This window comes from Pleurodeles waltl, chromosome 2_1 (genome assembly GCF_031143425.1).
Source record: "Pleurodeles waltl isolate 20211129_DDA chromosome 2_1, aPleWal1.hap1.20221129, whole genome shotgun sequence".
Classification (NCBI taxonomy): Eukaryota; Metazoa; Chordata; class Amphibia; order Caudata; family Salamandridae; genus Pleurodeles; species Pleurodeles waltl.
The window spans coordinates 298,096,700-299,250,132 of record NC_090438.1 but is presented as its reverse complement, the minus strand read 5'-3'; the positions used below and the strand labels follow the sequence as shown (position 1 = coordinate 299,250,132).

General features: G+C 43.3%; 1 protein-coding gene across 1 annotated transcript; it reads right to left on the bottom strand.

The window, feature by feature from the left end:
• Positions 1 to 186,705: 186,705 nt before the first annotated feature.
• On the bottom strand, positions 186,706 to 1,094,507 carry HS6ST2 (heparan sulfate 6-O-sulfotransferase 2). The gene is made up of 2 exons (XM_069212520.1): positions 1,093,745 to 1,094,507; positions 186,706 to 188,658 (listed from the first exon to the last, which is right to left on the bottom strand). The coding sequence occupies exons 1-2, from the start codon at positions 1,094,263 to 1,094,265 to the stop codon at positions 187,962 to 187,964; spliced, it is 1,218 nt and encodes a 405-aa protein (XP_069068621.1). The 5' UTR covers positions 1,094,266 to 1,094,507; the 3' UTR covers positions 186,706 to 187,961.
• Positions 1,094,508 to 1,153,433: the final 58,926 nt, after the last annotated feature.

Here is a 1,153,433-nt window from a genome sequence, read left to right as displayed (position 1 = left end):
CTTAGAAAACATATTTGTTCATGTTCCAGATTGATCTGTCCCTTGCACACATTTCACTCTGTGCCCTGCTCAAGGCTGCTATATTTACACACAATACTTTACCAGGAATTGGCAGTCCAAGAGTTACTGAGCGAACCTTCTAATCATAGACATGTTATCACGTCAGGTCTGTTCTCAGAACACAACACATTTTGTTATATAAAGAGAACACAGGCTGAGAAGACTAGAGAGACATTCCAGCCAGCCATCTTAAGCTGTGTGCAACTTCATCAACAGTTTTGCTGATCTTGGCCTTGTCTTTCCAGCCAACTAGGAGGACTGCCAGATGAATAACAGGCAGACTCCTATCTTCATTTCAAGAATCCCAGGTCCATAAGACCAGGTTGTGCAGGAGGGCTAACACTGCTAGGCTCTCGTGTAAGATGCTAGAGTGTAGGTGGGAATTCTTAGAGTCATGATTATGTCAGGATGTTAGGGCTGTTTATGTGTTTCACTCTAATGGTCACAATCATCACTGTTTTATGTTTCAACCTCCTAATAATCGCAGGTCATGCTTTTTATCATAGAATGTAGTTTCTTCAATAAATGTATTGAAACTTATCCTGCATTTCTTTGTATGCCTTTTCATATATGAGACTTTGTGTAACTGAGAGAAAGGGGCATGATCTGTTCAAGCACAACTTCCCTGAGGAGTCTGAGTGTCAGGTCTCTAGGCTACCACAATCACATTTATTTTCTAGGTTTGGATGAGGTGCTGCTAGCTAGCCAATGAGGTTAGGCCAACAGCTTTCAGTCGGTGTGGGACTGACTCAGTCACCAACACACGGTGGTGCTGCCGCCCTAATCTCAAAAGTCTTACCCCCATGGTAAGAGCCCTATGACATGGCACCACCAACGTTGGTCAGGCACTAACTTAACAGATCTCCCGAGTATCTCTATCTCTCACATGCTAAAGACACCCTAATTACCTTATACAGAGACGGTATTAGGGGAATATCCTCCTCAGCTACATAGGTAGTACCTATTTTAGACTGTAGGTTGCTCAAGCCTGAAACTTAAATGGATTCCCCAAATTGGTGTTTCTATATCTGAACTTACCATTCTAAAACATAGCAAACCCTTAACGGGTAGCAATTCCAGTAGATAGGGGACAACCCCTCACACAATATTTATTAAATCATGGACTAACTGATGAAGATGGGTATGCTATGTACGTGGTGGAGGCACACAATGCGTACAGAACAGAAATGACCTATTCCTAGGTCACCTGATGGAAACACACACTTTTTCCACAATTACACAATAGCTAATGCACCTGCACAATACAGATCTAATGCATATTTGGAAATACAACTATCTTATCAAGAACATCAAAATTTGTCTGAAGGTAGACACCCACCAAATGTGAAGAAATTCCGTTTTGGTTAGCTCAAAAAATAAATGCACTGGAAGAAGTGTTTCCCCATATGGACAACAGACAAACATAAGATTCTCACAATGTGCTTGCCCTTTGAAATAGTTCCCTCAGTGGATAATTGTCACTTGGGGTGCAGTTTGCTGCAATTTACACTACTGCACACAGTACACCAACACTTGTGAATCTTCCAAAACTGTTAAAACAATTTCAAGACAAATACAGGGCAGCCCCTGCCTTGGATTTGGGGATGAAATTAAATGGGTAATTTCACACCAGTATCCTTAACTTTTGTTAAGTAATATTAAAGGGGAAGCAGTAGCACTTGCAGGACACCAGCAGCTCCAGAACGTTCCTCAACATGAACAGGAATGCAAGCTGCCTAAGGTTGTCACTGTGACTTATAATGTTAATATTAAATCAACCTATAGAATGCAACATGTACCTGAAGGCGTCTTTGCGCTAGCTAGAAGCATCATGGTAAAAGATTCAGTTATCAGATATAAGGGGCCTACAGGCTCGATTTGTGTTAAACAACCATGTTTTTATGGCACAGAGCTGAGACATTCTCTAAAATTTGAAAATTCATAACTTAAAAAGTACTCACCCGATTTTAATGATCTTGGTCTGAAAACTTTTTAAAAATCTAAAGTATTTTTGTAAATTGGTCTTGAGTTTTGAGTGTGTGTCCTCATTTATTGATACTGTGAGTACAACAAATGCTTTGCACTTCTCCAAAATTAGCTACCAAAAAAATTAGAACATTCAGTGGTCTAGTTTTTACCTCTATAAACCAATGTGAGATTGCCCAGGCCCTATGCACAGTGTAGAACGTTTTGCACACTACACAGACGGCCACCCTCTTATAAAAATAGTGCACGAAAAATGCAAAATAACCTTGTATATTTCCAATGGTTTTTTTCTACCAAAATCTAGCACCTGACAGCAGGGACTTAAGTGTCTTCTTGGCTCTCAAAGAAGATTTTGTAGGCTACTTCAAGGGTATAAGAACAGTCCTGGATTTTTTTCGGCCTTTCTGACATCAATATTACATGCTATTCATCCTGATCACTGTCTTATTTCGATACATCTATCTGACAGACAACGATCTCAACACACATTTAGCCAGGGTGGATCACATCGTTCTGGGATTCACCGAACAAGGCTATAAATTCAGTTTCACAAAAACACAAGTTGCTTTTCTGAGTGTCCTATTGTTAGGTTACAAACTATCAAATGAGGGAAAGAGCCTGGCACCACAAATTCTAGCAAAATGTGGACAATTACAACCACCAAACACCATTAAGAAACTACAGTCATTGCTGGGTTTCTTCAATTTTGGCAGAGCTTACATCCCAAAATATGCACAATTCATAAAACCAATTTCTAATTTCATCTGTCCAGCTTTCTGAAGCATACAATGGACACCAGAACACACATGAATTCTCAGAGCATTATAGATAACCATGCTTGAGGCAAAGCATTTGCACACAAATGACAATAAAACAAATGTAGTAATCCGGGTAATTCCTGGTGCCATCTGGTTGACCTATGTCACATTCAATGAAGGGAACACTGTACCTATAGCACATAAATCACACTTGTACTCCAATGCTGAACAGCATTTGCACCAACAGAAAAAATACTGAATGCTGTCCAACTGATTGTCATAAAGGAGAGGCCACTGGCCCAAGGGAAATGCATTATTGTTGTTACCCTAATACCTGCCCTTGAGGCTGTCACCAAAGCAAGCTACCCTGACTACAAAAGCATTACATCCACATTGAATACAATAGGCTACCTTCCTGATGCCCACTGATGCTGATTACGTTTTTGATCCAAAGTTCCAGACCCAAGAATTCCTTCAGTACAAATTTGAATACTCCATGTCCACCAACTTTTTGCCTCTTGAACAATATCAAATCATCATTTACACTGATTTTTCAGCTCAGCAGCTGTAGGTACCAAACATCAATACTCAGCACCCTGTGTAGTTGTTTGCGGAGTAATGAGGGATGGTCAATTCTAGCCTCAACAGACCTTCACAGGGATCCTAGGGGACTGCACATCACAACTTGCAGAGCGTGAGGCTCTAATCTTGGCACTGGAACACATGGATAATGAACTTTCTACTTTTATTGTGTGTGATTGGTACTACTGTGTCCAATCTTTTGATGATTACTTACACTACTGGTGCCTAAATGAGTTCAGAGTCTCCAAAGGAAACACCATAACACACAACTTCTTAGCAGCAGATCTCAGAGAAAAACTGCCATGGGCTCATGCACTACATACTTTGGGTCACCAAACAATATTAAACAAATGAGTTCCTCTGCACTTAGTCACACCACAGAGGCTCAGAAACGTTAATTCAATATCAAACTCTGTCTAGGGAGATGGGCATGGTTCTCAGGATGATGTCATACGGACTCCGCCTCTCGTTCTCCACTTCTCCCTGCTCCTCTGGTTTATATTCACTGTCTGCACACTGTCACTGACGAACTTCCCAGCCTGACATCCGCTACTGGCACAGACGACTGTCTGGGGCGGGGGAGCGGCTCCTTGGCTCCACAGCATGCTTATAGGAGAAGGTGGATCTGCCTGTTCGAAAGTGAACAAACTTGTCCATGCAGGGCGTGGCTTTCTGTACATGAATCTTCCCAGTCTAATAGCAGACATTGCAGACAAAAAATAAACTAATGTACCCCTTCCAGGCCCGGGCCATGCACCTTCTGCATAAATTAAACGGCCAATGCACAGGTAATCCTCCCATTTGTCTTAAACTACAACATTAAAGCAATCGCTGATGAATATGGACTTATAAATATTTTAATGACACAACTGCTAATGGTTGACCATAAAAGCCTTCTGAGAAAGCTACAGCTGTCTCTTACAACGTCTAAAAAGGTGTCAGCACTGATCAGTCACAGGATCACTTTAGGCAGACACATCGTAAACAGTTCACTACCTGTATTGCGTGCTGAGAATAAAACAGTAGGTTAGATTACACCTATTTGCAGTAAGGACCAAAGTGTGTAGCATTTTACTAAGAAGCACCAATATTTTAGTGTCAGCAACTTCCTAGAAGTTGCCTTGTTGCGTAACTCAGACTGTGGCCCTCATTCCGACCCTGGCGGTTTCAAACCGCCAAGGGCAGAGGAAGCACCGCCAACAGGCTGGCGGTGCTTCCCGGGCCATTCTGACTGCGGCGGTAAAGCCGCGGTCAGAAAAGGGGAACCGGCGTTTTCCCGCCGGTTTTCCCCTGGCCCAGGGAATCCACCATGGGGATTCCGACCCCCTTCCCGCCAGCCTGTTCCTGGCGGTTTACACCGCCAGGAAGAGGCTGGCGGGAACGGGTGTCGTGGGGCCCCTGGGGGCCCCTGCACTGCCCATGCCACTGGCATGGGCAGTGCAGGGGCCCCCTAACAGGGCCCCACAAAGATTTTCAGTGTCTGCTTTGCAGACACTGAAAATCGCGACGGGTGCCACTGCACCCATCGCACCCCTGCAAATCCGCCGGCTCCAATCGGAGCCGGCTTCTTCTTTGCAGGGGCTTTCCCACTGGGCCGACGGGCGATCTTTAGGAGATCGTCCGCCGGTCCAGCGGGAAAGTTGTAATGACCCCCGCGGTCATTTGACCGCGGTGCGGTCTTTTGTAGGTTTCCGCCCGGCGGGCGGCGCCCAGCTCCCACCGGGGTCGGAATGACCCCCTGTGTCTGTTTGGAATTAGTAACAATGAATAATTAAAAACACGTTTTTCAAAGTTAAGTTCATAAACAAGGTGACACTTCAGCATGAAGATATCTGTATACTGTGATTTCTTTGATTTTGGCCGTAAAACAAGTTCTATGAATCTGCCAGTGTTGAAAATACCTAGGGGCATATTTATACTCCATCTGCGCCGATTGTGCGTCAAAAATCTTGACGCACAATCAGCGCAAACGTTGCCCCGTATTTAAACTTTGACGCCCGAGCCCGCGGACGACAAAATTCTGCCGTGTGCGTCATTTTTTGGATGCGGCAACCCGCCTTGCATTAATTATATGCAAGGTAGGCGTTCCCGTCCAAAAAATGGCTTAAACAGCTGTGCGTCGTATTTATGCTTTCGGGCAAAAATGACGCACGGCCGGGAGGCGGAGCCAGAAAATGACGCACAGCCCGATTTGCGTAAAAAATTAACGCCTGGGTCAGGGCAGGCGTTAAAATGGGGCAAACACACCTGTGTTCAATCAGAACACACAGAACAAACAGCATAGCAGCAGAGCAGCAACAGGGAGCCATGGAGGTGATTCTAATCCAGCGTGCACGCAGACGCAGAGCCCAGCAGCAACAACAGCAGCTACAACAACACCAGCAGGGACCCCAAAGGCAGCACAGAAGGCAGGAGAGGATATTCCGCCCAAGAACAACCATTCAGGGCCTCAGGGAACACGACATCATACAGAGGTACCGGTTGAACTGGCAGGCCATTCAGCAGCTGCTGCGCAACATTGAACAGCAGTTAGCCCCCACTTTGGTGACACCCGCACCATCCCAACAGAAACAAAGCTGCTTGCCGTACTTCATATGCTGGCAAGTGGCTCTTTCCAAACAACTGGTGCCCTGGTTGGCGGAAAATCACAACCATCATTCTCCGCCTTTTTTGCCCAAAGTACTGGATGCCATCATTCGACTGACACCCGGCCACATCTGCTTCCCTAACACACTGCAGAAGCAGCAGGAAACAAAACAGGGGTTCTACGCAACCAGTGGCTTCCCACACGTCCTTGGTGCAATCGACTGCACACATGTACGCCTTGTGCCACCTGCTGCAACTGAACACCTCTACCGCAACAGGAAGCACACATATTCAATCAAGGTGCAGGCCATAGTCGATCACCAGGGATTGATCACCAACATCGTGGCTAAATATCCTGGGAGTGCACATGACTCATACATCTTCCGTCAATGCACCATCAATGAACACTTCCAGGATGGACGGTATGGCAATGGACTACTTGTTGGTGAGCACAAAAACCTACTTATATACACACTGCACAGCAACCCTCTAGGACACACAACACATACACCACAACAGCAACATGTTAACAGGAACACACTGAGGTCGTGACATCGCTAACCATGTTTCTTAAGTCCCCATTGAACCTGTCACACATCGGAAATTACTGTACAGCCTAATGTGAAGACGTCAATGAGTGTGGTTGCCTAAATGTCACCTTGCAAATTGTAAGTGTCCCAATGACCTTTACATTAATACATTGCAAAAGTTTCAAGGTATGGAATGTCCAGGGTACTTTGATATGAACGTGTTAACAACACTTTCAATTTTAACTGTGCATGGAACTATCATCTCACCCCCAGTGAAGACACACGGACACCTGTATCACAAGTCACAATGCTAGGGAGGGCACACTGTACTGCAAATAACAAAACATACTGCTGACAAACGGTTAGCAGACAAACACTCGTTCAGCCAAGGAAATAACACAATGCAGATGGTACAGCCTAGAAGCATAGGATGTCACATTAGTACACAAAAGAGTCACAGACAACACAAGACAACTACTGCCATTAAAGGTCTTTTCAATAGTGCTGGCTACATCAACATGATCCCATTCATTTTCTCTTGCAGCTGATCAGGGGTATGGCATCCAGCCATGGATTATGATACCATTTGGCAACCCAAGTACAGCTGCAGAGCGTGCATACAACGAGGCCCATAGGAGGACACGCAGCATTGTCGAGCGGACCTTCAGCATCCTCAAGTCAAGGTTCCGCTGCCTCGACATCACTGGTGGTAGCCTCCTATATTCCCCCAAGATGGTCTGTAGGATCATCCTCACATGTGTAATATTGCACAACATTTTCATCAAAAGAAACATTCCCCTCCTGGAACCAGAGCCACACATGCCTAAAGAGGAGGAAGAGGAGGATACTGGCCTGCAACAGGAGGGGGAACTACAGAACACAGCTGCTGGTACACGCAGGCGGCAACAGATTGTAAATAATTTCTTCTGAATATGATCACCTTCACCACTTTAGTTAACTAATTTAAATAAGCATCTATTCTAATCATCATATCATGGTCTGGCTATTCCTTTTTGCACACCTTCATCTCTACTTATCAGAATAAGAGTGTAGCCTCATGGAGCATTGCTGAGATACTGAGTAGGACACGGAACATCCCAGAGCTAATGTGATGCCTAACATACGATGGTCACATACACACACACTCTTAATGACATATATCATGTACATATCTCCTTTGAAGGCCAATAGCAGAGGACCACAACTATTTCACACATACATGTTGAAAGCAAGGTCCAACGCAGCATATGGCACACAACTATGACACCATCACTCAATAAGGGGAAAACAAGCCTCATACATGAGGCAGCCAATGTGCTTTGGCATCACTAACAGGAATGTCTGACAAGACCCTTGACAGCAGTTAGTCCAACTGCATCCAATATTTGCAAGGAATATCTGTGACTAGAGTTCCATAGAAGCAGAACATAGACAGCACAAGTGCCACACATTTGACATGCATTGCGCACATGACATTCCATGCAGATGTCAGCCCATTTCCTAACTCCTGACACACCCATGCACCTGGTCACAACCCACCTGTCGGAAGAGGTCCCTGGAATACTAAGATGTGTACCCTGATAATACCTCCTCTACACATGCAGACCAACATTAGCAAACCAGTGTGCTACACCCTTTCCTAAGGTATGCCATTGTCATATAACATCTGACTGCATGGACGTCAGGTCAATTTATACACTGTCTTCTAGTTTCAAAGCCCTGTTAGCACATGTAGATTGCTTCCCCTTGTGAAAATGTCTGTTGGCTCTTAGAATGCAAGTCTCACCTACAGGACTGGTGAGAAACAGATGCAGCCCACACCTGTGATCACCTCCATGCACACCACCCATTTCAAAAAGCACTGCCCCTGATGATACCTGGAATAGCATAGGAGTTGCCATTATGTCAAATACACCATCAACCATTGATACTAATTAAGCCGTGTAACACAGCCCTTGGGTTCATTTGTCACCTTCAAAAACACAGGACGTACACAGTTTGACATGTCAACTGTCTAGTTTCTCCTCCAAACAGTCTCAGTCAGACCACTGATTATGTAACTTGTCCAGTAGCTGGCTCCTGAATCACCTTGCATTCTGTCAGCCTGACTGGCAACTGTCTGTACGTCACACTAAAGTATCCCTGTGTCTACATATGTACCACACATGCGTAAGAAAACCTCCCATTCATCAGGGGGCATTGGGCATGGGCTTCCTACATGCATACCCAAATACATTGTATAGCATCATCTGCCTTTTAACTGTACCATTTGAGTTACAGCCTCTTGGAAATGCAAAATTCATGGCCCATCCCTTGTCTGGGTTGCATATATGCATGAATGACAAAGTGTGACAGTGTCCCAGGGTCATAGGCAGGGATTGGGTACGGGGCTTTCAGCACAACCAGCAACTTCTGATAATGTACATGAATAATACACAAATGTCAGAAACATGACAGTTCACACACAGCATCACAGTGCGCACAACATAGTGATGGGCCGTGTGTGGTGAATAGCTGCGAGAATAAACAGCACAGAGGCTATGATGTTCCCAGATGCAGTGGGAAGTGCAGAGGCCAACCTGTGTACAAATGTTGTAATGACACCTGCCGGAACATGACAATTGAGACATTATCTCACTCAGCACACCAAGGTTGCCCTGCTGACTGTCTCATTACACGTCTTTAGTGACAGGGTGGTACCATCCACATGTTGGTTCACATGTTCACATCTACTTTACTCACATTGATCAACAAAGGATACTCAGTAGTTACAGGAATAGCTGCCACTGACTCATGATGAGTCCTGGTCCGAACTGTGACAAATTACACCCCAAAGAATCTACAGGATCATCATTGGACCACACACATGAACAAAACACCTATGTGCAATTGATCACTGGAAATATGTGGACACGTGCTGTCTTGTATGCTGGTCCACCACAGTCACTTGATAGTTGGGGCTTACTTTTATGGCCTTAACTGTGGTGTCATCATACATATGAGATTGACCCTTGTCTGTCTGTGCAAACAACATGGTACCCACTTCCTCAATGCATGTGTATGACTCACTGTGGGATTCATCAACTAGTGCCTAGGAAGCTCTTACCAATACTCTAGGACATAGGATGTAGAAAATGTGGACCATTGACATGAACATGCGCCTGCCATCCATCTGGTGCATGCTATGTCACATGTGGTGTCTACGTGACCCTAAAACTTGGAAGTATACTTTACGGGTGTTGTTACATGTATGACTAACACATGCCCTTGCTCATTCCAAATTTGACTTGCATCTTAGGATTGGACACATGGACGTCACATTCATACAACCATATGTACAATAATGCTTCATGTGATATACAAACAAACTTGGTCAACCAACACATTAGTTGTCAAAGCACACACTTTGAGCCAAAGGCATTTAGGTATTGTACATATGTGTGTCACATTTTTATCCTCTCCTTATGACAAACATGCACAATTTGTGCCACACATATATGTAGGCCACACTTATGACCATCTATGACGTCAGCCAGCTGTACACATACTGTGAAGGGTGTAGTGGATGATGTTGCGCTGCAGTATGATGTCACACATGTGAACATACACCATCAACACCATACTGTCTTCAATTAGCCAATCTCTGATGTGTTCCAAATGTAAAATAACCAAAAAAACAAGTAAAAATGCCCCAAACCAGTTAATGCACTGTAATTTTGACGTCCCTAGCGGTGTGCGTCATTTTTTGTTTACCAAAACTGTATTTGCGTCATTTTTTTTGACGCACAGGAGTGAAATTTAGCCCGCATCCAGATATTTGTACAGTCCATGTATCATTATGTGGATGCGGGTTAATATTCACGTCTGTGCATAAAAAAAAAAAAATGACGCAAATACAGTTTTGTGCAACAAAATATGACGCATAACGCAAAAAAGGCGGGACTTTTCATACAGGAAGTGATGTAATAGGATATCCTGTTTACAGATCATATACAGTGGGTGTACTTTCACTTTCACTTTGCAGTCTATGATCCTTCTAGACTGTGTGGCTGTGTAGAGAGTGTTGTCCAGAGATTTTGTGCTGTATTTGTCCTGTGTGCTATCTGTAAAGTCCTTTTGAGAAATAAATATTGTTTGTGTATACTGTAGTACTGTGTTTTGTCTACATTTGTCCATTTATCTTGTGTATTTCTTGTTTGTGGGAGTCTGTTGTGGGTAGTGTTAGTTTGGGGATAGTTGGGCTCTTTTAGTGTTTAGGTTTACTTTTTTTCTGTCTTTTTACCCCTACTTTCACCCATTTCCCCTTTCTATTTCTTTTACCCCTATTCCTTATCTTCAACTATAAGTATGTCTGGTAGGCCACGTCTTGGCAGGATGGGGGAAGAGGAGTTGGGGGGCTTCATCTGGCTGGTGACACATTTCTTGCCGCTCATGATCCAGGCAGGGGGCAGGGTCATACAGGGGTACCCGACAGAGGCGTGCAGAATCCGGTGGGGAAAGGTGCTGCATCACCTGCAGCGTGTTTATGCCAGCCAGAGGAGTGACCACCAGCTGAAGCACTGGTGGGCTGACCTCATCACCAGGGAGCAGGATCTCTTGGACCACCTGGGAATCATGATTGGTGGCACTGTTGGTGAGTACGACAATTGTTAATGTGCATGATTAAATACTCTGTAGTGACATCAGGGGATTAGTACAATGTCTGCCAGCTAACTTGTTGACTTTGTGTAATGCTGGGGAAATATAAGGGGATCATTGATGCACTATGGCAAGGATCACAATTGTTACCTGTCAGGTAGCACGTGCTCAGCAAACTTACAGGTAACTTTACCATGAAGGAAATTGGTGCGGCCTTTTTGTCAGCACAGCTAACAAAATAGGAGCCAATCATATCTATAAAGGGTATTTATTGACAGAGAATTACAGATGTACCAACATTTAGGCCAACTATGTTGACGCAATTGCTAGACTGACTTTAGAATCACTACATGATGCTGAAAATGAGTGCTGCCTTCACGTCAATTGATAATAGCAAAGTGGCTCAAACATTGGTCTCATGTTAATCTGGTGAGTGTGGAAGGAAAGCGTTCACAGAAGTACTATGAATGTGCGGGATTATTTGGTTTATTGATCTTTTTGGATACATGTCAGTTCATGATTTGAAAACATTGTGAAAAGGTGTAAGGTGCCCTCAGCTAACATCTTAAGATGTTTGTTGGAATTAGTTGAGCCACAATCCAAATATGGATGGCAGTCCAAGTGTATGCACATGGCTTAACATCTCCATGGTTGGTGCAAATCACCCTAGCTGGGCCACATCAATTGATTATACTGTAACAACAGGATGGCTTACATGAGTCCCTGCCCCTCCCTCTGTACATTGGGCCTATGTGCAATAAATGTGTCATGGCCACAAGGCATGTTTGACTGGTAATGCAGTCCTCAAGTAACCAGGCATTGGATGTTTCTCTTGGATGCACGTGATGAGACGATTACACTCCATATTTTTTAGTGCTCACCAATTATGGGGCAAGTTTGCAACCACATGATAGTTAGGGCCAATGTATGTGTGAAGATATGTGTGTAACTGTCACAGGAAACCCATGCTATGTACAAGTTGGCTGTGAAATATCAGATGCAGTACCATCATGTCTGAATGGCTGCCATGTCCTTATTCAGCCTACACATTGTAAATGATTATGAAATTGTTGCACTGTGCACAGATTATGACCACATTTCTTCCTTCCATACCTTACAGGTGGACCGGCACCCTACACTGTGGGAGAGGTGGCGACATTTGAGGACCCCGACCACTCCAGTAAGTGTTGATATGTCTGTTATGTGTTGTGTTTGCTGGTTATGGACTCGTGTGAGTTGGACAGATAGCAAGGTGTGATGCAATGGGCAAGTTTTTCACTTGTTCCATGAGTGGGAATGCAGTTCTCACATGTTTTGGGTTTGCCAATGCGTATCCAATGGTATCATGTAGGGATTGTAGGACATCCCTGTAGGCCCCACTGTGAGTACAGGGGATAGTCATGTGTCTGACACTTGTATCACCAAGAGTCGCAATGGAAGTCAGCACCTATTTAGTCAGCCTGTCAGACCCACATTCTCTAAGATTGGTGGAGCTAATAGCTTCCCAATAGCCATCTACTTCACTATTTACCTACGTAAGTTTGAAACAGTAGGTAGAACCTCCTAGCAGCATGTTCTTTCACATGTAGTGCATCAAATCTGTGGAACCTGAGTGTAATGGCCTAGGTGTGCATGCAATTCATGATCATGGGAAGTATATGTTGTGTACTAAGTTCTGCATTTCCTGACATGTCTGACCCTATGAGTGCTCTAGGGTTTGCTGACTCCTAATTGTAGATAGACCTTACCTGTGGTGTGTCTGTAGAGACAAACATGTGTGGAGTTGCCTATACACTCCTCGGTGTACATGTTGTTGGCAAATTATAGTTGTGTATCCACCGCCCCCCCTCAAACACGGCCATGGGTTTGTGAATGGGGTACCTAGTATTGATGCTACCAGAATGTTACACATACCTGTGAATAAGTGACGGTTTGGTTGCATACTGGTATACACACTCAGGTTTGGCACTTGGTACCATACTGGAAAGTCCAGTTACAACTTGCAGACCATGTGGCTTTAGTTTTGCTTTCCGTACACTGACATTTGTAGCCCAGCTCTCGGTGGAGGATATGCAGCATGATTCTTAGATGTTAACTGTCAGAACTCAGATTGCAAGTCAAAGCCAGTTGTTACCCATCTTTGTGGGTTATGGATGTGCTTTGTGTGATGTCACCTTTGTTGTCTGGCCTGCCATATACTTCCTCAAGGACATTCAATGCTCTGTATCGTGATATGAGCTGTTACAAGTACAATAGATGTAATGTCTGATTAACTTGCTGTGCCGTTTCACACAATGCAGTTACTAATGTAGCATATCTGCATTTGTCTTCACAGTAGCTAACGTGACTCCAGACCAGGTCCGTGAATTTCAGCGTCGGGCCATGCGATACCAGCACATCCTGCTGGTGGAGTCGGGGTTCCGGAGGATGGCCCAGCGATATCGCCATGAACGTGCCTCTGGGGCATGGCGAGCCTTCCCACAGGGTGGGCCTACTTTGCCCACCACAGCCACCACAGACACAACCACCAATCAGAGCCAGGTGGCCCCACCCACAGCTGCCTCTGTTGATCCAACATCTGCTGGACTTCCTGGCCCCAGCATTGCCACCGGTGCAGGACAGCCCACACAGACCTCCTCCACCGGTACCCAGACTGCCACTGCTCCAGCAGTTGACCCTGCAGCCTTCAATAGACTTGAACATAAGATGGACAAAGTGCTGTGCAAAGTGAGCCACCTGAGCCGGGACGTGCGGCACATTAAACGGCGGGTCAAAGATATAAAGAGGACCCTCCGGAGGGCCAACCTCTAGACAGTTGAATTGATGGACTTGATACCCTCCCCTCCCTCCCCTTTCCTTGTTCTTATAGTTAGTAGGCTTAGGGGGCTTAGTGTTAGGTTAGTATAGGCTGTTAGTTTAGTTAGTGTTAGTGGGTGGGGGGTAGGGGGTCCTGCTTGTTTCTTTTTTGACTTATTACATGTGTTGTCTATGTTGGGGTTCTTGTGTATAAAAAAAATACCAAAAAAAGAAAAAAAATATTAAAACAAAAAATACCAAAAAAATATAGATTTGTTTAGGATAGTATAGTATGTGTTTAGGTTAGTATGTGTTGTCCTCAATGTGTCCCGTCTCATAAGGGGGGTGGGGGGTAGATGTTTAGAACATTTTGTTACATGTGATTAGTAAGTGTAGCTTAGGTTAGTTAGGGACAGTTGTGGGTAATGAGTAGTCAGGGTAGATTAGGGTTGGTAAGAATTTTCCTTCAGTTTCCTCATCTATGGTTAGCTTTTAATAAATATTTGGTTACCCCTTAATAGTATGTGTCGAATGGTACTTGATCGTGGGTTTGGATTCAGTGTACATCAATTTTGTACTATAACATCTGTGTCCTATGCTACAAACAAATCCCAACTGAGCTGTACGATTGGCAGCTAGCCCAGAGCTACCTTGCAAAGTGTCTACCCTTTGTTGCAACCACCAATCACAGTTAATATGGTTCCCAATGTGTTTCTGTTGATAAGTGTGTTTTCAAAGTCACTAACAGTGCTTCCAGACTTGATATTGGGGAAACTGTTTTAGGTCTGACTGCAGTGTGATGATCATGCACACCCTTATAAGATGAGTTCTCACTGGCAATCTTGTATTCTTGTCTTCATGACCCTCATACATCATTTGTGACACAGTTCGGCATGATTTCCTATTTGTACGTTAACTCAGACACCTTCATTTGTGCAGTTTTTTTTTGTATTTACTTAGATTAGTGTGGCATGTTTATTGTGTTATTTTTGCATGTTGACAACATTTAGCGGGCATTATTTGATGACTTAGTTATCCCCTGAGGAAGCATTCTTCTGTCCTACACAGCATGGTGGTGTATGGTTTCTCACTTCATCAGATTATTCCCTCAGGATGGGCAGAGTATGATGCAATCATGGTCACTGTGCAGATTTCTCTAACTACATAATATCTGGACAGTTGTATTGACAAGCTACGTAATTTGACAGTAGGCACATTTCAGTTATCTACTGCACAGTTGATATGTCACATTACCCAGAGACAGATTTGTTGTGAAAGTGCTATTTATTGAAAAGTGCTGTAGTGCTATATGTACATTGTCCATGATTGTGAGTCCATTATAGTGATATCTTCCATTGTGATCCAACACAAGGGTTTACCAAAATGTTTTTGTCATGCTGGGGTTGCTGTTTCAGACAGTGCAGAGGGACAGACTTAGCCAATGAGTAGGAGAGAGACAATCACTGGGCTGGGTGACAAGATATACAGTGGTTAGCAGAACAGTGCTTGAGTACAGTCGTTGTAAGACTGTCATGTTTCAAAACGCAGGACTTTGGTAATAGTTGGCCATGTGGCAGGGACTAGTGCTTCCGGGTACTTTTTCTTGTGAATGTGATCTGTTCCATGTCTTCTTCTTCTGATGTGTGTGTTGCCTGCTTTGTCCTTGTTGTTGTTGGTTGTGAAGGGGCAACACACACCTCAGTGTTAGAAGACGTGGAGTCAGACATCCCAGTCACTGCTCCCTGTGAAGGTCTTAAGGGCAGTACTGCTGCAAGGAGGACTGCTGGTTCTTGAGAATAGCAGCCACATCACGATGGTAGGCAGCCAGGTCGGCCCTGAGGGGTTCAATGTTGCCTTCGTGCACGCATTGACAGGATTGTTGTTGTAGGTGTTGGGTCAACTGTATTACAGCTGTGCTGATTTCCTTCTGGGTTTTCTGCAGTTCCTGCAAGATAGATGTTAGGGCTTGCATAGTTGCTGCCTGATCTGCAAATTACATCATGCACGAACGCACCCCCTCAAGGCTGGCTGCCATATTTTGCATCCCCACCCACACCTCCTTGGCCAGCTCCCGCTTTACTCCAACTACAGTTCTCTCAAAGCTGGTGCCAGTGTCGTCTGAGTCCTCAGCTGTATTGGAGCTGGCAGGTCTTACAACTGGGGTGGTTCCTCTGCGATGGCTGCTTGTTCTGTGCTCCTCCTTGTGACAGAAGGTGGGGTCTGGAGGGTTTCAACGACCTTTTGGATAGTCTCCTGGGGAATGTTTATTGGCTCGTCATCCATGTCATCAGGGAAATCTGGGACAGGCATATCGGCAGGAGATCCATCTTCCTCTGCAATGAAACAGGGTACAATTAGTGTGTCTGTGTTGTGGCAATTTTGATGTGACGTGCCTGCCTTTTGATGAATTAACTTTGTGATCTTGTTTTGTGTTAATATCTGCGGTCCTTCAGATGGGCATTGTTTCAGGCCTATGGCCCACCTGTGTGTCACATGTATGTTATTGAGTTATTAGACTTGGCAGCCTCATCGCCTCTAGGTGTTGCTTTTAGCCAAATAGAGAATTGCCACCTTCTTTTCCTACTCAGCCTTCCGTGTACATCCATTCTCATGGTGAGACCTTTCACTGGATGTGGGTGTTCTGATGGCCCTGCCAGCACACTTAACAATCTGGACCTGCCCCAATCCCTGATCATTCACATCGACTTAAATGTAATTGACATGTGGCATATCCTATGCATGCCAATGTTATGATCCGATATGGATGTTGACATTGTTAATGGGTCCTGCTGATGTTGGGTAATGTGTGTTACATTGGATTGCCCTGATAGTCGTATCAGTGTCCTATTTCCTCCTCTGACTGTGCAGGTGTATTTCAGTGACCAGTTACATGTGTTCCCTCCTCTATGCTGTTGTCTGAGCAGTATGACATTTCGAATGTTGCCTTGTTACCCAGGCACAGGATGGACACAGACATATGCAGCATGGGTGTGTCCTTAGTGCTGTGTTGCTCCTATTGTTGTTTACTTTGGTTGAGATTTGTGACAACTATGGGCATTGACATTTGAGTGTACTGGGGCCTTTGTCTTGTTTCAGGGGATTGTTGCAGATGTCATCCTCACCCCCTAATTTAGGTGTGTATGATCCATGGGGAGGTTACTGCCATTGGGTACTTGAGCTGCACACAGATCAGAGGTGGTAGTGGCAACTGTTGTCGCAGTTACATTGCAGTTGTCGGTTTGGCTAGAGGATTGCTAATAGGGCCCTAGTTAATGTAGGAGGTATGTTGGCTGATGAGTGCCAGGATGTAAGTTTGACGTTGTGGCCTTCCCTCCTGTTGTGGCTTTCCCTTTGCTCCATCGTTGGCATGACAGCATGCCCCCCTGGGACTGTTGTTAGTGTAGTGTAATGGTGTGCCCCAGCTTCTGTCTGTGCAGGCCATGCCCAAATGCTATGCCACTTTACCCATGCCACTCCATGTATGTGTTGACTTCCATGCATTTTGTGGTCAGTATCCCCCCCCACTTGCAGTTAACATTTGTGCATTTTAATTCCCCATGCAACTTACCCTGCATGTGCATTGTGTCCTGGTAGTCTGCGCTGTCCTGTCCTTGAATCCCTGTGACGATCTCCTCAGGGATGACGGCTGCGACCATCTCCTCCATGTGGTCCAGGGCCTCCTGGTGTGCTGGACTCCCCCCTCCAGTCTGCAGTGCTGCCTTCCTGTTCCTTGCCATCTTTTCCTTGGTCCTGCGTTTGCAGTCATGCCAGCGTTTCTTGCACTCAATGACTGTTCTGCGTACTTCAGCCACACTGTTAATCTTGTCGACAATTTGTTGCCATATAGCCTCTCTCCTACTGATTGGCAACTTTGATGTGACAAACAATTGGTGCGGGTGTTCCGTCACCTCTTTAACCAGAATTTCCTGCTCCTCTGCACTAAAGCGACACTTTCTTTTCTTCTTAAAAGTGTCCTGGTTCTTGTGTGGGTCCTCCTGGCTGGTTCCTGGTCTGCTGTCATCTTCCTGGGGTCTGTAGTGGCGTCTGGGATCCATTTTGGCTCTCCTCTGGTGAAATGGCTGTGTTTGCTATGTTTTTTTAAGCTATTGCGTAAAAAAAAACAGCGCATATCCAGTTTGCGGTGTCGTAAATCGACTCACAGTCATTTCCGCCGCGTTAACGTTGTTTTCCTTTACGACTTGACGGCGCGGTGTGCGTCAAAAATAATGACTCCCACCTGTTGTTTGCGCCGCCGTGCGTCAAAGTATAAATATGACGCCCGCACGGCGCACCAAAATGGCGTTAGCCAGCGGTAATATTTTTGACGCAAAACTGCGCCGCCGCAGTTTTGCGTCAAAAAGTATAAATATGGGCCCTAGTGCGTCTAAAGTTTGGCACATTTTTAGCACCACATATAGGGCGTCATTCTGATCCTGGCGGACGGCGGAGGCCGTCCGCCAGGGTACCGCCGCTGAATGACCGCACCGCGGTCAAAAGACCGCGGCGGCCATTCAGACATTTCCTCTGGGCCGGCGGGCGCTCTCCAAAAGAGCGCCCGCCAGCCCAGAGGAAATGCCCCTGCAACGAGAACGCCGGCTCAGAATTGAGCCGGCGTAGTTGCAGGGGTGCGACGGGTGCAGTTGCACCCGTCGCGTATTTCAGTGTCTGCTTAGCAGACACTGAAATACTTTTCGGGGCCCTCTTACGGGGGCCCCTGCCGTGCCCATGCCATTGGCATGGGCACGGCAGGGGCCCCCAGGGGCCCCGCGGCACCCCCTACCGCCATCCTGTTCCTGGCGGGCGAACCGCCAGGAACAGGATGGCGGTAGGGGGTGTCAGAATCCCCCATGGCGGCGCAGCAAGCTGCGCCGCCATGGGGGATTCTAAGGGCAGCGGTAAACCGGCGGGAGACCGCCGGTTTGCCTCTTCTGACCGCGGCCGAACCGCCGCGGTCAGAATGCCCTGCGGGGCGCTCCCGCCGACCCTGGCCCCGGCGGTCTTAGACCGCCGGGGTCAGAATGACCCCCATAATGTGGTTCTGTGATTACAGAAATGTTGACATCCTCTACACAGAGCTCTATTTCTTTGTCATGCTTATTTATTTTTTCATTAAGATGTTTTGTAAAGCTCTTCACGTCCACCTGGTTACTTCAGAGTGCTTGATATGGGGTCAAATGATAGGGAGGTTGAAGTCTAGATAGATAGGCGAATAGCCATGCCCAAAATTATTTGACTGTGACCTGTGTTGAGTTAAATTAAAAGCAACTTTGAATAGTTCAGTTTTCATAAGTCATTCAGAATAAGTAGGAACATGCTCTGCACGAGATAAGCAAAGCGCTTAAAAATGTTGTGCACATGGCGAGTGAGGCTGATAATGATTAAAAATAAGCCAATAGTGCAACTTTGCCTAATAAGTTAAAGTGAGCGTGCCAACAAGAAAGCTCTAATGCAATAAGATATTTTTAAAAATAAGCTTTTGAAATCAAAAGATTAGGGTCCATATGTACTAACATTTGCCTCTGGCTTGCACTTTTATGATACGGCCCAAATGCAAAATCCATTTTGGCATTTCCTAAGCCACACCTGGGCCCATATTTATACTTTTTAGCACCGCATTTGCGGCGCTTTTTGACGCAAAAACGGCGGAAACTCAAAAAATGACGCAAATGTGGCGCTAAAGAAGTATAAATATGGGCTAGACTTTTTGAGCAGTTTTGCTTGGTTTAGCAAAGAGAAAGTAGTGTTACTTTGCATCGGGTAGGTGTTAAATGGCTAGAGCATTGGCATTCCTGCGGATCTTCCAATGTATTTTAATGTAAACAAAGATATATGGTTCAAATATTTTTATTGTCAATATTATCATTGCATGACAGTGGAAGCAAACCAACCAAGGAGGCGGCACGGCATCCCGAGGATTACTTCACTTGTGTAACGAAGCAATAACCTTCTACTCCTCCCCTCCCCCCGTGTCCTCACAACAAAAGTTCTATAGGATAAGGCACTAAGGCCCATATTTATACTTTTTTTGCGCCACAGGAAAGCGGCGCAAACTTACAAAATATAATTGTACTTTGTAATTTTGCGACGCTTTTGGTCAAAAAGTGACGCAAATGTGGCGCAAAAAAAGTATAAATATGGGCCTAAGTGACAGACCTCCTAGTTATCTCTTGTGGACAGCAGAAGTCATCTATATCTGCCAGCCGCAGGAGTCTCAAGTATTTGGGGCAGGTTACCTCGTGGTACTCCTTAGAGGGGAGAGCTAGGTGTGGGCACCAAAGCTCCCTAAAGGAATCCCCCTAAGCAGGGCTAAGGTGAGCTTATCCATACCCAGCACATGCCAGAACCGGTAAAGCCACCCAAGATGAGTTGTTAGTGCATCAGTGCCCCAATGAATGAGGATGTTCTAGAGGGCCACACCTAATGCCAAGTCGATCTGTTGCCCCCTATATGATTTGAGTGGAAAGGTAAGGACATTAGGAAGTCCCAGGATGATATATGCAGGAAATTGAGGTTGGTGGGTGTCAGTATCATTCAGGATTCCCTCTCAGTATTGTGTGAGTTTAGAGCATTCCTAAAGCAAATGTACCAGTGTCCAGGGGAAACTACAGTGCCTCCAACAATTTACGCTATGAGTGGGGTTACACCTGTGCAAGTGCACTGCTGTATGGTGCCAGTATGTGGTGATTTTTGTAGCTGTCTCAATACTAGCTGTGTTACGTGCCATATGGCCGCCCTGTAATACACCTCTTTCTTCTCCTTACCTGTCAGCATCCACCCCAAGTCCAAGTCCCAGCGTTTCTGTCTCGGTGTCTTAGGCCCTGAGGGTGTGTGTTGCAAAATGCTGTGTAGGTCGGTGATGAGGCGTTTGTCATTACTTTATATGAGGAGCCATTTTCCAAAAGCCTTGATGGGCCGTTGTGCTCCTGTGCACACCACTGGATGCATCACCCATCTGCAAATATCACATCCGGCCCCCAGGAGTGCATAATCATTACGTAATCACTCAAAAGAGAGGGGGCCCTCTTCATCAAAGAAGTGTCTGACAAAGCGACAGCCGACACTCAGCCAGTGGCAAAAATTGCAATTTGATCTAGGCTCGAATATTGGGGGCATTGGGGAGGTCAATGTGGAAAGACCCTTGTGTAGTGAAACACGATCCCACGCTTCCAAGACTGCTTTTGTGCCCAGTGGGGATTAAAGGCCCTGCGGCCTTGCAAACCCAGATTTAGAAAAATGTGTAAACCAAGGTTTGCGCCAAGATGGTGCTCCTACCTGATTGAGACATAATTAGGAGAAATATCTTCTTTTCTCCTCGTTCCTTCTTCTTTCCATGTTTGATATATTCTGCAGAAAAAGACTGTGACTCTACAAATTGGTTATGTGTAAGAATGTATACATTTCTGCACACAAAGAATCCAAAGAATCCTTCATATAAGGCAGGCACCCTTACACTATGACGCATGAGTGCCTGCGTTAGCGCTAAGCATCTACACGTCTACCAGCGTCTAGAAGGAGCTGCCTGTATATGCTGTTTGTTCACGAGTTCATACAATGTGCTGTACTGTGCAGCATTAGGTGAGCTATTAGCAAATATTCCCCAAAATGTATAAAATGGTCAGAAGAGAGCTCAGAATAAAGTACCCCATCATAAAGAGCTTCGAAAGGAAAAGAGAGAGTGAGAGTGTCCAAGAGTGTGCACAAGTGTGCAAGTCTGTCAGAGTCTGCAGGAGTCTACAAGAGATGCTGCACCTGACAATACCTCAAGCCACTTTACACAGTTTTTAACACAACATGTTATACAGAACTAAGTGTGACATTTTAAATGCATAATGTTTTATCATCACGAATTATGGAAAATACATCTTACAAAAAAATAAAAAACATTTCTTTTGCTTTCCAACCGTACATTAGTATTGTTTAAATACAAATACTATAATATTCTACAAGCATTCATGATTCATGTAATCTTTACACCAGACGTAAAACAACAGTTTTAAAATACATAGCATAAATTCATGTTTTTGCTCTTTATTCCTCTGGCATGTATGATACTGAGGGACGCTTGACATAACAGACAATAAAAACATTTACTTCTGCCTACGGGTTACAGACTTTCCCCTTGAAAAGTTACATCTTATTACCAAAAGAAAAAGATTGGCAATGACCAGCAGGGATATAAACTTGTCCACATTTGTTTTTCATGCATGTTTTAAAGGCCTACAGTTAGCAAACCATTACTGGAATCCGGGGACCCCCATTGAGCCATTATTGGAATCGGGTGACGGCCTAAACATTTTTGATGCTTTGAACCACAAAATAATACACAAAAATACAAGCACTATTCAAAAAAGTACGCAAACAACAGAATATTGTATTTAACTCATAAATAAATGTTTCAAAAAACTAAATTTTATGTTTAATGAGATGGTTGGAGCTTTTCTAAATGTGAGGCCCCATCCTACTTAGCATGTTCTGGTTGATTCACTTGCAATGCTCCCACAAATCAATCTGAGGATACTAACTTAATTTCTTGCTTCAAATTTCAAATTTCTTGTCGTTTGCAGAATGTTAAAAAAATTTAAATTTTACATTTTGCGCCTCTTTACTTTAGCAATCTAATCTCTTAATATCACTTCACAGGATCAGAACCTCTTGCCTAAACACTAGAACTTCCTCTACTTAAATTCAAACCCATTTTTTCACACACTTTGTCACTCCAGAGGCCTGCTGTATGCAAACAAGTACTGACCCTGTTCTGAATATAGCATAGATTCTGTGGTATTGAAAGCAAAGGGGCCACATCTGGGCATACCTTAGCCAGTTAAAGTGTTACATCAAACACCCAAAAGGTGATGGGAGGAATGTTTCCAAATAGTCTACGCCACTACTAATCGGTCTGAATAACATTCCAACCCATCATTTTTCACCCACTGTTCCACTCTAGGCAGAAGTCAGCCTTATGCAGATCAGTGCTGACCTTGCTGCTCATGGGGATAGTGTTTTCGAAACTGCCAGGTGAGTTCCCCTTCAGAAGGGAGGACAAATGACCCTTGACCAGTTTCAGCCTTGTTATCAGTGTCATCAGTGAGGTATGGCTGGGACCCATGTCTGGACATACCTTTATCCACTTAGAGCATTACATTAAACACACAAAGGGTGACAGGAGGAATGCTTGAATTTACACTGGTGATCACTCTGGTTGGAATTCAAACCAGTGCTTAATTTGTGCTTGTTGTTTCCGGTGCTAAGCATCAGCGCTTATTTTTAATGGCCGGGGCTTATTCTTCTGCCTCAAGCATTTGCTGCAAGCAAAAGACACATATGGGAAAGATGGAGAAAGGGAAAAACGAAAAAGCGTCAAAAAGAGAGAAGGCAGAAAGCTGCAAGAGTGAGCTGAGGGGACAGAGAGTGGCTTTAAATGGATTGAAGAGGCCCGAGATGGCTTCAGGATTACGCCGCCTCAGTACTCTGTGTTCCCACATATAAATACAGCAGCCCCGTGTTTAAGAGGAGGGCTTTGGGCACCGGCACGTTTTTATTTACAAATTAAGCACTGATTCAAACCCATCGTTTTTTGCCCTGTGCCACTGCAGACATAGGCTCTCCATACACATATAAGTGCTGACCCTGATCCTCATGGGAATAGTCCACCCTGAACTGTCACATGAGATGCCTCCCAGAAGGAATAAAACACACAATGCCAGACCAGATTCACCAGCTGGCTATCTGTTCTTGTCTTATCCTTACAACTTACCTTACAACAATGTTGGTGAGTTAAGTAAGTAACAGAAGACAAGATCACAGAAAAGAAGTAGAAGAGCTATGAACTATAGCTGCAGTGACGAGCAGCATAATGGACTTTACATGCCAGATGTTTATTCCTTCACCTTCACATCCAGGTTTTTTTTTGTGATCGCAAGAATGCTTTTGTGGAAATTGTTTCATAGGGCCCGTCTCACTAAGGTTTCTTATCACAAGGTCCTATGTGAGGAGCAAAATCAGAAGAAGCGAAGTGTGCTGCATGCATCCAACACTATTTGCAAAATTAGGGCAGATTTCAATTTCTATTTCATGAAATAGTTGGTACTGTGTGGTTAAACATTTCTTCTTTGTTTTGTAAATTATGATATTTTGTGACCAGTTGTTACTTGCCCACTGAATATTAGTTGTACCCATTTTGTTTTATGGTAAAGTTTTCAAGTTTCAATTGTCAGCACGAGGATCTCACGGCTTTTGCCTATCTGTGTCATCCGGTACTGGTGTAGTGCGAGACTCTGGTGTTCTGTGGGAAGAACAAGGGCTCATCATAAAAGTGGATGACTCTTTTGCCCTCTGGCAGCAGAGGTTGGTGCTGTGTACAAGCTAATGACTCATCATGAAAGTAGGTTAACCCTTGTGTCATTCGGCAGAGGCGAGTGAGGCTGGTGCTACATACAAGTGTGCTGGTTCATCAGGATGTTGGTTTGTAATCTCTGGCATTCATCTAGTATATTAGCTCATAATTGGAGGGTGTGACAGCACCACAGTCATATTGTTAGCATTGTAAAGGCATTATCCTAAATGTTCAAGTGGTTGCTGGACTTTATAGGTCACTTTGATGCATTTCTATAATTGGTTAGTGCTGCAACAAGAAGCAAATGAAAAGTATTTGTGAAGCTTGTTTAGCACTATACTTTGGAGACAATGTAAAGTAGAAAAGAGTATTAACTCTTGTTAGACTTTTCATCCGTGGTGTGGTCTCCCTTTACTTTTTGTCTCTGTTCCCCAGGTTGTTGATGTGTGCTGGACTCTTATTTTGCTGTTTTTGTAACTCTGGGCACTTTACCACTGCTAACCAGTGCTAAAGTGCAAGTGCTCCTTTACAAAATGTGTATGTGACTGGCTTATCCATGATTGGCATATTTGATTTCTTAGTACGTCCCTAGTACAGTGCACTAGAAGTGCCCAGAACCTGTAAATCAAATGCTACTAGTGGGCCTGCAGCACTGGTTGTGCCCCCCCACATAAGTAGCTCTGTAATCATGTCTCAGACCTGCCACTGCAGTGTCTGTGTGTGCAGTTTTAATTGTAAATTCGACTTGGCAAGTGTACCCACTTGCCAGGCATAAACCCTCCCTTTTCTTACATATCAGACACCCCTAAGGTAGGCCCTAGGTAGCCCCAAGGGCAGGGTGCAGTGTATGGTTAAGGTAGGACATGTAGTAATGTGTTTTATATGTCCTGATAGTGAAATATTGCTAAATTCGTTTTTCACCGTTGCAAGGCCTGTCCCTCTCATAGGTTAACATGGGGGCTCCCTTAAATCTGATTAAAGTGTAGATTCCCGTTTGGGAGCGGATGGACATGTGGAGTTTGGGGTCTCTAAGCTCACAATTTAAAAATACATCTTTTTATAAAAGTTGATTTTAAGAATGTGTGTTTGAAAATGCCACTTTTAGAAAGAGAGCATTTTCTTGCTTATACCATTTCTGTGACTTTGCCTGTTTGTGGATTCCCTGTCTGGGTCAGTTTGGTAGTTGGGCTGGTTGCACCTCACACTAGACAGTGACACAAAGGGAGCTGGGGTGTAGCCTGCATGTCCTGATGAGCTATCTGTGCTAGGAGGGAGGGGATGAGTGGTCACTTCCACCTGAAAGGGCTGTGCCTGCCCTCACACAATACAGTCTCCACTCCCTGGTGGGTGTTGGGGGCCTGGCCTGAGCAAGGCAGGATTTCACATTCAAGAGAGACTTTGCTTTGAAGTAGGCCTACTTCTAAGGAGAAATTGGGTATAAGAAGGGCACCCAAAACCACAGACTTTCGAACATTTCTGGAAACCAAGAGAAACCTCTGCCTGGAGAAGAGCTGAGGAAGAAGAGCTGCCCTGCCTGTGACTGTGCTTCGTGGAGCTATCCTGCAGTTGCTGCTTCTGAGAGAGTAAGAGGACAAAGACTGGACTTTGTTTGCCTTCCATATTGTGAAGATCTCCAAGGGCTTGATTTAGAGCTTGCCTCCTATTGTTGAAGTCTCAGGGACAGCAAAAACTTCTCTGTGCCAGCACCTGGAGTCTCTGGAGAGACTCCTACTCTGCCAAGTGGTGCCCATCCAGTTCCTGGGACCCTGAAAGGAGAAGCTGGCAGCCTAAGAGGAAGAAATCAATGTACAGAACGCTGTGTGGGGAAATGATCAACGCGACTCTGATCTGCAGCTGAAAATCGATGCTCTCCCGCAACTTAACTGAGGAATCGACGCACGGAGCTGGAGAAACGACATGCAGCATCACTGACGGAGGCTGGGAGATCGCAACCCACGCCACGTGGTTTTTGGATCATCGTGCGGCTAATTTTCCGATGCAGACACTGCTGGGTGTGTAAAAACAGCTTAAGCCTGCCCGGACCCGAGAGTGCTGACCGGATCGATGCATCACAACCCGATGAAAGGAGAAACAACGCAAGGTCTCTCTCATGAGTGAAATCAACGCGTCGCAAGCCCTTTTTGATGCACACTCGCCTGTGCAGGGTTATTTTTGACGCACCCAAGGTACATTTTCACGCTAACAGTGTTAGTGTGTGTTTAAAACTAGATGAAGACTGCTTTTTAATTGATAACTTGACTTGTGTGTTGTGGTTTTTGTCATTTTGGTCTTGTTTTGTTTAGATAAATATTTCCTATTTTCCTAAATCTGTGTTGTGTCATTTTGTAGTGTTTTCATTAAGTTACTGTGTGTGTTGGTACAAATACTTTACACCTATCACTCTGAAGTACCGAGACTGCGCTCCTCGCCGCCACAGATGACATCAGACAGCAAATGGACAACGGCGAAACTTCAGCCCTCATCCTCCTGGACCTTTCCGCTGCCTTCGACACGGTCTGCCACCGCACCCTACTAACACGCCTCCACGAAGCCGGAATACAAGACAAAGCCCTCAACTGGATCTCCTCATTCCTCTCCGGCAGAACCCAGAGAGTCCGACTCTCACCCTTCCGCTCCGAAGCCACTAACCTCATCTGCGGCGTCCCCCAAGGCTCCTCGCTAAGCCCGACGCTGTTCAACGTCTACATGGCACCCCTCGCACAACTGGCCCGTCAGCACAATCTCAGCATTCTCTCCTATGCCGATGACACCCAGCTCATCCTCTCCCTCACTAAAGATCCACACACCGCCAAAGCCAACCTCCATGAGGGATTGAAATCCATCGCCGAGTGGATGAGAAACAGCCGCCTGAAATTGAACTCCGACAAGACGGAGGTCCTCATCCTCGGACGCACCCCCTCGGCCTGGGACGACTCCTGGTGGCCCACCGCGCTGGGACCCCCCCCAACACCGGCCAACCACGCACGCAACCTCGGCTTCATCCTCGACTCCGCCCTCACCATGTCCAAACAGGTCAACGCAGTTTCATCCTCCTGCTACAACACCCTCCGCATGCTCCGTAGAATCTACAAATGGATCCCGACAGAAACCAGAAAAACGGTAACCCAGGCCCTCGTCAGTAGCAGACTTGACTACGGCAACGCACTCTACACAGGAATCCTAGCAAAAGACATCCAACGACTCCAACGCATCCAGAACGCCTCCGCCCGCTTGGGCCTCAACGTACCCCGCCGATGCCACATCTCCCACCACCTGAAGGACCTCCACTGGCTCCCCGTGGACAAGAGGATCACCTTTAAGCTCCTCACCCACGCGCACAAGGCAATCCACAACGCCGGACCCGCCTACCTGAACAACAGACTCAACTTCTACGTCCCCTCCCGCCAACTCCGCTCTGCCAACCTCTCCCTCGCCATGGTTCCCCGCGTCCAACGCAAGACTTCTGGCGACAGATCCTTCTCCTACCTCGCCGCCAAAACCTGGAACTCCATCCCGACCCCCCTGCACCAGACCCAGGACCTTCTCACCTTCAGGAGACTCCTCAAGACATGGCTCTTCGACCAATAGCAGCCCCCCCCCTCCCCTCAGCACCTTGAAACCCTAACGGGTACGTAGCGCGCTTTATAAGTATTGTGATTGATTGATTGATTGAAGTTAAGCCTACTGCTCGTGCCAAGCTACCAAGGGGTAAGCAGGGGTTAGCTGAGGGTGATTCTCTTTTACCCTGACTAGAGTGAGGGTCTTTGCTTGGACAGGGGGTAACCTGACTGCCAACCAAAGACCCCATTTCTAACAACTCTAAAATATATTTATACTGATCAGGAGGCTTGATGTTAGTGGTCATTGGATACTCCAGTTGGTATTGGAGAAGCTCTTGAGTTTTCAGTTTTGGGTCAAACACATAGTCTACATCAGTGGCAGTCAAGGAAGTGGCCTATTGTATCCATCTAGGATGTAAGGCTTTTGCGTTTAGAACAATAGCTTTTGTGACAGCCTCGAAGGCTGGTACTGGGGTTATAACAATTATATGCTTTCCCTGAGACAGTAGTCTCTCCTTAATGACAGCCGAGATATCAATCTTTTCAGTGGATGCAAAATGCGTTTCAGCATTGTAACATAAATACAATTTATAAGCAACCAGCACTGTATCACCTTCATTGAGTGTGACATAAGTAAAGCTATGGCACTACGAGTTATCAGGATGACCAAGTTTGTTTTGTTTTCACATATGTGTTTTGCTTCAAGCATGTCAGTCTGTAATGATCTTAGTATTTGTGTGTGTTCTTATGTCCAATGTTTACTGGAAAAATCTGTACAAATTAAACATTAAGGTGGTTTCATGCAGTGTGCATAACCTGGTATGTATGTTCTGCAAAAACTGAATAAATTGAAAAATCCTAGCAAGGATTGTAGTTTTGTGATGGTACTTGGTGGTTGCAATTGTGAAGTGTGATGCCAGACTCTTCCCCTCATTTGAAAGCTTGTACCCCAATAACAGGACACTTAAAATTGAATTTGCAGCCATGTTCAGCAAATCACTAAACAATGAGATCTACCCCGGCTTAAGTCATCATCCATCAGATGTATATCATCTGCATAAGACAATGTTTCTGGAATAATTCCATGCAATACTGATGTCACACAGGCAGAGAACAGCCCTGGACTACTTTTATACCCCTGGGATAGTAAAAAAAATTCACAGCGGACAGCCAAGCGTGGAAAAAGCTGTTTGATCCCTGCTTTCAGGTGCTATATTTTAGCAGAAAAAAACCATTGGAGATATCCAAGTTGTTTTGTATTTTTGTGGACAACTTTGTTAATTAATGCTGTACATAGTGAGTTTTGTATTGCAAAGATGCAGGTGTGACCATTTAAATGTCTGTAACCTAAGACTTTCTATAGGAATGACCCGGTTTAGATACAGAAAGCAAAGAGTTGTTCATTGGAGATACATAGGAGTCAATCACTCTCTGGTACTCAAGCTGTGAGAGAATCTCCCTCATAGATGCTTTTGTTTCATGTTTTATGGGGTATTGTGGTTCCACTTGAGGGCTAGATCTTATGGATATTACATAAAAGGGAGATTCTGTGTCCCAGCCAACATGGTTGTGTTATAATGCTGAGGATTGTGCAAGAGACCAGTCTGAAGCACACGCTTGCTTTACTTGCCATGGACGAAGGACTGAGAAAGACAATAAAATCACATCTTTCCCTTGTGGGAGGATTCTAAAAAACTCTAGTGGGCATTCTTTTTCTGCCAATAGAATGTCAGAGTGTAGTATTAATCTTTTCCAGATAATTACTTTAATTATCCCTCAATTTGAATGTTCAATTTGCAGACTCAGTGAATTTTTGAATTGGGGTTTTTGTTGAGGAGGTTTCTTGTCCTTCTTTGTGATGATGTCAGATGACTGTTCTGAGTCCTTTTTTTGGATTCACGTACTCCTCTCGTTCGCACGCTGACCACTCCAATCTCTCGGACCGTTTGTCTGATGCGTCCTGAAAAGAACGAGATAGGAGTGTATTAGCATACTGATATCTGTCAGGCTGTTTCTATTTATCATGATTATGCATGCTGCAAGGTTTTTCAGAGCTCTCCAGTTGCTGTGATTCTCCTGTGATTTTGTTTTAACTTTAGTACATTTTTGTTAGTCCCAGCAATTGTTAGAAGACTTATGTGCTTGTTTGGTATTACCCTTTTCAGAATTATGTTTAAGCTTTGGCTTGTTTGGTCTGGCTTCCAAGTTATCCCGACCTATACATGTATAGGTCTCTGTATTTATTTTTTGGTAGCCATCGTTCCTGATCTATTAAAGGAACTTGTGAGAAACATTGGGATACCACCAATGCTGCTGCTTTCCATTTGATATTTCCTAACGTTATTGTGGGTACTGTGGTAAAATTGCCAATTAATTTAAACCCCAATTCCAAGGCAGGGGCAGCCTGGTATACATTTTGAATTTGTTTTAACACCTGAGTAAAACCATAAAAGAGGGTGTAACGAGTGTTATGGTATATATTGCAGCAGAAACTATGCCCCAAGTAGCACAATCATCTATTGAGTGTACCAACCTAAGTGGCAAGCACAATGTGAGAATTCCATGTTTATCTTGGGGCCCTGTATGGGGAAACACTGCTTCCAACTAATTTGTTTTTTGAGCAATCCAAAATGGAATTTCCTCCCATTTGGTAATAGCCACTGGGATAATCACCAGTGTAGCCAGCTGTTGTTTGGGCAGCTAGAGCAGCCCTTGCTGGGGTAGCATTCAAAGTTCTCATTAAAAATTGTGTTAAGCGTTGATATAGTCTTACTAAATTATTAAATAATGGGGGCAGATCTGTGTATATCTAGACGTGGAGTTTAGGTAGTTAGAACTGGCCATGTGACCCTATTATTACTGAGGGAACCTAATCTAATGTGTGTAACAACGTGTGGTAGCGTGCCTCGGGACCAATTCTGATACTCCTCCTGATATGTTAGAGATATTTCTAAATAGTTATGTGCTCTATATTATGCTGATGGGATAGCCACGGTGCATGTGTCAAATGCATTTGAGTTGGAATCGACTGAAGGAAAATTGACCCACAAATTGGATGTTTCAGTTTTATAAACGTTGTGTGCTTCAACCACGAATGCAACATCTCCACCCCCATCACGTAACCCATTCAAAAGTAAATGTTGCGTGACAGCATGTCTACCATTTACTGCAATATCTACTGCATTCACCATCTTGAAAAACAGAATTCAGAGTTTGAAACACCAAGTGGGTATCATTTTAAATGTTCAAGCTTGAACAAATGTATGGAAAAATATACAACAGAGGAGGATGTTTTCCTAACACCATCGATGTCTCTGTATAAAAGGTGATTCGGGTACCTTAGTCATACAAGAGAAAACTACTCAGGAGACCTGTTAAATAACTACCTGACCTTGATACTTTGGTGGCACCATGTTATACGGTTCCTACTTTGGTAATAGGACTGCATGTTTAGGACAGCAGAAATGCAAAGTGTGGGAGAGTGAGTCTATCAGTCGGTTAGTAACATCAGGCTAGCTCACAGTGCCTCACCCAAACCTCCAAATGGTGATTATGGCAACCTGAACATGACAGTCTGATTCCCTAGGGAAGCCATGGAAACAGGTCATACCCTCTTCATACAGTTACTCATGCATGCCAAGGTGAGACAAAAGACGAAAAACAAGTTTTCAATGCATTTATAAAAACAATCACAGTCTGGCATATAAAGAGTGAGCTGCGATGATTAGGCAGATGAGACAAAGCAAAGTGATGAGCATTATGAGCATGGTAAAGTATATGAACAATACAACCATGATGAACGTGGTTCTAGACATGCTAGAGGTTCCTACCTAACCCTATGTCTAAGGTGAGAGGATGGTGGCTATAACTATCTGCCTGGCCCAATCTATTAGATTAGCCCCAGCCCCATACCTGGAAATAGTGTCAGGAATCAGCATCTGGTGTAGATGGAATACATCTTGAGAAGCTGGCAGATCAACACCAGTCAAGCTGCATGTCATACAGCCTGCGTCCCAGAATAGTCATGGCTGGAATGCCCTCTATCCTCCCTGTGACAGTGCACATTTTATATAATAAACCATACCACATTAAAAGTAGAGTTCTGATGCAATGCTGTATCTAGGTGATAGAAGCTGTCGCCTGAATGGGCAATACAGACTAGCATATTATGTACTGCATTCCTTAGCCTTGGACAGAAAGTACTGATCATATGTCATGCAGAGGCTAACTAAACTAGCAGACTGATCTTCACTTTTCCTAGAACAAAGGCAAGCTCATAATAATATGTAAAACTCAGCACTAAAAAGCAGCCTCACTAAAATGAGTGAAATATGAATAAAAAATGAACTGTAAAACTAAGCTAAAATAGGGGTAACCAACTCAGGGCCTAAAGATCCTCACAAAACCTCTAATGTAGGCCTCCTGAGCCCAGGAGGCAGGGTGCATTATATTACAAGTGTGGACATATAAGTGCAAGCTTATATGGCCCTATAGCAGACTTTTCCATTAAAGGATACTATAAGTGGTCAGCAGGCCATAGACTAACATGGGCTGGCACCTGGGCATCCTGAGGTCACCTACTCCATTATGGCCCTGCTGAAGTATGTCATTTTTGGTATCAAACAACTTTGCTCATTAAACATGACTCAAATTTGAAGTCAGTTTTAATGTAACATGCACCCAGGTGGGTGACCTTAGAAGTTGCCCCAGCATTTTCTGTGCCTCAGCTAACAGCCTGCAGCTGCTGCCACCAAGGCAGGATTCTGACCCTCTGCAAGGAAGTGTGAACACTCCCAGGAGTCAGAAACAAAGGCCTGCCTGGACAGGAGGTATCACCTTCCCTCTGGCAGGATGGCTAGTGAAGTGGCACATCAAGGTGGTGAGCTTCAAAGGGCGCACAGCCCCTGATGTGCAAGTAGGCTGTCTCCCAGAGGAGGACAAAGCTGTCCCTCTGTACCAGGCACATTTGCACCTGGGCAGGCAGGAATATTAGGCAGTCAGAAGGTGTACACCCCCAGTAGGCTAGCCATACCTCTAGCGTGGGCTACTTGGTCTGTACAGCCAAGGATGGGTTCTGCCATTTTGAGAAGTGGCACAATAGAGGGTTCTGGGTAAAAAAAGTGACACACACCCCTGGATGTGGTCACCTCAGGGGTAGATTAGCCCCTGTGGCAAGTATCCCATTGGCCATTTGTCCCCACACTCAAAATGCCCCTGAACTAGGATTTAAGGGGCACCGCTGACACCAGAACCTCATATCTGATTCAACTTGAACCCAAGGACAAAGAGGAGAACTAAGGGGGTCATTATGAACCCTGGCGGTTCAGACCGCCATGCCGGCGGCGGCGGCAAAGACCGCCACCGGCACGGCAGTCTAAACCACCATATAATGTTCCAGCCCTCCTCCACCGCCAGGCTGCCATCGACAGGTAGCCTGACGGTTGAGGAAATCATTATCTGACAGGATAATGATCCCTTTTCCTCCAGCCTTTCCCTGGGGGGGTTCCCCGCCAGGGAAAGTCTGGCGGAAGGGGTGCTCCGGGGCCCCCCGGACACCCCTGCACTGCCCATGAACTGCCCATGCACTGCCCATGCTGCTGCACCCGCTGCACACCAACATTGGCGGGGGCTCCATTTGGAGCCACTGTCAAAGTTACGGCCCTTTTCTCTGCTGGGCGGGTGGGCGGAGGCCCAGTAGGGAAAACATTATACGTCCGGCAGGGGGGTCGTTGCGCTGGCGGTCTTCTGTTGACCACCAGCGCTGATCTCAGCTTTTTTTACCGCCAAGATCATAATGAGGGCCTAAGTCTGCGAATTCAGGACCTGCACAAAGAAAAGGCATGAAACTCCAACTGTGGCAACCACCCTGCAACTGCAGTAGTGCAATTCACCCTGGACCAGAGACTGCTTACAATGTGAAGAGACCTTCTCTAAGCACCAAAAGGCAACTCCAGAATTCCCTAGTAATAGAGGTACTAGTCCCCTCCAGGCTACCGGAACCGGCATGCTCCCAGAATTAAAGATTTTCTGGCCAACATGCCTGCTGAGGGATTGTCCCAGTGGTTTCCCCTGGATTCAGTCTACACGTTTCCGGTTGTCACTCCCTGCTTTCTGCATCGACCGCAATGTTATAGTTTGACAGTAGTCAATTGCTTTGATTTATTTTTATTTATTTAATTCATTTTACTCTAAAATCTATAACTTTCATTATAATATTGTATTCATTTTGGGGTCTAAATGTATATAAAAATCTTCTATTTTTAGAAATTGGTGTTTGATTTCTTCCAAGTCGTGTCAATTATGTATTGTCCATGTGGGTACTCTGAAATGCTTAACACATGTTCCTGTTCCTCCAGTGAAGCCTGACTGCTCTATGCCACACCACCAGAACTGAGTTAGGGATTTATTATTGCGAATCCAAAGTACCCAGTTTGGGGCATTGTGAGAGTATTGCATAGTGTGATCTATCCAGCCTCACTACATAGTACCCACTTTCCTACAGGACTGTGCTACTTAGAGTACTTTTCAAATTTATCAAACATTGTGCCAAGCTTATGACCCGAGTGTAGGAAAGTGCCCCTTTTTACATAGCCTCCCCGACTTTTTGCCTGTATCCGATGTAATTTGACTGAAAGCGCACTGGGTTCCTGCTAACCAGGTCCCCAGTGCCAGATCTCTGTCCCTAAAACTGTTTATTTGTTACCAATTGGCAATTCCTTTGGCACCCATGTAAGTCCCTAGTAAATGGTACCCCTTGATACCCAGGGCATGGGTACCAAAGAGGTTCCTCAAGAGATGCAGCAACTTCAGGGACCCCTTACCTATCACATGCATACTGCCTTTGCAGGCTGTGTGTCTGGGTGCAGCTAAAAGTGAAAACATGACATGGCTTACAGGCTGTGTGCCATGTCCCCTAACACTGCATGCAATATATGTCAGTCACTACTACAGCAGGCCTTACAGCCCTAATGCAGGGTGCATTATATTATATGTGAGGGCATATCTGCACACGCAGATATGCCCCTGCTATGTGTTTGTTTATTCTCAGACATAGTGAGTGAACAGGGAAGCCATTTTAAGTACCTGTGCTGGACACTGGTCAATACGAGTTCCCCAGCTACATGATGGCTTCACTGAAAATAGGGATGTTTGGTATCAAACAACTCGTATAAATAAACCCTCACTGATGCCAGTGATGGATTTATTAATACATGCACCCAGAAGGCACCTTAAAGCTGTTCCCTGAAAACCCTATCATTTACCCATGTGCTGGCTTACTGGTTCTAACTAGCCTCCCATCATCAAACACATTTATGACCCTCAAGCATGACAGCCTGGCAGGGGTGTAAGCACACCCCTCCCAAGAGGATGGTCTGTAAATCTGCATTACAAGGCAGCAGCTTTAAAGAAGCCCACTGCTCTTGATATTTAGTTCTCGCTACCCTCAACGGAGAGGATGCTGACCCACCTGCCCAAGGGCCCATTTGGCACCCGGACAGGTGAGAAAATTTGTAGTCAGAGAGGCATTCCCAACTTTCAGGTCAGACCTACCCCTAAGGTGAGCTGCCTGATGCAGATACAATTTTTAAAAGTCTGCTGTCATGGTGATGGCAGAACTAGAACTGCTGGGATAGGGTTCTGCCCACTTCCCACAGGAAGTGGTCATACATAGTGCGCAGTGTCCCCAGGGGTAAGTAGCCTATTGGTTACACTCTCCTAATGCCCCTAAATTCAGTATTTAGGGGAGCCCCTGGCATCAGGAAATCAGATTCCTGTTGAATTACGAAGAAGAAGGACATAAAGAGGCCCAAAAGCAAAGACTGAGGAAGAAGCACCTGACTTGCCCCAGCCCTGCTGGCATGTCTGCTGTTCTCGCTGATTTGCGTAGGCCATTCCTGCCAATTTGCACCAAAGTCAACTTGTCCTGCAAGCTGCTATGCCTCCAAAAGCCCGAAGGACTGCCTGGCTTCAACAAAGACCCAGAAACTCCTGTGGAGCAGTGAAACTGCTTCCCTGCATCCTGCAGGCAACCCAAGAGACCTGAGAGGACTCCCGAACACACATCTGACACCTGAAAGCACCACTGCATCCGTGCCACCTACCCAAGCTGAAGTGGGCCAATGATGCCAATGTGGTCCCCTGGCCCTCCAGAGACAGAGCCCACCTTGGACTTACCCACTGTGGACTCAGTTCACAGGCCCCCTCAACCACAAGTGCTCCCAGTGTAGAAAACTGAATGCTTCAAGACACATCTGCACCAGCAGTCCCCCCGGTCCATGGAGAACAGAAGACGACTTAAGGTGTCCCCACATCCCTGAGCACCTCAAAACGTAAACCCACTTGTTGGTTCTCCTCGACTGGACTCCCAGTCTAAACCTGCAGCCTCTTTTCAACTGGACTGATCCCCATTCACTAATATTGGGCACCCAACACTGTACTGCACCTTTGCATTCAGCCGGCCGATGTGACCTGTTGGTGGGACCTTGGCCCTTGCTCCACACTCACCCTAAGTCCAGGAGATTGGTCCTGTATACCTGAATGCAATACTTGTTTTTCCTCCATAGGATAACATTGCCATTCTGCAAAATGCATGCACTGTCAACTTTTGATCAGGTAAGTATTTTTCTTGCAAAACATACTTACCTGATCCTATTGATTCTAGTGCCTCAGCATATATGAATATACTTGGGGCAGATTTAAGAAAAGTGGCGCTGCACTTAATGCAGTGCCACTTTCCTTGTGCCCCTTAGTGCCCCCTTATCGCCACCATATTTGCGCTGTATTTAAAATATGACGCACCATGGTGCCAGGTAGGGGGCAATAATGTTATTTTGTTTACATGCTATTGCTGGACTGTAGAGGAGTAGTGCCAACATTTTGGGGCTACTCCTGCAGAGTACATAGGGGCTATTATAAATAATGGAAGCCCCCTTTTAATGCCAGCTCTGAGCAGGCGTTAAAAGTCCTAAAACAAATGACACAAAGAAAACTCTCTAATTTCCTTGCGCCATTTTTTCAGCCCCCTTGGCATACATTTTGCCTGGCTCAGGCATAATGAGGGCACAAGGGGTTACAAAGTGGTGCAATGCATGCATTGCGCCACTTTGTAAATATGACGCGGGGAAAATGACACTTCAGTACTGCCTTGGTGTAAAATAAATGACACTTTGATGCCGCTAAGGTGGCGCAAGGGGGTCTTAAATCTGCCCTTTGTTATTGTTTGTAAATTGGTGTGGATTTCCTTATTGAGGTGTGTGTCTCATTTATTGACTGTGTGTGAATTTGAAGATGCCTAACACTCCCCTCTAATAAGCCTAAGGCTGCTCAACCACACTATCCCCTAAAAGGCCACCTTTGGATTGTTAAGGAAGCACCTGGCCACTGCTAAGGGAACCCTTGGACTTTTGCACGGTATTCCTCATTTTAGTATCCCATATAAAGACCCATATTCCTAAACTGAGGAGTTGAAAACTATGGCCCATATTTATGGCCCTTGTGCTGCCATTGAGTACCTTCTTGTGATGCAATGGTAGCCTAAACCACCAAATCATATTTATGAGGCCAAGAAAAGCCATTTTGCATGGATATAAATGGCCTCATAAATATGGGGCAACAGTGCTGAAATCACTGCATTGCCTTACTCTGCATTAGGGAGGCGTTTCATTGGCATTGTGGGGGGTGTTTCCATGCAAAACCCATGGATTTTGACACATCCCCAGATTTACAAGGCCTTGTAAATGTGGGGATGCACAAAAACCTTATACCCCCCTAAAGGGAGACACAACGAGGGGAAATCTCACTATTTGCAGCACACATAGCAAGAGAAAAAAGGCTCCCAGGATTGTTTTTGTGCAGGAAAGTGTCACTTCCTGCACGAAAACAATCATAAGGCACCGAAGGCAGCCTTGCACCTTGGTGCAAGGGTGCCTGAATTGGCGTAAACTGCGCCAGCCCAGGGAGAAAGGACAGGAATGTGCTGCATGCCATAGATAAGGATAATTACTGCCCTTTGCCTTTCATGCAGGACAGCACAGCAGGTACCCCATGCCAAAATCTCATGAATGAAGGCCTATATGTGCAGGGGTTAAGTGTCATGTAATTGTGGTGCAGTGGTAAGTTGCTATGGGTCAAAATGTGGACTTTGAAAAGTTGAAGAGTAAAGGAACTGGCACTGAGATTTCACCATAAAGCAAGTTTTCTAATTTTTGGAAATGGCCAATGTAAAAAAGGAATCTTTCTAACAGTTAGAAAAAAGTGTTAGCTCATACCATAGCTCCATCACAAGCACAAAAATCATACGTCAACACCTCTAACTTTGACTGACACAGAGTGGCGGACACCTCACCTTTAAACTGCTAGGTGAGTCTAGGTGACGTTGCGGTAGTGAGTAGTGTCATCAGCATAAAACCTCACCTAAAGGGTCACGATGCATAACCTTACACATAAGCCATTTTGAAGCAGGCCAACACAATCAACTCATTACTGGAAAGCCTATAGTGTGTTCGACAGTTAGTTGATCAGGAACTTAATCTGAATCTGTCTTGGGTGATCTCACAATGGTGTTATCAAGTTGGGTTTCAATTTTAATGGGCATTAAAACACAGTTTGAACTTTGGTAGTATCGACCAACCGTAGTCTCCATTGCTTGTACAAGGTTATTAGTATATTTTACCAGTTTGAACAGAAATTTGATTTTTCCTTGGGATTATTTAAGTTTCTGGACTATTAGGCATGGTTTTGTTTTCCTACTGTTATAGAGGGGCAGTGAAGAGGAATGAATTCGGACTGTCCAGATTACTGGTGAAAACACGACATTGGACAAATCCATTGTTGTTTGTATAAGGATCAGGGGTGGCTCCTCTGTTAGCTCAGAGGTGCATCGCTCTACCAACTAAAATGCCCCCAAAAGCCCCAGAGGTGAAAAATAAAATGGTCATAAAGTTAATTTATTACCATTTTATCTATCATCAACCTGTCCCAAACCAAGTGTCGGGACAGGGTGGGGCCTGCTAGTGGCTAAGCAGGGAGGAGGATGGGTTGCCTGTGCACTTCAGTTTAAAATGTGCATGTTCTTTGGCCATCTCTCTTGCGACAGACAGCCAGACATGCACACTTTAAACCTCTCTAACCCAGCTGTCTTGAGACAGCTGGGTTGAGAGCAAGCACAGGCCTCCAGTGCCTTCGGGAGCACCGAGAGAAGTGACTCCCTCCCAACCTGGTGCTTCTCTCATGCTAGTTTAAAACCTGAGAGAAGCACCAGGAATGGTTAAGGGAATTGGCTGCGGTCCACACTGAATACCAGACTGCTGATAGGAGGAGGTGTTGTCCATGCAGCATGTAAGTTAAATGGAGTTTTATTTTATTGGTGGCATGTGGTGCATTAGTGCATGCAACCACACATTTGCTCACCCCACCACAAGTGTTTTGGTCGTGCTGAAGCAGATATGCTAATTAGAAAATTATTAATGATGTTTATATTTTGAATAATGAAAAAGTTCATAGAGAAATTAATTGTAGACAAAATAATGTGCACGTTTGAAAATGTGCCCTCAGGGCATGTCAGCCATTTATACAATATTGTACTAAAATAACTGAAACTGTGTGAAATAATGAAAATGTATAAGAATAATGTAGTAATATGTCATAATGAGATGTATAACCTATGTTTTGCATTAACTTATAGTGCTAACTTAGCTGAAATAAAGGACTAGTCTTCCTAGTCTTCGCACACGAGGAGCTGATATATTAACTGCATTGCAAGAAGCTGGATGTATGACCCCTCCTTGATCCACCCGATGTTAATGTTGCTTAGCTAGAATTTTCTGCAAATTTACCGGCGCACAGGAGATGATGAAGACAATTTGATACAATTATGTGCAGAGTAGGCTAAATGTACTTTCCCAGGACCTGAACAATGGAGGCACTGACTGAAGAAGAACATGCAACTATTTCGATACCTGAAGAGCCGGATGATGAGGACATCGTACAATGGACCAATCTGTGACTTGTGAAAGGACTAATATTAAAATTTGTAGATTTGGTAAACAAATATTATATGTTAAAGTCATATCTGCTGACTGACTGACCAATTGGGAATACGGGGGATGGGCTAGGAAACCCTAATAAAAAGTCATGGCAAGGGGCTAAGATTTCAGATGCGAGGGGAGAATTTATGACGTCAGGAGATGCTGTTCGAGATTCTGTCACTGGGCTCATACTCTTGAGACCCTGATGTGTAGCTGATCAAATTTGATGACCTGAAGATGAAGACTGACTTTGTTACTGATCCATTCTGTGGATAGGTAACTATAAAAATGTGACTGACTAACTTGTGCCTTTCCTTCTAGGTACCATCTGCGCTGTTTTATTGATTTTCACTTAGAAAGATGTTTTCCAAATTCATGTTTTCTCAAATTGTTTTTCATGAAGCCCCACATGCCAATGCTAATCTTGGTTAGGTAGGCTTCTTAGGGGTTACGTTGACAGTGACAAATGACTGACGAGCTATCTGCTGAACTCTGCTATTGATGCTGGAAATCTTTATTGGCTTATGTAGGAGCATTCAAGCACATGCTTTTTTTTCATGTTCTGATTTGATTATGTCATTAACGTTTCATTAATGAACTAACAATTGAGCCGATTGAATAAAGCTTGATCTAACAGATGATTTAGTATTGTAATCAATAGCGAAATAAAATTGTTTAACTCTTCATTGAGTTGTGGTTATTCATGAATAGATGGTTTTTAGTGGTTTGAAAAAACAAATGTTCTTAATTGGTGATGTTGATTACTGATCCTGATCACTACATCACTAGGATAGTCCATGTGATCCAAAAGGTTAATCGACCTATACTCGTCCCCTTGTAAGTTTATTTACTAAGGACCAGGCGCGCTAACAGTTTTTGGTAGCATCTTGATGGTTTGTTTCCTTGGAAAACTAGTTATGTACTGATTACTGGTTATGGTGGTAGTTTGAGTTAGGGTTAGTTGTTTGTATTTTTATGAGGTTTGAGTTTTGTTTTTCTGAAATGGCAATTGTAGCAAAGATGATGTCCCTTTAAGCCCAGAAATGACTTTCCCAGATCCTGGATCCTGCTAGTAAAGATGGGTATGTTCTCGGCGTATTTTGTATTTTGTGTTGATATGAAAGTTGCAGGCTGCGCTTGCAGAGGCTTAAGCAAATCGCAGGTGAATTGTAAAGTAGGGAGTCTGCGTACTCCAGTTGAGGTTAGTAGGAGTGTGCGTACCCTTCAGTATGAGAGTAGGGAAGTCGTCGAACTTCATATGTGTGTGGCACTTTGTGCTCAAAACAATTGTCCACGTGGTTGTTGGTGATGTACGGACCCTGCGTGGTCTAAGGCTCCGGAGTATATTGACAAGTGTAGGAGACCCTTGGTTATATGTTGTAATCTGTCAGGTTTAGTAGGTTGATCAGGCGTGGTCAAGAAGTCGGCATGTGAGTTAAATGAGTAATAGAAAATTTTTGACTGAGATTTGGCGAGTCCTGTGTGCACCAGGACAGGTCAGTTGAGAGTGAAATTTGCGGGTCGAATTTTGCTTGCGAATGTGGGAGGCTGAGAAAGAGGAATAGCTATATGAGTGAAAAATCTGTATGGTCTCTAAAGCGATTGTGTACCTTCCTGTAGTAAACCAGCAGGTTTGTTTTAGTTATTGTTTTTTGGTTAAGTGCTTGCAATATCTTGCATTAGTTTTGTGTGAGTTGAAGTCTAGGAAGACAAGCTCCAAGACTTTGACAGCCGCAGTGTGTGAGTGAGACGTCAGAGAGTGCCGCGCTGGGATAGGTTGGTTAGTATGAAGAGTCGCAAGTGGATTGGCAGCAGTCCGTAAGAGGCAATTGGTCGAGTAAGCGGGTGAAAAGAATCTTGGGAGTAAAAGTCATTTCATTATTGAATCAAAGTAAATACCATTGACAAAATTAAGTTTTTCGAAGAGTTTAGAAGTGCTATGAAGGGTGATTCTTACATTAAGGCATCAGTGGGGGAGCCAACCCCACTGGAAAATTCTCCTGCATATATTGTGATGGAGGAGCGAGGTGTCGCACCATGTCTTTGGTTGAAGCAGTGGTGTAAGATGACAAAGAAGTTAGGGGCTTTAGCGTTTCCAGAGCATGGAACGTTTAACTTGATAATTTTGGATGAATTGCAAATTACATTATATGAGACAAAGCCATTACCAAGACCAGCACGGTTTGAGGCTTAAGCAGTTTGGGAGCTAGTAGCCAGACAGCAACAAGAGATGAAATTCAAGGGGAGAATAAAAAAGGTGGCAAAGTCCTCTAATTCTGTTGCCCCTGACCTCTGCATCCATTTCTTCACAAGGGGTGATTCTCCGTGTTTGCGGCTGCCATAGCGCTGATTGCAGCGCGCTTATGGAGCCTTGGGAACTCGTAGGCTCCTTGCTGCATTGTGCCCCTTTAAATAAGATCACTGCAGCGGCCCGGGAAGCTGGAAGAACACTTGCGCACTGTATCGGGAGCAGGCGAGTGTCTGCTCGGGCCCCAGGAGGGGTCTGATCTTCTTGTGGCTTCACAGCAGGACCAGGGGAAGGCGCGGGGAGTGCCTCCTTCCCCCTGGCCTCTGCGTTAGGAGCAGGATGCTCCTTTTCTGCTGTTAGGTAAAACGGGCATTATTGTGGCCCCCCCTTGGCGGAAGGGCCAGTGGAGGCCCGAGAGGGCCCCCAGAGATCGCGGGTCCCGGGAGGGGCCTGTCACTAATCCGGAGGGGGTGCGTGGTGCCCCCCTCCTGCCCTAAGTTGTTTTTTGCTGGCTTTGGCCCCCCTCGTAAGGGCCGGTTGAGGCCCTGGGGGTGCCCCAGTAATCACAGTCCCCGGAGGGGCCTGTCTATAAAATAGAGGAGGTGCATGTCGCCCTCCTCTGACCCCAGAGTATAAGGAAGGCCCCGTTTTGCGCATAGGAGCGCCGGGGGCCCCATTGTTCGCCTTCTAGTCACTGGAGGTGCCTTCATCCAACCAGGTACTGTTTAAAGGACCAATATAGTTGCAATCCAAATTTCCTTCTACAGACTTTTGTTTGATTCATATATTACCTACCTGCGTTTGATGTTTTTACATATGTGTATGCAAATGTTCCTTTTATGGACATGCTTGCTAATATGTTCTTCTAACTTGCCATATGTTTTCTAATGTTCCTACTATGGGCGTTTTATGATATTCTTATGACAAGTGTTCTAATGTGATAACGTGTTTCCTGGCTACTGCTTATGTTGCAGAATACTGAGTAACCTGTGTGTTATGTGTGACTACTGCTAGGTTGCAGAGTAACTAATGTGTAATGTTCTGACAACTGCTAAGTTAGCAGGATAGTACTGATATGTGATGTTTGGTCTGATAATTGCCTTGTGTACAATACAGTATATTTTCATATAATCTGGTGTTGTGTTTCCTTTGTGGTGGGGATATTGCGTCACATGTGTTGTGTGTGTTGTGCAAACGCTTTACACATTGCCTCTGGGTTAAGCCTGACTGCTTGTGCCAAGCTACCAAGGGGGTGAGCAGGGGTTATCTTGGACGTGTAGCTCCCTTGCCCTGACTAGAGTGGGTAAGTTCTGCCTGGCTGAGGTGCATACCCTAGCCAGCCAGAAACCCCATTTCTAACATTGGTTGTCAGCGGTGAGGATAGGACTTGCACTTGCACAATACCATTGTGACTCATTATTTCACTACAAGGATTGCGTTTAGACCATCACATGTTTGGCTTCTCTTAACTTTCTCACTTTGGTCATTTATCCTGTTTTCAGTTCTCACGCTTGGGTATTGTGGTTGTCACATTTGAGTTATTTGTACCTTTTCAAGATGGGGCTTACCTTTGATTTGGAGGACCTGCCGTTTTACACGCAGGAGGAATTAGAGGGGTTCTGTAAAGAGAGAGGGCTGCCTGTAGAAGGGGACCTCAGGAGATCTCTGAATTTCTTTGAAAGGTTTGTGACATATACCCAGGGAGGGAGTGTGCTTAGGTGGTACCCAGAGGATCCTGAGTGTAGAGAGGGGTCCCAATGGGAGGGCTCCCAGACCTCATCCCTAGAGAGTGGTAGAGAGACTGATCAGGAGGGTGAGAATGACCGGTTGGGGACGCCAGTTGACAGGGAAGGCCCCAGTGATAGGGAGTCCCTTGCTGGGTCCAGTGTAAGAAGCAGGGCTACCTCTCATTCCTTGACGCCTTGTGAGCTAAGAGATAGGCGGGAAGAGAGGGACCTGAAGTTGCAGTTAGCCCGCCTAGCTGTTGAGGAGAGAAGGGCTGAGGTAGAGAAGGCCTTAGTACAGGAGAGAATGGCAGAGGCAGAGAGGACCTTTGCCAGGGAAAGACTCGCTCTAGAGCGAAGTCTGAAGGTTCTGGACTCACCAGCGCTGCAGGTGGAGTCCAGTGGTGGAAGCAATGTACAGTGCTGTAGCAAAGATGTTCCTCACATACCCATAGATCTGGTACCTAGGTTCCTAGAGGGGGTGACATACGTCAGTGGTTAAAGGTATATGAGAGGGCTCTGGTAGAGCGCAGGATCCCTGAGAAGGATTGGGGAACTGGCCTAGGGAGCTTTATTCCTGAGGAGGGGAGGGATGCCCTACTGACTCTAGAAGAGAGTGACAGGGAGGGGTACTCCACTGTAAAGAATGCACTGATTGAGAAGTATGGGTTTTCCCCTGAGGAATACAGAAAGAGGTTTAGGGGCGGTAAGAAACTGTCCCACCAGTCTTGGGAGGAGTCTGTGGAGGATTGCTGCATTGCACTAGATGGATGGGTGAAGGGTAGCACAGTAAACAATTTTGAAGGGCTGTTTAATCTGATTGTCAGAGAGCACCTGCTTCGTTGTTGTTTTTCAGAGCTACGCCAACACTTGTCAGTGTGTGAGCTCTCTGACCCAAGGGAGCTTGCAAAGGAGGCAGACTTCTGGTTGCGTACTAGGGGGTCTGGTGTGGCATTAGGGGGTGTTCCTAATGAGAGTGGTCTAGGTGTTTCCCAACCAGGTGTGGTGGGAAAGGCTTGTGTCCCAAGTAGGTCCCAGTGTATTGGGGCGGGTAAGGCACCCCATGTCCAGTCTCAGAGGAGAGGGAATGGGGTTGGGCTGAGGCCCAGGGTACCCGAGCTCCAGTCCCAGGTCCTGGAGGGTTCCATGAGTGAACGCCAGGAGGTGAGCCTGGCCTGTGCCGTAGGGCCAGCTATTCAGAAGGATCCCATTTTGTCATTAAGACTTGGGCGGGTGGCTGGTGATAGCGTTCCGCCAGTCCTGGTGTCTGGTAGTCTCGCTCTACAGCGGAGGAGGCGGAAATCCAGGCACAGGGTTGAGAAGGGGCTGCGGGCCCCAGTGGAGAACCTGGAGGGTCAGGGGTCAGCTCTGAGAGCAGAGCCCCCTAGGAATGACCTTGGTGAGACCATTTCTGGGCTGGGGGGGATCCAGACTCTGTCAGATGGGCAGAGGTCAGTAGACCTGAGCCAGCCAGACTCTTGTGTGGCCCTTGGGGAAGGTGTTTCCCTGGTGGGGGGTAGGTGTGCCCCCCAGGAAGTCCTGGTGCGCCAGGCAATGATTCAATCACAGGTTGGTGACTCTGGGTTGGATGATCAGGTTCAGGGGGTAAACTCTGACCTGATGGGGAGTAGGTGTGCTCCCAAGGAAGTCCTGGTGCGCCAGGCAGTGGTTCAACCGCAGGGTAGTGACTCTGGGTTGGATTGCCAGATTCAGGGGGTAAGCTCTGATCTGGTAGGGGGTAGGTGTGCTCCCAAGGAAGTCCTGGTTCGCTAGGCAATGGTCCAGTCTAAGGGTGTCATCCCTGGACTAGACAGACAGGTTCAGGGGGTAAACTCTGACCTGGTTGGGGGGGCGGTTAGTGTGCTCACCTCCCCGTGTGAAACTTCTGGTGGCTTCTCCCGAGGTGGGGAGACGCAGGACTCTGGAAGTGGGGTTCAGGGAGGGGGAAGCCCGCCCCGGACCCCGGTGCAACCCAAGGGTGTCGTCCCTAGGTTGGGTGGTCAGTCGCCAGGTAGTGATCCTGGGCTGGCGAGAGAGTTGTGCAGGGCTGCTGTACCCAGCACCCTGGCAAGTGTGGATTCTGGTGATACCCCTCCTAGGAGAGGAGGGCAGGATCCTAGACGGAGGGGTAGAGGGAGGAGAGCCTCGCCTCTAGCCCCTGTGGAACCTATGGGTGCGAACCCTAGGTTGGTGGATCAGTGGCAGGGTAGAGCCCCTGAACCTATTGGAAGTGGAGTGGAGACAGGTTGCTTTGCACCTGGGGCTACCGCCCCCCACTCGTTATGGTTTCAGAGACCAGAGGCTCCTAGATGGCCTGGCGCCTGGTTCTGTCCATTGGCAGCTAGAGAATCCCCGTGGGTTGGTCTAGGCTGCCTGGGAAGCATTGACAGAGAGATCCAAGTGGAGTCAGGAAGGTGTAGAACTGGAACATGCCCCTGCTGTTGTGGGCCTGGGTCCTTGTTCTATCGCCCCAATCAGGGAAGTACATCAAGGTATTGATTGTTCTCCCCTGGCTTTTGGCTGGTAGGGGGTTGTGTTGGACTTTTTGCCTTACGCAGGGTCATCCCCAGTCTTTTTGCCTCCTTCCTCCTGGTTTTTCTGACCTCTCGCTGTTGGCTCTAGGACTCTGAGCACTTTATCACTGCTGACCAGTGCTAAAGTGCAGATGCTCTCCCATCTAAAGTTGGTATGATTGGCTTATACCTAATCGGCATATTTAATTTACCTATAAGTCCCTTGTACAGTGGTATCTCTATACCCAGGGCCAGTAAATTAAATACTACTAGTGAGCCTGCAGCGCTGCTTGCGCCACCCACTGAAGTAGACTTTCAAACCTGTCTCAGGCCTGCTAGCGCAGGGCCTGTGTGCTTAGTTTTCTGCCACAGGGACCTGGCATCTAAACTTACTTGCCAGGCCCAGAACTCCCCTTTTATGACATGTAAGCCACCCCTAAGGTACGCCCTAGCTAGCCCTATGGGCAGGGTGCCATGTATGTAGAAAGGCAGGACATGTGCCCTATTGCATGGCCTGTCCTGGTAGTGACAAACAGCCTAACTTGGTGTCTCAATGCTGTGAGTGCTGCCTTCTCATAGGATTACATTAGAAATGCCCTGCCTTATGTGTAAGGGGTATTGTTTGATTTATGAGGGGTAGCGTAGGCATGTTTGGTATGGCTGTGATGGTGATAATAAATGCTGCTTACTGGTGTGGGTGTATTTTTTATTACTATCACAGAAATGCAACTTCTAGAAAGTGCACATTTATCTGTGCTTATGACTCTGGTGTTTTGCAGCTTGACTTCACTCCACGTCTGGGCAGAGTGACAGTTGGGGCTTTGTGCATACTTTTCAGACAGCCTGTACACAGGGAGGGTGGAGGTGTCACAGAGGTGCATCTGCATACTGAATTGTCTTCCTGGGCTGAGAGAAGGGAGAGGCGGGGCACACCTACATTTGTAAAGGCTGTGCCCTGGCCTCACACAATAGGGTCGTTAACCCCCCACTGATTTTTGGAGCCTGTGCTGAAAGGAGAGAGGGGGCACTCCCAGAACCAGTTGTAACTGGCTGGAACCTCCTCTCCCTACCATTGTAAAACACTGTAAGAACTGACTATAAGTACAGGGGAATTTTCCCCACAATTTGGAGACTCTTGGAATCATCTTGGAACTGGACACCAAAGGCTGAAAGGACTCACCAGGAACCGCCATGGACTGCTGCTGCTGTGCTGACCTGTGACCTGCCTGGTCACTGTGAAGGACTTGCCACTTGCTGCCTTTCCCTTGTGCTGGCCTGTAGCTGGGCCCTCCACCTGAGGACCTAGTCTTAAGATTCTGCTCTCCAGGGGCAGGGTGCTGTGGCCCCTGACCCCTGCATCCATTTCTTCACGAGGGGTGCTTCTCCGTGGTTGCGGCTGCCATAGCGCTGATTGCAGCGCGCTTATCGAGCCTTGGGAACTCGTAGGCTCCTTGCTGCACTGTGCCCCTTTAAATAAGATCACTGCAGCGGCCCGGGAAGCTGGAAGAACACTCGCGCACCGCATCGGATGCCGGCGAGTGTCTGCTCGGGCCCCAGGAGGGGTCTGATCTTCTTGTGGCTTCACGGCAGGACCAGGGGAAGGTGCGGGGAGTGCCCCCTTCCCCCTGGCCTCTGCGTTAGGATCAGGACGCTCCTTTTCTGCTGTTAGGTAAAACGGGCATTATTGTGGCCCCCCCCTTGGTGGAAGGGCCAGTGGAGGCCCGGGGGGGCCCCCAGAGATCGCGGGTCCCAGGAGGGGCCTGTCATTAAACCGGAGGGGGTGCATGGTGCCCTCCCTCCTGCCCTAAGTTGTTTTTGCTGGCTTTGGCCCCCCTCGTGAGGGCCGGTTGAGGCCCTGGGGGACCTCCAGTAATCACGGTCCCCGGAGGGGCCTGTCTATAAAAGAGAGGAGGTGCATGTCGCCCTCCTCTGACCCCAGAGTATAAGGGAGGCCCCCGTTTTGCGCATAGGAGTGCCGGGGGCCCCATTGTTCGCCTTCTAGGCACTGGAGGTGCCTTCATCCAACCAGGTACTGTTTAAAGGACCAATATAGTTGCAATCCAAAGTTCTCTCTACAGACTTTTGTTTGATTCATATATTACCTACCTGCGTTTGATGTTTTTACATATGTGTATGCAAATGTTCCTTTTATGGACATGCTTGCTAATATGTTTTTCTAACTTGCCATATGTTTTCTAATGTTCCTACTATGGGCGTTTTATGATATTCTTATGACAAGTGTTATAATGTGATAACGTGTTTCCTGACTACTGCTTATGTTGCAGAATACTGAGTAACCTGTGTGTTATGTGTGACTACTGCTAGGTTGCAGAGTAACTAATGTGTAACGTTCTGACAACTGCTAAGTTAGGAGGATAGTACTGATATGTGATGTTTGGTCTGATAATTGCCTTGTGTACAATACAGTATATTTTCATATAATCTGGTGTTGTGTTTCCTTTGTGGTGGGGATATTGCATCACATGTGTTGTGTGTGTTCTGCAAACACTTTACACATTGCCTCTGGGTTAAGCCTGACTGCTCGTGCCAAGCTACCAAGGGGGTGAGCAGGAGTTATCTTGGACGTGTAACTCCCTTGCCCTGACTAGAGTGGGTAAGGTCTGCCTGGCTGAGGTGCTTACCCTAGCCAACCAGAAACCCCATTTCTAACAATGAGATTGAAATTGAAGCAGAAAAAGTTGAAGGAAAAAGCAATGGTGATGCAAATAAAGGCAGCTCAGACAGGAGTGCAAGGAGCTTTAGTGCAACAGATGCCGCAGCAGCAAAGAACTATTATGTTCCAGCCTCAGATGAGAGTTAGAGGTCGTGGAATTGACATGACACGTGGTCCGGATTTGAGTACTGTAGTAGTCAATAATGACATGCAAGGAATGAAAACGATGTTACTGTGTCATTTGTACGGAAACGTGGGACACTGGAAGCGAGAGTGTCCGTTGATGGCGCAGGATTGTGTTGTTCAGCAAGGTGGTGATGTCAGTATATTTCAAACTGTGAAAGTCCCAAAAATGAGAGGATTTATTGCAAACGTTCAGAACCGAGTGCAGAGTTTTCAACCCCATGCAGCAGATGCAGGTGCAGCGTGCACAAATAACACAATTGCAACCAATACAGCAGCAGGTTCCTATGGTACCCAGACAGCAAATGCAGAAACCTCAAGCCCCAATCAACAGCAACAGATGATGCTTACTCAGCAGGTCACAGGTCAGAGACAAGACAGAAGTAATGACACAGTACACCAATTCCCATTTCATAGTGAGGATGAAATAAACAAAGAATGGATGAGTGACAGTTCGGATGAAGGGCCTTGTACGCTTGCAGCGTCCCTAGAAGTAGATCAGAGAGGACCTTTTGTGAAAGGAAAGGTGATGGGTTACAAGGTCTCATTTTTAGTGGACACAGGAGCTACACGCTCTACAGTAAGAAGTGTAGAAGTTCCACATTTACCTCTTTCAGGTAGAACAGTTCAAGTTGTGGGAGTGGAAAACAGCCAGTTGACCAATCCAATCACAGATCCAGTGCAAGTTGAGATTGGTAACTATCAGGGACTGCATGGGTTTGTAGTCTATGACTCAAGTCCAGTATCCCTACTGGGAAGGGACTTACTGTGCAAGACAAAATGCTCCATTAGTTGTTCGAATACTGGGATAGAAGTACAAACTAATAGTGATGATGAAGAAGAACAGGTCTCTGAGACGATGGTCAGCAATGCAAATGAAGAATACCCATTGATTGAGTTTTTCCCAATGTTTACTGTGAAAGAATTACATGTGGATTTACAGGGAACGGTACAAGAAAATGTCTGGGACCTGACAGGTAAAGAAGTAGGTTTGATTAAGGGAGTGGAACCGATTAAAATCACTTTGAAGCCGCACTTAGTATTTCCGCAACTTCCACATTAAATCATGGCACAGGATGTCCTAATGAAAGTGACGCAAATAATTAGAGATTTTCTGAAACAAGGGGTTTTGAAAGAAGTGTTGAGCAGGCAATGTAATTCACCAATAATGGGCATTGTGCAGGACTTGCGAAAAGTGAACAACTTGGTGGTCAAGTGTTGTCCAGTGGTGCCAAATCCAACAGTGATACTGTTTCAGATTCCTTGCGATGCAAAGTGGTTCACAGTGGTTGACTTGTCACAAGCTTTCTTTTCTGTGCCGCTTCATGAGGATAGTCAGTTTCTTTTTAGTTTCAAATTCCTAAACAGAGTCTAAAGCTGGTGCAGGCTTCCACAAGGGTACAGGGATGCACCATCCCTTTTTAATCAGATCCTGAAAAAGAATCTGGAGTCATTGGAATTACCGTACCAATCAACTCTAGTGCAATACATTGATTATTTGCTGATCGCATCAAGGACAAAGGACAAGTGTAAGTATTACTCGATTGCCCTGTTAAATCATTTGGGAAAATTCAGACATAAGGTGTCACCTATAAAACCGCAGTATTGTCAGATTGAGAAAGGGTCAAGGATAATCTCCAGGGAGAGAATTACCATGATTTTGCAGAGAAGTCCCCAGACTTCACAAAGAGATGTCAGAATGTTTCTGGGAATGGTAGGGTATTGTCAACAGTGGATTCCCAACTTTGCTGAGATTGCAAAACCATTGCAGCAGCTGACACACAGACCCCATTACACTAGTTGAGGATCAGATGAAAGCGTTCACTGAACTGAGAGAGAGTTTGTGCAGAGCTCCAGTGTTGGGAATGCCTGATTACACGATACCATTCATATTGTTTTGCCATGAACGTGATGCTTGTTCTTTGTCTGTTTTGACACAGGCCCATGGAGGTGCTTATCGCCCAGTAGCTATTTTTCAGCTACCTTGGACCCAGTCATAGCAGCTTTACCAGGTTGTCTGCGTGCAGTAGCTGCAGTTGGTCAAAGTCTTTCTAAACTTGAGGGGGTAGTCATGGGATACCCTTTGACGGTAATGGTACCACACTCAAATCTTACTGGCAAGGAAGAAACCGCAGTATTTGACTGGTGCAAGACTGACAAGGTATGAGACGAGTGTATTGGGTGCTCCAAATATAACATTAAAAAGATGTACAGTGTTGAATCCAGCGACATTGCTTCCAAGTGATACTGTTGAAATTGAAAAGGAGGAAGACATCGAGCATGATTGTCACGAGGTAACTGAACTGTGTACAAAACCAAGGCCTGATATTAGAGACACACGATTGGAGGAAAATGACCAAATTGTGTTTGTCGATGGTTTATGTCTCAGAGATGGGACAGGGACATTGAGAGCGGGATATGCAGTATGTACAATCACAGGTACATTAGAAGCTTCCTGGCTTTGAGGTGTGTATTCTGCATGAGTGGTGGAATTGGTAGCTCTTACTAGAGCATGCCATGTTTCTGCAAGACTGAGGGTCACAATATATACAGACAGTCAATATGGATCTGGAATTATTTATGATTTTGATCAGTTGTGGTCGCAAAGAGGTTTCCTGACCTCTACTGGAACACCAGTGAGAAATGGCGACAAGATAAAAGAGTTGTTGTACACAATACAGTTACCTGAAGAGATTGCAGTGGTAAACTGCAGTGCCCATCAAAAGACACAGGATTACATCTCATTGGGAAATGGCTATGCAGATCAAGTCGCAAGGTTTCGCGCATTGAACTGTATATCGTTTAAAGACAAGTGGGACTTGATGCCTGAGGAAGAAAGTACTTCCACAAGTTTTGCATAAAAGTGATTGATACTCTGGAAGAATTAAAAACATTGCAGGACAATGTAGACAAAGAAAAAAAACGACTTTGGGTGAAATTAAAATGTGTCTAAAGACCTAATGAAATTTGGGTTTCTGAAGAGGGTCAGATGGTCTTGCCTAATAGTTTATTGTCTCAGATGGCCCGTTACTACCATTGGCAGGCAAATATTTGAAGGGATGCCATGGTTAGATTGTTCAAGATTGATTGGTTCAATCCTAAATTCAGGCAAGCAGCAGAGGCAATATGTCATCAATGCATAGTTTGCCGACAGCTGAATGTGGGAAAAGGGAAAGTGGTGAATTTGAGACACATTGGAAGAGCAGTAGGTCCATTCAGCAGAATGCAATTGGATTTCATTGAGATGCCTGCGTGTGGAGGTTTGAAGTATGTGTTGGTGATTGTGTGTGTCTTTAGTCATTGGATTGAAGCATCCCCCACAAGGAGAAATGACATTCTTACAGTAGCAAAGCTGTTGCTTAGAGAGTTAATACCACATTTTGGATTTCCAATCTCGTTAGAATCAGATAGGGGAACTCACTTCAATAACGAGGTGATTAAACTCTTATGTGCAGCACTAAACATTGAGCAAAAGTTGCATTGTAGCTATCGCCCTGAAGCATCAGGACTAGTGGAACAAATGAATGGTACTTTGAAATTAAGAATTGCCAAGATGTGTGCCGCTACCAATCTGAATGGCCAGAAGCATTACCTTTGGTGTTGAAGTCAATGAGAAACATACCTGACAGGAAGACAGGGATGTCACCCCATGAAATCCTCATGGGCTGAGCAATGAGATTGCCAGCAGTTCCAGCAAATGCACTTGTCAATATTACAGATGATATGGTGTTGGACGACTGCAAGGGTCTGGCTGATGTTGTTCGCTCTTTCTCTCAGCAGGTGCAGGCCTTCACCCTTCCACCCATTCATGATCCAGGTCACAATATGAGAGCCGGAGACTAGGTCGTCATCAAAAAGCATGTTCGCAAGACCTGTTTGGAACCGCGTTGGAAGGGGCCCTACCAGGTGGTGCTAACGACTACGAGAGCTGTAAAGTGTGCAGGACTTCCGAACTGGATACACGCAAGTCATACAAATAGAGTGGTGTGTCCACAAGAGCATGAAGAGGTGTTGTTGAGAGCACCAACAACAGCGAAATGGGTAACTACACTTGAACCAGAACAAGAGCCAACGGAACCTGAAGTTGAACCTGAGCTTATGGAAGATGGGTCTATCACCCCTGTAAGAGACAAGAGTGAAAAATTACAGGAGGGTGTGCAAGAGCCTATCTCAACGGGTACAGCAGGAGATAATAGCTCAGCGGAGGTTCTCCCAGAAGCAGCCAACGCCGAGCTACAGACAGAGCAAGTGCCAGATCAAGCGGGTGAAAGAGTTGAGTTGGATCAAAGTCAAAGATATTTGACTCCTCCTGAGCCCGTTGCAAGTCCATCAAGAGAAAACACCATAGAGAAGGAAAAGGAAAATAGTCCATTCTTGAGAAGAGTACTGACAGAAGGAATGAGAAAAGGAGATAACTCACCTGAATCCCAGATTGGAAAGAAGAAGGAATTGGTCATAAATGAAACAATAGAAGAAGAAGTGGATACTCCGAGAAAAGAAGAACTGAGTGAAGGAGATTAGGTGGTGAACGAAGGTTGAAAAGAAAGAGAGTGGCAAGTCGAAGATACCCAGGTCCTGAGTGGTCATATGCAGCTACCAATGAATGGCAACACAAGTTTATGTCCTTTTGTTTTGATAGAGAAGTTCTGAGTCAGTACTTTGATGTAACCTGAAGGTGATCGAATGGCTGAATTGTTGAGCTGATCTAAGAAATCTAAGAAAAAGACTGTTGAAATAAAACCGGAAAAGACATTGATAACCTGATATGACAATTGAAAAACTGGATGTTACAAGCCGCTGATCAATTTTTGACAAAGGAGAAGGGTTTCTGGATGTGAAACTGAACTGTGAGAAATAATTTTTTCCTTCATTTCTGATTTTGTGCTGTTATTATCCAAGAGTTACTTCTGCTTTCTGATTCTTTACAGATCATGGCTGAGCTAAATAACCAAGTTAGAAATGTTAGGTATTGTAGATATTTCAGTGTTGGAGTGGCAGTTATGTGTGGAATATAGTTTCTAATAATGATTGTGGGAATGTCTATTCATGATATGAAAAAGGCTACTATTGCTTCAGTTCCTGAAACTACTACATTGACAGCTTTAGAAAGGTTTAAGTTAGATGAGAAATACTTGCATGATTATACTAATGCTCAGGGAGAGCTTTCTTCTATGTTTTCTATTGTTTGGTGAGTGAGTATGTTGAGACGATGGATGTGAGGAATTGTCTTGTGTGTACGCAAATTCCTTCCTCAGTAGAAGAAGGAGTTACCTCCCATATTTTGCCTTTAACATATGGCATAAGCTGTAGTTTGCTACTAACAAGATTCTATAACCAAGAGTATATACAATACTTTTACTCTAATTACAATGTAGTGTTTTCATTTGTTCCTATTATTAGATATCTGAGTAAAGTAGCTAGGGAGCATGATATAGTATTAGTTAGAGGCTTCTTTGAACTGACATTAACGTTTGGAATCGCATACATGCACAAAAATAACCTAACATGTTTGCTTACACGTATAGAAAACAGCTTTATAGGGCATACTGATGACAGGAGAAAGGCATTGAAGGAAAAGTTAGAGCAGGGATTCAAGAAAAGAGCTTATAAGAATGATTATGCTTACACTGCTATTAAAACTCAAGGGAAGTTAGCTTTAGATGCATTACATGTAGGAAAGTTTGAATATATAGGCCAAAATCACGCACTGACACTTTATTTGTGGGAACGGGTGAATGTAGGCATGTGTTCTTGTTTCAGAGTAAATCGACTTTTATGCTGAATGGCCAGGACCCTGCGATTCCTGGGATCTATTATATTTGTGGACTTAATGCTTATTACCGTCTTCCTAGAAGATGGTATGGGACATGTTATTTGGGGATAGTTTTCCCTAAAATGTATCAGATAGATGATCTAAAGACGTTTCTGAAAGTGACTGAATTACATTATAAGCGACAGAGGAGGGAAACCTCTTCTGCAATTGTGGGAGATATTTTTTGTGCAGTAATTCCTTGTGTAGGAGTTATTATGAATGCAATCAAGATACGAAAGTTGACTACTATTGTGGATAACATGCTGACAGATTTTACAGGGGCAATACTCCTGGTAGATACTGAATTAGCTGCAGATAGAGCTATGACGCTTCAAAATAGGTTTACTTTAGACATACTTTTAGCAAAAGACGTCAGAGTCTGTACGATGATTAATGCTAGGCATTGTTGTTACTTTATACCTAACAATAATAAAGAGATAAGGGGCTTACTAACTTAACTAATTCAAGTGAGGATTTGAAGACATTGAAGAAACCAGGGGTTTGGGAGAAGAGTGGAAAAGGATTTGCCGCAGTGGGCAATTGGTGTAGTCAAATTTGGAATGGGGTATTATTGAAAATTGTACAGGGAATATTAATTGTGATTGCTTGTATATTAGGATTATGGGGCACATGCAAATTATGGCAAAAGATAAAATTAAGGAGATCTAAAAATAATCAGAGGAGGGAAGAACCACCCAGGGGAAGAATCTACAGGGCACATTTGAGAAGAAGGCAAAATACAGCTGAGACAGAACTGTAAAATGATGGTAAAGAAAGGTGTGATGAAATATTTAGTCATCATATGCTAATTAGAAAATTATTTATGATGTTTATGTTTTGAATAATGAAAAAGTTCATAGAGAAATTAATTGTAGAGAAAAGAATGTGCCCGTTTAAAATAATGTGCCATCGGGGCATGTCAGCCATTTATTAGATATTGTACTAAAAAACCTGAAACTGGCTGAAATAATGAAAATGTATAAGAATAATGTAGTAATATGTCATAATGAGATGTGTAACCTATGTTTTGCATTAACTTATAGTGCTAACTTACCTGAAATAAAGGACTAGTCTTCCTAGGCCTCGCACACAAAGAGAAGAAATATTAACCGCGTTGCAAGAAGCTGGATGTATGACCCGTCGTTGATCCTCCCAATGTTACAGTTGCTTAGCTAGAATGTTCTGCAAACGTACCGGAGGACAGGAGATGATGAAGGCAGTTTGATACAATTATGTGTAGAGTAGGCTAAATGTACTTTCCCATGACTTGAACAATGGGGGCACTGACTGAAGAGGAACATGCAACTATTTCAATACCTGAAGAGCCGGATGATGAGGACATCGTACAGTGGACCAATCCGCGAATTGTGAAAGGACTAATATTAAAATTTGTAGATTTGGTAAACAAATATTATAGGTTAAAGTCATATCTGCTGACTGACTGACCAATTGGGAAGTAGGGGGATGGACTGGGAGACCCTAATAAAAAGTTGTGACAAGGGGCTAAGATTACAGATGCAAGGGGAAAATTAATGACGTTAGGAGACGCTGTTCGAGATTTTGTCATTGGGCTCATACTCTTGAGACCCTGATGCGTAGCTGATCAAATTTGATGACCTGAAGATGAAGATTGACTTTGTTGCTGATCCATTCTGTGGGTAGGTAGCTATGAAAATGTAACTGACTAACTTGTGCGTTTCCTTCTAGGTACCAACTGCGCTGTTTTATAGATTTTCACTTAGAAAGATGTTTTCCAAATTCATGTTTTCTCTAAATTGTTTTGCATGAAGCCCCACATGCTACTGCTAATCTTGGTTAGGTAGGCTTCTTAGGGGTGACGTTGGCAGTGACAAATGACTGACGAGCTATCTGCTGAACTCTCCCATTGATGCTAGAAATCTTTATTGGCTTATGTAGGAGCATTCAAGCATATGTTTTTTTTTTTTCAAGTTCTGATTTGATTATGTCATTAACGTTTCATTAATGAACTAATATTTGAGCCGATTGAATAAAGCTTGATCTAACAGATGATTTAGTATTGTAATCAATAGGGAAATAACATTGTTAAACTTCATTGAGTTGTGGTTATTCATGAATAGATGGTTTTTAGTAGTTTAGAGAATGTTTTTTATTAATTGGTGATGTTGATTACTGATCACTACATGACTAGGATATTCCATGCGATACAAAAGGTTCAACAACCTATACGCGTCCCCTTTTAAGTTTATTTACTAAGGACCAGGCGCGCTAACAGTCGTCTGAGGCAGAAACTTCCTTGCAGATGGAAAAATGGAAAGAGTACTTTATTAACTACTTGGCCGCTGTGGACGAGTAGGGTACTTATGTGATTTCTGAACAGAAGAATCCTGTTGCATTCTCTGGAGACTACAGTAATACAAGTATACAATCAAATGTCTAAACTGCAGGTCATGAGGGATACAAATGTTGAGGAAAAAAAGTTATAAAGAGCAACTGTACTATTGCTAGGCTTTTAAACATGTGTAAATGTACACCATGTGCCTTTGCATATGAGTAAAGTTACAAGCATATATGTATGAGTTTTTGAAGAATTGAACGTTATATTTCTGTTAGAATGTTTCATGCTACGTTAATGACAAATTTTGTTGCCTAAACAAAATGAAAGAGAAACTTTACATCTTTCATAACATTACTACCTTTTGGAAGCTCACAATAATTCCACAGCTGTGCATAGAAATATAAAACAGTCCTGTTTTTTTGCGTAAACCTAATTTCAAACTAGCAGGTTTTGCAGTGACAGAAAATGCACCATATATTTTTTCACGCACTTTTCCGACACCACAATCAAAGATGGGATGATTGGGTGTTTTTCACATCTATAAGAAATACTTAAGTTATTTTGTGGCTTTAGGAATATATGTACAACGTGCGTTACATTGTAGTGCTTTTCACCCTAGTTCAACCTATGGGCCCAAAAAGTGTAATGAAAGAAATATTTAATGGTTATCCTAAAAGATATCATAGTTAATATTTAACGTCTGGGCTGAACGTATGTAAGTCAGCCTTTCTACAACCATTTCCAGTTGCAAAAACAAAATGATGATTCTGAATTTTAGAATAAACGACTATTATTATGCTATAGTAAGAAATTAATCTAGGCTTTGAAAGATTGCAGAAATGAAATCTAAGTTTATGGGCAAAGATTAATTTGCTAAAGCTGAATGTATAATGCAGATTATTATACATCTTTCAAAATATATTTGCAGATGGCAATAATGCTTTATACATTAAACTAGAAGTCATGATGAGATGTTTCTCCAGGACCCCCAGATTGATAATTTCATGCAAGAAGGGAGGTTTGAGACACAATTTAAAGAGTATCTCTTGTCAAACTCAGCATTGGGTTCGCTCTTATGGAGCTAACAATGTGGTTAGATACCTAGAGCCATATTTATGGTCAAGTCCTGGGCTGAGCTGCATCACAGTGAAAGGGCAGGAATGTGCTGTATTTAAAAGAATACAGTGTATTCCTACCTTTGTCCATGCACTGGTACGGTTTTGGCAGCCTAGCAATGCACGGTGCAAGGGTGCTTGCTTTGTAAGGATGGATTCTTTTAGCACCTTTCTGCACAAAAACAATCCACTTTCACCTCCATATTCCTCTTTCAATGTGCACTGCAGAATGCAGTATCCATAGAAATAGGAAGTTAAAAGGAGAAATAAAGACAACTTTCCTCGTTACACCTCACCTGGGAAGGCGTAGCATTTTGGCTCATTTCTAGGTCTAGCACGTCTGATAAATCTTCCAGGCCTACGACTTCTGGTAAATCTGGAAATGCATACAAATCCATGGAAATACCCACGCAACACCCAAGAAACGTCTCCCTGGTGCAGAGTAATGCAACACAGTGATTTGCATTGCGCTGTTTTATTCCATATTTATGAAGCCACTCAGGGCCACACATTGTGGCCGTGCTTGGCTTCATAAATTTCATTTTTGAGTTATGTTGCGCATGTTGCGTGGTGCAAGTGTGATGCAATTGGACTCATAAATATGGCCCTAAAATCTGAAAATAAAATATTTTTCCAGTGTGTATTCTCTGTTAAATGAAGAATGTAGCTGGACATTATGGGCTTTGCTAGAAAATCTTTCAGGCATCTATTGGGGAAGAATAATTACGTGGTTTGAAGTCCTGTCACACCCAACATTATATCATCATTGACTGCATTAGGGTGTAATCCCAAACCTTTCCTCTCCCATAGAGTAAGCACCTACGTATATTGCACATTCAGTGAAAAGAGACATGTGATAATGATATATGGAGTGCAATTAAAAATGTAGTGACTTTATATTGTAAAATAGTATGCTCCAGATACAAAATAACTTTTCAAATTAACTTATGACAATGGGAAAAAAGTACATACATTTCACAGGTAGTACTGATCACTGTAGGACCTCCAGCTAGCACTAGGGATCTTCCTTTTGTCCTGTAGGGCATTTGTAAAAACAGACAAATGCCACAAGTACGTAGAGTTTACTGGACGGCCTGTATACATGGTTAAAAACGTGTTTATTTGTACTATGAGTATATGAATAGTGAGGAGTGTATTAATCTGTATGTCCCTGCTACTTTGACCACCTGACTTCTGCCTACACCACATCATTATGAAAATGAGCCTAATTAGAGCTTTGTCTTCCTATTTATGTTTCTGTCTTACTTGAAGTTCTGACTAATAACATGTGGGGGCCAGATGAACCATTGCTAAACTTGAAGTTCTGACTAATAACATGTGGGGGCCAGGTGAACCATTGCTAATGTCTACCCATAGCAGCCTGCTTAGTGCACTCACTGCACTAATTCCAATTCCTTTCATTGTGTGATAGTATACTGGGGTATGTCCAAGGATGTGTTGCAACTATCTCTTAACAGTGGGAGCATACATACACTTGAAAACTGGGGTAAACATGCTGGGAAACACTCTCTTTAGTTCCCTAAAGAGCACTTCCTGGAAAACTAAGGACCTTAGGGATTGACGGACACAGAACTCAGTCAAAACATGGTGAATGTCCTGTTCACTGTTTTGTGCAGTGCATTGACTTGTAATATAATAGACAGAACAGTTTCAAGATTTGACAGAGATTGATAGTGGTAAGCAGGTCACAATTATGACCAATGTGTATCTTTTTACAGGAGTCAGGAACAGCTGAAAACGGTGACCATATGAAGCCTTCAAATGGCCCCTGGTTTGGGCTATTAGGTGATGTACTCAGCCGCACAAGGTACTGTTTTGTTTTTTTGGAAGACATGTGGAAAGGCTGAGTGGAAAGAGTTTTCTAGATTTTCATAGATTCTGATATGTTCCCTTACAAAATGTGTAAAAAAATTCATGATTTAGCCAAAACGTGAGTTTTGCAGGGCATTCTGGGTACAAACACAAACTGGGGTATGACCATGTCATAGCACCCTGCACTCCCCTGGATGTCTACTTTTAAGAAATGTCTATGTTTAGAAGATTTGCTTGGGGGTGTAACTAAGTCTGAGTCCAATACTGCAGCTACCACATTGACAAAATGGGTAAATGTATCAATTTTCAAGGCGTAAACTTGATGTTGACACATTGGGGCATATTTATACTCCGTTTGCGCTGAATTTGCGTCATTTTTTTCGACGCAAATTCGACGCAAAACTAACTCCATATTTATACTTTGGCGTTAGACGCGTCTAGCGCCAAAGTTCATGGAGTTAGCGTCATTTTTTTGCGTGAACACCTTCCTTGCGTTAATGATATGCAAGGTAGGCGTTCCCGTCTTAAAAAATGACTGCGATGCATATGCGTCGTATTTATACTCCCGGGCAAAAATGACGCCCGGGAATGGGCGGGACTAAAAAACCCGCATTTGCGCCGGATTTTAGCGCCTGGGTCAGGGCAGGCGTTAAGGGACCTGTGGGCTCAGAATGAGCCCAGAGGTGCCCTCCCAAGCCCCCAGGGACACCCCCTGCCACCCTTGCCCACCCCAGGAGGACACCCAAGGATGAAGGGACCCATCCCAGGGAAGAAAAGGTAAGTTGTGGTAAGTATTTTTTTTAATTTTTTTTTGTGGCATAGGGGGGCCTGATTTGTGCCCCCCTACATGCCACTATGCCCAATGGCCATGCCCAGGGGACAGAAGTCCCCTGGGCATGGCCATTGGGCAAGGGGGCATGACTCCTGTCTTTGCTAAGACAGGAGTCATGTTAATGGCGTCTGGGCGCCCAAAAAAAATGGCGCAAATCGGGTTAAGACGATTTTTTTGCCTCAGCCTGACTTGCCCCATTTTTGGACGCCCAAACGCCATTTTTCCCTACGCCGGCGCTGCCTGGTGTACGTGGGTTTTTTTCACGCACACCAGGCAGCGCCGGTCGGCTAACACCGGCTAACGCCATTCAATAAATACGGCGCCCGCATGGCGCTTCAGAATGGCGTTAGCCGGCGCTAATTTTTTGGGCGCAAAACTGTGTTAGCGCAGTTTTGCGTCAAAAAGTATAAATATGGGCCACTGTGTTTTTGGGCCTACTTCATTGCCGCCACTAGACCCAAACACACAAGTGGGGTACCACTTTTATCAGAAGTGTGGGAATGCTGGGGGATAGGAATTTTGTTGTTCACCATTTTGTAACTTTCTCTCATAGAAAATGAGTGATTTGAACTATAATTTGAGGTTTGCAATGAAATCAGTGTAAGAAATCATGGTAGGATACAAACATGTCACAATATCCTGAACTTCCCTGGGAGTATAGCTTTCATAAAAGTCTAGATTAATAGATCTTCCTGTGTATCACCCACGCATAGTTCGAGATACCACAGATAACTACATTTCAAAAATAGGTCATGTAATGTCTCCATGTTGCGCTGTAGGGCCGTTCCTGTTATGGGCGCTAGGCTCCAGCACACAAGTGAGATAGCATTTTTATCAGTAGAAAGGTAGGAATCCTGGGTGGTGGCTCAAATACTTCAACAATCTACATCTCTGAAATGGACCAATTTTCAGGACAAAAAAATTCTTGTCTCCACGCTGGGTTCCATGGCCTTTACTATTGTGCCTGAAGGGTATACTCACACAAAAGGGGCACCATTTTTATCGGGAGGAGTGTGGGAAGGCAAAATAGTAGCACATTTGGTATCAATTGAATTGCTGTCCATTTCTGGCATTGAAACTTAATCCAGTGTGCTAAAATGAACCCATTTTGCAAATGCTTTCTGCATCACATGCAGAGTGGATAACCACAAATTCAGAGTAATAAAACCAAATACTATTTCTAAACTCAGCATCTATGTAACATTTAAAAATGCTTGTTTCCTTCTTTCTATGTTTCATTCATTACCTGTTATCTTCTGACAATGAAATACCAGAAGGTTTGGATGGACATAAAGGTATATTACTTTTGTAACTCACCCACTGGGGAAAAACAGTTGAATACATAGTCACCTACTGTTTATTTTCTTACTTATTTTTATTATTTTTCAATTTCATTGATAAGATTCTTAGGGAAATTACTCCTAGCTAAAATCAGAACGTTGTCTACTTTTAGGAAATGTATAGCTTTCTGGGTTCACCAGTGGGTTTCAAACCTATTTCCACAAGAAATTGCAAGTAGGCTGAAACCACATAAAATAGAAAAAATAGACTACCACTTGGAAAAATGCACATACTGTGGCAAATATGTTTTGCACAACTCTGCTTGTTTCTGTAAGCAGGGAAGATGTTCATTTGAGCACAACTAGACACCATTCGTTGAAGCAATGTTTAGAAAAAAATACGCTTCTTGCACAGAAATGTTGCTATATTTTGACTATTTTCTCGGATTCTTCCAGGTGAGTCCACAAAACCCTGGGCATTTTTGGAATCCCCAACATGTCACAACAAATGAAGGCAAAGTTGGCCTGGATGTCTTTTCTTCAAAAAATGTTATGACAGCCCAGCTGCGAAGTGCTCCAAACATCAAAAAAGGCTCAACACCGTATTGGGGAGGAATGGCTCAGCAGATATGCGTTTAAGCAGTACTTCAGAATGATAGTTAGCCTGAACATATTAATAAAACAAAAAGCATATTTCACGATATGATGGACTTGGCTTAGCAAACCACCCAAAGGAGTCTGAAACAGGAAAGGCAGTCACAACTGAAAGCTCCTTCCCCCTTCACACTTTGATTCATTTAAAAGCTTAGCATTGTCTTGCGGAATCAAATCAAGCTGTTTGTATTGCCCACATTTCAGCAACTGAAAACATTTATACCGGATACAAAAATTAATATATTAGTGAGGAATCAGAATGCTGAGGAAGAACTTGACCCTCTCTTCCCATTTCCGTAATTACTGAGAGCTCCGAAAGTAGCACGTGACAATGGAGGTATCATTTAATTAAAACTGCAGTTGAACAGTGAATCTACACTTTTGATAAAGGCTGCATCAGCTATTCATGCAGAATGGAATTCTAAAATAGAAGACAAATGAAATCAGAAATATTACTTTCGTTTCCAGCAGATGGTAGCAGAGGATTACAAAAGAAAATAAATAGCCTCTTTATAGAATACATTCTCATAGTTGATTGAAAAATGAAGATATGGCATACACATAGATACTAAGGCCCAGATTTATACTTTTTGCTGCAAATCTGCGCAAATGCAGTTTTGTGGCAAACATTATAGTGCCAGCTTGCACCATTCCACAGCACCAGCTGGGGGCCCATATCAAAGGAATGGCACAAGCCGGCGCTAAACTTGGGCTAGTGTCTTTAAAAAAGACGATAGCCGGGGTGTTGGGTGGAAGTAGGGAAGGAGGGGGTTGTGCATCAGAAAATGACGCTAGCCTGGTTAGAGGCCGAACAAATGTCTCTAACCAGCCTAGCGCCATTTCCTGGCGCACAACCACCAAAAACATGAGTCCTGTCTTAAGAAAGACAGGAGTCATGCCCACCCCCCAATGGCCAGCAAAGGGGACATGTGTACCCTGGGCATGGTCATTGCACCCTGTGCCATGCTGGGGGCCCAAATTTAGGGTCCCCAAAGACACTTTAAAAAAAATTAAAAAATACTTTCCATTACTTACCCTACTTACCTGGGATGGGGTCCCCATCCTATGGTGTCCCTCTGGTGTGGGTATGGGTGTTCCTGGGGCTTGGGGAGGGCACCTGTGGACCCAATCCATGGTGTTTAACCATGGAAATGGGTCCACAGGACCCCTAACGCCTGGTTAGACCCAGGTGTTAAATATGGTGCAAAACAAGCTTTGCACCATTATTTAGCCCCACCCGTGCATCATTATAGCACAGGGGATAAATATGGGGCTATCGGGATAGCACCATTTTTTAAATGGGAATTCCTACTTTGCATCTCATTGACACAAGGTAGTGCACACATCAAAAAAATGGTGCAAACTCCTAGATTTTGACGTTAGACTTGTCAAACGTCAAAATATAAATATGGAGTTAGGTTTGCACTGAATTTGCATTAAAAAAATGACACAAATTCGGTCAAACTAAGTATAAATATGCCCCTAAGTTTTACACAAACAATGCCAACATTAATGTAGTAACTCGCCTGTAATAATTATTTGCCAAAAACAATGCAAACTATATATTAGCTCCACTGGTTTATTTTAATAAATAGTGTCTCCAAACAAACAAAAAACATAATAATTAATACATTTACTATTGATGGCATTGTACAGATGGGATCCCTATTACATTGCTAAAGTACAAGCTCAAGACTATTCTGAGGGGAGATAGAGCAGCAGACGCTCTACAAGATCACTCCTAAATGTCTGAGCTCAGACTTTGTTAATATTTTCATGGTACTGTGTATCAAGTCAGCAGTAAGGCTTCAATGAATAAATTGCACAAGCAGCCATCCTAAAGGAATTTATTTGTTGCTTCTCACAAACATTTGTTCTCAACATCCATCTCAAAAGAAAGCCATCACAAGATTTCTCAGGATTTAAGTCTGTAGGAGAGGACATCACTGCTTTTTCCACCTTCCATTTCACTGTATTTCCAAGCATCCGCCTCCACAGTAAGTAAACTCACTAGTTTATGATTGCAACCATCTTTGCATAAGATGCCAGGCAAGCTGATAACATTTACTAGTATCCATCTGAACAGGAAGGTAGATCCAGATTTCCCAGAATTCATCTTTGTAGAAAGTGATGACTATATTTCTCAGCATCCATCTCTACAGGAAGTCACATCACTGGATCCACTATTCATTTCCTGCCTCCTTCCCTACTTTGGTCAAGTATTCAAGGTGTCCCATCACCTGGGTGTCTGTCCCTATTTAAAATGGACACAAGCGAGGGTATCACCTGTTTGGACCTGGATTAACCGAGGGCCAAAATCCATGCTTTTTTTAAACTAGCTTCATCATATGTCTTACAACCATGACATTTCACACCATTCCCACACACACATACATCCAACCTATGCAAGCAGATTTCCATTTGCACATACAGACGCTTTACCCTTATCCACCTACCACTCAGTATAACTCACCCCCCCACAACAACATACACTTAAATGATGCACACCAGTTGATATCCTGATGTCACAGCCACTCCACACAGTGCTGACATCATCCTATAGCTCCTCTTAGCATCCTCAACTGTCCACCTGACTGATGCAGCTGCAGTCAGGGAAGGCTTCTCGGGGGAGGACTGGATCTTCTCATCATTGGTCTTCTGGCTGCTTGTTGCACCTTAACAGAGGCTGTTCGGGTCTGGATCGGTATGGATACACACATTGGGGCTTGAGCAAATGGTGAAGTCTTGCACAGGTTTCACTTGTTGGCTGGTGGCCCATGACTTCAGGCATGCTGAAGTCTTAAGTGGCACAGCAGCTCTGACTCTTGCTGCAACTGGATGCAGGTGCAGTGGCTTCAGGCCAAGTCACGGTTCACAAATTTGTGTGCAGCAATTCAAATAATCTCACAACTTCACAAACACAGATCAGTCTGAGATGCTCAGTCACGCTGCAACTTTGCAGGTCTGACTCAGCAGCTCAGGACACACCACAACTTCAAAATTCCTATCAAGAATTTCACTGGAGTGTCTTGGACCCACCTCTTCTGCAAATCCACTGCACCACCTTGGTCATCCTGATTAGTAATTACTCCTGCAAGGTTGGCAGGCTCCATTTCTCTCTGAGCAGGCAGGCTACAATCCAGGTGCTTCAGGACAGGTAATCAGCACTTGCAGCAAGGTGGGCACATCACTTGACTCCACCCTCACCTCCGGGAAGCTGTGAGGCAGAGTATGGCTCTGGTTCAACAAAAGTACTCTGTGAAGCACTCCCTTTCTTGGTTTGGTCATAGATAATTGGAACACTATGTGGGTTGTTCTGTCCCACTTTTATACAGTCAGAGCACTTAGGAGATGTGTATCCACTGTCTGCACTTTGAGAACCCTTTAGAACAGTTTCAAGTGTCCTCTCCTGGCTGTTCATCAGACACAGCCTTTGTGTAGAGTGATGCTTCTGACAGCTGGGTTGTCTCCAGAAGTGTGATCAAGGAAAAGACACAAAGATGGCCTCACTTAAAGAGTCCCTTACACTGTGAAAAAGAGACTGGAATCCCACCATTCCCCCCATCTACCATGCAGCATTTCTTCACCAGTTTCTGGGTCTCTCCCTCAGACTTCAGGAATTCCAGCATTACACTTCCACCATCTGATAAAAATAGCCTCACCTCAGCCTTGTGCACTAGCATTCATGGTGTGCTCATACACATCATGGATTTCCCATGCTAGACACAAACATAAACATGCACAACATGCACTTAAAATGTTACTTTAGCACAAAGAAGCTGACTTTACATGAGTGGGCCAGTAGACCTTGTTTCCAGTGAAACAGAGAAATATATATGGTCACAAGTATGGTTTCACCAGGCACGGTCCTCTGCCACCCTTGTTGTATATATTAAACCCATGACAGGTATAGTAGTCCACTTTCTCTACAATGAGAGAAAATTTGGTTTGCCCCTCTAAGTCATTGAAAAGGTCCAAGACTCATGTCAAGGGGCAGGCCTAAAGCCTCCGCACAGAAACTAGATTAGAATGAGGTTAAGGCCAAAAATCAAAATCTAGGATACCTGCTACATGCAGTCTGACACTCAGGGCAGGGGAACAAAACTGTACATCATGCAGGAGTAATTTCTGTCCCAACACTGACCCACCAAGTCAAAGCTCTCAGCACCCCAGTACACTCAAGAGCTTAATAAAAAATAAATATACCATAAGCAAACAGGAGGAAATGGAGAAAATCAAAACTTCCAGATGGCCTTAGCCTACTTAATACACTCCACTCTAATCACTGTTTCTTCATCACAGCTAAGGACTCTTACTGCAAGAAAACCATCAGTGTGACAACCAAGATAAGCAAAGGCCACTTCAAAGCTGTCAAATACTTCACCAAGTCTCTCCCGGATCCCAAAGGCCCTGCTTCAGTTGACAAATGCAACACAACCAATCTCTACTTTACTGTGAGGATTAACTAAATAAGATCCAACATGATTACCACTCATCCCCTAGTGCCTCACCACTAAATGTACCTTCTTCAATCTAGTCTCATGCATGGATCTCTCCAATATCCTGAAGTTTCTCAAGGTAACCTTCTTTGAAGATGACAACCCTCATTCTTCAATCATCAGATCTCTCCAAGCAGAGACTTCCAATCTTCTTGTGCACATTGTCAACATCCCCCTTACAAGGACAAGTCCCAGACTCCCTTAGGACATGTAAGATCCTCACTCTGCTAAAGAAACCATCCCTTGACCCAAATGAACTCGCCAACTTCCATCCTTTTACCCACATTGCATTCATAAGGAAAGTCTCTACTGCCCAGCTACAGAAGAACATCAGAAACAATAATTTTCTACGGGCCAACCAATCAGGCTTCATATCTTACTGCAGCATTAAGACAACCACGCTTCAAGTAGTTGACAACACCCTCCACCTACTACAAGATAAGAAGGACCCTTGCCTTCTGGTCCTGTTTGATTTCTCTGTGTGGTTCAAAACAGTCAACCGTCCAGCTCTGATCAGCACCCTGAAAACATACATGGTATGTATATGCACTATCTTGAAATGGATCACATCTACCTCACCAATTGCTACCAACTAGTGCAAATACTCTCCACAAGATCACAGACACTCACTCACTCCTGTGGAGTATGCCTGGCCTATATCCTTTCCATCAATTCACACATGATACCCAAATCTACCCAGAAATATCCTCATTCAACAGCATACAGAGCTTGAAATCTTTGCTCAAACTCATACAATTTTAGGTGCAAACTAATTTCCTGAATCCAAACTCCACAAAAATGGAATTCCTCCTGTTTGCCAAAAGTACAAACACATCCCATTCTGAAGCTTGGCTCTCTGAATTACCACACTTAAACCCTCACCTCCCACCCAATTGACATACCATGAAATATCTGTATGATTCAGCGTCAACACAGACCTCTCATTCAAGCAAGACAGCTTAGTTCTAACTCTCCCTTTTAAAGACAATAAAGCTATGTCTCCTGGAAGATTAATTTAAAACAAGTGTAGAAGCCTTAGTCCTCGCCCTTCTGGAAAAAGGCAAAACCCCACTCAGTGACCTCCCTGATTCCATTATACCACTTCAAAAGATATCCCATATGCAGTGATGTGGCTCATCAATGGCTCCATGAAATTTGATCACATCACCTTACATTATGAAACCTACACTGGCTTCTCTTTACATTCCCAATCATCTAAGAAAAGCTGCATCACTAATAAGGCCCTTAATAACAAACTAACCAGGTCTGGGGAGCAATGCCAGACTGGTATCCTGCATTTTACTAAACATGGCAATATGCAATGTTTTCTGTAATGAGGGTCAGGTGTGCTAAAAAGATTTTAAAATAGCAAACCCTGTGGTTTACAAATTCACCAGGATTGGAACTGCAAAATGTCTTTTTGCAATGTACAAACCCCAATTTCTGAGTCAAAAAACATTGGAATCGTAAAATAGGTTTTGCAACACATATCGAATTGAAATTGAAAGGGTTGTAAAAGGGGTGCACCTCTTAAAACATGGTTCAGTGTGCAATGTATCAATGGTTTGCAACCACGATTCCAGTCTCAGACCATTTTACAGGTACTGAGAGCTCAAAAGAGGTGGTAAACTATTTACAATGTGAAGCAGTGGGAGATTTTGAGACAGTCTCCGGGGGAGTTGCAAGTGGTCCATCACACCACTGCTTCTCCCCCATAGTTTTTCCAAATGATAAACAGTTTTTTTGAAGCAACATTGGATCCTTTAAGGAACATTAGCTGCTTGAAAATAATTGTTTTCCATTTGGAGGTGCAAACACAGGGATGATTATCTGCTGTTCCTTGCAGGCCAACATTTGTATGCTTGTAGCCAATCACACAGGTCACAAATTTCAAACTTCCTAATTCATATTTATTATGCAGTTTGTTGGAAATTACATTACTGGTTGAGGGGGGTGAAACCCTACTCAATCAGCAACCACAATCTCTGTCAGGGTGAAATACAAGCAAACCACTAATTCACCTGTGCCTAACCCTGTGGTAGCTTGGCACAAAAGCAGTCAGGCTTAACTTAGAGGTAAGCTGTAAAGGACGTATAGAGTACTTCAGTCACTAATAAAGTGAAAACACAACACAAGAAAAATCCCACACCAATCTAGAAAAGTTCAGTAAAATTTAGTAAATTATTTAACACCAAAACAACAAAAAATGTATCTGTAGAATTAGAGATATGCAGATCTAAGGATTTCAGGAAAGTAAAGTTCCTAAAAGCACAACATGCCTCTCCCATGTTTCTGGTGGTGCAAGCCAGGTCAAAGTCACAAATTCAGGCTGATCACAATGGAGTGTGGATTGGTTACAGGACCACATTAGTCCTGCTGAAAGGTTATCTTCAAAAGGCCAGCATAAAGAGTTCAGTTTGTGGTGAAGGGGACCACAAAGAGCAGGGAGTCCTTTGTGGATGGTCATTGATGTAGAGCAAAGAATAGACAGTTTTTGCTGTTCTGCAAAGATCCTGCCTGGCATCACAGATGGTCATTACTTGAACTTCGCATTGGTGGTTGTCGCAGTGATCGAATACGGCAGGGCACTAGGACCCCACACAGACTGGCCACTGTACTGGACACCAGACGCTGCTTCCTGTCAGCAGGGGTGGAGCAGGGTGTACAGCGGACACTCACTAGGTCACAAACTTAGACACACCTATGGGGACAAGAGGAGAAGATGGGGCCTCCAGCATTCATGTACAGATCCCAACCAACTCAGGAATAAAGAATCTTCCTTACCAACCTGTCTGTCTATGAGTACTTCTTCCTAGACAAGGGCCATGACATCTGGTGACGAAGGTGGCAAGTACCATAATTCCCAATAAAGTGAAGCACCATCACAGCTACAGAAAATAGGACTAAGGTCTGAATATGTGGCTGCAGATTTATTCAAATAAAGCCTCAGAAGCACCCCACAAGCCATGGCACAGTGGGTGCTTGCACGACTGCTGACTGCTTCAACCCAAGGCTCAAAAGCCCTCCAGAAGTCATAGAGTGAGCCCGAATACTAATCTATTCAAACAAAAGCTCAGGAGCATCCCAGAAACCACTGCAGCTGTCCCAGATGACTGGGTAAAATCACAAGATCTCGTGAGATCTCATGGCCCTCTTGAAGTCAGGCAAGGCCCTATAATGGGAGCAGCCATCTTGAACTCAGGCCATTCAGAGACTACATAGGGAAAAACAAGGGTAGCCATTCTGGGAGTCAGGCGGGTACACATTCCCAATAGAAGACAATGGGAATCGCCATTTCAAGGTCAGATGACCCATACTAACAAAGGCATTGAACAGAAAAGAATGAATGAAAGCACATAAGAGCACAATAAAAGTGGACATAAGCAAGCAACTGAGCTAGGACCACTACCATGTCATATCTGAAGAAAGCATCCCTAGCTACATATTTTGATGCCCTCTGCCACTTGACCTCTCTGATTCTCAAACGAAAGGTGCTAGGTGGGAAAAATTGATAAAGCACTTCAAGCATTATCTGTGAGCTACGTGCAAAAACTACTCGGTTGAAAAAGCCAGAGACATGTTCATCAATCTCAAAGGTGATGACATAGAAGACTTGCTTGTAACTTTCCCACCTAAATCAATAACCACTCACAAGGGTCTGATCAAATCCTTTACAGGCAGTTTTGATCCACAGTGGAACATTGACTAAGAGCGGCACACGTTCAACGCAGCATGCCAAAAAGTGGGTGAATTCCTTGATGACCTTGCATTTCAACTGCAAAAACTGATAAAATATTGTGAGTTTGACAAATTCAATAATAAGGATGCAATTAGATTACGTATTATTGAAGGGTGTTACTCAGCTGGGTTTTGAACAAAATTCTTAAAAGAAACATACACACTAGATAAAATACTGGCAATGGCAAGAACAGAATCCAGAGCCACATCACACACCATCAATATGGGAAGTAGACAACGGACACTGGAGCAAGTCCACCGTATGGCGGGAGGCAGCCACAAACATGACAAACAGGCCCCCTACACCAGCCAAGAATGAGAGAGTGTGCTATCGCTGCAGACTGGTACACCCACGTGCAGCAGAGACAATCATTTTGGGAGTGTTTGTAGGGTTGGGATCATACAGCCAGAAAGAGGTTGGTCCTGCAGGTTGAGGACCAACTCGAGTCATCACGCAAGACACAAGGAGACAGTCCCTCCACAGACTCCGATGCCACCTCTGTATAAGCAACTAATAAACATCTGTTCATCATGGTTGAAAGAGCAGCACTGGAAAGACAAGCAGAGCACAAGCAGCTAGTAGACAAAAAACAGATCAAGAAAAGAGCCACAGTGGACCTCAGGGTAGGGAGTCATGTAGCGCAGTTTGTGCTTAACAGCGGAGCCACTTGCAACATCATGTGTGTGTCGGAGTACGACAAATAAAACCCAAATCACAACTATCTCCCTCCAATGTTGATGTCTTCACATGGGGTGCAAAATGCCCGGTGATGAACCTAGGCAAATTTGTGGAGATGCTCACATACAATGAAATGTCAGTGCAGAAAGAGCTACATGACCTATGAGGAGACATCTAAGCACCATGCTTGCTCAGCTATGTCACAGCACAACTCATGGACCATCTGGCCATGACATATCATGTGTCAGAGCATCACAGCATCTTAGGACTACCTAGCACTCTTCAAGGGGCTGGGAAAGCTGAAAGACATGCAGGTCCCCCTTAATGTCAATGAAGTAATTAAACCCATAGCTCAGAATAATTGCAGAGTTCCAGTGCATCTTCCACTGCAGGTAGAGAAAGAACTTAAAGCCTACTAGAACAAGATATCACTAAACCAGCTGAAGTTCCTACTCCGTCGGTGTCTCCCATCCTTGCTGTGCCAAAGAAGAATACAAACAAAATATGCATCTGTGTAGACGTGTGCCTACCGAACACTGCCATAAAAAGGGAACAACACCCAGGTCCCCACATGAATGATATGATCATCTGTTTAAATGGAGCCTGCATGTTCTCCAGACTACACCTCTGCAAAGGCTACCACCAGTTGGAACTTGACCCTCAGTCACACTACATCCCCATATTCTCAACCTATCTGGGGTTGTTTCCCATAAACACCTAAGCATTGGTGTGTCATCAGCAGCTGATATTTTTCAGGAAATGGTGTGGAGGGTAATAAGGTCCATAAAAACTGTCTGAACTACAGCTACATTTTGGTATTCAGCCACACAAAAGAAGAGCACGACAAAGCATTAAGGGAAGTATGCAGTCAGTTGGAAAAATCTGGACTGACACTTAATGAGGACAAATGTGAGCTGGAGAAGTAGGAACCCATCTTTTTGAGTAAATTTTTTCCTGGAAGGGAATACAGCTGGATCAGAAAAAAGTTGAAACACTGAACAAAGCACGGGCCCCAGCAGACATTGTGTAAGTGAGGAAATTTGTAGGGTTAGCATCCACTCCAGAGCCCCTACCGACCCCTGCCCACACCACATCTTCAACAAGGCCAGTGCCTGATCGAACCCGAGCTCAGCACGACCATTAACTGTTCCCTAGAGTCACAAACTTTCCCTGAAGACTGGAAGCACGTTGAGATCCACCCACTGTTGAGGAAACCCACAGACAACCCAACGGATCTCTAGAACTACTGCCTCATCTTGCTGCTGCCCTTCCCAGCCAAGGTCGCCGAGAATGCAATCAACATTCAGCTCCACAAACACATTGAGGACAACAACACCCTTGCCACCCCCAAATCAGTATACAGAATGAACCACAGCACCAAGACTGTCATGCTCGCTGCCACAGATGACATCCGCACCCTTCTCGACTGCAGCCAAACAGCAGCCCTCATCCCACTAGATCTTTCAGTCGCCTTCGATACAGTGTGTCCCCGCACCCAATGCACCAGACTGCACACATCAGGCATATGCGGCAACACCCTTTGATAGATGCACTCCTTCCTGACAGGCAGAACACAGAAAGTCAGGTTCCTGCCACACCTGTCAGAACCTACAGAAATCAGCTGTGGAGTACCCCAATGATCCTTGTTGAGCCCCATGCTGTTCAACATCTACATGACCCCACTCACCCCAATCATCAGGAACTATGGTGTGAACATTGTCTCCTACGCTGACGACACCCAGCTGATCATCTCCCTGAACGAAAACCCCTCAACAGATAAGAATAATTTCAAAGACGGTATGGAAGCAGTCACAACATGGATAAAGGAGAGCTGCCTCAAGCTGAACTCTGACAAGACAGTAATCCTCATCCAGGGACCCTCCTCCTCAGCCTGAGATGACTCCTGGTGGCCCTCAACACTGGGCAGCCCACCCACCCCCACAGACCATGCACAAAACCTCCGTTTCATCCTCGACTTAGTGCTCACCATGACCAGACAGGTCAACTCTGTTGCATCCACCTACATCCACACCCTCCGACTCCTACTGAAAATCTTCAGATGGATACAAACCGACTGCCAAAAGACTGTGACACACGTCCTGATCACGAGCAGACTTGAATATGGTACACCCTCTATGCCGGAACCTCGAAGAAGAACCTGAGCAAGCTGCAACAAATCCAGAACACCGCCGCCAGACTTGTCCTGAATATCCCCTGCCAAGAACACATCACAAGACACCGTAGAGACCTCCGCTGGCTCACCGTCAAGAAGAGGCTCAACTTCAAACTCCTTGTACACACCTGCAGAGCCCTCCATAACTTAGGACCCGAATACCTCAACCACCGCCTCACCTGGTACTCCCCTTCCAGACCTCTCCGTTCCTCCCAGCAGTCACTCGTCTACGTACCCAGCATAAAGAAGTTCTAGGCTGGAGAAAGATCTCTTACCTACTTGGCAGCTAAAGGTTGGAACACCTTACCTCTCCACCTCACACAGTCGCCATCGGTACCTCAATTCAGGAAGGACCTCAATACCTGGCTCTTCGACTAAGCCTTGAGGACATACCCCACAGCGCCTTGAGACCCTATGGGTGAGGAGCACGCTCTAGAAATTATTAATTGATTAATTGACTGAGCAAGATACTGCACTCAGTCCATCTAAGACTTTGTCACAGTGAACACCAAACTTCAAGAACTCACCAATCAAGGGCAATCATTCATGTGGACCCCAGAGTATGTAAAGGCATTTGTGGGCAAATGGTCTGCTGTCACAGCCGTGAATCATCTCACTTACTTCAATGCTTCCCTGTGCACTAACTTCAAAGTGGATGCTAGTCTGATGGTGTTAAGGGCCATCCTAGTCCAGCACAAGCCTGGTCGTGACTCCCTGAGGTGCATTGTTGCATATGCAAGCCAAAGCCTAACAGAAGTGTAAAGGGTGCACTCACAACCAGAGAAAGAGAGCCTAGCAATTGTGTGGGTATGTGAGCATTATCACATGTTCATATATGGGAACCATTCTCAATTGGGACAGACCAACAAGTACTGATTACACTATACAGCAAACTGAACGCAAATATTCTGCCATGCATTGAGTGGTGGGGGATGTGTCTGATGGACAATGAATTCATAATTGTTTACAAACCAGGGAAGCAACAGAACCATGCTGATTATATGTCGAGACACCCTTTGCCGAGTGTAACACAGACACCTTCCAAGGCTGAAGTATACACCAATTTTGTGCTTTGGCAAAATACTCCAACCTAGATTACAGTAGAGGAACTGGTCAAAGAAACAATGAATGATGTCATGTAGGACTCGTGAAAAGCATTATGAAGCAACAGAGGTGGAGGCACATAAACAATAACAGCCAGGTCAGCGGAGGGTTCAATAAAGAGGAGATCCTTGCATTCAAACACATGCAGGAAGAACTGTCTGAAACAGAGTGAGGGATACTTCTTCGAAGCACTAGAATAGTCATACCGCAGTCTCTCCGCAGACAGTCAGCCTCGCACATGAAAGCCACAGGGAAGTGGTGGTAACAAAAAAAATGCTGAGAGAAAAGGTATGGTTCCTGGCTTTTGACCGCAAGGTGGAGAAAATTATCCTGACCTGTCATCTCTGTCGGACTATAGGGAGGCCATCCAAGTTGGAGCAACTACACGTCTCCCCAATGCACTTTGGTTGACACTGGCTGCAGACTTCTATGAGCCATTGGACACTAGTGGACACCTACTGGTCATCATCGATGAGTACTCTTACTTCCCACTAGTACACCAAGTGTCATCTACCTCAGCAGCAACCACAATACCCATCCTGGATGAGATATTTGCAGCCTGGAGTGCTCCCCTGATGCTCAAATGCTAAAACCGACAATGGACCCTCCCTTCTCAGGAGAAAAAATTCACAGGTTCATGGCCTACTTAGGAATACATCATCGGAAGACACAACCGGATGGCATGGCAGAGCATTTCAAGGACAACATAAAGAAAGCAGTCTAAAGAGCCATGCTGATGCAAATTTCAGTTGGCCAAGCCCTATGCCAAGTACTTCAGGAATATTTCAATACCCCACACAGCTCAACAGGGTGATGCCTGTTGGAACTGGTATTCAGAAGGAAAAGCAGAACACGTCTGCCTCAGCTGGAAGACAAGGCACCGTCAGAACATAGCACCATAGTAGTGCATGACCAGAAGGTCCAGGTAAAGATGAAAAGGTAGCAGATAGGCATGACATCATGGACCACCTCATGGCTCAGACCCTTGGACCTAGTGCTCGTGTTACAACGTCAAACATGGAAGTCGGATAGTCCTTTCTTAAGCCAGCCACTAACTATAATATACATCAAAGCGACAATACTCAGAGCAGTGGCAGGGCCCTAGTCCACCACCAGGAACAGCTCTCAATTCAAGGAGTTCCTGGGGTCGAAAGATGATGGAGAGGGGAGCAAGGACACCCAAATGCCGATTCGGAGCAGGCCACCCAAGGAGCAGAGGTCTCGGCTTCTCCCAAGGTGATGGACCGTTTCGTGATGAGGAAACAAACCCTGAGCCAGGTAGCCAGCGTCAACCGACTCGAGAGAGCTCACACCCATTGCAAGTGATTAGGAAGCACAAATGACTGATTGAAGAAATATGATGTGTGGTTATAGGACATAGCCATCTTTGTGGTTGTTTTTTTCTCTCTCTCTCTCTCTCTCTCTTTCTTTTTCACAAAGGGAGGAGATGTTTCAGTGACGGAATGTGGTAGGGCACTAGGACCCTGTACACACTGGTCATAGCACTGGACATTGGACGTTGCTTCTGGTCAGCAGGGGTGGGGCAGGATTTAGAAGTGGCAGTCTTTAGGGCACACAGACTTACATGCTGCCACAGGGACATGAGGAGAGGCTTGGGACTCCAACATCCATGTACAGATCCCAACCTATTCAGGAATAAAGAATTGCTTTGCCAACCACCCTGTCTCAGAATACTTCTTCCTGGGCAAGTGAAATGACAGTGGTAACACAAGCTGCCAATGCTGAAGTGCGAAGTGCTGATCTCGTGTGGCCAGGATTCACTGGCGGTCACTTTGGCTCATAGAGTCAGGTTTACAGAAGCTTTGTATTGGCGAGTGGCATGTGCAGCAAGATCTTGGCGTGAACAAGCACGTTCACAAAGAGCCCAAAGCATCAGGAATTCTCTTTTTCTTGAGGCTAGAGCTCAACTGATGACACACCAAGGGTCCAAGACCTGAGTGGCACTTCTTGGGTGCCAGACGTCACTCCAGCAGAGACCAGCAGGCCTCTGGTAGGTCTAGTTGCAGGCCCAGTATATTGTAAGCCAATGTTTCACTGTTTAAAGGAGAATGCAAAAGCACATTATAACTGGTTTGCAGTAGTAAAGTGCACAGAGTCCTAAGGCCAACAAAAATGAAGTCAGAAAAAACAGGAAGGTGGGAGCCCAAAAGTTGGAGGAAAACCACACCACATTTGTCAGGTCCAACACAGATCATTTGCAACCATCAGTGAATGGTGGGTTTGCTACCTGATCAAATAGTACACAGCTTGGTTCACAAAATCAGAAACTAGTTGCAAAAAGCTGGTGCACAATTTTCAACCACCTTTTCCAACCAGTACATTTAATACATGCTGCACTTAGTTGCTTCACTCTAGTGCATCACATTACTGAGGATGGCTTCTTTTAATGTTTTGCACTGCATAAGAAATATGTGCCCGACTTGCATAACAATAAATAATTCACTTTGGAACATGGGATTCAATCAATCAATCAATCAGGAATCTGTAAAGCGCACTACTTACCCGTGAGGGTCTCAAGGCGCTGAAGTGGGGAGGGTAAGGGGGTAGAAGGTGCTGCTACTGCTCGAACAGCCAGGTCTTGAGAAGTTTCCAGAAGGAAAGGAGGTGCTAGCGCGCCTGGTCCTTAGTAAGTAAACTTACAAGGTGACGCGTATAGGTCCATGAACCTTTTGGAGTATTCTAGTTACGCAGTAACTACTGGACCAATAATCAAGGTAACATCTTATAGAATACCACCTTAAAACCATCTACTCATGAATAACCACAACTCGGAAAGGAGTTAACAATTTTAATTTCCCCTATTGATTACAACTCTAAATCATCTGTTAGATCAATCTTAATTCAATCAACTTAATTTATTAATTGAAAACATCATCTCTTGGAGAAAACATATGCAACAATGCAATTTCCTTAAGCTAAGAATACCAGCATTAATAGTGAAGTTCAGCAATTAAGTTCGTCAGTCATTGTCACTGTCAACGTCACCCTTAACAGCCTACCTAACAAAGATTAGCATCAGCATATGGGTCCTCATGCAAAAAACAATTTGGAGAAAACATCAATTTGGAAAAAATCTACCTAAGTGATCATTTCTATGATCAGCGCAGTTGGTACCTAGAAGAAAAGGCATAAATTTGTCAGTCACATTTTCATAGCTACCTGTCCAGGATGGACCAGCAACAGGTCAGTCTTCATCTTCAGGTCATCAAATAGTCAGCTACGGATCAGGCTCACAGATTATGAGCCCAACATTAGCACCTCGGACAGCATCTCCTGACGTCATCAATTTCCCCTCCAGAGTCTGAATTTTTAGCCCCTTATCATGACTTTTTATTACGGTACCCCAGTCCATCCCCCTAATTGCTAATTGGACAGTCAGTCAGCAGATATGACTTTAACCTTTAGTATTTGTTTACCGAATCTACTAATTTTCATATAAGTCTGTTCACAAGATGTGGATTGGGTCTTCATGCGATGTTCTCATCATCTGGCTCATCAGGTATCAAAATTGTTGCATATTCCGCTTCAGTCAGTGCCTCTATTGTTCAAGTCCTGGGAAAGTACATTTAGCCTGCTCTACACATAATTGTATCATATTGTCTTCATCATCTCCTGTCCTCTGGTACATTGCAGAAAATTCTAGCTAAGTAACTTGAACATCGAGTGGGTCAGGGTCATTGCGGGCTTCCAGTCCTTTGCAAAGCTTTTAGTATTTCAGTTTTTCGAGTGTGTGAGGCACAGGGAAACTAGGCCTTTAGTCCAGCTAACTTAGCACTACAAATCAATGTAAAACATAGGTTATACATCTCATTATGACATATTATTACATTTTTCTCATATATTATCATTATTTCATACAGTTGTAGTCATTTTAGTACACATGGTGATCACACCCCGAGGGCACATTTTCAAATGTGCACATTATTTTCTTTATGATTAATTCCTCTATGCATTTTCTCATTAGTAATTACATATATAACATTAAGAATTTCCTTAATTAGCATATCTGCTTCAACAGAGGTCTTTGGTCTGACGCAGGTGGGAGGGAAGAGTGTTCCACGTCTTGGCGGCAAGGTGCGAGAATGATCTGCTACTGGTTGTAGTTCTGCAGAGGCGTGGGACGGTTGAGAGGGCGAGGTCGGCAGAGCGGAGATGCCGGCTCGGGTGTAGAAGGAGAGCCATCTGTTGAGGTATTCTGGTCCAATGTTGTGCAGTGCTTTGTGAGCATGGTTGAGGAGTTTGAAGGTGATTCTCTGGTTGACTGGAAGCCAGTGCAGGTCTCTCAGATGGCCTGTGATGTGGCAGTGGCAGGGGATATCCAGGATGAGGCGTGCGGAGGCGTTCTAGATGCGGTGCAGCCTCTTCTGGAGTTTGGCCGTGGTTCCTGCGTAAGGGCATTGCCGTAGTCCAGTTTGCTGCTTACATGGGCTTGGCTGACTGTTCTTCTGGTTTTGGTGGGGTTCCATTTGTAGATCTTTCAGAGCATGCGGAGGGTGTTGAAGCAGGAGGAGGAGATTGCGTGGGTAATGGATAATGAGGAATCCACGATGAATCCTAGGTTGCATGCGTGGTTGGTGGGAGGCCACCAGGAGTCATCCCATGCTGAGGGGGTGGAGCTGAAGATGAGGACTTCCATCTTGTTGGAACTGAGTTTGAGGCAGCTGTTTTTCATCCATTCGGCAATGGCCTTCATTCCTTCATGGAGGTTGGTCTTGGCGGAGTCCTTGGTGAGGGAGAGGATCAGCTGGGTGTTGTCGGCGTATGAGATGATGTTGAGGTTGTGGGATTGGGCGGTGTTAGATAGTGGGACCGTGTAGATGTTGAAGAGGATCGGACTGAGAGACGAACCCTGGGGTACACCGCAGATAATTTTGGTGGCATCCGAGCAGAATGGGGGGAGGCGGACTCTCTGGGTTCTGCCGGTGAGAAAGGAGGTGACCCAGTCCAGGGCTCTGTCGCAGATTCCTGCATTGCTGAGGCGTGAGCATGGGGTGTGGTGGCAGACGGTGTTGAACACGGCTGAAAGGTCCAGGAGAATGAGGGCCGCGGTTTTGCCGTTGTCCAGTATGGTTCTGATGTTGTCGGTGGTGGCGATGAGGGCAGTTTCAGTACTGTGGTTGCTGCGGAATCTGGATTGGAAAGGTTCCAGAGTGCATTCTCCTTGAGGAAGCAGGTTAGTTGTCTGTTGACAGCCTTTTCAATGACTTTTGCCAGGATGGGGAGCAGGGAGATAGGCTAGAAGTTCTTGAGGTCCTTTGGGTCCGCCTTTGAAAATTTGAAGATTTGAAAATACAGTCAAAAACAAAAACATTTCACACCACCACCCCTGGGCAAGACAATTGGCAAAAATCTGGAAGAACGTGCATTTTTGGTTTTATCTTGATGCAATTTTCTGCAGTATGCTGGCACGTAGAGGTCGGTGTTCTTCATGCTGATGTTTTAAGCGCACATGTTAACTTGAAAAATCTCCTAGTTAATGCATGTTCTTATGACATCAGAGCTAGAAAACACAACAGAGTGGGTGCTCCTTAATTTTGCAAGCTGTGCTGTCAGAAAAAACACTTGCATTAACCAGAAGATTTTGAAGTCAATGTATGTGATGGAAACACCAAAAAAGAAGCACGCAACCCCCTTCTGCTCTGCTGCAGAAGGATTCCATAAGGTAAAATGCTCTGTCAGCCTGATTTGTAATCAGGGCCTACAACACAGAAAAAAGAATGTAAAACAGGTGAGGGGAAATCATGCCCAAAAAGATGAACAGCCCTCCGCATCTGAAAGTATTAGCTAATTCCACAGGTGCACAATTTTGCATCAGGCACATGTCTTCCACAATGCACAACTTAACAGAAAGTAACTGATATTTACAACAGTAACACAGGCAGATTTTCATACCTAGGGGAGACCGAAGTCAGAGCAGACAACCTGGAGAATGAATACCATGAATGAGCACCAGCAAAAGCAATCACTCTCTGTGACCTTCGAGATTGTAGCACCCCTGCATTCCAGTTAGAACAAGCATTTGCAATGCCTCTCGCATTTGCTTGAGCTAGAGCTATTCACGTTGTGAATTGGAAAACAGTTTCACGTAAGCGAGCCTGTTCACAGTGCCACAACCCCGTGAGCATCAGCGTGAAGAGACAAACAAAAGGAAAAATAAGTTAGCTCGCAGTCAAACATATCAGCAAAAGTGCAATTAGCCATGTAACAGGGGCATTGGCCAAACCGGTAACAAAACCTCCCCAAGGAGGGACAAAGATAAATCATTCACCAATGTCATCAAAGGATTTTTGAAGGACAAACCCATTAACACCCGCACTTGTCCCACTCCAGCAATTTGTATTAGCAATCAATATTGACCTGTGGTATAATGCCACCAAATAAAGCAACATGCAACGTTTTAACAGTGGATATGATTTGGCCGCTTTTATTGATGTGGACAAATGTGTAATTGCCTGTGAGGTATCACATTTCTTTGATTCGGCGAGCATTGAATTCACTGCTATTGAAAATCACACTTCTGTCAATACAATCATCACGCTTAGTCATATATCAAGATCAATACATTAACAATGACTTCAATAATCAGAACTGTAAGACTAGCAGTGACTGGTCGACCTTAGAGTCCTGGCCTCTGTTTGTCATGTCTCTTTTCCCCCAAAGGTTTGGTAGGCAATTCCACATTTTGTTTTTGGAGGGGGCTCAATCCATAGTGTTCGTTTTTACCACGTTTATCGAAGGGGGGTAGCCTCAAGTTCTTTGGATTAGGCCCAACTCGCTACCTTGCGTGTGCCCTGCCATCCTACCTGGCGGGTCTGGGCTGCAAGTGCCGTGATCCGCCTACTCCCCTTAGTTAGCCTCCTTTCACCTTGCCGTAAGGCATCCCCAGGTGTGTGGCCTTCATTTGCACACCGCCTTACTCGGTGTACTTACGGTCCATATTGGTAAAAAAACTCCTTTTTTTTTTTTTTGCAGCATGGTTATGCCATTCCTGCTGCCAGGTTGGACCAGAAAATGCCCACCCCTTCAGCTGATAGGTGCACGCCATCTGGTGTGTATAATTCTGGTCGTCTAGGGGTGGATTAGGCCGTGGTGTATACACAACAGCCCATTCGCTTTGCAGTACTTGGCGACCGCGATGTTCAGCTTTCTTCTGGAGTTCTCTACTGCCTTGCTTGATACCGCTCCTCGCCAAATGATTCTGGGGATTATTTCTGACCAGATGACGAATTAGTTTCCACAAAGTCTTGTAATTGTCACTAAGCTCTGTCTGATCTCATTCAGGAGGACTTTTCTCCCCATCGTAGTCAGATCATTACCCCCCAGGTGTATAATTATCACATCCGGATACCTCTGTGCTGTCTCTAGTAGGCTTTGCAGTGTCTGCGAGAGATGTGTCCACTTCATGCCCGGGAAACCCCACCAACTGATTACCTTTGTTGATCGTTCTCTCCTTCCAAGATTGATGTTCAGCTTCCACCAGGCTTGTGGTCTGGAAATGAAAGAGTGCCCAACCACCCAAATAGACTTGGGGGATGCACCTGTCAATGCAATCAGAAACAATTCCATGTATATCAAATGTGGCCGTATGTAACTCTTATAAGCTTTGGAATGCCATCTGCCAACCGCTTTGATGGCCTTTTCATCTAAGCCTAACTTTGCTGACGTCGTAGCTGCCCCTATGTGGAAAGAGTGGGATCCGAAAACTGTTGGGGCCAGGCCTCCTTTCTTTAATGCTTTGCGCATGACTGCCACAAACTGGAATCTGCTCAGCCAGTCCCCGTTGTTGTGCTTGAACAGTGGGCCAGGCGACCCAGGCCGCATAATTAGGTAGTCTTTTAAACTGCAGACTGGGCAATATCTTGTTTGACTCATGCAAAAAGCTCAATCCAGGCCCCCTTGCCCTGTTGGTCTGTTTTTGACCTTCTCAGTAAAAGGCGTACCCTGTCTGTCTCCAGACTGCAATCCTCCAATTGGAGGCAAATGTTGCCTCGTGCTTTTTGTGCTGAGGCCACCAATACGCCTATTCAAAAGGCCCCAAAGAAAGCTAAGGAAAAGGCTGCTCTGAATAATACTAGCTCATAAGGGTTGTCTGCTACTGCTTCTAGTGCATTTATTATTTGGGTCAGTTTGTTGAAATCTATCTGTTGTCCTCCTTGGATCCCTCGAGCCATTTCCAACCCTTCAGTGTGATTCTAATGTAATGTGAGGCTGTGGGGTCTATGCCTGTCTGTAATTTTGAGAAGTGGGCCACCGCTGCTAAATGGGCTTGGGCCCAGGACTTTGTTTTCCCCTGTTGTAGGCCCATTTGATGAAAATCTCTACTGCTGGTCTGGTTGCCACTGGATCTCTAAGCGACTCAAGGCCTCCTACTTCCATGAATGACCTGACGTATCTGGCATATCTTTTATGTGTCTCTGGTTTGAGCGCGTTGTGCACTAATATTGACAAGTCTGCTCCACCAGCTCCCACAGACCTTCTGGAAAAGGTGTAATCTCTTGACTCGCCTCCGGAGCTAGTTTCCTGAATCTGACCATCTAGGAACGAGAGAGAGCGTCTGCCCGTTGAGTTCTTTATTCCCTGGACGTGTCTTGGACTGATGTCCAGGTTACCTTTGAGTTGAATGCTCACCAAACGCCTTAATAGTCTTAAAGTGTTGGGGCAGGATGCGGACCCCTTGTTTATTGCTAGTACCACACCTATGTTGTCTGACCACATTATTATCTTCATGTGCTGCAACTGATCCTTCCAAACTGTCATGGCTACCACTATGGGGAAAAGTTATAGAAATGTAGGGTCATATTTATACTTTTTGACACGAAACTGCGCTAACGCCATGCGGGTGCCGTATTTAATCAATGACGTTAGCCGGCGTTAGCCGCCGGCGCTGCCTGGTGTGCGTGGAAAAAAACGACGTACACCAGGCAGCGCCGGCGTAGGGGGATATGGAGCTTGGGCGCCAAAAAATGATGCAAGTCAGGCTGAGGCAAATGTTTCGCCACAACCCGATTTGCGCCATTTTTTACGACTCCCAAACCCCATAGAAATGACTCCTGTCTTAGCAAAGACAGGAGTCATGCCCCCTTGCCCAATGGCCATGCCCAGGGGACTTCTGTCACCTGGGCATGGTCATTGGGCATAGTGGCATGTAGGGGGGCACAAATCAGGCCCCCCTATGCCACCAAAAAAAAAAAAATACCTACCTGAACTTACCTTAATGTCCCTGGGATGGGTCCCTCCAGCCTTGGGTGTCCTCCTGGGGTGGGCAAGGGTGACAGGGGGTGTCCCTGGGGCCATGGGAGGGCACCTCTGGGCTCCTTCAGAGCCCACAGGTCCCTTAACGCCTGCCTTTTCCAGGCGCTAAAAAACGGCGCAAAAGCGGCCGTAAGTCATTTTTTTTGACCCGCCCACTCCCGGGCGTGAATTTTGCCCGGGAGTGTAAATACGGCGCACATGCCTCGGAGTCACTTTTTTGAGACGGGAACGCCTACCTTGCATATCATTAACGCAAAGTAGGTGTCCACGCTAAAAAATGACGCAAACTCCATGGACTTTGGCGCTAGACGCATCTAACGCCAAAGTATAAATATGGAGTTAGTTTTGCGTCGAAATTGTGTCAAAAAAAACGACGCAATTCCGGCGCAAACAGAGTATAAATATGCCCCGTAATGTTCTTGATGATTCCCAGATCGTGCCACCTGTCTGGCCATTTGCCAGTGCACCACTCCCTGACTAGTATGGCTGCAAAGATCTCTTTAGCTGATATCCAGCCTTCTCTCCAGATGAGCCAACCCTTAAAATGCTCTAAAAAGGCATCTCACATGGCAAGGTCGCTCTTTACGCCTGCTCCCAGCCTAACATGCTGGTGTCTCTCACGTAGATTTAATGTCAGGTTGCTTAATCGCCTCACAAAAACTCGCCCTGCTGGGATAACCCTGATCGCGAAATTAAGTTTGCCGACCATTCTTTGCAGTTCCCCGAGAGTTGCCTTCTGTTTATCCTGCAGGGACTTGATCTCCTCCCTTAGCTCTGCAACCTTATCTTGGGGTATCCTAGAAGTTCCTGCAGTTGAGTCTAACTCAATGCCCAAGAAAACTAGTGACATTGTTGGGCCTACCGTCTTATCTGCCGTCAGGGGAACGCCCATGCCTTTTGCCAGATTTTGAAAATCCCTCATTAGACTGGCGCATTCTCCCATGCCGGCTTTACCCACAAATAAGAAATCGTCCAGGTAGTGCATTTTCCCTCCCGCTGGATGTTGTTTATGTAATGCCCATTCCAGGAATGTGTTAAACTGTTCGAAATAGGCGCATGCGAGGGAGACACTCATTGGCATGGCTTTGTCAACATACACTTCTCCGTTGTGTTGGAAACCTAATAGGTGAAAACTGTCTGGATGTACTGGTGGTAATCTGAAAGCTGACTCAATGTCCGCTTTTGCCAATAATGCCCCTCTGCCTGCTGCCTTGATCATGTCTATGGCGTCATCTACAGTGGCATAGCCTACTGAACAAGATTCTTCTGGGATGTTATTGTTTACTGATGTTCCTTCCAGGAACGACAAATAGTGTATGACCCTATATTGTCCTGCCTCCTTTTTGGGCACCACGCCCAATGGTGAAATAATAAAATCTTTGGGGGGTGGGGAAGGCAGAGGACCTTCAATGCGCCCTAGTCGTAACTATTTTTCAATTTTTTGTTGAACTACTTGTGGGTGTTCTGAGGCTGATTTCAAGTTCCTGCCATTGCCCCCCACTATTAGGCCTTTCACTGGGATTTTGAAACCTTCCTCAAAACCTTTCACTAATGTTTCAGCACCTTTTTTATTGTAATATTCGTTGGCTAACTTTCCCAAGAAAATGGTGTTGATGGGGAATTAGCTAGCTTCCACTTCCTTGAGTTAGCCACTTGAACAGCTGGCAGCTTGGTTCTAATGTTTCTTTTTCTTCTCTTTTTTGTCTGATCTGTGCCTGCTTTTCTTGCATGCTGACGCTGGGTGTTCTCCCCCACAGGATGAGCAGCTGTGTCTGAACTTACAGTTGTGGCCCCAGGAGCAATCATTTGTTTCAAATTTCCAGCAGATTGCCTGTGTACCCTTGTCGCCTTGACTCTTACCGCTGTGCCAGGGTTTGTATCTGTGGAATGATTTGTATTTCTTGTCTTTCCCTTTGGAATGCGTGTTCCGAAAGGGCTAGTCCCCCCTCCCAGCCCAGGAGCTAACCTCTTTGGCAACCATCATCTTATGTGTGTAGCTCGATACGTCTTCCTCGTTCCACTCCATTTCTGGGTGGGCCTGCATTTTCAGCCTGAAACTCTTGTCATATTCTAACAAAGCATCACCCGGGAATTGGCGGTGCGCTTCATGTATTTTTGATTCATATAACCGAAGGTCCGCTGCACAGCGTGGAAACTTCTCTACTATTACGCAAGCCATTATTCTGAAAGCGTCCAACCAATTCTCAAAACTCCTTTCCTTCCTGGCTCTCTTTCTTTCCCTTCTGTCTTTGTCCTTCTTATCGCATATAGTGAGATCCAGCCCTTCCAGCTGGATTTCCAGAAGGGAGACAATATCTATGAATCCTTTTCTCCATATTCTCTCCTTCACTGTTAAAGGGATGGCGTTTGCCAGGCCTGCAGCTCTTGTTGTCATGTCTGGGGGACCTAGGGATGTTCTGGCATATGTTTACGGGGGTGCCCCACTGACTTGAGGGGATCTAGTACCTTCCCTGCTATACTCCAAGCTGGCATGGGGTCACCCGGGGTTGCTTGCTCGTTCCTAACTGTTTGTGCCCCTGACCCCTCACCTTTACTAGGGATCCCTTGGCTCTCCCCTTCCTTGTGCCTTCTATGCTTAACCCTGCGCTGCTTCCTTTTAGTAACAATGGTGCAAAAGACTTCAAACATTCTTTGATTACCATTGGCCCACCACGTTCCTCCATTTGCGCCTTCTCCCCCAACTCGAGCTTCCAGTGGGGGAACGGGGTGCCGCAGTTCAAGTTGCGCACGCCCTTTCCCAAAACCGGTTTAACCGGTCCCTTCCGGGTCCAAGGCAGCCATTACAGCACCAGGCCATTATGTCCCCTTTGGGGGCGGCCTTTACTCGAACGAGTGGTAGTGATGGGAGTGAGGTGGTTAAAAGCCCAGATACATACCAACACGTCGGACTATGCTGAACCTGAAGAGCTTTCAGCACCTAACTGTGAGTGGTTGAATAATTCGCTGGGCATCTTCCTCACACCATCAGTGGGTGAATATTTGCTTTACAAACAGATGACCAGAAGTATGCCTGGGCGAGAATGAAATCCACGGGAACAGGCAGACTGAAACATCAAAAGGCATTCTCTACTGTCGCCGCAATTGTAGAGCCTCAGCCACAGGCAGGTTAAAACAGCAGGGACGTTCAGAGTGGCTTGATGGGGGTAGACTCCCCAGGCATATAGATCCTCAGAAGTTCATTATCAATTTAAACTTTTTGAAAATGTTCCTAAAAACTAGTTTTCGCTGCTGTGACATCACAATTTCAGTGAAAAAACTGTAAGCAGAGCCTGCTTTATGAAAGTTGAGGAGATCGCGCGCTCCCAAAATAAAACAAAAATATTTTGTTATTTTCCACCAGAGACCTAAAAGAATGTCAATTTCAAAGAAACGACAGAAAAATTATTTCAATAACGGCCAACCGAAAACTCGGATCTATAAACCACTGAAGGGCTGCTATTCACAGCAATGACAATAAATATCTTGCTTCATTTACAAACCTGGTATTAGGCTTTGCTTTATATTTAACAGAGTAAACAAGCATTTACAATGCAACGGGTCTCGCGTTTGCTCATGTTAGAGCTGATCGCGTTGTAAACTCCTAACCCGACTTTTCACCTATCAGGCAAAAGTGTATTTATGTACATAACCCGAAAAAGTGAAATTAACTATGTAAAGCGCTCGACTTCTGCCAAGCGAGATCACGCTCGTAAATTAGAGAAAAAGAAGTTCACGAGCCTGATGGAAAACAGCGAGCCTCGCATGTTTTCTGTACGTGGTCGCTGACCTCGAGGAGGGCTAGCTACCGGAAAAGGCATGACGTATGCGTGCCTTCGACTAATGAAAGCAAGCAGGTTTTATTAGGCAAGCCCATGAACCAATAAAAAACACTGACGTGAAGTTGACAGGGCTCCGGGCCCTTTTCTAAATATTAAAGCGTCTCGCTGCCAAACGCATGCGCGAGCGCATGCAACGCAGACTCGACCCTAAAAAGGAAACTGGGTTCTTAGTAATCGCCCACACAAAACATGCAATTGTCATTGGGTAGCTGTCAATGAAGAGGTGTTTTCTCTTTGGGATCGCAGTGGCATCGTCCAGAATGTGAGCTTCGCTTCCATTGTGTGTGATGTTCTTCGAAACCCATGGGTGAAAACATCCATGTTTTTGTTGTCAGCCATCGATCTAAGATTCTGTACCATAAGAAAGAAGAATTGACTGGTCGGCATCTCACATAATGGCACCTCTGTTCTTTAAAATTAGAGGAGGAAAGCTAAACTAGTTAAAACAGCGTATCCCACCTTTCCGAATGCTAACATGTCGTTTGCGTGAACTAAATTCAATATTTTTTTGTTAATAGACATAAAACATAGAAGCCTACAGGATATGACAATTGTGCCTTATTTGCCTATTTCCCATTGTCAAATCAGTTTCTATTACAGAGCCTTTACTTAGACTTCTCATCCTTTAAAATCGATTTTCATTACTTTGTTATGTTACGTGTATTTGTAAAGTGCGGTATCCCCCAGGAGGATATCCTGGTGCTGAGCAGGAGTGTGTGTCTAGCCCTGCCTATGGTAGGTTGGTTAATTGAAATGAAAATCCAAATCTTCAGCTTCTTGTGGAATTCAAGATGGGAGGAAGAGGGTCTGATGTGGAGTAGGTGGTCATTCGACCCATAGGAGTGATGATTGAATTGAATTTATAAAGCGCACTACGTACCCGTGAGGGTTTCAAGGCGCTGTAGGGGGGGGGAGAGCTGGTGTTACTGGTCGAAGAGCCAGGTCTTGAGGAGTCTTCTGAAGGTGAGTAGGTCTTGATTCTGTCGCAGGTTGGTGGGGAAGGTGTTCCAGGTTTTGACGGCGAGGTATGAGAAGGAACTGCCGCCGGAGGTCTTTCTTCGGATGCGGGGGACAACGGCGAGGGCTAGGTTGTGGAGCAGAGCTGACTGGTGGGGGTGTAGAAGCTGAGTCTGTTGTTTAGGTAGGCTGGTCCGGTGTCGTGGTGCGCTTTGTGAGCGTGGGTAAGAAGCTTGAAAGTGATCCTTTTGTCCACGGGGAGCCAGTGAAGGTTTCTCAGGTGGTGGGAGATGTAGCTGTGGCGGGGTACGTTGAGGATCAGCTGGGCGGAGGCATTTTGGATACGTTGGAGGCGTAGTAGGTCTTTTGCTGGGATGCCTGTGTAGAGTGCCTTGCCGTAGTCCAGCCTACTGCTGACGAGGGCCTGTGTCACTGTCTTGTTTCTGTTGGGATCCACTTGTAGATTCTGCGGAGCGTGTTGTAGCAGGAGGAGGAAACTGCGTTGACCTGTTTAGACAAGGTGAGGGAGGAGTCGAGGATGAAGCCCAGGTTGCGAGCATGGTCGGACGGTGTCGGCGGGGTTCCTAGTGCGGTGGGCCACCAGGAGACGTCTCAGGCGGAGGGGGTGGGTCCGAGGATGAGGACCTCCGTCTTGTCCGAATTCAGTTTCAGACGGCTGTTTCTCATCTATTCGGCGATGGATTTCATTCCCTCGTGGTGGTTGGTTTTGGCGGTGTGGGGGTCTTTGGTGAGTGAGAGGATAAGCTGGGTGTCGTCGGCGTAGGTGAGAATGTTGAGGTTGTGTTGTCGGGCAACTTGAGCGAGGGGGGGCCCTGTAGATGTTGAACAGCGTCGGGCTGAGGGATGAGCCTTGGGGCACACCGCAGATGATGTTTGTGGCTTCGGAGCGGAAGGCGGGGGAAGCGGACTCTCTGGGTTCTGCCGGGGAGGAATGAGACGATACAGTCAAGGTCTTTTCCTTGAATTCCAGTTTCGTGGAGGCGTGATTTCAGGGTGCGGTGGCAGACTGTGTCGAAGGCGGCAGAAAGGTCCAGGAGAATGAGGTCTGATGTTTCGCCATTGTCCATTTGGCGTCTGATGTCCTCTGTGGCGGCGAGAAGGGCGGTTTCGGTGCTGTGGTTTCGGCTGAAGCTGGACTGGGAGGGGTCTAGGATGCCGTTGTCTTCGAGGTGGCTGGTTAGTTGTGTGTTGACGATTTTTTCAGTCACATTTGCTGGGAAAGGGAGATGGGTCGGAAGTTCTTGAGGTCGTTGGGGTCTGCTTTGGGCTTCTTGAGGAGGGCGCGGATTTCCATGTGTTTCCATTTTTCAGGGAATGTCGCTGTTTCGAAGGAGATGTTGATGACCTTCCGTAGTTGGGGGGCTATGGTGGAGTCGGCTTTGTTGTATACGTGGTGGGAGCAGGGGTCTGACGGAGATCCTGAGTGGATGGAGTTCATGATCTTGCGTGTCTCTGTGTCTTTCACGTTGGTCCAGGAGGTCAGGTGGTTTGCACAGGTGGAGTGTTCGGGGGTGGGGTCTGGCGTGGGAGTGGCGTCAAAGCTGTCGTGGATGTCGGTGATCTTCCGGTGGAAGAAGGTGGACAGTGCGTTGCAGACTTCTTGGAATGGGGGGATGTCGTTGATGTTGGCGCTGGGGTTGGAGAGTTCTTTCACGATGCTGAAGAGCTCTTTCCTGTTGTGTGCATTGTTGTCCAGGCGGTCTTTGAAGTGGGATCGTTTGGCTTGTCTGATGAGTTGGTGGTGCTTGCGGGTGGCGTCCTTGTGTGCTGCGAGGCTGTCAGGTGTGTGTTTGAGGAGCCTTTCGTTTTTTAGCTTCCGACAGTCGTGTTTGGATTTTAGGAGCTCGTCGGTGAACCAGGCGGCTTTTCTTCTGGCTTGGTTGTTGGTGGGTTTTTTTGAGAGGCGCAAGGGTGTTGGCGCAGTCATTGATCCATAGGGTGAGGTTGTTGGCGGCGGTGTCTGGGTCGGTGGAGTGGGGGGGTGGGTTCTGGGCGAGGGCATTGGTAAGCTGGTCTTCCGTAACTTTGCTCCAGCATCAGCGGGGTGGTTGTTGGGTGCGATGGTGCTCAGTATGTTTCTTGTAGGTGAAGTGGATGCAGTGGTGGTCAGTCCAGTGGTATGGCTGAAGGTGACGTGGGCGCTTGAGGAGAAGATGGGATCAAGCGTATGGCCGGCGAGGTGGGTTGGTGTGTTGACGAGTTGTCTGAGGCCGTGGTTGGTGAGGTTGTCGATCAGGGTAGTGGAGTTGGTGTCATTGTTGTTCTCCAGGTGGAAATTTAGGCCCCTGAGGAGGATGTAATCCATTGAGGTGAGTGCGTGGGTGCTGGTGAGGTCGGCGAGAGATTCGCTGAATGGTGCTCGTGGTCCGGGGGGTCTGTAGATGAGCGTTCCTCTGAGAGTGGTGTTGGGGTCGGTGTGGATGCGGAAGTGTAGGTGTTCGGCGGTCTTGAGGGAGTCGTCAGTGTGGGTGTCGACCTTGAGGGAGGATTTGTGGGTGATGGCTATGCCTCCTCCGATTCCGTTGTTGCGGTCCCTACGGATGATCTTGTAGCCATCCGGGATGGCTATTGCAATGTCGGACGCAGAGGAGTCATTCCACCAGGTTTCGGTCAGGAAGGCTACATCTGGGGCGGTGGAGTCGAGCAGGTCCCAGAGCACGATGGCGTGCTTGCGTGCGGAGCGGGTGTTGAGGAGTATGCAGTGGAGGTGGTTAGTTTCGGTCTTTTTTAGTTTCGTTGTTCTGGTGCAGGTGAATCTGCAGGTGCGGCATGCCAAGGGTCCGTGGGTGTTTCTTGGTGAGGGCTGGGAGCATGCTTTGATGCGGCCGGGGTTGAGGGCGTTGAGTTGGTCGGCCATGTAGCGGCATCTGGAGGTGCAGGGGTCTCGCGGACCAGGGGGGGTGGTGCTGGGCGCGGTCCAAGGGAAGGCGCCAGCGGCTCGGCCGCGCCGTGGCTGCCATAAGAGGAGGGGAGGGTGGGAGTGGCAGCTGGGAGACGGGAGGGCCTGCCCAATGAGAGGGCTGGGGGGCGTGGACGCAGGGGACGCAGCGGCGGGAAACTGGCTGGTGGAGCGGTGAGAAGGAGGGGGGAGGGACCGCAGGGGACACAGCGGCGGGAAACTGGCTGATGGAGCAGTGAGAAGGAGGGGGGAGGGGCCGCAGGGGACACAGCGGCGGGAAACTGGCTGATGGAGCGGTGAGAAGGAGGGGGAGGGGCCGCAGGGGACGCAGCGGCGGGAAACTGGCTGATGGAGTGGTGAGAAGGAGGGGGGAGGTGGGAGGGGGTGCAGGGGCCGCAGCGACGAGGAAAAAGACAGAAGAAATCGGGCAAGGAGGTGGCGCGGAGTGTGGAGCGACCTGTAAGAGAAACCCTGTCCTGATCGGGTTGTGTGTATGCGTGGGATATGTGCCAGCAGAAGTCCTTATGAGCACAGGTATCTGATTTGTTGGTGACTTTCAAATACATATCCTGGCCTCTAGTTTCTCCCTATTATTAACAACACTAACATGCTGGCCAACACCTGGGAGAGTTTTATTTTCCTCTTGGGAGACAAGGAAGTACATCCGCGTCTCCCGCCTCCCCTCCCGAATCCCCCTCCACCCATCTGTGATGTCAGCATGCTGTGAGGCGCACTGAAGTCACAGTTTCCCCACCACAGCAGCGGAGCAGAAGTGGTGAGTATCCTCTCCCTTCTCCGGTGGGGAAAAAGGACAAAACGGCCTCCCAAGATGCCAGGGAGGCATCAATGCCTCCTTTGCATCGTTTTCTGGCCATGGATCACAGCCTGACCATGACTCTTGGCCAGGAAAGGACCCTAGGCACCAGGGATCTTGTTTTGGGGAGGTCGGTCCCATATAAGTGTCTGCGTGTGCAGTTTTGACTGTAAATTCGACTTGGCAAGTGTACCCACTTGCCAGGCCTAAACCTTCCCTTTTCTTACATGTAAGGCACCCCTAAGGTAGGCCCTAGGTAGCCCCAAGGACAGGGTGCAGTGTATGGTTAAGGTAGGACATATAGTAATGTGTTTTATATGTCCTGATAGTGAAATAGTGCTAAATTTGTTTTTCACTGTTGCAAGGCCTGTCCCTCTCATAGATTAACATGGGGGCTACCTTTAAATCTGATTAAAATGTAGATTCCTTTTGGGAGAGGATGGAAATGTAGAGTTTGGGGTCTCTGAGCTCACAATTTAAAAATACATCTTTTAGTAAAGTTGATTTTAAGATTGTGGGGGTGATTCTAACCCTGGCGGTCGGTGTTAAAGCGGCGGCCAACCCGCCAACAGGCTGGCGGTCCAAAAAATGGAATTCTGACCCTGGCGGGAACCGCCAACACAGCCCGCCAACTTAACACTCCGACCGCCGCAGCGGTACAGACAAACAGCGCGGCGGTCACCGCCAACAGGCAGGCGGCAGACAATGTACCGCCCACACTATCATAACTCACCAATCCGCCACCTTTTCCGGGGCGGGAGCACCGGCGATAAAAACACGGCGGAAACAGACTACGAACGGGAAAACGCTCACCAAAACACACTCCACGAGTACGGAGGACAGCATGGAACCCGAATTAAACATCCTACCTGCTCTCGTCTACCTTCTCATCTACCACGAGTACGAAGTCCGGCGCAGACGACAACGGTGAGTACTGCACCTACGACACACGGGAGGGGGAGGACGAAAGGTTACGGGCACACACATATGCGACCCCCCCCCCCCAACTATGTACTCACCAATGCAGAGCACCAAGTCACAGTGACACCACCCAAACACCCCTGAAAAATGCTAGGACATAATCATATTTGGAATAAATATTTATGTACCAAAAAGCTCCAGAAAATTAGCGTACAACCATGAAAGATATCCACAACAAAACAAATGACATACACATCAGTGTATAACTGAAGTACCAAGTCCTGCACATCCTACGAATTCAGCATGTCCGTGGGCCAAAGTCTTGAGAAACAAGGGCAAAGCCCACACAGGAGACCTGAGTCCTTTGGAGAGAACACTGCAGGGGCATCAGATGTAAAAACTACAGGCACCTCAGGGGGAAGGGAAGGGGGGGGCACCACAGCCACATGAGTCCACGACACCAGATCCACGAGGAGCCACCATGCCCACTGGACCATCCTGGGGAGTGCAAAGCCACAGTCTCTCAATGTCTCTACAGTGGGTGGGCTGCCCACTGGACCATCCTGGGGAGTGCAAAGCCACAGTCTCTCAATGTCTCTACAGTGGGTGGGCTGCCCACTGGACCATCCTGGGGAGTGCAAAGCCACAGTCCATCAGGTGGATGACAGTCTCCACTGGTCAAGGAGGAGGCATGGTGGGCACAGTGAACCATCAACGGTGCTTGAGACGGCGGTGCCCTGTTCAGCGGTGCTTGAGACGGCGGGGCCCAGCGGAGCGGTGCTTGAGAGGAAGGGCCCAGCGGAGCGGTGCTTGAGAAGAAGGGCCCAGCGGAGCGATGCTTGACAGGAAGGGCCCAGCGGAGCGGTGCTTGAGAAGAAGGGCCCAGCGGAGCGGTGCTTGAGAAGAAGGGCCCAGCGGAGCGGTGCTTGAGAAGAAGGGCCCAGCGGAGCGGTGCTTAAAGAGGAAGGGCCCAGCGGAGCGGTGCTTGAGACGGCGGTGCCCAGCGGAGCGGTGCTTGAGAGGAAGGGCCCAGCGGAGCGGTGCTTGAAAGGAAGAGCCCAGCGGAGCGGTGCTTGAGACGGCGGGGCCCAGCGGAGCGGTGCTTGACAGGAAGGGCCCAGCGGAGCGGTGCTTGACAGGAAGGGCCCAGCGGAGCGGTGCTTGAGACGGCGGGGCCCAGCGGAGCGGTGCTTGACAGGAAGGGCCCAGCGGAGCGGTGCTTGACAGGAAGGGCCCAGCGGAGCGGTGCTTGAGAAGAAGGGCCCAGCGGAGCGGTGCTTGAGAGGAAGGGCCCAGCAGAGCGGTGCTTGAGACGGCGGTGCCCAGCGGAGCGGTGCTTGAGAGGAAGGGCCCAGCGGAGCGGTGCTTGACAGGAAGGGCCCAGCGGAGCGGTGCTTGAGACGGCGGGGCCCAGCGGAGCGGTGCTTGACAGGAAGGGCCCAGCGGAGCGGTGCTTGACAGGAAGGGCCCAGCGGAGCGGTGCTTGAGACGGCGGGGCCCAGCGGAGCGGTGCTTGACAGGAAGGGCCCAGCGGAGCGGTGCTTGACAGGAAGGGCCCAGCGGAGCGGTGCTTGAGAAGAAGGGCCCAGCGGAGCGGTGCTTGAGAGGAAGGGCCCAGCGGAGCGGTGCTTGAGAGGAAGGGCCCAGCGGAGCGGTGCTTGACAGGAAGGGCCCAGCGGAGCGGTGCTTGAGACGGCGGGGCCCTGTTCAGCGGTGCCTATCTCCACGGCGGGGCCCTGTTCAGCGGTGCTCTTCTGCACCGCGGGCCCTGTTCAGCGGTGCCTATCTCCACGGCGGAGCCCTGTTCAGCGGTGCTCTTCTGCACGGCGGGCCCTGTTCAGCGGTGCCTATCTCCACGACGGGGCCCTGTTCAGCGGTGCTCTTCTCCACGGCGGGCCCTGTTCAGCGGTGCCTATCTCCACGGCGGGGCCCTGTTCAGCGGTGCCTATCTCCACGGCGGGGCCCTGTTCAGCGGTGCTCTTCTGCACCGCGGGCCCTGTTCAGCGGTGCCTATCTCCACGGCGGGGCCCTGTTCAGCGGTGCTCTTCTGCACCGCGGGCCCTGTTCAGCGGTGCCTATCTCCACGGCGGGGCCCTGTTCAGCGGTGCTCTTCTCCACGGCGGGCCCTGTTCAGCGGTGCCTATCTCCACGGCGGGGCCCTGTTCAGCGGTACTCTTCTGCACCGCGGGCCCTGTTCAGCGGTGCCTATCTCCACGGCGGGGCCCTGTTCAGCGGTACCCTTCTGCACCGCGGGCCCTGTTCAGCGGTGCCTATCTCCACGGCGGGGCCCTGTTCAGCGGTGCTCTTCTGCACCGCGGGCCCTGTTCAGCGGTGCCTATCTCCACGGCGGGGCCCTGTTCAGCGGTACTCTTCTGCACCGCGGGCCCTGTTCAGCGGTGCCTATCTCCACGGCGGGGCCCTGTTCAGCGGTACTCTTCTGCACCGCGGGCCCTGTTCAGCAGTGCTCATCCAGCAGGTCAAGGGAGCCAGACCTGGCCTGGACTCCCTGTTCAGTCGCCCTGGGACCGTGACGTTTCTGGACCCTTCGGGGACGGACTCCTGGCCTCCTTAGTGTCCTCCTTCCCAGCTGGGATGTGGCATGTGGGGTCCACCTTCTCCGCGCTCCTGCTGCCCTTCCGCTCCTTTGATGGGGCTCTCGGGCCCTTGCCTCCCCTAGATGGTGTGGGTGGTGAAGTGGCCGCACATTGCTCCTTGGGGGCAGCCCTGTCGGTCCTCGCACGGCGGTCCTTGTTTTGGCGGGTCCTCTTGCCGGGGGGGCTGGACGTGTCCTTGCTGCTGATCGATGTGTCACTGCTGGCAAAGGGTGGGCTCCAGAACCCAGGCACAACAGTGACACCCGAAGCTGGGCTGGTGGTGGCTGCGGTGCTCTTGGGACTCTTTGAAGATGGATGGGGGAGGTCATCGGGGGGAAAGAGGTTAAGGTTAGCCAGGAAAAGTTTTTTAGGGCCAAGGTAAAGGGTAGGAGAAGTGGAGATGGAAGTGGAGGTAGAGGAGGTGGTTGTAGGAGAGTCAGGTGTGCTGTCATTGGGTGAAGGTGCTGATGCTGTAGGCTGTCGTGAGGTGGATGGCTGTTGGGTGGGTGGCTGCCTGCGTTTATGTGTCTTGGAAGAGGGGGTGACAGACACAGTGGGAGAGGACACAGGGGATGTGTACATGGCAGTGGGGGTGGTGACTGCACGAGTGTGGACTGTACTGGAGGGTGAGGTGGTGATGGAAGCACTGGCTGATGTTGGGGTGCATGCAGGTGTGAGTGTAGACGTCACAGGGAGGGAGGAGGGAGACGAGGAGGAGGGGGACACAGGGGTGGCAGTGGCTGTTGGCATGTCTGCATCTGGGTGTTGCTCGGGTGAGTGTTTGCGGGATCTGTGGTGCTTGTGTTTGGATGAGCTGCTCTTGGGTGTTGAGGTGTGTGCAGGCTGGTCTGATGGTGTGGATGGGATAGGCTGAGGGACAGGAGACAGAGAAAGGCTGGAGGCAGTAAGAAGAGGGAGGCTGGAAACAGGGACAATGGCTGCCGTCAGTGCTGAGGCCAGAGCAGTGAACGCTCGTTGATGGGTAGCCTGACCCGAATGAATGCCCTCCAGGTACGCATTGCTCTGTTGCACCTCCCTTTGCACACCCTGGATGGCATTCAAAAGGGTCGTCTGCCCAACAATGAGCGTCCTTACCAGGTCAATGAGCTCCGCACTGAGGGCAGCAGGGGCAACAGGGGCAGGGGCTGAGGTGCCTGGGGCGAAGGAGACGCGTGCCTTCCTGGGCGAACCGGCACGGAGCGAAGACTGAGGGGCTGCTGGGAGGGCGGGGCTGGTGCGCTGGGTGGCGGCTGTACCTGTAGAGGCGGGGGGCACGGATGTTGCCGCCACCCCTAGGGAGCTCCCATCCGAGGACGTGTCGCTTTCGCTGCTCTCACCAGCGGTCCCCGTCGTGGTGCTCCCCTCGCCCTCCGGATCACTGGTGCCCTCGGTGTCTGTTCCTGGGCCCACCGGGGCCTTGTGTCCTGCAGCTCCCTCGTGCTCCGATGCCAAATCTCCTCCGCCTGATGATGCTAATGCACACATGCACAAGAAGATGGAGAGAAAGGGTGGGGGGAGAAAAAAGAAGACCAGGTTGAGTGCATGCAATGTCAACACCGTTGGCGGAGAGGACAGACACAGGTGCCTAATGCACTAAGCCGCGCGTTCGGGGTACACTACTCAGTACTACTGACTAAGACAACAGGCCAAGAGACGTCAAACGCGCACATGGGAGATGCTGGACCTTCAATGGCTGTACTTGTCACCCTACAGAGGTGGGGGCCGGGGGCACAGGGCCATGACAAAGGGAGAGGACTACACTACAGAAAGCGCCCTGGCCTAATGTCACCCACAGCCCTCCTCCCCCACCCAGACGCCTCCACTGCGCAGAAAGATAGGAGAATGTGCTGATACTCACCCCCTTGTGTCTGCTGTGATGTCTTAAAGCGCCCATCCAATTCAGGGTAGGCCACCGCCAGGATCCGGGACATCAGGGGGGTCATGGTGCGACTGGCACCCCTCCTAGGTTGGGAGGCCATCCCCAGCAGTGTTTCTGCGGTCTTCCTTGTTCCGCGGCGGATGTCCTCCCACCTCTTGCGGCAGTGGGTGCCCCGTCTGTTGTGGACCCCCAAGGTCCGGACTTCCTTGGCGATGGCACGCCAAATCTCGATCTTCTGATGGGCGCTGACCTATTAGACATGTACAGGGTGGAAAGGAGGAAATCATCAATGGCCTGCATGTTAGATGTAATTGGCCCCCCCCCACCCACTTTGCCATATGGCACATGCTCTCATCTGTCGGGCGTTGCACTCCTCATTCGCCCCCCACCCCACCAACTTACATCCACCCCAATCCACACAGGCATAGCCCATTCCATTAGCACCTGGTGTACTCACTTGTTGGTCTGGAGGACCGTAGAGTAGCGCATACTGGGGGAGGACCCCATCCACGAGCTTGTCCAATTCTTCAGACGTGAAGGCAGGGGCCCTTTCCCCAGTCGCAGCAGCCATTGTATCTTCCAGACCGAGGTCACAGCAGCACTTGCAGTATAGGTCCTCTCCTGTGGATGATCAGGTCTCGAGTGATTAAGCAGATAGAAAATGGCGGTCACGTCCGCGGCGGTGCGTACCGCGGCGGTGCGTACCGCGACCGCCGGCGCACTTCGTTATTGGCTCCTGAAACCCATAGGCTTCAATGTTAACCAATGCGGCTTTGCGCCGCGGTCTTCGACCGCCTACCGCCACGGTGTGCCCCGCCAGCGCAGTGACCTCACATCCCATTGTCCCACTTCACAGGTCAGGCAGCCGCCATTTCAAGGGCCCACATGGCTTAATTTTGACTGCGACACACAGGCCTAGGCCTTGCATTGCCACAGATACACGCCTTTCAACCCATTGCCATTCTTTAACTGTGCAAGCTGTCTGTACGTACCTGTGGTTTGGCTGACTCTGTGCTCCATGTTGTCCTTCCTAGGCACCGTCCGCTGGGACTTGGGATGAGAAGGAGGAATCCTCGCGTGTACCGACCGCTGGTGGACCTGTCGACAATGGAAGAACGCCATATAATACTTCGATACCGACTTGACCGTGCCACTATCCATGAACTGTGTGCCCAGCTGGAGCCAGCCCTGATGTCCCCCATCCGCCAACCCACAGGGATTCCCCCTCTGGTGCAGGTTTTGTCAGTCCTCCATTTTTTGGCCAGTGGGTCATTCCAGACCACAGTGGCCATGTCATCTGGAATGTCTCAGCCTATGTTTTCTAAGATTTTGAGCAGAGTGTTGTCTGCCCTGATGAAACTCATGCGGAGCTACATCATTTTCCCCGAGGAGGGTGACTTGCCCACAGTGAAGGGTGATTTCTATGCCCTTGGACATATCCCCAACATCATTGGTGCCATTGATGGGACCCATGTGGCTTTGGTACCCCCAAAAGACGATGAGCAGGTGTACCGAAACAGAAAAAATTATCATTCGATGAATGTCCAGGTGGTCTGTTTGGCTGACCAGTACATCTCCCATGTAAATGCCAAGTTCCCAGGGTCAGTGCATGACGCGTATGTGATGCGAAATAGCAGCATCCCCTATGTGATGGAGCAGCTACAGAGACAACGTGTGTGGCTAATAGGTGACTCTGGTTACCCCAACCTGCCGTGGCTACTGACCCCAGTAAGGAATCCCCGGACAAGGGCAGAGGAACGCTACAATGAGGCCCATGGGCGTACAAGGAGGGTGATTGAGCGAACCTTTGGCCTCCTGAAGGCCAGGTTTAGGTGCCTGCATATGACTGGTGGATCCCTAATGTACTCACCAAAGAAGGTGTGCCATATCATCGTGGCGTGCTGTATGCTTCACAACCTGGCTTTGCGACGCCAGGTGCCTTTCCTGCAGGAGGATGGTCCAGATGGTGGTGTTGTAGAAGCCGTGGAGCCTGTGGAGAGTGAAGAGGAGGAAGACTCTGAGGACGACACAGACAATAGGGACAGAGTGATACATCAGTATTTCCAGTAACACCCAGGTAAGAATCACCCACGCTATTTCACAATTGCTTCTAGCCTCCTGCATCTGTACTTTCTGTAGTTCCCCACAGATGTATTTTATTAATTTATGCCTTTCCCTTCCCTTCTCAGTGCTGTCTGACTCAGTACCTGACTTCTGCTTGGTTCGCCCATGAAATACAGCGTATTGACATTGGTATGTTGTCATGACTAATTGACAGAACAGAAATTGAACAGTAATATGTTATCCATTTGTTAATAATACAGCATGACTCAAAACAGGTTTGTGTGCAAAATGTGATTTATTTACAGTGCTAGATATCGGTACATGTGATTCTAAGGGTGATGGGTGGGGGTGGAGGAATATCCATGGCAGAGTCCAGTTCTCAGTCTCACAGGTGCATTGTTCTTTTGCCTGTGGAAGGATGGAGCATAGGCAGTTCATGGTTGGACAGGGTGGCAATGTGGGACAGTGGGAAGACTTGAGGGGGTATGTCCTGCTGGCGGGGGTCTTGACATCCTACTCTGTCTTTTTCTTTGGTCTCAGGCTCCTCTTACGGGGTGGTTGTTCTTCAGCAGGAGGTGGGGTTCTGGGGGGCTGTCGAGGTGTTGGGACCTCCTGTCCACTAGCGCCGGCGGAGGTGGTAGGCTGTTCCTGGTCCGGCCTAGTGACAGGGGCCCTGTGTGGTGCACCATGGTCCCGCAACGCGTCCTCTATCCTGTGGAGGGCCAGGACGATGGTCCCCATTGCGGTCCCGATGATTCTCAGCTCCTCCCTGAACCCCATGTAGCGTTCTTCCTGCTGTGCCTGGATCTCAGTGAACCTGGCCAGTACCGTCGCCATCGTTTCTTGGGAGTGGTGGTATGCCCCCATGATGGTGGTGAGGGCCTCTTGGAGAGTGGGTTCCCTGGGCCTCTCCTCCCCCCCCCTGTCGCACAGCAGCCCTCCGAGCTGCCCGGTTTCCCCCGGCCTCTGTCCCCTGGCCGGTGTGCCCGCTCCCACTGCCCCCAGGTCCCTGTTGTTGTTGGGGTGTCGGGTTAGCCTGGGTGCCCTGTAGTGGCAGACACACCGCTGATTGAGCTGTCCTAGAGACAGAGGCATGGGCCCGCTGGGTGGGAGCTGTGCTGGTGTCGGCAGAGGGGGTCGGGTCTGGTGTGGCCTGTGTCTGGGTGAGGGGAACCGACTGCCCAGAGGTCCCCGATGGTCCGGGCTGGTCATCAGGTTCACTGTCGACAGAGCTGCTATCCTCAGTGTGGGCCTGTTCCGGTGGTGGATGGACACTTCTGGACCCTCCTGGCTGGTGTGTTGTCGTTCGGGTCCTGCATGGGGTAAGAGAGTTTGGTTATTGTTTCTGTGTGTGCAATAGCATGCGTGTTGTGGGTGCCCTTGTCCCCCAGTGCAGGCATTCCCTGGAGGGAGGTGTTGTGAGGGTATTTAGTGGGGGGGAGGGGTTAGTGCAGTGGTCATGCTTAGGTGATGGGTGCCCATGGTTTGTGTTGGCATGCAGGAGTTGGTGTTGGGATGGGTGGGTTGTGCTGGTGAGACATTGTCAGGAAGGATGTGTGCTGGGGGGTTGGGGGTGAGGGTGGGGGTGTGGGTTGGCATGCTGGTGGGGTGGGGGGGATATAGTAGTTGAGATGGGACTTACCAGAGTCCATTCCTCCGGCTACTCCTGCGAGGCCCTGAGGATGCAGGATGGTCAAGACCTCTTGCTCCCACGATGTAAATTCGGGAGGGGTGGGTGGGGGTCCTCCGCCAGTCTTCTGGACCGCGATGTTGTGCCTGGAGACCATCGATCGGACCTTCCCCCGTAGGTCGTTCCATCTTTTGCGGATGTCCTCCCTATTCCTGGGATGCTGTCCCACCGCGTTGACCCTGTCCACGATCCGCTGCCATAGCTCCGCCTTCCTGGCTATACTGGTGTGCTGCACCTGCGAGCCGAAGAGCTGGGGTTCCACTCTTAGGATTTCCTCCACCATGAACCGGAGTTCTTGGTCCGAAAATCGTGGATGCCTTTGGGGTGCCATGGGGTGGTGTGGGTGAGGTGTGGGGTGGTGTATGTGATGAGGAGTGTGTTGGTGAGTGGTGCTTTGTGCTACTATGTGGTGTGTGTGATGGTGTAGTGTGCCTCAGTGTGTCTTGCTTTGGATTGTCTGCTGTGTCTCTCTCTCCTTCTCTCAGTAATTGGGGTCGCAGGGGTTTGTGGGTGATGTGGGTGTGTGTTTTATAGTTGGTTGATTGTGTGGGAGTGGTGTGTGTATGTGTATCAGGTGTGTGTTTTTCAAATTGTCCAATGTGGCTGTGTTTTGGTGATGTGTGTGTATTCTGACCGCGGCGGTGTGTAGCGCCAATGGAATACCGCATTTGAATGACCGCCGTGTGGATTCGTGGGTCTTAATGGCATGGGCGTATTTCTGTTGGCGTGACGGTGGAGGTTTGGTCATCTCCAGTTTATCGCTGCCCGCCGATGTGGCGGGCTGCAGTGGAGGACGGATTTTTGGAGGTTTGGCCGTTGTGGGTCAGAATGACCGTGGCGGTTGACCGCGGCCGCGGCGGTGTTATGGCGGTCTTCTGACCGGCGGTAAGGGCATTTTACCGCCGAGGTCAGAATCACCCCCTGTGTGTTTGAAAATACCATTTTTAGAAAGTGAACATTTTCTTGCTTCTACTATTTCTGTGACTCAGCCTGGTTGTGGATTCCCTGTCTGGGTCAGTTTGACAGTTGGGCTGGTTGCACCTCACACTAGACAGTGACACAAAGGGAGCTGGGGTGTAGTCTGCATTTCCTGATGAGCCATCTGTGCTAGGAGGGTGGGGAGGAGTGGTCACTTACACCTGAAAGGGCTGTGTCTGTCCTCACACAATGCATTCTCCGACCCCCTGGTGAGTGTCTGGGGCCTGGCCTGGTAAGGCAGGATTTCACATTCAAAAGAGACTTTACTTTGAAGTAGGCCTACTTCAAAGGAGAAATTGGGTATAAGAAGGGTACCCAAAACCACAGACCTTGGAACACTTCTGGAAACAAAAGGAACCTCTGTCTGTAGAAGAGCTGAGGAGAAGTGCTGCCCTGACTGTGACTGTGCTTTGTGGAGCTATCCTGTAGTTGTTGCTTCTGCCAGAGTAAGAGGACAAGACTGGACTTTGTGTGCCTTCCATCTTGTGAAGAAACCTCCAAGGGCTTGATTTAGAGCTTGCCTCCTGTTGTTTGAAGTCTCAGGGACAGCAAAGACTTCTCTCTGCCAGCACCTAGAGTCTCTGGAGAAACTCCTGCTCTGACAAGTGGTGCCCTATCCAGTCCCTGGGCCCTGGAAAGGAAAGCTGGTGGAAATCCAAGGAAATCAACTTCGGACGACTTCGGACCGACGCCGCTGCTGAATCCGGTGACGCCGCCTGCACCCGACTCCGTGATATTTGCTGGAACGCGACGACCTTCACAGGCCCGATGCCGCTGCAGCCCCGCTGAAGTCCGCGACTCCGTGGAAGTCGCCTCACCATGTCGTTACCGACGCCAGTCGAAGTGCGTGGATTCAACGTTTCGCACAAACCCCGCAATCCCTGGCTTCGCGCATCGGCTAGTTTTCACTCTTCACCAATGGTACTTTACTTGGGGGTCTACGCGACTCCATGTCCAGCGCCGCTGGTGTCGGCTTGGTGGGAACGACTCCGTCACGATGCCGTGTTAACACCTCATCGAAGCATTTTTGTGTTTCTAAGCGCTATTTTTGAGTTTAATCTTTAAAAATTCATAACTTGACTTGTGTATGTCGGATATTTGTTGTTTTGGTCTTGTTTTGTTTAGATAAATATTTCTTATTTTTCTAAACTGGTGTTGTGTCATTTTGTAGTGTTTCCATTAAGTTACTGTGTGTGTTGGTACAAATACTTTAAACCTAGCACTCTGAAGTTAAGCCTACTGCTCTGCCAAGCTACCAAGGGGGTAAGCAGGGGTTAGTTGAGGGTGATTCTCTTTTACCCTGACTTGAGTGAGGGTCCTTGCTTGAATAGGGGGTAACCTGACTGTCAACCAAAGACCCCATTTCTAACATATATGTATATATATAAACAGAGAAATCTCTCTCTATATAGATATATATATCTAACTTTTTTACATGTGTTGTTTTCCGGGAGCCACGATCAGCCCCCAGGGAAGCCACACATATATATAAGTGAAATATATATATAGATTCTCTCTATATAGAAAGAGATCTGTCTTTTGTTTAGTGGCAGTTTTGACGCTATAAAGTGGAGCAGATGGGTTATATGTCTGCTGCAAAGGATAGATATGTATTTAGCTGAGTGGATTAGTAAAGCCAGATTTTACTAGTGCTTTAAAACAAATTAAATGTATGTGCGAGGGCGGCTATGGAGATATGAGGGGCACTTTTGCTGGGTGGCAGTGAGGGAATTTGAGGAGGAAGTCATGGGAAGGGGAGCACCAAAAATGATTGTTGCGCTGAGTGCCACCAGCATTAAAGGCTGTGATGATGGGTATGTGGTACGGTGAAGTTATAGTGTGTCTTTTTTGTTTTTGTTCAGTGTCTTCAGAGAATCTGTGCCTAGTGCCTGTGCCAGGAATGGATCACTCCAGGGTCAACAGTAGCCCTCATGCAAGAACTACCATTGACCCTTGTGTGATCCATTCCTGTCAAGAGCACTAGGCCCAGGCACATCAGTGGGGTAGCGTTTTTATCAGGAGAAGGTGGGGAAGGCTAGGTGGTAAGATGTTTGTGGATTCATGCATATTCCTGTAGTTTACTTCACATAAATACAAGATAAAATACTGTTTTTATTCAACATTTCACGTTTGCTGGGTATTCTGTGTAAAGAAACTTTGGAGCATTCACACAAGCCAAACCTCAATGGATTCCCTTCGGTGTCTAATTTTTAGAAATGTCTGCATTTGGTAGGTTTCCCTAAATGGTTTCAGATCCCAGGAATAATTAGTACACTCACCTCAGTTATCATTATCGCCACAGTATGTTTTGCGCATTTCCTGTCACAGGCACTAGGCCGACCCACACAAGTGAGATACCATTTTTATTGAGAGATTTGGTGGAAGGAAGTTTGTGGCTCCCCTCAGATCCCAGACCTTTGCAGCACTGAAATGTGAGGGAAAAGTGTTATTTTAGTCGCATTTTCAGGTTTGAAAAGAATTCTGGGAGACAGAACCCAGTGAAAGCCGCACAAGTCCCCCCATCCTGTACTCCCCTTGATGTCTAATTTTGAAAAGTGTACAGGCTTGGTAAGTTTCCCTAACTACCGGCTGAGCTATAGGCCAAATCTACAGCTAGGCACTTTGCAAAAAACCATCCTTCTTTATTGAAAAAATGTGATGTGTCCACAATGTGTTTTGGGGCATTTCTTGTTGCGGGCACAGCCTACCTACACAAGTGGGGTAGAATTTTTATCAGGAGACTTGGGGGAATGCTGGGTCAAAGGAAGTTTGTGGCTCCCCTCAGATCCCAGAACTTTGCAGCACCGAAATGTGAGAAGAAAGTATATTGTTTAGCCAACGTTTCACGTTTGCAAAGGATTCTGGGAGACAGACCCAGTGAGAGTCCCATAAGTCACCCCATCCCGGATTCCCCTAGATGTCTAACTAAAAAAATGTACAGGCCTGGTAGTTTTTCTTGGGTGCCGGCTAAAATAGAGGCCAATATCCACAGCTAGGCACTTTGCAAAAACACATCCATTTTCATTGGAAAAATGTGATCTGTCCATGTTGGGTTTTGGCCCGTTTCCTGTTGCGGACACTAGGCCTATCCAGACAAGTGAGGCACCATTTATATTGGGAGACTTTGGGAAACACAGAATAGAAGAACAAGTGTTATTGCCAATGTCTTTCTCTACATTTTTGCCTTCCGAATGCAAGACAGTTTTTAAGAAAGAAGTCATTTTGAAAAATGCCCTGTTATTCACATGCTAGTATGGGGACCCCCAGATTCAGAGATGTGCAAATAACTGCTGCTTTTAAACTTCTTATCTTGTGCCCAATTCAAAAATACATAGGTTTCCTTGATACCTATTTTTCACGCTTCATATTGGACCAAATGAATTGCTGTATACACGGTGTACAATGAAAACCCACTCCAAGGTGCAGTTCAATTATTGGCCCTGCGTTCTTGATGAACCTACAAAACCTATATATCTCCACAACCTGAAGGGTCCAGCTGATGTAACAGTATATTGTTTTTAAAAATCTACCATAGCTGGAAAAAGTATAGAAGAAATCATAGACAGAAATGTCTTTTTTGTAATCTCAATTTCAATATTTCTTAATTTCAACCTTTACTTTCTGTAGGAAAATTGTGAAAGATCTACACAAATGATCCCTTGCTGAATTTATAATTTTGTCTACTTTTCAGAAATGTTTAGCTGTCTGGGATCCACCATTGGATTCACACCCATTTCTGTCAGTAACAGGAAAAAATAGTAAAAATGTGGTATGTCTGAGTAAAATGCCAAAACAATGTTGAAAAATGTGGTTTTCTGATTCAAGTCTGCCTGTTCCTGATAGCTGGGTTGATGGTGATTTTAGCTCCACAAACCCTTTGATGATGCCATTTTGCAGGGAAAAAAACAAATGCTTTCTTCTGCAGCACTTTTCTCCACTCCCCCCAAAAAACACATTTTAGCTGTATTTTGGCTAATTTTTTGGTCTCCTCAAGGGAAGCCCACAAACCATGGGTACCTTTACAATCTCCAGAATGTTGGAAAAAGGACACAAATTTGGTGTCGATAGCTTATGTGGATAAAAAGTTATGGGGACTAAGCGCAAACTACCCCAAATAACCAAAAAAGGCTTAGCACTGGTGGGGGGAATGTTTTGCTAAGGCGTTAAATAATTATGTTTACCCGCAATCGTTATTGACTTATTTACATCTTTTCTAAAATTAACATTAGAAAATCAACAGGTGCTTGGTTGTGCCACCTGCTGATCTGAGATATTCAGCCTTTATGATTTATTAATTTGAATACCTTTAAACAGGATGAAAGTAGCATCTGTTATTGCTCCTCAAAGTAGGAAAACTGTCGTAGAAAGTGTTGCTGTTGTTGTTATTATTATTATTATTATTATTATTATGTTTCTCATTGTGCTTCTCACCTTTGTAGGGTTGAAGTTTGTCGATGATGATTTTTTTGTTCATTAATCTATCAGGAAATGTCAGTCTGTGCTTTTGAGATTCTTTTATAAATATACTACAGTCTCACTGTTATTTATTCTTATTCGTTTTGCTCAGTTTTCAACATACTCTTCAATATGACAGACACGCCAATGTTTTGTGCTACTCATATTAAAAGAAGTGTGAAGATGACAACTGCTGCCTTTGTTTTGCTTTTCCTATTATGTGGAATCCAGTTTATATTCAGCACATTCTCCTTCATGAACTTCTTAGCACTTCCTATGAAACGCATGTGCTGATGCACTCACCAAGAAAATCATCTCACATCCAAAATAATGCGAGGGCATCCCAAGATAATGCTCATTGGCACTGTGCATAGTTCTACCCTATGTGTAATCTACTCATCAAAATTCCAAATCCTGACAGGGAGGACTCATTTTTTGTGACATCAACAAAGGCACAAGTATTCATTTGAGTGAAAAAGGCACCTATTGTGTAAGAGCCAAGAGTACCAGAGAGGTTTTAGCCATGGATATATTACAAATAAAACTAGTTGAGTGTGCAAATGACTAAGAGGTACGTTATTCCGGTTCTGGGGAAGTGATTTGCTACTTGGCTGTATCAGACAAGTACTCCCTGTGCACTCTCAACTTCCCACTGGTATTCTGGGCATGCAGTTATGGCTTGGTCCAAGAACTGGTATTACTGTTGATGACATTAAATACACAGAATAAAATGCCAATTCTGTGGTATTTCTTATAAAATGAATGTGCCTCTCCTATAAAGTGGAAAGGTGCCCCCAATTCCTACTTGTTGCTACATACGTCTCCTTTGCACAAATCCACATTCATAACTCACTCGCAGAATCCATACAAGACAACTTCCATCACAACAGGCACAAGGAGGCACATGTTAATGTACAATGGGACTCTTTCAAAATGGTGGTGCGGGGCTTTTGAATTGGACCATCAGTGGGGGTCCAAAAGATACTAGGGGCAGACCTAACTAACTCAGAGTGTGAATTCAGGTGCTTCGAAAGGGCACTAGTGTCCGACCAGACCCTTCGCCTGAGTCTCCTTGTTAGAAATTGGGTTTCGGGTTGGCAGAGGTATGCACCCTGTCCAAGCAGGGATCACAATCCTAGTCAGGGTAAGTCCAATACTCACCCTAAATTAATTTGTGCTCACCGCCTGGAAGCGTTGCACAGAGCAGTCAGGATTACCTTAACAGGCAATGTGTAAAGTATCTTTGCAACACTTCAAATAGTAAAACAGTGAAAATACCACACAAAAAGATACCACACCTGGTTAGAAGAATAGATCTTAATTTATTGAGCAAAACAAGACCACAAATACCAAAAATCCAATAAGTAGAAGTCGAGATATGAATTTTTAAATAGTAAACCTAGTTGTAGTGCTTAAAAGCATAAAGCTCCAACAGTCTTTTCGAGTGGATCTTCTTCTCCAAGGAACCATTCAAGTTGTTTTAGTGCCAGAAGCCCTTTTATCAAACTTTTTTCTAACAGAAAGGAAGTGCTCTATAGAATCAAACTTCCTGCTCCTGTCCAGCATGCTAGCATGTTCCTCAAAGTCTTTTGTCCACCTCCTGGTCACCTTGGGGTGAAAAGATCAGTCTCTTTGTCTGCTAGATATATACCTTTGGACTAAGGACTTTGTTTTTGTGATATCACACAAGTACGTTCAAAAACAATTGTATGAGGGTGTAGTTCATTTGATAGGGCACGCACAAGTATTTATCTGCACTTCTAGTTGATTTTTACATTTCGTTGTGGTGGGTGGCCTGAAGTTTAAGTAGGGGCCTAGTTTTTTTTGCATTTCATTTTCACCTTTTGCAAGGGAAAAAATGTTGCACAGTTCAGTACCTTTCCTTCATGTTTGTTACATTTGCAATATTCAGTTATTTTACTATGTGGCCTAGTCTTCCAATGGGCCAGCCAGCCAGTAAGCCCAGTACTGTTCCTCACTGCAAGGAAGAAATGTTTCTGTGGTATATGTTAATTATTTAGGGCAGGGATGGCATTAGATTCATTTACAAATGTTGGCTATTGTTTGTATTTCATTTTGTTTCTGCAAAAAGTGTATTTGTGGCATAATATTTGATGCAATTGGAGGATGTGTGTTGTAAAATTTTTACAACTCAGTTAATTTTCATGTTTTGCATTGTTGAATTAATGGTAGTGTTTTCTTCAGTGTTACCATGCCTTCTTTTTCTGGTCAGTGTGTGTGAGTGTTTTTGTCATCGACCACCATTTGTCTTTGTTCTCCATGCCACGTGACCAGAGCCCATTTTGTGTAGTCTGTGTCCATAGGCCTGAATGTGTTCTTTGTTCTCCATGCCTCCTTGCTCGTGGTTGTTGCTTGATCATGTGGCTAGTGAGCATTTTGTGCAGCCAGTCAATGTGCTCCTTGCCATATGTTTGCATGTGTTCTTTGTTCTCCATGCCTCCCTGCTCATTTGATCATGTGGCTGGCAGCCATTTTGTGCAGCAAGCCAGTGTGCCTTTGGCATTGGCTTGCATGTGTTCTTTGTTCCCCATGCCTCCTTGCTCGCTGTTGTTGTTCGACCATGTGGCTGGTGGGCATTTTGGGCAGCCAGCCAGTGTGCATTTGGCATTGGCTTGCATGTGTTCTTTGTTCCCCATGCCTCCTTGCTCGCTGTTGGTGTTTGACCATGTGGCTGCAGCCATTTTGTGCAGCCAGCCAGTGTGGTTTTGCCATAGACATGCATGTGTTCTTTGTTCCCCATGCCTCCTTGCTCACTGTTGGTGTTTGACCATGTGGTTGGTGGCCATTTTGTGCAGCCAGTGTGCTTTTGCCTTAGGCTTGTATGCGTTCTTTGTTCCCCATGCTGCCTTACTCACTGTTGTTGTTTGACCAAGTGGCTGGCATCCATTTTGTGCATCCAACTAAGGTGCTTTTGCCATGGTCTTTCATGTATTCTTTGTTCTCCATGCTTCCTTGCTCTCTGTTGTTGTTTGTGGGACCATGTGGCCAGCAGCCATTTTGAGTATCCAGCCAGTGTGCCTTTGCCATATGCTTGCATGTGATCTTTGTTCCCTATGTCTCCTTGCTCATGTCAGTGTTTGACCAGGTGACCGGCGGCCATTTTGTGCAGCCAGCCAGTGTGCTTCTGCCATACGCTTGCATGGATGTGATATCAGTTTAATAATATGCTTGAGGTTCATTGTAGTTTATGTATATTATGAATATGATTGTGATGAACAGTGCCTTATAATTACATGCATTTTTTTGCATTTCTCATTTGCATCTTCTTGCCTCAAAATAATTTTCTCATACTCTGCAATGATTTATTATTTTATATGTTTTTCTTAAATTTTTTTATTTCATTTTTAGGGTCGAGCCTGCGTTGCATGCGCTCACGCATGCGTATCGCAGCGAGACACTTTAGTTATTAGAAAAGGGCTCAGAGCCCTGTCAACGCCACGTCAGTGTGTTTGATTGGTTCGTGGGCTTGCCTAGCAAAATCTTCTTGCTTTCATTAGTGTCAGGCATGCACACGTCATGCCTTTTCCGGTGGTTAGCCCTCCTCGAGTGCAGCGACCAAGTACAGAAAACATGCGAGGCTCGCTGTTTTCTGTCAGATCGTGGAGTACTTTTTCTCTATTTTCTTAGCGCGATTTCGCTTGGCAGAAGTCGAGCGCTTTACACAGTTAATTTCACTTTTTCAGGTTACGTACATAAAAGCACTTTTGCCGATAGATGAAAAGTCGGGTTAGGAGTTTACAACGCGATCAGCTCTAACATGAACAAACGCGAGATCCGTTGCATTGCAAATGCTTGTTTTATTTACTTTATTTTAATTGGAGGATAAATTGTTATTAATGACATAATTAGCAGACCACACTAAATTATATTGCCTTGGTCTATAATAATTTAAACTGCAACAATGCCACATTTCACTATTGCTTGTTTGCTTTTAGGTGCACAAGAGAAGAAGAGACATCACCCACAGTACTGCCAAAAAGAAGGCCTGTACAAAGAACATGTGTTGTCATTCCTTTAAACTCGTCCACTTGTTCAGCTTACTGGCACTACTAACTGAGAGCTTTAAGATGGCCCCAAAGAAAAGTGCTGCCAGGAAAGTGGCCAGTGAGAAAACACAGCTTTCTTTCACTGGAGTGTCGACCACAGCCTTTTTAAGGAGATGTGTGTCTATTGCACCAGCCTCCAGGAAGGAACCTGGAAGCAGCACTCCCACATCAACTCTAACCACCCTCCTAACCTAATCCTATGTTTATAAGTTACGCAGCCACTTCAATCATGGAGATGCAAACAAACAGTGATTTTGAATTGGATTTGTCCCTTTCGCAAAGTAGTACTTATTTGTTTCAGGAAGCAGAGCAAAGTGGACAGTAGCTGCAGCCAGCAATAGTAGATCTGAAGTTGGAGCAGAATAGGAGGTTGAGCTTCCTGCCAAGCAAGAACCTCTTCTTTTAGAATCATTGTCTCCCAGATCTCCAGCAAGAAAAAGGAAGGGTACTCCACCATCTTCTTCAAGCAACACTTCTGAAGATGATGATGTGGACGTGGAGTGGACCCTGGCAGAGTACCAGAGATGCCAGGAGAGGAAAGGGAAAATAAAAGTTCCTGAGGGTCTTAGAATTATGGAAGTGGATGATGAGGAGGATGATGACAACAAGCCAGTCATTGTGGAAGCTGGCACAAAGGAAGTAATGGACACATTACTCTTTCTATTCAACCTGCTGCAAGGGATGTGGAATAGGTAACACCACCAGCTCCCATAGTTGTGAAGCCCCAGCTGAGACCTGCACCAACCCCTACGTCCTTGGAAGTATGCACTGCAGAGAGGAAATCAATGATACACCCACCTACCTCGAGTTCTTCTTCCGGCATTGGAACTAGCCTAATAAGAAAATGGTCCTCCCCAGTTTGGGACTTGTTTATGCTCAGCAAGCAGGAGGAGAACATTGCAATATGTCCCATTTGTCATGTGAGTGCTAGTCTAGGTAAGCCTAGTTCACATTACAGTACTGGCGGCTAAACAACCAATATGAAAAGACATCACGCAATCCGGTGGAAGGAGCACCTTAAAAAAATTCCTGAACGTGGTTGTGGTGAAGCTGAGGAGAGCCGGAAACATAAACTACAAGTCAAAGCAAGGAAAAACAAGTCAAATCACATTGATTCTATCACCACCTACTTCTTGAAATTCACTTGTGTCAGTGGCTCCAGAAAAGAAGGAAATCCAGGCTACAATGATGGGCATATTTAATCAGGAGGGCCCTATGACCCCAACCACCCAACAGCACGCTTGTACAATGTGAAACTGGCAAAAATGTTAGCGCTGGACCTCCTCCATTTTTTTTCATGATAGGAGTGGGATTTTTAGAATTTGTGGCAGCCATCTGCCAGAAATGGAGGTTCCAATTTGGACCTATTTTGCCAGATTTGCTGTTCCAGTGTTTCATCATGATGTGCTGCAATTGGTTGGACAAGCTTTGCAGCAGAGTGCTATTCACACTATCCACTTGAGGACAGATATGTGGACTAGTAGTCAGGAAACTGATTATATGTGCATCACTGCATACTGGATCTATTTTTCAGGGCTAAGGCAACGGCTATCTACATCGCCTAGACCTGACGAATGTTTTAAGAGTCTTTGGTGGCACGCAACAGTAGCCATGTTAAGAATGGAAAAATCAAATACAGCTGCAAACATCATGGACAAATTTAACATAAAGGTGTCTGAATGGCTGCGACCCATAGGTCTCCAAATTTGTTTTGTTGCCAAGGACAATGACATTAATATAGTCAAGGCCATTGCAGGCAATGGCTATTTCAGGGCCCTGTGCGCTGTGCATTGCATACATCCGGATGATCAAGAGTTTCTCTGAAAAGAACATAATGACCACCTGAAGATTAATCAGCATTCATTTCAGCCATTCTCTTAAATCGCTGAAGCAGTTGCAGATTATTCAGTATGCTAAAAGAGTACCAGTTAAAGCCTTAATACAGGAGGTGCCAACATGTTTGAATTTGACCTATTACATGTTGCAATGTCTGTTTGAGCAGTACAGACAGATCAATGACTATGGGCCTGATTTAGAGTTTGGTGGGTGGGTTACTCCATCACAAATGTGAAGGATATCCCGTCCACTGTATTACAATCTCAATAGGCTATAATGGGATAGAAATACGCAGGCGGGATATCTTGTCATGTTTGTGACAGAGAAACCCAGTCAGCCAAACTCTAAATCAAGTTCTATGTCATTCAAAAAGAGGAGGGGATACAATTGGGAAAGTTATGACCATGGATGCAGACAAACAGGGCCTAGTCAAATGGCTGACAAAGATGCTACTCTCTTTTGAAGTTTTCATACTGGAAGTTAGCAAGGTGGACAGTTTGATGGGCCAAGCTATCCCATTTTTGCATTTGCCATATGAGTAGCTAAAGAGGAAGGTGTCTGAATGGTTTGCCATTGCAGGTGTGAACTAAAACCCCGGAGTGCATTCCTTGGTTGAGAGCTTAATCCTTTGCTTTGCTTTGCTTGTAATGCAAGGCTACAATATGACATCATGTTGTCTAAAGAGGACATCTGTGCCACACTATGTGATCCACACTACAAAACAATTCTGGCCACTTTCATTCCTTTTACTGAAGGGGATTTTTTTCAAAATACAAGAGGTGGATTGTTGAGCAAGCTGGAGACCTGAAAGAAGAATGGCTGGAAATTAGAAACCCACCCTGTAGTTCTGGGGTGCTGTCTTCAATTTCCAGAGGGGGCAGTCTTGTCTCACAGCAACCAACACCAACAACAAGAAGACCTGCAACAACAGCAACATAAGAATTGGACCTAACCTCTGCATTGGTTTGATTTCAAGTGGCAGGTTTTAAGTCTAGTGCAGAGGTGAAGGCAAAAGAGGTTGAGCAAGTTACAGCACCAATGACCATTCAGAGGATGTTCTAGGAGTATCTGGATGACCCAAAAGAGGTCTATGTGGTTTAAAACCCATTGTTGTATTGATAAGGGAAGACTCACCATTGGCCACAGCTCAGCAGGCTGGCAATAAAGTATCTGGCTTGTACTGTAGCCAGTGTGTCTGCTGAGCATGTGTTCAGTGCAGGCTGGTGCAGTTGTCACAGTGAGAAGGACCTGTCTCTTGCCTCTACACTTACGGCGCCTCTCCCACGCTCTGCCACAGTGCTGGGTGTAAATAAAAATCAAAGATAGGAAAGTGAAGGACTAGAGAGGAAGCATTTAAGAAGTTAGGGAAAAAACAAAAATGGGACAAAGCATTAAAACAAATTAAAAAAGAGGCGGCAAAAATGTAAAATACACAAACACACACACTAATTAAATAAATGTAAAACAGGGGTGGGTAAGTAGAATAAAGTAAGGATTGCAAAAATAGAGAGTAGATTAAAAAGTAGTTCCAGAACAATGCAGAGAATAGGAAAAACAAGATGGCCGTGTGCACATGGTACTGCATGTTTCTGTTCTCAGTTGCTTCTCAATGTGGACTGCACTGTTCGCACCACTCAGTGCGAGCGGTTGGCTGAGCACAACTCCATCCTTGCGGAGTTAGGCCGAATTCACAGAGTTTTTTGGTCACTTCGTGGAATTCTTCATAGCAGATCTCCGCGAGCTTTGCCCACCTCTACTTTATACCCTCTTCCAATGGCTGGATTGGCACCACTTTGCAGGGTAAGACTTGCAGCAAGCAAAGTCCAGGATGAAGAGAAGTCTTTGATGTCCCTGAAACTTCAGAAGTACAGGAGGAAAGCCAGCAAGCCTTTGGAGTCAGTTTTGTTCTGGGTTGGAGAGATTCAGGTCCAGCCCTTCTCACTACCAGGTAAATAGGGCAGCAGGCAGCAGGTCAGCACAGCACAGCAGGAGTTCATCTGAGTCCAACAGAGTGACAGTCCTTTCAGCAGCACAGCAGTCCTTCTTCCTGGCAGAGTATCCACAGATCCAGAAGTGTACCGAAATGGTGGTGTCAGAGGTCCAGTAGTTATACCCAGTTGTGGCTTTGAAGTAGAAGAGACTTCAAATAGAGGCCTTTGAAGTACCCAGAGTCCCTGTCCTTCCTTTCCTAGCTCCAGATTCACTACAGGGGGTATGCAGCCATTTCTGTGGGGACAGAACACTGCCTATTGAGATGTAAATGTCAGCCCCTCCCTCCCATTATGCCCGGGATGGCCCATCAGGCTGTTGATGGCCCACCACTCGCACCTAAGCTGCCTTAGTGTTTGTCTGTCTAGAAGGAATGCATGAGCTCAGCTGCCACCCCACACCAGATGTGTATTAGAGACAGGCAGAAGGCACCAAGGCCCGTATTTATACTTTTTTAGTGCCACATTTCACTGCTTTTTGTTGTAAAAGCGGAGCAAACTTACAAAATACAATTGTATTTTGTAAATTTGCGCCGCTTTTTCATCAAAAAGTGGCGCAAATGCGGTACTAAAAAAGTATAAATACGGGCCCAAATGACTAAACTAAGAAAATGCCAACTTTCTAGAAGAGCCATTTTCAGAATTACAATTTAAAATCCAACTTCACCATAAGTTGTGATTCTAAAGTATGATTCCAAAGACACCAAACTTGGAGGCCCCATCTCTTCCCAATTGGAAAATAGACTCATAAAATGTAATAAGGCAATCCCAAAGTTATCGTATGGGAGAGATAGGCCTTGTAGTAGTGAAAAACATATTTAAGAGTTTTTCACTACTAATACATTTAAAACCTAAAAGGACATACCACTTTTTAAATGCACCACACCATGCCCTTCAGCTGTCTAGGGCCTACCTTGGGGTGAGTTATATGTATTAAAAAGGAAAGTTTGGGACTGGAAAGAGGGTTGACTTGCCAGGTCGACATGGCATTTTAAAACTGCATGCACAAGCTCTTCAGTTGAAGGCCTGAGGCATGTTGGCTACTTATATGGGTGGTATAATCAGTCCTGCAGGCCCCTAGCAGCATTTAATGTACAGGCCCTAGGAACAGGTAGTGCACTTTACTAGGGACTTGTAAGTAAGTTAAATATGCCAATTGTGGATACGCTAATCTTACCATGTTTTAAGCAGAGAGCACATGCATTTTATCACTGGTTAGCACCGGTAAAGTGCTCAGAGTCCTAAAGCCAACTAAAACATGGTCAGAAAAAGAGGAAGAAAGCAAAACGTTTGTGGTGACTCTGCAGAAAGGGCCAGGTCCAACACCCCTCAAAGTAAAGGAGACTCACATGACCATTGTGGACAGAATTTGAGTTCTCGATAGGCAGATTATCTGACCACTGCCTATGTGGAAGGGAAAGAGCATTCAGACTGTTTTCCTGGCTGACCCAACCCTCTGAGCAGGGCAGCCCCATAACTTGAATAATAGGGCTGACAGATGTGCCTATCTATACTGAGCGAGACCCCCAAGATGACGGCTAGCGGTTGGCGTTCTCTCCTTGGCTGGCCTGGCAGATAGATAGTGCAGGCTCATCAGCCAGGTGTTCCCCACGTTATGCTAACACAAATGTGGTATTGACAGGCGCAGAGGAGTTACTGCACACCCTGGATATGGTGAACTGCCCAGACAGTTGACTGATTGATAGTATGCAGGTGTATGGCAAATGAAGCTGTGAGTACCAACTTGTAGAGTTTCACAGCACTGGGGTTCCTTTTAGAGACCTTTGGTGCTTAAGGTTGTTTTTTTATGCCTGCAGTGATGGTTCTTACGTTAAGGAAGGCATTTAGGCCCACAGTGATTGTTCTCAAGTAAAGGAAGGCATTTGGATACATTTACTCCAAGTGTGTTATTAAAGATGTGTAAGTGACATAGATATATTTTTATACACCCGGTGGGGCTTATCAGTTTTCTCCCCACTATGGTCACATTTTGATGCAGATTTTTTAATGCTATATTATAGGAATCAGTTGGAGTTGATCTTCTGGAAGGCAGAGTTGAGTGCTATGCAGCACACACTGTGAAAAAAAAGCATATTAGGAGGTATTTGAGAATGCATGTGATGTAGAGCATGCTCACTGGAGTGTGGGGACACTGTGGATGAGGTCACACAACTAGTTGTTGGTGGTTTCAAACTTCATAGGGATGTTAATGGCACGATGGATTCTGGGATTTATTGTATGAAACGGCTCCCTCTATGGCCTGTGGAATATATCTAGGCTAGTATTGATTTCGTCTCAGTTAAGGCTGGGTTTCAATTTGCCATATTTCATTTTCTAAGGTGTGGTTGGTTGACGACGGCACCCTGAGGAGAGCTTGCAAATTGTATGAGGTAGAAACATTGGTCTATCTTCCTATATGGTTTCGATTTTGAACTCCAGTAAAGGATTAAGCTTGAAATAATTGGCTACCCCTTATAGTGATTCCTCCAAAAAACCTAGTGGGAAATGTACAGTGTATTATAGGAACTTTTTTCCATGTATGTATATTTGTTCTCTTTATTTTGTAACCAAAGCATTGCTTGCACTGTTTATTCACTTTATCACACTTGGATATTGTATATATTATACATTATATGGCAATATATTCGCAGAACTGATGAAATCAGCTTCTCTAAGTTTTGAAATTCTTTAACGTATTTGAACATCTACTGTGAGTTTACATTTTCTTGACATTTCTTAAAAGTTTTATTTGGTTTAGAAATAGCTATTGAGTGCTAGGACCTTTAGGCCCTTCCTTCCTATTTTAATGAGTCCCATGTGACAACTGTACATATTGTGTTGATAATTACCCCGTCCTGTGAGTGTCATGGGTTGTCCTTGTGAGAGATCGAACGGCATCATAGGCACTGTCTTAGCTATACCGACTAATGCCTGTATGACTGCTGTACATACAACATGCTGTTCAAATGCATATAGAGCATATCTGTTTGCACCAGTTTCGGTTTAACAAAATGATCAATAAAAACATAAATTAAAAAAATACTTTTGCTACTGGGTTCACTAGAAAATGTGCACAACTCTCCCTAAACATGGATTTGCAAATCTCCACAACACCGGTAGAGTTTCCATATTGTCAAAAGCCATTTGCCAGTGTAAGTGTTCACCAGTTAATTTTACTTTACCCTTACAAAGGTATTTAGTTCATATACACAGAACTTAGCCAGGCAAACGCTCTTCAGAATCTGATCTACTAGGATATATTTATACCTGCATGGTAATAAAAACATTCTAATGCAATGAGTGCTAAATTCTAAAAAAAACTAAAGCATCTTTACAGCACAATTCCCTAAACTGTACTTTTCTCATTGAAGAGAATATTCTGTCATTTGATTCTGATGCTGAATTAACACTTTATTCAGATTCAGATGTAGTCATTTCTACACTACATCTGAATCTGTAGTGTATAAATGACTACAACTACTACATTAGCAAACCAAACACATAAGCAAACCAAACACATATCAGCAAAAAGCCCAGGACAAAATGGAGCATCTAGAAATATAAAACAATTACATTTTTTGTAGTAAGTACGACTTGCTCTTGTAGTACACAGGGCTTACATACATATCTACACCAGAGCTGCTCCTGGCTTACTCCTGGTGTACTCCTGGAACATAGAAATACTACAGGAGTAAGTGACAACAAAATTGTTGTGAATCATAATCTCTGGGCTTAAGTTCTTTAAGGAAATATCCAACAGATGGTGCTATTGTTTCTTAATCCCTACAGTGCGGGCGTCGGCCAGTGGCTGACGCCCACACTACCTCCCTGGTGCGGGTCACGACCAGTGGCCAACACCAGGGAGAGGGTTACAAAATCCTCAGGTGCATCGCATCAGATGATTTTGCTTTTTAAAAACATACCCCAGGAGATACAGAAGATCTTCCGTGTCTCCCCCTCCTCCCACCCACCCCTTTGTGACATCAGCGCACCGCAAGGCGTGCTGTCGTCACTGTTTTGTTTTCCCCATCGGAGCAGGAAGCGACCATTATGGCCCCAAAGGAAACCATACAACTACTAAAAAAAAATATAGATCTATATATATATAGAGCTAAATATTTATAGATATAGCTATCTATGTAGATAGATATATCCATCTTCGTAGATAGATATATCTATATGGCCCAGTCGAAGGCTTTTGACGAAACGCCTAGGCCAGGTCTCTTTATGTGACACCTCGCACTTTGCACTTTATAATTAAGGAATAAAGAAAACCCTTTTAATAGCAAGTTTGTGTACTGGATTGTGCCATTTTTCTGGATTTGCCCGGAGGTGAAGGTTTTGTACTGGGGCAGGAGTCCTTGGAGATTCATATATATGTATATACATATATAGATCACTTTTGTCAATGCATGTGAGTCAAGTAAGTCTTGTGATTATGTTTTTGCTACAAAAGGATCAAACTTTTGTCTAGTGGCAGTTTTGATGCCATACAGTAGCACAGAAGGTTTATATCCCTACTGCAAAGGGTAAATCTGTATTTTATGTAAATAGCTGAGTACATTAGTAAAGTCAGCCATTACCTGCGCTATAATACAAATGAAATGTATGTGCGGGGCGGCTATGGAGAGATGAAGGGCACTTTTGCTGGGTGGTAGTGAAGGAATCTGATGAGGAGGACATGGGACTGGTAGGACCAATAATGATTGTTGGACTGGGTGCTAGAGGTGATAAAGACTGTGACAATTGGTATGTGACAAGGTGTTTTTTGTGTGTCTTGAAAGAACGTGCTGATTGAGGGAAAAAGCGAAGGTAAGGTGACCTCTTCTGATGCACGTATCACACACACACACACACACACACACACACACCAGCAATTTTGTGACTGTCTACGTAGGCTAGTGCTTTAGAGCAACAGTTTAGCCAGTAGCAGAGATGGCATCTCGTTGGATGACTGCTGCTCAAGCCCTCACTTGGGTTATAGAGGACAGCTCTGACATAAGATTAGAGACTGAGAATCAGATACTGACACAGCATCTGAGGGATAGGACAATGGCGCAGACTTTGGGAGTGAATTTTCAGTTGGAGGAGTCCCATTCCATAACTCCTCTTCCAGTAATTATGAGGGAGGTGATGATGACAGTCCTGCTGTCCCTTCGCAAGCACAGTCTGTGCAATGGGACAATAGCGGGTTAGCCCAACCCAGAGAGCAGGTGCATGCGGTGGCAAGCACAGAGAGAGAGTGTTGTCTTGGGAGCTCCCCAATTTAGTTCAGCCCCAAATTCCACTACCCAAATCATATTGTTGAGACATCAAAATTACGTATCACATATTTTTGGTCCTGGGCTCGGCGGCCATATAGGTAAACATACTAAACCCAGACATTCGGAGGAGTCCACAGAGGTGTGACTTGTGTGGGTTCCCCAAAGTTCTCTTACCAGAATACCCTGCAAAGCTGAAATGTTGAATAAAAACTCAATTTTTTCTTGCATTTCTGTCACACAAACTTTAGGAATATGCTGGGATCCTCAAAATCCCTACCACCCAGTGTTTCCCCACCTGTCCTGATAAAAACACTACCCCACTTGAGTGCCTGTACCTAGTACCTGCGTCAGGACTGGAACACCCCAGGGTCAACAGTTTCCCTCACGTAAGGACCAACATTGCCCGTTGTGTGATCTATTCCTGTCGCGGGCACTAGGCCTACCCACACAAGTGAGGTACCATTTCTATCGGGAGACTTGAGGAAATGCTGGGTGGAAGGAAATTTGTGGCTCCTCTCAGATTCCAGAACTTTCTATCACCGAAATGTGAGGCAACTTGTTTTTTTTGCCAAATATTGAGGTTTGCAAAGGAGTCTGGGTAACGGAACCTGGTGAGAGCCCCACAAGTCACCCCGTCTTGAATTCTCCTAGGTGTCTAGTTTTAAAAAATGCACAGGTTTGGTAGGTTTTCCTAGGTACTGGCTGAACTAAAGACCAAACTCCACACCTAGGCACTGTGCAAAAAACAGCTCTTTTTTCTTTGGGAAAATGTGATGCATCCACATTGTGTTTTGGGGCATTTCCTGTTGCGGGCACTAGGCCTACCCACACAAGAGAGGTACAATGTTTATCAGGAGACTTGGAGGAATGCTGGGAAAGAGTAAATTTGTGGCTCCTCTCAGATTCCAGAACTTTCAGTCACCGAAATGTGAGAAAAAGTGTTTCTTTGGCCAAATTTTGAGGTTTGCAAGGATGCTGGGTAACGGAACCTGGTGAGAGCCCCACAGGTCACCCTATCTTGGATTCCCCCAGGTGTCTAGTTTTAGAAAATGCACAGGTTTGGTTCCCTAGGTGCCAGCTGAGCTAGAGGCCAAATTCCACAGCTAGGCACTTTGCAAAAAAAGCTCTGTTTTCTTTGGGAAAATGTAATGTGTCCACGTTGTGTTTTGGGGCATTTCCTGTTACGGGAACTAGGCCTACCCACATAAGTGAGGTACCATTTTTATCGGGAGGCTTGGGGGAAAGCTTTCTGTCACCCAAATGTGAGGGAAAAAATGTTTTTGTCATAATTTTGAGGTTTGCAAAGGATTTTGGGTAACAGAACCTGGTGAGAGCCCCACAAGCCACCCTATCTTGGATTCCCCTAGGTATCAGGAGACTTGGGGAAATGCTTGGTAGGGGGAAATTTGTGACTCCTCTCAGATTCCAGAAATTTCTGTCACCGAAATGTGAAGAAAAAGTAGGTTTTTTTGCCAACTTTTAAGGTTTGCAAGGATTCTAGGTAAGAGAACCTCGTGAGAGCCCTAAAAGTCACCCCATTCTGAATTCCCTTAGGTGTCTAGTTTTAAAAAATGCACAGGTTTGGTAGGTTTCCCTAGGTGCCGGCTGAGCTAGAGGCCAAAATCCACATCAAGGCACTTTCCAAAAAACACATCAGATTTCAATGTAAAAATGTGATGTGTCTATGTTGCGTTCCCTGGCGCAGGGGTTAGGCCTACCCACGCAAGTGAGGTACCATTGTTATCGGGAGATTTGGTGGAACACAGAATAGAAGAACAAGTGTTATTACCCCTTGTCTTTCTCTACATTTTTTCCTCCTAAATGTAAGAAAGTGTGGGAAAAAGATGTCTATTTGAAACATTCCCTGCAATTCACATGCTTGTGTGGGGACCCTGGAATTCAGAGATGTGCAAATAACCACTGCTTCTCAACAACTTATCTTGTGGTGCCCATTTTGGAATACAGAGGTTTCCTTGACACCTAGTTTGCACTGTTTATATTTCACCAAATAAATTACTGTTGACCCGGAATAGAATGAAAACCCATTGCAAGGTGCAGCCCATTTATTGGCTCTTGGTACCTAGCGATCTTGATTAAACTACAAGCTCTATATATCCCTGCAACGAGAAGAGTCCAGCAGACATAACGGTATGTTGCTTTTGAAAATCTGACAAGGCAGAAAAAAGTTGCAGAGTAAAATGTGGAGAGAAACGGCTGGTTTCTTTACCTCAATTTCAATTTGTTTTATTTTAACTGTTATTTTCTGTAAAAAAAACCTTGTAGGATCTACACAAGTGACCCCTTGTAAGTTCAGATTTTTGTCTACTTTTCAGAAATGTTTAGCTTCCCGGGATCCAGCATTGGTTTCATACCCATTTCTGTCACTAACTGGAAGGAGGCTAAAAGCACAAAAAATAGTAAAAATGGAGTATGTCCCAGAAATATGGCAAAATTGTGTTGAAAAATGTGGTTTTTCTGATTCAAGTCTGCCTGTTCCTGAAATCTGGGAAGATGGTGATTTTAGCACTGCAAACCCTTTGTTGATGCCACTTTCAGGGGAAAAAACACAAGCCTTCTTCTGCAGCCCTTTTTCCACAATTTGTTTTACAAAAACAAAGTTTTTGCTGTATTTTGGCTAGTTCCTTGTTCTCCTCCAGGGGAACCCACAAACTCTGGGTACTTCCAGAATCCTCCCTAGGATGTTGGAAAAAAAGGATGCAAATTTGGCATGGGTAGCTTATGTGGACAAAACATTATGAGTGCCTAAGAGCGAACAACATCCCTCCATCCCAGAAACTCTGCGACGATCTCTCCACCTTCTTCTACCAGAAAATCGCAGCCATCCACGACAGCTTCAACACCTCACCTCCGCCAGACCCCACCCCCAACAACTCCTCCCACGCCGACCACATCACCACCTGGACCCAAGTAGACGACGCCGAAACCTTAAAAACCATGAATTCCATCCACTCAGGATCTCCCTCTGACCCCTGCCCACATCACGTTTTCAACAAAGCTGACGTCGCCATCGCCCCCATACTCCGCAAGATCATCAACCTTTCCTTCAACACCGCTACCTTCCCAGACAGCTGGAAGCACGCAGAAATCCAACCTCTCCTCAAGAAACCTAAGGCTGACCTCAACGATCTCAAAAACTTCCGACCAATCTCCCTCCTCCCTTTTCCAGCGAAAGTCATCGAGAAGATCGTCAACACGCAGCTCGCCCACTACCTAGAAGACAACTCCATCCTAGACCCCTCCCAATCCGGGTTCAGATGAAACCACAGCACAGAGACTGCACTCCTCGCCGCCACAGATGACATCAGACTACAAATGGACAACGGCGAAACCTCAGCCCTGATCCTCTTAGACCTATCAGCCGCCTTCGATACAGTCTGCCACCGCACCCTACTAACCCGTCTACATGAAGCCAGCATCCAAGACAAAGCCCTCAACTGGATCTCCTCCTTTCTCTCCGGCAGAACCCAGAGGGTCCAACTCTCACCTTTCCACTCCAAAGCCACCAACCTCATCTGCGGTGTCCCCCAAGGCTCCTCACTAAGCCCAACGCTATTCAACGTCTACATGGCCCCCCTCGCACAACTGGCCCACCAGCACAACCTCAGCATCATCTCCTACACCGACGACACCCAGCTCGTCCTCTCCCTGACCAAAGATCCTCTCACCGCCAAAGCCAACCTTCACGAGGGACTGAAATCCATCGCCGAATGGATGAGCAACAGCCGCCTAAAACTTAACTCCGACAAGACGGAAGTCCTCATCCTCGGGCGCACCCCATCGGCCTGGAACGACTCGTGGTGGCCCACCGCCCTAGGCCCTCCACCCACCCCAGCCAACCACGCACAAAATCTCGGCTTCATCCTCGACTCCGCCCTCACCATGTCCAAACAGGTCAACACAGTCTCATCCTCCTGTTTTAACACCCTCCGTATGCTCCGCAGGATCTTCAAGTGGATTCCAACAGGAACCAGAAAGACGGTAACCCAAGCCCTCGTCAGTAGCAGACTCGACTACGGCAACGCACTCTACACAGGCATCCCAACAAAAGACATCAAACGAATCCAACGCATCCAGAACGCTTCCGCCCGCCTGATCCTCGACATACCCCGCCGATGTCACATCTCCCCTCACCTGAGGGACCTCCACTGGCTCCCCGTGGACAAGAGGATCACCTTTAAACTCCTCACCCACGCACACAAGGCTCTAAACGACACCGGACCCACCTACCTGAACACCAGACTCAACTTCTATGTTCCCTCACGTCAACTACGCTCTGCCAACCTTGCCCTCGCCATCGTCCCCCGAATCCAGCGCAAGACCTCTGGCGGCAGATCCTTCTCCTACCTCACCGCCAAGACCTGGAACGCACTCCCGACCTCACTATGCCAGACCCAGGACCTCCTCACCTTCAGGAGACTCCTCAAGACATGGCTCTTCGAACGATAGCAGCACCGCCCCTCCTCACCCCCCCAGCGCCTCGAAACCCTAATGGGTACATAGCGCGCTTTATAAATTATTGATTGATTGATTGATTGATTGAACTGCCCCAAATAGCCAAAAAAAGGCCTGGCACCTGAGGGGGAAAAGGCCAGGCAGCAAAGGGGTTAAATCATCATCAAATTGCATTTTGGGACTTGTTGTCCTGTTAGACCTGGCATCCTTGGCGTGGTCTCCCCTGTCTTTTTTGTCTCTGCTTCCCATGTTTTGACTGTGTGCTGGACTCTGTTTTTTCTGTTTTTGGTACTCTGGGCAGTTTACCACTGCTGACCAGTGCTAAAGGGCAAGTGCTCCCGTATAAATTATATGTGTAATTGGCTTTTCCATGATTGGCATATTTGATTTACTAGTAAGTCTCTAGTAAAGTGCACTAGAGGTGCCCAGGGCCTGTAAATCAAATGCTACTTGTGCGCCTGCAGCCCTGATTGTGCCACCCACATTAGAAGCCCTGTAAACATGGCTCAGGCCTGCCACTGCAGTGTCTGTGTGTGGAATTTTAAACTGCCAATTCGACTTGGCAAGTGTATCCACTTGCCAGACCTAAACCTTCCCTTTTTATACATGTAAGGCACCCCTAAGGTAGGCACTAGGTAGCCCCAGGGGCAGGGAGCAGTGTATGTTAAAGGTGGGACACGTACCGATGTGTTTTACATGTCCTAACAGTGAAATACTGCCAAATCCGTTTTTCACTGTTGCAAGACCTATCTCTCTCATAAGTAAACCTAAGTGCTGCCTTTAATTAGTCTCTGGACTCACAATTTAAGAATACATCTTTTAGTGAAGTTGGTTTTTAGATTGTTAGTTTGAAAATGCCACTTTTAGAAAGTAGGTATTTTCTTGCTTAAACTATTCCGTGACTCTGCCTGTTTGTGGTTTCCCTGTCTGGGTCAGACTGACAGTTGGGTTGTTTACACCTCTCCTCTAGACAGGGAGCTGGGGTGTAGCCTGCATATCCTGATGGCCATCTCTGCTGAGAGTGAGGGGAGGGGTTGTCACTCACACCTGAAAGGGCTGTGCCTGCCCTCACATAATGCAGTCTCCAACACCCTGGTGTGTGTCTTGGGCTTCACCTGGACAAGGAAGGATCTTGCAAACACGTGAGACTTTGCCCGGAAGTTTGCCAACTTCAAAGGCAGAAAGGAGTATAAGTAGTAGACCCAAAAACCCAGACTTTTAGAATCTTTCTGGAATCAAGATGAACCTCTGCCAAGGAGAAGAGCTGAAGAGCTGGAGGAGGAGTACTGTCCCTTTGCTGTGCTGCTTTGCTGGATTGGCCTGCAGTTGCTGCTTCTGCCTTAAAAGGGAGCAAAGGGTGGACGTTGCTTTGTATCCTGCTATAGAAATTTCTCCAAGGGCTTGGAGTAGAGCTTGCCTCCTGTTGGAAGTCTCAGGAACACCAAAGACTTCAGTTTCCTTGACAGCCAGAACTGGGAACTGTGTGTTTTGTGCTGTTCAAGAGGAGGAACCACTGCGATGCCGCCAATGATGCCGCTGGACTGCACTGTGAACTACCGCCGCCGCATGGAGCTGCACGGAGCCGCTTAGCACCGCAAGCCTGGTCTCACTGATGTTGTCATCGGATGACTTCACCGAGCCACTGCTCGCACCGCGACCAGTGGGCCCCGCACACCGGCATCGCCTTGCTCACACTGCAGCTTGGGTATCTCCGACGCCGCTGCTCCTGCTGACACCGGCACCACTGCCTGCACCGTGGCCTGTGGAAAACACTTGTGAGGAGCACAAAGCACTGTTCCGTCCCGCACTGCAGTCTCGGCCCGCCGACGCCAGCACCATCGACTCCAGTGTCATCACTAGGCATCCTGGCCTGCACCGTGGCCTGTGGACACCGCTCCTGAGGGTCACAAAGCACCGCCCTGTCCCACACTGCTGGCTTGGGGCTACCAACAACAGTGCTTCAGCAACGATGCCGCCGCTGCCTGCACCGTGACCTGGTGACACCGCACGTCGCACCGCCCAGCTTCACACCTCAGCCCTGGTCTCAACCACTGGACGCCATCACCGAGCTGCTGCCTGCACCGTGACCTGTGGGCACTGCATGTTGCATTGTCCCACTTCACCCTGCAGCCCCAAAGCCATCCATGCCAGCGCTCCTGACTTCATCAGATCGGAGTTCCATTCGCAACGCATTTGACTTCAAGGGCCCGACGACACCCACACCGACTCTGGAACCGACACCGCAATGCCAGCGATGCCGCTCTCCACAGCTTACCACAAGGATGACGATGGCCGGCAATTCCAAAGGTACTGTTTGCGGGTCTTCCCAACACCATAGCTGGCCCGCGATGCTGTGGCCGACCTGAACTGTTGGTTTTGTTGATCACGATGCCATGATAGCCCCAGGTGGATTTATCGACTTCAAGGAACTGTATTTGTGAGTAAATCTTGCAGAATTCATATACTTATTTCTGTATGGTGGATTTTTATTGTATTTGGTCTTGTTTTATATAGATAAATATTGACTATTTTTCAAAAACTGATGTAGTGTCCTTTTGTAGTGTTTTCACTGTGTTACTGTGTGTTATGTGCAAATGCTTTACACTTTGCTTTTGAGATAAGCCTGACTGCTTGTGCCAAGCTACCATGGAGGCGAGCAGGTATCCTGACTAGAGTGAGGGGTCCCTACTTGGACAGGGTGCAAACCGACTGCCAACTAGAGACCCCATTTCTAACAGTGTCCATTTGTCTTTCTTGCAGGTTTACATGTTTTTACATGCTCTTCTCTTCTAGAAACCCAACTGTTATTTTTACTAGCGCCATAGATAGATGTTTTCCAGATTCGTTTTTGTCTTCTTTTTCTTTTTGCATGAAGTCTAACATGCTTAATTTAATTAGGGTAACAGTTAGAATACCACATTCTGAATTTGACTGCACAAAATAACTGATTGTGAATAATACATCTGTGTTAACTCAATGTATTCAATCTCAGCTGTACTTCTGATATTGCTGTTATTCTGTATGGTGATTCTTGAGTGTTTAATAATTTATATTCTGTCAAAGCTGAGATTGTTTAGAAAGTTTGGCCTACCTGTGTTTTTCATGTATCTCTATGATTTAGTTTTGCGTTTGGTTTCCGTGATCTTAGCATTGTTAATCTAAAGGGCAATAAATGTTTGAACTTTACTAAACTGATGTGGTGATTTATGGCCAAATAGGTCATGGTACATATAAATTACTGACTCTGATGTTGATTAATGATGGTATTGTTTGGTTTTGCTTATCGTTGTCTTTGTTTTGTTCAGAGCGAAACACTCACACCTATCTGAGTCCAAAGGTTCATTTGACCTCATGAGGGTAGATGTTTGGTTACCCTTATGTGTACCCTTATAAAATAAATTATCAAAACAAATATAAGATAGGACGAGCCCACATAGGCAACAGCGTCATCACCAAAGCAGTCCCTTGTAAACAACGATTTCGACTTCTACTCCTGGTGAGTTGTCATGTTTGGCTTTTTCCTCTTATTTGTTTTACTTCTAACCTTAGTTGCACTTTTATTTTATGTATGCATGCATGTTATATTTATTTCTAATACCCCTTTCACTTTTGTATTCACTTAAGTAGAAGATGACCATGTCCCATGTTTCTTCAATCTTTGTTCCTTCCACAGAAACTGTACAGTCCTTTCACCACTGCGGTTGTGCCTCTTCACTCACATAGTCCCTTGCTACTCATCTGTTGCTTTTTGCCCTTTTCAAGCCCTATTTTAGTTTTGTTTTCGATCTCATGTCAGTCCTATTAGTATGTCTAATGGGTGCTCCATCTTCCCAGTTCATGTTCAAGTCCATGCGCAATGCTTATTTTCCTTCACACCATCTCTCACTCACCAGCTTCTGTACTTGCTAACTTCAAGTGTCACCCTGCTTCAAAGTGTGATTGGTTTTCCACTACATTAACAGTGCATGACTGGTCAGGCACCCATTTTCTCCAACTATGATGTCTGGCATGTCATTTGATGTAACACAGTAAAAACAAAAGAATTAATGAAGAAAATAATAAACATGCTGCACCTTTGCCTGGTTGATACTTTTTTTTTCATCATGGCAGGTTTTGGACATTTTGACAGAAAAACCCTATCTCCTCTGCACTCTTCTGGACAGTCTATAGGTCAATCCCACAGGGACCCTTGAAGCTGCTTTAGAACAGACCCTGGCACAATTCTCCTAATTTCTGCAATCCTCCTTTAAGGATGCCACCAGACAACCTGTTGCTGTTCTATTTACCCCATGTCCTTCCAGACCACAGACACCATTTACTTGGTATTATCTCCTTGACCACTTTCACATTTTTGCTCTTAAAGGGTCTGTGTAGTGAATTGGGAGTGAATGAACTAGGGAGGATGGTGGTTATTGCTCCGGCCAGGACCTTTTTTTTGCCTAGGGTTTTCTTTGTCATTTCTTGCTCTGCAATAAAGTGAGCCCAGCGATAACCCTCATATCCCCAAATATGTTTTGTCCAATATGACATTTCAAATGGATGGCATCTACCCCCTTCGTGACACGCTGCTATCACTTGGAGATGAAGGATGATTTCTATTCCCTCACCATTCACTCCCCGTACTACAATTCCCTATGTTCCTTCTAAATGGCCGAATTAGCAGTTCTCTTGCCTCTTCTTGGGCTTCTCTTTAGCCCCTTGATTTTTCGTCAAGCCTCTTCAAATTGTAGTGACCTTTTTAAGGACTCAGCCTGTACATTTGGGCATTTAACTGGACAATATTCTATTGATGATCTACTGCCAAAAGACTTTTCACATCTGTATTGTTCTCACTGTCAACCTTTCTGGGGTTCAGTGTCAACTATGAGAAGTTTGGGGGGGCGGACCTTGCCCGGTCGCAAGATGGCCACATTGTAGGGGAGCTCCGCCGGCCACCTAATAATCCATACATAATCCTTTGCTGACGAGCGTTTCTCCGAGCTCGGTAAATGCTGCTACTGCTAGTGGTAACACCCCGCTGCTGACGGATTGACTCCGGCTGACTTTGCAGCCGTGGAGCCGTGCGGGAGCGCTGCAACCGCTGGCTCACAAAGAGGAGGAAACTGGGGGTGGAGCCTAGCGGCGCGGCCTGGCTGCTGTGCGCCTCGGGGACTATGTCGGGCCCGGCGGTGGAGAGGCTCTGTCACTGTGGGGCCTGGGTGCTGGAGGGGCCCAGAGTGGCACGGTTTGTGAGGAGAACGCGCTGGGACCGAACGCGGCTGCACAGCGGGAGACCGCGCGGCAGCCCTCTGACTCCTGAGTGGCGGGCGGCGGGTGGATATCCAGGAGGCGCCCAGAGATTGACTGGCCTGTGAAGGGGACGGCGGCGTGGGACGAGGTTTAGAGTGGCATTACCGCTGGAGTGTGCCCCAACGGGCCCATTACAGCTGTCTTGCTGGCGAAGTTTGTGACCAGGACTACGAGACTGAGATGTAATTTGCCCCATTTGCACTGAGCAGGAGGCTCTGGAGTACGCGCGACTGGGATGTGACCGGTGGACTCTGTGATTGACCTATCTGCTGGTGGAAGCGGTCCTTCCTTATGCACTGGCGACTTGTGGTGCACCGACCAGGGTCTGGGCGGTGTTTATACCCTGAGACTGGTGGCGTGTGCCCCACTGCACCCCTCAAGGATTGGGACCCTATTGTTTATCCGACTGGAGGCCTGGTACACGTTGGTTGGGGCTGCCTGACTGACCAGACATGGGGCGTCTGAAAGTGGAGGAGTGCTTGTTCATCGAGAGGTGACATTGTTCAGGGCCAGAGATCAGTATAGTGGTGGTGCTGGGGGGAGTGTCTTGCGTTCCAACATCTCTGGATTGATGTGAATGACACATGTCCACCAAAGTGGATAAGACAGACAAGAACCAGGCTAAGTTACAGTTAGACCACCGCAAGTCGTACAGCTCCGCGGGTTACGAGATGGAACCTGGGTGGGAGAAGGGACTTGATATGCCCGCTGCGGAGGAGCAAGATCTGCGTCAAATTTTGGTGGCAAAGCAGCATAGGCTTACCCAGATTGATGGCAAAATAGACTCCCTCTCATATCGCATGGATAGAATGACTGAGTGTTTAGATAAACATGCGGAGCGACTTGACCAATCGGAGAGACGAGTGTCGGAAGTGGAGGATGGAACGACGCAGCTCGCTGCCAGCCATGTCAAGTTAAACATGGAGGTGCATACTCTACACCTGAAGGTGGAAGATTTGGAAGCCAGGTCCCAGAGGAACAACCTACGTATAGTGTGAGTCGCAGAGACCACCACGATTGACAATATAGAAGGCTTCATTGAACGCCTACTGGTGCAGCTGCTAGGGCGCACTACCTTCTCTGATCTTTTTGTAAGATTTTGGAAAGAGCCCATCGATCCTTGGTAACCTGCCCGCCTCCAGGTGCTCCTCCTCACCCTATTAAAGCAAGACTGTTGAACTATAGGGATCCCGACAAAGCCTTGAGCCGCTCCAGAGAACTAAAAACTTTGCAGTACTAAGGTATGGCAGTCTCGCTGTACCCGGATTTCACGCTGCAGGTGCAAGACAGTTTATAGCTGGGAAGAAACATTTGAGAGATCTGCACTTGGAAAATAGAATGCTATACCCTGCCAAATTGAGAGTTGAAGTGGACAGGAGCTCGCTTTTTTTTACAGATCATAAGAAACTAGAACAATTTGTAAAAATGCAGTGTGGCAAGTAAAAGAGGTGGAGATGAGGATGATACAGTCCCCTAGTCAGTTGGGGAGTTGACTCTATGTGTAGACTCTACTGGGGTCCGTCTGGTGTGCGGGCCCCTGTACTGCTGCCAGATCTCAAATTACAAGCGCTATGGATGGAAGCCGAAGCCGTAGACTATTCAATGTTATAAGACAGCTCAGAAGGAAGCAGTAGGTGACCTGTGTGGTCTTATTGACCGTATTTGCTATGCAGTGATCAGAATAGTTTGTTAGCAGTAATGTATAGGTGGCCAGCACACAAGTGGAACACAAAGTGACTGGGCAACATCCACCTCTGTGTGTGTACCACTCCTATTTGTTCTAAGAGGTCGATTAAGTTGGGAGGGGGTGGGAGGATGTTTTGAGAAGTAGACAGGCGTGTTGGGGTATTGTCTACTGTGGGTGGGGGATGGGATCGGGGGTTGTTGTGGGTTTACTATTTGTTTTGTGTTTTATGCTTGATGCAGTGCGATTGCAGATTCATGACTGAAGTGCAGCGAGCGCGATCTGAGGGCCCTACTATGTTGATAGGCACATAACCACTCATGCACGGTGGGGCTTGGAGGGTCTAGTGAGATACGACTGGTCACATGGAATGTGCGGGGTCTAAACAATGCATGAAAGGTATGCAAGATAGTGGCATACCTGCACAGACACAAAGTAGATATTGCCATATTACAGGAGACACACTTGGCACCGAGCAGCCCTGTGCTCACCCCTAGGCGGTTGCAGGGGCAGTTCCTGGCAGCAGGTTTCACTTCACACGCCCGGGGAGTACTGAGTTGGGTCTCAAAGAGTTCTGGCATCAGCCTTAAGAGGGTAGCAGCTGACGTAGGAGGGAGATATTTTGTAGCACAATGTGGAGGGAGTATTGAGACCTTCTTATTAGTGGGCATATATCCAGAATTATGACTAATCCCCAATTCTATTGCAACCTGGCTGGTATGGTGAGCTTCTGGGGAGGTCTTCCGCAACTCTGGTGTGGGGACTTTAACTGCACATTGAACCCTGCGCTAGACAGGTCAGGAGGTGAGAACCGCAGACCAGCAGCCGCTGCTAGAGCGGAGATGGAATTGGCTTCTGAGCTGGGGTTGGTGGACATTTGGCGAACTAGGCACCCAGAGGGAGGTGGTTACCCTCATTATTCAGCTGCACACAACTTGTACACGTGCATAGATCTGTGGCTGGTTGCTATAAACCTACTGGACAGCTTGCACCGTAGACCCCCTGGCCGAGGACCTATTCTGAACATTCCCCGGGCCCCTTGACAATGAACTTGGATGCAGCACCTATTCCGCCATTCTCGTGGAGGTCCCCCCCATACGTTCTGTTAGACTCTGTCTTCCGAGATGAATTGGCCACAGAGATTAAAGACTTTTTCCAGATCAATAAGGGGTCGGTGGCAAGTGTAAGCGTGGTGTGGGAGACATTTGAGGTTTATATCAGGGGGATTATGATAGCTAAACATGCAGGAGTTCTGAACTCAATTTGGGCCGCTTGCAGCTACTAGAGCGAGACCTGGCACAACTAGAGCAGGACCACCGGGACAAGCTAAGCTGCATGAATTTCAGGATACGGCCCTCGCGGAAGTTCAGCATTTGGGGAAATATGCTACTGCCAATGTGTATGGGGAAAGACCCAGCTGGGTACTGGCAAATCTGATACGCCCTGGGAGAGAGCAAAATGTGATCATGGCTGTGCAGGCAGCGGATGGCAGTGAGACTAGAGGCCCGGAACATATATTGGCTAGATTCCGTGAATACTATTAATCTCTATATACCTCCAGGGTTACTCTAGATCGGGAGGCGCTGTTGGACTATCTCATGCATATTGACATGCCGCAATTGACAGATGAGGATAGGGCTGTCCTTATGGCCCCTTTGTCGCTGGTGGAAATGGATGGAGCTCTGAGGGGAATGGCGGAGGGTAAGGCCCTGGGCCCTGATGGGCTAACTGTGCATTTTTACAATGCTTATAAAAACCTGTTGCTGCCGCAGTTAAAAGATGTTTATGAGGAAATGGTGGAAATGGTGGAAGGGGGACTAATTCACCCATCGATGCGGGAAGCACTGTTAATTACGTTGCTTAAGCTGGGGAAGCCACCGGAACAATGCTCATCCTACCACCAGCTATCACTACTTAATGTAGATGTTAAGATCTATGCTAAGATTTTGGCGGATCACCTGGCCGTGGTGCTACCGTGGATGATCAGGCCAGAGCAGGCGGGTTTCGTTCCGGGCTGCAGCCTGACTATGAATCTCCATACATTGTTTGGCACAATGCAGATATGAATCCACAGTTGCAGGCGGATGCGATTTTTTAGATGCTGAGGAGGCATTTGATTCTGAGGAGTGGCATTTCATGAGGGCTGTCTTGCGGGAGTTTGGTGGGGAAGATGTCTTTCTGTGCCTGGTGTCCACATAATATGGGGAGCCTTCAGCTAGGCTCTGCATCAATGGAATGGTAACAGAGGCTTTCCAAATCACCAGAGGCACTAGACAGGGGTGCCCGCTTTCCCCTCTGCTGTATGCACTGGTATGCGGATGACACACTTTTATATGTTAAAGATCCGCAGCACAATGTGGCCCCCATTCTCCGAGAGATTACCAGATACGGCGCGCTCTCTGGCCTTCAGATAAACTGGAGCAAATCTGTTATGTTTCCCCTTACAGCAGTGACGACAGGGGTAGATATGGGATTTTCCTTTAAGTGTGAAGTAGAGTCAGTAAGATATTTGGGCATTAAAATCCACACAGATCCGAAGAGAGTAGTGGTTGATAATTTTTATGCCGCATTACAAAAGTTGGCAGGGGATGTGGAGAGATGGATCAGGCTTCCATTGTTCTTGGTGGGTCGTATTGCGCTAATGAAAATGGTGGTACTTCCTCGGTTTCTAGTCCTTTTCCAAAACATCCCGATGTGGTTACCGAAAACCTATTTTAAAGCACTAAGGGTGTTGCTTACTAGATTGGCCTGGGCAGGAAAGCAGGCCCGAGTGAGCTGGCATACTCTGACGCTCCCATACGAACTGGGGGCCCTGGGGGCCACGGACCTGGAGACTTATGGGGTTGTTGCGCATGCCGCCGCGGCCCATGCCTGATACAGGCCATGAACGCCTTGGGTGTTGGTACTGTGGGTGTATTGTTTGCAGAGGGTATCATGCAAAAATGGGACTCAATAGAAAATCGAACTACCAGGCCTACGGCACTGCTTCGCTATCAGTACCACAGGGTGAGGCATGCTATGGCTGCAATGTTAGGAGATGATATGCACGAACCCTCGGACATACAGGCTCTCTTGGTAGTGGTATTGAACGACCAGCCTCGGCGATTGGTCTCCTGCTTGTATATGCAAATACAGAAGGCGCATGTTCATGAGCTGGCAGTGGCGCGACTGAGTGCCAAACAGAGCTGGAGGTACAGATAACAGACGTTCAATTGTGCTACTGCTGCTCCGTAACACGCACGATCTCTCTGAATGGCAGACATCGTCTCATTCATTTTAAATTCTTAAATAGAGTATACTACACCCCCCTTAGACTCCATAGATATGTATTGCAAGTGGATGCGTGCTCTCCTAGGTGCGGTAAAGAACAGGCTGGCGGCTTGCATATGTCCTCGACCTGTGAAGGGGTGCAGAGCTTCTGGAGATCAGTGTTTTGTGAGCTGGGAACGATAGTCGGAGAGCAACTGAACCCCGAGCCAATGATAGCCCTTCTGGGATGGGATAGACAGTTACGAAAGACAGTTAGGAAGCTGTTGGCAATCGGGTTGCTGCTGGCCAAAAGACGCATCGCTATGCAATGGGACCGCGGTCCGGTACCAACTACCACAGACTGGCATAGAGATATGGTTAACTGTAATACACAAACAGATCATTATAGTGAACTGCTCCCCCCAACAAATAGGCCTGCAAAACATTGGGACATCTATAAACAGCATTTAATTGGCAAAGAAATGAGTGAACTGGAGGCGAGTGACCCTGTCTGATAGGAAAATTAAGGGCTTGGAGCTGTGTGTGTGTGACTGGATTCCCTGGGGTTGAGGGTGGGTGGAGCTCTGGGATGGGTCATGATGACTAGTAGCCGAGTTCTAATTTGGAATTGTCTGTTATTATATACTGTACATGATTGCAATTGCATATCTGTATGTGGAATCACTCAAAGCATAAATAAAAGTTACAAAAAAGAAACTATGAGAAGTCTGCTTGCATGCTCTCTCTCTCAGATGATGATATACTATGGCTCTCATAAGGATACCCATTCTTGTCTTTTAAAGACTTAGGGCTGTATGTATGGAATTTAGGGATTGCAATTTGTTTGTTGTGATTCTTTGTGTGAATCACAATTAGGAAATCACAATACCTAATGTACAAAAACGTGCAGCTTGTAAATAGTGATTCCTAGTGGGCTCTCAATAGGCCTACCTCATTAATATTATTGAGGTAGGTCACAATTTGCGACCCATTAGGAACTGCAGCCATCACAGGGATGGTGGCCTGTTGGGGTTAGCAGTCCACCATGTCTGTGATTGCTTTTTAATAAAGTAAACTTTCTTTTTCAATGCAGTCTGTTTTCCTTATGGGAAAACAGGACGCTTTTAAAAAAATAAAATGAAACATTTAAGTTTAATTTTTTTAAGCGTAGGCTTGCTCTAAAAAAATATTTTTTTCCCCCATGGGGCCCCTTTCCAATTGTGAATGGTTACTACCACCCTTGAACTATTGGTAAACAAATAAATGTTTTGTGGCCATAATGCATTACAAAACAGTCATTAGTATCACTGCAATTCAGTGTTTGGATGGGATGCCCTAACCATGCCCCTTCCAAATACTGAATCACTAAACACAAACTGCGATTCCGTAATATGTTACTGAATTGCAATGCGTGCTCTGTACATATAGAGAAGCATTTTTGCAGTCAGTAACAGTCCAATTCTTTGAATCTGACTGCTTCTGACTACAAACAGGCTTTTCTACATATGCCATAAGCTCCTTCACATAAAGAGGCAACTCCAAATGAGCCTTTCCTGCCCCTCCCTTCCCCCAGAAAAGTAGCCAATCTTGGATATATAGTGCCCTCTTATACTCTTCTATTCAGGCAGTATCCCAAAGCCCCTTGCACTGTAGGGCACCACCATGTTCAAACCCTTCATCTTCAGACAGGCCTCTCTGATTCAGCCAATATTATTTAGAACAAGGAATGTATGGTGGCATTATACCGGTGACTACCTAACTTGGAGGTATGGAATGGGCGGGATATTTTTAGCTCTGTAGCAGTCGTGATCATTAAATTGTGTGTGAGTAAAATGGGCTTGGGAACCATTTTTCAGGATCAGTCGACTGGGGGTCCTTGTCCCAGAGAGTACTTTCTTCACATCAACAGCAGGGACATTTTCACTCAAACCTCCACAATGAAGATTTCCCTTTAACACAAGTCAAATTACTGCATCTAGTTGAAGGAACGGCATCCCTGCAGATTGCTACAAGACAGAGTGGGGAGTGAGGGGGTCAGGTCCATGCACATGGTGGTTCTATCTTTAGACATGTGTAGTTAAAGTATCTAACAAAAGGCAGAAGTTAAGGTGCAGTATCTTCCTAGCAATTCCAACTCAGCAGTGGATTGATTTTCTCATCAAATTTGAGATTCCAGGGATGGGATTTTGGAACATGGGACTTGGGGTTTTCTGTAAATTCAGTCTCTATACAGTCCAGTAGAAGTGGATTGATTTGCACCATGCATCAACAAGTAGCTAAAAAAACGTGCATCAAGATCAGGAAACATGGGACCTGCTGCCTTTTTCCACTGCAAGGCTCAGGTTCTCAGCTATGTGGTTCCCTCAGCTCTCTGGTTCGTCAAGTTCTGCTCCATCATAGAAGTTATTGTTCTTGTCTCAAATTAGTAGCCACCATTTTGTTTTCCATAGCTTGGCTCCTCTTCTGGATGTGCAGTGACTCCAGCTATCCTTAAATTTAAAATGCAGCAATTTTTATAGCATAGTAGTGGAAAGTCATCTATCCTTACACACATCGCTTGTTCAGGAAATAGTTGCCAAAAACGTGTCCTTTTGCACAAAGTTTCCTGTCTCATGGAGGACTCATGGGTATCAGGAGTCAAAAGATTCTATAATTCGAATCGGATGGCTCAGATGTGCGGGCCAAGGAAAGGAACCTGAATTCTCATGGTGCCATTACCTCTATCTTAGCTAATTATTTTGCAAAAATGTTCAAGAGAGGTCTCGTAAATTAGCCATCTAACACAGATATGTGCATTAAATATCTTCCAGGTTAGGTCACTAGGCTCCTTTGCTTGTTTTCAATTAAAGGAGTTTCTGATGTCAGGGCTCTCGTAGGTGTCATGAAATCCTTTGCTACTAAAAGGCTTGTTTTTTTTCATTCCAAGTAGAACAAAGACTGGTTGCTCCTCGATTGTATACCCTTGTACACCCATACTACCAAGATCAAAAGGGTCTCTGTGTTGCAGTCTCAAAAGTATTAGAGAGGACAAATTTAACCGAGGCACATCTCTGTCTGCCAGCTTACAATTTTCTTTAGGAAGCCATACCATGTAGTGAGTGCAACGCCTTACCCAGTATGTTAGCTGACTGGTGGAGAAGCACATAGGAATCTACAGATTTGGCTCCAACTCTGATTATGGAGATATGACTTTGAATTACTCTTTTGCAGGATGTAGTATGGATGATGCCTTCAGTGTCGTTGATTTGTTTAAGACCTCACACTTTAGGACTTTTTACTTTAGGACAATTGAGCATGCAGGGAAACTGATGCTCACCAGGCTATGAACATGCCATAAAACAACACTTCTTTCTCTTGCTATAAAATTAGGAAAATACTAGCTTGCATTGAGAAAATCTACATGTTAATAAATATAAGGAGTTTGACATAATGTCCCTTCCTTTCTTCTTCTTGTGAAAAAACAACTTTTACCTGCTTAAAGATAGTATGTTGTTTTCATTTAATTTACTTCTTGTTTAGTTAGGATTATGTGAGTAATGGCCATAGAACTCAGTATGCAGGCAAGCCATTTTCTATATATATCATTCTTACATTAAGCAGGAATATTCTGGTAACAGTGGTATATAAACTCTGCACTTCCTCCTCCGAAGGGTTCATCAACGGTTTCTAGCAATGTGACAAGTGCTCATCAAATAAGGAACACTATGCTACTAGTATAGCGTTAATGCATATGGGAGAGACTTCCTCACACAGCAAAACTTTCCTAAATCAAACCCATAGGACAAAAACAATCTAAATCAATCAGTTCACCAAACTTGTACCTTTTCGAAGAATATGAAGCCCTTGAAGTCCAACATGAAGTATAATTCTCAAAGAGATGGCAGCCAACATGTTTCGTCATATAAACAACCTTTTTCAAGGCTGCAAAAATTCAACAATTGATGTATTAATCATCTCATAAACATACACATATAAAAGATATACATTAGTCTGCACTCTTGTGTGCATAGATTGACCAAAGAACCAATCAAAATGAGGTGAGTAATGGCTTCAAGTAATGGAGTCATGCAAAGATTATGAAAATAACTCACAGTAACACTCTTGTCACTGTACAGATTCATCGAAAGATTGTAGATTAAAGAAAAGTATTCATGTGATTTCCCCAATGGGATATAGGGTTATCGTCAAGTAACAAGAAGACCTAAAAGTAAAAGAATACAATCACAACCAGAATAGTGAGGAAAAAGTAACTGTGCAACAGAACCCTGCACTAGACCAAGGAAAAATATGTATAAGCAGTGCTTAATTTGTAAATAAAAACATGCCGGTTCCCAAGCCCTCCTCTACAAACACACAGCTGCTGCAATTCAATGTGCGAACACGGAATACTGAGGCAGCGTAACCCTGAAGCCATCTTGGGCCTCTTCAATCTATTTAAAGCCACTCCCTGCCCCTTCAGCTCACTGTTGCGGCTTTCTGCTTTCTCCCATTGTGACGCTTTTTCGTTTTTCTCTTCCTCCGTCTTTCCCATAAGTGTCCTTTGCTTGCAGTAAATGCTTGCGGCAGAAAAATAATTGCTGGCCCTCAAAAATAAGTGCTGGTGCTGGTGCTCCGCACCTGAAACGACAAGCACAAATTAAGCACAGTGTATGAAGATAGTATACCTAAAATATATATTCTGAAGGAAAATTCCAGTAAACTCAAGGATTGTGGGCCTAACCCCCAGAAAGTAATTGTAAAGCTGGGTCTGCCACAATTGTGTCCAGGAATGACCTTCATTTCTCAAACGAACTTGCCTACTATGAAGTGTTGTATATGGTAGGGTGCCATCAAGCCATTTTTGGTGATATTGAAATTATACAGGTATTTCTATGTTTGTGTATGCTCTGTATTGTGCAAGTGCATTAGTATGTGCATAGTAATGAAATGTATTAGTGTTTCCATCAACTGCTAGAAAATTGACTCAGGAGTAAAATATTTCTGTTCTATAGGCTGGGTGTGCAACAACTACAAATGTAACAGCACCCCCTGGGCTGTAAGGCCATTATTTAATTAATGATTAGTGACGGGGGGCCTCATGTTTACTACAATTATCACTAATTGTAGATTCGCCATGTTGAACGGACTTGCTCAGAGGTAAGGACCCCAAAATTGGGATTAATCCTTTTAAGAATCAAGCTTGAACAAGGTGCTCCCTATCAAGCTGAGGAGGAGATCCTCAATACCATAGACGTCTCTGTATATAGTTTTGGGGTGTCTTTAGCACACAGTGAGATAGAGATATTCAGGAAGATCTGTAATTCAGTGCCTGGCCAAAATTTGGTGGCGAAATGTCTTGTTGGTGCTCATTATAACAATGAGACTTCTAGATTCGGGCGGCAGCACCATCGGGTTGGGGGGAACGGAGTCCAATCCCACACTGTGTGACAACTGTCAGCCTACCCTTACGGCCAGCTAACAGTACCTCAGCAGTACCCAAGGGTAGAGGTGATTTGTGGCAGCTGTGGGCATGACATTCTGATTTCTCAAGGAAATCATGGTGAAACAGATCTTATCCTTTTCTCTCAGTTACATTTGCTCACACATGCATAGGGCAACAGAAGCAAGACGTGGTTCAATGTATTTTATAGAATCAGCTGCATCCTAGATAAAAAGGCATGTACTGCAATGGTTAGGATAATGAAACATGATAATAGCAGAGCGGTGATGAAAAAAGTGAAACATGAGAAAGGTCCCACTATAGTGTTACAATGCTAAATACAGGAATTCCTACATAAGCCTCTAAAGTTCTATATTAGAGACAGCAATGTTAGCCCTAATCTGCCCCTTGGGACCCCTGAGAAGACACCATCTCCCATACCTGAATGTGGTTGTAGCAAAGAGGGCTGTTGGTCTACCTAGAGTCCCCTCCCATGTAGCCAGAAAAGCCCTTAAGTCTCAGCAGACAGCTGCAACAAAGCAACAGCATACTGTGGCAGCTTCTGACTCGAACTTCCCTCTAACATATAGGGGGCAGAGAGATGTTTTATAATAAAACAGCTGGTGTTTAAAGAAAACTGCCCTGACGTAAGAACATGTATGTTTCCATGAAGTGGCAGAGAATGTAATGTTCTACTGTTACCAACAACAAAACCATGTACAGCACAGAGTGAAGATGATGTGCTAAGAAATGAAAATAATTCCTAAGCAGAGCAAGCAACAGACAAAGAAACAAAACACATCACTCCAAAATGAGGCTTCTGGTAAAATAATAAAATGAATTAAGATGAATTACTAATAGGCTAAAGGGCACAAGCTGCAGGCCTATGGCAAAAATAGTGTGCCCATAAAATGATGCTAAAATAACCTCACGACAGGTTGATAGTCTCTGCCTAAAATTGGCACAAAAAAAAAGAATAAATATAAGTACTGTAACGTCTTACGTGTACATATGCATTAGGCTTAGTTATGGGAGAGAGAGAAAGTGTGGGGAGAAAAAATTAATAAGTAACCTGCTGGGTCATACTTACGTAGTATGTTGTGTGCGTATTTTGCTTCACAATCATAAACAAATTGTAAATCTGGGCCGTAGTTATAGACGGTCGTCTGTTTCAGTACAATGTGCAAAATATGACTTTCACGGTATTCAGATCTGATACAGAGGGGGTCTCCGGTCATGATGTGCTATTATGTTTTTCATTGCTTAAGCCAGCATGGACAGCAGTTTTAATTATATATTCCTCTCCACACCTTTTGCAGTGTAACTTTGAGGGTTATAAGGACCTTGCTGTACTTCACACTTGCTCAACATATTGTACGGAAACAGACGATTTCATTATTAACGGCCCATACTTATACATTTTTGTTTGGATTTCGAAGCGAAATATGCACTCAACATACCAATAGGTATGGCCTGGTCGGTTGCTCATTAATTTTTTCTCCCCACAATTTTTCTCACCCTCCCCCCCATAGCTAAGGCTAATGTATATGTACACATAACAAATGACAGTACTCATTTATAGTCTGTTTTCTTTTTAACCAACTTCAGGCAGAGATTATCACCCTTTGTGGCAGACCCAGCTTTTCACTTACTTCCTGGGGTTAGGCCCACAATCTCCTGCCCTCAATTTCCTGGAATTTATCCATTGGGATATATATTTTAAGTATACTATCTTGTACAAACCTTTTCTTTGGTTTGGTGCAGGGCTCTGTTGCACAGTTACTTTTTTCTTCACTATTCTGGTTGTTAATTTGCTCCTTTAGGTTTTCTTGATACTTGACCATAACCCTACATCCCACTGGTGAACTCACATAAATATTTTTCTGTAATCTACAATCTTTGGGTAAATCTGTACAGTGACAAGAGTGTCCCTGTGAGTCATTTTCATACTCTTTGCATGGACCCTTTACCTGAGGGCATTACTCACCTCATTTTCATTGGTTCTTTGGTCAATATGTGCACACAAGGGTGCAGGTCAGTGTATATCTTTTATATGTGCACGTTTATGAGATTATGCATGCATCAATAGTTGAATTTCTTCAGCGTTGAAAAAGTCATTTATACCACAATACATGTGTTGGCTGCCATCTATTTATGAATTATATTTCATGTTGGACTTCAAGGGCTTCAGAATCTTCAATAAAGGCACACGTTTGGTGAACTGATTAATTAAGACTGTTTTTGTGCTCCAGGTTTGATTTAGATAAATCTTATTCTTACATCTTTAAAATAATTCACTGTTAGGTTTCCACCTCATCTAATCTTCTAAAGATTCTGAGTACAGGTGGGTCATCTGTTGTTCATCTCTTCCTTATATTTACTGTTAGGTTTCTATCCCATCTAATATACATTTCTATGTAGAGGTAAGTCATCTGCTGTGTATCTCACCCTTAGAAATTTAAATAATTTAATGTTAGGTTCTCATCTTATGTAATCTATGTTTCTATGTACGTACAGCCTGTTAATACTAGTGTTATCCTACAAATGACAATCTTTTAATTGGCTCACAAGTTTGGTAGTAAGGGAATTCATTTAATGCTTGGAATCATCTCAATTGTTCCTGTTTGCAACCTCCATTGCAATTAATATGTGAAATGTCTAGAATATTTTGAAGGTAGATAGGTTTGATACATTCAAGTATGTCTGTTAAAAAATCATTTCATATTATCTAGACATGTATTTGTGAACAACAGCTCCTTGATGGATATGGTATGTAAAACGACTGTAACCAAGAGGTAAGTGATTAGTTAATTCTTCTGAAATAATAGCATCCATTTATTAAATAATGGTTTTGATCCTTCAGACAGTCTTAGAAATGCGGCATGCGTTGAATTAATAGAAATCAGCCAAGCAGGTAATTTGTTCAGAGCTGGCATGCCAATGCAGGAACAGCACAGATTTATTCTGTGGGAAATAATGAATTACTAAGTATTACCTAGCCAGCCTGTCTCTAAAATGTTATGTAAGAAAAGACCTATATTAACAATTCCCATCAAAATATTATGCCCCAATGCGCACATATTCTTTTATGTAGCAAAAAAATGTGCTTACTGATTTTTAGCTGCAAGCCCCTAACACTTACAGAACAAAAACGTGAATTTTACAAGACAGATCTCACTGAGGACAGCAGTAAGTATGAATGATTTTATATTGAAAGTGAGTAGATTATTGGTCATCATGCCACACATGGCAGGGCTAGAATTGTTCATGTGATAGGCTGGTTATGCATTAAAATGGCAGTAGGTGACTGCTATCAATTCACTAAAATAACAGAGGTAGCAAAAGTGCCACAATGCACCCTTTGACAACTGGTGACATCACAAGCCTGACCCACTGCACAGACCTTAGGGCCATATGTACGAACACATTTTCCCATAGGCATAGAATGGGTAAAACCCTTTGGTACATCTGGCCCTTAGTTCTTTCACAGCATCCTATTTCCTGTAGCGAAATTTGGTAAAGGGCATGAAGAAGAAACTACAGAAAGTAAAAACTGTATTGTTCACCTTTCCTTCCTCGCACTACCTTCATGACGGTGGACACAAGGGCTAGCAAGGGCGGTACCAGGGTTATCAAAGGACAGCACTTCTAATCTGAGTCAATGCTGATGGACCCAAATTTATGACATGACAGATTATTGCATTTCACCAGCAGGTGAGAATCTTCTGCTCCACAATAGAAGGATGTTACAATGGGGATATACCTCCAAAGTGAAATTGACATTGCTGGCTGAAGTAAGTAGCCACACTGGAATGCTTTGTTGAATGCCATTTAATAAGCTGAGACACGTCTTAACAGGGTGAGCACGGAGCAGCAACTGCCAATTCACCTCAGCCCCAGAATTCTACTCCTCAACCTTCTACATTCTCTCTAGACATTCTTAGTTCTACCCTAGTCTTTATACAACACTGGCCTAATCCATAAAGCTATATGTGTGTTTAAAGCGAACTCACAGATGGAAGAAAGTAATGAAATTAAAATATAATAAATATAATAAAAATAATGATTAATAAACACATAAAACATTTTTGTGATGCATTCAGAGATTCCTTCTATGTGTGCTCCTTCTACACAATGTATATCTTTAACAGTCGTAAGTACTTCAAGGATGAGTAGCTAGTAGATATATCAACAGTATATGTCACAATATCTAGATCATTAATATCGACTTGCAACAATATTCTCTATAGATTATATGCTACCACTACATCATCCCTGTAAATAAAAGTGTAGTTTTAATATACTTAACTCCATACTAACTTACCTTAATGGTATCCTTAACTCCATATCGACTTAGTTCAACTATATTTTAGTGATTAGCATATTTAGGAATCATGAATCTTCACTCACTTATATTCATGTACCTTGCCAATATAGATGTAGTCAATATGCTGTAGTCAATATAATTACAAATCAATATAAAAAAACTCATTATTGTGGTAAAACATCACAAGAACATTTCCATGGGTATACCAGATAAAATGAAAACAAGATGAGCGTCCTGTTAGATCTGGCATCCTTAGGGTGGTCTTACCCCAGACCTTTTGCCTTTTTACCTCCTGCTTTTGCTGTATCTTTTGTTGGCCTTAGGACTCTGAGCACTTTACCACTGCTGACCAGTGCTAATGTGCACGTGCTTCTGCCCTAAACATGGTAACATTGGTGTATACACAATTGGCATATTTAATTTACTTGAACGTCTCCTGTATAGTGGTATACCATATACCCATGGCCTGTAAATTAAATACTACTAATGGGCCCGCAGCACTGATCGTGCCATCCACTTCAGTAGCCCTTTAACATGTGTCAGGCTTGCCATTGCAGAGCCAGTGTGTGCAGTATCACTGCCACTTTGACTTGGCATTTAAAACCTCTTGTCAGGCCTTAAACTCCTCTTTTATAACATATACCTCACCCATAAGGTATGCCCTAGGTAGCCCATAGGGCAAGGTGCTATGTAAGTAAAAGGAAGGACATGTACTTTTAAGCTTTACATGTCCTGATAGTGAAAAATTCCCAAAGTTGTTTTTCACTACTGTGAGATCTACTCCTCTCAAAGGCCAGCATTGGCAATCCCTTAATATAATCTTAAAATATAATTCCTGATCAGAAAGTAGTAGGTACACCATGTTTCATATCATTGAAATGGTAATGATAAATCCTGTTTACTGGTAAATTCAGATTTACCATTACTATTTTAGAAATGTCACTTTTAGAAAGTGGTAATTTCTCTGCTCTTACTGCTCTGTATGCCTGACAGCCTGCCTCCAATGCACGTCTGGGCTGGGGTGGATGACAGCTACATTTGTGCATTCCCTCCAGACAGACACAACACAGGACACTCAACTTCATCTGCATTCATCCTCATACTTATGGGTCTTCCTGGGTGGGAAGGATGGGAGGGGCTCACACTTACACTTCAAAGGGTAGTGGCCTGACCCCACACAAAGGACTGATTACCCCTATAGATAGCCTGGCAGACAGGACTGGGTTGAAAGGGGATCCTTGTGCACTTCAAAGAGTTCCTCTGAAGTTACCCCCTACACCAAAGGCACTTTGAGTATAAGTACTGTGTCTCTAACTCCGTAAAATCAGATCACTACTGGGAATAACTCTGCTGGAATAAAGACTTCTGTACTGTAAGGATTGCCACTCTGCCTGGATTGATTGTCCCAAGGAACTGCTTCTCTGTTGTGCTGAACTGCCCTGCTGCATGCTGATCTCTGCCCTGCTGAGGACAAGGACTGGACCCATCTCATCTGAACCCAGAATGACTCAAAGGGCTTGCTGGCTTGCCCCTTCTTCTTCTTCAGTCTCAGGGACATCAAGGACTGCCTGCAACACTCCTGGTGTTGCTGGACTCTGCAATCTGTGAGTCCTATCCATGCCCGAGGTGCCTCTTCCAGAAAAGGACCTCAGAAGTGGGTTCTGCAGCTGCTTTCTGCAAACTGTCTAAGCAATACTTTGAGCTTAATCTTTAAAAGTGAATTTCCCGACTTCTACTTATTGGATTTTTGTCTTTTTCATCTTGTTCTATTCAGATAAATATTCTCTATTTTTCTAAACCTGTATGGAGTCTTTTTGTGTTGTTTTCATTATGTTATGGTATGTCTTTCTGTGTGTGTGTGTGTGTGTGTATCTGTTGAACAAGTACTATATATATTGCCTCTTAAGTTAAGTCTGTCTGCTCTGTGCCAAGCTACCAGAGGGTGTGCAGAGGTTAATTTAATGTATCTGACTAATCCTGACTAGAGTAGTGGTTCCTGCTTGTACAGGGTGCATACTCTGACAACCAGAAACCCCATTTCTAACACGTCCACATAGTCATAATTTTGTGAGCTTTAGGAAAAAAATAATTTATGCTAAATATGAGGGAGGATCATATTTCTGGATGTTCATTTATATTATAAAACTTACCCTACCCAGATGAGTCCATGCGAAAAGACATTCCATTTCACACTTTCCATGTAACAAATATGTTACACAAATATCAAAAAATATTTCAACACTAACAGTCACACTTTGGCCTACCTTTTTAAAAAAATTAAAATAAAGTTACCCACTTTTCCTTTCCAGTGTGACATAGTAAAAAGATTACAATACATGCAAATTCCAAATTTTAGCCAGTTTGTTGACAAAAGCGGGGTACTGTTGTTCCATCAATTATTTCATATTCATAGATTCATCACCTTCACTCATTTGCAAGTTATTTTCACTATCACAAATACATATTTTCACAATAAATTATGCTTTTACAGCTATTTTAACTTATAGGAGGGAGCAATTGCTAACACACCCCTACATTCAGAAACTTTCAGAACTATGTCATCATTTTCAATGTTTCCATTTTTTAATAAGTTTTGAAAACAATAACCATGACAGAGCAATGCTAGAAACTTAACTGTTAAGAGACCAGGGCATAAAGGTCATTTCATCTATTTATTTATTTAATAATATATGGTTAAAAACATAAAACATCAGGGGCACATTACTATAGAGTGAAAAGTATATCTGAGGATTAATGTTGGTCTTGCAAAGCAGTAAATTGTGATTTAATGCACCTGCTCTTTATTTGTATCTCCATTTTTAGGTTTTGGGTGAAGGCACGGAATTGGAATAATTTCAGATTTAATCCTAAAGTTTCCTTTTTGCCTTGAAACAGGTTTCTTGTTAGCCTTTCACATAACTGGGACTGAGTGTAAGTGAATTACTTATTATCTTATTTATTATTTGCTACTGTTTTTCAGCAGATTAGTACCAATTGGGAAATACACAGATATTGCAAATAAAGTGTGGTGGAATGGAGTGTGTCCTTATCAGAAGTTTGATAGTGTGCGCAATGCTGGTATTATAATAGTTACTAAAAGAGACTTAGGCCATCATTATGACCTCGGCGGTCTTCACTGGTCGGAGAGCCGCCAGCAGCCATACTGGCCGTCGGCGGTGCAGTGGATGTTGCTCCTCCGTCACCACCACGTCATCATATCACCGCCCACCAAATTATGCTTCAGTATTTGGCGTGGCAGTGTTCTGGTGAGGGGGTGCTGGCGGCGCAGCAGCCCCTACGGAACCCGTTCCCTCCAGGACGACCACTGAGGCAGGTAAGGTGATCATCCAACAGGGGCGGGGGTGAGGGGGTGTTGTGTGGTGTGTGCGTGAATGGGGGTGTGTTGGTGCGTGTATGTTTGCAGGGGGTGTGATGAGCCCAGTGGAAAACTCCTAATGGGGCCAGTGGGGAGCCTGCTAGCATAGTGGCTGTCTCTTCATCGGTTGTTTGGTGGACAAGTTTTTCCGACTGCCAAACTCGTAATCAGCCCATACTCTCACAGTATTTTCTATACAGTCCATGGATGATTTCTATGACCAAAGGACAGGTGTCCTAAACTTGAATTTTGCTTGTAGCTGTTTTTCAAAATTCTAAAATGTGCTACGCCCAGTTTATGGCCTTCTTCCACCCTGCAGCCATAGGTAAAACGTGGATGATTTATACCCCCATGCTTAGGAGAACCTGAGGAACAAAAGCATGTCATCCCCCTGACAGGGATATGTTCCTGCAAGAGGGATACTGGATAGAATAACTACGTTTTTGAAAAAATACAAAAAATATTACTAAGGTCATGATCAGTACAATCTCCCAGCCAGTTAATCAATGTGAGCAAAGTTAGACATCCAGCATTAGGAACCTTAGGGTTTGTAAATGTTATAAATCCGTGGTTGAGGTATGTTTCTGTATTTTCTAAGCATGATACCTGCAACTAACAAACAGTATCCAGATTTCCAAATTACACTGCACCAAAAATATACCTATGTGCATCCTGAATCCACAGAAAACCCACCCATGTCTCAGGAAACCTAGTGGATCAAATCTGGGAGACTAATGTTGCGAGGGAAATGTTCCTGCATGAGGGAGACTGCAGGGAATTACTATGTGGTAGAAGAAATTCTAACAATCTAACATGCATCATGTTTATCCAGATCTCCCTACCAACTAACCAAGGTGAATGAGATATGGCACCCACTGATTTTATGATTTGTAGAGGTTAACAATATATGGTCATTGTAGGTTTACATTCAACTTAGGGGGGTCACACTAGTGACTAAAAGGGACAGTCTAAAGTGGCATACAGTTTGTTGTTTCTTTAGAAATGTCCAAAATGCACTGCACCTGAATTATTGTTGTGGGCACCTTCAACACATAGAATATTTATAAATATTTGGTACCTCAATGCTCAGGAGACCAAAAGGAAAAACAATTATGGGTCAAGGCGTGGCAGGGATATGTTCCTGTGTGAGGTAGAATGGAGGTAATTACCATGATTTGAAGAAAAAAAAGTTAAAACTTTTCAAACATCATGTTCAGAGTCTTCCACTGGACAACCAGTCATGGTATTAGTAATCTGGACTACACCAGTAAATTCCATGGGTCATTCAGAATTTGAGAATATATATGTTTATACTTTTCGTATAATCCAGAGTTTGGTATGTGCCATCAAATGAACAATGTACAATAAACAGTGAATTCAATAACACATTTTTGATCTGAGCTACTGTTGTTTATGCAAATTGTATTCCCCTGGACCCTCCCATATTTAATATTGGCCAACTTTAGAAATTTAGGGGAACATTCTCTTCATTAACCTTCCAGAATTTACATTTATCCATTTGAGAAATGCAACAGAATATGAGACTTTCTCAACATTTTGTGTTCATTGTTCATCATCGTTCAGGCTGCAGTGAGCTATTAATGCAGGGTTTGCACCAATATATGGTCATGAATATGTCAAAAAAGAATGTATAGTTTGTATGGGTGTGCAAAGAGATCAAAGAGGTACATGTGCTTGAACACTCTTATAGAATTTGTTTATGAAAACCGCTCTGCCACAGAGGTGTGTAAATACCCCAGCTGTGAAAGAGTAAATAGAAGCCAGTCATGCAAATCTCATTTCCAGCATCCGTCCTCACAGGGGAGATACTACATCAGTACACTGAATCCATCTCTACAAGAAGCAACATAATTTCTTGAGTCAGGGTGCCCTAATACAAAGCACAGAGGCAACACAGACAAAGGTATTACCTGTTTCACCTTGTTGGGAAAAAGAACAGGGTCAAAGGTCAGTTATTCTGCTCCATTGTAACCAAAGTGAACACCTACAAAATATGAATTCATCGAATGTGTCTCCCACTCCCTATGCCCACAATCACCCTGATCTAGAAAGCACAATCACATTGCATCCTGACAACATATACTCCGAACCTCACACAGATATCACTAACCCACACACACCATCAAACTACTAAACACACAATACATCTGATAGGCATCATTGCACTAGCTTCAGTTCTCTAGTCTCCTGACGTTTGACCTTCTGGCGTATCACAAGGCATGTACCATACTGAAAAGCAACAGAAAATACTATCGGAAGGCTATCCCTTTTAAAGCCATGTTTCCATATATTTTGTAGGAACTAGTTTTATTGTCATAATTTTTCATTTCATCTACAGCAAAGCGTCCTCTTGTTGCTTCAGTTGTGTTTTTGTATCAAATAATGACTTATAGGGCAAGTTGATGTTCAAGGGAAACTACTTTCATGATTATTCTTCTAAATGTTTCATATTTTAAGATATTTTATTATGTGCAATGTTCACTGGAAACTGCCTTTTAGGTTCTGACGGAAGTATCCATCCAATCCTGAATCCCACCTTTACTGGCCCAGAAACAACAGCAATTTGGGGCTCAGCCTGAAGGATGAATAGTCGTTTTGTGACTTTAATATCAGTGGAATCATTTGTAGTAGAAATTCACTGTCATTAAAAAAGATTACCCCTCTTCGGTACATGTGTGCCATCATGACCACAAACTGCAGTCGCTGAGGGACATCTCTATTTTAGCCAAATCTTTCGTTAAAAAAAATGCTACTTCCTAACTCTCGACCGAGAGTTTTAAATCAGTTCAAATACATCATATTATTCAAAGTTTTTTTAGCACATGCTTTAATGCAGCTGTTGTCCTTTATCAGTTGGTGCTAATGCCTCCAGTGTATATTTCTGGAAGGGAGCAGTGCTTCCTTTTAAAAGAAAATAATACAAAAAAATCTTTGCTTCAATTTAGAAACATACACATAACTTTTTTTTCTTTTTTTGGGGTCCAGCTGCTCCCCCAAATACTGCCTCTTACAGTGCACCAAATCCTGCTACCGTCCTCAAATCCTTTTTTCTGAATATTTATTGTTATTTATAATTCTAAGATGGTTGACGTATATCTTTGAACAGATCAGCCATATTGAAATACTAAGGAATGAGAAAAAGATGACTGTTTTCCCAATTGTCAATCAATCAATCATGTGATCAGTATTTGTATAACGCATCTCTGTCACCCATGGGGGTATCCATGTGCTGAGGTTAAGAAGGTTTCAGTTGAACAGCCAGGATATGAGTTTCCTTCTGAAGTCCGCCAGGGAGAATGCTGTTTGTAGGGGGAGGGGCAGGTCACTCCAGGACTTGGCGATGACGTAGGAGAAGGAATGATCACCGAGGTGACTGCAGTGAATGCAAGGGGTGAGTGCGAGGGCCTGGGAGTTGGAACACAGGTCGCTGCTGGGTTGATGGAAGTCTTTATGGTGGTTGATGTATCCCGTTGTCAGGACCCAACAACTCTGCCTAATTTGTCAACATCCTCAGAGGCATTGTTTTAATCATGTGCGTGTAGCACCACTGGTTTGTTTGTAACATCATTGTATTTGAGGATAGATAGTGCCAATGTTTGATATGTACTTGATTTTACCAATGCTTATTGCACTATATAGTTGTTTTCACCAATGCGTGTTGAACATGTGTAACTGTGTCAAGTCCTCCTGCTTCTAAATGTGTCAGGTTCACTTGTTTAGTGGTTGACAGGCAACCACCACTCCCCCGAGGTCTCCAGCGAACAGCTGCCTTCTGTTTTCAAAAGCTTGAGACATGCTGGCTATAAATACTCTTGCTGTGCACATGACTCTGCTTGGCTTTCTTCCTGCCTGGTGAGGAAAGCCCTCTGCACTCTGGAATTCCTTCCAGGCCCACCCACTGCCCTCTTGGCTCAGCTGACAGCAAAGAGCTTTAGCAAAGATCTTCTGGTAAGAACACACTTCTGTCAGCTAAGTGGAGCATGCAGTCTGAAATCTGTTTGTGTAGAATTTTATTATGGTTGCTTTGTTTTTTGGTGAAAGCTGAAAACTGAGACTGATTGCACTCTAGTCTTCTTGAGACTTTGAAAGGCCTCTTTTAAGGACACAGAAATGATTTATGAGTGGGGGCCTTGATGAGGGTTGAATAACCGATTTAGCGCGGGGGACTTGACAACTTTCGTTTTGTAACTGAGAATTGTGACAGAACTTCACTATCCTCCACTTGTTTATTGTTTGTACTAATACCTATTATGCAGTTCAGTGCTAGGATTACTTTATGTGTGAGTTTACTTGCTTTTAGTATTGTAAATCATTTTATGTTAATAGTGATTATGCAATTCAGTGTTAGGAATACTTTATATGTCTGTTTTCTTGCTTTTGGTATTGCAACTCGTTTTATGTTTTAGTCTTACCATAGAAAAGCAATTGTGAAAGTGCAGATCCATGAAAGAGCCTTGCAGAACTTCCTAATTTGTTTAGAGACATTCAGATTTTGTCACCTTTTGTATATATATTAATCTGTGAGAAGAGAGAGAGGGCCAAGCTGCTGCTGATGTTACCAGGTGAATGTGCTGTGATAACCAAATTAGATGAAATTAATGAGATCAGTGCATGCCTTTTTGAATGCCCTTTAATGAGACCAGTGCATGCTTTATTGAATGTTGTAAAATATTCTCAATAGCACAAAGCTTCACCAATACCGTAATTCATCACAGAACGGCAACTTCCAGGGGCTCCACTGACAGTCCTCCATAACCCAAAGATCCACATCCGGCTGGACCTGGTGAAAAGGAGTGCACTGTTTCCTTTTCACTTTTTCCAAATCCCCTTCCCTTTTGGGTCACCTGCCGGGGCTCCTGGTGCAATCAGCAACACCGAGAGGTACCTCAGGAGGGCGGGAAAACAGTCATCTCCCCTGCAGACTGCCTGGTTTTCAGGTGAGTGGCCGCACCACAACAACGGTCTCTGGTCGTGTAAGGCTTTGTATGTGTGTGTGAGAATCTTGAGTTAGAATTTCTTTTAGATAGGGAGCCAGTGGAGGTTCCGGATGTGAGGGTGATGTGGGTTTGTTTGGGAAGGTCGAGGATGAGTCTGGCAGGTGCGTTCTGTATAATCTGAAGTCTCTTGAGGAGTTGAGTGGAAATGCTGGTATAGAGTGAATTACTCTAATCTAGCTGGCTGGTGACAAGTGCCTGGGTGACGGTTTGTCTGGTGTTGACGGGGATCCATTTGAAGATTCTACAGAGCATGCAAAAGGTGTTAAAGCAGAAGGAAGCAACTGCATTGATTTGACGATTCATGGTCAGTTTGCTGTCAAGAATGATGCCAAGATTGTGGGCGTGGTCTGTTAGTGTGGATGTGGGTCCGAGCTTGGAGGGCCACCAGCTGTTGTCCCACAAAGAGGTGTTTTTTCCAAAGATCACACTTCGTCTTGTTTGAGTTGAGCTTAAGGCAGTTAGTTCTTATCTAGTCGGTGACAATGGTCATGATGTTGCAGAAGTTAGTTCTGGTGGTAGAGGGGTCCTAGGTGAGTAAGAGGGTGTGTTGTGTGTCTTCTGCACAGGATACGATGTTGAGTCCATTGGATCTGACTATGTCGGCGAGGTGGGTCATGTATGTGCTGAACAGTGTGAGGCTCAGGGACCAACCTTGGGGTACACTGCAGATGATGCTCTGTGGTTTGGAGGTGAAGGGTGGCAAGTGGATTCTCTGCATTTGTCCTCTGAGGAAGGAGGCAATCCACTTGAGGCATTCCCCTGGATGCCTATGCTGTTGAATCTGCTGATGAGGGGGTGTTGGGATATGGTGTTGAATGCCACTGATAGGTCAAGGAGGATCAGGGCTGCACTCTCCCTGTGGTCAAGGAGGGATGTGATGTCACCAGTGGCCATGATCAAGGAAGTTTTCATGCTGTGGTTGGCATGGAAGCCGCATTGTGAGACATCGAGAAAGTAGGTGTTTGGTAAGCTGGTGGTTGATGGCCTTTTCAAGAACTTTGGTGGAGTACAGGAGCACAGAGATGGGACATTAATTTTTTAGTTCACTGGGGTCAGCAGAGTTTCTTCAGGATGGGTCTGACCTCCACTTGTTTCCATCTATCAGGGAAGGTCACTGAGGTGATGGAGGTGTTGAGGATGTTGGTAAGTTCTGTGCAGATTTCCTTGGTTAAGAGGTTGAGAAAATGGTGGGGACCGGGTCAATGGGAGCTCTGGAATGGATGGAAGACATGATGCTGTAGTGGTCTGTGTGGTGAGCTGAGTACATGAAGTGATTGCTTGGTTGGTGTGCTTGGGTGTGCCAAGGTTTTTGGAGTTGAAAGCGGTGGTTAGGGGTCGAAGTTGTTGTAGATGGTGGCTATATCTTGCAGTGGAAATAGTCCAAGAGGATGTCACAGAGCTCTTGGGAAGAGTGAATTGTGTTCTTTGTAGCTGACGGGCAGGAGAACTCCTTAATTATGTTGAAGAGTTCCTTTGTGTGACTGTCGCATGTTTTGATGTGGTCCATGAGGGCTACTCTTTTGGTTTCCTTTATGCGCTGGTGGTACTTGTTGAGGGTTGATTTGTAGGTGGTTCAGTCAGAGGGGTTTTTTGTGGTGCCCCATTGTTTCTCCAGTAACCTGCAGTTGTGCTTGATGGTTCTGACTTCTGGAGTATACCAGCTGGTTTAGGCTAGCTACACAGGGATGAATGTCGGCATATTTAGTGATCCAGGTGGAGAAGTTCTGGACAGCTTGCTCTAGGTCTGATGTGGCCCTGCATCCACTGGGTCTCAGTCACTTTGTTCCAATTGCAGTGAAAGGAACGGGGGTTGAGGTTGGTGCCCTGGGTGCCTGTGATGGTGAAGTGGATGACGGCGTTGTCAGTTCAGGTGAGTTCTCTGATGTGGCTATTCTTGACTTTGTCACTGGATGTGAATATGAGGTCAAGTGTGTGTCCTGTTCTGTATGTGGGGTCGATGACAAGTTGGGTGAGGCCAATGTTGCTCATGCTCTCCAGGAGAGTGGTGAAGTTGACATTGTTGTGGTCATCAAGATGAAAGTTGAGGTTGCTGAATAGGATGTAATGCTTGGAGTCGTAGCTAGTGGGGTGATGAAGTTGGAGATGGCATCACAGAAAGCAGGTCGAGGACAAAGGGGTCTGTAGGCAAGGGTGCCTCTGATGGTGGACTTGGCATCAGTCAGAAGTTGAGGTGTTGCATGATTGGTGTGGTGTTGTCTTCTGTGGTGATGCATCGGGTAGTTTCTTTGTTGATACCTCCCCTGTGTCTGTTTGTGAGGTCTTGGTGTGTCATTTTGTAGCCATCTGGCATTGCAGTGGCTTATATGGGAGATTAAGGAGGGGCAGAGCCAGGTCTCGGTGATGAAACTTATGTTGGGGGAGAGGGTGTTGATTTCCATGGTGTGTTTGCAGAGGGATCGTGTGTTGCGCAGAATGGACTTGATGCAGTTTTGATGCATTTGTGGTCTTCAGGGTGGGTGTGACGGGGGTTTCCGTCTCGGCAGGCAGCTGTGTGTTGCAGGAGGAGTGGGAACATCAGCTGATGGAAAGGTAGGAAGGAGGGAGGGCTGCCAAACTGGTCTTCAAAGGGAGGGAAGGACATTTGGAGCAACCCAGCACCTACCTCACATCCTGCAAACCCAGACATTTAGGTGCCCCCCTTATTAGATTAGGAGAGCCCTGCTGGACCCCTAACCTGCACCTGGTCACTGCACTCTGAAGGTCTGCATCAGCTGCACACTTGGGCTTCACCACTAAAAGGACTTTGCCTGTCTTCTACTGCTTCAAGAAGGGACTCCCTGTTTGCTACAGGTACAAAGGAGTGGTCCAGAGTCCCCTGCATCAAGTCCTTCAAGCAGAGCCCAGCTGACCAGCGTCCAGTGGCCATTTGAGGATTCTGACCAGGTGCATTCTGCAAATTGTAGTCCCAACTCCCAAGGAGCAACTCAAAGCTTCTGGAACTTTGTATCACGTTTTGGACACTCCAAGGGCGCAAAAAGGACCTCTGGAACAAACCCCAGAAGTCTGGAGATGTTTGGAGCAACTCCATTAGTTGAAGAGGTGCACTGTGGGGGTTGTAGTGCCAGATCCCAAGAGGAAAACCAGAGCCTCTGAACCCTTGGTTGGTGCTGTGGACCACTTTCCTGAATCAAGAAACACTTCTGAAAGCAAGTGTGACAGTGTTAGCTCATGGGTGGCCTGAACCCTGGACTTTGTTCCTTTCCAGTGTGACCTTTTTTAACCCTTTGAGCTCTAGTCACCTCTATGTGCTAGAAAACATTATTTGTTTTTAAATTCTTATCTCCGGTCCCCCTTGTCCACTTTTAATCATTTTGGTGTAATTTTAAAGATAAATTATCTATTGCTATAAATTGGTGTTGGATGTTTATTGTGTTTTACTTATTTACTGTTTTGTGATTTTTAATGCTTTACACATAGGTCTCCTAAGTTAAGCTTTGTCACTCGTTGCCAAGCTACCAAGGGTTGAGCTGGGTTTAACTTATTGAGACCTAACTGGACCTAAGTGGAGGTTAGGGGCCTATTGCTAAGTGTAGGTACTTACCTGCCCTTACCAATAACCGATTTTCCAACATTTCTGGTGTGCAGTGGTGGGATCCCGGACTTGTGTTTAATATCACATTACAGTTTTAAGTGAAATAAGTTAAAAATCCTCTAAATTGACCTAGAGCAAAAGTATTTTTGATTTTTCAAATTTGCACTAATGTTTTAATTACTTTATTTTTGATTTTTAAAAATTGTTCTGATCAATTGGTCCCAAAGGTTTTTTTTTAAGTGACACAAAACTTAAGGGAGACTATGGAGCATGATCTGGCTAGCCTACCCACACCTAATGCAGCTGAGCTTAGGGAGTTGTGTAGAAAGAGGGGAAAAAGACAGAGGAAGCTTCAGAGGTAGGAAGGGAGAGGGAAGATGTCCTCTCCAACCTCCAGGAGGAAGAGGATGATTGTCTTACTGTGATCTCAGCAGCTACGGCCTCATCCAGAACTAGTGGGAGGGGAGGGTCTGTGGTATCAGACCAAGAGGAAGCAGAACTGGGCCTCAGGGAAAGGGAACTTGAGGCCCAGGTAGTCCTTATGGCTATTGAAGCAGAGAAGTTGGCCCTTGAGAAGGAGAAGTGGGCAAAAACTGAACAGGGAGATGGTGGCACCTACAGAGAAGTTGAGGTGTCCATGGGTTGGGGTTTTTATCCCAGACTACCCAAGGGTGTGGTTCCTGCTTATGTAGAGGGAGGTGGCATAGACAAATAGCTGGGGGGTTTTGAGAGGGCCCTCCAGATGAGAAGGGTTAAGCCTCAATACTGGGGTTCACTTCAATGGGAGTTGGTCCCCAACTCTGTAAGGGATAGGCTTCTAACCTTAAGTGGGGAGGAGGCAGATTTGTACCCTAGTATTAAGAGATGCTTAACCAAGAAGTTTGGTCTAACCCCAGAGCAGTACAAGATGAAGTTCAGGGACACCCAAAAGGTCACTACCCTGTCTTGGGTTGATTTTGTAGACACCTCACTTAAGGCACTAGAGGGCTGGATTCATGGTAAAAAGTAAATACTTATGAGGAGTTATACAATCTGGTCATGAGAGAGCACATCTTGACCAATGGTATGCAAGAAAGGTTACACCAGCATCTAGTGGACTCTAAGCTTACCAATCCCAGAGAGCTGGGGGAAGCAGCTGATGAGTGGTTGAGAACCAGTGTGGTTGTTAAGTCCTAAGGGGGAGATTCCAAGAAGGGGAGGTCAGGTCCCCAAAAGCCTAGAGAGGGAGGTGGTGAGCCCACCAAAGAGACTCCCTCTGTACCCCAGAACCATAGGAAGGAGGGGAGTAAATCCCACTCCCACTCTGACAAGCAGAGGCAGGGAGACCCAGGGTTGAAAGAGCTCTTGGACGGTAAGGCTTGCTTTGACTGTCAGTAGACAGGTCACTTCAGGGGAGAAGCAGACTGTCCAAGGAAAGTGGTTAGCACTGGGCTGTCCAGTGTAGCCATGGAGGAGGACTCCTCAGGTGATGAGGCCCTCATAGCATTGGGTCGGGAGACAGGACCAGATGGTAAGTGGGTGATCCATGAGGGTGGGAGTAGGCACTTTCACCCCATTCAGGTGAATGAGATCCCTACCACTGGCCTGAGAGACACCTGTGTCAGTCGCACTATAGTGAGTGACCGGTTGGTGACCCCAGACATGTATGTCCCAGGAGAGACCAGGAAAGTCAGGATAGCCATAGGGGAGGTCACCCTCAAACCTGTAGCCATAATGCCCCTAGAGATAGAGGGTATCCTTGACTGGTTTATGGTGGTGGTCAGTGCTGACCCCCACCTAGATTGTATCCTGGGCAATGAACTCCCAGAGGTGAGTCTGGACACAGATGGAGCAGTCTCAGGGCGCACCTCCAACCCAAAGTCCTGGGGAGCTAGTCCCTACAGTTAAGAGACAGGAGTTCCCAAGAAAAGGAAAAAAAGGAAGGGTAGGCCACTCTTAAAGATAGTTCCAGGGAGCCAAAGGCCTTCTCCCCCGGGGGTGGTGGGGAGCACAGAGTTGGCACTGGTGAGGCCTCACCTGACCCGAAGGAAGTCCTGAGTAGTCAGGCAGCTGTCCGGCTGCAGGGTGTTGCCCCTACACTGACAGAAGGGAGGGTGGAAGGAGGGTGTCTGCCACAGGATGTGGTAGCCCCGCACTCAAAACAGCAAGAGGGGTGCCAGGACCCCACAGCTGCCTCTAAAGCAGCTCAGCCACCTGTTGGTGGAGAGCTTAGGATGTGGTTCTGGGTGCTGACAGCAGTCAGTAGCCTCTGCTGGGTGCTGGCCTTCATAGCAGCACTGCACTTGGCCTGGGAGGCAGACCCCAGTGCCACAAGCAAAGTAGGCCCCCTGACTCTGTTGGTCTTGGTGGGGTTGCTCAAGTGTTGGGTAACCTCTTTGGGTAAGCTAGGTGTTCCCCTAGCAATGTTAGGGATAGGGGAGATGGGCACCTCACTACCCAAGTTGGCAGAGAGAGAGAGAGGAGGAAGACACCCTTAGAGGGAAGTTTCAGTTTAAGATGGGTCCTTTCGCTGTTGTGATGGGTTCATTACCCAGAGGGAGTGACCATGACAGGAGGATGTAAGGCAGAGTAGGCCCTGCAAAGGGACAGCCATTTTTCTTCACTGTCTTCCTCACCTAATAAGCCAAGAAGACTCTCCCAGGGTTGGGCTGAGTCTCCTGGGCGTATGGGCTGTGGGGAGCTTGCGTGAGAAAACAGTGCTTATTGCAGAGGCCCCCTAACTTATTGTCCCCATTTTTCACTTTTTGCTGATGTCTTCCTGACTGCTAACCAGTCCCAGGGCCTGTGCTCTGAAGATAAAATGAGTATGCAAATTAGGCTAATTATAATTGGCTAAGTCAACCTACCTATAAGTCTCTAGTATATGTAGGGCATGAAGGTTTAGGGACCCCAGCACAGGTGCTGCCCCCATAAGTACACTGCTGAGGTACCCAGTGTCATTTTAAAGGCCGGTCTGCCTTGCTGGCTGCTTTTAAATTAAAGTTCCATGCAAATTCAACTTTGGAATTAAAAGTAGTTCCAAAATCTTAAACTACCTTATTTTTTCAAATAAGTCACACATAAGGTGTGCCCCATGTGCCCATAGGGCAGGGTGCCATGTAATTATAAGCAGGGACCTTATAGAAATAGTTTTGTAAGCCCTGGTGAGGTAAAACAGCCAAATTTGTTGTTCCCTCATTGTAGTGAATTGCCTCCATAGGCTAGAATGGGGAGACTTTATTTTAATTTATAAAGTCCCCTTAAGTGACAGATACATCAAGCCTGGTATCAAATTACTTGTTATAATACAGCCCACAACTTACACTTGTTGGATTTAATATAACTTGTTCAGGTAAAGAGTTTTAAACTTTACCTGAAAAGTTGCCAACTTGAGCCATGCAGTGTTTGGCTGCTTTGCTCTGACTGGCCAGCCTTTGGCAGTCTGGTCAGGTTGCCTTGCTGAGGTGTGAAGTAGCCTGGGCTAAACACAAAGAGATGTGCCTGGGGGAGGAGATCTTCCCTCAGCATATGGAAGACAGGAAAGGGGAGGGCTGCCAAACTGGTCTTTAAAGGCAGGGAAGGACATTTGGAGCAACCCAGCACCACCCTCACATCCTGCAAACCCAGACAATTAGGTGCCCCCCTGAATAGATTAGGAGAGGGCATGAGAAGGGTGTGTTTAAGATTGTTAGCCACACCAGTGGGTGGGCTCAGCCAGATGTAACCTCCAAAAATCACTTTCAGCCATGATGGATTTTTGAGGAATGTTGCTCGCTGGGATTCATTTTTGCCGCACTTCCTAGGAAGTGGTCATCACAGGGGGAAGGACCCTGCACCTGATTGGAGATCAAGGACCCCCTCTGTTTTTCACCCAGGAGGATAAAACAGTCAGACCTACACCCGCACCCCAGTTCCCTACCAAGTCCCAACAAGGAAGAACATCAGAAGAAGAAGGACTGCCCTGCTGGACCCCTGACCTGCACCTGGACACTGCACTCTGAAGGACTGCACCAGCTTCACACTTGGGCTTCACCACTAAAAGGACTTTTCCCGTCTTCTCTGGCTTCAAGAAGGGACTTCCTGTTTGCTACAGGTACAAAGGAGCTTTCCTGAGTGCCCTGCATCAAGTCCTGCAAGCAGAGCCCAGCTGATCAGCGTCCAGTGGCCATTTGAGGATTCTGACCAGGTGCATTCTGGGAATTGTAGTCCTAAATCCCAAGGAGAAACTCAGAGCTTTTGGAACCTTGGATCAAGTTGTGGACACTTCACGGACCCAAAAATTACTTCTGGAAGAATATCCAGTAGTCTGGAGACGTTTGGAGCAACTCCATAAGTTGAATAGGTGCATTGTGGGAGTTATAGTCCTAGACCCCCAGAGGCAAACCAGAGCCTCTGAACCCTTGGCTGGGGCTGTGGTCCACTTTCCTGAAATAAGAAACACTTCTGAAAGTAAATGTGACAGTGTTACCTCATGGGTGGCCTGAACTCTTGACTTTGTTCCTTTCCAGTGTGAGCATTTTTTTTTTTAACCCTTTGAGGTCTAGTCGCTTCTATGCGCTAGAAAACATTAATTCTTTAAAAATTAATATCTCCAGTTTCCCTTATTTGCTTTTAATAATTTTGGTATCATTTTAAAGATAAGAATATAATCTATTTTTATAAATTGGTGTCGAATTTTTATTGTGTTTTACTTATATAATGTTTTGTGATTTTTAAATGCTTTACACATAGGTCTCCTAAGTTAAGCCTTGTCGCTCATTGCCAAGCTACCAAGGGTTGAGCTGGGTTTAATTTATTGAGACCTAACTGGACCTACGTGGATGTTAGTTGCCTATTGCTAAGTGTAGGTACTTACCTGCCCTTACCAATAACCCATTTTCCAACAACTGTGACTTGTTGGGCCACCTGAAGAGAAGCTGCCCAGATTGGACAGCATCACAGAATAACACAGGCAGGTTCCCCCTGGAAGAGTAGTCTGTGGAGCCTTGTAGATGGTTCTGACTGTTTAGAGGTAAGGTTAAGAGCTGGCTCAAATGCTCAATAGAACAGAAAACTCCGCTCACAACAGGTTTAGGTAGATTCTACTCCAAGTGGAGGTACCTGAGATTACAAGAACTGAAAATCACCCTCTAGCTTTGGCAGACTTGTTGACAGCAATATAACTGAGGTGCTGATAGGAGTGATAGATAATATTGTTGAGATGATTGTCTTGTGCTTAAAATGTCCACAGCATGGCAAAGAGATACCCATGTTGAACTGAGTGCCTGACTGCAAGTGAAACTGGTATCCTGACTTTTATTTTGGATATGGCATTATGCTAATACATGTGCAAATGCCTAGACCTGCCCCTGGTAATGCAATACCAAAAATCAGTTCTGAGACCTGGAGGACTCATACAAAGTGTGCCCTCACAGAGATCACTGGACAACTGTCCTTGCTCTGGGTGCATGAGAGCTCACCAGATAGGTTACGTATAAGAGACAGCATAAGAGACCACAACGGCAGTGTATATGGAGAAGAAGGATAGTGGGACATTGCAGAATACATATTACACCACCAAAACATCTCCTATGGTCAGTCATGTAGCCCCAGCTACAGTGGGGGCGTTCTAAACAGGAACACTTCCTAGCTGTTAGTCTGAGAAGAAAATCTATGACCACAATTGTGCAAGGACAAGCTGTCTTGCAAAATCAGTTGAGAGTCTCTTGATACTCGCTATAGTATTCTCCCCATTTTTTTCTCCATCTTCGGTTCCCTCCCCTTTTGTTTCCTGATTTAAAGTTTACCTGTTTTTCACTATTATGTGTCAGCTGTCTTCCCCGCTTCTTTCTGGTGAGGCAGTGGCCCTCCATCTATGGTCGATTCCTGAGCAGAACACATGGTACGCCTGGCGATTAGTCATAAACCATCTACTGCCTACACTGTTACATCCATAGGCATACCACTGTTATAGTAACAGTGTACAGTTAGTTTTTTCTCTGATACCTTTATAAAACTCTCTAAATAAATGAATAAATATGTTATCTTTTCCTTTCTGGCTTGGGCCTTTCACTGATTTGTCTCCTTTCGCTATAGGTGGAAACTTGGACTGCTCTTGATTTTTATCAGAATCCCCATGCTTTGTATAATCCTGTCTGGATTTCATGACGATCTCCTGGCAGGACATTGCTCTCCTTCTCTCTCCTAATCCCTTTGTACGCTAAGGGCCTCTTTACTGCCTCTAATGTATTACCAGAGGGGTAGCTGGACTCATGAGGAGGTGGGATCGGCTTCAATCGCTACACTTCAGTTCACCAAGGTTCTGACAGTGCATCACATAAAGAATGGGTGCCAGAGTACAGTGCTTTGTGAATCAGTAGTGTGACCAGACCTCTTCTCTGTGTTAAGGAGGTGCAAACGTAGTGACTCTTCTTTTGAAAAGTTTTACTTCTATGTGAAAGCCAGAAATGTGCGGTAGCATCCAGTGTCCATGTGAGTACGTTTGTGCTGTGAGTGTTGGATGTATGTATGGTAGTAGGACTCTGAACTGGGGCCAGTGGGATATATTTTGGATACTCCTGGTTTTAGCATGACACAAGGTGGCAGTAGAGGACTGTTTTCCCCCGACAGTGGCAGTATATTGCCAGCATTCCTGGAGAATGGAAAGCCAAGCACTTAACTGAGGAGAGTGGAGACAGAGCTAGCTTAAGAAATGCAATGAAATCGTGTTAGCAAAGGGCTGATGATTACTTCTTCCTGAGGACTGCCATTTGTAGGGGTGAGTTTCTGTTGTTCGAGGTGGGGAAGTATCTAGGCAGGTCTTAACTTTTTCTCTGTCTGTGATTACTGCTTCAGGAAGGCTGATGATAGCCAGATGCAGAGATCTCGTAATTCACTCTGCCACTGTTTAATATACTCTTGCATGTAGACAGCCATTGCTATCTGCCATGGAAGCCATCACTTTGCATAAAAGTTGTGTTTTAAGAGCAGCCTGAAAGTGACATTTGACAGAGAACCAACCCAAAGTGATTCGGAAACCTTAGACAGTGGATCCAATCCACTCTCTGGAAAATGTATATAAATGTGGGATTCAAACCAATTCACTTTTCTCCCATCCCAAGTTCTTCTTTACGAAAGGAAGGAGTGCTCTGCAGAGTACTCAAAGAGATGCTGTTTAATCAGGGCTTGTAACTTCCTTGCAGCCAGTCTCTTAGTCGCTCAGAGATAAGGGGAAATTACTTGAAGTCTTCACTTTCTGCCTGAGGAGCTGAGGGGCTATTTGAAATGCCTAGAAGTCTGTCTCTGCTTCCTGAGAGAGGCAAGGCACGTGTCTGGCTCTACAAAAGAAGGCAAGCTTGTTCGAAGTTTGTGGAGCACCCTGAGAAACCTAACATGTCCAGAGAGCAAAGCTAGGAGTGACCTGTGTAGTGGAGGGCACCCCTGGTTGCTATGCAGTTTCCATATGAGCTACATTAGACTAAACCAGAACAAATATCCTGAGTTGCCTGGAACTTTGCCTGGGCTTAAGTGACAAGTTCTACCACTCCAGATACTAAAAATGAAAGCTTGTCAAAGCAGGAAGCCCTGATTGGCCCAGAGGCTGCAACAGCCAGACAAAACACCACTGTGAGGATTTGGCCTGAAGGCTGCAGCTGCTGCACCAGAACACCTATCTACAGCCAGTCTGAAAAGCCACCACCGAAGAAAAATGCTGCAGCACAGATCTGCCTCACCAATCGCCCCCACAATCTTTATCCTGAGTGAGGCTGTCTGCATGACCCCTGCAGGAGTGGAGCTGCTACTGTAAGAGCAGGAGCTCAGACTACACAGTCCAAACTGCTACCGTAACAAGCAAGTAAATGACTGGGCATGCTCAGACTTTTTGCTAAAAGGATAAATAGGCACTAAATTGAGTTGCACATTTGACCTCTGAGAGTATGTGAGCCATCTGAACCTGGGTCTAGTTATACCTAAACCTGTAGTGTGTTGGGGATTGTATATACAGTACAGGATCTCTAGCATAACGGAAGTTAAAGGGAGACTGGGAGGGAGTCTAGCATGTCATTGTTTAACACAACTTAGTTTGTAACCCTATGTGTTGTTTCCATTGAATTGTGTAGTAGGTAGTTCTGCTGTTCGATAAAAGTACTTTCTTTTCACAAAACAGTTAAGCACTGGGTTGGGTATTACATTGTGGTGTCTGTTGGTTGACTGTTGCGTTCTGAGCACTTGCCCACCATACTATCATCCTGAGAAGACCATGACGAATGGCCCTTGGTATTTTGAGAGTTAAATAAGGAAAGAAGCATTCTGAGTCCAGTTTGCATAGACTTAATAGGATGGACCGCAGGACACCAGTTGCAAATCTACCAAATCTCTACTAGAGAAAATCTTCCAGGGAAGGGGAAACCTGACAGGGAAAGGCTTAGTCAGAAGTCTACGGCAGACTCCAAAGCCATACAGTTTAAGGGAATAATGGATCATGTTCCAGACAAAGAAGCACCAGGTTATTCTGAGACTAACCAAATACTGAAGTCTGGGTCACTGCCAGAATATCAAAGATTGCTAGTTGTTTAATGACCTACCCAAGAAGTATTCCTCCAGTCACTGCAAGCATGTTCCCAAGGAAAATGTTCACTGGGGCCCAAGAAAACTGTTTCAGGATTGGCAGCTGGTTGACAACAGGTACAAAGTGGACCTGTCCATGAGCAGTCTACCAGCACTACAGTGTTACCTTCATAGTCAAGGATGAACCTGGGTTGGGGTAGAACACTTGTTGCCTACACTAAGGGGCTAGCCAGTAATACCAGTAAGATTTGTATGGGGGCTGAGAGGAGAGAGAGCCCTGCACATCTTGGTTGGATGAGAACCAGAGAAACAGTTGGTTGGGACTGGTCATGCCATCCACACCTCTTGTTCCAGGAGGGAGAGAATGACTAGCATTCAAAAACTGGACCGGGTGTTAGAGTGTGGATCACTGCCAGAGGAGCAAAGGTTGCTGGCAACTGAATTAAGCTCCATTGTTGAAATGGTAAAGCAACACCTGGTGGAAAGAGTTGGAATCTTGATTGCAACAATCTTGGAAAGCTTTGACTTGATGCTTTGCAGGATTCTTTTTACTGTACAGCGCAAGCAGTACTGAAAAGGATAAGTGGTTTTGCACAGGAATTTCCCTGTGTTTGGATTAGAGAAATTCAACATACATCAGTGAGTTAACACTCTTAGAATCTGCTTCTGCCATCTAGAAACCATAATGATACTGGAACTAAAAACAAAGATGATACTGTCTGGAAGATTTTGTGACTGCCTGGGAGGTACTGTTGAAGGTTTGATTCTGACTAGCCTGTAAATCTCTTTTTGAAAGCTATTTTCATAGCCAGAAAACTTAGGGAGTTAGTTAGCATTTGGTGGGCAGGATAATTGTCAACATCAGGGCAGTGCGCGCTATATGGGCAACTGGAATGCAAAAACCCAACACTTATGAGATAACGTAATGCATGCATTGTGTTGATATGCTGTTGTTTAACCTTTTGCATTGCAGAGTTTAATCCTGAAGACTTATATTCAAGGTGCTTGTAAATACTGTTCATTTCCAATGTATTGCTGCAGGCTTTCAGAGTGTGTCAGGGTGTGGTCCCTTTCCAGGGCCTTCTAGAAACTTTCTCTGCAGAATGACTGGGTGTGGTCTGTGGGCTGGGCCAGACTCTATATAAGGGAGCCAGCCCAGCTTCACGTGCTCACTATTCAGAGGTCCCGGTGCAGAGCAGCAACAATTTCCTGAGCTCCTGTTCCGGAGGCCTACCTTGATCTTCCAGGCCTTGCCCCTCAATGTATTGGTGATCCATGATCAGGGCGGTAAGGCGGAGGTCGGGCTGGGCCCCCGATCCCGATTTCGAAGGCATTCGAGTTCTTGGGCCTAGTTTTCATATTGGAAGATTTTTCCTTGTGCGTGTGAATGTGCTCTTGGTTTCTGGCATTTACATGTTGATATTTGAATCGGCAAGATGCGCAATTCATTCTTGGCATTTGACTTTTGAGATTCGGGTCGGCAACAGTGTGCGTGACCATTTCTAGGCATTTGCATTTTGGCATACGAATCGGCAAGTTGCACGATTCATTCCTTGTGTTTAACTCTCGATACTCATTGTGCGTTACCATTGCTTGGCATTTACATGGTGGCATTCGAATCGGCAAGATGCTCGATTCATTCCTTGTGTTTAACTCTCGATACTCATTGTGTGCTACCATTTCTTGGCATTTACATGGTGGCATTCGAATCGGCAAGACGCGCGATTCATTCCTTACATTTAACTCTTGATAATTATTGTGCGCAACCATTTCTTGGCATTTACATGGTGGCATTCGAATCGGCAAGACGTGCGATTCATTCCTTACATTTAACTCTTGATAATTATTGTGCGCAACCATTTCTTGGCATTTACATGGTGGCATTCAAATCGGCAAGACGCGCGATTCATTCCTGGCAATTAAAACTTTGATAATCATTGTGCGCTACCATTTCTTGGCATTTACATGGTGGCATTCGAATCGGCAAGACGCGCGATTCATTCCCGTATTTGAAACTTGATGTTTCAGATCGCTTGCAGAGTGCACGATCATTTCATGGCATTTGCATATTCTTGTTGAAATCAGCAGTGGGCGCGATTCATTTTTCTGCATTTAAAACTAGGTGTTAAAATTCTAGATGTACATTATATGTGCATAATAAGTCCTTAATACAATTCCTATTGTGTTCCAGGAAACGTTCAGATTATTTTTTGTCCTCATGCAAAAGACCATGTTTGATTTTTAAAACATAATTCTAGAAGGTTCTTATATTCCTAGTCAATGTGTAACATTTCATGAAAAGTTTCATTGAGAAGTTGTATTAATCATTCTTGATTCTTTCCCAGGTAACCAGAAGTCTTGAGGCCTAGTCATTAGTCCTTTCATAAGCTATCCATTGGTTACAGTATGACAATGCTTAGAATCATAGTCTAGTAAATGTCAATGTGATATAATCTTTATATTGTGTGTTTTAACCTTTTGTTTCCTAACGGTCTCCTTCTCAGCTGTTCCCATCCTAATCCCCTTTTCCCAAGCTTGGACTCTCTCAGTCTCTGTGATTTATCTATCAGAGTCTTGGAGCTGTATAGTGGTGGACATGTTGGGAACGTGTGCAGACCCCGAGGATCTGGTCTCCCTGACAGTAATCCACCACAAACATGGGGGATGACACTGTCTGCCAAACTGACCGACTATACTTTGGACAAACAAGCATATCTCTTACCGCAGAGACCTGGCTGGCTATGCCCATGGATGTCTTATATCTATAGCACCACCGACATCGGGCCATCAGTCTAATTACCTCATACTGTCCACCCTAAATTGGGAGCACGTTCTCACATACTTTTTTCCTGTTCTGAACTAGTATGAAAAGCCTGGTGGTCCTGAACAGACAAAAATGAGAAAACTCCCATAGTGACCGTAACATTCATGCTTTGTTTTTCAAAACCAAGCTCCTGGTTTAGGAGATTGATTTTGAAAAACAAAAAACTTTGATGAGTGGCTGCAAGAAACATAGAGGGGCACTCAGCACACTATCAGTGTTTTCAAGGAGACAACATGACAGGTGTTCCTCTGAAAGCACAGATCTCCCCCAGGCAGGTGGAGATCTCCAAATATGGTGGATGGTCATTTGCCACAGCAGTGGAGGTTCTGACCTTTGCTACCGTACTGGGACAGCGGCCACACCCAATACCCTAAATAACTCCTCTGGTTCCATGCTAAGTTAAAGACGAAAAGGGGTTCTGGACTTTTCCAGTAGTCCCTACTGTTATGGGTCAAGTTTTATCACTGACGGACTAGTACATTCATTTAGGATTGGACGTTTGGCTGTGGTATTGAAAAAAAGGTTTTGCCCACTGACACCCATGGCCGCTTCCCAAGGATTAGTCCTTGAAAGAATGAAAACAATTATAGTAACCAGAAAGAATGTACTCAATTGCAGCTAAATGTTTTGACATTTTGTTTTACTTCTGAAGGATTGGGACAAGTTACCATCCATGCCTGAGAAAGAAGTGACCAAGGGGACTTCAAATTTCAAGTTTGTCCCACCTGGAGCTTTTGAGCATGAAGTTTATGGCTACTGCGGGACCGCAAATAGAAAGGATATGACATTGTACAGCCTGTATGACAGTAAAACCAGGGGCGGCTCAGGCAGAGGAACTTCAACCCGCTGGATTCACTAAAAAGGAAATAATAAAATGATAAAAATTATCATTTCATTTGTCCTTGTAGTGTGGGCAGGATTGGGCTGGAGGGAGGGGGCCAGAAGACGGCTATGTGCACACAAAGAGCACATGTCTGTTTGGCCTGCCATGTTGGGCTGGCCAAAAAGACATGCACACTTTGCATGTTCTCTACCCGGCTGTACAGCACAGCTGTGTAGAGAACATGCCCAGGATTGCATTTCAATCTGAGCGGTAAAGCAGGCCGCTCAGACCAATCACAATGCTGCTTTGAGCAGTATTGTGATTGGCTGGGAACCTGTGCAGCCGGGAAGAGGGAGAGGAGACAAACGTGTCTCCCCTCAAAGGTACATTTTTTGTTTTTTTTTATGTATTTCTTTTTTTTTTAAATGCCCCCCACCGTCCCTTTGAGCCCTGTGCCACCTTGCAACCCCTGTTTAGTGGCAGCCGTCATTGGGTAAAACTGTTGATCAAAAGAAACATTTCTATTTAACTGTTCCTTCGTTTATACTGATTTGATAAGAAGGGTGCCTTAGTGCCATTTCACCATAAAAATGTATCAGGGTGCAACAGCGGCCTTAATCCAAAACTTCTGGTCAGCTGTGGATTGGGCTCAGCGAGCTGTGAAATTGTGTAGTGTTTTCAGTTCATTTTTGCAGCATTTCATGAAAATTCCTGTGTTTTTCTGGTATTTTACATAACTTTTTCACACAGGGGCAGACTGCAGGTAAAAAAAGTAATTCAAGATACTAACAGCAGACAGTCTGAGCAGAAAATGTGCATGTGTAAAACATCTGCAAAGAGGTTTTCTTGTGTGGGTAAAAATGACATAAAATAGCGTAATTTCTCAGTCTTGCTGTAAATTGGAGAAATCCCACATAGTTAAACAACTTAGGGCCTGTTTTATATCTTGGCGGACAAGTTACTCTGTCACAACGGTGACAGATGTCCCGTCTGCCGAAATAAAAATCCCATAGGATATAATGGGATTTATATTTTGGCGGATGGGACATCTGTCACCTTTGTGACAGAGTAACAAATCCTCCAAGATCTAAACCAGGCCCATAGTGCCTAAAGATAAAAGCATATTACTGTAAGGAATACCGGCGCTTACCCTTAATGTCACAAGACATACAGTCTAGTAATTCTTTCGAGTGTTGGTTTAATAAACCTCAAGTGGGCAGGTCATACATCTCTGAAGCAGATAACAGACTTTTGTACAGTCACAGTCTTTGTTGGGAACTGTCAGCCACTGGTTGACAAACAAACATTGGCAATGCCAGTAGGTGTGGTGTTGACTGCCAGCCTTCTGGCAAATTTTCTTGTCATGGATTTTGCAAACATTTGTCTAGAAAAAAAATTAAAGAAAAAGAGAAAAATTAAAAAGAGGGAAAAATGAAATAGAAAGAGAATAAATAGAAGAAAATGAAAAAGAAAAAATGAGTAAGAAAGAAAAAAGGAAAGGGTGAAAGAGGAAAGAGAAATATAAAGATGGGAAAAAGAAAAAGGAAAGAACAAAGGAAACGAAAGGAAGAGAATGAACAAACTTAAAAGAAGTCTACGTAATACAAACAGTTTCAAATGGACACAATTTGGTATGCTGCGAAACAGCAGCAGTCAGAAAAGTTAAACACTCGAAAAAGGAATTTACAACAGCATTGGCAGGAGATGGGATCCAATAAAAATGGAATGTGTGACGGAAACGCCATGATAGCACATCAGTCTCTAAACACAAAGGCCACACCAAAGTAATTATAAAGAAAACACAAAACACTTGCACTGACGGGAACTAGCTTGTGTGCTGATCTGTTCCTTGTGAGAGAGCAAAATACAGTCACTCAAAGTGAAGTTAACCAGTGACTTAAGAAGGCTGCCCATTGCCCCATGCAGTATGTTGTAGTGGGCAAAGCAAAATGTGAATGACACAATGACAATCAATGGATAAAGGGGGGGGGTCTGAAAGCCTCTCAATGTAAGTATATTACAAATCTTCTTTTGATTAGTCATGGTTTTTGCAAAGGTTTATTGTCTAGAAAAAAATTAATGAAAGAGAAAAATGAAAGAGATAGAAATATGAAAGAGAAGAAATAGAAGAAAGGGTAAGAAAGAAGGAAAGAGAAAAAGAAAAAGGAAAGAATGAAAGGGGAAAAAGAAGGAGAAAAAGAAACAAAGGAAAGGAAAAACACAAAGGAATGCTACTTAATACAAACAGTTTCAAATTGACACAATTTGGTATGTTGTCAAACAGCAACAGTCAGAAAAGCAAAAAAATCCAAAAAGGACATTACAACAGCATTGGCAGGAGATGGGATATGATAAAGATGGATTGTGTGTCAGAAACGTCCTGATATCACATCAGACTCTAGACACAAAGGCCACACTAAAGTCATTATAAAGTAAACACAAAACACTTGCACTCAATGGAACTAGCTTGTGTGCTGATGTGTTCCTTGCGAGAAAGGAAAATGCAGTCACTCAAAGTGAAGTTAACCAGTGGCTTAAATAGGCTGTCCGTTGTCCCATGCAGTATGTTGTAGTGGGCAAAGCAAAATGTGAATGACACAATGACAATCAGTGGATGAAGAGAGGTGTCTGAAAGCCTCTATATGTAAGTATTATACATATTTTTGTAAAAATCAAAAGGTCTTGGCTAATGTCAAACCTGGAAAGGATGCAGAATATCTTACATATGCCACAATAACTTTGTGTTTCATTAATCCCCCTCTTATCCATCATCTTTCTTTAGTGTATGCATTTGGGAGCTAGGTGAGTTTTGTATGCTGACTGGTACTTGGAGAGACTGGTTTAGATATCTCATATGTGGGAGCTTGATGTCCAGGCAGCTGATGCAATGAGAGGGACTTGTTTTATTCTCTTACCTACAAGACTGACTGCAGTGCATAAAATGTTAATTTCTTTGAGTCTTCAGCCCCAGTGATGTGACACTACAGTAGTATATTTTTAGGCACGCCACCAGAATGACATAGCCTGAGGTAGCAAAGCGAGTGTCTTTAGATGATCTGGGCCTTGTACATGGAAATATGAAATGGGCAGTTCTTTTCCTGGATAAGTGAGACTGGATGAAGGCATCCCATCTTTAGGGTCTGTGGTCACTTGATTTGGCAAGACCTTCTCTTTGGTGGCAATGCCACTATTGAATGTTACAGGAAGGTAACTTGTGAGTTGAAGTCGACAGCTTATGCCTGGTCAGAAGAGCTGTACTCCTGTGTGCAAGGGGAGCTACCCAAGTGCGTGCAATGTGCACAAATGTAAATCTTTCTGGACTTGCCTAAATAAATATGGTAGATGGATATTCCACACTAACGGCTGGGAGAGGACCTGATAGGTAATTAGTAACAGAGTACCCTTCGAGGTGTGCAATTCTTTACACGAACTAATTTTCTAAGACTATCCTGCTTGAAAAAAGTTTCAAATGAGGCTTGGTCATGGTTGTGCGGCGTGGGCGGGAGCAGCATTTAAGTGCCACCATTTTGGTTTTAAAACATTGTTGTGATTTATGGTAAATGAAGAGTGATAACTTTCCAATGGTTTTCCCAGTTGTGAGCTGGGGGTGTTCGGCTCTCTTCTCTGGGTATTTTCCTGTACTCGGACGGTGACACTCACGGTTCACAGATTCGAGGGCGGGCAGTTGTGCAGGACCGCCAACCATACGGGTGACTCAGGGATCACTACACACTTGAACGCATCTGTGTTTTTTTTTTTTTGCAATGTTTTAGACTATGTGTCAGTGTGTACCACGAACGTTTTCATCAATTTCTAAGTATTTCATTTGGGACTTCGATAATCTATATGATTATGTGGAGTTGGTCTGCATTTTGACCAGACACATATTAGCAGCAACCTAATATCACAATGGATTTTTTCTCTATAAAATATTAGGATTAACTTTACTCAGCGGCATCTGTAGTAATCTAAATTCAATGAACTAGTAGAAACACACAGAAAGTTAATTATAGAGTTAAAATCGAAATTTAATTGTATTAACTGGGTCCATTTTCAACTTACAGTCAGTGAAAAGTGTTCTTTTTGTAAATCTACATAATAACAGAGCTACAGAGGAAATCAGTAGTATGGTTATGACAAATGTAATCATTAACTCATCATTGTCTCATATATACATTATGCGGAATACATAAAATGCAGCACGAGGACAAAATGTATTTCTGCAAAGGACTGATGAATGTCCGCACTTGAATGCTTCGTGTTCCTCCATGCGAATGGACATCCACCATGTTGGAATAAATACATTGGCCCTGACGAAGTGCTATTTCGACAAAATAATGCACTGAACCTCGCCTTTTCAGTACATTTGTAACGACATGACATAAATGATATGTGCACCAGTGGCCGGCGCAACCAGACGTACTTTTACAGATAGGAAAATCGAAGTGTCCAGTGATGTAGTCTCAAAAGTCACTTCCCTCCCTCAGAGAAAGAGAATGAACAGGTCATCACCAAAGATGTGTGCAAATGTGTATATCTCATATCTGTATACACGTGCACAATCCAATACAAGAATTATTGATAAGGTTTCCTTTGTAGGCCTTTGCACCTCCATACAACAACGGACAAACATTTATTCAGGTTTTATCAACAGTGTTTTATACATGAGGAGGCTTCGTTGTCTTTATGTGTATGACTGCTTTTCCAGTTTTGCAAAAACCCAGAATTACAACATGTACACCAATTAAATATATTTATAGAATACACTGTGACCTCCATCGAGGTGTCATGGTATAGCTGAAATATTGCACATCTTTTTGCTGTTTGTTTTTTACCGTAGGTGCAAGACTTTAGTATTCATAAGTCCCTATGTTATGAATTACCCACTTGTGCGGAACGTATTTAAATAGTGCAATCCGTCATAATGATGACTTAATCCATGTAGCGCCTAATTCACAAACCATTTTTCACTTTTAGGTTCATTTGCACATGTAAACTCCCAATCCTGATTCACAGAATCCCAACTGTTTGAATTTTACGTGCGCAAAGTGCATCTAAGAATGCCTACATCCCACTAGCAGTGCATATTCATAGTCAGAGGCAATTTGTGGGAGTTATGCTTGGGCGTACCTACATAAATTGCTGAACACCCATAAAAATGTCATCGTGTGAAACCACAAATACTCACCCATTTACAGTGTAGGACTAGCTACCTTCGCAGAGTGCGAATGGAATCAATAGATTTTCTTCCTAGGATTCTCTGTGAATCCCATGAAAAGTAGAAATTCACTCGAAAGGAAGGATCTCTGAAGAGGTTGGGCTCCTACGAATTGCTTGCTAATGCAGATGTCCATCTACATTGAAAGGCTTACTTGGAGTGCAAGAGTTTTCAAATTGGAGCTCGAAAACAGAAATCTTGCCTAGTTTCAATGACTGATAACTGACAGAGTTAGGTCTAAAACACTGAATATCATGTATACAAACATCATTATTTTAATGTTTGCATAGAGATGCATAGAGTTAAAACAAAATACAGGTTTTTCGTTCTGATTCCCTTTTTAACCCCTTCTTTTCAACAATGTCCATTTCACTGAAGAACATTACTGCCTGTTATAAATCCTTGCAAAGCCATGTCATTACACTCCCATTGGTGGCAATGAAAGTTCAGTTACCGCTTGTTTCTTGCACAGAAATCATTGCTGCCGTTCTGTGACAAGCAGGCTATCTGTGAGGTACACCCATTACCTGGACAATACCTTCCAGCTACTGAATGGACACTGAAATACTGCATACAAACCCCAAGGGCAGTTCACCATTCAAGGCATTTGGAGTAAGTAAAGTAGTACTCCTGTAGTGCTCATTTAAGTACTCTTACATGCCTTTGTAAATTGGCCTAAACCATTTAAAATGGCAACAAATGCGAATACTCAGGAAATGTTCATATACATTGAAAGGTTTGTGACCTCTTGTAATTTAAGGCTACAGCTGGGCCTTTGGGGCTGATTCACCAAGGCAGGTAATAGTACGTAAAAGAGTAATCCTGTAGTACTATTTCACATACTGGTAAATGTTGCTGCGAACTGGCTCATAAATGCCTAAATTGCTATATTAAGGATGGTCATCACTCACGTGCTTTCACACGTAATCGCTGATAGTTCATATTGTTAGGCCTGCTGTTTACAATTCATTTTAAAGGTAGCAGTACACGCTGTAATGTTCTTGAGGCTCATTCTAGTCTTGATCCTAAAGTGTGTGATGTAAATTAAATATTTCTAATCTAGCAAACGAGTGATCCTGTTAATCTTTAAAATTGATAAATGTCATTGTATTAGCTAGGGCTTGATGAATTTTCTTATTGGTGGTAATCCTTCACAAACACTGGCAAAAGCTTGTAAAATTAACCAGTACCATGCTATGGGGTTTACTTTTGCCCAACTGGGATTTGTGAATCATGGATACAGTTACTGTGTTTATTAAGGGTTTGTTTTTTAAACTTTACTTTGTTTCCTAGGATGAATCGCCTCCTACTGCCAGTAATATATATTTCCCAATATTTCATGGTGAAAATAAACTGCATATACGGTGGTGATTCCCACACTGGGGTACTGCAAAACATCAATAATTCTTCTAGTAGTTTTAAACAAATACATTTCCTTTAACTTTAAGTGGACTTTATAAAAGACCTTTAACTTCAGAGCTCTATTCGTGAATACAATGCAGGATTTAAAAATTATTTTAATGGTTGTCAGCTTACATAGAACAATGTATTTTACCTGGGATCCATAAAGCTAATTACATTAAAGCAAATAATAAGTAATTCTGATTTAAGACAACTGGTCTCCTGGATGTACTGATCCATGCAAAAGGAGGTAGTACGAAGCAGTCTAGCTGTTAGACTAAGTGGGGTATGTTCACACACACAGAAGAGGACTTTATGATCCACTTTTTTGGACAGCTATGCCACTAGGAAATGCAAGACCCTCACCCACATAAAGGTGGCATGATTCATCATCGGGCATTCCCACACTTAAATTAATAAGTTTGAGTTGGCTCGATATCGCTATTTAGTGGCAGCGAGTTTTTTTAATTTTTTTATATATATTTGGGAAAGAAAATGTCCTGGTGTTTGAGAGAATAATGTGAAATTAAAAAGGTTTTCAGTAATAAAACTCACTAATGTATTACTGGTTACCTTGACGGGATTAAAAACAGAAAATTACAACTAAGGTTTTTATCAACGATGGACTGGGGCTATTAGTACCCTTCCATCTAGAAAGGTCTACACGTTTCAGCCTTCAATGAAAAGCCCACTGCCTTTCTTCAGGACCTAAATATGAGAAATCCATGGGTAAAGCCTATTTGGTTACAAGATGCATTAATGATATCACAAAAGTCTGGATAACATTTACCGAGGTGTATGGAATTATTCAATTGGCCACTACCCCTAAATTAGGACATGTGCTCTTAATCCGGGGGAGAGAAGGCGGTGTCAACCCTATACTCACACACTCGTCAAAGGCCACTGCAGTGCTTTGCTGCCTTCTACATCCCACTGCAGTGACACCCCCGTCAGTTAATGCTGAAAACACAGGTGACATTGCACATAATATAATATTGATCGAATGCAAAAAACAAATAATGCCCTCTGGACTGCCCCTGTTTGACTTCTGCCTCCCTCCCCAAGTAAAGGCGACTGTAAACTAGACTCTTTCAAACTAGGGAAGCAGTCTTGCATTCACCCTGTCATCAGGAGAGCATTGCTCATAAGCGATCCATTCCCTAATATATTGTGATCTTGAATCCTCTTATCATGACAATAGCTTTTCACCCTGCAAATTTGCATCCCAGCTGATATGCCCTTAACGGAAAGATTTCCATTGTCTCTGAGGCAAAGTATGGGCTATAAAAATACTCTGAATATAATAACAAATACAGATAACAATACATATGTGTGAAGGGGCAAGGGATATGAGTGGATCTTGGCTGGTAGGCTGCTTGGAAGTAGCTGCCACGTCCTATGCCTTGTCCGTCAAATTGAGCCGATGCAGCTGGCAGAACTTTAAACAGTCCACCACTAAATCTGTGAGGTTAGGAAGCTGGCAGGTCAAGCCCATGCAGTCATACAGCCCACCTTTCTATGAAAAAGTGTCAAGGTTAAGCGTCTTTCTTCATAGTTACTGGCACTAATGTGAAGTGTTTATAGTTTTGTTGGCAAGTTGGTTCTGCACCTACCCTCTGTGCCATAGGCTGAGTTGCTTTCTGTCTCTCATTCTAGGTCTCCTCTCATTTCCTCCTGACCTTCTCTCCTTTTTAGGTCGAGCATACAGTAGGAGCGCGCATGCACTGCTTTTCCGATGTGTTGTCTGGGCTTTTAACAACGCCCACCTCACACCCGTCACTACCACTCGTTCATGGGCTTGCCCTTCAAAAGGGAGGTTTTGTTACTACCTTGGCTATCGCCCCGTTACATGGCTAATTGTACTTTTGCTGATAAGTTTGACTGCGAGCGAACTTCTTTTTCCTTTTGTGTCTTTCCTTATCGCTGTTGCTCATGGCAGCCGTAGCACTGTGAATGGACCTGCTTATGTGAAACTGTTTTACTTTTGATTTTCAAGCTGAGTGGCAAGAAAAGTCCAGTTTGGAGTTTACAACGCTAATAGCTCTAACTCAAGCAATTGCGAGACCCACTGCATTGCAAATGCTTCTTCTTGTTTATGTCGACTTTTCAGTTTTCCTTCAATCTTTCTCGATTTTTCATTTCCTTCACTTTTTCATGTCCTCCTTTCTTCCTGTCTTTGGTTCCTTTTTCTGTTTTTCTTTTTCTTCTTTTTGCCGTTTGTTCTTTTTCTCCTTTCCTGCTCGTATTCTCTACTATATTATTTCCAGTTCTCTTTTTCTAATTTCTTTTACTCCTCCTGTGCTCCTTTCTTCTCTCCTCTTGCCTCCTCTCATTCTCTTCTTCTTCTTTCTATCCAGTTTTCATTCTTCCATTTTTCTCCTGTCGTTCTTTTTATACTTTGTCTTCTTTCCTTCTTTTTGATCTTCCCTGACTCCCTCTTTCTTTCTCAATTTTTGTTTTATGATTGCCTGACATTTATACCCTACCCAAGAGCATGGGAGTGGCTGCAAAACCTAAGTAGCCTTCATGTACCTTTCAAAACACAACATTGTTTCTCATACCCTCTATTTGACGGTGCAATACATAGGTTCAAAAAACCTTGTTTGCTGACATCAAGCAATGGACTTTGGGCCACTTAACCAGATAATGGAAGTTTTTCTGCCCCTGCTCTCACAGAGAGAGAGTGGTATAATCCCATGTCTTGGATGACAGAGACCACCAGCCTCAGTAAGATTCTTGCCTCTGAGCGAAGAGTCATAAACAAGAACAAAGGGACAACACTGATTTTGGAGGATGGGGAAGAGGTAAACCTTTCACTTAGAAGCTCTGGTGCCAATACTTCTGTATGTGTAAGACAGCAGATCTGGGGTTCTCAAATACCAGAGTTTAATTTGCTTGACCCTTATGTACACTTATTTAGTTGATTGGCATAACCAGCAGTAGCTCAGGACAGATGTATTGATAAGAAGTAGATCTCACTATTGAAAAGGTTGGAGACCACTATTCTAACAGAAAATTCATAATTTACTTTATGTCTCTTTTTTAAAGTTTCACTTATAAAGGATTTAACATTGCAGCTGCTTGCAATTTGAGTTGTTGATTGGATGATTTTTTTTGTAGTTGCCTTCACAAAAAATTAACATTTAAATGCATGGCATTCTGGTAAGAGGGCCACGGAGCAGGCAGGAGCTATTGGGCCCAACCTCCTGAATTGATGCATTTTACTTTTGATATCCCGGGACCAGACTTACAATGGATTCTGAGCAACTGGGCCAAGTACCCCTTCAGCACCTGACTCTCAGTGGTCAAACATTTCAAGGCTTCTCTGATGGGGGTAGACAAAGTGAGGTGAACACAGGCTCACAACTCATAATGCATATATATTCAGTAGCAACAATAAATGAGTGCCCAGTCAAATACTTGTTTTTATGAAAAAAGAGTATTTATGTACCAACACAAAATTAAAAATATAGCATTCGTAAATAATACACATAGTCCCCTAAGGTCAGCGCTCTAGTTCTTAACCAGACGGGTTCCTAAGTCTCACTCCCTTCTCACTAGCAGTAGTGGTTATTCCCCATTCACTATAGGTTGCATTCAGGTTAAGCCCCACTAGAAGTCTCTTAAAGTCAAATGTTTTCCAGTGCTGACGTGCTATATATCAGACACGTTTCCCTGGGGCAGTCTGGCCCATAAATCAGTCCTCTTTTCTATGACAGTTCGACTAGATCACTCTTCCTTCCTTTTCCCAGTGACCCTACCTTACATATAGCGACACTGTCCTCACTCTGCACACAGCCTACAGCCCGGTCCGCACAGCGGCACTTTTTATGGCAGCACCACCTGGCATACAGGTTCCCCAACTTAGCTCTGCACACAGACCAGACCTGACTGGCACAGCAGTAATCTTTATGGCCATCCCACCAAGCATGTGGGGTAGCTCACTTAAACCTGCACATTGGCAATGACTCGACCAGTGCAGCAAAGTTCACGGCTCACTTCACAGTGGCTCTCCACCTGCATACAGGGGTCGCCAATTTCACCCTGCACATAGGCAATGACCCAATCGGTGGAGCATCTGTTTCCTCGCACCTTGCTACAGGAATCCTATTGCTGGGATTACAACCCCAACCACACTGGATCTCACTCACTCCAACACTCTCCTCTTCCTCATAGGTGACACTGGTCTTGGCGAGCAAGCAGGCACTGATGCTCCAGGGCAGGTGATCTTGGATTCCCTTGGTGATGTCCCCTTACTCAGCTGGGGGACTTGTAGGCCTGGTCACAGGCAGAAGTCTTGCAGGGCTTCTCCTCTTCACCAAGCTCAACTGGCTGCTTGACAGTTGAACATTTTGGGGCCCTCAAGCTCCCCTTCTTATATAGTCAATTTCTTAACACCAAATAATTTTATGTTGGAGGTCTTCTTGCTTTTTACTTGCCATCTCCTCTGCCCTGCTCTTCCTCTAGAACAGTGGTTCCCAACCTTTTGACTTCTGTGAACCACCACTTTATCATTACTGGAGCCCGGGGACCTCCACTGAATCATTATAGGAATCTGACCTCCCCCCCCAACCAATGAATTATTAATGAAAGCTGGGGACCTAATCTGTTAATATTATTTAATTTTCTGAGCAATCGTGGACCCCCAGAGGAGGCTTTTTGGACCCCCAGACCACAAGTTGGGAACCACTGCTCTAGAAAGCAGGAGATACTCTACATCTGATAGCACCACAACACTGGCCATGGGAATAACAAGAAGTTCAAACCTGGATGTCAGGCACAGTTGTATGTGTAGCAAAAGGTTACCCCAGAGCCTCATCCCTACTCTTTGCGATTCTCTCACCAACTTAATCCTCTTCCTCAGATGTACCCAGGCCCCTTCCCAGTGACCTCACTCTGAATCAAAGAGCACCTTATGAAGTAGAGCCTCCCTTCCTACAGTGTGTCCCATCCAGCTCACAGGAATGTAGCAACACACAAATTTGTCTGGGGGATTCCGCTGCCTCCTCCTCCTCCAGTTAGCCCCGGGTCTCCCCAGAATCTTCCATGTATCATAACATTCACAGGCCAACATACATCCACAGCAGATGCATATGGCATCCACACACAGCACTACATCTTCCATATATTGTACCATTCACAGGCACACCTACACCCAACACATGTATATACCACATAGGCACTATGCAGTACTTATATCCTACCTGTATTGTACCACTTACAGACACATATACACCCAACACATGTACATAACGCACATGCACTGCACAGCGCTACACACCAGTTCAATGTAGACCAAGATTGAATTAGGTGCACAACAGGAGGACTTTAATTGAGTGAGGCTGCAGGCCTCACTCCAGTGACACAGGTAAAAAGGCCTGTTCACTCCCATGGTCACTACACAGTATGCTGCCCTCACCAGGTTCATCATGCTTAACTCCTGGCAAATGCAAGAGCCTTGAAGCTCTATGAGGGTAGCACTTTTGGGTGACCCCCCTGGTCTAAAAAGAATGCAATCCATGAGAGGGGCCTATGTCTCTGTGCACATGCATGATCAGCAGCAGATATCCAGACATCATTACAATTGGGGCACTCAGCGCAGGGGTACACACCCATCACAATAAAAAATAAATTTCTGTCTCAACAGCTTGTTTTTTTTTCTTCCAACCATCAATTTTAAACCATCCACACAAATAAAGGTTTTTTTTTTTAATTAAATGTGTTATTGCAAGACTATGGTGGCCACACTTAGGTGGTGGCATGTTTATTTTTTTCTTTTTTTTTGTATGGCATATGCTTGCAATAAAAGTGTCAAAAATACGCACTGTACTAACATGTTAAGCCCAGGCTCATCAACTTTCCCAATGCATTTTTCATACCCTTGTTTAACCAAGAACAACCACAAAGCTGTCCTATTCCATATTTTGACCTCGCAGAAATTCCACCATGTGGGCAGAATTTTGTTGTTCCCTGTGCAAATAACAAGAAGCCCTCTTATATAAGTGTTGTCCCATTCCGGCTTTAGAGGCCTGAAGTACCACAATATTTTTAACGCCCTCCTCAATTTCCACCTTTTCCACAGAGTCCCCTGTCACCACCTTCCAACAGTGCCACTCATCTCTCCGCAACCCCTCTCTCACATCATTTATTTTGTTTTATAGCACTATTCATACCAGCCCTAGAGTGTCAAAGAAGTTTACGTCACACAATCGTTATAAAGAAGGAATGCGTCTTGCTTGTGTAAATCAGTCTACAGTAAATGTTGGGGGTGAGCACGCCGAGGGTAGGTTTCCCGAATTGAGGACGCCTATTTCCAAAAGCAATAGGCTGGATCATGCTACTCCCCAAGGGGCCCCCCATACGAAGAGGGCGGGGCGACCTTTTTTTGTTTGAGACTCTTGACGGGACAGTTTACTCAAAATGTAAGTGACTGGTACCTATTGTTTTTCACACACATAATTGTTTAGTGATATCTTTTATAGATAGCCAGGAGAAGTCTAGTTTGATATAGGTCCTGATGAAGCGTTAGAGGATCTTTCACGACCACATTTACGCGAAACATGTTGACCAGACCCTAGGGGTCAGGTGACAATTTCCCAGTACTCCAGGCTTTTCAAAGTGGTTGAGCATTATTCTCATTGTCCACTTAATTATGTTGTTTAATCTTGATCGTGACCCCCTTTGATTGCTAGTAAACAGATTAGTTTAGGGGTCTCTAATCAATCTTAATATATTTTTTCCACTCTCCTGCCATATTAAGTGCCTGACCTTTTTGATTCTACGGCAGTCACCATATATAAAAAGATCTCCGGCAAAGAGCCCCCGAAAGGGGAGCCCGTCAGACATTGCACCAGCCGGTCTGACGAGGAGCTTCCCGATGATGAAGCATGACACCCTTTGGGTGTGAGGGCTCTAGCTCGTAAACTTTAATTGTTCACCCTAGAGTTAGGAACAGTGTACTTTTTGCATTTGATCAGTCATATTGGGAGTACGTACACTGGACCTTCAATCCTCCCGATCCCTCTTGTTTTCGATACAGTAAATGTTGCACAAAACAATGAGGATCACTATTCTTTGATCTGCCTGGTGCACCTTATTTGCCGCAGGGATATTAACCCTCTGCTCTACTTTATAATGAGTCCGAACTGCCACTAAACAAAACTTCGGTCTCTCAGCGGAAACCTTATTCACCTGAATTGGCAATGTTATTGTTGCCTGAAAACTGCTGGACTCAAAGAAACAGCATGTTTTTAAAAACAAAAGTTTTTTTTCTGAACACAGGGCCTCTCCCGAGGTCAGCAGCAGGTGCCTGTGCAGCCGCACCAGTCACATCGCCCTAAAGCCAGCCCTGGGAGCGGGGTTAAGGGTTTAAGATGCGTGCTACTCAAAGAGGCGTGACTTTCACAACAGTGCTAATAGGTTCTATAGATACTTTAGGCTACGGCACAACATCCCGCATAAAAAGCAAACCACGAGTGTTCCATCATACAGACTTACTGAAACAATTCATTTACGTGGGAGCCCGTGTGCGCGCACACTGACTGGGGTGTAGATGGGGCTGCACGTTTGACAGGGCGCGGCTTGTTCCGCAAGCAGTGCAAGGATGCGAATACAGCGTGCAGAAGACCTCTGTGGAGCCTGCATAGTGCCTGATGACAGGATGGCCACTCGTCAAGGCAGGTGTGGCACAATGCAGCCTATGCTGACACTTATGAGGGGGTGGCATGGTTCAGGGAACGACATACATAAACACAGGGCTGTCATGGGGTTATGGGGGCATGGGGGCGGTGGGGATGGTTTGGAGAGGGAATTATTCCCCAGGCCATGCGCTTTCTAGGGTCTCGCTTTACCTCAGCAACACTTCATAGCTCTTAATTGCAAATAAATGCGCTGTCTTGATAGGTAGGCGAGATACACTGGGAAGATATGTGAAGCAATCAGGTCCTCTGAAAAGCGCTGAGGGAAGTACATTGTCACTTAGTGCCCCCTTCCTTTAACCCTTTCAAAGGCTATGCAACTCATTCAGCCCTTTAAGGGCTATGAAATAGGTGCAAGACCGGACTGGCCGTAGTGAGCATCAGCCATTTCTCAGGGAGGCTGGGGGGGTGCTTTTGTCACAAGGGCCGGGAGTGTAACTTCCTAGGTAGTCACATATGGTATGCAAATTAGAGGGGGACTCACATGTTTCCTTTCTGCCGGGGCCCCACAAATCCTAGAACCGGCCCTGGTTTTGTACTAACTTCTGATAAGCCTTCACATATAGCAAACGACTGATGGTGAAAGAAAGCACCAATGATGAGAGAGGATTCGATGCTTCGGATGTGCAATAGTGGCTGCCAATCTCAAAAGGAGGGGCAGGAAGAGGGACAGGGGGTGGGGACGGGGGATAAATTGCTCCTCTGGTCTTCTTGTGGTTTCCCAGCATTTGCAAGGACACCAGCACGAGCACCCCAGTAATCCGGGCACTGCTTACGTGCTAAACACAGCATGTAAGCACCATCAGGACTGGTCTGAGTGGCTCGGAGTGCCACTCAGAGACAAGTCTAGGGTCTGTGCTGTTTCTCCAGCCCGGCTGTGCACACAGCCAGGCTGGAGAAACCTAAGTGCGCATGTGTGTTTGGCTGGTCTGCGACGACCAGCCAATCAAACATGCGCACCTAGTGCGCTCTTCCCTCCTCCCCTTTCCCACCACCTAGCCCTGCCCCCAAAAAAATATTGTTTTGTCTTTCGTCTCCTGGCTTAGCCAGGAGTGGCAGGCTCCCTTGCCATTGCGAAGGAGCAGCCCCTGGGTTGGTCCTGATTTCTGCTTCAGCATTTAGTATTTAAGCTGCGGTATCCCCCAAGTCCACGCTTTAACCTTTCCATAGTGGATTATGGTAATGGCTCTAAGCTGGTTTTTAGAATAACTCAATACTATAAACCTCAGTCCTGGTAAAAATGGAAGACTGTTAATTCCGAGAAGGGTGTAGCTGACCATCTGTCAGGGGCACATGCCCAGCTCCACCAAAGAGGAGTGCAAAGTAGGTTTGCAAATCATCTGCAACTTATCTTTGGCAACACCAGTGGTCAAGGAATCTAGCTGTTGACTTTTTGACCTGGAAGTGCTCAGAGAAATTTTACATTTCAGAGCCTCAACTTCATTTTACTGTGGTCGATTTCCTCAGCTGTTTGCATTTGACTGCAGAAACGGCATCTACTTGGAGAACTGGAGAAGCTGTCAAACCACCTGCAACTAGTTGAAAATGCAGTGTCCCATCTGAATGCTGGGCTTTTCAGAAAGCGCCTCACGATTGCTATATTCACTATCTGTTCAGAAAGGTATGATCTTCAAAACCTTGGCCCACACTCAGAAGAAGGTCATATTTCATCAGTGATTGCCAGGCCTCTGCGTTCAGCTCGTGTTCACCTCTTTGGTATCTGAGATCTGCCAGTTTAGCTCTGTTGGCAATTTTCACAACTCAATACCTATAATACGGTGGCAACTTTTGTTTTCTGCAATAGAGCAGAAGATCTGAAATTCTCTTCAGAAAGTCTCTGAAGATCTGGTGGTTTACACCCAATAGTCCTGGTTCTGGCAGCAGTTACATTAAACTGATCATGTTCTACAACACCAAGACGATCAAGCAATACATTATTCAATAATAGGGTAAGAGAAAATCAGGATGTGAACTGTTTTGCAGCTGCCAGTAACACTTGTTTTTTAATTAGATCTCTTTTATAGCTGCTCTCCAACACATATGACATAAGCAGCGAACCCACTGGAGAGAATGAAACTACACAATTAATGATGGGATATTTCTAACAAACCAAACCACCAACACCTCAAGCATTATAAACCATCCAAAGAGGCACAAAGAGTGGTTAAAACCAATCAAAGGTCCTTGGTGTGACGTAATCAAGAACAATTTGTGAGATAATCAGAATCCAATTCAAGAAAGGAGGATAGAATGTCTTGCAATATTTTATAGTCCTCTTTTTTATTGAGACCCTTCACTAAGGCTGTTAGGGTACACTGTTCCAATATCTAGCTTCCTGTGCCCCTCTTAGTTATCGGATATGATGGCTTAAAAACAGGTTGTTTTGTGGCAAGGGGTTTGTTAAACAATCTATTTCAGGCTGAGGGCTAGCCGGTCAGCTTGCCTGATGTCTGTGAGGGTGAAGCAGCTGTGGACTGGGGCTGACTGAATAAGACCCTCCTTCAAATGTTAAGAAATGTGTCCAGGGAAATATTGGAAGGAGCATGAACCCGAGTAGGAAGCAGTAGCGGTAGCCCGGTCTCTAAGAGCTGAGGCTCTGATGAGAGTCCTGGCCGTGGGAAAGACAAGTTGGGCTTATGTGTTGCTTATATTGGGAAGGTGGTGGTGGTGCAGCTGTGGCAGTGATGAAAGATGTCAGAAACAGACCATTACCAAAAATAGGATGGGGTGAGGTGGGGGGCCAAAGGAGAAGATTCAAAGTCAGAGGATGTATCAGTAGAGGCTGGTAGATTATTACCCTTGGTTTCGAACAACTGCGTGTGTAATATGGCGAAAATATTAGCCGTGGACTTAGTTATAATGGTGTACAGACTTGCAGAGATTCCAGGAATGGTAAACTTGAGATTGTGATAAATTTATATTTGAGTAATTTCTGTGTGCGGCTGAGATTCCAGAATGCTGAGTGATTTAGGGAATTCAAATTTTAGGTCTATCATCATTGGCATTTAAAAATGTAACCGATATTGCATTACAAATGCGAACAGTGGCACATGCTCTCATCTAAATGGTATCCATTTATTGATTTAATGCCTCACAAATATATGTTGTTTACTGTCTGGCTTCACAAATGACTGATCATAAATTCATTTCTGTTGGCCTCAAGTGTGGCGTTGTCGGTGGTTACTGTTTTCTTCTGTTTTTTTTTATATTTATATCCTACTACATTCATAAGACAAACGTTATGTAACAAGATCTTCTGTCGGTGCAATGTTGTTCTACCTTTCAAATACTAATAAAGAGGTTTCCGGAATCCATTACGTTGGCCTTAAATGTTAATAAAGTAAGCTAGGTTCCAAACCTCTATTAACATGATTTCTACAAAGTTTACAGGTGAATATCACCTGTATTTTGACATTTTAATTCAAAGGATATTTAGTAAATACTGCCCAACTGGGTTTTTCTAGACCAAGGGTGTCTAACATAGATCAAAAAAAGCCTGATCCATTCCACATATTCTGGGGATCGGCATAATATGATTTTACAAAGAAATAATCTAAATAGAGCTTACTGATATTATTGGTGATGTTGCTTTAAATTTGTCCTTGATCCAACACTCCTCAAGTATGCAGAACACCACTAGTCTAGACGCCATCTTTTCTCTTTTTAGTTCAAATAATATGTACATAATAACAAGATTATTTAATCATCTCACAAAAAGATTCAAAAGGAAAAGCTTCTTTTTACATCCTTGTGAAAATTGTAAACTAAAGCATTTTGCAAAATAATCAACTTGTTGTTGATTAAGTGGGGCATCACACATAAAGGTAACATTCTTCGAGGTATCGTTATCACTTCTCTTGATCCAAGCCATCTTCCTAAACGTAGGCCTCCAATATATGAGTCGCCTGTAAGTGCAACATAAAAGTCCATCATCACTGAATGTGTCTCAGAAGAATTCGAAAGTTACATAGTTTTTCACCTGGAGAAGGAAACATTAACTGATAGAGTTAAAACGTAAAATTATTTTGAGAAATAAGGTACAATTTCTTGTGAGCATCACAACAGCTTCTCTGCAATAATTTTTGATGCGCAGGCAAAGAAACCAAAATAAGGACAATCGAGACATGTTAAAATGGGGTACCCCTAATACGCAGTATAGATCATCCAACGAGAAGGCAATTTCAAAGGCAACTTTGTTAAACCTTGTTTTGTTCAAACAAATTCTAATCAAACTTAGCTTCCACTATTACTTTTGCCTACTTATAGGTGTTGTAATTTGTTTATGATAGTCAATAAAAATGATCGAGTCCTTCTACCGCCATTTCTCTACGTTTCCTAAGTAATCATCAGTAGAATTGTCAGTTTGCTCCTTGAAATGAGCATGTTTTGCTCTTAGGATTTTGCGCTGCTCTTGGCGCTTCAGTCGGGCTTCATGGTGCTCCTTTTGTCTCATAAATTGGTACCGCTGCAAGAAAAGGTCCTTTGCATAGTCATACAGTTCCATGTCTAGAAAGTTTAAGACCCTGATGCGTTCTTGAGTCTCCTCATCTATTTCCACACTGGAGGCCCTTGTGCTATTGAACTGTGTAAATGGTGAGATGAAGTTTAGGTTAAAAGTTTTTTCAAACAGGTACTGTGTTTTCCGTTGAAACTCTGTCAGTCCAAAGAAGGCCATGCGTTTTAGGTTCTCCTTTGCGCTGTCCAAGAGGACGTTGTTCCTCTCTTCCTCTTGCATTACAGACAAATTGTAACATCCGACGAGACTCAGGTCCGACAGCATGCGGACCTGGCGGTTGTTGGCAAGGTTGTAAGGGCAGTCCATGAACTCCTTCAGTGAGCAACCAGACCAGTCGTCCCCAGTATAACAACTGGGTAGCTCATCGGACGTAGGTGATCTTCCGTCACACACATGCAATGAAGCCTTCCATGTCGCCCCTCTCTGAACATGCCTCCATTCGCTCAAATATCGAGACACGGGGTCACGCAGAATCGTGATGTAGTAAAAGTTCCTAAACAAAAGAGACAATTGGAAAGGTAAGAAAATTATGCATATTTTGCATCCAAATATACTTATTTAACGTTTCGAATGATTTACATATTAAACCAGAGAAACTATTTTAAGGTCGAATCCCAAAAGTTCCATGATGAATTAGAGATATCATCTTACAATAATAGAATCACAGTTGTATAATACAAACGAAACACATACTTATAGGGCGATATATCGACAATACTGTGCAATCATAGAAGCTTCATGAGCGAATTCATCACAATAAACAACGTTTACATTTTAGGCTGCAAATATGTTCTGCAAAAGGATACTTCGAGACCATCGGCATATTTTTACTGGAGGTTTGAAAAATCAGTAACTTTATTTGTACATTTGAAATATTACATCTCCAAGTCCCCTGTATGAGGGTTCTAAGGCTGTGTGTAGTTAATTTGCAGTTTATGCCGATATTAGCTTTCCTTTCCCCCGGAAGTCACTGGTGGGAGACTGAAGAGGGCGTTCTAGGTGCAGAACATGAAAGAAAGGGACAACAGACTTGCTCTCCTGCACGTGGTTAATAAGCATAAGCTTGTGACCCCAATCCATCAATGTCCATGGAGATTATTTAGCCAGTGAAGTTCCCTCTCTTCTTTTTCACACCTATTAGTGTGCAGCAAAAAGATGATCTTTGGAAAACGAACAGATTATTTTCAATTACAGATACTAGCAGATAAAAAATAATCAAGATGAAAAATAAAGCCTCTCTACAAATAAGAGCCCCACATTTTCATCACGTTTTCAAAGTCTAAGAATTAGAAAACGAGCATACCAGAGTGGTAAGTATACCTGTTTGTAAATACGTATTACTCTGATGTTTGCTGGGTTCTATCCTTAGAAAATATATAGTGCTTTGAAATCAAATGAGAAAAGATGCAGGCTCTCTAGAGTAGGTGCAAGCAGATTATTACTCTATGGTGTCGATACAGAAAATGTGTGTATTCCTTTTAGGGAGCAATGGTTGCGGAATCATGAAGGGAAGGCATTGGACGTCATCAGTGATAGTTTTATACTCCCTTCGAGTTCTTCTTCATAAACATTGCCACAGAGATATGTGGTACAACATGTCCATAATTAGGCAAGTGCTTAAGAGGAAGGCAGAAGTAAGAACAACACTAGATGGGCGCAAAAGAGAGGTCCTATGACCCCACTAAACTTAGCAGCAGATAGAAATACGATGTTTCCCTTTCACTAATCTGCTCATGAGTAGGGACACCCAGCTCCAGGCGCTGCTCCCCTGCTAGAGTGGAGGAGCGTGCTGCCCCGCCAGCAGCAGCTTCAAACCTTTTACTGAAAAACAATAATAAACTAATAACTAAACTTGTTTTTTAGTAAAAGGGGTGGGCCACGGGCTGTGTTGACGGCTGGAGAGAGCAGGCACAGGCTCCCAGTCTGCCTTGGAGCGCCCTGGATGGGCACGCCCAGCCAATCCGAACGCTGCTCTCAGCAGCGTCAGGATTGGGCGCAGGGCAGGCTGGGATCCTCTGCCTGCAGCAGAGGAGCGGTACGGTGGTGACAGCCACAGCAGCGGCAACGATACAGGTATGTTTTTTTAATGTTTTTTTTATTAATCCCCCCCACACACACAAGCAATGCCCCACCCGTGTTAAACACCGCGAGCCGCTCCTGCCTAGCTCTGAGGTTTAACTACACACACTGAAACCATACTTAGGTACCGCAGTCAATCACACTGGCAGCATTTCTCCTTTCCAGGCTGCTTGAAAGTGTCCATGCCTGTTCCACATCTTGCAGAGCGGGAGCGAAATTCATAACTTGTGGTGCAGCATATTCCATGAAAGGTTGGGGAAAGCAGCATGTCCAGGAAAATTGTGAACCATCGAAACATCGTTCCAGAAAGACAAGGGCGTGTTCCAAATGAAAACTATCAAACATGTTGTTAAAACATGTCATAATTCCTGTGTGCGCACCCAGTGAGAGCTTAACCTTTTTAGGTCGAGCGCACAAGCACCTTGACCTGTTGTAAGTGTTGTGGGCTTTTATCCACGCCCAGCACTTTCACTCGTTCATGGGCTTGGCTCGCAAAAATGCTTCATCATAATTGGTAAATGCTTTAAGTTTGTCCCTCCATGGGGTGGTTTTGTTACCGCCTTGTAAACTGCCCCTCCGGTGGTGATTATGATGCTCATGCAATGAAAAGACTGCACTGATCTTCCATGATCTTTGGACACTCAAGAGGATTATTAGGGGGAAACTCTTCGTGACTGGATTATGTACATGAATACACAGGCCTGAGGTCAGCCCATTCTCCACACCAGCTCTCACACCTGCACTTTGTACTATTACATGCAGCCAGAGCGGCCAAACACCAGCCATTGCTTTCTCCACTCCAGGCAACCTTTTGACATTGATGGCTCTCCAAGTCTTTTCTGCCATACATCAGCATCCATTCTGAGGGCTCTCCACAGCTGACCCCCTTTTTCTGCTGGATGCCCAACTGGTATATTCTCTTGATTACCATCTGTGACTACTCCCATTTGAATCTGTAATCACAAGATGCTCGGTGCCTACCACAAGGTGCTACACAGCACTTTAAAAACCCCAATATAAAATAAAAGTGTATGTATCTGTATTTTGCAAAGTTGGTAAAAGTGACTTTAAAGTTATGATTGTGTTGCATTTTCACAGAAGAAGCAATTACTTTGAAGGAACAGAAAATGTTACTGTAGGACCAAAAGCGTAGAGGTGAGAGTGTACAGAAATCAGCCAACAGGAAAAGTAGCAATTCAGAGTCAGTCTTTTTTTATTTCCTTCCAATTGTAAACTTCCTATATCCTATGTTATCATTATAGAGTTATACATACTACAATCTTAATGAAATGGCATGCTAAAATAAGCTCTGCCCAGCTGTCTTGAAATTTCGCGTTTTGTACTTTTGAAAATTGTTATACTGGTCCACAATGGCCATTATGTTACATGAATGACACAATGTGGGCAGCCATCTTAGAATGCCAAAACTATGATAAAAAGAACAAAAAAAAGTCCAAGATGACCATCAAATTGTGCAAATAGATGCAGCAAGGGTGAAGATTCTATTTTTACTTGGTTATAATAAAATTCAAAGATGACTACATCTTTGCACCATTTTATATGCTCAGCATGTCAATGGAACTTGAAATCCATGCAGAAAATGTGAAATATGTAAAATCTGCCATGGAGTGCGTGCCTTCTGTGTAACCTAAAGCCTGCTCAAAAAGACTACTGCACTTTGACATCTAGTCAGCACCACACCAAGCCGGACACCCAAAAGAGCCCTGAATCCTCAGACAGCGACACCCCACATGTTGCGTCTCATAGAACACTGAGGCCCATAAAGAAAGGGCTAGATGAATGCATCACATGCGACCTGGTACAATGCTTTGACAACAATTCCTGCATGCCACTGGAATACAAACACCTGTTAAGGAATATCTCAATTTATAAAACAAAGACATTTAAGCTCTGGACCCTCCTGTAAAACGTGGCTGGGTAATCCAGACAAGGGAGTAACAATTAACTTTTTTCCTCCCAAATTACTACCTTTACTTAGAAATTAACATTGAAACAGTGGAAAATCATGCATCTTTGCCAGCCCTCATTTGCAGGGGGGGTTTGTCATCTCACGGATTGAGTATGTATCTAGAGATTTACAAAACAAAATCCTGTGCAGATTGCAGGTCACAACATTCGGGAATAAGGCTGCCTATGAATCTAAAACAGAAAGTGTGTGTTTTAGGGGCCGTACTAATCTTTACTAAGTGCTTAATCTGAGCTGGTGGTTTCCTGTACTCAGTACTGACAATTGTCAACACTGGCACTTATAACATTCCTCAACACAGTGGCGTTGTTTGTCTAATTTAGTGTTGAGCACAAGAACTGTTTATTAATTCAATCTACATTGAAAATACAAATACCTGCTGCCCAGGCCATTTTCATAGCTTTGGGGCCAGGAATAGTCTTAATTGCATGGTTGAAGTTTTCTTTAAAGAGGTGAGTCTTCAACTCTTTCCTAAATTGGAGCAGCATCGAAGTGGGTCTGATGGCAACAATACAGGGATGTTGTTCCAGATCCTAGGTGCACAAATGGAAAGGTCCTGGTGTATGTTTTTTTCATTTTTAACACTTCTTAGTCTGCAGTCTGATGGTGTCCTAGCAGCGGGTGTGCCGAGAACCACTAGAGATGGTGAGTACATAATTTCAGGATAAAATGTTAGAGCACTGAGCCAGGGTGTAAATCCCAATAGTTTGGGCAGGATTAGAAAGCTGCAAAATAATGGAAACTGATCTTAGCAAGGACACTGATACTAAGGGCCTGATTTAGAGTTTGGAGTTTGTCAGAAACATGACAGTTGTCTCCTTTGCTGTACTGCAAGTTCTATAGAATATAATAGAATTGCCATACAGCCGATGGGATACCTAAAGCGTTTGTGATGGAGTAACCCATCCAGGAAACTCGGAATCAATTTGAAATACGGTACAGGATTAAGTCCCAGCTGGCTGGGGACAGCTGTGGAGGAATAAACCCTAACATGCTTCGGCCAGGTCAGTAAGTGACTGACATGCTTCCGGGATATCATTCTACTTAACAAGAACCATTCTCAGGAAATAAATCTAGAGGAAAGAAAGAGTAAAATAGTGAAAAGGCATCTTGGTCTCCGGCTGTGGGTCTCAGTTTTACACATGTAATGTACATTTCTGAAGAGCAACAGTAGTTTGCAGTGCCCAGCTTCTGTGATGTCCCCGAAATAGATAATTTTAGTTTCACATATCTGGTAACTCAGTAGTTCAGTCGATGGCCGATGGTAAATTTTGGTGCTAATTTAAACGAGCTAATGCGTTACCCTGTTCTCTCGATATATAACCACCCTCGTGAAGTAAGGAGCATGACGAGGAAGAGAGGTGTGTTTACAACTCTGTGCTACCTGCTCAACTGCACGTGAGTTAAACCTATCTTCACTTTACAAGATATATAAAATTGGAAACTCCCTTGTGTGCAAGATATGTACAAATGTTCACGAACTTCTACAAACATATTTCATTGTTTTGTTATGGAAGCTGCTGCTTTGTGAGATAGTGCATGCGAGGACCGTTTAGTTTTCTCCCGTTTCTGAACATGCCGCTAGATGTCAGTGTTTCCCACTGAAGAGATTACTATTTATAAAATGCTATGCCACTACAAGTAAACCATTGTGTAGATAGGAGGGTGCATTGATTGCATTGTATTGTCATTGGCTTTATAAAGCGCCCTGATTACCCCGAGAAAGCATTGAAACACTTCATGCCCTGTGTGGGAAATGATGCTTTCAGCCTGGCTTTTTAAAAAGATCAAAATAGTGCCACAAGGCATGCAGAAGCAAATCATATTTCAGTACACAGATCGAGAGAGATCTGTGGGGCGGATATAAAAATTGCTGTATCAAACGTAAAAGCTGTTTCATTGTTGCCAATTACACGCGTGAGAATAAAATGTTCTTTATAATCTTCTGCATAATTCAAATTGTGAACTTGAAATGGCCCCTATCAGCTCTGGATCAAAGAAAATGCAAACCGTTCTCTGTGTGTGTTTGCTCTGCTAGACATGTGCGTGCTTCAGACTGTTAATTTTGCATTACTAATACCTTTTTAAACTTACATTTACCGGAGCTTAGTTATTTACCACAGTGTGATGTAGCATAATAATGTGGGCCTGTAGCTCTGAAGTTTAGGAATAACAATAATCTTCATTGCACAATTGTTTAAAATCATTGCAGTAAAAGAATATGGCTGGGGATGTTTACAAAGGTCTGTGCCCAGGACAAGGAACCTGTGACGCGCACAGGACACGAGTGCTGTCAATTAGGGGCTGCGGAGGCTCAACTACCCCGAGGCTCCATTGTCCAATCATCAAATCCCAAACTGTTTCTCAACACAAGCATTTGTGTTGTCTTTTGGGATACGTGTATAAATCTGTGCTTCAAACGCGTCTTTTTCAGGTGTTGAGAGAACTGAAAGTGTTGTGAAACAAAACTTAGGGGCCTATTTATAGGCCACTAGCGCCACCTTGCGCCACATAAACGTAATTTATTTTGACGTTAATGTGGCCCAACGAGGCCAGAATCGCCTCGCAGTATTTACAGAGTGGCGCAATGCATGCATTGCGCCACTCTGTAACCCTTTGGCTGCATTATGCCTGCGCCAGCCATAATGTATGCAAAGGGGGCGTTCCGCCGTTAGGGGAGCTGGAAAAATGGTGCAAGGAAATCTATGAGATTTCTTGTGCTATTTTTTACAGCACTATTAATGCCTGCTCAAGAGTAGGCGTTAGAAGGGGGCTTCCATTCTTTAGAACGGGGCCCTATGCACTCTGCAGGAGTAGCACCAATATTTTGGCGCTGCTCCTGCAGAGTACATCAATAGTGTCATGAAAAATGACGCTATTGCCCCCTACCCTGTGCCATGGTGTGCCGTATTTTAAATACGGCGCACTCATGGTGGCGGTAGGGGGGTGCTACAGGGCGCAGGGAAAGTGGCGCTGCACTATGTGCAGCGCCACTTTCCACAAATCTGCCCTTTGGTGAATGAATCACAATGGCATAACCCTGGCATAGGCAGGGAGATAGGCCTGAATACTATTATTAACTTCTTTTTATATAGCATTTCTACCATGTCTGAGCGCTGTCAGTAAATATGTTACTATTACACGAGTTAATGGTACTCAGTTTAACAATCTTTGTAGAATGGTAGGAAGGCGGTTTGTCTGGATTCTGAAGTTTTTGCTTGACGCAGATGTCAGCGGCAAGCGTTAATTGTTGAGCTATCCTGCTCCGTGGCCTAGCTTCCAATGGTGCAACCGGTGCAGTGGCACCAGCATCCAGAAGTCGCAGGGGTCAACTGCCCCCTAGCTATTGCTGCATTTTACTACCAAACCTACTGCAAGGGTGCCAGTGTTTCACTGTGGCCTTTTGCACCCTAGCTACACCACTCATTCTGCCACCATAACTTAGCAGTGTTGGGTCAAGACAAAACCTTTCAAAAAGATGGTTGTTTTTCAATCTGGCATTAGCGAAGGCCTTTTGATTTTCCTAAATTGTATATATAACAAACAAACTTAAGGAGACTTCCAGGCATCCATCCGTCTTACTACGCTGATCTGTTATATCATTCACATTTTTGTTCCACCACTACAGCATCCAGCATTCAACCCACTTTAGTCACTGGCTATTTTTAGTGTGAGGGGACAGCATACTGCTCTTTCATGGCAAGCACATCTGTGCACAATGTGTAGTAGTGCCAGAGACCTATACACCAAAAGGGAGGGAGAAGCACCTTCCTTAGTCTGCCCTCAACTTCTCCAGAACTAATCCACACACAAAAAGAGAGTGCTACTACCTTCTCTTTCCCCTAATGGGTGGAAATTGGAAAACCCTAGAAATCTTGTTGATTACTTTATAGGATCCTCACTCACAAGTCCCATCTGTGGCATGCTTCACCATTGGATGCTCACCCACTACACCAAAAGAGAGTGGGCAGGCTCACGTGGTTTATTAAAGGAGCACTCAAGTTCTAATGGATTCTATGTGAAATGATTCAAATTGCCTACCGGTTTCTCAACACTATTTTTAATTCTGAGTGCCTTTGGCAAGATTAAAAGCAAAAAGAATGGTGGCTTCCTAAGGGTATATTATGTCCCCCAAGCCAGTGGCAGCAAGTTTCAGCCCTACTTTCTGCCCCTGTGGGTCAATGGGCTCTTTTTAGGACTTTTCCTATCTCAATCCCTTTAGACAAATGGTACATTTTACAGTCTATTAGCAATTTTAGTGTGGACAAATAACATTCATACAAGCATGCATCTGCGGACCATACTAGGGTAATTCCTCTCCTAGCACTGGGAGAGAAGCGAAACAGAACAAAATGTGAAAATGTACATATATGACATGCACAAGCACCTTGTGTCAGGTAGTTACTGTCAACCGACTAGAAGACTCCTTTGTATTCTATCCCTCTAGGCCGCTAACACACTCCTGTGAAACAAACACAACACGCTGTGCTAGAACACATCATCCCCATGTCATATGAGGTGCAATCTAATTTACATCCAGATTAAATAAGTATCTAGACCAACATTGTCCAATTAGTGTATAAGGCTCCATAGGGTCAAATGAGGAGGGCGGGGTCAGTAGTCATACTGGAAAAGTAATAGTAATAATCAATTTATGTGTGTTTCCTGTGTACATTGAGAGCTACTCAAAGAAGGTTCTGCCACCCCAAGACTTCTTGAAGAGTCAACGGCCTGCTCTGCAACTAGTTCCTGTCCTCCAGGACCTGCATATTATCGGCATCAGGAGGAATCCTTGTTTATAAGCCCCTCTGGGCACATATTTTGTGGGACGCTGGTGCCGTATTTCCTCCCCCTCCATAGGATACCTATAGCCCTTAAGAGTGACAATATGCAGTCGCCCTTTGTAGTATAAATGTCTGGTAGAAGCTGGGTGATGTCCACTCCTTTGATCTGTAGGTCGTTGTAAGGTAGACTTGGTGCAAAAAAATCGTTGTTTTGGGGCCATAAACAAGTGGCCCACAGTATTGTTTGTGGAGCACTGAACGGATAAACATACCATGGTGCTTTCAAGATCTAATATGATTAGAGGCATTGCTGATTACTCAACGAGCTGGAGCCCACATTTCCCAGATTTTCCTATGCAATGAGCATGGCACGATGCCGGCCACTGGAAATGATGGGGATGATAACCGTGGCTGATAGAATTACCTTGCACCGAGATGACATTCCATGGTTCTCCCCTACCCCCCACTGAGAGGACAGAATAACCGCACTGAATAGAGATAACCAACACTGAGGCATAGTGATCCCAGCAGATGGTGTAGTGATACCGCAGGGTTCACACTACATTTTCCATCTACCAGAGGGTTGAAAGCACATGACCTAGCACACAATCCTAGGTAGGGGTGGGGCATACGGCACTCACATCCCATAGTATCTCCATCAAGAGAGGCTTATATACAAGGATTCCCCCTAATGCCGATAGTATGCAGGGTACGGGGGACAGGAACTAGATGCAGAACAAGGTGTGGACTCTTGAAGTAAGTCTTGGGGGCAGATTCTTCATTGAGTAGCTCTCAATGTACACATGAAACCAATGTAAATTGATTATTACTATGATTCTTTCAATGTGTGACCACAGAGCCCAGCCTTCTCCTATGACCCTATGGAGCCTTATACTCTAATTGGGCAGTGTAGGTCTAGATACTTATGTAACTTGCATGTAAACCTGATCACACCTCACATGAAACATGAGTGATGTATTCTAGCCCAGTGTGTTCTATTGTGTTCACAGAAGTGTGTTTGCCTCTTAGAGGGATTGAATACAAAGGAGTCATAAGTGTGCATGACTCTGCACGGCCAGACAGGTACAGTCTGACACAATGTGACTGTGCACATTATATATGTAAATATTCATAGTTCATTCTGTTTGCTTATTGCCCACTGCAGACAGAGGAAATACTTTGCGATGGTTCGTAGACGCATGCTTGTATGAGTGTGACTAGTCCACACTACCATGCTAATGGACAGTAAAATTTACCCTTTGTCTAAAGGGTTGAGATAGGAGAGGTCCTGAAGGAAGCCCATTGACCCAGAGGGCAGAAAGTAGGGCTGAAACATGCTGATCAATGGCTTGGAGGGCATAATATACCCTTAGGAAGCCACCATTGTTCTTTGCTTTTAATCTTGCAGAAGGTGCTCAGAATTAAAAATAGCGTAGAGGAACCAGCAGGCAATTTTAATTATTTCACATAGAATCCCTTAGAACATAAGTGCTCCGCTAACTACCCACGTGAGCTCGTCCACTCACACTATGTGCAGTGGGTGAGGATCCAATGATAAAGCATGCCGTGGGTGGTACCTGTGGGCGAGGATCCTATAAAATGATCAGCGAGATTTCTAGGGTATTCCATTTTCTATCCATTAGGGGATAGAGAAGGTAGTAGTGCTAGGGACTACTATGGCAATGTCTACTTCTTGAGAAAGTTAAATACTATTGCTTAAAGCAAATGTTTCTTTTTTGCATACTGACAAGAGCATAGCAGCTCCCAAATAATAAAATCCTACAAAAAAACATGACAAAGCAAGCACTGAAAGTCAAAACGATTGCTGCCAAAACTGAACCTATAGGCTTTACCAGTGCTTGTTGCTGAATTAAACTCTATTATGCTAAAAAATAATTCTTTGATAACCAAGTGCTTGGCTCTCAGAATTGTAAATATGTCCTACACTACGTGTATACAGAATATCCACAAGACGTGCACATCTTACTGAGGACTAGCGGCAGTAGACATGGGATCATGTCTGGCTCACAAATTCCATTTTGAATATATTACAACTATATGCCTCTCCGATATCTTTTAGATACTTATGCTTAACAAAGCTCTTAAAACAGTTACCTAGAATATTTACATATTTTACATGAACAATTCACCAATATTCCAGCACAATATGTTACACATAATAAGGAAACATTGGAACTATCTATTTTTCATATCTCAAATTATTTTTGATAGAAGTTTCTAAAGCCATTATATTTTCAAAGTTAAGAATATCTACTTTATGTTTCATTATAAGTCATTTTATTTTTTCATGAAATCCTTTTATATGAATAAATGCAAAACAGAGTCCCCTAACACCTCTCCTCTCAGATGCATACCACACTCATACCATACAGATCAGCCAATCAACTAATTTCTATTCCTGACCACATCCAAATAATCAAAATGTAATTATCCTGTATTAGGTGGTGTAAACAAGGAGAATTAAGTGAAAACTCACAGTTGTTTGAAGTGTGGCTGAACATGTATCCCCACAAGTGACACAAAATGAGTGGTTTTGATGGCAGCAAAGCTTTTTCTCACATTATAGCGAAGGCTACATATAATTTCCAAGTTAAATGCTCCTGTCTCAGAAAACAGACGTATCTCACAGGTTACTCATACCTAACAGTCCGAGGCCTTAGACAGCAGGGCTATCCATCAAGTTATGCTGTTCTTACAGAGTGACTAATTAAGCATAGAATCTATTGACCAAGGGAGTGTATCTCAATCACAAAGAGAAACAGTGTGTTGAGCATTGGACCTCATTTGCCTGTATGCTCTCCACCCCACTTGCTGTGTTCTTTGATGAATGCTGCGGTAGTAACTTTAATTTTCATGAGCTCTCTTAAAAAGTGGTGGATGTGAGTCCACCAAAAGGAGAAGGGTCACAACTCGTCTGGGCAAAACACAGTTTCTCTAGTATAAGCCTGGACTCGATCCTGGGGTGGTTATGGCAGAGAGCATTTATTAATGAAAATGTTTAATGTATTTAGCAGTAACAGCAGTTAAAAAGTTAAAGCACAACACAATAATAATCCAGCAACCAATTTCAAAATCTTACAAAATGTGACCAACACAACAAAAAATCAATGAGGGGAAGAAGAAATACATATTTTTAAAGAATTAGGGCACAAGGTGCCAAGAAAAATGTAAAGCATCAATCAGAAATTACCACAATGGAACGCTGGTCTGATTCACCGAGCAGACCATCCAGCTATCTGAGCCATTGCGGGATTGGTTGGCCTCCTTACCTCTGGTTTGTGATATCTTTTTAAATTACAGTATTAATAAATTTCACCAACTCTGAGTAGGTTCCCAGTAATCACTCCTCATTTTCATTGTCAGTAGTAAGTAACTTTGTCTACCATTCAAGACAATAGCGCTATCAAGGACTTTGGGGGTACAAGATTAAGTCATACCAGGATTCCCAGAACGTAACAGTATAGCATGCTTAGTGGCTTAGCAGACATGCAAGTAGTTAACAGGCTCCTTCCCCTCACAGAGTAACATCAGGGTTCTGGAGAATACAGTTGCAGAGCAATAGTGATTCCTTTAGAGCAGAGAGCTGTCAATCTGGCACATTACTCCTCGGAAGCCCATAAACTCCTCTGTGTAGTGCCTCAAGACTCATCTCTCAGCCCCACCCTCTTCAATGCATACAAGGTTCCTTATGGCCAACGCCCTCCATGCAGATGACCTCAACATCCTCTCCTACGCAGATGAAACCCAGCACATACTATCCCTCTGGGACAAGACCCCAAGGGCAAAAAACTATTTAACCACCTGCAGGACGAAAGTTGCTAAGTTGATGAATGCCAACTGTCTCAAGCTCAGCATCGACAAGACAGAAATAGTGATCTTCGGCAGGAACACCTCACCAAGGGACTCTAACTGTTGGCCGGCCTCACTCAAACTGACAGCCGAAACCCATGCCAGGGACATCGGCTTAATCATTGATAACAAACTGGACATCACTTTACAAGTCAATAGTGTTCTACCATCCTGCTTTCCCACTTTGAATATACTGAGGATGAGATCTTGGCTCCCAAGCAACACTAGAAAAAATGTCACTCATGTACTAGTCACCAGCAGCTTGGACTATGGGAATACCATCTACACCAGGATCACCAAGCTACTCACTAGAAGACTACAAACCATCCAGAACTCGGCAGTCAGACTCATCCTCGACCTTCAACAGAGAACCCAAGTCACACCGCACCTCAGTTAACTACATTAGTTACCAATACACAATCCCATTCAATTCAAACCTGTAACAAACACATTCAAGGCACTTCACAACTCAGGCTTCTACCAACCACCCAGACACCTCTGCTAAGGACTCATACTCATGCACATGCCACACATATGTAGAACCAGATCAGGGTGGCAGGCTTTCTCTTACAATGCTCCTAAAGTGGGGAACACCCCACACTCTGCATCAGAGCATCTTCCTCTCTTCTTGAATTCCACAAGAAGCTGAAGATCTGGCTTTTTATTTAATTAACTGAACATAGGAAGGGCTGGGCATACACACCTGCTCAGTGCTAAGGTACACTTGCAAGTGATAGTGTTCTCTAAAAATATACATAAAGTACAATGTGAATTGACAGACCCTCCAGCATCTCCCAATATCACTATGTCACATGGCCACTGGAGGCTTCAAAGATGCATAGTATCACAGAGACAAATATATTCTTTAATGCAGAAAAACAGAGATTTCTAGTTGTTAAAATACTTCAAAGTGCTTCAACTGTGCTTCCAATGTACTTCAGGAGGCCTAGCAGTAGAAAATAAAGCACAGATTGTTCAACTCTGAGAGGTCCTCAATGACCCACATCTTTGCCGTTGATCTCAAAACATCACCAAGCCAGGAGGTGGCTCCCAACACTTAAGATATTTCACTCTTTGTGCGTTAGTTGGTTTGTAGGCATTGGTATCCTTGGTAATTACTTTAGCAGGCATTGATGGTAAAATTCTTTGGAGTCTACTTGGACTGTAGGGTTTGCAATGTATGATCTGCAATGGAAACACCCCCTATGACACCTCAACAGCTCGAGCAACGCCCACAGCCTCCCTGTCTTACTCTCTTCAGACCCACCAGAGCTACAGTGTTTGGTGTATAAAGCAAGCTCTACTGCATGCCACCTATTACCCCTTTACAAGGTCCTATGGAGCACCCACTCTGCTGTTCCACGACATTATGCCCCTCTCTCCTAGGTATTAAGCAGGTGTGTTTCTGCTTCTATACTCATGGTAGTTGCATTTAGCAGGGAGCGTGCTACTGTTGCTCTCCTTATTGTTTGCATGCTGGTAATGTTTATGTAAAAAACAATCGGAAAATGAATGGTGTCAGAATGTGTCCTCTTGGTGGTGAAAGCAAGCACTCTAGGTGGTGATTCAAGTTTCCAGAATGTGATAGAGACCATTAAGTATTTTACTACAGTTGAGTTCATAGCTCTGAAGTGGCACCATCTCATGAGGTTCACAATAATACAGTCCGGGCTTTTAAATCAATACCACTCTGAGATCTAAGGTGTATAGTTTGAAATTTTCATTACATATGAGCCTCTAAGGTCCAATACTATATGCATTAACATATATTATCAGGGGTGTGAAATTTAATAAAATATCTACGTGTCCAAGGGACAGGTTGCTTCTTAAATCTACTTGTCCTGGAAATAAATCTACTTGTTCCTTTCGTGCCATGGAGTGCGGCAACAAATGATGGCACCGATCTCATTATAAGAGCTCTGATAATAGCCTCTCTGATTATGCCACAGCTACTACTACCGTAGGGATGGAATACTTGCAATTTCAAACCCTAACGTAGCAATTTCCTTATTTTGCAACCTTTCCTCAGATCTACATACTGCGGCTGGAGGAAGCAGTAAGCAATAGTTCCAGGGTTGGAATGCCTTTGACTCTGCAAACCTATTCACTTGCATGTTTTAAGGATTTTCACCAGCTCTTCTCTAATCTGTTCCTACAATGAGAAAGGTTGGAAATTTACTCTTGACAATGGCAGAAGTAGATGTTCTTCCAAGGTTGGGAAAAAAGTGGGTGGAAGGAAAGTGAACTTGTAAGCGTTCAATAGATTTTCACATGAGCAAAGCTAGACATTCATATTTACTTGTGCTAAAATACAATTCACAAATATTTTCTAGGTGTACGATTTCCTGTCTACTTCTGAAAATCTTGTGAATTCATAAAAGCCACTAATTCAAAGACATATACCATGGGTGCACTTTGGTTACTTTCTTTAAGAATGGGGTCCCTAATTAGATATGGCTTCAACAAAGACATTTTGTTTATATTAAACTTCTCTTTCTTTCTCTGTCTATCAGCTGGCTTTACTGTGGGTGATTGCATTCTGCTCTTCCACAAGGAGCATATTGGCACACAAAGTGGCTATGTTCAGTGCCAGGAACTATTGTGGCAATCAGTGGCGTAACAAAACTCGAGGGGGAACCCCCTGCCAAGAACATGGAGGGCCACCCCCCCTCAGACTCACTTGGGGCAGGTGCTGTGGTGGGGGAGCCCATCCCTGGAGGAGGGCTGTGGGGCCTTTGTTGCGCCACTGGTGCAATGTGTGCTTTTTGAGGCCTAAAATTTTTCTTTCTTTTTGCCATTTTTTGTTACAATGGTGAGGGCCTGGCAGCTCCCACAACAATAAAGTGTTATAAAAGCCATGTCAAAACAAGACACGCATTGACAAAACCAAAAGACTCATAAAAGATGTTGGATTGGTTGGCTTTACCAGTGCTTGCTTATTTTCATGCTTTCCATAATCTTGTTGAAAACTGTTACACTGATTTTTCATTAGGAATATTTTTGGGAAATATTAGCATGCATCAACACATTTTACTAAATGACGCTTCAAAGAAATAGCACCTAAAATGTCATAGTAGCGAAACACTTTTTTCCTACTGGCATTTTTTTCTGAACATATTACTTTGAAAGCAAAGAATCGCCACTATTGCTTACAAGCTTCTGCAATCATTTGCATCTAATCAGAGAGCATTCTGGGAGCATTATACTTAGCCTCATATTGTTAAACTTTTTCCTGGAACCACTGCCAGTAGTGCGATGTGATCTCAAAACCTACTAATAAAGACTTTTCAGTAATGAACCATAAATACAAGTTTGAACAGCATTAGCATATGAACACACATATTACCTCAACTGCAGACAGTTCTCTTCTCTGTAAACTGGCAGCCAAAGGGTTTGTGCTGTAGGGGGTTGGGCTACTTGTCCCACAAACAAAATAAACATTAAAACTTGTTGCCCTTGACCCCAAACAGTATATCCCGGGTGTCGGGCAATAGGAAGTTCACATCCCTGATTGTAATACTAATTATGTATAATTTGCCTTGTAAATGCAAAATTTTGAAATTGGGACCCCCACCAACCGATTCACTTCAAATAAACAGACATTTTGAAGCAATTATCTTTCTGTTAATAAATGTATGCCTAGTTCTCTAAAGTAGACCCAATTTTTGCTTTTCACAAAAACACCTCTGATGTCAATCCTTATAAACATTTGGCTTGAGAAAAGACTGGGATGGGTGCAGGGAATATGAACCACATTGCTCTCATCTGTGTTATTTTATGGTGACCTCGGTCCATTTCAAATTATCATTTTGCTATTTTACAATAACTGAGGATCAGCCACCCAGGCCTCTATTCAGCAACTTACATCCACCTCCTTGCTGAAGTCTGAACTATTTTTGCCATCAATCTCCTCAACCAGCTTCTTATGTCATTGGTTGCCTGACTGATGATTTATACAGCACATTACACACCAAAACAGCTTCTTGGCATCAGCTAAAAGCAAGGCTGAGAGAATTTCTGGAGAGTCTGCCTTTGGGTAGCTCGCAACCATGCTGCTTATTTAAGAAGGAGTTGATGGCTCTCATGAAAGTTAGGTGTTGGGAATTTGTCAGGGAGCACTCATTCCACAACCTGAGATTTGGATACCAAAATAAGTGACCTTCACTTTGTGCTTTAATTTGGGTATATGTGGTAGTGAGTGGCTCGCTGACTGGAATGCCTTAAATGGAGAGCAGTATTTCAGGAGACTAACACTGTCTGATATAAGTCTACATCCAACCCTGAACAGAAATTCTGGCTACTCAATATACTGAGGGCCTGATTACAAATAAAGGTGCTATTGATCTCACGGGTACGTAACAATACTCTGGGGTTCATTATTTATCGGGTGCAATAAATATCACCTATGAGAAGTTACTGGGGAATAACATGCAGATGTTGGTGTTAAACACACCAAAATTCCCATGGTACGGCACATACCATACACATTTCCCCTGCTTGAGGTACATTAATGCATCCAACAGCTATCGGATGCGTTAAATACCTTTTAACTCGTAATTCTGATCCATGAGTAAAAAGGGGTTTATGCACAGGTCAGAATATAAACAGCAACTCATTACTAGGCCCGGAGAGTGTTCCAGGCATGGTGCAGTCAAACAATATTTTGTGTCCACCAAATAAAATCTGTGGAAACAGACGTGCTTTGCCTTTAAATAGCCTCTACTTTGTAACACAAAGGTTCACGCAGTAACATCTGACGGTTTAGCATTACAACCGGGGTCACCCCGCATGGTGAAAACTGTGTACAGCATAACAAATGCGAACATAGTAGCAATTTGTACGTTAGTATCGGCATAGTACCAGGATGCACGTGTGTGCAGTAACATTACCGTGTCTATGGTCACAGAAAAGGCAACTTCAACGAAGCCAATATGATGGGTCAGTGAGCTAACACTGGTCACTGACATCTGCAGTGACCTGAAGGTCACAATTCCAATCCTAACAAGACAGACACAGACTTAAATATATGCAAGAGCATAATACGGAGTACCAATAATTTGGGTAATAGTAACATCTGCTAAGTACAACACATGTACACGCTATAAAGCGCAGCTATTGTTCTTATTACTCTGTGCGCGTGATCAATCAATATGCAAGGGTAGCAGCGTGATGCAAGACGCTGCGTCAAAAAAAAGCAACGAGCGCATTCCTGATTCACTAGAACAGCCAGGGCAGTAACTCAACCCTAAGGCCATATGTGGCAAAGATGAGGTTTAGTATAAAACGACTGTTCGGAAAACATCTGGCCTGATTCCCCAAGTGCAAACCAACCATCATTTACAAAAGCAAAATCTGATACAAGCCTCCTTGACAGAAAATACAAGCAATACGGCATCCAAAGACAGAATCTAAGCACATTTTCGAGTCCCACATGGTTAGAAAAAAGGGAAATATTTCCAAACATGATTTGTTTAAAGTATTACAGAGTCCCTTTACAACAGAGATAGCTGAATGCTGCACATCTTGACAAACAGATTTGATTCTTTGACTAAGGAATTGATAAGCACTGCAGAGAGTTTTTGGCAGAGAGACAAACTGAGGATGCTCTCTAATCAAAGCTACCCGAGAAATAAATCATAGGAGGAGTTTGGGTGTCCTGGCAGGTGCCTGAAGTTGCATACTAAGTAGTGACTTGAAAATCAAGCGAAGAAAGTACGATCTCTGCGCGAAGGACTTCTCTAAAATAAAATAAGCGAGGAAATATTATTCACTTCGAGAACTTCGATATCCTGAGTTTGCATCAACATAAACACCAATAGAAAGGGCACAGTCAATGTCAGAAATGTGAGGTGTTGCCTGATTTTTTTTTTTTTACTGCATAAGTCTCCTTGATTTTATTCATCAAATGTGGTATCCTGCTTGTGCTGAGAGGGGCAATCCAGCAGCACAAATAAAAGTCTCGGTCACGTGCCCTCACCTATCCTACAGCATATTTAAATAACATCTATACCTACACATTTCTTCTATACGTAGAATCGTATTCAAAATTCAACTGTACTTTTGTATCTAACCATTTTAATGAAGCTGTAAAATGAAAGTTTCATTTAAATCCAATTACTTAAGTAGCAATTATTAGGTACGTGCAGATAGTACATATACATAAGATATATCACAAAGAAAGTGTAAAGAACTGTACATATACTTCAATTATATTGATGACAAAACTTCATCAATTCATATTCATGTTAGAACTTCAACAACAACAAGGTGATGGATGGAATGGCTGAATTAATTTCAGTCCCTGGCAATCGCTCCGGGTCGCATCCCACCCCATCTTTTTTTCACCCACCATGTGACTTCAGTTCGGGTAAAGCCACATGCAAATCAGTCTTGACCCAGCTCCAATGAGAACAGTCCAATCTCAAATGCGAGGCCACGCCCTCCCTAACGTGGCCTGCATGACGTAAAAAATGTAGCACCTGTTCAATTTGTTACAAAAGTCCCATGCCGTACTTTGCAGCAATTGTACAGTTCATGCACGATAATTTCTTTAACCTATTGCCAATAATGGAGTCGACACCAACATCTTAAAAAAGAAAAAAAGGTTCCTAGTATGATTTGAATAGAAAACTGTACAATTTGTAGCGTTCCTTTAGTTCTTCTGCTTCCCTACTCTTAGTCCTGATGAGAATCTAGAGGAACAAGTGTGGCATAAACGCGCAATACCCTATATATATTTTTTTTATAGAAAATCTTAGCTAAGAATATCATTTGGTGTTTCTCTACAATAAATGTTCACACCTACTCTAGCTGATCTTAGCTCTAAAAGGACTGCACACATTTGGCATGAAAACCATGGGGTTTGGGAATATCTGCAATGGTATGCATTTGTGGGAGATCACCACTTTGCTAATGGCCATACACTTGTCCCTCCCTTGTGAACACGTGGTCAGGGCAGCTTCTCCACTATGGCGGAGGAGCGGCGCCTTCCCACCCCCCCACCAGCTGCAGCAGCTGCAAACCTTTTACTATAAAACAATAATAAACAACATTTATTCTCGTTTTATAGTTAAAGGGGCGGAGCCATAGGGCTGTGACGGGGACAATGGGGAGTGCGCATCACTGCCCCTCAGTGTGCATGTATGTTTGACCGGCAGTCTCGGGCCAGCCAAACACACATGGGCACTTGACTCTCTCCAACCCAGCAATACAGGCACTGCGCTGCTGGGTTGGAGACAGCAGGCAGAGATTTCCACTCTGTCATGGAGCACCCCGACTGGGCGCTCCATCCAATCCAAACACTGCTTTCATGGTGCCAGCAGCACGGAAGCAGTGTTCGGACTGGATGCTGGGAGCCTCTGCCTGCAGTCCAGTCTAGGAGCAGATGGGAGCGGTGAGGCACAGAGCAAAAAGGTACGTTTTTTTTTTTTTTTTTTTTTTTTTTTCCCACTGCATGTGTTCCCACGTTTTTCATAATCTTATCACTATAGAAAATATGCAACACTGACAACATTTACACTGAAGAAAGTGTGGTTTAAAGTGGCCATAATCTTCGGATCCTGGCCCTGTGACCTTACATCTAGGTAACTGCAATCTGAGCATTAATATGTTCTGAAAGGGACTCGATGCAAAAACAACATGTATTACCAACCACCTCAATCTGAGGCATGTTAAACCTATATGGATGAAATGCTGAATTTATCTCGTTGAATTCAGAATACAGACTTGCAGGTTCACCTTATTACCCCGATGAGGGCCAAGTGGTTAATCTTACTGATTTATTCTTTCTGTTATGACTTTACTTACTTCCAAAAATAAGGAGCCGAGAAAGGGAAAACAGTGGGAGACCTTCCTCCCAATCCATAACTACAACAATCAAGCCTCACTGCTCCATACATAAATATATACCCAAGGGTGTGACTGGCCCTAGGCAGCTGATCTTCCTTCGGGTCAACCATGTTAAACTAGCATTTACTTCTTCAATGGATGAGTGTATGGTAACATCTGGGCTGTTGTGTTGGGTTACTCGGTGCTATGCAATGGCTCTTAAAAATTGAGAAGCAATACTGCATAGGAGCTCTAAGCTCATGTGAGCAGTGGGTATTCCCTTGCTTGCTATAGAGTGTCCCCGAGTTTCTCACTCGACATGCTCCCTGCAACGAAACATAGGCGGGGAAATATGGAAACAGGGCAATTCACATATCTGGTGATTCCCTATCATCATCGATACAGAGGTGACTCTCTGTGATGGATAGTTCTTAAAGTAGCCCTTAATACCCAAATCAATTGACCATTGTCCCGCTCATGGGGGCACCTAGTTCACAGTATGTCCTGGAAATAGTTTGAAGTGCTAACCAGTCATCAGGGTGTTACAAAGGGTCAGAGGGGATATATCTTTCGGTTTGGTTGATGGCTACCTGGCATACAATAATAATGAGACCTCTAATAATGAAGGTTAACATGGTTCAATGCCAATAGATTAAGGATAGATTTTTCAGGTCCAGGGGATAATATAAAATAGTGGAGTCTCACAGTTCTTTATCTTCAATCCTGCACGCACTCCAATAAGCCACAGAGCAGCGACGGTAGGCTTCCGCTAAGGTTGCATCAATTCCCATGCATGTATACCTTTGCAGCAGAGATGACAGGTTCTTGAGTGTTTGCCCGGTTCTCGCTATGAGGGAGTCACTCTGCTTCCGCAAGGAGTGTACATTCTCGGAACCGGTAACTCTGGGCTGAAGAAATATTGCTGGTCCATATTGCGCAGCCTATATCTGCGCAGGTCAATATTAAAAAACAAATATGTTTGTACTAGAATTAATTGTTGTCAGGCTGCACCATACTCAGTGTTGTGGATGGCATTTTGAAAAAGAATAAAACAAACATAAGGGGGGCAATTCAGATATGTAAAAAAGATTCCAATCTATGTGTTTGAAGCGTGTGCATAATGCAGGCAATCTACGATAGGTTATGCACACGTACACAAACACGTGTCAACTATGTCTTTGAAAGTGGACATGCCGTTGGTAAATTCACAGAAGTGTTAAAAGACTTGTAATACAAATTTGGTTAACTCCCACACAATGATATATTTTTGGAGCTTCACTAAAGACTAATAACACACTTGTTACATGTACATTGGTCCACTGGACCAAGCGTAAGTGGTGTGGAGGACAGGACGAACGGGTAAAAGGTACAAACTGTTGCAACTGCAAAAATATGTCAGTAGAAAGCTGTGTCATACATTAAACATAGGAAAGTGCCATTTTTTAAGTGAGCACCCTAAAAAAAAATCTGGATTGATGATGCTGGCTTTTTTCAACTCCATTTGGACACTGCTAAACAGGACCCAGTGAATGTGCTCCGTTACCAAAGTTTGACAAAAATGTCTAAATCCTAATTTGCCATCTTACTTTTTCTAAAGGCTATAGTACAAGTTGTGGATTAGATCCACAGCATGAAAATGTAAATGTCACCTGTGGACTGCAGCACTCACTGTGCCATCCCCTAGTGTGACAAAGGAAAAGATGGCTTCAATTCTCCCATTGTAGCCTGATTGTAGCAATGTAAAATCTTCATTTCAACCTATCAAAACAAACCCTTTGGACAGGTCAAAACCTTCCTATTAAATATTAATGTCACTCTTATGTAGTCCTTGTATACTCACAAGGCAGGCTGTATGGTATTTGAACGTAGGGCGTGTACACATTTTATGTTAACATGGTCTTCAGTACCAATCATCTATAAGCTATTTTCACTGTGGCCAGCTCAACTATCTCCTATGTAGAAAACAAGGGTACAGATGAAAATACTAATACTGCTACCTCGAGAGAGGGACCAACTAGAAAAATAATGAAACTGTTATTTTTAATAGTTGTTAAAAATCCAATTCAATGGTGTAGTCACATGTTTAATAAATATTAAGAAGTGACTTTTAGAAAGTTACACTTTACCCTTGTAAGGTAGCATTTGCCTCTGCCAACTCCTAGCCTGTCCTCAGCCTTGAATGAGGTGCGAAATGTCCCCAAGGAGCTATGAACAGGCTGACCCGAATGGGCAGGCATGACTGCCTTGTGCTCTGCAAGGTGGAGGCTGTGGGCATACTATTAACAGCCCAGTGTCAGATCCTATCCGACATGTCTATTTCAGCCACATGTCCGTTTGAGGACATTTGGTCAGAAAGTTCTTCTTGAAGATGGTCTTGCTCATTCTTAAGAATCGTAGTCAAGTTCTGGAACTTGGCTTTTATAGATCCCAAAGGAGACAATATACTTTTGAAGTCCCTCAGGGATCTTTTCGGGTTCAAATCATTTTTAATATCTTCACTTGTCTGCTGATACACCTGATGTGGTCCTTTGGATTAGAGCGTTTCTGTTACGCTGGTGATGCCCAGTTCCTGTTACGTTTTGACAAACCACTGAACAAAGTACAGAATACAACTAAACCCTGCCTACTAGCTGCCCGATTATGGATGCATGGAAAAAAAATAAAACTCAATATAGGGAAGATGAAGATCTTGATATGCGACCTACTTTTACAGTGGACCTTGGATATAACCACATCACCAAGGCCAGGCGCAAGTTGCATTGCCTCCCTGTTACAATTCATATTCAGCTCAAGGCACAGTGTCTAGTTCACACGGCACTTCTTGGATCGGGGCTTCAGCCACTGGAGCTCGCATCGCATCACATGAACCCTCATGATCCCTGCGAGCTGCTTCCCAAAATGTTGCAGCAATCCTGCACCTGAGGGATATCCTTCCCTGTGTTAGCAGCTAATGCGTGGAATCAGCTCCCTGTTCACCTTCTATGGAAGGCCACAATATCTTTCGAGTAGTCTGGCGTGAATTCTTATTCTCGCGGCCTGTGTAACTTGGTTTGCTATCTCTATTTTTCTCGCTTGTCCCTTTTCCTACCGCAGTCTGGCCCCAGTAACCTTGTTGGCAAAATATGCGTTTTATAAATATTTATATTCATTCATTCAAGCCAGTGCTTTAAATGGGCCGGCACTGTCCGGTACGGAGTACCAGCACTTTTTTTTATTTTGAGAGGGAGAGTACCTGCACTTCTCAAGATAAAGGTAATACTTTTAATTGGAGAGTACTGGCACTTCTCAGAAACAAGCAGAGTACCTGCACTTCTATGTTTCCATTTCAAGCACTGATTCAAGGCAAAGGGCGGCTGCCTGCATGCTGGCAATCTAGTGTGAGGAATTGTGCAGCACACACAGGGAGTGCACATGAAATTCCAGTGCGTGACTCATTTTACATGATACACCCCAGGACTTGTTATTTAATCTAACAAGATACATGACATTTGTACATGTTCGGCAGGAACATATTGTACAGGGCCATACTGCGACAAAGACCACGGGCATCTGAACTTCACATTTCCAAGCTTTTAATGAAATAAATTGCATCTAAAGGCCAAGGATGAACAGCCGTGACCCGGCACTAAACCTGAATGAAAAGGGCAGTATGCCATGGCAGCAGAGCTGTCACCTCAAAAGTCTTTTTTCGTGAAATAATTGGAGGCGTGCGCTCCTCACGCTCCATTTAAACAGCTGCAATTTACATAAAATTAGCAGGCTGTGAAGGGAACGCTTACAATATTTACATACAACAAAAAATATTCTTATCGTTATTATGTTTATATTGTGTCTTACACCCACAGTCAAATAGCATCAGCGAATGTAAAGGCTCAGCATTAACTTGTGCACTGGGGGTGGGTAGAAATGCCAGAGCAAACCGCAGCTGCTTCCTGCCAGCCTGCCAGGTCTTCATGTAATCAATTATCCTTACACGTCAGTGAACTATCAAACGTAATTACAGAACGCACACCACCCGCAGTGCTTTTTGCTGCGCCCACAATGCTCGGAAATCGAGGTTAATTCGCAAAGACAATGGACGCCAGAGAAGGTGTCGTGGATGCGCTCCCTGGAAATGTACATGATGTTTTAATGACTATGTGAAGGCGCTACATTGCGAGATTAGGTCGCACGGCGCTGGATTCCAACAATAATGTTCACCAGACGCTCTTGTAGTTTATTCAGCACCAAATGACTAGACACCCGATCTTCCTACTTGGAATACATCATGTACATGTGCAAGCAATGGGAATTGTAAAATATCTGGTATTCAGTAGAAGCACAAGTAATAGCACTGGAGGAACAATTGCCATTTTTAAATATGGCTTGCAATATGATTTAACAAAAAATTGCAATATGGTTTTACAAAAAATGTGTCATAGAAAAGTGTGGCACTTAAAAAATGATGGTCTAATATGAAGCGCATCATGACTAGGTGACAATAGGCCAGTGTGCGAGACCGAAAGTACCACAGTCTTTTTTCAGTGCTTGTCTTGCCAGAGATAGAAAATGCAGGAGTGTGCCCTCTCGAAGTCCTTCAGTGTCTACTTCATCTCATCCAAGACACTGATGAAAGGTAAAGTTGTGGTAAAATCTTTCCTGTGTTTCCAGCATCTCCAAGGCAAGGCACAAGAAAAAAGACTATGAAATCAAACAAACTCAGTACAGACTCTAATGCATGGGTACTCACAAACATTTTACCGGGGGCCAACATTTTTGGTCTATGATGTGACGAGGGCCGCCTTGATGCCAGCCATGTGGCACTCAGATGGAGAAAGTTCCAGGGAGTGGTGCCAGTAAAGTCGGTGCACTGGAAGCGAAACACATAACAGCTTCAACCTAGAATTACTCCGAGCTTCCCCACTTTATCAAATTGTGTGATCCTAGACAATTGTTTTGTTCCACTTTCCCTTTTTTTCTTCAATATCACATACAAAGGCATATCGAAATACATGACTTCAAGATGTGGAATGTGCAAAACCTTCCCCTGTGTTCATTTAGTAAACTATAATGTTGTTTGTTATAACAAGAACCCAACCCACAGGGTGCACTCAACAGCTGACATGCATCTTAGCTCACTATTGACACTGTTGTCAGGGTGGCAGAAAAACTAATGCAAATTCATGTTTAAAAATTATTGCTTTAAAAAAAAAAAACTAGTTCTCAATGCACTGATAAAATGTGATGTACGAAGGTGGAACGGTTTTATATGTTAGTGAAACACGCTTTCTGAATTTTGAGAGGATTTAATCATATTTTTACAATATTGCTTTGAAAATAAAGGTGTTTCTAAAAAAAAAAACAGCGCAGGATAACCTAGTTACTTCCTTTCTTTAATTTCAGTTAACCTTTACATAAATGCTTGCTTGTTTATCTAATTTCTTGCTCAATGTTAGTGCTGATTCAGCCCACTGCTACTTTTGACCGCATGTAAAGGTCAGGGGGGCTGCATGCGGCCCGGGCCGTACTTTGAGTATCAATGCTCAAATGCATTCAGCTGTAAACACTATAAAAATACTACAACTGCGGGTAGAAAGAAGGGCTACCAAACATCGATAGAGAAACACTGCAGTTTAAAGAAAAGTTAGGAATTATGCTAGATAGGGGAGAGAATCACCACCAGGTGAGGTGTTCTTGGCAAGAGTATCAACCACATCAATGACCATTTCAAATAAAGGAAGAGAAAAAAACTAAAGAAAAAAAAAAATGAGTAATTTTGTTGAATTAAAATTAACGACAGACCAATGCATACATAAAAAATAGTTGGACAAAATATGAAACAAAAATAATAACACCAAAATAAATAAAAAGTCATTAATACATGCTAGGGACAAGACAATGTCAAATTTAGCATATTATCAGAGTATTAGTTCTAATGCCATGAAAAGGTCTCCCCAGGGCTGAGAAAAGTTTCACTACTGTCCATTCATACCTCATGGCAGCAAACACCCCTCTGCCCTTGACTGGGGCGGGTAGATGGCTCTGATACATTCTTGCTATGCTGCCATGATTAGAGAAACATGGGTGTGCTGTCAATCTCTGACATGAATGCCAAAAGAGCTGGTAAGTAGGAAACTCATAAATGTAGATGGGTGAAGCCTAGTCTAGGCGATGGAAATGGTCAGACTAAGCAATGGATACCAAATGTATGCTTGGGAATTATAGGTGTCGAAGGTGGATATTTTCACAGATAACCTACTGTGCACAGAGATGAACTACATGTACAAAATAAGACCAAATTAATTTTACCTAGTGACAATAGAAACTTAATTTCATACTTGAAAAATGATTTGAATATAATGCATGTTCGTTTATATAATGCATGTTCGTTTTCTGTATTGATGAGGGTGATTCAGATAATGTCAGATTTCAACTGATTCTTAGATAATCCCAACTAGAATTACATTTCACACTGTCGACTTTTTGAGTTTAGGGCAGGGGCCTGTGGGGGTGTGATGGCAACACTTACTGCGACGTTTACCAAACCCACCAAAGCAATACCTTACAACACTGTACGTGTCTTACAATCAAGCTCTTTGTGGATAACTGGCACATTTCTGAAGTCACACCTCCTTCCGGCCCTGCATCAATCTGGATTTTTACTGATATATGATTGGAGTGATTCCCGGTTAGATCACAACCATTGCACTAACCTCTACCTCAGAATACACACTAACTCCATTTACTCTGTATACCCAAATCGTCAGTAGCAATTGAGGATTTCTATCCAATGGATTTTTGCATCATGGGGACAAGGGCTTCAGGGTATAACTTCAGTAGCAGTGTCTGTTGCTCTGCCTTCAGTGGTTGCCCTTGCCTCGGGCTGCCTAGAGCCTAAATACGCTCTAAAGCCAACCACATGCCGCGCTTTCAAGAACCATCTAAGTCATTGCTGCAGAAAAGCTGCTTTCAGGGGTGAACCACAAAGCATTGCTGGTGATTGATGGAGTATGTTTAGCGAATAAGCAAATTGTAGTCAAATGTAAACAACAAATAGATACCACACATGTGACAAACTATTAGGAATCCCTAAAGGAACTTACATTGCAAAAGATCAGCTCCATTTGTAGCCACAGCCGATCGGCATTTTGATCAACCACGCAAAGGAGAGGAATCTTCTCAATATAGATCAGTTTTATTGTGTATGTTTACATTTCTAACCTTTAGCAGATCGCCTTGTAGTCATTGAAGAGTTCCATAGAGCAAATAAAGCTTAATAAGGATATTAATAATGACCTCACCAAATGGTCGAATCCATCCTAAAAATAACACATGATCATGTGTGGTTAAATTTTTCAAATGGACCTTCATTTTTCGTCTTAATATATGTGTAATTGAAGAACAGGATATAGAAAAAGTAGAGCCGGACAGTTTCCAGGATGGCTGCTGCACATAATTAATATGCTGCTGTATAATAACGCAATGTGTTACAATACCCAGAGGGAATTCTCAGTGTCAGACTAATCTTGCTCACATTTGCTGCTATTTGCAAGGTTAAGTGGCTGCATTCTAGGGCAACCGAAGGAAGACATATTAGTGAAATCCATGTTGCTTTGACTGCCCAGCAGGAGGTTCTGCATTTTAGATAAAGTACATTTAAATTGCTCTGATCATACAGCCAATGCAGAAATGTAATATGTCCTCTAAAGTAAATATTAGGCCCTACATACATAATAACAATTTGCATATTTTAAGTAAATATATTGAAAAGATAAGAATGATGATCGGTGATAATGGCTGGAGGTGAAATATAGTGTCGCATGTTATGGGAAGCTGGAAAAATGTAGGGCCTACATTTTAAATGAAATCATTGGGGCTAATGTCCTTAGGTTAAACTCTATGAGAGGAGAGATAGCAGTGCTGACTTGATTTCGAAATTTTGGTATTCACATACTTTTTTTATAATCCAATTTGACACCGGATGCAGTTTTTCAGGACATCCCCTGGAAAGCCCAATTTTATCAGGTGGATTTTGTACCATGTAAATTCTGCCTGTGGAGGGTAAGCATACAGTGTGATTTGCACTAAATATTGGCCAGTTCGCATAGATATTTGTGTGAGTAGGTGCAAATTAAGCATCATATCTCTCTGAATTCCCCAGAGTACGTCACACCCACTCAGGGAAAAATCTTTGTCAACCAACATAGCTGTGATTTACTCTATGCTTAGGTGTGACTTATGTGAACGTTTCCTGGCGTAAGATATGCTCTTCTGAGGGAAAATGTGAGTGTGATTACCTAAATATATTTTATTATTCTTGTAAATTCATGAGTATGTCATGCTTAAGCCTGGAGTAAAATTAAAGTGCTCACAGGAAATTCTTTGTGAATCAGGTCTGTATATCCTGACACAGTTTCCATCGAAGACAGAATTAAGACACAAATTGTAGTCAAATATTTTTGTTAAACTGCAGATACAAATTGACATATAGCTCAATATTGAGAGCATGTGATGGTGTTCTTTGATGCATTTGTTTTGCTGCAGGGTGCATTTTTAATTGTTGGGTAATGGGCCATTCCATTTAGGAAAAGAAAGGTGTTTGGGTGCTGTAGCCTGCCATAAACCCCAGCCTTATTCACTAATTCCCATTGTACATTAATGTGTTTTACTTCGCTAGCATGACAACATATTGTTGAGCCAAACTGTAAAGACGTAGGCTCACTCAGACTTTCTTAAAGATGCAAAGTAACCCGGACTTTTGTACATATTCCACTGCTATTGCCACGTTGCTGTCTGTCATATACAATCCTTTAGAATCTGCATAAATTGCTGCCCCGGCAGAAGTGTGTTGCATTTAAAACTGTATACACCTGCTATTGTTTCCTTAAGCACGTGCTGAAGGGAAGTGCTCATTAATGATGTCCTACACTGATCTTTGTCATATTGTATAACACTAATTTTTCAGATGTTTCTTAAAGTTATAAAGTTTTGCATATCAATTTATGTATACAATCTCTGCAGGATGCACAATAAAAAAACGAATAATAAATTTGTGTACAACTCTATATATAGTGTGTTAGCAATCACTAAAATAAGCTAAATTACTAGTCAAACATATTAACTTTATTTATTTTGATCATTCAGTTTCTTTGTGCCACATTAGGTGCAACATTTCTGTCTGAGCCACTACAGTTACTGCCTACAAAAACAGTATATTTATTTATTGACATGTGATTTATGGTATCATTTAAGACATTTTATGTAACCGTTCACAATTCTCTTTTAATAAAATGGTTTGTGATAAACTCTTAAACACATACTAGCATTTTAGTCTTACTAAAGTTACTTTCACCCTTTCCATATAGAGGAACACGAGAAATGAGTTTTACATCTCCCTAACATTTATTTTGCCTACTGCATTTGATTATTACAATGCTCTTCACACTTGCCACCTGTAACCAGTAATGCACCTAACAGATTTGACTCTGCAGTCTACTGTTTCTATTGAATTGCAATTGAACCTTTGTTTACAGTGCAATTTGCAAATCACACCGCTTGTTGACAGACGCAAAAGCCATATCATGTGATATGGCTCTTGCTCAAATCTATCAATTGTATTACAATGCAATAAAGGCAATAGCCTCCCCTGAGTTTCATGATCCCACTTAACAAGGATCTGGTTGTTCAAAATGCTGTGAGGGGTGTCCATATCCTAGACAGTTGAATTAATGCTTGTTTGATCCAGAAGGTCGAGAGTTAGAGGAACATAACAATAAGGCTTCTGGAGGTTCGCCCTCATTTTAAAACTATGTGCTAACCAGTGCAAGTGATTCTTTACAAAATGTGTATATAATTGGCTTATCCATGATTGGCATATTTGATTTACTAGTAAGTCCCTAGTAAAGTGCACTAGAGGTGTCCAGGGCCTGTAAATCAAATGCTACTAGTGGGCCTGCAGCACTGGTTGTGCCACCCACATAAGTAGCTCTGTAGTCATGTCTCAGACCTGCCATTTCAGTGTCTGTGTGTGCAGTTTTAACTGTAAATTCGACTTGGCAAGTGTACCCACTTGCCAGGCCTAAACCCTCCCTTTTCTTACATGTCAGACACCCCTAAGGTAGGCCCTAGGTAGCCCCAAGGGCAGGGTGCAGTGTATGGTTAAGTTAGGACATATAGTAATGTGTTTTATATGTCCTGACAGTAAAATATTGCTAAATTCGTTTATCACTGTTGCAAGGCCTGTCCCTCTCATAGGTTAACATGGGGGCTACCTTTAAATCTGATTAAAGTGTAGATTTCCTTTGGGAGCAGATGGACATGTGGAGTTTAGGGTCTCTGAGCTCACAATTTAAAAATACATCTTTTTAGTAAAGTTGATTTTAAGATAGTGTGTTTGAAAATGCCACTTTTAGAAAGTGAGCATTTTCTTGCTTATACCATTACTGTGACTCTACCTGTTTGTGGATTCCCTGTCTGGGTCAGTTTGACAGTTGGGCTGGTTGCACCTCACACTAGACAGTGACACAAAGGGAGCTAAGGTGTAGTCTGCATTTCCTGATGAGCCATCTGTGCTAGGAGGGGGCGACGAGTGGTCACTCACACCTGACAGGGCTGTGCCTGCCCTCACACTTGCAGTCTCCAACCCCCTGGTGAGTGTCTGGGGCCTGGCCTGGGCAAGGCAGGATTTCACATTCAAAAGAGACTTTACTTTGAAGTAGGCCTACTTCAAATGAGAAATTGGCTATAAGAAGGGTACCTAAAACCACAGACTTTTAGAACACTTCTGGAAACAAGCGGAACCTCTGCCTGGAGAAGAGCTGAAGAGCTGAGGAAGGAGAGCTGCCCTTCCTGCGACTGTGCTTTGTGGAGCTATCCTGCAGTTGCTGCTTCTGCCAGAGTAAGAGGGCAAAACTGGACTTTGTGTGCCTTCCATCTTGAGAAGAAATCTCCAAGGGCTTGATTTAGAGCTTGCCTCCTGTTGTTTGAAGTCTCAGGGACAGCAAAGACATCTCTCTGCCAGCACCTTTAGTCTCTGGAGAGACTCCTACTCTGCCCTGTGGTGCCCCTCCAGTTCCTGGGGCCCTGAAAGGAGAAGCTGGCAGCCTAAGAGGAGGAAATACATGCACAGAACGCCGTGCGGGGAAAAGATCGATGCAACTCTGATCTGTGGCTGAAGAAACGACGTGCCGCCGGCTCCGCGGCTGAAAATCGCTGCTCGCCAAAAACGCAACCGAAGAATCGATGCACGGAGCAGGAGAAACGACGTGCAGCATCGCTTTCAGAGGCTGGGAGATTGCAACCCGCGCAGCGTAGTTTTTGGATTATAGTGCGGCTGGATTTCTGACGCAAACACCGCTGGGCGTGAAAAAACAACGCAAGGCCTGCCTGGACCCGAGAGTGCTGACCGTATCGACGCATCACTCTTCTGCGGAGAGAAGGAACAATGTGCCCCGACCCGACAAAAGGAGAAACGACGCAAGGTCCCGCTCGTGAATGGAACCGATGCATTGCAAGCCTTTTTTGACGCACACTCGCCCATGCAGGGTTATTTTTGACACACCCAAGGTACATTTTCACACTAACAGTGATAGTGCGTGTTTTAAACTACATAAAGACTCTTTTTGCTTTTTAATTGATAACTTGACTTGTGCATTGTGGATTTTTGTCATTTTGGTCTTGTTTTGTTTAGATATATATTTTCTATTTTCCTAAACGTGTGTTGTGTCATTTTTCATTACGTTACTGTGGTGTTGGCACAAATACTTTACACCTAGCACTCTGAAGTTAAGCCTACTGCTCTGCCAAGCTACCAATGGGGTAAGAAGGGGTTAGCTGAGGGTGATTCTCTTTTACCCTGACTAGAGTGAGGGTCCTTGCTTGAACAGGGGGTAACCTGAATGTCAACCAAAGACCCCATTTCTAACACCATCCCTCTAAATCCATGATATGCATATGTCTATGTCTGTCATCACGACAACTACTTTTAAGTTCCATGAACTGTATGTGTTTTCTTGCTCTCTCTTCTATGTATGCAGCTTCGACCTTCACATACCTGATGCTTACTCTTTCTGTACTGTGGACCCGGTTCCTCTATTGCTTCCCCCACCGTTCTCCATCCCGCCCAGACTTTTTTCTTTTTGCCAGCTCCTCCTCAATTCCTCTGTTGCTACCCACCAGTCCTGGTTCCTGTACTTCCCACCCCTCAGCTGCTTTAAAATACTCGTCCCCACTCCTCCACGGTTCCTCTGCCATGCACTACCCCATTTTTGCTTTTTATATTTTCAGAGGCCTAGGTGTTCCGATTGGTTGCTGGGCCACTCCTTTTGCAAATGTGCTTTCACACACTTTTTATATCTTTACCACTTCAGAAGGGGAATTCACCACCTTAGAACAGTGAATTAAAAGAAAACAAATCTTTCCCATATTCCCCACAGTGTCACAATGCATGGAGGCACATGCATGATGACCCAAGTATACATACACATCATCAGGCTGTTTTTTTTTATTTCAGTCAATGATGTTCGGCATCAGCCACAAACATATTTTGCTAGCTGATTTACCACCGAACTTCAAGAATCAAAATATACCCACAGACATTTAGAGTAAAAATGGAGGAACAGCCAATCCAGCAAAGGCCTTGCCTCATTCACAGCCGCAACCGCCGCCCACAGACAAAAAAATCAAGAACGCAAGGAAGGACGCATTCCGGGAGCGCATCAACTCCCCCGCACAAAACTCAAAGGAACACTGCAGCAAACAGCTGGAACAACCTCCCCCTGCACCTCAGATAAAGCTCGTCACTCACCATCTTCAAGAAGAACCTCAAGACTTGGCTCTTCAGGTGAGGCCCCTCTCCTCCCCCCCAGCACCTTGAGACCTTCACGGGTGAGTAGCCGTGCTTTACAAATACTGATTGATTGAACAGGTGGCTAATGCCTTGAAAGGCAGTTCATTGGCTGTGCCATTGCTTGTTTTTTGACGATTTTTCATAGTTTCAGTACCTCTACTATCACAGCTGTTTTTCCCACAAAATTCTCTCACGATTGATAATTACTGCACAGATTTTTTAGGTGTCACTAAATCTGACTACCATTTCAAATGGGAATTAAACGAATTCTAGGACTGGTTTTAAATGACTGTATAACATGTAGTAAACATTGTAGAGAATTATAGGAAGACACTTCTCAGACTAGTCTCTAACTATTACTGTTTGTGGCATGGTTTTTTTTTTTTTTACTTACAGTCATGCTTAAATCCAGTCTTCATAGACCATACTTCTCTCTGCAGTAAATAAACCATTAGTATTAAACTCATGAGCCTTTTATCTGTCTCACATTCATTCTAACATTGCTTATCCCTTGGCTGAGTACAACTTATTCTACTAGCTTCTAAGCTACATGGTTCAGCTTTACTAGCATTTCAGCCTAATGTTGTTTGTAATCGCACATTGCTCATCTACTATCTAGGCAGAAAAAGATTTCCCACCACTGTCACCATAAACTAGTACTTCAAACTGATATGTACATGGTACATCAAAATATACTTCTGCAGTTGGGATCATCCCATCATTTTTGGATTACGCATCACTATTTTTTTCTGCATGATCTTGTAGCGATGTGTACATCACTTACTTCCAAATTCTTCTATTTCTCTCACTCCTATTTATGATCCTAAGCTCCCGTTTTCCTCTCCACACTAAGATGAAAGAAATATTTGCTATGACTTTAAAATATATTTCTTAAATTATGATGACAGTTCTTTTATGTGAGCCATCAAATTAAATTTTGCAATTTGCTAAGATGCATCACTGAAGATAACTAGCGTCAATGCTAAAAATAAAGACAAGCTTTTGATTTCTTGCACAGCACTCACAATGGAGTAGAAATACATTACTATTCAAAGAAGCAATCCACTGAATCTATTATTAGTCGGACAGAAGAGGACCAATTTTTCACATTTCCTGTCCTCATCTGTAAGTTTAAACATGTTGTGGTAACATTAATGAAAGTTTGACATGTTACAATTTTTGTTTTGGGGAAATTACTCAAGGCTAGGACAGAATGTTAATATCCGTAAGCTTCAGTGCAATATAGGTTTAATTATCCTGCACTCCTTTACAGCAATTAAGCTGCAGCTGGAAAACTTGTATGCCAGCTTCTATTTATAATTATAGTTTATTCACAGTGTTTTAAAACACGTACAAACGTACAGGGTCACATTCAGAAAAAGTTTAAGGATCTGTCATGCTGCGAGGAAAGACACAAAACCTTAGTTCTTGATGCAACTGATTCTGGGCCTGAGCTTACCAAGGAGCAAGAACTTGTAGGTTCTGCACAAGTGAAGTCAGAACTCTAACATATGTGCCGTGCAGTTGCACCAGGTTGCTGCATACACAAACTATTTTTATACTTAATTATTCCTTCACAGTATGGACGTCATAGATATCATACGTAGACGGTGTTTATGAGCAAATCCAATGACATGTAACTTGATAATTGTTTGTGTACATGCAGCAGCATTCGCTCCTGGTCCACTGTTTAACACCACAGTTTTACAAGGTTCTTCTTTGAGTAACTGTATCTTGCTACTTCCTCAAGTATAAATTACTCCTGAGTTTTCAGGACTAACCCCCAATATTTTTCTATGAATACTTGTGTCCTACTTATGAATTACCAAGAGTAAGGGAGTCTTAGTCATGGAGTCAATTGCCATGTGTGAAGATGACACACGTGTTTGGGCTCTTCAAACATGAGGGCAAATATTAGTCCATCTAAGGTAGTACTTGCAGATAGGAAAATCCAGCAATGCCCAAAGGGCTGGTCTGATAAGTCAATGTTTGGGTCATTTTTTTTTGGCTATTTATGTGCCTATTTTATGGTCTGGTGGCCCGGTTTTTGGTGTTGCTTTCCCTGATGTTACAACAAACATTGCCTACAGCAAGCTAAAATCCATGCTGTCTTCCATACCTTAAAAAAAACATTTGTACAGAAAGTCTTAGCATGTTCAAAATTGTCCCAATTTGCAAACATGGGCATTTTTTTTTAGCTATCTGGTTCGTTAATTGTGTTACTTATTTTGATGGACGGGCTTGTTTCTGTCCCAGTCTCAACTTGGACCACAATACTAGGTTCAAGTATATATTTGGATCACGTTTGACTCAAAACCCTATCCTTTCTTTGTTCGACTTACTGATTCCACGGACTTTAAGTCCATAGTAAGGCCCTCCACTAAGACACGGTCTGTGGAAATCTAACTTTCATTGATATTAGGTTCAGCCAGAGGCGTAGCGTGGGTTGTCAGCACCCGGGGCAAGGCAAGTAATTTGCGCCCCCTAACCCGGGGCAAGGCAAGTAATTTGCGCCCCCTAACCTGTGGATTTAGTCTCTTCCAAGATGTTGCGCCCGGTGCGGCCGGCCCCCCCTGCCCCCCCCACGCTACGCCACTGGGTTCAGCTCTTGCATGCAGCAGTGCCTTGTTCAGAAGCAGCTGTCAGACCATACTGCTGTTTTCAGAACCATGCATGTTGGTATGTTTGGAATCGTGGGATGAGCCCACCTACTACACCTTTTGTGATCTGTTAGTTATTCGCGAGTAGACAGCGTTGATTCTTTATTAACAAATAGACAAAATCATCACTTTAAAGAGGACCAATTATAATACAAACAGGCCGGTGCTCGGACATGGTGTGCATGCATGTAAATTCATACTGCCAAGCCTGCCAATGGAGATTGAAGCAAAGTTTTGTCTGTTTACAATTATATTTTCATTTACCAAGAGCAGAAAAATGCTTCAAATGTTCTCAGAGTTAAATATCATCACAAATTGTGGACATTTGGGAACATTTTTCTTGAAATAAAGAGGCCAGCACCAGACTCGAATTCCGTATTTTTCATACATATTCTAATTGTTTTCAGAAGTGGGAAAATAATAGAAACACAACAGTACACATCACACCACAACAGCCTAAAACTATAATAAAAAAGTATATGAAAAACAATCATAAATTGAAACCATTCAGATCAAATTAAAAGACAATGAATAACTACAAAAAACGAACACATTTTCATTGCTTGTGCGGTTCTGACCTTTTAAATGTTCTCAGTAGATTTTCAGAAGACAAATTATTCATGCCCCACTAGCCACCAACTAACAAACTCCTGACCCTCAGAGGAAATGGGACTCAACCATGACCTACTGACCAAATTTGCCTGCAGCACCCAACTAAGGAGAAACAACCACAGTACTCACCAAGTAAGAAAATGCTACGCTTCATCTAGGACTGATTCTCCATCAAAAAACTGCTAATAAGATTTAAGGTTGAATTAAAAAAAAAAAAAGCAGCCTTGCACTCGTGAACCTCATCCACTGTGCACCTCAACAGCGCTACATATTTCTTTGCTTGTGCCTGGAAACATGGAGGGACAACAATAGGAACTTAATGGTGAGAATCCTAGCTGTACCATCCCTAATTAACTCTCTATTGAGGTGTCTTGTCAGTTGCCCTGGGCTGTGTCCCATAGATCCTTAGCTGAGAAGTTTATGGTGACCCTGGGGCTTTGCCTCTTACCTACAGGATGGATCCCACAGAAGCACTACAGTAGAACATCTAGTATTCCTTGGAACCCCACAACATGAATAGACTCCACACACCCCTGCTGACCACCTGATTTGGTCACATGTTTTTGAATACTGTGGTTATTAGATCTCCTGTTATCTTCTTCCACTACCAACCTTTCAAAGTCACTAGTCATACCTTCATATTAGGTTCTCAATCTCTGAAGAAGGGAAATTAGTTAAAGTAACTGTGACAAATATATGCAATATTGCCTATATGACTCTCACTTATACTCATTACCAACCAAGCTTAAGCTAAAGGTTTGCTACAGCATGACTGAAGCACAATCTCCTACCCTGATGCACAGCACCAACATTTCTCACATGTACACCAGAAAAACACCCACCATCCAGGAGCACCAAAGAGAACAGACATTTCTTCGACCACTTGAAAGCACTTTGGGCTGAGAACTGGTAAGGAAGCACTATATAAATATCAAGACAGTGCAATAAGGGGCCAGGTCTTACTTTTCAGAAACACTTTAAATACTTGATGATTTTTTTGGTTTGTCTATATAGATTTTTTACACTTCCTACTTTGTCACGCTTTATTAGTGCTGTTTTTTGTATTAGGTATTTCTGAATGCTTCGTAATATTTTGGGGTGAGTTCTTTCATAATGTAGGCAACCCGTTCAGAATGTGCTTTTGGTTGCAACAAAAAAAAAAAAAAAATCCAAGAAGACATAATATAAACATCTAAAATCATGGATGTCCATTAAAGAACCGACCTTAACGATGCAAAGGTTCTCCATTAGCCTTGAGCAGGTCAGATTTCATTGTGCTTCTTTAGGAATCAAGATGGTGCAAACTATCTGGATTTCTGTAGCATGTTGTTTCAAATTGCCATCCACACTAGGAGGACCACCTTAAGACAGCTGCATTGGATTGAAACCATTTTAGCTGCTTTCATGTGGCTGCTCACCTCTGAAATAATGAATTGGGAGTCAAATGTTGCAAGTAGCCCTGCTCCTTGCGATGGATCGCAGAATATACCACCCAAGGAAGAAGCAGTACTTAAACTGAGACAAAAAAGAATGTACATCAGTATAGTGTGCTGTAAGGGATCCACCTTTTTGGTGTTGCCACCCCCGATTCTTTTGCCTTTTTCTGCACCCTATTTTTGCTGGACTTGGAACTCTGTCACTGTTACCCCTGTTAAAGAGAAGTAAAGTGGCTGTGCTCCACTCTTTAAACATGGTTAAAATGTCTTATCCCTAATTGACTCATTAGACATGGACTGTAATGCCCTAGTATGTGGTACAGGAAATGTACCCAGCGCCTGGAAATTTAAATCCTATATGTGATTGCAGCACCAATTGTGCTAACCACTACAGTGCAAAGAAAACATGCATTCAGGCCTCCCCTTTGTAGTCTTATGGCAGCAAAGTGAAAACTGCTGCACAGACCTGGCAAAATCATACTTTTAGTAGGTAGGAGAACCTGATCTGAAATAATAAATCATGCACCCCCAAGAACATCTTGCTGGATACAAGGTAGGGTGTATAATATTTTAGAGTGGCACATGCGCAACATTAAAAATGACATGTTCCCACAGTAACTACACCCAAAACAACATTGACGCTAATAAGGCTGTAACTGGCACATAGAAAAAGTCAAAGTATAGATTATACACTTTAATATATAACTTTTTACCTTTACCAGTTACAGACTCAATTCAAAGACATATTTTAAAATCTAATGGTAAAGTTATATTTTGGGGTTTAGAAGGCTTATTATCATTAGTTGTGCCCACCCTCAGATTGTATCTGACCTAAATACAGTGTGAATGAGGCATGGAATTCCTCCCAGAAGCTACACAATAGTTCAGCTTGACTGACAGGTTGACTTTAATGGGCAAGGATGACTCCTCTAAGATCAGCAGACGATTCAGGGAGGGGGCTATAGTAATCCTGTTGTCACAACAGGGTAAAATCGTGCCTGACAAGGCTGTCTGAAGCACGTGTAAAACTTTGGTGCACTTGAAACAGAGTAAGCAAGATGCCAGGACACTTCTTGTGTATCCCATGTCTGGGTTCTGGTGGAAACTGCTTTTGTCATACTAGACTTCAGTCTCCTAGTTTATTGTCTGTACAGAGCCTGCTTCAAACTTGATTGTAGGGCTAGATGTGGGAGGACACTGGTGATTACCATAGTGGGCTCTTATACACAGCCACAATCCTCAGAGCCTAGGATTAACATGTCTGAAGACCTTCGCCATCTTGAAAATACATGGCACTTGGGATTTTGGGCATTTTGCAGAAAAGGAAATAGGAACTACTGAAAAATTGTGTGGGGTTGCCCCCAGGAACATTTACCCTTTTGATTATGGATGTGTCACAATAAACTGCCATCCCCAGAACACTTTCTGGACCCACAGAAGAACAGAAGAGGATTCAACCTGCTGTCGGTGACCTGAAAAGAGCCCTGGAGGACTGGACCTTGTTCCAGGGCAAGTAAGTGGACTTCAATGGTCAGCAAGATGACCTCCTGTGTGCTACAGGGACATAAGAAATGTCAAGAGGCCTTTTTCCTGAAGTGACCAGTTCACCACTAACAACTGGACCGGGTCCGGACCGTGCCAGTGGCCTGTCCTGAAGTGAGTCCTGGCCCCTAAGAGATGTCCCTGAGGCCTTGGGAACTTAGAAGTGAACCAGAGGAGCTGCCCCAGAAACCGTTAAAAGTTGGCACCTGGAAAACGTTGTGACTTTCAAGACCTCCCGAGCTGGAGGGTGACTTCGGGGCAAGGGTGTTAAATTCCAATGCAGTCTTTTCCTGCTAGAATATTTGAGCTCCATAAAAAAGACCGGGACAAACCCACTTGGAGTATGTGACTGATGCTTCATTGTGGTTGATCTGAAATTGCACCTAGGTCCTGCTCTACCACCTTGCCCCTTTGCCTTTTATTTCTACCTATGTAGTGTGGTTAGTTTTACGTATTCATTGCGCTTTAGCTTCAGGCTTTAGGCCTTTGTGCACTTTGCCCTGAATATATTTTATTCATTTTTCTGACAGCTTAGAGCCTCTGTGCACTTTGCTCTACATGCTTTTTATTAGGCTTCGTACTGTTATTTTTCAAATAGCCAGTTCTACGGTGTTGTTTTTTATTCATATCACACTGTTTTGCCTACTTCAGCACTGGAGTTCTCCATAACATATTTACTCTGTACTTCAGTCAAGGATACAGTCTGGTACATTGCCGATAGACGTGGTAGGAGTTTAGACTTGGCATTCCTGCGTAGGGACATTTTGTGATCACGATGACATGTTAGTTATAAAATCACTTCCTTGTCCCAATACACGCAAGAGGGAGATTCCGACCAGGGAACCACAACTAGGCGCTGACTGCCTCGTTGCAGATGCTGAACCAAGATCACAGGTCTTTGCTCAGGTATGAGGGCTGATGTCTCCACAGTGATTCTAATAGGCAAGCTAGAAGCTTAACATGCTGTGCTCTAAATAGAACAAGCAGAGGGAGAGTAGAAACTGTTAGACAATATGATAGCTTTGTTCTTATATTTTACTCTCCTGGTGACTATTTCAATCCTACTGTGTTGTATCGTTCTGGTTATTGCGGCTCACGCCTTAATATCTAAAATACAGTCGTTTTATTAAAACATTATATAAAACTTATACTGTCTTTGTCATTTGTATATGAGATCATATTGGAAATAAGAGTTGGTTTGGATCTGAGTAACCACGACTTCCCTGAGAAGTTCCAAAGATGTCATGCGCTCGGCTGCCGAATCATTCCTTCCACATGGGAGAAATGAGGCACTGCTAGTTAGCCGGAGCAAAAAACGGATTTAGGGTGACAGAGTTCTTTACACGTGGGTCAGACTCAGTCCTCCACTCCATTATCGATCCTGCTGCCTAGAAATCCAGTAGTCTCATTTAGAATAATGAGAGCCCACGCGACATGGCGCCGCCAACGTTTGGTCTGGCTCTAATGATTAGGTCCGACTGACTCTCTTGGTCTCATATATATTTTGACTCCACGGTTCCGTATACGGAGACGTCCGTGGGGCTGAGGGTTTCCGCCGCCATGGCATAGGTGCTTCCTATTGCTTAGTGGTTGGTTGTTCAAGCTTGAACTTTGAAAGGAAAACCCCGATATTGGTGTGCCTTCTCTGACCTGAAGCTATTTTTTATAAATGGCGAATCCCAATGTAGTGAATATAGCAATCAATATGCGACACCCGCTCACAGGACATCTGTTGGCACATGGGCTGACGGTCCAGGGGGGTCCAGTCACTTTTGCGGTGGACGCCTATGCAGCCTATAGAACTGAACTTTTTTATTCTTGGGTCGGATTTCCAGCAGTAGATGGGGAGACAAATACTTTTCACGAATACACTGTTGCGAATGTCCCTGGACAATACAGGGCTTGCGCTTACTTAGAGATACCTCTATCTTATCAAGAACACCATAATTGGCTTGATGGCGCCCTCCCACACACAGTAGCACAAGTTAGGTTAGGTCCGCTGAGTAATGATGGTCCTACCTGGCCTTTATTGGCTACATACACACCACATCCTGCGGTTGCTCAATTGGCAGTGGTTGAAGTTCGTCGTTTGTATACAGAATTAACGGCTACATATAGACGATTAGTTCAGTTTGTCATGCAGACACTAAATACGAATGCAGCGCGTGCTGCTCCAGCGCACCCACAGGCAGTGGTTCCGGGTATTAATCCGGCCACTGTTCATTCAGTTATGGGTAAAGTACTGGCTAAACGAGAGGAGACTCCATTTTGGCTGGCGCAGAATATTAACACGCTGGAAGCAGTATTTCCCCATACGGGACCTCAGGATAAACATAGAATTTTGACGATGTGTTTGCCGTATGGGATGGTTCCTCCGGTGGACCTTTGTAATACCTGGGGCATGGTGTTTGCCGCGCTCTACACAACGGCACACGGTACACCGACATTAGCTAATTTGCCGGACGTGCTTAAACAAATTCAAGATGAATATGGGGCTGCCCCTGCCTTAGATTTGGGCATGCAGCTGCTGGGGAATTTTGCCACAGTTTCTTCTATTATTTTGAGTAATCTCAAAGGAGAGGCAGTAGCACTAGCGGTGCGAATGCGTCTTTGGGATGTTCAGCTGCTTAATCAGGAGCGGGAGCTTCCGAGAATAATAGCGGAAACATATTCTAGTATTGGTCATGATAGCCTAGGGGCTAGACCACAAAAACCCCAGTTACAGGGTAAAAATAATAAAGATAATACTAAACAGCAACAACCTGAGGGTTCGAAAAAGCGCTGGGAAAAGAAACAGCAAACACCTAAGAAGGATGGTGGGCAGTCTCCGCAACCAGAGACCCCACAGAATAAGTATAATCTCAGGAATAGGGATACTTTGAAGACGCCTGATAGATATCAATATACTGATACACGCCAATCTCGTTCCTTTCAGGACTCCTCGGAAAAGAGAAGTGAGAGAGGTGGGCGGTCAGAGCGGAGGACGGAGTACGTGAAACCGAGACAGGATTCACAACGCTCAGCGGAGGTTTCTATTAAACAAGAAGAGAAACCGCTGCAACAAAAACAGCAATTTAAAAAGAAGAAAGTGGCAGCAGTCTCAGTTAGACATGCCGCTCAAGAGGAGAGTTCTCTTGACGACCAAGACATGGGCGTTAGCGCTGTTAGCGCGGCAGAGGTCACAATAGTTTGCCGGAGTCTTCTAGAGCATCTGGAGGTGAAAGCAACTGATGACTTCATACAAGTCGAGACGGCGGATATGCGAGTCTCTGATCCTGATAGAGTATATCAAGTGACTCTGCGATTGGGCGGGGACATTGACCGTATTGTAAATGCCATTTTTTGGGACCATGTGGTAAAATCATATGATGTTCTGCTGGCCGAACAGGATTGGCCACCTGACTTTGTTCGCGACTGTCCGGTTGGGGAGGAGGTTATTACACCTTCCTTCTCACCACTTGTTCTGAGAGAACTAGCGGAGTCCTATAGTAAATCATGGGCTCTAGCACAGGCTCCCGCCCTGTATAGAAATAACGTGGAGTGGGATAGACAATCACCTTATCATGTAATTCCGATAAAGGGCGAACCTCAGCCACAACCGCAGTATCCTATCAAATTTGAAGCAAGGGCATCGGTTAGGAAAATTCTAACACAATTGGAGTACCAGGGTATAATTGAGCCCTGTGTCTCGCCGATGAATAATCCCTTATTTCCGGTTGCTAAACCGGACCATTCATAAAGGATAGTGGTGGATTACCGACATTTGAATAGTCATACACGCACATATGCAATACAGAATTCACATAGCGCAGCGCTTATGAATAATATCGTACGTAAGAAGTGCAAGACAACATTAGATATCTCGAATGGATTTTTCTGCCAGAATATAGCGCCCGAGAGTCAGGACTATACCTGTTTCAGTGCGTTTGGCTCTCAGAAAAAATGTTGTTGTTTGCCTCAGGGGTATAAGAATAGCCCAGGACTGTTTTCGGCTCGTGTAACTGAATTGCTGCATGAGTTCGACCCTGAAGCGTTATCATATGTTGATGACATATATCTGACAGATGATGAGATTCTGCAACATCTAAGGCGTGTATCGCGCATTGTTGTGGGGTTTGCTGATATTGGCTATAAGTTTAATTTTAAGAAATCAAAGATTGCCTTCCTCAGCGTCATTTTCCTGGGATATGAGTTGTCGAGTGAGGGCAAGAGCCTTGCGCCACATTTTTGGGAGAAATGTGCTTTATTGCAGCCTCCTAATACTGTTCGGAAGCTCCAGTCATTGTTGGGGTTTCTGAATTTTGGCAGAACTTACATTCCTGATTATGCGACGCGTATAAAACCCTTATACGAGTTGATTCGCCCGAATTTTTCGAGTAGATTTTGGACGATTGATCATACACACATACTACAAGAGTTACAGAGTGATCTCTTAGCAGTTAAACACTTACACACACGGGACAATAAGACACATTTAGTCATCAGGGTGATACCTGGGGCTGCTGGGTTTACTTATGTCACCTTTAATGAGGGGGAGACAGTCCCGATTGCATACAAATCTCACTTGTATTCTGCTGCAGAACAACGATTTGCACAGACTGAGAAAATTCTCACTGCAGTACAGATGGCTGTTATTAAAGAAAGACCGCTAGCCCAGGGCCAACGCATTATTGTCGTTTCCCCAATTCCGGCCTTAGAGGCAGTTACAAAAGCGAGTGTTCCAAATTCGAAAGCTTTGCACCCGCAATGGATACAATGGGCTATGTCTTTGACAGCCACTGATGTAGATTATGTATTTGACCCTAAACTGCAGACTCAAGAATTTCTTCAATATGAAATGGAATACCCTGTTCCTGCTGGTACGTTGCCTATTGACCAATATCAAGTGGTCAAGTATACCGATGGCTCAGCGCAACCAGCGGTTGGGACTAAACAACAGTATTCTGCTGCATGTGCGGTGGTGAGCGGCACTATGGAGGGGGTAGTGTTCTGCCCCCGACATCCTTATACTAAAACCTTGGGAGATTGCACGGCACAGCTGGCTGAGCTCAAAGCTCTATTGTTAGCATTGGAGCACGCGGATCCGGCGACTTTTACCTTGCTGGTCTGTCAATCCTACTACTGTGTTCAGTCTTTCAATGAATATCTACACTATTGGAAGATGAATGGGTTCAGAGATTCTAAAGGCAACACCATTAAACATAAAATGTTGTGGGGTAAGGTTGCAGATCTGAAGGAAACGCTTCCTAACGTCCATGTTGTGCATACACTTGGACACCAGCGCGTTGGAATACACGTTGCTGGGAATACTTTGGCTGATGAAGCAGTGAAAGCGGCAGTGGCTGTCGCCACTGTGGCCACAGTGACTCGTTCGAGTTCCAAACTAGACTTTAAAAATCATATCTCCGGTTCCCCTTGTTGAATTTTTGTTCTTTTAGTGTAATTTTGTTTGATTACATTTTACTCTATTTTTGTAATTCACGTTAATAATTGTATTGCCTAGTGTTTATATTTTATTACTGTTTTGGCACTGCATGAATACTTTATACATTGCCTTAAGGTAAGCGTGCCTGCTGTGTGCTAAGCAGAGGGTTGAGCTCAGTTAATTGAGTGACTTTGAGGGTTGAACCCAACATGAGTTGTTAATGTTAATATTCCTTGAGGTGGGCAGTGACCCACCTCTGCTAATAATCCAATTTTCTACATGTATAATATTGCTCTTGGGTAAAAAAATGAGGATTTTGCAACCTTTGTGTATTGTGTCTACATTACAACAGAACATCACCTTGCACACCTACAAAATTATTTGTGAGATTTGGAGATTAGGCAGCCTGCACTCTTCACACTTACATTGGTGACCTTAATGATTTGGTTTATTGGAAGGTTGAGCACCACTTGTTTCAGCACATGACCATACGCAGTTAATTAGCTTTTTGCTATTTACCTTGATGAACTTCACTGTGTATCAGCTGATCCTTTTCTCCAGATTTCCAGACTGGCCATGGGGTGAAAGGAACACTCCTCAACAAGATTCGTCGAACATTATGTGGCTTCCAATTTTTTAGCTAGATGATTTTGTAGGTGGCTCACTGAGCGATCATCACATTAGTTACTTAAGCCATAGAACAGGAAAAAGGTTGAATTACAGCCATGTTAAGAAAGTTTTCAGGCATATTTCTAATAACTCTCATACTTGATATGAATGTTCCAGATGTTCTGGGTTCTTGTGAGTGGCGACGGCTCACATATCGTGCTAGCATTTTCACTAGGAGATCCAGGGCATGTTAGCTGGTATTCCCTTTAGGGAGGGGAGTTCTAGCTAAACCCTGATGCAAACTTGTTTTAGTAAATATGATGCAGATCTGTGAGAATACCAAATAGGATAAATTTGTCCATACAATATGAACGGTGGCACTATCAAATCACTGAGGAACTCTATTTCATAAAAATGTATTCTGCTGCTATTCGTTTGTCTCCTCTGGCTTAGAAACTGCAGACACATGCACAACTACAGAAAAGTATATTTTTCAGGCATAAATTATCAATCTGTCACTTTTCCATTCAGGGACGATTTAAACAAAAAAACAAAACAAATATAGGATGGGTCACTTTTCACAACCACAAACACAAAAGATAAGAACCCTTGCAGAATAAGTAGTATTCGCTCCATCCTTTGAATATCATGTTTAAATATGTGCTGTTATGCTTCTCTTAGTTCAAGATCGCCCAAAATGAGACGCTGAAAGCATAATATTTATTTATAACCAAAATTATTTTACTTGCCCTTCTTCAAGTTCCATTGAGCAGTTCTAGATGGCTTCGATATGACCACGGTTTGCCCAATAACTCTCTCAGCCAGTTTTTATTAATTCAGAGTATGAATGGATGGTATGCCTGGTATGGATAGTTATATCTGTTTTCATTAAGTTTGTGTAGCTTTGTACTAGATATGTCATTCTATATACTTTTGATGCAAACAATTCATTGAGCATTAATGTAATACTTTGTCATGATGAAATATTTTGATTACTGTTGAATAAATAAATAATAATTGGCCAAAGATTTGAAATAACATTTACTGTTCCTTTTGCTATGTATATATATCTCTTGGTTTAGTTGCATTGATTTTACTAGAAGGGTTTCACTATGTGGATGAAATTCTGCAATACTTTATTGGAAATGGCACTTGTTAGAATTGTGCTTTCTGGTTGGCTAAGGTACGCATCTAAGCCAGGCAGAACACACCCACTCTAGTCAGGGTGAGGGAGTTACACACCCAAGATAGCCCCTTGCTCACCCCCTTGGAAGCTTGGCATGAGCAGTCAGGCCTATCTCAGAGGCAATGTGTAAAGCGATTGAACAACACATGTGACGACCTATCCCCATCACAAAGGCAACACACCACCAAGTTATGTAAAAATAAACTGTATTGTGCACAACATCATTAGACCAAACACAACATGTCAATAATACCCTTCTACCCAAGCAGTTGTCAGAACATTGCACAGTACTATTACTCTGCAAAAGTCAGCAGTAGTTGCATAAAACATATAGGTTACTGGTTAATCTGCAAAATGAGTAGTAGTCAGGAGAACATTATTATCACCAAAGATGCAAATGTCATAATGAATAAGTTACCAAGAATGCACATGTCCTAGTAAGCATATCTTACCCCAAAATGCCAGAACATTGTCATAAATGCACGATCATGATTGCACATATCATAGAAGAAACACCTGCCAAAAGTAAAACATTCCCTGAATGCAAAGTCCTCGTTATGACCCACCTAAATGCACATATCAGGGAAGCACACGATCAGAGATGCCAACACCATCACAAATGTACATGTGAGGAAACCTTCCTGTCAGACGAAGGTCAAATTCTCTGTGTCACATATAGGAGCTCCCGTGCTCCTTCTATGCTGAAGACAGACCAAAACTGGCTCTGTGGGGACGGGACATCCTTCCCGCAAGCTGTACTGTGAATGCAGGCGCACGACATGCACTTTACGAATCAGTCGACCCGCCTGAGTCACAGCAGTGAGTCCTCTCAGCGGCAATAACAAAGCGCTCTTCAGGCACTGCAGAAAATAAAACAAGGCGCTCTCAAGGCGTTGTAGCAAATAAAGTAAAGTGCTTAAATCCAACACAGGGGGCTTCCAACACAGCTCCCTTGCACGAGGACAGCGCTAAGGGTTGCAAGAGGGCAGGGGCCACAGCAGACAGCCTCTGGGGACACAAGGGGGCACAGAGTGGCAGGCGCCTGCACAGGCCAGCACAAGGGGGATGCAGTCAGTGGCAGTTCCTCGTAGTGACCCACAGATCAGCACAGCAGCAGCAGGCCAAAGTGGTTCCTGGTAAGTCCCTCCAGCAGCATTCTGTGTCCAGTTCCAAGTAGGTTTCTTGTGCCCCTTACATGAGGAAAATCCCCTATACTTATACTCAGTTTTGCAAAGCATTTCCAAAGAGGGCGGGAAGAGGTATTAACCAGTTACAACTGGTTCCAGGAGTGTCCCCTCTGTCTTCCAGCATAGGCTCCAGACATCAGTTGGGGGTAAACGAGCCCTTTGTGTACACACAGCCTTTACAAATGCAGGTGTGCCCCTCTTCCCCTTCTCTCAGCACAGGAAGACCATTCAATATGCAGATGCACCTCTGTGACACCTCCATCCTCCCTGTGTACAGTCTGTCTGAAAAGTATGCACAAAGCCCAGCTGGCACTCTGCCCTAGACGTGGATTGGAGTCAAGCTGCAAAATACCAGAGTCCTAAGCACAGAGAAATGCTCACTTTCTAGAAGTGGCATTTCTATAATGGTAATAAAAAATACCATACCAAACATGCCTACGCTACCCCTCATAAATCAGTCAATACACCCTAGACATAAGGCAGGGCATTTCCAATGCAATCCTATAAATAAGGCAGCACTCACAGCAGTGAGAAACCAAATAGGCTGTTTGTCACTACCAGGACAAGCCACACAACCAGGCACATCTCCTGCCTTCTACATACATAGCACCCTGACGATAGGGCTAGCTAGGGCCTACCTTAGGGGTGACTTACATGTAGTAAAGGGGAGTTCTGGGCCTGGCAAGTAAATTTAGATGCCAGGTCCTTGTGGCAGTAAAACTGAGAGGTTTGAAAGGCTACTTCTGTGGGTGGTGCAAGCAGCGCTGTAGGACCACTAGTAGTATTTAATTTACAGGCCCTGGGTATAGGGATACCACTGTACATGGGACATACCGGTAAATTAAATTTGCCAATTAGGTGTAAGCCAATCATACCAACTTTAGAAGGGGGAGCATCTGCACTTTAGCACTGATCAGCAGTGATAAGGTGCTAAGAGTCCTAAAGCCAACAACAAGAGGTCAGACAAAATAGGAGGAAGGAAGCAAAAAGTTTGGGGATGACCCTGCAAAAAGGGTTGTAGCATTTTTCCTCTGACCTCTTGTTTTTGACTTTGTGCTGCATTTAGTTTTTGCTGGCTTTAGGACTCTGGGTACTTTACCACTGCTGACCAGAGCTAAGATGTAAGTGCTCCCTGTCTAAATTGTATTAGTGATTGGTTTATCCATGATTGGCATTTCTGATTTATTAGTAAGTCCCTAATAAAGTGCACTATGTGTGCAGAGGGCCTGTAAATCAAATGCTACTAGCAAGCTTGCAGCACTGATTGTGCCACCCTCATGAGTAGCCTTGAAACATGGCTCAGACCCGCTACTACAGTGTCAGGGTGTGCAGTTTTAAACTGCCATTTCAACCTGGCAAGTGCACCTACTTGTCAGGCACACACCTTCCCTTTTACTACATGTAAGTCAACCCTAAAGGCATCCCCATGGGCAGGATGCAATGTATTTAAAAGGCAGGACATATACTGGTGTGCTTTACATGTCCTCATAGTGAAATACTGCTAAACTCAGTTTTCACTATTGCGAGGCCTATCTCTCCCATAGGATAACATTAGGGTTGCCTTGAAATATCCTTTAAGTGTAATTTCCCATTGGGAGCAGATAGAGATATGAGGTTTGGGGATCTCTGAACTACAATTTAAAAATACATCTTTTGGAGAAGTTGGTTTTTGAATTGTAAGTAACCATTCTGTGCCTCTGCCTGTCTGCTGAATACACATCTGGGTCAGGGTGACAGCTGGGCTGTTTGTGCATTCACTCAAGACATAGACAGTCACACAAGGGAAGCTGAGGTGTGCTATGCATATCCTGATGGCCCATCACCAGGCTGATGAGTCTTCCTGAGCTAGAGTGGTTGGAGAAGCTGACACTTGCGCCTGAATAGGGCTGTGCCTGTCCTCACACAAAGCAGTCACTTATCCCTTGGAGTGTGTCTGGGGCAAGGGCAGGGAAAGGCAGAGCCTTCTGCACCGCAAATACTTCTCTTTGAAGTTTGCATATTTCAAAAACAGAAATGGGTATAAGTACTGGACCACTGACACCACATAATTAGAATCTTTCAGGAGTGAGGAAATTCTGCCAGGAAGAAGAGATGGATGCTGTAGGAAGGACTGCCACTCTGCCTGTTGCTTTGTTGTGCTGGCTGCTGCTTCAGTCCTGGGAGAGAAAGAGCTGGGCTTGGCTTTCTACATCCTGCTTCCAAAGGTTCTCCAAGGGTGTGAACTGAGCTTGCCTTCTGTTAAGAAGTCTCAGGTACATCAAAGACTTCACCTGCCAACACCTGTGCTCTCTTGCTGAGAGTCCAGACTTGCAAAGTGGTGCCAAATCCAGTTCCTGGGGCCTTGGGAGGGATTTCTGGTACAACAAGGAAGAAACTATTGCATCGACTTTTAGAATGACTTCGGAACCGGTGACACTCTTCGCTCCCTGCACGGGAGCCATGGTCCCAGCTGAGAGCAACAACTGTGCCCTACAATGTAGGCCACCGACAATAGCACCTCCAAAGTCCCGCCACAGCGTGAGCCTAGAGTGCTGTGTTACTGACGTCCATGGCACCCGAATCTGGCTCTGCCGCAGCACCTGTGGCATCAAAGCGATACTGCGAAGTGGACGCTTCACAGTTGACGTGCTGCATTCATTGACCCTGCCTTTTCGTAAGGAAACGATGAGTCGTTGCGTATGCCACATAACCTCCTCTGCAACCATAAGGAAGGGATGCCTCACCTCACTTGCCTAACAGTAAGGAACCACTGCCTGACCTCTTGGGTGGCAGTAAGGAACCAGCGCCACATTAGCTCCAGTAATGCCTCACCTCTCAGACTCAGAGCAATGTCTTTGTTTTCCAAGGTACTGTAACTGGTGTCTATACGACTCTGTGGCCGACTGTGGTCCGCACCAGACTGCTGGAAGTGACTCCGCTAAGCCATTGGGATAGCCCCAGTTGGGGCTGCTGTGTTTCTAAGCGCTATACTACTTTTAATTTTTTTATTTGTTATCTTTACTTGTGAAGGTTGGATTTTTGTCGTTTTGGTCTTGTTTTACCAATAATGTAGATACGTTTTGGCTATTTTTCTTAACTGATGTGGAGTACTTTTGTGGTGTTTCCACTGTGTTACTACTGTGTGTGGGTACAAATACACATTGCCTCTGAGATAAGCTTAACTGCTTGAGCCAAGCTATCAAAAGGGTGAGCAGGGGGTATCTTAGCTGTGTGACTCTCTTACCCTGACTAGAGTGATGGTCCCTGCTTGGACAGGGTGCAAGCCACTGTTAACTGGAGACCCAATTCCTAACACCTGCCATGTTCTGCACAGTCACATAAAAAAAAGGAGACAGCAGAAATAGTTTTGGGACTCAATGGCACAGTAATGTTGTTGACTGTGATTAGTTACATCAAATTAGTTGTTACTTAACAATATTTCTTATATTGTCTTACCTAGTGCACTAATCCATTTATTGGCCTTTGAAATTAAGGCCTGGATAACAGCAATATGAAATGCAAAGGTTTTAAATTTAGAATATCATGCAATGGCCATGCACTATAACTAAAACATTATCTGCTAGGCATAATCAGCAAATCATTTTGAAATTTGGCATATCAATGTTGAATTCCAAATATATCAATATGTCTACACTGGCTAAATTCTAAAATAAGTACAGCAAAATGTTGTTTACAGGCCTAATAAAGTTTGATGAACATTATCAAAAGTAATCCGAAGTTCAGCCTCAAATACTTCAGTCGGATTACAGTCTATAACAGAGAAAAATCATCTCAATGAACGGCTGACAGAAACAGTTTCAGAATACATAAAATGTGCCATTAGAATGAGGGACCACATGGAAAAATAATGCATTCGGCAAAAGTGGCTGCATTCTGAGCACTGACTTACCAAATGTATTTGTATTTTGGAAACAGATTTATGTAACAAGCAAGTTCACAAAATACTAAATCATAATGGGTCACAATTTCCCCTACTGCATAAATATTAAGGAGGTAAGTCACAAATTGTGACCTACTATGATTCTCTGCCATCAAAGGGATGATGGCCTGCTGGGATCAACAGACCACCTTGTCTATGATTGTTTTTAAATGAAAAAACACTTTTTATTAATGCAACTAGTTTTCCTAAAGGACACAGGATTTTTTTAAAAAAATTAAAAGATTCACACACTTTTTTTTAGGCATAAGCAGTAGTCTGAGGAACCAATGCCTATTCCCAAAAATGTTTTTTCCAACATTCACCAAGGGGAAGGGGTCCATTGGGAACCACTTCATGTTTGCGACTGGGTTACCATTGCCTTTGTGCAGTCAGTCAAATAAGCTTTATTCGACAGATGTTTGCCATAAAAGCATACATACAGAAAACAAAATCAATACATTAACCACAAACCAAACATATAAGTAAAGCATTAAGACTTAGGTAGAGTGGATGTTGTTGAGACAAAATAAAACTGTAACCGAAGGAAAATAAAATGTATATGTACATATATATACATTAACTGTTCAGAATAATATCATAAAAAAGAAAGGAATAAAACAGTAAAATTGATTAAGACCATCCAGCAGGTTGCATATGGCAATAGTTATAGAATTTACTTCTCAGTCGCTAGCAAATTGTATTATTTTTCTGTGTCTGAGGATAGCCCAAAGGAATTTAGACATGATGTTACAGATGTATATGGTTGGTAAAGACTGTAGGAACACATAAGCTGGTCCACATTGTCTCAAGTTCATGGATCGCAGTAATAGCAGCAATACTATCTTTCTTGGTGAGTTATACAATGAACAGAATAGAATAGTATGGAAAGACCTTTGCTCAGTGGCCGCGTCACGTGGGCATTTGGCCATAGGCCTCGACCAGTTGTTTAAGGTTGGAAAACTCACCAAGTGATGGAAAAGATCTAGCCTAAACCTGGTCAAAACAAATCTGTGCTGTTCATTGCTCACCTCCTTTAGACATAATTGCATCCCAGGTGAGGTTAAGATCAGCAGGTTTTTAAGAACACTTGGCTTAAGCAGTTCAGTGGTTAGAGTTAGTTCCTCTAAATTTGACAAGCAGTCTTTCTTTAGGTTTTTCCTTGTAACAGCGTGTGGTATTTCTGTTTACATGGCCCAACCATTTTACTTTTCCAACATTTGAGGACCTAAGGCAATCCCGCATAATCTCTTGGTTCAGTTTTGTATACTAAGGAGTCCATATCTTGTGCCATGGCAGGATCGGTTGGGTTTTAACTAGGCTTAAAATAGCGGGACCCCTCTTTCAGAGTGGCACCCGTGTGATGGACTACTCTGTGGGAGAGAAAGAAGATACTTCAGGAAGGCATTCTCTATCAACTGTAGGGAGAAATTTTTTACATGCCCCCAAAGGCCTGCCCTGTACATGGCTGTTGACATACATTTGGCCTTATACACTTTTAGTATCTCCAAAGGGGGTTTCTTACCAAACTTGCAAACAAAATTGCGTAAGGCTGCAATAGTTTTCTGGAACTGTAACCCTCTGGTTCGAATTGCCATTTGCCATGTCCCTTTTGCGTCAAACATGATGACCAAGTAGGAAAAGGGCATAACGTAATCTTTTCTGGTGTCTTTTATCATGAAATTGGGAGTATTAGTAACACTTTCCCGCACCTGATCGCAAATGTCCTGCTTTTGTTAACTAATAGCCCCGGTTCCTCCATATAGGACACAAAACATGTTAGTAATTGTTGCAGTGCAGTACAAGGGGGGCTCGGGCCATTAGGACTGCATCATCAGCATATAAAAGGGCGGGGACAGGCTGGGAGCTTATTTGGGGCAGGTTGTCACAATTGGCAGATAGTATGTTACCCAGACTATTAATGTATAGGAAGAAGAGAAAGGGTACCAGAACACAACCCTGCCTTACACCCCTCACTATTCCAAATGGCTCGGTGCATTTGCCCTTGAGTCCGTATCGCACAGATGGCGCTGCATCCATGATATGTTTCCCTAAGAAATTGTATGATCGGTGGTTCCACACCCATGCTCCCCATAATGGCCCACAATTTGCTATGAATTACGCAGTCTAAGGCAGCAGTTAATTCAACAAAAACTAGGTACAATCTCCCTTGTTTGATAGTGATGTATTTTGCAATCAGCATGCTTAGGTTTAGACACTGTTCCACAGTGCCTACTCCCTCCCAAAACCCGTACTGTAGGTCTGATAAAACATTCTTGTCCTGGACCCATTCCTATATTGTCTGTTCAAGATAACACGGCCTGACACTTTTAGCATCAAATCTAGGAGAGCGATAGGACGGTAGCAAGTTGGACTATGTCTACCTCCCTGTTGGACCTGGCCCTTGTAGCAGGTTCACTCCCAGACTTTTTGCCTAATTCCTCCTATTTTTTCTGACCTCTCGCTGTTGGCTCAAGGACTCTAAGCAATTTATCACTGCTGATCAGTGCTAAAGTGCAGGTGCTCTCCCATCTAAAGTTAGTATGATTGGCTTATACCTAATTGGCATATTTAATTTACCTGTAAGTCCCTTGTACAGTGGTATCTCTATACCCAGGGCCTGTAAATTAAATGCTACTAGTGAGCCTGCAGTGTTGCCTGCGCCACCCACTGAAGTACCATTTCAAACCTGTCTCAGGCCTGCTAGCGTAGGACCTATGTGCGCAGTTTTCTGCCACAGGGACCTGGCATCTAAATTTACTTGTCAGGCCCAGAATTCCCCTTTTACAACATGTAAGTCACCCCTAAGGTAGGCCCTAGCTAGCCCTATGGGCAGGGTGCCATGTATGTAGAAGGCAGGACATGTGCCAGGTTGCGTGGCCTGTCCTGGTAGTGACGAACAGCCTAACTTGGTGTCTCACTGCTGTGGGTGTTGCCTTCTCATAGGATTGCATTAGAAATGCCCTACCTTATGTGCAAGGGGCACCGCTGAGCCTCTTGTTGGTGCTCGGTGCACCTTGTGGGGCACCTCCCGTGTGGAAGGGCCAGTGGAGGCCTGTGAGGGGGCCCCTAGCAATCACAGGCCTCAGGAGGGGCCCATTACAAATCAGAGGGGGTATGTGGCGCTCCCCACCCTGCTCTTGTTGCATTTCTTGGCTTTGCACCCCCCCTCGTTAGGGTCAGTGGAGGCCCGGGGCGCCCCCAGAGATTGCGGGCCCCAGGAGGGGACCCATTATTACAGCAGAGGGGGGGTGTGGTGTCCCCCTCCCCCACAAATCCTTTTTGCTGACTTTGGCCCCCCTCGTGAGGGCCAGTTGAGGCCCAGTGGGGCCCCCAGCGATTGCAGGCCCCAGTAGGGGCCCGTCATTAATACAGAGGGGGTGCATGCAGCCCCCATCAACCTCATAACTCCTGAGAGGCCCCCGTTTGGCGCAGAGGAGTGCTGGAGGCCCCATTTTCGTTCCACTGGCACTGGAGGTGCCTTCATATTAAGCAGGTACTACTCAGAGACAATATGTACAACACAGGTTCTTTTTAGAGACTTGTATTGATTTATATGTTGCCTACCTGTTTGATGATGTTTTCATAGGTGTATGCAAATGTTCCTTTTATGGGCATAACATGCTAATATGTTTTTCTGACTTGCCACACGTTTTATAATGTTCCTAATATGGGCGTTTATGATATTCTTATGACAAGTGCTTTAGTGTAATAACGTGTTTCCTGACTACTTATGTTGCAGAATACTGAGTAACCTGTGTGTTATATATGACTACTGCTAGTTTGCAGAGTAACTAATGTGTAACATTCTGACAACTGCTAAGGTAGGAGGATACTACTGATATGTGATGTTTGGTCTAATAATTGCGTTGTGTACAATAAAGTATATTTTCATATAACTTGGTGTTGTGTTTCATTTGTGGTGGGGATAGTGCGTCACATGTGTTGCGCAAACGCTTTACACATTGCCTCCGGGTTAGGCCTGACTGCTTGTGCCAAGCTACCAAAAGGGTGAGCAGGGGTTATCTTGGACGTGTTACTCCCTTGCCCTGACTAGAGTGGGTGGGTTCCGCCTGGCTTAGGTGCATACCCTAGCTAGCCAGAAACCCCATTTCTAACACTCCCTTTTTGAAGATTGGGACTATATTGATTCCCTCCAGGATTTCAATAAACCAACTTGACAACACGCATTCAGGTCGTGAGTAAGCAGTGGCCCCAAGAGGGCCATGTTAGCTTTAAGCAGATCTACAGGGATGAAGTCCAGGCCCGGGGGCTTGCCGGCTTTACTAGCATTCAAGGCAGCCATGATCTCCTGCAAGGTGAATGCCAGCTTGATTGGGAAGGTAACGGGGGGAGGAGATCACTAGTGGCACAACGTCTACTGTCAGCCTTGACCTGTTAGTAGGATTGGAATAAATATTAGAAAAGTGACTAATCCAGCCTCCCTCACTAATGGCTATTTCAAGGTGTGGACCGGAGGTAGGATGAATTAATTGCCCGCCAAAAAGCTGCAGGGTCTTTACTCGTGCTTGCTTCATGCAGTTTCTCCCATAGATAATCTTTTAAAGCTGTTTTCCTCTGTGTTAAAACACACTTGTAGTGTTTCGTAGCCGCCCTGACTTAGTTTGCACAGTGTGGTCATTTTTGTAGTGATAGTTTCAGCGTTCTAGGGATCTTGGTACAGTGTTCATCAAACCACCTTCTTGTCCTGTTGTTACTGCTGTCCCTACCTGTAATTACTAGTCCCTCCTTAACATACCCAGCAATCTTTTGGAAACTCTCAATGATATCTTCAGGGTCAGATCCCAGGTCTAGACAGCTTTCAAAAGCCTGCATACAACCACCGATCAACTTTTTTAGAAACTCTTGGGGATCAATCTTTGACCAGCGCAAAGTATACCTGTTGAGCCTGTTAATGTCCATAACTCCCACCGTACAATAGTTAGGAAGTGGCGCTTTGGATATAAAAATCTCTTAATGCCATATCCAGGTCTATAAATGGTCACTGCATGCAGTTGTGTGGGTAATGACATTTCCAACCCTTGCGGCGTGTCTGTTTGTGACCAATATTTAATCTATCACTGAATTTTTCCCATGCCCATTCAACGTAGGTGTGAATGGGATTGGTAGGCAGAAAATCTCGTTACAGAATGCAAGGTCAATATTGAATATAAGATCATTCAGTTGTTCTAAACACACTGCTTCCATAAACCAATTTGGCATGGTTTCCTAAACCAATTTAACTTTTCCAAATCATTAAATAGGCTCAGTACCTTTTTTTTGTTTCACAATTCTTAATTCAGATTTTACAGAGAGGTAAACAACAACTGAATAAGTAGTGCATTGCTTCGACCACCCTTAGGCACCATAGTGTACAAGGGTGCATGAGATACATAAACAGTACATCAATTGAGTTCAGGCCCGGCACAGCCAATGATAGCGGGTGGACAGAAGGCAGGGGGGAAAATAGGAGAGGGGGACAGCAAGACAGGAGAGGTACGGGGGTGTCAACCTTACCGCACTGCATCAAAGGGATTGATGGTGCCCTGGGTGCATACCTGATGGAGGGTAAGGATCCCCACCACTTACCATACCCCCCAGTCAAATACCACACCACTGATGCTGAGGCCAGTGTTACCTCATAAGGGCTTTTGTTTGAAAAAGGCAGGTATCCTCTGAGAGCAGGTGGTAGGCATGGGACCAGGATTTGACCATGGATTTGAGCATGGCCTGAAACATCAGGTTCCCAGCGTCTGGGTAGAGATGTCATAGCGGTAAATGTGATGCAGCCCTCAAGGACAATCCAGTAGGGTACAGTCAATTGAGGCCTATAATGGAGGATTCAGCACCTGTGGGAGCAGCATATAGGTCAGCAGCATAAGTGAAGGGCCAGGTCATAATGCTCAACCAAGGGTAGACCTAAGACACTGCATGAATGGTGGGCTAGGAGCCAGCTACTGGCCAACCTGGGCCAGGACCATCCCTAGGCAAAGGACCTGATGCCCCTATTCACTAAGCGCAGGAGCGAGAGATGCACGAGCAGGGGAATCATGGCCAAGATAGAGGTGAAATACAGAAGGGTCACCATCTTAACCCACAATGACAGAACCGAGATGGGACCATCTTTCATAGTTCATGCATGTGTGTTCCAGCAGTGGGTCAAGATTATCTGCCACCATGCGGTCCCGGTCCTGATTGATGTAAATCTCCAGGTATTTGAGGGGTGAGGGCTTCCCTAGAAAGGAGCACAGCACAGGTAGCCACCAGCAAAATCAGAAGGACCTTGCTCTTGTCCCAATTAATTCTGTAACCTGAGTGCTGTGAAGTCGGAGATGGTGGCCATAGGTGCAGGGAGCAATCGGGGAGGTTCGAGAGTGTGAGTAGGATGTCATCCGTGGAGAGGTAGAGGGTCTAGTGGGAATGCCCGCCAACAATGGGACTGGTGAAGGGCTGACACTAGGGGTTCTATGTCCAGGAGAAAGAGAAGAAGTGACAATAGGCAGCCTTGTCATGTCCCCAGACAGACTGGGAAGGGGTCTGAAATAAACCCCATGCAGTTGACCTGGGCAGAGGGGGGTTCGTAGAGCCGCCAACATTACCTATGAATTCCTCACCGAGGGTGAACCGCTGAAGAGTTATGAAGAGGAAATCCCACTGAATCTTATCGAACACCTTCTTAGAATCCAGGGAGAGGACGAGGGCCACTTCAGGGAGGTCCCGAGAGGTGCCCAGGGCCAGTGTGAAGAGATGAGCACCAGGGAACAAACCCTACTTGAGAGTGGTAAATAAGAGTCAAGATCACTATCCAAAGATGAGCCACCAGTACACCCACCAAGATCTTGATGTCACCAATGAGCAGAGAATGGGTCAGTAGCTGCCACAGAAAATGAGGCCTTTACCCCGTTTGATGAGGGCCTTTTTCGAGATGATACTAAGGGATCCCGTTTGTTCACCACTTCCTCCATTTATAAAACTCCACCAGGAAGCCATCATCCCCAGGGGCTTTGTGATACAGAAGGTTAGAAATGGCCTGTTGTTAGAAATGGGGTCTTTGGTTGACAGTCAGGTTACCCCCCTGTTCAAGCAAGGACCCTCACTCTAGTCAGGGTAAAAGAGAATCACCCTCAGCTAACCCCTGACTACTCCCTTGGTAGCTTGACAGAGCAGTAGGCTTAACTTCAGAGTACTAGGTGTAAAGTATTTGTACCAACACACACAGTAACTTAATGAAAACACTACAAAATGACACCACCAGTTTAGAAAAATAGGAAATATTTATCTAAACAAAACAAGACCAAAACAACAAAAATCCGAAATACACAAGTCAAGTTATGAATTTTTAAAGATTAAACTCAAAAATAGCGTTTAGAAACAAAAAATGCTTCGATGAGGTGTTAACACAGCGTCGTAACAGAGTCGTTCCCAATAATCCGACACCAGCGGCGCCGGACAAGGAGTCGCGTAGACCCCCAGGTACAGTACCTTGGCGAAGAAATTAAAACGAGCCGATGCGTCAAGTCAGGAATCGCGGCATCTGTGCGAAACATCGAATCCGTGCACTTCGAGCGGCGCCAGTCACGACGTGGTCCGGCGACTTCTACGGAGTCGCGGACTTCAGCGGGGCTGCAGCGGTATCGGGCCTGCAAAGGTCGTCGCGTTCCAGCGAAGATCACAGAGTCGGTTGCAGGCGGCGTCACCGGATTCAGCAGCTGTGTCGGTCTGGAGTCGTCCGAAGTCGATTTCCTTGAATTTTCACCAGCTTTCCTTTCAAGGGCCCAGGGACTGGATAGGGCACCACTTATCAGAGCAGGAGTCTCTACAGAGCAAGAGCTAGCAGAGGAGCCACATAGTCTATTGGGGGAGCACTCAGGGGTTGCAGGGTGTATGGGGGGCAAGGTTGGGCTGTTTGTGATCCAACGAGGGCACAAAGCAGATGGGCTTGGGGCTAGGCAACCTAGCCCCTGCAGTGTGAACCAGCGGTTTGTAGCGGGCACCCCGGGGGCTCACGTCTGTCAGTCAGGGTGTGACGATTGGGTAGTGTCCAACCTGATCGGGCATCCGGCAAGGGGAGTAAGGAGAAGAAGAGGGATAATGAGTGGGGTGGGTTTTCTCACCACCGGGAGAGGGAGCAGCAGGTGGGGAGAAGATATGGTGGAAGATATTAGGGAGCTACGGACAATGGGCTACTGACAATGGGCCACTAACCGGAACCCCCAGGCAGTAGGGAAAATGGGAAATAGCAAAGATAACATCAATAGCAAAAATACCAGAGGGGGAGGAGGAAGAGAGGCTCCTGAGGTAGGGAGATAGTATGGAAGGCACCAGGGCACAAAGGCCAGGCAGGGCAGATAACAAGCTATGCCCCATGCCGCTATCAGAGGAAATACAGGTAGGGAAATAGCATGAGAGACAAGGGGGGGCATCAGCAGCCGCAAACAACTCAACCATTATTTAACAGTGCAAGGATACAGAAATACATGTGGCATGCACCAAGGTAATATTCATCAGTCACTTTGAAGGGCTCTGACGGTTCAGGCAGGGAGCGGGAGGCAGAAAGAGGGGACCCCTCTGACCTCAGGCATTCCAGGATTCAGCAGAGAGTGAGACTTGGGTAGCCTCTGCCACTGCCTGGATCACCTTATCTTTCTTTGCTGCTCTAGGTCATGCTGTCTGTCTGCTGGACGGCTCCCCGGGGTCCCTGGTGCTCAGGCACCAAGGGGCGGGAGTCCATTGGGATAGCTGCTGCCACTAGTTCTGCAGGGGTTATATTCATCCCTGGGTCCTGAAGGCTTTCCAGGAAGGAGCGCAGTACCCCTGGGTCAAAGAAGTCCTTAGATCTGCCATCTCTTGTGATCCACATTTATGTAGGATCAAAGGAGACAAATTTTATGTCCAGTTTATGCAGCAGTGTCTGGAGGGCAAGGAAGGCCTTTCTCTTGTCATTGGTCTCCTGAGAGAAATCAGCTGTGATGCGCAGGGGTTGCAGCCAGGAGTTGCCGTACCTGCACATGACGGAGGAAGCAGGCTATTAGAGGTCATGCCCTTCTCAACACAACTGCTTACAGTGGACCAAGGTGGTGCCTGCAGAATTTCCAGAGGAGGGGAAAACGTCAGCCCGTAAGGGTGGAGAGGAGGTTTCTGGTGTCTGAGGAAAGTGTGGGTGTCCATTTCCTCAGTACATTCTGCAAAGCCGAAGAAGTGTAAGTTATCTAGCCCTCCAGTTTCTCCTCCACTGTCGACAGGGGGGGCTCCACCCCTTCCGCCCTGTCATTGAAGCCCGGTATGTCAGCCTGGACAGACCTTGATTCTACTGTGTGGATGCACATTGTGGCATCCATGCCCTTCAGGTGATGACCCACTAGCGTGATTTCCTGTAGGTTCTGCTCCATCATGGGATCCAGAGGTAGAGGGGTCATGGAAGCCAAGGACGCGAGGGCAGATGTGGGGCAGGGCTGAGTGAGAACCTCCGTGAAGAGCAGCAGATGAGTCGATTTATCAGAGAGCACTGCTGAAAGTCGAGGTGTCAGAGGGGCAAGCACCCCCTCTGTGGATCTGGGGAGGATTTGAACAATTGGTCGGAGTGGCCAATGTGGGGGCAGAAGACGCGGGCTGGCACCGATGGGTTTAGTTTAAGGCCCAGGGCTGGTGTACACTGAGGACCGCTCCAGTGCTGGCCCCCAAGTGCAGCACCTTACGAGTTCAGCAAGTGCTCCTGGGCTATCCGGGTCCGCAGCCTGCAGAAGGTGGGCTAAATGGGGGCGTCCAGAGAGTTCAAGGGGGTTTGGTTCCCCCCTACTCCTTGAGACAGACCCAAGGGCCATGCCCACTGGCAGACAAGCTCAGCCCTGCCCAGGGCTCCACTGTCCTGTTGAAGATGAAAGCTGTGCAGCACCCATGGGCCCACATGGAAGGTTGCTGGGGTCCAGTGATCAGGGGCAAGGAGGAGGTGTTATCAAATCCCTTCATGGGGAGGGGGAGAAAGGGCCCTCCTTGGTTGCCCTGGAAGTCATGTGTGCCCCCTGATAACCAACGCACTCTCCTCACAGTCTTGGGTGGTCAAGGACTCCTCACCACTGTGGGTCAGGGAAGGCTGCACCAATCTCTGCGTGGGTCAGGTGGATCTGTGCTGTTCTGTGTCGAAGTTGCAAGGGCCCTAACCAGGCCACTTAGCACTCCACTAGCAGTAGTTATGAATGGGAAGCGGGTGCCCCCCTACAGATAAGATGAAATGGCAGGAGGGTCTAGGAAGAGCGGGCAGGTCAGCAATGAACCAATGGGCCAAGTCCAAAAGACAAGGAGGGGGGGAGTGAATTCCTAACAGGGAGGTCTAGCAAGCAGGTAGGGTGGGCAAGGATGAGGAGGGCAGGCCATCACCCCTGCCCTCCAGTGTCCAATGACCCATAGTCCTGATAAAGTTGGGTGGTCAACTTTGTGGAGGCCAGGACACAGCTCCTGCACTCTAGAGCCTGGTAGTGGGCTAAAGAGCCCAATCCCTGTCCCTGGAAGGTAGAGATACAGAGGTGGGGGAGGGCAGGCCATCGCACTCAAGCTTCTCAACCACAGTTGATTCCACGTGTAAGAGCATGGTCCTACGACCTCTTCAGCACTGTAGGCCAGGCCACCGAGAACCAGCATCCACTCCCCTCTTTGTAGGTGGCAGGGCAGTGTGAGCTGGGGTGGTTGGGGGCAAGGGCAGAGGCCAGTCTCCCCTGGGAAGGTAGAGATGGGGAGGGTAGGCCATCAACCCCAAGGCTTCCAACCAGCATTGGTCCCACACGTCAGAGCATGGTCCCACGACCTCTTCAGCACTGTGGACCAGGCCAACGAGAAGCAGCATCTACTCCCATCATGGTGGCGACAGGGCAGTATGAGCTGGGGTGGTTGGGCCCAAGGGCAGAGGTCAGTCTTGCTGCCCAGCCCCATCTCCTGTCTAGGTGGGCAGCACAAGGGTGGGGGAAGGCATGCAGTCACTCCCGCTCCCTGGTGCTTAACAAATGGGCCAGCAGGCCAAGGCTCTGCACAGCAGCCTATTGTTGGGGTGGCCGTGCCATTGGAGAGTAAGGCCAGACCCACAGAGAGCCGGCATCACCTCCATGTGCTGTGGTCTACAGCTGCTGCAGACGGCGAATTGGTGAAGCAGATGGGGCCTGAAGGTGTCTATGGCAGGAGACTGGCCCCTCCCCCCTGTAACAGGAGCTGCCGGCATTGCTGGGTCCCGTGGGGCCTCCCAAAGCCAGTGGCGGCTGGCAGCTTTAGGAGGGAGGGGGGCGGGCGGGATACATACACACACACACCCACACTCATTCTTTCACACACAGACACGCACGCACATCCATTAACAACATTCATACCATTCAAACATGCACACACGCACCAAACATTCATTTTAAAAGATCACACACACTCATTCTTTCACACACACAAGCATGCACACACGCACATCCATTAACAACACTCATAACACTCAAACATGCAGGTGCACACCAAACATTCAATTTAAAACATCACACACATACACACACACACACACTTACCTTCAGCATCCAGGTCCCAGGAGGGTTGGGACTGCTGCCTTCCCTCATTGGCTGATCTTAGGTCAGCCAATGAGGGAAGGCAGCAGTCCAAGCCTCATCACAGTGTGGGATGGGGTCAGTGAGACTACGGACCCCACCCCACTCTGTGACGAAGTGTCACTGTTGGACTTTTTTGCTTATGCAGGGTCATCCCCAGTCTTTTTGCCTCCTGCCTCCTATTTTTTCTGACCTGTTGCCGTTGGCTTTTGAACTCTGAGCACTTTACCACTGCTAACCAGTGCTAAAGTGCATATGCTCTCTGTGTAAAATTGTATGTGATTGGTTTATCCATGATTGCCATATTTGATTTACTAGTAAGTCCCTAGTAAGGTGCACTAGAGGTGCCAGGGCCTGTAAATCAAATGCTACTAGTGGGCCTGCAGCACTGGTTGTGCCACCCACATAAGTAGCTCTGTAATCATGTCCCAGACTTGCCACTGCAGTGTCTGTGTGTGTATTTTTACACTGTAAATTCGACTTGGCAAGTGTACCCACTTGCCAGGCCTAAACCTTCCCTTTTCTTACATGTAAGGCACCCCTAAGGTAGGCCCTAGGTAGCCCCAAGGGCAGGGTGCAGTGTATGGATAAGGTAGGACATATAGTAATGTGGTTTATATGTCCTGACAGTGAAATACTGCCAAGTTCATTTTTCACTGTTGCAAGACCTGTTTCTCTCATAGGATAATATGGGGGCTACCTTTAAATATGATTAAAGTGTAGATTCCCCTAGAGAGTAGATGGACATGTGGAGTTTGGGGTCCCTGAACTCACAATTTAAAAATACATCTTTTAGTAAAGTTGATTTTAAGATTGTGCGTTTGAAAATGCCACTTTTAGAAAGTGAGCATTTTCTTGCTTAAACCATTCTGTGACTCTGCCTTGTTTGTGGATTCCCTGTCTGGGTCAGTTTGACAGTTGGGTTGTTTTTCACCTCACACTATACAGTGACACAAAGGGAGCTGGGGTGTAACCTGCATTTCCTGATTAGCCATCTCTACTAGGAGGGAGGGGTGGAGTGGTCACTCTCATCTGAAAGGACTGTGCCTGCCTCCGACAATGCAGACTCCAACCCCTGGTGTGTGTGTCTGAGGCCTTGCCTGGGCAAGGCAGGATTTCACAAGTAGGTGTGAGCCCTTTGAAGAAAGGTGACTTCGAAGACTAAAATGGGTATAAGAAGGGCACCCAAATCTACAGACTTGAGAAACACTTCTGGAACCAAGAGGAACCTCTGCCTGGAGAAGAGCTGATAGCTGAGGAAGAAGTGCTGCCCTGCCTGTGACTGTGCTTTGTGGAGCTTTCCTGCAGTGCTGCTTCCGCCAGAGTAAGAGGGCAAAGACTGGACTTTGTGTGCCTTCCATCTTGTGAAGAAATCTCCAAGGGCTTGATTTAGAGCTTGCCTCTTGTTGTTTGAAGTCTCAGGGACAGCAAAGACTTCTTTCTGCCAGCACCTGGAGTCTCTGGAGAGACTCCTGCTCTGACAAGTGGTGCCCTATCCAGTCCCTGGGCCCTTGAAAGGAAAGCTGGTGGAAATCCAAGGAAATCGACTTCGGACGACTCCGGACCGACGCCGCTGCTGAATCCGGTGCCGCCGCCTGCACCCGACACCGTAACCTTCGCTGGAACGCGACGCTCTTCGCAGGCCCGACGCCGCCGCAGCCCCGCTGAAGTCTGCGACTCCGTGGAAGTCGCCCCACCACGTCGTGACCGACGCCGCTCGAAGTGCGTGGACTCAACGTTTCGCACAGACGCCGCGATCCCCGACTTCGCGCATCGGCTTGTTTTCACTCTTCACCAAAGGTACTGTACTTGGGGGTCTACACGACTCCATGACAATGTAAATTGGTTTACTTAAAAGGGGTGGACTGGTGAATATATTTTCAGACAGAAAACAAACTATTAGCATGTCATATTGGGAACCTTTGATATGTTGAAAGTAACAAACGTGAAACTGTTTACTGTTGCCTTTAAATAAAGTTGGTGAGTCAGAAACGCAAACATTAAAAAACACAGACTTGCAATTGGAATTCGTAAAGAGGGCAGGGATGGTGTTGACAGTTATCTGTACTGTCTGGGTTATATTTGCTATCGTTTCATTTTTTATATTCTTGCGAGTACAGTGGTACCTCTTAATTTATTACGCGCTCTGCTGTTGGGAAGTGTAAGTAGACCACATAGAAGAAATTGAGATGTGGCATCACATGAAGGAAGAAAGAAAAGCGTTTAAATTATCTTATGGCACCGTATGCGTTGCTGCAAAAGTTGACTCTTTGTACTATGATGAAGCAAGATGAAAAAATAGAAAATACATTTAAAAAGAGGAGGTTTGGATTTTTGTACCATGCTTGTATTAAAAACATGTAGGCCTGTCATGACGAAACTCGAGAGACATTGGCACATGTGGGCTGCTATCTTGTGCCCTGAAGGCTTACAACCTCCTATGAACTATTTATGATTTATAATACAGAAGAGCTGTAGCAACATTTGTATCCTATTTTATATGTGCTCAGCACTGCCGAGCATAATCCGAAGTGCACTGATGCTGCCAAAAGGCATCAGATGGCACAATGCAAGCATAAAGAAAATAAAATCAATTTCAATTATGGAATATCACACACATTATTGCAAGACAGATGTGGTCACGGGCTCTGAAAATGACAATGTCTTAAAAGAGTCTGTGTCTAAGTTACCAACTGATTTCAGGAATGTTAGTGCCAGATGCCTTACTAAAATAGTAGTATCTGTATTACATTTGACCATGACAGATTTCATCTGCAGGGATCAAGGTGAAACTCACCATCAACATTGCTGGGATAACCTGTGCAACATATGAGCTTTTTGATAGTGGAGCACACAAGACAGACAAGATTTGTTTTGTGTCGTGTGTGAACATATTGAAAATACTTTTTACATAATTTCGTGGACTTTCTTTTAACAAACTTTATGAGGCAGTAATTGGCAGAAGCACCATTTCACACCCATTCAAGAACAATCAAAATCCTCACCCAGTCACTTTTATGCGTCAGATGCTTCAACAGCTCAATACACTATTTTGCTCAGTGTTTCACCGATGAAGAAAGAGTGCTGGCCACTTTGCAATAATCATGTCTAACCCAGGGTAATGCAGCTTGTAACATCTGTGATGATCTTCGGGAATCTTACCCTGGCACTAGAGTGAGAGATTGCTCAGTTCTAAGTTTTAATGTCACCCATAAATATTGTTCTGTTCTAAAAGCCTCTATGTTTTGTAACAGATATTTTGAGACATTTGACATATTCCCACTTTAGATTTTAAAATGAAAGCGTGCTCGAAATGGAAAAATACCTGCCTAACTTTGAAAAGATAAATGGTCATGTGGCTATTTACCAGCGAGATCCGTTTATTACTATCAACCACGTCAATGATATACAAACCTGAAAGAGGACTTCTTGGCAGGAAACTTAAACAGAAAATATCAAATCTCATGTGGTATTTTCTCACCTCATCTTTCATGAATTTACGGAGTGGTTTATAAAAAGTGGTCCATGTTAAGTAACTCCGGGCGTTTTTGACATTTTATGGTAAGAAGGCAGGCGACTTTGGAAGCAAGTATTACAAAAATGAAGTGAAAAGAAACGTTGTGCAAATTATTACTCGGGGCCCACAGAGAATCCCGAACTACAACTGCACATCTTGTTCAGGCTGACCTTGTCTCAGGTAACACCAGAATGCTGTGTACATGGACGGACTCAAAAACAAACATCACATAACCAAGAGCAACTGAAATGAGAGGAGCTGCATCTTAGCTACCATAATGTTAAGTGGTAAATATTATCAGAAAGCAAAAGCGCTATTGTGAAACAGTAGATGGGAGTTTTCAGCCGTGGAATATGGGAAGGCGCAAACGTCAAGTGATGAAGGACTCCTTGAGCGAAGATCAGATCACTGCATCGAGAGTCCCATCCTGCAAACAGTCTGTTTCAGCTCCAACTTTCTCCTCACACCTTAAATTCAAATTATGTTTCAGGAAGGGTAACCAGCTGTTCTGCCATGACCTTTATACAGGTGTGTTCACTCTTCACTATCCTTACAAATATTTTTTAATTTTCATTTAATTTTCAGACTCTACTTGCAGTATTGAACCTAAATCATAGAATTAGAGTTGTTTATGTTGAACGCTGCTAACATAATGTGCTACATATATATAGTCTACTATTGTGTAAATGGGATAGGCAAAGTGGGCAAAGAAAACATTTTGTTTTTTTGCATATCACATTACATATGAATTTAATTAAGAGAGACAAATGGAGATTCCAAGGTGACTACCGTGTCACCCTAATTCTACTGCTGCAGAGTTTTCACAGGCCCCAATTTCACAGTTTTAAGGTACTTGCACATTCTAATGTGTTCCCTATTTTTGTTTCTACATGGGAAATAGTTTCATGTGGAAATATCCATTTCTGCTATACCAACGTCCCACAATTTTGTTAACTCAATTGTGCAACTATAACAATAACATCTACTGGGAATGTTTGTGAATATTAACAGGTACAGCTTTATGGGTGTTCCCAACATTCCCAGGGGCCAGTACTCGGTCTCTCCTTCCAGAATTTACATTTTTCACAACTTGTTGATAAACTGAACTACAGACTGCAGAAAATCATGCTACATGGCAGATTTCCTGCAGCTGCTTGTGAAATCGCTACCTGCAAATCTCCTTTAGTTCTAAATCTGTAACTCAGAATTTGTAAATTACAGGGCCGCGCTTTGCACACAAGTCTTATTAAGATGATCAAAACAGTGTATAAGTTGAACACTTGTCACCATACCACATCTCCAAAATGGAACTGTGATTTATTTGAATAATCTTCTTTGGTAGCTAGGAAAATCTACAGGATAGCCAACATGGTAATGTAGGTGGTTATATATGTCAAGTGGCATTTCAAAGCATCTTCAACATCTGAACTCGTTAGCTTAAAGTTGCTGTAGAGTGCAGTGCAAATGGGCTGCTATGAAAGAGGCTGCAAACATCGGGTTCTGTAAATAACACATGATTGATGGCAATATTTACCCAATCTAAATGCAGTTACAGAAATTGGTCTCAATGTGCAACTGATATCTCTCTGGCATACAAGATGTGAGCTTCTAAAAGCCTGCACTCCACAAGCATGGGTTTACAGAGACAGAATACTGGCAGTTTTTCATTCCCGCATCCACTCACCCCATACCAAGAATAGTAATGCCTCATTGATTCATAATACAGTACATAAAGATTTCATTTTTCTTTGCACAGTGATATATTACGGAGGCAATCTATTTGCCACTGAAAAGTTTGCTTAGCAAAACACTTCTCAGTTTTGACATTCAGGAAATTACAGCCATCTGTAAAACAAGGCTCATATGCCAGGACCAGGGCTTTCGGTGCACTTGTAGAGTTCGAGTGTCTGAGGGGTTGCCTGACACAGACTCAAAGTGCTTCTCTATTATAGGTAGCGAAATATTGAATAATGTTTTACATCCAAGCGAGTTATATGAATGAGAAGTGGACATCTATTAAGAGAATGTATAATATGCTGAATATTTTAGTACAATCAAAGAAAGAAAAAAGGCAAATGTACGAGTTTCTAATCTTTGCAATTTGTGTCATAGTATTTTAACACAAACCTCAGTCAAGACCAATATTTTTGTGCAATGGCAATCTACTTCAACGTCATTCAACTGTACAGTGCCACATCTAGAAAGTTCCCCTAACCATGGCAAAGTTTTAATACGTGTTTGGAATCTCAGCAGGTCATGGGCCGCCCGTTATCCTAAGAGCACAGTGAGCCTCACAGCCTTTTTATTTCAATTTAGTTTTGATACTCTAAAAACTCAGAAAATTACCCCTGATTTCTTTAGTTTTCATTTGTGTATTTTTTTTTTTTGCTTTGCTAGCATCGGGCCTCTGCTCGAATCTAGAGTACCACAATTACAATGAGAGCTCAGAAACTATAGGACTGGCACATATTTTTCCTAATTAAATATTTATCCAGAACAAGGGCGAGAAAAACACAAAAAAAGGATAAGAGAAAAAAGGAACATCAGAGACAAATAGAGAAAGGAGGGAAGAAATAGAATCTGTCAAAACTGAAATACATGGGCGAGGAGAGTATGGCAGTGGATTGAAGAGGCATGAGATGGAATCAAGACTTGCATTTGGCACCCCTGGCATTGGGCAAACCTGGCATTCAGCAGTGCTGTCCACAGACTTCTGAGACATCTTTAGGCACCAGTACTTACTATTTTATAAATCAAGCCCTCACAACATCGCAGGAACGTTTTCCAACTTTTTCATCGGGAGTCACTACTTCTTAAAGGGCGTTACATCACAGGTAAGCATAGGCAAGGTTTAACACTTCACAAATGTTATGTTCTAGACTTCAACAATGATAAGTGTAAAATATACATGCAAAATTGTATACAAATAAATATACTATATACATACAAAAATATATATGTATTCACTGCAAAAGCAAAGGCCAAAGTTACGTTACAGTTAGGTGAAAATGTCAGTTTACACGTAATGTGAAACACTGGAAGTCAACATAGTTATTTCAATTAATGCTTTGCATAATGTTATCAGTGATGTCAGTTCAGCTGTCATCAGTAATCAATGATGTCACAGAACATGTAATGAGTGTTGTAATATGTGAGGTAATAAGCAGTCCATGGCAAAGGCACAAGTTAGATAGTTACTAGAAATAGCTCTAAATATTGAATTTCAGTGTCTTTTTTATTTTACGCCTTAGTGTTTGTTACATTTAAACTGACATTCACCTAACATCACTTTAACTTTTGTTTTTTCCCCGTGAATTTTTTAGATTCTTTTAATGCAAAGTAAGATATTCTTACTGTATTATTACCATTAGCATACTTAACTAGAATGTAAGATACTCGGGCACCTTCCTTTTTAATTTCTCCACTCCAGCAGGTCTCTTATGGGAGCCATTGTGGTCCCCAGGGCTCCCACTGGACTCCCGCACGAACCAGCACAGCCCCCTGGACTGCTGCAGGAGTCCCATGGGATCACAGAAACCCCAATTTTTTTTAAATAGAAATATGCCCCGTGGGGGTTTCTCTGAGAACCCTCCACAACGTCGAGGTCCAACATTTCGGTCTTGCAGTGTTCTGTTTGGTTGGTGTGCATGCTTCTGCTGTTGACCTTGCTTGTATTCAAGGAAAAACGTTGTTTTTTTCTGTGAGGCCTGCATAGTAGTAGTCCGTGTCCCAACTTCAATTTCAGCCAGTCCCTCCCCTCCCACTTTTATTTTTTAAATACTTTAATACAAAGTTCCCACAGCCCTTGTTCACATCCTCTTTAAATCGTGATGCTACCTCCTGTTAATTTCGTTTTTGTAAATATTTTAAGAGGGCCCAGCAGCAGCAAAGCACTGCTGGGCTACTCGCAATCATTTCCAAGCTTTATGCTCTGTCATTTTAAATGTGTTAATTTACTTATTTTGCATGTGTGTCAACCATGCTAACTAGTACATTAAAAATAGGTGCCGGTGTCACGATGCATGTATCTCGACCCGTGCAAAAGCACTGTGATGCTGGTGGCCATATTGGAATGGATATACTTTAGAAAACCAATCCAACAATTGGCAAAAGCTCAGCATTTTAGATTCAATAACTATTGGCTTTGATATTGCTTACTTATACTTTGCTCTTGAAATACGTACCTGAATGTACCTAATGCATGAAAGGCATTTAAGTGTGCAGGTGCTACCAATACGTTTGCAAGGTTTTAGGAAGTCCTGGTTGGTCAAGGGCCTTTCCCCTGACCCTGAAGCGGAGCTGTAGGAACAACTACTTTTCTTAAAATTTCAAATCGGCCATTATTTAAAGCAATGAACTGTCGTCTTTTACAGTTCAATAAGCTTTTGTTGATATTTATGTACTATCTTCTTTAAGGAGGCCCTTAGCTGACCACTAAAAGAAAGTCAAGATACCTGGAAAGCAAAACCTACCACATCGTATCCTAAGAGCAGGTGGGAGAATGATGGAAGGCACTCAAACTACAATGAAGGTATTTAAAGGTTCTTCAATAGAGTTTGGACAGTAAGAATGAAGGAGGTATCCCAAATCATTATACTATACAGATCCTATCCCCAAATCCATTCAAAATGATTTCCTTTATCCCTTGTATTATTTCATTTAGGAGTTGCAGATAGCAATAGTTGTGTTATACGTACAAAACCTGCCCATGAAGCGAATCAATTGTGTCATAAATGACAGTACCAAAGAAATCCTGCAATCTGGCTTGACCGCCGAGCCAGAGGATATCAGACCCACTGGTTGGATGATCACAATCTAGAATCAATAGCTGCTATTTTTCAGCTAACTCACTGTATTATTCGATGGCTAAAAACTCTTGAGGAAGAAATTCAAATATTTTTGCCTTTTCTCAGGCTCACTCTCCAGTTGCAGAGTGCCACTTTGGGCATGTCAATCAGAGGGCTACGGTGAATAGAGAACACAAGCTACACATATAGAACTTTGGAAGGAGGGGCATTTGTTGTGTGCTCCTCGGTGCTTAATTTGAGCTGGTGGTTGCCAGTGGGGGGCATCAGCATTTATTTTTGGTGGCAGCACCTACTGATCTGCATCAGGCATTTACTGCGAGCAAAAGACACATATGAGAAAGATGGTGAAAGTGAAAGAGAAAGACGGAAAATCGTCACAAGGGGAGAAAGCAGAAAGCTGCCAGAGTGATCTGAAGGGGCAGGGAGTGACTGTAAATGTATTAAACAGGCCCGAGATGGTTTAGAATTACTCTGCCTCAGTATTCTATGCTCGCACAACTAATTGCAGCAGCCACTTGTTTCAGAGGAGAGCTTTGGGCACCAGTACGTTTTTATTTACAAAGTAAGCACTGGTGCTCCTATTCATGTTGTGCTTGCAGATATAACATGCAGGAACTTTGTACAAAGAGAAGTGTTAGCTTACAGCAACAATGAAATGAAGGCATTATTGTGTGGACTTGAACACTGGGTGACTAATAGACTCTGGTTAAGTTAGCATGAACAATACTTATGGCTGACGTCAAAGTCCAAAGGGCAGAAGCATTCCAGGATTGTCTGGTTCAACAGACTCGTGTAGTAACCCTCTCCCATAAGAGGGAACAAGTGATACCTTTGGGGCTGCTGAATGTAGAAGTCCAGAATGATAGCCTCTTGCATGTCTTAATATTTGACTTGGTCAGGAAGATCAATGTTTGCAGTATTGGATTGTAAATTAATATAGTGAACACCCCATTGATAAATGAAAAGAAATACACTTTCAAACACTTTGTAAGTCGCACATAGTTAAGAGCATGAGGAGACTGACCTGTTTACCATAGGAACGCATGTGTGTTGTCCTATTAGCATTGTTAGATTAATTCAAAAAAATTGTCTCGAACAGGAAGCCTGCTGTGCTGAAAACATCAAGTAATTATCTTGCAAATGGAATTAGTTGACAATTGGATATTTTATGTGAATATGAAAATGTTGCAAGTTGGTAATTGCAGTAGCTAATGAAACATGTATTGTACTTAATGTAATAACTCCTCAATTCTCTTTAACGATTGCACGCATGGGTAAACAAACATGTAAAGCAATACTACGAGGAATGAAGTTGTAATTGAACGGTTAAGTCAAAATACGAGCTTTGAGCCAGTAAGCAGAACTGCAAAGGTAGGGGTCCTGTCCATGAGCCGGCACACACAGAACGAGAGTGCACAGCCTCAGCTAGCGCTGGGATAGTAAACTATATCTATTTTCGTATTTTAGGCTTTTCCCAAGAAAAGAACCCACACACTATTTTACACTCAATAACTCCGGGCTCTTATACTTTTTTTATAGGATTGCCCAAAATTGCCACATTATGGGGGTTATTACAACTTTGGAGGAGGTGTTAATCTGTCCCAAAAGTGACGGTAAAGTGCTGGATATACCACCAGCCGTATTACGAGTCCATTATATCCTATGGAACTCGTAATACGGCTGGTGGTATATCCGTCACATTTGGGACGGATTAACACCTCCTCCAAAGTTGTAATAACCCCCTATATTCTATAGTGTGTAAGCTTTTGAGTCTCACAGAATTGTCAAGTGCCTACTTAATTCGACAGTAATCAGACAAAATGCACATGAAATTACAAAGGAATGCTAACGTATGAGAATGTAAAGGCTAGGGACTTAATGGAAGACATGGGGACTCCTGTATATTCTCCTCAGAAGCCTAGAGTAAAGCCCCCGATGGAGTGGGATTACACTGGTTTGTAGGCTCAAGCACGCAGCTGCTAGGTGCCACACTGATAGAATATGAGCGTGGCATCATCTGGAGAAGACCTTACACATTTGTGGCGAATGAATAAAATGGAGGGAGGAGAGTACTACTGGTTCATGTCAGTATGAACAGCAGCGCACCTAGAGACAAACTGGTAAGTACAAATGCTACAAAAGGCCTGGTGTATACAAATGTCATCTGGGGAATACATTTATATCCAGGTGGTGGCAGATGTTATGTGTATGATCACTTCCTGGCCATCAGTTTGAAGCAATACTCATGCCAAATCAGGATTGTTTTCAGATGGAAGAGTCATCAAGTCATGGCTTTACACACTGGTGGACAACAGTTTCACAATCACTTGCTGGCGTGTACAATCATGTATGCAAGTGCAATAGAGATGTTGATTCACACCAAAGTAACAAAACTTGAGGGGGCCCCCCTGCTAAGCACATAGAGGGGGGCCGCACCTCAGGACTTACTCAGGGGCTCTCAGGCCAGGGTACTGTGCTGAGGAGGCCACCTGGAACACACGCCCCCCCCGCACTGCTCCATACTTTTCTCAGCCCCCCGAACTTAAGATTTCAGATCAACTGCTCTTCCAAAGCATCCCCACCAGCAACATGCACTTTTGGACAGAATTCAAAATCTCCTGCTCAGAACATCGTTTGGGCCAGGTCTTTCATAGGAGCAGGATCTGGGATATTATTCAACTCTTTTTCCAGTACAAAGAGTCTCAGGCGATTTTCGACCAGTACTGGATCTCAAAGGTATTTTTTGGTATTACTTGATGCATCAAACTTTGAAAATGATGATTCTTCAAATCGTTTTCCACTATTGAAGCAAGGGGACTATCTTGTATCTTTAGATATGCAAGATGTGTATCTTCATGTTCTGATTCTCCCAGCACATCAACAATTCCTGAGATGCTCAGTGGGAAATGAGCACTTCCAATTCTAAGTCCTCTCTTTCAGTTTGATTTTTGCTCCATGAATTTTTATAAAGCTCTTGGCTCCACTGATGGATATTTTCGCTATAATCGAGGTATTGGTTTGCTCATTTTTCTTGATGATTGGTTCATCGCCTCTTCATCTATTCTTAAGGCAGAAGGAGATGTCAAAGACGAATGTGGTCTCCATCAGAAGTTTGGACTGCTCATAAATTTGCAGAAGTCAAACCAGCATCCGGCCCGGATACTGCAGTTCATCTGAGCACTTTTTTTCATGGACGTATAGGAAATAATACTTTCTCAGGAAAAGTAGGACAGATTGAGGCTTCACTTGTCACAACTATTGCAGAGACCTAAATCATCAGCAAATGTATTATGGTTGTAGAGTAAGGGGGAGATGGCTTCTGCCTTTGCTGTGGTTGCTTGGAACAGACCCCATCAATTTCCTTTGGCAAATCATTTTCTAGCTCACCGGAACACTTTAACTAAGGATTACGAGGCTCAAGTTCCAGTGACCAACAGATACTGACAGATCTTCAGTGGTTTCTCTCTCTGCCACTCTGGAGTGAAGTTACCAGCTAAATCAACCCCAACCTCCCCAAATGAAAAGAATTGGCAGCAGCAGGGAAAGCTCTGAAAGTCATTCTTCCCATTCTCAGTATTCACGCAGTGTGCGTCCATACCGACATCCAGGATTTGAGATTATACTTGAATCAGCAGGGAGGAATGTGTCATTCGCTCTCTCCTTTTCCGGGAGGTTTGTGCTTGGTGAACATCACCTTCAGTCTCTGAGGGCGGCGTATCTTCCAAGGAGGGAGAATGGGCTTGCCGACTAACTTAGTAGAAGGTTTACCTCCTTCATTCTCCTTTGTTTAGTTCTTTGTGTGTTTCAGGGGACATGCAGGGGTTCTACTGGTGGTTCCCGGGTGACCTCAAAGAACAAGGTTCCCTCTCCTTCAACATTTGGCAGTGTCCCATCCCTGGTTTTCCCTATCCATCTCTCTCTTATGAGTCAGCCAGTTCTCTGTCAGGAATCTCTCAGCTGGCTGAATCTGGGGGTCTGGATGTTGAAAAGGTGATTCTCTGGAAAAAGCATGTTTGGGGAAAGTGGTAGATTCTAATCAACTCTTGAAAAACCCAATTACTAGAAAAGTTTAAGAAAAGTTTATTCTCACCATTGGCGAACCTTTGAGTATTGATGTGTTTCTAAAAATGTACCGCCGCCGGTTTCTGAACCAGTAACAATTCTTGATTTCTTATGCAATGGCTGTGTTCTGGGTTTGGCTGTATCTACCATCAAGGCTAAGTTGACTGCTATTCAGCCAGGTCAAGGGTTTGCTATGATTGCTTATTTAGCATCTCTCCTGTAGCGTGATTTCATTCTGTGGCATCCTGCTATCCGCTCACCTACTCCAGCATGGTACTTACTGTTGGTATTTGAAGCTTTGTGAGACTCTTCAGTCAGCGGTTGTCATATTTCTCACTGAAAAAGTAGTTTTCCTAGTGGCTGTCTGTTTAGGAGGAAGGATCAATGAGATTAGAGCTCTTCTCTCAGTTTCACTTTTTCACCCGTTTCTTCCCTGATAAGGTGGTCCTTCATCCAAACATTGCATTTTTGCCCAAAGTTCCATATTCCTTTTATTGTACATAGGATGCGTTCTATCTACCTTTCTTCCTGCTCCCACCTTGGCTGCCTGCTTTGGATTTGCACAGTGCACTACCCGTTCACTTAAGAAGTATTTCTCCTTTTAAAAGGGTAGATTCCTTTTTTGTCACCCTTGGAGTGCCCAATAAGGGCTCTCGTCCAGCTATGTCTACTATCTTCAGATTGCTTAAATTAACCATATTTACATATCATGGGTTATCTCACGAGTCTGTTCCTCTGCAGGTACAGGGTAGATCGACTAGAGGCATTTCAGCTTCATGAACTGATTTTATGTCATTATGTGAGTTCCCTTATGACATTTACTGTGTTTAATTTTGGAAGCTTTTTCCCATTAAACCTTGTTTGCATTCATTCTACAGCGGGTTTTGCTGTGTTTCTTGTTGAATATAATCAATCTCTACCATATGAGGACTGGATTAGGGAAGACGGACGAGGAGGTAGTGCGCTGGTTTCTTACCTGTAATCTTTATTACACCAAGTTCAGGTCTACCCTGATGCACTCTGATGTCACACCCTCACCCTCCCCCGAGTTGGGATTGCTTATATTCTGTTTCTCGGGTTTGTTGTCTTTTTTTTCTTAGATATTTAAAAGGATATCATGTGACACGGTGACACCAGACAAAGAGCAGCCTCCCTTAATCCTCTCTTGCTTTGTCTGGTGGGAAAGAGGGTGTCTGAAACGGATTCGGAAAGTGCAGACTATACAAGACTCAACCATTATGAATTCCCTACCAATTCCTCTGCTTCCCATGGTAGATTTCAGAAAGTACTGAAATGCCAGGAATTCCACCTCATCCCCATAATATCCAGACTAAACTGTGTGTGGTCCCTTCCTGACTCACCTTCGATGCTTTTTCAGATCTGTAGTCCTCTAAACCCCATATATTTCTTGGCTCACTCAGCCCTTTGTGATCGAGTACCCCTTGGGATGGGCAGAGAGACCAGTTCAATACTTTGGAGTCTGGCTCAGCCGTGACTTAGATAAACTGGGGTGTGCAAATTATGGGAGAGTCATGATGTGGCTGGAGTATCGAGTACCTTCATGGACAAGTCTACCATTGTCTCTCAGGGGAAGAATAGCTGTGGACAAAACTGTAATTCTCCCCAAAATTCCTGTATCTATTCACCAACCTTCTGCTCTCTCTTATTGCCCACTTCAACAGCCATTTCAGGTCTCAACTCCTCACATTGACACGGGCAGGCAAGTAGACCCGGGTGTCTTGGGAAGTCTTGACTCTCCTCCTATGTATTCTGGACATGGATCTCCACTATTACTGTCCACAAGCACAATTTGCCCACTATTGGTTACCTTCCACATGGTTTCAGCCCCAAACAGCTCTCAAAAATGATCAAATAGCTCCCTGCTCCTGAGGGTATCTTTGTATCTCCCTCTTAGACAACCTCAGATGAAGATCATTACTGTGGCTTGCATGATTTGGGCGTGGGATAAGTAGTGACAGCAAGTAGGCCACCCCTTGATAACCATCACTGCGGACATCAGCACCCTGTGGATGCCTTCCGTAGGCTACAACCCTTGGGGATGTGTACCCGGAGGCACTCTTCCTCTCTCCACAGAGTATACTTGATGACCCTACCTCCCCTGGATGTCCTCATTTATTATTATCAACTATGAGCAGCCATGCAAGTTACATATCCTGCGGCTCTTCTGACATTCCTCATGTTACAAATTATGCCCACTAACCCATCTCCGCGCAAACTAGTCACCTGACTCTATGCTACGATGCATTAGAGCGCCCGATTCGCATGCCCTGTGCACGTCTGACTTGTTTGACAGACCTGATCACCCCTATTAGTGAGGAGCAGTGGCGTTACTATTGCACTCAATCTAGGACCCTCTCCCCAAATTGTAGGCTTTGCATGACTCAATTTAAGTATTTGCATTGAGACTACCATACACCCATGCAATTGCATGAGATGGGGGTGGTTGATGTCACGCGCAGTCTGTGATGCGCTGCACTTATTACTCATTCTCGGCAATTGGCTGGGAAATGCTCCACAGTTGTACACTTTTGGTCCAAGGTATTTGATGACATTGTGCTGGTCACAAATAATGAACCCCAGCATGCCCTGTTGTTAGCCCTGCTTGGATATGTGAAGGGCATTCCCTCAGACACGAAAACTCAGTGCTATTTTGCTCTTGCTGGCCAAGCGAAGAGTAGCTATGCACTGAGGCAGGCACCCTGCACCTCGACTGGCACGCTGGCTGCGCAATGCTGCCTACTGCCAAGAACAACTGGACACCTACTGGGAAATGATGCCTGAGGGCTCTAGACTGAAACACATTTGGTCTCCAGTGGTTGCCTATCTGCTTGCGCAACTGGATACAACACTGAAAAAGGGAGATGCTGACCTAAGATGATGAATCCTGGTCCCTTCTGTTTCTGTACGTTAGGAGCTATACCCATGATTTTCACGGAAGTCCTTGGCTCTAGTAGCAACGCATTTCTGTCCTTTTGAGACTAAAACTGCTTCCTTTTGAGACTTGCCAAATTCTTACCGGGCCGCATGCCGCGTGGACAGGTACTCTGACATTTGATTGTATTGATTTGCTTCCTCTTGACAACCGTATCTGTACCCTTCCCTGTTGTATTACATTTTGTGTCATGTTTCTTGTCTGAACACTAAACGATTTTTTAAAATACATTTTATGAATTAAATCTCTTGGTTGCAGTACAAAATGTGAAATAGAGTATACGTGTTGTATGAAAACAAGAAACAAAATATACTACATTAACGTTAAGACCAAATGCATCTTACATCCAAGCAAAATGTTGCATAGGTAAACATCATTCTTTAAAGTAGATAATAGAAGCCCCGGTGCAGCACTTATAGTTTTAGTGATGAAGATTGAGGTGCGTCCAGTATAATGATTTATAAGGCCACTTGCTTTCAGAGCTCGGTTAAGTCAATTGCTTTGAATAATATATGAAACACAAGTGTTGGTTAACTTCTAAAGCATTACGCAAATAAATACTGCATTTCTCAACAAACAGTCTCAACAGACCACTTACAAAACCCGAATTGCTTCCTAGTGGCTCAGGGATTATGCCGACATTTCCTTGTGCTAGAGGGGTGGATTTAAAAGTATTAAAATAATTGATTTGTCTGTGCTTGTTTCACTGGGCTGTGAATCAACGCAAACAAGATCACCTGCCTCAAAAAGAAGGGGTTGGAAAACACTATATATCTGGACACTGAAGAAAGCACAAGTCAGCCATTTTGTATTTTTATAAATTCCTCTGCAGGGTAGCTTACTAAAACAGTTTTTTCAACTATATTGGAAACTTTTACATACAGATAATATGTTCAGTTATTTGCTCCCTAGCAGGGAAACTACAGTGATGTCCAATTACTTTCATTAATGTCCTAATTAATCATTTTGGACTTCTGCTTACTATTCGGAGACCATGTTCATTGGGAGAGTCGCCATCACCCATACATTTGTTCAAGCAATCAATGCCTCCAAGTGTCTGCCTTCTCCTGGCCTGCAGGTGAGAACAGCCTGAAATAGAGAAACACATCCGCGCCAGCCAGCTCCCTTTTCATTTTAGCTCCCATTGATTTTATTTAATGCAGTGAGATCGTATAATGAAGAAGTCATTCTCAATTGAAAATAGCAGTGTAGTCCTTGCCCACTAGGGCACTCTCTTCATATCTAAGTAATGAACAGGGATTCTCATTTAATTTAATTGAAAATGCAACACATATTAGCTAAAGAAACTTAATCAGTGCAATAAAATTAAAATGAGGCACTCAGACAAACCATACTGATTAAGGCACTTGCAAACATTCCATAATCATCAGAGAGACCCGAGGCTTTAATGATTTAAACGGCCTGCGTTCTCGAGGGAGCCTGCTCCATCATAGATAGCACATCTAGAAATTGTAAAGCTTTAAGTCTAGTATCACCCACAAAAATAACACACATCAAGAGAAACATGTCTGGGCCCGACATTTGGTTTACTTAAGTGTTGTCTCTTTTGTCTGTATTCGTTTTTATGAATATCGATTTTTCATTGTTCTTCCACTGGAGATATTTTGTACAAATTAAAAATACATAGCAGGACTTTTAAATAAAATTAGCACTATATAGACAGGATGAAATAATTAGTTAACAATAAAAAAATACCTTAATAACAATATTGGCAGCTACACATCACACAAAGCAAATTCTCGGAAGTCCATGACCTTCAAAAATATGGGAAAGGAATTACTACCCAACAGACTTAAAACATATTATCTGTATTAAAATATCTGTCAACACATATAGAACCTGATTTACAATGGGAGTCATTTGTAAGCTACGTCTGTAGTGTACTCCTAATTCACCATAATAAGTAAATATAACCAAAGTGCAACACCAATTTGGATGCGTAGGCACAGTGTGACGCACATACTACGTGTGGGTGGAAGTTTTACTTGTTTTCACAAATCACAAAGGATTGTAACTGAAACAGGTGTATTCCCTACTTCCTTTCGTCCCCTTTGCCAGGCACTCACCTTCTCATCTGGGGCAGAGAAGACGTAACACCATTGGTGTGATTTGTATTAGCGATATGAGTCCCAGAGGGCCCTCTCACCCATACCTTAACTTACATACTCTTAGGACCGTAGAAGGTTCTCTGGGTCCAGGAACCCAACACTCCATTAAGAGACAGACTCAAAAACAATTGGATGGCTCCGTATTCAGGTGTTCAAAGTAAATGAATCTCACAGACCAAGGACTTCAGCCTCACTACAGGGAGAAAATCAATAAGCATATACAACGGGGTGAATTAAGGCCCTCCTGGTTAGAAGGGGAGCAACTAAATATACTATTCACATAAAAGGTTATACATCCCTCATAGCATTCACCGAAGGCCTTAGTGGCCAATGTTCTCTCCCACCATTGCTAGATAAGAGTTTCTTAACATGGTCTCCACTGTATAGAGATTTGGCTAAACATGAATTGTCCCAAGCTCGATCAGGGGTTCTCTTACCAACCTCATTGGGCGTAGGACATTCTGTCACTTACCATAGAGTTTCTGACAATAAGATGCTGAGGAATGGTCAGTGAGAGTCAATGTGAGGAAATGACCATTCAGTTTCATTTGCAGATCCACTGCAAGAATAAGGCAGATCTCGGATCAGCAACTAGAGCACAACACATGGCCATGTGAAAGGCCCATGATACATCAGTTTATGAACTCCAGCAGTTCCGCATCCCTTGGACTGCTTTCCATATTTTTGAAAAATTGGAAAGTTAGTTCACATGGTTCAGGAGTCACAAATAGAGGTGAGTGGCTAATTGTTTGCCAATTTATGTTCAATTTTTGTAATAATGTGATTAATATTGTGAACCAAGAAATCAGATTATCACTGCAACACATTTCTGTTTTATTCTTGGTCACATAAGCAAATAATAACGTTATAGTGCAATTGCAATTTGGAGTTCAGTGAACATAAATATTAATCAATCAAGTATTTGTAGAGTGTGGCTTTTCACCGTGAGGGTTTAAGGTGCTTGAAGCAGGTCTCAATCCAAGAGACAAGTCTTGAGCACTTCCTGAATTCGATCAGCATGGGGCAGGTACAGAGGTGGATTGTGCTCCAGGCTTTGGCGGTGAGATGGGAGAAGGAGTGACCTCCGACATGGCAGAGACGTGTGTGAGGGATCTGTGCGAGGGCCAGTTGTGTGGAGCTGAGGTTCCTGCAGGGGTGGTGGAAGTGCACATGTTGGTTCAGGTAGACAAGCCCTTGGTCATGGAGGGCTTTGTAAGTGTGGGTAAGGAGCTTAAAGTGGCATCTCTTCTGGACCGTGAGCCAGTGGAGGTCTTTCAGGTGCTGGGACATGTGGGCTATCTTGGGAGGGTTGAGAATCAGCCTGGTGGCTGTGTTCTGTACTGATTGGAGCCTTTGCATCAGTTTGGTGGTGGTGCCTGCATAGGGTGCATTGCTGTAGTCAAGACAGCTGGTAATGAGGGCATGAGTGTCGTTCTTATGTTGATGGGGAGCCACTTGAAAACTTTGCAGAGCATGCGAAGCATGTGGAAGCAGGCTGACGCAATGGAGTTGACCTGATGTGTCATTAAGAATTCGCTGTCTAGGATGGTGCAGAGGTTGTGGGTGTAGTGTTTCGGCATGGGGGTGGGGCCGAGCGCCAATGGCCACCAGGAATCGTTCCAGAGGGCAGTGTTTTTGCCAAAGATGAAAACTTCTATATTGTCTGTGATCAGCTTTAAGCAGTTGTCCTTCATCCATGCTGAGACGTTTTTCATGCAGTTATGGAAATTTGTCTAGGTAGCGGTAGGGTCGGCAGAGAGTGATAGGAAAAGCTGAGTATTGTCGCCGTAGGAGATGATGTTGATGTTGTGTGATCTGATGATGTCCACGAGGGAAGTCATGTAGATGTTGAAGAGTGTGGGGCTAAGGGACGATCCCTGGGGAACGCTGGAGATGTTATGCTTGTCTTTCATTGTGAAGGGGGAGGTAGACTTTCTGCGTACGTCCTATAAGAAAAGATGCCATCCATCTGAGCCGCACCATCTGTTATTCCCGTCTGGAGCAGGGGGTGGATGAGTGTATGCAGGAAACCATGTAGAGGGCAGGATAGGTCGTTTAGGATGAAAGCGGCAGATTCCCCTTTGTTGAGTATGTTGTGGATGTTGTCTGAGGCAGTGATCAGAGCTGTCTTGGTGCTGTGGTTGGTTATGAAACCTGATGGGATGAGTCTAATAGGTTGTTTCTCTCCAGGTGTTCGGTGAGTTGGAAGTTGACGCACTTCTCCAGGACTTTGGTGGGGAAAGGTAGCAACAAGGTGGGTCGGTAGTTTTATTGTTTGTTGCAGTCTGCCGAGGGTTTCTTGAGGAGCGTCTTACCTCTGTGTGCTTCCAGGTGTCAGGAATATATCATGCAGAAATATTTCTGAATGGCCACAGTTAGGCTATAAGTTGTTCCAACCCCTATCAACAAGTAATCGTGGCTCCATAATGCGGGGGGGCTGCAGGCCTTGGGGTTAAAAACACCTGGTCAGGTCTCTGGGACATCCACCAGTTACCCCATGGTACACCGCCCTGAATCAAATAAGAAATTGTTCATCTGATTGTGGGCAGTTTTCTGCCTCCCTCCACTAGCTTTGATTATTGCTGAAGTATACCCTATTCTGTTATTTAATACAGGCCCACAACTTCCTTCATATTGAAATAACACATTGGATATCGCTTCTCAAAAGAAGAGATGGGCAGGGAAGCTAAAACCGGTTATCTGTGGTCTAAAGCACTGACTCCAAGAATCTGGTTTAAAACCATGGACAGCAGGTTTAAATCCACTCAGTCGTTCATCCTTGCCAGGTTGATAAATAATGAGTATCATCCAGTTGGGTGACAAACTGCTGTTATTCCGCAGCAAGATGCCCAGCAGAATATCTAAGCACTTTAAATACATATGTTGTCTTATTATTTATAACATTCATTAGCTCTGGCTTGAGGGAGCAGATGTCAGCCTGATGTATTGTCACTAATTCTGTAACAAATGCAGAGTGGTCTTTGGCTACACCCAGAGGAATATTCACTTTACTTCATGCTACTGGCTATTTGGGGTATCATTCCACCTTCCTGGAATTCCTTCCATTGGAATGCACAAGGAATTATTTTTCGTCTGCAAAGTAAACTTAATCAATGCAGTGTTTGTCACATTCAATTTCTCAGTTATATCCATTCTGCACAGAAAGCAGTCCTTTGTTGCTGCAGGGATGAACATTTTAAATTATTTATTTGTTAATCAATAATGTACTGATCATTGATGAACTAACATGTGGAAAATAGGTGACTTTTGTAAATGGTCACCATGATTCATTTTGTTCTCTGTTTAAGCAAAACTTCAGCTAAAATCGCAGTTATTTTCCATTGCTCAATGCTTACCTAAAAGAGGGTGATTAATAGCTTATAAATGTGTAAACAGCTACCCCCACTGGGTTGCTGCGTTAGGTTTTACAAGGTCAGATTTATTAGGTCATTACACGCGTTTGTCTGTTCTATTGTTTAAAATTGTCACTAACGTATGGTTTCTTTCTCGAGGATGGAAGTAGATGATACTAAGTAAGACGTTTCTTCCTGAGAAGAGAAGTTTTGATGAGATGGAACAATGGAGCCACAGATGAGACAGAAGAGGACATGAAACTGTTATAATTGTGTTTAGCTAATAATGTCGTCAGCAAACTTTGTTATCTAATAGTAGTTTTATTGGCTGAATTGTATAACACCCCATGTACTGAATAATCTTGAGCTTTTTACAAAATATTATAATGAACTGACACCTATTCTTGGGGGTTGTTGTTCGCGATCTTCCCATTTTCTTATTCTGAGTACTTTTGTTGGAGTTTTCGGATTAGTGGAGGTTCGAGTCATATTAGCGATGTGAGGCTAGCTGTCGATGTAGACCTGACCCTATGAAAACCTACCTGATGGTGTCCCCTTGCTGAAGTAGACTGCATGTTGTTGTTATATGGGTAATGTGTGAAATTGTATTGTTATATGTGCATTTTGCTTTACAGGTACCAGCTGCAACCTATAGATTAATTGCTGCATAATAATAATTTTTTTATTGTAACCCAAGTTAGTATGGTTTTCTAAATTTGTGTTTCTAAATTCTTTTTATATGAAGCCTAACATGTTAATGCTAATTAGTGGTTAGTGAGGAGATTTATCTTTACATGCACATGATTTATATGACATTGTTTGATCTTTTGCCCTAATGTATAATATATCGCTGTTGCAAATATTGGTGTTGTTTATCAGTGTTATGATACTTGAGATAATTTGCTTGCTTGCTTTGATTAAACTTAGATATGTAAGACGTTCTAATCAGCCATTATTGATTCTATATGCTTATCATTTATGTTTGAGTTATTTTTGTGACATTAGCATTGTTAATATAGGGAAATTAATTAATAATCCTTCTTAATAAACTGGTGTGGTTATTGTGTAGTGATTAGATAATTGAATATCTTGATTATTGTTGATTACTATGACATTCATCATTGACATCCCCTCAAACCCATGTCACGTCGATCCATTAGCCTAAGGCACAAAATCCACTATTTAGTGTGAAGTAATAGCTAGGATTTCTTGGCGCTGCAGCATTGCTACATTTTCCGCAGCTCTGGGGAAGCCAACTGGGCATGCGTTAATGTGAAACACTGACGCTGAACTCCAAAACGCTTGGCACATAGGATCAAAACAACAAGTACAACACTTTGGAAACCACCCACTCCCTTCCCCATCCCAGAATAGCTTCGGTGTATCATAATGGGGGCTAAAGTGCTATATAAACGCTGCAATGCAATAGAGTAAACAGCATTCGTGCTTGGCACACGTGTAAACAGCATTTGTGAATGTTTATGTGTTTGGCACAATAAAGCAAGAACTACTGACTTTGCCAAAGCTTCTTTTTAAGGAATTCACAGAGCCATACGGGAACTGGTCACCAAATAAATGGACAAATAAATGAGAGGAAGGCAAATATCTTATTAAAGTTCGTTACACGTCATAAAAAAACAGAGCAACACGATCCAGAGCTTTTCACACTGAAGGTTTTAAAGATGATTTAAACAATAGGAAATGTGAACGTTCTGAAATAAAACCTTTTTATTTTATGTAAAGCACACTACAGATATTCACATTCTACATTACAGACCCATTACCTTTTTATCTGCTGGCAGTAGGCTCAATGGGGACGGTATAATTCTTTTCCAATAACTCTCAGTGAGCTTTGGAAAAATCACTGTTGGGAGCACAGTATTTTAGAAAACTATTCCACCTAAGATGCTGCTGTACAAATGGTTCCAGGAGAGCTGCTTGTAGGCCCTATTATCGGATAATAAAGACAGATAGGACCCACTTTTGCTCTGAGATTTAGTGTTTTTCCCTTGGAGTTGTATGAAAGTTTGAAATGGTTGGCAGTGGTCTGTGGCAGTGACATTTGTTTTTACGTACCCTGTATTTCAGCGTTACACATTTACTATCTATAGGGGTTACTTGATTTAAAATAAATATACTGATATTGCAATGTTTCTGTTAGCAGCAAGACTTTGGTTTTGCTCATTGCTGTTTTAGGCAGTGCTTAGTAGTGCATTTAAGGGGTTAACAGCCAGGGTCGGCCCCGAAATAAGCCTGTGCACTAAATTAAAAGTGGCCCGTTTGGTAAATCAGACAACTATAACAGTGGCCCACATTTGCAAATCAATGTTGTTTTATAAGTGTAAAGACAAGCTATATAGCTGTTTTTGCCAGGTATGGGAGACATCATGAATTTCTGCTTGCTGCAGGCAATATTTGTGGTAATATTAGAGAAATCAACATCAAAACCCGGCCCATTAGACCATAAACAGACTACAAACGCCAACAAAAGCATTCCATAGACTGGTCCGCCGGACTAGCCCTTCAGGGACTGTCGGATTGCCTTGTAGGCCAGTCCAATACTGTTAACAGCTGGCTGTTGTCAACGCAGGCTACAACTTCGCCTAACTAGTCCTGTGCGCGGCACTTAGATCAGTGCATGTGCACGAAGAGATGACTTGGCTGTGAGTTTCACCAACTAAGTCTCACGGACTTTTAACTCTGTGGAAATGAACTGAGAGCACTAACCGCCAGGGTCCGCCTTTTGAGCTAATGCCACTGCTGCGCAGCTGGGTAAGTGGCTGTAGGCTAGTTACACATGAACAAGTGAACACGTGTGTGCAGGCTGAGCATATTACACTAGCATCTAGTTCAGCCGATATCTGCGCATAGGTTACCTATCACAGACAGGGCCATTCAGGGATTGGTGCTGACCTTGGTATTCCAAATAATGTAAGTGGCCAATCTTAGTGTTTTTTTTTTTAGAGTGCTTACGTAAAGTCTCAGTTACATAAATGAATTATACATTATAGACGAAATCTGCACCTAAGTACGGATTTGGCCCACTTAGGTCTACAGGGTCCTATGAAGTATCAATCTTAGTGCAAACATGTATCCTGAGTGTAGATATACATACTCTTATGTCATACTTACACTACTTATGGTACTTTGACAATTATCTTATTTCCCTGGCTCAGCTATAATCAGATTCCAAGCCTTTGTTCCTCCTCCTGGGCAAAATTATTTACTGTACTGGCCATAAGGAGGATCAAAGACTTTCCCATACTACGGAGCCATTAACAGTGTTTGAGCCAGTTCCTGAGAAAGGAAGGGGTGGGAAGGAAATCGTTATCTGCTCATTAACAGTTTCACACAGAACCTGGACTGGCCAAGCCCAAGCCATTGGGAACAAAGGGAAAAGGCCAGACCTCTGCAATCAGACACAGGAAGGGCTCCAGTTTGAGGTTTTGGTGGAATTGAATCAGGCAGTGGAGTCACCAGGGGGTGTAGCTAAGGCTCCATGGCAGGTATTTTACATTGATCACGAGACGTCCCAACCTTAAAATGTCCCTGAATGTTGTGCAGGAGGGTTGGGGCAAGGGGTGGAGTGATGTGTCACCCAAGGATTGGCCAAGGGTGCCTGGGTTCTAGATCCTTGTCCCCCATTTAAAACAAACCCCTCCACAAATTGAGAAGACACAAGGTCTGGGATATGTGACAAGAAATAATGCCCAGGTAGAATGAGACTGCAAGGACGGACTGAAGGACTTCCCTTCGCTGCAATTTCTAAAATGAACATTGGGGTGGGTCAAGGTCTAGGGGTCAGTGCAACCTTTAATTTTTGATTTTTACTGGGGCACAGGAATACGCGGGCCCCCTTTCCAGAAGACACCTTACCGCAAGAACCACATCCTTGCCAGACAATGCACAGGTTCTGTCCCAGGGGATCCTATCCTCCCATGACTGTCATCCTCAACCATTAGTGCCACTATTTTATGACTTATGGGCCCGCATCTGGGGAGGCCAGAATCCCAGAACTGATGCGTTGTGCCTCCTTCACTACTCATGCGTGAGTCTGAGGAGGCTGGGAACTAAATCACTGATAGCTCCCTGCCCTCACAGAAGGAGGTAGGAATATGAAGTTGCCAACTCCTGCACAAGCAGCAAACCCTGTAGGCCAAGCAGGGAGTTGGGTGTGGGGGGTACAGGGCAGTGGGGAGCCAACCTCCACATTCTGCAAACGTGGGGTGCCACAACAGAGAAGAATTCATACCTGGCATAAACAAAAGAAAATTAAATACTTTTCATGCAAAGATGCAATTGTGAAAATAACAAACCTGGGTCCAGCTGCAAATCCCATGATAAATGTTCATCAGAGGGGCAGAAGAGCACCCATAAGCTCCCAGGAGTGATTTAGACTTGCATGTCGTATGAGGTGTCCCAGGTGTGGGCAGGTGCACCATCAACATTTCTGAAAGCATGTTTGAGGGGTTGCAGGAAGTGCAGCAGCCCCTGCACAAGAAGCCTTCAAATGTTGCCCTAGTGATCCCCTAGGTGTTGCATTTATGTATCCCAGAAAGGTTTCCAATAATTTGAAAGCACTATTGGAGTCTGTACTTTTGTACATGGGCTCTAACATGCAAAACCCCTGTTTGATCCTAAGCTGCAGTAGCAGCAGAGTCAAGGTAGAAATAAGACTCTGGTACATGTTACTGAACACAATATTTTATTGACAAAGCAAGGCTTTACATTAAAATGAAAAGTGCTGACCATTGGTACTATTCGCATTGATTTCAGTAGTGCAGCAAAGGTGGTTTAATAATGTGGTGACACCCTTTCATAGCCAGTAGGCCTCTGATAATGACACTCCTGTATATTGTGATATGGTGTGTAGAAGTACTCATAGCGCTCTCTATGTATATTTCATGCATTGGAAACAATAATTCTGGCTAACAAATAACTATGTCTATTTGAAGCTAAGCAATAAGGAGTAAGGATAATAATCTGCTTGGAGTAAATAATGGAATACTCTAAGACATTGGTTATTGGTTGAGCAGGATGGAACCCCAACTCGAGCAACAACCACAGTCCTTGTCAGGGTAAACCAAAAAAAGTCACGTGGAACACCCTTTTGATTAATAAAGGCGGCTAGTTCTTTATGGCATCCTTTGGTCGAAGACTCTACTCTGGGAGCCAAGTGGTGTTCTGTAGGGCCACAGTAGCTCCACCCACACTTAAGTTGTTGCGCCCGCTTATTTGAATCATGTGCTCGGAGCTCTCTGCTCGGTCATTTACTGGTACTTTATTTAATGTAGATGTGGGTACCCTTTATGAGTTAACCTTCTGATGATTCCTTGGGCACTCTGGAAATACTTACATATGTACTCCCCTTCTCATGGCCACAGATATCTCAAATAGAGGTCTCTGCATATATAAGCCCACTCTTGTTTTGTGAAGCATGGAATGATTTATCCATCATCTCCACAGCCTTTACTAATTTTTGTATGATCACGAAAATCGTCCCTGCAAGGTAATGGTGGGTGTGTCCACAGATATTATTTGTGTTCACTCTCATTACCATTAGGGCTTATTATTTGTTTATTTTATTTTGGTTTCAATTTTATCCCTAGGAATTCTCTTGTGTATCTTGCCAGGCTACGATACATTAACCACAGTTATCGGTTTAACATTGATTAGGTCCGAAATAACGAGCATCCTTGTACCAGTAGTAGGTGTATGCACTGGTACTGGCTACAAGCAAAATGAAAGGTAAAGGGATGCAGAGGTAGGCATGGATTGCATGTAAAAAGAAGCAATTAGTTTTAATACTGTTTCACTGTGTTGTTGTTTTTTATTGTTCATGCGTATTGTGGGTAATGATGGAGTGGGTTCTATAAGCAAGCGGTGTCTACATAGGCAGGTAGGGGCCATTTGTTTACATTTCTGATCTTTCTATTCTTAAAATTCACTGGGCTACCACCACCATATTTTTAATGTACAAGTCTGTGCCCTGAAGATGTCGGTTGATCACCTTTCACCGAAACGCGGGTCAGCACCTGCGCATCAGTCATACTGGCACAAGACAGTGTATGTTTTGAAATTAATTAAATGTACTTTTCTTTCATCCCATTACAGAGTCAAATTCCATAACTAAGTTGTATATATAAAAGTCATTGCCCTGGTTATATTGTAAATCTGGCATTATTTGATTGAATATCTGGACGATCCTGTGATTATCGTAAGAAACATTGTACATATTCAGATAACCCAGGTAAGTCACTCGTATGAATTTCTATGTTGTCTAAAATGCTTTTTTAAAGTTTGTATGAAAGATATGAACGGTATGTATGTAGTTTGATAATGTGAATTTTTTTTTTGTTTGTTAATGTAAGAGGTATTGCAGCTATTACTACAATATGTAAAAATGTATATGTCTTTAAATATTGCAAACAACATGTATATATCTACATAAAGAAGCAATATATTTGTGATAGTAAAAGGCAGTATTTCGTTTCAGTTATAGGACTCTTTATTGAGCTTTTTTTTGGATTTCGGTTGTTTCTTTTTCCCCCTTTTATATTGGTTGTATAGGCCTAGAACAAAGTCAGAAGTTAAGGCCAACTGCTATGGAGCGTGGCTTGGATACAGTTACCAGGTTCATCCTGGTCAAGAGTTACCTTCTGGCTTAGAAGAAATTCTGAAGATTTCCTGGGGAAGGCAGAGTCCTCAGCGAGGCCAAGCAGCAGCCTGTAGCCGGGAGGACGTTGTCAATGCTGGTGAGCTGCTGGATGAAGCCTTGGTGAAGCTGTCAACGATGGCAGGGAAATCTCCAAGCTGGAAAAGCTGGATTTTCAGGCGAAGGAGGTTGTCATCATTGATGGGGTGCTGGATGCTGTCAAGCCTGGTAAAGATTTCGACCTTTGAACTTAGAAGTGTTTCTGGAGTTCTAAAGATTCCAACCGGACAAGTCTGCAGGCTGTAGCTGAAGAGGGCTCCATGAGGTTGGATACCATTGCTGAGAAGTCCAGCTGAAAGGGATTTGCTGCTGTGTAGAAAAACAAAGTGAGAGCTGCGACTATGTCAATCCACAAATTGTCTTGCAGGTCAGTTCCAGTTCTCAGAAAAGTGTCTGCTGCATAATTTTCCAAATCCCAGGTTTTGGTAAAAGGAGGCCACATTAGCACCACACCAAGAGTCGAGAATCTGGGAGGGCACAACTTGGGAGCTAGAACTCACCCAAGCAGGGATCTGCAGCAGCAAGCAGGCACTGTATGCATGTAGCTCTTCACCCTGGACCCTACTGATGCAGCAACTGCATCTCTCTTTTCCCACCCATTTCATGCCCTCACAAATTATCCCATATAATATGCATTACCCTGAAGAAAACCTTGAGGTGATCCCATCCCACGCAGCCTGTCTGGAATTGTAGAGTAGATCAAATAGAGAAGTAAGGACTGAAAGTAATAACTGATGATAACAAGCATTTGCAATGCAATGGGTATCACGTTTGCTCATGTTAGAGCTGATCGCGTTGTAAACTCCTAACCCGACTTTTCATCTATCGGCAAAAGTGCTTTTATGTACGTAACACGAAAAAGTGAAATTGACTGTGTAAAGCGCTCGACTTCTGCCAAGCGAAATCACGCTAGGAAAATAGAGAAAAAGTAGTCCACGATCCGACAGAAAACAGCGAGCCTCGCATGTTTTCTGTACTTGGTCGCTGCGCTTGAGGAGGGCTAGCCACCAGAAAAGGCATGACGTGTGCATGCCTTCCACTAAAGAAAGCAAGCAGATTTTACTAGGTAAGCCCACGAACCAATCAAACACACTGACGTGACGTCAACAGGGCTCCGAGCCCTTTTCTAATAACTAAAGCGTTTCGCTGCGATACGCATGCGCCTGCGCATGCAACGCAGGCTCGACCCTATAAAAGGGGATAACATGAGGTTCAAAAGGACAGAGCACACTGGAGAGTGAATATGAGTGGGCACAGGTTTTTGTAGCTATTTTCAGGTTTTCCAATTTATTTAATTTCAGTGATGGATGGATAGGTGGTTGTAATACAAAGAAATGCATGTTAGCTGGATTTTACTTTGCATATTTAAAGGAAGTAAATATATGTATTGCACCTAGTTTTGTTGTGCAAATAAATATTCACAACATTGTGTCAATGTGTCCTATAATTTGTTATCACCATATCACTCAGCAGAAGTACAATGGTCACCGGTCTTCCTTTTCCGCTGTCTGCGCTTTGCAGGAATCCTCTCTAGGAACCTTTCCAATAGTCTTGCCACATTTTCTTCTGCTACACACAACCTTCCATCGTGCATGTCTCTGCCCCTACATTGCTTGTACTCCTTTTCTTTTATCTGACCATCTCATTCTCTTTTGTCCATGTCTTAGTGATTTACCCACATCATCCTGTGTAAAAGTCCCACCATCTAATTTCTCATTCCTTTCTTGCTCTAGTTTTACTATTTCTCTATCATTTGCTAACTCCAGTTCTTGACAGTGTAATGTTGCTGCTCTCTCCACAGCCTTACACACTCTCTCCCCTCTCAGGCAACCGTTTGATTGACAGAGCTCTCAGCATTTTATTTTCTCTTTTCCTATGGCAGTCTGCTGGCCTGGCCCAGACCCCAGCCCAAGAAAGGGGATGCATTCTATCATTCAGTGAGAGACAGATCAGAGGTTGTTGGAGAGACAGTCTTGCAACAAGAGAATCCCCACATAAGGAAGGCTATCCATACTGTAGAGGAAGAATGTAAAACTCTCTGGAAGTGGACTTTGTCTACCTGCCCTTTCTCCCAATGAGCACAATGTGAAGCGAAAGCAGGAGCTTATTTAAGACAGACAGTTTCACTGTTGCTGCCCAACATAGGCAATAGGGTACTGGAGTGTTGGGTGGCAGTAGCCTGAGAAAGATGTCCTCAGCCCCTAACTGAGGTTCTATTTTGAAGCTGTAGTATGCAGAGTGGTATAGAAAGAAAGAGCTATTTGTCATAGACAGGCATTTGCCACAGACTTCGGTTTACCCATAAATACACCTTGACTGGGTGAGCCAGACACTCTTAATGGCTGTGGGGTCGATGCAGACTGATAGGCTGGTCTTGTCTATTCCAATATCAACAACAAAGCTGCCTGGCAACAACAGACACCACTCTTAGGCTTAGGGATAACACTTGAATGTGGCTCTCTACAAGGCTACATTGTTATTTCCATTTCTAGTTTGGCTCTCTTTGATATAACATCTTACCAAGCAAAAAACTATCAATTCACTCAAGGAGTAGATCATTGTTCCTATTATGTGGAACACACGTTTCAGAAACTACATGTGTAGTAACAAATGGTATTGTTTGTTTACTCTCACATTCAATGTATTTGCAGCAATACATCGTTATACCTGGTTGTAGGAAACTGGGCTTCCTTGCAGATTCCCCCTACAGTATTTGAACTGCTGGATGCTGATTTTTGACTCAGACAATGCACTGAGGACTGCTAATCAGACCTCAGTGCCAGTGCTCTATCACTAAAACAAAGTATGTCTGATTGTTTCACAATTGGCAGAGGACTTCAGCACCTGTGTAAGTCCCTAGTAAATGGTACCCCTCGTACCTAAGGTATGGGTACTAAAAAGGGTCCCTAAGGGCTGCAGCATAACTCATGCCACCGTAAGTGACAGGCACACAAAATGCACACAGCCTGACATCCCAGACTGAGTGTCAGGGTGCAAGCCCTGAGTGAAAGCAAAACATGCACACACAGTGTGTGCCAGGCCAAGGTCACTGCATGCATTATATGTAAATCACTCTGACAGCAGGCCTTAAGAGCCCCAAGGCAGGGTGCATTATTATAATTGTTAGGACATATCTGCATGAACAGATATGCTCCTGTGATGTCTGGTTCTATTCTTAGACATTGCAAGTGGCAGGGCAGCTATGTTAAAGCATGCACTGGACACTGGTCAGCACGAGTGAACCAGCTACAAAATGGCTGCACAGAAAATAGTGGTGTTAGGTATCAAACACCTCATCTTAATAAATCCATACTAATGCCAGTATTGGATTTATTATTACATGCACCCAAAGGGCACCTTAGAGATGCCCCCTGAAACCTACTGGTCCTCTGTTGTGCTGGCTGACTGTTATCCACCAGCCTCCATCACAGACGAGTTTCTGACCCCCTGGAGGTGAAAGTCTCTGCTCTCCTTGGTCAAAAACAATGACTGCTCTGGCAGGAGGTGTTATCACCTTTACCAAAGCCAGTAAATATGCATACCAAGGCCAAGGACTTCAAAGTCCCTGCCACCTTTGGTATGCGACCCCCAGCTTCCCCTAGACCTGTATGGCCAATATGGCCCTGTGACAGGCAGGAAAATTAGCTATGCAGGAGGTGTGTTGCACTACCAGGCTGGATACACCTCCAAGGTGACCAGCCTGGTAGTGAACACGAAGTTGTGAATTCCATCATCTTGTGTGTGATGGAATTAGGAATTCTGGGACTGGGTAATGCCCATTCCCTAAAGGAAGTGATCATCTAGGGAGTGTAGTGACCCCAGGGGTAAGCAGCCCATTGGTTATTACCCATCACCCCCCTTAACAGCCCTGAAATGAGTATTTAGGGGACCCCCCAGGACTTCAGATTCATTGGACGAAAGAAGAAGAAGGACCTGAGAGCCATGAAAAGCAATAACTGAGTGGCAGTAACTGACTTGGCCCCAACCCTGCTGGCCTGCCTGCTGTCATTGACAATAGCACCAAAGGAGACTCGGCCTACAGCTATTCTACCTCTAAAAGCCTGGGAGGACTGCCAGCGCTTCAAGAAGTAACCAGGATCTCTCGTGGAGTAGCGGAGTTGCTTCCCTGCAGGCACCAAAGTTTCCTCACGAGGACTCCAGACTGCCAAAACCTGACACCAGACAGCAACACTGCATCTGTACCCCCTAGACTGAGCTGAAGTGGGCCAACAGTGCCAGCATAGTCCCAAAGCCCTCCAGAGCCAAAGATCACCTTGGGTTTGCCAACTGTGGACTTCCTGACACCACCTGTAGCCTATTTGTGCAGGCCTTCTCGACTGCAAGTGCTCTTGGTGACAAAAACCTGATGCTTCAGGACACCTCTGCACCTGGCTGCCCTGGGGAGAAGAGGACCAAAGGTACCCCTCTGTCCCACAGCATCATGAGACCTGAGCCCCCTTGTTGGTTCAGCTGGACTGGCCCCTAGTCCTTGCTTGTAGCCTCTTTCTAACCGGACTGATATTCATTGAGGTGAACAGGACACCCGAAGTCATAACACACCTCTGCACCTGGATGCCCCAGACTCCCCCAAGGTGACCTGCTGATGTGGCCCAGGACCTTGCCCCATACTCACCTCCAGTTCAGAACCGCTCTGCAAGATAACAATATGGCAACCGATACTGAAAAGCACCTCTTCACTCAGAAGCCTCAGTGCCTCCCGAAGTGACCTGTTGGTGCTGCTTTGGACCTTGTCCCACATGCCGTTGTTAAGCGCCTGTCTGCTGTATATGTCTTTTCCCCATAGGATAGCATTACCAGTCCAGAAACCTTTAAAACATATAAAAAATGTTATCTCGAAAAGTAATTACCGGATTCTGATGAACTTGGTATCTAAATAAATATAAATGCGATTTTTATAAATTGGTGTCTGAATTCGTATGTGAGTGTGTGTCTTGCTTACTGGCTCTGAGTGTACCATAAATGCTTAACCCTGTCCTCTAACAAGTCTAACTGCTCACGCACACTACCAAAAAGACAGCTTTTAGGGTTATTTTAACCCCTGTCAGCCAATGAGGGCCACCCTGGATTGTCTGCATAATGTCCCTTACATTGCTACACTACAATAGATAGCCAGCTTTCTGCACTGGTAACTTCGGTGTGTGTTTGAAATAGTAGTGTAATATAGTCTTTGTTCAACCAATTATATTTCAGTCTTGGTCCGCTATTGCCTTGTCTACCCCGTGCAAAACTGCCTGGATTCACAGCTACAGGCCAATCATTATCAGATAATATTGTCTATTGCATTTCTGCTGCCACAATTTTAAACTTCTACCTCAACCTTTCTTCCTCTAGACGTCATAGACTAATGTTGTGTGTTCAGCAGCTGCACATGCAAAATAGAGTTTGAGCTACTGTTGTTCATCATGCCGATGGTACTCTCATGATACCCACATAACTCCTACAGATCACCCAATGAAGTGAATAGAGACACTTGTTAATGAAACAATGAGGACACGGTCACTTTATGAGCAGCAAGGGGTTGTCGTGTGACTATAATATATATTGTGCATTGGGTGCAACATAAAGCACCACAATCTTAATGTGAGTCACAACCGCATAGTTTTTTAAATGAAAAGACATGCTTTCCGTAAGTAATTATGTTTATGTTTCTTTCGGGTGTTTGCTTAGCTAAGCCATTTTATTTATTTGCTCTGCACTACCTGTAAATTTTGATATGTATATGTCACAAAACTGTTGTTCATTTTTTAAAGCACCTTTATGCTTAAAAGTGTGATCTTTCATAGCCTTCCTTGAATTGGTAAAAGACGAACGTGGGCAGAAGATAGCATTAAGTCACAGAGGTAACAACAAATACCAAACACAAATAGCAACACATGCTCAAAGCATACTGTCAATTGGAAATATAGGTGTGATCTACGTCTGCAACCTGTGACTTGCATTAAAAAATGCAAGAAGTATAATTCATCAACAATTATTTAAATGGCTGGTTCTTCCACACTCATTAAATCATAATTATTCCTGAGAAAATGTAAAAAAGGCAGAAAATAAAGCATCATAACTGTCCCACCATAAAAGATAAGATCCCAATAAATATTGGAACTCTTACTTATAAGAACATCATTGGACAGGAAGACAAACCCTTTCTCAACATTGGCACCATCTCCTGCCCAGATTTTGTAAACTGCCATTCATTTTATCACTACTCCACCATTGTGTGGGAACACACATGCATTGGCACTGAACATATGCAAAACATGTCTGAGTCTAATATTGGTGGGAATAAATAGTAAACATGGAGTCTAAAAACATTTAAATATTTTCTCATCTTTGATTATTTTCACATGATTTAAAGAATGGAACTACATGCAGTCCTCGGTTTCATCTCTAATGCGCCTGCTGAAAAACTGGAACTCCAAAATTTGAATTAAGACTGGTTGAATTGCTTTATATCTGTGCAAAAAGTAAAATGCTACAAACAGTTTCTGTAAGAAAAACTGAACACAGGTGACTGTGTTCCTTAGATGGTGAGATAGTACACTCCACAATCTGCAAAGAAAGAACAACAAATGTGCTGGAAACAAAGGTAAAATACATCTCACTGAGCAAATGTTAGAATGGTAGTTGTTAGTAATTGGGTCTCAAATTGGCAGAGGAGTGCACCCTTGTCAAGTAGGGACCACAATCCTAATCAGGGTAAGTCAGGTACACACCCTATTATTCTGTGCTAACCCTCTGTTAGTTTGGCACAGAGCAGTCTCGCTTAATTTAAGAGGCAATGTATAAAGTATTTAGGGCAAAGCTCAATTATAGTAACACAGTGGACAACACCACAAAAAGACTCCACATCAGTTAAGAAAAACAGAATATTTATCTGAGTAAAACATGACCAAAATGAAAAAAATCCAATAAGTAGAAGTTGAGATATGAATTTTTAAAGATTAAATATGAAAACAGTGCTTAGAAGTCATTAGCGGTCAAAAGGTTACTTGAGGTTGTAAGGGACCAAAGCAAACCCAAAGTTCAGGTTGACCACAATTGAGGATAGGTCAGCTACAGAAATCACGCACGGTCTGCTGAAACAGTCCCTTCGATAGAGCAAAGTGTCGATGTTGAGGGCACGATGCATTGTTTTTTGCAGAAATCAGCAGCAGAACCTACTTCTGAGGCCCAGGACCAGACAGCATCTCAGACAAAGGTAGGACTCATAGATGGCAGAGTACAGCAGCACCAGGAGAGTTGCAGGCAGTTTTTGATGCCCCTGAGACTGCAGAGAACAGGGGGCAAGCCAACAAGCCCTTTGAGAATCTTGGTTCCAGGGTATAGAGAATAGGTTTAGCCCTTCTCACTCCAGGCACAGAGCAGCAGGCATCAGGCCAACATGGCAAAGCAAGTAGCAAAGTGGATAGTCCCTCCTACAGCACAGCAGACAGCAGGTAGTAGGCTAACACAGAAATGCAGTTGAACAGCAGCCTTTCTTCCTGGCACTGTGTCCTTGGTTCCAGTACAGTTCTGATTTGGTGGGGTTTGGGATATGGTACTTATACCCAAATGTGCCACTGAAGTCGGAGAGCCTTCAAAGAGGCCTTTGAAGAACACAATGTCCCTGCCCTTCCTTCTCTGGCTCCAGACACTCTGCAGGGGGTTAACAGTCCTCTGTATAGGGAGAAACACAACCCTATTTAGGTATAAGTGAGGCAGTGCTAAGCTCCAGCCCCCATCAATCCAGTTAATGGCCCATTAAGACCCATTAAGTCTCACCTAGGCTGCCATTGTGTGCGACTGTCTAGAGGGAATGCACAAAGCTCAGCTGTCACCAACCCCAGATGTGCATTCAGAGACAGGCAGAGGCACAGAATGGTAAAGTAAGAAAATGGCAACTTTCTAAAAGTGGCATTTTCAGACTTACAACTTAAAACCTGACTTCAGCATCAGTTGTGATTTTGAATCGAGTCCAGAGACGACACCAAACTCTATATTTCTGTCTTTTCCCAAGTGGGAAATACACTTAAATAATGTTTTAAGGCAATCCCAATGTTATCCTATGGGAGAGATGGACCTTATAGTAGTGAAAAAGGAATTAATTTGATCTTTTAACACTACCAGAACAAGTTAAACTTAAAAGTACACGCCCAACCTTTTAAATACACTGCACCCTGCCTTTGGGACTAACCAGGGCCTACTTTTGGGGTGACATATATAATAAAAAGGAAGGTTTAACATGGCAAACGGGTGCACTTGCCAGGTAGAAATTGCATTTTAAGACTACAAACACAGGCTCTGCAGTGCCAGGCCTGAGGCATGTTTGAAGGGCTACTGTAGTGGGTCGGACAATCAGTGCTACAGGCCCACTAGTAGCATTTAATTTACAGACCCTGGACACATATAGTGCACTTTACTAGGGACTTAAAAGTAAACTACATATGCCAATTGTGGATAAACCAATGTTGTTTTAGAGTACAGAGCACCTGCACTTTAGCTCTAGTAAGCAGTGGTAAAGTGCACAGAATCCTAAAGGCAACAAAAATGAGTAAGGAAAACAGGAGGTCTGAGAGCAAACAGTTAGGGGAAACCACGCCAAGGATGCCAGGTCCAACAGGCGTCCCACCCCAGCTCAAAGGGGGGAGAACTACCCAAACCCTCTGGAGTTCTCTTCACTAAGATGGAAGAACCATCAGCACTGACGAGGTCCGCATTGGCGTAGTCTGTTCCAGGGCAATGTTCCACCACAAAATCCATTCCCTGTAGGAAGATGGACCACCTCAACAGTTTGGAATTCTCACGCCTCATCTGCATTAAACATCTGAGGTACCTATGGTCTGTCTGAACCCGGAAGTGAATGCCGAACAGGTATAGAACTAGCTTCTTCAGGACCCAGATTACAACAAATGCCTCCCTTCCCATCGCGCTCCACCTCTGTTCCTGGGAAGTATTCTCCTTCTGATGGAGCTACAGGTTGATCCAGGACCTCTTCATTTACATTGCTCCTATGGCATGCTTTAAGATGTCTGTCTGCACAAGAAACTCCCGGCAGAAATCTGGGGCCTTGAGCACGGGTGCCATTCAAATGTTTTTTTTCAGGGCATCAAAAGATTTCTGGCACACCTCTTTCCAGATCATCTGATGTGGCTGCTTCTTGGATTTCAGCTCTGTAAAGGGGGCAAATATGGTGCCATATACCTTGATGAATCTCCTGTAATATCCAGTAAGGCCTAAAAGGGCTCTCACCTCTATCTGGGTCCTGGTTGGCTCCCAAGCCAGAATGGTTTCAATTGTGGCCTGGAAGAGCTGCACCTTGTCACCGCTCACTTTGCATCCCAAGTAGACCGCAGAGCTCAATGTAATCTGCAAGTACCCAGCAGATGTTAGGTCAAAAGTGCTGAGGAACCTAGCAGCTCCAAGATGATCTATGAGCTCATCAGCACTGGGGACGGAGTGTGTCAGTCCTGGTGACTGCACTGAGCCCACGATAGTCCACAGAAAACCGGAGTTGAGGTGTGACACCTGGCAGGGCAGCTTCCGAGACCAGCAACACAGGGCTGGACCAAGGGATGTTGGAGAGATCAATAACTCTAAGTTCCAAAATTTTGGCAACCTCTTCCTTAATGCTGGCCGTCAATTTGTCAGATAACCTGTAAATTTTATTCTTCACACGTAGACTCTCCCCAGTGTCAATATCATGGGTGCACCATCTAGTGAGCCCTGAGGTTAGCGAGAATAGACAGGCAAACTGTCCCAACAACTGGCCACAGTCTCTTTGTTGTCCTTTTAAAAAAAAAAAATTATAAATCTGTTTATTAGCATTTTATCACATTTTAACACCAAATAGGAACCACTGACACGCTGATAATTATCATTGTGGAGTTACAATGTACCTGGATACCCATACAAAATAAAAAGAAGAGGAGAAAAGTCAGGTGGCATAACAAGTTGTAGCCAGGCATCTAATCCTTCCATGAAGCCATGTCAAGTCCGAGTTCCCACAGCATATTGCTGACAAATATACAACACAAGTGCAAGATGTGCTTACGCTAGGGACTCAAAGCATGAGCGTCTATGGAGAAATGATGAACAAATGCATTATTTTACGAATCTGTCCACAGTGTCATTCCACCCTCACCCATAGTTGAACATGAGTATGTCTAGCTGGCAGGCAAATACTGTAAACAGGTTATAAACAAATAATACAAACAATAACAACTGCTGGTTACTAGTCATACAGGCAGCAAATTACCATTCAAACATGTCCTGACCAGCTTGAGAACTAATCCACATCCACCCAGCATACCGGCGGAGGGGCAGAGCCCAATCGCGGAACTCAGCCAACAACAACCTTCAACACACTAGCACTGCATCAAAGCGCACCAATGGGCACATACCACCCAGCGGACGCCCATCCACACTAGATCGACTCCTCCACAGCAGCGACCCCGTTCATACTCCGCATCTCTTTGTTGACCTATGGTCAGTGTAGTGGAGAAGCTGACACCCTCCTCTGACCCATCCCACTCCTTGGAAGATAGGAGGTCGGGGAGAGGTCCATTCTCCTCTTCCACACCATCATCAGTTACCAAGAGCATGGTAATCTCGGACTTCTCAAAGTGGGGCTTGAGGCGGTTCACATGCAGAGCCTTCAATGGGCTCTTAGGATTTTTTAGATCCACCAGGTAGGTGACATTGCTCTTACGCTCCTTGACCTCATAGGACCCACACCAGCGGTTTTGTAGATCTCGGAGCCCTTGACCAACACTTTTGGCCAGGCTGAAACTACACCAAAGTACCATTCTGTCGTACCAGCATTTCATGTCCTCCTGGCTGGCTTCTTGGCTCTCTTGGGCAAGCTTCCTGAAGCACACCAGAATGTGGAGGGCCAGCATGTATCTGACTACTTCCTGGTGGGCTCTCCCAGGAGTTTGCTCCCAGCCTTCCTTCACCAGGGTGAGAGGCCCTCTCAAAGGGCGCCAATGCAGAATTCCAAAGGGGCTGTAGCCAACCCCCTTCTGTGGTACATCCGTGTAGGTGAACAGGCATGGCAGGAGGATGCCCCACTTACATTGCATGGGTTCAGGTAGACCCAGGATGATGCCTTTGAGGGTTCTCTCAACCAACCTGTTGATTTGGGCGTAGTAAGGAGTGGAGAACTTGGATGTTACTCCACACGCCTTCCACGTGGCCTTCACGTAGTTGGACATGAAGTTGGTACCTATGTCAGATACCACCTCCTTGGGTAAATCCACGTGGGTAAAGATCCCCATCAGTGCCCTTGCCACAGTGGTTGAAGTCTATGTCCTGAGAGGGATAGCCTCAGGGCACTGGGTGATATGATCCACCAAAGACCAGAATAAATCTGTTGCCTATGGCTGTCTTGGGATCCAGAGGCCCACAATGTTGGTGCTAACCCACTCAAAAGGTAAAGGTTGTAGGTGGGCCTTGCACTCCCCCGACTTGACACTCACCTAGCAGGGAGGACAGGACCTACAGTATGCAGCTGGGGCCTGCCTGGATAACAAGTCTGTCAAAGGTTTTGTCCTGCCCTAAATGACTTGCCAATGGCACATCATAAGCAAGACCCAGTGGGAAGGACCTGTAGTACTGGTGAAACACCAACACATGTGTTAACCCAGGCTCAAGATCCTGTGGTAGGAGATAATTATCCCAGTAAATAAGGTGCTTGCCAGATGCGTCACCAGCTACTTTGGCCTAGGCCTATTGCTAAAGACCCACAAGAGTAGGGCACTCTCTCTGCGCCTTTGCAGAACTGCTCCCTGGTGGGGCCCCCTTCCTGCTGCCAGTTGGACAGCTCAGGCAGGTTCCCCAGTTTGGCTATAGCTTCCCCTGCAGGTACCGGGTTGTCCCCATCAGGGTTAGCCTTCTACCGGACAGTGGGAATCTCAGGAGAGGGTTTCCCATACACCTTGCTCTTTCTCTTCTTGGCTGAACCCCAGGCCTTTGTTCCAGGCTCCAGGTCCTCTAGAGCTACCATGGACAGCGTGGTCAGGTACACCCACTCAGGTAACTCCATTATCTCCAAGTGTGATCTAAGTGCCACCTCTTTCCAGATGGTGTGTTCCAGGTTGCTGCCCAGCAGACAATTCTGAACAGGCTCAGAGCTACCTTCAACAGACTTGAGACCCCCTTCTCTCCCTGAAAGGAAACCAGAGCCACAGGGTAGTGGCTCTCACAGTTGTCCGTAGCAACAACTTGGTGGAACATGTTAGGGACTACCTGATCTGAAGACACCAGGTGGCACCAGACGGTAGTCATGCTGGCATCTATGTCTCTCAGAGCCTCCACCCTTTGATGGACACCCACTGACTTTTTTCTATTGTCAGGCATGTGGGTTCTCTGTCCCATCTCTCCGTCACTCAGGGACACCAGGGTCAATTCAACACTCCCTCCAATTCGATCTGTGGTAATCTCCCCAAGTGCTACATTAGCCAGTCCCAGTGACTGTACCAAAGTAGGGGGTTGTGCTCGCTTGGGACACTTATCTCCTTTGTAGTGCTTTTACTGCCGATACTCATAGCACTTCACGGAAGCCTTCCCCACAGGCTTGTTCTCAGGGAACCATTTCTTCTTTTTCTCAGAGATAGGAAGGGAACCCTGTCCCACAGAACTTGCTTGGGGCCCTTAAGATACCTTTTTACTCTTTTTGTTCCCCCCTTCCTCTTTCTGGTTAGGACCCTGCCCACCCTTGGCATGACCCCCCCCCCAGAGCACCTTCTTAGGGACCCCGGTGCTAACGGTGCACCTCTTTAGCAAGTTCTCTGGGGGCCAGTGAGCATCTGTCAGCAAGGTGTTGGCGCAGAGCTGGAAAACACTGACTTAACAGGTGCTCTGTTGCAAACAAATTGTACAACCCCTGGTAATATTCTACCTCACTACCCTTCATTGAACGATCCAGTGCCTTACAAAAATAATCCCCAAAATCCACCCAGCTCTGTTTGAAAATCTTCTGACTATCCCTGAATTTCGGTCTATATTTCTCTGGGATCAAACCAAACTTTCTGATTAGGGCCTTCTTCATTTGGGATACCTCATCGCGTCACTCCTTTCTGGGGCCAGTAGAGTGTCCCTCACCTCATTAGAGATATGTCTCCACACACTAGCTACCCAACCGGTTTCAGGGACCTTGTGCATTTGCAGAGCAATTTTGAAGGTATCAAACCATCTGTCTATGTCATCTCTCACCACAATATCAGACACCAGACCCTTGTGTATGCGTACCCTACTGTCAGAGGGCACAGAAGAATTGCTGGCACCATCACTGCGGGACTCCACCTGTCCGGCCTTGAAGTCCAGCTCTCTCAAGTTCAGCTCCTGAGCCAAAATCATCTTTTTATCTTCTGCGACCAAGTTTTTCTTCTCCAAGGCCTGTCTCCTCTCCTCCAAGGCCTCCAATTTGAGCATAGCCAGTTCCAATTTTAATTTCCTTTCCTCCCTCCTGTCCCCTTCTCCTCTGGGGACAGGTCTTTGGACTACACACTGCTCCCTGCCCTGTTAGGGGCCCTTATTCTTGGAGGTTAGTTGCTCTCCTACCCCACATATATCAGTCAAAGGCCTCCACATAGACCCTGGTCCAAATCATCCTCTACACCCAGCTCTTCCTCGGTCTCATTCTCTTCTGATGTCACATTTCATGCAGCATGGGCATCTAAATAGGTCCTCAGATCCTTTTGCAGCTCCACCTTCTTGGTGCTGCTCTTTGCACCAAGCCCAAAATCCTTGCAGAAATCTTTGAGCTGGGCCATAACTGTAACCCTCAAGTATTCCCAGCTCAAACCCCATTCCTGCAGGTGCAGAACCTCCAACCAGAGACATGATTTAGAGTGAAAAGTAAAAATGCCTATCAGAGAGAAGTAAAAAGAATCAAAAATGCCAATTTAAGAGAGTAGGAAAAGAATGCCAAGGGACAATTGAATGGAATTGGTTTAGATCTGAGTAGTAGTGTACACCAAATTACTGTAAGGCATTGCACAAATAGAAGTCCTATCCTCACAGTTGATCACCGGTGTTAGACACTTGGTCTCTACTTGGACAGGGTGCATATCTCTGCCAACAAGAGACCCAATTTCTAGCAAAATGCAAGGGTGTTAATTATGGAACTTTTTTTGTAGTTGCCAGAAGCCATTCTGGGATGGCCACCTATGGATGCCCACAGGTGGCTATATTGCTTTTGCCATATTTACTTGTTTTTTACAAATCCAACATGGCCAACATATCACTTCTAAACATCTCATACATTTTAGAACACAACTGTAAAATATGCCAAAGCAAACCAGCATTATCAAAGTTTCTAACACTGCAGTTGGATATTAACGGCCAGACCTATTAGGGTTGTCAATAGCTGCAGCCACCATTCACAAGATGGAAACTGTCCCCAGAAGGACAGCTTCTTTTTTGCAAATGCCTTAGTGTCCCTGTTTTCAGAGACAGTAGCCCATCAGTGGTTTGTGGGCACAATTGTATAGAAACACCAAAAGGTGAGGAAGACCTTATTACATGCCCTTTTTTCTCTGCCCTTCGTTATGCGTCACAAAGAACATTTTATGCATTGGGAAAAAAAATCCAAATTGCAGTGTACCTCTTGTACACTGTGACATGCATTTTTGTAGTCGCACAGTGGGTGAGACCACAACAATGCTTTGTACATTGCGAGCCATGTGATTTGAATTCACTTCTATATCTCATCAAGTATGTCTCTGTAATGTAGGATTGGATCAAGACTCTGCATTTTAATATGAATGTTGACTGGCCAGTTGTACTAGAACAATTTTCAGAGGGGGATTGCTTGCATCATGTTACATCAGTGAACTAAAAGGGATAGTAAAAAAATAATCCAAACATCACACAAAGAATCAGTGTAGCAATTGATCCATGCCCATTCAGCAGGAAGTACTAAGGGTGTAGCATATCACTGATACATATTGAAGCACAATGTTGTCAACACATTACTAACGTATGCTCTATTATCACATTGTTATTTACAGACAGTACATTCCCCTTTAAAGAAGCCACTAAATTAGCTAAGACAGACATTTTTATTAAATGAAATTATAAAAGGCACAAACAATAATATGTGGACATTGGGATTCAGAAAATATTTGCAAGTTGTACACCAAGTCTCTTGATTTGATCCTATTAAAATATTTGTTTCCATAACACTTCAGAATTACAAAAAAACATTTGTGCTTTCCTAACTGCTGATATAGTTTGAAATATAGTTGAGTTCCGCTCTAGGTATCTTAATTTTGTAGTGAGTTAAATAAAATGAAATCTGGTACCCATTCCTTTCACACTGGTAAGATTGCCACATCCTTCATTTTACAAAATCCTCTCATGTTGCAGAAAAGGAAAAGTAAACCCTAGTTTCCAAGCTAAAAGAATGATCAACAGTTTGTCAGTTGACATAGCCTGACATTTACCTTCTACTTTTGAACAGCATGTGTGAGAAGATAAAAACAAAATTGAAAGGCATCTTTAGTTCTCATTCACCTTCGGAAGTCCACTATGGCTACTCTGGGGGTGCTTCAGCTCCCCCACACACCTACATCTATTATCTGTGAGACTGGCAGTGAGTTTCCAAGACCAGAAGTTTTAACTTAGTGCTGAAGCATTTTCCTTCCCAGGATTATAATTTACAAGGAGGTCAATAAATATTTTCACCCATCATAAAGATGTGGGGACATATGGCATTAAAACTTCACATAACAAACCAATTTAGAATGACATTATGGTCCATGTGGCCACACAAGGAAAACACCAGCCTGAAATAAAGTTAAAGGGGTTTTGTTACAAGCTCAGAATCAAAGTCATGTAGACAATTCTCACAACAAAGTTATACAGAATCACCAAGAGTTGACCAAGGCGAAGGAAAAGATTTAAATTAACATCAAAAGAACAGAAAGTTTTACAAAAGCAATACAAAACATTAGGAGAATAACCTGATGTACAGAAAGCAATCACTGTTCAATTCTTTTAAGTATTAACACAATTCAAAAGTCTTCTAAGCGTTGTTAGCTAGGGCAAGGGATATCCCTACAGATTAAAAATTTAAGAGTTAAAAAGGTGCTGGGCTGAACACATGTGGGCAAAAAGTTAAAAAGAAAAAGGGACAAGAAGAATCTGGAAAATTGACACCTGGGGCAAAAGATGACTAACCAAAGTAGGAAAAGAGGGAAAGCATCAGCATGTCAGAAGTTCAGTGAACAGTCTTCTTTTGGGGGATAGGGAAAAATGCTAAGTCGCAACAAAGCATTGTGAAGAAGGACAAGGGTAGAGAGTACACTATATCTCAGAGGGCTCCAGCCTGTAGGGTGAAAAGGAGAAGACTCACCAAATAATGCTGCTGATCCCTCTGGGAAATGGTATACTAAAGTTCATAGTGCAAGATTATTTGTCTATCCACCACTCGATATGACACAGAAAGTATAATTGTCCAATGAATATCAGTCATGCAACATGGACTGCAACATCAGTGAAGATTTCAATTACCAACATGTGAAAGGAATCCATCTTAGCTCATCCTTGTGGGTTGAAACAAATGTATACATAGTCCATCCCTCAGTTCCTGAATGTACTGGGCTCAAGGTTAGTTTCCCAGGCTCACTAAGTGTAGAACAATATAGCCTTAGAACCCGCCGTAGCGGGCTCTACCGGCTATTAAAGGCCTGCTTCGGCGAGGGCATTTAACAAGGGAAAGGGCCTTTAATAGCCGGTAGAGCCCGCTACGGCGGGTTCTAAGGCTATTAGAACATTCTGCCACTCAGGGCAGAATGTTCTATTGAAAAAAACAAATTGCTCACGGAGCCCGAGGGGATTAAAATCCCCTCGGGCTCCGTGAGGCTTTGTTCACAGCTGTTGCTGTGAACAAAGCGAACATTGGAATGTTGCTGCGGGCTTTTACCAGCCAGTAAAAGCCCGCAGCACTCCATTGTTTTCAATGGAGCTACCAACATTCCAATGTTCTAATAGAACATCTATTACCAAGCTTACAATTCATGGGAACGAAGTCTGAAAGGAAAGTTCACTGTAGCAACAATGGCTAAACATTTTTTGCGCAGTCGGGAGTAGGGCCTTGCAGGCCTCCCATAGGCTAAGCAAAGTGCATTAAATGGCACATTCAATTATACAAAATAATGCACATATAGCATTCAGAATGATGAGTTCAACATGAATAAGGTTTGTCAGTGTTCATGTTACAGCAGACTTAAAACAGAATAACTCTGCTAATACATTAAGTATGGCTCAGAACTACAAACCTTTGCATGTCATATTTTAAACATTATTCTCCTGAAAATCATTATCTTTTTAGTGAACATTATTAACATAGTCAAGAATTTCATAAAATTAACTGATTGATTAAACATGAAGTTTAAAGGCTCTACCACAACAGTTTAGTCTAGTAACCTACAATGATTGCACATTAATAAGGCTTTCAGTGACCACTTTACAACAAATCTATTATTAGTACTTTAATTAACAGAATGCATAGATTGTCACATGTGGATGATTACTGTGACATCAGGGGTAGCAATAACATTTCTGCTACATTAGTGAGACACATATACTGAAAATCTGGAGTCACATAGGTGAGTGAGGGGAGAAGCAAGCAGGAGATACAGGAATAAGAAAATAAATATAGAAATGTGAGTTTGTCCAGGCCAGTTTTAGATTGCATTTCCTTGCCTAGAAGAATCACTTATAAACAGCGTTACCTATTTCAATGTTCGCTTGGCGTTAGCTTTTTAAATGCTAAAATCATCTACAAAAATGAATGCCACAGCATGTTTACATGCACTTAATCTGGTGAGAAGAAATGTGACATTTTAATTACCCAATATATATCCTACTGCAAGCAGACCAAGAAACAGATGGTGTCCTGAATTTTACAGCACAGTTAGCATTTTACCAACAACATTTACTGTTTACTCATCAATGCCCTTTAATGTCTGTCAACATAGTGTTATTTTGCTTGAAATACAGCAAACAAAGCTACAGAAAACCAGCTTTCATCAAGATATTAAATTCTACTAGCCTAACAAATGCAAATTATATTGCCACGGACAACTTGAAACAAAGATTTGGGTAACAAATAACATTGTGTTCTGACATTGATGTCCAACCGTATGTAATAGCTTTACACAGTTTTGATGATTACACAGGGGTTGATTATATGAAGGCGCCTTTTATACTGATTGGTATTATTGTATTGATTATATTTCACACTAAAGAAAAGATGTTCTTGCAAGCCTTACAAATAGAATAACGCTATATTTTCACTGCCTGCAAACAGTCCAATGGTTTGTAGGTTCAATAAGATCACTGATGTAGTCTATGGTGATGTGATATAAACGTCACTTACGTATAATTTCTAGGCGCGTTGGTGATCTGCTGCAACTACTTCATTTAACAATACACTATAAACTTAGACAGTAATTGTAGGTGGACAGTAGTTGTAGACCAATAGATGCAGTAAAGAGAAATCATTTATGGTATCAGTGATGTATGTGGTGATGTGATATGGAAAGCCATCTGTGACGTGGGAGCTGCAGTGCAGTGCAGGACAATAGGGAAGAAAGTATTATGCGGCTTAGCAAAACAAGTGAATTTCAGTGGTTTTTAGGTATGGCATTGCAACTGCAGGACCGTACTGCTGAAATTAGTAAGAGGAATGCATATGCTTTATATAACACATTTCGGGCCAGATGTAGCAACTTCTGCATTTGCGATTCAGAAATTGCGAGTCTGTGTCAATTTCCGAATCGCAAATGCAGATGCAGAACGGTGTCTCAGACACCGTCTGCGACTCGCTATGGGGTCGCAAAGATCCACCTCATAAATATCAATGAGGTGGGTCGCATTTTGCGACCCCATAGCGAGTCCCTGCACTCACAGGGATGGTGGCCTCCTGAAGTCAGCAGACCTCCATGTCTGTGACTGCTTTTTAAATAAAGCAGTTTTATTTTTTATTTTGCAGCCCATTTTCTTTAAAGGAAAACGAGTTGCAAAATTAAAAAAAATAACGAAAACATTTGGTTTCGTTTTTTCAGAGTAGGCAGTGGTCCACTGGACCACTGCCTGCTCTGAAAAAACCTTGTGGGCAACATTCACAAAGGGGAAAGGGTCCCATGGGGACCCCTTCCCTTTTGCGAATGAGTTACCACCAGTGTGACACTGGTGGTAACTTGAATTGTTTTGCGACCGCATTCGCGGTCACAAAGCAATTCTGCATTGCGATGCGAGTCGCAAATAAGAAGGGAACACCCCTTCCTATTTGCGAGTCGCATTCACAATTTGCGAGTCGGTACCGACTTGCAAATTGTGAATGTGCATTTCAGAAGGCTTTTTGCATGGCGCAAACTGCGATTTTCGCAGTTTGCACCATGCAAACAGCTTACAACATCTGGCCCTTTATGATTTGAGTAAACAATACCGTCTCCTTAAGTATGATTTTCGAGCATCTCCAGATTTGTTTGGTCCCTGTTAAAATATTCCTCTTGACAGAGCCTCGTGCATCCTTTCCATGAAACTCAAAAGCCTTCATTGCACAGATCTGAAGCCCAGGTGGCTCTGAGTGAAGTTGCCTTGCATTGTTCCCAGTCCTGCCGTCCTCCAAGTCTGCTGTGTAAAGAATTTAGTTTTGCCCATCTTGGCTTAGTCCATGCCAGGTATTGATTCCCTACAGCACCAGAGCACCTCCTATCCCTCTTCCCCTTAACACTACCCTCTCAATAGCCTTTAAGTAAGCCAGCATGGAATCAAGTTGGTATTTACAATGTCATGAAACAAATGTGGAAAAGAGCAATTGTCACCAGCGATGTCACTGTTAACATGCCTGATGTTATTTTATTTTCATTTATATTATGTAATTTCTGGCGTCATCTCTGTAAACAGATAAAGCCTCATAGTTATTCTATGGAAAAGGAAACAAAACATCAGGAGACGTGATCTGGACAAATACTATCACCTCAAAAAAGGACTGATGAAAATCCTTTAAGCATAATTCGAAATCAAAACACATGTGGATCTAGTATTTGTAAAGATGGGAAAGCATATGACAGACCTGGTCTGGAATAGTTTGCAAGTGCAAGACTAAAGGTCAAGATAATGGTTTGATAGGATACATTTTTAGAAATACAGCACAAGTACGAACAATTGGAGAATCACTTCTTTAAAATTATCATTTAATCTCTCCAATTTAAAAAAAAATACTTATTATGCTGCATTGAAAACAACCAGGTTAGTTCAAACTGTTAAGTGATAAATTATAGTTTGCCAATACACAAGAACATCCAATTTATGATGTAACACTAGCAGGACTAGGGAACCTACAAATGTGTGTTTTAGGTTCTAGGGCCATTTTTATTATATATTTGGAGCGCAGTACTTTTACGTGGGAACATTCGTTACCCCCATGGCACCATTTTGGTAGTTTCAGGGCAGTGATAGACAATTTAGCTAGTTCTGTCAGCTCCCTATGCAACTAGCCATTGCCAGCTCGCCACTAATAAAGGGGGGTGCTTTTACATGTGGAATTTATGCATGCGACCCCTTCCTCCAGTGAAGCTGTGACACATGTTTATATTATAGTGTTGGCATATTCCAACAGTTCACTGCTGCAACGGAAAAATGTTTTGGTCCCTCTGGTGGGAAAGATATGAATTAACGTCCACAACAGTGGTTGTACCATTAAGAACTTTCTGTACCAATGAAGTTTGTGAGTAATATATCACATTTATTAGAAACTTAAATTCAACAATTTAAAGTAAAGTAATCAAGGTGCTCCTGTATAACGAAGCAGTGTGAGTGAATTATGTGTTAGTATAAGTTGCAGTGCTATTTACATGAAAACTGAAACCAAACTGTGGTTAAAAGCATGGAGTCTCAAATAAGCACCTATAACCATAGGTATTGTGAGCCTGCTGATTTTTTTCAAAAGTCAATGCAAAATTTCTAAAACAATGTGGACATTTTGATCCCAATCAAAGAAATTAATTCAGGCAGGTCATCATCAGTACAGAATATTGAAATAGGAAGCACATAGAATATAAACAGAAAGCATGTATCAGTACTTTGCTCTCCATCTGGTCACATCTATTAATTCAACAGTACAACATATTGTATGGTTATATTATCAAATCAATATTTAACACTTACCCAGGTCCAAGGGCACGGGGTTGCCCCATGCTTTCAAAATATGTTCACTGCTGTAGGCAGAGGCTGACATTTATTGCTGGGGTTATAAGCACGATTTTGTTGGGTCCTATTATGGGCAATATACACAGGGTGCACCAGCAGGTCTTCTTGAGACCAATCTCGGCAAAGGTGTGTGAAGAGAAAATCCCAACTACCAAAGAGGAAGACCTTGTAAGCCCCTCCCTGGCGAGTTCACACAGAGCACCCCTATGCCCTTGGGAATAGATTTCTAATCACAGGTGGACCGAAAACTAGTGCAGGTTGTCTGCTTTGCCACAAATCTATGCAAATCTGATTTTTGCTTAGTCATTGCCTGCAAGCTGTAAAGCGCAGGTGGAAGGCTGTACAGGCCACTTGCAAAGCTAGAAAGTCTTTTTTTCTTTTCAAAGTTTCCATCAGTGTTTAGCTGGATGTTAGTTGCCACAAAGAACTACAACTGGACTGACCAGTAGCATAACCCGTTCCAAAATTGGATTTTCCTACATCTGGTCCTAAGTCCTTTAGTCCAATTCATCATCATGCGCATACCACAATTTAGCAGCTGGTGTACCTCCGAACATGATGTTTCTGGGATCCTTATGACTTTCGTCTTCAGCATTTTTGGTTCAGCTTTTTGGGATATAATCTCAAGTTTAAAGTTTTAACAAGAAGTCTTCTCCTTGGAGCTTTCTATTCACTTTTATCACTTCTTCAACCAGCCTCGTAGCATCTTAAAAGGGACCAGCTTGATATTGACACCTTAAGTAAAAGAGATTCCCTAACTGATAGTTGTAAGAGTACCACTCACGTAATTGGTTGATAATTTATGCTTTTTGAAAATTGTACCTAATAATGTGGAGGCCCACGGATGTTTCCATATGAAATCTATGGTTTTACAAAGTTTGTTATGAACACATCCATTTGTTGTTCTGCAAAAATTCTACCTCTAACAATCATAATTACCTCTAGGGATTTCACCTCATACGCCCATCATTTTAACCATAGTTATTTTATTGTCATGCAGTATTTCTTCATTGGAGACAGTCAGAAAAATACACGAGTTCCACTGTTTCCTTTTAAACAACACGAGGAACCAGCCTCAGAAGTCAGGTACATTGCAGGGATTCTTGAGCTTGTTGTGTCATTGTAACTCACACAAGAAGCCAGCAGGCTAGCCCTAAGGAGGCACTCTGGTGGTCATGGGTTCAACGAGCAGTCCAAATCTTCTTTGCTCCCACTGCCGGACAGTCCTTCTAGCAGCAAAGCAGTAGGGCACAGGGATGTCCTTCCAACAGCAGGTTAGTCCATATTCTAAGTCTTTCAGAGGACCAGAAGTGATCTGAGAGTGATTGTGGAGGTCAAATATTTATGCCAGGTTATTCACAGACCCAAAACACACTTCCACTCACAATCACATACATACCCATTCACACACTCACAGACCCGCAAAATCACTACTACACCCACTCACAGACCCACAAACCCACTCATTCAAACACACTCTCACATACCCACAAAACCGCTATCTCACCCAATCGCAAACCCTCACAGCCACTCACATACCCATTCACACTCACAGACCCGAAAACCACTACCTAGAGACCCACACACCCACCCAGAGACCCACAAAACCACTATCTCACCCCCTTGCAGACCCTCACAGCCACTCGCACACCCATTCAGACACTCACAGACCAACAAAATGACTTCCACACCCACTCAGAAACTTACTCAGCCACTCACACACTCATTCAGAAACTTATATCCCCATTCACTCACACCCACACACATCCACTCATAGACCCACAAAACCATACCACACCCTCGCGGAGACCCACACAGACACTTGCACACCCATGCACACACCCATACAGCAAAATTGTATCTGCAGATCCGTCACGGCAGACCCGTGGATCCGAGTGAGAAATTTAAAAAACAATCTGAAAACAAAAAGAACCACTGTTTGGGAAAAGGTTTGCCTTTGAAAAGAGCCTTTCTGTTCATGTAATTATATATATGATGAATACACATAGAACAGGATGCATTATTTTAAGTTTTGAGGAACACCCTGTTGCCTCCGTCTGTGAAATGGACTGTCTTTTCGATATATTCCGTTCATACCGAAGTGTACATTTTTGCATATAGAGTCCATTTCATTTTGTGATCTCAGAGAAATGCAGAAACAGTTTTATTGACATGTTTCCTGTAATTCTGTGGACAAAATTTGGTTGGTCAGTGCAAATTCTGTCTTTGGAAAATGTTGAAGAACACCAAGGCAGTAAGTGGGAAAGGTGATGTTAATTTACTAATGGTATCCTTCTTTAGGATTTCCAGTTGTTAGACCTGACAGCCTTACGGCGGTCATCCCCCAACTTTTTGCCTGCCTCCCTCTACTTTTCTGACACTGTTTTTGCTGGTTTTAGGACTCTGCACACTTTACCACTGCTAACCAGTGCTAAAGTGCATATGCTTGCTCCCTGGTAACAGTGGTTCATCCCCAATTGGCATATTTGATTTACTTGTAAGCAACCTAGTAAAGTACACTACATGTGCCCAGGGCCTGTAAATTAAATGCTACTGGTGTGCCTGCAGCATTGGTTGTGTCACCCACATAACTAGCCCCTTAAGTTTCACTACCACTGCGACTTGGAATGTAAAACTACTTGCCAATCCTTAAACTCCCCTTTACCTACATATAAGTCACCCCTAAAATAGGCCCTAGGTAACCCATAGGGCCGGGTGCTATGTAGGTAAAAGGCAGGACATGTACATGTGTGTTTTATATGTCCTGGTAGTGGAAAACTCCTACATTTGTTTTCCACTACTGTGAGGCCTGCTCCTTTCATAGGATAGCATTAAGGCTACCCTCATATACTGTTTGAGTGGTAGATTCTGATCAGAAATGGGTAACCAGGTCATATTTAGTATGACCAGAATGGTAATAGAAAATCCTGCTTATTGGTGAGGTTGGATTTTATATTACTATTTTAGAAATGCCACTTTTAGAATGTGAGCATTTCTCTGCACTTAAAATCCATCTGTGCCTTACAGCATGTCTCTAATCAACATCTGGGCTGGACTGGTTGACAGCTTCCTTCTGCATTTCAGCCAGACAACCACAAACAAAGAATACTCTGAGAGCCTGACTCTTACATTTCAAAGGCTAGTGGCTTTCCCTCCCACAATGGACTGCCAAACCCCCTACTGGGACCCTGGCAGACAGACCTGTACAGAAAAGGGGACTTGTGCACTCTTTGAAGTCTCCCCACTTCAAAGGCATTTTTGGGTATATAAACTTGCTCCCTAACCCCACCAAACCAGACACTTCTGGACCTAAACCTGCAACGGGTCAAGAGGAACTGTCTGGCTGCCCAAAGCACTCTTCTGGACTGCTTTGCAGAGAAGGACTGCTGCCCTGCTGTTGCCCTGCTGCCATTTGACTTTGCTGAGAAAGTGCTCTCCAAGGGCTTGGATTGAGCTTGCCTCCTGTTTTCTGAAGTCTCAGGGCCAAAAAGACTTAATCTCCTCAGGAAACTCCTTGTGTGCTGAAAATCAACGCACAGCCTGCCGGAAATGACACACTGCTGTTTTGCGACTGAGAATTTGTTGCACAGCCGAGCCAGTACGAGACAGCCCAACTTCCTGAGTGAAGAATTGATGCAGCGCATGCCCTGTGCCAGAGAATTTGATGCACAGCCTACCGGATCAACGCACAACCGAACTGGAACAACGCAGCCCGATTTCCCGAGTGAAGAATTGAGGCAGTGTCTGCCGTGCGACAGAAAATTTGATGCATCACCTACCGGATCAACGCAACGCCTATAACTTCTTCTCGCACACCCAGGATTTCCCCGCATCATCCCTGAGCATCAAAAAGATCCCTGCATCGCAATGTGGAACTAAGACTGCGTGTCGGAAATTGACGCAAAGCCCCTTGCAACGTGGAAAGAAACAACGCATCTTCTGTGCCGCACTGGAAAATCCAACGCACATCCTATCTTTCCACGCATCTCCTCCTCTGCGGTCTCCGTGCGTGTTATTTTTTACTCAAACCAGGCACTTTGTGCAAACAAGTGACAACTGTTGATTTCTAAGATTTAAGACTTTTTAATCTTGCAAAAGTGATATCTCAACTTGTGCTTATTGAATCTTTATCGTTTTGACCTTAACTTAATCAGATAAGTATCTTGTATTTTTCTAAACCTGTGTGGTGTATTTTTGCGGTGTTTTCACTGTGTTACTGTATAATTCATTGCAGAAATACTGTGCAAATTGCCTTGTAAATTAAGCCTGACTGCTCAATGCTGGGCACAGGATAATTTGGATTGTGTGGGACTTACCCTGACTAAGATCGTGGTCCCTATTTGGACATGGGTGAATAACTCTGCAAACTAGAGACCCCATTTCTAACACCAGTCCTACTCCAGTAATTGAGCTTAGGTCATTGCCAGAACAGTGCACAATCATGAGGTCTGGATGTTGGCAATCGCCAATGCTTTCAAACGAAGGTAGCAATTGGTTCCACTTTAACCCTCACTTGCGAACCCAAGTAATGCCTACATTAGGTAATCCTAGGTCCCCGTCAATGACATTCTTTTTAGCACTCCCTCTGGCCTAAAACACAAAACTATTGCCCACAATATAGGTTCTCACCATTTTGCAGACAAGCAGGGGTAGCACACAGGAAAAGGCTACAACAAAATGAGGTAGTTTTGAATATGAAAGGCAGTTAAAATGGAAGATAGCAAGTAAAATCCAAAAGAATATTTCATTTGATAGGGGAGATGTGCAGGGAACTAAAATGAGATAGTGACTTTAAGAAAAAAAGTATCTAACTCTGTGATTTGTGTTGTAATTCCCTCACCTTTATCTGCTTCTTATATTGTGTGTAGTAAACTACCATCAGGTTGTTGGCTTAATCATGTTCAGTTGGGATAGTTATTTTAAGGTGTAATGTTTACAGTTATTTGGCTAAAGCTTGTTGCTTTTGTAGATTGAAAAGTATGTACACCATGTTTTACTAAGGCTTGTTGACCCAGTGTTGCCTGATTCTATCCAGGCTTGTTTACTCAACCTCCACAAGGTTATTTGGAGCACAAACAAGGTTAATTAGAAACGCCTGACCTCTGCACCTTGCTGGACAGCTGCCCTCTCTGAATGTTAGGCAGCACTTGTGTTTTCAAGAACCAGGTCCTAATCATGACTCATTCCTCCACAAACTATAAAAAGCCTCACAGGGATTAGTCAGCGCTTGCGGTTCTCCTTGAAGCCGACATTGAGAGCCTGCTCCTGGGAATTCCCTGTAAAACTTCTATATCATTGCTGGGCAACAAGATAGGAAACAAATTCCTCAGCCTCTACCTGACAGCAGCTGTTTACATAAGCTAAGTGGAGGAAGCACGCTCTGTTGAGCGAATGCTTTGTCTTTTGATTAAGAACTTCTGTGTGTAACTAAATGACTATTTTCAAGAATGAACAACGTTTTGAGGTTGATTAAGAGAGCGTACGAAACGCTTAAAGTTTTGACATTTATTGTGCATCTGTATCCTGCCTTGTGGATTCATTCTAAAATCGCAAAGGACATCAGCACGCAAAGAGAGTGTTGTGAGATGAACAACCTTCATATGTGTGTGTGACTTTGATAATTAATTGAGAGTCGCTTGATATAACAACAATCCTTATTTTACAGGAACTCTTTTAGTATTGTCTAGAAGTGATATCAGTGATTCCTCAAAAACAAAAAAAGCAGGCTTTTACATGACTGTATAAATCAGTGTACGTTTATTACATTTTTTGGAAAGAGTTTCTGTTGTGTGTTTGTGTGCCATAAGTTTACAGTGTGAACAACTACACCAAGAGTGATTACTCTAAGCAGTGTGAGACAGAAAATCCAGACAATGATGTGGAGAGGAAGTGCGAGGAATGTGTTGAGAGACAGGTGATTAGCTGAGATAATATACTGTGTGAATAAATACTGTACAAGAGTGCCCTCAACACATTACTTATCCCTGACCTTTCCCTTATAGCTCTGGACACTCAACAACTAACGCTGCTGCACCCTGAAGCATCGGGAGCCCGGCTGGACAAGGCAGCAGAGAATCATCTTTCTTCTCTCTCTCTCTCCCTTTCAATCCCCCTACCCTTTTGGGGGCACTTGCTAGGACTCCTTTATTTCATCGGCAGTCCTGAGAGGTGTTCTGGAAGGACAGGGGAACAGTCATCACCCCTGCAGACAACCTGCCTTTCAGGTGAGTGATCAAGCTCTCACAATTGGCTTTGGAAAAATAAAAATAAAGTTATGTTGTTTGGGACATGCTTGGAATTGAAAACAGCCAACCACACCTGCTACAGTTAATGTGGAGCTAGTATGCTGTTGAGAGAAGTTCTTGTGAACATTTGATCTACTGGTAGACAGACACAATTGGAAATATGGTTACTATGGAAACAGAGCTAAAAGAGTGCGGGGGAAGGAACAAAAGAGACTGCACTATCAAACTGAAAAGCAGACTGATGTACAAAAATTGCTCAGTAGGGAGTGTATGTCTTGTAATTTGCATTTATTTAGGAAATAACATATAAATGAAAAGCATTGACAGCAGATTGTTGAATGCTTTTAAAGGCTTCCGTGTAGATACACGGATCCACTGCGGACCATACAGGGACCCACGGCGAGCCCTGCGGTGGATCAGTGAATCCACAAAAAAACTACCAAATTGGGCTTCTTTACAGAAAACGAGTACTTGGTTAAAAAATAGTGACCATTTAGAAATGCTATAACAAAAAAAAAAAAGATTAAAGGAGGTCTGTGATTTGCTAAGTACAGCTATATAAGTGAGTGCACAGTGGAAAGGGTAGCCATTACTGATACTTTTCTACTGAGAGTGGAGGGTGATTGCCATATTTCTGACTTGCGATTTGTAGTGGATAACAGATGTTAATAGAGAAAAAAATACAATTTGTACAAAAGCAAAGTGATTTTATAGGTATTTGAATAAGTTTGTACTGTAAAAAAGGATATTTAAAAAAAATCTCTGAGTGTTAATAAGCAAAAGAAAATGTGTAGCTTCTAGACATCACAGTAAAAGGTAAAATAGAAGGGAGGTAAGATGGCACTTACCATCCTTTTTTTTTAATAATAAAAAGAAGGAGTCAAGGTGCTCTATGTATATTGTGTATACATTTTGCAATGTTATATATGTTATAGTAGGGTGGTCTTGTTGTGTATTTATATTGTCATTTCCCATGACAGGGTTGTTCTACATGCTTTTCAGAGACCCTTTTTTTTTCACTTTCATATATTCCCACTAGTTATAAAGACAGGTAGTCACTGACACACTGTCACACACCCATAAAACCATTCACACACCGATTTACTCATTTATACATCCACTTACACAGTCATTCACACACCCAAGCAGTAACTGTCACACCCACTCGCACATCTGTATAGCCATTAATGCACCCACCATTTGGACAGTCAGCTATACATGCCTTTACACACCAGACACCCAGTTACCCACCCATACAGGCACTCACATACCTATTCACAAAATCATACAGCCACCCACACACCCAGTCATACAGCGACAGAGGCACTTGCACAACCACTCACATAGCATTTATATATTTACCCCTAACAGAGCCACTTGCACAAACAGTTACACACTCAAACACCCACTAACACAGCCAGTTACCAATCCATACAGCCACTTACATACCCATTTAGACACCCATACATTCACTTACACACCTAGTCACAAACCCAGACAGCTACTTACACATCCAGTGGCACATACATAGACACTGATACTCACTAACATATGCACTCAACCACTGACACACTCACCTTCCCACACAGCCACTCATATACCCATTTATACGCCCCCATACTCAGATACTTACACAGCTTGTTACACACGGCCACTTATGTAGCTACTCATTTGCTTAAAATATGTAATGTAATGGTATGTAATGTAAAGTTAAATGTATTCTATACCTGCTTTTCAGATATCAACTTGTGTTTAAAGGGGAATAAAAGACGGAACAGTGAGTTGAAAAAAAATAAGAATTATGCTTGTTGACAGCATACATAAACCTGGCAACAGATAACATTTTTGGAACAGGCATATGGCATTTGCTGCAATGAGTGACCATATCTTCCATTTTGGTGAAACAGTGGAGACAGTAACCATCTGGTCAAGAGGTAAGTGTCTCACAGATGGTCCAGCTACTGATGATGATGCACCACCTTCCCTCTCTCTTATGTTGTGATATGTCCTTCCATGTATGGTGTTTAGGCATTGCCAAATAGAGGATGGGCCACATGAATACTTTTTCACTATACCTCTCGATAGTTATTGGGTGTTCCTCTCTCGTCTGTACTCAGAAGAAGCCATTTTAACCTTGAAACTATCTTCTTTTCAAGAAGAAAAGACAGAAAAATGATGGAGCTGTGGTTTTGAGTGTGTCTTTTAAGAGACGTGAATCCCAAATAACCTATTTAGGGTATGGTTTGCAACATGGATGTGTGGAGACTTAGCATATCCAATGAGAAGTTCATGTTTGGGTGTGGAACTGCAGCAGATTTGTGATGACATAGCAGCCAATTCGTGGATCCATAAAATGAATACGAAAAACAAAAAGATTCGCTGGATTGTATTTATATAAAGTTCACCTGACTTTTTTTATTATTTGTTAATTTTAAAATGTATAATAAGAATAAATATGCTAATAAAATGTATTTATGATCTTGTGAAAATGTATATTGCTAAACTGAACGTATGGGTGAAATTGTAGTTCAATTTCTATTTTGAAAAACCTTAGAAATTCACTGAAAAAAAGGGTACAGGGACGTTATAGTTAGGAAACAGAATTAAAAAAACCTTAGACGTTCAATGAAAAAAACAAAGGTCACAGGAACGCAATAGTTAGGCTCTGATTTCATACACACAAAACCATTAAAGTTCAGCAGTTATAGTTATCTGAACTAACTATAACTTACGCCTCCGCAATGCACTACTTATGATCTCACATGCACACCCCTACAATCACTAACATACCCAGTCACACACCCATAAAGCTACTAAAACATCCATTGACACATTCATAGAGGCACTGATAAACTCATATATGCACTGAACCACTGACACACCCACTCACCCATTCGTACAGCAACTCATATGTATATATATATATATATATGTGTACTATATATATATATATATATATATATATATATATATATATATATATATATATATATATATATAAAAAATACACACAAATTCCCAGTGTCACATTCAAAATAGTGTGCTCTTTTCACCAGGCATGGAGTAGCTTATGTTCAATGAAAAAGAAAACTTAAGGAAACTAAACATGCAAACTGCTGAAAAATGAACTATATAATAATTAAATTGAGATTACATCATATTTTAAATGTCAACTGAAATAAAGTGTGCAATACATTTCAGCCTTCAAATCATTAATGATAGAATTATTTCCTAAAGATTTCATTTCATGTAAGTGCTCACAAAGGACATTCCGCAATGCAGTAATAAAGTAGTTATGAAATGGCGCTAATAAAACTGGAATAGAGCTTTAATGGAAAAGGCCCTAAAAGTCATGTATTGCAGGTATACATCATTTGCAGTAGAATTCAGTTTTAAAAAAAGTGCCACTATAACATTAGGCAAAAATACATTTCGAAATAAAATACTTTCACACAATCAAAAGATCCGTCCAGGAAGTAAATATAATTATCTCTAACATTACTTTTCATAATACTTCTTTATCTACTCTTGGACTGGTTCAAGGCTCATTCATAAGATGGCCTGGAAAGCATCACACATCTCAAATATGTTTATTGTGCCTCTGGTATAAATATGACAATCACTAAACAGTTTAATCCCACAGCAGGTTTTTGCATTAATAATATAAATGAAAGTGATGCATAGTCTCCCCTCAGCAGCTGTGGAAGGTGTCTCGGACACTGGGTTGATGCTAGAAGGCTACAAAGGAGAAGCAATGTAGGTCAGGCACCACTGTTAAATGGTTGGGTATAAAAAAACAAAAGAAGGACTTTAAATCAGAGGTCATTATCAACATAAGAACAGGTACAGAGAATATGTAGTTAGAGGCAAAAGCTAAAACTGATGTCTGTTTAGAATCCTCTAAGAAACATAGGGGGTCACTCAGAAAGATATTTATGAGTATGAGTAGCAATACTTCTGTACTACTACTCCAGGAACTGAGAAATACAATACACGTCATACAGGCATAGATCTATGTTGATGCTTGTTTTATTTCTTGTTGGACTTTTTTGCTTACGCAGGGTCATCCCCAATCTTTTTGCCTCTTGCCTCCTATTTTTCCGACCTGTTGCTGTTGGTTTTTGAATTCTGAGCACTTTACCACTGCTAACCAGTGCTAAAGGTCATATGCTCTCTATGTAAATTGTATGGTTGATTGGTTTACCCATGATTTGCGTATTTGATTTACTAATACAGTCCCTAGTAAAGTGCACTAGAGGTGCCCAGGGCCTGTAAATCAAATGCTACTAGTGGGCCTGCAGCACTGGTTGTGCCACCCACATTAGTAGCCCTGTAATCATGTCTCAGACCTCCCACTGCAGTGTCTGTGTGTGCAGTTTTAACTGTAAATTCAACTAGGCAAGTGTACCCACTTGCCAGGCCGAAACCTTCCCTTTTCTTACATGTAAGACACCCCTAAGGTAGGCCCTAGGTAGCCCCAAGGACAGGGTGCAGTGTATAGTTAAGGTAGGACATAGAGTAATGTGTTTTATATGTCCTGACAGTGAAATATTACTAAATTCGGTTTTCACTGTTGCAAGGCCTCTACCTCTCATAGGTTAACATGGGGGCTACCTTTAAATCTGATTAAAGTGAAGATTCCCTTTGGGAGCGGATAGGCATGTGGAGTTTGGGGTATCTGAGCTCACAATATAAAAATACATCTTTTAGTTAAGTTGATTTTAAGACTGTGTGTTTGAAAATGCCACTTTTAGAAAGTGAGCATTTTCTTGCTTAAACCATTTCTGTGACTCTGCCTGTTTGTGGATTCCCTGTCTGGGTCAGTTTGACAGTTGGGCTGGTTGCACCTCTCACTAGACAGTGACACAAAGTGAGCTGGTGTGTAGTCTGCATTTCCTGTTAAGCCATCTGTGCTAGGAGGGAGGAGAGGAGTGGTCACTCACACCTGAAAGGGCTGTGCCTGCCCTCACACAATGCAGTCTCCATCCCCCTGGTGTGTGCCTGGGGCCTGGCCTGGGCAAGGCAGGATTTCTCAATCAAGAGAGACTTTCCTTTGAAGTAAGCCTACTTCAACCACTTCTGGAAACCAAGAGGAACTTCTGACTGGAGAAGAGCTGAGGAAGAAGAGCTGCCTGCCTGTGACTGTGCTTTGTGGAGTTATCCTACAGTTGCTGCTTCTGCCTGTGCTAGAGAACAAAGACTGGACTTTGTGTTGCCTTCCTTCTTGTGAAGATCTCCAAGGGCTTGATTTAGAGCTTGCCTCCTGTTATTTGAAGTCTCAGAGACAGAAAAGACTTCTCTCCGCCAACACCTGGAGTCTCTGGAGAGACTTTTACTCTGCCAAGTGGAGCCCATCCAGTTCCTGGGACCCTGAAAGGAGAAGCTGGTGTCCCAAAAGTAAGAAATCCACGCACAGAACACCATGCGGGGAAAAGATCGACGCAACTCCGATCTGCCGCTGAAAAATCAACACGCCGCCAGCTTCGCTGGCGAATATCAATGCTTGTCTGCAACGCAACCCGAAGATCGACGCCCGGGGCTGGAGAAACGATGCACAGCATCGCTGATAAAGGCTGGTGAGATCGCAACCTGCGCTGCAAGGTTTTCGGATCATCGTGAGGCTGGATTTCTAACGTAAACACAGCTGGGCGTGTAAAAACATCGCAAGGCCTGCCCGGACCGGAGAGTGCTGACCGGATAGACGCATTGCTCTCCTATGGAGAGAAGAAACGACGCACGCCAACCCGACTAAAGGAGGAACGACACAAGGTCTCGTGAGTGAGTGAAATCGATGCATCACAAGCCCTTATTAAAGCACACTCGCCCGTGCTGGGTTATTTTTGACGCACCCAAGTTACATTTTCATGCTAACAGCATTAGCGTGTGTTTAAAATTACATGAAGACTCTTTTTTCATTTTTAGTGATAACTTGACTTGTGTATTGTGTATTTTTGTTGTTTTGGTCTTGTTTTGTTTAGATAAATATTTTCTATTTTTCTAAACTTGTGTCGTGTCATTTTGTAGTGTTTTCATTAAGTTACTGTGTGTGTTGGTACAAATACTTTACACCTAGCACTCTGAAGTTAAACCTACTGCTCGTGCCAAGCTACCAAGGGGGTAAACCGGGGTTAGCTGATGGTGATTCTCTTTTACCCTGACTAGAGTGAGGGTCCTTGCTTGGACAGGGGGTAACCTGACTTCCAACCAAAGACCCCATTTCTAACATCTCTCAAGTGCATGAGTTCTCTACCGACAGTGCATAGAACTCCACACATGTAATTCTACGTTTTAGGTGTAAATGTTAGAGCAGCATGGTGGAGTTGATGAAAAATGTTGAGTTTCTACTATAAAATGGTCAGACAAAAGAGGAAACAAGGAGGGGTAAAGGGAGGAATATGCATGCAGAAAAACACACCTACAGAAGGGTACGTGGGATGCAATTCATAAAAGTAACTATTGATCCAGCAGTTGCACTGCAGATTAAGTTTACTCTAGTTTAGCCTTGGAGTATGTCACACACCATACATGGTCACTCAGAGGCACAAGAAAATTCCATAGAATTCAGTGATGCATGGAATAATGTTGCCAGAAAAGGCCAAACACCTTTAAAAATGACTTTTTATGAACACTTTGTTGTATTCTATGGAGGAACCATCTATGCATAAATGTTTATATAAGAAAGATTTTCAATACTAATTTGTATGTTTTACATTTAGTCTGCATTTCTTTTTGTGATGTGTTTTGGTGTTTACTCCTCCTGTCTGAGAAATTAGAGTTATATATCTCTTGTTGTAATTGTATTGTGTTAGGATTCATAAAATATTATCTCTATCTGAAATATTTTAAAAAATTGCTAGAGCTGAAAATATAGGAGTGGGTATGCGTCTGCTAGGACGATGTGCCCAATATGTAAAATAACATGTGTTTAGCAAATTAGCTGGGTGTTGGGTCTGGCCCTTTATACAGGGTTATCCTCAAACTTTTTCCATTTCCTCCTATTTTAGAATGACCTGTTTTTGTTGGCTTTAGGACTATGGGCTCTTTACCACTACTAACCACTGCTAAAGTGCATACGCTCTCTATCTAAACTGTATTGATGATTGGTCTATCCGTGATTAGCATATTTGATTTACTAGTAAGTCCCTAGCATAGTGCATCATGGGTGCCCAGGCCCTGTAAATCAAATGTTCCTAGTGGGCCTGCAGCAATGATTGTGCCACCCACATGATTAGCCCTGCAAACATCTCTCAGGCCTGCCATTGCAGTGTCAGTGTGGGCAAGGGCACCAACTTGCCAGGTCCAAACCTTTCCTTTTACTACATGTACATCACCCCTAAAGTATGCCCTAGGCAGCCCCATGAGCAGGGGGCAGTGTATTTAAAAGATAGGGCAGGTACTGGTGTGATTTACATGTCCTGATAGTGAAATGCTGCTGAGTTTGGTTTTCACTATTGCAAGGCCTATCTATTCCTCAAGGTAACATGGGAATTGCTTTGAAATATATTTTAATTGTAATTTCCAATCGGGAGCAGATAGAGATTTGATGTTTGGGGTTTCTGAATTTAAAAACATATCTTTTGGTGAAGATGGTTTCTGAACTGCAAGTTTGAAAATGCCACTTTTATAAAGTGGGCATTTTCTTACTTAACCATTCTGTATTTCTGCATGTCTGCTGAATACACGTCTGGGCCAGGATGACAGTTGGCTGTTAGTGGATTCACTCTAGACAGTCACACAAAGGGAGCTGAGCTGTACCCTGTACATCCTGATGGCCCATCACCAGGCTGATGGGTCTTCCTGAGTTAGAGTAGTGGGAGGAGCTGGCTGACAACTACATCTGAATAGGGCTGTGCCTGTCTTCACAAAAAGCAGTCTCCAACCCCCTGCAGTGTGTCTGGGGCAGGGAAAGTCAGGATCGTGCACACTACAAAGACTTCTCTTTGAGGTTTGCTTACTTCAAACCCAGAAATGGGCTTAAGTATTGGATCCCACACAGTTAGAATCCTTCTGGACTGAGGACATTCTGCCAGGAAGAAGAGCTGGATGTTGTAGAAGAGACTGCTACTCTGCCTCTCTACCTGATGCTTTGCTGTGCTATCCTACTACTTGCTGCTTCCGTCCTGGGAATGAAAGGGCTGGACTTTGCTTTCTACATCCTGCGTCCAAAGGTTCTCCAAGTGCTTGGACTGAGTTTGCCTCCTGTTAAGAAGTCTCAGGGTCATCAAAGAGTTCACCTACCAGCACCTGGACTCTCTTGCTGAGAGGCACGACTTGCCAAGTGGTGCCAAATCCAGTACCTGGGCCCTTGTGAGCGAGTTCTGGTGTACAAAGGAAGAAATAAGGGCTTTGACCTATGGAACGACTTTGGAGCTGGTGTCGCTCTCTTACCCCATGCCGCTGCCTGCACCAGAGCTGTGGTCCCTGCTGAGTGCAACAACAGCAACTGATGCTGCAGGCCCCAAGCCACTGCAGTTCCTCCAATGTCCTGCAACAGCACGAGTCCAGAGTACTGTGTCACTGATGTCTGTGACACCAGACTCTCACTCCGCTGCAGCACCTGTGGCCCTGTGGTGTGAACACGACACCACGAAGTTGACACCTTGCATCTTGACCTGCCCAGATTCATCGACCCCGCCTTGTTGTGAGGAACCAACGCCTCACAACTGACGCTGCATCACCTGCCCTGCAACCGAAAGGAACCAACGCCTCACCTTCCATGCCTAGCAGTAAGGAACCAACGCCTCACCTCCCCAGTAGCAGTAAGGAACCAAATCTGCACCAGCTCCAGCGACGCCCCACCACCTGACTCTGTGCATCTTTGTTTCCCCATCGCTTCCCAAGGTACTGTAATTGCGGTCCGTGCGACTCCATGACCTTCCTGCAATCCTTTGTGAGTGGCGTTGGACTGTTGGGAATGTATCCATCAAGATGCCATAATTACCCCAGTTGGAGCTATTGTGTTCCTAAGTGCTTTACTAAGATTTAATCTTTGAAAATGTGTATCTTTACTTGCGTAAACTCTTCTGAGTTGCCCTGGGGGACTCAAACTACGACCCGCACTGTGGGCCCTATCACACTCCCTTACCCTGACTAGAGTGAGGGTCCCTATTTGGACAGGGTGCAAACCACTGCCAACTGGAGACCCCATTTCTAACACTGGGCAACGTTCTAGTTTAGTGTGTTTTCCTCATTGTTTTACTACAGACAGGGATCAACCATAAGCAAATCAACATTGGTTTTGCTCCGGCAGGATCAGTGCTCTTCTATCCAATTACATACCATCCCCTATGAAAAGCAACAGAAGCAACCCAATGCTGCTTTTAGCCTTATTGGACCTTATAAGTGAGGGACAACTTGGGTCCTTTATCACAATGAGCCTGGGGCACCCACATGACTGGGTATATCATTCGACTTAGAGCATCTCAATGAGAAAGATAAAAAATATGGGAGGAATACATGAATAAAAATACAGTGCTTAATTTGACCTGGTGGTTTCCAGTGCTCGGCACCTGCCCTTAATAGTCAACACTGGAACTTATGACAGTCTGCCAAATGGTGGCGCTGTTTGCCTGAATTAGAGATGAACACAACAACATTTGTTTAGTAATTCAATATACATTAAAATGACTAATACATGCTGCCCAAGCCATGGTTAGGGATTTGGGAGCCTGAAATAGTCTTAATAGTCACACTGTGTGGGTTCTGTCATTGGCGGCGCTGTCAGGGGCAATTGGTGGTGCAAGCTACCATGGCCTCCTGAGACATTTTTTTTTTTACAAATTGAGCACTGCATTAGCACAAACTACAACGAACAGAGACAACGTTTTACAGAATATCACAATGCTGAAATAGCCTCAGAATAAACGCACACACTTATACACTAGTAACTTTCATAAACTTGCACTCATCTGTAAAAAAAAAAAAAAGTTTCCGATAATACTCATGAGTAATAATTATCTGTGAACTAAGTGGACCATGTAAACAATCCATAGATACACAGTGCAAATATGTTGATTTTAAGTTCCACCTTATCCGAAGTGTTTTGCCATGGAGCCTCACGATTCTTTTGAAACAGAAACATCTCGTAAATGCTTTATGGCTCGAAAGCACCAGTAAACAGTGCGATGAATTACAGGCCTAGTAACTTGCCCATGATGCTGAACTTCCACAGCTCGTGTCAAGATCCTCCAAAGGCTTTCTCACGTTTGCCATACATCATCTTTCCCAAAACAAAAGCGAACGCAGCAATGCGACCCCACCGTATCTTTTCATCAATTTTTGAGCCAGTAATACCAGTCTCAGTCGTGCTCGTAATTAGGTGTGCCTTCAGGAAACAAAAACCCAGTAACTTTATTTTAAACAGGAGCAACAGTGTTGCTCTGCTGCGTGGAAGCGGGCATGAATCCCTACAATGATGGTTAATAGAGGCTGCATGTTCTAGAAAAAGATCACACTTCTATTTCACAAAACTACGTCTGCTTGAACTGCCTAAAGAAAATGTTATAAAGACACTGAGGGCACCACCCAGTCATGGATTCTTCAGTGTAATTATTGCCATGCTATGAAGCAGCCATTTCTCTGCACATCTTAAAATCACATTGTTTAAACCGGTGCTCAGAGATACACCAAGTTACAAACATATATATCAACAAAAAATATAAAGTTAGAAAAACCGTTAAAAATGTCACCAACAAAAAGAATGGTTTATTGAAAGTATAATACGTTGAAGTCGCCAAAGTTCGAATACAAAGAACATACACTTGCTCACTGTGCCATGGCAGAGATCTCCTCGTGCAGAGATATATCTTACTGCCAGATTAGGTCCCTCGGCAGCGTGAACCCATTTTTCATCTTCTCCTTTCAGAAATACATGGCTCTAAGAAACAGGTCGCGCTCCCTATCAGCGTTCTGCTTACCACACAGTACCACCTCTACCCGTCTCATTATAGCAATGGCGGCAGAAGCGGGGGGCGCGTGCAACGCTGCAGGCACTCCTAATGGGATCAGATAATGGGAGGGATGTCATCTACAGCTGGACAGATTAGGTTCATTTCCCATGTTCTAGCACATTAAAATTAAAAGAATATGCGGCACTGCTCTCCGCGGACAGAGCCGAGAATCACTATCCGTAGAGCCCGTAGATCGGCAAGAACATGTCTAGCATTCCATAATATCAATTTACAACATTCCTGTATTTGCTAAGAAATTACTACACAGACAAGACATTTATCCTGAGGATATGTCGATTCTTCTACTAGTGAAAGATCCCAGTGAGATTTCAATTCAAAAGAAACAAGCAGCACTTATTGCCCGATATGTCTCAGGAGAGGGACATACATGGAATGCCACCCTTGGCGTCATCAATTTGATATTTGGAGGAAGATCTATAGGGGCATTAACGGTGAGAGAACAGAAAATATCCATTTGACACAATAGATTACTTCCTTTCTCACTGTAAAGGTGTGTGTGTGTGGGGGGGGGGGGGGGGGACGGGGGCTAGAATGCATATGCTAATTTCCGGAACGCTGTTTTGGAAAAGGGCAGATCCATAAAGGACGAGTTGATTCCACCAATGATAACCACTTGTTTCGGGATTAGGAGTTTAACTGTAGCAAAAACCAGAATCAAAAGACAAAAGAAGGTAGCTTTTGGTCAACTATAATTAAAAAGTATAATACAATAACGATGGTAGAGTAAGTTGCAACGCACATATTGAAGAACGTTGCGAGTCAAGATGATAAAACAAGGTACACCGTTTTTCCACTGGGGCACAACAGTTGGCAAGCATCAGTTACTGCTCAATATACTGTCAGGAGCTCCGGCCGCCTTGGTATAATGCCGGAGGTTTTATGGGGACAGTTTAGAGGTCTTCTTTAGTGTATGCATTATTAATATCTGCGCACTACGGTGTTTACAGGAAATTCAAAAATCTAACTTTACTTACATATTTAGTTTTTGTTGAATAGCTTCTTCTTTACAGGTCTGATTCATAAAATCTTTATGGTCTCTCTGAAATATTTTCTAAATATGCCAGAACAGAAAACAGAGGGAGTTAAGTCAGTAGTGGCGTTCCTACTATTTCCCTTCGGACAATATGTGCTTCAGGCCATCTGTTATTTCCCAGGAATACTTTTGAGGATAGCAGTGTTGTCCCAGCTTTAACCATTATAAGCACTAACATGTAACCGTTATGAATTGTGAGACCTGCTGCAGTGGAGCAAGTGAAACTGGGTGGGATCCTCACAAACTTGGAATGAGAATCATCGGCCTCTATTACGGGTCCACTTTGAAAATAAGAGGGGCTACCTACTGTCACCCATAATTGTATTTATTTCAGAATTATAACAAAGGTACTTTATGCAATTATGTTATGGGTATTAGAATAATGGGGTCCCCAGCCGACCCTTGTTCTAATGTTCGCAGGCACTGTAGTGCACTTAATTAGAACAAAGACTGAAATGAAAGTCCTGCTTGCAACACTTAATGGATATTTAAAGAGTAAAGCGTAGACATTGAGATAAGCAAAGCCAATATAGTGATACAGGGCAACACAAATTGTTTGTGGATGAGCTCACAATGCAGTTAACAATCCACAGAATGTGTATTTTCTTTGTTATTATCTGGGATGTAGAATCATAACGAGACCACCTTGGGTCCCACAGATGCAACAATAGCAGAGACAAGCTCCTTCACTTTACCTACGATGCGCTGTGCTTTATTGGGGCATTTGATGGATCCACAGTGGGACACGTGTGTGAAATATTTAGGGGCAGTGCCATAACCTCAGGTGTCTATGCCACAGTGATGTGGGGGTATGTAAATTGTAACTCCATGTTCGCCCCATATTCTAATTTTGTTAAAACACTACTAAATAAACCCAACTGTACATCATCAACTTTTGTGCAACTAGGCAGTCAGTGAATAAGTGAACAAATTGCTGTAAATTTATATTTCAAGCTTCCAAAATATTTCTTAAACCGTACAATGTTAATAAATCCCATGGTTCCTATATGTGATGCAAACACTTCATGACGTTGCTTTGTATATCAGTAAATGTGACACAAACAGCATATTAGAATATGGCTGACAGAAATAACTGCTTCTGCTGCTTTTAGCTGTCTGGTGATCACTTAACACGGCTACAATCTTCTTAGAGTGTCATTTTACCTGTAACTCAGCTACAGATGAGGAATCTTAAAGGTTGTCTAGGGTACTGACAGTTGAAACAAAAATGTCAATGATTTCAGAAATTATACTTTTATATTCTATGGATACATTTGATTTGTAAATCAATTGGGTTTTTTTATGCATAGCTATAGAATTCTTAGAAATAGAAGACCTGAAGATCAGAGACATCTACACAGCCTTAAGTGCACACATAACAACGTAGCTATATATCATTTGTTAGAAAGTATGGACCATGAAACGAGGAGCATGCTGATATGAGGGTTGAATTGGGCATGCACTTATTAGGTATTCTTCATATTAATTTGTCATATTTCAGCCGTCTATTTGTATGATGGACAAGTTCGTTTTTATCTATTTATCTTTTTATGTAATCGTCTTCATTACTATTTACTGGTGTGTTTAATCTTTTAACATTATTATGCATTAATTGTGCATGTGTATTGTTATTGTCGATTTATGGATCAAGCCACAGAAAAACCCTTTATTTTGATTAAAAAAAAAAAAATACTGATGGTATTCACTTGCAGGTGAGATGATGATTCTTTACAGCAGTATAGCAGAATAGGTAAGGAAGTAGCTAGACTCAATATTGACCCAATGCACGTAATTATAGAGTATGGACATTATAAGTTTGAATTAGGTTTCAAAATGCCCTTTTATTATCCAAGCATATGTTGGCAATGGTTTGGCAAATGAACAATACAATTACACACATACAGGGCCCTCACTCATAGTTAATAGCTACTCGCACACATTGGCATGCAGGCTGGATCAAAACACCTCCAAAGAGTGGGTGGCAAGGCACAAATGTACATCTGACTCTTGAATGACCTGGGTGAAAGGTAGAAGTCGCCTGATACCTGGACCATCTTCATCACTGGATGAAAACATTCCCACTGCCCTAAAAGATGCAAATCTGAAATTTAGCAATGAGGAAGTCCTCTTTGACATAGCTCATTCATTCATACCTCTAGTCAAAGAAGTAGTCTTGGGCATCATCATGCCTCAGACAGTCTCTTTTTTGATTCAAACATGTATCGTACAGAGTAGGCCGGACACCTAGTAACATCAAGTCTAAAATATTATAAAGTCATTTTTACATCACTTTCAAATATGCTCCTAGAAAGCCTTCAGAACCTCCACCATCAAGCTGACAGGTTATGTCATAACTTAGTGCCTTGAGAGCTATTAATTGCTCTTAATTGGTACTCTGTGGTGAGAAAGTTAACTTTTTATCATATATATATATACAGTTCTAAAGGCGTTCTGGAAGAAAGATTGTGGGTACATACAGATGCACATACAAATTCCACACAGTACATCAGCCAGGAAGCATTGTTCGACCACTGCTCAACCAATCCAAAGAGGATCCATCAAATGACTGAAACACAACAGTTGATCACTGAATCAATTACTTGGCCAAGAATTGAAACAGTGTGGCAGTTGCCTTCATGACTCTTGAACCTAAAAATAGCAAAAGCAGCACCAGGGATATCAAACGGCTAGCCGATGACAGCATCTGATACCACTCGCCACACAACGATCTTCGAAACCCGACTGAAACACCTACAGCTGGATAAGACCTCAATCCTGAACAATTAATCCAAAGACAAAACATATGCAGGTCTCTGACCAAATCATGAATTTCAATAAATTTCTTCCAAAACCCAAGGTTCTTTTGCTGGAAGGGTGGGTGAAGCATACAATCTCCTGAGCCTAAGGCAAGGGGGTGAAGCATAGGAACTATCAGTCCCTTCTCAAGATTTAACTTCCAACCCTCGGAGGGTCAGCTCTACTGCTAAAGGACTGCATTCGAAGTTAGTTCTCCTGTCCAAGACGTGTTGTGTACCCTCAGATCTCACCCTGAATGTCCTGGTGTGTCTGTCTCCCAAATAGTTCCTGGGTCTGCCGACCCTAGGCCGAGAGCGCGCAGAGTTCGAAGAATGCACTGTGATGGCACGTAGAGTAGAGGGATGCTTGTGCAGCTGTCTTCAGTAGACTCGGCTTACACGCTCACTGACCCTATGGACTGAACCACAATGGTATTGGTATTTTCAAGGCAGCAGCAGGGTGAAAAATCTCCATTGTACAGACGTAAAAACATATTTAAGTCACGAGCACGATGTTAGCGAACAGGTGACAAAAAGAACAAGGTGTCAATTGCAAACTCTCTTAATGATGTACACAATTAAAGTATATAACAGGAAAGACGGCTGCACATGTAGGTTGATTAATGCCGAACCAATTTCTTTTAAACCACGCAGACGGAATCCAAAGATAAATGAGTTACAGCTTCCTCCCACTGCCTATGGCATTTGAAGTGAATTGTCCTGCATCTATTTGCACTTCACTGTTTTAAAGACTGCTGACTTTTGCTGAATTGAGAGAATACCAATTGACCTTTAAAAGCCTTTGGGAGATATTATCAGGTGAATTAATATTTTCAGTGAATATTATTAACACAGGATGGCTACACATCTCTTATGAAAGAGGCATTGGGTCCACAAGTAATTGAATTTAAATCTCCTTTTTAATAACTCTGCAAAATATGCCAGACCTCTGAAGATATTGCTAACTAAATCACAATGAGGATATGATGAATCTCTAAAACTTGATAATGTTATTACAGAATAATTAAATTAACATATAAACGGAGAGTGCTTTTAAATAATGCTGTTTATTAGATACAAATGTTAAGCATGTTTTTTGTATGACAATAGTTTATTTTCTTTTAGTAAGGATTAATTATTTTAGATTGAGTATTACGTCTTTCTCTCCTACTGCTTAGAGCGGTGATATTATAGTTGAGGACCATTCCAAAATATGAGAATTGTCTTGAATGACATGGCTTTGATCTACCAATCAGTATGTGTTTACTGTAGCTAAAGTCTCTCATTGCCAATCAGAATGAGTTGTACACAATATCAAATACTTGGCAATTTGCAAACACCCTAGCACGTCATGCATGATGCTCTACCCATAGTATATGAATATTAATGAGCTATCCGACAACAATTAAACTGTCATTTATTTGATAAACACCTCCACCAAAGCCCATTGAGCTCCACATATAGGTATATATACAAATGCAATCCACTCTGATTAATTTTGCACCAGAAATACATGGAATGCAAACTAAATCTCTCCAGTGACTCTCCCTTAAATTGACTTCAACTTGATAACTAAGAATAGCACACGTCAATAAGCAAGCAGGGATGCACGGTTCAACAAGGATATGCCAAAGTTTGATCCTAAAAGCGCAATCAAAAGTACATATCAAGTCTACAAATCATGTATATCATTTTATACTTGATATGTGCCTTTGATAGCGTCCTAGAAGTAAACTTTGGCTTATCTTTGAATGGCTGCGAACACATACATAAAGTTGAGGTAAAGGATGTGGCCATGGTACACAGTGAAAATATTCAGAATGCTCTGGATTAGCTACAGACGTAGTCTGTGGGGACATATGATCTTAATATCCCATTTTGCAATGAGCCAAAGATGTAAGCAATGCGCATTTATTTCTGCAGGATATTGTAATCTCAGGAAAAATACCTCTCCTTTAGTGGTTGCAGTCTAAGACGCTTGCTGGGGTGTGTGTAAATAATAAAACCTACCACGTTTACTAGCCAAACTTAGTGGGATCATGAATATGTTGTGTACAAAAGCTCAGTTTAACCTGTCTTGACAATTTCCCAGGTATCTAAAATTAGACTGCTATTGAGCAGACACTTGTGTTGACAGACAGTGGTGTGGAAATTTGTGTACCGAAGGTTACAGTGTAAATGGCAAGAGGGGTCAGAATTTCAGTAGTATGTAACAAATCTAAAAATGCTTCAACCTCGTGCAATAGTTAATACTTTTTTCTAGTTACATAGATGATATTGGATAGATAGGTGATGCTGGTTTTAAGCTCATGATGTCCCACACTGTGCAACCCTATGCTCTCCTATTATTGTTATTGTTAATTTGCAATTGTACAGACCACAAAAGTCACTATGTTTACAATGAATATCTATTGGACAATGTGCAAATGGATGAGTGTCCTTAAAAACACTCATTCATGCCTTAAAAATGGCTGTAATACAGGATAAAACATTACTTCAAGCCATTGAAATCTTGATCTAGCAGCCACGTTAGCACTATCAAATATAAGAAAGAGAGAATGACATAAGCAGATGATTAATATGTAAAATCAAGGCTGATCAAAAGTACCTTCATTCTTTTTCTTCTGGGGGTGAAAGGAACACAGCACAGCCATCTTCTCAAGCTTTGACGGGTGCCAACAGGCTTCCCCTTCGCCCAGGTTAGATCTGTGGCACTGTATGTGGCCTGACTTGGAGTTTTAAGATCGTTCCCTGCCGTAGCAGAATTCACAGGTAGAAGGTAACAGCCAGCATGCAGTATGGTGTTTTGGGACAGGGAGTCCATGGCGCTGTTTAACAGAAGACCCTGTTGATGCTAAGCACCCTATTCTCTCAATCGGGTGGTAGTGCTTTCATGGAATGAGGGGCAGGAGGGAAAATACATTAGCTTCGTCCAAGGTAGATGGTAGAGAGATCAGATGGCACACACTATGCACAGTCTAACCAGCCTTTCAAGTTCAAGCTCCACTCCTTACAGGAATCAGGGACTGGAGCACCTAGCCAGTTCAATGCAAGTTTGCTTGGAATTGGGTGCTAAAAAACAGAAGTCCATGTCGCTGCCTTGAGCAATCCCAAAACCTCATTGATTTAAACTGGTGCCTCAAAACAATGTTAAGGTTTGGCAGAGACATTTCCCCAGTTAGACATAGGCTGCCACAAAAACTTCACAATTTTAATGACTTTCTATGACATCATGAATTGTTAGCTTGTAACTGGAAGCCCCACTAAAAAGACGCCTCTACATGCTTGCTGGACTTGGCCCTTTCTGCAGGGTTTCCCCCAAACATTTTGTCTTCACACCTCTCATTTTCAGAACCCGTTTTACTTTTTAGCTTTTAGGTCTTTGTGCACTTTACATTGCTAACCATTGCTAAAGTGCTTGTGCTCTCTCCTTTAAACATGGTAGAATTATCTTATGACCAATCGCCACATTCCTAGTAAAGTGGAACTACATATACCCAAAGGCCTGTAAATTTGATGCTACCAGCGGGCCTGCGGCATTCATTGTGCCACCCGCTGACGTAGCATTTCTAAACATGTTTCAGGCCTACCATTGCAACCTGCATGCAGTTTTAAGCTGTCAATTTGACTTGGCAAAACACACCTTTGTCCAGGCTTAAACCTTCCTTTTTAATACATACAAGTCACCTCTGTGGTAGACCCTAAACAGTCCATATGGAAGGGTGAACACCATTCAAAAAGTTGGACATACATTTTTGAAGTTTCACATGTCCTGGTAGTGAAAAACTCTTACATTAGTTTTTTGCTACTACAAGGTCAACTACTCCCATAGGATAACACTGGGTCACCTTAACACATTTGAAAAGTGATTATCTTTGCTTGGGAACAAGTAGGGATCTAATGTTTGGATTCTCGAGAATTGTAATTATACTTATCCTCTAAGTTATGCCTTGCTGCATTGATGGCAAGCTATCAGAGGATTAAGCACAGATTAATTTAGTGAATTTTGTGGTTCATCCAGACAGGGGTTGTTGTTGTTGCTGCTTGAAGAGGGTCTTCACCCCCTCAATCAAAAACACAGTTTCTCACAATGCTCCATTATCCCTTTTTGGGTGGGCTCAAAAAGAAAAAGGAGGCTGAAGGAACCAATGTTCAATGTCACCCTCCTTAATAAACTACTGACCACAGAAGAACGAGGACCTGTAACAAGGTACACCAATGGATACTACTACAGTAGTTTCCATGGATGACTACTACTTTCAGATTTTACAAATACAACTGTGTACCTTTCATGCATGTGTGCATGCATGAATGCATACCTTCTGGATGCATACCAGATTCATGAACAGAATCCAATGTGTACTTTCAACCTCAGTGTATCCTCTATGTGTTCTGCTGTGTGAGTGGAACAGCAGCAATGGTAGATAACCTTATCGTTGGCACATCAACTCTTTCTTTAATGTTATGTTAGTATGCTGGTATGTCACTTCATACTAGTACAGTTGACTTCATCTGTGTCCTCATCACTGGGAGAGGCTACAATCCATCATAAGACAGTAAGAGTGAAAACATGTTACATTCAGTAAAATAATAGAAAATTGTGTCAAACAGGGTTACATTTGATTTATCACATTCCCTTTAACGGCCCAGAGCAAAAATTAATGACTATTAGGTCTCCCTGAGTGACTAATTTTTTATATCTGTGCAGCTAAAGAATATGGAATAAATAGCTCTAAATTAATGTTATTTAGACCCACTTAATTTCCTTTCCATGTAGGTAGCTACGAAGTACAATTACACCACCAGTCTTAACCCCCCCCCCATTGTTTCCATTGTTAAGTGGTTCATTACTAAGTGTCACTTGCCAGGTGATTTATTCTGTCATGCTTTGCTAGGTGAATGTACTGGTGACTGTTGAGATACAAAACCATTAGTAGATTATTTTAAATATCTAAAGCCAGCATGTTGGTTGCAAATGATAGCACTTGTGGGTAGTATGTGAGATTGTAGTTAGCACTGAGACGACAGGATGTGTTATACTACAGCTATTTTCCAACTTATGGTGGAGTATCAACAGGAAACATACCAAGAAAGTGTATCACTGACCAACCACCCATGGCTGAGGGGCTTAAAGCTGCTTAAAAGGGAAATAGTTCCAATGTAGTGGCCTGTGGTGTTTGCTGGCTCATATAAGAGCAGGTACAAAGAAAAGGACAGTGGTCTCAAAGACATGTCCAAAGGAATTTGTGGAGGTGGCTATCAGATTAGGTGGAGGCAGCTACATTCCCTACCAGGTTATGTTTTCTTTCATTATTTGTAGAGTACAAATGGTGGTTCTTGGTTTTCGTTATGAGTAAGTTGGAGATCACTGGACTAGAGAATACTATAAAGCCACATTTGTTTCTTTTGCCAGTGGGATATCGAAACCCGAGGTAGAATGTGGGGTAGATGTGCTAGAATATGGTGCTTGTAAAGATATCTAGGAGACTGTGTGGGGATTTAATTTTTCAACCTTGCCCTTAAGACACCATGGAAAGTACCATAAAACAGTTTGAGGGTATTCCCTCAGACCCTCAAATACATTTTGCATCTCACTGTTAGCCAATAGTATTCAGCTAGGATGGGTGAAATGTAATCTCTCGATCCAATCTGAAAATAAATCAGACATTGGCATTTCTTTTAATTATTTTACGTTTATACATAAAATACTGTGGCAATACCAAATTACAGTCAGTTGCTACAATTAAGGAAGAAGTTTTTAAAAGTGTTACCAGAAGAGATCTAGCAAACACCAGTCCAGAAGTAAAGAATCTTTTTCAGCCATCCTAACCCCAGTTTTTAGATGGCTAACACTGCAGTAGGGCTGAATCCGCCATAAATATGATTTCTATAGATTATTATTTCTCTCAACAACCAAAGCTTCTGATGTGTCTGATGACCTTCAGAAAATGAAAGCAGAGTCAGTCACCGCTACTTGTTCTGCAGTCATATGTAGGTGGTTTACCCTATGTGCCTGGTCAACTGCAGGTGAAAATGAGCGTCTTTGGCATATACTTAAAGTTGAAAATAAGACCTAATAAATTAATCAAAAGAACACATTACAAGCTGCCGCAAAGTTCCCCATGGTCCTCAATCGACAGAGAAATTGCTCCCATTCACAGGATATGTGGTTTAACAGCCTGGGCTCTGCTGTTCCTACTGAATCATGACTAAGTTGTAATTACCTTTGGTTGGTTCCTTCCTGTAGTGGTACTGAGACAAAAAAGAAGGACTTCCCAGAGCAATTGCATTTGGCTGAGATTAATTCAAGCATTCCACCAATCAATTATATTTTTTGTGATCATGCCGTACATAGCCAAGATGTCATTAAGAATGTCTGCAGGAACATGAATCTAGGGATGCCACATTGTTTCCAACAGAATTTACAACCCCAGTGGGAGACAAGGATAAGCACCAGTATAATATTTTGCCTACAATGCCAAAAATCCTCTCATTGGTCATGCCTCAGACTGTGCGCGAGCTTGGGGAGCAGAGGTAAACTGTTAGACCTCACAATGCATGCTAGCCTAGCCTCACGGGGCCAGGTGTACTAATATTCCAGTTTGCAATTTCCTAATTGCGAACCTTTGCGATTCACAATTAGGAAATCACAAACTGTGATGTACAAAAGTATCTCAGACGCTGTTTGTGATTCCAAATGGGTCGTGAGGGACCTGCTTCATCAATATTCATGAAGCAGGTCACAATTTGCAAACCATTGGGAATGGCCACAATCACAGGAATGGTGGCCTGCTGGGGGTCAGCAGACCACCATGTCTGTGATTGCTTTTCAAAGATTTTTTTTTTTTTTGATGTACCCTGTTTTCCTCAATGAAAAACGGGTTGAATTGCAAAAACAAAAATTAAAAGTGGGACCACTGCCTGCTCTTATAAAATGTTGGCACCCACAAAAACAAAGGATAAGGGATAAGGGACCCCTTCCTGTTTGCAAATGAGTTAGCACCTACTCTACAAAGTCGGTAAAATATGAATGGTTTGTGACAGCATTCCGGTCGCAAAAAATTCATACATGCCAGTGCTATTCGGTATTAGGAAGGGATGCCCTTAACACGCCATGTCCTAATACTGAAAATAACAGTAAACCCCGGGTTTTGCTTTGTTCCGGGGTGTGTGGCCCTACGTAGCACTCACCTTCAGAATCTCACTTTTATGTTCTGTTTCAGCAACTGCAATGTTAACTGAATGTATGTTTATAGCATGCACAAACTATGCATACATATGTGTAGCCTCTGAACAAACGAGAAAGCCTTCAGGTGGTGCTTCTAACGCTCAGTGTGATGTGGACGTAGAAAAGGTTATAAGGGGTACCCAAGCTATTCACAAAACTGACTGAGGAACCTGCTGCTTGCATGACTCACGTGCACGTGTGGGAGTCCTTTGTTTCTTCCCTCACCCGTCTCTACTGAAGGTCAGTGTACTTCACACGCTGTGTTTTGGGAACAGCTCGCAAAACTCTGACAAATGAAGTCCATGTAAAAAGCAGATTAAGTACCTAACTTCTCATGTCTCTCCCTGGAATACCTCATGACAGTGCCTAGGATATTGGAATTTATCCTCATGCCAAAGGGCTCATTATTCACAGAAGGTATTGCTACGAGTGGGCGCTGAGGCAGCCCCTAGTGGCAATAGGCAAACTCTGGATCCGCCGCAGTGTCATAAGATATTCTATCCACTTATCCTGACTAACAGATGAAAAATGCCAGCAGCCGGCCGCCGCACCTGCAGGAAATCTCATCAGAGGCTGTGTGCCAGCCAGAGGAGCCGAGAAACACTTTACAATTAATATACTGCGGCCTATCTTACACGCCTAGTGTTGTCCGCACATTTGAACACATAGCAGCGAAATGAAGTTATCACTTGCCTTTTTCTCCTTCATGTAATGTTTGACAAACAGAGAAGCAATGCAGGATGTAGCGAATACACTGCAAACACTATAAAGATTGGTTGGGTGCCAGGGGCTCATACGTCTCACAAGAATTAGCAAGCCTTTTACCCTTGGAGCAGAGAAATGTAGAGGACAATCTTTTACAAACCTCCATGTGATGACCTCCCAGCAGCAGATTTCAATGACACCATAGTATCTCAGGTGTAAACAGCTGTACGAAGGACAACACATACCCTATTTGTGGACCCCTTCATCTCCCTAGAGCATCGCTTTTGTTTCTTGTCATCAGAGAGATCCCTGGAATATTCGTTTTTTCTCAATTTTGATCAGTGTGACGTAAGTACACTTGTATTTCCCGTACATATGCAACCACCGTAAACACTGCAATATGCACATGACCATATGTCTTTTAATGGGTAAGATCTAAGTAATGTTCTCTTGCCATCAGTGCTTGACAATTACCTGGAGAAAATGATCAGTTGAGTTATCAGTGCATCACTGTTGCTTGTCACATTCTTCCTCATCTGCAAAGCACTGATTATCATTACACTCTTCTTTCGCATCCGTGAAGCATTGCTGATCATCACTGTTGGAAATTGGGTTACTGGTTTAGGGCGGTGAAACTTTACTCGAGCAGAAACCATAATCTCTGTCAGGGTGAAACACAAGCAAACCCCAAATTAACCTGTGCATAACCCTCTAGTAGCTTGGCACAAAAGTAGTCAAGCTTAACTTTGAGGCAGTGTATAAACTATTTATGTAACACTTCAAACAGTATTAAAGTGAAAACACAAGACAAGAAAAATCCCACACCAATTTAGAAAAATAGAGTAAAATTGAAAAAAATATTTGCCACTGAAACAAAAAAAAATCCAATCAGTAGAACCAGATATCTAATTTTAAAGATTTCAGGTAAGTAAAGCACTTAAAAGCACAAAGCACCACTTGCGGTTGTCTGGTTGTGAGAGAACAGATGAAAGTCACAGGTTCAGGCCGACCGCGATAGAGGACAGGCTGTACACAGGGACCAGGTTAGTCTAGCTGAAAGAGTTACCTTCAAAGTCCACCACAAAAAGTTCCGTTTGTGATGGAAGGGGCCTGGAGGAGCAGGGAGAGCATCACCAATGGTCACTGGTATAGAGCAAAGGGCAGGTTGGACATTGCAGATGGTTGTCGCTGTAGCGTGAAGATCCTGTCACATGTCGCTGATAGTAGTTGCTGAAGCTTCGCATCAGCAGTCATTGCGAGCTGTCGCGTGGAGTGCAGATCTGCTGGGCATCATTGGTGGTTCCTGTGGCACAAACAGTCAGGTTTGCCCAAACTCATGCTGGTAGGTGGCGCGGGCAGTAAGATCTACGCGCAAACAGGCCTATTCATGATTTTGAAGAGTCCAAAACTTCAGGATTTCTTCTTTTCTTTGGAGAGGAGCTCAACTGATGCCACATCAAGGGTTCAGGAACTCACAACAGCAAAGGCCAGCAGGACTAAGGCAGGCCAAGTTGCAGGTCCAGACTGCAGGTCAACTGGGGAGCTTTTAATGTTCATGTACCACAAAACAGGTCAATCAGCTGATCCCTGGAGTCACTTCAGCTCTGGATGAAGGGTGCAGGTCCAGTCTTCCTTCTCAATAAGCAAGGCAGCAGGGTAGCAGAATAGAATGGAAATCTTTCTGGCTGCCATGCAGCACGTCAGTCCGTCTTCTGTATTATCCACAGGTCCAGGAATGTACTGAAAAATTAAGTTTGAGAGTCCAATAATTTATACTGGGTGCCCACTTTGAAGCAGGAGAAAGTTCTGGAGGTTTCCCTTTGAAGTCCTTGAAGTTTTCTGCCTTCCCTGTCCTGGCTCCAGACATGCTGCATGAACAATGCAGTGGTGACAAATCCATGTCATCTCAGGGCAGAGCCTATTCAGTTGCAAGTGGGGTTGGGCCCAGCTCTGCCGCCAATCCTACCAGTTGATGTCCCATCCAGGCATACATGACCCCTCTTTTGTGTTACTGTCTGGGAAGAATAAAAAAAGTCCACCGCCAACCACACTCAGTCATCTGACCCAGGATCATGCTGCAAGCAACAAATAGTTAGGTCAGGAAAATGCCACCCTTCTAAAAGTGGCATTTTCAAAATTGTATCTTAAAACCTGACTTTATCATTAAAGAGTATGTGTAATTGCAATTTCTCAGACATCACACAAGACATTCCTGTCTGCTCCCAATTGAAAGCTATCACTTACTACATGTAATAAGTTGACCAAATGTTATCTAATGGGAGAGGTAGGCTTCAGAGTAGTGAAAGACAAATTGAAGAGATTTGCACTTCCAGGACAGATAAAGCTTAAGAGTACATCTCAAACTTTTTTAATACACTGAAACCTGCCCTCTGGGCTGTGTAGGACCTACGCTAGGGGTGACATATGTGTGTTAAAAAAAGAGGATTTGGCAAGAGGTTTATCGTTCCAGGTAGAAATGGCATTTTAAAACTGCACACCCAGGCTGCAGTGGCAGGCCTGGGACATGTTTTAAGGGCTACTTAAGTGGGTGGCAAAATGAGTGCTGCAGGCTCACTAACAGCATTTAATTTACAGGCCCTGGGTACATGTAAAGAACATCTTTCTACTTTACTCTGGGCTTACCAGTAGTTTAAATATGCCAGTTGGATGAACATCAATGTTAAATGTTTTAAAGGAAAGAGCACAAGAACTTAGCACTAAATAGCAGTAGTACAGTTCACAGAGTTCTAAAGTGAGCAAAAATTAAATCAGCAACAACAGGAGTCTCGAAGGCAAGATGGTGGGGGAAAATCACTCCAAGGATGTCAGGTCCAAAAGTCACACTCTACTTCAGCATCAGTGAAGCATTGCTGATCATCACACTCTTCTTCCACATTTGCAAAGCATTGCTGATGGTCACATTCTTATTTTGTGTTAGGAAACAGCATCACTGTTCTTTCGTGGCCTCTTTGAAGGATGTCCTAGATGCCCAGGTGATGTCTTCCTGGGTTGTTTAGTCAATGCTAGAGACATCACGTCCTCTCCCAGGAACACCCAGACCTCAGTGAAGATGTTAGAAGAAGATCGAGGAGAGCATAAGGCAACTATATTCATTTAATTGTATTTATTTAGTGCAGCATCAGAAGCATTTTGACAAGAAATGCTTTACACAAACAATCAGGCTGTAGGCAAATGTTTGTCAATCAATCAATTAATCAATCAAGATTTATAAAGCACGGCTCATCACCTGATAGGGTATCCAGGAGCTTGCAGGTCCTGGAGGTTTATTTGAACAGCGGGGTCTTGAGGGCCATTAGGAATTCGGGAAGTGAGGTGATGCTCCGAAGGTGCTTGGGGAGGCTCTTCCAGGTTTTTTTGCTGTGATGTGCGAGAAGGAGCATCCTCAACTTCTGCTTCGGTAGATGCAGGGAGTATGGACAAGGGAAAGGGAGGCAGAGCGCAGACTTCTCAATGGTTGGTGGAAGTTTAGGCGGAGGTTAATGTACGCAGGTCCTTGGTTGTGTAGAGCCTTGTGTGAATGGGTCAGCAGCTTCAATTGGCATCTCTTCTGTATGGGGAGCCAGTGGAGTTGCCGGGTAACCGCTACACTTTGTGCGTTCTCCCAGACAGTAACAAACACAGGAAGGGTGGGTGTGACAAAGGACTCATCTGCATTCTGATGGGCCTTCCTGAGCAGGCAGGGTGGAGGGGAGCTCACACTTACACTTCAATAGGAAAGTGCCTGCCCCCACACAAAGAGCTGATTACCCCTAATGATAGTCTGGAGCCAGGGTTGGAATGAAAGGGGGACCTGTGCACTTCAAGGAGCTGTTCTGAGGTCACCCCCACTTCAAAGGTGTTTTTTTTATATAAGTACTGGGACTCTGACGCTAGCAAATCAGATCACTACTGGACCTGGGAAGAACTCTGCTGGAGTAAAGCCTGCTGTGCTGTAAGGATTGCCACTTTGCCTGGACTGACTGTTCCAAGAAACTGCTTCGCTGCTTTGGTGAGCTGCCCTGCTGCCTGCTGATCTCTGCCCTGCCGAGGTCTACACTGGACACATCCTGCTGAACCAGAGGGACTCCAAGGGCTTGTAGGCTTGATCTTGTTCTTCTGATGTCTCATGGACATCAAAAACTGCCTGCAACTCCCTTGGTGCTACTGGACTCTGCCATCTGTGAGTCCTGCCTTTGCCTGAGGTGCCCCCTCCAGTCCTGAACCTCAGAGGTGGGTTCTGCAGCTGATTTCTGCAAAAACGGAGGCATCATCTCAAGTGCGTGAGAAATTCTGCCACATTGCTCCTTCAACACCGATGGAGACACTGTTTGACGACTGCATGGCTTGATGACCACACTCAGCAAGAGACCCCAGTGCGAGGACCGGAACCGATGCATCATGCCCTCAATGTTTTGTTCCATCAAATGTACTGGTTCAGCGGACCCTGCATGGGTTCTGTAGCCAGCCTACCCTCCATCTCAGTCAGCTTGAATTTTGGATTTGTGCTAGTCCCTTGCGACCTCAAGAAACCTTTTGACTTCTAGGCACTACTTTTTATTTAATCTGTAAACATTCTTATCTCGACTTCTACCAATTGGACTTTTGTTGTTTCATCTTGTTTTATTCAGATAAATATTCTCTTTTTTCTAAACCTGTGTGGAGTCTCTTTGTGGCCTTTTCAGTGAGTTATTGTATTGTAAGTTTGTTGCACAAATACTTTGCACATTTCCCCTTAAGTTAAGCATGACTGCTCTGTGCCACACTACCAGACAGTGAGCACAGGTTTATTTAGGGTGTCATCTGACTTACCCTGACTGAGATTGTGGTCCCTACTTGGAGAGGATGCATACCTCTGCCAAATAGAGACCCATTTTGTAACAACAGCGAACAATGAGAGACATTTTCTCTCCTAGATACTGCTGCAATTTACCTACTTCCCCCATTGCTAAGACACCCTTATGGGGAACTGGGCCCCTTAAGAATTTTCTAAATAAATAAATAAGTCAACTAGAAGACTTTTGCAAGAGTCAAGTTTGCTGATGATCAGTGTCACAGCAGTTTAGAAGGCAACAAATGGATGGATTTTCAGAATGTTCAGTAGGTTGGAATCTAACTTCATAATTGCTGAGTTAATTATGAATGTGTCCCTATTCACTGAACTGTTGCAGTTTACACCGAGGACTCTAGTGGAAGGTGTAGGAGGTAAGATATCCACCTTGAAGGTTGACTTTGCGCCCCACACTTGTTAAACAGCTGAAATAAGGTCCATGGAACTTGAGAAAGAATGTGGTGAAGTGTTTCTGTGAAGCACCCCCTGAAATAGAGATACTTGTCTGACCAGTTATTTTCTTCTTGTGAATAAGTGCCCCCGAGGGTCTTGGCAAAGAATGTTTAATGACAACCTTAAGCATGGCTTTACAACCAATCACCAATGCCAAGATACTGTCCGCACACATGCAAGCATTACATTCCCGTGCATCACTCTGCTTTTTCCTTGCACTACTATTTAAATCAGGAGTTATTTTAAATGGCCTCAGACAGTGCCAGATTTGTCATGAAACACAATAATAAATAAGACATCTCTAAACCAAAGCGCACTTTGATGGCAATTGCGCAGTTGCAGTCCTTGATATAAAAGGTTAACCACTCCCTGCGCATGACCTCAGGTCACCGTTGCACCCATCCTCGGCCTTTTTGTTTATGTTCCAGATTATGTAATTACTCGTTTGCTTAGAACATGTCCTCCCTATGTCTGTATTACTTCCAACTACTTTATCTATTTTTAAATCTTCTCTCAAGCTTCATTTACTTTCAGTTCCTTCCCCTGCTCTTCCCTTGTCTGCTTAAATCCAGTTATCACATCATACGCAGTTCCTGATTCATTTTGAAGATTTTTGTACCGTGTTCTCTAATCACTGCTGCAGGCCTGTGGATAAAAGGAAATATATAATTTAAAATCATAAAAGTTCAGCTTAGTGCCTACTACTTCTGTCACTACGAAATGTAACCATGTTCAGGGTGATGACCGAGCTCATACACTGGATGCAACACATATCACTGTGAGAGACCGCGATCTCTACTAAAGATGTGTATGATAAACACTATTTGTTCAGCATTTCTACTGAAAGGCCTTGCAGGTTTCAACAGCGGAGTGCTCTCTCCGTGCCTCGCCTTTCTGCCCTCTTCTGGGTCGCCCTTTGCCACAACAATGCATCCGAGCTTTCCACTGAATGACAAATGACCCCTACTCAGTCATAAGTGCTATAAAGTACCAGGATAACCAGCTTCTCACCCTTTCCCAGAAGCACAAGTGATGCATATGCCAATCACAAACAGGCCCTGATGCCAAAAACAAATGCCCAAAACAAAGAAAAAACAAAACACTCATTGTTGATGGGCTACTTCCACAGATGCCATTTTTGACTGACAATAAGCACTGGCAATAGCAATAGGTCTGGTTTATGAATGAAAGGACCTTTTGTGTCATTGATAGGTTTATGGATACAGAAAGGTATTATATGTGCACTTTGTGATTCATCTTTGAAGTTGGCAACCATTCATTCGTCCACTTATGCATTCTTATATTGACCCTCTGACTCAGCCACAACAGTGCATACACAAATAACAACATTGCAAGATAAATAAATAAAAATACAAGTAGAAAAAAGAAAACATGCTGCCATCTAAACCCATAAGGCATACGCTTGCAATAACAAAAATAAACATAGCAGCGTGTGTCCCTCTTGTAACGCTGTTGTACACAGTTTATCATTGTGTTAAACTTCCAGCCTGACCAAACATTTGGAACCAAGGAGTTGGCCATCTTAGAATGGTAACACAATGACACACTATGGACAGCTGCATTCATGGTCTCTCAGCTTAGAGGAAGTGATCGGGAAGGATGTGGCACACTGCAGATGAAATGAGTGGCTAGCGGCCCCTTAGAACTGCTCGGATAGCTGTAGAACCCCCATAAGGAAAAAAAAAAAGAAAAAAAGAGGTGAATCAAAGGAATGAAAGGGGAACAATTAAAGGCGAGAACTGAAAACTAAAGAAAAGCTTGCCACCCAGCCCTGAAACTGAAGCACACTAATTTTCAGGTGGATGTGCATATGTGATAGGAAAAAGCTGAGACTGTGACTTGTGTGGATGGAACTATTAAAACATGCAGTAAGCGGTCATGGATGGAAAGAGAGTGCCTATGCCACTCAGACAGACCAATGGCAGAAGGGGTCTGATCCAAAGGCCCACTATGTATCTATAAGGATTTACATTTAGGTATAATGATGTATGTATTATTTATTGGTATTTGTGTTGACAAGATTCTGGCAGATAGCTAAGTTTGGTTGGCCTTCTAAAGACATTTGAACAAATCGTCTACCCATAGAGATTCTTCCTTTGTTGTACCTTTCCTTAATAAACAAACACATCAGACTTATTGCATGTGAAATATATTTTCAGAAGCCTTTTATAACCAATGTGCTGGTCATATTGACATTTTAAAACAATGATACACTATAGATAACAGCATTCCTTAATGGTCTAGTTTAGAGAACGTGGTCACGAAGGGTGCAGCACACTGCAGATGAGATGAGCGGCATCTGAAATATCTTTTCTAGTGAACCAATCATCCCTATAACTGTTATCATAGCCATGTCACCATAATTATGCATTTTTACATTTGAGTTTTATTTCTAGCTTACTATGTTTGTGCATGTCCTTGTCAGTTTTTGTTGAATCCCTGGTCCTTTTGGTGTTTTGACAATATCTATAGGATGCATCTATGATTTAGCAGCATCAGAGATATTATATTTTGTGAATATTCTTTTAGATGATCTTTCTTCCATTGTCCTAAAGAGGCCTGATGGGCCAAAATGCATTGACTTTCTATTCGGAGGAGTCTCTAGAAATGTTGAAGTTATTCCTAAAAGTTTGTAGTGCACAGACCAAGGAATAGAAGACAAAGGAGTCTTCAGTTTGTGTACATTGTGTTGGACTACCCCCAACTGTGGACGTGATGTTCATATTTTGCCAAAAGCCACAGATAAACATGATAACTGGAAGAGTGGAGGAAACCTTTAAAGCTGTCATCCTTTTTGTGCTGTTTTAATGTAGTTATTTTGTAATGAAGTGATGTGTAGCCTCTTATTTTTCAGTTGTTGTTAGTAATATGGTGTTATGTGCATATATATATATATATATATATATATTCCTATGGCAATTTGTGAGATTGCATGTAACAAAATACCTATCTACAACCTGTAACAGTGTGATACCAATCCATATTGGCTGTAATAAATGCTTTTAATAAATAATAAGTCATGGCAATTGCCTTTGTTATAATGTTTCATAATAAACAGGCCAGACCTATAACATCTAGCATAAATGTTCCCTTTCCACCAAACAAGCCTGTAGTTGTCATTGTTAGCTTGTCACCATAACCAACCCAGACATATTGAACTTAGTGTAAGCTTTCACAAGGGAACCATTGGTTATAAAGTAATAAAATTACAAACATATGCAAAATAATGCTTGGCAAAGAGAAATACTATATCCCCTATGAGGGCCCAACAAGGAGTCTAAGTGCACATTTTGTACACTCACACAATTATATACTATAGTAATCTGTGAGATTCCATGTAATAAAATACCAATCTGTAAACTATAATACAGAGCAATGACATTCCACCCTTAAATGTTTATTGGCTAAACATCGATTTTCTCAACAGATATGTCAGACCTACTGTCTTTTTTTTCTTTTATTTGAAAGATGACACAGTAAGAAAATAAAAAAAGAGAGATAGCTTCAGAGTCTATACCACACCTCCTCACCATCCTCATTTCCCCTTCAGATCATGTAAGATGCCAACTCTGCAAGGACACAGCCTCCAGTGCATTTGTCAAACCATAGTACTCCCATCATTTGTCACACATTTATTAAGCTTTTGTGGACAGCCCTCAGGCCTACTGTCTTTATTATAACTTTTCATAATATGCAATTAAACCTAAAACCTTTATCATTGATTTGTCACCAAAACCAAGTAAGACCTACTGTGCAGGACATATGCTTTCCCACAAAGCAGCCATCAGTATATCGTACAAAATTGGTAATATACACAATTACTATTGTCTACACAATATAAAAGCCCTGCAAAACGTCTCAATAAGGATTCTCGTAGTGCACTTCTTCTATACCCATGGTGTATTTGGGTAGGTCACTAACACCAAAAAACCCTTGCCAACTACTGTAATCTGTAAGTTTCCAGGTAACAAAATAACTACCTACGAACTTTAGCACAGAGTGATAATCCATCCCTAAAAGCTCATTGCATTTTTCATACTTTTTACACCAAGGAAATCAGGGCTTGGTCATACCGTTTCACAATAGCTTTTCCCTATGAATCAGTTAGGCCTATAGCATGTACTGTTTGTTCTGCATTTCAATACTCATAAACTGGCAACAAACAGGAATACAGGTATAAAGTTGCTAATATGTAGAGAAGTAGTTTGCAAAATAACTCACAACCCCTCTCAATCGATCCTAACATGAAGGAGCATAGTGAAAATACTTACAGGTTTGTCAGAGTGGGTGATCAACACCAAAACCTTGCGTACTATAGTAATCTGTGAGATTACATGCAGCAAAGTACTTGTCTATAGCCTGCAACAAAATATGATAACAACTCACTGTTAAATGACTACTGGCTTTAACAAATGCTTTTCACAATCAATAACATTGGCCTTTCACCTGTATCATATCTTTTCATACTAATCAGACGTATGACCTGGGAAATAGCTTTTCCACTGCACCAATCAGGCTTTAGCTTGTCATCATAACTAAGTCATGCATACAGTTTTGAGTGCAAACTTTCCCACAAGGTATATGGTCATAAAATTACAATGATATACAAATTGCAGTTGCTAAGGAAATTGCTATCTCTCCTAAGAGGACCTAACAATGATTCTGACAGAGCAAATCTTCTAGATCCACAGTTTGTCAGAAGGGCTAACCAACACAAAAGACGTTGACTACAATGGTTGTCTGTGAGATTCCATGGAACAAAATACTGTAGGCTTTAATACAGAGTAATAACACTCCACCCTTAAATGCCTATTGACATTAGTATGCTTTTCACAATAAATATGCCAGGCCTACTGTCTTCATGTTAGTATTTCATAATAAACAGATCAGGTCATTGGTTTGCCACCATAAACAACCCAACCCTGCTGTATAGAGCATAAGCTTTGCCACAAGCCAAAAGTGCAGCACAAGCACTCTTTTCAGTTGAAGCATACAACGTCGGCCCAATCAAATGCTGTACTTACAGGAATCAACATGGGGTGGAGTCTAAACCCTCTTTCATTCCTACTCGGAAAGTACTTTTTTTTCAATTCATTACATATGGAAATGTATCAGCAGTGCTCTCAGGCCAGACCTAAAATAGACAAGTTGTAAGATGGAAAAACCCTATAGTTGTATTGCTGTAAAATATAACTGCACATGTAAGAGTTCTCCTATGGGGCCTCAGTCAACAGAACACAAGAACCATCATGATTAAAAGACTCAGTTGGCATGTCTCAGCTTTTCAATGCAGCACCACAAAATATTTCCAAAATGTTTATACGCAAAAAGTAGAACGTTCTTTTAGCCTAGCAAGTAACGCATTGTGGAAATATGAGAAAAAATGAACATTATATCCAAACAGTAGCTGACATTGTAAAGGAGCCCCCACCATTGCTGTTAACTCTGCTTCTTGATTCAAGAGCACGGCTAATGATATTTGTTGATGAAGTGGACAGAAATTTATGAATTGAAGTAAATGGTTATGTCCCTCAGCAGGCCATTAGAGGAAACACTGTTACAGTTTGCTGAATATTTAAAACCAACCAGCTGATCAACCGGAAATGTGCCTAAAAGATTCCAAGAAAATATTTTTTTCCCCCAGATCTGCCAGTGAATATTCATGCTACCCAAAGGATTAACAATAGAACAAGCTTCGAACCTGACTGCCCTGTCATCATGCCTGAGCCTGGAGAGAATCACTAAACTGGGACACTGCAGTCTCTAAGAGACTTACTGTAGGCAAAAAGGAAGGCAAATTGCACCTGTATAGTATTTGGGGAATTTCCTTAAGGAATGTGCGTAATACAAACTTCCTGCGTTGCGTTTCCATAATATGGTTGGTACCAAAGCAGAATATTGACTCAACCTCTAACATATTATTAAACCTTTAAGTTAACCGTTTCTGTGCCTTGGACGAGGTGACCTCGTCCAAGGCTACATTTCCCGTGTGCCTTGGACGAGGTCACCTCGTCCAAAGCACGGGAACTTGGGGGAGCACTAGCACGCCCACCCTGTGCACCCCCCTCCCCCCCCAAGGCGGGGACGGAAGGGGAAGACCTTCGCCTTCCACCCCCGACCCCCCTACCCCCCCTGTCTGGGGGGGGTGGGGGTTCAAATTTATTTTAGGGAATTTCTGCCCCCCCCCTGGGGCCGGCTGAGCTAGAGGCCAAAATCCACAGGTAGGCACTTTGCAAAAAACACCTCTGTTTTCTTTAAAAAAATGGGATGTGTCCACGTTGCGTTTTGGGGCATTTCCTGTCACGGGCGCTAGGCCTACCCACACAAGTGAGGTATCATTTTTATCGGGAGACTTGGGGGAACGCTGGGTGGAAGGAAATTTATGCCTCCTCTCAGATTCCAGAACTTTCTGCCACAGAAATGTGAGGAACATGTGTTTTTTTAGCCAAATTTTGAGGTTTGCAATGATTCTGGGTAACAGAACCTGATCAGAGCCCCACAAGTCACCCCAACTTGGATTCCCCTAGGTCTCTAGTTTTCAGAAATGCACAGGTTTGGTAGGTTTCCCTAGGTGCCAGTTGAGCTAGAGGCCAAAATCTACATGTAGGCACTTTACAAAAAACAGCTCTGTTTTCTGTCAAAAAATGGGATGTGTCCACGTTGTGCTTTGGGGCACTTCCTGTCGCGGGCGCTAGGCCTACCCACACAAGTGAGGTATCATTTTTATCGGGAGACTTGGGGGAACGCTGGGTGGAAGGAAATTTGTGGCTCCTCTCAGATTCCAGTACTTTCTGTCAACGAAATGAGAGGAAAAAGTGTATTTATGGCCAAATTTTGATGTTTGCAAAGGATTCTGGGTAACAGAACCTGATCAGAGCCCCACAAGTCACCCCAACTTGGATTCCCCTAGGTCTCTAGTTTTCAGAAATGCACAGGTTTGGTAGGTTTCCCTAGGTGCCAGTTGAGCTAGAGGCCAAAATCTACATGTAGGCACTTTACAAAAAACAGCTCTGTTTTCTGTCAAAAAATGGGATGTGTCCACGTTGTGCTTTGGGGCACTTCCTGTCGCGGGCGCTAGGCCTACCCACACAAGTGAGGTATCATTTTTATCGGGAGACTTGGGGGAACGCTGGGTGGAAGGAAATTTGTGGCTCCTCTCAGATTCCAGTACTTTCTGTCAACGAAATGAGAGGAAAAAGTGTATTTATGGCCAAATTTTGATGTTTGCAAAGGATTCTGGGTAACATAACCTGGTCAGAGCCCCGCAAGTCACCCCATCTTGGATTCCCCTGGGTTTCTAGTTTTCAGAAATGTACAGGTTTGGTAGGTTTCCCTAGGTGCCAGCTGAGCTAGAGGCCAAAATCTACATGAAGGCATTTTGCAAAAAACACCTCTGTTTTCTTTAAAAAAATGGGATGTGTCCACGTTGCGTTTTGGGGCATTTCCTGTCACGGGCGCTAGGCCTACCCACACAAGTGAGGTATCATTTTTATCGGGAGACTTGGGGGAACGCTGGGTGGAAGGAAATTTATGCCTCCTCTCAGATTCCAGAACTTTCTGCCACAGAAATGTGAGGAACATGTGTTTTTTTAGCCAAATTTTGAGGTTTGCAAAGGATTCTGGGTAACAGAACCTGGTCAGAACCCCACAACTCACCCCATCCTGGATTCCCCTAGGTCTCTAGTTTTCACAAATGCACAGGTTTGGTAGGTTTCCCTAGGTGCCGGCTGAGCTAGAGGCCAAAATCTACAGGTAGGCACTTTGCAAAAAACACCTCTGTTTTCTTTAAAAAATTGGGATATGTCCACGTTGCGTTTTGGGGCATGTCCTGTCGCGGGCGCTAGGCCTACCCACACAAGTGAGGTATCATTTTTATCGGGAGACTTGGGGGAACATAGATTAGCAACACAAGTGTTATTGCCCCTTGTCTTTCTCTACATTTTGCCCAGTAATTCACATGCTAGTATGGTCACGCCGGAATTCAGAGATGTGCAAATAACCACTGCTCTTCAACACCTTATCTTGTGCCCTTTTTGGAAATACAAAGGTTTTCTTGATAGCTATTTTTTAATCTTTATATTTCAGCAAATGAATTGCTGTATACCCAGTATAGAATGAAAACGCACTGCAGGGTGCAGCTCATTTATTGGCTCTGGGTACCTAGGGTTCTTGATGAACCTACAAGCCCTATATATCCCCGCAACCAGAGGAGTCCAGCAGATGTAACAGTATATTGCTTTCAATAACCTGACATTGCAGGAAAAAGTTACAGAGTAAAACGTATAGAAAAATTGATGTTTTTTTCACCTCAATTTCAATATCTTTCTTTTTCAGTTGTTATTTTCTGTAGGAAACCCTTGTAGGATCTACACAAATGACCCCTTGCTGAATTCAGAATTTTGTCTACTTTTCAGAAATGTTTAGGTTTCTGGGATCTAGCATTGGTTTCATGCCAATTTCTGTCACTGACTGGAAGGAGGCTGAAAGCACAAAAAATTGTAAAAATGGGGTATGTCCAAGTAAAATGCCAAATTTGTGTTGAAAAATTGGGTTTTCTGATTCAAGTCTACCTGTTCCTGAAAGCTGGGAAGCTGGGAAGCTGGTGAGTTTAGCACCGCAAACCCTTTGTTGATGCCATTTTCAGCGGAAAAACCACAAGCCTTCTTCTGCAGCCACTTTTTCCCATTTTTAAAAAAAAAACGAAATTTTCACTGTATTTTGGCTAATTTCTTGGCCTCCTTCAGGGGAACCCACAAAGTCTGGGTACCTCTAGAATCCCTAGGATGTTGGAAAAAAAGGACGCAAATTTGGCTTGCTTAGCTTATGTGGACAAAAAGTTATGAGGGCCTAAGCGCGAACTGGCCCAAATAGGCAAAAAAAGGCCTGGCACAGGAGGTGGAAAAGGCCTGGCAGCGAAGGGGTTAAAGTGATCTGCTACAGTACATTTGAGCGAAATTATTAATAATTGTTGATTTGTTCACCCGCCTCATATGTATAATGTCACTGCACACCTTGTTAAATTACTTTTTGTAATGAGGTGGAGCCACGGAGGGTTGGGGGAGGGGGATCCTTCCCTGTCGCTATGGAGTGATTCGACTACAGTGGTATCCCATAGGTCTCTGCATCGTATCTTTAAAGTCTGTGTGATCTTTTCAGCTGTGGCACCTAATATACAATCATCCTTACTTCACACATCGGTGACCATGTGCATATAATTTTTAAGCGTAAATGGCAGTCAAGCAGTGAAGAAAACCACTAAGACCAACTGAAGAAAAAGCAGCGTGAACGGCTGATTATTACAGCTGCTATTGTTTAAAGCCTTGTTTAAAGTGACTGATTCAGGATATGTACTGCAGAAGTAGTACAGAATATACCCCTGAGAGAATACGCATGCTTTGTAGGCACTGTTAAAAATATGTAAGGGCATAAAAATGTACGGATTAATTCAGTAATTTTCCTAAAATATATTACAAGATAAAATCATTCTAAACGTCGTCATCCCTGCCGAGGCACTGGTTGAGTTCACATATTCATCTATGCTTAGGAGGCTGTTTACTTGTAATACCCATTCACAATAGGGACTGTTAAAGTGATTAGTTCATAGGATAATGTATTTTAGATTGTTTATTCGCTGGACCCCATTTGATAAATGTAAACAAAATACTCCAGAAGAAGGATGCAATTAATGACCTTTGAACTTAGAATACTGTATTAAAAAAAAGACAAAAGAGCCTCTTAAGGTCTTATAAATTGTACTTCCGATTCAATACCCAAAGAGAACTTTGAGAATGAGAACTCCAACTCCCTAGACAGGTTGGCTCCAATCTTGAACTGGAAGTTCAGGGTTCAGTTGCGAATGTCAATTCAGGTATATGCTGAGGTGCCCCAACCAGTGTGCAAATGTCAGGAGAAGCAGGATGACAATCGTGTCTGTTGCCATGTGTTGCAGTAGGGCATGCAAAGTGGATGATTTCAGTTTCGGCAGAATCTCATAAGATGCAGAATAAGGGCAACAAGTGCTGACAAATGCAGGACTTTCTCGAGGACTCTTAGTGAGCTGATTGCTAGCTTGAGTCACTAATGTGACCTTATGTGAACCCCCGCATCCTTAGCTCTTCCCCTCATTGGCTAACCCTCCAAACAGTCAGCCAATGAAAATAGGAGATAAGACCAAGAAGGGGCACAGACAGCCATTGCTGCATGTGCCCGTCGTCATGCATTGCTGCCTCTCCTGCTGCCCCGGCATGCAGCTCCGTCATCACTGCCTGTGAACCACATCTCTCGCCTCCAGGCACTTATGCTTGAAGAACCCTTCTCCCACACCCCAGAAAGTGCAGCCACCATGAAGGTGACGGAGCTAACCGAAGAGAATGGGCACAGTGCTCAAGGGATCACTGCAATCTTGGTTAGAAAGGAGTGAGAAGAGGAGCAAGGGCAGTGATAGTGAATGTCTCTGTGCGCATATATTTTATGAGTGTGACTAAGTACTGTTGTCTGTGTCAACTGTAGGCAATAAGCCAATGCCAGTGTTGCTCTATGCGGACAATGCTGTGTTATTGGCTAGGACGCCAATAGCCTAAAAATGCTAATTATGACTTTTGTTAGCTTTATGGGAGAGCTGGCCCTGCAGACCAATTTGTCGAAAACAAATATTATGATATGTGGACCCAAATGCACTAAAACACACCCTACTAGTATTATTGGCCAATGCATCACTAGGATGTCACATCATCCATACCTGGGGGTTATGTTTGACGATACCTGTTCCTGGTCCCAGTGCCTAACAAACAGGATCAAACAGTTTGCCTGTGCAGTAGGATAACATTTCTCCTTAGGCACCACCCTCGGAGGAAGGCCTATTAAGCCAATTTTAGAAATCTATAGGAGGAAGCACCTTCACTCCTTAATATATGGTGCTGGGGTATGGGGCTATAGAGATATTGCAATGCTGTAAGTGGAGGAAAATAGGGTCTTTTGGCAGCTGTTGGGCATTCCTTCTTCTACTTCCTATTATATAGTCCATCAGGAACTTGGGTTGGTTTATGTGGAGGACCTAATTAGTCTTGCACCGCTTATGTTATGGTGTTCTGTTTGGCTCAACAAAGAGGTGATTGTTAACTGAGATATTATTATGGATTGCATCGCATGTCAATATGGATCTAAACTTCTGTGGATTATATTCGCATGACTACCCATGCCCTAGGATGTTCTTTTTTTGTGATAATCCTAGCAGTATTTCCAAGAGAGACAAGGGATGGTAGAAGGACAGGGTTTTGGCATCCAGGAGGAAGCAATAGGAGAGGGAGGAACTTATGAAACCATCCATCAGGGACTTTTGTCTTGTCCAAACAGTGGGAGCTGTTGTCCCATATTTGATGCTTGTTCAGAATTCCTGGAAGCGGGCACTGCTTACGCAGTTTCGAATGGGTTTGATCAGGTGGCAGCTTTGCTTTATCCTGGAGCAATTCGCTCTGCCAATAATTTGTGCCCCTGTGATGAGAACTCCCCTCAGTCCCTACTTCACTTTGTTTTCTTTTGCAAATGTTATGTCCCCCTTACCAAGCAGTACTGAATCCCTCTATTACGAATGCAAGACATTAGGAGATGTAAAGATGCATTGATTTAACTACAACATCTTGTGAGGCCCTTGATATGTAGCTTGGTTGGAGCCTTTTTTTAAACTGCAGTACATATGTGTAAATCATTGCTGTTTTAATCATCATTTTTGTCGTTATTATTTGGAGTGTTTGTACTTATGACGTGGGGGATTTACTGTATCTGGTCATTGAGGCTATTTCATGCTAAATTTGTATTTGTTTTTACTATATCTGTGTTTTTAGGATGTGTCTTTTATGATCCATATTTATGTGATTGAATAAAGTAATCAATCAATCAATCTGTGTCAGCCTGCTACATACATGCTTACATTGAGAACTTTTTTTATCACACCACTTATTTTTGAACCGCCAAAGTCAAGGTCAGTGCAATTCACAATATTATTTTTGGTTTGGTTAACATATATTGAGCTGTTTTCACGAAATATACAAAAAGAAAGCATATATGTTGTTGTGATGTAGTCTGTTGGATCTTCTAGCATGTTTGCAGTACTCAAATTGGAATCTAACATGGCCAACTGATCGGCTGATAGAAACAGAATACTTTTAACTCTGCAACCCATCTGCAGGTACACAAGCAGCAAGATCTTTCTGTTGTTCTTGTCATAGGAAATGACTGTTGTGTAGCCAAGAGACTGTGACCCAGCAGGAAGATTCAGACATAGCCCAGCTGAATAGAAAATACCATCAGACTGTGAAACAAGCTTGGGTTGTAGTTCATGACGCAAAGAAAACATATCTTAATTACTGGCCACCCTCTAAATGTAAAAATGCCAAAACAATTGCACAGTCGAATTTCTCCTAAACCTTTGTACATGCTGAAGACAAAATTGCATTCACTAGGTTGCATACATTTTCTCTAGGAACTGTAGGGATATGTACTGCACACAGGGTATACCCAAAGTATAACCATTATTGAGAGAATCTGAGGGTGTTGCAGCTGCTGTGGGCACTGGGGGGAGAGAACCCACATTCAGGGAATGTCATGAGTACAGCACATGTACAGGGGGCAAAGGTTTAAGTGCATAATTACAAAACTCATGAAATTCTCTGATAAACATTTAGAACCCGCAGCATCAACTAGGAGGCTAGTGAATGACTAAAGGTGAGACTGTTATGTTGGCTCTCATTATTCTAATGAGACTACTGGATTTGAGGGCAGATTGAGTCTTGAACCACTACAGGTGACACCTGTCGCCCCAATCTGAGTTTTGCTTTAGCTAACTAGCAGTGCCTCATCTCTACCCACGAGCAGAGTTGATTGGGCTGCAGGACACATGACACAATTGATTCCTCAGGGAAATCGTGGTCTCTCAGTTCTCATCCGTTTCTCTCAATAATATAGGTCTCACATATACAATGACAAGAAGAAACAGTATATGTTTCAATAAGGTTTTATTGAAGCAACTGCATCTTAGACAATAAAGCATGTACTGCAATAACCAGGATGATAAAGCATGAAAGGATTAAAATGGTGACAAGGAGAGTGAAGCATAGAAATAACGCTACCATATTGTCACTAGAGTCAGTAGACAAATTCCTAACTATGCTACATTAGAGCACAGCATGTTAAGCTCTAGTTCTGCCCTTCAGGTTCCCCTGGGAAGACATCATTCCCCATACCTGAGCAAAGGGCTGAAGTCTGCATAAGCAGCTGTAGCAAAGCATTCAGCAATCAGCATGCAGTCGTAGTTCTCTGGCTGGAATCTCCCTCTAACGTGTATGGAACAAGGAAGTGTTTTTATAATAAAACAGCTGATGTTCTGAGAAAATGTCCCTACGTAAGGATGTGTGTTTTTCTATGAATACCAGAGACAAAACTTTTACCACATTCACCGGCAATCTATCTCACTGCAGCCTTGAAAGAAGCACAGAGTGAACAAGAATGTCTTGTTTGAGAACGTAGTGCTGGCCTAAGCAAGAACAGCTAGATAGAGAGAAATAAAACAAGTCCTCAAAAGTGGCTATTGTTAAAATAATAAACAAAGCTAAATAAAATATATCTAGGTTAAAGTGCACAGCGGCAGGCCTAGTGTGCTAAAATAACGTGCATGGAGCTATAACTAAAATGACTACACAACACCCTCCCCTTGCTTGCTGAAGGTGGTTCAAAGTCTAATTATGTATAAAGCTACTAAAACTCAACCTAAGATATATTTATTAAAATGTCAATAATGGCAAGTGAAAAAGACACTTGAGCATATATAAAACGACAATTTAAAAATGACTTGTGGCGTAAAAAGGCCACATTTCAAGAGTCAGAGTCATTTTGGAAGTTTCCAATAGAATCCAGAACAAGTGAAGACAGAAAATCTTCCACTTTGGAAGGTGTTGAAGTTGGAAATGCCTCTCCAAGAAGGACCAAGGAGCATTAGTGTTCCATAGCCTGAGCTTCAGCCAAGGCAGCAGCATTCCGTGGAGTGCCCAATAATGAGTTCAGAGCTGCATCTTCCAGGAAGGGCAACTCATAAGCAGCTCCCCGTAGCAAATGCACCCTTCACGCACATGTCTGGTAATAAACCCTCAGCGAGAACATCAACAGATCAGAGTCCAATGAAAGCAAGTGCTGCGTAGAAAGACAAACTTTCAGTACATGTTCAAAGGAGCACCAGAGGCACCAAAACACAGGCTGCAAACAGTGCAAAACCGGTCTGAATGGCAGAGACCAGTCACACTCCTATTGCTCCAGGAGTGTTGCTCCAAAGTACTGCATCATGCGTTCATGACACAGCTGCGCTGGTGAGAGTGCTTTAATTCTTTCTTGTTGCGGCAGGACAGCCATTGCACAGAAAGAGTAGCAATAGCAAAATGCCACCTATTATAGCCAAAGTAATCGGAAATCCCTCAAAAATACTGGAGAATATTGGGTGGATGTCTGATGGTATTAAACAGAATATGGAGGAGAAGGTGTGAAGGAAACCAGAACCAACAGCCTTAAAGAAATTTGTAATTTCCAGTAGTACTGCGTGCATTAAATATTCGTCCCACGAGCTCACCAAAGTGTCTCGGAAAGTTGGTACTTAAAAGGGACTGTATCTCTGATGATGACCTTGCCACCTGAAGTGCGTAGGTCTCGCGTGCAGATGTGAGCGCCACATGTTTTTGGAACAATAAAGCCTTGAGTCTGCTCAACTTGTCAAAATTCACATTTGAAGCAGCAATATGGGGCCAAATGTCAGCTACCTCTTTTTGTCTAGTGGGAGGAAAAAGTACATTCCTGCAGCATGTAACAATTTGAGAGACGGAAACGACAAACTATTCTGGTTCGCATCCCACAACAGTCTTCACTATTGAGGAGAACATAGCTGCCATTTAAAAGCACCTGGAACGTAGGTCTAATCAAGGGGACAGGAACTCCCTTCACATAAGCCAAGTTTGCTGCCGAAGCGTTACACGCCCTGTGCAAGGACAGCTGTTTACAAACCACCGAATGGCTAACAGAAGTCTTGCATTCACTACCGCTAAGAAAGACCTCTTTCATGCCACTGAGGCATTTGTATGAGAAGTGCAGCTACAACACCTCATGGATGTAACAATCTCCCAGCCTTTTATATCTGCATACTGGAATTTGTTTTAAACAGTACGTGAATTGAAGTGTTGAAATAGGCAGATTAATAACCCCGTGTATTAACCACCCAGCAAATGGTATTTCAGCCACAGTAAAAGGCAACTTTTCTAACATTTCGATGTTTAACATAACATAGGTCGCTTCTTTCTTAGCCATCAGTTGTTGTCGTGTTAAGTTAAATGTAGAAAATATGTCCCTTGCACTAACGTGTTGCCAGGGAGCGCGACCTGCTTTCAAAGTTTGAAGTGTCCAATCCAACTTCATAATGGACCTTAGCTGACTCTGTCCATGGTGTAAAAAAGACACATCACTTTGTATTATGTCTATTGCAGAGGAGACAATGTTATTTAAGGTGTGTATCCGGTCGGACAGGGTATTAATCCCATTATCTACAACAGCTCATACCTTCTGTAAGTTTTCCTGGTCCATTTGCCTCAACCGGGAAGCAGTTTCTTGTTGGGAAAGCTTCTAAATTTCATTATATACTTAATTCAAGAAGCACTTTCTGTGTTGTTTTCTGGGGCCTAACAGGAAGTCCTGTAAATCAGTGTTATTAGACATGAAAAAGAGGTGCTCTCTAATAGCATCTTGTTAAGGAATTCTTCAACCATTTACTGGCATATTTTCCCTATACTGTATGTTGTTACTATACCCGCATGCTCGGATGATATATAGCAAGGGTCCAGCCTGCTACTTCTAAAATCCCCAGTGGAGTTTATAAAACGTTTCGGACACCTATTGGTATCTATTGGCCACAATAACTACTTGCCAGGATGTGACAGTGGAGCATTAAACGTGCCATTCTGGACCCATTCTTCGAGCTGATCTTCAGTTGCATTTATATATTTTTGCTATTTGTGAAATTTTGCAGGGGCAGGAATACTGGGCACATTCAATTCCTCAATCTTTGCTAAGCCTAAACAACTTGTTTGTTGTAAAGTCTCATTTAAAAGTATCATTTGAAAGTATCATTTGAACAGGTATCAGGCATGCTCTGAATAAAGCTTCCTTACCCCTTAATTGCCAATATATCGTTCCCACACTCTTTTTAAGAAAATTGACTTCAGCCAATATTCATAGCCTTTGATAGCCAACCGGGAAACAAAGGAATCCGAATAAATACATTTTGTATCTGTCAATAATATGTGTACATTTTCCATTGATGGCAATTTAAAATAATATGATTCAGCATTTTTAACATTATGCCCAGAAAAATATGCAAACTTTTCAGAATAAGTTTTAGAACTCCCCTGTGGTGGAGTCGGACAATGTTCCCATTGTGTATAGTTAAAATAGTTTTACGGGTACTTGCTCTATGAATGGAATGGTGCCCATAATAATTACAGCAAAACATATCACCATAATTCTCTTTAGATTGCTAAACATCTTCATTTTCAAACACAGTATAATACTGCAATTCAGTCATCATGCAATCAACTGTTTTCACATCCCAATCGTCAGAAACAACTTGGATATTATCATATTGTTCATTGAAAGTTTAAACACATATGGTATTTGATTGATCTCTGTCGGGCCATATATATAAAATTTTACTTTATCCCAAACAATCCCATCAGGAATTGGTATAGCGGAAATGTTCATAAAAGACAAGTCTCTGCGGACCTTGTGAGAAGAAAAATGTGGTTTTAGGACCTCATCCACCAGTTCAACTGTTGATCTTTCAGGAAGAAAATAACCATGTTTTAATTAAAAGAATGTTATGACAAACCCAATCTACAGTAGGAAAGGCAGTATAGTCAAGGAAAGCCACAGATAGCTCCATGGAAGAATAAAGTAAGTTGCTTTAAGCCAGTTTATCAGCTTATGTGTTTTTAACAGTTCAGATGCAGAAGAGGCAAATGAGTCCGAAAATGTCTCGTTGGTGTCAGCAAGGTATCCAGAAACAATTTGTGCAAAAGCTGGAGCCATCTTTTTAGGTGGAGAATCGGTGGGTGTTTCCCATGGTGGTTCAGAATAAATGACGCTATCCGTCTGTGTCAAATCGATCGATTATTTCTGTATAGTTTGTTGAAACAGATGTTAGTGAAACTAATGCAACATCATTTTCCATCCTCCCCAAGCTCAGGGAGGTGTCAGGGTTGCTGCTTACAACTTGTAGATGAATGTCTTGACCAGTAGTGAGAGGGATTCTGGAACTACTGGCTGTTCCTCTTGGTCTGCTGTGCAGGATCAGTCACATGGTGTAATTTTACATTATCGATAGATACAAAACTGGTTTATTTAGCACCAGCCAACGGTGGTAGAATGACAGTTCTGGTACCGTGTACTCCCAGAACTGGGACCGGTGCATGATAAGAAGGACCAAACTCCTTTTTCACAGCAACCTTTTCATGTACTAGATCCCCAACTTTAGAAATCTAGCCGGTAGGCACTACTGGTGCATCCTTAATTCCTGTGGAGGTAGCACTGGCAGAAGCGTTGTCATCACAGAACTGTTGTAATTCCTGTAAGACAGTGACACATTCATTTATGTCAAAGGGTGTTTCTGCCACCTCCCCGCCAGGACCATCAAGATCTGGAACATACATTTGAGTTCCGAACAGGCACTCATATGGAGTACGACCCCCCAGAGACCTATGAAGCAGATTGTTAAGTGCTCTCTGGACTCCATACAGGTGGTTAAGCCAACTACGACCCGTACCTAAGACTTTGGCTGTTAATGACTGCTTTAATTCATGGTTTAGTCACTCCATGACACTAGTTCCCTCGGGATGAAATGGAGACAAGTAATGGAGTTGGACCCCCAACAAAGCCATGGTGTCCCTCAATGCCCTTGAAGCGAAAGCAGGGCCCTGGTCCGAGTTGAAAGCTGTAACTTGATATGTAGCGATAAAGACTTGCAAATCTTTTATAACAGTCTGAGCGTCAGCCGAGCTTTGTGGCAACATCTATAGAAACCTGGAGCAGGAGTCAACAGCGAATAAAATGTATTTGTATGCACTGTCCGGTGTTAGTGGACCACAATGGTCCAAGTACACATATTGTAATGGTTTGTTGGAAATTAGGAGGGGTGTCTGCGGTGGGCATTTAGCAGTGGAAACCTTAATTTGTTGGCAGATGTCACAGCAAAGGACATACTGCTTGGCCTGTTTATATAGACCTGGCCACCAATAACGTACTTGCAACAATGATATTGTAGTCGCCACACCAGCATGGGCGGATGCAGCCTCCTCAGGCGCTGCTTTAATCAACTCTGATCTTATATCTTTGTTGGGAATTGATAGAAACACTATGCCTGGTATTTTTACCTCAGCGTTTAGGGAGCCTCCCATTCGGTAGGAATATTTTTTTTAATTGAATTTGCAGCCAAACTCGGAAAATCCTACAACAATGCTGGCTACCTGTCTTCGATGTTGCAGCAATTCATCATCCGTGAGATAGATATCTACATAGGACAATGCTTTGGGGTCAATGTCATGCAATACTGAAGTCAGATGAGCCGTGAACAATCCCAGACTGTTCTTGTACCCCTGAGGTAAACAAAATAATTTTTTCGGGGATCCTAGTGCACTGAAACTTGTTAAGTCTCTACTTTCAGGCACTATATTTTGGCAGAAGAAACCATTTGAAATGTTCAGTGTTGTTTTGTATTTTTTGCGCACTATGTTATTCACAAGTGCTGTGCTATGTGAGTTTTGTATAGCATATGTGAGTGTATAACTGTTTAAATGTCTGTAGCATAAGACTATTCTGTATCAATGGTCCGGTTTAGCTTCTGGAAATAAGGGATTATTCATAGGTGAGACACAGGGTTCAATTATACCCTGGTACTCCAATTGTGTGAGGATTTTCCTCACGGGTGCTTTAGCATCATGTTTGATTGGATATTGTGGTTGATTTTTAATTGGAATTACATCATAAGGGGAATCTTTATCCCACCCTACGTGATTGCGATATAACATGGGTGCCTGCGCCGATGCCCAATCAATGGTGCAGGATTCTACGAGCTCCTTGGGAACAAGGGGTGAGAAAGAAGGTTTAAAAAAATCTTCCCCATATGGGCATAGACAGACAAATGTAGGTGGCCAGTCCTGTTCAGCCAGCAAAATATCATATATGTTGAAGACGGGGTCCCAAAAGATTGCGTCTATTGTGCATTCAATGTCTCCTAACTGTCATGTTACTTTGTACACCCTGTCAGGCGTGGAGACACGCATGTACGCAGTTTCTACTTGTAGGAAGTCATCAGTTGCTTTCACCTCCAGATGCTCCAGAAGATTCCGGCAAACTATTGTGACCTCTGCTGCGCTCTCTAATAGCACTAGTGCCCACTTCTTGTTCTTCAAGAGAGCCCTCTTCTTGAGTGGCATGTCGAAGTGCTCGGAGTTTTTGCTGGGGAAGTTTCTCTTCTTTTTTAGCAGAAACTCCGGTTGAGCGTTACAATTCCTGTCTCGGTTTCACGTACTCAGTTCTCCTCTCTGACCACCCACCTCTTTCACTGCGTTTTTCTGATGATTCCTGAAAGGAACGAGATTGGTGTGTATCAGTATCTTTATATCTGTCAGGCTTTTTTATATTATCTCTATTTCTGAGATTGTATCTATTCTGTCGGGTCTCCATATGCGGGGATTCTCCCCTTTCTTTTTTAGGTGTTTGTTGTTTTTTATCCCAGCGTTTCTTATTACTCTCAGGAACTTGCTTGGTAGAATCTTTGTTAGATTTACCTTGAAACTGTTGTTTTGTTGGTCTAGCCCCTAGACTATCTTGATCAATACTAGAGTAGGTCTCCGCGATAATCTTCGGCAGCTCGCATTCCTGATCTTGTGAAGGAACGTCCCAGAGCCGCATGCGTACCGCTAATGGGACTGCTTCCCCTTTAAGGTTACTTAATGTAACTGAGGACACCATGGCAAAGTTTCCCATTAATTGCATCCCCAAGTCCAGGGCCGGGGCAGCCCTGTATTCATCTTTAATTTGTTTCAACACTTCTGGTAAATTGCCAAGTGTCGGTGTACCGTGTTCTGTAGTATAGAGCATGGCAAATGCCGTGCCCCATGTATTACAGTTATTTAAAGTGGGAGCCATCGCAAATGGCAGGCATATAGTTAGTATTCTGTGTTTATCCTGATGTCCCGTATATGGAAATACTGCTTTGAGCGCATTTATTTTCTGAGCTAACCAAAATGGAATTTCTTCTCGTTTGGTGGGTACTTTACCCACGATCGAATGTACAGTTGCAGGGTTAATGCCTGGCGTTACTGCATGTGGTTGCACCGGAGCAGCACGAGCTGGGTTTGTGATTAATGTTTGCATTACAAACTGTACTAATCATCTGTATATTGCCGTCAGCTCAGCATATAAGCGACGGACTTCAGCTGCTGTTCAGTTCGCTGCAGCAGGGTGAGGTGTATATGTGGCCTACAAAGGCAGGGAGGACTACAATTACTTAGAGGACCTGACCTAACATGTAAAATTGTGTGGGGTGGGGCGCCATCAAGGCAATTATTATGCTCTTGATAAGATAGAGGTATTTCTAAATATGCATGTGCTCTGTATTGTGCATGTACATTTGCAGGTGTAGAGTGGTGAAATGTATTTGAGTTCCCATCAACTGCTGGAATTGTGACCCAAGAACAAACAAATGTGACTGGATCCCCCTGGGCCGTTAGGCCATGTGCCAGTAGATGGGCAGTAAGTGGCGGTCTCATATTGACTGCAATTGCTACCTGTTGTGTATTTGCCATACTGAATGGTAAGTTTTTTCAGAGATAAGCACACCAAATGGGGATTATCCTTTTAGAGTTTGAACAACCTACAGCTTTTAATTAGGTGTGTCCTACTTAGCTGAGGAGGAAATCCTTAATACCACGGACATCTCTGTATATAATACTGAGGTGTCTTTGTATATACTGAGGCAGAGATACTCAGGAGGACCCGAAAATTAGAGCCTGACCAAACGTTGGCAGTGCCATGTCCTATAGGCTCTCATTATACTAATGATTACTGGATTTGAGTGGCAGAATTGCCTGCAATGTGGGAGACTGAGTCTTAACCCACTACAGGTGACACCTGTCGCCCCAATCCGGGTTTTGCTCTAGCTAACTAGCAGTTCCTCATCTCTACCTACGAGTAGGGATGATTGGGCAGCAGAGCGCATGACACAATTGATTCCTCAGGGAAATCGTGGTCACTCAGATCTCATCTGTTTCTCTCAATTATATAGGTCTCACATACTGTATACAATGACAAGCAGAGGCAGTATAAGTTTCAATAAAGTTTTACTGAAGCAACTGCATCTTAGACAATAAAGCATGTACTGCAATAACCAGGACAATAAAGCATGACAGGATTAAAATGGTAACAAGGAGAGTGAAGCATAGAAATAACGCTACCATATTGTCACTTGAGTCAGTAGACTAATTCCTACCTAGGCTATATTAGAGCACAGCATGTTAAGCTCTAGTTCTGCCCTTCAGGTTCCCCTGGGAAGAAGACATCCCCCATACCTGAGCAAAGGCCTGAAGTCTGTATAAGCACCTATAGCAAAGTGTTCGGCAATCAGCATACAGTTGTGGTTCTCTGGCTGGAATCTCCCTCTAACGTGTATGGGCCAAGGAAGTGTTTTTATAATAAAACAGCTGATGTTCTGAGAAAATGTCCCTACATAAGGATGTGTGTTTTTCTATGAATACCAGAGACAAAACTTTTACCACATTCACCGGCAATCTATCTCACTGCATCCTTGAAAGAAGCACAGAGTGAACAAGAATGTTTTGTTTGAGAACGTAGTGCTGGCCTAAGCAAGAACAGCTATACAGAGAGAAATAAAACAAGACCGCAAAAGTGGCTGTTGTTAAAATAATAAATGAAGCTGAAAAAAAAATATATAGGTTAAAGTGCACAGCGGCAGGCCTAGTGTGCTAAAATACATGCATCGTGCTAAAATACATGAAATGGCTACACAACAAGACAAAGGGTAAATCCTATGTGTGTGTCAATATTTCTTCTGCACTTCACAGACACATCTCACTTTTCTATTGTGGCCTACACAACATGAATAAAAAAGTTATGTTCTATCTCAGGATCTACCATAATTTGTAATCCTTCAAAAATGTAACTTCCAAATGGGATCTGTCCACCTTCCTCATTGTGGCACGTCCTGCCAGCAATGCCAAATCGTGAATCAATTGTCTCTTTCCGGATGTTAAATATTGCTTCATTTAGATGTATCCTTTGCATGACAGAATCAAAGACATTTACAGTAACAGCACACCTACCTGAATAATTGATATGGTCGAAATTGTTGTAGCAGATTAACAAAGTAATTTGCAACAGTGATTTGCATCTACAAGAGTCTAGGCTTATGACTGGAACGAAAGCACAGAATTACATCTTCCAGTCAGAAACGTGTACTCGTGCGTAATGTGACCACACACCGGTAAATATTACATAGTAGTATATGTTACATATGGGGCACATGAGTAGATGTTTTACTGTATAGTTTTCCTTCAATGTTTGCAAATGTCCATAAAAATGTGAGTTTTGGGGTGTTCACAAAATTCTCTATGACTCCTTATGCTGAAACAGGTCAGAGATTTACTCCTAGCGAGGGAAGGAGTAACTACGTTTTTAAGGGCCATATGTTCAAACACATTTTCCCATGGACACAGAATGGGTAAAACCCTTTGGTACATCTGGCCCTAAGTGTGGTAAAAAGAATGGAACACCCCTAGACTTCATGGAAGTATACGGAAGCAGGTTATTACATAGATTCTTTCTCCACGGAAAAAAACACAATAAACTGCTCTCACGTCATCAGGAATGTTAGGAACATTGTACATCTGTGATGGCAGAAATGCTAATAAACTGGTGCAGCAAGAAATTCAACAACCCTTTCCTTTCCCCACCGAAAGCTGAGACTGGTGCAGATTTCAAGGCATGGCCTGGAAAAACTTTGTGAAATGTGCCCGATGCCTGAATTGTAGAGCTGTGGATGCAATTTGACAACCTACATTAATACGTCGCTTCATGAAAATATCCTGTCTTTGCACAAGGGATATTCGTTTCTTAGTAGTGTATCAAACAAACGTCAAGATACTATTGGGAAGATCATAGAATAACACACAATATTTTACTTTCCCATCTCTTCTCATACAGTTTCTTAATGTAACTTGCACGGGCGATCTTATGATACAATATCATTCATTCCATATCTAAACAATAATTACAATATATTTTTATAATCCATTTGGTTTGAAGTTTGATTTACAAGTGCTTGCAACTCATACTGATTTAATGTCGAAGAGCTTCCATTTCTTTCCTTCTAGGATAAACCTTGACTATTTTATTGGACTTTAATTATTAATGTCTATTTAACATAATTGACTAACGGCACTGTTCGGCGAACTATGCTATAAACGTGAAATCATTTGTGGGAATTCAGCACTCGTTCTTAACTTTTCCTGACATATATCCATTTCTAATTTCTCCTGGGCACAATACTAATCAAAAACTGACATTCCAATCTTAAATCTGTTTCACCTCATATCTTAATTCTCAAAATGGGCAACTATTTTCAGAACTTCACAAAACGCACTATTTCAGAATGTGACTGCAAAGGGTGATTAGCCCAAGACAAGTACAGAGTATCAACTAATTTTGCCAAATTTCGAATTCCTTTCCAAAAGCCCTTGATTTGAGATAATATGAAGTAGGTGATGTCTAAATTCCAAGATGCTCTTTACCAGGGTATAATTTAACCCTGCTAGGAATTAAGTGGGAAATCTGACAGTACACTACATTTGTGATTGAAGGATTGGTGCACAGATTAACGCAGTTCTCACATCCTGTTTTTCCCACTGAAGATGCAGTAGTTGCATGGTAGTATGCTTATGTGGCAGAAGTGACATCACATGTTCATCGTTCTGTCATCAAAAGGTTCAACACTTAATCCACCCACAGCCGCTCACTGACTTGAGTGGAAACGATAAACAGGGTTCCCAGAGCCTGGTGAACTCTCAGTTGCTACCACCGCCTTCAGGTCCTTTGAGGCTCTCAAGAGCTGCGCTAGGGACAGGAAAGTGCCAATGAGGGGTGGCAGCTGCTACCCCTGGTGACCCCTAATGCTCATCCATGAGCGTTTGGCGAGTCATGCCCTGTTTGACTCTTGAATGTAGAAAGACCACAACAACAGCCATCATTTGACTGATACTTGTTTATGTAAAGAACTTTACCTGAGCCTCCCTCAATTCTTACATATGGCTAGAGCTTGCAAATGATGCCGTACAACTGATTCCTTGTGTTCCAGTTTAGTGCTTCACTTACCTCTGTTTCTTCAACCATCAGCTGTCAGTATACCATCCATGCATTACTTCCATCTGAAAAAGGTGGGCGGTGGGTCCTATTCGGTGCCTACTTTCCATAAGAACTTCCTTCTCTCCACGTGATCTGAGCCCAATGTATTAGATTTCAAGCACAGCTACAGATGCGACTGGTTCCATACTCTTGTAGAAATCTTCTCCTTGTTCCGCACTCATAGTTTCCCAATCCTGCAATGCCCATGCCAGGGATCCCTTCAGCACAGCGCTGCTTTACAAGCCCATACATAGCATAACGCAGCATAGCATAACATAATACAGCATAGCATAAATTAAGAATCAAAATATATCAAGCGTTAGTAAGGGAAAATAAAAGTTATCAATTAAACTAGTCCAAGATATGCTCTTTGGTCTCACAACAGTAAAATGTGCATTTTTGTAAAGTGCAATTTTCAACTATACTGCCAGATTTTCAGGACCCTTAAGATCAGTTCCAACAACACACTTACTTCCCTCGCGGAAAGTACTTTTTCTCAAGTCTACAGTCTAGTGGACACTGCTGTACACCAACAGTCCATCAGGATGCCAAAAAATTAGAACCAGTCTAGCTTTTATGGACAGCATAGGTCGTACTGGCACCACTGTATTTTACAATGACATTTCCACCCACATTGACTGAACATCGGGTGCAAAGTGATATTTTGTGCTTTTAATCAGGAACTGCAATTGTAGTGTAATATTGCACCAGTAGAATCTATGCGCCTGGGGCCCTAACGTTTAAAGCATTACTGCCAATTCTCCTCTTATTGAGTACAGTCGCTAACATTTTATTTAAAGCATAAACGCTCTCCCCTGGATTCTAATTCCAAAGGTTAGGTACACCTCTTGCCCTGCCACAGTCAGAGAGAGCATGGAAACCGCCCCAGACATCCATCCTTTCAAGGGATCAGCTTCCAGTGGATTTGGCAATTAGCGACGACAGCACAGGATGGACCGCGGTAGCAGGTGAGTGAAAAATTAGATCTGACAGGACTAATTGACTCTAAAGTCCCATTTACTGAAAACGATCCGGCCTGATTAAAAATTCACAACCGGAGACTTGTTGTAGCGAACACTCTACATCGAACGCTGCTTGAAATACTCCACAAAAGATACTCTGAACTCCAGGCCTGTAGGCAAAACACTTAGTTCTAGGATAACAGAAGGAATTCATCTGGGCTACAAAGGCACTTGCAACTTCTTTCAATAATGAATTCTTGTACTTTCTAAAAGTATCTCGATGCGTGTGACCCCTGCAGCTGAAAAAAAAAAACATCTGATTCATATCTTGCAGGGAGCACAAATGCCCGCCAACAACAGCCATGAATATGTTATATGTTTTGTTCTTTAACAATATAAACCTATGTGGTTAAAGGCTCAGTAGAGTGAAAAGGGAAGTGTGCCTACAACAGAATTTTAAGAAAATATATTAAAAGAAACCAAAGGCAAACCTTTGGGGGATAATTATGTAGTCACAGCTGCAGCAGGCGAAGGAGGTTGATAGCAGGTTCACGTGCCAATCCCAATAGCCAAAGGTTTTATCTGATTGCCATTTGGAGAGAAAATTAATTGTGACGAATTACGGCTGAAGAACAAATTAGGGCTCTGTTAGACTTTTCATCCTTGGCTTGGTCTCTGTCAACTTTTTGCCTTCATTTCCCAGGTTGTTGATGTGTGCTGGACTCTGATTTTGGTGTTTTTGTTATTTGGGCACCAGTGCTAAAGTGCAAGTGCTCCTTTACAAGATGTGTATGTAATTGGCTTACCCATGATTGGCATATTTGATTTATTAGTACGTCATTAGTACAGTGCACTAGAGGTGCCCAGGGCCTGTAAATCAAATGCTACTAGTGGGCCTGCAGCACTGCTTGTGTCACCCACATAAATAGCTCTGTAATCATGTTCAGAATTGCCATTGCAGTGTCTGTGTGTGCAGTTTTAACTGTAAATTCGACTTGGCAAGTGTACCCACTTGCCAGGCCTAAACCTTCCATTTTCTTACTTGTCAGACACCCCTAAGGTAGGCCCTAGGTAGCCACAAGGGCATGGTGCAGTGTATAGTTAAGGTAGGACAAATAGTAATGTGTTTTAAATGTCCTGACAGTGAAATATTGCTAAATTCGTTTTTCACTGTTGCAAGGTCTGTCCCTCTCATAGGTTAAAATGGGGGCTACCTTTAAATCTGATTAAAGTGTAGATTCCCTTTGGGAGAAGATGGACATGTGGAGTTTGGGGTCTCTGAGCTTACAATTTAAAAATACATCTTTTGTAGAGTTGATTTTAAGACTGTGTGTTTGAAAATGCCACTTTTAGAAAGTGAGCATTTTCTTGCTTAAACCATTTCTGTGACTCTGCCTGTTTGTGGATTCCCTGTCTGGGTCAGTTTGACAGTTGGGCTGGTTGCACCTCCCCCTAAACAGTGACACTAAGGGAGCTGGGGTGTAGTCTACATTTCCTGGTGAGCCATCTGTGCTAGGAGGGAGAGGAGGAGGGGTCACTCACACCGAAAGGGCTGTGTCTGCCCTCACACAATGCAATCTCCAACCCCCTGGTGAGCGTCTGGGGCCTGGCCTGGGAAAGGCAGGATTTCACAATCAAGAGAGACTTTACTTTGAAGTACGTCTACTTCAAAGGAGAAATTGGGTATAGAAGGGCACCCAAAAACCACAGAATTTAGAACACTTCTGGAAACCAAGAGGGACCTCTGCCTGGAGAAGAGCTGAGGAAGAAGAGCTGCCCTGCCTGTGACTGTGCTTTGTGGAGCTATCCTGCAGTTGCTGCTTCTAACAGAGTAAGAGGGCAAAGATGACTTTGTGTGCCTTCCATCTTGTGAAGATCTTCAAGGGCTTGATTTGGAGCTTACCTCCTGTTTGAAGTCTCAGGGACAGCAACGACTTCTCTCTGCCAGCACCTGGAGTCTCTGGAGCAACTCCTACTATGCCAAGTGGTGCCCATCCAGTTCCTGGGACCCTGAAAGGAGAAGCTGACAACCTAAGAAGAAGAAATTCACGCACAGAATGCCGTGTGGGAAAAGATCGACGCAAATCCAATCTGCGGCTGAAATATTGACACGCCACCGGCTTTGCAGCTGAAAATCGACGCTCGCCTGCAACGCGACCGAAGAATCACTGCATGGAGCTGGAGAAATGACGCGCAGCATCGGTGATGGAGACTGGTGAGATTGCAAGCCGCGCTGTGTGGTTTTTGAATCATCGTGCAGCTAGATTTCCAACGCAAGTACCGCTGGGCGTGTAACAACAACACAAGGCCTGCCCGGACCCGAGAGTGCTGACCAGATCGACGCATCGCTCTCCCGCAGAGAGAAGGAACAATGACCCCCGATCCAACGAAAGGAGAAACAACGCAAGTTCTCACTCGTGAGTGAAATCGACGCATCGCAAGCCCTTTTTGATGCACAATCACCCGTGCGGGGTTACTTTTGACACACCCAAGGTACATTTTAATGCTAACAGTGTTAGTCTGTGTTTAAAACTACATAAAAACTCTTTTTGCTTTTTAATTGATGACTTGACTTGTGTATTGTGGATTTTTGTCGTTTTGGTCTTGTTTTGTTTAGATAAATATTCTCTATTTTTGTAAACCTGTGTTGTGTCATTTGTAGTATTTTCATTAAGTTACTGTGTGTGCTGGTACAAGTAGGTTACAGCTAGCACTCTGAAGTTAAGCCTACTGCTTGTGCTAGAGTGAGGGTCCTTGCTTGGACAGGGGGTAACCTGACTGCCAACCAAAGACCCCATTTCTAACAGGCTCCAACTACAATGATTTTTCCCAAGCACAAGGTGTACAAAGCCACAAGAACACATGCAGAGTATACACAATTATATGACCAGGTATTGCCCCGGTAATGATGAGCAATACCATGGCAAAGGAGCCATTGATTTTAATTCTCTGTTATAACGAGCTACCCCAAAGTGCCATCCATTGAACAATGTAACACCTATGGTGCAGATATGTTTTTTAAATAAGGCTACTATAGCATATTTTGCCCTGCAAATTATCTGCTCTCAGAAGCAGCAAATTTGTGCAATTTTATAACTGGTAGAAAAAAATCCTTCCTCTGCGCCCCAGTTAAATATGAGGGTGTTCCCTTCCTTTTTTGACTCTAGAAACAGAGTTACTCAAAACGTTTGATTGAATTTGTGTATATTTGAAGGATTTCAAAGTCAGCACCCCAGGCTGTAGGCCACATCTCCTGCATATACAGCCAGGAACCAGGATTTTGAAAATTAAGATGTTGGTATTTACAATTACAGATGTTTTTCCTGCACCCAAGTTAAACTTTATAGTGTAAGTCATTTGAAATTTGTCCCAGGGATATTTATAGAAAATTCAAGTGTTAGTTGCAGCATGATTGTAAGCTTTGTTAAGTTAACTGATCATTTCTAAATTCTTCAGTCATGCTTCTCAAAATCCACTTTAATGCTCAACGCTAAACATATACAGCATTCTTCCTCCTGACCTGAGCTTCTAAAAGACTTCAATAATATCATTGCCTTGGTTTCAGAAGTATTATACAAGAGTAGAAAAAAATCATAGGCACTAAGTACACCTCGCAAATGCCATCTTCTAAAAATGTAAGTCTTTCAAATGTGCAAATACATGTGATGGAACAGATGTAAGGTAGGGCCATGTCACCCTTCACCTTTGTGTGATTTAAAGGTGTTAAACTGAAGCTACAGACACAGTAAACTAGACCGCCTTTCCTTAGCCGTGTCCCTATCCAAGAACAATGTTATTCTGGAGTACCTTGCTGGCATATATTAAGCAGAAGAGTAACTGCTGAAGGAGGTCCAACCTCAAGGTGACCATATAAAGAAGGAGGATCTGAATGAGACAATTTTGCCAGCACTCCTGATCTTTCAGGGAAGGGGCCACACAATAGTGAAGTGAAATGTTTACCAAATAAACAAAGAGCAATCCTGAACTCCCTAACTAATTAGGATATAGGAGCCAGAGCTCGCATAGCATTAGTAACTGATTATATTCAGCAAAGAACGGGAGTGTCCACCCATTAAAGATTCTTACCACACAGCACATAAGCCCGATTGACACTGGACATTTATATAAAAGATATAGGGTGATGAAAGACTGCCTCTACATTCCACAAGAGGGCTTTTTTATATTGTTCATTGCAGAAGAAGCTCACTAGCACCTGACTACTCATAATCTGCGATGAAATTACAGAAGAATCAAGACAAAACCAACGAATTTGAAGAAAGTGGATAGCTCACGACACAGAGATAGTAAAGTTGGATTTGAAACATCTCTTTAAATCTAAGTATTTCTAAAGATGGAGAATTCTTGTACACATTATGTATAACCCTCCTAGTCTCTCCAGTGAATTAGAAGGTGAAGTCCCTTCTCATCTTTAACCTTTTCAAAAACTGGTAAAAATAAAAACATGTTACATTCAAGCAACCATTTGCTCTTTGTCAGTTCCACTTAATTTTAGTGGCCAGTTACTAAAAGTATTATTCATGTTGTAATGGCAGATTTTCAAAATCTCCTTTAACAATGACTCACTTTGATTGTATAAATGCATATTAAATTGTCTTTTAGTAATTATTTTACCATCAAGAAACAGCAGCATCCATTTTGTAAATTATTTTCTGTTATCAAATTTTCATACTGCCTGTTCAAGAACATTGTTTTAAGTCAATCTAGATTCAAATAGGGCTTTTGTATTTTTTCTGTTTTTGCATAGTCTGAGACACATTCACAGTGTAGAGCTCCCGAGAAAGACAATAAAAAAATCCAAAAACTGAAAATGGAGAATCTTTTATTAAACAGACGGCCTGTTTCATTCCCTTCAAATTTATGATCCATGCCCAAACGAGTGACAGCCCATCCATCAGTCCTGTTCAACCCTCACGCCCTGAAGCAGTCAGCGTGAAGCATGTACACACATATCCTGGAGAACGACAAGAATGTTAACAATACCCAATTTAAGACGTTGATGAGGCGTCTAGAAGATCCCAGATCCTTAGCACCATTTATGGGATTCTCCAGTGTAAAACAATAACATATATTGCTCTGGTCCATCTATCGGAATGTGAACACAAAGATTCAAGTACAAACAACTTACAAGTATCATGGTGTAAAAATAATGGTGTGTGGAATATTTGTCTTTCACCCGAAAAAATTGCCTTTTGGGAAGCCCATGGCCTGGCATCTAGTACGAATTTGTATCTAGTTTTCTAAAGCATATACTATTCCTCTAGGGTTTATGAGCGTTCCACAACATGAAAGCAACAGTATACCTACAACATAATTACAACAGTTAAAGGAAAGTCATGGAAGTTGATGACAATGTTGCAAACCAGGACAATGGGCTAAGCATACATACAAATGTATAAGCTATATGAAGGGTTTTGCTCTGGGCTATGGTTGGATGCCCTAGGGAATACAATCTTGGTAGTCTACTGGTAGACGTGTTGGAGACAGTAGGTCTCTGGTCAGAGGTATATTTGTTAATTATTAGTGAGCGGTAGGTTATCGCATTGGCTATAAACCAGTGTAGTGCCGGGCCTGATCATTCGTAGTGCATACATGTGATTCATCTGATTGCCTTGAAAGGGTTGATCTGATTTCTATTTATCACAATTGAGGTATTTTATCCCTGTACCTTCACACACATACATTCTTCGGCAGTGCTGCAAGTAAATACTGTTTGACCACTGTTTATTTTTCATCAAAATGAGCACCTTGAAAGCCAGGTGTTGAACAGAATTTGACATCTCCACACACTTGAGCAGTAAGCAGAGGCAGTCCCAAACTCAGGTGCTTTGCTTCAGCACAAAACACTCTGGGCTGAACTATATGCATAACTCAATCGGAAACATCACTTTGAACACAGTGAGGACGCCTGCCTGGTGCCATTTGATGTAGTAGCAATGTGTGGTATGTAGTGCAGACTCATACAGCTGTAAATGACATCTCCTGAAGTACCGACATATATTATAAGGGCATTTTCCTTGCTGAATTTGCAAGTCAGTCCGTGTTGCCTTCATGCTGTATCTCTGCTGGCGAGCAATATTTTATTGGGCTGTAGTTCCAGAAGGCTGCACATTTGTAGTATACATATTTTATCCCCTGAAACGTGGTTCAAATGCTTTGCAAGAGCGATAATTCGTAGTTGCTGCACCATGTTGTTTCATTCTGGTGCCGTAAATTCAAAGCAGCCTCGCATTATCAGCCTGTAAATGGGCTGCTGCCCTGAAGAAGACGCTCTTTTGTTTTATTTCAGGTGTGACTATAAAAACAATGCACATTCTCTCGCGGACAAGTTTCATAAATGAAACATCTCTTCCGGAAAATACCTCGTGGGTGAGCTTGGGATGAGTTCGGCGGTGAGATGTTTGCCCTTTTGTGAACGGGAGGCAAGCTTTGCTTCAGTGACTGAAATATTTACAAATATGTCAGAGCTCTGATAAAGTGCCGGGCGTTCGGAGATTGACGTGAACGCTCAGTCTGGCTGCCGAGCAAGTGTCGGGTGCAAAATGTATTTTCCCACGGGAGCATGAAATTCCTAATATATTTATGGCTGCATCTTAAGATATGAAGTAGCACATGGCTGCACTCTCCAAATGGCATGTTTTATGTATTTAAGCAACCTGAATGCTACATGTGCAGTCAGCTCCGAGCTTTGGAGGTTTCAGAATATTTTCTGTCATATTTCTGTTGTATTATATAAACAATATTTAAACGAAAAATATTGTTTCAAACCTTCGTGTCGGATGGCGTACATTGTCTTTGAATTCTGATGGTTTTAAATGAGATATTAATTCCTCTTTATTAATATTTTCCGTCTTCTTTTTATATTGTTTACTACATAGAAGTGGCCAATTAATGAGTCCATCCAAAAGATTTGCATTACTTTTCATTCGGTTGCTAATCCTTCTATGGTCCGATCAAGTATAGGAGTACTAACAAATGTTTCTAACACACTTTTATGGGTAAACATAATGTTTGAAGATTTTTCAGAATATTTCCTGGCTATTATGATCAACTTTAAGTATTCCGATGATGCAGCACTGATCTTGTCTAGGTCGGATGACGATATCCTCTTGGTAGCCATTCCAATTGCTAAGTATTGAGCGAATTGTTTTTCTTTAAAAAAAAACCTTGAAATAATTGGCACCCACTTAGCGTATGAAGCAAAGGTCCGGAATACATTTTTTCATGCAGTCCTCTGCATGGCCAAATAAGTTAAACGTGGGGTGTAAAAAATGAGTTTTCCAAAAGGAAATTTTGCTCACCACAACAGCGAAAACTACTGTATTGTGTGAGGTGTAAACCCGTTCAATAGTTCGTAATATATCATCATTTGAACATTTGAAAAAAGGTATTGGGCGGGCTAAAAGGGTTAACAATACTTTTGTTGGAAAGGCTTTTTTCGATTTCCTCTTAACTTCACCAGTTTTTGCGATTATGCATACAATTTGAGAAAGGTTTATTTTTGAATTTTTGAAATACATGCAGATCCAGCAGGAGGATAGTTAAAAAGGGGGAGATAAAAAGTATTAATTTGCTAATAACTGATATTGTGAAGGTATCTGTGCAAAGGTTTGTAGAACTTTTGAAGAATTGTCAAGTTGAGTTTTGTGCCAATACATCAGTGGGTATCTAAAGTAAGGTGGGGGGCAATACAATTTAACTTGCTTCTAACTTTGTCTCTCTTTGATAAATCTGTGTTAAATTTGGCAGACATTTAGCAGGTTTACCTTTCTGTTGGACTGTGGAACTTTTAACAGTTCTGTCAAGAGTGGCAAATGTGAATTGTGGAGGCGGGGCAGTAAACGTTTAAGTCACTAATAACTTTGGCATTGTCTTCATGAATCACTAACAACTTTGGCACTGTTTGATGAATCTTCATAACATTTGGCAAACTGCAAATTAAGCTCAATGCAGATAGGGGGAGTGTGAAGAGGAGTGAAGTGCTAAAGAGGATAAATTAAAAAAGGTCAGAGACTGGTCAATCAGCACTGCACACAGGCAAAGGCCTTGTGTAGCTTTGATTATCTATTATCTACAGGTGTACATGACAAGTGCCGGAAGTACATCATTAAAGAAAAAGAAACCTTAAATTTACAGACAGACGCAGTTAAATGTTAGGTATGGTTCAGAGAATGCAGAATGAATAAGGTCCAAAGATCCTCAACTACAGGATGCAATGCACTATTCACACCACTACTGCATGCTCCCTCACCCCCTGTTATGCTCAGTACTCCACTTTGGCATATGATAGATAAAAAAGCCCAACAAACAAAACAACATTTGTGGTAGATTATCATCTAGCAGCTCCTAACTACAAAAATATAAGGGAAACAATATTTGACTTATTGTCCATGTAACAATTTTGTCTTTCCTGTATATTCACTGCATCTTTTTTGCATTTGTCTGAACCCTAGTTTGCTGGCTTTAGAACTCTTTGCACATTACCACTGCTAAGAAGCAGTAAAGTTGCCTGTGCATCCACTCTAAAATATGTGCTATACATTGAAACTCCCTATGGCCTATTTAAGTTCACTATAGGTTCATTGTAAATTGTGCCTAATGTCCTGTTAGAAATGGAGTCTTTGGTTGGCAGTCAGGTTACCCCCTGTCCAAGCAAGGACCCTCAATATAGTCAGGGTGAAGGAGAATCACCCTTAGTTAACTCCCGCTCACCCCCTTGATAGCTTGGCACAAGCAGGCAGGCTTAACTTCAGAGTCTAGGTGTAAAGTATTTGTTCCAACACACACAGTAACTGAGTAAAAACACTACAAAATGACACAACACAGGTTTAGAAAAATAGAAAATATTTATCTAAACAAAACAAGACCAAAACAACAAAAATCCAACATAAACAAGTCAAGTTATAAATTTTAAAAGCAAAAAAATAAAAGAGTCATAAACCTTGAGAAAACAGTAATAACACTGTTAGCATTGAAAAGTACCTGGGTAGCATCAAAATAACATGCATGGGCGAGTGTGCATCGGCAAAGGCTAGCGATGCGTCGATTTTTCACCCGCAAGCGAGTCCGTGTGTCGTTCTCCTCCGGTTGGGCCGGCATTTGTTGTTTTTCCTCTCCGCAGGAGACAATGCATTGATCCGGGCAACCACTCGGGTCAGGGCAGGCTTTGTGTCGTATTTCCGCACCCAGCAAGGAAAATCCTGACTCATGGTAGCAGCAAAACTGCGCTATATGGGTTACGACGTTACCAGCCTCCGTCAGCGGGTGTTGTGTGTCATTTCTCCAGCTGTGTGTGTCGATCTTCCAGCCACGAGGCCTGTGGAACGTCGATTTCTGCCGTGTCTCAGAGGGTGCATCAATATTTTTCCCCCATGGCGGTCTGTGCAGGGATTTTCAGTCTTAGTCTGCCAGCTTCACCTTCAAAGGCCCCAGGAATTCAGGAGTCTCAGCAGAGAGTCCAGGTGCTGGCAGGGGAAGCCTTTGATGGCCCTGAGACTTCAACAACAGGAGGCAAGCTCAGGACAAGCCCTTGGAGATTTCTTCACAAGCAGGAATGCACAACAAAGTCCAGTCTTTGTCCCCTTGCGCAGGCAGAAGCAGCAACTGCAGGATAGCTCCACAAACACAGTCACAGGCAGCACTTCTCCTCAGCTCATCAGCTCTTCTCCAGGTAGAGGTTCCTCTTGATGTACAGAAGTGATCTAAAGTCTGTGGTTTTGGGTGCCCTTCTTACACCCATTTTGGCCTTTGAAGTAGGCTTACTTCAAAGGAAAGTCTCTCTTGTTTGTGAAATCCTGCCTTGCCCAGGCCAGGCCCCAGACACACACCAGAGGGTTGGGACTGCATTGTGTGAGGGCAGACACAGCCTTTTCAGGTGTAAGTGACCACTTCTCCCCTCCCTCCTAGCACAGATGGGTCATCAGGATATGCAGGCTACACCCCAGCTCCCTTTGTGTCACTGTCTAGAGAGAGGTGCAAACAGCCCAACTGTCAAACTGACCCAGACAGGGAATCCACAAACAGGCAGTGTCACAGAATGGTTTAAGCAAGAAAATGCTCACTTTCTAAAAGTGGCATTTTCAAAGACACAATCTCAAAACCAACTTTACTAAAAGATGTATTTTTAAATTGTGATATCAGAGACTCCAAACTCCGTATGTCTATCTGCTCCCAAATGGAATCTACAATTTAATCATTTTTAAAGGCAGCCCCCATGGTAACCTATGAGAGAGATAGGCCTTGCAACAGTGAAAACTGAATTTGACAGTATTTCACTGTCAGGACATATGAAAAACATTACTATATGTCCTACCTTATACATACACTGCACCCTGCCCATGGGGCTACCTAGGGCCTACCTTAGGGGTGTCTTGCATGTAAGAAAAGGGAAGGTTTAGGCCTGGCAAGTGGGTACCCTTGCCAAGTCGAATTGGCAGTTTAAAACTGCACACACAGACACTGCAGTGGCAGATCTGAGACATGATTACAAGGCTACTAATGTGGGTGGCACAACCAGTGCTGCAGGCCCACTAGTAGGATTTGATTAACAGGCCCTGGGTACCTCTAGTGCACTGTACTAGGACTTACCAGTGACTCAAATATGCCAATCATGAAAAGCCAATTACATACACATTCTATATAGGAGCACTTGCACGTTAGCACTGGATAGCAGTGCCCAGAGTAACAAAAACAGAGTCCAGCACACATCAACAACCTAGGAAACAGAGGCAAAAAGTTAAGTGAGACCACACCAAGGATGCCAAGTCTCATAAGTGCACATATACATGGAAAAAGAAATGTCATATGTGCGCTGCAGTGTGTATCTATAGCATATGTTTTTCAGCAGCAACACTGTGATCTGGCAGGGCTACAATTTATATGCACTGCAGTGACATGACCAGTAAAAATGATTTTCCCATTAGAAAAACCTGTGCCCTCACAGTGAAACAAAAGCCCACAGCAACCCTTCCTGGACTTTTCCATTCTAGTAAACTTAGATGGGACTGAAATCTTAATTCCCTATCTTCGCTTAGAAAAGGGCTACAAACATGCTTCAAAAATTTTACAATCGGATTTGTCATAAGATATTGGGAGAAATTGGAACGCTGGTTCACTGCAGTGTAACACCTGGTCACAGCAACCACAATCCTTGTCAGTATGAGTCACAACCCAACCCTAAATGAACCTGTGCCCAACCCCATGGTAGCTTAGCACAGAGCAGTCAGTCTTAACGTAGAGGCAATGTGTAAAGTAATTGTGCAACACTTTCATAAGTAATTAGGTGAGGACACCACATAAAAATAATCCCATAGCAGATCAGAAAAATAAGAGCAATTTTTAATAAATAAAACAAAACCAAAACGACTAAAATCTACTCGGTAGTACTAAAGATATGCAATGCAAAAAAATTGTAGCAAAAATAGCACAAATCGCCAACTGTGGATATCTGGTCACATTGGACCAGGCGAAAGCCACAAGTTCAGGCCAACCATGATGGAGCAGAGGGCTGGCTACATGGACCTTGTTAGGCCTGATGAACAAAGTACTTAGGTCTTGGATTGCAGAGCGTTGCAAAGATCTGTGTCGAAAATTTATTGCACAGCCATAGCGATACACTGGTTCTGTGATGTGGAGATGTTGTGCTGCAAGGGCCAGTATCATCATTGAGGATCCCACTGACAAGGGATTACAATGCAAAGTCCAGTATTGAGGATTCATTATGCAGTAGCGGTGGAGAGCCAGTGGGCTGCAATGGAGATTTTTGTGACTGGTAAGAACCACACAGTGATGACAATGTGATGGTTCCACTCAGGGTTGCGCCATGCAGCAGAGATGATGCATCGGTCTTGCTTGATCCATAGAGGCTGGTAAGACATCTTAGGCCCACTTCCAAAAGTCCAGGACTGGGGTGGCACTACACGGCAGGGTAGACTCACAGATGGCTGAGTCCAGGTGCTGAATGCAAGGTGTTTGGAGCCTTCTGTCCCTGAGGCTCGAGTCAGGAGGCCATCCAAGTAACCCTTGAAGTCACTCGGTAAGGGTCTGTGTCAAAAATGCATCACACAGCCGAAGCAATGCATCAGTTCCGAGATGTGGCGAAGTTGTGATGCGAGGGCCTGTATCGTTTTTGAGCATGCAGTCAGCTAGTCACACAAGAGAAATGCAGAATGATCCACAAAGCGGGCCACGCGGGGTCCTGCAACTGGTGAATCGGCTCACCACCAACAGGCCGCTTATGCGTCCCAAGGCCCCACAATGCAGGGCAACACTCCTGGAATATGGCAGTTTCATTAGGGCTCCGCACCAGACAATCTGATTTTCAGGCACAATACTTGGTTCCACGCTCACACCGCCCCTGCCAAGTGGGATCCAGCAGGCAATGTGGGCACTTAAGACGGCACCGGTCTCCAGGTGTCACAGGTAGAAAGTGTAGGTCCTTTGCGGGAGGTTTTTGAGAACAAGGGGCAAGCCAACAAGCCCTTGGTGAGCACAGTTTGGGGTGTCACACAGCAGCACGAAGTCAGCCCGGGCCAGCCACTATTCAAAAAGGGTGCACAGTCCCTTTCAAGGGCAGTAATTGTGCACGATGGAGTCCAGCAACTCTGGTCCTGCATCCCCACAAGCAAATCTCTACTTCCCTGCCATATGGCACCAGTAGTTACACTGTAAAGTGCCTTTGAAGTTGGGGAAGGTTCATTAAATTTCAGTCCTGTCTGCCATTGGGCCATGGAATGCAGATCTTAATCTTTAGTGGGGCTATGATCTAGCACAGAGAGGCCAAGTGTCAAGACCTCTCCCTCCAATCTATCCAGTAATTCTTTCAGCGAGATATGTTTTCTCATCAATAATTTTACTGCAAATTTTGCAGTGATATTATCAATGTTGTACTAGAAGATGTTATGAGTGATGCAATATATGGGGTAATTAGCAGTGCATGGCGAGGGCGTGCATTATAGTTACCTTAGGGCACGAGTTATAGTTACTTGAGATGACTCTATAACTGCTGAATTTCTATGGTTTTGTGCAAGTAAACTCTGAATCTAACTATAACGTCCCTGTAAACTTTGTTTTCTTAAGCTAATTTCTATGTTGTTTTTAACGTTAAATAATTTTAATTACTTTACATCAATCCAAACACCAGAGCACACAGCCTTTGGCTGCTGGCGACAGGGTCTGGCGAGGCCTACCCCCTATAAGCACCTAAGCATGCACAACCATTGGCCATGCGCAGGCAACCAGCTATAAGCACCCAACCCCGTGCCACAAACGGCCTTTGGCCATGCACAGTGGGGGCCTGCATGGGTTAGTGCTGTGGCCTACTCCCTATAAGCACCCTGCACCATGCCACAGACTTTGGCCGGGGGCAGCAGGGGTTGGCCGCACGGCCTGGCCAGGCCTACCTCCTTTAAGCACCAAACCCCGCACCACGCAGACCCTCGGCCTTGAAGTGGCCAACCCACTATAAGCACCCAACCCTGTGTCACAAACAGCCTTTGGCTGTGTGTGGCGGTGTTGGCTTCATGGCCTGGTCCTGCGGCCTACTCCCTATATGTACCCTACACCATGCCACAGCCTTTGGCCGGAGGCAGAGAGGGTTGGCCACACCATGTATGGCCTTTGGAAAGAAAAGAAAAAGGGTTAGGGTAGGAATACCTTGACCCCCTTGCCCAGGTGCTGTAGTTCCCAAGGCAGCCACCAGGTCAAAAAAGCATAATTTCTTTTACATTTTCTATAAAAATCGTAGGGGATTCACACAGGATACCCACTGTGCAATTATGGGGACCGCGGGGCGACCCTGAAGGCTCCTGCAGTCCCAGCCAGCTCTCTTCCTGCTGCGGGAGCCAGCATTGCTCCTGCATGTAGGGAGCTGCAAGAAATGGAGTTCCCTGCATCTGGGAGCAGTCTTCCATCTGTTTCTCTGCTAGCATGGCAGCGGGCAGGGAAACAGATAAAAACTCTGCTCCCAGCAAGAGAGAGCAGTTTTACAGCTCCCACTTGCTGGTAGCGGAGCTAATGTTTGCTCTTGTTTGCCGGGAGCTGTCAAAGCACCCACCAGGCAAAAGAAAACAGCTATCTCCTGAACATGGGCACCTTGGGAGATAGCAGGAGCCACCACTATGGGATGTTAGTCCCCAGGGCCATTAATGGGTCCAGGAGGGGGGGTCGTATGCCCCCCTCCTTTATTTGGCCTGGGCTTGCCCTGGGGAGGTGGTGGTCCCAGAGCCATACACATGGCCCTAGGGGCTGCCGGGCAAATGGTCCCCTTCCAATTTTAATTATGGATTTTGCCCTGGGAAAGTGGTGATCCCCAGATCCCAGGTGGTCCGCATGGCCCTCCTGCTTATTTGCTGATTTTGCCCCAGGGAGGTGGTGGTGGTCCCCAGGGCATATTAAAGCTCCAGGAGGAGGGTCTGTGCAGCCCCCATTCTTTTTGCAAATAAAGCCCCTGGGTAGTGGTTGCCTTTGGACTCAAAGAGCCCAATGGAGGGGGGGCTGCGCCCATGTAATATTTTAATAAAGCCCCAGGGAGGTGATTGTCCCCGGAACTCAAAAGAGATCTATGAGGGGGGCACGTGGGCCTTCCTCCTTATTTTATTAAATGCCCTTATGCCCCCAGGACCTGGCCCACTTGAGGGCTAAATTGAAAGCAATTGCAGGAGACCGTACTTTAAAAAAAAAAAAAGTAAAACTTTTACTGTAGATTCGTGAATTTGCTGCAATTTTGTGGTAAAAGTTTTTTTTAAATGTTTTTTTTTGCCCTGGCAGGGTCCTAGGAGACACCACCATCAGGGCTGGGGTCAGGGTATTCCTAACCTGCCTCCTTGTTTATATTTTTTATCTTTTTGTTTGGGACTTGTCTAGATATAGAATTAGTTTTTTGTTTATCTCAAAAACTACTGAACGAATTTACACCAAATTCCAAATAGGGAGCTTTCTGGACCAAGAACTACCTTCCTAGTGACACCTGGTAAATGTAGAGGTAAGGCTGTCAACTGTCATAGACTTCATAGTTGTGTTGAAACTCAGGCCTGATGGGGTCAGTCCTATTTTGTGTATCCACGGAGTGCCTTAGTTAAAACTTGAGCATAGATTATGAGTATCTGGTTAATGCCGTTCTACAGGTAATATGACAAAAATTATTTTGGTTTTAGTGAATACTTTGCAGTGATGGCAATCCATTACCCAGGTGAAATCGTAGTACATAATGCTGTGCTTTATTTGACAGGGCTGTGCTGCACTGAATTATCTTTTTATTTCATTTTTTAAAAATCTTTGATGGTGTACTTTTTTTACTGCAGTAACCAGTTGTTTGCATGGTTTAGGTAAAGTTTTTTTTATTGCGTTACATAGTATTAAATATATGGAAAAGGATTCAATCTGAGACAATTGCTTCATTAGCAGAAACGTGTCCTGTGGAAGTGGCAAATAAGTTGAGTGGATACCTTTTATCTGCAAAAAAGATCTTGTGAGAGTGAATGTAATAATAAGATTACTTTTTATTCGTATTTTTGTACATAATTATTTTTTACAAACTATTTAGACCAAACAAAGTTATATATTTATATAAGAATAGGCTGCAAAGAATCACAAGGTGCGGACTTCCCAGTCTTTGCGAGGTCTGGTGCTTTACTAGTAACTGCTTTGCATTTTAATGCAAAAGCAGCCTTAATAGGCACTTCTGAAAACTCAAATTACATCTTTGAATTGTGGCCTCTGTTGTTTCCTGTGGTTGACATTTGTCCATGGCACTCACCACAAACAATAGTAATAATTGCATATTGTACTCTATATATAGTTATATGAAGTCTGGATGTACTATCTATTAAAAACAATTTATTTTGCTTTATATACACACATGCAGACACCCACAAACACACACACACACACACACACACACACACACACGGAAAGACAAGTACTAGATACATTCTGCTTTTCATTTGGAGCTCAACTTAAAAAGATTATATGCATATTCTGCCTTGGTTAGGGCTTTAATGTTATCCAGCATTACCTGAATCTACATCATGTAACGTGATGTCAGTTGTTCCTTTGTGATTTAACCACTTGAACAGATGCTTCACAGCTTCCTCTAGTCCCCCCGACTGGGCTTTCTCAGGAATAGCAAAATGCAAAAAAACAAATTGTTTGTGGAACAGATGGAGAAAAATGGCCACTTCGCTTCATGCTAGTACTGTTCTCTCAAAGCTATTCCAAATTAATTATTTTTTATATCACCTCTCGAAATATTATCACGATCCTGATCCTTGTAAATAGTGTTCTTTGCATTCTCTTATTGCTCTGTTTACTCTACCCTCTATCCCACAGTCAGAGAAGCTCTCACACAGATCCTCATCATGTCTTGTGATCTATTTTGCAATACAACTTTTCTATAGTTTTCAAAAACCCCACAGGAGCTATTTCCTTTTAGTTGCTTCCACCCACTGATGTACACTGGAGCGAGAAGGGTGACCACCTCCTTTTAGGTCCTTCCTGGCACTGTGTCCAGCCCGGCATTTTTGTATTGTATTGTAGTCTAATGTATCCTTAGACCTGTATTCTTAATTTGCTTGCATTAAAATTATTAGACTAACACATTTAGGTAGTTTTTAGGTGAGAGGTTCAGAACTGGAAACAGTGTCAATGACCCAAAATGAGATAACCACCCTGAATTCATTCACCATTAGACTGTATATGCAGCCATGTGAGTGGTGATTACAAAATTAACAGTTTTACCTTTAATTCGCATCACTACCTATCACAAGTTAAAGGCCACTGAATGTCATTTTATGTAAATATTAATACTCGACCAGCTACTCCATGCTTGCTGCAACTGACGTACATCTACACTGTTCACACCTCTACCAAGTTGATTTCACCTGGATCCCCCAACCCTTGTCCAGCTGACGCATGATGCTACAAGAGATTCTGCCTGAGGCAGCCACCAGCATCAGCTGAGGAATGTGACAGAAGGTGAACCCCAGTTTTCATTGTAATAATTCGTACTTCTGTTTTTTGTGTGTTTTATCAGTTTAACATCCCGGAGCCATCTCTACTACATTTGTATTACTCGCAATAAGTAACCTTCTCCATCAAGACAAAAAACTGAATCAAAATATATCCCCAACTGAAGCCACGGACAATTTAAACCCGAACGGAAAGTGTTCTGGAGAGAATGATAAAACAAAGCTACTTCAGCACAAAAGGCGTGCACTCTGGTACATGACTGGGTGGGTTTATGAACATATGACCAGATGCTACCAGAGTTGATGGACTTGTGGATACTGGAATTAATGATCTTATGTATCTGCTTCCATAGTGCCAACATTCTGCCTACAGTTTCCAGGCGATGAAGAGAGACATCAGAGACCTTGGTTTCATCTCGCTTTACATAAGATGTTAGTGAGGCACCTTCACAGTCCTCACATCAAGAAAGCTAAAGAACAGTTTAAATATGTTGTTAACACTCTCCTGCAGACATCTGTGAGCTGCTCTTCTCAAGACTCGTGATCATTGATACTCATTGAAGGATGCTCTTGGCAGCTTTCTGCTATATATCCTTACATTTGAGGATCTAGAGAGAAGGGGTTTCAAGTGTGTTCATCATTGTGTTAATGCAGCCACAGTGTAACAATATTCAAGGGTCAGCCTTAAAACCAAAATCTTGTTGGGAAAAAACGATTAAACCAGTCGGCTGCAACTAGAATAGGACCATGTGGCCATGGTTGGGTCATGGCAACCCATCCTGCTCTGAAAAGATCCACTAGCCTGCAGGCCACTTGGAATATTTCAATGTGGCAGAACAGTCACCTCAATTCTGCAGACATTCTCAGCAAAACAGCTGCATTTGGAGCTGCCAAAATGTAAAACAGCACCATTTTCTGTCCTCAGCTAATGGCATTGTAATGTGGCTGACTTACATTGTCTAATGATTACAGCAGTCAAGTATGTGAGTTACATAGTGTGAATGAGCTCAAAAGCTACACAAAATCATTTTACACAAGGTAGTGAAGGAGGAAGACAGCAAGCATTACTTACTGTCACTCGTATGGCACAAATAACCCTTAGGAAACCAAATGCGTTCTCAAGGGAACCGTTGACAATTGAATGGAGTTATAGCAAACATGACTTTGTGTCATATCAAAGGGAATAAGCTGATTGTCTAATACCATTAACGTGAATCGTTTTGTACAGATGTGATCCTACCCTTACTCTGAGCATTGTTGGTACTAGCCACCTTTATTTGTTACTCAACCTCAGAGTTCGCTGGCTTCACACAGTTGCAGTTTTTCCTACAAACAGCCACGGGCAAGGACAGCAATCAAAGGGTGGTCTAAGGTCAAAGATTTATATGTAACCCTCACAATGATAGGCGTCATCCTCTGAATGGGGTACTAATGGTAACTCTTTCCTTCAGAGTTCAGGGATAATTTAAGCTTACTGACATTCCTCTTTGAAGTTTAAAATAATAGTAATAGCAAACTGTACTCCTGCTTAGCCCTATAACTCTCTTTCATCAATGAGAATGCTCTCCGCTATAATTTTAACTGGCGATAAACTGAAAGAAACACAGGATTAACCAGACCATCCATGGTCATTTTGCAGTCAACTACGGCATGTTTCCACATTGGAGAGGGTAAACATGTTATGGTAAGACTAAAAGGCAAGTGCATTAGATAAGTAGAACCTCTGTGTAGACCTCTAGCAGAACATTGCATTTGGTGGATAGTGTAGCTGGCAATCTATCTCTAGCAATACTAATAATAAATAGTAGTACATTTATAGCACAGATATTAATACACATTACAATTTAAAACCAGAGACGGTCAAACACTACAAGTACAAAAACACACCCAATTCATGACACATACAGAGATTGAGAACCCTGTATTACCAATAAAACACAATACTAATACCAAATAATGTGATCACAATAAAACACTAAATTGCATTAAATACATATACTAAAAACAACAGAGAATTTGTCAGCTAAGTAAAAAAACATTTGCATCAAAAGGGTACATTTCAATAATAGCAAAAGGTCCAAACTACAATTCTCAGAGATAAAAAGACCAATTGAACTTATTAGTTACAAAACAACTGCATTAGTCCCAGTGCTTCCATGCCTGTCATATACCCTCCCAACTAATACTAAGAAACTTGGTTTTAGAGTGTGTTGCATACCAATTTTTTTTTCTAGGTACTTGCTAGACCTTTCATCCTTGGTGTGGTCTCCCTTAACATTTTGCCTCTGTTCCCCAGATTGTTGATGTGTGCTGGACTCTGATTTTACTGCTTTTGGCACTCTGGGCACTTTAGCACTGTTGACAAGTGCTAAAGTGCAAGTGCTCCTTTAAAAAATGTGTATGCAATTGGCTTATCCATGATTGGCATATTTGATTTGCTAGTAAGTACCCTAGTAAAGTGCACTGGAGGTGCCAGGGCCTGTAAATCAAATGCTACTAGTGGGCCTGCAGCACTGGTTGTGCCACCAGCATAAGTAACTCTGTAATCATGTCTCAGACCTGCCACTGCAGTGTCTGTGTGTGCAGTTTTAACTGTAAATTTGACTTGGCAAGTGTACCCACTTGCCTGGCCTAAACCTTCCCTTTTCTTACATGTTAGACATCCCTAAGGTAGGCCCTAGGTAGCCCCAAGGACAGGGTGCAGTGTATGGTTAAGGTAGGACATACAGTAATGTGTTTTATATGTCCTGACAGTGAAATAGTGAAACATTCGTTTTTCACTGTTGCAAGGCCTGTCCCTCTCATAGGTTAACATGGGGGCTACCTTTAAATCTGATTAAAGTGTATATTCCCTTTGGGAGCGGATGGACATGTGGAATATTGGGTCTCTGAGCTCACAATTTAAAAATACATCTTTTAGTAAAGTTGATTTTAAGATTGTGTGTTTGAAAATGCCTCTTTTAGAAAGTGAGTATTTTCTTGCTTATTTTCTTGCTTATACCATTTCTGTGACTCTGCCTGTTTGTGGATTCCCCGTCTGGGTCAGTTTGAAAGTTGGGCTGGTTGCACCTCATACTAGACAGTGACACAAAGGGAGCTGGGGTGTAGCCTGCATATCCTAATGAGCCATCTGTACTAGGAAGGAGGGGAGGAGTGGTCACTTACACCTGAAAGGGCTGTGCCTGCCCTCACACAATGCAGTCTCCAACCCCCTGGTGAGTGTCTGTGGCCTGGCCTGGGCAGGGCAGGATTTCACATTCAAAAGAGACTTTACTTTGAAGTGGGTATAAGAAGGGCACCCAAAACCACAGACTTTAGAACACTTCTGGAAACAAGAGGAACCTCTGCCTGGAGAAGAGCTGAAGAGCTGAGGAAGAAGAGCTGCCCTGCCTGAGACTGTGCTTTGTGGAGCTATCCTGCAGTTGCTGCTTCTTCCAGAGTAAGAGGGCAGAGACTGGACTTTGTGTGCCTTCCATCTTGTGAAGAAATCTCCAAGGGCTTGATTTAGAGCTTGACTCCTGTTGTTTGAAGTCTCAGGGACAGCAAAGACTTCTCTCTGCCAGCACCTGGAGTCTCTGGAGAGACTCCTGCTCTGACAAGTGCTGCCCTATCCAGTCCCTGGGCCCTTGAAAGGAAAGCTGGTGAAAATTCAAGGAAATCGACTTTGGACGACTCTGGACCGACGCTGCTGCTGAATCCGGTGACGCCGCCTGCACCCGATGCCGTGATCTTCGCTGGAACACGCCGACTTTCGCAGGCCCGACATTGCTGCAGCCCTGCCGAAGTCCGCAACTGCGTTGATGTCGCCGCACCACGTTTTGACCGACGCCGCTCGAAGTGCGTGGATTCAACATTTCGCACAGACACCGCGATCCCCGACTTCACGCATCGGCTTGTTTTCACTCTTCATCAAAGGTACTTTACCTAGGGATCTACATGACTCCGTGTCCAGCGCTGCTGGTGTCGGATTGTTGGGAACAACTCTGTTACGATGCTGTGTTAACACCTCATCGAAGCATTTTGTGTTTCTAAGCACTATTTTTGAGTTGAATATTTAAAAATTCATAACTTGACTTGTGTATGGTGGATTTTTGTCGTTTCGGTCTTGTTTTGTTTAGATACGTATTTCCTATTGTTCTAAACCTGTGTTGTGTTATTTTGTAGTGTTTTAATTAAGTTACTGTTTGTGTGTTGGTACAAATACTTTACACCTAGCACTCTGAAGTTAAGCCTACTGCTCTGCCAAGATACCAAGGGGGTAAGCAGGGGTTAGCTGAGGGTGATTCTCTTTTACCCTGACTAGAGTGAGGGTCCTTGCTTGACCAGGGGGTAACCTGACTGTCAACCAAAGACCCCATTGCTAACCATACTGTAAATAAAAAATTAAAAAATAGGTTCCCACACTAAATACATCGATATTCAAAATATATATTACTGAATCAACACTGCCAAGAGTTTAACTCATGGCCAGGATATAATTGTATGTTTCGGGTGTGAGATTTCAACTCACTAAAAGTGCAACAACAACAAACTTCAGACATCAACAGGTTTCCCTAGAACCAGAAAACAATGGGTTAAACCTCAGTGCTAATTTAAGGCATGTTTTCTGCCACAATTGTGGGCCAAATGGTTTGCAAACAGATACGAGAAGGAGCAGTTTCAAGATGTCACCCTCAACAGATGCAAACACACACTTAAGCAACAAAATTAACCAACACAATACACCATGAAAGCACACCTTTACAACATCCAAACAGTGTGGCAAAAGACGACCCAATGCAACAAAACAAAATAAAATCACAATCCAACAATGCACAAAAATACCAGACCCCAAATCACAACTCAACCTAAAACAGCACAAATGCAAATTTTTGATGTGTTGGTGGAAGAATATTGCTGTGTTGTGCTGAATTGGATTGATGTGGTGCTGGTATGCTGTGTGTCTTGTGGAGTTTTTGTTTGTGTGCTATTATGTAATCACTGTGTTTTGTTGAATGTTGTTGACATGTTTTAGAGGGTTGTTGTTTGTGTATGTATTGCCATGCTATTGTTACATTGCTGTGGTATGTTGTGTTGTTTGGTTACGTTGCACTGCATTTTTGTGGTGTATTATAATACTTGTCATGTTGTTGTCGCCAACTTTATTCTATTTGGTTACATGTCAGAGGTGGTCTTGGCACACCTTACGACAGTCAAGAAATCTGTTTTCAAAATATGGTGGTGAACGAGTGTTGGCAATTTACTGCCTACTAGGGATATGTACAGTATTTAATTTGAGCTGGTGGTTGCCGGTGGGGTCAACATACACGCTGTTTTTTGAATACCTGCACTTATTTTTCTTTATCAGATGTTTCCAGAGAGCAAGAGGGGAAAACGCACAAAGGGAAGATAGAGACAGAAAAACCTTCACAAATAGAGAAGTCGGGAATCTGCAAGAATGATATACAAAAGCAGGCAGTGTGTGGTAATCAATTGAAGAGGCACAAGGTGGGTTCCAGAGTACACTCCTTTGGTATCTGCCACGCCTGTGCCAGCATCCAACTTCTGAAGAGACCTTCGGGCACCGACTTATACGCATACAAATTAAACAGTGGGTAAGGAATAGGGCCAGCCAAAAACATTTGTGATCTAAGATTGACTTTAAAAGCCTTTTTGTTCATACAAGGGTATAAGAATGCAGCTCAGAATTTCCTGGTTTTAATTCTTTGTTTACTTATTTTAGTAGAATGTTTTAAGGGCGAATTCAACTCTGCAAATTCTCATTTTTAAGAGTAGGTCTTTCTCTTCAAACGTGCTTCAACTCGCTAGTCTGTGCTTCAAGAATTGCTAGAGGGGAAACAGCAGTGAGTCTATCATGCTTGGCTTAGTTCTGGCCCTTACAATTTCATCTCCAGACTCCTACTGCAGCCAGCGAATTTAAAGGGTGTTTTGCGTGGAGCGCAAATGGTCTCTGAGTTAATCCAATAAATGATACCAAGGACTCTTGTATCTGGACCTCGGGTTTGATGGTATTTATTGCCTTAAGAGGAATGCGTTAATTCGTTTTTAACGGTAATATGTGACATTTTTATAAATCAAATCCAGTTTCTATACTAATTTATTTAAATGTTATTTTCCATCCGCATGCTTCTTTAGGTCTGGCCTAGGAACAGGTTTAGCAGTTTACCAGCATCATGGAAATACAACAAAAACAATAAGTGCTGGTATTGAGGAGCTTTTGGCAGCTCTCCTATTCGTTTGGTGTGTTGATATAATTCATGTTTCGCTTCAGCCCTCTGCAGCATAAATGGGGCAACAGGTTAGTCTAACTGAGTCACTGGGCCGGTTGACCTGTGAGTGACTCTCTTTCCTAAACACGTGTGCATCCTCCTAAAAAGAAGGACACTTCAGTTCCAGATCTGGTAGGCTATTACCTTACTTTGCCAGTGTTTTGTTTATTTACATTTGAATATTTCTAGTCATCCTAGTGTGTTTAAACTATGTTTCAGATTACGGTGGTTCAAAACCCGAAGGGCCTTCTTTGTGCAGCAATACAATTTCGTTTCTTGTTATGTGCCTTAAAAATGTAACTTGTTTCTGTTCCTGATCTAAGTGCACCTGCCTGCTACGAAGCACCCACACTGTTCTCATAAACTGATATTACATGGTTCTTTTTCGAGTTCATATTTTTTCTGCACACTTTTAGCTGCCAAATAAAGGTGGCGCTGTGTTTCATTGTTTTTTTGTTCTTTTTAATTGTTGTGGCAAATGCTTGCAATAAACAAAAATGATAGCAAGATGGAACACAGTACCCAACAAGACTTTAATGCAGGTTGTGTTTTAATTTCTCTGCACTTCCATATTAATAGTCAATCAGGAATTTGTAAAGTGCACTACTCACCCGTGAGGGTCTCAAGGCACTGAGGAGGGGACAGGAGAAGGGGGAGGAGGTGCTGCTACTGCTCGAACTGCCAGGTCTTGAGACGTTTCCTGAAGGTAAGGAGGTCTTTGGTCTGGCACAGGTGGGTGAGAAGGTTGTTCCACGTTTTGGCGGCGAGGTGCAAGAATGATCTACTGCTGGTTGTAAATCTGCAGACACGTGGGACGGTTGCAAGGGTGAGGTCGACGGAACGGAGATGCCGGGTCGGGGTGGGGAAGGAGAGTCGTCTATTGTGGTATTCTGGTCCGGTGTTGTGCAGTGCTTTGTGAGCATGGGTGAGGAGTTTGAAGGTTATTCTATTGTTGACTGGGAACCAGTGCAGGTTTCTCAGGTGGTCTGTGATGTGGTAGTGGCGGGGATGTCCAGTATGAGATAGTAACCTATCTACGTGTATCAAAGTGATCACATAAATGTTATTGGAAATCCTGTACCAATGCAATTAAATTTGCTTCTTATATTTTTTTAAGGACTATTGAAACAGAATATATAAATGAATCTCTGCAACTCAATAAAATACATTGCGATTTCTTCTTGTATCAGCCTCGCTGTACTTCCTGGCAAGTTGCAACATTGACAATGTTCGTGCCTTGAAGAATAAATCAGGTACTCTAGATATTCAATAATCCAGGCCCCTGAGTCTTCTATCTCAACCGAGCTCAGAAAAAAATGCATAGGGCATGGATTGAGAGGGGGGCTAAACTCACACAGATAAACACTTCGCTGGCCATGAATATAGGAAACGACTTCCATCAGTGTTACAGCTGTTAAGTAAACTTATGAAAAAATACCAGCCAACAACATTGTAGTAAGAATAATTATTACCCTGAATTTAACAAGCTGATTATTCCTGCAGATGAAACATCTAAGAAAAATCAAAGTGGAGTCAAGATGGGGTGAGAGAACTATGCACTTGAAGCAATCCCTGCATCCATTAAAAACTCTTCACTATCTAATTATCCCTCATATAGTCAAGATGTTTAATATATTAATTAATCCACAGTACAAGTGATTGCCAATATTAGCATCCTGTATCATATTAGGACTACTGAATCTAAGTGATCTGGGTTTCTCTTAGGGTGGCAAATGATTTGTATCCTAATGCTCTGTGTTATCAATTTTGTGGTGTGTCTTTCATGAACCAGAACAACTAAAAGTCCAGTGAGCACTGAGTATACTCAACAGAAGTGTCCCTACATTTATACATGACTACAATTGGCTGATTACCTGATGAAGTTACCAAGCACTTCTGGAACCCGCTTCCTTCATATTGCAGATAAAAACAAGTAGTTTAGTCATTTAAATGTTGATATTGTTGAATGATAAGGTGATAGTAATGCATCCCGCATTACTATCTTTTGATTTACCTGCTTAAGCATTTCTGCACAGTAGTACTTTATTGACTCACATTAGATATGAATCAAGGGACCTAGGGTATGTGGTGATCACATGACTGCATGTTAGCAGTATCAGTAATGGCATATTTTAAAACATGAGCATTTTAAAAATAAAAATACATATCGTGGAAGTCTCCTGTACAGTAAATGTGAGTTGTTCTGAGGTAAAGCCGGTTCTTGCAACTTTAATTGTTGTTCATTTTTTACTCTAGAATATGAATCAAAATGTAATCAATCACGTAGGGACTAACTAATATCATCAAACAGCAGCTATTTGCTACAAAACTTTACAAAATACTTACATCTTGAAAATACTCTTGGCATCAGATCATTTAAGAGGATCGTCATTGGTTATATATCATCTTAGCCTATAAAAGGCCCAGTTTGGCATACCATGGGAAACATGCCTGTTTCCACTTCTTAGTAGATGCATAAAATTTTTCCACAATTTACTCTTTTCTCAAAATAAAAAAAATCACAACTATGGGCTGTTTAATCTGTCCAGAGGGAGGTTGGCTCCCAACAATAGATACCAAAGTAGCTGTTTAGTCTATTCAGAAATTGATGTACTCTATTTTGGAAGTCTTAACAAGGAAAATATCTGAGTTCATAGGGATCAAATCATATGCCAGGAAGAACATTTAAACTATTTATATGTATGCTTCTTCTCAAGACAACTTATATCTTTAAGGGTAATCAGCTAGCTACTACCTTCAATTGTTCAGATGCTGTAAACCATTCCTTTAGGAGAAGTGATAGAAATATTATGGGCAGAACAATGTCAAGTCTAAAATAGATTACATCAAGGGTCTCCATGTAGGCAAATCGCAAACCAGTAATAATTCTGGTCTTCCACCATATTGCTGTCGTGGCAAAGAAATACATTTCATTGTGACATCCTATTACTCCTGCCAAGAGGGATCTACATTGGCTCCCAGTAGTCAAGATAATTCACTTTGAATCACTTAAACTGGCACAAACCAATCTATGGATTTGTGCTAGACTATCTAAAATAGGTTTCAGATCTAGCAACCAGAAAGAGAATATCTGTTCAAAGATAAAATGCTCCAGACTTAACACCAGACTAATAGGCCAAAGCGAGAATACAAAGTACCCCCCAGACTGCCAAACCTATGGAATAATCTTCCTGGTGATCTCTGAGTCTGCAACATATTGCTTCCTATTACATAACTATTAGAAACATGCACCTTTTAAACTACATGGCTAATTATCTAGAATGTACTTAGAGGCCTTATTCAGGTGTCTCCAACGAGTAGCTTGTGAGCTACTATTAGCTCTTGAGATACCCATACCTTGCCCCCCTGTGTGCAGCCCAGCCACAAAAACTGAAAAGTGTATATTTAAAACACACATGTAAACTTGTCTGATGTGGTCAGTATTGGAATTCTAGTAATATTCGTAGCTCTGGATGATTTTCATTGAGTATAACTCGCTTTCACTACTAAAAAGGTTTGATATAAACATGACGATCACGATGAAAATTAGTTCCATAATACATGTACATATTTGAATTGGTGAAGTACCCTTCTGTTAAGTCAATCAAGCTAGGACAAATAACAAATTATTATCCTCGATACACTACAATTTTGAATTTGGTTTTATTTAGTTTGTGTTGCAATCTTAAGTCTCCATTATCCCTCGCAGTATTTCGGATGTTTTAAACACTTTATTATATAGTCATGGCAACCCCCTCGCGCTTAAAGCTAAGTGGCAGTTACTGCTAGCTGCTCGACCGGAATACCACAACGCAAGGAGTTGGGAGTGAAATAAACCATTTTACAACTTTGCGGTCTGGAAAACACCTTCATTACAACATTAATTTGGCGATGAGCAACAGCTACGCGGGTGGAGGAACTCTTCGAGCGTGAACAAGGACCTACCCGTAACCAAGATTAGATGAGTGTAACAACGCTTTAGCTCATAAATCATCATGTTATCTTGAAGGCTTTAATGTGTAATTCACCATAAAACACCTGGTGAAGTCAACAACACACATTTCCACTGGAGTGATCGAAGGAAAGCACACTCCAATCTCTTAAAGGGGAAGTGTTTGACAAAGGTCATCCAATCTCTTAAAGGGGAAGCGTTTTACAAAGACATATAAACGCCTCATTTAAAGGGGAGGCTATCCAGTTCTTAAAGGGGAAGTCTTCCACCAAGAAAACACCAGGCATTTAATGAAGTTCATCTAGCAAAGCCATTTCTTCAGTTTTTAACCTTTTAATTGCTGGTTTCAAGCAAATAACAGTTAATAGCCATTACAAACCAATAATTTTGAACACTATATGTACATTTTATGCACAAACGATTTCTGGAATAATAATACAAAACTGAAGAAGGGAACATTTACTATTCTAATTAATTGGGATACAGTATTAGTAACGTTTTAACGTGGATATCATCACAATTTCACCACCTCCCCGTTTCCTTTCACAACCTGGAGTTCCACCTATTGAATGGGACGAAGGGGTGGAAATGTTTTAGACCGAGTAGGAAACAAGCTATTCTTTTGAGTACCCTAGGCAAAGAGGGTCAACACATATTTAATTATCTTACTGTGGCTCTAGATAACAAAGGTCAACCAATGGAGAATGTGTTTTTGGAAGCACACAAGAGAATAGAAATGAGGTTTGCTAGGTAGACAAATGTGGTGATGAGAAGGTACAAATTCTACACTCAACACCAGAGAGTAGGTGAATCCATAGATGACTTTGTAACAAGACTTCTCGAAATATCACTTAAATGCAGATTTGAAGGAATGACAGACGTGATGATAAGAGATCAAACTTTTTGTTCAGTGAATAAGTAGAAAAACACAAGAACGTTTGCATGCTGCAAAAAATCCTTCTCTCAAGGATGCCATCGAGATTGCGAAAATAGTCGAAGAATCTGAATATTGAATGAAGGAAATGGAACGTATAGATGATAAGGGACACATTGAGGCGATTGATGGAAAGTCAACAGTAGACAAAGCTGATGAAGACGTAGCTATTACAAAGAAAATGAATTTCAGAGGAAGATCTAGAAACTATAGCAATAAAATCAGCAGTAGATTGTGTGGACAGTGTGGCAGTACATACCACACTTCAGACTCAAAGTAATGCTATGCTATAGAAAAGGAATGTATACATTGTGGCTGTAAAGTTCATTTCGCCAAGATGTGTAGACAAATGGGGAAAAGCAAAGTTGCAGCTGTTTCAGGAGAAATATTTTGCGAAAGTGAAAGAGTTGATAGAGTTTTGTGTGTCAATGAGTATAACAATGAACAGTTTCATGGAGTAAAATGTAGTGACAGCGAAAGTAGGAGGAGAATTAGACCCAGAGCTAGTTTTACCATTAAGGGTAGGAATAGAGAGTTAATGGTGGCTTAAGGGTCATTGTACACCAATATCCCAAAAAATGTGTTTAAGAAAGAGTGGCCTAATGTAAGATTGTTACCCAGAGATATTAGCCCAGGAGGTTATCAAGGAGAACAGATAAATATTTTGGGGTCTATGGATACAGTCATTCAATTGTAAAAGGCAAAGGTTATGTACAGAGTCAAGGCCACCAATACTGGGGTGGGTTCACCAGTACAATCTGCAAATAAAGATTGATCCACAAACTGTGGAGCAAGTTATGGTAGTGGAGGAGCTATCAATAGATTACATTCTGAAAGGGGCTCATCAAGTGTTTAAAGATGATCTTGGACAACTGAAGGGGTATGTGCACAAAATAACGTTAAAGCAGGGTGCAGTACCTGTCCAGCACAAAGTTAGAAGAGTTCCCGTTAAGATAAGGGGTGAAGTAAAACAAATGTTGAGATGCTGTCCAATGGAATGTGTAGATTTAAGGAGTCTAGATCAGAATATAATTGCAGACACATTCCCATTACCATATATTCATTAATTAATCCTGTTGTTGAAAGGGGGAAAATATTTTTCAAAATTAGACTTGTGACATGCTTATCACCAAATTAGGCTTGATGATTCATCTAAACAATTAACAGCATTCATTACCATAGAGGGCACTTTCCACTTCACAAGAATGCCATTTGGGTTGTCGTCAGCAGCCAGTGTTTTCCAAAGAATGGTGAATGACATATTCAAGGGTGCAGAGAATGTTATATTTTTCCAAGATTATATTTTGTTTTTTGGAGACAGTGTGGGTAGTCATGACAGGGCTTTAAAGGAGGCATTGAGCAGATTAGCCAAGTTTGGGTTGACATTACGCAAATAAAAGTATTCATTCCTGGTAACTGAAGTGGAATATTTAGGACACACCCTATCGTCTGATGGGGTAAGACCAAAAAGGGATTTGCTTAAAGCACTAAAATCAGCACCAACACCTCAAAATAAGGATCAATTAAGATCTTTCTTGGGCTTAATTGAATACTATTCAAAGTTTGTAGAAACTTTTGCAAGTAAAACCAAAAACCTCAAAGTACTTATGAGGAAGGGTATGGTGTATGTGTGGGGTGAGGATCAATAACAGTGTTTTTATTAACATTAAGAAAGAAATATGTGATGCAGGCATATTGTCACCTTTTGATGTCAATAAAAAAATAATTGTTACAGTGGATGCCAGTAATTTTGGCATTGGGACTGTGTTATCTCAGAAGTTTGGCTCCTGCGAAAAAACTGATGCATTTGCTTTATGTTCCTGAACTGTCGTGGAACGTCACTACTCTGTAATTGGGAAAGAAACCCTAGCAGCAGTTTGGGGTGCAGAGTACTACAGAACGTATGTGTGGGGCCAAAACATTACCGTTCGCACAGATCCTAAACCTTTGTTAAAAATGTTGTCTCCTGGGGGTGCAGGGAAAGGTTCAGCAAGGCTTATGAGACTAGCATCAAAATTGCAAGAGTACAATTTTATAATGGAGTACATTCCAGGGTGGATTGCTTGTCATGTCTGCCTTTGGATTGGAAGAATGTAGATGAGAAAGGTGTAAACAAGGGGGAAAGAGAAGGAGTGGTGGCCAGTGTTCAGGATGTGATTTTTTTTTGGAGTCAAGGAGCTAGCAATAATTCAGAATGGTCCCGTGCAATGGATGAGGATGATGTTTTAAAGGAAGCACAAGTAATGATAGAAAAGGGGCCAATGAGAGAGAGTACTTTGTCAGCTTCTCTCAGGTCTTTCAACAAAGTGTTAGACGAAATGTCCATAGTAGTTGGGCAGATTATAATGCGGGTGAGAAGATTTTTCCACCCTTTGCTCTACGAAAGAGATTATTTGATATTGCTCAGAAGGGAAACCTTGGTCAGAAACTAACTAAGAAAAGGCTGAGGATGGAGTTTTGGTGGCCAGGAATGGATGAAGGAGTGGCAATTTGGATTGAACGGTGTGTTGAATACAAAGAGTGTGAAAAGAGATTGAGAGTGGGACCGCAGAATGTTGCAAGCAGTATTTGTGATCCTGGTCAGGCACAGCATACTGTTTGCCTTGATTTCATTGGTCCTATGGCAGGGGTCAAGCATGCCAAAAGGTTTGGTTTGGTACTAGTTGATGTTCATTCTAGGTGGTTGACTGTGAAATTAATTCCAGAAATTACTACAAACATTACCATATGGGTCTTACGTAATGTTTTTAGTGAAGAAGGTTATCCTGCTGTACTTGTAACTGACAATGGAAATCAATTAACTTCTCAGAAGTTGAGAAACACTTTAAATAAAGGTGGCATTCAACATTCTTGTACAGCACTTTACAATCCACACGCCAATGGCATTGTAGAGAGGGCTAATCGTATAGTAAATGGGGCTTTACAATTGACCTTGGCCAACAATATGGATGTTGAAGATGCAATTGCTGATTTGGTGTCGGCCTATCACATCACAGAAAATACTACCACAAAGAAAGTGCCATTTTATGTTATGAGATGAAGGAAATCTATTTCCAAGTTGACAATGACTTGGGTAAAAATCATATTGAGTGTAGAGGCCATGATATTGAATTTTCTAAAACAAATAAGAAAGAAGGGAAAATCAATCCTGGGGATTGGGTCAAAATAAAGTCAGGGTGCTTTAAAAGTGGTTTGAGCAAATTTAGAGGACTTTTTAAAGTGAAAGGAATTCATAAATGGCATGTAGTCTTAAACAATGGTCAATGGTGGAATTTGCACACAGTGGCAAAATTTTGTTCAGTCAACACTGAACAAGGGAGGAGAGATCGTAGAGATGCTTATAAAGATACATGTAGTGGTTATATGTTAATTTATGACCAAGAATTGTTGGACAGATCTGTTGTGGGTAATGAATGGAGAAGCAATGGGTTGGGGAAGACAGTATGAGAGGTGATATTACAAGAGATGACATACAATCCTATGAGGGGCAAAGACCTTTGAGGGAGAGGAAATTGCAGAGTTACTTAAATGACTATGCCATGAATATGTGAAGATGAATATACAGGTATTACTGTGGAAGACCCATAGCTTTGAATAATGATTGTGCACTTTTTTTTTTTTTTTCATCTTTGTTTCCATGTTGCCTTTGAAACACATACCCCTAGTATTTTAATGTTTAGTACGTTTTTGGTTTTCAATATGAACGAAGGGGGATATGTTGTAATCTTAAATCTCCATTATCCCTCGCAGTATTTCAAATGTTTTAAACAGTTTAATATGTAGTCATGGCAATCCCCTTTTGCTTCAAGCTAAGTGGCAATAACCGCTAGCTTCTCAACGAGGATACCACGACATGAGGAGTTGGGAATTAAATAAACCATTTTATAGACCTTGTGGTCTGGAAAACACCTTCATTACAACAGTTTGCAAACAAGTATTTACCACTAGTCATTTAAATATGGCCTACTAATCCAGCTCTGAATATGTATACTCTGCGACTGGAACTTCAAATCTGAGTTTCAACAATTTATTTGGCATTGAGGTAAAATAAAATTAAATCATCACTAGGTCGCATGGTGAGGTCCTGTAGCTTGCATGCCGCCATTCTTCCCTCTTATTTCAGTGAATATCATGAGCCAAACAAGCACATTCCTCTTTTAGGTAATTATCCCTGGCACCATAAAACATGCTATACCACATCAAATCAACATCAAATTCACATGACTTGACTAACCACTTACAATTTGTAATGAATTCTTAATAGGCTCTATGATAACAAAATCAATCAATCAGCGAGGTTCCACAATGGAAATTCTATGTGGAGCTAAATCACATGCTTCATAACTTATGGTCAAATTTAGTTTTAGGTCTATAAAGCTGAACAGAGACTGTGCTTGAATTCATTAGAAAAGACCTCTTCATCATCTCAGATGATGGCATGCAAGCCTTACCCTACTGGACAATCTCTCAGATCTGAATTCTAGAATATTGTGGAACTCCATAATATTGTGCTATGGGGCTCACAATGATGGCTAAAGTAACTCTGATAAAATCAATCTTTGTGTACTTGTAAAGAAAAAATACATTGTTATCACCACAATTATCGGGGACATATTCATGTTGCTACAACAATTTAACTCTTGCAACTGCAGGGTGTGTAAAAAATGAAGCAGCCTATATAATAAAAGTAGGTATCTGTGTATATGGCATTCATGTTAACATTTTACATTTTATTGCCTTTTTTTTATGTTTCTATAGCTAACAATTTGTTTCCATACATCTGGATGCTGCCATATCCTCAACAGCATGAGTTGAATCTGTTCTAATATTTTCCCATGCATGCCTCGTCTGAGTAGGGACAATGGGTGGTTTGTGCTTCTGAGGAGCCCAGTAACAGACTAGCATCATTCACCCGAGTTACCAAACCACATATGGGTGTTGATCTGCTACAGAATGCAGTTGCCAAGAAACCCCTTATTTTAATGACAGAGGTATGAAAAATACAAAAAAACGTTGTCACCTTCATATTTTTGAGTGAGATGGAGAGGGATGGACTTCCAGCATGTCAAATTGCGAGCACCGAATCACTGGATTTCATCCAGATTTTAAATTTCCAAAGCGTCTCAAAACACATTAAAGCTGTTTTTATTCTATAAGTGTTCTTGATTGGGAGTAAACGAATTTGACTTTGAAAGATATACTCAACCACAGGCCTTTAAAAATAGTTATATTATCAGGGCACGTACTTCTCTTTATCTCATTGCCCGACTGTAGAACGCCACAATCTATGTATCTGTTATAGACATGTTTGATAGTGTTGACAGATCATTTTTTTCCATTGTTGATTCATACTTGTTGAAATAAGTCTACATCTTTAAAGATAATAAGACAATTAATGTAATCTTTCCTCCCATTTTACCTAGAGGTGATTAACAAACCTATTTGAAACAAACATAAAAAAATAAATTTAAAGTTTTAGTAATTAATTGTTTAACCACATCTGTCACAATGAAAAGACACAATTCATCTGTCTTTGAACAAGGAGCCAACAGAGAGATGAAGTCCATGCTTAGTTTGTAAAAGAATGAGTGCTGCTGCCCGAAGCTCCACTTGAAAAGCCACAGACAGCAGCTATGTAGTCTGTAATCCACCTCATGCCTCTTTGGTTGACTACCAAACACCCCTTACCTCTTTATCGCACTGCTGCAGGTTCTTTCCTACTCCATTAGTAACGGTTTTCTGTCTTTCTCTTTCCCTTTTGTTTTTGGTTTTTCCTCTCTTGCTCTTGGGAAATGCCTGATGAGGAAAATGTAAGACACGGTGGGCCCCACCAGCAACCACTGGCTAAGATTATTCACTAGATATAGTTCAAGAATGTTTGTCTGAAAACATTAACAACCATTTCTTTGCCATTTTGAGGAGTTTGGGGATGTGTCCCCTAGTTTTCAATACCCTTTTCGCAATCAACACCGCCACTGCTGTGGGGGATTAAATGAATAAATGTAAATGTCTCCAAATAATATATTTTTTCCTGGATTAACAAGTGTTTAGACACGTTTCTGTAGCTTTGATTGAAAAACAAAGCTGATTCAGACCAACACACTAACAGTCATTTTTTCAATTAAATAGGAGATTTTGATGCCCCATATACTTGATCCTGAGGGTTGCGGGCGCTGCAGCAATACGCAGAGCAGGCAATCATCAGGAGTAAATTTTGCAGGTGTAGCCTAATTTGTTTTACACTTTTCCACACTACAAAGGTAGTGTTTAATATTTTTCCCAATCAATCTTCCCACCTCGCCTGCAATTTCATAAATACATTCAGTTTCTGAAATCAAAGCCATTTTTGCATGGAAATGTAAAAGACTACTTTAAAAAAGCACATTTCTGGGGTTTAACTCATTTACACATGCTAAAAATGTTCCCAGCTCACAGTTTGGTCAAGTGGGGAATCATCATTCAGATCCCCCTCTCATCACCTTTTTTCTTCTCTGCCTTCTCTAAATGTTATGTTATATATTGTGTGTTATGTTGAGGGTTGTGTTGTTTATTATGTTGTGTGCTGTTATATCTTGTGATATTGATTTTTGTTTGTGAGCTGTGATATGTCATGTTATATGTCACGCTATATTTCATGTTATGTTATGTTATGTTATGTTATCAGGGCTTATAAAGTACAACTTATCATCTGAGAGGTATCCAAGCGCTGGAGCAGGTGTGAAGGGTGTTTGCTGGGTGTTAGTTGAAGAGCCAGATCTTCCTAGCTTTAGGAATTTCGCAAGAAGCTGAAGAGGCCCTTATGGGTAGAGGGAGGTCATTTCGCATTTTGGGTGTGAGACAGGAGAAGGCTAGGTATCCTTTTCTGCTTTTACAGATGGGGTACGTGTGTGTGGTAGAGAGAGTGAGGCAGAGTGTAGGTGTCTGGTGAAAATGGAGGCGGCAGTTGAGGTAGGCTGGTCTAGTGTTGTGTAGTGCTTTGTACGCATGTGTGAGGAGTCTGAATTGGCAGCATTTGTGTATTGGCAGCCACTGGAGATCTCTGAGATGGGGATTTATGTGGGGGTGTTGTGGGAGAACCAGGACAAGTCCAGCAGTGCCATTCCGGATGGCCTGGATATGGTGGATAAGGTGGTTGGCAATTCCGGCATGGAGTGTGTTACTGTAGCCAAGTCTGTGCATGACTAGGCCATGAGTGATGGTACGTCTGGTGCACTTGGGAATACATCTTAAGATTTTTTTGAGAATGTGTATTATGTGGAAGCAGGAGGAGCTAACTGCGTTCACCTCTGCGGCCATGCTGAATGTGTCATCTAATATGATACCCAGGTTACATGCGTGAGGTGATGGTGTTGGACTGCCATTTCGGTATGCCTTGTTAAATGTCTGCTCACTCCCAAAACATAAATTGGAAATCTGTGAAATGATTGATACCTGGCATATCGATTGTTTGTTTCTAACTGAAACCTGGGGCAAAACAGAATCAGATCCTCATTTTGTTGCAGCATCTCCCCCAGGGTATACTTACTACAGATTAGATAGGCCCCACAATAGGGGTTGGGGCCTGGCTATTATCTGCAGGGCGACTCTAGTGTGTGTTTGGTCTGGCCCCTCTGCTGAAACATGCGAGACAATGGCTTTTAAAATCTCTCAGAACAGTGGAGTACTGTTGGAGGGCCTACTGATTTATCGACCGCCGGGCCCTCCTACAAATTTTGTCCAATCTTGGGTTAAGTTGATAGAACCTTTGGTTTTGTCCCCAAAAGCAATAATACTTGGCGATTTTAATATTCATTTTGATGAGGTCTGCACTCCTTTGGTTAGGGAGTTCTTAGATCTTAGGAAGGCCTTGGATTGGACCCTCAGAGTCTCAGCAGCTACCCATAGGGCAGGACACATATTAGATGGGGTCTTTGTTTGTACTTCTCTACAGATGGTGATAACTAATATCCAGTTAAGTTGGACGGATCATCATCTGCTAAACTTTAAAATTGACATCACGCCTTCTCCTGCTCTGTGCAAGGTGAAGTCCAAAGCAATCAGGCTGTGGAAGCAGATTAAAGTGGAAGAGTTAGTTCCAGCCTTAGAAGAGGGCTGGGACAGGGCCAAGAAGCTAGCTCGGCCCCTGCTCGACAGTTTTCAGCATGGGGTTGAAACGGCCATGGCTCAACTGGCTCCCCCAAAGCTTCGGAGGCCTTGTAGTTGGAAGAAGCTTGATCAACTTTTTTGGTTTACCAGAGAACTTAAATCTCTCCAGAGAAAGTACCGACAACAGGAGCGCCGGTGGAAATTAAATTCAGTCCCAGCAGAAAGGGCGGTACTAAAGTCCACCCTTAAGGTTTACAAAGTGGCGCGGTTTAAGGCCAAATCTAACTTCTATAATGCCAAAGTGAAGGAGGCATTAAATGCCCCTAGAGAACTATTTAAGGTGATAAAGGGGTTATCCAACCCCTTGAGGCCATATGATCTGGAAAATTCTTAGGAGTTCTGTGATAAGGTTGCTAGACATTTTGAGAACAAAATTCTCCAGATACACGGTAACTTTGCCCATCATGAGATCTCTAGGGAACTCACCTCTTGGGTATCTACCGATGTTAAAGCTAGCTATAAAGCTTTATCTGATTTTCATTTCCCAACTCATGATGTTAGCAGAAAGAAGTTCTTAGAAAGTAAGTCAGGTTCCCCTATGGATCCATGCCCCACTTCTATTTTTCAATTAGCTCCCGACCTGATGGCACAGGCGTTAGCTCCTATTTTTCAGGAGGTTTTGAGATCTGGGATGTATCCCCCCTAATGGAAAGAAACTATAGTGGTTCCCCTTAAGAAGAAGCCAGATGGCGACAGCCAGGATCTTAACAATTTACGGCCAATTGCACTTCTTCCCTATTTGGCTAAGATTTTAGAGAAAATTCTGAATCTCGAACTAGCTGAATTATTAGTGGCAGTGGGACCCCTTGACACCTCTCAACATGGTTTCAGAAAGGCGCATAGTACGGAGACAGCCTTGATTTCATCCTCCGATGCTATTCGGAAATTGTTGGATGATGGTCAAGGGGTCATCCTAGTACTATTAGACTTATTGGCGGCGTTTGACACCATCTCCCCTCACCTTTTGATGTCCCGCCTTGGCCAAGTAGGGGTAAGAGAGAGAACCCTTAAGCTTTTGGAGTCTTTTCTTACTAACAGATGGACCACTGTAAGTTGTGGTGATTTCAGATCCACACCTTATTTATTACCATGCGGGATTCCACAGGTATCTTCTCTGAGTCCTACTCTGTTTAATGTGTATGTAGCCCCGCTGGGCAGTCTGATCTGCTCCTGTGGCTTCATCCCGTCTTCTTATGCAGATGATACTCAGCTTATCATCCCAATTAAAAAACCTTGGGGGAGTTTGTGGACCGGTTCAATAACTGCATGCAAGCGGTTAGCAATTGGATGAAGACCAACTGGCTGAAAATGAATGCCACCAAAACCGAAATTCTCTGTTTCGGATCAGGAAAAGAGTTATGGACTTCACGTTGGTGGCCTTCAGAATGTGGTACGCTTCCTGTCCCTCCAACTGTCAGTAGGAATTTGGCCATTCTATTTGATGATTGCCTATCTTTTAAAAACCAGGTAAATCATACCCTAAAGACATGCCTTTGGTTTATTAAAATGCTTAGGAACATTTTTCTATATCTCCAGCATGAATGGAGAGTCTCTGCCATTTTAGCGTTGGTGATGTCGGAGGTAGATTATTGCAATGCCTTATTCCTGGATTTGGATAAGGCCTTGATCAATAAATTGCAATTGGTCCAGAATGCAGCCGCTAGAGCGGTTCTTAACCTCTCACGGTGGGTATCTGTCAGAGAGAGTCTTAAACAATTACACTGGCTTCCGGTGGCTCAGCGTATTATTTTTAAATCACTCTGAATGATGTATAAGGCTACTCATGGGATTGGTCCTTGCTACCTTACCACCAAGCTCTGCTGGCATGTTCCCAAGAGAAACCTGAGGTCCTCTAATGCCTATCGAATTCAGGTCCCCCGCACTCAAAGTCAAATGGGGGGGAAAAAGCTTTCACCGTGGCTGCTGCCAAAAGTTGGAACTTGCTCCCCTTGAATATCCATCAAGAACCTTGTTACCTGAGGTTCAGGAAACTGGTTAAAACATGGCTCTTCCCTCAATAGTATTCACTTAGTACCCCGGTTTGTATCTTCAAGTAATTTCCCTTTTATTCTTTTTTTCATTATTTGTTCTTTGGGATGGGTTCTCTGGATTTTTGCCACTTTCCTCTGCTCCTCTCCTCCTACATTAGCGCTTCGATGCTCTTCATGAGTCGGAATGTGCTTTACAAATACAACATACATACATGGATGTGGCCATGGATATAGTTTGGCTATTGTCTGGAGAACAGGGATCTCCATATATCTTAGTATTAGTGGATGTCTTCTCAAGATGGCCAGAAAATAAAATCGTTTCAGACATCCATTCCAACACAGTGATCAAATTTCTGGTGGAAGTTTTAATGCGTGAAGGTGTTACCAAGATCATGACAATGGGACACAATTTTGCTCAAGAGAAACAAATGAGTTTCCAGAAAGCAATGGAATAAAACACAAACATTTTGCTCTGTATCATCCTGAAACAAACGGAGTAGTAGAGAGGTTTAACAAACCATTGAAAGAAAGCATCCAACTGGCTAAAGCAAATGGACTGAGTTGGAAGGAGGAGGCAGTATGTGATTGGAACCTTATTGTCTCACTTCACATCAGACCCTTGACATGACACCCTTTGAATTATTAAAGGGTAGGAGACCTTACTCCAGATTAGTGCCTGGGGGGATGAAGTGGTATAAAGGTTGGGTAAAGATAGACACAAACCAAGCATGGAGGAGAAAACAGCTTGAGCCACAATATACACGAAAGAAACATTATGACAAGACACATTGGACCAAGGTAATTGATTTCAGGTTAGGTGAATGGGTTAAAGTGGTATCTCCTACTCGTCAGAAAGAGGGATTTAAACTCATAGAACCAAATGAAGATAATTAAATTGTTTCACAATGCAGTAAAAACTGAGGGTGGAAGAATATGGAACTTGGGTAGAGTGGTCAAAAGTGTGGGGCCAGATTGGTATGATAGATTGAAATCTCAGAACGGAGGAAGATAGAAATAGAAATCAGAGATGAACATCAGTTAGGGAATACCTCAATGAGGGAGAATTTGGTCAAGTCAAACAGCAACAAATCTAAAGTTTATACCAGGAAGCTCCCAACATTTTTCAAAGATTATAAGTTCAACTGAGTTTCACGCACTTCTTGAAAGTTTTGTTCATGGGGCTAAAACACTTTTAAACCTCATTTAATTCCATGTAAATGTTGTATTCACTAACAATATTCCAATGTTATCACATACGTCTTTGAGAATTGTTCATTGTGCAAAAGCTTTTATTCTTTAGTTAATTCCATGCAAGTGTTGTAGACATAACAATGTTCCAATGCATTTATTTTCTTATTTCTGGTTCTTATGTTATTTTTACAATAAGCTTTAGGCCTCAAATTATTCATTAGCGTATCTATATATATCTTGGTTAATGTATAAAGAGGGAGAAGTGTGACATCCTGCTCCACGGCCTCTGTGGATTGGCCTGTATCTATGGAATTCTGGAAACTCCAGAGTCCAATGCAGCCTCTCCAAGGGATTCTAGAAGGTAAGGACAGTTGAGACCCTGGCAGAAGCTGAGGTGTAAGCAATAAACTTAAGTATAAGCTTCTGAAGTTTGGTGCTTCATTATTGAAAATAGATCTACATTTTACAGACTGCTTAATTAAAAACGCGAAGGCACATCTGCAATAGAACAGTGAACTACCTTGAGCCTAGCAAGAGCTTGCCTGATGCTAGCATAGGGCACTTTTTTTTGTAGTTAACTATTAGTCTCAGCATGATAGGCACAATTTTCCCAACAAAATGCTCCGTAAGCTGTGGAGGAAATTTAGGGCCAGATGTATGAAGGTTCCATTTTACCTTTTCTAACTATCAAATCTTAAGAAATCTCTACTTAGGGAACGAAAAATGATATGCAAGAAAACAGTGGTTTCCTAACAGTGATTCCTACAGAGTTGCAATCGCTATTAGGAAAGAGCCATTCAGGAAATGCTACACAATTTGTTCCTATGGGCCTCAAGGCCCATAGGTACAAATGGTTTTGCATTTCCTAATTTGCAATTTCCTAATAATAAACCATAACTTAGGAAAGTGCAAAACCAAGGGTGCTAGGGGTCTACGCCCCCGCCCTTGATGCACCCCCAAAAAAGTTGTACACATACAAAGTGCACAAATACTCCAAGGGCAAGTGTGCACTACATGGCAATTTAAATGCATTTCTGGTGCATTTTTTTTAAATTGCACATGGTTACCATTGACTTGGATTAAATGAAAATATCATTTCCTAAAAGCCCGCTTCGCATTTAGGAAATGCTTGGTATATGTGCTTAGGGAATCACAAATAGAAAATCCCTATTTGCGATTTCCTATTTAGGTAATCGCAAATTGTGATTTTCTATTTGGAATTGCAATTTTAGGAAATCGCAAAAAATGTGATTCCCTAAAAGTGGACCACCAATGCCTTTCATACATAAGGAAAGCCTATTTTGAATTCGCAAACAGTCAAATTTACCTTTACGCACTGTTTTCAAATTCAAAATGGGTTGATACCTCTAGCCTATAGTTCAATCGTTAAATTACTTACTTTGGAAATCGGGATCTTGGTTTAAATCCTGGCATTCTCAATGAAAGACACTGTGTGATCTTAGGAAAATGATTGCACTCAATTGTGTCTCAGTTATTATGTGCCAGAAACTTTTTAGAGCTTAGAAAAAAAGCTAAATGCGAGCATGAAGCACCTCATAAATAACACGACATTCACATTCGCCAATAAATAAAGGGAAACCATCAAAACATAAGGCTTCACATAAAAACAGCAAGTGAAATCAGGGCTGAGGATCATAAACGAGGGCACAGATGCACTCACAACTATTGGTAAGTGGCATTCTAAGGACCTAAAAGGCCAGCACGAGAGCTGCACTCTGTTCTAATGAATCAAAGTTATGATCACAGATTGAAGAAAATGATAGCACAGGTGACACCTACCTGTTGCTCAGCTTACGCTTCCTGAGAAAACACCCTCCTCATGTCATGCATCAAAGACTGTTTGGCAATCTACTTGTGAGCGGCAAACTGCAATTCCAATTTAAAGTACAAGCCCGGAAGGCCTGGTGCGAAACCTGAACTTGCCAACATAGCAATTAACACCTATGAAGCCTGGTGGATTCCCAGATGGTGCATGACGTGGAACACCTGTTACACTTCTGTGAAATTAAACAGTGTAATTTTTTTAATGAGATATATTTTAGAGGCTTCACATTTGAGCTACTGGAGCAAACACTGGAATGGAAAACCTATGCTCCGAAGCGACATACTGTAAGCCTTATTTCAACATTAAGGGGTGCAGAACTCACCCCCCCCCCCCCCACATATGATTTGATTCCAGTGCTGCTGGTGGTTATATGGGCAAAGATGTGCACATTATACATATGGGCAAGGGGACTGATCAGGACTGGTAGCTGAGTAATCTCCAGGAGATATAGGGTGACTATGTGTGTCACAAAGGGGAGAAGGCAGTGTATGTTCAGACATCTATTCCAAAACCTTTGCACAGACACTGCAGAAGGAATGGAAAAGAAGGCTTTTTTGCAGGTGGCACCAAGGCATCTATTTCGACATCTTGGTGAGAACAATATTCCTTCCAGATTTATTTCCTGCCATCAGGCCAAAAAAAACGGAAGAGGCACATTGGGCCATCAAGGGGTCCTGATTAGAGGGAGATTGTCTGCCAGGCAGGCTTGTCTGCACTGCCAAGGGGACTTATTTGCTGGCCTGGAGGTGTAAGTACTTTACTTCCCATCTTGCTAGTTCTGGGACGCAAAGATTCCTCCATGCCCACAGAAATAAGTGGATAATATTTGGAAGGGACTTTCGGGGATTTTCTAGCTCTAGGGTGATGTGTACATACAGTTCTAACACGGCAGGCGAAATGATGCCGAGTCTTGTCCATCCGAGGCACCACTTCTCCGAGTCACGTACACCGAGTAAATGGATGTTTTAGTTAGTTGTGATGCAGTACTTTAGGGGAAGGTACCTTCTATAGAACTGCTGTACATTTGCAATCAGGATAAATGATTAGAGCCTAAACAATCTAATTTGTATCCCAACAAGTGTCTTTTCAGATAAGTGTGAAGCAGGGAATCTTGGCCCTGCCTGGATATTGCAGGTCTCTCATGAATAATTGAAAAGACATCTATTGATCTGCAGACTGCTGCACCGCTACGATAAATTTGCCTGTGTCAAAAGTGATTTGTTTCCTGCTGGATAACCCTTTTTCTTTTCCCAGACACTGGGCCAGCAAATAAAGAATCCAGAGTTTCTCAGAAGTAGCAGGAGGTCTGAGTCCGGTTTGAATCTGTACCTGGTCAGACAGGGAGGGGAAATGATGTACGCCTTGCAGGCATGCTTCGTCCATTATCACTGGTGTGCATGAGCTCTCATTAAGAGAGGAACCTCAAAGGAAAACAACATAGAGAAGATGAAAAAAACAACGATTCACACATATGCACTGAGATGCAAACTGAAAACAGAAAGACTAAGGTTATAAAACAAGTAGAAACTGCCATCTCGGGAAAATACTCCTCAGTCATAGGTTGTGATTTCTAAATTGGAGTATGACATTTTTAACTATTTCACGAGTTTACTTGGTATCCCTTGTCTGACTGTCATGCCAAGAAAGAAACACCAAGCGTATATATTACAGCTACAAATTGATCGACAGTTTACTAAGTTCTCCGTTTTTTTTTGGTTTGGTTTTCTAAAAGGTGCCAGAATGGCTAAAAGATGGTCAGATGAGCAGTAAGACTTTGTTTAATTGTGCCAGCGTTTCCATGTTTTATGCAGTGATAATGAAATTCTTATGAAGTTACCCCTTGCCACAGTTCAGCACTTTACAATCAATAAATAGGTCATTGTAAACCATAAAAACGTCATTGCTCAACAGCCCAACTTACAAGAAACTCAGCTTCAGATCTTAAAAAATGTGCCGTGGTTCATGCAGTCTGCGCTAAACTCCAGTACCTTTTAGTTAATGAGGACGCCAAATCAGGCCCCAGGCGTTCATTGCATACTACACATGACATTTCTGCGTGCCCTTAACAATGATTAGGAGGCCATGCTTCCATCATTTGATCATGTAAACTAGCAGGCACTTTGCAGCGCTATGTAGTCCAACGTTTTTTTCGGAAACTTTATGTTTCTTAGTCATTCAAAATGAAACTGAGCCAAATTTCGATAAAGTAGGCTGTAGGTGAGTGAGTGTGCCCATGGTCTCAATGCCCACAGTAACTGGAGCTTGGTTGTACGCCAATCAAGGTACATCCGACAGCAGATCAAATCTGAATACAGTCTGAATAGACAATGCAACATGACCCACCAGTTTCTGCTTTTCAGGAGAGGAGTTAAGCTGTGCGCATCTATCCAGGGGCAGATTTACTAACTTTTCATGCAGCCCAACGAGGCAACCTAAGTTGCTGCCTTAAGTGAAAGGGAGAGAGCAGAACAGCGCCATAGCTATAAAGATTTGCCACTGCTTTCCTCTCTTCCTGCACTGGTGCACAATATGTGCGGTCTCTCATGCACAGGTTTTGTCCTGGAAGGGGAGCTTGCCATTAGAAAACTATGCTTTAATACGTTTCCCACTTTGTATGCGTGATGTACAGTGCAGCACAAATGCAAACTTAGAAAAATGTATAGAGTTTTAAAATTTCCTTCACAGTTATGCCTGCCTCGAAGAGTTGTATGTTTTTGCATAAATCCCTGGCTACCAATGTTAGTAGATAGGGATTTGCATAAAACCTAATGGATGGTTACATGAGAACAGCCATGTCCCACTCACGGGGCTCCCTGTACGTGCAAAGTAGCACATAGCCAACTTTTGACCAATTTTCCAACATATATCCTGATTTATGCTGGAACGTAAATACCATCACAATGCTTTCCACCAGGTTTGCCTTCCGAACACAATGCAAACCTGGCACAAAATGTTAGTATTACTTGGCCCCAAAGTGTCTGGCAAGAAGGGATGGACTGGTGTGTTGATGAACTCCATGCTCTCAACACATCATAGCAGCACCAGCAGGCCAACCCAAGCTCAGGTTAGTAAGCAACTTCTTGTGACTGCCTCAGATTAGAAATGATGCAAATGCAGACAGATTCATGTTCATCACATCTGAGAGCATCAATACTCAAGCAAGCAATCTTTTATGAGTAATCAGAGATACTGGTAGGTGCCTGGTTATAAGCCTAGCATTAGAAAGAAAATTATCTGGTAAAAGATAATCATTCTGTATATTTGGGATCCCTATATTATAGAAAAAGAGTATCCAATATAGATCTACTAGGGACAAATAGCCACATACTTTTTTTTTTTTTTACATAGAATGAATCTAAATAAAATTCACTTGCACCTTCAAGGGTTATTCTCAATATATGACATCAATCGAGCTATATGTCACCAACACTTGTTTACTGGAGAAGGTAAATCATTGACAAGTCCTTCAGCTGCATAATTCACTCTCTTACCTGATTGAGGAATGGAAAAAATAAATTCAAAATTCATTTACTTGAGGAGGTCCCTTCATTAATGGCAGAGATTGGGCAGGAAGTAGTGAAAATGTGGAAAATGGAAAATTTGATCATATGGAAATTTAAGCATAACCCGAACCAGGTCCTTTCAAAAAGCATCACCTTGAGAGTTGCTGAAAATGGCCATCATTCGCGTGACATTACCCCAGGCTTTTGTCTTTTTTGCTGAACCCATTTTTGCTGGCCACAGGGTTCTGCAAACTTTACTCTTGCTAACCAGTGGTAAAGTGCTTGTTCTCCCCTCTCTACATGTTAGAATTGGCGTATCCCTAAATGGCACATTTAATTTACTTGTAAGTCCATAGTATATGGTTCCACTTGTACCCTGGGCCTTTAAATTATATGGTGATGGAAGGCAGCAGCACTCATTGTGCCAACCACTAAAGTAGCATTGTAAAGCTTATCCTCAGACCTCCCACTGCTGTTTGGGTGTGCAGTTTTAAACTACTGCTATGACCTGGCAAAATAAACCCTTTGCCATGCATAAACCTTCCTTTTCAATACTCCCAAATCATTTCTAAGTTTGGCCCTGAATGCCCATAGGGAAGGGTACATGGCATTTACAAAGTAGGATATGTATATTTCATGTTTTACATGTCCCATCACTGAAAAATCTCCAAAGATGTGTTTTTATTGTAGCAAGACTGGCTCTCCCATATGCCAAGACTGGTTTAGACTATTATCTTTAATAAGTGCTCAATCCAGTTTGGGAATAGGTAGAGCAATGTTTCAAGGACTCATTTGAATAGTAATTTTAAATCCACCTTAAATTCAATTCTGATTTTATGTTACTATTTTGAAAATTGCTCTTACTTTTAGAAAGTGGTAATTTTTCTGTCTAACACCAAAAGGCTTTTCTGCCAGTGTCCAGCTGTAACCCAACCCTTGGTGGCTCCCAGGTGGTGAAATGTGTATTGCTCCCAGTCAGTGGACAAAGGGCTCTGGGTGTGGGAGGGGAACTCATGACTTGACAGGACAGCCTGTGGGCTATGGTCAGCCCCTTCCAAAGCTCCAAAGGATACCTACATTGTCACTGGCAGATGAAGCTCATAATCCATCCTGTCTCCCCCTTTGTCTCGCTGGTCAGGCTGGCACAAACCCAGTGGAACTGGATGAACTGACTAGAAATTGTTTAGGGGTGGACGAAGGCTTGCCTCCCCACCCACAGGTGGTTAATGAGCATAAAGGTGTACCCATTGACCCCTCCTTAGAACATTCCTGGACCTGTGAGGATAAAGAAGAACCACTGCCCTCCTATTGGAAGAACCCAATAGAAGACTGAACCTGATTGCCTTGAAGTCAGGGCCCCAGAAGGGACCCCAATGGTAAGTTGGCTGACCTGATGTTTGAGCAACAGTGACACAGCCAACTTCCAGAGCCCTCTCTCCCTACAGCTGCTCAGCTTACAAGACAGTTGGCACTTTGTGGTGCTGTTTTTAAGTTCAACTTTAAACATTCATAACACTGATTTTACATATTAGATTTTTGTTGTTTTCCATTCATTTTATTTTTTGAAATATTCTCTATTTTTCTAAATTGGTTTGGGACTTTTCTTTTGCTGTGGCTACACACTATTACTGCTTGAATACTGCATAAGTACTTTGGACATTGCCTCTTAGTTAAGACTGACTGCTCTGAACCAAGCTACCAAAGTTAGGCATAGGTTTATTTAGTAACTTTAGAAGGTCACCATGACAAGGTTTGTAATTTTTATGTGAAATGGGTTCTCAAACCCCTTCAACTAATACTCCATTTCCTTTCAAGCGTGCACTTTACTAAGCTCAGCTGCCTGCTTAGTTCACATCCATTCTGACACTGCACAAAGAATGTGATAATCCAGTATTACACTTGCTTTCCAGTACTTCTTTCTTAATTTCTTTGCCTGTAAATCTTTTCCATTTTTGCTTGAACCACCTCTCTTCCGTTTTAATGATATGTATGCCTTAGGTCACATCTGTACGCTACTTCTTGCAGTCTGATAGCAGATTTCCTAATTCTATAATTGCTCCTACCCTGAAATATTACGGTTGCAGTGTTTGATAACCTTGAAATGTCACCACTCTAGCTATGCACTGCAGGCAATCACTATTTAGGTGTACACATCACACTTCAAATAGCACCTGGTTTACATCATCCAAGATCATGGCAGATGTTAAAAATGTAATCTCTGATCGGTGTTTGCAACGCCCGAAATGCCAGCAGAGCTTTCATTACAGGCGTATACTTCATTCTGCTATATATTCCTCACACCTGGCTCCTCAACACCATTCTCACTTCCTTCTCCAATGATAACACTCCTTATTGACCTCTATGTTGTTGAATTTAAACTCTCACCCACTAATTCTTAATACTTTTTGCATTTCAAAGGCATATCTATACCTTTGTAAGTGACTTCAGGAGTTCATAGCTGTGACCTCACAGATTACTCATCCAGCTTTCTGAAGTTTTACTTGCATTTTTTACTTTTTCCAGATAGAACAACTCTATAAAATGTCTTTGGTTTTGAGTCAAAAAGATTTTTCTGTGAGTAGTTGTGACCTGCTCTTATAGTACCTCTGGCTTACTCTCAGTTGTAGGAATTAGGCAGTCACAGAGCATGGATTCAATGGGCCCTAATTTACATGAGTAAAATGGACACCACATCCCCGTTTTTCCTATAGTAAAACCAACCAAAATAAGGGTGCCATGGGCCCTTTGACAGCTTGCTCACGTGTCACTGCATCCACTTCACCATTGATAGCTATGTCCCTGTCAAAAAGAAACACTTCTATACAAACCCATTCATCAGTCTGTGACTATGTGGTATCCAAATAAGCATCCACGTCTAAGCGCAAACAGCATTCCTCGGCTGCTAGTGCTGCTTGTCAGCTGGCCAGTTCATACTCGATTTGGAACCTCTTTTACTACATACCTAGAATGTTTAGCTAAGTTAAACGAGTTCCACATGTAAAGGGACTACATTTCAGGGTGAAAATTAAGCAGCTCATTCATGAGCTCAGTTAAAGTCTGGTTCAAATTAATTTCCAGGAGATACTAGACAAATCAATTTGATCATGTACTTGTCAGTGAGTTCTCTTAAGAGTGAGCTCTCAAACTTGACTCCATACTGCACCATGCGCAGTGATGTAATTCAATCAGATGATGAAGTCATGGGCAATTCACATAGAATATTTCATGCTTCCTCACAATGTTTCTGTGCCGCAACCAGGGCAGGGTGAGTTTTGGTCCGAGGTCTTTCACACAGTGGAGCTATTGAAGGAGACCTTTAATGTTTTATTATCTGTTTAAGCTATTCAATACTTGTTGGACCGGGCCCTCTCTGCAAGGTGATCCCCACACTTTTTGCCTTCAATCCTCCTGTTTTCTGAACCCTTTCTTGTTTGCCTTTAGGACTCTGTACACTTTACCACTGCTAACCAGCGCTAAAGTATGTGTGCTCTTTTCTTTAAACATGTTACAACTGGCTTACACCTAGGTGGCACATTTAATTTACTTTTAAGCACCTAGAGCAGTGGTACTGCATGTACTGAGGGCCAGTGAAATTCTACTAGTGGGTTTGCAGCACTTATTGTGTCACCCACTTAAGTAGCCCTTACAAACATGTGTCAGGCCTGGCATTGTAGCCTGTGTGTGCAGTTTTATACTGTCAATTTGACCTGGCAAAATAAACCGGACAGTCATGTAACTAGTCTTACCCACTCCAGCACTGAGCAGCTTTCAATGTCGCAGTGAGAACCCCAACTGCAGGCACTCACACATCATGGAGAGACCACTGTAAGCAGTTCTCCACTGAGCATATGCAGATGCTCTGGTGATTCTCTTACACAGTAAGTCTTGTACACCCCACACAGGGAGGGGAATTAGATTCCTGTGCTCTAGTCTGGGGTCCCAGTGATGCAGCAATGTACACATGGTCTCTTCCCCAGTTTCACGGGGCAGTTCCGGCTCAATCCTCCTTGCTTTGTGGTGACCTACGAGTCACAGCTCATATTTCTCGAGTGTTGGGCCAATCATTGCAACCATGAAAGTAGTAGCAGTACTTCCTTACATATCGGGTTGCTGTAATTCCACCAGACAAGATGCCAGACCTCACGACATGGTAGTCCATACCATGGTACCCTAGCATATGATTTTGCTGCAAGACTCTGCATTGACTTCGACCCTTCCAATCTGGCAATAAGTTTTATGGCAGACCATCCTGGCATACAGAGTCACCATCACAAGTGCCACTCTGCTTCACCGGTCCCGCATGGGACTCAAACCCCGGCAGCTCCCTTCTAGCATACTGGGGTTGCCAACTGGAACCTGCACATTGGCAATTACTCAATTGGTGCAGCATCCCTCTCCTCACACCTGGCAGTGGAAGTACATGTGGCTGGGCTCCCCACTAGACCTCCTCCTTCCAAATCTCTCCTCTTCCTCACAGGGCACACTGGTCTTGGCAAGCAGGCAGGCACTTGTGCTCCAACATTCAGAGCATGTGGTCTTGGTTTTCCTGTTGATGTCCTCTCGCCAAGAAGGGAGACTAGCAGTCATTGGCCCCCCACTCCTGGTCACAGGGAGAAGTCTTTTCAGAGCATCCCCTCCTCACACAACTCATCTAGCTGCTGACAAAGTTCAGGGTCTCTACCTCCACTTCTTATATTACTTCTTCAGACACCAAATGTGATTTTTAGGTCTCAGTCTTTGCATTTTATGTTGGATTTCTGCTTCTTTCGAAGTGTACACTTTTCTCTCTCTTTTTACTCTTGAAAGGCTGTCATAGCAGGAGAGACTCCAAGGCTGATAGCCCCCCAACACAGGTCATGGGAATGACTAGAGTTCACACCTGAATGTAAGCCACAATGATATGTGTTTCAAAAGGTTTATCCTGGACTCCCACACCTGCTTTTTCAATAATAACGATTTAGCCCCATCTCCTTCTTGAGATGTGTCTAGGCCCTTTCCTTGTGATCTATGACAGAATCGAACAGCACCTTTTTGAAGGATACAGGGGGAATCTATCTCTCAGTTCCTGCAGTGTGCCCCACCCAGCTCACAGGAATGTAACAATACACAAATCTGCCTGGGAGAATTCCTCTACTCCTCATGTCTTCACAAGGCAGGACTGCGCTTCCCAATTTGGATCCCAGGGTCCTCTGCATTATGTCCATTGAGGGCACACTTGCACTCAGTGTACGTATGCAGAACACATACTCTCCAGTACTGTCACCTCCATGTGTTGTGTCACTATAGGCGCATGTACATTCAGCACACACAATCACTTTGTGTGCACTGCTCAGTACTATGTCCTTTCTGTATTATGCCATGGTGCGCTATTTGCAATCACAAACACTGTCAGGACACACTCAACATGCACGCATTGCACAACACTTCCCACTTCATGTAATGTGCATTGCGCCAGCACACATATATCCAGCACATGATTTCAATACACACACACTTTACAGCACTACAGCTCTCATGTAATGTATTCCTCTCTAGTAAACATACTCCAAGTACACACACTCATCATGTATACACTGCACAACACTGCTCTATCCCTGTACTGTACTCTTCCCAGGTACGCATACATCCAGCACAGTCATCGCTCCTGAGCTGAACAGCACTTTACATCTAACAGATGTAGGCCAAGTGAGAGTTAAGCACACAGCAGTGGAACTTTAAAAAGATGAGCGAGCCTTTAGACCTCACTCCAGTGACACAGATTAAGCAGGACCTATTCACTCCTACTGATCATTACATGGTATGCTGCCACCACCACACTCGTGATGCTTAACTCTTGGTGAAGGAAGACTTCTCCCACCACGAAGAGTAGCGCTTTGAGCACCCCTCCGAGTCCAACAAGATCACAATCTGTGAGGCAGGTCAATGTCATGGCACACATGTATGATCCGTGTTTGCCTAGGACAACAAAAATCAACATTAGGGATCAAGACAACAGTACAGTTGGGCACTTAGGGCCAGCTATCCCAATAGATTGTTTGTTAATTGAGATAGTTTTGCACAAAGTGGGCGGGAAAGGTTTACTCTTCACATTGTCCATAGACCAGGACCCAGGATAATTCCTGAGTGATTACCCAAATGGTGAAAGAGCTGCACTTTAGGATCGAACTTAAATGTTATCACAATAAAGTGCTAGATTCTGATTGGGTTTCAAAACCAATCCAAGCATGATTTACAGGCTCACCAGAGAGGATACTGCTTCCATGTCATGTGGCATAGGAGCAGATAGCATGACAGAGTTAAATTAGGCGCTTTAAACTATTTTATGTGCAAGTGAACACTGCATTGTCACTTTATATGAAGAGGTCTCAACCTTACATCATGCCCCTCTCTGCACGAGACTGTAACTGCACTGCCACTTTATTGGAAACTCCAACATAGACGTGCACTAACACACTACGCACTTTTTGTGGATTAGTCATTCCGGAGCGGTTGAGAGGGTAGCTTGACCCCCATGTGCTAGTCTTCGCCCACACTGACTATATATCAGGGTCAAGACTTATTTAAAACCTGACCTCCTCCGCCCTGCTGTGAACTTTAGTACAGCTAAACACCGGCACCCTATACCCTTTGAGTTAACGGTCTTGCATAGTGACAGGGCCAATCCTTTCACGGCCTATCAGCCAGTCAGATTGGAGCCTTACATTGTGAGATTTCAGTATGTAACTTCGCAATTATTACAACCTCTGTATTTGATTTTATTCATAGAGTACTGCACACTTCGATCACTTTCACTTGTACAATCAGCTTTTTCAGTATTGTAACACTTTTTTAAACGAATCTATTTGTTTTATCGCCTTTAGTGCAACAGTTTGAATTAACTTAAAATAAACTTTAAACTAAACTTCACTGAAAGACTTACAACTGATTTACGATTATAAATTTACATCTATTGCTTAGCAAAGGTGCCTTCATTAACATATTCTTCAAAGTTTGGCTTCAGCGGCACACTCTTTTATATTTATTTCCAAAGAGAGCATTATTTGCCAGCATCCTTTCGTATCTGTCTCTTAGCGTGTTCAGACTGCATCTTATATCAGAACTAACACACATGTTATTTTCCTTACTGAAGAATGTTTCAGCTTTAACATTTATCATTCACAAATAAATATAGGTACATCACAGACACTTATGTTATATGATTTAATTTTGCCTTTTGAAAAAAATGGCAAATGCAGAAGGCCTCATCTTGGTATAGCCTTGCTAATACAAATTCTCCTGCTACTGTTTCCATAAGTTAGATGTGAGGGATTCTCCATCCTTTCCTTTTAATATTGGATCTCCGATACTGGGGTTACATTCATCAGCTTGTATTGTACAGCGTGTTAGTTCTTTCTTTTTGACCTTGTCTAAAGAGGTTTTCAGTTACCCCTATTAGATAGTTAATCTAACCATCAGTCCTGTGGAAATTCACAGAGAGGGAATGGTTTTCCCAAATGGATCACAGAAATAGCAGGTTTTTTTCCATTGTTATCACTGGAGACCTCTGAAATCAATAAGGGTTGTATCTAAAATAAGATTGTTCTGCACATATATATTAATTTACTAAATGGAATGTTAAGGACTATTATTCATAAGGGATCCTATCAATCTAATTCTTATTTTAAGCTCAACTTAGATGTATTCTTATTTGGATTCAGGTTAAACCACTAGGACAATCCATCTTGTGTTGAGTGACAACAGGAAATTCAGTGATACAACTGGCCTTTACCATATAGCTTTAGATGAAGCTCTGTTGCTTATACATTGAGAACAGTTGGATCTGTTCCTCCATGGGACTTTATTCTTTATGTTGTGGGGCTCTGACTCCGACCTTTGAGGTTTCAGGTTAAGAATTGCAACACGTTATTATGGCTTATGCAGAGACAGGGAGCTCTCAAACTGTAATGCATATTTTAATTAAAGGGCGCACTGGCAGTCTTCTAGAATGTCAGTGAGACTCCTATTTACATTTTGATGAACCTATTTCACATTATCATGAATGAATGGCCCCAATATTCACAGGTCTCTTTGTGTATTGACAGGTTTTACTCTACTATGTATTGGTGTTACCTCCTGACAATTTTGAGATGAGTACATTATTTTTAAATGAATTCTACATTTTTACTGAAAACATATTACTGATGTTACGCTTTTTGTGCAGAGGACTAATGACTTGCCTTCTATTATTCTCACATTATGCCACCAGAGTGTTCTTCCAAACACATTTTTAAAATTGTAAAGCAATTTGGGAATCCAATCATTCAACACACCATCTTTGGTCTCCCCTAGGGAGTATCTACATTTCTCCATCCCGGCATATATTTTACTCCTTTGGACAGTTGTGCCAATAGCTCCGACTCTAGGTTTCATTCTGTTTAATCTGAATGTGTGCTCATAGCCAGTCAGTTATCAAACTCTACTATCCTAGCCATCAAATTAGAATCCCATAACGATCCATTCCCAACACATATGGGCACCTGGCAGCTAATATTTTGCCCTAGTCCTTTCTACTGTAAGTAATTGCTCCCTCCAGTCGGCCCTTGTACCTCTCCCTGGAAGCAGTTCCTTGTTGTTCCACTGCTGAAAGCACTCATTGGCTGATCCCCCCTTCTCTAGTAATCATCACCCATCTCATTTCTGCCTTTAATGACTATAGCCACAGCATGAGAACTGTCAAATGCCCTCCTTTGTTACCAATAATCACATTCTTGGTATTGCTCATGCAAGCTTTAGAGCTCTTCATAGCACTGAGGTTGCACTGGTGGCTGTCATGGATCACCTCAGAGTTCTCCAAGACCACGGAGGCATTACTGTACTAGTTTACCTCAACCCGTCTGTAGCCTTCAATATTGTGCCTCAATAAAATATTTGAGACTGGTTACTAAGCTAAAGCTCTTAAATGTATTACTTCATTTTTGTTACTGTAATCCCAGGCTGTTAATCTTCCTCCTTTCGTTTCTACTTAAGGGAAATTGCATGTAAATTAAACTCCTGGATCATATCGAAGTCCTTTGCTGTAATGTGTGTATGGCTCCATGTAGGAGGCTGGACTGGCTTGTAGTGAGTACCAAGGGGTACTTGCACCTTGCACCAGGCCCAGTTATCCCTTATTAGTGTATAGGGTGTCTAGCAGCTTAGGCTGATAGATAATGGTAGCTTAGCAGAGCAGCTTAGGCTGAACTAGGAGACGTGTGAAGCTACTACAGTACCACAAGTGTCACTTGCACAATATCATAAGAAAACACAATACACAGTTATACTAAAAATAAAGGTACTTTATTTTTATGACAATATGCCAAAGTATCTTAGAGTGTACCCTCAGTGAGAGGATAGGAAATATACACAAGATATATATACACAATAGCAAAAATATGCAGTATAGTCTTAGAAAACAGTGCAAACAATGTATAGTTACAATAGGATGCAATGGGGACACATAGGGATAGGGGCAACACAAACCATATACTCCAAAAGTGGAATGCGAACCACGAAGGGACCCCAAACCTATGTGACCTTGTAGAGGGTCGCTGGGGCTATTTGAAAATAGTGAGAGTTAGAAAATTAGCCCTCCCCAAGACCCTGAAAAGTGAGTGCAAAGTGCACTAAAGTTCCCCTAAGGACAAAGAAGTCGTGTTAGAGGAATAATGCAGGAAAGACACAAACCAATAATGCAACAACTGTGGATTTCCAATCTAGGGTACCTGTGGAACAAGGGGACCAAGTCCAAAAGTCACAAGCAAGTCGGAGATGGGCATATGCCCAGGAAATGCCAGCTGTGGGTGCAAAGAAGCTTCTACTGGACAGAAGAAGCTGAGGTTTCTGCAGGAACAAAAAGGGCTAGAGACTTCCCCTTTGGTGGACGGATCCCTCTCGCCGTGGAGAGTCGTGCAGAAGTGTTTTCCCGCCGAAAGAACGCCAACAAGCCTTGCTAGCTGCAAATCGTGCGGTTAGCGTTTTTGGACGCTGCTGTGGCTCTGGAGGGACCAGGAGGTCGCAAATTGGACCAGGAGAGAGAGGGGACGTCGAGCAAGACAAGGAGCCCTCTCAGCAGCAGGTAGCACCCAGAGAAGTGCCAGAAACAGGCACTACAAGGATGCGTGAAACGGTGCTCACCCGAAGTTACACAAAGGAGTCCACGTCGCCGGAGACCAACTTAGAAAGTCGTGCAATGCAGGTTAGAGTGCCGTGGACCCAGGCTTGGCTGTGCACAAAGGATTTCCGCCGGAAGTGCACAGGGGCCGGAGTAGCTGCAAAAGTCGCGGTTCCCAGCAATGCAGCCCAGCGAGGTGAGGCAAGGACTTACCTCCACCAAACTTGGACTGAAGAGTCACTGGACTGTGGGAGTCACTTGGACAGAGTTGCTGGATTCGAGGGACCTCGCTCGTCATGCTGAGAGGAGACCCAAGGGACCGGTAATGCAGCTTTTTGGTGCCTGCGGTTGCAGGGGGAAGATTCCGTCGACCCACAGGAGATTTCTTCGGAGCTTCTAGTGCAGAGAGGAGGCAGACTACCCCCACAGCATGCACCACCAGGAAAACAGTCGAGAAGGCGTCAGGATCAGCGTTACAGAGTTGCAGTAGTCGTCTTAGCTACTATGTTGCAGTTTTGCAGGCTTCCAGCGCGGTCAGCAGTCGATTCCTTGGCAGAAGGTGAAGAGAGAGATGCAGAGGAACTCAGATGAGCTCTTGCATTCGTTATCTAAAGTTTCCCCAGAGACAGAGACCCTAAATAGCCAGAAAAGAGGGTTTGGCTACTTAGGAGAGAGGATAGGCTAGCAACACCTGAAGGAGCATATCACAAGGAGTCTCTGACGTCACCTGGTGGCACTGGCCACTCAGAGCAGTCCAGTGTGCCAGCAGCACCTCTGTTTCCAAGATGGCAGAGGTCTGGAGCACACTGGAGGAGCTCTGGACACCTCCCAGGGGAGGTGCAGGTCAGGGGAGTGGTCACTCCCCTTTCCTTTGTCCAGTTTCGCGCCAGAGCAGGGCTAAGGGGTCCCCTGAACCGGTGTAGACTGGCTTATGCAGAATTGGGCACATCTGTGCCCAAGAAAGCATTTCCAGAGGCTGGGGGAGGCTACTCCTCCCCTGCCTTCACACCATTTTCCAAAGGGAGAGGGTGTAACACCCTCTCTCAGAGGAAGTCCTTTGTTCTGCCATCCTGGGACAAGCCTAGCTTGACCCCAGGGGGGCAGAAACCTGTCTGAGGGGTTGGCAGCAGCAGCAGCTGCAGTGAAACCCCAGGAAAGGCAGTTTGGCAGTACCAGGGTCTGTGCTACAGACCACTGGGATCATGGGATTGTGCCAACAATGCCAGGATGGCATAGAGGGGGCAATTCCATGATCTTAGACATGTTACATGGCCATATTCGGAGTTACCATTGTGAAGCTACATATAGGTAGTGACCTATATGTAGTACACTTGTGTAATGGTGTCCCCGCACTCACAAAGTCCGGGGAATTGGCCCTGAACAATGTGGGGGCACCTTGGCTAGTGCCAGGGTGCCCTCACACTAAGTAACTTTGCACCTAACCTTTACCAGGTAAAGGTTAGACATATAGGTGACTTATAAGTTACTTAAGTGCAGTGTAAAATGGCTGTGAAATAACGTGGACGTTATTTCACTCAGGCTGCAGTGGCAGGCCTGTGTAAGAATTGTCAGAGCTCCCTATGGGTGGCAAAAGAAATGCTGCAGCCCATAGGGATCTCCTGGAACTCCAATACCCTGGGTACCTCAGTACCATATACTAGGGAATTATAAGGGTGTTCCAGTAAGCCAATGTAAATTGGTAAAATTGGTCACTAGCCTGTTAGTGACAATTTTGAAAGAAATGAGAGAGCATAACCACTGAGGTTCGGATTAGCAGAGCCTCAGTGAGACAGTTAGGCACTACACAGGGAACACACACATATAGGCCACAAACTTATGAGCACTGGGGTCCTGACTAGCAGGGTCCCAGTGACACATAACAAACATACTGAAAACATAGGGTTTTCAGTATGAGCACTGGGTCCTGGCTAGCAGGATCCCAGTGAGACAGTGAAAACACCCTGGCATACACTCACAAACAGGCCAAAAGTGGGGGTAACAAGGCTAGAAAGAGGCTACTTTCTCACACTCCACTTGCAAATTTCATTAGAGGTTTTATCCTAGACTTAAATCCAACTTTTGCGCATGCCAAGTTGGGATTCTTATTTGGACGAACATCCACCACCAAAACGTCAAACTAAAAGATACTGATTGCAGGAGGTTCTACCACAAACTTGTCCTCTGCATGAACCCCATCAAAACTAGGGCTTTACCTTCAGCCAGTTCCTACTGTCTGCATACGCCAACTTATCTTTTACTAGGATCAGTGAAAATTCTTTTTTAAATAGGTTCCAGGTTGGGTTATGGTAATGCTCGTCTTTTACATGAGACTGTCCCACTTCCTACTTCAGTTAATTAGAAATGCAACTTATTATGAGCTGCTAGGAATTACTAGCCACGTCCCAGTTTCATATCACCTAATATGACTTCCCTGGCTGCCAGTAGCCAAACGGTTTAGAGGCTACAAAAGCTTTCTATGGCAATACCTCCGCAGTCATCGAGAAGCTTTTTTCCTGGTATCTATCAGCTCAGACTCGTTGATCTTCATCTGCTTTTTGTCTTTAAGTACATAATTACGGTAGATCCGAGAAAGGAGGACACTCCTGCTCGGTTGCTGTCCCCTTTTCTATCTTTTTGTAGCACTTCTATTCACCTGGCATTCAGGAAGTCATTCGTGGCCTGGCTTTTTGTTTAGTAACATGCTCACATACCCTTAATTCTCTGTAGCTGTCTCACTCCTAGTGCAAATCCACCTCAACTGAATAAGAAGACTAGCAGACCTGGCTTTGGTCTTTTCAGCTCCAAAAAGCTGAAGTGCTGCTTTTTTGCTTGAAGGGCAGATTAATATATTTTTGCCAAGACACAGGATCTGTAAAAACAGACTATGAGAATTTCACACTGAAGAAATTACAAATTGATTTCACCACATCGTATGCAAAAGGAGAAGCTGATCTCCAATTTAACAAGAAAAGACACACAATAAAGCGGTTTAACAACTTAATGTCATTTTCTTTCAAAAGCACACAGTACAGATATTCATCTTGAAAACAATGAATATAAATGTTTGATACAACAAATGACACAATAAATGTGCGAAGTAAAAGAAAATCAATGAAAAAAGGGCCCTGCAGTAAGATTTACTCAGCACTCCACCAAGAAATTTGATAGCTGTAATTGAGGAAATATAATACAAAAATGAAAGCTTGCGAACATGCTTTACAGGAAATCACTTGCAATAGGGAATACTAAGAATTTTAGGGTTTCTGGAAATTGTGTTTTATATTACATTTGTTTTAGAATATTTATGCTCATGAAAAAATCAACTTTATTATGAAAAATGAGTAATGTTATTACAGCTTCTTGTAGTGAAAGTTAGTTTAAATGCCACAATCAAATTAACCACTGGAGTTCATCAGTGTAAAGGGTGTGACACATTCAATAGTAACTCTTCAAACATATTCGATTCAGCATTTTGGAAACAATGATGATTATACATCTATGAATATTAGACGGCAACAGTAAAACTGTAGTTATAGTTATGTCAGAGTTTCCACTGAAAAGTTGTTTTTTAGGTTGTTGTCATAATGTCTTTGGCACCCTTCAATAAAACTGCACTAAACTTAAAAAAAAAAAAAAAAAAACTCAATTTATTTGGGGTCAGAAGGTCAGGTTTCAGGTAGAACCCTCTGCCAGGGATGGGGGAATAAAATGGGGTCAAAAGGTAACATTTACCTTTTTTAAGGCCCATGGGATGCCTTTCACTGTTACAAAACACAGAGTTAAACAGAATTACACCAAACTTGTTACGAAAGAAGAAGTATACCAATGGGAGTAGATTTGCATGGATTGGTATAAATTTAATGGAGTAGTGTTTGAAAAATTAGCATTGGGTGGACTTGTAAAGGATAACAAGTTAGGGATACCTGGATTGCTAGAAAAGGGATCTTTGATTGACAGTCAGGTTACCTCCAGTCCAAGCGAGGACCCTCACTCTAGGCAGGGTAAAGGAGAATCACCCTCAGTTAACCCCTTCTCACCCCCTTGGTAGCTTGGCCAGAGCAGGCAGGCTTAACTTCAGAAGCAATGTGTAAAGTATTTGTACCAAAACACACAGTAACTCAGTAGAAACATTACAAAATGACAACACAGGTTTTAAAAAATAGGTAGTATTTATCTAAACAAAACAAGATGAAAACGACAAAAAATCCAACATACACAAGTCAAGATATGAATTGTCAAAAGAATAAGAGTCTTAATCCTTGGAAAACAGTGAGAATGCTGTTGTTACACAAAGTACCTGGTTAGCGTAAAAACATAAAGCCGCACGGGTGAGTGTGCGTCGAAAAAGGCCAGCAATGCGTCGATTTCTCACTCGCAAGCTAGACCATGTGTTGTTCCTCCTCCGGTTGGGTTGTGTCCGTGTTTTCTTCTCTCCTGCAAGAGAGTGATGCGTCGATCCCGGATGGGCACCTTGGATCCAGGCAGGCTTTGCATTGATTTTCCACACCCAGCGATGTTGCATTGAAATATGGTGACACGTTGTCAACCCATACTGCGCAGTGAGGGTGGAGTTGCATCGTTAACAGCAGCCGCTGCTGGTGTTGTGCATCCTTTCCCCAGTTGCGAAGCAGGTGGAGCATCGATTTTAGCCGCTAGAATGGCAGCGCGTCATTTATCAGCCAAGTGGTGCTTCAAAGGTTTCCCCGCACGGCAGTCTTTGCATGGATTACGTCCTTTTCCACCAGCTGCACCTCTCAAGGTTCCAGAGACAGGTTAGGGCACCACCTGTCAGGCAGGACTCTCAGCACAAAGCCCAAGTGCTGGCAGAGAGAAGTCTTTGTTGTCCCCGAGACTTCAACAACAGGAGGCAGGCTCAGTTCAAGCCCTTGGAGATACTTCACCAGTGGGAAGTGACACAAAAGTCAGTCTTTGTCCTCTCTCAGGTAGAAGCAGCTACTGCAGGCCAACCCAGCAAATGACAGTCACAGACAAAGGGGCAGTACTCCTTCTCCAGCTTCCAGCTCTTCTCCTTGGCAGAGGTTCCTCTTGGTTGCAGAAGTAATCTGATTTTCAGGGGATTTGAGGGTTCTTCTTATACCCCTTATTGCCTTTAAAGTAGACATGCTTCAAAGAGAAGTCTCTGTTGTTTTCAAGATCCTGCCTTGCCCAGGCCAGGCCCCAGATACACACCAGGGGGTTGGAGACTGCATTGTGTGAGGGCAGGCACAGCCCTTTCAGGTGTAAGTCACCACTCCTCCCCTCCCCTCAGCTCAGATGGCCCATCAGGACAGGCAAGCTACACCCAAACTCCCTTTGTGTCACTGTCTAGAGAGAGGTGCAAACAGCCCAAATGTCAAACTGACCCAGACAGGGAATCCACAAACAGGCAGAGTCACAGTACAGTTTAAGCAAGAAAATGCCTACTTTCTAAAAGTGGCATTTTCAAACACACAATCTAAAAACCAACTTTACTAAAAGATGTATTTTTAAATTGTGAGTTCAAAGACCCCAAACTCCATATGTCTATCTGCTCTCAAAGAGAATCTATGCTTTAATTATGTTTAAAGGCAGCCCCCATGTTATCCTATGAGAGAGACAGGCCTTGCAACAGTGAAAACCGAATTTGGCAGCATTTCACTGTCAGGACATGTAAAACACATAAGTACATGTCCTTCCATTAACATACACTGCGCCCTGCCCATGGGGCTACCATGGGCCTACCTTAGGGCTGCCTTAAATGTATTAAAAGGGAAGGTTTTAGGCCTGGCAAGTGGGTACACTTGCCAAGTCAAATTGGCAGTTTAAAACTGCACACACAGCCACTGCATTGGCAGGTCTGAGCCATGTTCGCGGGGCTACTCATGTGGGTGGCACAAGAAGGGCTGCAGGCCCACTAGTAGCATTTGATTTACAGGCCCTGGGCACCTCTAGTGCACTGTACTAGTGACTTACTAGTAAATCAAATATGCCAATCAGGAATAAACCAATTACACATACATTTTACACAGGAGCACTTGTACTGGACAGCAGTGGTAAAGTGTCCAGAGTAATAAAAACAGAGTCCAGCACACATCAACAACATGGGAAACAGAGGGAAAAGGTTAGGGGAGACCATACCAGGGATGCCAATTCTAACATGGATCATTTATCTGTGGATGGTCTGTGAGTTCAGGTTCCACCCATGGATGTAAATTTCAAAAATAAAGAAATGTAATTGGGTGAGGGACCTTCTTCTCCTGTCATCCAGTTAGGTCCAACAGGGACCTACATCTCGGTCAATGAACCTGAAAGCTCTAACTGTCTGGCTGCAACTTAGAAAAATATGTTGACCTTCTGACATGATTGTGCAGTGCACATAATTGCATAATTGGGTTTATAATAATTTATTTTACTCTGTTGCTATAGTGTTAACCTCACACACCAGTTTGTTTTCTAACTTCAAAAACAATTATCAATCTGTATGTTAAACATATTCTTTAAAAAATAATAATGTGCATTCCTAAAAATGTCTGATTTAGAAAATCAGGTAAAGGAATGATTTCAGTTGTAAACTGAGCCAAAATATACCGCAATGTGTTTTATTCACAACATGAATTAAGGGTATATAGTTTCTGTGTGTGCTTTTGCACTTGGTTAAGTTGTAATACATTATATAACCAAAAGTGTAAACAAACTACTGCAATCATGAATCATATATATATATACACACACATACATTAAAAAAAATATATACATATATATATATATATATATATATATGTATATTCACCTACTTACAGTTAAGACCTTGTTTCCATGGAAAAGGCATTATTTTACTTTGCTATATCTTTGGCACGGTACGCTGAATCTTCATGAAATTTTCCAGTAAAAGTGTCAATTTGGGTCTTGTTGTGCATAGAAAGTTTCAAGGTGATCTGTCAAGCGGAGGCAGAGAAGAAAGGGGCGGGGTAAAAAATTACCATGTTAATTCCCATTGAGTCTTTAGACACACCTGCAGCCCGAACCGCTGGACGGAAATACACAAAATTTGGCAGAAGGGTATCTTTTGGTTCAGAGGTCATGCTTTTTGTTATTTGGTGTAAATCCATTCAGATATTAAAGGAAATCCAAATCTGTATATCTAGAAGTGCAAATAATTCTCAAATAGTCCCGATATTGTGCAGAAATCTGACTGGCTGACAATTCTTCAACCAGGACGTGTTGGCAGAAAAGGGGCAGGGTAGGAATATCCTAATGCCTTAGTCTTGGTCCAGGGATCCACCAGGGACCCCGAAAGGGCACAACATTTTTTTTTTTTTTTTTTAAATTAATGGCGAAACTTGCGCATATTCACAAATTTTACAGAGAATAAAAAAAAGAAAAAAAAAACATGCACGGTCTCCCGGGCTTGCTTTTAATATTGCCCCCTGGTGGGCAGGTCCTGGGGGCATGCTGCATTACAAAAAAAATTAAGGGGGTGCGCACCGGGCCCCCTTCCTAGGGCTCTAAAATGCCGCAGGGACCACCAACTTCCCAGAGGGTACATGTGATTAATATCCAGGGAACCACCACCTCCCTACGGCTACATAACAAAATGAATAGGAGGGGGGGGCCTGCGGTCCCCAGTGGGACCCCGGGGACCACCTCCTCCCTGAGGCTATATTTCATAAATATGTGGGGGCCACGCGGACTCCCCAGGGACCACCACCTCCCCAGGGCCACATAATAAAATGAATAGGGGGCCCTGCGGACCCGCTAGGCCCTAGGGATCACCACCTCCCTGGGGCTACATAATAAAATGAATAGGGGGTACCCTGCAGATCCATTAGGCCCCAGGGATCACTGGGGGCTAGGTTTTAGAAAAATGCAGGGGGCTGCACGGATTCCCCCAAGCCCTAGGACTACCACCTCCCCAGGGCTACATAAAGAAAAAGAATAGGGGGGGGGTCAAGGCCCTCTGGGCCCTGTGGACCACCACCTCCCCGGGCTACACTGAATTATAAAGGAGTCCTTCCACCTCAACAAGGCCCATAAGTTAGTTGAAAATGAAGGAGGGGGGCAGGGCAGCCACCCTCCAGGGCCATGTGCGCCTCCGAGGATCACCGCCTCCCCGGGACAAGCCCATACTAAACTTGGAGGGGGGCCGTATGGCCTTCCTCCTGGATCCATTTATGGCCCTGGGGGACCTCCCTTTGCTCCCCCCAGGTACAGCTCCTGCTACCGCCTGAGGTGCCCACCATTGGGTGGTAGCTGTTTGCTTTTGCTTGGCAGGAGCTGTCAAAATGCTTCTGCTTGCTGGATGCAGAGTTTTTGTCTCTATCCCTGTCTACACACGTGTAGGCAGGGAAAAAGATTAAAGTGTTGCTCCTGCACAAGGAGCTGTATTTTAAGCAGCTTCCTGCATGAGGAACCAATGCTGGCTCCGGCAGGAGGTGGGAATGTGGCTGGGACTGTGGGGGCCATAAGGCAGTCCCCAACAAATTTATAAAACAAAAAAAAGAATCATGCCCTGCATATTTATGATAGATAAATTTGCAGGGCAGGAGTCATTCTGGCACATAGTAATTTTCCAAAAATTAAACTTCAATGGGAAGCACTTACAGAAAAAACACAAAGCATGTGCCTAAATAGAAGCTCCGTGTGCCCAAATAGAAGCTCCACTTCTGTAAAGTACTAATCATTCTAACTTTGTGCACATGGCCAAGGCAAAGCAAGTGTGTTTTCTCTGCTTTCTACTATGAAAAGTTATCTGTAAACATTGAAGGAGGTGTTTGCATGCTTTTTTTGAGCGCAATATCTCATGTAGTGACTGTGATGGGTGAGCTCTTTCTTGTCTCTAAAAGTATTGAAAATGGCCTAGAAGCCCAACCCTTTTGGTCCTGCCCCATATACATTAGTGATGTGGAACGTCTTTCCCCCCGTTTTCCAAGGAAGATGGACAGCTTATTAAGAGGACCGCCCCACGCCCCTGAACGCATTTCCCACCAATTTTGGAGATGCATTCTTGATGAACAGAAATATGATCACATCTTCACCAAAAGAAGCACTTCTGAGTGCCATGGGGTGACAGCTCCTGCAAAGCAAGAGCAAACACTAACTCTGCTTGCCGCAAGCGGGAGCTGTCAAACTGCTCTCACTTGCTAGGAGTGGACTTTTCATGTTTCCCTACATGTCATATAGGCATGGAAACAGATGAAAGACTGCTCCTGCATGCTGGGAGCTGCACATTTAGCGTGAGCAATGCCGGCTCCCGAAGGAGGCAGGGAGCCGGTTGGGACCACCGGGGCCTTGAGGCTACCCCCACGGTCCCAGTCAGTGTATGGAAAGACTTCCCGCCTTTTTCCAGGAGATGGACAGCTTACTAAAAGGTTGCCCCCAATTTTGGAGAAATGTTCTTGATGCACAGGAATATGATTGCATCTCCACAAAAACAAAAAGCACTTACTTCTGTAACATACAAATCATTCTAACTTCTTACACATGGCCAAGGTCAAACAAGTGTGTTTTCTCTGCAGTTTCCCCTTGAAACGTAATCTGTAATCCTTGATGGAGATGTTTGTATCCTTGCTCTTTCGAGCACAATTATCTCATGTAGTGATAGTAGGAGCATGAAAAATGGCCTAGAAGCCATGCCTGACATACATTAGCGGTATGTAATATCTTCCCTCCCTTTTCCAAGGGTTATGGACAGCTTACTAAAATGCATTCTGGGCACATTTCCCGCCAAATTTGGAGATGTGTTCTTGCTGCATGGAAATATGATCACATCTCCACCAAAGAAGCACTTACTTCTGTAAAGTACAAAATTTCCTAACGTCTTGCGCATGGCGAAGGCATAGCAAGTGAGTTTTCTCTGCAGTTCCACTTTGAAATGTTATCTGTAATCCTCAATGGAGGTGTCTGCATCCTTGCTCTTTTGAGCACAAGATCTTAGGTGGTGATACTATGAGCATGTAAAATGGCCTAGGAGCCCAGTTCCTTATACATTAGTGATATGCAACGTCTTTCCCGTCCTTTTCTTAGGGTGATGGACAGCTTACTAAAAGCCCCCCCCCCCCCCACCAAGCGGGTTTCCTGTTGATTTTGCACTTTCTTGACACAGAGAAATATGATCACATCTCCATCAAAGAAGCACTTCCTTCTATAAAGTACAAACCATCCTAGCTTCTTGTGCATGGCTAAAGCAACGCAAGTGCGTTTTTTCTGAAGTTCCACTTTGAAAGGTCAACTGTAATCCTTGATGGAGGTGTTTGCATCCTTGTCCTTTCGAGCGTAATATCACATGTTGTGATACCATGAGCATGTAAAATGGCCTAGAAGCCCTGCCCATTTGGCCCTGCTCAATATACATAAGTTTATGCAAGGCCTTTCCACCTTTTTCCAGGGTGATGGACAGCTCACTAAAAGACCTCCCTGAACATCTACGTACAATTTGATCATATTCTTGAGCACGGCAAGGCATGTGTGTTTTATCGGCAGTTCCACCTTAAAAAGTTATCTGTTGTGTGAGGTTGGATGCTTACAGGGGTAGGCCAGGCCCTGCAGCCATTCCCCACTGTGAATGGCCAGAGGCAATGTGTGGGGTGGGTTTAGGTGGTTATAGGGGGTAGGGCACAGGGCTGGGATGCAGGCCAGGCCCTGTAACCAACCCTGCTGCGTGGTTTAATGCTTTTAGGGGGCTGGCCACAGGGTCTGGCCCGCATACGTGGCTGTATTAACGATAAGCAATTAAAATTACTTAATGTTTAAAAAAAAACACAAAGAAATGTACTGAAAAATTAAAGGTTACAGGGATGTTATAGTTAGGAAATAGAATTAAAAAACATAGCAATTCACTTAAAATCCCAAAGGCTCCAGGGACTTTATAGTTAGGCTCATATTTCAAACTTATGAAACCACAGAAATTCAGCTGTTTAACTAGTTAGGTTAATTCAAGTAACTATAACGTGCGCCCATGCCATGCACTGCTAGTTACCCCAGATATTGTATTGTATTGTAATAGTATTTATATAGCGCTTACTACCCCGGACGAGGCGGTGAAGCGCTTTTCAGCGAGTAGCACGCCACTCCGGAACCCAACAAGAATTAGTGATGGATTAGTATAGGAAAATATAAGTACAGCTTTAGTATTATTATGAGTTAATTTGAGCTGCGGATATCAGAGTTTGTTAGTTAGATTGACTGGAGTAATGGAGGGGTGGAGGAGGAAAGAATCTAGAAGTGTTAATTGGGAGTATATGGTAATAGAATTTAGGCTTGGGATGAGTAACAGAGGATGGAAGAGTCTGTGGAAGGGGTTAGGGAGATCATAGTAGCAGAGTGAGATAAATGAGGGAGAATTTACAAGGTTTGTTTGGGAGATCATGGTAGTCACATCAGTCATGCCATATATATATATTAATCACAGCGAGAGAGAGAGAGAGAGAGAGAGAGAGAGAGAGAGCAGATATCCTAAGGGATACAATTCCAGTAACTCAGTGCCCTACAAATTCTGATTTAAGTGTTGTTCAGTCACTGTTTTCCAGCAGAGGCTTGCCTTGTGCATACATATTCAGATCTGATGTTAAAGGGCATTCACAAGGTCACCATAAAAACTGAACTGGGGACTCTGTGCATTAATAAAGACCTGTGCTAATTCATCATGTACCTTGTTACAAGTCCGAAGACGATCGACTGGATGTTCTCCCTAATAACGTCTTTCCGGAACAACCCCCTGAAGGATTCGCGCTCTGTGCATGGAGTGCGGCAGCACATTTACACCGTGCTCGCTCCTTCGAGTCCCAATCATAAAGTGAAATGAGCGCCAAGTCACACGCGCTCACAAGCGTTGGGTCATATATTTTATAGCGATAGCTTCAAGGACTGCTGCGCCTTTTTCCATTCCCTAGCTCCCATTACTGCTGTGCTTGAGTTACAAGCGCTGGTCTATGATGCACAGTCAATTTAAAGCCTATCTCTTCCTTGTTAGGAATCTCCGTTTTTAGGATGAGAAGGGGAAAAAAATGAGTGGATTGAAATTTTTAGAGGAAATAAATCTGGAGCATTTACTCGTGTTTCCTGTGCTTGGTGTGTCCACGTTGGGCTTGTCATCTGCATTCAGCTGGTAGACAGGCGAAGCGTGAAATAGAACACGGCCTCCTGGGACATCTCCCAGAGACCCTTAATGATAACCATCCCGGGCCCCACCGGCACCGCGTGTTCAACACGTCAACCTCCAGCCGCTCATTTTACATAAATGGATTTGAGGAACAGAAACGAACACGGGCACGCATTCCAATTAGGGCTTTCTACTCTTCCTGCTCACTTGTAACATTCAAACTTTGTGATCTTTAAGTCATTTGTAGCATGAAAATCTCTCAGCATAAATCACTTCATTTGCATACAATTTAGTTACAATGGCCAGGGGTCTGCACCAAGCACGAAAGAGAGCTGTAGAGAGAGGCTGAACGTACAGAGACACGGCTTTCAGCCCAGGTCCATGTGCAGAAAACAAACACCTATTTACTGTGAAGAGGCACTGCTAAAACGACACAGGACCGAGTGCAAACGTTAATCCAAGAAATAAAATAGAATACGGGTTTGTCTAGAAGAGACAACCCTCCTGACTCTCCGAGGGTAGTACAGCGTAGACATAATGCATCATCCTATGTGACGCGTCCTCGACGGTAAACAAAGAGCTGAGGTAAAATCTACTTTTTAAAGTTATTATTTTATTGATAGAAAATGGCACAGAAGAGACTGTCCTCGGCCACCTCAGATAGATCATTAACACTGTGCTGTTTCTTTTGTCCCTATGTAGCGGACTAATGTTATAAGGTCCTTGTCAGGAAGAATGAATGATGTAAAATAAAGATGCTGCCACAGCGTTCTGCCTTAGACGCGCCGGGTGTGTGTCGCGCAGCCCTGGCGGAGAGTGTCAGCGCTGTTTCTTATTCATCGAACCTAATTCAAAGTACACTTGTGTTTAGACGTGTTTTGTTATGGTTTACATCGCGTGCCTACAGAACGTACTTCATAACTTCTAACCGTTGGCTTCACTTGACTGAGGAAACGTTGGAGGGCAGCACAAGCTGCGACCTTTCACATGGGTCACCAGTTGGATTACGCTTTGGCATACAGGACCTTTCAAAAAGGTGATCAACACTAACAAACATTGGCAAAGCAAACGGGTCTGGCGTCTGATTTTTGCAAAACATTATTGTCTGGGGAAAATGCCAGACCACTTAATCTAAAAAAAATGTTGTTGGCAAAAATGTTTTTGGGTCATTGCATTACAATAGTCCTCTTTGGCACTGAGGCTAACTACTTAAAAGGCCAGGAAGAAAGAGAGAAAGCGGAAGGAAAGCAAGAAGGAAGGCGAGAAAACTGAACAGTTTCAAATAGACACAAAAAAGTCAGAAAACAAAAACACATCCAAAGGAATTTGCAACAGGATTGGGAGGTGAGATGGGATCTGATAAAGATGGAATGTGCAACCTGCTATCACATCCAGCTACAAAGAGAAAGGAAATGTGTTATGATGCATCCTAGGTTCGATGCATCATACATTCTAGAAGGTGAGGCGGGGGATTCCGAGGTGGTCGGTTGACCGGGAGCCAGAGAAGGGGTTACGTTTTACTAATAAACTTAATTTGGCAAGTGTACACGCCTCTCCGGTTTCTGCTCACAAAAAAACACTAAAGTATTTAGTACGTAAAATCCCCTGTAAGTATATTACTATTATAAATATTTTAGCACAATTAAAAGGTTTTGGTTAACAGCAGGCCTAAAAATGTACATGAGATGGACAGCTGATGCTGTGAATGGTAGTTAATAGGAATTAGCACTTTGGATGGAACATTGGGAACTCCAGCCACTGGAATACTCCCTTTGTGAGCTAAGCCAGCAAAGTGAGCATTCTATGCTGGTAGCCTCTTTCTTCAAAGACAGGGCACTCAATCAGTCATTTCAGGAGCAGCTAGTAGAGACAAAGCTGTCTGGGTTCCTCATTTTATTTTGGATGGGAAGAACATCTGTCAGGAAAAAAAAAATAGGAGAAAAGGTTTTGTTTGTAGAGAGGAAGTGGTCCAATAACGCCTTGTACAGGCCTACCGCTTTACTCTTAGTAAGTGCAGTTTCTTATAGCACCATAACCCTTCTGCCTTGGGCTATACAAGCTACTATTTGCCCACAGTGCACTTTTAGTAAACAGCATTGCCCCTTAAGGATGGCTATAATACTGTATTGAAGATCATGTCAACTATGCCAGGGGCAGCTCCCCCATAAGGGCGGAGGAGCGGCACCCGCCCCGCCAGCAGAAGCTACTGCAAACCTTTTGATAAAAACGATAATAAACTATGTCTATTATCAGTTTTAGAAAAAGGGGCGGGCCACAGGCTCTTACGAGCACTGAGGGCTCTCACTGAGCATGTATGTTTGGCTGTCCATCTCAGGCCAGCCAAACACACATTTGCAGCAGGGCCTCTCCAGCCCAGCAACTATGCACAGGCTCCCAGTCTGCCTGGGAGCGCCCTGGCTGGGCACTCTCAGACACTTCTGATGCTGCTCTGAGCAGTGTCAGGACTGGCAGCAGGGCAGGCTGGGAGCCTGTGTCTGCAGCCTGCCTGCCTGCAGAAGAGGAGAAGCGCAGTGGTTACATAGGTGGCGGCGACGATTCTAGTAAGTTTTTTTTTTTTATTGATTACCCCTCCTCTCGTGCACCACCCCACCCCCTGCTACCACCACAAGCCGCTACTGAACTATGCAAAGGACTTACAGGAGCAGAGGCCGAGGCTAAGTCTAAAATGTGGTTTCTCACTATGTACAAAGCAATACTCCTATGCTATGTACTGCTAGTGTGATTCTCATTCCTACTTTGAAGCAGCAGAAACACAGGGTAGATCCCTTAAGGTCCAAACATCACTTCTATGGAATACCCTGAATCCATCACTTTCACTTGAACCTCAGAGCTTCATTTCAGATAGTACCAGAAATTATAATTCTTAAGGGAGGCCAGAAAACAAGATCAAACAACAAAGGGAATGGTACCACTAACTGGCAGAGCAGAAGCAATGCCAAACTTCCAAAATCTGGAGTCCAACGCTAAGGGCTAACAGTGAGGCATGCACCTACATCGCATTTCACAAGATTTAGGAGACCTAATGAAGTAAATATTTATCAAGATCCCAACTTAATGACTAAATATGAGCACAGTATGAGTAGTTGTAAGTCAGACTATTTTAAGGTATGCAGAGTATGACACAGGGCTTCTTCAAGAAGACCTCAAATCACACTCCCCTCCAAGTATGGTATCAAAATTTTTACAAACTCTACAAGTGTACTAACATACTCTTCTCCTCCCTCACCCTTGCTCTAGGCCAACCGCATTCAAGTGTACTAACACAGGTTATAATGTACATAAAAAAACAAGTGTAACTCTGATGCTGTTGCAGTGTGACATGTCAGCGTTCTACAAAAAGTAATTAATAAATAAATAAATGTAATTTGTGACGTGATCAGTTTTGTAAATTGTTATATCTTCCCATGCCATCAGCATTGTGTTCTGCAGGTAAGCTAACGATGAAAAAATACCTTAGATACATGCTTCATCAACTTTTCTCAGTAAGTTCTGGTGTGGATGTGTCAGAGTGTGGGCCATTAGATTTTTTAAGTGCAGTAGTTTAATTGCCAGGACATGGAACTAGCCAGTTTACTTTGAGATACGCACATTGCCGAACTAAAGTAAATTTGACTGTTTTCTTTTTAATAAAGTCAGGTGCTGGAAACTTGTGCAGAACGTATATCAACAGTGGAAATTGTAGGACTTGGCTTCATCTGCAGTGTCACACCCAAACTTTTTGCCTTCACTCCTGTTTTCTGCAAAGGGTTCTGTTGGCTTTTGGGACTCTATGCACTTTGACACTGCTGTCCAGTGCTGAAGTGCTTGTGCTCTCTCCTTTAAACATGGTGAAATTGGCTTAAACTCAACTGGCACATTTAATTTACTTGGAAGTCCCGAGTAAAGTGGTACTACAGGTAACTAGAGCCTGTAAAATAAATGCCATTAGTGGGCCTACAGCGCTGATTGTGCCACTCACTTAAGTTACCTTTCAAGGCTCAGGTCTGCCATTGCAGACTTTGGACAGTTTTAAACTGCCTTTTGACCTGGCAAAATAAACCTTTGGCCAGGCCTAAACCTTCCTTTTTAATACATATAGTCCACCCCTGTGGAAAGTCCTAAACAGACCATAGGCCAGAGTGCAGTGAACCTAAAAAGTTGGATAAGTACATTTACATTTTATATGTCCTGGCAGTGAAAAACTCTTAAATTCGTTTTTCACTACTGCAAGACCTGCCTTTCCCATAGGGTAACATTGGGTAACCTTATTACACTTAATACATGATAACGTTTGATTGGGAGTAAGTAGGAATGACAAGGTTGGTCTCCAAAGAATCGTAAGTGTAAAACGCTATTTTGCTGTAAAGTTGAATTTTATCTCACAAATATGAAAATACAGATATTAGAATGTTGGCATTTTACTGTACTATCCATTTGGTGCCTGTAGTCTGATTCCTGGGTCCCATAACATGGTGTAGCTGGCCTTTGTGTATTCTTCAAAGGCAACCACACAATAGAGGGTCTGGATGTTGGCAGGATGGCCCATCCTCACAACTTCACTTGACTTGCACTTCAAGGCCTGTGTCTCAGCTCACGCACAAAGGACTTCACACTATCATATTGTGCCTGCAGACAGACTGGGACTAGGGCAGGTAGGCAGGAAATTTCAAACAGCTTTGTAGGAGGAAGACTCCAGAAGTTTCTTCCACTTTGAAGCAGGCACCAGGTATACAAAAAATGACCCTCAGATTCACTCTTCAGTTCACGTCTGGACCTGTGGAAGGACTCTCAGAGGACTGTTCTGCTGCCCGTGGCATGCTGTATTCTTCAGAGGTCTGCCCTGCCGCACCAAGAGGACTGCCCTGCAGCCTGAAGCCTGTCATATGCCCTCTGAGGACAGCCCTGCTGATTGAGACCTGCTTTTCTGCTTCAACCCAGGACTACCATATTGTCTCCAAGGGCTATTTGGCTGGCCTCCTGATCTGAGCCTCAGGGACAGAAAAGGCTCCAACCATCCTGAAGCTGCACCTGGATCCCACCTGAGTGAGCCCTGACCTACGAAGTGGTGCCTATCCAGACCTGGACTCAATGGAAGTAGGTTTAAAGGTTCAACCAAATCAGGCGCCAAGCAACGTGAAGCCCCACAAAGCAATGCTGCACAGACCATTCACAAAAACATATACTTTCATCTAAACCACTCCATTTCTACTGATTGGATGTTTGCCATTTTGGTGTCATTTATTACATTTCTATTTTCCTTAAATGGTATGTGATTTTCCTTGTGTTGCGTTTTCACTTTATTACTGGTTGTGTGCAGCATAAATACTCTACACTTTGTCTCCAGGTTAAGCCTGACTGCTTTTGTGCCAACTACCAGTGAATGAGGCACAGGATAATTTAGTGACTTTTTGTGGTTCACCCTGACAAGGATTGTGGCTGTTGCTTGAGAAGGGCTTGCACCCCACTCAACCAACAACCCACTTTCTCACAAAAAAGTATCTACATGTTGTTAATTTATGTCACCTTGCTTTGATTAGGCTTTTAAAATACACGCCTGGAGTTTCAGATGTATTACACATGGCCTTAATGCTTTGAAATTAAACTTTCAACTATTTAAATGTCTTTGTTCCGCTGCACTTTTTTTGTTGTGACATTCACCCTCACAAATCATGTTGTCACATTATTAAAACGACAATGAGGCATTCACCTCTCACTTTACCGTTTCCCAGTTACAAATCTTAGGCCCTTATTATAAGAGTAATAGGAAAACTGCTGCAGTAGTGTCACACCAGAAATTACCAATACTAAATTGCCAGGGCAAAAATGTAGGGGTCCAGTGAACCTCATTTTATCTTGGACAACATTTTCAAGCCATGTTTTATAAGATAAAATCATCTTGCAATTTATTCAGCTTCCATTATTGGAGTTTGATTAAAAAAATAAAAAGACTACCAAAATGGCTGATTGGCTCTTTGTGGAAACACTAGAGCAAAATGTTCAAGTTAATATCACAAAGTAAGGGAAACATCTTTGTTACAACCAAAGAATAAGCATATAGTAAAATCCCAGGTGAATAGTTCCTTAATGAGGAATTAATGTGTCTGCTCCACAAGCAGTGATCTTGCATTTTTGTGTCACTTTGGTCTGACAACTAACAGCTTAATTGCAGAGGCCCAGTCTTCTATAGCTGACTATGCCTTAGTTCCTTGTCACAGAAGACCATAATAATGTCCATGTCATCACCTTGCTTATGATAGTTGGCCTGCCTCCTCAAGAATTGCATGGATAATCCCTCAATAGTGTAAGTGGGAGCTTCAGATTCCAATTCAGGCTACTTTGCCTAGGATGCACTACTATAGGTCTACTAAAACTGACATAATTAATGCAGGCCTTTGGGGTCCCTTTTCCTCCTTCTACCCCTAATGAAACAGAATCACATAGTCTATGAATTACAAAATCTTAGAAGCCAAGGGTGTCTGAGATGGGACATGGACAGCCTCACAGAGAGCGAAACCAGGGTCCTGGTGTGGCTCTCGAAGCCAAAGCATGAGCCAAGCCATCAAAAGACAAAAACCAGGCAACAAATGTCCTAAAAAAGTATGATAAAGACTTTAAAGGAAAGAAAACATCAACATGTCTGTGTGTCTCAGTTAAGTAAATGTGATTTTATCACTGCATTGAGTGACATTTATAGACTATGGCTTACACAATTTGGTCAGGTTGGGAAGCTGTAATTGACACTGTGCAGATCAGAGACCTTAGGGTTACATCCTCTCCTGTTTAACACAAAAAGTCAGTGTTTGTTGTTCAGTTATTCAATTATTGTTATTCAATTAGTGTTAGTATTTTGTGTTCAATAAGTACATTTATCACATATATTCATAATATTTAAACATGCTTTCCTGTTGGGTATGTTCCTACAGGCACTGAAGATCGAACACAGTTGCAGCACATAACTGTCTGAAAACATGCTGCAGGAGCAAATTCTGCAGAGGCATCAAGATATCTTTGACTTTCACTAATTCATTCATTTGCAGTCACTGAAGTATTGAGCCTCTCATCAAATCATTCTTTTTCTCAAATGGTCAAATCATCTGAGTCAGCCATAAGATTACCACAAAACAGAACCTCATACCTTCTCTTACTCTGCAGGCTCATCTGGAATGATTTTAGGAGAGACTGAACACCTCAATAATGACAAATGAATAATTACCCAAACAAAGAGGTCCTGTAACCTCCAAGGAGCATGCTTATCAGTTACAGCAGTATAAGGGGGCTGACGATTTCCAGCATGGGTTCCATTAGACATGCTCTGCCTGCTGCTGTTTAGTCATCAGTTTCCACTTCAAAATCTGTAGGGAGAGATTTTTTTCCCCTAAGCCCCAAAGGTCAAAATCTGGAGGGGGGATAAACCCAACCTATCCCCCCAACTTCCTGCACCACGCTTCAGACAGCAGCCTAGATGCCCACGGTCAACACCACTACTTCAGATTCTCGTTTGTAATTAGTCCACCTGCCACACTGCTAAGGCAACCCTATTGCATGCAACAGCAACATGGTTATCAATTCTCAACTCTGCAATTGGATGCTTTTTAAAAGGACCAACCGTCTCATCTTCACAGCATACTCCACCTCATAAATAAAGTGTGGAAGACTTACCAACTTTCATGTTCTAACTTACCAGAGTATCGCTATCAGATATACTTATATCTTTCTGAGTAAAGCTTTTGTTAAGAATATCTGGGTGTTGTTTGATCCACTAGCAAGTATTTTTGGCCATAATGTAACCCACAGTCATCATTTTGCTCACCCTCAATTTCACCATCCCAAGGGTGGTTCAGCAAATTAAAAGTCTCCCTACTTATTACTGGGGTCAGAGCAATACTACCATGGTTAGGGCTCTAGACAATAAGCTGCTGAGATTTTATTTTGCTTTAGTTTTGAGGACACCCTTCTTCTGCTTACCCTCAACAGACCTCTTTATGTACCTTTGTGTTGTCTTTTCTTTCAGTGGCATGTGTGGGTTCTCAAACATGTTACCTTGATTCTTAAATTAATGTACTGGCAGAAAATAAGTCAATTTCTAAACAAGTGCTGTAAGTCAACCTTACAATCCTCAATCGAGTCTCAATTGGTTCAATGTAGTTTACACAATCCTCTGATTTTTTTCTTTTAGTGGTATTCCAAATGCTTTTCATAGATTCCATATGTGTTACACAACTTTCTGAAGTTTGTCTGTCTCTAAATCTGCAGCAACATGAATTCCATATGTTGGAAATCTCATGGCCCCAGCCACCCCACCTGCTTGGTGTTACTCTCATACATAATTTACTATAAATATTAATTTCTGAGTAGTTAACCAATGCACAGAAGCATTTCAAAATATCCAAAATCATTTATAAAGATATGTGGCCTTCAGCTTCAGTTAGCAAACACCATCTCTTCTTTCTGCATGTAGCAAAAAGAGTGTGGGGTTTAACCATCAATCCCTCACATTTTTAAGACTTTCTCTCCTAGGTCATTTGTACTTTCCTTACTACAGTTCACTCAATCTGTAGTGTCTTTTCCTCTACACATTATATTTTATCCTAGATCAATCTTAAATCAAATATTTTGCAATAAGGTCAGCCCCTTCCTTTGTATGAAGTGGGTAACCTCCTCCCTTGTATGCATATCATGTTTAGTCCCATATCCTTCTCAGATTAAATTGACAATGATGTGACACTGTTGGTCTTGTTCAGCAACTTGGAGGTGGATGAGGTGTGAGCCTTTTTTAGTTAGTTCTTTTTTAGTTAGCCCTTTCCCCTGCTTACTCCTTGGATCAATCCCAGCTGTGTGTGCCCATAATTGGAAGTATGTAGATGGCCTCTCTTTGCACAGCTCAGGGTCAGTGAATTTCATTTACTGTTAGCGTCAAGTGACATAAACACTCTTAAAAGATCAAAAGAGTTGACTCAAGAATATGAGAAATTCACTGACCAAGCAGAGAAGAAAGAATGTGTAGGGAAGCTATAGATATAACCTGTTTTATTTCAGATAATAAGAAACCACTATTCTCAAATATCTACTCAAAGAGGTGACTCAAAAGCTCCTTGAAACACTTTCAGCTCCCCCATAGGAAGCATAAGTAATGTTCAAAGTGTAGTGTCATCATAGGGGCTATGCGATGAAGAAACCATCAACAAAGCAATATAGTTAGGAAAACAAGAACACAATGACATAGAATGTGTATATTTATATATATATGTGTGTGTGTGTGTGTATGTATAAATATATAATATGCATATGTGAGTGTATATATTTGTGTGTATGTATATATATATATATATATATATATATATATATATATATATATATATATATATATATATATATATATATATATACATATATACACATATACATGCTCACACATGCACGCACACACAAGGGCATCTGCCTTTCACAGCACAGGGCCCCAGGGGATGAGGTCCCAGGGGCCATGGCCCCCTACCCCTAAGAATGGCATCAGGCTTCTAGAGGTCCCAGTAACCCAATCCCTCTGGGTAAAATTCTTCAATGAATGGGTGGGGACCACACAACCCCTCTCTAAAGGCCCTGAGGAGCCTACCCTTGGGGCCGAAATGTGTTAAAAAGTGTGGGAGTTGCAAGGCTCCCAAAGCCTCAGGAGGTCCCGAGGACCCTATCCCCCTCAGCCAAATGTTTTAGTGAAGGAGAGTGGGGCCAGGTGGCCTCCCTCCCAGAGCCTCTTAAAGCTCAGAGGACCCCAAACACGGGGCTGATAAAGTTAACTAAATGGGGATGGGGGCACACGCCCCCTCTCACTGAGCCATTAATTTCCCTGGGAACCCTGTCCCCTGGGGCCAGCTCAGGTACTATGTTCTGGGGAGCCCACCCCCAGGACATAGCAGTTTGCCTACCCACGACGGTCTTTCCTCTCACTTGTTGGCAACATTTTCAAAACTCCTGGCAAGGCGGAGCAAACATCAAGTACGCTCCCAGTGGGAAGGAGCTTCAAAAATGCTGGGAGCGGGCTTTGATCTGTTTCCCTGCCCTCACTGGTGCGGGTAGGGAAACAGATCAAGAGATTTCTCCTGTCTCGAGGGAGCAGAATTCCTAACTGCTCCCTCTGGATGGGAGCAATGCCGATTCCTGCTGTATGCGAGGAGCAGGCTGGGGCTGCGGGGGCCTTGGGGCTCCCCCCGCTGCCCTAATGGAGAGCATGGTGGGTGCCCTGAGTGGCCCCGTACAGGGCCCCATGGGATGGAGTTCCTGGGGCTAAAATCTGCCAGGGACCCCCACCCCTTAAAAATCACTAAGGGCCCAGGATGTTGGGGTCGGCGGGGCCAAAATCGGCCCAGGGGGTTGGGTCCTGCACATCCCCCTCCCCTATATTTAAAAGAGTGGCCCTGGCAGATGAAGTTACCATGGCCTAACAAGGTTTGGGGGACTGCATGGCCCACTCCCCTTAATTTAAATATGTGGACGTGGCAGAATGGAATCTCCCTGGCTTATAACAGCTCAAGGAGCAGGGCCACACTGGCCCCTCCCCCTGATTTTTAAGGCTTTTGGAAGGGGGACTGTGTGGCCTTCCCCCCTTTAATTGAAAAACAAAATGGCCCTGGGGGATGGAGTCCCCAGGGCCAAACCCTATGGCCAACCCACCACTGTGCACTACTGAAAGCCGTGCACTGTGTGGGGTGGCTGTCTGTAGGGCACGTCAAGCCCTACTGCCAAACTCTCATTCCAAAAAGGCAAAGGTTAAAGTAACATTATAATATTGTGAAAATGTCAGTGATAACAATGTTTGAACTAAAAAATCCATAGAAATTCACCAGTTATAATTAGCAACGTAAACTACAACTTGCTCCCCTGTCATGCACTGCTTATGATCCCACATGTTACATCACTCATGGAGTGTTCCATGACGCCATTTATAACATCATTGGTGACATCTCAAATTATATTATTGATATCACTGATGACATCATCCAAGCTTCTTTTGTACACATTGCTTAATACAAAAAAGCTCAAAAGAATATGAGGCATTATTAATGTCATCACAGAAACAACTCCCTTAGGTATACAGAGCATGGGTCATCTGACGCTGTCATAAGCAGTGCATGGCTGCTAACTATAACTTGTGAATTTCTGTGGCCTTTTAGTTCAAATTGTTAATGTTATCACTGACATATTCACCTAACTAAAACGCTACTTTAACCTTTGTATTATCTCATTCTCTGCTGCTGAAGGAGTTTTTCAAATCTGCTACAATCACTATTATCAACTTTTTTTCAGAAGCCTTATGATTTTAGTGAACAGGTACCAGAGCCCAGCACCCTAATCTCAAACGATTTCCAGCTCCAGTGCAGTTCACTTTCATGGCCAGATCAATATTTTACAACTATGAAAATTATGCAAGCTTACAGTATGATAAAGACACATTGATGGGTGTGGTCAAGAGCGTGACATTTACAAACGTTTGCCATTAGCAGAGGAATGCAAAAAAAAAATAAACAGTACGTTATTGTGGTACGTCACAACATTTCGAAAGCATGTCTATTAGATTTTTAAAAATCACCCTGCTTTATGTACGTTAACACTAGGCGGGTTACAAAAACTTTTTCTAAAAATTGATTAATGGTCCTAAAAAGTTTGGGAAGCACAGTCTTGTACCCATACAGGCAATCTTAATATAATTATGTAGGTAATTATCACAAATTTTACTCCAAAAAGATTTCTACAACAACAAAACATTATTACACTTAAATAATATATATTTTACGAATCACCATTTTACGAGTGGCAAGACCAACATAATAGATTTTTGAAAAAGGTATTTAACTTGACAGGTGTCTACTAAAGACTAACTACATTTAAAACAATGTGGGTGGTTTTAACAGATTTGGGAGTTTTAAGTAATTTATCCCAGTCCAATAATCATTCAAAACAATTCGAATGTCAAAATATTTTAGTAGGTAGTTGACAGTCCTTATCTATTAAATATGCTTTATGCCTGAAGTCTGCTAACACATATTTAAGATGGTTTTGTGAGAAAGAAACTATAGTATCTAAGCGGTCCCAGTGTGACTGAAGATTACAATTCGCCTAATAAATTAAAAGGTCAATCTTCAACCAGCAGCCTGAAGTCTCAGTTTTTGTGGTTTAAACAATACACTGAAGCCACACAAATTAAAGCCAATCAGCCATTTTAGCAGTGGCAACTGTCAACCCCGATTTTTCCTTTAGATTTCTATTTGAAGTGTTTCATAAATGTTTCATATTTACTAAGTTGTTTTCTTTATTACATAACCAATTACTCAAAATGTTTTAATTCGTTTACGTCTTAGTTCATTTCATTCAACTTATTTTGATCTATTGTTATTTTGAGTTACCATAAAAATGTGAACCATTTACATTTCGATTCAGATTTTTAAACTGTTACCAGCTCCTCACAAATTTGCATACACCTAGGTTTTACTTCATATCTTGTTAAATATTTTGAAAACCTCCCAACATCATAAGACTAATTCATAATTTGCAAAACGTATTCACTACACTACAAACCGAGGGTTCGGAAATAGGCATAATTAAAAATAGCTTTTTACTTACTTTTGTTTTTTGATTAAAACTTTGTTCAATGAAAGGTCTTTCTCTACGACAAGCCTATTGTAAAACTCGGGTTTATGTGTGCCCTTTTCTACATTTCGAATACAAGTAAGTGCAAGTGAGCATGGAAGATGTCTGAAGAATAAGATTGAATGCCCACAAAGATAGAACTGTGCCACTACCTGTCTTCTTAATTAGTTGCTTGCGTTTTCCAGATTCCACATCTCTAAATAGCATATGTACTTATCTTTGGAGAATGTACAACTATGAAAATTATGCAAGCTTTGTGCAAATTCTGCACTTTTCCACTTAGGATGTGTGTGGCTTTGTGCATTGCATTTAGTATTTACATGAAGTAGCAATTATGTTTTTTCCATTTCCCATTGGAAAATGGTTTGCAAATATGGCACTTTGGACTGAGGCCAAGACTAATATTTTAAGTCGTTTTCAAACTTTCTCAGGAGTATATGAATACAAATGAAATATGCGATGAGTTGTCAGATAGGTGATAACTGTAAACAATGTGAATGGACAGTGTGAATAAGTAATTGAAGTAATTTTAATTTCTGAACTGGAGTTTTAGGACCATTAGGCTATATGGACTTACACCATTTCAAGGGTGTAAGAAAAAAAAATGACTAGTTCTAGAAAATAGTAGAGAATACTTTTGACTAGAGTTCAATGATATTATTTTACCAAGGTGACCTGTCACATTGTCTGCCACATGTATTATTGGAGCTACTGGGTCTTCATCCTGGCTCTAGCTCCAATTACAACAGACCGTTTACAGCCTATTAAGTTAATCAATGTCACAAGTAACTCAGTTTACATCAGACCTGGCACAATTGTGCCTTCTAATGCAAAGTCACATTTTAAGTTAAACACAGGTGTAGTTTCAGGGGGGTGTTTGGGGTGTTACACCCTACTGATAAATGTACTTTCTGGTAAAGAGTTGGGTGCAGGTGCTTTCAGTCTGGTATGGCGAAGTTTCTGTCGGAATTCACAAGGCATTTTTCCATACACACAGGGGAAAGCTTACACACACTCAAACCCTGTCCTGCTGTCTTCAGAAATGTTGGTTATTTTACCAAATATTGTATTTTCTCTCACTTAATACCCCCACCAATCCGTATTCTTCTCCCTTTCACTGCCCCTAAAGTCCCTGTTGTTCACCCTGGTGGTCTATGATCTATTTTAACATTCTAGGCCAGAGTGATTGCTGGGAAATCTGAAGTTTACACCCGTTCATTCTTAGTGACCAAGCTAAGCCCCTGAAGTTCCGGCATATTCAATAATTCTTTTTCATGTAATTACCATACAAGATTTCAATGAATATAATATATCTACTTATTGTTGGAAATGTTTAAGAAGCTGCTAATAATTCTTGAATGAAAAATGTATTTAGCTACCAGAGATTAAAGATTACTTTAGCGTATTAGGCCCTCTTCTCTTGGGGCCCAGCTAAACTGGAATTAAGTGTGCATGTAGCATAATTTCTGCGTGTAGTATAATGCTTGGTATTAAGGTGATGCAACTAAATCGCCTTTTGTAGGGTTGAGTGGAAGTACATGGTTCAAAAAAAAGGTTTATGCTGACACATTCAGAAATCTGTGGGTATGTGCAGACGTTTCCAAAGGGTTTCACCAGGAAATAGTATTCTAAATGTGCTCCTGTTTAGGACTGGGCTAAAATATATACAGGAAGTGTTCTCAATGGGAAAACGAAGGTTATATATATTCCAAGGTGATATAAGATTCCCTGTGGAGAAACAAAAAATGTTTTGAAGTGCAAATGCGTATGCAGGTTTGTGTTAATATTTATGCACACATACAGACACACAAATTACATTTACACTCTGTAATAGGAACACTGAATTAAGAAAGAATTCCCAATTAAAGTCAAAATCACTCCAGGGAATCTCTGGCTTGCAGATTCAGGTCATTCCACTGAGGTCTACTCCTCAAGCCCATTGTCTTTAGTGAGAGGAACTAGTTCGGCTGCGTAAGGGTTACACAGCGCAGGCAGTAATGATGACCAATGTGCCTCCCCAGAGTTACAAATCCATGGCTTGGATTTAAAGTCTCCTTGCTCTGCTGCCTGTTTTCAGTGTTTACAAACTATCCCCGACCAAAGTATTTATGGTTTATTCTCCCCACTGCGGAAATCTTTTATAGTAAAAGTTCATGGAAACTCGGGTAAGCCCAGTAACTTTACCGCAGATTTCTGGATCAACTTTTGCCTGTATGCAAAGTCATCCAAGACATTTAAAAGGGCTGGGTCGATAGCTTAGTTTGGTAAAGCACCTTATTAAAATCCAAGTGAGTTGGGGAGGTTGAGCAGATACATTTTTCTAAGAGTTCTGCTACTGTGAGAATCTCAAAGCTAGCTACAGTTTGTAATGTGGCTTTCTTTTTAGCAGGGGAGCAATTCTGGGTCCTTAAAAAATTGGTTAATTATTTTATGAATCGAATCACAATGTATTTACTATGACTTAACTTGGCATGGGGTAAAAAGATAGTGAGTTGCGTTTTCTAAATAGCAATAAAACCCACCATTTGCAGCTAGTGCATATTTAAACTTTTGATGTCTGATAAGAGGTAGTCATAACATTTAGTACTGTGATCTTTAGTTGTGAAATCAGGGCACAAATTGGGGTGAGGGAGCAATAACATTGTCAAAATGGTCCAAACGCTGCCCTTGCTTAATGTCTTAACCATATTTAAATCCCATTAGCTATTGGTTTCTTTACAACGGAACAGACAGAGAGAGCGAGATGATAAAAATACATGGCCGGTTCACCAAGGTGAAGTTAGAACAAAAATCTAAGGGCCCGATGTACGACCATTCCAGATTGCGACTCACAATATGCATTTTTTTGCGAGTCGCTATCTGGAATGTATGAATGAATAAAATCTGTATTCAGTTATATTACAATAATCATAAAAGAATATCTGTAATGGTCAACAGTGTCAACCACACTGTTTGTGACTCCCAATGGGGTCGCAAATTACCTACCTCATTAATATTCACGAGGTAGGTTGAAATTTGCAACTCCATTGGGAAGGGCCCACTATGTCTTTGACTACTTTTCAAATAAAGCAATTTTTTGTAAATGCAGCCTGTTTTCTTTTTTAAAGGAAAATGGGATGCATTGCAAACAAAAAAATGAAGTTTTCTTTTCATTTTATTCATGGTAGGCTGTGGTCCGTGGGACCACTACCTGCTCTGAACAAATATTTTTGCTTCCATTCACAAAAGGGAAGGGGTCCCATGGGGACGCCTTCCTGTTTCCGAACGGGTTACCAACAATTTAAATTGGTGGTAACTTTGATTGTTTTGCGACTGCAATTGCGGTAACAAAACAATCATACATGCCACTGTGACTCACAATTAGAAAGGGACGCCCTTGGAACACACCCCTTCCTAATTGCGAGTCGCAGTCCCTATTTTGCGAGTCGGTATTTGCATGCTGGCTTACAAAATAGGGATGGTACATTGAAAAAGGCCATTTTGCGGTCGCCAAAGGTGACTTTACTACTTTTCAGTATTCACAAAGGGACTTATGAGTACTGTCTTTATGCCTGGAGAAGTTCCACACCCGGGGAAGAGGTTCCACACTCAGGGCCAAATCTCCGCACTGAGGGCAGGGGTAAGTCTAATTTCATACACCCGCAAACAATTTATGCCGCCTGCAACTCATGCACTGCAAACCATGTAAAAGCAGCATACATGCAAGGCTCTGGTTTTTCCACACCCATACTTCGCCTGCCTGCTCTGCACCGTGTCTTGCCATCTGGCAAGTGTAAGCATGTTAAATGTGAGGAGAAAGTATATATATGTGTGTGTGTGTATGTATAAATATATAATATGCATATGTGAGTGTATATATTTGTGTGGTGTATGTATGTATATATATATATATATATATATATATATATATATATATATATATATATATATATATATATACACACATATACATGCTCACACATGCACGCACACACAAGGGCATCTGCCTTTCACAGCACAGGGCCCCAGGGGATGAGGTCCCAGGGGCCATGGCCCCCTACCCCTAAGAATGGCATCAGGCTTCTAGAGGTACCAGTAACCCAATCCCTCTGGGTAAAATTCTTCAATGAACGGGTGGGGACCACACAACCCCTCTCTAAAGGCCCTGAGGAGCCTACCCTTGGGGCCGAAATGTGTTAAAAAGTGTGGGAGTTGCAAGGCTCCCAAAGCCTCAGGAGGTCCCGAGGACCCTATCTCCCCCTCAGCCAAATGTTTTAGTGAAGGAGAGTGGGGCCAGGTGGCCTCCCTCCCAGAGCCTCTTAAAGCTCAGAGGACCCCAAACACGGGGCTGATAAAGTTAACTAAATGGGGATGGGGGCACACGCCCCCTCTCACTGAGCCATTAATTTCCCTGGGAACCCTGTCCCCTGGGGCCAGCTCAGGTACTATGTTCTGGGGAGCCCACCCCCAGGACATAGCAGTTTGCCTACCCACGACGGTCTTTCCTCTCACTTGTTGGCAACATTTTCAAAACTCCTGGCAAGGCGGAGCAAACATCAAGTACGCTCCCAGTGGGAAGGAGCTTCAAAAATGCTGGGAGCGGGCTTTGATCTGTTTCCCTGCCCTCACTGGTGCGGGTAGGGAAACAGATCAAGAGATTTCTCCTGTCTCGAGGGAGCAGAATTCCTAACTGCTCCCTCTGGATGGGAGCAATGCCGATTCCTGCTGTATGCGAGGAGCAGGCTGGGGCTGCGGGGGCCTTGGGGCTCCCCCCGCTGCCCTAATGGAGAGCATGGTGGGTGCCCTGAGTGGCCCCGTACAGGGCCCCATGGGATGGAGTTCCTGGGGCTAAAATCTGCCAGGGACCCCCACCCCTTAAAAATCACTAAGGGCCCAGGATGTTGGGGTCGGCGGGGCCAAAATCGGCCCAGGGGGTTGGGTCCTGCACATCCCCCTCCCCTATATTTAAAAGAGTGGCCCTGGCAGATGAAGTTACCATGGCCTAACAAGGTTTGGGGGACTGCATGGCCCACTCCCCTTAATTTAAATATGTGGACGTGGCAGAATGGAATCTCCCTGGCTTATAACAGCTCAAGGAGCAGGGCCACACTGGCCCCTCCCCCTGATTTTTAAGGCTTTTGGAAGGGGGACTGTGCGGCCTTCCCCCCTTTAATTGAAAAACAAAATGGCCCTGGGGGATGGAGTCCCCAGGGCCAAACCCTATGGCCAACCCACCACTGTGCACTACTGAAAGCCGTGCACTGTGTGGGGTGGCTGTCTGTAGGGCACGTCAAGCCCTACTGCCAAACTCTCATTCCAAAAAGGCAAAGGTTAAAGTAACATTATAATATTGTGAAAATGTCAGTGATAACAATGTTTGAACTAAAAAATCCATAGAAATTCACCAGTTATAATTAGCAACGTAAACTACAACTTGCTCCCCTGTCATGCACTGCTTATGATCCCACATGTTACATCACTCATGGAGTGTTCCATGACGCCATTTATAACATCATTGGTGACATCTCAAATTATATTATTGATATCACTGATGACATCATCCAAGCTTCTTTTGTACACATTGCTTAATACAAAAAAGCTCAAAAGAATATGAGGCATTATTAATGTCATCACAGAAACAACTCCCTTAGGTATTCAGAGCATGGGTCATCTGACGCTGTCATAAGCAGTGCATGGCTGCTAACTATAACTTGTGAATTTCTGTGGCCTTTTAGTTCAAATTGTTAATGTCATCACTGACATATTCACCTAACTAAAACGCTACTTTAACCTTTGTATTATCTCATTCTCTGCTGCTGAAGGAGTTTTTCAAATCTGCTACAATCACTATTATCAACTTTTTTTCAGAAGCCTTATGATTTTAGTGAACAGGTACCAGAGCCCAGCACCCTAATCTCAAACGATTTCCAGCTCCAGTACAGTTCACTTTCATGGCCAGATCAATATTTTACAACTATGAAAATTATGCAAGCTTACAGTATGATAAAGACACATAGATGGGTGTGGTCAAGAGCGTGACATTTACAAACGTTTGCCATTAGCAGAGGAATGCAAAAAAAAAAAAACAGTACGTTATTGTGGTACGTCACAGCATTTCGAAAGCATGTCTATTAGATTTTTAAAAATCACCCCGCTTTATGTACGTTAACACTAGGCGGGTTACAAAAACTTTTTCTAAAAATTTATTAATGGTCCTAAAAAGTTTGGGAAGCACAGTCTTGTACCCATACAGGCAATCTTAATATAATTATGTAGGTAATTATCACAAATTTTACTCCAAAAAGATTTCTACAACAACAGAACATTATTACACTTAAATAATATATATTTTACGAATCACCATTTTACGAGTGGCAAGACCAACATAATAGATTTTTGAAAAAGGTATTTAACTTGACAGGTGTCTACTAAAGACTAACTACATTTAAAACAATGTGGGTGGTTTTAACAGATTTGGGAGTTTTAAGTAATTTATCCCAGTCCAATAATCATTCAAAACAATTCGAATGTCAAAATATTTTAGTAGGTAGTTGACAGTCCTTATCTATTAAATATGCTTTATGCCTGAAGGTTGCTAACACATATTTAAGATGGTTTTGTGAGAAAGAAACTATAGTATCTAAGCGGTCCCAGTGTGACTGAAGATTACAATTCGCCTAATAAATTAAAAGGTCAATCTTCAACCAGCAGCCTGAAGTCTCAGTTTTTGTGGTTTAAACAATACACTGAAGCCACACAAATTAAAGCCAATCAGCCATTTTAGCAGTGGCAACTGTCAACCCCGATTTTTCCTTTAGATTTCTATTTGAAGTGTTTCATAAATGTTTCATATTTACTAAGTTGTTTTCTTTATTACATAACCAATTACTCAAAATGTTTTAATTCGTTCACGTCTTAGTTCATTTCATTCAACTTATTTTGATCTATTGTTATTTTGAGTTACCATAAAAATGTGAACCATTTACATTTCGATTCAGATTTTTAAACTGTTACCAGCTCCTCACAAATTTGCATACACCTAGGTTTTACTTCATATCTTGTTAAATATTTTGAAAACCTCCCAACATCATAAGACTAATTCATAATTTGCAAAACTTGTTCACTACACTACAAACCGAGGGTTCGGAAATAGGCATAATTAAAAATATCTTTTTACTTCCTTTTGTTTTTTGATTAAAACTTTGTTCAATGAAAGGTCTTTCTCTACGACAAGCCTATTGTAAAACTCGGGTTTATGTGTGCCCTTTTCTACATTTCGAATACAAGTAAGTGCAAGTGAGCATGGAAGATGTCTTAAGAATAAGATTGAATGCCCACAAAGATAGAACTGTGCCACTACCTGTCTTCTTAATTAGTTGATTGCGTTTTCCAGATTCCACATCTCTAAATAGCATATGTACTTATCTTTGGAGAATGTACAACTATGAAAATTATGCAAGCTTTGTGCAAATTCTGCACTTTTCCACTTAGGATGTGTGTGGCTTTGTGCATTGCATTTAGTATTTACATGAAGTAGCAATTATGTTTTTTCCATTTCCCATTGGAAAATGGTTTGCAAATATGGCACTTTGGACTGAGGCCAAGACTAATATTTTAAGTCGTTTTCAAACTTTCTCAGGAGTATATGAATACAAATGAAATATGCGATGAGTTGTCAGATAGGTGATAACTGTAAACAATGTGAATGGACAGTGTGAATAAGTAATTGAAGTAATTTTAATTTCTGAACTGGAGTTTTAGGACCATTAGGCTATATGGATTTACACCATTTCAAGGGTGTAAGAAAAAAAAATGACTAGTTCTAGAAAATAGTAGAGAATACTTTTGACTAGAGTTCAATGATATTATTTTACCAAGGTGACCTGTCACATTGTCTGCCACATGTATTATTGGAGCTACTGGGACTTCATCCTGGCTCTAGCTCCAATTACAACAGACCGTTTACAGCCTATTAAGTTAATCAATGTCACAAGTAACTCAGTTTACATCAGACCTGGCACAATTGTGCCTTCTAATGCAAAGTCACATTTTAAGTTAAACACAGGTGTAGTTTCAGGGGGGTGTTTGGGGTGTTACACCCTACTGATAAATGTACTTTCTGGTAAAGAGTTGGGTGCAGGTGCTTTCAGTCTGGTATGGCGAAGTTTCTGTCGGAATTCACAAGGCATTTTTCCATACACACAGAGGAAAGCTTACACACACTCAAACCCTGTCCTGCTGTCTTCAGAAATGTTGGTTATTTTACCAAATATTGTATTTTCTCTCACTTAATACCCCCACCAATCCGTATTCTTCTCCCTTTCACTGCCCCTAAAGTCCCTGTTGTTCACCCTGGTGGTCTATGATCTATTTTAACATTCTAGGCCAGAGTGATTGCTGGGAAATCTGAAGCTTACACCCGCTCATTCTTAGTGACCAAGCTAAGTCCCTGAAGTTCCGGCATATTCAATAATTCTTTTTCATGTAATTACCATACAAGATTTCAATGAATATGATATATCTACTTATTGTTGGAAATGTTTAAGAAGCTGCTAATAATTCTTGAATGAAAAATGTATTTAGCTACCAGAGATTAAAGATTACTTTAGCGTATTAGGCCCTCTTCTCTTGGGGCCCAGCTAAACTGGAATTAAGTGTGCATGTAGCATAATTTCTGCGTGTAGTATAATGCTTGGTATTAAGGTGATGCAACTAAATCGCCTTTTGTAGGGTTGAGTGGAAGTACATGGTTCAAAAAAAAGGTTTATGCTGACACATTCAGAAATCTGTGGGTATGTGCAGACGTTTCCAAAGGGTTTCACCAGGAAATAGTATTCTAAATGTGCTCCTGTTTAGGACTGGGCTAAAATATATACAGGAAGTGTTCTCAATGGGAAAACGAAGGTTATATATATTCCAAGGTGATATAAGATTCCCTGTGGAGAAACAAAAAATGTTTTGAAGTGCAAATGCGTATGCAGGTTTGTGTTAATATTTATGCACACATACAGACACACAAATTACATTTACACTCTGTAATAGGAACACTGAATTAAGAAAGAATTCCCAATTAAAGTCAAAATCACTCCAGGGAATCTCTGGCTTGCAGATTCAGGTCATTCCACTGAGGTCTACTCCTCAAGCCCATTGTCTTTAGTGAGAGGAACTAGTTCGGCTGCGTAAGGGTTACACAGCGCAGGCAGTAATGATGACCAATGTGCCTCCCCAGAGTTACAAATCCATGGCTTGGATTTAAAGTCTCCTTGCTCTGCTGCCTGTTTTCAGTGTTTACAAACTATCCCCGACCAAAGTATTTATGGTTTATTCTCCCCACTGCGGAAATCTTTTATAGTAAAAGTTCATGGAAACTCGGGTAAGCCCAGTAACTTTACCGCAGATTTCTGGATCAACTTTTGCCTGTATGCAAAGTCATCCAAGACATTTAAAAGGGCTGGGTCGATAGCTTAGTTTGGTAAAGCACCTTATTAAAATCCAAGTGAGTTGGGGAGGTTGAGCAGATACATTTTTCTAAGAGTTCTGCTACTGTGAGAATCTCAAAGCTAGCTACAGTTTGTAATGTGGCTTTCTTTTTAGCAGGGGAGCAATTCTGGGTCCTTAAAAAATTGGTTAATTATTTTATGAATCGAATCACAATGTATTTACTATGACTTAACTTGGCATGGGGTAAAAAGATAGTGAGTTGCGTTTTCTAAATAGCAATAAAACCCACCATTTGCAGCTAGTGCATATTTAAACTTTTGATGTCTGATAAGAGGTAGTCATAACATTTAGTACTGTGATCTTTAGTTGTGAAATCAGGGCACAAATTGGGGTGAGGGAGCAATAACATTGTCAAAAGGGTCCAAACGCTGCCCTTGCTTAATGTCTTAACCATATTTAAATCCCATTAGCTATTGGTTTCTTTACAACGGAACAGACAGAGAGAGCGAGATGATAAAAATACATGGCCGGTTCACCAAGGTGAAGTTAGAACAAAAATCTAAGGGCCCGATGTACGACCATTCCAGATTGCGACTCACAATATGCATTTTTTTGCGAGTCGCTATCTGGAATGTATTAATGAATAAAATCTGTATTCAGTTATATTACAATAATCATAAAAGAATATCTGTAATGGTCAACAGTGTCAACCACACTGTTTGTGACTCCCAATGGGGTCGCAAATTACCTACCTCATTAATATTCACGAGGTAGGTTGAAATTTGCAACTCCATTGGGAAGGGCCCACTATGTCTTTGACTACTTTTCAAATAAAGCAATTTTTTGTAAATGCAGCCTGTTTTCTTTTTTAAAGGAAAATGGGATGCATTGCAAACAAAAAAATGAAGTTTTCTTTTCATTTTATTCATGGTAGGCTGTGGTCCGTGGGACCACTACCTGCTCTGAAAAAATATTTTTGCTTCCATTCACAAAAGGGAAGGGGTCCCATGGGGACGCCTTCCTGTTTCCGAACGGGTTACCAACAATTTAAATTGGTGGTAACTTTGATTGTTTTGCGACTGCAATTGCGGTAACAAAACAATCATACATGCCACTGTGACTCACAATTAGAAAGGGACGCCCTTGGAACACACCCCTTCCTAATTGCGAGTCGCAGTCCCTATTTTGCGAGTCGGTATTTGCATGCTGGCTTACAAAATAGGGATGGTACATTGAAAAAGGCCATTTTGCGGTCGCCAAAGGTGACTTTACTACTTTTCAGTATTCACAAAGGGACTTATGAGTACTGTCTTTATGCCTGGAGAAGTTCCACACCCGGGGAAGAGGTTCCACACTCAGGGCTAAATCTCCGCATTGAGGGCAGGGGTAAGTCTAATTTCATACACCCGCAAACAATTTATGCCACCTGCAACTCATGCACTGCAAACCATGTAAAAGCAGCATACATGCAAGGCTCTGGTTTTTCCACACCCATACTTCGCCTGCCTGCTCTGCACCGTGTCTTGCCATCTGGCAAGTGTAAGCATGTTAAATGTGAGGAGAAAGAAAAACGTCAGTGAGGGGGACACCCAGATTTGTTGTGGGGAACTACAAAAAACTACATGGGCTTCCTCCATTCCTCAGCAGTGCAACAGAGAAGGCAGCCCTATGACAGCAGTTGGCTAATGCAGTCAGTGCACTGGGAGAGGATATCTGGACCATCACAGACATCAAAATGAAGTGACAGGATGAGAGGAGGAGGGTGAAGGAGAGACGTTTGCCAGGATAGGGGTGGACAGAGCTATCACTGGTTAACAAACTGGACACTGTCCCTGTCTCAAACCACTTGAGAAGGACATCTTCTCCACCATGCACCCCCACATGCTGCATGGACTGCCTGTGAATGATTACCCTAATTTGGTGCCAGGTAATATGTGATGATTAAACAATGACTTTATTTGATAAATGTTTAATATGAACTTCAAAAGTGACTGCGGTAGTCAATTCAGGTTTGTGCAAATATTCGTTGTGAATTGGACTCTCATATGTTTCATTTTGTCAATCACACTGCAAGTCCCAAAATCCTAAACTACTGCAAAATGTTAACATCCAATTCCTTTTTCTCAAGCAGTGGCCCATCTCTTCTGGTGATTTCAATGTAGGTTTAAAACTGGCACATGAAATTGGTCATTAATCACTAACCATCATAGTTGTATTGTAAATGAAATAAAGTAACCATGTAAAAAGTTGTACATAATATTCATTTGTTGTATTTGCTTTTTTATTTCTGCATTTACTTTTCACATACAGAGGGAGGAGATCCATCTACTGGAGCAGAGGTTCCTGCACTTGCAGAAAGGCAACGTCATGGGGCAGATCAATCATTACCACCTGTACAAGCTGGTAGATATATATGACCATGCGTTGCTCCTATGTACTACATAATCACCAGACAACCTGTTGATATTTAGCATAATCTCCATCATTAGTCTCACACATATGATCTTAACTAGTATATGTTGTTTTTAACAAGTGTCAACTAGAATGAAACATATTTTATACTTATATCTGTTTAAGCCCTGGAAATCACATACTACAGTAACCTCTGCTCCATGTAAGGGTGTGACATATAGTCAGGCACCACACACTAGGCGGTTGGTGGACATTGGTAAGGTCACTGACAATAAACTTGATTGAAAGCTCATAGTCTACTATATTGGATGACATGTTAGCAGTATGTGGTGTGTGTCAAATATGCCTGTTGTCACTCATCTCCATATGCTCAGATATGGTTCACAAGAGTATACTACTACATAAAACTTTGGCTAATGGAAGGATAGCTCTGCAATTAAATTTGAATAATAAAGAATGTACGAAATTGCTTGTACTGTTTCATCTAAAGAGGATTAGCACTGTGTTGAAAGTGTATTTTAATGACACATACATATCAAATAATATACATCATTCTTTGTATAGAAATGTGGCTATATTTCTTTAGTTACAGCTGCTTACAGGAGTACATCAGTCATCCAAATTACCTCATCCAGGGATTTGGGTGACCTTAAGGCTGCAGCAGTCAGACTCACTAGTATCCTTCCATAAGGCAGGTGTGCCATTGAGTGTTGTAAACTTTTATTTTCCAAATAGTTCAAAATAAACAAATCATTGTGAAAGTGAAATCACAGATACCACCACTTTTTCTCAGCATCTGATGTTGGTGTGATATGTTCCCAGCATAATCCATGATGTCTGTTTATTTTGTGCATTTTCACTTATGATTCATACTGAACATTAATTAAGGTGTCACTTCCTTCTGAAGCTGCTGGATCAATAAACATGTCTTCTGCCATACAATCGAGGAGCCATGTTCAGCAGCTGACACCACAGGGGATCTCAATAGCACAAAGACCTGTGGCTGGAACTGGTGAGTCTGATTTTGCATTGCATATGCTAATTGAACACCTCAATGCTACAGTGTGAGCTGTCACATGTGAAACTTTAGATAGATGCAAAGAAAAATGGTTTAAACCCTTATGACGTGGCACCTACTATGGCAAAAACCTATCATGTTGCAACCTCTGTCTTTTAGGTGCGGAAGACAAGTGGCTGCTTGATGAAGCTGAACCATCCACCAGTGGAGGGGGGCGGCAAATCTGAGGAGAGAACCCGATCCTCTTCCAAGCAGCAAAGTCAGCAGCCAGCACTGCTCAAGAAGAGGATGAGAAGGAAGAAGATGAGTAGGTGCTGGTCGCGGAGGAGGCCTTTAATGAGGAGGACTAAATTTTTGGACCACTGGACAAAAGGCTGAAGGCAACATTAGGCCCCACTTCCTTTCTGAGAAATGCCCATTCTCAGCAGTCAGCCAACCAGCCACAGAGTTCACCTTCCCCAACACAACCATCTTCTCCTCACAGCCCTAAAGTCCACGGTTGATGTGCTGCTTCTCCTACACACTCCTTCCAAGAGAGTGCATCCCAGGATTTCTCATAAGCATCTGAAGGACCTAACAACCCTGGTGAGGAGCAGGTATCTTATAGGCATGAATCACCTTCTCACATCCTTATACGTGCCACCCCTCACTGTGCTGGTGGACATGCCTGTCAAATTAGAGGTCATGCAAAGGGGGATGGCAGATGCTTATTTTGGCCAGTAGGAAGATTATGTTTTCCAACAGTCTGATACGAGGCAGGACATTTGTACAATAGGATCTACTTTTTCTGACATTTCAGACTCACTGCAGGAAATCCTTTGGATGACTGTCAGGCAGACCCATATCTTGGATGGTATTTTAAAATCTTGCCAATACATGTCAAGGATGCACCATGATCAAATATCAGTCGATAGTGAATAGAGTGCAAGACACCATGCCTTGGCCATGAAGATGATGGAGGGCATGTTGAAAATATTTCAAAGACTTCCTTCATGGTCAACAAATGGAGGGGACCCATCACACCTACCTGCCCCCCACCCTACCTCCTGTACCAACACCAGCACAGGCGCCACTCCTCATGTAAACAGTCAACCCGCACCCGTGCACAGGCACATACCCCCACCTGCAAAGGCATGTCCCTGATCTGTACACTCACTTTTTTTTTTTTTTTTTTAACATATTTTTATTAAATTTTCAATAAAATCAAACATTTCGATGCATCCATTTAGCAGCAGTGATAGGATGTTTACAGTTACAATAGTTTGCTGGGCGCTTATTTATTAGATTTAACAAACAACCAATAACTTTCGTACACCGCTAGATCCGCGCTTTTATGTCTGTACTTACAGGGATTGCTAGTTCGCGCGTTTGATACTATCTTTCGTGCGGAGGTTTCGATGCCTGCAAGAGTTCTAGTTCAGGGCGAACCCTAAGATGGACGGGAGAGAGCGGGGGGCGGGGGAAGGGGCAACTTAACTTCTGAAGACCCTGAGTTTACTAGTTGGGGACGATGGGCTGTGTGTATTAATTGGCTAGTGTGTATTTGGGGGTGCAGTGTATTTATATCTGTGCTTAGGCACCATTGGCAGGTGTGTGCGCTACTCATGATTACTGTGGTATTGCAACCGGGGTGAAACCTACAATTGTCTATGTTATCGCGTCTGACTGCTATTCAGGGAGGTTTTTCGTCATTCTTTGTTTCTAGTTTGGAGACCAATGTGCCCCAGGTTTCACAGCCCGAGTGTCGAGGACCACCTCGCGCCAGTTTCGTTAGTACCTGATATTCAGCACGTGTCCAGCGAAGCGTAAGAGCGAGCCAAGCTCCATGGTCAGGGGCCTTAGAGGCCTTCCAGTTCATGGCTATTAGTCTTTTGTACATTGCATAAGCCAGGTCTACGAATCTGTGCATAAATTTGCTCCTTTTTGTTCTGGTCCTGAGGCCAAGTAGACAGGATTTGGGGTTCGCGTCCAAGCCCAGGCCAGTCATTTCCGACAGTGCAGTGGTCAGCGCGGTCCACTCCCCCCTTGCCTGCGGGCACTCCCAGACCATATGATAAAACTGTGCTGCTGGGGTTTTACATCTAGGGCAAGTTGGGTCCGATCCAGGGAACATACGTTTAATTCTGGCTGGCGCTAAATAAGTCTGATGTAAGTAATTAAATTGTGTGTATCGGAATCTGGGGTTCCTTGAGACCTCGCGTGTGTGGCTCAGGGCTTTTGACCATTCTGTCTCTGTGATCGGGTCAGGCAGTACGGCATTCCACCTTTCTCGAGCTTTCTGCAGATTAGACTCCGGGGGCTTATTTAGTAGTTTGTATGTATTTGAGACTACTTTTTCACGTGTGTCGTAGCTCAGCATATGGTGTAGGTTTATTGAGATATCTGGCTCAGCGTCCCCGGGCCCCCATGTACCTCTAATTGCATGACATATAGCGTGGTATGTCAGAAATTGCCCTGGGCTGATCTCTGTGAGGGCCTGTATATCTTCGAAGGACATTAGTTTTCCTTCCTCGAAGCATTCTCCTACCGTGCTTATGCCCGCTTCTATCCAGGTTGCGGATAGGTGAGAACCAGTTGTCACCCATCCAGGGATTCGTTCTAGTGGTATGAGAGGTGAGTAGGGAATTTTTTTGGCATCTTTTTGAATATACTTCTTCCAGTATGCATGTGCTGCTGCCATCAATGGGTTTGCGCATGTGCTTTTAGTTTGCTTGCTCGAGAGCCACTCAAGCAGGGGGACTCCCCGGAGTCGGGTTACCAGCCAGGCAGCTTCCGCCGACCCCGAGTTATGAATCCAATTTGAGATCCACTGCAGCTGTGCTGCCGCAGAGTAGAGCTCAAAGTTAGGGGCTCCCAGTCCACCCGCCGCCACTGGGTGATATAGTGTGTTGAGTGCGACTCGCCTTCTGCCATCACCCCATACCAGCTGCACCAATGCAGAGTTTAAACTGTTGAAGAAACTTTTAGGAATTATGATCGGCAGGGCAGCGAAGTGATATAGCAGCCTGGGCAGCACTAGCATGTTGGCTATGGCAACTGTTCCCAATGGTGAGAGCGGTAATTTATTCCAGAAACGCAATGAGCTCTTTATAGATGTCACCGCTCTCCCCAGGTTGCCATCCCTGAGGTCTTCAGCACTGTGATAGACGTTAACCCCGAGATATTTGAATGTGTCGAAGCACCATTTTAATGGGCCTGGTGAAGTGTTCTCTCGTCTCGCTGGGGACCGGCCAACCAGTGGGAATATACAGGATTTCCCCCAATTAACTATCAAGCCCGATATCTCTCCAAACTCGCGTAGCAATGACATCACCGGGGGCAGTGCCTCCCCAACACTGCGTATATAGATCAAAGCATCATCTGCATACAATGATATGACGTGGGATGTGCCGTTCCTTACCACCCCCCATTCTTCTGTTTTTGCACGGACACGCGCGGCCAGTGGTTCCATCGCCAGGGCGAACAACAGGGGGGAAAGGGGACAGCCCTGCCTTGTTCCCCTGCTAATTGGGAAGCTCTCTGATATGACTCCTCCTGTCTTCACCCTGGCCTGCGGGTTGGTGTACAGTATGCGTACCCATCTTATAAATTTTGGGCCTATGCCCATTCGCTGCATGGTGGCTAACAGGAAGTCCCATTCTAGTGTGTCGAATGCTTTTTCGATGTCTAGCGAGATCACTGCTTCCTCAGATGCACTCGGGGGGGTATCGCCCATTACGCTTAGTAGCCTACGAATGTTGAGAAAGGTGTTGCGTTTTGGGATAAATCCATTCTGGTCTTCGTGTACTAAAGTGTGCATATGAGGAGCTAGCCTGTTGGCTAGTATTTTGCCAAGTAGTTTGCAATCTAGATTTAGTAGAGACAGGGGTCTATAGGACCTAACGTCAGTGGGGTCTCGCCCCTGTTTCGGGAGGACCACTATCATTGCCTCTCTCATTGTGGGGGGGAGACTTCCCTTGATCTCTGCTTCTTCCATGACTTTTAGGAGATGTGCGACCAGGTGTGTTGCAAAAGTGGAGTAGTATTCTGATGGCAGGCCGTCTGCCCCTGGAGCTTTATTTCTAGGTAGTTGTTCAAGAGCCTTATTTAGTTCTCCTAATGTGATGGGGGCCTCTAATGTCTCCCTGTCATTTTGTGTGAGTTGGGGCAGAGAGGATTCCACCAAGAAGGACTCGAGTTGTTGGGGGGTGCATGATGTGCGTGTGCTGTATAGCTGTGTGTAGTATTTCCTGAACGCATCATTAATTTCATCCTGTGTGGTTGCTATTGCGCCTACGCCTAACACTATTGCCCCTATTGGGGGGCATTGCCGTTCCTCCCGCAGGAGCCATGCGAGCAGCCTACCCGATCTGTCGCCTTCCGCTTGTAATCTGGTCAAGTGATATTTGTAGTCATGTAGGCGTAGTGTGGCGTCTGCAGCTGCGTATTCTGCGCGCGCATCTTTTAATGACGTATATGGTGTTTCGCTGCGGGCCACTGCGTTTTCTAGTGCTCTTAGTTTCTTTTCCAGTTTGGTAACCTCTGCATGGAGTGTGCGTCTTACCCCCCATGTAGTGGAAATGCAGTGCCCGCGGGTCACTGCTTTATGTGCGTCCCACTCTACTGCTCTTAAGCTTGTAGTGCCAGCATTAAATTCCCAGTACTGCTTGAGCGCTGTACTCAAAGCGTCTTTAAATGCAGGGTCCTGCAACGCTTCCACTTGTAATCTCCAGGTTGGGATCGCTTGTCGCCTCCTGCCCCAATCTAAAGTTATTTTAAGCGGTGAGTGGTCTGATAGTGACTTAGCTAAGTATTCAATCCCGTTGGTTACTGTGCAAATGTCCCGGGTACCCCATAGCAGATCTATCCTAGTGTATACTTTGTGTGGTACTGAGTAAAATGAGTATTCTCTGCGCTGCGGGTGCTTCATGCGCCACAAATCGCAGAGACCCATGTCACTGGCCCATGTCACCAGTGGGCACCCGGGGCGTCTGTTGGCCGCTGAATGTGTGGGGGGGCTTGACCTATCCAATGTCAGGTCCGGCGTATTATTGAAATCACCACCCCATATTGCAGGTGCTGCAGGGTTAGTCAATAGAGCTGGGGTGAGCGTGTTCAGGAACACAGGCAACGCAGTGTTCGGGGCGTATACTCCTATGAGTGACAATTGTTTTCCGTCTAATTTACCCTCCACCACCACGTACCTACCTCCCTGGTCTATCCTGTATGATGTTAGAAGAAATGGAACACTCCCTGCCATCCATATCAGGACCCCCCTCGCAAAGGTTGAATAAGATGTGCCTACGATCTGACCTCCCCATCTATTCCGCAGTTCTTGTAAGTCTGGGTCCAGTAGGTGGGTTTCTTGTAAAATTGCAATGTGTGTGCCCTGGCGTTTGAGTCTTGCATGCACCCTGGACCTTTTTCTGTGGTTCCCTAGACCCCTGACATTCCAGGTGACTATGATATATTTGCTTACGTTGTGGGCTGTTTGCTGGGCCATGTTTGTTTCGTAGTGGTGCATCTAACAGTCTGGTCCCTGATGGGGTCCAAGCAGTCCTCCCCCTCCCCATCGCCACTACAGCCCGTTCCCCAACCTCCATCTATGTGTCTTGTGCTATGCGCAGACCTGCGGTGTACAAACTGGTAATTACCCTCCCTCCCTCCCCAACTGGATCCCAACCCCAACTGTGAACCAACAAAAAAACAAAAAACGCACACCCCAGAGAGGTGCGACCTAGGCAGTGTCCGTGTGGATGCCTGCGGGGGAGCTATACTACTATCCGGGTGCGGCTCATTATAGGGGCTCGCATCCTTCTGCAGATTCAGCCTGCAAGTTGTGTGGGGCATCCCCGGGGCGCAGCAAGCCAACCCTCCCCTGCCGCGCGTCACCTCCAATTACACGCAGGCTAAATACAGGAGTTGACTCTGAAAGCAGAGAAACAAGGATACATAATTTCAAGCGATATATCCAGCCGCTGTCGGCGGGACACACAATATTCAATCCTGTTCTCCTTCTGTGGCAGCGGGTCCCGCCCTGGTGGTGGGTCAGCATCAGTTGTTCAGAGTATGTCCGCAGTCCGGGGAGTAATCTCTGGGCCTTTCAGCGACCCCGTCAGTGTGGAATCCGAGCTTATTGAATCCGATTCCGAACCCTCCTCCGGATGGGTTCTGAGTGTCTCAAAAGCATTTTGTGTCAGCAGGGGAGTTTCCTTCAGGACCCTGGCTCTCTCTTCCGCAGCCTGTTTCTCCGTAGGTTGACCCCCGGGTCGTCTTTTGGGGCGTTTCCGATTGGATGCTGTGGACCAGTTGTCGTTAATACCGGTTTCTTCTCGGGGTTGGGCAAACCCCTTGGCATGTAGCCATGTCCAAGCGTCTTCCGGAGATGTGAACACGTGGGTGCGTTCATCTGTTAGTACTCTTAATTTAGCGGGAAATAGCAGAGCATACTTTATGTCATGTTCACGGAGACGTTGCTTAATTTGAGCAAAGGAGTTGCGTTGTCTTTGCACTTCCTGAGTGAAGTCTGGGTAAGCGTGAACAGTGGAGTCCTCATATTGAAATGGACCATTGCTGCGGAATTGTTGCAGTTTCGCATCCCGGTCTCTAAAGTTCAGGAACCTGGCTATCAGCGGTCTTGGGGACTGGCCCGGTACTGGGGGGCGCCCGGGAGTCCTGTGTGCTCTTTCTACTGAGAAGAATTTCGACGGGGCTCCGTTCAGGACCTCTTTGGCTAACCACTGTTCCAGTTGAATCTCTGTGTTTTGTTCTATTGATTTTTCCGGGAGACCAAGAAACCGTATGTTGTTGCGGCGTGATCTTCCCTCCGCCTCTTCTGCTCTCCTCAGCAGTGTTTTTACCTCTAGGTCCAGGCGGAGAATTTGTTTTTGGTTGTCCGTTACTTTGGGGCACATGTCATTTAGCGTCTCTTCCGTTGACTTCACTTTTTCGGATAATTTGCGGTGGTCCGCTCTAAGAATATTTAGATCTTGCGATACCGTATCTATTCTATTTTCTAATGAAATTTTAGTGTCCATAATTGCTTGGAGTACTCTCTCGAATTGTGTAGAATGGGCCAAAAGTGTAGATTCCAGTGATTGTAAGGTAGGAGTAGGTTGTTGGTCCCCAGGCGCTGGTCCCTGCGTGCCCCGGTCCTGATTCCTCGCTGATTTTGATCTCCCGGCCATTTTGACTCGATTTATGGGTCTCTGTTTCTACTGCGCTTACATGAGCTCCTCGAGCCCCAGGTTGGACGGATATGGAGGGCTGTGTGTACTCACGGATCCCCACCGTCATGCGCTTTAAGTTTTTTGGATTACAAACTGCCTAATATTCCACGAAATGAGTTCCTGCTTGGTTGCCCGTTTCCAGGTCCCTCACCCGGCGCCAGCGGGGGGGCGGCGGATAGCGGGATGATCTCCGAAGTCAATCCAATATGCCCATCATGTCGGCTCCAACGATTCAGGGCCTGGGCGTGGGTCCCCCACCCTCACAAGGTCAATTGCCATATGCACTCACTTCCAATTGGGCTTCCATGCAGGGTTCTGCTCCTCTTACCGGGGGAATGGTGGAGTCATAATATACTTCGGGGGGGGCCCCACTCGTAGCCCGCAGACGTTCATGAATTGCAGGAGCCACTAGGAGTGACCAGGGGGGCGTGTAGAGCAAACCGCCAGGGCTCCAGATGCGCACCGTGACTTTTACTGCGCGACCCCCCTAAGTCGAAGGGGGGGGCACGCCTTGCAGCCGGAACGCAGGCCAAGGGGGGGGGAACCGCCAAAGGTCCCCAATCACGGCTTCACTGCCCCTCCGCTCCTCCCCACCACGGCAGTGGAGAGGGTTGTTCAGCGGTAGAGGGGGGGGGGGGGAGGGAGAGCCCCGAGGCAGGTCCGCTGCCCTTCCGCAGGGGGATCCCCCCACCGCCGCACCCCCACCTCACCTCAGGGGCTCCGGGACGGAGCTCCGATCCTCGCACCGAGGCAAAATGGCGGCCGCAGTCCTGAGGCGATGTCGTCCCTCGGCGGCTCCTCCGTTCAGCCCCGTGACTTTTACTGCGCGACCCCCCTAAATCGAAGGGGGGGGGGCACGCCTTGCAGCCAGAACGCAGGCCAAGGGGGGGGGAACCGCCCAAGGTCCCCAATCACGGCTTCACCGTCCCACCGCCCCTCCCCACCACGGCAGTGGAGAGGGTTGTCCAGCGGTAGAGGGGGGGGGGGGAAAAAGCCCCGAGGCAGGTCCGCTGCCCTCCCGCAACGGGATCCCCCCACCGCCGCACCCCCACCTCACCTCAGGGGCTCCGGGACGGAGCTCCGAGCCTCGCGCCGAGGCAAAATGGCGGCCGCAGTCCTGAGGCGATGTTGTCCCTCGGCGGCTCCTCCACTCAGCCGCCCCAGCGCCCCCGTGGCCGTCAGCAAGGGGAGAGAGGCTCCTAGAGCGGGTTACTCCTCTGTATGAGGATATTGGCGACCCCAGGGTGCCCCGCAATCGTTTTGGAGGCGAGCCCGAGACGGAGCGCTTTACGAAGCGTCCTTCCCGGTCGCCATCTTGGCTCCTCCCCCTGATCTGTACACTCACATCCCCCACGTGTGCCCTCCCTACCTGTAAAAGTACCCCCCATGCACAGGCACGTCATCCACCTATAGAAGCACATCCACCACCTGTGCAGGCACACTCCCCACTTTTACAGGCAACTCCCCACTTAACAGCACACCCCCTACTTGTACAGGCACATATCACATCTGTACAGGCAGACTCACCAACTGCATAGGCACCTTCAACCCCTGTACAAGCACATTCCCCCACCTGCACAGGCATATATGCCACACCCACCAACACAGAATACGCACTTACTCACACAGATCCTCACCACAACATTGGTGAAGTCGCAAGAGAGATCCCCCATGAGCACTGTGACTATGTAAATACTCAAAAGAAACGTAAATAAAAAAATGATTTAGCAATGAAATACTTCATACCTGACTGGATTATTGGTTGTTGATGTTTAAATGGTTACTCTGGCTGTAGGATATATAAGGGACTATAAATGTGTGTGGGGAAGAGAGGTTGGTTTGTAGGACCATCTGTATTACAAACTATCATGTTGAAAGCACAGCAAAATACAGATGAAGGTTTCCTTACTTTCAATTCAGCATATATGATGAAAAACCCAAGACGGAGAGATGGGTTAAACAAACTTTTATGTAAGGAATACATTTCTTATAAAAATAAATTGCAAATAGATACTGCTAATTGGAAAGGGAGAAAGGAAACCAAAAAGGTCTTCTGGAAGAACAGGCAAATGTACTTCGAGGGGGGTTGGGCAACATAAACAAAAAAACATCAGGAAGCATCAGGGAAACCAGTCTATGTGGAAAACTGAATGAAGTCCTCAATCAAAACACTGTCACAACAGAAGAGTCCATGGTCAAAGTAAAAAACTAAATGTCTGCCCCCCAAGCCACACGTGCATTCCCAACAAGTGTCCAGGTTTGTGGGGGACACAGTCACTGGCCATGCTCACTGTCCTCCTTGACGACAATGTTCAAATCCTCTGCACCTGTGGACTCACTGTAGCTGGCTGATGCAGGACAAGACACCCCATGGGAGTGGATAACAGGAGTGGTACAAGGGTTAGCAGGGGAAACAGAGAGGGAAGAACACCTGGGGACACAATAAGTGGTCTGGGTGGGTTGTTGGAACAACACAGAGGAAATGGCTTCACTGAAGGAACTGATGAAGGCAGTGAGGTTAGTGAAATATCTGGGGGACCAGAGTCCAGACATCTTCAGCTGGAACCATCACTTAATGGGATGCAGCCACAGGAGTAAACAGCACATGGAGGGGTTTGGGTAGGACATCAGGGGTGTGATGTGTTAAGGGCAGATGTCTCCCCTAACTCTTCTGGGCATGCACTTGGAGGGGTAGTAGTGGCAGGGGTGCAGCTCTAATCCTAGATCGAATGGGGGTGGGGTTAATGGCAGGCCCAGATGCATTAGGACCTGCTCAGGGGACAACATTTCAAAATTAAGTTCTTGTGGGCCAGGGGGAGTCACGTTCATTTTCTCTCTGGTGGTGGAGACTTCACATTCGGGCCACATACCATTGAAAATACAAGAAGTTACAGGCAGCCATTTTATGGTCATTCTATGCCGTCCTCACCTCAGAACAATGTCCTTCACAATCCTACTTATCTGTTTAACTTGTTCCAAAACATAGCTGAGGGACTTGAGGACTGGCACCCCCTTTCAGTGAGTCAGAATTGAACATCCTAACTGAATGGGCACTTGGTAAGTACCCTCAGCTTTTTGGGGGGGACCTAATAGCCAGCTGAGAAATGCAACGCACATGCAAATCTGGCATAATAATTCCGCGCAGTGCAGTGGGTGTGTACCAGCGACGGGACACGATGTGTTATGAACGCTGGGAGGATATGTTAGTTCACCATTTATGTCTCAAACAGTGGCATCCACTCCTTGCCAAATTTCTAACAAGCTACGTGAAAATATCCATGAGACAGTCACATATAATAATAGGTGAACATTAGACTTGTGTGATGCATTCAGCATCACTCACAAAACAAAAAGAACCTTCTACTTTTTGGTTAGGAGTCACTTTCTGAGCATGGACAATCCAGGTCATTACACAGCTGCACTTGCATCATGGTGCATGTATGACTGACATATAGCTACACTGCCATATGAATAGCAGCACACACAAATACAAAATATATTTTCCCTACCTGTATATGTGTATGTTAAATGATTTGTTATCCTAAACACTTACTATAATGCATTCAGTACTGTCTAAGTAAATCATACATGCAATCTGGAGATAGAAGGAGTGCCTAGTGTGCTACTATAGTATCATGCTAGCCCTCATGATACAACATGGTTAAAGAGTAGACCATGGCCATTAACGTTTTTAAAATCCCTAGCCTCATTATGCCAGCACCACAACTGGCGTGTCTCAAACACAGACATAAATTCTTATTGCAATTAACAGTTTATAGTTTGTTACATATTGATTGTTGGTTGTCCATTAAATTGACACTGAGTGAACCAATACATTTTTGACACTGCCTGTCACATATGTTTGTAAGGGCAATTGGCCAAAGTACAGAGTTCCACACAGATAGCCACATATTAAGATCCAGGAGGCATGCCTGTTTCTAGTATATGTAACCCAAACTTCTAAAGATGACACAACCTGTAGGTTTCCATCTTGTACATAGTGCCAGTCCTCATTAACTCTATGCGAGACATGGCTCATTGTGACACTTGGTGCAGACACATTTTCAGATGTCCACCGTCTGGGGAGATCTTACACATGCAGTGACATAAACTCCCCTAAGGCAATGGAGTCCTTGGAGACTTTGTCCACACTAATTACTAACATGTGCAAGAAACCTGTTGCATGGTCTATCTTTTGCTTCTTGAAACAGCTGTTGTTAACATACATTATACATGGCTTACAGAGTAGTCTCAGGATGGAATTTATGGATAGTGTGTTAAATGCCCACTGATGATCATTGACAACAGACTGTGAAACCACATAAAGGCCATAAACAACTGGTTGCTGCAGAGAAAAAAGTGACAACCAGCTGGTCAGGCACCTGCATACCCTACCCTCTGTTTTAGACAATGGCCCTATTTCCTGGATTCAGAGCTAGGTGAGGGTTCAGAGCTATGTGTAAGCCATGATGTACTGCAATGACACACACAGGCTACCATTATCTTGCACACAATTTCAGAGGAATACAACAGCATCCACCGCTGTAAGGTCAAGACATCGGAATCACGATATTAGGAGACCAAGAGTGCGCTAGTGTATGCATGTGTGCCATATTGCACCTGCAATGAAATACAGTGATTGCACGTCTGTATGGTGTGCGGAGATGAGGGGAGAGTAAATATTCAGCACCTCCTGAGGAGGAACATGAGAAATTATTTGTACCTGTCCCTCTTGCATCTGTAGAGTTCATTATGTATGAAATGGTAAGCGCAGTATGTTGGGGTCAAGTATGTGTGATGAGAATTGAAAATCTTTAATGGCTGCGTATATTAATACAACATTTATACATGTCCGACTTGTCTGGTATTTGAGTTCCTACCCAAAAGCCATGTTGCCAAAATCTACTGCTGCCACTCACTAGGCAAGAAGTGACCTCTGGGATATGTAGCTACTGTGTGTACTGCCCGTGAACCCTTCATACAGATCAGTAAAGCAGCCACTGGCATCACTCAAACCCTGCACGTTGATGGAGTGCCAGCAGTGTCTGTTGCAAAAGATGTGCACATAGTGCTGAGGTCGTTGAAGTGCCACATGAGTGCAAACAACTGCATCTACCACACATGGGAAATCAGGTAGAAATCCCTAGTAACCCTTTGTCTTCCTGCCAGTGTATGTGGCATACATATGTAGAGATGCACTCAGCTATTTTCACAGTTCAGAACCTGACACTGCAATTTCACGAAAATCATTGATCCTGCTTATATGAGGAATGGTGAGTTTAAATCCAATTACAGTATTTTGCTCATTCTGCTACCAAAAAACCGTGCCTCCGTATCTTCCAGGACCTATTGCACTCTGTAGGTAGTATCAATATTTTACTGTGGTAGGTTTTCTGATTAGCGCCCGTCGATGCCATCCACACACCCAGTCTAAATCAAGATCACGCCAATGAATTGCCTCTTGTATCATAGGAATCCTATCAGCAGCTGCATTCACAATGACCTAATAGGGCCTTATCCCTAGAGAATGTTCTGCTTATTTTGTATGGGATGCACTTTATCCTTTTCTGCTAGCGGAGGATAAAATGCTAGATTTGTAGCCGGTAAGTATTCTAGCTGGTAGCCCGAGGCAACCAATGTCTTAGAGGTTTATGCAGGTAGGAATGACTGAACTCTTTGAAAGAATACCTTTATGCACCGAGATTCTGCTTTCTGCCCGAGCATTACGCCCAGGGCAATGCCCTTTAGCGGGACCTCAAAGGTCAATCAATTGGTTTCCTTCAGATCTTTCAGAATAGCTATGTCCTCGGCTGTTAGGAAAGGATGCATCATCCTTCTTTAGCGCTGCAATCTCTTCACCGACAGCTGTTAGCAGCAATGGTGTAACTCAAAGTATTTGCCCCGGGGACTAAGGCTATTTTGAGGGGAAAGACGTTTTCAGGACAACTTTAATCTTTCCCCTTATTACTCCACAAGGTCGTGTTTGACCGTGCTTGAACAATCTAAATTAAGATAATCAGAAAATACATCTTCTTTATGAAGCAACGCTTAAACATTTTTTCCAATTTAAATACTTCCCTTTCAGTGTTGTAAACACCTTCATGTCTCCTGTAAATATGGGACGCCCGGGTCTATCACATCTCCCCATAGGTGTATTTCATTACTAGTGTTTTAATACGGAACGATCTGCCTTCCTTAATCCACAAGCTAGTTTTGTGTATTTATGTTTTAAGCAGAAATAAATTCGATTGCAAGTGCCATAATACATTCATTTGTATTCAATCAATCTCAATTATATTCTTGTCTTTACAAAGACATTAAGTTTCCATTTTTAACATGGACAGGTGAATTAACAATCAGCAGTACTAATGATGGTGTATCGTAACAACAGCTATGAAAAACATTAATAATGGTAATATACCAACAACTACTAATACTAATAAGCCCCAGCATGAAACTGACTAAAAAATAAATTGACTTTACCAACTCAACGTTAAATTCATAAGCATGTCCTCATATTAAATTCAGATTGTTCACTTTTACTTATTCTTTATAGAGAACTGAAAACAGATGAGGCACAATGGTATTATCTCTAACAGGGCTACTCTATTCCATACTGGCAACGAAGAAGAAGTACAAAAATGAAGAAAAGAAATTAAGGTAGCAGGTCTTTTCCATCTTTCCACACAGGATGTGCAACAACATTCTTGTATCCATCAGGAGTGCACACACCTTGAAACAGTTTAAGGAGCCAAAAACATACCTTTTTTAAAGGACACTACATCACAATGTAGTAACAGTCCTCCTCTGCTCCCAGACCTAGTTACCTCTCCAATTTCTTGTGGAAGGTATCTTCACACCTCTACTGAGCTTTGCTGCCTTTTGAGCTGGTTTTCACTACACAAATACTACATATATACACATATTTCTAGTGATACTTCTCTATTTGCACCCCATCACACACTTGCTTGTCCTACAGCCATCCATATTTTTCACCCATTTTGAGGACTCCGATATAGCCCCAAAATGTGTGCACTCAATGCACGCACGACTGCCTTCTAAATATATTGCCAAGTCACACACATTTCCATCTTTCCTTAATTAGTATCCAAAAAGTATTATTTCCCTGGACCTTAAAGTCCAAAGATCCACATTTGTATGGCCTGGAAATTCACATAACCTACCATTTGTTCACTCAGCCATGTCACTTACAGTCTTATATCAAATTGTGATATTCATGGCATTTGTTATGTAGCCATGGAACTTACAAGTACAGAGAGCTTTACATTCACATCCATTATTGACAAAACGTTTAACCCAGCAAATCATGAACCAACCCTTAATATCATTTTCAGAAAATTAGTAGAGGGCTCGTAGATCAAGCTTGACTTGGTTGCCCATTTTGAGAGCCGTGAGCAATCTACCTGCCTTCCTCGTATGATCTGTAGTTGTTCAACAGTTTTTAGGTACGTCTTATTCTGAGAATTTGCATTTCCCTGAGTGAAGAGGTAAGTTTTCATGTTTCTTAGGTTCCACAGCTGAAAATTACATGCCTTCAACACTCCTTTGTTCTCTGCCTTAGAAAGAACATTACAGCCCATCATATTACAAGATATTTTCACACATTTTGCTCTAATGCACTTGCTCACAAGTGATCTGGTCAAGAAAAAGTCAAAATAGGCCACTCTATCAAGGCCATATCTGCACTTCTATTTTTGAACAATTCAAGACGCAGAAGATACATTTAATTAAAACCTAAAAAAACTGTACACTATAGGGTTTTATTTTATACCTGGGCAGATTGCATTTTTGAGGACCTATCCTTCTTACATCCAGGCAGCCAAGATCTCTACCACAGATTGGAAACTCACTTTGCCAACTTTGATACAACCAAATCAATCTCATGTATCTGCTCTGAAATATTATACAGTTCAGGATCTCACAAGAAGGAAATTCAACAGCTTTTAAAACTATCGCTTTCATTTAAAAAAAATACTAATTTTTAATGTTTATTGAACATCAACAGCTTTATTATCAGTAAGCAAAAGCAGACATCGGGAAGGCAGCAACATAACATAACAAGCTGACAAAGTAGTAATACCACCCAAAACACCTGTATATTTCTCAGATGACCCCCAAAACACATTGCTCTTCCTTAGTCTGTGTTAAAACCCTCTGTCCCTCCCGAACAAAGATCCAGCCTCTCCACGAGCACCACTTTCCTCATTCTACCTATATAGCAAATAAATCCCCATTCCATCAGCCACCAAGTCCCAGACTGCTTGTGTCTGTAACAAAGGAGGGAGAAAACGAATACTGGGCAGCATCTATTCAAGCCTCCTCACATACGACATACAGGTAGCTAGTATTTCATTAGAGTCTTTCATTAGTGTGCCTATTGAATTCTAGCAAAACACCTTCTGAGCTCAAGGTCAGGTTGTCACTTAAATATTTCATCCAGTGGACCTAATGGTTGCACACTCCACAGTTACCCACGTAGTGAGATTAAAAAGTGTATCCTGAGGGCGGATGTAGCAATCCTGAATGTTTCTAACAAAAGACCATGCCAATGAACCTGTGCTTCTCTCATACTCTTCTGGTATGAACAAATAAAACCAAGCATGCACATCTCAGAATGTGCTAACTTTTGTGCATCTCTAAGACCAGAGATTTAATCCAGCACGCTTTGCCAGAAGCAAGTAAGAGCTGCATCAGGAGATGTGATGGGTCCAGATAGGTGCAGGGGTGGGAAGGCATTTCAGGAACACAGAGTGTGAAATGTTACTTTAAACCATTCCCCAACAGTAAATACCATCATCATGTGCCTTCCTCAATGCCATATAAAATGTCATATAATATATATTGTACCTTCAGCAATGCCAACTATTGTAAAGTTATTGCTCTCAAACCAGGGCAGAAACATTTACAGCACTCAATTCTTTCCAGGTTCCAAGGTCCCATTATCCCAAAATACTTATGCTGTGTGGACGAGTATGTATAAAGAAAGTAATGTCCTTCCAGGACATCAAATCACTACACGAAATCAAACATGCAAAAGATGCCCAAGTGAACAGTCCGAGCAGATTCACAGATACCAGATCTGTTTTGGTCCACACATCTCATGGTACATACAAAAGAATGCACATGAATGAAAACTCATTGCAGAGGACCACCAGATATTGGCAGTAATGGGAACAGACATGATTTGCTTCAGTCGAGACAAAGCCCAAATACCTGGCTGAAATAAGCAATCATTTCCATCAGAGGGCGAGCTCATGGATACACTGGAGGTTCTTAGTTACAGAGTAGGACATCTGCATAAAGTGAGATGACGTGCTGTTCACCTGCTGCCCAGCTTCCTCTCCACTTACTCATTGAATGTATTCTTGTCATTGACCATGTAGAGTACTCTGGTGCGTTTTGGCTATTTGTGCCTTATAGAAAAACAATATAAATACAAAGATATATACAACTCCCAGGCCTTATTGCAAGTAGACCAGACCAGCAGTTCCATGGCCAGCACACACAGATGCTGCAGAGTCATACTAAAGATATCAGCCATCTTGGAGATTGTTCTTTAATCAATATAGAAATCGTTATTTTTATAAACCATTTTGTACTCTTTGGAACGTACACCAATAACTTTAAAGCACAGTTATAAGCAATTCACAAGTTAGCAATACAAAGAACCTAGGCAAGATCAGCATTTTGAGCAGTTGAAATAATTTCAGCATTGTAACAATGAGGATACAAAAGTCATTACATTTACAATCATATCTTTGTCAGCCATCCTCAAACTGATTCCTAATTGGTCCCCAGATATTTTGTTTTTGTTTCAAAGGCATCCACAACCTTTGAAATTAGAGCTTTAATTTCTATATAAGGTCATACTGTTATCCACCTCCCGAATGCCAGAATCTCTACAGACTGATTTTTTGGGCAATATACACTTTGACCATGGCAAAATCCAAATTAAGTAATAGTAAATAAACTACAGAGGAGTGGAAGGAGAGAATTGTCACCCAAGATGTGTCCTACACAAAGGCGTCACAAAGAACTCCTTAGTCAATTGATGTGTACACATATCATCCCAGATTGTTCAACTTAATTTATAGTAAAGGCAGATTCATCCTTTTGATGGTATTTTCCTAGGCTGAATATTATTTCATTATTTGTGTTTTAAGGATGCTGGACTATCAGCCACAGAGTATAGCATGCTCCGTTGAATCCTCCCATAACTGTAGACTCCTATTCACTGCTAGCACTTAAAACCAAATGCCATAAAGTGTGATTTTTAGGACCCTGCTTATTTCAACACAGAAGTGTTAAAATGATTATGTCCAACAAACTATCGACACACAAGGTATGAGACATTCACCAGTACTAAACAGAACCCCTGTTTCAGGAGGGCAACATTCTCTGTCATCAAAATGTAAAGGAAAGACAAATAAAAAGAACTCGGACTACTTGTATGATACTACCAGATGTGCTTTCGTCCTTGGCACATAACTTATATGCCTTTAGGGGACAAGGGGAAGTAATTTGATTAAAGCTTTTAGTTTTCCATTGTAACTGGTGTTTACAGATTACTACAGACAGAAAGCAAACTGTTTCCTGTATTTATCTATTTTGGTATTAGGAGATGCCATTGATCTAAGAGATTCGCATTTGTTATAACGTAGGCTGAATAATGAGGGATTAAATCTGTTCCATCAAAGTGCTAGGAGGTTTCTTGTAAATTCATTAGATTAAGTAATAATTACATGTATTTAATGCTGTCTAGTTCATTCTAAACCTTTAGTAGTGCCACATTTAGAGTAAGAATGAAGATGAAGTGAAGCTTTCATCTAAGATCTGAGTATTGTCTGGTGACCTGGTCCCAGAAATCCTTGACACACCCTGGCAACCTCAGAATTTGTGATGAAAGTCACTTCCAATGCTGTGCTTCCAGTGCAGCCCTTGTTCAGATAAAGTATACTTGATGAAGAAGATTAAACTGGATCATTCATAAACAAGTCAAAATCACTGCTCCTTTGAGAGCTAATAGTGCTACTTGCCATTCCCCATTATCCAGAGGACCTAAATCCCTCTTTGATGTGGGCTTTAAGTTTGAGAAATTGTATACTATGTTAATGATAAAACCTTCACGTATTTTGGAAATATGTGTATCCCTCAAAACACCCGTCACAAGCTTGGACTCAAGGAGATTAAAGCCAGTTGACGTTCCTGAGGTATGGTGACAGTACACAACAGAAGATTGCATTTTGGCTGACACCAATAGTCAAGTGCAGATTCTCTCAAACACATATATCCTGTGCCGAATTGACTTTGATAAACAACTAAGAGGTGTACTAGGGATACTTTTGAAGTCTTTAGACAAGGATTGCAGGTATTTTGTACTGTGTTTGCATCACAAAAGTGAAGAAAAACAAGTGCAATTTTTTAAACATTTACTTTCCATTTCACAGCTTATTTTGCACTGGAAAGTTAACTAAAAGTAACGTAAGTAACGTAAAGAAGCGTGAAGCATTCCTTGCATTACTTAGCATCAAGGGGACATTAAATGGGTAGTACATGGGGTTTCCCATACAACCACTCATGCTTTTCGACGCAGATCCCTCTCTACTAACAGTAGTGGGCATGTTTTTGTACCGACAAAAATGCAACCTTGAAGCAGGCATTAAAAAGGAGAAATGCTTTTAATTCTCCTAATTTTGCCTGTGTGTTGTACTCAACAGCACTCATCTAAGGTGGGAAATATTTTAGAGTTAGTCAATGCATAGTATTTTGTAATGGAGGGTTACCCATCCAGTACACAACCTATGCACCCTTCCACTATGGAGCACACGTGTGTGTGTGTGTTTGTGTGTGTGCGATATGGCGATGTCCTTCTCTCTCACACAACCCAGCACAACATTTTTGTGTGCTGCGTTGTGTTTAGATTTTGTAAATCTAGGCCTTAGATTATCTCTGTCTGTGAATGACTTGACAGTGTAGATATTTTTCTTGGAAACTAACAAGGCCATTTGACTTCTTGGCCTTAAATAACAGAAGAGAACCATTGTGTAAAGGTGAATTGCCATATGAAAACTTTCAACCTCATTGCTAACATAAACAAAGTTGCCAGAATTAAGATACAATGTTAGGCATTGGATCTAGGTGCTCATTATGAGTTGCCCGTTGACTTGAATATGTTGCAGCCAATCAGGAGCAGCCTGCTGTTCTTGCATGCATGGATACAAGGCCAGCAAATCCCTGGCATAGTAACTTCGGGTCCAGAAACACCAAGCCTCTTTTCGTCGGTTGCAGATCTGCACCCTGCAAACCCCCAGGCAAGGGCCATCACCAGAGTCAAAGCCTGACTCCTACTGCACCATAGGGGGAGCAGACAATGCTCCTTCCAGTATTGCTCTAAAATGCTGAACCCTCTCCCCATCATCCGGTCCCGCACCCACAGCGCTGGTAAATGTGAGTGGTAGAGTGCCCGTTATATGACCTGGAAGTTGGGAATGATGTGCAAAAATTCCGACATCTGCACTTCATTCTCCATTCCGAATGAATTACGTGTTATGCTTATGAGAGGAAACAGGTAAGAATCGGATATTCCTGTTCCCCGGTGTCCCCCTGCGCCCCTGTGCACACAGGCAACTCATTATAAGGTTCTACGCCTTTAATCCCTATTCCATACTTACAATCTCAGTTACGTTCTCACATTACACTGTGCAACCGTGTTACAGGAATGAACTCATGGACCACAATCGATGATAAAGCCAGTGTGGAATTTGTGGATATAAGAAAGGTATGATTACTAAAGGTCATTTGATATCTAAGTGAACAGTAATCTATACTTGTAACCACAGAGAAATGGTTAGCATCTTTTTATTGATATGTTTTTAAATATTCACAGTTACACACAGCTTTGATGAACCAATTACCTCACCGAGCTGCTTCCTTGATATCACCTTTCTGTAAGATTTTGACACCCACCACCCAGTTCCTTCTTCGCCATAACTAAACTGTAAGGCCATAAGGTGCTACGTTTCAAGGCCTACACTTCGTTACTGATGTTATCTATGGTGACAATCTTTGAGCAATATGTAGAAAGGTAACTTTGACATGGTTATTCTTTGAATACATTGGAGGGAAATACTGACCAAGACTGGGTAGGTAGGATCCTTGGCTTCTCTTACTCAGTCTGTTCTTTGTGGTGGGTCTGAGATGCTAGTGAGCCTTATTACCGCCAAGCTCCGACTTTTACCTAAAAGTCAAGTCACTGGTGCTAGGGTCTTACATTGCGGTGTATATAAGGAAATGTCTGGGCCTCTTACACACACTACATACCAAGCTCCCAGTCATACATGTGGACTGTGTTTGACTATCTCTAAAACCAAACAGCATGCCAAATCAGTGCTCTATTTCAGTATATTAAGCACGCTGAACTTTATTACACCCATTTCTGTCCATGCTGTGTATTTTTAACCTCTAGATTCACTTTTAAAAATATTACAAAACAGAACTGTAAAATAAAATTACTGAGGCATGTTTTGTTCACGTGGGTTTATGGAGTAATATTTGCGATCCTTTAAGAAGTTCTGAGATATATTTGTATTGCCAGGTCCCATCCTCCCACCTAGCCTGTGCCTCTGTCTAAAGGCAGTGCCATTTTTGAGTTGGCCTCTCCATTACTAACTTGATCAACCTTAATCCCCCAGATAGATGTGCAACATTTTTCTTTAAATGGAAGGATGCATGGAGCAAAAGGAAAACAGATCGAAATGGCTTCTTGTTCTTCTCTCATGTCCAAATATAATGTTTGGAATTGAATACTCATATGTTCGTAGTTCAATAGTAATAAGAATGCACGTAACACAACATTTCTATTCTCTGTAAACACTGTAAATAACAGATGTTATAGTCCAAACATCCAGTAGTCAACTAACCAACCTCGAAAGGATGAAAGGCTGAGTACAACTTGTTGGGATTTAAACACGACCTTTAGAACACCTAACCTGTAAGGAGCGAACGTTGAGCTCATTGCATTATCATCTCAGCTAACAGTATACAGAAGTAATGCAGCCATTATTATGTCTCAAATATTAAACCACGCCAACTCTCTTTTTTTTTATTTTTTATTTTCTTTTATTTTTCATAGTGGTCAAACATTATCCAAAATACAATTACCCAAACACAAGAACTCGATTCTCATCTCAGTGAAGGAAGAGAAAAATGCACAGAACAGAAACAAGTCATAGGCCACAATATCCTCTACAAATTATTGGAAACAACTCTAACCAGGTCTGACTTATTTATTCTCTGTTCCCCTTTTATTTTTTCAGTAGCTGATTCAGTTTCAAAAATCTGGCACACGAGTATTTAAGAATCAGTAAAGGACAGAAGCGCTTTCACCAGAAGATGCCATGTCGCTCTGCTGTATTGCCCCTATCATTCCTTCACTTCGAGGGAATGTAAGGCCTAACACCCATTGTATTGTAGAAATAAAAAACAAACTGACATTTTTTTTTCTACTGGCATTAGGCCTTACTTCCCCTACTGAGAGAAGGAAAGTGCTGCTTCCATAACTGGGAAGCGAGCTGCTTCTGATAAGAGATGGATATATCATTGGGGTAAATTGTTCAATTCAAAGTCCTATATATTTATGAAATCTATATGACCCTATTGAGAATGACCCTTACCCTTTCTTTAAGGTATTTATGGCTTGGATGCCATTAAGAGGTGAACAGGACTTTAATTTTGTACATGATTTAACCTAAGATTCTGCGAACGTTAACCACAGGCAAAATAATCCCCAAATAGCTACATTTCTTGCCAATAATAACACAAATTTATACTTGACTGATACGTGGAGAACTACATCTCCAAATAGTTGTGAATACACATCGTTGTTTGCTAGGTATATTTTAGCTGCAAGGCTCGATTTGTTTTTTTATTAGTGAGTGGTCTTCAATTTGTGAAGCAAAATTTCTATCACTATGTTTTTCAGATCACTTAACTATTTAATTGAGCATAATTTTGCCTAAAGGGAAGGGAAGCTAAAAGATGGTCTGTGAAATATTCTTGGATTCAAGAGCAAGAAATTTCAAAGAGGAAGTTTTTCGACAATATCACAAGCTATCACAGAAAAGAAGAACAAAACCAAAATAGTAAGTTATTTGGAAAAAAAGGTCTACTTGTCATTTAGGACAATTCCTCATAATCCCTGCAATTCTGCAAAGTTTTGAAAGTTAGGTCTGAATGGAATTTGGCAAAAGAAGAATTTAAAGAATTTTGTTATAATAATACATATGTTTAACAATATTCGGAAGAATGTGAATATTCAGGGATATTTTTATCACTGGTGGTAAGATAACGGACAAAACAAATGAGATCACTGCCCTTTACCATCCTCAAACTAAAAAGTATATAGTCAGGACGAGATCCAGGAGCTCTTAGATCACTAACTAAAGATAAATCTGTGTTAGCAAACAAAAGAATTAGTTCAATTGAATGATTTGCTTAAATCTCGACTGATTGCTAGATTAGCAGAAGATTCCATTCAAATATCTAACAGAAGCCGTGTATAAGTTGATAAGCAGAGGTGTAACAAAACTTGAAGGGGACATCCCGCACAGTACATGGAAGGCCACACCAGCTCACATGAGCTCTCAGGCCACGGTACTGTGCTGGGGGCCCCCTGGATCATGCACCCCCGCACCACAGGGGCTGTGGGAACCTTTGTTACACCACTGTTCATAATTGGGAAAGCCCTAGTGGTTGTAGTGGTACTGGACCCAGAAAAGGAATCTGGGATAGTTTTTAGGTTTTGTGTTAGCAATACCTTTTGATTTTACTAAACCTGTGCACATTCAATACTCACCTAAAGGTCTTTCCGCCACCTCTGGTGTTCTATTGAAGTGTTTTTGTGTCATTCATATTTTGCTTCCACCCACTACAGCATGCAGGGCAATGGGCTAGTCTACCTAAGCCACTGGTTAACTTAATTTTGAGTGAATGCATTTTGCTGTTTCACAAATAACACATTGAGGCACAAGGTAGCTCCCTTCAGTGCAAGTATTTTTATAGCGCATTCTACCTTTATCAGATCCCTTCCCCTGCTAAAACTGTTGTAAAGTACTTTGGACTGGCCTTCGTTTAGCTGAGGGCTTCTATTTTGCCTAAGCTCACATGAACTCTTAATAAAAGCTAATCAGCATGCTCTCTCTCAATCTTGTCAACCCTAACTGTCTTTCTTCATTTTTTCTTTTCTTTATTTATTTCATTATTGCTTTCTTTTTTCCTTCTATCTGTTTGGTCTTCTCTTTCCTTTTTTCTTCTTTCTTTCTTGCCTTCTTTCTCAATAGCAAATTGGTGGCAACGAATGCCAGACAATCTGGCTTTTTTAGGCTTGTGTTAGCTAAGATCTTTTGATTTTCTATAATTATATGTATAACATACTCCCCTATAGCGGTTTTGAGCCAGCCTTCATCGATAAGTCTGTTGATATTTCCTTAAAACTTTCTTCCACCCACTTCAGCCTGCATCAGAAGGCAATGCTTCAGGCCACTGCAGCCATTAGCTGACTTCACTATGACTTATGGTGTGCTTCCCTTTCACAAGAAGCACATCCACACACAAAGTAGTTCCCTTCAGTGCCAGGAAGTTCTATGGTAAGGTCTGCTTTTTTTTTTAGACCAAAAACTCTTTTGGCCTTATTCATTTCTCTTAGATTGATGAGGGCCTGGCAGTTTCTTGAGTGATGAAGTTTTACAAAAGCCAAGACAAAACAAGGGAAAAACTGGCAACGCCAGAGCTATTGGCATTGCCAATGCTTGTTTTGAATTTAGACGCTTTCATCTTCTCTTCCCAGCTCACCAAGTCAACATGTAATTGGCATAGACATTCACACACAAACATTTTGATGAATTCAGGGATATGTAAGCCTATCAAAGTTAGATGTGGAACAAGGCATGCTTTTTTCATTTTTCATTGAGTCTCTAGCAATACAATTCAAAAAGGTCAGCAAATTTTACCACCACTAGAATACAGATTTTGAATTATATTCAAACTCAAATTATATGCACCTGATATTATTTTGTTTATTAAACCTCAAATGAATATTTTAATTAGGGTCTTGAGAAACATTGGTATTTAATACTGCTTTGGAAGTTCTGCCAGGTGCAATTTGTAGTCACTAATGAAGTAATATTTTAATTATATCTATATATATATATAATAAATATTAATATATATATATATATATATATAATATATATATAAATATATTACATTATATTTAATGTATTAGATAATTATAATTATGTTATAATTATAACGTATATAACATATTATATAATTATATAATAATTCTACTTTTTCACCTATATATATATATATATATATATATGTATATAGGTGAAAAAGTATAATTATATATATATATATATATATATATCTTGATAATAATTAATAATATACCAATAATATAGCAAGTGCTACTCAGGGATATTTGTGTCCACGAACTTAGCAATTCCACTGTTCAATTTTTTTGTTCATGATTGTTCCATGTGTTTGCCACTCAAAATTTAAGATCACTGAAAGCCTATTTTCACAGTTTATTTGGGAAGATGGAAGTTCTTGTTTAGCATTATCAACATAAGTTTGAAGCTAACAGGGTTGGGGGTTAGCGAATGCCCAATATAAAACAATATTACCTTTAAACATTTGAAGCATTGTGCTTGACATTATGAAAAATCCCTGAAGATTTTGGAAAATAACATCTTATCTGCTATGCTTAATAAAGAGAAAATGACAAATGTGTTTAGGATGACTAAATACCGAAAGAAGGTGTGATAAAAGAGATTGGTGTGGCTTTTGAAATTAAAATAAACTGTCTTTAAACACTTTGCAAACCCCTTTATAAACATTAAGATCAGGCTTAGCGATTTGATGTTAAAAGAAGGCGGCTTTCTCTTGGAGTGGGAGATATTGAACTGGGCTAAACTTCTTTCATATGAAAGAACTGATTTAGTGTCACGAGGTGGGTGGGCAACTCAGCTAAGCATACACAGGTTATTTTAAATGGATAAAGAATGTTGACAGACTTACACCAAGATAAGAACGTAACTATCCAATTTGGATATGATTACCATGTTTGATAAGAAGGAACTAGACAAGGCCTAATTGAACATCCAAAGAACATCAGGATGGGCCTGTGGTATAAGGGTTTGTCAGAAAAAAAAGATGAAAGTAGACATCTTCAGTGAAATAGCCAGAAAATGTGAAAAGGAGGTACAGGTTAAGTTATCTAAAAGAGGAAAGAAAGAAATTAATTATCTCAACTGTAAAATAATTAGAGAGGCAAATTATAAAAAGATGCAGATTTTTGCCAGTGGCAAATTCATAGAATGATGGTATTTCTGCATACACGTATAATTATTTTTTTAGGCTTTTAAGCGTTCTGTCTATACTGGGAATTGGATTCATATTGTATTGTTATTTCCTACATTAAATAACTTCTGGAGTGCGATATTAACTACAATAGGGAGACGCTTAGTTATCAAATAGAAAATATTATGTACTCAGGTGATTGTACTTGTGAAATAAACACTCACATTTGTTACTTTCGCTCTCCCAGAGCAAAACATATCATACACTCAACTATGTTAGTAGCAAGATCACTGATAACTCTATATTGGAAGATGAAAATTTTCCCAGTTTTAGTGACCGGAGGAGCAAAATTATAACGTTATGGAAAGAAGAGGCAATATATGTAATAAGAACAGGAGCTTGAAAAAATCTTAAAACCTTTGGGATTTTTTGCATTGTACCAAAGCTCTTTATTTTATAATGCAGTTCGTACACATCTCTTTGAATTGATAGGAAGTAGGGGTTGAAAAAGAATGTTAAAAAGGCACAAAAGTTTTCTGCGCTCAGAAAAAAAATTGATACAGTAATTTAATATAAAGTAAATCTTTTCACAAAGGTAAAAGATGTACAGGTATGATTAAGTACTCCCTACTAAAAATGATAAAAAAGGGAATAAAAATGTTTGGGCAGTTAAAAGGAAAAGGTGCAAACGTAAATCGAGGAGAAGCAATGGGGAAGAATGGGACATTATTTTATGGATTGTTGAGGGGTTGAACTGACAAAGCTTAACAAAATAAAATTAAATAGTTTTCAGTGTGTTCACTTGTGTGTACTTGCTCTTGCTGGAAAAACGTCTACGCAGCAGTGGCCAATAGGTAAATTCTTTCCCTCTAAAAAAATAAATCAAATTACAGCTGCCTTTGAAGGCAAAACCAGATTGATGCCTCTATAAAAACTCAACGTATCCTGCATTTGGTGCCAGGGAGCGCAATATGGAATTCACCTTGTTGACATATGGACTGCTAAAAAAAAAAAGAAATTAAAAAAATCAGTAGTTGGTGGGAGGGAGGTGGGGGCAGTCGTACTCGTAACACAGCTATAAAAAGAATAGAAATAAAATCATTTAACAATATAAATATACAGCGCTACTTGCAATGATGCTATATGATGTGTGGATGCCAGTACCAGATGACAGTTAAACGCATTAAATAGTGCAAAAGTAGTCCATTCTTATTCATGCCTTATTCATGAAGCAAATTAGTGTTTCTAATTTTGGGAGATCCTGGCAGTTTCGTAAACTCAGAAATGATGACAATGTTGTTAAGAGGTCTAGACTCCAGGTTTTGTAAAAGCCTCGTAGTTAAACGCATGATTACTCAACAGCGCCTGCTCTTGAACGTTTACTCCGTTTATGCGAAATAAAGTGCCATTTGGGACAACGCATGGGAGCTAAATTAACACTTAACCCTAACACAAATATAAAACAAAGCAGCAAATCGCTGGGCTGTGCTTTGTATCCTGTCTATTGGTCTCGGTCTGTACTGTCACAAAAGGCTCCTGTAGTATAATTATAAAACTTTAACTGAGAAATGTATCCTTGGTATGTCACACTGCTTTAGGTTATGGGATGTTTAAGTCCAGTGGTCGATATTAGAGCGACACTCATTTTAGGGTAATGTGATAGAACGTCAGGTAGAAGAGACTTTAAAAAAAAACTACTGACTACAGTGCCTAAAAGTAGGTAATTTGTGCAAAGCTGGGACGGCTAAAGGTTTGCAGGCCTATGGATGCTTATATTTAAATAATAACATTTTAGTACTTAAGCAAGGTGTGACGCTATATGCCTTGGAAGGTTGGCACAAAGGTTATTACTTTGTTTTAAGCATATGCCCCAAAAACAAAAATAGAAAACAATGTTACTGCATAAATGAGGTTGCAATATGGTTACAATAAAAAAATAACCATCTATTAGTCATTTAGCATTGATGCTCACTTGGGGGGGGAGGTAACTTAGAAAAGGTATACACATTGTTTTTTATAATGCACATCACAAGAAAATATGATTGTTACAGGTGCAAAAAAAGGGTACTGTTGGCTTTAAAGTACTGTAATTTGAAGGCCCAGTTTAAACACACAAGGATGGCTAAAAATACAAAGGGTAAAGAAGGAAAAGATCAAAGCATTGCCGAAGTCAAGTATTGGCCTACCAGACCCTGCAGTGCACATATTTTTAAGTGGATGTGACATGTGATTAGGCAAAACGCCATCACTCACTGTGCAAGAGAACTAACAGCTGAAGTGCGAAACCCTTTGCTCCAAGTTGTTTACTGTGGTAGACATAAGAAAAATATGAATGACAGCTGGACAGAGCACAGGATGAAGATAACTGACCCAAAGTCCCTCTAGGCATATATTTGTTTAATTTATTAATTTGTTTGAATACTTAAGTCTGGCTAGACAGCAAGAGCTGTCTCAAGACCAGTTTTAAACACAGAAATATAGCTTTAAGTCTGAATAAAAAGATAAGAAGGACTATTTGGATGAAAAATAGGGGAAGCTCATCCCACATTTAAAAAGGTTTGACTAGCTGACCTACAAACAAATGTTTTCTTTGTAACAGGTAATTGGGAATACTGATACTTTATAGTTATTATCCTCCTTTGATGCTTTGTAAGCATTATGCCTCCCAAAAAAGACATGTAATTTGCCATAATTGTCATGTCCATTTGCAAATCTAAGCACAATTGTCCTCTGACTAATTATACAGTACAATAATGATAAATGGTTCTGTGATGGTAAACAGTAGAGGTGATTCTCACTTTCTCCCAACTGTGAGTCAGCAGCCTGAGTTCACAACATACTGCAAAAGGTGTATTTTAACATTTACACTTACGGAGAAATCCACTCCCTTATAGCACCTGAGAAAGAGGCATGAGGGGATTTTTCTCATATACACTTCATAAATCCTTGAAGTACTACATGTGATAATAGGTCTACAAAAGTATTGAAATGCTTATGAGTGCTCACCGTGTTCTGATGTTCCCACAATACCAAGTAGTTACTTCCTGTGAAGCTGGCTTACAGTATTAAAGGAGCATTTAAATTAAAGATGAATGACTTATTAGTGCAATTTGTCATTAAGATCTGATGATGGGGGTTATACAGTAATGTATGTATGTTGGGAATTCATAATTACAATTTCGTGGGAATGCTAGTGCAAAAAAACCTTTCTGGTGTCTCAAAGGGATCTACAATAGCAAAGGTGATATATATATATGTCTATGTTGGCAACAGAACTTTCCACATTTCTAGGAATGTTGGTGTCAAAGCTGGCCCATAAATCGAATTTAGTTTGGCATGCCTTTTAAAGGTATAAACAGCTTTTAAAAATACATATTTTTATTACCCAAGACCAATATTTTTTCAAAGGTAAAATAGTGATTGAAAATCATAAGGCAACTGATGTGGGTTTACAAAAGCAAATTAATGATATACAGAACTTAAATGGTAGTCACAATAGTTTGACAGATAAAAATAAACAAACCAGTCACTTTAAAAAAAAAAAAAAAAAAAAAAACAACACACAAACTTTTATGTGTACAATCATGCATACACGTTAAAGGCTTTCATAGTTTTAAAATCCCCAAAGAATATTTTTTGCAAACCAAACAACCTTGCATTGTTTTAAGGTTCTACATGTTTAACAGGTAGTGTATTTTTAACAAAATTGAGAAAGCTTTTAGATCACTAACCAACCATATGTTGCACATAAGATTAAGATCTAAGGGGGACTGCAAATCCCCCCACCAGACGTTCTTCAGTCTTGAGGGCAGTACATACAGAAAGAACACAAGATATCCGAACGTCTCCTACCATAAACCAGAGGTTTGTTACTACTTCCAAAGGTGAGATTAAAATTCATAAGAATTTGAGTGTGTAAAAATAACAAGATTCTGTAACCCGGCTTTCAGCAGAATTAAACATTACTCAAGCCAGGATATTTCTTGGGAGATCGAAGATTCCAGCTAATTATTCAGATATGATAGAGATTTGTAGTGACATGGTTCTGTGAGTGGCAGAAAAAAATAATCACATAATAGGGTGCAATCTGATTACAATAATATGTATGCTATTGAGAACAATCGTTAGAAATGACAGTCTTGGGGTGGTCTTCCCAAATATTTGCCTACCTCCTCCATTGTGTCTAATATCATTTTTGTTGGCCTTAGGATTCTGTGCACTTTACCACTGCTGCCCAGTGCTAAAATGCTTATGCTCACTCCTTTACACATGGTAAAATTGGCTTACTTCCAATTGGCACATTTAATTTACTTGTAATAAGTCCCTGTACTAAATGTATGCAGGGCCTGTAAACGGAATGCTGCTATTGCCCCTGCAGCACTGACTGTGTCTCCCACTTTAATAACCTTTGAAACTGAAAACTGCAGCCTGTCTGCAGTTTAAACTGCAATTTTGTCATGGCAAAATAAATCCTTTGCCAGGTTTCAACCTTCCTTTTTAATACATCTGGCACTCCTAGGGTAGGCCCAGAGGGCACGGTGCAGTGTATTTAAAAATTTGGGCATGTACTTTTAAATGTCCCCATAGAGAAAAACTCTTTACATTTAATTTACACTACTGCAAGGGCAACCTCTCACCATTGGATAACATTGGCTTAACGTTTTACATTTAATAAGTGATAACCTTCAACTGGGAGCAGGTTTAAAACCTGAGTTTGGTGTCTAAAAAATTAATTGAAAGCCTTTTTTAATTGTAAAGTCAGATTTGAAGTCACAATTCTGATAATGACGCTGCAGCCTGTTCCGGGGGTCACATGACTGGGTGTAGTTGGCAGTTGGACTTTTTTTTATTCCCCAAAAACACTCACGCAATAGAGGAATTAGGTGTTCCTTGATAGGCCATCAACTGATAGTTTGGGGTGACAGAGCTGAGCAGAGCCCCACTTGCAACTTAATAGGCTGTGCCCTGCCTCACACAAAGGCTTGTCACCACTCCATTGTTCATGTGGCCAGCTTGAAGCCAGGGCACGGAAGCAGGAACATTCAAGGACTTCATAGGGAATTCTTTAGAAAAACGTCTCCTACTTCAAAGTGGGACATGATATAAATATTGGACCCTCAGACTCAACTCTTCAATATACTCCTGGAACTGTGGATACTACTGGACTGTCGTACTGCTTTGCTGCCAAAAGGACTAGCATTCTGCTGCCCTGCATGATGAGAACGAGCACTGGACCTGCACCCTTCATTCTAGGCTGAAGTGACCACAAGGGTCAGCAGACTGACCTCCTGTTTTGAGCTACAGGGACATGGCAAGCTCCAGAGGCTCCCTGCAACTGCTCAGCAGTTGCCTCAACCTGCAAGTGGGCCTGCATGAGCCCTACTGGCCTCCGCTAGAGTGGGTTCCTGACCACCAAGACCATCTTAGGTCCTGGACCTGCAGTTGAGCTCCTCTCCAAAGAAAAGAAGAATTCCAGACATTTTAGGCTGTCTATGAATTCCTGACAGAGACTGCCAATGAAGCCTGGCAGCACAAGATCTGATCCATCGTGGTTAGCGTGACCTTGTGACTTTTACCCAGCCTTGTATGACCAGATATTCGTGAGTGACACTTTGTGCTTTTAGGCGCTTTACTTACCTCAAATCTTTAAAATTGCATATCCCAGATTCTATTGCTTGGAGTTTTGTTGTTTTGGTGTCAAATAATTTATTACGTTTTGCGCTTTTTTTCTAAATTGGTGCAAAATGTTCTTGTATTGTGTCTTCACTTTATTGCTCTTTGAAGTGTTGCACAAATACTTTACACATTGCCTCTAAGTTAAGCCTGACTGCTTTTGTGACAAGTTACTAGAGGGTTGAGCACAGGTTAATTTGACGTTTGCTTGTGTCTCACCCTGACAGAGATTGTGGTTGCTGCTCGACTAGGGTTTCACGCTTACACCCACTCCCCCCCAAACATTCACCGAATTTCTAACAATAATTGGCAAGCATCTTTCTGTTTCAAGGGAAGACTAAAAGAGCTCTAGGTCTTTGCTGGAACTTCGCTAGAGAGTTCTAGGTCTTTTAGTTTAAGCCATAAATGGGGTAATTTTCTTCAAGAGGGTTTTTCACTTCCAGCTTTGGAAAGGGGTTTTCTCTTGTGGCCAGGGTATTTACCTTCCTATCAAGGCCTTAGTTTCCTCTCTTATTGGGGCTTGGAGGTGGAATCTCTGTTCCTGGCCGCTGGCCCTCGGAGGCAGCTTGCTTTTCCTGAAACAATCTATCAATGAGCCACCATCTAGGACAGTTAATTATTGTGCCATTTTGAAAACTGTCAAGCATTAACAATTCAAGGGGCAATCTAATTCTAGCCTCTAGGTAAATCAAATTACCACAGCGTTGTATTTTAAAAAAATAATTAAAAACTACATTCAATAGGGTTCTGATAAATTACTGCCTAGTTCCAAATTGGGAGATTTAAATTACATGTAAACTACGGAAATGAAGAAAATGTTGGTGGGATTAATTGATGTTCTAACCATTTTAAAGATCCGGGTGAACACATGATCCAGATAAAATAAGATAAGCAAAGGAACTACCACAAATTGGAGATTCGAACAATTAGTTTGTGTGCATGTCCCACGAAAAACAGAATGGTGTATTGTGAAGACTTTTTCTTAGGAATAAAACTGAAGAAAAATTGAAAGGTGACATAGTTCATGGGGTTTACCTGATTACCCTGCATATTGCATCAAAATACACCCAATAAAAAACATTACGCCTACTAACAAATTACAGTGTTGAAGAGGATTTGACAGACATTTGATTATATGTAACCATATTGAACTAGTTCATGTTTTAGTCAATACAAAATGTATTAATTAACAAGAAGAAGTATGGGATACAGACATATTTCCAACATTCACATGTCCTCAAAGCCCATGTAGCGGTGAAAGAAATGTATACAAAATGAGGCATTCTGTATTAAACTAAGCACATATCGTGCTGCAAGTGAGTGTTACATTAATTTTGCTTCCAATGATTAATTAGAGTCTCAAGCTTTCCCTTTGCAGGGCGCTTGGTTTCCTAATCTCCTAAAATGTCCCTGTGACAACTTGTCACTTCAAAGTACTATTTACTTTATGCTTTTCTGCACTTCATATAGACTGTGGCATATTTGTTTCCTGACACCAATCTTACCAGCCACCAACATTAGGCATTATAAGATTCATTACTATATTTACACTGGCTAGGGCCTCTGGAAATTTGTTCTGCAGTGATTAATTAAACTCGATGTGCTTTAATTGTTTTAATGGTTAGAAAAAACATGGAGTATCAAATCATGTTTAATTTTTCAGGGAAACAAAGAACGTTTTAACTGTGTTTATCTGGCACGTTATGTCATTGGGAATTTTTGTACTTGGTTGTCTAAGTGTGCATGTTCTTGTGACAACTTTGCAATGCATTTCGCGTAGCTATGTGCTCTGATATAGAAAGCTGTTAAATGCTTTCCACTCAAAATTAGTCCGATATATTCATAGTAGACTGAGGTGCCTTCACGTTTGTAAGCATGTTTTATATGTTATTTATATAATATTTTCCCTGTTTTTATTCACGTTATGTCATTATGCATAACTTTATGGCCTATTGGCCGAATAAGGGAATACTGACCGTGGGAAGAGTGACTTCAAGGTATGTTTTCACTAAGTAAAAAGTCAAAGGTCAATGTAATAAATTAGAAATATATTTTATACGCCATTCTATGAAGGAGATGTTTTCTACGGGGGATATTATAATGTAACAGAAAAAATGAGAATTGTACAGTTTAACATGCATGTTATGACGCAAAACATTCAGTGAGTCTTTAATAAATGTGAACAGGAAGACTGGTGTGGAATCCACGTATGTTATTAGTATGACTTAACGAAAACTCATATCATTTCCGATAAATTAGCTTGTGAAGTGATGTCAGATGGCATACTTCATGAGTACATTGTACAGTGGGTTCACGGTTTACAAATCTGAAGGGGAGACATAAAAACCCAAAGACCTGCTGGTTTTGTAATTGATTCTCTATACATATGCAAACAAAATCGAATTGAAGTTCCTGCTCTGCAAATATTTGAATGAAATACCTTTAGAGAGCTAAATATTCTTGTTACTCTCCTTTTCACATTTTTTTATTTTCCTTCATTATTCATTTTTGCACTCTTTTTAATTATTCTTTGATTTGTGATTCTTTCGTTATGAACGTCCTCTCTTTCGCATTTCTTGATTATTTTTATTTTCTTTGTTTCTTCAGCTTGCCATCTGATGTTTTTGTATCACAATGTTTTCCCTTTTACTATATTTCGTCACCTCTTCCCACTTTTCTGTTGTTTTGTCCTTATTTGCCTTCATCTCTTTCATTTAATCTTCTTTTAATTCTCCCCCACGGTATCCGTAGATAATGTATTGAGCAAATGCTGCCCGACAATGGGAAACAATTCTGATTACATATATTGTAAGGGACGAATCCCAGTTGCCAAATCACCAAAAATATATTATGATTGTTTATTCTTTACAAGAACTCTGTAACTAAATTTATTACAACATATTCACATACAGGTATTGATCTATAACTGTAGAACATCAATTCAGCTCACCATAAAAACGTCCTTTAAGCACAGCCTTCCTAACTGCAGATGTAATCACATTTCTATCAACTCAGAACTGAAACTTCTCTTTGGTATTATCCAAAGTGGACAAAGCACAATCAAGACAATCAATAAATAAGTACTGCCAAACTTGTTACTCACACCACTCTGTACACAACTGATATCTCAAAGTCCCAATTGCTGTCTTGAAAATTCAATACAATTGCAGAATACATGTACCTTGTTTGATAAAACGAATGTCTAATGTAATTGAAATAAGCTACCTCCTTTGAAAAAAATGGAGCATTCCCTGTTTCACTGCATTTTGTAAATAAAGGGGGACAACTCCTGCCCTAAAAAAGAGCATCCCTTTCAAATTTAAATTCCTGTCCCTGAATCATAGTGGGTTTTGCTTCCCTTATAAGCAGGCAGACCTTCTCAACGGTAGAAATATTAAAGGTATTTTAACAGGAAATAGGGGTGGGAGAGAAATGAATCCATGGAGGATATGGAGTATTTACCAAAAGGTTGGACTATAAGTGTCCTCCAATCCTTGCTTGAAAAAAGAATCAATGGACTAGGATTTACTAATGTGGATGAAAGCGGTATTGATTTCTAGAAGATTTCCAGGAGATTCTTCTTCTGAAGGTTCTAGTAGTGAACTTTCCAATTCAGCTTCACTTTCCTCCTTGCTGTGAACCTTCTTAGATTCAACTCTAACAACTCCTCCCTCACCTTCCACAGTGCCTATGATGAGGACATGTGGCCAGATATTTAAAATGAGTCAATTTATTTACCTTTTTTCCCAGGTTTTGGATTCTCCACTGGAATATGTGTCTTACAGCTCTCACGTCCATGGAAGGATTGAGCTGGTAGGAGGGGCTACAGGGAGGGCCAAAGGTCACTATTTCCCCCACCTGCTCCTCCTTAGCCATGCCCGCCATTCCAGACCCAAATTTCCATTGGGCAGGAGGGAGGAATGTGAAAGAGAAACCAGGAGGTGCAGGGCAGCTATGTTCATCTCCCACCCACTACATCTCCTACCCCACTAACAGTAAAAATCAGAACAGTGTATTGCTCCTTGTTGGGGCACAGAACGGTGTTGTCTGTGTCACAAAAAGGAGTTAGACATTTCTTGGAAATATTTGTTGAGCTAAAGAAAATCCTAGCAGTGCCAGTGTTCAAGCTGAGGCACAGACACACAGCTCATTCCTCTTCCAATTCTTCCCTACAACACAGAAGCATTGAGATAGGCAGGCACCCACGTAGAGCTGAACCACTGTTTTCAAGTAAGTGTGAAAACATTGGGTGCTAAGACTTTTGCCATCTGCCTAAAGTTCTGGAAATTTCTGTCACATACAAGTGAAGCAATTGTAATTTTTTTCCCCTCATGTCATGAATGAATGTAATTGCATGTCATGTAATTCTTTATGGCGCACTACCACAGCAACTCCTTCCAGACAAGACGTGATCATAGTACAAAGCGTTGCACACTTCTACATTGGAGTATAGCACAAGGTATATTGGCAAACTGCAGGTGCCTAAGTTGGTCTACCACAATGCCCACTTTAACTACTTATTATTCATTGGTTTATCATTCCTCAATGGTTCTTGGATTAAAATCCAAAGTGGTTTAATGCTCAATGTTTTTTACATGCCTAGTATTCAACAATTTCAAAAGCAAGCCCCAAAGCATTTTGGGTAATCCCTTTGTCTGAAGGATCAACTATGCACTATGTTTAAATAAACTGTTAACAGAATAAAAGAAACCCAATTTAATATCCTGATAATATATATGGCAAGTACAACAATCATGGGTGACATACTGCATAAAGAGAGTACTAGATGGGAAACTAGAAACAAAGGTGTTACCTGCTAATGAAATCCAGTTATCCAATGATGAAATAAATGACAATCACAGCCGCTCATCGAATTTTACCTTATTTATTTGCTTTGTGTAGGGGCTGGACTGAGAATCCAAAAGAATCCTTGGCAAAAATGCTGAAACCAGCCCCACTCCCTTTGTCTCCTCAAACCATCTCTTTTCATACATCCATTAATTTGATCTCTCTCCTCTTCTCTCTCTTTTTGTCTTCGAATGCTTTATACCTTCCCCTCCTCCACCCTCTCGTTCTCTCTCTCTTGAAGCCTCCCCTACCTGCTGCAAATAAACTCTGGTAGCTGAAGAAAGTGGTAGAGGCACCAGGAGTGGCACTAGGCTTCCAAAACTGGCTGTCACTTGCAGAAATACCCAGTGGAATAAAAAGCCTGTCCGGCCCTAGTTTTGTGCACTGTCAGCAATGTTTCTCTACAACCACCTAAAACAAACTTGGGTCGTTAATAATTCCCCAAAATGTCAAAAATACAGATATGTACATGCACTTCAAGGAACCCCATGCATGCTTGCACATCAATCAATCAGGAATTTGTAAAGAGCACCACTCACCCATGAGGGTCTCAAGGCACTGAGTTCCTTTGTGAACTTGGTAGTTCCCAAAGGTTTCTGATTGGTAGCAAGTCCAGTTGTGTTACGTTGGGATTTAGGGTGTCCAGACACCAAGTCCTGAACACAACCTCCCTGCATTCTGTGCTTTAATGATAGATTGTCCTTACTTAGCATGATCCAAGTACTTTTGTCCCTATATATTGTAGTGACAACTATATGTAAGCATTGCGGGGTTTGAACCAGAAAAACGACTTCATGGTGCACACTATTGTTAAAGTAATCCTATGTCTTACTGGTAAGGAACATAGTGATTTCAAGGATGGTCTAGGCATTCTCTCTCCCATTTGCCAGAAACTTTATTCACCTTCTATGTGACCTTGAAGAGATGGACTTGCCTTCCAGGGCCATATTTATGCAAATGTTTGTCTCTTCACCACTTGCATTTACATGGGAGCTGTGTTTAAGGAAAACTTGAAATGAAATGCTTCAACATTTTTAGTATTAAAACTTAGGATAATGATTTTCCAGTTATAAAAACCGACCAAACAGAAGGACATTTAGCGCTTATTTACTAAACACACTTTGAATAAGAGGCTAAAGGAGGTGAGCTTTGCATCACAGACTAAAAACAGAATTATGGCAGAACAATGTCTGAATAGCTACGGATAAATCCAGGTTTGACAACTGAACCTATGAAAAACAAAACTACAAAGGCACGTGTGAGTATGTTAAACCCTGCATGCCTTTATGAATTGGCCCCAAAACATCTAAAACGGAAATGGTATGGGGATATTTGGGTCATATTCATATCCCATTAGCACAAAGAGAAAGACTACTGCCCTCTTTGCACTTTTACTAATAAGTAGTTGGACGTTTCGGGGAGGATTCACAGTTTATAAAATGTACTCGCCTAGTACTACTAATCCTTTCTCAAAAACCACTTTGTGAATTGGTCCTACGTGTAATATAATCTCTTATCTGTATCTGTAATTTTTTTGCTCAAGATATCTTCAGCACGGATATATTGGCATTGTGTTTAGGATATCAAATTCAGATTAAACATAGTGAAACTTGTAACAATTGTCTTAGATTCCTATTTTTATGTTGCTCAGCAAAGTACAGTGTTGAAGTGCCAACAGCAACAGCGCGCGCTGGAGGCTGCCTCAAAGATGCAATTTCGAATTCGGAGTTCAATATTGTATGGCTATTTATAGCCCACATATGAAGCAAGGAATTCCAGTACAATAAAACCTAATGCTCAAAAATGATTTTTGTAAACCTGGATCCATCCTTTGAATCAGCATAGAAATTAGACTCCATGAATTTAAGAGGCAGATCAGAAATGATCCCAGGCACAGTAATAAATAGGCATCCTGAAACAAATGTCCCAGAAATCTGAGCTGGGATAGGAACAGCAGGAATAGGGTTTGTTTATGAAGCACCTTTGATTCTATGATAGCCAAGGTGTGTATGCCAATATTTGCAACTTTAATAATGTTAATAAATCATTTATGTTTGTTGTGCTCTGTTGCCTGTATAGGAGATGGACGTGAAATCACGTTTAATAAATGATTTGATGGCTTTTCTTACCATCCTTCAGCAGTTTCTGTGAAAACAGTTGTTACTTTCACCTAAATTAAATATACTCAGTTTATCGACCACGAAATCATAGAATATTGTGCTGGACTTGGCAGGAGGTGAACCCATGGCCTGTAGATCACCACGCACCTTAGCAGCGAGTGATTAACTCGTCGCCATCCTACCGGCTGTTATAATTAGAAACTACTGCACATTTGAAATGACTTACACAATTGCATCTCAGTGCAGTAAATATTCACATGGCATTTTCATTATCTTGTCTTAAATATGCGTGAATTTTAAAACATAAGAAATATAGGGAACGTGTTTTGAAAACGTTTGTAATAGTACAGAAACATGGATCCATTCTACGAATCAGCTCTCAAAAAGACTTTATTAACATGGCAGGTCCAAAATAATCCCAGGTGTGATGAAATAGAAATACCCCCCAGCAGGCCCAGATGTGAACACGAGGAAGAGGGTCTGAATGTACAATACTTTAGCTTGTGGAACAACCTAAGATTAGGTCAGCATTCACAATGTTCCTAAGGCTTACTTATCAGGTAAGTCTGTTGTGTTCGACGTTTAGTAGCTTGCATCATTTGTACAGCGCTTTGTTCCACCACCCATTGCCATTTCTATAAATAAAACATTTCTAAAGTAACTCACACAAAGTAGACTTTATAGAAATCTTCTGACGACATCAGGTCCTGGTGCCCTTGGAATGAAATATATTGTTATTATTGTTTTGGATTCAAGTGTTCAGCTGGCATGTGGCTAAGGTGTATTAAAATGACTGGGGACAGTCTGCCCATGAGCAATTGGTCAGAGTGAAGCAAAGACAAACTGCTCTTCGTGTCACTGAGCCTGTCAGCGTCTGGAGCCGCTGTCTGCAGTGAGCGATGGCTCATGGGATGCATACGTCATCAGTCATCCTCGTGCTGCCCTGGCTGAGCATTCAAGGCACACACTTTTTCCTTTTCAAACGCTCTTCTTCATGTAATTTCTCATGAGAAAGGTTACTCCCCAGTATAAAACCATACGGATGAATGCTCAAAAATATCAACGGTACTAAATGTCGAATTAACAAACACTTATGATTTTTATATAGACACATTACTGGTCACCAGCACACAGCGGGTTAATAGGACTGCACTAAAGTGTTCTGTATATTACATTTGCTGTTGTACAACTGAATGTGTGGTACAGCAGGGCTGTCACCAGCTGCGGCTGGCATGTAGGCAGAGTGAGGGGGGGAGGGGGCATTGTGGTGCTCGTGGGTGCATGCATGCAAGGTTAGTGGTGTAAATTAAAAGAAAAAAAGCACTTACCTTGCTTGCTGCACAACGTCTGATGTCCTCCTTGGTCCAGTCTCCTCTCTGGCTCCAGCAAATTCCCTGAAGCAATCCTGGTGCTGTTTTCATGCTGATAACCAGCATGAAAGAAGCGTCAGGATTGGAGGGAGCAGCCTCTTTCAGCACTCACAAGAGCACTGGAGGCCTGTGCTTTCTCTAACCCAGTTTAAGACAGCTGAGTTACAGAAGTTTGAAGTGCACATGTCTGGCTGGCCGTCTCAAGACAGATGGCCAAAAAGGTATGCGCACTTTAAACTTAAGTGCACAGCTCACTGCTGTCACTCAGCAGCAGTGGCCCCACCCCAGCCTGAAACTCAGTTCAGGATGGGAAGATGGAAAATAAAATGGTAATAAATAAACTTCACTACCATTTTATGTTCTTCAGGAGGGGGGGTGGGGGGGGGGGAATTTTAAGCAGAGGAGCGACACTCCTCTGCCCTAAAGGAGAAATCACCGCTGGCTGTCAGGAGGGAGGAAAGGTATTGGACAGAGTACTTACTATCTATAGTTGGAAAAGGCCCAAAAGGTCCTTTTCAGTCCACAAAAAGAGCTGCCTCTGGCAGAATTTTATTTTGCCTGGAACACTGAAAACTCCTGCTGTCTGCCTGGGTTTGGATGCCGTTTTCCAATATATGTTTGCATAATCTTTCCACAGTCATACCCAAAAGTAATTTATCTGCTTAAACGTGATATTTGTAACATAGTTATTTGAACAGTAATTTAGAGCCTAATCCACATAGTTTTTAAAGCCCTAATCAACAACTACACATGTAAAAACAGCATTTTCTATGTGTAAAAGTCTAATCCAGAGTTGACGAATCAGAATTTCAGAGCAGAAACCCAGGTTCTTATTTTCCATGCAAAACAGTCTTAATTTATGTGAAAATATGTGTATTTTTCGAAATATGCTGGAGTAGTCATCTGCATGGAAACCACTCCTGAACTATGTCCTCTGAGATGTAGATCAAGGTATTTCACACACAGTTTCAGTCATGCACTAAACACAGCTAGTGCAGAACATATGGCTGCGGCACACAAGCAACATTTTCTGCGTGAACCAGTCACCTGCATATGAAAATGATGCGAAACAGCATACACGAAGTAAAAGAAAAATTATGCAATATATGTGATACCCACGTACTGTTACAGTTCTGTAAAAATAATTGCGGGGGCCGTGTTAATTGTTCTTGACAAACAGAATTTGGAGACAAACTGGTACAAATATACTGTACTGTGAAACAAATTGGTGGTCCACTGGTCATTGTACACTGAACTTTTGAATACAATGCGTCTTGCATCACCACATTTACTCTTGGGAAGAGAGTCCCTCTCACCCTACACACTGCTGCAGATACTGAAAATAAAGATTAAAAAGACATATTATCCCTTAAGTTACTACACTAATGTAGGGCATGAAGTAGAAGTGCAGCAACTACTTTGAAATGTTTATGTTTTAATATCTATTCACTCTAAATGTGCACTATGGAGTGCTTATATCATCACATAACATAAAACGTATTCTGGAAATGACCCCCTACCTGCAAGGGCACCCAAGATTTTTTTTTTGCCATTTTGCTACACCCAATTTTTGCTGCCTATAGAGCTCTGTGCACTTTATCCCTGGCAAAGTGCTCGTCATTGTTGATCAACATAGTGAAATTGGTATACTGCTGATTAACATATTTTATCTACCTATAAGGCCTTAATATATGATATAGTACCAAGGGTGACCCAGGGTATTTAAGATAAATGTCACAATTGGATCACTGCACCCATAGTGCCGCCCACTACAGTGACAATGTGAACATGACTGCAGGACTTCCACCAGTAGCCTGGCTGTGCTGGTTTTAACTGCAGATTCGACCGAAAAAATAACCCCATTTGACAGCCCTAACCTGTTCTTTTAAATATGTACAATTCACTCCTAAGAAGGCCCTACAGCTGATAAAGCAGGGTGCATGGTATTTAAAAATAGGACATGTAACAGTTTAATGTCAAACATGTCCTTATAGTAAAAAAGCCCTAAAACCTATTTTCATTGCAGCAGGGTTAGACATCCTAGGAAACAATTGGGATACAATATTAAGTTTAATATTTGTTATCGCCACCTAGGAAACAATAACTTTTTGAAAGCCCAATTCACTGGTGAGGTCGGATTCATAATAAATAATTTAGAAGGAGGACTTTAAAAAAGCTACCTTTACCTTGTCTGAAATCGCTGGAAGCTAAGTCTGAATTTTGCTCTCCAACTTCTACCACCCTGTATTTAGCATTTTGATAGATATAAACTTGCCCTTGGACAAAAGGGGTAATTCCCACCCAATAGCTCATTCCATGCATAAATATGGCCTTTCCGGGCACCCACTTCAGAACACTCTTAGATCTGAGGATGATCAAGAGAGAAAAGAACCTACTGTCTGCAACCTGAAAAGAACCCGGAGGGACTGGGCCTGCTCTCTCTCTCTCTCTCTTGTACACAGGACAAAGAAGTGGACTCTGAGGGTCATAAGGATGAACTCCTATTAATGCTAAAGGGAGACAACACGCTACAATATTCCTTTCCCTGCAACTGGCAAGTTGACCAGTGGCCACTGGGCCTGGGCAGGACCCTCCTGGTGACCCCTGCATGCCACTCTGAGTGTCTAAGTGCCTCCTTTTAGGTCCTGGAGGGCTTTAGAATTGTACTTCTGTGGCGAATTGGGCCTTAAAGGTCAGAATCACAAGGTAAAATCTTTGACCAGGACAAACCTGGTTAGTGTATCGGACCCACACTCCATCTAGGTCAGCATCAAACTGCACCTGAGTTCTGTTTTACTGCACCAATTGACTATCAATAGCGCTTTGTGCTTCTTCATGCTATTTCTCTTTATACATTTTAAAATGATATCATTGGTCCCCCTTATTGGATCTTTGTAATTTTTGTGTCATTTTATTTACTAAATTGTACTATATTTTTCTAGTGTGTGTTGGAATTTGTATTGTTTTACATTTCAGCTTTATTACTGTTTAAGTACTACATAAATATATATCATATTTTGGCTCCTTTCATGTCCGCTCAATGCATGGCTACCATGGGGTTGAGTGCTGGTTAATTTAGAGACTTTAGTGGGCCACCCTGATATAAATTGTGTTTATTACCTGAGGTGGGCACCTATCCTCCTCACATAATACCCACATTTCTTGCATATTTGTAAAGCACATGTTTATGGAACAAAACTATTTTAGTGCACAATACTTTTTTTCTAAAATAGACAAAAAGAAAATATTGCAACAAAAAAACAGAATCAGTAAAATACAAATTGAGTGCATCCTACAGAGCAAGGCAAATTTTCAGAAGAGCGTGTGAGAAAGGATAAGGGATTCAGTGTTAACTCTAGTCTGAATTTTTGATACAGGAGGCTTCCCCAACCTGTCTTCTCACTGACAAGGAATTAACTCATCTCCCAGTGTTCTTGTGCAGGTTAAATATAGGCCTTTGTTCTAGAGGTAAAACAGGCAGTAGATTTACCTGAGTAGACTGAGACTGAAAGGCACAGTATGGAAATGCGGAAGGTTGGAATTTCAATTGAGATTCAATGAATATGCCATAACACGAGGTATGAAGTAACATTTCTTATATTTTAATTACTTTTCTTTTTTTATTTTAAATGTATTGAACCCATCTCCATTTTTCTTAAACTTGTAAAAAAAAAAAAAATGAATGTTTCTAATTTTATCAAAATGGTGACGTTTTGGAAGTACAGCACCCCTCAAAAACACACTAGTTGCACACCATCCACTCATGGTACACAGCCCCCCGAGCACACACTCAGCAAACATCAACTCTCTACTACACATTCAGTATTCATAAACTGTACTACTTAGTAAATGTAAAGCCCACGCTAACTAGCTTTTCTTACAGCAGTCACACACCTTACTTATGCATCACAGTCACACTTTGCAGTACTGTTAGGTCACCAAACACTTAACTAACTTATCAGATCTTTAGACGTGCCAGCAGTTAAAAATCTCAATTTTTGTATCTAGCCCCATGTGGAGGGGTTGGAGAGAGCTTAGAAAGGGTAAGGGGCTGGAGAGGGGCTGGGGCCTTGGAGTGAGCATCAGCATTACTCTCAGAGTCTAGTGTATACTGATGGAGTGGGATAACCATCTTATTAGGGAAGGGAAAAGGGACAAAAATGATTTAGGATATTTAAAACCATGCAGCATCGTTGAGGACTGTGCATTATGCAAGCCTGATCGTTGCAAAGGAATACTAGTGTGCAGACCCTCAAATATGAGGTGAACATGTGCTCTGTGGAAGAGTTTCCCAGCTAACTTTCAGCTGTAAACCCTGCCGTGAATGCCTCTTCGTTGGGTGTCATGTTGTGGGTGCCAGTCTCATGTGACACACAGCAGTAGGTATGCTGGCTGCTCTGCTACTCTACAAAATTTCACACACACCATTTCCAGGTAACAACCTCACTGCAGCTTCACCACATCATTATACAGCAACCCACACACACCATCCTACCCAGCTGCTTTTCTGCATGAGCATACCAGCTCTCATTTTCCCCTAGCATACGCTCAACTACATAGTCAACATATCATTTAATTTCACTGGGGCACGTTGTACTTATTAAAGCATTAAAACACTAATCTGATAACCATTCTTATTTCAAAGATAATGAGATGATCGTAAGGCAAAATAAATAAAAAAAAACAGACACAAACGAGAAAGTGCCTGAAAGAGACAGGTGATTAATGTAAACATTTAGAGAAATGTCAGTGTTTATTTTAAGATTCTCCCTCAATATCTGTAGGGGAAACCCAAGTTGATATCTGATTTGTATGTCTGCAAGTTAATCATGGTTTGCTTTTACAGTCTTAACATTCCCCTTTTGTGGATTTCACTCGATGATTGATGATTCTTGATTTCAAACATTTGTCTTCGCCTCTTGCTAGAGAGCTTTACATCTCTCTCAGAGATCCTCACCCGTTCATGCATTCATCCACGCGCATACATTCATCAATCAAGGGTTACACCCACATCCACCCATCTGGCCGTTCTTGTGTGCATTCACACATTCATCAGTCTAGGAGTTTGGGTGTGCAAGTATGTTGATGATGAGTGCAGTACATGTGTGTCATGTTCATCTGCATATGTGCGCGCATAGATATATGACACAGCGGCATGTACCCATTGCAAAAAAAGGCTTATTTAACTAAAGCAGGGCTACTGTTTTGGGCAATACTTGCTCCTTTCAGTAGCCAAGGGAAGTTCTTACTGTTTCATTCATTCAAGGATGGGAGCCAAGCTGTTTCCAAACATAAAATCCTAAACTTTGAGTTTCAGCTTTCCCAAAAATGGAGGGATTAACTAACAACGTTTAGGCTATACATGTGAGCATGTACCTCAGATTTTAGTTCGACAGACGGACAGACTTCTAGTAAAGGCATGGACAAATGTTCCTAATTGTGCTCTTGCCACATGAGGCTGAAGCTGCTCGATGCACCGAATAAATAATGGCTTCACACAGAAGCCCCCAGAGGGCTCGTGGACAGTTATTGTCAGTCAGGGACACTGTCCGCCCAGGAATGCGCGGATTTCTGCTGCAGTGGTGGCACTAGCAAGCTGCAAAGGTCCAGGTCCCTGCACCGCGATGAAAATGTTGGGGGTCCAGATAAGTGGTTCATTTCTGTGTGGACAGTGTGTGTCTCTCTCCTGTACAAAATAAATCCGAAATCCTGAACAGAAATCCTCTATTCGCCGTTGCAAAGTGGCTCTTTATCTGCGCAAAAGACTTGTCAGCACTCATGGCACACTCACACAATTAATGGGCGTCTAATCATTAATCCTGCATCTGATAGGTGTAAGGAGGTAAACAAAGGGCACTCTGTGCCTTAAAAGAGCCACTATGGCTTGGCCTTATTCCCTTAAATCAAATGATTTAATAAGAAATACATCAGAAAATCCTAAGGACGTGTGATCCACTCAAACCAGTGTTTCCAAACATTCCTTGTAACCTTTGGTTTCAGATACAATATTAGAAGGAGCAAGGATCCGATTATAGCTCAACTCACCTACCTGCTCTTCCCCTGCTGGCCATGACCAAAGGAAAGTAGAAGGGAGTGAGAGATTGGCGAAGCCTGCTGTGCCACCTGGTCTTTGGACAGATAGGGGCGAATTCACCCAAGTATTTATGAGTATAGGAAGTAGTACTACATCCTTTGTGAATTTGCAATGACATGTCTAACATCATTATTACTAAGGGCCTGATTAAGACTGTGACGGATATCCCACCCGCCGTATTACGAGTTCCATAGGATATAATGGACTCGTAGTTCGGCACGCGGGATATCTGTCACATTTGGGACGGAATAATCCCCTCTGTCAAGTCGTAATCAGGCCCTGTGTGTGCATCAACAAGTCTATCTGTACTAATTGTATAGGAATATCCCCTAAAATATTCACATTTTACATATTTTTGGGCCAGCTCACAACAGCATATAAAATTAGTTAAGAGAATACTACAGGACTATTACTTTATGTACTCCTTTGTGAACAGGCCGGCAGCATTTGTCAGAACGAAATGAAACTCTGAAAGCTGGGTAGTTCAAGACATAAGTGAGCAGAGGTTATCTGCACAAAACTCTATCAGAGTATTCATTTGACACATTTAATGGAACTGACAGACTTACACAGAGATGGGAAAGAGAAAACTATCTTAACTATGGGAGTGTTCTCTACTTGCACACAGCTCAAATCATATACTTTGTTTTTAACCTCAGTTTAATGAAAAGATTCTGAACTGGGGCTGGGGGGAATCATGTAATCAAACTATTCAAACCAACTTTATTAATCGTGGACAAGGTCTGGCTTGTTAATTTCATTGTGATTAACTGTTAATAAAGACACTGTTGCTTAACTATTACCAAATGTGAAAACTGCGACCAATTTACATTGCTGCTAAGACCCAAACGGACAGCTTTGAATTTGAAAACATCTACTAGAGGAACATGTGAAGCCTATACTCTGGGCAGGAGGTGAACCTGGAACAAAATGGAGCATTAGATGCTAGGTTTGCTGCAAGTGTGAAAATGTTCCAAAGGTACTGTTGTCCCCAAGTGGAAATGAAGAAGAAGCAAGGAGCTGGAGTCAGAAAGCTCCACATCGGGATACACGGATGCTGATCTTTATAGGGCTATGAAAGAACTGTGACTGCTGTAATACATTAGCGCATGCCTCCATCTTAACACTTGTGTGAACAAGGGTCCAGATGAAGAAAGAACCATGGAAATGAGTTTAGGTCAAGGAGGCTTGGCAAAGAACAGGGAGTCTGCAGGGCACGAGCAGCGAGCTAGAAGACTCTGGTTTAAAGGCTGCATTCAAAATAACTAGTGGGTTAGGGGAAACATTAGAATATGTAAAAGTGGGAGGTCAAAGTCTGCTTTGCCATTTAAATGGACAGCAGGCTCAACTATTGGACAAATAAACAATGGCATATAAGCTAAGGCTCTCAAAAACAGGATGGGTGGGGACATATCAGTAAAATATACAACAAAACAGGTCTTCAGGGTGACTTGGTCCTAGGTCAAGTAAAAAACGTTTCAAACACCGCATTTCACTTTCTTTAACAGGTACCTACTTGGATTGCATAGATGATGCAACCGCTGTAGCTCAGGTTGATGTTCAGCAGGATCAACAGAAACACAAACCTGCAGCTGACACGGGTAAGGTGGAGAGCCATAAGATACAGTCACTTGGGCGAGTGTCCATCCCTCATGGAAACCTACCACAGGTCAACTCCAAAACAGCTAAACTAAGAGGTAGGAGGGGTGGGTGAGTACTCTGGGGAGAGGGGTGGGGGAGCGGAAGACCTCTATCAGTGACAGAGAAGGGATTCCCTGTCACTGATAGTGCCTACCGCCATGGTTTTCGTGGCGGTAGGGGAGCCACGAAAACCATGGCAGTAGGCGGGGTCATAATCCCTCAGGTGGTACAGTGACGGCCGCCGGGCTGGAGATTGACATCTCCAGCCCGGCGGCCATTACCACCATGGCGGTCAGTGTGGTGCATTTATGGTGGAAAGTACGCCAGCCTGTTGGCAGTACTTTCCACCATATTACCGCTGACTGCCAGGGTCGTAATGAGGGCCATTAGTCTTTATTATTTGTTAACAGATATTCACTTAGTGCTGTATTGATCCTAATATGGCATCGCAGCGCTGTCGCTTGTCACTTACCTATTTTAGTAAAATAGCCTGAATGGCAAACAAATTCAAAGTGTGCAGTGCATCACATCGCCAGTGAGCATTTTCTCAGTTTTAGTGCCTCATCACATTACAAATGAAGAGGCTAAACAAACCACAAAAAAATATAAAATGTACCCTTATAAAATGAAGTCACAGCTGTGCAGAAGGAGCTATTCAAAATATCTATCTACTTACCCTACTCATTTAATCATGCTTTCAGGAAATGTTAACATTCCATGAAACTGCTGCATGCATGGAGCATTTTATACATGCATTTATTCATTAGTCCATTCGATATTAGCAGCTGGGAATAAATTCAAATAGCAATGTTAGAAGCCTTTCGTTTGTAGAATGAGTCGTGTTTATAAAGAGTGTGCCATATGATGAAAGTACTTGGAAACAAACACTTCTCTTCTATCATGATAATTTGATAAACAAATCCCTGAAGTCCTGCCATTTTGCCTTTAATTTTCTCCTCCTCCCTGCACCTGCACACAGACCAGAATGGCAGTGGGAGCTAAAGGTAGTCTTTAAATTCAAATCCCAGGGCAGACAGAAGCTTTCTGAAGCTGCATCAATTAAAGCATTGACTTCTTCATTTATTATACACACTTTTATTTATTTAATTATGCATAGTTTTATGTAGCGCTGTTCGACGTGGAAATGATGCACATCACTAAACAACTCCAGCCCACCAAATAGCTTTCTTGGGTCGCAAAATAAAAGTAACAAGTTATAAATGTGCACTGCAGCAACCTTAAACATACTTAGAATATCAGTACTGGAAATCAGTCAGATGTAGGTAGACATTAGCAAGTTCTCATCTTGAAGATGGTGATAATAATTATTGATGTTCTTATTAATGAAATAAACTTTGTTCAAAGCAACAAAAACACTTGAGCTGACCGAGAGTTGGATAAATTAATTGTTGCACTGTGGTGGATCAGTTCAAGGGCTGAAAAGCACCATTCTTTGCACTGGCACAGTGTAAAAGAAAGAATGAATGAATGGATGAATCATGGTACTTACAAAGTGCTAAGACAGTTGCTGTGGGGGCTAACGGCATCACTGTAACAGAATGCAGTGGAAACAACAGAGGAGGAACACTTGAAGTGATGTCTGATCACTTGATCATTTTGAGATGAAGGTGTTGAAGGGGGTGAGAGGTCCAAAGGATGGACACAGCAATGGAGTAGTCTTGATCTCCCACCTTTTTATCTGGAAAAAAGCAGAACAGTAGCGGAGACAGTACTAAAGATGCTGGTAACAGGAATGTGCAGAAATTAAAGGGACAGCTGGCCTCCATCTCTGAATTTTCAAACTGTCAATTTTGCATTCCCCATCTCTTACTCAGTGAAGTACCAAACATGGGTGGCAAGTTGTGAATGCTCAGGGGTCGCAGTCTTTTCGTTCAACGGCTGTCATTCGTACATTGTGTTCACGGACGTTTCCACTTTGTGACTGCTTAACAACTGACCAGCTAGTCAATAACAGCAAACGAGCTTGTAAACCTTTGACATGTGTCCCTATAAAGAGCAAGTAAGAGTGAAGGGATATCTCTTAGATACCCCTTTCTCCCAAACATTTGCACGGAATCTTTACATTGCACAGGCTTATTGTGAATAAAATGCATTACTTTAGTCTCATTTCATCTTAAATGATAAATAAGTGATGCACAACAGCCTTAGGATGACAGCACTTTCAACACATTTCACAAGTCACATAATTAAATAGGACAATTCAAAGAGAGTTGCTTACTAAAAGGAAAACTTGCTCCTAAAAACTACTAAAGCGCATTAGAACATTGGAACGTTGGCAGCTCCATTGAAAACAATGGAGTGCTGCGGGCTTTTACTGGCCGGTAAAAGCCCGCAGCGCCAACATTCCAATGTTCGCTTTGTTCACAGCAACAGCTGTGAACAAAGCCTCACGGAGCCCGAGGGGATTTTAATCCCCTCGGGCTCCGTGAGCAATTTGTTTTTTTTAATAGAACATTCTGCCCTGAGTGGCAGAATGTTCCAATAGCCTTAGAACCCGCTGTTGCGGGCTCTACCGGCTACTAAAGGCCCTTTCCCTTGTTAAATGCCCTCGCCTTCGGCTCGGGCATTTAACGTGGGAGCGGGCCTTTAATAGCCGGTAGAGCCCGCTACGGCGGGTTCTAAGGCTATAGTAATTTAGGTACAATACACCTGGTTCACGTTGGCATTACAGAAGGGCAGGCAGAGGCCTGTGAGGGCACTCCTGTAATAAAGATCACACAAGTGCACATATTGTAATTGTATTCATATAGTGCTTACTACTTCTGAAAAGGCTTATCTAGATACATACATATAATCAGATTGTAAATGTTTATATACACAGGGATTTGCTGTCATTAGTGTTTCAGTACGGTGGTTATGTAGGAAAGAGAGAGCTCTTTAGTAGTCTTCTGAAGATGAGATAGTTATCTGTTGATCTTATGTTTGGGGGTAATGAATTCCATAGTTCCACTGCTTTAACAAAGATAGATATGGCACCTATGTTTTTTTCTTGTATGGCTGGATTTTGAGGCAATGTGCCAATCTGGAATGGAGGTCCCTTTGTTGAATGTATTTGGTGATTTTATTCCTGATGAAAATTGGTCATGTTCCATCTGTTGTTTTGTGGTTACCACAAAGCAGCTTGAAGGTGGTTATTCTGGCAACCGTTAACCAATGTAGAGCCCTCAAGGTAGGAGAGGTGTGGGCATGTGGCTTTACATGTAGGAGTCTGGCAGTAGAGTTCTGAATCCATTATAGTCTTTTTATAGTTGATAAAGATGATGTGTGGTAGAGGTCATTGGTATAATCCAGTTTAGAAAGTAGAGGAGAGATAGTAGCCTGGATCTTGTGTGGAAATTCCAGGAGGGGGAAGATGTGTTGCAGAGTTTTCATAGTAATGAAGCTTGATCTTGCTAATTTCTCCAGTTGGGCATTCACTGATAACTTGAAGTCCTCGGTAATTCCAAGGTTTCTTACTTCCTTAGATACTTTCAGAGATGGTCCCAGATCGCCAGGCGCAGAGTCGGTCATAATTTTTCCAATCGCCACATGAGAGTATTTTCATTTTGGTAGCATTACATTTTTGATGGGTCCAGGTCATTCTCTGACCAATGGTTCTGAGCCAAATGAAGATTTTTGAGTTTCCAATGTGTGTGGGGCTATCCAGTTTAAGAAGTATTTGTGTGTCATCTACATGGTTATAGTATGTGAGATGAGATTCATTGATCATTGTCAGTAATGACTTCATTTAGATGTTGAATGTCTTCATCATTGGAGTATCATGGCCAACTGTATTGAAGGGAGCTGAGAGGTCCAAGAGAAGTAGTGTAGTGTATTTTTAAGGTTATTCCAGATAGTGTTGAGGGCAAATTCTGTGCCTCTTCCTGAGCAGAATCCTGTTTAGTAGTCTGAAAGTATGGTGTTATCTTCATTGAATTGTGACATTTCGCCAAATGCTGCTCTTTCTATCAGTTTGCCCAGGAAAGGCTCATTTGTAATTGGTCTGAAGTTTGGATCATGTGGGTCCAGGTTTGCTTTCTTTAATAATGGTTGTATGTACGCCTTTTTCTTTTAGGGCTTCAGTAAAGATTCCTGTAGTTAAAGAATTATTGATGATTCTTCTTGGCAGCCAAGGTAGTTAAAAGAATGTTTTAGAGGATTTGTGGTGGACGAGGATCAAAACGGCAGCTGGCTGGCCTTCTTGGTTGTGTAATTTGCCAGTTTGTCAGTAAATTCCTGAGTAATGGGATGAGTTCCTTCTGTTCATTTAGGTTTATGAAATTCTGTGAGAATTTTATAAAATTAATTTGCACATTTAGAATTTTTTCATTTTTTTGATTATTGTCTGGTATATTCTGTTAAGTTTCTGTAGGTGAATTTTGTCTTGATTGTTGTTTGTATTGACCCAGGTGCATTGAAGTTTTCTAATCTGTTGTTTTATCTATTTTAGTGCTGTATTTCTCCAAGGTACTTGTTATCTTTTGTTAAGTTTTGTTGGTCTTAGCGGTGTTAGGAATTCAAAAACTGTATGAGGATAGCAATTGTTTTAGTTTACTAGACCATATTCCTCGTTCAGCAGGCTTAGAAGGCATTTTAATGGGTCTGTGTATGTAGGTGGTGGAGATGGTAGTTGAGACTGAGTCGGTGAGCTGTGTTGTTTTTGCAGGGTAGCCTTGTTGTGTAATAGACATGGAAATGAGAAGTTGTGAAAAGTGGCATGTTGCCTATTTTGTTCGTGTCTGGTTAGGTTGGAAGGTGGAGTATGTGGATCATGTTTTCAAGCTCTAAACTGTGCAATGGATGAGAGGCAAGTGCATGAGAGTTATTGCATTTGTGTGTTTGTGTTAGGTGTTGGTCATGATGGAAACTTTGAGGGTTAAAGATGATTCAGGATATGTATTATTTGTGTAGTCAGCAGGTTGGGAGTGGGTGTACGTTTCTAATTTGTGTTGGAATGTATTATGAAATTATGTGTATGTGTGTGAGATTTAGATGTGCTAGTGTATGTGTTATGTCTTGTTTTTGTGGGATAGTGAGAGGTGATATTGATGTAGTGGTTTTCTGAGAAGGATTTGTATGTCAAATACTGTTGGTGAGTGGAAGCTGAATAGTGAAGGGGGTGGTAATGTGTTTTAAAAAAAGGAGTTTAAGTTGTTGTGTTGGAGGGGATGGACACGAGTTATGAGTGTTTGTGCTAGAATTGATAGATGGAAGAGATAATATGTGTTGTGGAATGGACTGTAAGGATTGATTGGTTCTATGTTTTGGTAAAAAGACGAGTAGGGTGTTGGTGGATGAAATGATGGAGGCCCAAATATAGGTTTGGTGGTAATAGAAAGGAGTTTATTAGGAGCAAGTAGAGAGTAGAGTTGGTGTTTTGTATGAACACAGAGTCTGTGTCTGGATGGATTAAAGTTATGTATAATGTGGCTTTTTGTCGTGTTGTTGATGTGTGGATTTGTTGTGGTATAGTACAGAGTGGTGTTTTGTGTGAGTGTAAAAGTGCCATTGTGTGGTTGTTGGGACAGAAGGGTATAAACGTGTGGTTTGTGGGGTTTTGTAGTGGTTGTTGAGACACTGAATTGTGGATAGGATTTGTTTGTAGTAAAGGAGTAGCTTGCATTTGATGTGAGTGTGTTATTTTGTTTGAGGTTCTTGATGAGTTAAGGTGGTGGCTGGTGAAGGTAAAAGAGCATCATTTCTGGCCCTAGCCCTGACCTGAACAGACCCAAATAGGCAACTGTCCTTGTCCTCTCCACCCTTAGCCTTGAGGCCCAGGCTGAGACGCCCTAAGGTTAAATAACCCTAGATCATGTGAACTTTGACCAATGGGAGCCCTAACCCTAACCAATCAGAGCCCTAAACCTTAGGACCAATGGGAGACCTCTCCCTTTCAACCAATCCAAAGCTAAACACTGAGCCCTATGTCCAATAGAAACTCTAGCTCTAGGAACCAATTATAACCCTAGACCTACTGGCCAATCTGAACTCTAACCCTATGACCAATAGAAACCCTGGAAACCAATCAGAACCCCAGATCTATTGGCCAATCAGAACTCTACCCCTAAGTCCAATAGAAGACCTATCCCTGGGAACCAATCGGAACACCAGATCAATCAGCCAAACAGAACTCTACCCCTAAGTCCAATAGAAAACCTAGCCCTATGAACCAATCAGATCACAGATACAACAACCAGTAAGAAATGTATATAAAGGGCATGTGACCTTAAGCATAGGCTGGTGGGCAGGGAGATACGCCTCAGGTCAGAATCTCCTTAGATACAGAGATGCTCAATCCACACTTCGTAGGTCCTATTCAACCCTACTGGTTAGGCCCAAATCTAAAGCCACTAAAAATACTGCTTTTCGCGCACTTACAAATCACTCTTTCTAGCCAAAAATGAGTGTTACATACACTTTCCAAACACAGTTTAAACCATAAAGCAGATGAAGCAGTCTCTCAAACCCACTGTGCTTAGCCTCACAGATGTAGTTTGCATTTTTATATTTTAAAAACACACAGGGTTGGGGAGGTGTATTACCTTTTATAGGGCTTGGCACAGTACAGGGGAAAACTAGGAGAGTGCAAACCAAAAGGGCTACTCCCACATTTGAATGGGGTTGTGGGCCCATGCAAATGAGGGTAACACTTTGTCTCTGCACCTGTGCCATAATATGGACATGGGATCAGAGGCAAGGAGGTCATCAACAGGTGCACTGAGGCTTCATTAGCAAAGATACAGCACCTGAGCTAACAACAAGTGCAGATTGCCACATACAGGATACGCTTTGCAGCAGGAGACCTATGTTTAATTATGTATATCTCCCATTACAGAAGTATGGTTTCCAGCCAAGAGGCCGTGAGTGGATACAATGAACATTAGCCTCCCTCGAGCCGCTGAATATTCAATATTCTCCACTAGGATGCCCCCAGAGAGCATTTAGGAACTCATTATCCCTCAGGATTTTTCATTTGAGGCTTGCCTTCTTCCAAAGACTGGCATGGGTAAGCATTTTATTTTCCAGGGCTGCTAAAGGCATTGTACAAGGATGTGCATAAGGGTGGACTTTGCATGTGCCCATTAAGGCTGGCACACAACAGGACTGCACCAAACCATTATGGTGAGCTTCGGTTCAATCCATGCCTCAGTATTTGTAGAAGCCAACCAAACACAGTTACTGACTGGCTGGTTCCTGGTGTTCTGGAATTGTGGTCATCTTAATTGCTTTCTACCAGTGCCTACACTGGGGAACATGGCACACTGGTCATGAAGACTCCTTCTTAATGCAAACATTGCACAGGAATACAAACAGGGCTGGCTGTAGGGAGGTGAGACCAGTGCCACCGCACCGGGTGCTGACTTTGGTTGGGGGAACCATGTTTGCAGGTATATTATGGTTTTAAAGGCACCTGCTGTGCATTCCTTTCATCCAACAATTCTCAAGCAACAATAAAAATGGCATGATAACACTAGTAATTAAGTTCTTCCTGGAGAGAGATCAAAGTTTTCTCTACTGAACATTTTAAGGTAGCGCAGAGGGTTAATATCCCTGCTGCAAAGAACATGTACCATGCACATCACAGAGCGCGTATAATGTAAATAGGTCAGTGGGTTACTGCTTTTGCAGGGATGTCCTTTTGTTACTTGCAGCTAATGTTAAGATCCTAATATAAAACAGTAAGCTATTAACTCTCATCAAAGAACTGCATGCATACTGGAAGGTATAGATTAGAGCATTATGATTTCTTCCCTAGTCTTTCAATATCCTTATGTTGCAAAAAGGGTTCATTTGGGTAGAAATCAATTCTTATTTATAAAGAGAACCACCAACCTAGGTGTTACGTTTTAAATTCTGAGTTTGTGCTTCTCTAGAAGATGCACTCAAACTATACAACGTACCAGTATGAATGACATGTGACTCCTACACTTTGTAGTCCATTGTCTTATATAATATTTCTTATACACTGATTTACACACCTATGATTGATTGCCTCTGTGTAATGTGTGTGCAATGTAAAGTGCTCTAACTCACTACACTTGAATGAGTGGTGCTATAAAACTAATTAAATGCATTTTAGAGAGAGAGTGGTTATGGAGACTTGAGGGGCACTGTTAAAGGTCATGGGGGGCAACAAACATTGTCGCACAGTGTGCCACCAGCACTAAGGACAGCCCTGAATATAAATATCACGGGAAGGCACAACATATTTGCAAACAACATAGCACCTCATGCCCCTTCGTCACCGAAAGAACACACAAAACACCTTCTTCCTTTAACTGAGGACCTCTTAAATATTTTTCACCAGCACCTGCATTGGGGTAACAGCACATTGGTCATGAAGACTCTTTATTAATGAAAGCCTTGCACAGGAATACAAATATCATTGTATGGAGCAACGTATTTGCCAACACCACAGCATATAATGCTCTTTCCTCATCAGAGGAAGACAAAACGTTCGCCTTTCCTCCTTTATCCCTGAGCCCAAGGAAATCATTTGTGGAGTACCCCATGGATCCTCACTCAGCCCTACCCTCTTCAAAACTTATATGACATCTCTGGCCAGCATCGTCAAACCCACAGACTCAACAGCATATTCTACGCAGATGACACACAACTCAATCTCTCCAAAGACACCAGGGACACCAAAACCACCTTCCACAACTTCATGACAGACTTTGCCAACTGGATGAACGACAACTGCCTGAAGTGCATCACGGACAAGACAGAAGTACTGATCCTTGGAAATAAAATTTCTCATGGTACACATCCTGGTGGCCCTCAGAACTCAGACCTACTCCTACCCCCACTGACGATGCTAGGAACCTAGGCATTATTCTGGATGTCAAGCTAACCATGACAACTCAGATCAACTCTGTCTCCTCCTCCTGCTTCTTCATCCTCCGCATGCTTCATAAGATATTCAATTGCACCCCAAGGAGCACCATCTTCTTGCAAGAGGAGGCCCTCTTCTCCAGCCGACTGGACTACAGCAACTCTCTCTATGCAAGGAGCGCAGCTCACCTCCTCTGACAACTGCAGAACATATAAAACACTGCAGCCAGACTCATCCTTAATGTCCACAGACAAACCCACATCACCCACTACTTCAGGGAATTCCACTGGCTCACAGTACAGAAAAGATGGCAGTTCAAGATCCTGGCCCATGCAAACAAGGCCCTACACAGCTGCGGACTCACCTACTTGAATCACTGCCTGAACTTCCATTAGCCCACCAGACACCTCTACTCCACTTCCCTTCCTCTAACCCTCTCAACCCGCATCCGATGTAGCAGATGCGTTGGTCGCTCCTTTTTCTACCTAGCAGGGAAGACATGGAGCAAGCTACCCTTTCATCTTCAGACCTCTCCATCTCTTCCAGAGTTCCGTAAGTCACTAAAGACCCGGCTAGTCAGCTAATCAACTGGACCCGCCAGTGCCTGGATATCCTCATGAGTGACAAGAAGGGCTCTACAAATCCACTGACTAATTGATGCTGGAACTGCAGACTTCAAGCTGCTCCTCTTGGGAAATATTAAACCTACCAAATCCCTTAATGCTGCCATGGTCTTCAATATTGGTGATCCGCCTATTAGATGGCGTGAGAGTTGGTTCCCTGAGTTACTCAAACTGACCTACTGAAGAAATATTATTTGGTCTGCTACTTTATCAAAGATTATCCTCTGCTTTAGTCCTTCCAATTCCCACATGATCATCGCTGAAGAACTGATCTACTGCAGTATCTCTTCTGCACTATTGTATGCTTCCTCTGCCCTTTTGTTGAAATGATGGCATTTTGTATGGCAGTGCAATTATGTGGATGCATCCTGAAGAAATGCTTAACCGTTTGCTCACCCTTCATGTAACATCTACATCTTCTATGACTAAATTAGGGCTCAGTGCATGTGGTAACAGCATTCCCTAAGCACTGCTGGGACCATAAATGCTAGAAGCAGAATGTGTAAAATGAGGTGCACCTTTAGATGTAATAAAACGCATTTTGCATACATTACAGTCGCATGTCTATTTGTCAACAAACTTTATGATCCCACCATAAACTGCAATGACCGTGGGAGGTTCAGTAGTATATAGCTAGAGCTCTGTGCAATATATTGGGATGATAAATTTTAGCACAATAAAGCTTTCAGAAAACTTGCAATGCCCGAGCATACACAGTCATTTCAATGTTTTTGTCTCATGTAAAAAATATATAGAGTACTAGATATACATCCTACCCATTTACTTATGCTCTTATTTACATTATTTCTGGTTAGTAGTTAAAATAGGGGCAAATACATTATAAAGGTAAAACTGATAAACATGCCTTTGTAAAATGATTACTGGAAAGACAGTAACCAACTGTACTGTGCAATTGCCCAATCCATGACAATATCCTCTTTTGTCCTCCAAGTATTCCTGCAACTTTTTCGTGAAAGATTCTATTTGAGGTACCCTAATCTCTTGGGATTCCCCTACATTTTAACATTCTTGGTGCACCCTAGGACACAAAAAACCTTAGACCAGTCACAACATCCTGCAGATTTGAAGAGGTACCACCACCCGCCACGTACATTCGAAGGGTTGCCACCAATCCCCCTTTCCAGAGGTTCAAGAGGGTGACAATATTTATGCAGTTTTGGAGTGCTATTGCTGCATCTATAGTTGTAATTTAGGTCCAATGATTTCTGGTACTTGAGGACCTTTGTGTGTTTCTTTTATAAATTATTAGGATTGATCACTAACATTTTCTATATTGCAACTGCACTAATAACCACAAACACCAACACCAGCAAGGTCGGAGGACTGAATGTGGTCACTTTTGATGCACTAGTCAAACTTTTTTGGGGGTGAATCTGAATGTGAGACTGTGGTTGATTATCACAGAGAAAGTCAGCCTTGCTCATTCTTCCTATTCCTCCTCCTAAATTAATGTTTTTTCCTCAGGGCTTGTCAGACGGGAGTACGTTTCCTGCAGATGGGAATCCTGGAGAGGGTACCTGCCTGGTGTCAAATAGGTAACAGACCTCAAACTGCATTCTGACAGTAGAGCAATTCCTGTGCTGCACTGAATCTTCTTTCAGGAGGAGAAATCTACACCAAACGGACAGGCACACAGACTACATATGAACTATATGGCAGTGGGCTTCTGGCTTATATCTAAGGACTGAGTCTGTAAACAGGAGCAAGCCCCCTTCAACAATGGAAACCTAGATGTGCGTGGAACTGATGCAGTGCTTTCTGAATATGGAGACACATGCTGCTTATTTCATTTCCTCATGGTTAGACCTATACCTGAAGCTCTGCTGGCCTGTCCTACTGCAAACATTACCTGTGTGGAAGCCTTCAACAAGCTCAAATGGTGGTCCAATTAATTAATCTTAAAGTTAAGAGATGAACTGAGTATTTGGTAAGAAAGGTCCTGCTGCACGTTTGCTTGTTCAAGTTTTTGGGCATCTCCCACAGTGCCCTTGCCCAATATTCTATAGCATCCACTAACATAGCATTGAGCACACGCAAACCAATGCAGTAAGTGGCCTGATGTGGGAGGCCCAATAATCCTTCCTAGCAGTACAGAGGTCCAGCAGCCTCCCGAGTACTGCACATTAACCAGAGAAAGATCCCCATAGAGGACAAGAAGAATATGATAAACAGTTCTCACATGTTCAAGACCAGGTCAATGGAAGGACGTTCAGAGCGAGAATACAGTAATCCAAGTGATAAAGCCTCAAAAAAGAGACATCCACATCACATCACACAACAAATCTGAACCAGTAGTAACCAACACTGGCGCCTAATAGTGCAGTAATGCTGACCAAACCACATGCAGTAAATTACATTGTGAATGTGTCCACCTTCAACATTTGGAGTGTGGGAGCAGCCCCATCCCACACAACCTAAGTGGGGACCAGTACCAAGTATGTTGAATTTTAAAGTACAGAAGTTTTAGCTTCCCTAGTGCATCTGTCATAGGATTCCAGAAAAGTGGACCCGTCCTTTTTCATATAGCCAGGCTGCATAGCTTTCTGCCAATACAACTCTGGTTGAATATTCAAATGTAGTTTAAAATGAATGCCATATAAGAAAAAATGTATAGCTTCATTGCGGTCACATCACATTGTGAGAAATTGCATGATTAAAGATGTACCAAGCACAAAAAGAGAAACTATCAGTCATCACTTCAAGCAGTGGTTTCACTGTTGAGTTTGCTATGCGTGCAAGTTGTCCAAACCGACTTTGCCAAATAGTGAATAGAAGGATTTGAGGTTACCAACACTAATCAGTTGGCAGTAAGTATTCCCTTGTTGCTCCATTAATATCATGCAAATGTTGACCACCGGAGCCGCAAACCAACATTTTGCCAGATGGATGCAGTTCTACTTATCCATTGCTCTTCTTTCAAATTTTTCTCTTGCAAGGGATTTAGCATGGTGCAATCAACTGGATAGCCGACTGTAGATGGTGAGAATTTGTGTTTGTAAAGGGGAAACAGGATCTCCACAAATTGCAACATCTCTCATTCCATGGAAACCCACAGTGAAGGTCAGTGCTGCATTTAAACAAAGTTTTTAACTGTGATGGTTGATGCATAAGAAATTATGAATGCATGTGGGGAACACGAAGACCACTGGAAGTGGTGTTAGAAAGGAGTTCGTGAAGTTTCAGTGTCAGGCAAGTTGCACTGGTGACAAACCTTTTGATGTCCCGGAAAGATTAGATTTCTTACCACAATGTTGATGCTGTACTCACAGAACCTTGTTGTTTGTGTATTTGACAAGCAACCCTACTGGCCAACTAGAATGCCACCTCAAGACAGGACTGACCCAGAATCCAAAACATAAGTCTCTGAAATAATGCCACTCCATCATTTCCCCAAATCAAAAATACATTTTTGATGGCAATGTGTAGTAGCCCCTTCAGAACAGGCTAACCTCTTCCCCAAGCAGCAATATTGTCTAAATGGGATATTGCAATAGGTTGACCGTGAGTGACCTTCAAAAAACCATATGAAGAAACGGGCTGTTCTAAAACGAAGCAGCCGGATTCCAAATGCCAACTAGAGAGCATGAAACATCCGTTTTAAAATAAGTCGCACTGGCTCCATATCTTACACAGAGCTCAATTACCATCATCATAAGCTTTCGTTTAATCTTTTAAAAAAATCATCCATTTTCAGAATGCTTAAAATGGTCAATACAGTTGTAGTTATTTCCCAACTACATCATCGTTATAAGTATCACAAGCATTTTGCCTGTTTTTTTTACCCATCCATGTTTTTGTATCTATGCAGCTTACAGCCAGATTAGTTTTAATTAAAATAAGTGTTAGAAATGGGGTCTTTGGTTGACAGTCAGGTTACCCCCTGTTCAAGCAAGGACCCTCACTCTAGTTAGGATAAAAGAGAATCACCCTCAGCTAACCCCTGCTTACCCCCTTGGTAGCTTGGCAGAGCAGTAGGCTTAACCTCAGAGTGCTGGGCGTAAAGTATTTGTACCAACACACACAGTAACTTAATGAAAACACTACAAAATGACACAACACCAGTTTAGAAAAATAGGAAATATTTATCTAGACAAAACAAGACCAAAACGACAAAAATCCAACATACACAAGTCAAGTTATGATTTTTTAAAGGTTTAAAAATAAAAAGAGTCTTTAGGTAGTTGTAACAACACACTAGCGCTGCTAGCGTGTAAATGTACCTGGTTTGCGTCAAAAATAACCCCGCACGGGCGGTGTGCGTCGAAAATAACCCTGCACGGTTATATGCGTCGAAAACAACTCGGCACGGCGATGCGCGTCGAAAAAGCCAGCCACGCGTCGGTCCGAAAGTCCCGCGGCGCAGGTTGCGATCTCTCAGCCTTCGTCAGCGATGCTGCGCGTCGTTTCTCCTGCTCCGGGCGTCGATTCTCCGGTCGCGTTTCCTGCGGCGTCGTTTCTCAGCTGCGGAGCCGGCGTCGCGTCGTTTTCTCAGCCGCGATCGGATTCGCGTCGATCTTTTCTCCGCACGGCGCTCGGTGCGTGTATTTTTGTCCTTAGGCTGCCAGCCTCTCCTTTCAGGGTCCCAGGAACTGGAAGGGCACCACAGAGCAGAGTAGGGGTCTCTCCAGAGACTCCAGGTGCTGGCAGGAAGAAGTCTTTGCTATCCCTGAGACTTCAACAACAGGAGGCAAGCTCTACATCAAGCCCTTGGAGATTTCTTCTTCAAGATGGAAGGCACACAAAGTCCAGTCTTTGCCCTCTTACTCTGGCAGAAGCAGCACTGCAGGAAAGCTCCACAAAGCACAGTCACAGGCAGGGCAGCACGTTTTCCTCAGCTATCAGCTCTTCTCCAGGCAGCGGTTCCCCTTGGTTCCAGAAGTGTTTCTGAAGTTTGTAAGTTTGGGTGCCCTTCTTATACCCATTTTAGTCTTTGAAGTCACCTTCCTTCAAAGGGGACTCACACCTTCTTGTGAAATCCTGCCTTGCCCAGGCAAGGCCTCAGACACACACCAGGGGGTTGGAGACAGCATTGTCAGAGGCAGGCACAGTCCTTTCAGATGAGAGTGACCACTCCACCCCTCCCTCCTAGCAGAGATGGCTAATCAGGAAATGCAGATTACACCCCAGCTCCCTTTGTGTCACTGTCTGGTGTGAGGTGAAAAACAACCCAACTGTCAAACTGACCCAGACAGGGAATCCACAAACAAGGCAGAGTCACAGAATGGTTTAAGCAAGAAAATGCTCACTTTCTAAAAGTGGCATTTCCAAACTCACAATCTTAAAATCAACTTTACTAAAAGATGTATTTTTAAATTGTGAGTTCAGGGATCCCAAACTCCACATGTCCATCTACTCTCTAGGGGAATCTACACTTTAATCATATTTAAAGGTAGCCCCCATAATATCCTATGAGAGAGACAGACCTTGCAACAGTGAAAACGAAATTGGCAGTATTTCACTGTCAGGACATATAAACCACATTACTATATGTCCTACCTTATCCATACACTGCACCCTGCCCTTGGGGCTACCTAGGGCCTACCTTAGGGGTGCCTTACATGTAAGGAAAGGGAAGGTTTAGGCCTGGCCAGTGGGTACACTTGCCAAGTCGAATTTACAGTGTAAAATTACACATACAGACACTGCAGTGGCAGGTCTGAGACATGATTACAGAGCTACTTATGTGGGTGGCACAACCAGTGCTGCAGGCCCACTAGTAGCATTTGATTTACAGGCCCTGGCACCTCTAGTGCACCTTACTAGGGACTTACTAGTAATTCAAATATGCCAATCATGGATAAACCACTTACATACAATTTAAACAGGAGAGCATATGCACTTTAGCACTGGTTAGCAGTGGTAAAGTGCTCAGAGTTGAAAAGCCAACAGCAACATGTCAGAAAAAAATAGGAGGCAGGAGGCAAAAAAGTCTGGGGATGACCCTGCATAAGCAAAAGTCCAACACGACCCCCTACCAGCCTAAAGCCAGGGGAGAACAATCAATACCTTGATGTACTTCCCTGATTGGGGCGATAGAACAGGGACCCAGGCCCACAACAGCAGGGGCATGTTCCAGTTCTATGCCTTCCTGACTCCAGTTGGATCCCTCTGTCCATACTCTCAGGGCCCACTAAGCTAACCCATGGGGAACCCTTCTCCACATCTACAGACACCATCTGTGCAACACCTAACTTTACTTTGCTCACAGATGTATTGCAATGGGCAGATAGTACCACCAGGGCCAACACAGTGGTGTTGCCCACTCCACCCCCGGGGTGTGACTCTCGTCCTCCCCCCCCCAGGGGCAACTCTGTCCACCAGGACAGCAAGCCACAGTGGCCCCAGACAACTGTCAGGGATGAGATCCCGACCTCAGGCCTCTCTAACCACTGTGACTGTGGAGAGTGGGGGGTGGTAGCCCCAGGTGCCTGGCACCCTTTGACCACTCTCTCTTCCACCAGGTCAGGGATGACAACCTGACCCTGGTCCTCCCCTCTGGGGCTCTGTACCCTCCCTGCAGAAGCGGCACCCCCAGAGTCAAAAACTGTCAGGGTGCTTGTAGAAGCAGTCCTGCACAATTCTTCCATCAGTGCAGGGATGTTAACCTGCAACTGATCCTCCAACCTGGGGTCTGTACCTTCAGGTTGGACCAGGGCCAGGGGTGAGGCTTCCCTCCCCCTGCCCTCTCTTCTAGGGTCCTGAACCACCCAACTAGGAGTGGCCCCCCCAGAAGACAACATGGTAGGGGCATTGTTAGCAGTAGCCCCTTCCTCCAGGTCAGGGGGGACACCCTTAACCTGGCCTCCCAATCCAGGGTCTGTACCCACAGACTGGATCACTGCCTGGCAAACCAGGGCTTCCTGGGGGGCATACCTACCCCCTACCAGGTCAGAGTTTACCCTCTGAACCTGGTCATCCAACCCAGGGTCACCACCCGGCGGTTGAACCACTGCCTGGCACACCAGGACTTCCAGGGGGGCACACTTACCCCCCTCAAGGGACACACTGTCCCGAAGGGCCACACAAGAGTCTGGCTGGCGCAGGTCTCCTGACCTCTGCCCATCTGACAGAGTCTGGATTCCCCCCAACCCAGAAATGGTCTCACCAAGGTCATTCATGGGGGGCTCTGCTCTCAGAGCTGACCCCTGACCATCCAGGTTCTCCACTGGGGTCCGCAACCCCCTCTCAACCCTCTGTCTGGACTTCTGCACCCCCTCACTAGGAGTGGTACTGCCAGACACCAGAACTGGTGGGACGCTGGCTACAGCCGCCCCCCCAAGTTCTCCTGACACTGTGGGGTCTCCCTCAACAGATGGCCCCATGGTACAGGCTAGGCTCCCCTCCTGGTGTTCCCGCAGGGAACCCTCCAGGACCTGGGACCGGATCTCGGGCACCTTGGGCCTCAACCCATCCCCATTCCCTCTCCTCTGAGACTGGACATGGGGTCCCTCACCCATCCCACTACACTGGGACCTACCTGGGACACTACAATCCTTCCCTACCTCACCTGGTTGGGAACTACCTAGACCACTCCTCTCAGGAGCACCCCCAAATGCCTCTTCAGACTCTCTGGTACTCACCCAGAAGTCTGCCTCCATTGTAAGCTCCCTGGGGTCAGAGAACTCACACTCCACCTGGTGTTGGCATAGCTCTGGAAAATAAGGACTAGACATATGCTCTCCAGCAATTACATCACTCAGCCCCTCGCATGAATTAACCAAAGTACCCTTCACCCAACCATCCAGTGACTCTGCTTTGACAAAGCACCCCACATCACCCTCCTGAGACTGGTGAGACAGTACCTGACTGTCCCTGACACTCAACCCACACTCTTCTGGGATGTCTTCACACTCCATAACCAGGACTTCTACCTGGGGGGAACCCCTCTCCCTGTCACTCTCACCTAGAGTCAGTAGAGTGTCCCTCCCACCAGTAGGAATATGACTCCCCATGCCAGTTCCCCAATCCACCTCAGGGACCCTGTGCATCACTGGAGCTACCTCATACCCCTGAACCTCCTGGCGTGTGTTAACTCCCTCCTTCAAGTAGGGCACCACCTCTCTGGGCATGTGCACTTCTGCAGCATCACTGGATATACAATTGTTGCTGCCACCATTCCAGCTGGACTCAGCCCTCATGACTTCCAGCTCTTTCAATTTAAGCTCGTAAGCATAAATCATTTTTTTAATCTCTAAGTTCCTCCTCCTTTCTTCCAACTCCCAATCGAGCTTTTTCAGCTCCCATTGGTACTCCCTCTCTGCCTGTCTGTCCTGTAACTCTTCAGGAGTCAGACCCTTGGGTGACACCCTGCCATCCCTCCTGGGGACCCTCCCCCCAGGCGTAACAGATTCCTCCACTACACCACTGTGTATCCTCTGCACTTCCCCACCCATATTCTCCTCCTCTGTGTGCCCTCCAGCCTTCTTGATTGTCACCCAAGCCCTCTGTGCCTGTTGCAGCTCCCCCTCCCTGGTGGAGCTCTCAGTGGGACAGTCAAGATCTTTAAGGAACGGTTTCAATTGAGCAACTGAGTACTCCTTCAGTTTCTCCATTTTAAACACAGCTCCAGCTGTTGCATCTCCAGATTGAAACATGATGGTCACAAGTGCAAAGTTCCAAAAGGCAGAAAAAAAATAATTTCCCAATGAAGTAAAAAGAATCAGTCAAGGGATCAGCAAAATCATGGAAGTAGAATAAAAAGAGTCCTTAAGAGAAAAATCAAAAGATCACCAAACAAGTAGTATGTGGTCACGTAGTGGTCTGAGATCAAAACAGTAGTGTACACTTAATTACTGTATGTCAAGTACAAATACAAGTCCAATCCCGACCGCTGGTCACCAATGTTAGAAATGGGGTCTTTGGTTGACAGTCAGGTTACCCCCTGTTCAAGCAAGGACCCTCACTCTAGTTAGGATAAAAGAGAATCACCCTCAGCTAACCCCTGCTTACCCCCTTGGTAGCTTGGCAGAGCAGTAGGCTTAACCTCAGAGTGCTGGGCGTAAAGTATTTGTACCAACACACACAGTAACTTAATGAAAACACTACAAAATGACACAACACCAGTTTAGAAAAATAGGAAATATTTATCTAGACAAAACAAGACCAAAACGACAAAAATCCAACATACACAAGTCAAGTTATGATTTTTTAAAGGTTTAAAAATAAAAAGAGTCTTTAGGTAGTTGTAACAACACACTAGCGCTGCTAGCGTGTAAATGTACCTGGTTTGCGTCAAAAATAACCCCGCACGGGCGGTGTGCGTCGAAAATAACCCTGCACGGTTATATGCGTCGAAAACAACTCGGCACGGCGATGCGCGTCGAAAAAGCCAGCCACGCGTCGGTCCGAAAGTCCCGCGGCGCAGGTTGCGATCTCTCAGCCTTCGTCAGCGATGCTGCGCGTCGTTTCTCCTGCTCCGGGCGTCGATTCTCCGGTCGCGTTTCCTGCGGCGTCGTTTCTCAGCTGCGGAGCCGGCGTCGCGTCGTTTTCTCAGCCGCGATCGGATTTGCGTCAATCTTTTCTCCGCACGGCGCTCGGTGCGTGTATTTTTGTCCTTAGGCTGCCAGCCTCTCCTTTCAGGGTCCCAGGAACTGGAAGGGCACCACAGAGCAGAGTAGGGGTCTCTCCAGAGACTCCAGGTGCTGGCAGGAAGAAGTCTTTGCTATCCCTGAGACTTCAACAACAGGAGGCAAGCTCTACATCAAGCCCTTGGAGATTTCTTCTTCAAGATGGAAGGCACACAAAGTCCAGTCTTTGCCCTCTTACTCTGGCAGAAGCAGCACTGCAGGAAAGCTCCACAAAGCACAGTCACAGGCAGGGCAGCACGTTTTCCTCAGCTATCAGCTCTTCTCCAGGCAGCGGTTCCCCTTGGTTCCAGAAGTGTTTCTGAAGTTTGTAAGTTTGGGTGCCCTTCTTATACCCATTTTAGTCTTTGAAGTCACCTTCCTTCAAAGGGGACTCACACCTTCTTGTGAAATCCTGCCTTGCCCAGGCAAGGCCTCAGACACACACCAGGGGGTTGGAGACAGCATTGTCAGAGGCAGGCACAGTCCTTTCAGATGAGAGTGACCACTCCACCCCTCCCTCCTAGCAGAGATGGCTAATCAGGAAATGCAGATTACACCCCAGCTCCCTTTGTGTCACTGTCTGGTGTGAGGTGAAAAACAACCCAACTGTCAAACTGACCCAGACAGGGAATCCACAAACAAGGCAGAGTCACAGAATGGTTTAAGCAAGAAAATGCTCACTTTCTAAAAGTGGCATTTCCAAACGCACAATCTTAAAATCAACTTTACTAAAAGATGTATTTTTAAATTGTGAGTTCAGGGATCCCAAACTCCACATGTCCATCTACTCTCTAGGGGAATCTACACTTTAATCATATTTAAAGGTAGCCCCCATAATATCCTATGAGAGAGACAGACCTTGCAACAGTGAAAACGAAATTGGCAGTATTTCACTGTCAGGACATATAAACCACATTACTATATGTCCTACCTTATCCATACACTGCACCCTGCCCTTGGGGCTACCTAGGGCCTACCTTAGGGGTGCCTTACATGTAAGGAAAGGGAAGGTTTAGGCCTGGCCAGTGGGTACACTTGCCAAGTCGAATTTACAGTGTAAAATTACACATACAGACACTGCAGTGGCAGGTCTGAGACATGATTACAGAGCTACTTATGTGGGTGGCACAACCAGTGCTGCAGGCCCACTAGTAGCATTTGATTTACAGGCCCTGGCACCTCTAGTGCACCTTACTAGGGACTTACTAGTAATTCAAATATGCCAATCATGGATAAACCACTTACATACAATTTAAACAGGAGAGCATATGCACTTTAGCACTGGTTAGCAGTGGTAAAGTGCTCAGAGTTGAAAAGCCAACAGCAACATGTCAGAAAAAAATAGGAGGCAGGAGGCAAAAAAGTCTGGGGATGACCCTGCATAAGCAAAAGTCCAACAATAAGTAATTAGGTTAAAACATGCAGTTCTTCATACAAACCATACACATTTGTATTTACAAGGATTTATACTCAGGCTTCTATTCAAACCAGTAAACGACCTGTGGGATTCTAGACAATTTTCCTCGTGTAATCCTCTTGATGAAGTCTGTGCAAGCTTGCATATATCCTATTGTTCCTATTTAATACGATGAAATCCCAGAGCAACCGAACTGGTCTAAGTACAGAACATTAATATCAAGCTTATGAAGACTACTGTTCTGTGAGTATTCCCTTCTACCCCTGACAAAACTCTAGTCACGTTCTCTATCATTTGAGAAAACATTTGCAGTATATAAAGTAATCAAACATCAAGAGAGAAGCCATCCATGGAGTGAGATGGCCACTCTAAGGGCCAGATGTACCAAAGGATTTTACCCATTCTGTGTCTATGGGAAAAAGCTTTCATACATATGGCCCTAAGTCTCTGTGCTGGCAGGGGACACTCCTGGGGCTTCTGCGCAGTCCAGTGAAGGTGTGCAGATCGGATTCGGGCATCGGAGGTGGAAGGAGCAATTGTGCCAATGGCTATACTTTTAATTTGCCTTACCAAAGTGCAAGTACCATGTGTTGGCTTCTGCTGTGACATTAACGACCCAGTGCTGTTGGTGCTGTATAGGATTGCCGTGATGACTAGCAGCCGGTGTGCCTTCTGGGCATCAGGAGCCCATCCCACCATCACAGGAGCTGCTGGAGTGTAGTTGATTGGTCTGCTGTTGCTGATGGACCCCAGTAATAGAAGTACAATAGAGTTGTAGAGCACTCCCCCGGCTATGAACACGCTCTAGGAGACTTGGGCCTGGATGTCAGGTGCACAGTGACGGCATCTGACCCTTCATGGACCACAAAGCATGGTGGATGCAGTCTCCCTACACCTCTTTTGCAATCAACGCTCTGCCTTTCTTCCACCATTTTTGGGGACTATTTTGAGGCACAAATCCTCCTGGACATCCGGCCATAGAGCACCATTGAAGACCTGAGGACTGGAGCGTGAGACAAAGACTGTGATGCCAGAGTGTTGCCTCCTGTAGTGATGCCTGAGACCTGTGTTGATTGGGTGCTGTGAGGAGGGCTGCTAATAAATAACCTGTGCCTATTTGCTTCCTAGATTGTTATCCTTCCTGGGGTGCAGTCAGCTTACTATATCCAACAAGTCTGGAGCATAGTGCTCTACCAGGTGGAAATTTCAGGTTTTGGGAATGCAACATCCCACATTTTCAATAGAACAACCAGGGAGGCTCTCCCATGGTATAGGATAATTTCTTCACCTCCCACCCCTCAAGTCAGCTCCCCAACCTCAGGTCTGTCCTACATTTGCTACGTAGATTGTCTTCATAACCAACCAGACAACTACGATTCTTGGAATCTTTTTCTTATAGCAAACAATTCACCTGGCAACACTCTTTCAAAATGACTGAGATTACTATGGGCACGCTTATGATGGCACTTGCAGTCAAAGACACCAATATGGGCTCATTTGACACCATGATGGCTTGAGTGTCCTCGGAGATTAAATCCATGAGAGTTTACTATGCTTGTCTGCATGGATGTTTGGATTCCATTGATGGGCAACAGAGAACTCCATACTCAATCAGATTGGTGGAACTAAGGTAACTGAATCGAACGATCGGGAATATACAGGACCTCATGCATGGAGTTTCTGAACAGCTTAGTGGGCCATCATAGTGTTCCTGAAGGGATTCCTAGCTCAAATGTCCCTTGTGATGAGACCTAGTCTCCGTCTCGTAGGCCATTTCGAGCAGGCTCTCATTATTCTAATGAGACTACTGGATTTTGAGCAGCAGGATTGTCCACGGTGTGGGAGACTGAGTATAACACACAGTGGATGACACCTGTCGCTCTAAATCCAGGTTTTGCTCCGGCCAACTAGCAGTGCCTCATCTCTACCAGAGGATAGTGAAGATTGGGCAGCCGAGCGCATGACATATTAGGCTTCTCAGGGAAGTCGTGGTCACTCAGGTCGCACCCTGTTCTCTCATTTACAATTCAGTCTCATATGTAAATGACAAACAGAAGCAGTGTATGTTTCAATGATTAGTTTAATAAAACGACTGCATCTTAGATAGCAAAGCGTGAGCTGCAATAACCAGGACGACACAACATGACAGTAATAAAATGGTGACGAGAAGAGTGAAGCATAAAAATAACGCTATCATATTGTCACTATTATTTCCTATCTAAGTCATAATCTGAGCACAGTATGTTAAGCTCTAATTCTGCCTTTCAGGTTCCCCCGGGAAGGCATCAACCCTCATACCTGAGCAAAGGCCTGTAGTCTACGTTAGCATCTGTAGCGAAGCATTCGGCAGTCAGCATACAGTAGTGGTTCCCTCGCTGGAATCTCCCGCTTAACGTGTAATGGGACTAGGAAGTGTTTTTATAATAACGCAGCTGATGTTCTGAGAAAATGTCCCTACGTAAGGATGTGTATTTACTATGAATGTTGGAGACTAAACTTCTACCACATTCACCAGCAATGTACCAAACTGTAGCCTTGAATGAAGCACAGAGTGATCAAGAATGTCTTGTTTGAGAACACAGTGCTAGGCTAAGCAAAAACAGTTAGATAGATGAAAATAAAACAAGACCGTAAAAGTGGTTATTGTAAGAATAACAATGCTAAGCCGAATAAAATATATCTAGGTTAAGGTGCACAGCGGCCTAGTGTGTTAAAATAACGTGCATGGAGCTATACCTAAAATAGCTACACAACACCCTCCCCTTGTCGGTTGAAAGTGGTTCAAAGCCAAAACTAAAATTTCATTGCTCAAAGCTCATCCTAAGATATATATAAAAACCAGGTCAATTTGAACAAGTCAAAGGGACACACAAGCATACTACGTGGCAATTTGAAACATGAGCATGTGACTTATAATCGAATTAAAAAGACATGTCAATTTAGAAAAGTTCCAAACTAGGTATGAGTCATGGAGAACAAGAGATCTTCCACTTCGGCAGATGTCAAAGCTGGAAAGTCCTCGCCAAAAAGGATCAAGGAGCAGGAGTGTTCCATAGCCCCAGTGCCAACCAAGGCGGCATCCAGAGTGCCCATTGATGAGTTGTTGACAACTTCTTCCAGGAAGGGTAACTCATAAATAGCTAGTCTCCGTCAGAGAAAAGAGGGACTAAAGAGGGGTCAGCCTTCTGTGCCCCTGAGGGCCTGTTTCCACTGAAATTGATGCTCTTTGGACTCAAGAATGCCCCTGCCATCATCCAAAGGCTGGAAAACCAAGTTTTGGCTGGGATGGTATCCTTCAGTGCTGATTATTTAGTTACCATAGCTGCAGCAGCACCTGGAAGGACCACCTATTACACATGCAGGGAGTGCATCAGGCCCTGCAATAGAAAGGCCTGACTATCAAGGCCAGCAAGTGCCACATAGGCCAGGGTTCTGTGGTGTACATGGGACTCCTGGTGGTGGGGTTAAGGTGCAGCCCCTTCAGGCCTAGGATCCCCGTAAAACTCAAACAGAGGCGAGGGCCTTCCTGACCCTCACTGGGTACTACAGGAGGTTTGTCAGGGGGCATGGCATCATTGTTTTCCCCTTGACCAAGCTGACTTCCAAAAAGCAGCCTAGGAATGTGACCTGGGCAGAGGCCTGTCAAAAAGCTTTTGACTCCCTAAAACAGGGCATTTACACAGCCCCTGAATTCAAGGCTCCTGATTTTACCAGGTGTTTATTGTCCAAATAGATGCTTTGGAGCATGGTATAAGGGCAGCCTTATCACAGCTAAATGAGGGGGACCTGGATCAACCTGCAGCATTCATCTGTAGTAGGCTACTTCTCAGGGAGCAGAGGTGGCGTGCTATTGAGAGAGAAGCCTTTACTGTGGTCTGGGCACTGAAAAAGCTGATGCCATACTTCTTTGGGAATCACTTCTGAGTTAAGATGGACCACCGGTTCCTCAGGTGTCTAATGCAATTGAACTGTGAAAATCCAAAATTGTTGAGGTCACTACAGGGACTAGACTTTACGGTGGAAAACTGTCCTGCACCAGACCACGCCAACGGTATTGGTCTCTCCAGGGTTTTCCTCCTTAGGTAGTCTTCCAACAAACTTTTTGCCTCTCCACTTCCATTTTGCTGAACCTATTTTCACTAGCCTTAGGACTCTGGGCACCTTAACACTGTTAACCAGTGCCAAAGTACTTGTGCTCGCTCCCTAAATCATGGTAGATTGGCTTATACACAATTGGCAAATTTAATTTACTTATAAGTCCCTAGTAAAGTTGTACTAGATGTAGCCAGAGCCTGTATATTAAATTCTACTAGTTGGCCTGGAGGACAGATTGTGCCACCCTTTTAAGTAGCCCTTCAAGTATGTCTCAGGCCTGCCCTTGCAGAGCCTGTGTGTGCAGTTCTAAGCTACCATTTCAACCTGGCAAAACTAACCTTTTGCCAGGTCCAAACCTTCCTTTTTAATACATATGTCACCCATATGGTAGGCTCTGTAGAACCCAGAAGGCAGGGTGCAATGTATTAAAAAACATTGGTATCCAAAGTGTCAATTGGCTCTGAAGTTAGCACATGCCTTTGTTAGAGCTGTCCTCCTAAATTGTCACATGCCACACAGAGTGGAGCAAACTGGGCTTGGCTGAGGTCTCAGGAGGTGGTTGCCACTGCCAGCACCCTCAAGAGAACAGGAAAAGAAGCAATTGTCAAAGAGGAGCAAGGGAGGATCATCGGCGATCTCTACAGGTAGTAGCTTGCACTTCCTCCCTCTGGACATCATTCCCCAAGGAAAAAACACAATACCAGAAGAGTATGACCGTATAATTAAACAATTGTAATACGCCTCCCCTTGTTGTCATGCTGTGCCTGCCCACACTCCAGGAGTTGTGAAGACTGGAGAGGAGAAGTCTCATCTTGTCGCGTCTCCCCTATGAACTATAGCCGATGTGTCTTTTTGAGAAGAGAGCTGTAGCCGGAGCTAGGGTTGGGAGTTGGAGGTCACGACAAAAGAAGTGGAGCCACATCACCCCTCCTAGGAGCTGCTTTAACAGGGCCCTGGTCCCACCAGAGGACAGAGCGCAGAGCGCAGTGACGCCTTTTACGGCACCTAAGTGATTACTAAATGATTCCTGAGCGGGTGGTGAGTGTTTCGTGCTCCTAAGGGCTCTAAAGGGCAGCATGGCTGGCGTGGTTGGTTAGGCCATTACCAGGCTGTCTGCTCATTCATTGGTTCACCTGTCCCTCGTCCCTGTGCCCGGCTCACTCGCAAAGGTGGGTGGCTTGGATGTATGTCAGGATAGCGGGTGAGTGGCAAGAGAGCCGTAGTGAGGAAGAAGGCAGCAGAGAGATGCAGTGTGCATGCAGTCACAATCCGTTGGCAGAGCTCTTGACCCTTGATGTCAGATGATGCAGATCGATGTTAGATTTCCAGCCTATTTTAACACCTCCCCGTCTTTGACCATCTTTGACGCACCTGACTTACTTCATTGATTCCATTGACTTTATTGACTTTGGTGTGTGTGGGTGAAGGCGGTGGTTTGGCTGGATCGGGGGGGGGGGGTAAGTTGATATTTAACACTCATGCTGAATGGCTTGCCATAATTTTTTTCACTGTTCATTTCTATCTTAATGACTAGCTTAATGACTGGCTAGTCTTTGTGTCACGGTCATCCCTGTACTAGTGTCAAGACTATTGGACAATAGAGCTGTGCTAGTGCTGTACCTGGGAGTGCCATGCCTGAGGAGTGCTACTTTAACTCAGTTCCAACCACAACTCCAACTTCTCCTCAGCTCTGTTTACTTAGATTTGCTTGTGAGTATGGGAAAGCACAAACATGGACAAGGAGCAGACCTGCACCCAGAATAATACTCATCCCCTGCCCAAGAGTAATACCACTTTGGACACTTTCCTGGCACGAGCTGTGAATGTTGTCGCAGGGGAGATAGACCCAGTTGAGAGGTGTCTATCATTGGACATGGAGGCAGGGGGATCCAAGGGGATCTCCAGTATTGTATAATCAGACTGACAAAGCCTATGGTAGGTAAGGATTAACCCTGTGCCCAAGCCTAAGAGTGTCTGGTTTCCCTAGAGTAGATCCTGCGATTGGCTTGGACAGTGTGCCACTGTTGGACATTCTTCAGAGTTCATCAGCAAGCCCGGGGGAAATGAGGGAAAAGAAGAAAAGGAATCTGAAGCAAGTGGCCAACGAGCAAACCAAGTATGCTAGAAAGACTAGGTCTTATGCCCACCCAAACCTATGCCTCCATAGTCAACAGCATGAGCAAGCAGAGCAGGTAGATCAGGTGGTAGCAGTGGCAGAGCTGACAGCGCTCACACCAACCCTGAGCACTGACCCAATTATTCCAACTGACTGTGCTGCGGCTCTCAATGTGGGGTCGGATAAGGCCATTGCCGAAGCTGAGCGCATAGTCAAGGCCGCAATTGCACCCTTTGCGGATAAGATTAGTATGCTAGAAGAGACCTGTAGAGCCTTAATATCTCTATTATCGAGACTGGAGACTTTGTTGATCCTCTCACCCACTGCCCCAGCCCCTGCCCCAGCCCCAATGCCTAGGCAAGTCCCCCCAGAAGTGGGGCCATGCCGTATCTCAAAGCTAGATCGTAATGATCACACTACACCAAGCACTAACCCAGGTAACACGTTGCCATTGGAGTTGCTTATTAGAGATGTTATCCCTGCAGGTGTGGTTCTAGGGGGTAGAACTACGTTCATTTAAGACTGTAGTGCACCAGGAGTTGAGTATCTGGGGAGGAAGTCTCCATCTGATGGAAGGGGCTCAGGTAGAGGGCAGAGGCTGCAGCCATCTGGAATGGGTTCCCAGTCTTACTTGTCCCTGCCACCAGAATGTTGTCGTTATGTGGCAGTTTTATTTGGTGTACCTCCTTTAGCCCATGGTAAAGTAGAGAGACACATGGAGCTTAATAACAAAGTGTGTCATTGGCTTGTCCACAGTGTTGACTTTTCCATGCACGAAATTTATGATATTTTGTTTGTGCGGAGGATTGGTTGGCTAGGTCACTCATCTAAAAACTTAGAAGGGGACTGTGTGGTTATCAACTGTAGGCACCCAAGCATGGCACAACAACTGGTTTAGTCAGGACTTAGACATTTTCCAAGGTCAGCCTTTGGTGTAGTCCCTCTGGGCTTTTTTATAGACCTATTCAGCCAAGTGGAAGGAGTGGTAGGAGGCTCCAGCCACAAAAAGAGAATGAGGGGGAGGGTTTCCCCGTTACGATGCACAATAAGTTTATGCCTCCTTCAGGATTAGACACCAATGCATGACTCATGCTAGTTCAAGGGATGAGTCAGGCAAGGGGGAACATCAAGGCTGAGATCAGGGATACAAGGGACACAAGAGAATAACATTGTTGTAGCTGATTTATTGGACTCCAGCGATGTTAGTTGCCCCCCTGGTAGGGGAATGGAAGACTGATACCACTGTAGCTAAGGGTCCAGATGCATTGGTCCAGGATGGCGTAATTACCTTGATGGCCTACACTTTTCCTACTGTTTTGGTAGAATATAATAAACTATTATCCTGGAACCTAGCTGGTCTGGCAAATAAGCCAGATTGCCCAGATTGGGCTAGCTTCGTAGACCAATTTGAAATTTGGGCATTCCAGAAGACTTGGCAACAGGTTCCTTATTTCGATCTGGGTTTGTCTGTTTTGACCAACCTGCCCTTTCAGGAAAGAGGGGCGAACCATCAGGGGGCTTGGCGACATGGGTAACATCTCTCTTACATGTTCCTCCTGAGTGATTGATTGAGGCTGCCCAGATGTTCAGTGTCTGAATCTGCAGTTTGAGAAGGAGGCTTTCTTTGTGGCTATACAATGTCTACTGTAGGAATGACTATCCTAGGGCTGACTCGGCCACCATTGACTTAGTTAGTGCCCACTTTGCATCCCTCCCTCCTGATCGATTCAGAAGCATGATGGGGGACTTTAACTGTTGCTTCAAACCAACTGATGCAGGATCTGATCTCATTAGTGGAGAAAAGGATGAGTTATTGGCGATTCCACCTCTCACCCAGCCACCAAATCAGGAGGTGGTCAGCTGCTGTTTTGCAGCTGAATACGTTTGTCCTCGCTAACGGTTTGAGAGCTTTTAAAGGGAGAACCTTGTCAGATAAGAAGGGGAAGGACACATTTAATCGACAGGATGGTTCCACTCGAATAGATTATATATTTTTGGACATTAGGTTATGGCCATTAGTTGTTGACATGGAAGTGATAAAATGGCAAGATAGTGATCACAATGCCCTGGTCCTCAAGCTTCGTTCTTAGGGGTTCAAGACCTCTTCTAGTGTCAACGAACTATTCGATAGGAGGCTTGCCTCCTTAAGTAATTGCAGGAGGTTGAGGTAGTGGGTTATCGTCACATCTGAGTCCATCCAAAAGCTGATCTATGAGGTTCTCAAACTGGAAGCTGTTTTTTTTTTTTTGGAAGAAAATGCCCTGACATCGGCAGCATGGGGTGAGTTTGATACAATCCACAACTCCATGTTTCATAAATGTAAAAATCGTTTTATGGTGGAATATAGGTCACTCCTATGATACACCAAAACCTGTAGGACGGCTTGGAAAACACTTTCTGCAGCCATTGGGAGCGGCGGAAGAGACTTAGGGGGTCATTCCAACCCTGGCGGTCGGTGTAAAAGCGGAGGCCAACCCGCAAACAGGCAGGCGGCCAAAAAAATGGAATTCCGACCCTGGCGGGAACCGCCAACACAGCCCGCCACTTTAACACTCCGACCGCCACAGCGGTACAGACAAGCAGCGCGGCGGTCACCGCCAACAGACAGGCGGCAGACAATGTACCGCCCACCCTATCACAACTCACCAATCCGCCACCTTTTCCGGGGCGGCAGCCCCGCCGATAAAAACACGGCGGAAACAGACTTCGAACGGGAAAACGCTCACCTCCATACACCCCACGAGAAATCTGGACAGCATGGAACCCGAACTACACATCCTACCAGCTATTGTCTACCTGCTCCTCTAACAGGAGCACGAACGCCGGCGCAGAAGACAACGGTGAGTACTGCACCTACGACACAGGGGAGGGGGGAGGCAAAAAATTACGGGGACACACATACGCCACACACCCACCCCCACCCTCACCCACTACAACACACACATCAATGCAGAACAACAAGTCAGAGTGACACCCCCCAACCCCCCGGAAGAATGCAAAGACCAAATAAAATGATCATTAAAAATGAAGTATATTATAGCATAATTGAAGTTAAGTGAAGTATGAAAATATAAATAAAATATATTACATCATGAACAATATATACATAGGTCAAAAGTCCGGCCCATATTGGCTATCATCCATTGTTCGTGGGCCAATGGGCCTAAACACATGGGCAAAGCCCACACATGAGACCCGATTCCATTGGAGAGAACACTGCAGGGGCATCAGATAGTAAAACTACAGGCACCTCAGGGGGAAGGGAAGGGGGGGCACCCCAGCCAGTTCAGTCCACGACGCCAGATCCACGAGGGGCCTCCAAGGCCACTGTACCATCCTGGGGAGTGCAAAGCCACAGTCCATCAAGTGGATTACAGACTCCACTGGTTCTGGAGGAGGCATGGTGCCCAGAGTGGTTCGTGAAGCCCTGGCCGACACAGAACCGGCCCTGCCAATGGGCCAGCGGTGCTTGAGATGAAGGGCCCAGCGGAGCGTTGCTTGACAGGAAGGGCCCAGCGGAGCGTTGCTTGACAGGAAGGGCCCAGCGGCACGGTGCTTGACAGGAAGGGCCCAGCGGAGCGGTGCTTGACAGGAAGGGCCCAGCGGAGCGGTGCTTGACAGGAAGGGCCCAGCGGAGCGGTGCTTGACAGGAAGGGCCCAGCGGAGCGGTGCTTGACAGGAAGGGCCCAGCGGAGCGGTGCTTGACAGGAAGGGCCCAGCGGAGCGGTGCAGAGATGAAGGGCCCAGCGGAGCGGTGCTTGACAGGAAGGGCCCAGCGGAGCGGTGCATAGATGAAGGGCCCAGCGGCGCGGTGCTTGACAGGAAGGGCCCAGCGGAGCGATGCTTGACAGGAAGGGCCCAGCGGAGCGGTGCTTGAGATGAAGGGCCCAGCGGAGCGGTGCTTGACAGGAAGGGCCCAGCGGAGCGGTGCTTGAGATGAAGGGCCCAGCGGAGCGGTGCAGAGATGAAGGGCCCAGCGGAGCGGTGCAGAGATGAAGGGCCCATCGGAGCGGTGCTTGACAGGAAGGGCCCAGCGGAGCGGTGCAGAGATGAAGGGCCCAGCGGAGCGGTGCTTGACAGGAAGGGCCCAGCGGAGCGGTGCTTGACAGGAAGAGCACAGCGGAGCGGTGCTTGTCACAGCGGGGCCCTGTTCAGCGGTGCTTGTCACGGCGGGGCCCTGTTCAGCGGTGCTTTTCACGGCGGGGCCCTGTTCAGCGGTGCTTGTCACGGCGGGGCCCTGTTCAGAGGTGCTTGCCACGGCGGGGCCCTGTTCAGAGGTGCTTGCCACGGCGGGGCCCTGTTCAGAGGTGCTTGCCACGGCGGGGCCCTGTTCAGCGGTGCTTGCCACGGCGGGGCTCTGTTCAGCGGTGCTTGACATGTGTTCCCAGGGAACCAGATCGGGCCAATATTTTCCGCTCAGTCGCCCTCCTGTGCTGGAGTCCTGGGCCCGTGGGTGTCCTCCTTCACACCCGAAATGGGGCTGGTGGGGCCCTCCTGGGCAGCTCACCTGCTGCCGGAAATGTCCGCCCTGCTGCCCTTGCCCTCCTTCGCCAATTCTCTGGGGCCCTTGCCTCCCTTTGTGGATGTGCCAGGTGACGGTGCCAGGGTATTGCCTTTGGGGGCTGCCGTCTCTGGCCTCTCGCGCCGGCCCTTCCCTTTTTTTAGTTTTTTTCCCAGGGGGTGGGCTGGCTGTCCCCTTGCTGCTGGCCGTTGTTGCTGCCCTAGAAGCTGGTGGACTCCAATAGCCCTGGACTATGGTCCTTGTAGGTGCAGGGCTTGTGGTGGCTGAGGTGCTGTTTGGACTCTTACGAGATGGAGGGGGTGGGTCAGGTGATGCAAAGAGGTTAATTTTGGAGAGGAAAAACTTTTTAGGAGCAGTGGGAAGGGTAGGTGCAGTGGGTATGGGAGTGGAGGAAGAGGATGTGGTTGTAGGAGAGTCAAGTGTGCTGTCTTTGGGTGCAGGTGCTTGTGACGGAGGCTGTCGTGAGGTGGATGGCTGTTGGGTGGGTGGCTGCCTGCGTTTGTGTGGTTTGGAAGAGGGGTGACAGACACACTGGGAGAGGACACAGGGGACGTGTAAATGGCAGTGGGGGTGGTGACTGCACGTGTGCGGAGTGTTCTGGTGGGTGTGCTGGTGATGGACGTACTGGCTGATGGTGGTGTGCATGCAGGTGTGAGTGGAGACGTCACAGGGAGGGAGGAGGGAGACGAGGAGGAGGGGGACACAGAGGAGGCAGTGGCTGTTGGCATGTCTGCATGTGGATGTTGCATGTGTGAATGCTTGTGTGATCTGTGGTGCTTATGTCTGGATGAGCTGCCCTTGGGTGTTGATGTGTGTGCAGGCTGGTCTGTAGGTGTGGCTGGGATAGGCAGAGGAACAGGGGAGTGGGACTGGGATGAGGAAATTGGAGGGGGGAGGCTGGAGACGGGTACAATGGCTGCCGTCAGTGCTGAGGCCAGAGCGTTGAACGATCGCTGATGGGCAGCCTGACCCGAATGAATGCCCTCCAGGTATGTATTGCTCCGGTGCACCTCCCTTTCTACACCCTGGATGGCATTCAAAAGGGTAGACTGCCCAACAATGAGCGTCTGGAGGAGGTCAATGATCTCCTCACTGAGGGCAGCAGGGGTAACTGGGGCAGGGCCTGAGGTGCCTGGGGCGAAGGAGATGCCCGCCTTCCTGGCCGAGCGGGCACGGGGCGAACGCTGAGGGGCTGCTTGGAGGGCAGAGCTGGTGCGCGGGGTGGCGGCTGTACCTGTTGTAGCGGCGGGCACGGATGTTGCCGCCACCACAAGGGAGCTCCTTTCCGAGGACGTGTCTGTGTCGCTGACGTCTCCACGGGTCCCCGTTGTGGAGCTCCCCTCGCCCTCCGTCTCACTGGTGAACTCAGAGTCGGTTGCATGGCCCTCTGGGGCCATGTGAGATGCAGCTCCCTCGTGCTCTGATGCCACTTCTCCTCCGCCTGATGATGCTAATGCACACATGAACAGGAAGACCACAAATAAGGGGGGGGGGGGGGGGAGAAAAAATGACATGTTGAGTGCATGCATTGGCGACACCGTTGGCGGAGAGGACAGACACAGAAGCCCCCTGCACTACGCCGCGCACTCGGTGTACACTACTCAATTATTGTGACTTGGCCTACAAGCCTATGGACGACAACTGCACACATAGGTGACCCAGGGCCATGGATAGCTGTACTTAGCACCCTACAGAGGTGGGGGGCGGGGGCACAGGGCCATGCCTTACGGAGGGGACCAGCCTACAGAAGTCGCCCTGGCCTAGAGATACCCACAGCCCTCCTCCCCCACCCAGACACCTCCACCGTGCGCTAACATAGCAGAATGTGCTGGTACTCACCCCCTTGTGTCTGCTGTGATGTCCACACGCGCCCATCCAAATCGGGGTAGGCCACCGCCAGGATCCGGGACATCAGGGGGGTCAATTGACGGGAGCCACCCCTCCTACGTTGGGAGGCCATCCCCAGCAGAGCCTCCGCGGTCTTCCTGCTCCCGCGGCGGATGTCCTCCCACCTCTTGCGGCAGTGGGTGCCCCGTCTGTTGTGGACCCCCAGGGTCCGGACGTCCTTGGCGATGGCACGCCAAATGTCGATCTTCTGATGGGCGCTGACCTATGTGACATGGGCAGGGTGGGGAGAAAAATATCATCATTTTCTGCATGGTCGATGTGAGTGGCCCCCCCTCCCCAACTTTGCCATATGGCACATGCTCTCATCTGTCGTGCAATGCATGCCTCATTCACTCCCCTCCCCACCATCTTTCATCCACCCGACTCAACACAGGCATTGCCCACAAAGCATGGTCCCAGTGTACTTACCTGTTGGTCTGGAGGACCGTAGAGTAGCGCATACTGGGGGAGGACCCCATCAACAAGTTTCTCCAATTCCTCAGATGTGAAGGCAGGGGCCCTTTCCCCAGTCGCAGCAGCCATTGTATCTTCCAGACCGAGGTCACAGCAGCACTTGCAGTATAGGTCCTCTCCTGTGGATGATCAGGTCTCGAGTGATTAAGCAGATAGAAGATGGCAGTCACGCCCGCGGCGGTGCGTACCGCGACCGCCGGCGCACATCATCATTGGCTCCTGAGACCCATAGGGTTCAATGTTAACCAATGCTGCTTTGCGCCGCGGTCTTCGACCGCCTACCGCCACGGTGTGCCACGCCAGCGCATTGACCTCACATCCCATTGTCACACTTCACAGGTCAGGCAGCCGCCATTTCAAGGGCCCACATGGCTTAATTTGTACTGCGTCACACAGGCCTAGGCCTTGCATTGCCACTCATACAAGCCATTCATTCAATGCATAGCGAATCGTGTTCTGTGCAAGCTGTGGTTACGTACCTGTGGGTTGCTTGACTCTGTGCTCCATGTTGTCCTTCCTAGGCACCGTCCGCTGGGACTTGCGAGGAGATGGAGGAATGTTCCCGTGTACAGACCGCTGGTGGACCTGACGACAATGGAAGAAAGACATGTCATACTGACATACAGACTTGACCGAGCCACTATACAGGAACTGTGTGCCCAGCTGGAGCCAGACCTGATGTCCCCCATTCGCCAACCCACAGGGATTCCCCCTCTGGTGCAGGTTCAGTCAGTACTCCATTTTTTGGCAAGTGGATCATTCCAAACAACAGTGGCCATATCATCAGGGATGTCTCAGCCTATGTTTTCTAAGGTTTTGTCCAGAGTGTTGTCTGCCCTGATGAAATACATGCAGAGATACATTGTTTTCCCTGAGGTGGGCGATTTGGCTACAGTGAAGGGGGATTTCTATGCCCTTGGCCATATCCCCAACATCATTGGTGCCATTGATGGGACCCATGTGGCTTTGGTTCCCCCCAGTGGAAGTGAGCAGGTGTACAGGAACAGAAAAAGTTATCATTCGATGAATGTCCAGGTGGTCTGTTTGGCTGACCAGTACATCTCCCATGTAAATGCAAAGTTCCCTGGGTCAGTGCATGAAGCGTACATCATGCAAAATAGCAGCATCCCTTACGTGATGGAACAGCTACAGAGACACCGTGTGTGGCTAATTGGTGACTCTGGTTACCCCAACCTGTCGTGGCTACTGACCCCAGTGAGGAATCCCAGGACAAGGGCAGAGGAACGGTACAATGAGGCCCATGGGCGTACTAAGAGGGTGATCGAGCGGACCTTCGGCCTCCTGAAGGCCAGGTTTAGGTACCTGCATATGACAGGTGGATCCCTAATGTACTCACCAAAGAAGGTGTGCCATATCATCGTGGCCTGCTGTATGCTTCACAACCTGGCTTTGCGACGCCAGGTGCCTTTCCTGCAGGAGGATGGTCCAGAGGGTGGTGTTGTAGCAGCTGTGGAGCCTGTGGAGAGTGAAGAGGAGGAAGACGACGGGGACGACACAGACAACAGGGACACAGTGATACAACAGTATTTTCAGTAGCACACAGGTACGAATCAACCCCGCCATTTTACATTTACTTAAAGTCTCCTGCCTCTCTACTGTCTGTGTTTCCCCCAGTTCCTGTTAACTGAGTTGTGACTTTCCCTTCCGTTTTCAGAGCTGTGGGCCCCACTGCGTGACCTCTGCTTTGTTTGTCCATGGACTACAGCTGTGTGACAGTGGTATGTTGTCATCACAATGTAACTGAACATTTTGGCAACGTTATGTCTAATACATTTGTTCAAAATACAAGCAGACTCCAGATTTTTAAAGTGCAATAAGTGATTTTATTAAAGTGCTAAATTTAGGGACATGATTGTAAAACGGTGATGGGTGATGGTGGAGTAATGTCCATGGCAGAGTCCAGTTTTCAGTCTCACAGGTGCATTGTCCATATGCCTGTGGAAGGATGGAGCAGGGGCAGTTTGAGTTTGGACAGGGTGACAATGTGGGACAGTGGGATGACATCAGGGGGTATCGTTTGCTGGCGGGGGTCTTGGCATCCTACTCTGTCTTCTTGTGAGATCTCAGGTACCGCTTGCGGGGTGGTTCTTCTTCTGCAGGAGGTGGGGTTCTGTTGGCCTGTCGTTGTGTGGGGGCCTCCTGTCCACTAGCGCCGGCGGAGGTGGTAGGCTGTTCCTGGTCCATGCTAGTGGCAGGGGCCCTTTGTGGTGCCACATGGTCCCGCAATGTGGTGACTATCTGGTTAAGGGCCACGACGATGGTCCCCATTGCGGAACTAATGTTTCTCAGTTCCTCTCTGAACCCCATGTACTGTTCCTCCTGCAGTACCTGGATCTCCTGGAACCTGGCCAGTACCGTAGCCATCGTCTCCTGGGAGCGGTGGTATGCTCCCATGATGGAGGAGAGGGCCTCTTGGAGAGTCGGTTCCCTGGGCCTGTCCCCCCCCTGTCGCACAGCAGCCCTCCCAGTTCCCCTGTTTCCCTGGGCCTCTGTCCCCTGGACCGTGTGCCCACTACCACTGCCCCCAGGTCCCTGTTGTTGTTGGGGTGGTGGGTCAACCGGGGTGCCCTGTAGTGGTGGACACACCGCTGATTGACGTGTCCTGGAGACAGAGGCATGGGCCCGCTGGGTGGGAGCTGTGCTGGTGTTCCAAGAGGGGGTTAGGTCTGCTGTAGCCTGTGGCTGTCTGTGGGGAACCAACTGTCCCGAGGTCCCCGATGGGCCGGGCTGGTCATCTGGGTCCAGGGAGACAGAGCTGCTGTCATCACTGGGGGTCTCTTCTGGGGGTGGGATGGACATCTCTGGACCCTCCTGGGCGGTGTGGTGGCGTTCGGGTCCTGCAGGGGTATAAGAGTATGGTTATTGCTTCTGTGTGTGCCATTTCGTGTAATGGGTGGGTGGCCGTGTACCCCAGTGCTGGCATTCCCTTGTGGGGGCTTTTGTGACGGTGGCTTGTGGGGGAGATGGGTATGTGCAGTGGGCATGCTTTGGTGATGGGTGTCCATGCTTTGGGGAGGCATGCAGGGCTAGGTTTTGGGATGGGTGGGTTGTGATGGTGAGCCATTTGCAAGGAGTTGGTGTGATGGGGGTGGGGGTGAGGGTGGGGGTATGATTTGGCATGCAGGTGGGGTGGGGGGAATGAAGTAGTGAAGATTTGACTTACCAGAGTCCATTCCTCCGCCTACTCCTGCGAGGCCCTCAGGATGCAGGATGTGCAAGACTTCCTCCTCCCATGCTGTGAATTCTGGGGGAGTAGGTTGGGGTCCGCCGCCAGTCCGCTGTACCGCGATGTTGTGCCTTGATACCATGGAACGCACCTTTCCCCGTAGGTCGTTCCACCGCTTCCTGATGTCGTCCCGATTTCGTGGATGCTGTCCCACAGCGTTGACCCTGTCCACTATTCTGCTCCATAGCTCCATCTTCCTGGCAATGGTGGTGTGCTGCACCTGTGCCCCGAAGAGCTGGGGCTCTACCCGAACTATTTCCTCCACCATGACCCTGAGTTCTGCGTCAGAGAACCTGGGGTGTCTTTGGGGTGCCATGGGGTGGTGTGGATGGGGTGAGGGGTGGTGTATGTGTTGTAGAGTGTGGTGAGTGTGGTGGTGTATGGTGTTTTGTGCGTGGAAATTGAGTGGGTGATGTTGTGATTTGCCTCTGTGTGATGGTCTACTCTATGCTGCGCTGTCTCTCTCTGTCCTTCAGTCACAATTGTGGTCGTAAGGGTTTGTGGGTGATGTGGGTGTGTGTTTTCTATTTAATTGGGTGTGTGGGAGTGGTGTGTGTATGTGTCTCAGGTGTGTGTATTTTGAATTGTCCAATGTGGTAGTGTTTTGTAAAGGTGTGTGTATTTTGACCGCGGCGGTGTGTACCGCCAATGGAATACTGCGGTTGAAAGACCGCTGCAAGGATTTGTGGGTCGGAATGGCATGGGCGTATTTCTGTTGGCGTGACGGTGGAGGTTTGGTCATCGCCAGTTTTTTGCAGGCCGTTGGTGTGGCGGACTTTTGTTGATGTCGGGTTTTTGGCGGTTTGCCAGTTGCGGGTCAGAATGACCGTGGCGGTTTACCGCGACCGCGGCGGTGTTATGGCGGTCTTCTGACCGGCGGTAAGCGCCTTTTACCGCCGAGGTCAGAATGACCACCTTAGTCATGGAAGCTAGGGCTTCCTATGAGCATCAGTGGCCAAGGCTAAACGCGAGTACAGGGTAGAGAAGTGGGAAGTATTGCTGAATGCCGTGAAATTGAAAGGTCATCGACTACTTTGGCACACTTTGGCAGACAGGTCCCCGGATTCATCCATTACACTTAAGTCTAATATCTCGGCAGCAGCATGGGTTCAACATTTCTTGGGCTTGTACGATGGGGGGACAAGCATAAAGCTATGACTTGTTTGTGCAGCACTTAGGATGCATTTATTGAGATAGTGGAGTCCCACAGTGTGGAGAATGAGCTATGCAGGTCAGCCCCGGTAAGTCCAGTTGTGAGCAAATTCCTCTTAATTACTGTAGGAGAGGTTAGTAAAGCTATTAACTGGATTACTCCAGGGAAAACACTGGGGCTAGATAAGGCTCCAAGGGACCTGTTCAAGGTGGATAAGGCAATTTGGGGTACATATATTGGCAAGTACTTCAGTTGCAATCTGGAAAGCATTCCCACTCTACCCCTGGGTAGGGGCCGAGATCGTACCAATTTATAAGAAAGGGTCACAATCTTTGCCATCTAATTATCGGCCAATCAGCCTTATTGACAGTTTGCAAAACCTTTTCTGCACTATATTGTTGGACAGGCTCTGTGAGTGGATTGAGGCAACAGGTGCTATAAGCCCCTTACAAGCGGGGTTTCAATCAGGGACCAGCACTATCGACCAAGTGTTTTGTTTACAACTTATCTATTGGAAGTATGTAGTTATGGGAGGTTGTCAGCTTTATGTAGGTTTTTTTTACCTCTGTACCGCCTTCAACCTTGTGCCACGGGAGGATTTGTGGAAGGTTTTAATCAAACTAGGTGCCCCCAGTTATTTAGTTGATGTCATCAGGAGTTTGCACCAAAATAACTATGAGCAGGTGAGGTATGGTAAAAATGGTGTATTGACAAAAGTGATACCAGTTACGAAGGGGGTAAGAGATGGCTGGGTTCTTGCTCTAATCCTGTTTTTATGACATATTAACGATTTGATATCCCAGCTAGAGAAGTGCATTCACGGTGCCCAGAGTTTGTCAGGTATGAAGATCCACACCCTCCTGATCAATGATGACACCTTACTGGTATCCAAATCCCCCATGGCTATTCAAAATCTTCTCAATCAGTTTGGTGCCTTCTGCGAGCAGAAAGGGCTTGAGATTAACTCGCAAAAAAACAATTATATGTTTTTTAATCCTTGTCACACAACCCGCCAAAACCAGTCTTTGTACGGCATTCCTTTTGAAAGTGTCCACACTTTTGAAAATCTTTGTCTTACCCTGACAGAGAACTTTGGGGGCTCCACACACATTCACAAGAATAAGTTCAAGCTCGAAACCATGCAGGTGGTATCATCAGAGGGCTCCACGGTTCCAGCTTTCGACCAGTATCTCCTGTCGTCCACATTTTTAACCTGCAAGTGCTAGGTGGGTCCTTGTATGGTGGAGAACTGTGGGGAGAAGGTTATAGTACTAGAGGTGAGTAAGAAATATTTTGTATGCTCTCTGACGAACCTCCCCACCAGTACTCCACCTCTGCCTATACGGTTGGATCTAAGCCAAAGGTCCGTTGCTCACAAAGTAGCCCTTAAACCCTTGTTATATTGGAGAAAGATTTTGGCTTTAGCGTACCTAGCCCTGTATCAGGAGGGACTGGAGGAGCTCCTTTGGCAGCCCGGGGCTTCCAGAATCCCTTAGCTAGGGTACTTCAAGACCACCCTGGCAAAGATGGGGTGTGAGCATTTCTGGTACATCCCGGGAGCTATGAATGGTATATCAAAGGTTGCACTCAAGAGGTTGTACAGGGGGTATAGTGATGGAGAACTAAGCAGGAATAGGAGTTTGGGTACTCTGAATTCAGCCTTCTTTCATTTTAAAGACAGTTTTTGCATAGAGGAATATATGGACTTCATCAAACACCCACTGGCAAAAACCTTGTATATCAAATTTAGCCTTGGGATTTTGCCACTGCACACCTTCACTGCTAGCTGGAAGCCCCATGATAGTGATCACAATTTGACTTGTCCCTTTTGTCCTCAGGTGAAAGAATGTATTAACCATATGCTGTTTTTCTGTAAGTGTTATTCTGGTAGTAGATTGAAGTATATATTACAGCTTTGCCGGAGTATGAGGATCAGTGACTTTAGGGTTGTCTCCAGAATCCTAATATCGAACACAGCACTCAGATTGCAGTTGTGCTGCTTGTTTTTTTAATGTGCATATGGAGAATCAGGCAGGGTAATATGGGTCCTTGGGAAGCATACTGCTCCACTCAATGTTGTTGGCAATATGACCGGTTTAAAGTGTTTAGCCTTCCCCTACAATTTATCATCCCCCTTACAATAAAGCTTATCTGTTTTAGAAGCACAAGCCAATGGCTCTAGTTGACATGGGAATTTTACTATACAGGGGTTGTATTCTTTTTTTAAGCTACTTGCTATTCAGAAATTGCTTATTGTCGATTTTAATATGGTTTCAAGGATTTGATTGCTTTTATTGTGCTGGGTTTGTTTGTATTTATGTGTTCCTTTATTGTAGTATCTGCCGCATAAAGTAAATAAATAAAAAGTTGGAATTGTACTTTTAAGTTTTACATGCCCTGGTGGTAAAAAACTCTTACATTTGTTTTCCCTACTGCAAGGCCTCTCTCACATGGGATAATATTGGAGTTGTCTTATTACATTTTAAAAGTGTAAAATCCAAATAGGATATCAGTTCATGTTTTGTGTCTTTGGAAATAGGGTGAAAAGCCCTATGAAGTCGGTGAAGCTGGGTTTTTGATCACAATTTTAGAAAGTCTGCATTTTTCTGCCCTTATCCCTTTTGTGCCTATAGCCTGGCCTCGTCACATTACTGGGTGTAACTGAAAGTTAGACTTTGTGAATTCCTCCCAGGCAGTCACATAATAGTGGGATTAGGTATGCGAGAATGGGCCATCTGCTGGCAGGATGGGGTGGAGCTCAGCACAGCCCAACTTATACATGGATAGTCTGTGTTCTGCCTTTACAAAAAAGGACCTAACTTTCCTGCACTATCACTTAAGCCAGCTCAGAGCCAGGACAGAGGAGGCAGGAAATTTTAAACACTTCAAAGCCACTGTCTAGAAGCTTCTCCCACATTCCAGAACCAGGGTTCCAGTGTATATAGAAGGAGCTCAGACACAACTTTTTCAGTACACTTCTGAACCTGTGGATACTCTGTGTTAAACCTGGCATCCTTGGTGTGGTCTCTCCTGTCTTTTTTGCCCCTGCTTCCCATGTTTTGACTGTGTGCTGGACTCTTTTTTGCTGTTTTTGATACTCTGAGCACTTTAAAACTGCTGACCAGTGCTAAAGTTCAAGTGCTCCTGTGTAAAGTGTATGTGTAATTGGTTTTCCCCATTATTGGCATATTTGATTTACTAGTAAGTCCGTAGCAAAGTGCACTAGCGGTGCCCAGGGCCTGTAAATCAAATGCTACTAGTGGGCCTGTAGCACTTGTTGTGCCACCCACATTAGTAGCCCTGTAAACATGGCTCAGACCTGCCACTGCAATGTCTGTGTGTACAGTTTTAAATTCTCAATTCGACTTTGCAAGTGTACCCACTTGCCAGGCCTAAACCTTCTGTTTTTCATACATTTAAGGCACCCCCAAGGTAGGCCCTAGGTAGCCCCAGGGGCAGGGTGCAGTGTATGTTAAAGGTGAGACATACTGATGTGTATTACATGTCCTAACAGTGAAATACCGCCAAATTTGTTTTTCACTGTGCAAGGCCTATCTCTCTCATAGGTTAACATGGGGGCTGCCTTTAAATATCCTTGAAGTTCAAATTCCCTTGGAAAGCTGATAGAAATATGGAGTTTGGGGTCTTTGAACTCACAATGTAAAAACACATGTTGGAGTGAAGTTGGTTTTTACATTGTTAGTTTAAAAATGACACTTTTAGAAAGTAGGCATTTTCTTGCTTTAACCATTCTGTGACTCAGCCTGTTTGTGGATTCCCTGTCTGGGTCAGACTGAAAGTTGGGTTGTTTGTGAATCTCCTCTAGACAGTGACACAAAGGGAGCTGGGGTGTAGCCTGCATATCCTGATGAGCCATCTGAGCTAGAGTGGAGGGAGGAGTAGTCACTTACACCTGAATGGACTGTGCCTCCCCTCACACAGTGCAGTCTCCAACCCCCTGGTGTGTGTCTGGGGCCTGGTCTGGGCAAGACAGGATCTTCTGAACAACAGAGACAATCCTTTGAAGTGTGCCTACTTCAAAGGCAGAAAGGGGTATAAGTAGTGGACCCAACGCCCCAGACTTTATATCACATCTGAAACCAAGAGGAACCTCTGCCAAAGAGAAGAGCTGAGGAGAAGTGCTGTCCCTGCCTGTGACTGTGCTTTGTTGGGATATCCTGCAGTTGCTGCTTCTGCCTGTGAAAGGGGACGAAGACTGGACTTTGTTGTGCATTCCTGTTTGAGAAAATCGTCAAGGGCTTGAACTGAGCTTGCCTCCTCTTTTGAAGTCTCTGGCCATCAAAGACTTCCTCTGCCAGCACCTGGACTCTCGGCTGAGACTCCTGCCCTTACAAGTGGTGCCCTGTCCAATCCCTGGGCCTTTGAAAGGTAAAGTTGGCAGAACAAGATCTGAAATCCACATACATAACTCTGTGCGGGGAAATTTTTGATGCACCACCTGCAATGTGACTGGGCAATCTGCGCATTGTGGCTTGAGAAACGACGCAACACCCGCTTGCAGCTGCTGATAATGATGCAAACCCCACCTAGCATGGTCTTCTAACATTGTGTGACTGGATTTCTCATGCATCATCCCTGAGTGTCAAAGTCATTGTGAACCGGTGTGGATCCAAGGTGCCTTGTCTGGAAATAGACACATCGCTCTCTTGCGAGGGAGAAAAACAACACATCGCCTACCCGACCAGGGAAGAAACGATGCACGGCCTCACTTACGAGTAAGGAATTGACACAAACCAGGTACTTTGCGTAATACCAACGTTTAAATTGTTTTTAATGGAGTAAGACTCTTATTCTTTTGAAAATTCATATCTTGACTTGGGTATGTTGGAATTTTGTCATTTTGGTCTTGTCTGATTTAGATCAATATTACCTATCTTTCTAAACTGGTGTGGTGTCCATTTTGTAGTGGTTTCACTGTATTACTGTGCCTGTTGACACAGATACTTTACACATTGCTTCTGAGATAAGCCTGACTGCTTGTGCCAAGCTGCCAAGAGGGTAGGCAGGGGTTATCTAAGTGTGTATCTCCAGTGCCGTGACTAGAGTGAGGGTCCCTGCTTGGACAGGTGGTAACTTGACTGCCAACTGAAGACCCCATTGCTAACACTCTGCCGGGAAGAAAGACTGCTATGCTGCTACAAAGACTGCCACTCTGCTGGACTGCTGCTCTATAAGGTACTGCTGCCCTACAATGCTGCCCTGCTGCCCTCTTGCCCAGGGACGAACTGGACCTGCAACTCCATCTTGAACCCAGGAACCCTGAGTGACTCAAAGAACTAGTCTGCTGGCCTCCTGATCAGAGCTTAAGTGACATAAAAGGCTCCCCAACTGCTCCTGGACTCATTGTCAGCGAGTTCTTGACCCCTCAATTGGTGCCTCTCAGGTCTTGGACCCTTGGTGTGACTCTTGACCATTTGAAGATAACATTTTTGACCTCTCCACGATCACAAATGGGACTATTCACACCAGAACTGTGCTGCTCACACTGAAATTCGGAGCACCGTCTCTTCCCACAGCAAGCATCGATATCGTGCAGAGGTCGGCCACTGCGAACCTCCAGCCAGCTTGTTTGTGACACCGGCCTGCTCTTCAAGCCACGCTGACCACATACTGAGAAGCTCTCCGTGCTCCCTGTGACCCTGTCTAATATGAACAGTACTCTTGGCACAAAAACTTGAGAAGGTAAACCTTCAGCTGGGCTAATTTGGGACTGTGTCTGACCCACTCTCTATTGCAGTTGGCTTGAACTTATGACCTTGACTCTCTCCAGTGCAACAAGATAGCTGTTATTTGCACTTTATGTTTTTAGATACTTACAGTTTATTCTTTCTTCATAACTCCAGTTTTACGGATTGCATTTTTTCATTTTGGGCTTGTTTTATTTATTCAATTCTGCTTTATTTTCCTAACTCAGTGTGAGATCCTTTTTGTGTGGTGCTTTCAGTGTTAAACTTTTTAAAGTGTTGCACAAATACTTTACACATTGCCTCTAAGTTAAGTGTGGCTGCTGTGTGCCTAGCTACCAGGGTGTGAGCACAGGTTTATTTGGTGTTTGCTTGTACTCTACCCTGACTAGGACTGTGGTTGCTGCTTGACCAAGGCTCAAAACCCAGTCAACCAACAACTCAAATTCTAACATTGGTCAGTGGTGAGGATAGGACTTGTGTTTGTTCAGTCTAAAACCAGTTTGTGATTTAATGTCTCCCTGGTTGGCCTTTTTGCTTTTTCTAAATGCATCCTTACTTATATACATAAATATGTATAAATGCTTGAACCAGCCATGATCATTAATACTGAAGGTAAGACATAGGATTTCACTGAGCCTGGTGATCTGGTCAATTTTCAAGATGTGATGGACTTTACCTTGATGGATGTAGTCCCTACTCGCTCCAATATTTGGTGTGTAATTGCTACTGTTCTTATTGGACCCCACATGGTCCACTCATTTCCTGGGTGTTGATTTTCATAGAAGATATGTATTTTGCCCTGCTGGCTCCACCTCCTGGCTGTTTTCTTACCTCTTGGTACCCTTCTGTATGTATATTATTTTTCAAATATGCCCTGTCGACCCCTAACGGGTCACTTTGGATGCTTGGCTTTCACTTCAAAGTTTGGATGTGTGTGTGTATTCCGGGTCAACGAAATAAGCCTCAGTGTTAATACAAACTATAAAATGTTGCATTCAAAGTACTAATTACCTTGATCTCTCTCTGTCTCTTAGCTCCCTTATATAAAGCACAATGATTACTAGAGTCTTCTTTCTGTTACAGACTTGTCACTAACTTTCTTCACATCTTCACTTCTTCCTCCGCATTGGTCAGCAATAATCCCCATGTAATGCTTTACTGGAGATATCCGAGACCTTTTGGCTTTATTTGTTGGAGGATCTTTCAGTTCAACAAGAATTTGCAGCATGTACAAAATGATGGTCAAATGTAAATGGCATGCTATCCAATATTGAGAGGAAAAAGATTTTGCATAATCTTAATGTCAAAAATGTAGCAATGCCAGAGGAGACCCACCTCCTGCCTAAGGAGTCAGACATGCTAAAGTGAGATTGGGCAGACACAGTGATCAGCAGAAGCTGAACATGTGTGATGACGCAGGACCTTTATTGGGCTCCAATCCTTCTAGGAAGTGCAGAGTGGTAATACTGAGTTGCAATACTCTCCCACATATGAAGAATGTAAAAAAGAATAGGGCTTCATATATCTCTCAATACCTGCTTGATGAATCAGCACACATTTGAAGCACTACTAGTGAGCTGAACATGCTAAACATCTGCCACATATCATGCAGGTGTGTCAAATAGAATGAAAGCTATCAGCAAATCAACTGGAGAAAAATCTGCAGTACCTGACCAATATGAATGGCTGTCCTAACATCGGGAAAGAATGTTGTGTCCACAATTAAAGGGCTCGGGATGTCAAAGCTTTGGAATTATTGCATAAAACTGCAGTCCCTGAAATCGTTACTAGGTGTTATTTTAGAGTAAGATGTAAGTACTTCAAAAGACGTTCCCAAAGTTGAGTGGGTGTAGTTTTAGCATATGAATGTCTCCATAGGTAAAATAAATGAATATGTAAATATGCTAATGTTGTTGATGATAATGAATCAATAATGCAGATATCTATATAGTTCTTCAGTTTATAGAAGTGGATAATGAGATCCTACTCTGCATAGGTACTAGCACTGGTATAGAAAAGTGCCTTCAAATGTCTAACATTGCTAGACTACTTCTATTTTTAAGTGTGTGGTTCTGTGTTTATGTATACACAAGGTAAATGCATGTGCTCAAACTGAATGCACCCTGTGGCTGAAGTGGGCTGTCCCTGTGTTCTATTCTGGGTGTTGTGGTGGGAGGCAGCAAAATTTGAGTGACATTTGAGCAGCCCAATGGATTAGGCTGATTGACTAGAAGCCCTATATATCCATATGATTTTATTATAATTTCTTTGGAAAACAGGAGGCCGGCAAGCCAGCTAAAGCTTTCTTTGGGTCAGACCGAAACAGATGGTGGTCAGCCAGACGAATCTGTCATACCAGGCTTTGAATATGCCAAATGCATAGATATTTATATGAATGAATAGGTGAAAATTGCCTAACGCTCTTTTTACCTGCTATCTTTATACCAAGATATGTAAGCAATAACTTTGGTTTTCTAATATGGTGTGTAACATTTTTTTTGTTTCTATCATCAAACCAGATTATTGCAGTGAAAAGTCCCCTGATATTAAAGGCAGGCTGCAACATGCACAATGCTGATCAAGCATGAAATTATTATTTTAATAGGGTGTGAACGTGCAGGTGTTACATTACACAGTGCGGAGACAATGTGGGTGGAGAAGGTTTGCAAAGCAGCTCAGTGGTCTGAAATCGCTGACATGTTTTCGTAAAGCCTTGTCATTAAAAGATGTAGTGAAAGATCACGAAAAAGAATAGACATTAGTACCAGAATGGTACCACGAAGTTGCTTCGCTTAATGTCTTAGAATGATAAATTGCTAACAGACGTTTATCTTCCGTGGTGTGGCAATTTATTCACCATATGCCTTTATGTAAATGTGGAACATCTATTACATTTAGAAGCTAATAAAATGTGTTTGCTTCCTATTAGGTGTAACTGAATAACTGTCCTCATTCAGCTGTTGACACATACAATGCGAATATATGTTTTAATGTGAAGGATACACACGAGTTAAGGTAGATAAATGAAGAGACGTTTTCCAGAACAGTTTAATAGAGAAACGTATGTAAATACAAAATTAACATAATGCGTGGATGTCGATTTACCAAAATACAGGGGAATCGGAAGTGACATCACACCCTTTGACTCTGATGACATTACAAGGTTGACCCATTTTTCCAAGCTTAGCTTCTCAATAAAATACAGTTTGAGAGGCTCGCAGATGCACAAGAGGAAGAAGCTATAAAATCAACCAGTGCTCTTACAGACCAGTATACCTTCTGGGTTTCTGCTGCATTCAAGACTCCTGAATCAATGGTTAGCAAGGCAGTGCCAAGGGTACCAAAGAACAAGCCAGGGGGTAAAGTTACTGCAATGCATGGCTAACCCAACTGATGTTCATGCAATAATAGATCTACTAAGACATTACTCCTTTCCAACTCTCCTGAATTTACTTCACCGACCTCTATTAAGCTGGTCATTTGCTATCAAGTGTGGCAGGCTAAAAGTCAATGTACAGTACCATCATCTACCCTGTGCACTGTCTAGCAAGTAGATGATTTGGTAGTAAGCCATAAGAAGAGACAAGTGCTTTTAAACATCAAGGTAGCCAAGAATTCTACAGCTTTTCCTGGTTAGGTATGAATAACGAGATCTAGTTTGCCACCCAGGTGCCACACAGGCACAGGTGCCACACAGGTTACGGGGCCACGTGGAATGAATGCGTTAGAGTGTATATGACATGTAGAATTGCATTTGTTGCTATCACTGTGAATGGAATAAGGGACTCATCACAAGGATGGAGTATTAATGAAATGGCATACTGCAACGTTAACTGACACTAGTAGGGCTAATAGACTGTAAAACAATAAAATGGTATACTGCACAATTTTCTTAACCCCTTTATCCTCACACAAAAATGCCATGGTCTATTAGTATGGTGTATTGATTTCCATATCCCAAATATGTGGTCTGAAGATTGCCTCTTTTAGCTGAATGAACTCAAGACTGCATGGTTTTTCTATAGCTCTTTGCAAGTCAAAATAGTGCAAATGACTTACTGACTAGAACCATTCTGTATGAGTTCCCTATAAGGGGCCATAGCTGCATTGTTTACAGTATAGGTCATCTCCCCATCTGGGACATCAGATTTATTAAGCCAAAGAAGTGTTGTAAATCCATCACCTATCTACCTATCATTTTCTATGTATTGACACATTTTACATCTTCTCTCTGAAAGCAAATGTGAGAAAATTACCCTTTTTGCAGGATCACCCCACTTTTTGCTAAATGTGTCTGTTTTTTCAACTCTGAAGTGCACTGGGCCTTGCTGACCAGGCCCCCATGCATGTGCTCTGACCCCTCAAAAGTGGATGTGCAATTGGTTAATACCTGGTTAGCATATGTAACTTACCTGTAAGTCCTTTGCCTATGACGGAAAGTGTACCCATGGCTTGTAAGTCACATGTCACTAGTGCCCTGCAGCACTGACTGTGTCACTACTGTTGTGATAAAGTCAAAACATGGCACTAGGTCTGCCACTGAATCCTAGCCAGGCAGCTTTTAAACTGCCAACTCGACAGAGCAAAATATACCATTTTGCGAGGTAAAAAACCTTCTTTTTAACATTTATAAATCACCCCTAAGGGAAAGCCATAGTTGCCCATAAGGCAGGGTGCCAAATATTAAAAAGAATGCCATGTTCCTTTTATAGTTTACATATAACAATAGTGAAAACTTGCAATTTATGTTTTCACTGTAGAAGGTCGGTAGTCCCTTTGGCTGATATGGAGTTTCATTAGCCCAACCGCTAAGTGCTAACTTCCATTTGGAACCACCAAATATAGTACTTCACGGTATCAAATGAATTGTTACATTAAACCCGACTTGTTGCTGAAGTTGAATTTAAAGTAACTTGTAATGCAAAGGGGACTGTAGAAAGTCACCACTTGTCCTAAAGTTCTCATAGCTGTTTCTGATCAGGGCACATGTCACTTAAGCAAGCCTGCTGCCCTTTCTGCCAAGAGATGTGAAGCACTCCCAGGAATGGATGACCTTTTTAGCAGGTTGGCCAGAGGGCTATGGCCACAGATGGTCCAGTTTCAAAGGGTCTACACCTCTGATAGATAAATAAGAGTCACACAGCAGCCTGCCCCTCCTTTTGTGAAGGTAGAAAGGCTGGAATATCTTCCAAAGGGACTAAAACCATAAGTAGAACTGTTTTTTACATGAAAGGTGGCTCATTATACACCTCTGGGGTCTGTCCATTGCTTTGATGCAGCAAAATATGGTCCTGACATGTTGGATTTGGGCAGAGAGATGCACTATGGGATAGTTTAGTGCAAACCCAACAAGAAATAATGTAAGAGTGAGTATGGTGGCCCCATGTGAATTGTAGCCCTTTTGGCTAAAGAGTCCTCCCCATCCAAAAACGTTAAATTGGCATAAAAGTGGCACCACTGGCAATCTTCTTAAGAACATTGCTGGACTCAGAAACAACAGAAGAAAGAGAGCAACTGTTGAACCTTAGAAAGAAAGGCTGCACAAAGGAAGACTGCACCTTGAGAAATTAATGCAGAGAACAGCTGCTCCTGTTTTTGATCCCGTGGCGAGACACCCCCAAGTGTGTGGCCTGCTCCCATATATGCCAAGGACCGGTAAGTGGACTCCGAAGGCTGGTTGGCTTGCCTCTTGTTACGTTTCTGGGACGTAAAAGTTAAAGACGACATGCAACAGCAAAGTGCCCAGCTGATAGGTTCATACTGGACTTCATGGACTTCGCTGGTGTAGACGTGAGCCCCCAAAAGGTCCCTCTCAGGTCCTGGACTGTTGGCTAGTACTAAGGTGTATGCTTTCTCACCACAAGATTACAACTTGCAAGCCAAAGATAACTTTTTCTGAACACAGAGTCTGAGGCTGATAGACTACTGCTACTTTCCAGTTTGTGGATAGCCTCAAATGCCATTGAGAACCCAGTCTTTTTAACAGACCACCACTGAGGTAGAGCCCAAACCTGACCTCAGGCTGCATAGAAACTCAGACGGTGAGAAAATGAACCAGAAAGGTTTTTAAGTTTGAAGGTTAAACCCTGACCTGGACCAACACGGTACTGCATCTGACCCAGTCATGCTGAAACTTCGACTTTGCCCCAGACCTCTAAGTTTGGGGCTCACAGACTACTACTAAGAGTGAAAAGCAGTGACTTACAAACTTTTTGAACCTTTTGTTTTAAATTTCAGTGAATTATGACAACCTTGCAAAAAGCATTTAGTGTTTATTTAAAGATACAATATATAGCAGTTTTATAAACTGGAGTGGGGTTTTTATTGTGTTCCTTACTCATTGACTGTTTTAAAGGTGGTAATAAATGACTTACGCTTGTTTACCTTTGAGTTAAGCCTCACTGCTCTGTGCCACAGCTCCCCAGGACTGAGCTAGGGTTTGATTTATAGAAATCTAACTGGACCTAATACAGATTAGTGACTATTACTTGGTGAGGTCTCACAACCACCCCAACTGATAATCCACTTTTATCACAGTAAAGATAGCAGGCTTCACTGCTTTGAAGGACGGTAGAGGGGATAGAATGAAGGGGCTGACAGTTGGACTCTACCTTGAGAAACTGAGTTTATCATTTCCATTATGGATGTACCTTAACATGGGCAATGCCAACAGATTTAAGTACATTGTTGAACACATAAGGATTCGTGGTAAGCCTTACAGAATGCAAATGTAATAACATAAGCCTGTTTATGAGAAGGTACTGTTTGGTGATGGAAACGTTATTCGTGCAAACTGGTTGGTGCATGTGTGTGCTATTCAAACTCACGCATGTAAAGTAACAGGATGTATGTTAAAGTTGACTGGCTATAACTCATTTTGCAGAGCAGTCTATTAGTATTGAAGTTGATGTTACCAGCGATGACCCCTGCCAGGGTTGATTATTTTGAGTAGTTTGGCAAGCATATAATCCTGGGTAAGCAATTATTTTGCTGCCATTTTGCATTTTGTACACTGTTACCCAAAGCTGAAGAAAATAATTTAATGAAAATAGAAATTGGTCCCTGGTGAATTTTAGATCCCACATGCATCTACAAAGTGGCACTCTTAAATTCAGTACGATACTGCAACCTTTTATGTTTCCATTGACTGCTATTCTTGACATGAATTCACAAAAAAATCAGGATTTAGAATGTCAGGCGTCACACATTGGCATTGATGTGCTTTGAAATAGCTGCACCATCAGTGTTAATGAAGCAATACTTTCAGATATCTGAGAATTAATTATTAACCAGCAAAAGCAATCGGCTTGAACTTTATCAGAATTACATTTAGTTCAAATTTGCACATTTCGGCAAAATTACTTGCCAATTGAAAAATTGATTTATCGTATATTTACAATCCATCCTCAACCAGGTGCTAGCCTCATAAACCTACAAAAAGGACCTCAACAAAAAGAACAGTTTTGGTTTTCCTACTGCTTACTAAAGAATACTTTGTATCTTGTATTCGCTCCATCAGTGTAACATGAGATTAAGTCAATAAGAGGCACAGTACTTGTAATTGTTTTACAACCTTTCCTATACAGTATTTTTAAAATGGCACATCAAACATCTGGGGTGTTCGTTTTCATTCTATTTTATCCCTTTAATTTGTGGGAGGCTAAAGATTTAAAGGTGCTGTGTGTCAATCACGAGGAGGCTGCTGAGGAGATCCCAGGCGCACAAGGCTTATTACGATCATCGTGTCGAGGTGACCTTCAACATGTAGGGAAGAAGAGCAGGATTGACTGCACATGTCAGTGCTCTAATGAAAAAGCTCAGGGTAAGGCCGACCTAATCCACAACTTTCATAATGGTAAAAAGCTGGGCTCATAGGGCCTCCTGGACTGAGGGCCTGAAAAACTATGCACTTTCTGTTTTTTAAACAACTGTCATATTATCAATATTTAACACGTAGTAAAAACATCAAACAGGCACCTGGTGGAAGCGGTCCATCAAATCAACCTGTTCCACAATTTGACAAACCACGACTATTAATAAAACTAGCAATGAAGCAATACTACTGCAAGGGACAGGTTCAGGTCAGAAAAGCACACAAGCCTTGTTTCTGTTATAGAAGTGCTTCTTCTCTAGCCAAGTCAAATGTGGACGTGGATATTGTGAATAATCCACTCCTTTGACATAAAGTAAAGGTGGTTTTACGCATTCGCACTAATAGGATTTTCGGTCATGAAATTCAGCATCATCATTTAGGACCTCAAACAATTTAAGATTGTCCATCAAATTCATTATAAGTGGATTTTCCTCACATCATAACTGGATTTTTCTCCCACATTAATTTCATGTCAACAGCCAGATAAATGTACATTTTAGGTTCCAGCATTCAAAGGAATTGGATAACAAAGCTAAAATAGACATGAACCAGGACTCAAATGGGAACCATTTAAAGCTTAGTAAAAGCATGACCCACAGACACCGATTTCTTAAAGAAGAATTTAAATGTAATGTAATGTAAAGTGTGTCCTGTAATAAAAACAGCAGTGCTTAATTTGAGCTGGTGGTTTCCGGTACGGGGCACCAGCACATATTTTTGAGGGCCAGCACTTATTATTCTGCCTCAAGCATTTACTACTGTGAGCAAAAGCGCCATATGGGAATGGCAGAGGAAGAAAAAAAGGAAAAAGTGTCAAGAAAGGAGAAAAAAAAAACTGCAACAGTAAGCTGAAGGGGCATGGGGTGCCTGTAAATGATTTAAAGAGGCACGATATGGCTTCAGTATTACAGTATTCCGTGCTCGCATGTTTAATTGCAGCACCTGCGTGTTCCAGAGGAGAGCTTTGGGCATGACACGTTTTAATTAAAAAATTAAGCACTGATAGCACAGTAAGTGAAATATTCTAAATGCAACCATGTGTGATTTGCTCCTTAATGTTATGGTGCTGCAATTGATGACATTTCGTATGGTATTAAGCAAAGGAAAAATGACAATGCAAATTGTCTTATCCAGGTGATTGATTGACACCTGACCTGATTGATATAAGTCACCAAGGACGCTCAATGAAGGACCACACACCAATAATGTACACAACTTAGCTTTAATAGAATTTTCAGTGAAATATATACGTTTGGCACATCAACAAAGTATAATGAAGAATAGCAATAAAGAGCATCTATTTATATGTGAGCAAAGAGTTCACCAATAGGAACACTGCATTGGTTGACTGTCTACGAAATGCATATTTCAGCTACTGCATCATATTCACATTAAGATGTTCAAGGAAAAAGCAAATAAAAATGAGCAGAATACATCAGATTATAAACATAGCACAAGTATGTTAATCAATCAGAATAAAGCAGAGAAACAAAGGCCTTTCATCCGTGGGTGGAACTTAACTTTATCCACAATGCTGGGAAGCCCTCTCCCGCCTGCTCAAACCTCTCTCCCCCTCGAGCGTCACAGTCTAAGAACAGCACAGCCAGGGAGGCAGCGATGTGGGCGATGGCAGCTTGCACAACTCCATCTGTGAGCTTCAATCCCCTCACCCGCGCTTCAGTGCTTAAATAACCTGAAGCTTGGACTCTAGCCCTTTCTTGCATTATCTAGCTATGTTATCAGCAAACGTCCCTTGGCTGCTCTGATGTTCACTAGCCATTATTTTTCTGGCCTTTTCCTGGACTCGCTTTCATAGGATTAGAGCGACCTCCGCATCCCTCTCCCACACTTCCTGCACATGCAGCTGCGGATAATTTTATCTATGGAATGTTGGAAAACCAGCTTGAAAGCGACATCATGGACTTTTCCAAGTATGGTTCAGGTTTCTACAGGCATCACGCTCATCTACAGTGCTCAGACTAATTAACCCTTCATGTGTCAATGTCTTCCGCACCTTTCCCTACACTGATCACAAATAAAGAAAAAGCAATGGAAAACTATCCTTCTCTACTAATGCACAGCAACTGATCTTTAGATCAGTGGTTCTTAGCCTGTGGTCCGGGGATCCCTGGGAGTCTATGAAGCCTCCTCAGGGGGGTCCGCGACTGCTTGGAAAATTAATTATTATTAACATATTAGGTCCCCAGCTTTCAGTAATTACTTAGTGGGGGGGTCCCCGGATTCCAATAATGATTCAGTGGGGCTCCCCAGATTCCAGTAATGATAAAATGGGGGTCCACAGAAGTCAAAAGGTTGGGAACCATAGCTTTAGATAGCTACTGCAAAAAGCACTCCTTTTGTTCAAATCCAAAATCAAGCATGAGCGATAGGAAAGTTTGAACATTAATCTCCTTGCCATGTATCATTTGATCTTCAGCATTCTCCTTTATACAATCTTATCCCAGAGGTACTGGCTTCTTTCACTAGACCCAATATTCTTCCACACCCTGCAGTTCAGGTATGAGCTGCTTATAGTCATTCCTTAGGCCTATTCTTGTCACGCAGGATAGCTCAGCAGCTTCTGTACATTAGATTGTAGGATTTCGATGTAGAGGTTAAGATGTTTTGATTCAAGGTGATGCCTTTTTGTGGAAACTATTCTTTTTGACTGACAATGCACAGCAAACTACCATGGGCTTTCATGCCACACCTAACTTATTATGCCAAGCTTTCAAGAAAAAGACTAGTCACAAAAAAATCTATAGTTCTTTTTGGATTAATATGTGCCAATCATTAGTTTAAGAGTCTCTTAAGTATTTCTGTTCAACGTCAAACAGATTGACCTACTCGGCATTCCTAATAATTCCGAACAACACATTCGCCTTACTAGAAAGCTCTTGAAACCCTACCAAATGAGAAATGAAAACATTTATGGTCCACTATTGGTAAAGCCTAGTAAATCTTACAGAATTGGCCTACTGCTGCCTTCTTTAAAACCAATAACATGCTCAGATGATCATCGGATTGAATTATTCAGTGGCAACAATTTATTAAGATGAAAAAGTGGCGCACATTAAAATGACTGCCTCTATTCTCAACAAGCCAAAAGTAACATGGCCATCAGCTGAAGCTCATGACATTGAACATTTGTGGCTTCTGTGCAGCTTCCACAACATTAGAGGTACACATTCAGCAATATAAGCCTTCCTCGTGGCCCTTAGGTGACCTGCAGCACACTCCATCAAGCACATGAATATCCTAGAGCCAGGCTGGATTGCTTCAGCACCATGAATGACTTTTCATGTGTGACAGACTCAGTTATACGGACGAACGCTGTGGCAAATGGATGTTTCTGTGACCTGTCTTAAAGGACAGAGCAAATAAACTATTAAAGTTGCCTGGATCAATAATCCAGGTCAGGTTTAGAACAACCTCTGCATTTTGATCTGCTGCTGGCTAATATGAGCACCTCAATCAATGAGCATGTGGACATAAGCCCATAACTTATTGAGTCACTTTGCTAATCAATAGGGTATCAATCCATTGCTATTTGTCTTAACAACAATTCTTATTAGCTAGCGTGCCACTTCATCTCATGCAATAGGAGCCCTGTAACTATGGAAGCGCCATTCTTTCTATAAAAAAAAGACATGGAAACAATCAAACTGGAAGCTGCCAGGTATGATTCCCTAGACCTTCTGTCTTGCAGAAACACGAACAAGAAGCCTGTTAGAAATGGGGTCTTTGGTTGACAGTCTGGTTACCCCCTGTTCAAGCAAGGACCCTCACTCTGTTTAGGATAAAAGAGAATCACCCTCAGCTAACCCCTGCTTACCCCCTTGGTAGCTTGGCAGAGCAGTAGGCTTAACCTCAGAGTGCTAGGTGTAAAGTATTTGTACCAACACACACAGTAACTCAATGAAAACACTACAAAATGACACAACACCAGTTTAGAAAAATAGGAAATATTTATCTAGACAAAACAAGACCAAAACGACAAAAATCCAACATACACAAGTCAAGTTATGATTTTTTTAAAGGTTTAAAATAAAAAGAGTCTTTAGGTAGTTGTAACACCACACTAGCGCTGCTAGCGTGAAAATGTACCTGGTTTGCGTCAAAAATAACCCCGCACGGGCGGTGTGCGTCGAAAGTAACCCTGCACGGCTGTGTGCGTCGAAAACAACTCGGCACGGCGGTGCGTGTTGAAAAAGCCAGCCACACGACGATCCGAAAGTCCCGCGGCGCAGGGTGCGATCTCTCAGCCTCCGTCAGCGATGCTGCGCGTCGTTTCTCCTGCTCCGGGCATCGGTTTTTCGGTCGCGTTTCCTGCGGCGTCGTTTCTCAGCTGCGGAACCGGCGTTGCGTCGTTTTCTCAGCCGCGATCGGATTCGCGTCGATCTTTTCTCCGCACGGCGCTCGGTGCGTGTATTTTTGTCCTTAGGCTGCCAGCCTCTCCTTTCAGGGTCCCAGGAACTGGAAGGGCACCACAGAGCAGAGTAGGGGTCTCTCCAGAGACTCCAGGTGCTGGCAGGAAGAAGTCTTTGCTATCCCTGAGACTTCAACAACAGGAGGCAAGTTCTACATCAAGCCCTTGGAGATTTCTTCTTCAAGATGGAAGGCACACAAAGTCCAGTCTTTGCCCTCTTACTCTGGTAGAAGCAGCACTGCAGGAAAGCTCCACAAAGCACAGTCACAGGCAGGGCAGCACTTTTTCCTCAGCTATCAGCTCTTCTCCAGGCAGAGGTTCCTCTTGGTTCCAGAAGTGTTTCTAAAGTTTGTAAGTTTGGGTGCCCTTCTTATACCCATTTTAGTCTTTGAAGTCACCTTTCTTCAAAGGGGACTCACACCTTCTTGTGAAATCCTGCCTTGCCCAGGCAAGGCCTCAGACACACACCAGGGGGCTGGAGACAGCATTGTCAGAGGCAGGCACAGTCCTTTCAGATGAGAGTGACCACTCCACCCCTCCCTCCTAGCAGAGATGGCTAATCAGGAAATGCAGATCACACCCCAGCTCCCTTTGTGTCACTGTCTGGTGTGAGGTGAAAAACAACCCAACTGTCAAACTGACCCAGACAGGGAATCCACAAACCAGGCAGAGTCACAGAATGGTTTAAGCAAGAAAATGCTCACTTTCTAAAAGTGGCATTTCCAAACGCACAATCTTAAAATCAACTTTACTAAAAGATGTATTTTTAAATTGTGAGTTCAGGGATCCCAAACTCCACATGTCCATCTACTCTCTAGGGGAATCTACACTTTAATCATATTTAAAGGTAGCCCCCATATTATCCTATGAGAGAGAGACAGACCTTGCAACAGTGAAAACGAAATTGGCAGTATTTCACTGTCAGGACATATAAACCACATTACTATATGTCCTACCTTATCCATACACTGCACCCTGCCCTTGGGGCTACCTAGGGCCTACCTTAGGGGTGCCTTACATGTAAGGAAAGGGAAGGTTTAGGCCTGGCAAGTGGGTACACTTGCCAAGTCGAATTTACAGTGTAAGAATACACACACAGACACTGCAGTGGCAGGTCTGAGACATGATTACAGAGCTACTTATGTGGGTGGCGCAACCAGTGCTGCAGGCCCACTAGTAGCATTTGATTTACAGGCCCTGGCACCTCTAGTGCACCTTACTAGGGACTTACTAGTAAATCAAATATGCCAATCATGGATAAACCACTTACATACAATTTAAACAGGAGAGCATATGCACTTTAGCACTGGTTAGCAGTGGTAAAGTGCTCAGAGTTGAAAAGCCAACAGCAACATGTCAGAAAAACATAGGAGGCAGGAGGCGAAAAAGACTGGGGAGGACCCTGCATAAGCAAAAGTCCAACACGACCCCCTACCAGCCTAAAGCCAGGGGAGAACAATCAATACCTTGATGTACTTCCCTGATTGGGGCGATAGAACAGGGACCCAGGCCCACAACAGCAGGGGCATGTTCCAGTTCTACGCCTTCCTGACTCCAGTTGGATCCCTCTGTCCATACTCTCAGGGCCCACTAAGCTAACCCATGGGGAACCCTTCTCCACATCTACAGACACCATCTGTGCAACACCTAACTTTACTTTGCTCACAGATGTATTGCAATGGGCAGATAGTACCACCAGGGCCAACACAGTGGTGTTGCCCACTCCACCCCCGGGGTGTGACTCTCGTCCTCCCCCCCCCAGGGGCAACTCTGTCCACCAGGACAGCAAGCCACAGTGGCCCCAGACAACTGTCAGGGATGAGAGCCCGACCTCAGGCCTCTCTAACCACTGTGACCGTGGAGAGTGGGGGGTGGTAGCCCCAGGTGCCTGGCACCCTTTGACCACTCTCTCTTCCACCAGGTCAGGGAGGACAACCTGACCCTGGTCCTCCCCTCTGGGGCTCTGTAACCTCCCGGCAGACGCGGCACCCCCAGAGTCAAAAACTGTCAGGGTGCTTGTAGAAGCAGTCCTGCACAATTCTTCCACCAGTGCAGGGATGTTAACCTGCAACTGATCCTCCAACCTGGGGTCTGTACCTTCAGGTTGGACCAGGGCCAGGGGTGAGGCTTCCCTCCCCCTGCCCTCTCCTCTGGGGTCCTGGACCACCCAACTAGGAGTGGCCCCCCCAGAAGACAACATGGTAGGGGCACTGTTAGCAGTAGCCCCTTCCTCCAGGTCAGGGGGGACACCCTTAACCTGGCCTCCCAATCCAGGGTCTGTACCCACAGACTGGATCACTGCCTGGCAAACCAGGACTTCCTGGGGGGCATACCTACCCCCTACCAGGTCAGAGTTTACCCTCTGAACCTGGTCATCCAACCCAGGGTCACCACCCTGCGGTTGAACCACTGCCTGGCACACCAGGACTTCCTTGGGAGCACACTTACCCCCCATCAGGTCAGAGTTTACCCCCTGAACCTGATCATTCAACCCAGAGTCACCACCCTGCGGTTGAACCATTGCCTGGCACACCAGGACTTCCAGGGGGGCACACTTACCCCCCTCAAGGGACACACTGTCCCGAAGGGCCACACAAGAGTCTGGCTGGCGCAGGTCTCCTGACCTCTGCCCATCTGACAGAGTCTGGATTCCCCCCAACCCAGAAATGGTCTTACCAAGGTCATTCATGGGGGGCTCTGCTCTCAGAGCTGGCCCCTGACCCTCCAGGTTCTCCACTGGGGTCCGCAACCCCCTCTCAACCCTCTGTCTGGACTTCTGCACCCCCTCACTAGGAGTGGTACTGCCAGACACCAGAACTGGTGGGACGCTGGCTACAGCCGCCCCCCCAAGTTCTCCTGACACTGTGGGGTCTCCCTCAACAGATGGCCCTATGGTACAGGCTAGGCTCCCCTCCTGGTGTTCCCGCAGGGAACCCTCCAGGACCTGGGACCGGATCTCGGGCACCTTGGGCCTCAACCCATCCCCATTCCCTCTCCTCTGAGACTGGACATGGGGTCCCTCACCCATCCCACTACACTGGGACCTACCTGGGACACTACAATCCTTCCCTACCTCACCTGGTTGGGAACTACCTAGACCACTCCTCTCAGGAGCACCCCCAAATGCCTCTTCAGACTCTCTGGTACTCACCCAGAAGTCTGCCTCCATTGTAAGCTCCCTGGGGTCAGAGAACTCACACTCCACCTGGTGTTGGCATAGCTCTGGAAAATAAGGACTAGACATATGCTCTCCAGCAATTACATCACTCAGCCCCTCACATGAATTAACCAAAGTACCCTTCACCCAACCATCCAGTGACTCTGCCTTGAAAAAGCACTCCACATCACCCTCCTGAGGCTGGTGAGACAGTACCTGACTGTCCCTGACACTCAACCCACACTCTTCTGGGATGTTTTCACACTCCATAACCAGGACTTCTACCTGGGGGGAACCCCTCTCCCTGTCACTCTCACCTAGAGTCAGTAGAGTGTCCCTCCCACCAGTAGGAATATGACTCCCCATGCCAGTTCCCCAATCCACCTCAGGGACCCTGTGCATCACTGGAGCTACCTCATACCCCTGAACCTCCTGGCGTGTGTTAACTCCCTCCTTCAAGTAGGGCACCACCTCTCTGGGCATGTGCACTTCTGCAGCATCACTGGATATACAATTGTTGCTGCCACCATTCCAGCTGGACTCAGCCCTCATGACTTCCAGCTCTTTCAATTTAAGCTTGTAAGCATAAATCATTTTTTTAATCTCTAAGTTCCTCCTCCTTTCTTCCAACTCCCAATCGAGCTTTTTCAGCTCCCATTGGTACTCCCTCTCTGCCTGTCTGTCCTGTAACTCTTCAGGAGTCAGACCCTTGGGTGACACCCTGCCACCCCTCCTGGGGACCCTCCCCCCAGGCGTAACAGGTTCCTCCACTACACCACTGTGTATCCTCTGCACTTCCCCACCCATATTCTCCTCCTCTGTGTGCCCTCCAGCCTTCTTGATTGTCACCCAGGCCCTCTGTGCCTGTTGCAGCTCCCCCTCCCTGGTGGAGCTCTCAGTGGGACAGTCAAGATCTTTAAGGAACTGTTTCAATTGAGCAACTGAGTACTCCTTCAGTTTCTCCATTTCAAACACAGCTCCAGCTGTTGCATCTCCAGATTGAGACATGATGGTCACAAGTGCAAAGTTCCAAAAGGCCGAAAAAAAATAATTTCCCAATGAAGTAAAAAGAATCAGTCAAGGGATCAGCAAAATCATGGAAGTAGAATAAAAAGAGTCCTTAAGAGAAAAATCAAAAGATCACCAAACAAGTAGTATGTGGTCACGTAGTGGTCTGAGATCAAAACAGTAGTGTACACTTAATTACTGTATGTCAAGTACAAATACAAGTCCAATCCCGACCGCTGGTCACCAATGTTAGAAATGGGGTCTTTGGTTGACAGTCTGGTTACCCCCTGTTCAAGCAAGGACCCTCACTCTGTTTAGGATAAAAGAGAATCACCCTCAGCTAACCCCTGCTTACCCCCTTGGTAGCTTGGCAGAGCAGTAGGCTTAACCTCAGAGTGCTAGGTGTAAAGTATTTGTACCAACACACACAGTAACTCAATGAAAACACTACAAAATGACACAACACCAGTTTAGAAAAATAGGAAATATTTATCTAGACAAAACAAGACCAAAACGACAAAAATCCAACATACACAAGTCAAGTTATGATTTTTTTAAAGGTTTAAAATAAAAAGAGTCTTTAGGTAGTTGTAACACCACACTAGCGCTGCTAGCGTGAAAATGTACCTGGTTTGCGTCAAAAATAACCCCGCACGGGCGGTGTGCGTCGAAAGTAACCCTGCACGGCTGTGTGCGTCGAAAACAACTCGGCACGGCGGTGCGTGTTGAAAAAGCCAGCCACACGACGATCCGAAAGTCCCGCGGCGCAGGGTGCGATCTCTCAGCCTCCGTCAGCGATGCTGCGCGTCGTTTCTCCTGCTCCGGGCGTCGGTTTTTCGGTCGCGTTTCCTGCGGCGTCGTTTCTCAGCTGCGGAACCGGCGTCGCGTCGTTTTCTCAGCCGCGATCGGATTTGCGTCGATCTTTTCTCCGCACGGCGCTCGGTGCGTGTATTTTTGTCCTTAGGCTGCCAGCCTCTCCTTTCAGGGTCCCAGGAACTGGAAGGGCACCACAGAGCAGAGTAGGGGTCTCTCCAGAGACTCCAGGTGCTGGCAGGAAGAAGTCTTTGCTATCCCTGAGACTTCAACAACAGGAGGCAAGTTCTACATCAAGCCCTTGGAGATTTCTTCTTCAAGATGGAAGGCACACAAAGTCCAGTCTTTGCCCTCTTACTCTGGTAGAAGCAGCACTGCAGGAAAGCTCCACAAAGCACAGTCACAGGCAGGGCAGCACTTTTTCCTCAGCTATCAGCTCTTCTCCAGGCAGAGGTTCCTCTTGGTTCCAGAAGTGTTTCTAAAGTTTGTAAGTTTGGGTGCCCTTCTTATACCCATTTTAGTCTTTGAAGTCACCTTTCTTCAAAGGGGACTCACACCTTCTTGTGAAATCCTGCCTTGCCCAGGCAAGGCCTCAGAAACACACCAGGGGGCTGGAGACAGCATTGTCAGAGGCAGGCACAGTCCTTTCAGATGAGAGTGACCACTCCACCCCTCCCTCCTAGCAGAGATGGCTAATCAGGAAATGCAGATCACACCCCAGCTCCCTTTGTGTCACTGTCTGGTGTGAGGTGAAAAACAACCCAACTGTCAAACTGACCCAGACAGGGAATCCACAAACCAGGCAGAGTCACAGAATGGTTTAAGCAAGAAAATGCTCACTTTCTAAAAGTGGCATTTCCAAACGCACAATCTTAAAATCAACTTTACTAAAAGATGTATTTTTAAATTGTGAGTTCAGGGATCCCAAACTCCACATGTCCATCTACTCTCTAGGGGAATCTACACTTTAATCATATTTAAAGGTAGCCCCCATATTATCCTATGAGAGAGAGACAGACCTTGCAACAGTGAAAACGAAATTGGCAGTATTTCACTGTCAGGACATATAAACCACATTACTATATGTCCTACCTTATCCATACACTGCACCCTGCCCTTGGGGCTACCTAGGGCCTACCTTAGGGGTGCCTTACATGTAAGGAAAGGGAAGGTTTAGGCCTGGCAAGTGGGTACACTTGCCAAGTCGAATTTACAGTGTAAGAATACACACACAGACACTGCAGTGGCAGGTCTGAGACATGATTACAGAGCTACTTATGTGGGTGGCACAACCAGTGCTGCAGGCCCACTAGTAGCATTTGATTTACAGGCCCTGGCACCTCTAGTGCACCTTACTAGGGACTTACTAGTAAATCAAATATGCCAATCATGGATAAACCACTTACATACAATTTAAACAGGAGAGCATATGCACTTTAGCACTGGTTAGCAGTGGTAAAGTGCTCAGAGTTGAAAAGCCAACAGCAACATGTCAGAAAAACATAGGAGGCAGGAGGCGAAAAAGACTGGGGAGGACCCTGCATAAGCAAAAGTCCAACAAAGCCCAACAGAAATCAACTGTCTGAGGTCATTAACACATGGAACAACTGATGGGGCTAAATCACGGTACAATATCTGAAAAACATGAGAACAGTGTCCATTTTTATTGTAGTGACCCTGCCACTGATAAATACTACACCCTCTACTTTATAACGGCATGGAAAATGGTGTGATTCTCAATGTGATAACTGAAATGACCCAAAACCATTCAGGAATGCACAGTGTAAAAATGGCCTGGTGCTCATGAAGCAAACTCATGTGCAAAAAGTCATCCATTCAGTTAACACCTTTCCCACCACACTGTGGATACATAATCCATTCACAGTTTAGCTCTAGATTGATTAAAAGCTTGAAAGGCCTTAGGTGCTAAGAGGCTAGTAATATAATTTCCATTATCGCAAAAGCTACGTTTCTCTGTAGATGCTTTCCATTTAGAAATGTTCCCACACAAATGCGTAAAACAATCTGTTTTAAGTTCTTTCTTATACGAATTCAGGATTTTTGTAGCTTGTGGAATGTAGAGCTTTCAATGCTTAAAAAAACGTGTGTCCATGAAGGAGAATATTAGGGACATTTCTATAACAGGAGCACCCTCCTAAATATTGAGAATCATGAGTTACTTCTTTCTTGTATAGATGGGAAAGCGCATCCATGTGGTTCCTGGTTTGATTTGACCTTGAGAGTTTTATATGACAGTGACATATGAAGTGAATTTTGGAAAGGTCCAACAAAGCCAACCAGAATGAAATTCGGCCACAAGTTCAATGTAAAAATGTTGACACTGGTATAGATTACAGCTGCAGCAAGAGTTAAAAAACAGAAAAATGAAATTTTGATTAAGACCATATAAACCATGTTACAAACTTCATTCATGTGAGTCCTCACCTTAGGAAAAAAAGGAAAAATGTACAAGAAAGACCCACCTATGGTTCCAGCTGAGGAAATTGTATTGCATGAACAAACGCAACCTTATTATTCAAATCCCATTTCTCCTAACAGGGAAAAGCCGACCTGACATTAGAAAAACAACCAGCAAGAAAAATGTATTATAAGACTTGGGACTAAGGAGGCACACAAACCCACGAATCGATCGTCAAGAGTATTAGAGGAAGCAATTGTTCACTAAAGTTGGAAAGAAAATATTACTAACTTCGCTTGATCTTTCTGATCCCAGATAATCAGAGCATGTTTTTTTTCTGGAAGTTTCAGGCATCAAAGGAACACAATAGGAGGGAACTGTTACGTCTAACCTATTTCACTCTGTAGCGCATAAATGCAGCCAACCACACCCGCAAGGAGGCCACAGTTTAAGATATGTTGAACAGGATCTTCATTAAAAAACTGGAACACTGCCCTGAGGCATCGCCATCTCCCTCCTCTCAGGTGGTGGCAACAGAGGGTGAGGCCCCACAGACCGGTGACTGGCACATTCCAGGAATTGTTTTGTGGACAATCAGCTTCAGAGTCTTGCCTGCTGTGGCAGACATGTTTCATGAAGGAAAAGGAGAAGTGCCTACTTCAAAAGAAGCAGAACCCCAAATTAAAACTTCAAAGACCCGGACTCTAAATCACATTTGGTGTCTGGAAAAGAACAATAAGAAAGGAAGGTTGAGTTCCCCAAACCTTTTCATCTGCCAAGCAGCCGGATAGGCTCTGTGAGAAAGGGAAGCTTTGCAAGACTTTGGCATGTGACCAGAACTGGCGACGGAGGCTTGCTAGTCTCCCTGCTGGGTGGGGAGACTTGCCTGTTTGCCAAGACCATTGTGCCCTGTGAGAAAGAGGAGAGCGTTAGAGGGAGTGAGCTCCATTGGGGAGACCTACTAAGAGGACTGCCTGTGTGAGACGTGCAGATTTGGCTGTGCACCGATTGGGCCGTACCCCGTGTGCAAGACTGTTTACAGTGACCTCCGTATGGCAGGAGATGGCTGCCGTAGACTCTGCCAAGTATCGAACACTGTGTAGTGGGTACCAAGCCCATGCGGCCTCATTACGGTGACCCCGTATGCCAGAAGAGGCCACTAGTGAAGAAGTTGTGTGACTAGTGTGTAGGACTCATGAACGCCTGAGCGGCGACCCTATATTCCAGGAGAAGCCGCCGTGGTGTGGGCAATTGCACCTGAAAAATCTATGTTGCATCGGAGAGGTACAGCAGCAACCCCAAATTCCAAGGGGGCTGCCTGGACCAAATCATTAAAGACTTTGGGCACTGCGCTCAGGAGTGAAGTGAGGCTGTAACTGGCAGGACTAGCCGCACTGAAGGAACTGCCCTGACTGACCCCCGTGGACCAGAACGACACAGAGGAGGGACTCCAGTCAGGAGCCAAAGGACTGAATACTCCTGCTAGGCAGAACTTGCCTTACTACATTGCTTTGGGCTGGAAGCTCCTTTAATTACTGGGGAGAGCGGGCCATGCTACTCCGGAGAGTGAGCCTGTACCGCCGACTATGCTGCATGCACTGCCAGCAGCCCAACTTCTCTGAGTAGGATCTGATTTTGTGACTGCATGTGCGGAGGGAACCCACTATAAAGCCGACTGCAGGAACAGGTAAGACTTGAACTAGGGCCTTTGGGGCCCAGGGGATTCACTGCTGTAGGTGCTGAGGCACTATATACACTTTTGATTGTAATCCTAGAGTCAAAAGTGAACTCTTTAGTCTGATCTAATAGCTTGCTTTCTCACATGCATCCACCACTAAATGGAGAAAAACCCTGAACACTACAATACAAACAAAGGAGGGCGAGACAGCAATTCGCCTGACAACTATTAGAGCCCCAGCCTCAAGGGGGTATTGTTTTGTTGTATCTGAATGTCGCATCTCTTTGCATATGTAGACTTAGAAATAAAATACGACTTTTTCTTATAAAAACAAGGGTTTAGCTGGACATCAATTTATTGTTCGTAATGTTTGCCCTTTGAGTTCTGAATCATGTTCACTGACCTGTATCTACAGTCCCCTCCTCCACCACTCCCCCACCTCCGAGGAAGCCATGACTGAACAACCACAGCTACCACTGAGAGTCAATTGCAAAAGGGGTACTTGATCCAGTTGAACAGGATTCATTGTAGCTTGGACCCCTTGGCCTTCAGGATTAAAATGCCTCTCAATCAGCAAGGTTGGGCCCAGTAGCTCCTGCATGCTCAGTGGCTCTCTGAAATAGGTTCTGACAGATGGATTTATTTGAAAAATTGCCACCCACTCATGCCAAAATGGTGCAGAAACAATCTGTATACCCAAATTCAATAGAAAATATTACAGAGGTAAGAGCGTCAACTTGGTGGGGCACAAGTCTGGAAAAACCTATAATTCCAGAGCTCAGCTCATTTTTAACAGGGAAAGATGTAGCAAGTGAAAACATCTTTCTTGATGGAGGCCTTCATTAGAACATCTAGGCTCCATGAGACTGGGAAAAGAGAAGGAAGCATGCTTCACAAGCTCAAATAGGCTTTATACACCAATCTTATGGATTTATACCTATCTGTTGTCAAACAAAGGGTCCCTGAGCAACTGACAGAGCTTCTAAAACATTAAAACTGTCTGGCGCCCTACAAAAGACCCAAATAAAATAGAAATAAAAATCTCTCTCTCCTAGAATATATTTCTGTAACCTCAATGGTAGACTGAAGCTATATGAACATTAGTTCCAGATACAGGATCATAACACATTTTGGGAACGCAGATTCAGTAATTGCAATAGAGCACTGGCCCACCATTCACCATCTTAAAGAGAATCTGAAAGCCATTTGAACTTCCTCAATTAATTCTAACTTGCAAAGAAATATCGTTCCACACATCTCTGAAAACTGAAATATAAAGTATTTTGGTTAGTAACAATAATGACCTTCAGTGCAAATGAGAGACGGACGTGGTTTAGACTAAACATATAGAAAGTTCTGAGCGTACACAATCATTAAATAGTCTAGTCTTAGCGGACTCAGGTGCCTCAATGAAAAATGTTAAACGGTGTCAGCAGTGGTGGCTGGCAGCTTTAGGAGGGAGGGGGCAGGCGGGAAGCACACACACACACACACACACACTCATTCTTTCACACACAGACACGCATGCATGCATGCACATCCATTAACAACACTCATAACATTCAAACACGTATGCACGCACCAAACATTCATTTTAAAAGTTCACACACACTCATTCTTTCACACACACACGAGCACATCCATTAACAACACTCATAACATTCAAACATGCACGCACAACACATTCATCTTAAAACATCACACACACTCATTCTTTCACACACGCACTTCCATTAACAACACTCATACCATTCAAACAGGATAGGCCACGCCTGGGTGTCAGTATTCTACATACATAATTGGGGACAGGCTGGATGTTGTAGGTTAGTAAAGCCTGAAACATTTTCCACACCCACAAAATGTATCATCTGAAACCCAAACTGGCAATGGGCAGAGAGGTATTGCTCTCACGGGCACAAGCAAATATGTGTCAAGGCTGTAAGGGAAGGAGTTTCTTGATGAATAAACGTAATATACCTTTTCTCTACGGGAAGGAAAGTAGGTGAGTATATTTGCAAGTGCTCAAAAAATTCTGCATGATGGAAACAAAATATACATATATATATATAAACATATATATATATGTATATACATACATATATAAAGACTCGTGAAAATTAATTTCACAAAATAATTAAATAATTCTGTGAGTGCTCATGGGAAAATGGCAACATCTAGAAACATCCAAGAGTACTCCCAGGAACGTTAATGAATTTCAGAAAAGTTGAAATTTGATTTAAATGTAGGCCAATACCTATGAGAGCTAAGTTCTGACTAGAATCAGGACCCACGTCTCCATAGACATCTCAGTAGAACCAGCATACTAACTGTGCCAAACTACATCAATGGCTGCAGAAATTAAAAGTGGAGGTTGAAAATATGAAATATGTCTTCTGTATGCTGAAAAGATCTGATTGACCCAAACAGAGATTAGTCGGCAAATTATTACACTTAGTAGGCTTGGGCCCCCATTGCAAACCCATCAATTTTACTAAATATGATTGCGCCACCTGTTTTTTGTTAACTGTGGTGCTTAGCAAAGTTGCAACGAACTGTGCATAGTGAATGGTTATAAGACTTTAATTGCTATTTCTGAAAAACCAGAAACAAGCATTATTAAAACAGAACAAATCTGTTGAAGGTCAAAGATCTGCTTCCTAAGGGGGTTCTGTAAGACCTGATATCTTTGGTGCAGTATTCCCCCAGACTTTTGCCTTCACTCTTCCATTTTTACAGAACTCATTTTTGTTTCCTCTAGGTCTCTGTGCACTTTACTGCTGCTAGCCATGGGTAAAGTGCTTGTGCTTTCTCCCTTAAACATTGCAAACTTGATTGATTTGAAGTATTAATTTACTTATAGGTACCTAACAAATGAGACTACTTGTACCAAGGGCCTGTAAATTAAATGGTACCAGTGGGCTGCACCACTCACTGTGCCACCCACTAGAGTATCAGGTCTGCCACTGCAACCTTCACTGCAGTTTTAAACTGCCATTTCGACATGGTAAAATTCACCTTTTGCCAGGTCTAAGCTTTTATTTTTAATACTTCTATTTATACTAGGTATTGTATGTCCTAAAGGTTCACAGGACAGGGTGTATGGTATTTAAAAATTCATGGTATTTTTAAAAAAATAGGACACGCAGGTTTAAGTTTTTTAATGTCCAGATGGTGAAAAAGGCCTACCATTTTAAAACGACAGTAAGGCTATTACTACCATACACTAACATTGGGTTTCCTTATTAGTGGTTAAGTTACTATTTTGAAAATGGCACCTCTAGAAAGCAGGTGTTTTTGTTGTTAAAACTAAATGTGCCTTCCTGACAGTGTCTAGGGCTGTATGTCCGTGAATGTCTGTCATGTGGTGTGTTGTGTGTACCTTGCCTACATGGGGATAAAAGGTCTTTGGGTGTGGAGCAGGGTGTTTCTCTCCTGGTAAGATGTCGTGGGCGTTTGTTCTCAGTATTCCTGCATTTCAAAGGGTAGCCTCAGTGATATACCCACCCCCTTCCTGACTTCTGAGACTGTCTACCATACGGTTGACAAATGCAGTGCCCACCTAGGCCTGCCTGCTCTATATTAACCTAAACAGCTTGGGAACAAACCCATGAAAGAGGGAAGGTTAGACAAAGGGGGACCCTCCATCCACAGGATGCTACTCAGTATAAGAATAGTGCTTTCAGGACCTCTCATCAGAACACTCCTGGACCTGTGGAAGACTCAGAAGAAGGACTACCCTGCTGTCTGAAGAAGCAAGACACGACCTGCTTGCCTGAACCCAGCCTCCCTCTTCCCTCAAAATTGAGTTCAAGGGTCAGTTGCACCTCCTGTTTGAGCTACAGGCACACAACAAGCTACCTGAGGCCTCCCACGTGACTGCCCAGCTGACCACAACCACCTGAAGCTGCATGAGCCCTGCTGCTGGTCTCTGCCAAGTTCAGTCCTGATCCCCAGTAGAAGTCCCCCTAGATCTTGGACCCTTGGCTGGCGTCAGAGTGTACTTCTCCTGTCTCAAAAAACTGTACTACAAGTGAAAATCTATACATTTTGTGATTCCTGCAACCATGAACAGATTCGTAATGCCAAGATACAACTATCTACAATGACCACCAATGCAAATCTCCAGCGATGACCTCCGCTCAGATCAACCGCCAACACAAAGCTCCTGCAACAACTTCCTCCTCATAACGACAATGGACTCCTTGCACACCCTGTCAATGCAGAGCTCCAGCTAGGGCTTCTTACGTGGCCTATGAATAGCATTTTGTTGTATATCACTACTACTTTTGTAGTACTTATGACAATGTCATTTTTTTATGAATAGATCCCAATGTTTTTACCCCAATAATCACATTTACATTCACGTAATTTTTAGAGCGGAGCCAACAAGCACCATTTACAACATTTTCACTTTCACTCATATATTAAATTATCCTTGTGATCCTACAAACCATGATTTGATTTTGCTTTTTCACTGGGACAAACCTGGCTCCTGCGTATAACTTGTGCTCCATCGCGTTCAGCCTGAACTTATGACTTTGACCTGGTCGAGCCCAACCAGATACTCTCAAGTGGCCTTTTGTGTTTTTTTTGTCAGTAAAAGTTCATAACTTAAATTTGAGATGTTTTGGTGTCATTTTATTAATTACATTCTACTCCATTTCCTCAGTTGGTTTGGGGGTTTTCTTGAGTTGTGTTTTCACTTTATTACTGATTGAGTGCTGCATAAATACTTTACATAGTTCCTCCAAGTTAAGCCTGACTGTTTTTGTGCCGAGCTACAAGAGAGTTAGGCACATGTTTCTTTAGTGATTTTGTGGTACACCCTGAGAAGAACTGTGTTTATTATTTGAGTGGGGTCACATCCCTCTCAACTAATAACCACATTTCTTACATTCATGTTTAGTGCTAGGATCCATGACTGATTTCTGTGCAGTGCCACTTAGTGATTTGGGTAAAATCAAACATTTCTGGCAATAATCTGACATCATAATATAAATTGTTTTTAATTATCTTTAATTGGCCATTTTTTTTTTTTTTCAAATTCAGTTCCTGCCTCATATTGTTGCACCTGTGACACGTCTTTGCAAAAATGGTGGGATTCCTCAACAACACTGAAGGCTACATTGCGGCAAAGCTGAAACAGTTGTGCTAGGATAGGGGCCTGCAGGGGACAAAATACTCTAAGAAAAAGGAACTCCAGATAGCCCACAGAGGCTGAGAGGAGGCCTGCCAGTTGCAATCTACAGCAAAGGAACAAGAGGAAGATGAATGATGCTGTGGGAGAGGAGGATGAAAGGAGAAGGGAAGGAACCTCCTGATCATGTCTCCAGAGCATAGAGGAGTGCTTCCAAGAGTAGGAAACACTTCTGGTTTCAGAGCAGGAAGCAGTGTGTCCTCACACAACCTGTTCTCTGAGGAGTTGAAGGACATGAGAGAAGAAAGAGAGCTGAAGCTGCAGCTGAAGAAGCTGAAAATGGCTGCAGAGGAGAGGAAAGGAAAGCAGCTGCAGAGGAGCAAAGAAAGCCCTGGACAAACAAAATGCTAATTCTGAAAGGGCTTTGAAGCAGAAAAATGCTAGCTCTGAAACAAAAGACAAATTTGCTAACTCACAGAGTGAGTCAAAATGAACTGGACCTAAAAACCAAACAGCTCCCAAAATCCAGCAGCAATGGTGGTAGCGACAATGCCTAGTGCCTAGTTATATGTTAGAGGATGATACTGAGAAGTGGTTTGCAGCATAAGAGTTAGCCCTGTGTATGGATGGGGTCAGTCTTTGGAAGCACTTGCCAGTGTTTGGGGAGATACCCTAATTAACTTACAGGTGGCTGACAAGATGCCCTATGCCCCCATAAAAGCAGCCCTTATCAACAAGTTTGTGCTCATCCCAAAGAAGCACCGCTTGAGGTAGAGGGACAGTCACAAACTGTCTAACCAGTCTTTGATGGATTTGTAGACCACTCCTGTAAGGCACTGAATGGTTGGGTGACAGGCAGCAAAATGAGAGATGTTGATGGGTGGTATAACCTGATTCTAAGAAAGCACATCTTCAGCAATTGCTTTACAAAGTTGCACCAACACCTGAGAGATACCAAGTTTACTATACTCGGGGAGTTTCCATAGGAGGCTGATCTCTGGATTATAACCAGAGTGTCAAAGATGGAACCGGGGGCCTTCACTGAAAGGGTGGACAGGGTCCCACCAGAAAAAAGAAGGGGGCGGAAGAAGTAAAAACCTAGAGAGTTTTCAAAAAGCCCCCAAAAGTGACCACAGATAGGTCCTGCAAAAACTTCAAGGCCAGTGGGAAGTTAGCGGTAAAGCATAAGGCTTCCCGCTCCCCTGCCCTGTCATGGGTATCCCTTTTCAAAGGGTGAGCATTGAAATTGTGGGGCTCTGGGGCCACAACAGAGCCCTGGTCAACAGGTTTATCCCGATCTTTGTGGACCATGTCACGCAGCACCAAGAGGACATATCTGTGAGAACTGTGGCTGTGCCCACAGTGGCCAGGCCACTGAAGCGGACATTTACCTGTGTGGGTTTCCCCGAAGAGGATGTGTCTGACTGGGGTACCAACTTCATATCAGCATACATGAAGTCAATGTAGGACACATGTAAGGTAACCTACAAGGTCTCCACACCTTACCATCCACAGACCAACAGGCTTGTTGAAATATTCAACAAGGCCCTCAACAACATGGGTATGGGCCTATAAGAGTCATGGGGGTCCTCTTGCTATGTCTGCTGTTTGCCTATCACAAAGTGCCTCAGAAGGGGGTGGGTCCTGCCCTTCAACTTCTGATTGTCCAGCCTGCCAGAGAGCCTCTCAGCCTTGTAAAAGAGGGGTGAGAGGCAGCTCCTAAGAAACCTCCCCAAGATGTTGTAAGCTACAGATTGGCTTTCCAAAAAGCGTACTGAGAAACTGGAGGCCAGTTGGGAAGTCATAAAACTCTGTCATGACCAGAAATATACTCTGGTAGAGTTTAAACATGGTCAAAAAGTATGGGTGATGGAGGCAAGGGAGCCCTGGCCATGGCAGGACCAGAAGATCACTCCTATGAGATCAAAGGGAAGTAGAGGGAGGTCACTGAGCTGGTGGACCCTCAGTTCCTCAGGAATGCTTTGAGGATCCTGTGTGTGAACCTGCATGTGAACCGCCTCAAGCCCCTGCATGTGAACCGCCTCAAGCCCCATGCTCTTGGTGTTAGATGAAGGTGAGGTGGAGAGTAAATCTCTGGTTCCCTAAGGGTTCAGTAGGGGATGTGAACCACCCCACCTCTCTGACTTCACAAAAGTAGATAGAATGCTGCCCGTTGCAGGAGTAATTCTCCTCCTTGTTCTCACTTACCACTGGGCTCATCACGTGGTGTACCCATTAAATTGACAAAGGGGATGGCATGGCCTGTCAAGAATATAATCATAAAGGCTATCTGATAAAGTGAGAGTGAGTATCAGGGAGTAAGTGTCATAGATGCTGGAGATAGGGGGTGATTGAGTATTCCAACAGACAATGGCCCAGTCCAGTGGTTCTGCTACCCAAAGCTGCCCCACCAAGCACCATCTGAGAACTCTGGTTATGCATGGAGGGCTCAACTCAATCACCAAGGCTGACGTTCACCCTATCCCCCGAGCCGATGAGCTTATCGACCAGCTGGGAGCTGCCAAGTTCCTGAGTATAATTGATCTGACAGTGGGATACTGGCATATTGCCTTTCCTGACAGGGCCAAGGAAAGGTCTGCATTCTCCATGCTGGAGAGCCACTTCCACTTTAGGGAGATGCCTTTTGGGTAAAGAATGCCTCCACCACCTTCGAGAGGTTGGTTGATCGGGTCCTGTCTCGGTTGGAGGACTTCAGTGGCACCTATGAGGGTGACACTGATGCCTTCAGCTCTAGTTGGGATGATCACCTGCACAACCTCTGGCTAGTGCTTCAGGCCCTAAAGAGGGAAGGCCTGAATATGAAGGCCAGTAAGTGTCAGCTAGAGCAGGGATCAGTTGTGTACTTGCACCATCAAGTTAGTGGGTAAAGTGCAACCCTTCTTGCTTGGGAGCCCCTCAAGACCTAGATAGAGGTCAGAGCCTTCTTAAGCCTCACCAGATATTATAGGAGATTGGTTAAGGAATATGGCACCATTGTTGCTCCCTCAACAGAGCTTACATCTAAGAAAGAGCACTAAAAGGCGACCTGCACAGAGGTGTGCCTGAAAAATTCAACACCTTGAAGGAGGCCATGTGCACAGCACCCGTGCTCAAGGCACATGACTCCTTCAAAGAATTCGTAGTGCAGATGGATGCATCAGAGCATGGCACTGGGGCTGTTCTCTCACTCTCACAGCTAAATGCTTAGGGCTTGAGCCATCCTGTAGTCTTCATCTGTGGGAGGCCACTTCCCAAGGACAGAGGTGGAGTGCAAAAGCAAGGTAAGCCTTTGCAGTGGTCTGGGCACTAAAGAAGAGGAGGCAATGCTTGTTTGGGACTCACTTCCAGGTTAGATAACAGACACCTCAGGTGACTGAGGCAGATGAGGGGTGATAATCCCAAACAGGTGGTCACCGGTTGCCATAAACAGCAGTCTAAGGGCTTATAAGTAAATTCAACATTTCAATTAGGCGTAGGCTAATTTTACCATGTTTAAGGGAGAGAGCGTAAGTACTTTACTGCTGGCTTGCAGGGGTAAAGTGCACAGAGTCCTAAAGCCAACAAAAAATAATTTAGTAAAAATAGAGGAGTGTAGGCAGAATGTCTGGGGGAATACTGCACCTAGGATGTCAGGTCTAACAGGTTTCATAAACGAATACACACACATTTAATGATTCTGATTTAACTTTCTCTCAATGCTTTGTCTCTTGGATTCACCCCGCACACCAACCTCACTCTCCAGAAACACACTGCCAAGCAACAAAGACAGCATGGTACAAGCTCTCTTCTAAAGAAAATGAACTTTTTTTCCAGAAAGGGACTTCAAAACTGCTGTCCAAGCCCTCCTACTTTTGCAACAGGATGGTGGTAATGCCCTGCTCCATGGTCGCCCAGACTCCACACTAGCACTCTTTAAGGGCATCCTATTCACTGCAGTAAGTCTCATCCATGACTTGAAGAAATATGATTGCACCACCCCATGCTGATGGAAACCCATTGGCTCCCCTTGCCATCCCACACAATCTTCAAAACCAGCTGCAACATTTACAAAGCCATAACGGCCAACACCCCCATTTATCTTGCAGACAAGTTCACCATCTCTGATGGCTCTCTGCACACCAGAATCCAGGTAATTCTCCGACTTGAAACTAGGAAGTGTAAAACAAAAAAAGAAAACAGAAAACAAGTCAACAGGCCTTTTCCATCTATGGGCCAGAATGTGGAACAACATCCATGTATCTCTCCGGAGCATCCCAGTGCTGCTCCAGTTCAGGAAAGAGTTGAAAATGAACCTCTTTAAAGAATACATCAACAGTATATATTAACCTTCCCCAAACCAGCTAAGTCTCCTATCTCTCATTCATTTTACGCTTTTCTTGGCCACTGTACAGCACTCCACTGCTTTTTGGTTAGATTTGCACTATAGAAATACCACATATATAGATTTTCCTCCTCATTTTAAACATTATTAGTGCAAAATGCACCAGATCAAGTGATCACAAAGTAGTAAAAGAAGGGTAACAAACTGAAAATTGAAGCTAGCTCACTCATAATAGTTTCTAAGAGTCACACCATATTTACTGACAAAGAAGATGAAAAAACACAAAAAGGTGAGGGAACCCCTAGATTTATATCAGAATTTCAGCTGATATTTTGCCTTACTGCATTTCTTATTATTTCAATGTATTCTTTGGTAATCTCATGTTCCTCCACAACTTCAGGTTCGTCCACAATATATATTACTGATAACTAATAAACAATTTTTTAATATACCTGGTCTTTATTTTATTAATGCAGGCATATTGATACTAAATCCTTTAAAATGTGTGTTTCTGCACATTACCATTAACATTTAAATAAAAAAATGAAAAAAACAAAAACATTTCTGATTTGGTTCAACCTCAATGGTTGGCCACCTGACAAGCAGATAAGATCAAATGTTTGGTACATGATATAGGAATATCCAGGGGCCTGTAGGGGCAGCTGCAAAACTTTTAAAAGAAAACGATAAACTTTATTATCATTTTCTTTTAAAAGTGCAGGGCCATGGGGTGACGAGCAGTGAGCGCATGTGTGTTTGGCCGGCTGCCTCAGCTGGAGAGTGCCTGCACAGGCTCCCAATCTGCCTGGCAGGGCCCTTGCTGGGCGCTCCCAGCAAATCCTGACGCTGCTCTGAGCAGAGTCAGGATTGGCCGCAGGGCAGTCTGGGACCCTGTGCCTGCAGCCAGCAGAGGAGCAGCGCAGCAATGGAGGTAAGTGTAATTTTTGTTATTTTTTATTTAATTTGTATTTACCCCACTCCCCACACACTGCCCGCCACTTCTGCGCCCCGCGAGCCACTACAGGGAATACCCCCCTATTTCAACCACACCTACAAGCCAGGGAGCTTCACTTTGCACCTAAATTCATAGTGGTCAATATGACAAAAGCAATGAAAGCCCCAGAGGGTAAGACTTTCATAATACCGAGGTGAGACTAGAGCACTCCTACTTAGAGCAATTGATATGGTAGACTAATATTTTAATTTACTTTGAGGATTAAAATGGGTGCGAGGGCAGGCGCCTGTTTTTTTTTTTTTTCTCAAACTTCCCAATCCAGTTGAAAAGTTGGAATAACAGGTTTGCATCTGAAGTACTTCAGATCTTCATAGCTGGAGCAGAGTTCATCCTTTGTCAATGATGCATTTATCTTGGCCTGCGCTGAAACATTCTCATCGCTTAATACATCATAAAATGTAATAAAATCAGTAGCCCAAAATTGGCCACACAAATTATAGGATCGAAATATGAGGAAAGAAGAGGCATTGAGAACTCTCTTTGAGGGACGATCAGAGGGAACAGAGAACACTCGAATAGAGAGAAGTAGAGAGGAGAAAAGTCTGAGACAACTATTGAAAGTACTAGAACAAGCATGGATCAAAGTAGTAAATAAATGGTGGGAAATAGCGTAGTTAAAAAAGTATACAGAAGTGAAACAAAGTCCTCGAGGGTTGAGGATTTTCGTTTTGCTGGCCTTAAGTAACATGGATCCAGATCTTTTACAACAATGGCACACTGACACAATAGAATGTTCAATGAAGTTGATAAAAGCATTGATAATTCAGGCAGAACGTTATCTACAACAAATATTGAAACTGATTGAGAAGATTGAGAAAGCAGTGAAACCATGAGAGATAAAGAGGAAGTTAAGGAGCAACTGAGTCAAATTGATTTGAAAGTGGAGAAACATGAAACAGAGGTGCAGGAACGTAAATCCAGGAAATTTACACGCAATAACATTTATTATGAAACAGGAAGAATTTACACCTTTGCAAGAAAATATGATGGAGCATACAAACGACATACGGAGTCTTGGACATTGATCTGTCATACAGCCTCGAGCACGGAAAGCTCAGGAGAGAGTTCAGGGGACGAAAATCCCCAGATGGGAATGACACGATTGGACTTCCCGGGAGAACTAAGTCTAATGAGAAGACAGACGAGAAGTGGGTTCAACAACAACAACAAAATCCCACACACTGACGCACAAGAAGGTCGAGGGGGAAGAGGCAGAGGCGGAAGCAGGAGAAGAAACAACAGGAGATATTAGATACCCAGGAGAAAAATGTAGTTACAAACTTGTCCTCAAAACATTTATAAACACGTCATTTTAAACTTTTGCAGAAATGTCTAACATTTGTACCCTTAGCAGATATGAATCTCCCATATCCTAGAATCAATTTACACAAATTCTGCCGCAAATTGAAACTACATGCATATCATGAAATGAAAAAAGATAACTTATGGCACCAACCAAGAAAATTGGACCCCTGTGTAGAGTTGACATTAAAGATTCATGAAATAGATGCACTACATGATTTATGTAGTTTGAAAAATGAGGAAGATGTGCAACAGTCTTGTTCATCGAGGACCCACTCAGACCAGGGGTTTTGTGAGCTAATTGGGATGCATACAGATTTGGCCACGGACAGTGGGTGTAGATTGAAGTTGAGTTTCTGCTCAAAATTGCCAGCTGGAAATAAAATTGACATTTTCAGGAGATCATGATACAGGAAACTGCACAGAATCTATGACACAGAGGGACAAAAAATAACTAACGAACCCTATGGGAGCAATATGTCACAAGAAGATTGGAAGGCATTGAAGGAACTACAGAAAGATCAAATAATAATCAAACCCTCGGACAAAGGAGGTAATATTGTCATCATGGATCGTGTGAAATATATTAAGGAGGCCATGAGACAAATTGGGGATAAGAACAACTATAAACCTTTGGAAAAAGACCCCACTATGGAAGATATGATCATCTTTAACCAGAAACTAAAGACATGGCATGATGTAGGTCTTCTTGATGACAGAAAATATGTATATCTCAAGAATGATCATCCAGTGATGCCAACTATTTACATTTTACCTAAAATACATAAAAATCAAACCAATCATCCTGGTCGGCCCATAGTGAGTGCAACAGGGTCTCTGTTAGAAAATACATCAAGGTTCATTGCTATTTTTCTGTTTCCCTATATGTCATCTTTGCCTTCCTATATTCAAGATTCAATGGGTTTTCTTAGTTGTATAAATAACATTCCCTGGCAACATGACTATCTCATGGCAACTGTGGATGTTGTCTCATTGTATACATCCATAGAGCACAGGGATGGGATCAAAGCATATCAACAATACTTACAGTTGCGCTCCATAATTCTCCTAGAAAATACCAGAATGTTACTTGAGATGTTGGAATTTTGCTTAACTACTTCGCTGCCAGGCCTTTTCCCCTCAGGTGCCAGGCCTTTGTTTCGCTATTAGTGGCATTTTGCACTTAGGCCCTCATAACTTTTTGTCCACATAAGCTACCCACACCAAATTTGCGTCCTTTTTTTCCCAACATCCAAGGGATTCTAGAGGTATCCAGACTTTGTGGGTTCCCCTGAAGGAGACCAAGAAATTAGCCAAAATACAGTGAAAATTTTGCTTTTTAAAAACAAAAATGGGAAAAAAGGGCTGCAGAAGAAGCCATGTGTTTTTTTCTTTGAAAGTGCCACCAACAAATGATTTGCTGTGCTAAAAATCACCGACTTCACAGCTTTCGGGAACAGGTGGACATGAATCAGAAAACCCAATTTTTCAACACAATTTTGGCATTTTACTGGGACAGACCCCATTTTTACTATTTTTTGTGCTTTCAGCCTCCTTCCAGTTAGTGACAGAAATGAGTGTGAAACCAATGCTGGATCCCAGAAAGCTAAGCATTTCTGAAAAGTAGACAACATTCTAAATTCAGCAACAGGTCATTTGTGTAAATCCTCCAAGGTTTTCCTACAGGAAATAACAGCTGAAATAAACAAATATTGAAATTTAAGTAAAAAAAAGTTTTACTCTAACTTTTTCCTGCAATGTCAGATTTTTTAAAGAAATACACTGTTACGTTTGCTGGACTCTTGCGGTTGCGGGGATATAGCGGGCTTCTAGCTTCATCAACAACCGTGGGTACCCAGAGCCAATAAAAGAGCTGCACCTTGCAATGGGTTGTCATTCTATACCGGGTATACAGCAATTCATTTGCTGAAATATAAAGAGTGAAAAATAGGTATCAAGAAAACCTTTGTATTTCCAAAATGGGCACAAAATAAGGTGTTGAGAAGCAGTGGTTATTTGCACATCTCTGAATTCCGGGGTGCCCATACTAGCATGTGAATTACAGGGCATTTCTCAAATAGACTTCTTTTTTACACACTGTCTTACATTTGGAAGGAAAAAATGTAGAGAAAGACAAGGGGCAGTAACACTTGTTTTGCAATTCTGTTTTTCCCCAAGTCTCCAGATAAAAATGGTGCCTCCCTTGCATGGGTGGGCCTAATGCTCGCGACAGGAAACACAACGAGGAGACATCACATGCGCCCAAAGAAAACAGACCTGTTTTTTTCCCCAAAGTGCCTAGTTGTGGATTTCGTCCTCTAGCTCAGCCGGCACCTAGGGAAACCTACCAAACCTGTGCATATTTGAAAACTAGACACCTAGGAGAATCCAAGATGGGGTGACTTGTGACAGGCATATTAGTTTGAAAAATAAAATTTATTTTATTCCAAACATTAAACCAAAATGCTTGAACAAATGGCATGAAAAAGGCAAATGTAATAAACCAGAAGATTGTTCACTACAAGACCAACAGGTATTAATAACAAATGGATAGTAGCTTACCAATTTTAACAAATATATTTAACCAAAACCAGGATGCAAGGGGTTAACTTTGTGGACCAAGGTGAAACTGCACTCAATATATAGCCTATTAGGAAAGTTGTTTTCTTGTGTAAAATAATTGTCACATGCAATCTATGAGACAGTAAAAAAATGCTTTTCCCACGTCACTTGTGCTATACTGTGGTAATAAATTCGAATCTCCCTGTAGTAATAAATGAGCGAGTGTGTTCATTAGTACAGATGCTCTAAGTAACAGGGTCATATTTATTTTCACTGCCATGGCGAATGTACCCTCGCACACACAGGAGGAAACAAGCCAACAAAGGGAAGTACCACAAGGAAGCAACGGGAAATGAAAAAGGAGTGCATTGAACAATTAGGAACAGACCAGGGATCTCCCAAAAAAAAAAAAAAAAAAACAATGCCAAAGGGTACTAATAACTACCACATCAAACACTTTGGCCCTCATTATGACATTGGCGTTAATCCCACTTACCGCCATGCTGCCAACATACTGCTGCCGCCGCGGATATCCGCTTACCATATTATGACACACACACCAATCTGCCACTATTCAGCCACACACACAAATCCGCCAGACCAAAGGTCAGTGATAAACTGGCGGTATCAAAACCCCCACCGTTACGCCAACAAAACAACGCCCACAACATATTGACCCATGAATCACCACGGCGGACATTCAACCACGGTAAACCTTTGGTGGTACATACCGCCGCGCTCAAAATACACACACACTAACAAAACAGCACCACATTGGACAATTCAAACTACACACACCTAACAAACACACACCACTATAAAACACGCACCCACATTACCCACAACCCTTTACGACTAGAAATAATCGCCAGCAGAGAGAGACAGCAAGAGCACTCACACAACCAGAGCCACATACCACCATCACCTATACACCACCCACGCACCTTACATCACACCCCCCAACATATCACATTACACACCCTCACACACACCACTCACACTACACTCATGGCACCACAATGACACCCCAGATTCTCTGAGGAGGAGCTAAGGTTCATGGTGGAGGAAATCATCAGGATAGAGCCACAGCAATTTTGATCACAGGTGCAGCAGATATCCATTGCTAGGAAGATGGAGCTATGGCGGAGAATCGTGGACAGGGTCAACGCCGTGGAACAGCAGCCCAGAACAAGGGACGACATCAGGAAGAAGTGGAACGAACGACCTACAGGGGAAGGTGCGTTCCACTGAAGAAAGACACCAGCTCGCAGTACAGAGCACTGGCGGGAGACCCCCACCTCCCCCCCACAACTAACAACATGGGAGGAGCAAGTCTTGCGAATCATGCATCCTGAGGGCCTGGCAGGAGTAGCAGGAAGACTGGACTCTGGTAAGTAAAATGTCTACTACTATCACCCCCCTACCTGCATGTCATCACATACCCCGCCCTTACACCCTCACTCCCATCACTCCACCACCTCCCAAACACCCCACCATCACATCCCACTCATCCCAATGCCAAGCCCTGCATGCCATACCTATGCATGGACACCACTCACAGACCTGCATGGACACCTATCACTACAGCATGCACACTATAGACAATCAGCTAGCCCACCAGATAACAACACACACAAGGCAAAGCTGCCCGGGCAATAACAAAGAAAGAGGGCAAACCCACCCATGCACAATATGTCACACACAGAAACAATAACACTGCATTTGCATCCCTACAGGTATCCCCGTCAATGTCACCGGAGAAGGGGTGCCAGCAACATCCAGTTCCCCCACAGAAGAGGCCCACACTGATGACAGCAGCTCTTCTCGCCTAGATCTGGAAGACCAACCTGGCCCATCAGGGAGCTCCGGACAGTCGGGTACCCAGGCACAGTCTCACACCACCACAGAGCCTCCCCCTCAGGAAACACCACCACAGCACCCACCCAGCGGGCCCATACCTCTGTCCCCAGGACACGTCAATCAGCAGTGTGTCCGCCACTACAGGGACCCCTGGGCACCCCACAAACCCAGGGCGATCAGAGACCTGGGGTCAGTGGCAGTGGGCACACGGTTCAGGGGACAGAGGCATATGACAAGAGGGAAGCTAGGAGGACTGCTGTGCGTCAGGGGGAGGACAGGCCTAGGGAACCGACTCTCCAGATGGCACTCACCGTGATCCTGGGAGCATACCAACATTCCCAGGATACACTGGGCCAGATCCTGGACAAGATGCAGGAGAACATGCAGCTGCAGGAGGGACCATACCTGGGGATCAGGGAGGACTTGAAGTCCATTAACACCCTCCTGGTCTCCACTGCAGGGGTGCTGGCAGACACGGCCAACAGTAAGAGGTAGGCAATGGCACAACAGCGGGCTCCTGCGACTAGCCAAGCTACTAAACAGCCCTCTGCCTCTGCTGCCGCTAGTGGATAGGAGGCCCTGCCACAGGACCAACAGGCCACCAGCACCCCTCCCCCTGCAGAAGGAGAACCACCCCACAAACATTCCCTGTGATCCAGGCAGAAGCCAGAGATGATTGCCAAGACCCCCGCCAGGAAATGAGACTTTCCTGATTGTCACCCTTGTGTTCCACTCTGTCACCCTGTCCACCTTGAACTGCCATTGCTCTCCTTCCTATGCCCCCTTGGACAATGCACCTGTGCTACAAATAGACTGGACTCTAACCTGGACTTTCCTCCATTATCACCCAAGTTCTTTGCACTTCCCCCTTTTCGTCAGAGCACTGCAATAAACACATTTAGAAAAAATACAAGTATGGAGTATGTCAAATGATTTCAAAATGTATTTGTTTAACAAGGTTCTTGAATTGAAATTCAACTGTACAGTAATGTTTACATAGGAAAGTCCTGTAGTTGCCTGCAGTGAACACACCAGGAGCAATAGTGGGGCACCAACATCTGCTAAAAGAGATGCTAATGGGTACAGTGAATGGCCATAGCAGTAGGAATTCACAGCCTGCAAATGTCAATGTCACACATCAAAGTGTCAATGAATTGTGAAATAGCACTGTATTACCTGTGTTTTATTGGAAGTATTGATGAATGACTGCACTTCTGTTGTCCTCATCTTCATCCTCTGCCTCATCGTCACTATCCACATGGTCCTCTGCTGCCACACGGCCATCACCAGCCTCCTCCTGCAGAAAAGGCACATGGCATCTCAAGGCACGGTTGTGCAACATACAGCATGCCACGATAAGGCAGACCTTCTTGGGTGAGTAGCACAGGGCTCCACCTGTTAGATGGAGGCACCAAAACCTGGCCTTCAGGAAGCTGAATGTACGCTCAATAATCCTTCTTGTTCGCCCATGTGCCTCATTGTAACGTTCCTCTGCCCTTGTCCTGGGATTCCTCACAGGGGTCAGTAGCCATGAGAGGTTGGGGCAACCAGAGTCGCCTGCAAATATCGCGGGTAAACTGTTAGCCACACACTAACCCTTATGTCCTACATCATACCCATACACCAACATCCACCGGGTGGGAACCAGGGCTCACCTATTAGCCACACACGGTGCCTCTGGAGTTGGGCCATCACATTTGGGATACTGCTTTTCCTCAGGATGAAAGCATCATGCACCGAGTCTGGATACTTAGCATTGACATGGGAGATGTACTGGTCTGCCAAACACACCATCTGCACATTCATCGAGTGATATCTTTTTGGATTTCTGAAGACCTGTTCATTTCGCCAGGGTAGGGGGGACAAATGCCATATGTGTCCCATCAATCGCAACAATCATGTTGGGGATATGTCCCATTGCATAGAAAACAGCCTTCACTGTGGCCAAATCCTCCACCTGGGGGAAAACAATGTAGCTGCACATGTTTTTAATCAGGGAAGAGAACACTCTGGTCAGCACTATTGAGAACATTGGCTGTGACATTCCTGCTGCCAAGCCCACTGTCACTTGGAAAGAACCAGTTGCCAAAAAATGGAGCACAGATAGCACTTGCACAAGAGGGGGGATCCCAGTGGGATGACGAATAGCTGATATCAGGTCAGGCTCCAATTGAGCACACAGCTCTGTGATTGTGGCCCTGTCCAGTCTAAAGGTGAGGATAATGTGCCTGTCCTCCATTGTTGTCTAGTCCACCAGGGGTCTGTACACGGTAGGATGCCTCCATCTCCTATTCACCGCAGCGGTTGCAATCTATGAGGTAAGATCTGTGCATTGTAACCACTTCAGTTCAATGCATGTTGTGATTGCTACAATATTTTGTAGAAATATTTTCAGATTGTGAAATTGTGAACTGTGACGCAGTTAGGATCCATGGCCTCCCTCCCCCCCAGAAATGGTGTCCGCCTGTCCAGTATGGAGGGACAGGTGGAAATTAGGTAATTCCGCTGAAGTTGTGCGCCGTTGCCAGAGGCGGCCGGGAACCGCAGTGCAAATCCTCATTGGTTATCATTGGGCCCTATGGGGTACAGTGGCCAATAGGGATCTACGCCAGCGGTGACAGTACGCACCGCCGCGGACGTGACTGACATTCACTTGCTACCTGACCTTCAACAGGAGAGGACCTACACTGCACGTGCTGCTGTGACCTGTGTCTGGAACCGACCATGGTGCGTGTGACTGGAGAAAGAGCCCCTGCCTTCACCTCTGAGGAGTTGGAGGGAATGTTGGATGGGGTCCTACCCCAGTACAGACTGCTGTATGGGCCTCCAGACCAACAGGTGAGAACACTGAGTACGATGCATGGGGCATGAATGCATGGAGTGCTGTGTGTGAAGGCCTCGAGTAGGGGGGGATTGGTAGATGGGCCCTGGGCAGCGTGCAACATGTATGATGGGCTCTGTCTGTGCTCATGGGGATGGGAAGGGGCATGGTGGGCCTTGAGTGTAACAGGCAGGACGGTCCAACTAATAACTTTCCCTGTGTGTATTTCTCTGCAGGTCACCGCCCATCAAAAGAAGGGTATATGGCGTGTCATCGCCAAGGACGTGCAGACCCTGGGGGTCTATGGCAGGAGGAGCACCCACTGTCGCAATCAGTGGTAGGACCTGAGACGCTGGGCATGAAAGATGGCGGAGCCCAGCTGGGGATGGCCTCCCAACGAGGAAGGGGTGCTCATCGAACCCTGACCCCCCTGATGTCCCGCATACCGGCGGTTGCCTATCCGGAGCTGGATAGGTGCTCGGGGCATCACAGCAGCAACAAGGGGGTGTGTACAGTGCCCTTCATTTCCACTTACACTTAGTGGGGTGGTATCTAGTTGGAGATGTGTGTCTGTGGGTGCCCCTAGGCCAGGCTTGACATAGCAGAGTAGGTCCCAAGTTGGCCAGGGTTCTGATGTGAAATTCCTCCAACCTAGCTAGTTGGCATCCACTACTGGGCAGGGGTGTGTGGATCTCCAGTATGCTGCAGTTGGCGGTATATGTCCCTGCCCATGGTCTGGTGGCTAGCATTGTAACTGGTAGTGCATTGCCTAGTGCATAGGGCTGTTCCCTGTGTGTGAGTGTGTTGTGTACGCCAACGGTGGTGTTGGTGCCGCCATTGACCAAGTGTATCTTTTGTCTCTTCCCCCCTTTTTGTTTTGTCACCCTGTCCTTATGTGCATTAGCATCATCTGGCGACGGAGCAGTGGAGCCGGCGACGGAGGGAGCTGCATCCCACAGGACCCAGGAAGCAGAGTCCACCGACACTAAGGGCACCAGTGGGACGGAGGGCGAGGGAAGCACCACGGCAGAGACTGGAGGGGACAGTTCGGACACGGATACCTCCTCCGCTGGAAGCTCCCTGGTGGTTGCGGACCCCTCTGTGCCCACCCCAGCTACAGGTACAGCCGCCACCCCCGTACCAGCACTGCCCTCCCAGCAGCCCCTCAGCGTGTTGCCCGTGCCCGCTCACCCAGGAGGGTGGGCATCTCCTTCGCCCCAGTCACCTCAGGCCCTGCCCCAGTTAGCCCTGCTACCCTGAATGTGGAGGCTATTGACCTCCTGCGATTCATCTCTGTTGGGCAGTCAACCATTGTGAATGCCATCCAGGGACTGGCAGCCCAAATGCAATAGTACAATGCATTTCTGAAGGGCATTCACACTGGCTTGGCAGCCCAACAGAGATCAATCCAGGCTCTGGCCTCCTCTCTGATGGCAGCCATTGTCCCAGTTTCCACCCTCCAACGTCCTCTACCCAATCCAATTCCCCTCAACCCCAACCTATCCCAAGCACAAAGGCAGATCAGCATGCACACAGGACAACACACAAGAGTGGCACAGGCAAACACAAGCACCACACTTCTTCCCACAGGCACTCATACAAACACCATCCAGATACAGACATACGAACATCCACTGCCTCCACTGTGGCCCCCTCCTCCTCGTCCTCCACCTCCCTCCCAGTTGCATCTCCACTCACACCTGCATACACTACATCCTCATCCACTACCCCCATCACCAGCACACCTATCAGAACACACACCTCACTGGCAGTCACCACCCACACATCCATGCACACGTCCCCTGTGTCATCTCCCACTGTGTCTGTGCCCCCTCCTCCCAAAGTACACAAACGCAAGCACTCAGACACCCAACAGCCATCAACCTCACAACAGCATCCAGCCCATGTACCTGCACCCAAACACAGCAGACTGGCACCTCCTACAACCACTCCCTCTTCCTCCACTCCCAAACCTTCTCCCTCTTCCTGCCCCAATGTCCCTAAGAAGCTTTTCCTCTCCACCACTGACCTCTTCCCTGCCCCTCCCCCCGTCCTTCACATCAGGCCAGGGTGGTCAAAACCCAGGCAAGCACCTCAGCCACCTAGTCCATGGGCACAGTAGTGTCCCCAGCAACTCCAGGTGGGAAAGGATCCTGGCCACCAGCCAGCCAGACGGAAAGGGTGCATGCCCCAAGTGCTGCAGGAAGCAAGGGCAAGGAGCCAGGCCCAAGTTCTGCAGGAAGGAAGGGCAAGGAGCCAGCCCCAGGTGCTGCAGGAAGGAAGGGCAAGGAGCCAGCCCCTGCTGCGGGAAGGAAGGGCAAGGGGCCTGCAACAGCAGGCAGTAAGGTCAAGGGGCCTGGTGCTGGGACTCAGTCGGAGACCCCACGACCAACCATGGTGATGCAGCCATCCGGGGCTGCAGGGGATGGTCTGGAGCCTTCCCCCACCACCAGCTCCACCAGCAGCACCACCACCAACAGCAGTGGGCAGCTGTCCAAGGCTGCAGGGGATGGGCTGGAGCCTCCCCCCCACCACCAGCAGCATCATCACCAGCAGTGGGCAGCCGTCCAAGGCTGCAGGGGATGGGCTGGAGCCTCCCCCCTCCACTAGCTCTACCAGCAGCACCACCACCAGCACTACCAGCAGCAGCACCAGTGGGCAGCCGTCCAAGGCTGCAGGGGATGGGCTGGAGCCTCCACCCCCACCAACTCCACCAGCAGCACCGCCATCACCAGCAGTGGCCAGCTGTCTGAGGCTGCAGTGGATAGGATGTAGCCTCCCCCCACCACCACCAGCAGCAGCTGGAGTAGCATCACTGCCACCACTGAGCAGCCGTCACCGTCAGCGGGCATTCTGTAGACCTGCATCCATGGACTGTTGTGCAGCCTGCCCCCTGCAAATCCAGTGGGTATGACCCCACCTGAGAGACTGTGACCTTGTACTCCCCAAGATCTGCATCACAGGGCACGATGCCCTTTCCAGAACCAGTGGAGAAGCCATCCACTCAACCCATCCTCCCCAGGATGAAGATCACAGGGCACGATGCCCACTCCAGAACCAGTGGAGATGCTATCCACTCACCCCATCCTTCCCAGGATGAAGATCACAGGGCACCATGCCCCCTCCAGAACCAGTGGGCAGGTCACCCACTTGAGAGACTGTGGGCTTGCACTCCCCAAGATCTGCATCACAGGGCACAATGCACTATCCAGAACCAGTGGAGAAGCCATCCACTCACCCCATACTCCTCAGGATGAAGATCACAGGGCACGATGCCCCCTCCAGAACCAGTGGAGATGCCATCCACTCACCCCATTCTCCCCAGAATGAAGATCACAGGGCACAATGCCCCCTCCAGAACTAGTGGAGATGCCATCCACTCACCCCATCCTCTTCAGGATGAAGATCATAGGGCACGATGCCCCCTCCAGAACCAGTGGGCAGGTCACACACTGAGAGACTGTGGCCTTGCACTCCGCAGGACAAAGCACAGGGCATGATGCCCCCTCCAGTGCCAGTGGGCAAGTCACCCACTTGAGAGACTGTAGCCTTGCACTCCCCAGGACAAAGCACAGGGCACGATGACCCCTCCAGTGCCAGTGGGCAAGTCACCCACTTGAGAGACTGTGGCCTTGCACTCCTCAGGACAAAGAGCAATGGGCATGTTGCCCCCTCCAGGACCAGTGATGTTGTTCCATCTGCCGGCTGAGGTGCCCCCCATTATCCATCCCCCTGAGGTGCCTGTCTATTTTTCAAATTATGCCCCTGTAGTGTTCTCTCCATGTTGTTACAGGAGTGAAGTGGGCCTTGGACTTTGTAATGTGGCCCTGGGGCCCACAAAACTGAGGCTGGGCAGCGTCCCTACACTTGTAAATATGTATATACTTTTTGATTTGGATGCACGTATTGCTACTATTTTATCTTATTACACTATTTTTAATCTATAGTAGTTGTCCTTGCATTATTCCTGAGAGGTATGGGGTGTATATGTTATGTTAATGCAGATGTATGTGTGTATGGTGTTGGGGATGGGGGTGTTGCGTGTGTCTCACTCTCTTTTTCCTCCCCCCCTCCCCTGTGTGCTAGGTGGCTGTACTCATCGTAGTCGTCTTCGCCGTCGTTGGTGTTCGTAGTGGAGCAGCATGTAGAAGATCACTGAGAAATTATACAGCTTGGGATGAATGGCGGCATGGTTCTTCCCAGAGTCTCCACAGGTGAGTTGCTTTCCTTCTGTGCAGTATTTCCGCCAGGCTTTTGATGTCGTTGGTACCGCCCCGGAAAAGGTGGAGGATTGGACTGTCTTAATACAGAGTGCGGAACATTGTCTTCCACCTGGCTGTAGGTGGTTACCGCCGTGGTGCCTGTTGCTTCCGCCCTGGCGGTCGGTCTGTTAAACTGGCTGTCTGTCTGAGCTGTTTCTGCAATGGTCATAATTTGGTGGTATTTACCTCCACTTTATCAACAACTGCCAGGGTTGTAACGAGGGCCTTTAACTTGAATGCTGGGACACAGTCAACAAGAACATTGCACTGCAAACACTGTCCATTGTTTTGTACTGCACTGCAGTTTTGCACTCAATCCGTGCCCTACTGTTGACAGTGCTTAATTTGCAAAACAAATAAATAAATATGTGCCAGGGCCCTCCTCAGGAGGCCACCGAAGCTTGCACCACATATTGTCACTGGAAGCACTGCCAATGGCAGTACCTACACAACTCGTAGGTATCATACTGCTACAAGTGTGACAATGCATACCATTTGAGACCCAAAAGCTATCAGAATGGCTTGGGTGGCAGGTATCAATTAGTAGTCTATAATATATATTACATTAGTAAACAACTGTTGTTCTGCTCATCTTTAAATTACAAAATAAACAGCACCACCATGTGGTAGCTGTCAAGTGCTGGTGTTGGCAATTAAGTGCTGATGCTCAGCACCGGAAACCACTAGTTCAAATTAAACACTGCGGAAATGATGAGAGCCCTAACAAACATTACCACTGGTTTCCATAAACACGTGGTTCTTTTATATCTTTTGCCAGTCCTTCTTTGCATAAGTTAAATAACTAGCTTCTTTATTATCTAAACAATCACATGTTCATTCTTCACCCAATGAGGAAAGTGTATTACTGCTAACAAATAAAAAAAACTATATAATTTGAGGCAAAGTTTTTACATTTTATACAAAATAATAAGGCAAGGCAAGGTGTATTGTATGTTCAAGTGTTTTCATACAATCAGCGCCTCAAGAGTATCCATTTTACCGTGCGTCTTCCACTTCTGATTTTGTCAGCGTGCTGCTGATTGAAACACATCTGAGGTAGTAGATAATGCTTTCGTTCATGCAGGCGGCGTTTTATTAACAGGCTTTGCGGATTTCTACAAGGATATAAACAAAGCAAGCATCTCCTCGCAGCCTTTAGTACCTCAGATTTAAAACCCTGAAGAGTTCATATTTTATACCTACAGTTCCAATGGTTTTTAAGATACCCGCATAAAATAATAAATCATATTTATGCTACTCTTCCATTTCAAGTACCTAAATGAGGCTTCATAGTCGCTAAACATTAAACCATTTCATAGTTGAATTAAAGTGCAGTGTAAATCATCCAAGCGTCAGAAGTAAAATCTTGGTTACTTTACATATTTGTTACAAAAAAAGTTTACCATGGGGGGCATGCAGAGTTCACACTTATCCTCTCACAGTTTGTTTTTTGCAAAGTACTTGAAATGGAAAAGACAATTAGCTGATAAAGCAAAGCTGGACTTGTGGATCCTAACATAGATTTATTTGGTGAGAAACCACAATTCAAAAATAACCTCATCAAACCAGCCTGCGGTGCAGCAAATCAGTCTCCACTGATGTGAACGGAGATGACATAAATGTTCGCTTGGCTCTTGCTCTTCGAAAGACTGTTCAGTGGGATGCCTTTATGAATGTTGTATCACATATACTACAATTGCATTGATTGCAAGACACTCTGCAGCAGGGGTGGCTTCTCTGCTAGCTTTGCCCCACTGGATTGTGGGGAAAGTAAAAATAAAATGATAATAATGTTACTTATTATCATTTTATTTTTACTGGGAGGAGGGGTGGGGGCTGGGCTGCAGGAAGGGGGCCGGAGGAGGGCTATGTGCACACAAAGTGCGCATGTCTGTTTGGCTGGCCGTGTTAGCACAGCTGAGTGGAGATCATGCCCAGGCTCCCAATCCGAGTCGGAGTGGTGAAGCAGGCCATTCAAACCAAATCACAACACTGCTGGTGACAGCAGCATCATGATTCGCTAGGAGCCTGGGAACAGGAAGAGGACGGAGGGAAGGCAAACATGTCTCCCCTACAGGTAAGCTTCTTTTTTTAAAAAATGCCCCCTTTCTTGTTAACCCCCCACCTCCCCCGTTGCGTGGCAGCCACCATCGCTCTGCAGTTATTTTTTTAGGTCACACAAAAAAAAAAGTTGCAGTGGAGATGAGGGCAAACACTCAAGTTCCACGGATACATCCTCGTTGCATTGCACACATCATACATTTGGTGTGGGTGGGTTAATGTAGTTGGGTATTTTAGTGGTTGGAGATGAGGGATGGTTTGATTTTCTTTCTCTAGACTGGTAGGATAGCCCTTGTCATGATGACCCCTGAGGGCTCCTCATGAGTTCCATTGGAGGCTGGTCCAAAATGTTCATGCTTGCCTGGCATAGGACCAGCTGCCATTCAATGCATAAAGCCGAAAAGGAGAATAGGCTAAAATGGCCTTGTTGGAGTCCAAGCATGTGATCTGCAGACCAAACATGTTAGTGGCAAGCACATAACTTGTTGAATCATCATGCTGGCTTCTAATGTTTGGTCTGCTGAAGGATGTGATGTTCATCCCTCTGAGGCCACTTCAGGTGATGTTTCAGAAACTTTTGCTTCAGCATTACCACTTTCGTCAGATAGTATTTCTTATTTCTGAGGTGGAGTCCATCTGAGCTGCATTGCAGACTTTGTGAACCGTGTTTGGGTGCTTTGAATTAAAAGGCATCAGGGATTCAGAAGCTGCCGGGCAGATGAAGACTTCTTTCAGGTATAATTGTACTGATTTGGAAGAAGTTATCTGAATGTGTTTTGAAATTGTTCTTGGTCATGTGTTCAGCTCAGTATGTTCCATCCCGATTAGAGCCAGATCTTTCAAGCAGCCCAAGGCAATGGTGTTCACGGTTATTAGTTAATTTAAAGGGGAACACCTTGTGCCGAAAGGTGATGCTTTTTAGGGAACAAAATTTGTGTTTTATGTTTGAAAGGTACCTATGATGAGTATGTAGCATCACCATGTAGATAATAAGCCTTAGGACGTTGTGTTTGGTGCTTATTGACAACAATCCAACAATAAAAACAATGTGGCAAATTGCATTTCTTCATGTATAAGGAACATTTTCGGTCATATCTTATTCACAATTAAATAAATGTGACAATAACTGTTCTCATTTTCACCACAAAAATGACGAGAGTACGGGAAAAAATGAGTTTCGATTCAAGAGAAAATCACTTACTTGTTGACACAATACCTGTCACTAGGTAAAGCAAGGTAATACGATGTGCAATAGAAACCGCAAGCAACTTGAGTTCTTGTAAACAGCAACTCAAATTGCAACTTATATTATTTCTTTAAGTAACAGATTTTAAATGAAAAAGTTGTACCATCATCTTAATAAGAATATAACTATATTTGTTGAAGCCTAACAATACTGGCGATTCATTTTTTCAAACCCGAATTTCTGTACGTTTAGGGCAAATATTTTGGGTATTGGAACTGCTGATTATATAATCACTACTAATTTTATTAAGAAATGTTCACATCCATTTTGCTTGGATGAGCATGCTTTGTGTATTATTGTGGAACTCTGAATGTATTAGCTGAATTTTAGATGAAAAACGGATTTTAATTTCGCATAATTTAGTTTGGATTGTATTAGCCCTGCAGGCTAATAAATAAGCAAACCTGAAACCAATTTCTAAAGACTTCACCTACATATGGAAAGCTTGTTCCACAGCTTTCGGATTTTTCTCCTTGAAGAGAATCATTTTAGTCGTGATCGTTATTAAATTACTTAAATAAAACAAGTAATATCTAGGAAGTCAATCGAACATGTTTTCCCAGAGGCGTGAAACAAGTGTATAAATCGTACATGAATTACATTTCTTTTGGCTAATGATCTACCTGTAACATCCCGCTGCTAAGCACAACACATAGAAGAAGTCAAGTTTACCGTATTTCAGCAGGAAATTCACTCCTCTTACTGCCTTCTGAATTGCCAGGATTATTGCAAAAAAAGGTGCTTAAATTCAGTTTAGTAGGCATGGCCCACCTATGAGCTTATACAATTTTCTGATAAATGTATCGTGCAACATTTCTAATTACTTTTGACGGGATTAATGGAGTATAATTAGTTATCTGCTACTGAAACTTCTTACAAGTAGACGTAATAATTTTCAATTGTTCAGTAATCAGTTGATGTACCTAAAGGACGATAAGACAATATCATAGGGGCCAATGGACCGTCAATGTGAATCTGGGACCCTGGGCAGCATCTTGAGTTCAGTTTGGTCTTTTCTCTTGAATAGAGAGCAGCTAACAAGAAAGGGGAGGTTTGCGTGCCCATTCACATTTGATCCTCCGTTAGCATTTTCTTATGCTCTCATTAAAGAACAGTTCCCAAGAGAATGGTGGTTATTGTGCCAAACAGATATATATGTAGCATAGTTTTTCGGGTATGTAATGTAGAAAAGCAAATCCCTTATAAATCACTGGGGCTTCACCTGACTAGTGAATAGAAGGATGATACAAAGTACAAAGCTCTAAGCAGTGTAGCCTGCAAATGTCCATGGGCGGCTATAACAGAGCAATGATACAAACCTAAGAGGCACCTGTTGAGTAGACAAATAGCTGAGGGTATGAGATGATGGTGCAAACTATTAACCTCTTGGCTAGGTAGAATCTAATTCCTTAAAGTGAATGTTGTTCACCAGCTGCTACTTGCAATTTAGATGTTGTCATTACCAGTCCCAGAATATGAACTGAACGTCTGAGAGTGCAATTATTTTTTTCTGAAAGGAAGGCAAGGTGAGTGTTAGAAAATTGTATTAACAGATCCGGATGAGGGATTAGATTATTTGGAGAAACTAAAATACTATCAAGCAGACCACATTGATGTAATAGCAGATGTGACAGTTAGGGAGCCCGAAAAACGATGGAAGCTTAAGAATAGAGTAGTAGTAGAGAGGTCAAAATGAGCCCTGGTGTGGTTGGAAAAAAGATGCAGGGCTTTATTTAGATTATGGCAGATGGAATACTACATCACAAATGTAGCAGATGTCCAGTTCTCTGTATTAAAAGTGCATTGTAGACCATGGCATTTGTAATATGAGGAACAAGATATCTGCCGCATTTTGAAAGACTATCCCATTCGCGAAATTCTAAATATTGCCCATAGAGCCAGATTCACCTGAATTTCCACACAAGTAAAGACAAAACTAGAGACATGGGACCATGTAGATAGGCAGGCCCAGCTGGCAAAGTTTCACTCTCCCAACACAATTATTAATGGAAACCTGTATTCCTCCCCTGTGCTGTCAGGACAGCAATTTAAGCAATGGGAAAGTGGAGAATGCAGAACAGTATCAGACCTATTCCACCAAAGAAAGTCTAAATCATTTGAAGGACGCAAAGCACACTTTGCGGTTAAAGAATAGAACAGATTACAAAATTTTGAACTTTGCCATAAGGAGCTCTTCCTATTATATAAGAACAGCCTCTACCAAATTTTTAACAAAGGGTTGCCTTTATAAGCCAATTTGATGAGGGGTAAAATCTGGTACCCAACATGTATAAGATCATGCATACTAGTGGACCAGTAGAACCTTGAAGCTACGAGGGAAGCTGGAAAAAGGTGCTGTAACAAGAAATAAGGAAATGAGAGTGGTTAGCATAGGTAAGGACATCCCTGGTTCTTTTATGAGCATCCAATGAGCCTCCTATACAAATAATCTAATTAGAAGGTAATTATCAGTAGTAACTGACTCTTCAACCTCTGCACAAAATATTCCTGCAGGTGCTGAATACGAGCTGGAGAAGCACTGATGCTTGAGCTCATGTCCATATCTATGGTGGGGATACTGCTGGATTTCAAAATAGCTATATGAGTGCTAGGGCATATTATAGGAGTGCTGGGGTCCGAGACGCCACAGGTAGGAGGCCTTTGTAGAGTGCTGCCAAAATGTTAATTTTCACCCACTGGAAGTCAAATGAGACACTGTTCAGTGCGCAGTGGTTTCCTAAGCTGTGGCAACTTGTGATAATGGAAAGGACACAGGACATGCGTATTGATAAGTACTGATATATTTTTGTTTAACCCCTCGGGTGCCCGGGACGAGGTGGTAATGTCCTCGGCCGTGGTGCTCAGGCTCCAGGGACGCAACCACCTAGTTCTGAACCCGACTCATGGGGGAGTGCTGAGCCTCCCACCCACCCCCCAGGGCAGAGATGGAAGGGTAATCGTTTCCCCTTCCACCTCTGCCTCCCCCACCAGGGACATCTGATGATGTCAGAGCGCAATCTCGCGCTGACCTCAAAAGAGGCTGCCCCCAGAGCTTCCAGCATGATCGGAAGAAAAATGCAGGCATTTCTCTTCCTATCAGGGGGTGGGGGAAGATTAGAGAGGCATCATAGGAAAGGAAAGGCCTTTCCTTTCCTTTGATGTCTTTCTGAGCATTTCTGCAGCTTGATCATGAAGCGATCGGGCTGCAGGAATGCCCACAAGACACCAGGGATGCTTGTTTTGGTGATATAAACAATAAAGGGGAGCAGCTTCTTTGGCAAGAGTCGCACGCCTGGGGGGCATTTGTTTAAGGCCCTTTCTGCCCTCCATGGGGGCAGAAACCTCTAGACACCAGAGATAATAAAATAAAAAAATCTTTTACAAGTGGGGGGCAACCCCTTAGGCAAGGGTCACTCCCCTGGGGGGCAATTTTATTTTAGGCAATTTCTGCCCACCTTGGGGGCGGATCAGCCTATTTTTCTTAGGCCAATCTGCCCTCAAGGGGATTTTTTTTTTTTTTTTAGATTGCGAGTGACCCTTAGACAAGGGCTGCTCCCCTGGGGGGGGGCAATTTTATTACTTTGGCCCATTTTTGCCGACCGGCCTATATTAATTATACCGATCTGCCCCCAAGGGGGAAGAAACCTGTAGGTACAAGGCATTTTTTGTTGTTGTATTTAACAGATGGGGAGCGACCCCTTAGGCAGGAGTCGCTCCCCTGGGGGAGCAAATTTATTTTAGACCATTTCTGCCCCCGGGGCAGCAGAAACCACTTAGGCACCAGGGATTGGTGTTTGTGTGCTTGTGGTGTGTGTGTGTGTGAGTGTGTGTGTGTATGTTTTGTTTGGGGGGGGGGGAGGCCCTTGGGCAAGGGTCGCGCCCCATGGGGGCACATTACTGTTGGCCATTTCTGCCCTCCCCCAACCCTTGGGGGCAGATTGGCCTATTTTTGGAAGGGGAAGAAAGCCCACCAGACACCAGGGAAGATTATTTTTTTCAAAAAGAGGTTGGGGGTATGGCTATACCCCCATCCCAAATAAATGGGGACAAAGTTGTTATGCCCACCGGTGGGCAGATGGGTCAATTACCCCAATCCACTCCTCGGGGGCAGAAAGCCTACCAAATGCCAAAGCATTAAAAAAAAAACAATAGTGGGTGGTGGCCAACAAGTATGGGCAAGGTTAGCCCCCACCCCAACTGAAGGGGGTAAGAGTCTTTCAGCTCTCCCTCGCACACTAAAATATCTTATCCCATTGGCAAGCAAGAGAACATTTGATTATTTGGGGTTTTGGTTCTACATTTGGGCCATGAGAGCTTGTCTAACTCTCAAAATTGTCCCACTTGGAATGGTGAGGGCTGCACTTTTTGGACTTTGAGACCCTCCCATGTAGAAAAATCTACTAGACCTAGACACATCTGAACAATAAACATCCGGGTGAGTCTAGGGTGGTGTGCTTCACATGCACCCCGTACCATTTTCCTACCCACAATGCCCTGCAAACCTCCAACTTTGCTTGAAATCACACATTTTTCCCACATTTTTGTGATGGAACCTTGCGGAATCTGCAGGAATCCATAAAATTCCTACCACCCAGAATTGTTGCATCTATACCGATAAGATTTCTGCGCCACTTATCAGCCTAAAAACATTTTTTTCCAAACTGCCCTTTTGGACCCGCTTTAGTTCCCCCTCAATTTCGACATGTTTTTGTCTCTTCCCTATCACAGGCACTTGGCCCATCTACACAAGTGAGGTATCATTTTTATTTGGAGACTATGGGGAACGTTGGGTGGTAGGAAATTTGTGCTGGTGCGGAGATCAAACACGGAAATGTGGGAAAAATTTTGTTTTTTTTAAAACGAAATTTGAGGTTTGCTGAGGATTCTGGGTAAGAAAAGATTGGGGGATACATGCAAGTCACGCCTTCCTGGACTCCCTTGGGTGTCTAGTTTTCAGAAATGTCTGGGTTTGGTAGGTTTCCCTAGATGGCCGCTGAGCCCAGGACAAAAAACTTAATTGCCCCCCTCACAAAACATGTAGTTTTGTATTTGATAATTTTGATATGTCCACATAGTGTTTTTGGGCATTTCCTATCGCGGGCACTAGGCCTATCCACCCAAGTGAGGTACCATTTTTATCGGGAGACTAGGGGAACGCTGGGTGGAAGGAAATTTGTGGCTCCTTGTAAAGATGAGTGGCAATCTGGTAAGAGCACTTCTTTATTCAAAGAAATAAATGTTTGTTACAGGACCTGATGTCGGCAATTTCTTCCCAGGACCGTCGACTGCTTCCAACCGCCGAACTCTTCCTTTCCACATTCCCTTACGATGCATTCGATCCACCCGCCACACATCTTTCCTCTTATCAAAACAAAAAACGAATTATCTTATTATTATTTTTTTTAATATACAAAACACCACGTCACAAGCTCATTCAAATGCCCTGGTAACTTCCTTTCTCTCTGACTTTTCCGAATAGGTATCATACTATTCCCATGACACCTAGACTCATTCTCATCAACACCACCAGAACGCACTGAAATATGGAATCGTAACCCCATAAGTACCTATTAGCTCCATCTGGATCCTCACACCCTTTCCCTTCAGGAATACTACACACTTTGAACAAACTCACATGCTGCAAATTACGTATTCTCCCATCTTCAAGTTGAACAGCACCATCCAAAACCTTCACAGGACGCAACCATCGAGCATCCCCTTTATGTATCAATCCATGATTCTTTACGCGTACATACTGTCCAGCCACCAACCTCGGCATTGTTTTTCCATTGTTAACTCTCCTCAGCACTTTACCTTGATACTCTTGCACTCATTCTCTCACAGAACTAAAATCATTTCCATCCAAACTCCTTTGTTTTTTGTTCTTTAACCACCAAGGAATTAATCTAGAAGATGGTTTCCGACCCCTCAATAGCTCAAAAGGTATTTTGACAGTAACTGAATGTGGTGTAATCCTGTAAGATAACAACATACTTTGAATGGCCTCCTTCCAGTATAAATTAGATGCCAAAGCTATAGCTTACTTGATCACTTTGTTAAATGTTTCGACCGGACCATTTCCCTCAGGATGATACAATGATACCCTCAAATGATTTACACCACAGCTCTTCAAAAAGGATTGCATTCTTTCACAGGAAAGTTGCACCCCATTGTCCGAAACAGTAGCTTCGGGAATGCCTTCCCATCTCCAATGGTGGACATCAATTCCTGCAAATTTGGCAATCGAAATGAGTCTACCCAAATCGCATCATTGAGTACCCGCAGGTCAACACACGGCCTAAGGTCCACATTAGACTTCACTGAAATCACAATCGGAGAAACCCAATCTGAGCACTCAATGGGTTCAATAATAACCCTGTCACACAAATCCAGTAACATTTCCTTTAATATAATTAAAGGAAACATTCCCCAACTTTTGTCTTACGGAAACGGCATTCTGTTTTAATATAATTGTATGTTGGAAATTTTTCATACTTCCCAAATAGCTGCTAAAAACTGTTGGAAACATCTTCTTTAAGTCAGAGTACAAATCATTCTGCAACTTATCCACACTCACAGTATACACTGTCCGACTGGCACTAGGGTCCACTTTCAACCGCAATTCACATATAAGCGGCCAACCTAAAATCGTCATCCCACTTTCAGCTATAAGAACCTCTCCTGAACACTTCTTCCCAGCAAACAAAATTTCTGCCTGCATTTTTCCCACAATCACAATTTTATGTCCTGAGTAGCTACAAGTGCTTATTTTAGTGTTTTGTAATTCTCTTTCAGGCCATAACTGATTAAATAATGGTTTCCCCATTATAGTGTACCATGCACACGAGTCCACCATGACTTCCACCTGAACACCATCAATACATAAGCAACACTTGGGAATCTGATGGTCTCTTCCCTTAACATTACTACTTTGAATACTTAACACCATATTCTGCATAACTCCCTCAATTTCATCATCATCCACGCTCTTCACAATGCAACTCATCTTCCTCCCAAAACTTTTACACACTCATGTAAAATGTCCTTTTTTCTTGCAAGTACTGCAAATTTTGCCAACAGCTGGACATCCACTAAAATGTGCAAAATGTGAGCTGGCACCACACCTAAAACACAATTGTATATTGTTTTTCATCCCAGTTGTTACCCCCGCCAACAAAATGTGTTGAAACCTTTTTTTTCTCCTTACCATTCTTGTCACTACTCACAGAATATATGGTGCCATTATCCTTGACTTAATTCCTCATAACTTGTATGCAACTCTCTGTAACCTCAATACTTCTTGCCACCTCAATAGCTGTTTTCAAGGATATTTCTCCTGAAAACCATAGTTTCTCTTGTATTTTTTTAGATTTACACTTCATTAATAATTGATCTCTTAAAACTTGGTCATATGTCATGTCGTCAAAAGCACAAGTAACTGCAAGGCCTCTTAATACTGCCAAATACTGGTCAACAGACTCATCCACCTTCTGTTCCCTGGAATAAAACTTATATCTTTCCATACCTACATTAATCTTCCTACCACACCTTTCCTGTAGCTGTTTTAACACACACTTGTACACATCTTCTCCATTCACATTTTCTACAGGTGGCAAATTTTTTAATTCCCTCGAACCAACAGCCCCCAACCGATCTTTAAGCAATGACAAATGTCTTTCAGGTGAACATTCACCTTCTTCTAATGCATCTACGTATGCCTCAAATAAACCCAATCACAATTCCCACTGAACAGGAGGATCTCCTGGTTCATTTAAGAAAAATGGTGGCGGTTTTAGACATTTTTCACAACACAAAAAAAATTATTAAAAAAAATATATATATATTTTTTTTTTTAACAGTCCTGTTGTATATATATAGGAAAACACAACCGAATAAAAAATAAAATAACAAAATCCACAATTAATAATCAAATGAATCCAAAATTATCAGCACAAAATGTGCCAATACTGCGAAGAAGAGTGTATTGTCTCTTTAAATATCCACGTGAATGGCTACAAAGTAGTATTCCAGTGGAAGTGGATAGAAAATATTATGTGTATTCCACAGGCACAATGGTGTGCCTATCACCATAGTTAATTCACATCCGACAGGCAGAAAGGTGTGCCTATCACCGTGGTAAATGCGATACCAAAAGAAGTTTATTTTCGCATAATAGACACGAGGTGTGCCTGTCACTGTATAACCAGTTAAGGAAATGAAAAACCTTCCCAATCTCCAAAAATGGCCACTGTATGTGCTTTCAAAAGGAATTTGGGCACATTCCTACCCAGAATTTCTTGCTCCTTGCCATCTCCAAATTCATCCAATAGCAGGAAATACGCTGTAATCACTGCAGCAGAAGTGGATTTCGAAGTACAGAGGGCCAACCTGGCAGATACGAAGAAAGACGAAGGCAATGCAGCACAATCGCAATCATTGAACGCTGTACACGGCACAGGACCCACACAGCAACACGAATCCGGAACAGGCGCCGACCGCGTTTACACTGACACCGCTCCTGCCCGTCTCAGCGCCTTTGTAAAGATGAGCAGCAATCTTGTAAGAGCACTTCTTTATTCAAAGAAATAACCCTTCGTTACAGGAGCCAATGTCGGCAATTCCTTCCCAGGACCATCGACAGCTTCCAACCGCCACCCACCGAACTCTTCCTTTCCACATTGCCAAATTTTGAGGTTTGCAAAGAATACTGGATAACAGAACCTGGTGAAAGCCCCACAATTCACCCCAACTTGGATTCCCCTAGGTGTCTAGTTTTAAAAAAGGCACATGTTTGGTAGGTTTCCCTAGATGCCGACTGAGCTAGAGGCCAAAATCCACAACTAGACACTTTGCAAAACACAGCTCTGTTTTTGGGGGAAAATGTGATGTGTCCACGTTGTGTTTTGGGGCATATCCTGTCGTGGGCACTAGTTCTACCCACACAAGTGAGGTACCATTTTTATCGGGAGACTTCGGTGAATGCTGGGTGGAAGAACATTTGAGGCTCCTCTCAGATTCCAGAACATTCGGTCACCAAAATGTGAGGGAAAAGTGTTTTTTTTGCCAAACTTTGAGGTTTGCAAAGGATTCTGGGTAACAGAACCTGGTGAGAGCCCCACAAGTCAACCCATCCTGGATTCCCCTAGGTGTCTAGTTCAGAAAAATGCACACACAGGTTTGGTAGGGTTCACTAGGCGCCGGCTGAGCTAGAGGCCAAAATCCACAGCTAGGCACTTTAAAAAAAAAAAAACTGAGATTTCAATGTAAAAATGTGATGTGTCCATGTTGCGTTTCCTGTCTCTGGCATTAGACCTACCAATGCAAGTGAGGTACCATTTTTATCAGGAGACTTGGGGGAACACAGAATAGAAGAAAAGGTTTTAATGCCCCTTGTCTTTCTCTACATTTTTGCCTTCCAAATGTAAGACAGTATGTAAAAAAGAAGTCTATTTGAGAAATGCCTTGTAATTCACATGCTAGTATGGGGACCCTGGAATTTAGAGATGTGCAAATAACCACTGCTTCTCAACACCTTATCGGGTGCCCATTTTGGGAATACAAAGGTTTCCTTCATACCTATTTTTCACTCTTTATATTCCACCAAATGAATTGCTGTATACCCGGTATACAATGAAAACCCATTGCAAGGTGCAGCTCTTTTATTGGCGCTGGGTACCTATGGTTCTTGATGAACCTACAAGCCCTATATATCCCCACAACCAGAGTCCAGCAGACGTAAGGTATAATGCTTTCAAAAACCTGCCATAGCTGGAAAAAGTTATAGATGAAAATGTTGACAATCTTTTTTTCACCTCAATTTCAATATTTGTTATTTTAGCTGTTATCTTCTGAAGGAAAACTGTGAAGGATCTACACAAATTACCCCTTGCTGAATTCAGAATTTTGTCTACTTTTCAGAAATGTTTAGCTGTCTGGGATCCAGCATTGGTTTCACACCCATTTCAGTCACTAACTCGAAGGAGGCTGAAAGCGCACACAAAAGTAAAAATGCCAAAGTTGTGTTGAAAAATGTGGTTTTCTGATTCGAGTCTGTCTGTTCCTTAAAGTTAGGAAGATGGTGATTTTAGTACCGCAAACCCTTTGTTGATGCCATTTTCAAGGAAAAAAACACACGCTTTCTTCTGCAGCTGTTTTATCCCTTTTTTTTTTTAAACAAAATTTTTGCTGTATTTTGGCTAATTTCTTTGTCTCCTCCAGGGGAACCCACAAACTCTGGGTACCTTTAGAAACCCTAGGATGTTGGAAAAAAGGACGCAAGTTTGGCATGGGTAGCTTATGTAGACAAAACATTATGAAGGCCTAAGTGCGAATTGCCCCAAATAGTCAAAAAAAGGCCTGGTGCCTGAGGGGGAGAAGGCCTGGCAGCGAAGGGGTTAAATGTGGAGCACCTTAATGGACTTAGGCATCAGGAGCACATAAGTTTATACCCAAACCGACTATGGGCACATTAGCTGTTTGAAGAAAAGACATTTCAAAGTGCAATGACCCACGAAAAATAAATTATGTTTTCCCCTATTGTGACTTGAAATGGAGCAAGGGTAGAGCCAGAGTCCACTTCAGAAACAAATGGAGGGTTTTATATGCACCATGCTCATCCTGTGTTGTGAGGACGGGGTCTGTAGATGGAAATGAAGTAATTGTTGAGCAAGATATGTGGATTGACATCAGTATTTCAGCGGCATTCAACCTGTCAAAACCAATAACAAGTTCTGACCGTAATTTTCTGATATACACCTAGGAAGGCACGATGTTATTTGCATTTTGTAAACTTGATGCTTGCATCAAACAAGTACTGAAAAGATATTTAGCACACACACTCATTTAAGGTGTTGGGAGTTAGTTGGGCCTTTAAGTCTCAATGACGCATAGACCTGTACTTAGGGGAAAAAAGAGGAGGAGCTAGTGCGCGAGCTACAGCAGGTGTGCGCATACACGTGTGACATCTGTGCTGCTGCTGCCTGCTTTGGACCTTCCTGCACCTGTTGCTTTTACATAAGGGACGCTTCCACTGCATCCCATGCTATCCCTATTGACAAGGGAGTACTGCTGTCTTTGCTGTACACGTTCTCTGCTCGCCAGGGAAGCTTGTGCACCCTCTATGCTATGCCTGTTCTGTAGTTGAGTTCCACTGTGCAAAAACAATAAAGGGCACCCCAAAGTGGCAATATGGACTTGGGAGAATACAACCAAAAATTAACAATAAATGTCCCAAGGACACCTTAGGTACCAAATACGGAATCCCAGGTATCCCTTGAAAGAGAGATCTCAGGATAACAAACCACAAGAAAAAAGAAACCTAAACGGATAGAAATTAAGCATACACAATACAAAATTGATTTAATTATGATCATAATGTCATTATTTATATGAGCAAATACTGATACCTAATAGACCAACAATAAACACTCTAATAAACATGCCGCCAAACGGACCCTGCAATATAAAGAAGTACCAAAACCAAAAAAACACAATCATGCTGACATTCATTCATACAATGTTAAAAAATATATAAAGACTCATTTGATTGCATTAAGACTAACACGGATAAAGCCACAAAGGCTGCAAAGTATAAACATGCCTGACGGGCCACTGAATCTTCATCAGTGTAACATAACACGAGTAGTAATCCAGTAATGTTGTGGTATAGATAAGCACAACTAAAGGAATCCTCATTGTCTATTATATATAGCTCAGTAGTCCTACTTTCAGGCTGCAAAAGTTAAAGTTATTCTTAATTAATCAAATATAATGTTTGGTCTTTGATATAAGTATCTCCAAGGAAAATAAAATGTCACATTATTGTTGGACGATACATGGGAGAGGGATCAATATATTAAAAACAAAACAGAAAGACACCGCAATTGCCATAAATCAAGCATTGAATAATACACAAGGAATTGAAACATGATGCATTCATAAGTTCATTTTTGAAATAACACAAAGTAATACATTATTAAGCGTTGCACAAACTGTAAATATAAATATACATAAATATGTGACATAGAAAAATAGGACACATAATCAATCACACAAAAACCAAAGTAGGTACAAACATGAGATCACAGTTTCTCATTAGTTAGCATAGAGGGTTGTTCATTCCTTGATAGGGCCGAGTTTCTTTTCGACAAATGAAGTCCCAGAGGGGTGTTTGTGCACTCCAAAGGCTACGAATAGAGTTCATATTAATAATATGCCTTCACTTCAAACATTGGGGCAATGTCCTGTATTACTCATGCACCCCTCTAATCTCAAAATCTGCTGCAGGCGCATTTCAACCTTCTTCACATACAACAATCATATTATAGAGGTCGTCCTTTGTAACGTGGAACTGTATACAGAATACAAAGTGAAATAATCAATATTGGACAGAGTATTACTGTTGTAATTGGTTTCACTAGGAAGTTTAAGTACATACTCAGCATGGTCAATGAGTTGCAGCTGTGAATATCTCACATTGTTATGCAGTCCTTCTTTAAGCTCCACATCAGGGTTCTAGAAATAATGTAAATAGCTGATGGTGTCATTAGAGGAGAAGGGCATCAGGGAAATGCAGTTTGTTGCATTGTAGTCTCAACCCAGCTAGTATCTCCTATTGTTATACAGTCCTTCCTTAAGCTCTACAGCATGGTTCTGATAATGTCGTGAAAGAAGAAGGCCATCTGACAAATGGAGTTTGTTCTGGTCTAGGTGGCGGGAGTAACCTCAATATGCTTTCATTTCGGTTTGGAAGAGTAGAGTGAGGGCAGAGGGCGAACATTTATAAAACAAATCAGTATGGTTTGAATGTATGCAGGTTTGGGTCCATATTTAAAGATACATGGTTTGTCTGGTACAGAAGGGCATTCTATTACATGTAATCTAGCTGAAGTTGTGCACATGAAGGGTTGATCCTACAAATAGAAACCTTTAACAATCACTGTAACATGGGTTTCTGTCTTGAAACGGCTCCATCTCTTAAGGAGCATTGTTTGTCTAGCACTGAAGGGCATTCTGTTACATGTAGTTTGCTGAGGAAGTAGATATGATTTGCTGATTAGAAAGTGGCATGTAATTTGTTGTCAACAACCTATAAAGGCAGTGAGTTGCAGGAAGTTTCTGATCCTACTGTCAGTCTGGTTTAAAGTATGTTACAAATTTCTGATAATTCATTTAAACCAAGATCTGATGTGCATAATCCTAATATGATATGGGTTTCATGTCTGAGTAATATAGACTCTGTCTCTCCCATATTGGTCATGTGTCTCAGGACGGTGCGTTTCAAGTCAAACACAGTATGTTGGTATTCCAAAAAATGACTTACCCTCAGGGCAGTCATATTTTTACACCAAATTCTAGACTTACACTTCCCAATTCTTTTCTTTATCTCTTGGTTTGTTGTTCAAATATCTGCCTTGCCACAATATTTTAGTGTTGCAACTGGTGGATTCGGCATATTTGATGCTTGTCTTGTTATACATAATTCCCTCATCATCTATGGTGCTGTCATAGGTTATACATTAGCCATATTTGTGCTGACACTTAACCGGAGAGAGTCCAAGGATACTTCTAAGGGTTTGTTGTGTCTTCTGTCATTCTCTATTTGAGTGAACCTTATTTCGTTCAAGGGTGAGCAGGGGTTGTGTTTTTTTTATTGTTCAAGTCCAGAAACCAAATGCCACTGTTTTTTTATCACCTTTTTGAGTTAAATAGTGATGGCGTTAAAGGTGGTGACACATACTATCCTATCCAGGTTTTTTTTTTTTTAAAGTTTTGGCTCTCCCTTAATAGTTCACTACCTTACATCTAGTAAGGTCATATGTCCATCAAGTTCCTACTCTTGTACAGATAGATATAAGCTATACTCTTGAATGGGTCTTCAATAAAATAAGAAATAATTATTTAATAAGAAGAAGTAGTACAAAAAGAAAAATAATGATTGATAATAACAATAGTAGTTTTACTATTCTAGAAACGCAAGGCTGCTAAATATAGGATATTTCACAGAATTTTATTTTACTGATTGTTAGAAATGGGGTCTTTGGTTGGCAGTCAGGTTACCCCCTGTCCAGGCAAGGAGCCTCACTCTAGTCAGGGTAAAAGAGAATCACCCTCAGCTAACCCCTGCTTACCCCCTTGGTAGCTTGGCACAAGCAGTAGGCTTAACTTTAGAGTGCTAGGAGTAAATTATTTGTACCAACACACACAGTAACTTAATGAAAACACTTCAAAATTACACAACACAGGTTTAGCAAAATAGAGAATATTTATCTAAACAAAACAAGACCAAAACGACAAAAATCCACAATACACAAGTCAAGTTCTCACTTAAAAAGCAAAAAGAGTCTTTATGTAGTTTAAAACACACACTAACACTGTTAGTGTGAAAATGTACCTTGGGGCGTCAAAAATAACCCAGCACGGGCGAGTGTGCGTCAAAAAGGGCTTACAATGCATCGATTTCACTCTCAAGCGAGACTTTGTACCGTTTCTCCTTTCGTCGGGTTGGGCGCATCGTTTCTTCTCTCCACAGGAGAGCGATGCGTCGATCTAGTCAGCACTCTCGGGTCCGGGCAGGCCTTGTGTTGTTTTTACACCCCCAGCGGTGGTTGCGTCGGAAATCGAGCCGCGCGATGATCCGAAAAGCACGCAGCGTGGGTTGCGATCTCCAAGCCTCTGTCAGCGATGCTGCACGTCGTTTCTCCAGCTCCGTGCATCGATTCTTCGGGGGCGTTGCAGGGGAACGTCAATTTTCAGCTGCAAAGCCGGCGGCGCGTCGATTTTCCAGCCGTCGATCAGAGTTGTGTCGATCTTTTCCCCGCACAGTGTTCTGTGCATGGATTTCTTCCTCTTAGGCTACCAGCTTCTCCTTTCAGGGTCCCAGAAACTGGATGGGCACCACAGTGCTGGCAGAGAGAAGTCTTTGCTGTCCCTTAGACTTCAAACAACAGGAGGCAAGCTCTAAATCAAGCCCTTGGAGATCTTCACAGGATGGAAGGCATACAAAGTCCAGTCTTTGCCCTCTTACTCTGGCAGAAGCAGCAACTGCAGGATAGCTCCACAAAGCACAGTCACAGGCAGAGAAGCTCTTCTTCCTCAGCTCTGTAGCTCTTTTCCAGGCAGAGGTTCCTCTTGGTTTCCAGAAGTGTTCTAAAGTCTGTGGTTTTGGGTGCACTTCTTATACCCATTTTCGCCTTTGAAGTAGGCCTCCTTCAAAGCAAAGTCTTTCTTGAATGTGAAATCCTGCCTTGCCCAGGCCAGGCCCCAGCCAATCACCAGGGGGTTGGAGACTGCATTGTGTGAGGACAGGCACAGCCCTTTCAGGTGTAAGTGACCACTCCTCCCCTCCCTCCTAGTACAGATGGCTCATCAGGAAATGCAGACTACACCCCAGCTCCCTTTGTGTCACTGTCTAGTGTGAGGTGCAACCAGCCCAACTGTCAAACTGACCCAGACAGGGAATCCACAAACAGGCAGAGTCACAGAAATGGTATAAGCAAGAAAATACTCACTTTCTAAAAGTGGCATTTTCAAACACACAATCTTAAAATCAACTTCACTAAAAGATGTATTTTTAAATTATGAGCTCAGAGACCCCAAACTTCACATGTCCATCCTCTCCCAAAGGGAATCTACACTTTAATCAGATTTAAAGGTAGCCCCCATGTTAACCTATGAGAGGGACAGGCCTTGCAACAGTGAAAAACCAATTTAGCAATATTGTCAGGCCATATGAAACACATTACTATATGTCCTACCTTAACCATACACTGCACCCTGCTCTTGGGGCTACCTAGGGCCTACCCTAGGGGTGCCTTACATGTAAGAAAAGGGAAGGTTTAGGCCTGGCAAGTGGGTACACTTGTCAAGTCGAATTTACATTTAAAACTGCACACACAGACTCTGCAGTGGCAGGTCTGAGACATGATTACAGAGCTACTCATGTGGGGGGCACAACCAGTGATGCAGGCTCACTAGTAGCATGTGATTTACAGGCCCTGGAACCTCCAGTGCACTTTACTGGGGACTTACTAGTAAATCAAATATGCCAATCATGGATAAACCAATCAACAATACAATTTACACACAGAGCATATGCACTTTAGCACTGGTTAGCAGTGGTAAAGTGCTCAGAGTTCAAAAGCCAACAGCAACAGGTCAGAAACAAATAGGAGGCAGGAAGCAAAAAGATTGGGGATGACCCTGCAGAGTCCAGCACACATCAACAACCTGGGAAACAGAGGCAAAAAGTTAAGGGAGACGACGCAAAGGATGAAAAGTCTAACACTAATCATAAACTAGGAGCATGCAAGCACTAAGAGAATTATACCTTTGGTCCAAAAATAAATGAGTAGCAGTTCCTGAATGATTTGCGTTACTGCTAATTATGCATTTGTTACAGAGGTAAGCTGATAGGAAAAAATGAATTTATTTCCCAACAGTTCACTTCCCTTACTGCATATCAAAACATATTTCAAATCACCAATGTAAATACAGCAATCATAATGTTGATGGGACTTCTATGTTCAAAGAAAATAAATTATGGGAATTACTGAACAGTAGGCCGAGGTAATCATTATCTTGTGCATTTGTGCATTCTACTATGCAGCAGAACAATCTAGGCAAAACAAACAACAGATGAATGTGTGTAGAAGCTGAGCTGTAGAAAATGATGCAATAAATTTGCACATTGTACTTATGCAGAGCGTAATATGCTATTTGTTACTGTAGGAAATTGGGTCACTGGTTGAGGGAGGATGAAACCCTACTCGAGCAGCAATCACAATTTCTGTCAGGTTGAAAAACAAGCAACCCCCAAATTAACCAGTTTGTTAGCTTGGCATAACAGCAGCCAGGCTTGTGTAAAGTATCTATTAGCACTTTAACCAGTAATGAAGTTAAACATGATACAAGAGAAATGCAGCCCAATTTAGTAAAATATAGTAAATATAATAAATTACTTGACACCAAAATGTTAAAAACCCAATCAGTAGAAGCAGAGAAGCAGGGGTATACAATTTTAAAGTTTTAGGCAACAACAGTGCCTAGAGGCACAGAGGGCCAACTTTGGCTATCTGGTTGTGCCAGACCAGTGCAATCAGATAACCACAAGTTCAGGCTGACTGCAGTGGACTGGATACCGGGACTGGGTTAGGACCACTAAACAAAGTACCATAAATTGTGAGACTTGCATTGAGGGTGCATTGCATACCAGCAGTTATGAGGAATTGCAAGGCTGCAAAGTGAGGTCCTGAGTTATCATTGAAGATGCAGTCGACGAGGGGCTTACAATGCTAAGTCTTGTGTCAAAGATGAGTCATGCACCAGCAGTCCCAAGGAGACTGTAAGGAGATGCAAAGCTCTATATCAGAGCGCAGGGGGGTGTCATGCAGTGGCAGTTCTGAAGCAGGCTTGCATGGACATGTATCACACTTCCTCAGTTCTCCTCACAGACCCACAGCTGTGTCAGCAGAGCACCTTCAGTCCCACTTTCAAGGGCCCAGGATTGGGATGGGGGGAATGACTTGTGGGGGAAGGAAGCGGGGTGATAGAACTCCCAGCCGACAGAGTCCAGGTGCAGGGTTCACGGTGGTTGGGGCCTGTTCTGTCCAAGAGTCACTGACCAGGGACACAGCTAAACAGCTGTTTTACTTTAAACTTTCCATGATGCTGCAGTTCTTATTACAATTGTGTGATTTATTGTATTTTTACAGTAAGTTTAGGGTTACCAACTGAATAAAAGTGCAACTTCAGGCACATTAAAGCACACCTATGTTGTTGATGTGGCAGAAGATGCCACATTACATAGTGATGGAAGCATGCAGCGACACTAACAACAAATAGATCACAGACATCACAGGCTGCAGTTCAACTGCCATCCAACAGATGTCCTTGCAAGTATATCACTCACACACCGTGTTTGTGGACTTTACAGCTTGCAATTTGCCACATTGGCAATGTGGAAAACTGTAGCAAAGAGCATTGGATTGATGGAAATCTCCTCTAACCTCACCCCAACCGTAGACAACCCTGACTTCACCTTGGTGATGGGAAAAGGAGCCTTAGATGTTTGGAATGATAGTGGGTGACCTGTTCCAGATGGCCCACATCAGATCATTTGAAAGCATCAAGTAGTTGTTTGCTGTCCCAGAGTCAGGAAGAAAACCTTAGCACCACGTCCATCACTGCGTCATACATACTGAATTAAACCACATGCTAGTTGACTAAAGGCCATTTCTGCTTAGGCTTATTATGACAGAGAGAGAGACAGGAAACCTATCTCTGCAATCTACAAATTTCTCCCACGTGTAACAGAGGAGAGGAGGACACTGGGACAGAAAATATAGGACACAGAGATCAGCATGAGTCTCACAAAGATGTACTGGGAGGAGAATCAAAGTAGGACACATTGATAAATGTGAATTCATGGAAAATAAAAACTGAGAAACCACACTGGAGGAAACCAAATCATGGAAAAACAATTTTAAGGAAAGATAATTTTAAAGAAATACAAAAAAATCGGAAATTAAAGGAAATATTTTAAAGGAAAGATCATTTTAAGGAGAAATCTAAAATTATGGGTTGTGGCTGGTTGTGAAGAGGTTTTAGGGCTCAGGATGCGGTGCAGTTTAGGGTGGTGAGGGGTTTTAATGTTCCAGGGATGGGTGGAGTTTAGATGTAGAAAGGGTTTTCAAAGTTCAGGTTTGAGTAATTTAGGGGGCTGGGGAGTTCTTATTGGACATGGATAGCTGGTGTTTAAGGGCAGTGGATTTTTAGGGTTCAGGGACAGGTAGAGTTTGGGTGTACTGAGGTGGTTTAAGGTGTCTGGGATGGGGAGGGTTTAGGCATAGAAAAGGGATCTTAGAGTTCAGGAATGGTTGGAGTTAGGTGTAGTGAGTGATTTTATGCTTCAGGGATGGTGGATCTTTGGGGTAGAAAGGGCTTTTAAGCTTCAAGGCTGAGTGTAGTTTAGGTGTGGTCAGGGGATTTAGGGGACAGGGATTGGTGGAGTTTACGAGTGGTGGGTCAGCTACTAAATAGCATCCAAAGTAATTGTTTGATAATGTAGAACATATAAATATGAAATAATATTCTGAAGTAAAGCACTGAAATCTCTGAGACAAACCTGTTTCTGAATCTAAGGCCTACACCCATTGCATTTATGCTTACAAAATAAGCATTCAAAAGGCAGTTTAGACCAAAAAGACATTCTATGAATTGGTTTCTACAAAAAAAGTAACTGTCATTCGTTCTGAAAATTTCCATTAAATAGTTTAGATGAGGTGGTTTCTCAGTAATGGTATTCCATTAAATTGTTTTTCTATTAAATCACATACAACCTCGGTCCTACACAGGAGTGTACTTGTTTGATAGTGAGTGGCAATAATAATGGCATATTGGTACTGCACAGAAGCCAAATTAGGCACATAGGAGCCCCAAACCTCAGACGAGTGTTGGCAGGAATGTGGAATTACAGACATGTGCACCCACTTACTTCGGCACTGCCTTAGGCCGTACTCTTGCCTGACAAGTGACCTTGATTTTGTTACTGGTATTACCCAATAAACAAACTTTTCAGTTTAGTCCAGAAGTACAAAACTGATATCCCACTGGCATTATGCTGCTGGATGTAAACAATTTGGCTGTATTAGCTGTGGGACCTTTTAGGGATGGAGAAAGTCTTGAGCAGGGAGGAGACACGATGAGCAAGAATTAGTCTCTTGCATATCTCCCACTGATAAACTTCATAGAGGTAGATACAGACTTGGCATACTATGGGCATGAAGAATTGGGGTTAACTTCTATGCAACGATGCTGTGTGATCCACAATGACTTCAACTGGAACAAATGTTGCGGGTGCCTCCAATAAAAGGGTTGGAGGGCGGGTATTAAAGGGGTATTTTACATTTGATACCGAGTTGATTGAAACTGCTGAAACTAAAATGTTTCAGTCACAAAGAAAGGGAACTGTTGCAATATCATTTACTCAGACATCATTTTAGAAATAACCTGGAAGAAAATTACACCACTGGCACTGAAACCAGTCACATCACATTTTAGAGAGAACATGGCTACAATCCCACGTTCAAAGGATAGATCTCTTCACAGAGATATAAGAGAGAAGAAGTGGAACAATATCTATGTAATGTATATGTATAGCTCCTTCAGTAAGATTACTAATGATGCAAATTATGATATCATATATGTAGCCCTTAGCAGTGCATTTGAAGGCGTTATATTTATGTAACTCCGTGATTTCACTTTTTAAGATGTTGAATAGTAATATTACACTTCCCTTCACCCCTGGCTTGCGATATTTGTGTCGCAATTCAACTGAAGAGTAAAACATCCTTAATTTCTTTTGCACCTTGTTTTTGGGTATATTTAAAAAAAACGCTTGCAGGATTTACCTGTAATCTCCAAAAGCCTACAGACAGCGATAACCTCTGTTTGATTGACACATGCAAAGTTTATTATCTTTCTTTCCATTAAGTTCCAAACATTTTGCCTGGCCACCACGGAGATAGACGTTTACTTCTTTTTTTTTTTAACTGCTTTCCACCACAGGATCTCTAGGATATTAATGGAGTTTGTTGGGTTTGTGTCAGGTTTACAAATTCTAACTGCATGGTAGGCATCTTGCCTAAAATGCTTATTGCATTACCTTTTGTAAATTCACGAGCAGAAAAGAAAATGAATGTGCAGAAGCTCCATTTCCTATTAATTAAAAGTTGTCTTTCATTTTGAAGATCCAGTTTTAAAATGACACAAAAGTGAAAAGGCCTTTGGGGTTCTTTTAACTCACAGTATGCTAGCATGTTTAAGAATTACCGGAATTAATCAGGCTGTACAGTGGGTATTTACTGGGAAACGTCCTTTTCATGAAGGCTTTATCACGCAAAGACTTCACAACGAAACCAGCACAACGAAGGAGTCATTACTACGCCCGTTCTTTACACCGAAGCGTTTTCTACCATGAATGGCATTACAATGCCAGTCTTTGCAATGATATTTTAGCAGATGTCCAAATTAGGGCTCAGGGCTGGGGAGCGGACAGTCTTAGGGCTAAAGGCATGGGGGAGGTAGGGAGATGTCGTTCCCCGATGTCAGATTTAGGGCACAGGGCTGGGGAAGGAACAGCTTTAGGGCTAAGGGTTTGGGTGGCGGTGTTACACCTGTCATTCTTGGCAAGGTTTACCCTGCCTATTTGCCTCTGCCTCCTGTATTTTTGACTGTGTGCTGGATTTTGTTTTTGCTGGTTTATGTTACTCTGAGCACTTTACCACTGCTGCATAGTGCTAAAGTGCAAGTGCTTCCTGTGTAAATTGTGATTATGATTGGTTATCCATGATTGCCATATCTGATTTACTTGTAGGTCCCTAGTATAGTGCACCATGTTTGCCCATGCTGGTAAATCAAATGCTACTAGTGGGCCTGCAGCACTGATTGTGCCACCCACGTGAGTAGTCCTGTAAACATGTTTCAGACCTGCCATTGCAGCATGTGTGCGTGCAGTTTTAAACTTCCATGTCGACCTGGCAAGTGCACTCACTTGCCAGGCCCCAACCTTCCCTTTTAGTACATGTAAGGCACCTCTAAGGTAGGCCCTAAGTAGCCCCATGGGCAGGGTGCAGTGTATTTAAAAGGTGTGTTTTACATGTCCTGATAGTGAAATACTGCCAAATTCGGTTTCACTATTTCAAGACCTATCTCTCCCATAGGTTAACATGAGGATTGCCTTTAAATAGCTTTTAAGAGTAATTTCCCATTGGGAGCAGATAAAGATATGGAGTTTGGGGTCTCTGAACTCACAATTTAAAAATTAATTTTTTGGTAAAGTTGGTTTTTAGATTGTAAGTTTGAAAATGCCACTTTTAGGGAGTGGCCATTTTCTTGCTTGCTTCTATGCCTCTGCCTGGCTGCTGAATACACGTCTGGGTCAAACTGACCATTGGGCAGTTTGTAAATTCACTCTAGACAGTAACACATAGGCAGCTGAGGGGTGTTCTGCATATTCTGATTGGTCTTCCTGGGCTAGAGTAGAGGGAGGAGCTGACACCTGTACCTGGATAGAGCTGTGCCTGTCCTCAAACAATACAATCTTCAACCCCCTGGGGTGTGTCTGGGGCCCGGACAGGAAGAGGCAGGGTCTTGTGCACTGCAAAGACTTTCCTTTGAAGTCTGCCTACTACAAAGGCAGAAATTAGTATAAGGAGTGGACTGCTGACCCCACATCTTTAGAACACTTCTATATCAAGAGGAACCTCTGCCCAGAAGAAGAGCTGAAAAGTTGTCAGGAGGAGTACTGCCCTTTTGCTGTGTGTGCTTTGCAGGGTTCGCCTGCAGTTGCTGCTTGTGCTTTGGAGAGGACAAAGACTGGACTTTGCTGTCGCATTGATCTTGTTAGATAAATATTGGCTATTTTTCTAAACTGGTGTGGAGTACATTTGTGGTGTTTTGACTGTCTTACTATGTGTGGGTACAAATACTTTACACATTTCTTGTGAAGTTTTTCCAAGGGCTTGGACTGAGCTTGCCTCATGTTGAGAAGTCTCAGGGACAGCAAATACTTCACCTACCAGACTCTGGGTTCTTGTGCTGAGAACCCGGACTCACCGGGTGGTGCCCATTCCAGTTCCTGGTCACTTCGGATTGAAAGCTGGCCTAAAAATAAGGAGAGCCAAACACATCTACTCTGGACGATGCCAGAACAGGCACCACTGCCCGACTCTGCCTGCACCGAACCTCGTGGTCCCTGCTAGAGAGCGACGACCGTGACTGACCACACAGGCCCAACGCTGCCTGCAGCGCCTCTGAAGTCCCACAACAGAATGAGTCCCGATGGCCATATCTCTGACGTCCGTGACACTCGACTCCGCTGCGGTGCGTGTGACCCAGTGGTGTGACCGTGACACTGAGAGGGCCCCTATCGCATTTTGACCTGTCGGATTCATCGACCCTGCCGGATGGTAAGAAAACAACGCTTTGCCATCAACGCCGCATCACCTTCCCTGCAACCGAAGGGAACCAATGCCTCACATCCTTAGTAGCAGTAAGGAACCAACCAGAGCTTCAGAGACGCCTCACCTCCCTGACTCAGTGCTTTGCCTTTGTTCCATCATTTTCAAAGGTACTGTACCCGGAGTCTGTGCGACTCCTTGACCAATGTCGCACTTCCTCATGAGAGGTCAGACTGTTTGAAACAACTAAGTCAACAATGTTGTGATAGTCCCAGTTGGAGCTATTGTGTTTCTAAGCGCTTTATTGGGATTTTAATGTATAAAAATTCATATCTTTGCTTTTGTATATTGGATTTTTGTTGTTTTGGCCTTCTTTTACTTAGATAAATATTGGCTATTTTTCTAAACTGGTGTGGAGTACTTCTGTGGTGTTTTCATTATGTTACTATGTGTGGGTAAAAATACTTTACACATTGCCTCTGAGATAAGCCTGACTGCTTATGCAAAGCTACCAAGGGGGTGAGCAGGGGTGTTTTCAGGTGTGTGACTCCCTTATCCTGACTAGAGTGAGGGTCCCTACTTGGACAGGGTGTTAACCGACTGCCAACTAGAGACCCCATTTCTAACGGTCGGTTTCACTCACATGTCAGAACTAGGCCCCAGAGCTGGGGAAGGGGTGGTTTAAGGGCTAAGGGTGTGGGGGTTTGCACCTGCATTATGGCTTCCATTATTGCATCATACATCCATCTCCTGCATGGTCAGAAGGTGGATGGTGGGGGATAGATGCATTTTCAGTAAAAGTTCACCTAGTAGTACCTGTATGAAGTAGCACTAAAACAGTCTCATGGAACCTGGACAGAGTACAGACAGGGAGGTGCTGGTGTCCCTTTCACTTTCAAAGGGCTACATAGCCAGGATTTGTCGAAGAAGGCTAGACAAGCAAGTCTTGTGGTAAGAGCAGACACTACAATCTACACATCAAGAAGGAACTGAGCAGCACAGCCACAGACTACAGTGCAATTCCGGACACAAACCAGCAGCGCTGGTGGGAAAGAGAAGACAGCACTATGTCAGACCCCCTACATCAGGCACAAATATTTACACTGCTTTCGGTTATAGGCAAAATAACATTGGCAATTTGTATTGGGGAATGTTTGATATAAATAAACAGTCCATTACCTCACTGCATTTGCACACTGGCTGGGAAACAAACCAGTACACTTGAAATACTGTGCAATGCATTTCTGCAAAGCAGATATGTGATTTGGTTCATTAGAAACTATTTCCAAAGGTGCAAAATAAGTGGAAAGTTATACTGAAAAATCATGCCTTGCAAGTGGCCGCTTGGTTAAGGCATTCATTGTTTTGTTATGTTTAATAGAATTCTATGTGCAGGCATGATGTTACAGTTCAGTCTAGAATCTGGCATGATAATGCCAGCTATATGCTAATGCTTTTGTTATTGAAGCCATAAGCCTTACAATTTTTGTTCTAAAGTCATACATCCGGTATTTACCATACGTCGATGGAACTTTATCAATATGTTACTACATCAATGGTTTTGGATCACTGTAGCAATTACAGAGCTTTACTGTTACCTAAATCGTACCTGTGGTAATCTGTGTAAGTACATGAACATTTAAATGAAGGTAATTAAATGTATTAGGGTAGGAGCTAAATTAATATTTATTACAATATAAAGGAACAGGTTACTAATTTAATTAAATCAATCAAAAGAAATGAATGGGCTAGTGTCAAGGTTAGAGTAAGGATAATTATTTAATTTAGTTTAAATCTAATTAAGGGGCAAGGTTATGGCAGGTATTAAGAGTAGGTTAACGAAAATTAAATTAAACTAAATGCAATTTCAATTATTTATGAGTTAGGATTGGTATTAGAGTTATATTAAGAAGCATTATGTCTAAATTACACTACAATTAAGGATTTAAAATAATTTCACTTTAACTTAAAATGTCTCTGTTGAAAAGTTTCTTAGCACTTTTTCAATTTTCTTAATTTTAGGATAACAATGACCTTAAGATGTCTAACTTTTATTTCTAATTTTGAGGATGCTTCAATAAATGGACTTGCACACTGATAGACTTGTCAGCCTAAGGGTGGCTTTTTGCCTTACTCCTCCATTTTTTGCTGACCTTGTTTTTGTTGGCCTTGGGACTCTGTGCTCTTTACCATTGCTAACCAGTGCTCAAGGGACTGAGCTCGCTCCCTAACAAATGGTTACACTGGCTTACACCCCATTGGCACATTTAATTTACTTACAAGTCCCTAGTAAAGTGGTACTACCTTTACCCAGGGCCTGTAAATTAAATGTTAATTGTGGGCCTTCAGCACTAATTGTGTTACTGACTTAAGTAGTCTGTCAAACATGTCTCAGGTCTTCCACTGCAGCCTGTTTATGCAGTTTTAAGATGTCATTTCTGCCATGCCTAAACCTTCCATTTTAGTAGGGGTAGATGGAATTGGCAGAGTTTGATTCTGTGGAATCACATGGGATTACATTAAAATCCTGCCAGATACCATGGAATGCTGCAATGAGGTGGAGTTGCCATTCGGTGCTATTTTCATAGCGCAAAAAGCACCCTTGCGTCCCAAAATTGAGGCGCATGTACATTTTACACTATGAACATAGGGCAGCCAAATACCACTCAGCGCCCTTACATGCTCTGCAGTAATTAAAAGGTAATCACTGTAGAGTATGCAAGGGTATTGGGTGGTACAGAGTGGTTTGTAAACTTTAGAAACTACTGCATCATTCATTCTACCAGCAGAGCATCAGAATTTTAATCAATAAGTAATTCTGTGTTACAAGAGTACACTGGAATTACAAAAAGTCCTCTGTTTCCGCCGGCGGAATTGTCATTTCCTCCTGGGCTTTTTTTTTTTTTAGTACACATAGGTCACCACTAGGGTAGGCACTACAGAGCCCAGATAGCAGGGTAAAATGTACTTAAGAAGTAGGACATGTACATTTAAGTTTTATATGTCCCAGTAGTGAAAAATAACTTTTTTTTCACTACTGCAAGGCCTACCCATTGGGTTACCTTATAATATTCAATAAGAGATAACTTTCAATTGGGAACAGGTATGAATAGCAAGTTTGGTGTCCAAAGAATTGTGGTTTCAAACCCTCTTTAATGGTAAAGTTGGATTTTAAGTCACAATTCTGAAAATGCAATTTTCAGAAAGTTGGCATTTTCTTATTTTAACCATTTGGTGCCTGCACGCTTTATCAGGGGTCATATGACTAGTTGTAGCTTGCAGTGGATCTTTGAGTACTGCTCCAAGACATTGAAACTAATGGGGAATAGGTGTTAGCAGGATCGGCTATCTGTAACTTGATGGGGGGTGAAACTGTCACCTACCACACTTGTACATCACAAAGACTCTTCCTCAGCACACTCACAAAGGGTTCCACACCAGTCTTTTATGCCCCCAGACAAGCTGGAACCAGGACATGGAGGTAGGAAATTCCAAACAGCTGTGAGGAGTGGAAACCTCCAGATCACCTACTTCAGAGCAGGCACCAGTTACAAATATTAGACTCTCAGACCAAACACCTCAGCACACCTCTGGGCCTGTGGAAGACTCAGAAGGACTGCTTTGCTGCAAGAAGGACTGCTACACTGCTTGCCCTGCTTCTCTGCTGCTGTGTGAAGAGCACTGGCCTGCACCTTGAACCCAGGCCCACCAGAGTGAGTTCTAGGGCTAGCTGGCTGGCCTCCTGATCGGAGCCTCAGGGACAAAAAAGTCTCTAACCACCTTGAACCCAGCACCTGGACACTGTCTGTTGTGTGTCTTCCCACCCAAGTTGTGCCACCCCAGTAATGGACCCTTGGAAGTGGGTCTGAAGATGATCTGTCAGCTCAGCTGTGGTGTCTTGGGCAGAACCGATATAGGGCGATGCATCTCCTCACAGCTTTGCAGCAGAACTATGACTCTGCATAGCATCTGACACAGGACTTTGCAGCTCCCAGCTGCTCAAAACCACTGTTGCAGGTCACATACCTGAGACAGGACTGTGCATTGCAAGCCTTTGTTGATGGCATCCTTGATGACGATGCAGGATTTTGCAACACAAGCCCCATCGACAGCTTTATTGGAACCAGGGTGACGTAATTCCTCACAGCTTTATATCAGAACTGCCACTGCGGGACACATCCTTGACGCAGGACCTTACAACACTCGGCAACCAAGATTTAAGGCACTTTGCCCAGCTGGTCTAACTTGGCCCCTCTAATTAGCCTGTGCTCCCTCACAGTCAGCCTGGACTTGTGACTTTCTCTCTGTCTGATGTGATCAGATCACCACAGTTAGCGCTTTGTGATTTTAAGCACTATTTTTATTCAAATCTTTAAATTTATATATCTCCGGTTGTACTAATTAGACTGTTTGTAGTTTTGGCCTCAAATAATGTATTATATTTTACTCTATTTTTTTAATTGGTGTGGGAATAGTCTTGTGTTGTGTTTACACTTTATTACTGCTTGAAGTGCAGCATAAATACTTTAAACACTGCCTCTAAGCTAAGCCATACTACTTTGTGCCAAGCTACTTGAGGGTTAGGCACAGGTTAATCTGTGGTTTGCTTGTGACTTCACCCTGACTGGAATTGTGGCGGCTGCTTGAGTAGGGTTTTATCCCCCTCAACCAGTAACCCAATTTCCTACACATACAAAATCATAGCTGTGACAAATTTCACTTGAAACATTGTGGCTTTTTGTATATTTATGTAACAACTTTCAAAGCAGTTTAAACCCCAAAGAGTGCTCATAGCTTTTCAGGCTTGGTCAACAGTTTCCCACTTATGACAAAATCAGGTTAATATAAAGAGTAATGTGGGTATGTCTGGTCTCTTGATACTATCTTTCTTTATGAAGATAATATTAACTTTTAATGTTCACCATTCACCAGACATATAGTCAGACTTTACCATATAATTTTCTATTTTATTCAGAAGACCACTGAGGATTTAACATTCAAGTGAAATGCCTTCTTTTGTTACAGTGTTTCCTAATGCATGTTTTGACATTGTGCAGCACTATGAGAAGTTTTCAATCTGAGTGCAATAAATAATACTAACCAAATATTTACCAGTTTGAGTACAACAAACTAAAAAGTATTGGATAATAACACATTACATCGCTTTTGCCATTTGATAATGCAATACTCAGTCTACGAAAAGAACAGCGTTGGTTTCAGGTGTTCTTAAAATTCATTGTCTTAGGAAGTTTATAGATCTTAATTTTTAATATATGCATCCTTTATGTGGCTGACATATTTCAGCCCTTCTCCTATGTCATGTGCCTCATCAGGACAAATCTGAAAGGACCTAGCAATATTTAATACAATTGTGTGCTGTACATGGGGGAAGATCATAACATTTGGCACAAGGGTATCACTCAACCAGCAGTATTGAGTGTGGTGATGATTAGTAACTACTGAAGCTATTGTCCAAAGCTAAACACAACTCTCTCTAATGTATTGGGGCTTAATTGTGCAGCCATTATAATCCAGCAGCAAAAGGTAACATGGGTATGAGCTTCCTCAACTTGGGTACCCATCACTGTAACCAAAATTCACTCATACAAAAAAACACCCCATCACTACATCCCCATTAAATAGAGATGTCTGCTTTTCTTTTTCTCTTTCCTACTGTGGAAAAATTAGTGATGGTGCAGGACTGTGGGCATCTCATGGTAAAAAATGTAGGTTAACATCCACCAACTGCTAATTTTGTTAGTGTTCACTGTTGGACCTATCCCTTTCTGTAGGGCCATCCCCAATTGTTTTGCCTTCCTCTTTCCCTTTTTGCTGAATTCATTTTGTTGGCTTTAGGACTCTGGGCACTTTACCACTGCTACCCAGTGCTAAAATGCATGTACTCTTTATCTAAAACATTGTAATATTGGCATATCCATAATTGGTATAATTTTTAACTTATAAGACCTTGTAAAGTGCACTACTTGTGCACAGGGCCTGTAAATTAAATGCTACTAGTGGGCCTGCACCACTGACTGTGTGACCCACTTAAGCAGCACTTTAAACGTGTCTCAGGCCTGTCACTGCAGAGCCTGTGTGTGCAGTTTTACACTGCCATGTTGATCTGGCAAGTTAATTTACTTGCTAGGCTCAAACCTTCCTTTTTCATACATATAAGGCACCCCTTAGACAGCCCAAGGGTATGGTGCAGTGCATTTAAAAATTAGGACAATTTTAAGTTTTACATGTTCTAGTAGCTAAAAACTCTTAAATTTGTTTTTCACTACTGCAGGCCTATCCCTCCCATAGGATAACATTGTTATTGCCTTATTATCTTTTATAAGTGTAAGTTCCAATTGGAAGGAGGTCGAACCCCCAAGTTTGGTGTCTCTGGAATCGCAATTTAAAAATCACATCCTATGATTAAGTCAGATTTTAAATTGTTATTCAGAAAATGCAACCGTTAGAAAGTTGGTATTTTCAACTTTAACCGTCTAATGTCTTCAGCCTGTCTCTGAATACACATCTTGTGCAGTCCCTACAGACAGCCACACACAAAGGGAGCTTTGGTGTTACTGAAGGCCATCTACATTCTCATGGCCTATCCTAGGCAGGGTCAGAGGAGGAGCTGAAAACTGATTGGGCTGTGCCCTGATCCCACACAAAGAGACGCATAACACCTGTAGTGGGTCTGCAGCCAGGGCAGGAAGGGCAGTGACCGGCATAGGCAGTGCAGAGACTCCCCCATGTGGCCCCCAGCACAGGCTTTCTGTCAGCCATTTTATGGTAGAGACCCTGCCATGAAAAGGCTGGGGGAAAGAGGACTCGTGATCAGCATGGCGTCGCTCAACTCAGTGCTGCTGTGGCTGACCATGACTCCGACCGCTGCCACCCCATCAGGAACCATGTTCCTGGTGGTGGCAGCGGTCCGACTGCCAGGGTCATAATCTGGCAGTCAGACCGCCATGGTCGTAAACTTCCGGTCAGACCGCCAGGAGTGCGGCAGTCCGATAACCACCAGCAGACTCCTAATGAGGCCCAGAGTGTGTTTCCGGAGTGGGAATAAAAAACAAAAAACTCCATATTTATTTGAGATCTGGTAATATGGTTCTTTTACCCTGGGTGAATTTGGGGGAATAGTGTTGAGCACACAAGTAAAAGACCCTAATATCGAGCTCACTTTCTTGTGCTTGATTTCTCACGTTGACCTACTCATTTTTGCACTCTTTTTAATGGTGCTGGCCAGGGGATTGAGGTTTCCATGATTTCTTTGCCTTCCAGGCCGATGTGCTTCAGCCATTAAGATTTTAATTCACTGAAGCACTTAATGCTCTGGACTGACCTAGCATGCTCTTCCAAATGCATCTCTTACATCTGCCTGTGAACTTTTCAAAGTTAAAGCCTTGTGAGGTATGCTGAATTGTACTCCACTGCACTTTAAGTACAAACAACTTGTAGTCTTCCATATTCACAGGCCAAAATGTTACAGGATTATTTACTGGTGTTTACTCCAGCAAAAGCTTACAGCTATAGTCCATGGTGGATATTATAGTCCCAAGAGAAGGCATGTAAATAACACATTGCACGATTGCTAGAAAAAAACTTTGTGATGCATGAATAGTTTTGAATAATAGAGTTACCCGTGAGCTGATCTTCAGTCATCAATATTTCTACAAAAATGTTAAAAAGGGCATACAAAACTTTTTTTTTTAACCCTCAGGGTGCCTGGGGCGAGCGTGTCTGGAAGAGACCAGCTCGTCCTGCACCCGGCCCACCAAGGAAGACCAGCGCTCCCCGTGGGCCTCCCTCCCACACCACCCAGTTGGGGATGGAAGGGGAATCGTTTCCCCTTCCACCCCGACCCCCCCCTGCAATCTGATGACATCAGCACGCTCACAGCGCGCCGTCATCAGAAGCTGCTGAGGACGTGCTGGAAGCCATTTGCTTCCAGCGCGTCGAGAGAGAGGACCGTCATAAGGTGAGTCCTTCTATTTTTGGGGGTTTTGGGGTGGGGAAAACAGACTCAGGGGAAAAGAAAGTTTTTCCTTTCCCCCTGTGCCCGTTTTAAATGGATTCCTGCTCCACGACTGCAGGCGGGGCTCGCAATTGTGTAGCAGGAATCCCCACTAGGCACCAGGGATTTACTTTCAATTTTATTTTGGGGAGCAACCCCTTGGGCAAGGGTCCCTCCCCTGGGAGGCACTAATAAATCCTGTTTCGGCCCCCCGAGGGCAGGGGTCGAAACCACTAGACAACCAGGGACTTTTTTTATTAGAAGTATTTGGGCAATGACCTCTTAGGCAAGGGTCGCTGCCCCGGGGGCAATATTTTGTTATATGTTTCAGCTCCCCCTGGGGCTAGATCAGCCATGTTTTTGGCCGATCTAGCCCCACCAATACGCCAGGGATTTTTTTGTTTTGTTCCGCTTTTTTTGTTTTGTTCTGGGGGTGCCCCCTTTCGCAAGGGTCGCGCCCTAAAGGGGCACAGAGCTGTTGCCCATTTCTGACCCCTATGGGGGCAGACTGGCCTATGTTTTTTAAGCCCATCTGCCCCCGTGGGGGTCAGAATCCACTTAGGCACCAGGGATCTTGTGTGTGCGTGTTTTGTGTGAGGGGGCAGCACCTTTGGCAAGGGTCACCCCCCCAAAAGAAGCACGTTACTGATGGCCATTTGATCGGCCTATTTCTTTTAGGCCCATCTGCCCCAAGCGGGGCAGAAGGCACCAAGGTGTCAGAGATTATTTTTATTTTGGTTCCCTTTGTTTTTTGTGTGCTGGGGGAACCCCTTTGACAAGGGTCACCCCACAAAGGGGCACAGAGCTGTTGGCCATTTCTGCCCCCCTTGGGGGCAGATCAGGCTATTTTTTAGGCCTAGCTGCCCCCAAGGGAGCAGAAGCCACCAAGACGTGAGGAAATTTGTTTGTTCCCCTTAGTTTTTTGTGCTGGGGGCACCCCCTTTCACAAGGGTTGCCCCCACCCAAACAGGGTACAGAGCTGTTGGCCATTTCTGCCCCCCTTGGTGGCAGAGTGGGCTATTTTTTTTAGGCCCATCTGCCCCCAAGGGGGGCAGAATCCACTTAGGCACCAGGGATCTTGTGTGTGTGTGTGTGTGGTGGGGGGGCGGCCCCTTTGGCAAGGGTCGCCCCCAAAGGGGAGCACATTACTGATGGCCATTTCTGCTCCCGTTGGGGGCAGACCTATCTATTTTTTTCAGGCTCATCTGCCCCCAAGGTGGGCAGAAGCCACTTAGGCACCAGGGACAATTTCTAAGTTCTTGGTGGCGGGGTGTTTGTCAACTGGTGAAGTATTTGTGATTATAACAGTTTATTTCTTCTTTTTGTTCTAGTTCAAAGCTTTTGCTTCCTTTGCTGTGGATCCTTGCGCTTTTGGCAGTGGTTGTCCTGCGGTTTGCATAGTTGCATGTTTTAGGGAAGTAAAAGCAATTGACTCCAAAGGAGTATTGTTGACATGCATGAATGACATGTTTGTAGGTGGTGTACTAAATGCAGGATTGTGTGTGAAATTGTCCTTGGATTTGAGGTGATATTTGTGTTATTTGCTTTTCTCTTTTTTCTTTTTATTGGGATGTCATTGGTGATTGCTGTGTATGTGTAGTTACTGGTGAGTAGCTTTTTCAGGCAAGTGAGTGGTATAGTTTTTAGTACATAACTCTTTGTGATAAAGCTACACATTACTTATTTTAGTGCTGGTTGTTGTTGGCAATCCATTTGTTGTTAGAAAAGATCATGGCTAGCCGCAGAGTGACCGCTCAGCAGGTTGCTGGCATGCTTTTTTGAGTCGTATTCTGACCATGATTATGAGACTGACTCTGTATCTGAGTCAGAGGAGGCAGTGAGAGATTCTGGCAGTGAGTTTTCTGTCCGAGAGGATTTTTCTGATGAGGAAGCCACTCTCAGTGCAGATGAAGGGCCTGTTTTAGAGGGGGACATTGATGTGCCAAGAGTGCAGCAGCCTGAGGCTGAAGGGTTTCCCATTAGAAGACCTTACACCTGGATTGCCCCAAACATGGAGCAGCCACAGTTACCTGAATTTACTGGTCTCCCAGGGTGTAGAGTCAATACTGAAAACTTTTTGCCTGTCAATTTCTTTCACTTGTTTATGGACGATGTATTTTTGGAAGATGTTGTTGAGCAAACTAATTTGTATGCGGAGCAATATTTGAGGGACAACGCTGCCAGACTTACGCCTCATTCTAGAGCTACTCAGTGGGTTCCCACATATCTGGAAGAGATGAAAATGTTTTTAGGTTTGACTTTTTTGATGGGGTTGATAAGGAAGCTGTCACTGGCTTCTTATTGGTCTACTAGTCCCTTGATGGCAACCGCTATATTTCCTGCAACTATGACTCGTAATCGCTATTTGCTTCTTCTCCGTATGCTGCATTTTTTAGACAATGCTTTAGCCTTCCCACAAGATTGCCCTGATTGTGACCGTCTTTTTAAGATTAGGCCTGTCCTTGATCATTTTGTAGATCAGTTTTCAGAGGTCTATGTTCCAGGCAAAGAGATAAGTGTGGACGACTCTTTGGTCCTTTTCAAGGGACGTTTAGTTTTTAAGCAGTACATTCCTAGTAATAGGGCATCGTATGGAATTAAATTGTAAATGCTGTCAGAAAGTAGTACAGGATATGTGTATAATTTCAGGGTCTACACTGGTAGGGATTCCAGTATTGACTCTATTGTTTGTCCGCTCACTTTTGGAGTTAGAGGGAAAATTGTGTGGGAACTTGGTAGACAACTGTTTAACAAAGGTCACCATTTGTACGTAGATAATTTCTACACTGGAGTGCAGTTGTTCAAGGAATTGTTTAGAGTGGACACTGTTGCTTGTGGCACTATCTGTTTTAACCAGAAAGGGTATCCAAGGGAGCTTGTCTGTAAAACACTTGAGGGGACAGTGCAGTGCCTTGCGGAATAATGAGCTGCTAGCTGTTACATTTTCAGTCAGGAGGGATGTGTACATGCTATCTACCATCCATGATGAGAGTACTTCCCCTGTGACTGTTTGGAGTCAGGTTGCCTAAGTGCGCAAACCTGCGTGCATTTTGGACTACAATAGGCACATGGGTGATGTTGATAGAGTAGATCAGAGGTTGGAACCTTACACTGCTCTTCGTAAGTCTTACGTGTAGTATAAAAAGTTGGCCCTACATTTATTTCATTTGACAACTTGTAATGCTTTTATTGTGTTTAAGGGTTGTTCACATGAGTCAAGGATAAAATTTGTTAAATTTCAGGAGTCAGTGATAGAGAGCCTTATTGTGGTGGAACAGGCAAGAGTTCCTAGAGTAGCAGTGGTGGAGGATGTGGCTAGATTGAAACACCACCAATTTCCAGATCACATTCCTCCCACTCCCAAAAAAGACTTGCCCACTAAGAAAATTAGAGTATGTGCCTGAAGAGGTATCCAGAAGGAGAGCCAAATGTACTGCCCCGATTGCCCTTCAAATCCTGGGCTGTGTGTGGCAGACTGTTTCAGGAGTTAAAACACCAAAAACAAATTTGGGGAAATACCGTGAGCGTAAACTGCCTATTTTATATTTTCATATGTTCAGTTTCACAGTTGGCATTACATCATGTATTTAGTTAGAGCTTTTGATGTTGGTAGTTTTGTACTTATTTTATAATTAGTTAGTGGTTTCTTTGTTGTTTATAAACACAAAAAAGTGATGGTTGTGTGCGTGGGGTGGCGCTTGGCTGGTGGTGTGCGTGGGATGGTGCTTGGCTGGCAGTGTGCGTGGGGTAGCGCTTGGCTGGCGGTGTGGTGGAGTGGCGCTTGGCTGGCGGTGTGCGTGGTGTGGTGCTTGGCTGGTGGTTTGTGTGGAGTGGCGATTGGCTGGCGGTGCTAGCCAAACGTCAGTCCACACACTCCCATCAACTAGTGTGATTGCTGTATCAGGCATGTGAGCGTATGTAAGTGATGGGCCCTTGAATAGCACTGTCTGTCGATGCGAGTTTTGTAATGTGCTGGGCCCATGGCGTGAATGGTCTTGTGCATGTCATGTATGAAAGGTGTGTTAATGGACTGTAAAACGGTTGGTGCCTTGATGAGGCTTTACAGCTCACAAGCTGTGAGTCATTGGTTCAGTTTTTTGGCCTTTCAGTTATTAACAGTGCATTTCACTTTTGTGTCTCAGGTGGGACCCCGATGATGAAGCATGCCACCAACTTGGTTGGTGGGCGAGGAGTCTTTCTCACATAACCTAAGTGTATTTCTTTTCACAATTTTAGTGTCTGGCACATCACAAACGTATGTGGACACATCAAAATGATATATTATAAAACTGCCTGTGTTTGGTGGTGAGGTAACACCTATGTTTTTGGTCCCGGGTGCGGCCTTCATCTAGGGAAACCTACCAAACCCAGACATTTTTTAAAACTTCACACCCCAAGGAGTCTAGGAAGGTGTGGCAAACCTCAAAATTTGCTTAAAAAAGCATATTTTCCTGACTTTTCTTTGTAGGATCACCGCTCCGGCACAAATTTCCTACTCCCCAGCGTTCCCCCTCAGTCTCCCAAGTAAAATGACACCTCACTTGTGTGGGTCCCCAAAGCAGAGTCAGCCTAAAGATGAATAAAAGAAAAAATATGTGCTTATCAGCTCACTGTGCTATCCCCTCAATCTCTACAGGTTTTTGGCCTTTTTCTGTTGCAGGCACCTGGCCCACCCACACAAGTGAGGTATCATTTTTATTGCGAGACCTGGGGGAACGCTGGATGGAAGGAAATTTGTGGCTCCTCTCAGATTCCAGAACTTTCCGTCACCGAAATGTGAGGAAAAGGTGCTTTTTAGCCAAATTTCGAGGTTTGCAAAGGATTCACGGTAACAGAACCTGGTGAGAGCCCCACAAGTCACCCCATCTTGGATTCCCCCAGGTGTCTAGTTTTAAAAAATGCACAAGTTTGGTAGGTTTCCCTAGGTGCCGGCTGAGCTAGAGGCCAAAATCCAAAGGTAGGCACTTTGCAAAAAACACCTCTGTTTTCTGTGGGAAAATGTGATGTGTCGACGTTGTGTTTTGGGGGATTTTCTGTTGCGGGCACTAGACCTACCCACACAAGTGAGGTATCATTTTTATCGGGAGACTTGGGGGAACATAGAATAGCAAAACAAGTGTTATTGCCCCTTGTCTTTCTCTACATTTTGTCCTTCCAAATGTAAGACAGTTTGTAAAAAATATGTCTATTTGTGAAATGTCCTGTAATTCACATGCTAGTATGGGCATCCCAAAATTCAGAGATGTGCAAATAACCATTGCTTCTCAACACCTTATCTTGTGCCCATTTTGGAAATACAAAGGTTTTCTTGATACCTATTTTTCACTCGTTATATTTCAGCAAATTAATTGCTGTATACCCGGTATAGAATGAAAACCCACTGCAAGGTGCAGCTCATTTGTTGACTCTGGGTACCTAGGGATCTTAATGAACCTACAAGCCCTATATAACCCCGCACCTCAATTTCAATATTTATTTATTTCAGTTGTTATTTTCTGTAGGAAACCCTTGTAGGATCTACACAAATTACCCATTGATGAATTCAGAATTTTGTCTACTTTTCAGAAATGTTTAGGTTTCTGGGATCCAGCATTGGTTTCACACCCATTTCTGTCACTGACTGGAAGGAGGCTGAAAGCACAAAAATATCATAAAAATGGGGTATGTCCCAGTAAAATGCCAAAATTGTGTTGAAAAATTGGGTTTTCTGATTCAAGTCTGCCTGTTCCTCAAAGCTGGGAAGCTGGTGATTTTAGCCCTGCAAATCTTTTGTTGATGCCATTTTCAGGGAACAAACCACAAGCCTTCTTCTGCAGACCTTTTTTTTTTAAAAACAAAACAACATTTTCACTGTAATTTGGCTAATTTATTGGTCTCCTTCAGGGGAACCATCAAACTCTGGGTACCTCTAGAATGCCTAGGATGTTGGGAAAAAAGGACCCAAATTTGGTGTGGGTAGCTTATGTGGGCAAAAAGTTATGAGGGTCTAAGTGCGAACTGCCCCAAATAGCCAAAAAAAGGCCTGGATCCTGAGGGGGATAAGGCCTGGAAGTGAAGGTGTTAATTTAAGCGTTATTCTTAACAGGCAGACTGGAGATGAACTGGCCCTTTCTACTAAGTCCCATGGTGGTATCTCTATTGTCTGATAGTAAAATGCAGTTTAAAGAATGAAACGGTAGAACACTGCTTCTAATGACACATAGCAAGAGCTGTGGAGGGGCTCTGGACTGGAAATGATGGATGCTGCTCACTCCCTCTTTAATTAAATCTCCTCTCGAAAAGAAAAACGACAACCAGCGTTCTGACTGAAAAACCAAAACTGCTGTATCATGAAAATGGAAAAGACGGATGGAAGGGACCATAGAGAAATTGCCAAGAAATTTCTCAGCCTGCCAGTGAGATAATAAACACACAGAAAATAAAGAAATACGACCAGTGATGATGGGACCATCTAGCAACAGCCAGAAACTGACCTCATCAAAAATAAAGCAATCGCTGACAAAGCCACTGGGTCAGGGTGTGTGTTTGCTTTGTGCAACATTATAAATGTGTAAAGTCTGGGCACGTGCTTGCTTTGTGCAAGATTATAAATGTGCAACGGAGTCATTAGCAGTGGCATTGTCACAGTGGTTGCTTGACTTAAGGAGGAATGTTTTGTGTTTCCATTGACCATTTGGAGAATGTACACTTCTTAACTGTTTCACAAAGTATAAGTAGAGGTAAGGAAACAATTTTAGTTGCATACTGCCCACAGCTAGCATCAGTCATTTATTGTAGCTATTTTGATGCAAACACAGAAGAGATTACCTTGTATTAACATTCTTTGCATGCACCTGTTGTGTGCTAAATAGCACTAACTACTTTTTAACTAACAATCCTAAGGAAAAGAAAGCTACATTAAAGGCTGATTAAGTGAATATATATAGTACGTGCAGCAAATCTCCCTTTGTTGCATGGTCACTCCAGATATTTTGATTTTTGTGAGTGCTATTTTTGGTGGATGTAAAACTCTGAACACATTACCCGTCACACAGGAGTAAAGTGCATGTGCCCCCCCTTCCACCATTATTAAATTGGCTTACCCCTGATTGACATACTTAACTTGCCATTAAGTACCTAGTATACATTGTAGAAAATGCACTTAGACACTGGAAGCCAAATGCCACTTGTTAAAATGCAGGATGGTTTAGTCCATTCACAGGGTTGACCTGTAATACATGGCTTCAGGCCTACCACATGCAGCCTCGCTGCAGCAACCTAAAGTTCCTCTGTTGAACCTGTCACAATAACCCTTCCTGACAGATGGGAAACCCTGTTTTTATATCATAGCAAGACGTCTTGTTGCCCATAGGGTAGGGTACCTGATATTTAAAAGTGGAACATGTGTGAAATTAAAGTAGAAATGTTTGTCTAGTCAATAGCCCTCAAAAGCTATTTTCACTCTCAAGGCTGTAGCTGGATCCTAACAAATGTCATGTTATACATTATAAACATTGATTTGTAACTTTAGATAGGAAACATTCAGAGTCTATTTTTAGTGTTTATAAAAATCCACCTAATTGGTTAGCACAGGCATGACATAAATATTTAGGAGAGGTAACTTTTAGAAGGATAACTTTTCCTTGCCTGAAACTCCTGGAGGCTAATTTGCAGATCAGAAGAGGACAGCACTCTGCTTGCTGTGACTTCAGAGGAGCCCTGAAGGACCGGACCTGCTCCTTCTTGTGCTGAGGAAATAAAATGGACTCCAAGGGTCAGTTGGCTGAAATGCTGTGAGGCTTTTTTTTTCCTGAAGTGACCAGTTGACGAGTACCAGCTGGACCTGGACTCGACCGGACCATGATGGTGTCCTCTAATGGAATCCTGGTCAGTTAGTGCTGCCCCTGAGGTACTTGTGAGCCTTAGGACAGGCCCAGAGGAGTTGCTCCAGAAGTCCTAAAACCTGGAAATGTCAAACTTCCAATACTTTTGGTTAGTCAGTGGGACTTCTTGTCTGACTTTGATGCAGCTTCCTCAGAGAAAGCTTCAGGCTCACCCTGCTAAGAGATGTTGAGCTCCAGAAAAAGACTGGGGGCCAATTAGGACTGTGGGGGATGGTCTATACTGCATCAGAAGAATGGAGCTCTGAAAACATGACAGTACTGTCCATCAAATTTTGACCCTGTATTTTATTTAATGACCACTAAGCTATTCCCATGGTATAGGGGTCATTTTGATTTTCACTGCCCCCTACCGCCAGATTTTACCTGCAGTGGTGGGCAGTGAAAACTGCCCATTAGACCACTGTTAAAAATGGGGTCTTTGGTTGGCAGTCAGGTTACCCCCCTGTCCAAGCAAGGACCCTCACTCTAGTCTAGAGTAAAGGAGAATCACCCTCAGTTAATCCCTGCTCACCCCTTGGTAGCTTGGCACGAGCAGGCAGGCTTAACTTCAGAGTACTAGGTGTAAAGTATTTGTACCAACACACACAGTAACTTAGTGAAAACACTACAAAATGACAACACAGGTTTATAAAAATAGAAAATATTTATCTAAACAAAACAAGACCAAAACTAAAAAAATCCACACTACACAAGTCAAGATATCAATTAAAAACCAAAAAAGAGTCTTCATGTAATTTTAAACAGAGTGGTACCGCTGTTAGCGTGGAAATGTACCTGGGTGCATCAAAAATAACCCCACACAGGCGACCGGGCATCAAATAGGGCTTGTGATGCGTCGCTATCACTCACAAGCAAGACCGTGTCGTTGCTCCTTCAGTCGAGTCGGCGGGCGTCTTTTCTTCTCTCTGCAGGAGAGCGATGTGTCGATTCGATCTGCAATCTCGGGTCCGGGCAGGCCTTGCGTTGTTTTTACACACACAGCAATGTTTGCGTCGGAAATCCTGCCACATGATGATCCAAAAACTACGCAGTGCAGGTGGCGATCTCAGCAACCTACGTCAGCGATGCTGCACGTCATTTCTCCAGCCGCATGCATCGATCTTTCAGTCGCGCAGTAGGTGAGCATCAATTTTCCACCGCAAAGCTGGCGGCGCATTAATTTTTCAGCCGCGGACGGAAGTTACGCCGATCTTTTCCCTCACGACGGTCGGTGCGTGGATTTCTCACTCTTGTTCTGCCAGCTTCTCCTTTCAGGGTTACAGGAACTGGATGGGCACCACTTGGCAGAGTAGGTGTCTCAGCAGAGGCTCCAGTAGTTGGCCGAGAGATGCTGTCCCTGAGACTTCAAACAGGAGGCAAGCTCTAATTCAAGCCCTTGGAGAGTTCTTCACAAGAAGGAATGCACACAAAGTCCAGTCTTTGTCCTCTAGCACAGACAGAAGCAGCAACCAAAGGATAGCTCCACAAAGCACAGTCAAAGGCAGGGCAGCTCTTCTTCTTCAGCTCTTCAGCTCTTCTCCAGGCAGAGGATCCTCTTGGTTTCCAGAAGAGTTCTAAAGTCTGTGGTTTTGGGTACCCTTCTTATACCCATTTTGCCCTTTGAAGTAGGCTTACTTCAAAGAAAAGTTTCTCTTGTTTGTGAAATCCTGCCTTGCCTAGGCCAGGCCCCAGACACACACCAGGGGGTTGGAGGCTGCATTGTGTGAGGGCAGGCACAGCCCTTCCATGTGTGAGTGACCACTCCTCCCCTGCCTCCTAGCACAGATGGCTCATCAGGAAATGCAGACTACATCCCAGCTCCCTTTGTGTCACTGTCTAGTGAGAGGTGCAACCTGCCCAACTGTCAAACTGACTCAGACAGGGAATCCACACACAGGCAGAGTCACAGAAATGGTTTAAGCAAGAAAATGCTCACTTTCTAAAAGTGGCATTTTCAAACACACAATCTTAAAATCAACTTTACTAAAAGATGTATTTTTAAATTGTAAGCTCAGAGACCTCAAACTCCACATATCTATCTGCTCCCAAAGGGAATGTAAACTTTAATCATATTAAAAGGTAGCCCCCATGTTAACCTATGAGAGGGACAGGCCTTGCCACACTGAAAAACGAATTTAGCAGTATTTCACTGTCAGGACATATAAAACACGTTACTATATGTTCTACTGTAAGAAGCTGGCTCTATATATACTATTTCAAAGTAAGAAATAGTGTGCACAGAGTCCAAGGGTTCCCCTTAGAGGTAAGATAGTGGCAAAATTAGATAATTGTAATGCTCTATTTTGTGGTAGTGTGGTTGAGCAGTAGGCTTATCAGAGGGTAGTGTTAAGCATTTGTTGTACACACACCGGCAATAAATGAGGAACACACACTCAAAGACTTTCCCCAGGCCAATAGGTTTTTATATTGAAAAATATATTTTCTTTGTTTATTTTAAGAACCACAGGTTCAAGATTTACAGTTAATACTTTAAATGTAAGTTACTTCACTTAGATACTTTAGGAACTTTGAATGAAAACAATATCATGTACAGTCTTTGAAAATAGCTTATTGCCATTTTTACAAAGTGGACACAGTGCAAAAATCAACAGTTCCTGGGGGAGGTAAGTAAAGGTTAGATTAGGAGGTAAGTAAAACACTTACAAGTCTCAGTTCTGGGGCATAGGCAGCCCACCGTTGGGGGTTCAAGGCAACCCCAAAGTTACCACACCAGCAGCTCAGGGCCGGTCAGGTGCAGAGGTCAAAGAGGTGCCCAAAACACACAGGCGCCTATGGAGAACTGGGGTGCTCCGGTTCCAGTCTGCTAGCAGGTAAGTACCTGCGTCCTCAGGGCAGACCAGGGGGGTTTTGTAAAGCACTGGGGGGGGGAACACAAGTAGGCACACAAAACACACCCTCAGCGGCACAGGGGCGGCCGGGTGCAGTGTGCAAAGCAGGTAGGAAAAAATTGAGGGACCCGGGGGTCACTCTAGTGGTGCAGGCAGGCACAGGGGGGCTTCTTGGGACAGCCACCACCTGGGCAAGGCAGAGGGTCACCTGGGGGTCACTCCTTCGTCGAAGTTCGGTTCTTTCAGGTCCAGGAGGCTGCAGGTGCAGTGTTGGTTCCAGGCGTCGGGTCCCTTGTTACAGGCAGTCGCTGTCAGGGGGAGCCTCTGGATTCTCTCAGCAGGCATCGCTGTGGGGGCTCAGGGTGGTCGTCTCTGCTTACTCACGGGCTCACAGTCACTGGGGAGTCCTCCCTGAGGTGTTGGTTTTCTGCAGGTCGAGCCGGGGGCATCAGGTGCAGAGTGTAGAGTCTCACGGTTCCGGGTGGAAACGTGAAGTCCTAGGAAGTTGCTTCTTTGTTGCAAAGAAGTTGCAGATTTTGAACAGGGCTGCTGTTCACTGGAGTTGCTTGGTCCTGTAGTCCAGGGCAGTCCTCTGAGGCTTCAGAGGTCGCTGGTCCCTGTCGGATGCATCGCTGGAGCAGGTTTTCGAAGTTGGAGACAGGCCGGTTGGGCTGGGGCCAAAGCAATTGTCGTCTTCCTCCTTCTCTACAGGCTTGTAGGTCAGCAGTCCTTGTTTCTTCAGGTTGCAGGAATCTGATTTCCTGGGATCTGGGGAGCCCCTAAATACTGAATTTAGGGGTGTGTTTAGGTCTGGGAGGGCAGTAGCCAATGGCTACTGTCCCTGAGGGTGGCTACACCCTCTTTGTTCCTCCTCCATATGGGGAGGGGAGCACATCCCTAACCCTATTGGGGGAATCCTCCAAAATCAAGATGGAGAATTTCTCGAGGCAGGGGTCACCTCAGCTCAGGACACCTTGGGGGCTGTCCTGACTGGTGGGTTACTCCTCCTTGTTTTTCTCATTATCTCCTCCAGCCTTGCCGCCAAAAGTGGGGGCAGTGGCCAGAGGGGCGGGCATCTCCACTAGCTGGGATGCCCTGGGGCGCTGTAACAAAAGGGGTGAGCCTTTGAGGCTCACCGCCAGGTGTTACAGTTCCTGCAGGGGCAGGTGAGAAGCACATCCACCCAGTACATGCTTTGTTCCTGGCCACAGAGTGAGAAAGTGGCCAGCAACATGTCTGGTGTGTGGCAGGCTGGCAGGAACTGCTCAGCCCACACTAGAAGTCGGGTAAGTATTCGGGGGGCATCTCTAAGATGCCCTCTGGGTGTATTTTACAATAAATTGCACACTGGCATCAGTGTGCATTTATTGTGCTGAGAAGTTTGATACCAAACTTCCCAGTTTTCAGTGTAGCCATTATGGAACTGTGGAGTTTGTGTTTGACAATCTCCCAGACCATATACTCTTATGGCTACCCTGCACTTACAATGTCTAAGGTTTTGCTTAGACACTGTAGGGGCATAGTGCTCATGCACATATGCCCTCACCTGTGGTATAATTCACCCTGCCTTAGGGCTGTAAGGCCTGCTAGAGGGGTGACTTACCTATGCCACAGGCAGTGTGGGGTTGGCATGGCACTCTGAGGGGAGTGCCATGTCGACTTAGTCATTTTCTCCCCACCAGCAGACACAAGCTGTGAAGCAGTGTGCATGTGCTGAGTGAAGGGTCCCTAGGGTGGTTTAAGACATGCTGCAGCCCTTAGAGACCTTCCCTGGCATAAGGGCCCTTGGAACCAGGGGTACCAGTTACAAGGGACTTACCTGAGTGCCAGGGTTGTGCCAATTGTGGAGACAAAGGTACAGTTTTAGGGAAAGAACGTTGGGGCCTTGTTAGCAGGGTCCCAGCACACTTTCAAATCATAACTTAGCATCAGCAAAGGCAAAACGTTAGGGGGTAACCATGCCAAGGAGGCATTTCCTCACACCTACCTTAACCATACAATGCACCCTGCCCTTGGGGCTACCTAGGGCCTACCTTAGGGGTGCCTTACATGTACGAAAAGGGAAGGTTTAGGCCTGAGAAGTGGGTACACTTGCCATGTCGAATTTACAGTTTAAAACTGCACACACAGTGTGGCAGGTCTGAGCCATGTTTACAGAGCTACTAATGTGGGTGGCACAATCAGTGCTGCAGGCCCACTACTAGCATTTGATTTACAGGCCAGGGGCACCTCTAGTGCACTGTACTAGGGAATTACTAGTAAATCAAATATGCCAATCATGGATGAACTAATTAAATACACATTTTGTATAGAACCACTTGCACTGTAGCACTGGTTAGCAGTGATAAAGTGCCCAGAGTAGCAAAAACAGAGTCCAGAACACATCAACAACCTGGGAAACAGAGGCAAAAAGTTAAGGGAGACCACGCCCAGGAAGAAAAGTCTAACAACCACCAACTCTAAATCACGCAAGTAGTGAAATGGCCAAGCCTTCGACCAGCCTTACTTCGTCAGGCCATTGGAGGTGTACGTCATCGATGAAAATGGGGTAGTCACTACCGCTGGTATACTGAAGGTCCTCCTGACTCTAAATGAAGTGGGTGGACCTTCCGTTTGGCTGCTGAGGCCGGAAGACTTCCCCTCCTCATAACTACATGACAGTACGGCTGTTGATGATACTCTGTCACAGTTGCAACAGAATCCCTTCTCTGCCAAACTCTAAATTAGGCTGTAAGTCAGAAGGTAAAACATTTAACCTGGACAAACCTGCTTGATGTTACCTGATTTAGGCTCCTTTGGAGTCTGCCTGAATTCACAACTAGTTTCGATCTACTGCATCCATAGGCTATGATTGATACATATCGATTTTCTGTGCTATTTTCACTTAAATCTTTGGAAATTCATATTTCAGATATCCTTTTTTTTAACAATATTCATTAGTTTTACAGCTAACTTAATAGCATACATCACAAGTACAGGATGATTTTCAATATAAGTGTGCGGGCAGTAGGTCAGTTTCAGGTTTGATTGAGGGGGAAGTCCCGAGTTAGACTCATGAACTTAAATTCTGTATGGGCTGAGGAGGAGAAGCCATCCGACTTGGAGATTAAGATCTGGGACAGCAACTGGTCCCACACTGGAGCTGTAAGACATTGGCGAAGGTCTTGGGCATCCTGTCTATGTAAGGCGATCCCCTCAGCCTATGGTACCACAGTGGTTTTCCAATCTGTGCTACTTGGGGAAGTCACACTCTTTCAAAGCATCATCACTACATGCTTGGCTAACGCTAGGACTAAGTCAGTAAGATAAGCAGCTGTTTTGTGTTTCTTTGACCGTTTAGAGAGCCCCAGTCCTCTGATGTGTCCAGGAGTGGTCGGCCACTGGTTGAGAACATTTTTCATGCAACCTCCCTCAAGTAATGACAGAGGCTGGGGCAATCCCACAGGACATGGTTGAGGTCCACCGCTAATGACCTGCAAGGGGTATATGTGGTGGGTAGCTGGAAATATACTCAGTGGGGTGAGAGACAAGCTCTGTGAATTACATTAAATTATATCAACTGTAGACTGCATTGTGAGAATTCTTGTGGGGGGTATTCCAGGACCCTCGCCCATTCCCTCTCATGTAAGGAATTGCCAATTTCTCGCTCCCAAGTCTAGTGAAAGTGTTGTAGGGGGACCTGGGTGTGTGTGTGATCATTGCCTGTGTGAGCCAAATTATTAGTCACCGCCCATTACCCCGGATGTGAAAGCCATCTATGAAGGCATTCGGAACTGGTTCGGAGTCCTCCATCAGCCAGCGCTTCCGCAAGAGTTGATGGAGAAGGCCTTACATCAGGAACTGAGGACATATTGTTTTACTCTTCAAAGGACAGTACCTGGCCCTTGCTGAATAGATAATCCAAAGTCAAGAGGCTGACTCAGTCCTGGATTAGAAAACTCATTTGGAGAGGCTGGTAGGTCTCATAGGGAGGCCAAGGAGGTGGATGGAAGAAGCAGAAGTTAGAGAACCACAAGTGATTTCTCATCCCCTGCAGAGACACTGTAGGGCGACCCTTGTCTCCGAATAGCCTTTTTGGAATGTTGTTATTTTGGTATAATTCTTTATTTAAATGTGTCTTATTTTTTTCAACTTGGTTTGGGATATTCATTTTTGGTATTTTGACTTTATTACTGTTTTGGTACAGCACAGGTGCTTTAAACATTGTTCTAAATTAGGCCTGTCTACTCTTGGCTATAGCTACCAGGGTGTTCAGCTCAGGTTATTTTAGTGACTCTTGGGGTTTAGCCCGAAACGTTATTGCTATGTTTCTATGAGGTGGGTTATTACCCATCCTAGATAATAATCCACTTTCTTACAAAGTGCAAGATGTGAAAAGTGCTTGCATATGAACCATTACTTTATATTATGCTTTTAGGATAATGCTTTTTAATATCCTTGAAGTGTTGCCCAATTACAGAGTTATGATACAGTCAAGAATGGTCTTTATAACCTACTTTCAATTTACCAAAACAAATTAGCGCACCTTGATTTTATATTCCCATTTGTATTAATTTACCTAGCTGCTCTCTGACAATGAACACAAATGGACTCAATGATTGCATTCAGTGAAGAAGTCGGAGGTTATTTAGAAAATCCAGCCAAAAAATATTTTGAAAAATGTCCTTATCTTACATTGATGCATAATATAACCCAACTAATGTGCATGGCCTAACCAGCCATTCATAAATGTGTCAAAAATATCTGGGGAAACAAGGAATTAAAAACAGGTAGGTGCACAAAAAAATTCTCCTGAAAGAGACCTAGTCACTCCTGGAAGAACAGGAGGATTCTAGAATGTCTATGCGAGTACCCAATACTAGGGGTGGGTGAAACTCACGGAATTTCACTCCATAGAATTCTACGGAATTACATAAATCCTCTGCGAGATTCCATGGAGTTCTGCTATCAGGTGGAATTCAGGCATGAAGCTCTGTCTGCGCTGATTTTTAGCACCAGGAGCTTCTTCCACACTGTAAAATCAGCATGAATGGCACCACACAGCATGCCAGCGGGTGCTGCTTCTTTCTGCCACTTGAGTAGATTTTCTACTGGAGTGGCAGCTTTCTCAATGTGAATGGTTATGACCTACTGCGGCAACCCATGTTGAGAAATGTCGCTAGGAGGTGTTCTAGCTCCTGAAAATTGAGCTAAAGGATGCAAATTCTCACTCACGCTCAACAAATTAACATTGGCGAGCCACGTACAAGAAAAACTTCTGCCACATGGCGCTTGACTGGGTTTTCCCAGTGCTCTGCGCTTCAAGCGGAACGCGGAGTGGGCAAAACTGTGCTAAATCCGCAGGCGGAGTGGAATTTTTTACCCATCACTACACAATACAGAAGTAAGCTGTCAATGTGACTATTGAGGCTAATTAAATAAAGTTATGCAGTACCAAAAGGAAAACTGTAATCCCAGAAATAAAACCTGATAACAGAGTGGCCAAATTTTTGAACAAGAGAGAGAGCCTATTGGATTTAAAATAACAAAAACAATTCCTAATAATCACAAAAGTTAGTGGATAACTGAGAAACCTTTTCCTCAGCCATAACTAAGAGGGAGGCTGCCTAGCCCTACCAGCTACTTAAAACAACAACCATTTTCCCCATGATTTAGTTAGCAACGTCATTCAATTAGTTGACGAAACACATGGGTACAAAGAAAGCCTCATTAGGCTGGCAGTTCTTAAGGTTCCTGAATTTTCATTGCAGAAAAATATTCTTGAAAAAAACATGGTGGCCCTGACCCCTCACTAAGTTCAAACATAGCTGTTTCAATATCCCAAAAAGATAATTCAGCCATTCTGGTATGGGCCTAAGTCAACCCTTTCCCACAAAAGTCAAATGTGATAAAGTACAGCTGAATAATAAACCCTACCTTTTAAAGAAACATATTTAAATGCATACAAACAAACGAACACAACAGCACCTACTTAAAGTTTAAAATATGCACAGTTCACAAATCAATGGCACTAAAATGGATCCCTTACCCCTAAATGGAAAAGAAGTAAAGTCAAGAAAACATTTATCTTCTTCTGTCCTTGAAATTTGTGCTGATACTCTCCCAAAAAGTTGGAAAATTGGGACTTCTTGGACGCAGAGATCCTGCTCTCCTCGCAAGTCAATTCCTTATTGAAAAAAGCCAACTCCTAGATATCTAAGCTGCACAAACTCCTACCACTTCGCAAAACAAACCACCATTTACTGATCAGATAATCCTTCCTAATGACATGGTAAGATAACTGCATCATAATGAAGGCGAGAGTTCCAAAAACACACACACAAAAATGCAAGCCTGGCAAGTGTTCAGAATCGGGCAGACAGAAACACATTCAATCTAGAAATAAATAATTGGAGAGGAATCGTGGTTAAAAATCCAAGTGATCTGCACCATGACCAGAGCACAATAAAGCTAAACACACTGTGGGCATCAGATTCTCAGCACCCACAGTTTGACTGATTAACAACAGATTTGCACTACTAAAATCATCTTAACTTTAATGGCATTGGAATCTGGTTCGCTGCCAGTGTTTGAATTTATCAATTGTAATGAATTTGGTCATCTTCCCCATTAAACAGGTGCCCCGAGAAGAGACTTTAAAGTCGGGGCATCTTACACGAAAGGGGCTTTAAAATAAAGGAACATGTTATTGGCAAATCTTTCCCCACATTATCTTCTCACCAGAAACCACCAGTTGACCAACTCTTAAGTAATCCATCACCAGCGAACATTTTGGAGGCAGGGCACTGGAGTGCAGGTCCCCAGACTGTAAAACGTGTTGAGTATATCTCAGAAAATAGTAAACTATTTTCCAGAAAAAAGGTTCTAAAACCAGGACTCTTCAAGGAAGTGTGTGCCTGAACTGGAACATAGTAATGAAACCCAGCGTATTACTTTGTGGGCTAGACGTTGGCTGTTGCAACAATGAGTGGCGTGATTGATGTCTCCAAACTCCTGTCAATTAGCTACCAGCCAGGATACGAACCTGGAGCAGCAAAGCTAAAGACAGCCCCATCCGTGGATGCATTTGTTCTCTGAGCAGTTGACGTCACACATACTTATGAGCGAAAAGATTTCATTTTCAAGTGCATTTATTAACACAATGCATTTGCTATGTACATGGCCAATCAAATTACTACATACTAGAAAGCCAGCCCTATGAAAAACACCGAAAAAATGTAAGTAAATAAACGGAACCAAATGTGTTGGGTTACAGCCAATACAAATATAATAAATCATGAAAATGAACCAGTCAACTGCTTGTAAAATGTGTAACATGCACTACACTATGTATTAAATGTTAAGAGCTATGGCAAAAATTACAAAGGAAGACATTCTTCAGGGAGCTATAAAACCGTAACAAGTTCACAACTATTAATTTGTTGATACGTAATAAAAAAATGCAAAATCTCAGAAAACAAAAGGCTTCATATTTGTGAGTATACTAGCGAAACGTACAAATGGAGTGGTGCGTGCAATAGCAATTGTACTCCAACAAAAAGCAATATTCATTACAAAAGCAACCTACAATTGTTTCCAATCACGCTGAGTTCCGGATGTATGATGTTGACTTTGGATTTGGCATATTGAACTTAAAAGTTCAGATCTGAGTTCCTAATGAAATGACCGTCTTTAATCTTTTACTTCTAGTTTAAGAACTGAGCGGACTCTTGGTAAAACCTGCATGCATTCCCTTGAGGCTTTGTTTGTCTGCAATTATATTGGTCTCCAACAAAAACTGCCACATTGCAGCCATAAGCAAGCAAGAGGTGTTGCTCCCCGCCTGAAGCGTCTACAGTTTTTCCTTAATGTTTTGAGATGTAAAGGACACTTGACCCTAAATCTATTTATTTCTCATCTGCTTCATCCAATACTTCAAGACACAGGCATGAGCGAGATGTACTTTTACTTTCTAGTTCATGCCATCGATCAGCAGACTAGTGCCTATTCAGAGCTTAGGATGATAAACAATTCCAATGGAGCGTTTCTATTTAGTGCATCATAATTGTAAACTGAATACTTTAGTCACACAAATAAAGCAAACCAGTAGCGAAAAAAAGGTACATTTGCTGGTATTATTTATAATGGAGGCTTACCTACACGGAGATGGATCCAGAAGGCGGACATCACATTGGATGGCAGATGAAATGGAGGCAAGAAACCAAAATGACATCCAATAGCGAGCAGTGGGAGAAAAATATAAAATAAGTAATTAGAACATTTGTGAAAAACTATGAAATACATAACAATACTTTTTTTTTTATTTCTTCAATTTTAATTGATCATATCAAAGAAGTTCCCTGATCAGCAGACGCAGATTAACAGGGAGAAATCCTATGCAGAGATTTGCTTAAAGTTCAACGTTATCGAGAACAACAAAAATGCTTATATGTTTTGATTTACAAAAGTTCATAGAGAAATTAATAGTAGAGAAAAATGAATGTGCATGTTTGAAAATGTGCCCACGGGGTATGTCAGCCACTTACACGAACTTGTACTAAAAGAACTAAAAATGTGTGAAATAATGAAAATGTATAAGAATAATGTAGTAATATGTCATATTGAGATGTATAACCTATGTTTTGCATTATATTGTAGAATTAACTAAGCCAAAGTTGTGGCTTAGTTTTACTAGATCTCATGCAGAAGCTAAATTATTAGAGCATGCAGGAGAGAAGCTGAGAGGGTAGACTGACCTTGAACCACCCAGTGTTAAAGTTTGCTTAGCTAGAATTTTCTGCAATGTACCGACCGACAGGAGATGATGGAATGAAATTGAAACAATTATGTGAAGAGAAGACGAGAAGTACTTTCCCAGGACTTGAACAATAGAAGCACTGACCGGAGAAGAAGACGCAACATTTTTGATACCTGATGAGCCGGATGATGAGGGCATCAATTAATTGAGGATGGAGAAATATTAGAACTCATAGATTTGTAAAATTAATATTATAGGTTAGAGTCATATCTGCTTATTGACTGACCAATTAGGAATTAGGGGGATGGACTGAAAAACTCTAATAAAAAGTCATGACAAGGGGCTAAAACTAGAGATGCAAGTGGAGAAATGCTGATGCCAGAAGACGGGATTCGAGATTATGGCGGTCATTCTGACCGCGGCGGTCGGCGCCCCCCAAGCGGTTCCCGCCGAAAGACCGCACCGCGGTCAAAAGACCGCGGCGGTCATTCCGGCTTTCCCGCTGGGCCGGCGGGCGACCGCCAGAAGACCGCCAGCCGGCCCAGCGGGACAACCCCTTCAACAATGAAGCCGGCTCGGAATGGAGCCGGCGGTGTTGAAGGGGTGCGACGGGTGCAGTGGCACCCGTCGCGATTTTCACTGTCTGCTACGCAGACAGTGAAAATCTTTGTGGGGCCCTGTTAGGGGGCCCCTACACTGGCCATGCCAGTGGCATGGGCCAGTGCAGGGGCCCCCAGGGGCCCCACGGCACCCGTTCCCGCCATCCTGGTTCCGGCGGTGGACACCGCCAGAAACAGGCTGGCGGGAAGGCGGTCGGAATCCCCATGGCGGTGCTGCAAGCAGCGCCGCCATGGCGGGTTCCCTGGGCCAGCGGGAAACCGGCGGGAAACCGCCGGCTTCCCTTTTCCGACCGCGGCTTTACCGCCGCGGTCAGAATCGCCCAGGAAGCACCGCCAGCCCGTTGGCGGTGCTACCGCCGCACTCTGCCATGGCGGTCATGGACCGCCAAGGTCAGAATGACCCCCTATGTTAGTGGGCTTATGCTCTTGAGAGCCTGATGCATTGCTGACTGATTGATGACCTGAAGACAAAGACTGACTTTGTTGCTGATTCATTTTGTGGATAGGTAGCTATGACAATGTGACTGATTAACTTTCATTGCCTTACTTTCTAGGTACCAACTGCTGTTTTTTGGTTTTCCTCTTAGCTAGATGTTTTCCATATTTATGGTTTCCAAATTGTTTTGTATGAAGTCACACATGCTAAATTAATCTGGTTTAGGCAAGGGTCCTTTGGGTGATGTTGACAGTGACAAATGATTGACGGACTGATTGCTGAACTCTGCTATTAATGCCGTTAAATTCATCTTTGTTATGAAAGATAGATTATGTTATTGGTGGTCATTAATGAACTAATTCTGAATGGATTGAATAAAGTTTAATCTATCCTGATGAATTAGTATTGTAACTAATAGGGAAATAAAATGCATAAACGTATAATTGAGTTGTGGTTATTCATGAAATGTTGATTTATTGTCTTATGCTTAATGATTCTCTTAGTGGTTGTAGATTGATTACATTAATAATTGATGCTCATCGATTACTACATAGCTAGGATACTTCATGCGATCCAAAAGGTTAATCGGCCTATACGCGTCCCCTTGTAAGTTTAATTACTAAGGACCAGGCGCCCTTGCAAGAGCAATGGGAGAAAAATATAAAATGAGTAATTAGAACGTTTGTGAAAAACTATGAAATATATAACAATACTTATTTTTATTTCTTTAATTTTAATTGATCATATCAAAGAAGTTCCCTGACCAGCAGACACAGATTAACAGAGAGAAATCCTATGGAGAGATTTGCTTAAAATTCAACGTTATGGTGAACAACAATCACTTAGTTATGTTTCATGGAGAGACATTTCATGAGAGCAGCCTCCGTTTACTAGCTTCTATAAGTACATTAGAGCACATGGAAACACAGCAGTATGTGATCCATCCTCACTGTGTGTAATAATTTCTCGCAGTCCTTGAGACTGAAGATGTGTACGATCAGTGAATAAAAGCACTCGGAGAATCAGTGTATCTGAAAGTAAGAACTGCCATATTTTATTTGTTTAATAAAGTCCAAAACAGGTTTCACCAGAGCAGGCCGAACGCAATGCATTCAATCATGGTATAGAAGATGAAGGAAATAAAAGTGAGATAAAACAGACAATTCTCTGGATTTTTTTCAACAAAGTAAAGAATTCAAATACGTAAGGCTAAAGGAAATCTAAGGTCACATCATTCAGAAAATATTAAAAAGGTCTAAATCAAGAAAATAACTAAACCACTAGGAACACATTCGCATGCTACAGGAAAGCACAGTATAAGGAAACAAGACACAGATTAGCTGTGACAGAAAATGCATGTAAAGTAATACACTGTAACTTAGGTCTAACTTTTGTGGGCATGGGGAATCGGTGGGATTTCTCAACAAAATAAACAATTTCACATACACAACATTCCACAGAGCACAGGAGGTAGGAAGAAGTCAGGCATGTCTAAACATGTCCACCCAACTTTAGCATTTAGACTTAGGGCCTGATTCTAACTTTGGAGGACGGTGTTAAACCGTCCCAAAAGTGGGGGATATACCACCTACCGTATTACGAGTTCCATAGGATATAATGGACTCGTAATACGGTAGGTGGTATATCCGCCACTTTTGGGACGGTTTAACACCGTCCTCCAAAGTTAGAATCAGGCCCTTAGTCTATAACCATACATGGTTTAATTATGATTGGCCATTGTACATAGGCTTGTCTCAGTGGTCCGCCGCAGCCAGCTTCATGTCCAGTTAATAATCTGTCTGTTGGCTAAAGCAAAGTAACACACACATCCCCTCGCTTTCTCTTTTACAGGTCTTGTGGCATTCAAAACAGCCCTCATAGCAAGGTGGCAAAGCTTCTAAGGGTGACTGTCTAAGAGTGAGGTCACAGTTTTGACGTGAGCTGTGGCTGAACCTCCACAACACCCATTTAAAAGATGCCACAAAGGGAAGCAAGTTTCAAAGAGAGCAGCTTCTGCTCACCTTGAAAAGCTTGGCTTGAGTAGAATGACAGTTCAAAGAGAAAATATATTAAGTATAACTGACAAACCAGTCAATAAAACTACGCCAAATTTAGGTGAAAGGAGGCAAATGTAATTGGTAATATTAAGAAAAAAGAAACATCATATATACACATTACGTCTTGTTTGAAAGGTGGCAACCCAAAATAGTAATCTACCATAATTATCTACTATTGTAACTCGAGGATATTCAAGAGTGAGCCTAAGACCAGGAGTGGCTCGCATGGCTGAGGATGGGGGGCCAGGGGTCGGAAGGCGTGGGAAAAAAATAATTAAAAAACAGAGTTTCTTATCCTTTCTCATGTAAAAGGCCAGCGTTTGCTGCTGGCGGGGGGGAGCGACGCTCCTCTGCCCATACGGAGGAGCCGCACCTTTCTAAGACTCAGCGTGTTCATGGAAACAGGTACATCAGAGAACGTCAGTTCATCCATGATGATGCTGCAGGCTTTCTTTTCATATGTATTGGCTGTTATTCAATCAATCAAAGAAATTTGTAGATCGCGCTACTCACCCGTGAGGGTCTCAAGGCGCTGGGGGTTGGAATCTAGGGTTGGGGGGCAGGGAGGGTCACTGGTCGAACAGCCAAGTCTTGAGGTTCTTTCTGAAGACCAGTAGGTCTTTGGTTTTGTGAAGGTCGGTGGGGAGGGAGTTCCAGGTTTTGGGGGCAAGGTAGGAGAAAGACCTGCCTCCTGTGGTGGTGTGCTGGATGCGGGGGACTGTGGCTAGGGCGAGGTCGGCTGATCGGGGGTTGCGTGTGGAAGTTTACTCTTTCACTGAGGTAGGTTGGGCCGGTGTTGTGGAGGGATTTGTGTGCGTGGATGAGGATCTTGAATGTGATTCTCTTGTCTATGGGGATCCAGTGTAGGGATTTGAGGTGTGGTGAGATTCCTTCGTGTCGGGGGAGGCCAAGGACGAGGCGCGCGGCTGTGTTCTGGATTCTTTGGAGTTTGCGTTTGAGTTTGAGTGTGGTGCTGGCGTAGAGGGCGTTGCCGTAGTCCAGTCTGCTGCTGATGAGTGCATGGGTGACTGTCTTTCTGGTTTCTGGGGAGATCCATTTGAAGGATTTTTTTAGGATGCGGAGTGTGTGGAAGCAGGAGGAGGTTAGAGCATTGATTTGCTGTGTCATGGAGAGGGAGGGGTCGAGGATGATGCTGAGGCTGCGTGCATGGGTTGCGGGGGTGGGTGCGGGGCCTAGGGCGGTGGGCCATCAGGAGTCGTCCCAATTGGTTTTGTTGGGGCCGAAGATGATGACTTCGGTTTTGTTTGACTTGAGCTTGAGATGGTTAGTGGTCATCCAGTTGGCGGTGTCTAGGAGAGCGGCGTGTAGGTTGGTTTTGGAGGTGGTGGGGTTGCGGGTGAGGGAGAGGATGAGTTGGGTGTCCCCACACATTTTCTCCTTCATGGCAAAATAACACATCAGGACTGATCACACAGACATCAGTCCTTTTGCTGTTTGTCCTAAGGTGATCCACCTCCAGTATTGTCATACTTAAACACAGGGAACTACTAAAAAATGTATAGATTACTTAATAGAGCATAACAACAAATGATATAGGTTGGAAACACAGACAAGTCATCCCTCTAGTTATAATGACTCAATGAATCAAGGTACATAGTAATTCTGAGTACAACCATATACACTAACTACAGGAAGGTGCATTATATAGGGAATAGAGTACCCCTTGATGTACATTATAAGGATATTGCAAGTCACCAAGGAGTTCCACGACCATACAGAGGAACAAGGCAGAAGGCTGAGTTCCTTCATGAAATCATGGAACTCCGAGGTGACTAGCAATAGCCCTATAATGTAAAGAAGAAGGTACTTTATTCCTTATAATACATGTCCATACCACCACCAGCCTCCCAACCTCCAAAAAAATGCTTAAATACTTGGTATCATGCTCTTTCATGTTCACTGGAGACAAGAAGAATAAAAGCATAAACTGCACTGTGAAATTAAAGACACCAAGAAGCACTAAGTATTTCTGCAAAAAATATATTTTAATCAGTTTAATGTAAGTCTGGTTAAAAATGCCTGTTGCTCTGAATTTCTAGAAATGTGCAGAGATTCTGTCTTTCCTGTAACGTCCTATAGTGTGGAAAATAATAAACATGCTGCCATCAATAACTGCTTAGTGCTTGTGAGAAATAGGGTTTTTGGTTGACCGGTGTGTTGGCTCTGGTCAAGAAACAGGCACAATCCTTTGCAGGGTGAACCATAAAAAGTCACTAAATTAACCTGTGCTTAACTCTGGGTAGCTTGGCACAAAAAGCAGTCAAGCTTAAGTTAGAGGCAAACTGTAGAGTATTTATGCAGCACACAATATGGTGAAAACACAACACACAAATCATCTCCCACCAATTTAGAAAAATAGAATACATTTTAATAACTTATTTGACACCAAAATGACAAATCCAATCAGTAGAACCAGAGTTATGATTTTTTAACGTTTTTAGTAAAAACTAGCGGCTAAAATATCAAAGCGCTAACTGCAGACATATTGTCATGCAAGACCCGGTCAAAGTAAAAAAAATATGGCCGATCGTGATGAAGCACGGTTCGGATACACAGAGCAGATTAGGCCCCGGTCAGCGTTTACTTTCAGACTTTCAAAGGAATTTTCAGAAAAAGAGTTCTGAGAAGATAATGTTCAGGGAGGCAAGACTGCAGAAGGCCCCACCAAGGAAGGAGCATCATCATCACCAGATATTCTTGGGTCGAAACCGTGTTGAAGATTTCTATCTTCTGACTTATTATTTGAAATGGAGCTCTAAAATCTCCAACAGGATGAGAAGAGGGCTGTATTCAAAGACAGTTTCACATGGCCCGACACCCCTTTGGCAAAGGGATGCTGAACAAGATTTGCGGCTGCAGAGAAGAATGTAGCCAAGAAGCAGTGAAGTCAAGCTGACCAGTGATGCACCTTGGGATGATAGAAGAGCAGGTTGGTCATGGTCTCCTGGTTCTCAGAGCAGGTTTTAGACAACACTTTTGGATTTTGGCTATTGGATCACCTTCAGTACCACTTTCAAGGCTTTAGGACTGGTAGGGCACCACTTGGAGGGTCAGGACTCACTCAGGCTGGGTTCAGCTGTGGGTACCAGGTGAATGGAGTTTTCTGTGTCCCTGAGGTTCAGATCAGGAGGCCAGTAACTAGCCCCTTGGAGTCACTCTACTGGTCCTGGGTTCAAGTTGTAAGTGCAGTTCTTCTTCCCCAGGCAAGAGAGAAGCAGTGCAGAAAGGTAGAAATTCAACAAGGCAGCAGCAGGTCAGCAGTCCACCAGAGTTGCAGTCCAGTCAAAAGCACAGCGGTCCTTCTTACTGGCATAACTTCGACAGGGCCAGAAGTGTACTGAAGTGTTGGTGTCTGAGGCTCTATATTTATACCCTAGTGCCCTCCTTCTGGAAGGGGAGAAACATCTAGTCAGTGGCTTTGAAGTGAATGGAATTTCCTGACTTGCCTTCCCTGGCTTCAAGCTGGCTGAAATGATTATGTGGCAGTAATATGGTCCTTTGTGTGAAGGCAAAGCACTCCCTATTCAGCTGCAAGTGAGGCTGTTCTCAGCTCCAAACCCATCCTACCATCAGATGGGTCATTAAGGCACACCTAGTCCCTCTTGTGTGATTATCAGGGAGAAATTCACAAAGTCTGTCAGTTACACCCGGTCATGTGATCCTTGACAGGGTCAGGCACAAAAGGGCTTAGGGCAGAAAAATGGCAATTTTCTAAACAATTTGTTTTCAAAATTGTTAAAAAAAAACAAAAAACTATACTTTATTATGTAGTAGGGCTTTTCATAACAATTCCAAAGACAAACATTTAATTAGAAATGACAGCATATTAAATGTAATAAGCAATCTCCAATGTTATCCCTCACTGTAGGGAAAAAATGTATTGAGGAGTTTCAATAGCAGGACTTGTAAAACTCAAAAGTACATGTCCAACCTTTTAATTACAAAGCACCCTGCCTTATGGGCTACCTAGGGCCTTCCCTAGGGATGCTTTCCAAGCCTTAAACTCTCACGTTATTGCATAGAAAAGTGGTTAAACTGCCAACTCAAATTGGCAGTATAAATCAAAACTGCATTCAGGCTTCAAGGGCAAGCCTGGGACATATTTTAAAGTCCTTCTTAACTGGATGGCACTATAAGTACTGCAGGCCCACTAGAATCAATTAGTTCCCAGGCCCTGGGTTTATATAATACCACTCTTCGAGGGACGTACAAGTAAATTAAATATGACAATCAAGTGCAAACCAATCAAATCATGTTTAGGTGAGTGAGCACAATCAGTTTAGCACAGGTTAGCAGTGGTAAAGTGCACTGAGTCCTAAAACCAACAAAAACAAATTCAGTAAAATGTAGAGTGAAAAAGGCAAAATGTTGGCGGAGACCTGCAGAGAGGGCCAGGTCGAACAGTGCTTTTCATTTTTTCTTTCTAAAAAAAAAATCAACAGAAGGAACAGCTAGTTCAGTTTCCTTCTTTAAACTCTGGCTGTAATTATGTTCTTTTTCACCCTGCCTGCTAGCTCTTGCGGCATCCAATATGATGTCAGAACTCACCTGTAATAACTTACTACAGTTGAGCTGCTATGTTGCTTTACTACAGGTGACTAGAGAGGTCACAGGTCACTTGTAACTAAGAAACGTAGACAGGCTTTTATAAAAGAAATGCAGGGTCCGATGTATTAAAAAATTATAATAGACTGACTTTACACGTGTTAACATTCACAATTTATTTCCAACAAAAGGAACGTGTGTAGTGTCAGAGCAAACATCAAGCATATTAGCTGTATGTTAGACCTGACAGCCTGAGGGTGGTCATCCCCCATCCTTTTGCCTCCCTCCACTTTTCTGACACTGGTTTTGCTGGTTTTAGGACTCTGCACACTTTACCACTGCTAACCAGTGCTAAAGTGCATATGCTCTCTCCCGTAAACATGGTAACATTGGTTCATCCCCAGTTGCATATTTGATTTACTTATAAGTCCCTAGTAAAGTTCACTACCTGTGTCCAGGGCCTGAAAATGAAATGCTACTAGTGGGCCTACAGCACTGATTGTGCCACCTACATAAGTATCCCCTTAACCATGTCTCAGGACTGCCATTGCAAGGCATGTGTGTACAGTTTTACTGCCACTTTGACTTGGCATTTAAAATTACTTACCAAGCCTTACGCTCCCCGTTTTCTACATATAAGTCTCTATGTAGGTAAGGGGGAGGACATGTACATATGTGTTTTATATGTCCTGGTAGTGAAAAACTTCTAAAAAATCTTCCACTACTGTGAGGCCTGCTTCTTTCCTAGAACAGCACTAGGACTGCCCTCATATATACTTTTTGAGTGGTAGATTCTGATCTGAAAGGGGTAACATGGTCATATTTAGTATGGCAGAATCGTAATGGAAAATCCTGCCTATTGGAAAGGTTTGATTTTATATTACTATTTTAGAAATGCCACCTTTAGAAAGTTGGCATTTCTCTGCACTTAAAACCATCTGTGCTTTACAGCCTGTCTCCAATCAATGTCTGGTCTTTGCTGGTTGAAAGCTCCTTTGTGCATTTCACCCAGACAACCACAAACACAGGACACTCAGTCACACCTTCATTCATCTACATATTGAATGGGTCTTCATGGGCTGGAAGGGTGGAGGGCCTGACACACTGCCAACCAGAGACCCCACTTCTATCACTGTAGCATTTTCAAATGGGATTGTAATGAGAACTCCCTTTTATATGTTCAATGAAGTAATCAATAAAGTACCCTTTAATTTAAAACTTTATTCTTACGTAGCACCAATAATGAACCGTTCAGCAACATGTGGCCAGAAACAAAAGGACAACTATACTCGGGGTGCCCACTACCGCCCCCACCAATAAAATGTATGTCCAGATTGTGTACAATTCTGGCTAGAGCAAGCAATGGAACCAATGTGTTAATTCAATATCTGTAATTTCTATTCAAAACGACTCTAAGAAGTGTATGGAAAAACACAATGCAGCAACAGTGGCGTGTTCTATTTTGGGAGCATGCACCACAAGCATTTGCAATGCAACGGGTCTCGCGTTTGCTCGTGTTAGAGCTGATAGCGTTGTAAACTCCTAACCGGACTTTTCACTCATCATGAAACCTATCGGCAGAAGTGCAATAACCGGAAAAAGTGCAATCAAGTGTTTAACAGGGTCGATATTATGTAAAACGCTCGACTTCTGCCAAGCGAGATCGCGCTGGGAAAATAGAGAAAAAGTAGTCCACGAACCGGACGGAAAACAGCAAGCCTCGTATGTTTTCTGTACTTGGTCGATGCGCTCGAGGAGGGCTATCCACCGGAAAAGGCATGACGTATGCGTGCCTTCCACTAATGAAATCAAGCAGATTCTAACAGGCAAGCCTACAAGCCAATGAAAGACACTAACGTGATGTGGACGGGGCTCCGAGCCCTTTTTAATTCCTGAAGCGTCTCGCTCAGCGAAACGCAAGCGCAAGCGCATTGTGACGCAAGCTCGACCCTAACAAGAGACAGTAACTTACATAGCTAGCTAGAAACAGAAAAAAGGTAAAACAGTATTGTGTCTCTCAAGGTTTTAATATATTTGCCTATGATGTATAGGAACACAGTGCAAAGAAGAGTTTTCCTAGTAGAAAAAAACCTCCAACAATTTGGGGATGTACATTAATGTATGCATTTTTACTTGTTTATAAGACTCACGTTTGCATGCATCAGAGTTCAACATGATGGTTGCTTTCCTTACTAGTCAACATCGCATAGCTCAGAATGGACAGGTTTCTGATGCCTGCTGGCTGGTTTATTATCCTCGGAGGGTCACTTCAAGCAGACTACTGACAACAGAAAAATCAATGCCGCACTCAGTATCTTCTTAATGAGCGCAATAAGTGAGCCTCTGGATGAAGCCTTCGCTCTTTCACCCCAACTGTGATCTCGGCTCTGAGTTCTGTCAGCTTTCAAAAGGCTGCAAACAAGTGGTGGAGTGCTTGGGGAAAACATTGTATATTGAATCTCTCTGCTGCCCGTTGATCAGCATCAAAAAACAAAGTTGTTTTATTGAATATAAACTCAAGGGCACATCAACAACCACCAAGAGTATGATAACAGCAACAGCCCGTAGCTCATTGCTTCAAATACGGCAAACAAGTCAGACTTTTAGGGAATTACCAAGAAACAGGCAAACATTTTAATACACTGTAAAAATCCTTCCTTGTCAGTGATTCTGCACTCCATAGTGGGGAATTATAATTGGTTAACTACCGCAAAAGTGCTCACCAAGAAGTCTTGCTCCAAAGACAAAGACTGCATAACACCTTTCAATATCTTAATTTACTCTGCAAACATGCCACGGCTATTAACATTACATGTTAGGCTGCCGGAATTCTACAAACAGCAGAGTCCAAAAACTGCGCTTTATATTTTCTAGCACCTTAAATAGTCCCCTTCCCTCCTGCAAACCCCTTAGCGAAAATCATATACAAATCTGCCCACATCAACAGCAGCAGCCGTCAAACAGGAAACAAGCTTGGGTCTGCGATGGAATCCGTCATAACAACTTGCCTTAACATCTCCTTTAGAACGGCGCTTCATACCTGGAACAAGTATGACCATGAATAGCTCAACAAACCATTTTTCTGAAAGCTGACCTAATCTCATACAAAATCATCTACCTACTGAAACTATCCGAAAATGCAGCTAGAACTTTCAAGCAAAGACCCTTCTTAAACCATCCAGAACCCCTATTATTAGACCAATAGCACAGTGGGAGAAATTAAAGTCCGAAAATGGATCTTGTATTCTTCTCACATAACACTGCATCTTGGATCAACAAACTTCAAGCAACACATGAATATTGCATATCAAAAACACCCTATGGCCAGAGACTCTCTACTGATCCCTTGCACTGTAATCAAGGCCCACCTGTCCATTTCGGTCTACTACAATGGAAAGATCTTGATTCAAGCATCAGATTATGACATGCAACCATCCGCTTCAGCGTCCATGTCGCTATGAGCCTCTTGAAGAAGACGAATGCCAGTTCGATAGAGATAGTGGATATGTCTGTTGTTTTTTGCAGGGGCTTGCAGTGCCACTAAACAGAATTTGGGTGTTGGGTTGAGTGAATGCTCCACGAGTTCAGACACAGTGGCACTTAACTCTTGCCAGCCCTTGCGTAAATTTAAGCAGTCCCATACCATGTGGCAGAATCCAACATCTGGTAGGAGGCACAGAGGACATTCCAGTGTCAGGGTGGGGTACATTCACTTAATCCGCTGTGGGGAGAGATAGGCATGTTGCACGTAGTAAAAGTGTATGAACCAGAAACTGGGGTTAAAGTAAACATCTTTCACTGACTGGAGTGCATGAGACCAAGATGTATTTGCAATGGGTTGGGGTAACACCGAATCCCACTTGGCTTGCATCCCTATCGCATGTTCCGGAGGAATTGAGTTAAGGGCAGTGCACATAATGGTAATCACATGGCAAATCCTGTCATGTGTGAGGAGCATGTGCAACGTAGTGGATGTGGAGTGTTCCAAGTAGGGCACAGCACTAGGCGTATATAGTGTTGTGTGTCAAAAATTGTCGACCACTAATGCCGTACGTGTCCGTGAAGTCCTGAAAGGACATGATAGAGCCATTAAGATATAGTTCCCCCAGATGATCAACATCTGCTTCTCTCATAAGGGCAGCATCGTGATGCTAAGCCACTCCATTGTTGTGGGGCAAGTTTCAAATCCTTATTAATGGCAGATGAGCCCCTTCGTTGTGTATGAATCTGCGCCCGCATGTACGGACCACTGACATCTGGTGCATTTCCTGGCAAGGGTGAATAAGTTGATCGGATAGCCACATGAATGTAGGTATGTCGCAAAGTACCTCATGAACTGACACCAGTTCAGGCATGTGCGAGTGTGTAACTGGGCCATCAGCCACTGCAGTTGTGCTGCTGCATAATACAACCTAAAGTTGGGTGCACGAAGACCACCTTCAGTCAATGGGCGCTGCAGGGTGACGAGCATGACATGGTGGTGCCCCTCGCTCCATATTAATTCTAGCAGTAATCCGTGCAGTTTGCGGAAAAAACTCCTAAGGAGCACTATGGGGATTGCAGCGAGGATGTAAGGGAGTCAGAGAGCACCAGCATTTTGGATATTGCCACCCATCCCAATGGGGGATAGGGGTGGCGCTATTGAGATTGCCCTCCATGTTGTCCTTCTGCAAGTGGCATATCTGGACTTCCAGGTGCATGAAGGTGTTATGGCACCCCTTAAGGTGAGTTCCCATGGGTGGGGCAGCCTTATGCATTGGGGGTCGTGGTGGCAAAGGGAACACACAGAACTTGGGCCACTTCACGCGCAACCCGAGATTTCACCTAAATCATCCAGTAACTCCATGAGGTCTGGGAGGACAGCATCTACATCCCGCAGATACACCAGGGCATCATCCGCATATAATGAGATGGCGAAGATGGTGGGCCAGTTCCAAGGCGGGAGCAAAGAGGAGCAGGGATAATAAGCAACCCTGTCTGATGCCTCTCTGTATGTTAAAACTATCAGATATCAGCTAGCCCGTTTTGACCCTAATTGACGAGCCGTTAAATAGTGTTTTAATCCACCCTAGTAACTCTGGCCAAACCCCATGGAATCAAGGATGAGCAGGAGGAAATACCAACCAAATGTGTTGAATGCCTTCTCAATGTCCAACAACACTGCAACCTGGGAAAAGGCATCAACTGAAGTGTCTTGTATTAAGGGAAGCAGCTGGTGAATGTTGGTGAAGGTGCAATGCTCTGGAATAAACCCTGACTGGTCAGTGTGTATCAGATTGTTGATTATGGGAAGTAGACGGTTTGCTAGGACTTTGCCTAGGATCTTTCTTACAGTCAATGTTCAACAGCGACAGAGGGTGGTAGGACCAAACATCTAAGGGGTACCTGTCCGGTTTATGGAGAACCACTGTCATGGCCTTGCACAGCATAGCCGGGAAACATCTCAGCATTTTGGACTCAGTAAAGTTCTCCATCAAATGCTGAGCAATCAAAGGTGGCGTAGTACTCTATCTGCAGCTTGTCAATACCTGGGGTCTTATTCCAGGCTGCTTGCAATTTCTTCTAGTTGCAGAGGCTCATCCAGTTCAGCCCTCTGCAGTGGGTTCAGCTTAACAGCGAGTGGAATGCGAAAGAGAAGGCGAACATGCTCCGGCGCAGGTGCAGCATACAAGGAAGGGCACCGTTTATGGCCTGCAGTGAGGTAATTATCATGCCATCATCCAAGCAGAGCACCTCAATCGGGGTGCATTGGTGTTCTTCCTTCAAGAGCAAGCCAGTAATCTCCTTGAGCGATCTCCCTCTGTGTGTAGTTGCATCATGTGCCGGCTGTAGTCGTCTTTACCTAGTGTTGCATCAGCCTCAGCCCTCTGCTTACTCAGCCACTGAAGCTGCTCTGGCATCACAGTGCAAGCCACTACCCCCACTTCCAGGGGCCGCAGCTCCAGTTCTATTATTCCATCAGGTGGCGGCATATCCCCAGGAGTCCTATTCTAAGGCTTGGGACAAGGCAGTGCCCTGACGGAGCTCAAAGAACTGAGTGGTGCATTGCACCAGCCCCTCGCGGGAAGGAGTTTCAGAGACAGCTTCATTTGCAATCGCCAGTTGGCTATGATAGGACGTTGTCTGCCCCAGCGTAGGCTGACCAAGAGCAGGCAATGGTTCGAATGGGTGCGCACCAGATATTCTGATCAAGTCAGAAAGGGACCCAGTTGTTCCATGCACAGGAAAAGATTGATCCAGGTGTGCACATGATGCACCAGGGAGTAAAAGGAATTCTCCCAGAGTGTTGGATGTCTGAGATGCCAGATGTTGTGTAAACAGCGTTGGCAGTCCTGGTGCGATGGGGCACTGGAACAATCTAGGCTAACATAAAAGACACAATTGAAGTCTTCACCCCAGAGCCCAGTGCAAGGAATTCTGAAAAAGCACTGGTGTCAGGATGTCCAGGAATCCCAGCAAGTTACTTTTGGGAGTGTAGAGCACCACCAGAATAAGGGCGGCGACATCAAGCTGCCCTTTTAAGATCACAAATCACCCTTCCACATCTACTCAGTAAGTATCTTCCACAAATGGTACCCCCGGTACAAACAAAATGAGCACCACCGAAGCAAAGGCTGATATGAAAGTGTGGTACGCATGCCCTTGCCATTTTGGGTGGATCATTTGTAGTTCTGTCGCTGTGAGATGCAGCATGTAGCATGGCAATGAGTGTTTTTCAGAACTTGAGATATGCGTATATACAATATCTTTTCGCAGGGGTAACCATGCCACTCATATTCCATGTCAATACGTGATATTGCGGGGTGTGTGTGTGTGTCACATGTGGACCCCATCAAGAGAATGGGTGGGGAGATGCACAGTGAACAGTGGGGCACGCCATCATAGTCCCTAACAATAGCCACCCATCAGGTAAACAAATAACACTTAAAAGTTGACCCCTCAACTACCCACAGAGGGAAGACAAAACCCAAGGCAGACTGCAATAGCATAACTGTGTATGCTTGAACAGCAGCTAACCAGAGCAGCTGCAAACCCCTTAGATTAGTGGGTATGTAGACCCCTGTCCAGAAATTTCTACCTTAAAAACAAAAACAAAAGAGCAGAGAAAAAAAACCAAATAAGCCCTCACTGGAATGCAGGTGGGACATGATGTGGAAGCTGCGGATGACTTACTTTTTCCGAGCTCATTTCACAAGGTTCAGCATCCAACACAGCTATGTCTCCAAAGGGACCCCGGACCCTGGAAGGCAGGCACTGTCCTGAGGCCCCACGGGACGAGAAGCCCAGAGGTGAAACGAGGATCAGATGAGCTCATCAGCCGATCGTGGAGTAACATTAGGATTGAGAGTGCTGCATATGGAAGATGCACCGGAGGTATTGTCAGAGCCAGAGCCCAGGTTGTATCATGGCGCAAGCCTGTAAATTAATTTGCACTGTGCTGGGTAGCCATATGAACCACTGGAGCCTGCTCTGCAGCCCCCTGAATCTGGGAGGGTCATGTCTACGTCGTATTGTGCTTCGATTTTGGAGTCAACTAGTTCCCATCCATTTGATCATTCGTTGCTGAGCCTGAGAGGCCCTTCGCATGAAGCCAGGTTTAGACATCCTCGGGTGTGGAGAAGATATGGGACGTTTCACCGTCTATTACCTTGAGTTTGACTGGGAACAGCAATGTGTAGTGAAGTTGCAGCTCTCGCAAACAGGGTTTCACCTTCATGTAGGAGCCTCACAGGCATCAGACTTCAGCTGTGGAATCTGAGTATGCAGAGATTTACATGTCTTCATATTGCCAAGGACCTTTGCTGCAGAAAAGTTGCAAAATGAGATCTCAATCCTGGTAGTTGAGAAAGCAAGCATTGAGGGTGCAAAGCTGTGCATCTGGACGGCTCGGGATGCAGTGCACTCACTCCACTGAATGATTGTGAATCCTGCTCTCAAGCACAGTGGTCACCAGCCAGTTCTCAAGGAAGAGTTCAGCATTGGGATGTTCATTGTGTTCCAGAAAGCTCATAAATCGAATGTTGTTGTGCTGCAAGCTCCCCTCTGCGTCCTCGGCACTGCATTGTAAGGAGTTCACATCCTCCCTCATAATGATTAGCTGGGCTTAAAGATCACTCATGATGGGGCCCATGGATGACCGAGCTTATTCTGTTTCATCCACACGGTCCGTTAACTTGTGGTGGTCTTCCCTCAGGAAGTTGACATCCAGGAATATTGTGTCGACTTTTGCTTTATGTGACTTTTAATATCAAGGATGGCATGCAACATGTTCTCAAATTGTTCTGAATGTTTGCACAGGGTAGATTCTAGGTCCTGCAAGATGCCATGGTAGTGTCAGCGTGCACTGGAGGTGGCAACATGGTGGGAAGCTCGGGAATCTGCAATTTGGAAGTCTTGGTTTTCCCCGTCATGGTACAATGAGGACGAACATTAAGAGGTAGGTCACGTTGGGTATGCACACTCTGTTGTGTCGTTGGCTTCTGTTACTTCTGGAAATGTGTGGTTAGAACCACTAAAGTTGTGGCAGTGATGCATCTCACAGAAAAGGTAGGTGCCAGCGTGCATGCAATCCAGTGCGGTGGGTGGCCAGACTGGGTTCACAGGCCCTCCTGTAGAATGGGTCACTTTGGGTCAGGCACAATGGAAGAAGGCATCACCACCAGCTCGTAAAAAAGGGACAGCCCTATGAAGGTGTACGTAGAGTAAAGGTGAAACATTATGGAGCAGAAAGGGGAATTGTCTACGGTCGAGGTAATATATGTATCCATACTACGCTGATGGTGTTCAAGCTTATATTTATGACTGCAGTACTGACAGTGGTTTCAGTAAAAAAAAAATGTGTACACATATTTGCAAAGTTGTAACAATATGAGGCTGCATGTAACACTTCTAGAATGTTCTATGATTAGATGCAAACATTTGCAGAAGCCTGAAAACAAGATTAATGATTCTTTGCTTTCAAAATAAAAAGCTCACAAAAAAATGCAACAAGAAAATAAAACATTTACTGTGAAATTTTAGGTATAATTTCTTTGAAGCATCATTCAGTAAAATATTTTGATGCATAAAAAATATTCATAATGGAAAAAAAATCCGTAAAACCAGTTTCAACAAGATTACAGGAAACATGAAAATAAACATGTGTTGGCAAAGCCAATAGGTTGGACATTGGTAGTCAGTCTTTTTGGTTTTGTTAATACATTTCTTATTTTGACTTGGCTATTATAAAACTTTATTGTTGTGGGAGCTGCCGAGCCCTCACCATTGTAACAAACACTGGCAAAAAGCACAAATATTTTTTGTATCAAAAAGCACACATTGCATCAGCAGTTTCTGGCACTGAACAAACTACTATGTGTGCCAATATTCTCTTTGTGAAAGAGTAGGTTGCTATCACTCACACTGAAGCCAGACAATAGATGGGTAGATACAGAATTTTAATTAAAAAAAGAAGGTCTTGGTGAATGCATGACCTAATTAGGGGCCCAAGTGTTGAAGAAAGTCACAAAAGTCCACCCATGGAATATGTTTTTGCATTAGGGAAGATTCACATATTTCATAAATTCACAAGAATTTATAGAAGTAGACCAGTAAATCGTACTCCTAAAAAACATTTCTGAACTGTATTTTAGCATCAGCAAATCTGTATGTGTAGATTTGCTCATGCAAAAGTATGTTGAGTGTGTGCATGTTCACTTTTCCTCCCAACCTTTGAGGAAGGTTTACTTCTGCCCTTGTCAGGAGTAAATTTCCCACCTTTCCTAGTATGTGAAAAGATTAGAGAAGATCTGGTGAAAACCCTAAAAACATGCAAATTAGTATGTTTGCACATACTCAAAAGGGCATTCCATTCCTGAAACTTAAAGACAAGAAGAGGAAATGATCAGTATTCACGCCCTACTGTAGTATTAGCCCTGCCATAATCAAAGAGGCCATTTTCAGAGCTCTTATATGATGAGATTGCTGTCATATTGTGCAACCACTCTACATTGCACCAAAGGGACAAGTAGGTTTTTTTACAGGACAAGTAGATTTATGAAGGAACATGTCCTATGGACAAGTAGATATTTTATTTAAATTCCACACCCCTGTTGTGGGGCCGTCTCATGCCCGGTGCCAAGAGGAGTGTCCAATGTATGACACGTTTACTTCAGACAGTCAGTAGACTGCATGCCATAATTAATGCTAGCAACTCCTTGTGATGACGTGCACGAGTGTCACGCATCACAATGACAGGGCACTGTGGTGCTCGGCCAGCTGGTCTCAGAGGGGCGGTCGCAAGTTCACCAATGAATTGTCAATGTGTAAGGGGCTTGGAATAGTGGAGTAGCAATGTCAGTAGGCCAGGGTCGGGTCAAAACACAGTATCATCAGTTCAGTGAGCCAGGTATGAGCCAGCAGAACCCCCACAATTCAATATTCTCACCCAGGGCAACACACAACAGCAGGCCATCAACGAGTGCAGACCACTATGTTCTTATATGTTGGGGGAGTGCTAGCAGCACACTGTGCTGCCCAAGTGTGGTTCCAGCCTGTGGTAGGCACAAAGGGTGGTTTGCAGCATCAGTAGATGACACTCAAAGGCACATGTCATTGTGGGTGGGGCCCAGTGCGCATGATCACCAATCTTTTTCCAGGCCAGCACAGCTCAGCAAGGAGTGTGGGTGGTACTGGTGTGCTGCAGTTCTAATGCCGCAGTGGTGGATCTGTCCCCCAAGGGGCTTCACCCCCAATGAGCAGAAGCATGAAGCCATGAGGCTTTGTCCCAGACCACGGGAGCTCAGGATATGTTAGTCAAGTAGCATCAGACCCCAAGCCAAAGCTGCATGCCTGCATGGCTTGACTCTGCATCAATTACTCTTGCAAGGGCAGCACACAGTCGGGGCCTCCCTCACGGCCGCATTGAAGTGGCAGGCTTTGTGGGCCTCTCCTGATGGTGATATGTCGGGAGGCTCTGTATGCATTGGGCAAGGCAGCTCCAGTTCTGGGCACCCTCTAGTGGGTCGGATGCAGCTAATATAGCAGGACTGTCGATGGTCCCAGCACGAAGCTCATTCAAGGTGCATTCGATGTCCATGCCCCCGACTCACTCTTAGATCTTGACATAGATCTTATGGTATTGATGGAAACAAGGCTCAAACACTCCCAACCAGTAATGGATTTCTTCATTGCTGCAGAGTATATAATGCGCTTGTACTGGAAAGGTAAAACTGATGGCAGAGTTGGGACCATTCACAAACAATTCATTACTCGTAAACAAGTGGGGGATACTTCTCTCCCAACTTTACAATGCCACACTGTAGACATTTGAATCAGTGGGCCAGGAATCATTCAGACTTAGCATCATCTCCTTCTTACCAAGAGACAATAAATTATTTGTGAAGCAATACATGGATTTAATCACTTTGCAACTAATAATATAAAACCACGATCATATGTTTCTTACTGATTTAAAAATCCAAAGGGGGACATCATAATGGCAAGCCAATTCAAACCTTTCCTCATTCCTGGCTGAGAATGCCATGACTCAACATTTACTGAAACCATATCAATAAGGCCCTTCTGGATTTGATTATCACAAGAAAAACCTCACAATCTTGACACATCATCTCCAAATCCTATTCGAATTCTCCAAAGCTAGGGCTTGTGGCCAACTCAACCCATATTGTGGGCTAGAGATACTAAGAGCATCAACCAAGAAGCCCTGAAATCTTGCAAAGCAGGCAAACTTTCACGTTCATTAGCACAGCAGGATGTAAATATTGTAATTACTTGCTTCAACAACTTATTAACTGAAATCATGGATGATGGTGTGCCCTTAGGGGGGAACAAAAATATTCAGGGGAGAATAGCACACTTATGGTATACGAAAGACCTCAATGAAGAAAGAAAGCACCTCATACTGTGCAAATGCTCATACTGGCAACAAACATCCATGGAGAGCCTAGAACACCTTTGTGCTGCAAGGAGATAAAAAATAAAACAAAGGTTCAGTCCATAAGAACTCAGATTGAGTCAGCTAAAAGTCGACCTAGAAAGCTTTTCAAAATGGTCAAAGTTACATCCCAGCCCAGTACCAATCAAGAACTCCTTTTTTTATCCGGAGAAGGATTGTGAGGAATTTTCTGACTTCTTGGATATCTCGCCCTGTGCTTAATATTAATACTAACACTATGCTGTCAAGGAAATCCTCTAAAACTGGTCAAACTTTAGAGACATCTTCCAGTTGGAACTTAGAAATAGCATCTCCATGATTAACCCCTCTAGTCACTTCTTAGTACCGGTCAAGTTAGCTAAAGGGATGTCCAATGTCCTATTGCCTCACTGATCATAAACCTCTCTCTGAACAAGGTTGTTTTCCAGGCTGCTTAAATATAGGGCAAGAGTCTCCTCCGTTAACCACTGATGACCCAAAGGACTTCAACAACTGCCTTCCAGTCAAGCACAACAGCCTGCTTAATGATTTTAAATCAGGGTTTCGTGAAGGTCTGAGCACCAAGACAGCTCTACTAGAAATAACAGATGATGCCCTTAAAATTAGGGATAATGAAAACCCATGCTTGCTTATCCTACTTGACCTCTTAGGGACATTTGATAACAGTAAATCATAATATCCTTATCTACACCCTTAAAATACAAAAATGGACCTTGAAGGGAATGTTTAGGAGTAGCTCAAGTCACACCTGGAGAACCACTCACAAGTGATTAAAGTGCAAAGTGCATTCTAGAACTCTGGAGAAAGTCTCCCACCAGTCAACTCTAGCTCCTGCACTTCTCAACAGTCACCAGGAACTGTTGAGTGACCTCATGTCTGATATATCTAATAACCAATCCCAAAACAACATCCAACTAAACTTGAGAGTTTTCTCGCTGGCAGACACCGTCCGGCTAACTACAACACTTGACAAAAGACAGTCCTGGATAACTCATCATTTCAAGTTAAACATTAAAAACAGTAAATTCCTTTTTTCTCACTTATTGCATTTCTGCACCAATTGAATTATAGATAACCTTGACTAACTTCCTAGACAGCTGCACTACCATCTCAGACATTGGAAAATCACTACGATTCTCTCTGAACCAGAAACGAAGTTTCCTCAACCACATCAATGTGTCTACAAGATCATAAAACTTCCATCTCAACTCATCCGTATTATGAAACCTTTCCTACATGTCCAAGACATGAAAATGGTAAAACAGGCAATGGCCTTATCATGACAGGACTATAGGAACACCATTCAACTGTGATCCACAAAATGCACACTGCTCCAACGAAGCCTTGTTGCTTGCTGCTGCCCATCTGGTTTTAAGGGCTACTCAATTTGACTTCCATCATCCTGACCGGGCCTTCTTCAAACTGGATGCCTATTGCAGGGAGATTCATGTTTAAACTTGCCTGCTATGTACACAAACTAATTCACTCTAATCCATTGCATTACCTCACTAAAAAACTGAAGCACTATCGAAAATCATGGAGGCTGAGAAGCACAAACTTGCAACTGCTTGAAATCCCAACCATTAGGGAAAACAGACTTTGAACCACTCTTTTTCTGGCTGTGCTCCTAAAATAGGGAACTCTGTTCTCCCATAAATTCAGATACTGTCCTAGCTACCTGTGTTTAAAAAACAATTCAAAGTCTTTGCTCAGCTAACCACACCCCACTGCAGAAAGTTTAGTAGGTGTGCGTATTGATGTTTACAATATAGCATCTCCATACATCAGACTGGTGCCAAGGACTCAAAATGACTATGACTAAGACTGCCCGCTGCTGGACCTTGGCTACTCCCAGGGATCATGGAATGGTTAGAGGCCCACCGTTTTCCACTTATCTAAGACCGTGCCACAAAATGCTTGCATATAGTTGGTTAAAAGTATGATTTCTATTACATATGACATCGTGAAATGTCCACCGTTAATAGGCCTCACTCTGGCATAGACTGCACTCTTAAACTGTACAAAAATGCCCTTGCTCTCCACCCTCCCTTAGACTGTCCTGTGGACACATGCTTTTGTGTTGCTGTGTTATGTAAAAAGAGCCTAGAATGTGCTCCATAAACACGTAATATAAAAAACTACCTATATCAATTTGTATGTTCATTCAATCATGCAGTGTGGTAAGGGGCTTTGACGGCCACTAGAGTGGAAGCACTCTTGTGGTAATAGCTTGAAATAATTAACATAAATAAGTCAGACCTTTACCACACTTTTAATCCGTCTAACAACCTGCTTGCTACATGTGAGATTTTGTCTTTAAAAAATAATAGGAGCAAACTATTTAGGTAGGTTTGAGGGAGCAATGTATATGATATTTTTGTATAAGCCATTTGTGACAATCTCTCGTATGGTGACGAATAAAGAAATGAAGATCTTAAAACGTCATCGGAAAGAAAAAAAATAAAAATATAATCAGTCCTCTCTCCAACATATACATGCCCCTCCCTTGCCAACACAGTCAGATCCCACTGACAATATCATATCCTACGCCGACAACACACAACTCATCCTCTCCTTCTTCAAAAACTCCAACGCCGCCAGAACCACCTTCCACCAATGCATGACCAGTGTTGCTAACTGGGCAAAGAATAACTACTTCAAGTTCAACACAGACAAGACGGAAGTCTTGATCTTTGGCAGAGATAACTCTCCACGGGATGCCTCCTGGTGGCCCACCGAACTAAGGCCTACTCCAACCCCAGCTGAGCACACCAGGAACCTCTGTATCATCCTGGACAGCAAACTCACCATGAGGTCCCAAGTCCCAGTGTCATCCTCCTGCTTCTTCATTCTGCACGTTATGTAACATTTTCAAGTGGCTTTGCCAAAATGTGGTATGCACCATCACCCAAGCCCTCGTCACCAGTCATCTTGACTATGGAAACAACCTCTACATGGATGTAGTGGCCCACCTAGTTAAAAAACTACAGGCCATACAGAACTACCTTGTAAAACTCATCCTGGATCTCCCTCGATACCACTACATCACCCCCACCTAAAAATGCTCCACAGGCTCCCAGTTCAGAAGAGATGCCAGTTCACGCTCTTAAACCATCCGTTCAAAACCTTGCATGACTTGGGACCCACCTACATCAACCAATGTCTGAGATTCAACAAAACCCTCCAGACACCTCCGATCCACCTCCTTCGCACTGTCCCATATCCCCCACATAAAACGCAGCAGAGCAACACCCCCTCTACCTCTCACTAAAGCCTGGAAAGTCCTCCCCCAGCACCTCAGAAATTCCCCTACTCCACAGGAGTTCCATAGGATGCTAAAAACCTGGCTCTTCGACTGAGACCCTGAACCCTGCCAGTACCAGGTGACAAGCCACGCTCTAGAAGTTGATTGATTAATAGGAAAAGTAACAGTTTTTGGGAAGGTATTGAAAACATAATAAAAATAAAAGTCTTCAATCAAAAACAAATGCATTTCAAGCAAATGAAAATAGTAAAAAAATGTCCTATAGATCAGAAGAGACCAAGCAATCAGTGCACACAACCAACTGAACTGGCCGTTGGGTCCAGCCTAGATTTATACCTTTATCCTTAAAACAATTTAAAAAGCAAGATGTTTTCGAGTAGAATTAATGTGGAGGCTCTGAGCAGGGCTCCTTGGAGAACAGACATGAAATGTGGAAGCCACTGATGAATGTCAGACACCTGGTTGTAAAAGAAAGAAGTGGGACAAGAGAAATGAGACCATCAGTGAATGCAAGAAGTTAGACTCACTGTACTCGGGATCCCAGTGAAAATGTCAACATTCACATCTAGTCAGTTTTGTGAAGCTCGAGTCAGTTAAGTGATATAAAGTTGAAAGTTCTGTCTAAAGAGGGTTCAAGACAGATGAAATAGCTTGATGGAGAGCCTCAGTAAACAACTTTTAGGGAACTGAGAAGCTCTGAGGCAGGAACTCTGGTTTTCATATGAGGTTGCATCTTCATCAACTGGATGCTCCAAATGTATGCAAGAGCTTCAGAACTAACATATGTAGAGACTATTGTTATACAAAAAGCAACCCCGTCCTGCAAATTACAGTTTATCAGGCAAAACATTCCTCTAAGCAGTTTCTATTCCTGTTCTTTTTTAACTGGTCTCTCAGAAAGCAGTCCTCTTAGATTCAGCTATAGGGGTTCCTTCACAACATGTACTGCTCTTCAAATCCCTACCAGTAGCAAATCAGCTATTTGATATGTCAATAATTGGTGTAGCAGCTTCCTCTTGCAAATGATATTTTCAGCTTCCAGTAATCCAGGCATTCAGAACTCAAGTCCACCAGCAGACATGCAGCAGTCAGAAACCAAGTCCAGTATCAGACAAAGCTTAAAATAGTCCAGTGGATCTGTTCAGGGAATTAGCTCTCCTAATTTCTCTATATAAGTCAGAGGGATAAATAATTCATATCAGAAGTAGCAGTCATCCCTATATTCCTTTAAGAGACAGGAGGGTTTCTATAAAGCACAGGAAGTAGATTGCTTTCTTTCCCTCTGGATTCAAGCTTCTTCAAAGGTTTCAGTGGTCCAAGGATGGGTTTTTAGATGCAAAACCTACTTTGCCTTTGGTAGGTGTCCAATTACCGCTATGCTCCCACACCTTTCTGCTATTACCTTCACCACAATAGTTAAACTCCATTAGAAATTGCTGGCCAGAATTCACACCCAAATATAGAAAGTGCTATTTAAGAAATGAATATGGACTTAGTGGAATTATTTAGAACCACATCAGCAGATCCTCCTTGTTAGACCTGACAGCCTTATGGTAGTCACCCCTAACTTTTTGCCTGCCTCCCTCCACTTTTTGGACACTGTTTTTGCTGGTTTATAGACTCTGCGCACTTTACCTCTGCTAACCAGGGCTAAAGTGCATATGCTCTCTCCCCTAAAACATGGTAACCTGGAATCATACCTGATTGGACTATTAATTTACTTATAAGTCCCTAGTAAGGTGCACTATATGTGCATAGGGCTGGTAAATTAAATGCTACTAGTGGGCCAGCAGCACTGGTTGTGCCACCCACTTAAGTAGCCCCTTCTCCTTGTCTCAGGCCTGCCATTGCAAGGCCTGTGTGTGCAGTTTCACTGCCACATCGACTTGGCATTTAAAAGTTCTTGCCAAGCCTAGAACTCCCCTTTTTCTACATATAAGTCACCCTTAATGTGTGCCCTAGGTAACCCCTAGGGCAGGGCGCTGTGTAGGTAAAAGGCAGGACATGTACCTGTGTAGTTATATGTCCTGGTAGTGTAAAACTCCTAAATTCGTTTTCACACTACTGTGAGGCCTGCTCCCTTCATAGGCTAACCTTGGGGCTGCCCTCATACACTGTTGAAGTGGCAGCTGCTGATCTGAAAGGAGCAGGAAGGTCATATTTAGTATGGCCAGAATGGTAATACAAAGTCCTACTGACTGGTGAAGTCGGATTTAATATTACTATTCTAGAAATGCCACTTTTAGAAAGTGAGCATTTCTTTGCACTTAAATCCTTCTGTGCCTTACAATCCACGTCTGGCTGGGCTTGGTTGACAGCTCCTTGTGCATTCACTCAGACACACCCCAAACACAGGGTACTCAGCCTCACTTGCATACATCTGCATTTTGAATGGGTCTTCCTGGGCTGGGAGGGTGGAGGGCCTGCTCTCACACAAAGGACTGCCACACCCCCTACTGGGACCCTGGCAGACAGGATTGAACTGAAAGGAGACCTGGTGCACTTCTTAGCCACTCTTTGAAGTCTCCCCCACTTCAAAGGCACATTTGGGTATAAAACAGGGCCTCTGCCCTACCTCATGAGACACTTGCTGGAGAAGAAACCTGAACCAGAACCTACATCCTGCCAAGAAGAACTGCCTGACTGCTCAAAGGACTCACCTGTCTGCTTTCTACAAAGGACTGCTGCCTTGCTGTTGCCCTGCTGCCTTGCTGAACTCTTGTCTGGCTGTGAAAGTGCTCTCCAAGGGCTTGGATAGAGCTTGCCTCCTGTTCCTTGAAGTCTCAGGACCAAAAAGACTTTTCTCTTTTACTTGGACGCTCCGTGCGCCGAAAATTTCGACGCACAACTTGTTTCGCGGCGAGAAAAACGCCGCACTCCGACGCTGATCGACGCGACGCTCTTGGGACGATCGAAGATCCGACGCACGGCCTCGCAAGGACAACGCCGCCAGACCTCTAGAGGAGAAATCGACGCGACGCCTGCCGTGAGATCGTAATTTCAACGCGCAGCCCCGCAGACCGACGCGCTGCTGGAGAACAAGCAGGAAAATCCACGCACAGACCCGGGACATCTGGTAATCCCCGCGATCCACAGAAAGAGACTGTCCGCGCGCCGGAAAACGACGCCGACTTCCCCGCGTGGAAAATAACGACGCAAGTCCGTGTGTGCTGGGGAGAAATCGACGCACACACCCTTTTTCCACGCACCTCTTCTCTTGTGGCCCTCTGAGGAGATTTTTCCACTCCCAACCAGGTACTTGTGCTTGAAAGAGACTTTGTTTATATTCTAAAGACTTAAGACACTTTGGCCCTCATTCTGACCTTGGCGGGCGGCGGAGGCCGCCCGCCAAAGTCCCGCCGTCAGGTTACCGTTCCGCGGTCGAAAGACCGCGGCGGTAATTCTGACTTTCCCGCTGGGCTGGCGGGCGGTCGCCTTCAGACCGCCAGCCAGCCCAGCGGGGAAGAGGCTTCCACGATGAAGCCGGCTCGGAATCGAGCCGGCGGAGTGGAAGCTGTGCGACGGGTGCAGTTGCACCCGTCGCGTATTTCACTGTCTGCGCAGCAGACAGTGAAATACATGTAGGGGCCCTCTTACGGGGGCCCCTGCAATGCCCATGCCAGTGGCATGGGCACTGCAGGGGCCCCCAGGGGCCCCGCGACCCCCCCTACCGCCATCCGGATCCCGGCGGTCCGACCGCCGGGATCTGGATGGCGGTAGGGGGGGTCGGAATCCCCGCGGCGGTGCAGCAAGCTGCGCCGCCGCGGAGGATTCAATGGGGCGGCGGTACACTGGCGGGACCCCGCCAGTGGTGCCGGTCCGACCGCGGCTTTACCGCCGCGGTCGGAATCCCCATTGGAGCACCGCCGGCCTGTCGGCGGTGCTCCCGCGGTCCTCCGCCCTGGCGGTCAAAGACCGCCAGGGTCAGAATGACCACCTTTATATCACTTTTCCGTGATATTTCTACAATTTTCCATTGCAACCTTATTCTTTTTGACCTACAATTATCCTGATAAATATTATATATTTTTCTAAACACTGTGTGGTGTATTTTTGTGGTGCTATATGGTGGTATTGTATGATTTATTGCACAAATACTTTACACATTGCCTTCTAAGTTAAGCCTGACTGCTCGTGCCAAGCTACCAGAGGGTGGGCACAGGATAATCTTGGATTGTGTGTGACTTACCCTGACTAGAGTGAGGGCTTTTGCTTGGACAGGGGGTAACCTGACTGCCAACCAAAAACCCCATTTCTAACACTCCTAAATACCCAAATACAGCAAAAGCGACTGCTGGAAGAGGATGGGTTTTTAAAAACATATTGTCCTGTGAACAGAGAAAAAAATGACGGTCTAATGTCTTTTTTCTTTCTGTCATCACCAGAGAAAACCTGGAGGTGGCCAAAAGAAAAATACAAATAATGAGCCCCACACCCAGGGGAATAATTCTGTAGATGTGGTGGTAATTAGGTATTTATTTTGCAAAAACAAACTTTACATTTCTGTGTTTGTTTATGAAAACAAAAAGCTTGGTGGAAGGTCATCAAATCTACAGTTGCTGTACACCTATCTTTTTGTACCTTCAGAGGATACACTTTGATGGACACTCCTCTGAGGGTATAGAGATCTCTGCAGTGATCTCTAAATTTGGCAGGCAGGAATCCATCAGGGTGGAAGATGTGATCTTCTCTGCCACCCTTACCGAAGAACTACCGCTTGCCAAACTCTAAATCTGGTCATAAATCATTTCCTGCTTCTTGTAGTAAGAAACTCTTAACTTATCAGTATGATGCCATTTCTCCCCTGGGATAGTGACTTGTGGTGCTAACATTTTTTGTGTCCTCTGACACATTTTCAAGATAATCTTTACATTTGGAAGGATATCTCTCCTTATCTCTGCCCAATCCCAACCAGTACCTTCTGCCACCACTGTAATAACTTCCCCAAAAAGTACGGAAGCCATAAATCTTATTTTTGACATGAATAAGTGGTAGAAGAACTTGACAAATGGCAGTGGATTATGCCAATGGTTGTATGTCAGAATATGATTTCAATATGCAGAAATATTATCTGATAAATTAGTGTCCTAAATATCATTAGCAAAAATATCACCCCTTTGGATGTAAATTTCCTATTCGCAGATCCTTTTGTAAAAAGATATTTAGGACATAATACTTATATCATATGATAGTCTGGTAATGATATTCTGGTACCACAACACACAGTCTTTATATCCAAAATAAACTGACAGGCTCTAGTAAAGAGAGAGTTTTCTTTCCTTAGTTGAGTAATTTATGTTCCTGTTCCATGTTATAATGTTTGATGTACTGGTCTTAAGGAAGCAGTCTTAAAAAAGGACATATCCTCACAACAATACTAGGTGGCACCCTTCATCATAAGGGCACGTTTGAGCTAACTTAAACCTTGCTAGCCTCGAGCTGCAACTGACTGGAGAGTGGAGACCCCCAACTGCCCCATGCTATACAGAAGACACTCTGTTGAGAAATTATTTAAAACGCTAAACTGAACTTGAGTATTATGGCTAGCTATTCGCCAAAGTCATGATCATCGTGTACATAACCCTTCATTTACATGAGCTAAGAACTTCATATTTGAAAGGTTCGATATGATTTCAGTTCAAATATTCCAAATTGTTGTAATTGTAAGGAATTTGAAACATGGAGCGATTCACTCATCAACACTCTTTTAAGACCATGTGTTGAACATCTGGGTTTGTAACTGTGAAGTTAGGAGGCTATAGTAATAGTGAGAAGGTATGCTGCTCTCAGGCTACTGCAGGGTATCATTTATTAGGCTCGGGCAGCCACCTCAGTTGTAAACGATTAGGTCACAGATGAGCTACTTGCACTCATGATTTGAAGTCTTGAAACTGTCTGAATGTGATGGTTGAGTTCCACATACCAAGACACCCCGTAGTAGACTGAGCTTTTCAGGGAGCTCAGTGGTCTGAGGAGGAAATATACCTACACCAAATCGAGAGATATTATTAATACATTAGCCTATTCTTAAGAGACTAGCAAATTCATCACAGATCTCAGAAAAGTGGAAACTAAGAGGACTCAAAAAGCTATAATAAGCTGGAGGGACAGAGAGAGGTATTAAACTTGTAATGATCCTTTTAGACTGTATTGAGGGGTGCAAATCAGGAGGGTTCCAACTCTAATAAAGATGGGTTATAACATATTAGTATCTTAACAATTAAAATGGTTGCCGGTCAAATGTAAGGCGGTGGCTGGGGAACTCAAATTCTTTCAAATCTCCACAGCTCCTTGGTGGATCTACCACGACATTATATCAGTCTCATTACCTGGCTATTGTACTTAATCCCTTGGGACTTTTAGCAGAGGCACATCTCCATCCTATGAAATGTAATTATTCCATAAAGTTACTATGGTAAAAAATGGCACACGATTTTTTAAGTCTCACATCTTTAAAAGTACAGCAAATAGCCAAATTTCTGTTTTCAAATTATGGAATGAATAGATAGCACCATACTTATTGTAGGGATAATAAAAAATTCATGAACACAGGTCTGTGCAGGTCAAACGAGACATCTCTAGGCAAACACTAACCTATCCCACACCTTATAACAGACATATATAAATGGGCAAAGTTAGCTCATAATATGCAACTTATTAATATTTTTATACCTTCAGAGTAAGCCTTAAACTTAAATCCTGCTCAAAGGTCAAGTTAATGTCACGGTAGGAGGGCCAGCACCGAAAGTAAAGAGTAGTTATTTTAAATAATGCATATGATGCTTAAGCCTATTGAGCATATCTCAGTTCATGGCAGGGAAAAACATATTAGAATGAAAAACAAGGTGGCCACTGGATGCAGATGAATTTCTTTACATACCCCAGTCTAAATATGGGTGAAAGACGGGGCATCCCCATTGATGTTTTCCCCACTTAGGTGTAAGATTATGTCTAGTGGATCTGCATTTGCATGGTACTTATTAGGCTTGTGTTCCACCATGAAATCCAATCAATTTAGGGAAATGGACCACCTTGAACATTTTGAATTTTACACCTTTAAATGCATCAGCCACCTTAAATATTTGTGGACTGACACGACCTTTACGTGAGTTCCAAACAGGCATGGTATAGCTTCAGCTTCTGCAAAGACCAGACCACAGCAAACACCTCAAATTTAATTGAGGCCCAAATTTGTTCTGGGTAGCAAAGGTCCACTTTTGAATGAGAGTTTAATCTTGTACATTCTCTTTAAGATGAATAACTCTAAATCTATGCCATGATCATAAGCACTTGGATACACATGAACCGCTGCTTAAGTGCCTTATGTCCTTTCATTTGGAGAAACAAACTGATATTCCTTGCAGTTCAAAGACAAGGTCAGCATTTTTTAAAGTAAGTAACATGAGATTTTCTTTTAAATGTAAAATATCCAAAAAATAATTTCCATTGCTTCTGGACAAGTAACAAAAGCACAGTATCAATTGTCAAAACATTTAGATATATTACCACGAACACTTCTGAAGCACCGATATGAAATAAATGTAAAATATGTTATTATTAAATTATATAACGTTTAAGGCAATAACTGACAAATAAATGAACGACAACCAATCAGTATTGACCATGGCTACCAAAAATCGCACTGTGCAAATCATTTGTTACTCTGCAAAGATGGTGCAGGCTTTTTGGTGACCTCTGCCACACTGAAACGTCAAATCGAACTATTTCAATGCGTCTTTGACAGTCCACCTACTGTATAGAAGCGCTGTGCAGAATGGGACCTAATCGGATGGAAGGGTGCCCCAGGTGAAATTAAGTTTATCTATAAAAACAGAGACATGGCCATTTTCTACACAACCCTCTGACTTGGAGATTTAGATTATCGGGACTGAAATTTGACCTCAATTCCAGCAAAAAAAAAGGTGTCTGCAAGAAGACGCTCATTAACAGTTCGAGTGTCCATGCCTCCTCTTTGTTGGAGACAATGGGGTGGTTCAGAAAAGCACTTCGGTGTATGGGAAGTAGTACCACAGGGTATATCTTACATGCTTTTGGGAATCGGCCCCAAAATGTCCAAATCCCTATCAGTGAAAGGGAAAGAATGGCACATTCCTTTCGTGGTAATTGTATACAAATATATTCTGCAAAAATTCCTATTTTCTTCATATTGTACACGTTTCGGTGCTAATTCACAAAGACATATGACTACATAAAAATTACACTAAAGGAGTACTATTCTTCACTGCCTTTGGTCTGATAGAAGACGTATGCAGAACACAGCACCAGATGCGTTAGTACAGTGGGAGAGGGGTGGGCAGTGTAGGAAGAGAACTGGTGTGCGTTATAGATGTACAGAATAACACAATGTACAGAAGTACACAAAACTGTGGTCTATGAAACTAGAAAAGTCAGCATTTACACTGCACTACATTAGTTACTATGTATCATTAGTACGTATGTATCTGTAAGATGCAAAAAGATTGTTGCAGCAGCAGAACAACGCCTGTTTGTCGAAAAGTTGTGGATTCAAGAGATGCAAACTTGAATAAAGGAGGCAATACAAATATGTCAACATTGAAGCTCTGTGCAAACATAACATTGCCCCATCTCACTGGGTCCTTTCTGCATGGTTATGTTAGACTGAACGACCTGCGTTTATTGCATCCTAGATTTCAGTGTAATGTATAAGAAGTTTGCTCATTCCAAATTATGAAAAAAAGAGTTTAATTTATTAACGAAGACATGAGCAAAGAATTCAAGTTTCCTTTTTAGGGAACAAGGGTGAACTTCACTCGTAATTACACTTCCAGACTGCAAATCTTTAGATATGATCACGTAGAAGTTAGTTTTGATAGCACGTTTTATTAACAGAAACCACTCTAGTGGCTCTAAAGAACCAGCCTCCCTCATCCTATATCAAGACTGCCTTTATCACTGCCGAAAGGTCACGTCAAACCGACCTGAAAGTGTTATTTGAGGGCTGCAAGAGGACAACAAAAATCAAACCTTTGATTTCCCGTCACTTTGAATATACAAGTCTTTTAATTCCCAAAGTCAGCTAATTATGTTTGAGTTATACACACAATCACCAACGTGCTGTGTGCTACTAAGTCAATAGGCACTCAGGAAGGTGCCTTAATGAAGCCAATATGTCATATGTGCCTTAAATCAGACAATGTGTCCGGCCTGCTTAATTAAACATTCTGGAGGTCATTAAAGTTATCCACTGTGATGCCAGGGATTCATATGATCCTTATTGTACCTTAGTCATCTTTAGTTGCCATTCTGAACATTAAACCTTTCTAGAATACAGCATCTCATTATTTACATACAGTGTGGCAAAATGTACTGTTAATTCGCCCCATATACTAGCATCAACCCCAGCAGTCACTGTCCATTAATAATCAAAAGAATAAAAACACGATTGGGAACTACCTGGGTGTCGCCAATTTGCACCGATGTGCCATTTAGCATCAAATTTTGCAATGGTGAGTTCTGTGCTGCAGCCGCAAATCTCTGTCATATTTTTTGGTCTAGACATTCCTCACACAGTTATCGTTATTTCTGATGTAAAACAGCTCTGACCGTGGTAATCACAAATTATAATATGATGCTAAGTCCAACAATGGGGCAAATTAGTAGAATTCAGACATTTAATGTAATCGAGCACCTGTTTGGAATATATAAATAAATGGATGCACTTATTACACTATAAAGTAGCCAAATTGCCCACAGATGCTAATACCACACACAGTACCAACACTGGTACTGAAGTGCATACTTCAGCCTAAGATTTTGTAGATTTTTGTAGATTTCCTATTATATAGTATTCAAAGAGTTATAAAGGCGTATGTTCAGGAAATTTAAAAAAGGTGAATATTCACAGACCTACATACATTCTCTATACACCTATTGTAATCGCTGTAACATGTTTTTGAGCATGTTACTTTTTGTTCCTACAACCAGAACCTTATTTTCAAATACAAACAAAATCCTTTCCTGCATCCAGTGAAAAAGAGTTCACTCTTACTCCAACTTTTTGTAGCACTTACATTTAATATGCTTACTGATCACGCAAATCTATTAGTCACAAATGTCAACACCCACAGAGATTCAGCTTTGGGGAAAGTTTACAATATCCGTAACTGCCAGAATGCTGTCTATAACTGACTTTTCTAATGCTGATGCTGTATTACAATAGGGGAAGTTCAACCATAATTGAAGATTTTTCCAGTTGTAGTGGGAATTAGGTATTCTCAAATTTTCTCTGAAAATCAGGATGTGGAATTCCAAACCTTAAATCCACTTTTTCTGATCGGACTGCCTACTGTAATAAATACATTAAAATGTGTATGTAGAGCAAGGAAGAGGCTAACTCTCCAATTCAACAGAGCTACATCAGCTTGTACTATTAAGAGGGTCTATCAATGAATCATTCATGTAGAACTAAGTTACTGAATCCTGTGAGTGATTTATCTGGACAACGTTTTCATTTACTAATACTTGATAAGATAGCTTGGTCTTCTGAGCTCTTCCAGAAAGATCTTTAGTTTAAACATGCTTAATTGGGAACATGAGTGATCTGCATTGCAAGAAGGTACATGGGTATAATAGGATATCATTCTTATATGTACACAACAAAAATTAGTTCACAAATATGGAGATAAAGTCTGTACAAATAGTATTAGTGAACTAAAATACGATAGCAAATGAGTTAACACATCAAATGTAAGCAGCTAAAACTCAATCAATAAAGCATATGGATATTAGGAAGAGGATTTTGAGGAGGGGGCGGGAAACAAAAATGAAGTAAAATAAAATAAAGCATAACATGCCAATAATATCTATTTAATCTAAACAACAAACAAGCATAATACATGGTAGTGTATTACTAAAGTGACATGAGAATCAATTGTAAGCAATATCAACATTTAGATTTTTTAACAAAATTGCTCACAAACTAAGAGATAGACCAAGGATCATGTGGGTTTTCTAACTTCAATGTTGAAGAATGTTACACATTTATTGTGTGAATTTGCTTTATTGGGAAATGAAATTAAACGTTAGCCACATTCGTTTTTGCTTAAAAGCTAAATAAATAGGTTGAATGTAATCAATGATGAAACCAACCTGCATTCCACAATCCTTTGTAAGACAGGTCAACATTAGTTTTCCAATTAGTAGTGATTTGATGAAATGCTACATATAGTAAGAGGTCTACTAGGTGAGCTTTATGAGGTAAAACACCACACGCATGGAAATACTACCACGGAATAAATTAGGTAGTGGAAAGTAATCTGAATACTAAAAATGTTTGTAATTTGAGACCAAACCTTAGTCGAAAAAGTTATAAATAAAATATGTATTAAATTACCATGAGAAGCATAGCAAGACCAACAATTATCAGTAGAACAAGTTTCATTTTCATCAGTGTTGCCAGTGTTAACAACAATCTTTTATAGACGAAGTAAAGTGCCTGAGTAGTATTGGCGGCTCCATATGATTTATAAATGGTAATCCATTTCAACAGGGTATGGAACAAACAACTCGAAAATTATTTTCCTATTGAAGATCAACAGTAGATTTGGGTCCAGATGTAAGTGGACATAGAAGATTATATAAAACAGATGCTTTGGGATGAAGTTGATGAAGTCACAACAAAGAAACCATCCTATTTTCATAGGGGTATATCACAGTTTAATTCTTATGTGTTAATAAGGTGTATTTATTCAAATATGAATTAGTTAGACCAAAGAGCGATTGGGCTACAGTAGAGGGCAACATAGTCTGATTTACTATTATTTGATTGATCCATTTAAGACCTTTTGTGAGCCAGGATTTCATGTAAATAGTTCTTTTCTGAAAAGTAATGTGCTTAGTATACCTTTTATAGGGGTTCATAAAGTTAGTTTTTTGCATGGAGGAGGGGAATAAAAAGGGAAGCAAATGTTTATGTGCATGTGAGATGATTGGCGCCTTAAGTAATGATGTTTTAGCTGTAAACCCACGTAGGGCAGGAAAAGTAAATGTAATGCAAGCTGCTGCCAGGTGAAGCCATTTTTCAACTAAAGAGTCTATATTTTATGATCCTGTGATAGGAAGGACTTATTATGGCATGTCAAAGAAAAGGGAAAGAAAAAAACACAATACCTTATAAATATGAGGAATTTTCAATTAACCATCCCACAAGGTGAATCACCATGGAAGATAAGAATGACACATCAATTTGTGAAGCGCTCACCTTGAAATCTTAATTGCGACGTCTACCTACAAATAGGAAAGGATTTCCTCTGCACTCCGGTATAAGTCTAATAAAGAAATCCAAAAATAAATATTAGATGAACTCGCTTAATCCAAGCGTTAGTTGGATTTCTTGTTTGAGATGTCAACTCTGATCAATATATCTGCCGATGTATTTAATGTTAACAACTATTGTAACTCACAGCAAACATCCCAAGTCCATTCAAAAGGAACCGATACATATATTAAGTCATCCTTCCATTTGGAACAAAATTAAAGAAAGCAGAATACCAATGTAGCTATATGGAGAGCTACAGGATCAAATCTGTGGTTTCATACTTCGGAGCACGTTCACCTAGCCCAATGTGCTACAGCTTGTTCTATGGTCCTTGAATAGAAGATCACTGTTATATAAGAAGCATTACTAGAGCACCCAATGTAAAAGAAAAAAACAGAGAGTGAGGACAGATTGCTACTTAGCAATGACAAAGTTAGAAACACTCAGCTTATTATCTTATTAGTGCTGTTATTGTAAAAATGAGAATTGATTTCCTCTGCAATCAAACAAGGGTCTAATGAGGAAACCCATAAATGGATTATTAATTTAGCTAACCTAGTCTCCCGCGGTAACCTACATCACCTACTAGAAATTAAATCTCACCTTATATCAGTTAATACAGGGTGTTCCCTTTTGTCATGCTCACTTTTACATGGGTTTCTAATCTCATTCTAAGTATAAACACAGCTCCACAAGATCTCAAAGTATCTTATTCAGAGAAAAACAGTAAAGAATACTAGTGCAATAGTGCAGAGAGTAAACACATTCTAACAGGTGAAATCACCTTGAGTAATATGAATGGCATGAAAGAAAAAGTCCTTACCTAATTAGCTTATGCATGCTGTTCACATCAGTAAGGTAGAAAATATGAAGCCCCCCTGCATTAGAGCATGGGTACGATGAAAAAATAAATCTATGAATAAATAAGCACGGGGACACTCTTTTTGAGTATCTGTGCACTACAGAAGAAGCTCTTATTCATTCATTCAAATTAAATCTGCTAAAATACCCTTTAGTCTCTAATGTTACAATGGTGCACAACTACAATCTCACCTTCTGTCAATAAACTGGAAGCATTTTCCTGGTCATCCACGTGAGTCAAATACTAAAGATTTGCACTGAAAATGCTCCTTTATGTACACTGTTTGGTAATTAATCCCTATTAACATTACCTGACTGTAATGACCATTGCTTGGGAAGCACAGAAAGCCCGAACCTGATCGATGTATTCAGTAAACAAACCCAGACTTGGGATGTACTCAATATAAGATACACATTGATACAACTCAAAAACAAACAGCTCAAGTCTTTGCTAAATGTACAAATGTATCTACTCTGCCTAAATTTAAATTTAACAATATTAAAAAGGAAAGAAATAAAGAAGTGAAAGTGAGAGGACCTACAGGATTAAAGCCACTGTCTTCTACATCGAGATCCATGTCCCAGACATGTGTGCTAACACTCATGCTGAGTTCTTTTGATCACAAAAAATATCAAGATTCAAAGTGAGAAGATTGTTGATAAACTGAGTTTTTATAAGTAGCTATCTGATGTTATTCCCCAGTGTACTACTCGGGGTAGGGAACGTTATAAATAAAGGAGGTTCAAGTGAAATGACATTAATCTTGAAGAAGATAGACAATGCTAACTGGGCCAGAACAATTATGTCAATGTCTCAAAAAGATATAGGAAGCACAAAACCAAATCTAATTTAGAGGTCAATTAAAGATAATGTAGTTAGAACAGCAATGCCATAATATGGTTAATCCTCGATTAGTAGGAGTAGCGACTGCAGGCACAAATATCACACTAAGAGTGAAATGTTGTCATACATAATTACCAATATACAAGTCCATCTTATCTAAGAAGAGGATCAGAATTGAAAATATGAATCTACAGATTTTAGAGTATAAGTCAAAGGTCATAACTTAAAGGACCCGACTTTTCAAACTAAACAAGAATAGTAGTAATTAAAATTGGAACTAATAAAATCTTATGTACTTATTCATATACAAAGTACCTATGTTGAAACTAGATGACATTTATTAATGGACATAGTATCTATGAACTAAGCCTCCGACTGAATAGATGACAACAGTTTCCCAGAGCATACCTAATGAAAGTATCAAAAGCTATCCAGATCCATGGTAATGATTTACAAGGTTGTATCTAGATCTCTGTTAATGTTGAGTCGAACATCAACTGTCTGTAGTGTATCAATCCACCAAGTTTCTCTATGGCGTAATCTAAGAGTCCTATCTCCTCCTCTTCAATTGGCCTTATTGTGCCCAATACCTAGAATGCTAAAATTTGATACTTCAGCATCAAAGTGGAATTCAACAAAGTGTTTACTAATGCTGCATACAATGTTTTGTGTTGATATGTGTTAGAAATACAAGCAACTCACATGACTGTTCTTTGGACAAAGAATCTGTACAGAGGAGTCTTTCTTTCTAAATAATCCTCCATGTTATAAGTACAATATGGTGGATTTGTTGAGGTAATTATGTTGACCAACCAGTGCAAAAATGTCTGGCAACACCAATATTACTACTATACGTATGTAAATATTATCCTTTTATTTTTACCCCTCAAGAAGCGTCATCATGCACTGTGAAACGTGTGTTGGCTAAAATTGGTCAAGCTGGTGAAAAGCCTTAGAAATTGAAGCCAGATTTCATAAATATGCTTATTCTATGTAAAACAATGTTATAATAAGAGCATTATGATATTTGTGTTTTTCAATAATGAATATATATAAAGACTAAAGTTTTGAATAAAAGAAGAGAACTAGATGGTTGTACTTTGGATTAATTTAGCGCCCAACAAATATTTTTACTACGCAAAAATATGTAACTGATGGTAAGAGGCTCTTGGGGATAATGCACAACTTCACCCCACATGCTTCAGCACTTCCTGGCAATCCACTCCCCTAATCAATATGGCCACTGTGACTGCCGCACAGGCACCAGGCTCGGTGAGTTTAGGCTCTGAATTCAGAGCTGAGTGCGTTCGAGGGCAATGTTGATTCAGGCCGTGTAGAGCAGCCCCCCTTGTCTCCAACCCTCGACTTTCCTAAACCGGCACCTAGAAACTTGGATAGGACTGTTGGCTGTACCATGAAAGGCATTTCCCTCCTTGCTAAAACATCCTTAATGCCAACTACTGATACCAACACAGCCTCTGACACCTCTTGCAGCTCCTCCTGTCCCTTCACTACAATTACTGAGAGACAAGCTAAATGGTAATTTTATCTGGATAAAATCAAGGAGCCACCCCTCATTGACATATAAGGATACACCTGACACAACAGAAAAGGAGATAAGGAGTACTTCCTGCCTTAAAGGCCTGGCAAATATTGTATTAGAACTTTGACTTTGAATGATGCTGAATACTGACCAATGCAGAAGGGACGAGAGGCTAAGAAGAGCACTGAAATCTCATCAGGCAATTGGAGGTTGGAGGGGTGATCTTGATAACTGCAGGGCTACGATAAGTGTTGACTGAATGTGATTCATGAATAGGGGTATCTGGGCTTTAATAAGCAGGACACAGGTGCAAAGAAACTGGAGAATGTGCACTAATGGACAAGGTTAGCCACAAGTCGTGATTCGGAAATAGTAAAAACTGGTAATATTTGTGGCTAGCCAGTGACAAAGAACAGAAAAACTCCCTCACTTCCAAGAAAAGACCCATGATATCTACAAAAGAGTAGGGCCGGCAAAATACTGGCAGTAAGAAAGCTGCTGGTGGAGAGACTAAGACAGATCTCCCCCAATGGATTGTGGGCATTGGTGCGAGAAAGGGCAGGTAATTAACAACATAAAGGTGCATCAGTTGTTAAAATCTCCTGCTGGGTTGGAGCCTGGTGTAAGTGATCAGACAGGTGTACAAGAACAGCTCACTCTAGAGAGCATAGAGGCACAAGTGAATTCCACAGAGGGGTCTGAGGAAAATCAAATTTGGATTAAATCACTCCCCCGTCATCTAGCCCGGAAGAAGCCACAGAAGGGGGGCGGGGGACAGCCGGTTTTCAATATTCCGCAGTAAACTGGCAAAAAGTGAACTGTCATGCTCTGACAAAGAAAACTGAAATCATATATATTGGAGACCCACAAGGCACCTCTGGCCAAGTATGTGACTGATCCCAATGGAGAGTAGACCGCAGAGATGGGCATGTGCGAGGATAATGTTGCCTCCTGCAGTTCACAACTACCTGAACAGGAGACAAGCGGTGGTATGGGGGAAACCAGAGGCAGTCAAAGTATGGTCTCTGCTATGAAGACAATAGACACCAAGATGCTCCAGCCAGTATCTAATCTACCCCAACCATTTCAAACTTGTGCACACTTTTTGGAGCTTCAATAGCCCATTGTAACTGCAGGACTTAACAATGGGAAAAAGGATTGGACTTACTCAGCAGAGACCCTCACTGATGCAGGTATTGAACTCCCCCATCGTAAAATTGATGCGCAGCTGACCACTATTTTATAGGGGATGCATGAATTAAAGCAAAGTCAAAAGTCGCTGGACCAGTCATTGGGTGACAAAAAGGATGAAATTGAGAAGCAAACTGATCAGTATTCATCCCAGCTCGAGGAGCTGAAAACACGAGCCGATGCCTTGGAAGATACTCAAGGTGAGCTAGAGTGAGCCTCCCAAACAAAGAACCTGTCCCGGTGCAGTGATCCCACACAGAAATATGGGATTTTTTTTATTTTTTAGCTAAATTTGAGGTTTGCTGAGGATTGTGGGTAAGAAAACATTGGGGGAACTACGCAAGTCACACCTCCCTTGACTCCCTCAGGTTTCAAGTTTTCAGAAATGTCTGGGTTTGGTAGATTTCCCTAGATGGCTGCTGAGCCCAAGACCAAAAACGCAGGTGCTCTCTCTCTCCCCCCCCCCCAGCAAAAACAGATAGTTTTCTATTTGATAATTTTGATGTGTCCAAATAGTGTTTTGGGGCATTTCCTGTTGCGAGCACAAGGCCTACCCACACAAGTGAGGTACCATTTTTATTGGGAGACTTGGGGGGGAATGCTGTGTGGAAGGAAATTTGTGGCTCCTCTCGGATTCCAGAACTTTCTTTCACCGAAATGTGAGGAAAAAGTGTTTTTTAGCCACAATTCGAGGTTTGCAAAGGATTCTGGGTAACAGAACCTGGGGAGAGCCCCACAAGTCACCCCGTCTTGGATTCCCCTAGGTCTCTAGTTTTAAAAAATGCACAGGTTTGGTAGGTTTCCCTAGGTGGCGGCTGAACTAGAGGCCAAAATCCACAGGTAGCCACTTTGCAAAAAACACCTCTGTTTTCTTTGAGAAAATGGGATGTGTCCACTTTGTGTTTTGGGGCATTTCCTGTCGCGGGCGCTAGGCTTACCCACACAAGTGAGGTACCATTTTTATCGGGAGACTTGGGGGAACGCTGGGTGGAAGGAAATTTGTGGCTCCTTTCAGATTCCAGAACTTTCTGTCACCAAAATGTGAGTAAAAAGTGTTTTTTTAGCCAAATTTTGAGGTTTGCAAAGGATTCTGGGTAACAGAACCTGGTGAAAGCCCCACAAGTCACCCCATCTTGGATTCCCCTAGGTCTCTAGTTTAAAAAAACTTTTGGTAGGTTTCCCTAGGTGGTGGCTGAGCTAGAGGTAAAAATACACAGGTAGGCACTTTGCAAAAAACACCTCTGTTTTCTTGGGGAAAATGTGATGTGTCCATGTTGTGTTTTGGGGCATTTCCTGTCGCGGGCGCTAGGCCTACCCACACAAGTGAGGTACTATTTTTATCGGGAGACTTGGGGGAATATAGAATAGCAAAACAAGTGTTATTGCCTCTTGTCTTTCTCTACATTTTTTCCTTCCAAATATAAGACAGATGTGCAAATAACCACTGCTCCTCAACATCTTATCTTGTGCCCATTTTGGAAATACAAAGGTTTTCTTGATACCGATTTTTGACTCTTTATATTTCAGCAAATTGGTATAGAATGAAAACCCACTGCAAGATGCAGCTCATTTATTGGCTCTGGGATACCTAGGGTTCTTGATGAACCTACAAGCCCTATATATCCCCGCAACCAGAAGAGTCCAGCAGACGTAACGGTATATTGCTTTCAAAAATCTAACATTGCAGGAAAAAGTTGCAGAGTAAAACGTAGAGAAAACCTCAATTTAAATATTTTTTTATTTCAGTTGTTATTTTCTGCAGGAAACCCTTGTAGGATCTACACAAATTACCCATGGCTGAATTCAGAATCTTGTCTACTTTTCAGAAATGTTTAGGTTTCTGGGATCCAGCATGGGTTTCAAACCAATTTCTGTCACTGACTGGAAGGAGGATGAAAGCACAAACAATCGTAAAAATGGGGTATGTCCCAGTAACATGCCAAAATTGTGTTGAAAAATTGGGTTTTCTGATTCAACTCTGCCTGTTCCTGAAAAGCTGGGAAGCTGTTGATTTTAGCACTGCAAACCCTTTGTTGATGCCAATTTCAGGGAAAAAACCACAAGCCTTCTTCTGCAGCCCTTTTTTCCAATTGTTTTTAAAAAAAACGAAATGTTCACTGTATTTTGGCTAATTTCTTGGTCTCCTTCAGGGGAACCCACAAAGTCTGGATACCTCTAGAATCCCTAGGATGTTGGAAAAAAAGGATGCAAATTTGGCATGGGTAGCTTATGTTGACAAAAAGTTAATAGGGCCTAAGCGCGCCCTGCCCCAAATAGCCAAAAAAAGGCCTGGCACCTGAGAGGGAAAAGGCCTGGCAGCGAAGGGGTTAAGGAAACATTTGCGCTTTTAGGAAATGTTACAGCTGGTGCTGGTTATATTATTAATTAATACTGCAAAAACAGAGCTGAGGCTTTTTAATGTGGAGGTTCAGAACACGCCAATAGCCATCCAGAAGGTTCACACGAGCAGACCTATTAGTTATTTGGGCATTAGGATTAAGAAAAATCTTGACGGTCTTTTGCATTAAACTATATGCCTTTGCTCAGGGACCTTGGAGATAAATTTGAGAGGTGTCAGTAGCTTTTTGTCTCGATTGTTGGTAGGGTTGCCCCTTATTAAACCTTCTCTTTATGACCATTCCAGTTCACATAATAAATGCATTTTTCATAAAACTGAATGCAAATATTTCAAAAATCATATAGAAAAAAAAATCCCGCGAATAAGTATATTAAAATTAACTTCATTGGGAAGAGGGGAGGATGGCACTTCCAGTTAGGAAAGTGTGTTATTTTGACGCTTTTCTAGTTATGCACACTATACACTGAAGGTGTCAGTTTTAATTGTGCTTCTGGACACACACATCCGCCCCTGTGGATTGTCCAAAGATTAGATAGAAAATCACAATGATGTTTCAAATATAGATTAGTTCACATGTTACATATGTACCCTGATCTGTTCGGTAAGTGGCATAGCACAGATAAGTGCTTGTGTGTTGAAGAGATTTGCAGGTAGGGAAATCACGCTTTTTAGAGTGGTTTTGAACAGATGAAGGAAGGTACTTTCTCTCAAGGTATCTGAAAAAAAGCTCCAGTGAAAAGGTTGATTGAATAATCATCATATTATTGAGGGACAAAAAAGCTATGGAGTGGTTACAGGGACAGATCACACTACTATCAGAGGGATGTCGCAAGAAAACATTTTGGTGGGGTGTTTTGAGCAAGTCTTTGATTTGTCTTGAACCCCCAGCTTAAACTGGGCCTTGTTCTCGGCAGATTTCAATCTCTCTTGATAGTGGTGGAGGGAGGAGTGAGAAGATTAGAGGCAGTTCATGTAACCAAGGTACGCAACTCTCTATATTAGAAAATGAGTACTGGACTAGGCGACTGAGGGGTTATTCCAGGGATTGAGGTCTCTCAAAACTAGTGCACTGACTACGGCGTTGGCTTCGAGGATGGTAGCTGCTGGTCACTGCTATATTAATGTGTTATTACCCAGATCAATGGTATATAGTTTATAGAAAGCATCTGTAAACGTGTGTTATACACTTCAATATCAATGCACTCTTGTCCAGGGCAGTAACAATGGTTTTAGCCCTATGCAAAAATGTTACCCACTGTTAATAGCCCACACTGCAATTCTGGGTTCAGGCTTAAGGGAGGGCACTTGGTTATGGGCAGAAACATGCTAATGTTATCAACACTCCACACACAGAGGCCAGTTGTCTCTGTCCACGTCATGCCCTGCGGTCTCATTCTCACTCAATATAGAATGCACAAATACTACACTAGCTGGTTAAAGCATTTTAAGTATTCTGGTTGGCTTGGTCAATCTCAGCGTTCCATAAAGGTTGCTTATATAAATTAATCAGTTTCAGGTGTGCACCACGCAACTCAATAGCGTTAACATTTTTATTATTATGATTGCAAACGTTAAATGTTGTATACAGCCACTATGTTATAAATGTTAATAATGTGTTAACATTCTTGAAGAACTAGTTATAGATGTGCTGGGATATACTATTGATAAGCAATGAAATGTTGTTGAGAAGTGAGGATCCCATGATGCCACATATGGTAAAAAAGAACGCCTCACGCACCTCCTTTAAGAGGGGAACCTTGCTTCTTTCTGCGAGCACTGAACCCTCTAAATGTTCATTTCATCTGTCAATGTGCTTTTCTCAATGTGGTCCTGATTTCATTTGTGATCTTATAGTGTGTTGAGAAAGGGATGTAAGAGCCGCAGCACTCCGTCTATTTTTCGGGTGCTTCCGCGCCTCATATTTTGATGCCACTATTCCTGTCCCTGCAGTGAGAAGCAGTGGAAATGAGGACTAACGAGGCACTGCGCCTGTTTTCAGGTCTTCGTAGCCCTTTTGCCCTTTCTGGCCACTGTAGAACAAAAAAAGGGATCTCGATTGTGGCTGGACCTACTTTTATACTTAAGCACGGCTTAAAATTAGTTTTATGAACAGCAATGGGTCGGCATATGTTCTTAATAATGTACTGCAAAAACAGGTAATTGACAATTGCAGCGAACTACAAGCACATCCCATGACTGCTCAAGTGCCCAATAATACACCAAAAAAAATCTATGGAAAGCGAACAGATCTATAAATGGCATTTCTCAACTACCTAGTAAAAGTACAAGCATTAGACCACCATATGCTATGGCACCTAAACAACAGGCAGTCATGATTTTGTGCCAAGCTGTGTGCCAAAGGATGCTGTTGATGTCAAGACAAGCGCTCCTACCCCGTGCACAGCATACAGAATGACAATACATGGTCCACACAAAACTCATACAAGAAACAGGTGTACCAGCAGTGTGGCAAAACAGAGACACCGAAGTTGGGGCCTCAGTCTTTCGATTCCAGTTTTATCATCAGCGTTTGAATAATATAGCCTTAGAGCCCGCGGGCTCTACCGGTCATTAAAGGCCCGCTCCAGCGTTAAAGGCCTGAGCCGAAGCCGAGGTATAATACTGTTTAGAGCACAGATGCCCCTCTTTCTTTTACACTAAAGCAACACAGGTTGCAAGACTTACAGGCTTAACTTTGTTCACTTCCCACAATTAGATGCGCAAATGTCTGCATGGTTAATGCATTTTAAACAGAAAATCATGTAGAAGATATTATATCCTCATAACAGTCTTTCTTCATTACTGTAACAAAAATAATATGCATGCATGGATACGTTCTGTCACAGGGATACAACTTCTCCAGCAGAAGGCGGGTTAAGTTCTGTGCAGACTAGGGCTTCAATAATGGCTTCTGAATTCAGTCGATGCGCGAAACTCATCACGAAAATGCAGTGTCTTAAATTGCTGTTTCCCGACCGCTGTAAACACAATGCGTCTTGTTTTCAGACCACAAATGGCCCTCACTCAGCTACTTCCTACTGTCATTCTTTAGATTCTCAGAAGGGCAATCTATGGGTTTCTCAGTAATTTTTCATTTTTCAGTCGGCCCCAACCCCACGATGCCGCAGGGATCGTAGGTCAGTCCGAGGGGTCTCAAAGGGATCTGTCCACATGCCCTACTGACACCCAAAGGAACCCAAAGAGCCATTCCCATCCCTAAGTGCTTAGTCTGCTGAACTCTGATATTGACATGAAAGTAAATATAGGTGGCTGAACACCAAGTTCATTTGGATAGGGTGGATGCAGATGATACTGATCAACCTCAACACAAAAGTGAAATAAAAAGAATAATACATTTCTTTCTAAGGTTAATTGCTGCCATTTGACATTCTTTTTAAAATGTTTCCTCTACATAAAAAGCCTTCAAGCGAAATTGTGTGTCTTACCGATTCCCATAAATAGTTTCCCCTCATCTGGTTTGATAAACCATTGTCTAATCACAAAAGTACTAAACTGGTTCACAGTGTTTTTATTTTAAACACAAAACATTCAGAAATGTGCCTCTTTAGGGTCGCTCAAGTGTGAAAAAAATTATCTTGTTTTTTCTAATTCACAAAGAATTTCAGGAGTAGTTATGTTAGAACTATATAGCAGTTGAAGATTTCCATATGTTTTAAAATACAAACGTGTTTTCCAAGCGGAGCTGGCAGTATCTTTTATGGAGCTCAACCACCATGAGAGGACTTTAAAAAAAAAAACACAAACCTCCTTGGAGCCAGGAATCTGCTACTTAAGCTAAACCATGAAACTCAACAAGCACTGGTGAAGCCAACATGTTTTACCTGTGTTAGTTCTAGTGGCTTTCAATTATTTTTAACACAGGAAGGCGGGAAAGAGGTTTGGGGGTAGGGGGTGGGACCACGGGGGCAAAGGAAGCGCGGGAGCGGGGAGAGTGCCAAACAGTGCAAAAAAGAGAGACAAACAGAAAAAGGTGTAAAACAGAAAAAGAGAAAAAAGAGTAAAGACAGAAAACCAGATAGACACAGATGGCCACCTAGCCACCAGGGATGAGGTTCAGGCGGGTGCCTGCGGGTGGAGACTGGCTCCAAACACAGAGCCAGCAGGCTCCGTCAGGCACACCAGTGGCAGCAGCAGTGGCCACGCTGCAAGGCCCTTCAGTGGATACATTCCTTCGTGACAGGCATAATTCAGATAGTCAGACTCCCCCCACACCTGTCAGAACCTGCAGAGATCAGTTGTGGATTATCACAAGGATCCTCGTTAAGTCCCACACTGTTCAACATCTACATAGCCCCGCTCACCCCAATCATCAAACGGATTGAACATTGTCGCCTACGCCAATGACACCCAGCTGATCATCTCCCTGACCGAACACCCCACAATGGCCAAGAAGAACTTCCAGGATGGGATGGAAGCAGTCGCTGCCTGGATGAAGGAGAGCTGCCTTAAGCTAAACTTTGACAAGACCGAGATCCTCATCCTGGGGCACTCCTCCTCAGCCTGGGAAGACTCCTGGTGGCTCTCAACATTTGTCCGTCTCCCCACCCCTACAAACCATGCATGCAACCTCAGCGTGTCCTCGACTCAGCACGCACCATGACAAGACAGGTCAACTCCATCGCCTCCACCTGATCCACACCCTTGGACTCCTCCGGAAGATCTTCAGCTGGATCCCAAGTGACTGCCACAAGACTGACACATACCCTGATCACAAGCAGACTTGACTACAGCAATGCCCTCTATGCCGGAGCCACCAAGAAGATCCTGAGCAAGGTACAACAAAAATCCAGAACGCCTCCGCCAGACTCATCATGAACATACCCCACCAAGAACACATCACAGGACACCAGAGAGATCTCCACTGGCTCCCCGTCAATTTCAAGCTTCTTGTACACACTTACAGGGCCCTCCACAACCTTGGACCCAACAACCTCAACCACCCCATCACCTTTTGCTCCCCTGCCAGACCTCTCCACTCCTCCCAGCAGTCACTTGCCACCGTATCCCGCATAAGGAAGTCCTCGGCTGGAAAAAGATCTTTCGCCTACCTTGCGGTAAAATGTTCGAACACCTTGCCACTCCATCTGAGGCAGTCGCCAACGCTACCTCAATTCAGGAAGGACCTTAAGACCCGGCTCTTCGACTGAATCTTGAGGACCTTCCCTGCAGTGTCTTGAGACCCTTCGAGTGAGTAGCGCACTTTAAAAATTGTTGATTGATTGATTGCTATTGTTTCGATTTCTGAGCACAATTCCAGATTTTGCCACATGTAATGTGGAATAACATTCACCAATTTTTTAATGACTTTGTGGATGGGATGACGCTATGGGACTCTTGTAACAATGTAGTTTGCTACATGTAACGCCTTGACAAAACATGAAACAGAGCGCAATTTAATATATCCTGCCTCAGGTGCAAAGTGAAAGCTTTGCTTCATGCAGCTCAGAAAGAGGATTCGTAATTAGGAGTGCTTTTAAGGTTGCATCAGCACTGCACAGGTTTCAACACAGAACCATCTAGAAATCAAAAGTGTGCCTCCTCCTGACAGTGTGAGCAACTCTGTTTAGTTTCTAAGAGACCCTCGATTTGTAGTGTGTACTATTTCAATGATGCTATTATTCAGATGAAATGGCAAATTAATCTCCCATTGCTGACATCTTCTGTGAGTGACATTGAGGTCGAACCTAAAATACTTACAACCAAATTGGCCTTCCGAAATTTTAAGTGGAATTCCATCACAGTGGGTGAAAATAACTCCTAATATTTACTGAGCGTTGAAAGCAACGCCTAATTACAGCTCTTTGAAACAGCAATCCCCCAGCAGCAATTTCTAAGTAAAGAAACAACACAAGGGCGGACGGTGCAAAAGCAACAAGAGCAGGAGGAGGGTGGGGAAGAAAAGGGAAACACAATGATGGTGGGAGGAGGAGCTCAGGGTTGAAGAGAGGCAAGGGTATGACCAAAAGTTTAAAAAGTACCTGGAGTAGAATGCAGCCAGTGGAAGGACACTGGCTGCAAACAAGAAGCTGTACTAGGTCCATGCTTTCCGGGAGGGACAAAAGCCATGGAAAAATGAAGGAGGAGGTGAGAAGCTGACATGAAACAGGAGGTCTGACTAGTAATAAGGCAGGAAACAAAGTGAAGTGGACAGCAACCGATGGTAAGTATTGTTAAGTATCAGGCGGTCTTCTAAGCCATTTAAAAAAAAAATTACAATGGCTTTCGCTGACAGCGCATGTCACCTCAGAAGCATCCAGTCAGAAACGAGTCCGTAAATACAAAGTAAATTAACAATGACGCCAAAGGAATATTCTAGAAGTAAACAAAGACTACTTTAATTACTATCCGGTACATAGAAAAAGAGAAACTGAAGAATGAGACATGCATTTGCCTGGCGGGAGGTACATACATTTCCTGTCCTGGTACTTTAAACTGGCCTTCAGCACTTCAGACCCAGTGAAATGTTGGCAGAAGTGCTTGCAGCACTGTGAACTGTAAAGGTCCTGAAGTAAGTAATATGTTTTGGAATAGTGCTTTATACCGTACTTATTGTTTTTCTCAGTGGTGTAAATAACAGGTTTTAACCGCTTAAGTGCGGGTGTCGACCACTGGCCGATGCCCACACTACCTCCCTGGTGCGGGTCACTACCAGTGGCCGACACCAGGGAGGGGGTTAATAAATCCTCGGGTGCATCGCACCCGAGGATTTTTATTAATTTTTTTGATCCCTGGGAGACACGGAAGCTCTTCTGTGTCTCCCCCGCCCCCCACCCGCCCCGACGTTACAATGTTGATTTCCCCATCAGAGCAGGAAGCGGCCTTGCGCCCGCTTCCTGCTCAGATGGGGAATACGGCCACAAACGGCCTTCCCCACGTTCGGGAAGGCCTCGTAAGAAAGGGGAGTCTCTCCCCTTTCTTACGAGGCCTTCCTGAAAGTGTTTCCTGGCCCCCGATCACAGCTGTGCTGCGATCGGGGGCCAGGAAACACTTTCAGGTTTCCTGGCCCCCGACCGCAGCACAGCTGCGATCGATGGCCAGGAAACAGTTTCAGGAAGGCCTCAAGGCCTTCTGAAAGTGTTTCCTGGCCCCCGATTGCAGCTAGACACCAGGGATTTCACTTGGGGGGGGGGTTGGCCCCCTCGGAAAACGGGCTGCCCTCCCCCCCCCGGGCATATATATGTATTTTTTTTTAAAGGTAGGTGCCCCCTGGGGGTGGGGGGCGTGATTGCGCCCCCCCCAGGGGCTAAATTTTATTTTATTTTTTTAAATAATAAAAAATAAATGGACAGGGGGTCGCCCGTGGGCAGGGCGACCCCCTGTGGGGGCAATATTTTTTTTAGTTGTTGTAGGGTTTCCCTGGGGGCCATTTTGGCCCCCAAGGAAACCCTACAACAACTAAAAATATATATATAGATATATCTATGTAGATATATCTATGTACATGGATATATCTATAGATAGATCTATAGATATATATATATATATATCACTTTTGTCAATATGTGTGTGGTTTCCCTGGGGGCTGCGATCGGCCCCCAGGAAAACCAGACCCACATATAAAAGTGATATATATATATATATATATTTATATATATATAGATTTGCCACCAGTTGTCTTGCAGTTGCAGCTTGCGTCTTCAAAGCAATGCACATACTTCAACTGACGCTTTTCAACTGTAGCTTTTAGGCAGCAATAAAAAAGTCAAGTAAGTATTGGGATTATGTTTCTGCTACAAAAGGGTCAGACTTGTCTAGTGGCAGTTTTAGTGCCATAAAGAAGCGCAGAAGGTTTATATGCCTACTGCAAAGAGCAAATCTGTATTTTATGTAAATAGCTGAGTACATTAGTAAAGTTAGCCATTACCTGCGCTATAATACAAATGAAATGTATGTGCGGGGTGGAGGGCGGCTATGGAGAGATGAAGGACACTTTTGCTGGGTGGTAATGAGGGAATCCGAGGAGGAGGGAGTGGGAGCACCAATAATGATTGTTGGACTGGGCGCAGGAGGTGCTAAAGACTGTGACGAATGGTATATGACAAGGTGTTTTTTGAGTGTCTTGAAAGAACGTGCTGATTGAGGGAAGAAGCGCAGGTAAGGTGGCCTCTACTGTTGCACGTATCTCACACACACCATTGATTTTGTGACTGTCTACGTAGGCTAGTGTTTTAGAGCAACAGTTTAGCCAATACCAGAGATGGCATCTTGATGGATGACTGCTGCCGTCACTCGGGTTATAGAGGGCAGCTCTGACATAGGATCAGAAACTGAGACATCAGATACTGAGACAGCATCTGAGGGATAGGACAATAGCGCAGACTCTGGGAGTGATTTTTCAGTCGGAGGAGTCCCATTCAATAACTCCTCTTCCAGTATATTATGAGGGAGGTGATGAGGACAGTCCTGCTGTCCCTTCGCAAGCAGTCTGTGCAACTGGGTAATAGTGGGTTAGCCCAACCCAGAGAGCAGGTGAATGCTGCGGCAAGCAGAGAGAGAGAGAGAGTGTGCTCTCTTGGGAGCTCCCCAATTTAGTTCAGCCCCAAATTCCACCGCCCAAATCATATTGTAGAGACATCAAAATTATCTATCGCAAAACAAACTGGTTTTGTAAGGCAGGCACCTGTGTTTTTGGTCCTGGGTTCGACGGCCATATAGAGAAACACACTAAACCCAAACATTTCTGGAAACTAGACATTTGGGGGAGTCCACAGAGGTGTGACTTGTGTGCATTCCCCAAAGTTTTCTTACCCAGAATACCCTGCAAAGCTGAAATGTTGAATAAAAACTCAATTTTTCTCGCAGTTCTGTCACACAAACTACAGGAATATGCTGGGATCCACAAAATTCCTACCACCCAGTGATTCCTCACCTGTCCTGATAAAAACACTACCCCACTTGAGTGCCTACACCTAGTGCCTGCATCAGGAATGGATCACCCCAGGGTCAACAGCTGCCTCATGTAAGGACCAACATTGACCGTTGTGTGATCTATTCCTGTCGCGGGCACCAGGCCTACCCACACAAGTGAGGTATCATTTTTATCGGGAGACTTGGGGGAACGCTGGGTGGAAGAAAACTTGTGGCTCCTCTCAGATTCCAGAACTTTCTGTCACCGAAATGTGAGGAAAACGTGTTATTTTAGCCACATTTTGAGGTTTGCAAAGGATTCTGGGTAACAGAACCTGGTCAGAGCCCCACAAGCCACCCCATCTTGGATTCCCCTAGGTCTCTAGTTTTCAAAAATGCACAGGTTCGGTAGGTTTCCCTAGCTGCCGGCTGAGCTAGAGGCCAAAATCTACAGGTAGGCACTTTGCAAAAAACAGCTCTGTTTTCTGTCAAAAAATGGGATGTGTCCATGTTGTGTTTTGGGGCATTTCCTGTCGCGGGTGCTAGGCCTACCCACACAAGTGAGGTATCATTTTTATCGGGAGACTTGGGGGAACATAGAATAGCAAAACAAGTGTTATTGCCCCTTATCTTTCACTACATTTTTTCCTTCCAAATATAAGAGAGTGTGTAAAAAACACGTCTATTTGAGAAATGCCCTGCAATTCACATGCTAGTATGGGCACCCCGGAATTCAGAGATGTGCAAATAACCACTGCTCCTCAAAACCTTATCTTGAGCCCATTTTGGAAATGCAAAGGTTTTCTTGATACCTATTTTTCACTCTTCATATTTCAGCAAATGAATTGCTGTATACCCAGTATAGAATGAAAACCAACTGCAGGGTGCAGCTCATTTATTGGCTCTGGGTACCTAGGGTTCTAGATGAACCTACAAGCCTTTTATATCCCCGCAACCATAAGAGTCCAGCAGACATAATGGTATATTGCTTTCAAAAACCTGACATCGCAGGAAAAAGTTACAGAGGAAAACAAAGAAAAATGGCTGTTGTTTTCAGCTCAATTTCAATATTTTTTTATTTCAGCTGTTATTTTCTGTAGGAAAACCTTGTAGGATCTACACAAATGACCCCTTGCTGAATTCAGAATTTTGTCTAGTTTTCAGAAATGTTTAGCTTTCCGGGATCCAGCATTGGTTTCTTACCCATTCCTGTCATTAACTGGAAGGAGGCTGAAATCACCAAAAATAGTAAAAATGGGGTATGTCCCAGTAAAATGCCAAATTTGTGTTGAAAAATGTGGTTTTCCGATTCAAGTCTGCCCGTTCCTGAAAGGTGGGAAGATGGTGATTTTAGCACTAGAAACCCTTTGTTGATGCCATTTTCAGGGAAATAACCACAAGCCTTCTTCGGCAGCGCTTTTTTCCCATTTCTTTGGAAAAAACGAAACTTTCACTGTATTTTGGCTAATTTCTTGGTCTCCTCCAGGGGAAACCACAAACTCTGGGTACCATTAGAATCCCTAGGATGTTGGAAAAAAAGACGCAAATTTGGCATGGATAGCTTATGTGGACAAAAAGTTATGAAGGCCTAAGCGCGAACTACCCCAAATAGCCAAAAAAGGGCTCAGCACTGGGGGGGGAAACGGCCCAGCAGCTAAGGGGTTAAAATTATCTAATATTATGGTAAACCAGAAGCACAGCTGGGGTGACCTTGCTTGGATGAGAATTCTTGGCCTGCATGTCTCAGCCATGGGTGTTATCTCACTGAGCCATCTTGTTGGTTTTAGGAGTTTTAGGAAGTGAGAGATACTTTAAACAGCTGCACGTTTATTTCTATTCCCTAATATTACTTAATGGCTAAATAAAAGTTAAACTTTAAGTGACACAGCAAAAGACTACGCTTAATTTATGTAAACTCTCAACCACTAGCAAAATATCACTTTGATAAAGTGTACCTCAGTATAAAATAAGGGCTCTGAACAGCTTATGTTGAATCATCGGCAATAAAAGTTTAGTTTGTCCCTGGGTTTTATGTGCTGCTAAAAGACCTGCCCTGGACGCAGTTTCAGAAGGTGATCAGGAAGCAATCAGTGAAACATCAATAAACTTGAAAAAGAAATGGTGATGCTATTTCATGGGGAATAAAGATTTCGCCTCTGAAACACTCCCACCAGAAATCACAAGCGTAGTATAAATGTCCACAGCAAGGACTTTATTTAAATAAATCTCCGGACATAAAACCACTGTAATGGCAAAGTTGATAACTCCAGCCTCCGACAGGGAAAAAAGAGTATAATTTCCCAGGAAGGTGTTACAGTTTCAAGTTCTATTCTTAACTGAAATCAAAACCGTGCATGAACAACCGCTGACCAAGAATCAGAGATTACATACAGATATCGGTCTCCTTAGGTGAATGTTCAACGCTCCCACATAAACACTCGTTTTCTGTACTGCTTGGTGGGAAAGATTTGAAAAATGTATCAAATTACAACTTGGTATACACCTGCCGGTGGAGGAAAAGCTGCACAAAAGGCTATCACTTCCCTCAGGTTTGTTTACTTTGCTTAACGTATGTGGTAAACGTATGTCCAATAAAAATAAGGAATTTGTAATGTATTATACCAAAAATATTTTTAATATCTTCCACTAAGACAAAATATCAAGCTCTTCTCGGTTATGTTCCAGGCTAAATTTGAACTCATTTCAGCATCAATCAGTGGTGAGATACTTCATGTAATGAGTATCTACATGCAACATTGATTTTTTTTTGCGCGGTCAACAAAGTGTATTTTCCTCCTCAGAACCTCTGCAGTTCAAGAAAGCTCTCCCTTCCCCCTCCTAATGTACACATTTTCTCTGAGGAACTGAGCGCATGTAATATAAACGTTTCATAAACTCATCACCATTGTATCCATCTTTTCATGCCTCCCTTGGAAAGGCGATTATTGTACCTTTTTTGTCTCCACTTACTTAGATCCTAAAATGAATTCCTCTTGTTCATACTGCATACAATATGCTAATTTTCAATGTATTTACTGATCATGTCACATATTATTGCTGTCCTATGATTACGGAGATGTCAATACTCTCCACTCTTATATTATGACCACTCCAAACACAGACAGAACTGAAGGTCACTGGTGCCTAGTGCACACTTTCTAATACAAGTTAAAATAAAATAAATACAAATAAAATCCAAATAAGAAACAAAGTGGAATATTTCTCTGTCCAGTACCCAGCCAGTGAAGTGATTGGGGAGCATTAGGTGCAGCTAATATACCAATAGCACAAATTCCTGTAATAAACCATCTTCCATTAAGAAGTACGTTCAAGAGGACACTGGCTTAAATCCATACAACCCAGTACATGGGTGCAGTAGTATGGCTACTGCACAGCGCTATATTTCTGTGGTGCAGGTTTACCTACCTATTCTAAGTTCTGCAGGTCGGAATAGAAGTTTGTGCACCTGACCCCAAAATTTTCTATTTTTCCGGATTTTTTATAGTTGCAAATTTGATCAGGTTTTTGCAGCCAAGTATGCATGGAGAAATTAGAGGTTTGCAGGCACTAATATTGCATAACTTGTAATCCAAAATTGGACACAAACACTGCGCCATATCATCTTTACTTTGCCATTCAGAACGGGGGCTACAAGGGCTGAAGTCCTTATCAAAAATAACGTAGGTATAAGAAATAAAATATTTAAATTTGAGTTTCTTGCCTGGGTAAAAATTCTAAATTCTGTCCCACGTAACAGCATGAAAAATCGTAATTTTATAGGAACATTTTACAGATGGTGGTAGAGATGGATCCCCTAGTGACAGGCTAAGAGAAAACAGAAAGACATGCAAGATAGCGTGTCTGAGGAAGTCACTAACCTGGTTGACATGGAAGAGAGACTAAGGGTAGAGTGTTTAAATGAATTACCACTAATCATCATTACTCCTAATCTACTAATCTACTCTTTGAAGCTAGCCCACCTTACTACATATGCATTCATTGCTATCTTAAAAATATGTCCCCATCCATACTCATCCTAAGCTCCTCTCTCAGTGTGAGATGGCATATGAAAAATGCTCCCACCGGCACCACACTTCAGACGTGATTATGAGTTGCCAGTAGGGGAATTCCTTTGTGGCATTACATGGAAGATGACGTTAGCATACGTTTTTTTATTGTGTTTGTTTTCCTTCTATTCCTTCCTCAGTTCTCCTGGTCTTTTTTCCTTTTTTTCCTCACTTTGTGTTTTACATTTTTCCCCACTTTTACTGTGCTTTAATTCATGAATTCTGTATAATATCTTCTGCAGATCAGTCGCATGTTAACTGTTATTGCATGCCACCTAAATGACTTCATTGGATCAGTTAATTTGACGATCTGAAGAAGCAATATACTAATTGCTGTGTTCGTAAAACTTAAGCAGATTTTTCCTAAAATTATGAATTTTGAAGCCTACTTATTTTTTTAAAATAATGATAATCAATGCAATTAATTTGGTGATTAACAGACCTAATAAATCAAGTAAATGCAAAACAACACCAAATAAGGTATTTCTGAGAACTCGATTCTGTCTTCCCATTCGGGTTTATGGCACGGTCATGTGGCCCCGGGGCAAGTAAATGGAACCTTTCTCACGGGGCAATCAATTCACTTACAGTGATGAGGGAGGAGCTAAGAAATATGCGAAGGAAACTGCAGCATGAAAGTTGTGGTCTACATAGGGCTTAACTTTTCTGTTGCCAGCTCTGTTTTCAACTTCCCATCTCAATAATCAAAACGTAAGTGTGAGCCACAAAGTATTATGGGCACATGATTCCCAAACGTATTTCCTGTTTCATAAGTGACCATCAATTACCTTGGAAGGTACCATGCAATTGAGAGAGCAGGGATTGATACAAGAACAGCATATTATTGTAGGCAATCATCAAGTGAGAGCATATCACTTTTTCCATGCAGTAAGTGGAATGGGGGACAAACGGTTGTATTGTGTCTCTTATTTGGATACCTAACTATCAAGCAGTTGCCACTTGTTAGAAATGGAGTTTCTGGTTGGCTAGGGTATGCACCTCAGCCAGGCAGAACTTACCCACTCTAGTCAGGGCAAGGGAGTTACACGTCCAAGATAACCCCTGCTCACCCCCTTGGTAGCTTGGCACAAGCAGTCAGGCTTAACCCGGAGGCAATGTGTAAAGCGTTTGCACAACACACACACACATGTGACGCAATATCCCCACCACAAAGGAAACACAACACCAGATTATATGAAAATATACTGTATTGTAAACAACGCAATTATCAGACCAAACATCACATATTAGTACTATCCTGCTACCTTAGCAGTTGGCAGAACGTTACATATTAGTTACTCTGCAAATTAGCAGTAGTCACACATAACACACAGGTTACTCAGTATTCTGCAACATAAGCAGTAGTCAGGAAACACGTTATCACATTACAGCACTTGTCATAAGAATATCAGAAAATGCCCATAGTAGGAACATTAGAAAACATATGGCAAATTAGAAAAACATATTAGCAAGCATGTCCATTAAAGGAATATTTGCATACACATATGTAAAAACATCAAACGCAGGTAGGTAATATATGAATCAAACAAAAGTCTGTAGAAAGAACTTTGGATTGTAACTATATTGGTCCTTTAAACAGTACCTGGTTGGATGAAGGCACCTCCAGTGCCTAGAAGGAGAACAATGGGGCCCCTGGCACTCCTATGCGCAAAACAGGGGCCTCCCTTATACTCTGGGGTCAGAGGAGGACGACATGCACCTCCACTCTTTTATAGACAGGCCCCTCCGGGGACTGTGATTACTGGGGGCCCCCCAGGGCCTCAACTGGCCCTCACGAGGGGGGCCAAAGCCAGCAAAAACAGCTTAGGGCAGGAGGGGGGCACCAGGCACCCCCTCCGGTTTAATGACAGGCCCCTCCCAAGACCCTCGATCTCTGGGGGCCCCCCCAGGCCTCCACTGGCCCTTCCACCAAGGGGGGGACCCACAATAATGCCCGTTTTACCTAACAGCAGAAAAGGAGCGTCCTGCTCCTAACGCAGAGGCCAGGGGGAAGGGGGCACTCCCCGCGCCTTCCCCTGGTCCTGCCGTGAAGCCACAAGAAGATCGGACCCCTCCTGGGGCCCGAGCAGACACTCGCCTGCACCCGATGCGGTGCGCGAGTGTTCTTCCAGCTTCCCGGGCCGCTGCAGTGATCTTATTTAAAGGGGCACAATGCAGCAAGGAGCCTACGAGCTCCCAAGGCTCCATAAGCGTGCTGCAATCAGAGCTATGGCAGCCGCAACCACGGAGCAGCATCCCTCGTGAAGAAATGGATGCAGGGGTCAGGGGCCACAGCACCCTGCCCCTGGGGAGCAGAATCATAAGACAAGGTCCTCAGGTGGAGGGCCCAGCTACAGGCCAGCACAAGGGAAAGGCAGCAAGTGGCAAGTCCTTCACAGGTAACAGGTCAGCACAGCAGCAGCAGTCCATGGCGGTTCCTGGTGAGTCCTTTCACGCTTTGGTGTCCAGTTCCAAGATGATTCCAAGAGTCTCCAAATTGTAGGGAAAATTCCCCTGTACTTATAGTCAGTTCTTACAGTGTTTTACAATGGTAGGGAGAGGAGGTTCCAGACAGTTACAACTGGTTCTGGGAGTGCCCCCTCTCTCCTTTCAGCACAGGCTCCAAACATCAGTGGGGGGTTAACGACCCTATTGTGTGAGGCCAGGGCACAGTCTTTACAAATGCAGGTGTGCCCCGCCTCTCCCTTCTCTCAGCCCAGGAAGACTATTCAGTATGCAGATGCACCTCTGTGACACCTCCACCCTCCCTGTGTACAGGCTGTCTGAAAAGTATGCACAAAGCCCCAACTGTCACTCTGCCCAGACGTGGATTGAAGTCAAGCTGCAAAACACCAGAGTCATAAGCACAGATAAATGCGCACTTTCTAGAAGTGGCATTTCTGTGATAGTAATAAAAAATACACCTACACCAGTAAGCAGCATTTATTATCACCATCACAACCATACCAAACACGCCTACGCTACCCCCTCATAAATCAGACAATACCCCTTACACATAAGGCAGGGCATTTCTAATGCAATCCTATGAGAAGGCAGCACTCACAGCAGTGTGACACCAAGTTAGGCTGTTTGTCACTACTAGGACAGGCCATGCAATATGGCACATGTCCTGCCTTTCTACATACATGGCACCCTGCCCATAAGGCTAGCTACGGCGTACCTTAGGGGTGACTTACATGTAGTAAAAGGGGAGTTCTGGGCCTGGCAAGTAAGTTTAGATGCCAGGTCCCTGTGGCAGAAAACTGCGCACACAGGCCCTGCGCTAGCAGGCCTGAGACAGGTTTAAAAGTCTACTTCAGTGGGTGGCGCAAGCAGCGCTGCAGGCCCACTAGTAGTATTTAATTTACAGGCCCTGGGTATTGAGATACCACTGTACAAGGGACTTATAGGTAAATTAAGTATGCCAATTAGGTATAAGCCAATCATACCAACTTTAGATGGGAGAGCACCTGCACTTTAGCACTGGTCAGCAGTGATAAAGTGCTCAGAGTCCTAGAGCCAACAGCGAGAGGTCAGAAAAACCAGGAGGAAGGAGGCAAAAAGACTGGGGATGACCCTGCGTAAGGCAAAAAGTCCAACACCACTCAACCAGTAAATGACAATACTGCATCTCTCTAAAGGGCACATGTGATTCCTCCTCATTGAGCACGGCACAGTGTTCCAACTACTGGCCACATGTTTTGTGCAACTACACGCCAAGATGGACTACCAAGGAATTAAAAAAAGGTCACCCTGGAAATCCGAACTTAAATGATAACTTATTAATCATGAGTGGAACATTAATTGATGTAGCACATTCCGTGTCGACATTTTATTTTAAAGGCAAAAATCAAGTTGGAGTTTAAGTTAACGCAATTAACCTTTACGTGTGATGCAACACGATATTACCAGCTTGCCCAACGTTTCAATTATCATTAATGTAGTGTTGGACTTTCTTGCTTATGCAGGGTCATCCTCAATCTATTTGCCTCCTGCCTCCTATTTTTTCTGACCTGTTGCTGTTAGCTTTTGAACTCTGAGCACTTTACCACTGCTAACCAGTGCTAAAGTGCATATGCTCTCTGTGTAAACTGTATGGTTGATTGGTTTATCCATGATTGGCATATTTGATTTACTAGTAAGTCCATAGTAAGGTGCACTACAGGTGCCAGGCCTGTAAATCAAATGCTACTAGTGGCCCTGCAGCACTGATTGTGCCACCCAAATAAGTAGCTCTGTAATCATGTCTCAGACCTGCCACTGCAGTGTCTGTGTGTGCAGTTTTAACTGTAAACTCGACTTGGCAAGTGTACCCACTTGCCAGGCCTAAACCTTCCCTTTTCTTACATGTCAGACACCCCTAAGGTAGGCCCTAGGTAGCCCCAAGGGCAGGGTGCTGTGTATGGTTAAGGTAGGCCATATAGTAATGTGTTTTATATGTCCTGACAGTGAAATATTGCTAAATTTGTGTTTCACTGTTGCAAGGCCTGACCCTCTCATAGGTTAACATGGGGGATACCTTTAAATCTGATTAAAGTGTAGAGCGGATGGACATGTGGAGATTGGGGTCTCTGAGCTAACAATTTAAAAATACATCTTTTAGTAAAGTTGATTTTGAGATTGTGTGTTTGAAAATGCCACTTTTAGAAAGTGAGCATTTTCTTGCTTATACCATTTCTATGGCTCTGCCTGTTTGTGGATTCCGTGTCTGGGTCAGTTTGACAGTTGGGTTCGTTGCACCTCACACTAGACAGTGACACAAAGGGAACTGGGGTGTAGTCTGCATTTCCTGATGAGACATCTGTGCTAGGAGGGAGGGGAGGAGTAGTCACTTACACCTGAAAGGGCTGTGCCTGTCCTCACACAATGCAGTCTCCTATCCCCTGGTGAGTGTCTGGGGCCTGGCCTGGGCAAGGCAGGATTTCACATTCAAAAGAGCCATTACTGTGAAGTTGGCCTACTTCAAAGGAGAAATTGGGTATAAGAAGGGCACCCAAAACCACAGACTTTAGAAACCCTTCTGGAAACAAGAGGAACCTCTGCCTGGAGAAGAGCTGAAGAGCTGAGGAAGAAGAGCTGCTGTGACTGTGCTTTGTGGAGCTATCCTGCAGTTGCTGCTTCTGCCAGAGTAAGAGGGCAAAGACTGGACTTTGTGTGCCTTCCTTCTTGGGAAGAAATCTCCAAGGGCTTGATTTAGAGCTTGCCTCCTGTTGTTTTAAGTCTCAGGGACAGCAAAGACTTCTCTCTGCCAGCACCTGGAGTCTCTCGAGAGACTCCTCCTCTGCCCTGTGGTGCCCATCCAGTTCCTAGGACCCTGAAAGGAGAAGCTGGCAGCCTAAAGACAAGGAAATCCACGCACAGAGTGCTGTGCGGGGAAAAGATCGGCGCAACTCCGATCTGTGGCTGAAGAAACGACGCACTGCTGGCTCCGCGGCTGAGAAACGACGCTCGCGGGAAACGCAACCGGAGAATCGACGCACGGAGCAGGAGAAACGGCGCGCAGCATCGCTGACGGAGGCTGGAGATCACAACCCTCGCTGCGGGGTTTTCGGATCATCGTGCGGCTGGATTTCTGACTCAAGTATCACTGTGCGTGGAAAAACAAATGCAAGACCTGCCCAGACCCGAGAGTGCTGACCGGATCGACGCATCGCTCTCCTGCGGAGAGAAGAAACGACACGCCCGACCCGGCGAAAGGAGAAACGGCGCACAGTCCCGCTCATGAGTGGAATCAATGCCTTGCAAGCCCTTTTTGACTCACACTCGCCCATGCGGGGTTATTTTTGACGCGCCCAAGGTACTTTTTTCACACTGACAGCTTTATTTTGTGTTTGAAACTACTTAAAGACTCTTTTTGCATTTTTATTGATAACTTGACTTGTGTTTTGTGGATTTTTATCGTTGTGGTCTTGTTTTGTTTAGATAAATATTTCCTATTTTTCTAAACTGGTGATGTGTCATTTTGTAGTGTTTTCATTTAAGTCACTGTGTGTGTTGGTACAAATACTTTACACCTAGCATTCTGAAGTTAAGCCTACTGCTCTGCCAAGCTACCAAGGGGGTAAGCAGGGGTTAGCCGAGGGTGATTCTCTTTTACCATGACTAGAGTGAGGGTCCTTGCTTGAACAGGGGGTAACCTGACTGTCAACCAAAGGCCCAATTTTTAACATGTAGTAAAACATATTAATGTTTCTTCTGGGAGAGAGCAGATAGAGCATGTTCTGCAAACCACCACGTCAAAGCTAAAGGCAGATGAAAATGCATGGTAACAGGAAAGCAAAAGGTCAGTAGACACAGCAAAAACGCGGCAGGGATTAGAGTACCGACAGTCCTATATCCTGAGGGATGTTCAATGCGTGCAGTATGTTAGAAGTGATGGCACAAGGACAGCCTGCAATCAGCTTCATTCCAAGTGAGCAAATTCACTGTCTAAATTGATATAAAAGGAAGTCCTGTAAAACTACATACTTCTGATCCTTTTGAGTGCTCAGTATCCTGTGAGACATCTTATTAGTTCAAACAGAGTTCACTGTCAGGCACCATCATCGGCAAGAACAGCTAGAGCTCGGCTGATGTACACAAGGCACCGTTTTCAGGTTAAGGGAGTGTGAATGTATTGCTTTTAAATCCCTTCCTGCTGAATCTGAACATTGACAGTCCTCACAGGCATGGAGAGCATCACAACAGGACTCAAAAGAGCCCCCATGTGTTTTGTTGTGAAATTTCAATAAATACTTGTTAGTACCTGATTCAGGATTCAGCAGCAGACTAGTTTTCTGACTGTGAAGAGTACATTTTTCTCTCGACCGAGAAAAGGATCACCTCCAGTAATTCTGGGCAACATCCCTGCTAAGTTTTACTGGGGTGCGGTTAGAAGGCCTACGGAAGCAAGACACTAGCCGGTTTGCACCAGCTGACATTAATCGATGAGGAGCATGGAATCAGCTTTACATTTGTGGATTTTTTATTAGTTATTTAAGTCCAAAAGATAAATATAATTCTTCATTTTTCAGTTGATTAAGAATAAGTCAAACGATTTGCCCTTTCTGAAAACAAATATAACTATCTCTTTTCGAGGCTCATCTCCTCCTGAACTAAAAATACCGATCAGAGGAAATCCATCATGGCCCTAATGTTCAGTAGCTAAGCCCCGAAATGGCTGGAGATGGAACCCGCTAATCTGGGACCTCAAACTCCCTCCATTGTACTCTCAGACAGGCAAACTCAGGGCTGAGATCTGCAAGTGCAGCTGACATGGCTTGTTAGCAACTCAAAAGGGAACAAACTGAACTACTGGCAGCAGCGATGCTGAGCTTTTCCAGTAATTAACTTAACTTTGGTATACTCAGAGCGATGTTTCAGAGCACACATTTATTTATCGGAGTAATGAAAAGTATCTTCTTGTTGATGTAACTATTGAGAAAAGCACATAATACGCCATTAAACTGAAAAAACAGCTACCGACCCTCGCCAACAGAGGCAAACATAAAATGCAGACAAAAATATGCTTGTAATGCACACCTGAAAAATCCAGTAATGCATGACATTATCGGGTAAACATAGCTGTAAGAAACTACTGAAAAGATAAGACGGCAGGAAGGGTCAACACAAGGGAGTCAAAATGTATTTAAAGCGTCTTTGCCTCACTCTTTAGAAGCATCATCAAACTCAAAACTTACTCGCAGGGAAGCGATTGAGTTGCAAGGAACAGCAATTTGGCAGTCATGAAAAAAGAAAACAGAATGAAGTAGCTCATTTTACTTCACACTTAGCTTCCCTTCAATTCCTGCCTTTCGCAAAGATTTCACTTTTTCAAATGCTTTTGTATTTGTCCCACAGCAGTCAGTAACCGAGAGCTGGCCTTTATCTGTCCATGTTTCATTAGGCACAGCCCAAGGGTGTTCTCTGCTTCTCCGTGACTAATCTGCCTGCTCTCTGCTGCATGCAGCAGGCCCACTCGGGCAGGCGCCCATTTTTAGTTTTAAGAGCCAATGACAGGCGCCACCTCTCTTTGTCACTCACTGAGCTCAGAACCACCCCAGTTCCATAGGAGATTTAAAAAATCATTTTTCACTACTTCTTTCATCTCTTTAAAGATCTTCTCATGTTGTCTGCCCACCCACTCACTATCTAGGAACCAAAACCCACTGTCTGAGGACTGAAGCACCACCTTCACCCAAAGTTTGGCTCATTCATTTATTCAAAACGTAAAGTCCACACCAAGATCCTGAAACGTAATGCACCTGTTATTTGCCTAATGAAGAAGAAAAAACAAAACTTGGGGAACAGCGATTAATTAGTTACGTCAACAAGGCAGACCATTATCAGAACTGTTAACAAGAATCATGGGAAGGCCATGGTCAGATGGTGTAACAGTGCCAAACATCTCTACTTGCTGCTCTGTGAGTCTTGGTGTGCTTCTGGCAATGGTAAGTGTTAGAAATGGGGTTTTTGGTTGACAGTCTGGTTACCCCCTGTTCAAGCAAGGACCCTCACTCTAGTTAGGATAAAAGAGAATCACCCTCAGCTAACCCCTGCTTACCCCCTTGGTAGCTTGGCAGAGCAGTAGGCTTAACCTCAGAGTGCTAGGTGTAAAGTATTTGTACCAACACACACAGTAACTTAATGAAAACACTACAAAATGACACAACACCAGTTTAGAAAAATAGGAAATATTTATCTAGACAAAACAAGACCAAAACGACAAAAATCCAACATACACAAGTCAAGTTATGATTTTTTAAAGGTTTAAAATAAAAAGAGTCTTTAGGTAGTTGTAACACCACACTAGCGCTGCTAGCTTGAAAATGTACCTGGTTTGCGTCAAAAATAACCCCGCACGGGCGGTGTGCGTCGAAAGTAACCCTGCACGGCTGTGTGCGTCGAAAACAACTCGGCACGGCGGTGCGCGTTGAAAAAGCCAGCCACACGACGATCCGAAAGTCCCGCGGCGCAGGGTGCGATCTCTCAGCCTCCGTCAGCGATGCTGCGCATCGTTTCTCCTGCTCCGGGCGTCGGTTTTTCGGTCGCGTTTCCTGCGGCGTCGTTTCTCAGCTGCGGAACCGGCGTCGCGTCGTTTTCTCAGCCGCGATCGGATTCGCGTCGATCTTTTCTCCGCACGGCGCTCGGTGCGTGTATTTTTGTCCTTAGGCTGCCAGCCTCTCCTTTCAGGGTCCCAGGAACTGGAAGGGCACCACAGAGCAGAGTAGGGGTCTCTCCAGAGACTCCAGGTGCTGGCAGGAAGAAGTCTTTGCTATCCCTGAGACTTCAACAACAGGAGGCAAGCTCTACATCAAGCCCTTGGAGATTTCTTCTTCAAGATGGAAGGCACACAAAGTCCAGTCTTTGCCCTCTTACTCTGGCAGAAGCAGCACTGCAGGAAAGCTCCACAAAGCACAGTCACAGGCAGGGCAGCACGTTTTCCTCAGCTATCAGCTCTTCTCCAGGCAGAGGTTCCTCTTGGTTCCAGAAGTGTTTCTAAAGTTTGTAAGTTTGGGTGCCCTTCTTATACCCATTTTAGTCTTTGAAGTCACCTTTCTTCAAAGGGGACTCACACCTTCTTGTGAAATCCTGCCTTGCCCAGGCAAGGCCTCAGACACACACCAGGGGGCTGGAGACAGCATTGTCAGAGGCAGGCACAGTCCTTTCAGATGAGAGTGACCACTCCACCCCTCCCTCCTAGCAGAGATGGCTAATCAGGAAATGCAGATCACACCCCAGCTCCCTTTGTGTCACTGTCTGGTGTGAGGTGAAAAACAACCCAACTGTCAAACTGACCCAGACAGGGAATCCACAAACCAGGCAGAGTCACAGAATGGTTTAAGCAAGAAAATGCTCACTTTCTAAAAGTGGCATTTCCAAACGCACAATCTCAAAATCAACTTTACTAAAAGATGTATTTTTAAATTGTGAGTTCAGGGATCCCAAACTCCACATGTCCATCTACTCTCTAGGGGAATCTACACTTTAATCATATTTAAAGGTAGCCCCCATATTATCCTATGAGAGAGAGACAGACCTTGCAACAGTGAAAACGAAATTGGCAGTATTTCACTGTCAGGACATATAAACCACATTACTATATGTCCTACCTTATCCATACACTGCACCCTGCCCTTGGGGCTACCTAGGGCCTACCTTAGGGGTGCCTTACATGTAAGGAAAGGGAAGGTTTAGGCCTGGCAAGTGGGTACACTTGCCAAGTCGAATTTACAGTGTAAAAATACACATACAGACACTGCAGGGGCAGGTCTGAGACATGATTACAGAGCTACTTATGTGGGTGGCACAACCAGTGCTGCAGGCCCACTAGTAGCATTTGATTTACAGGCCCTGGCACCTCTAGTGCACATTACTAGGGACTTACTAGTAATTCAAATATGCCAATCATGGATGAACCACTTACATACAATTTAAACAGGAGCACTTGCACTTTAGCACTGGTTAGCAGTGGTAAAGTGCCCAGAGTAACAAAAACAGCAAAATCAGAGTCCAGCACACATCAACAACCTGGGGAACAGAGGCAAAAAGTTAAGGGAGACCACGCCAAGGATGAAAAGTCTAACACGTGTCCCCCCCAGCTAAAAGTGGGGAGCAACTACCCAACCTCATGGGAGTTCTCATCACTAAGGCGGAAGAACCTGGACAGACCATCAGCATTGGCGTGCTCTGTACCGGGTCGATGTTCCACCGTAAAGTCCATCCCCTGTAGGGAAATGGACCACCTCAACAGTTTTGGGTTCTCACCCCTCATCTGCATTAACCATCTGAGGGGTCTGTGGTCGGTCTGAACTCGGAAGTGAGTCCCAAACAAGTAGGGTCTTAGCTTCTTCAGTGCCCAGACCACAGCAAACGCTTCACGTTCTATGGCACTCCACCTACGTTCCCTGGGTAGTAACCTCCTGCTAATGAAGGCTACGGGTTGATCTAGGCCCTCTTCATTCAGCTGTGAGAGTACTGCTCCAATACCATGCTCTGAGGCGTCTGTCTGTACAACAAACTCCGTGGAGTAGTCAGGTGCCTTCAGCACAGGTGCTGTGCACATGGCAGCCTTCAGGGCATCAAAAGCGTTCTGGCAAGCCTCTGTCCAGATCACTTTCTTGGGTTGCTTCTTAGAAGTCAACTCAGTTAAGGGGGTAACAATGGTACCATATCCCTTAACGAACCTCCGATAGTATTCTGTGAGACCTAAAAAGGCTCTCACTTCAGTCTGGGTCTTGGGAGGCTCCCAAGCCAGAATCGTGTCAATCTTAGGCTGTAGGGGTGCCACCTGGCCACTCCCCACCTGGTGTCCTAAGTACACAACAGAACCCTGCCCTATTTGGCACTTGCTCGCCTTAATAGTGAGGCCTGCCTTCTGCAGGGCCTCTAACACTCTCCAGAGGTGTTGCAGGTGTTCCTCCCATGTGGAACTAAACACAGCAATGTCATCCAGGTAGGCGGCACTGAACTCATCCAGTCCTGCCAACACCTGGTTGACCAACCTCTGAAAGGTGGCAGGGGCATTCTTCATCCCAAAGGGCATCACATTGAAGTGGAAGTGCCCATCGGGGGTAGAGAATGCTGACCTCTCCTTTGCCCCTTCAGTTAAGGCAATCTGCCAGTACCCAGATGTTAAATCGAACGTACTGAGGTACTTGGCAGCTCCTAACCGATCAATGAGCTCATCAGCTCGGGGGATGGGGTGTGCGTCAGTCTTGCTGACCGCATTGAGACCCCGGTAGTCCACACAGAACCTAAGTTCTGGAGTGGCACCAGGAGCAGCAGCCTTTGGGACCAAGACCACTGGGCTGGCCCAAGGACTGCTGGAGTGCTCAATAACCCTGAGGGCTAACATTTTGGAGACTTCCTCCTTAATGCAAGCCCTCACCCTGTCAGTCACCCTGTAAACCTTATGTTTAACAGGTGTACTGTCCCCAGTGTCCACATCATGTGTGCACAGGTGTGTGACTCCTGGGATCAGGGAAAACAGCGAGGCGAACTGTCCCAGCACGTGGCGACAGTCCCTCTGCTGTTCCTCAGTCAGGGAGGGGGAGAGGATCACTCCCTCCACAGACCCATCTTTCTCTCCTGCAGACAGGAGGTCAGGAAGAGGCTCACTCTCTTCCTCCACCCCGTCATCTGTCGCTAGGAGCATGGATAGCTCAGTTCGCTCAAAGTGTGGTTTGAGGCGGTTGACATGTAGGACCCTCAAGGGGTTCCTGGGGGATTGCAAGTCTACCAGATAGGTGACCTCGCTCTTTCTTTCCACCACCTCAAAAGGCCCAGTCCACTTATCTTGGAGAGCCCTAGGCTCCACTGGTGCCATGACCCACACTTTTTGTCCAGGCTGAAACTCAACCAGAGTGGCATTCTGGTTGTACCACCGTTTCATATCCTCCTGGCTTGCTTCCAGGTTCTCCTGAGCGAGACTCCTGAAGCGGGCAGTCTGGTTTCTTAGTGCCAGCATGTAGCTAAATACATCCTGGGGTGGTTTACTAGGAGCTTTCTCCAAAGCCTCCTTCACCAGACTGAGCGGTCCCCTCACAGGGTGGCCATAGATGAGCTCAAAGGGGCTAAAGCCAAGTCCCTTTTGAGGCACCTCCCTGTAAGCGAACAGAAGGCATGGCAAGAGGACGTCCCACTTACGCCTCAAGGGCTCTGACAGGCCCTGAATCATGCCTTTCAAGGTGCGGTTGAATCTCTCAACCAGACCATTACTTTGGGGGTGGTAAGGGGTGGTGAACTTGTAGGTTACCCCACACACCTTCCACAGAGACTTCATATAAGTGGATATGAAGTTTGTACCCCTATCAGATACTACCTCCTTGGGGAACCCCATGCGGGTAAAAACCCCCATCAAGGCACGTCCCACCACGGGGGCGGTGACCGTCCTTAGAGGAATAGCTTCTGGGTACCGTGTGGCATGGTCCACCAAGACCAGGATGAACCTGTTGCCCATGGCTGTCTTGGGATCCAGAGGCCCCACAATGTCAATTCCTACCCTTTCAAAGGGAGTACTGACTACCGGTAAAGGTTGGAGGGGAGCTTTGCATTTCCCCCCACTCTTGCCACTTGCCTGACAAGTCTGACAAGATCTACAATAAGCAGCTGACTGCTTGTTCATCAAGGGCCAGTAAAAGTGGGAGACAAGCCTCTTATAGGTCTTGTCCTGCCCTAGATGTCCTGCCAAAGGCACATCATGAGCCAAACCCAGTAGGAAGGTCCTGAAGCCCTGGGGTACCACCAGCATACGAGCTGACCCCGGCTCAGGAACCTTAGGCTCACTATACAGGAGGCCATCCTCCCAATAAATCAGGTGAGTACCTGGCGCCCCGCCAGCCGCCTGGGCTGCAGCCTGCTGCCGCAGTCCCTCAAGAGTAGGGCACTCCTTCTGCGCTGTGCAGAATACTTCCCTGGTGGGTCCCCCTTCCTGCTGCCACTGCGACAGCTCAGGGACCTCCCCCAGTTCAGCCACCTGTTCCCCTGTAGGCTCCGGTGCATCACCCTCAGGCTCTGCCTCCTCCCGGACCGTGGGAACTTTTGGGGCGGGTCTCCCGCGCCCCCTGCCTTTCCTCTTCTTGGCGGTCCCCTGGGCCACTGTTTCAGGCTCCAGGGGCTCTTGACTACCCTGATTGGCTGCCATAGACCGGGTGGATACGCATACCCACCCAGGCAGACCCAACATCTCCAAGTGAGACCTGTGTTCCACCTCCTTCCAAGGGGAATCTTCCAGGTCGTTGCCTAGCAAACAATCAACAGGCATGGTTGGACTCACAGCTACTTTCCAGGAACCTGAGACCCCCCCCCATTCAAAGGGAACCTGCGCCACTCTGCAGAGGCGCTCAGAGTTATCTACTGCAACTACTTGGTGAAGTACCCGGGGATCAATCTGCTCTTCAGACACCAGGTGACTCCTCACTGTAGTCACACTGGCTCCTGTGTCTCTCAGAGCCTCCACCCTCTGTCCATTGATGGTCACCCATTGCCTGTACTTCTTAGTGTTATCAGGCACTAGGTTTCTCTGGACCATCTCACTGTCCCCTAGTGAGACAAGGGTCATTTCTGCTGGTTCCCACCCACCTGAAACCAACTCCTCCCCAAGCGCTACACTGGCCAAACCCTGGGACGGTGCACCAGTGGGTGCCGGTGTACTTTTGGGGCATTTGGGGTCCCCCCTCACATGACCCACCTGGTCACATGAATAGCACTTACGTAGGGGACCACCTGCCATTGGCTTCCCTTTGGAGAACCATGGCTTCTTTTCACTGGGGGGTTGGGAATCCTTACCCTGGGAATCAGTTTGGGGCCCTTTAGAGAACTCATCCTGTTTGCCCTTACCCCCCCCTTTCTTCTGAGAGGGACCCTGCCCACCCTTGGCGTGGTCTCCCCCATACCTCTTTTGGACCCTGGTGCTCTCCCAGCGGTCCGCTTCCTGTGCAAGCTTCCTGGGGTCAGTCAGCTTGCTGTCAATGAGGTGCTGGCGCAGCTCTGGAAAACATAAACTGTACAAGTGCTCCCAAGCAATTAAATTGTAAAGCCCCTCATACGTGTTTACCTTACTGCCCTTCACCCAACCATCCAGTGACCTGCAACAAGAATCAACACATTCCAACCATGTTTGGGATTCCTTTCTCTTGTAGGATCTAAACTTCTCCTTGTACTGCTCAGGGGTGAGACCATACCTGGTAAGTAAGGCCTCCTTCATGGCAGGGTAGGTGAGACTCTGAGCATCCCCTAAGGCCGTCAGTGTGTCCCTCCCCTCTGCCTCAAAATGCTTCCACAGGGCTGCCCCCCAATGAGCTTCAGGGACCAGGTTCATGTGGAGAGCTGACTCATAACCCTTGAACCACAAGTAGATATCATCCTCCCTCTTATAATCCCTCACAAGGTCTTTTGGGATGTGTACCCTTCTCTCAGGCTGCACTGTAGAATTGCTGCCACCATCCCTACTGGACTGACTCCTCTGATCAATCTCTTTTAAACTGAGCTCATGAGCCATGTTTATCTTCCTTTCCTCAAGGGCCAGCTTTCTCTGTTCCACCTCTAGACTGAGCTTTTTCAGCTCCAACTGGTACTCCCTCTCTGCCTGTCTGTCCTGTAACTCTCCAGGTGTCAGACTCTTGGAGGACACACTGCTACCTGCCCTGGAGATTCTCCCCTGAGACATAGCAGGCCCACCCACTACATCAGTGTGAGTGACTTGCAACTCCTCTTCCCCCTCTGGCTCCTCATCTGTGTGCCCCTCAGCTTCTTTGGCTGTCACCCAGGCCCTCAGCGCCTTTTGCAGCTCATCCTTCTTGGATGAGCTCTTAATGGGACAGCCAACATTACTACAAAACTGCTTCAACTGAGCCACTTTGTAGCTCTCCAATTTCTCCAAGTCAAAAGCAGCTTCAGCTAGGGCATCTCCAGACTGAGACATGATGAGAGGTTAAAAAAATATGCACAGTTCCAAAAACAGAAAAGCAAGTTCTCAAATGAAGTTCCAGAAAAGTCAATCACGGGATCAGCGAAAAAAAGAAACTGAATGCAGAGAAAAACAGTCCAAGTAGAAAAAACAAAAATCACAAGACTAGTAGTATGTGGTCACGTAGTGGTCTGAGATCAAAACAGTAGTGTACACTTAATTACTGTATGTCAAGTACAAATACAAGTCCAAATCCCGACCGCTGGTCACCAATGTTAGAAATGGGGTCTTTGGTTGACAGTCTGGTTACCCCCTGTTCAAGCAAGGACCCTCACTCTAGTTAGGATAAAAGAGAATCACCCTCAGCTAACCCCTGCTTACCCCCTTGGTAGCTTGGCAGAGCAGTAGGCTTAACCTCAGAGTGCTAGGTGTAAAGTATTTGTACCAACACACACAGTAACTTAATGAAAACACTACAAAATGACACAACACCAGTTTAGAAAAATAGGAAATATTTATCTAGACAAAACAAGACTAAAACGACAAAAATCCAACATACACAAGTCAAGTTATGATTTTTTAAAGGTTTAAAATAAAAAGAGTCTTTAGGTAGTTGTAACACCACACTAGCGCTGCTAGCGTGAAAATGTACCTGGTTTGCGTCAAAAATAACCCCGCACGGGCGGTGTGCGTCGAAAGTAACCCTGCACGGCTGTGTGCGTCGAAAACAACTCGGCACGGCGGTGCGCGTTGAAAAAGCCAGCCACACGACGATCCGAAAGTCCCGCGGCGCAGGGTGCGATCTCTCAGCCTCCGTCAGCGATGCTGCGCGTCGTTTCTCCTGCTCCGGGCGTCGGTTTTTCGGTCGCGTTTCCTGCGTCGTCGTTTCTCAGCTGCGGAACCGGCGTCGCGTCGTTTTCTCAGCCGCGATCGGATTCGCGTCGATCTTTTCTCCGCACGGCGCTCGGTGCGTGTATTTTTGTCCTTAGGCTGCCAGCCTCTCCTTTCAGGGTCCCAGGAACTGGAAGGGCACCACAGAGCAGAGTAGGGGGTCTCTCCAGAGACTCCAGGTGCTGGCAGGAAGAAGTCTTTGCTATCCCTGAGACTTCAACAACAGGAGGCAAGCTCTACATCAAGCCCTTGGAGATTTCTTCTTCAAGATGGAAGGCACACAAAGTCCAGTCTTTGCCCTCTTACTCTGGCAGAAGCAGCACTGCAGGAAAGCTCCACAAAGCACAGTCACAGGCAGGGCAGCACGTTTTCCTCAGCTATCAGCTCTTCTCCAGGCAGAGGTTCCTCTTGGTTCCAGAAGTGTTTCTAAAGTTTGTAAGTTTGGGTGCCCTTCTTATACCCATTTTAGTCTTTGAAGTCACCTTTCTTCAAAGGGGACTCACACCTTCTTGTGAAATCCTGCCTTGCCCAGGCAAGGCCTCAGACACACACCAGGGGGCTGGAGACAGCATTGTCAGAGGCAGGCACAGTCCTTTCAGATGAGAGTGACCACTCCACCCCTCCCTCCTAGCAGAGATGGCTAATCAGGAAATGCAGATCACACCCCAGCTCCCTTTGTGTCACTGTCTGGTGTGAGGTGAAAAACAACCCAACTGTCAAACTGACCCAGACAGGGAATCCACAAACCAGGCAGAGTCACAGAATGGTTTAAGCAAGAAAATGCTCACTTTCTAAAAGTGGCATTTCCAAACGCACAATCTCAAAATCAACTTTACTAAAAGATGTATTTTTAAATTGTGAGTTCAGGGATCCCAAACTCCACATGTCCATCTACTCTCTAGGGGAATCTACACTTTAATCATATTTAAAGGTAGCCCCCATATTATCCTATGAGAGAGAGACAGACCTTGCAACAGTGAAAACGAAATTGGCAGTATTTCACTGTCAGGACATATAAACCACATTACTATATGTCCTACCTTATCCATACACTGCACCCTGCCCTTGGGGCTACCTAGGGCCTACCTTAGGGGTGCCTTACATGTAAGGAAAGGGAAGGTTTAGGCCTGGCAAGTGGGTACACTTGCCAAGTCGAATTTACAGTGTAAAAATACACATACAGACACTGCAGGGGCAGGTCTGAGACATGATTACAGAGCTACTTATGTGGGTGGCACAACCAGTGCTGCAGGCCCACTAGTAGCATTTGATTTACAGGCCCTGGCACCTCTAGTGCACATTACTAGGGACTTACTAGTAATTCAAATATGCCAATCATGGATGAACCACTTACATACAATTTAAACAGGAGCACTTGCACTTTAGCACTGGTTAGCAGTGGTAAAGTGCCCAGAGTAACAAAAACAGCAAAATCAGAGTCCAGCACACATCAACAACCTGGGGAACAGAGGCAAAAAGTTAAGGGAGACCACGCCAAGGATGAAAAGTCTAACAGTAAGGCAAACACATATGTGGTTGGAAAGCCTTTAGGAGGTTTAACCAGGGTGAAAAAGTTACCTGTGTAGTTAGATACGTTATGGAAGCAAATCTGTACATAAGGTGTTCAATGGAACATAGTATTTCATGAGGATTCCTTCATTTCACATCAGCTGACTTGAAAGATGTGTTATAAATCAACGAAAACATCTTGGTGGAGGCAGGGGAGAGTACCTCTCTATCGCTTGTGCTATACTACAGGGTCACCAATTTCAACCAACATCTTCGCCTGGTCCACTTGTCTCTAGCTGATTCAATTAATTTATTTTTAATTCAATTAAGGCTGCTAATGCAGTGCTATTTTGAAACTGGTGCTGGAACGATTTCCCGGTTTTCCAGCGTGGGGTCTGAAAAGTATGAAGTAATCTTGTCTTCTAAAAGGTCATACTGTTGAGGTATACAAACCAGTCTTTGAATACCTCTTCTTCAAATTTGGTGTTTGCAGAGTTTGCATCCTGTAAATCACATTCAGCAGTGAAGAGGAACGCATCGTAACCATTAATACATCGATTAACCACCCTATGAACAAGACCAAATACGACATCTGACGAGTGTGTTGTACTGTATCCTTCTGTACTAGTCCAGGCACCTGCTTTGAGCAAGAAGACTCCTGTGTAACGTTTAGGAATCCCTTTGTTCTCCTGGGCTCCAGAGCTGCCAGAACCTTATGCACCTTTGCACTTGAGGCTCACTCATAAGGTAAGCAATGAACCAAAAGCACGCAGAATAGAACATGAAGTTGGGGGTAAATCGCTCACTCTGGCAAGAAAGTTCAGTCCAAGCAAGTTGCTGAAACAAACCACATTATTCATTCCACTTCTTGGCAAGGGAGACATGTACTCGCAAAACTGTTGAAGGTCTGAAAGCACAACCTTTCTTTGTTATGAAGAAAAGCCCTAACCGTAACAGTGCAATCTTCAAGCCTACAGTGTAAAATGTTCATCCTTTCCCTAAGATGGTCTACTAGACCTTTTTTTCCAGCATTGTACCATAGCACACATCTGGAGAGATTTTGTTGAGTGCTACTAACTACACCTACCACAAGACCTAGGGAATCCTAAACAGCTAAGGGCAGCGCTTCCTGAAAAAGGTTTTCCTGCTCCAACAGACCAAAGGTAGTGTGATGTGTTAGTGAAATAAAAAGGGAGTACCCAAACACATTGTTTGGAACTAGAGGTTTTTTAGTATTCCTGGGAATAATGGTCACTGCCTTTAAGGGTCACTCACATCTCAAAAGGGTTCATCTTGAGGCTTTCTATGTAGAGATGGGTCAAAGAACATTCGAATTCTGTGTCACAAGGCTAAAGAAACAATCTTTACCACTTCTGCGTTCTATTTTTCGAAGAATGGTCTCACAAATAAGTCAGATCCGGGAAGAATAGAGCAAAACCAACATACCTTTAAAGAGTGGAACAGGAGGCTGGTAAACCGGGATATGACATCAGGTTGCAATGTATTGAAGGAAATGTAAACTCTTTCTCCCAATATACTTGAAAAGGAATGCAAAATCCAGTACAGGTTTTCAGTGCACATGCACAGTGGATGCCTAATGTGGGCTTTTAAAAAGCCCTCATGTACAGCTGTATCACTACATCACATGTTATCTAACTGGAAGACTTCATGTGCTTAGATAAAACAGTGAGTTCTAATTTTCACATTCTAAGCGGAACTATGAAGGTAGCTGATTCTGAAAGGTACTCAGTATGTTGTGTATGTTTCATAATATCTGCCTAAATGGCTTATCATAAAAGAAGACATTTTTCTTCGCCTGCATTTGACATGAGCTTTAGCAATGTGAGGTGATGCCTATTTCGGAATACACACAAGACGGTAGCTCAAAAAAAAACATATATTTTCCATTGAATGGAAACAAGTGGCGTAATAAAACGATGAGAGCAAAACTCAGTGTTGATTGGTACATTGAAATGGAACAAACTAAGGCCCTCAATATGAACCTGGCAGTCCGAAGACGGGTCAGCGGTAAAGTCCGCCACATTATGAGTGTGGCAGATTGGCCTCTGCCAAACCGCCACACCCCCGCTGGTACCACCAGATCGGTAGGACAGCTGGGCTGGAGATCAGCATCTCCGACCCGGTGGTCCACTGAAGATCACCGGTGGTATCACGAGTCTCCTGTCCGCCACAGTTTCTGCGGCGGTAGCCCCGCCACGAAAACCCTGGCGGAAAGGCTACCGGTGACAGGAAATTTCTTCCCTGTCACCGGCAGATGATTCCCCATACCCCCCTGCAATTACATTGCCCCCCCAAACCCCTTCCATGTCAGCACCCCCTAACCCATCCCACCCGCATACACACTCACACGCACCCTGCATACACTCATTCACCACTTACATACTCGCATTCACTCACATGCATACCTACACTCATTCACTCACACGCATACATACTCATACACATACACTCATTCCCTTGCACCAACAGACATGCATTCACACAACCATTCCAACACGCAACAATCATACACATATTCAAACACCCACGCATACACACGTATTTAAACACCCATACACAGATGCTTTCAAACACCCCTATACACACATGCATACACACATGCATTCAAACACCTATGCACACACGCATACACACTTACATTCACACACACACACAACACCGCCCACCCCCAGGCACATATTTAGATTGTTATGTTTCATATGGTTCACAAATTCCCACTGACAGGCTGATTCTGCAGGTCGGCTGCAGTGACAGATGGGTAATGAGGGAACCATGCACAATCTGCCAACTTCTCTTACAGACTGTGTTCCCTAGCTTGTTGTCATATTTTCTGCCTTATATATCTTTTACCACCCCCACAATACTGTGCATTTGCTGATTTATTTTGGATATACAAGATATTATTCACTTGCAATAGCTGATGTATTTCTTTTCATTATTGTACAACAACCTGCATTACATTTATTTTGATATTATGCTTTTACCTCATATATTCATTTAAATAGATGGTGTTCAGGAGAAAGAAGAATGGCTTAGGCTTTCACATGAGTTTGTAAAGGAATTCTCACTTGATTTCGCTTGTCTAGCATTCTTACCACAACGTTTATTTTTCTCAAAATAAAAGCTTTGACTAGTTCATAATAGCTGTACACAACCCTCTCTGTGAGAGTGGTTGGGACTTTGACCTTGGCCACTACAGCTCTTTGTCTCATAACATCCTGCACCGCATAGATATAACGCATTCTTTTGCAAACGGCCTACAAACTGGAAAGATTTACAAAGTTCAGGTGAATGTTTGTTGAGTTTACTGAAATAGTGACTCTCCTTATGGTAATATTTTTGATGCTTAAAGACTAGGCATTTAGGGATTCTTAAAAATGCACAGTTTATAAAATGGTGACAATTGTCATAATATTTACATTCATTTATCAAATTATCTTGTTCAATGTTTCCAGCCTTAAATGTGACTTAACATAACAGTGTGGATTTCTTGTGTGTGCACTTGTGGTAAGAGGCTGCCACAACTCACAAAAAAAGAAATACGTCTGATAGTCTTTTGCATCATTACCAGCCTAGTATGCATTATCTGCAGGTAAGTTTAGGGGATGAGTAAGTCATAACTTCCTTCATCCCACAACTGGTAAGTTGGTACATTCCTGCAGTTGCTAAAGAGTCACACAGGGTCTGTTGGGTTGTCTTTTCATAATTCTTGCAAAAGCTTAACACCATAACGCAGACATTGAAATGTGTACCTGTTACCCTGACATCTATCTCCACAGTCCTCTGGCTATTTGTAAAAAATAAATAGGTGGCAACCTACCACCCACAATAACACCTCCGAGCAGCACTTTCCAACCAAATACTGTTGTGCAGTAATGACAGTTATTAACTGACTCTTGAATCCAATACTCACACCATCGCCTGCATATGGAAGTCATACAAACCAAAATGAGGCTTAAAGTGCAATCTTTTAGAACAGGTTGTTAATTTTTTAGGTTATGACATTTAAACAGCAATGCTTGCTTTAGAATTTCTCTACTGGTAAAAATACATTACAGATTTTTTAGTTATGATATCTGTTAGACCTGACAACCTTAGGGTGATATTCCCCTAAACTTTTTGCCTGTTTTGCCTCATATTTTTGCTGATTTCCTTTTGCTGGCCTTCGAAGTCTGAGCATTTTGCCTCTGTGGTCCAGTGCTAAAGTGCATGTGCTCTCTCCCCTAAACATGGTTTGATTGGTACATCCACATCTGGCATATTTAATTTACTTATAAGTCCCTACTAAAGTGCTCTATCTGTGCCCATGGACTGTAAACTAAAATTTACTAGTGGGACTGCAGCACTGCTTGTGCTACCCATTCAAGTAGAACTTAAACATGTCTCAGGCCTGCCATTGCGGGGCCCTGTATGTGCAGTTGCACTGCCATGTCGATGTGGTGTTTAAAACCTCATGCCAAGCCTTAAACTCCCCTTTAATTACATATCACCCCAAGGTAGGCTCTAGGTAGCCGACAGGGCAGGGTACTATGTAATTAAAAGGCAGGACCCATACTTTTGAGCTTTACATGTCCTGGTTGTGAAAAAATCCCAAATTATTTTTTTTACTACTGGGACGCCTACCCCTCTCACAGGGTATCATTTGGGATTCCTTATTACATTTAATAAACTGTAATTCCAAATTGAGAAGGGGTAGATATACTGTGTTTAGTACCTATATAGTTTTAAGAAGAAATTCTCTTTAATGGTAAAGTCAGATTTATTATTACAATTTTAAAAATTCCACTTTTAATAAGTTGGCACTTTCCTGCTCTTAGCCCTAAGTGGCTGCAGCCTGCCTCCTATACACATCTGGGCTGGATGACAGCTCGACCTTCTGTGCATTCCCTCCAAACAACCACACATAAAGGGAGTTTAGGTGTGACTGACAGGCCATCCTGGGCAGGACGGGAGGGAGCACCTGACTCACCTGAATAGGCAGTGTCCTACTTCAACACAAAAGGCTGCATAGCCCACCTGTAGTGGGTCTGGAGCCAGGGCAGGAAGAAAGGACCTCCGTGCATTTCAAAGACCCTCCTCTAAAGTCACCCCCTCATCAAAGGTACAACTGGGTGTAAGTACTGGACCTTTTGCCCTACCAGCTTGGTACACTACTGGACCTGTGAAGAGATTTGCCAGGAAAAAGGACTGCTGTGCTGCTATAATGACTGCCACTCCGAATTGCTGCTCTGGAAGAACTGCATTTCTGCTTTGGGTCCCTTCTGCCTGCTGTCCTCTGCCCTGCTGAGGGAGGACTGGACTCATCTCACTGGAACCCAGAGTGACTCCAAGGGCTTGCTGGCTTGCAGTCTGTTCTGAAATATCAGGGACATCAAAGGTTTCTCTTCAATCTACAAACAGCACCTGAACTTTGCTTGCTGCAAGCCATCTTGCTCTGCCAAGTGGTGCCAACCCAGTTCAGGGTCCTTTAAAGTGAGTACAAAGTGCTCCAACTTCTAGACCTTATGCGTCTTCATCTGAACTGGCACAACTTCGCCACTGCATAGAAAAAACACTGCATCACACTCAGAACCACAGCTTCGCCATCTGAACCACTGCTTCGGAACCCATGCAGCACCGCCACTGCGTGAAAAAGATCAACGTATTGCTCCTTCCAGCGTGGATTAACCCGGTGCATCAAATTCAGAACTGCTGCATTCAGAACCAGTGCTTCACTCAACTGAACTGCCACATCGCTGCAGATGCATGGAGAAATCCGGCACAACACCCCAACTCCGTGGTGATCATTGACACATCTCATGTGAGGAAAAGGATTAAGGTACTTTTGCTCAGCAGTCCCTGCCTGGGTTCTAGCCAGCCTGTGCTCCATCGCAGGTAGCCTGAACTCTTGACTTTGTCCTGGTCTAGCTCGACCAGTTACCCCAATAGGCACTTACTGTTTCTAAGCATTATTTTCACACTTACTCTAAAAAAAAAATCATATCTCCATTTCTACTTATTGGATTTTTGTCGTTTTGGTCTTGTTTTATTTATAAAAAATAAAATCTTTTTTTTTTTTTTACTTGGTGTGGAGTCATTTTGTGGTATTTGCCTGACATGCTTTGCTGCAGAGGATGGAACATTTACTCTGCAACTTCTAGTTGTGCAGATTGCTCTCCTTGGCCATCAGGTATCCGTCATCCAAAATATTATAAACAGCCAGTGAAAGTCTGATGGGCTTTTTATTTTTGTTTAGTAATTTTAGTTTGGTTGTTTGGTCAAAACCAGTAGAGGATTAGGTAGTCAACAAATTGAACAAAGTTTCCTTTTTGGGCTTGGAGATATTTACAATGCATTGATTTTTTGTGGATTCTGCCTGCTATGTACAATGAAACCCATATCTTCCTTGTGAGTCTGAAGGGAACGTTTGTTTGGATGTTTCGTCAGAACAGGAAAGCGATTAGGCATTCTAAACAAAGATTCCTTTATTGACTTGGAGAAGATTTACAATGGATTTTTTTGATGATTTCAGGTACAAATTTATTTGGGGGAACTGGGATTGGAAGGCACAGATTGACCTCTATTTGACATTTGAATTCTTGTTTTCACTACATAAGTTTCTTAGGTCAGTGTATATTTTCTGATTAATTGGTATGACTACCATGATATTGGGAGGTACTAAATAAAATGCAAAGGACATAAGACACAATGTAAAAGAGACAATGGATTCAGGCTCTTAATGTGGTTATTTCTTTTCTCTGACATATGACAGCAGATCTACATACGTAAGAGCACAATTATGAGGTTTACAAACCAAAAAACGTATTTAAAGGTATTGCTGCTCGCTCATTTGTGTATTAAAAACCGTAACTAAATCGACTTACAGTGGGACTGTCGCAAACTAGGTCGAAGAATGAACTGGATTGCCTAATTTGATGAGTATTTATTGTAATAGATATGTGATAGACTTCGAGTTGAAGCTGCACATATTTGAATGCAACCTTGTTTATTCATAAATTCAATTCCTATTGATTAAAAAATTGCTTTAGGATTGTTACAGGAATTCAAATTCGATTTTGAGAGTGTATTTTAGCCTGTGTTTGTAACCTTGAGAAAGGGGATGGCCCGAAAAATGTTGTTTCTGCAGTTTCTTGAAATTAGATTTTTAAATTGGACTTCATTAAGTTAGAAACGCTTCGAATAAAGGAATGTGGGAAAGAAACTTAAAGAAAAAGAAGTTCTTGTGAGGAGGAAATTATTCTATCATCCTGTAGTACTGGTTCAACCAGAGATGTAGGCTTTTGTTTTAGCAGTTACCTTTATAGAATAGCTTAACTATGAGCAGCAGTATGAATCATATAACTCCCGAGATAATAGAATTAAAAATACAAGTGCACTTAGGTCTTGAACAATCTGATGCATACTGCATAGCCATTGGTCTAGAGCCCGTTTATATAGTCAAATTACATTAAACCATCATTTTTTAACGACCCAGTTATGATACTGGTTACGTGTTGCCCAGTATAGAGTGGTAATTAAAACAAACCTTGGCAACGTTCAAACTAGTAATCTAACAATATTTCATAATAATAGTGGCTGCATGACATTAGATAAGCCAGCTGTTATTTAAGCGCACATTTTAAAGTTCTCAGGTAGCAATAGTAAAACTTCGAGCATGTATGCCAATCAGATTAAACATGAAATTAAAGAAAAAAAGGACAAACTTTTTGCAAATATTAAAAATGCGTGAGTGGGTGAGGTTAAAGTATAAGTGGGCAAGTGTCACATCTATTTCTGAAAAGTCATGTAATTTGACTGCCTTTTTATTTCTTCAGTGTTTATACTGTTCATTTTGTCAGCAAGGTGTTTTCAACCACTCACAGCACATCATGGAACTGCACCATCTTGCAACTGCATTATCCACTTGGAAAGTGCTTTATGTGGCTGACATACCTAGTTCAGAGCTGTCCAGAAACAGCTACACTTGGAAATAGTTAGCATAGAATAAACACTTCAAGGACAAATTGCTTTGAACATTTGTAAATCAGTGCTTAATGTGTGCCATTGTTTTTAGGTGCTCAGGCATGAGCACCTGAGCGCAAAAATGTACTGTAAGTGCTTTTTTTTTTTTAAAGTTTTGGGTGTGGACAGATATAGCTATCTGGAACTCACGTCATCAATTTTTCGAAACGTATACCAAAAAAAAATAGAGTGGGCTTTGAGTAAGCTCCCTGTTTTCGTAACGGTTTGCCTTTGTTTGGATGGGTTGTACATTAAGGCCATTGTATTTGATGGATAGCTTGTTGCCCCTTTTGTGGTCCCGTATCCTTCGGTGAGAGGAACAATAAAGTCCTTTTGACTGTAGATGTGGCTTGACATGTAGGTGTGTAGGTTGTAACTGAAAGCCACTTTGTGTTTTTGCTGTATTTATTTTGCTGACAACATTTTTCAATTTTGATTTAGTGCTTTATGTTTCTTTTTAGGGAATGGGCACTGTTGAGATTTCTTAGCGTACCTGTAAGAAAGTGGGCTACTGTTGAGGGGATGAAACCCTACTCAAGAAGAAGCCATACTCCTTGTCAGGGTAAGGCACAAGCAAATACAAAACAAACCTGTGCTCAAACAGCTGGTAGCTCGGCGCAGAGCAGTGAGGCTTAACTTAAAGGCAAGGTGTAACACAATTATGCAGCACTTCAGACAGTAATAAAGTGGAAATACAACACAAGAAAAATCCAATACCAATTTAGAAAAATAGAGCAAAACGTAACAAATACATCGAGCCCAAAATGACAAAACTCCAATCAGCAGACCTAAAGCTAAACAATTTTGAAGGTCTAAGTGAAAATAGTACTGAAAAGTCCAAAGGGCCACTCACAGTTATCTCGTTGTGTGAGACCCGGAGAAAGTCACAAGTTCAGGCCAACTGTGATGGGGTGCAGGCCAGCTGCATGGACATAATTAGGCCCGCTGAACAAGAGTACCTTAAATCCTGGTTGCAGAGAGTTTCAGAGTTCCACACCAAAGATGTGTTGCACAGCCAAGAAGATGTTTGGGTTCCGAGGAGCTGCAAGGCTGCGATGCGAAGTCCTGCATCATTGTCGAGAATGCAGTCGGCAAGGGCTTACAATGCGACATTCAGCATCCAGGCAGCATGATCCAGCCGAGCTGAAGCATTGGTTCTGAGGAGCTGTGAGGCTGCAATGTGAGGACCTGTGTTGTCGTCTCGGATCCCACCAACGGGAGGCTTGAGATGTGAGGGCCTGCGTTCGGGATGCATCATGCAGCAGTTTTGATGGAGCTCTGGGCTGTGATGTGAAGTCCTTGCATCAGGAAAGTTCACACAGCAAAGGAGATTTATCGGTTCTGTTGGATCCATAGATGAGCTGGCACAGCACCTTCAGGCCCACTTCCAAGAGTCCAGGATTGGGTCATCCACACTTGGCAGAGTAGATCTCACAGATGGCAGGGCTGAATTCAAGGTTGTCGAAGCTTTCTGTCCCTAAGGTTCTAGTAACGAGGCCAGCCAAACAGCTCTTGGAATCACTCTGGGGTTCTAGGTTCAACAGACACACGTCCAGTCCTTCTCAGCCAGGCAAGAGGGCAGCAGGTTAGCACAGCAGGGCATCAGTCCTTCAGAGCAGCAGTCCAGCAGAGTGGCAGTCCTTTCAGCAGCACAGCAGCCCTTGTTCCTGACAGACCTCACAGGTCCAGAAGTGTACTGAAGAGTTAGTGTTCGAGGTCCAATATTTAATAGGGTGCCTGCTTTGAGGTGGGAGAAGATTCTAGAGGTTTCCCTTTGAAGTACACAGGTTTTCTGCCACCCCTACCCTGGCTTCAGACTAACTACAGAGGATGCAGAGCTCATTGTGGGGATTCAGGACAAAGCCTGTTCCAGTGTAAGAAGGGCTGCGGCCAGCTCTGCCCTCCCATCCTGCCAGTGATGGCCCATCCAGACACCTATATCCTCTAATGTGGGTGACTTGTCTAGGAGGAATAAGAATGCCCAAATGTCAGAAACACCCAGTCATGTGGCCCAGAGACAGTCTGCAGACACAAAATGGCTAAGGCAGGAACTTGCCAAGTTTCTAAAAGTGACATTTTTGAAATTATAAATTAAAATTTAATATCACCATAAGAGAGGATTTTTCATGAGAAGTCCAAAGACACCAAATATGAACTGGTTACCTGTTCCCACTTAGAAGTTACAGCTTATTAAATATTATAAGGCAACTTCAATGTTATCTTTTGGGAGAGGTAGGCCTTGCAGTAGTGAAAAATGAATTTCAGAGTTTTTCACTACCAGGACATGTGAAACTTAAGAGTACATAAAATACACTGCACCCTGCCCGCTGTGCTTTCCAATGCCTACCCTAGGGGTGACATATGTATTAAAAAGGAAGATTTGGGCCTGGCATTTACCCAGTGAAATTGCAGTGTAAAACTGCACACCAAGGTTCCAATAGCAAGCCTGAGACACGTTTAAAGATTCAGGTTTTGTACCTCACTAATACTTTGTCAGACCACAATTCGCTACGCATAATGTTACAATGGGGCATACAACAAAAGTGTATACCTAATTGGTGATTACAGTTCCAGCTCTCCATGACACATTCCATATATGCATACCGTTAGACTTTTCATCCTTGGCGTGGTCTCCTGTTTTGCCTCTGTTCCCCAGGTTGCTGATGTGTGCTGGACTCTGATTTTGCTGTTTGTTACTCTGGGCACTTTACCACTGCTAACCAGTGCTAAAGTGCAAGTGCTCCTTTACAAAATTTGTATGTAATTGGCTTATCCATGATTGGCATATTTGGTTTACTAGTAAGTCCCTTGTAAAGTGCACTAGCGGTGCCAGGGCCTGTAAATTAAATTCTACTAGTGGGCCTGCAGCACTGGTTGTGCCACCCACATGAGTAGCTCTGTAATCATATCTCAGACCTGCCACTGCAGTGTCTGTGTGTGCAGTTTTAACTGTAAATTCGACTTGGCAAAGTGTACCCACTTGCCAGGCCGAAACCTTCCCTTTTCTTACATGTCAGACACCCCTAAGGTCGGCCCTAGGTAGCCTCAAGGGCAGGGTGCAGGGTATGGTTCAGGTAGGACATATAGTAATGTGTTTTATATGTCCTAACAGTGAAATATTGCTAAATTCGTCTTTCACTGTTGCAAGGCCTGTCCCTCTCATAGGTTAACATGGGGGCTACCTTTAAATATGATTAAAGTGTAGATTCCCCCTTGGGAGCGGATGGACATGTGGAGTTTGGGGCCTCTGAGCTCACAATTTAAAAACACATCTTTTAGTAAAGTTGATTTTAAGATTGTGCGTTTGAAAATGCCACTTTTTGAAAGTGAGCATTTTCTTGCTTATACCATTTCTGTGACTCTGCCTCTTTGTGGATTCCCTGTCTGGGTCAGTTTGACAGTTGGGCTGGTTGCACCTCACACTAGACAGTGACACAAAAGGATCTGGGGTGTAGCCTGCATATCCTGATGAGCCATCTGTGTTAGGAGGGAGGGGAGGAGTGGTCACTCACACCTGAAAGGGCTGTGCCTGTCCTCACACGATGCAGTCTCCAACCCCCTGGTGAGTGTCTGGGGCCTGGCCTGGGCAAGGCAGGATTTCACATTCAAAAGAGACTTTGCTTTGAAGTAGGCCTACTTCAAAGGAGAAAATGGGTATAAGAAGGGCACCAAAAACCACAGACTTTAGGAACATTTCTGGAAACAAGAGGAACTTCTGCCTGGAGAAGAGCTGAGGAGAAGTGCTGCCCTGCCTGTGACTGTGCTTTTTGGAGCTATCCTGCAGTTGCTGCTTCTGCCAGAGTAAGAGGGCAGAGACTGGACTTTGTGTGCCTTCCATCTTGTGAAGAAATCTCCAAGGGCTTGATTTAGACCTTGATTCCTGTTGTTTGATGTCTCAGGGACAGCAAATACTTCTCTCTGCCAGCACCTGGAGTCTCTGGAGAGACTCCTGCTCTGACAAGTGGTGCCCTATCCAGTCCCTGGGCCCTTGAAAGGAAAGCTGGTGGAAATCCAAAGAAATCGACTTCGGACCGACGCCACTGTTGAATCCGGTGACGCTGCCTGCAACCGACTCCGTGATCTTCGCTGGAACGTGACGACCTTCACAGGCCTGACGCCGCTACCGCCCCGCTAAAGTCTGCAACTCCGTGGAAGTCGCCACACAGACGCCACGATCCCCGACTTCGCGCATCGTGTTGTTTTCACTCTTCACCAAAGGTACTGTACTTGGGGGTCTACGCGACTCCGTGTCCGGCACCGCTGGTGTCGGCTTGTTGGGAACGACTGTCACGACGCCGTGTTAACACCTCATCGAAGCATTTTGTGTTTCTAAGTGCTATTTTTGAGTTTAATCTTTAAAAAATCATAATTTGACTTGTGTATGTCAGATTTTTGTTGTTTTGGTCTTGTTTTGTTTAGATAAATATTTCCTATTATTCTAAACTGGTGTTGTGTCATTTTGTAGTGTTTTCATTAAGTTACTGCGTGTGTTGGTACAAATACTTTACACCTAGCACTCTGAAGTTAAGCCTACTGCTCTGCCAAGCTACCAAGAGGGTAAGCAGGGGTTAGCTGAGGGCGATTCTCTTTTACCCTGACTAGAGTGAGGGTCCTTGCTTGAACAGGGGGAAACCTGACTGTCAACCAAAGACCCCATTTCTAACACATACTATAGCAGAGGTGCTTTACACTTTTTCCAAGGTAAATAAAGGCATTCCCTGGGAAGCTGGAAGGGTGAGAGGCTGCTTTTGTTGCAGAGGCATTTTTTTTTTTTAAGCAGTGCAGCACTTTCAAAAGCACTGCAGAGTTCCTTGTATATCTAGCGGCAACAATAAAAGTGCCAAGAGAACCCTGGTGATTAATGGAGCTGCAGAAGAGAGAAAGGAGTTTTGTCTAGTGGCAGTTTTGACTCATTTAAGGTAGCACAAAGGGTTAATATGCCTGCTGCTAAGAATGTGTGCTATGCAGATCACAGAACACTAGTTTACGTGTAATTCTCAGTGGGATACTGCATGTTGTCACAGAGATCCTTATGTTACTATGCAGTTCATAAGTTACAATCATAATCTAGCACCGTGAGCTATGAACTGCCAACTGCATGGTACAGGTTAGAAAGTTATATGTTTTCCCAGTCTTTGATTATCATAATTTTGCTAAAAAAGATTTGTTTGGGTAGAAATTATTAATAAAGTCAACCCTAACCATTGTTTTACATTCTGAATACTGAGTTTATGCTTCCCTAGGCCATGTAGTCTTAAATAATGCCTACCAGTATGGATAACATGAATCCTACACCTCGTAGTCCCCTTTGTCTTATGTAACATTTTCTATACACTGATATACACATGTATGATATATTGTCTCTTTATGTGTGTGTGATCAAAAGCACTCCAAACCTCTGCGCTGGTAAGAAAGGTAAAATAAAACATGCTGAATGTGTGTGTGTGAGGGGCTATGGAGAGGTGAGAGGCACAGTAAGAGGGTGATGGCGAGAGAATTACTGAAGAGCCCCAATAAAGATTGCAGTATCATGGCGCACTGTAAAGTAAAGTTGCTTTAAAAACGAATACAATTGACTAAATAATGAAAAATTCAATGTATTTCAAATTTTTCCAAACTTTTCTTGGTGGGGGGTCAAGCCCCACTGTCGTGGTTAGGCTCACTTTCTATGCACCCTATGGGGGCTGGTCTGACAAAGTTTGCCAGGGCTGCTTTGGGTTCCCAGTCCGGCCCTGGAAGCCTTCAAGGTCTGCAAAAGGGGTACCTGCATGACCACTTCCATGAAGGTTCGCAGAGCACTTGTCACGCAGTTAGGTTCGAAAAACAGAATTGAAACAGTTAGAACATGCCTTTGCTGATGCATATTCCAATGATTGACAACAGAAAACCCCACAGAAAGGCCGCACTTTCCTTTGATATAGAGTGTAAACACAGGTGCTCAGTACATCCTAAACATGTCCGTTGTCCAACATGTATTACGGGGCAAGAAACTTGCACCATCAAGCTATAATCAAAAGGAAGAATGGAGCACACTATCGTTGATTTACTTACAGTAATGATTAACACCCTGAGTCCTTTGATTCTATTTAAATTTCAATAGACAACCATGGTACAATTTGAATACATAATAAATTCTAAATTATAGGCTACACTATTTGAAATTCACATTTAATACAAACAGAAACACACCTATACAAATAAGACTAATAATCAAAATAACAACAGAAAATTGAAGAGATAAATAACACCAATTTGACACAACTCGTCTGTAAAGTCCATAACATTGAACTCCAAAGATTTAAGAATCAAAGAACACCCAAGTCCAAATAGTCCGTGCTGTAGACCAAACATAATAAAATGACATGTACATTTTTAGATTTGCCATTGGTGATGGCCAAAATGGCGAGACCCATCAATTGGAAATTGTCTCAGGAACATGAAATGCACACATGGAGGTCAGAACTTAATAAGTGGACACAGGTCGGGTATCCCACGGTCCAAATTATAAGCTTTTGCCTAAGGAAACCTGCAAAATAAATTGACACTATTCTACTCCAGAGTGACCCAAAATCAGATGACAAACCACCTTGATCTGGGGTGTACCCTTTTTGTTGGTTCTCAACATCAACACAAATCTACATAAGTATAGGTCCCTTTATCTCTGACTGATTAATCCCTACAATATAATATCGATCTCTTGTCCAGTTTTGCTTTTGTTTTGAAAACTGATATGCGCAACACAATGCAACAATCTATGTCAGTGGTTCCCAACCTTTAGACTTCTGTGGATTCCCACTTTATCATTACTGGTACCCGGAGACTCCCACTGAATTATTATTGGAATCCGGGACCCCCCCTCATTGAGTTATTATGGAAAGCTGGGGACGTAATTTATTAATATTTTTTAATAACTGGAGCTGTCCATCAGTTCACGCAGCATCCTAATGTCATATACTAATGTATACATCGAGTGATCTTATTATGAACCTCACTTGTTTGTATTCCGAAAATAATACAAATAAAAGAAAAAAAAAAAACACTTTCCATAACAAACAGCCAGAGCAATTGGCTTTGGCAAATGTTTATTTTTCAAGATCTTGGCTAGGTCATCAAAATGATTAAGCGAATTGTTTCTTTCACAACATAATTGTTGGCAACCTTTCATACTCTGACTATAATGAATCAGGTCAGTGGGCATTGCAGCATGGGGAGAGGGGTTCTCAATATGGATGTGATTCAGTGGAAAAATTGGGCCTTCTTTGTCAAGGCAGTACCTATGGGGCAGGGCCAGATGCTGTTATAAACAGAGCATCCCTGCTTCTTTTCATTTAGGAAGAAGAAACATAGAACTGCTAAGCTGCAGTATTAACCCCCCCACCCCCGTGACAAATACTAAAAAACTAAAAACCTGCTAAACTACCTACAGGATTCAATTAGTAATACTGAGCAACTGCTCTAAAATATCCACATGGTCAAACACATGATAATTCCCTTTCAAGAGATAGCTGCTGAGAAACCGCAAATACAAGAAACAGAGATTAGTACTGATTCTTAGGGTTCAGATAAGTGTATAAAGATGTTAATAATATAATACTTTTATGGCGAATTCCAAAGAAACTAAGAAGAGTTTGGAACTCGTATTGACTAACAGAATAATACAATTTCAACACTTTCTCCACTGAATCATGTTGTCCTATTCCAAAATTACACCTCCCCTATCCCCCCACCGTGCTGGTCCCAGTCATCAACGTGCATCATATGCCCCCCCCCCAACATACACCCTCAGCACTCCTACGCTGCACAGAAAGTGATGCAGTGTCACCATTGCTGGTAGAAGTGGCCATGGAGTGTTATAGGCGGACCAAACGTAGTTTTCTTCTAATATATCTTGCATAGCAAATTATTTCAAATGGCTTATTATCCCTTACTCTCAAATTAATAATCTATCCTCACAGACATGATTGATCGGATCTCAGGAGCAATGACAAGGACTGGTGTCCATTGCCGTAGCAGGCGTCAGGCTAAAAGTGAAGAGAGGGCCCATTTCAGATCAACGCATGGAACCATGGAACATATCCGGGCCACATTCCATGGGCTGATAGGAGCACCACAGGTGCCAGTGAAAAGATATAAAAACATTAAAACAAATACATTCTGCAAACAACAGGATACACAAACCATTACTAGCCCAGTGAGAACAACTGGTGCAAGAACGAAATATGACGAGAAGGTTCGCAGCCTGCCTTTAAATAAAGCTGCATGCTCCGATCTCTGTCCATCATGGGGAAGGGCCCCTCCTGCCCCCGGCATCGCCACTGGTGTGCAACCTGGTACTTACAGTGGGTGATTGCACCAGGGGTGAAATAGTGTGTGCTGGCAGTGGGCACTTCACTGATGCGATCTCGACAAATGTCTCTGGCGGTATCATCAGTATTATTAATAATAGTACTAATAATAAAAATATTAATCATTTATTGTTATTGTTATTATTATTATTATTATACAAACTAAGCACTGTTGTAAAGGGGCCAGGCATATACTGTTATAGAAAATGATTTGGGGTGGGTGGGTCGCTCCACGGAATTCGGCGGAGTAACAGAGTGTGCTGCTTCTTTCTGTCACATGAGGTTTCTGCCACGTAAGCTTTCTTAACGTGAATGGTCGCGACCTGCTGCACCCACCCGTGCTGAGAAATCTTGCTATGGGATGCACATTCTCACTCGACAGCTTAAAGTTGCTAAGCCACGTGTGAGAAAATGCTCTGCCCTGCAGAGGTTGGAAGGGTTTTGCTGGAGCTCCACACTACAAGGCAGACGCATAGTGGGCAAAAAATCTGCAAACTCTGGTGTCAGAGCAGAGTTTTTTGCCCACTAGAAATGATACATCTCCTTTGTAGGTTCAATCAAAAGACTCAATTGATGTTTATGAGGATTGTTTTGCCAAATGCGCGTTTACTGAGAAAGTGACTCAATTCTTAATTTTTGGGATCTTGTATTCAGCAAAGATGTATAGGTGTCATGGATGGCATTCCTATTTGCTATTATCTATTTTAAATGATTTTGCTCCTACTTTCTAAAACGTTATTGTAAGATAGATGGAGGTAGCTGAAGTATATTGCCGTCGTTATTAACTGCCAGGAACAAATTTTCCTGCTTTACTACCTGAACACTTATCCACAAGAAGGGATATTAAATGTGAGCGTTGCAGCCTGCAGCACTTGGCGAAAAAAGATGAAATGATTCAAACCCTAGGCGAGAGATTATGTCTTAGTCAAACACTCTTCAATTGCTAGAAACTCCTTTCCACAATGTAGTCGGGAAGAATTCCAAGATAGTGCATATACTTCCGTGGTCATGATTTTGCATTGATGAAAAAAGAAAATAGATACAGAAACTCAATCCACTGGCACGATAAGAGTGCGAGAAAGCCCTAACCCAAATGTGTTACTGTGACCCAATTTAAAAGGACTCAGATCCCAAATAGATGCATGTGATGCCCGCATTGTCAAATAGTTTGTTTTTCAGCTTTATTGACGTAAATTGCTGAACTTATTAAATAGCACATCAATGGTATTCTAGTACCATGCAAAGAAGCACCAAAGGAAAACAGTTTGGTCAAAGACAAAAAACAGAAACAGGATTAGCTGTAGGTGGCCGTATACAAAGCTGTATCCTGAAACACTAACAGTATTAGTAAATAAGTTATTTATGTCTGAACACACCTGATTTGTATGCGCTAAGTGCAGGCCAGGGCAATAAGCACTGTTAACAGAATAAACCTAATTTCCTCCAGACCCATTAACTTTTATATTTATCACATGTACAGGGAGTGCAGAATTATTAGGCAAATGAGTATTTTGACCACATCATCCTCTTTATGCATGTTGTCTTACTCCAAGCTGTATAGGCTCGAAAGCCTACTACCAATTAAGCATATTAGGTGATGTGCATCTCTGTAATGAGAAGGGGTGTGGTCTAATGACATCAACACCCTATATCAGGTGTGCATAATTATTAGGCAACTTCCTTTCCTTTGGCAAAATGGGTCAAAAGAAGGACTTGACAGGCTCAGAAAAGTCAAAAATAGTGAGATATCTTGCAGAGGGATGCAGCACTCTTAAAATTGCAAAGCTTCTGAAGCGTGATCATCGAACAATCAAGCGTTTCATTCAAAATAGTCAACAGGGTCGCAAGAAGCGTGTGGAAAAACCAAGGCGCAAAATAACTGCCCATGAACTGAGAAAAGTCAAGCGTGCAGCTGCCACGATGCCACTTGCCACCAGTTTGGCCATATTTCAGAGCTGCAACATCACTGGAGTGCCCAAAAGCACAAGGTGTGCAATACTCAGAGACATGGCCAAGGTAAGAAAGGCTGAAAGACGACCACCACTGAACAAGACACACAAGCTGAAACGTCAAGACTGGGCCAAGAAATATCTCAAGACTGATTTTTCTAAGGTTTTATGGACTGATGAAATGAGAGTGAGTCTTGATGGGCCAGATGGATGGGCCCGTGGCTGGATTGGTAAAGGGCAGAGAGCTCCAGTCCGACTCAGACGCCAGCAAGGTGGAGGTGGAGTACTGGTTTGGGCTGGTATCATCAAAGATGAGCTTGTGGGGCCTTTTCGGGTTGAGGATGGAGTCAAGCTCAACTCCCAGTCCTACTGCCAGTTCCTGGAAGACACCTTCTTCAAGCAGTGGTACAGGAAGAAGTCTGCATCCTTCAAGAAAAACATGATTTTCATGCAGGACAATGCTCCATCACACGCGTCCAAGTACTCCACAGCGTGGCTGGCAAGAAAGGGTATAAAAGAAGGAAATCTAATGACATGGCCTCCTTGTTCACCTGATCTGAACCCCATTGAGGACCTGTGGTCCATCATCAAATGTGAGATTTACAAGGAGGGAAAACAGTACACCTCTCTGAACAGTGTCTGGGAGGCTGTGGTTGCTGCTGCACGCAATGTTGATGGTGAACAGATCAAAACACTGACAGAATCCATGGATGGCAGGCTTTTGAGTGTCCTTGCAAAGAAAGGTGGCTATATTGGTCACTGATTTGTTTTTGTTTTGTTTTTGAATGTCAGAAATGTATATTTGTGAATGTTGAGATGTTATATTGGTTTCACTGGTAATAATAAATAATTGAAATGGGTATATATTTTTTTTTGTTAAGTTGCCTAATAATTATGCACAGTAATAGTCACCTGCACACACAGATATCCCCCTAACATAGCTAAAACTAAAAACAAACTAAAAACTACTTCCAAAAATATTCAGCTTTGATATTAATGAGTTTTTTGGGTTCATTGAGAACATGGTTGTTGTTCAATAATAAAATTAATCCTCAAAAATACAACTTGCCTAATAATTCTGCACTCCCTGTATAGAAGCATACACAACAAACAAACAGAGTGAAGGGTCACTCAAGCCTCTTTATTCAGGTGGCCCCTAACCACTTCAGTTGACACTGAAAGCCCCCAAAAAGAGACCCAGTGAAACAAAGTTGACATTTCTGCTTGGTCATTCCACATTTTTTACCTTTTTCTGGACCCTATTTTTCCTGACTTAATGAGTGTGCACCACACTGTGACACTGCTATTCAATGGCATAGTGTGTGTGCTCTGTCGTTAATACTTTAGCTGAAGTTTGGTTTCATCCAATTGGTGATTAACTATTGTAAGATGTTCCAAGAAATGCACCATTATGGAATTTAAGTGTCATATGTGGGCTGCATTGTATATTTATACTACCCACAATATATGTCTGCAGAGAGTTCCATTCTGCTTTTAGTGGGCTGCAGTTTAACATGCCTACAGTGACAAATACAAATAAATCTACCTCTGCCTTGTACAAAAGTCTATTTGTATATATTAGTTAAGCCACCCCTAAAGTGTGCTTTGTGTCTAAAAATATGGAAAACTGCATAGTGGAGAGGGTATGACCTTACTGTCTATGACCATGCCTAGCTGTGAACTAAATCCTTATTTTATATCTAAACCCATAAACATGTTGGAGGAATGATCAAAAGTAATTTTCACTTTGTCTCAAAAATCAATTCAATGGTAAAGGTAGATGTTGATAACCCTAGTGTAAAAGTAACTTTAAGACATTGTACTTTGTGCTACTTGTGAGAAAGCGTCATCTCCATGAGGGACTAGGGGAGGGAACAGAGCTCCTTTAGGTGCAGGATGGTAGTAGGAACCAATTAATTTTACGATTCACAGGAAGTTATGCAACAAACCAAGAGTGGAATTGCTGAAAAAAGGCAGTGAGGAATTTTTGAGAAAATGGTTAGGAGTGGGTGAAAGGAGTTTACCAATCACTGGCTGGCAGGATGAGACTGACAGCTTGCCACCACCTCCTCAGAACACTTCTGGACCTGGGAAGAAAGCATCTTTCGAAACAAAGCCTCTGCCTGACTACTGGAAGAAGACAACTGAAGAACTCCGGATTCTAGCCAGAGACTAGAACTGGCCTCTGATGCCAGGGGGCTAACCTCTTCTTTGCCTGCTCAGGGGACACAAGGACTCTTGACCCAAGAAGGCCTAGTTGACCACTGTGGACTAGGCAGTGTAGGAGACCTGTTGCAAAGAAACTTGCCCGCAGATAATGAGGGCAGCAGGAGAGACCAGGATGAACTATCACCTATGTCATTTTTCTATTGCTGAAGTATAGAGGCAGGGCGTTCGGGGCTTAAACAGACAGGGTGCACTATTGGCAGACAAGAACACCAGATTTGTCTTGCTATAAGCTTGTTGCTGTATTTAAATGTATTCAGTGGGACACTGTTGTAAAGTTATCATGTCTTTTTGGGCACTGATTGTTTACAGTTTCCATATTTGTCCCGCTGGTGGATTTTGAGAACCAAAAGCTAAGACCAAAAGTAGAACCTTGGACCAGTGTGAAGCCAAACTTACATCCCAGTGTAGAAGTGATTAGAGTGGTTTTAAAACCCAGCTTTGTCATGCTCTGAACAAACAAATTCAAAAGGGGCTTGACAATTATGGATCTGACTTTGAGGGATCCTCACCAGACAGCTTTGGAACATGCCCCACTGGAAGATTTTAATCTACAAAAAGTAGACAAAGTCCCAAGATGAAAATGTTAACCAGTGTGACCTGCTTAGCTTACTCAACCTCTGCTCCATTACACTCAGCCTGAAATCAGTCAGCCACAAACTGATCCTTTACACTGCCAATTTACTTTGTCTGGGCACTTCTTGACATTACAAGTTAAAAATTAATATCTCCTGTTCCTGTTACCCAAATTTGATTCTTCTGGAGTATTTTCCCCCATTTGGTTCTTCTCTATTTTTCTTACTTACTTTGAGAATGTTATTGTTTTCTTTTCCTGACTTTAAAAATGTTGGTACTGCTTGAACGTAATACACATTTCTGTGCAAGTGACTGCTGCATGTGCAACAGTTTCACTGAGGACTGTGGTGAAACAAACCTGGGGTGTATTTATAAAGATGGTAATAGCATTCCTTCCAAAATTGGGAGCCCACTTCTGGCAGCAGCTTTTCAGGTACTACAACAGATAAAACATGAATTGGCACAGCCAATAGGTATGCCCTTGTCATATCATGATATTGGTGGGATTTGTTTTACACTCATACGCAAGGTAAAGTAAAAAAAAAAGTAAAATGCTGCAAACTAAATGCATTAGCCACGTGCTTGCAATTTCAAAATAAGTTTAAAATTATACATGGCACTGAGTGACACTGTCTGAGAAGCTGTTAGGAACTCTAAAAAAGAAATAGAAAAACAAAAGAGGAAATATAATGAAATGAAGGGGGGGCTGTAAAACAATTACAAGGAAAATCAAAATTAATTGGAATCGAACTGAGTGGTCCATCAGTAGAAGAACACTCATTTTCATGCAGCTATGCACCAGTGATCAGACAAAATGCAATCAACTAACAGTACAACAGAATCAATGGCTGAAGTGGGCTGACCCATCACCCCATGCATTGATGAGTGGAAGTAAAATGACAGTATGATATGACACTGAAACAGCCTGATGGCTGACTGAACATAGCTCAGCCAAACCCCACATATTTCTAGCAATCTAATATAATGGGTGGTCGCCATTGGGTAGGTATAGTTAGGACCAGGTTTCCATAGGAAATACATTTCTTGGTTTGCTAATAATTATGTGGTCATTTGATGAATTTTCACAAAACTCTCCAAATAAATGAAGTTCATTCACTACACCTTCTTCCTGGAGTTTTGGGGTGATCCGTCTACCGGGCCAAGAAAAAAGGGGCAGTCCCAAAACATGGTTCACCCATGCAATTTTCTGTAGAAATATTGAACAGCAACACTGCAAAAATGGTGGAATGGAATCACTAGAAACTTGGCAGAAAACTAGCTCTTGGTTAGAAAGTGTGCCTTTTTATGATCTGCTGTAAATCTGGTCAGTAGTTCTTGAGAAATTAAGATTTAAATTGTAAGCATATATAAAGACATTGGGGTTCATTCTGACCCCGGCGGGCGGCAGGAGCCGCCCGCCTGGAGGGAGCCGCCATATGGCCGCTCTGCGGTCAAAAGACCGCGGAGGCCATTCTGGCTTTCCCGCTGGGCTGGCGGGCGACCGCCAGAAGGCCGCCCGCCAGCCCAGCGGGAAACCCCTCCCCACGAGGAAGCCGGCTCCGAATGGAGCCGGCGGAGTGGGAAGGTGCGACGGGTGCAGTTGCACCCGTCGCGAATTTCAGTGTCTACTGAGCAGACACTGAAATTCTTTGTGGGGCCCTCTTACGGGGGCCCCTGCAGTGCCCATGCCGTTGGCATGGGCACTGCAGGGGCCCCCAGGGGCCCCACGACACCCCATACCGCCATCCTGTTCCTGGCAGGTGAACCACCAGGAACAGGATGGCGGCATGGGGTGTCGGAATCCCCATGGCGGCGCAGCAAGCTGCGCCGCCATGGAGGATTCCTCAGGGCATCGGAAAACCGGTGGGAGACCGCCGGTTTTCCTGTTCTGACCGCGGCCAAACCGCCGCGGTCAGAATGCCCTGCGGGGCACCGCCAGCCTGTTGGCGGTGCTCCCGCATCCCCGGCCCCGGCGGTCCTTGACCGCCGGGTTCGGAATGACCCCCATTGTGCGTTCATGGAACCAACAGATCAAAAGATATGATACGTCTAGTTAACACAACATCAACAAAGATTTCAGGACTCGGTCCCCTATTCTGTACAATATATAAAAAAAACACAAGCATTAGTAATGCAATGGGTCTTGCATTTGCTCAAGTTAGAACTATTAGTGTTGTAAACTCATAACCGGATTTTTCTATATCTGTATAACAGGGTCGATGTCATGCAAAGCGCTTGATTACTGCCCAGCAACATCGCGCTATATAGAAAAAACAAAGAAAAAGTAGTCCAGAAATCATACAGAAAACATGGAGCCTCTTATGTTTTTAGTACTTTACTGGTGCGCTCGAGGAGGGCTAAACATCGGAAAAAGCATGACGTATGCATGCCTTTCACTAATTAAATCAAGCAAATTTTAAAAGGTAAGCCCACGAACCAACAAAAGTGATGGGCATGACATGGACGTGGTTAAAAGCCCACAGAGAGATGACAACAGGGTAGAGCATAGCGCCGCAACCCTAAAAACAAGAGGCAAGGTATTGATACTCTGCCCCCAAGGCCAGGTGAGCGGGGAGTCACAGAGGGACCCTGTGGGGGCAAAAATTGTATTTTTATTTTTTGAAGGTAACACGGATCTACAGTCCTGTGAAAGATTAAAAGGGTGGGCTCCTACCCTTTTGACTTTTAATCTCTCCTGGGTGGGCTACAGCTGGGGGGGGTTTATGCCTCTCCAGATTAAAGACCGCCCTGGTGACCCGATCTCCTGGGGCTGCAAAAAATTGTAAATCGTGTGGGTGCCCTGATCCCACTGCAGAAACTCACAGTAATTTGAGTCCTGGGGACAGCAGAGGAACAGCAGGGCCCTTGTGTCCCCTGCTGTCTCCCCTGCCTGCACCCATCCCAGGTGAGGTGAAAGGCAGCTACATTTGTTTGCTCCCACTTGCCTGGTGCAGCTTTTCTCTGTTCCAGCCAGGTGGAAGGAAACCTGTGTTCTCTGCCTGCAATAGTGCAGGCATGGAGCTTAAGTCCTCCCTGTCTGGTACCCTACAGGCATAGAACATCAGTGTCCCGGGGGATGGGGTCCCTAGGACATTAATACCATCAGATCCTGGAGGATGGGGTCCTCAAGACAAGAGGAAAGCTTGGGGAATACCCTATTCGCCCTACTCATAAAAAATAATTCAACTCCGTCCCTGTGGCCCAACATCCCCCTCCCCAAAACAAAGTTCAGCTTTAGGGATGGGTTCCCTGGGGCCCTTTTGCAGCTGAGAATGGGGGCCCCATGCCCACTTTCCCTGTATAAATGTAATCACCTCCTTGGGATGTGGTCCCGGGCCTTTAAAATGTTTGTCGATGTGGCACATGCCCCCCATCCTATTAAAACAAAAGTAATAAGCCCCAGGTAGGGGGGTCCCCAGGGCAATCAAATGGTTCAAGGAGAGGGACCACATGCCCTCCTCCCCAAATAAATAAATAAAAAAAACAATTGAAAAGCAATTAATGTGAAAGGCATGGGGTAGCCACTCGTGTCATATTCATAGGATAGTCCCATAATGCCCCAAGGGCATTTTTTCAATATTTATGTATGCTGGTTGCACCCCTAGAAGGGGCAGGGGCACCAATAAGCTTTTTTCAAATGTTGTGGGGTGGGCTTCAGGCAGCACCACAGCACCCCTAACAAAATTATAAAAAAACAAGCATTGGCAAAGCTAATAGGTCTCGGCAATCCAAGAGATATAGGTAATAGCAATGTATATGTACTTGTGTACGGCTCAGGGGCTGTTCTTACTGATATACACACATGTCTTAACATTGCCAATGTCTATAGCGCTCAGATTACCAACACCTATTTGCTTTGCTAATGCTTGTTCTCATTGCAAGAACCTTGTACATTCAAGCAAAACAGTCAATGAATGGGAAGGTCAGATGGACAGGGTGAGAGGGCCAGTTCTCTGAAACTTTGACCCCCTTTAGCTTACATGGGTGTACTCACAGTTCTAGAAGAACCTTTCGGCAGTAGACACATGCAAGTAATGAACCTCGCCTAGTTTAAAGTTAAAGAATTAAGGAGAGTTAAAGATACAACTCCTGAGGAGAAGGTGGAAGGATGTAGGTTGTTAGGGCCGCCCCAAAAGAGGTGGGACTAATATGTATCAGGACATACACCGGTGATCTTTTACTTTACTAAATCTTTTAGCTGTCTAAGAACAAACATCACATTAGGTGTTTGATACCAGACAAGCTTGTTTGTTTTGTCTTTTCACAACATTAAACACTTTCCAAATATAAGCAATGCTCCATCTTACCCTCATTTATATGCTATTACAGGCAATCTTGTTCCAAAATGGAAGGTAATCTCTTACTGAAGGTAATCTCTTACAAAATGAGCAGCACTGTAAAATGAAGAGAGCACAGTTCACAAGCTTTCAATGTCTAAAATTATGTTTTTTTAAATCTTTGTCGGTTGCACTGTTATCACCACTAACAGCCCCATAGGATTGGAAAAGATCACTGAAAGTGGAGGAGGGTTCACATTTCAAACAACCACCATGCTATAGAAAAGGGTATGGTAAAAGATGTTCAAAAACGTTCGTTTTCCTCTTGTGGAGAGAGGACTGGGCATTGTCACATAGGGACACCCTTGCACGAACCACACTTTTCAAAATTATTTCTCCACTTTCTCAGACGTTTTTCATATTCTGGCAGGATTTTTGTAAGTATTTGCGATCCAGATACTACACTGGCCAGACATGAAGCATCTATTTGGGCTTTGCAAAATTTTGTGATGGAGCCTGTATTTTATGCAGATATTAAATTGTATAGTCTATAGCTTATATGTCCTTTTGAATTCTCAGTCAGATTCAACCGTAGAACAAGGGGATTGTGTCATTACAAAAGGAGAAATGCATCTGTTTGAAAAGCACAAAACGTGTTAGTTAAAAAAAATAAAAACTATACATGAATAGCTAGAGTCGAGTGGCATGTCTGGCCTGGGACAGCTTGAAGAGTACTGAACGAGCTTTGAGGCATAAGTGTGGGTTGTGTGAATTTGAGGCCCTTTATAAGCGTCTGCAGGCGAGCTCCTGACTAATTTTATTTTCCTCTAAGAGGTCAGCCTGCTGGGCTGGCTCATCCCTAGCCCTGCACCTCGTGTGCACATTTTCATAAGCCTGCGTTTACTTTCCAGGCCTAAGAAGGTTTACCTCACATTGCCAGTCGTGCAGCCTATAATGCTGGAACAAAAGCTTTAAAACAACATAAGGCGCATTCATCAACTCCATACTTTTTAGTTATTGAACATCCCCAATGAACCCATTTGTAAAACACGCATACATATATCCAGCGGAAAAAGAAATGTGGGTAATAATCGTTTCTGGAGCCTAATTAAGTAGTCATTTCTTTCACCTCCTACAGCGATTAAATGTGCCTTATTCCAATCTGCATGTGTAGTGTGGTATAAGGCACTTATAAAAGTTTGTGAGTCAAGATCCTCCGTTCGTCAGACTACACACCAACAATGAGAAGCAACTACAGAAGAAGGGGTAATAATTACCCCACGGGCGTCATTTCCAATACTGACAAATGAAAGGGAACACTTAAACAATCGCTGTATGGTTTTAAGTCTCACATGAAAGAAACAAATACACGTAAACCTTATTTTTTTCATAAGAGATAAAGGAATACTCCAAGCTTTACCAGAATAAACAATAATTCTCAGGAAAAGTTCAAGGGACTGTAGCACAATAAAAAACTTCCAAACAGTACTACTTGCAATGTTTTCCTGATTAAGCTGTAAGAGAAATCCCAAAACACAATTATTTAGGCCAGTGTTTCACTGCATATCAGCAGATGATTTGAGGAAACAAATGCATGGCTTACGAAAACACAACTAAGTGCTACTAGTCTGAAAACGCAATGAAACACGAACGGAGATGCAACGCCTTCAAGCCCCTACCAGTGACATGGGCGGTGGGTTGGCATCCTTTGCTCTCGCCAGAAGGCAGAGTCTACCATAAAACAATGTAGACATTGGTCTGCGCATCAGCTGCTACACAATGGGCAGGTAGTGTCTTGAGTGGCTGCCATGTTGCTTTTAAGCAAAAGGCTAAGTATTGTACTGTTATGATTGAGCCACACCTCGTACTTTCAATTGGTAGTTTCATGTTTGGCCTGGAAATAACAAGGCCACCTATGAGAACAGCCCTCCCCACAAGAGACATTCATAATTCCCATAGGAGGAGCCCAATGTTTTTTCCACCAGTGCGTCATTTACATAAACATCTTCAAATCAGAAAGGCTTTAAAGACTATAGAGACGAGTGCCTCATTTAAATAAAATGTTCAAATTGGCAAGACTTTAGAGACAAGTGCAACTTTTACACAAACATGTAAAAATCAGCAAAACTTTAAAGACAGACAAAAAAAATATCTAAACGGGTGCCCTCGGAAAACAGCGTCTGGCATTTGACCACAGTTTTTGAATGCACAGCAAATGTAACAAGATGAGATTTACAAGCCTGTTTTCAGAGCAGTGAGTGTAAATACCAGCACTCGTGTTAAATGATCTTTAACAAAGAACAATGTAGTTCCTGAAACAGATCCTTGAAGGGAAGCAGTGAAGGGATACTGTAATTGGTCCCTGCTCTTGGGGAGGGCTACATGACAAATGCATGGCATGGATAAATGGGGAGAAAGAATCCAAGAGTGACGATGGAGACAGCAAATGGGAAGCCTATGGGCGGGTTGAACCCACAATGTATTTACAGCATGTCTCAGTTTGAGACAGCACATGCGCGCCGTCTAGAGCCGAGTTCTAAAAGCATAGTAACTCTCCTGGGTTGTTGTATCCATGGCCCCAGGATAGCTCACCATTTATTTCAAAGCACTCTGAGCTATGCCCATAAGCTCTTCAGCTGGAGTTCAGGAACCCCTTTTTTTTAGTTCTATGGCTGTGCTTTGCAACCTGAAAAATGTGAAAACAGACTCAAAGACATGGTAATGTTTTTTTATGCTTTGTGACAATAACTACTATTAAACATCGCAATGTGGGAATTTATAAAATGTGCATGTGATTATAGTAATTGGTGACTATTTCACAAATCCAATAGGCATGCTTAATATATGTTCACGGGCTGACCAACTGATAATGCCAATAGGCCTGCTTTTTATAGTCTGATGTTCTCAGCCGTATACGCCGGTGAAGGTTTTAGTGCCCGCGGGGATTGGGTACCTGTGGGGTTTCACAAGCGGTCCTGCCTGCAGCCAGGTCCTACGCCCAACACCTTCCCGCGCATGGACAAATGCCTGTGCACGGGGTGGGGTGCTGAAACCCACAGCATGGATGACGACAGACTTTTTAGTTTGCATTTTTTTAAAACATGGAAGGGGAGCATAAGTCATAGTTACCTTAGGGCATGAGTTATAGCTACTTGAGATAACTATAACTGGTGAATTTCAGTGGTTATGTTAGTTTAATACTGTAAGTTTTAACTGACATTTTCACCTAACTATAATGTCCCTTTAACCTTTGCTTTTTTCACTGAATTTCTAAGTTTGCTTTTTTAAGGTAAAGTAAAATATTATTACAATTCCTAACTCCAAAATCACTATAACCTTTGGTTTTTTTTCTGCTACTATATGAATGAGTGTGCACTGTTTGTGTGTGTATATATCTTTAAAATACATGTATTTTTAGAATTGTTATTACTAGTTAATACTATACTACTAAAGCTGCCAGGCCAGACCTAAAACAAATGTATTTGCCCTTTCTTCCACACACTGTGCTTTCCATAACATGGTAGAATGGGGCAGACGTTTTATTGACCTTCAGCCACATTTTAGGCCCCTCAAGTAAATTTAGCCTCTTTAGATGTGCAAATTCTAATCAGTGACAACTCTTTTCAGCAAAAAGATAGCAGCTTTTCACCAGGCACGCTTTGAAAACTAAGTTGTATTTGCGTTTGAAAGCCAGACTTCAAGGGCTGGTCCTGCTATAATGACAAGAACGGCACCGACATTGACTCAAATTATGGTGAGAAAACAGCCCTAATGAAGGTTTAAAGTAGACAGTTCAAGCAGCGAGAGAGGCCTGATTAGAAACATTTGCTGCTTTTGCCGGACCACTTAGAGGCCAACGGATCCTCGCCGGCTGACTTCGCAAGACAGCTCCAGGGAAATTAAAACACTTTTTTTGAACTCAACATAGCTTGCAATCAGAGAGGCAACGACTCCCAGCAGAATCTGAGATATCCGAAGTATAGACTGAAAATTGTTTGCTCATTTATTTGTAGCTAATTTTAATTCTGATTGGATCTGTGCAAATATATGAATGTGTTTTACTGCTACAGAAGAAACGTTCCTGGATAAGACCTGTTCTAACATTGTCCACAGCGGTTGACTAAATTACTGTTCAAGGTACAACCTTTGCAAGTATTTCTGGTACATTTGCACGTTTTTTAAATATCACCTGAATTTTATTCTAGACGATTACTCAATGGGCAAAAAGGCTGTGCAGTAGAAACAATGAAAAAACTGAAACGGACTGCCTGTGAAAGAGAAATAATGAAAAACGAGAATACCACCAAGCCATCATGTTAGGGATTAAAGACATAAAATTGAACGATATATTTGTTGTGGTGTCCAGTTTATCTTTAACGGCACCGAGAAGTATCTCAAAATCAGAGATTGATAAATAATTTTAACATTGAAGTGCCCTATAATGCACAATAGAAACAGGGGATTGGAATACTAAAACAGATCAGGACTAAAGTTTCAAAGATCTGTATAAATTGTGGCTCCGACGGGTCCCAAACATAACAGTATTTCATTGGCTGAGGAGGATGGAATGTTGCACGGGTTCCCCAAGATTCGAACCTGTATTTTACAGGCTGCACACACATCTCTGCATAAGGCACTTAATTCCCACTAAACTGTTTTAACTCCATTCCTTATTTTTGGAACGCTGATTCCTTCATACAGGACGATGCCCTTCTTCATGCTTTTTAGTGTTGGCATCTATGTACCCTCAGATAGTATACATTTGTTTGTTTGACGCAATGTGTCTGTCACATATTCATACCATTTTATGAACAAGGCCCATCAGTCGACCCCACCATTCTCAGTTCACAATTATGTTTGCATTTTTTAAATTAACAACCACTCCTCACAATTGTGAGGTTTTCATATCAATTCATGGACCTAGAACAAACGCGGATCTACTGCAGCAGGTAAGTTTACGATGAGTTACCTATAATAATTGGAAGTCTATTATCACTTTAAAATGCTTTCTTTTCTTTTCTTATTAAAGGTCCATTCTGGTATCAGAACATGTCTGTAATAAGAAAATTACATAGACACTCTCAGGTTACATATTATTTCAAGCAAGTAATGACTGAACCACTGCTGGTTATCTCCACAATACCACCTAATGGAATCATGAACCATGGCATCTAGCGGCAATAGCAAAAAATGAAGCTAGAGAGAGCAGACAACCGAAGGCAGCGTTGCCAAACTCCTCGTGGCGTGCACAGCTAGGAGCTCCTAAAGCTAAGGCGCTTGGAGAGAGTAGGCTGTACACAACAGTGTGGCTAGCTGCTCACCCCTCCCTCCTGCTGTCTCACTAACTGTTTTTCAGCTGCAGAAAGGCCCGGTGGACCCGTGGTGATCAGTCTCTCCTTATTCCTGGGAAGCATCCTACAACCACCAGTGCCTTGTGCACACCAACCCCACGGTTGACGAGTAAAACTAGAGAGTGAGGAAGGAGGAAGCGCACACTTCTAAGGATGAAGCTCGCAATTCTTATCAGCTGCATCCGGGCCATGTAAGGAAGACCAGTGTCCTGAAGCAGCATAGGTTTAGAGCAGCCTTTCAGACTAGGCATAATCATTGCACCTATTTTAACTCTTCTTGCATTCTGGAGCTGTAGTTGTGCTTTTGTTGTCTAAGTAACAAAACTACAATCCCCATAATGCAAATAAAAATGACTGGTATGTCCTTTCATGCACGAACAGGGATATTTTATTATCTCAGTGGTAGGTTGGAACCCTCGAGTTATATTTATTACATGGAATCCAAAACCCAGCTCTATACATTAAAAAGATAGCCCAAGTCACATAGCAGTTCTGAGGCCTTATAGTGGAACTCAACAGCAGGCTCGTGTCTCTATAGAGCCACAGAACTCCTCGGTGGCTTTCAATATCCTTACAATGTGTAGTCGGGGTGCTTTATCAGGCATCTTATGTACTTGACCAATACTATAACAAGTGTACTCAGATATATAAAATCGAGGCGAATGATTCACTATCACCTATTGCCATCACTAAATTGGATTTCTCCCTTAACTAACTACATGTTACTGATAGCCAGTCCATCGAACAGAGGAAAGAAGTGGTTTGTTTACCTTCGTTAACAGTGCAACAAGGCATTTTTTTCAGAAATAGCTTCAGCATCGACTGGAATGTATTAGTAAAGTATTTGAAAATAAAACACACGTTGGTACGGTGATGACTCTTGGTTTTAAAAGCGTGGAGAAACATTTACTAAAGTGGCAACGGGCTTGCACACAACTAAAAATCTATAAGAAAAACTGGAGAAAAAAAAAGAGAATGGTGGTTCACAAGGAGAAAGTTTATATAACGATAAGATATTTCTATTCTCTTTTCTATGGAAAGGAAACTCTGGGTGTTTGTATTAAATGTATATTGAGTAGCTAAAAGGTCACTAGAAAATGCGAGGTAAAATGGCAATGTGGTAAGACCAACGCATTATTTTAACCTCCAAACAGGTCAACTAACAAATACATCAAAGGATAAAAACGAACACGTCTTCCTACTGGGCTTGTGAGATTGCCATTTCGTCATAATTTACTGTATGGATGCATCATCCCAAGGTATCCTTCCTTCGTTCAACAAGTCTGAAGCCCTTTATGGATAAATGAAGGTTAGAGAGTAAACCATTGGGCCTACTTGGGGCCTAGCGTGAGATCTATGCCAACATTCCAGTCTTTTCACTCACCTAGAACATCCTTCATCACACAGGTTATTTAGTTATAAATGTCTGTTTTCCAGATTTTTAAACAGCCTATTATGTTCTTGCAGTTAATGGAACAGATATTTGCCATATGACATCACTTAACGAATGAGGGAAGTTAGAGTATGCATGAAATAGCATCCCTCTGGCCAAGGAAGTTAAAGAATGTGTGGAGTCGCTCCCAAAAATGCAAATTCCCCATTCCTTGCAAAAATCCGCTGTCATCATCAAATTGTCGACTGAGAACATAAATGTTTGGCATCGCATTGAACGTTACATATGCTTAATGACCCCTTTTCCACGCGTTGCATTTCCAAATGGTGTTTGTACAAGCCACTCATGATAACAGACCACACTTCCATATTCAATGTGCTGGAAGCCCCCTTGCATGAAGATCAGATCCCCAACTTCATCATATGACGCTTTAGATGCACAAACAATATCCACAGCATTAGTACAGTGTGTAGACATGTCCATGTCCATAGTTCAAGCTGTAACTATACAAGCTAGGGATACCACAAGCTACATAGAAGGAACTCTTAACTCTGCATGATAGTACCTGTCTATATGATAGTCAGAAGGAACCCAGTCTTCTTGGAATAATCTATTAAACGTTTTAAGAAATTAAATTCAGTGCTCAACATCTGATTTTTATAGTTAAACTGCTGTATTAAAAAACTCCAAGGTAATGTATATCTCATTTCTCTCAGAATGACAATTGCAAGAATCATCAGTCTTGTAATGAAACAAGAGAATAGAATGCAGTCAGTCGCTATCAACCATTGAAGCTTGCGGGTAGTCAGCTATTATTTTGTAAGGAGGAAAGGGCATAGTATCTGCTACATGCAGGGACTTGGGTACTGTGAGCGATGAACTGCAATCTACACCTAATAGTAACTGAGTTACCAGTTCATTTGCAGAAATAGAAATGAGGGAATGGCCTGTAGGAAAACACCCAGCATATACACCACAATGTTTGCATTATAACTGCTATATTCATTGGCAATATTAAAACAGCTCCTATTGCGGAAGGATTTTGAAAAGATGAACACTTTTTGGTAAGGGTCCAAACCAAAGTGTGTGTCTGGCCATTAAAACATCAATAAGTATTATTATGCTACCCATGGTACCACTGCCACTGCAGAGTACTATTAGTCAAGGTTGAAGTATCTTCCAAATGACAAGGCTAAAGGCAAGGAACATTTGACAGCACTGTAATACAGGGGTTGCCTATGGTAAGATTTGTGTACTTCCAAAGAACAACCTGGTGCAGGCAGATGATTCCGCAACAAGGTTCACTTTACTTCCCATCCCTAGATTGTTCCAAGCCTGGCTGAGTAGATGCCAGTGACCGAGAGGCTGCCTTAAGTGTACAAAGAAGCAATTTTGCCTGAACATATGCCAGAAAATCTTTCCCAGATCTGGTTGGCCTGATCAAGTGTCAGTTATTCAGTTTCAACAGGGTGCATTCCGTTGTAGCTAATCTTGTGACAAATTACATTAGTGCTATTGTAAAATGAACTTGTTTTTGCACAGAAAAGGTCCCCGAGTTACATCTCAATCCCTGCCCTTTCCAGTCGCTGCCTTGTTTTTATTTGATGTGGAATCTGCGGTTTCTCCTCAAAGTATGTTTTCATGAATACAGACAAGCACATTAAAGGGAATATCTGCAATTGATGCATTATTTCTGACCCTGCTCCCATCAGCACATATTATCACCACACCAATATTTTCTGGCTAGATGCCCCTCTGATTCGGGAGGGCTCTCCCAGGAACCACAATACCTGACTTAAAGAACAAATAATTTCTGCTTACGACATTGTGATAATAAGGATACCTACAACATAGATACACAGACACATGTTACGAATATAATTCGGGGCTGTAAGTCCTGAAGTAGTAGGCTGCAACATGAGCAGCTCTGATGAAACACGTGTTGGCATTATATGTGCGTTGGTGACTCGACCAAAAAGAAAATAAAGTTGCAATTGCTTACCTGTGATTACAATGAGGACTGACTTACAGTGTGCTTGAATCTGTTGAATAGCTGTACAGACCTTCCCCAATTAAGGAAGCAAGGGTGGCTCGTCTTCTCTTTTTGAGCACTGGACACTTTAGATTAGTGGTTCCCAACCTGTGGTCCGGAGACTCCTGGGGGTCCACAAAGCCTTCTCAGGGGGTCCGCGACCTCTCAGAAAATGTAATAATATTAACCGATTAGGTCCCCAGCTTTCAGTAATAACTCACTGGGGGGTCCCCGGATTCCAATAATGATTCATTAGGGGTCCCTGGGTTCCAGTAATAGTAAAGTGGGGGTCCACAGAAGTCAAAATATTGGGAACCACTGCTTTAGATGCTTGCTTTTAACTACTGCATTACAGTCAAGATTAAGTGACTGCGCTGCTATTCCCAACCACCCTCATTTATAAATTCCACATTCCTTGGACAATTCACATTTTTAGATGTGTGACTATGTGACATACTAATAGTCACATTACCTTTTCTGCTTGGATTATTGCCTGCCCATTTCCATTAACCAGCGTGAGTCTTTCAAATTTTAAATGCTGTAAAAAGTGTAAAGTCAGCAGCATGCAATTACTTTGAAAGTTATACGTAATACATATCCACATGGATAATTATGCGAGCTCAAGGGATACTGGTTTAAAATTACTTGGCTTTCTGAGCAAACCACTGTAGTCTTAAAACTAATACTCCATAACATAAGTACTTCAGGAAAATAGTAAAGTATTGACAAAATAAATTCAATAGATAGGATCAACAAATTACAGAACTGTGATAACCTAAAGCTAATTACAGTGCCAAATATCTGGTGAAAAATTAAATATCAAATGACAGTTCCGCATTGAATGTGTAACAATAGCATGATGATCTGCATTTTGAAGTCCCGGTAATGTCAAGAAAGTAATTTATTTTGAATGCAAAGGACAAATTCACAGAAGAGCTGTCATAGGTTGAAGACTGTGAGGATATATATTCATGCAATTCCGGCTCTGAAAGGCACTAATTAAACAGTCAAGCTCTTTCTTGATGTGCCAAGCCCATGAAACTTGATGCTTCCCAGAAATGCCCCCCATTTGTTTTCCAAAATGTGCTGTGGGTGACCCCATATGTCAAAAAATACCTCCATTGTGGCTGGGTTAGCATTTTATCATGGGCCCCTCCTCCCATGTGCCACAATTGTCTTTCCTTTTGTTTCAACTTACTTTAAATGTGCTGCCAACACTCTGGTGCACCGGAGCCAAGAATATCCTCAAGTATGCCAGGCAAATAATTATTTTTAACATGAGCCACGTATGATAAGAATTATCTCCAGAATGCCAGTACCAGCATATGGGTACCAGTGCCCATTATATCACAAATTACCCCTCATACGCCACAGTAAAAATAAATTGTCACAAATTCCTGTCACACTAATAATTTTCTAGAGTATGCCAGCTTCAGTATTTTGGCATGGGTGCTTCTGTAAATGAAGAATCATCCTCAGTATGCCAGGTCAGAGGCAGACATTTGCTTAACACCACGTTCTTATTTATGTTCGTTTACATTCATTCACTAATATACATTCTCAGACTCATTCTTAATCACTCTCACTTACTCTTTCACACTCACTTGCTCCCAATCATTCTGACTCACTTATTTTCACTCATGTTCATTTGCATTCTCACTCATACTCACTTATGCTCACTCTCTTCCCTCACTCCCTCATATTTAATCACTTTTACTCACCACTGTGACCCCTAACTGACATCCAACTCTGTGTGAGAAATCAAACCATCACATGAAAAAGATACAGTGGAAAACCACTACAGCATTGTGCATGTATTGAAATGTCACCAACTCAGACTGCCTCTGAGTGAGCCACGCAACCAATAGTAATCAGAAATAAAATACAGAAAAAAGCATTCCTACAGGCCAGGTAGATGTTGGATGCAATCATATTAAGAGTGAAAAGTATGGGTAGAACTTTTGTATACAAAACCCATACTTCATTTTTCGCAACATGTTTCTGTTTGTGGATTTCCAAAGCCAGTGTACAAAGTTTTTTAGAATGACTCTAGGCAAAGTGGGCCTTGATAACAAAATAAGTATGGCACGTTATCTAGAGAAGCGATGATACCACATTTGGGTTTAGGATCACCTGACAGCTTGACTCTGTTTACTTGCATAAATAAATCATCTGCATGAACATATTTGATGAATACGTTTGCATGACATCCCAAAGTGAAATCTGCTTTGTTCTTTGCTTATCTCCGATAAGTTGTCCACCAGAAAGTACCAAATTCTATAACCATGTAAGCAAATGATAATATTGCTATAAAACAACCTGCACTTTAGACTGCTGACCATGGGCAAGTGCACATGGCATGATATGACATGAAACAGCTAACAGGCAAAGTTTGGTTGAAGGGTTTTATAGTGCTTATTATTTCTGCAACTAAAGAAGAGTACTTTGTGCCGAACAGGCATATTTTATGAAGATAGCGACCTAAAACCTCCGGTAACCATTGACAACTGGCGCACAAATCTGCCACTTATTGCATAAGATGAACGAGTTGTCCATGGACAGTGTGATCAGCAACATCACTTTGATGTAATATGGGGCACACTTATTCAGTGTGGAGGGGGCGTACTCAGTGCAATGAACCTGGTGGGGTTTCTAATCATGATCTATTGCTCCGTGTACCTGCTATTGATACAAATTCATAATTGGGTTTCTGGAGGGGATAGCTGATCCGTACATTTGGGGTTGGGGACTTTGAGGGAGGGCTCACCTGTTCTGATGCGTTGTCAGATAATATCCCTTATGGGACATTGCTTTTTCTTTTCATCACCGTCGTCTGCAATTGAGAATAGTGAGTTCCACCCTTGATGCTTTTCCTCCCTTCTCCACTTAGGATCAGGCTCAAGGATTATATGGCCATGTAGTTCCTCGTTACCATATTGTATATCCTCCCCCTGCTTCTTGTCAACTGCAAAAGACGTTATCTGCGACTGCTTGAGAGATGAATCTATGAATCCATGCTTTGTCTTTATGGACTTTCATTTCACTCTCTTTGGGGCATGTGTTAGTGGACAGGAAAGTTGGTGTAGTTTGGCTGAAATATGTTATGGACTCTTGTCTTAGGACATCGAAGGTTTATAGGATTATTTCTTTCCTTGGCTAAACTTTTGAGTTCAGCCCTTGGTCAAATGGTTATTTGAAGTAATTATCAATGGTAAATAGGCTTTAGTACATATTGGGCTAAGTGGGTTTACATTGTTCATACTGCGGCATGGGGCTGCAGGAGATGCCTCTGTTTACCTTCCCAGCTCTTGCTGCTGGCAATTATGGGTTGGGGCACACATCCTTATGCAGTCCTGTTATGGAGCGCTTCCTCCTCATCATTGCGGTTACATGGGTTATGAGTTGGAGCCAAGTTACAGTCATAGCTTGCTGGCCCCAATCCTTGAATTTTGACGCCTCTGTTCATCCCTTATATTCTTTTATTTTCATTTAATTTTATCCAACCTATTCCTGATGTTGCAACATACTTTCTATTGTTGCACGCAAACAGATGGCTGTAAGGTTTGGAGATCCTTTCATTGCCTAAGCTTCTCTGCTCTGACGTGGCATAGTGAAGAATGTGGGTGTCGCATGAAATGATGTTGTTGGATCTTTCTTCGGACTCTTGTCACTCGATTGTCTTGTGGCATTTTACTTACTTTAGCCCCAACGTGAAGTTTAAATCTAAGATTCTTGTGTTTATGTCACCAGCAATTTGAATATGATGACTATGTGGTAGGGTAGCTGCCTGTGGCTTTTGGTATCACACTCGTCTCAATACTGTTAATTGCTTCTCTCTACAAATTGCTATCCGAGCCATATTAACAAAATGACGTAGGATTTTCGTGATAACAACTCGAAAGAGTAAAAATGAAGCTACAAGCAGGCTGGTGGTAAAAGTTTTAGGCCCAATTCACATATCCCACAACACCAGGACATCAAGACTAGTCTGATTACTATGTGCTTTGAGCAGTGTTTGCTCGGTCGGTTGCTACATGAAACGCACTGCGTCCAAAATTTCAACGTTTCAAAATTTAAATGTCAAGAAGTTTGCAACTGTAAAAATGCCGCTTTTGCAGCCTATGATGTGCACAATATTTTGGCGCTGTTTAACACCAGCATAATTTGCACAGAATATAGTTTTTCTTCTCAGATATAAACATTAGGGAGGTAAAGTTAATGGGTTATGTCTTTTATCTGAGATGCTGGCACTAGTTTTTCAATTGTGATTCCACTACGTCCACCAAGAGTTAACATTTTCAGAGTTGACACATGAAAGTTTAACAGACAAAGGGCCTGATATAGATCTCGGTGGAGGGGTTACTCCCTCGCAACGGTGACGGATATCCGTCCGCCAGAATCTAAATACCATAGAAAACAATGCTATTTAGATTTGGGTGGATATGATATCATCACTGTTGCGGCAGAGTAACCCCTCCACCGAGATCTAAATCGGGCGCAAAGTATTTAATCATGAAAAGAAGAGTAAGTAAGTTTATACCAATCATAATGTAAAGGATTTCTATTAGCATGGAACAAACCACTTTTAAAACCATTTATTTAGGCAGCGTGCAAATTTTTTATTTTGCATTATCTGGTTGCTAAATGACAATGTTTTGAATGAAGAGTATAAACTACATCCCAAGTAGCAATATCGTATGGAAGGAATCGCGATCCAAAATATTGGAGATTTAATAAAGTAAGAAGAGCATGGTCCATTTGGTCTTAAAAGCAATCCACCAGCATCCTCAATTCTCATACCATGCAAATACTTATAGAAGTAAATTATCTTTGCGTACAGATAAAAGCACAAACTGTTTGAATTTTTAGGTGATAACCTTTGGCCATGACTTAGAACTGGGTGACCCACCCAGTCCACCAGCTTATTTTACCTCTTGAAAGGTTCAGCCTTGATGTAGAATCTTCAACTCGCTGGCGTGCTTTTAATGCTTAAGCCTGCCAACATCCACTTTTTACTTGAAAGCTCCCAAACAAACTCTCTATATACTGAAAGCAGTCACAGATACCTTCATTGTTAAAATGCTGTCCTCTGACCTTGTACCCTATTTGAATACAATGGAGTCTAACTCCTGTCATACATACTGGAAAGGATTGTCTTTAATAGACCTTATCTGCAATAGTCTCTGTAATCACCATGATATGGTTTCTGTTAAAGGTACTCCACTGAGACTGCTTTCAAAAGCATTTTAATACTACATGTCACAACCATCTCTTGTCTATGTTCTGTCTTTTTAATGTCACAAAAGTCTACTCTTGGGTGGCGTGTCAGAAATGCACATTAATGGGACAGTACTCTTTGGCTGTCTTCCGTCTTACTCAATAGATCCTTCATGGTGTCAAGCTTTCGTTGAATTGTGCACCACGCTAAAATTAGTGCATTCAGGTCCCAATGCTTCCCCCTCCTCTTCAGATTACTTACAAGTTCCATCACAAGTCTAATCTTCTTGTTCATCTCTTTCTCATTTTCCCTTGGCCAAAGACATCAAACTTCACTCTTTTCCCATCATTACAAATGTACACTGTTCTAGTGTAGTCCACTGCCTCTCAGTCATTCAATATTGGTTGGTGACATGCTTTCTTTCTAATGTTTAATTCTACTTCCTTCTCTGCTACAACGAAAGGCATCACTTTCCTCTCTTCATTCTTTCTTCTCCACTGCAGGCTACATTGGTATTCAATAGTGAAAAGCAGATATTCTACGTCCTCTAGTGCCACCTCTAACAGCTCACAATGACTCTAAACCCACAGTGCATCTTTCTCCAAGATCTCTATCAATTACCCAGTCATAGTCAAACTAGGCTATTGCTAACAACATCCTTGAGCAAATTCCTTATTAAGATTGCAACCTCTTTGAAACACCAATCATTGCCTTCAAAATCCTGTTTAACATTCAAATACTGACCTCCTACAGATATCTGTCACATTGGATGATAGCATACAAGTCATTCTATAAGTACCTTGCTCCAGGTTACAAATCCATTTAATGCCTTATTCCAACCTGGCCAACTCTGCCCATATCCATTTACACCACAACTCAGCCTAAACAACAAACCTAACACTGTCTTCCTAACCATAAACAAAGTGATTCACAACATATTATTTGTGCCAGACTATCATGTGAAGAGGGAAGAAGTGATGCTGTGCAAGTATGAGTAACAAGTTATTGGTATTGTTTTGTAACGGTACTTTTAATATTTTTAAAAAGAGATATCACAAAAGAGAAAGGCCACAGGGAGAAATATGGAATAAATTAAACGTTTTGAAAAGGGAGCTACCCATAGAATAAATTAATGTATAGGAAAAGTGATGAGCAGAAGGAACAATCATGTCATGATTCATTATTGGAAACAACATAACTGTTCATTAACCCCTTTCAGGCCCTATCTGGGACAACTTTAAGATCAAACTTTAGGGGATACAATGATCTCCTCACATATTTACAGATTACTCTTTAATTAGAAATTAACCATATATTTACAAAATAGGAAAATTCATTTATGTACAATCACAGAGAATAGAATAAGCTCTGAAGCTTGCAAAATCTTTATGGACAAAATACACCAAGAATTACAAACATACTGCAACAGATTGTATGACGAATATGACAAATAAAATTGAAGTTAAATGATTATCCCTGAAGAAGTACTATGTCAAAGGACGAAACGTGTTGGCTGTTACTGTTATGAATATGTGTCTTTTGAAAGGGAATAAGAATAAAGAGAAGATCTGAATAATATTATATCAAGGAACTGGAAATTGAAATATTGTTGACTGTGGTGCACTACCAGTGTTCTAAATTGAGTTTTCCCTTTCTTCTAAGGATTACATCTTGGCAGCAGGTGTTGGTTTTAGTGCACACAAAGAAGTAGAACAAATAAACATCAAAAATATTTGTTGTTTTTAAATCTAGGGAACTGTTGGGTTAGGTGAGTTGGGTTGTAGCCTGCTGCTGTGTTTTTTGAGAATATTAAATTGTTAGAAAACACTTAAGGGTAATGAATGATGACCCGGACCTAAAAGAAAAATCTGGACAAAATCGAACTGCAATACGTAGACAAAAACTTAAGTGTGTTCTGGCCCACAGTCACTTTCATGTGAAACGAGATGGGAAAAGGAAAGTAACACTAGCTTTTAAAAGTGTAAATCCTACAAGTCGTATGCCAGTGAAAAACTACAAAAAACTGTTTTGCATGGGAAAAGTCAAAAACATAAGAATTCAGTAAATTCATATGCTGTGATAGTCAATTCACAGTCAATGCGTTGGAAAGCCTGTGTGGTCTACAGTGAAGAGAAAGCACCACATTGCCTGAAAGGAAAGTATTTTAGAATATATGAGAGCAATACAAAATAATTAGATTATACATGCAGTGAGTTTGCAATATAACTAGGCACATGGCAAAGACCACAGATCCTTGAGATTGTGTGAGGAGGAAATAGAATACAAAAAATTAGATAGCTGAATTCAAAATACATCATAGAATTTGACACAGTGTATGCTATGCAACTGATAACGTGTTATGTGTAAATTTGAATGAGAAATTGCAAATAAGGTAAGAATGCAAAAAAGAGAATTATACAATGAAACCTATAGGAGATACATAGAAAATAACAGCTATATTGAGGGAATTTGAAATAACAAATGAAATAACAAATGAGTACAAGTTAATTAGATAAAATACTACATATTTAAAGGCTACATAGGAACTCATTGTATTGATCTAAAATGGATGTAGTTTAAGTTGTGTATTTTCATAAATATCAACCAAGAAATTGAAACACCACAATACATGGTGTTTCATAACATAAATGTACCTACTAGAGGATAAGTGTTAGTCTTTTTATCCTTGGCGTGGTCTCCCATAACTTTTTGCCTCTGTTCCCAAGGTTGTTGAAGTGTGCTGGACTCTGATTTTGCTGTTTTTGTTACTCTTGTCACTGTACCACTGCTAACCAGTGCTAAAGTGTAAGTGCTCCTTTACAAAATGTGTATGTAATTGGTTTATCCACGATAGGCATAGTTGATTTATTAGTAAAAACAGTGCACTAGAGGTGACCAGGGCCTGTAAATCAAATGCTACTAGAGGGCCTGCAGCACTGGTTGTGCCACCCACATAAGTAGCTCAGTAATCATGCCTCAGACCTGCCACTGCAGTGTCTGGGTGTGCAGTTTAAACCTTCCCTTTTCTTACATGTCAGACACCCCTAAGGTAGGCCCTAGGTAGCCCCAAGGGAAGGGTGCAGTGTATGGTTAAGGTAGGACATACAGTAATGTGTTTTATATGTCCTAACAGTGAAATATTGCTACATTCGGTTTTCAATGTTGCATAGGTTAACATGGGGGCTACCTTTAAATCAGATTAAAGTGTAGATTCCCTTTGGGAGCGGATGGACATGTGGAGTTGGGGGTCTCTGAGCTCACAATTTGAAAATACATCTTTTAGTAAAGTTGATTTTAAGATTGTGTGTTTGCAAATGGCACTTTTAGAAAGTGAGCATTTTCTTGCTTATACCATTTCTGTGACTCTGCCTGTTTGTGGATTCCCTGTATGGTTCAGTTTGACAGTTGGGCTGGTTGCATCTCACACTAGACAGTGACACAATGGGAGCTGGGGTGTAGTCTGCATTTCCTGATGAGCCATCTGTGCTAGGAGGGAGGGGAGGAGTGGTCACTTACACCTGAAAGGGCTGTGCCTGTCCTCACACAATGCAGTCTGCAACCTCCTGGTGAGTGTCTGGGGCCTGGACTGGGCAAGGCAGGATTTCATATTCAAAAGAGACTTTACTTTGAAGTAAGCCTACTTCAAAGGAGAAATTGGATATAAGAAGGGCACCTAAAACCACAGACTTTAGAACACTTCTGGAAACCAAGAGGAACCTCTGCCTGGAGAAGAGCTGAAGAGCTGAGGAAGCAGAGCTGCCCTTCCTGTGACTGTGCTTTGTGGAGCTATCCGGCAGTTGCTGCTTCTGCCAGAACTGGTGCAGAGGGTGAACAAAGGAATGCCCCCATTCACATGTTAGCACTGGACCTAAAAGTGGCAGTCCAAGAGCTATCCTCAGAACACTCCTGGACCTGGGAATAATCGGAAGCAGGACTGCCCTACTGTCTGAAGACCCTGAATGAATATTGGACCTGCTTGCATTGACACCAGGACCCCAGGCGTGACTCCAAGGGTCAGTTGGCTGACCTCCTGTTTGAGCTACAGGGCCACAATAAGCTTCTAAATGCCTTTTCTGGCTTTCCAGCCCCAATTTGACTGGACCTGTTCCCCTCTGCTGGCCCCTGTGGGAGTGAGTCCTGAAACCCAAGTCATGGAACATTGGCTGTCGTCAGACTGTACTCCTCCCTGCCTAACAAAGTTATACCAGACTCAGTGCTGATTATCGGAGACAGCACCTTTCTTCGGTGGGTTCACTGGAATCGATGCTGAACAGCACAAAGTGGCGCTCTGACCGGAGTCGCAGCTGACCAGCTCCCAATTAAAAGCTTCACTGGACACAACACTGAGCTGCATCCAATCCACTAAAACAACCCCCATTGACAGCCTCATTGAGTCTAACATCATGGAACCATCAACAGAGACCTTGTGCTGCATCCCCACAGCATCTTTGAGTCTCTTGTCAGATCCGCCTGGCCCTGCTGAAGACTTTTGACTTCCACAGAACTTTCTAAGTCTGAAGGTAACTTTCTACTGAAACAAGCCAGGTCTCTGTGTCCAACCACTGATCCATTGTGGTCGTCTTTAACTCTTGAGTTGGACAGGATCTAGTGCAACCGGATAGGTGTGGTTGGAGCTTTTTGCTTTTGGATCTACTTTTTAGAAGGAATTGTTGATAAACTCTGCCCTGCCGGCAGAGTTGGTGGACTTTTGGCCACTCCGCGTTAAGCTTGTAACACTGGCCAAATTCCACCACGTGGCAGAGTTTTTTGTTGTGCACGTCTTGTCAATGATAAGTTGAAGTGCACAAGCGCAAATTGGCACTCCCTAGCACGATTTTCGGATGCTAGGAGGGCACTCAGTGTGATTTTCTCACTGTGAACGGTCATGGGCCTTCGCAACTGTTCGCAGTGAGAAAGCTGACGCTCAAATAGAAAATCTACGCAAGCAGCAGCAAAATCAACTTCAGCAGCAGTGCCCTCTGGTGCTCTGAGATCTGGGGTTTGCGCTGATTTTTAAGTACAGAACAATGAACCGTCACTACAAATCAGCACGAGCGTGACATGTCAATATCTGCCCATAAGTTCCCCCCACCCCTATTTTTAACTCAAACTTTAAAAACTCACATCTCTGGTTCTACTTATTGGAATTTTTTTTTGTTTGAGTGTCATCTTATTTTATTAGAAAGTTCTCTTTTTCTAAATAGGTTTGGGACTTTCCTGAGTGGCGTTTTCACTTTATTATTATTTAAGTACAGCATAAATATTTTACACTTTTCCTCAAGGTTAAGGCTGGTTGCTTTGCGCCATAGTTACCAGGCGGTTGAGCACAGGTTTATTTAGTGACTTTTGTGATTCACCCTGACAAGGACTGCAAATATTTGAGGTGTGTTTCCCTTTAACATTCCGATTTCTTACATGTACATTAAAACTAAAAAAACACTCTGCTCTCTATTAAGCATTTCTGCTGTTCTAATAAAATTTTATATGATGGTTATTTTTTTAATACACTTAATGCACATATATGTGATACGTGTTTAGGTGGTGGCATGTCTTCTTTTTTATTTTTGTGGCATGTTCTAGGAATAAAAAAATAGTTTTAAAAAAAAAAGACATTGCATCAGCTTCCCAAGGACAGACCTATTTGCTTCGCAAGTGCGTGCTTGGCTTGGGTAGTAGATTCACCAATATTCACTACTGTTAAAGATGAAGTTAGAAGTTTAACCTTCAAATTAACAACATTAGCAAAAAAGTTTCAAACTTGTATTGTTAATAATTTTTAAAAAATGGATAGAATAGATACGATGCCGCACTGCTATCTCACCAAACACAGCTCACCTTTAGTTGCTGTCTAGCAATATTCGTTCAATATTAAGGTCTGCCTCTCATCTCCTGATCTGTCAGTCATTCTCTTCATTTTGTCAAGCGAATCGTGCATTTGAGATGTGGCCTTTCGACAGCATACACTTCTCAAAGGTTTGCTTTAGCTCAGGTAATACAACACTATTAAGAGTCATGAACATCCTGTCACAGCTAATGGCTGAGGGAGTCAGCGACTGAGAGCGGTACCGCACCTGAGACGGTGTAATCGCAACACAGCTGGGAAATTATCTTGCATTTCATGTCGTAATCCATCAAACCCAAGAGAGCAGGTCTGCCAATAGAAAAAAAATCAATATTTTTCATTTCAATAACAGTGGATGTTTTTTTTTTTTACCAGTACCAGGTGGACATTCCTGCATTTTGTGAAATGTGTATTTGGCGATTGCTGTTTTAAACATCATAATGAGTTTCAATTGAACAAACTGCAGACATTAAACTCACTTAGCCTCTTAAGAACAGGTACTATGGGTATGGTACGTTGATATGCGCATTTGAATAGGGTTTCCTACAACCAATTTGCTATGTTAGTGCACACTTGATATAGGTGCCTTTTTCATATGGTCCTGGGATTCCAATCCAGCCCTTGCAAATGTTTTTTTCGGCTGAGGTAATTTTATATAAACATATTTTTTTAATGTTCTAAATTATAGAACAGCATTAAGCACTTCCAAAAAGCGGAGCCATGTACTTAAGTTCGATCGTTGACAGTTCAGTGCAAATTTGTCAAGCGGGGGAATTCATAGGGGAAGTCTAAAAAGTTATATTTCCCATTCAAATTATTCCAGAATTGTCTCTCCCAGTGTACAATTACCGCTAGATACCAAATTATTATTAAAAGATATTCCCAGGAATAATTAAACCCATTTGAATATGCTCAGGTTAATCCATTCAGTGAGGAAACATGTTTCCAGTGGAGACTGTTGCCTTGAACTTTTCCAAATGAATGGCATCCGTGGGTTATATATTTATGGCATTCCTGGGATCTTTAAGGCATCCTAATGAATGCCTTTTATTTAGAAAAATTCCTTGCAGTCTTGTCTTATTCCCCCAAGATTACAAATATCTCTTCTTTGTCTTGTATTGGAGAACCATCATAGCTCCCACTCCATAATTCATATCAAACTTCTCTGTCTTGTTTTCAGGGGAGTGCCCCCCGCCCCTGCTCCCTTCAGCAAATCCACCATTTCTCTCCTGACTGTTTTCTTAACTCTAAGCTTCCTCTTCTGGGCCAACAGTAAAGACCGCCATATTATGACTTATTACATCATATTATGACTTGCCGAAGCGCCACCTGTACCGCCAGGGCAGTCGGACCGCTGGGCCAGAGGTGAGCACCTCCGGTCCGGCGGTAGCCATAATACCACCATCGGTATTACGACTCGGCAGACCGCCAGCATTTTCGTAGTGGTCATGCACCCAGTGACAGGAATCTCCATTCCTGTCGCCGGCAGACACCCTGCCACATGACCACACACCTACATTCACGCCCCCACACTCACCTACGCATTCGCTTCCATACACCCCTGTCGCGTAGGCTCTCATTGTTCTAACAAGACTACTGGATTTTGAGGGGTAGAATTACCTGCAGTGTGGGAGACAGAGTCTGACGCACTACAGGTGACACCTGTCACCCCAATCCGGGTTTTGCTCCAGCTAACTAGCAGTGCCTCATCTCTACCCAGGGGCAGGGATGATTGGGCAGCCGAGCACATGACAATTGATTTCTCGGGGAAACCGTGGTCACTCATGTCTCATCCGTTTCTCTCAGTTACATTAGTCTCACATACACAATGACAACCAGAGGCAGTATATATTTCAATAAGATTTTAATGAAGCGACTGCATCTTAGATAGCAAGGCATGAGCTGCAATAATGAGGAGGATACAGCATGACAAGATTAAAATCGTGACAAGGAGAGTAAAGCATATAAAGAACGCTACCATATTGTCACTAGAGTCAATAGACTAATTCCTATCTAGGCTATTTATAGAGCACAGCGTGTGAGGCTCTAATTCTGCCCTTCAGGTTCCCCTGGGAAGACAGAATCCTCCATACCTGAGCAAATGCCTGAAGTCTGAATAAGCAGCTGTAGCGAAGCATTCAGCAATCAGCATACAGTTGTGGTTCTCTGGCCGGAATCTCCCGCTAACGTGTAAGGGACAGGGAAGTGTTTTAATAATAATACAGCTGATGTTCTGCGAAAATGTCCCTACGTAAGGATGTGTGTTTTTCTATGAATGTCAGAGACAAAACCTGTACCACGTTTACCGGCAACCTATCTTACTACAGCCTTGAAAGAAGCACAGAGTGAGCAGGAATGTCTTGTTTGAGAACGTAGTGCTGGCCTAGGCAAAAACAGCTAGAGAGAAATAAAACAAGACTACAAAAGTGGCTATTGTAAGAATAATAAAATGAAGCTGAATAATATATATCTCGGTTAAAGTGCACAGCGGCAGGCCTAGTATGCTAAAATAATGTGCATGGAGCTATAACTAAAATGGCTACACAACACCCCCACACACTTGCAACCAAACACGCACTCAGATAGACCCATTCACTCACACATGCACTCAGACACACACACTCACACACCCCTCCCCTCTGCATTCACACATACACTCACACACAGCACCCCCCTCAGCATACACACACTCACAAACGCACACACAGACACCCCATCACCCACATTCATACACACATGCAGACCCCACATACATCCATACTAACACCCCCAACCAACCACACTCATACACACAGACACCCCCACTCACTTGCACGCGTACACAGTTACCTCCTACTCGCAGACATGCACACATGCACTCCCACACACATGCATCCTAATACACACACCTACTCACTCGCACCCCAACACACCCCCTCCCCTCTGCATACATGCAGACACACTATTCACACACATGCACTCACGCACACCCATTCCGCTACACATAAACACACACATGCACCCAACACCCCCCCCCCCTTTCGGATGGTCCACTTACCTGTTTCAGCGAGGTGGTCGTCTGGGAGTGGATGGGTCCTAGCGTCTGCCAGCACCGCACGGCCATACAGGACACCGCCACTCCATATTACGCATCTTAATACAATGGGCAGAGTCCTGTTGACATGGCGGTGCTGGCCATGGAACCACCTCTCTTCCTCAGTCGGCCAGGCCGACAGGTTTGGATTTCCACCCGTAAACAGGTGGAAATCCTCACCATCTCCAAATATGGTGGTCTGTTGGTGGCAGCGGCTTTGGCGGTCTTGCAAAAAGATAACCGAAGACGTAATGAGGGCCAAATCTGCATGAAATTTAGAAGACCACTTGGATGCTCACCTCACTCTTTGTGTAGATTCTTCAAGGGGGAGGCAAATTTACAGGCAGTTTTAATAATATCTGTGATACCATTTCACAAATGAATGAAATTTGTCAAACCTTTAGCATGTTTACTTTTCTGTTGACATGTCCAGTTTTATGTGAATCATTAAAGGAGGAGAAATTAACAGAGGAGTGCAAGCATTTTTGATATGCTAACAATGGTTGATTATCAGAGATCTGTGCAAAATTCGGCTACCCTTATTTTTAGCATATTCTTGAAGAACTGAGTTTCATGCAAATACATTAAGGAGGGCAGAGTGAAATTTGGTGAGTCAAAAAAAAACAACAGTTTTTTCTATTAACTTTGCTGCTGGTTGGTGAATCAGCAGGCCATTTGCTTGAGTTGCAAGTAAGATAAGACTAATTCAGGAATCTCAGGATTTAGGCAGATATGACAAGCGGGGCAAAGTTGAAGTGGTGGTGAAAAAATATTTTAATCGCTAGTTTCTTTGGTGCTGTATCATGGACCGGTACAAAATGTGGTGGAACCTTAGCATGCTTAGGTTAGCATTAGAATATAGCGTTTTATGCAAGTCCATCAACAGGCTGCGCAGCTGCCTGCAAAGTGTTCATCTGCTAATAATTTAATACCCTGCCAACCCCCACTATGCACAGGCTTTCATTACACATAGTTGGACTAATCCTTCGCCTGAAACATGGCTGTGAAAACTCTTTGCTTACTCTTGGAATTCAGGAATACACTAGGAGTACAAAAAGAGTAAGGCAAAGCTATTTGTTATTATGTTACATGCCCTTTATGCTTACATGGAAAGCACTAGCTACTCATTACTCTTTTATGAAGCCAGCTTCATGAATCTTGTCGAAAGCCTAACAAAACATGTTTTTGCCCTATACTCACCAGACATTTAGTATAAGCTAAACAAGCGTTGGCAAATTCAACAGGTCACACCTGTAAAAGGCATAGTTAACTGCTTCTTTGCATTAGTTTTTATCTCATTTCAAGATGACTGCTTTTGCATCACAACTCATGGTGATGCCTAGGCAGCCACCAAAAATTGTTTTTTTATTAAAGAAAAGCCATTGGAAGTTGGCCACTGCACATACTCACAGACCATGATGCATGCATTCACATAACATTCCAAGATGACCACTGGTGTGTATGCATGTGTGAGCAAGTGTTCATGATACACCTTTGGCCATTTTGGCATTTTTAATTTACCATTCCATCATGGCCAATGGCTATTTAGAACCGTAAATTAAAAGTAAAAAAAGAAAGAGCATGCAAGGTATCAAACAGATACTGCTTGCAGCTTTGCTTCCAAAACCTTGTAATAAATACATACATAGGGGGGCGTGGCCAAGATGGCGGCGAGCTAGGACGTGCCTGCCCAAGCTCCGCCACCCTGGCCCCGGAAACTGCTGACTGGCCCGCTGGGGGGTCGCCCTGGGGCTCCCCCGAAGAGACAGTCGCCTCCGAGGGCCGCGGACCACCCGTTGGAGGCTTTGGGGCGCGCTGCGCTGCTTCCATTTCGTGGGAGCCGGCAGGCCCTGAAACGCGGTCTTTGCCGCAGAGCGGAGCAGGCGGCGGCCTGGGCTGTGGGGCGGACCTTCCCCCGGCGCCTTACAGGATCCAGCGCCGGGGGGGCTGAGGCCCGAGGGGGCTCGTTTCTGGCCCCGTGGGTAGCGGGGCCGCCCTGGGGGCCTGAGCCCCGAGATCCAAGAACGCTTTGGGTGCGGGGGCGCCCTTCCACGCGGGAGCCGGCTGGGGGCTGGAGGCTGGTGCCCCCGGCCTGGCGTGCCTCAGAGACGGAAGGGAGGCCTGAGACCCCGGTCGCAGACGGGGGAGACCGGCGCACTGCCACAGGGTTGCCCTGCACCTACCAAGACTGCAAGTAAGTGCGGGCCCAGGCATAAGGAGGCAGAAGCCATAAAAGTGAAGCGTCGCAGGAGGTGATTACCGGGTGCGGGGCCCAGGCACAGACCTCGACACGGCGGCACCGCCAAGATTGCAAGTAGGTGCGGGCCCGGGCGTAAGGAGGCAGAAGTTATAAATGTGAAGCGCCGCAGGAGGTGCTCACCGGGTGCAGGGCCCAGGCACAGACTTCGACACGGCGACACCGAGCGACCTGCTCCAGGCGGAGCTGTGGGCGATACTGGAAGGGCTGATCCGGCGAATCGCGAATGGGCCTGTGAACCATGGCGATATCTAAGTCCAAGCGAGAGCAGTCAGTGAAAGAAATGCTGGCAGGGGCCCGTCTGACATCGGGTGGCACGGCTGAGGACTCACCGGCGACAAGACCCCTGGAGTGTCAGATGGACGCGGATTCAGATGGAGGTTCACCGTTCACGAAGAGCTTTTTGACCTCCCTGTTTGATTCGCTTCGGAGCGACATACAGGAGTTGCGTAGGGACATATCCCAGGAGGTGAAGGAATTGCGAGGAGAAGTGACCTCCTTGGGAGAGCGTGTTTCGCAGCTGGAGGATGGTGAGATTCCTTGTGGTGAAGAGTTGGCGGGCCTGCAACAGGAGGTACTCCGCCTCCAAGAGCAGCAGGATCTTCTCCAGATAGCAGTCGAGGATTTGGAAAATCGCTCGAGGAGACAAAATATCCGCATCAGGGGGGCCCCGGTGGGGGCGGAGAAGGAGGACATTGGGGACTATGTGAGGGGCCTGTTCCGCTCTCCACTTGGCCCGGATGAGATGCAAGAGATAGTCCTGGATAGAGTTCATCGAGTCAGCCGCGCCCCGGAGACCGCCTGCCGGACATTCTAGCTTGTCTCCACAATATTGTCCTTAAAGAACAGATTCTACAGCTAGCCCGCAACCTCCAGAAGGTACTTTTTAGAGGACATGAACTTAAACTATTCCATGACCTTTCTGTGCGTACGTTGCAAAGGCGGAGAGAATTTAGACCGATCACGGAACACTTGCGGGCGCACAATGTGTATTACTCCTGGGGCCACCCGTTCCGCCTGGTCTTTCGCTGGGAGGAGCAGCTCCGGCAGGTGACATCCGTTTTGGAGGCAGGTCGGATCCTGGGTCTGGAGGATATATGCCAGGAGTCGAGTGAGAGGGCGGCCTTGTCGGGAGGGGGTCCCGCGCGCTGGCGGCGAAAGGAGAAAAGACGGAGGCTGCGGCGCCCAACGGCCTCGGAGCAGAGGTCGGAGAGGGAATCTATTTTGAGCAGTGTGGCGGCTGGAACTTCGACTTCGAGAAGAGTGGTCGGGGTGTCCCGGATGGTGGTTGGCCTTGCTGTGAACGGCATATCGGCCGTTGAAGAGGGTCGGGGCAGCGGGGGCAATGGACATGGATTACCAAACATGGATGGATCTACTGCCCTCTGGAGATTTTTCCTCGTGAAGACGGATGTTCGAGGACTTTTATGTTTTAAGCACCTGTTGTGCACATTGGTTGAATGCTGTTGGGTTTACCTGCGAGGTTGGCATTTAAGTGGAGATATTCCCAGGACTTGTTGCTATAGGTGGTATAGATTTTGGCACGGGGTGTTCTTCTTGCGCGTTCTCTTCCTTTCTGCCTGCTGCCCTCATTTTAGCATATGATTATTAAATGTATGAGCTTGAATGTCATTGGGCTCAATAACCCTACCAAGAGGTTAGCCATCCTGTCCACCCTAGAGAGATCGGGGAGTCATATATGCCTGCTACAGGAGACACACCTCGTTCCAAAAGATACTTATCGTATGCGCTCTAGGTGGTTCCCCAGGCAGTTTTGGTCCTCGGCAACATCAAAGCACGCAGGGGTGGCGATACTACTAGCGCGCTCATTCCCTGGGGAGGTGGTGTCAAAACTGCATGAGGTGCAAGGGAGGCTTCTGGCTATGAGATTGAGACTGGGGGGTTTCTCCTTCACTATCGCTTCTCTGTACGCGCCTAACTCCCAGCAGGAAACCTTCCTAAAACAAGCTTTAACCCCACTGCTGCAAATCCCCTGATGGTGCTATTCTGGTGGGGGGCGATTTTAATTTGGTGATGGACGGTGATATGGATCGTTCAGGTCACCGGTACTGGCAGACAGGGTCAATAACGGAGGCTGGTCGTGACTGGCTGAGGGAGTGTGGCTTGGAGGATGTGTGGCGTCGGGCACACCCCACGTTAAGAGATTATTCCTTTTACTCGGCAGCGACTAGGACATATGCTAGGCCGGACCTTTTCTTGGCCTCGCAGGAGTTTCTTTCCCGGATCAGGGAGTCACTGATTGAGCCTCGAACCCTGTCGGACCACGCCGGTTACAGTGGAACGAGTGAGTGCATCGGGGTGGCGATTTAGGGACTCAATGCTTCAGAGCGATGTAACAGTAGAGGAGATTCACAAGGCAATAATAGACTACCTCAGCCGTAATGATGACGGGATTATTAGCACATCGACGCTGTGGGAGGCACTGAAGGCTGTAGTGAGGGGTGAGGTGATGTCGCTGTCCGCTAGGGACAACAAAGCAAGGAGACTACTTAGAGCGGATCTGGAACAGCGAGTGAGAGTGCTGGAGCGTTCACACAAACACACCGGAGCACCAAGAGTATGGCGAGAGCTTGAGAAAGTAAGGAAACAGTTGAGAGGGCTGGACTGGGATAGGGCAGAGTATGCGGTGGTGCGCCTCAAACACAAGTATTATATAGGAAGTAATAAATGTGGGAAGCTGCTAGCGCATCGGTTGCGAGCGCAGCGCGCGGCGTCAATGATAAAAATGGTTCGCTCTCCCTCAGGAACGGAAGCACGCACAAGCGACCAAATCGCGGAGGCCTTTGTGGAGTTTTATCAGGCATTATATGGGGCTGAGGAGCCCGGTAATTTAGCACCGGAGGCCTTTCTAGAGGGTTTAGCAATTACGCCCTTGACCGAGAGGGATGCGGCTTCTTTAGATCAACCCATAAGAGCGGAAGAGGTTATATCAGCAATCACGCACTAGCAGGCCGGGAAGTCACCTGGGCCCGATGGCTTCACTGCACTTTTTTATAAGACCTCCTGTATGGAACTTGTACCCGTTTTAGTGCGACTTTTTAATTCCTTTCAACATACGGGGGCTCTTACGTCTAGCATGCTTGATGTCACTATCGTGGTTATTCCGAAGCCGGGGAGGGACCCCGAGGACTGCGCCTCATGTAGACCGATCTCACTCCTGAATATCGATGCCAAACTGTTCACTGGCATACTGGCACACCGTCTAAATTACTATATGCCGGGCCTTGTTGACCCGGACCAAGCGGGATTTATACCGCATAGGCAGTGTAGTGATAACACCAAGCGACTGCTCCATCTATTGGATAAAACTGATCGCTCTCGAAGGGAGGCGCTTTTCCTCTCTATCGATGCTGAAAAGGCGTTTGATAGGGTTCATTGGCCATACCTGTTTAAGGTGCTAGAGCGCTTTGGGCTGGGCCCCGGTTTCATGACATGGATCCGATCTATCTACCGAGCGCCTCGGGCTGCGGTACGGGTTAATGGGACGCTCTCGTTGGCATTCTCAGTTCAAAGAGGAACCCGGCAGGGGTGCCCCCTCTCGCCCCTCTTGTTTGCACTGTATATGCAGCGGCTTCGTGATGACCCTAGGATAACGGGCGTGAAGTTTGGGGGAGATAAGCACATCATCTCATTATACGCGGATGACATCATTCTTACTCTGGCGGAACCTGCGACCTCGCTTCCTGCACTAATGAGTGTACTTGAGGAATTTTGAAGGGTCTCGGGTTTCAGAATCAATAAGCTAAAGTCACAGGCCAAGAGTAGGTTTATTAGCGCTGAGCATGAAAGAGATTTGAGGGCCCGATTCCACTTCATATGGTCTTCCTCAAGGCTCCCATACTTGGGGGTTGAGTTAGGCTGCACGGTCGCCCGTACGACGACGTTGAATTACACAAAATTGACTCGAGAAGTGCAGCGAGACTTGGAGACCTGGGGAGGCTTAATCTGTCTTGGTTGGGTAGGGTGGCGGCACTTAAGATGACCATCCTGCCACGCGTACTGTACGTGTTTCAGACACTCCCGGTGGAACCCCCGCCACGAACGATAACAACCCTTCAAACAGCGGTCCTAAGATTTATATGGGAGGGGAAAGCGACGCGACTACCACGAAGTGTGATGTATCACCCTAAGCAGGAGGGGGGACTGGCGGTCCCCTGCCTCCTACGATACTTTCAGGCGGCACAATTGCGTTTCCTATTAGAATGGAGCCACTCGTCCTCCGAGAAGCATTGGTGTTTCATGGACCAGGCAGTGGTTGGCTCACATATATGGAAAGAGCCTTGGCTTAAGCGCCGTCACAGAGCGCGTGGGTTGTACGTATCCCCGGTTACGAAGGTGTCGATGAGGGTGTGGGACTGTGTGGCCAGCAGAATGGGCCTAACGACCTTTCCGTCCCCAATGACCCCCCTGGGCCCGAATCCTGATTCTGGTCCGGGCCTTCAAAAGGAGGCACTCCGTTGGTGGCATGAAGGGGGTTGTAAAAGGTTAGGATGTCTTTTCGATGAACATGGAGTGATCCCCTTTGACCAGATGAGGGAAACATATGGCTTAACCGAGGCCAATAGGATGATGTACTATCAAATACGACATTGGGCCCTGTTACCAGCTAATAGAACATTAATAGATAGGCCCTTAACGCCGTTTGAAAAATGGATTATAATGAAAAAGGATGATAAGCAAGTGATTTCTGAGCTCTATGCTCTCCTGCGGGGGGGCCCGTCCGCCTAAGACTAAGGGTCAACTGAGATGGGAGAGGGAGCTGGAGAGAGAGCTCACTGATGAGGAGTGGGAGAGTATCTTCTACAGGACACACCACACAGCTTACAACGCAGCAGGAACAGAGACAGCCTACAAAGTGGCCTCCTACTGGTACTACACCCCAGCAAGGATTCATGCCTGGGATCCCGTTAAGTCAGACCTTTGCTGGAGAGGGTGTGGGGGGGGTGGGATCGCTTGTCCATCTATTATGGCGCTGCCCCAAGCTCCATCGGTACTAGGAGAATATAATAGACATTGTTGACTCAGCGTTTGACACTCATATCCCCAGATTTCCTGCGTACATTTTGCTCGGACTGCCCAACCCGCTCACTTTCCCTCTGAGATCATTGAAAGGACGACAGATGGCCTTAGCTTTAAATGCAGCCATACAGCTACTGTTAAGCGTGTGGGAGACTGACCAGATTCCGACGCTAACATTATGGCTCCATAAGCTTTGGTTTATTCTCGCTATGGAAAAGCTTACTCTGTCTTCACTGCAGCGTAGTGGGGATTTTAAGGAGCTCTGGCAACCATTCTTACAAATACTGTCGATGGAGTTCACGGAACTGACATGTCCGACCTACTTGAGGGTTTTGAAGTTGAATTGAGTGAGGGGGAGCGAGTGTGCAGTAGTTACGTATACCCGGGGCCATGATTTTGCTGGCACAAGTCCTGGGATTGCATGATGGTGATATGGTATGCCTAACGGGGGGAAACAATGTTTGATGTTGTACTTAGTTTTTTTTCTATCGCTATGCACGGAGCATGCTGTATATTAACGCATTTGTTCTATTTTGAAGTGTTGCATATGTGATGTTTTATAATTGAAAATACCAATAAACAGATTTGATCCATAAATACATACATAAAAATTAAAATGGGGAGAAGGACTCCAGATCAATGGATGAATAGGTAAAATAAAGTAGAAAATTGAGAGCAAGCGGGAGAGCAGTGGTGCTGTAAAATAAAAGAAGGAAAGGAGATGGGAGCAGAAAGAGAGAGTGGCAAGACAGGTCAAGTAGATGATGAAGGGACCAAGAAAACATATGCACTCCAGTGGAATGCTGAAAAGGAAAAAAGAATCCTGTTTAGCCAGCAGAGAGAGGATACAACTCAACCAATAAGAACAAAGATGAAATATGACTAGGTAGGAAAGCCACTGAATCAAGAGAAGAGACCTGAGATAGAAAACAAAGCCATCCAATCTTGACAAAGGGGCTGACACAAAGCCCTACGTTTACGCAATGAAGTGGAAATAAAAGGTCAGTCACAGACAGCTAAAGCTGTCCATTGTGTAGCGAGACCTAAAATGGAATTTAAAACAGTGAAAAAATGATTTGTATTCTCTTTAAATGCATTGCTAATCAGGGGTCAATGAATATGGGTAAATAGGCACACAGTTCATTTTAGTTCTTTCCTCATAATAGTAGTTTATTTCATTTTTGGGATGCGCCCCAGATGTAAGCTGCACAAGACATGCTCAGTTTTACTTCACATAAAGCTCGAACAGCTTAAATACATCCATCAATTGATTTCCTCCAAGCAGGAAATTCGTTTTTAATTTCTGTGGGAGTCAGCTAACAGAAACACAGACGTAGTGGAGACTATTAGAATTGATCAGCTGTAAGGTGGCAATAACAGACTTGGCAAAGAGAAAGGTTAGTCACCAGATGACCACAAAACGTAAGACAATTAGCACTTCATAGTTTAATGATTTCTGAACATTTGTAGCTAGAGTAAATTTTGTGCATGATGGGAGATATCGGAGTAGCATCCTGCCAACTAGTCTTTATTTATGCAAAACTGTACATTCAATGGCTAAACTCGAACTTAAAGCTATTGCAGAAGAACACACTGCAAACCAAAGATTAAAATATTCAATAATAAATATACAATAGTAAATATTAAGTAGAAAAAATACTCCAATATAGAACAGTAGTAATAAATCACAACTACAGTATGACGAGTCCTCATTTTCAGTGGGAATATAGCAGAGTTTAACATGTTTGTTAAACTTAATTTGAAACTGAGTAACATGGTGCAGTTTTTTATGTATTGGGTTACAAAAACTATTCACCTTGTTCCTCAATGATGATGCTAAATAGGCTTGTGTTCCCATTCAGGGGGCAGGCTCAAGAAGGCCCGAGGCACATTTTCTTATAACTGGTGTCTGTCAGGAATGGCATAGTAGGTGAAAAATGAAAGACTTGAATGAATCATGAGCGAATGTCAAAGCTGATTTTTTTTTTTTTTTTTTTTTTTACAAGTGATCCACCAATCATCTAAGTGTTTTACTCAAATTCTAAAAGTAGCACCACATTTAAAACTTCCAGTTTGAACCGTCCCATTTTTCAAAATTATGGCTTTGGCAGTAGCAGGTCGCAAGACGCATGGTCCACATCAAATAACTAAAAGTATGGTAATTAATACCTTTCCATGTAATAAAAAAGACAGTGAAAATGCCGTGGACTTAGCTAGTCCTGGCTTGTAGAGTGTTTTTTTTGTTTGCACAATTGTAGATTTCTGTGACTTGAGATGTATTACTTGTCAACTATGTCATTTTGTAACTCGAAGTTTGACCCATTATCATTAAATATAGTAAAATAATGCTGTGAAGTAGTGTTGTGATGTGATCTAGAATTCGTGTGTGTCATATGGAATCTCCGGACGAGGCCGATGATGTCGGCACATTCCACTTGACGCCCACGGATTCAGAGTCGCTTCTCTCCTTGCTCTGTGCCCCTTTTACACTGTTTACTTAAGCGGCTTTATTGAAGACAATAAACAAGTTAAATACCGCAACACTCTTCGTTGGATTCCTTACTTCATTTAGTCCAGTAAATGTACAATCACAAACAAAGTTGTCTGTTCTACGAAGTACACTAGCTCTTAGATATTCTGTATTGTCTCACATTCAGACTTGTTGAAGGTGATTCAGCTAACACTCCAGTGGTTAAGTAGTGGATTTTGGAGACCTGGGCTTTTATCCTAGCTTCCACACATGGCCAAAAACTATGTGATTATGGGCAACTTACGTAATGTCCCAGTGGCTCACATTATAAATGTAGAAAGTAATGCACACATTGTTTAGTGCCTCTGGAAAAAAAACAATTAACCTCAATGTACCTTACACTGTAAGTAATGAGAGTGTAATGTAAACATTGATGGATGCAAAAATACTTTTAAAACTAATGTATATAAAATTGACTTGTCTTATAGCCCTCACTGATGGACAGTGCCGATTCTCCTTCATCAGCTTTGCACGATATCTATATCAATGTATACAGAACATACACAGATATAGATAAATATACATACACATTTATTAATATATATATATTTATTTTTTTCCCTGAAAAAGCCAGAGGTTACAAGGATGTTACAGTTAGGACATAGAATTGAAAAAAACAGAGAAATTCATTTAAAAAATAAAATAAAGGTTACAGGAATGTTATAGCTAGCTACTGAATTTACTTGCACAAAACCATTGAAATTCAGCAGTTATAGTTAGCATTATTTCAAGTAACTGTAACTCATGCCCTAAAGTAAGTATAACTCGCACCCCCACCATGCGCAGTTTTTACTTCACTACTTTGACTGCTAATGTTTCATTGATATTTCTGTTGACATTATAAAACTGCTGTACCCCTATAACCAACCTACCCCACAACACACACAGCCTTTGGAGGTGCACGCCGGCAGTTGGCCGCACGGCTTCTTTCTCTGGGTGTGAGAATAGGTGTGAGAGGGTGTCTCTGGGTGTGAGAGGGTCTATGTGGGGGTAAGAGTGGGTATGAAAGAGTATCTCTTGGTTTGAGAGTGGGTGAGTGTCTAAGTGGGTGTGTGTTTGTGTGTGTGTGTGTGTGTAGGTCTGTTGGTTTTTGTCTGTGTGGGTCTGTGAGTGGGTGTGTGAAAGTGAGTGGGTGGGTCTGGAGTGGGTGCATAAGTCGCTCAGTGAGTCTGTGAGAGTGTGTGTGTGTCTGAGTCAGTCTGTGAGTGGGTGTGTGAGTAGGTGCATTAGTGTATGAGTGAGTGTGCGAATGTATATTTTTTAAAACAAATTTCAGTAAGGTTCGCAACTCCACTGCGGTGTTACACTGGGGTCATGCTGAGCATCGCAAAAGACTTGTGACTCCATGCATGTGAAACAAAAATGGTTTTGGGCTTTCTAAAACTCATAAGGGGTCCCCCAGAGACCACCAAAATGCACCCTTGGGGTCAGGGTTCCCCTACCTGACCCCTACTATAGTTTCCAATCTTTATTTTCAGCCCCCTGGGACACAGTCCCTGTTTACAAAATGGCAGCTGCAACTTTCTTCGCAGGTTGTGAACCGCCAATAACAGCACTTCTCCGTGCCCAAGGGTTTGCAAAGCTCCACCTAAGCATCACAATGATCAATGTCCCTATATATACAAATTTGTTTTTCATTCAATAACTAGAAAACTACCGAACGGATTAACACAATCACAGAAAGGATGATTTCTGAACCAGTTCTGGGAGGGAATTTTGTTCATGTCCCATGGAGTAGAAGTGCTATACTGTCATTTACAAACGGAAACCCAAAGTTGAGGGAGAAACCAGTGGGATTGTACCAGCAAACAGAGAGGTTTATCAAGCTTGCAAAGTGTTTGTGGGAAGATTTGAACACTTTGTTTAAGATTGTGGTAGCAGATTTGTGGGTTGAGTGTAAGTAGAGTGTTGATTGGCCAACGCGTGAGCCATCAAGGGATGCATTATCAGGTGCGCCGTCAAAAGAAGTGATGAAAAGCTACTACATGGTGATCGCATTTTTGAAAACTAGAGTTTCCCCTAAAGATATTGATGGGCAAAGAATTGACAGGACAGCTCAGAAGACAAAAGAGTCTTTTCATGCTTATTATGAGAGATTGTTTCAAGCTTTCAAGCAATACATTGACACTGAGATTATTGAACCAAGAGACATGATTCATTTTGTGTTAGGTTTGTTCATGGATCTAAGCCTGAACTTGGCAATATGATTCAGAATCATTTGATTTGCTGGCAAGGAAAACCAATTGATGAAGTATTGCATTACGCAAAATATTGTAGTGACGAAATTGAGTTGAAGCAGACAAGGTAAAGAGAAAAGGAAATGGTGATGCAAGTCAAGTCTGCCCATGCAGCAGGCATGCAGGGGTTGTAAGGACTGGTAAACGTAGGAGGAATGCAGGGAAGACAACAGCAGGGCAGTATGGTGCCTCAGTTCAGAGGTAGAGGTCGTGGAAGTCGAGTAGATCTGAATGCAAATGTGGCTGATGTTCAGAACATAAAGAAAATGCTTTCTTGTCCTGCATGCGGCAACGTCGGTCATTGGAAATGGGGTGTCCATTTAATAATGTAAATAATTTGGTGCAAGGTGGTGGTGTTGTGCAGGTGGTTGACAACAGTCAATTCCAAATTCAAAGAGTTCAAAGGCCCCAAAATCAAACAATGAATTTTCCTACTGGAGCAGTACAAATGCAGGTTCCCCTGCAACACGTTCAATTTCCCCATCAGCAAATTCAAGCCCCACAACAAATGTAGATACCACAAGCTCCGATGGTACAGCAACAGGTAATGGTTCCTCAACAGAACGCGAACCAAGGAAGTAATGCAAATGTAAATCAGTTAACCAACCAATACCCATTGATTGATTTCCATGATGAAATGAGTTATGAATATATTAGTGACAGTTCAGAAGAGGAAGAGTGTGTGTTGGTTGTCTCAATGGAGGTAGATCAGTATGGTCCCTATGAGAATGGGTCATGATGTTTTATTCCTGGCTGACACTGCAGCCACTTGTTCCACTGTCAGATCTGCAGATGTCCCTAATGTGCCCTGTTCCGGAAGAACAGTTCACGTGGAATAGAAACCAGCATTTGGTAAACCCCATTACAGAGCCCATTCCAGTTAAAATAGAAACCTTTGAGAATCTGCACTGATTCATAGTTTACGATTCAAGTCCTGTGAGTCTGTTAGGAAGAGAATTCTTAAGCAGTATTAATATTTTCCATCCCATGTTCACATGAAGGGATAGCAATTCAAACCAATAGTGATGATGAGACTTCCAGTCTGTAGGAGGCTGGCTTGGTTTGTAGTGGGTACCAAAGGTACTTACACCTTATACAAGGTCCAGTTATCCCTTATTAGTGAAACGTAGTCAGTGTCTAGCAGCTAGGCGGTCTAAAAGTAGCTTGTAGCAGAGTAGCCAAGGCTGAACTAGGAGACATGCAAAGCTCTTGCAATACCACTGTAGTCACACAGTACTCACACACATTAAAGAAAATACTCAGTGTTACAAAAATAAAGGTACTTTATTTTGGTGACACAAAATGCCAAAAATACCTTACAGACTATAATCTCTTAGGAGGTAAGTAATATACACACTATATACATTAGTATTCAAAAACAGGTAAGTACACAGTCAGAAAACAGTGCCAATAGTGAAAATCACAATAGGTTGCAATGGACCTGGGGGGACACAAACCATATACTAAAATAGTAGAATGCGAATGTTGGTTTCCCACCTATACAAGTGTGTAGAGGGGTGGTAGGATTGTAAGAAAACACCAACGGTAAATAATAGAACCCACCCAAGAGCCCAGGAAAGCAGGAGTAAATCACAGTAAGTTTTCTGAAACACACCAGAAGTCATGACAGAAGATTATGCAAGAACCAGAAGAGACTGCAAGACACCAACAGAGGATTTCTGGACCTGAAGACCTGTGGAAGAAGGGGACCAAGTCCAAGAAGCAAAGTCAGTTATGCACACAAGAAGACAGATGCAGGTTTCTGGTTGGTGCAGAAGATGTCCCACGCCGGATGGATGACTGCAGTCTGGTTTGCATCGCTGGATTCTGCCAACAAGCCTGGCACAGGCAAAACTCGCGGTTGGTGGAAGATGGCGCTGCCCGGGACCAGGAGGGACCAGGTGGCCTCTACCCAGGAGGCGGAGACAGAGGGACCTCTCAGCAACTCAGAGAGCCCTCAGAAGACCAGGAAGTGCACAGGAGTCCCACAGCACAGGGACAAAGAAGGTGAAAATGGAGGCCCACGCAGCACGACACAAAGGGATCCCACGCCGCCGGAGAACTACTCAGGAAGCTGTGCGTCGCAGGATGGAGTGCTGGGAGCCTAAGCTGTGCTGTGCACGAAGAACTTTGTGCAAGGTCACACACAAGCCTTGCAATTGCAAGTCCGCGGAGCACAGGGGTACTGTCTTGAGTGGGAAGGCAAGCTCTTACCTCCACCAAAGTTGGACAGCTGGACGTTGGGGTTACTTTAGTCCACCACCCGTGTTGCTGGATCCACGCTCGTCGTCTGGAGAGGGGACCCACACCACTAGTTGTCGCTGCAGAGTGGTGCCTTCTGAAGCAGGGAAGTGACTCCATCACTCCATGGGAGATTCCTTCGGTTCTTCTGGTGTAGGCTGAAGAAAGGCACCCCTCGGAGGATACACAACCTGGAAACTGTTGCAGTTGCTTCTTTGTTGCAGTTTGTAGAGCTCCTGGAGTGTTTGGCTGCGGTGACGTCGGTAGAAGATGAAGTGGAGGATTCAGAGGATTCCTTCTGGAGTCTTGCAATCCAAATCTGAAGAAACACCCATAGGAGAGACCCTAAATATCCCTTAAAGGGGGCTTGGTCACCTAACAAGGTAAGCAACTATCAGGGGAGAGCTCTGAAGTCACCTGCTGGCACTGGCCACTCAGATGCTCCCAGAGTTCCCTGCCCATCCTGAAAACAAGATGACAGAACCCAGGGACCCTCTGGAGGAGCTCGGAGCACTACCCCTGGGGTGGTGATGGACAGAGGAGTGGTCCACCACCTGCGCCCTTCAAAGCATTTCCAGAGGCTCTGGGAGGCTACCTTCCCTTGCCTGTAACACCTATTTCCTAAGGGAGAGGGTGTAACACCCCTCTCCCAAAGGAAATCCTTTGTTCTGCCTTCCTGTGCTTGAACTGCTCAAGCAACAGGAGGGCAGAAACCGGTCTGTGAGGTGGCAGCAGCTGGGCTGCTGGAAAACCTCAGAAGGCTGGTATGGCAGTACAACGGGGTCCATAGTGGAGCCCCCAGAGTGCATGGAGTTGTGCAACCAATACTAGAATCAGTATTGGGGCACAATTCCCAGTTCTTAGACACCTAACATGACCATATTTGGAGTTACCATTGTGAAGCTGGACATAGATATTGAGCTATGTCCAATGCACACGTAAAATGGCACCCCCGCACTAACAAAGTCAGGGAAAATGGGCCTGGATCATGTGGGGGCACCTCTGCTAGTTCAGGGGTGCCCTCACACACAGGTACTTTGCACCCAGCCTTCAGGGTTGGAAGACCTTGACATATACGTGACTTATAAGTGACCTGGTGCAGTGAAAATGGCTGTGAAATAGTGCATGCACTATTTCACATAGGTTGCAATGGCAGTCCTGTAGAAGCCTTTGCCTGGGCTCCCTATGGGTGGCAAAAGTAATGGTGCAGCCCATAGGGAACCCCAATGCCCTAGGTACCCAGGTACCATATACTAGGGGCTTATAAGGCGTGACCAGTATGAAAATGTGGGATGAAATACTGGCTTACCACTATTTAGAGACAAATTTGCGAACAGAGAGCATAAGCACTGGGGTCCTGGTTAGAAGGACTCCTGTGACACAGCCAAGCATACTGACAAAAACAGTGAAACATACTGACAAGTAGGCCACGAACCATAAGCACTGGGGTCCTGGCTAACAGGACTCCAGTGACACAGTCAAACACACTGACAAAGAGGCTACTTTCTCACACAGTCAAACTGAAGAGATGTATCCTTTCATTGCACCGTTTCCTGCCATGACAGTTAAAGACCTGCTTGATGAATTACAAGACACAGTAACGTTGAGAGTTTGGGATCTCTCTGGAAAAAATGATAGATTTATTTGAGGTGTTGAACCAATCAAAGTATCCATAAAGCCAAATGCAGTTTTTCCCAGAACACCACAGTATAACATGACCCCAGAAGTAATTTAAGGTATTACCACAGCAATTGCAGATTTTGCTGATCCGGGAGTTTTAAAAGAAGTGATGGGCAACCCATGAGACTCTCCAGTTATGGGACTGTGAAAGCCAAGGGGGAAATAGCTTAGTACAGGATTTGAGAAAGGTGAATAAAATTGTGATATCCTGTTGTCCCAAAGTGCCAAATCCACCAGTGATTTTATTTCAGATTCCATGTGAAGGAAAATGGTTTTCAGTTATCGATTTGTCACACGCATTTTTCTCAGTGCCTTTGTATGAGGATAGTCAATTCCTTTTCTCATTCCGATTCGGCCATCTGTGTGTACTCATGATGTCACACTCCACAGGGGTTTTCAGAATCTCCGCCGATTTTTAATCAGATCCTGAAGAACAACTTAGAGGCTTTGAAAATGCCATTTCAGGCTGCTTTAGTGCAGTATATTCATGACCTAATGGCTGCATCCAATACACGTGAAGCTTGCAGACAAGGTACCACAGCGTTACTGGATCATTTGGGTGAGAACAGACACAAGTTTTCCCCAACCAAATTACAGTATTGCCAGAAAGAAGTAAAGTATTTTGTTCACCAAAGTGAGAAGGGTGCAAGAACAGTGTCCTGAGAGAATTGCAGCAATTATGCAAATTAATCCACCAGGTACACAAGGAGACGTCAAAATATGTTTGGGCATGGTGAGCTATTGTCGCCAATGGATCCTAATATTTTCAGTAATTTCCAAACCACTCCAGAAGTTAACACACAAAAAAGTTACAGATCCAGTCCCTTTCAATGAAGAATGCATGAAAGCTTGAGTTGAGAGAGAGACTCTGCAGAGCTCCAGCTTTGGAAATCCCTGATTACACAAAAGGCTTTTCATTGGTTTATCATGAACATGATGGTTGTGCCCTTTCTGTTTGATACAGTTTCATGGAGGAACAAACAGACCTGTGGCATATTTTACCATGATAGCAGATCCTGCTTCTGCTGCTTTGCTCTGCTGATTAAAAGCTGTGGCTGCCACTGGTGCAAGCATAGGTCAATGCGAAGGCATTGTGATGGGACCCCCTTTAATTGCCTGTGCCCCACATTCAGTTGAGGTTATTTTTACCAGGACAAAGACACAATATTTGACAATTGCTTGTCTTACCCATAATGAGTTTTTATCCTTGTATCAGCTAATGTGATTGCAAACAGGTATGCCATGCTAAACCCTGTCACATTATTGCCTGTCAATGTTAATGAATCAAATGATGTTAGTGAAATGGAACATGACTGCCTCGATGTCACTGAACTGAGCACCAAACCAAGACCTGATATTCAGGATACTCCTTTAGAGGAGAATGACAAAGTTGTATTTGTTGGTGGCTCCTGTTTAAGAGACAATGAAGATACTCTGAGAGCTGGTTATGCAGTTTGCACCCTTGCAGCCGTTTATGCCCAAGCAGCCAAATTACTTGTTCTTGCAAGAGCATGCTCCATATCAGAGCAGCTCAAAGGGACCGTATTCACAGATAGTCAATACGGATTTAGGGCCTCATTCTGACCCTGGCGGTCCTAGACCGCCAGGGCAGCGGGCAATGGAAGCACCGCCAACAGGCTGGCGGTGCTTCATTGCCCATTCTGACCGCGGCGGTAAAGCCGCAGTCAGAAAAGGGGATCCGGCGGTTTCCCGCCGGAATACCCCTGACAGGGCTGAACCTCCATGGCGGCGCTGCAAGCAGCGCCGCCATGGGGATTCCGACCCCCTTCCCGCCAGCCTGTTTCTGGCGGTTTTCACTGCCAGGAACAGGATGGCGGGAACGGGTGTCGTGGGCCCCCTAACAGGGCCCCAGCATGATTTTCACTGTCTGCATGGCAGACAGTGAAAATTGCGATGGGTGCAACTGCACCCGTCGCACCCCTGCAACACCGCCGGCTCCATTCGGAGCCGGCTTCTGTGTTGCAGGGCCTTTCCCGCTGGGCCGGCGGGCGCTCCTTTGGCAGGCGCCCGCCGGCCCAGCGGGAAAGCCAGAATGGCCTCCGCGGTCTTTTGACCGCGGAGCGGCCAAATGGCGGTGACCGCATGGCGGGCGGCTACCGCCGCCCGCCGCGGTCAGAATGACCGCCTTAGTGTTGTGCATGACTTCAGGCAGTTATGGCACCAGCGAGGTTTCGTGACCTCGTCACGATCACCCACTCGAAATGGTGAAAGAATCCATAATTTGTTTAATGCTTTGCAGTTACCTGAGAAGAATGGGGTTGTTAAGTGCACAGCCCACCAAAAGTTAAATGATTATGTATTGCTGGGCAATGGCTATACTGTCGGAATTGCCAGATATTGTGCACTCCATTGCATCACTTTCTGTGAAAAGTGGGGTGGTGGAAGTGACACTGATGAGACAAATCAAAATTTCTTGATGGCAGTGGTTGATACCTGGGATGAAATTAAGAGGTTGCAAGGAGACACACAGAAGAAAAACACAGAGGTTGGATAAAAGCAGTTTGTGTTCCAAGAGAGGGAGATGATGTCTGAATTTCAAATGAAGGGAAGGTTGTGTTGCCAGATTGTTTGTTGAACTCAACAGCAAGGTATTATCATGGTCAGGTTAATCTTGGCAGAGATGCAATGATTCACACATTCAAACAGACATGGTACAACCCCAGATTTAGATTGATTGCAGAGGCAGTGTGTTACAAGCCAACAAATGAACGCAGGGAAACGCACAGTAGTTAATCTGAGCAACATAGGCAGATCAAGAGGTCCATTCAACAGAATGCTACGTGATTTTATTGAGATGCCTGCCTGTAATGAAGTACGTATTGGTTGTAGTATGAGTGTTCCCCCACTCAATCGAGGCTTACTCAACATGTAGGAATGAGAGTCTTACTGGAGCTAAGTTGCTGCTCAGGGAACTGATACCCAGGTATGGGTTCCCGACTTCTTTAGAACCAGACCAACAAACACATTTTAAGAGTGAGAACATAAAGTTGCTCTATTCAGCACTAAACATTAAGCAGAAACTACACTGCAGATACAGACCAGAGGCATCTGGTGGAACAGATGAATGGAACACTGAAAGCTCGATTGGCAAAGTTTTGTGCCTCCACAGCGTTGAAATGGCCTGATGCACTCCCACTTGTTCTCGTGAGCATGCTTAGCACCTTTGACTGAAAGACAGGACTGTCTTCCCACGAGATCCTTATGGGGCGTGCAAAGAGGTTACCAGCAGTATCTGCAAATACACTTTTGAACATAACAGATAAAGTAGTGCTGGTCTGGATGATGTGGTTCACTCTTTGCCTCAACAGGTTGAAGCAGCAACAGTTACAACGGTTCAAGGACAGTATCACGGCTTGAAAACTATAGACTCGATTTTAGTCAAGAAGCATATCAGGAAGACCTTAGTCAAGAAGCATGTCAGGAAGTTACCTTGGTAACAACAACAGCTGTGAAGTGTGCTGGTCTTCCAAACTGGATCCATGCAAGCCATACACGTAAAGTTCTGTGTCCTCTTAAAAACACAGAGTCAGATCCCACAAGAGCAAATGCAGAAGAAGAAGGGGTTTAGCTCAATCAGGCTGTGAGGACTGAACAAGTGGCTGAAACAGAAATCATGCAAAGTGGAGAAGGTGCAAGCAGCCTACATGCAGACAAATGTGCAGGAGAGCAAAGTCAAAGTCAATTAATTCCTGCCAGTACAGCAAACGTTGTGAATGCAGTTGCCTGAAAAGAGAACTGTTAAAGGAGATATATGGCCTGCAGCTGCACATGAACGGGTTGCTGATAAATTCCCATCAATAACAGAAGCAGTTGAAAATTCAAACCAGAGTTAAGATGATGATGGTGCTGTAAGGAGAACAAAAAGAAAAAAAGAGTGCAATTCACACATACCCTTCACCTGAATGGATCTACCTTGTTACAAATGAATGGGAGAAAGAGCTTATGGCCTTTTATTTTGATCGTGAGAATTCAGTTGAACATTCTCGAACTCGAAATCGCATTTGAACTGAGTTGAAATAACCTTGCCAATTGCTCAACAAAGACATTACACTCTGGAAGTGACCATAAGCAATCATCAGACTGCGTTCTGTTGAAAACTAACATTAACTATTTTTGAGACCTTTTCAGTTGAAATTGAAGAAATGTTTGAAGATCGAGAACTGCTGTCAATAGTGCAAAGACTTTGAAAAAACACTTCATTTTTTGTTCGCTTTTGCTTTTATAAATATATTTTTTTATTTTCTCCTCTGATTCTGCAGAAGTCATGGACCCCCTACAGAGCAAACACAGTAAATGTAAGTATGTGTGCATTGGTTTAATTATAGTATGTATGATTGTGTGCATTTTATTGATTGCGAAAATGGGTGTTTCAATGAAAGGAGAGATGCAAGGCACAGCAACTCCAGTGCAGGGAATCACAATATCCAAGCAGGATAAGTTTAATAAGGATGAGCGATTGCGTAATTAAGATGACACAAAGGAAGATTTGTCTTCCAATGTTTATTATAGTTTGCTGTATGAGTACATGGACACAATGAATGTGCATGCTTTCTATGTGTGCACACAAATTCCTTAGTCATTTCAAGAAGGGATCACATGTCATAGTTTACCACTAACCTATGGTGATTAGTTGCAGTCTATTATTAACAGGTTTGTACAATCAAGAGTACATTCAGTATTTCTATTTCAACTATGATTTAGTTTTTTCTTTTGTTCCCATTAATCAGCATTAGAGCAGCACTGCAAAGGCTAACATAGATATAGTAGGTGGATTATTTGAGCCTACACTGACTTTTGCCACAACATATGCACACCAGAATAACTTAACATGTCTTCTTACACAGATAGAAAAGGAGTTCATTAATTAGGTATATGACAGAAGAAAAGCAATGAAAGAAAAGATAGATAAGGGTATAATATCTAGAAAGATATCAGTTCACAACACACCAAAAGTTGCAAAAGGATGCTTAGCTTTGTATTGTCAACATGTAGGGAAGCTTTGCATGTATAGGCCACAATCAAATGCTAACAATAGGTTTGTAGGAACGAGTGAATGCAGACGCGTTTTTGTTTAAGAGTGTATGGGAACGTATGCTAAATAGACAAGACCCTGCTGTGACTAGTGTCTATTACATCTGTGGTAAGAAAGGTCATTACAAGTTACCGAAAGGTTGGTATGGCACATGCTATTTAGGAGTGTTTTTCTGAAAATCTACCAAATAGACAACATTGACAATCCAGCATGGACTGAAAGACTTAAAGTGAGATATAAAAGAGGAGCAAGTGGTGCAGAGATTACAGGAGACAGTTTTGGAGTTTTTATTCCATCAGTGGGTGTGATCTTCAATGACAAAGATAAGGAAGTTATCAACAACTGTAGATAAGATGTCAACTGATTTTTCAGGTGCGATGCTCCTAATGAACACAGAAATGGTTGTGGCAAGGTATATGATTTTGCAGAATTGCCTTGTGTTAGACATCGTTTTAGCAAAGGAAAGAGGAGTCTGCTGAGTTGTAAAATCACAGCACATATTCCAGATAACAGCGGGGAGATAAAGCGATACTTATCTAATTTGACAAGTCTGAAAAATGACTTAAATGACCTAAAGAAGATGAATATTTGGGAGACAATAGGTGAAGGATTCTCGAAGGTAGGATCTTGGTTTGGAAACTTGGGAAATGGTTTTGTGAAAATGATCCTTAAAACCTTTATTGATTGTGTCAAGTGTGCATAATCTGTGCAATTTCTGGAAAAGGCAACGAGTAAAGTATAAACAGAGGAGGGAAGAAATGGAAATGGAGAATATGACAAACAGGCATTATCATACAATAAAGAGAATTGACAATTATTGCAGACCTAGATCAATGTGTTATCAAACATTTTTGATTTGTCTCACTGTAAATGAGAAAAGTTATTTTGTGACCGCATAGATTGCAGTCAGAGGAGGGACTGATAAAGATTAAATGTTATCAAATATATTAGTGGCATAAAGGTTAGCATATAGTAATGATTTAACCTATATTTAAAAATAACACAAGTTGTAAAATGGGCATGTTTGAAATATGGTGGACCATATGGCCGCCATTCGTATTAAGCTCTACGTTTAAACATGAAAGATATCTTGCATTTATATTGAATGAAGTACTATTATGAGTTAACAAAGAGTATTACTTGAAAGTATTAAATGAATATGAATTATTTGTATTTATACTGAATTAAATGAAGTTTATTAATCTGAGTTACATGTGTGCAGAAAAATAAATGAACATTAAAAAAGCTGTGACATGTCATATGTTTGTGAATAAATAATTTGCTTTGCATATTTGATTTGAATTGTAAGATGCCCAATAGGTTTATTAATGCATTAAGTGTATTAATGTGTATTAAGGCTTTTTAGTTTGACTAGGCCTGGAAGATTCATTTTGCAGCAGAAGTGGAAACATCACTTGTTTATTCTATTCTCTCTGACCTGAAAGCTTTCCCTAGGTTATTGATGTGATGTTGAATGTCCTATTGTATTGAAGGAGAAGAACATGTTTGCTATTAATAATGTAACATTATTTGTTTTAGCTGTCGAACAAGACAGGAAATTTGTAGTTCTCATGCAAGCAGTTGTTCAGTTCATTTTGTGTACTGTGGGAGAGAGGATCCTGATGTTGCAAACAATTAGATAATATAATATTTTGTCAGAACTGTATGAAATAATTGAACTGACTGCTGAGAAAATCTGGAATAGTTCAAAATTTGATGGTGCCATCTGCCGCCTGTGTTCTGAATGTCCTGATGCTGCTGTCAGCCGATGTGGGAAGAAATTGACTGTTCTAGCTGATGAAGTGTTGCTGTTTACTGCCCCATGAGCAGAGGTATAACTAAATGTGGTTTCTTGTTTCCTTTTCAGTTAAGATAATTACACTAGCATATTTTTTATAGAGAGATACCCTAGTTGATTTTTTAAATGTTTTTTGTCTTCCTTTTATCTCTTGCCCGCATGTGTTAGCTCGTTCCTACACATGCAAGTCTAACTTCGTGTTAGTCACAGGAACGGCACACCCTGAAACCTGAATGTTAGAACTGTATTTTGTTGATTTACTGATTCACCATCATCTGCATTGAAATCTGATAGTGATGTGCAAATTCTGCTGGTGCTAATCTTTATTATTTTTTTGGAGTGTTTAACAGTGTTGATGTTTAGTAGATTAAATCTTTTTAGACGTTCTGTCAGTCAATGGTTCTCATGTATGTTTATAATTTAGGTTTGTGCTCCATATATGTGACAATGATTTTTGGACTGTAATAAAGCTTTGAAACTTTATTCAGTTTGAGTTTGATTTGGTGTTAAATTGTTCATGGTGCCTATAATTGTTTATGGTTTATGACACTGATTTGTGAGTGAATGACTCTGACTACTACACTACACTCTTCGCCAAGTCCAAAGATCTAGTCAACCTCTAGTGGTAAAAATAGTGATTCTGTCTCACCAGCGCATATGGGGTTTATGAACTCCAGGCAGGTGAAAAACCTTCCTGGCACAGCTAGCCAACAGTTAGAACTAAAACTTTAGATTTTAAAGTGTGTGTAGTTTAAGCTTGGTTTGTATAGGGAAATACGTTTTCCTAACTATAACAAAGTTGTAACCTTTGTTTTTTCAATTTAATTTCAATTTTTTTAAATGTTTTAATAAAAATGTGTTTCAAATTGTTGAGCCCAGTATCGCAAGTGGGGAGAAGTTATGTATGTCGTACATTACAGTAGAGGAGTGTGTTGTATAGTCTATTATCATAGACCGAGGGACTGCAGATTGGAATCAAGTAGAGTGGAATAGCATATTGTGCAGTGTAGTAAAGTGTTAAATAGTGTAGAGGCAGGGTGTCTCATATACTGGAGTCAAGTAAATCGTAGATTGGATCACTGAGTTGTACAGTGGAATGGTGTGTTGTCCAGCAGAGTAGGGTGTTGTAGACAGTCGTCAGAGTGGAGTAGAGTGTTTGAGTGGTGTAGGGTGAGGTAGAGTGTCACAGTAGTGTATCGTCAAGTGGAGTCTCAGAGTACAGTAGAGTACAGTGTCATTGATTGGAGTGCTGTGTCATCTAGTGGAGTGGTGTATCATAGAGAGAAGTTAAGTGTTGTGTTGCTGAGTGACATACATTGTAGTACAGTGGCCTAGAGTAGAGTGAAGTGTCAGAGTGGCTTACAGTGTAGTACAGTGTTTTAGAGTGGAGATGCATACAGTGGAGTGGAGTGCTGGACAGTGAAGCGACAGAGCAGAATTAGTACAGTTGTGCACATTGGGATAAAGTGTAGTAGAGAGGAATATAGTTGAGTGGAGTACACTGGAGTGGAGTAGTGTAGAGTGGAGTAAAGGTTCATAGTGGAGAGGTATGTTGAAGACTATAGTAGCATGTGTGCAGTTGAGTGGAATGGTGTAGCATACAGTCAAGTAAAGAGTCATACATTGGAGTACTGTGTTGTATAGCAGAGTGTAGTGGAGTGCCATACAATATTGGAAAGTGATGTAGACTACAGTAGAATAGAGTGGCATCCAGTCTAGTTGATTTTTGTATAGTGGAGTGGTATACAGTACAGTATTGTAGAGTTTGATACAATGGATTGGCCTACAGTGTTATAGAGTACATGGGCATTGAGTGGCATTGAGTGGAGTGGCGTACAGTGGTATAGTGGAGCAGAGTGAAGTACTGTGGCAGAGTAGAGTGGAGTAAAGTGGGGCGCAGTGGCATACACAGAGTTGTGTACAGTGTTGTATAGTGGACTAGAGTACTGTAGAGTGGAGTGTTGTACACTGGCATACTGTATAGTACAGTGTTGTGCAGTGGAGTGAAGGGGTAAACTCGTACAGGAGAGTGGAGTGCTGCATTGTATCAAAAAGTGTTAGATGGTGGAATGGAGTGTTGTACATTGGAGTGTATGGATGTAGAGCGGAGCATAGAGCTGGACAGTGGATGAATGGGAACTGAGTGGAGTAGAATGTCAAAGAGTTCCATGAAGTGTGATAGACTTTTAAAGATTGGAGTTATATAGAGTGGAGGAGAGTGTCATATAATGGAGTGGTATATACGGTAATACACTCTGCACTACTACAGTAAAGTGGAGTAGCATACAGTGGAACACCATACAGTATTTTTTAAGTTACAAGGCACATAAACTTAGTAATATCCATCACCTTGGTACTTTAGCAGAATTTTAAAAAAAAGTGTGAAACTACTGCAGTACAAGGCCGTAAACTTGTTTAAAAATATATAAAAAATATAAATACATTTCCCTACCTATTACCACTTAAAGCGGTAATACGTAGGAACCTACTGCTTGCCTATATCTAAAATCCTAAAACTAAACATAGCCAAAGTGTAGTTAAAACAATGTGACTGCTTTTCCGTTCTCTAAAAACAGCCATTAACTAATTATATACTGGCTTGTCATCACCAGGTAACATGATATGCTGCAAATTTATCACGGTATGCCATGGACAATATTTACCTAAGGCCTAGCTGTAATATTAAATTGAGGTAACCTTGCATCACTCATGGAGTTGCATGGGCAATGCAGTACTTAGTTAGATTTATAAAGAATTGCAAGGCCACAATGCATGACCCTGCATTGATTAGTAATTCTGGAGAAACACAAAGCAGCACAATTTGTTGTTTTGCATTATTTTACACACCATATTCTACATCTCTATGCTTCTGCACTGCACGAGACTTCTCTGTGCCACTCCACTCTATACTATTACATTGTACGCAGCACCAATGTATGCCACTCCAGTCTACGTCACTCCACTGTAAGCCACTCCACAATATGCTATTCAGCTTTATGCCATTCTACTATACACCAAGCTACTCTGCTTTATTTCACTGTATGCCACTCCACAACACTTGACTGTACGCTATTCAACTGTATGCCACTCCACTGTACATTACTCCACTCTATACAGCGATAGTCTATGGCACTCTATGCTATTTGATTGGACCCCACTCCAATGTACACCATTCCACTGTATGCTGTTACACTCTACCCCACGCCACTGTATGCCACTCCAGTCTACACAGTTCCAGTATATGCCACTCCACTAACACTCTACCCCACGTCACTATACACCACTTCAATTTATACCTCTCTGTTATATGCCACTGTGCATTACTCCACCATACACTATTACATTCTACATAACTCCACTGTACAACAGTCCACGATATGCCACTGGACTCTACACTATTACTGTGTACACAACTCCACTCCACACCTGTCCTCTTTAGGCTATTACACTGTATTAACTCCACTCGGTGGCTCTTCAACTGTATGCCACTCTGTTATACGCTACTCTAGTATATATGATATTCCACTGTGCCCAATTTCACTGTATGCCACTCCTCTGTATCCTTTTCCATTGAATGCCACTTCACTGTATTCTACTCCACTCTATGCCATTCCATTCTGCGCTATTCCATTGAACGCCACTCCTCTTCCTACCACTCAACTGTATGCTATTACACTCTTCCCCCATTCCAGTGTACGCCACTCCAGTCTACACCACTTCACTGTATGTCACTGCACTGTATGCTACTTCACTATATGTTTTTCCAATCTACCTCACTCTGCAGTACACCACTCCGCTCTACGCTAACCCACTGTATACTACTCTACACTACTCCATTCTATGCCACTCCAGGGTACACAACTCCACTCTATGCCTCTCTATTGTATGCTAGTCCATTGGACGACACTCTACATTACTGCACACTACGCCACCCCACTATATGCTACTTCACATTCCCCTATACATTACTCCAGACTACACCACTCCACTTTATGCCACTCCATTCTACGCTAATAAGCTTTACGCAACTTCAGTCTTTGTCTATCTACTCTATGGTATTCCACTCTACCCCACTCCACTATCACATGCAATCCCTCGCCCAATACACCTCTCCAGTCTAAACCACTTCACTGTACACCACTCCACCTTACACTACTGCACTATACGCTATTACACTTATGCCACTCCACTGTAAGCTACTCCACTCCATGCTATTCCACTTTATTCCACTCCACAAAACAATACTCCACTCTACACCACTCTAGTGTACTCTCCTAAACTCCATATAGCTCCACTCTACAAAGCTCTACTACACTCGATGCCTCTCTACAAGACTCTACTCCACTCTATCCCTGCACATGCCGCTTTCCAAATTTACACTCCACTCCATTCCTGTACACTCTATTGTACAACAATCTACTCTGTGACAGTTTCCAACACTGTACGACACATCACTCCACTCTACAGTATGAGATGCCACTACAGTTTACAACAGTTTCCTCAACTCTACGCTACTTCAATGTATACCACCCCACTCTACCCAAAGACACTGTGCCCCACTCAACTCTACGCTACTCCACTGTGAACCACTCCACTCTTTAACTGTTTTGACTGCAGTCCCCTAAAACATAATCTCTGCATCATAATGTACAATCCTGCCACATTTCATGTAAATCCATTTAGCCATTTCTTGTGCCAGTCAAATATAATAGTTTATGGAAAATGCATTAGTGAAAAAGCACATTTTGGGACCCATTTTTATTTTTCCACTCCCCTAAGGATTCACCACAAAATTGATATCATCTTAAAATTTTGAAAATGCTATAGGTCTGGAAAGTTTGGGGTGATTCGTCGTACAGATGGAAAGTTATTAGGGAACTAATATCAAAAACTGAAATTGCTCCCGCCAGGTGGGAGCAGACTTCAGATTGGATTCCCTGCCCACAGTGATGCAGGCAGGGAAACAAATATGAATATTGCTCCCACCGCATTTTTAGCTGCTCCCGGCAGGTAGGAATAATGGCTGCCCCCACTGGATGCAGGGAGCTGGCTGGGCCGCAGGAGCATTGTTGATCCCCCCCTACATCCCCCAAACAGGATATGGTGGTGCTCTGGGTGGGCGCCAGGGCACTTATTCTTAGTTGGCCGAGCCCTGGGGGATGGGATCCCAGGAGCTGAATTTGGACAGGAGAGGGGGGGGCCCTGTGGCCCTCCTCCCCCTTTAGACACTGGCTGGGCCCCAGGGCATGTGGTCCCCAGGGCCGATATTGACCAGGGAGGGGGCTGCGTGCGCACTTTCCTTTTGGAATATGGCCGGGCCCAGGGGTCCACTGGGCTGAAATTGGCCTAGGGAGGGGGGCTGCGTGCCTACCTACCCCATAACTATAGTGGTGGGCCCTAGGGGATGAGGTCCCTAAAGGCCAAAAGCAGACTGGGGCGGGGGCACTGTGCCCCCTCCCCCTAAAAATTTACTGGGCCCCAGGGGATGGGGTCCCTGAGGCCTTAAGCAGGCCAGGAGGGGGCCCACTGGTTGGCTGCCTTTGGGGAGCTGGCCACAGATATCGGCCAGAGCCAGGCCTTGTAGCCAACCCCCACTGGTAGCCGTGTGCACCGTGGGGTTAGCTGCATGCACGGAGTTACTGAATAGTAATTAAATATTAGTTACATTAAAAAAAAAAAAAAATCACTGAAAAAAAAAACAAATCAAAAGGTTACAAGGTCGTTACAATTAGGAAATAGCATTAAAGAATTGTAGAAATTCACTGAAAAAGCAAAGGTTACAGGGACACTATTGTTAGAAAATAGAATTAAGTTCAGATTTCACACACACAAAAGCATAGAAATTCAGCAGTTATAGCTTGAGTTATTTCAAGTAACTATAGCTTGTGCTCTAAGTAAACCATAACTCAAGCGCTGCTTATTACCCCACATATTACATCACTCATGACATCTTCTATGACATCACTGATAATATCAGTAAAACATTTGCTGTAAAATATTGATGAAAAACTGTGCATGGCAGGGGCAAGAGTTTTGGGTACCTTAGGGCACAAATTATAGTTAGATAAGATAGCTAACTATAACTGCTGAATTTCGATGGTTCTATGTGTGTAAAGTCTGAACCTAACTATAACATTACTGTAAACCTTCATTTTTTAGCGAATATAGAGAGATATACACACAGACACATTTATAGATATTTGTATATAATATATATGTGATATGGGATTGGGTTTTTGATTTGGGGAGGTGAAAACACTTCTCAAGCAACAACCACAATTCTTGTGCGGGTGAAGTACAAAAGTCACTAAATTACCCTGTGCTTAACTCTTTGATAGCTTGCCACACATGCAGTCAGGTTTAATCTAGAGGCACTGTGCTATGTATTAATGCAGCACACAAACAGTAATAAAGTGAAAACACAATAGATATCCCATACCAATTTACCAAAATATAGTAAAATGTAATAATAAAATGTGACCAAAATAACAAAACTCCGTTTTGGAGACCCGGAAATATGCAATTTTAAAGGTTTAAGTTAAAATAGTACCAAGAAGCAGAAAAAGATAACTGATGCAAGCCAAGGGTCCGGGACTTGGGAAGCCACATCTTGGGGATCAGGAACTCACTTCAGCAGAGACCAGCAGGGCTCAGGCAGGTCCTGTTTCAGATCCAGCCAGGGCAGCTGACTAGCTGCACAGTTGCAGGGAGGCCTTTGAAGCCTGATGTGTTCCTGTAGCTCAGAACAGGAGGGCAGCCAACTTGACCTTTGGAGTCACTAAAGTTAGTTTAAGATCAAGGGACCAGGTATAGTCTTCCTTTTCAGACAGCAGGGTAGGCCTCAAGCAGCAGGGTAGCCCTCTGGTGAACAAAGAAGCCCTCAAGCAGCAGAGCAGTCCCCTGGTGGCAGCAGGGTAGTCCTCTGAATAATTATAACTTTTACATGTCCTGGTAGTGAAAAGATCTTAAAGGTGGTTTTCACTACTACAAGGCTTGCCTCTTCCATAGGATAACATTGGGTTAGCTTAATACATTTATTAAGTTAAAACTTTCAACTTGGAGCAGGTAGAAATGTAGAGTTTAGTCTCTAAAGAATTATACTTTAAATACCTCTTTATTGGTAAAATTTGATTTTAAGTCGCAATTCTGAAAATGATACTTTTAGATAGTTGGCATTTTCTTCCCAGACATTTGATGCCTGCAGCCTGTATCCTGAGTCACATGATTTGATGTAGCTGGCAGTGGGTCTTTGTGTATAGGTCCCAGACATTGAGACAAATGGGGAATAAGTGTTGGCAAAATAAGACATCTCTGGCTTGGTATGGGGTGGAGCTCTCACCTGCCACACATGCACATGACACTCTGCCTCAGTACACTCAGACACAGGGTTTCACACTTGTTGTTTGTGCCCCTAGACAAGCTGGGGCTAGGTCAAGGAGGCAGGACATTTCAACCACCTCTGGGATGAGAATACTCCAGAACCCTCACCTACTTCAAAGTATAGTGAGAGGGCTCTAGATGCTTCTCTCAATTAAAAGTGGGCACCAGGCATAAGTAGTGGACTCTCACACCCAAACCTCAGTACACTTCAGGACTGTGGAACAGTCAGAATGAGGACTGCTGTGCTGCTCCACTGCTGGATGGACTGCCCTGCTCCCCGAGTGAGAGCATCTTGTACCCAGTATCACCACAGTAACTCCAAGGGCTAATTAGTTGGCCTCCTGATCAGAGACTCATGGGCAGAAAAGACTCAAGCCACCCTGAACACCACACCTGGACTTTGCCTGCTGTGGGTCCTGCTCTCTCAAGTGTTGCCATCCAGTCCTGGGATACGGAAGTGGGTCTAAAGGGTCTAAACTGACACAGTGTCATGCTTTACCTCACAGATCCGCATCGGAACTGCCACTGCATGATGCGTCCCAGACGTCGAACCTAACAGCTCTTTGGAAAAGCCGCTGCATGACACATCCTTGATGCAGTGTTTGGCATGCAGCTCCACAGCTTCTCAGAACTGTTGCTGTGCTACTCACTAAACACAGGACCTCCCATCACAGCTCCACAGCTCAACAGAACCGCTATTGCGCAACACATCCTCACCACAGGACATTGCATCGTTGTCCCTCGGGAAACCACTGCTGCATGACTAATCCTCTTCACTGGACCTTGCAACGTAGCCCCTCGGAACTACCGCTTCATGACTCATCCTCTACACTGGACCTCACAACAGCCAGGAATTAAAGTACTTTGTTTAGCATGCCTGACTTAGTCCCTGTATCCATTCTGTGTTCCATCAGAGTCGGCCTGAAATTTGTCGCAGTCCAGCGCGATCAGATAACCACAGTTGGTGCTTTCCTACTTTTAAGCCGTATTTTTACCTAAATCTTCAAAATTGCATAGCTCAGGTTATATTAACTGGATTTTTGTCATTTTTTGTGTCAAATAAGTTATTACATTTGAACCTATTGTTCTAAATTCGTGTGGGATTTATCTTGTGTTGTGTTTTCACTTTATTACCGTTTGTGTGCTGCATAAATATTTTACATATTGCCTGACTGTGTTTGTATCAGGCTTCCAGAGAGTTGAGAACAGGTTAATCTGGGGTTTTCTTGTGTTTCACCCTAAAAAAAGAATTGTGGTTGCTGCTTGGGAACTGTTCACCCCTTTCAATCAGTAACCTAATTTCCTACACATATATATATTTTGTAATGTATGCCTATGGTTTCAATGCTCAAATTTCACAGAATGGAGGTCCAACTAAGAGGTATCTCCTGTGATTCAAAATGCTGAATTAATGTGCAGGATATTTACCCCCCCCCCCCAAACAATTAATAAACTTAAACAAATATATTTCACACAGCATTTCTTCTTTCTTTCAGTGTAGGGAAACAAGTTATTCACAATAGCATTAACCAGCAGACACCTGAAACCCCACCCTTACATGCCTGACCCAAGCATTTACCAATAAATACTCCCCAGTATGTGAAAATAAACTTGGAAAATGCAGAACCATATCAGCAAAAGGTTGTTGTGCCCTGCATTGCACTTGATTTTCCTTTCACTATATATGTTTTAAAGAGGAGGAGAACATTTTAGAATGCATGTTTAAGTTTTTAATTTCTCTACTAGGTGCTGTACGTCTTACAATTTGACATATTACATATTGTTGCATAAACCACGTTTCAAACATTAGCACTTTATCTCCAACAAAACACTTTTCGAAAAACATAGGCATATCTGCAGTCTCAAGCAAACAATGAATACAAACATTAACATCTTTATAAATAGTACTAAAATGAATTAATAATATAAAAGAATACGCAGCAAATAACGTGTGATATGGTCCTATATCACCACCTCAAGGTACAGGTGACATTTATAAACCACTCAGCCTCGTGGATCATAAGTGTCACCAGAACCCATCAATGTCAATGTTATGTACACCAAGTACACTATAAACTGTACTTAAATGTTACAAAAGACACCAACTAAAACCGTATAATAAAAATATTGTTGTCAATAGCATTCGTGGTAGCGGCACGATTTATGACATACCTGGTTTCGACTTTATTTTTGATGTAATAACTAACACCAATGAGCACTAACCGTTCAGTAAGAAACGTTCTAGTAGATAACATTGAAAAAAATCACTACAAAGCTATACAAAATGTAATATAAATGTTGGTTTCCATTGTTAAAGATGCACATGCCTGGATATATCTCTACCCAGCCGCTAAAGTATTTAAGCAGCCCCACTGTGGTATAAATAAGTTCTCTATATGTGCATGGACTGCACTGCAAGGCATTGTCGTGGCCACCACATAACTGCAGACTTCAGTGGGCCGCACTGGATTAGTCTGGATCATGCAGAATCACAGCAGCTAGTGCTTGAAAGACATGTCATTGTTAATTGAACAAGCGCCACCGTAACCTGAACTGTATCCTCAAGCTCTCAGAGACGTCACATGGTACGTTACTCTGGGAATAGGAGACGGATAAACAGCAAATCCAATCATGAAAAAGCAGAACGAAGGACTTGCATCCAGCTCAACTGATGTCTCTGGACCAGCAGCCTCTGTGGAATTGCCTCTCATTAGGCCGGCAGGCAGGGACTAATAAATGTTACCTGTTCTTCCCCTCTGCACAACAATGCCTGCCCTGAAGAGACATGATTACCCAGGGGCTCCCTCGAGACTTAACATTGAAATCTGTACTTGGTGAAGTTCAAACGCAAATGTTCATTCATTACCAGAGGCACTGGAGTCGGCCATTTTCACTTCACATTTAAAAAGGTTCCACGCTAGCCTGCTCGTTTTAGGCTCTGCAGTTTGCACTCTTGCCAGTGGAATAGCAAGGTTGTCATGGCCAGGGGTGTAACTCAAGCCCCTGCGGTGAGGGAGGTTCTCACCCCTTCAGGGGGGCCCTACCCACTCACAGAGCCCACACTGAAGCCATCTGTGAGATAGCAGAGACTCAGGGCCCCCCTCTCATCACATTCTTCAGATGGGCCCCATCATTTTGTTAAGGCCACTGGTCATGGCCAAAATAGAAAATGCAAAAATAGGTCTCCTTAGCTTCATTTAGGTATCAAAAGATGTATATAAATAGGGTGATTAGGCCCCACACACTTCTGCCACGGAACCTGATGCATTAATGATAGCGGTAGCCTTTTTGGGATATTCCATTGGAACTAGTTTAAAATCAAAATACAATTATTTGATTCTAAAGAGATTAAGATATTATGATTGGATGTCTGGGGAAAATAAATGTTACTGCTGGTACTACAGTTCATTGTCATTGAAGTAACGGTTTGTTAGGTAGCATGAAAGAGGGCAGACATGCTTCCGAGGTAAATGCAACATTGTTGATCTACTTATCATTAAGGTTTTCAGAAACTACTTTGACCTAAAACAATGATAAAAAAAATATATTTTGCTGTATGGAGAAACGGTATATGTTTTAACCAAAAAATAGCACGAATTAATCAGGATAGTTGCAAAGATTTTGAAAGAAAAAACGTATGTGGTCCACATTTGTTGTTTTCTTTAAGTGACTGATATTGCAATGTTGTAATATAACGTGATTGAAGACGTTTAGGTTCCTAAACCCCCTTTATCTTTATACACATTGTTAAACATTTTGATTTACATCACTTACATGTTTGCCTTTAGTCATAGATGTTTCACTCTTTTTTTACTGATAATTTTCTTTAAATTTGTCACATCTGACTTCCCACTTTTTTGTTTACAAATTAGAAAAACATATTTACATTTCAGAAAATGTATTTCTATTTCACCACATTGCTGTCAAAGGTATGTAGTTTTATGAGTAGTTGATCGACAAATTGTTTTCTAATACACTGATGTGTGTCTTTTCTTTCTTGTTTGATTAGAGATGTCATATTTCTTCTTAATAAAATTAACCAAATTAAGAATAGAAAAATCAAAATAAGGTGTGTGGACGGGCAAGTCTTGAAGTGTGGCACATTTATGATAATCAAGACCATCAAGAACAACACATTGGAATACATGCAACTGAACATACTTGAAAAGGAAATATGTCACCTCTGCTTTGATATCTGCACTTATGCAGAGCTCGCCCTGCTATTACTAGGTCATTGTAGTGCATTGGACTGTACAGGTACTGTGTACATTTTCATTATAGATGAGGGTCAAGGAAACTAAAGGAGTTTCTTTAAAAGGAGAAAGAGTCAAAGCTATCAGTATACGCATGAGAGTATAAGTTTATAAGGAAGCCAAATAAGTAACAGATCCCTTGCTTCTCTGCTAGTCCACCCTGATGACTACATATGTATAATGTATAGTAGGAAGGACCTGATGAATATACATACCAAACGTTTGATTGATTCTGTGCATTAACATGCACAGAATTATCTGACGTTCGGGACTTAATCCTAGCGTAAATTTCCATTCCATTGTGTAATTACATGTAAAACAGAAGCATGGTTAATAATCATATGAAAGGTAACAAAACCCAAGATTTTACGTTACTTCCATTCAGAGTATGCAATATAGCAAGACAGAGCACGTTACTCCAACACCTGAATTAAAAAATGTCCACAATAAAAACAACAGCCTTTTAGAGCAGCCTAATTGGGTCCCTGCGGCAAGGCGCGCTCCTTTTCCTCTGGGGCTGCAGCCTCTACTGTGTGATTTCAAAGAAACATCCTGTAAACATCCGCAGACATTAGTCCTCTAGGACTCACCTGGTGGCAAAATGTAATCAGTTTCGTCTGATGCTATTTAGGATAAGAAGCACCAGATAATTTCCTTGAAATAATGAATCTTTAAGCCAGATTTAATGCAATGTTTATTACATTATACCTCTTCGTATTTATTCAAAGTTTACAGTATTAATCATGTATAGGTAAGGCACAAAACCTCAAATGACATGACACTCACACGTTGAGTGCTATCTTTACCTTTTCTCCCTCTTCTGCATTATCAACTGAACCTTCAATCCCAAAACACCATCGTTTGTCAGATGAAATATGGTAATGCAAATGTGAATGAGTGTGTTCGGGAGCATGTGGGGCTTTGTATGACTGAGTGATTAAGTAGCAGAAACGACACTGGCAAGAAATGGTAATTGTGTCATTGTTCCTTTTGGGGAGATACTGCTATTTTGCTAAAGTGTCTGACACTGAAGAAATGAATAATTGTTTTGCTGTTATGGTGAGGTGTTATTTGACATTATGAAACAATCGTTATAGGCCACTGGATGCTAGTGCCATCAGTGTTATGGGATGGTTGTTGCATCTTTTTGTCCTCGCAAAATTGGAGTCCATTTGTGTATTGTTACTATAAATGTAATGTCTGATAATGTAGACTGTGTAAAGTGGTATATTGTGCAAAAACATGTTTAATGTAGTAAAAGGGTATGGTAGAGTAGGATAAAAAATGTGGGAATCGGAACAGAAACAGATTTATGCATTTACTTGTAATTAGGAGCAGTTAACAAAATTACTGATGTCGGTACTTCTGCATGGGTGTTGGAGAAATTCTTGGCTACAAACTGGCCGACGTATGGACTGAATTTTGAATCATAGTGAGAACATTCAGCAAAATTTTCAAAAATCAATCCTGAAAGCACAGTGATTGTTGCGTATGAACGTATAGCGTGCGAAGATCAGACTGTAAAGTACCTCCTTAGTCTGGTTACTGATGGGTTAGTGAGCAAGATAAGCAATATATTTATATTCCAGTGCCCACAGATACAGGGCTCATGATTTGATTCATAGGAGACGGGATTGTTGGTGGTATTTTAGAGAGCAGGGGACTCTTTATCCCTTGTAACCAACATTTGATAAATATGAATAATGAGAGAAAAGGTGGTGGACATAGCATAAGATTATAAAGTCACCAGAGGCTCAAGCCACATCAGTAATGCTGTGTAGGAAGCCTCTGGTCAGGCCAGGGCGTTTCACGTGCATACTCCTGGTCTTGCCTGCTCAACCCTCTATGAACTTCTAGGCACTTTTTTTTTTTTAGAAAACAAAGGTGGTAAACATCTCGATGAGCAGATCAAAATAGACTATGGGAGCCTCTGAAACTTAAAATATTAATGGCAAGCAAGTTTTGATTAATTTGAGAATTATACTAAAGCATTATTATAGTAAACCTACAACATTTATAATACCCTTGAGGAACACCCATTTGTAAATTAACAAGGCAAGCTGACTTCCCATTTAATATAAGATACTACCATTTTGAATAATTTAAGAGATCAACTAACACTTGCTAGGGATGCCTGTGATTTACTTAAGGTAAAAACATTTTAAAAGTATTTTAGTTGAGGTTTCAGTATAATGCTCACACTGTGAATGTTGCTCTACAGTACGTTTGCTCAGTGAGGAGGCTCCTTCACGGCACTAATTAAAAATTTAAAATCATCATAAATCTCTGCGATTCCTCCTTGTCAAGCTGCACTCGTCCCAAATTTTCTATAATACATATTTGGCACAGAATCTGGCATGTAATGTGATACATCAACACCAATGGACCCCCCTCAGCACCTTGAGACCCTCACAAGTGTGTAGTGAGTTCTACAAGTGTTTTGATTGATTGATTGATTGAATGGTAACTTGTTGGGGTTCAAATACAAAGGGTTACAGCAACAAATAGTGCTGAGCTCATTAAAGCAACATTTGCATTCCATAGTTTGTTTTTTATTGTGTGGCTGGTAAAACTGAATGTTTATTTGTGCCGATTTTTATCTATTATGTTTAGGTGCAAGCTTGGACACGGCCATAAACATCACTGCTTAGCAGTGACAAGTAGATGGACATGCATAAAAACTTACATTGCAAGTCATATTTGCAAGATTACACAAAACACACTGCTAAATTTTCACCTCAGCTATGAATGCAAAGGTTGTCAGTGCTTTCATACTTAGATTATATCACTTTTGGGCCCCAGCATCTTTTTGACTCTTTGAGGGAATAAAATACGCTTAGGAGTTTAAAAACAATGAATGCCTAGAAGAAAAGATTAAAGTTTGGGGCACACCCTTTTTGGCTAACTTTACCTAGTACATTCAAGGAAGCAAAATCGTAAGAGTTACTAAAAAAGTGTATTTGGGCCCCACTTTAACATCTACTATGTCCTGAATCATACCCTTGTGCCACTTGAACTATGACAGCCCATCTAGGCTTATATTTTCATGTTATTTATGGGGGGTGCTCAGTCACCCTCAATAATAAGAGTGTTTTGAGCTAGTAATGACTTTACCTTATTGTACAGCGCTCATGTATGTTATATGCATATGTAAAGTGCACTATCAACTGCGACGGTATCATGGCACTGACACTTTATGTAAATGGTAAAATATTTCAAAAGGCTGTGGCCACTCAGAAGTGTATTTGATTCATGTACTTCAACTTCTCAATGTCTGTTAAGGCTCAAATTGGGTTTGTTAGCATTTTACATCACAGTGTGTACAGAGTATCCCAAATGTATATGAGGACTAGAACAGAATTCTGAAATTGTGAAAAACATCTTTGCTTGGGTGGTTTAATTGGACAAATCACTACAAAAGATGTAAATCCATGCTACCACAGTTCTAATAATAGGAAAACGGAAGCTAAAGGAATTACAGGAGATTGCATTTATAATGAAGGCCGAGCATTTAGGTGATCTGTGCCATATTAATGAAATCAGTTTGTTTCCCTTGCTCAGCACAACTATTTTTACGTTGGCTCTAAAACATAAGATCAGGTTTTTTTATTATCAAAATTATGTAATCAGTTAAATTTGGCATATATCACTGGAAGCTCACATAGACACTTATCTATGATAGACATTGATTTTCATGCTCCATTAACAAGAACCATATTACACACATACATACCATTTGTCCAAGTCTACTGCCCTTATACAAATGGCTATTTACACTTTATAAACAATATCAATTAAAACTGTAAGAGACACAATATTCATGACGATGTATCCAAATTGCTGGAGCAGACCTTTTTAAACTTAAAGCTAAATAATAATTCTATCCATTTCTTCATGGCTGCGTCCATTTCTCGATTATACTGTTTCTAGAGAAACAGGACTAACTCCACTTTATAAATAATATTATGTTTGAATGCAATAGAGTAAGCAGTGCAGTGGTCCTTCAATGGTTACATACGTACTGTTTGTTAGAATGTATTAAACGCAATGAGGGGAGCCTGCTTTGAAATTATACATAAACTACTGATGATAGTGCTTATGCTTAGTTTAACTATTTAACTGAGGATTCTAAAGCTCTCAGTGCATCGTTCAGTCTTTGTGATAATGTTTTTATTGTTTTGGAATGCTACATGAGACTATTCATCTTTTGGATGTCATGCCAATGGGTTGGGAAATTCATGTTATACTATTATTTTATTTTTCATTCCACAAAAACGGAATGTGTCTTCAATATTCTGTTGTTAAATGAAGTCATGTTATGTGTGCAAACATTATGTGTAACATACTAAGAAATGCAAATACAGCTAACTCAGTTGAACTGAAATTATCCTACAACTAAATTGTTCTTTGTATGTTTTCACAGACTAGGGAGGTGGTGTTTCCTCTCATCCCAACACACTTCTGGGATACAGTACAATTCTTATAACACTGCTCAATGCAGCAGGTGTTGTGGGTAAACGTAGTTGATGATTTTAAAATAATATCTGTGGCCAATATGTTCATAATCCTTTCAACTGGATCAAACACAGTGTACACATACCAACATACCATAGAAACCTGGGACTGCATTATAGATATATTTAGAAAAAGAAAAGGCCAGCAGAAAAGTCTTGCCTATAGTTTAACACGGATTCTGCACTCGGAAAAGAGAGTAATTTCAGGTTTATTTACAGATTTCGCAGGGAAATTCAAGGAAAATGCTTTCAAGTCATGTTGACACAATATCTTGAAGATTACTTTACATCAACTGGAATTATCGCTGTACTCGTTTAAACAATCTGTGCAATAATAGTACCTTGTTTATATTGGGGAACTACACGTCTGGCAATCACAAGGACAAAGAATGACAGCCCACCAGACTGGAACACACTTAATTGCTTCTCCAGCACAGCCAGGGCTGGGAGTCATTGTGAGAATATAACTAAGTCACTTCTCCAGAGAGTCGCCTCAGAAACAAGTGACACAGCAGAAACAACTGCATCAGCGAGAGACTGGCTATTGGGCCCCTGGGGTGTGGTTCTCAAAAACAATAATCATCACAACCTGCAGCAGGAACCCTACTTTGCTTGTCATTGTTTACACTCATCTGTAACGAAGACCCGTAAGGTGAATACTTTATATTGTTAACATCTATACTTGCTCAAAAGACATTTATTAACTCCATGTCTGATGTTTGAAAATGTCCATAAGCCAACACTGAAAATTGCCACCTATATTTTTTCTAATTTGGTCAAATAAATTGTACATTTTCGCACCAGGATTTTATAGTGCAAACACTTGAGGCTATATGTACTGGCATTGTAACAACAGTAAAGCAGAGTACAAAGTCTGCCTCAGAAGTCATGGGAAAGAATAAAAGTAGGGAAAGATATAGGGCCTAGCCACAAAGAGAACGCTATGTGCAAAGGTCCCCACACAAGTGATTTTCACCTATTCTTAGGTGGAAATCTAAGCACATAGGGTATTCACCAATTCTGGGTGAAAATCTCACCCAGAGTAGTAGAGTTACAAATACCAGCTCATAAGGGTGAGTGGAGTTTCGTACCATCAAAATTATGACTATGTAGCACATTTACAATGGGCTTTCTACTATATGACTTTTCTCTGAATGAAAGAATAGAGAAATACCATACACATGACCCAAAACACATACACCTGACACACAGTAACATTCCAAGCCAAAACAGAGCACACCCTAAGCTCTTTTATCTTTACATACCACAACAAGTACAGATTCCAAGATGCTGGTAACTCCACTGAAGAGGATAAGGGACTTCAGTGAGGAAAATACACACCTTAGATTTACATTTGCTATTGATCATTACAAGGAGCTTCATAGTCTGCATCCATACAGCCTCAGTGTAGTAGTGAAGGTGGCCACATTGCAGGAGTTGATAGACCATTTCAGTGCATTGATGGTTAGGGCTCACACATGATGCGGTAACTCAGAAAAGTGTTAGGCCAAGAGGAAGTGGGTGAAGGAGAACTTCTCGGAGATATAGGTGACAAATGGTCTTTCTTAGGACAGATGTAAATCCTGCTTCCATATCAACATCTCAGGAAGTGTGTCCTCCCACCATGCCCACTGACCTGCTACGTAGCCTGTCTGTTTGTGGAAACCCAATGTAAGACCTGGTAAAAACTCATTACCCCCTCCTGCAATTAGTGTCTGTATCACCACCCAGGCCACATTGTCCTTCTCCCTAGCCTTCACTGATAGGCAGACATCACACACCAAATTACAGTTACTAACAACATAGTATACCTAAATCACTTACACTACATCTACCTGACCTCTCTAGTGAATCCACTTTCCTCGAATTACTGTTCCGCAAAATAAGGGGCCACACAATAAACAGATCACTAACATAGTGACACAATTGTTATTTTTGTTGGTCAGTGAATTTCTTCCTTATCTGGCAGTCTGGTTGCTGCTGCAATGTTTCTCAAGCTGATGGGAGTGGTTGACTGTTCTCTGTCACATGCAGTTTCAAGTATGTTGCATGTATCTGAATGCTTGTTTGAATGCATAATTTGTACCTAAAACATTTTGACAGTCAAAATATTTACCTTTACTTTTCTATCTTTCTCTGTGTAGCGTTAGTATTATTTCTTGTCTCTATTGATTTCCATGACAATGTGTTGCAGAACCAGTGACTGGCAATCTGTGGTGCTTTACTTACTCCAAAGGGTGTCTGGAGTAGATATGAGCCTGTTTGTCAGTAGTGCTACTGTAGTAGATTTAGTTTAACTATGTGAACAACAATTATCTCTCTGCAGATGTGTTTTATTATTTGCATGCCCCTCCCTAAATGCCTCCTTAAAATTCCCTAAAGTGACCCTATTCACTGAGAATGTAGGACTGCCAAATGGTAAGCTAATCACAATGCAGGAGGTCTATATTTGCCTGTGCATGGGTTTTTCACGTGAAACCTGAAGCTTTAACCATTCAACTGATGTTGATTGCAGCTTGAACACCAAGTCCTGCTAGTTGTTAGTTTATTAGTAATTAATTGATATTATCTAAGTAGGCGAATGCTCCCAAGTAGTTACTTACAGGAGTGGGGTCAAGGAGCTAGAGGTAAACATTATCACAAACTACACATCTTTCACAGACCGGGAAAACTAAACATAGAATAGAAATATGAGGAACCAAATGCTTTCAGGGACTGGTCTATTTCAGGAGCTGGTAATAGCAAAACTCATGTACATATTCAGCCTTCTACATAGGAACATGAATAATTCTAAAATGGTCTTCTCCAGCAGCATGTCTCTGAGGGCTCGCATATGCTGTACACTGGATGAACACTCTAGTTCTTTATTAGAACTATGTGATCTTCACAAGCAACTGTTAGGGAATGACGGCATTGTGATATGTGGGTTCATGCTGTAATGAGGATTATCTCAGAAATTACATAATAATCGTCTGAGCAGATATCAGCCAGCTGGGGCTAATTAAAAGCAGTATTTTGATACTATACAGCTGTCTGGTTTACAGTAAGCTTTAAATAGTAATATAGTATCAAACCCTATGAATCCTATGAGCATCAGTGCCCAGGTGGTGTGAACTGAAAAAGAGTTGACAAGTGGGAAAGGTAAGCTCTTTGAAGATCAAGTCTTTTAGTTCATCCAGGAAAAATTAACATTGGTGGCATGCAGGTGTATTGTGCAGAGATGTAAATGTGCTTTTTAACATAGGTGATGAGTTCTTCTTCAAAGGAGGAGACACCAAAGTACCAAAAAAAAGATGCATACTTTCTAAAAAGAACTCCGTGTATATGAAGAAAACCAATAAGGACTCATTGTATACACAGAAATCAATTCTTTCAAAAACCTTTCACAATCGATAAAACAAGCACATGAAGGTCCAATGTACAATAATTTGGCTATGAGTAAAAAAATGAAAACTCTATTTACAAATTCAGGGCCTATAGATTTGAAAAAATACAAGTTAGCTTAATCACTGAAAACATCCATCTGGTTGTTGGAGTTTTCTGTATGAGAAATAAAGAGCAAAGGAGGCATTAGAGGTGTGGTAGGATGGTCTATCCGTATAGATCATGAGAACATTATGGGCATTTATAAATAGTTTCTATGGGGTTGCTCACCTTAAAGAAATATGCCAAACACTCCCACATAAGGCGAGAGTAAGTGTTCATTCAGAGTGAGAAAATTGAATCACATATATTTAAAAAAAGGTGTAGGGGGTGATCTTGCTCCAGAGGGGTAATGAAAACAGAAAGAAAGCTCCATGTGCATAGTCCCTACTGCAGTGTTACCAGCCTGGTAAACATGTATACTTGAGCGTTTGGGCACAAATTCTCATTTGGTATTCAATGGAAGTAGTTTCTCATGTCTTTGGGAAAACAAACCAACGTGAAGTCATAAGACTCAATCACATTTTTATACATTACCCTCCGCAAATGCACCTTTTCACAACAAAACTGATGTTGGGAGTCATGATCTTCTTTTAAAATAACTCTGTCCTCAAGGGTCATGTGTTCAGCAGTGGTCTACATTGGATTGATGCCCAAGAATGACAGGAATCAGTCATATGATGGAATTCAGCAGACCTGCAAAATGGCCACAGCCCAAGCAGAACTCAAAAGAATATCGGTTGTGGCCATTTCAAATAAGCCTTTCAACCAAGCTTTTTTAGTTATTATTTTGGTCACCCAGAAAAAAGCACATGGTTCGTACCCAACTGAAGCAAGATTAACAACTTGCTCTTTGTCCAAAAAAAGTCATGAGAGGGGGAGTGGGGAGGGAGGGTTCTTCAACCTTTGACAAGAACATGTAGCAAACATGAAGGACTGCATATACTTATAACTACATCATACTCAATTACTTTGTTTACAAGTTTTACCACTTCAGAATACTGTGCTTGAGAGCTGTCATCACCAAAAGCAGACACGGCTCATAGCAAGTAGAGATACCATTTGAGTACAAGTTTAAAAGTTTTTGGATTAGATTTGGACACACCACATACTAAGCAATAAATTTGGAGAAAAATCGAAAGTGAATTTGAAGTATGCAAAAGTACTTTGCTATTGTAACAAAAAGCTGGAGTGTTTTGAACATTTTTTATCTGGCAATCCATCCTGACCTTACAATATTCATGACTTAGCTATGTTCACTCAGAATAAGCAATATCACATAGTATTTAACATCTATTGTGTCGTTTCCTGGACCTAGAAGTTAAAGAGTGGAAAAAGGAATTAAAGTAAATCACAAACAGGCCATGATTTAAAACCAATAGCTAGTGAGTTTAGAGCACTAACCAGCTGACTGAAGGTACGAAGGGTACCAATGATAGGAGGCAAATGCAGCTCATAAGTGCCTTGAAATTTAGGTTTTGGCACATAGAGGTTCAAAAACCTTTCAAAGATGGGAGACACTTTCAAATTTTGGAGCAAAACATGCATTATCGAAAAACACTTCTGGTAGGATGATGTCTTCGAACCAAAATGTTACTATGAACATCCGTGCGTTGTAAGGACACCAAACAACAAGTATTACTGTTTTTAGAGGTAACAGGAAGTAGCAGATCTCATACTCGTCAGTATTCTGGCAAGAGCATCCACTTTAGCCCCTAGCAGGCACGCAGTAGAAGTCAGAGAACTAAATCCATTCAATGACAAGCAAGAAAGCATTACTGCACATAAATCCCTCTTTTCAAACACTGCTACAGCTGCAACAGCAAAACTGCACTTCCTTTGGATAACTGATGGACGAAAGTGGGTCCTGCTGTGCAGCAAAAACATTAATTGTGCTGTTTCATAAATATTATGAATGATTATTCCTATTCACAGTTTAACATGGAGAGGGTAGAAGGTGGACCTGCGTAACCTGTATTTTTGTGGAATGGAATTTGGGAAAGGAAAGGGTAAATTTCACTTTCTTAATCATGGTGAACCCTGAATTAAGATATCATCTACAGATGCAGAGGTGTAATTTGTTTTATAGTTTGAAACCATGAATTACCCCAATAAATTAGCCTTCCTAATATTGTTTAATCCAGGAATTTACTCAAGCAATTTGATTCAAGTGATATTTCATGGAATTTTACTGGTACAATGGTCTGTTTTAGATGCTAAAAATATTCGCAATATTTACAGTTGTGTGCAGTATGGAAATGAATGATGTAAGGCTGGACGTGTGGCGGCAGTTAGTTTGTCTTCCCTTGCCGTTTTAGTAACTCTTCTTGTTCCATGTTTTTAGGTCACTCCTTTAAGACAGCCTTAGTTGTCTTGCTAAACTATTGTTTTTCAAAACCACTGATACATAACTAACATTTAGGCATTCAGTCAGCAGCCTTCATCCAGGAGGCGATTAAACTATTATTCATTTTTGCTACCACCTACCACAGCATACAGCATGGGACATCTGGTCAGCCCATTTTACCCACTGGCTCTCATGACTTTGAGTGACTGCACATTGTTCACATCTGCCTAAAAAAGGCTCTTTCTCTTCAGTGACATAGCTGGTTCAAAGTGTCCTTTCTTATTTAAACAATACATACCGAATATGGACAAAAATCCTAAAGAAAATGCACGGCGCAGCTTGAAGGCTTGCTATTTAAAAACGTCACAAGCAAAACAGTCACATAACTGAATTATTTTTAAGGTCAAGATTTCTATTGCAAATATATGGCAGCCATCTTTAGGCGGCGGCATATTTTATTTTTATTTTTTGGGTACATATTTGCCATGTTAAAAAAACAAACAAAAAAAACAATCAACACACCGGCTTACCAAGGCTAGACCTACTGGCTTTGACAATGCCCGTTAGCTTTCTTTCTCAATACAATGTGTATCCAACATTAGAACTCTACACGGACTCTAATACACATGCAGTTCATTTGTAATAACACACTCTATACACTACAATGCCTAGGAAATCTCTGGTTCAAAATATCCTGTACCCACTACCATTTTTTTTACTCAGCCCTTGGTATAAGCAATAACCCTCCCTACCTTGAATTTCAGATTGTCCCTAAGTGGAGGCCTGAAAACAAACCACAACTCTTCACGTGTTGAAATAACTCTGGCTCCTCGATTCACATCTGCTCTGTGCAAGTCAAACCTTCGACCTCCATTAGTTCTATGCACAGCGTACTGGCACCCCAAGGTAGAGCATGCTTCAAACAATGCAGACACAGGCTATTCCTGGTTGCATCCTCCTATCACAGCATTCTCACAATTGTGCTATTCCTTACTATGTAGCCATCTTCATTTCAGAGTCCTTTCTGTTTGTCTAAAGTTCTGGTTTGCCTGGTTAGATTCGTGAGTCAATGCACAGACATGTGTGGGTAAAATATATAGACGGTCTTTCCTAAACCATTTATGGATAATGTGTGGACAAAAAAACGTAAAACTGTGGAGGCCGATTACAGCTCTTATCACAGTCTCTATGAAAACAAACATTCCTCTGTCTTCGGCCCTTGATCCAGTCGCCGCCTCATCCCTCCCCCTCAGTCGCCCCGAGAGTAAAGAGTGAGCTGTTGTCTCAATTACTTCCTGGCTTCAGTCTGTTGCACGTGCCCACTCGGCGGGTGGTGTAGGGATGACAGCACTGGAAAGAATTGTTCAGGCATGAAATTGATTTAAAATGATGGAGTGAATATCTGTTTTCCTTCAATATCAAATCGTCTCTGAAAATACTGACAGCAGGCCTATAAAATGTCTCCTGAAATCGGATCTGTAGCATTGTTTTTTCATACCTTTGCCTGAGCCTTTTGCAGTTGGTTGTGCACCTGCAGGACTTGCTGAGATAACCTGAGGGAGGTTCGATTAGGTGGAAAATAAATCTTGAAGCACCGATGACATGGAGTGTAGACAACTTTCTTGGTTTTCATTACAACTGTAGTGTTAAAAATGATGTCTTCCTGCGAAGAAAATAGTGTTTTTCCAAAGATACTTAGCAGGCCCATCCCTCCTGAAGAAAATCATCGCCAGTAAAGACCAAAAGTAAAACCCTAGCATCTCAACTGTAGCAATCTGAGGCATATTTGAACTGGTCCATGGCGAAAAAAGACTCAAGCTAACAAAAAAGCAAAAAAAACCTACTCATAATGTTCTCCCATTACATAGAAAGGCACACAATTGCTAATGCTCCTGGGTGTGTGGATCCGCGCACTGCAAGTATGGCTTAAAATGTTTCCTCATGAAGGACAGTGTGAAAACCTCTGATTGGCAGAATAGCACGTGCACTTTGATTGGGCACGGACTGGACAGCACATGCGTGATTCATGCTTCAAAAAAACAGTGGCGGCCCGTCCTTTAGGGTGGAGGGGCCATGCCCCCCCACCTTTTGCCCCCCATGAAGAGTGTCTGTCAGGCTGAACAAAGGTCAGCCTGACAGACACTCTTCATGTTCAGGTCAGGCAGCCAGGAGCAGACATGCACGATTTGCGCAGACTCCTGGCTGCCTGAGCTGAACTTTGCTGGGCTGAGGAGATCACAGCTCATATGGGCGTCACCTCCTCGGTCCAGCAAAGGTGCCTCGAGGCCCTCCCCTGGGTGACGAGGAAAGCGTCACCAATTGACACTCTCCCTGGGCGCTTCAGTTTAAGCCCTGAAGTGCCCAGGGCGAGTGTCAAATAGTGACACTTCGTCACAGAGTGGGGTGGGGTCAGCAGTCTCACTGACCCCATCCCACTCTGTGACGAGGCTGGGACTGCTGCCTTCCCTCATTGGCTGACGGTCAGCCAATGAGGGAAGGCAGCAGTCCCAACCCTCCTGGGACCTGGAGGCCGAAGGTAAATGTGTGTGTGTATGTGTGTGATGTTTCAAATTGAATGTTTGGTGCGTGCGTGCATGTTTGAATGGTATGAATGTTGTTAATGGATGTGCGTGCGTGCGTGAAAGAATGAGTGTGTGTGATGTTTTAAAATGAATGTTTGGTGCGTGCATGTTTGAATGGTATGAGTGTTGTTAATAGATGTGCGTGCATGCGTGTCTGTGTGTGAAAGAATGAGTGTGTGTGTGTGCCCCGCCCACCCCCCTCCCTCCGAAAGCTGCCGGCCGCCACTGCACAAAACAAATGCACAGTAGCTAGCCTCGCTTTCGTGTCCCACATATTCATTGTATTTCAGGTTATACATGATGGCCTGATGGTGACAGCATGCTCTGTCTATCACACAACAAACTGTAAATCCAAAGGTTTCTAAGGCGTTAACTACTAGAACGCATCGCTTCATTCGTGGCCCGTCACTGCCAGGGTTGCATCTTCCTTTACGCCAATACAAATAAAATGCAAAAGCAAGTGCAAAGGACGAGGGCATTCCATGCCCCTGAGCAAGATCATTCCATCACCCACATTGCTCTTTGCAGAAACACACATACACTATGAGACCAATGCACCCAATGGTGTCTTTGTGAACTCACTTGCACGTGCCTTATGGAGGAGTGCAAGTTAAAATATACTTTTTGTGATGTAACCCCTATTTACATTATTGATTGACCAGAGCCACTTTTTAGTGCTAGAGGTTTCAACAATTTACTGGACGTCTCTAAGGACGTCAGTAGTTTTGATAAGTGGCAAGATGAGGTGGTTCTTCAGGTGTGCCTTTTATTCCGACTTTGTAGAACAGTGTTTTTTTCTTTTCAGAGCCTTGGTTTCTATGTGGAGGTAGGAGTTAACCCTTGTTACTTCTGAGAATGGTAAAAACGCTTCTTTCAAAAATACATATTTTCAAGGTTATTTTAAATGATTACATATTTGGTTATTTTTACACAATCGGGCTTAGTGAATTCCAGAGTTGGACAACACCATTGCCACCAATGTTAGAAATTGGGTTTCTGGTTGGTAGAGGTATGCACCCCAGCCAAGAAGGAACCATAATTCTAGTCAGGGTAAGACAGATACACACAAAAAATTAACCTGTGCTAACCCTATGGTAGCTTGGCTCACAGCTGGCAGGCTTAACATAGGAGGAACAAAGTTGTCGATGCAAAGGCAATGTGCACGGGCCAAGAGCAATGCGCCGAATCTGAGCTGCAGTGTTCTCATCCTCAACAGTGATGCGTTGGCGTCGAGGAGAGTTGCTGTTTTTCCAATCCGCTTAATGATGATGCATGAAGTTCCATGGAAGACAGATGCAGAACCCACTTCCAAAGACCCAGGATTGGATTGGCACCAATTGGAAGGATAGGACTCACAGCTGGCAGAGTCCAGACGCTGTAGCAGAGTTGAAAGAAGTCTTTGATGTCCCTGAGACTTCAAAACAGAAGGCAAGAAAGCAAGCCCCTGGAGTCACTTTAGTTGTGGGGATGTAGAGATGCAGGTCCAGCCCTTCTAACTCCCAGGTGAGGCGGTCAGCAGGCAGAAGGGCAGGTACAGCAAGGTAGGAGTCCAGCAAAGTCCTGCTGAGCTCCAGCAGCGTGACAGTCCCTTTAGCAGAATAGCAGTCCTTCCTGGCAGGATGTCCTCAGGCCCAGAAGTGTATTGATTTGGTAGTGTCAAAGTCCAGTTCTTATACCCAGTGGTGCCTTTGAAGCAGCAGTGACTACAGAGAGGGGCTCTGAAGTGCCCACTGGTCCTCCTTTTTGAGCCCTGGCTCCAGTGGGGGTATGCAGCTCTTTGTGTGGGGACAGGCACTACCCTGTTTAGGTGCAAATGTCAGCTCCTGCCTCCCATCCTGCACAGGATGGCCCATCAGCCTTGTGATGATCCTTCGGGATGTGAATAGCTAATCAGGTACACCTCAGCTCCCTTTGTGTGCGACTGTCTAGATGGAATGCACTAACCCCCGCTGTTACCCAACCCAGACTTTACTTGGAGGCAGGCAGCAGACACACAGGGTTTGAGAGCAGAAAAATGCCAACTTTCTAAAAGTGGTATTTTTAAAGCTGCAGCAAAGGTAAGTGATAGAAACCCATCACTGATGCCTGCAAATTTATACTGGCCATACCTCCAGCAAACAAATGGTATTGCACTGTACATCATCAGCAATGCATGAAGTGTACATTCTAGTTCGTAGTTGGTCATGTGGCTTGGTGCATGCTTCAGTATATCCTTCATCCATATGTCGGCTTTATTAAAAAATGTTTAAAAAGGGGTATAGAAGTGCAACCCAATATAGTCCGAGTGCCCCACTACATATTTATTTACTGTCCATTAGAGGGAAGAAAGGTTGCATGTATTTGATTATTATTATGCTGATGGCGCATTAATTCACAACATTGTAACCTTGGTTATCTAGTTAAAGGCATTCATTGAAGACAAACTAAGGGCTTCACTTGGAGTTTGGTCGATGGAATACTCAGTCAAGATGTGGTGGATGTCCTGTGTGCCGTATTACACGTGCCTTCTGCAATAATGCACTTGCAATACAACAGAAGGACATGAACTATATTTATGACGGAGTATCCTGCCTGAATAATTATATATGAATGCCTACCTTTGTGGTTGATTTACTCAGCTCCATGCAGACTTTAGCGACTTGTGGAATGGACTTTTTCATTCACACTTGAAAATTTTAGTCTTAGTGCCATGGCTTCCTTCTGGAAAATATCTCATGAAGGCTCTGCATTTGAGGGCACTTCACTGAGACTTTAATGTATTCTCTTCTTTAGTCATTCTGAATTATAACTGGGGATCTGATGTATAGTAATTAAGAAATAGTACTGGTACGCAAAATCTTTCCAGGTACCACTTGATATAAATATTGAGTACAGCCAGGAGCGGTATGGATTCTTGTGGAGTCCAAATAGTGGGGTAGGACGTAGCAGGCAAACACTGTAAATGCTACTGTTTTTTGTGCCAATTGTGTCTAAAAATTATTGAACCATGGTCTCAAGCTACTTGAAATAGTTGAAAAATGTTCAGAAGTATAGTATGGATCACAATGGGGAAAAACATCTAACATCAAGCAGAGGTAATACAGTAAAGTTGCATTACTTCTCAGAGATAAGTGTTTTTGGAATTTATAGACTTTTGTAATGCCTTAATGTTTAAAACTCACCGCTTGCTATAGTGGTACTGATTTCATCCACCGGTTTGTAAAGCTTTGCAGAGATGGATTATCAAGCCATAATGCTCTCCTTCAGAATGGGCAGGAAAAGGAGAAAGTAGACCATTGTCTACCCAGCAGAAATGCAACTGACAGCCAAGTGGGAGCATCAATAACGAGGCTCCTAACAAGTAAACCCATGTTTAGACCCAGAACTAATCCTGGTCAAATTGAGTCAAACACTGTCTTATCCAATAGGAGTTGGAACAGTTAGGTTACCACCTTTAGGAAAATCTTTCCAATGATGGACGTGGATGGCAAATAAACAATAAAATTCAATTACCTTGTAATATGTTGGTTGTTGGAAGGAAGGCTCCTAATCACCGACTAGAGCTCTTCTCACTCACGTTTCACAGCCAAAATGTTTGTGAGCACTGGGGAGAGACCCATGCATCAGGTAGTCACTGGGTACAGTTATGACTCTTAGTACTAGTAAGTGAAATGAAGTGACAGTTAAGATTCTATTTTTCAGATGCTCGAAGAAGAGAAACATATTCAGAGCAACAAATACATCAGTCGAACAACAGGGTGGGCAAATAAGGGATTTTTGAATGCCAGGTGTCCAAGTCTGGGACCATATTTCTTAGAGAAAGGAGGGCGCCAAACGGTCTAGAAGGTGCCTTTTTGGAATTCATATTGGTGGAGCAAATTCAAGAACAATCCAGAATTATTCTTTGTGACAGTTTATTTGTAGATCTCCAAATTTTTTTTTTTTAAAGCACTGGATTTAAGTTCAGAACTAACTGACAAGCTACAGCACACTAAACAATAATAGAGGATACTGGATAACGAAAAACAACATTTAGGTAGGTCTATCTACTGCAGCTACGTTTTTTAGAGTCTCCTTAATTTGACGAAAATAGGACTTTTTCATTGAATCTGCGATCTGAATCAGTAAAATGTTTTTGATTCATGTCACTTTCAAGTTCAAAAGCTCTAAAATAACAATAGTGTAGTTTGTCAATTTTTATAACTGTTGTACTTTACTAGTGCAGTCAATTTGCAAAAAATACATGAACAGTACATTAGGTATGTTCTTAGGCATGACTGTGAAGCACATTCTACTTCATGTTCTGACCAATGTCAGTTCCTGCTATTTAATGCGCTCCTTGTCCTTGTATTTCACTCCTGTGTTCTCCCCTTTTGACGCTTTTTCAGTTTTTCTCTTCTTCCTTCATTCCCCTGTGTTTGTTTTTCCACTCTCTTGTTCTTGGTCAATGTCTGTTTAGGAAAAATAAGTGCTGGACTCCAAAAATAAGTGCCGGTCGGCCCCACTGATAACCATCACCTCAAATTATGCAATGCTTCCTATCCATTCTCCATTCTTACATGCCAGTCAAATGATCATAACCTCTCAGCATGGTTACGGCTTCCTGCCCATCTTTCTTGCCAAGTACCTCATATTGTTGACTAGCTGGTCAAGCACACAATCTATGGCCCTCATTCTGACCTTGGCGGTCGGCGGAGAGGCGGCGGTCAGACCGCGAACAGACCGGCGGTCCAAAAAATGGCATTCTGACCGCGGCGGTCACCGCCGCGATCGACCGCCACTTTCCCACTCCGACCGCCACGGCGGTCATGACCGACGGGCTGGAGTTTGCGCACTCCGGCCCGGCGGTCGACCCAAGACCGCCAACCGTATCATGACCCTGCTTACCGCCGCGGTTCTTGGCGGTCGGGAACCGCCATGCGAACCATGGTGGTAGGCACTATCGGGGCCAGGGAATTCCTTCCCTGGCACTGATAGGGGTCTCCCCCACCCCCCACTATCCCCCACGAGTCCTCCCCCCACACCCTCCACCCCCCCAGAGGTGGTACGAACCCCCTGCCCCCCCCACCCCGACATGCACATACACGCACCCCGACATGCACGCACCCCCAACATGCACATATGCACACCCCCTACACACACACATACACAACGGGGGCACATACCCGCACACATACATGCCAACATGCGCACCCGCCGAACTACACACATTGCCCATAGGCACAGCAGCACCCCCCGCCCGCATGCACGCACTCACACACCCCCTCTACACACCCCCATGCACGCACACATCACACAACACCCCCCCACCCCCTCCCCTCACGGACGATCAACTTACCTTGTGCGTTGGTCCTCCGGGAGGCGACGGGAGCCATAGGGACGTGACCGCCAACAGAAGACCGCCAACAGAAGACCGCCACACAGAAATGTGGGTCGTAATTCTGGGGGCGGTGTTCTGCTGGCGTGGCGGTGGAGGTTGACCAGTCTCCACTTTCCCGCCGACCGCCAGTGTGGCTGCTGGCGGTTTTCCGGCAGAACGCTCCCAGCGGTCGGAATACGCGCAGCGGCATACCGCCGCGGTCGGCGGTCTTTACCGCGGCGGTAACTCGGCGGTCTTGCGAAAAGACCGCCAAGGTCAGAATGAGGGCCAATGTCTTCTTACACTTTACGTTCTGCAAGGTGAATATTATGAACAAAAAGAGATCATTCTTCTGAGTCCAGGTTATAATGGCTTCAATACATTCCACTCAAAGAACCTTCCCAAACTATAATAGTGCTCTATCTCTTACAATAGAGATCAGGGACTTTTAAAGTACAAAACAATAACAAATCTGTTGATCCTCTTGTGACACTTCCAAGACCACTCTTCCTGCTTGGATTTTTTCCTGCTTTCATTGCCTTTGCCTGAATTATTTTGTAGTGTAGCCATTTTTAATATATCTTCATGCACGTTAGTTTAACATACTAGGCCGCTGTGCACTTTGCCCTAGATACATTTTATTCAGCCTTGCACTGTTATTTTACAATAACCAGTTTTACGGTATTGTTTTTATTTCCCTCTATCACACTGTTTAGCTTAGTTCAGCACTGAGTTCTCCAATAATGCAATCTTGATCGCCCTGTGCTTCAGTCAAGGCTACAGTCTGGTACATTGCCGGTAAATGTGGTAGAAGTTTAGTCTCCAGTATTCATAGAAAATACACATCCTTACGTAGGGACATTTTCTTAGAACATCTGCGTGTTAGTTATAAAAACACTTCCTAGTCCTAGTACAGGTCAGAGGGCCAGGAACCTTCAACTAGATGCTGACTGCCCCGTTGCAGATGCTGATGCAGATTACAGGCCTTTGCTCAGGTATGAGGGTTGATGTCCTCCCGGGGAAACCTGAAAGGCAGGCTTAGAACATGGCATGCTGTGCTCCAAATATAACTTAGAGAGAACATAATTTAGCGGCACTATGATAGCTTTATTCTTGTGCTTCACTCTCATGGTTACCATTTTAATCCTACTGTGTTGTGTAGTTCTGGTTATTGCAGCTCACGCTTTGCTATCTAAAATACAGTTGTTTTATTAAACCAATCTTTAAAACTTAAACTGCCTCTGTCATTTATATCTGAGACCGCACTGTGTATGAGAGAACCGGTTGTGACCTGAGTGACCACTACTTCCCTGGGAAGTACTAAGATGTAATGCGCTCGCTGCCCAAGTGTCTCTTCCATTTGGGAAAGATGAGGCACTGCTAGTTAGCCGGAGCAAAACCCGGATTTAGAGTGACAAGGGTCCTTCACCGTGGGTCAGACTTAGTCACCCACACTGCGAACGATCTTGCTGCTCAAAATCCAATAGTCTCATTAGGATAATGAGAGCCTACGCAACACTTTCACCATCTCTTTGTCTGCAGGCTGATGCCTGGGGGTTTTGAAGGTTCTCAACTTTGAGCACTTCTATGAGGTTCTTTGTAAGAAATAAGAATATCACGCCAGGTTCATAAACTGCACTTTTTATTAGGTTTTGCAGTTCTAAAAAAGTACAACAAAATATACTACGAAGTACTATTCACAAACTGCAAGTTTGTACCAACTTATACTTTTGTAGTAACTTACACTTTTGTAGTAACTTGCTTGTGTAAAAAAAAATACTTAATTCAAAAGTAAGTATTAAAACTATTGTATAAATGGAAATGTATTTTATCTGTTTACTTAGGTAGAACAAAACAGAAAAATACTACAGCACTAATAAACTATTTTGAATTAAATCTTTAATGGAAATATATTAAATAAAACATATTTTCTGAAGTCTAAATTAAGAAATAAGCTCTCACCTAAAGAAAAGCAAGACTATAGTGCGCATTAATAAATAGTAAAAGTGATATATGGAATTATTTAAAATTAATGTATTTATTATTAAATGTAATGCTATATTACGTTCTAAATTTAAACTGTTATTAAATATTGAATGGTTATTCACACTTATGTTTTTTAAATTAATTTATATTTCTAACTATTATAAATAATGTAATTTAATTTAAAAGTATTTTCTATGGGGTTTTAGGTCTCTATTTCCATTCATTTCTATAGAAGGGTATTGCACTATCTATGTTTGGCAATGTTGTTGAGTGCTGGACTTACTACAAAAATGTAAATTATCACAGAAGTGTATGTTGCACATGTAGTTTACTACAAAAGTGTAAGTCACAACAAAAGTGCAGTTTGTGGACAACGAAAAGTAGTAAACTTATTCAAAAGTGTAAGCTTACTCAGAAGAGTAAGTTGCCTTTGTCAATCTGGCCCAACATTTCTAGATTTACTGTTAGTCACAATCTATTCTCATTTCCCTAGTATAATCCTTGTGTCTGAACTTACCATGAAACTGTTTCTCTTTGAAAACGTAAGTGAAGAAACCATGGAACGATGTTCAAGTAAAACAATGTTCATTGATGTCAGGGATGTAGTTTTGTCAAAAATAAATTAAAATTCTGATGTAGCCATTTTAAAGTAAGCACCCCATATTAACATATTAACAAATAAAAAGTGTTTTTGATGGTATGAATGAGTAAATAACTTATTAATAAACTGAAATAGTTTTCAAAAAGCAAATTAAAGACTAGGAGGCATTTGCAACATAGCTTTGTAATTACACTACCAGACATCTAATTATTGCTGCAATGATTAATTAATGCATACTTTTTTTTATAACAACTTGATGCAGCTGTTTTTTCTAGCTCTCATTGCAGCTGTGAATATTTCCCCTTCTTTTGTAGAATGTTAAATTGCTGATGTGTAAATATGCCAGAAGTAATTAATCAACATCTTTGGAATAAATTATCTTTGGGAAAAAATGGATTGTCATCTGCACTGAACTTCCACTGCACATATTGGAATGTACATTATTCTCATGTTGTGCTTTGTCCAAAGCACGAGATAATGCCTGTGTCTAATGCATTATTTTGGACAGCTTACAAGAACAAACACTTCTAAATCCTTCACTGGCTCATGATTGTTAAAACACAATTCAATGTGGCTGGACTTCAACACACATGATCATGACTTTAGAAAACAATATCCATACAGTACATTTTTCTTTATTTTCTTTGCTGCTTATGAAAAAGTGCATTTTACAAGAAAGTGAATTATTGAGCCCACCACCAGTTCTTGAATCCAACAGTTTGCCTTTTTAATAAACAAAATTATAAAAATCTAATATGGGGAGCCAGAAATAAGAGTTTTAAAAAATGTAATGTAAAATAGCAATAAAAAGTACTAAAGACCAATAATAGTCAATGGTCATGGCAGACTGGGACCTGTGTGCGATTTCATGCTGGCCTCAACTGGGGGATAGGGGGGATGGGGGAGCAGAAAGTCCAAATGTTTTCTAAGCCCCAACGTTTCAGATTTGTACGTTGTTAGGAGAAGTCCTGTTAGATACAGTCAAGGGTCCCAGAACCCCAGGAACAGCATATGGTGATCAAGACTCATTTCAGCAGAGGTCACTAGAAGGGGCCAGTTCAGGTCCAGTTGCTACAAGCCACTTTACAAGTTATTAAGGTCCCTGGGTCCATCCTAACTGGCCTTCTTGCAAGGGGAAGAAAAACAACTCCCCACACCCAGGTCAGTGTTCCTACTCTAGGAGCGGTTTTCACATGTCATTAAGATCAAGCACTGGATGGGCAGCTGCTGATGAGCTAATGCAAATTAGCCTCTAGGAGCTTCAGACAGGAAAAAGGTAACTTTCTACTAAAGTTACCTTTTCTTAATAGTCACCAGTGAATTGGGCTTTAGATATACATTAAAAATAGTGGTTAATATTTTAATCTGTACTTTAGGTTTCACATAGAACAGTCAACATATTCCACAATGAAAATAGCTTTTGGGGGCTTGTCACCACAGGTACATGGTAACATTACATTTCACCATGTCCCACCTTTAAATATCATGCACCCTACTTTGAGGGCTACAAGGACTACACATGGTTGACTTCTTAATATTTGAAAGGGAGATTTTTCCTTGTCAAAATGGTTATTTTAAGAGATTGAATTGCAGGTTTAAACTGCAGCTGCCAGGCTACCTGGTAGGCTGGAAGCCATATTTCCACTTACACACAAGTGGATGGTACAATATGTGCTAGAGCCCGCAGGAGACATTTAATTTTAATGCTCCCAATGTATTTCTGTACCGTGATCTTAAAGCGAAGGTTTAGTGTGCCAGCCAGGGATTAGCCAACGTTTCCATTTGTAAATGGTTAGATCACATGCACGCTGCTGAAAATGAAGGTGAAAGTCTGTTTAAATAAAGGCAAATGTTTGTACCTTGGCAGCTTGATAAATGCACGCCTATTAAATAAGATGCTTTTGTCACATTTGTATGACTATGAATGTGTAATTTGAATGGAAAAGGTAAATACTCAGCAGTCTGTTAAAAAGAAAAGAAATCCTAAAGTGAAAAAAGTCATGCAAGACATACTCCCAAGCAGGCTAAGTGAGAGCATTGTCCAAAGGTGACTATACACTCTATGTCTAAACAATGACATAATTCTTGCCTTGATAATCTCAAAGACGCAAACCAAAGAGTTGTTTAAATTACTTCTGCCTCAACTAGAAAGAGCGAAGAAGATGACCTACTATTCAAGAGCGCAAACAAAAACAGGCCAAAAAAACAATTTAGTTCATAAAAAATAAAAATGCATTAGTTAACCACCATAAATGTTTTGCACAAAAAAATAAAAGACAATTGGACAATTTCACAAACTAGTTAACAAAGAAGTGTAGAAAACCCCATGTGTCTGTAAGAAGGATGATGGAAGTGGCACACTACAATTACCAATGTTGATGTAACTGGAGAAGACTGCCTACTTTTTAAAAAGACGCCTGAGGGCAGAGATCAAAAGGTTGTAGGCCATTATTCTTAGTGAGGCTCACAGTAAAGGTAAAGACAAGCAAAGAAGGAAGGAGTTCACTAAAACAGATAGGGTCCCCATCTCAACTCAGTACAAACAACAGTTTTCTGTATTGGACAGTCATGTAAAGGCACGCAGAAACAGAAGTGGGAGGTCAAGCAGTACAGCATTTGCCACCTTACATTTACTTATTATTTGAAATTATGTATAGAAAGAACAATGCACAAAATGGTATCTGAACGTTTAGCAGTGGAACTGCTTGCAAGGGGATCACAAACTTAGATAACTCTCAGCTGTCAAAAAATGTATATTTTTGTGTCATTGTTCGGCACATCTGCATGATGCTAGCACTGGTTGTAAGGCATCCATGACCTAATATGCAATGCAATCAGTTGAACTTTGGTAGTCATCCATACATGTCCGAGCTCTATTGTTACAATTGCCATGGAATGGTAGGAGGAGAAATGTGGCAAAATGTAGGATTTCTCACCATCACCTTAAACATTTTCTTCATAGCTCCATACTACCTTAGTAGCATGTTCAGTAAGAAAGGCAGAAGAGACCAGGTAAGAATGGACACCCATCCAAACCTGACGACCATTGTACAGATTTTATTGATTTCATTGACATTATGGATAACTTAATGGCTCCTCATATTATTGACCATCCAGTATACAAAGGTGGAAAACAACCACTTTCAGAATAGTTGCTCTGGTAGAAATTCATGTGATGATCTACAAACATCGCAGATGTCCAGTTGTACAATTACAAGTCAAGAAGAATTTACAATATTGCAAGCAAGCTATTTTCCGACACAGGTTTAAATGTTTTTAACAACTTCAATATAAAAGAACAATGTTCCATATTTGAAATCATTTAGAGCTTCAGCACAGGGTACTTTCTTTTCAGACAATGTACGTTTACATAGTTGTAGATAATTGATATTTGTTTTTAATTATGATTCATCTGTAGGCATTATGCATAGAAAGTCCGATGGGGATTTCTGAGAATTTGAGCTATGGCAGTTGTGTACATTTCATAATCGAACACAGCAGAGGCTTTTAAATTGAGCTAACTACAAATAGGGTTTTTATGTGTAATTTTCTCCATAAAGTAACCAACAAAGTATTCCTGAGACACAGCTACAGTGTAAAGGTATCCCAGTTAAAAAGGTACTATTTACAGCTGCGACTCATCCGCTATGGTGGAGGAGCGTCTTCCTCCCCCCCCCCCACAACGAGCAGCAGCAGCTGCAATCCTTAAACAACGAAACAATAATAAATTCTGTTTATTATTGTTTCGTTGTTAAATGGGTGGGGCACTGTGGGATGTTGGGGACGAGTGGGAGAGCACTGTGCACTCCCCTCAGTACCCGTGTAAGTGTGGCAATCGATCTCGGGCCAGCCAACCACACATGCGCACTGTACTCTCTCCCCAACCCGGCACTGTGTTGCCGGGCTCGAGAGAGCATGCAGAGGCTCCCAGTCTGCCTGGGAGTGCCCTGGCTGGGTGCTCCAGCCAATCCTAACACTGCTCTGAGCAGCGTCAGGATTGGGCGCAAGGCAGGCTGGGATCCTGTGCCTCCAGTGACCATGACAGAGGAGCGGCGCAGTGGCAGAGCAGGGAAGTTTTTATTTATTTATTTATTATTTAAATTAAATATTTTTGTTGCTCCCGTGCTTTACCCCACCCCTTTACCACGCTTCGAGCTAAAACTGACCATTTACAGTTCTCAAGTTACTGCAAATGGAAACTACTGTGGGCTCGGAATTGTCAGCGTTTAGTTCCCATGTGACCGGAAGTAGCCAGTGCCACATATTTACAACAAGCACAAACAATGGTGATCTAGGGCCATATTACGATCTCATTATATCCTATGGAGATCGTAATACGGCTGACAGGATATCTATCATATTTGTGGCAGAGGTTTCCATCCTCAAAGTTCTAAATCAGGTACTCAATGATTACTCGAAGCAGTCCAGAATTTAAAAGATCAATCATGTCAGTTACCAAATGGATATTAAAATAAGAGGAGTCAACAAACCAGTGACTTGGTCAATATACATAGAAACACCACATTTATTTTGAACAATGTTGTAGAGTTATTAGAGGATTCATGGTTGGGACATGTCAAAATTCTAAAAATGGTGCCAAGTTTACTTATCATTTTTTTGTATTTTTACAAAACTAGAAATTATTTTGAACAAAGCTGTCAACCGTTCATATTTATAATTTTGTTATAATCCAAAACCGTGCCACTAATATGTTCTTGTCACTTACAGAAATATTTCAGAGGACTGCAGTTTTTCCACACCACTATTTTCAGTGTGTATTTAGTTGATGCTCCTTAGAATGTGGTAAATGCACACACAATCATCCACTCAGTAAATTCACAATGGCATGAAGGAGCTAGAAATATTTTTTACACAACACATCCACCTATTCTTCGATGATGTTAGTGGGGAGGAATGACAAACTACACAAGTGGTTATAAGCTGCTATGTGTTTGCTACAAATATTTTGTAGTCATATATTGTGCATTCACAGAGAACAAAGGCCAAAGAATGTTCACAAGGTAAGAATAGAAGACCACAGTGAGTGTATTAAACCACTTTTAGACCATAGCACCTCCCATGTATTCAGAACTAGTTCCACTTTGCCCCAACAACCTAATCTTGTGATTCAGCACCTTCACTAGCTCTCATCCAGACAACGATCCCACAGGAGTGGCTGGAGGCAAGGGTAGTTACAAACTATAGTAGTCATCTCTTTTATGTACACTGTAAACATTTAACCATCCTCCCACTGTTCTCCTTTAGTGCTGCTATTCTCCAGATGCTCAGCCACAGCCTGTACACATGTGCAAGTTCAGCAACTGAAACTGTCCAGGATTGCTATCATCTCAAGCCTTGGGTAGCTCTCTATTGGAACAGGTCTCCAAAACAGAGTGCACCCTCGCAACTGTCCAGAGTATCATCTGCATCTGTGCTAACATCTGCTTGTTACCGCATTTGAAAATTTACAGGGTGTATATGCACCTGGCGAGTGGCTCTACACTGTGCTGGTGTTCCTAGGCATGATGTCACTCTGAAGATGTATCTAATAATTAAAGGAAGTGCAGTGTTATATCCACCGGAATATTATTGAGTTCCTATCTGGTAACTCCTCTTATCCCTAAAAGCAGCACATCCTTTTCAGAGAGAAGGCGAACTGGCAAGTGTCATTTACTATTTCTGTAAAGAGATACAGTTTGATCTCAGACAATCCTGTTAGAGAATCTGATATCTGCAGGTGACGATGAATTGGAGACCCCGGACTCCTACCTCAACTCAATACACACATAACATACATTATTAAACAAAAGACCTTGCAAAAACAACAGTGGGATCACACTCCCAATCCTCTTTGCCTTATAGCCTACCCCATCACTCTTTTGTCACTCTCCGGGCACCACACATACAACCATAGCTCCCAAATTGGCTTTAACAATTTCCTGGCGCTCTCCCTTTGCCTTTCAGCCAGGTTGAACAGATATGGTCTAGAGAGGGCTTTATGTTCACAGCATCATATAAACTACAATTAACTGTTAGTGAAGACAACTCCACCACATTTCGCCCCGACTGCTCACTTGGTCCATTACATGCTCTCAAGATGGCTGAAGGATAGAGCTAGTCTTTGCCACCATGACCATTTCAAAAATCCCATCTTGCCTCACTTACTGTTGAAGAGGGTGTCACTCGCCATCCCAAGACAACAAATGTTTGCATCACCACACATGAGCACTGTACTATAAACACCACACTGAGACGTGTTTGGTCTGTTTTAAAAAATCTGCAGGTCATGTTTTATCTAGCAAGTGAAAAAGGATAAAACAGTGAGGGTATCGCTTGCAGGAGCATATCTACCAATGAATTTAGTCAGTCTTGCTGACACTTCTAAAAAAGAAGATCATCTTCAACCAGAGGCGCATCCTCCGTTATGGTGGAGGAGCATTTCCCGCTCCCGCCTGTAGCAGAAGCTGCAAACCTTTCAGAATAAAAGGATAATAAACTGTTTCTTATCCTTTCGTTATGAAAGGGGTGGGGCCATGGGGGTGACTACTAGTGAGGGGAGATGCACAGCACTCTCCTTCACTGTGCATGTATGTTTGGCTGGCCGTCTCAGGCCGGCCAAACGCACATGTGCAGTAGGCTCTCTCCAACACAGTTGCCGGACTAGAGAGCCTGCACAGGCTCCCAGTCTGCCTGGGAGTGCCCTGGCTCTACCCCCCCCCCCCACCTGGCTCTCCCCATCCCTCATGTCACACCCGCACTACCCCTTTTTAACGCTGTGAGTCGCAACAGCCTTCAACACATGACTAGTGCATCTCAATAAATCTATATGAGCACGGATTCTTTACCTTGGCTCACTACTGCAGCACAGCTGGTGAGTTGACAGAAACTGTGCCCAACAAGTACATGCCTGGCTACATACATCCTTCTGCAATATATCATTAAGAGTGGAAACGTTATTGCAGTGTTGGTTATAACTGAAGCGGAAGCAACCATTTTTTAAAATTTGTTTCAAAACACTTTGAGCTTCTAAATCATCAATCTGGTCCAAAAAGCAAAGCCGCAAAACTAGTTGATTGCAACGCTTTTTCCATCCCATTTATTTTCCCCTTATTGAGTAGTTTTCAGGACTAGCAGGCAACTGCGTTTGAATCAGTCCCCTTGTTGCCCTACACCAGACTGCTCACCTTTCACTTCCTCACTCCTCGGTTATGCCACTCTTTAAAGTTCATTTTTTTACTAGGTATAGGTCTTTTGTATATAACTACAGCCACACTATATAAACCTGTTACATAAAAATACACTGGCAGCTGCTTTCTGGGGACCATCGCGTCAAAAGGAAGAACTGACACTCTCCTGACACACTGTGTTTCAAAGGTGAAGTCTTTTTCTTCAAGGTAAAAATTAGTGCCTTCTCAGTCAGAGGGAACATCCGAACCTGCCCGCTAAAGTACACCTTTGAAAAGGACTTCACTATCACTGTTAATATATGTCCACCTGACTAATTTATTTATGCCCACTGTTATTCACCTGTGTTTGACCACAGTCAAAATTCTTTACATCTCAGAATATCTATACAAAATATAAACAAAACAAAAACAAAAATAAACATCCTTTTTACGTTTTGATTTATACATTTAAAATATGAAGTCTTTCTTTCAGTGTTCTCTTGAGCGCATCAAACCATATCTCGGGCCGATCAAGCATTTCTAAATAGGTTGTTTCTTAATTTAGCAGCTGCTGCTGCCTGAACTAGCATTACAAATAATGGCCAAACATCTTTCTGTCCACAAAATCCCACTTGGGTACAACAATGATAAATAAATCCCCCATTACCTGTCATTCCTTTTCTACAACATTTGTAATTAAACCTTTTAACCCCTCAATGTGTTAATCAATATTATTGTAACATTTTATCAGCCAGCCCAATGCAATCTTTTTCAGGACCGATACCTATCGACAAATTATCTGTGGACAAATCAATAGTATATCGGTTTAGATAATTAACAAATAAGTATTTCGCTAAAGCTTTCATCAGACATAATGTAAACGATGATTAATCATGAGCAAATGTATTAAATTATCAAACGCTCTTGCTTCTGTGTTGAAGGCCGTTCTGGAAACAACAATTCACTGCTGCCCTCCACGCACATCAAAAGCAGTTAAAACACATACATACATCTTCCTCGCCAAAATCAGGACTATCAGTCTTTTGGTTATATACAGTGTAGTTTTCTTGACTATGTCTTTCAATATTAGCAAACCAATGTCATTCTACTACTAAAAATATCATGCATACAATATTAATCAAATATGTTAGGGCCCACTTTATAATTTAAACCTTTGGGAATCACAGTGTTCAATTTCTCAATCAATCACATCTCTCATTAGAACACGTACTTGCCCCTTCCTCTTTTTATCACCATCAAGTCCCAACACTTGCATATGAATGTGCTTAATGCTATAATGCAATTCTTTTAAATGTCTAGATACTGCAGACAGTTCAATTCCAGTTCGAATCAGGCACTTGTGTTCAGACTATCACACTTTCACCCTTCTGCTTGTCTTTCTATGGATAACAACCAACAGAAATATTTTAAACAGTAAAAACAACTATTCGAGTTAAATGTTACAAACGATTAATTCTCCTCCCACTCACCATCACACAGATGACCTATATATTCACTTGCTATAATATTATTTAAGTGCTTAATTTACAAAAGAAGTGCCAGGCTAACATTTTGCTCAAAAACCTGCTGTCAGAGCTAGAAATGTAGGGGCTGTCGAGTACCAAGGTTAGGTATTCTAAACTCCATCTCATGCCTCTTTCATCCTTCACTGTACATGTCCTTCCCCTTTTACTCACTCCTGTGGGTTCTTTTTCAATCCTGCTTTCTCCCTTCGTCACCGTTTCTCCATCTTTAGCTTTCTTATTTATTTTGCCCTTTTGGGTTTTTCTCTCTATCTCGTCCTGGGTGAAACTGACGTGGAAAAATATTTGCTGGTCCCCAAAAATGAGTGGTGGTGGCCCACCTGCAACCACTGGCCCAGATGAAGCACTGTGTTACTGCAATGGAAACAATACATGCAAGAAAATTCATTTTAACTGTAGTACACAGATATTTAAAACATTTTATCTGCTTTTGTCCACACCAATATGGCTCTTAAGTTGTTTGATCCCTCATATGTGTAAGGTGTCTAACTTTGAAAAATATACCCAATTCATGTTGTTGCAAAATAGTCCGGTGTTTGATGATCTGTTTGATCCCATTAGGTAGATGTTGATTTTTTAAAATATGTTCGACATGTATTTTCTCTTTTCCAAATGTATGTTTGCAATAAATGACTTCCATCTTTGTTTATTAACTTTATGAGTGGTTTCTACATCATTTTGTGGTACCCGTTTTGCTTGAACTTGTCCAACGTCTTTTTTCAGTCTCACCATAAGAACCACTGGTGGAGATATATTGTTGGATTCTTTGCAATTTTGAACTTGTTGACGATTTTTCAAAGCTTCAGTGTGAAAACTATTATTCAATCATAACTTTCTTACTGATTTATTATTCTCCAGTGTGACTTGAACATCCCAACATTTTACTTGCTCTGAGCTTATAGTATCAGTAAATGTAATAAGCTTACTTTCATTGTAACTTTGTGTCTTAATGATGATTCTGCTCCTTTCCATATGAGGAACATATCATCTATATACCAGTATTAGGTATTCCTTCCATTCATAATTCATTAAACTATGTTTTCCTACATTTAGTGCCAGGGTAAATGCAAACATTTCTAAGTAGATGGCTATACCAAAGGGATATATTTACAGCATTACCAGCCACGACAGCATGCATAATAGAATATGTAAATGCAGAAATAATGATGCTGCATTTACAGCTGTTTATAGTGATATATAGTAATGTCCTAGGTTGATAATGTACACCAAACCCATTCCAGCCTAGCAAAGCCACAACAATGCTTTAATGGTTAAGTTGAGATGTTGCCATTTTTTTCCAGTTAGAGCAAGCCTATGTTTGGAGAGAGAGGAAGTATGGAGTGAGTCAGGCAGGACAAGCTGCGTAGTAAATGTGCAAGACACAGTGGGAGGAGGGACCAGTCTTTTACAGCATTATGATAGTTGCTATTATCACTGTAGAATTGTACAGATCCAAACATAAATTAAACTCCAACTTTGAGCCAATGATTGCAAACTACAGGCGTGATATATAGCAAGTGCTTCATGTGTTTCTTAAAATGGGCACAATAAATAAAGAACATTTCTACTGTAGATCAAAAAAAGACTAAAACTGTGTGCATTTTAGGAGTTTGTGGCAAAAGCCGTTTCATGTTCACACATTTGCAAAGATCGCCTCGTATCTGCATAATGCTGAATGATTATGAACACCATAATGAAAGCAGCATAAAACTGCCAGTTTCCCACGTCTCAGTCTTGCCTCAGCAGGTTTCCTAAGTGTTTCTCTGGAGCACACAAAAGATCAAGTTCTCAGAATCTGCAGCACTCGCTCAGTGCTCATTACCGGCGCCCTCTCTTCCTTCATCGCAGCTCATCGTCACCTCATCGGTGTGTGTTCACACAATATCCGCCTGAAATGCCATTCTGTGAACAGGTCTTCGCTGATAATAAAGGGCCCTGCTCTCACCTCCATTTAGCCCGCACAAACGTCCACTACATTTTAATCCTAAACAATTAAACACTTTAGGATTTCCCTCCAAATAAAGACTATCATATTTTGATCGAAGATTCCAGGTTAATTTGATGAATGCAAGACAAGTTTTCCTCGTCTCACGGCTTATTCTATACTGCAAACCACTTTCCCAGATAGGTAGAGCATGACTCCCTTACTTCTACGATGACATACTATTTTTTAATTTTTTTGTTTTTAATTTAAAAATTAGCTTGACATCCACTTTTTGCTTATGAGGAAGATCAGACCTAGACCCGCCTCCTATTGTTTTTTGTCTCCAATAGAGGCTGATATTATTCCAATCCCATTACAGGCAATCATGTAAACCTTTTTTAAAAAAATTTTGTTGGATTAAACTTTTGTTTTTTTCATTTTCTACAGTGATCTACTACAGCAGGCATATGGGAAGAGCATCAGGACCAGTGCTTTCTTTCAGCCATGGTGGAGCTGTAATAGCACCAGAGACTGCCTGGACAACTCCACCCACAACCGGTAATCGTTCCACAATCCCAGTAGTGGGCTGATCTTTATAGGGGGAAATGGCCTAAACTACGTGGGCACAGCCACGTGTACCAGAAGGCCGCAAGCTGAAAAACCCTTGCCTGTGCCACACATGTCTTAATTACGCATTTGGATGGTTAAGGCAGGCCGCATATGCATGGTTTAGGTAGTGGTCTAGGTAAACTGTAAACTTCGTACTTGTATAGCGCACTACTCACCCGCTAGGGTCTCAATGCGCTGTACGCATACCGCTGTGGAACCCCTCCTGGCTTTTCCCTGTGAGGTGCCCACTCCTGGGCAACCTCCAAGGTGAACCCAGGCATCCCAGCGTTGTTGGGGCCGTTGTGGAGATTAAGCAAGCTATTGCCCAGAGTTACAGAGTGGTACCCATGAATTAGATTAGGCACCGATGCGAGAATTATCAGGTCCAAGGAAATTGAGCCCAAGACCCACGAGGCGGGAATTGAACCCTGGTCCCAGGCCAGATTTCTGCATCAGGGTCTGCCGCTTTAACCATAGAGCCACACTTCTCCACGTGTATGGCTGGGCAGGCAAGCAGGAAGGAAAGGAACACAAATTGGTAGAGGTAAAAGGGGTTGGGGGAGTTTTTATTATTTTAGGGGTGCATGAGGGTTAGAGCAGGCTCAGAGTCATGGTAGATTTAAGGGTAGGTGGGGGCAGGGAAATTTGGTGGACTTGGGCATCAGGGCAGTGGAGTAGGGAGTCGGCGTAGTTTGTGGAGGAGAGGTTTTTACGGGTGCATGGGGGGTTTTAGGGCTGAGGGTAGTTTGGGGAATTTAGGCCTCAGTGAGGGGGTTGGGAAAGTTTGGGGAGGCATTGAGGGGTGCATGGGGGTTTTTAGGGCTCAGGGCGGGGGTGTCAAGGTAGTTTTTGGAGTTTAGGGCTCAGGGCCGGTGGGAAGGTCGGGGTAGATTTGGGGGCGGGTTTAGGGGTGGTTTTGTGGATTTGGGCCTAAAGGCAGGGGAGGCAGGGTAATTTTACAGGAAGGGGCAGGGTGAATGGCTAGTGTGTTTTAATGCTCATGGCTCGGGGTGGGCAGGTTTGATTTAAGGGTGGCCAGGGGAGTTAGACCTTGGGGTAGTTTTAAGAGCAGGTGGGGTCGGGTCGTTTTTTTAGGTTTAGGGCTCAGGGTGGGGGAGTAGGGTCATTTTAAGTACATGTGTGTGCTAGGGTGCAGGGCAGGTGGGGAATTTACCACGCATATTACTTTACCACATATGCTTTTACAGCAAAATTCATTGTAAAGGCATGCGTGGTAAAGCCATGCGTGGTAAAGACGGGGTCGTGGTTCTGACCATGTTGTTCAGGCATGCATAGTCTTTGCATGCATGGTTGCGTCATACAACCCTTTATAGTTTCTGAGAGGAAGCACTGACAATGCAGGCCATTCTACAATCTGGCTGAATTTTCGGCACAGCCATTGCTTGTCTGATTCTCATATGGCACAGGCCTTACATTCTACAACATTACATATTTAGGGACTACCAAGCGAAAAGTGTGAAATAAGTGTATCCACCCAGTGGCGACATTGAAGTAGCATCGCTACAGGTCCTGTAAATCGTGCTGAACAAGAGTTTTGTGGTAAATGTTTGAAGCACTCTGGGGCCTCTGTAACTAGTCCCAGGAGGTGTGTCTGACCCTTTGCGATATGACTTATCTTGCAAGTAAACACTATGGGGGTTATTCTAACTTTGGAGGAGGTGTTAATCCGTCCCAAAAGTGACGGAAAAGTGACGGCTTTACCACCAGCCGTATTACGAGTCTATTATATCCTATGGAACTCGTAATACGGCTGGTGGTATATCCGTCACTTTTCCGTCACTTTTGGGACGGATTAACACTCCTCCAAAGTTAGAATAACCCCCTATTAGTTGAAAGCCTCTGAACAGCTAATTCATTTAGCCATAAAGAGATTAGTTCCGTGCTCCAATGGAGAGTTATAGGCAGGGACACTGGAATAATGTCAAAAGTAATAATATAGAACGGGACATAAATCTGCCAAGTAAGATTCTTCTATGTTTCTCTCATTTAAATCTGAAGTTGGATAGAGTCATCTTCAGATAGGCTGCAGTTGCTAGTAACAATTGCCTCCTTCAATTTTGTAGCAATGAGAAATTCGATAATATACAGCGATGTAAATACCACCATACGCTTGAGGAGCACAAGTTAGGGTGAGAAGAAAAGGCTCCAGCAAGGATGTCAACACAAAATGTGTTAGAAATGAATAATTTGCATTCATTAAAGGTCGTGGGCTGGAAGTATATGATGCTGACTCTAATGTGGAATAGTGTTTAGCAGAGCGCTGTTATCGTCCGGTGCATTCTGTCAGAGATCTTAATTCTCTGGACGGCAACAAGAAATAATTAAAGCCTACAGGTGTATTCTACTAAGCGGGTGGATCCCAACAAGAAGGGGAGGAAAGATCCACCAAAACTCCATTATATTGCATGCCATGATAATAGGCATTGCATCACTGTAGTGATATTAGAAATGCCACCTCCAAGTCAGTGAACCATCCAATAAGCCTGTTTTTCACCTTATTACCAAATGGAGAGGAATTCTTGCTTGGTACCGTCACTGGCTATACTGTGCCTAAATAGGAAGGAATATTTACTGTAGTACTAATTCTGCTACCTCGGGGAGAAATATCAATGCGGTGAAGGCCACTGTTGAGATGAGGAACGTTTCAACCAAAACATACTTTTCTTCAATAGGCACACATTACTCTAAACTACTCACACTGTATTCACTCAAATCATTTGAACTACATAGCCAGTTGAGTTAAAAATCTAATAGTTATTTTTTTATACAAAAGTCTTCTTTCAGTAGCTGTCAGTATTCTGGGGGAAAGTCTCATGCTATGCACCACACTGATGTGGCTTTGACTTTTAGTGCACTGAGTCCCTGTTAACCAGGTCCCCAGTGGCTGATCTCTTCCGCCAAAGCTGTTCCAGTTTTGGGGGAAGAAATATTTTCTTTAGCTACCACTGTAAATCCCTATCAACTGGTACCCCTGGTACCTAGGACCTGGGGTACTAAGTAAGTTCTCTGAAGGCTGCAGCACCAAATGTGCCAACCTCAGGGACCCCTCACCTGACGCACACAATGCTACCATTGCAGACTGCATGTGTTGTGCAGGCTGAATTGAAAACACGAGCTGTTACACACCCCTCTGTGCCACGTCTCCTATCACTGCATGTGCCAAGTGTAAGTCACCGATAAGGCAGGTTGTTTCAAGACATGTGCGGACACATATGCCAGAGCATGTATGTCCCTGCTATATATTTGTTGATTCTGAGACATATTAAGTGCAAAAGGGAAGCTATTTTAAATGCTTGAACTGGACATTAGTCATCACAAGTTCCCCAGCTAAATGATCACTTCTCTGAATCCTAGAGTATTTGGAAATAAACATCTCAGAATAATAGACCCTCACTGACCCCAGTGATGGATTTATTAAAAAAATGCATGCAGAGGACACCTTAGAGGTGCTCCCTGAAAACCTACCAGCTATTAGTGTGTTGACTGACTGGTCCTGACCAGCTGAGCCACCAAAGACACGTTTCTGGCTCCCCAAGGTGAGAGCCAGCTCCCGGGGGCTTGAGAAAAAGGCCTGCTCTGGGCACAGGTGTGACCTGCTCTCCCAGGCAGGATTGACATTCCAGGGCAGGTAGCTTCTGAAGCCTTGCCTCCTTTGTAATGCGACCCAGGTCTCTCCACATGGAAGAGACAACCACCCCTCCGTCCTAAAACCACTTTTAGTGACAGCAAAGGTGGGAAAATTAGTTAAATTAGGAGGAGTGCCCACCTCATGCCAGTCCCACCCCTAAGGTGGAGAAGCTGAAGTGGATACTACTTTTTAAATTCCTCCATCTTGCTTGGAAGGAATTAGGCCACTTGGGTTAGGACTGTGCCCACTTTAAAGAGGATGTGGTCATAAGAAGGGTGTAGTCACCCCCAAGTTGGTCAGCCCTTTTGCTACTGCCTGGCACTCCCTGTAACACCCCTAAATTCAGTATTCAGTAAATTGAGTATTCAGGTGGCACCCCTGAACTCTAAAACTCAGACTGCGACAACCTAAGAATACCCGGACAAAGAAAAGTTGCACTCTCAGAAAAGGAAAAGAAGAAGCACCTGACCTGGAACCAGCCCCTCCCGCCTGCCTGCAGACCTCGAAGGATCCTGCACAAGAAGCCAGCTCATCCAGGCTTCAATAAAGACTCAATTCTCCCATTGGCAGCGGACTTGCCCTGCAACAAGAAACTAAAGAAAAGACTCTGCAGCTGCTGGAACCCCAGGAACCCAACACCAGAAGTGACTACTGCATCTGATGTGCACAAACCCGAGGTGAAGCCAACCAATGGTGCCAACGTGGGTCCCCAGCTGCCCAAAGACTGAGTCCGGTGTGGTCTCACCCATCTTGGACTCTCCCGAGATGCCAGCAGCCTCTGAACGCAGGCCCCTCTATCCCAAAGGCTTGTGAAGAGAGAAAATCAGACATCTACAGCAGCCACTGCACCCATGACCCCTGACCCCAGCTGAGGTGAGTCATCAATGCCAATGACGTGCCCCGGCTCCTAAGAACTCAAGTCCACCCTGAGCCTACCCCTGCCAGATTTCCCCACGATGTCTGCAGGCTCAACAGATAGGACTCCCTGACTGCAAAGTGTTCCCAGATGAGAAAACCCGATGCTTAAAGACACCCCTGCATCTGTTGCCCCTGGGCACAGGAGAAGAGGACCAAAGATGCACCTACATCCCAAAGCACCCCAAGTCTAATGCCTACCTGTTTGTTGTCCAGACTGTCTTTCCAGAGCCTCCAGCCTGTTTGACATGGGGTCAAACTCCCGTTGGAAACCATTGGGCACCCGACGCCTTACTGCACCTGGCCGCCCCAGTGTCACCCGGTGTGACCTGTTGGTGTGGTTCCGATTAGTGCCCAGTACTTACCTTAACTCCCTGAGATTGCCTTAGTAAGCCATTGTTAACCCTGTGTTTGCTTAACATTGTTTTTTCTCCATAGGATAACATTGAGAGAACTCTGAAAATTGCACTGTCTATTTTTGAAACTGTAAAGTATATATGCTTCTAAATCTACTTACCTGATTACATCATTCCTGGGTTTGAAACATATATAAAAAGAATTGTTATTTTTCTAAATTGGTTTCCTATTTATTCATTGAGTGTGTGTCTCATTTATTGCCACTGTGCTTAGCACTACCCTCTGATAGGACTAATGCTCTATTTGTGGTATTGTGAGTTAGCTTATCTACTTTTTCCTCTGCAATACCAATTGGGGATCCACTGGACTTTCTGCACAGTGTACTTCATTTTAGTACACTATATAGGGAGCTAGCTTCCTACATGTGACCTCTGCAATTTTAGGGTTTTCAAAGAAAGACTTCAGGGGCTTTTACACAATCTTGCAGAGAATTCTAGCCTAGTTCCTTGCAACTGTAAAAGCACTACTGTTGTGCCTTTACTCAAGAAACACTCATGGCACATCTAATCCAGGCAATTCATGACACATCTTAGAGCTTCTTTTCACTGGTGGAGATGTATTAACCTTCTGGGTCCTCAGCTTAGACCTCCTGGAGAGAAGGGATCATGATGATCTGCACAGAGACATTTGGTGTTCTACGGACAGAATAAGTTAAGGTAGCAGTTCTGGGCGAGTGACCTCAAGATGGTCACTGTGGACAGAAACAATTTCACACACGTTGGCAGTATGAAAGGCCTGTGGGGACTAGTATAGACTAAAACCATGAAGTTCAGTTCCAGCGATACAGGATTTTCTTCATTAAGGATTTTAAGAGTGACTTTGCTCACAGTCTGGAATCTTAAATATCTGGCGTGGTCTGCTGGCGCATCTCTAGTAGAGCCAGACCTAGGCTACTGCAAGTCTCTACAGTTTAACCACTGCAAATTCTTATGACTAATCATGGGATAAAAAAATGGGGATGTGTGCTTGGCTACAGAAGTCGACGGTTTGTCTCCTCTGCCCATGCTGAATGCGATTCAATGCAGATCTTAGCAGGTGCCAAATTCAGTTTTTCCACTTGACTCCGAATCAGACATGACTCTGTCCATGAATACTGAAAAATTAACTTAGATAATAGAAACTGCTGCACACTCCTTTTTTAGCAGCGCAGGGGGTGCTGTGTCTGCTAGCTTCCAGCCCTCCTATGCCCTTCCCCTCTCACTTCCTTCCATTTCCGACCATGCAAATTTCAGCAACAACTCAAAATCCTGCTCTTACTTCCTGCTTCCACTAACTAAAATGGGTGTACGAATTTCCAGTATTTGGAAGTGTCAAGCAGCACTTTGATTCGATCTTGGCCATTGTGAATCCAGAAATTACTATACTACACAAACATGGCTTTTAAACTTGATAGTTGCGGGTTATTAGGCCCAACCAAAAGAAGAACACATGTACTGCTTGCGTTTGTCAGAACATTAAGCCTTGATAATTACCATCTTCGAAATTAAAGTTCTTAAAATAAATATACTTAAAGCACTATCGAAAATGTTCCATAAAATGAAAAATATCAAGTACCTTGTATTAAAAACAGTTCCGAAACAAATATTCAAATATTTTACATCTAAAAGTCGTAAAGATCACAGTAAGCAACCTTGGATTTAGCTTCCAACCAGAGTAATGAAGCCCCAGAGTATTGGAAATTCATGCTGCTGTGGAGAAAAATAAATTGGGCAGACATGATGAGTGCTGTACCTCTGTACAAATGAACATAAACAAGATGCAAGAATGCAAAGCCAGCATCTACTCTTGGCAATAATTTTTAGTGATTAGAGGCTAATACGAAATGTTGAGTAAGGTCCCCGAATGTCAAATTAGTGAAAAAGTCATGAGCACTATAAAATGTTAAACCCTGCAATATGCAATAAAATTGATTAATAACAGCAAACAAGGATGCCTCCTCTTCACGGAGTTAGCAGTTCAATGAGTACATAAACAAACCTAAAAGGGAGGATTAATATATTTCTACAAACGCCTGTATTGCACATGACAACGCTGTGGAACAATTCAAAGCTTAATTTAATTTGGGCGCATAAACTTATGGGCATTCTGTGGATTTGAATACTTATGTAGGGCCAGACTAAAATCAGGAAAAGTAAAACAGTGCCGTTTAACTAAAAAAAAATAACATTCCAAGCTAAAATCCTAACACCTACGCTATTAAGATGCCAATACTTTCTATTCACTGCATTGTAGTTATAAACATTCGTATTGGGTATAGGTTATTGTTAAGGGTAAAGCTGAAATATGTTGCATTACAAACCAGAGGTCTGTGAAATTACGTACATTTCACATCAAAACATAATAAAATCTGAGATTTCACAAACTAACTTTTTCAGAGTGAAATGTGCATTACACGTATCTCGTGTGACAATTATATTCAATTATAGAACTTGCTACAAAATTCTCACGAGACACCTGTGGGAGCCTGGCACAAGCAGAAAATCTCTCCTGGTAAGACACTGTCTTCAGTAACCTGTCTGCCGCCAGAACAAATATACTTGTATTGTGCTGTGTGAAATTTTGAGAAAATATGGCAGTTAGAGTATGTGCAATTCAAGAATTTTGCTAATTTTACAGGCATAATTAAAGTTTCACCCACTCATAATACACCTTCCCAGTAGTATGGTCTCATAACGGTATCGGCTGCTTGATTACTCAGCCTGCGATCCTGGAGCTTCCAGCACAGGTCAACGTTCAAGCCATCCTGTTATGTGTTCTGGTCTGCCTCTAGTGGGTGGTTTTGTCAGGTTCAGTGAGCTGCGGGAGTGTGGTGCCGTTGTCTGACAGTGCTGCCAGAATAAATGTATCATTTGCCTGTGCATCTGTTAGGCAGGTTATGTACTTTGTGCCCTGTTATTGATTCAATTTAGGTAGCTCACACAAAAACTCATTCTCCATCAGTCATAGTCTCTTCCATAGGTTTGAAAATATGCAGTGGCTCGCAAACACAACATCATTCCCAGAACCGTCTCAATTAATTGTAGAAAATTGGTAAGGCATACTATTTGTAGTGTGCATAGTATGTGGCACACTGTGAACCATTTAGCCTAAACTATTTTCGGTTCTGCTTCATAAGTAGAACAAATTATGAACAAATTGTGCTGCTCGGAGTAGTGAAAAACTGGGCAATCAGACATTGTTCCAGGTCTTAATATAAAAGACGTTTTACAAAATGGTAAAAGTGGAAGAAACTATACTAAATTATAGGCTGGAAGCTGTCAATAACAGTGGTTGTTTTCCACTGAGAGGTTCCACGTGATAAGAAATAAACAAAGAGGTGTCTATCATGTCCTTTGGCTCACTGAGGCGCAAAACGTCATGATGGAAAAGTCATTTGCTGCTTGGTAAGCAGATGTTTTCCCCAGCCCTGAGTTCCCGAATGCGTGTGTCTGGTATTCTGACTTTTTATTTTTGGACCTGGTCTACTGGTACTATAAGCATGTGCAGACGTCTTTGACCAACCCCGACTTGGAGAGGTCTTGGACTTGTCCTGTGACCAAAAGAAGCCAACTTAGTGTGCCCATATTGTTGGTAGCCAACTAATGTCCTTGTTGTGGGCTTAGCATATAGAGTGGTGGTGGTGGTGGTGGTGATGTACTAAAATAGTACGAAAACTAAATCTTGGTCTACAAGTGTGCTTTTTGTGATTTGGTGTAACTACTTCAGTCGTTTTTGAGCAATTAATGGTCAAAACCATTGTATATTTCACACCGTGGAAGATTCACAGACTCGACAGATCTCAAGCTGAGATCTGATCTCAGGACTTGGGACTGAATACAGAGTCCTAGAAATAGGCTAACTAAAGTTCAAGAGACAATGTAGTAATGGCTTTGACCACCTAGGACTTCTGGAGTCAAATACATTTTTTCTAAATTTTGCTAGGAACTCCATTCCTCAAGGCAAAACTTGTATCAAAAATGAGGGGGATGTGTGGCTCCTCTCCTCAAGCCTGAAGACGCCCGGAGACCTCATCCCATGAGGCAGATTTAAAATAAAGGGGAGGGGGTGCACAGCCCACATTGCCAAGTCTCAATAGGCCCCTGTGACCCCATTCCTTGGGCCAAACTACAATTAAAAGGGAGGGGTGCATCCAGCCCACGTCAAAAGGCCCCAGGGACCCAGGACCCACTGCCATCCTCACTGAGGTTTAATAGGCCCCTGGGACCCCATCTTGCAAGGCTGAAATCAAAAGGGAGGGGGCATGCAGCCCCCCACCCCAAGCCTTCAAATGCTCAAGGGATCCCATCCCCGGGGCCGGCTCACTCACTGTGTCCCCGGACTTCCAAGACATGCCTGCTCCTCGCGAGTTTAAAAATGCTTACATTGGGTGGGAACAGATATATGTTTCCCTGTCCATGCCTTCACGGGCAGGGAAACTCAGAACACTTCTGCCTAGAGGGGGCAGCGAAAGACAGCAGCTCCCTCAAGGCTGGAGCAAAACCATCTCCCGATGCACCTGGGATGGGTGCATGTGAGGAGCTGGAAGGGTTGCAGTGGGGCTCTCGCTGTGGGTGCCCCACGGCGCTCAACTAATGCCCACCAGGGATGGGGCCACTATTTTCACAGGGGGGCTAAGTGCCCCTCTTCTCTTGATAAATGATTAAGGCCCCATGGGATAGGGTCCCTGAGACCCATAGTGGCTGCACACCCCCTCTTATTATTATTATTTTTTTTTTTTAAAGGCCTCCAGTGGTGGGATCCCCAAGGCCCAAAAGGCGCAGGGATGGGGACGTGTGCCTCCTTACCATAAAAATAATAGGGCCCCAGAGGATGTGGTTCCCAGAGCCAGTACAGGTTGCGGAGGGGCACATGCCCCACCTCCCAAAACATTTTTTTTTTAATAAGAACAAGAATTGCCATCTCCCACTGCCACCCAGGATGGGTGCTGGGAGAGGAGCCGGTGGGGTCAGGGAGTGTGGGGGGGGGGCTCCCTCAGCAGCCCCTTGTGCTTGATTGTTGCCAGACTCTGCATCCAACCCTGCACTGTGCATGGATGAAGGGCGTGAATGGCTTGGGGTTAACTGCCTGCAGGTTGGAAGCGGGGTCTGGCTACAGGCCAGGCCCTATGTCACACACCTATGCACAGCATGGGTTGAGCATTTTAAGCAAAAAAATAAAACATAAAAATTCACACAAAAAAGGTTAAAGGGATGTTAAAGTTAGGTGAAAAGGTCAGTTAAATAATGCTGTTTTAAAGAAACAAAACAACTGAAATTCACCAGTTATAATTATCTCAATTAACTACAACTCATGCCCCAAGGTAATTATATAGCTTGTGCCCTGACCATGCACTGCTAACTATTCCACATATTACATCATTCAAAACATGTTTTATAACATAATTGATAATATCACTGAAACATTTGAAAGGAAATTATTGATGACAAAACTGTGCATAGTGAAGTTTCAAGTTATAGTTACCCTAGGGCATGAATTATAGTTAATTGAGATAATTTGTGAATTTCAGTGGTTTTGTTCCTTTAAAAGGGGATGTTTCAACTGACATTTTCACCTACTAAAACTTCTCCTCAACCCTGTCTGGGCAGGGCTACACAAATCTGTAGCGGACATGGAAGAAGACTGTAATATTCTTTTAGTTAACCAGCTCGCGACATCGGCGCGCAGTACTTTTATTTAGGCGTGCGCCGCTCTTGCGAACCGGGTTGACAAGAGACGTTGAATCGGAGAATGTTCTCGGGGCGGAAAACGGTGGGCAAAAAAGACGGAGGCATTTTATGGAAGTTGCGGAGGAGGAGCTGCTAGATTGTATTCCTTCAGGGTGGTTTCTTGAAAGCAAATAAACCTTACAAGTTTACCTACTTGCTGGATCTGCTTCAGTTCTTACATTGTGGCGACGAGAGAAACCACCCACACAACGTACCCACGGATAATGAAGATGTGAGAGCTTTCCACATGTGGATCTGAGCTTACACTGCACAGTGAGTGAAAACCCTGCCTCAACAACTAGAAGGCTAACCTTAGACACTGGAACAGTTTTTTTGTTCAAATCCAGACTTTTTTTTTTGTTTTCTCTGCAGCTACCGGCTTTTCAACAACTAGAACGCTAACCGTTTTACTGGAACTGTTGTGGATCAAACCTAACGCCATTTTCTATCTCCAAAAGAATACTGATTAATTTATCATACTCATTGGATGGTTTTTATAATATTTCTGACATCAGTCAAATCGACAGTTTACTAACATAGCGCAATTTCTCTGGAATCAGTATGCAGGCTGTTACACCACCACCACCTTTCCTGGAGACTCCTGGTGAACCACCAATTATATGGAAACGTTGGTTTGATGCATTTGAAACATATCTGGGGGCGTTAGGCGCTACAAGATTTAGACCTAAAAGAAAGAAATGTTTTTTACTACACTCCCTTGGCTTTGAGGGGTGATCTATGTTTAAACATCTACCAGACTTACAAATACAGCAAGAAGAAGAACTTGATGAATTCCAAGAAGCTGTAAAAAAACTGGAAATGAGGTTCAATGAGCCCCCAAGTTTAGTCGTTTTAAGACACAAATTCTTCAAACGAACACAGAAACCTAATGAAGACATTGACACGTACATATCAGCATTAAGAACATTGATAGCAGAATGCGAATTTGAAAACTTTAGTGATCAGCTAATTAGAGACCAATTTATTTGCCACTGTTTGGACAAAAACATACGTCAGAAACTCTTGACTTTGGGAAACCCAAGCCTTAACGAATGTATCAGAATTGCTAAAAGTATTGAATCATCTGTACGATCATATCATATAGTATCGTCTTTATTGTTTAGTTAATAAAAACCATAACAATCATCTCATAATGCAACATGTTTACAGATAAAACATCTCTAAAATTCTATAAAATTCTGTGATTTCATTTGCCGTGAGGCCATGCGGGGATCTAAAATCAGTTTCTTAATTCTAAGATGCAAAAAAGTGCGTGATTAAGAATGCGTCCCGGATGGCAGGTTTACGTCTTTGGTGTGTGCAGTCAAGAATTTGATAAATTTACATATTGATTGTGCATCATTTGGATCAAACATTGACATCACCGCTGACCGGCATGAGCGAGTCCCATTTCTCATAAAAAGAGGTTTTAATAGTTGTCTGCGGGCTTCTTTTAAGGCTTGACAAATACAAATCAGGTGAACCACATCTTCTTTCGGGCCTTTGCATAGCCTGCAGGAAGTCTCTCCTCTATTCTTCCACGATGGTTGATCCGCTCTAGCGGGAAATGCTCCCAAACGCAGAGTCAAGAAGCGATGCTTGATGTGAAGTGCAAAGGTTTCGGCCAAGTATTGTGACGAGGCCATGGTGGTATAAGTGTGCATTACCAGCCAGGCGTGTGAGCGTTGGGCAAGTTTAGCTTTATCATCTAGAAAAGATTGGATACTTATTTCCTTTTTTATCGCTCGACACAAAAGGGAATATGACATGTTGGAGTCCCATAGGTACTTTGTTTTCGTCTCTTGCAAGGAGTTGTTCAGGTATCTATTGTATACTGAATTAAGATTGCCGTTTACTGACCTCCATAGTGCCGCTACTAGCGGTCTGACAGTGTTTTTACTTATTTTGTACCAGGTCTTAATTGTGTGGGCCTTTCTGTCGAGGTGCTGTTGCGTTAGACCAAATTCCAGCCTTACCTGTGCAGGGGAAGCAGAGCGAGGGAGATTGAAGACTTGCTTATAGATTTTTATTTGCTGCCTTTCCAGGAGGCTAGCATCTTTCCCGTACTGGGCTGCGCTTCCGTACGTAATTGCTGGAAGGAGTTTGGCCGACATAACCGGCATTAGTGGTTTATATGATGGGCCCTTTAATCTTTTAGCAAGAGTGCAGAAAGCAAACGTCAGGGCTTTGGACTTCTGCAGAATATACTGGTTTTGTGGCACAAAATTGATCTTATTGTCTACTGTAAATCCAAGATATTTGTAGCTGCAGATCGTATCGAGAGTGAAACCGTTTAATTTAGTTTTATTTGCAGGATTAAAAGGGCAGCCTATTGACATTGTTTTTGTCTTTGAAGTGTTAACCTCTAGTTTGTTTGTCTTTGCAAATTCGCCCAAGACAGTAACCAGTCGTTGCAACCCTATTTTTGTGTGGCTTAACAGAACAATGTCATCAGCATATGACAGATGTGTTATAGCCAGACTTCCCATCCTTGGAGAATGTGAGTTGGTTGCGTCTAGTTTTGCAGAGAGATCGGCCATGAAGAGGTTAAAGAGGTGCGGGGCCAACACGCAGCCTTGTTGGTATTTTCCTGGAAACTTTTGAGCCGTCTGCTACCTTGAGTCGTACCCAGGTTCTGTCATACAGCATTTCTATACACCTCAAAATATGTTCTTGCAAACCCCAACTCCGTAGTTTGTTCCAGAGAATTGCTCTGTCCACACGATCAAAAGCACTTTTGAAGTCCACAAAACATATGTGTAAATTTTTCTTTAAGCACTTAGCTCGATTGGCTATATCTCCTAGCGCAAGAATGTTAGTCATTGTGCCGTAGCCCTTCCGGAAACCAGTTTGATTCATAGGGACCAAGTTATTTAAATTGGACCAGGTGAGCAGGTCTGCTAGGATTAAAGAGGCAAAGTATTTGGCCTCACTGTCAATTAGAGCTATCAGCCTATAGCTAGCTGGGTTTGCCCTGCTGCCTCCTTTGTATATAGGATTAATGATGGATCCTTTCCAACTATCAGGAATGATACTGTTGCGATTGACAGAGTGGCTGACCAATAATCGAGATCCGCCTTAAATATAGCTTGTGGGAGACCATTGGGGCCGGGGGCCCCGTCCCTACGGCTCCTTCTGATCACCTGGGCTACTTTATTGGCACTGAATTTCATATCACTCTGAGGAACGTCTGTAGGTTTTAGTGAAGCCTTCCGTTGCTGATTTTCTACAGGAGGGGTTGGCTTGAAAAAGATGTCTGACAGGTACTCCACCCATTTATCTTCTGGAATTGAGGTACAGTTTATTACTCTTGCTTTTCTGTCTATTTCATTCACTGACATCCAGAATTCTCTAGTATTAGCCTTTCTTAAGTTGAAAAGTAATTTGATCCAGAAATCATCCTCCTTTTGGGTTCGTATTTGCCATAGCTGTTTCTTATAATTTTTCGAAGAGTTTTTATTTGGGCACATAAAGATTCTGTAGGAGGTCTGTCTTTTGCGGATCTGAGTTTACGTCTCAGAATCTTTCTTAATTCTAAGATATTTGGTGGCAAAGTCAGTGGCTTCCGGGTATGATTTGGAGCTTGACGCCTGGCCGAGCCAAGTGATGGTACTAACTGTAGAAAGCTGGCCCACACTTCCCCAGCTGAGAGATCTTGGCATGCTGTTGATTGAAGCAGGGTTTTTATATTTTTGCAGAGCTGTGGTAAAGAGGACTCCGTCCAAAACAAGCGGTTTAGATTGACAGAGGTTACTGTTCCTAATTCATTCATGGCTGGAAGAAAACACGGAGCGTTCCAAGCCAATTCTATGTGCTGAAGCGAATGGTCCCTGTGAAGAGTAGGTATGATTTTGAATTTTTTAACATGTGCCAGTAGGGGAAGAGAGACGGCAGTATAGTCAATTGTAGTTGCAGACTTTGCACTATGATGAGTAAAGCTGGGCGGGACATCACCTTTCACCCTGCCGTTTAGCACCCTCATACTCAGATGTTCTAAGGCCTCGACCAATTGCTTGCCCCTTATATCCAGTTTCATCTGTATTGATGGTTGCTGTGGTAGCACTGACCAAATTGCGTTTTCTGCTGCCAATTGCTCGTCCGGTTCTGGAGTATATATCAGATTACTGTTAAAGTCGCCTGTTACTAAGATGTCCCATGCTGGATTAGCGTACCGTATCTCTTCTACCTTTTGTAGTAACTTCTCGAAGAGAAGTATTTTGCGATGGTTCAGCGGATGGGCGTAGACATTAAAGATAATTCGTGGAGCATGACGATTGAAACTAAAATTGATTTTTATTGCTTGTAAGTCCGTTGATGAGAAGGCCAGCTGTTCTGTTGTGACCTGAAGTGCCGTAGAGATGTATGTGGCTAGACCACCGCTTGCCCTGCCTGATTTGTTTGATTTTTCAGCTCCAATATGGTGTAGAGAATAGCCTCCTAGTTCTATCGGGTCTACCAGCCATGTTTCTTGCAGCACTATTATTGAGTAATTGCAACTGGACATTACTGTAAATCCTTCTGTAATAGATGCTTTTGCTCCCGCAATGTTCCAGGACATAATAGTAACGGTCGGCCTTTGATCTGTATCTGGTGTGTTACGTATGGTGGGTCAATTATTTCTCCTTGAATTTCTCCTTGAATTTAGGGTACGTGCCATCCATCTCCATTCGTCTTGTGCTCCATTCCCTACAATTAGAGGGTTAATAGAGGTATTTGAATCTTTTTCCCCCCATTTGGTTTGACACTGTTCCGCTTCCCCAACGTCCGGGCCCCCGCCGCGCTTGCGGGCCTGTGATTCCGTTTTTTGAATTGGTTCATTTTTCAGATTTAACAATAGGGGAAAAGGATAACGTGGGCTGGTTGGTTGTGATAGCCGTATACCCCAGATTTCAAACTGTTGCTTAACTGCCATAATTGATGCAGAGATTTCGCTTGTTTTCCACATAGTCAGAGTTTGTTCCCGGTCATTTTGAGTGCTGTTGGAGAGGAATTTCATTGATATTAAATCTGGGGACATGATTTTCTTAGTTGAAGGAAGCTCTGCCAAAAGCCTCAGAATATTGCCCCTGTTCAGGCTATCTTGTTGTCCGCGTGAGTCATAATCTGGGGTTAGAATGACCTGCCTTGATTCCTTATCATTTTCAATAACATGACTAGATTGGGAATGCTCTATAATTCTGTGTGGCATAGGCCTGTTCCGTTGGCCATCCTCCGACTTGTTTCTACTTGGGGCCCTTTTCAGCGTGCCTAGTTGTTTGCTTGAAAAGGCTTTGTTTTCAAGGTCTGTTGCAGCTATTTGAGTGTTTTGAATCGTTACTTTTGTCTTTATTCGTCCATCATGATAAGTAGTTGCGACCTCCCTAGAAGGATGTTTAAAATTTAGGGCCGGTGACAGGTGTGTTTCTCCGGTGCGAGGGTTGAGTCTGGACTGCGAGTCGTCTACTAAAGGAGTGAGGTTATTGTGCTTTGTGACTGACGGGATAACTATAACCTGCTCCGCATTGACCTGGGCGGACGATCTTTGCCTGGAAGATGTTTTGAGACTCGACAAGATACCCTCGGGCCTGTCCGGAAGGGTTATTGTAGATAGTGAAGAAGTGGCTTGAGCGACAGCTGCATCGGAGGGTGGCTCTGGTGGAATCCTCACTGGTAATTGGGCATCTAAATGGATTTCAGATTTATCCTTGTAGATGCAATTTCCTGCCCTTAGGCCTCCCTGACACGGAAGTTTCAGCCTCGTTGCCAATGCGTGCCCTTTCAATTGGTCTTGGGATGTTGGGTGTGGCATGTTATATTTGAGCGACATTGGCGAGTCATCAGGTAGATGTTCTTCAGTGAGTTGATGTTCTGGACTGGTGACTACCCCCTCCCTTATGGTTTTGAAGCAATTTGAGATTTGCATGCTGCTTGCGGTTCCTAAAGCTTGATTTTGCGGCTGCCGAAGGGTTGAAAATATGGGATACAGATTATCATTGATAGCGTTGGCGCGGGTTTGTTTCCTTGCCTTTCTTGCTCGCTTTTTTTGTCTCTTTGTTAGGGGTTTCAGTGCTGGAGCTGGCTGTTCAATTATACTCTCCAAATTGGTACGCGCTGTTTGTTCCGACTGTGTAGATCTATCTGATCCGTCTATGATCATTGGGGTAATGCAATGAATGTTTGCATCTTATTTTGCTGGGCTGCTTACCCCAAAGGCTGGTGTCTTTTCAGATGTATCTTGGTTCCTGGGGATGGCCTCATTGGTTTTCCCTGCTTTAACTTCCTGCAGAATCTCTATTAAGACTTGTGGTAACGTACACAGTTTATCTAATAATGGGCCACAATTACAGGGAGGGAGCTGGAGGTTGGAATTTTGTTCAGTTGGATGAAAGGCCAGCAAGTCCAGTTTGTGGTTGATGCCAGCTATGCATGTGGCCATTACCTTCATTAGATCCATTTGTAAGTCTAATTTATCTGATTGCATGTTAAGAACCACTGTTGAAGTATGTAGAGCATTCAGCAATGAGGTGTGTAGTCGTGTTAGATCTCCCATTTCACAAGTAGGGTGGTCTGCCTCAGCAGGATTTTTGAATAGAATTTCCCTGTTAATGGACTCTGAGGGGATATTATTGGAAGGTGAAGCGATCGAGCTGCTTTTTACCATTAATTCCTCAAGTGATTGTATTTTGGACATCTCGCTAGAGAGTTCAATGATTGGGTTGAAAGTTCTTTCTTGTTGGTGTGTAGTAATACTGTTTTTAATGCTTTCTACCACCAGAGGGTGGCTCGACTGCTGGTCCTTAGGATTCATTAGATCAAAAGTTTTTAAGTCCAGCGTTTCTCCCAAGTCTTTGTTATTTGTTATAGAGAGCGACTGTAACCAGGAATCTTCCAACCCTGTAATTACTTCGGAACCAATGACCAGTCTCTCATTATTCCCCTGGGTGTTGGAGTTTGACCACAGGATTGGGGTTGATTGTTGGTGGGTTTTCACAAACCCAGTGTCATTATGCACCTCTGTCTCATTACCCGTAGAGACTGGAAGCTCGGAGTTACTTGGGTTGCCCGTTAAAACCTGTAGATGAGCACTTAGAGAAGTTTCCCACTCCTGGGCATGTACCTGAGCCATAGTCACGATTCTACCTGCTTGCAAATGTTTGTGGGCTATTGGGCTACTTGAGCGACTGAAATTGATTTGTTGCCCTTGGAGCAGGGGATCACTAAGCTCTTCAGGAGCTTGGGCCTTTGATGTTTCCTGACGGGGGAGGGCTACCCCTAATTGTTGTGTCTGGTTTGTTGACAGCCCGGGCCCCCGCTGCCCCGTGATGAGAGGTTGTGGAGTCAGTGGGGTTGGAAGGCCCACAACGGTGTCGGGATTTGAGAAAAAAGCCGCTGCTGGATCTTTCAAAAAGTCTGCCTTGTTAGTGAGTTCTGTTTGTTTGAAGTAGAGCTGAAAAGGAGTGAGGGGTGCTATCAGCTGTTCCTGTCTGCTACTTTGCGGACATGGCGCTGAGTGCTTTGCTGAGCACTTTCCCTTCCCTTGCGTCCTCCTTTGGGGTTTTAAAGGTTTGACTTTGCCCTCTGCTAGAATCCTGAGTCGCCCCGATCTCATGGTGGTTATCTCTTGGCCTGGAATGGCGAAAGAGAAGCGCGATTTGCTTTTTCCTGATGTTTAGGATTGCAGGGCTACAGTGGCTGAACGCGGCAGGTGAGCGGGGCACCCGGGGATTCACAAGCTGCACCCGACCTAGCGGGCCGCCTCCGTGTAACCCCGGTGCACTCTCTCTGCAGCAGTTTACAAAAGCTGCTGCGCTCACTGTGTCCTGTAGGAAATGGAGGGCCCTGGTAGACCCTGCGCACTACACCCTCTGCTTAGATGATAGTCGGTGAAGTAGTACACACGACAACGTACTGCAGTGGGCTGGGAGTCCGAGGGCTGAGTGTCCGTAGGTTCGTAGGTTACGGTTGTGAGGAGGTAGGTGGCGCGAGGTGCAGTTGGGGGGTGCGGAGGGTAAGCGGGGCACACAGGGCCCACAAGCTGGCTGGGCCGCTTCCGTGTGGCACTGGTGCACTCTCTTCGCTGCTGTGACTGACACAGCTGCGCTCACCCTGCTTTTCACAGCAGCCTTCACGGCAACAGCAATGTCCGCAGTGGCAGCGGATGCCCCTCGTCCGCGTCTATAGCGGCGCCCTTGTTAGCGCGTCGGCTCCGTCTCGGTCGCTCGCTCCGTCTCACTCAGTGCGACCACTTGAGAACGTCTCCTCCTGCTGCTGCTTCAGGGCTTTGATTCGAGTCGCTGATCCCGATTTTCTGAAAGACCTTCAGTATGTGGATGCTGGCTCAAAAACTGGCAGACCCTTCAGACCTCACAAGCAAATGCTAAACCTATGTAGAGCCCGGAGGACACAGATAGTGCTCTTTCCTATAAACCATATTCCAGTTTGCCGACGCTGTATTCAAAAGAATAGAGCACACCCACTGCTATTGCCTCTCTTCACCCACACATCTGTACGATCAGTGAAGGAACTTGAAGACAGACCTCAAGATCGTGTCTGTCCTGTGTACAATAAGGAGTGTTCGGTCATAAAAAAAAAAAGGGGATACCTCCTTGAGAAACACCAACTCCCCAAAACATTTTTCACAGTCCAACATGTGTTTCAGATGTGGAAACAGCTTCCACAAAAAAGGAAGTAAACCTTGCACAGCTAAGTTTGTCTCTTGCAGATTGTGCAACAAAGTGGGCCATTTTGCTAAGGTTTGTCAAAGCTCCAATCTTAAGAAAACTAACGTTGGGGTTGTCAAAGAAGAAGCTCAGGTGGTTCAAGAGAATGATCTTATCTCAGATATATAAGACATGGTTTTGGTGGTTGATGATGATGTTGTCAAGTGACGCGACCCTTCCGACTGTGTCGATCCATATGTGGAATTGGGTGTTGGAGACAAAGTTCTTCATCTGTTAGTTGATTCTGGCGCACGTATTACAATGATCACAAAGGAACTTTTTCAAGCTACGTGGAACAATAGAGTTCTTCAACCTCTAGACAGAGCTGCTGTGTCATATGAAGGACGGAAAATTGAGTTGGTGGGATATTTTGAAGACGTGTTGAAATTCAAAGGAAGAGTTATCACTGGCAAAATTTACGTAGCTCTCATGGGCCTAGATATCCTTGGTTGGTTTCACCAAGGACTGTTTGGTATGATATCAAAACCTGGTGCACGCAAGCAAGTTCTTGCCTTGAGAGATTCAGATGTAGTAGAAAATTTATTAAATGAATTTCCCAAAGTCTTCTCCGGAGAACTTGGGAAAATTAAAGGTTTTAAGCATAGAATAAAAGTAAAAGAAGGTGCTCTAGCCATTAGACACAAGATGAGGGGAGTGCCATTTAGCGCAAGTGAAGATTTGGAAAAGGAATTGATTTCTTTAACTAAGTCAGGTATTATTGAACAAATTGAGTCTTTACTGTGGCTTTCTCCTTTAGTTGTCGCTAGAAAAAAAAAATGGTGAGCTTAGAGAGTGCATAGAATTACTTGCTCTAAACAAAGAGATTTGGATTGATTCCCATCCTTTGTCACAAATCAATGATTTGTTAACTCTAGTTGCCGGTGCTAAGTTTTTTACTAAATTAGATCTAGCGTCCGCTTTTCATCAAATTGAATTGGAACCTGAATCCCGGCACTTTACGGCTTTTGTTTCACTGTGGGGTACCTATCAGTATTGCCGGTTGCCCTTCGGTTTAGCATCAGCTGAGTCAGTTTTCCAGAGAGTTATGGAAAATCTACTTAAAGGCATTGATAGAGTAGCCATTTTCTAAGATGATGTTTTGATTTGTGGGCCAGATCGTCAATCCCATGATGTCACACTCAGACAAGTTCTTTCTATTTTTCAACAACGAGGTGTTGTGTTAAAAAGGGAAAAGTGTGAATTTCTCAAAGAAGAGGTTGAATATTTGGGCCATGTGATTTCTTGTTCGGGTGTCAGTCCCAAACCTGGTTTGGTTCAGAACATTCTTGAAGCGCCTCCTCCCGCTGATAAAAGTGGTGTTAAAAGCTTTTTAGGTCTTTGTGAATTCTATTCACGGTTTATAAGGGATTTTGCTTCTAGAGTCAGGCCGATCTCAAACCTGCTTAAAGCTAAAGTAGATTTTGACTGGAATAGTGATTGTGTTGAAGCATTTGAGTGGATTAAACATCAGCTTTCCAAATGCGTGGAGCTGTAGCCGTTTAATCCTGAGCTGAAGTCTGTACTCACTGTTGATGCCAGTAATGTTGGTTTAGGTGCAATTTTTATGCAACGAACCCTGAGGGGCAAAACACTCTAGGATTTGCTTCCAGAGTCTTAAGAGAGTCAGAATGCCTTTATTCAGTAATTAAAAAGGAGCTCTTAGCCTGCTGGTGGGTGATAGAGAAATTTCGCACTTATCTCTGGGGAACAAAGTTTTTGCTCCAAACAGATCACAAACCTCTCATCTTTATACTTAGTGGGAGGAATGTGAAGAATTGTTCACCCAGGATTGCAAAGGTCTAAGCTCGTCTTCTTCAATTTCAATTTGATATTCAACACATTTCTGGTGGTAAAAATGCGCGAGCTGATTATCTGTCTAGGTTTCCTGCAGTTTCCTCTACTCATGTTTTGAAAGATGAATGTAACAATGAAAGTTACATAATTGCGTCTCTAGAACTAGATAATGCAGGTCCATTTTCTGAGGCAGAATGGATTTCTGCTACAGACAATGATCCTGTTTTGAAAACTGTTTCCAAGTTTATCAGCGAAGGGTGGCCTAAGGAGAAATCACTGGAACTAGGTATTCAGTCTTTTTTCAAAATTAATGAGGAATTATCGTAGGAGTGTGGATTAGTTATGAGATCGGACAAATTGATACCCCCTCAAACTTTCAAACAACAAATCATAACGAAAGCCCATGAGGGACACTTAGGTTCGACTTTCACTAAACGTAGGGTACGTTCCTTTTTCTGGTAGCCCCAAATGGATAGAGAAATGGATGATGTAGTCAAGGGATGTGTTATATGTGCATCTAGTGATAAAGTCCTTAAAACATGTGTGCCAACATTAATGCCTATTGAATTGCCTGAGAGACCTTGGGTGAGAGTAGGTATTGATTTGATTGGTCCCTTTTACACCCTGCCTTCAAATTCTAAGTATGCTTTATTTCTGTTAGATTATTACTCAAAATGGCCAAAAGTTAGATTCATTAGTGAACCCAATTCAAAAGCTGCAATGAAATTTATCAGAGATGTATGCATGAGGGAAGTTTTCCCATAGTGTATTGTTTCTGATAATGGGGTTCAATTTGTTTCCAATGAAGTGGAACAATTTTTCAGGCGTAGTGGTATTAAACATCTAAAAAGTTCTTTGTTTCATCCACAAACTAATGGTCTTGTAGAACGCTATAACCGGGTCCTGGGTGATTGTATAAAGTGGGCCATACAGAACAAAGTTGATATTTACTCAGCTCCTCAGTCAATGTTTTGGTTCTTTAGGACTACACCCCAATCTTCCACTTTGGTTTCTCCATTCGAATTATTACGTGGAACGAAACCAGCCACTGAGTTTAAGCCTGCGCAGATTTTTAAGTTGTTGAACCAAGAGGTGTGTGTTCAGAGCTTAGATCATTTTATAAGAGAAAATGTAGCCAGAGCTCAAACTTCACAGAAATTCCACTATGATGAAAGGAGGAAAGTGTCTGATTTGTCTGTGAATGCTGGAGATTTTGTGGGAATCAAGCTTGGGGGTTTCATCAAGAAAGGTGACTCAAAGTTTTCTTCTCCTGTTTTGGTCAATAAGATATGTGGAAATGCCGTCAGGGTTGAGGGTGGTCACTGGTGGAATAAGTCTAAGGTTGTGAAGGTTCGTTCCCCGGCCAATACAAGCTTTTTAGGCAGCAAAGTTGATAGTCATAAAAATTGTGATATTGAATTTGATGTGTGCAAGGAACGAGATGGTGCCGGCAAGGTGGGTGATGATTTCTCCATGGTACGCAGAAGTACTCATTTAAGACGTAAGCCTTACAGATTTAGATGAATCGGAGCAGTGATGTTTTCACCATTGTACTTGTAGTACACATGTTAGATGTGAACCATACATATTTTCTCCACTGTATGCTGAAGTACTTATGTGAGATGGGAACTTTACAGTATCTTGATTTGTTATCCCTGTTTTATTTTATAGGATAATGTTGTTCTAAATTTGATTGTACTATGCTTCTCATAGCTTTACGTTGTTAATTTGTTTTTATATGTTTTTATTGTCGATGTTTAAGATCCTTTGTAAGTTCCTAACAGTATTGAATAGTGAATCTATAGTTTGTATTAATGCGATGTTTTAAGTTGTATGTTATATAGCATTCCAATGTAGTCTACTTATATAGTCTCTTCCTTGTTTTTTTTGGAAGAGGAAAACCCATGTAATATTCTTTTAGTTAACCGGCTCGCGACATCGGCGCAAGGTACTTTTATTTAGCCGCGCGCCGCTCTCGCGAACCGGGTTGGCGAGAGACGCTGAATCGAAGATCGTTCTCGGGCGGAAAACGGTGGGCAAAAAAGACAGAGGCATTTTATGGAAGCTGTGGAGGAGGAGCTGCTAGATTGTATTCCTTCAGGGTGGTTTCTTGAAAGCAAATACACCTTACAAGTTTACTTACTTGCTGGATCTGCTTCAGTTCTTACAAAGACATTTAGTGGCACAAGAATACCTTCTACATTCCACCCTCTCCCTGGTGGCCCGGGGAATGGTGGAAGATATCCACCAGTCTGAGTACAACTTTTAGATCTAGTTCTTCGCTGCTCGGACATAAGCAATAAAAACACCTAAACCCATTGTTAGACTTGGCATCCTTGGCGGGGTCTCTCCTAACATTTTGCCTCTGCTTCCCAGGTTGTTTCTGTGCCCTGGACTCTGTTTTTGTTGTTTTGTTTGCCCTGGACACTTTACCACAGCTGACCAATGATAAAGTGTAAGAGTTCCCTGTGTAAATTATATGTACAATTGGCCTTACATGATTGGCATATTTGATTTACTAGTTAGTCCCCAATAAGGTGCACTAGAAGTGCCCAGGGCCTGTAAATCAAATGCTACTAGTGGGCCGGCAGCACTGGTTGTGCCACCCACATGAGTAGCCCTGTAAACATGGCTCAGACCCTACCACTGCTGGTCTGTGTGTACAGTTTTAAACTGCCATTTCGAACTGGCAAGTGTACCCACTTGCCAGGCCTAAACTTTCCCTTTTTTTTATATGTAAGGCACCCCTAAGGTGGGTCCTAGGTAGCCCTATGGGCACGATGCAGTGTATGTTTAAGGTAGGACATGTACTAATGTGTTTTATATGTCCTAACAGTGAAATACTGCCAAATTCAGTTTTCACTGTCACAAGGCCTATCTCTCTCATAGTTTAACATGGGGGCTGCCTTTAAATATTATTGAAGTGCAGATTCTCTTTGGGAGCAGATAAAATATGGAGTTCCGGGTCTCTGAATTCACAATTTAAAAATACATCTTTTAGTAAAGTTTTTTTTAGATTGTCTGTTTGAAAATGCCACTTTTAGAAAGTAGGTATTTTCCTGCTTAAACCATTCTGTGACTCTGGTTGTTTGTGTATTGCCTGTCTGGGTCTGTGTATTGCCTGTCTGGGTCATACTGACAGTTGGGCTGTTTGTGGATCTCCTCTAGACAGTGACACAAAGGGAGCTGGGGTGTAGCCTGCATATCCTGATGAGCCATCTGGGATGGAGGGGAGGGAGGAGTGGTCACTTGCACCTGAATGGGCTGTATCTGCCCTAACACAATGCAGTCTCCAACCCCCTGGTGTGAGTCTGGAGCCTGGCCAGGGCAAGACAGGATCTTGCAAACAAGAGAGACTTCCCTTTGAAATTAGCTAACTTCAAAGGCAGAAAGTGGGTAGAGGTATTGGACCCCAAACCCCTGAAAATCAGATTACTTCTGGAACCAAGAGGAATCTCAGCCAATTAGAAGATCTGGAGAGCTGGAGGAGGAGGACTGCCCCTTTGCCTGTGACTGTGCTTTGCTGGGTTGGCCTGCAGTAGCTGCTTCTGCCTGAGAGAGGACAAAGACTGAATTTTGTGTGATTTCCCACTGGTGAAGAATCTCCAAGGGCTTGAACTGATCTTGCCTCCTGTTGTTGAAGTCTCAGGGACATCAACGACTTTTTTCTGCCAGCACCTGGACTCTATGCTGAGACTCCTGCCCTGCCAAGTGTTGCCCTTACCTGTCTCTGGGCCCTTGAAATATGAAGCTGGTGGAAAAGGACAGAAATCCACGTAAAGACTGCGGTGCGGGCACATTTTTAATGTATAATCTGCAACACGGCTGATGAAAGACGCGCCACCGGCTTTGTGGCTAAAACCGATGCTCCACCTGCATCACAGCTGGGAGATCGATGCATCGTGGCTGGAGAAACGATGTGCAACACCCGCTAGCGGCTGCTGATAATGACACAAGCCCCACACAGCGCGGTTTCCTGAAACCATGCGGCCCGATTTCAAATGCAACATCGCTGGGCATGAAAAATGAATGCAAAGCCTGCCCGGACCCGAGGTGCCCAACTGGGAAATGACGCATCGCTGATCTGACTGGAGAAGGAACGATTCACGGTTTTGCTTGCGAGTGAGAAATCAAAGCATCGCTGGACTTTTTCAACACACGCTTGCCCGTTCTGCTTTATTTTTTACGCTAACCAGGTACTTTGTGTAACAACAGCATTATCACTTATTCTTTCTAAAATTCATATCTTGACTTGTGTATGTTGGATATTTGTTGTTCTGGTCTTGTTTGATTTAGATACATATTACCTATTTTTCTAAACTGGTGTGGTATCCATTTTGTAGTGTTTTCTCTGTATTACAGTGTGTGTTGGTAAAAATACTTTACACATTGCTTCTGAAGTGAAGCCTGCCTGCCCGTGCCAAGCTACCAGGGGGTGAGCAGGGGTTAACTGAGGGTGATTCTCTTTTACCCTGACTAGAGTGAGGGTCTTTGCTTGGTCAGGGGGTAACCTGAATGCCAACCAAAGACCCCATTTCTAACACCCATTTGTTCCACTTCTCTGATAACAGAGAATTGATCAATTGAGTTTCAAAACATGTATACCAACAGAAAGAAATATTTTCTATGCATAGAAGTAGTGTTATCAGGTGTCTGCTTCGTTGCATTTTTAGGAAGATGTGTTTATTAACATGCAGGACTGAGTAACGATAATTGCCCACAAAAAATAGCAATATAGGAGTACAAGCTATCGATCAGCTTGTCAGACACTTCAAATGCAATGAAGCTCAATCTTTTGTACAGGACTGATGGATCTTCTAGCCATTGAAAATTCCCATTTTAATGCTTTTTATGGGGGTGGCTAAGGGGGAATTCAAAGGGATCAGCCTCGAACTCCAAAGATGCCACCCTCAAAATGATTGAATATTACAGGTAAATGCAATGTTTGTTTTGGGTACTTGGCCTTTGGTGTCTTACTAGGTGGTATGGACCCATTAGACTGCTAAGGTCCGAACAGAGTGCCTGGTGCCCATAGCCTAATCTGGGGCCTGTTGAAGGCTCTCAATAAAGATGAGTTGATCTCTGTGCGTGTTACTTTTATGGAGATTTGTGCATTCTAAGTTTTCATTCTTTGGTACAAGGCATGAACTGTCCATAAAACTGATAAAAGAAATGGCCACTATGAGGACGAGGGCAATCAGTTTCAACAGTAGGAGAAGAGGCAGCCAAAACCTTCAGTAAAATAGGGACCACTGATTGACCTGTATCATGGCCTGGAACAATATATTTCTCACCACTTACAAGGAGGGGTGGGAATGCAGAAGTTTTTATTTAAAGAATATAGGTGAAAATTCAGTTTTCTGTATTTTTAGACTTGGTAGATGTGGTGCAGTTAACAGGGACTTCTCGAATGGTAAAACCTGTGAACGCATGTTTTCAATACATTGAGGACATATAATCCAATCAAGACCCCAAAGAAAGACAGTAATGAGAAGTACTTTGCATATTCAGCAACAAATACAATAACCCCTTCGCTGCCAGGCTTTTTCCCCCCTCCTGTGCCGAGCCTTTTTTTTGCTATTTGGGGCAGTTCGCGCTTAGGCACTCATAACGTTTTGTTCACATAAGCTACCCATGCCAAATTTGCGTCCTTTTTTTCCAACTTCCTAGGGATTCTAGAGGTACCCAGACTTTGTGGGTTCCCCTGAAGGAGACCAAGAAATTAGCCAAAATACAGTGAAAATGTTTTTTTTTTTTTTTTTTTTTTTTAATGGGAAAAAAGGGCTGAAAATGGCACCAACAAACGGTTTGTGGTGGCAAGATAACCATCTTCCCAGCTTTCAGGAACAGGCAGACTTGAATTGGAAAACCCAATTTTTCAATACAATTTTGACATTTTACTGGGACATACCCCATTTTTACTATTTTTTTTGTGCTTTCAGCCTCCTTCCAGTTAGTGACCAAAATGGGTAAGAATCCAATGCTGGATCCCAGAAAACTAAACATTTCTGAAAAGTAGACAAAATTCTGAATTCATCAAGGGGTAATTTGTGAAGATCCTACAAGTGTTTCCTACAGAAAATAACAGCTGAAATAAAAAAATGAGGTAAAAAAACTGCAATTTTTCTCCACGTTTTACTCTGTAACTTTTTCCTGCAATGTCAGATTTTTGAAAGCAATATACCGTTACGTCAGCTGGACTCTTCTGGTTGCAGGGATATATAGGGCTTGTAGGTTCATCAAGAACTCTAGGTACCCAGAGCCAATAAATGAGCTGCACCTTGCAATGGGTTTTTATTCTATACCGGGTATACAGCAATTCATTTGCTGAAATATAAAAAGTGAAAAATAGGTATCAAGAAAACCTTTGTATTTCCAAAATGGCCACAAGATAAGGTGTTAAGAAGCAGTGGTTATTTGCACATCTCTAAATTCCGGGGTGCCCATACTAGCATGTGAATTACAGGGCATTTCTCAAATAGACGTCTTTTTTACACACCTCCTTACATTTGGAAGGAAAAAATGTAGAGAAAGACAAGGGGCAATAACACTTGTTTTGCTATTCTGTGTTCCCTCAAGTCTCCCTATAAAAATGGTACCTCACTTGTGTGGGTAGGCTTAGTGCCCACGAAAGCAAATGGCTCAAAACACAACGTGGACACATCACATTTTTTCACAGAAAACAGGTGGTTTTTTTGCAAAGTGCCTAACTGTGGATTTTGGCCTCTAGCTCAGTCGGCACCTGGGGAAACCTAGCAAACCAGCGCATTTTTTAAAACTAGACACCTAGGGGAATCCAAGATGGGGTGACATGTGGGGATCTGAACAGGTTCTGTTATCCAGAATCCTTTGCAAACCTCAACATTTGACCCAAAAAAACACTTTTCCTCTCATTTCGGTGACAGGAAGTTCTGGAATCTGAGAGGAGCCACAAATTTCCTTCCACCCAGCCTTCCCCCAAGTCTCCTGATAGAAATGGTACCTCACTTGTGTGGGTAGGCCTAGCGCCAATGAAAGGAAATGGCCCAAAACACAACGTGGACACATCACATTTTTTCACAGAAAACAGGTGTTTTTTACAAAGTGCCTACCTGTGGATTTTGGCGTCTAGCTCAGCCGGCCCCAGGGGGGGCAGAAATGGCCTAAAATAAATGTGCCCCCCCCCAAACCCCCCCGGGGAGCGACCCTTGCCTATAGTGGTTGCTCCCCCTGCGTGACATTGGCGCAAAAAAAAAGATCCCCTGTGCCTAGTGGTTTCTGCCCCCCTTGGGGGCAGATTGGCCTAGAATCGGCTGATCTGCCCCCGAGGGGGGCAGAAATGGTCTAAATACAATTTGCCCCCTAGGGGACCGACCCTTGCCTAATGGGTCGCGCTCCCCATCTCTAAAAAAAAAAAACAAATAAAAAAAAAAAAAACACACAAAAAAAAAATTGCCCTGGCGCCTAGAGGTTTCTGCCCCCCCTAGAGGCAGATCGGCCTAATAACAATGGGCCGATCTGCCCCCAGGGGGGACAGAAACGGCCTAGAATAAATTTGCCCCCCCCCCTGGGAGTGACCCTTGCCTACGGGGTTGCTCCCCTTGCGTGACAGCGCAAAAAAAAAAAAGATCCCTGGTGCCTAGTGGTTTCTGCCCCCCTTGGGGGCAGATTGACCTAAAATTCCTGAATGACCTGAAATTCCTTTCCTTCCCTTTGAAGCCTCTCTGGCCTCCCCCACGTGATTGGAAGAGAAATGCTTTGCATTTCTCTTCCAGCGTGATGGGAGGAGGCCTCTGTGACACTCAGCGCGCGATTGCACGCTGACGTCACTGGGGGGTTGTGGGGGTCGGGGATGGAAGGGGAAGGTCTTCCCCCTCCATCCCTGCCTTGGGGGGGTGGGGGCGAACCCCACAGAGGGAGCGCTAGTGCTCCCTCTGGGCTCTGTGCACAGGACGTAATGGTTACGTCCTGGGCACACAAGCTCTGTGCCTCAGGACATAACCATTAAGTCCTGGACACAGAAGGGGTTAAAGAACCGTATATGTGACTGTTAAGCCCATCATACTTGCCTTTTTATAAACTGGGGAAAGTGACCGATTAGTGTCCAGGCTGCTTTCCAGGCAAAACATGTGAAAGATTAGTTGAAAAGACACTTTTTGAATGGGATGGTCTGGGAAACTGTGCAAAACAAAATGCTGAACACAGCTTTCAGATTTTTAAAGCATTTCTCAATGAACAAAATTGCCAGATCTAGTACCTTTGACTTATCCACAAGTTATATGTGGTACTGAAGACTGTGTTAGCCATATTTGTTTCTGTAATTGAGATACATGGTGTTGTAAGGCAGGGAGTGACCAAAAAAGACAACTAGGGAGTCATAATAAAGACATCAATGATGAAGTTACATGATCTTACCGGGTGGTCCGTGGCATTGTTCAAACTGAAGTGTCAATAAAGGCAAGCAGTGTTTCACATGGCACATTAGGAGGCCCTTTCTGTAATGCAGCCTGATATACCAACAGAGCAAGTTAAAACATGCGTTTTGCAAGGATGTTTCTCAATTACAACTTGAAATGTTCATTATATGAATTCTGAAAACAGTTGAGAACAATTTCAAACGAAATGTTTTATTTAGGGTAGGTAAAAAAATACACATTTTAGAAGTGTGGTTCCTGCTAACCAAGAGGAAAAATGCATCTCTCCACGTACAAAACAATATCATCTGTAATTTACATCAAGCATTTGATAATGCATTTGAACGTTTTAGCCACATTTAATATACTTCTCCAAACTTCATCTTTTGTGAGGGGGAATGAGGAATACGTAGGTCGAGCCTATTTTAATTATCATATATTTCTGAATGACTTCCAATAAAACAAGCATTGATGAACCGTCAAGCATGTTTTATGCTCTCCCTGTTGGCAAATGAAGTGACTGGGCTTTCGTTCTGACATCCAGCCAAGCAATCTTCAAGAAAGTAACACAATTAAATACTATTCTGTCAAAGTGAAGAGAAGTGCCTGAACCTAATTAGGCAAGAAAATCTAGCAATAAACTAAGCAGCATTAGTTCAGTCCATGTGACTCTCTCTATCTCGGTTCATTACTTTCAGACTTCATTCAGACTTACAAATCCCAGAGGATGGCTCCAGAATCCTATGCGCATAAGCTATGATGCCTGTCAGCACACTTATCAATCCAAGTCCCATTCCTACACCATGCCAGTAGCATCTGCCTCTCTCAGTTTTAAGGCTTTGGGCCTTTATGAACAGAACGTTGAGCACCTCGACCACAGGAAAAAGCTTGTGTCTGTGAACCTATAACTAAAGACATTCACACAGCGTAGTAGCTGCTCGTGGGCATGTGGGGGTATCCGACTTGTGGATCCTGGACTGAGGAGCAGCACAGTATAATAGAGATAGTTTATTCATCAGGTAGAGGACAAGTTTGGCTTCTCCATTTAACTTTACGGGCAATATTACTAAAGGGAAAGGATACACTCAAACCTAGAGGCTGATGTATGAAGCAATGCAGTAACAGAGGCTGTGCATAAAAATTGCATTGTGACAGTACAATGTTATGTGTATTTTTCTTATTGTTCAAAGGACAACACGATAGACCCACATCAAGAGGATGCCTCAGATATGCTGGCCTTGGGCTCCTATGCATCAAGGAAGAATGTATGGTTTTCAATGGAATAACAATGAATTTGGGAATCATCTCAATGAGGCTATCTGTTTTAGTATATGATAGCATTTCTTATGAATTGTTTCTGATCAATGTCTTTTGCATTAAAGTTATCAGGTTCTAGTAAACTGTAAACATCTTTGGACCCTTCTCAAGGCATTGTCCACTTCTCAAATGGTGAAAAATACAGGATTGGAAAATGCAGAGCTTTCTTACATTGGGACAGTGCTTCCTCAAACCTTTAAAACCCACAGTTCAATTTTTAGAATAACAAATGTTTACTACTGACTTAGCTTTAATGGACATGAAGGGGGCAATTTTTTAATGTAACTAAAGAATCGTGTGGTTACTGCACTGTCATTTGCAGACAGCACATTTTCCATTGAAATGGCACTACATTTGCACAGAAATGCAGTTTTACTGAGAAAGCTATATTGCACACAAGATACAGTGTGGAAATTGGGTATGAGTGAATATTTACTATTTGTGCATCACCAAGTGAAGTATCTTGATTTGTTTTGATCTTATTAAAATCTTCGTTTCCTTACACTTCAGAATTACAAAGTTACATTTTGTTGTTACAAAAAATGACATTCCACAGCCTTTCCTTTACACACAGTATACCAGAAAGACTGTCACATAATTCACATGAATTAGCTTTTTCCGACTGCAAAGTGAAAGAAGTTTGTAAAGTCCGATCGCCATGTTAGAAAAATAAGCAGCAATTTGTCAGAAGACCTAACTTTGCATTTGACCAATGTCTTTGAATCACAGCAAATATGACAAGATAAATACAGAATTTAAAGCCATCTATATTTATTGCTTGGACTTTCATGACAAACCAAAAATGGGCTCTGTCTTGACCTACATTTCGGGAAACGCTGCATTAAGAAATAAAATGGACAATATGGACATTATATGGACAATATTTACTTGAAAACATCTATCAATCCTGAAAAAATGAAAGAAATCCAACCAGATGTATTGCCTCTACCAATACTTTATTGTGGATTGGGATATTACATGTATTAGCCTGTCTCACAGTGAGATTTGCACTGCAATGAATTATGCAACAGTGGTTAATTTTCAACTATAGTTTACATTATTTAAACCAAACAAAAGGAACATATCCAATTTTGTGAAATGGCCATCGTTGCCTAGGTTTCAATTTTGAAAGTTAACAAAATGTTTAGGAGGGTAATATCCACGTGAGGCCCATGACTAAACCCATACAACACATCCTTCTCAAGACCGCCTAGTACAACAGTCTCAGTGACACTCTTCCCTCGGATGATCACCGACCCCCTTGTCTCTTCTTAGTACAGAAGTGGACCATACTGTTTCCATCCCCCACTCAACCATCAATATACTGTTAGGAGCAGACTGTGGGTATGCCTCAACCACACACCTCCATTCCCATTTGCTATTCCAAAATAACTTCATATTATCTCAGATATTTATGGACAATGCTCTGAATACAAGTTAAATGTTCCCATAGTTACTATGGCCCAGAATAATAAAGATGCTTCCAAAATGGCTTCACATTAGTCCAGCTGATATTAATTTTATATTAAAATATTAATTTTATTTCTTCTAAAACTTGGATAAAATAAATAGTTTTTTCCTTCCTCAGATAGATGATGGAAAATTATCTTCATTAACGTAGAAAACAGCAAAAATTAGAAGTTAACAAAAAGGGTCCCTTACTCCTGGGTTCGATGCAAACAATGTTCTGTGCTTTGTAGTTTATTATTGTTTTCTTTAAAAGGTTTTGCAGCTGCCGCTGCTGGTGGAGGGCAACGCCACTGGTTCTATTGCCAGTGTATTAACAGAAGGATGGGGGAAAAAGTTCAACCTATCTGGTTGTTCTCCTTTTGAGCAAGCACTGTAAAAGTCCAGAGAAACAAATCAAAGTACAGGAATACCTAACCTCATACTAACATATGCAGAGGCATATTTAATAAATGGCACCTTTGTAAAGATGTTATTCCACTCAGGGCACAGCTAGTTTTTAGGGAGGAGCTTTACCATAAGCCATTAACTGAAAGGTATATCTATCTCATGTCCTGCCCAAGCAGTAAGAAACAAATTATTATGTTTGAAGGAAAAAATGTGTACCTCAATATTAGAGAAACATGTTCTGCATGTGTTACATGAAAATATATATTGCCAAACCCAGTAGCTACTGTTTGCTCAAGGAGAACTCCATGGATGCACATTTTATAATCTGCAACTGTACAGTGGAGAATATCCGTGACCCGTTCATTATATGTGGGCATTAAAAATAAAAGTGGTACAATGCATGCCAAATCTTGCTCCAGAATTCGACAGATAGATAAATAGGTTTACGGGCACGCCTAAAATTTTACTTTTGTGGAGGTACTCGTCGTACAGGCATCCATTTAATGAAATGCCAATTATTTTTCACAATATAGGAGCGCAGCAAAATCTCTTGACAGCACAATTGCCACATTAACTGGACATGGACATGTTTCAAATGCTTTAGAATTTTTACAGAAATAGTGAGGGGAGCATATCACTGAGTCACAAATCTCCACAAGCAAGAGTCATGTTGCACGAATTGTTGTACTGGATGAGTATGCACAAAGAATAAGCTCAGAAATCTTTCAGGATTGGATTTCCTGGAAAAAGCAAAAAAAAAAGTAAAACAAATATTAACATAGCCCACTTGGAGAAGCTGTCAAATCTTCAACGTCTGCACGTCAAACAATATGTGGAGAAAGATGTGTCTTGACTGTAGATGAAGCACAGTACTAGGACAGAAGCAGGCTACTTAATAAGAATCATTGAGTCATGGATCAGTGTGAAGAAAGAAAATACAAAAATAAAGGAAGAAATATAAATGGCAATTCTTTTTCATTAACTTTAGGATGACCACAATGTCGACCTGATTATGGGAAATTCCAAAATTATGAAAATGCGTGTTAACATCCCCAACTCGTATTTTAAGTCTGATAAAATAAAAATGTTCCTTCCTTAGTGGGGAGTTGACAAAGAAAACACGGGTAGTTTGGTGCAGAATGTGTTACGATAGTGGTATTCTATACTGACTTAGGGTTTCAATATTAATGATAATAATGATAATGAGCCAACAGGGGAATTTACTTGAAAATAAACGTTGAGCAAGATGGATTTTATGTTACAAATAGTTTTTCTCTTAAGCTGTTGGTATGTTGCAGTGTCATTCACATTTTCCTTCCGTCCACTACAGCATGTCCATTGGGTCAGCCAACTTCAGCCATGGGATAACTTAATTGTGAGTGACGGCATTCTGCCCATTAACAAGCAGCACAGCCATCAACTATATTGTAGTAATGTGTCCTTTAGAAACTAAAGATATACATTTGTTTAAAGCCATTTTTTAACTACTCATGAGGGTCTGGCAGCTTTGTAAAAGTCATGAAAACACAAAATACGCATTGACAACCATCACCAGACCTAATGACTTTGACAATACTAGTTAATACATTGTATGTTTTCTTTCTATGGCATGTGGGAGACTGCTGTGGCTTGAGAAGGGCTGGGCGTTAGGAAGTGCTGTGGGAGCGATCCTTCACCTGTTTCTTAGAGTCGTTAAAGAAAGGGAGACCCTTCCAGAAGCCACACTGTCTGTCCAGGGTATAACATGAGTCACAGAACTGATACCCTATAAAAAGTAGTGCCTGACAGTACAAGGAGTATAAGGCTCAAGCACATAAAAAAACCTTCAAATATAGTAAAGTTCCTGTAAGCTGGAAGTTTTGAGCATGGGTAAAACCAGGACTGGAGCACAGCTGACACTGCAGCTGGAAGGGCTATGGGCCTCTTTACGACATTGGTTGCCGTTTCACAGGATAAGACGCCAGTAATGGAGGTCTTTTGCCCACCAAATTAGGAGTGTTCCACTCGCTGGCCCAGCGGAACACTCACCGCAACATTGATGCTGGCTCGTATTTGAGCCAGAGGCAATGTTGTGGTGCGTCGGGTGCCCCTACACTGCCCATGCAGCACTGCCCCGGCAGATTACAGCCTGGCGGTGTCGACGGTTTGACCGTGGCTGCTCTGCCACGATCATAATGGGGCCGCCGGAGCACCCTGTCTGCGGCGGTCCGAATGCCATCATGAGACTGCCGGTCTTAAGGCCGCCAGTCTCGTAATGAAACCCTATGTTACATCTAGTAATGAGACTCACCAGAGATAACCTTACATTTTCAGAACAGAAGGCAGCATGTTTTTGGACTAATGCATGTAAGGTTTTTGTTTTAGCTCTGCCCCACCAGACCCATGCCAGTTTGTGGAGTTCCCTTCTAGTGTTGAAAATATCCACAAACATCGCAGAGCACCAGGCTGACCGATAAGCTGGTCGAGTGCTTGAGCATGGAGGCTAGAAAGGATGTTTAACAGAAGGGCCTTCTTCCTACACCTGACACCAAAAGAAAGCACCATTTTCCTGAAGAAGACGTAGCTAGCCTTTTATCCGTTTTTCTCCAAGATTGTCACATTCCCAGCGTTTGATATCAGATCTTCCCAATCTGAGATACTGCTAGCCTTTATGCCTGTGATGTCACTTACTGTGTAATCCATACATAAAGATTTACTAATCAAAGGACGATGCATTGCAAAGTCCCATAATTCCCATTTTGTTCTTGAGATCACTGCCCACATAGCTCCTTTTTGTACCTGATTTTTGCTTACCATCTTCTGCAGCAGCATTCCTAACTGGATTCCTCACTTGGACGACTTGATGATGGGCTCCCTCAACCCAGTTTCAGGGTCATTTTAGCAACTCACTTTCATAGACATTTTCACATATTTATAAATCAAATGCTGGTCAAATGTTTTGTTTTTAAACAAAAGTCATCTAACTTGGCACTTCAAGTTCTAGTGTCCAGTTTCTGTGAACAGAAATTCTCTAACTTGTAAATTCATTGGGTTTACAGAGGACCATTCTTATCCTCTATTCTTATTTGACATACATGTAATGATGCAGGACTGTGTAAATAATTTGATAGGACTTTTAAAGGAAAAGACAATTCAAACAGTCCCAAATTACAAGTTTTGGACTTTTTTCTAGCTTTCTGATGTCATTCTGTGGATAAGATACACCTTATACGGCTATTGCTCCTTATGCCATCCTTCAATTGAGTATGGTCCTTTCCATCTCTCTCTCTCTCATTTTCTTACTATAAAGGACTTGAAGGGTGGGTTAGGTAAATTATAAGTATTGATGGGTTCAACTCACTTCTTTTTCATTCTTATAGGTGAGGTGGGGAAAGAGAAAGAATGTGTGGTCAATTAAAGAATTGTGGTGCACTGCAGGTGAAAATTCTTTGTATTTTTTGTGATTTTCCAAGTGAGTGTCTGTGCGACACTGGGCTACTGGTTGACTAGGATGTGAGCCCTGCTCAAGCAGGAACCACAATCCTAGTCAGGTTAAGGCACAGGCAAACCCACATTACCCTGTGAATAAAGTATTTGTGCAACACTCCAAACAGTAAAACAGTGAAAACACCAAACAAAAAGGGTCTCACACCAGGTTGGAAATCTAGAGCTTAATTTAATAAATAAAACAAGACCAAAATGGCAAAAATACAATTAGTAGAACCTGAGATTTGACATTTTTAAAGTTTTTAGACAAAATAGCTCCAAGAGGTGTAAAGTGCCAATATCTACTTATGCTGGACCGGGACAAAGTCACAAGTTCAGGCCAAATGTGATGGAGCACGAGCTGGCTACAGGGATCCCATTAGGCCCACTGAACAGAGTACCATACATTTTGGTTTGTGGAGCATTGCATGGATCCGTGCCAAGGTGATGCGTTGGTTCCAAAATTAGGCTGGCTATGGTTCAAAGCCCTGTTGCGTTAACATTAAGGATCCAGTAAACAAGGCTTGCGATTTGAAGTCTGGAGTCAGGAATGCGTCATGCAGTCTCTAAACACGTTACAATTGGTATAGCCCCAAATGGTGCATTTTTTATTACCAACACAAATTCAAGGCCTGTACATTAAATGCTGCTAATAGGATGCATCACTCGTGTGCCACCCACCAAAGTAGCATTGTAACCAAGCATTTTCAATGCAACAGGTCTCGCATCTGCTCGAGTTAGAGCTATTACCGTTGTAAACTCCTAACCTCCTGCCACACAAATTAAAACAAGAAAAAAAAGAAGCGCGATCGCACTATGTAAAATACAGCGCAATCGTGCTGCGTGGAAAAAAAACAGATAAAGTAGTCCAGAAATCATGCTGAAAACATCGAGCCTCGTATGTTTTTAGTAGTTTACTGGTGCTGTGTAGGTGGGCAACACCAGAAAAGGCATGACGTATGCATGCCTTTCACAAATGAAAGCAAGCAGATTTTAAAAGGCAAGCCCACGAACCAATGAAAGTGACTGACATGACATGGGCGTGGTTGGAAGCCCAAAGAGAGATTATAGCATGGGACGGAGCGCTTTGCGCTCGTCCTCAAAGATGCCCCAATGCCTGCCATTGCACCATGTGTTTGCAGTTTTAAACTACCATTTCCACATGGCAAAATAAGCCTTTAGCCAGGCCTAAACCTTCCTTTTTGATACTTGTAAGTCATCCCTAAGTTAGGCTCTAAATACCTTTAGGGCTGGGTGCATTGTATTTAAAAAGCAGGACATATATATTTAATGTTTTACATGTCCTGGCAGTAAAAACCCTCTAAAGTCGTTTTTCACTGTGGCAAGACAGGCCTTCTGAAATGTTAAAACAGGCTTACACTATTACTTTTAATAAGTGCTAAATTCAAGTTGGGGAAAGCTAGAAAAATTGGTTGAAAGACTCATTTTAAAAACAAAATGGTTTTCCTGCCGGTGTCTAGCTGCCACCTGACTCCTGATGGCTCCCTTCTTCTTGTGAGATGTGTATTGTTACTAGACAGTGGATAAAGGGTTTGGGTGTGTAATGCTGTTTTTCTTCCTTGAGGAGGATGGTCTGGGGGCTGTGCCAAGACCCTTCCTGAGCTTCAGAGGATGCCTACTTTGTCACTGGTAGATGAAGCTCACACAAAGGCCTGGCTCCTGTTTGTCTCTCTAGTCAAGCTCGCACCAAACCTTGTGAGAGGGGAGAAACTGGATAGAACTGGTTTAGGGGGTGACAAAATCTTGAGTTCCACACACAGGCTGGCACTTGCTAAGAAAGTGGAATCCCCAGACCTCCCCTCAGAACATTCCTGGAACTGCTGCCTGAAACTTGAAGGAATGTTGAACATGTTGCTTTAACCCCAAGACCCTAGAATTGACTCGAATAGTCAGTTGGCTGACCTCCATTTTGAGCTGCAGACACACAATAAGCTTCCTGTGGTCCTTTCCCTACAACTGCCCAGCTGACTTGTACCAACTGGTCCTTTCGTGGACCTGGTCTTGGCCTTTGAGTGAGTCCAATCCCCAAGTTGTACCCACAGGTCCTGGACCCTTAGCTGGTGTTACTGTGTACTCTTGTCCCCAAGAACTGCGACTTTGAAATGTTTTCCCAACTTTCTGCTCGAGAAACTGACGGACACTGGGATTACACCTGAAGCCTTAGCTGTTGATGCTGATTCACCAGTCGGCCTCATCTTATGGGTTTGCACCGCTAAAGGAGGTCTGACTTCCAGCAAAGAGTCCAAGTCCAAACATAGAGGGCTTTATCAGGACCAAAGCCGAAAAGCATCCAATTGATGTTGAGGACTTGCCAGCCACAGACTTGGCCCGCTCAAACTTTCTCCCATTTATTTCTGACCCGACCAGGACCACCACTCTTTAGAAATCCTCTATCATCAACTCCTGCTTTCGGATCCAGCTTGTCCCACAGGCAGTTTGTTGACCACTTTTTCTCCATAAAAGTTTCTAAATCAGAAGGTAAACTTTCCACTAGGATAAAACTGGTCCCTGTATCTGACCCACGCTGCACTATAATCTGCCCTAACCTTTGACTTTGACCCAGTCTAGCATGCTCAGATAACTGTGGCTGGCATCTTTGTTTTTAGGTGCCATTTTTTAATTCAAACCTATACAAATCATATTTCCATTTTTTTGAATTTTGTTGTTCTGGTAATATTTTATTTATTAAAATGCGTATTGTTTTCTTAATTGGTGTACTTTATTCATTGCTTCCAATTTAAGCCGATTGCTTTATGCAAAGCTACCAGATTGTTAATCACAGATATGTTTAGTCACATTAGCGGTACATCCTGACAAGAATCCTGATTATTATGTAAAGTGGGGTCTCACCCCCATCAACTAATACTCCTGTTTCTTATTAATGCCCTGTGGCTTAGACGTGGAGTTGATGTTTGTTTGAATGCACCTCTCCCCAAAACCATAACAGAGGGAAACAAATCTAACAGAAGTCTAAAGCTTTACAAGAGGCACATATTGCCTAGGTGAGAATGAGGTTCACAAAGAAATGGTCATGGAAAAGGCAGTCTGGAACTAGAAATAAGCATTTGAAATCGCAAGACCAAAACAAATTTAGAAGTGATGCACCAAGATGGACATTTGGAAATTTTTTGTTATAGGATTGTAGCAACCCAAAAACCTACAGTGGACATATCCTCCAGGAGAGCACAGCGGCTCTCGGGGAAGAGCGTGGTTACATGCCCTGTGGCAGTGCAAAGGAAGGTGATGTAATGAAGCCAGAAGACAGCATTGTATTCAAGGGAGCTAGGAGCAGGTGGAACACTCCCTAGGAGCGCTGCAGGTAAAGCTTATTTTTCTGCTCAGGTGAAGTTTATTTTTTGCCCACCTAATAAGGTTCATTAAAATGCACTGACAAGTGTGTCATCACTGCTAATAAAATAATGAGAAATACAATTATGGAACCAATTAGCATTGGCATCCATTCCCTCAAACTATAAAATGTTACTGCATCTTCTGTCAGCCTTGTAATGTGCAGTCAATGCACTGTCATCCAATCCACAGGCGCGCAGCTGATGGGTCGCTTAATTAAATAGGCTACTGAAGAGTGGAGCCAATTCTGTGGGGAGAACTGACGTACACTGACAGACAAGCGAGACAGAAATAAGAGAATTTATTGGGTTCTCATTTCAGATGTAACTTCACTGCGGCCTACAGGCAAAGCCTCCCTAGAGGCATACTTTTACTAAAGAACCACGAGAGAAAGCAAAATAAAAAAATACTTACCTTACTGCAATTGCAAATTTGTTTCCGTAGTATTTTTCTGCCACAGAAATTCAGCATGAGTTCGGAATGTTACTCTAGCATATGTTATGAATAATTGATACTAATTCAGCTTCCGCTACTTCAACATTTTCCAAAATGCTGATTCATCACAAAGTAGTTAAAAAAAAAAAATCAGTACATCAAAAACAATCAACCCCTTCCTTAAAATCACCTAAATGTGATAATTTCTTTGAAGCATACTGTAAACAACCATCCACCAAGACAACGTGTCTGGAGAGCCTGCGTGTGTGGTGAGGTGAGTGCAAGAATTAGTCAATGGTTGGGTGACCGGAATGGGTTTGTGCAGAAGAAAGGGGAGAAGTACAGAGGGGAGAGAGATGCTGGTGCACGAGTTGCAGCAGGATGAAAAGTGTACGACAATGATGAAACATGCTGCAGAATGAGAGATGCCAGTGTGGCAGAATGAGATAGGATGAGATGTGGCCAAGCGGCTAGAGCTGTGGCAGGCACAGCTCAATGTCCCGTGACTTTGGACTCATTTTCATCATTAAAAAAATGTTCAATGACTGAATTTCATGTAAAGTGCTCTAATGGGCTACGTTCGCCCCATTTAAAACTGCAAGATAAAAAACAAGCATTTGCAATGCAATGGGTCTCGCATTTGTTAGAGCTAGAGCTATTAGCGTTGTAAATTCCGAACTGGACTTTTCTTGCCACATAAATTGAAAATGAAAAGTAGAACAGTTGACATAAGCAAGCCAATCAAAGTGCCAAGGCCGCCCCGTCATGAGCATGAGCACGAAGGAGAGACACAAAAGGAAAAATAAGTTTGGTCACAGTCAAATGTATTGACAAAAGTGCAATCAGCCATATAACAGGGTCGATGGCCAGGGCGGAAACAAAACTGTCCCAAGGAGGGACAAACTTAAAACATTTACCAATGATGACAAAGGATTTTTGAAAGGCAAACCCATGAACGAGTGATAGTGATGGGCATGGTTAAAAGCCCACTGCTATATTACAACAACATGTCAGAGCGCTTGCTCACCCGACCTAAAAAGGGTGCAGAGAATTATAGATGCCCCAAAATTTGTCAGACCTACAGCAGAAGAGGCGATACAGGTGCACCATAATAAGAGGTGCAGCAGAATGAGGGACGCAGGACAATAATAAAGTGCAGTAAAAAAAGATTCCTTTGCAGCAGAATGAGAGGTGCAGCGTAAGATACACAGGTGCAGAAGATGTTTAAGACGTGCAGCAGAATAAGAGGTGCAGGTAAAACAGAAAGGCATATAGAGAAGGTGCAACTAAATAAGTGTTACATATAAAGTAGAACAAGTGGTGCAGGAGCATGTGTCTAAAGGAAAGATAGGGCAGAAGGGCAGGTGTGACATAATAAAGGAGGCAGGTGGCAAAGACTGGGAAGAGCAGACACATGTTGGGTGGGTTTTAGAGCATCTAAGGGTGCAGGAAACTGGCAGGGGAGCAGGAAGAGTGTTTAGTGTATTAGAATGAAAGGTGAATACAGGGGCGAAGCTTGGTCAGTAAGATTGGGGGGGGGGGGTGAGCTTCAGATTTCCCGACTCCCTGGCATATTATGTTAAAATAGATTATATTACAAGCAGGGCACATGAGTGGGGCATAAGAGGCAATGGGAGGGGAGAGGTATGCAAATTGGTAGAAGTACTAATTGAGAGAAGCATAATATTTAGTAAAATAGGAAAAAAAATTTAGGGGTTTCAAAACAGAGATGAAAAAGTGTGTGTGTTGAAATCCGACAAATACCTCACTCACCATAACCACACTGAAAGCAACTGTACCCAACTATTCCTCAGAAAGAACATTTATGAAGACGTAACACCCCAAACAACCCCCTGAAGCTACCCCTCTGGGTGAATGTAGAGATGCAGATGTAAGAGTGAAAGGTGCAGCATAAGACAATAAGCCTGTTTATCATACGAATACATGGTGAAAACCCCGCCTTGACAAAATTGCCAAGTAGATGAAGAATACACACAGTTAGGCATTGTATAGAAAAGTCCTAGATGCTCACACTTTAGATATAAAATGTTAAACCATTTCTGACACCAGTGACATTTACAAAATTCCTACGGGTGTTATTCTAGGTCAACTAAGAGTACCCAATTAGAATAAAACCAACTCACAGGCTACAGAAGGTGGAGGTGGAAGAAATACTGTCTTAACAGGGAAGAGGACTATGCTTCCAAATTCTTTAGTGCTATGGTGAAGTCAAGCAACTCCCAATTAAAGTAGTCTGATCAATGTAGCAACACACGAGCATGAATTTTCCTTGTCAAAAGGTAAAGTTTATAAATATCTTGTAGAAGATTGCTAGATCATATATCAACCAAGTAATCCCACACATTTGACAAAATCACTTTAATTCTAACAAGTCAGTCATCAGGTAACTGATATTTTAAATATCTTAACATAAGGCACACAAAGCCAGCAGTTGTTATTTGAAAGGGGTAGTCTTTTGGCAACCGACGCAGAGAAAAGAATAAAGAGAACATACCCACTTCCAGGACACTTTCAAGTGCTGTGTAAACACACCACTCATCCAAAACAGCACAACCTATTCATTTTAGAAGGTCAAGTATAACTTTGAAGAAAGTTTCTCTTTCTCACACACACAAGCACACAACTGTCTGGTCCTCACAGTGCTGATTAAACCTGCCCCCCACACACGTGCGCAGTTGTTGACATACCACTTCTACACGAGTGCACAGTTGGTACAACACTACTACAATACAAATACGAAACGTTAATGATAAGAAAAAAAAACATGAAAGATCAAGTCGTAATAGACTGAACATCTGTTTCTCAAAGCAGTTACGTTACATGATTAAGTTACAAAGCCATATGGTGTCTAAACACAGAGTGGTGCATGATGGTTGTCACTTTTGCTTTCCAGTAATAACAATGCAATTAAAGCTGCATTTAAGGAAAATAATATTGCTGAAACCTCACTAGGCTTTTGCAACAAGTTTATTCAGGTGTGTTTACATTGAGGGGATTGGTGGTGAAGGTCACACAAGTCCAGGTCACCCTTCGTCAAGTTTTACTCACAAAACACACTACACTGTCAGCGCATACCAGCGGGGGCTGCACAATGGCACTACTTTAAAAAAATATAAAATTAATAAATGTACAAAAAAATAACACTTGCACCATAGCCTAATTGCAGGCTCAGAGACAGATCAGTGCCTACATAAAGAAAGAAAATACTCAGTTGTTGAACCCATATCAATGGCAAGTGATGAAGCAGAAAATGAAGGTTTTACATTTATTAATGCGTAAACGTAGTGTGAAATAATCATGTGTGACTTTAACCGAACTAATAAAGATTGTACGGGGACAAAATGTGCTCTCAGAGTAGTTTGCCAACATTTATAAGCGTGCTTTATATAACGTGGTGTATTAGAATTGCACTAATCCGACATAATCGTAAACGTGTGATATGATTTGCTTGTTTGAAATGTTTTAGCTTAGCATAACTTTAGCGGAGGCTTTGGCCTAGTTGCCTGGTCTCACGGTTTAGATGCTCGTATTTTTCCTTTGTGCTAATAAACGTGTATTTTTGCTTGAAGCTGTACTTTTCCACTGAGATCGTTCACATGCTTATCTTAAAGTTTCGTGCCAGCCTGGCATATTTTCTCTTTACTCCAAGGTCGATTTGCAGGTGCGGACAATGGAGGCTCTGAAAGTGAGCTAATTGGTATACTATGTTGCAACTTGCGTACCCATCTCCAAGGATAATGTATGCTTAAGTAAAAGCTTGAGAACTGTCGTTTTTGATTGGACAATTTGAAGCTAACCTATGAACCCTCCAATGGAAGACCCTACTGGACTTGAACTGTTGTCTATAAAAACCAGGTGCACGAGAGGAAACTCTCTCTCCATTATTGGACATCCCGCCATTTTGCAGACTTCGTAGCTATTATGGCCCACTTTGCTGCGACGCCATTTTGAGAGACTTTGATGCTTTCTCTAATCGAGAGAAAGAGACTTTAAATGATTCTTGCCCTAGAGACTTTAACTTTGATTTGTCCCTTTGCATGAAGTAGTAGTTTTACCTTGCCGCCGTGAGGCAGATGCCCCGTCCACCCCTGCCCCTTTGCCCTGTCCTATGCTGATCGAAACGGTACCCATGCTGACCGAGAAACGGTACCTGTGAGACGAAGACTTCCTTGATTGCTGATCGTAATTGGTAAATATGAAAGGAAATTGTAAAATTGCATTGTGTTTCTTTTAGGTAACCAACTGCTGATTTTGATAAGATCCCTAGTTAGGAGTTTTTTCTAAATTAATGTTGCTAAATTGTTTTTGCATGAAGTCCCACATGCTGATGCTAATTTGAGGTTAGATGAGGATTCCCTTTGTTGCACGATGCAATTTGAGACCTTGTTATGCTGACTAAATGTATGCAATTAGTTCATTACAGATTATCGTATTAGTAATTTGCATTGCTATTATCGAATGCCTTGTGATTCAAATGCTACATAGATTGCACCTGTTTCGCCGTATGGACAGCTATTAATGTTCATATATGTTTATCATTTGGTGTTGAGACACATTTATATTGTGCTAGCTTTGTTAATATAGGGAAATAAATTCACTAACTTAGCAATAAACTGGTGTGGTTATTCCTGACTGAGAGGTCAGGGTTCGCCGAAAATGTATTCTGGATTAATTGTTAAGTGTTATGTCGATCAAGGTATTGCTTATGTTCGTTATTGATTATTGATTTGAATGCAATTGATCGATTAAGAGTACGGAGAGTCCAACTTAGTCAAAAGATTCATCGGCCTAAAGAGCGTCCGAAAACAGGTAAATTATTACTACGGACCGCTCTATCAGTAGATGGTAGCAGAGGACGGTTACGTCTTTTGGGACCCTGTACTCTTAGAGTACATGGTGTTGAATTAACGGTTACGCATTTTGAGACCCCATTCGAGAAGTTGAATTAGATTTTTCTTGGATAAAACTGATTGACAGAATGATGATGGGCTAGGTCCACCGCGACTTTCCCGGGATCTCGGAGCTTGCGAATGAAGAGAACGGAGATGTGGAATCGGTGTTGGCGGTACTAGTGATGGTATGAGTGAAGCTAGGGTTTTGCGCTTGCACAGCTTATTGCCGCAGGGTGTGTGAAAAGGTTGCGAGGATTTTTCTTTTTTTGAGGATAGCGGAGGTGCGACTCCGAGTGTAGAAGTAGTGAAGTCGTCGAACTTCATAGAGATAGCGGAGGTGCGACTCAGAGGGTGAGAGTAGGGAAGTCGTCGAACTTCATGTGCGTGTGGCGCTTTGTGCATAAAAAGGTCCACGTGGTTGTTGTTGTTGAGACGGGCCCTGCGAGGTCAAGAGACTCCGGAGTATGTTGATCCATGTTGTGGTCTGGGCGGTTTAGTAGGTTGATCGGGCGTGGTCAACAAGTCGGTACGTGTGTTAGGGAGTGAAAGAAACTTCGACTTCGGGCTTTGACAAGATTCTAAGTGCACTAGAATAGATCACTGACAAGTTGAGAGTAAGTCTGCGGGTCAGATTTGCTTGCGAACGTGGGGACCGAGAAAGACGGAATAGCGGCCGAGGCTAGTGAAAGGTCCCTAAGGTCCTGAAGCGACTGTGTTACCCTTCCTGTAGTAAACCGACAGATCTGTTTTAGTTTTTGGTAGCTCGCGATACATGCAAGAAGTTGTTACGGGAGGAGGTGAGTGAAGGAGGACTAGCCGCGAGGCTTTGTCAGCCGCAGTGTGTGTGAGTGTGACGTCACTAGGAGCCGCGCTGGGATAGGTTGGTTGCAGAGAAGGGTCGCGCACGGATTGGACGCAGTCCGTGGGGCTCGATTGGAAGGGGAAAGGCAAGCGAAGAGTATTCCGGGAATTAAAGTCACCTATTGATTACAAACTTTGTGAAATAAAAGGACGAGAAAATGAAATTCTTTAAAGCATTTAGGAGTGCGATGAAGGCGGAGTCTTATATTAAAGCGAGCGTAGGAGAGGAGACGCCACCCGAAGGTACACCAGCTTACATTGTAATGGAAGAGAAGGGGGTAGCTCCGTGCCTTTGGCTAAAGCAATGGCACAAGTTGACAGAGAAACATGGGAGCGTAGCATTCCCGATACATGGGACATTCAATATAAGGATCCTAGAGAATTTGAGATTCACGATGTATGACATGAAGGTGCCTCCAAGGCCAGCCCAGTTTGAGGCTCTAGCGATTTGGGAATTAATGGCTAGACAGCAACAGAAAAATAAGTTTTAAACAAGGATGAGGAAGGTAGAATAGACACTAGCGGATGCTAGGTGGGATAATGCACAGAAGGTGTGGAGGTCAGATGTATTGCAGGGGATAAAACTGTTTCCAGCAATTACTAAGGAAGAAGAGGAGACAGGTAAGAAAGCTACCTGTAAGACAGACAGGAAGTGTTCCAAGGATAGAGAGGACGAGGAAAAATTGAGAAGAGAAGAGGAGTTAGAGGATGAGGAGTTAATAATGCAATTGCTGAACGACCGTCCACCACCTTATGCGGAGAATGGACAAGGTCCAAGTACCAGTTCTGCCCCTCCGGCATCGGTACAGAACAGTGAAACTCAGAGTTCAGGAGCATCATCGGGGTCTAAGGACCCGAGTTTATTGTTCACCCCGCAGATACCGCAGGTTAGGAGAATATATCCAGATGTGCCCGTGTTGAAACCAGCAGAAAATTATAAGCCGCAGATGCCAGGGTACTACAACAGTGATAACAGTGCAGGAATGATTCTAGATCCAAACGTAAGGGGAGTACAGAATGGTCACAACCTGACATTGTCGCAAGCCGAATCAACCCAGTTTTTGATGCCTCAAAAGCAGATACAAGGGGGAAACGCACATACTCAGATGACGGGGAGCCAGATGGGCATGCCGGCAATGATGACCCCTGGTGTGGGAATGAACATGCCTCAGAACATGGGGAATGGACAGAACCCAGATGCGATATCGCTACCCATTACTGTAGGTCCACCGGTACCTTTGTACAGTCAGCCTAATTTAGGTATGAGCGGTCAGGGAACAATGCTGCAGAATGGGACAGAAAGAAGGTGCATAGAAAACACTCCAGGGATAACTCCAATAGTGGCTCAGCCAAATGGATCTGGGACCTTGATGGAGTTTAGTCCCATATGTGCTCAGTCGACACTGGTGAGGTCGAGTCCCCCACTGATAATACCTCTAACATCGAACACTGAAAAGTTGCCGCAACCATCAATGGCAGTCGATGTGAACGCTACGCTGATGGGGGTGAATGCGCAACAGTTGACACAATGGTTCAACAGTCTAAATTCCACACAAAGTTCAGCCAGTGGGAAAGGAGAAGACTATATGAATAGGGTCAGGTTGAACATGGAAGCACAAGAATTGGTGGAAGGGACTATGGGTGTGAATAGGTTAGAGTCCTACACGGAAGAAGAGCTGAGGTATCTATGTCCCAGGATTACGAAGGAAGTGAACAAGGTACATAAGAGCTTGCAGGAAGCAGCTGACAGGAACGGGGTTGACATAGACAAGATGAAACACTTGAGCAGAAGCTACAGGTTGGATTTTGGGACCACAGATTTTGAACACATGAGGTCAGCAGGCATGAAGGCACACCTTAGAGAATTGCTGCAGAGTGCCCAAGTGTGGAGGTGTCTAGACAAGTGGGAAAGCAGGTGGGTAAAGAGGAAGGAAAAGAGGAGGGACAGTGCTACAGAGCACAATGAGAAAAGACCGCAGAGTAGTGATACAGTAACTATGTTACCAATGAGGGAGACGGCAGGGGGAAAGTTAATACATGTACCATGGCACAGAAGCGACATTCAGTCTTTTACGGATGATTTTCCCAAACTGAGAGAGAAACCGATTGAATGGTATCAGCAGACTGACAGGTTTGTGAAGCTTGCAAAATGTCTCTGGGAAGACCTGAACACTCTCTTTGAGATTGTGGTTCCGGCAGATTTGTGGGAGGATTGCAAAAGGGCGGTAGGTTGGCCGACGAGTGAACCAGAGAGAGACAGGGAGACGGGTGCACCATCGCCTATGGTGATGAGCCTGTACTATAAGGTGATTGAGCATTTGAAGACGAAGGTAGCCGCGAAAAATGTGGATTGGCAGAAGATCGATCGAACGGCCCAAGAGGTTAAAGAGTCGATCCATAGTTACTATGAGAGGTTGTTGAAGGCGTTTAAGAATTACAGTGGCACGGAAACAATCGAGGCGAAGGACATGCTTCATTTCGTGTTCAGATTTGTGGAAGGGCTGAGACCAGAGATAAGTCAGATGATAAAGTCACATTTGATTTGCTGGCAATCGAAACCGATTGACGAAGTCTTGAATTATGCGAAATACTGTAGTGACGAAATTGAGGTGAAACAGAAAAGGCTGAAAGAGAAGGTGATGATGATGCAGCTTAAAGCAGCTCAGACAGGGTTGCAAGGTTTGCAAGGGATGCAAGGGTTCCAACAGCAGGTACCGCAACAGCAGCCGCAGTTGCAGGGAAACATGGCGTTTCAGCCACAGGCGAGAGGCAGAGGTAGAGGAGGTTTTGTGAATAATGGTCCGGATTTGAACACGGTTGTGACTGGTGTGCAGGCAATGAAGAAGGTGATGCCATGTCACGTGTGCGGAATTGTCGGTCATTGGAAACGCGAGTGCCCGATGGTGGTGCAGGAAGGTGCAGGTGCAGGTGTTGGTCAGCAAAACAATGATGTCAATGCATTTCAGACAATGAGGGGACCGAAAATGAGAGGTCCAAGCCCAAATTTTCAGACCGTAAATCAGTTGCAGGGATTGCAACCTATGCAGCCGCAGCAGATGCAGATGCCTCGTATGCAGATGACGCAAATGCAGCCAATGCAACAGCAGTTACCTATGGTACCTAATCAGCAAATGCAAATACCCTTGGCACCAATGAGTCAGCAGCAAGTGATGGTTCCTCCACAGGTCTCGGGTCAGGTAATGAGTACAAATGGCACCGTACAACAGTTCCCATTACACAGTGAGAGTGGAATAAACAATGTATGGGAGAGTGAAAGTTCAGAAGAAGAAGGAGATTGTGTGCTTGCAGCATCCTTGGAAGTTGATCAAAGGGGTCCGTACGTGGAGGGAAAAGTGATGGGTCATCGTGTCTCATTCTTGGTTGACACGGGAGCCACACGTTCAACTGTTAAGAGTAGTGAAGTACCAAATTTGCCACTCTCAGGGAGGACAGTTCAAGTGGTGGGAGTAGCAAACAGACATCTGACGAACCCAATTACAGATCCGGTACCAGTCAGCATCGGTAACTATCAAGGGGTGCATCAGTTTGTGGTATGTGACTCAAGCCCGATAGCACTATTAGGGAGAGACCTATTGTGCAAATTGGGTTGTTCGATCATGTGTTCGAACGAAGGAATAACAATACAGACGAGCAGTGATGGGGAAGAAGAGGACAGTGTAGAGGGGGACGAGATGGAAACTGTAGATGAAGAGTATCCTCTGATTTGTCTTTTCCCGATGATAACTGAAGAAGATATTCCAGCCGAATTAAGGGAGACAGTCGGAAAGGAAGTGTGGGACATGACAGGGAAAGAGGTGGGATTGATGAAAGGAGTGGAACCAGTGAAAGTGACTGTAAAGCCCAATGCAATCTTTCCCCAGAACCCACAATACCACATGGCACAAGACACCCTCATGAAAGTTGCTCAACTTATTGACGAATTTGTAAAGCAGGGAGTACTGAAAGAAGTGTTGAGCAGTCCATGTAATTCACCAATAATGGGACTAATAAAGCCAAGCGGAAAGGTCCGACTTGTACAGGACTTGAGGAAAATAAATGACATCATAGTCAAATGCTGCCCTGTCGTACCAAATCCGGCTGTGATAATGTTTCAAGTCCCTTGCGATGCTGAATGGTTCTCAGTCATTGATTTGTCACAAGCATTCTTCTCGGTGCCTCTCCATGAGGACAGTCAATTTCTCTTTTGTTTCAAATTCCTAGACAGAGTGTACAGTTGGTGCCGAATTCCTCAAGGGTTTTCTGAGTCACCGTCAATCTTCAATCAGATTCTAAAGAAAGATTTGGAGGCATTGGAATTGCCATTCGAGTCAACCCTAGTACAGTACATTGATGACTTACTGGTTGCATCAAAGACAGAAAGTGGCTGCACAGCCGATACCATTGCTCTGTTGAACCATTTGGGAAGGAATGGACATAAGGTGTCTCCTTCCAAATTGCAGTTCTGTCAGAAGAAGGTGAAATACTTGGGTCACCAGATAGAGAAAGGGTCAAGGAGAATAATGAAGGAAAGAATAACAAGCGTACTTCAAATGAGTCCACCAAAGACAAGGAGGGAGGTGAGGAAGTTTTTGGGAATGGTGGGCTACTGTCGCCAGTGGATTCCCAACTTCGACTCTAGCAAAGCCTTTACTGAAGCTGACCCAGAAGGATGCCTTGGATCAAATTGAGCTGAAAGGAGATGAGATGGATGCTTTTGTTGAATTGAAAGAATGCATGTGCAGGGCTCCAGCTTTAGGTATGCCTGATTACACAAAGCCTTTCACATTGTTTTGTCATGAACGTGATGCATGTTCTCTGTCTGTCTTGACTCAAGCCCATGGTGGCGTAAACCAACCGGTAGCGTATTTTTCAGCTACTCTGGATCCGGTCGCAGCAGCACTCCCAGGGTGTTTGCGCGCCGTAGCAGCAGTTGGTATCAGCCTCACTCAGAGTGAAGGAATAGTGATGGGACACCCAGTAACAGTCATGGTCCCTCACTCAGTCGAGATACTTTTGAACCGCTCCCGAACGCAGCACATGACTGGAGCAAGACTCACAAGGTATGAAACGATAATTCTGGGCTCACCGAATGTGCAGCTGAAAAGGTGCACTACGTTGAATCCAGCAACCTTGCTTCCTGGAGAAAATGTCGAAATTGAGAACGCTGAAGACGTCGAGCACGACTGCCTTCAGGTGACTGAATTTTGCACAAAACCTCGACCGGACATTAAGGATACTAAGCCTGATGAAAATGATCAAATTCTTTTTGTGGATGGTTCATGTCTAAGAGATGGGATGGGGATTTTGAAAGCAGGATATGCTGTCTGTACTGTAACAGGTGTCTTGGAAGCGGGATGGCTTCAAGGAGTCTATTCTGCACAAGTAGCAGAACTTGTAGCCCTTACCAGAGCATGTCAACTGTCTGCATTGATGAAAGTCACCATTTACACTGATAGTCAATACGGGTTTGGGATTGTGCATGACTTTGGACAACTATGGTCTCAGAGAGGTTTCCTGACTTCTTCAGGATCCCCAGTGAAGAACGGGGAGAGGATAAGGGAATTGTTACACGCCATTCAAGTGCCAGCCGAAGTTGCAGTGGTAAAGTGCAGTGCTCACACGAAAGGACAGGACTATGTTTCTCTGGGAAATGCATATGCGGATCAAGTCGCAAGATTTTGTGCCTTGAACTGTATATTACTGAGAGATGAATGGAACTCAATAAGTGAGCCAGAACTCGAACCAGCTGAAGCATTTGCCTTGAAGGTCGTAGATACAATAGATTAATTAAAAGCATTACAAAATAATGTCAGGGAGGATGAAAGAGATTCCTGGATTAAATCACAATGTATAAAGAGACAAGACGAGTTATGGGTTTCACATGAGGGAAAATTTGTTTTGCCAAACAGTCTCTTATCACAGCTTGCGCGGTTTTATCATGGGCAGGCTCACTTAGGGAGAGATGCCATGATAAAATTGTTCAAAACGGATTGGTTTAACCCCAGATTTCGTCAAGCTGCAGAAGCAGTTTGCCATCGATGTGTCACTTGCCAGCAGATGAACCCAGGAAAGGGAACAGTTGTGAACGCGAGCCACATTGGTAGGGCAAGCGGGCCTTTTAGTCGAATGCAGATGGATTTCATTGAGATGCCTGTGCATGGAGGTCTGAAATATGTGTTGGTGATTGTGTGCATTTTTAGTCACTGGATTGAGGCATACCCCACACGTAGAAATGACAGCCTTACAGTTGCGAAGCTATTGTTGAGGGAGTTGATACCACGTTTCGGATTCCCGATCTCTTTAGAATCAGATAGGGGAAGTCACTTCAATAACGAGGTGATAAAGTTACTTTGCGAAGCGCTGAACATTGAGCAAAAGCTGCACTGTAGCTATCGCCCTGAAGCCTCAGGACTGGTGGAGCAGATGAATGGTACACTGAAATCGAGAATGGCGAAAATATGTGCATCGACAAATTTGAAATGGCCTGACGCATTGCCCTTAGTGCTAATGTCAATGAGAAACACCCCTGATAGAAAGACTGGATTGTCTCCGCATGAAATTCTCATGGGCAGGGCTATGAGACTTCCTGCAGTTCCCGCAAACGCGCTTTTGAATATTACAGATGATATGGTGTTAGACTACTGCAAGGGTCTGGCTGACGTGGTTCGCTCTTTCTCTCACCAGGTGGAAGCGACCACCTTGCCACCGATCCAAGGTCCAGGACACGCACTGAAAGCAGGTGACTGGGTCGTGGTAAAGAAACATGTGAGGAAGTCGTGTCTGGAACCCCGTTGGAAAGGCCCTTTCCAAGTGATCCTGACGACAACTACCGCTGTGAAGTGTGCGGGGGTTCCCAACTGGATTCACGCCAGTCACACAAAGAAAGTGTTGTGTCCAACAGAGGAGGAAGTTGAAGCGCTGAAACTGCCAGTGTCTGACAAAACAGTGCTGAGACAGAGCAAAACCGAACTGAAAGCGAACAGGCAGAAACAGGAGAGAGAGAGATATTCTCTGACGACAAAGAGACCAACTTGCTTGGGGGAGACCAAGGAGAAAGCTCAGACAGCGACGAAGCAGCTGAAGGTGACAGAGAACCTGAAGCAACTGAGGGTAGCAAAGAGCCTGAAGCAGCTGAAGGTGACAAAGAACCTGAAGCAGCTGAAAGTGATAAAGAGCCTGACGAAAGTAACGGTGACGAAGGGCTCGAGAAAGGTGAAAAAGCAGGAGAGCCTGATCAGAGGAGGTCTTTCCCAGAAGCAGACGGTATAGAAAAAGAAAAAGAGAACGTGATTGATTCCCCAGAAGGAGGGGACAAGGCAAAACAGAACGAAAAGGTTCAAGCTTCCTCAGAAAAGATCGCAGGTCCATCAAATGGACACGGTGCAAAGAGGAGACTAAGCATATCACCAATAAAACAAAGGACTGAAGAAAGTTTGAACGAGGGAGGAAGGCCAAAAGTGAAAGAGAAAAGAAAAGAAGTAATTGTCGGGGCGTCATCCCCGAGTGAAGAAACAGACTCGACAAAAGAGGAAAGTACCAGCGAAGCAGAATTAAAAATAGAAGCAAAATTGAAAAGGAAAAGGATACCAAACAGGAGATATTCCGGTCCTGAATGGGCATATGTAGTCAATGACGATTGGACTGACGAGTTTGTATCTCTAAGCATTGAGAACGAAGAAGAAGAAGAGATACCAATAGAAAAGAAAAGTTTTATGGACTCCGTTGACTGAAAGGGTAATAAATGATATTGCTTGCTACAATATAACGTGAAACAAACAACAAGCTGAGACATTGCTAAACCGGATGAGACATTTGCTAACCTTATAAGACTTTTGAAAACCTGATTGCCAACTATTGCCGAATTGAGACAAAAGCTGCTAACCGATTAGTGACTGGCCTTTTTGAAGAAGACGGTGTGAACATTGCGCTCGCTCAGCTTTGTAACTGAATTGCTAAATAGTTTTATTTTATAGGTGCTTCCAGCTCTCTGATTCTATATAGATCATGACGCAAAACAATAGAAAGAAATATTGTAAATATGTGTGTATAGGCTTGGTAATTACATGTGTACTAATAATAATGGCAATTGTGCTTGGAATGCATGGAAAGGGTGAGAATGAGAATATTGAGGCTTCTACTTTTGCTCCTGTTACTGTCACTGAACTAACCGCATTGAAAAGATTAGAAATAGATGAGAGGCTCTTGCATGATAGGAAGGAGCTTTCGTATAATGTTTTCTATCGCTTGCTAACAGAATATGTTGAGACTATGGATACAAAAGATTGTTATGTGTGTACACAGATACCGACATCAGTGAAGGAAGGGGTGACATATCACCACATGCCTCTTACATACGGGATTACATGTAGTATAGTAATGTCTAGGTTTTATGGTCAAACTAACATACAGTATTTTTACTCAAATTATGATGTTACCTTTGCATATGTTCCTATAATAGCGCAGCTAAGCCAGATTGCTAAAGATTGGGATGCTAAAATAATGAGGGAATTTTTCGAGCCAATGCAACCTTTTGAAACGGCTCACGCTCATAGGGAAAATCTTACCTGCTCGCTCTCTGCAGTAGAAATAAGCTTTTTAGATCGCACAGATGATAGAAGGGCACAAATGAATGCGAAATTAGAAAAGGAGCTGCATAAGAGGACTTCAGTAGATAATTATGATTTTGCTGCAATAAAGACACAAGGGAAAATAGCTTTAGATGCTTGGCATGTAGGGAAATTTTGTATATATCGAGGTGAATCTTATTATGACAATATTTTTGTAGGAGCGAGTGAGTGTAAACATACGTTTATCTTTAAGGCCAAATGGACATTCATGATGAACGGACTTGACCCTGTCATTCCAGGTGTATATTACATTTGTGGGTATAATGCCTATTATCGTCTTCCAAAGGGATGGTGGGGGAGATGTTATTTGGGTATAGTGTTCCCAAAGGTTTATCAACTGGATGACCTATCGATGATTCAAAAGACATCTGGATCCCATCGTATCCAGAAAAGAGAGACCGCAGCTGCTGTGGTAGGAGATATATTTGGAGCCATGATTCCTTCGTTGGGAGTTGTGTTGAATTCCATCAAAATAAGAAAGTTGTCTACTATAGTGGATAACATGTTGACGAAGTTTTCAGGTGCTATAATCCTGATAGATGCTGAACTTGCAGCGGAAAGAGCTATGACTCTTCAAAATAGGCTTGCTTTAGACATTCTTTTAGCAAAGGATGGTGGCGTTTGCAAAATGCTTGGTGCACGACACTGTTGTACTTATATTCCTGACAATAGTGTGAAAATTAAAACTATGCTTGCTAATCTAACAAAAGAAAGTGCAGATTTGAAGGAACTGAAAGAACCAGGAGTGTGGGAGAAGGTTGGAAAAGGACTTGCTTCAGTGGGACATTGGATTGGGGGAATTTGGAATGGAATATTGTTAAAAATAATAGAGGGAATTTTGATAGTTATAATTTGCATATTTGGAATTTGGGGAATAAAAAGGGGAATAATAATGATTATGGAAAGAATTAAGAGAAGAAAAGAAGAGAAAATTATGAAAAGAATGGCAGACGAATACAAAGCGCAAACTAGGGGAATTAAAAGGAAAAGAGAACTGACAGAATTTTAATGGAATAAAATTTGTGGGCATGGTTTGGTGTGATGACAAGTAGTCATCAGAGGAGGGATTGATGAAGCAGACAATGAAGGTTTTACATTTATTAATGCGTAAACGTAGTGTGAAATAATCATGTGTGACTTTAACCGAACTAATAAAGATTGTACGGGGACAAAATGTGCCCTCAGAGTAGTTTGCCAACATTTATAAGCGTGCTTTATATAACGTGGTGTATTAGAATTGCACTAATCCGACATAATCGTAAACGTGTGATATGATTTGCTTGTTTGAAATGTTTTAGCTTAGCATAACTTTAGCGGAGGCTTTGGCCTAGTTGCCTGGTCTCACGGTTTAGATGCTCGTATTTTTCCTTTGTGCTAATAAACGTGTATTTTTGCTTGAAGCTGTACTTTTCCACTGAGATCGTTCACATGCTTATCTTAAAGTTTCGTGCCAGCCTGGCATATTTTCTCTTTACTCCAAGGTCGATTTGCAGGTGCGGACAATGGAGGCTCTGAAAGTGAGCTAATTGGTATACTATGTTGCAACTTGCGTACCCATCTCCAAGGATAATGTATGCTTAAGTAAAAGCTTGAGAACTGTCGTTTTTGATTGGACAATTTGAAGCTAACCTATGAACCCTCCAATGGAAGACCCTACTGGACTTGAACTGTTGTCTATAAAAACCAGGTGCACGAGAGGAAACTCTCTCTCCATTATTGGACATCCCGCCATTTTGCAGACTTCGTAGCTATTTTGGCCCACTTTGCTGCGACGCCATTTTGAGAGACTTTGATGCTTTGTCTAATCGAGAGAAAGAGACTTTAAATGTTTCTTGCCCTAGAGACTTTAACTTTGATTTGTCCCTTTGCATGAAGTAGTAGTTTTACCTTGCCGCCGTGAGGCAGATGCCCCGTCCACCCCTGCCCCTTTGCCCCGTCCTATGCTGATCGAAACGGTACCCATGCTGACCGAGAAACGGTACCTGTGAGACGAAGACTTCCTTGATTGCTGATCGTAATTGGTAAATATGAAAGGAAATTGTAAAATTGCATTGTGTTTCTTTTAGGTAACCAACTGCTGATTTTGATAAAATCCCTAGTTAGGAGTTTTTTCTAAATTAATGTTGCTAAATTGTTTTTGCATGAAGTCTCACATGCTGATGCTAATTTGAGGTTAGATGAGGATTCCCTTTGTTGCACGATGCAATTTGAGACCTTGTTATGCTGACTAAATGTATGCAATTAGTTCATTACAGATTATCGTATTAGTAATTTGCATTGCTATTATCGAATGCCTTGTGATTCAAATGCTACATAGATTGCACCTGTTTCGCCGTATGGACAGCTATTAATGTTCATATATGTTTATCATTTGGTGTTGAGACACATTTATATTGTGCTAGCTTTGTTAATATAGGGAAATAAATTCACTAACTTAGCAATAAACTGGTGTGGTTATTCCTGACTGAGAGGTCAGGGTTCGCCGAAAATGTATTCTGGATTAATTGTTAAGTGTTATGTCGATCAAGGTATTGCTTATGTTCGTTATTGATTATTGATTTGAATGCAATTGATCGATTAAGAGTACGGAGAGTCCCACTTAGTCAAAAGATTCATTGGCCTAAAGAGCGTCCGAAAACAGGTAAATTATTACTACGGACCGCTCTATCACAAGTGATAATCTGGCATACAGACTTTAAAATCCGGGGTGCAGCAGGTGCATTAGAGTGAATCCAAATCTCCTTTTGGGGGGCAGCTTGCAGGATGCACGGGTGCAAAAAAGAGCTGACCAACCCTACTTTTAACTGACATGACTTATGGAATTAAGTGTTACCAAATGTTTACTTAGTGTGTTTTTGCTTCTGATGGCACTCCAACCTGATAAATGCTCTTTTAGCTTTTCTGACAAGTACTTCCTGTGTAAAGATGCATTTACTTGAAGCCATTTTACCTTTTCCTGGCCCTGTTTTATCATAGACATTTGTATAGCTTAATTTAATTTTAGACAAGCAAATCGAAACAGCCAGTCAAAGTAACCATTTAGACAGTAAGTGGAATCACTCCCAACTACAATGGATGACACATCATTAATTAATACAGAGGCCATCTAAGGTGAGAGATTCCCCAAACAAGTGGGTTTTGGGTGGGCGGACCATTGCAATGATCACCATTCTAGTTGATGCGCGATCCGATAGCTCCATGCTGATCAGTCTTCCCCATTGCTTCTTTCTGACAATCCCCATAATCAATGAATATTGTCTAAGCTTATCCAAGATGTAAAAACACTCCAACAATGTATTGGGTGAAGGTTGAGGACCCAAAAGACAGCCCCTTCCCATGTACACTGAGTTATGCAACCACTGACCAATCAAATAATGACCTACCAGAAGAAACTGATCAACAAAGTGAAAGAAAAAAAAAATTCTTTCTGCACATAGTCCTTCTTCTCTTTTGGTAGGACATGAACTCTGGCAAAGAGATAAGAGTGCTTTAAGCCAGAAGTAAAGATAGGGTGCACCAGACTAAAAGGAGGCTTGTGATGGGATGTGCCATGAGCAGGGGTTTATTTAAAAAAAAAGGAATATATCCTCCAGCAAAGCGGTCCTAGTTGCAGCGCGCATTTCCAGCTGGTGCACACGGAAGGGATGGTGGACCTTCCCTTATTTATTTTCCCAAAACAAAAACAATTGAAAACAATTGCAATTCAGTGGCACTCCAGAAGAGTTTTTCCTTTAATTTAGATATAGTACAACACCAAAACCACCACCAACGCGTTTCAACCTACAGGTCTTGCGGACATTTACTGCGCATCTCTGTGGGGGGCATGTTTAATCAGCACTGTGAGGACCAGACAGTTGTGTGCTTGTGTGTGTGTGAGAAAGAGACACTTTCTTCAAAGTTATACTTGACCTTTTAAAATGAATAGGTTGTGCTGTTTTGGATGAGGGATGTGTTTACACAGCACTTGAAAGAGTCCTGTTTTTGTTTTGGGAATATATATATATATATATATATATATATATACACACACACACACACACGCACACACATATACACATATATATTACACATATACAATTGTGTGGGAGCACCAATGTAAAATAGCATTGGCAAGCCAATAGGTTCTTCTATTAAAGGCGAGACCCATAGGCTTTAAAACACTTGTTATTTTAGGCACAATCCCTTGAATACACATAATTTAGCTATAAACATAACATAGAATTAAATATTATCAATACAATTGCTACAAAAATCAGTAGCACAATATTTTAAGCCATAAAAAGATCACAATAAATCTCACAAAGAATTTCCCATCCTATGCACCAGCTTCCTTTAAATTTCCCTTTTGTATTAACTTTAGCTATGAATGTAACCGAGTTTTCACTTTTATCTTTTAGTATCTGATATAAAAGTTAGGCACTGAATAAATGTGTACTCCAACAAATTATGTAGTAATGCTTTGCTTTTGGACTGTGCTTAAATAATACTTTGCTCCTGCTGCCTGCATCCATTAATATGTAAATAAATTAAAAGAGATTTAAAGCGGAAAGTCCTACCAATCTGCTTTTCTCTCAATTTTGCTGTCACTGAACTCCCTTTCCTGACTCCTGCTTGTTGTATCATGTACTCCAGCATGTGCCAGCGTGATTGTTGGGAAATCAGATCGCATCCCAAGCCCCTCCTCCACCAACCACCACCACCACCACCAATATTACAGACCAAGCTATGCCGCTGTATGGGGTTCTAACTGGTTTACACACTAACCAGATCTTCCAGCTACTTTTGCAAGCTCTTGACCTAACTGATGCCATAATAAACATTTTGTCACCTGCCACTGCTCGGTAAAGCCCTGTAGCTTAGCAACTGTTCTTTTCCTCCCTGTACGCTTTTCTGCAAGCACTGTGGAAGTGAATGTCGCACTGTATTTCTTTCCACTCCAGTGACTTGAAGGTCTAATGACAAACAATAATCATGGCCGGTTAAGTCGCCTCGTCCAAGGCCACAGGCACATGCATCAAGCCAGCGGGTGGTGGCTCCACCCATCACTTCAAGCAGTTCTTCGGATTGTGTGTCCTTGAGCACAAAAAGCCCACGGTACGAGTCCCGAACACATTCAAAACAGACCAGATGCATTATTTATCACCACGAGCGCATAAAAGATGCTCTGAGACCTCTCGTCCTACCCAGTAGGCCTTTGCGTCTTTGACATTATAAAAATTCTAACAGCGTAATCTTTCTTGCTTGAAAACGAAAAACAAAAGCAATGTCTTGTAAAAAAGCTAACACTGCATACAATAAGAGAGATTCGTCACCAACGAGGCAAAGGTCATGCGATGTTAAACCGGATGCGTGCATATTAACAGCAACATGATGCTGGAATGGAATAGGATGCAGGAATACAATACCAAATATTTGTTTCATGTGTAATCGGTGGTTTTAATGGGCATCACTTATAACAGGACAAACAAGCATTTACAATGCAACGGGTCTCGCGTTTGCTCATGTTAGAGCTGATCGGTTGTAAACTCCTAACCCGACTTTTCACCTATCGGGCAAAAGTGCATTTATGTACATAACCCGAAAAAGTGAAATGAAGTATGTAAAGCGCTCGACTTCTGCCAAGCGAGATCGCGCTCGTAAATTAGAGAATAAAAGTCCACGAGCCCGATGGAAAACAGTGAGCCTCGCATGTTTTCTGTACTTGGTCGCTGCGCTCGAGGAGGGCTAGCCACCGGAAAAAGGCATGACATATGCTTGCCTTCGACTAATGAAAGCAAGCAGATTTTATTAGGGAAGCCCACGAACCAATAAAAAACACTGAGGTGAAGTTGACAGGGCTCCGAGCCCTTTTCTAAATACAAAAGAGTCTCGCTGCGATACGCATGCGCGAGCGCATGCAACGCAGGCTCGACCCTAAAAATTAATTTTTACACAAGTACAGAGATATGGCAGTGAAAATTGGGCATTATCAGCCTGTCTGTATTGTAAAACCAGTTTTCTGCATTTTGGACAAAAGAGGCATCAAGTGGCCCCTGCCATCAGATTCTTCCACAAACTAATGGTTTATGACAGTATGACAATGCTATATCACAATTTAGTGACCCTAATGTGCATGTTTCAAGTTCAAATGAAATACTGACTAGACTTCAATATTTAATTCGCTCACATTAACTGTTTTTCTCTATTGTCCTGAAGTGTGCATTTTCCACAGTACTTTAACAATGTAGGCATTAATGTCTTGGGGCCAGGCGGGCTGTTCCCTAATATACTAAAATATCACTTTAGTCCAACCTGCAGAGAAAGCCTCACGATCATTCCACTTTAGTTTGTTCAGTCAGAGGTCTAGTACCTCAGACCAAAGTGTGTGTCTCACAACAAATAATTCATGTATGGGCGGCTTATAATTGTCATCATCTAGAAGTAAAAAATACATACTAGTAGCTTGGACAAATAACAGCATTTTCATAAAATTAGACTGGTAGCTTGGCACAGAGCAGTCAGGCTTAACCTAAGAGGCAATCTGTAAAGTATTAATGCAACATATTTAACAGTAGAACAGTAAGAACACCGCGCAAAAACAATCCACAGTAGAACAGAAAACAGAGCTTAATTTAATGAACAAAACAAGACCAAAACGACAAAAATCCAACAAATAGAAGTTGAGATATGAATTTTTAAAAATGAACTGTAAAATATTGCTTTCAAGCAGTAAGTCCTTAAGTGGGATCTCTGGTCCTTGTGGACAGGGACAAAGTTGAGAGTTCAGGCCGCCCGCAATGGAGCGCAAGCCGGCTACAGGACCCATGCAAGGCCCACTGAGCAATAGTATCTTAATACTTGTAGCAACACGAGATGCATTGTAGATCCCCATGCAGAAGGGCTTCTCCATGCAGCGGGGGTGATGAGCCAATTCCGGGTGCAAAGGTATTGAATGTGATGCTTCAGGTTAGTCCACGCTGGAGGTGTGATGTGTCCGTCTTCTCCACATAGTGGCAGTGATCCGCTGGTTCCAAAGCGGCGGTTCCAGGGCGATGCAGTGGTCCTGAGTGAGATGCGCCAGTCCAGACCCTGCAGTGAAGCGTCAATCCCAATCTTGTAGCAGATGATGCGTCTGTTCCAATTGGCGCAATGGTGGTGGTGCGCAGGTCCTAGTTCCAGACTCACTATATGGTGGTATGCAGCTCTTTGTGTGGGGACAAACCCAGCCCTTTCAGGTGCAAGTGTCAGCTTCTTCTTCTCATGCAGCCTAGGAAGATCCATTAGTCTGGTGTAATTGGCCCATCAGGCACACCTAAACTCCCCATGGCTATATAAAGGGAATGCACAAAGCCCAGCTCTCACCCACCCCAGATGTGTATTGGAGACATGCAGAAGGCACAGGATGGTTTAGGTAAGACAAATTCCCATTTTCTAAAAGTGGCATTTTTAGACTTCACCATAAACTGGAATTTTAAATTGTGAGTCCAGGACCACCAAACTTGAAAAAAATATATCTTTCAAATTGGGAATTAATTTTATAAGTTGTGATAAGGTAATTCCTATGTTATGCTATGGGAGAGATAGGCCTTGCAGTGGTGCAAAATGAATTAGGGAGTTTTTCACTACCAGGGCATGTAAAACTTAAAAATGAATGTCCTGTTTTTTCAAATACATTGCCCCCTGCCCTGTGGGACTTCTAGGGCCTACCTTAGGGGTGACATATGTATAAAAAGCGACGTTTTAGGCCTGGCAAGAGGTTTATCTTGCCAGGTCGACACAGCAGTAAGACATGGTTATGGGACTACGTCAGTGGGTGGCACAATCAGTGCTTCAGGCCCACTAGTAGCTTTTAATTTACAGACCCTGAGCACATGTAGTGCACTTTACTAGGAACTTACAAGTAAATTGAACATGCCATTTGTGGATAAGCCAATCAATTGGGTAGGAGCCAATGTCACCATGTTTTAGGGGAGAGAGCACAAGCACTTTTTCAATGGTCAGCAGTGGTAAAATGCAGTCTTAAAGCCAACAAAAACAAGATCAGAAGAAGAGGAGAAGGAACAAAAACAAGATCAGAAGAAGAGGAGAAGGAAGACAAAGTTTGGGATGACCCTTCAGAGAGAATCATTTTCCAGAATTATTTCTATTTTAATTTTGTCGTATTTTTGCTCGTATATAACATGAGTTCTAGTTTTTGCAAAATATAGAATGCAGGCAGTATATTTTACTCCACCAGCAAGAGCAGGTGGAGTTTGGCCAGTAAACCCAGAGCAGGTTGATCTTACTGTGTCAGTGTTGATCCAAGGGCAACAATACTTTATCTCAGCTGTGTCAACTGTATCACGAAGTGTGGTAAGGTAGCAGCTTAGTAATTACAGGCCAAAAATTAGCATTTTTTTTCTTCAGGCGGCTCAGCTAAAATTGTATTTGGAGAGTGCTCAAAATTCTTGCACTATTCATGGGCTCATGAACGTTTGTATCCTTAAGAGAATTAACCCATCCTGATATCTTCCTGGTTCAATTCTCGATTGCAATCTGTATCAATGTATTGATTTTATTCAGTTTATCAGCTTGATTTAACATGCTGACCACCATATCCTAACACTGAGGTTACAACAAGGTGCCTGGTTATGAGTCAGGCAGAGCTGTAACAAGGAAAACTGATGCAGAAATATCGGAGCCTATTTTATTGGCCAGTAATTCCGGTTGGTAAAATCACATGAGGCTTTGGCTGCAACAGCAGTCAAGCCTCATCTCCCACTCCATCACAGTTTTTTCTTTGGCAAGTGGTGATCATTTAATTATCCCCTAATAGTCCCATTCCTCCCCTTCCCTTTATCTCCTGCGACCCACTCAAAAGTCCCCGCATACATTTATCACCTGTTACAAGCAGGTGTTAAATGTGTGCAGTAAACGTCCCTCAAAAAAAAGGAATATCATGCAGAACAGCACACAATAATTCCATGTCTGCATAGTTATTCTCCCATTCCATCAGTACTTCGATGGTATTACTGAAATAGGTGCCTCTAGAAAATGACATGTACAGAATTTGCACCCCACCAGTGCCACACAAATAAGAAGTCAGGGCCAAATGGGTGTCCACAAACATTTTTCATAGATGTGTTACTTTATGTTGGAGTAAAGCAAGTAGCAGCATGAAATACTTCTAAATCTTGAACAGTGCCTTTGACCTGGGGAGTCCCCAAGGGCCCTCCTTTCTGCTATTACAGGTTACCCCCAATATGATGAGTCAAGGTTTAAACTAATAACCTCTTTCTATTTCACAAAGTATACTTATGTGGAAGTAAAATAATTTCCGTAAATGGTTGAGAGCCATCCAAGCTCCGACAGTACATGGAAGCAGGCCAATTCAATTTCGTTAAAAACAATATGAAGAACGACTTGTGCTTATCAGGTAGAGGGAATTGTTCTGTTCCCTTCATTCCTGGTCTCCGTCAATAGCAGTTTGTACTCCCCTGTCTCCAGGTAAAGAATGCCAATGTCTTATTAGATAACCAGCCACACAGAGACCACTTTCAGGCTTTATCATCTCAACTCATGAGACGCACTGCAGAGTTGATGTTTGAACTCAAATGGTTATATTGGCTCCAATTGTCTACTGTGCAGAGGCAGCAGCTTAGTGCAAGCCTACCTAGAGGGCAAGCTAATTACACTAACGTGTCCTAAAATGCCTCTAGACTATTCAAAGTGCCGCAGCCAGGCCAGTCTCGGTAGCCAACAGAAGTTCTTATTTCAGGAAACATAAAAGCCTCCTGGCCACAAACTGGATTGAAATAAAATTATTTTGTAGTTTTCATAAATTCATTTCCGAAATCAGACCAATACAATTTTTTTTAGCTAAATACCCGGTACTGTCAGTGTATTTACATTTAAGAATAGTTGGCACTGCACTTTATAATGGTAGTAGTTAGAGGCATTAGATGGCCTCTTCCAGGCAGAAAAGAAAGACGTCTATTTCCAGTATATTCCATGTAGAGACCACCACCCTTAGGGTTCAGGATCATAATTCCTAGAGGCCACGTGCATGGTAAAACACTGCTTAACAAGTTCAATATACTCCTAATAATAACAACCATAGAGAAATTCAGTTGATTCAAAGAGAGCAAAAAAACATTTTGGAGGTTAAAGTGTAAACTGATCCAAGGTTCTTCACATGTGTATTAGATATACTGTGCAAACTATAGGAAACCATTGAAGTTCCTCAAAGGAAAAGCTTCTATGTGCATGTGGATTAACAATCAAGCTATGTTTTAAGATTTAGGAGACAATTTATAGTGTAGACCAATGAATTATGAGAGAGTACTGTGAATTTGAGATACCAGTGCTCGAATCTTCATGAAAACAGTGAGCAGTTTGAACAAATGTAAAAATCTCACTTACACGTAGCAAGAAAGAGACCGAGAGGAGTGTGGATTCCTTAGTTCACAGGTTGCACGATAAATCCCTTGTCCTGCTGAGCATGTTCTGATGCCTAAAGCTTCACAGTTTCCTTGAGCTAGGTAGATTTCTGCTCAAGAACTCAACCTTGCCATTTGCAATGCATTGAATTAGGATGTTGTGATTTGATGAAAGGCATTCATTGGGCTGGATGATCCTGAGGGAGAGCGGTTTAGACCCCAGCCCTCCAGGGCCTTATGAGGACTGGACAGGACTCTTCTCCTCGTCATAAAGCGTGTCTGTCATTTTATATCACCAGGGGTAAAGGGTCCTTGTCTTGCATCAGATGCATTTTATGCGGGGAGGAAGTGAGCTGCACACTGGAGTTTGTTACTTTCTCCACTAATCACAAAAGGTAGGCGGTTCTACCACCACCATTCTACCACAACAGGAATCTCCAACAGAATGATCACAATAGACAATAAGCTCAAAGGCAGAACCTGAGTAGCTTTTACCTTAAATGTGCTGGTCAGTCGGTTATCGGCTGTACAGCATCCCACAGGCAACACCTGCAATTTAAATAAATGTGAATCGAGAACTATGCCGCCCTCGTAGTGAAAAATGCAGAGTTTTAACTTCTTCATTCATAGTTGTAGACTGAAACTCTGTCTGCACTGTGAATGAAGAAGCTACAGAGAAAGCCCTTTAGTTTGCAGGAGCAGAGGTTATGTACTCGCAAAGGAGCTGAGAGACACCTCCTATTGCGTCCTAATGTCCATCCTCATTCGTCCTTACCTTTTTCTCCAGTTTTTTTCGCTCTTTCTTTTCATCCTTTCCTTCCTACCCTCTTTTTTCTTTCGCACAACGCTTTCTCTTTACCTTCTCTCCATCTCTCGACTTTCTCTCCATCTCTCCAATCCTTCTGTTCTCGCCGTTTCCTTTTTTCTCCTCCTTCCTGCATTTCTTTCACCTCCTTTGCTTTATTTCATTTTCCCCTTTCTTTCTTTACAAGCTTGTGCCATTCTTTATCTTTATCTCCATTCCTTCTGTCACCTATCTCCTTTCTTCTGCTGTCTTCTTGCTCCCCTTTATTTCATTATTTTTCCTCTGCTAACTTGCTTTTCTTGTTACCTTTTCATTACTACTCTGTTCTTTCTCATCTTTTCTCTACATTACCCATTTTAATTATTTTTAAACTTTCTCATTCTGTATTTTCACTCCTTCCCCTCCTGCCATAATGGATTCTGACTTTCTCTTCTATTCCTTATCTTTTAGTTCTCTCCTTTCTCCTCCCCTTTGTTTGACTCTTCCTCTTTCTGCTTCTCTACATTCTCTCTCCTTGCTACCTCGAACTCCTCTCCCTCTCTCACTTGTGACCGGGGGGGGGGGGGGGGGGGTTATGGGCATACTTGGAATTTCCTCTTTAAATGGCAACTATTTAGGGCCAGCCCAGCCAATAATCATCATGCTGCTACCACCAAGAAATGCCATTTCTCATCTTGACTCTTTATGGATTGGAGAGTTTCTTGACATAACCAATGGCATCTACGGCAATAGTAAGACAATGGAAATCCTTTTGACCCTAACTCCCAAATAACAGCAGTGTCTTCCCGTGCACTGCAGGATAAGAGACCACAACTCTCAATGAAGCACTCGCCTCTCAAACGTGATTCCTAAAATAAAGGTACAAGACTTGTCCTTGGAAACTACACAGGTAAACCTTTCCTGTTCCTGCCTTTGTGCCATAAATGCTGTATGCTCACGACAGGACATAAAAGCTAAGGGGGAAACGTTTAAGTGGATTAGTCTTTCCACCCCATATCTAATCCATATATTTGGTAGTAGCTCAAGATGGTTTTCATTGATCACAAGACTCACTCAATGTATAAAGGCTGTACATAGATGTACTAGGAGGTTCTCAGATATTGACTGCTGGGGTATAACAGCCTTTTTAACAGCAAAAAGATGCACTGAAGTAAAGATGAATGTAAACTGCACATTTAGGATAGATTGTTTAACAAATGCCTGCAGATATGGAATACATTCACTTCAAAAAATCAACAGGAGGGTGAAAGAAACAAGAAAAAATAATTAACTAAGCTTCCTAGGAGTAACCAAGAAAATATCAAAAAGAGTGAAACCAAACCATTCTCCAGACTGGATTCTGCTATGAGAATTGTATAATGACCTTCCTCAGCTAGTGTTTGAGCGGTATGTATTTTCTTCTGATGTACTATTAGCCGATAGCCTCATCATTGGGTCCACCAGGAAGTAGAGTCTCTCGATATAGAGACATTTTGGGATCTGCGATAGAGTGCAGTGAGTTAAAATTACCTTGTATAACCGGAGGAATGCTATTTACTGGAACTGGGATAGGTGCACGATGAAAATAAAGTGAGACATGTTGTGGATGAACAAAAATATCCTTCACATCTCTAAATGTGGGTAACATGTATCAGCCTACTTGCACCTGGGTAGGTCGTCGGTTTTCTTCAGGACCACAATAATTCAGATCCCAATGGTGCCACGTGGGACAATCCCCACAGGAGCTGAACAGTAAGTGCATCGACGTATTTTGTCTGGATAATGAATCACTATTTCCTTGAAAGGGGAACGCCTGAGCACCAAAGGACATGGGGAGGAGGCAGGTCAGTTGCCAGCACAGCCTGCTTGTACGGCTAGTTGCCTGCACTCTGAGTTTGGGAGGACGGCGCTGTTTCACTCTTTTTTATATTTTCACAGAATACATTTATGTCAGCAAGCTCCAATCAAATTATTACTAATTTGAATATCCAGTCCATATATGTTCAGGCCCGTAACCCCTCTACCAAACATCAGTTCCTGCCTCAGCCATCACTACAAGACCATGAGGTCAATATTGCTTTGAGGCAAGAATTAAGTCCCCTAAAAAGAAAGAAAATAGTCTCAAAACTAGACCCTTCTAAATTCACTTTTACACACAACACTCTACCTTCTATTAACGCATGAAGATTTGTTTTGCTCCACTGACATTGGAACATAAACTAAAACTTGTCTGTCACTAGATGCTAAATAGGAGTTGGAGTAAATGGTGTCCAAGGTGAAGGGGAAGCCTATGACTGCCAGTTTGTGAGTTTTGTGTGGCAAGGCAGTACATTTTTGACCTACTGCCTGATTAGAATGAACATGGTAAAATCAAATGAGTTTGAACATGGTTGGGAAATGACCCATGACCACCTCCTTCACATCTGCTCTGCTGTCTTATCTGCCATCGCCTCACTTTAGCCCACATGCTGGTCATCATTCACCTCAAAAAGGGCTTTGCTATGCCCTAAAGCATCCTGATGAAATGGGTGTTCAACATTTTGCATAAAAGGCAAAGGCTGGCCTAAAGCAAACAAACATAACAGGACTGTAAGATATGTCACACTAGTGTTCTTGTAAGGTGATATTTTTAAGCTCTTAAAGGTACATTTAAGGTAAATCGACCAGTTATTTCTTTTGTTAATAGCTGTTCTTATCCATAAATGGGAGCATGCACAGCCAATCAGTTAAATATTCTTTTGCACACAAGAAATAAGCAAGGTACATTGGTATGCCATCTCCAAACGGAAACAGATCACTATGCTGGCTCACAGCCATGGAAATGCAACTATCAAGTAGCTACAGAATGCTGTTACATGACAATGCAGGATCACAAAACAATAATGATCAAAGATGTTCAATCTGAGACTGGGTTGTGTGTCTATCTGCGTCAATATATATGTAGCGGAATAATTTTTAGGGATGATTATGTGAGGTGCCAGATATAATCGCCAGAAAGTCAGGATTCCCTCCCTACAACCGTTTTAGCTCTCAGCTCCACACAGTATTAGCTTCCCCGCTTTTAATTTGATGGCTTCCCTCCCCATTCAGGAGCATTTCAGTCCCACATTGTTCTGATTAGTGGCCTTGTATTGTTTCTCTGCTGACATTGCTTACACTCACTGAACTACTTTTTTCTTTAATTTCCAGAACTCCATGGGAGTGTGTGTTTTCTTGCACTCTCCCTCTGCAGCTTCCCACTCACATTCCCCCGTGCCCATTAAGCTCATACATTACTTCTCCAGTCCTTTCCTGCTTTTCTTTTATTTATTTATCCTCTAACAAACTTAGCTTCTCCTTTGTGGCCCTCCATGCTCTGGGACATGTATTTCATCCAGTCCCCCTAACATTTATATATTTTTTTTATTGACCACTCCACAATGGGCATCCACCAACTTAGAATGATAAGTTAAATAAAAGAAAACAAAATAGCAACTGCAACCTAGGCAGCGCACATGCATGCATTATGACACACATGCCTGTATGTGTCAGAATGCATTTATACACATGATGCACATATCATGGTCCATGCTCACTAGCGTGTTGCGATGCATGCATCGTGATGTGTAGGGCCCTCTTGGAATAGGTTATTTTATAGTAAACCCATTCCAAAACTGGCAGACTTCCGTGTGTATGCATCTTGACACATTCAGGTATAACCAATGCCATTTTTAAGCTGAGGCCAATTGGCTTAGCCAGTGCTTGTCATATCTTGACTTCAATTAAATTAATACGAACTGATGAAATGGAAGCATTAAGACTGCCATTGATTAACACTCTGACAATCCTTCATAAAGGCCATTGTTTCTGATTTACAACACTGCTACTGATCTCTTTTGCAGCCAAAAACCCATTAATAAATTGCCCTGAGTGAGCTATAAATTCTAAAATGGTAAAGTGCAGAATTCCCCTTCCACTGAGACAGGAAAAGCAACTTTAAAAATAGATTAAGCCTAATGTAAATTACCTTTAATTGCAAGTTTCTATGGAATATTAGCAGTTCCCTACTAATAGAGAAAATGATATCTAGATTTTTGTCTCAAGCCAATTTAAACATTTCATAGAAGATTACATATTTCAATACAAATATGAATGTAAATTCGATCTTGTGTGAATACTGGGAGCAAACCAGAGAGAGGAAGGAATTAAATGTCTTTACTATTTTAATATAATTGCTTCATGCAATATATATCGCCCTAAACTACTGCAAGAGGTCGGGGTCTAATTTTGCAGGGGAGTGTCTCGAATCTGTGGTAGAATAATAAATTATTTTGCTTCAATGTTCCCATAAATGAATGCTTTAATAATGAGTTTTCACCAGTTATTCATGCAAACCATCTGCTGGCTTTCTCTTGAAAAACATCATTAATGTATACCTTGCTATGTTGTACCAAAGGATTTAGGTATTAACTTAAACAGCTAAACTATATATGGCAAAGAAAAAAAGATTTTAAACTTTTAGAAGCAATATAATATATATTTCGTTTCCATTCAAGGAAAAGTTCATCAGCTTTTATTGTGGTCAGTAATTGATCTCCTGAAACAGCATTCTGCATCTGTGAGTGTTAAATGTTATTTTTGTGTTCACATATACAACAGGCCTTTCTCACTAGGATATCAAAATATGTTCTGCATTTTCATCAGTCCACAGTTGTGCCAAAAACTGATTTTGCTTTGATATTTGTACAGTATTGCATTCCTCTCCCAACACACTTTTTTCATTTCTCACAAACATGCCATTGGTATTATCTTCTATTTCCACTCACACTAAAGAATGTTTATTTTTTACCTGCTATAGCCAAAGAATAAAGGACCAGGGGCCAGATGTAGCAACAAAACATTTTGCGAGTTGCAAATTGCGAGTACTAGCGACTCGCAATTTGCAACTCGCAAAATGTAATGCAGAAAGGTGTCTCAGACACCTTCTGCGACTCGCTATGGGGTCGCAAAGACACACCTCATGAATATTAATGAGGTGGGTTGCAGTTTGCGACCCCATAGCGAGTCCAGGCACTCACAGGGATGGTGGCCTGCTGGAGACAGCAGACCACCATGTCCGTGACTGCTTTTTGAATAAAGCAGTTTTTTTTTTCTTTTTGCAGCCCGTTTTCCTAAAAGGAAAAATTCTGAAACCATTTGTTTTCGGTTTTTTCAGAGTAGGTAGTGGTCCATAGGACCACTGGCTGCTCTGAAAAAATATTTTTATTGGCATTCACAAAGGGGATGGGGTCCCATGGGGACCCCTTCCCTTTTGCGAATGAGTTACCAACCACTTCAAGTGGGTGGTAACTGCGAGTTGGTTTGTGACCGCATTCGTGGTCCCAAAGCAACTCAGCATGGCGATGTGGTCGCAAATAGGAAGGGAACACCCCTTCCTATTTGCGAGTCGCAGCCTCAAATTGTGAGTCGGTACCGACTCGCAATTTGCGGTTGTGCATCGCGTTTGGCCTTTTGCGCCTCGCAAACTGCGTTTTTCAAGGCGCAAAAGGCTTCCTACATCTGGCCCCAGACGTATACAGTAATTTTGCAGTCACAAACCCTGCAAATTACAAAGTCACAGTGTTTCCTACTGTAAGATAGCTTTTTGCCGGTCGAAAAGCATTTCAAACTCAGAAAATGAGTTTACCAACCCATTATGAATCACAATTTGGAAGGGGCATGAAAGAGGTGTGGCCTCCTAATTGTGATTTAGAACAGATTTTTTCAATGGTTTGTGAGCTCATTTGCAGTCCCAAACGATTGATAAGTTACAGATCCTTCATAGGAGGTGGTATTGTTTTTTAAAGAAGAATCTACCGAAGGCGAAGCTCCCCTCATCGGACAGCTTCCCCTTTAGGAATTGTGTTAGAGTACCTCAGGGGAAGCTGCCAGCAGTCAGTGAGACCACGGCCTGCTCCCTTTGATGTGTTCCAAAATAGGAAACTTTCTAAATAGGCACTGGATGCTTTATGGAAAATGGGATGCTTTAAAAAACAAACAAATCCATTTTGGGAATGAAATAACAGGGATGGTGGTCTACTGCTCCTCACAGGCAATCATTGCTGTTTCTGTAGCCAAACAAGGTGGGGAGGGGGGGAGGGCACAGCAAGTGTCTCCCTGGGAAATAATTGGGATTCAACAATTCAAATAAAAAAACTGTGGTGTTTAGCAAAACATTCTACTCGAGCTTGTGATGGTTTTCTATACAGCATAGACAATTAGCGAGTTAATAAGTCAAGCATATGCCGCTTTCTCACTTCTGCATTGACTCATTCACATGCAATTTTAGCCTCATCTGTGCGTGATATTTTAATAAAAATAAATGCATGAAAACAATAACCCGTATAAGTGAAATGTAGACCTAAGCAAACGCTGCATGTTAAATCTTTCCTTTCTAAAGCCTGAACGACATGCACTTGACAGAAAATGCTGATGTTGGCCAATTCCTAGCTTCTATATAGCTCTGCTGAAATTGTTTTCTTAACCTCTGTCATGGCCATTCACATAACTTTTCGTGATGCAACCTTCCTATGCTAACAAATAAACTATACTCTTCTTTTCTGTTTCACCTCTAAACCTGTAATGGAATTGCTAAATTGCTTAACTAATCTTAACATTTGTTTCTTTAAGGATAGGCTTCTAGCATAAAGACGTGTGGAAGTGGAAATGTAGAGATGAATTTGCACATAAAAATTACATGAATGTTCTGTCTTTCAGAAACCAAATGAGAACGAGAACTTTAGTCACTGTTTCAAAGTTGTTAAAAGTTTAGTTAATGGATTCTGTGTTTACAATGCTCTTTGTTACAACTCACCATCTCAACAGATGCTGTCCTTGTTTTATAGAGTCTTCCTGAGCTGATTGGCCGAAAGATGAATTTTATCAGTAAAATTGTTAAAACTTTTGAAACACTGTGTTAAGTATAAAAACGGCCCCACGGAAAGGGTAAGGGTGGACAGACTCTATGACAGACTGCAGGAGCCTCTCTTGCTATTGCCATTAACATTCTAAGCCAGATAGTCCTCATGGCTACACAGACTCAAGACGCTTGTTCCTTTTTGATATTTTATATTTTATCCTTCAAAACTTTGAGGGTCATTCTGACCCTGGCGGCCGGTGGCCGCCAGGGCCACCGACCACGGGAGCACCGCCGACAGGCTGGCGGTGCTCCAATGAGCATTCTGACCGCGGCGGTTCAGCCGCGGTCAGAAGCGGAAAGTCAGCAGTCTCCCGCTGACTTTCCGCTGCTCATTGGAATCCTCCATGGCTGCGGAGCGCGCTCCGCAGCCATGAGGATTCTGACCCCCCCTACCGCCATCCAGTTCATGGCGGGAAAGCCGCCATGAACAGGATGGCGGTAGGGGGGGTCGCGGGGCCCCTGGGGGCCCCTGCCGTGCCCATGCCAATGGCATGGGCACGGCAGGGGCCCCCGTAAGAGGGCCCCAAAATGTATTTCACTGTCTGCCTTGCAGACAGTGAAATACGCGACGGGTGCAGTAGCACCCGTCGCACCTTCCCACTCCGCCGGCTCGATTACGAGCCGGCATCCTCGTGGGAAGGTCGTTTTCCCCTGGGCTGGCGGGCGGTTTAACTGGAACCGCCCGCCAGCCCAGGGGAAAACTCGTAATACCCGCCGCGGTCTTTTGACCGCGGCGCGGTAATTTGGAGGGCGCGATCCTGGCGGGCGGCCTCCGCCGCCCGCCAGGGTCATAATGAGGCCCTTTGTCTCTGATTATTCACTGTTACTGAGCTTTCTATGATTACTAAGCAATAGAACTCTTCACAAGTTATTCAGCTGAGCATTCTTTGCTATTTTAGAAATTAGACTAGGGATCAGAATTAAGGGACACCCTTTATGCAATATTCTGTAATTAGTACTTGAGTTGAAAACAAAGAGATTTTTTTAATAATTTAGGATTAATAAAACCTTTAAAAAAATTCAAACTCTCATTATTGAGTGCAGAATCTAAATGTAGTTGAAGATAGAAATAATTGAATGTTTCAGATGTGCAACTTCTCCGCTTCTTACTCATCTTGAAGGTCTGTCGCCATAAGGCCCAAGAGTTGCAGTGATTACCTGTTGATAGTTTATAGATCTGTTCGCCCTCCCAAAAGTTTGTAGCAGAGGTAAGGTTAGATAATGAAAAAAAGAACCTGTACTAATTAAAAAGTGCCCAAGTTAGATAAAAATCCAATTGCCCAGAACCTGATTTCAAAGACTGATGGAGTGCAGTTTCTGAAGCGGTTGCCTTTAGCAGTTGAAGACTGGTGAGTCCACAGGTGTATCAATAGGGTGATGTTTAATGTGGTTCATGAAATGCAAATTGTACTGAGGATTTGCTTCACTGATGATTTGAGGTGCACTGTTAATGTTTACAAGTTATACGTGCTTTTGTCAAAGAAGACATGAAGGTTATTAGACTAAGATATTCTTGTCTGTCAGGTGAAGTGCAAGTCATGAGATGTCATTGACTACACAAATAGATACGGATGTAATAAATTGTTGTGGTTGTACTAATATTGATCCACACTTGTGAAACCTGAGGCGCAAAAGTGACAACATCGATGAGGTGATTTCCTTCAGGATGAGCTCATCATTGTGCATGAAAAAACTCTGGCTGATTGACGAATTGGAACATGTAAAACCATCAAGTACTGAATAATGAACTATTCTAATGTTTTCTTTCAGAAGAAGCAGACAAAACTGATTATTTTATGTTGCATAGTTATTACGATTGACCCCCTTGTGCTTTGTGAAGAACCTGTAAAGTAGGGTAAGCTGCTGCAAGGAGCGAGTTGCTCCCTCATATTGTGCCACTTGGGTATTGTTCGGTCAGTGTACCGCTGCACTTTGATTGGCTGATATAAGTTAAGAGAAGCTAACTCATTGGTTGACTTGGATTACTGAACTGTGTTGTGATTCAAAGAAAAGGACTGAGATCTAACAAATACAGAAAAGTTTCAGAACATTGAGATTTTATAATTCAAGTGCTAATTTTTTATTGAAGTTATATTCAAATCAGGAAATCAGGAAATGTTTCAAGGCTCTTAGAAATGTAATAAGAGGTGATGTGACGATTCCTATGAGAGAGGGTGAGGAAGCACCTCCTGAGGGTATGCCTGCATACCATATGAAGACTAAGTAAGGGTTACATACATGAGTTTTGCATGGTCAGTGATGCATGATCACTGAGAAAGAAGGTGGATTAAGCTTCCCTAGGGTACATTTAATTTAAGAATTATTGACAAATTAAAAGAAAAAGTTTGTGGAATGAAGCCACCTCCTAGACCTACACAGTTTGAAGCACTTAGTGGTTGGGAGAAAATGGCACTAAATAAGAGAGAAAAGTACCAAGAATTCACCAAGAGCAATGAGAAATTATGCATATGCAATTTGGGATGATCAAAGTTAAAGATCAAGAAAATGTATAATAGAAGGTGCCAGATTGTATCCTTTAATAACTAACAAAAAGAGCAATCAATTAGAAAAATGTGAAAAACATAAAAAGAAAAAGCTTAAAGGGGACAAAAAATGAAAAATGGAAAAAATCCGATACTGATACTGATTCGGGTGATGATATTTTAAATTAATTATTAGCTACACACTCGCCACCTTATGTGGGTCCTGAACCAAATGATGGAGCACAGTTGACTAATAATGTGACAGCAGCTACAGCTCCTGTGGACCCTAATGCTTAACAGGTTATTAGTACAGGAGCAGAATCATAAAGAGCATTAAATGTTCCTAAATTAAAAGTTGAATTAGAAGAAGTAAGTAGAGGATCTTTGGATTTTGATCATGTAAATTAATATCAAGAAAAATAAGCGATTTAATTATATAAAGAAATCACACGAAAATCCGCAACTGTTCATGACAGATTAACTGAATTGGCAAATAAATACAATGTTGATATTTCTATGTGTTCAATTGTAATGTTGTTTTAGTGTACAATTGGATGCTGAATCAATTGACACCATTATTCTTCAGCCGATTCAGGTTATTCATGCGAATTCATCTCACTGAATGAATAAAATGCGTATGCAGATGGAGTGAATTTGATAAATTAGAAAGCAAATGGCCACAGAAACATGAGAAGAAAAAGAAACAGGAGCTGAGGGAGAAAGAAAAACTGCAGCTTATGAAAGGGATAAAGAGACTACTGCCTTTCCTTTGAGAGATACCAGGTGGCAGTTATGTTCGTGTATCTTGGAGTAAAGGAGACCATGCGTCATTTACAAACAATTTTCAAAAGCTGAGAGAGAATCCTATGGAATGGTACACACAAGTTAAGAGGTCTGTTAAAAGTTTGAAAGTATTGTGGACTGATTTAAATATGTTCTTTGATATTGTTGTACCGAGTGATTTGTGGGCAGAATGCAAGATTGCTGTTCAATGACAAGACAAAGCCAGCAAGAGATCCTTTCACAAATGCACCCTTGCCTCCTGTAATGACTAAGTATAATGAGCCAATCAACTTTTTGAAGGTCAGAGTTCCTTCTAAGGATTTGGACTACTTGAGGTTGAATTTAATTGAGCAGGAGGTTAAGGAGTCTGCACGAATATTAAGAGAGATTGGTAAAAGTTTCAGCAGCACACAGGTCAAACGCATCTTGAACCAACAGATATGGGATTTTGCATTTCACATTTTGTACTTGGTCTCAGCCCTGAGATTAGTCAGTATATACAGAAGAAGGTGATTTGCTGGCATACAAAATCTTTAGATGAGATCCGGAAATATGCAAAGTATTGCAGTGATGAGTAAGAGATGAAACAGCGGAAACTTAAAGAGAAATGTATCTTGGCACAGACAAGGTTGGCGCAAATGGGGTGTCAGAATCAGTTGTTTATAGGAATTGGTGGTGCAGCACAGAATGTTAATGGTTCAAATGAGATGCAAGTGGCTGGATTTCAAACAGCAAACAGGAATGCAAGACATTCAAGGAGGAATGTTAGTGCCTCGGGGCAGAGGAGTTCCGACTGACCCAAACTCAGGTGTTGATGTTGCGACACTGAACAGGATGACTCCTTACCATCTTTGTAACAGGTTGGGCTATTGGAAGCACGAGTGTAGGGTCATCCAGATAAGATGAATAATAATCAATTGTAGGGAGGAAACCAAATACAGATGCAAAACGTGCCCATGTAACAGGTCCATGTAGAATCAAGTTCTAATGGTCCCAGTTCCACAAGCCCCTGTGGTTCAACAGAAAGTGAACAGCGCAAGACTGAATCAAAAACATTTGCCCCGAGTAAATCGAAAGGTGGTGCAGATACAAAATCAAAATGTGGTTCAGTCATTTCCTATGTTTAATTCAGATGTAGGCACGTCAATAATAAAGTGGCCAAGAGGGGAGGTAGATTGCATGCTTGGCGGAGTCTTAAGAGGTAGACCAGAGTGGACAATTTGTAGAAAGTGTAGTTAATGGCCTTCAAGTGTCATTCCTTACTGACACAGGAGCTTCCTGTTCCACTGGGGGAACAGCAGACGTACTAGGCCTACCCCTTTCGAGAAAGAAGATCCAAGTTGTAGGAATTGCAAATAGATAACAAATCTAATTTTGGAAGAAGATCCTGTAAAAATAGGTTAATTTGAAGAAAATAATAATTTTGTTGTTTGTGACTCAAGTCTTGTAAATCTTTTGGAAAGAGAATTGCTTTGCAAACTAAATTGTACCATCTATTGCACACCTCAGGGAGTTGAATTTCAAACTCATGATGAGGTTGTTGATTTAAAAAACACTCAACAAGAAACAGCAAGGATATATCCAATGATGACTTGCCTTCAGATTTAAAAGCAGCAGTGCATGCAGAAGTATGGGATTTCACATGAAAAGCAATTGGATTAATCAAAGGAGTGGAACCAGTCAAAATAAACATTAAGCCAAATGCAATCTTTCCAGGAACACCACCATATCAAATGACTCCTGAAGTGACTGCAGGAATAACACTAACATTTGAGACATGATACAGAAAAAGATTTTAAAAGAGATAATCAGGATTCCATGCAACTCACTGATTATGGGATTAGGAAAGACCAACAGCAAGTTCAGAATAGTTCAGGATTTGAGGAAAGTGAATGATATTGTAATCCCATGCTATCCCATGGTACCGAATCCAGCCACCATACTTTAGCAAATTCCATGCTGAATTATTTACAGGAATTGACTTTTGTCAATCTTTCTTTTTGATTCTATTACGTGAAGATAGCAAGTACTTATTTTCCTTTGGGTTCCGAGAGAAAGTAATAGCATGGTGTTGGGTCCCACAAGGCTACACTGAGAGTCTCTCTATTCGCAACCAGATCTTGAAAAATAATATGGAATCACTGATAATGCCGTCAAATTAAGTCCTGGTGCAGTATATTGATAATTTACGTAGTGCATCAGAGACACAAAAATCTTGTAAAAATGGTACCATTGCATTATTGAATCATTTGGCAAAGAATAGGCATAACGTGTCTAAGAAATAAATTGCCGTACTATCAAAAGGAAGTCCACTATCTGGGACATGTCATTGAAAAAGGAACAAGAAAAGTGTCACGAGACAGAGTTGAAGCAATTTTGTGATTGGGACATCCTAAAACACAGAAAGAAGTCAGGATGTTTTTGGGAATGGTTGGCTACTGTAGACCGTGGACACCCAACTTTTCCTTAGTGGTGAAACCTTTACTTAAGTTGACACACAAAGATGCAGGAGATCTGATCTCAAGGGACAACAAATGCATGAAAGCTTCCTAGAACTGAAAGAAAGTATCTGTTGTGCCCTGGCACTAGGAATGCCTGATTATTCAAAAGAACAAATTTTGGTTTGCAGTGAGACTGGGGGATGTGCTCTCCCAATGCTTACACAAACACATGGGGATGCAAAAAAAACTATGGCCTATTTTTTTGTTACTCCTCATCCTGTAGCTGCTGCTTTATCTTGATGTCTTAAAGCAGTAGCTGTGAGTCTGGGAAGATGTAAAAATATAATGATAGGACATCCTTCAACTGTAGTGGTACATTACTTGGTTGAGGTTCTACTTATCAGAACAAAAACTTGGCACATGATGAATTTACTACTTACTAAATATGAACAGCAGATTCTTGCTGCAAGTAATATTGTACTGAAAAAGTGTCAAATCTCAAACCTGAGTACTTCATTACCTCTTTCTGACAAAGATGAATCAGAAGAATTTGAACCCGATTGCTTTGATATAACAGAGTTTTGCGCCAGGCCTAGACCAGACATAAAAGATGTGCTATGATTATATTCTATTTATTATGTACTAGTTGTGGATGGCTCATGCTTCAGAACAAATGAAGGTTCTTTGAGAGCAGCTCATGCTGTCTGTACAATCCAAAAGATAACAGAAGCTTCAAGGCTACAAGGAATTTCCTCAGCACAAGTTGCAGAATTGAATGCTCTTACTTGCTCTTGCAGCTTGACACCCCAAATGAGAGTAACTACACCTACAAATAGTCAGTATGGCTTTGGTGTTGTCCACAATTTTGGGCAGTTGTGGCCAAAGACGTTTTATGATATTGTCTGGTTCACCAATATGAAATGATGAGCATGTAAAGAGACTATTGGAAACGCTGCAACTACCAACTGAAATTCTTGTTGTGAAATGTGCAGCACACAGGAGCGACAATGGTTATGTCACAGTCGGGAACAGATATGACGATGAAGTGGTATGCTATTGTTCAATTATGGCTTGTACATTTAAAGGAACATTCACAAATGAATCTCAAGACAAGAGTGTTTATCTATAGTGTTTTTCTATGCTGAGGAAAATTGCTGACACCAGGGATGGATCAGAGCAGGTTGTTGGAAAGATGAAAATTATATCTTGGTTTCAGCAGATGGAAGACCAGTACTACCAGATAGTTTACTATCCCCAATGACAAAACATTTCCATGGACCAACATATTTAGGAAGGGATGCCACGGTGAGAACCTTCAAACGGCACTGGCTTGATCCCAGATTTAGAGCACAAGCAGAAGAATTGTGTCCTCAATGTGTGGCATGTCAGCAGATGAAAGTTGGCAAACAAACACAAATTACACTGAGTCACAAGGGAAGACCAGGTGGTCCTTTTTACTGGTGGCTGATAGACTATCAAAATGCCTATTTGTAAGGGGCTGAGATATGTCCAGGTCATAGTGTGCATTTTCTCAAGATAGGTGGAAGCCTACCAAATGAGCAGAAATGATAGTCTCACTGTAAAAAAGTTACTGTTGAGGGAGCTAGTACCCAGGTAGGGTATACCAGTTTCTCTAGAGTCAGATTGAGACACTCATTTCAAGAGGGAGATTATAGAAATGCTGTGTGTAGCATTATAAGTTGAATAAAAGTTACACTGCAGTTACCGACCAGAAGCCTCAGGTCTTGTGGCACAAAGTTAGCAGCACTATCATATCAAGATTGGCAAAGGTTTGTGCATCCACCTCACTGAAGTGGCCCGATGCTTTCCCTTAGTGTTTTTTTTAAACATTCTCTTTATTGGTTTTATTACAACAGAAACAATACAGTAAAATTCAGGAATGAGAAAAACAAGAGAAAAAGGGGGAAGGGAAGTAGGATAAATGAAAAGGAATACATGTAAGCATCACCTAAGTAGACATTCCTCGTAGGAGGAAGTCTGCTATATAGTCTCGAGTGTGGAAGCTGAGATGTTGAGGATGACGTAGCAAGGGTGACAGAGATCTTGGACACATATCAGTGCGAACAGTAGGGAAACTAGGGACACTCAGGAAACAGTGAACAGGGGGAGGTAGAGGGCTAGGGGTACTCTGCTGTCCTGCTAAGACTGTGATGTAGTATATGGCAGTAGGAGGAAGGGTCCAGGATGGGCTCAATCCATCTCGGCTCAAACTGATTTACGCTTAGTGGTAATGAGTCTACGAAGACAGAAAAAACTATTTATCACCCTATGAGATATTGATGGGCAGAGCAATGTGATTACTTGCTGTTAAAAATTGGGTCTCTAGATGGCAGAGGTATGTACCCTGTCCAAGTAGGGACCACAATCCTAGTTAGGGTAAATCAGTTACGATACCTAAATTAACCTGTGCTCATCCTCTGGTAGCTTGTCATAGAACAGTCAGGCTTAGTTTAAGAGGCAATGTTTAAAGAATTTGTGCAACACTTAAACACTAACACAGTAAAAACACCACAAAAAGACTCCATACCAAGTTGGAAAAGAGAGTATATTTTTATGAGTAAAGCAAGACCACCACAACAAGAATCCAACAAGTATAAGTCAAGATATGAATTTTTAAAGTATTTCTGCAATTGTAGTGATTAGAAACTTAAAGCACCACCTGGGGCTATTTGGTCGTGCTACACCAGGATCAATCCAAAGTTCAGGCTGACTGCGATGGAGCACAGGCCAGCTTCAGAGACCAACCATGACCTGCTAAAAAACTACCTTGGATGGGGTTGCATTGATGGCAAAGATCTGATGCGAGGAGCAGAGGAGGTGATGGATCGGTTCCGATCCGCACAGTCCGGTGACGCGTTTCCGTCGAGCCACACAGTGGACAATCTCCAAGCAAGGATGCGGGGTCAAACTCTTTGCGATGAAAGTGATACGCCTTTGAGCCATACAGCTGGCAATGAAAAGATGGGGCTGGTGGCAATACGTCAATCCTGAGCCGCACAGTCCTCAACCTCAGTGGGCAACTCTCTGCCATCAAGGGAGGCGTCCAATCAGCACAAAAGCATCAATTTTAGCAGACATCAGCTGAGGAACCCACTTCTATGGGCCCAGGACTGGTTTGGCTCCACTTGGCAGGGTATGACTCACAATTGGCAGAGTCTAGGAGCTGCAGCAGAATTGGAGTGAAGAACAGGAGTCCTTCTCACTCCCAGGAAAGAAGGGCAGCGGACTGCAGGGCAGGCACAGCAAACTAGTAATCCAGCAAAATTCAGCAGAGTGGCATTCCTTTCAGAGGTACAGCAGTCCCACTTTCTGGAAGAGTATCCTCAGGCCCAGATATGTACTGATCTGGTTGGGTCTGTAGTCCAGTTCTTATACCTAGTGCTGCCTTTAAAGTGGGGGTGACTTCAAAGAGGGGCTTTGAAGTGCATACAGGAATTCCCTTTCCCTGCCCTGGCTCCAGACACACTACTAAGCGTTATGCAGCACTTTGTATGGGGACAGGCACAGCCCTATTCAGGTGCAAGTGTCAGTTCCTCCGTACCATCTAGATCAGGAAGGCCTATCCGCATGGTAATGTGCCATCCGGATGTAAATAGCACACCTCAGCTCCCTTTGTGCGTGTCTAGAGAGAATGTATAAAGCCCAGCTGTCATCCCAACCCAGACGTGTATTGGAGGCAGGCACACAGGGCTTCAGAGCATAGAAATGCTGAATTTCTAAAAGTAGCATTTTTAAAGTTGTAATCATAAATTCAACTTTACCATTAAAGAGAATGTATTATTACAAGTCCATAGGTACCAAGCACAACCATTCTACTCCAACTCAATTAGGAATTACACTTAGTAAAGAAATTAGGCAATCCCCAATATTATTATGTATATAAAAAAAACAAATTTGGGAGTTTTGTTCTATCAGGACATGTAAAACTAAAACGCATATGTCCTCCTTTTACTTACACCACACCCTACCATATAGCTATCTAGGGCCTACCTTAGGGGTGATTTTTGTGCAATAAAAGGGGTTTTAAATGGCAAGTCAACACAGCAGTGAAACTGCATATACAGGGTCTGCAGTGGCAGGCCTGAAACATGTGCATAGGGCTACTTAAGTGGGTAACACACTGAGTGCAGCAGGCCCACTAGTAGCAGTTAATGTACAGTCCCTAAGCACATATAGTTCACCTTAACTAGGGACTTATAAGTAAATTAAGTATGCCAATTAAGGATATTCCAACATTACCATGTTTTAGGGGAGTGAGCACATGCACTTTAGCGCTGGTTAGCAGTGGTAAAGTGCCCAGAGTCCTAAGGCCAACAAAAACAGGTCAGCAAAAGTGGGGCAATGTAGGTAAAAAGTTTGGGGGAAGACCTAACAGGTCTAACACCTGCTGTTCCTGTGAATGCGCTCATTAACGTAACAGATGACATGGTACTCGATTACTCTAACTGATTGGCTGATGTGTTGTGTTCTGACTCTCAACAGGTTGAAGCTATCACTGCAAAACCACACCAAAAGCAATGTCCTGACCTTAATCCGGGAGACTGGGTCTTACTAAAAAATAAATTGAGAAAGTCCTGTTTAGAACCACATTGGAAAGGCCCCTTTGAAGTTATTCTGATCACAAATACAGCTGTTAAATGTACCAGAGTTCTAAACTGGGTGCATGCTTCATCTACCCAGAGCACAAGAGATCCAACAGTGTTCTATGAGCCAGAACCAAAAACACTGATGAATGTACCACAGCAAGTTGAACACACTCAAATTCAGAGAAGAATAGTCTGTGATCAGAGCCAGCAAGAAGCAAGGGTGAAGATCCTCCAACAAGTGGAGAAGTTCAGTTGTTCAATTTTTCACAAAGTACACTTGAGCTCCTCGCATAGGCGAAGAAACAAGAAATCAAGTGGAAGAAATAACCTTTGATTGCCCACAGAGCAGCAAAGCAATCCAGGAGAAGCTCTGAAGTAGAGACAAGTGATCCTCGTGATGCTAAATGGCCAAAAGCTTACAGTTAAAAGAAATTGAGATCAAGTGTGTCAGCCAAGTCTATACCACAGACATTCAAAGAAGAAGCAGAATCACGTGGTATAACTGACTCAGTAGAAGAACATCAGACACTATGAGCATATAGAAGGCATAGAGTACCTTGTTCAAGATATTCAGCACCTAAATGGACATACTACACAAGTCAAGTTTTGAACATTCCAATTTCAGATTTGCTTAAATGGAATAAAGCACTGCATGAACCTCCTTGAGAGTAAAAAGAAGAAACTTGTTTAAAAGAAATATTGAGACTCGAAAGAATAAAAGTTAGACAAATCAAACTTATGAACTGTGTTATACAATAAAAGACTAACAAAAACTAAAAGAAGATAAAAAGATTACCCAGGTCTGAGGGAGCAGTCGAAGACTAGGGATACAATTTTAAAAGAACACAGAGTAGGGTTAAGAAAGTCTATATTAAGATTGCAGCACATAAAGCTTGAAGAAATCTAACTTGAAAAAAGAAGAAATTTTATATATAAGAAAGAGTTAATACCTTGCTGTAACAAACATTTTGTTAGTAGTAGATATGATTATAAAGAAACATGTACGTTAATAAAAATAGATGTAAAATCTTTTTAGGGATTATATTTAGACTTAAAGTTTTAGTAGAAGCAGCAATAGTATTCATTATACGCTGTACAACAGAGAAAGGAAAACCTGTAATAGAGTTTATTAATGCAACATCTAAACCAGCTATTGATGAGGGTTAACAGCATCATTTGTAAACTACATGAATGAAAATTTCTAGTGTAAATGAAGGGAGACAATTAATAGGAGATATATTTGAAATAATTATACCTGCTGTAGGAGTAGTACTGTATAATGAGTAAATTAGAAAGCTCGCTACATGCAGATGAAAACTTTAGTTGATGTTTTAAAGTTGGAAAAAGTTTAATGTATTGTGCGTTTAGAATGCTCTTTGATAGACCTTGCCATTTCAACAGAAACTGTCCTTGTCTTATGGAATTTTCATGCGCTGATTGGCCGAAAGAAGAATTTTCTCTGTGAAATTGTTAAAACTTTTGTAACATTGTGTTAAGTATAAAAACTGTCCCAGGAAAAGGGTGAGAGGATGGACTCAAGGACTGTGAGACTGCAGGATTTATGGATTTTCTCTCTCCTGCTATTGCCATTTAAATTCTGAGCCAGACAACCTTTGCGACTAGACATGACTAGATGCTTGTTCCTTTTTGCTATTCTATATTTTATTCTTGATAAGTTTCTGACTCAGATTTTTCTTTGTTACTGAGCTTTCTATCATTAGTGAGCAAAAGAACTCTTCATGAGTTATTCAGCTAAATATTGTTTGCAGTTTTAGAAATTAGACCTATGAATCTAGGGATCAATTCTATGGAACATGCTGTATGCAATGTTCTGTAATTTGCAATTGATTGAAAAATAAAGAGATTTAATAATTTATGATTAATAAAACCTTTAAAAAACTCATTTTTGACTCCAGAATCTAAATGTTATTTAAGATAGAAGTAACTGAATGTTTTAGATGTGCAGCTTCTTCCCTTCTTACTCACCTTAAAGGTCCATTGCCATATGACTCAAGAGTTGCAGAGATTATTATTTGATAATTTATCAATCTATCCGCGCTCCCATGAGAATTAAATATACATCAATTACGCAAAAAACACTGAAAGTAGTAAATAGCTGTCAACCACAAAATTAACAATTAACTATATACGTGATCATATTTATCAATGATTTGAAATAAGAAAATACATAAATAAGATCCGAATTACAGAATGTACAAACATGTAGAATAAAGATAAATTGAAGCATATGCATTATCATTATTTATGTTTGTGTATACAATAAAAGAAATGAATTATGCTTTCTTAAGCAAGAAGTCTTACAATTGACTTATAAAGACTCCGAGGGCATACAATATTATACTAAACTCAACTCAATCAACATATTCACATTTATTGTTATAGGCTTTGCACAAATAATCATATACATGACTTAAAAAAGTTTAAAATTAGTTTACCAATTGAAACCTGAAAGACAACTGTTTATGATCATAAAGAACAGGAATAAACTTGATGAACTCCCACTGACAGCTCATCATAATATTTAATTGGGAAATATGTTCAACTTGGAGACCAGACTTGGCATTTTTGCTGATTCAGTAAAGGCCATTCCCTACGGATACGTGTGTTTATCAACGTTGTGGAAAATAAATTGTATCAAAGACTCTGGTTGCAAACATTATGTATGTAAATTTATATTAATGTTCATTCGCCTTCAAATGGCCTACTTACTACAATTTTGCATAAGAACAAATCAACAGATAGTTGTAAAACATGACAAAATGCGATGTTGCATCTGTTATTTGAAAATAAAGATTGCAGCATTTGTAAAAAGAAAAACACAAGAAAACCAGTCTATATCAACAGTCAGACACCAATAAATCCTGCACCAATTTGGTTCAAAAAAGGAAATCACGAATGCCCCAAAAGCACACACTCAAAAGCTTTCAGCAGCAAAGATGGTTGAAGGAATAGCCTATATGTGTACTCAAAGAGACCTCATCTTCAAAAAGGCTGCTACTAATGATAAAATACTTAAGATATTTCCAAGATTGTCCTAATTCATTACAATATATTTATATAATTCTCGGCTTGCACCTTTTTTTTTTTTATCACGTTCTATTTCTTGAGATACATATTTATATTTTTTCTCAAAATAGCCCTTGACACGGGCATTATATTTTCAAGTATTTTATTATTACATTTTACATTGTTGCATTTTACACTCATGCAGGAAAATTTTGCATCACATCCTTGCTTTAGAAATTCCACAAATTACTTCTTAGGAAGTAATGGATGGCACACTGCTTCTAACATCAGGCATCAAAGCAATGTTAAACTATCACTAAACTTGCACAGATCTAAAGAATGATCAATGTCATTTTTGACCCTGTGAAGCAATTTAAAGCAAAGGTATCTGCAAATATGAACATGAGGCCTATGTCTAACCATCTAGTATTGGCACTGCTGACAGTTTATGTTTCTAGCTATACACATCTTATCAGGCTAACATTGTCCAGTCAATGCAAAATCATTAATCAAACAATGCTTTTGTGAAGTTCTTTCAAAACACTGCTTCAATGGTTATGTCATGTTAATATAAATAAGGAATATAAATATTTTTATCGTACATGTCTACTTTATGCCCTCGTGACTTTATACATATTCAGGTGATTCTGGCAGACGTTGCAGGATATCTAAAGATTATTCTAGAAAACTGTGGGATATCTCCTGGACCAGAGACAGTTTTATTCTGCTTGCTCTTCAATTGCCGCATCTTGCTGGTATACAAATTAGGAGTCATTATATACAATAACCAGTGTATCCCACTCCTGTTAGGTAGATTTCAATAATGTACATTCAAGTTATTTAGGGACGAAAATCCCTAGATGAGCCACAGCTATTTATTTATCCATCGAGTGCTTTATATTCCCAGATGTAGGTCTTACAGCAATGTTGCCATACCCAATATATTCTACATTCTGAATCTTCAGCAGTGGAGCAGTTACCCTAATTCCTATGTGTCCCCATTATTGTTAGCCTTCACTTTGCATTTTTATACCCCTGGGAAGGCCCTTCCATAAGGTCTCTCTTTATTCTGTTTATGACCAGTTTAGATCTTTTGGTGAAACTCGTTATTATCACACTTAAACCTATTTACCAATAATACTCTTTTCTTAAACATCATTACTGTCAACGAAAATGTTGTGATCAATGGGCTCGGGCATGTTGCTGAACATTTTGAGAGAAACTAGCTGGTATTGAATTAAACAACAGCATGTAGAATACAAATTTAGGATTTGTTTAATGTGGATATGTTTTGTGTGTGTGTGTGTGTGTATATTTATATGTGTTACAGATGACTAATTAAAATATATATCCAATGAATGGCTAAGACCTGAAATGCATTAGACAATGTAGCGATGGCTTTGAGTTTTTAAATGATAAAATATTTATATAAGGTAATCAAAACATGAGCTAAAAAAATGCAAATATGTATGTACTTCATAGCATGCATTTCTGTGTCTGATTGTAAAGAATGCATGCCATGAAGTACATACGTATACGAATGGTGTAAAGTTACAACTTTTCCGTTTTAGCTCTACACACAACTAATCTACAAAAATATGGTATTATGCTGGGTTCTGGCAATCGTAACATCTGTTTTAGCTTTAATGTGTCCCTGTTACAAAATTAATTTTTAATAGCTAATTTGGAAAATATATTTCTACATGTATACAATGCTTAAAGTTACAACATAGTGGACCTTTTCATTGTATTTTCTCCCACTGCTCCAAAACCTCTCTGGGTATTCCCAAATTTACAATAAAATTGCAATTTTGCATAAACTATAATATGCATTACAAATCTGTAATGTCACAATGTGGAAACAAAAATGTAATTAGGGAAGAACGATTGGGGTTTAATGAAAGCACAACTATCGAAAATCTGCTGCAGCACTGCATTATGCATTTACATAAACAAAAAACCTAGGACTGTCTACACAACTACATAGCTCATAAGACTTTTAATACACTACAAGAAGAAAAAAGATATATATGTGTTCATCTGTCAAAATGAGAGACACTTTAGGAACACAAGTATTATGCAGCTTCGTTCAATGATACGAGGAAGCTTGAGCTCACAGTATTTTGAATATCACAGTGTACTGTTTAATTGTCAAATATTATCATACATTGAGGACACATGGTACTGCCTCATTGCATAAAGAATACGTTGTTTACCTTTGGCAACAAATTATAAGGTAGAGGCATATTCTTGTTGCAGATTCCTTAACTTAGAATTTTCCCCAGGTGTCAGTCTGGATTTGTAGATTTTTTCATCGAGCAGTACCCCTGTGCGCCGTTAGGTGGTGTTGTCGACTCCCCGTCTGTCATTGGTGTCATAGTCTCCGGATATGATATCACGGGTTGTATACAGGTGACAATCCGGCGTGCTGACATCAATTTCTTTTCACCACTTTCCACGCCCGAAGCTCGGAGCCATGAATAACACTGACTCTGGTGTGCCAGAACTAGGGCCCTGAAAGGGAAGTCCCTATTCCTAGAAATCAGTTTGCAGAGCGGTGGAGAATGGGTAGGTCGGTAAGGAATCTGCAACTAGAATAAGTCTCAATCAGATAATTTGATACAGAAGGTAAGTAACTTGTTCATCTGATCGAGACTTCTTGTTGAAGATTCTTTACCTTAGAATAGATACCCAAGCAATACCATCCCCGGAGGAGGGTCTGCAAACTAAAATCATACTAGGAAGTCCTGCAGGACCGAACGGGCAAAGTACCTGTCCCTTCGGACCTGACTGTCCAGGCAGTAGTGTTTGGTGAATGTGTGCAGTGATGCCCACGTTGCGGCCTGACAGATGCCCACGACTGGAACTCCGCGTACTAACGCAGTGATTGCAGTTGTTGCTCTGGTAGAGTGATCATGCAAACCCTCCGGGGGTTGCTTCTTAGCCAATGCGTAGTGCATTTTAATGCAGAGAACAACCCATCTAGAGATGGTTCTCTTCTGCACTGCCCGACCTTTTTACGCACCCACGTAACCAACAAAGAGTTGATCATCCACCCAGAACTCTTTAGTACGATTGAGGTAGAACACCACTCTTTTTGGATCCAAGCAGTGGAGTGTCTCCTCTTCCTGAGAAGGATGTGGGGGTGCATAAAAAGTAGGCAAGCTGATGGATTGACCTAGGGTACGACAATTTTTGGTAAAAATATAAGCCCTGGTACAAAGCACCACCTTGTCAGGATGGACTGAAATGAAACATGGCTTTGAAGCAAGGGCCTGCAAATCACTTACCCTGCGAGTAGCGGTGATGGCAACTAGAAAGGCTGTCTTTAAAGTAAGAAGCCAAAGAAGACAATTATGAAGTGGCTCGACAGGAGCACAAATCAAGAAGGTAAGAACTAAGTTCAAATTCCATTCAGGCCTTATGGATGGTGAAGTAGGAAACATATGAGTAAGAACCTTTAGAAATGTACCAACAACGGGAGATATAAACAAAGAGGGTTGGTCGGGCAATCTGAGGAAAGCTGAGATGGCAGAAAAATAGCCCTTGAGGGTGCCTAAGCAGAGCCCTGCTGGGCCAGAGAAAGAACAAACAAAAGAACCTCAGAAAGAGGGGCAGAGAGGAGGTCAACAGACTTTTCTGTACACCACGCCACAAATTTGTTCCAATGACAGGTGTATACCATTTTGGTGGAGGGATGCCTGGATGTCAAGTTAACATTACAGACTTTGGAAGGAAGGTCTTAATCTGTCAACTGCCACCGCTCGATCTCCATGCAAGAAGGTGGAGAATGGACAGGTTAGGGTAGAGAACCGTCCCCTGCTGCTGCGACAGAATATCCTCACGAAGAGGCAATCTGAGTGGAGGATCGATGGCCATGATCAAGAGCATGGGATATCGGACTCTTCTTGCCCAGTCCAGAGTCACAAGAATGACTTGGGCCTGGTTGTTCTTGATCTTCTTGAGAACTCTGGCCAGAAGTGGTACTGGCGAATTGTTGAAAGAAGGCCCAAGTTCCACTCAAGACGAAAAGCATCCCAAGAGACTGCTGCGTTGGAAACTCCAACGCAAAACAGCTGATATTGCGCATTCTCTGCGTAGGCGAACAGATCTAACCAAGGTTCTCCCCACTGCTGAAACAGACCTTGTGCCACCTCTGGATAGGAGACGCCATTTGTGATTGGCCAGGCATTGATGGATGAATTTGTCTGCTCTGGCATTCAGAGAGTCCGCCAGATGTTGAACCACCAGGGATATGCCCTGATGTTCAAACCATGTCCAGAGACACAGAGCCTCCTGACAAAGGGTTCACAACCCCACTCGCCCTACTTGTTGCAGATCCACATGGTGTTGGTGTTGTCTGTAAACACCTGCACCACTTTCCCTTCGAGAGAGAAGGAAAGCTTTCAATGTTAGCTTGATCACCCTGAGCTCCAAAAGACAGATATGGAGCTTGGAATCCGCCGGAGACCAGACACCTCTGATTTCCACCTCTCCCATGTGGCTGCCCCATCCCAGGATTGAACGTCTGTCACCACTGTCAGATCTGATTGCGGAAGGGAGAGGGATCCGCCCCCACTGCAGATTTTGTGCAGTCCCCTCTGAGATCTGGAACATGTCGGAGAGATTCTCCTGATTCTGCACCCACTGGAACTTTATGTGCTGCTGCAGAGCCCACATATGCCATCTGGCATGTGTCACTAGCAGGATGCAGGAGGTCATGAGGGCCAGCAGCCTCAGAATCATTCCCAGTGAAATTCAGGATGGAGGCTGAAACATCAGTATCACAGCCTGAATATCCTGGACTCACCGTTCAAGAGGATAGAGCACTCCGCCCAGAACAGTCCGATGAAAGAGAACATCTAAGAGGGAGTCAGGTGTGGCTTCGGCACATTTATAGTGAACCCCAGCGAATGCATGAGGTCTGCCATAGTATGGAAGTGGTAGGCCATAGCCTGGGGCGAGCCGACATTCAACAGCCAGTCGCCGAGGTAGGGGAATACTGACACCCATGACCTGCACAGATGAGCTGTGACCACCACCATCACCTTGGTGAACACCCAAGGAGCCAACCGACGCCACCTAACGGCGCGCAGGGGTATTGCTCGATGAAAAATCTCTGGATTCAGCCTGACGCCTAGGGGAAATTCTAAGGTAAGGAATTTGGAACAACAAGTCTCTATCAGATATATGAATATATATTAATACATTGATTCATTTTCAATTATACAGTAAAGGTGCATTACATACAGACAGAATATTCATGCATAATGAACACAGAACAATGCTTACTGAAAATAACAATTTGCTCCATTCTGTAAAGACAGCTGCATTATAAAGTGATGCCCGAATTTACCAAAAGGAGGTATTAAAGAAACCACATAAGTGCATTCGCACATAAGGCAATTTTCATTCCTTAATTTTACTGGGAATAGATGCATAAGAGAGAAGTGATGAAACAAGGTGAGCAACATAAAGAGACAAAGGTATATTTTGGCCAAATGAAGATCATGAACTCTATTAAAGAAGCACTGCAATACTGCAAAAAAAGAGGAAAAACTAAATCAGGCTGAAGCTATTTTATACCATGTTGTAGTTTGTGTTATACAGAACAGAGCAAACACATTCTTGACCAAATATAGAGAAAACTTCCAGGTGAAAAATTAGAATACGGTGTGTGGACCCTTTAGAAAACCTGTACAAGATACTTTTTTCGCTTAAAAACCATTTGTGTGTAAAGGAAATTTTAACAAAGAAACCACAGTTTGGGGGCTTTTAAAAAAAATATATATTTTGCACAATTTTCGCTACTTGTGTGTAATAAAAAATGGATCAAACTGGTTTTGTGGAGAAAATAGATTTCCTTCACTTTCCATTAGACAAACACACCTTTAATACTATGAAATCAGTCTGTGCCTTATTACTAACACTGCAAATTAATACTATGAAATCAGTCTGTGCCTTATTACTAACACTGCAAATACCATTTGATCAAAGCCTATTTATTACATGGGACAAATTAATCTGCCGTTTGTTTTGTTGAACCAGTGCAAAATTTCTGTAACCCAGTCCCTGAGCTTCACTTCAAACCTGCTTCTATCAGTGAAGATGTACCTCCCTGAACCATGAAGTGTTCCAAAGCTGGAGCCATATGTATTAAAGCCAGGGGCAGCTCCTCCGTTAGGGCGGAGGAGCGTCACCCCACCACCAGCAGCAGCAGCTGGCAAACGTCTGCAATACAACAATAATAAACTATGTTTATTATCATTGTATAGAAGGGGAGGGGCCACAGGGCTGACGAGTATAGAGAAGGAGCGCTCAGCACTCCCCCTCAGTGTGCATGTATGTTTGGCCAGCCACCACAGGCTGGCCAAACATACCTGTACAAAAAGCTATGTTCAGGCACACTCTCCCATTCTGCCTGGGAGAGCCCTGGCTGGGCGCTCCGACCAATCGGAACGCTGCTGTCATGCCTCCAGCAGCATGACAACAGCGTTCAGACTGGACGCAAGGCAGGCTTGGAGCCTGTGCTTGCGGCGAAGCAAAGATGAGCTGAGCAGTGGTGAAGGCAGCGGCTTCAGGTACTTTTTTTTGTTTCTTATTATTAATTTTTCTTGCCACCCATCCCCGCTGCGCACCGCAAATCACTCCTGATTAAAGCATTTTCCATAGATCCTGCATGGAGAAAACCCTGGGGGACATCAGGCCTTAAGTTTTTAAAACAAAAGGTAAGATAAGACATACATGGAATTTAGTATTTTTAGTCATATATTTGGAGGTTTTGAGTTATGTTTCCTACAGAGCAGCATGTGCATCAGCTTAATGTTTATTTGTATCTGCAATAGCTCTCAAATAAATCACAGTGAACCTGCAACTCAGATGCACTTTCCAAGAGCAGTAACAAATAAGTTCAACATCTTTTAATGAATCTCCTGGTGCGCTAATCTAAACAAGCATTAGGAAAGCCAACAGATCTGGCTTTAGCAGGCTGGTGCCATGGCACAGTCTTTTTCTTTTATTTTTTGTTATTGCAATCATATACAATAGACATAAACAACAAACAACCTGCAACTTAAAACAAGGCCACTGTATTTTAGCAATACAAATGTTAAATTTAAAAAACAATCACACATGTGCAGCTGTTTTACAAACTATGTTTTTAAACAATTCTTTCACTTGTGCCATGCATCATGGTTGAATGAGTCAAGAACAAATCACCACTGAACCAAGAGGTCAATTTGCAAGCACCTCCAAGGTTACCGTCTAATTTAAACATTTTGTAATAGGTTAAGAAGGAGTGCAGACAAAATAAATTGCTGGCATTTAAAGGTAATACAAAGTGCCCAATCTGGTCACTAAAAGGAAAGGGACTACTGTTGAGGAGAAGTAAACAGAGTGTACATGCTCTGTACAGTTCCTGAAAGTGAAGGGAACAAATGGGTAAAGTAGGCTTACTCACTGCCGCATGATGTGGATGGTGAAAGAAAATTGTTAATGACAATGTAACAGGGCAATGTATGAAGCCCACTCACCAAAACCGCCTCTCTGAATGAATCTTACTTATGAATTGTTTTAGATAACGTAGTCTGGGGAAACATCCAACGCTGCCTCAAAGGCCAGACCGAATATGTGTGCTGTATGCAGTCTCTTAGGCAGAGTGGTCCTGTTAAATTCTTTGTATAGCACACACTGCATAACCTATTTGCCTCTACCGCTTGAAAGAATAGTCTTTTGGGAAAAGGGAGTCATCATCTGAATGACTGGCCAAGGCAAAGAATGCCAAAAGAAATCTGCAATAACGTTGGAGAGGGTGAATTGATTCAACATGTCTGGCTGAGAAATGTAGGAGTAAATATTTTTTGCGCAGCTTGCTTTATTTTAAGTCAACCTGCTAAGAAGGAGACAGGACCAGGAGTCGCATCGCCTATTTGTGTATCTGAATATCTGTGAGCATTTTTTTCTTCTCTTGCAATGTGTGTCCTTATCCCCCAGCAGCCAACCTTGGCAGAAGGACACAAAGGGCAACAATGACAGTTTTGACAAGCTGTCGGAAGCCGAGTTGTCTCCTTTTTTCCCCCTGATCTGATCAGTATCAGACACTGAACCTTTGTTTCTCCACACAGAGATGCAACTCGACTCCAGTAAGCTACAGCCGGGCATGGAACCAGTCTGATCTGTGGCAAGAGCCCCCTTTGTCTTTAGCAGCCTTGTGATGGGTTTTGCTTGATTTCTATGCTCTGCTGACCTTTTATGTATTCTGTGTGATCAGTAGGATTATTCCAGGCGGAGAAAATAAAAGATGAGTGATTTACGTATTCCAGAACTGCTTTGTTACCTTCACTGTGCAAAGCAGCCACTGTTGAAAATACACACATGGTGGATGCTTATAAAGGCTAATTATGAGGCAATCGATTATCAACAAGTATCTGGTGATCAGATTCTAGCAAAATAGAATCAGTAGCTCATCATCCCGGCACAATTGTATAAATCAAAGTGGCACAGAAACGGCCTCCAGAAGATACAGTCTATCTAAATTTCTGTTAAAGTCTTATTTTTCATGTTTTTTCTTAAAAGCAGACACGCCTTGGATGACGTCACTCACCCATGACCTATGCACGTTGGGAGCTTGATGAAAGAAAGAAGCAAAAGTTCTCCTAGGTTATGTGCAACTTAGGTTGTGGGAGGAACCTGCAGTTTGGGGTACTCTTGTTGAACTCATGGTTCCTTTGCAAGTGGGACCCTGGCTACTTCAGATATCAAGAAATACATAAAGCCTCTGCCATATCTTTCCTGTGGGACACATCTCTGGGCATCTCTGCACACAGCACATTTCACAGCAGATAATGAAATTATGTGATGCATGACTTAACCTCATCCACTCCCTACTCTTGTCACATTTCAATTTAACGCCAATTTGGTATGAATGGAGCTTGGCCACGGACAAAGTCGAACATGGCTGAAACATGCCTTTTATTGCATTTGTTCTCAAACAGAACAGCGAGGATATGTCTAAGAAGCCCACGCTAGACTCCTATTTTGCCAGACATACTTGTATGTAATGGCACAGTGTTCAAAAAAGTGATGGACTGTAAAGCATTTCGTTTTTCTCAGTTATGCACGCCAACTGTGATCACAGCTCCTTTACGTGACAGCATAAGAATAAACCAATTCCAACTTTTCATTTGCCAGACTGATGTTACCTCATGTCAATCAACAGGACTATGGGGTGTTCAACTGTACATAGTGTTCTAATTCAGCATGGGGTTCTCTGACAGAAGAAAACAGTTAATTAAAAGTAGTTTAACTTTTGTAGACTCAAGGGTCTTAACCTTCTACGTGCATTTCACATTAAAAAAAAGGTATGAAGTAAAAATGCTAGTCTCAAAATTCACGGCCTGGTGAACATTTGACTCTCTGAAAGTAACTATTAAATCTGTCTGCAGTCTTGAAGCAGACATTGGAGGTCATACTTCAGAATGGAAGGTTTTGAGACCACAAAGAATTTAAGTGAAGGTTCAAGCAATATTAGGTAAGTATAGTCTGGTGCTAGAGGAATACCTGCTACTAGTGGGGAGGAATGCTTCTGTACCACTGTTACTATAGATTTATCAAACCTTCTGAGATGTGCAATTTACGTCTTGGAATTTTAGCTACAGACCACAGGGCTTTAAAGCCCTTGTGAGAGCCAAAATTAAGCGTGATTAATTGTCTCTTATATAACCATACTTATGTACTGATGTGTAAAATTACCTAAACACGGATACAATGTTGACACGAAAATTGTGCTTTACTTAGTGGCCGCCATCAAGTGAAAGGCCTACACATTGAACTAACATTGTAATGGAAATTTATTCTATCTCTTTAAGGATATGTTCTCTGTCAAAATAAATGCTGAAATAATATGAATATTTCTTGTTCTCTGCTGGGCCTCAAGCATACAAGGCCACAATGCGCAATTATCTAACACTTGATGTTCCTGTTATGGATACATTTATGTATTCTCACGTCCGTTGCTTAACACACTCCATTCATTGAATTCCCATATTTGTCTGTAGTTATGTTTCTAACCCTTGTGTTTTTCTCGAGGGTAACGATGCAGAAGAAAATGTTTCTATATCTTTGTAATTACTGTCCAACAACAGCGCATTCGGGAGATGCCAAACAATGGATCCACAGATGCAGCCAGGGAAGGAAGTGTGCAAGATACTTTTAGTATTAGTTTGAGTTTTGTCAACTGAGCAGAAGCCAATGAGTGTTCTTAAAGCTAACATTTGATGAAGTTTAATATCTGATGTGTTTGTAATTGGATGTTATTCCTTCGTATGATGGTTTTTACCCAATGGGAAATGTTTCGTAAGTTTAATATAATGTTGAAGAGCCATTTGCCATTATGACTTTATTCCCTGGTTTCCAGAGACTTCACTTGGTATACTGGATGTGATCTGTCACTTTGACATTTCATACTTTGATAGTTAGTCTAATGACATTCTGGTGTTATATTATTTTCTGAGTTTATTATGTCTGTTCAATACTGAACTAATGCTCTGATGGTTTAGTAATCTCATAGTCCAAATTCTAAACCGTCCCTCTTTCCCTGTTCCTGTTTTGATGCAGACACTGCGGTCCCCTTGATGAAGTTGAGCCATTTGCTGTTCTATCAGGATAGGTAATTGTATGAGAAAATTACTCTTTCTTTGTCTTTTGTTTCACAGGTAGCAAACTGCTGCTTGTTTTGATAATGCCATAGATAGACGTTTTCTAAATTCATGCTACTAAATCTTTTGCATGAAGCCCAACATACTAATGCTAATTAGTGGTTAGTGAGGTATTAATCTCGTACTCATGAATGATCATTGACCCTCTATTTGTTGATTCAATGTATTCAGATTCTATTGCTATTGATGTGTGTATTCTCTTCTATTGAGATAATAATTCTTATTGCATTGATCAAGCTTAGATTTATTTGCCGACTCAGTCGGCTTATATTATTTATTTACATGTATCAATTGACTTTGAGAATAATATTTGTAACCTTAGCATTGTTAATATAGGGAAATAAACATTTTAACTTCTTAATAAACTGATGTGGTTATTCGTGGTTGCCTTGCTCATGGTGTGGTTTTCATTGACTTTGTAATGATGTGTATAGTATTGTTTGATATTTGATTTGATGTTTTTGAGGTTTTCTTTAAACAGGTTTGTTTTGGTTCATCGACCTATAGCATGAAATCCGCTATCTAGTTTGAAATACAGCTGCGTTTTCCGCTTTAACACCCTCTACAGGTGTCCCAAGTCAGGAATGTTCCTCTGCCTCATCTTGAAGCATCTGGTTGTGCACTGCTGGTATAGTTGGTTGCCTTTCTGAGCTGTGGCAGCACTTCACTCACAGGGCCGTTAGTAAGCCATTGCCATGCTAGTGTGAATCCTGCAATCATTGTGGCTATTGTCTTAATGAATCCGTCTTAGTTCAGCCACAATTCTCCCAGAGGCAGTAGCATGTGTAAACTCTAATGAACAGCGTGTTCTAGCTGCACCCGCTTCTGTTCATAGACTATGCTGTGATCTCGTGCAGCGCTTCTTCTAAACTAAGTTGCCCATTCTGTGTTAAGTTTTTAAATTATTTGAATCCTTGCTGGACCCATGAATAGTAGGATAGAAAAAGAAATAAAATAAAAGTACCTATTCCAGAATAAGGGGATTTCGGAAAGATGATTTCACACTAGGCTGTAGGCACTGCACAGGAGTTCAAAAGGTAAATTATGCCTATTTGCAGATGAAATGGTTACCTGATACACACAAAAACTAGAAATAACTCTAAAAGCGGGCAGAACTAGCTAACAAAGAACAGGATGGAATCAACTCGGGCTAGTGCATGTGCCACGGAACGTATGGGCAACAGCAACATCATTGCTGAGACATTAAAGACCACGAAACAGCAACACCGTATTGTGTTTATTTTCTGTTAATTGGCAAGGGTCTAAATAGCGTGATAATGCGTAGTGAGGAAGAGAGGGACTGGGTACATAAGAAGGGGTGGGACCACTGAAGCCAGGATAACGGATGTACAGCTTGGATGGTGGCTCTTTTCCACTGTAACGTTTCTTACAAAGTAAATAACATAGACATACAAATATTCAGTGCATTCTATCCTGTTAAGAGAACACCGTATGCCTGACTCTAAGCTTCAGCCTTGTCCCCATCTCTATATTCACCATGTCCTGATAACGCTGCTCAAAGACCGTGACTCCTCTGATCAAACTGCATTCTGTTTAAAATACATTATTTATAAGAGCACAGGAAACACCCCTGCATACATTTTACTGATCAAATAAAACGTGTCACAAATGCTACAAAATGTGACTTGATTTTATTGTGCAACAACTTAACATCTAAATTCAATTTAACATTTAAAAAATGCACATTCTAGTCGAAGTTACCCAGGAAGAGCAGGCATAAAACGCAGGAGAAATTGTGTTAATGCTTCATGCAAACACCATACCAATATTTTCCCCCTATGAGTGACAGCTGCATTTTCAAAGGAACGGTGCTCTGTACAAAGCTCATCTGTTGTTCTCCACTGAAAGATGAGATGAGATTGTTGGAGAGTCCATCAAAACCTGCCTTACAGCTGTATTCAACATAACAAAATAAAATGATGGACAGAATGTTGAAACTTTTCAAAACACTCACCCCCAGTTACAGATCTGGGTTTAATCCATCGTTATTTTGCTTGCCAGTCACCCCAGTTTGGATCCAGCCACATGCAAATCAGTCTTGACCCTGCTTGCCGTGGGAACAGTCCAGCCCAAACTGCGAAGCTAGGTCCTCTCTGGACCGGAAACAAGTAGCCTGGGCCTGGTTTTTGGGTATCACCCCTCATCAGCCAGGCTACCTTGAATCCAGTGGTGCAGCAAGCAAGGGACCAACGTCTGGCATACCCTCGCCACTTAGGGCACACACAGCAACATCACAAAATTACAGCTGTATTCCATTGGATGATCACCCATCAGCTAGACAAAACCAAAATACTATTTTTCAGTCATAATGCCAGGTAAACATGGCAGCTCTTTTGGCCTAATGATAACCCACCCTTTGGGCCATGTGCCTGGAACAAACTCCCTCTGGAGTTACGCTAAGTGGATGCCAACGCACTGTTCGAGAAAAAGTTGAAAACCTGGCTTTTTAAAATAGGTCAGACTGCATTCTGTGAGGTGGCCAATAAGCACAGTGCTGTGTCACTCCTTGGATTAACAGTGCGCTTTAAAAGGCACATTTCATTCATTCATCAAAGGGGGGCTTAGAGCCCGCCCATTACTTACCATTGGTTGGCTTCATCATCATTCTAATTTCCTGGCTTTTCATTGGCTGGCGGGTCTGGTTGCCCTTTCTCTTTGTGTCCCTTCAATGGAGCATGGATCAAGTACTGATTGATTTTTTTTTATAAATGTCCTTCAATTGTTCATGCTTGGCTCTAGGTATTTTTTTCTCCTGCCTGCATCTTTTCTTGTTACCAGTGTCTTTCCTACTTTCTTCCTTGTTGACCCCATTCTGTTGCTTGTTGTCCTGTTCCTCTTACCCCCATTGCTTGTTTATATTTAGTATGAATGGCTTAATGGCATTGGAACGCTTCACATGACCACCAGTTATTTTTCACAAGGTTGCAGATTCATTTTTGAGGCCACAGACACAGAATGTTGAGCTGATATGGGGACTCAAACATGAAAGAGTCAGAAGCTCTGACCTGGTTCCCCAGTTCTAAAGACTGAAGCGTCTGGCTGTAATACCACATCCTTTGTCTACCATTCCCTGCCCACCCCTCATTTTGTTTTCTCGTTGTCCTGGGCTAAAGGCTTTCATTCACCCTACAGCAGAGGTCTCCAAACTCTTTAATGCCGCGCCCCCCCAGTTGAAAAATAAAAATCACTGGGCCCCCCTCAGAATTTTTCACAACTATTTTATGAACATGGCAATGTTTAAATATGTCTAAACCTATTTAAACATTGCAGTTAAGTACTGTTACCTTTTTAAAACTGAAATAACATGCTTCTGCTTAAAACAAAGGCCTGTTATCTGTATAATATTTATTTTGTCCAGAGTCTGGGGCCCCCCCTGGGATCACTTCAGGCCCCCCTAGGGGGGCCCGCCCCCCAGTTTGAAGACCTCTGCCCTACAGTCTCACTCACTCACCTGGTTTGTTTATACAGTTAAAGAGCGCTAATTGGTCAACATGTATCTTTGTTTTCTGTCCTGAGGAAAAATGTTTACCTCTATCTTCAGGACACAAATTTTCAGAGCATCCTGACTAATTATATCTCAAAGCTGCAATCATCTGACTGAGTCAAGCTAGACCTTTGTTGGTAAGATATTAGGATTATTGCCACTGTAGATTTTGGTTCTCCTTTTAGTAATACAATTTTGTTTGGAAAGGTGCTCCAGCTGAAGTAAACAAAAGGGAAAGGGAGCCAGTGAGTGGTTGCATAAAGGAACTCACTTCAATTCAAAGAAAGTGGGCTCCTCACATGCACATACATTATTGAAGGCGCTTTCAACCTCAAGTGTGCAAGAGAAATAAGCATGTGAGCACTTTAAACAGGTACATTTAAAACCAATATCAGTAGAACATTGCAATGTTGTGCTTCCACATAATTACTTACATTTTAGCAGTACGTAGCTTTTGCTAAGATGATATATAAAGCAGCATAAAAGTATGACTTTTTGCAATACAAACTAAATTCTTTTAAAAGGTCAATCAATCAGTCAATCATTCAATAGATTTGTAGAGCACTACCTGTCACCAGTCAGGGTATCCAGGCGCTAGCAGTGTCCAGTTGATTAGCCAAACAGCCAGGTCTTTAGGGAGTTTAGGGATTCAGGAAGAGACTGGGACGCCCGCAGATGAAAGGGTAGCTTGTTCCATGTCTTCCCTGCTAAGAAGGAGAAGGAGAGACATCCTCATCTGCTACGTTGAATGCAGGGATGAGGGTTACAGAAAGGGATGCAGAGTGGAGGTGTCTTGTGGAAGTTCTGGTGGTGATTCAAGTAGGTGGGATCACAGTTGTCTAGAGCATTGTATGCATGGGTCAGGAGCTTGAACTAGCATCTTTGTTGTACAGTGAGCCAGTGGAGTTCCCTGAGATAGGGAGTGATGTGGGTTCATCTAGGGAGATCCAGTCTTGCTGCAGTGTTCTGCATGGTCTGTAGTTGTTGGAGGTGAGCTGCGATACCTGCGTAGAGCGTGTTGTCGTAGTCCAGTCGGATGGAGATAAGGGCCTGAGTGATGGTGTGTCTAGAGCTTTGGGGTAGTCATTTGAATATCTTACAAAGCATGCAGATGATGAAAACACAGGAGGAGGAGACAGAGTTTACCTGAATCTTCATGGTTAGCTTGTTGTCCACAATAATGCCTAGGTTCCTAGCGTGGTCTGTGGGGGTTGGAAAATATATGTGTTCTGAGGGCCACCAGAATGTGCCCCATGGGGAGCTTTTGTTTCAGAAAATCATTAACACTGTCCTGTCCGTGTTGAGCTTCTGGCAGTTGTCCTTCACTCAGTTCATGACATCTGTCATGCAGTTGTGAAAGTTGGTCTTCGTGGTGTTTTCAGACAAGGAGAGAATGAGTTGTGTATTGTCTAACAACATATTTAATAAAGTGTTTTAGTAAATTACCTTTACCAACTTTTTGCTTCTTTATTCTTTCATATTAAATCCCTGTAGGTTTTCAGTACTGGAATTAATTAAAGGAGCCAATACCCAAGAACATAATGGGATTTGGCCAGGACTCACACAAGGTGTTTAAGTAAGCAAGCTGGGATTATAACTTATGTTTTTGCATTCCGCTGCTGGCATCTTAGTCCCTACAGCATATCTCACTGTAGGATGAGTTTTGCGGGCTGCTGCTGAGTGGTGGTTGTCTCATAGCACCGTGGATGGGGGAACATAGAGGTGGCTTTACCTACTGCCAGAGCCAAACAGCAGTGAACTGGCACATGAAATGGATGTTACCACTGAAGTACTGTAAGGCTATCACAGAACGAAGAGCAAGGCAGACACAGAAGACATGATGTGGTTGCCTCTGTTCCCACTCCAGTACCTTTCTGGGATTCAGGTCTGCCTAGAAAGTACATAACTGTTCAAAACCCCAGTCCTCACTCAAGCTCGCCCTCCTCTGGCCAGGATTTGTGACTGTGAAGTCAGTTTCGTTGAAAAAGAAAGGACTAACCTCAAATGCCAACCACATCTCATTTAGGGCCAGTCAGGGGCAGTGACAGCTGCCCCTTGGTTGCTGCTAGAACCCGCCGTAGAATGCTTTCAAGTCATCCATACTCAAGTGTTCAAAGTGAGCATGCCGCAGTACACGCTCATTTCACCAAGCGGTTTCACCTATGTGAGATCTATTGCATTTTTTGTTAACGTGGCATGGTTGAAAGTGAAAAACAAAAGCACTACGACAAGGCCAGTGTCAACCGTGTCAGCATTTTTTGGGGTTTTGTTTTACTTCAACAACACTGCTGTACTACATGGCTAAAAATACACTGACAAAGCCAATCAATCTCGCATAGATGTGACCTACTGGCGTTGCCAATATTTGTTTTCTTTTGAATAGGAAAAGGGGTGCATTATCAAGGATATACTTGTACATACACACCCTTGGACATTGGACAACAAACCCACCCCATTCTGTGAACACTACTCTCTTGGGCCTCCCAATAGTCTCAGAACACTACCCCTGTCGCAGGTGTATGGTCTGCCCCTAGACCACAGCTATTGAAATCATCGATTTGGGCACACAAACCCTGGGGATTAGGAAACATATTAATTGCAAAATTGCAATACGGAGAATGTGATATGCATGATCACTTACCCATGTGATTGAGGATAGAGGCATGAAATCAAGGAAGATCCGCATCCAGATCAATGAACATCACTGCAATATTAGATGTCATTGCAGTACCACCTACCTGCATGGCAGCACGTTATTTGGACACCATGCACAGTAAAACTAATATTTGATGGGTCATCTTAGAACAAATTGAGCACTCTTAACACACTGCAACCCAAAAGTTTCTAGTTATTGAACAGTAGAGATGGTTGTATCACCTCAAAACCCATTTGACAAGACAAAATGATGAAATCCCCTGGCTGCAGGGAGGAACCAATTGGGGGTTATGCCTGGAAGGATGATGCTGCCATTATATTTACTGTATCCAAAAACTACAACCTGGAATCGGTATTCACAAGTTACAAACACCACTGTGTTCATGTAATATTCAAATTGTTCCTATAGTCTCAGCAGAACTAAAGCTAAGAGCATATACAGGTGACCACTCCATAGCATCCACTTGCCACTGAGCACTGACCTGCTCGTATGTCGTGCACTATGACAAAGAAATGCCCAATTTAAGTGGTCTGCTTCAGCAAGCTTTGCAAAACACTTAAAGGGCAAACCTTGAAGATACTCTAAAGTGTTAAAATTGTTTGTTTATATTTTGAGATGAGTGTTTGAAGCTCCAGTGGTCTGTACTTTACTTTAGGTAGTTTAGGTATGGGGTTCATACATCTCTAATGAAGCAGAATCCAGAACATAACAATACTATTAATTCCTTTATCCCTAAACCTTCCATAAGAATTGGTAACCTAGCAAGCCATTCCTTAGCCTTACCGTCTAAATCTATCAAGAAACCTCACAACAAGTGTAACCTTTATGCGTGACCATGCAACTTGATGTGGATAGGGTATTAATGGAGGTAGAAGGCAGGAATCGCCAAATTGTTAAGCCCCAATGCCCAGATCATAATACGTTTAGATGTTTATTTTATCGGTTGGGCAAGTTAGCACAATCCACTGTGGCACAAACCTTTCCATGCAGTGTAAACCCACTGGCTGCCATTTTACAGAGACCTGGCATGGGTATACGAAAGTGGACTGCTTGTGGCTAAGGTAAGATGCGGCCTTATAAATAACAGGCTCAAATGTATATATATGGTAACTTGAGGAAAAGCCTTTGCTGTTAGGGCGAGGGATCAAAAGAAATATGTTGTAACTTGTCCTTTAATGATGATGTAGATTATGGAGTGTTAGGGGCATCATAAGAACACTGTGGGTGACGTAGGAGTCAGTTGGCACTGGCTGAGTCAGGGTAGGCTGTGTTCCTGTGGTGGATGCCAATAAAGAGAGTTTGACCCTTCAATACAGATATGGACTCATTATAACACTGGCAACAAGTTGTGCATCCCCCAATGGACCCTGCGTACACAAGTCAGACTTCGCATTCACATAGAGCGAGAAGAGAACTTGTGTGCAGCATTTCAACCAAAATTACCGACGGGGAGTGATCTCTAATTTAGAAGAATCAACTATGGGATATTTTAAATTACTGCCAGCGGCATTAAAGTGGAGTTTATAACTTTTAACATACCCAAGCTTAAGACGGTTGGTGCGCGAGCATTTTGAGCACTGTGTAATCTTTTAAAAGCATAGATGGAGAAGCGTGCAGTGTCATTAGCACATAATGTCACAATGTTGGTGAAGATTAGAATGCTCACCACGTCACAGCGTTGGGGAACATGGTGACTGCGTTCAGTGAGGCGGAATGACAGGTCACAAGCGAGCGTGGAGCAGAGCAGAAAGAGGAAGCAGCTAATGTGCCACATTAAGTTCAGAATGCACGTTTATTCAGAAAATGGAGTGGAATTATGGGATTTTGGAGGTGTAGCCCAGAGGAGAGCATTGTTACAATAATTAGTGAATCCTAAGATCTTGGTGACGTGCCCCAAAGGAGCAAATATGAACTAACAGAAAATAATATTTTACTGCTGATAGATGTGTAAATGCATCATTGAGGTAAGATGTAGTAACCTTTTTATTCTTACAACAATAAAATTGATAGAAACACAGTCAGCCACCTTAATGTACCACAGACTTTGAAAAAGTCTCACCAAGAAGTATTGAAGCAAGACTTCAATGATTTTAGTCTCTTACTTTAGCTTATTATATTGGATTGTTATTTGACGTTGTTATATCAGTTTGTTAAATTATTTTACATTACAGGAATGGCAGTCACCAGCATGAGTCAACCCCCCCAGTTTTGATCTGAATGAGGGGAACATTTACTACCTTGGGAGAAAGTGGAAACCTCTTTTTGACTCCTATCTTATAGTAATAGGTGGAGACAATTTTCCCCACCAAGGAAACAGGCTGTTCTTCTTCACAATTTGAGGATAGAGGGTCGGAACATATATGAGAATTTTGATTCAGTGGCTATTGGTAGAGGTGAAGGAGAACCAAGAGACCTCTAGAAGATGTCAGTGCTAATGTTTCAAATACATTTTGGGCCTTGCATCAATGTAGTGATGGAGAGTCACAAGTTCTTCATGTACAAGCCCAGGACAACAAGGTAGGCAACTGTGTGGCAGCGCTAAAATCCTTGGCTCAAACCTGTGATTTTGCAGATTTGACAAATTCCCTCATACATGATCACCTGGTATGTTCCACCAGTGATCCCAAAGTGCAAGAAAGGTTGTTAGCCAAGAATACCACTTTAAGATGGTTGTCAGTATTGTGGACAGTAAGGAACATACATCTAGCTGGGTAAAAGAAATATGTAGTCCCTCGGTTTCTACTCCTAGTGTTTCAGACGTCATGGAGAATTATTTTGGAAAAGTAACAAAAGTATCTGAAAGACACGAGAAAACCACAGACAAAACTGACAAAAAAAATAATATGGCGGACAGGGGCTCAGAGACAAAGCAGAAATGTTTCAAATGTGGGAGCCCAAACCATACATCTAACTATCGGAATTGCTATGCAAGCAATGTCAATTGCAGGAATTGCGGAAAAAAGGACACTATGCTCGAGTGTGTAGAAATGTTAAAGTAAATTGTGTAGAAGTAGATGTAAAGATCTCTAATAAGCTATTCTAGATGTAACCAATTCTGATAGTAGTGTAGGCAGGTAAGATCCAACTGTTGATAGTGGTCTTATGGTGATTCCAAAGTGTGATATTTTAATAGGAGTTATGATTGTAGCAGTCTTGGCAGACTCGGGATCTCCTTTCACACTAGTGGGTGATAATAACTGGGACAAAGTATTTGGGAAGGAGGACAACATATCTGGGAAGCAGTATATCACCTTACACCCACCTGACATCAATCCTATAGGCTATTGGGGACAAAGAACAGCCTTATTGGGCTACACTGTGTTGAATATACATTTCAAAGGAAGTTGAACTGTAGGTAAAGTAGACATGGCCAGATAAGGGGACAACCTTCTAAGTTGGCATCACCAGAGAGACTTGGAGAATCACTTTAAATCCCGATTTACCTGACCAAGTAATGTTATTGTCACAAGCCTGTGATGATTCGGACATTGAAGAAAAATTCCCAAAGGCTTTTACAGATGAGTTGAGTCTCCTAAAGGGATTTAAAAATTATTAAAAATGGGGGCACAACTGGTGGTACACAAAGTTGAGGGTGCAAAATTTCATACCGAAACCCATGCAAGAAGAATTGGATAGGTTGCAATGACTAGAAGTATCAGAGGAAACAGAGCCCTCTGAATGGCTGGCCCCAGTTCTTTTGGCCCACTAAGGGCAATGGGAAGAGGATAAGAGATGTGTTGACTTGAGACCTTAAATGCATCTGTGTCAACCAGCAACCCCTACAGAATATAAATGAAGCATTAGCAATGCTGGGAGGAGCAAGTGTTTTCAGTGTTATGAACCCTTCATCAGCATATCACCAAGTGTTATTACAGGAAGAGTCAATGGCATTGACCTCCTTTGTTACACCTATGGGGGAATTTGGATTCATTAGAATGTCATTTGGTCCCTGCAGCTGCATGTTTCTAGAGGATGATGGAGGGTTTGTCTGGAATAAGCTTGACCATGTATTTTGAAGATGACATATTGGTGAATGGCAAAGACAAGATAAGTGATGATGAAGTTCTTATCTAGGTTGCATGAACAGGGGCTTACTCTAAAAAGGGACAAGTGCAAATTCAGAGTTCAAACAGTTTCTTATTTGGGTCACATAATCTCAGGGGAGGGCATTAGCCCCAAATTAGAACTAGCGGAAGCAATCTCACAGGTACTGGCACCGACTGACAAAGACCAAGTCACATCGTTCCTTGGTTTTTCAGAGTACTACTCGAAATTCATTAGTAACTTTGCCAGTGTAGTACAACCATTGAGATTATTACTCAGAAAGGGTGCAGTGTTCTCATGGTCTCAAGAATATGAAGGTGCAGGTAACAAGATGAAAGAGGAAAGTGTTTGAATGCCAACTGTAGGGCATTTTGATGTAACAAGGAAAACTATTTTGACAACAGGTGCTGGTATGAAGGGGTTAGGTGCAGTACTCATAGGTAGTTGAGGGTAAGGAAAAGGTCATAGCCTTTGCTTCACGCTCACTCAAAGGGGCTGAGGAACGTTACCCATGACAGAGCAAGAGGCACTGGCATGCATGTGGTCCATCAATCATTTCAGGTTTTTGGTGGGGGTTTACCATTTACTGTGAAAAGTGGCCATAGACCCTTAGTCCAAATACTTGCCTGTAGAAATGTGGGAAACACTACTCCCAAGATAAAGTGATGGGTTGAAGGACTGTGGGCTTACAATTACAAGGTGGAATACTCACCAGGTGTAAAAAAAAAAAAAACTGGCTGATTACTTATCAAAATGCAACTGCCTTTGGATAAGACTGTAGGGCCTGATAAAGCTTTGTCTATATTGTGGCTTAAGGAACCAGCTCTCACCAAGTCAGAGTGGGAAGCTGGAGTGGGAAGTGATGGGACATGCAGACAGGTAATGGTCTTTGTAATGGGAGTTGGGCCCATCTTTAGCAAAGTACCTGAGGACGCAAGAGCATTCTGGAATGTATGTGATGATTTGAACATAGTTAGATTTGTACAGGGGTGAGAGATTTGTTTCTCCTAATGAGCTTTATGGAAAAATCATCAACTTAGCCCATGAAGATCATCTGGGCCGGAGTCTAACCAAAGCCAGAGTGAGGGAATGTTACTGGTGGCCAGGTGTAGACAAACAAGTGGAGGAGGTTGTCAGAGACTGCATATTCTGAGCTGGTAATTATAAATCAATCTGGAAGTTCCAGATGAACCATGGTCCAAACTAGCCCTTGAGATTGTGGGACCATTTGATGTACTATCCCTTAGTGAGTGTGTTAACTCCACTGTCACGAAAGTGTTTCAGAATTCCTAAGAGAGGTATTTGCATGTGAAAGTATTCCCAAAACTATTGTGACAGACAATGATGTCCAGTTCACTTCAGAGGAGATGGTAGACTTTGTTGAAGAGTTGCCAATCACACATCACTACACTGCTATTTTTTGCACCACAAGCTAACAGCTTGGTGGAGAACATGAACTGGTTGGGAAGGGCATGCACAGATGTCACTGGAAACTAGGATGCCATTAAAAGTTATTTTGAGAGGAAAATTGTGGGCACGTCTTAATATGCCTAACAGTGTCACAAGTATTTCTCCAAAAGAGGGGTTGCTAGAACTAAATTTACTCGAGAGCGATTAAGTTGTAACAGGAACAGGGGAGTGTTGTCCTCACACAAGATCAAAGAGTACCAGGAAAAATATAAGGGAAGGTTTGATGCAAAGCATGGAGGGAAGCAAAGCAATTGGACAATAGGGGAAATGGTCTATTTGGAAAAAACAGTTTGGACGCACAATTGAGGCCAAGAGAAATGTAGTGGAGTTCAACGGAGGTGAGGTGTGGAGTATATCCAGATTATGAAAATGTAACCACAACCCAGAAATACCTAACAGAGAAGGGGATGGAACCCATACAGGGGGAAGACATAAATCAGGTGTTATGAGTGATAATGCACAATATTTGTGAGACACCAAAGATAATCCTGGGCTGAAGAAACCACCTGCTCATCTCCAAGATTATATTTTAATGTGAAATTCAATAGTCTTATGATTGTTTGCTTTATCTTTCTATAAGATCATTTTCATGAAAGTCATATGTCGGTATTACTTTACTGTAGTAGTTATGCTATTATGCATTTCTGGTTATTTTTCCTTTATTCTTCTTTTATTGTTCACTTTGTTCACCCCACCCCATCTGATAGGATAATATTAACGTATTCTTTATACCTTTAAAATTATTTTGCTCCTTTTCAGAATATTTGTTAGTAATGTATGTTAAAGGGGGAAGATTTGTTCTCACTTACCCTTTAATAATGATGTAGAATTAGGAGCATCATAGGTACACTGTGGTCACCTGGGTAACCACTAAGTCAGTTGGATTGCGACTGACTCCGCAGAGACTGTGTTCCTGGGGTGGACACCACTAAAGAGAGTTTGAACCTTCAATACAGTGTTAGACTCATTACAACACAATACAGTCAGCTGTAAGCAAACTTGCGTTATTGACAGTGGTTCTAATATAAAAATGTATGCACAAATTTGCAAAATGCAGTTATGTGTGCGGTTTCTAATGTTCCTAAACTGTCCTTTTATTTATGCAAACGTGAAAAATAATGGAAGCAAGACTGACAATTCTATATTGAAAGCAAACATGTACCCAATAAAATAACTGCAACTTGAAAAAAGAACAAAGGTTACAGACAATGCTGCTAAACATTTGTGCAGTTTGACAAAAAACAGAAGAAGGTTAGAGACAGTTTCGCTTAACTACCATGTTAACCAGCAACAGTAAATACTGTTTCTCTAAGACATTGTTTAATAAACTCACTTACTACAAGCAAGTATTAAAAAAAATAAAGGTGGATCAGTGTAAAATCATTATCTGGTACTTGTGAAAAGCACATATCAGAGGTCCATCTGTTAAAGAAAGTCAAAACACAGGTCTCTGACCTGACATGGATGCAAAATTACAATTTTCTGGATTTGACAAGAGTTTAGGGAACTTATGACAGTTCCAGCTGTACTCTTAACAAGTGTATTTTTTCCTTCAGAGGGAATACATTTCTACCATGAAAAAATCCTTTCATTACAAATGCACTTTTTTTGAGAAGGTTGTTCAGACCCACCCCGGATTTTTTTTTACATCTGCTGTCTCAGGGGTAAATGTCTTCTCTTTTCTTGTGTGGGAAGGGGTTGCAGATGCATTTGTGAAAACCCTTAAACATTAAAATTGTGGGTGTGCACAAGCTCACAGGACATTCTAGCCCTGGGATGACATGACACAATTAAGGTCACCACCAACACACACGACACCATCGACAGCACAGAACACATGCACTTCCTAATCCACATAAACAACACCACCACCCTCAGAGGTACACTCATATACAGACCCCCAGGGCCACGCCCCCCCCTTCTGTGACACCATCGCTGACACCATCAGCCCTCATGCCCTCACCTCCACAGACTACATCCTCCTCGGTGATTTCAACTTTTACCTGGAGAGCCCACAAGACCACAACTCCTAATCCCTCCTAGACACCCTCACCAACCTCGGACTCAAACAACTAGTCACAGCACCCACCCACTCAGCAGGACACACACTAGACACAATTTTCACTTCGAGCCAACACATAACCTACACTCACACCACCAAAATCCACTGGACTGACCACCACTGCGCCCACTTCTCCTTCTCCAAACCCCCCCCACACCTCCACCAACACACCACACCACACCCTACCACATGTGGGACGAAATCCCCACAGAACACCTGAACTCCCAACTTGCGCAGAACCCCCCCTCACACCAATGAACCCAACACTGCTGCCCACAACCTCGCAAAATGGATCACTACCTGCGCAGACTCACTCACCACCGCAACATCAAGAACGCCCCATGGTACACCACTGAACTCCAAGAGTAAATGCTGCAAAGCAGAGAAAGCCTGGCGACAGGAACCCTCAACCACCAACTTCTCCACCCTCAAAACCTCCATACGCAATCACCACCAACTCATACGCACCACCAAAAGAGCATACTACAAGGAATGCATAGACAGTAACTCCCACAACAGCAAAGAACTCTTTACCATCATCAAAGAGATCTCCAAACCCAAAGCCAGCAACCTAGACCCCACGCACACACAACTCCTCTGCGACTCCCTCTCAAACCATTTCCACCGCGAAATCCTAGACATACACAACAGTTTCAAACCACACACACCTCCGACTCGTCCAACACAGACCCTCCACACACCCCTCCAACCTAATCACCTGGGCCCCAACCACCGACGAAGAAACTGAAAAAACAATGAATTCCATCCACTCTGGATCCCCCTCCGACCCCTGCCCCCATCGCATTTACAACAAAGCCAGCCCAACAATCGTCCCCAAGCTTTGCGACAATCAACAGCTCATTCTGCACCGCCACCTTCCCAGACCCCTGGAAGCACGCAAAAGTCACCGCACTCCTAAAAAAGCCCAAGCTGACCCTGACGACCTCTCGAACTACCGCCCCATCTCTCTCCTTCCTTTCCCCGCCAAGGTCGCTGAGAAATTAGTGAACATCCGCCTATCCCACTTCCTTGAGGAAAACAACACACTCGACCCCTCCCCCAGTCTGGGTTCGGCAAGAACCACACCACCAAGACCGCCCTCATCGCATGTACTGACGACATCAGAACCAGAGTCGACAAGGGCGAGACCGTCGCACTCATCCTCCTGGACCTCTCTGCGGCCTTTGACACTGTCTACCACCCTACAGTCCGCACACGCCTCCACAACACAGGGATTCAACACAAAGCCCTAGACTGTCTCACCTCCTTCCTCACCGATAGAACACAAAATGTCCGCCTCCCTCCTTTCCACTCCACTGCCACCAAATCATCTGCGGAGTCCCCCAAGGGTCCTCCCTCAGCCCAACCCTTTTCAACATTTACATGACCCCGCTCGCCAACATCCTTTGACCACACGGAATCACCATCTTATCCTACACAGACGACACCCAACTCATCATCTCCCTCACCCGCAACCCTACCACCGCCAAAACCAACCTCCACGCTGCACTCCCTGACACCGTCACATGGATGACAGCAAACCACCTCAAGCTCAACTCCAACAAAACCAAAATAATCATTTTCGGCCCCAACAAAACCATATGGGACGACTCCTGGTGGCCCATTGCCCTAGGCCCCGCACCTACCTTCGCAAACCACGCACGGAACCTTGGCATCATCATGGACCCCTCTCTCTCCATGACCCAGCAAATCAACGCCGTCACCTCCTCCCGTTTCATCACTGACTCCCCATCGACAAGAAGATCACCTTCAAAATCCTCATCCACGCGCACAAATCCCTCCACAACACCGGCCCAACCTACCTCAATGAAAGAGTGAACTTCCACACTCCCAATCATCACCTCCGATCCGCCGTCCTCGCACTCGCCACAGTCCCCCGCATCCAACACACGAGGCAGATCCTTCTCCTACCTCGCCCCCAAGGCCTGGAACGTCCTCCCCACCAACCTCCGCAAGACCCAAGACCTCCTGCTCTCCAGAATGAACCTCAAGACATGGCTGTTCGAACAGTGACCCTCCTTTCCTCCCCCCACCCCCCAGTGCCTTGAGACCCTCACGGGTGAGTAGCGTGCTCTACAAATTTTTTGATTGATTGATTGAGAGGGACGGACTGGAGGGGGCAGATTGTTTTGGATTACAGTTGGGCAGACTGGAGTGAGGTGGATTGGAGTGGGGCAGTTGGTTCTAGATTGGAGTGCAGCAAATCGTTTTGGATTGGAGTGCAGGAGACTGCAGTGGGGCAGATTGTTTTGGATTGAGGCAGATTGGAGTGGGGCAGATTGTTTTAATTGGGGCGGGGCAAATTGAAGTGGGGTAGAGGAGAGTGGGGCATATTGTTTTGGATTGGAGTGTGGCAGATTGTTTTGGAATGGAGTGGGGCAGATTGTTTTGGATTGGAGTGGGGCAAACTGCAGTGGGGCAGATTAAATTGTGGTAGAATAGGAGGACTGGATTTGGTTGGGTTGGAGTGGATTTGATTGAATTGGGTGAGTGGTGTGGATTTGAGTGGGGTAGACTGGAGTGGAGCAGATGGGTTGGAGTGTACTGCCCAATTATGTGTTAAAGCATCATTAGAGAAATTACACATAATAAAGAAACAATGTTGCTAAACAATATTAAGAACAAGATAATTGTCAACTTTTGAGAACAGAGCTCACAAGCAAAAACAAAAGAAAACTGGAATGCAAAGTGAGAAAAGACAACTGGGCAAAGTAAAAGAAAGTTAGCTACAAAAAATAAAAAGTTTTGCAATTTTGTTTGTCCTGCTGGACACGTTTCTGCCAGTCACAAGCCTTCTGTTTGTAGGGCACTAGAAGTTAAATAGAACAAAACAGTACCTCAAGGACGTTGGGCACAGTGGATGGCTACTGAATAAATTGAATCTATCAGTGCTTGTTCCCTACTCCACGAAGAAAACAACTTGAATATCTGTGATTGCATTGTAGGAATTTAACATAAACATGCAATTCGTGCAGAACTAATTTGAGGTAAGATAAAGCAGAAATTGCAAGCTGCCAAAAACTGATGATAGAAGGGTTTCTTTATAACTTAGAACAGAACTGCCTTTGTCCTTGTTAAAAACAGTTCATGGGTAATGGGGTAATCTACAGGTTATACAGAGCAAATGTTGGAGAGGTTTGCATTTAAACAAGAAATCTGGAACTGAGCTTCATAACAGTGTCAGCATAATGTATGGATTGGACTATATAGTAGAGCTACAAGCAGATTTTGGTGTATGGATTTAAAAAATCAACAGGATATTTGAGGGTACACTGGCGCAAATGCCACAGAGATGTTATCAAAGAAGTACTAGACCCGAATATCTAGATGAATGAAGTTGTCATGTTATGTGTAATGGGTCACTAGTTAACAGGTAAATGTATGAGTACAAGTTAGAGGAGCTAGCATGAAAATGAGCCAGAATCAGGCAGACAGTTAAGAGAGTGAAGACAGAACCCATATACAGCATGCTCCATTTAGGGCCAGATGTAGGAAGCATTTTGCACGTCGCAAACAGCGGTTTTCGCTGTTTGCGACGTGCAAAATGCACTTTGCAATGCACAAAACCCATTTTGCGATTTGGTAACCTGGTTACCGAATCGCAAAACGGGTTTGTGAGTCGCAATTAGGAAAGGGAGTCCCCTTCCTAACTGCGAGTCACAGTGCAAAGCAGGATTGCTTTGTGACCGCAAACGCGGTCGCAAACCAATCGCAGTTTGCACCCATTTGAAATGGGTGGTGTTAGAAATGGGGTCTTTGGTTGACAACTACACAAAAGGAGAGCACTGGGAGTGTCGCTAACCCACACCGTCTCCCAAGAGAAATCTATATAATCACTAAAGGTGTGGGGTAGTAGGCACTGAGGGTAGGACTAGGTTAGTCTTTATTCAGTGTCCGGTATTAGTTAGGTTGCTTTAAATCCTAAGACGGGAAAATCATGGTTGGAAAATGTCCAAGCAAGGGGGTGCTGTGTTGTCATACAGGAGTAGTGGGGAATTTCCTTTATGGACTAGGTGGTCTCACACACATAATAGTGTTTTGCTTCATCATTTGACCACCTAGCCCCACCCAAGTAAGATGATACTACTTGGGCGGACTCAACCTCTTGGTTAAAAGAACCAGAGGGAGTGCTGAAATTAAACTAACTGGATAGTTACAGTGATCCAGAAAGGGTGAATAATAAAATTACTGAACATGTCACCAGTAGCTATTGCTAATTTTAATGGTGGTGCATGCTGGTAAGACTAAGAATAAGGGGGGGAAAAAAAAGGCTCGTTAGAGAATAATGTCTCCTGGAGTCTAAAAAGAGATACATAAGACCAACATGTTTCTGCCCTCACTGAGTGCTGGTGGGTCAGGGGCATTCGTCAGGGTCAGAGCACACATAGTAAGTGGGGTGCTCAAAGTGAGTAGTGGATGGCCTACCTGAACAGGTAGTTCACGGTGGGGTAGGCCCCGGAGAGGGGGGGCGATTTGCCTCTGGTCTGGCTAGTGCCGGGGGGGGGGTTTCCCTAGTAGTCACACTCTGAACAGGTAGTTCACGGTGGGGTAGGCCCCAGAGAGGGGGGGGCGATTTGCCTCTGGTCTGGCTAGTGCCGGGGGGGGGGGGGTTTCCCTTGTAGTCACACTCACTCCAAAGGGAATACCATGGGGGGTACCTACATGCCGGAGCCAGGCCGCTCTGGTTACCCCCTGTTCAAGCAAGGACCCTCACTTTAGGTAAAAGAGAATCACCCTCAGCTAACCCCGGCTTACCCCCTTTGTAGCTTGGCAGAGCAGTAGGCTTAACCTCAGAGTGCTAGGTGTAAAGTATTTGTACCAACACACACAGTAACTTAATGAAAACACTACAAAATGACAACACCAGTTTAGAAAAATAGGAAATATTTATCTAAACAAAACAAGACCAAAACGACAAAAATCCGACATACACAAGTCAAGTTATGACTTTTTAGAGATTAAACTCAAAAATAGCGTTTAGAAACAAAAATGCTTCAATGAGATGTTAACACGGTGTCGTGAGGGAGTCGTTCCCAACAAGCCGACACTAGGGCCGCCGGACACGGAGTCGTGTAGACCCCTAAGTACAGTACCTTTGGTGAAGAGTGAAAACAAGCCGATGCGTGAAGTCGGGGATCGCGGCGTCTGTGTGAAACGTTGAATCCGTGCACTTCGAGCGGCGTCGGTCACGACATGGTGCAGCGACTTCCACGGAGTCGCGCTCTTCAGCGGGGCTGCTGCGGCGTCGAGCCTGCGAAGAGCGTCGCGTTCCAGCGAAGGTCACGGCGTCGGGTGCAGGCGCCGTTACCGGATTCAGCAGCGGCGTCGGTCCGGAGTCGTCCGAAGTCGATTTCCTTGGATTTCCACCAGCTTTCCCTTCAAGGGCCCAGGAACTGGATAGGGCACCACTTGTCAGAGCAGGAGTCTCTCCAGAGACTCCAGGTGCTGGCAGAGAGAAGTCTTTGCTGTCCCTGAGACTTCAAACAACAGGAGGCAAGCTCTAACTCAAGCCCTTGGAGATTTCTTCACAAGATGGAAGGCACACAAAGTCCAGTCTTTGCCCTCTTACTCCGGCAGAAGCAGCACTGCAGGAAAGCTCCACAAGGCACAGTCACAGGCAGGGCAGCACTTCTTCCTCAGCTATCAGCTCTTCTCCATGCAGAGGTTCCTCTTGGTTCCAGAAGTGTTTCTAAAGTCTGTAGATTTGGGTGCCCTTCTTATACACATTTTATTCTTTGAAGTCACCTTTCTTCAAAGAGGACTCACACCTACTTGTGAAATCCTGCCTTGCCCAGGCAAGGCCTCAGACACACACCAGGGGCTTGGAGCTGGCATTGTCAAAGGCAGGCACAGTCCTTTCAGATGAGAGTGACCACTCCACCCCTCCCTCCTAGCAGAGATGGCTAATCAGGAAATGCAGGTTACACCCCAGCCCCCTTTGTGTCACTGTCTAGTGCGAGGTGAAAAACAACCCAACTGTCAAACTGACCCAGACAGGGAATCCACAAACAAGGAAGAGTCACAGAATGGTTTAAGCAAGAAAATGCTCACTTTCTAAAAGTGGCATTTTCAAACGCACAATCTTAAAATCAACTTTACTAAAAGATGTATTTTTAAATTGCGACTTCAGGGACCCCAAACTCCACATGTCCATCTACTCTCTAGGGGAATCTACACTTTAATCATATTTAAAGGTAGCCCCCATGTTATCCTATGAGAGAGACAGGCCTTGCAACAGTGAAAAACAAAGTTGGCAGTATTTCACTGTCAGGACATAAACACCACATTACTATATGTCCTACCTTATCCATACACTGCACCCTGCCCTTGGGGCTACCTAGGGCCTACCTTAGGGGTGCCTTACATGTAAGAAAAGGGAAGGATTAGGCCTGGCAAGTGGGTACACTTGCCAAGTCGAATTTACAGTGTAAAAATACACACACAGACACTGCAGTGGCAGGTCTGAGACATGATTACAGGGTTACTTATGTGGGTGGCACAACCAGTGCTGCAGTCCCACTAGTAACATTTGATTTACAGGCCCTAGGCACCTCTAGTGCACTTTACTAGGGACTTAACAGTAAAACAAATATGCCACTCATGGATAAACCAATTACATACAATTTACACAGAGAGTATATGCACTTTAGCACTGGTAAAGTGCTCAGAGTTCAAAAGCCAACAGCAACAGGTCAGAAAAAATAGGAGGCAGGAGGCAAAAAGACTGAGGATGACCCTGCATAAGCAAAAAAGTCCAACAGGTGGTAACCCATTCGCATAAGGGAAGGGGTCCCCGTGGGACCCCTTCCCCTTTGTGAAAGGAACTGCAAAAAAAAATTCAGAGCAGGCAGTGGTCCTATGAACCACTGCCTGCCCTGAAAAAATGAAACAAAAATGTTTCATTTTTCGTTTTTGTAATGCATCTCGTTTTCCTTTAAGGAAAACGGGCTGCATTACAAAAAAAAAAACATGCTTTATTAAAAAGCAGTCACAGGCATGGTGGTCTGCTGTCCGCAGCAGGCCACCATCCCTGTGAATGCCGCCACTTGCAAGGGGGTCGCAAATTGCGACCCACCTCATGAATATTAATGAGGTGGGCCTTTGCGACCCCCTTGCGAGTCGCAGATTCTGTCAGGGACACCATCCTACATTGCAATTTGCAAGTCACAATTTGGAATCTACCTACCTCTGGCCCTTAGTCCTTTCTTTGAAATTGTAGAGCATAGTAAAGCTCAATCAAGAGAGTAGACTTGAAATGGTCTATATTGAGTATGAACAACTGCCACTTTAAGACGGCAACCATGAGGTAGAATATTTTTAACTTTATAGCACATTTGAGCATAGACCTAAGAGACAGATCAACGCCTCCAGAGTTCATACAGTTTTGAAGTGGCTAAAGAGGGCCTTCACAAAACCGCATAGCAAACAGAAGTCAAACAAGGGCTGTTCTTCGAGGAAACACTATTGGTTCCAAGTTAGGGATGGAGTTTGACCATACAAAGTGCCTGATCCAAGATGGTGGTCTCTCCAATGGGAGTTAATAGTACTGTCCAATCCACAATGGGACAGAGTCACTCCCTATGAGGTCAATTTCGGTTGAGGCATATGAAAGGCAACTGTGGGAAAAGCAATAGGCATTGCAATGCATGTGATCCCTGATTTTTTGTTGCACTTTCTGCCCCTTGAAATACTGGGCACTGGGTTTCTCAGCCGATAAGGACTTTCCTGTGCAATAATCCTCTTTTATTTTTACTCCTTCCTGATTCCAGGGGTAGCTAGGTGCCTTACTGATTTTGCCAAAGTAGTCTATATCTTCAATCAAAAACTGCATTTGTTACCAAAGGAGTTTTTGGCTATTTGTGGATTTTTCCTGTGGACCGTGATTGTAGGTGGATTAGCTGAACATACATATAAATAAGCAGATTTACACCATTAAAGCACTGCAGTAAAACAGGGCAAAGAAATGTGCCTAAACTGTGTAAGAAAACCTATTTTTATATATAAGAAAACCTGTCCCCGAAAGTGTATCTAGTAAGTAGGCCTGGGTGGAGTTTTGCTGCACTGAACTCCGCAAAGTGCAAAAAAAAACTCTGCCACGCTATGCAGATTTCCGTGAGCACGGAGCTTGGGTAAATCACGGTGTTCACGCTGATTTTCAGTAGCAGGAGTTTCTCATGCGCTGTAAAATCAGCACGAACGGCATCATGCGGAGCACCAGAGGGCGCTAAATTCTTTCTGCCGCTCTAGTAGATTTTCTACTCGAGCTGCAGCCTCCTCAACATGAGTCACAGCTTTCTCAATTAAGGCAGTTGCAACCTCCCAGGACCGCCCGTGTTCAGAAATCTTGCTTGCAAACATAGCGATTTCTCAGCACGCAAGAAAAAAAACTTCACTTCACATAGTTTTTGGGACTTCCGCGCTTCAAACGGAGTGGGCAAAACTCTGCTGGTAGAGCACAATTCTTCACGCACCCCAACTAGTAAGCATGTAGGGCGGGTCATTAATACATAAAAATGTACCATATAACACTGGGGTTAGTATGAAAAGTAAACAATTACCCATAAGCTGTTTTCCCTGTGTAGGTAAATCTTCATTTATCAGGAACAGGCCTAGTTTGAAATTAAATCATTATTTCTTATAGCTGCCTGGAAAATACTAGAGCAATGATTAAAAAGTGAATTTTACCAGAAGCCTTATGCACTCAAAAAGTAATCACAAACATTGTCCTAATACCTAATAAGGGCGTATCTATTAGGCTAGTGTGTGCACATCCTTTTCAAATTATTGTTCCACTTTCTGACAATCCTTGATGCATCTGATTGGAAGAAAACATGCTGTATTTGCCCAATAATTTTTGAATGTGGGAATAAGAGGAAAAGTACAGATGAATGTGAATCTGTGTAAACCCTACACTAGTTGCAGAAACATTATATGGCTAATATAGCATTATTACAAGACATAAAACCAGCAGATGTGACTTGGTTATTCCCATGCCAAAGCATTTATACCAGTGATTGAACTGCACTTAGGAAAAGCTCTATCATATATCTAACATTCACATGTTAGAGGTGAGATAATGTTCATCCAGCCAAGATTACCATATATGTACACTAAATTGCATCTCACAGCTGAGGGCTGGTCAAAATGTCGAACAACTGCATGATCTAAGTAAAGTCAACTGGACTATGCTTGATGTTAGTAGTTCCAATAATGTCTGCAATCTATAGTGAGAGTATGGGACTAGGCCAAAGAGCATCCATATGCAAACAGTGCTAATTTTCACTGCTGTGTTTTGGCCCTTGACAATTTGGACTTGCAGCTAGAGGCTTAGGTTTAGAGCAACCAGGGTAAGAAATTAGTTGACTATTTTGAAAACCTTAGTTTTCATTATGTGGGGTATTAGGGTCCATCACTGCAGTGACCTCAGTCAGCACCTTACTGCCCAGCTACTTGGACTGCTAGTAAGTAAATCAAATAAATCACAGTCCACACTCAAAGTTGTACGATGATCTCCAGCAGAGTGGGCAATTGTCCACTTAGGCTCTGGTCTCAAAACAAACCCCTGCTTAGTTTAAGGGTATAGTTTTGCACCAAACAAACAGTGGCAGAGAATCTCATGGTGTTGGTGTTGCTGTTGCTGTGGGTACACTCCACAATTAGACAAACCTAAAGGCAATAAATTCAGCACAGGCAAAAGAACTACACTAAATGTATTGTAAAATGACAATTTTCTAAGAATTTGAGCTTCAGTAAAAAGTGTGGATAAAAGACCTCAGGTGTTACTTAATGAAGTACGCTTTCAGACGTTTATAAACGCCATAGTCATTTAATCAAATGATAGGTGTCTGAGATACTGAGGAGGTTTAGTTAACAAAAATCATACATGCAGTATTTGTGTACAGGTGAGCGTTTCCTTCAAGTAATTCCTATTGCAGCACAATACAGGGCAGGACTTAGATATAAAGGAAATTGGTAAAGGCCATTGTCTGCTTCGCTGTGGCATTCTTCCTCACAATCACCATGTAAGTTTGCATAAATTGTCTTCTGACCTGGTCCTTATTATTACTAGTTATACCCTTAGCAACACATTTATTAAACATAATAATTGTAAATATTAATATGTCTTGCCCATAAACGGAAGTTCCTACTCCGTCACTGATGGGTTTGCTCAAATAAGAAGTCATCAGACATACTTGCACTCTATTCTACACTTTTACGTCTATTCATCCACCTGTGTCTCATTCTAGCATTCACCCATTTAAGTAAAACAGGCTGTAAACCTAAGCAAGGATATAAAATGTAAAACTGTGGATTAATATTTTAAGTGAGCCAACCTCAAGGAATAATAATACTCTTGTCAGGGTGAACCCTCAAAGTCACTAAATTAACTTGATCTCTACCCCCTGGTAGCCACAGCACAGGCTTAATTTACAGCAATGTGTAAATTATTAATGCAGTACCAAAACAGCAAGCTGGTCAAAAAACACAACACTAAGCAATACAAATCCTAAACTGATTTAGAAAAATATAGTAACATTCAATAAACAAAATCAGTCCCAACAGAGAATGGGGCTTAGTCATTCGTTCATATGTACAGAACCTCTGAGTGTGTCTAATCTAAAATCCACTGCAATGCTGTGGAACTGTCGTCAGATACTTTTTTGAGTGGGACACAGTGAAGCGCTGGAAATCTCAAGGAAATATATTTAAAGTTCTTCAAACTTTATTTTGGTGCCAAACAGCCACAGGAATGTATTTCTAAGGTCCCCCAAGACCTCAAGGAAAAGCACCAGGAGACCATCAGGACTTCAGGCAGATACAAAGAGTAGGGTCCACAACAGGTCCAGTTAACACTACTCAGCAGGTTACTTCAGGGAAAAGCCCTCTTGAAGCTTGCTGTGTCCCTGTAGTGACACAAGAGGTCAGCCTACAGACACTTGGAGTCCACATCTTTGCCCTGACTATCAATGGGAACAAGTTTAGCCATTCTAGGCTCCACTTATGTCACAGACAGCAGGTTAAGTCCTCTTCTGAAATTCGGCAGGTTCAGAAGGTGGTGCATTGGGGTGTCACAGTTGTACATGGCACCAGCTAGTGGTCATTCCTCACTCTCCCCTAACAAATGGAGTAAACGTTTCCAGGGCCAGCCCTTCCCACTTTTTCAGCAGTTCTTTCTTGCCCTGCAGCAAACAATCCTATAGAACTCCATAATCTACACTTTGCCTATTCCCATGTGTCAGTAACAACCTGACAAATGTTGTGTTCCTAATCACTGGGAGAGCATAATTTCTAATGTCACATATGTTCCACTCTTACATATGATGCACCCTAAAGGTGTTCCCAGGAAGTTACCTATTTAATATTTAAAATCAGGTTTTCCTACCTACCAAATGGATAGCAGGTCTGTGTAGCAGGGTTCAGCTGCTGCTGCCACACTACTCATGGTAGGCCTGAAGCCATGTTTTCCAGGCTCAGACTGTGGAGAGCACAGTAGATGCTGTTGTTCACAGGTGGCAACTAACTTCCAGGTTCTGGGGACGTTTTCTATACCACATACTTGGGACGCATGTTCAAGTTAAGTAGGTCAATTAAGGGTAAGACAATAAACCATATTTGAAGAGGGAGGAAAGACATTACCTCCTGTTTTTAGGGTAACGGTTTAGAGAGTTCAAAGTCGAGCAGAAATAGGGTTCAGAAAAAGGCAAACAATTTGGGGTGACCATGCAGAAAAGGGAGATCCTGGAGGTAAATCAAAGGAAATAAAAAGTAGAAAGAAACATACTGCTACCCAAACCTGGAGGTATATGTTTGCAGTATGCAGGTGGCTGTGTTTCAATGGGATAGTATATGGTGCACTGCTCTTTTAAAGTTCCAACCCAGCTGCCACTTTTAGAAGCAATATGTTGACCAATTTAGAGTTGTAAAAACAATGGTACATTATGTACAATAATATTCCAAGATGTCTGCTAAGTAAATATTTCCCTGAGTGGCCAGCTTGAAAAGCTAAAGTGTGTGGAGGATCACTGCTGCACTGATCCAAGCTGGCCAAAATAACGTGTCTATGCATGATAGTCACCATGGAATGATAAAATGACAATACACTATGGACAATCCCATTCTAAGACTGCTGTCCCGTTTAGAAATTGTGGCCATACAGGAAAACGTGCACTGCAAATGAAATGAGCACGAAGCGAGCGGCTCAGTAGAGCAGTCTGGGAACAGCAGGATGCTTTAAAAAAAAAAAAATGGAAAAGGAAAAGGAAAGAAATGAACGGAGGCCTACAGAAGGAAGTAATGGAGAACTAAAGAACTGGCAACTAAACCAGCCTATGCCCTTTATCATTGACTTGTCACCATCCCCAACTCTGGACTACTGGATTCTGCATAGGTCTTCGCACAGGGCAACCCTCAGACATACAATCAGAACATTACATTTTATTTTGAAAATTATAATTGGGAAAACCATATTGAACACCTCCGAAAAGAGTTAATGAGGATTTTTAAAGAGCATGCTTCCTACCCGCTGGGTTTTTGGGGAACACTAAAACCCTTGATTACTGCAGTAATATGTGAGAACATAAGTAAAGCAATACTCGTGTATAGGTTTTATCAAAGTGTAGAACAGACCAATCTATCCTTAAAAGCCTTTTGGCTTTAACATACAGTTTCCACAATAAGTCAGGCCTACCGACTTTGTTTCAACTTTTCTGAATAAACCAATCAGGATAGCAGCCTCTTTCAACGACTTAGCTCCACAACCAAGACGATCCTGCTGTAGGAGGCCAAAACTATTCCACATGGAAAAAAGTGCAATGCAAGCACTGCCCGTTCAGTCAAAATCTGTACTTAAGAAAATTAACATCGGGCGCAGCCAACGCCCCTCTTTCAGTAGTGCTCTGTTTTTATCAATAACCTAAAGTCAGGCGTCCACTGCAGCATCAGGTCAGACATATAAACAGCCTTTATTTACAAATCTCACTGGGGTATGGGTTACAAATATTTAACCACGCTGTAAGGAATTTGCCAACACAGCACTTTCTGATCTGACTCCATTAACGCCTGACAATAAAACAACTTGCCCACTATGCCTTCAGCGCGCGCGGGCTTGTGCGTGTTTTTAGTTAGAGCACGCACACACGACGCGTGTTTTTCGGAGGCTGCGCATTAGATCACTTCAATTAGCACAGAGGTATACACAACAATAGTCAGCAATTTTATTAGATGAAGATAATACACCGTACGCTCCGGATAGCCCTTCTTCAGACATTCCTGTACCAGAATATTGATTTAATGGCACTGTGTGGAACTGATCTGACATATATAACTTCTTGCAAAACATAAAAATGTAACCGGAGACATTTCGCCATCAATGCAGTTATGTTCCAGTTGGGTTAGCACAATCAATATTTTCAGGGAAAGGATCTGCGCAGCAAAAAAAAAAAAAGGCTTAAACATTTGTTATTGCTGCTGCGCAATAGGAAAACAAAAGGCAGTTGCCAAGAAAACACAGTGCAGTGGGAAAACAAGTAGGTTTCGTTGCGAAACACTAATAACATTTTCCTAAAACCTATCCAGGGCCAAGCGGACCTTTCGGTTTTCCCCTTTTACTAATTGACTGCGTTGCTGTCCACAGGAGCGGACTGCGCAATTTCAGAAATTAGCAAACAAGTGCATTACAAGCAAATAACATCTCGCACAGTTTTGGGCTATATGATCTCCTAAATGTGACAGTACATATTGGAGAAACGATTTCAACATGATATTATTTTAAAAATACGATCGATCTTAGCATGTGGAACAATGTTCTACAGAAGAAACAGATAAATAGGTAATAGAGACTTCTACAAGTGTGCATGTAAACACCTGACTGGCACATTCCCCCAAAATAGGACATTCCCCCTGATTTTAAGCTCACCCTCCATTTGAACCCATCCTTAGTATTTGACTGCCTGAGCTCTATAATTGACAATGATGACTTTGCGGAGTGCCTGACATCCAAACCACTTCCTAGTGCCATAGGGTTCACCTTCTTTCCAATGACACCAATGGATTCTTAACCCCTGCCTTCAACCTAGCCCCCTCTTCAGGCACTGCATGCAATGTCGCCTGTGAGAGTACCTGTATACTACAAGCAGTCGCGGCTCGCTTAGCTCAAAAGGAGCGGGGCCGGTGTGCGGCAGGGGGGTGGTTTTGGCGAGGAGGGGGACCTAAAATGTAATGTAAAAAAAATTAAAAAATAAATAAACACTTACCTTTTTTGATGCTGTCCCACGCCACCCATGTGTGTTTGGCTGGCCCGAGATGGCCGGCCAAGCATACATGCGCAGTGAGGGGGAGTGCTAAGCACTCCCCCTCACATCTCCTCATCCCAGATGCCACGCCCCTTTCACAACCAGTGGATAATATTCCCTCGTTGTGAAACATTTGCAGCTTCTGCTGCTGGTGGGGGAGGGCAACGCTCCTCCGCCCCAACAGAGGAGGCGCCCCTGACTACAAAAGGGGTCTAGCCCACCCATTGCTTAACATTTTTTGGCTTGACAATCTTATTTGTGGCTTTCTGATTGGCCAGCGACTGCTGGCTTCACTTCCTGTTCTTCCTGTTGGAGCACGGTCTAAGTACTGATTGCTTCAGCTTAATTGTTGTTCACGCTGTGATTGAGGTGCGACTTTTATTTTTTCTTCTTCCCGGTCATCCTTGTTGAACCTTCCGCCTTTTGTAGCTGTGTTCTCGTATGCTACATGCAGTTCAAAGAAGCCCTTTTCTACTTTGAAATTGATGTTTACTGTGACAACAGATGCTATCTGCTTTTATTGAGACAACAGATGTTATCTGCTTCTAAGAGTATTTTCACTAAGACATGGGTGCAATTGCTTTCTTTCTGTGATAGGATGTTTTGCCAAATATCATATATATTTTTTTTAGACATGGGGAGATTAATTTATTTGTTCAGAATCACAACGCTGTTGTGCCAAGACCTAGCAAGCATTGGCAAAGCAAATAGGTATTGCATTTGAGACTATTGGCTATGCTTTTGTTTTTTGTTCATGCAGTAGAGCATGGGCACTGCTAACTTTGGCAATAATATGTAGCCATGCTGTATAGCAATGTGGTTGCTGTGCAGCATGGCTAAAAAGTATAATAATAACAAAAAGATTCTGATGCATCCAGTGCTAATGCATTTTTTTTTTTTAAAAGAGATGCTTTAGCCCTGGCTGCATTATAGCGCTTTTTTAAAAGTAGTTTGTGATCCTATGCCATTTTCATGACGTCTGATGTATGCACCCAAGGCTGGTTAGAACTTGCTCATTATTCAGGGAAGGTCTGCTTGGGACATATCAGCATACAGGGGGGGAGCGTTAAAAGGGGTGTCTTGTGCTAAACACTGCAGTAGCTCCAGCATTATACTGGCTGTTATAAACCTGGAGCTCCAACACTCCAATGTCTGTCTTCATGTTTCTACCTTTTTAATTTAGAACATTCTACCTTTAGTGGGTGGAATGTTCTAAAAGCCCTTCTGTCTTGAGCTATATAATTTGTTAAAGGCCTTCTCCTTCATTATAGGCCCTTGGCTGCAGCTCGGTCCTATAACTCAGGTTCAGGGCCTTTAACAACCATTATAGCCCTCAGTGGCGGGCTATTAGGCTATAGTACAGAACTAGATTAAATCAACAGAAGTAATAAATGTCGTTCACTTTATACTAACAACACCCGCCTTTCTAAATGGGCCCCAAATCATTTGCAATAGAAATATTTAGAGAATATTTATACAGTACAATCAGAAAGGGCTGAGCACTTTTTGCAATTTTACTAACAGGGAGCGGGACGTTTTGTCATCAATTCACTAAGGCTTGTAAAAGTATGTAATGCAGTACTCCATTGGTACTACTTTCAGTACTTGCTACATAGTACTCATGCACTAGCCAGCAGTGAAACGCCAGAAGGTCTTTTCGTAGACAGCTTAGTCCTTAAGCTGCAAAGCCATCTCTAGGTGAGCAAAACAATCCCAAATCGTGTTTGCTGTTTTATTACAAGCACAGTGTATTACATTGGGCTGGCATGAGTAGTCATGAAACTATTTCAAAACGTCACTGCGGTTTTAAACACATCCCTAGCCAGTCAAGATATCTACGAGGCCTCTCACAAAGCTTTAAAAGTTACAAATATATAACCTACATGAATATGTAGGTTTTAAGGCTACCTATTCATAAATGATCAATCTAATCTTTAAAAGACTGATTTGCTTTTATCCAGGGAAAAACAATAACAGATCAGACAAAATAGTTACATCATAGTTTCAGTTGATACACGGTTTGCCACGGCCTATCAGTGCAAACATAATGCTTCTAATTCACAATAATGAGAACACATTTTGCATTCAAATATAAAATATTACACAGCATTGTTGGCTAAACAGACAAATACAGCCCCAAATTACTTCCCTCCTGCTTCCCAGATCCACCCTGTGCAAACCAGGAAAGTCCAATTCCCCCATTAAGAGATTTCAGGTCATTAGGTTTCAAGGCCAACAACACATCCAACCAAAAAGAGAACAAGAGTGACGGGAAGAGGGGGCAGAACTGATTAGATCAAGGTGATCGCAAACCAAGTCACACCCAGGTGGTAGATTAGGTGATGTTGCCATCACTTGGCTTTTGTGTCAATCGTTTTACCTGGGAGCACCAGCTGACTGTCAGTCAGGATATTTTTCATTTTGTAATTGAAGTTGTGTACACAATATTCAGTGTCTCCTAACACAAACATGACAGCTGTCTTTGGAAAGTACCGTTTCCTGCCAAAGTGACATTAAAGGTCTGAACATCATTTAGAGTCACGTTTCCTGATAAGACAGAGGATGCAGCACACTAGTGCACATCGGAGATTTACATTTGAAGGTATGTATTCTAATTCATAGTTCACACCAAGTGAACGGAAGGTTTGGTCTGTGTACTAAATTAGATTGCAATGTGCCATTTATTAATGCTAGGACATCTCCCAATGTCAGCCTGGTGCCAGACCACGTAGGCCAGAGCCACTTTAAGCAGAACAAGAGTGGATGAGGCCTCGTGAACAAGTCCCAGTCACACTATTTCTGTTCGACTTTCCATAGTAAACAAGACAAATACAAATGCAATTAAGGGGCAACGTATAAAATATACACTGACCCGTGGATATTCATTTGATGACTAATACAATGGGTTGTTATGTTTTTCAGTGCACAGTCACGTTCATCAACTGAGTGATAAATCCGCTCAGAAGAAAGTGACCGATAACTGCAAAGCAAAGTAATTGACTTGAAACCTTCACATAATCGTATTAAAGTGACACTAATGCAGTTCAGCGGGGTATCAGAATTGAAACAAATAAAACATTAAGAGAAACTCTTCGTATGCCTTTCAAAATTAATTTAGTAGAGGTCAGTTGCTTCTGGGTACATTGAAGAAATTGTTTTTTTGTTTTGAAATGAAAAGAGCTTCTAATTTCTCTAGATTGCCATCACGCTTGTGGAGTATGCAACAGTGAAAAAAGCTTGTAACTGAATGAAGAGTGGTATGCTGGAAATAAAATTGATGGTAAAGGGAAAGTATACACCAACTCAACTAAACGCAGCAAAGTGGAGATGGGCAACTCTGTATTGCCTTAGGTTCACTGCAATATTACAGTCTCTTTCCTGACAGAGAACACACCAAGAGATAGGAGGTTATTTGTACACCTATGGATGAAACGTCACCGTTGTGACTGAGTGACCTATTCGCCAAAATCTAAAATCAGGCCCAATGTCTTTCTATAATCACCGACTAGTAAAACATTCTCAAATTTGGAAATAGAAATGACGCAATCATCATTCCCCTACCTATATTCACAATTTAAATACAAAGGAAAAACAATTGGTGAATGAAATGGTTGCAGCAACTTACAAGCAATCCATCTCTACAATACCTCTTGGAATGATAAGGAGGAACTGATTGGGGGTCTCAGTATATCACCAGCAATATATGTTTTGTGTTTTTTTGTTATTGAACAAAACATGATAATCAATGGTTTAGGGCCATTTGATAACAACCCCTGTAATATAATAGCACCATTTCAGATAAATTAAATATGGCTTTCTTAATTTAGACAAACCTGACTATTTCTCTCCCTCTAAATTCTCCTAGGTTTCGATGTTTGATTATTTAACTGCGGTTTAACATACAAAAATATCCCCTTCTTTTGTGGTTTAGGTTCAGTAAATTTCTTAACATTTGGCAAAAGCAATATTCTGAGTGTTGGATTTGGCCCTCTCTGCAGGGCCTCCCACAAACGTTTTCTTTTTACCCTCCTGTTTCCTGAATTTGTTTTTGTAGGCTTTTAGGACTTTGCCCCCTTTGCCACTGCTAACCAGTGCTAAAGTGCTTGTGCCTTCTCTCCTTCAAACATGGTGAAATTGGCTTACACCCAATTAGAACATTTAACTGACTTATAAGTCCCTACTAAAGTGGTAATACATGTACCCAGGGCCTATATATTAAATGCTACTTGTGGGCCTGCAGCAATCATTGTGGTACCCATTTAAGTAGCCATTTAAACATGGATCAGGCCTGCCATTGCAGCTGACATTTCCACCTGGCAAAATAAACCTTTGCCAGGCCCAAACCTTCCATTTTAATACATATAAGTCACTCTTAGAGTAGGCCCTACGTATAGGGCAGGGCGCAGTACTTACAAAGTTGGACATGCACTTTTAACTTTTACATGTTCTGGTAGTAAAAAGCTTTGAAATTAATTTTATCGCAGGATAACATTGGGTAACCTTATTACAGTTACTAAGCGGTAACTTTATGTTGTAGCAGGTAGGAATGGTGAGTTTGCTGTCTAAAAAAATGCTAATTAAACCCTTCTTTAATGGCAAAGTTGGATTTTAAATCACAACTCTGGAAATGCCACTTTTGTTATGCTGACATTTTCTTGTCCTATTTGGTGCCTGCAGCCTGTATTCTGGGACACATGACAATGTGTAGATGGTAGTTGGTCTTTGTGTATTACTTCTAGACAGTGAGATAAAAGGGGAAAAGATGTTGGCAGGATGGGCCATTTCTGACTTGACTGTCACTTACCAAACTTCCACATCACAAAGACTCAAAAATGTTTTTCACACATAGGTAGTCATTATGAACATGGCCTGTCTGGACCGCCACGCCGGCGGTGGCGGTCATTACCGTCAACGGCATGGCGGTCCAGACCGTCATATTCTGAACACAGTAGTGAACTGGCTGCAGAGCAGCCAGTTCTCTACCAACCAACGCCAGGCCAGATTGGACCGCTGGGCCGATTGTGGGCACAATCAACCCGACCGCGGAGGCCGGACATGCGGCGGGATGATGATCCCATTTCCGCCAGGGATTCCCTGGCAAGTTACCCCGCCAGGTAATCCCCAGCAGAAAGCATACGGATTACATGAATTATCATTGCTGTCACCAGTATGTGACACGCCAGGCCCCTCCCCCTCTTCCACTATCCCTACCCACCACTCAAGCCCTTAGAACAGCCCCCATCCCCACAACCCCAAAAACCAACCCCCAACCCTCCACCCCCAAAACCACATGTGGATCCCCCACCCCTACATGCAGGTCCTCCCCACACCCCAACATCCACATGCACCCATTCACGTACATGCATACCCCAATACACTCACGCACACCCCTCCCCCTTCCCTCTCGGACAGCACTAACCTTTTCCGACAAGCTGCTCCGGGCTGGAACGGGCTTTCCTGGATGCTGCTCCTCCGCCATCGCTGCCTTTCCTTACACCACCACGCCTATAACTGCTTAATTATAGGCGTGGCGGTGTATGGAGTGGCTTGGTGGTGAGGGTGGAGCAGCATCCACCCCAGCCACTGACTGCCAGAATGGCGGGCCTCACCGACGAATGGCGGTGAGGCATCATGCGTCATTAGTTGGCAAGATGCCAGCCGCAAACACGGTCTTTCATTGACCGCAGGCACGGTTGGCAGCGGGGCATCCCACCAAAAACATAATGAGGCCCATAGTCTTTTCTACCCCTAGACAAGCTGGGGCCAGTGCATGGAGGAAGGAAATTTCAAACACCTCCGTGTGCGGGGGGCATGGGGGATCACCTTCAGAACCTTCTCCTACTTCAAAGCTGGCACCATGTATGAATAGTGGACACTCCGACCAAACTCTTTAGATCATTTCTGGACCTATGTACTCTGCCAGGAAGGATTGGCCAGCTGTGAAGTCTACTCTGCTGACCTGCTTGCTGACCATGGCCTGCTTTGCTGCCAAGGGCTGCTACTGTTGCACTAGGACTCTTCTGCTGCCTTGTGCAGCTTGCTGAAACCGGGCTGCCTTCTGAAACCAGCCTGCCTGGGCAGACCCAGAACTCCAGTAAATCTAGTAAATCTAAGGATCAGCTGAGTACCCCCCTGTTCCAAGCACAGGAGCAAACAGGCTTCTTCAAAGCATATCCAAGCAGGCAGCCATCGACCTTAGCTCAGTTTAGCGTGACACACCTTGTCTTTAACGCAGATGCAGCTCATCCCAAGACCTCTTAAGCACTGCTAGCTTTTTCAACGCCAACTCAGCCAATGCCCAACACCAGCCCATCATGACACATCTTATCTTTTGTGCCAACACATCGCAGTACAAGTTTCCATAAGCCCCACCAGCTTTCTCAACAAATAATGCAGGCCCTACATTGCAGCTCCTCCTTGACGCGTCCTCGATGCCAGCCCACGCATCTAGATGTAAGGACTTTGCATCTGGATGCCCAGGACACCAAGGTACTTTCATAGTGGAATGAACTGAGTCCTGTATCCGGCCAGCACTCATGAACTTGTGACTCGGACACATTCTACCACGTCCACATAACCTCGGTTGGTGCTTTGGGCTTCTTATCGATTGATTTTCAGAAAACTTTCAAAACTACATCTCTCTGGTTCTACTATTTGGCTTTTTGTCATTTTACTGTCAAATAATTTATTACATTTTAATCTATTTTTCAAAATTAATGTGGGATTTTTCTTGTATTGTGTTTTCACTTTACTGTTTCAAGTGCTCCATAAATACTTTACACATTGCTTTTAAGTTAAGCCTGACTGCTTTGTGCCTAGCTACCAGACAGTTGAGGACAGGGTAATTTGGCACTTGCTTGTGCTTCACCGTGACAAGAAATGTAGTTGTTGCTTGTTTAGGGTTTCACTCCCCTTAACCAGTAACCCAATTTCCTACAATGAGGCACATATTTGGAAATCTATGGAAACATGATTTCTGTAATCATTTTTCTCAACAAATGGAAACTAAATGAACTAACATCATTTAATGCAAATAACTAAAGCATTCATTAAGTGTCTGGCGGAAAGCAAGGAATCCCTTACTTGAGTAAAATAAAGTCTATCTTTCATCAAGTTTTGAAATCACTATTTGTTAGAATAATTATATTATGTTAATACAGTATGCATGCATGTATATAATCATGTACACCTTTGTGTCTCCTAAGTAGTACCATCTCTTGATTTCAGCTATCTATATCACTTATATCTAAGGTATGTTGCTCATCAAGTGACTCAGGCCCAGAGTTAGCTAAATCCAGGACATTAGCTTGAGAAAGAACACCCCGTCATGAAAATATGTTCCTCTAACAAACTTTTAACATAGAAATGGATACAAGTAAATGTTTAAAAGAATCATCAGAAGCTGGAAGGCTATGTTTGTCTTAACTCTGCGTTGCTGTGGTTTGCCCCCAAGCGCCTGGTTCTCTCCTTACTCGAACTGCAGCCTTAAAACTATTGTGATGTCTGTATTCCCAAAATACTCCTTGCAACTGTTGAATAGTCATATAACAGTAGGACATAGCACCATAGCGAAAAATATAATTTCTGCTATGTTTTCATCAAACCAGGGAGTTTTAAATTGAACAATTAATCATTTTAAAGAACATGGATTGGAAAAATGATGTACCGAAAAGGGAATTAGACTGTAAGGACAGCATAGAATAAAATACTTTTCAGATTGGCTTTGCTAGAATAAAAGCCAGTTAAGACCTTTTATGTATTTTTAATACTGTTGCCCAATGCTAGTTTATTATTGGTGTAAGTAGTCACTACATAATATCATTTTTTCCAAGGCATCATGGTTCGGTAATAATTCTAAATCAATGTCTTTCTTATCATCCAAGTCAAAATTTATCAAGGACTTTGACCAATATTGCCTGAAAAACAAAAGAAAAGAAAACAATCACTGTCTTGATAATTTTGACCTCACCAATCTCTCAAGGTTGAACTTTATTCAGGTAAGTAATAGAGAACCTCAGAAATTATAAAAATGCCCGTCTGATTCAGGTAGGTGCGTGAAGGCTAACAAGGAGTTCATAGAAGAACCTGTGGGCAACGGGATTTGTTAAAGGAGAAAGCAATACAATTCAAACAAAAATGAGAAAAATAAAGTGCAAGACAGGACTTTATGAAAACACATTTAAAGGTTTTAAAAAAAAGACGGTGCCAATGGAAAAGAAATTATTTTTTAATAATTTAAAGTTACCTTAAAGTAACCATCTTTATTAACCCTAACTGTAACACTTACCTTACTTTTATGCAATTATTTAAATTAGTTAAAATAAGTCTGTTTCTTTGTTGATTGTTAGAAGGAGCCTCACACCCTTTTTGTTTCAATATTAGTAATTGAACACCCTTCTTGAAAAATATAAAATTTTGCTTTAATAGCACTAATTTGCAAAATAGAGATCATTCCAGCATAAAATCTGACACCTTTTCTGTAATTGGGATACTGTCTGTTCTTTACCATAAGAAGGTGCAAAAATAAAACGTATTCACAAACTCCTAAGATAGTCAACACAAACAAGAAGTATGAGCATTTTGTCTCTCTCACATCAAAATAATTCCCCTTGCCTTGTTCTTTTGAGAAAAATCTGCAGTTCATTAATCTACCAGCAGAGACATGTCCCAGGTGAAAATTCTATGTACTATTTCTAAATGAAGTCACTTTGTGGCCTCCATACCTTCCAAACATGCTAGAGAAATTGGGCCTGATCATGCCCATATTGGTTCAAAGAATGACCTTAACAATGTCCATCTAGCTTTCCTGGCCAAACCCCTGGAAAGCTGAATTAAGTCAACTTAAACAGATGAGTTACAGCAGCAAGTTTCTCAATTACCTCCAATGAGGCTACAGATCTGGCTGGAACACAGAGACCACCATTCAGCAAGTTATAAAGGGCATTCTCTGTAGCCTCACAAACAATTCCTGCCTGCTAATTCTATTTGATCTCTTGGCAGTGCAAGTCACGGTCAACCAAGATAGCCTTATTCACATATTACAAGAACATGTGAGATCTGAAGAAACAGTTTGAGCCTGGTTCAAATTATATCTAGCTAACTGTGCACAACTGATAAATGTTTACTGCTTGCTGCCCAACAGAGCACAGTTCACAAGTCACTCAACAAGGCTCTGTTCTAGGTTCAACACTCTTCAATATGTACTGAGAAATCCTTAGTGAGGTTATAAAAGAATGTAATTTCTTACAATATCCTAATAATACCGATCTGCATTTGAAGGTATCCTCAATGGACAACAGTTCTCTAGTGACATTGCCTAGGCAAAATAGATGACCGTTAATCACCATCAATTTCATCCTAATGAAACAAAGTTCTTGGTGATCTCATCACAAGCTTCCTCCACCACAGTGGAGCAATAGAAAATGTCAAATCATTTGGTTTCTTCCTTGATAACAGACTCAATCTTGACAAACATATGAACACAATGGTGAAAAATGCAAATCGTCAGCTCAGGTTTAGCAAGGCAATCGAAACTTTCATGCAAGGAAAAGACCTCAGGGATGTAGGCCAAGCCTTGACAAGTCTTATCTAGATTAGGCAATGGAATTGCAGTCCTCTCTAGCATCCCTGGGATTCATTTTGCTCTACTCAAAGCCTCAACCTGTGCAGCTGTCAGACTGATCTCTGGGTCCTGTCGTTTGGATCTTGTCTCCCCAATCCTGCACTTTTCAAGTGGCCTTCTCATTGAAACTACATCCACCTTTCAAATAGTATGTATGATTTATGAGCATTTTTATTTTAACCACTTATGCAAACAGGCTAGGTAACTGAATATCTATGAAGGTACTTGACTTCTTCACAGCTCCAGCTCATCACTACTGAAATTACAAGCTTTCGACAAAAAACACTTGCAACCAGGCTTTCTCAGGCTGCATGCATAAAATCTGGAATTCACTTCGTCCTTCATTATGTACCACCACTTTCCTGCCTGCTTTAAAAAAGAAACTAATATTCTTTCTTCTTAACCACTAATTTCACGCTATGCATTGTAGCCTCATGTCTGCTGTCTCTTATTAGTGAGTCTTCTTCCACATCTTACAGTCTTCTCCTTATTGGTCCGGCAGGCTTGTTACTCGCTAGACTGATTAACGTCTTGGAATCCTGCAAAGCATGATCCTAGTGCTGCTTTTATACACTTGCTCTACTACAGGAATGTCAATTGCCCTGGAACTTATTTTCTCAGGGGCTCTTTTAGCGTTTACCTCTGAACAGGAATACATATACAGCATGACGAGGCTCCAGGATCCAAGCAACATCCGTTTACTACCTGAGTGCAAGTCAATATACTAGTCATTGCTTTGCCTCTTCCATTTTCAGCTCCAATCACTAATTGCTTGTACTTGTTAGCTTTATTGGTGTTTCGTATGGCTTTGCTGCCTTTATATCCATATTTGTTCTAGGTACTGCTTTGTCTTGGTATACAAGCCTATTCTATATTAAGTGATCTGATGCCGTTGGGCCTTGTACGGGCTGCATAAAAAGTCCAAATAAATGAATACGTGTACATGTTATTTGTACTACAAGCCCACAATAGGATGACAAACTTGACAGTCCATGAGAAATGGTACCCCCAGAAGTGAACGTATGACAATTAAATAATGGAAAGCATGACATTTTGCTACAAATACGAACTATGCATGGGGTCTTGGAACAGCAAGAGAGTAGATCTCTGCATGTATTCATAATGAAGAATGCCTAATAGGTAAGTTGAATCCTTCAAACTAAAATTTGCCCTGAGGCGAGCTCACATCCTATGTCCCACTCACAATTGCTGATAAATATCTTCACGTTCCTCAGAGCATTTTTAATGAATAACCACGTCTGCAACCACAGATCTATCACGGCTACAACAAACATCTCGAATGGGTCTGTCAATTAAAAATCAATGTAGGACTATAATTTTGCTGAGTGCTACATAGAGTACAAAGCAATCCGTAATGCATATAGAAATGCAGTGAATATTTATTTTAATCACCTTGCTTGTCACTCTGCAAGCCACTAATAGTCATCTTTGCCATACGAATGTCATCTATCTCACAAATGTTCATTTAAAATATACTTGAAATTCCTCCTGGTGACTTATTGTCATTTTAAAGCACTGTGATGTTAATATAATTCTGTTAATGAGGAATTGAAAATGCATTTTAATTAACTTCGACCTTAGGTGCTGTAAAATAGAGAAGGTGTAACTTGAACTTACTTAATGTGAGTTGCCGTACACAGGGTCATTAAGAATAATTTTCATTAAACTTAAGACCGGCTAAAGTGCAATTATCAACACTCACTCGAGCAAACTCTGAACTAATGTTGGTCGCCAGTGCTAGCATCAGCTTTGAAAGTATCTTAATAATAACAGTTCATGCCGCCAGCTTCTGCCTATTCGACTGGTCTTATCTTGTCACCTCTGTAACATCAGATTATGGAGTTATGCCCCCTGTGGTCGGAAATGTTAAGTTCCAGCTAGAATAATTATATATGAGTCTAATAGCTGCATTTCTTGTATTTTACAATAATTGAGATGCAATGCCCTTCTGTCCACCTTTTGCGATATATATTGATTCTATCAATTTATTAATTGCAGCACATACTATCTTGCGTACAAACATTTTTTACTACAGTGGATGCCTTGCATCGCCTCAAGAAGACATATCTCAGGGTGAAGTCAAAGCTATTCCTCCACTTCCATGTGACCTAGGTAAGTTTGGTGTCCTGGTCTCAGGACCGGATGGTCTCAGCAATATATACCAGAACAGAGACTGTCTAGAATTTGTATAGTGCAATACATAATAGTGTTTACCAGGGCCTGTTTTAGCGCTGGTGGCGCCCGGTGCAGCAGTCTTTTTTGGCACCATCCCGGCAAAAGTGCCCCTCATCTCTCCATAGCACCTCTCACATACATTTAATTTGTTTTAACACACCTGTAAAGGCTGGCTTTACTAATCTACTCAGCTATCCACATAAAATATAGTTCTGTTCTTTGCAGCAGGCATATTAACCCTCTGTGCTACTTTATGGGGAGTCAAAACTCAGTGGCGGCAGGCAGCTTTAGGAGGGGGGGAAGGCGGGAAGCACACACACACACACACATTCTTTCACACACACACGCACGCACATCCATTAACAACACTCATAACATTCAAACATGCATGCATGCACCAAGCATTCATTTTAAAAGATCACACATACACACACTTTCCTTCAGCCTCAGAGGTCCCAGGAGGGTTGGGACTGCTGAAGGCAGCAGTCCCAACCTCGTCCCATAGTAGGATCAGGTAAGTGAGACTGCTGACCCCACCCCACTCTGTGACGAAGTGTCACTGATTGACACTCGCCCTGGGCGCTTCAGGACTTAAACCTGAAGCGCCCAGGTCGAAGTCAATGGGTGACGCTTTCCTCGTCACCCAGGGGAGGGCCTTGAGGCACCTTTGCTGAGCCGAGGAGGTCACGCCCATAGGAGCTGTGACCTCCTCAGCCCAGCAAAGTTCAGCCCACACAGCCAGGGGTCTGGGCAAATCGCACATGTCTGCTCCTGGCTGCCTGACCTGAACATGAAGAGTGTCAGGCTTACCTTTGTGCAGCCCGACAGACACTCTTCATGAGGGGTAAAAGGTGGGGAGGCGTAGCCCCTCCACCCTAAAGGACGGGCCGTGCCTGTCAAAACTGCCACTGGACAAAAAGATGATCTCTCTTCTAGCAAGAATATTAATCACAAGAGTAATCTTGACACTTTAATTGCTTCCTAAAGGCAGGACGTACAAGGAACTTTTCAGGTGCTTTTAAATCACACGTTTCGTGAGTTATTGCTAAACAAAGTGCCCCCCTGAGGTCAGCGCCCCTCCATCCAGGTCAGCACTAGAAGCGTCTGCGCCAGTCGCACCGCCCTAAAGCCAACCCTTGTGTTTACATTTCCGATTTCATTGTGGTTCAACATGTTCAAGGGATGTATTCAGTACTGGTTAGAAGACATTTGTTTGAACATTTTTCTTAAAGTTATGGAGGGAGTAAGGCTGGAACAAGCTTATGATGGTGCTTTTGCAGATGCCATACACCACTTTACTCTTTTGGGCATTTAGTATGTCTAAACACAATCTTAGTATCTTTGCAGCACATGCTGATGAACATGGAGTTAAGCTCTCAGATGAACAATTTATTGATGAGTGTACCTCGAGTTACCCAGATCTAAAACACATCAGAAGTATGAATGGGTGTAATTATTTTCTACACCTGTCTTCTAGTGGCACACAGTGAATCTTGACTCAGCATGCAAACGTGAGGTCTGCAACTGCCCATCTGAGCCTACTGATACATGTGGATAGTCATGCAGAGACAAAATACAAGTTTGCTGGTGTATTCAATAGCTTTAGTGAAACGGGAGGTGGGATAAAAGAGACTATCAGTATGTTCCTTCCAGATTGTGGCAACACTATCATTTCTACTACCCAGATAAAACGAGTAGGGCACAGGAAGTGAACTACATTCAGAGATTTGTATACCTACATTTGGTTTATACCTGGGAGCAATACGATGAATGGTTAAAATGAAAAAACTTTTCCCCAACTTCAGGGCCACACTTGTCAATCCGAAAACTTAGAATTGCCCAAGTAGTTAATTTTCTGATTATGCAATGCAATCTAAGCATGCAGCACTGGTAATCCAATCTGGAACGTTTGCCTACCGCCTGGGCAGCTGGTGATATACCAGGCACAAAGTATCTCGGTCCATTTTGGACAGAATTTCCTTCATTCAGATCTTCATCCTTTGACCGGGGAGTATCTGGAAAAAGTGCAGCCTTGATACCGTAATTATGTTATGTATGGAACTTCGTCCCTGAACTGCAGGTCTTGTCAATAAATTAGCCTTCAAGACTTATGGGCTTGAAGGGTGGACACATCAGCGAAAAAAACGTAACATCAGGCTGTTGAGGCTAACCGAGACAATTTACCTATAAAAATGCAAGACTTGCTGTCATCATGGCTAGATTCTGCTTCATTTCCAGTTTGCCACCAGGGTCAGCTTAACAGAGTAGAAGATACACTGGTAAAGTATTCAATGGGTATCAAACTAGAAGAACGGCGTGACAATGTAGGATTCCTATTGCACCATTTATCTTAGTCAGAACGTTTGGCTTTCAGGCCCATTAAGCAGCTCTCGATCAATCATAAAGCATATTGCCAGAGCTTTCATTTCTTAACTTATGGAGTTGGTGCTCTGTTTGGCAGCACTATACAAGGATTTCAAAAATACTATCCCTCTGAAAAGAATAATATACATAATAGAGAGTTAGTTTTTCCATTCACCTACTGGACAAGCAACTCAGTGGATGTTGCTAAGCCCTTTCACGACCACCTTGTATTTTTTTGTTAAGAGCCTTTGGACTCACCTCTACAGATATTCGTATTTATTTTCAAATTCTAAATTTTAAATCTTAACCTTGCAAACCTGTAGATAATTTGGGCCAAATAAATTCACATTCCTAATTCTCTATTAAGAGCAAGCATTGGTAAAGCCATCAGGTTCCACCTATATGAGATCTACTGGCTTTGTCAATGTTTTCTTAGACATGCTGTACAGCAGCATGAGCTGCTGTGCAACATGGCTTAAAGTAAAACAAAAAAGGCTATGACACAGCCAGTTTTGACTGTCACAGCACTTTTTTCCGTTAAGCTGCTCTGCAATATGTGTAAAAACAGTACAGGAGTAGGGAGGTAAGCAACATGAGGGTGGAGGACAGTGGAGTGGGGGAAACAAACAGACAACGGGAAGAGTGCGGGGTAGAGGGCAAAAAAACAACCGACAAAGGGAGGAGGGTGAGGGAAAAACAAACAACAGACAGTGAGGAGGAGGCGAGAGGAGAGCAGGGTGGGGAACCAACAGACAGAGGGAGAAGGGCAGAGGGTGACGATGAAACAGACAGCAGAAGGAGAGTGGGGGTCGAGAAACACAAGTGTGCCGCAGGGGAGGTGGGAGTGAGGGGGAAGAGCACAATGGAGATCGGGAGGAGGGCCCGGTGTTGAGGAGACCGTACAGTGCCATCAACTCTTATAGAATGCATGGCAAAAAGTTTTTTTTTTTTTTTTTTTAAGTACCTGCAGCAGCTTGTGGCCAATGGAAAGACACTGGCTGCAAAGAGGAAGCTGTGATAGGTCCATGCTCTATGGCAGGGACAGAAGCTCCAGAAAGAATGCAGGAGGAGGTGGCACCTGGCAGAAAACAGGAGGTAAGACCAGTAAGAAGCAGGGAAATGAGAGTGATGTGGAAGCCAACCAATTGATTTTTTAACAATAGTTTGAGCTGGCAGGGCATGCAACTTTTAAGTGAAACCCATAAATTAAGCCCACTGTCTCTCGTAATTAATTCATGGCTTGCTTTTGTTCACTGATGCAGCGGGTGTGCTCAACAGGTTTTTGGAGCAATCACTAGAGGCAATGAGATCTGCACTAGTTGGAACATCATTCTTTTGAGATCTGAACACAATGCTCCACTGGTTGAATGACAAGTGATTTTTAACAGGCCTGGATTTAAACATGCCTGATGTCACTTTACTATCTGCAATGCTATGTGAATTCAGATGGGACCTTTCAGTATTTGTAAATTTGTAGTTTGTTACTAATGTTGATTTGATGTCATGCCAATGGCGAGAGATGATGGCTCTCAAAATACATACCTGCAACCAAATATCTGCAACGCATTTGATAGAATACTAAAGCACGCAACTCACCTATACAAAATGCATGCATGGTGAGGTGTGCAGATCTCTGAATTCTTATGGGTGTGTGAAATAATTTGGTTCGCGTGCTGACATCATCAGAGGTCGCCTCTCCAGCGCGATGTGGAAGAGAAATGCTTAGGCTTTTCCTTTCTTCCGATGTCATTCTGAGCATTTCTGCTGCCCGATCGCGATGCGATCAGGCAGCAGAAATGCCCACTAGACACGAGGGAATTTCATTAAAAAAAAATATATATATTACATGAGGGGAGCGGCCCCTTGGGCAAGGGTCACTCCCTAGGGGGGGGGGCAAATAATTTTTAGGTCATTTCTGCCCCCCCCCCCCCCCGGGGGCAGATTGGCCTAAAATAATTAGGCCGATCTGCCTGCAGGGGGGCAGAAATGCCCACTAGACACCAGGGAATTTTTATTTTTTTATTTTTCTTTTATGTGCAGGGTACGACCCCTTAGGCAAGAGTCACTCCCTGGGGGGGCCAAATTGTGCTTAGGCCATTTATGCCCCCCCCGGGGCAGAAATGCCCACTAGACACCAGGGATTTTTTTTCTTTGTGTTTTCTAATAAAAGGAGCGGCCCCTTGGGCAAGGGTCGCTCCCTAGGGGGGCATATTATTTTTAGGCTTTTCTGCCCCCCGGAGGCAGATCAGCCTAATATAATTAGGCTGATCTGCCTCCGGGGGGTGGGGAGAAACCTCTAGTCACCAGGGATATATTTATATTTTTATTTACTTTATGTTTTTATGTATGTGGAGCGACCCCTTAGGCAAGGGTCGCTCCCCTGGGGGGGAAATTGTATTTAGGCCATTTCTGCCCCCCTTGAGGGCAGATCGGCCTATTTTTGTTAGGCCAATCTGCCCCCAAATGGGGCAGAAACCACTAGACACCAGGGATTGGTGTGTGTGTATGTGTGTGTTTTGTTTGGGGGAGGGGAGCCCCTTGGGCAAGGGTCTGTCCCCATGGGGACACATTACTGTTGGCCATATCTGCCCTGTTGGGGGCAGATTGGCCTATTTTTGGAAGGCCCCTGTGCCCACAAGGGGGGCAGCAACCTCACCAGAGACCGGAGAAGATTTTGTTTTCAAAATGAGTGGGTGGGGTTATGGCCATACCCCCACCCCAAATAAATGGGCCCAAAGGTGTTCTGCCCACCAGTGGGCAGATGGAGAAATTACCCCGATCCACACCCCAGGGGGCAGAAAGTCTACTAGATGCCATGAAATGTAAAAAAAAAAAAAAAAAAAAAAAAAAGAATAGTGAGGTGGTGACTACCAACCAGTATGGGCCTGGTTATGCCCTCACCCGAATTGAAGGGGCTAACAGTCATTCAGCTCTCCCCCGCACATTAAAACATCTTATCCCTTGGCAAGCAAGAGGACATTAGATTTTTTGGGTTTTTGTTTTACATTTGGGCCATGATAGCTTGGTAACTCTTAAAATCGTCCCACTTGGAATGGTAAACGCTGCAGTTCTTTTTACTTTGGGACGCTGCCATGTAGAAAAATCCACAAGACCTAGACACATCTGAAAACTAAACATCTAGTTGATTCCAGGGTGGTGTGCTTCACATGCACCCCACACCATTTCCTTACCACAATTCCCTGCAAACCTGCAACTTTGCTGGAAAGCACACATTTTTCCCACATTTTTGTGATGGAACCTTCCGGAATCTGCAGGAATCCACAAAATTCCTACCACCCAGCATTGCCTCATCTATACCGATAAAACTTCTCCTGCACTTGTCAGCCTAAAAATGTTTTGTTTCAAACTGCCCTTTTGGACCCACTTTGGTTCCCCCTCAATTTCGACGTGTTTTTGGCTCTTCCCTGTCACAAACACTTGGCCCACCTACACAAGTGAGGTATCATTTTTACCGGGAGACTAAGGGGAACGTTGGATGGTAGGAAATGTGTCCCGGTTCGGTGATCCCACACAGATATGTGGGAAAAATGTTATTTTTTAGCTAAACTTGAGGTTTGCTGAGGATTCTGGGTAAGAAAACATTGGGGGATCCACGCAAGTCACACCTCCCTTGAATCACTCGGGTGTCTAGTTTTCAGAAATGTCTGGTTTGGTAAGTTTCCCTAGATGGCTGCTGAGCCCAGGACCAAAAACGCAGGTGCCCCCGCAAAAATAGGTAGTTTTCTATTTGATAATTTTGATGTGTCCAGATAGTGTTTTGGGGCATTTCCCGTCGTGGGCACTAGGCCTACCCACACAAGTGAGGTACCATTTTTATCGGGAGACTTGGGGGAACGCTGGCTGGAAGGAAATTTGTGGCTCCTCTCAGATTCCAGAACTTTCTGTCACCGAAATGTGAGGAAAAAGTGTTTTTTTAGCTACATTTTGAAGTTTGCAAAGTATTCTGGGTAACAGAACCTGGTCAGAGCCCCACAAGTCACCCCATCGTGGATTCCCCTAGGTCTCTAGTTTTAAAAAATGCACAGGTTTGGTAGGTTTCCCTAGGTGGCGGCTCAGCTACAGGCCAAAATCCACAGGTAGGCACTTTGCAAAAAACACCTCTGTTTTCTTTGAGAAAATGTGATGTATCCACTTTGTGTTTTAGGGCACTTCCTGTCAAGGGCACTAGGCCTACCCACACAAGTGAGGTACCATTTGTATCGGGAGACTTGGGGGAACATAGAATAGCAAAACAAGTGATATTGTCCCTTGTCTTTCGCTACATTTTTTCCTTCCAAATATAAGACAGTATGTAAAAAAGACGTCTATTTGAGAAATGCCCTGTAATTCACATGCTAGTATGGGCACCCCAGAATTCAGAGATGTGCAAATAACCACTGCTCCTCAACACCTTATCTTGTGCCCATTTCGGAAATACAAAGGTTTTCTTAATACCTATTTTTCACTCTTTATATTTCAGCAAATGAATTGCTGTATGCCCAGTATAGAATGAAAACCCACTGCAAGGTGCAGCCCATTTATTTGCTGTGGGTATCTAGGGTTCTTGATGAACCTACAAGCCCTATATATCCCCGCAGCCAGAAGAGTCCAGCAGACGTAATGGTATACTGATTTAAAAAATCTGACATTGCAGGAAAAAGCTACAGAGTAAAACAGAGAGAAAAATTGCTGTTTTTTTCACCTCAATTTCAATATTTTTTTATTTCAGTTGTTATTTTCTGTAGGAAACCCTTGTAGGATCTACACAAGTTACCCATTGCTGAAATCAAAATTTTGTCTACTTTTCAGAAATGTTTAGGTTTCTGGGATCCAGTATTGGTTTCACACCCATTTCTGTCACTGACTGGAAGGAGGCTGAAAGCACAAAAAAATCGTAAAAATGGGGTATGTCCCAGTAAAATGCCACAATTGTGTTGAAAATTGGATTTTCTGATTCAAGTCTGCATGTTCCTGAAAGCTGGGAAACTGGTGATTTTACCCTTTGTTGATGCCAATTTCAGGGAAAAACCACAAGCCTTCTTCTGCAGCCCTTTTTTCCAATTTTGTTTAATAAACAAAATTTTTACTGTATTTTGGCCAATTTCTTGGTCTCCTTCAGGGAAACCCACAAAGTCTGGGTACCTCTAGAATCCCTAGGATATTGGAAAAAAAAGACGCAAATTTGGTGTGGGTAGCTTATGCGGACAAAAAGTTATGAGGGCCTAAGCGCGCCCTGCCCCAAATAGCCAAAAAAAGGCCTGGCACCTGAGGGGGAAAAGGCCTGGCAGCGAAGGGATTAAAGAGCACACTTGCGCATGGCATGCAAGATGGCCACCTGCCTTTAAAGCTCCTGAGCAGCTCTGACAGTTGGACAGAGATACGGCTCCTTCTGATGTTTCTAAATAACTGAAACAGTTTCTAGCATCGGAAAGTAGGCTCTTTTGGCAGTGTAGGAGAACTTTGTAATTACTCATGTCAACAATATAAATAACAAACAATCAACCCCATTTGGTCATTTCAGGTCTCACACAGGCTCAAGAAGGCAGGCTATGTGAGCTACGTGGGCATTCTTTGAGATCGCTAATAGCAGTTCCTCAGTAAAGAGTCTTGAAGTATGTAATATCGCATGGAAATACAGCGCTGCGGCCTACGCTGACCTGAGCATTCTCTATTCGCGTCCTTGAATACAGCTGGTACTTTTTATGTATACTTGCTCATTATGATGTTTTCATTTAAGTCATGGGTGTGAAAAATCTGTTGTGACATACCATTTGGATCACAATCTATTATTCGGTTTGACTTTCACCCACTGCACTTATTGTTTACATATTTTGTCTACTGGCATACAAACATCCTTCCTGGTTAGTTAGAACTTTATTAAGCTTTCCCTCACAATATTTAATCCTGGTGCTCACAATCTGTTTGTTTAATCATTGATGAGGCAAATTTAAAGTCTAAGGTGATATTGCTTCATGGATTCTTCATGGATAAGCCTTTTAGATTGAAATGTCCTTCTGTATCGCAAACCCTGTTATAAGGAGATTTCATAATAAAAAGGATCTTGGTCCAGAATATCTTTCTGCTATCATGGAGGGGGAGTGTGATTATAAAGGGTCATCTTCAGCATATATGACAACAGCCATTTCAAAGAAACCATCTGGGTTGATCAAATGACCTAAAAAGACACTGAATCTCCTTAAGTCGCCCTCTCCTTTCACTCTGGAGGACAGTATGGAGGCCCTTTGTAATTGAAACCAGTACCTCGCTTCAGCGTACTGAAGACAAATAGTCCTCTCATGATCAGTACATCTGACATTGAACAACGGGTGAGTTATGTGGAAGACTCCATTCGAAATGTTTCTCACCTACTAAAAGAAATTACGCCACTTAAGAAATTTGAGGATTTGGAAAATAGAAATCGGAGGAACAATCTTAGACTCTGGAATACCGGAAAACTTGAAAGAATCTAATATTATTGCCGCCTACAGAAGGCAATTCCCTCAATAGTTCATTTACGAGAGCAAGGTTTCTTAGTATTGAAAGGACTCATAGTTTGGGCCCCAAATTAACACTTTCTTCAAATTCAAAGCCCAGAGGGATTATCATTCTTTTTCTATAGTTTACAGACCTGATGCAAATATTGACAGTGGGCAAACAACTTTGCACCCTACATTGGTCTGGAAGTAGAGTCTACTTTACGCAGGGTATCTCAAAGGCTACTGCTTCCAAAAATAAATTATTCATTGAGATGCGTCCTCAGTTGAAGTGCTTAAATAAAATATATGGTTTGGTACATCAGTTCCTTTTTTTAAATCACATATGAAGACAAACAGTATGCTTTTGAAAAACCTGAAGGGCTGCAAGCTTTCATTCCTTAACATAGTCATGAGAATATGGAGACTGCTAAGAATGCTATAACCAGATTTTTTTTTTTTAAATAACTTTTCTGGTTTTCACATTGTTAAATATTCAATTGGTTATTTATTTAAGGGTGTGATACATGTGATAACATTGTGGACCCATGTTTTTCTTTTTCCCCATTCTGTTTCAGTACTGTATCACAACAGATGCTTCCATACCTCTATGCGTTTTCCCTGCGTAAGTGTTGTCCATTGCCATCAATTCTTTGGATCATTAATAGTAAATACATTGTCTATCTCCTACTATTATCATTGTTTTGTTGAAATAGTACTACTTAATCTAAATATCTCTTCCACTCCTTCACATGTCACCGTCTTTATTTATTTATTGTTGTATAGTTTATTCTAGAAGCATTAATATCTGTGCCCATTCAGAGACAGGTCAGGTGCATCTTTATAAGGTATTCTGCCCCCACCGCGTCCTTCAGGATGTTATGTTCAGTCATTCTTATTTACCCTGCAATTAAGGATATTCTTCCTATATTGCCTTTTCTAGCTATTATTCTAGGTTTTCAGTCTTTTAAATTCTCATCTTCCCTTTCCTCACTTCCTATCTTTTATCTCTTTCCTTTTCTTATTTTGTTCCAATATATACTCTGCATACCTTCATGGATGTTACTACAACTTTGCCATGTCTTTTCCACAAGTAAATCTAACAGTTCTTACATGGAACATTAAAGGCCTAAAATACCCCAGTCAAACAGCAATGAGTATTGTCGCACTTACCTAAGCTGAACAGCCTATGGGTATAACATTAATTATATCCTTTCTACACTTTTCAATGTATATGGTTCCACATACCCATATTCTTAGTTTTGGAAATCGATTTCCGACAAAATCATGCAACATTAATCGGATGGAGATTGCAATCAGGTCAAAGACCCATTCCTAGATCGCTATTCTTCAACTAAATTCTCCCCTCACGAAGCACATAAAGCTTTCAAAGTACTATATATCACCATTCCCTGTCTGATTCTGGGAGAATATTCAACCCTGATCTTAAGGGACATTCTTTTTACTGTTCCCCTCATCATTCTAAAACTAGGATTGATTATAATTTTTTAAACAAAAATCTGCTTCAACACTTGACTAACTCTGAGATCTGATCTATTTTGATCTCTCACCATGCCCCTGTTCTGTCTGATATTTAGATTTACCATGAATGAAATCATAAGTCAAGATGGAGGTTTAATCATTTTCTACTTTCGAATGAAGTTTTTCTTATAGCATACTAGTCCTCTGTTTCGGGTTTTTTCAAACAGAATGATAAGGGTGATACTTTCTTTAATTTTGTATGGGATCCTTTTAAGGATGCATCAAGAGGTTTTATAATTAGTTAAGTCTCCTCTAGAAAAAAATTTAAAGAAAGAAACCACAGTCCTCTTAACCAATATCAAACACCTAGAACATGCTTACTATACTTCCAAAAACCACAAGACAAATCTGGAAGTGCTGATAGTGGCAAGGATACAATTTAATAAATTATCTACTGAAAAGGTTTCTTGAAGTTAATGCTCATTATTACAGAGGTAAAAACAGAGCAGGAGCTTTGTTGGTCAATCATTTAAAAAACAGAAAAGAAAAAAACACTATTATAACAATTACAAATTCTGTGGGTACACAACTGCTCCATGACGCTTTGCAGAATATTATCATGCACTATGCACTTCTGATAGTAGTCCTCCTGAAGCCCAAATCTTAAACATAGTATTTAAAATACCTTTAATATAGATGAATCTGCCTTCACTATAGATGAACTTCTAGCAGTGATTAAATGTCTACCTAAAGGTAAGGCGTCCGACCCGGATGGCTTTACTGTTGAATTCTAGCTCCAATTTTCTCACATACTCTTTCTTCAGCTTTTCAAGTTTATTAATAAATTTTATCTCTATAAATTCATCCCTTGGTTCCTTCACAGAGGTGATGACACATATTATTCCAAAAAGGGACAGGGACTTAAACCTGTGTAAAAATGATTGCCCAATATCTTTGATAAACACAGATTGCAAAATCTTTGCTAAGGCCCTTGCCCTTCGGTTAATTGATCTTATCCTTGATCCGGTTTCCCCAGAACAGGCTGGGTTTATAAAGCACAGGAACACTGCAGATAACTCACATACCTTTATGAATATTATTAGTAAAGCAAATAAACTCACTTCCGCTCTAGCAGCACTTAGTCTGGATGCAGAGAAAGCACATGATAGAGTTAACTAGCAGTTTCATATGAAAAACTTAGAATAGTATGGTTACGGCCCCAGATTTCTCCAACTAATTTTTTTTGCTATATTCATTGCCACTTCCAATCCTCTTATTTCCATCTTCAGAGAGGTACCATGCAAGTCTGTCCCCCTCTCAGTTATTATTGATATTAGCATTAGAAACTTTTTTACACTAAACAAAAAATTACAACACTGTATATGGATTTTAAGTGAAAGACACACGTATTAAGTATAATGCTTATGTCAATGACACTTTTCATTTCATCTCACAACCTGACACCTCACTACTGTCTTTTTTGAAGAGTTGGGATTGTATTCTGCTGTACCAGCATATAAGCTTAATTTAGATACATTTGAAGTCCCACCTCTTAATAAATACTGCATAAAAATCATTTAATTGAGGCAGGACTATCTTGGAATCCTGTTAAGATTCAGGGCATCATTATGCCAATGTGGCGGTCCAGAAGCCACATTACGCGCCACAGTCGGACAGCCGGATCACGACTTTTCGTCGGTCTGGCGGTCCTAATCCACCACGGCAGCCCCTTCTCCGCCAGCAATTACATGGCAGTAGCCCCGCCATTTAAAGGATGACAGATGGGGGTCCAGCGTGCCCCAGGGGTGGCCCTGAACTGCCCATGCACTTGGCATGGGAAGTGCAGGGGCCACCCTGGACAGCCCCATCGCGATTTTCAATGTCTGCTTTGCAGACACTGAAAAACGCAACAGGTGCTTCCAGCATTGCCTCTGGCTCAATTATGAGCCGGTGTCAATGTTGTAGGCCATTTCCCACTGGGCCAGCGGGAAACTCCTAATGAGGCCTGCGGAAAAGGGACTGCACTGGTGGTAACTTAAATGCAGTTTGGAAGTTTGGAAGATGGCTTTTTCTGTCTGCCAAACTCATAATGACCCCCCTAAGTGTTTGGGGATTGTGTATGCCAACAATCTCAGAGATACGCTAAAAATCTATTTGGATATTATAATTTCTAGAATCACACATCTCACCCAGGGTTGGTCACCTCTATTGTTATCTTGGTGGTGTAGCCTGGATATATTTAAAATGATGTTCCTTCCCATTGTGAATTTTTATCTTTAGATTGGAAAGAAATACGTGAACTCTTTGGATAAAATCTTATCTAGATTCCCATGGAATAGGAAAACGTTCTGAATATCATTAAATAGACTAAAACTGCCCAAATCGGAGGGCAGCGTAAACTTCCCTGATTTCTATCTTTATCATAAGGCTTTCAGTATTAAACAGATCCAATCCGTTTTTCATTCTGCTAATATAGAATCAAAATTATGGTTTGCATGAGAATCCTCCATGATTGTCCCTTTCTCCCACAAACATGCTATGTTTATGTCCCAACCCCCCAAGTTTTAGTTACCATCACTTATCTCATACTCTTGTTACCTGATTAAACCACGTATCGTCTTTCTTCAAAGCCTCATATGGTACAACAAACTGTTCATCTTAAAAGGAAAAACCTGTTATGTGGAAGAGATGGATTGATAAGGGTCTTCTCACTATTTCTTAACTTAATTCAGTTATTTCTTTTCAAATAATTTCCCAACCATCTATACTCATTAAACATTATAACATATTGCATGATCTTCTTATACAGGCCTTTAATTTTTTCTCCCACCCTTTGACTACAACAGATGCTTTGCAACCCCCTACCTATTCACCACACAGAACTGCCACAGCTCTCCTTATTTACCAAAAAAAAAAAAAAAAACTAATGGCACCTACTCAATCTAAATCTAAGAAGGAAACATTGTGGGAAACTGATTTACACAATACCTGGCCTCTTTCTTTATGGGTAGAATTTGGACTAAAATATACTCCAAAGGCCTTCCTGGTAATTTAAAACAATCACTATACTAATTTTATGACAGTATTTTATACTTCTGCTCCCATGTTTAAATGTAAACGTCTTAAGCAAGCGCTCTTGTTGACGCTACAATTCTCCTCTTGGCACCTATGTCCGCATGCTTTTCCACTGTCAAATAGTTTCTAAGCTTTGGATGCAAGCTTGATGCAAGTTTGGGATAGAAGTGTTACCATTACTGGAATTTCTGAATCATTTTCCTTAGATAGAATATTTTTGGTGGGTTACATTAATTATGGTCAAATAACAAAATGTTTGGTAAATTTGTAGATCTTTTATTGGAAATAGGTTTACAAGTGATTACATCGAACTATAAATCTGCAGGAAAACTCAACATTAAACATTGGGACAATTTAGTGTGCCACAATCAAAGACTTGACAGATATAATTTACATACTTTTTCTGTTGAAAGAGATACTATGTGGTCACCTCTCACTACCTACCTTCCTAACGCTGCAAACTCTTATTCTTTTTGATCTTCATCAATGATTCTTTTGTGCTCCTAATTCAAGTTCCAACGTAGTTTTTACCTTTATGAAATATTGTTGTAATTTTTTGATACATTGTATTCTTTAGATATTACTTAGGAAGGTACCTTTCTCTTGTTCTATTCCCCATCCTAACTCTTTCTGTTTTTTCACCCTCTTTTTACTCTGTCTTAAATAATTGGCATCCATATTACCTTTTAAATGATTGCATTCATATTTCTATTGTTTTTAATTGCTGTTTGATCATACAATATTTTACTCATCTAGAATCGCAGCATAGTTGCATGTACAGCTGTATTCCCAAATAAACATAAAAACATTCAAATTAAATATTTATTATTAAAACACAAATCAACTGGGAATTACTAAAGAGTGGTTTACAGATATGTGGATTTTCTTGTGCAGTTTTTTTTGTTTAATTTGCTTCAGAAGGCTAAAGGATACAAATATTGCTTCACAATTTAAGCCTTTCTAAGAATAGCTTTTGCTCCTACAGATCAACTGCAGTTAATTCACTGTGAAATAAATCTATGTAGCTAAGCAAATCTATCTAGATAAGCACATCTGTGAGTGCTGAAATTAATTAACATTAATAATTGTTTTATGTACTTCTAGAATCGATTTAACAAATAAAATGTATTAACGTGAATTTTGAAGTTTAACATGAAATGTGCCTACTTGATTGGCCACTATCATATACGAAGTTTTTCACTAATAGCATATTAAAATGTATTGAGCATATATTTCTTAAAATGCACTACTCTGTCATACTTACAGTTAAACTTATGAAGTTCACTTGTGCTAACAAAAAGGCCTCAAGATCTGCAAGGCCGCAGCTAGAACTGACTGCTAATTATTATGGAATAGCTACGTTAGTAGAATGATCTTATGTACTCTATTGTATGATTCTTGAACTTGGCCAAACTTGCACTCACAAAATGTTACTTCTCTCAAAGAAATGTTTGCAATTTGAAATTGTATCAACAGAATTGTAACCGTTGAAAAAATAGTGTTCTCATGGACATGGATTGCGAAAACTCCGATGCCAGATGGAAGAGCTCAAGAATAGATTATTTTTGTATTGACTGCCTGCATGCAAACTGAGATTAACCAATCATCGAAATGTGCACTTTATCTAATATCTCTGATATGTAGTAAATCTGTAATTGTACAATCTTCATCACAAGGCGTTTCTGACCAATGACAACATGGAACAATTTTAATTTAACCGCACTACACTTGGGGTTTCTCAGCCATTATTCCTAGATTGATCCCGTCACTTTGACACTCTGTCACTTTGATATTTGCCACTTTGTCTACCGACCTCCTGGTATTTTATTATTTTGAATTGATTTCTTATGCACCATGCAATGATGCTAGTGCTTACTTTTGTGCTTGATACTTAAAGACTAAAACACTTTTGCTGCCTGCCTTAGATACTAAATCTGATGGTTCAGAGAACTTAGAGTCCAATTTCTGAACTGTCCCCCTTTCCCAAATTCCCTTGTCCTGATGCTGATGTCCCCCTGATGAAGAACCTTCTGTTTGCTGACCCTTAAGGAGAGGTATTAATAGCCTTCTAGAAAATGCCATATTGCTGTTTTGTCTTTTGTTTTTCAGGTACCAACTGGTGCTTTATTATAGTGCCCTAGTTAGTAGGTTTCCAAACTTATGTTACTAAAACATTTGCGTGAAGCCCAATATGCTAATCCAGAGTTAGAGAGGTTTCCATTTTTTTATCTGTTTGATAGGACAAGCTTGACATCCTTCAATTGCTGATCATATTTGTTATTAGCATTACTTTTGCTATTGATCTGTACCGTTGCTGTTAAATCTATAGTAATAGTAGCTTTGATAAAATTAAGATTCTTTAGACGATTTGGTCAACCTGAATTGTTCCTGTAGTTGTATCATGTGGTTTTGAGACTAACTTACGTAACCTTAGCCTGTTTAATATAGGGAAATAAACATCTTAATTGATACTAAAGGTGTGGTTATTAGTGGCCAAATGGGTCATGGTGTGTAAAGTTACGGACTCTAATAAATTGTATTGTTTATTTGACAATGTTGATGGTGTGATCATCTTAAGTGAGTCAAAAGGTTCTTCGGCCTAAGGGTGCGTACCCCTTATTAGCTAGCAATAACTAAACCGCTAAGGTCACACAGGCTAACAAGAAATGCTAGCAGAGTATCATGGTTAGTCTGCTTAAGAGCACATCATCATATACAGTTTGAGGTTTTCCCCTAGAGAAATTATCAGAAAGTCCCGGAGTTAAAATACATCTCCCCAATGTAGGTTGATTTTTGGTTACGATGTTTTGGTTTCAATTATGCAAAATAGAGGAGATGTGCCCCTGAACACTCCAAAAGACTATCCTATGTCCTTGGAGTTTACCTATGCTTGTTTGAAGATGTTTTCGGTGTACTATTGACAGGTTGAATGGAGTAGATTATGTGCTTGAACAGTTTTTGCAAAACATAGGTGAATTGAGTCGTTTGCGAGGATTTAGGGAGTTTTGAGTACTTCAAATGATGTTGTAGAAGGAGTTTGCGTACTCCACAGAGTGAGAGTAAGGAAGTTGGAGTACTTCACATGTGTGTGGCGCTTGGTGCTCAAAAATCTTCCATGTGGTTGTTATTATACGGGCCCTGAGAGAACTAAGACTCCGGAGTATATTGAAAAGTGTATTGAGACACTTGGGTTTTTGTTGTAATTTGTCTGTTTAGTAAGCCAATCAGGCGTGGTTGGCAAGTCGAGATTTTGTGTTGAGTTGAGTGAGAGGTCTTTTCGACTGAGATTTGGCGAGTCCTATGTGCACCAGGACAGACCCATGGACCAGTTGAGAGCGAAATTTGTGGGTCAAGTTTTGCTTGTGGATCTGGGGAACTGAGAAAGAAAGAATAGCTGCTATAGCGAAAGCCGGCAGTGAAAAATCCGTAAGGTTCCTGAAGTGATAGCATTACCCTACCTGTAGTAAACAGACAAACTGGTTTTGGTTCTGTTAAGGTGCTCGCAATCATTTTTGCATTCGTTTTGAGTGGTTCTGAGTGTAGCGAGAGGAGCTGCAAGGCTTTGTCAGCCGCTGTGTGTGAGTGAGACATCATCGGTGCATCGGAGTTGCGCTGGGATAGGTCGGTTAGTGAGAAGGGTCATGCACGGACCCATGAGGCGCAATTGGACAAGAAGGTAGACAAAGGGGATTTCGGGATTAAAGTCACTTCCTGATGATCAAATTTAAACACAAATTTGCAAAAATGAGGCTCTTCTTAGCATTAAAAAGTGCACTTTGGGGAGAGGAGTCTATTCGGGATAGGGTAGGAGAAATGTGTCCACCAGAAAGTACTCCGGCATACGGCATAATTGAAGAGAGAGGTACCGGAGCATGTCTTTGGTTAAAGCATTGGTGCAAAATCACAGAAAAGTAAGAAAGCATAGCGTTTTCTGAAAATGGAACATTCAATTTGAGAATTTTAGAGAATTTGAGACAAGTGAGGTATGATTAAAACCTCCACCAAAACCAGCTAAGTTTGAAGCATTGGTGATCTGGGAGCTAGTAGCCAGACAACAACAGCAATTGAAATTGGAGAGAAAGATGAGGAGAGCTGAAAAGACACTAGCGGAAGGTAGGTGGGACAATGACCAGAAGCACTGGAGGTTAGATAGCTTACAGGGAATCAGAATGTTTCCTGCCATTTTGCAGGACGATGAGAAAGAAAGAAAGAAAGCTACTAGGAAGACAAACAGAAGCCCTTCTGAGGAAAAGGAGCAGAAATCAAAGGAGACTAAGAAGTCATTCTTTCCTGAAGAAGAGTCAGATGATGATGAATTTATTTTACAGTTGTTGAGAAATCGACCACCACCATATGTGGCTCAGGAGGGCGGTCCAAGTACTAGTGTGAACCCCTCGGCACTGACACCGGTTGACATGCCACAGAGTCCAATACAGAGTAACCCTAACATAATTGAGAGTACCAAACAAGTTCATCCTAACGTGACCCAGAACTCAGTACAGACTAGTCCTCCTCTTGCGCAAGTACCAATGCAGAGCAGCTTTAACATGCCTTCGCACCCACAGTCCAGAATCCAATGCCACAACAGAGTACTCCTATGATTTACCCAGATATGCCTATTGTAGATTGGTCAGCCAGTCTAATAGTGCCATCAGGACAGGTTTATCAGAAACCAATGTTGGTTCAGACAGAGCCAACTCCACTACTAATGCCTCAAATACAGCCACAAACGATTCCGAAATACACTACTATAACAGGCATGCAAAGGGATATGTCTGTATTAATGAGCCAGAACACAGGAGTAATGCAGTCTCAGAACGCAACTGCTAGACCAAGTCCAGATGCTGTGTCTGTACCCGTTACCATTGGTCCAGTCATACCGTTGTTTGCCAAGGGTAACAATGGCACAAATGGTCAAGGAATCCTAAATCAGAGTTTGGTGGGAGGAGGAATCAGTGAAAATACCAGGATAGTGTTACCTGTGGGGCAGACTGTTGATGGAACAGGGTCACTGTTAGACCTGAGCCATTTCAGAGCTCTTTCAAATACTGAAACTGGGTCGCACATTAGTACCAACATGAAATTACTGACAACCTCAGAGTTTAACTGTACAACAGCTACCTAGTACTCAGCTTAACAACATCTTATTACAGGGTTTGACATCTCAACAATTAACCGAATGGTTAGAAAAGCTGATTACTCCACAAGATGTTTCTAGTGGAGGGAATTGTATCAACTGTACTAGGCTTTAAATGGAAGCGGGTGAACTTGTTTGAGGGAACCATGGGTGTAAATGGACTCGAATCTTACACTGAAGCAGAACTGCGATACTGGTGCCCCAAAATCACTAAGGACACAGGTGAGGTACAGGAAAGGTTAACAGGATTGGTGGAGAAATACAACAGATATTGAGAAAACTAAATATTTGAAGAGAAGTTACAGGTTAGAATTTTACACCAAAGATTTCGAACACATGAGAAAGGCAGGGATGAAAATGCACCTTAGAGAGTTGCTTCAAAGCATCCAAACATGGAGAGCATTAGACAAACGGGAATGCAGATGGGTAAAGAAGCGTGAGAAATGGAAAAGGGATACTGATGATCCCCCTGCAAATGTACAGCAGGCTGTGGATCCGGTCAAAATTTTACCAATGAGGGAGAGTCCAGAAGGGAATTTTGTACATGGTTCTTAGAGTGGAAGTGATATTTTGTCATTTAGTAATGATTATCCCAGATTGAGAGAGAAACCAGTAAAATGGTACCAGCAAACAGACAGGTTTGTAAAACTAGCTAAATGCCTCTGGGAGAATTTGAACACGTAGTAGTTCCTACAGATCTGTGGGTAGAATGCAAGAGAAGTGTAGATTGGCCGACAAAGGAACCAGAGAGAGATCAGAGCACAGGTGCACCATCTACAGAAGTAATGAAGAATTACTATAAAGTGATCGAGTTTTTGAAGACCAGAATTTTGGCGAAAAACATTGACTGGCAACGCATGGACAGAACCTCACAGGAAGCGAAAGAATCCATATATGCCTTTCATGAGAGATTGTTGCAGGTGTTTACGCATTACAGTGGTACAGAAACAATCGAGCCGAAAGACACAATTCATTTTGTGTTCAGATTTGTTGCAGGATTGAAACCCGAAATTAGCCAGATGATTAAGAGTAATTTGATTTTTTGGCAAGCAAAGCCAATCGATGAGGTGTTGCAGTATGCAAAATACTGTAGTGATGAGATTGAGTTGAAACAGAGAAAGTTGAAAGAGAAGGCGATGGTGATGCAGATCAAGGCTGCACAGACAGGGATTCGGGGAAGAGTTCAACCTCAGCAGCAGCAGGGAAACATGCCATTTCAGAACGTAGGCAGAGGTAGAGGTCATGGTGGAATGGAAAGTGTAAATCGTGGTCCTGATTTAAGTACAGTGGTAATACAAGGTGAAGTACAAGGGATGAAAAAGACGTTGCCCTGTCACAGTTGTGGTGGCCTTGGGCATAGGAAACGGGGGTGCCTAATGGTAAATCAGGGAGGTGTTGTTCAGCAAATGAATGGTGTCAATACTTTTCAGAACATGAGAGGACCAAGAATGAGAGGTCCAAATCCAAACTTTCAGAATAATGTGAACCCAATGCAAGGTTTTCAACCTATGCAGCCCATGCTGCCTATGCAACCTATACAACCATTGCAGGTACAAATGCCCCAGTTACAGCAGATATAACCTCAGGTGTAAATGGTGCCTGTACAACAAATCCAAATACCTCAAGCCCCTATGGACCAGCAGCATGGTTATTTATTGATTTTTCAATGGTATTTAAGATATGAAAATATATTCTGTTACTGAACAAATTACCATCATCGCAAACAGTATTTATGTTCATGTAATTGGATACCAAACAGTATCTACCAAAAAGTGTCTCCTAATATAAGCTTGTTAACATTTCTATATTCATCAACAGAACTAGTATGCAAAAAAAAGAAGAAAAAAAAACATAGCATTACAGTACATTTGTGGGCCTATATATGTTATAATGGGAAGGAATCTTTGCTGTTGTTAATGCAGTATGTAGCATCTAGGAACAGGGGTTTTGCAGGAGTGGTCCAGCATAATCGTTTGTGGTACATACAGGGGGCGTAGCAATACATATGTCGGTGTGCGACTTACTTCTCAGGGAGGGTGTAAATAATTGTTGGCCTCTACATTGAGGACCAGAAGATCCCAGCATTCTCCTCCTTAACAAGTAATACTGCGATTGCGGAGCCAACGGATTAGATGTGCTTCTGCTTTGGCCCAAGTTAACAGATCTTTTAGCCACTGGGGTATGGCCAGAGGGACCAGGGACTTCCATGCCATAGCTATCCTGCGTTTGAATAATACAAAAGCCAGATCAATAAATCTGTGAAGGTATTTAGCACCCTTTTTATGAGGGTGAATGCCCAAAAGACAAGAGGCAGGTGTTACGGGGATGGGGTCAGTTCCGATACAAGTGCTATAACTGTACACCAGGCCGTTTATAGCGCCAGGCAGTCCCATACCATGTGATAAAATCCCACTAGGGGTAGGGGGCAGCATGGGCAACCCGGGTTAAATGTGGGATACATACGTTGCATGCAATGGGGGGGTCCATATACACGTGATGTATATAGTTAAATTGTGTAAATCTGAATCTAGCATTTTGGGATTTCCCCTTTACCGTCTGTAGAGCCCCCTTCCATACCGCGTCAAATAGAGGTTGCGATAACGCCATATTCCATTTCTTGCGCACAGTCTGCATAAGGTTGTCTTCAGCTATATGTAGTGCTGCGTATAAAGTGGAAATTGCATGATATGTGCTCCTGGTCAGCAAGACAGTGTGTAGGGCCTGGGATGTAGGTGGCTGTGCGTCCAATGTTCCCCAGAGGCCGTGCACAACCTACAATATGACATAAGTGAGAAATTGTCCAGGAGTTATATTATAACCGGTGATAAGGTCCTGGAATGACAGAAGTGTGCCCTCCGAGAATAAATTTCCCAGGTGAGTGATCCCTTTTTCAGTCCACTGGTCACGGTCAGTAGGTTGTGTTTTCTGCGTTATCCCGGTTATTTCCCAAATGGAAATCTCCGGTGAGTATGGGATGTGTGGGCTCTTAAGATGTATGAAATAGTGCCAGCATATATGTACTACCTTCATTAGCTGTGTCATTGTATTACGAGGGCCACTCAAGTCTGTTAACCAAGGGTACACTGCAATAGTCCCCAGTCGGACTTGTATAGTGTGCGATTCCGGACATGTTTGCGAGAACAACCAAGTCATTTGCCATTGCAATTGTGCCACTGCGTAGTATACCTCAAAATTTGGGGCACCCAGCCCCCCCTCCATCATTGGTCTTTGGAGTTTGGATAGGGCTAGCCTGCGGCATCCATCTCCCCAGATCAAATGAAGTAGCAGGCTATCAAGCATCTTGAAGAAGGTGCACAGTACTACTACTGATAATGCTGAAAATAGATAAAGCAATCTGGATAGAATTAACATCTTGGATATTGCCACACGGCCAATCAGTGATGGTGGCAAAGAATGCCAGAAAGTGAGGGAATTATGGAGATTTGCAATGTCTTGTATAAATTACCATCAAGAAGATCATGCGTTGCATTTACTCCTAAGTAGTTGAAGGAGTCATAATTCCACTGCAAGTGTGAGTCAGCCGCGATCATTCTGTTGGCAGGAGGGCATGGGGCTAACGGGACTACACATGACTTGGCCCAATTAACCCGGAGACGCGAGGCCTCCCCGAAGGGCTCCAGGAGCTGTTCAAGCTCCAGCAGTGTGGTTTGTGTATCCCTGGGGTAAATAAGAGCATCATCCACGTAGAGAGACACAACGTAGTCCGGTATACCCCAGGTCTCAGCGCGATCGCGCAAATAGCATGCAAGGGGTTCCACAGCAAAGAGAAGTGGTGAGAGCGGGCACCCCTGACAGGTCCCCCTCTGTATATTAAAACAGTTAGAAATCACCTGATCCGCCTTTACCCTGGCTAGCGTTTCTGTATATAACGTGGTAATCCATCACAGACGTTGCAGTCCGAATCCCATGAATTTAAGACTTGCAAAGATCTTGCAGGGTATCAAAGGCTTTTTCTATGTCTAAGGAAACTATCACTTGGTATAGGTCATCAGGTGGAGTATTACAAATGATATGCAATAGGCGCTGTATGTTGAGAAAAGTACTGCAGCCCAGAACGAAGCCTGATTGATCATGAAGGACTAATGTCTGCATTCCAAGATCTTCCGCAAAATCTTGCAGTCCAGATATAGCAAATATAGGGGTTGATACGACCTGACATCTAGTGGATCTCACCATGGTTTAGGCAGCAGCACTATTCAGGACTTGTGTAGGGATACTGGTAGACGGCCCCATTTAAATGCCTCCTGAAATACTTCCAAGAGACGCAGCATAACAGAGGAGTAAGTGGGGTAATATTCAATTGGTAGGTCATCTGCACCCGGTGTTTTGTTACGAGCAAACTGTGAAATTACTTCTTGATCTCATCAAGCTGAATGGGTTCCTCCATAGTATCCCTTTGGGTACTGGAGAATTTGGGAAGGGATACGCTTCTTAAACATTCTTTCACGCAGCTCAAATTTGGGGGTAGCCGGTTTCTCATACAGCTTTTGATAACAATCTCGGAATGCATAATTAATAGTCATTTGCGAAGTAACTATACTGCCATTAGCTAGTCTAAGTGACATAGCCGGGGCACTACGGTGTTCTCCTTGCAGTAGCCAGGCGAGCAATCTGCCCGAGCGATCTCCTTGAGCATGTTGTAGGGCCATCTGTGTGCAAAAGTCGTGATAACCCAGGGTGGATTCCGCCTCGCCACGGCGAAGACAATATTGTTGAAGCCGTGAGGGCGACATAGTGCACCACGCAACCTGCACTTCTGCTTGACACAGGTCTCGCTCTGCCTCAGAAAGCTCACTTATTAACTGTCTTCAGACTCCCAGGTGGTCACCATACAGTAGCCCCAGATCACCACCTTGTGAACCTCCCACTCTATGGCACGAGAAGAAGCTGAACCATTATTCATTTGGAAGAAGTGCCGGATGCACTGCAATAGTGCATCACAAAATGGAGGGTCCAAAAAAGGCGCCAGTTGGGGACGACGGGTCGTAGTGTTCCCAAAGATAAAATTGCAACTAGCGGATTATGGTTTGAGTGTGTTTGTGCTATGTACTCCGACCGACCCAGAAGCGGCCCAGTGTGGATGGTGCCGAAAAGGATGTCAATCCAGGTATGCAGGTCATGAATCGGTGAGTAGAACGAATACTCACGATTGGGCGGATGACCCAGGCGCTAACATCACAAAGACCCATGTGGGTACTCCATCTTCTGAAGTGGTGGGAGATGAGGTCGCTTGCGGCATAAGCCAGTGGAGGATGGAAACGGCCTAAATGCAGATCCAGGATGCAATTAAAGTCACCGCTCCAAATCTCTGGAGTTAGTGGGTCCTGGAAGAGCACAGGTGTTAGAGAATCTAAGAAGGTTGAGGGGAGTCCCATCAGGTCGACCCTCCAGAATGGCATACCGGCCTTCCGAATCTACCTTTTGAGTGGTTAATGCAAAGAGGACCCCTGGGGCCACCCATATGAGAACTCCCCTAGCGTAGGCAGATGTAATAGTGCCATATGTTTGTCCTCGCCACCTACATCTCAATTGCACCAGCTCTGTGGCCGTAAGGTGTGTCTCCTGGAGCATTGCAATGTGAATATGAGGCTACGTATCATGCTCCCAGAATGCTCTCTGATTAGATGCAAATGTTTGCAGAAGCTCGTAAGCAAGAGTGAGAATTCTTTGCTTTTAAAATAAAATGTTCAGAAAAAATGCAACTAGGAAAAAAAAGTTTCGCTACTATGAAATTTTAGGTGCTATTTCTTTGAAGCGTCATTTAGTAAAATGTGTTGAAACGTGCTCGTATTTCCATCTTATGGAAAATCAGTGTAATCATTTTCAACAAGATTATGGGAACCATGAAAATAAACAAGCACTGACAAAGCCAACCGATCCAACATTTTTTTTGTGAGTCTTAGTTTCGTCAATGTGTGTCTTGTTTTGAGATGGCTTTTGTAACACTTTATGGCTGTGGGAGCTGCCAGGCCCTCACCATTGTAAAACACTGGCAAAAAAAAAAAAATGTTTTTGATCTCTCAAAGCACACATTGCCACCGGTGGCATAGCAAAGGCATCCAGGTGCCCCTTCAGCACAGCACCTGCCCTGAGTGAGTCTGGAGATGGGGTCCCTGTCAACACCAGAGCAACACGTGCTCTATTGGCGACAAAAATGCAAAAACCCAGCACTCTCAAAACAAAGTAATTTATGCATTGTGCATATATGTTGTGGTTTAACCTTTTGCATTGTAGAGTTCAATCCTGAAAACTTATTTTTAATATGCTTACAAATACTGTTCCTTTGCAATGTATTGCTGCAGGTTTTCAGAGTGTGTTAGGGTGTGGCCCCTTTCCAGGGCCTTCCAGAGACTTTCCCTGCAACATGCTTGGGCGTGGTTCTGGGCTGGGCCAAGACTCTATAAAAGAGAGCCAGCCCAACTCCCAGTGCTCACTATTCAGAGGTCCCAGTGCAGAGCAGCAGCTTCTTCCTGAGCTCCTGTCCTGGCGGCCTATTTGGATCTTCCAGTCTTCTGCCCTAATCCTTCATTGGTGATCATTGTTCCAGGCGGTAAGACGGTGGTTGGACTGTCCCAACACAGTTATTTAGAATTTTCATATTCTTGGTTTAAATTCTTAAATGAGTAACAGATTACTTGCGCGCTACCATTTCTTGACATTTACATGGTGGCTTAAGAATCGGCAAGACGCGCAATTCATTTTATGGTGTTTACACATTGTTGTCCATTGCGCGCTACTATTTCTTGACATTTACATGATGTTTTACGAATTGGCAAGACGCACAACTCGTTTCATGAGCATTTAACTTTGTTGTTCATTGCGCGCTACCATTTCTTGACATTTTACATGGTGGCTTAAGAATCGGCAAATGAAGCGCGATTCGTTTCATTGTACTTTGATCTTGTTATTTATTGTGAGCTGTTATTCCTTGACATTTACATCGTGTTTTACGAATCGGCAAGACGCGTGATTCGATTAATGATGATTTGACTTTGATATTCATTGCGTGCTACCATTTCTTGGTATTTTACATGGTAACACTCGAATTGGCAAGACGCACAATTCTCTCCTCGAGTTTATTTCATGTTGTTTATTGTATGCTACTATTCTAAGATATTTATTATGTAATATTCGAGTTGACAAGATATGTGATTTGTTTCCTGAATCCATATTGTGTTATTCATGGTGCACAATCCTTTTATGGTGTTTACTATATATATATATATCTGCAATATGCGCAATTTGTGTTGAAACATTTGAAAAGTACACAGAAGGCCAGAGTTTCTAGATGCAATATTGTATGGTCCTAGTATACATTCTCAAAACAGGATTTATATGACTGGTTTAAAATTTTGTCAGAATGTTTTTTCTGATTCTCATGTAAAGGTACTTGAATAAGAAAGTTTTCATTTAATTCATCTTGATTCCCCTACAGGTATCCGGCCATCTTGAAACTTAGGCCCTCATTCCAACCCTCGCGGTCTCTGACCGCCAGGGCGGAGGGCAGCGGAAGCACCGCCAACAGGCTGGCGGTGCTTCCTGGGCTATTCTGACTGCGGCGGTAAAGCCGCGGTCAGAAAAGGGGAACCGGCGGTTTCCCGCCGGTTTTCCCCCCAGCCAAGGGAATCCTCCATGGCGGCGCTGCTTGCAGCGCCGCCATGGGGATTCCGACCCCCTTCCCGCCAGCCTGTTTCTGGCGGTTTTCACCGCCAGAACCAGGCTGGCGGGAACGGGTGTCGTGGGGCCCCTGGGGGCCCCTGCACTGCCCATGCCACTGGCCTGGGCAGTACAGGGGCCCCCTAACAGGGCCCCACAAAGATTTTCACTGTCTGCTTAGCAGACAGTGAAAATCACGACGGGTGCCACTGCACCCGTCGCACCCCTGCAACTCCGCCGGCTCCATTCGGAGCCGGCTTCATTGTTGCAGGGGCTTTCCCGCTGGGCCGGCGGGCGCTCTTTTGGAGGGCGCCCGCCGGCCCAGCGGGAAAGTTGGAATGGCCGCCGCGGTCTTTTGACCGCGGGCAGTCATTCGGTGGTGACCGCCGCCCGCCGCGGTCAGAATGACCGCCTTAGTCATTTTAAACTTAACTCTTAGATTGTTCATGTTTTCAGAGTGACAAGGCTTAGAATCATAGTCTAGTATTGATTTCAGGAGATATAATTTTCATATTGTGTGTTCTAACCTTTTTCTTACTACAGGTCTCCTTCCCAGCTGTTCCCTTCCTAATCCCCTATTCCCCTCTTGGACTCTCTCAGTCTCTGTGATTTATCTATCAGAGTCTTGGAGCTGTTCAGTGGTGGACGTGTTGGGAACGTGCACAGACCCCGAGGATCTGGTGACTCTGACAGTCCCTCCATGTTCTTTGCAAAGGGGCCCCCTTCAGTTTTGTTATGCCACTGATTGCCACTGTAGTTCCTGGCACTGAACAAAACTACTTTGTGTGCCAATATTCTGCTTGTGGAAGAGCAAAATGGGATCATTCACAGTAAAGCCAGCCAATAGAGAGAGAAATAGAAGTTTAATAAAAATGGAATGTCTTTGTATACGCCAGACCTAATTAGGGACCCAATTCTTAAAGAAAGTCACAAAAGTGCACCCATGGTATATGTCTTTAAATTAATGGCTTTCAAGAATTCACAAGAAGTATACCAGGAACTCATACTCCTATAAAATATTTGTGAACTGTATTTTAGCATGGGGAAATATGCATGTGTAGATTTGCTCGTGTGAAAATCTATTGAGCGTTTACAAGTTCACTTCTGCCATTGTCAGGAGTAAATTTCCAACCTATTTTATTATGGGAAAAGATTAGTGAAAAGCTGGTGAAAATCCTTAAAACATGCAGGTTAGTATGTTTGCAGACTCAAAGACATTTCAACCCTGGAACTATTGCTTACTGCTTCCTCCATCCCCAATATGTAGATCTTCAGAAAGGTGGCAAAATAAGGAAATTGCTACAGTAGGGATGGAAACTGCAAGTACTCAAGTCCTCCTATGGTAGTAGCTCTGGCATAATCAGAGAGATTATTATCAGAGCTCTTACATAATGAGATTGCGGCAAAATTTGTCGCCACACTACATGGCTCCAAAGGGACAAGTAGATATTTTTACAGCACTAGCAGATTTAAGAAGCAACCTGTCCCATGGACAAGTAGATATTTTAATAAATTCCACACCTCTGCATTGTCTATGACTTTAAGCTTCGCTGGGAAGAGGAACGCATACTTGATTTAAAGTTCACGCAACAGTTGTTTAATTTTCATGTAAGAACTACGTCTGCGCTGCACTTGGTAGGCAGAGATCATGGCGTTTTCAAAGTGCCAAGGGCCCTTAGTGCGGAACAATTGGAGGATGAGATCACGGTCGCGAACGTTCAATAGGCAGGCGATGAGAGGGCGTGGTGGTGCTCCTGCTCTGTGTGGGTGTCCTGGGATGCCTTCTATGGAGAACAAGGGGGGTGTTGTATCTTTCAGCACAGTATTCAAGAGCCACTCATCTAAGAGCAGTTAGCCACATGGGAGCTCTGAAAGTTCGGGGAAGCCAATAAATCGAATGGAATGTTGTTACGACACGAACGCCCCTCCGCATCTTCCACCCTACAGTGCAAAGTGGATATTTCTTCTTGCATACTTGCTATTTTTGTTTCCATTTCTTGAAGAGTCAGTGACAGAGTTTGTGTGACTGATTCTGCTTGGGTGACTATCTGCCAACTTACGATGGTCCGTTCTTAATAAGTTCACCTCTAGGGATACTGAATCAATTTTGGCCTCCAATGAGGTTTTGGTATCCAGTATGGCATGTAGGATCTTCTTGAATTTCTTAGAGTGGTTGTTAAGAGTGGATTCAAGGTGTCGAAAGTGATCCGCCTGTGATGAGGGTCCGATGTGAGGCCGTCCCGTGTTTGCATTAAGTCTCCTGCTGTTTTGGTGGGACGTGTTTTACCCAGGTCATTGCAAGGGGGGGATGGGCAATCGTCAATATGCCGTATCCACTGGTTCGACGTCAAGTGGCTTACCCCTTAGCCGTAGGTGTGTGTAAGGAGCAGCTCTGCGATACAATTCCGCCAAATTATTGAAGGGAGCCCCCTTGGTTCTTAGGGTGTGCAAGTCAGGAGTCCACGCAAATGTATAATTTAAAGTGCATCAGGACCAGTTCTACTATGCGGGGTGGCAAACAAATGTTTGCAAATGTTGAAGTGCACCTGTCCCTCGTATTAACTGAGTTACTATAGTGCTCCAGTCCTTATAGGAAATCTCAGGGTGAGGCTGGCAATTCTCTCATGGGCACCATTAGAGCACTATGAATAATCCCTCAGCCACACTCAGTTCACCCATTAGTTTCAATGCCCTTGTGTTCGCTCTGGCCTTTCCATGGAATCTCGCATCGCATTCCCAAACAGGGGCCCCCAGTCATCTCGCAGGTCACGTGTTGCATGTTTGGCATCTATGAGTTACTGCTGCCAAAGGCGGTATACAGTGCGTCGCGTTCTGGAGCTGCAATTTTCAAAGGGGGTGCTGATGGGCATGCACTAACCTTCCCAGGGGGACGCCGCCCATGCTCCTCGGCTCATGCCGCTCGCAACACCTCCAGTGTTCCAGCTCAAGTTCACCGATAGTCGGGTCCGCGGCATCGCGCCTCGCTGTGCAGCGCAGCCACGACCCCTGGACTCACTTAGGGTGCCCACTGACTTTCACAGTGGGCTGGGTCTTCCTTGTGGAGCCAAATGCGGCCCCTCCTCATCACCCACGGACTCCTCCGATACTCGCAGCACTGAAAGGCCGTGGCGTCATTACTGCAGTCCTTGTGGCATCCGCAGCTCCGATTCAGTCGAGCCCTATTACACTATTGCGGGCTCTGTGGAGGCTCTCCGAGCGCAGTCGGAGCTTCTGCAAATGTAGCAGGTCTTCGTGGTGCAGTTATGGGACCCGATGGCAGTTTTAGAACAGGATATCTGCTGAGCCCAGCATGGAGCTCTTTAAGGAGCGTCCAACGTGGTCGCCATCTTGCCCACGCCCCCACAGGTCAAACACTTATTCAGAGTAATAATATTGTACACCAATTCCCCCTACACAGTGAGAATGGAATAAAGGATGATTGGATAAGTGATAGTTCGGATGAGGAAGAATGTATGCTAGCCGCTTCCTTATAGGTAGATCAAAAAGGTTCTTATGTTAAAAGCAAGGCAAACGGTCACAAAGTCCAATTTGTAGTCGACACTGGATTTACACGCTCTACAGTAAGAACTGTGAAAGTTGCAGACCTTCCCCTATCAGCGAAAACAGTCCAGATTGTAGGAGTTGCAAACCAATATTTAATAAACCCAATCACAGAATCAATCCTGGTTAAAATCTGAAACCTTAGGGGAATGTACAATTTTGCAGTCTGCGACTCAAGTCCTGTGTCCCTACTGGGAAGCGATTTATTGTGCATAACAAAATTCTTGATTACTTGTTCGAATGATGGTATCGCGATTCAGAAGAACAGGGATGATGAAGATGACAATACTTACTGTCAACAATGACACTGTGAATGAAGAATTTCCTCTAATTAGTTTCTTTCCAGTTTTCACAGTGATGGATCTTCCACCTGACTTACAACAATCTGTTGTGTCAAAAGTATTGGAGTTCACAGGAAAGGGCACTGGTTTGATAAAAGGGGTTGAGCCACTTAATGTTATGGTTAAACCAAATGCAGTTTTCCCCCAACTTCCACAATATCCATGACAAAGGAGACAATCAATAGTATAATGCCGATAATTTCCGAATTCCTAGACAAAGGGGGTTTGAAAGAAGTGATAAGCAGCCCGTGTAATTCACCAACTATGGGACTGTGCAAGCCATTGTTCAGGATTTGAGAAAAATAAATGACATTGTGGTTAAATGTTGCCCAGTAGTGCCAAATCCATCTGTAATCATGTTCCAAATCCCATGCGAGGCTGAATGGTGCACTATAGTGGACCTGTCACAGGCTTTCTTTTCTATGCCTCTACATGAGGACAGCAGAAATCTCTTTTGTTTCAGATTCCTCAACAGGGTATACTGTTGATAGAGGATTCCACAAGGGTTTTCAGAGTCACCATCCATTTTTAACCAGATTTTGGGAAATAATTTAGAGACATTAATAATGCCTTATCAGTTCAGATTGATAATCTACTAATCACATCCAAAACAAGAGAAGGGTGCAAGTACGATACAATTGCCTTACTGAAACACTTGGGAGACAATGGTCATAAAGTGCCCCGGCCAAATTACAGTACTGTCAAAAAGAAGATACTTGGGTCATTTGATCAAAAAAGGAATCAGGAACATTTCCAAAGAGTCGCCACCTTATTGCAGATGCCAGTTCCGACTACCCAGAGAGAAGTAAGGATGTTTTTGGGAATGGTGAGCTACTGCCGCCAGTGGATCCTGAATTTTTCAGTCACTTCAAAGCCTTTGAAGAAATTGACTCACAAGGATGTTACTGATCCTCTAGAGCTGGATCAAACCTGTGTGAAAGCGTTTACAGATATGAAAGAGAGTTTGTACCAAGCTCCGGCTTTGGGTATGCCTGATTACACAAAACCCTTTCTGTTGTTTTGTCATGAACGTGATGCTTGTTCTTTGTCTGTCTTAACCCAAATTCGCAGTGGCATATTTTTCAGCTACCTTGTATCCGGTTGCAGCAGCTTTACCAGGCTGTTTGAGGTCCATGGCAGCAGTTGAGCAGAGCTTCTTCACTCACAGCAAGAGCATTTTGATGGGCCATCCCCTCACTATCATGGTCCCTATTTTATTGAATTCTTCCTCACTAGGTCCAAGACACAGAACTTCACCAGTGCCAGGCTTATTAGGTATGAAACCGCAATCCTGGGATCACCTATTGTAACTATTAAGAGATGTACAGTGCTTAACCCAGCAACCTTGCTTCCAAATGAGAATATTAATATTGATAAACTGGATGATACTGAACATGACTGTCTGGAGATCACTGAGTTGTGCAAAGAGCCCAAACCAGATAGTAAAGATACATGTCTGGAAGAAAATGACCAAATTATTGTTGTTGATGGTTCCTGTCAGAGATGGCATGGGTACATTAAGGGCAGGATATGCGGTATACACCATTTCAGGCATACTGGAAGATTCATGGCTTCAGGGAATGTTTTCTGCGCAAGCTGCAAAATTGGTGGCTCTTAATCAAGCATGCCATGTTTCAACCCAACTGAAAGTCACAATTTACACAGATAGCAAGTATGGATTCGGCATTGTGCACGATTTTGGCCAATTGTGGTTACAGAAAGGTTTTATGACCTCTTCTAGCTCACCAGTAAGAAACAGTGAGAGAATTCATGAGTTGTTACAAGCAATTGAATTACATATAAAGAATGCTGTGGTAAAATGTAGTGCACATCAAAGATCACAGATTTTGTATCAATGGGAAATGGATATGCGGATCCGGTCACAAGGTTTTGCGCCCTGAACAGTACATCCTACAAAGACAAGTGGGAAATGTTACCTGAAAATGATGACATCTATACCAATTATGCAAAACACATTATATACACTTTAGAAGAGCTAAAAGGTTTGCAAGACAATGTGCCAAAGGAAGAGAGTAGAGACTGGCAGAAATTAGAGTGCATGCAGAGAGACAATTATGTTTTTTGGGTGTGAAGAGAGGGGAAAGCAGTATTGCCTAATAGCCTGTTGACTCAAATGGCTAGATACCATCATGGTCAAGCTCATGTGGGAAGGGATGCCATGGTGAGGTTGTTTAAACAATATTGGTTTAGTCCTAAGTTTAGACAGGTTGCCAAAGCAAATTGCCACAGGTATGTGATATGCCAGCAGATGAATGTGGGGAGAGGAACAGTGGTCAATATGGGTCATATTGGCATGGCTAGAGGACCATTCAGCAGAATGCAAATGTATTTCATTGAGATGCCTGCATGTGGAGGATAGCAATATGTGCTGGTGATTGTGTGCACTTTTAGTCATTGGATTGAGGCTTATTCCACACGAAGACACAACAGTTTCACGGTAGCAAAGTTACTGCTTAGGGAGTTAATTCAACGTTTCGGTTTCCCAGTCTCTTTAGAATCAGACACAGGAAGTCACTTCAACAATGAGGTGATCAAACTGCTATGTTCAGCCTTAAACATTGAGCAGAAATTGCATTGTAGTTACCGCCTGAAGTCTTAGGACTGGTAGAACAGATGAATGGTACCTAGAAATCGAGATTGGCAAAGATGTGTGCATCCACAAATCTGAAATGGCCTGATGCAGTGCCACTAGTTCTGATTTCAATGAGAGGCATGCCTGACAAGAAAACAGGATTGTCACCTCACGAAACCCTCATGGGAAGAGCCATGAGATTGCCAGCTGTCCCTGCGAATGCTCTTGTGAACATTACAGATGATATGGTATTGGAGTACTGCAAAGGTCTGGCTGATGTGGTTCGCTCTTTCTTTCATCAGGTGGAGGCCACCACACTGCAACCATATCAAGATATAGGACACAACCTAAAAGCAGGGGACTGGGTTGTGTTCCGAAAGCATGTGAGAAAGTCGTGTTTGGCCCCTCGGTTGAAAGGGCCTTACCAGGTGGTATTAATCACTACCGCAGCTATGAAGCATGCTGGACTTCCGAACTGGATCCATGCCAGCCACACTCAAAGTACCCAATTCAACTGAGCAGGAAGAAGAGTTGTAGAGACTACCAACAACACCCAGGTGCATTCCAAGGCAAGAAAGACGGGGAAGTGATTAGGAAATGGTGCTGGAGCAACTACAGACCGACTTGCCCATCCCTGTGTTAGACCAAGTGGAAGTAGCACAGGAGGATGAGATTTAGCCAACCTCAAGTGGAACAATAGGAGAATCCGACCAGAGGAGGTTTCCCCAGAAGCAGATGGTCTTGAAACACAGACTGAACACACGACTGACTCCAGAGGGGAAGAGGTTGAGGCAGATCAAAGGCAAAGAGATCTGACTCCTCTTGAACTGGTTGTGGGAACATCAAAAGAAGATAGTACTCTTTTTAGTATTGGACATGCATTAACAGGAAAAACACGAAAAGGTGACAAGTGGCCAGAGTCACGGCAAAAGTCAAAAGAAGATAATCTCAGTAGCGCCAATCCCAGAAGAAGTCAACACCACCAGAAAAAAGGATCTGAGTGATGGTGAATTAAGCGAAGATCGAAAGCTCTAAAGTAAAAGAGTTGCAAATCGAAGATATTCTGGTCCTGAGTGGGCATATGTAACTATCAATGAATGGCAAGAACAGTTTTTGAATTTTTGTTTTGATTGAGACATTCCAGGTGAATATTTTGGCACTTGGGAGAAGTCAATGAGCTGAGTTGTGAAAAGCTGCAAATTGAAAAGTATAAAGGAAAAAGACTGTTGAAAATTATCTGGAAAAGACTTGAAAACCTGATTTGACAAGCTGCTACCCAATTCAGACAAGCTGCTAAACTGTCTTTGGCAACTTTACCAATTTCTGACATACGGATCCTGAAAGTAAGACTGCAAGCTGTAAATAATTGCTGAAGAAGATTGAAGATTGTTTTTGATTTTGGTGCATAGCAATAGTTCTTTACTGTTTCTGGTTTCTGCTTCTTTACAGACTATGGGTGACCACAACCAGCAGAACACTAAAAATAGATGCTGTAAATACATAGGTATTGGTTTGGTGATTGTTGGTGTGAAAGTGTGCCTGATATTGATTGTGAGTATAATTGCTTCTGATAAGGATGAGGCCAACCATACCACAGCTTAGAGACAACATCTACTCTTTCAGAAGGAGACAGATTCAGGTTAGATGAAAAATATTTACATGTAAATAATATGCAAGGAAGAAATGTATTCTAATGTTTTCTATTGCTTATTGCATGAGTGTTAGAAATGGGGTCTTTGGTTGGTAGTCAGGTTACCCCCTGTCCAAGCAAGGATCATCACTCTAGTCAGGGTAATAGAGAATCACCCTCAGCTAACCCCTGCTTATCCCCTTGGTAGGTTGGCACGAGCAGAAGGCTTAACTTCAGAGTGCTAGGTGTAAAGTATTTGTACCAACACACACACAGTAACTCAATGAAAACACTACAAAATGACAACACAGGTTTAGAAAAATAGAGAATATTTATCTAAACAAAACAAGACAAAAACAACAAAAATCCACAATACACAAGTCAAGTTATCACTAAAAATGCAAAAAGAGTCTTCATGTAATTTTAAACTCAACGCTAAAACTGTTAGCGTGAAAATATACCTTGGGTGTGTCAAAAATAACCCTGCACGGGCGACTGTCCATCAAAAAGGGCTTGCGATGCGTCAATATCACTTACAAGCGAGATCTTGGGTAGTTTCTCCTTTCGTTGGGTCAGCGTGCAACGTTTCTTCTCTCTGCAGGAGAGTGATGGGTTGATCCGGTCAGCACTCTCGGGTCCAGGCAGGCCTTGAGTCGTTTTTACACGGCCAGCGGTGTTTGCGTTGGAAATCCAGCCGCACGATGATCCGAAAACCACGTAGCGCAGGTTGCGATCTCACCAGCCTCCGTCAGCGATGCTGTGCGTTGTTTCTCCAGCCGCAGGCATCTATCTTCCGGTCGCGTTGCAGGCAAGCGCCTATTTTCAGCTGCGAAGCTGGCGCGCGTTGATTTTCCAGCCGCAGATCGGAGTCGCGACGATCTTCTCCCCGCACAGTGGTCTGTGCGTGGATTTCTCACTCTTGTCCTGCCAGCTTCTCCTTTCAGGGCCCCAGGAACTGGACGGGCACCACTTGGCAGAGTAGGAGTCTCTCCAGAGACTCCAGTTGCTGGCAGAGAGAAGTCTTTGTTGTCCCTGAGACTTCAAACAACAGGAGGCAAGCTCTAAATCAAGCCCTTGGAGAGTTCTTCACAAGAAGGAAGGCAACACAAAGTCCAGTCTTTGTCCCCTAGCAGAGGCAGAAGTAGCAACTGCAGGATAGCTCCACAAAGCACAGGCAGGGCAGCTCTTCTTCCTTAGCTCTTCAGCTCTTCTCCACGCAGAGGTCCCTCTTGTTTTCCAGAAGTGTTCTAAAGTCTGTGGTTTTGGGTGCCCTACTTATACCCATTTTGCCCTTTGAAGTAGGCCTACTTCAAAAGGAAAGTCTCTCTTGTTTGTGAAATCCTGCCTTGCCCAGGCCAGGCCCCAGACACACACCAGGGGGTTGGAGACTGCATTGTGTGAGGGCATGCACAGCCCTTTCAGGTGTGAGTGACCACTCCTGCCCGCCCTCCTAGCACGGATGGCTCATCAGGAAATGCAAACTACACCCCAGTTCCCTTTGTGTCACTAGTGTGAGGTGCAACCAGCCCAACTGTCAAATTGACCCAGACAGGGAATCCACAAACAGGCAGAGCCACAGAAATGGTTTAAGCAAGAAAATGCTAACTTCCTAAAAGTGGCATTTTCAAACACAATCTTAAAATCAACTTAACTAAAAGATGTATTTTTTAAATTCTGAGCTCAGAGACCCCAAACTCCACATCTATCTGCTCCCAAAGGGAATCTACACTTTATTCAGATTTCAAGGTAGCCCCCATGTTAACCTATGAGAGGGACAGGCCTTGCAACATTAAAAAAATGAATTTAGCAATATTTCACTGTCAGGACATATAAAACACATTACTATATGTCCTACCTTAACCATACACTGCACCCTGCCCTTGGGGCTACCTAGGGCCTACTTTAGGGGTGTCTTACATGTAAGAAAAGGGACGGTTTAGGCCTGGCAAGTGTGTACACTTGCCAAGTCGAATTTCCAGTTAAAACTGCACACACAGACACTGCAGTGGCAGGTCTGAGACATGATGACAGAGCTACTAATGTGGGTGGCCAAACCAGTGCTGCAGGCCCACTAGTAGCATTTGATTTACAGGCCCGGGGCACCTCTAGTGCACTTTACTAGGGACTTGCTAGTAAATAAAATATGCCAATCATGGAGAACCCAATTGCATATAGATTTTGTATGGGAGCACTTGCACTTTGGCACTGGTTAGCAGTGGTAAAGTGCCCAGAGTAACCAGAACAGTGAAAACAGAGGCAAAAAGTTAAGGGAAACCACACCAAGGATGAACAGTCTAACAATGAGTATGTGGACACTATCAATGCAAAGAGTGTTATGTTTGTACACACATTCCAGCCTCTGTTGAGGAGAGAGTAACCCATCATAGTCTGCCATTAACCTACAGCATAAGTTGTTATCTGTTACTAACACAGTTTTATAACCAGGAGTACATCCAGTATTTCTACTCCAATTTTGATGTAGTGTTTTCGTTTGTTTCTATAATTAGAGATCTTAATAAAATAGCAAAGGATAATAACGTAGTAAAAGTGAAGGATTTCTTTGAACCTACTTTAACCTTTGGGACCGCATTCGCCCATAGGAATAACTTAGCATGCTTACTCTCACCTGTAAAAAAGAGTTTCTTAGATCACACAGAATATAGGAGAAGGGCAATAAAGGCAAAGATAGATAAGGGATTAGTTCCTCAAAAACCTGGAAATGACTATGCATTACTAACATCACTAAGCAAGGGAAATTAGCATTGGATGCACTACACATAGGAAAGCTTTGTATATATAGGCCACAATCTAGAGTGATTAAGATATTTGTGGGACCAAGTGAATGTAGACATGTGTTTTTGCTTCATTATAAGTGGACGTTTGTGCTGAATGGTCAGGATCCTGCATGCCTGGAATCTATTACATCTGTGGGAAAAATGTGTATTACCGTCCATCTAAAGGATGGTATGGCACATGTTACTTGGGAACAGTCTTTCCGAAAATATACCAATTCAATGATGTAAATAAATTACTGAAAAGACTGAAATGAGAATCAGTTTCTAAAATTGTTGGAGACATATTTGGAGCAATAATTCCTTCAGTGGCAGTTATTCTGAATGCCATTAAAATTCGAAAGTCATCTACTAATGTGGATAACATGCTGACAGATTTTTCAGGAGCCATTGTCCTCATGGACACTGAGTTGGCTGCGGTAAGAGCTATGTCTCTTCAGAACCGCCTTGCATTAGACATCCTTTTAGTGAAGGAGGGCGGAGTTTGTAAATTGCTTGGTCCGAAACATTGTCGTTCCTAGACACTGGAAAATAACAAAGCAATTAGAGGTTCTATTAACAATCTAACAAAAGATAAAAATGAATTAAAAGAACTAACTGAACCAACTGTTTGGGAAAAGGCCTGCAAAGGAATTGCATCTGTGGGGAATTGGCTTGGCAACCTGGGAAAAAGAATCTTACAGAAAATATTACAGGGAATCTTGATTATTATAATTTGTTTAATTGGAGAATGTAGAAGAAGATAAGTATGGAATGTGATTAAAGCAAAAAGAGTGAAAAAGGATCAGAGGAGGGTGAATATATAAATTGAGAAATCATTTAGGGAAAATTCAAAGGGAAAAAGACTGAATAAAATTGTGCAAGAGACAAAATTGTGAAACAAATTGTGAAAACAAAATAAATAAATGTATTTGAGTTAAAAGTGTGATGATGTATTTAGTCATCAGAGGAGGGATTGTGAGTGCTGAAATTAATATTAATACTTGTTTTAGGTATTTCTAGAATCGATTTAACATATAAAATATATTAACGTAAAAATGAACGTGTAATATGAAATGTGCCTACTTGATTGGCCGCCATAGATTGTTCACTAATAACATATTAAAATGTTTTGAAAGCATATATTTCTTAAAATGCACTACTCTGTCATAATTACAGTTAAGCATTATGAAGTTCACTTGTGCTAACAAAAAGGCCTCAAGTTTTGCAAGGCCGCAGCTAGAACTGAGTGTCTGCCAATTACTATGGAATAGTTACGTTAGTAGAATGATCTCATGTCCGTTCTATAACAACTCTATTGTTGGATTCTTGAACTTGTCCAAAGTTACACTAACAAAATGTTGCTTCTCTCAAGGAAATGGTCGCAGTTTGAAATTGTATCAACAGAATTGTAACTGTTGACTCAAAGCGTATTGGAAAATAGTGTTCTCGTGGACATTGATTGCAAAACTTCCGATGTCAGACGGAAGGACTCAAGAATTGATTCTTGTTGTATCGACTGCCTGCACACAATCTGAGATGAACCAATCATCGAAATGCTCACTTTATCGAATATCTCTGATATGTATTAAATTTGTAATTGGACAATCTTCATCACAAGACGTTTCTGACCAATGACAACGTGGGACAATTTTAATTTAACCACACTACACTTGGGGTTTCTCAGCCATTATTCTGAGATTCATCCCGTCACTTTTACACTCTGTCACTTTGACATCTGCCACTTTGTCTGCTGACGTCCTGGTACTTTATTATTTTGAGTTGATTTCTTATGCTCCATGCAATGATGCTGGTGCTTACTTTTGTGCTTGATGCTTAAAGACTGAAGCGTTTTTGCTGCAGATACTAAATCTGATGGTTCAGAGAACTTAGAGCCCAATTTCTAAACTGTCCCCCTTTCCAAAATTCCCTTGTCCTGTTGCTGATGTCCTCCTGATGAACAACCTTCTAATTGCTGACCCTTAAGGAGAGGTATTAATAGCCTTCTAGAAAATGTCATATTGCTGCTTTGTTTTTTGTTTTTCAGGTGCCATAGTAAGTAGGTTTCCAAACGTATGTTACTAAAACTTTTGCGTGAAGCCCAACATGCGAATGCTAATCTGGAGTTAGAGAGGTTTCTTATCTTTTATCTGTTTGACAGGACAAGCTTGACATCCTTCAATTGCTGATCAAATGTATGTTGTTAGCATTGCTCAATTACTTTTGCTATTGATCTGTATTGTTGCTGTTGAATCTATAGTAATAGTTGCTTGGATAAAATTAAGATTCTTTAGACATTTTGGTCAACCTCTGTTGTTCCTGTACTTGTATCTCATGATTATGAGACTAACTTACGTAACCTTTTTAATACAGGGAAATAAACCTCTTAATCAATACTAAAAGTGTGGTTATTTGTGACCAAAGGGGTCTTGGTGTGTAAAGTTACTGACTAATAAACTGTATTGCTCATTTGATGATGTTTATTGATGGGCAGGGTTGATGGTGTGATCATCTTAAGCGAGTCAAAAGGTTCATTGGCCTAAGGACGTGTACCCCTTATTAGTTAGCAATAACTAAACAGATAAGGTCACATGAGCTAACACATCTTCAACTATTTTTTCTTGTAATCTGACTAGCAGCTTGTTCCACAGTCTCAAAACAACAGCAGCACAAGCCAGGTCCACAGGATTTAAAGAATATTAAAGTGTTTCCTTGGGTAAAAGGTCACCTGAGATCCTACATTTGTAGCCCAGAAGACCGGGTCATTAGCGTTCAATAGGTTTAAATAAAAGTTAGAAACAACACCGCTCCACTCTGTGAAGTATGTCCAAGGTCCCAAGAATTACATTTCCTTCCCATGTGATTGCATTTGAACCCATGAGTGTTTCGCTACCAGCCTGCTTTGGTAGGAAAGTTGGAAGTAGAAAGCTATGATAAGGAGTTTTGAACAGTATCTGTTTTTTTAGTGGGCCAAATCACCAGAGGGTGAATGGTTTTCTTTGTCCACTCACCAAGCAACTGAAAACATTCCTTTATAGTCCCATCAGTGTTGGAGATCCAGCCACTATCTCCTGAACCCCTGCTTTTTCTGTTCCTGAGGTAAACATTGTACAGTGCACAGTTGCGAGAGATTAACCCACAGACAGGGCCAGTCTGGAAACTAAAATCAGCATGGCAACTGTGCTCACACTAGTCCCAAGCCACAGGAAGATGTGAATCAAATAAGGCCACAGTGGTACAGTTGGATCATGGGAACCCATCCTTCTCTAAAAGTACCTACTTAGCATGTAGCCTACGGAAGGAACTACACAGTGGCAGGGGGGAAGAGTCCTGCACTGACAGCAGTTTCATTCTAAACACGACCACACACATGCCAGGACCCTGCAGCCTTTACCCCCAGCTTCATGGAAAAGGATGACAATAATATCATCCTCAGTATAGGGAAAGATGCTTTGACACAGCATTATAAGCACAATTAAATCCAAGCTTCTTGTTTTTCAACAAGAAAGTGTGGATATGTCCTGCTGCCTGAAGCCGAGCTGAGCATTGCACTTCTGTCCCACTGAGAAAATGTAACCTGAAACTGACCGTGCTCTGTTCCACCTCAGTATGCCTCAGGAGGTATGGGAAATTGATCTTCTAAGAAATATATTTGATAGGTCAATTGAGGCCCGTGATATTTACAAATAAACTGAGTGCTGCACTGCTTTATATTTAACTTGGTACTATGGAGAACAACATGGTGCATTTCTTTGAATCAATGCAGTTTCCTTCCTGCTACTTTCATTTACAATAATATCTGTTCCTGCTGTTGCCCCTTTTGTGGTTCAATCATGCTTGCTTTGGCTAAAGGTGGGTGTTGAAGTCTACTAGTCTCCATCATCCTTAACAGTTCCATCCCCCATGATGCTGCAGCAATGTCAAAAGAAATCAAGATTTATTTCATTGAGCAAGTACACATCTGCAAATACCAAAAGTCCTGTAGCAGGACTGACTCACAACCACAAACCTGGAGTAAGGAATACATAGATTCCATCAGTAATGGCTACATTCCTGAAACATCACATCTAGAGATAATGCTTCCTGACAGGCTGCCTGGGGCCCCACAAAGGGATTTCTTCTCCCCAGTTCCTGGTTCAACAACCACCAGTGCATGGGTGAGATACCATCACTTTTCTCACCTGTAGAGGTTGACTGAATCTTTGGACTTGGCAAAGAGTGTAGTAGTCAGAATCATTCAATCACAATCAATTACATTATGACAAACAATTCTAAAGACTATGAACAATTTAACACTAAATCAAACTCCAAACCGAATAAGGTTTCAAAGCTTTATTACAATCCCAAAATCTATTTCATATTTGATGCGCAAGACTAAGTTATAAACATACATGAAAACCATAGGCTAACCAAAATGTCTGAAAAGATTAGGCTACTAAACATCACCACCGTTAAACCATTAAACATACCAAAAGAATAATGTAGATTAGCATCAATACAATATGAACATTATTGTTAGAATTTAAAGCAGACAACGGTGACATCAGTAACCCATCAAAATACAGTTTTAACATTCAATTTCAGAGCTGGGCCAGTCCTATCACTAACGCAAATTGGACTTGCATGTGTGGGAACGGGTTAACACATGCGGGCAGAAGCAAAATTAAAGAAAGGCAAAAATATTTTGGAAAAACATCTAATTAGAATAACTCACTATAAAAAATATGCTGGTGTAAATTACTAACTGAAAAAGAAATAAGAAGCCACATTTAGTTATACCTCTACTCATGAGACAGCAGACACTAGTAGTTTGGCAAGACGCGACAGTCACCTTCTTCCAACGGCCTTATTAGTACTGAACCATATAACAAAATAAGGCAGTTAAGACTATAATGTGGAAACTTATCAGTGACCTTAGAGAAGAGAATGTGACAGCAGACTTAAATAGAAGAGTACAGAATTCTGGACAGTTTCATGACAAGCATAGGACTGACTCAATTTCCAAGTTCTTTACTATTTAAAAGTATGCACAATTGATTCATTGGTCCTTCAGGTAAAAGCATTTCAGACGTCAGATTCAGCATCCAATCACTGCAGATGGCACCACCAAATTCTGTTACTTTCCTGAATCTTCTCAGCAAAAGTGCATTGTCATTGAATAGTTTACACATTACTAACAAAATATTACATTCTCTAATTATTTGTTACTTGAGATCCTTTCTCACAGCACACAATAAACTAAACCAATACTTTTCACATGGGAACTACAGATTTCCTGTCCTGTTCGAGCTAGAGCAAATAGATTAACAATGTTGCTTCTGAAACGGTCTCTTGCCTTCAATACAATAGGACATTCAACATTCACATTAACAGCATAGGGAAAGAACTCAGGTCAGAGGGGACAAAATAAACAAATAATTGTCCGTCAATACTACAAAATGAATTTTCCTGACCTTGTCAAACTAAAAAGCCTTAACCTCTCGGGTGTCCTCGACAAGATGGTTACATCCGCTGCTGTGGCGCTCAGGTGCCAGGGACGTATCCATCTTGCCCAGCAATGGGCCCCTGGAGGAAGTGCTAGCGCTCCCCCCCCACAGAGGGCCTTGCACCCCCTCCCATGGGCAGGGATGGAAGGGGGAATCACCCCCTCTCCCCCCAGTGCTGTCTGATGACGTCAGCGCGCGATCGTGTGCAGACCTCATCAGAGGTCACCTCCCATCGCGCTGGAAGATCCAAGGAGAAACAGATTAGTTTCTCTTCGGTACGGGGACAGGGGAGGTCAGGGAGGCATGAGAAGGGAAGGAAAGACTTTTCCTTCCCTTTTCATGTCTCTCTGAGCATTCCTGCAACACGATCGCATAGCAACCGTGCTGCGGGAATGCCACTAGACAGTAGGGATTTTTGTTTATGAGTATAAGGGGAGCGACCCCTCAGGCAAGGGTCGCTCCCCAGGGGCAATTATGTAATTAGGTCTTTCTGCCCCTCCTGGGGGCAGATCGGCATACATTAATTAGGCCAATCTGCCCCTGAGGGGGGCAGACACCACTAGACACCAGGGATTTAGTTTTTGTGTGACAATTTTAAAAAAGGGTCGCTCCCCTTGGGGGCAAATTTATTTTAGGCTATTTCTGCCCCCATTGGGGGCAGATCAGCCTATTTTTGTAAGGCTCATCTGCCCCCCAGGGGGGCAGAAAGCCCACCAGACACCAGGGAAGAATATAAAAAAAAAAAAAAAAAAAAGAGGGTTCAGGTATGGCCATACCACCAACCCAAATAAATGGGAACAAAGTTGTTCTGCCCACCAGTGGGCAGATGGGGCAATTACACCCGATCCACTCCCCGGGACAGCAGAAAGCCTACTAGATGCCAGGGAATTAAAAAAACATTAAAAATAGCGGGTTGGTAACTACCAAACAGTATGGGCATGGTTATGCCCCCAACCCAAATGAAGGGCGTAACAGTCTTTCAAGCTCTCCCCCGGCACACTAAAACATCTTATGCCACGGCAGAGCTTGTCTAACTCTCAAAATTGTCCCACTTGGAATGGTGAGGGCTGCACTTTTTGGACTTTGGGACGCTGCTACGTAGAAAAATCTACGAGACCTAGACACATCTGAAAACTAAATTCTGGGCGAGGAAAGGGTGGTGTGCTTTACATGCACCCGCACCATTTTCTTACCCACAATGCCCTGCAAACCTCCAACTTTGCTGGAAATCACACATTTTTCCCGAATGTTTGTGATGGAACCTTCCGGAATCTGCAGGAATCCACAAAATTCCTACCACCAAACATTGTTGCATCTATACCGATAAAAATCCAGCCCCACTTGTCAGCCTAAAAATGATTTTTTTCCATACTGCCCTTCTGGACCTGCTTTGGTTCCCCCTCATTTTCGACATGTTTTTGGCTCTTCCCTGTCACAGGCACTTGGCCCACCTACACAAGTGAGGTTTCATTTTCAACGGGAGACTGAGGGGAACGCTGGGTGGTAGGGAATTTGTGGCGGTGCGGTGATCCTACACAGAAATGAGGGAAAAATGTGATTTTTTAGCTAAATTTGAGGTCTACTGAGAATTCTGGGTAAGAAAACACTGAGGGATCCACGCAAGTCACACCTCCCTCGAGTGTCTAGTTTTCAGAAATGTTTGGGTTTGGTATGTTTCCCTATATGGCTGCTGAGCCCAGGACCAAAAATGCAGGTGCCCCCCACACACAAAACAGCTAGTTTTGTATTTGATAATTTTGATGTGTCCACATAGTGGTTTGGGGCATTTCCTTTTGCGGGCACTAGGTCTACCCACTCAAGTGAGGTACCATTTTTTAATCACGAGACTTGGAGGAATGCTGAGTGGAAGGAAATGTGTGGCTCCTCTCCGATTCCAGAACTTCAGTACCTGGTGAGAGCCCCACAAGTCACCCCTTCTTGGATTCCCTTAGGTGTCTAGTTTTAAAAAAAAGCACAGGTTTGGTAGGTTTTCCTAGGTGCTGGCTGAGCTAGAGGCCAAAATCCACAACTAGGCACTTTGCAAAAAAACAGGTCTGCTTTCTTTGGGAAAATGTGATGTGTCCATGATGTGTTTTGGGGCATTCCCTGTTGTGGGAACTAGGCCTACCCACACAAATGAGGTACCATTTTTATCAGTAGTCTTGGGGAACACACTGGGTGGAAGGAAATGTGTGGCTCCTCTCAGATTCCAGAACTTTCTGTCACTGAAATGTAAGAGAAAAGTGTTTTTTTTTTTTACCAACTTATTAGGTTTGCAAAGGATTCTGGGTAACAGAACCTGGTGAGAGCCCAACAAGTCACCCCATCCTGGATTCGCCTAGGTGTCTAGTTTTAACAAATGCACAGGTTTGGTAGGTTTCCCTAGGTGCCGGCTGAGCTAGAGGCCAACATCCACAGCTAGACACTTTCCAAAAAACACGTCAGATTTCAACGTAAAAATATGATGTGTACATGTTGCGTTTCCTGTCGCGGGCATTAGGCCTACCCATGCAAGTGAGGTACCATTTTTATCGAAAGACTTGGGGGAAACACAGAATAGCAGAACAAGTGTTATTGCCCCTTGTCTTTCTCTACATTTTTTCCTTCCAAATGTAAGACAGTGTGTAAAAAAGAAGTCTATTCGAGAAATGCCTTGTAATTCTCATGCTAGTATGGGCACCCCGGAATTCAGAGATGTGCACATAACCACGGCTTCTCAACACCTTATCTTGTGCCCATTTTGGACATACGAAAAATGTCCTTGATACCTATTTTTCATTCTTTATATTTCACCAAATGAATTGCTGTATACCCGGTATACAATGAAAGCCCATTGCAAGGTGCAGCTCCTTTATTGGCTCTGGGTGTCTAGGGTTCCTAATGAACCTACAAGCCCAATATATCCCCGCAACCAGAAGAGTCCAGCAGACGTAACAGTATATTACGTTTAAAAATTTGACATCGCAGGAAAAAAGTTAGAGCAAAATGTGGAGAAAAATTGCTTTTTTCCATGTCAATTTCAATATTTTTTTATTTCGGTTGTTAGTTTCTGTAGGAAAATTTTGTAGGATCTACACAAATGACCCCGAGCTGAATTCAGAATTTTGTCTACTTTTCAGAAATGTTTATCTGTCCTGGATCCAACATTGGTTGCACACCAATTTGTCACTAACTGGAAGGAGGCTGAAAGCACAAAAAATAGTAAAAATGGGGTATGTCCCAGTAAAATACCACAATTGTGTTGAAAAATGTGATTTTCTGATTCAAGGCTGCCTGTTTCTGAAAGCTGGAACAATGGTGATTTTAGCACCACAAACCCTTTGTTGATGCCATTTTCAGGAAAAAAAACACAAGCCTTCGTCTTCAGCCCTTTTTCCCCCATAAAAAAAAAACAAATAAATGTTTCCTGTATTTTTGCTAATTTCTTGGTCTCCTCCAGGGGAGCCCACAAACTCTGGGTACCTCTAGAATACCTATGATATTGGAAAAAAAGGACACAAATTTGGCGAGGGTAGCATATGTGGACTAAAAGTTATGAGGGCCTAAGCGCAAACTGCCCCAAATAGCCAAAAAAAGGCCTGGCACCTGAGGGGGAAAAGGCCTGGCAGTGAAGGGGTTAATATACATTAATACATTAATAAACCTATTGTGCACCTTTGGATTCATATATGCAAAGCAAATTATTTAATTGCAAACATTGTTTATAACATGTTAGAACAAACTTAAACATATTTATTTTTCTGCACGTATATAATAATAAAATTAATTTAATCGAATATAAGTATGATTAATTCATATTCATTTTAATACTTTGAATAACATTCCTAATATCAATTCACATTAGTACTTTGCTAAATATGAATGCAAAACTCTCATGTTAAAAAAAGTGGTGCACAATACAAATGGTGGCCATATGGTTCACCATTATCCAAACTTGCACATTTTACAACTCATGCTATTTTCTCTGTTAGGCCTCTGCATGTAGATTAGTTCATCACCATGTTAACTTCTATGCCACTAATTTATTAGTAACACTTGATCGTTATCAGGCTCCTACTTTTCATAATGACACTAAATATCTGTTTGTATTATTACAGAGGATTCTTGTTACTTTATGTTATGCCTATTTGTACAGTGTGCTATTCATCCATACCAGTATCCAGGTGCTTTGAAGGTAGGTAGGCTGTGGTCCCCATGTGAGAATGTTTTCAGAAAGCCAGGTCTTTACTTCTTTTGGAGGTCAAGAAGCAACAAGAAGGCTCTGGTGTGCTCTGGGCTTTCGTTCCATGCTTTGGGGGAGATTTAGGAGAAGGTGCGACCCCCAGCTTTGATTTTTTTTGTATGCAGAGTACATTTGCCAGTGAGAATCCAGCTGAGTGGAGGTGCCAGGTAGGCTGGTGAAAGTGTATGCAGCTGTTGAGGTAGGCGGGGCCTATGTTGTGTATTGCATATTCCTGTGAAGCAATTTGGATCACAAAACTTTGACTAGTTCCCATTGCTTGGAAATGTCCAAACACTCATCGACTTTACTGATTAGGAAGACAATTCTTTTGACACAAGTTGTGTCTTGGAACTGGTTATTGGCCTTTGCTGGACACATCTAATCCTAGATACAAAAACCCAAAACATAAAACATGATTCGATAGAATATATTTGTGCATGGTCGCATGCGATTTGCATCAGCCGACATATATGCAAATCAACGCCAGAATAGAGTTGGATAGTATAAAGGTTAGCTATGCAGACAGCATCTTCAGAAAGGATACCTGCCCATTATAGCAATCATATACCCTTTGTTATCTCAACAGTGGAAATAATTCCATCTAAAACCCTATTTTCCTAATTACACTGCAATGAACAAAGGCAGGTTGCAACAGACTGACAGTTACAGTCTTATCTATGTATATATAACATTTTCCAGATGTTCGATATAAAATGTTGCCACTCGGGGAATCACATTTTGAAAAGAGCATCTGACGAGCAAAGCGACAAAAGTGCGTTCATTTCAAATGTCATCTAAAGGATAACTGGTAGAAGCTGTCAGGAGAGGTGCAGCTGTGGAACAAGAGCTGTCCACCAATCCGCTCATCAAGGCAGGACTTGATTCAACCCCCTTCAATGTACACAGGAGCTGTGGCTGTCAGTTACCTAGTGATAAGGGAATTAACACAACAATACCAAACTGCCTTCCTCATTAAATCGTGACAAGACGATCTGCATATCCTTGAAGTCAAAGTAGAGTTTCCGCCAAGGATACTGGGAAGCATTTATGAAATCTCTCAGTGTCAGTTATCTCAGATTTTAAATGGTATGTTGCAGTGGCGGCGAGTGATTGCAAAAAGTGGTGGGGGCTTAAGTCAAAACATGGAATTACATCATGTAAAGCCAAAGTCAGTGGTATTCATTTTATCTACCTCAGCAGGATGAACTGCTGTCTGAACTTACCAGGAATCATTTGAAAGTGTACTATAGAGTCAAACACAGATCCTTCCAATGAATACATTCCTTAGTGAGATGGGGGAAGTAAAGGGAAAACTTGAAGAGGTTTTTATCTTCGCTTTGCAGGCACTCAGAATAAATTTGGACTTATTTAGTGACCCAATGCGCTGCTATCGTGGGGCATGCCTGGGGGACACTTTCACAGCTGTAACACTTCACTTGCACTGATGGCAGGCCTGACATGCTGAGATCCTGATGAGCATTTCGTCCTGTCACATCTACAAAATAAAAAATAAAAGCAGGTACGGCCTGACATTAGAGAATAAAAAGTATGCAGTATTTCAAACTGTTTTTAATCTCGCACCTTCCATTTCGTCACAGGGTGGGTTGTGGTTATCGATTCCAGAGACACGACCACCCTTTGACAAAATGGAGAAGGGTGTGGAAAGTGTTCTTGATTGACGTTCAGCCTTCTGGAGCCTGAGCTGAAGAGTGAAACGCCCAATGCTAATTTCTATAGCGCTGCCAGAAAGAGGAGGAGATTGGGAAACAACGTCACCTGGAATCCGAGGCTACAAAAGGGCTGACTGTGCATACGCCCTGTTTCTGCTAGGAAAATGTACTCAGAGGTGCAATGAGTGCAGCTGCTGAAAGTGCCTGACTGCTAATCTCTCTGTCTCAGAGCAAAGCAGTCAGGCATGACCTACATTTACCATGTCTAAGTAACTAACTTTATTTATGGCAGAAAATACTTGGTGGGCGGAGCCCCAGCACCCTCAAGCACGGACCGCTGCTGGGATGTTGTTGAACAAAGGGCAGTTTTGTGCCTGTAAGCTTTCTGCTGTAAACAGCAAACCACTTACGGCCCTCTGCTGGCATACACAGAATTGGTGACAATGAGAACAAGCATTTGCAATGCAGTGGGTCTCGCATCTGCTCTAGTTAGAGCGATTAGCATTGTAAACTCCTTACCCGACTTTTCTTGCCACATAAACTGAAAATTAAAAGTTAAACAGTTTCACGTAAGGGAGCCGATTCACAGTGCTATGGCCGCCATGGGTATCAGCGTGAAGAGACACACAAAAAGAAAATAAGTTCGCTCGCAGTAAAACTAATCGGCAAAAGTGCAATTAGCCATGTAACAGGGCCGATGGCCAAGGCGGTAACAGAACCTCCCCAAGGAGGGACAAAGGTAAATCATTTACCAATGTCAAAGGATTTTTTGAAGGGCAAGCCCACGAACGAGTGGTAGTGATGGGTGTGAGGTGGGCGTTGTTAAAAGCCCAGATACATACCAACACTCGGAAAAGCAGCACTTGCGCGCTGCAATGCTTGACCTAAAAATTATTGTGGATACCACTTTTATAAGAATCATGATTACCAAATAAAACAAACTGGCATTGTGGCACAAAACGGATTATTGCATGCTGCATGCTCTATAAGTACCTATCTTCAGGTGAAAAAAGCAGCAACAGTGTCACTACTAGGACAACAATCACTGCATGCGCCGTGGCATAGCCAGAATGCAAAAGTCAGGTTCATGAATTAGAAAATAACCAGCTTCCAGACAGGGGCAGACAAAAAATGACAATGAATACTGCAAGGTAGCATGCATGCTACAAAATAAAAACAAGCATTTTCAATGCAATGGGTCTCGCATTTGCTCAAGTTAGAGGTATTAGCGTTGTAAACTCCTAACCGGACTTTTTTTGCCACACTAAGCGCGATCGCACTATGTAAAATGCAGCGCGATCGTGCTGAAATTGAAAACAGAAAAACAGAGGGCGCGCGCTATGTAAACCCCAGCGTGATCACACTGCGTGGAAAATAAACAGATAAAGTAGTCTGGAAACCATGCTGAAATCATCGAGCCTTGTATGTTTTCAGTAGTTTACCAGTGCTATGTAGGTGGGCTAAACGCCGGAAAAGGCATGATTTACGCATGCCTTTCACAAATGAAAGCAAGCATATTTTAAAAGGCAAGCCCACGAACCAATGAAAGTTAATGACGTGACATGGGCGTGGTTGGAAGCCCAAAGAGAGACTACTACAGGGGACGGAGCGCTTTGCGCTCGCCCCTAAAGAGGTACATATTGGGAGTACTTCCAGGGGGTACTGCATTCTTCATCTTGCACACACTTCCATGTGCCACCATTAACTAGGGAGTGTGGTCTGCTCTTAAGACAATGCGCTTATGACTTGCAAAGGCCCAACTGCTGGGCGCCACCCGATGTAGTGTCCTGCCGGACACATACGTGTCTACTAACACATAGCTGTTTTCCATCCAGTCCCCGAGGGCTGGCTTTAAACCCAACACAGGCAACACAAGTGATGTGACCCCTGCCAATAAAAGAAACCAGGTGAGTCTGGGGCCAGTTGTAGTATATTACATGCCAGTATCTATGTTGTTATTATCAGGTATGCGGGTCTAGGGCCCAAGAACATTACAATGGCGGGGAGGGGTCTAACCCATATACTGTGCCACCCAGCAGCTGATCTCGGTGTGTGAGGAGGATATATACCTCTGCACTGCTGCCATTGCCTGCCACTTGAAGAGGTCACGTCGCCCTTTGAAGAGGGTGACCCTTTTCCTTGCCTGATGGAGGCCTCCGAGACTGTCTGCCTGCAAATCCAACCATAATAGCTACCATCCAGGTATGAGGTTGGAGAATTGAAGGCAGCGATGTCAGGCGGACACCACTGTCCGACACTCCCTGCCCCACCAAGGTATGTCAGGCTACCATGCCTCCTATTCTGATGAGGTATCCGTAAGCTGCCCTCTGCCTACCACCATCCGTCCCAGTGGGAGAAGGAGGAAGGAGCGCCCTCCCAACAAGGCAGACTGCACTCAGCGTGCTGTGAAGAGCGGTCTGAGCATTAGAAGGGGCTCGCCAACGCAGTTCACTAAGCTGCAGAGCCACACACCCTCCACTCACCTCATCCTGTAGCCCACAGTAGTGAGGGTAGCCTCCACCCTCATGCCCCCGGATGTAGCCTGTAGGCAGTGAGCCATGCCCAGAGGAGGAAACAATGTGCACCAGCAGAAAGATTCACAGCCTCCGATGCTGCACCGAAGTCTGGAGGTGAGAAAGAAAGAAAGCAAGGATGGGCCTGAAGTGCATTGCAAGGCCCCTGGTGCCATGTGCCACTATGCCACAAGGGGAAGAATACCATTTAACTCCAACGGCAACTAGGCTGCAGCATTGTTACTCCCCTGCAAGAGACGGATGAATCGCAAGGAGGCCCCTGGAGAAGACACTGCCACCAGCCGAGTAGCCCTGCCATCAGGTGACAGGAGCACGGCACAGCCAGCATCATTAGAAGGCTGCTGTGGCCCCACTAAGTGGATACAGCTTCTACTGGTAGTCACTCACCACAACACACCCCGGCCAGAAAGTAAGAGAACCCAGGGCATGAGGCCGCACCTACAATTGCAGCTCCCATGTGAGCAGGGGACCTGCAGCATCCACAAGACTGTCACGGCCTGGGAAGAGTGGCTGCGGCGCCACCCAGTGGTCATCCATTGCACCGCACCTCAGCTCTGAGCCACCACGAATGGCCTTTAAAGGAGACTGTGGCTGTGAAGGAGAGCCAAGACTGGCAGCAACAGAGCTGCACACCCCCCTAGTGAGCTCCCACCACCAATGCATGCTGCTAAGAAGCCGCAACAACAAGAGAACTTATCAACCCCCTCAACTGCACAAATGCAGAGAATCCAGTAGGAATGAGAGGGGTCAAGTGACCCCATGAAGCCCACTCAGGGCTGGAGAGAGGGCAAGAGCGGAAACTGTCTCCTTTAAAGTGACTGAACCCAGCATGTCGGGCCACCATGGACGCTGCGAGTGCTGAGCAATTCCCTTCTCCCCGAAAGAATCACATGTGGGCATCTCCTCCCCCTCGTGGCCAACTGCTACTGCCACAGCAAAAGAGAAGAGATCTGCAGGGCACCAGCAGAGGGCACCCTTGAAGACATAGTGGAAAGAAAGAAGAAATAACCTGGTTACCTGCTGGGTGCCCGCAAAGGAAATGCCGCTATTGACGCCAGAAGGAAGGGAAAGGCCAGAGTGGCTAGAATGCAAAGAGAATGTCTTTTCTGCAGCAGGCCAGAGACTTTTCAGTGAGTGCCCCACAATGCCTAAAGACTGAGTGACCCATTTGTTTAATACAAGCGCAAGGAGAGTCGCGTAACCCTGAGTGGCAAGCTGCCAACACCGCCAACAAAAGAGACCACTGCCGTAGTACAGTGCAAACAAAGTGCTGACAAGGAGCACATGGACCATGCATGGCTGCACAAAGAAAACAGTATCAGCCGGCTGCCCCAACACCGAATGACCAACACTGGCCAGTCACCAAGAACGTCACACCAAGTGACTAACACTGCCAGGCAAACACCACCCTAGGCAGGATCAAGAGCAGTGAAAGCACAGCCTCAAGGTGCAAGCACTGCACTTTCGAGAGAACAGGAGGTGGAAGAAAGGTTACACGCCATCCACAGAGCAGAGCTCTGAGAAGATCCCTGAGGAGGGGACATGTGAAGTGTGGGTGAATGTCACACCAACCTGAAGAGAAGATGGGCAATCCTACAAACAGGACAGGACATGCAAGAGATCCTTGATGGGAGAAGATGCGCTGTCCTACGAACACGACGGGACCGGCAAGAGGGCCAGGTGAAGAGAACTGGCGACACGTGGCCCAATGCTACATAGCACGCTAAGAAGAAAGGAATACATACAATGCCCGGCCGGATGCCATATCACAATGACAAAACAGAAAAGGAGAAGAGAGAAAAATGTATGACGAGACCTGTCACACTAAAGACCCTGACGATCAGGTAAAATGATAAGGGGTGACAAGATCGAAGAATCCTGCCACTATATGAAAGTACACCTACCGACACAAGCAACCCAGCAATGTGGAGTGGCATCAATGGAGATAACCCAGTAGGAGAACCGAAAGTAAGCTGCACATATAAGTGAACCGCATATCTGCCCCATCCTTCCAGTGCTATTGTCAGGTCACCAGCTGCTTGAAGAATGATAGCATACCTGCTAAGAGCCACAAATGGTGCAGGAGAAGAACAGCACCAGCAACACACTGAGCTAGGGGCTGCTTAGACCCCCCAGTCACCGTCACCCGCTGCACGTCCTCCCCACCTGTCATGCAAGTCATCGCCACCTGCCATACAGTTTGGCTAATGGCAACCATCATGCCATGAGCATCACCATAACCACTCGAGAAGCATTTCACCACCAGAGTGAAGACTTGCATATACAAGCCACCAAGAGACCAAGGAGGCACTCTTGGCACCATGAGAGACCAATCATCCAGAGACAATCTGCAAGCCCCATGTGCCCCTGAGTCCTGTTGACAAGAGCACACTCGCCCATGAGTCATCTACCCTTCTGGTTGCACAAGTGTAGGAAAGTCCTCCTTTTTGTCCTGGTCACCCACAAACTTTTTGGACAGATACTGGTGGTTACTGACTCTCGGCTGTGCCCTGGGTGCTGCTCAACAGTCCCAGGGCCAGTGCTCTGTGTAAAGTGGATATGCAAATTAGGCTAATTAAAATTGGCAGTATCAACCTACCATGGAATTGCTAGTGTAGGAATGGGGGAGGAAGTTGGACCAGGGCTGGGATCAGGGTACACAGAGGTCACGTCACCTTAGTGTCCGTGGGTAGGGTGGACATTGCAACTATGGCCACCTTACCTCCCAGCATAGAGAGGTATAGGCAGAGGCCTAAAGTCAATGGGACTGAGGTGGAAGCTCTGAGAGATAGAGGAGCCAGTGTGACAATGGTCACAGAGGAGCTGGTTTCTCCAGAGCAGGTCTTACCTGGTGTCTTCCACCAAGTAACATACACATATAGCAGAACCAAACTGCATCCCATGGCGAGCCTGGAATGGGGAGTTGTGACTGGTCCTAAGAAAGTAGCTGTACCTCCTGCCTTCCCAGTAGAATGCCTGCTGGGAAATGATCTGAATGGTCAGAGGTGGAAAGAAGGGTCCATGCATAGATGCTGGACCTCCCTGAATGGGTGTGTGCTGTGACCAGGTCACAGGCAGCACAACCGGGAATTGCTGGACACTTGGACCCTGGAACAATAGACCAAGCCTCCAAGAAGACAAGGCAAGGCACTGGGTCCGACTTTCCAGGCCCAACAAGTATAGAGAGTCAGGAGGAATCCAAACCTGAGGGGGGGGGGGGGAATCTGACCTCTGAGGGAGAGCCTCTTCCCCTGCAAGCTCTGCCTGACTTGGCAGAAGTGCAAGGGGCATGTGGGCCCACCAGAGAAGAATTGTGCCAGGGACAAAGAGAGTGTCCCACTCTTGAGGGCCTAAGGCAGACTGCTGCCAGGCAAGAACAGGGAATACCAGTGGGACCCACAAGGTTTATTGGGAGGATGGAGTTCTCTACACGGAGGCCAGGGACCCCAAATCAGGGGCAACCAGGAGAGTGGTGGTCCCCCCACAAGTATAGAGAATTCCTCCTTACATTGAGCCATGATATTCTCTTAGCTCGCCATTTGGGGCAGACCAAGACCTGGAACAGGTTGGTCAGTCATTTCTATTGGCCCCACATGTCAGAGAAAGTCAAGGTGTTTTGCAGCTCCTGTGTCACCTGCCAGGCCAGTGGCAAGGCAGGGCGCAAGCCAAAGGCTCCCTTGATACCACTGCCATTGGTTGGAACTCCCTTTGAGAGGGTGGGCATTGACATTGTTGGTCCCTTAGACCCACTAACTGCCTTAGGCAACAGGTACATTTTGGGTGGTTGTGGACCATGCCACTAGGTACCCTGAGACAATTCCCCTCAGAACAGTCACTGCTCCTACAGTGGCTAGGACCCTACTTGGTGTTTTTACCAGTGTGGGATTCCCAAAGAAGGTGGTTTCAGATAGGGGCACAAATTTTATGTCAGCCTATCTGAAAGCAATGTGGGATGAATGTGGTGTTACTTATAAGTTCACCACCCTCTAACAGTGCCAGACCAATGGTTTGGTGGAAAGATTTAACATGACACTGAAGGGCATGATCATAGGTTTGTATGACAAACTCAGGAGGAGATGGGATGTTCTCCTCAGATTCCCATGCCTGTTGTTTGCATACAGAGAGGTGCCACAGAATGGGTTTGGATTCAGCCCCTTTGAGGTATTGTTTGGGCACCCTGTAACAGGCCCATTATGCTTGGTGAGACGATCTTGGAAGAAGCCTCTCAAGGAAGCCAAGGAGAATATGCTAGACTATGTGCTAGGCCTGTGGTCACACATGGCTCAGTACATGAAGAAGGCAAGCAGCAACCTGGAGGCCAGCCAAGAGCTCATGAAGCTCTGGCATGACCAGAGGGCTACCATGCCAGAGTATCACCCAGGTCAGCTAGTGTGGATTTTGGAGCCTTTGGCTCCTAGGGCACTTCAGGCCAAATTGACTGGGCCCTATCCAATTCTGGAGAAAAAGGGTGAGGTCACCTACCTGGTGGACCTTGGCACCCCCAGGAATCCTCACAGGATCCTGCAAGTTAACAGACTGAAACCCCACCAAGACAGGGCATACATGACTATGCTGATGGGCACAGATGAAGGAAAGGAGGAGGAGAGTGAACCTCTGCCAGACCTCCTTTCCACAAAGGCATAAGATGGGTCAGTGGAGGGAGTGGTACTCTCTCCCAAGTTGACAGCCCAGCAGAAAGACTGCAAACACGTTTTGAAGCAGTTTGCAGGTCTATTTTCATTGACCCCTGGACTCACCAATTGGTGTGTCCATGACATTGACACTGGTGACAGCTTACATGTCAAGAACAAGCTGTACAGGCTGTCTGACCAGGTCAAGGCCAACATCAAAGCTGAAGTGGCTAAGATGTTGGATCTCAAGATAATTGAGCCCTCTGATAGTCCTTGGGCCAGTCCAGTGGTACTGGTACCCAAACCCAATCCCCAAGGTGGGAAAAAGGAATTAAGATTCTGTGCAGACTACGGGGGTGCAAATGTAGTCACCAAGACTGAGCTCATTGATAGGTTGGGAGCTGCCAAGTTCTTGAGTACATCTGATCTTACCTCAGGATACTGGCAGATTGCCTTAAGTCTAGGAGCTAAGGAGAGGTCAGCATTTTTCACACCAGAGGGTCACTTTCAGTTCAAAGTGATGCCCTTTGGCCTGAAAAATGCTCCTGCCACCTTCCAACGGTTGGTGAATAGAGTCTTGCCTAGGTTGGAATCTTTTAGTGCAGCTTATCTAGATGATATAGCTGTATTAAGTTCCACTTGGGAGGACCACCTGGTCCACCTAAAGGAGGTGTTTCAGGCCCTGCTTCAAGCAGGCATGACTATCAAGGCAAGCAAGTGCCATATAGGGCAAATTTCAGGCCACCTTGTTGGTGGAAGCCATGTATAGCCTCTCCAGTCCAAGATCCAGACTATCCTGGATTGGGAGGCTCCTAAAATCCAGACTCAGGTCAGGTTTTTTCTTTGTCTGACTGGGTACTACAGGAGGTTTGGGACCATAGTTTGGGAAACCTATTGGACCATAGTGGCTCCTCTGACAGAACTCACCTCAAAGAAACAGCCCAAGAAAGTAATTTGGACCCCAGGGTCTCAAAAAGCCTTTGACCCCCTGAAACAGGCTATGTGTTACTGCCCCCTGACTATAGCAAAGAGTTTATAGTGCAAACAGATGCTTCAGAAGAAGAGATTGGGGCAGTGTTAGCACAAGTTAATGAAGAGGGCCAAGATCAGCCAGTTGCCTTCATCAGCAGGCAACTACTTCCCAGAGAGAAAAGATGGAGTACCATTCAGAGGGACCTGAAGAAGTTGAGGACATTCTTGTTTGTCTCACTTCTGTGTATAAACCGACCTCAGACTTATCAGATCATTGATGCAAATGAGGGGGGGTGGGGGGGGGGACATCCCAAAACTGTTAAGGTGGTCCATTCCCCTGCAGGGCAAAGACTTCACAGTGGAACATAGACCTGGGAGGCCCTATGCCAACGTGGATGGCCTTTCCAGATTTTTCCACTTAGCTGATGAGGACTACCAGGGTTTAGGTTACTACCCATCATCTTTTATCTGGGGGGGGCAGTGTAGGAAACTCCTTTTTGCCCTGGTCACCCCCAAACGTTTTGGACAGATACTGGTGCGTACTGACTCTTGCCTGTGCCCTTGGTACTGCTTACCAGTCCCAGGGCCAGTGCTCTGTGTAAAGTGGATATGCAAATTAGGCTAATTAAAATGGGCAGTATCAAGCCACTTATCACTCCCTATTATATGGTAGGGCATATTGGTTTAGGGACCCCAGCATAGGTAGTGCACCCATAGGTGCACTGCTGGGGTGCCCAGTGTCATTTTAAAGGCAGGCTTGCCTTGCTGGCTGCTTTTAAACTAAAGTTATATGCAAATTCGACTTTGGAATTAAAAGTACTTCCAAAGTCTTAAACAACCTTATTGTTACATATAAGTCACCCCTAAGGTGTGCCCTATGTGCCCCTAGGATTGGGTGCCATGTAACTATAAGCAGGGACCTTATAAAAATAGTTTCATAAGCCCTGGTGAGGTAAAATAGCCAAATTTGTTCTTCCCTCATTGTAGTGAATGGCCTCCATAGGCTAAAATGGGGAGGCCTGATTTTAATTAACAAAGTCCTCCTAAGTGTCAGATACCTCAAGTTTGGTACCAAAATAATTGTTATAATAAATCCCACAACTTACAATTGTTGGATTTAATATAACTAGTTCAGGTAAAGAGTTTTAAACTCTACCTGAAGAGTTGCCAACTTCAGCTCTGTAGTTCCCTTCTCTGATTGGCCAGCCTCTGGCATCTTGGTCAGGCTGCCTTGATGAGGTGTGAAGTGGCCTGGGCTGAACACAAAGAATGTGCCTGGGGAAGGAGAACTACCTCAGCAGATGGGGAAGCAGGAAAGGGTGAGGGCTGCCATACTGAGCTTCAAAGGCAGGGAAGGACATTTGGAGCAACCCAGCACCTCCGTCATATCCTGCACCCCCAGGCAATTAGGTGCCCCCTTGACTTGATTAGGAGAGGGGTGTGTTTAGAATTTTAGTCACACCAGCGGGTGGGCTCCGCCAGATGTAACCTCCAAAAATCAGTTTCAGCCATGATGGATTTTTGAAGAATGTTGCTCCCTGGGATTGATTTTTGCCACAATTCCCAGGAAGTGGTCATCACAGGGGGAAGGACCCTGCATCTGAGTGGAGAACCAGGACCCCCCCTGTTTTTCACCCAGGAGCAAGGATAAAAGTGGCAGAGCTGCAGCCACACCTCAGATCCCTAAAAGGAAGAACATCAGAAGAAGGACTGCCCTGCTGGACCCCTGACCTGCACCTGGACCCTGCACTCTGCAGGACTGCACCAGCTGCACACTTGGCCTTTACCACAAGAAGGACTTTGTCTGGCTTCAACTGGTTCAAGGAGGGAATCCCTATTTGCTTCAGGTGAGAGGCCCCTGCATCAAATCTTGAAGAAACTGACCAGATGACTACTGTCCAGGGGCCACTCTAGAGTTTGCATCAGGTGCATTCTGGGAGTTTTAGTTTGCACCCTCAAGGAGCAACTCAGAGCTTATGGAACCTTGGGGTGAGCTATGGAGTGCCAGATGACCCTAAAAGACCTTCTGGAAGAAGATCCAGAAGTTTGGAGAAGCTCCATAAAAAGGGACCAATCTGCTGCAGCAACTCTAGCCGGCTTGGCTCAACTGCGACCCGGTCTGAGTCGCAGGTTCGTCCCACTGAAGAAAATCTCTGAAAAAGTGACTAAGTCCGAAACGTGGAAAGTTGACCGGGACCTCCTGCACCGTGTATCCGAAGAGGGCTCTAAAGACGTCTGATCAAGATTCAGGTTTGCCCCAATCAAAGTATTTTCATCTCAAATAGTTGTCTAAGGCCGAACATAGAAATCTTCACAGAGGGCTCCCGCAACGTGTATCTGAGGAAGGGCTCCAGGGAGGTCGGATCGGACTGGCAACTTCGTTCCGCTGGAGAAAATCTTCAAGAAAACGACTAAGTCCGAAGGTAAACTTTTGACCGAGGCCTCCCACATGCTGTAGCCGAGCAGTGCTCCATCGCGGTCAGCCTTAAACTTTGACTTTGCCCCGTCTGAGGAGCAACCAGATAACCAGATTGGTGCTATTCGTTTCTATGCACTAAAAACATTAATTCTTTAAAAAATCATATCTCTGGTTCCCTTTATTCGATTTTATTCATTTTGATGTCATTTTGAAGCTACAAATGTTACCTATTACCTATATACCTGTGTTTCATTTGATTACTGTTTTGTGATACTTGAATGCTTTACACTTTGTCTCCTAAGTTAAGCCTCATCACTTGTTGCCAAGCTACCAAGGGTTGAGCTAGGGTTAATTTATTGAGACCTAACTGAACCTAGTGGGGGTTAGTGGCCTATTGCTAAGTGTAGGTACTTACCTGCCCTTACCAATAATCCACTTTCCAACAACAAGCGACTTGGCCGTGGTTCTGAGGGCGGTCCCTCCACACAGCCCTGCAAAGTCCATGCGGTCCGGTGGCAAACTATCGAAAAAGGCCTCAAGGAAATTCCTGAATGAGGGAATCCCTGCATGAGAGGTGGACCTGAAGCTGCTCCCCCAACAGGTACCGGGAGTCCCTTGGGTCTCAGAGGAAAACATCCAAACATCGTTGATGCCATCCCAGTCCTTGCAGGGTTGTCCTTCACAAAGCCAAGACACCCAAAGAGAACCTCTACAGTGGACTCCTCTGATGTTCCTGATGCACTCCAGTATGAACTGTTGACACCAACTCCAACACCGTGAGAGCAGGCGGGACCGACCAACGTTGTAGTGGTGGACTTTAATTCAACCGACATTCTGTTGAAGGATCTGGACTCCATCTACGATGTATTTGTGCCCAGAGTCATCTGGTTAAACCATAGTTGCAAGCAGTGATGTGCGAGTTTCACCAGCCCCACCTGTCCATTTGTCCAGTGCTGTCCTGCTGACTGCCTCTAGAGACTGATAGACTCAGTGGTGTCTAGTTTGTTTTATTTATTCTCAAAGGTTGAACTCATTTATGTTTTTGTTCAAGTTTGGGAGGGATCTAATGTTGTGCCAAACACACACATGTGCCTCCTGACACCTAGCTGTCTTCAGCTACTCCCTGAGGGCTGACTTTACACCCACCCCGCACCCATTCAACACAGGTATCACAAGTGACATGACGCCTGCCAATAAAAGAAACTAGGTGCTCAAGCCCAGGCCTGTTGTAGAACATTACATGCCAGTGTCTGTGTTGTTATCATCTGGCATGCGGCCCGAGGGCCCAAGAACTTTACACCCTCCACAACATAGAGAAAATGGTTTGGTAGCAGTGATATCAAGGCTAACACTGCACTTCTCAATGCAGGATAATTCAAATTGAAGCAAATGTAGGGTATGCTCATCAGATACCGGACACTATGCAACCAAATAGTGAACAATAAACGTAAAAGAAATCTTGCATTTCAGAAGTATGCACCCAGAGCACAACAAAGTCCATTGATGTCTGTTACCGAGAGCAGATGATACTAAAAAATTCCAGTCACAAGAAGACAGCCGATATGTGTTACATCTTGAGATTACTTTTTCAAGGCTGAAGTATGCAATTATAATTCTGCAATAACGACAAATGTATTGCACATTCAAAGTATTACTAATTGTGTAACAGACCCTCTGAAAAGCAGAGTACGTCAGAGCCGCAGGTCGTGTATGGCTGTGTGCAAGAGCTCTCTGGAGCAAATAGAGATGCTTATCATGGCATAGTCAAAAACAACATTCACCCCCAGTCACAAATCTGGGTTTAATCCATCATTTTTTTTGCTTGCCATGCTATTCGAGTTGGACCCAGCCATATGCAAATCAGTCTTGACCTTGCTCCCAATGGGAACAGTCCAACCCGAACTGCCATACCAGCTCCTCCCTGGGCCAAAACAAGCATCATGGGACTGTTTTCGGGTTATCACCCCTCATCAGCCAGGTTAACTTGAATCTGGTGGCATAGCGAGCACGGAACCCATGGCTGGGCATACCCTTCCCACTTAGGGGGACAAATGAAAAAACAACAGATGATGGAGGGAATGCAGAACAAATCAAACATTCATCCCCAGTCACAGATCTGGGTTTAATCCATCATTTGTTTAGCTTGCATGCCATTCCAGTTTGGACCCAACCATATGCAAATCAGTCTTGACCCTGCTCCCTATGGTAACAGTCCAGCCCGAACTGCCATGCCAAGTCCTCCCTGGACTAGAAAGAAGCATCCTGGGACTGGTTTTGGGGTATCGCCCCTCATCAGCCAGGCTAGCTTGAATCTGGTGGCAATTGTGTACCAGAACCTCTGAGAAGCAGAGTACGCCAGAACCACGGGTGGCATATGGCTGTGTGCAAGAGCTCTCTGGCATAAACAGAGATGCTTATCGTGGCAAACTAGTCTCTCTAAATGTGATTATACAGGAACCTGCTTCTCAGAGGTGCCGGTACACAATTGAAAAAGGCACCTCAAGATGAAACACATGCCGGCTGTGTTCTTGTGAGTGGAAACATTACTGACTATCTTCTGATGTTGGAAGTACAATTTGTTATTGGACCAGTCATCACTGTTCTTTGACAAGCTACTAACAATATGGATCTACCTTGGGTAGCAGATGATCATTGGACTTTGCTGTGCTCTTGGTGCGTTTACACACCTTCCACAGAGTACTTTGGGAGCTCAGTAAGAACAACAATGCCAATGCTTATTGGCACAGTATGTATGCTTCCCATTAGGCCTGCAATGATAGTACAATTCTTAAATAAGTGCTTGCGCCAGTCATGCGTGATTAAACCCCTAACATGGATTGCTGCATCCGACTGATTTGCTTGTGTGGTAAAACAAGTAAACCAAGTTGATGTGATTTCCATAGAGGAACCACTTTTTAAAATGTTTTGACATGTGTGACTTTATCTTCAGAAAAAATGATTGATAGTAAGTAAGGTGATAAACCAACATAATTCTGTTGGTGGTAGGTTTGTGACAGCCACCCATGCTCCTCAGTTCTAGTAGCATTCAAATCTAGAAAGCAAATGAAAAGAATCTCACAAAGCATTGACTAGGCTGAAAAAGTGACCAACAGAAGTCTAGACCGGTTCATGAGATGGAGAAAACACTACAAACCTTTCAATCAGGTGAAGCATTTATTTATTTGTTTATTTATTTAACAGATTTATAATGTGCACAGCTACTCCTAGAGGTCTTCCGGCACAGATGGCGGAGACAGACATTATGGGTACAACAGCCTAGTAATGCCAAGTGTTCAAGCCCTGTGGAAAGTGAGTAATGACATACAGGCTCTTAGGTGCTCTGGAAGATAATCTCACAATTTCGGTCCAAAATAGGAGAAAGAACGCTCTTTCATGCGGGACAGGCAAAATCAATTCACAGCAAAAAGCAAATTACGAGGGGGTTGGTAGGGTACCACCAGGTTTTCAATGTAGTGGGCTCCTGAACCAACTTTGGCCTTAAACATGTAACACAAGGCTTTAAATGTAATGTGCTTGGAAATTGTAAGCCAGTGCAGCTCTTGAAAAAGATGGGAAACTGAGGCAGATTTCTGCAAGTGGTAGAGAAGCCTGGCAGCAACATTCTGTACCAACTGCAGACAACACATAGATACCTTGTCTATGTCAAAGTGATACACATTTCCATATTCCAGCCTAGAAAGCAGTATGGCTGAAATCACAGTCCTTAGGGCTGAAACAGGGATCATCCAACTGATCTTCCTGAGCCATTCAAGCACAGCAGAACACATGGCAGTCACTTTAGACACTTGAGACTTCATAGATAATGTATCCTCCATCAAAAAAAACATTTTTTTTTTTTTTTTTTTTAACTTTAACAGAAGGTGTCGGTAAAGCCCCAAGAGAAACCAGCCAGGGTTGAGAGCCCCAAAGTGAGGGATGTTTGCCTAGAATCATGACCTCCATCATATCCCCATTGAGCTTGAGTGAGTTTTTATTCATCCATGAGGAAATCCGACTCAAGCCCAGGTAAAGATCAGAAGGTGCATGACTCTGTGCTGATGACAATGAAATGATAGTTTGTGTGTCGTCTGCATAGCTGAACAAGGTCAAACGACAGCTTTCCACTAAGTCTGCCAGCAGGCGGACATAGAAATTAAACAGTAGGGTACTTAAGACTGAGCCTTGGGGGACTCCAGAAATTAAAGCTTGGGAACTGGACTTGACGGCTGCAGAAAAAAAATGGAATGAGCGGTCTTGTAAGAAAGAGCTAATCCATGCCAAGGCAGAACTTTTAAGCCCTAATGACATCAGTCGTCCAACAAGACAGGGTGAGACACAATGTCAAACGCAGAGCTCAGATCAAGTAAATTACCACCCAAAGGTTGCCATATCTAATGGGGGGCCAAGATCCCATTGAAGGGTATAAAGCAGAAATAGGTCATTATTCCCTGCTAGGGTGGAATTGTAGTTATCAGCATCTACCACCGAATTAGTTGTAGATGGTTCACTAATACGGTCCTTCTCCAGTTGAGCATGTATATTGTATACTTTGTGAGTAAACAAGCCAGTTCCTCGCATTGAGACTGGGACAGAAGGAGAGAGGTGGACTGATTTTTTGGGGTCTGACAATACCTGCACTACTTTAAAGAGTATCTAGAGACAATTCTGAGAACTAAAGATTTTACTAAAAAATAATGCAGCACGAGCTGATTTGCACAGTCCATGATGCTTCTTAAGCCCTACTTTATAAACAGATCTGTCCTCCTCTGCATAGTATTCTCTCCTGCGGCGTTCCAAAACTTTACAGCGTTTTTTTTCCCCAATCTCAGTGTCTCACTAAACCAAGGATCTAAAGGCACTGGTGAACTGCATTGGCCAGAGCGTTTTTCTGTGGCCAGTAGAACTTTCTCCACAACCTTCATGAGCCAGTTGTAAACCAAATCCTGATCTTCCTCACTTATCGAAATAAGAACAGGCCAGGTGCACTTAAGTCTTTCATTAAGAGAGGATATATTCAGTTTCAACCAATTTCTGAAAGTGGAGGAAGACTTGTGACATGTAGTACAAAGGTCATGGGGATACTAACCGTAAACCGGTACTGGCAAATGCTCGGACCACAGTAAATGAAGAGGGGGGAATCAGTAACTAGATCCATCACATTAGAAAAAATTGGATCCTAAAGATAGCCAGCTGCATGAGAGGGCACTGAACTGTACAACCTATAGCCAAGGACACCCAAATCCTCTATCAGGGTAACACTCTGACTGCATCTGGTGTCTTTAACATGGAGATTAATATATCCACGTACAGTAAAATATGCAGATTTTAATTTTAATATGGGTGGGCTATTACGTTCAGGAATAGAGTGACCCACTTCCCTCGTGAAGCCAGATCTCAGTAAGAAACACAGTATGCTGGTTGTGATCCCAGAAGAAATTAAAAAGAAAAAATGCTGTTGGTGTCTCGTAATGGACTGGCAGTTCAAACTAAAAAGGTGAAAAATGTCTATCATGTACCAAACCTCCTGCCGGCAAAGAAATATGGCCATCAGTATTCACCAATAAAGTAGTGCCTTTGTTGTCCTGTTCTGGAAAGACAATGCTACCACAACTGATATCTGAAGTTGAACAAGCAAAATCATTAAAAAAAAATCACAAATAAGGTGACGAGCACCAGGCCTCAAAAAACCATAAACGTATTACTAGATCTGCAGGTCGAGTAACCTGAATAAACTCTATTTGTAAACGGGTCTCAAATTGTGTGATCCTGGGCAAATATTTTATTTTACAGAGTCACCTTTTTCTTCATTCTCCCATATGAGCGCACTTTCAAATATGTGAGTTCAGCATTTCTGTTGTACAAATAAAGCACTTCTGTTTGATTAAATAGGCTAAACGTTTCCTCCATGTATAATAAGAATCTAGCCCACATATAGGGTACACCTGATCCATGACTTGTCTCTTACTTTACTAATAGCATTACCATCAGGGCAAGAGTGGTTCTCAGTTTATGTTTAAACACTTTAAAAAAATATATTACTAAAGCATGATTTAAGAACAATGAGCACAAGTAAAAACACATCACAGGTATGGAAGCACATACAAGCCCCTGCCTTGCTGCTGTGCCTCTGCTCCCCAGCCATTTTGAGTAGGAAGAGTATGCTGGGGGCTGGAACGGTAATCAGCAGAAGTTACTGGCACCACCATGCTGGAAACGAAAGTTGCGTTGCTACACTTGAGCGCAAATGGATATCAGCGCAAGTATAAAAAAAAAAAAACTCAGAAACCCACAATTCCCTAGCCCGCAATTCCCACACAGTTCCCCAGCAGAAGCCTATATTCCCAACATGTTCCTACCAAATTCAAAACGTGCAAAATAAAGTTTAAAAAAAAAAAAAAAAAACTTTAAAAAGAGATTAAAAACAATGAGCACAAGTAAAAACACCAGCGCAGGTAGGGAAGCACATACAAGCCCCTGTCTAAAGGCAGGTCCAAAAGAAGAAGAAAAAGATGAAAACATATTTTGAGAGTTTCTTGAGAAAGGAAATGGAATAAAAACTTACATTGCTTTTTCCCGCAAAAGGCACTCTAATTATACATAAATAAATATGTTTATGAGCACGTGATTTATTTACACATTAATCGGAGTTATACTTCCAAGACTTTAACTGAGAGAATTAGCGTAAATGTTACACTAGATTGGAGACAACGAGGAGCTTTGTGGCATTCTTTAAATGACTTGCTCTTGGGGAACAGAGATACCGCTTGGCAGCCACCCAATGTTCACTATCATAATTTAGCTTGAGTGCATGTCTATAGAATGAAACGGTAAAATGATGCCAAGAGCAGACAGGCCGGTCTTCCCTTCATCAGTGACTCGAGGAATTTGTGGCTGCCTGACAGCCTTCATATAGTGACCAGTCAGAGAAAAGGAGGCTGGTACAATTGTCACTAAAGGCAGTTTACCACTTACCCCGTGGTTACTCTAAGACGACGTACTGTGCACTGCCCACCGAGGCCAGAACGAGCAAAGACATACTATAACACGAAGAATTTCGAGCACACTTTTTTTAAATAGAAAATTCTGTTTAGATCATTTTGCCTAATTCTGCTAAACGCTTAAAAAAGCCATCATGACATTACATATTTGGTTATCACATCACAAAAGGATACTTCAAAATCTTACAACACAGCAAACCGTTCCACGTATAACATTCTTCATTATAAATCAAATGAGCAACCGAGGCAAAAGTTTGACGACTAATGAATAGGAAATATAAGGATTTACAATGAGAAAAAAATCAAATCTAGCAAAGACACTGCCAGATTGCCCTTCCTATGATAGAGACACACTGTCGATACTCTGGGGAATCTGACAGAAAATATGCCTCGTCCCTGGAGATCCAAGGTGCCATCCTGATTTATGGAGAGAGTGAAAGATTTACAAGTAGACAGGGGCAGAGCCAAGAAGAGTCTAATATAGAAAGGCAACCTTACTGAATGGGAACCTAAATATTAAAATCACCCTTATATCCGATATGCCTTCGCATAATGACACAACTGTAGAAATAAGGTGGAAATCTAAAATGAAATGTGCGTTTTCAGTACACTTTGGGATATCTCACATAGGAAAGATAGATTTTAAATGATGAGCAAACAGGGTAAAAATAACTTTTGAAGCAGTGCATTTTTCGCCATTGGTATAGGTGGCTGTGCAAGTGAGTTAAGACGTATGAAAAATCCCCAGCATCCTATTCATCAACATTGTTGCCCCTACGAAGATGAGAGGGCCATATGTAAAAACAACACTTCAAGTTGGTTTTCATGTGAAGGATGTGTTTTTGTAGATCACATACTTTTCACAAGACTACATGCCAAATCACTCGCCCTCTAGCGCGGTCACAGGTCCAAAGTCGCAGAAGATGGTGCAGATACAATCTTTAACACTGTGCCATGAACCAGAGCTTATTTCTTTGCCTGTAAATGCATTATTGAATGTTTTGTGAATGTGTGCACTGATGACAGTGTGGTCGGCCTAGAGGAATGTTACCAACAAAGTCATAGTTGCGCCATTCTTAGTAATACAATGTCCATGCAGTGTGGCTAGAAGTGAGCCTTTAGCTCTTGCATAATAAATATACAATATAGAGCCATCAATCGGTCTAGCAGTCTCTACTTTAGGAAATACTTTGACCAGGTGAGGTTCTGTTATAGTTAAAAAAGTCGTTTTGACTTTCAGAATGTGTGATCAATGTAATAAATGAGAGATGAGAGCTCTCTTTAACATCAAGTGCATGATGGGGCTCCCCGCTACATTTTGTGGACTTTGAAAAAATGTACGTTATTCAACTGACAGACGGCTATGAGGAGACCTATTTTAGGTGGACATCTTGGATCAGTATGCAAGTCTCATCTCTCTTTGAGGACTTACAGGCATGGCTTCTCTAGAGGTAATGCTTGCCATTCTCTAAGAGGTGGCATAATGATTGTATTATTAATAAAAAATATTACAGTTTTGGACTTTGTACTTTGAATATTTTGCCTTAAAATACAAGCTCATCACAGGGCCTGAGCCTAGCACCAAATCTGTTGTGCTGTCTGAGTAGAGAATCAAATGTATTCATTCCTCCCTGCTTTTCTAAACATCATGTGGTGTTCATGTTGGTAGTTGTATCGTTGTCATCTAGTAGTGCCATACTTCCTGGAATGTTTTCAGCGGAGACTGCACTGCCATCAATTGGAGTAAATCATTATATAGTAGTGTCTTCATGACTGGCATGTGTGCTCTCCACCCTACCAGACTGTGAGTCTGTAAACAAACTGGAAAGTAACTATTTGTTCCACCACTGAATTAAAACGTATGAATTAATCCGTGCAGTCAGTGAGACCAAAACTAGATCCTCCCATTATAAAGCATCTTGAGACACACACAGTTTCTCATCAGACACCCTTGAAGTTGTCATATTAGTATACAGGCACTTAGAACCAGTAAAATGCACAATACCATCATCCTTAACAGTTCCATTACCTTCCACACTGTCAGATGATGTCATGTGTGGTAAAGAGGAATCAACCACTGAAATGTCAGAATTCTCTCTGCAGCTGAGTGGACCTATGCCAGGGCCGAGTTGATAGGTGACCGCAGAAGATGTTGAATTTGAAGCAGTTAGAGAAGTGATTTTTTTCACACTTGTGAATCCAAGACTAAGTTACAGATAGATTGTGTATTCTCAATATGGTTTTGACATTCCTGAATTATCTTCCCACTTGTCAGCCAAATTACTAGATATGGGTAGATCTAAATCATTTCATGGAGAAGATGTGCTTTCTCCACTCATAGATATTTGCTAACCAATACCGGAGCTGTTCTTATACTGAAGGGAGGTACTTTAAACTGGTTATGTTTGCCACTTAACCCGAATCTCGTGTTCTGGTGATAAGCAGGTTGCATCAAAATATACATAGGCACAACCTTTAGTACAAATTGAGTCATTACGTCTTCCTCCTGTCATTTTGAAACGCAACATCCTGTCATATTTGTTTAGAAGCCTTAAGTCAAGGATCCAACTGAGTTTATTGTCTCTCTTTAGTGTAAAGGAAACCCCGTCCTTTGTCATCTTGGGTATCATTACTATCTCTATGAGCCCTCTAGACAACAGCAATGCAATGTTCTCTAGCAGAAGTGATAAATAGTTTTTGTTTAGTATGTATTGTTTTCGAGGGTGATTCTTTGGTGTTTGATCAAAAGTATATGCAGTAGCCCATTTCAATTGTGTATATCACCTACTGGAATTATTTTCTTATTTCTTTTGGAAAAACCTCAGTCATTACCTCACAGGTGTCTTGTGATTGGGGGAATGGAAACAGGGTTACTATTCTGAGGCAGACACACCTCTACCCAGAGGGCCTCTGGTTCTAGATCTCGTTTTGCCACGAAAATTGTCTTGTCTGTACTGCGGAGTTTAACGAAACAGTTGTGTTAGTGGTGTAAAATGTTGTGGTGTCTGATAGGCTGTTTGTGGGCAGTTGCTTATTTTTCAATGGTGATTTTTCAAAATATGGATAATGTTTATACAAAACTTCCTCTGATTTTGATGTCCCACTATTTTTTTGTTTGAGCCTAAAAACTCAACAACTTTTGTCACAAAAGTTTTTCCCCTTCGGAAGGTTTATGTAACAGATGCCGTTAGACCTCAGACCTAAATCCAAACATGCATCACATCTGAGAAGCAATAAACTATTTGCCTATGGGATCTGTCAGCGCTATCCAAAGCGTATCTGCTGCCTTTGTGTGAGATGGTGTTTCCATTTAGAATTATTGCTTGTATTTTTTTCTCATTCACATGTGGGATATGCTAGACAATTTCCTCAAACTGGTATCTGTAATATTGACCTAAAAGATCTTAAAATTAGTGATTGGTATGATTATAGCCGCCCCTGGTGCCACTCTTACCGGCAGGACTGAACAATTTACTTTATTTGCACAGGTTGCCAGGTGGCAGTCTATTGCCTGCTTCCTGGGGCAATGCCCTCTTTCTAGCTGCATTGAAACAGGCTAGATATATAACCTGAATGTAGATTATATTCTGAGGGGTAGCTTCTGTTCAACCTTGGTAAGAATGCCCCTTGTCTTCACTGGATCATCACGTTTCTAAATGGCTCAGATGAACATTTTTTCAACAAAGATATATTAGAGGACATTGGGAGGTTATGGTTTTTCAGTTTGTGGTAATGTCTCATGTAGGAGATTTTTCTCTTCCTCTACTTCCTGCATTGGCACCCCAAGTTAGAATGCTACCTTCTATATTACTGCAGGATATGAAAATGTTTTTTTTCTGGGGTGAAGTTTTGATTGGATATAAAGGCATTCCTACCTCACCTGATCTGAGCTAATAGTGATTACATCTGGTCTCTCCCCTCTGGTTGTTCATTCCATTACACTTCATGTTCTACCATCCCCTTGAATCTGTGTTCTAAGGTAGTGGATGTGGAACTACATATGGTGGTATTCTTATTATTATTTTAACAATATCTTAATATAGATTAACTAGATCAAACATGTGCTAGGCAAGCTCATCCTCCTTCTGTGTTTATGAGGATACAGAGCAAATCACACTTAGACAGTTTTCCATGTGGTGGCAAGTTGATCTGTTTTCTTTGTCTACAAGGTTGCATTGCAGAGGACTACAATGGCCAGCACTATTAGAAAGGAGGAATTTCACAGCATACATTTGAACACGTGTTGACAAAATAGGTTGGTGTAAGGTGAAGTGCAAAGTAAATGGAACCACCCTGACAACACACACATAGAAAAAAGGTGGACACTCCCATAGTCTGTAGGGTAGCTCCAAACAAGTGGAAAGTGGGTCACCACCAGACAGAGGTATTCTGGCACAGTAACAAGGAGGAAGAAACCTGGGGAAGAAATTCAGGAAGGAGTGCAGGGCAGAGAAATGGAGGGGCCACAAATTGCAGTATTCCTTACCAGCAATAAAGGCAGATCTCCAACAAGGAAGACGGAATCAAAGGCATCCTACAGAGGAGATGCTAAAAAAGTAACGTCTGCATTGTGAGGCGAAGGGGGCAGGTCATATGTTTTGTAAGGGGTGGAGACAAAAGGTGTAGTGACCAACAGAAGCAGAAGGGAAGAGTAAAGGTAGGGAACAGGTGAGGTGCCAATCAATAGATACCTGGAAAGGGGAGGTGATGAAGGAAGGAGGAGCCAACCCCAATAAAAGTCAGGAAGGAACCAACCAGAAGAGCATTTAGAATGGTGATGAACCCTTATCTGGGAAATCTCTGTGACTTAGGTGAGGGAATATCTGGGGGGTTGGGAGGGTTGGGGGAGGGGACGGGAGAGAAGAGGAGAGGAGATGAGAAACACCAGGTCAAGTGAATCGATGGAAGAAAACACCAGAGACTTAAATGGAAAATATGGATCCTTGAATAATGGTGATGCAATCCCTTAAGGACATGGGTAAACTTTGCTACAGGACTCTAATTACCATACATACATTGACTTTAATGGTGAATACACTTTTGTGTGTTGCACTTCTCAGAAAAGAGATAAGACAAATATTTACAAAACAAAATCATATTCAAATGGAAAATAGACCTTGTGTACTAGGTGACTCCTTACAGTCGTTTATTATTGTAAACCCTTGTGTGATGCCTTTAAGACCTGGCACATCAAAGCAACCCACTCCACCTCCCATCTGACTGTGCCTTCCTCAGTCACTTCTTTTCCACTTTTCAATAGGTATTTCACTTAAAAATTAGTTTTATGCACTCTTTGAAAAGAAGCCAAACATATCTTTAATAATTTACAAGTCATCATTAAATTTGTCACTGACAAATTATTAGGTACAAAATATTGATGCATTGACTATAGCATTGTGCTGAGAATTACGATATAAGACATTATGAAGGCCATATTGTGATTAGGCCACCTTCAGCTATAAAGAGAAAAGCAAAACAAGGAGGAAATCTTAAAGTCAGGCTCATTCTCTATTCCTAGCATGTACATAAAAATAAAATAAGTAGTCTAAGCAAGCATAGAAGTCATCTTAAAAAGATGAATTTTTGTATTAATAGCAAAAATACCAGGGTAATAACAGAGAAATGCTTACTTGCCTATATACAAATATATCTATGTGTCTGCACTGTAACATTTGATGCTTGTTTTTTGTATACAGCAATTGACAATTATTGTGTATTTACATAGTTATCTAGATTGTAAAAGTAATCATTTTATTGACATGCAAATATATTCTTTTTGGCGAGTGGAGCCTTTGCTCCAAAATGGATTCTGTGATCATCAAATAGTCCCTGTTAAGTGCTGAAAACAATGCAACTCGGGCATCACAATGTAAGTGCTTCCTAGGAGGCAGAATGGTACAGCAGACAGTCAACAACATGCGGCGAAATAAGTTTACTCCTCTAAAGGCCACTGTAGGTACACTTTTTAGAAGAGTAGAGGAAAAGGAAAGATCAAACAGTGTGGTGTCAAATCGCACCTCAAAAACAACATCTGGTTTAAAAGCAGTGCAAGTTGCAATTTGCAAATATGGGTGATGACCTCACCTGACTGAGGTTGCAGCCTTGTGATGTGATGGTCTTTTTTCACAGTTAGATAAGCTCTGATAAGCCTTCTTCCTGCTCTGATGGCACCCAGCAGGGCCAGCATTGCCTGTACTCCCTGGCTTCTGCCTAAGAGCCTTCTCTTCCAAAGAGTAGGATGATGTGCATCCAGCTCCTCTGGGGCAGTCTCCAACAACCATCCTGAAAGTCTAAATGGTTCACAGAACTCTTGCACAGGAAGGGAGTAGGACTTTCCAAGACATTATAGGGCAGTCTGGCATTGCTGCATTTTCTTGCAGTCCAGTCATCCTTCAGCCACTTCAGCATAGAAGGAGCCTTCCACCTTTCTCTCTTCTCTGCTAAAGGACAAATAGACTATGTTTGGATCACTAGGAGATCCTCCTTGATGTTGTAAACTTGCTGTACTTGACCACAGTTTTGTTGGGTTCACCCAGACCAGACTGGGCGCCATATGCTACAGAATAGCAAGTATGATCCTTGTGCCAGGGTCACTCTGGTAACTTGAAGACTTTCAACTCCCAATCTGACCTGTATCACGGGCATAAAAGGGACATAGTCCAGCAGCAGCTTACTAGAGAAATTCTAAATGGAATTTTCTTTGCCTGCAAGGTGGTTTGAACCCAGCAAAGTAGAAGAGAAAATCCCAATCAAATACAGGCCTCTGTGATGAAACATGTAAACGGGCTCTATACTATTGTTAATGCAAAATCAGGCAATGAATGTTTAGTCAAAATAGTCTATATAGTCTATAAACTGTCCACATCTCTTGTTTCCTCTTTCTACACTCATTAGCTGCAATGCATGAAATAATTTTCTTAGTGCCTCTTATGGATCTCGAAATGTTTTAGGCTTACGTTTCTTATATAAAATCCTTCGGTATAACTCACCTATTTCTATTGCATCTCTCAAAGGGGGTCTGACTCACAAAGATCAATCCCGTATACACTGGAGTTGCATGCAAGTATTCCATAGGGAGGCAGCCCTGTGTCTCAAATGACAAAGCAACCACGCTGCGGATGATTTAAAGAGGAGGTCTCTGACAAAAGGTGAACACATTATATCCATGCTGCTATATATAGTTATCATTACATTTAGGTTAGGAAGAGGCATTTCTTCTTCCGCTAAAAAGTATATGCAGCTCTCCATATACATTCAAACCAATCACTTCAATGTTATGACAGCAAAAACACAGGCAAGGACTTCAGTCTTGCGAAGCATATTTATCTTAAAGCAAAAACAAATTTCAGCTGAGAAAAATATATCTCATGGAAACAGAGGTGTACTCCGCTGTGTCTTGTCAATTTCACCTTCTAAAAAATCCAAATATTCAATTCAATATTGTTTCAGATTGTATAAATGTAAAAGACAGCTAACCACAGCCCGAGTATATGCAAAGCTGTAATCTGATAACAATGTATCTGATTATATAGTTACGATGTTCCAAACATCCGCACGAGCGTTGTAAACATTCATAATACCACAAACAAAAAGATAAACAAGAATCCGCACCATGGGTGTATAAGCCAATTTGGAAAACATAATGGTTAGTGAAAACTGCCAACTGCACCACAGTACGGCTCCAGTGATGCGGAAGCAGCCCCTGCCTCAGCTGGACTTCACTCTTGCACAAAAGAGAGAATGACACTATTCTACTCCGTTGCCCCCTTTTGGTTCTGCTGCATTTGGAGCAGGTTTGCTGACCCCAACATTACATGCTCAGCTAGGACTTCTAGCAGCGGGACTGAATCTGCCTGAAGGTTATCAGCCTCTACTTAATGTGTTGGTCCTGATGCAAGGCTTTCAATTTAGTCATTTGTAGATCAGTTCATGTTATCCATAATCTTGGAGAAGATGCCAGTGCCTGGGTGCAATGGCTTCATCTCTTTCCAGCGGCAGCTCCTAAGCTAAGGCAGAGGAGCGTCGCCCCACTGCTCTGAGCAGTGCAAAAAAGTGAAAAAATTGATAATAACACAATGCTATTATCATTTCATTTTTCAGTGCAGAGTCAGGTTAGGGCGAGGTGGAACTGGGCTGTGCCACGGGAGGAGGAGGGGCAGGTGCACCCTAAGTGTGCATGACAGTTTGGCTGGCTGTCTTGGGCTGGCCAAACAGACATGTACACTTAGCAGATCTCCATGCTGCTGTCTTCCACAACCTGGTGGAGAACATGCACACGCCCCCACTTCCTGTCTGAGCGCCGAACCAGGCTGCACAGACCAGTCACGGCGCTGCTATCATGCTGGTGACAGCAGCGTCATGATTGGCTCAGAGGAGTCTGGTAGCCTGTGTGCTTCCGTGCTGCCAGGATTCAGGAAGAGAAGAAGAGAAGAAGAGTATGGAGAGACGGCAGCCGTACACAGGTAAGAGTTTCTTTTTTTTTTTAAATCTCCGTAAAATCTCCGTAGCAGCCGTACCTGTCTTTTTCTAGAAGAAGCTTTGATGACACCTGCACATTATAGCGGATTAAGATAATTCTTTCTGCTCTGTACTTTTATATACAGTCTCAAAATGCAACTTATGGTCCTTGAATTGGTCATCGGTTGATTTTGGGACACTGCATGGCACTGTAGTTCATAAGCAGGGAACGGCCGAGAGTCTATATGTGTATACTTCTAAAATGTATTATTGTAAAGATTGTTGCGCAGAGGACACTATTTAGAACTATCTTTGTCTAGATGAGATCCTTTATCTTTTTGTCAAGTTTGCAAGCTGGGATAAAGGTCAGACCTGAAAGTTCAGAGTGAATGTGATGGACTTTCAACTGGGTAAATCGGAGGGATTAAATATTTTCAGAGTCCAGAAGTAGACTATGATGCTTGGCACTGATAAGGAAAAAAAAATGTACTTGCCACTTCTAAAGAGGGGATGTGGAAAGTAGACTCATGACTTCCAACAGCCAGGTGCCATACAACGATCAAGAGTTTACCCCTCCCTGCCCTTTCTGATGCTAGATGAATCTAGGTGAAAATAAACCTTTTTTTTTTTTTTTGTTTAAATCAATGTTTAACTCCTTTAATTTCGTTTTGTATTTGAATATGTACTGCAATGTTAAGTCAAACCTCTACCAATGTAAATAGAGTTGGTTAATCTATGCAGTCCCTTTCACCTCAGTTGAAGACCATGCTTATTCGAGACTCACAGGCAGGTGTGTCACTTACATGGCCACTCTCCTTAGCACCAGTGATTCTTTATTACCTGTCACACAGTCTACATTGTGGATGGATTGAAGGAAGACAGCATTTGTCACTTACACTAACCTCTGCATTTTCATCTGAAACGCCACTTGTTCTCACTGCACTTTCAATTACCGTGTTAGATTTGTTCTTTTGCTCATTTTTACCATTCACGTTTCATCCACTGTATGTAAACCTTGTAGATTAGTGTGTATTTTCTGTAATTTGATTCATGCTACGGCCTCCGAGAGCACCACTCACCTGTGATCTAATATTCTCCTTCAATAAAATACTACACTCGAGTTGTAAGTACGACTAACCGTGCTGGTAGCTCCAGTACATTCTTAACGTGCCACGAGCACAACTGAAATGCAACATAAACACTTTATTACAAGGATGACTGCTCATTCGGAATCCCACAATGTCAACTTTGTTTCTCAGAGAGTACAGGGTCGTTTCTGATAAAGAAATATATCTGAGCCTTAATAATCTCAATAGCACGCGTAGCCCTCCTTGACAGCGACTTATAGTTATGTGCTCAATAGATTGGTTTGCCATAAATCGCCTTGAATTTGTTATTTTTATTCTTGCAGTAGGACTTCCAATCTTTTCTGCATATGTGTGCCCTCTGCTATGAGGGAGCACGGACGCACTGCTAAAGACGTCGTTAGGAGCTGCACGTGGAAACAGAACTCCATATAATATAAGAAATAAAGTACCCCTAACTCGAGCAACGAATATGGCAAGTAAGCTTCGAGTTCTGTGGCCTTTCAAAGGAAGTCGGCCTTGGACTGCTACATTGAAACAGAGCTCTCTGATAATGTGCCCCCCTTTGGGCTAAATAAGGGTGTTGTGACAAAACATTTATCATGTGTTTGTAAAGAGATGGCCTGGAATGATGTTGTTATACATAGGAAGTATTTTATCTGACCATCTCCTCCCCCCCCCCCCCACCTCCAGTGGTCTGAGTCTACTGGACCAGTTATGTGAAGTGTTGGGAGTACTCAGAGTTGCAGTTCAATGGTACTCTGCAACGTGTACTTTTTATAAAAGTTGTTGATTCAGTTGGCTTGGATGCCTATTTGCTGAGTGGTACTCATTCTTGCCTAAGGGGATTTAACCCTGGGGTCCCCAGCACGCCCTGTCTATACAGACAACACCCGCCTCCCCAGCCCACCTAGCAGCTTCCCGGCCTAATAATAAAGCCTGGCTAATAATCTCACAATGGGTGGAAAGCGAAGGGCATAAATCGTTCCATGCTAAATTTAAATAATTTAAAAAAAGATTGCACCCTAAGAGTCGGCTTCTCCTGTAGGCTTCTGTCTGTTCGCTATGTCCTATTGCCTTTACCAGTCTGTCAAGTAAGCTTACCTCACACAGCAGGTTCTTTTCAAAGTCTGGCAACCTAGTACAAAATCATTCTGACATCGCTGACTTTCTATTCGACATTCCTGACATTTATGGAAAGGAGAAGACACACAGAACAAAATGCAATACTCGGAGCCGAGCTCCCAGAGGGCCCCCGCGCGGGAGAGGACCTGCGTTGTTTGTGAAATGAGGTGATGTGAAGTGTCCCTCAGGAAGCGCCTGAGTGAGCTCGACACAAAGCTCTGCAGCCGATAAGGAAAGGCATCTCACTGCGCGAAGAATGAAAACAAAATCCCAACAGTACCGCTTTTGCATACAAATTGTTTTTTTTAAGTATTCATCAAGATAAGCCTGGGAGACATGATCCTAAGATGAGCATCCACTCACAGGTGACACATTACAGACTGTAAGCACTGCCAGGCCTAAGGCACTTTCAGAGAGGTCCGGCCCAGTTATTTATATTGCGCAGCATATCCTCGAGGGGTGAGGTCATGAAATGCTCCGATGTGCATCGCATTCCATGATGCTCAACTGAGTGCATCTTAGAAAAGGGATTGCTATCGGCCCGTGACAGGGTGGGTGAAGGGAACGAGGCCTACATATGTGGGTAGATGAGAGCTGCGTTTAAGGTCATTATACATAAGTAGATGGTGTTGTGAAGGGTGTGAGAATAGACAGTCGCACATGCAGGTAGGAACTTGTCATGTTTAAGATAAATATTATATATTGGAACTAGTGTCAAAATGCTGTAGGGTCACCTACGGCACAAAAAATCATCCAGGAGGGGCAAAAGGCTCATACTGATCCAGTCACTGTCAAGCCAAGTTTTTTTTGGTGTCTGCCTATGAGGGACAGAGGACTATTCCATAAGAGGTACGGTTATTACATTCAACAATGTAAACACATAGGGCCTGCATATGGCCAGTGTCGTGTCAAGTGTACAAGTCCTCATGAAAGCAAGGATAATGTGCACCCCAAAGGCAAGGTTGAGTGCTAAAGGAAAGCATAAATTGGGAGTACTGGGCTCGTCACATACCTGGGCGCTGGTGCCACTGTGCCCTCTGCACTAAGGGTTGTTAGGCCTCACATGAAGCAATAATCAAAATAGAATGAGATAGTAAAATCTGTGTCCCTCTTCCCCAGTTAACCCCTCTGTCCTCCTGCTGACAGCTCCTGAGGAGGCCATCAGCCCTGTAATCCGAATCTTTCATAACATAAGCCCTTGGCTATCACAGGCGTTCTGTAGCAGCAAAGAGTCAGTCTGTATCTGAATTACAATTCACCATGTTATTTTAACTGACCACAACAACTTCAAAGCTGGCATTTTGTAATACAGCCACAGCTGTACCCTCTGCAGTGTATAATTAATGGAATTAAGGTGCTGGTCCATGACACTACCTGGCCTAGCAATTTGGGCTGTACTGTTCCCACTGAAGCAGGGTCAAGACTGATATGCATATGACTGGGTCCAAACTGAGGTGGCATGGCGTGCAAAATAACGATGGACTGGGATGCAAGCTGAGTAATTACCAGTGACTTAGATCATTTCAAGCATTCTATCCATCAATTTTTTGTATGTGTTGGTGTGTCACCCTAAGTGGGACAGATATGCCCAGACGTCGAACGTGGTTGACTTGCCCTATCTAGGGTAAATCTAGTCCTGGGTTTCTTTTGTTCTGGTTCAGTGAGGACCTGCCCTAGCAGTTCGGGCTGGTCGGTTCTCATTGGCACAGGGTCAAGATTGATTTGTATATAGCTGGGTCCAAATTGAGGTGGCATGGTGTGCAAAATAACAATGGACTGGGATGTGGCCCAAGAGGCTGATATTAACTCAAGCATTCCATCAATCACTTTTTTTTGTACACTTCAGTGAGCTTATGACACTAAAATATATTGTCACAAGTTAAAAAAATCACTGACCACAACCTGCAAATCAAAGATGTTCCATAAAAAGTGAAACAGGGCAATAGAACCAGAAGGCCACTATTCAGATAAACTTGTTAAATCCGGGAGATTATCTTTTTTTAGCTAATCCGACTACAATGAGACCTTCTGCTTACACATTGTAAACTGCAAGGCTGTTTGGAGAGGGCTGCTTGCAGGCCAACTGTGGTGTCCTACAAGGAACTGCACACAAAGACGCACACCAAAAGGACACGACTAAAGTACAAAGGATTTAGATAATCATGACATTCTTGTACAAGTAAAACTTAACAGAAAACTGAAAGTAAAATTCTTAATTTGTGCTCCAATTGTCTGAATGTCCTCGGTTTAATCACTCCTGTTTTGCAGTGGATAGTATTGAACACATCCCTTCCCGCAAAGAGGCCTGCAAAGAAAGCATACACTATCATATGTGCTTTAAATAGACAGGTACTCACAGGTACTCAGTGCCTGCACTTCTTTCAAATAAAAGTGAGAGTACCAGCACTTCTTAGCAGAGGTTCAATACTTTTAAAAGGAGTACATGCACTTCTCGGTAGCGAACAGGTACTCTGGGATAATGAGTACCAACACTTTTATATTTACATTTCAAGCACTGACTTTCATGAAATAAGAAAGGACTCTTTGGTGATGGGGGTCACATGAGCAGCCAAGGTAATGTTTTGAGCCAACAGAAGCCTATAGAAACCAGTGAAATAACATGTGCTTCCTTTCTCGTTCTTTCTCATCCATTTTAGCGGCTCCTAATTGACCGAATGACAACGCCATGAGATAGCCTGGATTCCACCAGAATGAAAACGAGGCTCCACAATAAAACAAACTTGAAGCATGCCTTGTCCCAGGGCTTTAAGTGGGGTGGAAAAAAACCTGGAGAGTCTCTCAAAAGAGCGTGGCCGGTGTAATTAAGGCATGGCTTAAAAACACATAAGCTAAAAATCTGTGCTAAGCATATAGTGCCACCCGAGTGGTATTTTGCTGCTTCTTTCTGTCATTGCATCCAGATATATAATACAACCAGTAACATTACACCTACAATAAGCCAGGACTATTGGCTTTGTCAATGGCTGTTGCATAGGATAAATAAGCAACAACAATGGCTTATTTGTATATAATACTGAAAAAGCTTCAGTTCTGAAACGATGAGACTGTTGAACAGCCTATATAATGAGTCTCTTTGAAGTTACATCAAAGGCAGGGCAGGGTGGCTCTGCTGCAGAGTTTTTTTTTGGCACCCTGAGGGCGAGGACAATAATAGAGAGCCCGATAGGGACTCGTCTCAGCACCTGCTGTTTAGAACTGCCGGTGCTCTGCGTCGACAGGACCCGGCCCACTTAAAGCCGTGCCTTGCCCCAATGAAAACTCGTCACTGGTTCCATATTAAAGAAAGATCATTCAGTGGCCTGCAAATCAAACTTCCACTCATCCAAAGTTGGTGATATTAGTACTGATAAAATGGGATAACTTTGACACATTATATTTACGACGATTAGTAGAAACGGCTGAAGTAAAATGTGAAGTTCTATATAAAACAACCGAGCTTTAGATCTAAAACAAGGACATGCAACTGAAACCGTAAAATCAGCAACCAGCCTAAATACACCGGTATGGCAGAGCAGAATTTTGTAGTACGTACAATGAAGTTATCACAGAGGCAGCCATGAAACAATTTCATTTCCCCAGTCGTATTCTTCCCACACCGAAATCAAAAGCACATTTTGTGTACAGTACACGACTGCTACAGGTGAGGCTGCATTATAGCGCTATATGCGTTTAGCCCGTTAGAAAGCGCGTCTAATATTTCTCAGACACAGGAGCTTAGACAAAGGGAGACAAATTGCTTTGTCAGGGATCAGACGAGGTGCGCAGGCGGCACCCAGGTTTAGAAGCCAGGTCTCTTGGCTACAAAGGCGGCATTTTGCCTTTGCACTGTCTTTCAACACTGACAATGAGGCAGGTGCGTGAGAAAATGGAACATCCATCGAGAAGACTACAGATGGCACTTTGTCGCATGGAAGACAAAAGACGCAGCTTACAAACAGACAGCAGCAGGGGTGCAAATAAATTAGGGGAGGAACGAAAGGAAACTGAAAGATCCTCATAGAACAGTGACCCCAGGCAGACAGCCAGAGACCTGACCTGACCACTCACCCTGCTAACCAGGTCCTGCACCAGCTTTCTGTCAGGGCATTCCAAACTCGCCAGGAAAACAAACAAGCCAAGGTAAAACAACACACTCGCTGCATCTAAACGTGGTTCTCTAAGCAATACCTTTGTAAATGTGCATAGTACGGTCAGTGGGCTACAGGTTCTGTCTCCGCCCGAATCAATGTGTCTTCTTTGCTTAGTCATTCTTCTCTGATTTTTAAGTTTCGCTTACCAGGCTGCTTTCAGCTCTCTAGTTGCTGAAGGTCTCTTGTGGACGACAGCAAAAACAGAGCGGGCTAGGAGCCCGCCCATTGCTTGCCGTTGGGTGGCGTTGCTATCACACTCATTTGATAGCCTCTTATTTGAGGACTTGCTTTCCTCTTCTTGTGCCTGCCTCTTCCTGGAGCATAGTCTTTTTACCATCCTTTTGATTGGGTGACTTGCATTCTTCCACTGCTCCCATTCAAGGGTCTACTTTTTATTTTTATTCAGCATTCAAAGAAAGTGCACATCTTTTCTAGCTCTCTCCCTTGTGTGCTGTTTCCCCCTATAAAAACACCTGCTGCTCCCATTTGCACCCCCTGTTGTTCCCTAATATCTCCCAAAGCCAAGTGAATCCATTGTGTTTCTCCCCGGCCTCAAGCACTTTCATTGCTCCCTCACTCCCATCCAATCCTTGATGCTTCACCCCACTTGCTCCTTTGCTGCTCCCCCACTTCTCGTGGTCCTTTAATTTTGGTTTTAATTTTAAGTTTTCTGGAAGGCCACTAAGTTGCCGTTTGCTGCCGGGTCACTCCACATGTCAAAATGTGCATTTGGGCATGTAATTTATTTTTTTATTTATTTACCAATCCAAGGTAGTTGTGGCTGCATCATCGTGTCTTTTGTCTCTCCCCTGCCCCAGATGCTGCATAATATCGATAATTTAGCTTTTTACAAAAAAGCTGCATCAGCAAAGAGTATTGGCAATGCCAGTTGGCCAAACAGGCAAGATTTATTTCCTTTGGCAAATACTGTTTTAAGTGCTGCAAGTAACATTCACGGGTAGTTAGACAATTACAACTATTCCCTTTGTTTCTGACCAACCCATTAGCAGACCCCACAGAAGGGTTAACACTGAGAAAACATACAATCCTGCAGAATCTCTTATCAAAACTCTCCCAAACATATTATTCTCATTTTTCTGTACACACGCCTCAACACTGCCTCAGGGTAAAGGGGAGGGGACAGGTGTCACTATGCACAGCTAAATAGCAAGTAGATGATTAAAGATAATATTAACAACTCAAACAACACCATAAACACTTTTACACACAATTCTGTCCAGTTAGTCGTGGTGGTCCCCAAGGGAACAATAATTCACCTTCAAAGTTCAACAGTGTCCATGGAATTATTTGGGAGCATCCCTTGCTGATCACAGAATGTGCATACACAAGTACATCAACAGTACTGGAAGATACCCGACAGTGATATCAATCAATGAGTGCCATGTCCATCACTAGCACAAATTCCCGCCAAAAATCACAACCACTGATATAAACTGTATATTCATCTCACATATACCGAGGTCCAGATATGGTTATCAGATCTTTAGCTAGAGGGATTCAGGCTGCAATTCACCCATTGTGCTTTGTCACCCAGGTCCTCCATAAACAATCTGTTCTACAAAAATCATGGAAACACAGACCGCATGATAGCAATTGTCATAATCTTAAAATAGAGACCTACTACTAAGAAAATTACTTCTCAACGAAAGCCCCCAAATATTAGTACTCTCACATATAGATGGCCACCACACCTTTCTCTGTGGTGCCCAAAACACCAACAATGTCAGAGAACTAAATGATACAGTTTACCTTGCAATTACCAATTCATAGCACAGGGAATCACGTATGGTTGATGGACCTTTTGTTTATCTATTTACATTTTTACACATTGACTATCAGGCTGTAATCAGAAATCTTCACAACCGAAGGGTTATTTTATAAAACAAAGCATTAAGCAGATTTGTATCACAAGGTCCTCTTGAAAACGGATGTTTCAGTGAGGTAAAAAAAAATGTGGAGATTGAATTACATAGAGTGGGGTGTACAGTCCATCAGTTTCTGTATCTGGATGCGGTAGTATTGCTAGCAGGGAAGGTGACATTGCACACAGACCCTAGAAGGTGAATTTTCAAATGACTGCAAGGGCAAGAAAGTGCAAAATTGTACCAAAATCTTGACTTGCACCAATCTTTATCACACCATACAAATAGTTCTAAGTTGCAAACTACAACAGACGTTTCACATTTGCCTGAACACTTTTTTAGGTCTGCAAATGGACAGAACATATAAAGGAATACAAGTAAATAGGCATTGGATGAGCTTGGCTTTAATGGGCTCCAAAAAGAAGCCATACTGTAGCAATAAAATCATCAATAATTAAATATTAGTGTAAAGGACATATAGTTCAAAATTTGGGAAACAGGCATCAACAACATGCAAACAAGAGAGCGCTGCTTCGTCAAGTAGTTATTAGAGTGGTGAATTCTACTGCTTCTATTTGCGTTAATTAAGTATGTGGGCTTTTGGACTCAATGCAAAAACGGATATGGTTTCCCTACCCCAAATGACAACAACTCCTCTTTAAGAAATTAAAACATCTAAGCTATGTCGGACTGCATTTGTAGGAGGATGTATAGACTCCAGGCATAGAAGACCACTACAGTTTCCAACTTAGGTCCAAGAAGGCCTGCATGCTGAATTTCCTGGAAATCTGGCAATGATAAATTTACATACAATCAGGCTGATTTACAAAACCCACCTGAAGGTTCAAATTTAAGATATATGGGTAAATGCCTTGAATTATTAGCACAAGGAACTCACAAGGGGGGAATCAGCACTTATAAAAACATTTAACTCTATTTAATATTGCCCCATTATTGTGTAAATTTACACATAGATAAAACCTACTCCGGAAGCAGTTGGTATTCCACAGTGGAAATAACTTGGTAAATTCAGTCTCAGCCCTAAATTCAAGACTGTATGTATGCACTAACTTTTTCAAACGTATTCCTACTCTAGAAAAGATTAAACATGTAATACTACAAGGGTTTGGAGTAAAGTCGATTCCATGGTGTAAATGGAAGGAACGTCCCTTTTTCTTTCACTCCCAAATCGGGGAGGAGAGAGGGGGTATTAGAAGGACTTTACGCAATAGGGAAAATAAATATCCCCTTGGAGAACAAAAAATGCAATTGCCCAAATGTAATGAGGCTTTCCCAAGCACAAAATTATTACAGGGGTACTCTTGAAAATCTGCAACTGTTGCAGGATGCCAGCATACTCCTGGAAAACTTTGTGAATGAATTCCTGATATAAGCAAATCTGCAAAATCTTCAACAGGGGGAGGTTGTAAACCTGTGGGGGGCAGCAGACTGATGAACAACTTACAGTATACAGTGAAAATAAATGGAACTCATTTTTGCTCTCAGAGGGTTTTAGTGAAAATCTAATATAGCATCTGGCCCCTCTGGATCTATGCAGAACACTCCAGGGGTGAACAATCTAGGCGTATGATTTTCTGAGAAGTACATTCAAGGCTCCGGGTACTTTTTGAATAAAGAGTTGATGCAGGTTTCCGAATATTGTAAAAAATAACTTTCTGACAATAGACACAACTGTAATTGCTAGGTCTCAAATAAAACTGGATGCTTTTGCACACATTAAACTCAAAAGAGATGTGCAGGTACTAGGTCTTCTTTTGCACTTTTATATACACGAACGTGGCCCAAGGGCATTACAGTGCTGTACAAGAAAACCAGGCTATATTTCACATTTGTTAGGATGGAAGACAACAGGTTTGTCCAGAATTACAGGATGTGGAGCCAAAGCCAGGATTCAAACCTGGTTACCCAATTTTAAAGTCAGCAGCTCTTGCCAGTAGGGTACATCTCCCTCCCTCCTTAAAGTCAATACCATAAAAATGGCAGAGATAAAAGGATTAAAAAGGGGTCCTTTCAAAGGGTCAGAATTGAGTAGCTTTGCCATGTGACCATATAATGTGGGTCATTACGACCTCGGCGGTCTTTCAAAAAGACCGCCGAGGCAGCGGGAGACAGAATACCGCCATTGCCGGCGGTATTCCTGTCTCCCTATTTTGACATTTCCGCTGGGCCAGCGGACGGTAACAGTGTTACCGTCCGCTGGCCCAGCGGAAATGTCACATCAACATTGCAGCCGGCTCGTAATAGAGCCGGCGGCAATGCTGATGTGCAGCGGGTGCAGTAGCACCCGTCGCACATTTCACTGCCCGAAATTCGGGCAGTGAAATGCGCGATGGGGCTATGCCTGGGGGCCCCTGCACTGCCCATGCCAAGTGCATGGGCAGTGCAGGGGCCCCCAGGGGCACGCCCAGTCCCCTTACCGCCAGCCTTTCAATGGCGGTGTTTACCGCCACGGACAGGCTGGCGGTCGGGGACTCATAATCCCCAGGGCAGCGGTGCTTGCACCGCTGCCATGGGGATTATGCCCGCCAGGCTGAAACCTGGCGGGAAAGTGAAGGAGCCGGCGGTATGACCGTGGCTTTTCCGCCACGGTCATAATTTCTGGCGGAACACCGCCAGCCTGTTGGCGGTATTACCGCCAACATACCGCCGGCCGCCAGGGTCGTAATGACCCCCAATGTCTCTTAGACCTTATATGTGAAACTCACTAGACAAGCTGTTCTTAACCTTTTAACTTTTGTGGACTCTCAGTGAATCATTAAGGAAGCCGAGGGCCCCCGTCTAAGAAATGTCTGTGCTTGGAACCTCACAAAAATACACAAAATCACAGAAACAAGTTTACATAAATAAATACATAAATAATGAGTTGAGCCTGTGTGATCAGACAGTGACAGCCCAGGGAGGGGAGGGTGTCATGTAGGTGCTGACGGGGGTCAGGCTGAGGGAACAATCCTTGGGGGACTCGAGAGATGATCTTCTTGGGCTCCGAGGTGAACAATGGGAGGCAGATCCTTTGGGTTCTGCCAGTGAGGTATGAGGCGATCCATTTGAGGGAGTTTCCTTGAATCCCGATGTGGTAGAGTCTACTGATCAGGATGAGGTGAGAGACGGTGTCAAACGCGGCGGACAGGCCCAGAAGGATGAGAGCTGCTGTTTCCCTACAGTACAGGTGTGCTCTGATGTCATCTGTGGCTGCAATCAGGGCTGTCTCGGTGCTGTGGTTAGTTCAAGATCCAGATTAGGAGGGGTCCAGCAGGTTGTGGTCTTCTTGATGTTGGGCGAGTTGCTGGTTGATTGCTTTCTTGAAGACTTTTAAGGATAGCGGAGCAGAGGGATGGGCCGGTAGTTCTTCAATTCGGCTGGGTCATCGGATGTTTTTTTCAGGAGTGGCCTCACTTCAGCCTGTTTCCAGACCTCTGGGATGGAGGCTGCAGTGATGGAGATAAACAGGATCTTCCTGAGCTCATCACTGATTGTCTTGCTTCCAAGATTGACATTGTGGCGGGTGCAAGGGTCCGTGGGTGCTCCAGAGTGAATGGAGTTCATTATGGAGATAGTGTGTTGCGTGGTGAAGGGTTCCCAATGGGTGAGAAGGTGTTCGGGGTTGGTGTCTGTACATGTGAGCTGGTTGATGCTGTCTGCAACAGAGGGCTGGCATTCAAAGTTGTTGTGGAAGACATCCGCGAGGTTGTCACACAGTTTCTGGGAGGGAGTGATATCATTCTCAGTGGCCGTGGGATTGGTGAACTTCTTAACCACGGCGAAGAGCTCTGTGATGTGGTTTGTGCTGCCTTTGATGCAGTCTCCTAGTGCATTCTTCTTGGTTTCTTTCAGGAGGTGGTGGTGGTACTGGTTGAAAGCAGTCCCGAATGTGGTGCAGTCTTCAGTTTTTTGGCCGATGTGTCACTTCCTTTTAAGCTGTGGGCAGTTGCATTTGGTGAAGTTCACTTTCTCGGTGTACCAGCTAGCACTTTTGCTTTGTTCGTTAAACCTGGCTGCCTTGACGGGGACGATGGCATCAGCGCCTCTGTGATCCAGTGAGAAACACTCTTTACTACTCGTTCAGGGTCGTGTGGGAGCAGAGAGTGTTGTTTCACTGGTCTTCTGATACCTTTTTCCAGTTTCTTTGCATGGATCTGGGGGGGGCAAGGTAATGGGGTATTTCGGTCCTTTTATGATGAAGTGTACGCTGTAGTGGTCAGAGCAGGTGAGTGGTGTGATGTGAATGTACCCGGCTCTGTTGTTGGAGGAGAAGATGGGGTCGAGCGTGCCCTGCAATGAGGGTAGGGTCGGTGGTCAGCTGTTTGAGGCCCATGTTGCTCAAGCTTTCCAGGAGGTCGGTGGAGTTGGCATTGCTGGGGTTGTCAGGGTGGAAGCTGAGGCCCCCTAGGAATATGTAGTGTTCTGAGTTGATTGCTTGTTGGGCGATGAGTTTCGGGTTGGCGTTGCAGAAACTGGGGCTTGGTCCTGGTGGTCTGTGTTTGCAAGGGTGACTCTGATGGTGTTTTATCCCCATGTGTGGAGTTACAAGTTGAGGTGTTCAACTACCGGTGTCAAGTCATCAGGGGATGTTGTGCAGCTGATGGTGTCCCTGTAGATGACTGCAACTCTTCCTCCGTGCTTGTTGGTTCAGTCCCGGTGTGTTATCTTGTAACCTTTGTAGATGGCTGCGGCAATGTCTGGTGTGGAGGCCGGATTGAGCCACATTTCTGTGAGGAAAGTGACATCCGGGGAGAAGGAGGAGATCGAATCCCAGACCTTGGTGCCTTGTTTAACTAGTGAACCTGGGAGGAGGGAGGGGCACTGGGAGGAGGGGTTAGGTGGGAAAAAAGGCAGCAGGTGGGAGCACCATTGGGGAAAAAAATGTACAGTGAAAAAAAAGGAGGCAAAAAGCAAGAGGAAAGAACTAAAAAAAACAAGGGAAAGGAAGGAGAAAGCAGTGAAAATTAGGCAAAAAGAAGGAGAGAATACTCAGAAAAATGGGGAAAGAGAAGAAGACAGTAAAACGGGGCAAAAAGGAGAAATCACTCAGAAAAATTAGGGGGAAAGGAAGGAGAAAGCAGTAAAAACAGGGCAGACAGCAGGATAAAGTACTCAGAAAAATGGGTAAAGGAAGGAGAAAACAGCAAAAATGAGGCAAAAAGAAAGAGAAAGCACTCAGAAAAACAGGGGGAAGGAGGGAGAAAGCAAGGAAAACGAGGCAGAAAGCAGGATAGAGTGCCCAGAAAAACTGGAGAGAGGAGCAGAAAGCAGTGAAATGAGGCAGAAATAAGGAGAAAGTACTGAGGAAAATAGGGAGAAGGGAGAAAGCAGTGAAAACGAGGTAGAAAGCACTCAGAAAAAGAGGGGAAGAAGAGGAGAAGGCAGGAAGAATGAGGAAGAAAACAGGAGAGATTGAGAGATTGAGCCAGAAAAAAGGAGAGAGAGATGCAGCAGCGGGGAAAAGCTGGCCTGGGACATGCTCAGCAAATAATAGCACTGTGGAGAGTCTACTTTAAGGACAACAGCTGTGTTTACGTACCTTATTATCTTTGAGAAATAAAACCTCTGAAAAATTGTCATAGAGAAAATGGAGTCCAAACTCTCAAGGATTTTTCTACAACATGTCACTATATATGACGGCCAGTCAGCAACAGATAATTGTCTCTACTGTTCTGTACCGTGGTGGCTCCAAGGTACTGGTAGCCTAGAACAAACCCCAGGATCATTTTGGAATGAAGACAATCTGTATTAGGCTCTGAAGAATGTGGTTGTACATTATTTTCACCACCAAAATGGGTGTTGGCTGTGATTGTTTGCTCAGCCCCATAGCTGTGCCGTAAGAGCAACAGAGGAAGGAATAACAATTTCTGTGCTGGGTCGAGAAGGACTTGATCTGGGGACTGTGAGTTTGAGGTCGAGTGTGATTGAATGATACGTATGTGAAATGTGTGATGTAGTATTGTTTTGTAATTAGATTTGGATTGTTGATAGACAAATATGAGGAATCTGACTGCCATGTAACAATGCACTTTATATAATGAACGTTAGAGTGTAGTGATGAGATAATTTGCACATTGCACTTCATATCGGATTTTGCTAAAAAAATAAATATATCAAATTAATAAAAATTAAATAAATACATTTAGGATTATGTGGGGTCAGTGACTACTCGTCTGATTTATTCAATGTGAAGAAATACAGGTTGAGCAGGAACATATTTATTTTTCCCACATGTCCTGACCTTAAATAATTTCACGAGGAGGCCCTTTCCTGGTTTGGCTTGTGACTAGACTTCCATGCCCGAAAAGAGACTCTTGACTGTGCTGGAGCACATATATGTTCTCATGTTGGCCCTAAACACTTCTAAGGTTACCTCACAGTGAGAAACTGAATACATTCCTTACTTTCATGCATGTTCAATTCAAGATCCACGTCCAGCGGTTTTACTCTAACACACTTGCATTTCTTAATTTCATTCAATACCTCTACTGCCTACTCACTCTGCATCCTGACTCTCCAGACCAAATTAAACTATGACGAGCACTGCAAGTATCAGATTCTACAGCCACCATTTCAGTGAATGCTACCATAGAGGAAACCTATTATTTCAGGCCTGCTTCCAAACACTGGCAAAACCTCTTCACCTGTAATTATGAAAATAATGAGGCCCCTCCTCTCACAACAATCTCCCTTCGGCGTTTATAGTGACATAGGTTAAGAACAGTTATATTCCTTTATGTATGTGAGAGAGCATAGCTTATATAGTCTATATTAACATGAAATGTTTATGAACTAACGTATAGTAATGCCGCATAGAAACTGTATTAACCTGTTTTGCCAAAACGTGCACTTGAAATGTAACCATGTGGAGTGGCCGCCAATATATACGGGGACTAATGAAAATGACTAATGTTTATGAAATATTGCATTTAAATAGTTTTATACTAATTATTAATGAGTATGTTATTAAAGTTTTGCTAATAAATCTCGTAGGCCTTAGTTAGCATGAGTCGAGGCCTAGCTGCCTGACTCTCATATTAAATGTATTTTTTCCTATTGTGCAGTGTGCTGACTTGCTAAAAGGACATGAACTCTTGTTTTTTTCCAAAAGTTAGAAGCCAAATGTAACTGTAGTGGATCCGTTCTCATGAAATTCACCCTGCCTATAGTAACATTTATTTTGCTAAATGCAACAGTGTAGATTAACAAGGTCGCTTAAACCGGTACGGACAATGGAGCCACTGACTGAAGATGTGCAAAGGACCCCAAGACGATGAAATCATACCAGACACACCACCCGCTAAAGACGTCAATCATAAGCACCAATAAAATGTGTGGGAAATGTTGTGGGATGACAAAATTGATGACTTAATATATTTTTAATTGGTTATAGATGGTGGGGTGCAACCCCTTATCCAATCAGATTTCAGGGGAATGTACAAAGAAAAAGGGATAAAACTTCTTGACACACGGAAATTAGTTAGTTAGTTAGGGAGATGCTGATGCGATTTAATATGATCCAGAGACTTTGACACTTTGCCTAGTGACTTTGCTGATTTTACTTAGAACCATCCTTGTCCTTAGTCTACCCATTTACACTTTACCTCCATATGAGGGAAGTGCCCCTTTACCCGGAGCTGAATTACTGATGGCGATTCGTCTGATGTCCTGAAGACGAAGACAGAGCCTAAGTGCTGACCAAACCTTGAAGGGTAACTATATGACAACGAAATTGTGATTGTCTGTTTGCTTTTCCTTTCTAGGTACTAACTGTTTTTCTTTTGACAGGAGCCATAGTTAGATATTTTCCAAATTGGTGTTACGAAATTATTTTGCATGAATCCCAACATGCCAATGCTAATCAGAGACAAATGACTGAATCTATGCTTTGTTGAACAATGCGTTGATATATTCTGCTAATGTTAGTTTATGTTCACGCTGGGCTATATTCTAATGTGCGTGATTCTTGCCTTGATGAAATCTTATCAGAGTTACCATATTGTGACTATGCTAATGTGTTTCTTGGTTTTGAGACTAATAAATCTGCTAGTAGTATTGTAAACAATAGGGAATAAATATCACTAAAATTCATACTGAACTGGTGTGGTTATTCATGACTGCAAGGTTAGGGTTGTGTCTTGAGTTTGAATAATGACTGGCTAAAGTGAAATGTGTTATTGTGATAAATATTGATGACATTATTGATGTATTGATTGATATGTCGATTAGCTATCTCGTCCTAAGGTGTCTCTCAACTGGGTCAAAAGATTCATTGGCCTAAAACGAGTCCTGATGTGTAATAAATTATCATAGAGGGACGTGTTAGCATATGTATTGTTTCTACCCAAAACCGTTTACTTTGAACATTTTATGATATATTTATTGGAGGTTGTCTTGCTGCTGGCATTGTACACTCCGCAACTTTTAGATCAGATCAAAAGTATAGCCTTTATTGCGCAGAAAGTAGTATTAGTGGCCCAGGTGACAGAGTGGACTGGGAATCCCACAGCATCGCTGCCGACTGTGAATGAGTTTCGCGGACGGTCGCGGAATGGTCAAACTGTAAATGAAGGGCGGGGCTACTGAACGAACCTGTACTGTTAAACTCAACTTTAGAACCCTGTTTTATCCTTAGAGATGCCAAGCCAAAAAGGAGGAACGTGCACCCCCCCCCCCCCCCAAAAAAAAAAACACAGACACACACTGAAGTGGCCCTAAAACAGCAGGAACTGGCAACAAAAGTTATGATTCAGCACAGCCCATCTGGCATTAACCACTGCAAGTCAGTGGCTAAGGTCTCTCCGTAACACGACCTGTGTCGCTGCGATCTCGGAGCGCTTATCTAATGAGATTTCCGGGCACTGTGGAAGAAATGGAAAATTCATACAAAGTGGAAAGCGCTGTTCTTTTAATAGCACGGCTTTCAGACAGTAAAATCAAACTCACGCGAGATTACACAAATGCGCCTCTTGGTATGTGCCAGTAACTCACGCAATGAGCACGTTCTCCTGTTTGCACAAATTCATTTCTGGAGGCCAGAAGCACGCTGTGCTAATAATCCTCTCTACGTTTTGTGCCGAAATGAAAAATGCTGCGTGGCAAGCAGAAAAGATCCAATTTAAAGAATAATAGGGATGCTAAAAGAGTAATCATGTTCATCTATCTATCATGCTCCCGGCTCCCGTGGTCACCACAGAAGCTTAATTACACACCAGTGGGGCCCAAGCATCATATTTATATATTAAGGGGCAATCTGTTTTTACTCATTCCTGATGGTTTACTCGCAGGGAAAATTAAGCAATTTGAGTGTCCACTTAAGGATGAATATTAGACAGATGGATCACTTCCAAATAGCTTGCTACTGTATACATTACTCATTTTAATATAGGCGAAAATTTAACTGTTCGCATCAGCAAACCTACTGAATGAACTCATTTTTCCACCCAAAGAGAAACAGGACACAAGAAGAAGACTATCCTGTTAACAGAAACAGCAGCTATCCGCACAGCATAAATCGGAATAACTCTTCAATAAAAAGAAATCTGAATTTGTGAACAGACCTGCACTATGAAGACTGACCGACTTGCTCAAGGTTTGCACTGCTAAGCATGTAATGTTTGATAGCACAGTGCAAAATGTTCTAAAGTACAAACTGCACACATTCCCCATCACAATTTATCAGCAGTACTGAGCTCAGTGCATCGTCACTGCATCAGGGCTGTGTGCCTGCAGAGAGACACATGTGGTGTTATTTGACACCAACCGACTAATATGATCAGCATTCAATACATTTTAAAGTGACGGATTGCAAGCAGCACACAAGATGACATATGGTAAAATGTGGCACGGCAGAAGTATCTAGGATGAAATACAAGAGTGAACAGTACCAGAAAACAGCTCTGCAGACTCAGGAATGAGTGACACTCCCAAATATGCTGCTTGAGTCATTTCTCAAGGATTGGGGGGCCATTGGTACTTTTAAATTATTGATGGCAAAGATTCCACAGTGTAGCTGCCACACCTGAAGCACTATTTATAGGAGCTTCACCTGCACGCGTGTGGAGGTGAATTGAGCGCTGGAAGAGGCATCTCCAGGGACAAGAATACAGACTACATAGAACCCAGATAAGGAATCGGACTTCTCGCACATACAAAAGATGACTGGCAGAGCAGAGGATTCACTGCAGGTGCCCTCAACAGACCCATCATTGACTATACCACACAAGAGAAAGATCTGTCCCAGCCTGAAAACCCCAAAAACCTATCGAGTTATCTGTCAAATTTGTTTCTGCAAAATTAATTCCAGCCTTTTGCAGTTTTGGCCTCCTTACAGGACATAGTGATATTCTTAGGCTCTTGCCGTACTTTATTTGTAAACAAATAAGTCCTAGGGCCCAAAGTTTTGCTCAGAAGTCGACGCCAGAGATACTGTTTGTCAGTATGCAGAATACCAAGCCTATGTAGTTTTAAAGCCACAGCATGCCTCTTTAATCCACCTCCATACAGTCCCTGCCCCTTTATCTCACTTTTTCAGGTTCCCATTTTCTCCACTTGTCACGCGTTTTTCGTCTTGATCTTCCTCTTCTTTCCACACTGTGTTTTTTCACTCTCTTTCACTGGTCAGACAGTAACGAGAAAAATAAGTGCTGAGCGCCGGTGGGCCCCATCTGCAACCACCGGCTCAAATTAAGCATCGGCTACCCAGAAAAAGTATCAAAGTAGCAAGTTTCACTCCAATTACTTTGAGTAGACTACCTTGTTTTATTCGTTCTCATCAATGATTTTCTTCTCCACACAGAACCTAGCTCAGCAAAACTCAACCTGGCTAGAAGAATTCGGGCTCCTCACGCATTATAAATATATGCTGAAATTGTTTGTAGAATGTTTGCTTTGCAAGTTTACTTTCTGCAGAGTTTCTTATGTAAAATAGTAGAGCACAGAACAGTAACTGTTTACTGCACAGGAGATATCCCGCAGAACCAATTATTCTACTGTTCAACGTGAATAACCACATCAAAAAATGTGAGTGACAATCCTCACCTTGTCGTGCCTCAAGCAAAAAACTTTGCACATCATACAAAGCTGAGTGTTTATACAGACTATGACAAAAAGAAACAGAAAACGATGATAAAAATACAAACTTTAGAAAGACGTATAAAAAGCATGCCAAAATATATGCTTTGTTTGACTACATAAATTGGCTTTTATTTGTATCAGAAAAATAAACTAGACATAAGTTCAACTTAATGAAAAGTCTAATTGAAAATGAAATGTAATTTTGAATGTTCAACGATGAACTCGACAGCGGAGAAACGTCATGTCCACTACATCTCTGCAGCACAACGGCAATGCAAGAGTACACTTTAAAAAGAAATACAAACACTAGCACAAGTTGCGGAAACTGCGTGTGTGTGCGTGTGCGTGCGTGCATACGTGCGTGCGTGCGTTGGGGATAAAACGCCACTGCCCTGTTCAGCCCCATTTGTGGCCCAGTCCTCGCTGTGTGTCTTCGTATAAGCTCACTAAAGGGGCTGCAGGTCGGCATTTCCTTTGAGCACCCACCAAGGAAATACAAACTGGTTACCAAACAAGTCAAGATGAATGCAGTTTTTAGAATACATAACCCCATGAGTGCTGTTTGCCGGCATTACAATGTAATACTACCTCCATCAAACACAGCTCTTGCCGGTTTAACTGCAAGAGACACGGAGATAAACCTAAAAAAGAAACAAACAAAAGAACAACATATTTTCTTAAAGTATGCAAACCATTAGCAACTGCAGAAATGCAGAACCAAAAATCTGTTTTCCTGCACAGTGGCCGGAGAGATTGCTGAAGGTAATGCTTGGAACACCAGAGACCTGGCAATGATGTGCAGGAATACTGCATGTGGCGTTACCAATACCAGGTGGTACTACCACACCTTCACTGAGAGATTGAAAGTTTTCACATCTGGAATGGGTAACATGGTAAGAGGTAGCGCTGCACCACATGATTTACCCGAATTCCAGCAGATTAAGCAGATTTACAGGCATATGCTTTTTGCAGGTCGATTTACGTCTGAAAATACCGGGACACGTAATTCTGCTTAGGCACAAGCCAAGAAGTTTAGGCTATGAGCAGGATTACTGGCCACTTATAAATTAGACTTTTACAGATCTGATTTAAATACCTATCAAGGGTTCTCCTCCATTCAGAAAAAGCTAAATTCAAACCACCAAAGTGGAAATTTATTAGCAAAATCAAAGACCTTTGGTCTTCTAAATTACCTTAAAGACATACAATTCAACAGCGATCATAAGTGTTATGACTTTTTTTTTTAGAGTATCCTGCTATTATCACTGTGCAAATGGTATGGTGCCTCACTTGGTATGAAGCACTCAGACATGGTGGCGTACCCTGATGAACCTAATACAACCTGGTCACTACACTAGGCTATCCATGGTGTTCCAGACCTTTACAGCTCTATCACTGAGTAGTGCTGGCCACAGGAAAGCGCTCATCAATCAAGAAGGGAAACACTCCCACAGAAATTAAAAATCCTTAATAGAAGGCTCAGTGGTGCATTAATCATGGCCGCCGGCATTCCGAGATATGATTGGACTTCAACCAGCATCCTCCACCCGGATTCAGTAGACCATAGAGTTCCATATAAAGTGAAGGAAGGGGTCATCGAAGATATCACATTTTCACACATGATGAGTTTTCTGGCTGTATCCAGGGTGCTTCCAAATCTTGTCAAAGAATTAAAGCAGGCCACACACAAAGTAGCCAATTCTGAGCTCTTGATATCCTTGAATAGGGCTTCGTGAAGTGGTAGGGTAGATCATCATTAGTAATGCAGCAATGATCTGCGTGCGCTAATTGTAGAAAATCCGGGGCTGAAGAGTCCTCTTTATTATTACAGTTGCAGGAGAAAGTAAATGAATGCAGAGGATTGCACACAGTAGCCTAATCCCTTTGATGTAAATCAATGCATTGCACATTTAAATTGCTCCGCTTTCCTTCAGGAAAGTACATTGAAGCGATTCATTAGGCAGTGAACTGTTCACTAGAAACGGGCCAATTCTCGGAGGCCTGCCAGCGAGCACACCTCAGCTAGTCAAATTTAAAAAGCAATCAAATCTACTAATAAGTCCTTTTTGCTGACATTTACATCAAGCAAGAACATGCTTCTTGACAATTCTGATTAAATAAATGAGAGGCAATTTCACCTCTGTTAATACACTTTTGAAAGCAAGTTCAAAGGGGGAGACAAACTCGTGCATCTTCCCACCAACTTGGTTGTTAGTGAGGGCATCTTGACTTCTGTTAACATTATAAAAGATTTGAGATTTTAGGACTCTGATTAGTATGATATATAATTTTATAAACCTGATGTGTTGGAACAAGTCGCGCTATATGGTGAAATAGGCACATACATTTTGTTTGTGTCTTATTACACTTTTTCAAAGCAATGCTGTTTAATTTATCAGTGTAAGATTAAAGGCTGGGCGAGGAACTAAAAGTATGAGTGCAAAATGCTTTAAAACTATCCACATATTAGAAAAGAGTCAGCTTCTCTATCTAAAGGAGGGCCTTGGAGGAAACTCTCCCCATCACCTAAGAATTTAAATTTACAAGGTAAGTTTTGTTGCAACACAGTTAGTTTGGCTGACAAAATCCTGGATGTTAGCATCTCAGTCTTGCACCTCATCCCACCCAGCGTTGTCAGAAACCTAAGGGCTAGGGATGACTACATTCCTGAGTAAAAGGAGAATTATTAGGGGTGATAGTCACTTCAGATGGGATAGGAAGATCAGTTGCTCACTGTAAGTAGGTTTCATTCTGTTCACTTCATTAACTTAGTAAGTTCTTCTGATCTCTGGTTTGCATTAATAAATTACTCACACTTTATTCTAGATGCATCCACTCAAGAAGGATGCCATACCGAGACAGGAAAGATTAGGTTCTACCCATCCACACAGGAGATAAAATCAACTAAATGTCCCTTGAAATTAACAGGATTATGAACTTAGCAGCCACTTTGAAGAGTATACAGAAGCACGAGTATGAAGCAGGATTGCTTCCTGTTCATTTTGGTTGGATCTCGTCTTACAGTAGGAACTTCGTGAGGTGAAGCCTTTTTTAAAACAAGGCCTACTAAGAAATCTTGGGGATATGCCGAAGGCTTACCTAGGAATGCAGTCTGTCTAGTGCTTACCACTGGTTTTGTGTTTTGTCATTCACATTTTCTCAGTTTCTATTAACTGGCTTAATCAGTTTTGGACAGTGCATATTGTCTTTATCCCTCCCCCGGAGCATACCCAGCTTACCATCTCTCTGAATGGATATTTTCTCCTTCCACGAGTGCTCGCATTTTGGAAACTATTTTTTTCCTTTTCATAAAGCACTGAATGGGAGTGCAGGTATGTTTGAGCTGTATTCCTCATGTGTTTTTCTGCCGGATCCCAGAGTTCCACTTTGTTTTCCCTCCCATGTCCCACTCCCCCCTTCCCAAACTCCGCTGCGTTTGCTTTTCCCTGACCCTCCATTGAGGTTGTGCTTTTTCCTCTGCCCTCTCACTCTCTGTGCCTGTAGTGCTTATACACTTGCCATCCCACCCTCTGTGCCCACTGCACCCCAGCTCCCGTTTCTCTCTCACTCTTGTCCTTCTTTCCTAGTCTGCCCTCTCGCCATGTTGCTTTGTCCTACTTCTGCTCCCTACCCAACTCAAATACCAGTTTGCTTTTTTCATGTTTTGAAAAAAAAAAGTTTTGCATCAAATGATTAAAAACCACTTTTTGGGCAGCTTACCAGTCCATCTCAGAAGGTAAACACAAATGAAAATAAATGCTTGCCTCATTTTGAACTCGCGCATGCATGTTGCTGCACACGTACAATATCACTCAGTGGCCTATGACTGAGGGCTTTTTTCTATTTTTAGCCATGTTGAATCATGTAGTAAAATTATTAAAAGTTATGTACAGAATTGATTTAAAATAGTTGTATTGTTTTTTAATTAACTTTACATTTAATGAAGATGAATAATATTTTATAAACATATTAACGTTATATTACATTTAATTATATATATTTTTAATTAGTTAATTTAATTTAGCATTAGTTGATATGGGTTTTCATTTTAAAACCATGTCTTCGTAGTTTTCTTTGGGAAGGTGTTGCAGTATCAGTGGTTAGCCATGTGTGAGGCTGAGCTTATTCCAGCCCTCAGCTGTTTTGGTGAATTTGGCTGTAGCTGCAGAACTGCATTTTGTGAATAGCAATCGGCTTACTATTTTGTGGGTGGCTGTGTGTCTCTGCCTAAGCCCATCTCTAAACTACCTTTAAACCCTTATTACTCCTCCCTTAACCCACCCCTTAAGTAGTAGGTATTCTCAGTTTCCCAGCCAGTCCTTCAACCATACCAAATTTGCTTCTAACACATATGACTTTGTGTGCAGAAATCTACGCAGTCTGGCAGAGATCTCTGCAAATAAAAGATATGTGAGGATGAAACCACCTCTGTATGTAGGTTTGGGATGACATTCTATAATAGGTTAGTAGTCCTATAGTAGAACTACTGAAGGTAGTAAAAAATGCAGTTTGTGGGCAGGCCTGTATAAGTTTAAATGTTGTCATTTATGTTCTAGGATCAGAGGCAGTGAAAGATAAGCGACATGCTAAATCCTCAATTGGTGTAAGAAGAGAGCTGTTATTTTAGCAGAAATTTCTCTTTTCCATTCCCATTTTTTATCAAAGCTCTCAGGTGTCCATAATATAGAAAAACTAGAGGGCGAGGTGGGCAACATTTCAAAGCTTCTGGCTCCTAAAACAACTAAATACTAGTTAAGTCATGGCAAGCGTGCTCCTGACACACATGATGATGCTTTCCAGTAAGCCTGAAAGCAGCATTCATCCAGAAGTCTGGAGAGGAGAACATGAGAGAGAGGGTGTGTGTGAGGTATGCATGCGCTAGAGAGAGAAATATAATGCTGTGCATATTTGTCCCTCTCCTAGTTTGTCTCAAACTACCTTGCTGCACATATGCTCCAGTTTGCTCTTACTGAACTCACAACTCATGAACTGGATGAAAGGGCAACAAGCCTAAAGCAAAGCATGGCTGACAATTAGAAGGTTGCAGTATGTGGATTTCTGGATATCTGCAAGCTGGCTGATCCAGCAAACAACTGCCACGCCTGCACTAAAGATCCCTGTCCTCCAGTACCACATAGAAGGGATTTCTATGGTTCCAATACAGATGGAAGATGCGAACAAAAAAATCATATCCTTGGATAACACATTAGCTACAATGTAGCTGTTACAGCAGTGAACATGCATTTTGCTTCACAATTTAATGCCGGATATGAAACGTTCTTTCTATGCCAGGTATGGAAGAAACAAACACATTTCTTGGCAACACTGATATGAGACTGAGAACTGGTCAGCACCCACAGTTATAGGTCTAGATGTACAAGTGATTTCCCATATAATTCAAGCATGTCTCTCCTAGCATGCATATTCCTCAAGATATATCAGCACTAGGTCACAATGGAACAGTATTCACAGTAGTCTACATAAAGAAAGTGCTGTGGAAAGGAACAGACAAGTTAACCTCCAAAGTGAACAGGTATAAACACAAGCACAACCATGAGATTCCAATACAAAACAAAGACTACAAAATGCTGTGGCAAAAGTTCAATGCAAAAAGATTTAGGTGTGCATTGTGAAAACAAAATGCCAATCGCTTTGCAAGAATGTGCCAATAAGAGTAGAGCACAAGGGGCATTTGTCTTAAATGAGGAGTATGAAGAGGAAGAAGATACCTACCAAACAGTCATGAAGACGGCTTTCCGCCGTCCTGTAAGTTGTTTTTCTCATTTTTCTGCGCCTCGCCTCCGGCGCTTCTGCCCCCGTTGTGCCCCTCTGATTGCTGTTTCCCCGATCGTGTACTGTGCCATTACTGTATTTCATACTGTGCGTTTTCATATTGTTACTGCCTTTAATTTCGCTTGATTTTTTGTGCCTTTTGCCCCTTGTGCGCTCCCCCTGCTCTCCGATCCCTGCCGCTGCCTCCCTGCGGCCCCGCCCCCCTCGTGCCCCCATTCGCCGCTCCCTCCCGCCTCCCAGCTGCTCCTCCCTCCCCCCTCCCTTCTTAATGGCTGGCGCTGCGCGTCGCGAGTGAGCGACCTCTGACCTGTTTCAGGTCCTGAGCTCGCCCCCCACGACCGCAGCACCAACCTGCTGCCTCCTGCCTCTGTCCCCCGACCACGCTGCTGTTTGCGTGTTCGAGGCCCTCCTCCACCCGCAGGCATTCTCCTGTGCCTCATCCCTGGGGTCTAGTGGGCTCTGACTAGCTTCACTTGACCCGTGTGCCGCTTTCCGCCGTCCTGTAAGTTGTTTTTCTCATTTTTCTGCGCCTCGCCTCTGGCGCTTCTGCCCCCGTTGTGCCCCTCTGATTGCTGTTTCCCCGATCGTGTACTGTGCCATTACTGTATTTCATACTGTGTGTTTTCATATTGTGACTGCCTTTAATTTCGCTCGATTTTTTGTGCCTTTTGCCCCTTGTGCGCTCCCCCTGCTCTCCGATCCCTGCCGCTGCCTCCCTGCGGCCCGCCCCCCTTGCGCCCCCATTCGCTGCTCCCTCCCGCCTCCCAGCTGCTCCTCCCTCCCCCCTCCCTTCTTAATGGCTGGCGCTGCGCGTCGCGAGTGAGCGACCTCTGACCTGTTTCAGGTCCTGAGCTCGCCCCCCACGACCGCAGCACCAACCTGCTGCCTCCTGCCTCTGTCCCCCGACCACGCTGCTGTTTGCGTGTTCGAGGCCCTCCTCCACCCGCAGGCATCCTCCTGCGCCTCATCCCTGGGGTCTAGTGGGCTCTGACTAGCTTCACTTGACCCGTGTGCCGCTTTCCGCCGTCCTGTAAGTTGTTTTTCTAATTTTTCTGCGCCTCGCCTCCGGCGCTTCTGCCCCCGTTGTGCCCCTCTGATTGCTGTTTCCCCGATCGTGTACTGTGCCATTACTGTATTTCATACTGTGTGTTTTCATATTGTGACTGCCTTTAATTTCGCTCGATTCTTTGTGCCTTTTGCCCCTTGTGCGCTCCCCCTGCTCTCCGATCCCTGCCGCTGCCTCCCTGCGGCCCCGCCCCCCTCGTGCCCCCATTCGCCGCTCCCTCCCGCCTCCCGCCTCCCAGCTGCTCCTCCATCCCCCCTCCCTTCTTAATGGCTGGCGCTGCGCGTCTCGAGTGAGCGACCTCTGACCTGTTTCAGGTCCTGAGCTCGCCCCCCACGACTGCAGCACCAACCTGCTGCCTCCTGCCTCTGTCCCCCGACCACGCTGCTGTTTGCGTGTTCGAGGCCCTCCTCCACCCGCAGGCATCCTCCTGCGCCTCATCCCTGGGGTCTAGTGGGCTCTGACTAGCTTCACTTGACCCGTGTGCCGCTTTCCGCCGTCCTGTAAGTTGTTTTTCTCATTTTTCTGCACCTCGCCTCCGGCGCTTCTGCCCCCGTTGTGCCCCTCTGATTGCTGTTTCCCCGATCGTGTACTGTGCCATTACTGTATTTCATACTGTGTGTTTTCATATTGTGACTGCCTTTAATTTCGCTCGATATTTTGTGCCTTTTGCCCCTTGTGCGCTCCCCCTGCTCTCCGATCCCTGCCGCTGCCTCCCTGCGGCCCGCCCCCCTCGCGCCACCATTCGCCGCTCCCTCCCGCCTCCCAGCTGCTCCTCCCTCCCCCCTCCCTTCTTAATGGCTGGCGCTGCGCGTCGCGAGTGAGCGACCTCTGACCTGTTTCAGGTCCTGAGCTCACCCCCCACGACCGCAGCACCAACCTGCTGCCTCCTGCCTCTGTCCCCCGACCACGCTGCTGTTTGCGTGTTCGAGGCCCTCCTCCACCCGCAGGCATCCTCCTGCGCCTCATCCCTGGGTTCTAGTGGGCTCTGACTAGCTTCACTTGACCCGTGTGCCGCTTTCCGCCGTCCTGTAAGTTGTTTTTCTCATTTTTCTGCGCCTCGCCTCCGGCGCTTCTGCCCTCGTTGTGCCCCTCTGATTGCTGTTTCCCGGATCGTGTACTGTGCCATTACTGTATTTCATACTGTGTGTTTTCATATTGTGACTGCCTTTAATTTCGCTCGATTTTTTGTGCCTTTTGCCCCTTGTGCGCTCCCCCTGCTCTCCGATCCCTGCCGCTGCCTCCCTGCGGCCCCGCCCCCCTCGCGCCCCCATTCGCCGCTCCCTCCCGCCTCCCGCCTCCCAGCTGCTCCTCCCTCCCCCTCACCCCTCCCTTCTTAATGGCTGGCGCTGCGCGTCCGCGCAGCGGGCGCGCCAGAGGCAAGCCCGTCTAAGCCCGTCCGCGCCTGGACCGCGCCCAGCGCCACCCCCCCTGGTCCTCGCACCCCCCGCATCCCCTGCGTCCGCTACTCAACCAACGAACTCCGCGCACTCAACCCCGGCCCCTCCGCAGAGTGCTTCCTTGCAACCCCGAAGCACACAAAAGGACCTTTCTCCTGCCGCACCTGCAACTTCTCCTGCGACAGAACGGCGAAGCCAACAACAAGAACTTCCAACGCCAACCACCTGAACTGCATCCTCATCAACACACGCTCCGCACGAAAACACGCCATCGAACTCTGGGACTTACTCGACACCACCACCCCTGACGTGGCCTTCCTGACCGAAACCTGGTGGATCGACTCCTCGGCACCGGACATCGCAATCGCCATACCGGAGGGATACAAAATCACCAGAAGAGATCGAACCAACGGAATCGGCGGCGGAATAGCCATCGCCCACAAATCTACCCTCAAACTCCACACCCACACGGACGACACCCTCAAAACAGCCGAACACCTCCACTTCCAGATCCACACGGACCCCAACACGACCCTCAGAGGAACCCTCATATACCGCCCTCCAGGACCAAGAGCCCCCTTCAGCGACACCGTCGCCGACCTTGCAAGCACCCACGCCCTCGCTTCCCCAGACTACATCCTCCTGGGAGATCTAAACTACCATCTGGAAAATAACAACGACGTCAACACCGCATCACTGACCTCCAACCTCCTCAACCTCGGACTCCGTCAACTGGTCAACACTCCCACCCACATCGCCGGACACACTCTTGACCCCCTCTTCACCTCAAGCAACCACATCTCTTTCAGCCACACCTCCGAACTCCACTGGACCGACCATCACTGCGTCCACTTTTCCTATACGAAAATCACCGAACACCACCGCATCCCTCTACCTCCTCACCGCCGCTGGGGAAAAATCACCCAAGACCAACTAACCAGCACCCTCGTCAAAAACCCACCACCCGACTCAACCGACCCGAGCACTGCCGCCATCAACCTCCATCAATGGATCCTCGACTGCGCCAACACCTTAGCCCCACTCAAGAAACCCACCGCCAACCAAGGAAAGAAAAAACCAGCCTGGTTCACAGACGAACTGACCGCCTCCAAAAGCCTCTGCCAGAAGCTCAAGAAGAAGTGGATCTTAGAGCGCACACCCGACAACCTCGCCTCCCTCAAAGACGCCAACCGTGAACACCACCAACGGATCCGAGTCGCCAAGCGCGCCCACTTCACTGAACGCATCAACAACAACGCCCACGACTGCAAAGAACTCTTCGGCATCGTGAAGGAACTCTCAAACCCCAACGCCAACTCCAACGACATCCCGCCCTCCCAGAAACTCTGCGACGACCTCTCCACCTTCTTCCACCAGAAAATCACAACCATCCACGACAGCTTCAACGCCACTCCGCCGCCAGACCCCACCCCTGACATCTCCACAGACGCCTGCCGCCTCACCGCCTGGACCCAAGTGGACGACACTGAAACAATAACAACCATGAACACCATCCACTCAGGCTCCCCCACGGACCCATGCCCACATCACGTGTTCAACAAAGCCAACGCCATCATCGCCCCCAAACTCTGCAAGATCATCAACCTCTCCTTCGACTCCGCCACCTTCCCAGACAGCTGGAAACACGCAGAAATCCAACCCCTCTTCAAGAAACCCAAGGCTGACCCCAACGACCTCAAAAACTTCCGACCGATCTCTCTCCTCCCTTTTCCAGCAAAAGTCATCGAGAAGATCGTCAACACACAGCTCGCCCACTTCCTCGAAGACAACTCCATCCTAGACCCCTCTCAATCCGGTTTCAGACGAAACCACAGCACCGAGACTGCACTCCTCGCCGCCACAGATGACATCAGAACTCAAATGGACAACGGCGAAACCTCGGCCCTCATCCTCCTCGACCTATCAGCCGCTTTTGACACAGTCTGCCACCGCACCCTACTGACCCGCCTCCATGAAGCCGGCATCCAAGATAAAGCCCTCAACTGGATCTCATCCTTCCTCTCCGACAGAACCCAGAGAGTCCGACTCTCCCCTTTCTGCTCCAAAGCCACCAACCTCATCTGCGGCGTCCCCCAAGGCTCCTCCCTCAGCCCTACGTTGTTCAACGTCTACATGGCCCCCCTCGCTAAACTGGCCCGCCAACATCACCTCAGCATCATCTCCTACGCCGACGACACCCAGCTCGTCCTCTCCCTGACCAAAGACCCTCTCACCGCCTAAACCAACCTCCACGAGGGACTAAAAGCCATCGCCGAGTGGATGAACGACAGCCGCCTGAAGCTCAACTCCGACAAGACGGAAGTCCTCATCCTCGGGTGCACCCCTTCGGCCTGGAACGACTCCTGGTGGTCCACCGACTTCGGACCCCCACCCACCCCAGCCAGCCACGCAAGAAACCTCGGCTTCATCCTGGACTCCGCCCTCACCATGTCCAAACAGGTCAGCGCCGTCTCCTCTTCCTGCTTCAACACCCTTCGAATGCTCCGCAGAATTTTCAAGTGGATCCCAACAGGAACCAGAAAGACGGTGACCCAAGCCCTCGTCAGTAGCAGACTTGACTACGGCAACGCACTCTACACAGGCATCCCAACAAAAGACATCAAACGACTCCAGCGTATCCAAAATGCATCCGCCCGCCTGATCCTCGACATACCCCGCCGATGTCACATCTCCCCTCACCTGAAGGACCTCCACTGGCTCCCTGTGGACAAGAGGATCACCTTTAAACTCCTCACCCACAAGGCTCTACACAACACCGGACCTACCTACCTCAACTCCAGACTCAACTTTTACGCACCCACTCGTCAACTCCGCTCTGCCAATCTCGCCCTCGCCATCGTCCCCAGGATCCAGCGCAAGACCTCCGACGGCAGATCCTTCTCCTTCCTCGCCGCCAAGACCTGGAACTCTCTCCCCACCTCACTACGCCAGACCCAGGACCTCCTCACCTTCAGGAGACTCCTCAAGACCTGGCTCTTCGACCGCTAACAGCTCCCCCCCCAGCGCCTCGAAACCCTGACGGGTACATAGTGCGCTTTACAAATGAAATGATTGATTGAAGAGAAATACGGAGATCAGACCTAAAAGATACATGGGTTAGACAGCACCCTTATGAAAGACACTGGGGTGACTGTACATGTAATGGCCAACAAGCAGTATGGGCAGCTGTGCCACAATCCATGCCTTACTGAAACAAGAACATGGTTTTATTCACACAGAAGCACCACGTGGCCATGGTGAAGGACTGCTCCAAGCACTGACAACACAGGTGCCACCAACAGCATGAAAAAGGCTTTTATAATGGTGATATGCACGGGTATTATTCATGTGAGTTCCACTGACGTCAAGGGGGGGGTGGAGAGGCGGAGTACAGCATGCAATTGGACACGTGTTAGGTGAGTTCCATGGAATCCACCTGTAGTTAAGGTTTGGTGTGTCCCTAGACCAAGACTTAACATTCAGTACTTTGTTACTTTGTCCATGGAGTTTGGGTGCAGTGGTGCTCTGGCTGACCTTGATGCTGAGGGGATCCGCGGGCGCTCTCAAAATAGCATCATTTGCCTAACACACACACTTGGGGTCAAACTACTATTTACCCTCAGGGAGTAGCGGCCTTTTGGGGTCCCAGGGCCTGGATTCCACAGCAGAATCTTCACTACCATGTCAGGGGGCTCTGGGTTCAGTGGTAGCTTTTCAGCTGTCTTGAGATCCTATGGGTGATTAGCTGCTCCATGATTTATTGATTGATTGAGCTGTCAATTACGGGCAAATTGCACCAAAGATGCTTTGCCACCTCTATTGAAGTCGCCTCCTTCCCGGTGCAGGATCTCAGGAGTGCAGATGTCAGTTACTATGCTGGGAACTGCTCTGGAGTTGCTGATGTCCAAGACAGGGTCAGTTACCAGGCTGGCAACTGACAAGCCTTGGCAGTGGCAAAAGTGGCCTGTCAGTACTTTGTTGGCTAGAGGTCATCCGAGATGGAGTAGCAGCTTGAAACTTCGTGAGCGCCCTACTGCCACTCCTGGGGTGCAGGTCACCAACTTTCTTGGGGCTCCCTCACAAGGGGCCCGACAGGATGCACGACTTGTGACTCAGCACAATGATTCTTCTGCAGGTTGCAGGTGACTGGCACCAACAGTCAGGGGAGTCTCCTTTACTTTCTGACTCCCAATGGAGTCCGTCTTGCTGGGAGCAATGAGTTTTCACCATGGGCACATGTCAATCATACAGTTCTAGTATATGGTCTCCTCAAGGCACTTAGGTGTAGTTTCTTTACTTTGTGGCAGAGTCCAAAGTCCTGTCGTCGGTGACAGCATCTTCGCTGTGCTTCTTCTTGGATTCAAAGTCAGAACTGAGGAGCTCCTTAAATCCTGGTTTAGGGGGCATCAAGGGTGTGTAGGACAGTGGCCAATGGGCTACTGGTCTCCGAGGCTACTCTGCCCCTGAAGTGAGGACTTCCTGTGGGAATACGCAACTTTTCTACCCAGAACCCACTATTCCTGAGGTTTGCCAACATGGCAGAACCTCCCCTTGGTTGTACAGACCTCCTAGCCTATTCTAAAAGGCATGGCTAGCCTTTTGGACATTTACGCATCCTGAATAACTAATGTTTCTGCCTGCCAGCCTGGACAGGGTGGGAAGGGCTTTGTCCCTGAGTGGGGTGGGGGGGGGGGGGTGTGAGGGACAGGGGGGGGGACACAAGATTACATACCATGCACTTGTTGTGGGCAGAGTTAAACTCAAGCAGGCAGGCTGCTTGTGCAGGCTGACATAGCAGCTCTGCAGGTTTACCTGTACTTGGGTCAAGCAGGGTGGCACAATCAGTGCTGCAGCCCTGGTGACCCTTTTACCATCCCTGCCCCGGGTACCACTGGTACCATTTACTAGGTCTTACTTGGGTGGTAAAGTCCTTGCCAACTGGTGTTTGCAAAACTCTCAGTACAATTTAAGGGAAAGATCACTGGTGCTAAGGTCTGCTTAGCACTCCTCAGTACACTTTCAGGTCAAAAGCAACAGCATCAAGAAGGCAAAAAGTGGGGTTGACCAACTAAAAAGGGGACTTTACAACAGTCTTAAGATATCAGAGGATAATATTCTATCTACAAAAAAGTGAAAAAGAAATTAAAGGGATAGAGAGAGAAAGTAAGTGAGTGAATGTCCTCAGTGGTGCAAACTAGGACTAAATGCAGAGTTTTGTCTGCTAAAACTGCACATAGAGTTACAATATATATAAGGGTGTTCTCAACAAACTTCAGACTATGATGGGACAAAAGACTAGCTTTGGGGTTTTGTCTGTGATAGATAGGTTCCAGAATTTAATACTGGGGGTAATTTATTAGCAACACTGCTATCACCGCTGAAGCTCTCTAACAGCTCATCAAGTAAATTGTTCTTGAGAAACAGGGCTGTTGTACTGGGTCATTTCTATAGAGTCATCCCCAAAAAAATTATTTCACACCCTTGTTTTCTGAACTCTTTTTTTGTTGGCGTTTAGCACTCTGTGCACCTTACCACTGCTAACCAGTGATAAAGTGCTCCCTCTCCCTTAAACACAGAGAAATTGGCTTACACCCATTTGTCATATTTAATTTACTACTAAGTCCATTGTAAAGTTGTACTACATGTACCCAGAGGTTGTAAATTAAATGCTAGTAATTTGACGGCAGCACCGATTGTGCCACCCGCTTAATTAGACTTTTAAAAATTGTCTTAGGCTCCTATTGTAGCCTGTGTGTGCAGTTTTCAGGGCTCAAAAAACCACTCATTGGATCGAGCTATTTTTAATACTTACTAATCCCTTCTGCTGAGTTGACACTGAACAGGTGTTCTGTTCAGCTGAAAAGTTGAGGGGCAATAAAAGATGTATTTAAATGTTGTTCTTATGTCACATGTGCTCTGTCATCACAGACAGAGGTCAAAAGTCATTTTTCTTACAATTAATTTTCCTTCCGACTTCAGAGTTCCAGGACTTTGTAAAATGAACTTTGTGACCTGCTGCTTAAAATGTGATATATAAGGATATAGGGTGTCCTGTTTTTCCTAACACACAACATTTAAATGACTAAGTCAACTGAGCAAACATTTCAAAGTATATATATTACAGTAGTTGTGAAAGCCCTTTTTTATATTTCTGTGTGATGAAAAAATGTTTTAATAAGATGCAAACAAATCAGAATACTTTACATGTTGGTGTGCAAAGGATATGTTTTCTGAAACCAAATTTTAACAGATTGTTAATACACTATATCGTTTTATCAGTAAAGCTGCAAGTTAGTGGAGAGGTTTTTGGACATTTCTTGGAAAGATACTGTGTCTAAATGACAATACCTTACCACATCATGGGTTAGTAATATATTTATTAAAATTGAGTGTTTAAACAAACTGAGAAACACTCCTGCCCTGATGGCAATGTTGCTAGTAATCTCAAAGAAGTCTTATGTTATGTGGGCTAGACCTCATGGGTATGTGGGCTAGATTCTTGTGATACATGCAGCAAACTTTAGTCTACTTAATAAAACAAAAGAGGTTTTTTGTACTGCAGAAATGCTGGGTGCACATATTTGAAGGTGCAATCACATGTGAGAATTAAGAAAAAGGCGACTCTGTAAACTATTTGCCTAGTATCACACAATTTGAGACCCATTTACGGGTCAAGTACATTACAGTTAGATCTAGAGGATTATTTAAGTTACTCAACCTGCAGGTCTAGTAACATTTTAATGATGTTTTCAAGCCCTGGTATAAAAATACCATTTTTGACCTGGCACAATAAGCCCTTTGTCAGGCCTATACCTTCCTTTTTGTGTAAGTCACCCCTACAGCAGGCCCTAAACAGCCATAGGACTGGGTGTAGTATATTTAAAAAGATGGACATGTACTTTTAATTCGTTTTTCTCTACTGCAAGGCCTGCCTCTCCCGTAGGATAACATTGGGTTAACTTATTGCATTTAATAAGTGATAACATTCAATGGGGATCAGGTAGGAATGTCAAGTTTGGTATCTAGAGAATTGCAGTTTAATACTCTCTTTAATGGTATAGTTGGATTTTAAGTGACAATTCTAAAAGTGCCACTTTTAGAAAGTTGTCGTTTAATAATCCTAACCATTTGGTGTCAGCAGCCTGCTTCCTGGCTCACCTGACTCGGTGTAGCTGGCAGATAGTCTTTGTATACTGCTCCCAGATACTGAGTCAAAGGAGCACAGATGTTGGCAGGATAACCCATCCCTGACTTGATAAGGGAAGGAGCTCGCTATCTCCTTGGAACCTGTGCTGCAGGACTCATTCTGGTGTAGGCCTTTGCATTGCAAGTCCCTCATCAACGGCTTCCTCAATGATGACTCAGGCTCTCACAACTCTGCAGCTCTTCCAGACCACTGGTGTGCAACACATCGTTGATGTGGGATATCCCAATGCTCCGGAAACCAGGATTTATGGTACTTTTTTCAGCGGGCCTAACTTGGTCCCTGCAGCAGGCACACGCTCTATCACAGTTGGCCTAAACTTGTAACTTTCTCCCGGTCTGGCGGGACCAGATATCCACAGTTGCCGCTTTCTGCTTCTAGACATTGTTTAACCTAAAACTTTGAAAGTGCACATCTCCGGTTCTACTGATTCAGTTTTTGTCATTTCGGTGTCAATCCATTTATTAAATTATAATTGATTTTTCTAAATTGGTATGGGATTTTTCTTGAGTTGTGTTTTTACTTCATTACAGTTTGAAGTGCTACAGAATTACTTTACACATTTCTCCATGTTAACCCTTATAGCTTTGTGCCAAGCTACCTGAGGGTTAAGTACAGATTAATTTGGGATTGCTTGTGGCTTTATGCTGACTGGGATTTTGGTTGCTGCTTGAGAAGGGTTACTCCCCGTACAACGAGGAACCCAATTTCCAACGGGCCCATATAAGGATTTTTCTTTCACACTTACAAAAACACGCTCCTAGATGACACTAAAAAAACACTAATTTGACCTCAACCACATGAAAAAATATGGAAGCCCCAGGCCAATGGCAAAGTAGAACTCTTTATCCTCCACAAACCAAAAGCGACCCTGGAGCTCTTGCAACACTACATACTATCAGAGTAGCTTCTCCCATGGCCCTGAAGGGATGAGTGATAAATAGCACTGTCCCCAACCTTTTTTCCTGTGCTTATATGCCAGGGGTTCCTGTGGAAAGGTTGCAGCAGACCGATCCGAAGAAAAATATAAAAAGAAGCACTCTGCACTTTAAAACACAAGTCCTGTCGCATGACAGTCGCATTCATTATGACAGAGTAGAAGGGTGCTAGTCACTTACTTCCATGGGAACATCACCACCAGGAAGGTCTAGAGAAACAAATGGTATTGTGACCCAGAGACCCGAAACATCTCAATGGTGGACTGGTGTACTGCCATTTGATGGAGTTTGTTTTGACCAATGACTTTGTGTTTCACCACCACGCATATTAGTTGTGGCTTTGACATGACACTAGACATTGCATTTGATATTTAGGTTAGCTGCCTATTGCCTTTAACATGACATTGCATTTGATATTTAGGTTAGCTGCCTATTGCCTTTAACGTGGAGTTAGACATTGCAGTTGAGAATCCAAGCTGTATTTTTCCAAGCTGTGTTTTTGCACAAGAGAACCAAGATGTTTTTCTCACAGTAGACTAGACCTGATAAGAGAGGGTACATGGGTGTTGTTTTTCTTCGCTTGAGCTTGGGAAAAGGAGTAGTCTTGGAGACCTGGCCAGTCTCCAAAAGGCTTGCTCAGTTTCCCATGTCTGAGAGGAGGGGGCACACCGTTGTAACAAATGTAACAGGCTGCAGAGAGTCAGATTCGAATCTGCCGGACCTCGTGCTGGAGCTTGGCGCCAGCTGCCAGCAATGCCGTGTGGGTAGATGAATCTCTTTCTCGCGGCTGACAGGGGTCATCAGCTTGCAGACCTTAGAAAGATGAAGCTGTAAATAGTTTCCCACACGGTGAAGTATTTGTTTTGCTTTGCATTCAATATCTTATAAATATAACCTGCTGTGTATATTGCAAACTGATATATTTTGTTTGATTAACGCGGGCTTGAAAGCTACTAATTCGTCATTCATAAATATTGTGGTTGGGGAAGAATTAACAACAATAAAAGTCTTCTTTGACCTCAGAAGTGCATTTCTGTTGTGTTATGTTAGTGCTTAAAAACTAGCTAAGAGGAAAGCCCCACTCAATTGTAGTGCTTTCCTCTTAGCTAGTTTTTAAGCACTAACATAACACAACAGAAATGCACTTCTGAGGTCAAAGAAGACTTTTATTGTTGTTAATTCTTCCCCAACCACAATATTTATGAATGACGAATTAGTAGCTTTCAAGCCCGCGTTAATCAAACAAAATATATCAGTTTGCAATATACACAGCAGGTTATATTTATAAGATATTGAATGCAAAGCAAAACAAATACTTCACCGTGTGGGAAACTATTTACAGCTTCATCTTTCTAAGGTCTGCAAGCTGATGACCCCTGTCAGCTGCGAGAAAGAGATTCATCTACCCACACGGGATTGCTGGCAGCTGGCGCCAAGCTCCAGCACGAGGTCCGGCAGATTCGAATCTGACTCTCTGCAGCCTGTTACATTTGTTACAACGGTGTGCCCCCTCCTCTCAGACCTGGGAAACTGAGCAAGCCTTTTGGAGACTGGCCAGGTCTCCAAGACTACTCCTGTTCCCAAGCTCAAGCGAAGAAAAACAACACCCATGTACCCTCTCTTATCAGGTCTAGTCTACTGTGAGAAAAACATCTTGGTTCTCTTGTGCAAAAACACAGCTTGGAAAAATACAGCTTGGATTCTCAACTGCAATGTCTAACTCCACGTTAAAGGCAATAGGCAGCTAACCTAAATATCAAATGCAATGTCATGTTAAAGGCAATAGGCAGCTAACCTAAATATCAAATGCAATGTCTAGTGTCATGTCAAAGCCACAACTAATATGCGCGGTGGTGAAACACAAAGTCATTGGTCAAAACAAACTCCATCAAATGGCAGTACAACTGGTCTCTGAAGCTGCTGGAATCAGCCACACAAATCCAGCTGGGGCTGGCCGGTTGAGGAGTCAGTTCTATACCTTCACTTCTGTGCCACATGATGCAAAGCTAGTGCTCCAGTCTATTTCACCTCAAACTGCATGCATCTGAGGGGCCAGGTATGGTATACTAGCATGGATTTAATAAAGGCATGTTCCTCAAATTGTATTGCATTGTTCTCAGCATATGCCTTTAAAATATATAGTATAAATGAAGTTCATTATTTCTACTTGGAAAGTTACTGCACACATATAAAATCTTTAAGTGATTCCAAAAAATTCCCAAATCTGTGGGAAATGTAAATATACAAATTGTCTGCAGAAATAAATGGGTTGCAGTTCCGGGCTGTCCACATGTACAACTAAGTCTATTACTACACTTGCTGTGTGATCAGTGGTGAAGCGTGATAGTATTTTCCATAACGTGAACAAATGCAAATACATTTGTTTTGTCAGGATGTAAATATGAATTTGATAAAGTGGAGATTATCTCGAGATGACTGAATAAATTACTGGTGAGAGACTCTACCCCCAAAGTTAGACCAGGAAATTGAATGGATGTTCACCATTATCCCCTCAGACTGGAATTTAACAAAGCTTGATAATACGAATTTAACTATCGCAAAAGACATGTCAGAATCTGAACTACACAAAGTTAACTAATGGCAATCATGAAAGACCTTGTGTTGCAGGCAGGAACATCAGCGATTCGTTATTCATATACATGGGAATATAATTCTCTTCTGAAGGGAAATTACTGTCACATTATCTGATGGTTCCTTGCACAGAAATGAATAGACTGATTCTGCAACTCAGAATAATTGTCTTTTCTTTAAGTGGAAGCATATTTTTGGGGACAGGAAGAGTCACCCCTGTACGATGCAAGCTCTCAATAGGTGTGATTTTTTAGGGTCGAGCCTGCGTTGCATGCACTCGCGCATGCGTATCGCAGCGAGACGCTTTTGTATTTAGAAAAGGGCTCGGAGCCCTGTCAACTTCACATCAGTGTTTTTTATTTGTTCGTTGGCTTGCCTAATAAAATCTACTTGCTTTCATTAGTCGAAGGCATGCATACGTCATGCCTTTTCCGGTGGCTAGCCCTCCAAGAGCGCAGCGACCAAGTACAGAAAACATGCGAGGCTCGCTGTTTTCCATCGGGCTCGTGGACTTCTTTTTCTCTAATTTACGAGCGCGATCTCGCTTGGCAGAAGTCGAGCGCTTTACATAGTTAATTTCACTTTTTTGAGTTATGTACATTAATGCACTTTTGCCCGATAGGTGAAAAGTCGGGTTAGGAGTTTACAACGCGATCAGCTCTAACATGAGCAAACGCAAGACCCGTTGCATTGTAAATGCTTGTTTTATTCAGGTGTATTGGAGCTAAACGACATAAAATCTTACACGTGATAATATTCAGTGGGGTTTACCAATAAAAGCAGCGAAAATCTTTGCGTGCTGCTACAGCATGATCCAATTATATTAGTTTGACGACCAATCTTACAAGTTGGATTTTGAAGCAGTCATACGTTTGTAATGGTGGTGTAAAAGGCCAGTGTAAAAGGCATTGTGATAGTCTTGGTTGATGTTGATTAGTGCGTCCCATACCATCTTTCTTTCCTTGAGAGATAAAGCAGAGTTTTAATCTAAGAGGGTAATTTGCAAGTAAATGGTAGCAATTACAAATTATACGCACACCCGTGCTGTCTGTTTCCTAGACTTGATGGGAAAATATTAAGATGCCCTCTCAGCATAATGCACAACCCCAGCCCGAAGAACCCTACTTTGAAGCAGTTCGGTTTTCAAAAGCAGTTCTCCATCCAAATTCGATATTCTTCAAGACATGTATCCAGGACCGTAAATAAGATTTCTATGAAGTATAGAGATGAGATGAACACAGAGTTCAATATTGCCCTACATCACCACATCACTTAAGAGTTGCGATGTGCAATAGAGCACGGCAAAAAAAAAACAATGAACCCCACGATCAGAAGGGAACCAAGGGGCAGGCGTCATTTCAATTTCACTTTTTTATTTGGGTTAGCTAGTAAAGACATCATCTTGTAGGCTGAGGAGATAGTCACCCTAATAATTGCAGACATATAAGCAATATACTGCCTTCCGCGTCATCAAATTTAGTTAAAATATCATGGAGCAATAGGATTGCTGGCCCATCCAGGTTTAAAACTCATAAGATGCCACCTCAGATATTGAAAACGGGGTTTCTGTGTAGTGTTCTGGTCTGAATTCCACATGAATTCTAGCAGGGTTTCTTCATCTAGGTGATGTTTGATCTTACTCCACTTTTTCAAAGAATGGCTTAAAAGAAAGGTTATCATTATGGTGGCAGTTGTCTAGAAGCACAATATAAATGAAGAGGGTGACGCTAGCTGTTTGAAATTATTCTTGCACTGCACTTTTTAAGTGACCATTGATAAGTTTCAAATGTATACAGCCACTGGTACTATTGCTTCCAGGCCTAAAATTGAATGGAAGGCGACCAGTAAGACATGATTACATATTTGATCTTCTTAAGCTGCACAGTTTGATTAGGTGGGGAGGAAGGGTTGCAAAACTATCTAGCCTCATTAGTTTAATTCTGTATGATATACAAGCCATCTTGTTATACACTATAAAAGTATCAATATTTGTCTTTTACAGGAGCTTCAGAGACTTAATTCATGACAATATATACAGCACTACCAGTGCTTAATTTAAGCTGGAAGTTGCCGGTGGGGGTGTACTGGCACTCAGTTTGGGGAACTGCCATTTATTTGTCCTCATCAGACATTGACGGAGAGCAAGAAAGGCAAGAAAGGACAAAAAACAAACACAGGGCAAAGAAGGTGGAAGAGAAATCCCATCACAAATGGAGAAAACAGGAACCTACAAGAAAAACATAAAGGCGCACTGTGTGTCTGGTGGTGAAATACAAAGGAAATCCTCATGGATTCAACGCTAGTTATTTGGCACGCTGATGTGTAATAGCACCGGCTGTGGGCTTCTGAGCACAGCTTTGGGCACCGCCACTCATTCTTCTACAAACTAAGTGCTAAGCATGACCTTGAAGATGAACCAAAAAAAATGATATGCTGTAAAGCATAACACATTATCAATGCAGCAGGCTCTGGAAGGGCAGTAGCATAACAATCCTATCAACAGCGATTGTATCTCTTATAATAAAATAAGTTCAAAATGCTGTTGCTCATTCTATATTTATCTGCGTGTATATACATATATATCATATCATATGTTTACTCTCATATGTTTACTCTTTTAAATCAAAGATTCTGGAACCTCGTCAGGTATCCCACAGCCAGGAAGCATCCCGGATCTGGGATACCTGACGAGGTTCCAGAACCTTTGGTATGCATTCCATGCCCATGGATGGAGCACGATACCGGGGTAGCACACCTAACTATTGCCCGTGAGCGTTACAGAAAGATTATCCTGAACTTTGGTATATAAGAAGAGGGCAAGCTGCCATTCTTTGTATATCTAGTACAATAAATAATGGAGTCCTCGACCCAGTCAGCTTCAGGACTCCAAGCTCACAGTGCCAGACACCATTACGCATTTGTAGGAAGAATCCAAAAAACCAAAACAAACAGGTTTCGGAACGTGAGGGCTGACCTATACAAGTGTCTCACTTTCTTCAGGAGAATGGAGGATGGGGGTGTACTCATTTTTATTTGTATAGGAGCGCACACATTGGATGTTGTGCCCCTCAACAGCAAAAATTCTAGACATGAACAAACTTAGTGACATCTCCTTTCTCCCATCCCCTGTTCCGTCAGGATGGCAAAAACATCACAACATTGGTCGTTCCTGACATAATAGTATCTACTCTTGGGATAAGGATTTCTGCCTCATTCATAAATGATTGCCTTTTACCATATTTGGACATACATGTGGCAACTTCTGACTAATTGCGACCCCTCTTAGCAAGCACAAGCTTACACAGCATAATGGATGCTTAACATAATGGTAGCTGTACCCGGCTATAATGGTGATCATGCCCTGATATAATAAGCTTGGCCTAATTGGGGCCATTCATTGCATAATGGTGACTGTTCTATCATTACTTATTGGGGCACATTTCATCCTGATATGTTAATTTAGGCCACAATGGGTAGACTTGGAGTTATTGTTGCTCAAACTTTTGATATGATGGCTATTAATGTAAGATTGTGGGATGTGGTCACCTTTGAGATAATATTTGTTAGTAGCTCTATACGATTTTCATCAGTAGATCTCATCATACGAGAAGTTGGAGACCCTAGCTAAACACACATTAACTATATACCCTGGTAAAAAGATCACTCTGCTGCTCCATACCATAGATATGACATCACTGTTTATTATCACATCATCTTGCTCACACTTCAGTCAGCTATCTGATTAACAATGTTCAACATCAGGAAACAACCTTTTGGTGAATATTAAATCAGGGGTATACAGGACACTATTTACAGCCTGTTTAAGGACTGTTAGGTAGGATTCATCTGAATAGAATCTGCAGGATTTGTGAGAGTTGTGAAAATCAAAGTTAACCAAACATTGACAATTCAGATTAACAGAGCTCAATCTCTTGTCCATTTTTAGAAATGGGGTCTTTGGTAGGCAATCAGGTTACCCCCTTTCCAAGCAAGGACCCTCGCTCTAGTCAGGGTAAAGGAGAATCACACTCAGTTAACCCCCGCTCACCCACTTGGTACGAGCAGGTAGGCTTAACGTCAGAGACCAGGTGGAAAGTATTTGTAACAACGCACACAGTAATATAGTAAAAACACCACAAAATGAGTCAACACAGGTTTAGGAAAATAGCCAATATTGATCTAAACACATCAGGACCAAAACGACAAAACTCTGACATACACAAGTCAAGTTATGAATTTTTGAAGATTAAACTCAAAAACAGCGCTTAGAAACACAAAATGCTTCGATGAGGTGATAACACGGCATCGTGACGCAGTCGTTCCCAACAACCCAACGCCAATGGCGCTGGGTACGGAGTCACGCAGACCCCCAGGTATGGTACCTTCATAAATGTGTGAACGAGCTGGTGCGCTAAGTCGGGGATTGCGGCGTCACTGCATCAGAGGCAGCGTCGGTTCTGGTGGTGCAGGGCGACAGAGCACAAGCGTCATGAAGAGGCGTCGGGTCCTTGCGGTGGAGCGGTGGAGGTGAGGTGGTGTCAGTGTGAAGTGTTTAATCTGTGCACTTTGGGCAGAGTCGATATATGGCGGTCACGACGTGGTGCAGCGACTTCCACGGAGTCGTGGACTTTGGGGGGGGGGGGGGGCTGCAGCAGTGTCAGACCTCTGAGGTTTGTTGCACTCTAGCAACAACCACAGAGCCGAATGCAGGCGGCGTACCAGGATTCAACAGCGTCATCGGTCTGGAGTTGTCCGATGTCGGTTTTCTTGGATTTTCACCAGCTTTTCCTTTCAAAGGCCCAGGGACTGGATATGGCACCACATATCAGGACAGGAATCTCAGCAGAGAGTCCAAGTACTGGTAGGGGAAGTCGTTGATGGCCACGGGACTTCAGAACAGGGGGCAAGCTCAGTCCATGCCCTTGGAGATTCTTCTCAGGCAGGAATGTACTACAAAGTCCAGTCTTTCTCCCCTTTCTCAGGAAGAAGCAGCAACTGTAGGATCGCCCAACAAGCACAGTCACAGGCAGGGGCAGCACTCCTCCTCAGCTCTTCTCCTTGGCAGAGGTTCATCTTGATTCCAGAAGTGACCTAATCTTCAGGGATTTTGGGGGCTCTTTTTATACCCCTTTCTGCCTTTGAAGTAGGCCTATTTCAGAAGAAAGTCTCTCTTGCTTGTAAGATCCTGCTTTGCCCAGGCCAGACCCCAGACACACACCAAGGAGTTGGAGACTGCACTGTGTGAAGGCAGGCACAACCCTTTCAGGTGTAAGTGACCACTCCCCCCCCTCCTAGCACAGAAGGCTAATCAGGATATGCAGGCTACACCCCAGCTCCCTTTGTGTCACTGTCTATAGAGAGGTGCCAGCAGATGAACTGTCAAACTGACCCAGACAGGGAATCCACAAACAGGCAGAGTCACAGAATGGTTTAAGCAAGAAAAGGCCTACTTTCTAAAAGTGGCATTTACAAACACACAATCTAAAAACCATCTTCACTAAAAGATGTATTTTTAAATTGTGAGTTCAGAGACCCCAAACTCCACGTCTACCTGCTCCTAAATGGAATCTTAGCTTTAATAATATTTAAAGGCATCCCCCATGTTAACCTATGTGTGAGATAGCCCTTGCAACAGTGAAAAAAGAATCTGGCAGTATTTCACCGTCAGGACATGTAAAACACAGACGTACATATCCCACCTTTTGCATATACTGCACCCTGCCCATAGGGCTACCTAGGGCCTACCTTAAGGGTGCCATACATGTATAAAAATGGAAGGTTTAGGCCTGACAAGTGGGTACACTTGTCAATTCGAATTGGCAGTTAAAAACTGCACACACAGACACTGCAGTGGCAGGTCTGAGCCATGTTTACAGGACTACTTATGTGGGTGGCACACCCAGTGGTGCAGGCCCACTAGTAGCACTTGATTTACAGGCCCTGGGTACCTCTAGTGCACTGTACTAGAGTCTTACTAGTAAATCAAATTTGCCAATCATGGATAAGCCAATTACACATATATTTACACAGGGGCACTTGCACTTTAGTACTGGATAGCAGTGGTAAAGTGCCCAGAGTAACAAAAACAGCAAAGACAGAGTCCAGCACACACCAACAACCTGGGAAACAGAGGCAAAAAGTTAGGGGAGACCACGCCAAGGATGCCAAGTCTAACATCCAGTCTTGCAAGAAAGGCATTTATGTCACTTTTGCTGCCAGCATGCAGAATCATAATTGTAACTAAACATTAAAGAGGAATTCTGCACAAATGCAGAATTTGCAAAGTCTAGCCACAGCTCCTCTACCCACTGTCATTTAGAGATTATTTTTTTGCAGTGAAACATCATGGATTGTGATAGCTCTTCCCCAATTAATCTATACCCTCCAGAACTACCCATGGGAGATACAGTTCAAATGATTCAGCAAGCTTCAATCTGAGATCAATAGTTATTTCTGGGAGGATTTCCCCCGCAAAAGAGTTGCTCTTACGAAGTGTATGTATCCAGGCACCATTTGATGCAGTTTAGGAGTGGTGGACATGAACCTCTATTATTTGACAACCCATTGCTTTTGCTCAATGATTGTGTATTGTGACTGGAAGTGGAGGGATTTCAGGTCTTGCCACCATGATTCTGGCTCTATGGTGTCAATTGCCCACAGGGAACACCCTTGGTCACAACAGTTCCAGGGGACTGCTTGCAAGGGGCCTGGAATTACCCTTGGGTGTAAAGGAAATTTCACTAGAAATACACCCTAGTGGCAGGGAACATGGATCAAAAAGATGGCAAAACTAAAGGGATTAGAGAACTGGGATATGGTCAGCATCTCCAAGCTTGGAGATGTCTTGGTGCAGGGCCACATGGTATCACTTGACAACATGCAATCAGAATACTCCATACACCGATGCCAGTTCTTTACCTACAACTGCGGCATGCTTTAGACGTGCCTGCTCCCTGAATATAGTCCACTGGAGCCCAAAATCACAATTGGAGAATTGGGTGGAAAAATATATCCTGGCTGTACAAGAGTTGGGTGGGAAAATATATCCTGGCCGTACAAGACTTTAGCGATTAATACACCCAATTCCAAAGGGCTCCTTAAAGATAAATTGGTATCGAACATCGGCAAATTAGATGAGGAAGACTAGGTAGATGACAAAATGGCAACTAAACAATTAGTGACCCCTGCACCCCCAAGGCTCATTCCATTTAGTTGTTTACAAAGGGGCTACTACACACTATGGGGCGCATTCTGAGCCCGGCGGGCGGCAGGAGCCGCCCGCCTGGAGGGAGCTGCCAAATGGCCGCTCCGCGGTCGAAAGACCGCGGAGGCCATTCTGGCTTTCCCGCTGGGCTGGCGGGCGACTGCCAGAGGGCCGCCCGCCAGCCCAGCGGGAAATCCCACCCCACGAGGAAGCCGGCTCCGAATGGAGCCGGCGGAGTGGGTATGTGCAACGGGTGCAGTGGCACCCGTCGCGTATTTCAGTGTCTGCAAAGCAGACACTGAAATACAAAGTGGGGCCCTCTTACGGGGGCCCCTGCAGTGCCCATGCCATTGGCATGGGCACTGCAGGGGCCCCCAGGGGCCCCACGACACCCCTCACCGCCATCCTGTTCCTGGCGGTCGGAGCCGCCAGGAACAGGATGGCGGTGAGGGGGTCGGAATCCCCCATGGCGGCGCAGCAAGCTGCGCCGCCATGGGGGATTCCCAGGGCAGCGGAAAACCGGCGGGAGACCGCCGGTTTTTCTTGTCTGACCGCGGCCCTGCGGGGCACCGCCAGCCTGTTCGCGGTGCTCCCGCATCCCCGGCCCCGGTGGTCCTTGACCGCCGGGGTCGGAATGACCCCCTATATATGCTGTGGCCTCTAGACACAATTTCATATTTACAACAGCCGTTTGTTTAAATTGAAGGAATGTAAAGTGAAGAAACATGTTTCATAAAACATTAAGCCATAATTGTCTTAATTGAAAATTGAAAGTGAAGAAAAACATTAAGATTTATTGTTCCATAGAAATATTTGTCTTTACTTTACATTTCTCCCATTAAAAAAAAAAGACCGGTGTTTGATTTATAAATATGGCACAGTGTCTACAATCCACATTGAGCAAGAGGCCAGCTGTTTGTATATGCAACACTCTGAAATGGGGGAAAATTTAAACGAAGAGTTAACTCAACATTTAAGGTAAGTTTTCATTTTAAATTTCTCCCATTTGAAAGTTTTCATAAACATAATTTTGTTCTTACACTCCAATACTGAGTTGACAAGGACTTTTATTTAAGAGTAAATACCCTCAGTGCTTCAGTTCGTCACCACTGTGCCCCCACCCTAGGCCATTTTCAGGCCCTGCTATCTGCAGCTTGATGATAATAATGTAAAATAAACACAGCCTTCCCTTACCTTTAAAAGGAATATGCAACCCTGGGTTGATTGAAAAAAGAACTCAGTGCTGGGAGCTACTATGAGGGTGCCCGCAAGCTACTGGTAGCTCGCGATCCTCTGGTGGGAGACACCTGGAAGACAGTGGCTGCTCTCCATGTACATACTGCATGCCTGTGTGCGGAACACTGAAAGTACTGCATGGCAAGGTTCATGCTTGCCACTAGCTATTCAGAACTGTCATCCCAACACCGAACATCTGTCCGAACATATTCTGTGTAATTTTAATTTCTCATCAGCACTAATGGGTGATGTGATGTAAGTGGACTGTGGATGAAGAGGAGGGGAGTGGTGCTTATCCATGAACATGTCCTCTAGTGACATTGTTAGCATTTGACATCCATCGAGCATGGTTTCCACCCAGTACGTTTGTGTGATCATCCACCAAGGATAATTCAAACATACTGTGATTTCAGCCACAAGGCACGGGCCTTCCCTGTTACTTAACGGCCAGTGATCACGGATCATTCTTGCATCTAATGCAAACAACCATCGGTCTCATGACAGTAAGCTCTTAGCTGAGAGACTGGCTGCTGTTGGGAAGCGTGTTATTTGTTGTAAAGGTAAAAACAACAGCACATTCATTCACTTGAGCAGAGACCAAATTGTAACGTAACATACATTTTACGGCTGGAAAAAAATTAAAAGAGTGCCAGCTTTAAGGTTGTGGTCACTTCTGTGTTAGGTCGTGTACACAATACGGCACCTTTTCAAAACACTTCCCTAAACATGGAGTATTATTAGGCCACGTCATCACTGAATTAATACTACTCTTCTGACATAACGTATGTTTCTGCCGGAGGAGGTTGTGGCATCAATTGTATTGCTGTGCAATTGGAAGGAGGCAACAGCAGAGGGTGTGTGAAAAGCATGACCACTCAACGGGAAAAAAAACATGCTTTGTGGCAAGAAACGCTGCTGTCCGGTGCACAGCCATCTGGAATTGCCTGTTTAGGGCCATCGGGAAAAAACGCGTGACGGTTTGGAGTACGTCGCATCCCTTTGGGCATCAGATTAACCCTTGATGCTCCATCAAGGCCCAGGCCACATCTACAGACAGCAGCCAACGCATGCGTATGTACATTGTGTGCATTAGACCTGGTAACCCCTAAAACCCGAATAACTACTCTTCCACCGTGAACACCGCCTATGTTGTAATAATGGAGGTGATGACATATCGCTGGGGACTTGAATGAAGCATTTGTTTTAGCACAGAATTCGAGTCGATACAATTCCCAACTGCGCTGCCAAATTCATGGCGCCAATGTTTTGATATGTGGTTGACACACAGAACACATTTTGGACCAATATTTCCGCCGGTCCTGTAATTTTATCATAGATAACAAACGCATCCCAGTAGCGTAAAGAAATTTGAGAGGGGCGGGGGCTGCAGATTAAACGGGGGCCTCCCTTCTAATTCTCCCAGAACCACCAGTTCTGGCTGTGCTATCAGGGCCCCTGGAGCTCGGGGCTCCCCAGCACTGCAGGGCCCAATGTTACACCCCTGTGCATCCCCTTACAGTACGTGGGGGCGGTGCGGAGGGGGCCCGGGGGGGCGTCTCTCAGCCTGTGCTCATCTGCAAGGCACTTGATTCTCAGTCCCCTCCGCCCCCACCATCTCGGTCTGCGGGGATGCTCAGTCATTCTAATTACGCCACTGGAATCTGAGCACCTTGAAATGAGTCACAAAATATGAACCCTGCATTCGGACCCTTGTTCACAGGGAGTAAACTGACACTTGTAAACCATGAAGCTGCTGCAGAGAAACGAATGCGTTTGTCCTGTTAAAGAAATTACATTTTCTTTCAGTGAAGCAGTGACACGTGCTGTTGTCGTCTTACTGTTTTGTGCTGCTGTTTCTGTGGAAAATAATGTTATTGTGAATTCGAAAATTAAAACGCGCGCTCGGTAAACATGCGAGGAAAATGTGCTTTTAAAAGCAGCGTATTTCGGTTCAGGGCAAACAGAAGCGCACTGTAGCAACATTATCAATACAACACACGTACAAAAAAACAAAAATATATAATGGCTGCAGTCAAACGTGTATCACAAGAGCTCTGCGTGTGTCTCAGCTAATCATTAACCCTCCATGGACTGTGACTCCGCCGGACGCCAGCTGTGAGCAGGCCCCTGACCAGCACTTAATTTAAAATATTTGTATATAATCCAAATACTTGCAGTGACTCGGTTTGTAGTGCGAGTAGGGGGGGCAAGAACCCACCCATTCAGAGACCTTTATAGAAAAACAACAAGTGTACAGTCTACCCCGACACAGAGATGTGCGATTGGCCGGTCCAGTCCGGAGACTGCACGCGGGCAATAGATCGCGTGCCGCATCATAAATGTTACACCTGCTGCACTGAGCGCAAAACTGCCATGTACTTCCGGGACATGTTAACCCAGTGAAAGGGGACTGGGGCCATGGAGCGGAAAAAGCACCCCAAACCCGCTGCGATGCAGCAATGATATGCCTTCCTAAACGACTGTAGGCGGTTACTGCCCTGGCACAAGAACACCACCCGGTAGCCTGGCCAGTGTCACGGGCCCTAGTGTAAGGGAGGATACTATTAACACTATAAAATGCAGCATTAAGCAGGGTTCAGCGGGACTCTCAGGGCTGTGGGCCCCTGAGACACTGCACCTGCTCTGCCAATGGAAGCTACATCCCAACAAAGTACCCACCAAGACAAGAAAGGGTAAAGTTGGATGGCTTACCCCACGTCGTTCCTATAAAAATATTGAACCTGCTTTCCCTTGCCTGAGGAATAGTCTCCCGTGCCCCTGCAGAGTGACTCGCTGTCTAACTGCCGAGATCGGCACAAGATTCTGGCCGGAAGTGCATTTACGGGGTCGGTCTATGCTAAAAGACAGGCAGCAACACAGCTGTTAATAGTGATCTGATGATCGGAAGGGGGCGTGGGGGGTGGGGGAATCCGCGTGGACGCACAAGAGAACGTGCAGTGTCCATGAACACAACCGAAAATGTACATTACCACCAACATCAAACCAAAGGCTGCTATAGTTGTTGCTACTGTCATTGTTGCACTTTGCTTCTTGGCGATTTGGCCCTTGTGTCACTTGCAAGATCTTTCGGCGGACTGCTTCACCCTTCAATGACAGGAAGATCTAGTGATGCTAATCCTCCTCAAAACACCAACCGAAGACCAGTCACCCCAGCTGTATAGCATCTTCTGCTAATGCTCCTCAGGCCACACACACAGGCCGCCCTCACTGCCACCAATATCACATCCATCCTCCCCTAACTGAAAGCAAGAGTCCTGGAACCACGCAGACCACAGCTCCTGGGCTGTGTGTTCTGCTAAATGTGTGAAAGGTTCAGCCCGCAGAGCCAAACTGAATCAAGTGACAGGCACCAATGCTGTTGTGAGGAAACAACGCCCACCTCCTGACAAACCCCCAGAACAAGAGATTGTGCCAATGTCCCTGCCTTCGATGCTCTGCTCACAGTGGTACAGACAGCATGATGGTTCTGTTGGGATCTCCTTTTACCAGCTTTCTAATGGTAGTGGTACACCAGCCAGCCACACTGTGTGGTACCAGAGAGACGCGGCACCCACCTAGGTTGAGTGTGCATATCGGACTACCGGTGCCTCCACAGACCGTGACCGTAATTTGGAGATGTACAGGAGTGATGTCACTCAAGGAGACATTTTGGTGTGCCGGTGGTGTTTGTACCATTGGGTGTTTAGGTGACTGCGTCTCAGACTTCAGAGTGCTGCATAGTGCTGTGAAGAGCGTGATGTAATTGGCGCTTCCATTCAATACTTGACCATTCTTCAGTGCTGCGGGGGTTCGCTTTCAAGGGGTGAACAGTGTTTGTGCACGGTAAGGGGATAGGAGAAATCATTCATTATCTAGATTTTCAGTCAAGGAATATTGAAAGATGCTTCAAGTGAGTAACATGACAGTATCACGCCTGTGCTACTATGATTATGTGAATGTGCATTTGCGAGCAGTCACAGGCGACAAGCATGTGCTGCGGGTAATGCCACAGTACCCCATCAGCATGCAGTATAAAGAGTAAGCCTGGGCAAAAATCATAATTGTGCTGGCATATGTTTGTGCAACACAATTATCTGGATTATGCCATTATATCACACTACATAATTTCTTGAAGACATTTTCACACATGATGCACGCGTCGGTAATCTTGGAACACAAGTAGTAGTTTGCGTATTTTTTTTTTTTAACCAATGTGGACCATTTGAGTATTTTTTTTAGCACAAAACTACAAATTCGAACGGGAGCACCAGTATTTTGAGCGCAAGTGACAAGAAATCAATTTGAAATTAAAATTTCGAGTTGAAGTTTTATCAGAACGGATCACTTGAGTATTTTTTGAGTGCGTGATGCATTTTGCATAATCATGTTGTAATGCATAAGGACGCTGTAATTTCAAGTAATTACGTTACAGCAAATTACGCAAGTTTCACACACCCCTAGTAAAGAGATAGTCTACAGTTGCGAGATAGTCTACAGTTGCGAGGCGTGCCCTTCCTGTGCCATACTGCTCAGCATTAGACCTATTGCAGGATATGCCCTTGCCCATATCAGTACATGGATCTTCTCTTTTAGGGTGGCACTTCCTTTTCAGCTGTTTTTAGCATCATGGCAGGGTATGGTGCAGGTGTGACTCCTCTTACTATGTTATGTTTGGAAATGGTCATGTGTGGTTTCACCTATAACAACAGAAATACAGTCTGCAATATCTTATCATGGCTTAGTGTAGCTGAAGAGGTGAGAACTAATGCATAGGGTGCAGAATCGGGCCAGTTTTCGGCCAGACCACCAAGTCCTCCCCTAATCTGTACTGGTTTGGGAATTTTTTTATTAATTGATCACAGTGTGCAGTGTCAGGGAACAGATCTCTATTGTGGTGTGGCCAATGCCCACAAATGCAGGGCATTTCTCTGTGCAGCTAGATGTGTGACTGCCGCCCGCAGATCTCTGCTGTCAGAATTGTGACCAATGCCCAGATTGGCTAGGCATGGCTCACAGTACAGATCTCTGCTGTCAGAATTGTGGCCCATGCCCAGAGTGGCTAGGAATGGCTCTGTGCTGCTAGATGTGTGACTGCTTCCAGATAGTCAGAAGCGGGGCTATGACCAGATTGGATAGGCATGGCTCTGTGATGCTAGATGTATGACTGCTTCCAGATAGTCAAAAGTGGGGGCCATGACTAGAGTGGCTAGGCATGGCTCTGTCCTGCCAGATGTGCGACTGCTGCCCGATAGTCAGAAGTGTGGCCAATGATCAGAATGGCTAAGCATGGCTCTGATGCTAGATGTGTGACTGCCGCCCACTGGCGTGCATTGTCGTAGCACAGATCTCTGCTGTCAGAAGTGTAGCTAATGACCAGAGTGGCTAGACATGTCTCTGTGTTACTAGATGTGTTACTCCTGCCCGATAGTCAGAAGTGTAGCCCAGTGCCAGAGTAGCTACGCCTGCCTCTGTGCTGCTAGATGTGGGACTCCTGACCGATAGTCAGAAGTGTGGCCCATGGCCAGAGTGGCTAAGCATGCCTCTGTGCTGCTAGCTGTGTGACTGCTGCCCTGCGGCTCTCCACTTTCAGAAGTGCGGCCTGTGACCAAATTAGCTAGGCATGACTGATGGTAGATGCTCGATCCCAGCCCAGGAGTATGCAGAATCCGGGGAAAGACCCATTCGACCAGGGAAGGGATTCCTTCTCCAGATGGCGCAGTGTTGCTACATAGCTCTATGCTGCTACTGGTCAGATTTGTGCCCTGTGAGGTGCAGGAGCATGGCAAGTTGCCAGTGGATTTACTTGTGCTCCACCCCAGCAGTGTCATTATTAGCCTCCGTAATATTAATGCATGGTGTGCAGCGTCAGGAACTGCAGATCTTGCCCCACTGTGTGAGAACATTGTAACGTGGCTTTAAATAGTCCAACACTTGCACAAGCAGCTCCCTGTTCCCTGATAGGTGTGATTTCTGTAAAAACACAGAAGCATTCTCTGAGAGTACGCTCCTGCTCCTAGTCTGCAGTGTCAGAGCACGTCCCCGTGCTGTTCGAGATGTCTATCATTTCGTTCATTTTCACCGTCAGAGCGGGACACTGGGCTGAGATTTCTAACCCACTAAGCGCAGGGTCGGTGCCACAGCAGCGTTCCGTTCTGCCCTAGGTGTGATCTCCGAACATCAGCTTGTACTGTCAGAACAGGCTCTGTTATTGATAACATGAACAACGCACGACAGTCCGCAGTGCAAACGGCCCTGGGATGTCAGAGATTGCCTGCTGTGCTCCGGTGTGCAGGGTCAGCGGTCACCACGAGGCTCCACCCGTGCCCCATGGTGCACAGTAGCAGAACCACGACCGCCTGCTATTGGAGTGCGATTCGTGCAAGACCGCGCGCAGGAACTACACTGCGCGCGCTGGTGCGGGACCCGCTCCCTCTGGGCGGCCGGGTGCAGGTGCAAAGCATCAGACTCACCTGGACGGTCTCGGCTGCTCCTCACGCTTGTTGTCCACCACGGCCGGGACGCAGTTAGTGAGCTCGGTCCAGTCGGCGTGCAATCCACAGCTCCAGCCCGTGGAGAAGCGTGAGAACAGCCAGGTCTCCTTCTTTCCAGGCCGGTGGCAGGTGCACTTCTTATGGCCGGCCTTGCACTCGCACGGCTGCTCCAGTTGGATGTTCCGCACCAGGTGGCGCCCGAAGGTGGTGCCCCCAGTCTTCTGTATGTGCAGGAAGACGATCAGGTCGTCCCCTTTGATGTTGAAGTCCACCTTCCTCAGCAGGTCGTCGTCAGAGAAATTCAACTTGGGCATAAACCTGGCGGGGCTGTCGTCCTCGCTCCGATAGGGGTCTGCCGTGAAGGGAGAGCTGAAGGCATGCAGCCTCAGCAGCTGGCATTCTGTGCCCGGGCACACGTACTGCAGCACTAGCACTGCGAACAGGCAGACCATTACCAGCCCCAGCAGCAGCCGGCCGTGCCGCCCGGCAGTCAGGACCATTACTGCAGCCCGTGCCGGCGGCGGTGATGCACAAGCGAGGGGCAGCTCCCGGATCTCATGCCTGCTCGTCCGGCATCGGGCTGCGACCCACGCTCCGCTGCCCGGCTCCCCGGCGATGGGAATGAGCTACTTGACGGGGCTTCGGCAGCAGCGGCGCCTCAGAATCCCTCCCCCGCTCGCCTCCATTGGAAGCGTAGAAACAACTCCTCTCAGCCCTAAGAATAGGCACCGCCCCATCTGCCGCCCGCCCCTTTCTAGCTCGTGTCATCCCCTCCCGCCTACCAACCAGACCCCGTTGCTATTTACTAACCCCACTGCCTCAGATGCACAGTTTTTGAATGAACCAGGACCCTGTCCTTTGAGGGACTCCAGCAATGATGTGAGTTTCAACCTGTCTCCCTTTTCACCCTGGGCACCAGTGAACAACTATTCCTCGTTCTCCCACTCCGTTAACGCCGCCGGTGGGTTAATACCTCATCAGTTATCAGGGTTCGTTAACCTCAGTCATTGTACCTGCTGCATCAATGGAAGCTGTGTTCATGGCTAGCATCAGTGTGCATGTCTGGAGCACAGCTACGTTGCTCCAAATAACAATGCATTTCTACATAACAGATATTTATCAATAATTTGGAAATCAGAAGGACCAACATAAACTTCTTGCAATTTGAAATGACCCCCAAAGTGTCATTTTGCTCCATTTTAAAAACAAAATATCCACTATTCATCATGAAATCATCACTGCTTTTATTACATGTACAATCTTGCATTTCTCTTCAGACCTCGTCGGCTGCTGCTGCACGTGTTGTTTATTTGTTGTGATGTTTAATATAAAATATTTCACTACACAGAATTGTTTTGCCTTTGCTTGTTTTAATGCATGGCATGAATGGAATGGTAAACCCTCACAAAATACGTGAGCAGAGTGTTGGAGTCTTTTTGTATTTCATAATTTTGTGCACTGTAAACGTGTAGAATACAAACGTATTCTCAGTTTTATATGTACACACTGGCATGATGCTATTGCACTTAAAACACATTTCTTATGACATACATAAGTGTGTTTTCCTGGCTCTTGCTAAGTAGGCCTCAGTTCAGGTCTAAACGCCATCTTGTTCAAAATGGATGTCTCCACCTTCATGTACACTGTTTATTATTTCTGCAGCACACAGTACAGCACGGCCACCTTTGTTTATTTCATTTGATGTCCTTCTTGCTGTTCTTAATAAAAATATTCCGGCCTGGTCACACCAATATTTCTTCTCCCAAGGACCTTCCGCTACTTCACTATACGCTATTCATTCATGATAGTTTGCTGGTGTCATTTAAATAGTTTGCCTTGACATCCGTGGATGACATTAGCATAGACTAGCAGAACCCATATTCATGTAGTGGGATTAGGTGCTAAGGTACTATGAAGTTTCATAAAACTATGCTCTTATTTACTAAAAATGTAACTGTTTTGTTCACACCATGCCACACCTGCAATTTCAATGTTAGTCAATGAGGAGATTTCTTGCATAAACCCATGATTTTGGGGATGAGCCAGAAGACTTTCCAGTGCTACCAGGGATGCTGTCTGTTTTGTGTACTGATGTTGCTGTTCAGTTGGTTTTTCGAATTATTTTGATTTGCACATTATTCTGTAATGCCCTATTCTGAGAGCCTTCATGGCATTGACTTCATGCCTAGGCATTTCTGATCTCTGTAAAGTACCTTTTGAATATTTGTAATACATCTTTTTACATGTATTCTTGATCTATAGCTCAATCATTGAATGGGCCCCTACTTAATTGACTGTATTTTGATAAGCTCTGGGGTGCCTTTTCTAGGGGACGCATTGTCTCATGAAATAGAGGCTTGACACTGTCTCCTATTCATCAACCCGTACGTGAGTTATTGAAGTAAAAATGTTAGTGTGTGCAAATTTAGGGGATTCCTGCACCCACAATAGTTTGCTTTTAGGGATAAAACAAGAGTTGAGACAGAAATGTCCCCTGCACAGTGTACATACATATTTCCCCAGCCTTGAGTGACCAATTGCATGTCTCTGGTATCCTATTTTTTATTTTGACCATAACCCCACACCTATCTGCAGTGTTTTCAGAGTCTTGGACCTGTTCCCCTTCTTGGAGGATAGGTTCAGGGCTTCCCTAAATGTGCCCTCTTTGCACAGTGGACTACCATCCTTGTCACAGGTTTAGTACTGCCCCGTCCTTCCCAGCAAGGCAGCATGCACAAGAACACACCACACCCGGAGCTCTTAGTTAAGATCTTTACTCTTCAGCATACAACATGTAACTGAACTGATAATATCCCAATAACTGTTAGGACCACACCCTGACACCTCCCAGATCAATTACATAATCTCCTTCATAAGTCCATCCCTAGGTACGGGGTTCTAATATGTACGATTCTAAGACACTACATCTCTCCCCTTGTTAAATAAAAAGACACAAATAAAAGACATGAAAAAATAGCAGCATTATATTTCTTTGATCATCTGTCTAGGTGCTCGCACTGTTCGGCCAGGCCATGTGGTATGAGGTAGTTGAGCTGTCCCCGGGGTGGACCCCAGGGGTACAAGGTCTAATGTTTGATCAGAGTCTCCAGGTGGGGCAACATCCCCTGAATCAGTAGGGACTGATGATCGATGAGACAGATGTCTGAAGTGGAATGAGTCCTTTGTGATAGATGCAGGGACATTGTGCTGTTATCAAATATCCCTTTCGCATCACAACTTTTAAAGGTTCAGCGTCAAATGGAGGGTTTGCTTTCACATTTGCTTTTGTTTGACAATGACCAAATCACCGTCATTGAACAAGACATCTCGGGTTTGATGACGTCGATAAGCATATGTCTTAATCTGCTACTTCTGAGCAGCATCAGTAGCACAATTCACATCATCATATAAGGTTCACTCAGGTATCCACTGTGATAATTTGGTTTTCATGGCTTTCCTGAGCATCAGAGTGGAATGAGGAGTTAAGCGAAAAGCACAGAGGACTTGCCATAGTGCCTGACTCAGATCAAGTCCCTCTATCTATGCATATTGAATCACCTGTTTCAGGGTCCCCATAAATTGCTCCATGACACCATTAGCTTGAGGCCACAAAGGTGTGCTTTTCTGATGTTTGATGTTAAGACCGGCTAGAAACGCCTCAAACTCCTTGCTGTTGAACAGTGGACAATTGTCAGACTTAAGAATGTCCGATGTGCCCCACAGTACAAAAATGTTATATACCCACTCAATGACTTCATCATTGGTTGTGGATGACATGTCTTTTACCAGAGGAAACTGAGAATGTTCATTCATGATCACCATAAGGTGATGCCCATTGGCTATAGTGTGTGTGTGGATTGGATGTTTGAGGTGGAGGGAGCAGGAGTGGTTGGTGTCGTTGTGTCTGTATGTGTGTCACTCGCATGTGAGACTGATGTGTATGTTGGGTTTCCGGGTGACACATTCAGGTGATTATTGTTGTTGTTTGGTTATGGTTGTCGTGATGTGTGTAGTTGTGCTTGTGTGTGAGTGTGTTTGTATAGCTGAGTGTGAAGTTGTGTTGGTTGATGTGGTTGTGTCATGTGTAGGTGCATTGTCAATAGTGTGTGTATGTTGTGGCATAGATGCATGTCAATGTGTGTTTTTGGCATGTATGGGTTGTATTGTGTTGGAATTGTAATGGATGATGGTGTGTATGTGTTTTTTTGTGCAGGGGTACACATATGGCTAAGGTACAGTGTGTATGTGTGTGTGTGTCACTTACCTAAATTCCATAGCCTCTGCCATTGCATGAAGTCCATTGGGAACCACCGCCATCTCCCTCCATCAACAATCCATCACCAGTCAATCCACTCTCAGAACTGTAACATCTAAATACGGCAGGCAGAACACAGTTGGCTTGACAGTCTTTTCGGGTCCTGCATCGACTCAGCTTGGCAGTAACACCGCCAAGATATAATTCAGGCCCTTAATCTTTTGTATCTAAACAAACCAATATGAGTCAAAAAGTGATAATGTACCTGCAGTGTTCTTCCAACTTTAAGCTGATGATAGTGCTCGTTCAGGTCAAGATGAGAGAAAACTTTGGCTCCTTCAACTGCACAATCACATCAGCAATGTGCGCACCAGGATGTCTCTCTCTTGATTACTTTGTTGGATTGGAGCATATCGGTGTAGATGTGCACTGCACCTCCACTGTCCTTTTTCAGCACTACTACAATGGGCGACACACATGGTATGGGAACAGTAGAGTGCTTAATAGTGTCATGTTTCAGCAAAGCTTCCAGCCCCTTCATGACCGCTTCTTCTAGGTAAAATGCTATCCTGCGGCGTTGTTGTGCAACAGGCCAGACATCTTCATTAATGTGAACTTGCACCTTCATTGTTTTGAGCATTCCTAGACCATGAAACAGTGACAGGAACTGACTCCCAATTTAAAGTTGTGCTTTTAAGTATTCTATGTGCTAAGTTTAACAAAACATAAGAACCTTCCATTTACTGATTTACAGCCTGATTTAGATATCTGTGGGGGAGTTACTTCGTCCCAATGGTGATGGATATCCCGTCCACCAAAACCTAAATCCCATAGGACATAATGGGATTCAGATTTCGGCGGCTGGGATATCCTTCACCATTATGACGGAGTAACCTGCCAGCCAATATCTAAGTCAGACTCTTATGGCTTGATTTAGAGATTGGTGAACAGAGTTACTCCATCATAAATGTGACGAATATCCTGTCCGGCGTATTACAATTCCATTATAGACTATGGAACTTGTAATACAGCGGACGGGATAGTAGTCACTTTTATGATGGAGTAACCCCTCCATCAAACTCTAAATCAGGCCCTTAGTCATTACAGGCAGTGTAAGTTAGCACATAATTGACAGTTTTCACTATTCATAGTTAGAATTTCAATGCCAGGTTATAATATGCCCACACATTCAATATAGGTATTTCCAATAGGCCCAGTTAGCATACCCTGAGCAATTTCCTTTATGTACTGTTATGCCAAGTCCCATCACTATTATACCCAGTTAACACAATATTATCAGTTTCTAATGTGCCCCCTGGTATACCCTTTACAGTTTCTCCTATGCCTAATTAGTATATAATGCCCAACTATCAAATCGGTCAGCTTCCATTTGGCCTATGTAGAGCAGCATAGGCAGTATATAGTGACTTAGCACATAATGATATGTCTCAGCCCAGCTAGAATTTGAAGTCAAACCTCCTTGTATCCTATCAGTGCACCATCTCCACTTCCCATTTTGCCAAATTAGCACAAAACTGCCAGTTTGAATCATGGCAATGTTGTAATATGCCAAATTATCCCATCATGGACAGTGTTCACTATGCTCACTAGGTCTCTCAAGTATAGTTCTTTAATATCACCTGTCATCACGTCATTCGTAGTTACATTATTCCTGTTAGATCACTAACCGCTCACGTTTTTCCTAGTTAGCACAACCTGCTCAGTGTCCGTTATGATCACTTAGAATATTACAAGCAATTTACATTACATCCACTTGCACATTATCTAAACTTTTAATTGTGTACACTTTCTCCATCATTATCAATTGCCATTATGTCCAGTTCAAACATCCTGGCTAATTGTCATTCTGTCCACTTATCACATCTTGTCAAGTTTCTATTCTGCACGATTAACAGAACTTGATCCGTTTCTATTATTCCCAATTTCTAGATGAACCCCCTTTCCGTTATGTGTAGTTAGAACATTCTATTTGATTTCCATTGTTCAGGGGCAGCACAGCGTGTCAAGTTTCCTCAATACTCTGAAAGAACATTTTGGCCTGTTCCGATTATGCCCAGTTGGCAAATTATTGTGAGTTTCTAATACATCCATTTAGCACATCATTAGCAGTTATCACAACGCTCCGGTAGCACATGATATGGAGATTTCTGTATACACACTTAGAAGATCTTGACAATTTTTTTACCACGCTATTGAGAAATTGCATGGTGCCCAGTTACGTTAATGAAAGTCAGTAAAATCTGGATGAGGGGTCTCTAAAGAGATGTTTGTTCTGTTATTTTCTGAAGGGAAGCATCGATGGAGCAAGCCTGAGGTGTAGTGGATTGGAGTTCGGGATCTTGGTCATCTAGTTTGCAAAGAGTTGTGTTTTTTGTATTATTCTGTGCTTAAAAACTTCCAGCCTGGTGACGTCGAGAAAACTTGTGCTGAAAAAGCCTCACAAGATGATAAGATTTACTGGCAGTCCAGGTGGTGCATCTGTTGTCACAGTCTAGTACTTGAACCACCAGTGCTAACGGTGATACAGGCTTGCAGGGATAGCTAGAGTACATCCTTTAGTGTAGGACTGACATTATTAAATGCTTGTATTCCTTTAATGTAATGAGCCAAAGCATACACAACTCATTACAGTGAGTCTGGAATGCCAATAAATAGGGAATAACCACCATCTGGTAACAATCAGACTGGGACTTGTACTGTGGTGATGAAATAGGTTTCATCTAGGTAGCATGTATTTAGCAGGCAAGGCTGCTGATGAGGACCACGTACCAATATAACTAATTAGGCATCAACGTCAGTTTGTATTGGGTACAGTAGGGATATTATTGGCAATTCTATTATGCTGAGAATCTTATTGGCAGTTCTTAATATGCTGCTTAGATCATGTCCAGGTATTATATAATGGACAGCTTCTAAGGTGCTTACTTTAGCAATTTCAAATGAGTTTCTAATGTAACCAGTTTGCATGTACTGGGCAATTTCCCTCATGTCCAGTTACAACACAATGTCAAGTTTCTATTATGTCCATTTACCCTATCATTATTGGCAATCAGTAAGCCAAGTTTGGCCACCATCATCAGTTTATATTATTACAGGTTATTACATCATGTTTACATTTCATTATGCCAGTTTAGAACATCTTTACCTCCTTCCAGGATACTCTTCTTCCAAGTTTTTGCACCCTCTTGCCAAACCCATAGGCCCTGGGCAATGGATGCAATGAGCTTCAGGTAGTCAAGAGGGCTTATGTTTTCATTCTCTCCATTTGCTTCACTGAGCAAAGTTTGCCCAAGATCAGGGAGTAAGGAGTGGAAGTGCTCCTGGGGGCTCCTCACTGGTCCAGCAGTGCATGGTATACTCTTCTTTGTTAACTGGGGGTGGGACCACCTTGGAGATATCTCCTTTGCCCCCGAGGGGTCCAGTTATTCAAGAGAGGATTCTCAGTTGTCTCTGTTTGGCAATTTAGAGGTAGAGGTAGGGTCCTTTGGTTGTTCTCCTGGAGTAGCCCTCTCTTTTAACAATTCATGTGAGGGTTCTCTAATTCTGGAGTTCGTGAGAGATGGATTTTTGATTGGTTCATCAGTTTCCACATGGCATAGCCAACTGCCAGCAATCAGGGCTATTAGAGGCCCTTCTGTTGAAGCATTAGACTGTATAGCTTCACGGCTCTACAGGTGATTTTTTTCTTAAAAAGGCCAGTGCTTCCTATTCCTGTTCCCTCCTGGGATCTGCCATTGGTCCTTGCAGCACTTCAGTGTCCAACAATTGAACCCTTAAAGTCAGTCAGTTCTTAATTAGCAAGGTTTTTTTTTGTAAGATATCTCCTTGGGGAGTAGCCTGGGTGAGACTGGAGCACTTCCAGCTGTTGAATCTTTTGTGAATTCTTTTTAGGACCAAATGGTTCTTAGATCAGACCCCTCCTTTCTTCCCAAAGTTTCTTCTTCTTCTCACTTAGTTCAAGATTTAGGGCCTGATTTAGATATTGTTGGAGGGGTTACTCCATCACAACAGTGATGGATATGTAGTCCGCTGAAATCTAAATCCCGATGGGATTTAGATTTCGGCGCAGAGGATATCCATCACTGTTCGTGACGGAGTAACCCCTCTGCCAATATCTAAATCAGGCCATTAGTTTGCTACATCCACTGAGCAAGAATCTCTTGGACATCTACTGGATGTGCATAGGGCCCTATCCATTTATCCACAGCGAACAACCTCGCTTTGTACATAGATTTCTTGTTTGTCACATGTGGTATGGCATTGACATTTACCCTCAGCGGATGTGTGAGAATGGCCAATTCTTTGGCCTATCAAAATTCTAATATTCTATTTACCACTTTAATTTAAGGTGGGTCCACTAGGAGTGTGTCTTTGTCATAGGCAGCCTTTAAAGGGGCTTCCCGTAAGGATATCTCTGCAGCCACTGCTTGAACCTCACAAATACTTTCATTTCTCACTACAAATTGTATCTTCTTCCTTTGGTTCTGTGGTTTTGTTCGCAGGACACGTTTCTTTGTTGTCATTTAATAAATCTACACATGCAAACATTATCCTCTTAGCATGGCTTCTGACCAGTTTTTTTAACATGGCTTGGGTATACTCTCAATCTTTGAGCACTGTGATTAGAAAGACATGCGAGGAAGGTGATACTTGGTTTACTTACGAGTTATCTTCATTACTCTGAGTCATAGTCTTCCTAGTCACAGTCATACTTTCGCACACTCCATCCCCTTTGTGAATAGGGTGGTAAAAAACTGTAAAGTTGGTGGTGTAAATATTATTGCTTAGTAATAGCAGGATTTGCAGGATTTTCTTTTGGTATGGCCCCGCTTTATAAGCTATGTGATAGGTGTTGCCATGACACCAGTATTAGGAGGGGGCAATAGAAAGTTTTTTATAGGTGAGATCTGTGCCATACGGAGAATCAGTGCAATCTGTGAGGACTGTGAATCAGAAGACTATGACTCAGATTACTGAAGGTTACTGGTAAGTAATCTGAGTAGTTTCCATTTCATTCATTTAGTAAATCATGGCCAAGATACTGTATGTCCAGTTCACACACCACACCATGAACAGTTTTCATTATGGCCTGTAAAGACATAGGCGGTCATTACAACCCTGGCGGTCAAAGACTGCCAGGGCTGTTTTGGCGATTGCACCGCCAACAGACTGGCGGTGCAATCCAGGGTATTTCGACTGCGGCGAAAGCACCGCGGTCGCACCGCCGGGGCCGGCGGTTTTCCGCCACATTTACCCCGGCGATGATAATTGCAGCGCTTCCCAGGGGATTACGAGTCCTTACGTGGTTTGAACCGCCAGGAAAAGGCTGGTGGTACGGGGAGTCGCGGGGCCCCTGGCAGGGCAGTGCAGGGGCCCCTTGACAGGGCCCCATGCAGCTTTTCACTGTCTGCACCCGTCGCACAGCCGCAACACCGCCGGCTCCATTTGGAGCCGGCTCCTGTGTTGAGGCTGAGATCCCCGCTGGGCCGGCGGGCGGAAACCAGGTTTCCGCCTGCCGGCCCAGCTGGGATCTCATGATGACCGCAGCTGGAGTGCGCCGCATTGGCGGCCGCCCGGTAGTCAGATCTTGGCGGGCGGCTGAAGCCGCCTGCCAAGGTCATAATGAGGGCCATAGTTGACCAGCAGTCTCTATTTTATCCATTTAGCACAACATTGCTAGTTTCCATCATGCACACGTAGCACATCATGACTGTTGTTATCATGCTGCATTAGTACACTTTTGATAGTTTCCAGTATGGCAAATTAGCACAGCACATTCTGTTTGTATTATAGGAACTCAGAACATCATTGTCATTTTTCATAATGCCAATTTGCCAATTTGTTACTGTTACTTCTGGCTCACAACACCTACAGTAGTATGAAAACAAAAGAGTCAATCATCACTGTCCAGGAGTTGCCCGGGAAGTTCAAGAAGTGTGGGAATGGTGGATACCCTGTCACTGGCTTGATAGGGATAAACAAGTGACTTCAATCCCCCTTTCAGCCCCTGGTGAAAACTGACTTGCACACTGATGTTCATTAAACCCTGTGCCCCGCAAGTGCCATAAGAGACTGAAGAGCCCTAGGATAAAGAGAAAACAAAACACATAAGTGGCATGAAGCCCCTACTAGCCTCCATGATGATGCTTCAAGGGGAAGTGAATAGGAAGGTTGGTACTGTCGTAAGGAGGGTGGGGACCTAAAGACCAACTTGATGAATTGACAGAGAAGGTCCTGGGGATTAAACAGGCCCTTTGAAAAGCAGCATCTTGTTTGAGTGTCTTGCAGTGATAGGGAATTTGCTGATTTCTTGGCCAAGATAGTAAATACCCTCCAGAAGTATGTAACTGAGGATCCTCATGGGTCTGGATGCTAACACCGAGGTTCTAGACACATGAGGAGGGAAACTGGATATGCATTCTTTGTAGGAAGAGATCGAACTGTTAATTGAAACCGTCAACATACAAGTGACATGACAGAAACATACTCATTTCTCAAAGCTTAAAAAAAAACCTGGAGGAAGCCTGCATCAGGGTCTGGGGCAGGTGGCACAGTGATGGTGTTCTAAGGGACATAGAGGCCATATTCTTCTTGAGGTAAATTAGCCAAAAGAATCTCTTTGGGGTGCAGATTGAGTGCACATCTTTTAAGATCTGAGCCAAGACACTTTGTAGAGGAAAACATTTGACATTTGAATTCTTTGTGATTTTGTGGTGGTTTGGGCTCTATGTTCAGGTACGTCATGATGGGAGCAGGCCTCTAAAGAAGTTATACCTTTTGTGACAATTTTCATTTTCTATTTATCTACTTGCACTTCCTCCCACTCCTTCGTGTCTGAAAAGAAGATTGTTTTTATGAGTATGGAAAGTAGTAAGTACTGCAGAGAAATAGAGAAGCAATCTTTTACATACCGTTGGACTTTGCCCTTTCTGCACGGTCACCCCCAAACCTTTGGCCTTCTCCCTTCCTGTTTTCATAACCTGTATTTGTTAGCTTTTAGAACTCCTTACACTTTACGACTGCTACCAGCGCTAAAGTGATTATGCTCTCTCCTTTAAACATGGTAAGAGTGGCTTACACACAATTGGCATATTTATTGTACTTGTAAGCTTCCTGTAAAGTGTTACTACCTATACCTAGGGGCTGTAAATTATATGCTACTAGAGTGCCCGCAGCACACATTGTGCCACCCATGTAAGTAGCCCTTTAAAAACATATCTCAAGCCTGCCACTGCCTGCAGCCATTGCAGCTTGCGTGCTGCAGTTTTAAACTGCCAATTCAACCTGGCAAATAAAGCTTTTGCCAGGCCTAAAATGCACCACATATAAGTCAACACCAGGGTAAGCCCTAAACAGCAGATAGGGCAAGGTGCGGTGTATTCAAAAAGTTCAACATGCACTTTAAAGTTTTACATGTCTTGGTAGTGAAAAACTCTCAAATTTGTTTTTCACTATTGCAAAACCTACCTCTCCCATAGGATAACGCTTGGTTACCCTATTAAATGTAATAGGTGATAACGTTTTTGTGTGAGCAGGTGGGAATATCATGCTTGGTGTCTGAGAAATTGTAATTTAAAACCTTCTTTAATGGTAAAGTCAGATTGTAAGTCACAATTAATAAGGTTGGCATTTTCTTGTCCTAACCACTTGGTGACTGCATCTTGTTTACTGGGTTACACGACTAGGTGTAGTTGGCAGTTGGCCTTTGTGTGTTCCTCCCAGACAGTATCACAGTAGAGGGCCTGGGTGCTGGCAGGGAAGACTATCTTAACTTGATGAAAGGTGAGAAGCTATCACCTGCCACACTTGCATATCAAGGACACTGCCTCAGCCCAGACACAAATAATTTCACACCAGCCTATTGAGACTGGGCCAGGGAGGGGAGGCAGAAAACGTCAAACATCTCTGTGGGAGGAAAACACTACAACCTTCTCCCATTTCAATGCTAGAACCAGGTATAAAAGTAGGACCCTCAGACCCACTCTTCAAATTACGTCTGGACCTGAAGAAGGACTTCTCACTGCTCTGCTTCTGGAAAGACTGACTTTCTGCCTTTCTGCAGGAAGGACTGTCCTGCTACCTGAGGAAGGAAGACTGGACCTGCTCTTTGAACCCCAAACCACCAGAGTGACTCCAAGAGCTAGCTGACTGGCCTCCTGTTCTGAGCTACAGGAACATTACAAGCTCCAGGGACCTGTCCCCCATCTGCCAAGCTCATCTGCCAAAGCTGGCCAAACTCATATGGACCTTCTTGTGCCCTACTGCTGGCCTCTGGTGGAGTGAGTCATGATTCCCAAGAGGTGTCCCCCAAGTCCTGGACCTTTGGCTGACATCAAAATGTCCTGGCCCAACTGTGGGTTCCCTCAGAACTGGTGCAGCATGACTCAACTCAATGCAGTACAACACAAGACCTTGCATTGCAGAAACTCGCAGCCCTTGATCAGTGACCTCATTATAACTGATGCAGCATGACATAACTCAACACAGGTCCTTATATTGCAGTTCCTCATTGTAAAAAACACAGCATTACGCAACTTGACACAGGACCTTTTCAGAACTAACGCAGTGCAGTGTAGCACAGCTGCCAGACCTCACAATACAGCCCTCACAGCTGCTCATTGGCACTGTTGCAGTGCGACGCAATGCCCGCATCAAGGAGATCAGGTACAATTGTCAGTCGAACTGAGCTTGTGACTTTGTCCTAGTCTGGCATGACCAGATAACCACAGCTGCCACTTTGTGCTTATAGGTGCTATACTTCCTTTAAGATTTTGAAATTGCTGATCTCCAGTTCTACTGACTGGATTTTTGTAATTTTGGTGTCAAATAATTGATTAATTTATTTTCTACTTTTTAAAATTGGTGTGGGATTTGTCTTGTGTTGTGTTGTGTTCTCACTTCATTTGTTGTGTGCTGCATACATGCCTCACACATTGCCTCTAGGTTAAGCCTCACTGCTATTGTGACAAGGATAATGTAGTGACTGTTTGTGGTTTACCCTGGCCAGGATTGTGGCTGTTTGGTACATAACCGAGGAGCTAATTTAGAAGCACATGGATTTGCCTTCCAGAAATTCTGAAAATTAACAAATTGCAATTCCGGAATCGCAAAATAATATAAACCTGATGTACAAATACGTTTGTAATTGGAAATTGCTAAAATGAATGGATTGCAATTTCCAAAACTGCAAAACATGTGCAAGCCTGAACATAACTATAATTCTTAGGAATCGCAATTTAGTCATGCCAGTTTAAATTTTGTGATTTGGCATGTATCTCAATTTGTAATTTGTTAGTCGTAAATTGCAAATGAACATTGTGCAGGCAGTGGTTGATGACATCACTGACCCAGGAACTGAGGCACAAACAGTGTTCTAGATGGAAGATGCCAGAGAGAGGAGCAGAGGTCCAAACCTACCGCAAAACTGAAGGGTAGAAAATGCAAGCAAGAGCCACAAGAGGCGGGGGTTGTTAAGAGAGTTAAACAAGAAACTTCAGGAAGTGGAGATGCTGGTAGAAGAATGTGTTGCTGAATATGATAAGCATTTTGGGAAGGTCTCACTCAAGGTATCTAAAAATAGATATGGAGGAAATTGCAAGACCACATGGATACAGTAGGGGTGACAAACAGTAGCTCAGAAGAAATTAGTACGCAATGGTATGATCAGGACCAAAGAGGGAATAGTAAGCATGAGAAAGGATAAAAGGGTCAAAGGAGGTGGACTTAGCACTGAACCACAATCATATACCACTGAATACCTGATTGTCAACCTTCCAGCCATAGGCATTGAGAGACAGGTATTGCAAATAATGATGCATTGAATCTTGCACCAACGCTACTAGGTTAGTGGATTTTAAACTTAAGAATGATAATTAGACTTATATGGGGGTCTTATACCATAATTGAGGTTTAGTGATGTTCCTTACTATTCTTCTGCCATAAAAATATCAAATGCTAAGCCACTGAATTAGTCATTATCACACAAGTATTAAAGGGCATAATGGTCCCTGTTGGATTTGATACATACCCAAAGCACTGCGTGATGGGTAATGATGTTCCTATATCCCGTTTAGGCACCAGTTGCCATACTTGTCTCACGATATGTATAAAATGCAAAGATTATATATTTAAAATGCAAAAATGTTTATATTTAATACGGATCGGAAGTAATGTCATTTTTTTTACAGTGTGACAATATGACATCTGAGATATAAATTAGAAACAACATCTTTTTCGCTATCTAAAATTAATTTTATAAACACATTATTTAATAAAATAATTTTCTGTCTTCTCGTACAGAACAAACTGCCTGGGAAATCCAGACCCAGACAAAGGGACATCCAGCCAGTGCAGGTGAAATGACATCACTATTAGTGACACGTCCATCAGCCAAGGTTCCACTTTCTGAACCAATCTGACAATAGCAAAAAAGCCAGTGATATCATCCATTTTTGTGCACACAGAATAGATTTCACAATGGGAAAACAACAGCTTCAATTACAGAACAATCTCCCAGGGACATAGCAGGAGAACATTTGTTTCCTAGATAGGCCAGATCCTTAATGATAGAAATGGGTCTTGTTGGAATTTACCCTTTTGCAGGGTCATCCCCAATTTGTTTGCCTCCTTCCTCCTATTTTTTCTGACTTGTTTTTGTTGGCTTTAGAACTCTGAGCACTTTACCACTGCTAACCAGTGGTAAAGTGCGTATGTTCTCTGTGTTAATTGTATGGAATTGGTTCATCCATGATTGGCATATTGGATTTACTGGTAAGTCCCTAGTAAAGTGCACTAGAGGTGCCCAGGGCCTGTAAACCAAAAAACAGATATGTACTTTTTTTTCTGAAGGAGAGTAAAGACTTAGTGGATCTGATAACTTTTGCCAGGGTATTCCACAGCAGTGGGGCAGTGCCAGAGAAAGACTGGTTAGAAGCCCATTGATATAAGAATGTCTTTGTTTCTAGTCCAAAAGTGTCTCAGGCCTCTTTGACCTCATGAAATGTTTCGTGAGTAGTGCAAGTATACAGGTTGTTTTCGTAGGCTGCTTTGAATGTAATGCTGAAAGCATTTTACTTAATTCTTGCTTTCAAGGGGGCCAATGTAGGTTTCCTACAACAGGAGAAATATAGTCAATTTCTTTTGTACCAGAGACCTTCAAGGCGGTTGATTGCTAAGGGGTCAACATTGGATATTGGCACTCCCCCTGAGGAGAGTTTCCATTCACAAGAAGATAAATCACAAGAGCATGAACACTATGCCTGAAGTATGAAAGTTGGAGAATAGGCCTTTTCTTTTTTTAGTTTTTACATAGTACACTGTTAGCCTAAATGCAGATGTGTGTGCCACATGAGATGATATTGTAAACTGGCTATCCATTCAAATACCCAGAGATCTTTTAACCTCTATTGCTGGTGAGGTAGAAAATCTGATAGAGTGCAGGTCCAAATGGCAATTGGAAGATCTATGTAAGAAAATAAATTCAGTTTTCGGGATTCAGTCTCCATACATTTTGGAGCATTCATTCTTGAAGTTTTGATATAAAGCCTTTTAGGGTTACTATCTTTCAAAACAATGCTATTTTTAGATACAATTTTATATCATCTGCATTTTGGTGATTTGTGATGTTGTTCCCTTTGGAAAGTATTCAGAGTAGCTTTATATATATCTTTAAATTGATAGTTACTAACACGAAACCCTGAGGGGCAATCCATAATATAGGAACAATGTCAGAGCTGAAATTGCTAATACTCAAAAGACATTTTTGGCTTGAGAGGTCAGATGAAGACCAGCATAGTACTGTGCTTTCAGTGTTCAAGTGCTGATCAGTTGTGCAGGTTATCTTTGGTTGTCTAGGGCCATGATGGCAGCTTACAAACCAAAGAGAATGAACAGGCAGATGTCACCTTTGTCTAAGGTGGAACAAGTGTTGTCAAATATTTTGTACTGTAGCAGTTTCCATACTGTCACCATTAGAGAATACTGATTGGTAAAGGAACTGTAGGTTCTGTTTATTTAGAAAGGGATTCTATTGGTTGGAAACACATTTATCAATCACTTTATTCATCCAGGGTAAATTGGTTAATGGTCTGAAGTTAGACAGCACTTTAGGGTCTACAGATTTGTTTTTCTCCGGGTTAGGCATAATTTGACCCAATTTTAGGGTCTCTTGAAAGATGGTATTGAGAAGTGATGTGCTGATAAGGGACCACCATAATCGTTGAATAGTTAGAAGTTGTTTTTCATAAGTTTGTTGCAAGATGTCCTCATATAACGTATTCATCACAAATCTTACGTCAAGACTGAGGGCTCCTATTATGCTTAAGTTTTCTTGTTTTATTTTCATAGTGATAGCCAAGAATAGTGAAAAAACTATAGTTCCCATAAGACTTGGAAGAACTAGTGAATGGGATTCGAATGTAGCACATCAATCACATATAATCCAACCATATATGTAAGGAAATGCCTCCTTGGCATGGTTACCCCCTGACTTTTTGCCTTTGCTGATGCTAAGTTATGATTTGAAAGTGTGCTGAGGCCTGCTAACCAGTCCCCAGCACCAGTGTTCTTTCCCTAACCTGTACCTTTGTTTTCACAATTGGCACACCCTGGCATCCAGGTAAGTCCCTTGTAACTGGTACCCCTGGTACCAAGGGCCCTGATGCCAGGGAAGGTCTCTAAGGGCTTCAGCATGTCTTATGCCACCCTGGGGACAGCTCACTCAGCACAGACACACTGCTTGCCAGCTTGTGTGTGCTAGTGGGGATAAAACGACTAAGTCGACATGGCACTCCCCTCAGGGTGCCATGCCAACCTCACACCGCCTACAGGTATAGATAAGTCACCCCTCTAGCAGGCCTTACAGCACTAAGGCAGGGTGCCCTATACCATAGGTGAGGGCATAAGTGCATGAGCACTATGCCCCTACAGTGTCTAAGCAAAACCTTAGACATTGTAAGTGCAGGGTAGCCATAAGAGTATATGGTCTGGGAGTCTGTCATGCACGAACTCCACAACACCATAATGGCTACACTGAAAACTGTGAAGTTTGGTATCAAACTTCTCAGCACAATAAATGCACACTGATGCCAGTGTACATTTTATTGTAACATACACCCCAGAGGGCACCTTAGATGTGCCCCCTGAAACCTTAACCGACTATCCGTGTAGGCTGACTAGTTTTAGCAGCCTGCCACACACCAGACATGTTGCTGGCCACATGGGGAGAGTGCCTTTGTCACTCTGTGGCTAGTAACAAAGCCTGTACTGGGTGGAGGTGCTTCTCACCTCCCCCTGCAGGAACTGTAACACCTGGCGGTGAGCCTTAAAGGCTCACCCCCTTTGTCACTGCACCCCAGAGCACTCCAGCTAGTGGAGTTGCCCGCCCCCTCCGGACACGGCCCCACTTTTGGCGGCAAGGCCGGAGGAGATAATGAGAAAAACAAGGAGGAGTCACTGGCCAGTCAGGATAGCCCCTAAGGTGTCCTGAGCTGAGGTGACTCTGACTTTTAGAAATCCTCCATCTTGCAGATGGAGGATTCTCCCAATAGGATTAGGGATGTGCCCCCCTCCCCTCAGGGAGGAGGCACAAAGAGGGTTTCTCAGGGCTAGTAACCATTGGCTACTAACCCCCCAGACCTAAACTCACCCCTAAATTCAGTATTTAGAGGCTCCCTAGAACCTAGGAACTCAGATTCCTGCAACCTAAGAAGAAGAGAACTGCTGAACTGAAAAACCTGCAGAGAAGACGGAGACACCAACTGCTTTGGCCCCAGCTCTACCGGCCTGTCTCCCCCCTTCTAAAGACACTGCTCCAGCGACGCATTCCCAGGGTCCAGCAACCTCTGAAGCCTCAGAGGACTACCCTGCATCTAGAAGGACCAAGAACTCCTGAGGACAGCGGCTCTGTTCCACAAAGTCTGCAACTATGCAACAAAGAAGCAACTTTGAAACAACACACGTTTTCTGCCGGAAGCGTGAGACTTTGCACTCTGCACCCGACGCCCCCGGCTTGACTTGTGGAGAACAAACACCACAGGGAGGACTCCCCGGCGACTACGAGACCGTGAGTAGCCAGAGTTGACCCCCCTGAGCCCCCACAGCGACGCCTGCAGAGGGAATCCCGAGGCTCCCCCTGACCGCGACTGCCTGCTTCAAAGGCCCGATGCCTGGTAAAGACACTTACCCCGCAGCCCCCAGGACCTGAAGGATCCGACCTCCAGTGCAGGAGCGACCCCCAGGTGGCCCTCTCCCTTGCCCAGGTGGTGGCTACCCCGAGGAGCCCCCCACCCTTGCCTGCCTGCATCGCTGAAGAGACCCCTTGGTCTCCGATTGATTTCTATTGCGAACCCGACGCTTGTTTGCACACTGCACCTGGCCGCCCCCGTACCGCTGAGGGTGTACTTTCTGTGCTGACTTGTGTCCCCCCCGGTGCCCTACAAAACCCCCCTGGTCTGCCACCCGAAGACGCGGTTACTTACCTGCTGGCAGACTGGAACCGGGGCACCCCCTTCTCCATTGAAGCCTATGTGTTTTGGGCACCACTTTGACCTCTGCACCTGAACGGCCCTGAGCTGCTGGTGTGGTAACTTTGGGGTTGCTCTGAACCCCCAACGGTGGGCTACCTTGGACCCAAACTTGAACCCCGTAGGTGGCTTACGTACCTGCAAAAACTAACAAACACTTACCTCCCCCAGGAACTGTTGAAAATTGCAGTGTCTAGTTTTAAAATAGCTATATGTCATTTATGTGAAAACTATATATGCTATTTTGCTAATTCAAAGTTCCTAAAGTTCCTACATGAAATCCCTTTCATTTGAAGTATTACTTGTAAATCTTGAACCTGTGGTTCTTAAAATAAACTAAGAAAATATATTTTTCTATACAAAAACCTATTGGCCTGGAATTGTCTCTGAGTGTGTGTTCCTCATGTATTGCCTGTGTGTGTACAATAAATGCTCAACACTACCCTCTGATAAGCCTACTGCTCGACCACACTACCACAAAATAGAGCATTAGAATTAGCTCTTTTTGCCACTATCTTACCTCTAAGGGGAACCCTTGGACTCTGTGCATACTATTCCTTACTTTGAAATAGTGCATACAGAGCCAACTTCCTACAATATAGTACTCTTGACTGCCAGCATGCATCCCTCTTTTTCTTGCTGTTTGTGGTCAAAATAAGTATTGTATTTGTTTGACTTACCAAATTAGACTTGAGTTTTTGTTTCCTATTGTTATGCAACATTTTATAAATGCTTCTAATAATGTTTGTTGAAGTGCTGGCACCTTCTTCCCTCACTGGTGCAAAACGTGTGGTTGTGTGACCTACAATTAGCACTGGAGACATCTGATGCAAAAATGTCATGCTCTTGGAAAGGTATGGAAGTTCAACTATATCCTTACCTCACCTTACCTCATTTTCTGCATCTGTAGGCTTCAGGCACTTTCAAATCCCAGCAAGTGTTTCTTTTTTCTATTCCAGCATCTGTGGAGTTTTGCTTTCTCAATTAATGTGATTACTTAACAAGACCAGCTCCTTTAAGCAGTTTGTTCAGCTTGTACATTTTGTTTAAGTATATTTCTCTCAGTAATTCTGCATCTATTGGTACTTTCTCTCATACTTCTATATTTTATATGACAACTGGTGGAGTACAGCTCCTTTATCAGCTTCTTTATATTGGACACTCTACAATACCCCCAATCTAAAACTGCTCACCTCAAATGTCTGCTTTTCTAACAGAGTTTCTAAACATAAGATAAGCCAAAGCTATCCACAGCAAGCTGAAAAGTGAGGCAAGCCTTTCACCACTCCAAGCACAGTCTTACAGTTCTGTATTGGTTAAATCACTTCCACGTCAACCTGGAATTAATAAAAGTAGTCCCAGACATATGTGTTTTGCTCTTATTAGAGCTTGTCAGGGAGACATTGATTTGTCCCGACACAAGGGAGCACAGAGAATAAGTCAAAGCAATACCTTTTCAAGCTTAGAGTGCAGAATAAACTATGGCACTAGCTAATCCAATGCTTAAAGCCTTCGCTGCAAAACTGACAATGGACTAAGGACCGGATTTAGACATTGGCAGACAGGATATCTGTCACCGTTGGAATAGAGTAACCTGTCTGCCATTATCCAAATCAAGCTCTTTGTCACTTAGAAAGTCCAGCGTGGATGGCACGATGCTAATCCCAAGCTTAAAACTCTGCTAAATAAACAGATATTTTAGATCTCTATATGCCTTTCTGATGCAATCTAATAAGAGCAAAATACCTGTGCCACTTTTCTAGCTCGGCATGGACCGTACTATGCTAATCCTATGCTTACGAACTCAGCTACAAAAAGAGACATTTGAGGTGAGCAATTTTCGAGTGTCAGTGGTGTTTTTTTTCTTAGAAACTTAAATTTGATATTACTTTTCCCCAATATTTTCAAGTTTTTTATTTATAATTTAATAATTTGAATGCTGTTTATTCCTCAATGCATTTGTTTCCAAAAAACATTTGAGACTTCAGCCTGAAATTTATTAGAATGTAAGGTTCCTGTGATATCAAAAAATAATTTGCTTACCAAAGAACTGTTGGTTCCAGGTTGTGATAAGCCATTTAATAAAATGTATGAATCTGTGGTAGGCCAGATTTCCTTCTATATAGTACATGTCGGGGGATTTATCTCTTCTGTGCCTCTTGCTGATAGGAAAATAGATCCAACAATCAAAATAAGTTTTAAATTCCTCAAAATATTCTCCATGAAATACATGATACAGGTGGAGAAATTTATGGACAGGACACAAATGATGATGTTTCAGGAAACAATGGGGATGATGGTGCTGTAAAGCTTTTTTATATTCTTCAAACAAAAACATAAATTGTGATCTTCCAGGGTTTCACACTAAAACGTTTCAGTATGATTTTGCATTAGGAGAGGTAACCTATGTTTGATCCATTAGTGATTCATGATCCTGACTCTATTGAGTGCTTTCCTGTAGAGCATGTGGGTCAGTATGTAGCAACAGAGTGCTTTTGACTTTTGACAAATAAACCTGATCTAGATTATGAGAAGAATGTCCTTCCTCTATTCTTCATAATAATATTACAGGCACACCAGTCATAGTTCCAAATATCTGAATTTCATTTTCTAAACTTGGCAAAGATTCCAGAGAAGGGATTGATAAACACTGGATCAATTGCCAAGACAAATTATTGAATGCAGTGGGTCTTTTGTCCAGTGTTTTGGATGATGTTGATCAGGCTAGACTGGGAGGTACCCCTAATGATGCAGACAAGCTCTCACAATGGGCCCAAAAAGCATTTAGCGTTTTAGGATATGCCAATGTGGTCATGACCCAAAAGAGCAGAAATGGCCATTTAATCAAAATTGATTAAAAAATTTGGAAATGTGGCAGCTGTGGATTCAGCTATACAAGGGAATGGTGGGGTACGCTCTTTGAGGATTTGTTCATCAAAGAGTTGAGCAAATATAATATTACCTTCACTTCAGTCAGATGCATAAATCAACTGCAGTGGACCTAGTGAAGTGTTTCTGGAATTATTGTCTCCAACTAAAGCTATCCATGTTGGCAGAATAACTCACATTCTGCAGCACACTTAGAAAGAGGAAAGGCCTCAGAGGATTGTTATTGTGTAGGAAGGTGTTCCTTCCCGCTCAAAAACAATCCTGCCTGCAGTAGCGCAAGGGTGCCTATAATGGTGCTAGGTAGCAGATTGTGTGCGAACCGAGAGCAGGAACATTCCATATATTGATAAATATGGCACATTCCTTTCCTATCCCTTTTATGCGTCACAATGCAGTGCAGCAAGTTATCTTGCTGCAGTGCACTGCATGAAAGAATGATGAATCTGGTGCTTGGTACTCAGCTTGTGACTAAAAATTGGCTTGCCTAGGCCCGTTGACACACCAGGTAGATGAGAGCAAGCAGTGAATTTTTAGTTCAAAGGAAGTGGTGTTCTTCTTCCAATATACATGACCCAACATCAATACCACTGTTAGATGACCCTCGATCCACGAATTGGTGAGAACAGAGATGTTGCATGATATGTGGCATTTTTGAAAAGGTAAACTCAAATCATTTATGCCATGCAGAAAGAGTTTCAGTGTATCTGAAGGACAGCACTCTCAATTTTTCCATGCACTGCTTACTAGACCTGTGTGTCAAAGCCAAAGAAGCTAAAGACCTCACTAATTTTTTAAAAAGTATACAAGCCTTGGTGGAAACTAGGGGGTCTACTGTTGAAATGTGTGCTGTTTTGTTGGGCGCAAAAAAATCATGTACACTATTAGAGGCTAAAGTGGGAATCAGATTTGAGAACAGCAAAACGTATACAGGAAAGTAATAATTTACATAGGAAGATATTTACAATAGAGGTGTAATAATTAAAAATGCAATATAGATGTTACTACACACTGGTGAAAAACAAGATAACAGATTTCAGCAATTCAGAGAAATTGTGAAGAAAATATGTAGCAAAGGGGAACTTAATTAGTAGTTGTGCCCTCAAATAAGGGCCTACTTGGAGTTTAGCAGAGAAGGTATTCCATGACAAAGCCAATGAGTTACACTCTCTGCCAAACTGGAGGTCTGTCTGCTTCATTTAGAGTCAGGAAGATCTTCAGTATGTTGACGGAGGAGTCTACTCGGCCTCTGCCACCAACATACACTCCCCATGGCACCAATGATGTAAAGGACATTGGAGTTTTTGACATGCTTTTGCCCGTTCTATTTAGAGTGGGTGAAAAAATGGCAAGTTTTGACTGTCCATGTATTCGAGAATCATATGTCAAATATATGGCTAAGGAAAATCAGGCCCTCAGTTATATATTGTGAATTATGACCCTCCAGATGTTTATCTGGCCTTAGGCTTCTGTTTTATCAACCCAAGCCTGGGGCTTGACACCGCAAATCTTAACCCAACAGGCCAATATTCTACCTCAGTTTGAGGATCTCCGAGAGAACAATTAGATGACTAACTGGTATGGCAACCTGTGATCAATCTTCCTCCTGCCTCCTGCCCTTATGTAATTATTTTGACTGGTCTACCACCTTTGCGTTCGGATCAACGGGAATCCCAGGACAATCTATTTAATAATACTCTGGAATGGTTGGTTAGCAACAAGAATTTTCCACCCCACAAGGCTAACAATATTCTGCTCACAAGAAGGGTCGGTTGGGTTGGTGCAGGGCCTATAGACAGGCAAGGGGATTGTATTATTGTTAACTTTAGGTCCACATCACCTGGTTCATCACCTTCTCTTCGGATCTGTGCGTAAGTATAATGTCAACTCGAGTATTGTGGCATTACCACTGGGGTATTTTTATAAGCCAGGCCCTTGTATTCCGAGAGTTAGTAATAGTGCACCTGTTGGGGCTCCGCCTGAGTCTGCCTCAAGCCCCCTACCTTCCCTAACTCTTGGATTACCTACCCATAATCACTTTGATGTGTTGGCTGACATTTACTGACTCGATGAGACAGGGAGTGACGCTCTTTGTGATACTGGTCCCAGTAATAGGTTCGCAGTCATTAATTCCACCTTCAAGTTAATTTCTTTGAATGTGGCAGGACTTTTGTCCAAGTTGTCTAACCAAGAGTGGGGTGCTTTTATAGATGCTTTTGATACATGTCTGTTTCAAGAGACTTGGTCCTCCACCCCCCTTTATTGCTCCGGGTTTGCTACGTACTGTCTGGCTGTGACTTCCTGTGGGATAGACAGACCCTCCGGAGATGTAATAACTTGGGTTAAGACCTCCTTAATGTGTAAAATCAAGAAACTCAAATTAGGCTCACCATATTTACTGTGTATTAACCTCACCATGAAAAGTAACATTTCATGTTATATACAATGTTTACTGCAGGGCATTTGTGAACAAACCAGAGTCGGGGGTAATTAGTTTGCTGTCTTTACATCTGGCAACACTCCCTGTTGAAGTGGTTAAGGTAGTCGTGGGCAACCTTAACTGTCAGTTTGAGCTCTTAGATGCCCATTTTAGGCTGGATACACCCAAGGAAGACCGTTATTGGTCTATACTAGAGCTTACCATTACCCCTATAAAAAAATGGTCCCCCTTAGCAATTCAATTCAATGCACTTACGTTGAATCATGGTTTAAGAGCATGTAATGAGAGGTCATCCTCCGATAAAACTTGTAATTTTATGTTTAATCAGTTGTAGAGTACAAGCCTTCTTGTCTATTTTGTGCTCGATGTCTGGCTGTGGAGAAATGTAATCAATATGATTGTTTCAGTACACCCAGACAGTGAATATAACGCCCTGGCCTTAGAGATAAATTTGCCTGTTCCTATTGCGGGGGATAATGGAAATGAACCCGATGACAGAAGGCTTGTCCTCTTTACTAATAGACAAAGGGTTAAATGTAGCATTGTCAATCTAAGCACTCAGTTGGTCAAATCGATAACCTGGTTGCAGATGGATTAGGGAAGCTGGCGCAGCTATTGGACCAGTCTGACTTGGAGGGGGAGGCTGTGTATCCAAGTTGTTTATGTAACTATGGGGATGGAACTTGGAAGGTGGGGGAATAGATTGTTAGGGTTTGAAGGAGGGCAGTTGCTGTCTTGGTAGCTACCCTGCTGGATGTATGTGCTGTACTGGAAATAAAACTACTAAAGAACTTACCAGGAGTGGAGACTCTTCATATCAGGTGGTGTCGAGCTTCGAGCAACTATGTTTCCAGCAGGGTAACGTCTTCGTCATTATACTATCCGGAGTGTCCAAGTAATCAACAGCATTTGTTTTCTCTCCGGAGAAGGGAGCATGGAGCGGCACTATAAGGAGTCTGGAGCAGCATTCTTTGAGGGCGAGAGTTGTTGCGGGCCTCTGAGGAGGTGTGGAGAGCCGGATTTGAGGCAGGAGCGAGAGAGCAGTGCACGCGACGCATTTGCACGTGGCATGCAGAGCATGCATTGACGTAAGCGTAGTTCTGTTGCCTGGACTACGCGTATCCACGTCAACCAGGTCGCACTTGCACGTGGTGCACGGAGCACACGTTGACGTGAGCGTGGTTCCATTGTTTGGACTACCTGCATCCACGGCAACCAGGTTTCTCAAAGCATGCGTCACAGCCGTGCTATTGCCTGGATACCTTATCATCATGGAGGTCAGTGCGAGGGCGCTGGTTTGTGTACTTCAACAAATTTTTTTACTATCCACACTGTTGGGCATCAGCGACAGTACAAATTACAGTGATTTACACACTTCTTTGGAGTTATTTGGAGTCATTGATGACTGCAGTGATTTGCACACTTGAGTGCAGATTACAGTGATTTGCACACTTTTGGAACATATTTATTTGACAGTTGTGAACTACATTATCTTTCATGTGACATTCATGCTTACACTGATTTGCAAACTTAAGTGAAGATTGCAGTGATTTGTACTTTTACTCAGGTTTCAAGGTTTTGCATATCTTGACCATTTAGGAAAAGAAAAGAAAATGCAACAAGCAGTCATTCCTCCGGTTCCATTTTTGTCATCTCCAGGATTTCCTCCTTTAGAATGGGAACAATGGAAAGATGCTTTTGAAGCATATTTGGATACAATTGAAGGGGAAGTTTTCACACAGAAAATAGTTTTGCTTTAGGTATGGTGGCCAGGAAAATACTAAAATATTTACCAACTGTACCTGTGCTGGGAGAAGGTGATGAGATTGATGAATATGAGGCAGCTTTAAAAAGCTTCAGATGCACGTTTTAAAAAGAAAGAGAATGTCATAATGGAACATCACAAATTTTATAGGAGGCTGCAGATGACTAATGAATCCATTGAAAGTTTTGTCAGTGAACTGAGAGTATTATCTGCGACTTGTGATTTTAAAGCGTTCGAAGAGGAAGTGATTTGAGACCAAGTGGTTGAAAAATTGAATAATGTGAAACTTCAAGAGAAGCTATTAAATATAGAGAATCTTACGTTGGATAGAACTATAGAAGTGGCCAGCACCATTGAGTCTACGACAAAGTTTATGAAGCAAATGAACATTAAGTTTGAAGTGCAAAGTATACAATCACAACGCAGCATCAAACACAGGAAGAAGAATGTTACAGCTTTCAGTGACAACAAGAAGAAGCCATTAGAATTTTATTGTTGTGGAAGTAGGAGGCATTTGGGAAATTCTCAGTCCTGTCCTACGTTTGATAAATGATGCAACAAATACAAGAAAAAGGGGCATTTCATGAAAGTGTGTGAAGGAGAGTGGGTAAAAGATGTTAAGAATGTTAAATCAGTCAATGCAGTGGATTCTCATGCAGCATATTTTGCAGAAAAAAACAATCCCAGTGACTCTAACGATGAAAGTGTTGTACTTTTAGTGGAAGAAGAGTCAGCTCTTGAAGAAGATATAGCTGTAGTGACTCAAGCTTTGGCAAAGAAACCATTGTGTTCTGTTTAAATCAATGGGATCGGCTACAGCTTGATGGCAGATTCGGGTTCTTTGTTTACTCCGATCAACATTGATGAATGTAACAAATTTCAGAGTGTTCATTGAAAGCAATCTAATGTGAAGCCAATAGCTTAAGAGGGGAAACCGATTGATGTGGTGGGTGAGTTTGATGCATCGCAAAATTTTAAGTGCAATCAAACTAAAACTACAGTCTATGTGGCACACACAGGAGGAACGTTTTTGGGTTGGTTAGACAAAAAAAGGCTAGAAATTGTACTAGATCCCAATAGTGCGGAAAAGGTAATGCTACATAAGGAGGTAGTAAGTTCAATTTCAACAGAAACTGGGAATTGGGCTGAAGTTTTTCCTGAAGTATTCAACAACAAATTGGGGAAAATAAAAGGGTGTACCTATCAGATACAATTGAAGGCCTGTGTGGAACCCGTGGTTCACAAACCTAGGCATGTAGGGATGAGTTGACAAAGCAATTTCAAAGGTTGTGTGATAATGAGATAATTGAACCTATTGAATGTTCTGAATGGCTTTCTCCAGTAGTTTTGGCAAAGAAATCCAATTGGGCTTTAAGAATGTGCCTTGATTTGAGAGACTTGAATGAAAGAATATGGGTTGATCGGCATCCTTTACCCAATATAACGAAGATGTTGACTATGATTAAAGGTGCTAGAGTTTTTGCAATGTTGGATTTATTATCAGCATACCATCAAGTTGTGTTGCATAAAACTTCATGGCATTTGACAGAATTTGTCACACCGAATGGGGCATATCGATTTAAACGTATGCCAATTGGTTTGGCTTCTGCTTCTTCGGTTTTTCAAAGAGTAATGGAAGAAATGTTTAAGGGTGTGGACAAAGTCAAATGTTTTCAAGATGATATTCTGATTTGGGGAGTAGACATGAAGGAGCTTGATGAAACGTTAGGGGTTGTTTTGTCAATTTTGAAAGAAAGAGGAGTCACTTTGGAAATTAGCAAGTGCAAGTTTGGGGTGGAGAGTGTGGATTATTTGGGACACACTTTGTCTGAGAAGGGGGTGGACCCTAAGGGGAGTTTAGTGAAGGCTATAAGTGAATTCCCAGCACCTTCGGACAAGGATCAACTAAGATAATTTTTTGGAATGGTGGAATTTTATGCACAATTTACTCCAAAGTGTGCTGAGAGGATGAGGGGAATGCGAGAATTAATACAGAATAAGTCTAAATTTGAATGGTTGAAGGATAAGGAGGAGATATTCATTGAGATAAAGCGACAATTGGCTGCTACTGTGCCATTGAAACCATTTGATACACGTGATCACAGTATTGTGGTGACAGATGCTAGCCAGTACGGATTAGGGGCAGTTTTAATGCAGTCTACGAATGGGAAGGATGAAGTGCTGGCGTTTGCTTCTCGTCCTCTGAGAGGTGCTGAGGGTACCTATTCGGTCATTGAGAGGGAAGCTTTGGCATGTTGGTGAGGAGTGAATTATTTCAGGGAGTATTTGTGGGGAATGGAGTTCACTGTGAGGACAGATCATAAACCATTGGTCAATTTGTTTTCAACTAAGGGTGCTGGCAAAGTGACGCCTAGAATTGCCAAATGGCATTATAGGCTGCAATGATTTCAATTCAGTTTGGAGTATATTGCTGGTGTTAAAAATATTTTTGCAGATTGTCTATCGGGTCTCCTGGTGGATGCAGGGGAAGAAGAAGAGGGCAGTATTGATTTTCTTGTTGTGGCGTGCACTGTGTTGGATGAGAAAGAATGTATTAGTGAAGAAGAATGGAAAGTAGCAGTGAATCAGGATAAAGTTTTACAAGAATTGATTCGGAAGCTGTGCAGTGGATGGACTAAGGGTCAGGTGTGTGAAGAAATAAAAGTGTATAAGGAGATATTTCAGGAATTAAGCTGTTCTGATGGCTTTGTGAGAAGAGCAGATTTGTTGGTGGTGCCACAATCTATGCGCAGCAAGGTATCGAGTTTGGCACATGAGGGACATGTGGAGATGAGTGCAATGAAAATGAGAAAAAGGGAAATATTTAGGTGGCCTGGTGTAGATAGACAGGTAGAACACTGGGTCAGGGAGTGTGTGGCATGCACTTTAAGTGACGAGTCACAAGTGACTAAACCTGGCCCAGTTGAGGCGGTAATATTTACAGAGAAACCCTGTCATAAATTGGGAATGGATATAATTGTTCCCATGAATATATTGAGGGATAATCACAGATTTGGCATAGTACTGGTAGATTACCATTCACGTTGGCCAGAGGGTAAATTGATCAGAATGCCACGTACTAAAGAAGTGACTACATTTTTGAGGGAGTTGTTCATGAGGGAAGGCGTTCCATCTGAAATAGTTACTGACAATGGTGTGCAGTTCGTATCTCATGAATTTAAGAAATTCATGAAACACTGGGGTGTGAAGCACGTTACAACGTCTTTATATCATCCTAGGAGTAATGGTTTAGTGGAAAGATATAATTGCGTTGTGAAGGATAACATAAAATTGTCTGTTGTGAATGGTTTCAAATGGAAAAAAGAATTGGAGGATTTAATATGGGCTTTACATACAACACCCAATGCTGTTACAGAGGTGTCACTGTTTGTTTTACGCATGCATAAGGAAGCAGCAAACAAGCTAGTGCGACCATGGATGGACAATTTGGAGTCATTGGAAAACAAAAAAAGAGTCTGGCAAGGAGGTGTGAATGTGCACAAAGTAAATATGTGAATGTAAGGAGGAGAGTGGGAAAAGAGGTAAAGGTAGAAGATTGGGTTTGTATTAAATTGTCAGGGAAAATTGTCAAAGGGAGTTCCAAATTTTCTGTTCCAAAAAGGGTGACGTGCGTGAAGAGGTGTGTGGTCAAATTGGAGGATGGCAAATGGTGGAAAAAGAAAGACTATCACTTCAATAGAATGGGGGTATTATAGCAGTAACCGATAAAGGGGATTGTGGAGAGTGTGGATGGTTTGGTATGCAGGAAGTCGAAAGGGAGAAGAAGAAACCTGCATGGTTACAGAAGTACGTTGAGTAGCCTACAAGGTACAAATGTTTTAAAATACATTATTTCTGGTTAGTTTATTTATGTACAAAGTTACTTTAATTGTGGTTGGTGGTTATGTTTTTTCATTTTATATGTAGCAAAGTTTTTTAGTCATAACACATATAGGGCCTGATTCTAACTTTGGAGGACGGTGTTAAACCGTCCCAAAAGTGGCGGATATACCACCTACCGTATTACGAGTTCCATAGGATATAATGGACTCGTAATACGGTAGGTGGTATATCCGCCACTTTTGGGACGGTTTAACACCGTCCTCCAAAGTTAGAATCAGGCCCATAGTGTGAGTAAAGAGTTTAAGTTAGCTATTGTGTCATTAATTTTTCTGAAGGGGAAAGATGTGTTGTATCCAGGTTGTTTATGTAACTATCGGGATGGAACTTGGAAGGATGGGGAATAGACTGTTAGGATTTGAAGGAGGGCAGTTGTTGTCCTGGTGGCTACCCTGCTGGATGTATGTGATGTATTGGAAAAAAAACTACTAAAGAACTTACCAGGAGTGGAGACTCTTCGTATCAGAGGCTCTGATCAAATGCAGTAGCATACACTCAGAACTGTTGCAAATCTTGAAATAGGTGTTTTATTCGGAATCTAATTGTATTGACAGGGACCCCTCCACGTGGTACACAAGTCAGTGTAAAGATACAAGAAGGGTGTTATCGAGTGCCATTAAACTACAAGATCGTTGGATTATCCAAGATTCTAGAAGGGACTATACACTTGCCATTCAGGAAGCTATGATAGAGTGGGAAAGGAAGAAATTAAAGGGATTGCTAGCAGAGGCAAGGCAAGATGACCATCATTCTTTTTGGAATATATTAGCAAATGGCATTATGGAGGGCTCCTGCCATATTGAAAGTTATATTTCAATGCCTGATTAGGTTGACCAGTTTTCAAATCTCTATTCTACTGCAGAGCTGCCTCTTGACCTAACAGGCTTGCCCCGTGTTCATTCTGATTTATTGGTTATTAAAACCGAGGAGGTTGCACAAGCCATACATAAAACTATTCCTCATAAAGCCCAGTGGCTTGATAAGGTTCCTAGGGATCTCTTCTTAGATAAGCTAGAGGTGTGGAGTCCCTATCTTGCTTTCATTTTTCTGCCATTATGAAAGGGGCTGTTACCCCTCCATTATGGGCTAGGGCTGAGATCATTCCTATTTTTAAAAAGGTTGATCATGATCTAGTGGCCAATTAAAGGCCTATTAGCCTAATTGACAGCACCCAAAAACTTTTTGTGAGGGTAATTGTGGTCAGATTGCAGAAACGAATGACAACTACAGAGATACTAACTCCCTTGCAAGCTGGTTTGAGAAAGCAAACCAGCACTATTGACCAGGTTCTACATCTTCAGTTGCTATACTGGAAGTTTGTTCAAGTTAGGGCGTCGGCATCTGTATGTGGTGTTCATTGATTAAAAGTCGGCGTTTGATCTTGTACCTCAATGCAAACTTTGGCAGGTTTTATTTGACATGGTGGTAACTCCCTATTTGCTGAAAATGATTATGAGGTTACAAAAGAATAACTTTGCCCGAGTTAGATTTGAGCATAAGGGGGAACTGACACATTTGTTCCCCATAAATAAGGGGGTGAGGCAGGGCTGTGTCCTTGCCCCCACTCTTTTTCACCTTTTTTATTAATGATCTTGTAGTCTTTGTGGACTATTGCAAATCCGATGCACCCTGTTTAGCAAATGACAGGGTACTGGCTATGATGTTTGCTAATGACACATTGCTCCTGTATTAATCCCCCATGGGGCTCCAAAATTCTTGACAGACTTCATATGTTTTGCAAACAGGGCCTAGAAATTAACATAATCAAAACAAAATATCAGTTTTTTCATTCATGTCCCACCACTCGCCCATATCCTAAACTTAGAGGGTCTTCTTTAGAGCGTGTACACATTTCTGATTACCTGGGAGTTACTCTCACTGCAAACATTAACTGGCAGAAGCATATAGTAAAGTGCAGACTTAAGTTAAAGCAAATTTCAGGAGGGATAGCGAAGTTGCAAAAAGGACCAAATCCGTCCTATTTCTCCAGTTCTGCAAGTATAAAATCAACAGGCGTTGGGGTCATAAGGATGTTTCCACTTTAGTGTCAGTTGAAAACAGTTTTATGTGTCAAGTGACTGGACTCTACATTGGTACCCCATTGCTCCCCCTCAGGCTAGACTTGGGTCTTAAGAATGTTTCAGATAAAGCTAGCCTAAGACCCTTAATGCACTGGTGTAGAGTTTGGGCAACTCCCGAGCTGAGTGCTTATCAATCTGGCTTAGTCAAGATCTTATATTTGCTTGGTGCCTGTGACATTGCTGGGTTGAAGCACGTGAAAGAAACCCTTGTAAAAATTGGGGTGGCTCATTTATGGGATGCTCCTCAGGAGGCCTGCACAGTAGCTAAAGTTCAAATAAAGAGTGCCTTTTGGCAATATAAATCTAACATAACTCAAAGTTGTTCCAATCTGGGCTCACTGACCGCAACATTCCTTCAGCAGAAGGATTGTTTTGCTGTGGAACACTTCCTGGACAACATTGAGCCTGCTCCTGTGAGGAAGTTGGATCTGTAACTGAGATATGGATCCCTCCCGCTTGCTTCCTATACTGTTAGCTGGGGAGGTGAACCGAGGACTGGATCTGGGAAGTGCTTGTTTTGTATTGCTCCTAATGAATCAGTAGTGCATGTTTTATTTTTCTGTCCAGCATACCAGTGTATCAGGAGGAAATGGATCTTGCCTCTTTGCTGGAACGTAGGGGCTAGTGGACACAAAGAAGCACTGAGGATTTTATCTCTGACACAAGTGAATGGATGGTTTTTGCTGCCTCTAGGTTCTTGTGGGCCATGTGGAGAACCAGACGCAAAAAGATCTCTCATGGTGCCGCTCTGGAGTAACGTTGTGCAGCTTAGCCATTTTGACTGTGCTTATCTTTTGCTATTAATTATTTACTGTTGGGAATTGAGCATGGTTTTTATTTCTTTTATGATATTTTTATTTTTCGCTATTTTAACTCATTTAATCTAAATATTTTATTTATTGTGATTTTGTTGAACTTTGATAGCAAATTGCTGAAACAATTAGTTTCCTTGCATGTGAAATATAAATGTCCAGGCAGAGTGTGAGGCACTGTAAAGATATAAATAGAAATACTTCATACCCTTTGTGGTCAAATGACGAGCTCAAACACTGGAACCCTACTGTTTAAGAGACACAAAACAACATGCTGCGCACACTGTTAAATTATTACATTGTTAAATGCAAAGGTTGCACTGCAAAATAAATATCTGCAGTCCTCCTGTCAAAATCTTGCTACTTTGTTGTGCTTGCAAACCTTAGCTTATACCATCGCAATTAATACAAACACTAAAAACTAGATGAAGTGAAGAAAACACAGTGGTGGTCTAGAAACTGTGTTAAAATCCCCTGGAAATGAAATAAGAAGTGTCTCAGAGACTGGCAACTAAAGTTCAGGGTTATGCATGCTTAATTTGTAAATAGAAATGTATTAATTAAACAGAGTGCAGCAAGCTCATAAAGAGACGCATCAATCCCTAATAGTTTCCAAGTACTCACAATAAACACAAATAATATTAAAAAGTAGAATGTAGTGTGCACCTCCACAAAAATTCCTGCTGCACTAAGGAACCACAGGGGTGAAAAAAACACCCCAATTGTTAAAGAAGAAAAGATTGGGTGGTGCACCACTTTAAGTTGTAGACATATTCTTTATATACTAATTGTAGAAGAGTCCCAGATAATTAAACAGGTGATGATACACGGTTTCTGTTCTTTTTCTTCCAAAAATTCTTTTTATTTGATCAAGAATACTTTTTATAACAGTAAGTTGATGAAAGAAAGCAGCCAACGCGTTTCGCCCTATACACTTGGGCTTCTTCAGGGCTGCAAGAGTAACATATAACCATAAAAAAGTTGAATGATAGTGGTATTCCTGATATCATTTAATATGTAAGAACAAACAAGAAATGTTTTTTACATAAATTTTATAGTGCAAGGCACAAAACAATATTTATATACAGTTGTGATTTATGTCCCAATGGAAAGAAACAATTTTTTATATTTGCCATAATTCCGTGTAAAAGTCAAACTCGAGTTATAAGTATAGAAAAGAACCGGCAAGGACCATAAGAACTGTGGTAAGTAGAATAATTTAGTGAACCCTAAACGAAAAAGTGCCAGCATTACCATACCAGTGTGTTTAGAGAATATCATTGTGCATGCAATAATGAAAAGCCCTAAAAGAGAGCTGAAAATATTTACTTGTCAAATATCCCAGATATCCGTGTATCTATATTCTCCCAAAAATCCATAAGGAGGGTACCTTTCCTCCAGGCTGACCGATCATATCTGGGATTGATTCCCCTACTGAAAGAATATCAGAATTTGTGGACCTTTTTTTACAAAAGTTTGTTTGTAATCTACCCTCCTTTATACAGGATAGTAAGGACATCTTGAACAAATTTGAAGATTTCTCATGGTCTAATGACCTTTTATTTGTCACAATGGATGTTAATAGCTTGTATACTTGTATCCAAAAACCCTTTGGCCTGTTGGCAGTTACTTCATATCTCAATACTCGTTCTGCCGATCATTACGAGCATAACCAAATGCTCTTAGAAATGATCGATATCATTTTATCAAAAAATTATTTTCTACACAACACCAGATGGTTTCAACAAATACAAGGGACAGCTATGGGTTCCAAATTTGCTCCATCATACGCCTGCCTCTTTATGGGCTGGTTTGAAAAAATACATGCATGGGGTAGAAATGCCTCGCCCTTGACTGAATTTATTGTATTCTGGGGCAGGTACATTGATGATATCATCCTGATTTGGAATGGATCTATTGAACAACTCACCCTTTACCACACATTTCTCAATGACAATCCTTATAATGTGAAACTCAGCCTGCATTACAGTCGAGAAAGCATTGAGTTTTTGGATATAAGATTTTTCATTTATAATAATTCTATACAGAGTGTCCTCTATAGGAAATCCACGTCTTGCAATAGCCTTCTACATGCAACTAGCGCACATCCGCCTTCTACCATTAATAACATCCCTTTTGGTGAAATGGTACGTGTGCGAAGAAATTGCAGTACTGAAGATCAATTTTGTGAACAAATTAGACTTGTTAAACAAAGATTTATCAACAGAGGTTATAACCACCAGATTCTTCGAACTGCAGAACAGCGTATTATGAACACATCTAGACAAAACACGTTGTTATTAAAACCTCAAAATAAAAGGATTTCACACAATGCACGCTTGTCCTTCGTAACTAGATATACGGCCCGTAGTCAGGGCATTTACAAAATCCTTAAACGTCATTGGCATCTACTCACTGACTTACAGGGACTTAAAGGGTCTCTTTCTGAAACACCTCGAATTACCTATCGAAGAGGCAAAACATTGAGAAATTTTCTCTGTCCGAGTTATGTATCTGTACCTAATGTATCCACTTGGCTCCCAGCCAAGCCTTTGGGCTTTTATACATGCCATGAATGCAATGTCTGTGCTTTTGGTCTGGATAAAACTAGCACTTTCTGTTATAACAATACAGGGGTCTTTACCATCAAAAGTTTTATCAACTGTAACACTAAATTTGTGATCTATATTCTCAAATGCACATGTAATAAAATTTATGTGGGTAGTACCATTAGATTGCTCAAACACCGAATACAGGAGCATATACGTGCTATTAAGAACAATGATAACCGATATCCGCTTTCATTGCATATGGCATTGATGCACAAACATGATGATGTAATCTCATTTCACGGGATTGACCATATCCCACCAAATCCCAGGGGGGGTAATAGAGAACTGCAATTACGTCAGAGAGAAGCAGCCTGGATCTGTCGTTCACGTTCAGTCGAGTTGGGACATAATACTGACCATGAGTTTCATTATTTCCTGTAATGGGCTTGTTGTATATATTAATATTCCCTTTCAGTATATAGTTATTTCTTTTGAGTATCTTACTAAAAAATGTTACAACTTTGTATACAATGATTGAGATTGTTCTACACTTTGCAATATATGACTTATTATTTTTTGACAATATTTTGTTTATGGTTACATGACTACCAGGTGGTAATTATCTTGCTGTTATGATATTACTATTGTAACAAATGTTTGTTTTATGCTAATGGATTACTTGTTTATTACAACGGAGATTGTATAAATATAGGGACTATTGGTCTGACCATTAGTATAACTATCATTGTAATATCAATCTTGAGTATATATACTTTCTCCTTTCACATTGGGGTTTTGTTATTCTCTCCCTAATTGGCTTTCCACTATGGACGGTTTGCTCTCTTTCCTTTCTCCTTTTCTTGTGCTTTCCTTCTTTCCCCCCTGTTCACACGTACATATATGTACATATTCCAGTTTTTTCTGTTTCACTATTTATTTTTGTTAAGTATCCTCCATATTTTTTCATTTAACATTTCCACAAATGATTACTGCTCACTTTTGCCTTTTCTAATATGGCCGCTATTTATTTCATTTGGGCAATGCGGCCCGTTAGACATAGTCCGTCGACTATGTTTACATTCCCCTTCCGCGTACGGCGTCTTTTATAAATTTCCGGCATTTTTCGTAGTATTCTCTTCTACCGCAACACGCGCTATTCACTTTGTTTAACTTGACGGGTGGCAACACGGCCGGGCCCGTCTTTCTGCTCTTTCGGTTTGCCGCTGACCGGCCTGCTACACCTATCTATCGACAAACGGCATATATTCATACCTTTTCAGGTAAGGCTGATATACGGCACTTTAACTCCCAATTACGACTTGGCCCATGTATTTAATTAAAATTGGATATCATTTACCTTATCTTATTAAATGTATTTTGTTATGGCTTCATGCCGCCTTGAGCCTTTACAAAAGCCCCCCAGTCCGCTTTTATCCAATATCGGTGACATCTTCTTGGATATATGAATCGTTTTTCTTTTTGTCTTCTCTTATTTATTTTTAGCACTCTGAAACTTGGTTGTGCTCAGTCATATTTTGCAAACAACTTTTCAATACAGTTTGGAACTTACCATTTGGTAGGTGGTTTGTTGGTTATACCAATTTATATATTTTTTCATTTATCCTACTTCTGTCTCACTTTAGTTTCACTTAAAATATCTTACTTTTCAGCTCTCTTTTAGGGCTTTTCATTATTGCATGCACAATGATATTCTCTAAACACACTGGTATGGTAATGCTGGCACTTTTTTGTTTAGGGTTCACTAAATTATTCTACTTACCACAGTTCTTATGGTCCTTGCCGGTTCTTTTCTATACTTATAACTCGAGTTTGACTTTTACACGGAATTATGGCAAATATAAAAAATAGTTTCTTTCCATTGGGACATAAATCACAACTGTATATAAATATTGTTTTGTGCCTTGCACTATAAAATTTATGTAAAAAACTTTTCTTGTTTGTTCTTACATATTAAATGATATCAGGAATACCACTATCATTCAACTTTTTATGGTTATATGTTACTCTTGCAGCCCTGAAGAAGCCCAAGTGTATAGGGCGAAACGCGTTGGCTGCTTGCTTTCATCAACTTACTGTTATAAAAAGTATTCTTGATCAAATAAAAAGAATTTTTGGAAGAAAAAGAACAGAAACCGTGTATCATCACCTGTTTAACTATCTGGGACTCTTCTACAATTAGTATATAAAGAATATGTCTACAACTTAAAGTGGTGCACCACCCAATCTTTTCTTTTGTAAATAGAAATGTGCCTTTGCCCAGAGCTCTCCTCTGAAATGTGTGGCTGCTGCAATTAAATGTGTAAGACAGAATACTGAAGCAACGTAGTCCTAAAGCCATCTCAGGCCTCTTTAAGCCATTTACAGCCACTCCCGGACCCTTCAGCTCACTCTTACAGCTTTCTGCTCTCTCCCTTTGTGACACTTTTTTTGTTTATTCTCTTCCTCCGTCTTTCCCATGTGTCTTTTGCTCGCAGTAAATGCCTGAGGCAGAAAAATACGTGCCAGCCCTTAAAATTAAGTGCCGGTGCCCTGCACCTGAAACCTCCGGCTCATGTTAAGCACTGTGGTATGGGATGTCGGTCCCTTAAGATGTAGCTATCCTGTGGCCTGTGGATTCTGGCCTAACTGCTTTGCACTCAGTGGGGACCAACTCTGATGAGTGTGGGCATATGACAGTCTGACCTACAGGGACAATGGTGTTTAACAGTGGTTCCCAACCTTTTGACCTCTGTGGACCCCTACTTTATCAGTACTGTAATCCGAGGACCCCCACTGAATCATTACTGGAATCCAGGGACTCCCTCCACTAAGTCATTAGTGAAAGCTGGGGACCTAATCTGTTAATACTATTTAATTTTCCAAGCAGTCACGGACCCCCTGAGGAGGCTTTGTGGACCCCCAGGGGTCCCTGGACCACAGGTAGGCAACCACTGGTGTATAAGACCAACAGGTCACATCAAGCACTCAAACCTTTCTTAAGCCAACTACCATTCTGACCAACACGTACTGGACCTCTGAACATAAAATCAAGTCAGAGGACAACAAAAAAGAATGGTGCAGGGAAGAAGTTATCTTGCTTGTAAAATACATCTCTCAGCTCACCTACATTAATAGCAGTTTTATTTTGGGTGAGGCATATCAAGAGTCATTCAATCAGTATTCTTCATTACAAAGCTCTCAACATTTTTTGTGTCCAAAGCAATGTATGAATTTCTTTGAGGAAGCAAGTAAAGTATTTGGTGGAATTTCAGACTACTTATAGTGGAAAGAGTCATTCATTACTAGTTAATATTCAAGGTGTACATTTTATACTCCTTTCCTTTCAGACAAATCATGTTTTAGCCTAATACAATGTGGGATCGTGCAATGCTCAGTGTAAATGAAGTGTATGAGATTGACAAAACCTTTTGCACCCTTCATTAAAAGGGTATGTGCAAGTGGAGGGGCAAGTATTTAGACAATCTCAGCCAGACATACAATTTCAAATAGTGCCAACATTTTGAGTTTCCTTGGTCCACTTGGGATTTTCAACAGGGTTTCGACCTTGAAGGCACACAAGTCCAATAAAGTCAACGAATGCCAATGATAAATAGTTGCTTTTTTGTGACTATGTTCCTTCTTCATTCTCTAATGAAAATATGCTTCCTGATGCTAAATACACATTTCTATGGACTGGAGGGACTATCTCCACAGCAGACATCTGGCATGGCTCTTTCGAAAGATTATTTTCACAAGCCAGAGTGGAACTCCAACGTGTATGCTCATATTCAAACTGTTGAACCACGAACAATGTCAATGTGGGTCAGTTCATTCTTTGCCATTAAAACATCCAACCAGCTCAGTCTGAGTAAAAATTCGCTCACCCGGGGGCTTCTGTCAGAAAGGCACCACTTGAACCCTTTCCAAAATGCACTGTGGTGGCTACTGCTTACATGGAGCCAACCATGCACAACCTCTAGGTTGGGGACAAAGGCAGAAGAGAGGAATTATTGGGGAATGAGACTGTCCCTGTTCTTTGTGACCAGAATTCTTCTTCGTCGTGCAAACATCATTCTCACAAACAAAGAGTTTGGAATCAGTTACGAGTAACCTAATAAAAAGTGAACTGCTAATTATAGTGAACTATCTACTGGACAGTCACATTCTGGCCATCACAATTATTATTATAAAGGGTATGTACATAATGCTTATAAGCTTTTACAATTATACAAAAAAATACTAAAAATTAACACAGAGGATCCCCTTTATGCTACACTCCAGGGTGCACCTACTACATCCCAAAATGTATAATGGTGCCATCATTACATCCATGTGCAGAGGAGGCTGAGTAAGGGCCATGGCCTGTGCAGAGGAGGGTGATGAGTCTACCCCCTCAAATCCACAGGGCAAGGAAAATCTGAGTTTCTCGTGGCACAATACAATGTGCTCCATATGAGCGCCAGGTTTGTGGGATCTCTAAGGATCATGGGCTTCAAAAAAAGCTGTAAAAAAACAAAATATAAGGAAACTCCTGGTAACAAGGAAATTGGTAGGCTGTTACAGGTCCATGAGGCCTCCTTACAAGCTGAATATATTGCTGGAGAGATGCTAAAAGGATGAGGTGTATAACAAAGACTGAATGCCATGACTTAACATTCATAGTGTGGTAATAGCATTAAAATCAGGTTGCTTTGCCCCATAGCAACAGGTATATGTGTCCCACATCCCTTGAGGTTGTAGAACATCATAGTGGAGTGCAATTGGTTGAGTTACAGAGATCTTAATAGGAACAGATGATATTTATATCTCACATAGATATTGTGCACATTCATGTACTTTACTGAGAAAGTGTAGTGCAAAAAGGAAACAAGCTATTGCAGGAAGATTTAATGATTAATTATATTTTTGTAGATATTCTTCAGTGCAGTCCAAATCTTCACTGGTGAGTAATACACAAATACACCTTGGAGATATCTTAGCCCCGTGTTGAAAGTTAATTGTACTGTCATATTGTGAATAAGTAACAGTTCTCTTTTTCTTGGTCTAGGAAAACTGATTAATTTATGACAGGGGCCAGATATGTTCTTCATTTGTAGACTTGGATAGTGGTGAACAAACTAGGTTCTAAGATGAGGTGTGGCTTTCAACTGGTAAGAAACACATAGTGTAATCAGGAAACTGGGCAAGTTTATAATATCCAATATGAAACTTTCAAGTCCCCTCTCTGAGTTACTATATTTGATGGCCTCAGTCTCCCTATCTAATTAGGAAGATTTATAGAATTATTGACCTTAATTTTTTTTTAAAGGAAAGACATGTTTAAAGTGTAGGTGCAATGCATAAAATCTCTGGATGCTAGTCTGAAAGGGCATAAAGAGGCAGTGGTTGAGAAGTGAAAATCAGTTTTTGAGTACGACAGTAAGCGGCACAAATAAAGAGCTTTTCATCTGCTTGAGAACCCATTTCTTGTATGTTCCTCATCCTCGTCTAGTCAAGAAGAGTTCTAAAATGTTCCGGGCATTCGGGAAAGATCTAAAACTCAACTCTTTAGTTAATTCACTAGTGCCACCTAACTCCTGTGCCATTTAGGATGATGTTATCTTTTTTGATCCCCTTATCTTGTACAATGTATTCAATTGTTCCTCCTCCCCATTCTCTCTGATTTGCAGAACTCATATAGAGTGTTGTTTCCTTTCAGGAACTAGGCACTGCCACATCCTACCACTGGAACTGCCTTTTCAACCTAACCACCTGTCCTTCCAAACATCCCTTAAAACTTTTCTGTCTCTCAAAACCACATGAAACCTCTCAAGTTTTTTCTCTCAGCTAGCTTATTGATCTGCTTATCTTAGAGCCAAGACTTCCTTATGGGGACCTGAATGCTCTATAAAGGTCAGACCATTCATTTGTTCTATGACTCCACTGTGGTGCCTCCCTATTACCTAACTCTGATCTTCCAGAGCCAAGCTCTTTGTTTTTTTCCTTCTATAGTAAATACTCATACATGCACAAATACCTAGAATTGAGCCCTGTCATTTCCTAGCAACCAATGCATTTGGTCAATGTATCAGATGGTGTTAGACCTGGCATCCTTGGCGTGGTTTTCTCTGTCTATGGCTTACCTTGATTAGGATTGTGGACCCTATTTGGACAGGGGCATACCACTGCCAACTACCGACCCAATTTGTAACAACTAGGTTGAAGTTCACAAAGATGCATAGCTATTTGCATCATCATTACTTTCAATTCCAAACACAGTGTTTCACGTTGCCTGTAACTATATGTTATTTGAGAGGTTCATATGAAGAAGTGGCTTTGATAGTTGGAAGAGAAACTATTGCTCTCCGTCCGTCACATCCTCTGTCCCTACATTGACCCTTCTGTTACTCATCAATATGTATAGCAAAGTCAATTAGGGCAGAGGATATTGTAGGCTTTTGTAGGATCACTACAAAAGACATGGCATCTTTTAACTTGTCATGTATGCCTTGGTGAAAGGCATCCAGAACAGTGGTGTAACGAAACTGGAGGCCCTCCCCCTGCAAAGAATTTGGAGGGCCTCTCCCCTGCCGAACTCACTCAGGACACGTGCTGTGCTTAGGGGCCTGCTTGGAGTTCAGCCCCCCCCAGACCATGGGGGCTGCAGGAGCCTTTGTTACACCCCTGATCCAGAACAGATTCTTGTGTCAACTAAACTTGTTACATTAAGGGCTGTAGATAACCCACCAGGTCCAAAGAGCACTGACATGACAGATACACAAATGGCTGCTTGTGCCCAACGCTGTCACTCAAAGATATGCAAAGAACTAAGTATAGAAAAGTTCCAAAAGCCAAGGGCAGTGGGTCTGCCTATGTTAGTTTACCTTTCGTAACGCAGGTAGCATGAAGGTCACTTTGGACATGGCTGTTGAAAACCGCTGGCCACTGCATAAGAAATTAGGATAATGTTATGGAAAAAATGATTTTTCTGAAATATTCGTCATTGGAACCAATGAATACGATCCAACAAATCTGCCCTTTCGGCCCTATCAAAATGTAGTTCCTCTTGGAGCAAACTAATTTCAAATGTCAAACAAGTCATTTGCTGTGGGATCCATGCTGCTGCTTGCAGACTATCAGGGTCCAGTGGCTAATACAACAGAAACCCCCAACCTCACCAAAATATTAGCATATCGAAGGTGCAAGACACACAGGGGGTCATTATGACCCCGGCAGTGTGTGTTAATGTGGCGACAGTCCCGCCAACAGGCTGGTGGTACATATTGCCACATTATGAGATTGGCGAACTGGCTGCAGCCAACCTGCCACTTCTCTACTCATACTGCCATAGCGGTATCATCCGCCGGCCCAGAGATGTCCATCTCTAGCCTGGCGGCCAGCACAGTACCGCCGGCGGCATTATGAGCCTGCCTACCACCATGGTTTTCGTGGCGCTAGCAACGTCACGAAAACCATGGCAGTAGACCCTGCCGGTGACAGGGAATTCCATCCCTGTCACCGGTAGGTGGGTTCCCCACCCCCCCAACAATCACCCGACGCTCCCCACCCCCTCCATCCAAATTCCCCGCACCCCGATCAACACACACACCCCACCACCCCCTCCGATCAACACACATGCCCCCCACCCCTCCAATCAACACACACCCCCCACCCCTCCAATCAACACACCCTCCCACCCCCTCTGGCCAACACACACACACCCTCACCCCCTCCAATCCACAAACACCCCCCCACCCCATACACGCACACACCTGCAGACACACACACACCACACAACTGACCCCACAGCCAAACACGCACACATCACCCCCTCACCCCACCCCCACCAGTCAAAGCACCCCTCACTCCAGTCCCCCCTCCCCCGCATACACGCACACAGACACTCGCACGCCCCACGCATACACTCATTCACTAACACTGCCATACACGCATTCATACACACAGCATACACGCATTCATACACACATACTTACAGACATACTGACACATATTCTTACACAATCACACAGGCATGCAGACACGCACTCACTTCACCATTCTTACATGCATTCACTCACGCGCATACAAACACACAAACTACACAACACACACAGACACACACACACAACGCCCTACTTACCTTGTCCAGTGAGGAGGTCGTCCAGCAGGGAACGGGAAGGGGCACTTCTACTGCCAGCAGCGCCCCCCAGCAGAACACCACCAGGCCATATGAATTGTCATAATACAGCTGGCGGCGTTCAACTGGCGTGGCTGTGCTGGTGGTAGCAGCACCAGCTTATCACCGTCTGCCAGCATGATCACTGCCAGATTTCCGCCCTTCTTGTGACAGAAGTCCTGCAGTGATCATAATAATGCAAACAGATGGTAGCCGCGGTAACGGTATTTTGGAAGCAGTCACCGCTGCAGTAGGCAGTTTTTACCGCCAATGTCACAATGACCACCATAATGTCAAGGGTAGGAAAAACTGTGGGGAAAATAAGGGTTAAATGAAGATAGAAACAATAATAGAACGTCCTAGCACTCTAAGGTAAGAATTATCAAGATTAGTGCATACTAATTTGACATGTCATTGAATCATAAAATAGATCCCAATTTCATTCCTCCCAGTAAAGTTTACCAGATATCAGTCGGAAGCAGTAAACACAAGAAGGACTGGAAAGTCTTGTTCAAGGAAGCAGACAATCACATGAGTACCAGCAGGTTTACCATAGAACTGAGGGTGGAAGCATCCTCAACAATTATTTAAAAAAAGGAGTGCATAGAACAAAAGAATCACGCACAGAAGAAGACAATACCTCAGTGCAACTGCGGAGCATGGACCAGTGTCTATGTTGTGTTACCTTTAGATTAGAATTGTGAGAAAGGATGTTCTATACAGGGACATACTAAACATGACCAGCGTTATTACATGAGGCTTTCAAATCACCATCTTTAAAAAGTGTATATACTTGTATTGATCCTATTAATATACATGTGGATCCACTCCCATTATGGCTGCCACACTAGGTCTATATAGTTTTATGAATGCTAGTAATATGCTTTTTGATCAATTCCCACTATGGCTCCTGCCCTAGTGGGCCTGTTGCTGAAGGGAATGCTGATCCCTGATGCCGCATACCAGCTCTATGAAAAGTGTTGTTGCATCTACCACAGGTCAACATATTCATATCATGACTGGCAATGGGCCCTGACGCAGACCCCCTTCGTCATAAGCTGGGTTACCATGGTAAAAAAATGCAACACCAATTTAAGCAGTTTTCCGTTATGGTCAATTTGGTCTAAGTATGGTGAGCGATCTGCCAGGGTGGCATAGACTATTACCTATGTCCCCTTGATGAATGATGGGGCACTCACCATATCGTACTGTTGACCTGGAAACATTACCCTTTCCTGCAAGACATTACTATTCTTGACAACAAATGACACAAAAACAAACCACATTCTTCACCTGCGTTACACCGCACAACCCACGCTCTGTTCAACTCATTGCAAATGTTACTCAATAGTATTTTCGTGTGCCACTACGTCTGCTCTCTTACACATTTACTGTCACTGTAACTTATATGAATATTTTCGACTTCGGTGGTCTACTCTTTCCAAATATTAGTACATGTGTAGTGGAGATCTTGGGTGGCCCGACTAAACTACTGTCGCAAATGTTACAGGTATTCTAGCTTCATAAATGTAAATTAATAATTAACTACAAACGCAAGGCATAGTCAAAGCTGAAAATTGTTACTGAGGTTCAATAAATACAGTGATATATTATTCTCATCTCACATAAATACACAGTTTCTCATTCTTTTTACATGAAATGGGCTCATCTAAATTCATTTGAAAGTATGCTTTGAATTATTCACAGTGCTGCTGACATTTATCTACATGTTCTCATAAAGTAAATGTGAGTGTCAGTCACACACTGTTTGACATTTCTATAGCAATCAGAAATAACAAGCCCACGAAATAGCTTTAATGTTCCCATTTCTGTACACTCTGGGGGATCCTTGGACAGGTCCATAAATAAACTTACGAAAGTATTGTTAACATTCCCAGAAACAACTATAAAGGTAAAAAAGTGATTAGTTAAGGAAACAAGAAGGAGGGACAGATTTGCAATATGTTAAAGTTTAAGATTGAACTTCCAGGGGTTACAAAATGGATGCCATTCTCAGTGAACATGGAGGGTAGAACAAGTATATTTGTAGCTAGTGCCTGGATGAGAAATTAGCACTCTGAGAAAGATGACTCGAAGTTCGCATCTTAGTATCCAATCCTTCAATATCAGAAGACAGTTTTCTGGCTTCGTGGTTAAGACCGAGGCGCTTATTGAAAGACTAAACTTATGGAGATGCATTGGTAAAAAATATGCCAGTAATGAGTCCGGCACATTTTTCCAGCTTCTGCTGTTTTTCGTCTATAATGAAAGTTCTGCAGCGCTTCATGGAAAATCTACATTGATTACTACCAACAAATGTTTGGTAATACCCGACAGTGGAAACAAGCAGGATGAGTCAATGTGTTACCCAAGTTATTTCTCATGTTTTCCCCAAATGGCTAAATACAGAGGAATGTCGCCCAATAGTATATTTTTTCCCCACCATGCTTTCCCACTGTGTTTAGTGCTAAAAAAAAAAATGACGGCTTGAGATGCTTAGAAACAGATTCTGGTTAGCATGCAAGCTAAGGGGGTAGTAAATATTCTTCGCATTTTTGTTTTAGGGAGTATTAGCACAATTTACTTTCTGCCCATTCTTTGCAATGCCCAGGGTTTGCACATTGCAGTAGCTGTTCTGCATCAATTTGTTCTGCTGAATGTATTTCCGTCGTTTCTTTGAGCTGTGTCTTGCTTCCTGCACAGAATACCTGCGGATGCCTCACACAAAGTGAGCACGTCAAGAGCTAATGCAAGACATGGTCACTCCCAAAATGTTGGTCTAACTATTGCCTCAAATGGCTGAAGTGCATGAACGTAACGACTTTACAGGCACGTGCTGCGATTGGCTCGAACTGTAGCAGGTTCTGTTGGCATTTCTAAAGTAAACCGCAGAGCATAACACCACACCACACACAATGCAACATAACGACATAATTTAAGCATAAGAGGGGACAAACCACCAAAACAGTCAAAACACGACAACCACGGTATAACACAACATCCTATTGCCAAAAATGCAATGCTAAAAAAACACAGCAGCACAAAAAACAACATAACATTTCACCACGCCACCAAAATACCAAACAACAATTATTTCTAGCTCCAGAAACGTGCTTTCATAGTATGGTTGTAAAAAGCGTTTGCACTAAGCACTTCCTTAACATACCACCGAAGGACTGAAACAGCACCAGCCAAAAATGTTTTCAGGCCTGGCCCCATGGCTTTTGCAAACTTTCAGCTTCCTGTCAAGCTTGTGTGGATGTTTGCTTGGGTATGGTATCCTGTCACACAAGACATGCGTCACAGGATCCACTATTGTTTTACTTGTGTTAGTAAAGATGAGGAATACAAAGGATGTCAGACAAAAAGGTCTATAGCAGTTCGAGCACCAGCTATAAAAGTACCAGAAAAAGACGTCCTCAGAAATAGCAGGCGTTCCAGACTATGGTAGTCATGTTTACCTGTCACCTGATAAAGTTCTTAAAATTCATTGACTAAACGGTGTGGCCATTTTTGACCTTCTAGATACCACGGTGAAATATTTGCTAGCAATGAGGAGTATTTTCACATTCATGTCACCACCTACATGCCTCTGTGGGTATTACTGTATAACTATCACAATGGTGTCTCTCACGCTGCAACTAGCCTTCACCAAGGCTTTAGTCAGTACATGTGTAGATGGCACATGCCTTGGACATGCTCATTATACATTTCCTGGCAACATTTTCTGCCTACACAAACGATTCCTTCATACGTCATAGCAGATTACCAGCTAATACGGAAATTCCTTTAACATGAAAGGGACTTCCTTCTCGGTATGTGATTGTATGTCCAAATATCGTTATAAATAATGAAAATCCTAACATTGACTTTCTAAAAGCTAGTGCAAAATACTAAAATATCGGACACACACATGTTGCTGATAAAAACCTTGTTAAACAAAAAACTGTGAATAAAAGAATATTGAAAAGAAAAATTTCAACAACGCAATAAAATAAATTGGATACAACCTAATTATTGATATCAAAGTTTTTTAGCATTTTACAAAATAAACTACCAAAAATAAAAATGTATATAATAAAAAATAGTAACATAATATAGAACAATAATTATCATCTTCTTTTTTTATTATTTTCCTCAGATGCACAAGGCAAGACAGCAATAATCACAATAATAATCACAATCATAGAGAAAACTTAATCATTTTAACATGAAACGTTGAAAGCCTTTAAGAAAAAAGGGGGTCCAGTTCTATAATACATATCCTCATAACGTGCTGGTGCATAAAATAAGCAAACCACTCCTGCTTTCCCCTCGGAGATCAGGGCTATAACCCATAATGCTTAAGCCATAATAGTCCTGCACAAATTAACTTGAACACACTTGACCATAAAATGCAAAATGGACTTCATAAAGTGCCATTGAAAAGTGCTGGATACACAAAGTTTAGTTGTGCAATTATTACCATGATAAACAAGTGGGACAAAAGGCATTGATAAAGCCAGACTACAAAAGTGCTCAAAATCCCCATTCAGACCACCACCTAAAACACACTCTCATTCTTTATCCAGCCATTTCATTACTGCAGACCAAATTCTCTCCCCTTCGTCGCTTCATATACCCTTTAAGCCTATAAAGACTCACCTCCATACCATAAATGGCCAAAAATCTCACCACCCAGATCTCAAACGAAGCGGAGTCTGGCTTCAGCCAGTCTGAAGCTCTACATAATCAGGCAATTGCCATCTCTACAAATATGAAATATCATTCTTTCTTTACAACCTTGATTCCTTCTTCACCCTAAGCTATCCCCAGTAACACAAGGGATGGTCTGAGGTGAATTTGCCCTTCGATAATGTTGCTAAGAAACACCTTGATTCCTGATAAAAAGAGTTCCAGCTTAGGACAGGCAAAAAACATATGGATAATCTTGGTCATGTCTGCCCCACAGCGGTTGCATTTACTAACTGCGCCACCCAACTTAGAGATTTTAGCTGGTGTATAATATAAATTGAAGGCTGTCTTAAGGTGCTGGCATTTCAAGATGGCTGTCAAAAGAACCCTATCAGCTATCTCCAGAGATTCCTGCAACCAAGGCCCCTCTCTACCAAAACAAGCATCCCACTTCACATTCTGGGCTATGAGATCGTCCTTGTGACTATGGGTCAGTAGTTCGTACAGTGCACCTATCCTGTATCTGTACCTAATGGCCTCCATTAGGGGGAGTTTCACCATAGGAGAAATGTCTTTCCTTTGTCGATGGAGAAAATCACACAGCTGTAGATGCTTAAAGAAATCCCGCCCGGGCGATTGTACTGTGCCTGCAATTCAAAATTACCGTCTTCTATGTATGGTCAATACCAGAGGAAAGGAACTCCTGAAAAGATCATTAACCAATCTCATTTAAAAGAAAAACAGATAAAAAATGGAAAAAAAGCACCTAATTAAAAAATAGGATATGAATCGAGACCAAGAACATACATCAACCTGCTGCACTTAAAGCCACCCTATTAGAAGACCGTTACTCTGCTCAAAGAAAGGACACCAGGAACGAATTTATCAGTGGAAAGGAGGAACCCATTCCTAGCTCTACAAAAGTCAGCAAAGGGCAAGTCTCTTTAAAACACTTCAAGCGTAAAACAACATTAAAACAACTCTAGAAAAAACTAGACATCTAAGTAGTTTTTTTGAAGATGTATTTACACAATAGAAATAAAAGGACTGAAAAGGTGAAAATAAAAAAACTAAAGAAAAAGAAACAACCAGAGAAATGACCTAAACAACAACTGAAAAGGCACAAAGAAAATGTAAGTATTAAATTTAAAATGTTAAAAAAAGTAACACTTGTATTGATAAAATAACTAAATACATAATAAATATAAACATTTGAAGACCTAAAATAAATGTAAAAATTATATGTCGACACATTTATAAAATGGTATATAATTTATATCCAAACCATACAACAATTTTGTATATCCAAACCATGAAACAACAAAAGAAAATTGAAGAACACTAGTGGAAAAAAAGAAAAGATTTTGAAAGCCTCTAATAAATAGAAGTAAAGCAAAGAAGTAGAGATAAAATGTAAGTTTAAACTGTGAAATGTAAAAAATGTATAAAATAATTTAATAGCAGTACTTACATAATTTCAAATTAATATAACATCAAAATATTTTCATATTATTATAACCCACAGATACCAAAATGTCAGAAAAAGCAGCATATATAACATCACAAAAATGAATAAAGTAAGGAAAGTCGTACAAAAGAAAGACCCAATTGGGAATTCCCAAAGTATTATTGCAACAGATGCTGTGGGAGAGCAATCACAGTAAATTAAAGTCTAGATAATGGTAAAGATCATAACTATCTTCCCCACATAGCAGATGCACAAGTCACAAATGTAGTATAGAACATATGGAAAGTGAGCATGTATTCCTCTGTCCCAAAAGAAACAATATTAAAGGACATAATCCCAAATGTTCCTGATGAAGCAGTGTGTCAATTACCTACAATTTTTAACCTAAAAAAGACAAAAAAAGACTCATAAATAGAAATTGAAGAACAGCCAGACAAGCTGCATCAGCCCCATGACCTTTCCAAAAGATAGACATTCCTAAACATTGGAATTCCCCCATTCCAACCAAACCTTTATTGTATGATGGCAAAAACAATGAAAAATTATAATTTTCTCCACATTCAATAACTCACTAACTCTCACTCCTTACTACCAGGTAAGCTGACGAATAAGACTTCTCACAAGCACATTTCAACATCCAAGAACTACTAACAACAGTAGAAACCAAAACTCATAACCATTACCCACAGAAAATGTTCATGTACATTGAATAAGCCATGATTCAAACTGTCCTAAATGTCTATTTTTAAATAGACATAAAATCCAGAAAAGGCTGTTACTGACACTTTTATCACAATTTTGGGGATATTTCCAAAGATCAACACTCGGCATAGATTACATGGAAGGGACACAACAAAACTGTGTTCTTAACCTGTGAGAGCAGAGATTTTACTGATGAAATTTATAATTAATATGTATTGATCTTGACGAACTAATGTGTGATTTACTAATGACTGCTAACAAAACGGGTGTCTTTTGTAAATGGCCACCATAATCCATTTTGTTTTCTTCTTAGGCTTACTTTAGCTAATAATGGAATAGCTTTTTATTTCTCAATGCTTACTCAAAAAGAGTGTGTTTAATAGTTTATAGACGTGTAAACAGCTACCCCTAGTGGAATTTTGTGTTATGCCTTACAAGGTCAGATTAGGTCATTGCTAGAGTTTGACTGTTCTATTGTTTAGAAAATATCACTAACATGTGGTTTTTCCTCGAGAATGGAAGCAGATGTAACATTGTTAGAAGTTTCTTCCTGAACATGAGATTTTGACGAGATGGAACAATTGAGCCACAGACGAGACGGAAGAGAAGAAGAAATTGTTATAAATTGTGTTTAGCTAATGATTTCATCAATGAGGCTTTAACAAATTAAAACTTAGTGTACAATGAATGTGTAACTTTTAGTTATCTAACAGTAGTTTTATTGGCTGAAGGTACAACATCCCATGTCCTGAACAATCATGAGCTTTGTGAAAATAATTTAACGTTCTGTAATTTATTCTTTCGGTGAGACCTTACGAGATTTTTCCAGAGACTTTCAAGTGATATTTCCAGAGTTAGATTAATGGGGGTCTTTTTGTAGTCATGTAGACTTGGGGGATTTACAGATCGTTCCTACTGATGGTGTCCCCTTGCTAAAGTGATTCCTATTGTTATTCATTGATCTTATGGGTACTGTATAAATTGCAAATTGTTATATGTGTCTTTTGTTTTACAGGTACCAGCTGCAACTCGTGAATTAAATGCTGCATAATAATATTGTTTTTGATATAACCCAAGTTAGTATGTTTTCTAAATTTGTGTTTCTAAAACTTTTACATGAAGCCCAACATGTTAATGCTAATTAGAGGTTAGTGAGGGATCTGGTGATTGATTCATGATTCGTATTGACGTTCTTTGATCTATTGCTTCAATGTATATTATCTCACTGGCGCAGATTTTTGTGCTACTAAGTTGTGTTATAACTCTTGAGTTAATTTGTCTATTTGTTTTGATTAAATTCAGATACATAAAATGTTCTAACCAGCCATTGATGATTCTTTATATGCATCATTTGTGTTTGATAATTATTTTCGTGACTTTAGCATTTTTAATATAGGGGAATAAATTTACAAACCTTCTTAATAAACTAGTGTGGACATTGCAGTGTAATTAGATTATCGATTTTTTTGTTTATTGATGTTTATTGTGATTATTATGAAATATACTATTGACATCCTCTCTAATCAATGTTGTGTCGTTCCATGGGCCTACGGCGCGAGATCCACTCTTTTGGTCTGAGATAATAGCTAGGATTTCTCAGCTCTGCAGCAGTTTTTGGTAGCAGAGTTACGGGTACTTCATTATTACATGGATGTCATGGTTATGTCATAATTTTAGAAATATTTTTTTTTAAAATTGTTTTTTACTAGTTTTTCTGAAATGTTTTTTGGCTCTGAGAAAATGAGTTGCTAGATACTTTAAGTGACTTTCCCCTGTCCTTGGAGATGCTCTAGGTTGAAGGGTATGTTCTTAGCGGTGTTTGATTGAATCGAGTGAGGTGAGGTTATTTACGCTTGCACAGCTTGAGCTAATTTGCAGATGATTGAGGCGTTCGTGAGTTTGGAAGGAGTGGGTGTACTCCAATAGAGTTTATAGGGAGTGGGCATACTCCAATAGGTATGAGAGTAGGGAAGCAGCGTTCTTCATTTGTGTGTGGTGCTTAGTGCAGAAAAATTGTTCACATGATTGTTGATAAGACGGACCTAATGAGAGAGGTCTAAGACTCGGGAGTATATTGACAAGTATAGTGAGGCACTTGGTACTAGTGTAGAGAGACACTTGGTATATGTTGCAATTTGTCTATTTCATAGACTGATCCGGCGTGGTTGGTAAGTCGAGTTTGGAAGATAATTTGTGCGGTTGAAATTATAACTGGGATTTGGTGAGTATTAAGTGCACTAGGACAATAATCCAATTTACCAGTTGAGAAGTGAAATTTGCAGGTCGAATTTTGCTTACGAATGTGGGGAACTGTGAAAAAGCGTAACTGTAGATGCAAAAGCTGAAGGCGAAATTTGGAAGGTTCCTTTAGCGATTGTGTTACCCTACCTGTAGTAAATAGACACATTTATTTTCTTATATTTGGTTTAAGGTTTTGCTCGCGAACCAATATTGCATTCGTTTGGTGTATTAGTTTTGTGAAAGTCAAGCTGAAACACTTTGTCAGCGTCTCAGCGGTCGCACTGAGATGGGGGTGTGTGTGTATTAGTGTGACGTAAGTTGTGCTGCACTGGGATAAGTTGGTCAGTGAGAAGGGTCGCGCACGGATTTGTCCATCGGTCCGACATTTGTATAGTGCGATTGGAAGGCGAGAGAGTTGACGAGCATTGTGGGATTGTAGTCACTCTTTTTGATTGGGTTTTTTGAACAGATTTCATTGTTTTGTTTTGTTTGGAAAATCTTGTAAATCTCTTCTTGGTTAAATTGTTTTTGAATAGATTTTGTTGAAAATGAGGTTTTTCAAAGCTTTAAGAAGTGCCTTTAGAGGTGATGAGTATATTCCGGCAAGAGAGGGAGAAATTTGTCCACCAGAAAATGCATGGCATATATCGTGATTGAGGAAAAGGGTACGGGAGCATGCCTTTGGTTGAAACTGTGGGTTAAGATCACCAAGAAAGAAGGTTGTTTGGGTTTTCCAGAAAGTCGTACTTTTAATTTTAGAATTTTGGAGAATGTGAGGCAGAAAATGTGCAGTTTAAAATCTCCTCCGAGACTAGCTCAGTATGAAGCTTTAGCGATTTGGGAGCTAGTAGCTAAACAGCAACAAGCTTTAAAATTCGAGAGGAGAATGAGGAGAGCAGAAAAAACACTAGCAGATGCTAAATGGGATGAGGAGCAGAAGGAGTGGAGACTAGCTACCCTACAGGGAATTAGGTTATTTCCTGCAAGAACAAAAGATGATGAGGATGAGTCAAAAGCTGAGAAGAAAAAGAAAAATAGTTATTTAGTAAATAAAGAACGAAAATTTAAAGATCTGAAAAGAGTTATGTTTAATGATGATGATGAATTGGATGATGGTGAATTTATTTCTGAGTTTATGCGAAATCATCCACCATCATATGCAGCTCAAGGAGGTCATGGAACCAGTGAGAGTAGAACAAGTGAGAGTGGAACAAGTGGAAGTGGGATTGGTAATATGAGTACTACTGCACCATCCACATGGGGGGTATCACAGAATATCCTGAACAGTGAGCGAGTTCAGATGCAGAGTAGTTTTAATGATTCATTAAACAATGTACAGCAGTTGGAGATAAACATTCCTGAGACTTATCCAGAGGTTCCGATTGTAATGGCGACTACTAATTTAGTGTTGTCTCCAGGTCAAAAAGGGCTGAGCCTCATTCAGAAAGAGCCTGTTCAAATACAGATTCCTCAAATGCAGAGCATGAGAACAATGCAGACACAGAACACTGGATCTCTTGTTAGTCCAGATGCGATTTCAGTACGTATTACAATGGGTCCGCTAATGCCAATATATGTCCAGAGTAATAATAGTGGAGTGAGTTCTTTGGTCCAATTTCAGAATGGGTTTTGGAGAAATCGACTCCAAGGCAAGAACAAAACCTGAAGGAGACTAGGGCCCTTATTATGAACATGGCGGTAAACACCGCACTGCCGGCGGTGCCGGTAACAACCGCCAACAAACGTGCGGTCCGAACTGCCAAATAATGAACCAACTGAAACACAGGCAACACAGGCATCCTGAAAACCACCCACCGCCAGCAGAGGAGTGCCGACAACGATGGCAGAGCCCGCCCACAGGCCGACGGAAAAGCCCTACCCGCCCATCAAATAATGAAGCACTAGTCTACTGTCAGTTCTGGGGCAGGAACCTCCGCCACACAAAGCCAGGCGGAAACGAAACAAATATAAGGAAAGACTCACCGGAGGCTCACACAACATGCCGAAGCAGACAAGGAGAGAGAGTTGTAGATCATGACAGCCCTGCTCCTTGCCATATACCTCCACGACCGAGACCGCCAATGAAGACCTACTAAACAAGGGAAGAAAGGGCACAGTTACATACCCACCCACTCCACCCACCCTGCAACTCTCCCACAACCCTCCAAAGCAGCACAAGCCATACACCCCACAGCAAGAGGTACTTACCCGACACAAGGCAAATCCAACCTGCCCAAAGTACATACATGTGCCCCACCCCCCCAAACAATGAAACCACAGATCCAGAGTGTGCCTCAAACAACACAGACCACACATTAACTTTTATTCTGCTCACTGAGCAACAGAAGTACATATAAGGCCAATGGCCAGTCCATAATGCAAGAAGTCTGATGGGCCTCAATGGCCCCAACTTGACTCCCACAAGTGCAACGGTACTCCACTTTATAGGGGCAACAATGGGGCATCCAGGCATCTCAGGGAACAAGGTCAGGAGGTGGTAGGGGTGGGGATTTAGGACTTGGGGGGGCTTAGATTTCCGTTTGGAAGGTGGAGGGGGTTTGGGGTTGCCCTTGTAAGGTGGGGGAGTGGGCTTGGTCCGGGGGGGGTGGCAGATGGACCTGGTGCAGCACGGGACTTCTTCCTCTCTGGGGAGGGGGCACAGGAATGGGAAGGGTAGACAGGGGCAGGCTGTGACATGGGAGGAGTGGACAGGGCAAGGAGGTAAGCACGTTAAATGATGAGATGGGGTGGGCCAGTGGGTTGAAATAGGTCAACACGGGATAGGAAATGTTTCTTAGGTGCAATTGCTGTGGACCTGGAGGAAGGTGTGGGAGTGGAGGTAGAGGGAGTGGTTGTGACAGGTGCAGGTGTGCCTGACGTGGCTGCAGGTGACTGGACAGTATGCTGAGGTGTGGTGGATGTGTGATTGGTGAGTGTTTTGGTGTGTTTGAGTGTCTTGGGAGGAGGGGGGTGAACACAGTGGGACAAGACAGGTTGCCAGTGTAAATGGATGTTGTCTCGGTGTCTGCAAGTCTGGTGAGTGTGCTGCATGTGTCAACTAAAGTCGTTGTGGTGAGTGCAGGTGTGGTGTCTGGGATGTATGATTGGATGTGTGCTATTGTGGTGACTACAGGGTCAGCAACATTAAATAATGATGCAGTGCCTGTGGGTGTGCATGTACAGGGGACAGACACGGAGGCGGAAGAGGTGGACATACTGGGGGAAGTGGATGTTGATGTGTTTGCATGTGTATGTTGGCTGTGTGTATGCTTGTGGTGGGAGGTGTGGTGCTTGTGTTTTGAGGCGTGCTTCATGTGTGTTGAGGTGTGTGCCTGCATGTCAGAATGTGTGCTTTGGACGGGTGAAGGGAGTGGGGAGCTGGAAGGGGTAGAGGTAGTTGGAGGGGAGACTAAATGACCAGGGACCCTGGCTGTTGTCCAAGAGGAGGCCAGAGTCTGAAAAGATCTCTGTAAGCCAGACATGGCACTGTGAATGCCATCCAGATAGGCAATGGTCTGCTGCACCTCTGATGCTTGCCCCTGGATTGCATTGACGATGGTTGTCTGCCCTACAGAGACGGTTCTCAGGAGGCCAATAGCATCTTCCTAGAGGGCAGCAGGGTAGGAGGTGCCTGGGGCGAAGGAGACACCCACCCTTCTGGGTGAGCGGGCACGGGTAACTCGGTGGGGAGCAAATGGGAGGGCAGTGATGGTATGGGGGTGATGGAAAATGACACAATAGGGGTGAGCCCACTAGGAGGACCTCCCATTGGAGGAGGTATCGGAGTCACTACCTCCAGTGGTAGTTGCCTCCCCCGTGGTACTCCCCTCACCCTCCAACCCACTGGTCCCCTTGGTGACGGACGACTCTGCCTCTGAGGATTCATGGGCCGCTGCCTCCCCACTTGCCGGTGCCTCAGCTCCCTCGCCAGATGATGCTGATGTACATAGACAACACAAGAGAACAGGGATGGGGAAACAAAACAGGAGAGACATATGTAAATAGCTGCATGGAGGTACATTAGTGTTTCACACATACACCCACCCAGAAAACCTTCCACCAGGGAGCATCTACCGCTATACACATGGCTATGCCCCTGCCTAGTGGCCAGAACCCTACTCTACAGTCATTCCCCAACTAACTTAAGGACCTGACGTACTGCAGACTTGACCCAAATACCCCTACTCTCCATGGGGGATTATGTAGATGGACATCAGTCATAGTCATAGTCCTTGCCACTAGACAGCATAAATACAAATGCACACACACACATCCATTAAGGGGCCAAAATATGGTATATGTATTCATCCCCTTGTGACTGCTGTGCAGCCTTCAAGCACCCATCCAGGTCCGGGTACACCACCGCCAGGATGCGTTGCATAAGGGGGGCCAGTGCCCGACAGGCACCCTTCCTCTTTGGGAGGACTTCCCCAGCTGGGCCTCACGGATCTTCCTCGCCCAGCGCCGCAGGTCCTCCCACCTCTTCCTGCAGTGGATGCTCCGCCGATTGTAGACCCCCAGTGTCCGCATTTCCTTGGCGATGACATGCCAAAGTGCCCTCTTCTGGTGGGCGCTTACCTATAAGGGACACACAGAAAAGTAACACTGAGGTCAGACACTGGCCAATCATATACAGCTGGCTATACGTCCACTATGGGACGGACATTTCAAACAGCCTAACAGCACACACACACAGCATGTCAGGAACCCTGGACCATACAGTGTCCCAAGTGCACACATGTATGCAGCCAACACCCACCACTACACATATCCATGCCCCCCAATCCTCCTACTCACTTGTACCTCTGGCCGACCGTAGAGCTTGGCGTACAGGGGCAGGACACCGTCCACGAGCTTCTCCAATTCCTCATTGGTGAAGGCCAGGGCCCTTTCCCCTGCAACACGTGCCATTTCCATGACCAGAGGCAGGACACAGCAGTACACTCAGTGGAGTACCTGCATGCATGAGATTAGGGAGTCAAGTGAAGTTGGGGTGACGAGTTCGCGTACGCACCGCGTATTGCACCCTCACTGCCGACGGCAATCATGATATGCTAAGAATGCCCATTGACAACCATGTTAACCAATGAATTTGCGCATGGCGGTAAACACCGCCTTACGCTATTACGTCAACCGCTAGCGGTATGATGTCACTTCCACCACAACACTTTTGGATTATAAGGGGCAGACATTTTGGCTTTAACTACACATTTGTAAAACCCTCATCAGCACAATGCAGGCCCTATTGTCCCCTAAGCACTCATAGGCTTGGAACAATATACATTACCTCACCTGACCTGTCCTGATATATCATTGTGGTCATGTTGCTGTAATGTCACACACACTAAGCATTTGTGTCGTCGACAATCATGCCAGCAGTGCTGAATGAAAAACAATGTGTGCAGATGTATGTGTGTTCCTCACAAGTGTTTTCAACTCCTCCTAGGTACAGACCCTTGTGGCGAGGAAGGGTCCCATCGGTGTACAGACCACTTATTGATTTGCAGACAATGGTGGAGCATCACATCATTATCAATTACAGACTCACTCGTGCAACTATTCATGAACTTTGTGCATTACTGGATCCAGCACTGAGACCGGCAAATCGTAATCAGCATGCTGTCCCTACTGAAGTGCAGGTGCTCTCTGCACTCCATTTCCTGGCCACGGGCTCATTTCAAGTGACAGTGGCCATGGGTGCAGGTTTTTCACAGCCAATGTTTAGCATTATACTGTCCAGATTCCTGAATGCATTTGTACGACACCTACAGTCCTATGTGAGGTTTCCCCAAAGTGCTGACCTCCCTGCCATCAAGTCGGACATCTGTGCCTTTGCCAACATACCCCATGTGATAGGTGCCATCGATGGCACCCACTTAGCTATCATCCCCCCAAGAGTCAGTGAACAGGTGTTCCCGAAACAGGAAGAACTTTCATTCCATGAATATTTAATTGGTGTGTACTGCAGACCAGTATATCTCACATGTGAATGCCATGTTCCCTGGTTCAGTCCATGATTCCTTTGTGCTGAGGAACAGTAGTGTGCCACACAAGATGGACAGAGGGTGGATCATAGGTAGGTGTTTCTGACACTTATTGCCACATAGCAGACAGCCAGGCTGTCTGCCTCTGAGGGTTGTCAATGACAGTCCTGTTTTGCACCTTTTTCTAGGTGATTCTGGCTATCCCAACTTGCGTTGGCTCCTGATACCAGTGAGGAATCCTGGAACAGATGCAGAGAGGAATTACAATGAGGCCCATGGATGTACTAGGAGGGTGATAGAGAGCACAATAGGTCTCCTAAAGGCTAGATTTCGTTCCCTGCATATCTGTGGCAGTTCCCTGGCCTATGGGCCTTAAAAGGTGTGCAGAATAGTGGTGGCCTGCTGCATGCTGCACAACGTGGCTGTGAGAAATTCTATCCCCCTCTTGGAGGAGGAGGGTGCTGTATATCCAGACCAGCTTCCTCAGAGAGGGGATGAAAGTGATGTTGATGATGAGGAGGGGGAAGATGTAAATACCAGGACCCAACTGATACACCTCTACTTCCAGTAACTTTGTGGGACAATTGGATGAGATTGCTGTCTGTGCATCATACTGTCAGTGTGCCTTGTCATCTAGGGGGGTGTTGGGTCAATATTCATTGCCACTGTGACCAGGTCTGCATAGGACAGGTTACAATATAGTATAATAGTTCAACACATCTGTAGGCACAACAACATGTAATGCGTGTGGTGCATTTCCTGCTACAGAGATAATAATAAGAGTTATCATACAGTTGCATCCATACTTCACTTTGTTTAAACTTAATGACAGGGGACATTGCAACAGGTGAAAAGGCGTTTTACTTCTTTGAGAGGGCCTTGGTCTTGGCAGGTGTTCCTGTGCCATATCTGGGCCTGAGGGTCAGTTTGGGCGCCTGGTGTTGGCCGGCACAGGTTGAGATGGTTGTCCCGTGTGTCCTGAGAGGGTGGTACATTTGCAGTTGCTGCTGATGCTGTTGTTGTCCGGTCTGTATCCTGGCCTGTAGTAGGGGCTTCCTGGTCTTTGTGGTCCTCAGGCTGTGTTGGGACAAGGTGCAGCAGTGCACCTGCTATGCTGGCCATTGTGGCATTGTGCAGTTTCCACTGCTCCATGGCCTCTTGGTGGTGTGCTAGCTTCATCCTTTGACTCTGCTCCGGGGTGTATACTATC

Coding starts and splice junctions, on each gene's coding strand:
- HS6ST2 (XM_069212520.1), bottom strand. CDS start 1,094,265: ATGGTCCTGACTGCCGGGCGGCACGGCCGGCTGCTGCTGGGGCTGGTA. Junction 188,659..1,093,744: donor GAGCAGCCGAGACCGTCCAG/GTGAGTCTGATG, acceptor TCTTTTGTTTAG/GAACTTTTACTACATCACGA.